The sequence below is a fragment of the Pleurodeles waltl genome, chromosome 1_2 (genome assembly GCF_031143425.1).
Source record: "Pleurodeles waltl isolate 20211129_DDA chromosome 1_2, aPleWal1.hap1.20221129, whole genome shotgun sequence".
NCBI classification, from domain to species: Eukaryota; Metazoa; Chordata; class Amphibia; order Caudata; family Salamandridae; genus Pleurodeles; species Pleurodeles waltl.
In genome coordinates, this window is record NC_090437.1 from 689,767,280 (window position 1) to 690,920,712 (window position 1,153,433).

At 44.7% G+C, this 1,153,433-nt stretch overlaps 2 protein-coding genes across 8 annotated transcripts in view; one reads left to right on the forward strand and one right to left on the reverse strand.

Annotated features, from left to right (window-relative positions):
- The first annotated feature begins 57,480 nt into the window (after positions 1-57,480).
- On the forward strand, positions 57,481-540,415 carry DCLK2 (doublecortin like kinase 2). Of its 5 annotated transcripts, XR_011205402.1 has the most exons (19): positions 57,481-59,034; positions 126,084-126,418; positions 262,391-262,493; positions 285,634-285,717; positions 291,911-292,006; positions 297,469-297,516; positions 312,811-312,908; positions 373,450-373,522; positions 383,259-383,367; positions 417,189-417,246; positions 455,501-455,620; positions 458,847-458,993; positions 467,293-467,426; positions 476,466-476,543; positions 517,911-518,007; positions 520,198-520,278; positions 532,431-532,544; positions 535,085-535,163; positions 538,939-539,071. XR_011205402.1 is itself a non-coding variant. In XM_069242636.1 (18 exons), the coding sequence occupies exons 1-18, from the start codon at positions 58,626-58,628 to the stop codon at positions 539,152-539,154; spliced, it is 2,400 nt and encodes a 799-aa protein (XP_069098737.1). In that variant the 5' UTR covers positions 57,481-58,625; the 3' UTR covers positions 539,155-540,415. The 5 variants fall into 5 exon arrangements, 4 of the variants coding, with proteins under 4 accessions (XP_069098737.1, XP_069098738.1, XP_069098739.1 ...); XM_069242636.1 differs by lacking the exon at positions 535,085-535,163 and having other exon boundaries at positions 538,939-540,415; XM_069242637.1 differs by lacking the exons at positions 297,469-297,516; positions 535,085-535,163 and having other exon boundaries at positions 57,499-59,034; positions 538,939-540,415.
- Positions 540,416-870,072: 329,657 nt separating this feature from the next.
- Positions 870,073-1,153,433, reverse strand: part of LRBA (LPS responsive beige-like anchor protein) — a 1,864,610-nt gene continuing 1,581,249 nt past the window's right edge. For 2 of the 3 annotated variants that reach the window (XM_069242641.1, XM_069242640.1), the window contains exons 48-57: positions 1,139,624-1,139,791; positions 1,100,151-1,100,240; positions 1,075,868-1,076,060; positions 1,044,791-1,044,853; positions 1,026,320-1,026,475; positions 1,008,582-1,008,749; positions 952,817-952,918; positions 912,557-912,753; positions 890,373-890,524; positions 870,073-871,613 (exon numbers count right to left, since the gene is read on the reverse strand). In XM_069242641.1, coding sequence (XP_069098742.1) covers positions 871,523-871,613; positions 890,373-890,524; positions 912,557-912,753; positions 952,817-952,918; positions 1,008,582-1,008,749; positions 1,026,320-1,026,475; positions 1,044,791-1,044,853; positions 1,075,868-1,076,060; positions 1,100,151-1,100,240; positions 1,139,624-1,139,791 — 1,380 coding nt within the window. In that variant the 3' untranslated portion in view covers positions 870,073-871,522. The remainder of the gene's footprint in view (positions 871,614-890,372; positions 890,525-912,556; positions 912,754-952,816; positions 952,919-1,008,581; positions 1,008,750-1,026,319; positions 1,026,476-1,044,790; positions 1,044,854-1,075,867; positions 1,076,061-1,100,150; positions 1,100,241-1,139,623; positions 1,139,792-1,153,433) is intronic. The other variant, XM_069242642.1, reaches the window with a different exon arrangement.

Below are 1,153,433 nucleotides of genomic sequence, written 5' to 3' on the forward strand. Positions count from 1 at the left end.
AACTAAACTGAATTATAGCTAAGGGAAGAAACTTAGTGGAGTTATGGACATCAATAATCTTATACTGTTGTCCAATGATGTGTTGTTCAGGATGCACTAGGTTTTCAGTCACTAAAGTGATTCTGGCACCTGTGTCCCTGTAGGCCTGGGCCTCAACACCATTTATTGTAACTGTCTGCCTGTACTTATCCATTGTAAGGGGACAAGCAGCCAGTGTGGCAAGGCCAATGCCACTAGGTGTGACAGAAACTGTCTTGGGACTGACTACCCCAGTTTCTATGATGGACCCATAAGTGAACCCAACTACACCCTTAACTTGACTGTTGCCAGCAGTCCCACCACTAGTACCACTACTGCTAGGGGCACTAGAGCTTGATGTATTAGTGGTGGTAGGCTCAGGGAGTTTACCTGGACAGGACTTATCCCCTGGCCTATGGCCTCTGTTTTTACACACAAAGCACCAAGGCGTTTTAATGTGTGTGGGTTGGGAAGAAGAGGAAGAATTTGTTTTATCCCCACCCCCTGAAGAGTGTTTAGGATTTGAAGAAGGATCTTTGGTTTTACCCTTGTCCCCATGCTTATCCTGAGATTTCTCACCATCTTTCTTCTTGCCATCCTTGTCACCACCTGTATGAACTTTTCTGTTCACTCTTGTTCTAACCCATTTGTCTGCCTTCTTTCCCAATTCTTGGGGAGAGGTCAGATCAGAGTCTACCAGGTACTGGTGTAACAAATCAGACACACAATTATTAAGAATATGCTCTCTCAGGATTAAGTTATACAGGCTTTCATAGTTAGAAACTTTACTGCCATGTAACCACCCCTCCAAGGCCTTCACTGAATGGTCAACAAAGTCTACCCAGTCTTGTGAAGACTCCTTTTTGGTTTCTCTGAACTTCATCCTGTACTGTTCAGTGGTTAAGCCATAACCATCAAGGAGTGCATTCTTAAGAACTGTAAAATTATTGGCATCACTTTCTTTAACAGTAAGGAGCCTATCCCTACCCTTTCCACTGAAAGATAGCCATAGGATAGCAGCCCACTGCCTTTGAGGGACCTCCTGTACAACACAGGCCCTCTCAAGTGCAGCAAACCACTTGTTAATGTCATCCCCCTCCTTGTAAGGGGGAACTATCTTGTGCAGATTCCTAGAATCATGCTCTTTTACAGGATGACTATTTGGAATACTGCTGCTGCCACCATGGGGTCCTAACCCCAACCTCTGTCTTTCTTTTTCTAAGTCTAAAGATTCCCTGTCTAGAGCCAGCTGTTGCTGTTTAAGCCTCAGCCTGGACTCTTCCACTCTCAATCTATTGAGTTCCCTTTCTAACATTCTGTCTTCAGGGAGGGTGGGTTGGGCATGCTTTGACACAGAAGAATGGTGTGAATGAACAGAGGGAGACCTGTCCCTAACAGATGGCACTCTAACATTCTGGCCTACAGAAGTAACACTCCTACTGTGATGTGAAGTCACATTAGAACCAGCCATGCTAGGTGGCTTGCTAGGGGGCAGGCTGGGAAGGTTCCTTTCTAACTCCTTTACTAGGGGTGCCCCTGAATCAGAGTGGGAACATATAGGTGACTTATAAGTTACTTAAGTGCAGTGGTAAATGGCTGTGAAATAACGTGGATGTTATTTCACTCAGGCTGCAGTGGCAGTGCAGAATTGTCAGAGCTCCCTCTGGGTGGCAAAAGAAATGCTGCAGCCCATAGGGATCTCCTGGAACCCCAATACACTGGGTACCACAGTACCATATACTAGGGAATTATAAGGGTGTTCCAGTATGCCAATGTCAATTGGTGAAATTGGTCACTAGCCTGTTAGTGACAATTTGTACAGAGAGAGCATAACCACTGAGGTTCTGGTTAGCAGAGCCTCAGTGAGACAGTTAGGCATCACACAGGGAACACATACATATAGGTCACAAACTTATGAGCACTGGGGTCCTGGCCAGCAGGGTCCCAGTGACACATAACAAACATACTGAAAACATAGGGTTTTCACTATGAGCACTGGGCCCTGGCTAGCAGGATCCCAGTGAGACAGTGAAAACACCCTGACATACACTCACAAACAGGCCAAAAGTGGGGGTAACAAGGCTAGAAAAAGGCTACTTTCTCACAGGGTTCCCCCCCGTTCCCTGTCCCCATGAGGTGCCTGCCTATTTTTGAACTGATGCCCCTGCAGTGTTCTCTCCGTGTTGTTGAGACAAGTTGGGCCTTGGACTTTGTCATGTGGCCCCGTGGCCCACGCACATTGAGGACTGGGCAGTGTCCCTTGATTTGTACATATGTATATACATTTAGATTGGATGTACGTATTTTTGATTTATTTATATTATTACACTCACTTTCTTCTATTCGTGTTGTCCTTGCATTATTCCTGGGCGGTACGGGGTAAATACGTTTTCTTACTGCATCTGATTCTGTGTATGGTGTTGGAGGTGGGGTGTTGCGTGTTGCATGTGTGTGTCACTCTCTTTTTCCACCCCCCTCCCCTGTGGTCTAGGTGGCTGTACTCACCATGGTCGTCTTTGCCATAGTTGATGTTCGTGGTGGAGCAGGATGTAAAATATCGTTGGGAAGATTTGCAGCTTGGGCTCCATGACAGTGTGGTTCTTCCCTGTGTCTCTAAAGGTGAGGCGTTTCCCTTCTGTGAAGTGTTACCGCCAGACTTTTGATGTCGTTGGTATCGTCCCGGAAAAGGTGGCGAATTGGATTGTCATTATACGGTGGGCGGAACATTGTCTTCCGCCTGGCTGTAGGCGTATACCACCGTGGTGGCTGTTGTTTCCACCCGGGCGGTCGGCATGGTAAAGTGGCTGTCTATCTGACCTCTTTCCGCCATGGTCATAATTTGGCGGTATTTACTGCCAGCCTATTAGCGAGATTACAGCCACTTTATCACCGACCGCCAGGGTTGTAATGAGGGCATTTGTCTTTCCCAACAATATCAGGATTTCTTGGCCTAGCGTGGTTCTGGTAGTGGCATCCTAGAATCAACGATGCTGCTTTTGCATTCTTGTGACGTGATGAGTCTATCATTCTCTTCTCTGGACTACTGGCAGTGGAGGCTGTAAACATTTCTTTTTAGTGAATGGGGCTTGAAAAGCTCAGCCTTGTGGGTTTGTTGGCTTCTTCAAACCATGCCTCTTTCAGAGCTTCAATGAGAGTGGGTTAATGATAAGCATTGAGTTATTTTGGCCCATTGAGGAGGTCCACTCTGGGTTTGGGATGGTTGATGGCTTCCCGAATTCTTGCAACAACCCTTCGGTCTTGTGCTGTGTCACTTGCCACCTTGGTGATTCATTAAGCTGCTGTCAGTGCCCTTTGTGAACAAAGAGATTTATTTTTAGAACATTAGACAAATTCTGTGGTTTTCTGTGGGGCTGTGCACTCCTGAGGTTTGTGTGTTGTCTTTTGCTCTAGGGCAGACTACTCTTCCATTTTTGCAATCTTCATTGCCGAAGCTCCCTTATGGATGTCTGGACAAGATGCACTTTCTATTTTACATTTCTTGCCCTTCAGGTGTTTTGTCTTCGGGCCTGCAACCTTCTCTAGGTGCTTTGCAGGTGTGCTGATGGCAGTCCCGTTCTGTTTACAGAGCTTCCCAGATCATTTGGTCCCTTAGCTCAGCCTTGGGTTTGTTCTCCCGGTCTGATCTGCTTTTCACCCAGAAATCACTCTTCCCTCCTTTCTTCCAGTCTGCTTTGAGGTGGAATGTAAGCTATAATGTGAGATTTTGCTAGGGTAGTGGGTATTTACTGAGAGTGACTGGCTTCCTTATGCCTCTGTGACAGCCTTTGTGTTACTTATAATGCTGTCCTACATAAATTGAAGTTGTTGGCATGCCCATTAGTCAGCTGGGTGAAGTAATTCATTACCCTGGCTTTCTCTCCAGATGTGTCTCTGTTAGGAGCTCTTCCTGGTCAGTCTACAAGAGAGATGAAGCTTATTGGTGGAAATTAGTAGTATTTGTCTCACCTATGCCTTTTGGGGTGTCACATGGGCCTCACCCCCCACACTTGTGTCCTACTACTGAATAGAAGTGGGTCAATGTGGGTTCTGGTATTTGGCTTCTCTACCCTGTTTTCTCAATTGCAGATCTCACAGATTCAAATTTCCAGTTTTGCGTGTTAAGGTTTCCTGTGTATACATCATCCTACTGTGGTTGTGTGTTTTGATAAAAGGTGTACGGGATTAGCCCACTACATGCTGAGATGCTCTATTTTCAACACTAAGGACTGGGACAAGAAAGAAGTTTGATTTTGTAATGTATGTATTATTTACTGGTAGCTTTCACATCTTCCTTGTCTCATTCCTTACCGCCCTTCCACCCTATCTCTACTATATGGGTCTCAATCATCGGGGCTGAGGTATTTCTAGTGGATTAGTGAGAGATAATTTAGCCTATTATGAACAATCCATAGTTGGGTGCATCTGTTTTATGGCAAATTATTTTATACAAAGTGGAAAGGCAGCAATGTACCTACCTCATAGAGTTGGATAATACTTCTGAAATAAGGACTAGATGAGGAAAGGTGAACCAGTGTAATAAAGAATATCAGTGAGTAATAATTATTTGCAGCTGAAATAGCCAAAACTGGAATGTCCTACTTTTTAGTAGCTACTACTGCATCAACACAGGTTATACAGTGATTGGTGGCTTGGCAGTGAATTCATAGTCCTGAGGCACATGTCTTTCTATCTGTACCCTGATGGGGAGACTGTGGACTAGTTCAGTCCCATAAAAAGTCCATCATGTCCCTGTAAATTATTATTATGTGTGTATTTATTTGTGTGCATTTGAATGGTACAGACCCAATCTAGCGAGGGGCAGATTGCTGTCCTGCCAGCACTCTGTGTTTAACATGTAAGGAGCATGTATGTATAGAATGGGTAGTTCAGCTGCTTTGGGTGACCAGTAAAGGTCTTCATGAGCTCCTGCCCCAGTTTCCCGGAATTCTCTTCTTCTTGGTTGGTGTGAGAGGTTACCAACCTATTCCATTAAATATAATAGTTTCCCCTGCCTGAATAAAGCCCACTCACCTCCCACTTTATGTGTTGTTGCTGGTCTTCCTGACAATGGAAGTAGGTGTAGTGCTTTATCTCTTTTCCACAAAAGTATGCGGCCAGTCCAAACTGGCCTGACCTGTCACTCTTGACTTGAGAGCCAGGTAAAATTGAACAGAATATGTTCTTCTTATGAAATGAAAGTCTGAACATGTAAACAAAGTAGGCATCTGTTAGTCTCTGGCTTCTCCTCTTATTAGCCACTGTGAGCCAGTATTTTGGAGATCACCTTTACTCCGAAGAGGCCTATCTCTGGGAAACACGGCTGCTGTGACCTGAGGAGAGGCAGAGGCTGTCGCTGTGTGCGCAAGAAACTAGAATGTGCCTGTTATTAGAAGCTAAGCTAAATCAAGTCACACCTACACAAGGCCCATGTAGCTGACTTGTAAATCTGCATGGAGGATATTTTAATGGACCAGGTCGTCCAGGAGCTGTGAGGTCCCCACAGTTCCACTGGTATGGAAAAAAGATCATGCAACCTCATCTGGGAAATGGAGTTACATCTCTTTCTGCCTTTAATGAGATAGTGTGCACGGTCTCTGACCGCTCCTGTTCCTATAGAGTGAGTGTACCACCCAGACACAGAAAGAATAGAAAGTAGTATGTCTTCACAACCACAGCATGCAATCAGGTTCTTTTTGTCAGTGGGGTATTGTCCGTACAACAGAACCATTCAATCCATCTTTGTAGCCTACGTGGTTCCAAAGACATTGACTTTTAAGGTAGTTGTTAAGACTCCAACCCTAAGTCCTGTTCTCAGCTGCAACTGCAGAAACCAGTGACTTCATTGTATGCTTCCGGTCCTGTGAGTACCTTAGCCAGTTGACAATTTGGACCACTAGATTCTGAGATACTTGTACCTAAAGTATAGGTACCCCGGAAGATTCCACAGTGGGAGATGACTCTCTGTAACGTCCCCCATTTACTTAAATAGATAACAGTTGCATTGAAAACAGGTTTATGTAGTCCAGTGCCTTCAACTGTGTTTCAGTCCAACTCCAGTGATAGGAACTGTCTGACACCATTTACCTTAGGACCAGATCAATAAACCGCACCATTGCCTTCACTGAAGCGAGGTCCTTGTTTGACTGGTGGGTATATGGATCTATTGATGTTTTGTGGGGGAGTTTTATTTTTAGTTGTGGAAACCCATTAACTGCAGCTTAGTCCACTGAGATGTACAGCTTGGAACTCAATTTAAAGACTTGACCAGGGCCCATATCGGTATCCTTTGCTCTAAGCCTAAAACCCTTGCAAGGAGTAGGTCTCTCAGAGATCCAGAGCCATCCAGTTCAAAGATCATTGAGTCGACCCAAGCCTATCTCTATAAAATTAGGGATGAGTGGAAAGATTAATTTACAAAATCATACTGAAACTCCCCTTTTTAGTTTTCTTTGCAGCAAGTATATCCACTGTGAAGCTTATTTTTCAACAAAGATAGAAAAACGCTTGGACATGTGAGGTGCACAGCAGCCCTAATGCATGGGCCTTGTCAGAACAGGAACATGTTTTAGAACTATTCTCGCTGACGGCTGTAGCCATCCAAAACATGACATGCAAAATTACCAATATAGAGTCGTCCCAGTTTTTGAGACCGGATAGCATATGCGAGTCAAATAAAATAGTAGAACCTTACCACAAATCGCAGCCTTTTACGAGAGGCAAAAAAGAATTATTCACGTTGCACTGCATTTGATAAGATTAACTATGTGGTCATTGTTTTAGAAAATGTAGCATCTTTTGTATAGAAGCTCCTTTTTAGGTTTCAGCTCTAGACCCGTGCACGCAAACCAAGAAATGCTGTATATACATCGTGGGCTTCAGCCCGCCCATAACCTTCCCATTTGCCGGCACCATTGTCGTTCCATTTTGCAGTATTCCCATTCATTAAGAGCATGCATATGTCATGCCTTTTCCGGTGTCTAGCCCTCCCCGAGTCAACTACTGTTGACGTACGCAGCGGACATTTTTTAGTCATTGTTTCAGGACTACTTTTTCATTTTGTTTTCAGTGGGTGAAAATTCCCGCCACACATTAGGACTGTTATTGTTCCTGTCGCTCAGTTTGTTCCATATGGCTACTTTCTTATCCGTGCCCCTCTGCCTGTTTTCCTATAGTTTCTTGCCCTCTGTTTGTGCCTTACTGCTCATTTATTGCAGCAGCGGCCAGTCCTTTGGGGCTGAGTGGCCGCCCCCCCACCTTTTGCCCCTCAAGAAGAGTGTCTGTCAGGCTGAACAAAGGTCAGCCTGACAGACACTCTTCATTTTCAGGTCCGACGGCCAGGAGCAGACATGCGCTAGTTGCGCAGGCTCCCTGCTGCCTGGGCTGAACTTTGCTAGTCACAGCCCTGTGGGTGTGACCTCTTCAGCGTAACAAAGGTACCTCAAAACACTCCCCCTCTTGATGAGGGGGAACATCACTAATCGGTTTGGACCTGGGTGCTTCAGTTTTAAGCCCTGAAGCATCCAGGGCCGAATGTCAATCAGTGACACTTCTTCACAGAGTAGGGTGGGGTCAGCAGTCTCACTGATCCCATCTCACTCTATGACGAGTTGGGACTGCTGCCTTCCCTCATTGGCTGACTTTAGGTTAGCCAGTGAGGGAAGGCAGCAATCCCAACCCCCCTGGGACTTCCAAGGCAAAGCTGAAGTTAAGTGTGTGTGTGCGTGTGTGTGTGTGTGTGTGTGTGTGTGTGTGCGTGTTTTTTTTTGTTATGAACGTTTGGTGCATGCATACGTGTATATGTGAATATTTGATAATGAGTGTTGTGAACGGATGTGTGCGTGCGCGAGTGTGTGAATGAATGAGTGTGACTGTGCATGTGTGTCCTGTCTGGCCCCATCCGTCCTAAAATTACGGGCTGCCACTGGTTTTTTGCCCTCTATTTGTTCGTTCCTGCTTATTTCTTGTCCTCTGTTCGTGTCTCTCTTCCCGTTTTCTGCTAGTTTCTTGCCCTTTGTTTGTGCGTTTCTGCCTGTGGTGCAGATAAGGCAGTCTTGGAGCATTGCTGGCTTCCAAGTCATGACAAACCCCAGAACACCCACCAAGCCTGCAGCACATGCTGGAGAAGAGAAGCCGGGTAGCTGCAACACCTGGCACCGGAGTCAGCACTCCCCAGAGCCTCCTTCCACATCACTGAGTGCCAGGAATCGGACTTCACGCATTGCCGGGATGACGAGCTCTGGCTTTGCCGACACTTTTGTTTAGTTTTACTTACTTCCGGGAAATCTTTGGTTCCTTCAGTAAATACGAGGCAAGACTCCAACTCCCTTGGGTCTTCGAGGCACCTCACCCCTTCCTCGCCCAGAGCATCTCCCAGTCTGCACAGAGGTAATCTCAGTCAGGGGCATAATGCATGCCACTGTAGGGCAGGCCCTGGGTGATTCCATCCAAGGTCTGTGAATATCCATGCGTTATAGGATTCTCATGGGCCCCTTGCCACATTCAGGCACATTCTGTGGGTGGGGGTCATCATTTTGCGTTACACCACTCTGGCCTCGTTTACCTATCTCTCCTCAGATCAAGCTGCGCACGATTCAGGTTCTTGAGCAACTCAGCCTCTGCTACCCCCGCCACACACACACACACACAAGAATGGCCCACCAGCAAACTTTAGGCAGAACTGTTTCCCCCATGATTCAAGTCTGCCCTCTGAACCCATCTTTTTAATCTGAAGGGCTCATGCAGCTGATGTGCACCCCTCCCAGCCTCACTGCACTGTTATGGAAACACGGATTTGGTAATACATTGTTGCTGTCGATGCCCTTTCTTCCCCCTAATCATGGTCATCCACAACCTATTGTACCATTTTGGCACCACCGTGATACAACATACTGCGTTTCTGTTACAAATGCCTCATCACAGACACTATTCTGAAAAAAAGGACATCTGTTTCCTCTGCCCTTAACACTGCAGCAGTGAAGGACGAGGGCCGCCGGTTTCTCACACCCCCACCCGCCCGCCTGTTTACTACCCCCTCCCCATTGCCAAAGGCAATAGGTCGTCCATTGCCAAGACCTACTAGCTTTGCCAATGCTTGTTCTAAAGTACTGATTTGAAATGGATGTCATTGAGCCTTATTTACTATGTCACACTTTTCCTTAGTATTTAACCTTCCTAGAGTAAGCTTTGGCTCCTCCTCTTAACACTTATAGTAAAAAAAAACACCCAAATAGAGTGCACTGGTTATTCAGTTGGAGTGCAATGGTATCGGAACCCATGGGACAGCTGTTATAATGAAACTATCCACACAACTACTGCTAAGTAACCATTGGCATCCCCAGGACCCAAATAAATACACAACAGGTTTTATCCAAATTATATTCAAATATTCCCACTTGAAATGCATAACATTTGATACAGTTGAATTAACTCCACTGAACACTCTTTTTCACCAAATATCTAGCTTTCATAATTGACATCATTTTGATCCTCAAACTACACATCAAATATATGGTAAAAATAAGTTTGTCTTCTGAAGAAAAGGAAAGAACTTCACTGACAGGATATACAAAAAGTAGTAAGTGAACTGGTTTTGTGCAGACAAGGCAGCAAATCACCTGTGTGACAGGCCTCAAGAAAGATGGTCTTGCTTTAAATGATATGCAGCTTCTGGGCTTTTCTCATAAGCCTGCTATGAAAGACGCATTACTCATTACATTTTGTAGTACTTCAGTAGTACTACTATACAGCACCAATATTGCTATTCACAAAGCTACATGTAGAGGTCAGCATCTCTGCTGCCTATCTTTTATTTGTGGAGAATATTGCCCCTGCTGTTGAAGTCGCTGCAACCATTTTGGTAGTAAATGTGGGAGGGACGGGGCAGTGGCTGGAAAATGGGGAATACTTCAACTAAAAGAGAGGGGTTTTGGGTATAGTAAGGAGAGGCTACGAGAGTAGGCTACGAGGGGGCTAGGTAGAGGTTTGGAAGGGACATGTGCCCAGCAACTAAAGACTAAGACAATTTGTTTTACCTAAACTCCACTTCAAAAATTACTATATCCAAAAAGTACCAGAACAGTAACAAATGTACTCAAACTCAGACCTGAGAACCACACATGGCCAGTCACAGGTACTACAACACCCTGTTGTAGAAAGCAATAGAGATTGGGTCTTAAAATAGAACCCCATAGGAAATAATGTTAAAATAAAAGTATTTAAACATTATATACATTATTATAAAACGTTTAAATATTTTTATATATATATATGTGTGTGTGTATATATATACTGTATATATATATATATATATATGCATATATATATATATATATAACGTTTAAATACTTATATATATATATATTCACTTAAAAAAACAACTTTTACAGGGATGTGATTCTACTTCCTAATTATAACGTCCCTGTAACCTTTGTTTTTTTTCAGTAAATTCCTATGTTTTTTTAACGTAAAGTAATTTTCATTGCTATACATTAATCCAAGCACCGCTGCACAGGGCCTTTGGCCGTGCACAGCCGGGGTTGGCTGCAGGGCCTGGCTTGTGGCCAGGCCCTGCAGCCAACTCAATAACCACACAACCCTGCGCCTCACACGGCCTTTGAACATGCACATTGGGGGTTGGCCGCAGGACAAGGCCTGTAACCAGCCCCTGCAGCCAATTCCCTATAACCACCCAATCCTGAGAGGGAGAATGAAAGAAAGTGAGTGATTGAGAGAGAGAGCGATTTAGAGAAAGATTTGACAGAGAAAAATTGAGAGAGAGAGAGAGAGAGTCTTTTTAGACTTTGATGATTGATATACATAGAATGAGATATTTCTTGACAAATTGAAAAGAAAAACGTTTTCGTCAATTAAAAAGAGTGAGAACACCTTTCAGTATGTAACTTAAATATTTAAATTTGAAAAGAAACTAAAGGAGGAAATGACCACAGACTCACCTAGACTGGAACCCTTACCCTTCAGTGTGCATGTCTGAGACCGTAACCACTAGGCCAGAGGTAACTCCTTCCTGTGCAGTGTCCAGATTTAGCTATAACATTCAACCCACAGGTTTGGAGGGGAAAAGACTTCAATGTTCCATCACCAGGAATATTTAACAGTCAAAACACTAGAAAATTAACAGACACACTGTCATGAGATACTGGGATTTGAACCTTCAACCTACTGACAGTCGAAGAGCTTTACCATTAGGCCAGAAGTGACCCTGGTCTGCTGTCCATCAAAACGCAAGTATAACATTTGCGCCAAACATCTTGCTAGTTTGACGCTTTCAAGTCATTGTATGGAGTGGCCATTGAAAAAACAATCTCTCTCTCTTCCATCCCATTCTGGGATTGTAGAGAGAGAGAGACAGGACTGGCCGCAGAGGGAGCCTCAAGGCCCCCGCTGTCCTAGCCGGCTCCCCACGTCCTGCGGGAGCCAGCATTGCTCCAACAAGCAGGCAGCTCCTTCAATTAGCAGCTCTCTGCTTGTGGGATTAACGTTATCATCTGTTTCTCTGCACGCATATTTGAGTGGAGGGAAACAGATGTAAACTCCACTTTCTGCAAGCGGGAGCTGTTTGACATCTCCCACTTGCAGAAAGCGGAGTGTTTGCTCAGACTTGGCAGGAGTTGTCAAAGCTCCCACCAAGTCAGAGCAAACAGCTATGGGCCCGGGGTGGGCACCAAGGGACATAGCAAGAGCCCGGCCTGAGGGGTGGCAGTACACATGGCCATTATTGGCTCCACACGGCCCCCCTCCAATGTGAACTAGCCCCAGGAAGGTGGTGGCCCCCGGGGCCGAGGTCCGTGATGGACCCCCTTCCTTCTTTAAATTCAGCCCCATGGAGGTGGCGCTCCCTAGGGCTGCAGGGGGGCCTCGCAACCTCCCACACGGTATTGACATTTTGCCCTGGGAAGGTGGTGATCCCCAGGGCTGCGGGGGGTGCACAAGCCCCCTCCCCTGGCCGATTTCAACCCCAGGGACCCCATCCCCCAGGGCCCACCTCTATTAAATGGGGTAAATGGGCCATGCAGCCCCCTCCCCTGTCTGATCTTGGCCCCGGGGACCCCATCCCCTGAGGCCCTGCCTTAAATAAAATGAGACGCGGGCCCCCCATCCCTGGGTCAATTTTGGCCACCGGGGCCCCATCTCTCGGGTCCTGGTCATCTGTCCTGGGTACCCCATAGGGCACCTAAGGTGCAAAGGGATGGCGGGGTGAGCATGAAAGGCCCCACAGTCCCAGCCAGTCTCCTTTGGGAACCAGCATTGCTTTTGCAGACAGGGAGTTGCTAAACATGCAGCTCACTGTCTGCAAAAGCAATCGTTTCCTCCCTGTCCCTGCCTGCGCCTCTGGGGAATCAGAGGAAACATCCGCTTCCAGCAGACGGGAGCATTTTGAGACCTCTCACCCACTGGAAGATGAGTGTTTGCTCTGACTTGGAGGGAGCTGGTAAAGCACCCTGAACATAGCAGGAGGCAGCCCAAGGGTGTGGCTGTCCCCTGGGCCATTATTGGCTCCACAAGGGTGCCCCCCTCCATTGTTTAATAGCCCCACAGAGATGGTGGTCCGGGGCCAGTGGTCTGCGACTGACCCCCTTCAATATTTAATTTTAGCCCCGGGGACATGGGGTCCCCAGGGCTGTGGGTGGCCAAGCAGGCCCCCTCTACATTCATCTCAGATTTAGCCCAGGGGAGGTGGTGGTCCCCGGGGCTATGGAGGAGGCCATATGGGCTCCCCCATTTGAAATTAATATTTTGCCACAAGGAGGTTGTGATCCCTGGACGCACGGGCATGTGGCCCCCCTGCATATTTCTCTGTCATAGCTCCAGGGAGGTGGCAGTCCCCATGGGCTAATCCAACCCCTAGGAGGAGGGCCCTGTGCGACCCCCTCCTCTTTCAATCGCCCAGTGTCCCCGGGACCTGGCCCACCTGGGGCTACATAAAAAAAGAGGGTGGATTTTCCCGACATTTAAAAAAACTAAATGCTTTTTAGCCCTGGCGGAATCTGTAAGGATAAATATAAATTATTGATAGATATGATTTAGTTGTTAAGCTATTTTATTTAAACAATAGATGCAAAGTTATTTCAAAAACATAAATGAATTAAAAATAATTGTATACATAACATTTAGGATCTTTTTATGGCGAGCTAGAGATAGTTCCCCATTCACCATCTGCCATGGTATAACCATCTCCAGCCCTGATGAGAATCAATTTAATGGGAGTTGTTCCATCAAAAATATAGGCAAGTGGGATAAAGTTGCTAAAAAAAATAGTGCTAAAAAAAACAGTGCTCTGGGCTTGGCCGAGCCGCAGAAGATAGCAGTCGCACTCAGTTAAGGTCTGCTCCTGCCCCACCGCCATCCAACTATATCCACTCACTGCTGGCCCCCAAGACATACCAGTGGGTCCTGGCCTCGGAGGCATGTGTTTATCCCCCAACTCAGAGGCAGCCCTAGTAGCATTGAGCACAGTTGCTGTGACGCCCAGCCTGGAGCCCAAAGAGCCAGCCTGCCTGCCCGGGAGGCCTTGCAGGCCACATGGGTGATTGAGTGTCTTAGCCATTTGGAGTGAAAAGCCTTGGGGCTGTGTCGGGTGCCAGAGCCTCCCCCGTGTATCTCCTCTGCTGCAGACTGGTGGGTGCCTTGGAGGCATGAGCCCTGGTGACCAGGGGGGCCAGCGCTGCCACAGCTGAATACAGGGAGGCTGTTGCACCGGGTAGGATCTGGCGGCCTGTGAGACAACCTGGTGCTTTCTGGTGCCTACTGTGATTGAGCTTTCTGGTGCCTGCTGTGATCCTAGATGGGCCGGGGGTCCTGGAAGGCTGAGATCAGCAACAAAGAAAGGGAGATGGGCTGGGGTCAATGCCTTGAACCAGAGGAGCCCACTACTGTGATTAAACATGCCCTGAAGCCTTATTACCACTATCTTGAGAATTTAACAGAGGGCAGCCCCACCCTCAGACAGGTCAGTGGCTGCACAAGTGGTACCAAGTAAGGGGGGCCTGGAATCTAGGGGTCAAGGGGAGACCAGGCAATAGTATCAAGCCCAGGGCATACAACAGCTAGACCCTTGCCCACCCTGTGTTGGCACAACACCCTGAAAGGGACATTGGCTCCCAGTCTCCTGCCATGGGTAAGGACAAATAATCTTCACAGTCCTGCCATAGCAAGATTGATAAATTTACCAGCCCCACTCAAGGCCCACAGGGAAGCTCCCCCGGCCTATTGACGAGGACTCACCTGATCATACCTCCTCCATTTTAGAGGCCATCCAGGACTCAAGGTCCTCCCTAGAGGGGAAGATAGGAGAGGTTAGCCACGACCTCTCCATACTCCACCAAGATCTGTGCAACACAGTAGACAGGGTCAAGAAAGCTGAAGAACACATATCATCCATGGAGGATTCAAATTGGGGGGTTGGGCCCAGGTCTCTGGCCTCCAAATGACAGCACAATTCCTTGAGGTCCGAACGGAGGATACGGTGGGTCATTCATAGTGCTACAACATTCACGCTGGGGGTATCTTTGAGGGCTGGAGGACACCATCCAGACCAAGCTTGTCAGCAAATGTTTGAAATCCTGGGTGGTGGTGGGGGAAGTCTTGCCATACTTGCTGGTAGGGCAAGTACAAACATCTCTGAACCTGTGACGTCCACCGGCGATCCTCCGTTTTCCTTCATTGCCTGCATCTTCAACTTTGCCAACAAAGATGTGATCCTGAAAGCCTATCAGAAAAACAAAAAAACCTGATGCAGAGCAACTCGACGGTCATGATATTTCCAGAGAACACTCTGAAAGTACAGCAGAAATGCTGCTTTTTCACAGCTGTCAAACAAAAGTTACGAGCTATGCAGGTTCAAAACATGCTGCTATTCCCTGCCCGCAGTAGGGTCATCTTTTCAGATAAAAAACATTTTTTTTAAAGTGCCTCGGAATGAGTGGAGGAGCGCCTTGCCCTCAGGGACAGCATCCCCACTTCCTTGGGGGGGGGGGCACTAGTGAGTGGACAGGGCTCCAAACCTTTGTGGCAATAACTGGGCAGGATCAGGAGGACTAGACGTCAGAATCATTCCAGTGGGGTTGGCAGAAATAGGACCAAGCAGCATCGCCAGTCATCCTCATCGGACAATGCCTTAAAATCTGAAATGGATTCTGTGGAGTGACCGATCAGCCTAAGGTTGGATTTACACGTTGGGGCCATCAGTGCTATACAGATGGTCACCTCTGTAGACCCTGCTTCTAGCTATGAGGGGCATGTTTGAGGTGTGGGGGGCTATAACCAAGGCCCAGGGTTGGTCCTGGCCCTCTCTGGGCCAGGGAGTAGCTTCTACAGGTATCAGGGCTACAGGGATTCAATGGATGGGGGCTTGATTGTGATCTTCACTCTGGGGGACTTGATGAATAGGACCACTCTCAAATCATTGCTGAAGTTATAGGAGGAGCACAACATACACCTGAGCCAATTTTAGTGTTATCTTCAGATTAGACATGCCTTTATGCCATACATATCACACCTAGCTGACATTCCCAATTATTATACTTTAGAGGCCTAGGTACTTCTTGAGAGCCCAATGGATCACACACTGTTCTCCCTATACAAATCACTAGTGGTCAATACCCGGAATACCTTCTCCCACCTGCAGGAGCCATGGGTTCAGGACAAGGTGCTTTCATGGACGATGACTGACGGGAAGCCCTGGCGTCTCCTAGAAAGGCTGCCATTGTGGCATAGTTTTTCATCGTATAGTTCACTTACCTACATTGAGCATACAAGAGACCGACTGTGGAGAATACGGGTGATCGACTCACAGTACTGTCTATGCTGTCATATGAAAAAGGGTGACTTCCTAAACACAGTCTGGGGCTGCGAGTGCCTAGCTACCTTTTCGGGAGGGGGTGGGGGGGCGCTTGCTTGCTTTGAGCAGGTGTTGGGCTGGAGTTCCCCAGTACGCCCAGATCTGCACTATTTTAGACGACATAGACTTTAACTAATACAAAAGGGCCCTTCTGTGGCTCGGCCTGGTAGTGGCTAAGCAAGATAATGCTAAGGCTTGGAAAGATGGCACGCCCCCAACTCTGGAGGGCTGGGACAAGGGGCTGGATCAATGTCTCAACCTGAAAGGCCCCATTTGTCTTGTCAGAGGGTGCCCAGAAAAAAATGACAAGATAAGGAAAGACTTTGGCCAGCACCAGGGGATCAGGGAAGAGCCGTGGCCACAGTGACCTGGGACACTAGACAAATAGGTACACGCTTTTGAGCCCCGGGTGGAGGGGGTCTTTTCGGGAGGATGGGGCAAAAAAACTCCTAAAACTCGCAGATGTGTCAGGGAAACGGGGTGGGAGGAAAGGACGTTCACCAACATTAGGCCGTACATTTACCGAATGGGATCTTGATTATTAACTGATGATTTCTGTTAGAGTTACTTTAATCTCTGCATATGCCAACAAAATGTTTTCTAAAAAACCCTCTGAAGACGATCCTTTCAGCTTTTGTGCCATGCTGCTCATTTTAATACCCATGAAAATGTTTATCAAAGCAGAATGTCTTATGGCTTAATTCATCACTTTCAAGTTGCCTTCCAACCTCACAAAAATACCAAATCAGTGCCAGTTTAATACTAGACGATCTCAGGGTGAATACCGACGCTGGTGGTATGAAAGCTTGGAGTCTTGTGGGTTAGTGAGTCCGCAGTATCCGATCAGATCCAATCCTGCTACCCTCCTGGGACATCACATGGAGGTTTGTATCATACGTTAGTCTGTTGTGGATAAAGTCTGATCTATCTGAGAGAACTCAATTAGTGGCTTTATATTCATTTGCATCCAGTTAAAGCCTGTGCGCTGTGCACTGTGGTCGCCCTGTGATCCAACTTGTTTAAAATTGATGTTCAGCCACTGGCCTTATGGACGTACAGGGCATTCGCTTCTACATTTACTAATATGATTCCCAGGTAATGCTCAAGAATTGGGAGTTTCTAGTCATATACGCGCATCGGTTTTATTTGAATGTCCATGTTGACTTCCTGCAATTGAATGGACTTACAATGAAGCTGAATTTAGACAATATGTGTAGCCTAGTTGTGGAATTGTAGGAGGGGTCACGACTAAGACCGGTTTGAGGGAGGGTGGATACATTCCTGAGCTGGCAGGCTGCGTATCCTGCTGGAGATCAAAACTCAGGAAACCCAAGAAAAGTCACCAAGTATGGGACAGGCAGAGAAGAAGTGGGTTAACTTTACTAGAGTACTCGCAGAGGCCTGCAAGTCTGAAGAACCCTGTTGAATTCACAGTAAGATTTATTGACTCAGCAACTCTGGCACCTGATGGTGATGGCAAAGTCACAGAGTCCTATGAAAGCTAGCAGTTGTCACAGAACAGTTTACAAAGCTTATGGAATTTTGACCTTATTCACTTGCTCGTGACTGCCAAAAGTTTCTACGTACACTACTGGTTCAAATGGGATACTGTTACCCTGGAAACAACTTTGTATTTTGACGTGTATTGTAGACTCCAGCTGTCTAAGGTATACCCTGTATAATTAAAGTGAAAATGAAAAAAAAAAACAGATTTATCACAGTAAAGTCAATAAGATACAGCTGAAATGTATGTCTGAACATATTTAGCGGAGGTGGAATACATTCCCAAAAGATACGACACAGGCCTTAAGAGAGTGATGCAGGGATAAAATAATAAGGGCGAATGTATTTATGCTATCAACATAATTCATCATTGTGTTAGTCATAAAGGAAATCATAAGTTCTTAACAATAGCCATGCTATGAAAAGGAGTACATTTTAATAACACTTTCAAAGACAGTTTATTTAATTTTGGACAACCCAATTAGACTTTGGCCATTAGGCAGGACCACTGGAATTATGCGGCAAAGAGGGCCAAATAATGCGACAGGGTTAGGTAAATTGTGCAGTAAAAAAGGCAAATTATGAAGCATAATGCGGCAAGTATTACTTCCTCGTTTCACCATTTTTAAACTTGGTAACACTGGGCATTGGTTGCACCCCATTAGTACCTTTTAATGTCAAAATATAGCAATAAGCAACAAAAATGTGACAATTCCAGTTTTGCAAAGGGTCTTCCACTGCCCGCAACACGTGTCACAGCATTTTTGGTAACTATCGAACCGTGTGAGCCGTGAACAAACGTTGTTAGAATCTGCAGATTATGCGGCAGAAAATGGATTATGTGGCAAATGCACCACATATACAATTAGGCGAAAAATCGCTGCGGCCACACAATCGCATAATTCCAGTGACCCTTCTAATAGATAGCGTGCAAAATATATCTTAGTAAAATCCAGGTTGACCCTTCACGTCACGTGAAATTTCATTTTATGCACCTCACCTAGGTGAACCACGCTGTGCCAAATTTAGAGCACGAAATTTAATGGTGTACCGGCTTTCTTTCATTTCGTTGCTTTTCCTGTTTTTGTGAGTTTATGTTCTGATGTTTTGAAGATGTAAGCAAAACTTTGACTGACAAGTGCGCATTATCTGCCAGATTTCACGGAACCACAACCATTTGATGTACAACTAAGCCATCAAACTTCATATAATCGTGCTACAGAGAATGTGTTTGTTGACAACCTGACAGCCATCCCACTGCAAGATGGTGTCTTCTGGGAAAGCTTGAGTAACATATACTTGGACTAGCAGAGATAGTACAGGTACTTCACACCTTTCAGATTAACCTTGAGGAAAAATGACTCAAGGACGCTTCACTAGTGAAGGGACACTGGCACAGTCAATCAGCCCCTCACAGATTTACAAGCCTCTGCTTTGTTGTACTGATGCTGCTCTGTTTCAGGATACTGATAATTATAGACCTGTGCTGTTTAAACAGGCAGCATACGCTGCTTTTTTCAGCTTTCAGACACCAACGGACAGGGGCTTAGCATGGTTCGTAAAATTGGGGAGGTGTGAGCTTCAGATTTCCCGACAATTACGCTGGCATATAAAGTTAAAATACATTATAGGCTGAGCATGGCGCATGCGAGGGGCTTAAGAGGCAGTGGAAAGGGAGAGGAATGCAGATTTGTAGGAGCAGGAAGGGAGTAAAACACAATATTTTGTAAAATAATCAACATTTTTGGGGCTTTAAAAGCAGAGATGAGAGAGCGTGTGTGTGTGTTTTCAGCTGCAGCCATCGCAAATCTCAAGTGGAGGGACTGGGGGAGGGCTGGCGGGGTTGGGAGAATACAAAATAATTTTAAAAACTGCCTCTTCCCATTACCTCCACCACCTGCCACTTTGCTCCTCTTTTTCTGGTGTCCCAGCATTCAGTGGGACACCAGCACAGGCTCCACAGCAATCCTGGTGCTGCTTTCATGCTAAACTTAGCATGAAAGCAGTGTCAGGATTCGTCTGAGCAGCTTGGACTGCCGCTCAGGCACTGCTCTGGGGTCTGTGGTGTTTCTCCAGCCCAGATGTTCAACACAGCTGGGTTGGAGAAACCTAAGTGTGCATGTGTGTTTGGCCGGCCTAAGACGGCAGAGCAAACACACATGCGCACTTAGGTGCACTCTCTCCTCCTCCCAGCTCCCACCTCCTGTGGACCAACCCGCCCCTCTCTTCACATGCTGCTGACTGAGGCAGCAGCTAAAAGATAAAACGATAAAGAAATATCATTTTATCTTTCAGCTCCTGGCTCAGCCAGGGGAATGCCACTCCATCGCCATTGTGAAGGAGCCACCCCTGGTGTTTTTGCCAGTGTGTGTATGCAAAAAACCTAGGCAAAATATGACAGACACCTCCCCATACCCGACTAAAAGTACCTGCACCCATCTATTCATCAGAAAATACATTAGGGGTGTAACACCCCAAATAACCCCCTAAAGCTACACCACAGCCAACGGAGTAGGATAGCTCGCTTGAGTGTATAGCTACATTTCCATGTTTTACAGCTCCTGCAAGAATAAAGTTTAGCCCAAACTCATATTTCTATAATCAAAGTATGGACATTGGACTTGTGCACTGTTTTCTTGGCGTACAATAACATACACACAACCGTTTTCAAATGGCTATGTAGCAAATTGTTTTGAAGATGGTTTTGAATGCTACTATTTCTTTAAGGGGGAATGGTGAGATAAAAAGCAAGGCACATATAACGTCTGATACTCTTTCCTTGCATGGTATCTCGCTTCTCTGAACAATACAGTACAGCAAACAACGTTTGGTTTTGCTTCATTCAGGAGACCCACTACCTCTGTCGCCCACCATGCCGAAATAGTTAGTACCTTGCAAATTGGAAGTCGGAGAGGAATTGAGGTGTATCTGCAAGAAATGCACTGCTTGCACTATTTCTTACATCACCAAACAAGCATGAGTTTGGATTTTACAAAGAAAGTAGTACTATCAACGATTTGTTTGAAAATTCAATGTGATATGGTGTGATGGTTTGCTTATAAAGCACATTGTTTGCTGGAGAAACTTGTCACTATCGAGCAACATAATTGCTAATTTAAATTCAGACATTGCGGGGGTTATATATCTTTGGTGGAGAACCTGAGGTTACATTCTGTCCTCGCTTTCTGGAGCATTATTAGGAGGCTATTTGTCCTGAGGGTTTGTGCCGCAGAAGTCAGGTATGGAAAAGGGTAATGGAATGGACAGAGGGGGCGTAAGTACCAAGATAGGAGTTTCCTAGTAAAGAGAAAATTACATGGAGGGAGGAGTCAGACTGAGAAATTAAAAAGAAGTCCAGGGAAGGGAGTGACTGGGCTCAGAGAGGAGTCAGAAAGAACTTGGAAACTGCAGACTAAAGGACACTCTAAAGCCTCTCCCATGACTCATTCCACACCACTAATCAATATTGCATCAAGAAGTAATCCCAGCAGTTGTGTGATGGGACTCAACTGCCGTGGAGAGCCAGGTGCTGTGTACCCAGTTGCTGTAGTCTTGACGTTAGACCATGGCTTAAGGCAAGCCTTGGGGTATTGTGTGTCGCACCTAAAAAAATAAAATGTATATCTCTCATTAACGGAGGCTTAAGAGACTAAACCATCTGCTTGATGCCTCACAATCAGGATTTCGGGCCAACCACAGCATGGAAACTGCACTGATCGCCTCCACAGATAACCTCAGAACCCTCCACAACTGAGGAGGAATGGCAGCCCTAATCCTTCTTGACCTGTATGTGGCATTCGACACAGTCTCCCACCACACTCTTCTTAACAGACTCCACAACATCGACATTCAGCAAAACGCTGTCAAGTGTTTTTTTTCTTTGCTCTCAGGTCGCACACAGAGCATCCACCTTCCTCCCTTCACCTCTGCACCCAAGAACATCACATGCAGAATACCCTAAGGATCATCTTTCAGCCCCACCCTGTTTAACATTTACATGACCCCCCTGCAGACATTGTCAGATCCCACAGACTCAACATAATCTCCTATGCTGATGACTCTCAACCGATCCTCTCGCTCACTAAGGAGCCCGACAATGACAAAACCAACTTCTGCAACGCTATGAGCAACATAGCAATGTAGAGGAGAGACAGCTGTCTCAAACTAAACTCCAACAAAACTGAAGTCCTCATCTTCGGTAAGAACACCTCTGAATGGGACCACAGCTGGTGCCCAGCAGAACTCGTACGAACACCTGCACCATCAGACCACGCATTAACCTCGGCATCATTCTCGAAAGCCAACTGTCCATGAAAAGATAAGTAAACTAATTTGCCTCCTCCTGCTTCCACATCCTCCGCATGCTCTGCGAACCTTCAGATGGATCCCAACCGACACCAGAAGAACAGTCACGCACTCCCTCATAAACAGCCGCCTCAATTATGGCAACGCTCTCTATGCTGGAATTCTCACCCTCCTCCTCAAAAGACTCAAGACCATACATAACACCAAAGCCTACCTCATCCTGAATCTCCCCAATGGGACCAGCATCATCCCTCACCTCAGAAACCTCCACTGGCTCCGGATCCAGAAGAGATGCGAGTTCAAGATCCTCACACCTGCGTAGGAAGCTCTACACAACCAAGGACTTTCCTGCATCAAGCATTGTCTAAACTTCCATTTCTACGAAAGACACCTGTGCTCCGCCTCACTCGCCCTCTCACACACTCCACACATCCATTGCAGCCGCAGCAGAGACCACTCCTTCTCTTACATCGCAGCCAAGTTGTGGAACAACCTACTCCTACAACTCTGAACAGCTCCTTCCCTGGCTGATTTCAGAAGGAGACTCAAAACGTGTCTGTTTGACGGAGACACAGCACCATCAGCACCCAGAAACCCTTAGGGGTGATAGTGCTGCGCTATGCAACTTCTAATTGATTGATTTCTGTATTTATGAACCTTTGGCACTATTATTTTCATACACTGGGAACTCCTGGGAACCTCGAAGATACATTTCTTTAAGGACACCCAAGGGGCTTCGGGCCAGATGTAAGTAAGTACAGGATTGCGACTCGCAAATTGCGAGTCAGAGCGACTCGCAATTTGCGAGTCGCAATCCCATATGCAGGATGGTGTCCCTGACACCATCTGCGAATCGCAAGGGGGTCTCAAAGACCCACCTCATTAATAATAATGAGGTGGGTCGCAATTTGCGACCCCCTTGCGATTCCCTGCACTCACAGGGATGGTGGCCTGCTGGAGACAGCAGACCACCATGTCTGTGACTGCTTTTTTAATAAAGCAGTTTTTTTTTTTTTGTATTGCAGCCCGTTTTCCTTAAAGGAAAATGAGTTGCAATACACACGGGAAAATGAAACCATTTGGTTTCATTTTTTCAGAGCAGGCAGTGGTCCATAGGACCACTGCCTGCTCTGAAAAAATATTTTCAGAGCCATTCACACAATTCCCTTTTGGGAATGAGTTAGCACCCACTTCACATGGGTGCTAACTGCGAATTGCTTTGAGACCGCGTTCGCGGTCACAAAGCAATTCTGCATCGCGGTGCGAATCGCAAATAGGAAGGGGAACACCAGTATATTGAGTTCATGAATATAAACCTAAACAAAATATTGACTGCTGAATATCGACTACCAAGGTTCAAGGATGGTATACATAGTTAGTTCGTAAGTTTCAAGGTTATTATACATAGAAATGTATAGGTATTCTGTTTGTACCTCAATATATATGTACCTTAAAGATACGTGTATTGTAAGTATTTATAGTTAAGAATCTATATTCTGGAGTTGTCATTTTTGTAGGTCACTATTAAGAACTTGATATTCTGGTAGCACATCTTTCAGGTCTAATCACAAACAGAATGGATATAAGGAATTATTATTAAACACAAAAGTTGTGGGGGGGGGGGTATTTTACAAGTGTAATCCAGTCTGGAAATGGATGTGTTGGCTGGCTTAGTGGGGGCTCCATTTTTATGGAAGAGGTGGTCTCACACACTTAATTGTGTCATGCCTTATCATTAACCACCTCTCCCCGCCCTGGTAAGACAGTGCCACCAGACCGGACTCAACCTCTCAGTAGGACTACTCTGGAGAGAGTGCTTGGATAAATGCTACTGGATAATTGTGGGATCCAGAGTAGATAAAAATAGCTAATGGACTACCAGTAAATTCTACCTTTAATGGTGGTATCCGCGGGTAAGGTTATTAACGTATCAAGGGTAACTGTGAGTATAATGACTCAACCCGTTTTCAGAAAGATAACATGTTTCTGCCCTCACTCTGAGCTTGTTCTGGCCTAGGGACTTCTTCAGGGCTTAGGATCCCTACTAGTGAGAGATGAACTAACACCTTCTGTACTATTTGAACATAAATGCACTCAATTCCTACCTGAATGGAAAGATATTTGTCTAGGCACCTAATAAAGGAAACAACAAAATAGGAAATTTAAGGGTAAGTCACCCCATAGCTCACAGAATCAGCATTTTACTGGTGTACACACTTTGTGAATATGCATGGTGTAAAACACTGCAAACCACTGCAAACACTAGTGCCTAAATAGTGCTAAACATAACAACACAACATGCGTCCCTCTCCACCCACACATCCTTTGTGTTTAATAGTGTCTCTATCGGGAGGAAGTGTGGGGTGATACATCTCTCGTCGCTCTCTTTGTGTAGAGTGGATCCAAGGAATGGCAAGATCCAGGTTATGAAACATTATATTGGTAGGCTCTGTGAAGTGTGATTTCATGATTATTTCTTAATCTCGATTACAAAACACATGTATTCCTTTAATGAGTTCTGTGAAGTAATACTAGAACTTTTCTAAAAGGCACCGTCTTCGTCCAGGTCTAAATGAGACTTTGTCACCCTTGCAGCAAAATGATCATATTCTTTGAGAGGCACAGCTAAACACATGACTGAGTTTAATGAAGTAACTGTCAAAGGTTCTCTCAGGTTTTTAGACAATGGCCTTTGTGTGGTAACTGAAAGACTGTATTCAGTCTCCAAGTTCACATTGTCAGCCTTTAAAATTATCAATGATACTTTAGAATCATTCAGAAGGGAACAGGAACAGTGTAGAGCAGTTTTCCTTTTCAGTCGTCTTTACAGGCACTAAAAACACGGTGTGTACACTTTGTGCACACGTTGGGGACTCTTTTCAATGATGTGCCTCTTTTCCATCTATATGAACTAGATGCAAAGAGTAAAAATTATGCAATGTATTACTTAATGTCAGCAAAAGGTTTAGGATTGTCGCCATTTATACTGTCTGAACATACAATTTAATCTTTCCTGGCTAATACATAGCACAATTTCCTTGCGTATAATCATACAGAAATGTGAAGGATCTTCACAAATAAAAATAATGGAGAGTGTTCCAGTGTGGAAAAGTAACTGTGCTTTATTAGCAGAAAATCCCATATGATCTATATTGCCAGAAAAAAAGCCTCACCTGTATTGTTGAGTACATTGGATTACAGCAGCCCATTGGGAACTTTGCTCATTTTTAAACAGATTATCTTGTATTTAGAATAAGAATTCACTGTTCTATTGTTCAAATGCTCACTTATTCTAACACTGAACCTCCTGGCCATTGGTCGGAGCAGGGGAGGCTTTAAAGAGTGCCAATAGGTTTCAGTTTTTAATTGTGAACATTCTTCACATTTCCGTATGATTATAGGCAAGGAAATTGTGCTATGTATTAGCCAGGAGAGATTAAATTGTTTGTTCAGACATTAAGTAATACATTGCATACCTCAAACTCGGCCTAAAATCACACATTTTGCTTACATTTCTGTGATGTAACCTTCCAGAAAATTAAAGGGAACCACAAAATTCCTACTTCCCAGTGTTAATATATGATTGATCGATGTTGATACACACAGCGATACATTTATATACACAAACGAAGTTGCATCACCAATATTAAATTCCCCCATTATGAACTCTCAGTCAACCCCGGTACATACGTACATGGTCAAGCAGGCTCTGAGACCTAGGCCTGAGGTTAATGACTGACAAGTCACAGGTGAGGTAACATTTAACCGGCAGGCAAACGCACAAACACGAAAACTTAGATCAGATCCCACAGATAGTCATTAACACCACATTGGTCCCTGGAGATTGGCCCCAATAAAGCACACATGGCCAGAGGGATGCATGTATTCCCAAATGCACAATAAAGTTAGATGTCACATGTAGTTAAGAACACATAGCCATTCAGGACACAGCACATGCAGTGACCACGGGTCCCTCAGGCCAGATATCTGGATACATACTCGCTGGTCCACATTGTGTCCACATCAGGTCGAGGCCCACTTGCGTTCACTATCTGGGGGTGTATTCATTGCTCCATGACAACTGTTTTTTATCAAGAAAATAATGCACTCAGAGAAAGGTATAAAAACCTGCTTCAATCCGATGTACAACGAGAGACAGTCCTCAGACCCTGGTTCTGTTACTGCTCTCCTGGCTGTAATATTTAATTAAACAAACCACTCCTGTTTTTTCAGACGCCTCGTGTCTGGTGTTTTTGAAGGTAAATTCTCATTTGAGCAACCCCAGTATTCCCCCTTTTGTCCAGATAAAAAACTACCATCCTTGTATGGGCAGGTCTAGCATCCACAACAGGAAAAGCCTGAAAACAGAACATTTCTTGTCAATAAACTGACCTGATTTGGCAATGAGGTTAGCTGCACTAATTGAGCCCAGGCTCAGCCGATACCTAGGGAAACCTACTAAACCCAGACATTTCTGAAAACTAGACAGTTTGGGTTAGTCCCGGGTGGAGTGCTTAGCATGGATTCCACAAGGCAGTGACAATCCCATTTACCCTTGTTTGATCCATTCCTGTCACAAGGTTTAGCCACACAAGTGGGATATCATTTTTATTGGGACAAGTGGGGGAACGTTGGGTAGTTGGAATTTTCTGGATGCCTGGCAAAGCTTGGGTTTTGTAGGAAATAGAGGGTATGAAAACATTATGGGATTTGTGGGCACCCCCGTGAGGCACATCACCCTGGACTCCCTGTGGTGTCCAGTTTTCAGAAATGTCTGGGTTTGGTAAGTTTCCCTAGGTGGCATCTGAGCCCGGGCCCAAAAACCACAGCTACCCCCATTGTCAAATCAGGTCATTCTTTTGACAATAAATGTTGATGTCCCCACTTTACGTTTTGGGCCTTTTTCTGTCACAGGCGCTAGGCCCACCAACACAAATGAGGTACCTTTTTTATTTGGAGACATGAGGAAACACTGGCTAGTGGGAAATTTATGTCTCCCCTCAAATTCCAGAACTTTCCCTCACAGAAATGTGAGGAAAATGTGTGTTTTTAGCCAAAGTTTGAGGTTTGCAAGGACCTCTGGGTAAGAAACCCTGGTGAGAGCAGTGGCGTAACAAAGGCCCCTGCATCCACCTGTGTTGCGGGGGTCCCCTGAGCTCCAGGGGGCACCCCTCCGTACAGCACGTAGCCTGAGTGGGTCCAGAGGAGAGGTTCCTCCAACTTCTTTGCAGAGGGGGCCCCCTCCAGTTTCGTTAAGCCACTGGATGCGAGACCCATAAGTCACCCACCCTAAACTCCTCTGGGTGTCTAGTTTTCATGATTGTGTGAGTTTGGTGGGATTCCTTAGTTGCTGGCTGAGCTTGAGCCCAAAATTCACAGCTACACAAATTGCAAAAAAAAGTGTCTGTTTTGAGAGGAAATATTTTGATCTATCCGTGTTGCATTTTGGGCCCCTTCCTGTTGTTGGTTTTAAGCCCTCCCACAAGAGTGAGGGATCATTTTTATTAGAAGACATGGGGGAATGCTGGATGGCAGAAAATGTGTAGCTTCTCACACATTCCAGAACATTCCCTTACAGAAATGTGAGATAAATGTGTGTTTTTAGCCAAAATTAGATTTGATGTTTGCAAGTGCTTCTGTGTAAGAAACCCTGGTGAGAGCAACATACGTCATCCCTCCCTGGACTCCCCTGTGTGTCTAGTTTCAGAAATGTGCAAGTTTGGTAGGATTCTCTAGGTGCCGGCTGAGTTAGTGCCCATAATCTACTACTACTCAAATCGCAAAAAAGGGTTGGTTCTGAGTGGAAAAATTTGATCTATCCATTTTCAATGTTGTGTCCTTTGCAGTTGAGAGCTCTCCATCCACCCACACAAGTGAGGTATCATTTGTATCGGGAGACTTAGGGTAGTGTAGGAGGTTGGAAATGTGTGGAAGTTTGTAGATTCCACAACCGTCCCTCACAGAAATGTGAGGAAATTTTTTATTTTTATGTGAAATTTGAGGTTTTCAAGGGCTTCTTAGTAAGAAAGCCTAATGAAAGCTACATACATGTCACCCCACCCTGGACTCCACTGAGTGCTCATTTCTCAGAAATTTGTGGGTTTGGTTGGATTCCCTTGGTGCCCGCAGAGCCAGGGACCAAATTCCACAGCTATCCAAATTGCAAAAAAAAAGGTCAGTTTTGAGTGGAAAGATTTGATGGTTCCTTTCCTGTCACAGGTGTAAGGATCACTCACGCAAGTGAAGTACCATTTATATTTGGGGATGTGGGAGAGTACTTAGTGGTAGTACATTTGTGGCTCCTCGGATATTCCCGAACTTTCCCTCACTGAAATGTGAGACAATGTATGTTTTTAGCCAAAATGTGAGGTTTGCAAGGGTTTCTGAGTAAAAAGAAAACCTGGCGAGAGCCACACAAGCACCCCACCCTGGACTCATCAGGATGTCTAATTTTCAGAAATGTGTTGTCACGACTTACGCACTGCTTGAACCTGGAGTCTGCTGAACGAGTGGCGAGGTTTTTGTTCCTGAATGTTCGGCCTTGGCCCAGGTAGGGGCGACTCTTTCTGGCAGCCATGGTGCTGCAGGCGATAGGAACACCAAGGGCAGGCCGTGTCCTTCAGAAGTAGTGCCAGAGGGAAAAAAAACCTAAAAAGGGGAAAAAACCTCCAAAAGGAATTTTCCTGGAACAGGAGCAAAAATCAATGAGTAAATATAGATCAAAAAAGGAACAGGAAAACATTGGAAGAGACGCGTAACCAGTATGTGACACAAGGAAGAAGGAGTGAAGACACCATCCAAACAGAAAGTGTTGCAGCGCAAGGAGGGAAAGAATCACAGCCCTTAAATACCCCAAAACAATAACCGACCAACAGGAAGTGCAAGGACGCCATGTTAGATAGGGAAAAACACATAGAAAGAAATGGACAAGGAGCCATAGAGAGTAGGGAACCAAAGCATGCTGGGGAGAGAGGGGAATAATGGGAAAGAAGGAAAAATATAAAGGGAAGCACAATGAGGGCGACAGAAAGAAAAGACAACAATAGCAGGTGAGTGGGGGGAGGTTAGATATGCCAGAATGCGTGCCGCGCTATAAAGAAACGAGGCCCCAGGCCCAATTTGGGGCCTCTGATACTGCACAGGAGACTGGGGGCGCAGCGTCTCTCTGCTCCGCGCACCGCGACCCGAGCCGAGTTTTCAGCTCGAGCTGCGCCCCTCGGTGCAACAGTAGGTCCCCCCCCGAAGCCCCAGGTTTGTGCGGAAACAAGCAGTGAAAGTGACAAATCAGAAGAGGGGCATGAACAGAAGACGCTAAGAGGGTAACCCTTCCAATGAATCAGATGCTGAAGACGGTTGCGAAAGACACGAGAGTCACAAATTTCCTGTACCTCATATTCAGGTACATCATTCACCAACAAGGGAGGAGGACAAGGGAACTGCCGAGAGAAAGGATCAGGCACATAGGGTTTGAACTGGGAAAACATGAAAGATTGGATGGATTTTCCAGGTACGAGGTAAATGAAGACGGACAGTGACAGGATTAATCAGCTGAAGAATAGGGAAAGGACCGTAGTAACGAGGTGTAAACTTGTTCTGAGAAAGTCGCAAAGGCAGACATTTTTAAGAAAGCCAGACTTTATCCTGGATGTGATATGCTGGAGCATCTCTGCGCTTCTTATCTGCCATTCTCTTCATGTATCTCTTAGTGTTCAGCAAGTTAGATCAAATCAATCTATGGATCTTTCTAAGTCATTTGGAAAATGAGGTGACAGCAGGAAGTGAAGAGGGAGACTGAGGAGTAGTAGGAAAAGAGGTAGGATGATATCCATAGGAACAGAAAAAGGGAGTGACCTTGGAGGCACTATGGACAGTGTTGTTGTAAGAGAATTCAGCGATAGGAAGGTAAGTGTTCCAGTTACTCTGAGTAGAATTACAAAAGCAGCAAAGGTACTGCTCTAGTCCTTGATTGAGACGTTCGGTTTGCCCATTGGTTTGGGGATGGAAACCAGATGACAATGCTATATTGATATTCAGGATCCTACAGAAATGTTTCCAAAACCAGGAGATGTACTGAGGTCCCCTGTCTGATACAATGCTGTGTGGGAGTCCATGTAGACGAAAAATATGACGGATGAATATCTGACTTAGTTCTTGAGAGGTAGGTAATTTCTTTAGGGCAGTGAAGTGAGCCATTTTCGTAAAGGAATCTATTGTCACCATCGTAACCCGACTTCCTGCTGATGGAGGTAGTGAACACATGAAATCGGTAGAAATGGTGTGCCAGGGAGCAGGTGGAACAGGTAACGGTTGCAGTAATCCCACAGGTCTGGTACGGGGTATCTTTACTTGAGCACATATGGGAGAGGTCTGAACATACTTTTCGACATCCGATTTCCAGGTAGGCCACCTGAAAGATTGCGAGAGTAATTCCTGCGTGGCCTTGATGCCTCTATGACCAGCAACCGGAGAATCATGGCTCATCTGCAGCGCCTTTTCTCTGATTCCTCTAGTAGGGAACAACAACAGGTTCCTATAATAATAATAATACCCTTTCTGTTTACGTATTAGGGGGTTTAAGTTCTCCAGTTATTGTTCAGAAAGGTTGGAATATTCCAGTTGTACCTCATCCAGGAATGATTGAGCTACACCCATGATCTTGCTGGGCTCAAGTAGATATTGTGATGGGTAGGAGTACAATCTGGATAACGGTGAGACAGAGCATCGGACAGGATGTTTTGGGATCCAGGAATGTAGGTGACATAGAAGTCGTACCGACTAAAGAAAAAGACCCAACGAGCCTGACGACTGTCCTGGCATTGAAAGTTACGTAAACATTGTAGATTACGATGATCCGTTCTCACCTCGAAGGGCTCTTTGGAACCCATAAGGAATAGTCTCCACTCTTGGCAGGCAGTCTTCAGGGCCCATAACTCCCTTTCCAATACTGAGTAATGTTGTTCAGACACAGAGAGTACATGAGACAGATAAAACACAGGATGTTCTAGACCATCATCATCTTGTTGTTGGAGTAGACTGCTCCGATGGCTCTTTCGGAAGCATCAGTAACAACAACAAATTGTTTGTTGGTATCTGGATGTCTCAGTATCGGTGCTTGCGTGAAGGCCTTTTTTAGACTTTGAAAAGCTGTTTCAGCTGCCTTTGTCCAGACAAATCCATTGCATAAATTCTCCTTCTTTAATGTTTGAGTAATGTGACTGGTCTGTTCCTCAAAGTCTAAAATAAACAGTTGATAAAAGTTGGCCAGTCCTAGAAAACATTGAGTCTCCTTGATGGAGGAAGAGGAAGGCCAATCTAGGATTGCTTGTACCTTTTCCGGATCCATAGCTATTCCAGTGGGACTAAGGTGATAACCCAAATATTTGACTTCGTTCTTATCAAACTCACATTTCTCTGGTTTATAGGACAGTTGTTGTAGCCTGAGTCTTTGAAGGACTTGTTTAACATGTGTAGAATGAAGTTCAGGACGTCTAGAATATATAAGGATATCGTCTAAGTAGATTACTACTGTATGGTTCAAAAGATCAGAAAACACAGAGTCCATAAATCTTTGGAAAATTGAGGGGGCATTTGTGAGACCAAAAGGCATAACTCTGTATTCATAATAACCAAATGGGGTTTGAAAGGCAGTCTTTCACTCATCTCCTTCTTTGATGCGCAAAAGGTGGAAAGCTCCACGAAGATCTAATTTGGTAAATCGTTGAGCCCCTCTGACTGTCTCCAGAATATCTTTGATGAGGGGTAAAGGATAACGGTCTTTTATAGTGATTTTATTTAATCCACGAAAATCCAGGCAGTGACGAAGATCTTTAGTCTTCCTGGGTACAAAAAAGAGAGGAGCCCCCGCTGGAGAGGATGATGGCACAATAAGACCGCTGTGCAGATTTTCTAGGAGATAATCTTTGAGAACTTCCTTTTCAGGTTCAGTGAGAGAATGCATTCTCCCAAAGGGAACAATCGCCCCAGGTTCCAGGGGAATTGTACAGTCATAATCTCGATGTGGGGACAAAACAGGTCTGGATGGTTTTTGGAATACATCTTAAAATTCTAGATAGTGATCAGGGACTCCTTGGACTGTATTGATGGAACAACCTGTAGTGAGTTCAGTAGGCATCAATTTCTTGGGTAACCAGTACGTGTCTTATGCAAAACAATTTTCATGACAAAACTGTGAAGACAAGGAAATAGTCCTGGTTTCCCAATTTATAGAAGGATTATGTCTTATGAACCACGGAATTCCTAAGGTTATAGTATGATTGGGAGATGATATTAGGTCAAAGGAGATGTGTTCTTGGTGGTTCCCAAATTGTAAACTTAGAATCAGGGTAGTAGTATCGACTGGACCAGAGGATATTAAGGACCCATCCACTGTGTGTACTTGTTCCGGGACTTCCTTGGGTCGTGTTGGTATTTGTTGTGTTGTGGCCCAAGACTTATCCATATAAATACCACTAGCACAACAATCAAGTAAGGCCTTTGTTCTCTCCTCACGACCGTCAGGTAACTGCAGAGTCACAGGAAGCATAAACAAAGTAGTGGCATTGAAAGAACTAATGAAAGGTATAGCAGATGATCCCGTCACCTCCCTTCTTACAGAGGACGGGAACTAGCATTTCCCGATGGCCTTAGAGGACGAACAGGGCATGGACGATGCATATAACCAGCAGCACCACAATACAGGCACAATCCTTTTCTACGTCTTTCTTCCCACTCACTGACAGAAAGTTGGCCACGAGTAGTGCCCACCTGCATAGGTTCACCTTTGGTTTCTCTGACGGGAGGGCGAGGTTCATCCGGACGGTGCAAAAAGACATGTGAGGTACTTGGCTGGGAAGGTCCTCTGTTTCTTCTTTTTTCCAAGCGTCGTTCTTAGAGACGATATTCGATGGAAAGAGCTAGATCCATCAGACCGCGAAGATCTTCAACTTGGGTGGAGTGCACTAACTCGTCTTTCATCTCTTCCTTTAGTCCTCTACGGAATAGAGTAACCAGAGTTCGCTCCACCCAGGTTGTCTCGGCTGCAAGTTGTCGAAAGCGTGTAATATATTGGAGGACATCTTGAGAGCCTTGTTGGATGTCACACAATGCTTCTTCAGCAGAGGCCTCCAATCCTGGACGACTAAACATCTGTTTAAACCGATTCACGAAGGAAGGATAATCAGACAATACTGGGTCATTGGATGATAACATCGGAGTCACCCAGGCCGAAGCAGGACCGGATAGGGCACTGATAAGATAGCCCACCTTTGTCTTGTTGTGAGAGAATTGTGTGGGTCGGAAGGCAAAGTAAACAGTCAATGCATCTAAGAAATCTCACAGTTTTGTTGGTTCACCGGAGTAACGAGGAGTTGAGGTGGAAATGGTAGGAACATCTGTACTGTGGAAGGCCAAAGCTTGTCGTAAGGCAGCATTCTCGTTGCGTAATTGTTGCAGTTCCTGAGCCTGTTGCTGAATGGTTGCCAGAAGGGACTGATCAGGATCTGCAGCAGCTGCCACTGTATCATCCACGGTGTTAGAAGAAGTCGGTGTGTATTTGGCGCTGCAATCTGTCACATCTTACGCACTGCTTGAACCTGGAGTCGGCTGAACGAGTGGCGAGGTTTTTGTTTCTGAATTTTCGGCCTTGGCCCAGGTAGGGGCGACTCTTTCTGGTAGCCATGGTGCTGCAGGCGGTAGGAACGCCAAGGGCAGGCCGTGTCCTTCAGAAGTAGTGCCAGAGGGGAAAAAAACCTAAAAAGGGGAAAACCTCCAAAAGGAATTTTCCTGGAACAGGAGCAAAAATCAATGAGTAAATATAGATCAAAAAAGGAACAGGAAAACACTGGAACAGACGCGTAACAAGTATCTGGCACAAGGAAGAAGGAGCGAAGACACCATCCAAACAGAAGGTGTTGCAGCACAAGGAGGGAAAGAATTACAGCCCTTAAATACCCAAAAACAGGAAGCGACCAACAGGAAGTGCCAGGGCACCATATTAGATAGGGAAAAACACATAGAAAGTAATGGACAAGGAGCCATAGAGAGTAGGGAACCAAAGCATGCTGGGAAGAGAGGGGAATAATAGGAAAGAAGGAAAAACATAAAGGGAAGCACAATGAGGGCGACAGAAAGAAAAGACAACAATAGCAGGTGAGTGGGGGGAGATTAGATATGCCAGAATGCGTGCAGCGCTATAAAGAAACGAGGCCCCATGCCCAATTTGGGGCCTCTGTTGCTGCACGAGAGACTGGGGGTGCGGCGTCTCTCAGCTCCGCGCCGCAACCCGAGCCGAGTTTTCGGCTCGCGCCGCACGTCGCGGTGCGACATGTATGGGTTTGGTAGGTTTCCATAGCTGCTGGATGAACTAGGGCCCAAAATCTACTGCTACCCAATTTACAAAAAAAAAGGTTTGGTTATGATTAGAAAAATGTGATCTGTTCATGTTCTATTTGGTCCTATCCTGTTGTAGGCACTAGACCCATCCACACAAGTGATGTTCCATTTTTATCAGGACACAGGAGTAGTGCTGGGTGGTAAAACATTTGTGGCTCTCAACATATTCCAGTCCTTTCCCTAACAGAAATGTGAAAAACATTTGAGGTTTGCAAAAGCTTCTGGATAGGAAAACCTGGTGAGAGCCACACAGGTTACTCACCCTAAACTCTCTTCAGTGTCTAGTATTCAGAAAATGTGTGGGTTCGGTAGGGGTCCCTAGGTGTCGGTTGAGTTAGGGCCCAAAGTCCACAGCTACCCAAATTGCAAAACAGGGTCGGTTTTGAGAGAAAAAATGTTGTTTGTTCATGTTGCATTTTGGGCACTTTCATGTCATTGATGCTAGTCTCATCCACACGAATGAGGTGCCATTTTTATCGGGACATGTGGGGAAAAGCTGGGTGATAGGAAATTTGTGGATCCTCAGAGATTCCAGAACTTTCACACGCAGAAATGTAAGGAAATTGTGTGTGTTTTTAGCAAAAGTATAAGGTTTGTTGGGCTTCTAGGTATGAAAACCTTGTGAGAGACACACAAGTCACATCACCCTGGACACCCTTTGGTGTTTAGTTTTTAGAAATGTCTTGGTATAGTAGATTTCCCTGGGCAATGGCTGAAGCAGGGAGCAAAATTCACAGCTACCCACATAGTGAAAAAAGGGGTATTCTACTAGATGAAGTATGGCATCCACAGGTCATTTTTTAGGACATTTTGTGTTGCAGGTGCCTAGCTGAGCCATACGAATGGGGTGCCATTTTTATCTGGAAATGTGTGGGAATACAGAAAAGTAGAACGTTTGTTATTACCCATTACATTTCTCTGCTTTTGTGGCTTCCAAATGTAAGCAAGCGTGTAAAAAAGAAGACATTTTGCAAAATGCCCTCTGAATCACATAATAGTATGGGTAACCCCAAATTCAGAGGTGAACAAATAATCACTGCTCTAAAACTCAGTATCTGGTGTACATTATAGAAATACATAGGATTCCTTCATAACCATTTTTCACTCTTTATATTTCACCATATGAATTGCTCTTTACTCTGTACACAATGTAAAACCTTTGTAAGGCCCAGTTGTTTATTCTGGGTACCTCAGGCTGTTGGACAACCTACATACACTATATATCTCTGCATCCAGAAGAGTCAAGTGGACGTAATGATGTACTGCTTTTGTAAACCGGTCATTGTGACAAGAAGTTATAGACGAAAATGTTGTCAAAAATGGCTATCTTACCCTAATCATTTTCAATATTTGTTTAACAGTTAGTTTCTTTGGGAAAACCTTGAGGGGTCTACACAAAAACAACTTTGTGAATTCAGAACTTTGTCTACTTTTCAGAAATCTAAAACTTTCTGAGCTCATCTGTGAGTTTCACACCTGTTTCCACATGCCTTCATTTGTAAAAAAAGAAAACAAATCAAGTAGGTGCCAGGACCCTCATCAGCAGGACACTCCAGCTCCCACCATCCATTGCCCCTACCAGCATTGCCAATGACAGTACAGGCACAACCAGTCGGCTCTAGCGCGGTGCAACCAACTGGTACCACCGCACCGGAGGCTGACTTTGGGCGGGGCACCGTGTTTGCAAGTATGTTATAGTTTTAAAAGCTCCTGCTGCAGGCGTTCCTTGCCTCAGCATTTTTCATGCACAAATAAATATGTCATGATAATGCTGGTGATTAATGTTCTGCCTGGAGAGGTATTGGAGTTTTCTCTAGTGGAAGTTTTAATGTAACACAGAGGGTTAATATGCCTGATGCAAAGAACGTGTACCATGCAGATCATAAAGTGCATATAATGCAAATAGGTTAGTGGGGTACTAATTTTGTCAGAGAGGTCCTTTTGTTACTTGCAGTGTATAAATTAAAATCCTAATATAAAACAGTAAATTATTAGCTGTCATCAAAAATCTCCATACAGCAAGGTATAGATTACAGCGCTATGATTTTTCCGCCAGTCTTTCATTATCCTAAGGTTGCAAAAAGGGTTCAATTGGGTTGAAATCATTTGTGATTATTAAAGAGAACCCCAAATCATGGTGTTACATTTTAAGTTCTGATTTTGTGCTTCTCCAGACCAAGCACTCTTAAAGTATACAGCCTACCAGTATGGATGACGTGACTCCTACACCTAGTAGTCCTCTGTCTTACGTCATATTTCTTATTTGTGGATTTACACACTTATGATTGATTGTCGCTGTGTAAGGTGTGTGCAATGTAAAGTGCTTTGACATCCTACATGAGTGGTGCTAAAACAAAATTACATGCTTCTGAGAGAGAGTGGTTATGGAGACATGAGGGCCACTGTTACAGGGTGGTAGTGAGGAAATCCGTGCCAAAGATGCTCACTGGGGGGGTCACCAAACATTGTCAACAGGGCACCACCAGTGCTAAGGCTGGCCCGGGGCACAACTACTAACCATTACACTCTGACAAATATGACAATTCATACTATTCTGGGCTCCCAAACCATAAGAATGGCTTGGATGCAGAATTAGCCATTGTTAATATAATGAATTAATAAACAGGTGTTCTTGTGTTCATAACTAAATTAGGCAGACAGTGCCACCATGTGGCAGATTGTCATAAGCGCCGTTGCTCACAGTTAAATACGAAGCACCGGAAATACTGTTTCCACCACACACTGCAGGTAGATTGAAAGCACAAAAATGAGGGAAAATGCTAAAACGATAATAAAAAAGTATATTTCATTCAGCTCTGCTTGTTCCTCAAGGCTGGGGAGATGCTGATTTTAGCACACAAGCCTTTTTTGATGCCATTTTTATGAAAAAATAAATCGACACTTTTCTTGTGCAGAAGAGTTTTTCAATTTTTCTAAAACAAAAACTCCAAATTCAGCTATATTTCGATTAGTTTCTCAGTCCGCTCCAAGAAAATCCACAGACCCTGGGTACCCTTAGAACACTTAGAACATGGGTACTCACAAACATTTTCACAGGGGACGCACTGTTTGGTCTGTGATGTGACTGAGGGCCGCATTGATGCCAGCAGGGTGGCGGTCGGAGGGTTGGGGGTAGGGAGGGGTAGTGGTAAAGTGGTTGTAGGGGAAGGGAAGCATATACATCTAGTGTCTGAATTGCGCCATGTGAAACCAGAAACTTGGGTATAAATCCCGGCTTCTCCACTGAACCAAATTGTGTGATTCCAGGCAAATGTTTTATTTCACTTTACCTCCTTCTCCTTCATCATCACATATAAGAACCTTGAAATACGTCTTCAGGATGTATGCTGTATAAATCCTTCTGTGCCTGATTTAATAAACTATAATGTTGTTCATGTATAATAGAAACCGAGCCCTCCCAAAGAGTTCACATAACTGACTTGCCTCTTAGTTCTCAGTTCACATTGTTGCCAGGTTGTGGGTGGTGAAGGGGGATGAAAGTTTCTAAATTTATGTTTGAAAAATATCACTTTAAAAAATACTTCTCAATGCAGTAATATAATTGTGTGTTCAAAGGTGAAGTGGTTCTGCAGGTTAATGAAATGCAGTTTTTGAATTTCAAACAGATTATATTTTTATATTTTTGCTTCAAGATGTCTTAAATAATGAAGGTGTTTCTAAAGTTGAGTTCCAGGACACCCTAGTCACTCCCTTTTCAATTAGCCTCCAAATAAATACTTGCCCGTTTAACAATTTTTAGTGCTAGTGCCAAGTCGACTAAACAGCAGCACAGTGCTGCTGATGACCTGGGGGCCGCATGTAAATGTCAGGAGGGCCGCATGCGGAGTATCACTGCCTTAGAACCTCCATTATGTTGGGAAAAAAGATGCAGATTTGGCATGATTATCTTATGTAGAAAAAAGTTATAGAGGTCTATGTATGAAGTATCCCAAATAGCCAAGAAAAGCCTCAGCAACATGATTACCTCAACAGTTTACCCGCCAGAGTTTACTGATTCTCACTAAGTACCATTCTGAATTCTCCAACTTTACTGGAGTAACCACATCTTATGTCAGAAGGTATAGGGATGCTGAGCGATGTTCATTACGCTTTATGGTCAGTCTTCAGAGACTTTCTCAATTTTAATGGTATGATCCCAGTCTCGAGTTTCAGAGGAACACTTCAAATCTTGTTGGTCTTCCTTTGAAAACGACGTTTGAATTCCAACGGCTCATTTATGTTCATTTGACAGTAATGGTGCACAGCTGTGAACTGTTTTCTCTGGCTTATATGAACTTTAACGACTAGCGAGTCCGGATCCAGGTGATTGTTTTTCAGTGTGTATAGATTGTGTTCCGGTGTACAATTTGTGAACCAACTACTGATGTAAGCTGACTGGTTCAGTTGTAACCATCAGCTGTATGGAAAGCAACCTGTGGCATTAGTCATCCTACATACAGGCTTTAGCATTGGGAGTCCGCGTGTGTATTTAGAGAATGGCTGTTCCCACGAATGCTAAGCAGTGAGGATGTGAATCTACAAATTAGCATGCAAAGAACTGTGTCAGTTTCACAACATAAACACGAAACGTATCGCAAGGCTGAAAGTTCACGGAAAAATGGCACAGGTTTTAGCAAAGGACTAGGGGCAAACGTATAATCGATTTTGAGCAATTTTGCCTTTTGGATACTGATGTCTACAGCACATCGTCCAGATGCTTTATTCCCCCAGTCATGTCTATATTACAATTTTTGAACGCAGCTAGGCATATGATGGTGCACAATTTGATGGCTTATACATAAATGATGGATTACGTAGTTTAACATGGAAGTGTTTCTTTTGCATGTAAGACAGGGTCCCAATTTTCGTATGACAATTTAACGTACAAGACAGAGGGGGTCATTCCGACTCCCGCCGGCGGCGGTAACCGCACGCCCGGCGGGAGCCACTGAATGACCGCACTGCGGTCAAATGACCGCGGCGGCAATTCTGGCTTTCCCGCTGGGCTGGCGGGCGACCGCCAGAAGGCCGCCCGCCAGCCCAGCGGGAAAGCGCCTTCAACGAGGAAGCCGGCTCCGAATGGAGCCGGCGGAGTTGAAGGCGTGCGACGGGTGCAGTGGCACCCGTCGCGATTTTCAGTGTCTGCGTGGCAGACACTGAAAATCTTTGTGGGGCCCTGTTAGGGGGCCCCTGCAGTGCCCATGCCATTGGCATGGGCACTGCAGGGGCCACCAGGGGCCCCACGACACCCGTTCCCGCCAGCAAGGTTCTGGCGGTCAAAACCGCCAGAACCAGGCTGGCGGGAAGGGGGTCGGAATCCCCATGGCGGCGCTGCTTGCAGCGCCGCCATGGAGGATTCCTCAGGCCAGGGGAAAACCGGCGGGAAACCGCCGGTTTCCCTTTTCTGACCGCGGCTTTACCGCCGCGGTCAGAATTGGCCTGGATGCACCGCCAGCCTGTTGGCGGTGCATCCGCGGTCCCCGGCCCTGGCGGTCTATGACCGCCAGGGTCGGAATGACTCCCAGAGTGTGTCATGTAGCAATATCCTATACCTATCTTGACAGTGGTAATATATTTATATTACAGGCTTTCATATAGATTGACATAGTTTGTGCTTCAAGTGGGTTCATTTAGTATTAGATATTAAAAGGAGGCCCGACAATGAATGTAAGCTCTCCACTTAATTTGTGTAAAGCAAGCTGAATAATTTTGTTTTAGGTTTTTGCAAAACTGGCAGATGCTTTCTGTTCTGTTTAGCTATAACTGCGGGGGAACGTTCTGGTTTTTTTTCGCTGTTGTATGCGGCTGCGGTTAGGAGGTAACGGTTTAGCTCAGCTAAGGCTTTTGGTTGTTTCTGTACCAATGACTTTGAAAGTAACATGTATTATTAGGCTTCTGAATGCTTCAGAATGGGGTGAAAGCAGTGTGTTTGGCTGAATGATGCAACACAGGTTTCCGAGCAAGATAGCTTCTGTGGGCTCTGTAGAAAATCTAGCTAGAGAAAGTTACATAACTTCACCAAAGTTAGGGAGCAGAGAGAGGAGGCAGAAGCTGGACACATGATGCCTGTCTGGATATTATACTAAGGACCATCTGGCCCATTACAGGTGTGCAGGGGTAAACCTTCACTTGGTAATAGATAACATAGTGATATACTGCCATAAGGCAGATCGGTAGTTCTAGAATAAATTGATAAGGGTTGTGTGATGAATAATGTTTAAGTTGTATATCTTCTTTGCTTTGAAATAATTGATGAGCGCTGAGTTAGCTATTATTCTGGTGGTAATCCTAATTCAAAGGATACATTAAATTGGCATATACTCATCACTAATTTATTATAAAATACCAAAGTATGTGTGTATATCGATCCTGTGATTTGGGTGGAGTCCTTAATTAACACCCTGAAAGAATACAAGCTTCTCTCGCAAGTCTATCAGATTCTATACATCATGTACTCTTGCTAGTTTTGTGAATATATTCCAGAGGAATGCGGTGTGGGAAACGCCAGTCTCATTTTTAATGAGGAGATGAGAACCACCTTTGTGGACTAAGGAAATCTACCAAGGTGTGACCTCTAAAATAGCGGGTTTCATGACACCAACAAACCTATGTTCATGCCTCACATCAATGCTGACTGTTCATTGTCCTCTGTGGTGTGCCTCAATTCATTTGAGTACTCTTGAGCACATCTGTGTGCCAGTAGACAACAGCACCTCCCACTCTGTTAGCTCTATAGAGGAATGTTACTCAGATGTCTACACGGTCGCACTGTTGTTGACTCTGGATAGACAATGGTGACTGATTCACGAGGTGTGCATCAGGAGCAATATGGCGTACAAGTGGAGACGAGAATGGGTCAGAGCCAGAAGCAAAAAAGTGCCCACCTGTGATGCTATTAATTGTGTTTGACCAATGACTTTGTGTTTCACCACTGCACATATTAGTTGCTTAATGTTCACCAGTAGCACATTATATGTTTTGTTCAGTTCAGCTGCCTATTGGCTTTGACATTGCATTAGCCATTACATTCTGTATTCTGCCTATTGGCTTTGACATGCTGTATTCAGTTTAGCTGCCTATTGGCTTTGACATGATATTAGACATCACATTTTGAATTCAGCTCAGCTGCCTATTGGCTTTGACATGACATTAGACATTACATTTGATATTTAGGTTAGCTGCCTATTGCCTTTAACGTGGAGTTAGACATTGCAGTTGAGAATCCAAGCTGTATTCTTCCAAGCTGTGTTTTTCCACAAGATGAACCAAGCTGTTTTCTTCACACCAGACTAGACCTGATAAGAGAGAGTACATTTGGTGTTTTCCTTTCTGCTCAGGCTTGGGAAGAGGAGAAGTCTAGGAGATTTGGCCAGTCTCCAAAGGCTTGCGTAGTTTTCCCGAGTCTGAGAGGAGGGGGCACGCTTTTGTAAGGATGACTCGGGGTTACAGTGAGTTAGATTCGAATCTGCTTGACTTCAGGCTGGTACTAGGCGCCAGTTGCCAGTCTCCCGTTTGGGTAGATAATCTCTTTCTCACAGTTGACCTGAGTCATCAACTTGCAGACCCCAGAAAGATGAAGCTGAGTTAGGCCCTGCCGCCTTGCTCAAGCGGTGATGAATTTAATTTTTATGCTTTGCTAATATAATCTGCTGTGTACATTGCAACTGAGAAGTACTGTGATATATTTTGTTTTCATTGCTGCGACTACTTTTACTCTTTTGAACGTGTGCTTGAAGTCTATTAATTCGTCTCTCAAGAGCTTGTGGGTGGGGAAGAATTAACAACAATAAAGGTCTTCTTTGCACTCAGAAGTGCATTCCAGAGAGGTTCTGTAAGCTCCGATAGGAGATAAGTAGGAAGGCAGAACATTTTGGTATCAGAAGTGGGGCCGAATTATAGATTTCTACGTGCACAATTTAAAAGTGTAATTGTGTTTTTGTTTGGAGAATTACAGAAGCACGGCAGACCATGTTTGAAAATGCATGTGTAGTTAAACTGCCTGATGGTGCTGTGAGAAACATGTTTTCTTTCTGTGATAAAGCATATTTAGAAAATGTGCCTTTTGAAAGAAATGATGATCCTTTTGTTTTTGACAGAAGGGTTTGGATACTTTTATCTGCTTACAGAAAAATGCAGGAGAGATGTAGGCAGTTAGAACATGAAAATAAGAATTTACGTGAGCAAATTAACCAGAATACATTAATGCAAGATAATGCTGAAAGTTATAAAAATGCTGTTTTAGAAGAATCTGTCTTTTCCCATTCCAGTAATGAGGGGGTTAAGACAGCTGTGAGCCAGTCTGAGCCTCTGTGTGAGCCAGGTTTTTTGGCAGTCGAAGTGCATTCCTTAACTGATAACACGGAGAACAGAGCTCAGAATGTGATTTACGAGGTCCCGTAAACGAAAGATTTTAGAGTTTCTTACTGTTTGCACTAAGCAAGAGACACCGAGTTTCATTTGCTTGTTTTATTTTTGGAAACAGAATAGCCCTCATCTGAGTGAAATCCTAACACTTTGGTAAATGGTCACTAGGAAAAATTATAAGCAGCTGCGCGCTTGTGATTTGGCAAATGAAATAATGACTTTAAGTTTCTGCGCAGTGCAAGAGGGAAACACTGATTTACATGTAAATCAGGAACAGGGGAAGAAAAGAGTGCCCCTAGCTAGGATCATACACTGGATCTGGTACCTGCAAGACAGGGCTAGAGTACCACAGGTAAAAGAGTCACCAGTGAAATTGAGTGCACCATTTGAATTCGTGTCCACTGAGGATAAAAAGCATGTTTGTTTGACTAATGATTTATTGACTGAAATGTTGTTTTCTGGCACAGGAGAAGGAACAGCGTTGTACAATGTGTGTCAGATTTTAAAGCAAGAGCTGCGTGAGATGTGTCATTTTTACACTGATTCTTGGTTCATTGCCAATGGTTTAGCCGTTTAGTTTTCCACATGGCTTGCACCTAACTGGTTCAATTCCCTTGCAGATGTTAAAGAGAAAAATTCAGAGAGAGAAGTTTTCACCCAGAATTCTGACTTAGTGGGGATGGCTAAGTGGGTGCACCAGAAATGTGAACAGCTGGGAGAAAAAGCCACTTACAGGTGGGCAGAGAGGAGTGAGATGCACATTCCCCTAGATTTTAAACAAACTGTGCAGCACGCACAAGAGCAATCTGTCCCACAAGCAGTCACAGAGAGAGGAAAGTTACCAGGACAGATATGGCAAATTGATCAGGTTTTAGGGGGAGTGATTGCTGCTGATTACCAAGGAGAAATCAAAATTATGCTGATAACTAGAAAAGAATCTGATTCATTCATACAAATTGGAGACAGAATGGCCCAACTTGACAAAAGTGCAGTGAATAGAGGTTTGGTAAAGAATGAGTCTGCCCCAGCCCTTCTGACAGTGCAAGAAAAGGGAAGCTGTGGTGCAGCAGATAAAAACCTCTGTGCTGAGGTGTGGGTTGAAGCCCCAGATAACCCTCCAGAACCTGCAGAAATTATAACAAAGGGCCCTAAAAACGTCCTGCTGATTATAAAACAGGGAAAAGAGGAAGGGTACATTTCAAATGACAAATGTTATTTGCAAGAAAAGTCATACTTCTTTCTTTTGCAGATCCTACCACGTTTCGCCACTGTCCCTGAGAGTGCTGTGTGGTCCCCCTTCAGGTGTGGGGGTGTGGGGTCGGGGAAGGGACCGAACCCCCAACCTGAACCTGACTGAGTAAAGTGCAAGCACCATGGATCCATTTTGCGCAAGTGGTGCCTTCAGTTCAAGTTCAACTTGTTTGATTACACTCTTCCACTGGAACTAAGCAACCTTAACAGTTAACTGTCTGTGTTTTTTCATGTGTAACTCTGACTTTCGCTTACATTCCAGCAAACCTTTCAGGTGGACCGTGCACCTTTACATGAGTAGTACTCATGCTACATCAAATTGCTATTTTAGAGACACTATAATCTCATTCAGAATATAAAAGTTTCAGTCTTTTCTGTGTAGATGTATCTCATGTGAAAGATTATGAGATCTATATGTTAATCCACTTCCATTGCTTTACAGTGATTGCTTTGATCATTCAAATCTGACTTGCTGATAATGTTTTTTTTTGTGCTGATGTTTTTTGTTTTTGTTTGAAACAAGAGATATGTGAAACAAAAATTCATTGGTCATAGGGTGGAATGTGATGCTATTAATTGTGTTTGACCAATGACTTTGTGTTTCACCACTGCACATATTAGTTGCTTAATGTTCACCAGTAGCACATTATAAGTTTTGTTCAGTTCAGCTGCCTATTGGCTTTGACATTGCATTACCCATTACATTCTGTATTCTGCCTATTGGCTTTGACATGCTGTATTCAGTTTAGCTGCCTATTGGCTTTGACATGATATTAGACATCACATTTTGTATTCAGCTCTGCTGCCTATTGGCTTTGACATGACATTAGACATTACATTTGATATTTAGGTTAGCTGCCTATTGCCTTTAACGTGGAGTTAGACATTGCAGTTGAGAATCCAAGCTGTATTCTTCCAAGCTGTGTTTTTCCACAAGATGAACTAAGCTGTTTTCTTCACACCAGACTAGACCTGATAAGAGAGAGTACATTTGGTGTTTTCCTTTCTGCTCAGGCTTGGGAAGAGGAGAAGTCTAGGAGATTTGGCCAGTCTCCAAAGGCTTGCGTAGTTTTCCCGAGTCTGAGAGGAGGGGGCACGCTTTTGTAAGGATGACCTGGGGGCTACAGTGAGTTAGATTCAAATCTGCTTGACTTCAGGCTGGAACTAGGCGCCAGTTGCCAGTCTCCTGTTTGGGTAGATAATCTCTTTCTCGCAGTTGACCTGAGTCATCAACTTGCAGACCCCAGAAAGATGAAGCTGAGTTAGGCCCTGCCGCCTTGCTCAAACGGTGATGAATTTAATTTTTATGCTTTGCTAATATAATCTGCTGTGTACATTGCAACTGAGAAGTACTGTGATATATTTTGTTTTCATTGCTGCAACTACTTTTACTCTTTTGAACGTGTGCTTGAAGTCTATTAATTCATCTCTCAAGAACTTGTGGGTGGTGAAGAATTAACAACAATAAAGGTCTTCTTTGAACTCAGAAGTGCATTCCAGAGAGGTTCTGTAAGCTCCGATAGGAGATAAGTAGGAAGGCAGAACACCACCGACCAGGACTTACAGCTCCATACATATCATTACATGGATATTTTGGTATATTCGAAAGTACATGTAGATGCCTGTTGCTTCTCAGTGACCTCGGGTCAATGTTCAAAGCAGTTGGTCTGCTTCGACAGACTGTATTTTGTCTATCTATTTTGTGGATTTTCACTTTAGTCATAGTTTCTGCTGTTTCCTGCTTCAGTCGTATGCTGGCTTCACTTTGCATGAGCTATTCAAGACCACTATTTTGCCATATGTACTAACAGTATAGCTCTGCACCAGTTGTTTCTGTTTTATTCATCTCTTGTAAGGTTTTTGGCGTGATTATAAGAGCCCAAGTCAATTGTGTGCCCTGGCCAGGTTTGTCTGTGCTCTCTCACCACAAAAACAGTCTACATATAGGTACGAGAAACAGATAAATATGAACTGGAGACAAATAAATATGACCCATACTATTTAGGTTACCCATACCCGAGTCTACAGCAACAATGAACACAATTGACAGTCTCCTGTTCTGCCTTTGCTCGCACACCATGGTAACATTTGACACCTTTATAGTTGGACTCACAGATAAACACCTTTAGGGTGATTTATGTGCACAAACTTTTATGCACCTTATTTTGGCATGGCAGTTATTACAAGAAAATCACAAACGTGCTGTTACCAGAAGCATTTCCCTGGTGCAACCGTGTCAGCAAAGAGTAATAAACGAGTATTGGCAAAGCCAAAATGTCTCGACTTTTGGAACGATTGGCTTTGTCAGTACTGTTTGGGGAGAGGGTGTTGCATGTGGGAAAGCACATGAGGGAGAAATCAGCATAAAGCATGGTAGAAGGAGGGGTTTGCAGGTGGGAGAAGCATGTAAGTGAGAGAGCAAAGCAGAGGAAGCAAACAAGAGAGAGAGCAACAAGGAGTGCAGGTGATTTAAGAGTGGAGGATGCACACAAGGGAGAGAGAAACATGGACTGGGATAGGGAAGCACATGAAGGTGAGAGCAACATCGACCATGGGGCTGGGAGTTTTTTGGGAGAGAAACACACAAAAGAGAGAGCAACGTGGAGAATAGGGTGGTGTTTGCAGGGAAGCACATGATGGTAAAAGAAACAGGGTGTGAGGGTGTGGGGAGTGTTTTGTGTGGAAAACCATGTGAGGATGAGAGCAACAGGGAACACGGGGTGGTTTGTGGGAGTGGGAAGCACACAAATCTGGGAGCAACATGCAGCATGACAGGAGGGAGGAGGCATGCCAGAGTAACACACGATGCAGGACTGTAAAGTATGACTTTGAGAAGTATATGAGGGAGAGAGGTGGAAAACACATGCACTCTCATGGAGTGAGTAACCAAAAAGAGTACCTGACAAGTGAGCAGTGGAAGGATACAAGTCAGCCAAGCAAAAGGATTGTAAAGAGCCTACGTTCGAAGGGAAAGACAAACATAAGATGGGTAAGATGGGATACAGAAACCCATCAAATAAGAAGCAAGCAAACAGGAGTGACAATGGCACGAACTAATGGTATGCAATGGGCAGGCTGCAAGCCCTCTATAAATTCCTGGTGATAACTTGTGCTGTCTGGTAGGCTAACACTGGGGAAATGGACAAAAATAATATTTGCTTGCTTTAATCCACATGTTTTACACACCAATCTGTTAATTTGGCACAAAACACACCTAATACAGTGTGCCGTAGTGTTTCTAATTGACAGTGTCTAAGTGACCACTGAAACACCATAGACCAGTGATACTCAAAGTACGGCCTGTGGGCCGCATACAGCCTTCCTGACATTTTACCAGTTGCTCCTGTGCCGAGGACGTAACCATTACATCCCGGCACCGGAGCTCTCCCTCCGTGGGCTTCTCCCCAATGCAGGGCTGGAAAGGGAATCGCTCCCCCTTCCACCCCGACCCAGCCCCCCAGTGATGTCTGATGATGTCAGCACGCAATTGCGTGCTGACCTCATCAAAGGTCACCTCCTATCGCGCTGGAAGCATGCTTTCAGCGCAATGCGGAAGAGAAATGCTCAGCATTTCTTTTCTGCTCGGGAGGAGGGGGCAGGCAAGCATTTCTGCTGCCCAATCGCGTTGTGATCGGGCAGCAGAAATGCCCACTAGACACGAGGGAAATTTATTTTTTGATACTTACACATAAGGGGAGCAGCCTCTTGGGCAAGGGCCGCTCCCCAGGGGGGCAAAATATTTTTAGGCCTTTTCTGCCCCCGGGAGCAGATCGACCTATTATAATTAGCCCGATCTGTCCCCAGGTGGGCACAAACCCCTAGACACCAGGGAGATATATTTTTTTCTTTACTTTATGTCTTTGTGTATGGGGAGAGACCCCTTAGGCAAGGGTCACTCCCCTGGGGGCAAATTGTATTTAAGCCATTTCTGCCCCCCTTGGGGACAGATCAACCTATTTTTGTTAGGCCAATCTGCCCCCAAGGGGGGCAGAAATTACTAGACATCAGGGATTTTATTTTTTTGCGTCAATTTCACGGAAGGGGAGCGACCCCTTAGGCAAGGGTCTTCCCCCGGGGGGCAAATATATTTTAGGCCATTTCTGCCCCCCTTGAGGGTTGATTGGCCTATTTTTATTAGGCCGATCTGCCCCCCTTCGGGCAGAAACCACCAGGCACCGGGTTTTATTTGCACCAATTTAACGCAAGGGGAGCAACCCCTTAGGCAAGGGTCGCTTCCCTGGGGGGGTGGGGGACAAATTTATTTTAGGCCATTTCTGCTTCCCTTGGGGGAAGATCGTCCTATTTCTATTACGCCAATCTGCCCCCAGGGGGCAGAAACCACTTAGGCACCAGAGATTGGTGTGTGTGTATATGTGTGTGTTTTGTTTGGAGGGCAGCCCCTTGGACAAGGGTTGCTCCTCATGGGGGCACATTACTGTTGGCCATATCTGCCCCCTGGGGGTCACATTGGCCTATCTTTGGAAGGCCCACCTGCATAAAAGGGGGGCAGAAAGCCCACCAGAGACCAGGGAAGATTTGTTTTCAAAATAAGAAGGTGGCGGTATGGCCATACCCCCACCCCAAATAAATGGGGACAAAGTTGTTCTTTCCACCAGTGGGCAGATGGGGCAATTACCCCTGATCCACACCCCAGGGGCAGAAAGTCTACTAGATACCAGGGAATTGAAAAAAAAAAAATGTGGGGTGGTGGCTACCAACTAGTATGGGCCTGTTTATGCCCCCACCCCAACTGAAGGGGGTAACAGTCTTTCAAGCTCTCTTCCCGCACACTAAAACATCTTATCCCACAGCAAGCAGGACGACATTTGATCATTTTGGGTTTTGGTTTTTCATTTTGGCCATGAGAGCTTGGCTAACTCTCAAAATTGTCCCACTTGGAATGGTGAGGGCTGTACTTTTTGGACTTTGGGACGCTGTCATGTAGAAAAATCCACAAGACCTAGACACATCTAAAAACTAAACATCTGGTTGATTCCAGGGTGTTGTGCTTCACATGCATCCTGCACCATTTTCCTACCCATAATGCCCTGCAAACCTCCAACTTTGCTGGAAATCTGTTAGGGTTTGTACACAGCAAAGAGCATGTCCCCTCTCACTGCACTAGTGGGTTCTGTAATAGCTCCCTTTTAAACTTACTATTCAAAGCCTTTCTTGTTATCTCACCTTTCCCCCCCCTAGGCTTCTGTGTATGTTGTTTAATGTGCTGTTTTGTTTACACATTGGGCCTTGCTTTTACCAAGGCTTCTTTAAAACACTCCTCCCTAGGCCATGTGTTAATCCAACTCATTTGCATAATAACTGAAACTCTGCACACCTTTCAAGAACATGTGCAGCATGTGAGGACCACACCCAGCTCTTCAAACCACACCCAGCTCTGCACACCTTCCAAGAACATGTGCAGCATGTGAGGACCACACCCAGCCCTTCAAACCACACCCAGCTCTTCGAACCACACCCAGCCCTGTCTATAAAAGGCATCCCCCGAGCCTCACCCAGTGCTTGTGCTCGTCTACCTCCCGCTTACCTGAGAACAGATCCCTCGGCGCTGGCACTCCTGCTCTTTACAGACTTTCTTTGACTTCAATTGGCGCAGCTGCTGGCTCTTCCTTCTTCCGGTTTCCGGTTCCTCCTTGCCTCAGCCTCTCTCCTACGAGTAACCTGCAAAAGAGAAAGAAGACAAGGTTAGACTGATCAGTATCTCTTGCCAGCAACAAGTAAGTGCAAAACTTTTTATTACCTGAGGGAGCTTTGACGGCAATTTCTGGATTCGTGTATAGACAGTTTGAGGCGAAGTGCCTTCCACGAGCATTGTGATTAAGGCTCTTTGTTGCAGGATTATTTTGCAGGACTTTGTGAAGCGGACATTGTTTTTTTTCATGGAACTTTTGGGAATCGAACAGAGGAAACCATTGACAGCAAGGAAAACAGTAAATCAAGGACTTGCACAAATTACATGCTGTATTTTGATGTAAAAGTACAGTATTTGTTTTATAAAAGATTCTGGAAATATGCGAAAAGTGAGTCTGCTATTGGGAATTTAGGCTTTAGTTATATTATGATGAATGTTTGATATTGGTAATTCTGATAACGGTATTTGTTTAATTTTTTAGAAGCTTAACAGTAATAGAAAACACATCCCAGAGCAGTAACACATTCCAAACCTGGAAACTAGAGACCAGGATCCAAGAGGTACTTTTAGAAGAGAATTTCCAATAAATAAAGGGATAGTCAGGAACCCATTTAGGAATAGGTTGCACTTATCTGTTCTTTGTTTATGTTTCATTAGGCACCAGTTTCTACAGAAGTCAGAAAGGGCCGCAGATTTGTGCAGCACTTCAACAGTGGAAACGCAAGAACGGTGTTGTCTCTCTTTTTTTTATTTTATCCACTTCCCCCCTTCCCTTGAGCTTCTGTTCTTAGTGCACTGTTTTAAAAACTAGTGTGCTGGAACAAGCAGTTTCAGGGTGGGGTCGGATTGTCTTCAACCTCCATCAGAACTGAACAAGAACTCAGGTGAGCTGGGCTTTGACAAAATCACAAATTTTTCCCACATTTTTGTGATAGAACCTTCCGGAATCTGCAGGAATCCACAAAATTCCTACCACCCAGCATTGTCTTGTCTATACTGATAGAAATTCTGCTGCACTTGTCAGCCTAAAAATGTTTTTTTCACAAACTGCCCTTTTGGGCCCACTTTGGTTCCCCCTCAATGTCGACATGTTTTTGGCTCTTTCCTGTCACAGGTACTTGGCTCACCTACACAAGTTAGGTATTCGAGTTCTGAGGGGAACGTTGGGTGGTAGGAACTGTGTCCCGGTGCGGTGATCGCACACAGAAATGTGGGAAAAATTTGATTTTGTAGCAAAATTTGAGGTTTTCTGAGGATTCTGGGTAAGAAAACATTGAGGGATCCGTGCAAGTCACACCTCCCTGGACTTCCTCGGGTGTCTAGTTTTCAGAAATGTCCACGTTTGGTAGGTTTCCCTAGATGGCAGCTGAGCCCAGGACCAAAAACTCAGGTCCCTGCCCCCCCAAAAAAACAAGTAGTTTTGTATTTGATCATTTTTATGAGTCCAGATAGTGTTTTGGGGCATTTTCTTTCACGGGCACAAGGTCTATCCACACAAGTGAGGTACCATCCATTTTTACGGAGGGGCTTGGGGGAACGCTGGGTGGAAGAAATTTGTGGCTCCTCTCAGATTTCAGAACTTTCTGTCACCGAAATGTGAGGAAAAAGTGTTTTTTGACCAAATTTAGAGGTCTGCAAAGGATTCTGGGCAAAAGAACCTGGTGAAAGCCCTACAGGTCACCCTATCTTGGATTCCCCTAGATGTCTAGTTTTCAAAATTACGCAGGTTTGGTGGGTTTCCCTAGGTGCTAGTTGAGCTAGAGGCCAAAATCCACAGCTAGGCACTTTGCAAAAAACAGCTCTGTTTTCTTTGGGAAAATGTGATGTGATGTGTCCACGTTGTGTTTTGGGGCATTTCCTGCCACGGGTGCTAGGCCTACCCACACGGGTGAGGTACCATTTTTATCTGGAGACTGCGGGTAACGCTGGGTGGAAGGAAATTTGTGGCTCCTCTCAGATTCCAGAAATTTCTGTCACCGAAATCAGAGGAAATGTATTTTTTGGGCCAAAGTTTGAGGGTTGCAAAGGATTCTGAGTAACAGAACCTGGTGAGAGCCCCACAAGTCACCCCATCTTGGATTCCCCTATGTGTCAAGTTTTAAAAAATTTGTGGGTTTGGTAGGTTTCCCTAGGTGCCAGCTGAGCTAGAGGCCAAAATCCACAGCTAGGCACTTTGCAAAAAACAGCTCTGTTTTCTTTGGGAAAATGTGATGTGTCCACGTTGTGTTTTGGGGCATTTCCTGTCGCGGGTGCTAGGCCTACCCGCACAAGTGATGTACCATTTTTATCTGGAGACTCTGCCACCACACCCTCTGCACTCTCCTCTACGACGCAGGGATCTGCCACAAATCTCTTGACTGGATCATGTCCTTCCTCTCTGGCTGAATGCAGAGAGTCCGCCTTCCTCCCTTCCTGTCGGGGCCACCAAAACCATCTGCGGCATTCCTCAAGAATCTTCTCTCAGCCCAACTCTTTTTAACATCTACATGGCACCGCTCACCAACATCGTCCGATGCCACATCCTCAACATCGTCTCCCATGCTGATTATACCCTGCTGATCCTGTCACTCACCAAGGACCCCTCCACCGCCAAAACTAACCTCCACAACGGACTGCACGCCATCGCCACCTGGATGGAGAAGAGCCGCCTCAAACTTAACTCGGACAAAACAGAGATCCTCATCCTCGGCTCCAACTGCTCCGCATGGGACGACTCCTGGTGGCTAGCCACTCTAGGTGCCGCACCAACACCCACCACCCACTCATGCAATCTAGGCTTCAACCTAGACTCATCGCTCACAATGACCCAGCAAGTCAATGCCGTCTCATCTTTCTGCTTTAACACCCTCCGCATGCTTCGCAAGATCTTCAGATGGATCCCCACCAAAACAAGAAGGATGGTTACCCACGCTCTCATCAGCAGCAGACTGGACTACGGCAACGCACTCTATGCAGGAACCACAGCCAAGCTCCAGAAGAAACTGCAACGTATACAGAACGACTCTGCACGCCTTATCCTCAACATCCCTCACCGCGACCACATTTCAGCCCATTGCAGAGACCTGCACTGGCTCCCTGTCACCAAGAGGATCGCCTTCAAACTCCTCATTCACGCTCACGCAGCCCTTCACAACACAGGCCCGGCCTACCTCAACAAGCGACTCACCTTCCACACTCCTACCCGCCAACTCCGCTCCGCCAACCTTGCCCTCGCCGCCGTCCCTTGCATCCACCGAACTAGAGCCAGCGGTAGATCCTTCTCCCGCCTTGCCACCAAGACCTGGAACACCCTCCCTGCCTCCTTCGACAAACCCAGGACCTCCTGACCTTCAGGAAACGCCTCAAGACCTGGTTATTAGAGCAGTAGCAGTCCTTCCCTCCCTCAGTGCCTTGAGACCCTAGCAGGTGTGTAGTGCACTTTACAAATATTTGATTTTGGGGAACGCTGGGTGGAAGGAAATTTGTGGCTCCTCTCAGATTCCAGAACTTTCTCTCACCAAAACTTGAGGAAAAGGTGTTTTTTGGCCAAATGTTGAGGTTTGCAAAGTATTCTGGGTAACAGAACCTGGCGAGAGCCCCACAAGTCACCCCATCTTGGATTCCCCTAGGTGTCTAGTTTAAAAAATGTGTAGGTTTGGTAGGTTTCCTTAGGTGCCGGCTGAGATAGAGGCCAATCAATTAATCAAGGATTTATAGAGCACACTAATCACCAGTTAGGGTCTCAAGGCGCTGGGGGGGGGGGAGCTACTGGTTGTAAAGCCATGTCTTGAGGCGTTTCCTGAATGTCAAGAGGTCTTGGGTCTGGCAAAGGTGGAGCGGTAGAGAGTTCCAAGTCTTGGCGGCTAGGTGAGACAAGGATCTTCCTCTGGCGGTGTGCGGCGGATGAGGGGGGTGGAGGCGAGGGCGAGGCTGGCGGAGCGAAGATTGCGGGTGGGGGTGTGGGAGGCGAGTCTGTCGTTGAGGTAGGCTGGGCCTGTGTCGTGGATGGCCTTGTGTGCGTGGATGAGGAGTTTGAAAGTGATCCTCTTTGATACTGGTAGCCAGTGAAGGTGTCTGAGGTGGGGGGAAATGTGTTCACGGCGTGGGATGTCCAGAATGAGGCAGGCGGATGCGTTCTGGATTCTTTGCAGCTTTGTTAGGAGTTTGGTTGTTATTCCTGCATATAGGACATTTCCGTAATCCAATCGACTGCTGACCAGGGCGTGGGTGACAGTTTTCCTGGTTTCAGCGGGAATCCACTTGAAGATTTTGCAGAGCATGCGGAGAGTGTTGTAGCAGGAAGAGGAGATGGCATTGACCTGCTGAGTGTGGAGTCCAAGATGAAGCCTAGGTTGCGTGCATGGGTGGTGGGAGAGGGCACGGTTCCTAAGGAGGTGGGCCACCAGGAGTCATTACAAGTTGAGGGGTTAGTGCCAAAGATGAGGATTTCTGTCTTGTCCGTGTTTAACTTGAGGTGGCTTGATTCCATCCAGCTGGTGATGGCGTGAAGTCCGTTGTGGAGGTTGTTCTTTGCAGTTGTAGGGGCTTTCGTGCAGGAGAGGATGAGCTGAGTGTCGTCTGCGTAGGAAACTATGTTGATGTGGTGGGTTCATGCGATGTTGGCGAGGGGGGCCATGCAAACGTTGAAGAGCGTGGGGCTGAGCGAAGATCCTTGGGGAACACCACAGATGATTCTGGAGGCTTCTGACAGGAACGGTGGGAGGCGAACTCTCTGGGTTCTGCCTGAGAGAAATGACGAGATCCAGTCGAGTGCATTGTTGCGGATTCCAGCGTTGTGGAGGCATGTGCAGAGAGTGTGATGACATGCCGTGTCGAAGGCTGCAGAGAGGTCCAGGAGAATGAGTGCTGCTGTTTCTCCTTCGATGAGCATGGTCCTAATGTCGTCTGTGGCAGCAATGAGTGCAGTTTTGGTGCTGTGGTTTCTGCGGAATCCGGATTGGGATGTGTTGAGTACCTTGCTGTCTTCCAGGAACCGGGATAGTTGGCTGTTTACGATTTTTTCGATGACCTTGGCTGGGAAGGGGAGGAGGGAGATCGGCCGGTAGTTCTTGGGGTCGTCTGGGTCTGCCTTTGGTTTCTTCAGCAGGGCATTGATTTCTGCGTGTTTCCATCTTTCTGGGAAGGTGGCTGACTCAAAGGAGCTGTTGATGGTTTTGCAGAGGTTGGGGGCGATGATGATGTTTGCCTTATTGAAGATATGGTGTGGGCAGGGGTCCGATGGTGATCCGGAGTGGATGGAGGCCATGGTGGTGGCGGTGTCCTCTATGTTGACGGGGGTCCAGGTGTGGAGGAGGTGGGTGTTGCTTGGAGCGTTGGGTTCTTGGGTGTTTGTAGTCAGCTGGTGGGTCTGGGTTGTAAGCTATTGTGGATTTCTTCTATCTTTTGATGGAAGTGGGTTGCCAGTGAGTTGCAGAACTCCTGTGATGGTGGGGGTTCATTGGAGCAGGTCCTGGGGGTGGAGAGCTCATTGACGATGCCGAAGAGCTCCTTACTGTTGTGAGCGTTGGCGTCGATGCGGTTTTTGAAGTGGGTCCTTTTGGTGGTGTGGATCAGTTGGTGATGTTTGCATAGGGCATCCTTGAAAGTGATGTGGTTGGAGTTAGTAGGGTCAAGGTGCCAGGTTTTTTCCATTCTGCGACATAGCCGTTTGGATTCCTGTAGTTCTGGGGTGAACCAGCTGGCCTTGGTTCTGTGGGAGGTGTTTGGGTTTCTTTTGAGTGGTGCGAGGGTGTTGGCGCAATCTTCTATCCAGCGATGCAGGTTGGTGGTGGCTGTGTTGGGGCCCGGGGTCCCAGTGGGTGGGTCCCGGGCGAGAGTGGAGATCAGTTGATCCATTGATATTTTGCTCCAGTTGCGTCAGGGGGGTTGTGTGCAGTGGAAGTGAGTGACTGGTTTCTGGTAGGACAAGTGGATGCAGCGGTGGTCTGTCCAGCTGAGTTCGGTGGTGTGGCTGAAAAAGACGTGGTTGCTGGCTGAGAAGATGGGGTCGAGTGTGTGGCCTGCAGAGTGGGTGGGTGTAGTGACGAGTTGCTTGAGGCCGAAGTTGGCGAGGTTGTCGATTAGGTTGGTGGTGTTGATATTGCTATTATTTCCTAGGTGGAAGTTTAGGTCACCGAGGGGGATGTAGTCTGTTGAGGCGAGGGCTTGGGAGATGATGGCGTCGGCGATGTCGGCGCAGAACTGCAGTCTGGGTCCAGGGGGTCTGTAGACCAGTGTTCCTCTGAGTGTGTTGTTGGCGTTGATGTGGATTTTGAAGTGGAGGTGCTCAGTGGAGTTGATGGTGTTGTGGGAGTTGGTGGAGATTCTTATGGTGTTTTTGTGGACAATGTCGATTCCTCCTCCTGGTCTGTTGATTCGGTCTCTTCTGGTGATCTTGTAGTTTTCTGGTATGGCTATGGCTACGTCTGGTTCCGAGGCCGAATTCATCCAGGTTTCGGTGAGGAATGCGACGTCGGGTGAGTATGTGGTCAGGAGTTCCCAGAGTTCAATTGCATGTTTGTGGACGGAGCGGGTGTTAAGTAGGATGCATCTTAGGTCAAAATCTACAGCTAGGCACTGTGCAAAAAACACGTCAGATTTCAATGTAAAAATGTGATGTCACCATGTTGCGTTTCCTGTTGCGAGCAATAGGCCTACCCACGCAAGTGAGGTACCAATTTTATCGGAAGACTTTGGGAAATACAGAATAGCAAAACAAGTGTTGGTGCCCCTTGTCTTTCTCTACATTTTTTCCTTCCAAATGTAAGACAGTGTGTAAAAAAGACGTCTCTTTGAGAAATGACCTGTAATTCACATGCCAGTATGGGCACCCCGGAATTCAGAGATGTGTCCATTTTTAAAGACATCTTGAAACAAACCTGTAAAAATATGAGTCTCTTTAAAATGCAAATAATTTCTTTCATTATATGCAGAATCGTTCCTCCTTAGTACGTGAGATATCAGTGCATTGACAAGTGTAATTTGAAAAGTGATAGTTTTCAAACACGAAATTAGAAACACATTCTTCCCGACACCCTAACAACAATGGAAATAGTGAACTAAGGGACAAGTCAGTTGTTATGCGCACCATTTGGGTGGCATGGGTTCCTATTCTACATGGACAACTCTATAGTTTATTAAATCAAAAATAGGAGAAGGTTGTGTAAAACACACATCCTGAAGTCATGTATTTTGAGGTTCTCTTATATGTAATAGTGAAGAAAAAGGAGGTATAGTGAAATAAAAAAATGTCTAAGCTTGGTAAAGTGTTGAAGCTGTGATTAATCCCATGATTTTTGGTTTCACGTTGCGCAGTTCAGCCACTAGATACATATATATTGCTTCCCCTATACCTACCATACCACCTCTACCACCTCCCCCAAGCAAACATCACCCCACGCATCCCTCGTCCAACCACCATCCTGCTGACATCAATGCGGCCCTCGGTCACATCACAAAGCAAAAATGTTTGTCCCTAGACCCTACTTGGGGCCAAGGTCTTTCTTTGTACTGGGAATATCATTACATTATATTTTGGAGGCAAAAAAATAGATATTAAGAGAGCCTTTCAGACAACAATGTATATTATTCTTACGTCCTCGTAGCTGTCTGCTTTTACCCTGCGAGTAAGTTCGGCATATGCATAAATATAGAGTACCGGGGACACTCAGAAATAGGTACCAATTTTCACACTGATAATTTCAATGCCCTTTGTGTCTCACAAAATGAAGGACCCAGTCACCAAACAACTTTACAATAAACGCGATAATGCTTTACAAAATAAATAATCTAAACCTCTGGTCTGCCTTGCTACTGAGACTGTAACCAAAATAATGAGATATGTGCTCTCGGTCATAAAAGACGCGCTGAATGTTGAACGTGGTCCTCACTGACAATTAAAGCACCGACAAACAGACAAAAGCCGATCAGGGATGTCAATTTGCTTGAATGGGCTCAGGGCCGCATAATAAACTCTTTTTATGCCAACAGTAACACCGTTTCGGATGCAGTCCTTTTGAGCTAATGTTGATTGCGGGCCTCGCCTTATCCCTCGGACTGCTGGCAGGACAGCCAATCCCAGTTGACAGGTTGTGGTAATTGTATTAGCTGTCAGCTGTTCCTCTTTCCAACTGGGCAGCGAACGGGTGCGCGCTAGGACCTGGGGGCGCTCGGCTGCTCGTGCACACACTGCATTGCCATCGGAGCGGACTGAAGGGCCGGGGCTGGCTGTCGCGCGCTGCCGCATCCTTTACACTGGGGCAGCAGCAGCAGCAGCCAGTGAGGGGAGGATGAGGAGGCAGGCAGCTGAGTGTTTTATTGTTATGGTTTGCACGCCCCTGTAGGCCCTCCTTCTGCTCCCCCCTCCTCCACACTGCAAGCCCCTGGAGCTGGTCTGGGCTGCAGCGCCTCTTTCGTTATCTGTCACCTTTGAGAGTGGTATCTGCCATCTGCGGATTCCCTGCTCCGCCCGGCCGTGCCCGCTTGCATGGCTCCGGGTTGAGCATCGGACGAGTGAGGAGGGACCAGGCGGTGTCTCGTGCGATAGGATTCCGCCCTGGAATTGGGGAGAGTTGCTGCTTCGCGGAGGAGCTGTTGAAGGAAGCAGCCGAGGCCTCCCGCACCCAGCTTTGGGGGCCAAGGGGCTACGCATCCCTTGAATTGGATGTGCATGGACCGCCCGGCCGACCCGCTTCCTCCCGCGGCACGAGGTGGTGACCGGTTGCGGCGGTCCCTGGCTGCCGCCTGATGGTTTGGATAACCGCTTTATGGTTCCGCGCTGCCTGCGAAGCTATGCTTGCTCGCATATAGAAAAGAAAGACCGGGCCCTTCGCAATCATCCTCTTAAACTGGGTTTCAGAAGGTGACATATGGAATAACGGGGAGAGAGTTCAACCCAGGTTCTGCCCTATTTTAGCATGCCCACCCCACGCTCCCGCTGCGATATTAGCGCTCAGTCCGGATTTAACCCCTTAGGGTGAAGACTCGGGTTTTTAGGGACCATCGAGCAACACGGCGAGTGAAGCCGAAATGCAAGTGCTGGGTGATTTCTTCTGCTCCATTTCTTGATTGGCGAAAGATTCACAGCTGACGCCCCAACTGGGTACCAATTTAGCCGCTGCTTAATTTCTGCGGGTGGAAGGCCGTGAGATTTCTGGTTTTGCTTTGCGTTTTCACTAGGAGTTAACTCCAATGACTGTTCAAGGGGCTCCGGTGTCGTTCACCTGAGTCCTTGCAACCCATGGTCCAGGGAATATACTGTTTTTTTGAGTCTGAGACCCGCGCGCCGCGAAGCGGGCTTTCCAGGCATCCATGGCGGCCCACCGGAGCATCGAGCTGGAGCACTTCGAGGAGCGGGACCGCCGGCAGCGGCAGTCCCGGCGCGGAGCGGCGGGCTCGAGCTCGGGTTCGGGCCAGAGCCGGAACGGGCTTGTGCCGAGCCCTGCGCACAGCGCCCACTGTAGCTTCTACCGCACGCGCACCCTGCAGGCGCTCAGCTCCGAGAAGAAGGCCAAGAAGGTGCGCTTCTACCGCAACGGAGACCGCTACTTCAAGGGTCTGGTCTACGCCATCTCCGCCGACCGCTTCAGGTCCTTCGACGCCCTGCTCATGGAGCTCACCCGCTCCCTCTCTGACAACGTCAACCTTCCCCAGGGAGTGCGGAGCATCTACACCCTCGACGGCGGCCGGAAGGTCACCAGCCTGGACGAGCTGCTGGAAGGTGAGGGCACCTGTGCCCACCTGGGCACTGGGCACAGAGGAGGGGCAGAGCAACAGTATTTTCCATTCGTATCTGCATTGTGATGTAGGGACTTTACAAGTCATTGCATTGGTAAAGGCATCTAGCTGTCATGCAGCCCCTCGCGTTGTGTGGGACCTTTACCCAGGCCTGGTGTATAGTCAACGACACTGTTTATAGGGATTTGCAGGCCAATACTTGTAATGGGAAATGGAAAAGTCCAGGCCCCCTAATGCAAAAAGTAATTGGTTAAACATCAGGCCTAGCTGAAGGTACCACGTTACCTAGAAGCTGTTCCTGCATGAGCACTTTATTTCTTTTAGGAATTAATCATTAATTCTTCCTATTTCTTATAAAAATGTACAACTCAGTACTTTTCAGTTATACAATTTTATAAATGCTTTTAAGTTACCAATCTGTTAAAATATTTTCGTTGTATTTATGTATAGTTGTTAGAGTTTTTATACAGCACACATTCACCAACTATCTAGCCTCTTATTGTTTCACATGTCAATTGAACGCTGCCGGTTAGTAGTCCCCAAGTCATGCTAGAGTCATAAGTTGTTTGCATAAGGATCAGCATTAATTTCTTAAGTTTGCTGTACGTGCCGTCTGCAGCACTTGCTTTGTTCGAAAAACAGCTTCGCTGTGGAGTTCATATGCTCTCCTGCAGCCTTTGGTGTTCTGTAAGCTTTCATTTATTGCCTCTGTTGCACCTACAGCGACTGGGGCTATTTGTGATTATTGTTCCACAATTTATTAGTCTCAGATAGGTATTGCACCAGCCTGTGCTTTTTATGTTTTAGGCACAGTAATCACTGTGAACTGAAACCTCTGTAACAGTACTTATTTGTGACTTTCTCATTTATAATTGTGCCTGGTCTTCTGGTATGAAGCTTTCCGTTGGTTGGTTGCTGGAAATGCTGGTGTGTTTGTTTGCGCATGAACTGTTCTGGGGATGGCTAGGGCAGCAAGGTCTCTGAAAGGGCAAGCTACCTGATGGGGAGCAGGTGTGGGAAATGTCGCTACCATGAGGTGCCACAGTGTGGCCGGACTCGGGCACAGATAACACTGTAACATCAAACGTCAAGCACCAGATCTTGCTGCGTAAGTGTAACGAGTTGCCTTGTAATTTGATTACCATTTCTCTAACCGGTTGTGATCAAACGACCAAGAACAGTTTTCTTTTTTTTTTTTGCACTTGACTGCACACCCCCAGAGTGTAATCTTATAACGTACCTGCGCATAAGAGTGCTCGCGTAACATTGTCTCCAAAACTTGTCGCTTTTTGTTTGCATTTAAATTGTTTGGCACTTAAGGCTCCAGTGTGTCTCCACTGTACAGTGGCCTGTAGTGTTAGCTCGGTTCAGGCATTCCCAGGGGAGATGCCGCAGCTCCTCTGGGCTCATATGTTCAGTCCTCGGGCTTCCCACTTATTTACTTAGTGAGCTAATTGCATTTTAGATTGCATTAGTTCATGTGCTAATGATGCTTGCGGCCATATGTTCCAGAGGTTGTCCATAATTAATCTACGGTGAGAGACCGTACAAACGTTAGTACTTTTTTTTTTTTAGTTTGTTACGGTAATATTTTGAATTGTTAATCAGTTTCCATATATCGTCTAGGTATCCTGCTCTGAGAGAGATAACTAAGGACCTGCTTGGCTCGGAGAAGACGCCATCCTGAGTGGACAGGTGCTTTCGACCCACCCACTCGGAGTGTATTGCGGAGACACTGTCCACAGATGGACATTCTCCGATTCAGTGACCTTCCTGCATGTTATCATATGGCCTTGCTTCCAAAACTCTATATGCATGTTCTAAAGCTAATTAATAATAATCATACAAATGTTCACAAATCTTATCTACACCAGAAGGAAGAAAAATTATGTTTTTTCCAAGTTTATATCTATAAACCCTTACATTTTGTTAAATCCACTGTGCTAGCCTATATCAAATAAGCTGTTTTTCACAGGGTCAAAGATGAACAGTGACTCAACAAATGGAAAGTTTGTCTCTTAGTTAATATCTGCCTGATCGACGACAAATGATGCTCTTCAGCGTTAATGTTGGGCAGGGAGTGATTACAGAGACATTTCTCCTCTGCCAAGGACTATTTCAAACACTGTCCGCCAGGCATGGCCGACGCTCCCCAGGACCCCCTCCTTCATGGCACTAATGTGTCTTTGAGCAGATTCTCCCAGAAACCAGGGCCACTTACAGGATTTTGAGCCCCCTAGGTTGACTAAATCCCCAAAAGTCAATATATCTTGTGAGGCTCAGGCCAAATGTTTCTCTAGCCCACCCCTCTGGGGGCCTCTGTCTTCTTCTGAGACTTCAGTTTTCAAAACTGTTGGAAGCCTGTTCTCAGATTCACTTGTGGTTTGTTCCAGCCTTAGTTTTACAGCCACAACCCTCAAATAATAATTACTAGGCAATAATCTACTGAAAAAAACACTCTGTGCTATTATTGTGTTTTATCACGAATCATCTCTTAATGATGACACTATTTACAATGTAAAGACTTGTATGATATCAAGCATTCTGCTATAAAAAGTAATATTTGTATGAAATAGTTTTTGTATTAATAGGTTGCTCTTTTATTGTAAACGCTATTTACCTATGTTTTAAATTCTGTTGACAATACCCATCACATTTTCACAATATGTATCCACTGGAGAAAGATAGTAAGCTTATGTATTTGTGCTAATTGTATAGCGCAAGCCTAGCCAAAAGGCTAAGCGCTGTACAGGGTCAAAGTCGGTGAGCTAATCAAAGAATGTTTCTAGTTGGGTGTACTGAATTCTGAAAGCAAGGGCGTGGAGCGTTTACTCTTTTGGGATGTGGTTTAGCTTAAAGTAGTGTGTCTTCTACTTTTTCCTCAGTTGAAGAAGGATGGGGAGGTCCTGGTGGATATAGGAATGTCGCTGTGGATCCTGGACATGTAGGTGGAACTTTGTTGGCTGGTAATTTCTTTTGCGCATTTCTTCAGTCACTAGACTGACCGTGTCCTGGCTGCAGGTGGGCTGAGAAGCAATCAGAGGTAATGAGCTTATCACTTAGATCGGAAGAGATGCTGGTCATGATTGATTTGCCGATGATGGAGCTGGTCCTGCAGGTGGTGTGGGCCGTTACGGGGAGCTCGAGGGGTTTCATCAGGGTGGGGGTGATGTGATCCCATTTTTTTTTTCAGGCCCTTGATGAGGCTTAGTCCATCTTCTTGCCAGCTCAGTTCAGGAAAACAATAATTGTATTTTAAGTTCTACTGCAGTTTGGGGGCGTGGCCAAGATGGCTGCCAGAGCGGATGCTTAATTGAAGAGCTCCGCTCTCGGCCCACCAACAAACTATAATCCTGTGCCCTGCTGTGCCCTAACGTGCGCTGGTTTGCAGCAGAAACATTCCCTAACACCGGCGGACACCTTGGGAGAGCTGCGTCCGGGAGGGCGCGGCACACGGGAAGAAATCGGAAAAGAGGAGAAGGAACCGCCGCCATTACCCGGGGCCGCGGCATCCGCTTGAACGTGCCGCACATCGAACTGAGGTAGGAACGGGTGTGTGCCCGGTCCTCCGGGCCCTCCACTGGCGCTCCTCGACCTGATGCGGAGGCTGCGGCGTGGGTGACGCCCCTCAACCTGGCGAGGGCACACCGTCCCAGCTGAGCCCGATCGGGCGGGTGCCTGCGCGTGACGTTCGGGGCCCGCCCGCTGCCCTCGCGGGACGGATCTTTATTTCCCCTACCGCGCACACGGAGGAGACCTGACCCTGACACCCATCGTGGGACCAGAGACGTAGAGGAGGAGGCACCATTGCGACCCGGCCGCGGTGCGGCGGCCCCTGCCTTACTGGGCCGCGTGAGCCCGACGCGGACCCCTCCCAGCCCTCCTGTTCCACTGCTGGAACCCACATGGTCCACAGCTGCGGGACTGCTAAGGGCCCTGAAACACAGGGGGCCCCTAATGGAGTAGAACACGTCGCAGCCTATCTGGCCCAATCGGGCCCTGCTTGTCGGTCTGGGCGACGGCTGCCACGCGACGTGGGGCACCGGTGAACCAGACGGAGCGCACGGCCGGAAGGAGCGGAGCGGAACTGGGCTGAAGGATCTAAATGGTTACGAACACCAGACCGGGATGCGGACCCTCACCTGATCTTTAAGCAGGTGGGGCTCGGGACGTACTGGGAGGAAACCGGTGGTAGTGGTGGTCACACCCAGCATATATCCAGCGACTAATTCCAGCAGAACGATTAGGGTAAAACAAATAGGAAAACATGGTCAAACCGAAACACCCCAAAACGGGGTCCATGGGTGATGGAGATCCTCCCATGCCGACATGCAATCGACCACACTTCTCCAGCTGAATGAAACGCTTCGTACACATTCCCTCCAGTTTGATAAAATCATGCAAGCAATAATGGATACTAAATCTTCGCTGGAAGGGAAAATTGATGCCGCAGTACTGGAAGTCTCATTGCTCCGTGCTGACCACCACAAATTAACATAAAGGGTACAGGATACTGAAACGACACTGAAAATGGTTTAGCCAGAAATAATAGATATGAGAACGAAAATACAACAAATGGAACTGGACATAGCTCAACTACAACGTAGGGCTGAAGATGCTGAAGGACGCTCCAGGCGCAACAACATTAGATTCCTCGGAATCCCTGAGCGAATTGAATCCCCTAATGCAGAGACGTTCTTAGAGACCTGGCTGAAAAACACACTTAAAGAACAGGACCCTAGCTCAACTCCAGTGATCGAAAGAGCACACAGAATCCCGAGCAGACCGCCTCGCCTGGAGCGCCACCCCGACTGTTAATAGCGCGCTTCCTAAATTATAGGGACAGAGACTTGGTCCTCCAACACTTTAGAACATCTAACCAGATTATGCTGGACAACAGCAGGGTAACGGCCTACCCTGACTACACATTGGAGGTACAGTGCAGGAGAAGCGCGTATATCAAGATCCAGCAATTGCTACTAGAAAAGGGCATCACTTACTCCCTCATGTTTCCAGCACGCCTACGCATCGTCATGGATGAAAAAATCCTAATGTTCCCCACACCTGAAGATGCATGGACCTGGATACATGCTAGAGGATTGGTCGACCCGGTTAAGGAAGATGCTTTATCCGAAGAATGGACCACCGCTAGCTCCAGAAAGAAGAAAAAAACAAAAACATCCTCCCACCCCACAAAGGCACAAATGGCGATGGACCAAGCACAAATATTAAAAGACACTAATTCATTTGCTCGAGCGTTGCTGGACACCAGGAGCGAAACGGACACTAACGACACCGCCTCACATGGGGGAGACTCAAGCCTATCCCCCTCCCCGTTGCTGGTGGGACCGGATCTCACGCCGCGATCGGCGGACGAACTTTAAAGGTGAAGGATCGGTGCCCGTGGCACCGCCTCCGGTGGCCGCAGCGGCTGAGACGTAGCATGCCCTCAACATCGGGGGTCTCTTCCCGAGATCTTCAGTGGATAACCGCCATTAACATCGGAAGCATTGACTGAATCCTCGAAAACTGAATCAGCGCGCATGGGACTGCAGAGGCAAAGATACATCCTGAAGGTGGGCCACTCAAGGGCCCGACCTCGATTAATCTACGCCCCCCTACACCTGCACGGTACCCGAATGGAACTGATATCCCTGGATGTCACTTTAGGCACCGGTTGTGCCACTTTGTTTAACAGACGGGCACCGCCCGCAATATCCTTTTGGTTGTTATATCTTCCTTTTTTCTTCCTATCTCTAATCCACTATGGGCTCTCTCTTTTCTCTACGGTACCCAGGGGGCTGGTTGGCGGGTGGGGGAGGCGCCCGGGGGGGGCTGGCGGACTCGTGGCGGGGGGGGGGTGCGGGGAGTGGGACTGGCAGAATGGGAGCCGCTCAGATGGCACTACATGGCACTGCATAACATAACGAATAAGGAACCCATATATAATATAATAACTTGGAATGTGAAAGGTATGGCCGGAACTAATAAACGCCATAGAATGCATGCACATTTAAAACGCCACCATATACATATAGCAATACTGCAGGAAACACACATTATACCTGCAGAGGCTGCTCGGATGGAAAAGTGCTGGGCGGGTTCAATACATAGCGCTGGTGACTCGTCCTTTGCCAGAGGGGTGCTGATCTGGATAGCCCCAGGTGTCCCTTACACAGTACAACACAGCATAAAAGACAAGGATGGTAGATTTATTCAACTAAAGGGGCTGTTGGACGGGGAGGAGCTCGTGATAAACGGATTATATGCCCGAACGTTAAACAAGGTGAATTCTTACAAACAAAGGTACCGCAATTAACCAATGACCTTACTACACCTTGCATATGGGGTGGGGACATGAACTGTGTCCCACACGCAGATAAGGATAGATCGCACCCCCCGCTTGTGGCCGCCCCAACAATGAAAAAATTCCCAGATGCTAAGCACATGGATGGAAGAGCGACGCCTTACCGACATATGGAGGCACATGCATCCACATGAAAGAGAATATTCCTATTATTCCCCAGTGCATCTCCTACATACCCGAATTGACCTCATCCTCACCTCACAGAACCTAACACATAAAATAATGAGCGTAGAGTATTCTGCCAAGGTAATCTCAGATCACTGCCCACTTATAGCACAAATAAGATGGGGCAGGCCCCGCTCCTGTATCCCAACCTGGCAACTGCAAACACAATTATTACAAGACCCCCCCTTTTTAGAGAAGATATAGCCACGCACATCTCAACATATTTCACGCTCAATACTGGGACAACTAGCTCCAGGGCTATTGAATGGGATGCACACAAGACCGTTATAAGGGGGGGGGTATGTATATCTACTACAGTAGGAGTATGTCAAACACTAGCGCGCAAACTCCATGTACTAGAATGGGAACTCCACTCCTCCGAACGTGAATTTGCCAAAGGCGCTATAACACAAGCGAAACTCACTACTACACGCTCCAAATGGACCGAGACAGATAGCCGGCTCAGGCACTTCGACTACAGACACTACATGGCCCGCACACACGCAGAAGGCGACCGATCCGGTAAATTATTAGCATGGCTCACAAAGAATGAACGCCGGAACCTCCCCATAGGCGCTATTCGTCTGGAAACAGGGCGGATAGTCAACACACAGGCGCGGATAAATAATGCTTTCAGAGAGTACTACAGCTCTCTGTACCAGGCACGACCTCCGCCCACTAACACCCAACTAAATGACTTCTTCAGCGACATCACTCTGAGTCGCCTTACTGCCTCTCAGGTGACAGAGCTGGATAGACCGATAGAGATAGCTGAAATCCAACGAGCACTGCAGCAACTAACACATGGTAAAGCACCCGGCAGTGATGGCATACCTATCGAATATTATAGCACGTTTCAATCCCAGATCTCAGCCCCATATCTAGCAATGCTAAAGGAAGCTTTAGAACGGGGCCAGCTCCCTGATACATGCCGTGAGGCGTTGATAGCAGTATTGCCGAAGGTAGGTCGCGACCCACTGGATGTTCGCTCATATAGGCCATTATCACTGCTAAACACAGATTGTAAATTACTCGGCAAGATGCTAGCCAACCGCCTGCTACCATGTGTATCAGAGCTGGTTCATCAAGACCAGGCAGGCTTCATACCTGGTCGCAACACTTTTAGCAACATCAGGAACTTAATACGCCTGATGGGTAATTCTCCCGTAGACGGAAGGCTGCAGGTGGCAGTCTCATTAGACATAGAAAAAGCGTTCGATACGCTGGGATGGCCATTCCTAACAGAAACACTTAACCGCATGGGCTCTGGGCAAACTTACATTGGCTGGGTGAGAGCATTATACACTGGCCCAAAGGCTAGGGTCAAAACAGGGGACACGATCTCCAAAAAATTTAACATCGGAAGAGGCACCAGACAGGGATGCCCGCTGTCCCCACTTTTATTTGCATTGGCCATCGAACCACTGGCCGTCCGTCTCCGTATAATGGCCCCCACATGGGGGGCTTAGATGGCCAAACACACCGGATAGTTTCTTTATATGCAGATGATGCGCTGATTTTTCTTCGAGATCATGCCACGGCCCACCCGGGCCTATTGGATCTCTTACAAAAATTTAGCTCGGTGGCCGGGTTAATGGTGAACTGGGCAAAATCCTGCATATTTCCTATGTGCCCGGTTCCCGAAGCACTCAGAACGCTTTCAAGTCCGGGTGGCCTGAAATGGTGCTACACCACATTTAAATATCTGGGTGTAAACATATACCATGATAGTCAAGACTTAAGAGATGGCAACCTCGGCCAAGTGGTTAGATCAACAAGGGGCTCCCTGCCCTTCTGGTGCTCACTCCCACTGTCCCCTATGGGCAGAGTGGCCATTGCAAAGATGATAGTACTACCACGCCTCCTCTACTATTTCATGGCACTGCCGCTGGTACTGCCTGGCTCCTTCTTCAAACTATTGAATAGTTTATTAACAGACCTAATATGGGGTAGTGGCCGCAGACGTGTCGCATTAACTAAAGTGCTCCAACCGCTTAAACTGGGGGGGCTGGGAGCCCCCAAATTCAAAGCTTTTTATGCAGCTGCCCAGATACAATGGATATCTACTTGGATTGGTAACCCCACCTGTGCGGAAGCACAGAGGATATTGTTGGATCTCGGCGGTACGGGGGTTCTGCAATACCTTATGAACCGGATCGACCCCGAACACACAGGTAATATGCTGTTATCCACTGCACACTGGGTATGGGGCCGGTACGCACTGCTACGCGATAAAAAACCACAGTACTCCCCGAGGATTCCACTGTTGGCTCAACCGACATTGGCGAAAATAGCGGTCAAGGTGGGCCTGAACACCTGGGGTAGCAGAGGCATACACACATTTGGGGACATCCACCAAGATGGGCAACTCCAAACTTATGAAGCATTAGCTGACAAACATGCGCTGGGCCGGGGGGGATTCATAGCCTATAGTGCAATCCGACAGGCAATGCGTGCATGGTGGAAAAGTGGCAACTCGGAACCTGATGTCTCCCCTTTGCTTCACGAGCTGCTGGGGAGCACTAATGTCCCATCAAGCATATCGAATATATATACAACATCCTCACTGCCCAGACTGAACATAAACAGGAACGGGCAAAAAATAAATGGGATTGCGTTCTACCGGAACCATTAACACTAAACGCATGGGAACAGGCGATGAAAATGACTCATGAGGTCTAGCGTAACCCCCGCTTCCGTTACACGCAGTTTAACTATGTGCATCAGACTTATTTATCACCACACCGCATAACGCGTATGTTCCCCCGAACACCACAGACATGCCCCAGATGCGACACAGAAGAGGCCACTTTCTACCATATGACATGGGAATGTCTCCCGATCCGAAACACATGGATAGACATAATAACGCTGCTCGCTGACTGGACAAACACTACATTATCCCCCACCCCTGAATTATGCTTATTGGGCATAGCACCTCGCACTAAAAAACGTAAACGAACATATCAGTGCATCGCCCTGGCACTGGTGCTATACAGACGCCTTATAGCCATGCACTGGAAATCCCCGGGCGCTCCCAGCGTTGCCCAGTGGCGGGAGGAGGTGATATGTTGGGCCAAAGCAGAAATCCAGACTCTACAGAACTTATTGGATAAGGGTATCCTAGTCAAAGGCCTAGACACATGGAATTTATTTGTGATAGCTGCAGAAAACAAAGATGACGAACGCCCTCCCTAGATTAACAAGAAAGAGATCTTTGCCGTCACTTCAATAGCAAACTCTAAACACTATTAGAGAGGCTGACTGACATGCATGGGATAAGAGGTAACTAATATAAATACGGTAATATCCCTTGTGGCAGTCCCACAAATGCATCGTTGGAGGGCTGAAATGCGCAGACACGTGAGGGGTCCGGTAGATATGGAGCCCCGCTGTTGTCTTCCTCCTTTGGGCTGCTGTCCCCGCACTGTTACCCTAATCTTGCAAGCAGACTGGACCTCTGCTTTCCCGGGACAACCCAGTTGAGTGCGGGGGCGGCGGCGTCACTGGTCCGGGAGCGCGGACATGGCGCGCGGCTTTTTGCAGGAACTGCTCTCCCCCCCGCCGCTCGGCTCTCCCTGCCCCCCCCTCTGCCCCCCCCCCCCATACCTGTGCTCGCCGGAACCGCTCTAACGTTTATCTTTAGCTTTTTCTGTTATTTCTCTTCTGTTTCATCAATAACGTTGCACATGCCGATCCTATAGCGTACTGTAAAATAAACTTTGTAATATCTCAGCTGGGCAATGGGGGACTTGCATGGGACTCGAAGTATGTGCAAACAAAAAAAAAATCACTATGAATAATGCATACTGAAACATAATGTAATTTCTTGTAACTCACTTGAATGTTGCGAATTGGCTGATAAAACAATAAAAACATATTTAAAAAAAAAAAAGTTCTACTGCAGCTTCTTACATTAAATTGCCTGTTTCAAAGGACCATAATGGAAAACCTTTCCAGGAACAACAACAGCTCTCAACAATTAAAAACTGCATCTCTTGCATTTTCGGTTTTGCTGATTGTCAATATCACGTACAGAAGGTGAACGTAAACTGAGAGTGATCCTATAAATCACGCCATCTGCAGCACCTTTCTCCCTGTGGTGATGTAGGTGCTAAGACTGACTGACCACTAAAAAGTCCACCCTGACTACAGTCCACCAGGGATCCCTCAACAACCTCTCCTCTTTGGGGAAGTTTCTTCATCAACTCTGAAAGACCAACCTGCTTAAGACCGGAAACAGTGCTTTTCCCCACTCTGCCTCCTCCAGGACTGCAATGACAACATGTAGTTCAGCAGTGGGATGCAGTTTCAAGGGTGAGAGCTCCATGCAAATGCAGTGCTGGATGGTCACTAGAAACCAGAAGAGGCACATTGCTTTGCTCCTTGTTTCTTGTGGCACTGGTGGTCCTGTAGAAATGAAATAATTTGACAAACCTATTACTTAAAAAGCAGTACAGTTGATATACAAACACAACTAGATGAAGTTCTTCACCCAGGATAGAAGTAGGATTACTGGTAATTTTAAAAATGTGAGTCACGAGGCTCCCCCATTTAAGTGGGTAAAGAAGTAAAGAGTAGAACGAAAGTTGATAAACTTGTATAAACTCACAGGAAAGGTGTAAACTATCTATTGTGAAATAAGGGATGCCTGGAGAAGGTAAACGTGTGTGCTGAATCACAATTTGGATGTGTGGATCAGGTTCATATAGTGGTAATTGGACAGTTTACCTGACCATTCATTGTTTTTCATTATTTGTTTAGCTGACATTTGTTTAGCATACAATATTGCTTTAAAACTAAGTCGCAATATCTTTTGAGATTGAAAAGTATAAACAGTCTACTAAAAATACAATAAACCAGCTCTGAATGAAAAAAAATTAGCTTGTTGTATATTACCAGGAATGGTGCAAGACCTTTTAGCGCTCAAGTCAAAACAGAATTTAGCCAGCCCTAGTTCTCACTCTACAAAACTTCAATTTTCTTATATTATTCATTTATTTTACCTTGCCTGTTTCAAGCAATGGCCTTGCATAATAATCTTGTGCAAACTGTTAAGTGATTGTACCTTGTCTAAGGCACTTATTACAGCTTTAGAATGGAAGCAGGTGGTTTGCTGCTTAGAGTCAAATGAATTGTAATAAAAAATCTGCTTTAAGGGTAAAATCATATTTTAAAGCACAATTCTGAAAACACCACTTTTAGATTTTTTTTTTTGTTTGTCCTAACCATTTGTGCCTTCTGCCAGTAGTCTGAGTCACACAGCTGTGAATGGCTATGCTGCTGGGGTTTGTGTGTTCCTTCCAAACAGTAACACAAAAGGGGATTAGGTGTGGACAGGATGGTTGGGGCAGAGCTGCACCCAGCACCACTTATGTGCATACACAAAGGAACCTGTCACTAGTCTTTTGTCACCCCAGACTTCTTGGAGCCTTTATAAGGGAAGGGAAGAACTTTCCAGAACCAGATGTGGGGGCAGAATAGGGAATTCCCCCACTTCAAAGGCTGGTACCAGGCATAAATATTGGACCTCCCGGGCCACTCTTCAGTTCACTCTTGGACGTGTGGGCACAGCAGAAGAAGGACTGCCTTGTTCCCCAGAGGAATGCCCAGCTGCTGGCGGAGGAGTGCACTCCTGCTTTTGCATTGTTCCCAAGAAGACTGCCCCATTGCTTAAGGCCCGTCGTGCTCTTTGGGAAAGAAAACTGGACCTGCTCACATTATCCCATGCTACTCCTTCTGTCAGAGCTACAGGGACACAACAAGCCACAGTGGCCTCCTTGCAACTGCCCAGCTGACCTATTCCCACTGGACCTGTCTGAGCTTTGCTGGCCTCTGCTATATTGAGTCCCTAATCCCCAAGAGATCCCTCCCCGTATCCTGTTCCCTTGGCTTGTAAGAACAGGAGAAATCTTGAAGTTTGGGCTCTTTGCAAATGCACCTGTCCATGCCGAGACCCTGCTGGCTTGACAACCGCCAACTGAAAGCTCCTGAGAACCAGACAGTTTGTGCTGCAGTGAATGTCCGCTGCGACCGTCGATGTGAGATATGCACTTCGTGCTACAGCAAAGAAAACCAGTGCTAAACCTCAACCCAAAGTTCCAGCAACAACCGGCTGCGATGATTGGATCCTGTCGCTACTGCGACAACCCCCTGCAATGTTGGGCCTGCTTTTCACACTGCACCAGCGACCATCAGCAATACTCACTGTGGCTTTCTCCACTGTGAATGTAACCTTTTGTGTCAGACTTTGAGAAGGCAACTTTTTCAGAAGGACGAACCTGGTCCCTGTATCTGGCCCATGTTTTTTCTCGGTCAGCCTGAACATGAGACGTTCCCCCTGGACTAGAAGACTGCAAGTGGCGCTTTGTGCTTTTGGAGGTTTTATCTGCCTAAAACTTTGAAAGGGTATATCTCAAGTTCTACTGATTGGATTTTGGTCTTAGTGCTATACGTTTGAGTAAAATATTCTCTTTTTCTAAAATGGATTGGGACTTTACTGGTGTTGTGTTTTCACTTCATTACTGTGTGCTGCATATGTTCTTTACATCATGCCTCTAAGTTAAGCCTGACTGCTTTGTGCCAAGCTATCTCAAGTTTAAGCACATATTAAGTGACATTTGTGGTTCACCTTGACAAGGATTGTGGTTGTTGCCTGAGTGGGTCAAAGTCACAGGGACCCTCCGGTACAGTACCTTGTGTAAATGAGGAACCAAGCCGGTGCACAGAGTCGGGGATTGAGGTGTCGCTGGATCCGGTGTGGCGTTGTTTCCGGTGCTGCGGAGTGAAGGAGCAGAGGCATCTGTTCCTTGCTGTGGAGGTGATGTGGCGTCGGGACAAAGCGTTGGATCCGCACACTTCCGGCGGGGTCGATGTGCGGCGAAGTCGGGTGTCACGGTTGTCGGTGACACGGCACTTCAGGACTCACAGAGTCGTGGACTTCAGTGAGGCTGCCGCAGTGTTGGGTCTGCCGGGTCGTCACGCTCCAGCGAGGACCATTGCTTCAGGATCTGGCAGTGGCGTCCGTTCGGAGTCGTCCGAAGACGGTCCACTTGGTTCTTCTTGTTTTTTTGCCAGCTTCTCCCTTCAAGGGCCCAGGGACTGGATAAGGCACCGCTTGGCAGGGCAGGAATGTCAGCAGAGAGTCCAGGTACTGGTAGAAGTCTTTGATGGCCCTTAGACTTCAGAACATGGGTCAAGCTCAGTCCAAGCCCTTGGAGATACCGCTCAAGCAGGAATATACAACAAAGTCCAGTCTTTGTCCCCTTTCTCGGGCAGAAGCAGCAACTGCAGGATAGCCCCAAGAAAGCACAGTCACAGGCAGGGGCAGCACTCCCCCTTCAGCTCTTCTCCTGGCAGACGTTCCTTTTGAATCCTTGAAGTGACCTGAAGTCCGGGGCTTTGGGTCCAATACTAACACCCCTTTCTGCCTTTGAAGTTTCCCAACTTCAAAGAAAAGTCTCTGTTTACAGGATCCTGCCTTGCCCAGGCCTGGCTCCAAACACACACCAGGGGGTTGGAGACTGCTTTGTGTGAGGGCATGCACAGCCCTTTCAGGTGTAAGTGACCACTCCTCCCTCCAACCTAGCCCCGATGGCCCATCAGGATATGCAGGTTGCACCGAGCAGCCATTGTGTCACTGTCTATTGGAGATGCACAAACATCCCAACTGTCAGTCTGACCCAGACATGGAATTCGCAAACAGGCAGAATCACAGAATGGTTTAAGCAAGAAAATGTCCACTTTCTAAAAGTGACATTTTCAAACTAATAATCTAAAACCACCTTCAATAAAAGATGCATTTTCAATTTGTGAGTTCAGAGACCCCTAACTCCATTTTTCTATCTGCTTTCAAAGTTAAACTGCACTTTAAGGATATTTAAGGGCAGCCCCCATGTTAACCTATGAGAGAGATAGGCATTGCAACAGCGAAAACCAAATTTGGCAATATTTCACTGTTAGGACAGGTAAAAACACACAAGTACATGTCCTACCTTTAACATACACTGCACCCTGTTCATGGGGCTACCTAGGGCCTACCTTAGGGGTGCCTTACATGTATAAAAAGGGGAGGTTTAGGCTTGGCAAGTGAGTGCCCGTACCAAGTCAAATTGGTAGTTTAAAAACTGCACACCTAGACACTGCACTGGCAGGTCTGAGACATGTTTACAGGGCTACTCCTGTGGGTGGCACAATCAGTGCTGCAGGCCCACTAGTAGTATTTGGTTTACAGGCCTTAGGCACCGCTAGTGCACTTTACTAGGGACTTACTAGTAAATCAGATATGTCCATCATGGAAATGCCAATTACACATGCAATTTCACATAGGGAGCACTTGCACTTAAGCATTGGTCAGCAGTGGTAAAGTGCCCAGAGTAACAAAAACAGAATCCAGCACACAGCAACAACCTGAGAAGTAAAGGCAAAAAGTTAAGGGAGACCATGCCTAGGATGCCAGGTCTAACAGAAGTACTGTGGAGAAGAGCTTAAAGTGCATTTCTTCAAGTTGTATTTGCATAGTTCTTAAACATCTTTCTCGGTCCCTGATGTCCTGCTCAAGCGCAGGACATAGATATCTCCCTCATTCACAATCTCTGAATCATTTCTCTTCTCCTAGCGTGGACAGCAAATGTCACTTATGTAGTGCAGCACTGCCCTAGTAGCTAGGTGTGTGCTTCATAAATACTTGTAGATAGTGACCAGCCAAACGCCTGCTATACAGTGGCTTAACCCAGTATACCCCGCCCACCGCCAAAAGAATGTGATGAGGGGCTCCTGGTTTTCCATATTTCGTAGATCTTCGTTGATGTTGTGCTGAAGGGGACCCACCTTGAAGGATTGTGGGGGTCCATTTGAAAGGTTTGGCCCTCTGGAGAGTGTTGCCCCTACCCGCGCCACAGAGGCCACAGGAGATTGTGGTACCTACCTGCTGCTGTAGGCTCAAGTGGCAAGGCAAGTATGAGCTTGTTCTTTGAAATGAACAAGTATGTCTTATGAGTTGAACAACACTGGGTTCCAAACCATATTTTAGTCGTTGCCATGATCTATATTTTTATTAGCCCAGTGATTGATGGTTGATTTGGATGTGAACATCACTTGGGTTGACTGCAGATGGTTGGTTTATGTATGGGCCAATTGTAGTGGCAGGTTTGGCTTGGAGTAGTGGTTTCAACACCCAACCAGGCCTTGCTGTCACATGTCTGAAGGAAGAAAGAGGGGACTACCTTATATCAAATACGTGCTTTTTTTCCTTATAAGTGATTTATAGTTGGTTTTCATGCCTCCAAGCACTTTAGCCATCCTGAAAGGTTACTTTCAATAATCTGGCATATCTACTACAGTATGGTACTGCAGGAAGTTCTGCTACAACGAGTTTTGATGTTAATGCTTACACCATCACAAAAACTAATGAGCCTTTACTCTCGACATAGAAGGCTAATGAGCCTCTTTATAGCTACTGGAATCACCAGCGCATAGTACTCATTAGTGTAAGAACCACATTTAGTAATTGTAGGTGGACGGCTTTTGCAGCTTTAATCGTGCATGCATTAGATATAAGCTTTGAAGGAAGATGCTTCGAACAACCTCCATTCATCTGGGGTGACTGTCTTCGAGGTGAGAGTCTCTAGATTGAATTTTAATCTCCTTAAACACGGGTGACTTTGACAGGAATCAAAGCGAATACCAACTCTGTCCAAATGCTTCACCCTATTATTTTACTACCAATAGAGCTAGAGAACTTGTGTCAAAGCTTCTATCTAAAGGGGGAATTTTTAGATCACTTGCATTATGTTTGCCAATATGTAAAATGATTTTATTTTGTTATAGTTTTTGATTCTTTATAAACTTTTCTAAAATACAAACCAACTGTTATTGTGCCTGCTAAATACACGAATCCTTAATTTGTTTTTTTTTTAAGACAGAATAATCAGCAATGCTGATAAATAGAACAGAGCACAACAGGCAACTTCATTAGTACAATTTCTCTACAGTCTAATTGTATATAGGAATATCATCCTTTAAGGCACTCTGCAATTTTTACAGATCATTTATTGATTTGAATAATTAATATGTCTGTTTTATCAGTTCAACAATCCTTATCAAATATTTAGAGGGCTTCCCTTACATGCATACCTAATTAAAGATTTACATTTTGATTTAGGCCTCTTTGTCATGTTAGGCATGAGACTGTGGGCACGCTCTCTTAGATAACCTGCATATTATTGGCGCACCAAGATTGTTAGGGTCGGGTACAGTGTTAACCTCCTCAGAGTCTATGAGCAATGTGTCCCAGAGGCAAGATTTAAAGCAACTTTTCAAAATACAGTCAATAATAAAAGGAGTGGCTCAAAAGGGAGTTCGAGATCAGACATTTAAAGAAAAATATTAAGGTTTACTATAAATTGAAAATTACAATACAGAAATTAAGAAAATGCAATTGTAGCAGCAATCTCATTCAGTCAGAGTTAGTACACAGAAGTCAATTGCCATGAATGCTTAGAAATCATGTACAAATGAGCAAAGTCAGTCTACTTGCCCAAGTTTCAAATGTTCAGTAAATCTGTAGAAAATCAAGCTGCAATCCTAGTAGAGAGCCTAAAGATCCTTGCTTACCCCAGATTCAACATTCTATACAGCTATTTTTAGAATAGGAAATCATTGAAACTACAAAGTCAGCATGTCACGGACATTATTAGAACAAATCACAGATCATATTTTAAAACCTCACATACCCTTTCCATCGAAACACTAACACATTACATGGCTATTGATGTTCCCCTTCTAACCTAATGTCATCTGGATGTGTCAGACCAGACTATTTATATAAACAATTATGAATGAATACAATGGAGTGTGCTAACAGGAAAAGCCTTGAAAGTAACTAAAGGTTTTCTCCAGCAGGTTCTTTGAAAATCAGGCACCAGGCAAAATAAACAATACATATATTGCTGCATGTATCAGCAAGCTATAAAATATAGACATAGAATGAACGAACGTGACTTGACAGCAGTTTTAACAAAGATGGAGACAAGGCCTATCTTAGGCCCAGTTAGCCTAAGCCAGAAAAACACGCTAAAACATGTCACAGTGATATATATTTTTTTTTTATTGCAACAGCTCTATATCGGTATACATGTGTGAATAAAAAGTAGTCATGTACAAATATAGTTTAATGTAGAAATCTTCCACAAAACCTAAGCCTGAACAGTGTGTTTTGTGATTAGCTTCCCCAGGACACTTTCTTGTATGTCAACACTCTCCTTGCCTGTAGTGCTCTTCTAGACAGTGGGACACTGGATCTTGGGGTTTGCTTGCATTCCTTGCAATCTCTTAAACAGTTATGGTTTATTCTACTCCCTGTTCTTCTGTTTTGATTGTGTTTTCTGTTTTCTCGTGGATTTGCTTTTATTGGTTTAATTCACCTAGAAACATTTTATGCTGATTTATATTAAGCTAAGCTTATTTACTGCTCAAATTGTATAGCATTTTTTTTCTGGAAGAAGATCCACACTAAGAATTCCTAGTGGAGTGTTCATATAATTGTCAGTTTCCTTCTCTATGAATGGGCTATAGCCATGTGACCAAGAGAGGTCCAGAAGAGAATTGGAAGTAGCTTACATTTCAGTTGAATATGTTGTTCTTGAGAATGCTATATTTTGAGAGTCACAGAATAGTTAATCACATATGTATAATTGGGTGGTGTTCATCTATGTCAGGACTTCATTAATTAACAGTAAGATAGTTCTCTCTGAAAAGGGGCAGTCCTCTTGTCTATATAAGGCAGTGTAGCAGAAGGTGATGCAGTACAACAAAGCTCTGATAACCAACACAAGCAAACTTTCAACATTGTTATGTGACAGCACACACAGTGCACTTACAAACCTGGATAGCAGTGTTAATCTAGACTCCTGCTTTCTGTGTACTTGCAGCCACATATATAGCAATATTATTGTACTGGGACATTTTAATGTCTTTGTCAGTCAACCAGGTAGGGTGGGCATCTGTAGTGTTTATCTAGTATGGATTTGCCACTGATTTATTTCAGTTGGTGTCAAATTTCACCCAACTAGTTAGCCGTAGCATTAATATTATTTCTTTATCTTGGTTGTACATAAGTACCCATGACCATCGAACTCCATGCAGTGGCCCAACCACCCTACAATTTACTTTTTTAAAGAGCATAGCATTTGCTCTCTGATGATATTGAGGCTTTAAACAAGGCCTATTTTCAGGCAAATGAATTGTATATTATTTATCTTTGGTATACTTTTTCTCAAATCTTATAAGAACCCATCTATTGTCATAGCTAAACACAATAGTAACATAGTAGGAGCATTTGGTTATTTACCTCTGCTGAAAACTTTTTCTGCATTCCAAAGCTGAAATTATTTTTAACTGGCCTTTCTGTCAACTCTTTAGAAGACATCTTAAGGTGCTCTTTTCTCGCAGATCATTGGCAAACTAGATACCCGATCTCGCTTTTCAGCTCTTGATTTTGACAGAATACCAATCGAAAGTACCTATTGCTTAGAATACACATTGAATGGGCATTGAGACTGCCCCTTTTATCGATTGGCTTTCTTCCTTCAGCCACTGGTTTGCGACTTTATCACTTACCTCAAGGCTCTGCCCAATATAGTTTTCTTCTCTCATCTAATGCACCTCACCCATGCACCATCTATGGGTATTTACCTCTCTTGTGAATCTTTGGTTTGTAAAAGGATTGTGATTAGGCACAGACGTGTGGCTAAGTTTGTAGGGATGATTTAGATATCACAGTTTATACTAGTGAAGGAAATTTATACTGCTAAAAATATGACTCCTAACAAGATCATCAGACTGAAACTGAATAGACTGTAACCTGTCTGTAAGAGCATCTGAAGTGGTTGGAAGTTAAAGATAATTGGAAGCTCTTTGAAGATGCAATGCAGACCTATGTGTGGCTAAAATTGAGTCACGTCAGAATTACAGTAAAATTAACTTTCTATTAAAAGTAGTGGTTCATTAATAAATTGATTCTAAACTCTCCTGGGTGATGGCATGACCAGTATTTCTTCTGTTTCATTTTAAGAATGACTGTTCATTTCTAAATATTAAGCCACAAGAATGCAATCTTGACACTGTAATTGAATCCTCTGGTGTTGTACAAAGCCGAGTCCAGTTTGTGACTGGTGGAAATGAAAGAGGAAACGCAAACCGTCTGCATTAGAGCTGTTCGGAATTTATAATTTTTTTAAGAACTTGGGTCCACCTTGCCCAGTGGCCAGAGAGTGAAAACTCTTCTCCTGTTAAACACATCCTCCAGAGGTAAACAGAATGAAAAAAGACTAGGTGGTCGGTCCACAGGGTGACATTGGGTGCAATTATATGGTGACCAGAGCACTGAATGGCGTTTCATAATGGTGTCACGAAAACATTTTTAGTACACGTAAATGCTCTGGATTTTTCATGCGCTATTTAATCTAAGTCTTTAGTAGTGTTTCTGGCATCCTCTGCATGTCTTATTATAAGCAGGGCCACTCCAGTCATGCAAAGCATGCCGTTTTCCACACTATTATGGATTTGCCGCTTTGGCCACACAGTCCATCATCAAAATAGTTTCTAGATCAAACAGATAACAAGTTACTAAAATTGCAGTGTCACACGTTGCAGCGCAGTGAAAGTCCCTATGAAAACGTTGACATGTCACATTTCAGTTACGTTTAGCTGTATTTGGATGTTAAACGAATACTAATGAGGTGAAACATTAGTCCAGACAGTGTAAAAATGTCAAAAATATGAAGTAATGCTTTCACAAAATGTGCAGTGTTATGGTGCATAATTTGCTTCTTCTTGCATCATAATTTAGTTAACGATGACGCATAATTTGGTCCTCCCCTGCCACATAATTCCAGTGGCCCTGATTGCAAGCAGTATGCTAAATTGCTGCAGTGTCACGCCTGCCTGGCTTGGCCCTACGGGATTCATGAGCCATTTCCTCAAGTGAAGAGCTTGTATATGTTGTCGGGAAGGTGGATTTGAGGTCAGAGCCACAGATGTCTTCTGTTCCTGCCCTTCTCAGTTGGCAGGCGTGATGTTAGACCGTATAAGTGCTTGGGCTGTGGTGGGAGTGCAGGCCTCCAGCTGCAGCTTCTGGGGCTTGCTGCTTCAGGGGTTTACCTGAACACAGTTTCCGGTGCGTACAGATTTGCCTCAGGACCAGCTACTAACTCCTCAGCCATGAGTACCCCCAGTCTCTCGCTGGCTAAACCTCATTTTACACACATCTTGATAGACCTGGGTGAGTTGAAGGCAGTGTATGTTCCTCCTCAAAATCGACTCATAGCGGCATCGGCCACCCCAAGTCCAGTTGATGTAGAATGGCATGCAGCGAGTGAAAACTCGTTATCTTCCACACTTTTGCCCCCCCAACACATCACTAACACAACTGTGATGATGTTATGCAATTTTGTGCTGCCTATGCACAATACAATATCTGTACCTTGACACTAGTGTTTGGACCTGATGGAAGTCGAGTTCCATTTTTATTGCATGATTTATAACCTACAGATAACTTTAAAGTCCTAGGGGTGAAACATGGAGCTGGCAAGTTCCAATTGTGAGGTTTGAGAAACTCCTGTTTTTGTTTTACTTTCCCGTCTGAAACGCTTGCTGTTTTAAAGTGAGAAAAGCAAAACTATAAGTACCAGAAAACAAATTTAAGGGAAACAAATCGGGACTGGATTTATTTATCACACTTGATGTAGGGCAACTTAAGGGCTGTGTATGATACTAGTGTCGCACGCAAATTAAGTGTAGTAAAGTTAGCCGTGGTGCTTACATTACAAACGTACCTGTCTACGTAGTTAAACATATTAAAATTGAAGCAGTCTTTCTGATTTGTGCCCTTCGCTGGCCTGATTGCTTGTTAAACACATTGATTAATTGGAATTGGAACAGTTAAGCTTCTGTGACAGGACAGAAAGGACATCTCTTTAAAATCTACCTCAGCGGACGTTCCTCTTCGTTCCTTCTTGCTGTCGTTGGGTGTAAAATCGGAACTCTCAAGTTTCCTAGTTACTTGCATGAGCCTCTGCTTCCCTCGAGATATTTTTTTGTGTTCTGGTAACTCTAATCCTCAATTTATGATGGAATGTGAAAGACTACAAATACTCAAATGGAAAAGAAAAGACCTTGACTGGATAAGGTGGTCATGTGGAGTTCTGTGATATGGTCACTGAACTCCTTGGTGACTTGTAACATCCATACAATGTATGGCAGGGGGTACTTAAACCCATGTATGGTACACAGTAGTGGTTTCCACTTTGTAGTCCTTCTTAGGTCAGGGTTTCCATTAAGTTTATCAATTCGTTCACCTTGGCACCTTCTTGGAAGGTTTTGCACTGATCTATCAAGCAGGGCCAAGAAAATGGGAGGCCAGTGAGCGTCCTCGAATGTTGATTTCCCATGTTAACTCACATAGGAAACTTGTACTTGAGGAATTCTCAGTATGCAACGCATACCGAGAATTCCAATGATTGGAATGCCCACTGAATGTTCGATTAAAGATTCTAGGCGTCAGTTATGGGAGAGATTGGTGGGTGAGCTGGAGGTTGGCGAGGGAGCTTCTGTACTCTTGTGTTTCTTATGCTCAACTGAATAAAGTCAGGATTGAATATCACCAGGCTGGCATCCTACTTCTTCATCTTACCATTGGCGATGAGCGCCAGCCACAGAGTCAATGGGAACACGAGTTAAAGAAGCCACGGACCTGTGCAATTGCACTGAAAACATAGGAACCTCAATTACGAGGTACAGAGCATTTTGAAGCAATTTACGTGGGGGTATGGACTGGAATCATTATTGGTATGTTAGAGATTTACGAATTTTAAACGATTAAAGACATACCTGCACGTGCCTCCATCTTCGCAGATCTACGTATAAACGTGTGTGGGTACACGCGCAGCAGTAAGCAAGCCCCACTGCCTCTAAAAACATACACCAAATGATGTGGCAGCCATCTTGAGGGTGAAGAATTGTATTTAAACGAGATACCTGTGCTATACAAAAGCAAAGATACAACGCATATTAAAACATGCGTTATGTGACATGGTGGCCATATTAGATGTGGAGAATTGTATTGGAATGATCAGCATACTTAGATACAGACTAAAATATATATATATATATATATATATAAACGAAGAAAACCACGGCACGTCACAGGATCAAGGTGAGAAAACTTTATTCCTTGGTAATACGTCAGGGCTGAAATCCTCTGGTGTCATAAAAATGCACTAGGAATGTGGTGTAAGAACACAATACTTTTTTCCAGTTTGAATAACAACAGCCAAACTGGAAAAAAGTATTGGGTTAGCAAAGTATCAGCACAATTAGCCAGGTTGGCAGCAAGATTACAGGAACACCAATTCACGATTTAATACATTCCGGGATGGCGTAACATCCAGGCAGATTGTTTATCTTGTTTTCCCCTGGATTGGCAAGAAGTAGATGGAGAACGAATACAAGAATATTAAAAAGAAGGAGCGGTGGCTAGTGTTGATGATGTGATAGAATGTACCCAAGGCATAGTGTCACATGAAGTATGGCATACCGAGAATTTCATTGATTGGAAGGTGCACTGAGAATTCCAGTGATTGGAATATGCACTGAATATTAGATGAAAGATTCTAGGCATCAGTTACGGAGAGATCGGTGAGTGAGCTGGAGGTTGGCGAGGGAGCTTCTGTACTCTAGTGTTTCTTATGCACAACTGAATAAAGTCAGGATTGAATACCACCAGGCTGGCATCCTGCATCTTCATCTTAACACTTTGCTCGCTAATAATTGAATTGGAACACATTTGGCAGAACCTTACTCAGAAAGCATGCTCTTTGTGATTTGGTGTAAATCCCTCCAGCTGTTTTCAAGAAATTAGCATTTAAATAGGTGCTCAGTGGGCATGAAGAGGTTAAAACGTTAGGTTTATCTGGACATTTGGCCCTGCAGGCAGCATTAAAACATTTTTAAAAATAGAATAGGGAGGAGTACTTTCTCCAGTCTGCCACTTAGGTAGCACAGTACCAAGTGATCTCAATGGCTGGCTGCAAATCAGAAAGGACATTCTGACTCCCAGACACTTACAAGTGGTGGATACCCAGAAGGACCGCCCCTGCTGCCCCCTCCCCCAAGGTTAAAAGAAATATGAAGACATTTGCAGCCCTTTAGTTCCACAGTACTCCAGTAGGACCCAGCTCAGTGCTTCCACGAGGTAGAGCAGTACTCCTGCAGGAGCTCATGTACAACTAACCACCCCATGGTACTGTGGTGTCATGCAAGCTTCCTTGGGGAAGCTTGCACTGCAGCAAGATACCATGGGATTGCAGTTTTCATAGCAGACGCCACAGGAGTGCTGAGATACTTGAAACAAAAAAAAAAAAGAGAGGGAGAGAAGAAAATGCAGACTGGGCACCCATGTGAGTTGAACTCTGGGCCTGTCCATATGTGAAGTCCTTCAGCCATCCCACTCCCCACTGTACACAGCCAAAGGGTTAGCCATATGCAAAAGGGTTGGTAGGCTACAATTATTTAACATGGGCGCATGCTCAGATGTCTGTGGTTGATAATCTATTGCCAACAGAGACTTTTGCCTTACATATATATTTTTGGAACAGGTCCTTTTTAGCTACAACCTACTTCAATCATACCTCTGCAACCCACACGAGGAACTGCTCAGTTTTTAACTTGTTTAACATGGAATGACACTCTTGCCACGACCTTTAGTCATTTGTAAGCAGTGTAGTATATAACTTTCCACATGCACAACCACACTTGTCTTCAGGACTTACACTGTTTTTTCCATACTATGGACCAACATGTGTGCACTCAGTAACTCTATGCTGCATATGACTAAGGTGTTATCAGTGATTTTATCAATTATGTAATTTTACATGTCATGACTGTAATATGTGAGGTCAAAGGCAGTGGATGGTACTGGCACAAGTTATAATTACCTCCTTTAAGCATAATTAACTGGTGAATCTCATATATATATTTTTTTTTTAAACATTACATTTTATTTTTATTTCACCACCCAACTATAACATCGTTTTAACCTTTTGGTGTTTTTTTTCCTAGTGAAATACCATAGTATACTATGCTATAGAATTTGTAAAGAGCATGGCAACCACAAGGCATCCCAGCGCTATTGACTCAGGCCCGTGCACACTAATACTTGTGGGTGTTGTGACGGGTGTACCTGCCTGTATACATTATCATGCAATCCGCTCCTCCTTACAAAAAAAGCTCGCTCTCTCAGGTTTGGAGATATAAACATTTTTAATGTGCACAAGTGTTACTCCCAGCACTTTTGGACTGATGGTACATATTGGGTGGTACCTACCCAGGTCAAAACAGTGGTTTGAGCATTGTTTAACAATAATTAATGCAAGCAATATTCTACCTATCACTGAGTGCTCTAAACCCTTCAAACGAACGGAGTGACGTGGCATGTAACCAGCAACAGACTTTGATCAGGGTGCCAGGTGCTGGCAGCCCTCGCAGGGCAGCACCTGCAGAATATGATGCACTTGTTTAAGGCAAGGCACACCACAGTGATGTTTTAAGTGCTCCGTCTAAATTGCTCCAACCTCTAGGGCAAGGACGAACTTGAAAAAAAAGAGTGGCAGTACATTGCTTTCCCTTTCTATGCCTCATAAGACACCTCTAACTGCTGCTCTCAAGAATAACATCTTTTTAGGATGCTGGTTTTCCAAGGAGTTTTAATGTGCGCTTAATAGTTATGAAACTCTCCATTTATATTTGAAAGACTGTCTCTGCCCTCTCATCCACTGGACTCAGTAACCCATGATTGCCTACATGACAAAGGCAGAAAGTCAGGAAGTGAATTTGAATTTGCATTTCACAAATCTGCCAGTTGTCACTATGACACATACCATCAGCTCTTCTGGACTTTTCAGCCAAAACTATGTTGTGTTGTAGGGTTTCTAGATTGCTTTTACAAGTTTCATTATGGAATCAAAACTTCAGCGTGTAAAGTACTGATGGTTAAAAACCCAGAATTGACCAAAGGTGTTATTCATGACATGGAGCTGCTGGTCCACTATGCTTTATAATTTTATAAAGCTGTCAGGCCCATTTAAAAAACTATGTTTCACACTTAAAATCAAAAGTAAACTCTGCTCACATTTTGTTATGATTTACGCTTTCTTTATCATCATGCATTCCGAATTGGCTATGCAAATCTTTACATTTTGTATAGTGAAATTTTTATTCTGAGCTTCCCAAAACAATAAAGGTATAACAAATGCATCAGCAGTCCAAACTCCTGTAAAATAAAGGATAGGCAAAAGACTGGTGGCTGTAGTAGAAGAACATCACACAATCTTCTCACAATTGTAGGGCAGGTACAACACCAGTAGCTAGCGAGCTAAAGAGGTAGTGAGATGAGTTAAAGGACTCTCAAATGCTGTAAACAGACATAAATTTAGAAGAAGAACAAAATCCTGGAAGAAGTGTCAAAACTGCTTTTAAAATTACCATACGTTCATGTACTGACATAGGACAATGAAGCATATCACACTGAGTAGGTGAGGGTTCATCAGCGGGTGTTTACATCTAGAACTGGGAAACATCTGAGAATACTACTGTTCACTGTCTGAAGAGTCTCCTAGTTAGAGTTTCCTTAGTGTGGGTGAGTTCGACATTTGTTCTTCCTTTACCAGTCCTATACTAAAATTGTGCTTGAGTGAGCTAAAATGTTTTTATTGTCCCTACCACAATATTAAAAACTGGATGGTTTTGGTGCTAGAAGATTTTCCCTTAAGGGATCAAGAGCCTTCCTCAGGATTCTAAGTATCTCACATGAAATATTGTGAAACCGTCCATGTTTCATTGGGCTTGTTATTCATAGGCATTCATGGGCATTCATTATAGCCAGCAGTGGAAATGTCCCTTCTTCATAGAACATGTACACCTTACCACTTTCAAAGATTCCCTCTTTCAGCGGATCTATATAGCTAGGAAAGCAGCAGCACAAGCTCTCCTCATTACAGTACAAATATGACAATTCCAGTACAAGCTTTGCTTTCTCACGGAACAAGTATACCCGTAGCAAAGTAAGCAATCCCCTCTCACAGAAAACAGCAAGTGTAATCTTCCTTTCCCCGCAGAGCATACATGTGTGGAAATTGCATCACCTAGTGTAATCATTTGTTTTGATCATATCAAAGTATTTGTTCCCAACATATTTCAGAAATAACAAAATATGTGCTTCATTTGTGTTACTAATTGTGATTTATTCTGAGATATTTACACAGTTCATTTAAATGTTGTGATGTGCTAGAAAAAAACCTCTTTCCTAGCCCCAGTATCAAGCAAGATTGTCACATAAATCCTCTCACTTTGAAGTCGGAGAAAGACAGTGCTTGACATTTGACCTCAGCCTTTGAAAACACAGCAAATGTGACAAGATAAGAAGATTTAAAGGCCTGTTTACAAACAGGGAGTCTGTGGAAGGATACAGTAAACAGGGTTTAGGCAATGGGACGGAAAAACTGAAGCTGAAGAGCCTAAAGCAAATAAAACCAGCAAATAGCCAGGAAATGTGAGTTACAAAGCCAATGGTAATAAACGGGCAGAATGCATTCCTAGGTCAACTTTCAGAAAGTCACAAGATGTCAGGCTGCTACTTAAATGGTCACTTTGAATACAGCCAATATGCTACAGCTGGGAACGTGGCTTCAAACTCAACTGGAGGAATGAGAGAAACAGTTTCAGGAGGGCTGGTTAACCTGAATGTTCATGCAGTGAATTAGGAACGTCTAGATGCAATTTATTTTATTTGAAAATGTTCTATAGCTCAAACCCAAGCACTGTGTGTACACTTTACTATCATGAAGAAAAAGGACACTCAGCAGACCAGGATAATGCTCAATCCAGGTTACTCATCCCATGCTAACAAGTAGGATCCCACTAGTGCAATCCCATTCCTGATGCCAATGAACAGCATGCATGTACACTGAGCTACAATGCTGGTTTATTCTGCCAAATTACATGCATCTTACAGGTAACCAGCATATGTAACGAATGCTAAGTCCTGAGCCCTTCTGCATATACCATTCAAGATCATCACAGACTCCAGTGTCATAGTTCTTTAAGAATGAAATTATTACATTCTGCAGGTGAAGCAAGAGTCAGCCACAGAACTGGAGCAGTGCAATTTAGACTTCATCCTTTATACGTCATCATTGCGCAAATACACATTTACGTTTGACATTATATTGACTGTGCGCCTTAATTAAATTAACGTGGGCATATTTAGATGCATTAATGAAATGTAACCACTGAAATATTTAAGTTTATAAACGTGCACACTAATGTTCATTTAAAATGCTTACATGCATTCATTATTTACATTTTATATTTACAAATTAAGTTGCGTTTGTAGATGAAAACTTTTAGCCTTTATTCATGTTCAGCATTTAGATTGACTAGTTATGTGCCTCTGTAATTATGTACCCAAAATGCTGTTTCAGAGTTGGATAAAGTTAACCTAACTAAAGGCCTCAGTTCTAAAATGTATTTTGCATCTGTTAGAAATGGGGTCTTTGGTTGGCAGTCAGGTTACCCCCTGTCCAAGCCAGGACCCTCACTCTAGTCAGGGTAAAAGAGAATCACCCTCAGCTAAACCCTGTTTACCCCCTTGGTAGCTCGGCATGAGCAGTAGGCTTAACTTCAGAGTGCTAGGTGTAAAGTATTTGTACCAACACACACAGTAACTTAATGAAAACACTACAAAAGGTTTAGAAAAATAGGGAATATTTATCTAAACAAAACAAGACAAGACCAAAACGACAAAAATCCACAATACCCAAGTCAAGTTATCAATTAAAAAACAAAAAGAGTCTTCATGTAGTTTTGAACACACACTAACACTGTTAGCGTGAAAATGTACCTTGGGTGCGTCAAAAATAACCCTGCACGGGCGAGTGTCTGTCAAAAGGGGCTTGTGATGCGTTGATTTCACTCACGAGCGAGACCTTGTTGTTTCTCCTTTCGTCAGGTCGGGACACATCGTTTCTTCTTTCCACAGGAGAGTGATGCGTTGATCCGGTCAGCACTCTCGGGTCCGGGCAGGCCTTGAGTTGTTTTTACGGGTCCGGGCAGGCCTTGCGTTGTTTTTACATGCCCAGCGGTGTTTGCGTCGGAAATCCAGCCGCACGATGATCCAAAAACCACGCAGCATGGGTTGCGATCTCACCAGCCTCCGTCAGCGATGCTGCTCGTCGTTTCTCCAGCTCCGTGCGTCGATTCTTCGGTCGCGTTACAGGCGAGCTGCGATTTTCAGCTGCGAAGCAGGCAGTGCATCGATTTCCCAGACGCAGATTGGAGTTGCGTCAATCTTTTCCCCGCACGGCGTTCTATGCATGGATTTCTTCCTCTTAGGCTGCCAGCTTCTCCTTTCAGGGTCCCGGGAACTGGATGGGCACCACAAGGCAGAGTAGGAATCTCTCCAGAGACTCCAGGTGCTGGCGGAGAGAAGTCTTTGCTGTCCCAGAGACTTCAAACAACAGGAGGTAAGCTCTAAATCAAGCCCTTGGAGATCTTCACAAGATGGAAGGCACACAAAGTCCAGTCTTTGCCCTCTTACTTTGGCAGAAGCAGCAACTGCAGGATAACTCCACAAAGCACAATCAAAGGCAGGGCAGCTCTTCTTCCTCCGCTCTTCTCCAGGCAGAGGTTCCTCTTGGTTTCCAGAAGTGTTCTAAAGTCTGTGGTTTTGGGAGCCCTTCTTATACCCATTTTCTCCTTTGAAGTAGGCCTACTGCAAAGCAAAAGTCTCTCTTGATTGTGAAATCCTGCCCTGCCCAGGCCAGGCCAGGCCCCAGACACTCACCAGGGAGTTGGAGACTGCATTGTGTGAGGGCAGGCACAGCCCTTTCAGGTGTGAGTGACCAATCCTCCCCTCCCTCCTAGCACAGATGGCTCATAAGGCTATGCAGGCTACACCCCAGCTCCCTTTGTGTCACTGTCTAGTGTGAGGTGCAACCAGCCCAACTGTCAAACTGACCCAGACAGGGAATCCACAAACAGGCAGAGTCACAAAAATGGTTTAAGCAAGAAAATGCTCACTTTCTAAAAGTGGCATTTTCAAACACACAATCTTAAAATCAACTTTAATACAAGATGTATTTTTAAATTGTGAGCTCCGAGACCCCAAACTCCACATGTCCATCTGCTCCCAAAGGGAATCTACACTTTAATCAGATTTAAAGGTGCCCCCATGTTAACCTATGAGAGGGGCAGGCCTTGCAACAGTGAAAGACGAATTTAGCAATATTTCACTGTTAGGACATATAACACACATTACTATATGTCCTACCTTAACCATACACTGCACCCTGCCCTTGGGGCTACCTAGGGCCTACATTAGGGGTACCTTACATGTAAGAAAAGGGCATGTTTAGGCCTGGCAAGTGGGTACACTTGCCAAGTCGAATTTACAGTTAAAACTTCACACACAGACACTGCAGTGGCAGGTCTGAGACATGATTACGGAGCTACTTACGTGGGTGGCACAACCAGTGCTGCAGGCCCACTAGTAGCATTTGATTTACAGGCCCTGGGCACCTCTAGTGCACTGCACTACGGACTTACTAATAAATCAAATATGCCAATCATGGATAAGCCAATTACATACACATTTTGTGAAGGAGCACTTGCACTTTAGCACTGGTTAGCAGTGATAAAGTGCCCAGAGTAACAAAAACAGCAAAATCGGAGTCCAGCACACATCAACAACCTGGGAAACAGAGGCAAACAGTTGAGGGAGACCACACCAAGGATGAAAAGTCTAACAGCGTCAATAGTGTGTTCTTATATTTTCAGGTTTGTTTCAAAGTTTCGTTAGCAAGAGAAAATGAATATTGTTATATGTGTTAGTTTGCCTATAGTAAGGCCGTGAAGATCTAATGAGCCGTTGAAGTCTCCTATTCATCATGTAAAAGGAACAGGGGATATTCAAGGTTGCAGTAACTGTCTGAATTCTGTGGGATTGGAAATTCAGGTGATGTTACAAATTCACACTACAGAGAAGAAGCTCATTGGCTCCTTGTGGGGAGGAAAGAGATACCATTGATGTTGAAGGTGTTGTTTGATTTAATTAATGCTTTTGCCTCCCCCCCCCCTCCTCCCTCTTATGGCGGCCGCTGCGCGACAGTGGTAGCGACCCTTGACCCAAGGGTAGGTCGCTCCCCCTGCCGCTGCAGCTCCTCCAGCTCCTCCAGGTTCCTGAGTTCCTGAGACCCACCTCACAGTAAGTACCCCCCAACTCCCAGCCCCTCGCCCTGCCCCGCGCTACTCACCCTCTCTCCTGCTCCTGCTTCTTTTCCTCCTCTCTGTCTCTTCCTCCTCGCTCCTCCTCTGCAATCTTCTTCTGTACTCTTCTCCTCCCCGTCTTCTCTCTTCTTCTGTGTGCTCCTCAGCCTCTCCTGTCGCCTCTCTTCTTCCTCATCTTGCTCTGTGGTCTTCTGCCTTCTGCTCTTCGTCTTCTGTATCTTCTTTGTTGATCTTCTGTTCGTCTGCTCTTCTGCTTCTTCGTCCCCTGCATCTTCCTCTGTGTTCTTCTGTTCTTCTGTGTTCTTCGGTTCTTCTGTGTTCTTCCGGTCTTTTGTGTTCTTCTCTTCTGTTCTTCTGTGTTCTTCCGGTCTTCTGTGTTCTTCTCTTCTGTTCTTCTGTGTTCTTCTGATCTTCTGTGTTCTTCTCTTCTGTTCTTCTGTGTTCTTCCGGTCTTCTGTTCTTCTGTGTTCTTCCGGTCTTCTGTTCTTCTGTGTTCTTCCGGTCTTCTGTGTTCTTCTCTTCTGTTCTTCTGTGTTCTTCCGGTCTTCTGTGTTCTTCTCTTCTGTTCTTCTGTGTTCTTCCGGTGTTCTGTGTTCCTCTCTTCTGTTCTTCTGTGTTCTTCCGGTCTTCTGTGTTCCTCTCTTCTGTTCTTCTGTGTTCTTCCGGTCTTCTGTGTTCTTCTCTTCGGTTCTTCTGTGTTCTTCGGGTCTTCTGTGTTCTTCGGGTCTTCTGTGTTCTTCGGGTCTTCTGTGTTCTTCCGGTCTTCTGTGTTCTTCGGGTCTTCTGTTCTTCGGTCCTCTCCGACTCCTGTCTCTTCCCGCCCCTGTCTCTGCCCTCCTGCTCCTGCCTCACCCCCCTCTATCTCTCCACCTATCTCTCACTATCACCCACATCTACCCTTTCGCTACCTGCCTCCCTCACTCCTCTACCTATCTCTCCACCTAACTCCCTCACTCACCCCCTCCTCCTATCTACCTATTTTTCTATCTCTCCACCTATCTCTCCATCTATCTATTTCCGTATCTCTCCCCCCCGTCCGACACCCCCTCTGTTACCTATCTCCCTATCCTCTCACTCTACCTCTCACCCTCACCCACCTCTACCACCCCCCCTCCCCTATCTTTTCAACCCTACTCCTATCTATCTCCCTAACATCACCCCCCCTCCACCCTTAAACCCCCCTCCCCCAGCTCTTCTCACTCTACCTGTCCCTCCCCCCCCCTCGCGCTTTCCCGCGCGACCTCCTGCACGCCCCCGCCCCCCCAGCTCCCATTCGCCCCCAGCTGACCCCTCCCCCCCCTCTGCTCCCTCTTATGGCGGCCGCTGCGCGACAGTGGTAGCGACCCTTGACCCAAGGGTAGGTCGCTCCCCCTGCCGCTGCAGCTCCTCCAGCTCCTCCAGGTTCCTGAGTTCCTGAGACCCACCTCACAGTACGTACCCCCCACCTCCCAGCCCCTCGCCCTGCCCCGCGTTACTCACCCTCTCTCCTGCTCCTGCTTCTTTTCCTCCTCTCTGTCTCTTCCTCCTCGCTCCTCCTCTGCAATCTTCTTCTGTACTCTTCTCCTCCCCGTCTTCTCTCTTCTTCTGTGTGCTCCTCAGCCTCTCCTGTCGCCTCTCTTCTTCCTCATCTTGCTCTGTGGTCTTCTGCCTTCTGCTCTTCGTCTTCTGTATCTTCTTTGTTGATCTTCTGTTCGTCTGCTCTTCTGCTTCTTCGTCCCCTGCATCTTCCTCTGTGTTCTTCTGTTCTTCTGTGTTCTTCGGTTCTTCTGTGTTCTTCCGGTCTTTTGTGTTCTTCTCTTCTGTTCTTCTGTGTTCTTCCGGTCTTTTGTGTTCTTCTCTTCTGTTCTTCTGTGTTCTTCCGGTCTTCTGTGTTCTTCTCTTCTGTTCTTCTGTGTTCTTCTGATCTTCTGTGTTCTTCTCTTCTGTTCTTCTGTGTTCTTCCGGTCTTCTGTTCTTCTGTGTTCTTCCGGTCTTCTGTTCTTCTGAGTTCTTCCGGTCTTCTGTGTTCTTCTCTTCTGTTCTTCTGTGTTCTTCCGGTCTTCTGTGTTCCTCTCTTCTGTTCTTCTGTGTTCTTCCGGTCTTCTTCCGGTCTTCTGTGTTCTTCTCTTCGGTTCTTCTGTGTTCTTCGGGTCTTCTGTGTTCTTCGGGTCTTCTGTGTTCTTCGGGTCTTCTGTGTTCTTCGGGTCTTCTGTGTTCTTCCGGTCTTCTGTGTTCTTCGGGTCTTCTGTGTTCTTCGGGTCTTCTGTGTTCTTCGGGTCTTCTGTGTTCTTCCGGTCTTCTGTGTTCTTCGCTTCTTCTGTTCTTCGGTCCTCTCCGACTCCTGTCTCTTCCCGCCCCTGTCTCTGCCCTCCTGCTCCTGCCTCACCCCCCTCTATCTCTCCACCTATCTCTCACTATCACCCACATCTACCCTTTCGCTACCTGCCTCCCTCACTCCTCTACCTATCTCTCCACCTAACTCCCTCACTCACCCCCTCCTCCTATCTACCTATTTTTCTATCTCTCCACCTATCTCTCCATCTATCTATTTCCGTATCTCTCCCCCCCGTCCCGACACCCCCTCTGTTACCTATCTCCCTATCCTCTCACTCTACCTCTCACCCTCACCCACCTCTACCACCCCCCCTCCCCTATCTTTTCAACCCTACTCCTATCTATCTCCCTAACATCACCCCCCCTCCACCCTTAAACCCCCCTCCCCCAGCTCTTCTCACTCTACCTGTCCCCCCCCTCGCGCTTTCCCACGCGACCTCCTGCACGCCCCCGCCCCCCCAGCTCCCATTCGCCCCCAGCTGACCCCTCCCCCCCCTCTCCTCCCTCTTATGGCGGCCGCTGCGCGACAGTGGTAGCGACCCTTGACCCAAGGGTAGGTCGCTCCCCCTGCCGCTGCAGCTCCTCCAGCTCCTCCAGGTTCCTGAGTTCCTGAGACCCACCTCACAGTACGTACCCCCCACCTCCCAGCCCCCGCCCTGCCCCGCGTTACTCACCCTCTCTCCTGCTCCTGCTTCTTTTCCTCCTCTCTGTCTCTTCCTCCTCGCTCCTCCTCTGCAATCTTCTTCTGTACTCTTCTCCTCCCCGTCTTCTCTCTTCTTCTGTGTGCTCCTCAGCCTCTCCTGTTGCCTCTCTTCTTCCTCATCTTGCTCTGTGGTCTTCTGCCTTCTGCTCTTCGTCTTCTGTATCTTCTTTGTTGATCTTCTGTTCGTCTGCTCTTCTGCTTCTTCGTCCCCTGCATCTTCCTCTGTGTTCTTCTGTTCTTCTGTGTTCTTCAGTTCTTCTGTGTTCTTCCGGTCTTCTGTGTTCTTCCGGTCTTCTGTGTTCTTCGCTTCTTCTGTTCTTCGGTCCTCTCCGACTCCTGTCTCTTCCCGCCCCTGTCTCTGCCCTCCTGCTCCTGCCTCACCGCCCTCTATCTCTCACTATCACCCACATCTACCCTTTCGCTACCTGCCTCCCTCACACCTCTACCTATCTCTCCACCTAACTCCCTCACTCACCCCCTCCTCCTATCTACCTATTTTTCTATCTCTCCACCTATCTCTCCATCTCTCTATTTCCCTATCTCTCCCCCCCGTCCCAACACCCCCTCTGTTACCTATCTCCCTATCCTCTCACTCTACCTCTCACCCTCACCCACCTCTACCACCCCCCCTCCCCTATCTTTTCAACCCTACTCCTATCTATCTCCCTAACACTCACCCCCCCTCCACCCTTAAACCCCCCTCCCCCACCTCTTCTCACTCTACCTGTCCCCCCTTCCCTCGCGCTTTCCCGCCGCGACCTCCTGCACGCCCCCACCCCCATTCGCCCCCAGCTGACCCCTCCCCCCCCTCCTCCCTCTTATGGCGGCCGCTGCGTGACTGCGCAGCGGGCGCGCCGCTGGCGCGCCAGAGGCAAGCCCGTCTGCACCCATCTGCGCCTGGCCCGCGCCCAGCGCCACGACCCCTGGTCCCCAGCTCTCCCCTACCCCGCTGACCCGCTACGACACCACCACCCTCCACGCCCTCAACCCCGGGCGCTCCAACACTTGCTTCCAAGCCCACCCCAAGCGCACCCATGGACCCTTCGCCTGTAACTCCTGCAAACGCATCTTCCACCACGCAACTACCACGACCACCAGCCCACGCGCCATCAACCACCTCAAGTGCATCCTGGTCAACGCTCGCTCTGTCCACAAGCACGCCGTTGAACTCTGGGACCTCCTGGACTCCACAGCTCCGGACGTCGCCTTCATCACGGAAACCTGGATGAACGCCTCATCAGCTCCAGACATCGCCACTGCCATCCCCGAAGGCTACAAGATCTCCAGAAAAGACTGCACCAACCAAGTAGGAGGAGGTATCGCCATCGTCTTCAAAGACTCCATCAGCGTCACCACCTCCACCGAAGACACCCCTCTCGCCGCTGAACATCTGCATTTTCAAATTCGCACCGACCCCAGGACCACCCTCAGAGGATCCCTCGTCTACCGTCCCCCCGGACCGCGCGCCCCTTTCAGCGACGCCATCGCCGACTTCATCTCCCCGCACGCCCTCGCCTCGCCGGACTACATCCTCCTAGGCGACCTCAACTTCCATCTGGAACAGAACAACGACCCCAACACCACCGCCCTGCTCGACAACCTTGACAACCTCGGCCTCAAGCAACTGGTGAACACCGACACCCACATCGCCGGACACACGCTCGACCCTATCTTCTCCGCCAGCAAACACATCTTCTTCAGCCACACCTCCGCTCTACACTGGACCGACCACAGCTGTGTCCACTTCACATTCCGACGCGAGACCCGCCACCTCCACACTCAACCCATCCCTCGTCGACAGTGGAACAAGATCCCCGAAGAGCAACTCTTCTCCGCACTCGCCGCCAACCAACCCACCCTCACCACCGACCCCAACGACGCAGCCCTCAGCCTCACAAACTGGATCTCCAACTGCGCAGACAACCTTGCTCCCCTCAAACGCACGCATCGACAGACCAACACCAAAAAACCTCTCTGGTTCTCTGACACCCTCAAAGAATCAAAGAAAACTTGTCGCACCCTCGAGAAGGCCTGGCGCAAGGACCACACCGCTGACAACATGACCGCCCTCAAGAGCGCTACCCGCGAACACCACCACCTGATCTGCGCTGCCAAAAGGAACTTTTTCACCGACAGACTGGACAAAAACAGCCACAACAGCAGAGAACTTTTCAGCATCGTCAAGGAGTTCTCCAACCCCAACGCCAACGCCATCACGCCCTCACAGGATTTGTGCGAATCCCTCGCCACCTTCTTCCATCGCAAGATCAGCAACCTCCACGACAGCTTTGGACACCAGACCCAACCAAACATCACCGAACCCGCACCCCCGGCCTTCACCCTCAACAACTGGACCCACATCAACACTGAAGAAACCAAATCTATCATGAACTCTATCCACTCCGGCGCCCCTTCGGACCCCTGCCCTCACTTCATCTTTAATAAAGCCGACGACATCATCGCCCCGCACCTCCAGGCCGTCATCAACTCTTCTTTTTCTTCTGCTACCTTCCCCGAATGCTGGAAACATGCCGAAGTCAACGCCCTCCTAAAGAAACCTACGGCTGACCCGAGCGACCTGAAAAACTTCCGCCCCATCTCTCTCCTGCCTTTCCCAGCCAAGGTAATAGAGAAGACCGTCAACAAACAGCTGATCACCTTCCTGGAAAACAACAACCTGCTCGACCCTTCACAAACCGGATTCCGAACCAACCACAGCACGGAAACCGCCCTCATCTCAGTCACAGACGACATCAGAACCCTGATGGACAACGATGAAACAGTCGCCCTCATCCTCCTCGACCTCTCGGCTGCCTTCGACACCGTCTGTCACCGCACCCTAATCACCCGCCTCCGCTCCACCGGGATCCAAGACCAGGCCCTGGACTGGATCGCCTCCTTCCTCTCAAACTGTTCCCAAAGAGTTTACCTCCCACCGTTTCGCTCAGACCCCACCGAGATCATCTGCGGCGTCCCTCAAGGCTCCTCGCTCAGCCCGACACTCTTCAATGTCTACATGAGCCCCCTCGCCAACATCGTACGCAAGCACAACATCATCATCACCTCCTACACCGACGACACCCAACTTATACTCTCCCTCACCAAGGACCCCGCCAGCGCCAAGACCAACCTACAAGAGGGGATGAAGGACGTCGCAGACTGGATGAGGCTCAGCCGCCTAAAGCTGAACTCTGACAAAACGGAAGTCCTCATCCTCGGCAACACCCCGTCCGCCTGGGACGACTCCTGGTGGCCCACGGCCCTCGGCACCGCACCGACCCCCACAGACCACGCCCGCAACCTCGGCTTCATCTTGGACCCCCTTCTCACCATGACAAAGCAAGTCAACGCCGTGTCCTCTGCCTGCTTCCTCACCCGCCGCATGCTCCGCAAGATCTTCCGCTGGATCCCCGCCAACACTAGAAAAACCGTGACCCACGCCCTCGTCACGAGCCGCCTGGACTACGGCAACACCCTCTACGCTGGGACCACCGCCAAACTCCAAAATCGCCTGCAACGAATTCAAAACGCCTCGGCCCGGCTCATCCTCGACGTACCCCGCAACAGCCACATCTCCGCACACCTGAGACACCTGCATTGGCTCCCAGTCAGCAAAAGGATCACCTTTCGACTTCTCACCCACGCACACAAAGCCCTCCACAACAAAGGACCGGAATACCTCAACCGACGCCTCAGCTTCTACGTCCCCACCCGCCTCCTCCGTTCCTCTGGCCTCGCGCTCGCTGCCGTCCCTTGCATCCGCCGCTCCATGACGGGTGGGAGGTCTTTCTCCTTCCTGGCAGCCAAGACCTGGAACTCCCTCCCCACCAGCCTCAGGACCACCCAGGACCACTGCGCATTCCGGAGACTACTAAAAACCTGGCTTTTCGAGCAGCAGTAACCCCCCCCCTTTCCCCTAGCGCCTTGAGACCCGCACGGGTGAGTAGCGCGCTTTATAAATGTTAATGATTTGATTTGATTTGATTTTGCTGTTAGAAGTTAAGGCAGATTCCCTTAGACCTCGAGGGATACAGACCTCTCTACTTCCTTTTTCTTGCATGTGTGAAGCTTCATGCTAAACACACATTCCTTTTTCTGGAAGACTTCTGCTGAAACCTTCACTATGCCGACAACTTCTCACATTTCCAAATTCCCATACGATTTCATTCGAACCATCCTCATTCCATTCTTAGGATCCCGATTAGATGAGTTTAGAGTCATTTCATGTTTAGGAGAGCGAGGGCAGGTTTTTTTTTTTTTTGTGATGGAATACCAATTTCTAATTCTCAGTTTCTATATTGCTGTGGTTGTTATTGCTTTATACCTAAATCTGAGACTGAACTGACTGCAATACTTTAGTTTGCCAGCTGTAATCCTGTATCTTTACAACATTTTCATGACATGCTTATATATTGGATTTAATATTGATGGGAAATCAACTACTTAACTTCAATTATCGATTCCTGGTCCTCATTGTGTAGCTAATGGGCTTCACAGAAATCTAAATTGTTTGTTTTTGTTAACTCCATCAATGTCTCAGTCAACTTAAAAAGATCCATTAGATGAGAGATTGTAAATGACGCTCTTGTGCGTGCTCTCAGAACCCAGGAGCACCGCAGCCTCAATAATAAAAATAAAAAAATAACAAAAATTTACTTTTATGCCAGAGGCAATAATACTAGTAATAAATCTTCAGTCCGACCTTTAGGTAAGAGCATACAGTAATGCATCTGAACCATGAGCCTACTGAGGGGCAGGGGAACATCTTGCATAGTCTGGAATGGCACTATAGGGCTGTATTGAACACAGCCACGCACAGTGGCGGACATCAACATCTTGAATAAGTGCACCATAGGGGTGAGATTTTCAGTGCCTAGTGTGGCCTGCATACTTATTGAGACTGTGGCTGTGGTGCTCCAAAAAACAATTACCTACAAAGTAACAGCAACTTCTCAATACATGGAAAAGCATAGAACTAACAGAAACAGCAAGCCCACAAGTGACAGCAGCAGGAGGTGGCAGATGTGTAATTTAACTAAGCCTGGATGAAATTCTACCTATGCCGGAGTAATATGGTAATTTTGTGTTACTCTTTTGACACAAAACTACTGATAAATATGAAAGTATGCCTGCTCATGTAATTATGAGTAATTTGGCACAAACAAAATCCTGCTGCAGGAGCACAGGAACAACCAACTTATCGAGCATGAGAAACAGCTGGCAGTTGTGTTCTATTGCATTTAGCACTATTTTCTTAGTGCAAAATGCATCCTTGGATACATTTTTGATGTGAGTATTTTGAGCTAAGAAAATAACAAATTCTGTGCTATGCGCTAGGCGTACTTTTGTGCAATTACTATACAGCAAATTATGCGCATCCCCGAACTAACCAAGAATGGTGTCAAAAATTGTACACTCATTCATTCCTTCACTTACACATTCCTCTCAATCTCGCTCAAGAGATTTTTGTGTAACTCACATGCCATTCATGCCTTATCTGTTCTCATTTTCTAAGCATTTTTTTAAGTAACACAAATGAAGCAAATATTTTGTTATTTCTGAAATTTGTTGGAAACATACTTTAATATGATCAAAACAAATCATTACACAAGGTGATGCAATTTCCAAACATTTTTGTTTGTGCATTGTATAGTTTTATTAGTAAAACTGTATGTTTCTGCAAATGTAATGGTCATTTCAATTGAAAATTTGTTGTCTGTAATGGCAGTGCGCTACCATACCATGCATATTCTGCTTTATGCCACTCCACTCTGCGCCACTCCACACCACTGCACTCTACTCTGCACCACTCCACTTTACACCACTGCACTCTATGCCACTTCACGCTATGCCTCTGGTACCTTGCACCACTCTACGCTATGCCAATGCACTCTTTGCCACTGCACACTACACCACTTCAGTCTAGTGCCATGCCATTCTACTCTGCATAACTCCACTTTATGCCACTGTACTCTAGAACCCTGCACTCTATGCCAATACACTCTACGCCAATGGACTTTATCTGTAACAATCAGCCCTATGTCCCTGTACTCTATGCCAATTCACTGTACGATACTCTAATCGACACTGCACCACTGCACTCTGTACTATTTTACTCTATACCATTACACTTTGCCATTCTGTGCTATGGATCTCTATCCTGCACCACTTTACTCTACGCCTTTTCACTCTACTCTGAAACAATCTACTCCACTGCACTCTAATCCACTCAGCGCCACTCCGCACTATGCCACTGCATTCTACGTCACTCCACTCAATCACTGCACTTTCCGCCAGTGCACTCTACACTACTGCACTCTGTGCCACTGTACTCTACATCAGTGTACTCTGTGCCACTGCTCTCTACACCACTCTACTCCAATGCACTCTTAATATTCTACTCTGCAACACTGCACTCTCTGCTAATGCGCTCTCGCCACTCTACTCTGCACTACTCCACTCTTTGGAGCTCCTTTCTATGCCACTGCACTCTACGGCACTATACTCTATTCTGCACCACTCTATGACACTGTCACTCAACTCTGCACACTGTCACTCAACTCTACTCTGCGCCACTACACTCTGTATCACTCAGCTCCATGCCACTCCTTTCTGCACTCCATGCCTCTCTCTTCATTTAGACACAAATGCACACACTCCCCCTCAACATCTGCACCCAATTATTTTATCAGAAAATCCATTTAATAGGGGTGTGTAGCACCCCACACACACCCCTGCTGATAGCTCTTTCATAGGCGAGACCTATTGGCTTTGCCACTGCTTATTTTTATAGTCTCAAACATTCTACTTTGATTGTCTTGGTCCTGGACTAGCCACGAGAATGAAAGAAAGGACCCTTTCCGAGCAATTCTAAACGTGAGCCGCATCACAAAATTGAATTAAATGCCAAGCTCTCTTGTGATCTAGTGCTTCCCTGCCCTTTCCTGGCTCCTGCAGCCACACACTCTGCCAACATTCCAGCAGGAAGCACAGGAGTGCAGCTGAAAAGGCGACAGAATGCAGACAAAAGCATTCCCTCCAGCAAACGAAACTTCTGAATAGGCTCAAAACATGCACTAGGAAAAGCAATGGGATTAATCAAGAAACAATTGCATTAGCAATTTAGAGCCTGTTGCAGCATCAATATTTCTGCACGTGCTGGAATTACTGTTTCAAACCTTGTGTCAGTCCCCTATCCCCACCATCCTCTGTTGCATACGCAGTGGCGGCCGACAGCTTTAGGAGGGAGGGGGGCGGGTGGGAAGCACACACACACACTCATTCTTTCACATACACACGCATGCACATCCATTAACAACACTTGTAACATTCAAACATGCACGCACGCACCAAACATTCATTTTAAAACATCACACACACATTCATTCTTTCACACACGCACGCACGCACATCCATTAACACTCATAACTTTCATTTTAAAACATCACACACACTTACCTTCAGCCTCCAGGTCCCAGGAGGGTTGGGACTGCTGCCTTCCCTCATTTGAGGGAAGGCAGCAGTCCCAGCCTCGTCACAGAGTGAGATGGGGTCAGTGAGACTCCTGACCCCAACCCACTCTGTGACGAGGTGTCACTGATTGACGCTCGCCCTGGGCGCTTCAGGGCTTAAACCTGAAGCGCCCAGGTCGAAGTCAATGGGTGACGCTTCCCTCATCACCCAGGGGAGGGCCTCGAGGCACCTTTGCTGAGCGGAGGAGGTCACGCCCATAGGAGCTGTGACCACCTCAGCCCAGCAAAGTTCAGCTCAGGCAGCCAGGAGTCTGCGCAAATCTCGCATGTCTCACTCCTGGCTGCCTGACCTTTGGTCAACCTGACAGGCACTCATCATGAGGGGCAAAAGGTGGGGGGCGTGGCCCCTCCGCCCTAAAGGACGGGCCGCGCCTGTGCATACGGCATTCTGAGTGTCACATGATTGATTATTCATGTGAAAAAAGGTGCACGAGAGTGCAGGTGAAGTGCACATGTGTAGAGGTGAGGCTCGTTCTGGAGCAGTGCTGGGTCCTTGCTGAACAAAAGTTTAGTTTCTACCATAGATTAAACTTGGGCACCAACGTCTTAACCATACTTGTATACATGAAAGTCTGGTTTCACGCTAGACTGGATGCGCTCAGGTGGACCAGGTTCGAGCTCCTTAACAGTCTAACTCTCATGAAGGTATTAACACCCCAGACCTCCCAACTTAAAGAAAAATCTCAATCTGACGAAGGAACGGGTGTGGGGCCAAGGATGGGTCATGGCCTCATGCTGAGAAGCACCTAAGAGGCACTTTTGCCCAGCCCCTTCTCAAGAAACAAAGCTTGCTGAGGCTGTTGCCGATATCTTGGGGTGTTTTTACACCCATTAATGGACATCAGCAGTTAAAAGCTGCCGAAACTGAGCTGAAGACCTAAGCTCGTTTTCTCCTACACCGTGTGATACTGACTCCTCACTGTGTGACGGGAACTAAAATTGTGTGTCACACGATGGGACCTCTTATTAGTGACCACCTCCTTGCAGGTCATTACAGGCACTGTTTTCAGACTTGGACATACATGTGATAACAATGGACTGTGGGTACTGCAGTTTAGCTTTGCTCCCACTCACCGTATTACAAAGACACACCTGAAAACGATGATTTGTGGGTGACATGTTCAGGACTGTATACGGTGTCCGTGATGACCTGAAGTGAAGTGGTCACTCATTAGCCACGTATAGGGTGACCAGATTTTGAGGAGCAAAAACCGGGACAGGTCAGACCTAAAAGAAGAACTAAAGACTTTACTCCCACTTTTATATCTGGACTGTCGCGTTTTTTAACTTAGCTTTGTGAATGTGTGCCTGTGTGTGTGTGTGTGTGTGTGTGTGTGTGTGTGTGTGTATATATACATATATATATATATACGTGTGTGTGTATATATATACATATATATATAAATATATATATATATATATATATATATATATATATATATACATACACACACACACATTTAGAAGACATACATATATAAAATTAGCTATAGCTTTACCTCCCACCCTGTACCCCCAACCTGCCCCCCACCAACCTCTCTCTGCTCCCCACTCCGTCTCTCTACTGGGAGCAGACAGGGGACGGTTGCCTGACAGTAACAGATAAATTACTTTAATTACTTCATACTTTATAGGTATCTGTTAAAGGAGAGCATACCTTTAACTTATACTTCCCTAGAGGATGTGACCTTTGTCCCCAAAACCGGGACATTTATTTAGTTAAAATTAAGAGAAACGTTGGGACACCCCTCTAAAAATAGAGTGTTTGCATTGTTCAGCACTCCATCCATCATCCTTTTGTGTTGCCTTTATCTAACAACATAGTCTTGGCATCTTATAGTTTCTTCCTACGTAGGCCTGATTCGTGTGCTCTGCTCATTATTATAGGATGCCCTTCTGTAGGCAAAAGGAGAGGTCTGGTCCGTGCTTGCAAGCAAAGACAAATAGTTTGTGCTCAGTTTTGACCCATTTATGAAGTCTTGCAGAGGAGAGTTGTGCCCACGGTCCCTTTAACAAGAAAACCAATTCAAAAGTGGGCTTCTTTCCAAAATCCCACATGCTGAACTTTCTATTGTCACTAAACTCTGGGGGATGTGCACTGAAACTGTATTAATAGCTTGGAAGTATTTCCTTCCTACTTAAAACGACAGAGTGGCCTCGATCCACACAGAAATGTGGCAGCCATATGCAGTATGAGTAAGACAGGCACCGACCTGTCCCTCTCCTGGCTGGCAGTGACTATGAGAATGTGTGTTTGTTGATGATATTTGCCTGGTCAAAGTTTGTTCAGAAAGTACAGGTACACCATATCGTCGTCATTGTTGTACCCTCAAGGAAAAGCTCAGCTAATCGCTGTCTTCCGCATTTCCCAGCTTGTGGCTGTCAAACAAATCTATTTGCGCACAAATATGCAAGTGTATGTGGCCTGTGCCCCTTTGATCAATAGGGACCTAATTCCTGTAAAGAAGGTTTTAATATCACTGGTCAATTAAGAATAGGTAGTATTTTCCTCTCTTTAACCTACTCTTCAAACATTTGTAATCACTCACAGTTGTTCTGTAATCATTATAACCATGCAGGGGCAGCTTGCACGTGTGAGCATTGGAGTGGTGCACAACTTTTTTAGGTCTTTCTTGAAAGAGCATGCACTAGCGAATGAACTATCATTTGCGAGACTCTTGTGTTCTATATTAGGCTTGGAAGCAGCCCATTACATGCAATTTGTTTGCAGCATTGTCACTCTTCTTTGCTGCCTTCTAATCGGGCAGTGCTTGCCATGAGTCTCTTGCTTAGGTTTTGGTGGTGCATGAACCAAGCATGGATTAAATCAATGTAATTAGTGTCCCTCCTCTGGCTATCCAGTACTATAGATTTTTTTTTTAAATAATGCACTATGACGCGGTCAACGTTGGACGCGTCATAGTGGCTTTTTAAAAAAATAATATATATATATTTTTGTTTACCTTCCCTCACTGACCTGCCCCCATCTTGGTTCTTTACCTTCCCATCCCTGTTGCTTCACTGCCCTAACAGCATCTCTCCTTCCAGTCTGTTTCTATTCCCCCTTCCAGCAGTAAAAAAAAAAGGTACTAAGCAGCCAGCGCCGACTGCTTCAAAGCCCTTTTTTTTTTTTTTAAGTGTTTCTTTGCCCCACAATTACTCCCCCACCTTGTTATTAACAAACACCCCCCCTTTACCCACACCCACCCGATTGCCATAGCCAATAGCTTGCCCCTGGGTGAGACCTACAATGCTTGTTTTTGTCCCGGTCGCTTTGGGGGGGTCAGGTGTGATGTGCCTTATAGTGTCAGACCCTCGAAGTGATCAGGACTCGGTTAGCCTGGCCTGTAGGGCAATCAGGCAGTGCCCAATGGGGGGGACCAACAGGTCTGTCTGGGCCGTTTTTTGTCTGTTAGTGAGCATATTTTATGGTCTGCTGGGCAGGGTTTAAAACAAACGTTGCCTGTAGCAAGCTCAGATCCATGCAGTCTTCCATATCTTGCACAATACTTAAACAGCATGTCTTTTATTATCCAAAACGACCTCAATTTGCAAACATTAGCTAACTTTTAACCTGGTGCCCAGGCCTATATTCTATCCCAGTACGACTCTGGATGTGGAAATAAAAACATACTTGGCAGTCTGTGTCGGCGGATCGCACTTGGACAGTATATGGGTGTGTTTTTGAGCCCAGAGGTGCTAGCGCTTACCTAGAGACATACATGGGTCCTGGAAATTCGTCCCGCAGCTCTCTGATAGTCCTGTGCATCTGTTTTCCAAAAACAGTGTCGGGCCTTTTTCTGTGCACAATTAGTTGCGAAAAGGCCCTCACAACAGCCAGTCGCTATACAGCTCAAGCCTTTGCTCCCTCAGCCCTGTGCTGCAGGTCACCAACTTAGTGTGTTCGCAGGCCTGCCAAGTAGTGAATTGTGGAAGATGAGGGAAGGAATTTATTATAGGCAGCGTGAGGTAGGCTGCCAAAGGGCGTATGGTACATTGTACCGTAAAAAAGTGGTGTGTGTTGAAAAGTGGTAACTTTTTATACCAGTTGCATTAATAATTTTGACCCTCGCATAATAGTAATTCGTGCCATGTTTTGGGTATTAATGGAATGCTCATCCATGTCATTTATGTAAAGACGGCACAGGCCTAATGGTGGCAATTGTGAAAACATGTTCTATCTTTAATTTTGGAATTGTCATTCTCCCACCCAATAAGAAATTAGTAAAATGTTGATTGCTATCACTAGGAAAACAAACCCACAATATAAATAATCAAATTTTGGTGAAAGAAAACAACATTTTAGTGTAGACCGATCCAATTTCTGAAGTTTATGTTAAAGAATTATGGAGACAGGAAATCTTACTTTGCCTGCTGCTGTATGGGTATGCCAGTACCTTGAAACGTGGGTATCTCATGATCAAGTAGTGCTAGTGACTCTGGCTCAACAGCGCCACATCTTGGGGGTTAGGGAACGATGTTGATACTGATTGGGCAGATAGGGCCAGAGAATGACAGTGATGATACTTATGGGGCAGACATGGTCCTACTTTCTTCAAGTTGGGGATCTGGTCCCCTAGGTGCAGAAGACATAGACATGGGCCACACAGGATCTCTAGGCTCTTGCTTGTGTGCATGCCAACCAGGCACTCTACCTCTCTCAGCATGGCAGGTTAAGACATCCAGTATCGTTGCTTTGGGTCCCTTTTTCCACCATCCAGGCCACTTAGGACTGTGATGGCACATGGCGTATGGTAAGCCAGGAAAAGACTAGTGGGTAACTAGAAATTACAACTGGTGTGTCCCACAAAGAACGCAAACATTTGGTTTAGGAAAGAGTATCCTCACCAAGCAGTCACTACTTTGTACCCTTCGCTCATGGATTGATATTTTGAATTGTTCATCAGATTTCCACTAAGGGGTTGAGTAGTCTTTGGTGCTCCCTGACTGCGCCTCTAGTTCCCTTGACAACTTCTACTTGTTCAAAATTAGCAGGATCATGACGGGCATGTAGAGCACCAGGCTTAGTCCTATCCTAGAGGAAATTGGCAGCATGCAGCTTCATGTTTATGGAGCACTAAATTAGGGTTCATGCATGTCTGTCAATGGTGGCCTTCCAGTTGAGCTCCAGTATATATGCTCAATTTGTGTCAGCTGAGCAGTAGCCCATTGCCAGTCAGTGCCTGGTACATTCTCAAATTTTGAATATTAAAACAATTAGGTTGGCATAGATTATCTGATCCACGGATCTGCTCTGAAGGGAACCATTGTGTGTTAATTCTTACTGGTCCTGAACAGAAAAAAAACAAGGTGGAGGAAAAAGTAGTGGCATAAAGGCTAACAATGTTGTTTCTCTGAGGGCCACAGTCACCCTCTATCTTGCATTCACCATTCATAATAAACAATGTTCCTGATCTTCCAAGGGTAATCAATGAAAGGCACTCTCCTGTCTGCACTCATTCGAATATTCACAACCATTCTTGCCATGCAGTGCACTAAGGAGAGCCTTTTACCCATGACTTAATTCACACAGATGTCAGTAGCTATCACACGTTTGCTGCTACTGGATCTCAAATGGCCAGGTCCTGCCCAAAGTGATGCAGGAGGGGTGTTTACCCCCCGGTGGTTATATTGTAGGGTCCCACTTGCTGTGTGGAACACCAAAGGTCTATTGAGATTCAGAGATCATCAAACAATTTGAACAAATGCAGGGGAGCACCATGGAACAAAAAGGAAACTGTCGTGATGGGAAAACGACACTGTCACTTGGGGACTTGACCTGCAATCCCGGCTGCCTTTCATCCAATGTACTAACGTTTTTTGTTACGAGGGCCACCTTCTGGTATCCTTTATAAAAGGGGCCGGTTTCTTAAGTGGTGGAAGAGCAGGGGTCGTTCTGCAGAGATATTTTCAGTAGCCAGAGTGTCTTAAACCCATGGTGGGGTACTTGGAGCAGCATGATGTGTATAGGCCAGTGGAGTCAGGATTGCCGGAATCGCATTATTCTAGGGGTGGTGAGACCATGTATTTAAGACAGTATTCGATGGCACCACCTACACTTGCTGTTTACATTGCACGCTTCTACAGTTTGAGTTACCATGTGAGTATATGATTTTTCCCAGATTAATGTTTTTTTATTATGTTCCAAGGCTATAATGTGAACACGGACAGTCTGACTCTAAAGTCATCAAGTTAACAACTAGATTACACCTCCCTTATTGCAGGACCAGCTGCATAAAGTGAATGAAAGAGTATGCACATTGGAGAACTTAGGGTTGCCTTCCAAGCACAATTTACCAAACCAATTTTAGGAATATACTCTTCCCTTTGGTAAACATACCTAATATTTGTGATAATTGCTCTGTAGTAAACAGGAGGCTGAACACAGTTATGCATGCACTAGGGATATACAGGCCTTTTTTTACATTGCACAAAACTGGTAAGGGAGTCATGATCATTAACAGTGCATCAAAAACTTTGCATAAATCTGGGCACGGAATGTAAATAATAAGGAAAAGCAGGGTCCTCGATTTAAGCTGAATCAGCGATTGACAAGATTGGTCATTCCCCAGTGAGAAACAGATCGAATATATGATTGTCAATGACATTGAAATCTGATTTCTAGACCATAAAGAAATAAAATAGGATAAGGTTAGTATGCCTTCTTAGTGAGCATATTAGTGCAGTGCTCAGTGACGGTAATTCTTAACTTTGCTGGCATTTGTAAGGACAATTTACCCAGCTCAGTGCTGAAGCACCAAACCAGCGCTAACAAATCGTATTGTGTTTTTTCACAACACTTGAACAAGGTAAGATCCTATTCACAAGTGCAGATTACCACCAATGACGTCCTTGCTGGGCGTAAAACAAGTGCAACGATTTTCATTAATGTCTATTACCTGTGAATAAACTAAATATGTTTGAGAGCTGGTAGGACTAAGTATAAACCCCAAAGATGTGTTACAAAAAAGCACCAAGTGGTATAACTAGGCTGTCCCAGAGCAACAGCAAATAGGTTAACAGTGATGTTACTTGCAAAGTGGAAGATAAATTTGGTCAGGGAGAATGAATGGACTATATCACCATACGCAGCAATTCTTGTAAGATTTTATGTAAAGCCTGTCTGGCGGTCACCCTTTCAGACCGACATCGACATGCATCACAAACCAGTGCCACTGGAAGCAGAGGAAACGACCCTAATGATTAGGTAGCAAAATCCTACCGAAATAGAGCTGCAGTGGACCCTATGTGTCCCTGAGACTGACATTACTACACCTGTTCTACTGACCACTGGGCTTCTATTCCGATCTCTTCATTTACCCATACTCCTACTTCACTGCCTGAATATCTCCAACCCGCTTCTCTTTTTTTTGTCTTTTTGTATCACGCTACCTTTCACCCTCCCCTTGCATCCCTCCACTTTCTCAGCCCCTCTGATTCCCCATTGATTGTTCTGCTTCACCACAGTCCGATCTCTCTACCTTTTCCCTGCATCTCTTGCCCCTTCCTGTCCCCAGTATCGCTTCACTTTCTCCAATACCTCCCTATTCCGCTCTTGTTTCTACACCCTCGTGTGCGCATCTCCACACTGTGCTCCCCTCGCTGCCTCTGCATCTCGCTGCTTTCTACTTTTCATGACTTCCCTTCCCACCTGCATCTATCCACTTTCTCCTCTCTCCATTCTCCACTGGTTTCCATTCTGGATTGTATCTAGCCCTTCTGCTCCTTTTCTCTTTTTTAGTGCATGACTAGTATTGGTTTACATTCCGCCCTCCTCTCCCTTCTCTTTGATACTTTTTCTAATTCCCCCTGTATCTTGAAATTCATGTGCATGTATCTAGTTTTACACCTTTGGCTTTCCCCCTGTATTTTTGTGTCTATCTTTATATAGTCGGTTTCCACCTTCCACTCTCCCCGATCTCCCCTGTATCTTGTAGTCCATCTGGGCGTAGCGGCTTTACCCCTTATTCTCTCCTCCACGCTTCCCTGTATCTCGCTGTCCATTTGTAGCTATCGGTGTCCAGCTGTATTTTGCTACTTTACACTGTATGTTTGCCGCCTCTCCCCTCTATTTCTCTATTCATCTGTATCTAGATGCTGTGCCCCGCTTGCCTTGGTATCTCGGCATCCCGGCATCCATCCCTCCGTGTCTAGCTGATCTACTCCACCACTCTCCCCCATCTCTCGCTCTCCATCCGTATTTAACCGCTGTGCACGTCCTGTTCTCCCTCGCTGCCGCCATCTCAGCATCCATCTGACGCTAGCTGCTTTGCACCGTTCCCTCTCCACCACCACCCGCGTTTCTCACTATCTATCCGAATCTTGCTGCTCGGCACCTGTTGCTCTCCTCTGCATCTCGGTATCCGTCTGTATCTGCCCGCTTTACAAGGTTCTCTCTCCCCCACAGTCCCCTGCACCTCTTGCAATCCTCCACGCAGTTGCCCATCCTTTGGCGTATGTCTTCAGCTTCTCCTTCTCTACCTTTATATCTCACTACTTTGTACTGTTCACCCTCCTTCCATTCGCACCTGCATCTCTGCTCTTCTTCCCATCTTGTCATCCTGTTCTCTGTCTATTCTGTAATTTCTCTCTGCTCTCGTCTTTTTCCTGTATCGACTCCTTCAATTTCTTTCTCCCTCCATCTCGCCCACGTACTTTTCCTTGTGCCCCCGCATCACCTCGTCCTTCATTATCTGTCCACTCCCCAGTTTTATGAGTTCTCTGCATTATCTCTTTACCCTTTCATATCTTTGTTTCTTTACCCCCCTCCCGCCCACACACACACACTTTATCTCTCCATTCCCTTTCTTTACACATTGGATGGCCTGCAGCTCCTCGTCCACTCCCACCCCCCACCCGAAACGTTCGTCCCCGCCCCTCCCACACAGAAGTAGGTAGAGCCAGACCCCAGGTAGTCGACGGAAAGAAACACGAGAAACAGCAGCTGATGTAGGGCAGCCCCGCCTGGTCTGGGCTCCGGTGTCACTGCACCGCCTGCACTACTGATAGCTACGCCCCTGTAAAAACGGATTCCTGACTGGCAGGATAGCTTCTAGAATATAGCTTGATTTGATTATTTTCCTTTGCACAGCAAATTCAAATAAAGTTTACATTTTATTCACCTTCCAAGTATGACCACAGAGGAACATACATTCAGATGGGCATGTTGCACCGAGAACCCTCATGCACGGGTCCGAGGCCTCACTCCAGGGAGGAGCTGCTTACAGCCACCAGCAGCAGCGTGCACGCTGCCCCGCTGGATGCAGCGGCCCGTGGCTACAATGTGCTGACATTTGAGCAGGCAGATTACTGATCAGTAAGAATGGAAACAATGTAATACGAGGCCTACACAGTGCACTTTTGTTACAAACTGAAGCAAAAAGGCCATTTACAAAGAGGGCTGGTGTGGCCAATGACAAGAATCTGGGTTGTGCCAGTGGGCATTATAGCAAGGAAATCCTACTACGGCGAGATAAGGTCCAGAGCCTATGTTTTTGCTTCATCACGATGTACACAAGTTAGTACACAGCAAAATGTACAATGTTACAATTGTAACAAAATTAACACTATGTAATAAGAGCTGCCAATAAGGATGTGAGAATCGGGTAAATCTCAAACAGTGATGGCAGAGGCTTTTCTTTCCACGTTTGTTTATTATTTTTCAATACTTATGGAAGACCGTACAATATGATATTCCCTTGTTCTAATTGACATTTTTGCAGATAATATCAAAGTACATATATTAAGAGATTGCTTTGTCAGAAGTTCCTCAGAAAACATCCTTACAGAGTGATTTACAAACATTTGTTTTATGTATCAACAAAACTTTAAACTGGAAAAAACGTAGCCACACTTACATGTGCTTGTAAATGATATGATGGGATGAAGTGAGTGTTGTGTACAGTGCATTGTTGAGTGTCAGAAAAGAAGGGGGGTTTGCAGTGTAGATATCCACCGTAGGCACCTTGATGAGTGTACATGTGGAGCACAGTTATGCACTTATCAGTGAGGACCTCGTATCTCAGGGCGGATTTCAATAATTTTTGGCCTCCACATTCAGAACCAGGGGATCTCAGCATTCCATTCCCATATGGATGATACCACAAGCTCGAAGCCAGCGGAGATAGTGGGATTCTGCTTTGGCCCAAGTTAGCAAATCTTTTAGCCATTGTGTTCTGAGAGGAGGAGTCGAAGATTTCCATGACATAGAAATCCTGCGTTTAAATAATACAAATGCTCAATCAATGAACCAGTGAAGGTATTTATCTCCCTTTTTTTTGTTTGTTTTTTTGGAGTGAATGCATAGGAAGCAAGAGGTTGGTGTTACGGGCAGGGGGTGGTTAGTCAGCTCCGATATCATCGTGGTAATCTTGTGCCAAGTGGTTTGTAACACCGGACATTCCCACACCATATGGTAGAAACCCGCTAAGGGCGAGGCGCAGCATGGGCAAACCGGATTATGTGTGGGATACATGCAATGGTTGGGGATCTAGATATGCGTGGTGTATGTAATTAAATTGTGTGAATCTGAACCTGGCGTTTCAGGATATTTCTTTTACCAACTGAAACGCTTTGCCCCATTCCGCTTCAGTCAGCAGCTGTGGCAGCGCTGCATTCCACTTTTCGTGTGCAGTCTGTAGAAAGCTGCCTACTACTTTAGTGCGTTTAGTGCTCCTGGCTAATAAAATGGAGTGTAATGTGTGAGACGTGGGGGGTTCTATGTACATTGCGCCCCAGAGGCCGCGCATGACCTGCAATATAATATAGTAAGTAATAAATTGCCCAGGTGCGATGTCGTGTTCTGTCACCATTTCTTGAAAGGACCTAAGTGTATCATCCGAAAATAAGTGTCCCAGGCGGGTAACCCCTCTTTCCATCCAATGGGCGCGATCATGAGCTTGTGTTTTCTGTGTTATCCCGGGCATCTTCCAGATCGAGATCTCTGGTGAGTAGGGAATATGAGGGCCCTTTAAGTGTAGATAACTGTGCCAGCATATATGTGCCACCTTCATTAATTGGGTCAGAGTGGTGCGAGGTCCGTTGTTGTCTGTTAGCCAATTTCTATATTGCAGCGTTCCCCAGATGGGTTTGTATAGCATGTGTTTCCTGGTGTAGTGGTGAAAGTAACCAGGTGGGCTGCCATTGTAACTGTGCCGCTGCATAATATATCTCGCAATTTGGAGCACCTAATCTGCCTTCCGTCAATGGCCTTTGGAGTTTAGAAAGGGCTACTTTACGGCATCCGCCCCCCCATATCAAATCTAAAAGCAAGCTATCTAGTGTTTTAAAGAAGATGCGCAGTATCGCTATGGGTAATGCTGAGGAAAAAATACAGCAGCCTGGGTAGGGTTAACATCTTGGATTTTGCCACACGGCCAATCGGCAATAGCGGTAGCGGTCGCCAGAAAGTAAGGGAAGAGCGTATATTCGCAACCGCCTTATGTAAGTTGCCGTCGAGGAGGTCCCTCGTCGCATGATAGACTTTAACTCCCAAATACTTGAAAGTATCATATTGCCATTACAAACGGGAGTCGGCCATGGTCATTCTGTCCGCAGGGAGGCACAGGGCTAGCGGGAACACACAGGACTTAGGCCAGTTAACCTTGAGACCCGAGATCTCTCCAAAGGTTGCCAGTAGTTGTTCGAGCTCAGGTAGTGCAGTACGCCCCTTTCTAAGATAGTTGAGCGCATCATCCGCATAGAGAGATACCACATGGAACCTCTGTGAGTCCCATATTTGCCAAATCTCAGCCCGGTTCCGCAAATAGCATGCCAGGTATTCCATAGCCAAGGCAAAGAGGAGCGGCGAAAGTGGACAACCTTAATGCGTCCCCCGTTTTATGCCAAAGCAGTTCGATATCACCTGACCCGTCTTCACCCTAGCCAGTGGTTCCCTGTACAATGTTTTAACCCATCTGAGAAGATGAGGTCCGAATCTCATTGTTCCAAGACACGCAAAGAGGAAATACCATCTCAAAGTGTCAAAGGCCTTTACTATGTCTAAAGAGACTGCCACTTGATGTGGATCTCCGGTTGGTGCGTTATGAATGATATGTAAAAGGTGCCGTATATTGAGAAATGTGGTGCGGCCCGGTATGAAGTCTGATTGGTCATGGTGCACTAATGTTTGCATTACAGGGAGTAATCGGTTAGCTAGTGCCTTTCCTAGTATCTTGCAATCCAAATTTAGCGAAGACAGGAGAAGGTAGGACCGTACATCCAGTGCATCACGCCCCGGTTTAGGCAGCACCACTATCAGGGCCTCGCAAAAGGATTGTGGTATGGAGCCCTGTTCAAAAGCCTCACGATAAACCTCCAATAAACGTGGAGTAATGGCAGTGGAGTAAGTGGCACAATATTCAACGGGCAAGCCATCTACTCCTGGCGTTTTATTTTGGGCAATTTGTGATATGGCTTCTTTGATCTCCTCTAACTGAATGGGTTCTTCTATGAGGCTAGGGAGGGATACCCCTTTCAGAAAATCCTGCTTATGGCCGAAGTGGCCGGTTTCTCATAGAGCTGTCGGTAGTAATCACAGAAGGTATCATTGATAGCCATTGTGCCATCATGTATTCTAATCGACATAGCCGGTGTGCCACAGTGTACCTCACAGAGAAACCAGGCAAGCAACTTGCCTGAGTGATCTCCTTGGGCATACTGTAGAGTCATCTGTGTGCAGTAGTCATGATGACTCAAGGCAGATTCCGCTTTGCGGCGATAGACATGGTACTGATGGATCTGTGAGGGAGACAGAGTCCTCCCTGTAGTGTGTACTTCCACGTGATGTAAGTTTTGTTCCACCTCAGATAGATCCTGAGCAACTGCTGTCTAACTCCCCCCCCCCCCCCCCCAAGTAGTAGCCATACAGTGTCCTCTGATCACTACTTTATGAGTTTCCCATTCTATCGCTCAAGAAGAGGCTGAGCCAGCTTTGGTCACAAAGTTTTGCCGGATGACCTGCGATAGTGCCTCGCAGAATGGAGGATCCGATAGAGCCTCCGACTGTAGACGCCAACTAGGTATGGAGGGTTGCAGCAAACCCCAGGTCAGTACCACCGTCAGTGGGTTGTGGTCAGTGTGTTTTTGCTAGGTATTCCGAGCGATCTAGAAGGGGCCCGTTGTTAGTGGTGCTAAAAAGGATATCTGTCCTAGTGTGTAGGTCACGTACTGGGGAGTAAAAGGAGTACTTGAGGTCTTGCAGGTGACCCATGCACCATATATCGCCAAGCCAACTCATGGTGAGTAATGCGGTTGCTTGCTGCGGTAGGTAGTGGGGGGTGAGAACGGTCTAATTGTAAATCCAAGATGCAGTTAAAATCTCCACCCCATATTGCCAGAGTTAGCGGGTCTTGGAAAAGTGCCCGTGTTAGAGACTTTAGGAATTGTGTTTGGTTCACATTAGGGGCATATACGACCACTAAATTAATAGGAGTGCCATCTAGCCTACCTTCTAAAATGACATAACGACCGTCTGGATCTATGTTTTGTGTCGTAACGGCAAAGGGGACTCCAGGAGCCACCCATGTGAGAACTCCCCTGGCGTAAGCGGATGTAATAGCAGCATATGTTTATCCCCGCCACCTAGATCTTACTCAAACTAGTTCAGAGGCCATAAGTTGTGTCTCCTGAAGCATTGCAATATGCACTTGACGGCATTTGAGATATGAGTATACCCTACGGGGTTTTGATGAAGGATGCCATGCTCCGTACATTCCAGGTCAAGAATCTATTTTGTGGAGTATGGGTCAGTGAGGGCATGTTAGACATCATTCCTAATACAGTGAGCGAGAGAGAATACCCTCTTAGCTACTAGTTGTATCTTGACACTTTACATCCCATTGCCCCCGCAGTAGTCACCACTCATGCTTATCCCCAGTATTATTGTCCCATGCACATAATAGCAATGCTGTACACAATGATACAATGTTAAGCACTGTAAAGCAAGCCGGTAAATCCAAGATCACCCCAACTTTAGTAACAATCCCCCCAGGGCTGAAACCACATGTTGTACTGCCCAGCACACATATTCATTGGCAAAATAACATTTGCCATGATAACTTAGTGAACAACGTGTCCAAAGATACATCGTGTGGGTGCGTTATTAGCACATGTATTGTCGTGCCCTGCGTTAGGGCCAGTGTGGTAGTGTGAGAGAGCACCCTGAATGAGTCAGTGCCTGCAGAAAAGTCCTGCCGCTTGGCGAGAGGTGCCTTGAAAAAAGGCAGCTGATGGACCTCAATGCAAAACGTATTGTTTGCTTAGCCTCAAATATTATCGTTGACTGATCCAGGTGTAATGTGAGGGTCTTTGGTGCTGCCAATCGAGAAGGTCTCTGAGTCACCAGTTTCGGACCCCGATGTTTTTGTATGATCTGAGCGGTGGAGGAGTTAGTTCGGTATTGTGTAGCTGCTACTACTGCTCGGGGCTGCTCCTCTGCTGCTTGGTCTCGATCTGGATGGGAGCTTGGTGGTTTCCTGCGATGTCGTCATGGTTTAGGTGTCACCCATGGGTCAGTTTCTTTCTCCTCTCCAAGTGTTGCTGCTAGTCCTTTGGTGTGCAGACAAGTCCACACATCCTCCGGTGTCTGAAAGATGAGTGTTTTTTCATGGTCCATAACTTTAAGTTTCGCTGGGAAGAGGAGGGTGTACTTGATTTGTAGTTTGCGTAACAGATGCTTAACCTTCATGTAGGACCCGTGTTTACGTTAGACTTCTATACTATAGTCTGGGTAGGCTGAAATTGTGGTGTTGTCGAAGTGCCTCGGGCCTTTGGTGCGGAATAATTGAAGGATGAGGTCACCGTTGCAAAAGTTTAATAGGTGGGCTATATGAGGTCGCGGTGGTGCTCCCGCTTTGGCAGGGCGTCCTGGTATGCGGTGAGCCCTCTCTATGGAGAACAAAGGGGGTGTTCTATCCTTTAGCACGGTCGACAGAAGCCACTCTTTTAAGAGTTCGGCCCAGGGAAGTTCTGAGCACTCAGGGTAGCCGATAAAGTGAATGTTGTTGCACCGTGATCGTCCTTTTGCGTCATCAGCTCTGTGGTGTAAAGCAGATATCTCTTCCTGCATGTTCGTTATTTGCATTTGCATGGACTGGAGGGTCGGCGATCTAGTTTGCATGACTGATTCGGCTTGGGTAACCCTATCTGCTAGCTTGCGATGGTTCACCTCCGGGACACCAAGTCAATTTTAGCCTCTAGCGAGGTTTTGGTGTTGAGTATCGCATGTAAAATGTTCTCATATTTCTCAGAGTGACTGTTAAGTGTGGATTCAAGATGTCGAAACTGATCAACTTGTGACGGGGGGTCTGATGAGAGCATATCGACTGTTTGCATGGTGTCTCCTGTTGTCTTGGTGGGTCGTGGCTTTCCCATGGCGTCACAAAGAAAAAGATCTGTGGTAGCGAATGTGCTTTCGTGTTGCTGGTTCAAGGGTAATATGGCCTTACACTCCACTTTAATTGCAACGCTTGATCAGCACTGCCGCGAGTAGGCCGTGCAATGCCAGAGCCCGCGGAGCGGTGAGCCATGCAAATATCGGCACAGTATATCTCAGTCCAAGACCATAATGCGATGTGGCCAGCAAGTGAATATGAAGGTGTGATCCTTTACTCTGTGTGTGTTATCTCAGCATCTCACGTGGCTTAACAAGGGAGGGGCAGTCAAACAAACAAGGCGCAGTGGGTAGGCCCGTGGCCACTTCCAGCTCGACTAGCGGGTCCGGCATGATCCCACACATGCCAGCGCTACTTCGTAGATCCGTTCCGTAACATCAAGGCAGTGCCCTAGGGCCTCCGGTAGTCTTCATGCCAAGGCCCCTTTCAGCTCGACTAGCGAGCCCGGCGCGATCCCACACGCGCCAGTGCTACATAGATCCGTTCCATAACATCAAGGCAGGGCCCCAGGGCCTCAGGTAGTCTTTAGGCCATAGCCAGTTCTCACAGCGGTGACATGCAGCACTCTGTAACAGCAGTGTCAGGCACACTATTTTCCATCCGTATCAAGGGACTTACTGTTCCTCAGGATGGCACCATTCACTCACCTTCAGCGAAGTCGCATCTATCTCCTATGACCCCGCGGTATGGGATAGCCTGCAGTCAGGCCCGACACCTCTCGGCCTCACACCCCGCATAGCCACTCGAGGGATACCTCTGTGCAATCCTATTGACCCATGCAGGCTAGATTGTGTCTGTGTGGTCGGCAGTGGCTTCCCAGCGACTCCCGCAGATATCGCTGGCCTTCATGTCAGTAGCGAGACACCATTTTCGCCACTCCCGCGGTCCTCGTAGCGTCGGGCGATCCAGGCCCCACATCGCTATGTGCGGCACCGCTGCAGCCATCCAGGCCCCCACACACTCGGACTGGGTTCAGCAGGTCTGCGCATTATTTATGGGACCCCTCTGTCGGCGAAACACAGAAAATTGACTGGGTCCTGTGCGGAGCTCACTTAGGAGCGTCCAATGCAGTTGCCATCTTGGACACACCCCCCAGTGATGGCAGAGTAAAAATGAAACAAAGTGGTACAGGTAGTTCTTCGGTGGTCTCCAACGCTTGATTTTTTCTTTTTTCTTGGCAGTAGCAAGTTAATATAAAATAGTATGTTGCATTTTCCCTTTAGATATGTACGTGGCTGGAAATTATTGCTCACTTGCAGTATTACAGCTAGCCCTAAATTCATGTATTAATAGAACTAGCGTTTTCTATAATCCATTAGTTTGCAGCAAATTTCGAACACGTTTTAATAATCGGTATGGTGTTTGACCTGCTTCTGGTTTTTGGGCAAGCTACCTAATGGCATGTTCCCTTTCAAGAGACTCCTCTGTAGTGCTTTTTTGAACATTTTAATAAGCATGCGGCCATTGTTGTATCTGAAGACGGTGGATTGTAAGGGAAATTAGAATAATTACAGGTAACACGTACGAAGAGTTACACGTTTCCGGTTCTAGAGGTGGCTCCCAACATTCTCCTGGTCGGAGAGATACACTTTTCATACAATTTACAGTCAGTAGTCAGGACTGAACTGGTAGGCAATAGGAGTCAGGCAGATTATATCAAAGACATCCATTCTCCTCTACTTTTTGAAAGTCCGAAATACTTGGGTCAGTTCATAGGTATAAAGAGTAAATAAGCCCCTGCTAAAATTGTGTGCTGTGGTTTTGTTTGTGTTTTTGTCTGATTATCCAGCCTGGGCAGTCTCCTGTTTAGATTAACTATCTTCTACCTTTGCTGGCTAGTTGCTGAAGGCCTCCCTTTTTTCCTTCAGTTTTTGACAATAGCATTTTTTAACATGTCCCTATCCTGGGAATTTGAGACTTGATCGCTGACAGTCTACTGTGTCTGTTGTCACTGTTTGTTTATTTCATAGGTTTCATTGGGTTCTATTTACAAGTCTTCTATGGTCTCATATCTCAGATTTCCTAACTGTTATGTTCCCCCTCATCATCGTCACCATCCTAGCATCTGTCGTCTCATCCTCCTAACCCCGTCCTCCTACCTCCTTGCATAATGGTTTATTCTGTTCTTATGATATTGTCTGAAGGATGGTGGAGTTGATCAGTGCACTAATGGTCCATGAATTGCTCTGGGGTCGACTGAATAAATACTTTGCCAACTTCTACTTCCTGTGTTTTTCGAACACTAGTGACAAGCTTGCTTCACAGGTGGGCAGCGATCACCACCACCCATGTGCTTCTACAGCAATGGTTCTCAACCTTTTAACTTCTGTTGCCCCTGCTGAATCTTTCTTGGAATCCAGGGACCCTCCCACTGAGTCATTACTGAAAGTTGGGGATCCCAGTCTAAACATTGTTGATGATTTGAACCACAAAACAATGCACAAAAAATACAAAAACAAGCATTCATCAAACACATACACAAATGACAACACATTTTATTTAATTTGAAAACAAGTATAAACATTTTAATAGGAAGGTTTGAACTTTTCTAAAACCAATTGAAGCAGCACAGTCTATTCTATATGCTGTTTGATGCACCTGCACTGTTCCCACAAATCAATCAGAGGATAATAATTTAATTTTTAGTCTCCAATTTCAAATTCCTTGACATTTACAGTATGTTTTAAAATTTTCCATTGTACATTTAGCCACTTTATATACACTTTATCAATCCGTTAATACAATTTTCTAAGCAGTGACAGACCCCATGAGGAGCCTTCACGGACTCCAAGGGGTCCCCGGACCTCAGGTCGGGAACCAGTATTCTCCAACAATTGTTCCCTGTGAGTGGCACTACTTTTACTTTATTCAAGACAGCCTTATAAATTTATCAGACATACCATCAACTAGCAGTGTGCCACCTCGCCTAATTTTTCTCCTGGCACTGTCATTAGAGATAATTTATTCAGCTCTTCTTGCTATTTTTTGCGGCATTTCTAAAGATCCTGAGACTGTACCATTCCCCTTATTGGACCTTGTGCTGGTTCCTGCACTGGCGGGGCAAACAACGTTGCTGAGCAGTTTCACTCTGTGCTCACTACATACACTGTGAGGGGCCTCCTCATAAAAAAGACGGCTTTAGTACTTTTCTCATTGTTTTCCCTGTACTTCCATACTCTTTTAGTAATATTGACCTTGCGTCCCATCTCCTACTCAATTCCTCAACTATTATACCCCATGGTTGCTGCAAGCATGAATCAAACCCTTCCCCTCATAGGGGGAGCCGTCATTACCCTGGAAAAGGCGGGCACAGCTTTTCAAATCCTATCTCATAGCTATTTGAGCGGAAAAATCAGTCATCTAAGGAAGCTATATATATATATATATATATATATATATATATACATATATATATATATATATATATTCTTCTGCACAATTTAGGTGTTGAGGGTAGGAAGACCTCCCTGACACAAACAACGAACACAGTGATGATGATCAATTAGGTGTGTTTTATTCACTTTTAAAAATTAAACTATTTTAGAGACAAATTCAACATAGTACTGGGAAAGTACAAAATATTTAATCATATTCAAGGCAAGAATGAAAAGGTGTGAAGCTGTGTGGTTACGCTAAGAGATTTGTCCAATGCTTGCAACTTTTGAGACCTATATGACTCCCTTATTCTAACCCAACTGGTAAACTGCATCAGTAAAACGAAAATCCAAGAATAACTTTTGTCATGCAATCCTGACCTCAAAACAGCCATTGAATCGGCGAAAAGCATAGAGCACACTGCAGGATGTGTGAATGAAGTGAAAGGAGCTGTAAAACCCCAGTATATTAATAAACACAAATGTTAAAGGTGTGGTAATCCCAAACATTTAGCTAATCCACCCAAATGTCTGGCTCAAACTGGAGTGTGCAGGAAAGGAGGGGAAATGAGCAGTATGCCAGTGCCAGAGTTGTAAAACTCTGAGTACAAATCAGTAATGCTGTTGAAGACGTTGGGGGTGGGGGACGTAAGTTTGTGTTTCACGTTACATGGGACAGTGTAAATATAAGTCTACCATCATCTTTGATCCGTCTTGATGAAGGCAAAGTTACCACATTAGCGAATTCATCCTCACAGGTCATACTGATTGATTGCTAGCTTTTTGGAGATGCATTCAGTGAACATTTACTCTGTGGTTACACAAAACATCCATTCCCACTAGTTGGCATGACTACCATGTGTATATTGTTCAAAGAACATTCCACAGCGTGGAAAATATGTCATAGAATATGGTTCAAACCTGTTGGAATGGAGACATAAAAAATAACTCTGCATCCCACTACTAGACCCTCAACAGAAACGATCATGTCTTAGTGATAGCAACATTAGATGACCTAGAAATAGGTAAAGTATTTCCTCATTCCTTGTTGGACAAACTTCATCATTTAAAGAATTTCCAACACAATATTTAGTTAAAAGATGGAGCACATCCTGCTAAACACAAAGTTCATCCTATTCCCAATCTCATGAGGAAACCCCTTGAAGATGAATAAATAAACTTATTAAGGGCTGAGTAATCAAGCCTACCGAAGCCTCAGTGTGGCTTCCACCTATAATAGTTGCTCAGACTCTAGTGACAAAGGCCATAGACTTAGAGTGGATTTACGTTATTTGAATTCTCAGATTTGGATTGACTGGCACACTCTCCCCAACATCTGGGAGAATTTGAGCTTAATTGGAGATGCCTCGTGTTTCAGTGGACTTGGTTTATCTGCAGCCTCTCACCAAGTGGAACCTGATTCTAGCTCTAGACATCTAACATCCTTTTGTACACCATTGGGAGCCTTCAGGTTCTATTGCATGCCATTCGGTCTTGCCTTCGCTGCTGCTATTTCCAGCGTGTCATGCAACAGATTCTGAAAGTCGTCCAATGTGTACCTTATTTCTGAGACAATATATCAGAATATAGTAGTGAGGTTGGAAAATACAATTCCATGGTGAGAGAAGTGTTAAATAGATTGAATAATCCTGGCTTGATCATCCGAAAAGATAAGTGCCAATTTAGGGTAGGATCAGTCAGGGACTTGGAATATCTAGGGATGGGTGTGAAGCCTAAACTTGATTTGGTGGAAGCCGTAAAAGGGGCTCCCACTTCCATCAACAAGGATGAAATCAGGTCTCTCCAATGGCTTGCAGGTTTCTATGCAAAATTTCTGCAAAGGTTTGCCAGTATAGTTCACCCCTTAAGAGCTCTTCTTAAAAAATGCCCCATTTTCCTGGTCAAAGGAATGTTGTAATGTTTTCTACAAAAATGAGAATTACTTTACAAAAGCACCTTTTCTAAGTTGTTTTGAGGTAAATGGGAAAACCAACCCGATCAGGGACACCAATTCAAAAAGGTTAGACATGAGCCTGCCTGTTTTTTTTTTTTTTTTTAGAATAGAGAATGTTATACAGCTTGCTTTCAAACCACTAAAAATGCTCACCTTTTGCAGTGATCATAAGCTTTTGGTCTTTGGCTTTTAACAAGAAAGCTTCTGCCTACATCCCTTGTTTGGGACTCCTAGATCTCGAAGGATTTAGCTTTTCACTGAAATACTTACCTGGGTTGAAAAATATCATGGGTGATTGCCTTTCTAGATGACCCTTATCTTAAAATTAAGAAAGGGTAGAAATAATTGATGATCTGATCCTAGGTATATGAGGCATGATTGCATTTACTCATATGAATGGAAGCAAAGTGAGGAGTGTCAAGAAATCTTGAAGTGTGTTCATGCCTACACACGTGATGGGTAGCCTTCTAAAGAGAAATTAAGAGGCCCTGCTCGCAAATAAAGGCTGGACTCAGTTGTGGAATTACATGTTGGCACACATGTCCAGAATGGTTCCCCCTGCTTCTTTACGAAAAAATGATTGTGGATTTGGCTCACAGGGGTCACCTTGGTGGAAGCCTTGCGAAGACAAGAGTCAGAAATAATTATTGGTGACCTGGCATGGATGCTATGTTGGTTCATAAAGTAAGGGACTGTGTTTTGTTGTGCTTCCTCCCTCTTATGCTCATTGAGGTTAGGTTCTTAATCGTCCATGGTGTAAATTGACTTTAGACTTCATCGGACCTTTGAAAGGATTTGGTCTGGAAGGTAGGTCTGTGTTAGTCCTTATAGATTACCACACTAAAGAGGTTGTAGACCGTAACCACTCTTGTACTGATTGAGCTCCTGAAAGACACTTTCTCGCATAAAGGCTTGCCTGAAATTGTTGTCACTGGTAATGAACAGTTCCCATCCGATCAGATAAAAACATTTTTGCGGAAACTAGCTATTAGTCACCAAAGACAGCACTCAATTTTCTTAGGGCTAAGGAGCTTGTAGAAAGAATAAACTGCATGATCAAAGATTGTAGTTATCCACAGCAATTGTTCTACCTTGGAAGTGGCTGTTGCAAACATGATTTTGCTGTATCATACTATGCCACATTCTGTCACACAGGTTTTGCTATTTACTTCTTTGAAAGGGCGACATCCAGGCAGCAAATTAGTGCCCTTATAGTTGAACCTAAATGATCCAATTAAGGTTAATAGAAATGAGAAATGACTGATACATACACACCAAGAAAAGTACAAAAATAGTTATGAGTCACAAACAAAATATAAGACTGAAGAAGTGGGATGCGGAAGATGGTGTACAAGTCGAGAGACCAGAAGTGAAAGGCTTTAAGTCTTCACTATGTGCCTCACCAGCTGAAGCTCTATAGGTTGGAAAGAATGGTTTGAAACTGAACAATGGAAAAGTTTGGAGAGTGGCCCGCATTTGTCTGCGTCTCATTGAAACACTTGAAAGAGTACAAAAGAGAAGGGAAATCCAAAGTGGGTTACCCAGTTAGTAGATATGCAAGGGTGAAAAGTGTTCCTTTCAAGTACAGTGGTTATATACATGAATGTTCCTTTTCATCCTAGTATCATATTTTTGTCCAGTTCGACTTTTTCAATTTAGTTTTTTGCAATTGCCACCCGTGCCTTTTTTTGTCAATTTTCTCGAACCCTTCCTTATCTCTCTACTGCTTTCCTTTTGCCATTCCATCTCCCTCTCTGCTAACTAGTATCACTCCCTAATCTCTCTTTCCTAATACAGAAAGGAGGTGTGTTATGTTCTCTCTTATTCTCACTATCCTAGCAACCCTCGTCATCTCCTCCACCTAACCCCCTCCCCTCCCTTCCTGGAAAATAGTTTGTTCTTTTCTTGGAATGTTTGGTCTGAAGGACGGCAGCGGGTGAAATGACTGAGTTGACCAGTGGGTTGACTGCCCATGAATTGCTCTGCTATTACCAAATGAATGCATTCCCATGTTGGTGACAGTTTTTCATTTGAAAGAACTGTTTAAAACGAATTAAAACAGCAATTAAACGTATGTAATAGCCTCTATATATTACCCCATCCGTTGGATCAAAACATGATTATCTAAATGCTAAGTGCATTAAGGATTTGCTATCACTCTTTACTTGTAGGTTCACCTGGGGCATATCTAACCTGTTTAACAGGACTTAGTGTTGCAGTGGCGTGTGCTTGCTTATCATACGTGGGTGTAACAAGTGAACACAAACCCTACCACCCACAAACATAATGTAATATTTGATAATTATTTCATGGGAGAAGGTAAGTATTTGCTTCAGGAGCCAAAGTACTATGTTTCCGTTCTTTCAGCTAGCTGACTCTCATATCTTTAGGAGTATTTAGGTGCAGCGATTTGCATTATAGGGGTGCCACTTGTAGAGGTTAGTGCACTTGGAACGTACATGATTTTTCCTGCCATGTGCTTTTTCAGTATGGTCTACCCTCTTACTCTTCTGGCTTTGTCCTTACTGTGAGCATCTTCAATTGTAAAAGGTAATTTATTTATATGAGGTTGTTGGTTGTGAGGGCCTTGCATCATTTGTTTTCTCGATGTACGAAATTAGCAGATCAAAATAACAAAAGCAAACTGTAATCGACTATAATTATGGAAATTATAGTTGTGATTGTCACCTGCAAAGCAAGGAAGCACAGTGTCCAAAATGTTCTCTGATGGAAATGTTTTTCTGTGGGAAATTTGTAAGTATGCAAGACAAGGGCAAAGCATATTCATAGTGAATAACAATTGCTAGTTGGCTATGAGAATAGCATGAAGAATAGACTGATACCTTTTATGGTATGTGAGTCCACAGGATTGCCAAGCTAGAACATGGTTCAGTACTTATGGCAGCCGGTAGTCTGAGTAGAACAAAGTTCATGTCCCATGGATGAAGGTGCAGGGAGGATAGTCCACAAGACTTGATAGAAGAAGGGGTAGGCCATTGCAAAAACTGAAGACCATAGTAAATATTGATCCTTTTGAAGGACCAGGTTAGGCTCTTTAGTGTTCTGCATGATTATGCTCATCTGGAGGAGAAGACGCTTGATGGCTTGACTCCAAAGTCTTCTGTGATGAAGGCAGCCTCTGAAATGTAGGTGCCGAACAAATGCAAAAAAAGGTGAGCCAGGATGGATCCAGACATGCAGGAATGACTTGAGTAAGCTGCAGAAACCAGAGGGAGGGCTATATCTTAGTAGACATGAGCACAAAGCAGACTGTAAAGATCAGTGAAGAACGAAGATGTGGGCAGAGAATCTTCCATGCAATATGCATCTGTTATAAAACAATCATGCATGAACTAAGCCTCTTTAAATATGGTGTGCAATAGACATACACAGGGTTCATACAAAAGTACATCTTGGCATGCCTTTGTTGAAGATTTACTTCACAAAGTTGACCTCCAAGCATTGATAACATTAAAGTTCTGATCGGTGGTGCAAGACACAGGACCAATTAATGTGCTTTACGAAGGCACAAATGCTGAATCATGTGCCATCTAATACCTTGCTCATCATCAATTTCTCTACATCTTGTCTCCCAGCCACTCCAGCCAGATTATATCCTACCATGAGGAATACTAAATCATATAGATGAAGCCAACATGTTACGTCCAGTTGGGAAGAAAGGGTACTTTCTTTTTGCCCTGGTTGGCTATCTTCTTGACAGCTCATTGAACTCCATATTGACCTGGTGCTGACAGACCACAGATGGGCTACACTTCATCTGAATGTGGCACATGCCGCATAGCTCTCCTCCAGTCCTTTGTAGTTGTCTAGGTTTGCACCTAGTGGACTCTGGGTTGACCACCAAAATTGACTCTGGTGGTGCAGTATAGGACAGAGTTCTCGGAGTCTGTTTTTGTACTCTAGAGTTCATTTGTAGTCAGTTTGTGTAATCATTGGCACTGACTATGGTGGATAACTGGACAGGACTTAAAAAATGCATTGTGGGATGCAAAGCTCTTATTTGCCCATAATTGAGACACATAAATGATTATAAATTTGGGATATACATCGCTCAGCGTACTGTACAGAATTAAAATCCCTGAATAGGTCAAATGGATTCAGGAATCTCAATATTCAAAGCTGGTCATCTAAAACCAGGAAATGCTATCCTAAAGGTGAAGGTATATTCCAGGAAATTATATTGCAGGAATATGGTCACATGAGAGACGGATTAAATGGCTGATGGCTAACATTAATTCACAGACTTGAAAAAACGTAGCATGTATTATTCTGAGGAGTAAAACACAAGAACGTTTTATTTCTTTAATACCCCACAGAAGACAGTTGATAGTTGGGACTCTCACATTGCCCTTAAACATAGTGACAAATGCCTCTGGTTATTTTTCAGTTGATGTTTTGCTATGATGTGGTGTATCTTGAGTGAATGGAGAAATGGGAATTGTGGGCCTATATTCTTTTGGAGAAATTCAGCCCTAGTTAATCTGTTGCTAGCCCCTGTTGGTTGATGGATTTTTTTTTTTAATTACAATGATTTCACTGTCCATTTTACAAGGATGCAAATGTGTAGAAAAACGATGAATATAATGTGGAAGTAAGTAAGGGCCAGATGTAGCAAACCGTTTTACCCATTCTGTGTCTATGGGAAAATGTGTTCGTACATATGGCCCTAAATGTCTTAAACGTTTCTAGGCATATAGCATAGTTCCAAATGCATGTCTCAAAACTGGAAAGCTTTTTTGTATTACTGTCCCCTCTGTAGATAGGATTCAGTGCATGGAAGCAGCATTTGCAAAAGTAGTTTGTTGTAGGATATATAGTTTTGTGCTGTGCATGTCCTCATCAGACTGAGTAAATGTTTTTGTGTGTTCTCAGGTGAAAGTTACGTGTGTGCATCAAATGAGCCATTCCGAAAAGTTGACTACAACAAGAATGTCAACCCAAATTGGTCTGTGAATGTGAAGACTGGATCTGCCCGGTCCCTGTCCTCCCTAACGGCGTTGAAAAATGAGATGAAAGAAGGGAAAGATTTCATCAAACCCAAGCTAGTGACTGTGATCCGCAGTGGAGTGAAGCCGAGGAAAGCGGTGCGGATCCTCCTTAACAAGAAGACAGCGCATTCCTTTGAGCAGGTCTTGACCGACATCACTGATGCCATCAAGCTGGATTCAGGTGTTGTCAAAAGGCTCTGCACGCTGGATGGAAAACAGGTAAGGTGGATGACTAGATGTGTTACTCTTGTGGCACTCAAGCGGATGTTGGGTGAGCAATTGTAATTGTTCACTTTTATAAACTCTAGTGCCTCCATTGATCAGATGAGGTGTGTGTGGGGTTTTTCATCGCATGCAGCAATATGCTAACGTTGCATTACACCTGGACAGACACGTGGGGGGAGAGGAGTTGGCAGCAATGAGGTTGAAGCCGTGTGATATCCGGTTTCCCTCCCTAACCCTGTGTCTTGTGGATTATAGTCTTGTGGATAATGCCCGGGCGTGTAAAGATATGTGGACCAGTGCACTTGCAGTATATATTTTTCAGGTGTTCTCTCAACATGAAAAAGGTTGCCCCTCGGAGAAACATAAAGGTGCAGAATGTGTATGAAAGTGCACCCTCCAATGGTGTTGTCCACCCCCCCCCCCCTCCAAATGTAAGTACTGTTAACACATAAGGTGTAGATCCTGGACTCGTACCGTTCTGTACCTGTTGATGTGCTCGGTAGGAAACATTTGTGTTTACATTGTGATGTTATTCGGTTTCTGCGCTATCTTTGTGGTTGTAGGCTCACTGCAGAAAATATGTTAAGTGCTTTAATGTGGCTGCGTTCAATTAAATGGATGTTGTGAAAACAGCATTCCGAAAGGGTTCGGTGCTTCAAACCAATTTGCTTTTAGAATCGTGATTCGTGAAAATGGGATCGACCTGGCACTTAGTGGTTCAGTGCACTAATTAATCTATTGAGCCTGTTTTTCAAATATTGAAGGTTATACTTAGGTATTTCACTTTCTATGTCGTTGGCTAAAGTGGACCATGTCGCCGACTGTGAGTCGGATGAGTTTTACACATTTTTCATCTATTGCAAATCTGGTTTCAAGTATGTTCTCCTTAGGGGGGAAAAAGTATCCGCTTTAGGTGACTTTCCTAATGTTACCCACCGGGACTGGTCCTGCCAATACTGGACATGTTGATACAAGATAAACATGGCATCCCTTCTACAACAAACAAGAAAGGAGCCATAATCGTGTTGGCAGATAATTCGACTACAAAGGCAACGTTTTGTTAACCGCTTGTGTGACCTAGATGAGAGCCACTTACAGATTTAGTTTTTTCCCTTTTGCCGTCCTTCATGAACATGTTATAATCACTGGTCATGAAAGGTGCCCTGAATTGGAAGACCGAATGGTCGGTTGTCATGTGTTTGTGATAGGAAGTAGCACAGGCAAGTGAAAATGCAGGATGTAGTCTTGTGATATTGCATTTTTTTAAATAAGTTTATTTCTATAGTCAGTTAAAACCATTACAAAAATTAAAACAAACAGTATCGTAAAATAGGCTTTCATTCATTAACTACAGCATACCTTTTTAACACATGCATTATACCATTATGACAAATTAAGAAAATTACAACCTCATTACAAACGTGGTTCTAGTATAGAAACAGCACAAATCACAGTAGAGAAGTTGCTTACTAAAGTGCCATGACCCAGTGAATTATTCGATTATTGGTTTACAATCACTTTAACAACCCTGTGATGGTGGTGTGGCTAGTTACTCTACACAGTGTTGTCTGTAATGGACAGTAACCTTCTTTTCCACCATCTGCTAAAATGCATTTATTATTGTGTCTTTTGCTTATGAGAAGATTTTGTGTACTGTATTGTTGACCATTGGTTCACTGTGTCATCTTCTGAGGAGAGAAATGGAGTCTGGTATGTAGCCGGCCACCTTTGGGTTCCCTGTCCCCTGTGGGACAAAGAATGGCTGGCTAGAGGCTGATTTTAAAAAAGAATGATCACTTTGTGTATAATAAATTACACAATAAAGTGACAAATTATGGTAATTGACAAGAAACTAGCTTTTCACTGTTACAAATGATGTTTAATGCTAATCAGATAGTTATGGTGAAACGTTCTGGCTGTGTATTATATTTAATCTATTTCCACAGTGATGATTGCTTTTTTATTAAGGAAGTCTGTTTATAGTTCTGTCGTGTTTCAACCTTGATTTTAGTTATAAGGGCATCTTCATAATTGGACTATTTAAAGACACTTGTTGAATAAGATAAGAAGGCTGAAAAGAATAATTGACCAGTCCTGCCTAGAAACGCTGGTGCCAAAGTGTCCGTGATCTCTGAGGTATAAAAAGAGTACTTAAAGGCTGTAAGTAATGACTACCACCGGTGTCATCACTGCCACTGTCAAGTAAATATGCTGAAGGATTCGTGTCCTCACAGTGATGGTGTGCATTCTGGATGCCAACCATTATGGTGACAGTGTTGTTTTTCTGCTTCTGATTGCATATAATTCACAGTGCATCAATATTTTGATCATTTGTGGTTTGAGGCACGGGGGTGTTATTTACCTTCACTAAAACGCAGACACTGACCACTTTTTGCTATTTTATTACATTTGTCTTTGGCCAAATAAATGTTTGCCATAACTATGTGACTGGTATTAAAAAGTGTATAAAGTGAGGGGTTGGTGTCGCCAATGACAAAAATTTGCCATTTTATTGTGTAGCTTGTTATACACTAAAAGTTGCAATTCTTTAATGAGTCCTTTGTGATCCATTGTTTCCCTGACTGTACATACCGAGATTCCTATTTGGGAATTTTTGGGTTGCTCTTGAATTACTGATATATCCCAGCCTCTTATATGGCACATCTTGCCAGGTGATACAAGGTTTAGCTAATATGACATAAGTAGGTGAAAACACTAAATTAATGCAAAATGTTGCCATGTTTTTGCCTCACTTCATTACTTTGTAGGGCATAGAATTCCATTAGCTTCTTAGTCTATAAAAGTTGAAGATCTCTGACTATTCAAAGAGCGAATGAAACGTGCATGACATATGCATAGGACATGTATATTTTTGCTAGGCTAGAGCAAGAAATCCAAAGCCATGCTTCAGTTCTGTCTTTTGACGGAACTCCAGCTGCACTGGGTTGCATTCATTGCACCTTCCCATCAACAAGCTAATGTCACTTTTGTGACAGGAGTAGATGTGATTTCAAGAAAGCACCAACCAGTGGACGAAATATCATATGAAAGACTGTCATAAACCTTACGTTTACTGACATGCAATCTGTTCTGTGTGGAAACATTTGAGGCTGGGTGTACAGGTACTAATTATCCAGGAAACAAGCAAATAATTCCTCTATATTCTTCACGTATTGCATATTGTCTAGTTCCCCACACTACATTTATGATACTAAATGGAATTCATTTAGGAGGTCAGTGGTTAGCCTGAAAATCTGACCTTAATACATTTACTTTAAATGCCCCATTTTTAACAAAATCCTTCACGACAGAGTGAGTACACACTGGAATGCAGCGATGGGATCTGAAGAAGCAAAGTCAGAAATGATACAACGTTATGGTGTGTGATGAGCCAGTCTTTGGAAAAGCATTGCAGTGCCATGGCTTTAAGCCTATGTCCATGCGCTGGTAACCATTGTAATGGTAGTGATTTCCCTGTCGGCAGCCGTGTTCTCCCGCGCTAGCCGCTGCAGCTTTGTGAGGTTCAACAGAGGAAAGTGTCGGAGTCCTGGGTGCTGTCATTTAATTTCTTTTTATTTGCACCTGTAATAGGGAGGCAGGCCATTGTCCGAAAGGTCGTACCAGAGATGGGTACTCACCACAATAGGCGGTTGACAGTGACATGCTACTGAATCTGACTGTAAATAAGAGATTGGTGACAAACATAAAGAGAGATTTGTACAATATCGTTTCCCGCTCTCTTACTCCTTTCATGTTTCATGGAATCTACCTCTTGGCAAGGCTGAATTACAGAGCCCCAGTTGTCACTACCTTTATCGTGTTTTTTTTAATCTGTCTTGTATGATTTGATGGACACCTTTTCCTTTATCTCTTTAACCCTACCAGCTACTGATTAACATGGAACTTCTAAGGGTTATTTTGCTTCACAACAAGAGAGAACTAATTGGTCTTTAATAGTAACTCGAGTGATGGTGGTGCCTCTGTTCACTTTACCACTCAAGACACTAGTGCCAAATGCATCTTAAGTACATAATGAATTGGCACAGATGGGGTTGCTAATAGCCCTAAAGTAGCAAGAATTAAACCAACTGGATACATTGCTTTAAATGGGAACAAATAAGTGCAGGTACTCATAAATTTGACCAGGGCAGGGGGGCTGGGCTTGAGGCAGGACTTGATTATAAAAAGACACTTCTGTATCTGTCAGGTATTCATTTGCCCTTGCATTAACCTTGTTAATAGTCTCAAATTTCCTGTGTTTGCCGATTCCCTCTGCAAATTTAGCGCAAACCATATAAAGACAATTATTGGCCTGTCTCCAACTATGACCCTCTCAAAGGTGTAAGCAGCCGTTGCAGAGGACAAGCAGACATGCACACACAAACCACTCCTCGGATTTTCTTTAAAATACCCCCAGAGTATGCCCTGATTTTCTCTCGGTCGCTTCCCCACGCTCTCACAAAAGCAAACAGTCACTCAAACAAAAGGCTCACAGCAGGATTGAAAACCTTGTTTTCAATACATAGCTCCCTGTCTCTTTTTTCCGCCTGTAAGCCAGCTGCCTAGACTTGCACTGCGTTCACAACTTCACGCCTGTGATTTACAGTGTAGGGCCTGATTGGATCAGGGGTCTGTCTGTCACAGCATGATACCGAGATTTCCAGCACTTGGACACTGTAACAACTGTTAACAAGATGCTGCTGAATAATATAGCAGGGACTCATCACAGGGCTACTTTGGGTATCAGAGTAGCTTTCAGACAGGCTGCACTTTGACAGCCTCATCCTTAGCAACAGTGGTCCCACTGAGACTGCCAGTCGTGCTGGTACTCAGGAGGCTAAAAATAAATAATGCTGTACTCTGTACCTGTGAGTACCGGCCCATTTAAAGCACTGACAGGATACATATCTTGCGGAGAGAACTCTTCTCCAATCCCTTGTGTGCTCGCGCCTCATGAAATGAATTTCTAGATATATAGAAGTGACCGAGCCACTGTTCTGAAATAGGATAAATGACCGTAAGAATGCTTCCTAGGCTGCTTCAGCAACCTTGGGCACCGTGCACTTTTATCAGTTAAAACTTTTTAAGAACCTGGGCTTCTGGTCACCTATAGGGCTCTTTTTGCCATAGTACAGCAGGCTGATGGGCAGGGGCATAGCTTCAGGGGGAGTTGCTTGGGGTGCTGCACCCCCCTAATAAATGTGTTTTCTGGTAAATAGTTGGGTACATGTGCTTTTAGTGGGTATGGTAGCGTCTGTCGGATTTCACCAGGAATTTGTCCATGCACACAGACAAAAAAACACATGCACACACTCCCCCTCTCTGTTTTCAAAATCTTCAAAAATATTGGTTACTTTATAAATATTGCATTTCTCTCATCTAGTACCTCTATCAATTTGCATTTGTCTTCCTTTCCATTGCCCGTTTAGCCCCCCTCGCTCCCCTGCTCGCTGTGTAATTTATTTCAGCATTACAGCTAGCGTGATTGTTGAAAATTCTGCAGCCCCCCCCTCCATTTCTCAGTTTTACTGACCAAAATATGCCCTTGCTGATGGGGTTCAAGACTACTGCAGCATCTTTGACCAGTGGTGCCTCTAGGCATACTTCAGATACTTAGACATCACACCAGGCTTTGGCAGGTATTTCTCTTAAGTCATGCACTTGTCCTAAGTTTTAGAAGCGGATATGTAGTTCTCAAGCAAATGTCCACAAGCTTGGGGAAGCCGGCTAATGACCAGTGGTGTAACAAAACGTGAGGGGTGTAGGGCTCCTCCAGTGTGGATAATCCTGTGACCTCCCTGTACCATGGGGGCTTCGGGAGCCTCTGCTATGCCTGGCCTATGAAAAACACAGGGCGCTGCAGCTTGTGGCCCAGCAGTACAGAGTGTAAATGCAGTACACGCTTGACTTACACACTACTTCACGGTCTTACTTACTGTACTCAGGACTTCACTTATTTCTGCAGCTGTAATGACCAAAATATCTCAGTATATTTCTAGGTGGGAGATGAAGTGGGATGGTTGCTATAGCAACGCTAACATCTCTCCTGCCTACACCTTCCTCGTTCCAATCTGTGAGATAAAACGCTCTTCTGAAAGCAGTTCTTGGCAGTGAGCAGAGAAGAGAAGACACAGGAGCTCTGCTATTCACGAGCCAGAGGGTGGGTTGACTAATATGTATTGCGTTAGGTGTGGCCCGCTCCGCACGTGCAGGTACCCTGCACTCCTGTTGGGCTGTTTCCTGTGTCTGACCCCCACACCTCCCCCCCCCCTGTATTGCACGTGTGATCAACCCGGGCAGTTGAGAGCTAACTTCAAATACAGATCAAGAAGATACTTCTGTAGTCCTGATCTTCATCTCGTGAACATACCAGCCTCTTCTTTTTTTTTGTTGTTGTTGCTACTATGCCTCCCTTGACACATACTAACACTTCTTTGTAGGAATCGCTGTGCAAATCCTTAAACAGAACCCATCGCTAGTCGAAGGGAATACCGCCTGATAGTAAAACATACCTGCCCCTGCTGAAATTACCACCGGCAGTAACTGCTTTATTGCCAGCAATCCCACTTACAGGACGTAGTGCCTGAAAAGAGGGCCATAGGTATCAATAGTGAAGAAGGTGCAGTGGCACCGGAATACAGGGTGAGAGGGACACACTTTATCCCAATAAGTGATTTGTTTTTCGAGGAGACCTAATTTCCTTCCTTGCATTAGGGCCCATTGAGCCTTTGCTACACCACTACCTAAAAATTATCACATTCTCCACCCTCCCAACTCTCCCCTGTCCTTTTCTGAGCTCATATAAGGATTGCCTTTCCATATAAGTTAACAAGTAATTCATGTCTAGCTCATGCAGTCTTCACCACCTCTCCATATTTAACAGAATTATTTATTTTGCTTTTTGGCTCAGATACCATTCTTGCAGCATAAAAAGTAAGTTCTTCACTCTGCATTCTTCTGTGATGCCAGCCTACGTTCATATTTGCCACGTGAATGGTAGGCCTAAATTAATGTTCAGATCATGCAGACATTTTTAAGATCAAAAATGCTTACTGAGAATGACAATGGCAGAATAAGGAAAAACTTGATTGCTGAAAAGCAACACTAGTGACCAATTTAAAAAAAACGATTCTGTGGGCTGTGTCAATGCCACATATTGTTCTCTCCACCCTCCTTTAGTTACTAGACAGGTGCTAACCTGCATAAACTGACGCAAGTTGTTTAATTGGTGTTTGCAGTAAACTTTCATGCTGTCACGTAGCCTTTCATCCAATGCACATAAAACAATGATGCAGCAGACTATTTTATCTGCAGCCCTGCTACCCACCTCCCCCACACTCCTCCCCACTGGGAAAACGTGATTGACCCGACCAGTCGTAAATGCTCAGAATGCTGGCTCTTGCTATTCTTTTTCGTGTGTATTCAGTGGCAGGTACCCGAAGCAGACATACATTAGGCATGTTTATTTGTCCAAATTAGGTGAGATAGGTGATGTGTGTTACTTTTAGCCATACTGTGGGGCATGAGCCACTGTTTGTTGGCTTCCCTCCATAACGCAAACTTCCTTTTGTCTCAGGCCCATACCTTTGAGGTGAGCAGTGAATAGCAGAGGGCTTCTCTCAAATGTGAGACATGAACTCACTTTAATAGATGTGGCATGTTCCAAACATGTATACTGACCCTTCAACAAACAGTAGCATCTGAAATATATTTTTTGCTTCTGATTGAAACAGGGGATAAGTCTAGTACCAGTCTCCCTATGGGAACCGATCTGGGAAACCTTTAATTTGCTGGGATGTCCTAGTATTGCCTTCTATGGTCTCTGCAACAGTACACATCTCTGCAACAGCACTGGGAAGACCCGAAGGGCCTGAAGAGGAATCTAGACCTATTGTTTCCCTTTCAGGTCACCATTGGACTTGAAACTCCCTTAACATTCTATTGACACCTCTAGGCCTGTAGAGGTTTCTCAGGATGGACTTATCACCAAAGTTAATCCAGTAACCTCCGAGCCCGGAACATTATCCACGTTCTCTTGGAGTTCAGTCATTGCCCTTTTAAAGGGCCCAATGATGTACTGACACAAGAGCATAGCTAGTATTGCGCAGCAAGTTGCTCTATGTATCTATGCACAGCTGAAACACACACAGATTAGTTGGTTGCTGTGTTACTGACTTCAAGTATGTCTACAATCAGCACTGAAATAACTTGGCAAACCTTCAAGGATTATAATGTACATGTATTGCTTTCTTCGAAGAAACACCATCAAAGATCTGTATAAGGATTGTTGGATACTTTCACATGGAGAGAAGGTCCGAAGGCTATTCACTCCTTTACCTCTACCCATAAATTTGACACAGAAATTCCCCTTTTAAAGTGGAAGAAGAACAACTGTATTATCTGAGAAGTAGAATGTCATTCAATTTGAAGTTAAGAAAACCCAAAGAATTCTGAATGGAGCACTCCTGCTAAAGAGATACAGACAATAGTAGAGCGCCCCCCACACAAGGGCTTGGGAGCCTGCTATCCCAAAGACCCCTTGCAGGTGGAATGAGACAGCAGGGGCTTCCGTGTGTCATCTTATTTTGAAGGCTTCCTACCATTAATGGAGGCACCAGGAGAAGCTTCAAAACCTTCAGGTGAATAATATTCCTCTGAGGGTTTAGTTAAAGCTGCTGAACAGAGAGTAGACTCACCAGTAACTTATCAAAGACGTTTTTTATACAATTTTAGGCAGAGAACTGCACTAAATTCACCTCCTTGCTTACAGACGTCTGTAGAGCTAGGTTATCCTGACCCTCGGACATTCAGTCCAGTCCCTATTGTCATCCTGGGACACTGAATCAACTGGGCAAATGAAAGGCCCTACTCCTCCGCACTCGGCTATCCCATGAGCAAAGGCACCTGCTAAACGTAAAAAAAAGAAAAATGCCAAGCAGTCCCTTAAAGTCCGCACTTAGCAGGTTGGACCATATTTATCAGGCTAGCAAGCTCAGCAAAATGGACCCACAAAAAACCAAAGTCTTCAAACTCATGTCTGCAAGGACTGAGCAGGCTCTGGTGTGCAGTAGCAGTGGATTCTCAAAAGATAAAAAATATTGTCACCCAAGCATAATGGCCACTCTTCACCCATGCCCAAGGGACAAACCGCTTGCTGATGGCACACATGCCAAGCAAGTCTTTCCTTCCCAAGTGCCAGTTGTTGGGCTTGTTGCAGGAGCAAGGAGAAAAAAAAGCACCCACCACACAAAAATCGGGAGGAACATCGAGCATATTACATTTACAAGTGGACGCAATGGGCTTATCTCCTGACCGTTGAAAGGTCGAACAGAAGTGATGATGCAAGAGTGGAGGCTGATATGTAACCCTACTGCCTCACTGGAAGTGGGGTTTGGACATAACCGGTAGAAAGTCCTTTAATTGGGGCCACGGGAATTATGCAACAGAATGAAATTATGCAACTAGGTTGACTATACTATGTGGCAAGAAAAGGCAAATCATGCAGGGTGATACGACAGATTTGTCATCGCATTACTGCATTGTTTTTACACCTGTTAACACTGCCTGGGCAAAGGTCCTTCCTCATATTAACATTTTTTGCTGCTAGTGGAGTAAAATAAGTGAGACAATGCCATAATCGAGTTTTGGGTCGGTCGAGCTCTTTTCATGATGTGCTGTATTATTGTCGGTTATTGCTGCCTTTGTGTCATGCTGTTATCTTATGCGACACTACTTTCCCTTCTACTTGCTTGAGGGTTTGCTACAGTATATGGTTTCTTATATTTATGGCGTGTTTTCCGTCTACTTGTTTTCATAATATTATACATATAAATATATAATCACCTTAGGTAACTATATCATCAAATAATAGCTAAAAACGTGTCTGGGCTGAAAAGCAGAGCCTCGTTTGTTCACCAAGAGCCCTGCTGCTGTCTTTCTCCCCTTGGAAAAGGCAGAATTGCAGCTTTGCAGCGCATTAATTTGCACCTTGTTAAACGCGGCTTTGCCAAGGTTTTTTCACACAAAAAAAGCTCCAGTTCCATTCTTTTTTGGAGTGCTCAGACCTTCCCAGTTAAATATCTTTTAACCCGTCTTTGTTCTTTTTAGAATCTTAAGTGGCGAGAAATTGTTTATCAGTTTATTTGTCGCTGTAAATACAGGGCAGGCCGCGCCATCTGCTGCCCTAGGACAATAGCAGGCGGCTTTGGGCCCATGGCTGGAGGGTTCGCCTGGTGTCCCACTGCCAGGGGCTATTAGCGGATAATGAGCCTGGTGAAACCTTTGCACTCATCCTGCAGCTGTCGGGTTAGGATGCGGAGCGCTCTACAATGGGGCGGGGCTTGGATTTCGCTTCTGTATAATTAAATACATTTTGGGGGGCGCGGGCATTGGAGAGGGGCAGTGGCGCGAGGTGCAGCCTGGTGGGGCGTAATCACTCTAGGCACGTGAATGACATGTTCAAGCAAATCACATCGATTTGTAAAGCAGCTGCTCTCACAGGGATGTCGGTTAGATGATCTGAGACGCGAGAGAACCCTCTGAGATCAGATTCAGTGCTTTGAAAGATGGGATCCAGGCAGCGCGCCCTAGTTCTTGTCATCACGTGTGACTTTGCCCCCTCCTTGGAGGACTCCAGCTTACCTGCCCCCATTGCCCCTGTTAAGGCAGGAATTTTCGGCGCCATCCTATATTTTGCAAGAGGGCCCTATTAAATTGTATTATGCTTATTGCATTGTTATTATTTACATATAGTACTTAATACCTCTGACTGACGACTGTCATGCAAGAGACAGGTATTTTCTGTTCGAAGTAGGCATTGCCCAATTTAAGGATGGCATTTGAACTGTATAGCTTCACGATGTGTGATGAGCATGTGAGGGTCTGTTAGGGTGACCACCTGGCATTGAGGCAAATTCTGGACAGGAGTGTAAACCATTCAGGGTAAAGGGTCAAAATTCAGGACAAAGGGTCAAAATTCAGGAAAAACATTCAAGAACAAACGTCAGTTATACACACACCCAAGAGAGGCCATGCCTCACTGTGTTGTCAGTGCATTTATTTACTCTTTTTTAACATAGCACTATTTATTCACTGTGGTCTTTTTGTGATTGCCTCCTGGTATGCTACATTCAGGTGTCACATTACGTCTGTGTCCAGTAGTACATGAATGCCCTTCAGCACTGTGTCAAGGCCATCACCCCTACCCAATCTTTCTTGAAAAGAAAGAAACAGCAACATTTTTATTGTTTCTGAACATTTTAAATCCCCTGGCAAACAGTTTGGGAAACATTAAGGTAATTAACCTTATGCTACTTTAAACAAATTGAACAAAACATATGGCTCACCCCAACTGCCCATGGACTTTTAACCTCAAAAGCTTTTAATGAGGCAGGGCAGGTGGTGTGGATGACAGTCTCACACCTAATGTCAGGATGTGATGTACCCACAACTTGTCTATGGTCTCACAGCACTAGAGCGTATGTCTGGGACTCTACATTTGTCTCAGAAATCAGAGTCCGGACTATCAATCAAAGATAATAAAAGAGGAGGATGAAATCGAGATCAAATGGGAAATCCACATCAAGTGATTCAAAAGGGTTGCTGCTAAGAACTGGATAAATAAGGAAGAGAAGAACAAGATGGGACAGTTCCTAAAATCAGACAAGATAGGTCCACCAAGACTATCGGAAGGTATCTGGGGAGTTGTCTCTGCACACAGGAGAGAAACAGCAGAGGCACTGCCAAGTGGTTGAACAAGCAACACCCACCCACCTTGGCAAACTCTTCTGGTGCAATGGTCCGCTGTTCATGCTTGTGAAGGGTGAGCAGGGGCATGACCCCTTGCAAGATTGTGCAAGGCAATTGCCCGCTTTGTCCACGTCTTTAAATGGTTTTTAAATTGAGCAAAAGCCAAACTAGTGATCTGGGTTATCCCTAAGTGTCAAGTCCATATAGAATCTTCAAAATAATTGGGTTGTAAATTGCACAAACAAAAAGTTAAAATGTTAAATATAATTAGTGTTTCTTTAACATATGGCACTGTTTTCCCCTTTATATACAATTAGATCTCAGATTGAACTGTGAAATAGTTATCTTTTGATATCTAGTGATTAATATCTACCATTCTCCTACTGATTTGCAGGATGGAAATCTCAGCAGAGCGTCAAGGTCCCTTCAAACCCAGTTTGCTTTTTGGTCTTCGCTTCTACTTTCTGTAGTGGGCCACGTGGCACTAGTGACAATGGTGCGCTACCCCAATGATAGTATTTTGCAAACCTTTTCCTGGTCGTCCTTCATTCCTTCTTCAGACATGCCACACATCTGATTTGGTCGCTGAAGCGGCGCCATCGGGTAGCACTTTCCACTGTAAAGCTACCTGTGACTGCGGTTAGTACTAACCTTTTTTATAACAGTCCATTAAAACCACACACTCCACAGCTCACCTTGGAACACCCTTAGAGTACCTCTCTAAAAGAAAATATCTCTGCCATCAGAAAGCTTTAAGTGGCTCCTTTGATTAAAGTCAATGCAGGTTTCCAAGTCCCTTTACATTTGCAGATTTACGAGTTGCACACATTTGCATTTCTTTAGGGAAGGAGACCCCCTGGCAAGAAGGCCTTTTCTTATCTGTCTGCCCCTCCCTCCCTCAGAGCACAGGAGACTCCCTGCATTGCAATCCAGCTGGGGAAACTGATCTGCCCGTTAATTTTCCCCCTACCGTCCATTTTCCTTTTGGTGAAAGACTAAAATTACGGACAAATGCCGTCCATAAAGCCTTTCATCATGGACAACGGACAGTAGGGCGAAATTACGGGCAGTCCGTGAAATTTACGGGTGGGTGGTCACCCCAGGGTCTGTGCAAAAACAAAGGGAGATCCTTGTGGTTTCAGATGTGCGATGCATCTTAATGGCAGTGGCGGCCAGATCCTTTTCACAATGGGAGGTGGGAAGGGGGCATACAATAAAAGTAAAAAAAGGCACCTACCCGGTGAAGATCTTCTCTCTCTGACATCATCTCTCACAGCTCCAAAACGTGACATCACGGCGAACCAGGAAACTGCACAAGCCAATCCTGATGCTGGTTTCATGCTGGTAACCACATGAAACCAGCATCAGGATTGTTGGGAGCAGGTGCTCCCAGCACTCACCAAAGCGCTGGAGGCCTGTGCTTTCTCTAACCTAGCTGTCTTAATACAACTGGGTTAGAGATGTTTAAAGTGCGCGTGTGTGGCTGGCCGTCTCAAGACGGCCGGCCAAAGGGACATGCACACTTTAAACATGTGTACAGCTCCCTGCTGCCACTTGGCAGTAATTACCATGCCCCGTCCTGACATTCCGTTGAGGACGGGGCATTGAAAAATAAAATGGAAATAAAGGTTATTACCATTTTATTTTTCTGTTATGGGCGTCATTTTTTTTTGGTGGGGCGACGCTCCTCCGCCCACGTGGAGGGGCCACCCCTGCTTAATGGGATGTTCTTTGAAATAACACCCCTCTTCTAAGCATGATCTTTTTGGAGCAAAAGCTAGAACAAAATGAAGTTTTATCTGGGAGAGAACCTCCATATGGGAAGTATTTGGTGTCCTAGTCTACTCGCTGCCCACCCAGCTGTAGTGTTATCATGGCCAAGCCACCTGCATGCATGTCTTTGCTGCTGCTGTGTTTCACAGGGGGATATGCCTTAGGTGTAGAAGCAGGGGATAAGTCGCTTTAATGTTTTATGAAGGCAGAGTCATTTTTCAGATGTAATTTATGTATGTATAATCTGTTTGAGTCTCTTTTTTTTAATTTCTGTCATTACATGACAGTTGTGTACACTTCATGTGTGATAGGCAAGTGTCACTTTAAATGGTGACTGAAAGACCTTGCAGCAACGTCTGCTGTACTGTCCTTTTGAAAACAGTATTTCAAGGAGGAAATATTTCTGGGACTTGAGGTGTATTTACATTACACTCAGAAATCCCAGGAGAGGTACACATACACCTGATGGGTGGGGATTTTTGAATGTTTTGGAATTTGCAAAGACCTTGGACAAACTTCTTGGAAATCGAGATGTCTGTTAAATTTACAGGCATGTGGCTTTGTACTCTAATCCAGTTCCAGCAGGTGGACCAGAGGGCAAACAATTGTCAGGTGTGGGGTTAAGAAGAATGTGGATGTAAGCATTTTTTATTTTATTTTCCCCTTTGTTTTTCATATTGGTGTTGTATTTCAGTAGCAAATCTACCCAGCCCCCCCCCCCCCACCATCCTCCCGGAAGTAAATGTGTTTGGAGCACTTGTCCACGCTAACTGTAAAACCTGTCCCTATTTTCTTAGGTGTAATTTAAGTGCATTTAGATTAGGAAACACATTTAAAATAATTGTCAGCATCCAACATCTTGCAGCTTTGTGGATGCTCCAAACATTGCAGTAGATACCCTCCTTACACTCATGTCCCCACCTATAGCGCAGAGATCTGTCCAGTGATGAACGAGCATTATACAAAACACCATCAATACAACAACTAAACATAGTGGTAGTAGCAGGGAGGGACCACTAGCCAGGCCATGCTAGACAGGGCATGCTATCTAGTGAGTTGTACAAAGGTGTTTGCAGTGCTTTTATTTTCTTTATTTCTAGGTGTCCCTTCTGCTAGTTTTTTTTTCTCCCGGACGTGATATTCTTTGTTGCATTATTTGCAGTGACTGCTGTCTGGCCCCACAGCCTCTCTCTAACTATATGGCAATTCTTGTAAAGATGCCATGGTTTGATTTGAAGTTTTGTAGATCGCATTTGAGATCAAGGACTCAGTGCTGACATGCAGTAGATATGCTGACAAGTCCAACTTTGATCTTCCGTGGCTGGATATCTTTCCGTTGCACACAATCGTTTTTCTGTCAGAACTTATATTTCAATTTTTCTGAACCTCTATATTTTAAATGTTAACTACTGTGAATGTCAAAGTGGACCTGATTTCCCAATCTTGAAATGGTGATGCAGCTGAAGCACATGGTCGCCTCTCGATTTCAACCCAGGTGATCTATACGCGATTAGCCATGCCTGTTCTCACAATGAGCTGTGAATTGGGCTAAAATGGGGCCTGGATTTCCAGCTACCTTTGTTTTTAATTCTGGACTCTTGCGGACTTTGCAGTATCATTACACAATCAATAAGTGCTTGTCAGTAAATAAATGGTGTCGGCGATTGCCCTCCACAAAGTGCATGAGTAACGTCTCGCATTCAAATGCCCTTAATCATTGGGTTCAACTCAATTCAGTATTTTTTGTAGTGGTCTGTAACTAAAAGAAAACTACTTGCAAACATGGATGGGACTCTGGTTTCTGCAGAGGGCAGTTACTGCACACTGGTGTCACCAGGGATTATTGTGTGGCCATCCACAGCATTAAACAGCTGCTGCAGAGGGTAGTCAGCACTCCGGTAATCTCTACTCCCTCTCCTGCAGCCCCTTCACTTCTTGTTTCTCAAATGATAACTCTACAGCAAACACAACCATACACAAAGGAGTCTTGGTTCTGCCTCAAAGGACAGTCCAGTGAGCCAACTGCTTGGCATTCTCCCGAGCATACCTTCAAAGGGTACTTCTGGGGCACTTTCAGAGGCTCTAGCCACTAGTGCAAAACGCTTCGGGATGTAAATCATTCTGATTTTTCTGTAACTTTATTTTTTTCTTCCTCTGAATCCATATGGTCAAACCAATTGACAGGAATCCACCATGCTGAACAGGCTCTTTGGCCGTCACAGGGTATACTTTTCTCAATTAGTATGAGACCTCCATTCAGTGAGGAGGGAGCCATATAGCAGACGGGCCAGGAAGCCCCCATTGGCCCAGCAAGAGCTCCGGTGGTTCTACGGTACGCAATTAGTTTGGTCCCCTGTATCCTAGTTTAGTAGTGAAAAACAAACACAGATGGGAGTGAAATGGGCCCCTTAGTGTTATTGTAGCTGCTGGATTATTGACCGCTACGACCCTGACTGGGCCCCATCTGAAGTGGTTGAGGACGTTCGGCACTGGTGTCCCGGGATCTGACCTACTGTTGCTGTGCAAACTGGGCCAAGTGCAACCTTTTCCTCACACTGACTGTCAAGCTAGCAAAGGTCAGCAGCTCAGGGTTTCTCAGGGAGGTCGCATTGGGAGAAGAGCGCAGAATGTCGTAGTCAAGTAACAGACACATTATCATACCGTCTAGCCAAGTGCTTATCTTTTAATAAACCAAAGTACTTTTACTCCCACAACAAAACTAACTACTATACAGTTCAGTAGGAATACAAGTGCAGAGGAGTGATCTTCAGTACGGCACTACAACCTCTCCTTCCGGTATTCTCTTTCCTCACTATAGGTGAAATCTTGTGACTACAGTCCCCAGTGTACTGTGGACATAGGCAGAATACTTAAAATGCACTACTGTTGAAATGTGATAACTATTCAATGTCTTTGTAAATTTTACACTTACTTGGCAAAAAGACTTCAGTCCATTCAGCGGGCCAATCTGTGTGTTCTGATCTTGCCTTCCAGATGCAGGCTAAGCCCCTCTTTTACCCGCTTAGCCCCGCTTTTGCTTGCTGGTTTATGTTGCAGCTTTGCAGTTTTGCGGGTGCAGTTTGCATACCCAAACTCGCAACAATGGTTTCACATCTGCGGTGGCCATACTAGCAAACTTGCAATAAAGAAAGAAGTACTAAATGAAGTTGGCATGGCAGACCTGTTGCAGCACTCTTCTTCGTAAGGGACAACCTCCTCGGCCAGATGCAGGCAGGTGCTCAGGTACATCAGTTCTGGTAGTGATCTCCAGGTTGATTTATCCTTGATGATGTGTCTTTGGCAGTTGTGGTCTCTGAACCAGTTAGGGCTTTTCCACTTTGGCAGTGATGCATCTTCTTTCACTGATGTCTGCTGCAGCAGCTGCTGTCTCCGACTGTCAATTGCTGGTTGATATAGTGGATTGCTGGTTGATACAGTGATGCTTGTTCTTGCAAAAGTCTAGGTGCAGTTTACACAGAAACTCCTCAGAGACAAGGGGATCTCTCACATCACAGCTTGCTCCTGGCTTGGTTGTCTATGCCAGTCAGTTTTCCCTGGGTGCCCCCACCTAACTGCATCACACTAGGATGCTACTTCCTAACACTTTCTTCTCCTGCAGGACCAAGCACACAATTTCCCTCACATGGTAGGCAGGCTTTTAGGCAGTTTAGGAAGGTCATCTATTCTGCTAGGAGGAAGTGCTGACTTCAGTTGATGTTACCTCGCTTCTGGGAGACTGGCTGTCAGGCAGACACCAGTCTTGGTCGCACATCTGCTCTTTGAGTTCTGTGCAAAGCACTCCCTTCTTTAGTCAAGAAGAACTTGGAAGTGAAATAAGCAAGGTGGTTTGAATTCTATTTTATACACAGATTTCTGACAGGGGATGTGGATCAATTGTTTAAAGCTTCATAACTGGTTTGTGTTGTTTCTTTTCCAAATGTCATGTCATTTTTGACTGTTCCTCAGACTTAGCCTTTGTGCAAGGTGATCTCCCTCCTTGCAGGTACCAAGGTGTCTGGTCCCAAGCAGGAGTATCCAAAATATGGGCACAAGGAAGGGTGAGATCTCTGCACCTGGTGGTCTTCAGCCTTACTGAAGCAGTAATTGAAGACATAAAAAATGACAGGCCCTACCTAGAAACCCCCTCATATTGAACAGCAGAAAACGTAGCCTCAAACCTTGGCTGTACCATCTACCGAATGGTAGTGCTCAGGAAGAACTATTCAGCAGCCTTCTGCTACCAAGGCCCTCATTGAATTTCTAAAGGAAGCCCTGTTTCTGTCCACCTTCGCTTCAGTGTTTGGGCCTCCACAGTCTACCTAGAAAAATGCAGTTAATCTTCCACTGCCTGGGGAAATTGTCCTCCTCTTCCATCTTGTACCTTGCTAAACCAGGGGCATTTAAAATGAATCCCACTGGCCCGACACATTAACTGCACACATGTATTTCACATTGCATAGGGAATGTCAGTGCAGGGTTTTGGGTGTTCACATAATAGTGGTTCTTTGCACAAAAACAGTCAGTAGAGCTCACCCTCTCAATCACTGAGTTAAAGATCCGGTCACACTAAAGATGCACAAAAACGCAATACACTTTCACCACCAAGTACAAACAGTAGTCCCATGCCCACTATGAGGGCATGTTTGAGGGACCCCACAAAGTCACACAACAGGTTCTGGGCCTGACATTATGAGAACTGGTCTAGGCCTTTGCACACAGTCTGGATTAACATGATACAAGGGCCAAACAAAAAAAATCAGAATACTCTTTTCAGATGCAGTTAGGCATTCGGGGCAGGGGTACGTGCCTGTTAACCATGCAGAAGACATCCCCATCTCCAGAGTTGAAAATACAATTTACATTTCTGCTGTAGCTATTTTTTTAATTGGCTCATTACAGAAAATGATCAGTAACTATTATTCATTTATTTTAATTTTGTTTTAGCGTCTATAGTATTTTTGATGCCTCCTGTTACCCTTAGGTTTGTGTTAAAATGGTCTTTGGTGTTAGCATTGTTTTAACAGTCATTACCCACAAAAATTGTAAACAGAAGGATAATATTTACCATTACAACAAAACCTCACTTTTGCAGACAGTTGCAAATTATGCAAATCTTAAGAGCAAATGTTTTATGAAGGTTTTACGCCTATGATATAACTAAAATGTTGCTGGTAGTATTTTAGACGTTGGTTATACTAACACCATTGTGACTGTTCTTTATTCGGCTTAAAGCCATTTGTGCAAAGTGAATAATATAAATAACCTGGGTTTAGTAGCAGGTACCATGTTTATAACTAGGAAGGATCAACTCAAACTAAAACCTTCTGTAAATGAAAATGGTGTGCTGGTAGGAATGCAACAAAGTTTAGCGCTATGGTTGCAAATAAGACATTGCATCATGCAACATGGGCAGTCGAAACCAGTACAATCAGGAGGGAGAAACTGAGAACATTTGAAGGCAAATGCAATCCCATGCTCTATGTAAAAAGAATATATGAACATATTGTTAAAGCTTCTATGTAGCTCCTTTTTACGTTCATTTAGATTGGTTTAATTGAAATGTACCTCACCTGCCATACTGACCATTTTATAATTTTGATGTGTGGAAACATGGCTTGCATTGACAAGTTGATTAATATGAGAGACAGTCAATTGAGATATTAAGTATCATCGGAGACAGAGCTGCGACACCAGAAGTGATGTAAAATGTGAAGTCCATCAGCACAATTCAAATGCGGATTCATGGACGGGGGACTAAGCACAAAGGTAAAAGCCCAGTGAATTGTTTAAAGAAGAACAAATCTAATGAATACTATAGAGGCTTGGTCTGCACACCAGATTAAAGTAAGCTAAGGGTACAAATTACTGTTTTGAAACCAAGATTTATGTGCTGTCAGTTTGAGGGACCACAGCAATTGAAAATTGGTATAGAAATGTACTCTTATTTCAAATTACTAATTTCAGGGCCAGATTAACAAAATAAGACCTAAAGTTAGACATGCATTTGTGGGGTACTTTTTCAAACTTTCAACAGATCTTGTATCTCAACCATTCAGGTGTGATTTAAATATTCTGGCCACCTCCTATTGCACATTTTAGGAACCTCCTGAATACTACAACTGCTAGCCATGAGTCGGCCGATTGACCACTTATATCTCGTCTGCATTTGAACACAACAATTTTCGTGAATTGCCATATGTGTTTGTTTTAATTTATTTTTTATACAAGTGGACCTTTGAGAAGTGGGCACGTGACTAGAAAGGATACTGCAGTGTATCCACTCCAGCTGTTATGTTGCATGACAGGCACTTATATATGTGGCCAATCTCTTCGCGTCCACCAGATATGTGCAGCCTGCAAAGACCTAATAATAAACAGCTACCAAATCAGAAGGCGTCTTATTAGTGTGCCTGAGGCTTGAAGCTTACGAGATGCCGCTTTTAAGGCACACACGCACATCAAGAGGATTACATGTGATCTGCAGTGCAGCATGAAGGTTTATGCAATACAGGTTAACATGTAATAAAACATTCATTGGGTTAGTAAAAACCCCGCCCCGGTGCTTCAAAGCAACAAGACGGTACCCTATATAAGTTAATAAAGCTTTGACTGCTATATATTGCTGATCAATTTTGCTAAACCGTTACTCTAAATACTCTTCCTGGCTCATTAGTAAAGATATATTTGGTAAAGTGAATTTCCACACATTAAGAAGACTGATGCTTGAGGCTAGGTCTCTGCAGCACCTGTAAAGTGAAAATGATCTCATGTGCTGAATTCCCTGCAGTAGATTTATATTTCAGAACAGCTTCTGCTTCCTTTCGGTACACTCTGAGTTTTTCTCGAACTCAAATTACAGGCGAGGAGAGAAATGTTTTTCCAGTGGAAAGCCTGCTCATCCGGTCGTTACCAGTCATTAGACTGTGCTCAAAGTTGAGGGGGGGTCATGAGGTTCTGCAGTTATCGAGAAAAAACATGTACCAATGAGAACGTTTTAATTTTGAGATCCTACTCCAATCTGCACCAGAAGTCGTCAATGGAAAGTCCATATACTCCATCACGAGCTGAACTTGCACACTTTCAGCACAGCTGGCTAGCTCCTTTGCCTTCCACGTTTATGCACCAAAGATGACCTCCTACACTGCAGACAAAGGCTTTTTACAGTGACCTGTTCCTTGAAGAAAACCCCTCTTTTCCTTTGGATGGAGGAGGGTATATCCATTGCAAACTCTGGAGGAGTGGTGAAAGAAGCAGGGCTCTAGGTCAACAGTGATCAGCTGAATTTTCCCTCAACTGTTGTTGGTGAGCACATTTGAATGCTACAATGCTTAGACTCTATGGTCTATCTTAACATAGCAGTGGTTGATTATAGCTATTGGACATGCAATATTTCAGTATTTGTAAGAAAGGAATCTGACTTGTGTGCGAGCTTGGCTGAAAGGTAATTTGTCTTTAAGGGAGTTTGACAGTCCTGGCCAAAGTTGGAGGGATTTAACATGAATATTGAGAGCCTCACAAAAGAGCTAAATAGTGTATCTGCTACTGCAGCAACCCCTTTGAAATGAGGGTATACTATTTTCATTTTCAGGAGTATGTACTCCATTTGTTACTATATGTCTCAGTGATCCACTAGCCAAATAATACACTACCCCTTTGTCTGCCGTAGCATGTTACCTATTTCAGACCAGCCATAATTTGCTCCTGCCAGATGCCATTTTTAATGTTGGCCTTTCTTGTCGAATGAGTCATTCACCATTGGATAGTTGCAGGTGCTACAATCCTCCCCTAGTTTCTCACTCAAACGACCCACATTCTGATGTGAATGTTTCAATTGCATGAATTCCTTATATATGTCCATTAAATAAATGCATTAGGAACTAGCATTTTCCAATTACAAAATGTTTTTGACAAGTTTTAATATTGTTTATAACTTGGTTGTAGAGGAACTGCTAGGTAGTCTAGGTTTTCATAACCAGAATAAATATACTTGTAAAATGCATCTCAAAGAATCAAAAAAAAAATTCTCACCACAATCTCTTAAATATTTCACATGTTTTATTGTCATGCACTTTGTAATTTTTACCACCTTTCTTTTTGCCTCCCAACTTTGTTCCCTGTGTTTAGTATAGCCACATATAGTAAAATAAAACTGCCACTTTATGAATTTACCTTCCATTCATCAATGCAAGTTGCCTCTTGAAATCCAGAAAATTTTACTTTTCTATTTCTAGAATTGCCATTAGTTCCATAATATTTAATCGCGTGGCATTCGCTTCAAACCTCAAAACAGAATCCAAAAGTTTTAACCTGGAGGCTTGAAGGAAATTACCCCCATGACACACATGATTCATTGTGTTAACTGTTGGCTGGTTTTATCAACTTGGAAAGTATAGTGGTCAATAGTTATGCTCATTCCGAATCTATCACAAAAAAATAATTCACATTAATCAGAAGCACATTTTGGTTTGATTGGTGTAACGAAGTGTTTTTTCCTTGTGTCCAGCTCCAACAATCGAAATTTAGATGGTCCTTAATTACGTAGGGGGGTTAGTTATCATTTATTCAATATTCTTAATTAGGATTTAATTTTTTTGGCTTGAAGTTGAACAGTAAAAAGATATCCTTTGCCCAGATGAGAGTCCTTTGCACATTCTGCCATTGGATTCTAGCTGCACCTCATCAAGGAGGCCCAAAAAAGTCGAAACCAATCCGGGTTTGTTTGGGTTGCCATCTAGAAGAGGCCTGGCCTGGCAGTTCGGTCTGGACTCTGGTTGTCAAACGGCGAGCCTCTGTCTGGAGCAGCAGAGTGGGCAAAAAAGATGATGGACTGGAATGTGATGCTGAGTGGTTGAAATGTATTCAAGTATTCTCCCCATCTTTGTTTCTTGCTTCATCTCCTTTGTACCCAGGTGCAGCTATTTAGTTTAGTGCATGTTTTACAACGTATCCGAAGTTACAAGTATTACACCATATAATTTAAAAAGACAGAGTAGAAAAGACAAAGGAATGTTATTGTAGAGGGTCTCCTAAACGTGTTTTAGCGCATGGAAGACAATACAGACTCGTTTAGCTTACCAGACCCAAGTCATGTTTTCTTTGCTGGATTAGTGGTGCATTTCCAGTCCTGCTGTCGTCTTGTGTTATAGCTTGAGGTCGGCCCTCTTTTGCGTCGAGGTTGGTATTGTATCGGTTTCATTTTACATAAAACAATTACATGGAAAGTGGGTGAGATATACCGTTATACACATCAAAGAAGTGCTAATAAATTGCAGAGTTCGCATTGCATGTCTGAACTTCTCTTGGCATACTTGCTATAGTTCAGCTGGCTTACTCTGCACCTTGTGTGGAATCTTCTGGGTCACCACTCCCCAGCGATTCAATACTCAAGCATGCGGAAGTCGTGATTGTCCTATTTGCAAATTAATACATGGATTAGCTGGTGTAATATCTCCAGGCCATGAGAGTCAAGGTGCCTTCACTGCAGTCATTAGTGCTTAAAACTGATCCAAACTTACTTTCTGTCTTAGTCTGTAGTACACATTGGAATTTGATCATACATGTTCCTTTTTGGCAAATCCAGGTTTATACTAAAAATATCCATTTGCATCATCGGGCACTGACCAATGGATGGGCACCTTTTATTAGTAACACTTTGCCCTCATACCTTACTGCGTTATATCAATAACGGAGATGCTCTGCAGTTCCTCATAACAGCTTGTGAACTTCTTCTTTCACGAAATTTTGTAAATTCTAATTTTCTGATAACAGCGAAGTGCAGACAGATTTAGAAGTGAGCGGTTGAAACCATAGCACCTTTGACCGTACACCGTCCGTCAACCGAGATGCAGGGCAGAAATAGTATTGCACACCTCCTGGTATACTGGTTATTTAAGTGATCGTTCTACTCTGCAGCCTTCTCGCCTATAAATTAGTGTTCTTCTTGTTTTTACACTTTATACGAACATTTGCAATCCTGACCTTGTTTGCTGCATTCTGTGCTGCTGAATAATTAGAAATGTCAAACCAATATTGCCCTAGATAAATAAATGGCATTTTCCATGGGGGCAACCTTTTTAGTCAATTGCCAATAACTTATTTTGTAGATCCGATAGTACTTAATCCATTTTAGGGTGACAGTGCCTACAATCCACGCTGACAATTCATCAGCTCTCTGACCCATCTTACCATGCCATTAATGACAGAGGAGGTGGATCATGCTGGCTTTTCCATTGGTCTTTGAACTAGCAGGAGTACAGCCCCTTCTGACTTTCCATGATTGTTGCACCTGTGAACTGGGCGCCTTTCTGGAAAAGCTGTGTCTCTGGAAGACATTGTCCCACCTACAACCTGGATACCACCAGACAATTTAGAAAGCAAATCTTCATTTACATGATAAACCTCTGTCAAACTTAGCACAGAAATTAAAAATACTAGGGGAAATCAAACTACAGAAGTAAAATACTTCTGCTAAAAAAAATATATATATATATGTGTGTGTGTATATATATATATATATATATATATATATATGTGTGTATATATATATATATATATATATATATATATACACACAAATTTTACAGGCGAAAAACACCCAACTAAGCTCTCTCTGGAGCAACGATAAGCACCTCAAAAACATCTCATCAGAACAAAGAACGTCTCATCTTACAATGATTTTAAGAGCGAATGATTTGTTTCTTATATCTGATTTGTAAATGTTATTGAATATCTTTTGTACTGTTGTTGTTAAAAAAAAAAAAAAAAATTGCTATAAAGTAACGAACGAATTGAAACTGCCTGATTTATTTCCTCGTTTTTGCCTCCTCATCGGTTAATTGTGGAAACACAATGTTGCCAATTGCACATGTAACTATTACCCTGAGAATTAATTGATTTTCTTGTAAATCGTATTCTAAAGATCAAAAAAATACATATCGGTCTTATGTGGAACTCGGCCAGCGTCAGCAACGTGACCTTGTTGAAACGAGTGTATCTCCGATGAAAGACTAGGGTAGACTCTTACCAAGAAAGATAAGCACACAATTGTGACAATGTAACTCGTAATACACACGATCAACCAGCCACAGTGTAAAGTTGTATTGATTTCTATTCATCAGAATTTCTCTCCCAGTCTGATGTTGACTTGATTTTGTCTGCTACGTGTAAAATCTAAAGTGGTGTTCTCCATGATCAAAAATAACTTGCAGGAAGTGGTAAGAATTCCCTATTTTTTAACCTCAGAGTTTTTTTTCTTGATTTTACTTGATCATGTTTGTTTATACCTTTTGATATTCTTAACAATTTGTGGAATCAGCAGTGGAAAAAATACAGCGAAGGGGCTGACGATTGTTCAGCTGAAGGCAAGCTTTATTGCAATCACTATGTGCATCTGTGCACAAGCTCTTCCTCTGCACTGTAACCGTGCGTCCATAGAAGGCATGTGTCGCATTGGAATAACGAGCTACAAGGATGCCTCCAGTTCTCATATATTCAATGAGAGTTAATCTGACCGGAATGTTCACGTCTACAGCTTTAAAAGGTGTTTCTCTTGCTGTCATTCGCTTGGCAGCTATTTTTAAGAAAGATTAGAAGGGGAAATGAGTGTGGGGACTGGGTCAATGTGTGTGGCAAAGCAAAGTGATGCAGACGCACACTACAGGGTTTTTGTAATGCAGCTTTTGTTATGAAGTTGCTATCCTATATTTGGCACTCAAGCGCTTAACACACTTTTAGCAAGCTACCCTTTAGGGAGTGTGATTGGGAGGGTGTGTTTTTGTTTTGAGCCTAAGTGCGAAGTGTTGTCATGTGTGATGACCACAGTGATGTGGTTATGGTTCACAGCACGCCTAGCCATGTTTTGGTTAGTGTTTGTGAGAGACAGATTATAATTATAATAAGGACTAACCAGGTTAGCCACAGGCCCAGTGGGGATGCTGTGGGTCCATACACCAAAAGAGGAGTGAATAAGCGAAGGCCCAGTAATCCATACAGCGACATGCTCCAGGCAGAGATGCTGTTGAATGAGTAAAGGAAACCACAAGGGCAAAAACGGGATTGGTGACTAAAGCTGTAGCCTTGCACCTGCTGAACAAATACACTCCATGAAGGAGGAAGGATTAGGACGAGAAATCAAGGCTGGCAACCTGAGCAGAAACTGCACAAACATTGAAGGCGCACATACTTCCGCTAGGCTGAGGAAGGCTAACATTTGAGCAGGGGGTCATGTTTCAAGTTCCTCTCAGGTTCCCAAAGGCTTTCATGAGGCAGTTGGGAGAGCCCTAGTCATGCTGTGGCTCAGCCCCCAGTTAGAGGGGTACGCTGTGCATGCGCAAGATGCCTTTTGTTGGTTGCTGCCCTGACAGCACAGTAATGAATTAGCTCGACTTGTGTTACCGTGCTGTCCTCACGGATCCATGTGCATTCAGTGCTTTTCCTGGGACCCAGAGATCCCTGTTCTACCTGGTTTACATAACGAGGCATCCTCCTGACTCTACAATGTTCTCCTGGAACAACCTTCGCTTTCATTACTATACAGTAAACACGTTTCAGGAGTAAATAGAGACAATGTAGCGGGAGGAGACGTTCCCTGCTTCCATTATTTTGGCTCGGATAGCAACATGGCACCGATTTTTGTAGTCCTCAGTTTGCTCACTCTTCAACATAAAAATAAAAAGAAGCCACACTGTCCGAGCAGGAGGAACTTTTACCATGCTAAATTTAGATTAAACTGGAGTTGAGTTATTCGGGTAGTAAACAACCAGCAGTCGAATTTAAGCGATAATGACAACAGCGCCCATAGGTATCTTTCTTAAGTTGTGTGATTATTTTCTTACCGCTTCATGCGTGTATTCCCGGCTATTGCTCTGGGTACCAATCTAGTTTTACATGAATTGTGTTTTGCGCTCACTGGAGTATCCATTTATTGTAAATAGTACAAATTGGAATTGTTTTTTTTCTTTCATTATGCTTGCATTGCTTGATGTGGTATTTCATATAGTTACTGAGTCTTTTGCTGAAATGCATGTACTGATGCTGAAGCACACACAGAGCATGAAGTGGGCACAGGAATGTGAAGGTCATAGAATGGAAATGATTTGCAAGACACAGCCACAATGGAAAGATTAATCTTCGGGCGGTCTGACTAGAAGCAGCGTTAAACCTAATTAAGATATAAAGGAGCACCAAGAACAGAAGACTTTTTGATATGAGGTCAAGGGAGAGGAGTTGCTGCAAGGGGTCTTAATAATTAAGCCGGCACCGGAGATGAGTGGTAAGAAAGAAATTCTGAACACCGACTAGGATATTGTATTTTTTCAAAACTAAATATACAATGAATGGTGTCTAAGTTATCCAACCATATAAATGTTTGTTTATGTCACATTTTGGTAGCCACAGCATTAATTTCTATAGCATTTAGGCTGCTATTCCAGAAAGAGCAGTGATGAGCAGGTGAGGGAGGTTTGAGGATGTTTTAAAGGATTTGAAGACCCTGACATGACCAGAATCAGCAGTTTGTTTTTAAAAGCCTTCCTGTACCTAGTTATCAGTCTGCAGTGCCACAAACCACGTTAATTCCTGCATTGCTTAGCTAAAGATGTAGCTTCAGTTAGCAGGTGCTCCGAGCCCGTGACTCTATTTAGTTTGCCCATTTGGAGTCTGGAGGCTGGTTGGCCATTGGTCCATCTGTCAGACTGGTAAAGCCATCATCCTGCATGTTGCTCCTAAATCTCTTTTGAACCTCAAATGTATGCTGCTGTAGTGTTTTACGTAAATAATTGTATTTCTGTATGCTGTGCCATAGCTTGAGTTTATGATTGGTATTTGTTCCTACCTAGGCACAGGCTCTCCTGAACTCCTAAGTGTGTTTTTCCACCATGAAATCAATACATTTTGTATGAATCTCACTTTCCTCCCACTACCAAGGTCAATTCTAAGGTCTATGTTGTCTATTTCTTCTCCCTATTTCAGAATCACAAATGTAACATTTTCTGTTAATCTAAAGCACAAGATATAGACTGATAATGGGGTTTAGGAAACGTTCCTTCCTTTTGATTAGTTGCCGTTTGCAGTTGTATTCCATTCTAGGGCCATCTTTACAGCTCAACCTATTGTTTAAAATGTCTGTTAAGTGCCAGTAGCTACTGAGCAGCATGTGTTCCAGACAGGCTCTGGCCACTAGTTGAACCCAGTCAGTTACTGTACATATTTGACAAATGTTCAGAGTTAACAAATGCCATAAGCAATTATTATGTGGTAACTTTTTCATTACTGTTAGTGATGTTTCACTGAATACAGACAGTGGATGAAAGCTCCCATAATCTTTTCCATTTTGCTTCTTTCTTCATCTGTTGCGAATCCAGTTCTTAAGAGCAAATCCGTCATTTATTCAGGGATAATCTGTCCGTAAAGGGAAAATTTAACTGCCTGGTAAAGCTTCAGCTTAATCCAAAAAGTCAAACATATTGTGTGTGTGTGTGTTTTTATTTTTATTTTTTATTATTCATATGTTAATAGTTGCTGCTCGGATGTCCGAATTGAGAACTTTTTTCATCTCACACACCTTACTTTCCTCCAAAGCTTCACCTCTGTTATCTACAGGAACCTGAAATAGATGGTCTTCACTTTAGCAGCCAGGATAATAATCTGGAAGGAACCATCGCTATATGATGCAATAGTGGTTTTTGCAAGTAGCTACCAATTCCCCAGTTGAAGTCTAATAACTCTTGGCCAGTTTCCTGCGTGTTTAGGGTTTCATACATTGTATTTGGCTTCCGTGATAGGTTTGATAACACTGTAAGGCCAAAACTGTGACAGTTTTTAATACTTTATTTCCTTCCCACAATATGAAATGTTCACAAATTCACAGTTTAGCATGTGAACTGCTCATCTGTGCTTAATTGTGTAACTTTTTATGTATGTCTTGAAGTCCCATAAGAGTCTGGTCTGACACAAATGGGTTAATTAACATTCGTCAACCTGAAATGCAATACATTTTTCCAGATGACAGTATTTGGAGGCTCTGTTCCTATCCGCTTTCTCTGGATCATTGGTTTCCTGCGAACACGGGGCTCTTGCTTTTTATCTAAGTTAGTTCTATTTTTGGGTTATCAAGTGATACACGTCCTAGAGTTTTCATTTTAAAAAATAATGAAAAAGCTCTGATCTGAGATGGGTATCACAAACTCTTCAGGGCTAACATATCAGCCAATGCGTGAATTACTTACCAGTAATCCCGTTACTCTAGGACCATCCCCTTGCTTTCCGTCCTTACTGGAGTGAGACAGTTCTGCCTCTGTAGACAGTTGTTGATGACATAAAATAAAAAAAGGTCCCTACCTCAACGATCCTCCTGTCTGTTCCAAGAACATAGTATCTCTATTTAAAGTTGGTCTGGAAACCCTGGCCCTCTCGCTCTACATCTGCCCCTCTGCCAATTTTTGCTATTGTTTCTGCCTTGCAGTGCCCTCCGCATGAGCCTCTGTGGGACTAAACTTGGACTGACCACGTTCAAGTGACACTGCAGTGGCAGTAGGGTTGAAAACAATCCTACTCCGGTATACTCTCCTTTCGTGCAGGCTTTTGCATTCATGTGCATTGATGGTTCAGCGCTCTCCGGAATCCAAGTGGGCAAATGCGTGACCATGAATTGGCGTTTGCAAAATGTTTATTCTACACTGACTTGCAAGGACATCCCGTTGACTCCTATGTTCTTTGCTGTCATGTTATGTCGCCGTTTTAAGGGACACTCGGTAGCTGGACGAGCTTGCTCCTTCGATGCTGCTAACCACCAGAAAGGCGAAAGGCCGGTCTGTGTGTTTCTGCCCTTTGCGCCGTTAGGACAAGCGCATAAACTAATATGAAGTATGGTAGAAACATATTTGCTCCACCTTATCGTTTGGCGTTCCTTGGGAGTGAATAATACAGGAGTTAGACTTACTGACAGAATAACCACACATTTAGGTCGCTGATAAAGATGATGCTCTTGTTGAGTGTAAGAGTCCTTGGTGGCTTTTTTTTTGTTTGTATTTATTTGCACAATTGAGCAGCTTACAACTGTATGCTCAATTTATTTCAGTAAGTATTTCGAAACCGCGTCACTGGTTTCTCAAAAGCAGGCTACAACAATAAGCATTGGCAAAGTTAATATGTCTGGCTTCTAAGTCATTGTACTACTTCATTGGATGGGCAGTCTGTGATATTGAGGGTGACTGAGTTGGGTAATGCAAGAATGAGTCAACGGGGGAATGGGTGATGGTAAAGTTCAGGGAGAGGATGATTATACACTGCATTCAGCCTGATTGCCTGAAAGTGCCAATCAGCAGAGCAGCACTCTGTTTCATATCAAATCTCTTGGTGCTGCCAATACTTTACTTTTGCATATCACCATGGTGCCTTACATCTTAAATAGAAGAGGTGCACCCTCCAATTCCCACCAAAGCAAAATATGCAGCTTGGGAGACAGGAAGGGGCAGAGCGGCAAAACACTGATAACTGATTCTAGCTCCTACTCTGCTCACCACTGCTTTTCCCCTCTCCCAGACACGGCAAGAAGCAGTGAGCTGCTGGTCAGTGCCAGGGAAGTTCACCCTACAATGTAAGTGGAACAGACCTAGATCTCGGATTATTAAAAGTCTATCTCCATTGCATAGGCCCATGGCACATACATGTCCGTCACTGTCCTTGGAACTGTTTAAAACAAAACACCTGTTCTTTGGTTTCACCCATGATAAAGGGTGCACTTTAAATACAATAAAGTATGTCTGCCAAACCAAGAAAAATAATGGGAAGCATCAGTTTGTATTTCACTAAGAACTAAGGTGGGACAAGGCTCACTTTGCCAATGTTTGAGGCTGGTGAACAGACTGATAATTACATCACATAAGACTCTGAAGCAGGTAGGGAAAAATATGCCTTTGGGTTTGAAAGGAACACATCAGCAGATTTGATAGATGCGCAGACGTATTCTTCATACGCATATAGGCACATTTGTCACTCGCACACAAGCAGTGTTGAAGGGCAAACAAGGATACTGCAGGCACACACAGACAGATTGTCTACAACAGCCCTGTACAGGTTAGTTGACAGATCCAACCCTGACCTAGTTAACATGTGGAGGTGCAAACACCGGATGATTGGTAGTGCACGCACAAATGGACATTAGGCGTGCTTGGCCCACCCTGGAAGGTTTGATAGACACAGGCTCAGGCAGGTGTCATAGGCAAGGAGGAAAAGAGAGAGGCAGACACAGACATGTTGGTCAAGGACATAGACAGGCAGACAACCATGGAGCAGCTTTGCAGATCCAAACATGTTTGACAGATGCACACCGCTAATTTTGCACTACACTTGTTATGCAAAGTTCCTTAAATTATACTATAACGCCGTGTCACGTAATTAAGTGCCATTCATGGCAACCGTTTAACATGACAGCAGAGGAACAATGCAAATTAACAGAATCCAGATGGTTGCTATTTATGGTGCTTGTGATCTGTATGCTATTTTTTTATTTATTTATTTTTTGCTATTTTGTGTCCTTACATCCATTTCACACTAAAATATAATGCCAAATGAAACATTTCCTAGCAAAGGAAAGGTTCAGTTCTATTAAAGACACAGAGGCGAAGATTATGCTCATATTTCACTCCTTTATTCTCCAGTATTTAAAGTAATGACTACATTTCCCAAGATGCCAAGGAAAGAACATATAAACAACAAATCAACAGTCAGCATGACAGCCCATATAATCCGTCATCTTCCTCTACACTTCCTCTTTCTTGATGTCACATGTAAATCATCCCTCTTCAGTCCCCTTTCGTTGAATCATTGCCAAGGGAAAAGAAATGAACACAGGGTAACCAGCTTGTCCAAAACAGCAACTCATATCGTACAAAGGCCACGAGAACAACAGCATCCAATTTCGACTGGTGACAAGTTAAACATTCAACCAGATAAATCAAACAGCATACCTAGACCCAACGGAGGAGCCAGAAGAACGCACAGCTGTAGAAAATTGTGTACTTCGGCCAGGGTGGGCTCCTTTTTCGTCTGGGAGGGAATAATCCTTGCCTCTGTGTCCTTATTAGAATTGAAACTTTCCTTTACATTTGCTAGGACATATTTCATTCTACGCCAGGAGCAGAGGTGAGGATTATGCTCCTACAAAGCTCTTCCACCACAAAAGCCGCCATACCAGTCACTGGTTTGAAGTAAAACCTCTTATACATGGTGTCCGAGGACTAAACAGCCACACTCAAGATATCCTCCAGTCTAGCCCTTACAGAATAAGTTGTCAATGTCATGGCCCCTTTAACAGAAAAGGCTCCAAACTTTGACAGATTAATGCCATCTTCCTGCATTACCCATCGGACCCAGCGAGCAGTGGTGGGCTTTGAAAGCCTTTGTCAGGGAAATCAATAACTGTTGTTCTCCTGAAGGGTGGTAATCTGCTGTTAGCTATTCGTACGCCTTCTGACAGTGTACAATGCAAAGCTTGGGTTGCTTGTCAAACACTGGGTAAAAAACCAGCTAACCAAACAGTCACTCTCTATGCACCTAGAAACATAGAACACAACCACCTGAGGGGTAAAAATCCTACTTGAAATATCTAGGGCTCTGATGTCCTTGACCCTGCGACAGGACACCAGACAGAAGAGCATTGCTAATTTAGCAGATAATTGCTTGCAATAGAGATACTAATTTATCTGCCAAGAACGAAGAAAGTTCAAGACCACACCAACATCCCATAGTTCCTAACAGGTAGGCTCTAGAGGCAAAGAGAGCCTGATCCCACACAACAGTTTGCATATTAAAGGATGCTTCCCTACCAGGGTTCCATGGACAGGCAAATGGCCTGCCGAGATGGCAGAGCAATATGAAGTCACCATCCTGTAGCCCAAACCCTGATCTGCCAAGGAGGCCAAGAAGTGATGTGTACAATATTGAACCCCAGGGGATCTTCATTGAATTGAAGACACCAACAGACTCATCTGGACCATGCATATTTGAAGAATTTGGAAGTCCCATTGGCCAAAACTGTGGCACGCAGTCACTTTTGAAAGTTCTGGGACTCTCCACCTCTCCCGGTAATCCTCCACACTATTAGAAGTAGACGGCTTTGGATGACTTATGGGTGACTCTGGCCTAGAGGATTCAGTAGAATATCTGGAGCTTGGGGAGGACGGATTAGAGAATCCCAGGAAAGTTCTGTACTGCCATGATCAGCACCACCGCTGCTTTTTTCCTCCAGATTTGTGCTGAAAGTCTTGTGATCATGGCAAATGGGGAAACACATACCCTGTTTCCTTTAACCAATCCTGCAGGAAGGCATCTATTGCCACCACCTGTGGCTCTGGCTTCCAGCTGAAGTACCATGGAAGGTGATAGTCAAACCTTGAGGCAAAATGATTGACAGAGAGAGAACCCCAAAGTGCCTTCAGCTGTGAGAAAATGCCAGGATCTAACTGCCACAAACTCGAGTCAGCCACTTACTTGAGCACCAGTCTGCGCTCTGATTGGACACCCACAGAAGGTATTCTTCTAGGACTGAAATATTATTGTCCAAGCAGTAACTCAAGAACTCCATGGCCAAGTCCGTGAGGAGTTTCGACCGGGTGCCCCCTAAGTGATTTATACATTGTACTGCTGAGAAGTTTTCCATCTTCAGCAGGACACAACAATTCACATTCTCCCTGGTCCAGCACCTCACCGCGAAGGAACCTACCATTAGTTCGGAACAATTGATGTGCAGGGTCTGTTTGTCTGTCGACCACTTCCCTTCGGTGAAGGAGTCGCTGCAACGTGCTCCCCATCTGGATTTGCTGGCATCAGGCGCAATGATGAATTCTGGGTCGGAACCAAAGATGGCTCAACCGTTCCATGCCTCCATATGGGTCAGCCACCATCACATTTCCATCCTCACTTCATCAGTGAGAGGAATCTGCTCAGAGTATTGAAGGTCCCTGCGAAGGTGGAAGGCTTTGAGGCACTGGAGGGCCTTGTAGTGAAGGGAACCTGGGAATATGGCCTAGATAGAGGGTGAGAGAAGGCCCACTATCAGAGCAACCTGGATTAGCGAGGTGAAGGACTTGGACAAGGTCTTCCTTAGTTCCTTCTGAATCTTCGATACATTCCTGGAGGGAAGACTTAGGGTCCTATCCACCAAGTTGATGACGAACCCCAAGAAGGAGGTTTGTTTGGAAGGCACCAGTAACGATTTCCGGGAGTTTGACAAATCCCAAAGCCTCTAGCAGGAGGATTGCTTCCTGTAATTTGCGCTGCAAGCGTACCAGACATTGGTGCATAATGAGAAGGTCGTTGAGGTAAATTATCAGAAGGTATCCCTAACAGCACAGGTGCTCCACCACCAACTTGAGGACCTTTGTGAAGCACCAAGGGGTGAAGGAAAGCCCAAAAGGTAGGGTTTTGAATTCGTAAGAATGCCCCTCCATTGGAATTGCAAGAAACAGTGGTGGGGAGGAAAAATGTATGCATCGTTTAGGTCGAGGCACACCATCCATTCGTCCGGATGTAGCAGATCGTGCAGGAGGTGAATCCCCTCCATTCTGAAATGTTGGTAGACCAACCAGCTATTGAACTCCCAAATGGTAATAACTGGGTGCTGGCAGCCGTCCCGCTTCTCCACTAAGAAAATGTTGCTCAGAAATCCTCCGAGATGTGGCTGTGAGCAGTGATCACATCCTTGTGGAGCAGCTCACCCACCTCCAAATCTATGAGCCGGTTCTGATCTTGGGAGAAAACTAGGGGAATCATAGAACTCTATTTGAAACCCTCTTACCGTCTTCACTACCCAAGCGTCTGAGGTAGTAGCCTCCAAAATGTGAGTAAACAGGGCCAATCAACCCCTCCACCTTTAACTGAGAGAGAACGGAAACACTCACCGGTTGGAGATCCCTGAGGGTGTCCCTGGAAGGAACCTCTGAATCCTCTTCCTCCATGGCCCCTTCTGGGTGTGAAAGAAATCACCAGCATGGTATGGCTCTTGTCCTCTGTGGTAGGTCAGTCCTCTTGGAGGGCCTTAGATGTAGAAACTGACAGCTGACCACCCCCTGCCACCACAAAAAGGCAGGGTTGGAAAACCTTTTTCATAGAGGACTGAGCCTTATCTAGGGATGTGAAGGTAGCACCAAATTTGGCCAACTTTTTCACAAAGGAGTTGCCAAACAGGCCCCCTAGAGCCAACACTTCACCTTCAGTAGAATCATGGTTGCCCTGTTTCGGGTCCACCTATATGGGGAGCAAACAGCACCTCTCAGCTGAAAGAGCACAGTTAGCGTTGCCCAAAAAGATTACCTCTCGTTGGGCCAACCCGGAGATGACCTCGGGTGAGAGTGTGGTGCCCAACGACTTAGCCTTCTCAGCTAGCTCTAGAATTTTCATGGGCGGGCCCACCAGGTCCAGAAGCTTGTCTTGGCAAGACTTCCAAGACATATCTGTCCCTTTCTTGGGGTCACAGATTATGTTTTGTAGGAAGGTGGCCATGCGAACATTTATCTCTGGAGTGGAGGCCATCTTTCCTGTTGGGGAGGGTCGAGGGCATTCTGCCCTGTGCTTCGCATGCACTTCTTTTTCAAGAGGCTTCCTGAGGTGGTTAGCTGTATAAGCACCAACTTTGCCTGATGGGAACCACTCCGTAGCACGGGGTGGATCAGATCCTTCAGATCTAGCATGTCAGATGTTTTTCGTTGGTCCTGTAAGGCACCAATGTCTGGAAGGGCCTGCCTCATCTGGAAAATCCCCCTGAGAGTCATCCTCATCTGCCTTCCCGGACGACAGAACTCCTGTGAGTCCCCACAGGGCAGCTAAGGCGTTCACCGAGGTAGTCAAGAGTAGGGGGGAAGGGTACTCCAATAGTGCCTGTTTGACCCTGTCAAAGGCTGAAAACTCCATCCCAGCCTCTATCCTGCACTTATGGGGGCAATGTACTTGCTGATCTGTCCCCTACGGTGTTTTTTTGGGCAGAGTCTGAGGCACTGGGAGATTTAGGAGTAGTGGGCACGTATAGGCCAGTGGAAGGAGTGGCCTCTCTAGTGGCTCAGTGGCAGAGGCCACTTCATGATGAATAGAGGTGTCCATTGGCTCACAAAACTCACAATCAATGGGAAGGACGGAAATGGTCTCTTTCTCTGTGTACTCATTACTTGCCTGCATTGTGCCCAAGTGCTGCGCCGAAGTGTGGTCACACCAATTAATCAATGTAAAAATATATATGCTCTGGAAGTCACAAGAAGTTTGGTACCCTTAAGGGTGTGCAGGAGCACAGTGGCAGGTTAGGCAGGAGGCTATATGTCAGCCAGCTGGACAAGGCCAGTTTCTCTAGCGTGCAGAAATGCACTAATAGCACTTTGGGTCAAGCCCTGGGCCCCGTACCTAGGAATAAAGTAGGAACAATAACACCTGGGCCAGGCCCCTGCAGTAGCTGAGTGCGATGCGCACAGAGGGTGAGTGGAGTGAAGGAAAGACCCGAACATGGGCATGGCTGCTTCTGTCATACTAATAATTACGGACCCCGTGCCGGCGTCCGGCTTCCAGGCAATTGGGGCAGACACGTCCGCAGGGCAGGCGTCTCACTTTCAGAATGCGCACTTCCCCCCCGTAGGTGTCTCGTAGTTGCCCTGCCCGCTACAGGCTATTAAGTGCACTGCACTCAGCGGGCCCTGATGTACCGTACTGCTGGGAATGGAGCGGTGAGAATTCTCCCGCAGGTGGGTGACAAGAGAATTAGCAGTAAAGAACAATATCAAAGAACCATGCAAATACATACAATTGTACATAGGAGAATAGTTGAAAGAAAAATGAAGAGCACTAATCTCAACCGGCGGAGCAGGGAAGAAAGAAGTGTAGAGGAAGATGGCAGATTATATGGACTGCCATGCTGACTGTTGATTGGTTGTTTACATGTGCTTTCCCTGGCATCTCGGGAAATGTAGTTGTTTCTTTAAATACAGCTGCTGGAGAACAAAGGAGAGAAAGATGAGCATATTCCTCCCCTCCGGTCCTGACATAGAATACAGGTTTTACATTTTGCCTAAATATATGTATTTCTTGTATTGTTTCTGAAATTTCACATAATTAACTCAAAAGCAAATTACATGGATTTAATACATTCCTAAAGGAGACCCTCGACCACACTCAGTGTATTGTAATGGGGCACTCATATAAACTAGAGGTAGTTTGGCCAGATTTTTCTCCAGGTTGGCAGCTTGGAAATGAGGCACCCCTTGCATGGGATTGGGTTTAAGTATCCTGCCACGCTAACCGAACCAGATTTGGTGGAGGATCGGGACAGCCTAACCCTTAGAGAGTCGCCTGAAATATCATGAGATCTTAGCCATCTCAGTGTCAGGCTGCCCTGATAGGCAGCCATGATAAATGTAAGCTTGCACAATAATTGTTAGTGAAGCATTTACAATGCTTGCTGCATTGAAGGTTACTCCATACAAGCAAGTAGAGTGAACAGGATTCAAAACTAGCAGATCCTGTGATTGGATCAGCCTGTCCATCAGGAAATAAGAAAGACCTTTTAACCCACTCGTTAGTTTTAACGCTTCACTCTTCTTCGGAGAATGACCAGACACCAGTGTGGTTAAATCCATGAGTTGACTCTCCTTGGCTTGCCAGACCCAGGAACAAGGCATGGTCTTCATGAAGTGTTTCTGTGATAAAGTGGGTGTGGATAGGAATTTTCTGGTCCAACAGAAGGAGCTATTCTTCAGGTGACTAGGCAGAGGGTTTTGCAGCATCCTAGCAGAGACCCACTCCTTCGCACAGGTCATTTACACACCGTGTGTGTTAGAGAACCAAGCACCCTTAAGCATCGGATTATGAGATAATAGAATACACTTATCTTCTCCGTACAGTAGAATTGAGAATACCCTGGTAGAGTACCTGTAACATATCATGGTTTCTATACCACAGCACCTACGATTACCCTGTTGTGCACATTATTCAGTTTACCAAAAGAATAAACTCCACCCCCCTGCTTCAGTGGAGCACGTGGGGTTAGAATATGCAACCAGTGCTGGGGAAAACACCATCAACTGCACTGGATCACTGCCTACTCTCTTTATTTTCTTACTTGCGCAAAGTAGCAGTAAATATACTATTTTCCTCACTGTATGCCTGCATTTATTGATCAGTAGCCATCTAATAAACACCGTTGGGCCTGTGGTTTGTTTGAGGTGGCTTTTTGCTACTGCAGCACACATTCGAAAATCAATAGCATTGCTCATGTTGTCTTAGCCCAGTACATTATTCCATGCAAGCAGGCAGAGAAGAAAGTGCGAAGTTACAAGAACTGGAGTGCTGCGGGTACTAGAGGGATGCTGAGGGCTAAATGTGCTGCTGTACGGGAGTGTAGCTCCCATAGTGCATCAAGTGCAGTGGCAAGGGCATGGCCACCCAAAGCTCTGGAGGCCCCCCTGCACCACATTTGCAGCGGTTTTGGTTATACTTACTAGGGTATTGGGGGGGCTATTTTCCTTTTCTGGCATGAGAGCCCATGGCACATATGCTACGCCACTTCAGCTGCTTGAAGATGTTCACCTGCCATGCACTGACTCAGGAATGACCTTAAGTGCAGTCGGAGCTTGTCTGCAAAAACATAACCCACTTTCGTAGTAATTTCAGGTGGGAATTCACTGCATCCTTTCCAGACTTTAAATCAAAGGTACCAGGTATTCCAAACACCTAAAGATTAATAATAGATCCCTCCAGTACCGCAGCAGTAAATGTGTAAGGATCTACATCTTGAGTCCACGTTAAGATATAGGTTACAATGCCGTACATCACGCACCACTTGTACTGTTCAGGAAACGGTATCCTGCATCACGCTGTACCTGCACAGTAAGGTAAACCTCATCTGCATTATATTCCCAAATATTCAGAAAATAAACATACCTCTATCATGAACCACCAGCACATTACAGGTGACCATATCTTCATCACAACCCATCCTACATATCACAACCATACCAGCATCGTGCAGGACCTTTGTGATACCTTCATATTGCAGGCAAACATCTTCTAAAGCATGAATCACTTGCACAGTATAGATACCATCTATTCCTTCCAAGAGGGTGAATTTCAGAAAGTATATCTAACAGTGCAAAGAACTGTTCCTTATATGGGATGAAGAAGTACTTCCAGCTATAGGCCAGATATCTTGGCTCTACCAATGCTTGTATATGCTCACTCCAATTGCTTGTATGGAGAACATTTAATTTTAATCTTTTTTTCTGTATCTCATCACACTTGCAGAAGAGCAAAACGTGTGCCCGTTATCAGAATTTTCTTATACGTTCTAATGTGCCAAGAATGGTTTTGTGTGCACCTTATAAATTGTGCATTGAAATCTAGTAGTTAAAATTGGGTTAAATGTATGGCTTTGAATTACACGATTTGTACTAGATAGAAAAATACAAACCAAGTTTAAATTCAGCAACTTAAACAGCAAAACTAAGAGCGTACGCAAAACTGACCTTCACTATCTTCCTAAATTTACACACTTCACGGGTGTTTCCCACTGCTAATCCGTGAACTGGTGATGGAACCTGCTTATGTCCTTCTTTCTTGGCACTTGACTTTGCCTGACCTACTTTGGAAGGATGAGCTGAAATCTCTTCTGTTGAAAGGGAGTGTGTGTTGTTTGGAGAGGCAATTTCATAGTTGGGGTTTGAATTTAGTACATGACGTTCCATATGGTCGCCTGTCTAGTGTCACCGTTCATAGATCAAACCAATACTAAGGTAAGCAGTATAAAATTCACCTGTTTCTAACTGTGGTTTGCTCTACTGAAGGGCCGAGTGAAAACTTAATACAGTCAAGTAACCGTTAACGTTTTGCAGTGTTGAGATTGAGATTTTACAGGTTTAAAATCTGCTAGCACAGCGCGATCTGTACACCCCTTTAAACTGAGGTGAAACATTTATTTGGCTGGCTGGCTTCCTTTAATGCCTCTGTATAACCCGTGCAAGCGTGATTGATGTTCCACTTCATCCTGCAGAGCCGAGCTGAGGGGATTGTGTAAATGTGTAGACATCTGTGCGAGATGTGAAGAGAATCAACTTACTTCTGTTGTTTAACTATTATTGATCGTTTTTAAGAGTCACTGTGATACCTTTGTTTGTGTCCTGTTCCATGCTGATGGACTTCAGACATTTTATGCTTAAGAGTGTAGGCTCCCAGTCCCGGTTCATCCCGGGTCGTAACACGGCAATGACTATAAGAAGACTATTAGCTACATTACGGGCGATCTGACCATAAATATGGAGGTCTTGTTACTGTCAGGCATCGAGAAGGCTTTTGAAAGACCAGACTGAGATTTTCTTAAACATGTGATGCCCCAAATGGAATTTGAACCAGAATTCTTTGGGTGGACATGATTATACTCCTCACCTGATTTGAGAGTCCGGACGGGCCAAGTGATTTCTGACCAGTACCAAGTGGAATGGGGTACTAGGCAGGGATGTCCCCTTTCCCTATTGTTATTCATCTTAGCAGTTGAACCACTGGCGAGTAGGGTTCGACTGAGGTCAGATTTTGTGTGGATAAGTACTCCTAGTATCACAAGTACTCCTAGTATCACAAATTATATCTTCCTGTACACTGACGTTAGGCTGCTTCTCCTTAATGGTAAGACAACAGACCCCAGGAATGCCAGGCAATTGCTAAGTACATTCGGGGATGCTTCTGGGTTGTGCATAAATTGGCTCAAAACTGGCATGTTCCAAATCTGGGCCTTCCTCGATAATGCATCTGACACACTGCATGATGTGTGAGCTGACATCGTTAAAATACCTTGTGGTTCATATCTTCAGGGAGAATCATAATATTATAGAGGGGAATATAGGCAGGCACAGCCATCACAGCCTTACATTCCATCATGGCCTTTTAGAAGGCCCTCCCAATCTCAGTTATAGGTCAGATAGCGATAGCTAAGATGGTGGACCTCCTACGCTTACTTTGCTACTTCAGTGCTGCCACTAGTTATCCCTAGAAGAAAAGTTTGGTAACTGGACACTTTTAGTGGATGTACTACTGTGCCTGGTGGTGGATGGATGGATGGATGTTTGCGAGCCCCAGACTTTGAGACTTACTACTTGGTCACACAGCTGTAGTGGTGCCCTAGCAGGATACAGGAAGTCAGCCAGGATAGTGGCGGCTTCTCCAAACACCCCAGCTTTAGAGCTACTCATGACTCTTCTCCTAGATCCGAAGTGGTCTAATATAGGCAGATGTAGGAACTTGAATGCAGTCAAGCACTAATGGGTTAGGTCTCTGCAGAAAACATACAACTACTCTGTGTTCACCTACAATTCCCTTATAGTTTCAAATTCCACCCACATAGGGGCAATAGGAGGAAACTGCAGGAGTTGGCAGAACGGGGGAAGGGAGTTAAAAGTATCAGTAACCCGTTTCTTAATGGCAAATTGAAAGAAGGATACGACGTCCCGTGGGGGCATTTTTTTGCTTCATGGTGCTGTAATGGCGGCTATCAGGAACCACTGGAATGGAGGAGGGGCAGAACCACACCGAGGCTGGTTTCTCTGTTCAACAGCAACCACACACAGGGTTGTATCTGGGCTATATCAATCACTGAGAACAGATATGAACCACTGGCTCACCCTTCTTAAAGATAAATCAGAAATGGACTTTGGGACTCCCCTCTCTGATGGGGACTGAATTCTAGAGGCCATCCATAGTGTTTCAAGAAATGTGTGGCTCAGACTGATCAACTTTTACCCTATTCACCATAGGCGGAGCGTTGGAAGGCTGATTTTCGCTGGGTGGGATATGAAGGTGATAGAAAAGGAGGCATTGGGTCCCCGGACTGTGCTACAGCCTGGGAAGACCTGATAGAAGTGATGAGGATCACTCATCTGAGCCAGACACCCCTCTGGGAACACTTGACTTCCCACCGACCCAGAGGATAGTGGTCTCTCTTGTTTAGACCCCTCACCTCATCAAATCCTAATCGGCTAACACTAACCGTAAGTAGACCCCCAGAATGCATACGCACCCCATCCCAATTGTTTAGTAATGCACCACCTTAATGGCGGACTTGATACTTCCACTACCACCTTTTCACTTGGCCCTTGACACCGCCGGGATCGGAGCAGGAGGAATGAGGGAATCGGAGTGGTTCTGGACGAGTTTAATAGTCTTTAATTAATGATACACTCGTTCGAATTTCACTTTTAATCACTTCTGTGCTGTCCCAAAGGCTGTAAGTCGACTGAATGGGATGCCGCTGTTTGTACCAGTGTTTCTGTTTTTGCCTGCTTTTCACAAATTTAGGGTCTGAATGTAGATTACCTTCAATGCTGATATATTGTACAAGTATTATGCTTCTGTGAAAACTTAGTACAATATGTTTACAACAAAATAGGATAAAAGCTCCCATTCTCCCTAAAAATTCACGTTCCAAGACCTTCGTTGAGTTGGCATTCACTCATACCTTGATTCCCAAAATAATGGGTTGTTAATTTGGTGAAAGTTACTTTGTTCCCTTCGGTTTCAGGTTCAGAGATTCCTTTGTTAAGAACGTTACCTCACCATGCTTGGCCCTAATCGGATGTTAGCACGTAGATGACGACTTCAGTAGCGTGGTCCACTGTAAAGATAAATGAAGTAATGACCCCACAGTAAGAGTGGAAAAAAATCATCCTTAATAGCTAAATAAATAAAGCACAACACATCCCTCGCGTTGCACGCAGCAACTGCCTCTGGTAGGAAAAAGGCAGTCCCCATCCCTTAGTATTCCTAATGATCTTATGGTATTCCGTGTCCTAAAGGCTCCCTAGGCGCTGCACTACCTGCAAAGCTGTTGTTACGAGAGGACCTATTTAAAGGTTTAATCCAGGGATACTCAAAGTACGGCCCTCCCGGCCTGTCCGTGCGCCCCCCTGGTCTGCAGCAGCACTGGGCTGCTGTTACTCGACAGCACTAACATTAAGAAGAAGTTAAATACACAGGCACGCATGTATTCAAAGGTTATGGGAATTTCATGGAAGTAAGTAACTAGGTTGTCTTGCACCGCTTATCTTTTTAGGCAACCATTTTTAAAGACATCTTGCACCAAAAGTTTAAAAATGTGATGGACTTTTTGAATTTTGAAGAGAGTTTTTATTTGAGTAACATGCAGAACAGTGCACATTAGTACATCAGATTACATCAGTACATTGACGAGCATTTTTTCAAAAAGAGATGTATGTTAAAAATGAATCTTCGCTTGCCTTACTGCCAACTGCCCTCCCCCACCAGAACCCACCATGCTGGCATCAACACAGCACTAGATCACATCACAGACCAAACTTTATAGCCCCTGGGAACATGTTTGCGCGTACACATGGCTTAATCAGTAGTCCAAAACAATCAAATATATGACGACCATGATTTAAACACATAACAGACCTTTCAAGGGCTACATTCAGTTCGTATTAGCCCCGTTTCCTGGGAATTATTTGTTACTTGTTTCATCTCCAGTTCATTTTCATTTGCACACTTTCTTTGCTCTTGCAGTGCAAAGTCATTTAAATTGTGTTTTGCTCAATAGCAACAAACCTAAGAATTTTCAACCCACAAAGGAGATCCCACTTTACAGTCTTCCTGAGCAGTCTTACACTACTTTTTCCAACGCTTTCCTGCTTGCATGTTTAGGGTCGAGCCTGCGTCGCATGCGCTTGCGTTTCGCTAAGCGAGACGCTTTTGTTACTAAAAAGGGCTCGGAGCCCCGTCCACGTCATGTCATTGGTTCATGGGCTTCCCTGTTAGAATCTGCTTGATTTCATTAGTGGAAGGCATGCGTACGTCATGCCTTTTTCGGTGGATAGCCCTCCTCGAGCGCATCGACCAAGTACAGAAAACATACGAGGCTCGCTGTTTTCCGTCCGGCCCGTGGACTCCTTTTTCTCTCTTTTTCCCAGCGCGATCTCGCTTGGCAGAAGTTGAGCGCTTTCCATAATATCAACCCTGTGACACAGTTAATTGCACTTTTCCGGTTAGTACATAAATGCACTTTTGCCGATAGGTTTCATTACCAGTGAAAAGTCGGGTTAGGAGTTTACAACGCTGTCCGCTCTAACACGAGCAAACGCGAGACCCGTTGCATTGCAAATGCTTGTTTTTCTTTGTACTCCCTGTGAAACATTGTCCAATCCCCCTCCCTCTGACTTGTATCCGGCTCTGGAACTGGAAAAAAAACTCTGGCAGCCCATAAAATGGGGTTCAAGGTGTGGCAGTGGAAAGTAGTTGGAGTCATGAGGAGGAGGGAAACAAACTGTGGAGGCCCGAGAGTAAATGTATACGTTTTTTTTTTATGTTCTGTCAAATAAATTGCATCAAGGACAAATGTGGCAGTAAATCTGTTCTGGCTTACTTTATCACAAAGGGGTTGAATTTTAAAATATCTTACTGTTGAGACTCCTGCTGTAGAGATCTTTGAGAGCCCAGCAATTTGTAGGGGATAATAAAATAACGGTAAAGTAACTCTGGTGGTTGATGCACTTGATGGCGATATCAGTGTTTTGTCTTGTCACAGTTTTGACTCCTCAAGTTGCACAAAGGGTTAATGTGTCTGTTGCAAAACATTGTGTAAGTAGGTTACTGCATTTGACACATATGTCATAAATTGCAATTCTTCTAATATAGCACAGTGAGCTATGAACTGGCATCGAGGAGCTGTATGCAAACTGCAAGGCATGGGTTTAAAACCTTAATGTTTTTTTCCTCAATCTGTTGTTGTTCTAAAGTTTCTAAAAATGGTTCCTTCAGGTAGTCTTTTCAGTACATACAACCCCAACCATTGTTACATTTTAAATCCTGACCTTGTGTTTCTCCCAACCTTACACTGTTAACATATAATTCCTACCAGTAGGGAAAATATGTGACTTCCTACACCTCGTAACCCTCATTGCCTTAAGTAACATTTTCTGTGCATTGATTTATACACCTGTATGATTTATTGTCTCTGTGTAATGTACGGGTGTGTGTGATGTAAAGTGCTCTGACTCCTTATAGTTGGACGAGTGGCGCTCTAAAATAATTAAATACAAAAATAAATTATTAAGTGCTATTTAAATCGTCATTTGTTTAATTACTCATACAGACAACATTCTTACAGTGCGTGCACAGCTCTTACTTACAGGGCTTGTTGGTGCTGCTGAATGAGCACCAGTGTTGGCAAACTACACCAGTGTAAATTCCTCTGGTCATCTACATATCTACCCTAAGTTTTGTTGCTAATTCCATCAAATTGTTGGAGAGCATTTAATGAGTATTATACCCATGCCCATAATCTGTAGAAGTGCTTAGTGACAGCATGTGAACTGTACTCATTCTTGTTCAGAAAGCCCACCAGGAATATGTTTTTGCCTGCACACATATGCGTGCCCCACATGACATGAGTGGTATTCCTTTTGGTTGCCTATGTAATGCAGGGATTTCTGGCTATTGCAGCCTGCTTCTGGTGTAGAAATGGTGGTACATTTAATCAACAAAATCTCCTTGGTACTCCCAAATGCCCCCTTGGAGTCTACACCATGTTGCCTGATGCAGTTAACTTAGTGACGTCACAAGTGGCTTAAATAAAATGAGAGAGGTTCATCCTTAGATTTATGTCCAAAGTAGTTGAATCATGCACTGTGAAGACGTTATGCAGTGCCCCAACCAAGTGAGCGATGCTGACATAAATAGAGTCCTTCGGTGATGCAAGAACCCTCCTTGGCTGCAATTAAAGGTCACATGGTAGAGTAGAATAAGGTGTTTATTTATAAATAAGGCACCACACATCTGTCCTATGCCTGACAACTTCCACCAGTAAAGCAACTTACATTTCACATGTCATAAAAATGAACCCATAAACCACGGCACCAAGACATTACTTCAACTCAGCACCTATGTTTTTTTTCCATCTTGAGCAGCAGCACATTGGGCACTTGTAGCTGTCCTTTAGTTGTTTTGGGTTGACATTTTGCCCCTTGTGCCAACCTAATATCAAAGTTTGTGTGCAAACAAAAACAATGCAGAAAGTGGACTGCAGGAACATTGGCTACTTAAATAGAGGATTTTAAGTACGTGAAATCACAAAACCTCTTACTCTTCCAAAATCACATAACCAATCATGGTCCGTGAATTGATTTTCTGTGTATTATTCCTGGTAAGAGTCACAAATGCAGTAGTGGTACATATTGTTTTTCAAATACACGGAAGATTGCCAATTTTGTTCCAATCTTTAAAATGGCCTCAACAGATATATCCCCATGTAAAATATTTATTCTATTTATTCTAAATAAAATTAAATGTCCAATAAAAAGAAAAAATACATTTTTGTTTTGTGTTGGCACAATCATATAAAATGTCTGCTTATGCCTTTTGATGGTCAAGAATATTTACTTGAAAATAACTCCTATTAGTTATTACTGACAATCAAATCTGAATTTGATTTTTTTTGTTTTTTTTTTGTTGAAAAGAAAATTCTGACTTGCCAGCCAAGTAATGGATCCAGGCTATGTAGAGTAAAGGCAAGAAAGTGACATATCCAGGCTTTATGGGATATAGACCAGGAAAATACTTATCCAGCATGTAGGGGGTTTGACACGGATGCGTCTAGCCAAAATTCATCAATTTTGTTTAGGACTGATTTCAACAAACTTTACAGTGCCAATGTGATTAAGTTGCAGAAGTAGATGATCCGTAATTTGCGTCCGTGGATTTTATCAGTAATACCACATAACTTGCATAAAAATGTCAAAGTTGATTTTGTTTGTGAACAGCTTGATTATCAGCAGTCAGCCTTAAATATTTAAAGAGTTAAAGATTTTGCTCAGGCTATTCGGGAAATCATGGCATCCCAGAGCCTGAACTCAGCAAATTTTACTTTGCTGGGCGACCTAAATATCCATCTAGACGATCCCTCTTGCACTCTAGCATGAAATCTGATAAATTATGTTATAGCAGTACAGTTGGTGCAAGTGGTTACATTCCCCACTCACAATAAGGGACATGTTTTGGACCCCATTTTTACTAATCTGTCAAATGTAACTGTATGTGATCCACTGCCCCTTTCTTGGACGGACCATATTTTGATTGTTTGACATCCCAAAGCCGGATACTATGAGTCTGAAGGCCCCCTTTCTCTTATTGATTAGGCAATGGTCAAAACTTGACCTTACACAGTGGATAGAAGGCTTACAAGCAGCAGTCTGTAGCCAATCAGTTGACATTAATCTGAATTATAAGGCATTTCAGGATTGGATCGAGACATCATTCGACAAGCTGGTCCTCTGGAAAGTGCAGAAATCCTCTGGTAATAGAATGCCTGCTACTTGGTTTACCTCTGAGATGAAGAACCTTACAAAACAATGTAAAAGAGAAGAAATGAGATGGAGAGTGCAATATGATTATGAGAGAAAGATTATCTAAGCTCTGAAAACATATCAGTATGCAATCAGGAAGGCCAGAATTGCACAGTTTGCCATCAGGATTACTCAGTCTTCGAATGGCTCAAAATAAATCTTTGCAATTGTAAATGTCTTCTTGAAACCTAAAGTGGAAGGAATAGGCTCTCCTCCATCGAAGGAACACTGTGAGGAATTTGCCAAGTTCTTCATTAATAAGGTCAATTCTATCCATAATTCCTTAGAAGGTAATTTTATCTTTTCCGAGGGCTTAGAAGCTGGTCCCTTAGAAAATCAAACTTCTCCAACTCTTTCAGTCTTTCCTCAGTTGAACTGTAAGGCTGTTAGGAAAGTAGGCAGTACTATTAAATCTGGCTCTCCTGCAGACCCGGCTCCTACCGACATATTTTTAAAAGGAGAAGCTATTATCCTGTCTACACCGATTATTGAGGAATTGGTCAATAAATATCTGACCAACTTCTTGGAAAGCCATAATCTTCTACATCAGAGGCAAACAGGCAGGGGGCATAGCTTGACTAGCCAAGATGGCGGTCACAAGCTAGAGAGGCTCTGTGGCGAAGCCCTGATAATCCGTCATTTATCCGATGGTGGACCGGATACTGAGCACTACAGGGGCGACAGCAGGTATGGCGAAGCCCCAGAATCCAAATCGGCACTGGCTAGGAAGGAGGCTGAGTGTGGCCATGGCATGTGAGGAGTAGCACTGCCTCGGCCCATGCGACTTAGGAGGAGAGCGTAGAGGGCTGCGCTGGGTGGCCTGCAGGCAGCTGCGCCCGGGCACGGTCCTGACTTGACCCTGGCTGGGATCTACTGAAGAGGTGCAGTCGGCGGTAGCCTGTGGTGAGTGGACCTCTGGGGAGGGATGGCAGCTTGTGGTGAATGCGGGCCTGGGGAGGGCCTAGGTGCTGAGGCCTAATTGTGGCGGTGGAGCCCTCCCGGTTCCCATGTGATGTGGTGCCATTGGGCCACCCCCACACCCCCTTTTTGGACACTGATGGCGGGGTAGAACCTCAGTGACTAGGCGGCTGGCCGTGGTGCACTGGTCCGCGATCGCAGCAACCTGAAGCTGCTGCATTGGGAGACCCGAACTGGAAGGAGCGGCTCCTGAAGGAAAGAGTCTTACCTGCAGTTGTGGTTGCTGAGGAGGGTGGGGTGCTCATGCTGCTGTGTCTCCAGAACCTCACATTGCACATGCAAGCGGGCCCCCCGTACCCTGGGGTCCATTGGTCCTTGGGATCTGGTCCTCATAGGCCCCCGCGCCTTGGCAGCTGGAGCTTGATCCTTGCCTGACCTTCTCCCCTCCCTGACAAGCTGCTCCATTGGCAGTAGACCCCAAAGGGACAAAGGAGAAACATGAGGAGGTGGGGGGGTCTTGGAGAAGCCTTTGCCCTGAGGCTTTATAAGCTGGAGAAGGCGAAATAAGGAACATGGGGACAGGCCTGAGGTTGTGGCCACTGGGGAGGGGGGCTGCTCATGCTGCTGCGCATTCTGGTGATTGTGCGGCACATGCAAGCAGCCCCCACACCCTTGGCTCCCTGTAACGCTCTGCCCACCCTCAAACCAGTGTGTAGCTGCAACAGGAAGCCGCAAGACAGAAGACTCACAACTGTAAGGAGGCCACTGAATGACAGACCAGAAGTCCAAAGGTTGTAGAGACTGAGAGCATAGTGAACTATGACTGCTTCGCTGCATTTTTGAACACTTGATACTAACAATTGAGATAACCAGAACCCCTCTGCTGCCGAAATGGATTGCCTCCTGTCCAGAACAAGGGGGCCTTAGCCTCCATTGGAGCCTCAGCCTCTGATGGTCATAAATTGGATGCAGTGCTGGCAGCGGTAGAGCGCATTGGCACAACTCTTGATCAGACGCGAGTGTCGCTGGACAGCAAAATTGATAAGGTGGCTAATGACCTTAATCTGCTGCATGCAGACCATCGTAAACTGGTTGACGAGACTCGCTTGCTGGAGGATACTTTGAGTGACCTCACCTCTAAGACTAGCCAGTTAGACACCTCGCTGTGGGAATTGGCAGACAGGGTTGTGGCGTTGGAGCATCAGATGGAGGATGCAGAGGGATGCACCAGGAGGAACAACATTCGTGTGGTTGGCCTTCCAGAAGAAGCAGAGGGTGCTGACCTGGTTTCCTATGTGGAGAAATGGGTTCGCAAGCTGGTCCCAGCAGGGGCGCTTACGCAATTCTTCTTGGTTGAGCGTACCCATCGCGTTCCGACAAGACCCTGGCCACCGGGTGCGGGCCTGCGGCCGCTCCTGTTTCAATTGTTACACTTTGTTGACAGAGATACCATATTGCGAGTGGTGCGGTCGCTCCCGGCCCTTCAGGTGGACAACACCAAAGTGATGATGTTCCCGGACTACCCCATTGCTGTACAAAGATGGAAGGGCTCCTTCTTGTCCGTGAAACAAAAATTGCGGGCACTTGGCGAGACATACTCCCTCCTCTTCCCTGCTAAACTGTGAGTTGTAGCCCAGCGGAAGACTCACTTTTTTGGCACTCCAGAGACTATGTGGGAGTGGCTAGAGTTGACAGGAAAGATCAACCAGCAAGCGCTAACAACAGAGAAGAAGGAGCAGTGGAACCCAAAGTTTTACAGACATAGGAGCCACCGGCATCGTGAGATATCCCCTGTGCAGCCAGGCCATGCTGCAGACTTAGAGCAGATCATCCTGAAGCAGTGCTGCGCACTGCAGACCACTGCAGCTATCAGAGACTGCTTCAGACACTGAAAAAGGCCTCAATGACTAAGATTCTGAAGAGGACTCCTTCGGTGGAAACTTCTCCGACAAGGGGTCTATGACCCTTTCTACTGTGACGCCGCAGACGGCTGATGATATGATTTAAGCCTGTAATGATGCAGTCTACTAATTGCTTTGATATGTGCTGCCTTTGACGGTTGATTGCTTAAGATGTACTGTGTGCTTATGGCTGCGCTGCGTCTTTTGGTCAGATCCGTTACCCCACATGACTCGTTGCTCTGCAGTGCCCCTCCCCTTTTTTTCCTCCCCCCTCCTCTTTTATGGCAGGGATGGGAGGGGTGACCTGTGGGACGACTGCGAATCACACTGTGCTGTGTGCCTAGATTCTGTCTGCGTATGAGATGGGCATTGGCCGTGGAGCGTATTGAATGAAGTGAACCCCCATTTACCTTTCTGTCTGTGGGTGCCTTCTTTTCCCACATTAGTTACGCTGGACAGGTGAGTTAGATGGTATAGGCAGACACCGGTTGTACCTCTGCTCTGATGGCTTTCTTCTGTTTTGATTTTGTGGCTAGTGTTTGTTTAATGCCGACCTTGTTAGTTGTTGGCTGTAGTCCTGGTTCCTGCTGCACCCCTCCCCCTGGTGGCCTGATGGTAGTACTCACTGCTTTAGGGAATGGTGAGTCTAAAGAATCTCTTCCAGTCACCCATCAATGACACCCATAAATGTTGGCACGCAGGTATTCCATCTACTCATACCTTAAGAGGCATATGATCCACATAGCGTTCCTATAGGAATTGCACCTCACGATGGCGGAGGACACCAGACTGCAGCGGTGCTGGCAGGACAACTGATTGCGACCAAATACTCTGCATATGTCAGAGAGGCTCTTGTTTGGGTTAGGTTGGATACCCAGTTTGTGGCACGCTTCTTGGATACATACACTAGGAGACTTTACACTGAGGGCCCGCTAACCCCATTTGATACACTAACAGAGGAAACGGGTTTGTCGCTGGGGCAAGTCTACCTGAATAACTCCCTGATAGCATTGCTGTCCTGGCACTGGGGGGGGACATCTCCGCCAAGCTGCCAATGCTGAGGCAGTACCTTCACGTTATGGGTCAGGGTAGACATTTAGTATGTTGGCTCACAGATGCGCACCGGGCGCACACAGTGCACACCTGTGCCACGCTGTGGGTTGGCTATGCAATGCACGATTCAGTCTGAATCAATTTTATATACTGCTTAGGGCCTATCTTACGTCGGCAAAAATGAATCCGTATATTCATCACACGGATGCAGCCTGCCCTCGCTGTGCATTGGTGGCAGCAGACTTGTTACATGTTATGGTCCTGTCCCTCATTATGCGCTGTGTCTGCACAACACGTCCACCGCTGACCATGTGGGAAGCTGACCATGTGGGAAGCATGTATCTTGGGTCTTTTTCCTTAGAGCAAATTCCTGGATTTGGGCCATCTGATGACTAAGTGACTCATCACCAGGACATGGAAGTCCGCAGAACCCCCTTCGATAGAAGCATGAAAGAGATCGTTCATGGTATGGGCAGAGGCAGAGGGCGTGGCACTGTGGAGGGAGAATAGGGGATTACGTAAAATTCCCCTGGCCTCTAGCTGGGATACAATGTTGCTAGAGCTTCAGGACCAAGAGCAAGGGCCTGACACAGGTGCTGCAAATGTGGAAACTGCACTAATGGCAGAAGGTTGAGCTGGCTGAATGCAGCGGATCGATGTAGTCCCCTCTGGCGTATTTGGCCTCTTTCTCTCCTCCTCCTCCTCCTCCTCCTCCTGCTCCTCCTCCCCCCCCTCCCCCGGAAGGGGCTCAGCAGAGCACGCTGAGAGGAGGCCTGAGGCTGCACACTGGTGTGATGCGATCAAGTGACAGGGTTATGACGTGGGGCTCTGCAGGGGTGGGGAGAGGGGGCGGTTGGGGACTGGATTCCAGACAAGGTTATTGTTGTGTTGTTGTATATGAGATTTAGGCTAAATCTTAACTTCTTTGATGTGAGATGCGCGACAGTCACCTGTGGAGTAGATGCACAGATATATTATGTCTCCTATGCTGACAAAAATCCTGCAGTTCGGTGACGTGATGTTTTACTGTCCTAATGTATCGCCACTTCAGCCCTAATTGTACATCTTAACTGTCAACAGATGCAAGATTTACTGTCAATTAACATGATCGAAATGAATGTTATACCATGGGCGTTGTGATTCTAACTCCCAAACTGCGGTTGATTAATATGATTTATATTTCTATTTCTTTATATAAAAAGAATGTTTAAAAAAAATCTGACGCAAACAGGATTTCGGTATGGTTACTGTTACGGAGACTGCTCTTTTGCTTGCCACCGATGAAATTAGGAAAACATTAGATTTTGGAGGTTCGGCTGCGCTTATTCTTCTTGATTTGAGCACAGCTTTTGATACGGTCTCCCCTTGCACCCTCAGGTACAGGCTAGAAGCACTTGGAATTAGGGGTACAGTGCTAAACTGCTGTCATCCTTTTTGGACAACAGAAGCTTTCAGGTCAGAGAAGGTCCTTGTCTCTCTGAGTGTCATAAGCTCAAGTGTGATGTACCTCAAGGTTCTTCCTCGAGTCCCACTCTTTTCAATGTTTATGTACGTCCCTTAGTGGACATTATTTGTTCCACCAGTTTTTCAGTGGTATCTTATGAAGATGATATGCAGATTGTTGCCTCCTTGAAACCTAATTTCAGGGCCAGTTCTGTGAAGTTGTCAACTTGTCTGGTTCAAGTACATAGGTGGATGACTAAGAGCTGTCTCAGATTGAATGGTGAAAAGACAGAGGGGATGGTGATTGGAAATAGTCGCTCTCTATGGGACGGACCAATTTAGCTGGCCTAGGTGCCTGGGAGAACACCCTTCCCGGAAAAAGGAGACTAAGGGGGTCATTATGACCCTGGCGGAAGGCAGAGAACCGGCGGTAAGACCGGCAACAGGCTGGCGGTCTTACTTTGTGGAATTATGACCATGGCGGTTACCGCCATGGTCCTCCGCCGGTTCTCCGTTCCGCCCGCTGGGCTGGAGACCTTGGTCTCCAGCCCGGCAGCCGTCACTATACCGCTGGCGGTATTTGTACCCAGCTTACCGCCGTGGATTTCCAGCGGATTGAACCGCCATGAAATCCATGGCGGTAAGCACTATCAGTGCCAGGGAATTCCTTCCCTGGCACTGATAGGGGTCTCCCCTACCCCCCACCACCCCTGCCACCCCCCAAAGTTGGCGGGGCCCCCCTCCCCACCCCGACCCCCAACATCACATCACCCATACCCACACGACACGCATGCAGGCACCACCTACACACTTACACGCGCACACGCCGATATAGATGCCAACATCCACACACACAGTCAGACACGCACACCCACATTCAAACATACACGCACACATCCATATAGACATAGCTACAAACATTCACGCACTCATTCCCATACACACAACACCCCTGCAAGCATACACGCACTCACACACCCCCTCTACATACACACATGCACACCCCCATGCACCCACACAACACACAACACCCCCACAGCCCCCTCCCCTCACGGACAATCGACTTACCTGGTCCGACGATCCCCCGGGAGGGGACGGGAGCCATGGGGCAGCTCCGCCGACACCACACCGCAAACAGAACACCGCCATGGCGAATCACAGGCCGTGATTCGCTGGGCGGTGTTCTGTTGGCGTGGCGGTGGAGGTGGAGCAACCTCCACTTCCCCGCCTCCCGCCAGTATGGCTGTTGGCGGCTCTCCGTCCGTAAAAGGACGGAGAGCTGCCAACGGTCATAATAGGCCGAGCGGCAAACCGCCACCACTGGCGGTCTTCCGCACGGCGGTCCCTCGGTGGTCTTTAAAAAAGACCGCTGAGGTCCAAATGACCCCCTAAGAGCTTAAGAGTTCTCTTAGACAAAGATCTTACAATGGCATCTCAGGCCAGGAAGGTAGCAGGGTTGTTTTGTCTGGTTAAAAGCCCTTAGGAAGACGATCAGATGGCTCCCTGTGGAGACTCAGAGAATAGTAATTCAAGGTCTTATCCTGTCCAGGTTGGATTACAAGAACTATCTCTGCCTGGGCATCCCAGAGTATGTCATCAGGAGGCTGCAGATAATTCAAAACGTGGCAGCTAGAGTGTTGGTACACATCCCTAGATCTTAGTCAATTTAGTCGTCCCTGGTTCGCCTGCATTGGCTACCAGTAAAAATAAAAAAATAAAAAGATTTATTTTAAAACTTTGTGTCTTGTTCACAAAGTAAAATATGCTCAGAGACCACACATCCTTAAACACCTGAATACCCCTCTATTGTGCAACTCGAGATTTAAGTTCCAATAATCATTTTTGTCTGGCCACCTCTAGGATCTACAGAACCAGGAGCGGTGGCAGATCTTTTGCTTTCCTAGCAGGTAAGCTCTGGAATTCCATCCCAATTCAACTGAGAACTAATTACAACTTTATTAGTTTTAGAAAGTAATGAAAGGCCTATCTTTTACATAAGTAGTGTGTCTATCCTGCATTTCTTATCTTGTGGTTCCTGTTAGTGCCGGTAAACCCTTTTAGAAAGCCATGCGGTTGATAAACCACTTAACTTAAAGTGATGGCTTTACCATGAAGTTCAGATGACATGTGGGGGACTGTGCAGTGTTCTTCGCTTGACTGTTTTAGAAAATGTTTTTTTCTTAAATGTCTAACATTGTTAAATAAGGGCATGTCAGGATCCCTGGGAAGGCCAAAGAAGTGCATATAGTCTAACAGAAAATAGCATTAAACTCCTTAAGAATCTAAGTGAACTTATGACTAAACACTCAGGCTGGGATTTTTTGGGACTGACTTATGACCCTGCAGGATTTGATAGTGTTGTGAGACATTCATTGGGTGTGGTGTGATAATTAACTTCAAAGCTGTATATCTATTTTTTGATCCATCAGATTTCCTTGAATGAATGTTTATGACATTTTGAAAACTCACCATTAGGGACAGGTCAAGAATAGAACTTTTCAAGCAGCCATTGTTTGTTCAGTGGCCATCAGTGTTTTGAACACAGGTTGAAGTATGGGCTCATGAAAGAATAGCACTTGGGAGTTTGGATGAGATATCCATCTTGCTGCCAATCGATAATTACAGAAAGGAGAACCACCCATCATGATTGTGTTTGTATGGCCAAACATGTTGAAGTGATAGTTTTTTTGTATACTATCCAATTCATGCAAAGTAGAGACTAGTGTGATACAAAGTATATGAACACATTATATGCTGTCAGTACTTAAATTGTTCAAAAAGAATAATAAGTGGTGGGGCCCAAAGTTGCGAAGGCTGCCTAGTTTTGAGTCCACCTCATTCCTTTTTCTTCCACCACCCTATAGTTTCTCTCTCCTTAACTCCCTCTTGCAGATCATCCCTGTTTTCCCCACACTGTCACTGTTTTCCTACCACTTGTTGTCCTGTTAGATCACTTTTTTGTCTTTTTGCCTACAGAGCTTTCTCAGTCTGATTCAAACACCAGTTGACAAGAGTGAGTGATGGTTTGGGACCCGCACCCCAATCTTATGAACCCCAATTTTATGTAACCACAATATTATATTGGTCAGTTCAGCTCTGTGAGTTTTCTTATTGATATTGTGGTATCAGACTACCTTCCTTATCAATATCACAAACTGAGCAGAGTAAAATCATAATTGGAAACCTGGACCACTCAAGAACTGAGTTCTAGATCAAAATTAAGTTTAAAAAGTTTACTACAGAATAATTAAATAACACTTTACAGAGAACGTTCATAGTTTGCCATGAAGGCTTAGATACAGAATCACAGATTATAACAGAAACCCTAGTTCGTCAATAAAAATCTCTCTGAATTCTAAGGGTCAAACTCATAAAGATGGCTGACAGCATCCTAAATGAGGGAATCTCAAAATAACTGGACAGAGTTTCAGGAGGAAAATAGGAAGTCAACCCCCCCCCCCCAAATCTATCAATACCAGGGTTTTTTATACACAATTCATGCATATTAATTAATAAAACTGCAAACTAAGCATGGTACAATCTTGATTAGGTTACATTAGCAAATCAAAAACAATTTGAAACCCTGAATGGTTATTAACATTGGCCTATTTCTTAAGGTAACATAAATCGTCTGCTTACTTCCTCAGCAACTGGACTCTGCAAATCTACTGCACAAAATGATTCATTTTCCTAAGAATAGCTCATAGAATTATGTTATTCTGCACACCTGCATCTGAACTAGGAACATACATCCTTCAAAATTATACACCAGGCACATGGTGGAAAGTTTAATTCACAGAACATAGTTTCTAACTCTTCAGTCCATTTACTTCATAGCTCTGTGTTACACAGAAACTGTGGGGAGAGAAGATTCGCAGAGGGTAGCTGATTCGAAGGGGGGACTGAGAAGGATGAGCAGAACACCAGAAACTGCATCCATTTTAATACAATTGTGTCTTGCACGAAAATGTGGCATAACTATACAACATTACTAATCACAATTCTAAATAAGATAATCACATTGTTTTACTTGCAAAATCATTACTCCATCCATTACAGTCATATGCATCACTAAAATTACTAATTCACACAAATAATTTGTCACCCACAATTGCACATCAGAGAAAGCTTTGACATTGTTTCCCACCACCTTCAACCACAGGCACGGATTAAGCTCTGCATGTTGATCAATGAAAGAACATTTCTGCGCCTCATTTACACGCTGTTCTAGAGCACCTTAGAAGGCTGAATACAATGGGTCTTAGTGGTTAATTTCTAGGAAAATTGAAGTCCTTTGCAGAACTGGGTTTCAACAGCAATTGCACTTGTTCCTTTGTGTTCTATTTTACCTGCTAGTAGTTGCTTTCTCCCGAAATTACATATAGGGTGACTATTAATTTCTGTGCTGTGACGGTAATGTCAGATAAGATAGCTCACCCTGGGTTAAGCACCCATTTCAAATATTTTTACCCTAGAAATACAGGGAAGAATCCTTATTGGTCGGTTTAACCCTTTTCTTTCTACAGATTACTAAAATAACACAATTAAGCTTGGTAATTGTAACATCTCGAGTACGCCAAGACAATTCAGTGTATGCTGTATTACTCTATTTAAATATCACTATCGGGTTTAGCTTTGTGAAAGGTTTGTCATCCTTCTTCGAATTAATGCATATGTCTCCCCTCTTCTCTTCCCTCAACGCCCAAGAGGTTATTCTTTCCGCTGTTCAGCAGAGGTGTATGGCAGGGCTGCATATCATTAAGCTTCTGCTGCAGAATACCTTTGCTTAACCACATCTGTGATCTGTTTTGTGTTGTTGCTTTAATGTCCTGTGTGCACAGACTGTGAGGTAAGTCTGCTCATCAGCATACTGGAAAAGTGCTGCATCACGCACCATGCAAAGGGTCCCCGTCATGGATTAATTTGCAGCGCTCTTGGTAGTTCGTCCTTTTTTCTTGCTCACTCACGGGTAGATGAACCATAATAGCCCGTAAAATGGGCTTGCATGTAACTCAGTGTGCACCTTTCACAACCAATTGGCGAACCGTGCCGAAAGGCACTGTGGAACGTAAGCAAGGGCTGAACCAAGCACTGACCATGGGTGCGGTAGGTGAACTAACCGAGACACCCTGTCAACTCGTTTTTATTGCTAGCAAGTTTTTGTAAGAGGCCATATGTAAAGCACTTTTGTCACAAATCTGTGGAATTCAATGTAGAATCCTCGGAAATTCTGATAGGCTGAGTTTTTTTGTTTGTTTGTTTAGTTTAAACTTCTCTTTGCCACTTCAACCGGGTTTGTCCACTTTGCCCTGAGTGGGTGTGGTGATGACCGAGTAAGCAGGAATTGTAAAGCTGGTGTCATACAGTCTGCAGTAGAATGTGGATCTGTTTACCTTTTGGTGAATCAGAATACAATTCTCTCATCGTGCACTGGTGTTGATGAACTTTATAGATATACCATTAAGTAGCATGCAGAAATATATTTTCCAAAATTGTAGACTTCAGAAACATGAACTACAAAAATATTAACTTTCCAAAATGTGTTCCTGCGTCTAATGCCACTGCCAAGCGCTTTACCTCCGTTTATTCTAGGTGTGGTGCTGCAAGAGCCATGTAACACAGCCCTACATACGTGTGAACTGAGTTTGGCTGGATTTAGCTAGTGAATTAAGGGCGACCTAAGCACGGTGTTCGATGCATACATAGATTTCATTCTGTAGATCATTGGCAGCCTCCAGTTTTTCTAATTCAGTCAATAGATGCTCCTTTGTCCAGTTCTGGGAGTGGTCTGGGGAATCAAAGACGTAGAAATTAAGAGTAAATTGTGTTTGTGCTATTATCGTGCTTTTCTGCTAATTTGGTGAATTACAACAGAAAGGGAAAAACAGCTTGGCTTCACTTTGAGTGCTGCTGCGCTGTCAGGTTATGCTTGAATCTGGCAGGCAGTGTACGCCATCAGAAGTCTGTTTCTTCATGAGTGGCACTTTATTTCATGCCAAAGCATCTTTCTTTTTCACTACAGATGCTGTATATTTTATCAAACTGGGATTGAGACGCACCTGTCGTTGTCACACAGTGCTCGGTGCTAGACAGCTGGCAGTTGTTAAAAGAAACTGCTCCTACCCCGGGGCTTTGGCGAGCGCGGCCTCTTACCAGAGGTGGGGCAATCGTCTTTCTTTACAAACTCGTGAACATGCGCAGTCGCTGCAGCAGAAATTGCCAGGGTTGTCTGCCGCGCTGTTCAGGTGTCAAAAGATTTCTCCAGGGGGCTCCGCAGTTCGTCCAAATTACGCCCTTCTTTCCCATTAAGCACCGCGTTCTTCAGGCTCTTGCTAGGAAGTAAATAAACGGGTAGGCCATGGGCCCAGAGTAAGTTTGGTTGACAATGACAACACGTCGGCACATCCTGTAGTGCCTTAGCTGCTGCCAGCAGGCTACTGAGGAGGTAGGGTGGGAGAGTTCATCAACCCCGTTAAAGGGGACCTGATGACATTTTCAATAGCCTTGGCATTTTGGCTACTCGGCATCCATGCGGCCAGACCCTGCATATGTGATCCATAAACGAGCGCGCACAGATCGAACTGACAGAAAAGAATCTGCCGGTGCACGGATTACCTCCCTTTGTCCTTCCCTCCAGATCTCCCAACCCCCTCTTAACAAATGATGGATGCTGTAAGGGGTTCTCATTAAACATCAGGAAGTTGGCTGATTCCAGGGCTGGATTAGGTACAAAAACTATGTGTTAATACCCCACCCCAATATCCACCCAGTGAGCTAGCTTGCCAGCCCTTCTCAGAGAACTTTTTTTGAGCGATTGAGGCTATCAATATATTTTATGACACCATTTAAAAAAATATATATTGGCTAAAAGGCTAGGTCTGGATTTCGAGCATGTCTGAATCAATGTGCTTTTTATTCGATCCGGTAAATAACACTCTGGGGTAAGTTATTTGTCAGGTGCGATAAGCAGCATCTGTTACGCATTTTTGGGGAGTAATACCATGCGCATTTTGGTGGTTAAAGCACCAAAATCCTCATGGTACGGTAAATACTGCACATATGTCACCTGTTAAATCCTGGCACGTTTGGCCTGCTTAACTTGAACATAAAGGGACATGTTTAACGCAGCCAGCAATTACCCGATGCAATAAATACCACCCAACTCCTAATTCTGACCTCTGCTCAAACTGGGGTTTACGGGAGGGGAAGGAAACACTAACCCATTTGTATTCAGGGGCTTTGTGTTTCAAAGGCGGCCCGGAAGTGGAGCTATGGATTAGTTCAGTACTTCAGAGCCTGCCACAGCAGCCAGGAGACCTATTGGTCTGTAGCATTACATCATGCAGGTCGCTGTGAGAAAAGTGGGCCTTATTCAAAACATTGCGTGTACAGAAAACAACTATACTGTCAGTACAATAGAAATAGCTTCTTTCTTATGTGTTGCTCCCTGCTAGATAAATCACACATTTAGGAAATAAAAAAAAATCCAGACATACTGCAATTTAAATATGTGCCATTTAATATTCCATGAAGCCCTTTGTGCCAGGAAATAGAATATCATCAGTTAATGCTATGGTGATGCCATGATACTTGTGCAAAAGTAATTACTCCACTACTGGAAATTGCACATACAAGATAACGTGGTGTGCCCCTAGTCTTTTTGTTTCATTCAGTCTGAGGATGTTATTGCAGGTGTACTTGTGGTTCAACCAGCTGGATTGTTACCTAGACGCAGGAATTTGTGTGAGCAGTATTTGATGCTCGCTGTTCCTCCTCTAATACTCTGAAGTTTCAAGAGAGCTGGATAGGCCTGATAACTGCTAAGAAACCACAGACCTGTCAGTCACTTCAGAACAGCATGATAAGGCAGCATGCATGTGTTCAGAATTGTGGCCAACCCCTCGTGCATCACATGCTACCTTGGAGCGCCCCAGAAACAGAAGCCTTTTAGCGAGTGATGCGGATGGCATGTCCGTTGGACCATTCTTCACAGTTGGCTGGATCCTGTACTCTTAGCAGACTGGTTGGCTCTGAACTCTCTGGTGCAGGTCCTACACACATCACAGGGGGGAGCAAGAAGAGGTCTAAGCCACGATTGGCTCTCCATCTTCCAGAGTCAATAGATTGGTCTGGAGTGCATGATTTGATGGAACGAGAGGCATCCTGTGTTGTAGTCCTCTTGAGTCACTGATTCACCCCTCAGCCCCTCCCTCGGCCTGCAGGTAGTATTTGAAGGGCAGGAGAAGGGTGCAGCAATTACTGCAATTAGCCATCTGCCTCCTTTACAGATGGAATACATGATTTTCTGCAGCCCGGGAAACAAATGCAGCCGTGTGTATCTCCGTTCACTGCAGCTTACACGTGACACATGCATGTACAGGTGTGCATGGCTATGTAGACCAACAGATTGAGCCACGGTGTTTTCACCTGGTATTTTTGGTCCAGAAAAAACAAAATGCGATGTATGAGGCACGCATTTGTAAAGTTCGGAGTTTGAAGAGGTATTGTTGCTCAAATAATTAGGGTGCAAGTGAGACCTGAACCCTATAGAAAGTACGATGAGTTCCGCACCTGAAAGAAACGTATCATCAAAATCATACAAAAGATCAATTGGGTTGATAGTATGGGAATCTGTTTCAGCGGTGGCTCATTAGATCAGGGAGTAGGCGCACCTGGCAGGAACGACCACTTCAGGTGAGGTGGGCACGAAAGATATTTACGTTAGCCTTGGAGATCCGTGTCCAAAGCGAGGCTAGCTGCAAACGTGAACTGACCACCATCGAGCAAGCAGGGCGCATCGCCCTCTTAGAATCCATCCTTGTATGTGCTGGTCCATGCCAGCCATGAAATAACATGCTGCTTGCATGCGAGGGGTTAATGACGTTTTTCTCCTCACCCGGCCAGCTCCTGGTGCATTGCTCGCCTGGGGATCGTTAAGCAAACCGACTGAACAGCGTGGCTCGAGCGGGATTAGAGGGGATTTCTGTTTTGCAGACGCTTGCAGATGTGCGACATGAGTGATTCCCGGGGCAGTGGCTGTCAGACGCTTCCCCCCACCCCCTCAGTCAGGGGGCCACACAAAGGCAGGGTCACACCCTGTCCCTCGCAGCGACCGCCTGCTAATGTACAACCGCGGCAGAAGCAGCATTTGGTTTGTAACTAGACGGTCTTTGCACCAATCCCCTTTCTGTGCTATCGCCTCATACACTGCCTTCAAAAAGCACCTTAGTGCAAACATTTTTAATGCCACTCCCTCCACCCCCGATGGCAAATAGATGTTGTCACATATAAGATAGGCAGCTCTAAACATTCAATAGCTCGGACAGTGCAGTATTATCCATAATACACGATTGCCAACACGCTATGTGCAGCCTAAAGTATGAACGTATGCACGCAGTGATCCTTTATCAATAATATGGGGGAGGGGCTTTGAGTGTTATTTGATGCTGCTTGTCCCTTTGGCACCTACTCCCAGCCACTACCATGGCCCATTACAGAGCACTGTTTTCAGCATGATGTTCCCCTTGGACAATGCCTGTCCCCTCCCTGATTGAGTCTCCCGGGAGGTGTGGGGGCAGGAGAGAGGGTGGAGGTGGGGGCTAAGAGGTGGGGGTTGGTGTGGTAGCTTTTAGTTTGAAGGCCTCTGTCTGGACAACCTCGAGGACCACAATGCCTCATCTCTACTAGAGATCCTCGCCACCATCAGACTCAACTAGTCACCCACTCAACAGGATACACGCTTGGCCCCATCTTCTCTGCATGCAACAACATCTCCGTCAGCCACACCTCCGAGCTACACTGAACCGACCACCACTGCGTCAACTTCTCCTTCACCAAATCCACTGTACGCCCCCATGCCCTCGGAGAAGTCGCAGAATCTAGAACAAGGTCACCAAAGAACCGCTCACCACGTCCCTCAACAAAACCCCACCTCCAACATCCACAGATGCTAACACCTCAGCACACAACCTCCACTGCTGGATATCCACCTGTGCCAGCACACTGACTCCCCTCAGACAAACAGCCCTCCAAGAAAGCCAGCTGGTTCTCCCCCGCCCTCAGAGTCAAAGCGCACCTGCAGATGGCTCGAGAAAAGTTGGAGGACCAGCAAGACCTTAACAGACCACACAGCCTTCAAAACCGCAGTCACCACACAACACCACTCATCAGAACAAAGAAAGCAGCCATACAGGAATGCATCAGCGCCAACGCACACAACAGCACAGAAGCACAACACCAAAGAACTCTTTGCCGTAGTTAAAGAATTTGCAAACCTCAACACCGACAGCAGACATTTCCCCTCTCTCTAAACCTCTGTGAAAACCTCGCCACCTTCTTCCACAGCAAGATCAAGGAGATCTACAACAGCTTTGCAACCCAAGACCCACCCCACCCGCAACTACCACTCCCAGTGACTCCAGACACCAGTAGATGTTATCCAACTTGTCCAACCTCACCTCTGATGACAACCTCAGGATCATGAAGAGCATCCACTCAGATCCCTGCCTTCTACAGAGCCGGCACTGCCATCAGCACAAACTTTGCCGCACCATCAACTGCTCCATCGAGTCCACCATCTTCCCAGAAGCACACAGAGATCAACACCATGCTGAAGAAATCCTCTGCTGACCTGACGGACCTCCAGAACTACAGACGCACCTCGCTGATCCCCTTCCCAGCCAAAGTCATTGAGAAAGCTATCAACATTCAACTTTCCAAGTTCATCAAAACAAACCACGTGCTGGACCTCTCCCAATCAGGCTTCAGAAGCAACCACAGCACTGAGACAGCTCTCCTCGCTGCTGCAGACAACATCCGCACCCGCCTAGACTGAGGCAAAACTGCTGCCCTCATCCTCTTGGACCTTTCACCCGTCCTCAACACTGTCTCCCACCACACCCTCTGCGCAAGACTCCACGACGCTGGCATTCATAACAGAGAATGGACCCACTCCTTCCTCACCAGCTGAACACAGAGTCAGACTTCCACAGTTCAACTCAGAACCCACAGGGATCTGTTGCGTAGTACCTCAGTCTACAAGGCCCCACTTGCAGCCATCGTCGAAAGCCACAGACTCAACATCATCTCCTATGCCGACGGCACCCAGTTGATTCTCTCCCTCACAGACTAACCCACAGCCACCAAGAGCAAATTCCACAAGAGGATGAAGGCAGTTGCCACCTGGATGAAGGACAGCTGCCTCAAGCTTAAGTCAGGTGAGACCGAAGTCCTAATCCTCGGCTCCACCCCCTCCACCTGGGCTGACTCCTGGCGGCTACCAGTGCTCAGAACTTCTCCCCGTCCCCCCACACCCACGGATCAGGCACAAAACCTCAAATCAAACTAGACTTCTCGCTCTCAATTAATTGCCAAATCAACGCTGTTTCATCCTCTTGCTTCCACATGCTCTGTCTGCTTTGAAAGATCTTCATGTGGATCCCCACCGAAGCCAGGAAAATGGTCACCTATGCACTATTCAGCAGCAGATTCAACTATGGTAACGCACTCTACGTCAGCACCACTCAAACTCTGAAAGAAACTACATAACATCCAGAATGCCTCCGCCAGACTCATCCTGAACATCCCACGCCACAGCCACATCACCAGCATCCTGGGAGACCTTCACTGGCTAACTATCAACAAAAGAATTACCTTCAAGCTCCTCATGCACACCTACAAAGCCCTCCACAATGCCAGACCTGCATACCTCAACCACTGCCTCTCCTTCTTCACTCCCACCAGACATTTCCGCTCCACCCAACTGGCCCTGGCCACCATCCCACGGATCTGCAAGACCACAGCTGGAGGAAGATCCGTCTCCTACCTCACTGTGAAGAGCTGGAACTCCCTGCCTCTCCACCTCAGGCAATCACAGTCGCTGCTGCAATTCAGAAAGGACCTCAAGACCTGGTTCTTCAATTTATCCGCAGATCCACCCCCTTCCCCCACTCAGCACCTTGAGACCCTAATGGATGAGTAGTCAGGCTTTATAAGAACCCTGATTGATTGATTTCTTGCCTTGGTGACTTCTTTTCCAAGTTTACTTACACGTTAAGTTTGGCTCTGGTCCCTCCATCCTTTGTTATTCTCATATGTGTTTTTTTTCCTCACAATGTACTTCTGATATCCATTTAAACGATCTTCTATGACAAATCCCTGGAATTATTATCAGAAATTTAGGCTCGTTGTATATCTCGTTTTTACATGATGGCAGTGGAGGCCACTTTAGAAAAGTAGTGGTAGGGCAGGAGGAGGGGAGACTAGATTAAAAAAAAAAAAAAAAAAGTTCACTTACCTGTGAATGGCCGCCTCTCCTCCATCTTCTTGGCAGCACAGAGGCACACAGGCTACAGACTCCCCTAAGCCAATCACAACGCTGCGGTCACCAGCATGACAGCAGTGTCATAATTGGTCAGAGCGGCCTGGATCAGTGCTCAGACAGGTAGTGGGAGCCTGTGCATGTTCCACACTCGGCTGTGCAATACAGCGAGGTGGAGAAATGCTAAGTGTGCATATCTGTATGGCTGGCCCAAGACAGCCAGCCAAATTGTCATGCACACTTATGATGCACATACCACTCCTCCCCCTCCCTAGGACACAGCCCATCCCCGCCTGCCCTTACCTGGCTCTGCACTGAAAAATAAAATAATAACATTGTGTTATTATTTTATTTTTCCTTTTTGCACTGCTCAGAGCAGTGGGACGATGCTCCTCCACTTTAATGGAGGAGCAGCCGCTGCATAATGGTATATCATTTTTATGTTCATGTCTTTCTATTAGTTTTTTATGGCTATACTGTTATTTTTTTCTATTTCATGAGTAACTGATTGAAATGTATGTGCTATTATCTGTATTTTGAGTGCAACCTAAATCTCTATATTTTTTCATACATATGAGTCCAGCCATTAATTAACACTTCCAGCCCCTGAGCTGATCAGCCTACCTTGCTGGCGAGAGAGTCTACTGGCAACCTAGCAGTGGACAGACGGTTTACTCGATTCTAGTGTTGGTCAAAAGTACCTGATATAGAACCATCTCCACAGATATTTCACTTTCTTTTTACCGTCTTCCATCCTCAAATTGCATGTTGTCGCCAAAAGTAAACTCTATATTCCTGAAATCCGGCATCATAAACTGACATTTACTTAAAACTTCTCTTTAGTGCCTCTGTCTTTTTTCTTTCCATTACCCTCTACTTGCTTTTCATGCCCTGCATGCTTCCTCCTTGAGTACAGCTTACTCTTAAGTCACATGCGTGTTAGCCTTAATCTCTGATGTGTTTCTGCAGTTTGCCCGAAAGTCACTTTAAAGTTCTGAGCCTCTCATTTTTTTGAAAGTTATATCTCGGCAACCTCACGACACCTAATCTGTTCTAGCCCGTTTATTAACCCCACCAAATAACTGCATGACATTACATACCACCCGCACTAATGTAAACACCCAACTCATATAAATATAATCTACCTCAAAGAAACTGGAGTTAATGCATGGAATGGTTTGCATGGGAGCACAAGACTGATCCCAATAAGAAACACTAACCAGTAACCATTGGATTTAAAGCTAATCTTGGGTTCTGGAGCAGCATGCTGCGCAGTGTAAAGTACTTCAGTGTATAAGGGGTAGTAAGCGCTCTAAGTGCAATTACAACACTGTATAATATGTACATGTTGATTTCGTTTTAGGAATCCTATTTAGTCTGACGGTCCGATCCTAAACGGTTCATTTCTGTATCCATCCTGCCCTTGGGATCTGCTGCCCACTGGATCTGGTTCACGCTATTTAAATGCTTCACATAAATAAGCGTGCGTTGTAAAGCGAGCGCTGAGAAGAGCAGGCCCTTCTGGAGGTGGTGAGCGTGAGCGGGCTTTTCAGGGCACTCCATCAGTGGGTGGAATTTCTCTGCTCATGAGCAGCGCATCAGCTTACACACGCCGCCCCAAGTACTGTGCCAGTGTATTCACGAGCCGCTCCGTGGCAGGCATTAAACATTTACGTATTCGGAGTATACACAGCGGAGCTCGCATTTTACACACGGGCAGATGCAAGGATATGTGCAACCACAACAGGATAACAAGGAAGGAAACCTAATGTCAGGGAAAAGAAATGGCAAACGTTCTGGAAACAGAGAAGGAAATACAAGACTGAGAAGGTGGTGTTTGTTACAGCCTCTGCGGGATCACGTGGCCTGCCAGGAACATTGTGCTTTTCCCCAGCCTCCTTGGCTGATTGTTCCCTGCTGCTGACTCATGTTTTATGGAGCGCAGTGTCTGTGAAATTGCATATTCTTTTTCAAGTGAGGATGTAAAGAACATTCTCTCGAATCTGCACGAATGCTCACTAAACATGGCTTCCCACCCCTTCCTTGCCTAGTATTGTTAGAGTGAGCACAATGGGGCCTGTCTGCCTTGTCACAGTGAATTAACGTGATGTGTGCTAATGGCTAGAAAGCCGTTAATTGGATGTTAGCTAGTAAACGTGTTCAGCTGTGCTGCAAGGAACGCTTCGATGTGTGCAGGGTTTCCCTGCCCTGTGGCTGCCCCCACCTGCTAACCTACTTACATCCTGTGTAAGACAGCCACAGAAAAGCAAGATAAGGTGTGTAGTGCTGTACTATCAATTGGAAATGAGTTGGGTAGACTGCCTTGTCCTGCCCTTCTGTCTGGACCTTTTTCACATCAGTTTTAGGTGTAATCCTTAAAGTACATATGCAAGTGTGCATGACATTTGGAAATATAGAAACCCAGAACAAGCGATATCTGATGTATATAAAAGCGTATTTACATTATGTAGTTATTAGTTATCTGGTACCATACATTTGAACCATAACAATGGGTGGAGAAGGCTTGGTCCTGTTTTGTGATTTTGTGATTTATGGTTATGCAATGATTTCTTCACAATGTAGTATACAGTGTGATGCTAATAGCCATTCATGCTCTGCCGATAGGGTGGTTTGGCTCCAATGCGTAACTATGCATAATTTGACGTGTGCCAAGGAACCAGATCACCATTTATGATGGATGGAAAGACCTATGCTATGTGTAATGTCATTTAGGAATGCTAGGTGTGCTGGCAAATGTACTCCGATTTCACTGAGTCTTTCAAGGTATCCCAAGCCGTTGTGCAGAATGGCTGTACGGCGATGCATACTCAAAATGTGATATACATCACATACTTTATGAATACATCTCTAACAGTTTAAGTGTGCAAGTAATTTTGTACAACATAGTTTCTGTGGTGTCCAGTACCACTCGTGTAATATTTTGAAATGAAGTAATGTAAACCTCACTTCTCTGAGTGCCCTGTTGTGGTCAAGTGCAGAGATGACTAATCCTCTGGGGGAATAGTCCTCTCTCAGCACTGTCTGCCAGTGGAGACTCGTCATATATTCTGTGGGTTTGGTGTAAAGGTCTGTAATCAGATAACTGTACAACCCTGGTACGACTCCAATGTATTGTCCCCGTAGTTTAAAATATTGTGTGCACAGTGAGGTAACTAACACTACTGAGTCCAGGCCTAGGTTACTTCTAAAGCAGTGTCTCAATTGGTTATAAGGCCAATGTTGTGATGTTGATAACTTGAATTCTGTTTGTAGGCCATGGGAGGGTCTAAAGGTATTGGCCATAAAAAGGTGATCAATTGAATAACGCCCTCTCTTTGCCATTCAGAGCAGGCAAGAGTCATATTGTTAATTGCGATACGTCTGTTGTGCCAAATAGGGGCTTATTTGTGTATCCTGTGGTGTGTGTGCGGTTGTTTGTGTGTTGTTTTCCATTGTGTGAACATTGAACTTATGACTGGGTTATAAACTTGTGACTTGTCTGTTCTGTGGTCAGAAATTGATTCTCACAGTGGAACAGATCCTGTTCTATGATGGCCCATGGCACAGTTTAATTGGTCTATTACACTGATATGAGTGTTGAAATAGAAGGCTAGGGAAACTGATGATGTGTGAGGTAGTCAGAGTCCCCGGGAATTGGTGTGCCCCCACTGTCTGAGGTCATGGTCTTGGTTTCCTCCCTCTGCAAATATATGCCTTCAAATTTCTGTCTGTGTGGGGTAGGCATGACTTGTGTATCTGAAGCATTAACATCCCCAAAAACTAATTGTTCTTTGGGACAGTCATTAATTTTACAGTTTGAATTCAATCCAATATGGATAGATTAAGTACAGTACATTTTCAAAGTCATTTTTGAATTTGGTTATCGGGGTAATAGGTTATCATTAACCATTTTTATTCTAGGCCCTTATTGACTAGTACCCACAAATAAGGTTTCTCTTGATGCAACTCATTTTAAGGTTGTCCAAGCATGCTTTCATTATGATGTGTCATATTGTTAATGCTTCACATTCATCCCAGTTAATTTTGTAGCGTGAGAACTGAGAGAAGGTGTGTATTAGGTACATTACTGATGGGATTGATGTTTTAGTGCTAGTGTGAGTGAAGAAAATTTAGTCTGCATATAGGAACAGGTTTACTGGCCGTGCCTGTGTCTGAACCCCATGAATGACCGGAGACTTTTTTTTGCGGCTCATAATTGTTCCAAAGCTAGGAAGAATAGGAGGGTTGAGAGGTGTGCCTCAATTGATGCAAATGGATCTGGAGAATAATTTGTTACAGTGTATATTGGCATTGGAGTTCTTATACAGACAACTTATTTTTGATATAAAGCCTTGGCTGATGCCCTTTTAACAGGTGGGAGACCGCAGCAAGACTGGTTATATCTCAAACCAGACAAACATTTACTCACTCAACATCTAGCTCATTATGCAAGCCAAGATTCTTGTGTTAGAGAATAAACCACTCTCTGGCCGTATTTATTACAACTCATAAATATGACAAATGTTTAGTTTTCATATAGAGTTACAGTATGTACAGTACAGCATAGTGATTAGCGCATGGACATAACTAATACATTACATTTCCTAACATAGATAATACATTCAATTTCATAGCAAATAAGGAGTTGTGTTTCACTACTCTTAGGCTCTTGCGACCTTGATTGATTCAGTTGACTTGGACCCAGGACAAAACCCCACTGGTCCCTCCATAAGTTGTCCTCTACAAGTTGTCCTCTACCTGCCCCTTGAAGACAGAGGGACCTTGGGCCAGCATAACAGCTGGTCTCCCAAACAACCATGCCAGAGCCACCCAATTCAGGGGTTCCCCCTGGCACCCATTGGGAAATGGGACTTGGAATCCAGGCCATACCTTGGTCCCCATACCAGCCAGCCAGCCACCCCCCACCCCAGTATCTCCAGGGCAGTGTAATGAAGTACCCTGGCTGGCTATGGACAATCACTGTAGCGGGCGTCCCTAGCATTCCAGTAGAGACCACAGTACCCCTGCCCGGGATTGAGGTAAAGGCTTAAAAATCCAATTCCATCTTGAATTCACCTACACTTATATTCTTGATGCCAAGATTGTCTACCTGTTTTTTGTGGCCAAACAAGACTCGTCCCCTGCCACAGGCCTGGGTGGTTCCCCAACTGACCAGGCTCCTGAAGACTCTGTTCCTTAGTGTTGCGAGAACTACCATGGAGCGAATGCCACCAAGCTTTTTATACAGAATAGAAGTCCTCATTTTGGGAACCACCCCCTTCACCTGGGACCACTCCTGGTGGTCTGCGACTATCTGAGCCCCTCCCCCCCCCAACACGCTGACCATCCACGCATGCAACCTCTGCATCATCCTCGACTCCTTGCTCTCAATGAACAACCAAATCAATGCTGTCTCATCCTCCTGCTTCCACATGCTCTGAAAGATCTTCAAGTGGATCCACATTGGATCCAGAAGAACAGGCGCTCATCAGCAGCAAGCTCGACTAAGGCAATGCACTGTACACCAGCACCACTCAGAAGCTCAAAAAAAATAAAAAGCTGAAAAGAATCCAGAACGCCGCCATCAGACTTATCCTGGACATCCCCCACAGCTGCCACATCTCCGGCCACCTGAGAGACCTCCACTGGCTCGCGATCAACAAGAAAATCACCTTTAACTCCTCACACATGCCTACAAGGCCCTCCACAACATCAGACCTGCATACCTCCCCACTGCCTCTCCTTCTACACCCCCACTAGACAATTGCGCTCAACTCACATGTCCCTGGCCACCATCCCACGGATCTGCATGACCACAGCAGGAGGAAGATCCTTCTCGTACTTGCTGCTAAGACTTGGAATTCTCTTCCTCTTCTTTTCAAGCAATCTCCCTCACTGCCTCAATTCATAAAGGACCTCCTGACCTGGCTCTTTGACTGAACCGGCCATCCAGTTCATTGACTGAACTGCAGATTCCCTCCTGCCCCCCACCAGCGCCTTGAGGCCCTTCCGGGTGATTAGCCACGATCTACAATAACCCTGATTGATTGATTGATACACAACTGGTTGCCCCGGGCTGACCAATAAACCTCAACCCAGCTGAGAACTGTTTCTCATTCAAGGGGCATGGCAAACTTATTCGGGCCCCATCTCGAGACTAACACTCAGGATGATATGGGACAATGCAATAGCAGAGCTAGCACACACTTAAGTTCTCAAATAACGCATGTCTTCTAAAACTGTTAAATCGTTGCCACCACTGAAAGGTGATGACTGCTTGTGGCTGTAGATCCCTGCCTGTGACCTCATGGACGAGCTAGCGTAGTCCATCCAAACAAAGACCTCCCCTTACAGCAAGACTGGACATCTCCTAGTAGAACACAACATTTCAACCACTAAGCTATCAAATAGGGTCCTTCTGCCCAAGGTCACCAAATCATTGCCACCAATGTGGAAGCAGCCGTAGCCTCTTCAACTAGCAGGTATATGGGCCATCCAAGTGGAAACTGCTCTCTACCAGCCCCAGAGAGAATGAGGACCCGCTTCTGCTGCATGGCTGAAGAACTGGCTCTGGGTGAACGTTGATTTTCCCTGTCGCACAAAGGAATGACCAATGATCCACACACTGGCTGTAGCCATGTGCCCTAATGCAAAAACTTGTAGAGAGAGATATTCACACCCATATCAAGTTGAGATGCACGTGTTGCTTATTGTAGACAGATTTCCACCTGCCAATCCTCAATGCCACATCAGGGTTAAACCCTGCTTCTATCACCGATGTTATACCTGTCAGATCCAACACAGCACGGTCCTCAGGAGCCTGGAATAATATGGTGCCAAAAAAGAAGGTGCCCCAGAATCTGAATTTTCCCCTTTTACTCTTCTAAATGGTGCCACACTCCAGAAAGAATGAGTGGTAATAGAAGGAATTACTCTAGAACAATCAATTACATGCCTGCCCCTACCCAGCCACCAGCATAACTCGACAAGCTGAACAGCAGATTAAAAGACAGTCGACCGCTTCAACCCAAGAGGAGTTGCCCACAGTTCAGGAACACAAATCTGCTACCAACCTACGTAGGAGACGCACCACTTTGCGGGGCATTGTGCACAACAGATGTGAGGCAGCACACTGTACTATTTGTCAAGAAAGCCTTCACTACATGAACCACCACCAGTAGTAAGTGACATTGCAATACCCTGGGGTTGCTAAAGACTGATTCTAAATCAGCATGGTACCCATGTCTGGACCCATACCCACCGCAGGAGCAGTCGTCCCAATCCACAAAATTGAGCACTGACACAACACAGAGTAGCAAGTTAAGTGAGTTGACTCTTCCACATAGAAGTGGCTCAACTAGCAAGGGACGCAAATCTGCTACATCACAAGGAGTAAAGAACACCACCCAGGAACAGGCAAACTGAGACACCTCTGGTGATCACCTAGTCTGTTGGGGTAATGATCTCCTGCATAGCGAGCTTAAGGTCTGCCCTGAGCCTGGGGCAAACTGTGTTTTGGTAGGCCCTAATGCTACTGGACCATCCTACTGGATCTAGCCCATAATATTGCAGCACCTTTGGGTCAGGCTTTAACCTTAGCAAGGTTGGACACTCACTTCTATTAGTCTCAAATGAGTGACCTCTGATGCTTTCTGTGAGTCCTGCCGTACATGCCTGGCCAGTGGGATGGATGTTGTTACCCAGAAGATGTTAGGCACTGTCCAGTTCAAGCTGTCAAAGTCTGACATTATGCATCACTCACAGTCTAGTACTTTTGACACATTCGTCCTGACAGACACCACTCAATCGGCTAATCAGCGTGCGTTGACTGATGATTACCTCAGTTAATACCCAGTAAAGTTCAATGATACCCAAGTTTCTTAAATGAAGAAAAGGTAGCAGATACGGATGATAATATGATATTCTATGTGAGGACTCCTATCTTCTGTTGCTTCCCACCTCTTTCCCCCATTAACTTGCAGGGTATAATTGTCACTATTGCTTGGGCAATCTTACATAAATGAATCAAATGCTGGCAAAGTGAGAATATATGTCTTTAAAAACTCTAAAATGTGTAACTAACATCCCCAATGATCATACCTGACCATCAATATCTTTAGCAGTCTAGAACCTTGGAACCCACAGGTAAGGAGCTAAAGAATTACCTGGCTATAACTGTAATCTCGACTGCGGCAGCTGTGAAAGATGGGCTTAAGCCTATTGATTGCTGCCACCTTAACAAATTCAGTGTCCTCCCAGATATTTTTGGATCCCAAGTCGGACCCCCCCCCCCACAACCAGTACCTGCTTTGACCTTATTTCTCTGTATCCTACTGAAAGGATGCACTTCAATCCTCCGATTAAATGACTGCATTCCTCTTGTGAGAGGTCCTCTATTTCTGTGTAGAAATCCGGTTGTACGATTAACCTTCACTAGTGTTGCTACCAGAAAATATCCTGGCTTCTACAAAACTCCCCTCACCAGACCTGCCACACGCTCTTATCCTTAATGCATCACATGCTCTAAGAAAATGTAATTTCCTTGACCTGCCTAGTTCACTCTATCCAAAGGATAAGCAGACTTTCCGGGTTTTTAACCTGTTGCTATGAGATCAAGCCAAGATTCCTGGAGCTGGTGCTTTATCCCTCTGAGCCACCAGATGGGGCATTTGTGGTTATTCTGTAGCATGATAGCACACTAAGTAACTACAGCTGCAGCACTGTGACACAGAACAACAGTTGGTCGATGCAACTAAGCAGAAAGTTTACATGCACTTCGAGTTGACTGCACAAACGTCCTGTGCTACATGCCAAAGGTGCTGGTCCCACGTCATCTTACTCACTCATATCTCCTATTAACATGGCCCTGCCAACTACCACCTTTTGCAGATCTTACTTGATACAAAGGATCACACCCTAACAATTTCTGCCCTATGGAGCATATGCCAATGATTGGCATGAGTAAGGGCCCTTTTCAATAGTAAACATTGCATTATAAGCAGTAATAGAACCAATTTAAATAAATATCATTAAACCCTGAACCCCATGGAATGCAATATTCCCTTAAAAAAAACCAGGACTTGGAGACATCTGGGATTCTAATTCCTTGCCCCTCAAACAGTCTAAAAAACCTTAGCAATTAGGTTGCAAATAAGGCTTCCTGAGAGGATCATCCTTACAAAAAAAAATGTGGGCTTAGATTTGTTGTATCAAACAGTGTCATATAAACACAGTGATCATTGTCATTCTGCTGTTAAAGGAGTTATGTCCCTGTAGAACATGTTTTGCCACCCTGATTAAAACTGGTTTTCAGTGCACCACAATCCTATATTGAGAATCAGGTCTCAACTTAAGCTCATATCACCATGAACCCCCCCCCAACCCAGATGACTCTGAGCTGTACAAATACCCCTAACCTGGCATACATTGCATCAGCTGGGTTTTAACTTATTGACCGATATTAAGCTTCTTGCAGAATCCCGCAGCAGCTGAATTGCAGCGCAAAGCAGTACTAGTTCATTTGAACGGCTTATGGCGTTTCGAATGTTAGTTAAACATTAATTCATTCATACTTTCAGAAAATAAATAGATATATCTGCCTTTGTGAATGTTATACAGCCGAATCCACGGACCTCGGAAAAGTAAAAGCACTGGAGTAGGTACACTTATTCCGCTGTAGCTATTAAACCTGCAGTTCATACGCTGGAGGTGCGAAGGGAAGGAATTCTAGATCAGAACTGGAGTAGGGGCCCCCATGACAAAACATCATTCTCATATGACTGCTCATGCATAAACTATCTGAAATGCCCCAATATTCTACTATGTTACAGTAATTTCTGGAAGCATAAAATGGCCGGATGTTAGGATTAATTTTCAATGTGTCGATTTGACAGGAATATAGCAAAAGATTTGCTGGAGTTTCCTTGGAGCTGACCTAAGTGGGTGTCGTCCTGGGTGGAGAGAGGCCTGTAGAAGGTAGGCCTGCACGACGCGGCGCATGAATATAAGGGGACTCCACACAGCTTGAGTCTCATAACGGAACTGCCCTCAACGCGGTTCCTTCTTTATTTTGAACCTCTCTGTTCTGCGCTCCGCCCGGACGCGCAGAACAGGATACATTGTATTGGAGAGCCCGGATGGCTCTCTACATCCCTCCCATGTTTTACTTCACACAGAAGAGGGAATGAATTTACTTAAGTCATAAACAATTACAATAGTCCCATCGAATTGTAGAAGCAAACAAATATAAAACAAAAGAGGAGTAAAACACAAAATCAGGATAAGAAAATAATGAAAATAACATCTAATGTCAATGGATCCAGAAAACACCATATCCAGCGATACGACCTCACACTTCGGCGTCCCCTCATCCAAGGGTGCAGACAAAATCACGGAGTCGACTGTTCGGCACAGGGTTGGGACGCAGGTGATACTGTCCCCCCCTCACACGTGATTCCTCTTGACTTTCACGCTCTCCTATGGGTTGCCGCTGGGCATAGCTACCGAACTCTGTTCGCTTCCTACTTCCTCACCCGGAGATCCGTCTATCGACTCATCAACCTCTCCGTCCTCTCTATGCGTGCACGTCTCTCCTGCTCTCTTGAAATGAGATATGTTTCTGGTGATTCTCTGTCCACCTTTGGCGGCTGTTATCATGGATCCTTTTACGCTGACAACCTGCCATTGTTCAGGCTCAAACGGAGTCTGGAATTTACCACCTAACCGGCGACTCTTCACTACCACTCGATCTCCTTCCTGCAAGTCTCGCAACCGACCTCGCCTCCTCTCAGTGGCCTTCCTATTCGTGCGCTCTCTTCGCTTCTGGGTGGCTTCGACGTCTAGTTCTGGGGATACCTATTTAGGACCTGATGGGATACAGTCCCGAGGCGGGACCTTGAACATCAGTGCAGCCGGAGCACACCCAGTAGTGCTATGAGGTGTTTGGCGATAGGCACTTAAGAATTGTTGCAGACATTGCTCACTGTCTTCTCTTTGTTCAACGCCTATTCTTAGCGCTCGATTCAGAGTTCGCATGAACCTCTCAACATCTCCGTTAGCTTGCGGCCAGTACGGCGTGACCCTTCGATGACGTATAGCCAACTCTTCCAGGTACAATCGGAATTCCTGCCCATGAAACGGTGGCCCATTGTCTGTCCGGATCTCATCAGGGAGACCCAACATGGCAAAAGCCTTCTGAAGTACTGGCCGAACATTTTCGAAGGCCGTTGAAGACACAACGTCAACAACAGGGAACTTTGTGCATGAATGAATGAGGACGACTGTTAACCGCCCATCTGGGAAACTCCCAAAGTCCATGTTTAGCTTTGTCCACGGCTTCTGACTTGCTGGTTCCATTATGACTGGGCAACTGGGTGGATCCCCTGACGTTATGATGCATGAATGACACTTGCTCACCAAGTCATCAACCTGACTATCCATCCCAGGGAACCACACCTTTGCTCGTAGCCTTGCCTTGGTCTTCGCAGTGCCTTGATGACCCTGGTGCGCTAGCTCTACCACTCGAGCCCATAAACTTTGGGGTAACACAATTCTTCTTCCTCGAAGAACTAGTCCTTTGCCATCTGTCGACAATTCATCGCGCACCCTCCACATCCCCTGCATGGTGACCTTGTACTCGTGATTGGCCACGTTTGTCTTTTCCAGGAATAACTTCCATTTTTTATGATCTAACGCTTCCTTGACTTGGCTCAGTACCATATCTTCCTTGGTAGCATCTACAATCTCTTCTGTACTCAGGGCCTTGGGACAGACCGACTGCACAACCATGTTTACAAACACTTCAGTGCTCTCCTCATCACTTTCCTGAGAACAATCAGCCTTCATTGGAGCTGGATGACGAGACAAATAGTCTGCGGGGTTATTCACTCCTGGTCGATATGTAACTGTAAATCGATAGGGCTGCAGGAGAACAGTCCACCGCTCTATTCGTGGGGGCGCTAGTCGAGGGCACCCGGCAAAGAGTGTGACCAACGGCTTGTGATCTGTTACCACCTGAAACTCTTGCCCGAACAGGTACAGGTGGAAGTGCTTGCATGCCCAGCGGATTGCCAACGCTTCGCGCTCTATCTGGGCATATCGTGTTTCGACAGACGACAACGCCCTACTAGCGTACGCAACTGGAAGCCACTCATGAGGGTTTTGTTCCTGCAAGAGGACTGTGCCGAGCCCTACCGGGCTGGCATCTACCACCACCTCTGTGCGTTTGTGTGGGTTGAAGTATGCCATTGTTGCTTTATCTAATAACGCTGTTTTTATGTCCATGAATGCCTTGTCAGCCGCGGGGCTCCATTCCCACCTGTGCCCTCCTTTCGTGAGCTGCCGGAGAGGCTCTGCCATTGTCGCGAGTTGTGGAATGAACCTCCCACAATATGTCGCCATGCCTAAGAAGCTTCTGACTTCAGTGGGGTTCTTGGGAATCGGTGCTTGGCGAATGGCGTCAGCTTTCTTTGGATCCACCTGTAGCCCCTCTTTGGAGAAAACATATCCGAAAAATTCCACCGATGTTCGGTAGAACTCGCATTTCTTTTTGTGGAGTGTCAATCCCGCCTCCACTAGCCTCTGCAATGTGGCCCTGAGGTGTTGATGATGTTCCTCTCTAGTCTTGGAGTAAATAAGGATGTCATCACTCAGATTAATCACTCCTGGCAACCCAGATAATGTTTCTCTTATTACATTTTGGAAGAATTCGGCTGCCGACGATACCCCAAAGCTTAGCCTCTTGTACCTCCGGAGCCCAACATGAGTGGAGAATGTTGTAATGTTTCTACTCTCCGGATCCAGCTCCAGCTGGTGATACCCTGCATTGAGATCCAACTTCGAGAACCACTGTGCCCCGTTCAGATCCGCTATGATGTCATCCATCGTTGGTGTTATGTGTCTCTCCCTTTTGATGGCCTTATTGGGAATGCGCATATCAACGCACAAACGGATGGCTCCAGGTTGTTTGGGTTTAGGAGCTATCACCAACGGTGAGACCCATGGTGTTGGACCCTCCACCTTCTCAATCACTCCCTGGTCCTCTAGCAATTGTAGCTCCTTTTCCACCGCCGGCCGCAAGTGGAATGGCACACGTCGGTGCCTTAGGGCAACGGGCGTGATTTTTGGGTCTATGTGTAGTTTGATCTTTTTATCTTTGAGCCGGCCCAGTCCTTCGAAGAGCTGCGGAAATTCGCTGATCAACCGTTCAGCATGGGAGTCGTATACTTGCTGTGCAAAGAATACCAACTCCAGCTCTTCTGTGGTGTGACATCCCAGCAATGTACCTCGGTCTCCAGTCACCACATAAAACTTGGCCTGTGTTGTTATCTGCCCACTGGATACTGCTACTTCCACTGTGCCTTTTAGAGGGAGGGGTTCTCGGCCCCCATAGTTGTATATTTTGGTGGTGGTCGGGGTAAGCGACGGCGTTGGAGACAACTGTTCGAACAAGGTGTCATCCATGACATTCACGGATGCCCCTGTGTCTATGAGGACGGTTGCCGATCTGCCGTCAATCAGAATGTTGCTCATGGATGGAAGTCGCTTTCTCTGTTTTCCTTCACCCGTGAATGAGATCACAAAAATGTCCTCGTCCTCATCTTCTTCAAAGACCGGGTCTCTTTGGTCCGTGGTTGTTCTGGGCTCATCGATACTCTTGGTTATACTCCTGACTTTGACTTCTTTTCCTTTCTGGTTTCCTTGCCAGCCTCTCCCTGACCTGCACACCCTCGCTAAGTGATTGTCTTTGCCACACTTGTTGCATGTCTTGCCTTTCGCTGGACACCCCATAGCGGTTTTATGTTCGTACCCACAGCTTCCACATGTACGTGTTCCTTGTCTGCCGGAATCAGGTCTGCGGCCTGGCGGTTGGCGAGTCTGTATGGCGTCCACTTGCTCTTCCTTCACCTGGACTGGGCGTGCGTTTGAGGCAACGGCCATCGACTGTCCCCTTGCTGCCGCCATGGCATCTGCCCTGCTTGTCGATAGTTCATGGGAGCGCGCTAGCACCAAGATGTCGTCCAGGGACATGCCCTGCTGGCGTAGGATTAGTTTTCGTAGTGCGTTTGACCGGCATCCCTGAATAATCTGTGCCCTAATCTCCTCTTGTTGATTAAGACCTACACACGAGCTTACCAATTTTCTTAACCGTGCATAGAACATATCCATGGACTCAACGTCTGTTTGTTGCGCCTGTCTGAGTTTGAAACGTTCGAAGTCCGAGTTTAACTGCGGGTCAAAATGTTTATTTAGCGCTTCAACCGCTGCATTAAAGTCTGATTGTCACCGGTACCTGGGAGTGAGTCAAATAGTTCTTGCAGCTCGTCACCTCCCATTAACAGCATAAGCGATCTGCGCACCGCCCCGTCGGTCTCTCTTGTGGCGCAGAAATAGTTCTCTAGCCGATTTAGCCATAAGCGCCATCTCGGCGCCGCGGTGGCCGGGTCAATGAGTTGGCTGAACGGGGGCAGCGCAGTGACTGAAGAGTGAGTACTGGTGCGCGCCTGTGCTGGCACTTGGGGGTTTTCCTGTTGTGGAGCGCTCATTGTGCTTTTCGGTCTTCCAGGTACTTTGCTATTATTACATAAATCGTTTGCTGACGTTGTGTTTGTCTGTATATTTATGTAATATTGTTATATTTTTTTATTTTTTTATTTACACTCTTTTTTTTCCCTTGAATTGGGGCTCCTGCCCCTCTGGCTCCTTACACTGTGTACCTTTCTGTCCTGTCCTGGGTGTATGTGTACTCTTCTTTTCTTTTCATTCTTTTATATATTTTTTTTTTCCTCTCTGCCCCGTGTTTGTTCTGTTTGTTTCTCTTTTTTTTTGTACTGGGGCTCCTGCCCCTCTGGCTCTATACGCTGTGTTCCCCTCTCCTGGGGAGCGCAGCGCGAGCGTACACGGCCGCCTCCTTCCTGGGCTTCTTAAACGGGCGCTGCCTGCTGCGCACCGTGTCCCACGTGGCTTCCTTTATTTCTTGCTTTTTTTTTTTTTTCCCAGAGGCGCGCGCTCTACGGAGCGCTGGCCGCGCCTCCCTTCGCAGCGGGCTGCCGGCTTGCCCGAGGCCAGGCGTCGTGTGCCCGCAGACCTAGGGGCACCACAGATCTCCGCGGGCCGCCCCCCGACCAGATGTAGGGCTCACCTTTGGGGTGCGGTCCTCGTGTGCCTCCTCCTCGTGGCGTGCAGTCGGGCTCCTCACTATCAGAGCCGGAGATCGTGCACGGGCTGAGCAGTGCGACGCGGGGTGTACGAGTGCCCGCCTCGTCGCCAATGTAGAAGGTAGGCCTGCACGACGCGGCGCATGGATATAAGGGGACTCCACACAGCTTGAGTCTCATAGCGGAACTGCCCTCAACGCGATTCCTTCTTTATTTTTAACCTCTCTGTTCTGCGCTCCGCCCGGACGCGCAGAACAGGATACATTGTATTGGAGAGTTCACTTTCACAAATCATAGAAGTCGGGCTACAGGTGTGGTAGCCGGGGCACACGTATTAGGCACACGCTGGCACTGGAGAAAGCTTTAACAGAAAAGATTCACAAACCAAAGCTTGGTTATAGATGCCCCCTTCTCTCCCCATGTCTGACGGTGGTACGGCTTTCTTTAAGTTGTGTACGTGTTGGGAGAGCAGGACAGGCCCAGGGGTGGACTCCAAGTAGAGGCTAAAAAACGGAATTCCACGAGCAGACTCACTGTGCCCGTGAATTCCCCTCTTGCCTCCTTAGGTTGGCAGGCCACACTTACCAATGCTGCATGGGGAATTTAACAGCTTGAATTTGAAGAACCAGTCGCCAGCCAGCAGGAAATCATAGGTTGCCTCCAACAGTTGCTGCTTCCATAATTCGCCACTCCCCATTCCTATCAGGCCAGCTGGATGCAGTGTGGACATACCATACCCTCCTTCCGCACCAGACAGTTCCATCCAGCTCAAAGTTAAACTGAAAACCTCCAGCCTTGTGAATAGCCCACAGGTTCGGGAGGACGTAGAGGAAAGATGAAAAGAAGCTCTCGGGTTGGAGTCGGGAAAGGAGGAAGTCAAAGGTCGGCCATGGCAGCCAGGCAAAAGAAGAACTCTGGTGCTTGAAAAGGGCAAGGGCCACGTCTGTGTGTAATCCAAGTAACTTTGCCCATTATTTAACTTCTCCTGCCTCCTCTGATGATTGCTAAGACAACCCAGCCAGTGATGGGCAACCAATGGTTGATCACTGTGGCAGAAAGCGAAATTCAAAACGTGCCCACCGTTGGCCACTGCACCTGACCGGTCCAATCCGGCCCACACCCATCTCCAGTGCCTGCGATTAGCGCCTTGGCCCTTTTCCAGCGCCCTTAAATGGTATACCCATTCAACTCTTATGAAAGGCATTTTCAGCATCTAGTTACAGGGCCTGTGTTTCTAATGGATTCTTTTTTTAATTCTGCAGTTGATGCGATAATGTATGCAAGTAGTTCCTGAAAGATCATCCAGGTACAAATCCCACCTGCGATTGATTAGCAAGAGTATTACTTTCCCTAGCCTGTTCACCAGTAGCTTGGCCAAAACTAAGCATCAACATTAATGATGGATGGCTATTGGTCTGCAAATTGAACAGAGTAATATAGGGCCTTACCTTTTTTCAGTAGTAATGAGATATTGGCTTGGTTTGAGATGGGTCCTAAGGTACCAGTGATTTCTGCCTCTTGAAATGCCTTATAAAGAAGGAGTTGTGACTGTTCTTAATGACTCGTAATATGTGTCTGGTAAGCAGTCTTCTTGTGGTGCCTTTCAGGTGGGGAGCTGTTATATAACTTAATCAGCTTCTTCTTTTGAGAACCCACCCTGAAGTAAGGTTTTACCATCGTCTGATACGCATGAAATTTATAGTAATTGTATAAAATGTTCTTATTATAGGGTATCAGTATTGTTTGTTGACCTGCGTAGTTACTTGTGGTAGAATGCGAACACCTCAATCATAGGATATGTGAATAAGCACTCTTGCATGTTGCTATTGCATCAATTTGATGCGTGTGTTTCCCTTTGGCATAGTTGAGCAGCCAACAGTCTGTGCGCTTTTTCTCTATGTTCACTGAGTCTCCGTTTTGGTTTTGCTAGGGATTCCTCTGCCTTTTTAGTAAAAACGGCTTCTAAGGCTAAATTTGTAGTTTGTTTGATTTTTAGCATGTGATGGGATTGCCACTTTCATGCTTTTCTACAATTCTATGGATATATGTTCTGTGGGTGTGGATGGATTATTTCAGAGCTCGAAAATAGTATCTGCACGCTTACCTTTAGGATCAAATGGGCCAACAGTACTTATATTTTTTTGTTCATATGCTTCACTATTTAAATGTATATAAATGCACATCACAGTACTTGGTAGACATCAATAACTAGGCATATCAAACGTCCCATTCACTGCATGCTGTAAAATTGGCTTTGCCAGTCTCTGACCTATGCCGCTCTGAATTTCTGCTTGATGTTCTTCACACAGTGCTCACACTTGGTCTCGAGATCCTGGTGGTGTATTGTTGCATGTTTCTTTTCCAAGCCTTTTAGAATACAGTTAGTTTGAATGTTCTCTCCTGCTGGTGCAGTATTTCATGCATTGCATGCACGCAACTCTGGTTACAAGAACCGTCTTCCACTCCACATGCCCAGATTGCCTCAGCTGTCTGTAGTGGTGTGGATAATGGTGGGATGAGATGGAGTAGTTTGTACCAACTTTTAGGACGATTAACAAATATTCACTGGTAGATTAGTCTAAGAGGTTGGGGATTTGACTAAAGTACAGTTTGAAGCAGAGAGAGTGTGGCAGTCACACTTATTGTACACTAAAAAGAGTATGGACGCACTACATTTGAAGGCACATGAGGGCCGGAAGGCCATCCACTCAACCAATCTCCTGCATGTTCTTTACTCACTGCTGACACTTGGTCTTGAGGTTTACTCTGGTGTTCTGTTTTTCAATATTTCTTCCCCAAATCTTTTAGAATACAGTTAGTTAGAATACAGTTACTTTCTACTCCCCTCCCCAATCCCTTGGCAATATTTCATGCGACTTGTCCACTTCCTCCCAAACATATCGTCCTCTCCTTTCTCACAGAGTAGAATTATTTTTCAACTCCTTCCAATTTGCATTTTAAAATGGCACCATTTTAAGAATTGCAGCCTCTTTGTCCTATCGTAGACGTGACCAGAACACAGAACCGGACTCCAGATCAGGCCTGGCTAGAGATGCAGAGCCGTAGCATAGCCCCCATCTGCTGTTGGTTGTATTTCCCCTAGGGATCCCTCTTGCTCTCAATGCAGAAATACTGCTTGTTTGTCACATTTAAGGCTAATCCTCGCCTGCACTGCAGCTTTTCTGACCGCATTTATACCTTTCCACTGTTCCCTTCTCTCCCTCGGGTGCACCGACCCCAGTATAGAGCTCTGTGTGGTCATAGACCAAAATAAGTGTCATTTCTGCTTATGATAATGCGGAATACTGGTGACCATCACCGGCAAGCAAGTACTAAACTGTTGGATATTAGTTGTTTACATTTTTAGGATGGCGTCGACATATTCCTTGTGCACCGAATTAACACTCAAAGCCTCGCGGTCACTGCACGTTTACATCAAGTCCGCCCCTCCCCGGCATTCTAAAAATGTACGTTTCGTGCATATCCGAAACCATATCCTGTGTCCTGGAATCTATTGTTCAAAGCGTTTCAGGCCGGTGGGAATTTTTCAGCCCATCGCCGCCTCCCGGTCTTCGTTGTTGATCCGGTTTTTAAATCGACAGCTAACGGAGGTGACATTTTATCACATTATTTTTCTTCCATTGAAGGATGAGTCATTTCCCTCCCCAGAGTCCCTCTTCTCTGTACACAATACAATTGAGCGAGCCCCGCAGTATAAGAAACACTTTTTGATGGCCTGTTAGGTCCATGCGGGCACTGGTGGATTCTAAACCGAATGCACAGCAACCAGACACTTGCTTCTCCCCTACCACGGCCTTCGACCGCCCATGGGGCCCCCAGCCTTAAAGGGGCCCCAGTTAAGCCCAAGGCCAATGAATATTTGTGAGATATGGAAGACTCTGGGACCTCTCTCATGACATTCTGCCAGATAGAGGGGCATCATTTTTGCTTTACGCCGCTGTCCTACACCCATAGTGCACACCCCTGCCAACAACAACATGCCTTTAATGCATGCATTTTGTAGGAGCTTGTGCAGGTTTAAACAGAGTAGTGGTCTTCTAAGTGTGAGGCTGGTGCCTTTGAGAGAATGAGGAGAGATAAGTCAGAGGGGCAGCAGAGGATGGACGAGGGATTCCATTAAGTGTTCAAAGGTGTTTACTGCTACTTCACAAGAGCCTTTCCACATAAGAGAAGAGCATCACTTAGAACCCATAAAGCTCTAAATCGAGAGGTAAAAGCATGAAGTTTTAGCATCAGATCTCAAATATTAATCAAGGCAGAGCCTCCCATAAAGAGAGGTTCAAGAAACTCCATCTCAGAGCAGCATAGATTCAGGCATGGAAAATAAAAGGGTCTCTCAGAATGATCTAGGTCAGGTTGTGGAAAAAGAAAAGAAAAGAAAAAATGTATTCTGCAGCTTTTCAAACTTAATACATATAAATGAGCTTTCACTTGCTTTAAAATGTTTTTTCGTCTAAGGCCTACATGTTATTTCTGTATGTTAATTGCATTAATTATTTACTATTTAAAAACACCTTCGCACACAGAATTCCCTTGTAAATGTATCTATGTAAATGCATCATTCTTTAAACGTATTTTTGAGCACAAGCACATTGAGCACTGTTACCATTTCCCTGGCACACAATTCAATTGTGCTCTTCAACTACAATAAATGTAGCACTATGCAACTTTTTTTTCATTTTTTTGAGTAACTCAGGAGCGTAAATTCTCTCTCAATATTCATGATTGAAATATAATGCTTTGTAAATGGTGACATAAGGAAATAGTCTTCTGAATCATTAATGAATGGCCAACTTACTCTTGTTCACCTCTGCAGAAAAATTGTTTATTGTATTATATTCAAAAATTAAAGAGGTAGTCTAAAGCCTTATTAATTATTCCTCTTAAACAAATCTTTATCCTTTAAAAATATAAAGGGTATTACATTGAAAGAGTAATACACATCCCAATGCCTTTAATAACATTTTAATTTTCTGGCCATTATGCTAATTTTAATTTTTCCCCAATGATGCATCTGAGAGTCCCAGGACCCTTCTGATTCTTTGAACTTCAGCAATTGGATGCATAGGATGCTGCTGGGCACCCACAACGTTTGTGTAAAGAATGTGTCAAGTGAAGTCCAGCAATCTTTTTCTATAATAACCAAAAATAAATAAAACATATTATCTCTCTCTCCCCGCCTCCCTTTTTCTCTTTCAAAAACCAAACGTTAAAAATACTTTATAGTTGGGTGAAAAAACACAGAAATTCACCAGTTATAGTTAACTTACGTAACTGTAACCTGTGCCCCTCCATGCACAGTATCATCAATTAGGTAATTTCAGATGTCATCAATGATGTTATTAACGAAGCCATAGAGCATGTCATGAGTGATGTAAGCTTCTGAGCAGTGAACGGTGAGGGTGAGAGTTATGGTTAGTTCAGTTAACTCTGATTAGTGTATATCAGTGATATTTAGAGTTTATATGCTATGTTTAACTGACATTTTCACTTTACTATAACAGTTCTTAACCTATTTGTTTTTCGTGAATTTGTGCGGTTTCTGTAATGTAATGCAAGATATTTTTACCATACCATATTATAGCATGAATTTTTAGTTTCTTTCTTTTCTTTTTTTTCCTTTTTTTTTTTTTGTACATAATGTACCATTTTTTTTACCATTCCCAACTCCTCTGCATGAGGTGGACACCCAGTCATGTTTGGCCTTCTGCATGTGTCTGAGAGGAGAGGCCAGTCCATCCACACTCTGTACTACTCATACCTGTTAGCTGAGAGAAGGGTCTGAAAAGGGAGGCAGTCCATCCACACACCCTACTAAGTACACACGTCATCTGAGAGAAAGTTCTGAAAGAAGAAGCCAGTCCCTCCCCACAGCCTATTACACACAGCCATCATTTGTGAGAGAGATCTGACAGGAGTGGTCAGTCCCTCCCCACACACTACTATGCAGAACTATCATCGGAGCTAGAGGTGTGAAAGGAAAGGCCCTGCATCCTCCACACACTACTACAAATATTTGTCATCTGAGACCGAGGTTTGCAAGGAAAAGACAGTCCATCCACATACCCTACTACATACACCTGTCATTTTAGAAAGAGGTCTGAAAGGAAAGGCCAGGCTAACCGCACACTGCACTACACACATCTGTTATCTGAGAGACTGGTCTAGGCAGACCTGCTTGTCTCTGCTGAAAAAAAATGATCTGCTTACACCAGAAGCAAAATAGCGCTTTATTCAAGTAAGCAGGATTATTGTCCGCCTCTGCTCTTAGAACCTGCGCAGGCACAGTATCTACTGGAGCAAATGATTTTGAAACTTCTGTAGAGGTTGTCTGGCTCTGCAGCATGAGCCAACTCTGCCCGTGCAAGTCTTTGCAGATGCATAGCCCTGAGGTGCCTCCACTTCCCATTGGTACTCATGACATATTATTTATTATTGCTTCCCTGGCTGAACTCTCTGCTGTAAAGCTTACAGGTAATGCACTTCACAGAAACTTTCTTGCCTCATTTCAAAGAATTGCCACACCAAGGATTCCTTGGGTGGCTGAGTTGTTGCAAAAGTCCCTGGCTGTTCATCTGAATCATATGAAGATATCTTTCTGCTGAAACTGAAACAGAAAAGGAGAGCAAGCTAAATATGTTAACCCTCAACAAAGTCCAAAAGGGAAATAAAGCAAAACGGATAGTATCTTCTTCTTTGAAATAACTGCATCCAAATAAACCAATCTGAATCCTTCCTTTGGGTGTGCTTCCCCTCCCTGTCCCCTCGCGAGTGTCTTGTGGGCGTCTCACGAGACAGTAAAATATGCTTCCTTCATATCTTCTATAGAACAGCACATAATTCATTTTTCTACCTTAAACAACATGCCTAATGTTCAATTTTATTCAAAATTACAGTGAAACACTGTAACAAACTTAATTCTAAATGTACGATCTCGCAAGTTATTCACAAGAGCTGAACAGGAAGTCCAGCCCCTTCGGAGTCTACACATGGGATTGTTCATTCAGGTCCTGCGAGTGTCTCACGAGAGCCATAACTTATTTTTAAAAAAAATTCCAACTGTCGTTTATTCATTTCTCTATTCTATATTAGCATATAATAATAACTGAAAACATGATAAAGAACTGTATACAGTAGATAACAATGACATTTTGAACTTTACGATCTCACAACTGTCTTAGGAGGCTTTCAGAAGAGAAATTACACCTCAAAAAAGATTGCTGGTAACAAGTCTCGACAACAGAGTTACAATAACTGAGCAAATAAACAATTTCTATTGAAATTTTGAATATTTTTCAGTTTAATATTCAGATTTTGCAAACTGTGAACCATACATAAACCCACAAAAATAATCAATTGACTTAAGAAAAATAACATTAGAAATTCACTGGAAAAAACAAAGGTTAAAGTAATGTTATAGTTAACTGTAATAAAAAATGTTTTCATTTAAAAGAATCCTTAGACATTTATGTAGGTGAAATTCTCAGTGACAACGTTAAAGTTTTGAACTAAATAACCAAAGAAATTCAGCAGTTAGTTGGTAGCACTAACTATAACTTGTGTCCCCACCATACACTGCTAATTACCTCACATATGACATCACTCCTGACATTTTCTATGACATAATTTATGAGATCTCAAAAGACATCACTGATGACATCAACCAAGTTTAGCTTTCTCGTATATTGCTCCATAAATTACAGCTCCCTTAGGTGTAAAAAGCATGCATTATGTGCAACATTGACCCTGTGCCATCCACTTTACAGCTAGCATAGTCAACATTATCAATGAACCACAGATATATAGGAACCCCTCATTGAGTATGGTGGTCAGTCTATATACAACTGTTGAGAAAAAGGCAAGTTTCTACAAATAGTGAATGTCAGTTCCAAAACAAATGACCTTCTACGGACAGCTTTTACCTGTATCAAGCACCTGAAACTCACCAAACCTACATTGACAAATTAAGTTGATATCAGTAGAGAGCTGGGTACTGTAAACCGTGCATACTGTATGGTGAGATTTTAATTTATACCACACTGTTTGCAAACTCTGACACTTTCAAATGGAACTCACAACAGAGTATTGGAAGGTATCCACTAAGAACAGAGTAGACCAGTGGTTCCCAACCTGTGGTCCAGGGACCACGGGGGGTTTGTAAAGCCTCCTCAGGTGGTCCGCCACTGATTAGAAATTTAAATAATATTAACAGATTAGGGACCCAGCTTTCAGTAATGACCCAGTTGGTGTCCCTAGATTGCAATAACAATTCTATGGGGGTCCCCAGGTTCCAGTATTGATAAAGTGGAGGTCCACAGAGGTCAAAAGGTTGGGAACCACTGGTGTGGGCTCTATGCAACAGTTGTCACAGGTGACAAAAAATACACCATTTGCTAGAAATGATCAAGATCTGTACACCAGCACCCTTTATACTGTTGTGAAAACTCTACAGGCAGCCAATCTGCTCAAACAAACAAGCACCTGTATATAAGTTGGTACCTGGTGCACACAGTCTTCTAAGTTATGTAGACATTGTCTTGCTGAAACAAGTCTGTCAAATAACTCAAGGCTGCTTAGAAAAGTTAGTATCTACTACGTAGAATCTTACTTCTGTTGAAAACATTTTTATAATGTTATTTCCTAACTATAAAGTCCCTGTAACCTTTGTGTGTTTTTTAGTGATATATATATACATATATATATTTCTTGGAGAATGCTTCAGTCTATCTTGATCATTTTCTTTGTCCATATGTATTCAATTTGGCATCATATTGTAGAGATAGCAAGGATTTCATTACAAAGATACAGACTATACCTTGGAAGGTTGACTATATCATGGTTACAATAAATGTGGTGTCTTTGTATACCTGTATACCACATGACTTAGGCATTCGAGCCTGTGAGCACTTTTTCAGGGACAAGCCTATAAGAGTCTATGAGCACTCCAAATTACTTTTGAAAATATTGAGGTTTTACCTGGAATTCTCTTTTAATTATTCGAAGATCAATGGTATAGGCAGACCATGGGGACTGCGATGGGGAGTTCCTTGCTCCGAGCTATGCCTGTCTACTTATGGGATGGTGGGAGACAAGACATGTGATGGTAGATGAAAATGAAAAATGGTGCAGACATATCATCTTTTGGACGAGATACATTGACGACATTTTTATGATCTGGGATGGCCCAGAGCAAACCTTAAAAGATTTTTTTACTTGGCTCCTTAATAACTGTAACCTATATTTTACACATAAAATCCATAGACAAGTCATGGAGTTTCTTGATGTAGAAGTTGAAATTGAGGGCAGTACTTTACAAACGAAACTATTTAGAAAGAGTACAGAAGGAAACAGTATTTTACGTGCCCTTGGACACCACCCCCGAAGTCTAAAGTGGAGCATATCATATGGGGAGTTATTACAAGCCAAAAGAAACTGTAGTACACCAAGGAGTTTCCAGAGTGAACAAGTTAACATGATCAAGAGGTTTGAATCTATGGGTTATCCGAATCAGGTAATTCACAATGCGTGTCAGAAGGTGACAAAAGTGCAGAGAGATGCCCTCTTGATCACAAATAAGAAAAGGAAAAGCTCAGGAGAATACCTTGAGATGTATTACAACTTATAATGCATACTCATACCAGGTCAGGAAGTTCTTAATGAAATACTGGCATCTAATAAAGGCAGACAGAGTGATTGGTCAAATAGTTACTCCTAATCCACAACTCACATATAGGAAAAGTAGTTCTTTACAGGACATATTGGTACACAGTTATTAGATAAGAAATCGGGAGACCTTTCTTGGAAAACAACAAGGTTTTTACAGGTGTATGAAATGTAAGGCCTGCAGGAACAGTCCAAACTGTAAAGAGAATGTGTTACCTACAGGAGAGTTAGCTAGGATCAAGAAATTTTTGAATTGCAACTCTGAGTTTGTCATTTATGTAATAAGATGTCCATGTTGCCTACAATATGTAGGCAGTACGATCTTTCCCTTAAAGAAACGGATCCTGGAACATTGGCGAGCTATTAAAAATGATGTTGCAACATATCTGGTAGCACGTCATTGTAATTTGGTACATGAAGGAAAAGTTGAGAATATGGTGTTCTTTGGAATTGACAAGGTACTATCAACACCTAGAGGGGGCGATAGGGAACGAATCTTGAGAATGATGAAATCTGAATATATAATTTGATTAAATAGTAGACACCCATGGGGTTTGAACAAGGATGAGGAACTCTTTGTACATTTAGGCTAAATTGAATGGTTTGGGATTTACCTAGAGAATGTTTTTATTGTGAATTTAAGAAGTAAAGTGTTTGGAATTTAGAAAGAAGCTGATGATTTGTTTTTGAATTTTCATTTCCTAATCTTTATTTTTGTTGGTTATCCCTACTCACAGTATGATTGGATGTGAATGGCCACCTGGCCATTATGAGATGCTCCAAAAAATGAAAAACATCAAGAAGCAAACAAAAAAACCAAAAAACAAAGAAATAAAAAAATAATTATGGAATTTATGGAATAATTTGATAAGGCAGGGAAATTAAGACAATAGTTTACATATAGGTGGGATGTTAGAAATGGTATGATATTTCTGACACTGGTCCTGTCACTTAGAGAGAGAAGTAACTTGTTTCTGATAGTGGAATAACATTCTTAGTTGGATTTTGAGCATTTTGTTTAATGGTTTATAATTGTTTTGAATTGAATCTCATTTTCACAGATTTACTTTTTTATTGATTGACTGAACACGGGAAGAAATAGTGGAACGACTTTAATATGTAATGTGAACTTCTCTAAGGAGGAGCCTGTTAGTATTTCTTCTATGTTTAGTAAATTGAAAGGCATATTATACTGGGAAAAGAGTGGGGGTATTTGTAATAATTGAGGCTTTTAAAGAAGACCCCTCCCCCCCACAGCCCCATGGCCCACCACCTCCTGGGGTCAAAGATTTAGCTGTGTGCTGGGGATCACCAACCCTCCCACCTCCCTTGGAACAGCCTTGAGGAGCCAGTGATGGCCCTGTGGACAGCCTCCCCACCAGGGCCGGCTCCTGCTATGTCCTGGGGTGCCAAACCCCAGGACCTAACTGTTTCTTTTGCTTGATGGGAGCTGATAGCTCCCACCAAGCAAAAGCAAATCAAGTCCGCTTTCTGGCAGCGGGAGCTGTTAAACAGCTCCTGCTTGCAGAAAGCAGAGTTCATCTGTTTCCCTGCATGCAAATATGCGTGCAGGGAAACAGATGGAAACATTGCTCCTCCAAGCAGGAGCTGCTATTTGAAGCAGATCCCTGCTCTTGGGAGCAATGCCGGCTCCCACAGGGTCAGGAGCTGGCTAGGACTGCAGGGGCCTTCAGGCTCCCCCTGCGGTCCTCAAAGTCAGCCTTGGCATAGTGGTTAAGGTCTCCGACTGTCACACTGAAGGTTGTGGGTTCTAGTCTAGGTGTCCCTATGGTCATTTCCATATTACAATTTTTTTATTACTTGAAATATTTAAGGTACATACCGAAAGGTGATCTCATGCTACTTATTTGACAGATGCAATTTTTTCTTCAATTTGTCTCATTCTAAGTATATCATTAATCAAATCCTGAAAAAGCTCTCTCTCCCTCGCTCAATTGTTCTCTGGACGGTTATAGCGGCTTAGCTGCAGTGCCTGTCCAGGCCCTGCAGCCAGCCTCTGCTGTGCACAGCCAAAGACCGTGCGCAGCACTCAGTTGGGTTCTTATAGGGGTGGGCCGCAGGCCAGGCGCTGTGGCCAACCCCTGCCACGCACCACTGGATGGTTATAGGGGCTTGGCTGCAGGGTCTGGCCGCAGGCAAAGGCCGTGCGTGGTACAGGGTTGGGTAATTATAGGGGGTTGGTCACAGGGCCTTGCCTCAGCCAACCCCGCTGTGCACTACCGAAGGACGTGCATGGCGCGGGTTTGTGTGGTTATAGGGTTGGCTGCAGGCCCTGCAGCCAGCCCCCGGTGCGCATGGCCAAAGGCAGTGTTTTGTGTGGGGTTGGGTTGTTATAGCAGTTGACTGTGGCCAGGCCCTGAGGAGATTGGTTTAACGTATAGTAATTAAAATTACTTTACATAAAAAAATTTAAAAAATAGAAATTCACTGAAAAAAACAAACCAAAGGTTACAGGAACATTATAGTTAGGAAATAGAATTTTTTTTAAACTGGAGAAATTCACTTAAAAAAACAAAGGTTACAGGGACGTTATAGTTAGGCTTACATTTCAAACATACAAAACTGTAGAAATTCACCTATTATAGTTAGTTATCTCAAATAACTGTAACTCGTGCCCTAAGGTAACTATAACTCATGCCATCACCATGCACTGCTAATTACCCTACAAGTTACTGCACTCATGACATCTTTGATAACATAATTGATAATATCAATGTAATTTTTGCAGTAAAGTTTTTGACGAAGAAACTGTGCAGGGTTGGGGCATGAGTTCTAGTTACCTTAGGGCATGAGTTATAGTAAATATAGTGTAGGCTATAGTTATAGTGACCTCTTGAGATAACTCTAATTAATTAAAACATGGCTTTGTACGTTTAAAATATGAGCCTAACTATAACGTCCTGTAACCTTTGTTTTTTTTTTAAATATGTGTGTGTGTGTGTGTGTGTGTGTGTGTGTGTATAAATTCACCGAAAAAAGCAAAGGTTAAAGTAACCTTATAGTTAATAGTTAGATGTGATGAAAAGATCTTTTGTGTTTTAAAAAGAAAAAAAACATAGGGATTCACTGAAAAAAAAAAATGTTAAAGTAACATAGTTAGATGAATGTCAGTGACAACATTAATGTTTTGAATGTAAAAAAACACAGAAATTCACCAGTCATATTTAGCAGAACCAATTATAACTTATGCCCCGCCATGCACTGTTTATAACCTCACATATTTCATCACTCATGGTATGTTCTGTGACATAATGATGGCATCACTGACAACATCACCCAATTAGTGTTGTAGTTTATAGTTTACATAGTAGCAGGTAACTACCAGATTACTCTTCTATCTAATTTCTTACAGCCGCTGTCCAGCTAATCAGTATAAGAGTTTACAAAATGCACATGTTCCTAATACACCATAGGTGTGGTGAGGTATTGAACATGGTATAAATCTTTGTCTTGAAGAGTAACTTTGTGTGCATGCAACAGTTGATGACTTGCGTTCATTATGTTTCACATACGTTTTTTGGTACTGCAGAAAACCTTTCCAGCAGAGCAAAAATTCAACATACTACATACTAAGTATTGTAAGCAGTCTTGTGCTAATAGACAGAGTTGTCTCAGTATGAAACGTTCTACATAACATAGAACATGGTGTGCGCCAGGTACTAACCTATGTACCCATGGTTCTCTTGCTTCAGAGGATGGGCTATTTGTAAAGTTTTCACCACAGTATGAAAGCAGCAGGTAGTATGATCTTTAGCACCTTCAGACCTTGGTTATTTTATGTAAATAGTCACTCTTTGGACAACTTTTACCTAGAGAGTACACTGTTCTTAGTAGATACTTTTAAATACTTTGTGGTGTATTTCTTATGAGAGGTTCACTGTCTGTCGACAGTGTGCTACAGAATAAACTCTTTCCATGGACTAAACATTGTTAACAGTACCCACTTTTCTACTTATCTCCACTTCTTTTCTCAATGTAGGTTCAGTGACTATCAGTTGTTTGATACGGGTAAAGACTGTCTGTAGTAGGGCATTAGATGTGTAACAGGACTTCAGTATCTGGAGTAACTTGGTTTCCCTGAACAGTTCTAAACCGATTGAACACTGTGTGCAGGATAGGTTACCCTTTCACCTTCGGTTGATAATCAACATGAACTCGGCTACCCAAGAAGTGTATGGTATAGGTTCAATGTTGCACATAACATAAGCTTGCTTTACTTATGGAGGATGTATGTATGATATCAGTAATGACGCTTCATATTATTCTAAGCCATTTTGCACTTAATTTCATATCTCTAATGCTATACCCATTTATAGAGCAATGTGTACAAAAGAAGGTTGATGTCATCAGTGATGTAATTTGAGATGTAATCAGTGATGTCATAAATGTTGTAAACATTGTCATGAGTTATGAAATGTGTGAGGTCATAATCAGTGCATGACGGTGGCACAAGTTATAGTTGGCTCTCATAACTAGAACTAGTGAATTTCAGCGATTTTTTTTTTTTTTTTTTTTTTTTTTTTTTTTTTTTTTTTTTTTTTTTTTTTTTTTCGCTGACCAATTCACCTAACTGAAACATTACTTTAACCTTGTTTTTTTAAGTGAATTTCTAAGTTTTTTTTTAACAAAAGCAGATGTGTGTGTGTGTGTGTGTGTGTGTATATATATATATATATATATATATATATATATATATATCCATAATATTATTACATATTACTTACTGACAGTCACCAGTAGATAGTTATAGTTAGGACCATGTTTCCATAGGAAAAGCATTTTTTGACTTGTCTATATCTTTGCTACCGGTTGACGAATCTTCACGAAATTCTAAAAAAAAATGTGTGCCAGTGATTCTTGTTGCGCATGAAAAGTTTCCGGGTGATCCGTCGAGTGGGGACCGAGAAAAAGGGGGGTCAAATAAAGTGTGTTTCCCATGTTAATTACCATAGAAGTTTTGAACACAACTACAGCCCGAACTGCTTGACGGAATTACACCATATTTGTCCGAAAGCTTGATTTTGTTCTGCAGATTGTGCTTTTTGTTATTTGGTGTAAATCCATTCTGTAGTATTTGACATATTAAAGGGAAAATAGATTTGTATATCTAGGAGAGCTGATCTGTTGCAACGGTTTTGCGGCAATCACAGCATATTTGCGAATGCGCATGCCACTAGGAATGCTGTGATTGGCTGGCTGCAACCTGACTGGAAAGTTGCAGCTGCCATTTTAGGTTACGGGATGCGGTCCCTGGCGCTGAAAAATAAAATAAATAGGTATAAGTGGTCAGGGTGTAGGTACTGTGATCCCAGGGGTGTGATATAGGGGTCTTTGAAGGTCAAATTATGAGTTTTAAATGATTTTTGTTCACTATGCGTGATATTTGTAAATGTTGCGATGCTAAGACCGCCACGACGAATTTACAAATAACACAAACATTTTTTTTTAAAATAAACATTCACAGACTTGTTTATCCACTAAATCATTCACTCATAGAAGCACGTACACTCATGCACCCACTAAAGGACCCACTCAGAGAGTTACACCCACTTTCAGACCCACTCAGACAGTGACGCACCCACTCACAGAACCACTCAGATTGTCACACATCCACAGAAAGATCCACTCACTCACGCAAACCCACTCACACACTCACTCAGACACTGACTCACCCACTCACAGATCCACTCAGACACTGACACACCCACTCAGACTCATGCACCCACTCAGACACACACCCACTCGACACTTATGCACCCACTCACAGATACACTGTCACTCCCACTCCCACTCTCACTCCCAGACAGACACTGTCACATCCACTCTCACACCCAGGGACATCCTCTCACATCTATTCTCACACCTGGAGAGACAGACCCTGCAGCCAACATCCCACCCCCCGCGCAGGGCCATCGGGTTGGGTGGTTATGGGTGTTGGCTGCACAGCAGTGCACGGTGGTAGTTGGATTAACGTATAGTAATCCAAATTACTTTACATTAAAATAAAACCTAGAAATTCAGTGAAAAAACAAAGTTTACAGGGACGTTATAGTTAAGTTATTAATTTACTCGTACAAAACCACAGCAATTCAGCAGTGATAGTTATTTATCTCAAGTAACTCTAACTCGCGCCCTTGTCATGCACTGCTAATTACCCCAGATATTACAGCACTCAAGACAACGTTTATAGCGTCAAAAATATAAATAAAACATTAGCAGTCAAATTATTGAAGAAAAAACAATGCAAGGAGGGGTGTGCGAGTTATAGTTACTTGCGATAACTCTAACTATAATTGCTGAATCTCTATGGTTGTGTATGAGTAAATTCAGAACATAACTAGAACGTCCCTGTAGTCTTTGTTTTTTTAAGTGAATGTCTGTTTTTTCAAAATTCTATTTCCTAACTATAATGTCCCTGTAACCTTTTGTTTTTTTTCGGTGAAAATATATGTAATATATAATAAGTAATCCTATGAAGGAATTAGAAAAAGAAACCATTTAAAATTGAAAACCTGGCTGGACCGTAACCTCTTGGAGTGAGAAGAGTATCAATATTTGCGGGTGGAAAATGCAAGAATTGCCACTTTTTATCTCCTCCCAAAGATACATAAAAGCATGAAGAACCCACCAGGAAGACGCATCGTAAGCTCAATTGGTTGCCTTTTCAATAATAGCTTGCGATACTTGGATCTATTTTTGCAGCAGTAGGGCATCAATTTGCCCTTGTGTCTAAAGGACTCCACCGCTCTTTTGAAAAAATTGAATCATATTCCATGGAAACAAGAGTGCATAATGGTTACATTAGATGTAACATCATTATATACATCCATAAATCATGATACAGGGGTCTGAGCATGTGAATATTTTTTAAGAGGTCGACCTTTTAAGTTGCTTGATCACACCCAGATGTTATTGGAGATGCTAATAATGGTTTTATTATAAACAAAAATATTATCTACAGCAGCAGAGCATGGCACCTCCTTCACTCCCATCTATGCAAATTTGTTTATGGGGTGGCGGGAGAAGGAGGTGGCCTGGGCCTGAAGAGAACGCAAATGCTCTTCAAAGATCACACTATGGACAAGATTTATAGGTGATCTTTTCATTCTGTCTCAAGGGGATGAGGCTGATTTGAACTCTCTTTTGGAGAAGTTGAATCACAATGACCTCAATCTCAAATTTTCAAGCACTTGGAGTTGAACCCATTGTGAATTTTAGGATCTGGAATTAAATGTGGCAGATTATCAGTTGACAATAAAAATACATAGGAAACCAACAGCTACAAATGTCTTGTTACATGCAAATAGTGGCCACCCAAATGCTCTCAAATGGAGCATTCCATATAGTCAAATGTTGAGGGCCAGGAGGATATGTTCAAGTGATGAGCAATTTGATAAGGAGATATGTGACATGCTTAAATGGTTAACTGAGAGAGGTTATCCTAGGAGCGTTCTGGAGAATTCAAAAAGAAGAGCTAGTGAAAAATGAGGGAACAACTCTTATATCCACAACATTTTTATGTGAACAAAAAGGATATCAAAGTAAAGAGACTATTCGTGGAACATTGTACGGGGCAATCTAGCGTTAAGAAAATACTGCAAGAAAATTGGCATGTGTTGAATAAGGATGAACATTTGAAAGATGTTGTGCAGATTGGACCCAGAATAACATTGAAGAAAACTAAATAATTGGGAGGCCTGTTGACATCTAGCCATTTTGACTGTGACAAATCTATAAAGATTGGTTATATAAGAACATGAAAGGCTTTTCTGAATGTAGCTCATGCAAATCTTGTAGTTAAGGATTGAATTGTAAAAGCTATCGGACCTTTTGAGGCTCAAAACGTCACAATTAATGATAGAATTACCTGCAACACGGAGCATGTAGTATATGTCCTAAAATGTGGATGTGACAAGCTATATGTGGGGAGTACAATTAAGAAATTGAAAATAAGAAATTTACAGCAAATTAGTGCAATTACCAATGGAGATAAGAATTACCCCATGGCATGCCACTTTGAACAGTATCATGAACAATCACCGGCAACTTTCTGATATTATAGAATTAAACATATTAGAGTTCCTATAAGAGGTGGTGAGTGAGAGAAGGTATTACGGAGACAAGAATCACAGCTCATTATATCACTGGGTACAGAAACCCCTTGGGGTCACAACTCAGATGCCAAACTATTTGTTCATTTATGATTGGACATCTCTCTCTATTGGGTGACCCTCTGGTTCATTCCCTCTGTAATATAGCTTGGTGAGTTACATATGATAACTCTAGATATGCTCCCTTCCTACCTCAATAGAGATGTATATGAATTTCTAGGTATGTGATGAATTATGAGTTTTTAAGGACATACCAGAGCACTTTAGCACTTTATTTCCTTTTTTTGTATATGGAAATATTGCTCATTGCACTTAATTTTTTGTTCCTTCCTCCTTTTATTCATTTCCCATAAATCGTTTCAGAGTAATGAATTTTGCAATTTGTTTTGTACACGTTCATACATATATTATGATAATACATACACATGCAATAGCACTTTAACTTAGGATAGTTACATCCTGGCTCCCATGATGGAATGTAACATGAGTTGCATGTACTTTGGAATGTGAATACAGAGTTGCAATATAAGGACAGACATCCATAAATGACAGGTAGAAATATGAATGGGTGGACTCAATGTTTACAAATGTATTATGCACTTTAATTATTTGATCATGTTTACATATGCGTTATGCACTTTAGGAGGTAGTGTCATTGAAAAGATTATTAATGGATACCTTTTAGGGGAAATTTATATACGATTGAATGTAATATTACTACATATGTTATGCACCTTCGAATATAATGTATTTTATGAAATATCCTATAGTGCTTTAACAGAGAATTGCGAATTAAAAATATATCTTGAAGGATGGATTACCAATATGAAAGGCATATGGAATAGGTTGTGGTTGTGTATGAATTCACCTGCGATCAAAGCACATGGCTGAATGACAAATTTGATATTATGAACCCTTTTGAATTGAGAACGTAAATAAGATGATGTCACGAAAATGGTGGAGGCTTTTTGCTTAAGCAGCATTGCAGGTCATTGTTTTTGTGTTTAGGGGCCAATGTAATGGAGAAAGGACTAAATAATAAAATTGGGTCCGTTGTGATTGTTTACGAAGCCCAGTTGAAGACATACAGCCAAAACGCATTGGCCCTATTTTTAAAAATTGTTCTGCATTGTTTTGATTGTCTAGCGTTTTCACAATAAATTATAAAATTCATCACTACCCAACTGTGAAGAATCCTGCATTGTGCCACCATGTCCGTGTTGATGATATATAGAATAGTACACTAATCTAGATTTGCCACCACACATACAATTCACCAGCACCCACAAGCTACTGTAAACACATTTAACTGCTCAGGGCAGTCTCCTCTAACTCCTTCTAACATTATAATTATTATGCAGGCCTTAAGTCCTTGTTCATAAGCAACTTCATATTTATACCTGCACATAAACATCTCTGTTGAAGAATGAGTTGGAATGAGTTACCTCCTTCTGTGGGCATCTTTCCTTGTATTCCCTCATAAACCCCTTCCATGCCCTAGGTGGATGGTAAATGAGCATGCACAGATACATTTAGAAGGTCCCCATACCAGCAATGTTGATTGCTGACCTAGTTCACCTCTAAAATTAGAGCACAAGATAGTTTATATGCAGTACTCTCTCCCTGTGCGAGGGCAAACAACTTCAGTTGACTACAACGCCCTGCTGACCTCTGTTCCACCCAGTTCACTCCACATTCCAGACTACACCACATCACTTAAAACCTCTGAATGATTGAGATCTCCAGTGAAGCAGGGTCTTGATTTCTATTGTATTATTTACAGACTTTTTGGCTTGATATCAGCCTTCTCTGTTGGGCCAATCTCATCATACAGGTGCAGTGTAACAACCCTCATTATCAGACGGGATCAGTTGCCGAGCCAGACAAGTCATTAGTCCCTGTAAATGTAAAACATGTAAACCTCCTGCGGTCTGTCGCTGGTGAAAGATGGGAGAGCCACAACTGCACATCTTTAGGGTGGTTTTATTTATAGACCTTGAAAGGTGTTTTCATTAGGGCGGTGCTTGCTCTCTGGACTAGTTCTCCCGATAATTAATTTGGGTTCTTCTGTTTGCACCCAACAGGTCAAAGAGCCACACTCAATGCTTATATTGTGTGAAAAATGGTATAAAAGTTAACATGTCAGTCACAATATTTGTATAATTCACATATGTATGTTCTAACTCTCCAGGGCTTTGATTTTACTCCGTTTACAAGAGTTAGTGCAATGTACTTAGCTTTTTAAAGATGATATCTCATGCACAAAACTGCCATTAACTTTCTCTAAAGAGGAGCGTTTATTATTTAGTTTTTTTAAATTAAAAGGAACGTGAAATAATTGAACACTGAAAACAAAGAAATATGAAATCAGAAAATAGATCACATGTGAAAGTACTCAAGATTTACGTGCATTGAAATATCCCTGTAATCTTTCTTGATTTGGAAGTACTACACGGAAATTAAAAACTAGAATTGTGAAACCTCTCATGCCATTAAATCTAGAAATGTCTCTTATTCAGTGGCTCAGCATTATTATGATGAACACAATGGTGAGAAATAAACTTTGCTATTTACAGGAGTTGCTTGGTGACCCCCAGCAAAGCTGAATGGCTGTCACTAACAACTCTGATAGCTGAGCTCCACCAAACCCCTGCAGATATATTCTGAATGGACTTACCTAATGTAGTTTTTTTTTTTGTTACTCCAATTGCAAATATAGGCTCTAGCTGCATATGTCCAGTCCACCAGCTTTATGTCCGAGTCCCTAAAATAGTCTGATGGAATGTAGATATGACCACTTCAAGCACCACCAAACCATAGAGGGCATTCACATAAACCCATTCTCCCAAATAAACCAATATGGAGCTCATTCCACCACCATTCTCCTGTACTAATTTCATTATGTAAAATGCTGGCCCAGAACAGTGGCCCTATAATTCCCCAAGGTCAATTACAATGCGGATGCAAACAATGTTACCATTGTTTAGTTGCTTTACAGCAAAAGTGAGGGCATGGTGTGTGGTATGTAAGTACGTGTAGGTCTTAATAAAGCTCCAACTCTGCTGCTGAACAATAAAGCACTGTACATGGACAGGAGCCCAGTGATGCGAGTCAGCATCATTTGCACTGAGCGTTCGCAACTCAAACGGGGACTTCCTGTTGGCATTTGAATTTATACAAAGCAAGTGATTTGCACCTTTGCTTGTCTTTCATTACTTCAATTTGAGACCTCACATCTCTAACTAAACTGCCCCTGGTTCTGATTGGTAACAAAAATCTAGAGGCACTGTCAGTACCCCTTCTCTGTAGTTGTGAAAAAAACTTTAATTTACTAGTGCCCTACTTTCACCCAATCCCAGTTGCTCAAAAGGATGCCTCACTGCAAATCAAAATAAACCTCTAAATGCATCCTCTAAGCGCAACCTGGGTCTTCACATACCCATGTGTACAGCATTGGTCTGTGCCAATTTACTTGCACTCACACATGACATATCTAACTTATTCTGTACGCTTGCATAAACATTATTGAAAACATTTTTCAAAATGGGTGCCAACGTACATATTCGTTCTTCTAGTTGTGTTGCTGGGGACTTAGGGCCATATGTACGAACACATTTTCCCATAGACACAGAATGGGTAAAACCCTTTGCTACATCTGGCCCTAAGTCTGTTATGACATGTGCGTGGTATGTTTGCTTTCAAGGCCGACAAACGCAACCTGCTTCTGTTTTTGTTTCTCTAAGTTACTTATGTTTTTATTAAGGAGTTTTGTTGAGCTCTGCGTCTCCTTTTGGTTACGTAAGAGTGCTTAACAGAGGGAACCACAGCTTGTTGATGAACGGGGAATTTGGAGCCCATATGTGAAATTCTTTTTTTCGCTGTAACTCTTCTGTGATGGGTTCCGTTAAAATACAGGTAAAGGACGTGAATCTTTTCCGTGTCCAGTCTCACTGCTCACGTCCTCATTACGAGTTTCATGGTATTTGGTGCGAGGACACCAGAGCGCCTAGAATCTGATATTCCAGCTGATATCCCCGCAGTGGCGTAGCGTGGGGTGTGCAGGGGGGGCCGGCCGCACCGGGCGCAACATCTTGGAAGAGACTAGAGTGCTAAAATCCACGGGTTAGGGGGCGCAAATTACTTGCCTTGCCCCGGGTGCTGACAACTAAAATCCGATGGTTATGACTTGTCTAACGAGAGTGGGGATGACCCAGTGGCGTAGCGTGGATTGTCAGCACCCGGGGCTAGGCAAGTAATTTGCGCCCCCTAACCCGTGGATTTTAGCACTGGAGTCTCTTCCAAGATGTTGCGCCCGGTGCGGCCGCCCCCCCCCCCTGCATCCCCCACGCTACGCCACTGGGATGACCACTGGGATCCAGAGATACCAGGTCCTTTAGTGTGCTCTTTTGAGTTGCCACTGATCCTAGGAAGAAAACTGCTGAGGGTTCACCGGCTCTGAGCAGGCGGCAAGTGTCAGCAGCGGGGCTGGTGGGTTGAAGAGAGCAAGGTGCAGGGCAGGCTTGTACCTATCTAGAGGGACCATTGTTTGCTCCCGTTGGACTGCTACAAGAGCCGGGCAATGCTGCTGCCCACAGCATCTGCTCCTGAAGCATTGTAAAGGTCCCAGTTTCTACTGCCCTGGGATAATCTGGACCAGAGTTTATCAGCCTGATAATTCTGGACCTGGAGACACTTGGAGTTGTGAGATTCGGAAGTTCACCCACAGTTCTCATTCTAACTCCCAACGAGGGCTTTAACAGAGAAATGCAGATAGTCTTTGGTATTATTAATCTCAGGGATGATCTGACAACATAGTTATTTTTGGGGGCAGGTGAACTTATTTACAGCTGAAAAGAACATAAAGAATTTTCTTTTCCTGCCTGGCAAAGTCTATTGTGTTGGAGAAAACTAGTAGGAATACAATGTGGTTGTGTTCCCTGCCCCTACTGCCCCATTCCAACGTGGGTATACTTAGGAATGTGTTAGCAGAAGCCCAATGATGAAGCAAGCCACAATGAGTGGATGAGGGCAGTTTTTCAAACAGTTCTGTGTCTACACTTTGGTAAAAGCCCATTCAATTGGGGTTGGGTTTATCTACCATCATTTCTTGTCACTTTTTGTGAAAGTGGTTGATATTTTGGAAGGTAGGACAAGGACATTTTTCCTCTCACCCCTTTGCAGGTGTGTTGATATGAGAGAACGTCCGTTGAGACTTAGGGGATCCTTTTTCTAGAACTAGCACGATTGGTGGGAACTTGATGGAATAGGACGAGTGGTCCTGCCTTGACGAGGTAGTTTTATCCATACCGTCTGGCCCCTCCCTGTTGGGATATACCGCTATCACCAAGGTTTTAACCCAAGCTGAGGGTTAGGAGACCCTCCCAGATTTAAAAAAAAAAAAAAAAACACAGGTGAAAATTATACTACATGAAGTAATTTTAACAGAATATGTGAGGGCTAATGCAGCACCAAGGGGTTTATTAGTCACAAATGAACCTCCTGATTTTTATTTTTTATTTTTTAAAGAGGACTCACAGTTCAGGTGGGATTGGTCTCTGATTGTTTGGAAGTGTACCAGGGATTGGCTGATTTTGATTATCAGTATGGCCAAAAAGATCTCGGATACACTATTGATTCAAATGAGTAAACAGACATTTAAAACACAGATAATTATGTTTAAAAAGAAATTGGAGGAGACTAACAAGGAAGTGGCAGAACACAAAGAACGTTTGATGCAATCTAAAATGAACAAATTACAGAAGGATCGAAAAAAAAAGTTCACGAGGGAGAAAGTCTAACCCTATAGAACGTATGAGTATGTTAAGCAAAAATAATTGGCAAATAGAACTGGGCACCAACGGGGGGAAGAGAGGAAGATCCCTCAAGCTCAAGAAGTGAGGGTAGTGATTGAGGTTTCAGACCCCATCGAAGAGGAAGAGGGAGGAATGTTCAGAGAGAGGATACACACATGCACATATACATGATCCCCCCCCCCACCTCAACCACCGATAATAGGTCAGGGGTTTGGTTGGCCACCACTGTTCCCATCAATGCAAATATTTCAACCTTATCAATTCCAACAGAGTAGTCAACCTTTTTTAGGAAGAGGATGAACACGAGGGAGAATGAGACAAAAAAAAACGATAAACATGTCCAATGGGAAGATCTGTATCAAAGAGTGACCAGGAGCATGTCCCAGGAGTTTTTACCAGGGACAAGCAAGGACTGAATTTAGTAATGAATCTGTCAGATGTCACCCTTACAGCTCCCCAAGAGAAAGTTCTAAGGGGGGGCTTAGGTTTTGTTCCAACAAACAGAATGGATGTTTTCAAACTGAGACAGGAGCTAGCAGAGTTTTTTTTTTTAGACTAATACGTCTAAGGATATTTTTTGATAACAATGAAGAAACAGCGCAAGCCCAGGGGGATACACATTTACGTTCCAAATCTACCTTTACACCTGCATTGGCCCAATTACCAGATGAGGTGGTTGTTTTTGAACAAGCAGTGATTTATGGTGTTGAGGCTATAAAGGATAGAGAAGAATATCCATTCATGAATCTTTTAGGACCTGAGAAAGAGGCCATACGGGAACTTAATCAGAATCTAGACATCATCAAACCGGCAGATAAGGGAGGGGCAATTGTGATTCAAAATAGAAAGACATACCATCAGAAATGTTTACGGCTCCTGTCGGACACCTGTAACTACAAGGTTCTGATAGTATATACTAGAGGGAAATCCACATTCTGTTGGAGGAGGCAGTTACTCATAAGTGGATAACGGAAAAAGAAGGGTCGTTCTTATGTAATAACAAACCAGCGACCCCCCCCCGCCTATTTTTACACCCTTCCTAAAGTGCATAAACCCACTGGACCTCCTCCAGGTCGCCCGATTGTTTCATTCAAGGATTGGATCTCTGCTAGAAACCTTACCACAATTTTTTTTTTTTTTTTTTCTTGGAACCACTGGTTCAGAAGAGTGAGTCCTATATCAAGTATAGTAGAGAAGTGCTGAACCTCATTAACCCCTTCGCAGCCAAGGACGTAACGGTTATGTCCCCCGGCTAGCGCCCCCCCCCCATGAGCCTCACCCCCAGGGCATGGATGGAAGGGGAATCGCTTCCCCTTCCACCCCACTCCCCCTTAACCCCCCTCCCCCAGTGATGTCTGACCTCATCAGAGGTTGACCCCACCGCGCTGGAAGCTGATTACGTGGAGGGGTGAGAGGCATCAAAGGAAAGGATAGGCCTTTCCTTTCCTTTGATGTCTCTCTCAGAATTTCTGGGGCTGCAGAAATGCCCGCTAGTCACCGGGGAGTTTGTATTTGTTTTATTTTATTTACACAAGGGTCGCTCCTCAGAGGGGCAAATTATTTCAAGGCCATTTCTACCCCTCCCCCACCCGGGGAGGGGCAGTTTGGCCTTTTCTAATTAGGCCGACTTGCCCCCTAACCCCCGGGGGAAGAAACCTCTAGACATGAGGGATCTTTTTTTTTTTTAATGTACACGTGGGAAGTGACCCCTTACGGAAGGGTTGCTCCCTGGGGGGAAAATTATCTTTTTTATTAGGCCAATCTGCCCCCAAAGGTGACCGAAACCACTAGACACCAGGGATTTTTTTTTTGCGTTAATTTCACGCAAGGGGAGCGACCCCCTTAGGCATGGGACGCTCCCCTGGGGAGACAAATTTATTTAGGCCATATCTGCCCCCCAGATTGGTCTATTTCTATTAGGCTGATCTGCCCCCAGAGGGGCAGAAACCACTTAGGCACCAGGGATTAGTGGTATGTGTGTGTTTCGTTTGGGGGCAGCCCCTTGGGCAAGGGTCGCTCCTCCTGGGAGCACATTACTGTTGGCCATAGGTGCCCCCCCCCCCTTGGGGGCAGATTGGCCTATTTTTGGAAGGCCCATCTGCCCCCCAGGGAGACAGAAACCCCACCAGAGACCAGGGAAGATTTTTTTTTTTTCAACAAAAGAGGGTGGGGTATAGTCATACCCCCACCCCAAATAAATGGGGCCAAAGTTGTTCTGCCCACCGGTGGGCAGATGGGGCAATTACCCCCGATCCACTGCCCGGGGGAGGAAGAAAGCCTACTAGTTGCCAGGGAATTAAAAAAAAAAAAAAATAGTGGGGTGGTGGCTACCAACCAGTATGGGCATGATGTATGCCCCCACCCCAGCTGAAGGAGGTTACAGTCTTTCAACTATCCCCTGCACACTAAAACATCTTATCCCATGGCACACAAGAGAACATTTGATTATTTGGGGTTTGGGTTTTACATTTGGGCCATAAGATCTTGACTAACTCTCAAAATCGTCCCACTTGGAATGGTGAGGGCTGCACATTTTGGACTTTGGGACACTGCCATGTAGAAACATCCACAAGACCTATACACATCTGAAAATTAAACATCTGGGTGAGTACAGGGTGGTGTGCTTCACATGCACCCCACACTATTTTCTTACCCACAATGCCCTGCAAACCTCCAACTTTGTTGGAAATCACACATTTGTGTGATGGACCTTCCAGAATCTGCAGGAATCCACAAAATTCCTACCACCCAGCGTTGTCACATCTATGCCGATAAAGATTCTGCCCCACTTGTCAGCCTAAATTTTTTTTTTTCAAACTGCCCTTTTGGGCCCACTTTGGTTCCCCCTAAATTTTGACATATTTTTGGCTCTTCCCTCTCACAGGCACTTGGCCCACCCACACAAGTGAGCTATCATTTTTACCGGGAGACTGCGGGGAACGTTGGGTAGCAGGAAATATGTCCTGGTGCGGTGATCCCACACAGAAATGAGGAAAAAATTTGTATTTTTTTTTTAAGCTAAATTTTAGGTTTGTTGAGGATTCTGGGTAAGAGAACACTGGGGGATCCATGCAAGTCACACCTCCCTGGACTCCCGCAGTGTCTAGTTTTCAGAAATGTTTGGGTTTGGTGGTTTCTCTATATGGCTGCTGAGCCCAGGACCAAAACACAGGTCCAACCCCCCCCCCCCCAAAAACAGGTAGTTTTGTGCTTGATAATTTTGATGTGTCCACATAGTGTTTTGGGGCATTCCCTGGCGCGGGCACTAGGCCTACCCACATAAGGTATCATTTTTATCGGGAGACTTGGGGGAACGCTTTGTGGCTCCTCTCAGATTCCAGAATTTCCTGTCACTGAAATGTGAGGAAAAAGTGCATTATTTTTTTTGGGCCAAATTTTGAGGTTTGCAAAGGATTCTGGTTAACAGAACCTGGTGAGAGCCCACAAGTCACCCCATTCTGGATTCCCCTAGGTGCCTAGTTTTAAAAAATGCACAGGTTTGGTAGGTTTCCATAGGTGCCAGGTGAGCCAGAGGCCAAAATCACAGGTAGGCACTTTGCAAATAACACGTCAGATTTCAATTTAAAGATGTGATGTATCCATGTTGCAGTTCCTGTTGCAGGCACTAGGCCTACCCACATATGTGAGGTACCATTTTTATTTGGAGACTTGGGGGAATACAGAATAGAAGAATAAGTGTTATTGCCCCTTGTCTTTCTCAACATTTTTTCCTTCCAAATGTAAGACATCTATTTTAGAAATGCACTGTAATTCACATGCTAATATGGGGACCCCGGAATTTAGACATGTGCAAATAACCACTGCTTCTCAACCCCTTATCTTGTGCCCATTTTAGAAATACAAAGGTTTCCTTGATACCTATTTTTCACTCCTTATATCTCAGCAAATGAATTGTTGTATACCCGGTATAGAATGAAAACCCCTTGCAAGGTGCAGCTCGTTTATTGGCTCTGAGTACCTCGGGTTCTTGATGAACCTACAATCCCTATATATCCCCACAACCAGAAGAGTCCAGCAGACGTAACAGTATATTGCTTTCAAAAATCTGACATTGCAGGAGAAAGTTACAGAGTAAAGCGTAGAGAAAAATGGCTGTTTTACTCACCTCAATTTCAATATTCTTTTATTTCAGCTGTTATTTTCTGTAGAAAAACCTTGTAGGTTCTATACAAGTGAACCCTTGGTAGATTCAGAATGTTGTCTACTTTTCAGAAATGTTTAGCTTTCCAGGATCCATCATTGGTTTCACACCCATTTCTGTCACTAACTGGAAGGAGGCTAAAAGCACAAAAAATAGTAAAAATGGGGTATGTCCCAGTAAAATGCCAAAATTGTGTTGAAAAATGTGGTTTTCTGATTCAAGTCTGCCTGTTCCTAAAAGCTGGGAAGATGGTGATTTTAGCACCGTAAACCCTTTGTTGATGCACTTTCAGGGGGAAAAAAAATACAAGCCTTCTTCTGAAACCCTCTTCCCCCCATTTTCTTTTTTATTTAAAAAAAAATGAAATTTTTGCTGTATTCTGCCTAATTTCTTGGTCTCCTCCAGGGGAACCCACAAACTCTGGGTACCTCTAGAATCCCTAGGATGTTGGGAAAAAAGGTTGCAAATTTGGCATGGGTAGCTTATGTGGAAAACACGTTATGAGGGCCTAAGCGCGAACTGCCAAAAAAAGGCCTGGCACCTGAGGGGAAAAGACCTGGCAGCGAAGGGGTTAATGAGATGGACTTTGACTCAGAAAGAGACTTCCTGGTGGGACTTGATATCAAGTCTCTATATACTAGCATCCCCCAGGAAGAAACTTTAGGTGCAATAGAGGCTATTTTCTACCAACAAGAGTCGCATTATAATACACCAAGACCCTTTATCCTTGATTTGGCACTTTTGGCCCTGATTAAAAACTTATTTGAATATGATGGAACAGTCTATCTCCAAATCCACTGTACATAGATGGGCAGTACCTTTGCTCCTAGCTTAGCCTGTCTGTATGTGGCAGAATTTGAATGTAGATTTATCTTCTACCAGGGTCAACTTTGGCAGGACTGAATAAGTTTATGGTGTCCGTTCATAGATGATGTCCTCCTGATTTGGAGAGGGGACCGACAGACCATAGATTAGTTCACAGAGTGGCTGAATGGACAGAATCCACTCCTATTGTTCACAGCCACACTAACAAGGGAATCATTACCTTTCCTAGATCTAGAAATTAAACCGGAAAAGGGGAGATTGAGCACCAAGGTTTATCACAAACCAACAGATAGAAATGGCCGTTTGTCTTTTAAGAGCTTTCACCCGAAATCCCTGAGGGAGAATTTACCTTATGGACAGTTCCTCTTTATTTGAAGGAACTGTTCTGAACTGAGGGACTTCAAAGAGGAATCATTGGCCCTTGAGCAGAGATTAGCTGAACAAGACTATCCATCAACAATTATTTGGAGGGCTCAAAAAAGAGCAAGATACTGTGACACAGAGCTATTATTGGAAGAGAGGACTAGACCACAATTGAATCAACCAATTTGTGTCACAACCTTTAATACTGCCTCCAGTCAAATAAAACGAATCATCAATAAAAATTGGAAAATTCAGAATTGTAGTGGGCTTGATGTGGGAAAAACAAATGTTTTCCTCTCGGAAAAGTACAAACCTACGGAATTTGCTAGTCCATACCAGACCCCGGTATTCAGCATCTAACAAAGAACCAATGATGCAGGATTTACCACCAGTAAGGGGTCATACCATATGTGGTTTGTGTAGTGTTTGTCCTTTAACAAAGAATACTAAGATGGTAGATGTGGGTTTGACATCATCATGGGTAAAGATGAAACACACTAACTGTAATTCTGAAAATGTAATTTACCTGATCCGGTACCCATGTAACCTCCCCTACATAGGGCATAATGATGACAACTCGGAAAGTGAAAGTCTGAATCATGGAACATATGAGTAATATTAAATGTAAAAGAACAACAACAAGAATGATGACACATTGTGTTGAAATGGGCCATCAAGCAGATGATTTGACCTGGACAGTGTTGGACAAACCCACTCTCCTGGTACATATTACAGACATATAAGAATTTCTATTTAGACGTGAACAACTGTAGATTGATCGGATTCGTAGTCAAATGCAGTGTCTAAATGATGACATACCTTGGCATCAATTGAACTGTCAGTAAAAGCCCCATTATGAGATCAGTAGGAAAATGGAGAAGGGGTGCTGACAATATACATGTGTTTTGCCACATGGTTACTTCAGTATGTAATCAAATTGAGAGGTCTTTATGATTGTATTATATTACTTATCCCCTTTCTATCCTGTGATCCCACTCCACCCAGTTCTGTCTCCACCCCCTCATCCCGAGCGTCCTCCAGGCTAGGAACACACTAATTATTGATTGAAGAGCAGGCGACTTAAGGATGCAGATCGGAGAGCTTAATTAACAATAAATAAGGTTTATAACTTGGAAAGGTTTTTTTCAGATAGTTTATTTATTGAGAAGGGTGTTGATTCTTGCCCATCTCCTATTGAGAGTTTGGAATATGTTAGATTTTACACCCAAGATGGCCGCCTGATGTAGACTGATACCTTCCCAGAATAAGGGTTGAAATCATACACCTAAGTTGGCTACTGAATTGGGACTTTTTTCCACTGAAATGAGCGGGTCGAGTGTTTAGAGGACGGAATGGCGTGATCCTGAACAAAAAGAATATCAGATGGAGATTGGATATGGCTCAATGTTCTTCAGAGAGCCGTAGGTGGATTGACAGGAAGCACTGGGGAGGATGTTTAAGAACAGCGTTGAATCTAATGAGGCACATACATCTAAGCTTGTGATTATCATGGTTCCCTGATAGGAAGGGTGAGGAGCCGTGAACAGATTATCGATATCGTAAAAAGCTTGACCTTGCGCTACTTTAACACACTTTGTTGTATGTAGAGCAGTAGTTGAATACACTTTTTGTCTCGCTCAGTGTTTGACTACAGGGAGGTGCTCCCACTGGGCTTCAGTTCAAAAGCGATTTAATGAAAACTCAGTAAGTGCGAGTTGAGATTAAATATGAAGATAAGAATTCACTGCTTGGGGATAACCATTTTGGGTGATGGGATGAATCACAATGAAGTTTTAATGTGTGAATGAGATAACACTGAACCACGGGGGAGCCAACATATGCATTTGTTTTTGTATATGTATGACTGACGGGATAGAGAGTCAATGGATTTGATGATTTCCATCCATAAAACATGATTCTGTGTGCCTTATGTTTGATTCCCTACCCTTTTTGTTATAGATAATCCAGAGTGTGTATACGAACAAGGGGCAAGTGTGCCCCGATACTCATATTGATAGAAGTCCTGATTTATGACAGGTAGGGGACAAAAAGAATGGGGGTTCAAAAGGTCCTGATGAAGGCCAAATGACTCTTCTGGGCAATGGAAACGGCCAAAACCTGTTGACTGGAGAACAGAGGCTGGGGTGAACGGGTAATTATTCCCTGAATTTCATCACCAGGAATCTGTTTTTAACCCTGTCCAGGGGGGTCCTTGAATAAAAATGAGGAGTGGACACCCATCAGATAGTTTTAATGTATATCTCTATGTTCAGATCCCCATTATGTTTTTTGGTTTGTGGTGTATTGTTTTGTGTTCCCCGCCCTCACTGCTCCATTCTGACGTGGGTATACATAGGAGTGTGTTAGCAGAAGCCCAATGATGAAGCAAGCCACAATGAGTGGGTGAGGACAGTTTTTCAAACAGTTGTTCTGTATCTACAATTTTGGTAGTAGCCCATTCAATTGGGGTTGGGTTTATCTACCATTCTTGTCCCTTTTTGTGACAGTGTGTGTTGATGAAGACAAGGAACGAGTCTAGCTAGTACGTGGCGGGAATCACAATACTTCAATCAAAGTGCTCAGGGGCACATGCATGTTCTTGAGATTCAAGCTATTGGTCAGCAGGGGCATAGCTTCGGTGTGTGGGGCATTTAGAGATGTTACACACACCCTGATAAATAGGCACAAATACGGTAAAGTGTCTGTCAGATTTCAAAAGGGATTCTTACATATCCACAGACAAAAATCATCTCTCTCTCCCTCTCCCTCTCCCTCTCCCTCTCCCTCTCCCTCTCCCTCTCCCTCTCCCTCTCCCTCTCCCTCTCCCTCTCCCTCTCCCTCTCCCTCTCCCTCTCCCTCTCCCTCTCCCTCTCCCTCTCCCTCTCCCTCTCCCTCTCTCTCTCTCTCTCTCTCTCTCTCTCTCTCTCTCTCTCCCTCCCCAAAATATTATGTTTTCTCTCACTTAGTGCCCCTCCCAATCCGCATTTGTCTCCCTTTCCTCTCAGGGCTGGCTTTAGCACTGGTGGTGCCTGGTGCGACAATCTTTTTTTGGCGTCCCCATGACATCCTCCTCGAATTCCCTCACTACCACCTAGCAAAACTGCCCGTCATCTCTCTAGTTCACCTCTCTCACAGACCGTTAATTTGTTTTAAAATGCAGGTCAATGCTGGCTTTCCTAATCCACTCAGCTATCCACATAGAATACAGATCTATTCTTTTCAGCAAGCATATTAACCCTCTGTGTTACTAAAGTGAGTCAAAACTGCCCCTAGACAAAACCCTGATCTGCCCTGTAGCAGGAACATTAATTACAAGAGTTATGTTGACATTTTTATTGCTGCCTAAAGGCTGGACGCACAAGGAATTCTGCAGCAGGTATTTTAAAATTGAAAGTTATTGCTCAATATAGCACCCCCTCCCACCCCCCAGGTCGTTGCCCAATGTGGCTGCACCAATCGCACCCCTCCTAAAGCCAGCAAAATGTTGCTGCACCAGTCGCACCCCTCCTAAAGCCAGCCCTGTTTCCACTGTGTCTTAGGCCCCTGTCATGCACCCTGCTTGTTGTATATTGTATTTTAACATTATATACTTGTGTGATTGTTGGAAAATCTGAAGCTCACACCCCCAATCTTACTGAGCAAGCTACGTCCTCATTGGTCAATCAGATTGTCAAGTTTGTCACTAGTAAATAGGATTCTCACATAAAATATGAAATCGTGAAGGACTATTGTAGACTGGATTAAACGCTTTGGAAAGGTTGTAAGGTAACACATTATGAATAAGCATTTGCAATGCAATGGGTCTTACATTTGCTTGAGTTAGAGCTATTGGCACTGTAAATTCATAACTGGACTTTTCTTGTTACACAAATTAGTCAACTCTTGTACATAATTTGGTTCTCTCCACCTCATAATTCCAGTGACCATGCGTATAACTAAAGCACTTTCATCTACCTTCTTCCTCTATTTGCAACAAAAATGAAAATATTGCCATTATTTACTTTTTTTTTTATATTCTTATTTTACCCCCCGCCCCCCTTCCAACCTCCAAGGCGGTAACAAAGCAGCTTCAATGCGGGACAATTGTAAAGCATTTACCTACGAAATCAAGTGAATTTTGAAAGGCAGGCCAAGGAACAAATGAAAGTGATAGGCATGAGGTGTGTATTGCGAAAGCTCACAGAAGTAGATTACAACATGTAGAGAGACATCGCATGTGTGCTGCCTAGGCTCAATCTAATAAAGGGGAGGAGTCTAAAATGAGAAAGGGAGGCCTCTCCTGAGCCAGCGTCAATGCTGTGGGCTGTTTCCTGCTGGGCCCGCTAACCCAGCAAGCTCTTAATAGGGGCCACGGGAAGGGGACCGCACTGGCGGTAACCCAACTGCAGGAGTTTGGCAGGCGGCCTTTTCTGCCCGACAAATTCATAATTAGGGCCATTATGTTAGTCTTTTATATTTTCATTTATTATTGGCAGCAGGTAATATGAATAAAGTGCGTTTAGTTTTCTTTCAATGTATAAATAATTTTTATCACTTCGTGTTTGTTTTTTTTCTCTTCGAAGCGCGTATACATAAAGAGACACATGCCAGTTTAAAATGGTTGTCAAAAGAAACAAGAGACCAGACGGAAACATCAGTCCTCATCCAGTCCCTTTAACATACTATTTTCGAGTGGCTAGAGCTCAAAAGTCATGCAAGGAATCCTCTTTTAAAGCATACAATGTAAGGGTCCAATTTATATTTCTTTTAAAAATTTATTCCGGATTTAAGTAAATGGTTACTTCACTTCAATAGTTAATCGCGTTAGGTGTTTTCTTTTTGAAAATGCATTTATAGCAAAATAAAAATAAAACAATAATTCTTACTTTACATACGTATTTCGTTCAGGTTCAGTAGCTATAGTTTCTTGTCTATTTTATTGAAGCTCTCGAACGCACAGTGCCATTCCAAATCAAAAGAGTGAAAAAGAATCAGAAATGAACATTGAGCCAGCCCTTCAAAACCACCGAAGGAGTTTGCGCAGTGAGGGCCATGGCTGCCCTGTAGCGCAAACTGGAGATCCAAAAGAAAAATAATAGTTCGCCCACGCTGAAGTATATCCGCAATCGTGCATTTATCCATGTAACGGGGTCAGTCTGCACGGTGGTAACAAAACCGGCCAAAGGAGGGACAAACGTAAAGCACTTACCAATGACTTCAAGGGCTTTCTGCAAGACGTGCCCAGGAACGAATGAAACTGATGGGCGTGAGGTGGGCATGGCTAAACTCCCCAAACAGATTACAAGAATAAGGAAAAGCAGCGCTTGCGCGCTGTTATGCTCGACCTAAAACCCTACGCTGAGAGAGGGCTTGTGGTGGAATTGTACGTGCACACGTTAATAAAATAATGATCAATGTTTGCATGCTTTAAATGTCCCCCTGCAGCAATTTAAGTATGTGTGTTTTATCCTAAGTCATAACTTGAGTACTTGTTTTTGCGAGTCTTATTTTTAGTGAGGTTTTATTTTTTAATCTGAGATACATTCGTTGAGCCTCAATGGAGAAAGAGACGAAATCGTGCATTAAGTCCGGTTGTTTGTGTTTTTTGATTCATGACCCCGTGTTTACAACTTATTTGCCAGCCTGCCACTGTGATGCTGCAGGCGAATGTGTCTGTAAATAGAACGTGCCCACCTGTCCTCGGCAATGCCTGGCAGCTTACTTCCCTCTGTGGCACTGACCACAGTGGCATATCTCCCCGTGACAGGTGCGCTTTTCATATCTGAGCCCATCTAATCGTGGAGCGAGCTAGTCTTTGTTTCACTGATTGGAGCAGCAGCCTCTAAAATGCTTCGGATGGATGCCATGCTTCTCATGCCTGGGCAGCCGCAGGCACGTGATCAGCGGGATAGTTCATGCAGCAGCTTCCAAGTGCAAAACTGCTGAGCCAGTGCCAAGGAAATGCAACGCAATGAGATGAATGTGGTGTGTGCCTATGTTCATAAACTGACCTTGTGCCCAAAAATGGCATGGAGTGCTCTGCTAATAAGGGTTATTACATATGGTGCATCACATCGTGTAAGAAAATGTAAGCATGGACAGTAGTAGCTATAGAACCTGATTGGCGTTTCTGGCCCCGGAAGCCTGGTTCACCATCAGCACTGCCTGCAGTATTGGCTGGTGATCTTTGAAAAGTGGTATGCATAATTAGTACAGCCGAATGGCACCAAGCGAGCCCGACTCCCTCCAGGAGGGTTGGGAGTATGAGCCTGCAAAAAAAAAAAAAGGTTATTTTCTTTCTTAATGGGTCTAACTGCCAAATTATCCAAAATCGTATGAAAGCCTTGATTAAAACAAGCAGTTCAGTAAATGCAATATCACATGGCCTATCGTTTTCGTGGCACCTTTCCTCATTTTTGTATTTAATTTTCTTTATTTTTTCCCACCTTGCCTCTCTCCAAATACATTTCCACTCATATGTGACTGCGAATGTACCTGGAGAGGTGTGGTGGAAAAATAAAACACTTCAAATCTTGCAATCTCAAGCCATGTATAACACAATTAGACACATTTTACATCCTCGTATCACTGGGGTTATGGGGCCCTTCCAGTGTTGTAGTTTAGGCAGGTTTCCCCTATCCTACAGGCTGAAAGTTAAAACAACAGTGATAATTATCATTCAAATATCAGCCTTAAGCATGCAGTTAGAAATGAAGTAATGTCATCCCTCAAAATCTAATTTTTGGGTATAAAACAAATTTGGAATTTTTAGATTTTAAACAAGCCAGACTCATCAACACACAACTATCAGATTTCCTTTTCTGCAATACATTCTAGGGCATCAAATATTAGTTTGTCATTTTCATGAACTACTCACAGTTATTATTGCCATATATGGCTTCATTCTGTCTTTCATGCCCACTTATTATTAGTATTGTTATTTTTATTTTAATGAGCACATAGCTACCCATGTATTGCAGTCTTGTGGCATGTAGTCTCTCAGTATGCCATGAATGGCCACCGTTGGGCCAGGACTAGCATTATGGCAATGGGTGGGCATGATTTTGCTGTGGATGTCCACAATGGGATTAGAACTACCCCTATTATGCTGGAGACTGGCATATATTAAGGGTAGACACCATTAAGCCATGGATGCCTACAGTATGTCAAGAATGACCACTGTTGCAACAGGACCAGCATTTACTTATGGTACATCTCACAAAAGTGTACAAAACAATATAAGAAATCTCGACACATAGTGAGTTTGCGCACCAGGGAGTGTCACAACCTAGTTCTTTTGTTCTGGTATATGATTGTTGTTTGTGCAGTCCTCGTTTGATCTTTTCTGAAAGGTGAAGAGGGCTTCGAGGCACTCTGAAGCTACTGGAATAGTAGGCCTAGGCCTTCCCTCAAAATACTCCAGATAGATTCTCTGGACAGAAACCTGTACATCCCTCAGACAGGACATGGAATAAGGAAGTGGATGAGGAAGAAGTGGGGAAGGTTAGGTTAATGTGTCTCCATGGACAGCAGCCCTCTTCCATCTTGCTCTCAGGGTTTTATAATACATTTTTTAGCAATCAGTAGCAGGTAACTTTAATGACAGGGGCACTAAACTTGATCATCCTTGCTCAGACTGCTGTTTGCAAATTGGCATTGCAAAATAACATGCACACAATGTTTGCAAATGATCCCAGTAATCAAAGGACACACAAGCCTTATTTCTAACATGTCTCTGGGGTTAAGTCACACTGGGAACCCTTAAGTTATCAACCCTGGATATAGTTACTCCACTCCAAAAACAACGAGGGCTACCACCAGCCTGGACGTGGAAAAGAAGTCAAAGGGGTTCCCCTTTTCAGGTTGGCGAGAAAAATAATGATCTCTCTAAATTTCAGGAGTATTTAGGGTGTTTTTAAAGAACAGTGTATGGGTTCCATTGGGATTGTGTCCCTCAAAGTGTGCTAAAGAAATATAGGAAACATCTAGCAAAAAACGATGAAATGGCAGGTATAGACCAGTTTGCTGCCCTTGCAAAGTTATTGTAAATCTTTAAGATATATTCATTAAACTATTGCTTTGAAAGTAACATTTTGTCAATAATGTCGTCATATATTTTATGATCCTAAATATCTAGATCCGCTGAAGATGTTTGCAAAGTGTTTGTCTGTACTGTTATAGTCCAACTTTTCGTTACCCTTACACCATGAAGCTTTTTTTAAGTGAGCATACATTTTGTTTAAGGCAAGGGATTATCCTTGAAGAAAAGTCCCAATGGCGATTTTTTTCCAAAGCATAGTAACAGAAAGCTCTGCAAAGTAGAAACTGAGCCTGCTATCACTTGCTTTCCAATTAAGAATAGTGTGCAATATTTATAAATATGTCCAGAGACCATCGTTATTTTAGAACATGTTGAGTTGTCATGACAACGGCAGATTTTGTCACTATTCTACAAAGTGTGTAATTATTTTCTCTGTATCTTGTTCCTGGATGCGGCATAAAAATCATTATTTTGCAAGTGGTTGGATTCCTAAGTCACTTTCTACCCAATTAACAAGTACATTTTCTATCTAATTGTTAACTTGGGTGCACAGACACTGTCAGTTTGTAGGAAAGTACAATCTTGTAGCAAATTTGTTGCCAGTTTGACCGAATCCTGTGTGAACAAAGTTATTGTCTGGGGCCAATTGTGGGAACTCCAGGCAGGGAAGTAACACAAATGCTTGCTGTGTGGCCTTATTTTTCACTCCCTTGACGTCGCCCGTCAGACACCTCTGCAATGTTCTTTTGAAGACGTGCAAAGCAATAAAGACCTTTCACCATTTGACTACAGCCTACTTTATGAGACATCTGAGCAGGAATACCAAACTTTTTTATTTATTTTATTTGATGTTGCTGGTTGAGAATGGTTGTGGGTGAGGGTTTCCGTAACACATACATAGGCAGTGTTGTTGGGAAGTTTAGGGGTGCACAAAGCGCACAATGTTTTCCATTTTCCTAGGCCTACATGAGGCATAGTGAAAAAGTGAAGCTGAGCCAACACATCCCCTCCCCGCTAAAAAACAAAACTATTTGTTGTTTGAGGATGTCCCGTGATGGGATCTCCATAAATCCTTATGAATCATAGGAGTGGAAGCATGCACCCTTCTGCACCATCCATGGTCACCGGACGGCAAGTTATGGGTGCTGCACCGCGGGTGACAGCGGATCTAGAGCAGTGGCTCTGGGGGAAAGAAAAATGGGGACTGTTGACTGTCAGAGAGAACTTGACTGAGTGGATGGGACAAGGGGTCTGCCAGTATTGCAGGGGCGGCTCAGTGTATGGGGTGGAAGGAGGCAGCTGCCATCCAGCACTGTCACCACCTCTGTTCTGAGTGGTTGCTCTCTGCATGATCGGCCACTACCATACCCTTACCCCTAACATTCTTTGTTTTCAAACCTATTTTATTTTTTTAAATATTTTCAATTTTTTTCAACAGAAAAATGCATAATAGTTTGCAATGCAATCTTACATTATAACTTTTTTATTGACAACCTTTTGGTTCCTCCGCTTTGCTTCCTTCTCAGCGCACTCCATAACACATCCCCGTGCCTCTGAATAAATATTTCATGCTCTTCTCACTGCACACCAATATCAGTGGCGGCCGGTAATTTTAGGAGGGAGGGGGGTGGGCGGGAAGCACACTCACATTCATTCATTCACACATGCACACACATCCATTCACAACACTCATCAACATTCAAACATACATGCATGCACCAAACATTCATTTAAAAAAACACACACACTTACCTTCAGCCTCGGAGGTTCCAGGAGTGTTGGGACTGCTGCCTTCCCTCACTGGCTGACCTTAGGTCTTCCAGTGAGGGAAGGCAGCAGTCCCAACTTCGTCACAGAGTGGGATGGGGTAGGTGAGACTTCTGACCCCACCCCACTCTGTGACGAGGTGTCACTGATTGACACTCGCCCTGGGCGCTTCAGTGCTTAAACCTGAAGCGCCCAGGTCGGAGTCAATGGGTGACGCTTCCCCTCGTCACCGAGGGGGAGGGCCTCGAGGCACCTTTGCTGAGCTGAGGAGGTCACACCCATAGGAGCTGTGACCTCCTCAGCCCAGCAAATTTCAGCTCAGGCAGCCAGGAGGATGCTCAATTCACGCATGTCTCGCTTCTGGCTGCCTGAGCTGAACATGAAGTGTGTCTGTCAGGCTGACCTTTGCTCAGCCTGACAGACACTCTTCATGAGGGGCAAAAGGTGGGGGAGCCTGGCCCTTCTGCCCTAAAGGACCAGCTGCGGCTGACCAATATGCATCTCTTACTTTAGTTTCTTTTTTTTACCTGGGTCGCATTAGTTTTTGCTATTAGTGTGCTTATCCTAGCCCTAGATCAGAATGACTTCTCTACCGTTTCCATACTTTCTCTGTTTTGGATCATCCTCGGGCTGCGTGCAGCAGATACCTGTCTACATTAGATTTCCCTTAGATATGTTATGACCGTCTTTCCTGCAGCCAATTCAGTTGCCTTCCGAATGAGGCTAACTGCATTCTAGCATAGTATTTTCAACTGCACCAACCGAAATACAATTTTGACTATCACTTCTGTTAGGTACTACACAGGTTTCACCCCGTCATCTTCAGTTCCCCCTATGCCATTCTCCCATTGTGCTTTTAGTTTATCCAACGAGGAAAAAGCATTAAATAGCAAGGCCTTAAAAGTTTGCCACAACACAAGTGTTGTCAGCCTAGAGGACAAGAATCTATATTCTAATGGTGATTCATTTGATAACGAAAAATATACAGGTAGGGAAAACCTATTGCATCCCCTTACTGTAGATATCTAAGAAAATGCATCGTAGACCTTTCATATTCATTTTACGTGTTAAAATGGCAACATGCCTTTTCACTCCAGACATCTGCCCAGTTAGTTATTCCTAACCCTCTGTATATATTTGTAAACATCTTCGCAAGCTCTACATACCACGCAGTCTTTTTATTTAATTGTGTGCAGTTTCAGGATTACAAAGCTTTCCTGGCCTGTAGTGAACAGAATCCTGTGGAAACGTCATGTCATTGTCTATTGTCATCTCAAAGCGTGCGGACGAAGAGAGAAATCTAGCATAGGTAAGAGAAAATAGGGAGTGGAAAGGCAGCCAGCAAACAGAGAAAAGACGAAGGAAAGGAAGGGAAAATTACAGAGAGGGGAGAGAAAAGTGATATAGAGATAGCAGAGACGTGTGTGTCTGTGGAAGATAAAGACAAAGATATAAAAAACAACTGAAAGACATCTGAGAGAGAAAGAGGCGAGAGGGGTGAGTAAAAAGGCAGGTGACATAAAGATTGCTCAAAGACAGGGTTGGAAATAGGAACTTGGGTTATAGAGTGGAGCCATAAATGGTTTGAATGAGAAAGATTGGGGACTGAAAGGTGAGAAAGAGGTGAGGGCCATGGTGAGTGAGCGTGATTTTGCCTAAGGGTATAGCATTAATGCTAGTGCATGAACAGATTTGCTGCAAGTAACCAAAAATAACACACGTGAAATCCTGTATACTGAAAGGCACCTTAGGGTAGGGAACAGAGTTGGGGCAGAAACGCACAAGACAGAAAGCTGATGCAAGACAGTGGGAATATGAAAGAAATGGGGAGAGAGAGAGAGAGGCAGAGGATAGGACCAATGGGAGCAAGGATGCGCACAGTAGGCAGGCTCTTCAAAATGTAGAAATAGAATCCGACCTAATAGACGGCTGTACTCTTCTCTAGTACTAGGTCAGCTATTCAAGTGTACTTTTCTGCGGACTTTAATAACACACAAAGCAAATACAAAAAATAATTTACATTATCAGAAAAATGAAACAAGGTGTGTAAAATGAGACATGTAATAAAATGCACCTACACCGAATATATGTAAAACCACTCATTCTACTGTAACGTTACCATCAGAGAACTCCGGTGGGTCACACTACTACCACATACTTGAGGATGGTGTGTTACTAACCCGGCTCACTCTTTATTCCTTGCTCTGCTGAGTAACTTGGGCACACCGAAGACTACCACAGGTCTACTTGGCCATAAACGAGTAGCCACAGCCTCCTTCACTGACCACACCAACTAATTGTTTTCAATGCAGGCTCCAGCCACATTCTCCAAATACAAGCGTCAAGGGGTGGAAAAGGACAAAATGAGAAACTGTCCTCATCATCCCCCCCCCCCCCCCCCCCTTCCCGTACAAACATGAATGCATTCATCTCCGGATAGCTTTCCCTGCTCTGCCACTTGTTGCCTACAGTGGAAGTTGATGCATGTGAAAACTATAGTAAAGCTGCAACATAAAAGCGGGAACTCTGTAGTGGGGGTCAAAAATGTACATACTTCTGAAGACGTTATCGCATCCCTTTGGAAACTGCTGGCCCAGGGAACACCTCCAAAGGTTGGAGCTAGTTACAGCCTAGCGTTCACTTGAAGGACAAAGTAGAAATGAATGGTTGAAGTTCGACAAACCTTTTAATGTTCTCCACTTTACTCTTAGCAGGGTGTCTGGGTACGATTTTAAACTTGTAGGGATGGCCTGATTTCTTATGCATCAGTGAAATTGCTGCATCTATTCAAAATAACACATGAAAAATCTGAATATTGAAAATTATTGATTCGGTATCCGTGAGAGGAAGGGGAGGCTTAGTGAAGGCCAAGCACGTTAGGTTAGTAGTACAGGTAAGGAGATCCCAGCTCCGTGTGGGTTCTTGGTTATCTTTGGCCACTCACTAGTTGAGCTGTGATGTTTAATCAGTCATGCATTAGAAGCAGTGTTACCTGAGAAGTAGTCCCCCTTCCTGTCCGTTATCCTCAGACTGACACATCTGTGTAACTTGAGAAGTATATGATGCCTCAACAGGTAGCGACTACTCTTCCTGAGGGATAGCTCAGAAGCAGGAATCTTCGGGCTGTGTTACCTGTGTGATATCTCAGCACCGTGAGATGCTGTGATGATGGAGGCCCAAGGATCTGTGCTCAAAATAAAATGCAAGTGTCCACAAGTTCCTAAAGACAACGCCACCAGCATGCTTACAGCCAGTGCCACCAATATTCATTATTCCGTTCCTTTCCTTGGCATAACTCCAGATTATTAACAGCCCATTATTAACAGTCTGCCTTATTGCATGGAAATAGCTTTAGATATCCTGAACTATGTTTTTCTGGTACCGTGGAAATGCAGTACATGCATTGTATTGTGCTACTTACTCCTAACGAGCAGTATTCCTTTTTGTATCGGAAATGTTTTGATCCGAAGATGGAGCATGTCTGGTGTGGATTGCCCGTAGCATGCAATTTATCCTGTCTATTCTAGTATTTGTAGCCCATAATGTAACCTACAAATAACAGACTTCACTGAAAAACTTAACCATAACTGGCCTCCCTAGCTGCCTGCCATGGGGCATCGGAGAGCTCTTAACTTATTTTTGCTCAAGTTTTAGATACCGATCCACATACTGCCACTTCACTACAATAGACGCCAGTGGCTTCCAAATCCCTGAATGATTCTGCGAATAGGAAAAAGAGGCCTGACCTGACTTCCCCTGGTTTAGTACAGCCAATGAGAGGCAAGTTAGTGGCTCTCTGCTTGGTGCTGCAGAGGACCCTGGAAGCCACATAGGTGCTCTGGCACAGGTGGCACTACCCCTTTTCCATGGCAGCAGGCCATTGTTTGAATAAAAATGTGTGTCGCTCGTAATTAGTAATGCTGCTGCACTATCAGCAGTTGTTTCAAGAAAAATATGCAAGTTTCTGGCGACTGCATTGTAACTATATTCATGTTTCACCTCCATTAAGAGTCCCACTGCTCTAGAATGAATTATGATGTTGGGCCTGTGCTAACACTTGCTCAACTTAAGTAGATCAGGGATGGAAAGGAGGTGTGTAGTTTTTAGGTGAACACCCCCGTGGCTTTGTTTTGCCGTTGGTTCTAGCGTGGGTCACCAAACCATTGTAGATGTCAGCCTGGAAACAAATTTACTCCTGTCAAAGGCATGGGTATGTTTTTATTGTGTGAATGGGTATGATACGCACCAGAAACTGGTGTGTGTGATTAGTAGTTTTTTCTATGGGTAAATATTTTCCCTAATGATAAACAAAAGGTACAAAGTACGAATTGGCATAGTGCGAAGTTTCCATTTCAGAAAATACAGGGCAGTACTTAGCAACATTCACAAATGGCAATGCATTTGAGGTCTCCCCCAAAAGTGTGAATGTCACAGCTGTTAGAACGTTAATGATGAAGAAATAAACATACGCCATAAATCGACAACTCAACTTCCTTTACTCAGATAGATTAAGTTCTTCTGCTCAGATTTTAGATGGAGTCGTGAACAGAGAAAAAATAGGTGTTTTGCTCTGCAGTGCCAATTAATATCCTGATGAAATGTGATGCGTGAGTTTAAGATAACCTACTTTCCTCTGAAAGATTTTTGAGATGTTCGGAACATTTTGAGGGATTTAATGCCGCAATGGTTGGAGGTGTGATTTTTATTTTTTTTCTCTCTAATATATAACATGAGTAAAAGGGGTTACAATCTTTCTCCAGCAATAGTCCGGCAGACTGAACAGCGAGCCTTGTGAATAATTTGTCAGGCACAGCGGAGATGCTGATGACTAACTGGCCATGGGAACCCCAGTGCAAGAAGCTGTCACTGCTTAGGAGCCATTAGTCTCAATTAGGAATATTTAAGCAGCGTCAGTACGCGCATATTAAGTAATTAGCACTGCGCGCGCCATGACTGCTCTGGCCGACCTAGAACTGTGCTCACTCAGGTGCATCCTTGCTCGGCGGTGGGCGCGTGAGGGCGTGACCCCGCCCAGCTGCAAAATCACTGAGAGGCGGATGTTAGAAAATGAGGCTGGGCAGCGTGGCCTGCCACTGCCTTCCAAAGCGTCCTGCGAAAGCGTTCGGCGCAAAGTCAGACCATGTTTCACTAATAAATACGTTTATCTGCCTGTCGTCTCTGAGGCCTGCTGCTTTCACTTTGCATACAGGCCCCAGTATTTTAAGCATGTCGGCACTTTTATACGTTGGGATTTCGTTTATGCCCAATAGGTTTGTGTTTTCTAACTTTCTGTGTATAACAGAAGTAAATGTGTTCGCGTTTGTCTAATAATATTTAAATTCATGGGTCTTTAAAGAATTACATTTTACTACAAACCTTTTATACTACGTATCGACTGTAGTGCTTGTACAGCGAGGTAGGTTGATGTCTGTTCGTACATGGATTCCACCTGGGTAGACTAGATTTGCACATAGATAAGCGGGAAGAGGGCAAAGGCTTAACGACCAAACATATTACTTCGTGAGTTTCGGTGCTTCCATTGTGAAACCCGCAGCATTTTGGTGCTTGGCCTTTTTGCCAGGAGCCTTTGTGGCCCATTCGATTTACACAGCTGAAGGGAAATCTGCTCATTTTATGGAAATCGTGAACTAGGTTTATTTTGAAGTTGGGCTGATTGTCACAGATTTTAGTGTGAATTATGCATAGTATTCACATACATTGGAAATGTGTGAGCACCTTCGTAAATATGTGATTGTGTAATGGATTCATACATTCTCTTTGTGGTTCTTGCCAAAAAAAAAAAATTCTTCCTTAATATTGCACCCCTCCCGCAATATTAAAATTGCATGGGTTGGCGCACTTCACTGTACAATGTCTGGTCCTCTTGAGGTTAAGGTGCTAGGGTAAGGGAAACAAGTGCATTTGTAACTCTTGGGGCTAACCAAAAACGATTCTAATTTGTGGGTGTGTACCAGATTCTTATTATCCAGTTCTGACACTCCCTTGTGTAGCCCGACTTTTCCATTTGGAAATGACTTCTGTATAATGTATGCAGGCACTGCTTATATTAGGGGATATATGGCAAGTGCGTATTGTATTTGCTTTATCTTTTGAATCATGCGCTGGGGATGTTTTCTGGAGTAAGTCTGATTTACACCTGCAAAAAGTTTGTGTATCAGCTCCTAGGTGTTTTGAGACAATTCTAATCCTGCACAGTAAGAGAAAGCGAAGGGCCTGCAGCGCAGACTCCCATTAGCCTCCAGGTAGTTTTGTGAATGAGAAGGTAGACAATCAGTACCTCATCTAAAAGAAATACCCACCACTATGTTAGAAGTCCGCTGCATTGTCCTGGAGTCCTTCAGCAATGTGTTATGGCACACTGAGGTTTCCTATAACTTGAAGGGGCTCTTTGCCGGTATCCAACCCAAGCCTGTAGAATTGTCTTGGGCATCCTCTGTAGCCTGTCCTTTAAAGTGAAGTGAGCCACACTATTTACTCGCAGAATGTGGACAAAAAACGAATTTGCTGCCTGATATGGCAGTTTATCCTGGAACAATTCAGAGGCTAGACTTCAAAGTGCCCTTCAATACAATCTTATTAGAAAAGTGTAAATAAGTGAGGGCCTGCACGGCATATGACCACGTGGATGCCAACTCATAGAGTTTCTATTACTTAGAACTAAAAACTAGCCTAACGTATCCGTCTCTGACGTAGCTAAACTAACAAAGCTACTTTACTTAAAGTTATATATGTACCGAGGCTTGGACAGCTTTTTTTTTTTTTTTTAAATATCGTTGTTATGGGTTTTTGATAGCAATATTAACGTCTCAACTGTATTAGTGACCTTTGTCTGTGATAATCAGAGGTGGGTGCGACATTTACACATTTTAAGTATTGTCTATCATCAGCTAAATTGCCTTGACAGATCATCTAATGCAATTGTTTCCTTAGTTCGAATCACATTGTATCCACATATTGGATTCTATATATAACTTGCAATGATGCAACAGATGATTGTTTCTCCAACCTACTATATAAATGGCCTTGCCAAAGATGACATTTGCAACCAAAAAGTGCCCCTTTTAATGAAATGCGGCCCTTGATTATTACAAAGGGTCTTTTTGTATTAATCAGCAACGGTCCTCCGTCACCTCCTTTCCTTCTCTACCCTTCCCTTCCCTATGCTTTGCCTTTCTTCTCTTATTCTCTCTTACTTCGGAATTTTATGCCATCGTTTGACTTCCTTATATCAACACCCTGCTTCTCTGAATTTGTGAAGGTGATGTATTGTATTTTATTTTATTTTTAGCTTTCTTACTCTGGTTTTACAATCTGTGTCATTTTCACACCCTACCGCCTTCACTTCATATTCATGTGGGTTTTAATTTTCTGTTATTCTTAAGTTTTTCTCACTTTAAAGCTTTACCCCGTCCCTCCGTACTGCTGTTTCTTCAATTGCAAACACTACAGTGGTCATATTACTTTTTTCCTTAACTGGCACTGGGTTTGCACCGCAGACATGTATTGCACATGTCACTTTATTTTTTGGGGGAAACTGGTGCAATATTTAGTGAGGCCTCATAAACGATTCCTGCAGCAATTGCACACAGAACCTCGTTGTTGATTATATCTCTCCCAAATGCATCCAGCCCCTCTCACTACCATCCTCTTGGTCTTGATAGCAATATTACCATGTCTACATTCTTTTCACTTTACCTTCCATTATCTTATCATTCTGTCAAGTTAATCTAATTTTGACTGGCAATGATCACTCTTCATTTCAATAGTAAATATGCAGTCTGTAGGACAAGGTTAAAACCTTGTAGGTCCATGTTGCAAATAAGGTCGAGGAGGGGCTCATATCTTACAGTTCAGGGCAGGTTTAACCAATAAGACAATATAGGCACCGCAGCAACCATGGAAGTGTGAAGGGTTTAAGATTACAACTAATCCCAAAATACTGTAAAGATGTGTTGTTTCACTATTATTAGGCAAACACTCTTTTAAGGATGACTCAAAGTCCACCCTTTGTCTTTTTTGCCTCTAATGTAGCCTGTTAAGTGAAAAGGATAGGTAGTCTCCTGAATGGTGGGCAGGCTGTGCAACATTTAGTGAGTCACTCGCTGATGGGTTGGTTGATGAAATGTCACTTCACCTGGTATGACAAGCACTCTTACACTAGTCCAGGCAGAGTAGTGAATTATCTGACCTATGCCTAATCGTACCCACCTCTCTTCCTTCCCTCAGGATAGTGATATCTGATTTGCCAAATTTTGCAGCCTCAAAACTACATTTCGCTGTATTTTATGGAAGAAAACCAGCACCTACCTTTCAGCAGAAAAGAAATGTGTAGAGGGATGTCTATGCTAGTGCCAGGGAGAGGTGCGATTTCAGTTTTAAAGCTACACTCTCTAGCACCCCCTTGACATCTCTCTTCCCAGTGATGCTGGAGGGAGCTGTTACTGTAGCCCCCTTATAACCATCGCCCAGTAAAATGGGCAACAGTTACACCCAGCACCAGGGGCATAGGAGACACTAAATTTCTGGGGGGGACAGGGACAACCTTGAGGTGGGCCCCCTGCACAAAGTTTGCACACAGAAGGGTTGCTTGGGGGGTGGAGGTGGGTAGATAGGAGTAGGGGATCACTTCCAGTCGAGTCCTGTGAGGCTTGCAATTCCCTGTCTGCTGGACCCTTTGCTGCCTGTTAGACAGCGACAGGCTCTGTGTTCCATTGTCCAGTTTCGTGCCAGAGTAGGGGCAGAGGTCCCTGAACTAGTACAGGCTGGTTTATGCAAGGAGGGCACCAAATGTGCCCTTCACAGCATACCAGTAGCTTGGGGAGGCTACCCCTCCCAAGCCTTGTAACACCTATTTCTGAAGGGAGAGGGTGTTGCCTCCCTCTTCCAAAGGAAATCCTTTGTTCTGCCTTCCTGGGCATGAGCTTCTCAAGCAGCAGAAGGAGGGCAGAAATCTGTCTGAGGGGTTGCAGCAGCGTGGGCTGCCTGGAAAACCCCAGAAAGCTGGTAGGAGCAATGCTGGTGATCCACTAAGGAGCCCCAAAAGTGCATGGAATCATACAATCAATACTGACAATAGTATTGGGGTATGATTTTGACATGTTTGATACCAAACATGCCCAGGTTCGGAGTAACCATTATTTAGCTGGACATAGGTAGTGACCTATGTCCAGTACACACGTAAAATGGTGACCCCGCGCTCACGAGGTTCAGGAAAATGGAGCTGGAGTTCGTGGGGGCACCTCTGCTCCTGCAGAGATGCCCTCACACACAGGTACTTGCACCCACCCCTCTGGGCTAGGAGGGCCTACCATTGGGGTGACTTACAGTGACCTGTAGTGAAAGGGTGCATGCACCTTTTCACGCAGGCTACAATGGCAGCCCTGCAGACACATTTTACATGGGCTCCTATGGGTGGCATAATACATGCTGCAGCCCATGGGGAACCCCTGATCCCCCAATGCCCTGGGTACCATATACTAGGGACTTATATGGGGCACCAGTATGATAAATGTGGTGTGTGCGTGTGGTCCAAGCAACCAAATTTAATGGGACAGAGCACTGGGGTCCTGATTAGCAGAATCCCAGTGAACACAGTCACAACTTATTGACAACAGGCAAAAAGTGGGGGTAACCATACCAAAAAGAGGATACGTTCCTACATCTGACAAAAGCAGCAATCCACTGACATATTCACATTATATGCACTTTGTGATCTGCATGTAGACGTTCTTGCAGCAGGCATAGTAATCCTGTACGTTATGATGAGTCAAAACTTCCACTAGACAAAACTTCAATCTCTCTCCAGGAAGACCATTAATCACCGGAATTATCTTGAGATTTTTATTGTGGCCTGAAAACTGTTGGTGGCAAGGAACACCCAGCAGGTGCTTTTAAAGCCACAATATACTTGCAAACACAGCGCCCCCATCCTAAGTAAGCCCTTGGTGCTGTGGTACCAGTTGCTTTGCCCTAAAGCCGGCCCTGCTGACTTACCTGGCCCTGTCCATCTCTCAGCCCATCTGGTTCTTTCTGGGACCCATGCTGTGTGCTGGTCTCTCCGCTGTCTATCCAGCAGTGTCAGGCTCTGTTCCACCACAGCCTGTGAAGTCCTGGAAAGCCTGTGAGTTGCCACAATGCTGGCTTTGCATCTACAGGCCATTGGCAGGAAATTAGATTTACAGACAACCCTTGGCCTTCAGAGTGGGCTGTCACAAATGCCAGGATGGCTGAGGGAGAGACAGGAGACCGGAATGTTGAGGGGGCAGGATGTCAACTTAGGGGACAATAATTAGCACTGGGGCAGGCAAGCTGAAGACCGAGGAGAGAAGAGAGTGAGACAGAGACGACAGAAACGGGGGCCCTAACAAACATTGTCGCATCAGCACGCTAAAGCCTGCCCTGCTTATATCTCACAGTAACTCAACAATAATGTATTTAAAAAGGGAGATACTCGGCAACACAACACTATATTTAAAAATAAGGGAAGATACTTGGAAATACTTTATTTATTACCCAAACCTCCTAACCTCCTCAAGTCTTGCTGCTGTCTTCAGGGTTCCATCTTCAAGGGACAGGAAGGGTCAGGCTCAGGAGGGATGGGATGCAGACAGCAATCAACAAAGGGTCTCTCTCATCTCCCTTTGTTTTCAGAAGTGCAGACTGCAGGCAGCTGATGGCAAGGTGAGAATGAATCCCTTGTGTGCTGCAGCACAACAAAAGGGCAGAGGGCGAGTGTCCTGGAGGCAGGTCACAGGTCAAGTGCAGGGCCAGTATAGGTTGCGCTTTCATGCGCTAATGGCCCTGCGAATTACGGAAGAGAAGGGAAAACTCTTCTGTCCCCTCGTCCCCCCCACCCTTGTCCCCCGTGTCCCCCCCACTCCAAAATCTGGGGGGGACATATCCCCTGCGTCCCCCACACTTCCTACGCCCATGCCCAGCACCTTGTATTGAGGAGGAGCAGGAAACAGGGTTACATGGGGGCAGAAGAACGGGTGCTGAGGTGGGAGAGGTGAGGAGGCATCAGAATAAGTGGCAAGAGGGTGGCCTAAAAACAGGTGCTGTGAAGGTCAAGAGGACAAGTGGCACTGGGGAGCAGTGGCAAGAAAAGTCTTGGCACTAATGGCACCAGGGAGAGGTGAGGGAGGAAATCAGTTGCCACAGAGTGGGCTGTTGGAGTCCCATCTCCAAAAGCCTTTTCCTCCTGGTAGTAGGCATGGTTGAGCTGCATGGGTGCGTGCTCTGCCTCCACAGTACACTCTCAGTGGTGTCACAAGAGGGCGGAAAGGAAACAGCCTCTCTCTCTCCTCATCTCCCTCCTTTTACTGATCTTAAAACAGTGCAGGGTCAATAAGAGGAGTGTTGATTCTGTTTTTTGTTTGTTTTTTGTTAAGATTTTGTGAAGGCTTTTCTAAAATCGTGTGATATTTACAAAAGTCCCAATTTCACTTTATTTATATAGTTTTTGGGAGGGAAATCTCGAAATTGCAAAAACCTCGAAGGTCTGCCAAGTAAAACCGTACTGTGATGATGTTATGATACCTTACGTCCCTGGTGTGTCCCAACCGCTAGTCCAAAAAGGTGTTATCTATGCCAAAATACTTGAATGAATCTGTAAAAGGTGTAAAAATGCATTATCTTACTATTCTTTTGTAAACTTTCTTTGAAAGATGACCCCAAAATCGCCTTTACAATTTTTCTTGCCCTGTAATGCGTCCTGTTCATTGAAAGTGGTAGGTCACATAAGTGGTGGGGTCGTGAAAGGCGGGCAGGCTAACATATGCCGAGTTGCACAAGTGTTGGTTGGTAGCTGAAATGTCGCTTGCCTAAAATGGCAAACATTCTTCCACCAGTCCTAGTACTATATTTCACTATGTTTTCATTGAATGAAACTGGCATCAGTTTCCATGTTACAGCATAACGACTGACTGTTACCACAATTATGCCCTCGCCACCTGCAGGCGGAGATCATGTCTTGTTACACTCTGCTGCCATTTCTTATAAACAAATCACGCTATATGATAATCCGTAACCTGTGTGTAGGTTAATGGGAATGCTGCACTGTCCCTAAATGTAATATTCTTATTCTGAACCGAACCTCTTATTTCTCATTATGAATTGTCTTATCCCTAGCCCGCCCCCCCCCCACACCTCCCACAGAGAGTCCTGAATGGGTTTGGATACCTTCTTTTGGTACTTCAGTGCATGAGTTGTCATGTGTGAAGGCTGAAGTCTTCCATGACCAGCAGTTAGCCTTTATTTGTTGCTTGCGTGCAAAAACTTGCCTTTCCCAGTGTATAACGAGGTGTACAGCTGACCTTATGTGTTGCTCTAGAAATGTCCTACAAAGCTTTAACTCACTGTGTAAGTCTTTTAGGCTTTACACTTGGTATATTTGTGTGGTGTGAGGTTAGCACATGATGATGTAGTCCCCCTTATCACTTTTTGTCAGTGTGCCCTTGGATATTTTAATCCTAGTTGCTTGTTTGTGATAAAGCACTTGCAGCCACAGGTCGTCAGTAGTGTAGCTCTGCGAATACCTGGTGTTGCTTTGCCTCAGAGCACTGGTGACTTAAGAAGAACGAAGGGCTTATTTTGCTCTGCTGCATTTCAGATTCATTTCCGGTAGGGTGAACACTCATGCTTCCAGCATGCGGGTGAAATGCTGAGCGAACTATCAAATGCCCATGTCATTCCCCTCGCTGACTGACACCCAAGGTGTTCGTCTTACTAGGCATGGAAAGGTATGGTGAATGAGTAGAGCACCCAGTGCTGACTGAACATCCCCTTGGCGCTAGTCACCAAATCGCCTCTGGTTGAAAAGGTTAGAGGAACTTGTCCGAAGCTTCTGGAAGGTTTGGGGGTTCGGGGTCGATGTTCTCATTAGTAAAGAGAGGTTGGAGTGTTGTAACAGCATGCACAGCTGGCGTACTTGCAATGGAATTTCACCTTCAAGGAAGTTGGCTGTTGAAGAAATACTGCCTAGAAAGGATGTATTCATGAACTCTGATGCAAGTAGGTCTAGCTGTCCTGCCAGTCTGACACCTACTGCCTTTTGAATCTTGTACATGCGATCCAAAGTGGATCTGGCACACCTCCTGGAAAGTTACTGGTGTGATCGAGGTAATCTGTGTTGTTGCCGCTGGATGAGGGTGGCAGGGAATAAGTTAACGATCCTCGCAAGACAGGCAATTATTAATGTGCTTTTCCCTCCGAATGATGCAAACCATATCCATTGTTGTGAACAGAGGAAAAATGGATATGGCTGGATCAGTACTCTTCGGCTACAGTTCATCTGGCTAGACTGACCGGATTTGACAACGGACTTCCGGATAGCTAAATTTGTTGGTCCTGCTTTGGTTGAGATACATTATAAGTTATTTGCCTGCATTTCTATCTATGATTTGAAGGTACAAGTCTTGGTGAAGGTATTGACTGGAGGCATGTCATGGATTTACAGTTAGGTGCTATTAGCATATATATACATATATATAAGTTCCAGATTATCATATCACAGCAAAAATATAATGTACAATATTTCATATAAAATGATCTAACCATGTTTAGTATATCAAATTTCGAGGAGTAAAATGTTGTAAACTTTTCGGTGGGTTTTGAAAATCATTCTGACCTGCATTAGCCTCATATTTCAAGATTGTTTCAGTGTTTTAAGATTATGTTCAGAAATCCTGACAATGTTATTTATTGCAATTCCGGAGAGGGTGGAATGAAATGTATGGCAGATTTTTTTTCCTCGGCACTAGGAGCGATTCTGGCAGGGTTTACACTGAATGGTACTCTGCACTGAGTACAGGACTGCTGCCGGGTGGTGGGAGGAGTAGGACGCAGCCGCATTATTTCAACAATCGACCTTTCAGAATGATGAATTGCATTCCTACCAGATAGTCTTATTTTCTCTCGTTTGTCACAAGAACGTCTATATTTTGGAGTAAATGCCTGCATGTAATTAATGCAGTTTCGATCCCATACTTACCTGAAATACCTTACTGCAGATGCTCTCCGTTTTATAAAGGGTGCTGCTGTTTTTCCGGGCACCAGGGTGTCACCAAGCAGAAAAGAAGGAATGTGCACTGTCCGCGACCCTTGCAATACACGTAAGTTCTCCATTAACTGCCTGGGGTTTTGCATGGTTGGCGACCTGTTGCATCATGCAAATAATGTGCAGGTAGCCCCTTCATGAATATCCATGAGCTGGTAATCACACAAGTGATACGGCCATGCATTCTGAAAATTTATAAATATACTGCAGAAACACATTTCCCTCTGTACATCTGATCATGTGAAGCACAAAATATCAATTTTAATTTGAATGTTGGGCTATAAAATGTCCTTTCCTATTTCCTGTTTTGTGTAGCTGGTAGTTTCAAAGTAGTTTTAGAAATAAATATGCAGTGTTAGTACTCACAATATTTAGTTGAAGAAACAATATCCGATATTCCACAGTGAGTGAGTTCACCAAGGTCCTCGATTGTTAACATCAGCTCTGGCAGACTGCACTATTTAGGGTAAGGAATTCCAGCCTGTTGTTTGGTGGTGCTGCACGACTATGATGGAACACGCATGTCCTAATTCGACTCATGAGTGGCATAGTAGCCTGTAAGAGCTTGCTGCTCATTGGTGGTCCGAGGAGAGACTGGACTTGTTGTTCCTCATTTGCTCCTTTCTGAATCAGTGAGGAGTCCTCTGCCATGATGTGGGAGTTGAATTGGAAATAGGTAGAGCAATACTCTATGATGCAGGTAAGGAGGTCAGCGCCAGGCATCACACCACCCCTGGCCCCCCCGATCCGGTCTCAGTTTAGCAGAGTAAAATAGGAGCTCCACACAGTACTGAAATTGTTTTTATAACAATAAGGTATTGCTTCGAATGAACTAGACCCTCTCTAGGTGGGGAGCGGATGGTGCAAGAGGTGATGGCTTGTTGGTATGTGGAAAACGAATTATTTTACAGTTTAATTTTCCAAAACAGGTATTGGAGACAAATAATTATTCCAGTGCTTAATAGTCTGCTAAAATACCTAGGGGCAGCAGTTCTCTGCAGCAGGATATAGCCTACACCCGCACCCGTGAGAAGATTTTGTGGTGTTCCTCATGACTGCTAACACTACCTGGTGTGCAGAGGATATTCTTGCCCATTCATTCCTGAAACCTGTCCTCCAGCTTTGTCCCTGGACTGTTAAGTGCCCGTTTGAGAATTGAAAGCTGGTTGAGTTTGGCTAACAGGTGCTCATGGGCAAGTGTTCAGTGTTTTTTAGGTTCTGCCTACAAGACAGCTGAGCTGCCTGGTTGCCCCATGAGTATTGTGGGCTCACCAAGATCAATAGAGGGGCTTGCAGCCGTCCCATTTTACTGTTGGTTGGCTTTGCTGTCACTCACATTTGCCTGCTTCTTATTCAGTGGCTCTCCATGTTCATCTTGTGTTTGTCCCTCTCCTGAAGCACTGATAATTTGTGTCCTTCCAATGCTCATTTTTAGAGAACTGCTTTTTTCTTATGTCCTATGCACTCCGCGAGAGAGCATGTGCTTCCAACTGTCTTCCTAGTGTGCTTCTCTGCTCCTCCATGCTGCCCTCACTCTCTCGTGTGCTTCTCTCCTGACTCCTATCTTTCTCAGCAGTGTGCTTCTCCTCAGCTCCACGCTGCTCTCTCTCGCCCATTTGCTGTCCTTCCACCTTTGCTCCACATTGTTCTTTTTCTCACCTGTGTGATTTTTCTCTACCCCACCCTGTGACCTCCATGTTGCTTCCCCCACCCATCTTCCCCTGTGGTGCTTCTGGGACCCCCTCTAGCCCCTCTTGTTGATTCCACCCCGTGTCGCTTCCAACCTGGTCCGCTTCAGAATAAGACGCTTTTGCATGTTTTTTTTTTTTTAATCTACCAATCTAACTCAGAGCAGTAAATAAAAAGAAAAAACACCTGCATCATTTTGTAGGCACAGCTGGCCTTATGTGCTTTTTTCATTTTTATTTTAGCCGTACTGCAAGGCATAGGAATTGCTGCACAGCATTGCTAAAAACCATTACCAAGGACGGTAGACGCCCAAAGCGAAACCTATTGGCTTTGCGGATGCTTGTTCATAAAAAGTATTGGGGGGAGCGTTGTCTGTCATTTGATACATTTTTAATATACAATTACAATTAAATGCAACTAGAATGTACTTCCTGACTTTAGATGAGTTTAGAGTGATTATTTAGATACACTCATTTTTGATATCTGAAGAACTACGATGACCTCAAAATTTAAATTTATAAATACATTGCTTCACTTGAAAGTACACCGATTTGATTTAGTCTAACAGGGCACGATATTTCCTCAGGTATCTTTTCTCCGTTAATTTAAGTCCTGCTATTATTTGCGAAACACTCTTTTATGTGATTGAAAGACCTGTGGTATAGTGTCTTCTATACCTTGCTACAAGCTTTACTGTTTCCAGACTTTGCCTGTTTTTTTGGTTCTAACATTTCTACTGCATAGTTGTGGCTATGCCGTAAATATTTGACACAGGGTATTTCAAAAGATTAGCAAGTTAAAGTATGCTTGTTTATAATTACATGTGATAATCTAACATTTAATTAGCGTTTTTACACTAAAGAATACAGCCGGTTCAAAGTATTTTCTTAGGAACAAAGTGTGCTATGTATTTTATTAACCATCATTATTGTGACGGGGCTGAAACAACTATCTCAGTGCAACAGGCTCCAGGACAGATGTGCCATCTATCCTTATTTAGTTGATGCAGGTCCAAAGCCCCACCGCCCCAGGGTAAAAACTCATAGTGATCTCATTTAAAAACACTACCCTGATAGCCGTTGTTACTGCTGCAGCACTCCTGAAAAGTGTACGACAGTAGGAATTTTCAAGGACTACATGGGTAAAATTGGAACAACAGAAGGGGTCACCACTAGGAAACGTATGCATATGGTAAAGTGACACAAACGTGCTTTTATATTTTTGTTTCTCTAATTTTAAACATAAAGAGTAGGAAGTAACCTGTTTTGTGAAATTGCAGGCTTTGTGTTTTATTATGGATTTATTATCAAAATAATGTTATTTGATTCATGTTTTTTGGGGCTTGCTAATATATCCAATAGTTCACCTAATTTGTCTTGTTTAGAGCACATACTTGTTATATTGGGATGCTTTTATAGTCTTCAGTTACACTAATCTCATTAAGTGCCTTCTCGTTTTTAACCTGTGTTAATTGTAACCTCTTCTAAAGGTTGTCATTCAGTTCTTTGCTGCTTCCCATTTCTTACCTGTCGCCCTCTTATCCGATGACCCGTAATCTTGGCATGAAGTGCCTCAACTACCCATTACAACTCTTCCATTTCTTTTCCCTGTAAATGTCTTAAAACTCTATTTCTGTCCTTCTACCATCTTGAAGAGGTACGCTTTTTGCCTTGCCAACTCATTCAATGAGTATCACCAGAAGAGAGAAACTAGACCTATAAATTGTTAATTGCCTTTTGCCTTCTTGTTCCAGGTTACGTGCCTACAGGACTTCTTTGGAGATGATGATGTGTTTATTGCCTGTGGACCCGAGAAGTACCGCTATGCCCAAGATGACTTTGTATTGGATCACAGTGGTAAATAAGGCTTTGTTTATTGAAATGTACATTTTCCATTTTTAGTACCCATATGGGCCAAGTGTTGCATGTTAAGCCTACCAGCAGCTAGCCTCGTTTTGCAGGACAGCAGCAAGTCTTTTAAAAATACAGGGAAGAGATCGAAAGTTGAGACATGATTAAAGTGTGAGGGAGGAGGATGTGCCTGACAAAGGAGATCTGCATGTGTTATTTATGGAGTTATGACCTGTGCTGTTAAAACCTATGCTAAGTGAAGGCTTTAGGTAGAGTACTACAACCTTCCCTCTACCAATGCTTTGTTGTGTGACTGGACTTGAGCATGTGAAATTTAATTATTCACTTCAGTCGGGATGCTTCTTTCCTGCCTCTCTCTCAAGTAGTCTCATCTCAGAAAGGTTCAATTGTCAGATGTAGTAGTTTTTACAGACTTTTTTTTATTTATTAAAATAGAAACGCTATACATACAAGCATCTGTTTTAAAACATTGCATGTAACTCGACCCAAAGCCATGCATCACGAAGCTCAAGTGTGAGAGGAGCATGTTGCATAACCCATTCCATATATTTGTATTTAGTAGTACTGTGACTAACTTTTAGGCACTTTTGACTTATGGCAATTTGGTAAGTTTCTGAAGAGATGTGAAGAAGTCAAGTTAGAGTATAATCAGCCCTTAATAGATCTCTGAAATGGCTATCCATATTCTTCATGACACTGTGGTGAAGATCGGTCTATGACATGCAGGTCAGCTTGTAGGCATTCCTGAAGTACACATAGCTGTCTTCTGCCCTTAGGCTTCAAACCAGAACATGCCATACCATGTAGCATGAGGTCCCAGGCATTCAGGATCTTCATCTGCTACAGCTTCTTTAAGGCGCATTAGTGTATCAGGTGTTGAGTTGGAAAGCACTGGTTCCTTGCTTGCATTTACTGGGGTATAACATTCTGGTTGTAACCTGTCCCTTTTCCCCGGTTGGCCTTTTGTACAGTGCAGAGAACTTTGAATTTGATCCTTGCTTCACTCATGCAGCCAGTGGCTGGTTTTACATGGCCACATTCTGACGTCCTTGTTTTGTAACCCTTGGAGCCTACAGATGAGTTTCTTTGGGAGTACTGTTCAGATGATTTTATTGTAGTCCAAAATTGTCAGCAACAGAGCTCTTATCTGCTCCACCTGATGATCTGTTTAATATAATTGGAGGATTTATCAGGAAAGTAGAGTTTTTTTGGTTGATGCCTTGAACTAACGTGCTGGCCTGGGTAGCAAGTGACAGATTAGTTCAAAGTAGCTATAGAAACATTAGGTTCCTGACCTGACTATGCCTACAGAGCTCCAACAGTAAATTCTGTGTCAACTCATTGTTTCATAGGGTGGCCTACATAAATTGGAGTTTAGTAACTTATACAATGTAGTTGCTTTAGGAGTATTCAACTTCTCCGTGTTTCTTTTACAACTAGGTGGGTTTGAGTTTGGAGACTGACTAAATTGTTTGGACTGTGGTTAACAGTTCCCCATGGATAATTTTGGTACAAGTATGTTTTAACATTTTCAGCAAATTGGGTAGGATGTTAAGTATTTTTGCTGCAAGACAACAAATAGAGAATTTATTTTGTTAACTGATATGAGACTGGCTGCATTGTATATATTTAATATATTAATATTGAATTAACATTATCTGTGATAAGTGGTAGGAAAGAAAATGTTATTTTATATTAAATGTTTTTGTCATATACACCATCATATGGTGTGTCTTTCATGAATCATACATTCACCCCACTATTTATTTGAAATTTCCCAAAACCTCCCAAAGGATTTCAGGAGCAAACTAAGAACATTTTTGCAGAACATGAATGAAGATAGGGAATATATTGTGAAATATGTGTGCACTAACACATTTCTTCATAGACTTGCCCCAACTGTATGGTTATTTAAAGTTAGGAATAATAGATATTGAAAAATGGGTATGAAGAAACAGGGTCCTCAGGAGGGCCATCAAACAATTATAGAAAGTGATATGCAAATCCGGTGAAGAATGTTGGTGTTCACTCACTTCATCACATATTGGCCCTTATCATGAGTGTTTCGCAAAAAAATGCAGCACAGAAACTCCACCCATCCGCATTAATTCATTTTACTAATTGATTTTGCAATATTCTCCTTGAGTAATCCATTCTATGAAAATCCATGATGACCTTGACCAATATGGACAGACCCACCACAGTTTAAATGCGTCACCGAGCAATTATATTGCCTTGCAAAAGCGGGCTTGACCTGCAAAACACGTCAGTTGTGTTGTTTATTTTGAAGTGTTTGTGACCCAACTAAAACTTGTCTCTCCATGCGAAACACAATAGGGCAGGTTGGTTGCTTTATCAGTGGTCATGTGTGACGAATAAAAGGACATATCATGAAACAATATTCATTGGTCTTCAAAATAAAAAGCATTGTTCTTTGCAAGAATGTATCACTTTGTTTAATTATTGTTTGGTGCTCCGAGGAACCTTTAAAAAAAAAAATCTATTTAGGGAGTCAAAATACTAGGTCACTGGTATTTCCGTAGAGCACAGCACATGCAGGGCACATATTCTACCTACGCATTATCTTAATGTAAAAATGCATTGTTCCTGCCATATCCTATCTCAACACCAAGGTATGTAAACTTGGATAAATTTGCTAAATGTATATATTTTTTTTAATGTGCATTGGTTTGCACAACAGCGAGTAATGCCATCTGTATCGTCTTTATCTCTATATCTGGAATAGTGCACTTAATTATTAGTCTGGGGTGTTAAAGACATAGCCATTCTTACAGCTATTTCAGACAACAGTAAAAGTTGCCGATTTTAGTTACCTAGACTGGAATGGGTGGCATATTTATGCATGTGTTAGTCATGAAAATGTCTTATTTTTGCAGTACATAATTTGACGTTTTCAGAAGCAAAGACATAAACTCATCTTTTGTGTTCATGAACCTTAAGTGCTTCTCTGTGTGAGTTTGTGTTTAATAGGTTGTTAGAAATGGGATATTTGGTTGACAGTCAGGTTACCCCCTGTTCAAGCAAGGACCCTCACTCTAGTCAGGGTAAAAGAGAATCACCCTCAGCCAACCCCTGCTTACCCCCTTGGTAGGTTGGCAGAGCAGTAGGCTTAACTTCAGAGTGCTAGGTGTAAAGTATTTGTACCAACACACACAGTAACTTAATGAAAACACTACAAAATGACACAACACCAGTTTAGAAAAATAGGAAATATTTATCTAAACAAAACAAGACCAAAACGACAAAAATCCAACATACACAAGTCAAGTTATGAATTTTTAAAGATTAAACTAAAAAATAGCGCTTAGAAACAAAAATGCTTCGATGAGGGGTTAACACGGCGTCGTGACGGAGTCGTTCCCAACAAGCCGACACCAGCGGCGCCGGACACGGAATCACGTAGACCCCCAAGTACAGTACCTTTGGTGAAGAGTGAAAACAAGCCGATGCGCGAAGTCGGGGATCGCGGCGTCTGTGCGAAACGTTGAATCCGCACACTTCGAGCGGCATCGATTACGACGTGGTGCGGCGACTTCCACGGAGTCACGGACTTCAGTGAGGCTGCCACATCGTCGGGCCTGCGAAGAGCGTTGCTTTCCAGCGAAGGTCACGGCGTCGGGTGCAGGTGGTGTCACCGGATTCAGCAGCGGCGTCGGTCTGAAGTCGTCCGAAGTCGATTTCCTTGGATTTCCACCAGCTTTCTTTTCAAGGGCCCAGGGACTGGATAGGGCACCACTTGTCAGAGCAGGAGTCTCTCCAGAGACTCCAGGTGCTGGCAGAGAGAAGTCTTTGCTGTCCCTGAGACTTCAAACAACAGGAGGCAAGCTCTAAATCAAGCCCTTGGAGATTTCTTCTCAAGATGGAAGGCACACAAAGTCCAGTCTTTGCCCTCTTACTCTGGCAGAAGCAGCAACTGCAGGATAGCTCCACAACGCACAGTCACAGGCAGGGCAGCTCTTCTTCCTCAGCTATTCAGCTCTTCTCCAGGCAGAGGTTCCTCTTGGTTCCAAAAGTGTTTCTAAAGTCTGTGGTTTTGGGTGCCCATCTTATACCCAATTTCTCCTTTGAAGTAGGCCTACTTCAAAGTAAAGTCTCTTTTGAATGTGAAATCCTGCCTTGCCCAGGCCAGGCCCCAGACACTCACCAGGGGGTCGGAGACTGCATTGTGTGAGGACAGGCACAGCCCTTTCAGGTGTGAGTGACCACTCCTCCCCTCCCTCCTAGCACAGATGGCTCGTCAGGAAATGCCGACTACACCCCAGCTCCTTTTGTGTCACTGTCTAGTATGATGTGTAACCAGCCCAACTGTCAAACTGACCCAGACAGGGAATCCACAAACAGGCGGAGTCACAGAAATGGTATAAGCAAGAAAATGCTCACTTTCTAAAAGTAGCATTTTCAAACGCACAATCTTAAAATCAACTTTACTAAAAGATGTATTTTTAAATTGTGAGCTCAGAGACCCCAAACTCCACATGTCCATCCGCTCCCAAAGGGAATCTACACTTTAATCAGATTTAAAGGTAGCCCCCATGTTAACCTATGAGAGGGACAGGACTTGCAACAGTGAAAAACGAATTTAGCAATATTTCACTGTCAGGACATATAAAACACATTACTATATGTCCTACCTTAACCATACACTGCACCCTGCCCTTGGGGCTACCTAGGGCCTTCCTTAGGGGTGCCTTACATGTAAGAAAATGGAAGGTTTAGGCCTGGCAAGTGGGTACACTTGCCAAGTCGAATTTACAGTGCACATTTACACACACAGACACTGCAGTGGCAGGTCTGAGACATGATTATAAAGGTTACTTGTGTGGGTGGCACAACCAGTGCTGCAGGCCCACTAGTAGCATTTGATTTACAGGCCCTGGGCACCTCTAGTGCACTTTACTAGGGACTTAACAGTAAAACAAATATGCCAATCATGGAGAACCAATTACATACACATTTTAAACAGGAGCACTTGCACTTTAGCACTGGTTAGCAGTGGTAAAGTGCCCAGAGTAATAAAAACAGCAAAATCAGAGTCCAGCACACATCAATAACCTGGGGAACAGAGGCAAAAAGTTAAGGGAGACCACGCCAAGGATGAAAAGTCTAACATGTGTCCCCCCCAGCTAAAAGTGGCGAGCAACTACCCAACCTCATGGGAGTTCTCATCACTAAGGCGGAAGAATCTGGACAGACCATCAGCATTGGCGTGTTCTGTACCAGGACGATGTTCCACCGTAAAGTCCATCCCCTGAAGGGAAATGGACCACCTCAACAGCTTTGGATTCTCACCCCTCATCTGCATTAACCATCTGAGGGGCCTGTGGTCGGTCTGAACTCGGAAGTGAGTCCCAAACAAGTAGGGTCTTAGCTTCTTCAGTGCCCAGACCACAGCAAACGCTTCACGTTCTATGGCACTCAACCTACGTTCCCTGGGTAGTAACCTCCTGCTAATGAAGGCTACGGGTTGATCTAGACCCTCTTCATTAAGCTGTGAGAGTACTGTTCCAATACCATGCTCTGCGGCGTCTGTTTGCACAACAAACTCCTTGAAGTAGTCAGGTGCCTTCAGCACAGGTGCTGTGCACATGGCAGCCTTCAGGGCATCAAAAGCGTTCTGGCAAGCCTCTGTCGGGATCACTTTCTTGGGTTGCTTCTTAGAAGTCAACTCAGTTAAGGGGGGTAACAATGGTACCATATCCCTTGACAAACCTCCTGTAATGTCCTGTGAGACCTAAAAAGGCTCTCACTTCAGTCTGGGTCTTGGGAGGCTCCCAAGCCAGAATCGTGTCAATCTTAGGCTGTAGGGGTGCCACCTGGCCACTCCCCACCTGGTGTCCTAAGTACACCATGGAACCCTGCCCTATTTGGCACTTGCTCGCCTTAATAGTGAGGCCTGCCTTCTGCAGGGCCTCTAACACTCTCCAGAGGTGTTGCAGGTGTTCCTCCCATGTGGAACTAAACACAGCAATGTCATCCAGGTAGGCAGCACTGAACTCATCCAGTCCTGCCAACACCTGGTTGACCAACCTCTGAACGGTGGCAGGGGCATTCTTCATCCCAAAGGGCATCACATTGAAGTGTAAGTGCCCATCTGGGGTAGAGAATGCTGACCTCTCCTTTGCCCCGTCAGTTAATGCAATCTGCCAGTACCCAGATGTTAAATCAAACGTACTGAGGTACTTGGCAGCTCCTAACCGATCAATGAGCTCATCAGCTCGGGGGATGGGGTGTGCGTCAGTCTTGGTGACCGCATTGAGACCCCGGTAGTCCACACAGAACCTAGGTTCCGGAGTGGCACCAGGAGCAGCAGCCTTTGGGACCAATACCACTGGGCTGGCCCAAGGACTGCTGGAGTGCTCAATAACCCCTAGGGTTAACATTTTGAAGACTTCCTCCTTAATGCAAGCCCTGACCCTGTCAGTTACCCTGTAAACCTTATGTTTAACAGGTGTACTGTCCCCAGTGTCCACATCATGTGTGCACAGGTGTGTGACTCCTGGGATCAGGGAAAACAGTGAGGCGAACTGTCCCAACACGTGGCGACAGTCCCTCTGCTGTTCCTCAGTCAGGGAGGGGGAGAGGATCACTCCCTCCACAGACCGATCTTTCTCTCCTGCAGACAGGAGGTCAGGAAGAGGCTCACTCTCTTCCTCCACCCGTCATCTGTCGCTAGGAGCATGGATAGCTCAGTTCGCTCAAAGTGTGGTTTGAGGCGGTTAACATGTAGGACCCTCAAAGGGTTCCTAGGGGATTGCAAGTCTACCAGATAGGTGACCTCGCTCTTTCTTTCCACCACCTTAAAAGGCCCAGTCCACTTATCTTGGAGAGCCCTAGGCTCCACTGGTGCCATGACCCACACTTTTTGTCCAGGCTGAAACTCAACCAGAGTGGCATTCTGGTCGTACCACCATTTCATATCCTCCTGGCTTGCTTCCAGGTTCTCCTGAGCGAGACTCCTGAAGCGGGCAGTCTGGTTTCTTAGTGCCAGCATGTAGCTAAATACATCCTGGGGTGGTTTACTAGGAGCTTTCTCTAAAGCCTCCTTCACCAGACTGAGCGGTCCCCTCACAGGGTGGCCATAGATGAGCTCAAAGGGGCTAAAGCCAAGTCCCTTTTGAGGCACCTCCCTGTAAGTGAACAGAAGGCATGGCAAGAGGACGTCCCACTTACGCCTCAATTGCTTTGACAGGCCCTGAATCATGCCTTTCAAGGTGGGGTTGAATCTCTCAACCAGACCATTACTTTGGGGGTGGTAAGGTGTGGTGAACTTGTAGGTTACCCCACACACCTTCCACAGAGACTTCATATAAGTGGATATGTACCTCTATCAGATACCACTTCCTTGGGGAACCCCATGCGGGTAAAAACTCCCATCAAGGCACGTCCCACCACGGGGGCAGTGACCGTCCTTAGAGGAATGGATTCTGGGTACCGTGTGGCATGGTCCACCAAGACCAGGATGGACCAGTTGCCCATGGCTGTCTTGGGGTCCAGAGGCCCCACAATGTCAATTCCTACCCGTTCAAAGGGGATACTGACTATAGGTAAAGGTTGGAGGGGAGCTTTGCATTTCCCCCACTCTTGCCACTCGCCTGACAAGTCTGACAAGACCTACAATAAGCAGCTGACTGCTTGTGTATCAAGGGCCAGTAAAAGTGGGAGACAAGCCTCTTATAGGCTTGTCCTGCCCTAGTTGTCCTGCCAAAGGCACATCATGAGCCAAACCCAGTAGGAAGGCCCTGAAGCACTGGGGTACCACCAGCATACAAGCTGACCCAGGCTCAGGAACCTTAGGCTCACTATACAGGAGGCCATCCTCCCAGTATATCAGGTGAGTACCTGGCGCCTCGCCAGCCACCTGGGCTGCAGCCTGCTGCCACAGCCCCTCAAGAGTAGGGCACTCCTGCTGCACTGTGCAGAATGCTTCCCTGGTGGGTCCCCCTTCCTGCTGCCACTGTGACAGCTCAGGGACCTCCCCCAGTTCAGCCACCTGCTCCCCTGTAGGTTCCAGGGCATCACCCTCAGGCTCTGCCTCCTCCCGGACCGTGGGAACCTCTGGGGCCGGTTTCCCGCGCCCCCTGCCCTTCCTCTTCTTGGCGGTCCCCTGGGCCACTGTTTTAGGCTCCAGGGGCTCTTGACTACCCTGATTGGCTGCCATAGACCGGGTGGATACGCATACCCACCCAGGCAGACCCAATATCTCCAAGTGAGACCTGTGTTCCACCTCCTTCCAAGGGGAATCCTCCAGGTCGTTGCCTAGCAAACAATCAACAGGCATGGTTGGCCTCACAGCTACTTTCCAGGAACCTGAGACCCCCCCCCATTCAAAGGGAACCTGCGCCACTCTGCAGAGGCGCTCAGAGTTGTCTACCGCAGCTACTTGGTGAAGTACCCGGGGATCAATCTGCTCTTCAGACACCAGGTGACTCCTCACTGTAGTCACACTGGCTCCTGTGTCTCTCAGAGCCTCCACCCTCTGTCCATTGATGGTCACCCATTGCCTGTACTTCTTAGTGTTATCAGGCACTAGGTTTCTCTGGACCATCTCACTGTCCCCTAGTGAGACAAGGGTAATTTCTGCTGGCTCCCACCCACCTGGAACCAACTCCTCCCCAAGCGCTACACTGGCCAAACCCTGGGATTGCGCACCAGTTGGTGCCGGTGTATATTTGGGGCATTTGGGGTCCCCCTTCACTTGACCAATCTGGTCACATGAATAGCACTTACGTGGGGGACCACCTACCGGTGGCTTCCCTTTGGAGAACCACGGCTTCTTTTCACTGGGAGGTTGGGAATCCTTTTCCTGGGGATCAGTTTGGGGCCCTTTAGAGAACTCCCCCTGTTTGCCCTTACCCCCCCCTTTCTTCTGAGAGGGACCCTGCCCACCCTTGGCGTGGTCTCCCCGTACCTCTTTTGAACCCTGGTGCTCTCCCAGCGGTCCGCTTCCTGTGCAAGATTCCTGGGGTCAGTCAGCTTGCTGTCAAGGAGGTGCTGGCGCAGCTCTGGAAAACATAAACTGTACAAGTGCTCCCAAGCAATTAAATTGTAAAGCCCCTCATACGTGTTTACCTTACTGCCCTTCACCCAACCATCCAGTGACCTGCAAAAAGAATCAACACATTCCAACCATGTTTGGGATTCCTTTCTGTTGTAGGATCTAAACTTCTCCTTGTACTGCTCAGGGGTGAGACCATACCTGGTGAGTAAGGCCTCCTTCATGACAGGGTAGGTGAGACTCTGAGCATCCCCTAAGGCTGTCAGTGTGTCCCTCCCCTCTGCCTCAAAATGCTTTCACAGGGCTGCCCCCCAATGAGCTTCAGGGACCAGGTTCATGTGGAGAGCTGACTCATAACCCTTGAACCACTAGTAGATATCATCCTCCCTCTTATAATCCCTCACAAGGTCTTTTGGGATGTGTACCCTTCTCTCAGGCTGCACTGTAGGATTGCTGCCACCATCCCTACTGGACTGGCTCCTCTGATCTAACTCCTTTAAGTTAAGCTCATGAGCCAGCTGCATCTTCCTTTCCTCAAGGACTGCTCTTCTCTCATCTCTTTCTTTCTCCAGATTGAGCTTCTGCAGCTCCAATTGGTACGCCCTCTGTGCCTGTCTGTCCTGCAATTCTTCAGGCGTCAGACCTTTGGAGGATACACTGCTACCTGCCCTAGAGACTCTTTCCCTGGGAATAACAGGTCCCCCCACTATACCATTATGTACTGATTGCCCTCCCTCCTCATCCTCATCCTCCTCCTCATCCTCAGTGTGCCCTCCAGTGCTTCTGGTTGTCACCCAGGCCCTCAGCGCCTTTTTCAGCTCATCCTTCTTGGAAGAGCTCTTAATGGGACAACCAAATTTTTTACAAAACTGTTTTAGCTGAGCCTTGTTATAACTATCCAATTGCTTCAGGTCAAAAACAGCTTCAACTGATGCATCTCCAAGTTGAGACATGATGAAAGGTTAAAAGAGTACAAAGTTCCAAATGCAGAAACAAGTTCCCAAATGAAGTTCAAAGTCAATCAAAAATCAGCGAAGAAAAACAAAGTGGACGTAGGGAAAAATCCACAAAAAGAGAAAAAGCTAAAATCTCAAGACAAGCAGTATGTGGTCACGTAGTGGTCTGCACTCAAAATAATAGTGTACACTTAATCACTGTATGTCAAGTACAAAAACAAGTCCAAATCCCAACCGCTGATCACCAATGTTAGAAATGGGGTCTTTGGTTGACAGTCAGGTTACCCCCTGTTCAAGCAAGGACCCTCACTCTAGTCAGGGTAAAAGAGAATCACCCTCAGCCAACCCCTGCTTACCCCCTTGGTAGCTTGGCAGAGCAGTAGGCTTAACTTCAGAGTGCTAGGTGTAAAGTATTTGTACCAACACACACAGTAACTTAATTAAAACACTACAAAATGACACAACACCAGTTTAGAAAATTAGGAAATATTTATTTAAACAAAACAAGAGCAAAACAACAAAAATCCAACATACACAAGTCAAGTTATGAATTTTTAAAGATTAAACTAAAAAATAGCGCTTAGAAACAAAAATGCTTCGATGAGGGGTTAACACGGCATCGTGACGGAGTCGTTCCCAACAAGCCGACACCAGCAGCGCCGGACACAGAGTCACGTAGACCCCCAAGTACAGTACCTTTGGTGAAGAGTGAAAACAAGCCGATGCTCGAAGTCGGGGATCGCGGCGTCTGTGCGAAACGTTGAATCCGCGCACTTCGAGTGGGGTCGATCACGACGTGGTGCGGCGACTTCCACGGAGTCGCGGACTTCAGCGAGGCTGCAGCGGCGTCGGGCCTGCGAAGAGCGTCGCGTTCCAGCGAAGGTCACGGCGTTGGGTGCAGGTGGTGTCACCGGATTCAGCAGCAGCGTCGGTCCGAAGTCGATTTCCTTGGATTTCCACCAGCTTTCTTTTCAAGGGCCCAGGGACTGGATAGGGCACCACTTGTCAGAGCAGGAGTCTTTCAAGAGACTCCAGGTGCTGGCAGAGAGAAGTCTTTGCTGTCCCTGAGACTTCAAACAACAGGAGGCAAGCTCTAAATCAAGCCCTTGGAGATTTCTTCTCAAGATGGAAGGAACACTAAGTCCAGTCTTTGCCCTCTTACTCTGGCAGAAGCAGCAACTGCAGGATAGCTCCACAACGCACAGTCACAGGCAGGGCAGCTCTTCTTCCTCAGCTATTCAGCTCTTCTCCAGGCAGAGGTTTCTCTTGGTTCCAGAAGTGTTTCTAAAGTCTGTGGTTTTGGGTGCCCATCTTCTACCCAATTTCTCCTTTGAAGTAGGCCTACTTCAAAGTAAAGTCTCTTTTGAATGTGAAATCCTGCCTTGCCCAGGCCAGGCCCCAGACACTCACCAGGGGGTCGGAGACTGCATTGTGTGAGGACAGGCACAGCCCTTTCAGGTGTAAGTGACCACTCCTCTCCTCCCTCCTAGAACAGATGGCTCACCAGGAAATGCAGACTACACCCCAACTCCCTTTGTGTCACTGTCTAGTGTGAGGTGTAACCAGCCCAACTGTCAAACTGACCCAGACAGGGAATCCACAAACAGGCAGAGTAACAGAAATGGTATAAGCAAGAAAATGCTCACTTTCTAAAAGTGGCATTTTCAAACGCACAATCTTAAAATCAACTTTACTAAAAGATGTATTTTTAAATTGTGAGCTCAGAGACCCCAAACTCCACATGTCCATCCGCTCCCAAAGGGAATCTACACTTTAATCAGATTTAAAGGTAGCCCCCATGTTAACCTATGAGAGGGACAGGCCTTGCAACAGTGAAAAACGAATTTAGCAATATTTCACTGTCAGGACATATAAAACACATTACTATATGTCCTACCTTAACCATACACTGCACCCTGCCCTTGGGGCTACCTAGGGCCTACCTTAGGGGTGCCTTACATGTAAGAAAAGGGAAGGTTTAGGCCTGGCAAGTGGGTGCACTTGCCAAGTCGAATTTACAGTGCACATTTACACACACAGACACTGCAGTGGCAGGTCTGAAATATGATTACAGGGTTACTTGTGTGGGTGGCACAACCAGTGCTGCAGGCCCACTAGTAACATTTGATTTACATGCCCTGGGCACCTCTAGTGCACTTTATTAGGGACTTAACAGTAAAACAAATATGCCAATCATGGAGAACCAATTACATACACATTTTAAACAGGAGCACTTGCACTTTAGCACTGGTTAGCAGTGGTAAAGTGCCCAGAGTAATAAAAACAGCAAAATCAGAGTCCAGCACACATCAGTAACCTGGGGAACAGAGGCAAAAAGTTAAGGGAGACCACGCCAAGTATGAAAAGTCTAACATAGGTTAAATAGTGTAAAAAGAACACTTTAAAGCTCTTGCTGAATATAGAAATGGTAGGAATGTTCTTCACAAAACACTTAATATAAAATTATTTTACCAGCATCGGGAAGCTACTGTGGGATCAGAGCCTAGTATAACAATGCACAAAAACTGTGATGAAGGGAGTCCCTAGTCTACCAAGTCAGTGTTCTTTTATATCGGGTAAATCCTCTTGATTTTCGAATGATACTTGCGGTATCTAATTAAAATCCCATCACAGCCTGTATATTCTGTTTCTTATATGGTTCCATATTTCCCCGTTATGATCATTTTATATCTAAGTATTTGCACTGTTGTGAGCACGCTGATTTACAGTCAAAGGTATCCTCCTTTTGGAACCCTCAATAAGGCTATTAGCTATAATTGTGTTTTTGGTTGGCCTGAAACAGTACAGTCATCAGTCTCATAATGCAAGATTGAATGAAATTCACTCCTCTCCAGAAATCGTACAAATTCTTTAGCTAATAATCGGGGTCTCTTGGTCATTGTGAAAGCAGATTAGTTTCGTTTAATTAGTTTTTTTTAATTGCTTAGTATCTAAACAGGAAAACAATTATTCTGATAACACAGATTTTGAACCATGTAGCCAAACTAATAAAAGCTAGACTTGTGCCTTTTTGGATTGCTTCCAATTTTGAAGTAGATTTTTTTGTGCTTTTATGATAGTTATAGATAGCCTATTCACTCATACATGCAGCATGGTAAATGTATTAAATTCTTCAGGAATACATGACATGAAAACAGACGATAGAACAATGCGTTTTTTTCTATCTCATGGAAATGTTTTTTCCTCCGGAGAAATCCTTTCTCCTGCACCCCCATTAAATGCAAGGCTCTTCCCTCCTCTTAAAAGGCATTTTGTAGTCCACATGTACGCATTTCTATGCTGAATCTTTTACTCCAAGTATGGAATTTACTCTTGGACATCCTATTTTGTGCACTTAAATGCAAGTTAGATGGTCAAAAAACTTTGTGACTTGAGCCCACTGTTTCATTAGGTTTACACACCCCCTTTACACCTAAAGTTTATGTGCTACAATATTTAAACTTTCCAAGTGTGCTTCAGCATGAGTCAATCCGCCTTTAGCATACACCATGGTGGTTGGAAATATATTTCCCTTCGGGCAGTGCTCAATTTGAACAAGTAGTTACCAGACAATAGGCCCGGAAAGTATTTAAGGGCACCGGGGCCGTGTTGCAGGTAAGGCATACTTTCCATGTTTGCGTAACAGCACACCTGAAAGTAGGTGCGCTGGGTGCTAACATGGAAGTGCACCCCATCAGGAAGAATGTGCTGCCCTCAGGGAAGACACAAACTCGTGCTGCCTCTGGGCCAGCGCACCCAAGAGAAATACTGAGCAACTGTTTACAAGCTGCGCAGGCGGCAACCTGCCTGCAATTTTAAAATGGATTAGAGATCCTGGTGCAGGGAGTCACTGCACCCACCTGTAAGTGGATGTCTGGAGGGTCCAAGGAACCCCCTTTTATCGCCTTAGAGGGCTGCATTTAAAAGGCGTAATAAAAGTGAGCCCCGTTTTTGGCGCTATATGTATTACCGAAGGGGCCACATAAGCATTTGCTGCACCTTCTGTAATACCAAAGTGCCCCAGGGCACACAAGCCCGTTGTGCCGCTGGGGCACATGTACAGCCCCTTAGGTGAGATGATTGCATTCATGATGCACTGATTGTGCCTCAATCATAAAGATGTACATTTTACATAAATATCTGACTGCTCTAAGCAGCTTTTCTAATTGTGAAAGGCACACACATACATTTCTATGTCAAGATTCACAGTGCTACCATAGCAGAGTGCAGTTGCGCAGTGGCACATGATACGAATAATTGGTGCTGCCTCCCCATTGGCTCATTTGAGCCAAAGTGGGCGGGGTCAGGCTAGACATTTTCCCAATTTCAAGTACAAATTATCACTTTGCTTTAAACAAATGAGAACTCTCGTTGATCCAGGGCAGTAGGAATCTTAGTCATGGTTTCTTTTTTTGAATTCAGTTCTGCAATTGATTTTTATTATATATGCTAGAATGAGAAAACAGAACGGGGTAAACTATTCGCATTAGCAGAGCGACTGGTTCTAACGATCTCTGCATAAACTTTGAGCACTGCTTATTTACATTCTGTAGTGTGCAAATTCTGTTGGTGAGCAATTTACCTAGTGATAGGATTGATGTAGAAACTAGTCCAAGAAAGGAACCGAGGGATAGAGCACTGGTGGTTCCAGTAATGAGGGCCATGGTCTGTTCTTCGAGACAATTTTACTGGCCTCCTTCCCATAAATTGCTCCACAGTAAATCACATCACTTACTGGAAGGTTGAAAAATAAATCTGCTCTCAGTCTGAGTTGCATCACATAAAAATAGCTCTGGGAATTTTCAGTGACAAAAATAAGCTCTTCTGGCAGTGGTACATGAATTCTTTAAAAAAATAAAAGAAGAAGAATTTGCCTCAAATAAGAAAATTCTGAGACTGATACTATAACGCTTGTCCAAGAAGGAGAACAACCTAGCTGAAAAATGTAGAATTTCAAGATCACAAGTCACAAACTAAATAGACCAGATAGGATGCTCTCTTAAAACAGGACTTGCAATTATGACCATCCTTCCGCTTCCTGACTTTATTTTCATGTCTTGGTTTTGACAGCTGTGAGTGGCTGGTGCTGTGAGCACCCACTGGCATCATAACCTTTTACTTTTTCTTGATATCTCTGCCCACCCCAATGTGTTTAATTTTCCTCTACATTCCACATAATCCTAAACTTAGTTTGTACCCCCTTTAAATTTGAGAACATTATTAATCTGGTGTAAAACCCATCACAACCATCTAGGTCTTATTTAAATGACTTAGCACAGTGATAAAATACAATATGAGAGGTTTTGTTTATCCTTATCTTTGCATTTTAATCAAAAGATCATAACTTACAACCGATATGAGTTAATGTGTCATTTATATGGGTCGCCATTAAAGATAATTACTGGCCACGTGATTTCTATTCATAACAAATGTTCTTATGTCCACAGGAAACATATTTACCTCCGTATAGTTTAATCTGTACCTCTCATTTTACGATTTTATTACCAAAAGCTGCTGGGATCCTTCCTATAAAACAAAAGTTTTCAACAAATTTGTCTCCTGCTGGAGAGGTTGATGGGGAATCATTTTGAGATGTCCATTTGTAGGGGACTCATGGTTTTTATCAGTCTGTCACCTCCATTAACTGATAGATTCTGAGACAAGCACCACTTAACCAATCTTATTCTTCATTTAATAAATTGTCAAAGGGCTATGATCAAACAAGTATCCATAGAGAGTAAGGTGAAATTGGTATACATAGCTTTGAGAGTATAAAGGGCAAAACTCAATGACATTTTCTACCTGCCCGCAGGTATGTGGAAGGTGACCCCTACAGCTCACAGAAGCAGTCTCATGCTGATGCTGAGCATTTCCCACTTCTACGTTGGGGGGGGGGGGGGGGGTTAAGGGGCGAGGAGGGGTGCCCTCTCTGTTGATTTTCTGTTTGACTTTAGAACACATTTCTAGGTAGATACACATTCTTTGGTAGATTTCCGTGTGAAGGAAGCTCTCCCCACTATTTGTTGATTTTTCTTTAACTTTATCACATATTCCTATGTAGATCAATTGACTGTTACATGTATATTATATGTTGTGGACGATGTGCCAACATAATTTGTTCTGTTTTAGAGTGACATGTTTTTCCATAGCAAACTATACTGCCCTCCTTTCTTTCAGACGGTGAAATGTTTGACATGCTCGTGCTCCTTACCTTTAAGTCTGCAACTGTAATTAATTTGCTGTCATTGCAAAATGTATTTATGAACATAACTGCACATTTACATGCGTTTATTCCTTTATTCCAAACATACCAAACACACTACATTCTCACTTTGGATTGGGACATTTCAGCATAAACACAAATTCATTTCTGTTGTCATTATTTTGCATTAAATTCTCGACCCTAGGCAGCAACGTGTATTTGCGCCTGCATCTGCTTTACAGCTTTAAACTAAAAGCCAGTGTTCGACGCATACTGTGTTTATTACACATAAGACTAATGAGGGACACTTTGTCCCATCAGTTCTATCTAACTCAGCGACACCACCTTTTTGCGTAAAATGGTGTCTTCCAAAAATATTTGAAAAGCTTGCAGATAAAGCTTCTAATGGTACGTCTTAACACGAGTGAAAATAACTTTCGTGCCGGACTAAACTTCCACAAAATGAAGATGCAACTGCCTTCAGTAAATCATGAAATTGCTGCAGGGTCTCCAATATCCTGGATGTTTTGCAGTTGTCCTTGATGCTTGTTTTGGATGAACCCAGATAATTCAGCGTCTCCAATAATCGTTCTACTAGCCTTTCAGTAGTCACTTTGAATTGGAGCACGCAGTAATTTTGATATAGCCCTCTTTAACATCGCTTGTACTAACTTTGCAGTTGGCCACCATATCCTTGAAATATCTCCCATTATTGACGTACTACTGTCCCGTAGGTAGATGGGCTTTCTTCCACTTGAAATTAACTTCATGAGAGTGTCGTGACTGTCAGTCCTCAACGACTGTCTTGGCAATGGCACATACCGAGCCTAAAGGAAATCGGGCATATTTTCCCCCAGAATCCTCTTCAGATTTCTTTCAAAATGGACTTGGCACTGCTCTTCACAAACAACTCAACATTGTTCTTGTTCTGTTGTTATCTTAGAAGAATTGTCTTAATAATGATTATTTGTCTTATTTTCTTCTACGTTCAGCAAGATAGAGGGACCGGTCAAAGTTTCATTAGACCATGCCAACATATGCCTACTAGTCTACCTTTCCCCGGAGTAGTTGCCATTTCATTGCTGAATAACAGACCTGGGAAAGGAATTGGCAGCTCCTACATTGTTCGACTTTGATTCCTCCTCCCCCATAGTAGGGAGAAGTAAGCCCCACACAGGTACTATGAGGCTGCATGCCACATTTGTGCTTTTCGTTTAAGCCCTGCCTGTTCTGTACCACCTATTCCCCACCTGTGTCGATTAACGGGTGTGGCTCTCAGTTGTAAGTAGTATGCAGTGTCTTTCAGAGCTCATAGAAAGGTGATACATTTGATAGTCCTCTTCTCAGTTTTATGTATGGGGTGCAAGCAGAGTAGTACTTGTGGATTGCTTGCTAGGTGCCACGCTTTACAATCATTTACTCTTGGGATTGGAAGTGCTGGTTTTGCATCAACAGCAAAATTGGTGCGTAAGATGTCATCAATGTTAGTTTGAATATTTTGACACAGCAGTGGTTAAAGAAGTGATCCTCTGCGTATGTGTTTGTGTGTGTGTGTATATATATATATATATTTGTAAGAGTTTTATTATGTACCACCATTTCATCTTGCAGTTTCTACAGGGCTCTAGAAAAAGCAATATAAAGTATTTAAGAAATTAAAATAGACAAGGGGTAGATAAACACCAAACAGTTGAGATGCAAATGATCCAGTCTGGTATACAGGGAGTGCAGAATTATTAGGCAAATGAGTATTTTGACCACATCATCCTCTTTATGCATGTTGTCTTACTCCAAGCTGTATAGGCTCGAAAGCCTACTACCAATTAAGCATATTAGGTGATGTGCATCTCTGTAATGAGAAGGGGTGTGGTCTAATGACATCAACACCCTATATCAGGTGTGCATAATTATTAGGCAACTTCCTTTCCTTTGGCAAAATGGGTCAAAAGAAGGACTTGACAGGCTCCGAAAAGTCAAAAATAGTGAGATATCTTGCAGAGGGATGCAGCACTCTTAAAATTGCAAAGCTTCTGAAGCGTGATCATCGAACAATCAAGCGTTTCATTCAAAATAGTCAACAGGGTCGCAAGAAGCGTGTGGAAAAACCAAGGCGCAAAATAACTGCCCATGAACTGAGAAAAGTCAAGCGTGCAGCTGCCACGATGCCACTTGCCACCAGTTTGGCCATATTTCAGAGCTGCAACATCACTGGAGTGCCCAAAAGCACAAGGTGTGCAATACTCAGAGACATGGCCAAGGTAAGAAAGGCTGAAAGACGACCACCACTGAACAAGACACACAAGCTGAAACGTCAAGACTGGGCCAATAAATATCTCAAGACTGATTTTTCTAAGGTTTTATGGACTGATGAAATGAGAGTGAGTCTTGATGGGCCAGATGGATGGGCCCGTGGCTGGATTGGTAAAGGGCAGAGAGCTCCAGTCCGACTCAGACGCCAGCAAGGTGGAGGTGGAGTACTGGTTTGGGCTGGTATCATCAAAGATGAGCTTGTGGGGCCTTTTCGGGTTGAGGATGGAGTCAAGCTCAACTCCCAGTCCTACTGCCAGTTCCTGGAAGACACCTTCTTCAAGCAGTGGTACAGGAAGAAGTCTGCATCCTTCAAGAAAAACATGATTTTCATGCAGGACAATGCTCCATCACACGCGTCCAAGTACTCCACAGCGTGGCTGGCAAGAAAGGGTATAAAAGAAGGAAATCTAATGACATGGCCTCCTTGTTCACCTGATCTGAACCCCATTGAGAACCTGTGGTGCATCATCAAATGTGAGATTTACAAGGAGGGAAAACAGTACACCTCTCTGAACAGTGTCTGGGAGGCTGTGGTTGCTGCTGCACGCAATGTTGATGGTGAACAGATCAAAACACTGACAGAATCCATGGATGGCAGGCTTTTGAGTGTCCTTGCAAAGAAAGGTGGCTATATTGGTCACTGATTTGTTTTTGTTTTGTTTTTGAATGTCAGAAATGTATATTTGTGAATGTTGAGATGTTATATTGGTTTCACTGGTAATAATAAATAATTGAAATGGGTATATATATTTTTTTTGTTAAGTTGCCTAATACTTATGCACAGTAATAGTCACCTGCACACACAGATATCCCCCTAACATAGCTAAAACTAAAAACAAACTAAAAACTACTTCCAAAAATATTCAGCTTTGATATTAATGAGTTTTTTGGGTTCATTGAGAGCATGGTTGTTGTTCAATAATAAAATTAATCCTCAAAAATACAACTTGCCTAATAATTCTGCACTCCCTGTATCTCTATTTCTGCTGCTGCCATCTCAAGTGTTTAGTGGAATTCTACTCTTAAAATTTGTCTTGGAGAGTTTTGTTTGAACTAGGAGTGATTAGATTCTAAGACTCTTAGGCTGGGCGTCTTGGTGTTTAGGTGTCTGGGTCACTGGACTTTCAGAAAGCTGTTTCCATTTTTGTCATTTAGTGTTATTTGTTGGCAAGGTGTAATTAAGCCTGACGCTTCCTATCTAGTAGGTAATGGGAGCCTGATAAGGGCAGCTTACTCCAGTAGAATGTTTGGATGGTGCAAAGGACTTTGACCCTTGACTTCACTGACTGACGAGAGATTTCAAGATCAGATTTGCATGATTGCAGTCCTGAAGATTTAGCCAGAGTTTGTCGCATGATTTTTATAGGCCTTCTAATTGGCCTGCTAGTTATTCAAGCTGTCGTCACTGCTTGTGATTTAAAGACTGGGTAAATCCAGTGGCTTCCTTGAAGGACCCCACGCTAATGTCTGTTAACTGATATATGTGGGACCATTCTGATGGATGTTATTTTATCATCTTTGATTTTGTTTTGAGTCAATGTATGTAAACAGAGCCTAATTGCTCGGAAGTAATAGAGAAAAATAGAAAGTGATGGAGTGAACGCTTGGAATACTCTGAGCCAATTTTAGTTGCTCTGGGTAGCCTCCTACACCACAATGCGTTCTCCTCTGCTCCATTATTAAAGAGGACCAATCATATGCAAGTCATATTTCGGCCTGCTTCCAAAAGCAGTCGTTCAGACCAACCACAATGCTGTGTCCCTTTGCAATGGAAACACAAGCAATCCCAGTCACGTTTCGGTCTTTCTGAGCCTTATATGCAAGGTACAGCTTCGTTTCTCATGTCACACAGGTACGGAACTATGTCTGGACATACCCTTGCCACTAGCAGTATGGCATAAAAATCTGTTTATCCAATAGCTTTTTGCAATATTATTATAACACAGTGAACCATTCTTAAATCTGCAGGATTTATTCACCACTTTATAAACCATTTCCAGGGTGCATAATCTTTACAAGAATTCATCATTCTCTGCACCATTCAAGAAAAGTTTCTTTCTATACTGTCCAAATAGACAAAACTGTATCACACTCCAAACTTGTGTAACCTGCAAGAAGAATAAAATAAACAGAAAGCATCTCCTATTTTGTGAAAGAAAAGCAAATACTTTTTCAACGAAATGTGCCGCTGAAGTTCATTCCAAAGCTTAGGACCCATTATGGAAAACTTCCTTGGTGTCTCCTGTAAAAAACATCACTATTGCATTTAAGGAGAGGCAGTGGATAGATTTTCGTAGATGCGATGCAGGCCAAAGTTTTAATGCTCTACCACATTTTGTACACCCTGTAAGGGTGTAATCTGACAAATTTGAAACCCCAGACAAAGCATTGCCATAGTCCAGCTTTGGATTGATTTGGGTTCCTAGTATGAAATCCTGGAATCCTGAGGGAAACCGAACAGTAGCTTTCAAGTTGTCAGATTGTATGCCAGCATTCAAGGATTAGTCAATTTGAGAAATAAGACTCCTGTTTCAATCTTCAGCTAAAATCGTTTTTTTTTTTTCGTGGCTAGCCTATTACTCTGGAACACTGAATAAAATAAGAGTGAGCGAGACAAGCAAGCATGTTTAGGTCCATCAGTACTACTTCATGCTCAGCAGACTGCCGAAGTTCAACCATTCCACGATCTTATGGAAGTTCAGTTGTCCAACGCCACAGCCAACCCGAAGGTAGATCTGAAGGGGTCATCCATATACGAGTAGAATTTCAAACCTTCACTGCGAACTAAATGAAAGAGCGGATATCTCTGAGGACACAGGGACTCAACACCTAATAGGAATTAGGGAGAAAACAGGTTCCTAGTTTCATGCACTGTCTCCTGCCCTGAAGAAGTAAAGTAGAGTATTGGCGATCTTAATCAGGGGCTCCAATAGCATTCCTCGGTCATTCTAGCAGCAGTGAATGAGTATTCTCAAAAGGGACTCTTCCTCACCCACCACCCCTAATTATCTGATATTATGATCAGCTCGTCCCAGGCATCTGCAAGTGTTGTTTCTGTACCATTTGTGTAACTGTGAGTCTGTGCTGGAAATTATCTAGAAAGTTATACTTTTCAAGGAAGACTTGTTATGGAACGCATGCTGCTTTCTCAAGGGTGTTACTCCCGAAGGTAGGGTTGCAAATGGACGATAGCTGCCCAGATTTGCTGTGTCGAGCTTGGCATTCTTCAGGAGTGGTGTCACTGTGGCTTTCTTTGAAAGACCAGAAACTTCTCAAGAAGCAAATGAGCTGTTAATCAATTATAGGCCTGAGCAAGTGAGGCCCTAGCTGCTAAAGCTGGTAAATTGTCTGTGGACTTGCACGTGAACTTAAATGAATGAGGAAGGCTAAGGCAATTCCAGTACTGGAAGCAAAAAGACAGGAGGAACAATGATGCAGGTCTAAAGCAAAGTTCCATCAGCAGATGACCATGCTGGTGGCTTAGCCTGTCCAAGTCTGATGTCAGTAATTTCATTAATTAAAAATGTTATTAAAACTTCTGCCTTTTCTTTTGACACAGTCACTACCCTCAGGAAATACATTTGATGAATGAAAATGTTAAACAATCGGGAGGAGTACCCCTGGAATTCTTAATAGTGGAAAGGCAGTCAGTGTAGAGGGAGAATGAGAATCATACCAGAGAGCCTCAGCCTGACACATTTTTATCTTAACTATAAAGATTGCTGCCAACCCAAGGTGCATTTCCTTTTTTGGATTGATAGTATTTACAGGCACAGCGAGTTGACAAACGTTCAGTTTGGAGACAGTACTGAGCAGATGAGAACAATCAGTGAGCTATTGCAGACCCCTACAGCTTCTGCTAACTCTTGTCCACACGATGCAGCCGAGATCTTATTCCTTGATCTTTCTCTCATAACTTCTTCGGTCAATAGGCAGGGCCTGAGGAGATTGGTAAACGGACAACAAAATGCTGAACAGGGAGGTCTGACCAGACTACTGGCAGTGAGTCTGTGATTTGAAATGTGAAATGTATGTGGATATCAGTTTTGGCCTCAAAGCTGCATTGAAGCTGTGCCTAGAACTATCAACTTTAGTTGACTGCACAGGAAAACCATCTTATTTAGTGCATGGGTAAATTATTTGCAGTACCCAGTGAAGGATGTCACAGGAAGCTGTAGATCATCATTTGTTGCATGATGGCAAAAACAAATTACTTTTTTCATTTATTTATTTTACTGAAAGTTCCATCACTGCCGGTCATCTACCAAATCATGTCACAATTTTCATCTGCGCCTCTGTCTAGTAGACTGTGTAGTCCAGTGTTTTGCAGTGTAACATTTTCAGTTTCTGTGCTTAACATGCCCACACACCGAACACTCTACCTTACCACCATGTACTATCAGGCATTCTCTGTTGCCTCATTCACAAGGAGGTTCATTTGAATGGCTAAAATCTACACAGGTGTTCATGGCCATGCACACTTGAATAAATTAGGCAAGCAAATAAGTTAATTGTTTGCCATGTATGAAACCATGTCACAAAGCTAAGCCAGTGAGCACACATAAATAGAAGGGACAGACTATCATAGGTACCTGATAAGCCCAGCATCTTCTGAAATCAAGGATGTCTTCTTAAACTCAGATAGGCGGAAGGACAGGATGATGGTCCATGGATCCAGCTCTTCAAAGATACATGAAATCAACTTTGGATCTTCCGCTCCGTTTGGTAAGTGTACACTTTTTCAAATGCCACAACCTATACTGAAAAAGGTGAGTTATGTACCTTGACAACCACATCTATGTGGGATATTGACCCTGTGACATTTGTGTTATTGAGAAATAAAATTGTCAATGTAATTTCTTGATTTGATATATTTCTGTGTTGCTTTATTATCTTCAATTGGGAGTTCTGAATATTTGAAGTCGAGAGATCAACATTGCATATACAAGTTTCGAGACATGACTGCCCTTGTGAGAGACAATTAACCTGTTACATTAACAATTACCATTTAAAAACTTATGTGACCTATTTAGAAAGTTCAATCAAGGGAAATGGAGAGAAAAAAGCTGTCTAGGGAAGGCTCTAACAGCAGATTCAGCAAAATTATGAAGCAAATGTTGGTGCAGATATTCTTTGGAACATGTAGGTAACAGAAAGAAGCAATGAGGGCATAGGAATAGTGTCTTGTAAATGTAGGTAGGCCTTTCAATAATATTGCTATCTGGAAGGATGTGATTGTTTGAGCTGCAGTGTTTGTTGGAAGTGTGAATTAAGGAGGCCTTTAGAAGAAGAAGAAAGATAGATAGTGCTCAGTATCCATTGGAAATGTGTAAATTTGGAAAACAACTCAATAAATGACACTATTAAAGGGTGTAATGTGAGGGAGCATTAATGCAGGGTCAGTACAGAAACATGTTGTTGCTGACGGGGAGGAGGTGGTCCAGGTTAAAGATTTATGAGACGTCAGAAAAATACATCTTAGTATTTTCAAACGTACATTTCTATGTGACTTTTTCCCAATTATGTGTGGTCAAAGCCAAAAGTTCATATATTTCAGGTTCAGTATGGATCTCTATATAAAAATCTTTCCTGTCAAAAAGATATTGCCTTCATAATCGTAGCACAAGATGTCTCGTTACCTCTTCCATGGGTGTCCTGAAGCCTCTTCAAATTGTATGTCATTATGGCTCTTCAGAAATCTTGAATGTGCTCTCCTTTTGAAAAGTGTAATGTTGCTAGTCGTAGTCTATGATTGGCTATATAAAACTTTTGTAGACTCGTGCTTCTGGTTTTTGATCTCTGCACACTGGGGCTCTGCCGGCCCTAAAACATGATAGAATTGGCTAATCTTCAAATGGCATTTAATTTTCCTGTAAGGCCCTAGTATTTGGTGCTGAAAATACAAAAAGGTCCACTAGTGATTGCACTACATTTTGCGCCATCAACTAGGCTTTAAACATGCAGCCAAACCTGTCAAAATACCCCTTTTTTGAATGGATGGGAGGAATTTTAGTTTTAGACATTAAATCACTCAAGCGGAGCCTGCAAGTTGGTGTGCCCATTGTTTACAAGTGGAAAATGTAAGAAGTTAAGTTTGGCATGTTACTGCAGTTTCTGCCCCTCAAAGCCATTTTCATTGTATAAGATTGTAGCATGCATCACATGCACAGCTAAAATGCAATAAAATTACTATTTTTGTGTCTTTGAATTGGAACTAGTTATAAAGTTCATTCAACCACTATTTTTAATATTTATTAAAAATCAGTTTCAATGGTGATGTGGGATGTTTGATATAATACACATACAAGAACAGTAAAAAGTTTTTATTTTTCTGCTGGAAACTCTAGCAGTTAAATAGCATTAGCCTCCTAGCAGCTGGCCATGTTAGTGCTCCCGTCTGATGAGGTGTGCAGTACTGCTCCCAGAGCATAGGCAATGGCAATGGCTTGGGCTGGCAGGATGGCCTGGTGAGGTATGTCCCCAGCTTAACCTAAGAATGACAGCTGAAGAAGGTCCAGAAAATTCACTACCTTGAAAAGGACCAGGGGAAGTCCTGCACCTGTATAGTTTTTTGATAAGGGAAGCCTAGAAAAGATGGGTCTTTTGATCAGAGGAAACATTTTAACCCTCCTGGTTCCAATATCAGTGGATTAGGGAGCTAATCCCAGATCCATTTTGGAGTAGTTGAGTTGAAGGGGGCTGTTCATTGCTCTAGACACACTCCTAAATGTGCCACCCACTTCTTCCATGAACAGAGTAGTTTTGTTGTGTCGGATTTTATGGAGAATGGTGCACTGTGGGGTAGTGTGCAGTAAGGAAAATAGAATGTGCTCAAACAAATAGAAGGGATATTCTTGGAAACTTTTCACTTATTGTTTAGGTAATGTCAAGAAGTCACTCCCACTCCATGGCAAGGAGCATGTGCACCACAGCTCCTCAGAACTCACCTGGGCAGTGGGAGAACAGAAAATGATTGGACCTGCTGTCTGACCTGTGTGGTGACCTGTAGGACAGGACCTGCTCCTACTTGTAGCCAAGCTCCCTCAGTAGTGGACTTGAATGGTCAGCTGGCTTACCTTGTGTGTGGCTATGGGAGCACACGCTGCAAGAGGAGTTTTCCTGGAGTGGCCAGTAGCAAGTGGACTCTGGAATATGCTGGCTGCCTCGGGTGGAGGGAGTCCTAGCCCCTAAGTACTGTCCCTTAGGATAGACCGAGAGAAGCTGAACCAAAAAGTTTAAAACGTTTGACTAACTACCCTAGGCAGTCTGGCCAAGTCATGGATTTGGCAGGCAAACTAAAGTCTGTAGATAGAAATATTGACCAGACAAAGGCACAAAAAGTATTCATCCAACAAGAGGCCTTTAGTAGGTGCGAAATTAGAAGTTTCCTGAACTTTTTCTCTCCAAAACCAATTACTTCAGTGGGATCTCGTCCAGTGACTATACATCTTCAAGATGGCTTTGTCAAATGCAGCTTTTCAGCCTTGTTCAGCTCGAGTATTTAAAAAAAAAAAAAAACTACGTCAGAAGGTAAAAACTTTGGCTGGGACGATTCACTTGAGGTATTGAACCTTGGCTCTATTGCAGTCGGTCTGAAATCGTGCCTATGTCCTGGTCAGCAGTGAACAGTAACTTCTAGTTGGTGCTTTACCTTTTCCTGGCACCTTTTACCATGAAACTTTAAAAAATCATATCTCTTTCCTCTTATTAGATCTTTTTCCCAACTTTATTTATACAACTTTCCTGAAAAAAATATTATGAATAGCTTGCATTATTAGTAAGAGTAGCATTTTCTGTTTTTCATGTTTATTTCTATAGTTTTCTGAGATACAGCCCCAAAACATTTTCAGGATCTGAGCTGAGATATGATAGTGTTTATGTCTGCGTAGACCCCTCCAATGCTGTTTAGACCATATTGTCCAGTACTTGTAAATTGAATTTATACAGTGCTTACTACCCTCTGACAAGGTGTTGAAGTGCTTCGCAGTGAGTACTCTGGAACCCAAAATTAGAACTGAATGATTAGTAGGTTAATGATATGTACTTTATTTTTTCCTTGTGGATTAGTTGTGGTAAGTTTGTTAAATTTGTGCTCTTGAGTTCTTGTGCCTTTAGTAGTGTTTTAAGTAGGATTAGAATAATGAGAGTGGATTAGAGAAGGGAAGTTGTAAATTGCAATTGGGATTAGTGGATATGTTCTCCTGTTAGCTGGGTGAATTAGCTAAAAATGAGGTGGAAGTTGGAAAGAGATGTTTGGAAGTTCATAGTGGTCAGAATGGTTTGGGAGGAGTTCACAAGAGATGGGCTGGGAGAAAGGTGGAAGGAAATATATTTAATATATTCTTTTAATATGTAACTTAAAACAACATATGCATGTGTGGAGACAATACCCATATATCTATATGTGTAGAGATATGCATGCATATATATATATACATGACACAATAAAATATTAATAGAAGGCATAAACCCCTTTACTTATACACCCATATGTACATAGAAGCAGCAATATGTACACAGTCTGATATACACATGTATGTTGTGGCTAAGTATACAAAGCTTGTTTTTCTTCTCTTCCCCCTATAATAATTAACTGAAAGCATTTTTTATTGTTCAAGTATCCATGCATATATTTGCAGTAAAAAAATAACAATGGTTATAAAGCAATTATAGTTAGGTGAAAATGTCAATTAAAACATACCATTAAAAAAAAAAACGGAAACTCACCAGTTACAGTTATCGAAAGTAACTATAACTTGTGCCCTAAAGTAACTGTAACTAGCACCTCCGCCATGCACAGTGTTGTCATCGATGATCTTATTTCAGATATTACAGAGATGGTATCAATGACTTCAGCAAACATGTCATGAGTGATGTAATATGTGAGGTAATTAGCAGCGTGCATATTGGTGAGTTGGAGGCAGGCCCTCGTATCAGGTAGTTGATCGCAGAGACTTGGCAAAGGGACCATCCATAGCTATGGGTAACAATATAAAGGGTGTCATTTTATGTAAGGAAAATATTGTGGGCGTCTCTGGCCCACACAGGACAGTCATCACTTTTTATTGTGACAATCCTTCTCACAAAACCTTCAAAAACATGTTTATCAGTTTTAGATGCTTCCTGGAAACCTTTTAAAAAGGAGAGGGGGAGACAAGAAAAAGGAATGTCCTAAAACATTGTTTTCCAATGTGTTTTCCTCCGGGGGAAAAAACAGCAGACCAAAAGGACACCAGATTTGGCAAAAGTTAAAGCTTTACTCGGGAAGTGCGAGTTTCAATATTTGGTGTTAATCCATTCAACCATTATTGAGAAATTTGCATTTTAAGAGGTCCTCGGGCTGGTCATGAAGGGGTTAAAGTCATTGTGATTTCCAGAAGGTTGGGTTCTGCAGGAAATTCCCTGGGAGTCCCACTGCACTGTAAATTTGAAAAATAAGGGCCTCTGATTGGCGCAGAGAACTTTTTCTCCCATTTACCTTTTCAAGCCTATGGGACCAGTACCAGTCCAGAGAAACCGAACAATCTGATTGGCTATCCACACCTTGAAGAAAATGTTGTGGCCACCATTACATGACACAGGGACTCTGTTCCCATGTGCTGGACTACTAGAGAAACAAAACATTTAAAGGGACAGGGTCGGGACACCCTGACGTCTTGTCACTCATGGGAAGGGTCCAGAGAGAATCCCGCCTCAGGACCCAAAACCCCTCCAAAAAAAACATGGGACCATGCAACCTTCACTGGGTAAAGCTTGCATTGTACCGTGGTGGTGACACATCATTGCTGTCAATAATTGTCACTTTAAATGTCATGACTGATGTAATATGAGGTCATAAGCAGTACATGGTGGGAGTGCAAGTTATAGTTATCTCAGTGAACTATAAATTAAGAATTTCCATTGTTCATAAACATTAGTTTTTTTGGTATTTCAACACACAACTGTTTTTAACCTTTCGTTATAGATATATGTATGTGTATCATATGCACACACACACTTATACCTCACTCACTGTATCTATCAAAACTGTTATTTCTCACAGTGTACTCAGCTCAACAGAAATATTTAAATTTACATGATAAATCTGAAAACGATGCATTACAGCATTTCCATTAAAAGGTTGCCTTAGCAATTATATTTTACATTGAAATACATTTACTGTAGATTACAAGTTAGATTTATTTATTTTAAAGGTATTTTTTAATACTCTTAAGACCTAGGTTGAAAGCTCTGCTTTGGCTGGGTCATGTCTTCTTCTGAGATTATCTCCTAAAAATCATACCCACCACAGGCATCAGCGCTGCCTATGGAAACCTGTGCTCTGCTTGTAGCAACTGATTTCTGCTCTGGAAGATGACACATTACTTTTGATAATGAACACTGACTCTTGGCCTCAATTAATTCCTGTAGTTTTCATTGTGATCTCTCAAGGTGTAGACTTCATGCCTGTCAACATAAACCAATTGAGGGCTTGGAATACTACATTTTGAAACGGCAGTTTTCATGTCATTCATAACTTTATTTATGCTTTCTGCAACTAAAAAGCAGAAATATTATGGCTATTCCTGGGATTCTGTAATTGTATACTGCGTTATATTCAGCTTTGACATGGACACCTGGGAAGAGGAGCAGCAGAGAAAGATTTTTAGCTTGAAATTAGACAATGATGCATTATCCTATTGCCTGTACAGGTTCTACGTAAAACCCCTGTAGTTATAATTTAAACATGGGTCCATGTCCAATAAAATTGAAGCATTTTCCATTAACTAGATTTCCTTTAGTGGGTAATATGAAATCAAGATGTCTACGATATAACAGCATATTTCAAAAAGGTGTTGAGGAGTGTTGTCTTGGCAGTTGTTGAATTTGTAATTTGTGAACAGCTCGAACTCCATAACATTGCTCTGTATTTTTCCAGAGTGCCGTGTGATGAAGCCTTCTTATGCACGTACACCCCGGCAGTCTGGATCGAAAAGTCCTGGACCTTCACGGCGCAGCAAGTCACCTGCTTCAGGTATGAATGTTGAGGAGGTAAATTGGTTGTTGACCAGGTTAGAGCATCATTGTCTTGTCAATGTCATGCCATGACGCATACTATCAGATCATTTATCCCAGTCCTAATGGGAACAGTTTGTTTGTTGGTAATCAGTATTATGTGAATTACAAAGGAAGTCTAAACCACAGGTATTACTTTCTCATCTATTCCGCTCTTTCTTATTTAATGTATGTTGGTGAAATGTTAGTGATCCATTCAATATGAAAACTACTGTAATAAAAGCTCAGGGGCCTTGCAGTAGTCTTCTCCTACTCCTTCACTTTTAGTTTGAGAATTCTGAGATGAAGATAAGATGATTTTTATACCTATGATCAAGATCCTACAGAGGAAACATACCTATACACCTAGAGTATGGATAGTTGGGAAGAGAGAAATGCGCTCTGGTAACATATAATAAGACTAGCCTTCTCAAGTCCTGCACTCAAATCAGTTTTTTTTTATACAGGGTCCATACACTCAGGGTAATAGATCTCAGAGGCACAAGACATATTTGAATATGTGATTTGTTTTTTTATATGAATAGTTGCTTCAAAGTATGTCAGTGGATTTCAGCACCTTCGGTTGGACCATACTGACATATGCCTCCCAATATGTTTGGTTGTGTAGGATTTCCCTCGCAGAAAACATGTATTGTGTCTTTCCTTTTTAAACTCGGGTGTATTAAGTGCTGTCCATTAACAAATTGAAATCATAAGCCATTGTTGGTGAAAAATATTAAAACACATTGGTCACAGGCTTGAGGAACACTAAAAATCAACAACTGTTTTTTTGTTCAAGGATATTAATGAACACATGCATTTGCAATTAATTATGGCAGCCTTAAAAAGTTGATAACCTGGGATTTTAAGTCTTATATATACCAAAGACTATAATTTCCTAATATGCAATTGTTTTTTATTCTTGATACTCTGAACAAAAACCGAACTCGGCGATTGCAGTATTTCCACTATACCTATAAAAGTTATTGAACTAGTACTCGTTTAGAACTTGTGTGCTACAGTGATACAAATATTCAGAGTAATGCACGAAAAAGAGGGACCAATATTCAGAGTAATGCACGAAAAAGAGGGACCAAGTCGAAAAAGAAAGGTGGGAGGGGGTGGAGGAACAAAAGAATGAAACTGGCAAAGATATGTGGAAGGAAGGCTGTCATTCAGACATATTGATATGGATACTCCAACCCAAAGTAAAACACATTGATTACATTAAAACTGTCTGAAATAATTACCAAAACCTAGGGCTGGATGTAAAAGGGGCTTTGCTATTGCAATCTGCCCACCCCCACTCTCTAAAAACAGGGATTGTGCCCTCAGAAACCCTTGTACATATGTGCAAAACCCATTTTGTGATTTAGAAAAGTTTTTTCCAAATTGCAAAATGGGTTTAAAAATGATTACATAATTACCGTTAGGAAGAGGCGTGTAAGGAGGTACACCTTTCAAATTAAGATTCTGTAAGCTAGATAAAAATGGTTTGTGATTGTAGTTTGGGTTGAAAACCATTGATCAGTTACCGACTCCCAAGGTGAGCTGGTGAATACTTCTCAGAGGGAAAAGATCCCCTTTACACCCTTTCTCCTTTGTGAATCACCTTGGCATCTTCAGAGGGAGTATGCAGCGTTCTACTAGACAACTGCCAGCTCTTGCTGAAGTTTTTCGAGAAACTATTTAGCTTTAAAATAAGTAAAATCCATTTTGGAATGACTCGAAAGGGATTTAGGTCAGCTCTCCCTTCCCCAGCCACCATTTCACTCATTGTAGCATATCACAAGGGACTGCAAATTTCAACCTGCCTAATGATTATTAATTAAGCAGGTCGTTTTGCCACCGAACCTTTCGGATCCTTATTTTGCAAACCAACCAATTACTACACAATTCTGTTTGCAAAAATAAAATACTGGTCGCCAACAGTTGGTGACAATTTAGAGCTGCTTTTTGCGACCACTATGTAAGCTCCTTTGCCCTTAGTTTTTCAAACCATTACAATTATTTCACCAAAAACTCAAAGGCTTTAAAGTAATATCAGTTATCCAGAAATACCCATCCCAAAGACCTATGTGATAACAGAGCACACTACTCTTAGCACATGACAGCAAGAAACACACTGTTCCCTTACATCTGTAAACCACCCGGAAGCCCCCAAGCTAAACTACTGGATAAACTGGAAAGTAGTCTGAATAACTGCCATATTGATCGTGGAGATGTAGGAAAGGCACTTCTATAAAGAGAAGGCCATTTTCATTGTTGAGGAAAAAGCAAAAGAAAACAAAAAAAAGTGCAGCTCATACTTTTCTACTAACACTTCGGTTTATTTTCCAGCCCACTTGCTATAGGGTTAGGGTTTCCAGGCTTGCTCCGGAAATCTGTGCATGGCATGGACTTCTAGAAATCTATGCATACAAACACGTTTCTGAATAACAAAATGCCTGAAATCTTCTGCCAGGGTAGATGTCAATCTCCTTGCTTCTAGTTCTTTTTAACTTTCATCCCACCTTCTAATTATGTGTGCTCCAGTGAAATGACTATGCCAAAAATATTTAGCTTGGATATATATGAAGCATGCAAACTATGTTTATAAAAAGTCAGACACGTTATATTCATTTGAACCTTCCCACTTGGGTTCTGTGGCCTCGTTAAAAATAATTAACCTCTAAAAGTAATTCTGCATTACTGGTCATCTATTGAGGATTCACGCCAAAGATGGTGATAATTGGTAATGTTGTGGTGCTTCATCTTTAAGGTGACCCACTTACTGCTTTCCTACCAGGGTTCGTTGCCCCACATATGTGTTGTTTATTTAATTTACTTTGTTTAATTTTGTTTTATTCACTTTTTGAAAAAGAATATTGAAGAAAAGAGTTGGAAAGCCTGTAGATCACACAATACACTGGACGGGCTCAGATTTTGTGGAACCACATTCACAAACACAGGGCAGTGTTCCTGTTCAGGTTCTTCTTGTTTTTGGACATGGGACTTTTCACAAGGCAAGAATAAGAATAAACTTTCAACACAGATTTCTAGTTTTATCTTTTAATATTTGCAGAAGGTGAGTGTTTAACACAAGAATCTTTCAAGGAGTTGGAAAAACATCCAAGGTCATTTTCTTAATGTAGAAATATGAACAACCTCACAAATACCCACATTTCTTCAATGTTTGTTTCCGTATGCCTCCTGACTTCTCCAATATCATCACAGTTCCTAGCTTAATTTCAACCTTGTTTAATATAAGATACTGCAGGACAACAGCCTGGGCAGATTAAGAGCGCATGCTGACGCTGGCATGCTGTGGCCTGATTCTCTGCCCCTCCTGATCTCTAGAGACCCAGGGGCGGTGATTTGAACCCTATTGCACTGAATATCCTTGAAGGCGGTGTGGGATAGTTCACTCTGGGAGGTCAGAAGTCAAGACAAAAGCTCTAGCATGGGACCAATAGGAATCCCGCAGTATAAGCATCAGATGGGTTTGGGGGTACTGTGACGAGACGACCCTGCGTTGTGGCAGATTTCTAAATTAGACCCTATACAAATCATTGATTATTTCCTACAGAACTCGCTGTCACATACCAAAACTCCAGTTTAAGAAACCAACAAATGCTCGAGATAAAACTTGTATTTAATAAAGAAATCTGCCCTTTGCTATCAGTGGTAAAAGCCTTATCGTACACCTTCTCTCAATACCTTGAAAGGAACACATTTTGATCCTAAATAACATTGTTATGCCAAATTTGTAAAGGTTTGACTTCTAAAACATGGTTAGAAAAACAAAATATTTTTATCAAGTATAATCATTGTTCTGATAAGGTTTCCTGCAAATTTGTGTGTACTAATACCGAACTATCACTGCAGACCTATTTAGTTTATAGATAGACATTATTAGTTTGACAAACATTGGCAATATCAGTAGGTTTTGCTTTTTTATATCTGAAGCAGTTTCTTCATTGATTGGGAAGTATGCATGTTGACGGGTCAAAAACAACTCAGTGATCGACTGCATAGAAGGATGGATGAATAGCTGAAGAACTGGTTGACTTAGTGATTCAGTAGAAGTGCCTAGAGGGGAGAGCAGTCTTCTGCCACCAACTGAATGATGGGCAGATTTATGACCCCAGTTTCAGGTTTTTACATACTCAACATCTTACCCATTCATCCATCCATGCACTAATCAATCATTCATCCATCCATGTACTTTGGATTAATTAATGCACACATCTACACATCTTGCGAGCTCTCCATGTGCTCACTCACACCCTCCTAGTTTATACTGTCACTAATCCAGTACACAATTACTTACCCGTTCGTCTGTGCACTCAGTCTACAACCCACCCTTTCATTCACGTATCTATTCAGCCACATTTTCACTCACACAGGGATTCCAGCATTGACTAATCTGCGCAAACACACTTACAATACCGACAATCGATGAAAAAGCATTTTTATTTTAAGAAGACCTAGCCAATGATGTTGCCAATGTTTTTTGTTCAGGTGCTCTTTGGAGTTCTTTAGTTCTGAAAGAAATGAGTAGGTGTATTGTTTGAGTATAAGTGTTGCTCCACATGATTCTTCCAGATCACTACAAACGCCTACAATTACGAGTTTAGTTCATTCAGAGTCCGCAGGGTGGGTATAATTAATGCATTGAGCATTCCCGCTACTACATGTGTAAAAAATACACTAAACGAATATTTTGAAAATGAGCATGAATGAATGCGTCATCAACTTTGAAATTATATTTACATTAATTTTACTCCTCTTCAGATAATAAATTTAGCCTCGCGAAATGTATACTGAAAATATGTACTTATGTTGCCTAATTATTGAGGAACATGTTTGTTAATTTCACCAGCACTGGTTTATAGAGCTTGAACAGGAGTCTATAAAATGAACACTCCCTCAAGATTCGTATACGTAAAGATTAATAGTCTACAGTAGCTCCGAATTTATCTTGTACAACCAAACCCATTGACTATGCCTGTGGCCAGTTGTGGTGGCATTCAGATTTGCTGTCCTGGTGCTGCGTGTTCTGCAAAAAATGTAGGTTTCAGCTAGGTCGTTGTCTTGGGTTCTCCACAAACGTACCTTATCATTCAGTGAGCACTTATCCTCTTTCATTTACTGTGCGAGCATTTCAGGCCCTCCTTTCCCCACACGCTGTCTTCCTGAGTGATGTTACTCACCAGCCACACTCCTAGTCTGTCCCTTGCATATCTGACAAAAGACAACAGTTTGGAAGCCACGAATTGCATTTCAAACAGCTCAACTTTCTTAACAGAAAATCAGTTTTTTGTGCCTGTCTGGTTTTGTCCCCTGATTCTGTGTTGTTTTCTTGTCTTGTTATGTTTTCTTTTAATTTTGCATGATTAAAATTGTGGAATAATCTCTCTCCTTGATGTCTTCTTCCTTTGTGTAACGGCATGTAAACAGTAAAGAGGGGTGGATACTCCAGTTCCTTTTCAACAGCAAGATCCCCAGGTGAGCCAATCCTAGTGTGGCTATCTGTCTTCACTCACTCACCCGCTTATGACCCTTCAGTGTGTACCTTAGCTTGAAGCACCCGCCTATGCTTTGCGAACCAAAGGCATGCTGTCATTTCTCCAGAGTAGACCTCACTAAAGATTCTGTCTCAGTGCTTAATTTGTAAAAATAAAAAATAATAATAATTTCTGGGGCACAACGTTTTTATTGGGGCCTGCTGCCAGTGCTGCCTAAAGCTGGGTTTGCCAAATACCTATGCTGTCTAGCTTTTAATCCAGTATCGGCTCTGTAGCTCGCTCATGCAAGTTCTTTTTCATCCTTGCTTTTTTGCTTTGTTTTTTCTGTTTATCTACCTTTCTCTCTCTTGCTCTGGATCAAAGATTAAAGGTGAAAAATAAGTCCTGGTCCCCAAAAATAAATGTGGGTGCCCATCATCTGTAACCACCTGCACAAATTAAGCACTGACTTAGGTGTAATTAGGGCTTACTGTGTATGTAGTGGGGAAGCTGGCCAAATTCTGGACTTCTTTTGAAGGGAAGCACAAGAAAACAGTTCCTTCGTTTTATTTTAGTTAACTCACAGTGCCACATAGTTAATAAACACGTTCTCCTTGAGACTTGAGTAATGGGTGCCTGGCTGTAGGCCAATGAGCTGCTCTTCTGCGTTTACATAACTTACATTATAAGAGCAGGTCTCTGGAGAAAAGGGCAGCATGCACATGCAGTTGACAGTGAAAGTATACCTATGTTCTGTAAATCCACTTCATGTTCAAATCTACAATAGCGGATGGTTTGTACAAGGTGCACTAATTATAGATAGAACTTAATGAGAGCTTTATTGATTAGTCTATGAGTGTGGAGAGGAGAGGTGTTAAGAGTGAGTTCCAGGAGCAATATTCATTTTCGGCAGTGCTTGCTCTATATTTTTGAAACGGTAGAGTGTCCTAATCACAGAACCCTTGATCCGCTATAAATATAAATGTTGCATGTTGCTGCTTTCATTCATATTAGTCAATGTGGGTTTCATCGTGTTAGTTTTGTGCAGAAAAACATATTTTAGGTGGACAACCGCAGAAGTATTATTTATTGATAGAGACTCTATAGTATTTTAAATGAAACTACAATATTTTAATGCAAAAGTCAGGAAACCTAAGATAGCTAAGTAGTGGGGAAAGGTAAGGAAATTCGGTAATCTCAATTCTTTACTTTCGAGTAGCTTCTTAAAGTTTATACCTATTCTTAAACCGGCAACAAAAACATGGCATGCTTTTGACCAAAGGTTTGTTAAGTATCAGAAAGTGTTACTGCAGTTTAAAACACAATGAAAAATTTTAGTCCATTTCTATTTCAAGCCTTTATAGAAGTACAACTCATTATTCAGGATGTCATTTTGCCGTTCTGTAGCACTTTCATCAAAGCCTGTGTATGGTGAGCCACAGAGGTCGCTACCCCTGACCAAAATCACCATCGGGTGTGAGTAATTTGTGTACTTCTCTAATCTTTCATCTCACCTTATGAATCTGCAGTCTGTCCTTAGAAGTTTGCAGATGGAAGACGATGCATTATCTTTAGCATGTAGACATTTAGCTGCTAACATGCTTGCAGTGCTCCAACAACAGTATTAATTCTTTAGGTGCAAATTAGGATATAAAATGGTTTCTTTGTTGGAGAACTGTATATGACACCATGCTGCAATTGTATAAAGAGTGAAGAAAGACTTAATGAACACATGAAGTAGAATTCACTTCATGCTACCAACCACCTTGCCTCACACTCATATATTCTGATGACGTGCTTTTGTAGATTATTAATGTGTCCATTAAGATTTCCGTGAATGAGACATTCAATCTATAGACAATAGATACTGAACAGAACTTTTAAAATTCATTGTAGCATTAGTAATGCATGATAATTGTGCAAGCGCATATTGCTCACATTTCAGCGGGAGTCTAACTTTGGGTCTCAACTGTAAAGGTTAATAAACAATATAATTGTGGGCGTTTATCATATAAAATTATCTTGATGACAGAGAGGGATATTTGCATAAAGAAGATTGGGTTGCTGCAGCTTTTGTTCTAAGATTCGTGTTTTTCTTTGTTTCATTAAATAAAACAGTCTTAGGTTCTAACCTGGCTTTTTACTTTATTCCCTTTACATTTGCATGTTACAGACAAACGCATTTCTTTTCTTTGGGATCCATTTTATTTTGGAGGCAACTTGTGATAAAGCTACAGTTCAGTCCTTAGTGATGAACAAGAAATGAGAGCCCGTGCCTCAGCTGAGGGCTGGCTCATTATCGCTGATATAAAAGCAGTTTTTTCTCTGGGTTACTGACTGGTCTCTTGTGTTTAACAGAATAGGCGCCATGTTCCAGGGAAGGCTGCAGGTGTGGAAAGCACTATACAGCAGCACCCTCTATCACCCACCACCAAATTATTTGTTGTGTTTTACGAGGTTGTAGCTTCCTCACATTTTATTATGGCATAGAGGTTGAATTAGGATTTTCTTTGACAGGTGTTCTTATTGTATTTCTTTATTCTGCATACTTTGTAGGTTTGCTCTTTCAAAGGATCCACTGCTAAGCACAGGGATCCACCAGATGATGCTCCCTTTTGTATTGTAGAGAGTGGGGTGTTTTCAAAGCTTATAAATCCATCATGGTCTACTCTAGTGGCTGGTCCTTCTCTTCAAGGTGCCTTTGATGTGGTCACTTAGACGTGTCAACCCCACACCACTTAATGTGTGGGTCTTCAGATTTCAAGTTCCTGTGACAAGAAACATCCTCGATTTATCTCCCCTTTTCATTGTAGTGCCTTCTTTCCTTCCGTTAGATGATTTTAAGTTGCACTTACCTGCTCCTAGTTGTTCCCTTTTTCTTCATCAGAAATCTAAAAGTGGCTATCTCGCACTAATAACTCACTAGCAAATAGCACGTCACACTGCTGTTTTTGCCATTTTTAAGCACTGTGAAAAATAGGCACTACTATTGCCCAGTTTTATGGAGCTGAATGTATTAACCTGGGAGGGATGACAGTTGTGAACTAATGAAATGGTGTCAGCAGTGAGTGCTTAAGTCACTAAGCCATCTACATAATATGAGAACCTGCTCAATGAGCACAGTACCGTATTATTAATGACAGAAGAGTTTGTAAACCTTCAAAACGTTAAAGCATGCAATCATTTGTTTACAAAAGATGATGGCAAATTGAACTCTCTCAACCCTGTCAATGATGCTTAGAATATCCCAAGATGTCTTATTTCCCAGTTCTCGTTCAGTCATTCTTCAAAAACTTTCTCCTGCTAGACACACGTTAGTTACTGTTTTCCTTGTCCCTCTTTCAAAAGGTATGCTACTAAATCTACTGTACTGTGTTCCCCAAGCACACTCAACAGAATCAGTACAGCCCTTAAGTGAAACAGGGAGGGCCATTGTCTAGCATAGCAGTTTTGCAGTTAAATTCCAGCCAGGAAGTAAAACCAAGCAATGGCAAAGCCAATAATTCTGCCTTTAATGAACAAATGCATACACATACAGGAATACATAAATGTTTGTGTGCCTTGGCTCATTGAATCTATCCCTTGTCACTTTGTAGCAGTAGAGGATCACCAAGCTCACATTTACTAAGATAAACAGCAGTAATTTTCTAAGTAACATGCAATGATGTTCAAACTTGTGGCCCTCATTTAATGTTAACCGTTTAACCTAACTTTATTGCCGGGAGTGTGGGGAATATTTTGCTCGGACAGTACTCTTGTCTAAATGATGGTTGCCTTTATCTTCCAACCCTTACAATGCAAAAAAAGGGTATGCTGTTCATGCATGCTGCAATGATACAATATTGCTACTAATACTGTCTAACAATGTTACTGGTAACACAGTATAGATCCTTCTTCTTACTTTAATATGGAATTTAGAAGTATGTGCTGAAAGATTGTGAATTAGGGTGTCTCAGGGTGTGCACAATATGATATAACTTTCATATATATTTCACATTTCGTCATAGGCAAGGCTTATTGTGGCATATTGGTGTGGCATCTTAGGGTTCTCCACCACCTTTCCAGCTCAGGTCATGCTCAGCCCTAAACCTTACAGGCTTTGCCTTGAAAAGCCAGGTGGCATACTGTTGGATGACTCTACTTCCAGACCACCAAGAGCCAAAACAGGCACATCAATTGGTTGAGCGTGGAGAAAATTAGTGAGCACCAATGAGGATTTTAGTGCATAAGTGATCTCTGGCTGCACTTTATTGTTTAATTTGTGGTCGGCAAATCTGAGACATCACAAGCAAACTAGGAAAGTGAAATAGGGATCAGAGGGACAGCCATACTGGAAGCAGTTATTTGAAGTCAAGTAAAATTAATATAGTAGTTGTCTTTGCGCAAAGCTCTTTGCAACTTTTGGACAGGAAGCATGAGATACTCCAGAAGGCACACAACTGATGCTTTGGGAATGATCTTTCCAGCTCGCATTTAAGTGAACGTGCACTTGGTGAGGGAATAATTGAAACAAATGTTGATGCATAAACAAAGCGAACTGTGGGGTTCGACATGTTGCCTCCTTTGACAGAGGTGTTAAGTGCCTTCTGGACAACATACTCCACCTGCCTGTTTTCTGTAAGTGAATGGTGAGAACAATAAGCTACACACACTCACACTCCCCATCTATCCCTTTCTCCCTCTCTCTCCCCATCTCTCCCTTTCTCCCTCTCTCTCTCTCTCCCTCTCCCCCTCTCTCACTCTCCCCCTCCTCCTCCTCCTCTCTCCCTCATTGTGAATACGATGAAGAGAAGTATGTTGAGTGGGGGCATTCTACAACTAAAATGATTTGTGTAGTTTCTTTGATGTAGTATTTTTCAAAACATAAGTCCTTGAAAATGGGACATGCCAAGTGTTGCAGCGTATTTACATGATTACCTACATGTACAAGTTCATGTAGGAATTTGATTAAACTGCACAAAGTTCCTGTAGTGGGAGAAGAACCTCACTTTTTGAAGATGCTGGTACATTCGCCAAATAGCCTCTCCCAGCTATTGACCTCAATTAACCTCATGAACTGCAAGGGAAGCACTGCCTTAGGAAGCTGACTAGTTCACCAAATAGCCAATAAAATGACAGCCGGGGAGTACTGCTTTTCAGATGGCCACTTTATGCATAGTAGGTCTGCTAGACATATACCAGTTTCTACCCAGGCCTAAAAATAGCATGAAGTGATGTCCGGGTGTGCATTCTTACAAATGTGTTGGATAAAGAAAGTGTTTAGAATATATTACAATGCATGCAAATAAAACTTCACACAGTGTAGTTATTGTTGGATCATGGTCCATCGAAAGAGCGTTTTTGTTTCACTAATAACTTTTGATGAATCTTGACAAAGCTTTACAAAAAAATAAATAAATCTTGTCTCCTACATGGAAATGTTCACACTGATCTGTCACAGAGGAAGAAAAAGTGTGTGTGTGTGTTTGGAGGGCGGGTGACGGAGGGTGGGGGGCAGGAGGGATATAAAAATGCTGATTTCCCACATTATTTCCCATAGGACATTTTGCTGTCCAATACAGGAAAATGGCTGAACCGAATTACACCAAATGTGAAAGAAAGAATTCTACTCAGAAAGCATTCTTTTTGTGAGTTGGTGTAAATCCGTTCAATCGTTTTGGGAAATCACCATTTAAAGAGGTGGTCAGGTGATCACAAAAGGGTTAAAAAGTTATATCTGGAATGTTGGTTCATTGGAAGTCATACAATACTGAAAATTCTAAAAATTGGCTACAACTGAGAAATAAATTTTGTGGCCGCCTTTACAGGATTCTGTCCCTCTAAAGATGGTTTTGAAAAATGGTATAGGGGTCAGGGTAGGGATTCCCTGACCCCCAGGAACATGTAAGGGAGACCTAGAAGGAGCCCCCAAGATGCTTTATTTTCAGGTTGTGGGTAGTGTGGTTCTACAGCTGGACCCAATGCAGCCCTGCTATGAGGTCCTGCAGTACTCACACAGGAGTCACTTTTCAAGTTTCACTGCCATGGTAATGCGGTACAATGCAAGCTTTTATGGGAAATTTTACAGAGTATCCTGGTACCATGGGGGTGGAGCTTGCGTGCGAGTTCTGAGGTAGCAAGATGATTTTTTTATTTTTTTTAGGAAAGATAAAGACCATGCGTGGGTGTTGGCTGAATATGATTATAAAATCCCAGAAATTCGATGAAACAAACACGTTAATCTGACTTTATGGTTGGTTTTTGCTTAGTTCTTGGGTTATGTTAACAAAACTCTAGAAATTAACTGAAGAAACAAAGGTTAAAGTTATTTTATATTTTAGTGTTGAAATGAGATAAAAACTGATTAAAAAAACAAAAACACTGAAATTCACAACTAGAACTTGCAAACCGCCATGTACTGCGTATGATCTTACTTATTACATCACTCATGAAATGGTAAATGACATCATTGACATGACTGCGGACATCGAAAATGACATTGACATCCCTGACCTCATCCATTTATTGTGACAATGGCCTATAGGGTCTGTGGACTTGAAGTAATTTAACAGGCTACTCCAGTGGTCAAAACTCTGACCAATGATGTGATAGTTTGCATCATATGATAACGGACATAATGTTTGACAACATACTAGACACACAGCATATGTGCCAAGTCAGCTACATTTGGTGTATGCCACCCACAGCGAGGGTTAAGCTAGCAGAGGAGGGATGAGTGTTTGGGGCCAGGCTTTGTAGCTTTACCTGCTGCACTACTGAAGACCTTGCACAGCGGTGGGGGTTGGCTGCTTGTTGAGAGTGGGGCACATTAATTAAACTCCTGGATGTGGTATATGATACATAAAATCCAAAAATCCACTGAAATAAAACAGAAGTAAAAGTGAAGTTCTGGTTGCCATTGTTATAATACCTTAATGTATGTTTGAAAAAAGCTCAGTCATGAGCATTGCATTTGATTTGAGAGCTATATCCTGCATGACCATAGTGCGAGTTGTGGGTTATGGTGCTAACTATAATTAAGAAATAAGTTCAGTGGCTTTTCGGTTTTAATTTTTAACCATAACTGGACTTCAACTGTGTTTTTAGGTGAACTTATAGACACATATACATATACATGTGTATATATATATAAAAGTTACTACAGTGTTCCACGGTGTGGTCTAGAATACCAGAGAATGGCCTAATATGCCAAAACTGTAATATAAGATTTCTACAAATAAAACCAGGATGCTGGCATTAAGATGATAGCTAATAAAAAATGCCATCACACTTTCAGCACACCAGATTGCGCAGTTGCACATATCGGGCCTAAAAAGATACCTGGATGTCCTTTGCCTTAGGGAGTAGCGACATGGCAGATGGGTCTTTTTAAAGCTGAAGGACTTGGTTTGAATATGAAGGCAAAAAGAACACTTGGAGTGTAGTGGTTGCAAGTATGATGCATGGCTATCCTCAAACGATGCACTTACATCTTCATCAGAATAAAAAAAAATAGAAGGGCGCACTGAATAAACAAAATGGAAACTAGCAGGGAAAAATTTTCATTAATACATCAGTGAAACTCTAAATCACTTAAAGAACAATTAAGTTCTATACTTAATTTAATCATTTTTTGTGAACGGTATATGAGCCAAAATCAACAACCATAGATCATACAAAAAATTACTGACAAGTGTTACACAACACACAAAATACAAAAATATACATAAATTAACATAAATAATTATTTACACAATTATTCAGCCATTTGAATTCATCAAATTTGCACTTCAATTGTCCTTTTTAATTCAAAAAGGTGTGGTTTACTGTTTATTTTCTACACTAATCCACAAAGGAGATGATTGCACTCTGGTCACATCAAGCTAGTATCAGTGTCCATTTCTTTGAAAAAATGTGTGCCAAAATAACTCCTTATCAGTGTTATTTAACAATTCTGGCAACCTCTCCATTAAAGAATAGGTTGAAGCATTTTGGCCCCTTATAGTTATGGGCCTCTTTAGGACCATAGATGAAAGAAGTACCTATTGAACAAACAAATTATAAATTGTAACAACAAGCATGTTATTTAAAAATTTCAGAAAGTCCAAAACCATGTGTGTTGCAACCTTTTAGTGCCCAATATGAAATTCATGCTAAAACCAGTGAGAGTCATGCTAAAAAATGTGGTGGTGAATACCCTGGATTGCTCCTCAAATGATCTGAGGTGTCTAAGGAAATCTGCACCGTGTGCATCTATCCCATATCAACAACCACACCAAGGAAGTGAAGTAGGCGAAAAAGGCGACATATGAATATATAGACAAATGTTAGCTTTTTATTCAAGATTTTCCATGTAGTAAAAATATGGTATTTTTAAGAGTTCACTCTAGGATCAAAAAAATATATGTAGATAATATGTAAGTTTAGCTAGATCCTGTGATGCTTATCTGCTTTCTTATTTTAGAAAGCGTCAATTATAAACTGAAAAAATAGACTATTGTTTACTTTACTCCTGTGACTTAGTCCACTGGGGAATGTCCTTCAAGCTGCGATCTCGTGTGCTCTCTCTACCCTCTTTACCAAATCTCCATCTATTGCTGTAATTATTGTATCCAAAAATCTTTCACGAGCATGGACATCGATCGTGTGTGTCTCTCGCCACGTTTGCAATTAGATATTTTATATATCCCGTTCGATCGCTCCAGCAGCATCTGAGAAACTTACAAGAATGGGTGTTCCTTTCATATGTGTTTCACCGCGTTCATGCGCTCGCTAAATCATTCCGGCAGCACCTGGATCCATCCTGAGGGTGCAGGGTGGAAAAGGAAGGACAGGTCAAAAGTCTGCGTCCTCCCCAGCCTCATATGTCCAACTCCAGTCAGGCAAATATGGCGGCCATATTGAAGTAGGCATATAATCAAAACGCCTGCCTTAAAGCGACTAACGAATGTATATCTCGCCTGCCAGTGGCCAAAATACTCTGCCCAGGAAAAAGCAGCTCTAGTAGACTCAGTCTACCTATCTGTGATTGCGTTCCTTTCTAAATGCAAAAAGTGGTTTCTCAATACCTAATAGAGTGAGAATTCTCCAGTTTTTCTCAATAATGGATTGCACTTTGTTAGCTTTAGGATTATATGTAATGACACAAGTCAGGGGGTTTCTCGCTTCTGTTTTTTTGGAACTAATAGAGTTTCTCTTGGTGTAAACTGCGCTTTCGTAGAGGCTGCTTTAACTAGTTTTTTGGGATATCCTCCATCAATCAATTTCTGTACCAATTTGTTAGCATTTTCTAAATAGTGATCTCGTTTAGTACAGTTCCTTCTAATACAAAGAAACTGACCATAAGGTAAATTTTCCTTCATAGTTCTAGAGTGGCCACTTGAAAAATGCAATAAAGAGCTGCGATCTTTTGGTTTTTTGTATACGTTAACTTCTAAGAAACCTTTATTGGACACAATCCAAAGGTCGAAGAAATTAATTTTCTTAACTTCATGATGCATTGTGAATCTAAAGTCAGGTGTACGTTGGTTCAACCGTTCTCGAAAGGCTGACAGATGGAACATGTTGCCTTCCCAGATCATAAAGATATCATCAATATATTGGAACCATCTTGTAATGTTATTTTTGAAAGGGTTCAAGATGTCATAGACCCATTTCATTTTAAAGAAGTCCATAACCAGATTGGCTATCTCTGGTGCAAAGCTAAATCCCATAGCCGCACCCTTGATTTGTAGATATAAATTATCTTTGTACATAAAGAAATTATTTTTCAAAGGGTGGCCAGGGTAACCAAAACGTCTGTTGGGATATTAGCAGGGGGAGATCTTGTGTCTAGAATTATCCTAATGATTTATATAGCCTCATCCTCTGGGATATTTGTATATAGGGCTTCAATATCAAATGTCACCAAAATCTGATTATCTTCATTGAATGGCGATCCCTTGAACTTTGTTATTAATGTCCATGGAATCACGGACATATGCTTGAGTCTGAGACGCAAAAGGTTTCAGAAAAACATCTACATATTGAGCCAGAGGTTCTAAAATGGTGTCAGATATGTGCAGCATATAGCATTGAATTGCACCAATTTGAAACCAGCATTACTGGAGATAGATTGGGCCTGCCCACAAGCCTGTTTTCCTTGCTTATCTGTAAGTGGAGGCGTTAGTTTGCTATCCCATCCTCCGACTGCAGTGTATGACAGCCTCCACCGGTTAAGTTTCAAAGTACATTATAGCATTGATACACCATGTGCAACATGGCCCAAATGGAGCAAAGTGTCCAATACAGCTTTCGAGCTGAGGTATTTTGGGAAAAACTGTGCAGATCTCCCTGGTCGTATGTACCATTCTGGCATAGTGTAAAAAATGACCCAGCTCCACCCTGAAATTAGTCGAAGCCTCTTCAAATGGCACATAGGTTTCCCCACAGAAAGAGTTCTCACATGGTAATGCATCATTGCTCCCACCAGTGAGTCACTGAAATATTTCTATATATTTTTTGGAAGGGCAGTACCCACCATAATAACAAGGGTCTGGTAAAGGGAAGACATTTTAGAATCCCTCTAACTATGACATCCCATGCCATCCCTACGTGTTAATCTCAGCAGTATGGCTGCTTAATAACATAATGGGCAACTGTACGGTCTCCCAAGTTTCCCTTAATAACTTTCGTTCCGAGTTGTCTTCTGAGTCAAACCATCGGGCCTCATGTTGGAGTTGCATCGCTAAGTAATACAATTCCAGGTCGGGGAGTCCCAGTTCCCCTTCACTTTGATCTCTTTTAAGGACTTCCAGTTTTACTCTTGACTTTTTCCCCCCTAGACCAGGGAATAAGTAGTCTGACTCTTTGAATAGCTTTCAGCAAAGTATCCTCAAGATGTTCTATAGGCTATACAGACATCGGAGAAGGAAGACCATTTTGGAAAAGGCTATGCGGCTGGCTATGAAGAGCGTGAGCTTTCTCCAGAACTCCACTAATTTGTGCAACCCCTGCATCACCATACCAATATTTAGATCATATTGTTGGACTGGTGAGTGTGCTCCCTGGATACCCAGGTACTGAAACAGATCCAATGTCCATCTAAAATTAATATCCACTAGCCTATCTGTTATAACTGCCAGTAACCACCACTGTTTTGTCTCTGTTTACCTGTAGCCCAGCTGCGTTACTGAGCCTGTCTAATACGGTGAATAGTTAGGGATGCAAAAGATGTGGTTCCTGGACATACACCAGGCTATCGTCCATGTTCACAGACACTACATGTGTCTCACTTTGATTCTGTGTGCCGTAAGGGCCTCTAGCAAATGTATCACTCGCTCCTCCATAAGAAGAACAGACAATAAAGGTGAAAGGGGCATCCTTGTCGGGTCCCTATTTCCATTGGCCATGCAGCCAACACCAACCCTCCCTGCCATGCCCTAGCTGTAGAAGTAATATACAACAACTGGACCCATCCTGCAAACTGTGACCCAAAACAATCCCAACAATTCAAACAGCTATTCCCGGTGGACAGTATCCAAAGCGTTTTCAATGTCTAATGAGATCAATGATCCTGCAATGTCCATTTGTTGTGTGGAGAAGAGTACATAGGCAAGTCTCCTTATATTTAACATTTTACTGGGCCTGGGCGCTGTTCCGTGGCACTGGAGCCCTGGTGGAAAGTAGCACACTGCACACAAGTATGGCTGTACTTTCCTACCGTCTGTGAGGTGGGGTAACTTATGTGCCAGATTTAGGGCCCATGCCTTTCTTTCCAGTGGTGTGTGGGGGTCAACAGCATTTTGTGGGCACGGCACAGTCCCACCCATATGAGCAGCATGTAGAATCTTGTAACCTTGATTTGTATATAGACGGTTATGCTAGGGCCTTTGAGATGTCTTTGGGAGAGCAAGACATTGTTTGTTGCACACATTTGTTGCTTAAGAGGAAGACTGGGTACCTCCATCGTCTACACAGAAGACGGGGGATCGAGGCAGAGGTGAAAGCATTAAGACAAGTTAAAAATGGTGTAAATACTGCTATGCTAGGTGCTTTGGGCTGGCTGTCTTTGGGAAAGCAAAATAGTGTTTATTGCACACATTTGTTACACTCATTTGTTGCTTAAAAGGAAGACTGGGTACCTCCATCGTCTACACAGAAGCAATGGAAATACAAGTACAACCGAAAGTAATAAGACCAGGTACAAAATGGGATCTAGAATTGAATACAATGAAAGGATATAGGCTATTGCCCACATGAGAGAGGTGGAGAAACGCATTGGTTCCTTGTGTGGTGCTTGTCAAAGTCCATATGACTTCACTAATGTAACATTGATGGCAGCAGCCCCACTCTAAAACTTGTCCAAGCATGTATACAACACCAAAACACCTATATAAAACCATTCAGAGCACAGATTGTTATGAGAAAGGAGCGTCTCGTGTAAAAAAAACAAATTTCTGATATATGTGTGATTATATAAATGGAGCATTGGGATGGCCAAGCAAGAGCTCTCGCCCTCACCTCAGAGCAGTACTGATGTCTCTTTTTATAAATTGTAAATAAAGAACAACGCGGTATTCTGATTAGCTAGCGCGTGAAATCTAAGGCAAGTATCTCGACAGGCTCCTTCCTGTTCAAGATGTGTGTAAATGTTAGGCCTGACGTCCTCTTTAGGATATCTGCGACATTGGTCTGTGTATTCAACTTCTGCTGTTGATGTTCAGTACAGTCAGCCACTCTGCACCAGGCCTTGCAACTGAACTCTAGTTTAGGCTCTTTGATTGCATTATTCTCCTACTGAAGACTATACATCAATATGTGTCCCCTCAAGATGAGATTCTTTTAGGAGATGGTGTGGAAGAGAGGAAGTAGTTCATGATGCAGTGTCCGACTGGGCCAGAAAATAAGTCTGAGCACCCAAATAAAAGTGCCCCCTACCCCCAAAATTTAGTGTATTGAAAAGCTAAAAAAAAAAAAAAAAGTGGACCTTGTTGCAAATTGGGGCAGTTTTGAATTTGTAAATAAGTGATGTATAAGTACAAGGTATGGAAGGTTGGCTGGATTTGAGCTTCCTGCAGGCACTGGTTGTTTTTAATTTCTGGGAAATCTTTTAAAACCAACCCAGCAGACCATAAACAGGCCCACAAGCATCCCAAAAAACTAATCCACCCTTCCCCCCCCCCCCCCCCCCCCCGCCACCCCCATCGGGCAATGTCTGAGTGACAAACCCACACTCAGCGGTGATTCATTGTACTTGAACTCTAATTTGGAAAGGAGGGATGCACGATTACATGAGTCAAAAATTTGTTGTAGGGCTCATACAAATTATACCTCATAGGACCTAATCATACACTGGGTGGACATTGTAACTATTTATTATACATGTCTGCTGTGCCTCTGTTTCTGGCTGTACACTATTTCCTATATTTTGATGACCTATCGTGATATCTTTAGACAGAGTATGTATATGAATCTGCTTCGCACGCATTTCCAAAGACCTCGTTGTTGTTGCTGATAAATAAAATGTCTGCTGTGCCGCTAGACTATGCTGCAAGGACCAAATATAATACATCCCCTGGCTCGTGACGTAGTTGTAAGTAAGCTAAAAAACACGAGCCATTGCTGGGCTCGCACTCATCTATACGTAGGCGTGCCCTCAGTTTTTGTGATCAACTGTCATTCATAAGGCAGGCAATGAACACGTGCTTTCTGCCCCATCAGCCTCCCCATTTATCATGCCCGTGGGAATAGCGAAGATGTTCCATACACAGCACATTGAATTTGATGTCTTCCATCAACATTGCAATTAAAAAAACAAATTAGGAGCATAAACAAGCAGTTTGTGTTGGAGTAGGCATTTGCGCAGAGGGTTGTTTTGATTATTGTTATGAATCCTGTCATAACGTGGCATCATAGCTATTTTCAACGTCCCCGAAAAAGGCATGCTGTGGGTGGTTGTCATGGAGAATGAATGCAATCTGCGCCGTTTCCACATTAGAACAAATCATCTTTTTTATCTAAAAAAGCATGTTTATTCATTTTCACTCACTTTATTTTAAAAATCAGCTGTAAACTATGGAGTTTGCACTAAGTCAGGGGCACAACTTTTAAAGGAGGTGTTACATACTCCCTTAAAACTGTATTCTGTAATAAATAGCTGGGAACAAGTGCTTTCCATTGGGTATGGTGAACTGTCTGTCGGATTTTATCTGGGATTTTTACCAGGGGCAGCTCCTCCATAATAGCGGAGGAGCGTTGCCCCTCTGCTCAGTCAGACGACAGTGCCAAATAAAATGATAATAAAACATTTTATCTGTCGCTGCCTTTCTGACAGACATGGAATGTGGAGCGGGGCAAGGCTATAGGGAGGAAGAGTCATGGGCACCGCAAAGAGCGCATGTCTGTTTGGCGGGCCATCTTAGGTGGGCCAAACTGACTTGCCCAGTTACATTTTTCCAACCCCGCTGTGTTACACAGCGAAGTTGGAGAAATGGCAGAGGCTCCCTGTGCCTGAGCGAGCGTCAAAGCAGCCAGTTCGGGCCAATCCCAGCACTGCTCTTGTGGTGACTACTGGGAAGAGACGGAGCAGCCAGCAGCAGGACCGGGAGCAACATTTTTTTTTTTTTATTTTTTATTTTTTTTTTAAACCCCTCACCGCCACTTTTGATTTGCGGTAGTTGCCACTGACTTTTACATGCCCACACTAACAAAAGCACACACTCGCTTATCTCTGTTTTGAAGGCCATAAAAATGTTGATTAGTTTGAATAATATTGTATTTTAATTATCACTAACATTCCGCCCTCCTCTCTCTTTCCACAGCCCCTTAAGTCTACTCATGTCGTGCTTCTTATATAATGTGTATTAACAAGATGCACCAGCATGATTGGTGGAAAATCAGAAGCTCACCCCATCCCCCAATCTTACTGACCAAGCTGCACCCCTGCACTGTCTGTCTAAATACCGTCTGAACTGTGTGATAGTTTTATCATAACTGGTGGCTCCTATGAATGAGAAGTGTGTTACTGGTTCACACGTGCATGGACAAAAGTGAGATATGTGGTCTTGTTTACAAAATTCAAGTGAAGACTACTAGTCCAAAGAACTGAGACAATGTGGCATTCTTATGAAGCCAAGAGATGCTGAACAGATCCCTACAAGATTGGCGTTTTCATTCATCTTCCTGAAGCATATAAAAGATTAATTCTCACACTTGATTAAAATTAAAAATTTCACGTGGGTGATGGGCTTTGGGATTCCTGTTTATGTGAAAAGTATTGTTTTCAGAATAAAACAACACGGTCCAACTCTTTGTGTTTCTTTATTGCTCCACTTAGTCAATGGCGGTACACCAAGCAGTCAACTGTCCACACCGAAGTCGACCAAATCTTCCAGCTCCTCGCCGACTAGTCCAGGCAGCTTCCGGGGACTCAGGGTAAGGCATCTGACCGCTTCCTATGAGTTTCACTTCAATGAGATCTTAGCACTGAAGGTATTAATAAACATGTGTTCTGTTGCTTCTCAGTCCTTTTAGTCACAGACTGCCTCTTAATGCATGGGAAAAACTTTGGGACCTATAATAGAGATGAAGTCCTGAGAGTAGCTATAAGTCTGTTTTGACGAACTTGTACAATTGACCATTGAGAGTGTGTGTGTGTGTGTGTGTGTTACATGGGAAAGAAGAGACCTGAAATCTTGTTTCTTTTACATTGGTATTTAATGTCACAAACAGTTTGTATATGCCTGTTTAAGTGGATGATATTTATACAGCTGTTCAGCTGATTTTTCAGATATCTCCTCTTAAATGGAGTAAATTGTTATTGATAATCTAGTCTCGTCACTGCTGGATTGCAATCCAGTGAGTTAGATTTTTTTTTCTTAGAATAAGAGACTTTGTAAAGGTTTTTATTTATGGAGAGTGGAAGCATCACTCGTTCTCGCTCCTTTTTTCTCAGTGTATTTGAGTCATTTTTAAGCCTGGCTCGGAGTCAACCTTAGTTTTATCAAAAACTCATGTAATAAACAAAGGTGTAAATAAAAACTGCATACATTGATACCTCTATAGAGAGCATTTAGGTCAACCCTCTTCATCCATTGGTTGGTTCAAATTTATTTCACATTTTATGTCCGGCCAGCACACCATACAGCATCGGGCAATCCGAGTTTAGACTTTGAGCCTGATTTAGATCTCGGCAGAGGGCTTACTCTGTCGCAACAGTGACGGATATCCTTTCCACCGAAATCTAAATATCATAGAAAACAATGGTGTTTAGATTTCGGCAAATGGGATATCCGCCACTGTCACTATAGAGAGATCTGAATCAAGCCCGTTGACTCTCTTGTACAGTGAGTGACTGCATTTAGCCTGATCACAATTGCACATCGTCACAAAAAAAAGTGCAATTCACCTCCTTGGGTGGTGGGTCAATTTTTTACTGTGCCAATTGCTTTTTACTAGTCTTCACCCTTTTTTACATTTTTAAAAAATCATTGTATTTTTAAACTATGTCTTTAGGTTACAATAATTCAAAACCAAATGTAGGTTTTCTTTTTGTTAAGAAGAATACTTTGCTGTGATGTACATTAACACTAAAAAGAGTTTCTATAACTGTACCAGGTATACCTGCCTGCTCAGAAGCAGCCATACTGCTCTACTAAAATTGTATGTGATGGATGATTTTATTTTTAAATCTAAAGCTTCTACTGTAAACGTCACCCATTTTGATACTTCTTCTGAGTTTTACAGATTAAAGATGTGTAGCAACCTCAGACGCTACTGAGTCAAGTGCTGACAGTGAATAAGTAGTTTCATTGAAGTGTTTTTTTTAAGTGTAAGGCCAATTGTGTAACCAGGGAATGCTAATAAAGGACAAAAGCACCATGTCATTGCGGCAAATATCCATTGTACCGGCAGTAGTAGAGTCGTTTGAGATTACATGCAAGCCGTTTTATAAGTATGTCTTTACTTCAAACAGACCTTTACATTTCATTTAACAAATGGGATATTTGTAGAGGTTTTATCTCTGTATGTAAATGAAAAGTTGTTCATCCTATATCAAATGGAAGATGGAAATGGGCCTGGAGACTAGGGACAGGATGTGATTCCTTAAGCTCTAGCTACTAAACCCTTCACACAGTTATTCTCCTATATGCCTCCTGTATGGGGTAGGCATTTATCACTCATTAAGTAAAGAAAATATCAGTGAGATATTTGCACTATAATAACGGGGTCTGGTGTGAAGATCTGTGATAGGAGAGGAGGCTGGAGAGGGAAGGAGGAGGGCTTCAAGGAGTGCCTCTGGAAAGTAAATAAAGCAAGTCCAGTGGCAGGAGGGAATGAAAAGTGCTTCAGATGAATAGTGTATAAAAAAGTAGAGTAAAGGATGATGGTGATCCATTGAAAAGTAATACTGAGGAATAATATTAAAACGTCAACATATTACCTAGATTGACTTTATCAACCGACTACCAAATATTACATTGGTCTGCCCAGAGATCTATGCTAAATGTACTGCCTCTCAAGTGGCTGTTGTAAAGAACCCAGAGTGATATAAATATACAGTATATTTCTACTCATTCAGTTTAGTGGTTGAGCTTGCCATATTTAAAGTGACTTGCGATGTGTTATTGTTTCTGCTCCTGTATGTAGATTTTCATTAAAGTTATCTTTTCCAAACATAACTGAAGTTTGTACTAACAGAATGCTAATTGTTCCTAATCGCTATATTTACAGAGTTGGATCGAACTTTTCTTTCTCTTGAAAGTTAGAACACATGCATTGCTTATGGTTCACAAGATTGTAACAGAGTTGTATTTTGTGATATTAGATGAAAACACTCCATGCTAGGAAACAAAAACTCACCTTCATAGTGTGACTTTTTTATATATTAATTGTAACAATTTTTGCTGTTCAAAACCAAATTCTGAGAAAGGTTTTCACATCTAAATGTAGGTGGGGGAGAATACCCAGGAAAAGCAATGCAGTGTGTGGCAAACGCCAGACCGGAGTAACAGAGCCGGCAACCCAGTCATTATTGATGTTCCAGAAAGGATGCCGATTTTGACCTCCCAGGAATTAAGTAGTGTGACCACCTTTTGAAAACCTTAAACTGGGACAATCCACAAACATAGAATTAGGAGTACAGTTCCTCATCAACCGAGGGGCACACAGAATTACCTATTTCACAGATCTCACCAACATAGAAAACTCCAGACAGTGAGACAACATGCAAAATCTAAAACAACTTTACACACAGCATTATGTATACTGTCCATGTATAGGTGCAGTTTTGTTTTAAGTGTAAAGTTGGTATAACTGAAGCAAACATGCTGTCTCTGTTGCAGTTTGGCCACATAGAGAGACAGTCCCCTTAGTAATGATTCAGGAGCGGCTAAAATGTACATTGTGTTGTGTATATGTCCATACACAGAAAAAAAAAACACAAAGTTCTGTATTCATAAAGCCCTCCTGTAAAACGTTATGAAACCAAGTCCTTTAGGCGTCCTTCTACCTTTGGGGGTAGATTTCATGGGCTTCATAATTACTGCTGAGAATCTATGAAAATCCTAGATTTTAATGATTGCTTCTATGACCAATAGAAACTCATGCAAATCTTCCACTGGATCGACAATCTGCATAAAGAATTCGAGCAGAAATGATTATTTGCACATGTAGCTTAGTATTTTTTCCCTGAGGGCTAACATTTTTCCGTGTGAAGGAACCTCTTCTGAAGCACCCGCCTTAAAACTGGAGGTGATGCTTACATCTACTGCAATCTTAGAAAAACAAATTAATCCAACCTATTTTTAGGAGTAACCTTATGAAAATCTTCATGGTGGAAATGACCTTGCAAATTGTTTATGAATACCCACGCACTGGTACATTAATAGGTTTTGGCTGTACATGCATTTTTCATGCCTCTCCAATACTTCCCTGCCAATGGCCTCTGTCAAACACATAAACCATACAGCAGTGGTCTCACAATGGCATAACATAAAGGCAAAATAACAAAAACAAAACATAAATAATAAAGTCTAAGAAGACAAGCGCCGTGAAAATCCCTGCAAACTACATGTTTGCCCATGATAACCTTGAGCTGCACATCTTCTGCAAAAGCTCCTCTCACATTTTGTACAAATTTATACATAACAATTTTCACCGACAAGATAAATTCTTCTTCATTATTCCTAGTAGTACATTTATGGAAAGTAAAACGACAATGCTGACTTCATGGTAATGTCTTGTTATGGAATATGATAGTAGCTCATCTCTTTTTTTTGTTGTTGCTGTGACTAAGCTACAGTGGTCCACAGCTGTTGCAAAAGAAGTGTGGAAATGTGCCATTATGGGGTTTGTCTGGAGTCTCAAATATGTGATGAGGATACTCTGTTTTCAGGCTCCAGATTAGTTATGCCTCGGAAGTTCTTTACATAAACCGTAGTACATGCCCATCGGCTTGCATTCATGAAGTGTATGCTTAATCAACTGCATGTTCTTTCTGTGATTCGGCTGATGGACGCCAGCTTGCGGGTGTCGTTTTGGCTACCAAGCTAAAATAACTGATGCATGTGTAATGCAAGTGTTCAAAGATGCACCACATTAGACTGTATAGTGTTCAAGATGTCATGTCAATGAGGAAATTGTTGAATATAACTATTATGATGTGAACTGTAGTGAAGTCGCAATGTAAACATATAACAGACTTTTTGGATATTGTATTTAATGATTTTTTGTTTTTACTAGTAAAAGATATTTGAATGAACCGCTTTGAGAAAGAAAACATTACCCAAATGTGAAGCATTTGAGAATCAGCTGCCCTTAAATTAAAGGCTGGTTGTTTCTCCAACGAACTCTTTCTTGTGCAAGCCTCCAAATCTAGTACACAATGCCCCTCTGAGCACGGCACTGCATGGAATCACTGGTCCAAATACTTGAAGTAACATTGATTTTGTACATACTATAAAGACTTAACCTGATAGATATAATGTTCCTCCAATATAATTAACTGAATCCATTCTGTAAATGAGAAGACTTGTCAAGGATTGTCATGCAGCAGGCAGAATTAGTGTGATGCTGTGTGCCGCTTTGTTCTGCATACAGCCTTCTTGCAATCTACAACAGTTCTCTTACATGAATGTCACTGAAAGACAAACGGGAGCAATATGGGAACCTCTGACATAAACAGCTACCTGCTAAATGCCAGTCATGTTCCTGTAAGTGTCGCCTAGAAACTTAATGCCCATTGTTTAGCAGGTTACTATCGTACACAGCTCAACATTAATATTAAAGAAGGCCTGGGAATTGCGAGTTTCATCAATACAGAGATTTCAGGATACACTAATGCATGCACCACATCTCTCAAGTTGAGTGCTAAGATGTATCCTTGAGATTTATGAATCCTGCAAGTCCCCCGAATAAGCCCTCATTATACAGTCAGTGTCCAGCCAACTTCCCTTGTGTCATTGAAGAGAAAAACAGACTTGCTCTGTGGGTGGATTGTGTGGAGCAACAAATCAAATGTTTGTCATGCTGGGGATAATTGTTACTCCACAGAGATATTAAGTGGTACAGTTCTGCTGGAGAGAGTGAATAAGATATTGACATTGATCTTGGCAATGTAATTATTTAGTTGGAAACCTGCTGCATATGTCCTTCGTTGGAGACCTTAAGCTTGTTCAGTGACTTCTCTTCAGGATGTAGCATTCATGTTTCAGTGAAGCTTTTTACAGCGTGCTGTGATCAAGTGCGAGTGCCAAGCTTTCAGGTTTCTTTCCTTTTTCAATAGGATACGATTCCCTGCTTCCATGTCTGTGGCCAAGCACCTAGAAGCTTGGGGGTTCCTTGTATTTATCACCACAAAATATAATGGTATTGAAATAGCCCAGGAAGAGATTAAGCCACTTTACCTGCCACATGTTTTCCTTACAAAACATAATTAGGTTCAGGACTCAACAAAATATGTCTGGTTAATACGTACTGCAATACCAATGCATAATATTTTATTAATGCTATACTACATAAAAATGTTGCAAAAGCGTTTGTTTCAGTGACTGAGTTTGGTGGCATTTGTATGCACTGGTCACCTTGCTTTTGACTTAAACACTGGAGTAAATATTGTTATAAAAATAAATAATTCAAGAGAAAAGTATGCTTTAAGGCCTTAGAGCGTTTTTATGGTCCCTTCTTGTAAATGTTTTATAAGATTTTGGCTAAATATTTATTGCACAGATTTGCTGCTCAGTTTTAAAGCCGAAATAAAATGTTGCAGTGTGAATGATTCTGATTCCAGAGAATCAGTACATTTTGTTAATGTAGATTTCTTGCAAAAATAACATCTCTTTGTATTATTGCATTGTTACATATTGAAATATTTTGGTGCTAACATTGTCTCCTGTACAAATGAAACTAAGAGAACATGAGAAGATTGAGCTGTGTTTAAACACATTGAAACTGTTTATCATGACCAACTGTTATTATGTACAAAAACAAAATGTTATTTTAGGCATACTTTAATAATGATAGATCTTATTCTAATACAGTGTGTGGCCTATAAAAAATAACTATCAAAGGTGATTTAATGTTGACAATCTTTTTGAGGAGGCTCTTCTACAGGCCAATATAATGATGAAATAGGATTAATGAACCTAAAGTTCTTGCAAGAGAGAATCTCCACATTGGAAAACAGAACAGCATTAGGAGAAATACTAAGAACTGGGTGTTGTATTTCTCTGCAAATTATGTGCTCATTGTTGCAGGCTCATGGAATTTGTACTAAAATGTTCTTATGAAAAATTCTTTATCTTAGTCCAGCACCATAAGTGTAGGCAGAAATAAGTGTTATTGCTCTTAGATGAACTGATAAGTATCCAGGATTATGAAAACAGCTGTGTATGTGTTGCAGATTGCTTATTTTGCCTTAGTAGCTAGACATCATGAAGGTTCTTACCTTTTTTTCATGAATAAGAGTATAGCAACCATTAACTTAGTTATGAAGGCCTTGATGAGGAAAATGAAAAACACAAGTTTTTTTCATTAGTTACAACTACTGAACCCATTTAAATATAGTGAACAGTTTGTATGTCGCCTGTGCGGAAATTAAATATAGTTATTAAGTGATTCAGCAGCAGTTGCACTTAGGTTACAAAACATGAACATCAATCTTTTAACAAGACCATGCAAGGCGGGTTTCTTCCCAGATCAAAGGAAGCAGGGTAAGTCTACACTTCATAACATTGTTTGCCTTCTCTTAAAATATTTGTATTTTCTTTTCATGACATAGCATGCCTTACCAAAATGACTGTCACTTGTGTGTGAGTGAATTTAAAGAGTTAATTGAGATGCCATCTAATTTACCTAAGGCACAGAACCGATCTCTATAATATAAAGAAGACGTCTATTTTTTAAAATTTGTTTTAAAGCTTTAGGGTCAAGGAGTGAGGAAAGAGTTAGGTCTGATCAAACTTTTTGAAAGTGTTCTAGATTAAATTCTGACAATGCTATTTGTAGCGTGCCAGTCTAGCTTTAGCTTGAAACATGGCCTGGGTAGGACTCTCCCAACTGTTGATGGTTGCCCTTTGGGAGTATAAGAAGAACCTGGACACTATACCCCGCATGAAATTGGTTTCTCCCTGGCAAAGACCAATAAGTGAAATCTGAACTTTTACATTTATACGTTTACGTTTTAATGTCACCAAATGGATGTGCTCTAACTGGTATTCCACAACAAGTTGGTAAATATAAAGCATTAAGTGAAATCTGTCCATTTAAAAGCTTTTATAACTTCTACTTATGTCACTAACCAAGTTACTGTACAAATCGCTATGCGTTCTGTTTTGTGTAATTATACATACGTTAGCAGTATATGTGTCTTCAAAATTGCATAGGATATCCTCATTTCTGTGTCTAGATTACTATGTATTAATTTTTGCTATTTTTCTGCAAATATCCAATCCTCTATTGCCCCCGTTTCCAGGCCTGCTATAGACATATGCCAGTCTGTAAAAATATAATCAATACACTTGTCACCAATACAAAATGTGGATTGTAACACAGTGACATTGGGTCCTTATTTCTTTCCATAATCAAAGTAGACTCACTCAAAAGATGGATCATTGTAATATATTGTAATTCCATTTAATTAGTGCTTCCTTCCCCTTGCACGATGTTTAAAGTGCTTTATGGAGAGTAGCGGGCTACTCCAGACCCAAATAGTGCTTAATTTAAGCCGTTGCTTTCCGGTGCTCGGCCCCGGCATTTAATTGTCATCACTGGCATTTATGACAGTCTGCCACATGGTGACGCTCTTAGTCTAAATTATAGATGAACACCACAACAGTTGTTTATTAATTCAATATACATTAAAAAGAATAATACTTGCTGTTTAAGGGACCTTGAATGGTCTGATTTGTCAAACTTGTAGGGCGTGATGTTAAGTAGTTGTGTTGGTCCTGTCATTGGAGGTGCTGGCAGGGGCATTGGTTGGTGAAGGTGCAGTGGTCTCCTGACTGGGGCCCTGGCACTTATGTTTCTACAAACTAAGCACTAGCCCCAACATTAACACGTAGTCTAGTGATAACTGTTGGTTATTGGTATTAGTAAAGTGTTATCAAGGAAAACAAAATTCATGCAGTTTCCTTGAAGTAGAATAAATTAATCGTTTAGGTATGATCATCAGAGGGGACTATGTGATTTCATGTAAATGGATGGGTAGATGAATAGGTAGGGTGTGCGGAGATTGGGGATTGTCAGGTTGCAGGGATTGGGCTTTACAGAAGGAAGGGTTGTGATCTATGAAGTGAGATGGGGGCCAATTTCAGAAATAAAACATCCAAGATTAAGGCAGACAAAAGTGTGAAGGAGGAGGTATGAAGAGGATGGTAGGTAAGGAGAGAGCACTCTGAAGAAAGGAGAGGAGTCTATCAAGATTTTAATTCATGGTCAATGGGTCATGCAGGGTTTCAAAATACAGTGGGGTGTAGCCAGTGCTTAATTTGAGCCAGTGGTTGCCTGTGGGGGCCACCAGCACTTATGTTTGAGCACCAGCACTTTCCTGATTGGGCATTTACAGAGAACAAAAGAAGGAAAACTCACACAAACAGGAAAGAAGAATGAAGAGGAGGATGGAAAAGTGTCACAAATGGCAAAAGCATGGACCTGAAGGAGAGAGATAAAAGGTGGAGGGAGTGCCTAGCAGTGGATTACGGAGGCCTGTGGTGCATTCAGGGCTATGTAGCCATGCTATTCAGCTTGCCAACATTTCATTGCACCGGCTGTGGGCCATTGAGTAGGGCTTCGGGCACCAGCACTTTTTCTCTTACTAAGCATTGGGTGTAGCTTTCTAATATAGCATGCAATTTGATGGTGTAAAGCTGTAGAAAGGAACAATGTTATTTAGAGCTCTGTGTACAGGACAGATTGCTTAAACATGTGAGTCCGAGTGCGCAGGTGATTTAAACATTGAGTAAGAACTTGACATTGTTCAGCAGTCCATCTATCACCTGTTATTTTTGCATTTGTTACACTAAGTGGAAAGGGTATGCCTAAACCATGGGTCCCGTGCTCACTGTGGCACCAGTTTCAAGCTAGCCAGGCTGATATAGGGTGCCCCGAAACTGGACCTAGGAGGCTTGTTTCCGGTCCAAGGAGGACCTGGCCTGGCAGTTCGGGCTGGACTGCACCCAGAGGCAGCTGGGTCAAGACTGATTTCCATATGACTGGATCCAAACTGAAATGGCGTGGCAAGCAAAAAATGATGGATTCAGGCCCAGATCTGTGACTGGGGGTGAATGTTTGACATTGTTCAGCATTCTGTCCATCATCTGTACTTTTTCTACCGCACAGCAGAGCAACCTTAGATGTAAAAGGAATCTAGCGCTACCATCCTAAGTGTATGTTGTGTTTGTGTATTGGTTCTGCAGGGAACATGAACTGTCTGTATGAGTGGGCCGGACTAATGGGGTTAGGTGGGATACAATTCGGATGCTCTAGGCTGGCCTTGTGCTGAAGATGGAGATGAGGTTGTTTTCTGAGACACTAGGGCCCATACTTGTGGATTTTGCCACAAAACTGCACTAACACAGTTTTGAGGCAAAATCCAAACCGTCTGCTAGTGCCATTCCAAAGCGCCAGCCGGGCGCCATATTTATGGAATGGCGAACGGTGGTGGAAAGGACAGGCTAGCATGTGAAGAAAAGATGCTAGCTGGGGGGAATGGGAGAGAGGAAAAGGCGTTAGTAGATCCAAAATGACCCAGAAATTACTCCTGTCTTAGTAAAGACAGGAGTCATGCCCACTACCCAAATGGCCAGCCCAGGGGACCAGTGTCCCCTGGGCAAGGCCATAATGCCCAGTGCCAGGAAGGGGGCCCCATGTAAGTGGCCCCCAATGGCACAGAGAAAAATAAAAATATGCTTACCTATACTTACCCAGGATGGGGTCCCCCATCCTATGCTGCCCCTCTGGTGTGGGTGGGGTTGTTCCTGGGGTTTGGGGTGGGCATCTTTGGGCCCATTCCATTGTGCTTAGCCATGGAAATGGGTCCACAGGTCCCCTAATGCCTGGTCAGACCCAGGTGTTAAATAATGGCGCTAAGCAGGCTTAGCGCCATTATTTGGGTACGCCTTCTCTGCGTGTCGTTTTTCCACCAGAGTATAAATACGTCGGTAGGGGGTTAGTGTAATATTGTGGACAGGAACACCTACCTTGCATCTAATTAGCACAAGATATTTTGCCGCATCCACAATATGATGCTAACTCCTATATTTTGATGCTAGATGGGTCTTGCGTAAAAATATAAAAATGGAGTTAAGTTTGCCCTGTTTTAGCATCAAAATAAATCACGCTAAAACGGCACAAACCAAGTATAAATATGCCCCGTAGTGTATGCTGACATTTCTGAAGCTGGGCGAGGAAACCTAGACATTGAAGTAGGGACAGAGGGTGATGGTGGGACCGCAAACTCTGCTGTAGAAGGTGAAGGTGAAGGTGATCTCAGAGATGAGGCCTGCCCTTTCCCATGATTACTCTTCAGTACCTGATGACAGGCAGGTGCAGAAAGCTCTCACATCTTTGTGTGTCTGGTGTGGGTACTCCAGGCTGGACACTTCTCTTTGAGGAACAGCACTTTATAAAAAGGCAGAGTATGGAGTGTATCCTGGAGAGCAAAGATAAAAGGAGAACCACCCCAAGACTGTTCTTTATGTCTAAAAGATAAATTAAAGTTTATCTCTAAACATACTGTTTGTGTTCAATTTATTTCAGCAAACATGACTTTCTTGCAGTACACTTAAGTTTAGTTTCTGTATCTCATTGCAACCGGCTCCTAAACACCACCAGGACTGCTTTGGTCATCACTGTTCAACTGCTACACATTTAAGCATAGCTAAGTGTGTCACCTTTCAAAAAACACATTAGTGATATTTTGCGAAATATATTACCTTTTACTGAGAAAAGACAAAAATGTCATGAGAATTAATGGGATTAAATAATGTGAAGACTTGGTGAATGATGCACACTGCAAAAGGAAGTGTGCTATCTTTCCTTCTCAAACAGTCCAAGGTCGCTTTGAAAATGAAAGCTTTGTTCTTAAATAAAACTACCATGTATTTTGCTGTGTTGTATATAATTACAAGTAATGAAAAGTTTAGAAAAGCCTCCTTGTCATCTGAATGTATTGCCATTAACTCTATAGGCCATATGTACCAAAGCATTTTCTCATTGACACAGAATGGGTAAAACCCTTTGATACATCTGGCCCTATGTTTATAACCCTTTAAATATGTGTTACTTGTTAATACAGCAATTATCTAAATATGTGAAAGTTGCAACAGTCATGGTTAATCTAATACACTTTCTAGTGATTATTGGTGAATGGTCTGTTTATACCAATATTCCTCAACATCATTGCAACATTGACCAGAAGACAATACTCACACTTAAAATCACTGGCTATATTGTAGGTTTAGTAGGCATTGCCTTGCCTGAGGAAATTGTTTTTTGTTTTTAAACTATTTGTCACAAGCATTGGGAAAACTTTCACCCTTGTTCTAGTAGACCATGGACACTCAAAGTACGGCCTGCGGGCCTCATGCTGCCCCTTGGACCATTACATGCGGCTCCTTGGGCAACAGGAGCACTATGCAGATGTTTGCTCGACTCTGCACTAACAATAAAAATATTAAATAGACACACAATCATTTATTTCAAACTTGATTAGTGTTAAAGAAAGTAACTAGGGACTCCTGCACTTAACTTTAGAAACGCCTTCAATTTTAAAGACATCTTATCTGGCAGCACAAGTGTAAAACTAAGACAGTCTCTTCAAAATTAAAGTGTATTTAGTTAACATGCAGAACCTTGTTGCCTTAGTACAAAATATTTTATCAGTGCATTGAGATGTATTCATTTAAAAGTGATAGTTTTCAAACATAAATTTGGAAACATTAATTATTTCCCTTACCCTGAGAACACCACCAATAGATAATTAAAGAGACAAGTCACTTGGTATGTGCACTTTATGGGTGGCCTGGGTTCCTATCATACATGAACAACATTATAGTTTAATAAATCAAACATAGAAGCAGGTTTTGTGCAGCGCACACCATGAATCATGTATTTCGAGGTCATCTTAAATGTGATAATGCAGAAAAAGGGCAGAAAGTGAGACTAAACAATTGCCTAGAATCACACGATTTGGAAAAGTGGGTAAGCTGAGATCAATTCCAGGTTTTCTGGTTTCCCATTGTTCATTTCAGCCACTAGATGTATATCATTTGCTTCTCCTACACCTACCTTGCCACCAATCCCCCCAGCCACCCCGCCCGACCGCCACTGCCCTGGTATCAATGCGGCCCCCAGGCATGTCACAGACCAAACATTTTGGCCCCTGGTAAAATGTTTGCGAGTACCCATGTAGTAGACCTTCTGCTGCCAGTCTGAGGACAATGTCTTCAATACTTCTCACAGTCTCTTCATATACAACATACATAAATAGATAGGGGGTGATTCTAACATCGGCGGGCGGCGGAGGCCGCCCGCCGAAGTTCCCCCACCAAAATACCGCTCCGCGGTCGAAAGACCGCTGAGGGTATTTTGGGATTTGCCCTGGGCTGGCGGGCGGCCGCCAAAAGGCCGCCCGCCAGCCCAGGGCAAATCAACTTTCCCACGAGGACGCCCGCTCAGAATTGAGCCGGCGTAGTGGGAAGGTGCAACGGGTGCTGTTGCACCCGTCGCGTATTTCAGTGTCTGCACAGCAGACACTGAAATACTTCGTGGGGCCCTCTTACGGGGGCCCCTGCAGTGCCCATGCCATCGGCATGGGCACTGCAGGGGCCCCCAGGGGCCCTGCGGCACCCCCTACCGCCGTCCTGTTCCTGGCGGGAGACCCGCCAGGAACAGGATGGCGGTAGGGGGTGTCAGAATCCCCATGGCGGCGGAGCGCGCTCCGCCGCCATGGAGGATTCTGCAGGGCAGCGGGAAACCGGCGGGAGACCGCTGGTTTCCCGCATCTGACCGCGGCAGAACCGCTGCGGTCAGAATGCCCTGCGGGGCACCGCCGGTCTGTCGGCGGTGCTCCCGCCGACCCTGGCCCCGGCGGTCAGAATGACCCCCATAGTGTTTTTGATCTATAACGGAGGCAAAATGTAATTGGAGCATTTCTCAACATAGTTATAGTTATATCAGTAAAACCCATTTTTTTAATGTGCATCTTAGGATGTTTTTCCACAAAATAATTAATATTGACTTAACTATTTAGGCAACTAACTGCCTGATTTCAAGCCTTTACTCGAAATCAGCAGACATAAAGTTTTCTCTTTATTTGCGAAAAGTTCATCCAGCAATTATATGTTAAAATATATTTTTGCATAGTTTACAGCTATATCTTAACTGGAGGACCTGATACTCCTATCTAGCTCATGTACTCTAAGGAACAAGAATGAACACAGATTGGTGGAGGTGAGACCTCCATGGTCCCATGGTTTAACCAGTTTAATAAACTAATTAAGAAAAGTATGTTCCTTTGAGCAGAGAAATTGTGAATCTGCTAAACATATTTTGTGTAATAAATAAACTAGTGGAATGTACACTGTCTGCGTGAACTCTCAATTGAAACTGATTCTCACGTTTTCCCCTGTCCACTATAGTGGTGTGGTGGTCATTCACAAAGCACGTTTAAAGGCACAATTTCTTTATTCAAACACCACAATAAACTAAAATGGACACTGCAGAGGTCTATCAACTGTAATTTTAAAAATGGGATGCATTAGTAAATGTAATTGTAATTTGATCTATTGGAGGAAAAAGAAGTGATGGATTCAGGCAGCTGTTAGCACGTATTCCTCAGACAAATATTGGAAATCCAAAAACGGCCTAACAGAGCAACACAGTGCGAATTGAGAGCCAGCTTGTAGATGAAGAGCTATTCTGTGTCATTACTGAAAAGGTGAGCTGAAGCATGAGTTGTGGAGTCCATGACTCAAAGCCCATACATTTTGGGAGACAGAAACAACCTGTTAGGCAATCCAGATAAAAATTGCTCTAAATATGAGGACAATGATCAGAACACATTGATACACTGCATTTCAAGAAGTAATTTTTCTGAAGGTTTTTTAAATTCTGAGTCGAGGTAACACTCAGATCTTTTTCTTCAGTTTTCTTTTTTCCCTGCGCAACCTGCTTTTATCTACCACTATGAAGACTAATAATAAAACGCTGTAAAAGAATAGATCATGAAAATATCACAATTGCTTTGAGATCTTGAATTTGCTAATGTAATTGTCCGGAGTGAATTTGCCACTCCTGAATGTTTGTTTATCAAACATCATATTTACTTCTCAATCATTTACAAAGTCATGAATTGGTGAAGCTTGGATAAACCAAGATTTTAAATGAAGTCCTCCACACTAAAACATTTCTTCTCCGGTAAGGATTTGGAATGCTGTCCCACCACATATCAAAAAGTCCCCTTCGACCTTATGATTTAAGAGGCCTAAAACACACTCTAAGCAAACATGAAACTCTTGGATGATAGCCTATGTCCACTAGGAATTACAACCCATCATCTCCGGATGTCTGTAAAATTTCAAACATGCCTGCACTGTATTCAGTGAGAAACCTGAATTTATTTTCATCTCAGTATGAATGTGTGGAAATGGTACTCACTGGAATAATGTCAGAGACTTGAAAATACTGTAATCTGTGATGCCATTCATACCAACATACTGTGATGTCATTTCACCTAGTTAATGTATTGACTTAAACCTACTACTCCATAATCTGTGGAGTTGTAAAGCGCTCCGACACACCTAGTTCAGTGTTTTGACTCCATATGCTAAGAATTCAGTAAATAAATCTACACCTAAAAAATTGGTTTGGAAAATCATACTGTTACAATGACATTGCATGCTGTAAAAATTGTTAGGCTTAAGAGGCAAGGGAGAGTGTTTTCCAAGTCTATATCTAGTGCAGGCGTCTCCAGCCAGTAGCTTGTGAGCTACTGGTAGCTCTCCAGCTTACCTGTAAGTAGCTATCCTGTGCACAGCTCAGCCTACTAAATCAGTAGGTTTTGCTTGGTTGAATTTAGTAGAAGCAGCTAGGCTAGTCGATACTCTTCTGGGGTATATTGCCACAAGGCAGTCAAAATACTGTATCCTGTATTGATGTCCATCTCCAACCTGAGATATGGGTTCAACACTTAGAGATGGTATATGCAACCAAGGGTACCACCACACCTTAACCTATAGTAGCTGGGCCAGTTTCACCAACTAGGAATGACAGACAGCTAGTTTTTGCGCTTAAAGATGTCTTTGAGGTGATTAAAGCATTTTTCCATAGTAAAGCGCCTTGTCCTGACATTGTTCCAGTTTAACTGTATCTATTGGAACCTTGTGTCTGGGGGCCCTACCTTTATGTATTATTCCAATCAATCTTAGAAGATGGCCCTATACTTAGAACATGGCAAGGAGCCAAGATTGTTCCAGTCTTTAAAAAGGGCTGTAGAGCTGACCCTACCAATTACAGACTGATCAGTTTAATTGATGTCTCAAAGAAACTTTTCTGTCTAATTATTTTAGGGGAACTGTCAATCTGAAAAAATGCAATTTGCATACTCCCACTCTATCAAGGGGTTTCAGGAAGAACATTAGTACAATAGACCAAACTCAATGCTTCTGCAGTATTTTCTGGAAAACTGTGACACTGGATGTGGTTTTTGATGATCTGAGATCAGCATTTGATTCAATCATCTGGGTGAAACTTTGGAAAGTGCTAAAGTGGATGGGGGTCCCTGAAAATCTTTTGGCGAGTCTAATAAAATTGCATGCCTCAATGTATGTACAAGTTAAATATGGGAATAAAGGTGAACTAACTGACCACTTTAAGTTTGAGGCAGGTGTGCAGCAGTGGTGTGTTTTGGCACCGACCCTGTTCACTCTCTATATCAACAATTTAGTTAAAGTTCTGGATTTTCCTGGTAACGACTCCCCTAAATTAGGTTCCCTCAAAATTTCGACTCTTTTATTTGCAGATGATACTCTTCTATTATCCAAAATCCAATGCGGCCTGCAGGCCCTTGTTGATCGGTTCTTAGGTTTCTGCAATGATAGGGATTTAGAACTAAATGTCAGTAAAAAAAAAATTTTATGTTTTTTAATCCATATAAAATGGTGAGGATGAATATTAAGGTGTATGGGGTTTTGCTGGAGCAAGTCCAGGATTTTGTTTACCTGGGGGTTTGCCTAACAAACAAACTTAGCTGCTCTGCGCAAATTACCACAAGTGCTTTGATACTCCAGCAGGAGGCTGGTGCTGTGATTAAGATGCAGAATAAAACCCAGGCCAGTCCATTAGTACCTCCATTGGAGATTTATAATTTTAATGTAAAAAGTACAGACATGTACGGGTGAGAGCTATGGGGACATGTGTGAGTTGAGGCATTTGTTAAGGCAAAAAATAAGTTTATTAAGAATCTATTAAACCTACCGCAGATTCCTCCCTGCCTTCCCCAATTTTGTGATGCGGCCATTTCTCTGATTAATTTCAGCTCGAGGCTTAGACCCCTAATTAATTGACACAGGCTTTGGTCCACAGAGGAGTTGGAATCGTGCAGACTTCCGCTCAAGTTTATCCTTAGTTACAATGGTTGGGAGACTATATCCTAGTTTGTTTTTATTACGTCTGTATTCTATGAGATTGTGTTACCAGCACACTGGGAAAACCCTGATGAAATTAAATCAGTCCCTCACGCATTGATTAAAGAGCGCTGCAAGGAATACCTATGGATTGGGGAAATTAAGGGAGTTAAGCCCAGTAGCCTGACTGATTCATTTTTCGATTTTAAATGTATTCCTGCTTATGAACCATTTCTTGATGTCATGTTGGGTGCCTTGCAAAGCAACTTTTCTTAAAGTGAAGAAATGGTATTTTACCTGTCAAAAGTTTTTGCTCAAAATGGGGCATGAATACCTCTACCTCTAGCACGTGCCCCTCATTTAAACAGGAAGATTAAACTCTCCATCACCTTGCCTACTTATACATTGCATAGGGGTGCCCTTGTGGAAAATGGCTTAAGCCAGTATGCAAGTTTCTGGGATTCAGACAATATGCTACTGTACTTGAAGTTCTGTGCTCAGATACCAGAGAAGTAGTTGCTATTGCAGTCTCCAAATATATACATGCAGCAGAAACGTAGCAAATGTGATAGAATTGAGCATTCAGTCGCTGACAGCCCTCCTTGATATTATTTCCAATTTGTTATGTTGAACTAGAGCATGGAAGTTTTAACATCTTATACTCTTAAGCAAGGGGGCAGGATTTAGGGAAGTAGTGAGGGCTAGTGACCCTCTGCATCACTAGGGGCCACATGTACAACGATCCGGTTTTGCGACTCACAAAAACTGCGAGTCTTAGCGGCTCGCAATTTGCGACTCGCAAAACTGGATGTACAACAGTGTACTTTACATTGTTTGCAATTCCCAATGGGGTCGCAAATGACCTACCTCATGAATATTCAAGAGGTAGGTCACAATTTGTGACCCCATTGGGAATGGCCGCCCTCAGGGATGGTGGCCTGCTGAAGACAGCAAACCACTATGTCTGTGACTGCTTTTGAATAAAGTTTTTTTTTTTTTTTTTAAATGCAGCCCGTTTTCCTTAAAGGAAAATGAGATACATTTCAAAATAAAAAATGAACAGTTTTTTCTTCATTTTTTCAGAGCAGGCAGTGGTCTGTGGGACCACTGGCTGCTCTGAAATAATATTTTCGCCACCAGTTCCCTGGGGACCCCTTCCCGTTTGGGAATGGGTTAGCCCCAGTTTGAAACTGGAGCTATCTGCGATTGTTTTGCAACCACATTCGCGGTCACAAAACAATCATACATATCATTTGGATTCGGTATTAGGAAAGGACGCCCTTGACACGCCAGTTACCGAATCCCGGTTTGGGCTTTGTACATCCCAAAAAGCATTTTTCAAGTCGCAACCGGGCCGATTCTGTCAATCGGCCCGTTTGCGACTTGAAAAATGCTTTGTACATCTGGCCCTAGATCCTTTCGGAGGTGTTTGTGTACAATCACCGCTCATATCATGTAGCTGAGCACTCGCACTTTAACCGTTATTCGCGGCACTCTAGTACTCATTGAGCTGAAATTTTATACTTGTAGTTCTGCCCGTGCACTTTGATGATTGTATTATCTTTTTAGTGTGTACATTTTTATCTACTGTATTTTATTTCTTTTTTCTTGGTTGTTTTGATTGCTTTTATTCTGGTTTTATGGATTTCTGTATCCAAAATAAACAGATGATGATGAAGTCTTTGCTTGGTTGAATTAATCTATTTATACCTAAACTGTAAACTTGTGCATTTCAGATGGAAATGTGCATCTTTTCAGAACTCTTAAGCTGATGTTTGGAGAAAAATGGTTGAATTTCAAAATATATTTAAAGCTGATATTTGAGTGATACATGCCCTGTTGGGTAAATGTATTACTAACATTATCAACTTGGCACTAGATGCATTGCAACCTCTGGCTGTTATATATTACCCATGTAGAGGCATTTCACATTGAAAAAGCATTTTATTTTTTACATTACAGCTAGGAACCATCCCTGAAGCACTGAGGTGATTGTTTGCCAAAATTGCGTATGGTCACTATATAATCTTGTCTGTTGTGATCACTATTTAAACTTTAAAATTAGTAGCTCTGGATGATTTTCATTGAAAACAAGTATCTCTTATACAGATGAGGTTGGATACTCCTGATCTAGTGCAAGCAGCATCAGCATACGTACATTTGTTCCAAATTGTGTTTATGTTCAGCTGAAGAATCTGAAGGAAAATTGACTTTTCCCTTATCCCACAAATCTGACCAAGCCAGAATAAACTTTTCTCAGGCTTTCAGGTAGAGCAGAGATAATTGTACAAACCACTTTAAATTCAGTCAGTCATTCATCAAATGCCATAGTCAATAATAGTATCTCTCCTGGAGCATGGCAGTTGGCATAGTTTTTTTTTAAAGGTTTGTCTTGCATTATTGCTGTACAAGACACACATTTTCCTTGTGTTTAAAATGCAATTGTAAACCAAATATACCAGCAAATGGCTTAATATTTGCCATTGTTGCACCCCCTCCAAAAATTGCTACTCCACACATGCCGGTTCACAGAGGTCACATGAAATAATGTAAGACCAGAAATGCCAACATTATAGAAGTTTGTGGCGCAGAAATGCGATCCACCCTTAATACATGACTTGTTCAATTTTCATGCAGCTCTCGGAAACTAATCATATTCATCCCGGTGCTAAGGGACTTGTACTGGAGCTGGTGAATCCAACATGGCAATGTAGTCAAACATAAACATAGAATTTGCTTAGACCAACTGTGAGTAAAGCATTATTCCATGCTTGAATATATGTAATAGTGATGAGTCTTAGAAACAGCATGCTTAAATTCCCCAGATGACTGACTCCCTGAAATTAGGGATTTACTTGCACAGCAAGGACATGTATGTACATACACTTCTGTTAATCGGACATTCTGTAAGTTTAGGGAGGAGAGTTGGTTTTAAAACTCTATGTACGTTTTGGTCCACTATGGAGTCTGAATCCTTCTCCCATGGTTAAAACACCTCAGTTTTCTCCTCGTGGCATAGATCCCCTACCCTTCAGGGAAGAAAAACAAAGTTTCTGCCTCTAGGCTCCACCTTTCGTCCTATTAGAATGTCACCACTGATTAAGAACAATATGGCTGCTTTTATCTAGGACAGTAGCAGTTTGGTTCCTGCCATCTGGCCACTCAAACTCAAATGTGCCCCTAAACATTTGGAGATAATGAATCAATTAAAAATTAATTTCTCTCAGGTGTGCCACAGATCCATGACTACCAGCTACTGTGGGAGCTATAACTCTCAAGCTACATATTGGAAACTGAAAAACTCTATATAACCGGATAATGTAGTTTTGTTCTGGCTTTTTCATCACGATAGGAAACAGGATGTATTGGAAGTGGAGGTAGTCTTTTGCCTTTGGCTGAAGTCTGTGTTCAAGTGTTGCTCCTTTCAGGCACAGGCTCACCTGCTTGAACTTGCTTAGTCCACAAAAGATAATGGTAAAAATATTTCCACTGTATTCAAGACAATGTGATTTCCAACCAAGCTAATGCACTTAGATTTACAATGGATTGTGTTGTGACAGGCAAACGAAAGGTGTGGCAAAGGGGATAGGCAGGAAAAGCAGAGACAGCAACTCTGACTACCACTTAACCCTATGGACCACCGTATAACATAGGGGCTTTGTACATACAGGTTTGACCCCAACCATGGGTACCATACTTCTCATATAGGCAAACACTATTCATGCTTACCACATACTATCTGGGGATTCAGGTGCCCAGTCATGATTCTTTCTTTTGATTTAGATAGGGAGAGTCAGCAAGCAGTCTTTACTTTGGGGTATAGGTGCAAAGGTCTGTATGCCCCAACAACTAGTCAGCTGCCACCAGCCATTTGCAGTGCCATGATCCTGACATGACAGTGTTCGCCCATTTTAACATGTACCCCTATTGCCCAACAGAGTCTAGTGTGAAGCCAACATAATCATGAAGACCATCTGTTGTAAATCAACTTAGGACATGTCTGCTGCACAGGAAAATATACTGAGTCAGTAAGGATGATAAAGTGAGGAGGAGGAAGTCTCATAGACCCCACGGGGGACTTTCAACCTTATGAAAAAGATTTAAAAAAAAGATTTTACAGCAAATATATTCTATAGGCAGCTACATTAAACAAATCCACACAGGGTTATCGCAACAAACATATCACTAATGAAAGGTCTTTACGGAAAACATACTTAATAAATATAGGCCATGACCTGCCTTCTCCAAAGTCCTTTACCCTTCCCTCCAGGGAGTGTTTTTTGCTTCCCCCACAAACCTTACTCGTAGCTCATAACTTCCTCCCAGGACCTTCCCCCTCTTTCCCACATCCTTCTGCATCTGAAAGAAGCATGCAACACAAAACGCCTTTCCATAAGTAAATGGACAAAACTATTGGGGACAGTCAGTGCTTGTTTAAATTCAGCTGATCAAAAACCAGCACCAGGATCCTGTGTCTGAAATTGAGCGAGTCTTGCCCCTGTAATATTTTTTTACCTCTGTTGCAGAGACATCTAATGGATTTTGGGTCCCCTGGGCCAACTATATTTTGGAGGCCCCTGTTGGGAACAGCTTTGAATTTATGATTCAATTTCAGCTCTTTCATTCCCACCCTGACCATGTTGCTGACAGTGCACAGGCATACGTCAAAATTCTAAATGTGCTTGCATATAATATTCAGGGATAGTGAAATGTGATTTCAATATTTTGACACAACAGGAGCTCAGTATTATTAATGGAAATAAACTGTGTGACACCCTCCCGTTTCTCATATGTGAGGTCCTGTTCTAGTCTAAAAGAAACATTTTTTTTAATGGATGTTGCATGAAACATAAACAGAGGATTTTACTGCAAAATGTCTGTAATAGACACATCCCCCAAATTGAAAATAAATTACATGAAAATGGTATTTAAAAACAGTCCCTTTAAGAATTATTCAAGGTCATCAGGGCAAGAATCCGGCTCTATCAGGGGGCCCTGGGCCAGAGGCCACTTTGCCAATGCCAGACGTCTCTGTTAAACAAAAGCCCTCTCCACTAGCCCTGATCCCTCATTGGCAGAGGGTTTAATTACTGGAATTGTTCTTTGCCGAAGTCAGACTCAGTCCCCTGTGTTTCTTAGTGGCCCCCTTTTAGGGTCGAGCCTGGGAGTGCACTCTGTTGTTAACTTGAAAGGGCTTGTAGCCCATATGTTGTTTACCATTTGTTTGCTTGCCCAACACTCTTCTTTACAGCCTTGTAATTGGTCACTGCATTTCTGTTCCTGTCTATGGAGCAGAGACCAAGCACTTATTGATACAACTTAATCAATGCTCTCCCCTACTCCCGACGTCACCGAGGTACTACTTTTTTAAACTTCTAGGTCCCTGCAAACAGAAGGCATGTGGCTGGTAAAAATGTGCCCAGCAGGACAAACAAAATTGATAAGTTTTATTTTTATTGTTATCTTTTTTCTTTTATTTTGCCAAGTCTTCTTTTCTCACTTTGCACTCATGTTTTGTGCTGTTTTTGCTTGTGGGCGCTGTTCTCTAAAGATAGCAATTGTCTTCATCTAAATATTGCAAAGTGACATTTTTTCTTTTTTAAGTGTAATTTCCGAAATTATGCTTTAACGCATAATTGTGCAGTACACCCTACCTCACCCCACACCAATCCTCCCCACTCAATCTAATACACCCTGCTCAGTCCAATTCACCCCACTTAATCCAGTTGACCCCAGATCAGTCCAATCCACCCCAGTCCTATCCACCCCATTCCAAACCACTCACCCAATCCACTCCAATCCAGTGTACTCCAATCCTCCCAACTCACCCTACTCCAATCCAACATTTTACCCACACCATTCCAAAACACTCCGCCTGCCCCACTCGAAAACCAAAACAATCTGCCCCACTTACCAATCTGCCCCGTTCCAATACAAAGCATTCTACCCCACTCCTCTGTCACACTCCCATCCAAAACAATCTACCCCACTCCAACTTGCCCCCGCTCCAATCCAAAACAATCTGCCCCACTCCAACTGGCCCCCCACAACAAACAATGAAGCCCACGCCAGTCTAAAGCAATCTGCCCAACTACAAACCACCCCACTCAAATCCAAAACAACTGCCCCACTCTAATCTACTCCACTCAGAACAATCTGCCCCACCCCAAACTGCCTCACTCCAATCCAGAACAATCTATCCCACTTAAAGCAATACAATTTGCCCCACTCCAGTCTGTCCCACTTCCAACGAAAACAATCTGCCCCACTCCAGTTCAAATCAGTGTTCCCCACCCACTTCAATCTTCCCCACTCTAATCCCAATCAACCTGCCCCATGCCAATCCAAAAGAATGTGCCCCACGCCAATCCAAAACATCTTCTTTACTCCATCTAATCTACCCCACTCCATCCAATTCACCCCACTTAGTCCAGTTCACCCCACTCAGTCCAATTCACCTGACTCTGATGCAGTCCACCAAACCTCAATACAATCCACCTCACTCTATCCAATCCACCACACCCCATTTCAACCCACCCCACTCCATTCCAAGGAACCCAACTCTAATCCACCCCACCCCACCCCGTTCCAGCTCACTCTGCTTCACTCCAATCTACCCCACTCCATCCACCCTACTACACTCCAATCTGACACCCACTCTATCCCTCACTCTATCCCAGTTTAATCCGCCCACTCCAATCTATCCAGCCCACACCACTCCAAGCCACCTCCTCCAATCCAAGCCACCCCACCTTACTCCAATCCAGTCCACCAACTCTAATCCACTCCACTTTTGTCCACTCCACTCCACCCCAGTCCAATGCATCCATCCCTTCTCCAATCCAATCCACACCACTACAGATCAAACATTGCTAAGCCAATAGCTCTAATTCAGGCGAGACCTATTGGCTTTGCCAATGCTTGTTTTCATTTGTACAATTATGCCTGCAAACGAGCAAATCACTGTGCTAGCCAGTGAGAAAAGCAAGGAACAATATCCACAATCTGCATGTAAAACTGTTGTTTAAAGTCCTGTTGGAATCATGATTTTACATGATCCAAATGTGTGTAGTCTGTATTTTCGTAATCTTGACGTACTAGTATGCATGTCAAGTTTCCAGACCTTCCAAATCTAAAACTGAGGCAGCCCTAAAGTACTTTCCAACTACTAGCACACTAGACGAACCATAGAGTCAGCTGCCACACCAGTTTTTTTTATTTGTATTTAATTGGTTTAGTCTAATTAGCACCCTAAGCAACCAAATAGTTTGCCTAGATAAACGGGCTACTCTTGTTCCAAAGGTAAACTCTATATTTAGAAAGGTTGCGCCTTTATAGGTCTGGCTTGCCAGGTCAGCTAGGGCAGCAAATGCTTAAACAACAAGGTGATGGATGAATGTTTGAATTAATCTCAGCCACTGGCGATCGTTCAGGTCATATCCCAATGACCCAAACCATCAGCTGATTGTTGCCAATTTTTTAAGCTATACCTTGAGTGTGCTTTGGCTTCACCCAGAAGAATATCACTCCCCACCTCATTCTATTGTCTATTTGGTGTATCATTCTGTCTTCTAAGAAGTGTTTACTCTGGAAGGCATGAGGTAACATATTCTATCAGAAAAGTATATTCAATCATGATGCTGATTTTAATGTCCTTTGTGCGTTTTTATACAGAAACCAATCCCTTTTTGTAAGTTTTTCCCCAGCACTGGCAAAGCCGTTAGGCCAGGCATTAATGTGGTAAACCGCTTTATACATGCAGTGGCTACAAACAGCATGTGTAAATGCCTCTATTTACGTCCATTGTCCCATTAAAGCCTGTGCTACTGCTTTTACCTGGCTAGTTTGTCCATGTTGCACGAGGGTAGAAGAAAAGAATATTCGCCAGCCCTAAACATTTTCCCTTTTGGCATGTGCAGACACTGCAAGACTGAAAGCATAACTGAAAATAAAAGACCCATTTTTGTGGAATTTGAAGACGTTGTTGTGATGAAGGTATCTTTAGTTGCTGTGATCCCTCCTGTGAACAGTCATATATGCAGGTGTGACACAACTATATGATGAGAGGAATATTAAATGGAGGCTTATGGTGTAGCTGTTCTATATGTTATCAGTCACAACAATACTGCTACAAATCAATTTATTTAGTTTTATTTTCATAAGTTACATGATGCAATGCCTGTCTCATTGACTCCTTCAGAGTTTTCACCAGGTTAAAAGCTTAATCGTGGGTAGAGGTTACTAGGAACAACAATTTAAAGAATATGTAATTTAAAAGAATACGAACTCCAGGGCAAATTCTTAAAAGGTAAAGATTTATTCGCTTAATATAATTTTTTACAAACTCTGAAAAAATTGAATAAATAAATTGTGCCAGGGATGGCCAGAATTAAGTCAAGAAAGGCCACAGTAAGAAGGGGATGAGGTTTATTGCGCCTGTGTCAAAGTTGTGCTGCATGTAGCCACAACTATGTCTAAACATGCATAATATATCCTGAGAAGGCCACTAATAAGCCAGGGATAGTCAGAATTTGCCAAGAGTGCCTTCAATATGTCAAAGAACAGTAGCTTTTCTGCTACGGATAGCCACAAGTGGCCACAATATGCAAATATTGGCCATTATTATGCCAGGGATAGCAGAAGGTCACCGAGAATGCTCCCATAAATACCCACTTAATGTCAGGCTTGGCCTCTGTCATGCCACGTATAACCAGAATATGAGAGACCATCCTCAATATGTCATGATTGAGCCACGATAAAGCCAGGGGATAGCCAGGTTGTTGCCAGGAACGCACACTGTATGACAATGATGGGTCACTATTAACCCAGGGTAAGCCCAAAATGTCCGCTGTGCTGCTATTAAGCCTGGTGTAGCCAGAATTTGCAGAGAATGCCATCAATGTATATCGGACAGATAGATGCCTGGAATGGCCAGAATATCCATGTCAGTTTGATATGGGCACCATTAGCCCAATAAAAAACCCCTATCTGTCCACCAAGTCCCTCCACAAAAATAAGCACACACCGATCAGATGCATACTTGACGGTGAACACATACAAAGCATAAAGGCACATACAAGCGTTTCCTCAACCTGTCACAATTTGTTTTCAGCAGGTGGTCCTTCAGTCCTCCCCTAACTGGGCTGAGCACCTGGATAAGAATGGCAGCAGGGGCTGGTGAAGGCTATTACGAATTACCTTGCACACTTACCCTGACCATGCTACTTATTCCTCACCAATCAGCAAGGAGGGAGGGACCAAAGGAGATGTCTTGCACAGCTTCTTGGTGCAGCAAATTTGTGTGCGTTTGTTAAATGCATTATTTGTGTACAAAAATAACTTTTGGTCAGATACCCTCTTGTATGCATCATGCACATGCAAGAGAACCATTCGCTAAGCAGATTGCAGTGGTACAAATCCTGAGTCTAGCTTGTTATTCCCCATCTGGGTGGCTGGAAAGTGGTGGGATTTCAACCAACATGCTGTAATGGCTGAGGAGCCGCTTCTTAGTGCATGCAGTCTAATTGAGCTAGTTCCATTTAGGGCTTTTACTTATAGACTTAGATTTTGAGACAAAGGAGACATCAGCAAAGGGAGACAAAGGGGCAGGCAGTGTCGTGAGAAAGGTCCATGGTATTAGTTAGGCTAAGTAGGAACTCTTGGAAGGTGAAATCATGAAAACAAGATATCCAGTTTCAAGAAGGCACCTGTCAAAAGAATATTCTGCATGCAATACATCTAGATGTTGTTGTGCGGCCTCCTGTGGTTGGTTCTCTTGCCAGAGAGTTATATCCAAACAGGGCTCCACAAGCATGGGTTGTATTCACTGAAGCTCTCATTGGAAGGCTTTACAGGCTTCTATTTGTTCCCAGAGTTAAAAGATGGTTCTTCATTGCAGACATGTTGCATCATTTTGAGATCAATGACCTTTGAAGTTTTCAGTTCTCTGGTGGTTTTTGACAAATGTTAGATGAATTCAGCAGTATAATTGCAGCTATGCAATATTTGGCTATTAGTATCTAGATGATTGTAAACTTTTCTGGGCAGGTTGCAGGCACTGTAGCAGACCAAGTACTCCACTGTGCCTCCATTGTTCTTGCTATTCAGATAAACTTGCTAGCTTCTCTCGCCCAGTTATGTTGTCTTGGCCAGGGTAAGGTCAAGCAGAAGCAAGGATAACTCTTATTGTTCATAATGACAGATGGAACATTCTTTCCTTCTTCAAGGCTTTTAGAAAGGTTAGTGTGTTCAGCAACATAAGTTAAAAGTAAAAGCGCTTGTATCTATTGGTCAGGGGCAGCCCCTCTGCTATGGCAGAGGAGCGTCGCCCCACTGCTGAAAGGCATCGGAAAAATAAAATGATCATACAACTATTGTATTATTATTTTATTTTTCATTTCCTCCTCATAGGGCAGTGCGTGGCTGGTCGATCCTCGCCAGAAGGGAAGGAGGAGTAGTGTGCACTCTAAATGCACATGTCTGTTTGGCCGGGCATCCAAGACACACTTGGAGATCTCCACCAGGGGTGTGTTGCACAGCCTGGATAAAAAACCAGTGCAGGCTCCCAGTCCCCAGCTGAGCGTATTTTAGGCCTCTCAAACCAATCCAGGCTCCTCTCTCATGCTGGGTAGCAGCATGAGAGAAGCGTCTGGAAGCAAAGAAGGACCGAGGCGGCAAGGAACACTGAGGTGGCATGCAGCAGGTAAGGGAGTTTTTTGTAAATGTATTATTCCCCTACCCTTGTGGGAACCCCCCCCCCCCGTGCAAGCGCCCCACCGAGCGCTATTACGAGCAGCCGCCACTGCTATTGGTAGGTGTCCCGAAGCCAGCACTAAATTGGCTCTTAGTTTTCTTGTACCACTACCTGTTTATAAGATCCTGTGAGTGAACATCTAGCCAGGGAACTCTTACTGGCTACTAACTTTGTCATTAAAGATACTAGAAGTCTCTATTGCGTTAGTGATGTAATTACCACCTTATGCCTCTTGCAACCAGCTTTTTAATGCCCAATTGGAGGCATAAACTTCTCTCTAATCAAGTTTCTTGCTTTGAGTGCACGAAGGCCATCTTTCTACCTCCAAAGTAGAATACTAGGTAGAAATCTTCCCACAAACACAGTCGTGTACTATCAGACACGACTGGAATAACACCTTTATTCCATATCTTGCAAGTTCGTCATGGACTCTTTATATTTAACACCATAGTGTGGAAGATGCTGTGAGCAGGGAGGTTAATACTCCATACAGGAGTGTCGTTGGGTCTATAATACAGATAGTGCTCCAGGGGTGCAATGGAAATTTGCTCCTACTTCTTGTGCCTCAGGAGCACTTTCCCGTGATAGAAGGGGCATGCAGCCCCTTCAAAAATATGGATTATGCTGGGTTATATTTTATGCCAGCATGATCACAAGGCAGCTTTCTCTAATATTCATTCGGGAGCGGCACCATCCAAATGAGAGAACCTTTTGCCGTTTCACTTGTCTGTCTGTAATATGGCATGGGCACAATGGCAAAGAAGTTGTCAAGAGATGCAACTTTGTGCCACACATGGACTCACCATTTGAAGGGTGCAAATTAGATTCCAGGTCTTTTCCCGCTTCCGGACCACAAGCCCTGACACTCCGGACATGCAATGCTCCTGCCTGCAGACGGTTGCCTTTTCTCCCTCCTTAAACAGACGCCGGTCTACCTCTTCTCTATCTCTAATGCTCATGAACTTTCTGAGTTCGTGCCTGCTCTGAGGACACCACTGTTCCAGTCTCTGCCGGATGCACCTAGTTAGAGGTGCTCCGCCACACAAACTGTGGCAGTGTGCACGATGCGTAATTCAGACTGTGGCGCTTTATCATGTGTTTTTAAGTCCAGCTAGCAACTTAACATGTTGCTTATTCGGTCAATAACTTGAAAAGGTTTAAACAGTTTTTGCAGCTTATTACTTTGATTCCTGTTGTGATATTCTCATTCAGATTTTCTCTTTTGGAAGCCTTATTCTATTACCTTTCAAAAGTATTTAGTATGGAGTAGCATGGTGGCCCTAACGTATTGAGCTGGACACATGCTTTTTTACAGACGATCATAGCCTGTGGAAAATGACATGAACTTTTCTCAGGTTTTCTTAATGTGTGTATACCTAAGAACCGATATTACCCCCTTCCCCCTTTACAGTGACGATCAATTACAGTGTCCTTACACCCACCCACTCCCCCTCCCAAGTGACCGCTTGGTGGCATGGCAAGTATCCAGCCATTCCCAGTTTCACTGGGGATGGATGCAGTGGAGCATATAGACCAGGCCAAATCATATTTTTTAAACAAATCTCTTTACTTCTGCGGACTTTTGGCTGAAAATTGCCAAGTGACTTTAAAGTATAAAGAAAAGAAAATATTGAAAAACTGTAGTACCTATTTATTGTCATTTAGTTTTCGCTTCTGACAAAGTGACATGTTTTGAAAATACTGTTCTTGTGAAACAGCTTACTGACAGAGATGGGAGAATGTTTCCTGTGTATTCAGGCCCATTGCCAGGTCTGAGCAAAGAATTTGGCAGGGTCTAAATTATGGAATCTCTTCTTTGTACGTTTAATATTTGTTCCCTTAAAAAAATTGCAAGCCTCAGCCAAGAAGCATGTAGGATGAGGGAACTGATGGAGAGGACTTGGAGATCAGTGAGGGCTTATTTTTAGGATGCTTGGGAAGTACAATAATACTGCTTTAAGCTGGATGAACGATTGCATGCCTCCTTGCAGTTAAGCATACACTATAAAGGTCTCTCAGCTAAATAGTGAGTAAATCATTATTAGCACCACCAGCTTATTGTGTATGCCTTTACTTTCTTTCAGTGATCTATGTACACAAATTTCAGATCTGTAAAGTGACACCCTATTTCCAAGTACCTGAAAATAAGAAGAGAGCCAGCTCTAGGTAGCACCTGGCTTCCACAGTTGAAGCTAATCATATGAACACCTCCAGGGTCGACGAGCCCACATAAACAATGTTCAAACCAGCCCAGCATTGGACCATGCAAAGGAGTGATGGGAGTGAGCCTGACAGTCTCCTGTTGTTTTGCGATGGATAACATCTCTCAAAACCTTTTTAGAAAAATTGTGCACATCTCAAATCATTCTTTAAAAAATATGGTGTTGTAGGTGGCCTGTTCTGGTTGGCTGAGGCAAGGCCCCAGCCAGGCAGAACCTGCCACTCTCGTCAGGGGTGGGTGATTACACTCTGTATAAACTGCGCTCACCCTTGTGTAGCTTGGCACAGAGCAGTCAGGCTTATAACAGAAGCAATGTGTAAAGCAGTGGCACAGCACTTCCCCACCACAACCATGCTGAGCAGCACAAATGAGACTTCATTCATTCATTCATATGTAGGTATCAGAAATTGTGTTCAACACGAATTGTCAACACAAATTGTCAACACAGCATGAGTATCATAAATCTGGGCATAAATTACTTTTAGCAATAGAATTCACAGTAATAGGCCCAGCTGTATGTAACACCAACAACAGTATGTACAAGAGAGAAAACAATACTTTCCCTCCTTGCACCCTCATGCAGTGCCAAACTTTGTCAGCACAAGACCCACCCTAGAGTTTACCATCATTAATTAAACAAATAAATTCAGGATGCAGACTGGTCCCCAAAGTTAGGAGCAATAAGTACATACAAGGTTTGGAACACTTTCACATAGCACTGCAGCCTAGGCCGCACTAGTAAAGCCAGCCTCAGGAATTCACTGGCAGAAGAATGTGACCAGCCACACCATGGTGCTGCCCTCGCATTCACCTGCACTCCCTCCCGCAAATCCACTCTGCCCCACTGTGCGGTGCCACAGGTATCAGTCGGCTTGTGCGCACACACACACATTGATACGCACCCTAATTGGGTGCCCTAATATCCGGCCACTGTCTCTGCATGCACCCTGATTCCCAACCCACCCTCCACCCACCAATCAGCTTCAGCTATCCTGCCCTGCCAAAAAACAATGATTTAGTGGACCTTTCCCTGGATAGTAGGCTGCTCACAGCCCAAGTGTCACTTCGCAGGATCCCGGGAACAAGGTGAGAGGGGGGGAAAGAAAGACAACAGCCAATCTGGCAACAATTAGCAAGGAGATGTTTGGGCTCCCAGTAGAAGGTTCACTCAGAGGTCTGCAACACACCGGGGAGGTTCACTGGGGCCACCCGCTAGCCACTGCTATGCCCAGCCCAGCCCAGCCCAGCCAGACAATCTAAGGTTACCAAATAGTTACCAATTTCAGCACCTCCTTAACATAGGCACACCATCGGGGTCGTGTTGACTTGAGTCACTCTCAACAATTTTGGTTACAGATGAAGAGTTACTAGGTCCACTCCCCCTTTGCAAGGAGGCACCAAGTCTGGTGCACAAAGACTTGAGTTGCACCTGACGGTCACAATCCCACATGAAAAGTGCTCAGTGTTGTCCCTCCACAAAAATGAGGCACAGCATCAGGAACCCGATGACCTGGTTTTCCCCCGACAATAATATCACTCCAAAGACAATTCACAATTTGCTTCCTCCTCTGAGAGAGGCACTAGTCTGGTGCATGTTGACTTGAACCACACCAGACAATCTGGAATGCTCCCCCAGGGAATGTAAATCATGCACCACTCTGGAATGAGGCACCACATCCAGAGCTCAATGACTTGTCGGTCGAGACAATCATGTCACGCAAGGAACTTTTCCTTATTTCCCTGGAATAAGGCGCACCATTTGGTACGCAATGAATTTAGTCACACCAGACTCCCCAGACACACACACTTTGACGCAAGTTCAGCCGTGCCATACGAGGCAGAGTGTAGCACAACTCCGGTTGCACCCACCACCTCTGGCGGTTGTCTCCTATGAACGGGGCACAGCATGCAATTTGCATGCAGTCGAGGGTCACATGAGAGAAATGTGATGCACTAGACAACAGCAGGCCATGCGGGGTCCTGCGCCAGGTGATCCTGATCAAACCACAAGACGTTTCAGTGTGCAGTGGTCCCTACGATGAAGGGCCACTCACCTGAAGTGCGGGCAGTACTTGGCAAGCTCTGCAGCAGGCGATTCTGGTCTCCAGACACAATACGTAGTCCATACTCATGCCGCTGCTGCCAGATGGTGTCCAGCAAACAAGGTAGGTGCAGAAAAGGGCACCGCTCTCCAGATGGTACCGTCTGACAATGTAAGTCCCTCGCAGGGGGTCTGTGATGTCCCTGAGACCTTCTGCAGAGGGCAGCCCAACCTGCTTTCAGAGAGTACACTTCAGGTTACTACACAGCAGCAGGCAGTCGGCTCCGGCCAGCCACAGTAAAGGAAGGGTGTTGAGATCTCCTCCTTGGACAGTTATCCTTCTGTGCACAACAGATTCCTCTGGCCGTGTGCACCACATGGTCCAGCAGTACCAGTCCTGCATCACCGCAGTTGCAACTCTCCCTTGCTGATGAGTAATACCCCTAGTTATACCACAGGGTGCCTTTGAAGTTTAGGGTCATAGTTTAGAGCCTATTATTAGGCCGATCTGCCCCCATGGGGGGCAGAAACCTCTAGGCACCAGGGATAATTTAGTTTTTTTGTTTTTTGTTTGTTTTGTTTTTTGTTTTGTTTTTTGTTTTAGGTGTGGGGAGCGACCCCTTAGGCAAGGGTCGCTCCCATGGGGTCAAATTATTTTTAGGCCATTTCTGCCCCCCTTGGGGGCAGATTGGCCTATTTTTATGCCTCTGTTTTCTGTAAAAAAAAAATTAAAAAAATGGGATGTGTCCACGTTGTGTTTTGGGCCATTTCCTTTCGTGGGCGCTAGGCCTACCCACACAAGTGAGGTACAATTTTTATCGGGAGACTTGGGGGAACGCTGGGTGGAAGGAAATTTGTGGCTCCTCTCAGATTCCAGAACTTTCTGTCACCGAAATGTGAGGAAAATTTGTTTTTTTTAAGCCAAATTTTGAGGTTTGCAAAGGATTCTGGGTAACAGAACCTGGTCAGAGCCCCACAAGTCACCCCATCTTGGATTCCCCTAGGTCTCTAGTTTTCAAAAATGCACAGGTTTTGTAGGTAGTCAGAAAGACAAATGTTAAATTGTGTTTGCAGACCTTCCCCTCTCTTCTTAGTTGCTCAGGTGTCTATTTGCAGAACTTGACTCTTGATTTATGGGTCACTCAGGAGAACTCAGAGACAGAACTTCAATCTGGTTATTTGCCTTTAAACACACAAACCCTTCACCATCACCCATGTATACCATAACTTAGTATAATCCACAACCTAATAGCCCAAAGCAGAACACCAGACCCTGGTACCTCATTCATGAACTTTGGCTACAAACAAGTGTCTTAGGGGGTCATTACAACATTGGCGGTAAAAGCCGCGTACCGCCGTGCAGAAGACCGCCAACACGCGGCCGCGGAAAACCGCCACAGCTATTATGACCCACAGCTCGGAATCCGCCAAAATTCAGACACCCACACATGTCAGCCACACCAAAGGTCAGTGATAAACTGGCGAAAACAAAACCTCCATCGTCACGTCAACAGAAATACGCCCACACTATCACGACACACGAATCCACGCGGCAGTCTTTCAACCGCGGTATTCCATTTGCGGTACACACCGCTGCGCTCAAAATACACACACATCTACAAAACACAGCCACATTGGACAATTCGAAATACACACACCTGATACACATACACACACCACTCCCACACACCCAATACAATATAAAACACACACCCACAATCCCCTACGACCACAATTGCGACAGAAGGCCAGAGAGAGACACCACCATCAACAAACTTGCATCCACAGGCACACAACACCATCACCCAAATAACTTCCACGCACCTCACACTACACACCACTGCATAGCAGCACATTTATCACCACACATCACCACCCCATGGCACGGCAACGACACCCCAGGTTCTCGGAGGAGGAGCTCAGGGTCATGGTGGAGGAAATCGTCCGGGTAGAGCCACAGCTATTTGGATCACAGGTGCAGCACACCTCAATTGCAAGGAAGATGGAGCTATGGCGAAGAATAGTGGACAGGGTCAACGCAGTGGGACAGCACCCAAGAAATCGGGAGGACATCAGGAAGAGGTGGAATGACCTACGGGGGAAGGTGCGTTCCGTGGTCTCAAGACACCACCTGGCGGTTCAGCGGACTGGCGGCGGACCCCTACCTCCTACCCCACAACTAACAACATGGGAGGAGCAGGTCTTGGCGATTCTGCATCCTGAGGGCCTCGCAGGAGTAGGTGGAGGAATGGACTCTGGTAAGTCAATTCTTAACTATTACATCCCCCACCCTACCTGCATGCCAGCACATACCCCCACCCTCACCCCATCACTCTAACTCCTCAGAAATGTCCCAACATCACAAACCACACATCCTAACACCAAGCCCTGCATGCAACAACAAAGCATGGACACCCATCACAAAAGCATGGCCACTGCACATACCCACACACCCCCCTAAACCATCATCACACAAGGTCCCACACAGGAATGCAAGCACTGGGGTACACGGTCACCCACCCATTGCACACCATGGCACACACAGATGTAATAAACATCCTTTTATACCCCTGCAGGACCCCTACCCAACGTCTCCGGACAGGAGGGTCCACACATGTCCACACCACCAACCGAAGAGGCCCACAGTGATGACAGCACCTCTGTCCAACTGGATCTAGATGACCAGCCCGGCCCATTGGGGACCTCGGGACAGTCGGTTCCCCACACCCAGTCACAGGCCACCACAGAGCTTCCCCCCTCTGGAAACACCAGCACAGCACCCACCCAGCAGGCCCATACCTCCGTCCCCAGGACACGTCAATCAGCAGTGTGTCCACCACTACAGGGAACCCAGGCTAACCCATCACCCCAACAACAACAGGGACCTGGGGGCAGTGGTAGTGGGCACACGGTCCAGGGGACGGAGGCCCAGGAACACAGGGGATCTGGGAGGGCTGCTGTGCGACAGGGTGCGGACAGGCCCAGGGAACCCACTCTCCACAAGGCCCTCTCCTCCATCATGGGAGCCTACCACCACTCCCAGGAGACGATGGCAACGGTACTGGCCAAGTTTCAGGAGACCCAGCGCCTGCAAGAGGAACAGTATATGGGCTTCAGGGAGGAACTCAGAACCATCAATTCCACCCTGGGCACCATCGTAGGGGTGCTGAAGGAAGTACTCAACACCAGGAGCGACACTGTGGCACTACAAGTGGCCCCTGACACTAGCCTGGACGATGAACTGCCCACCACCTCCGCCGGCGCTAGTGGACAGGAGGCACCGCCACAGGACCACCACACCAGCACCCCACCCCCTGCAGAGGGAGAACCACCTCGCAAACGGTCCCTGAGATCCAGGAACAAGACAGAGAACGATGCCAAGACCCCCACCAAGAAATGAGACCACCCTGATTGTCATCCTACTGTCCCACTTTGTCACCCTGTCCATACTTAAACTGCCCCAGCTCCACTTCCTATGCCCATTTGGGTAATGCGCCTGTGAGACTAATAGACTGGACTCTACCATGGACATTCCTCCGCCATCACCCCTCACCATTTTACAACCCCCTCCAATATTGAGCACTTGAATAAACACCCATAAAGCACAAAACAATCTGGAGTCAGTCTGTGATTTCGGAATACTGTTTTAGCAATAACTGTGGCAAAAAGCTCTTTCATTTGTAATGTCAACATACCTATGTCACACAGCTCTAGTCCATGAGGAATCAAAACAGATGTCACACTGTGGGACCCAGATCTGTGAAATCGTAAGGGAAAGTGACAACTCAGTGACCATACACTGGGTGAAAACGACAGACAGTAGTGTTTAAGTACATGTAGTAGGCAGGTCTGTATTCTTACCTGTGTTTCACTGGAAATATTGCTGGATCACTGAGTCCCTGTTGTCCATGTCTTCTTCCTCTGCTTACTTGTCTTCACTGTCCACAGGCTCCACAGCTGCCACAACACCGCCATCTGGACCATCCTCCTGCAGAAAAGGCACCTGACGTCGCAAAGCCAAGTTGTGAAGCATACAGCAGGCCACGATGGTCTGGCACACCTTCTTTGGTGAGTAGAAAAGGGATCCACCTGTCATATGGAGGCACCTGAACCTGGCCTTCAGGAGGCCGAAGGTCCGCTCGATCACCCTCCTAGTTCGCCCATGGGCCTCATTGTAGCGTTCCTCTGCCCTTGTCCTGGGATTCCTCACGGGGGTCAGTAGCCATGACAGGTTGGGGTAACCAGAGTCACCTGCAAATGGCGAGGGACAACTGTTAGACACACACTAACCTGGAGGCATATCCTCAGACCCAGACAACCATTCCCACTGACTAGCTTCCAGGTGCTCACCTAATAGCCACACACGGTGCCTCTGGAGTTGACCCATCACATAAGGGATGCTGCTACACCGCAGGATGTAGGCGTCATGCACTGAGCCAGGGAACATGGCATTCACATGGGAGATGTACTGGTCTGCCAAACATACCATCTGTACATTCATCGAATGATAACTCTTCCGGTTTCTGTACACCTGTTCACTCCTGGGGGGGGGGGGTACCAAAGCCACATGTGTCCCATCAATGGCACCTATGATGTTGGGGATATGTCCCAGGGCATAGAAATCACCTTTCACTGTAGGCAAATCCTCCACCTGAGGGAAAACGATGTAGCTCTGCATGTGTTTCAGCAGGGCAGACAACATTCTGGACAACACGTTGGAAAACATAGGCTGGGACATCCCTGATGCTATGGCCACTGTTGTTTGAAATGACCCACTTGCAAGGAAATGGAGCACTGACAGCACCTGAGGGGGGGATTCCTGTGGGATTGCGGATAGCTGACATCAGGTCTGGCTCCAACTGGGTACACAGTTCCTGGATTGTGGCACGGTCAAGCCTGTATGTGATAATCACATGTCTTTCCTCCATTGTCGACAGGTCCACCAACGGTCGGTACACCGGAGGATGCCGCCATCTCCTCACATGTCCCAGCGGACGGTGCCTATGAAGGACAACAGCGAGCACAGAGTCAAACAACTCAGAGGTACGTACCCACAGCTTACACAGAACACCATTCATAATCTAAAAAGTGGCCTAGGTATGTGTGACGCAGTGGAAAATGAAGCCATGTGGGCCCCTGAAATGGCAGCTGTCTGACCTGTAACGTGGGACAATGGGATGTGAGTTAACTGTGCTGGCGTTGTACACCGTCGCGGTAGGCGGTCGAAGAACGCGGCGCAATGCTGCATTGGTTAACATTGGACCCTATGGGTCCCAGGAGCCAATGACGATGTACGCCGGCGGTGACGGTACGCACCACCGCGGACTTGACCGCCATTTTCTATCTGTTCAATCACTCGATACCTGATCTAGGAGAGGACCTACACTGCAAGTGCTGCTGTGACCTCGGTCTGGAAGAGACAATGGCTCGAGTGTCTGGGGAAAGGGCACCTGCCTTCACATCGGAGGAGTTGGAGAAACTCGTGGATGGGGTCCTCCCCCAGTACACGCTACTCTACGGTTCTCCAGACAAACAGGTAAGTACACTGGGAGCATGCTGTATGGGCTATGCCTGTGTGGAGATGGGTGGATGTAAGAAGGAAGGGGGAGAGTGCGGCGTGCATGAAATGACGGTGAGTGCATGTGCCACATGGCAAGGGTAGGTATGGGGGCCAATCACTTTGACGGTGCAGTTGGTAATAAGTTTCTCTTCCCCCTGTACAAATCATGTAGGTCAGCGCCCACCAGAAAAAATATATTTGGCGTGCCATTGCCAAGGACGTCCGGACCCTGGGGGTCTACCACAGACGGAGCACCCACTGCCGGAAAAGATTGGAGGACATTTGCCGCTGGAGCAAGAAGACGGCGGAGGCTCAGCTGGGAATGGCCTCCCAAAGTGGGAGGGGTGCCCATCGCACCATGACCCCCCTGATGTTCAGGATCCTGGCGGTGGCGTACCCGGAGTTGGATGGGCACTTGAAGGCATCACAGCAGCCACAAGGGGGTGAGTACACTCGCATTCTGCTGATTTTGCACGCAGTGGAGGAGTCTGGGTGGGGGAGGTGGGCTGTGGGTTTCCCTAGGCCAGGGCAAGTTCCGTAGGCAAGGTCCCTCCATAAGGCAGGCCATGTGGCACCCCACTGCACCTCTGTAGAGTGCCAAGTACACCTAGTCATGCCCCTGTGTCATCCATGTGTGCAGATGTCGTCCATAGCCTTGTAGGCCATTTCCCAGGAATTGAACAGTGGAGCCCAAGAGCGCGGCATAGTGCAGGGGGCTTGTTTGTCTGTCGTGTCCGCCAACGGTAGCGGTAATGCATGCAATCAACATGTCTTTCTTCTGTCGTCCCCCCCCCCCTTTTTGTGGTATCCCTGTTCTTGTGTGCATTAGCATCATCAGGCGGAGGAGCAGTGGCACCGGAGCACGAGGGGGCTGCATCCCACATGGCCATAGAGGGCCACACTATGGAATCGGACTTCACCAGTGGGACGGAGGGTGAGGGGAGCACCACGGCGGGGACAGGAGCTGAGACCAGTGACACGGACTCGTCCTCTGATGAGAGCTCCCTTGTGGTGGCGGCAACATCTGTGCCCCCCCCATCTACAGGTGCAGCCGCCACCACCCCCTTCCAGCACCGCCCTCCCAGCAGCCCCTCAGGCTTTGACCCGTGCCCGCTCACCCGGGAGGGTGGGCGGTCATCACCTTCGCCCCAGGCACCTCAGGCCCTGCCCCAGTCACCCCTGCTGCCCTCAGTGAGGAGGCCATTGACCTCCTCAGGTCCCTCACTGTTGGGCAGTCTACCATTTTGAATGCCATCCAGGGTGTAGAACGACAGTTGCAACAAACAAATGCATTCCTGGAGGGCATTCATTCTGGTCAGGCAGCCCTTCAGCGAGCTTTTCAGACTCTGGCCTCAGCACTGATGGCAGCCATTGTCCCTGTCTCTAGCCTCCCCCCTCCAACTTCCTCCACCCAGACCCAATCCCCTGTACCCCAGCCTATCCCAAGCACACCTACAGACCAGCATGCACACTGGGAAGCTCAGGCAAACATAAGCACCACACATCCCACAGGCACTCACGCAAGCATCACACACATGCAGACACACCAACATCCACTGCCTCCACTGTGTCCCCCCCCCTCCTCCTCGTCTCCCTCCTCCCTTCCAGTCTTGTCTACACTCACACCTGCATGCACTACCTCTACAGCCACTACTACCATCACCAGCACACCCACCACCACACCCCGCTCACGTGCAGTCACCACCCCCACTACCATTCACACGTCCCCTGTGTCCTCTCCCAGTGTGTCTGTGGTGCCCCCTCTCAAGATACACAAACACAGGCACACACCCACCCAACAGCCATCCACCTCACGACAGCCTCCAGCGCATGCACCTTCACCCAAAGTCAGCAAACGAACACCTCCTACAACCACAACCTCTTCCTCCACTCCCAAACCCCCTCCAGCTACCCGTCCTAGTGTCTCCCAAAAACTTTTCCTGTCCAACCTTGACCTCTTTTCCACACCTCCCCCACCCCGTCCGTCTCCTAGGTCCCGAACTAGCACCTCAGCCACAACATCTCCGGGACCAGTGGTGCCTGTAGTCACCGGAATCTGGAGTGCACCGGCCACCAGGGAAGCCAGTGTGGCACGGATCCACAGCACAGACAGTCCCCCACCTGTGAACCATCAGAAGTTGGCCAGTGCCCGGCGGGAGAGGGGGAAGACTCCAGCCACCAAAGCCGCTCCCAGGGTTACAGGTGGGAGTGTGGAGTCAGCTGCAACACCTTCTAAGGTGGGGAAGGGGCACAAGAAAGTCAGCAAGTCTGGGAAGAGCAGCACAGCGGAGAAGACCGCCATCATCCCCGCTGCCCAGGAGGCCACCACCACTAGCCCAGCTGCCCAGGAGGCCAGCACCAGCCCAGCTGCCCATGAGGCCACCGCCAGCCCAGCTGCCCACGAGGCCACCGCCAGCACCAGCCCAGCTGCCCATGAGGCCACCGCCAGCCCAGCTTCCCAGGAGGCCACCGCCAGCACCAGCCCAGCTTCCCAGGAGGCCACTGCCAGCACCAGCCCAGCTGGGACAGAGAGGACCGCCAGCACAAGCCCTGCTGGGCCATGAAGGACCGCCAGCACAAGCCCTGCTGGGCCATGAAGGACCGCCAGCAAAACCCCCGCTGGGCCATGAAGGACCGGCAGCAAAACCCCCGCTGGGCCATGAAGGACCGGCAGCAAAACCCCCGCTGGGCCATGAAGGACCGCCAGCAAAAGCCCCGCTGGGCCATGCAGGACCGCCAGCAGCTGAGTCACTGCAAAGGAGACCGCCGCTCCAAGCACCGCTGAACAGGGCACCGCCGTCTCATGCACCGCTGAACAGGGCACCACCGTCTCATGCACCGCTGAACAGGGCATCGCCGTCTCAAGCAACGCTGGCCCATGAGCGCCAAGGGCACTAATGCTACTGAGTCCGTCACGGGCAGAATGAAGCACTCTGGGCACCATGCACCCTCCAGAACCAGTGGAGAGATCCATCCACTACCTCTGTCCTTAGCAGGATGAAGCGCTCTGGGCACCATGCCCCCTCCAGAACCAGTGGAGAGATCCATCCACTACCTCTGTCCTTAGCAGTATGAAGCACTCTGGGCACAATGCCCCCTCCAGAACCAGTGGAGACTGTTATCCACTTGAGAGACTGTGGCTTTGCACTCCCCAGGATTGCACAGTGGGCAAATCAACCACTGTAGAGACTTGAGAGACTGTGGCTTTGCACTCCCCAGGATTGCACAGTGGGCAACCCACCCACTGTAGAGACTTGAGAGACTATGGCTTTGCACTCCCCAGGATGTAACAGTGGGCATGTGGCCCTCTCGTGGATTTGGCGTTGTGCACTCAAGCGGCTGAGGTGCCCCCCCTTTCCCACACCCTGAGGTACCTGTTTTGTTGCTCTCTGATGCCCCTGCAGTGTTCTCTCCGTCATGGTCGGGGATCTTGTGTGGGCCTTGCCCATACCGTGTGGGCCCAGTGTTCCACGGACTTATTTGGTGATATTGTGCTGAATCAAATTAGTTCTCCATGGTTTTTCTGAGAATACATCATGACATTTATGTAGATCCATCCACAACTGCCTTTCTTGTTCAGGGTTGACATGGGTGAACCCACCTTCATCTCTTTCACTGCCATACTTTGACCTGGAGGGGCAAATGCAATTTCTAAAGGTTGTGAGTTGGTGATAAAGTGGGTATTCTGCAGAGGTCCTGTGTGCCCGCATCCCCCTCACTTCTTTAGGAGATTTTTATGATAGATTTGTCCTTTCACTTCATGGGGCACTGCTATTTATTGTCACTGGCATTACTTGTTCCAGAACGACAAATGGACCTTGCCATTTGGCTAACAATTCATTGTTGGAGGAGGATATCTGATAGAGACTTCTAGTTGCAGGTTTCTCACCTTAGAATTTCCCCCAGGTGTCAGACTGGATCCTGAGATTTTTCTTCGTACAATACCCATGCCCGTCGGTAGGTGATGTCAGTCGACTCCACGGGCATCGTTGGCATCATATTCGCCATGATGACATCAGGAGTAGTATATAGATGCCGCCTTCGCGCAGTGACAACAGTTCTTTTCTTTCCACGCCACGCGTTAATCTAGAGAAGAGCTACCTTGGTCTCTTTTTGACCGACTTCGACCGTTTTGTCAAGTTTTTGTGAGGATGTCCCCGAAGACCGCTTTCAATGATGGGTGCAAAGTTCACAATCCGTTGTGAGCTGGACCCGACCGACTGTATGGGCAGATCGGTTGCTACGACTGTGGCCTTATGACGCCACGCCTGGTTGCGTACTTCTGTTTTTTCTGGGGATGTCCAACAGTCACTCATGGATATGCCCTTTGATTGCTCACATCTCTTCGGTGACAAAGCAGATTCGGCCTTGAAGAGATTCAAGGATTCCTGGGCTACGGCTCGGTCCCTTGGTCTTTCCTCTGCCCCCCCCTCCCCCCACCATCCGCTTTTCAGCCCTTTCATGGCCACGGAAGGCCATTGCGTCCTCCACCCAGCCACCATGCCACCCATGCTGTTCAGCCTCTGCGTGGCCGGGGATGCAGGATCCCACATGGCTGATGGACAGGGAACCAGAGGTCTGCCCAGTCCACCTCTGCCCCTGCTGCAGCCTCCAAACCCTCCTAGTCCGCCCCCTCACTCCCGTCCAGTTGGTGGCAGAATTTGCCATCACCTGCCCCACTGGGAATACATTACCACAGACACGTGGGTTTTGCAGATAGTTCAAAAGGGCTACTCCCTCCCTTTCGAATCTGCTCCACCAACCATGCCTCCATCCTTCAGCCACCTTCCAGAGGATCATTTGGCGCTTCTCCGCCAGGACGTTGCAGCTCTCTTGGCAAAGGGAGCTATAGAAAAGGTCCCTGTGCCCGAAGTAGGTCATGGTTGTTATTCCCGCTACTTTCTGATACCAAAAAAAGACAAGGGCTTACATCCTATCCGAGACCTTTGGGACTTAAACTACTTCCTCAAGAAGGAGAAATTCAAAATGCTCACCCTGGCTCAGGTTCTCTCTGCCTTGGACCCAGGAGACTGGATGGTAGCGTTGGACCTGCAGGGCGCTTATTTCCACATCCTGCCTGCCCACAGACATTACCTACGATTCGTAGTAGGTCACAAGCACTTTCAGTTTACCGTGCTCCCTTTCGGCCTTACCAGAGCCCCTCAGGTGTTCAGGAAAGTGATGGCGGTGGTTGCAGCTCATCTGCACAGGTTAGGGGTCTCAGCCTTCCCCCTACCTCGACGACTGGCTGTTGAAGGCGGACTCGCCCCAGAAAGTCATCTCCCACCTTCAGACTACGGCGAACCTCCTGCACACGCTGGGGTTCCCTATAAATGTGCCAAAGTCACACCTGACTCCCTCTCAGACACTCCCTTTCATCAGAGCTGTTCTGGGCACAGTGCAGTTTCGGGCTTATCCTCCCGAAAGGTGAGTCCAAGACATTCAGGCTATGATTCAGATCTTTCGGCCTCTGTCTTGGGTTTCAGTGAGACTGACTCTGAGGCTGCTGGGCCTCATGGCCTCCTGCATCCTGCTGGTAACACATGCCAGATGGCATATGCGGGCTCTGCAGTGGGACCTGAAGTTCCAGTGGGCGCAGCATCAGGGGAATCTCTCCGACATGGCCTAGATCTCGGAGGGGGCTGCGAAAGACCTGCAGTGGTGGCTTTCGAATCCACATTGGGTCCACGGCAGATCCCTCTTCCTTCCCCAACCAGATCTCTCTATAGTGACAGAATCCCTGTCCCTAGAAATCCGTTCGCAAGCGGGGAGGATGGGTGGGCGGTAAGGAATATGCAACTAGGATATGTCTCTACCAGATATTTAGTTACCGAAGGTAAGTAACTTGTACAACAAGACATGTACCTTACTTGCTCTTTTGTTTACTTTAGATTGTTTATAATATCCTGCTTTTTGCCCCCAGTGTTCAGCAGCCATATCCAATAAAGTTCTGGGTTGTCTGTCAAACACCAGCTCGAATGGTTAGGATCTAGTCACACTCCGAGTATGGCTACGGATAGCAAAGAAAAACACACGTAACTTTTTATCCCAGTACACATGGCTTTCTGAAACCAGTTTCTTTAGCATAGTCTTGATGGTGTGATTATACCTCTCAACAAGGCCATCTGTTTAGGGGTGGTATAGAGAGGTACGGATTTGAGTTATTCCCAGCATTTAGCAAGCCGGAGCCATTAACCGAAACATGAAATGTGTTCCTTGGTCACTTACAAATTTTTCAGGAATCCCACCCTAGAAAATAATTCTGCCATGTTGTGAGCTACTGCTGAAGTAGTCATGCTGGTCAAGGGTATAGCCTCAGGGTATTTAGTTGCATAGTCCACTAGGACTAGTAGATTCTGGTACTCTTTGGCAGATGGAAGAAGGAGGGCAACTAAATCCATCCATACCCTGGGGATGGGAACGTCAGTGATAGGAAGGGGTCTTAATGGAGCTCCTGTTTCGTTATTTAGGTTGACTAATTGGCAGTGTTAACATGAAGTGGTGAATATTCTGATATCAGAATAGATTTCAGCCAATAGAACCTTCTCAACAAATACTTCTCATTTTTCTCCCTATAATAGCATCCCTACCTTACAATGAGCCAGATGTAACACTTGTTGTCGAAAAGGGTGAGAAACAACTAGCTGGGATTTTGTTCTCCACCCATTCACCCTCCTACGCCCGTACAGCAGTCCCATTTTTTATGAGGAAAACAATGGCTCTACCGGTCCCTGAGCAGCTGAAATAGCACAAGCCCAAGCCTGAGCTAAGTGCTTTCCTCCCGCTGTGCGGCCCTGAAGCTGCGCTGTGTTCCCACTTGTCATCTGTAGAAGAAAATATTTAATGTGTTTTAGTGTCTCTCTGGTCTATAAACAGATTTTTATTCATATGTTTTTACAACCTAGCTTTCGTCTATTTGTGCTTACCCCCAACTATGTTTTCTCCTTGAAACGGGACTTCCTTAAGCCATTCCTCAACCTTTGCCTCTTCTCTTGTCACTAGCAGCATTTGATCAAATCTGTAATAATCAGTCCTAGTTATCGCATCCTCACCTAATTGGGGAACAATGTCTACTATTACAACTTTCTTCAGTCCTTGCCACTCTATCTTCACCTAAACTACCGGATGTACCTTACTATCCCATGTACGCATGTGATACACACTTCCCTATCAGATAGCATCTGCTGCGGTTCAACCCACTCTTGCCTCACGATAGTGACAACGGTAGTCAGCCAAAGCTCTTACATAGTGCCCGCTGAGGAATGCTGGGACTCTAAATCCCTGATGACGTCCACCCACACATAGCACATGTTTCTTTGAATACTCAACTCCTATAGGTTCTGGGACAGGATATCTTTGGAGGCAATTCCTGGCAGTGTGGACCCACTCTGCACATTGAAAATATCGGGGTCCCTGTCCAAGTTCTTTTCCTGTCAGTTTTAGTGGTGTTTTGCTTTTATGTTGTGGTCATGGTCAAGGTCTCTGTGGGGTTCCCCACAAAAAAAAAAGATGTGGGAATGCCCCTTCTGAGCACCTATTTTAAATTCCAGGGATCTATGATATTCAGGGGCCAGCTCGATTGCCTTATCTCTTGTAGATGGAGGAAGGGCCTCTAGAAACTGTTCCAGGTAGACTTTCTCTACCACTTCCTCTAAAGTGGATGTTGTAGGTGTTACCCATCTGTTTCCCAGGTCTTGTAAGTAACAGAAAAGTGCTCTGGTATTATCGCTGGGACCCTATTTTTCTTTTCCAAATCAGACCCTATAATATTCGGTATCATATTATGTTCATTATTTCCTCATATGGTGTTGTTCCTGAAGGGTTTGTGGCTTGATACGCCGTATGTAGTTTGACATACAATAAGGGACTTGCATATTACCTCCAACATTCAGTGGGCTGGGTGGCTGAGGCAGCCATCCTCTTAAAGTTTGTGAAGAAAAAATCAGGGTCCTCCTCATTTTGGTATTTCTGTAATACCGAGCTAGAAACGTTAGGTTGGACTTTCACATTGGCAATGACATCGGTATGTTTAAGAATGGCAGAATCCTGTGCCTGTTGTGTGTGGGCAATCAGTTACTACCATTTTTAATGCCACTTGCAAATTCTCTTGATCTTGTTGGGCTGCCTGTGCCTGTTGCTCAACCACAAGTTGTAGGTGCCTCTGCCCTTTTGCCAACTGTTTAATCATATTTTCCATTGTAATGGACTGAGTCATGGTTGCGGTCTGTTGGAATTTTTAGATCCCACTTCTGACAGCACTGTAATCAGTTTTGTCAAATGACCAAACACCAAAGTAATAAGAGAGTTTCTTGGTGCATAAGGGTAATAAAGAACTGGGACAGTCAGAAAGACAAATGTTAAACGGTCTCGCTCTTTTTAGGGTGTTTGCAGGCTTTCCCCCTCTTTCATGTTGTTCAGGTGTCTCCTCGCAGAACTTGATTCTTGGTTTACGGATGGCCTTTTGGGGAGAACATAGAGACACAACTTTAATCTGGTTCTTTTTCTTTGAACACACAACACCGTCACCATCACTTCAACTTCATGTTATCCACAACCTGATAGCCTAAAGCAAAATGCCAAAGCCTGGTGCCCCATTTGTGAACTTTGGCTACAAACAAGTGTCTCAGTCCTCCAATCAATAAAAAAAAATCGTAGAGCACGCTACTCACCCGTGAGGGTCTCAAGGTGCTGGGGGGGGAACCAACGGGGGGCAGGGAGGGTCACTGATCGAACAACCATGTCTTGAGATTCTTTCTGAAGAGCAGGAGGTCTTTGGTTTTGCGAAGGTTGGTGGGGAGGGAGTTCCAAGTTTTGGGGGCGAGGTAGGAGAAGGACATGCCTCCTGTGGTCCTGTGTTGGATGCGGGGGACTGTGGCTAGGGCGAGGTCGGCTGATCGGAGGTTGCGTGTGGGAGTGTGGAACTTCAATCTTTCATTGAGGTAGGTTGGACCGGTGTTGTGGAGGGATTTGTGTGTGTGGATGAGGATCTTGAATGTGATTCTCTTGTCTATGGGGAGCCAGTGAAGGGATTTGAGGTGTGGTGAGATTAGTTTGTGGCGGGGGAGGCCAAGGACGAGGCGTGCGGCTGTGTTCTGGATTCTCTGGAGTTTGTGTTTGAGTTTGAGTGTGGTGCCGGCATAGAGGGCGTTACCGTAGTCCAGTCTGCTGCTGATGAGTGCATGGGTGACTGTCTTCCTGGTCTCTGGGGGAATCCATTTGAAGGATTTTTTTTAGAGTGCGGAGTGTGTGGAAGCAGGAGGAGGTTAGAGCATTGATTTGCTGTGTCATGGAGAGGGAGGGGTCCAGGATGATGCTGAGGTTGCGTGCGTGGTTTGGGGGGTGGGTGCGGGGCCTAGGGCGGTGGGCCACCAGGAGTCGTCCCATGTGGTTTTGTTGGGGCCGAAGATGATGATCTCGGTTTTGTTGGAGTTGAGCTTGAGGTGGTTACTGGTCATCCAGTTGGCGGTGTCAAGGAGAGCAGCGTGTAGGTTGGTTTTGGCGGTGGTGGGGCTGCGGGTGAGGGAGAGGATGAGTTGGGTGTCATTTGCATAGGAGAGGATAGTGATTCCGTGTGCTCGAAGGATGTTGGCCAGGGGGATCATGTAGATGTTGAAGAGTGTGGGGCTGAGGGAGGACCCTTGGGGGACTCCACAGGTGATCTTGGTAGTGTTGGAGTGGAAGGGTGGAAAGCGGACTCTCTGGGTCCGGTCGGTGAGGAAGGAGGTGAGCCAGTCTAAGGTTTTGTGGCGTCAGAGATATCACCTCTCTATGACGCCCAAGGTTTCACCATCAGATTAGCCGCTTTCATCCCAGTAGCCAATGAGGTGAATACAAGCGTGGCACTTAACCTGGAGCCACGGCCCTCAGGGGGAAGCTCAGCGGTTGAGCTGTCAAAGCCTGTCTCCCTCGGGGAGCTGGTGCCTCCAGAAGCCTCTTTCACCAACTGATACTCCTCTCGTTCCTCCTCGAGCATTTCTTTAGTTGTCTGCTCTCCCTCTTCTGCCTTGAATGGACTCACATTGAATCTCCTCTGTTCTCCTTGCAGTTCTCTGGGTCGCCTAGCTTCAAATTGTTTTGAACTCCGTCTCTCTGCGCTTTCTCCTTCCGTTGCTGTCGCTGTCTGATGCGCAAGTCTCGAACATGCCCATTAAGTTCCAGCATGTGAGTCTTCATGATCGGATGTCATTCAGCACCTAAAATACTGCCTTCCACACCCCCTGGGCAGTCTGTGTGTGCCATTTTGAAATCCTAGGCCATTTTACCAATCCCGGGTTACACTGGCCTTGCTGCGCTGTCTGGCTCCTCATTGGAAATCATGGCTATCTGGTTCTAATGCCGAGCACCAGATCCTGCTTTGCTGCTGCCGTGGAGCCCCCGATTTGCCATCTAAGGAAGCAAGGTTAGAAAAAAGTTTGTATGTGCGTGCGTGTGCGTGTCAGTCATAGACAGTGGCTGAGATTGAGTTAGAGTGCGGGTGAATGTGTTTGAGAGTGTCAATGCGAGTGAAAGTGAGTGGTAGTATGAGTTTAAGAGTGTGTGAATAGGTATAAGTTAGTGCGAGCGAGTGGATGAAGGAGTGCGGGTGTGTTATAAGGAGTGAGGGTTTGGAGATTGTGAGAGGGCATCTAAAGGAGGTTAATGGTGCAGCAGGTGCAGTTTCACCGGGGCACAGTTTCAGACCCTGAAAATACTGGGCGAAATACTTGACATAACGGGACACTTATGGCAAAATGTTAGTGCTGCCGTACTGGAGACAGTTCTTTGCCTTAGAAATGGCAGCCTTGGAATAGTGGGGCGGAGGTTGTAGGCTTGGGGGAAACAAACCATGCTAAAATGCTACCTCTGAAATAATGGAGGTAATTTTTTTTAATACGGCCGTCCATGGTATGTTGGCAGTGTCCGTGGCAAACTTCCAGTACTAAAATATTGTATGTAATTATTAACCTGGGGGTACACATAACATAATGCTGGCATTGGCACAATCAAGGTAATTCTTAACATATTGGCGACTCTCAAGGCAAATTTAGTTAAAAAGGGATGAACTCCTGCTGAGTATTATGCCCCACCACTTTTAGAGATTATACGCCACCACTGAATGGCACACAAAGGTTTCATTATGTAATAAATTGAAGTTAAGTTGAGAACCCAGAATGCTAATTTGCCTGAAAGAAAGAGACCCACCGATCCAAACCCTTTATTAATCAGCTGTCTGCATATTACATGAGCCAGCTTCAGACTGTACGATATGGAAAGTAATTATTGACACCTCTAACACTAAACAAAGTGACAGGGCAAGAAACATGATCACACTTTGTTACAGGAATCCTGCCTCCTAGAGCTGGCTTTCCATCTAGGTACCAATAAAGCCTTTTCATATTGTTCCTGTCTAACTCGAAGTGCAAGGAGCTGGGCATAGGGTGGGCTGGCTGCATCAGTGTAGATTATGTTCTGAAAGGGGGGAGAATCTTTCCACCCTGCCTATCGCCCAACGATTTTAGGGTTTATTTCTCTCCAGCTTGCTCACACTTCACAACGCAACTTCTGTCATTTTCACTACACTCAGCAGTCTCGTCTCAGCCCAACTTACTTTCCTTCCTTGTTCAGTTTGTTCTCACATATCTTCATTCTCCATAGAGTAGCCTGCCTGCTCATTGACATTTGTGTCAGGCTTATAGATAAGGTAGAAAATAACCACCCATCTCTGACTTCTGCAAAAGTGACATGGCACGGACATTGACTTCTCAGCTTTGCTGCCTGTTCTTGCCTGTCAAAGCCAAACGTTTATACATGCTGGCGGAGCACATGGGTAATGACACAACAGGTCCGAGTCTCACCGAACTATATTTGTCACAGTTCTAGCACTTCATAGTAATGGAGGCGGGAGCCATTTTCTGAGAGCTTTGGAGAGTAGTGGCATCACCCAGAAATAAGCCAGGGATGGGAAAGGCTTATACTGAATCCTTTATACCCTTCTCTTGTATTATACGATGCAGTAAAGGCACGCAAATCACAAGTTGTGCCATGTTGGTGCTGTTTAATGTATCACACACCATTTTGCTTTCTTCCGCTTGTGTAATTTTACTAGAGATATTGGGACCACTCTTTTAAAATAATATAACTAAATGGTCGATTGCATCGAGCAATATTTTACTTCCAAAGTTTTTCCTGGCAAAACGTGACTACATTCAACAGTGTAATTGCAAAATACTCGCAAAACAGCTATTGCGTTCCTAGTATAAGCTGGGACGGGCCAAGGAATGATCATGCTAGTAGGGTAAATAATTAATGAAAACGTTTCTTATAGAGACTCGATCTGCCCCTTAAACTTGATCGTCTGTTATGGGCAACAAAGTGCAGTATGGTCCTTCTATAATGACCATTTGAAAGGACTGAGCCACATGGAAACCAAGGATATTATAGGAAATATGTATATTTCATTAACAGCCTTGATGAGCTCAAGGGCCACATTCAGCCCTTCCAAGTGAAACACGTGCCAGCTACTATGTTAATTAACAAACAATCATTAAGTATTAGAGCTCTAAACAAAATATGCACCTTATTACAAAATCTACAATTTAAGTTCTAATGGTGTTGATTGTAAGCTTTAGTGTTATGACATGTGGCAGAAAGTTGGTGGCTAGGTAAGATCGGAGTGCAATTTACAATCACTCAGTCATCAGCTTATAAAGGCATGTTTATGCACTAGTTGCTTTCTTTAGAAAGAAAATCACTAGTTAATGGGAGAGCTTCTGTCAGGTTTGACAAATAATGGGCAAATAGAAATCTAGCTGGACATAGATCTCCTTCAAACTATTTAAATTGTTGATTTTTTTTTTCTATGACCTGACCCTAGTGAAGCAGCTGTACTTTAGTCCATGTATTAGATAGGAGTAGTGTAACATAAAGAAAGAGAGAGGGATAAAGGAGCATTCGTGGATTTGCTATAGATTGTCCACTGAGTTGAATGCGCAACAGAAGTTCACAAAGATATGAAGGATTCTCTCTTGTGTGGACTTTCATGCAACATAGCAAAATAAAAAAATAGTCGCTGGTCTGTAGTCAGAACAGGCTGAAGCTGGTTTTCTACCTTGGTATCAAGTTTGATATTTGAGCATGCCTAAACAGAGGTGCATTTTGGGAACTCTAACTATCCAGCGCTGAGATAGTTATGCTTCTAATGGCTCTAATTATGTCTCAGCAGTTGGCTAACAGAACCATTGTAAGCCAACACTGAGGGTTGTGTTTAATCTATTTATTGTATTTTGTGTACGAAGTTTTGTAAGATCTATGGGTGTATTGCAACATGCTTATAAGTCTAATTTTGTTGCACTTTAAAATACAAAATTACTCTAAAACAATTACTCTACCTTGATGGTTGCTTTGAAGGTGTCTTCTACTGTGGGTTACATCTGCAGTGGACTAGCTGGAGAAGCTGAATGTGCAGTTTTGAAGAGGCTGTCTGACTAGTAGAGGTGTGTTTAAGAAACAAGCTAACAAATTAACTGTATCAGAATATAATTGCACTTTTATTTTATTGATCCTATTTCTATAGTGCTTACCATCTCAAAGGGCAAGAAACTGTTTTACATAAACTTTATTATGGTAGCATAGAAATATTAGCAGTTTTCATCTAGCAATGTTTGTGGAAGGACATAATGTATTGGTAAGTAAAGAGCAAATCTAGAAAAAGAGAATGGTAGTTTTAGTGTGAAGACGTGAGGTTTTAGATCTTTATGGATTGCTAATTGTTCCAGGTTGTATCTGATGTGATCAAGAATGGAGTTCCAAAGTCTCAGAGACAAGGGGGATGTAAGGACTTTGAGTATTAGTCTTCTGTTTCTTGTTGTCCGCTGCTCACTGGTGAATTTCTGCATCTCCTTCAGGCTTGGGGGTAGTCTATTATGGATTGTTCTGTAGATTATGAAGGCAATGTTGAAGTCAGTGCCTCAAGGGGAAGCTTGTGAAGTTGTTTTAGGATGGGTGCAATATGTTACAAGTTTTTGTTGCCTCTACACGCTTAGCGTCCACGTGAAGTATAGCTCTAAGAGGTAGTTTAGAGAATTTGGGAATGCCTGCCAATGCGCGATTACCACCATCCCAGAGAAAGAGACTGAACTTTGTTTCTGAAGTCTGAGTGAGGGATCACAGGCTTTAATCTTTTTAGTAAGTGTAATTGATAGGATGCAGTTTCTTTGAATTTGGTAATTTGATCATATATATTAGGGTTTTTGTCTATGATGGAGCCCAGAGATTTCATGTTAGAATTGCATTGTCTCTTAAATAGTAGTTTTCTCTGTGACCCAGAATGTGCGATAATTCAATAATTATGTACAGATTTGTGTAAGCATTCCACTGTTGCACGTCAACTAATTACGTACAGATTTGTGAAAGTATTCCACTGTTGCAAATGAAATAGGATGAGTGCTTTGTAGATATAGTCCTCTAATATTACCAGGGTCATATTTCTAAAGAATTTACTGATATTCTCTATTGAGCATTTTTGATAGTAGCAACCATGAATGGCATGTCATATGTATTTAGTTACTTGGTTAACCTTGTGAACAAAAGCTTGTGATACAACACATACTCATAAAATGCAGTACCAATGATATTTATATTTCATTCACTTAACATACAATTACAAGCTATCTAAAAAAATAAATTTGAATGATTAATTTAGTGATTGTAACAAGTAGTTTTGGTCACTTTCTTCCGTCACTTGATGTGCACCATTTGAACTTTATTGGAATAGCACTTTTTTAATCACAACATTTAAGCTGTGTGGTCTTTTATTGTTTATCCATCAAATAAGATTATAGCACAGTTCATTAGATGTTTTGCTTAATAATCACAAGCCAGGTTAACTTAACCAGGGATAACTAATCACAGATCATTGCCCTCATTTCCACCGATGTAACATTTGACAAACTGTCTCTGGTGTATCATTGCAGGTTAAGTACATTTATTGATAGGCTGCCCATCACACACACACACATTTCAGCTTACCTTCACCAGTATTGTTAAGAAAAAAGGGGTGAGAACAATGAGCAATGGGTAGCTAGTAAAGAATGTTCTGCAACACAAGCATGGGAACTTGAAGATAAACATGGTCTCTAATATGTGTGAATCTGCTTTGTTCGCTATAATTGAAACATTTAAATAGGCTCACTTTAATATAGGAGTTTTACATTTGGTATTACTTTTGTGTGTTCCACACAGATAAATCCATTACTGAAGGTACTTCTAGTTGCATCTTAAGATATTCCAAATTGAATGTGAATTTTATAGCTTTCAACTAAATTGTTTTGTTGACTTTACAACAGCCATAATTTTGACAAACGATTTATTTAGCAGTGCTATGTTCTGATTAAAGCACTTTCATAAGAATTAAGAGTCTTTAAACCTTCTGCTCGAACACTAACTTCCAATTCGAAACTTGACTCACATCAAAGAATTTTTAAGTTGGGTGCACAAAATTATCACTTTGCAAATGTAGAATCCAATTACTGATTCTCAAAATTGGAATTTGTTCTATTTATGAATGTGGAACTGTACCAATTGCAAATCAGGCTTGGTGCAGAATTTAGAGCATCCATAGGTATGTATCCATCCATAAATGAGTATTTCCTTACCCATTTCATGTACTTTTCTGACCTTGAATCTCAGATTTGCTCCTATCAAATGCAGGAGTACATTTTTCCATATTGGTAGTAGGGGGGTGACACCCCTAGTGAATTATTGAAAGATTTGTAAAGTGCTCAGCTACTCAGTAGCCCAGCACTAGACATCCAGAAATCGCATTACTGCATTGCCCTTGGCAAGGCAAAGAGAAGCCCTTAAAGTTTTCCTGGGTTCCTGTGAGATGGTTTTCAAAGAGTGGGGAAGCGAGTTCCATCCCTTACTAGCCATACCAAAAAATGACCTACGCACCGAACTTTGAAAATGTGGCACCCTAGCACTGACGCGAACCTGATTCTAATGGAGTTGTAGAGAAATGGTTTACTCCACAAGAAATAATGTTTTCCAGATGGTTAACAGAACAGTAGATGTGCAAAAACACATTTACTTCCAACTTGCAATTGTCGAATTTTCCACTTCGTTTACATTTTGTGTGTATTATTTTTGCACCTTTGAGTGCTGCATCAGATATTTTATGGAGTGAATCTCACATATGTCAGAAATATGCTCCAAATGAGTAATCAGCAAGAGCAGATTTCAGAAATTTTCAGAAGCCCATTGTGAATCACGCCCTGAGTGCTGCTTGCAATATTTCCCTCAACCTAATTAACACACCACCTGCTTGACGCCAGTCCCTACAGTTTTACTATTAGTGAACTATGGAGGCACCCCCCCTTAACAATGTTAATAAGCCAATCTTCTGTAGTTCTCCAAAAGGTTGGTTGAGTCGAATTTCTGCTTTACCATCCAATCTTACTTTCTGTACCTTTTCTGTGACATGGACTGTTGAACTAATTGAACAGTTACATATAGGAACCAGGAGTCATATGCACGAACTTTCTGATCGCTATTTGCAACCAGGCTTTTTGCACCTAGTAGGTTGGAATCTGAGTGTGTTGCAGTCCGAACTACCTAGTTAATTTTATAAGGTAGGTCACAAATTGTGATTTTCCCAAATTGGCCTGCTGTGGTTGACAGGCTCACATGCCATGACTGATTTTTAATAATGCAAACTTTTAAAAGCAACCTTATTTCCTTAAAAGGAACGTGGCTGCTTTTTAAAGGAAAACAAGTTTTGTAAAGTTTCTGTGAGAGTTGACAGTGTTCCCCTGAACTACTGCCTATTCCTCCCTGAAACGTTTATCCCTTTTCAGAAAGGTGAAAGGGGGACTAACTTGCCATTTGGAAGGGAAGCCCACAACACACCTCTTCCAAACAGGTAATCCTTTGGAAACCCATTTTAGTAGTCGTTAAAAGTTTTCCTGACTCCTAAAATGGGTTTTGTCCATTAAAAGAAGCTCTGATTTTGCAAAGTGGAGTGTTAGCATGTGCAAAATAGATTAGTACATCCGACCCCAGGTTGTTATCTGAATTTATTTTCTTAAATGTTGCTCCCTATATAAGCCAATTTCTATTAACTCTACATACCAAGCAATAACATCAGTGGATCACAGATTGCGGATGAATGTCCTGGTATGGTGTTAATTAACCTTTCGAGTCCTAACAGACTTTGTGAAAGAATAGTCATGTCATTTGCAATGTGTAAAACATGGTAGTTTGCACGCAGATTGACAGAAAAGTATTATATTATACGTGTAAGTTCTGCTTTACATCACTTCATTCTATTGATATGCGTAGGTTTTCTGCTCTTCCTGAACCGGAACCAGGTGTCGGTGTAGGGCAACTAATAATGAGTATTTGATTAATTCCCAGCGTTTCCAATTTCAAACACAATTTGTTCCTACCAATAGATAAAAACCATACAAAGCATTCTTCTCTCTGCTAACAAGCTGCTTCCTCTGCAAGCAGTCGATACAGCTACGTGTGCTCAAAGTCATGTAATGTTATGTGCAGAGATTGTTGTGGGAAGATTCCCGCAGAATACCATTAAGATGATTTACATGAATGCCAAACAAGAATGGAGCCAACATAAACTTGCCTGACATTGTGAGTTGCAAAGGAATTCTCCTCTCCAGCTAATTCATAGCAGATTGCGGCCTTTGTAAATTGTGAACTCCCTGTGTTAATGATGACGTACATTGTTAGTGTGGGCTCACAGCTAGCAGCTCGTATAACACAACTGCTTTGTCTAGCTGAAGCTTAGCCAGGGCCCCTAAGAATATATCAGTTATCATGGGGAACATAAAACCAAATGAAGACCTCACAGCCAATATGTGTTAACAAATATACATACATTGTGATCTTATGCGGTTTAGTTTAGCCAGTCTTTCTTTAAAACTTAGTTGTTCGTTTAGCATTACACTTCCTTCTTTCTCCCATTCCATTAATCTCTTTTTGTTTATTTTTCCAAAGAATTTAGCATCATTATCACTTATGGGCATTTAGCTGCATTAACTACAATTGTCTTTTTAGTCACACAATTATTTTGATTTGTTATTCTGCATAAGGGATCGTGACAACATTTAGTGTTAAATAAAATGCAAACAGTTTAAAATCAGCTATCACACGCCCTTGAGCAAACCTTAAGTGGTAACTGGTAGTTTGATGCAATCTCCCTTAATTGCAGTCTGAGCAATTTGAACGTCAATTTTGTTCATCTCAGCGAAGGGCAACCTTACCCTTTTATAGGCAATCATTTGCACCAAAGAAACTGTATGTCAGACTCTACCGTAGGTTTCCAGCAACAGGATGCATATTTGGAGAGTACAGCGTTCACACTCAACGATACATCTTGGTAGATAGCACATTTGTTATCCAGCTCAATAGTACTCATTTTCTCAGAATCTCAGGCAGTCCAGGGGAAACATCACTTACAACGCGTCAAATTCAACAACATTTATTTACCACTTTGCATTTACCACACACATGCATTTACCACCCACATGCATTTACCACGCATGGCTTTACCACGCATACCTTTACAATGCATTTCATTGTAAAGGCATAAATGGTAAAGGTGTATGCATGTTAAAGGTTTATATATATTAGGGTGGATATCGGTTTTTGGTGGTAAAGGCATTTTTAATTTTTAGTGTGGGTATGGGATTTGGGGTGGTAAGGGCATTTTTCAGTTTGAGGGTGGGCTTTTTGTGTGGTAAGGGCTTTTTCAGGTTTTAGGGTGGGTATGGCTTTTTGGGTGGTTTGGGGATTTTTTAGGTTTTAGGGTCGGTATGGGTTTTTGAGTAGTAAAGGCATTTATAGGTTTTAAGGTGGGTATGAGTTTTGGGATGGTAAGGGCATTTTTAGATTTTAGGGTGGGTATGGGTTTTTGGGTGGTAAGGACATTTATAGGTTTTAGGATGGGTTTTGGGATGGTAAGGATATTTTTAGCTTTAGGGGTGGGTATGGGTTTTGGGGTGGTAAGGGCAATTTTAGCTTTAGGGGTGGGTATGGGTTTTGGGGTGGTAAGGGCGTTTTTTGGTTTTAGGGTGGGTATGGGTTTTGGGTAATGGCATTTTTAGGTTTTAGGGTGGGTATGGGTTTTTGGGTGGAACAATCATTGTTAGGGTGGGTATGGGATTTGGGGTGGTAAGGACATTTTTAGATTTTAGGGTAGGTATGGGATTTGGGGTGGTAAGGGGTGTTTAGGTTTTAGGGTGGGTATGGGTTTTGGGGTGGTAAAGTAATTTTTAGGGTTTAGGGTGGGTAGGGTTCGTAGGTGCAAAGGTCTGTATGTATATGTGTGTGTGTGTGTGTGTGTGTATATATACACATATATGTATACACACACACATATAAAGTATGTTATACTTACTTTCACTTTTTGCCATGCATATGCCTTTACTACGAAATGTTCATGGTAAAGACATGCGTGGTAAAAGCATATGTGTGATAAAAACATTTAGTGTTACGTGCATTTGTGGTAATGACATGCGTTGTACTTACCGCATTGTAAAGGCATGTGTGGCAAGTGCATGTGTTGTTCCATCATACATCCGCCGTCCAGTGTATTTTGTGAGCTATAGGTTTTCCAGCTCTTTTCTTCCATATTTGTTAGAGGGCAAAGTGGACCCATTAGGACCGTCATTGTGATTAAGAAGAGAAATACAGATCCCTGTAGTTTGATGAATTAATTTACTGAGTCACCTGCTCAGATTCACTTATTATGAAAGAAAAATAATCATTGCATTATTTTATTATGGCCGTAATTTGTCTTTTAAAGTGGTTGAGATGTCCTCTTCATTTCCCCTCTTAGCATCTTTCTTCTATCCAGCAAAACTAAAGATTTCAGGAAAGATGATTGTTGGGACAATTTTGTCCCCTTCATGGTAAATGGATGTGCAGCCTTACTCTAAGTCACCCAACTGCAAGTGAATTTAGTGTCCTTGCTATCAATTTGGCCTGGCACTTGTGAAATCCTGCCTGTCTAGGCCTGACACCATAAAGTTGTTGGGCTGTAGTGTTTTAACAAAGAGACACTTGATGTGAAGATCTGTGTGCGAGGAACCACAGATGGAGGCTTGTGGGGCAGTGCCATGGAGTTTGAGCGTTGAATAGTTAGCAGTAGTGATAGCTTTGTAACTGAGGTGAATGCTTGCACTAGAGTGTCAACGCCAAAAAGCCCATATAAGGGAGCCTACTCTATTTAGCATGCAGTTGATGTGGGATAGATTTCTCGGTGGTCATTTAGTTAGCGTAGTGTTTGTTGTAGAATAGTTTAAGGTGAAGCTTGGCATTGGGGAAGTTGAGGGAGAAGCAATGGTCTGGGTCAGCATTGTGATATTCATGACATTTTCAACTTGGTGAGGTTGGTCTATAGCGTGGTGAGTTGTTCAGGCTAAATAATAGTGATATTCTTACCCTGAAGTACAGTAATACTGTGGAAGTTTTTGAATAAAGTTGAAAGTGAGGTGTAGGCCTGGGTACACTTCCTAAAGTGGAGAACGTATAAGGGTAGTTTAATGTCCTGTCATGTCTTGTGATGTTTTCTCATGAAGTCATTGGATGGTGAGGGGTGCAATTATCGGAGCAGCGTGCTATGCCTAGCACATGCATTCACAGTAGAATGGCGAGTTTACCATAGTATATATGAACATTGAACCATGATTTCATTTCTCCAGTAGCGCTTAGAAATATGGTGTCTCTTTGCCAAAGGCTAACCAGTGTTTCATTAGGAGTGTCCAGGGGCTTTGGAGGATCTACAGCCCATAGCTCTAGATAACACTGACAGACCATAGTGTTAGCAGCAGAGGTGTCAAATTATTTCCTTCAAAAGTGGAGGAGCCACCTGCTTGGTACCTGCAGTGGATGGCGATGCAAGGAGAGGAGCATGCCGAAAGCATTTAGCGTTAGGGTTGTCTATGTAGGGCTGTGGTATAATTATTGGTTGGTGTCTGTATACAAATATTTTATAATAATTTAAAATAGCTTCCCTTTCCCTGGGACGTAGAATATTTTAGTGTAAAGCTATACTCTTCTCAAACATTGGATATATAATGATAATTTGCAATTAGTTGTGAACATAGCTGTGCTTTGAATTAGTTTAAGCCTGCTTTTTAAATAAAGAACGATGGGGAGCTGTTCCAGCCCTTTAGTTAATGTGATCAGATGTGAACGCATTAGCAGAGACAGAAACCAGTTGTGTTGCCATCATGTTGAATCAAGAGTACTAAAGGGAAACAATGGCTGCTGAAAGCCAGAGGCAAGTGTTCCGACAGTTGCAGCACTTTTTACCAGTCCATCCAACCAAGCAAGTACACTTAAATAGTGAGATTGAGATGTAACGTTATGCAGAGACTACCACACTGACACAAACCACTTCTCCCAAGCCCCAAAAGTATGCGTATGCTTTACAATGTCTAGCTATGCACCAGTCATGTGTTTCGTAAATTAAAGTACACAGTTTAGCCAAGAGGAAAGATGGGAAAAGTGGTAGGAAGTTGTTCATTGTCATCTGTTTTACAGGAGTCTGCAACAATGGCCTTAGTTACTCTGAAACGTTACATATAGTAGATTTTATGTTAAAATGTATGTCTTAATTTTGAAAAATATCTCTTGAGGAGTGAGTAGATAGATGAATATTTTGAGCATTAATTGCTGTGCCATTTTGAATATGCTGAAGGTATTACTATAAGTATTTCAGAATGAAAGCGGATGCTGTGCATTGCCCTTTGATTTAAACATATAATTATATTTACCCTTCAGGTATATTTTCTAATGAACACATTTCACAATACTTATTTACAATAACTGGGGGGTAATTTCAGTGACGTAGTACCTCTCAACAATCAGTGGAACTACTGTTTTTGAACAAGTGACTAAGCAACATTCATTAGTGAACACATCTGTGATATGAGGGAATTAGTGCAAAGCACAGTACAATGTCTGTATTGTTGTCAAGCCATTTGATGAGATGTGGAACAGTAAAGTTAGCCTGGTTGCGTCCTGAATATCTTGGCTGTGGAGTTTGAAATATATCAACATAGAATTCTAAATATTGCTTAGAAATGTTTTTTAATTGGCTGCGGACTGTTTCACTGGAAGCAATTTAATGAAATTTCGTGAGTTCATTTTCTGTCTTTAGTTTTGCTAATGTCTTTAGCTATCTCTGAATTGCTTTTTCCAACAGTATCATTTTCCAGAGCAATGTTAAAGGTTCTGTCGAAGAGATCCATTGGTTTGTTAAAGGATCATGTTTTCTCAGTTGACGATCAATTTCCATTCTGGAAATGCTCTATGTAGCCCCTACATGTATTCTCTTTAACTATGAAGCATTGTGGTTATTCTCACTTTGTTTAACTTAAACAGGGACAGTAACAGATATCCTAGAATGGGCATTGAGCCCTGGCTGAGACTTACTCGCTCAAGCAAATCCTGTCTGATATTCTTTGTTTTCAGTGCTACCCAGCGCCATATAATAACTTGGCTTACTGTTAAACGTGTCACAAATTGCCCCATCTGTATATTGAGCTAGCATAACCCTTAGGAATAAGGGCTAGAGTGTAGTCAAATGGCATCTGCGAAAGGAGGTCCAAGCCTTGCCCACCCTACTGAAATCAGCCCCTTTTCCACCTCAAACGGTCACTCAGTTGCTGCATTTTTGTTTAGTGATCATTACCAGAAAGGCCTGGCCTCCTATGTGTATAATACTTATGGAGCACTGCACTGTTTCGATAGTTGTGAAATACCGAATAGTGTCCCATAGTATGTTCTGGAACTGTAACATAAACCACAGCTAATAATTGTACAACTCCAATCCGATTGTATTCTTATTAAAAACTGTTGTGCATGACAAGTAACATAAGTACCTAAGTTGTAATTCCTAACTATTCAGAGAGCATTACATTAACAGAGGTTGATTTTTGAGGATGCTTATTTCACCATGATTTGTATATTAACAATGGTAAATGGGCAAAAACGTTTTTATATTGAGCAGTCTAAGGAAGTCTCTTTATATTCAAGTCCGAAAATATTTAAAAAAATACTAAATAAAAATCGTTGTGCGTGAATGAAATGTCCATTTTATGAACAATCTCTGCAGCGAGATGGCTCTCGGATTCAGTACTCTTGTAGGAAATGTTACATATTCACATCAGCCTTCACGGAGAAGAAACATTGCAGGGGTCAATATTTTCAGGACTAAACACTGATGTTTTGCCAGTAATTTCTAAATCCTAATTGCTTGATGTTTCTGCAGATTTCAGCACGCTGTGGTTCCTCATCTAATGTGAATGGAGTGCCTGAGAGGGTTCCATGCCTAAGTCCTGAGGGTAGGTGCAAGATCGATTTCTTATTTCCTTTTTGATATTTTGTAAAATATTGTAGTATTTGTTTTAATGTACCCGTACCGGTCGCACAATAACTACTGGAAGAATGCCCTGGATCAAACACTGTTGGCACAATTAGATTATACCCATCCCTCTGATTTAAAATTCAGTCTTTTCCCAGACACTGGGCCAACAGAAATACCTTCTTCGTGGGAATGTCCTTATGGTGTCATTGATTATAGCGTTATGGTATATTATCCTATGGTTTTGAGGTTTTGCTGTTAACCAGTTGACGTAACCAGTTTCTGCTCATCATGCATGACTACTTAGTGTGTGTGTTCCCAGTTACGAATTTTCATCTTGACTATAGGTCAAATTCAAGAAGTAGATGTATATGCCTATAGAAGTAATAGGTGTTCACCATCCTGCTGAAATTTTCAGCTGCTAGTCCTCATTCACATAAGGACCTAGGCATAAGTCTTTCAGATTTTTTACACTGGGTAAATGGCACCAAGTAAATTCCTCTTCAAATTCTTACTAACGTTAAGAGTTCTTGATTATTTGTGATGTTTGAAATAATCTCTTTTAGATTTTTTAATGTACAAAATTCCTTTTTTAGTCCAAAATACTGTTAAATTAATATATAGAATGCCAGCTCATTTTTTTATGGAATGCTTTGTTCACTTCAACATTATTTCAATTTAGTTATAAAATCAACATGAATTCGATAAGAATTCAATTAATAATTCACATTGTTGTGTTAAGCGATTGTTCCATTGTATAACGAATTCTCAACATGTTGAAACGTTAATCCTAGTTTCCAGTGTTGTCTAGCTGCTGCTTCAGCTGCTGTTATGCTGAAATGATATAAAAAAATAAAAACTACTTTGACATTTTAGGTTTTCAAAGTCACCAAAGCATCCATCGATTTAGTAAAAGCACTGCCCAACCACTGTTCTCATTGACTACTGGATTCTGAACTTCTTTACCAGTACTCAGCGAGCCACCCTTTGACCTGCACATCCTTTCTTCTGAATCGGGCTTGTCTAATGCATAGTTCATAAGCTACAGGTAGCTCTTCAGATGCTCAAGAGTAGCTTGCTTCTGTGCATCCCACCTCCTGAAGTATAAGCTTTTGCTTGGGTGGATTACTGCATTATTTTGAGACGAAAATGTGTGTATTTTCAGAACTCGTAAGGCCAGCTGATTTGAGGATAAATGTCTGAATTTCCAAATTATATTTAAAGCTGATACTTCAGTGAAAAATCATGAGGGAGACTTATTAATAAAATAATAACCATGATGCCAGGAGCATTGCAGCTATGGCTGTCATGTATTAACCCTGTAGAGGGATTCCAAATGTACTGAGCCAGCCATTTTTACATTGGTGCTGGCAACCTTGCCAAATGGACTAAGGTGAACACTGCTGGTAATCGTGCACATGTTGGCCTCTAATGTAATTTTGTCTGATATGGTCACAGTTACCACACTAATAATAATAGTAGCTCAGTATGATTTTTCTTTGAACATAAGTAGCTCTCATTACATAAAGAGCTGGAGACTCCTGTTCTAAGTGGCTGAAGGAACTGGGTGGAGTGATAAGTGCTCAGGTCTCATTAAATCTGTTGTGCTATATGCTTTTATAATGGGTGCTAGTCTTAAATCTCAACACTGAATAGGAACAAATGTTGCTTTTACATCCCATCTTTTTTTTGCGAAGCATGTCTTGATACAGTGGCTTATCTGACACAGATGCTCTACTCTTACCCAATGTGATATCCTCATGGAGGCAAATCAGTTGTTTCTTGGCTAATATGTATAAAATGGGTATAGTAATTTCTAAAAGCACTGGTTACACTTGGAGTGTATTTTTGCCTCTTCTTTCTATTCCATTAGTGTTTATTGCTGCGATTGATGCTGAATGAGACTGTAGGCTAGAGAGTGGTGGGGACCTGGCTCTTCAAAGATCGGGCTTTGGTCCTCCAATGTTGTGCTGTGTCTGGGCTTTACGCCTCAATATATTGGTTCCCTTGACGATTGTGTTTTGTTTCAACTTGATATGGATTGCCTGTTGGTTATACAAAGTCGTGTTTTTCCTTTGTATATGTTTAATGTGCCCAGTAAAACTTTACTGAATTATCAGAAGATAACGGTCATGTTGGAGTTTGGTCAGCAGAAGTGCACAAAAGCAATGTTCATCGAAGTGCACAAAATCGCTAGCATCTCCTTGAAGGAGGAAAGCAACAAGCATGAACTTGAGCATTAGGTACGCATATACCTTACAGTAGACTAGCGGGATCAGTTAATGAGCCATTTGACGGCTTGCAACAAACTGCAAGCTCCAACCTTGTGATCATATGTACTATCATACAGCTTCGATGTTGGGATGGATATAACAGTAATGAAAAGACTCCATACTGACTAGTAAAACTTCACACCTGTCTTGTAGAGACTGGCCTCATAATGCGTGCTCCTATGCTTGATGTAAGCAAAAGCCTCAAATGCACTATTTGTACTACATCAGGGATGAACCAGAAAGGCTTACAAATGCTTCGGGCATCAAGTGTGTGCTAGTAGTGTACCTCGGCAAAGATATTATCGAAACCACAGACTAACACAAGAAAGGAAACGGAGCGAGAAAATGAAAAAACCTTGAATTTAAGAAATCGGATTTACTGAAAAAAAATAAAAAAAAATAGGGACCACAGGTAACTTGGAAAATAAAACCAACCTAAAGAAGGAAGCTGATGCTAACAAGGCGCTTAAGGCAGTGTGCCTATGGAAAAGAGAATCGGAAGGTAATAGATTTTATTGTGGCAGCACATGGCAGTGGACTGAACACCAACATTTTAAATATGTACGTGGCAGAAAACTTTTAATGTAGGAACATACACTTTGTGGCATAGTATTTATTACTCCTTCAGGTGAAGCCCCCACAGGTTAGATAAACGTAGAGCACAACTCATTGACCAGAATGCACATTGGTGGCTCTATTAGTGTGATCAAATCCAAAACATAGAAACTTGCAGAGACGCAACATCTGTTGCTTGATTCATATAACTACTTGTTCTCAGTGATGTCAATGTTTCAGTCTTTAGTAAAAAAAAAAAAAAAAAAAAAAGGCACATTATCAAAAATTAAAGCACTTAATTGGAGGAGTACACAGTTCACGATTAAAAACTATGGCCCTCATTAAAACCCTGGTGGTTGGCGGAGAAGCGGCGGTCTTACCGCCAACAGACTGGCTGTAATTTTTTTTTAATTATGACCATGGCGTTTACCGCCATGGTCATCCACCACTTCTCCGATCCGACCGCCAGGGCGGAGACGACCGCTGGGCTGGAGACCAGGGTCTCCAGCCCGGCGGTATCATGACCCGGCTGACCGCCATGGATTTCATGGGGTTAGGAACCGCCATCAAATCCATGGCAGTGAGCACTATCAGTGCCAGGGAATTTGTTCCCTGGCACTGATAGGGGTCTCCGCCCACCCCCCACCCAGAGCCCTTCCCCTACACCCCCCTCCACCCCTGCCACCCCCAAAGGTGGCAGGACCCCCCTCCCCACCCCTACCCCCAACATTACATTACACATTCACACCCGACACGCACGCAGGCACCACCAACACACATACCGCACACACCAACATACATGCCAACAGCCACACACACAGTCATACGCACACACCCACATTCAGACATACACGCACACATCCATACAGACATACATACATACAGACACAAACTCATTTCCAAACACACAACACCCCCGCATGCATACACGCACTCACACACCCCCTCTACATACACACACGCACACCCCTATGCACCCACACATCACACAGCCCCCCTCCACCCCCCTCCCCTAACGGACGATCAACTTACCTGGTCCGTTGATCCTCCGGGAGGGGACGGGATCCATGGGGGCAGCTCCGCCGCCAGCACCCCGTCAACAGAACACCGCCACGCCGAATCACAGTCTTGTAAGCCGAGGTTGTAATGACCACCTATGTATTTTATCAAAAGTGTAAGTATTAAGTCAAAAGTGATCCAGAACATTCACCTTACATGCTTTGACTTAGAGGGGTCCATTCCTAATATCACAATCCTGGAAAAACCGTAATCCAATATGCAAGCACTTGTCCCCTATGTCTGCTTTCTTCAAAGTCACTGTCCTACTTTAAAGGACACAAACCCTCTCACTGTGGATGCTTCATAGAAATCTGCTGTCTGTCCCAATCGCGGGTACTATGTGAAATGCTGAGGGTTTTCCATTTCCAGGATGTTGAGGTCATGCCCATAGCATTAGAGCATCAGCATAACACTGATGATTTGATCACGTAGAAAGATTCCTTTCAGTGGAGTCCCAATTACCCTCGGCACCATTACTTGGAAAACATACCCACAGCTTGAGGCAGTCAAAATCGGTTAACAAAACTTGAAAATGTGCATACACATTTTCACATTTCTGTGGGCAAAAATGAGTTACCATCTATAGAAAAGGAAGTGGAAAGTCATATCAAATTTATTGGACCAGTGGCAAAAATAATGCACAATGTATGCTGAATAATATATTGTCTCTCTTGTGCACGCAACTCTCCTTTCAGCTACAATTTGTGAATCTTCATGTCATAGTCTCCCTTTCCTATCACATCTTCCCCCACACAACTTCCAGCTTCCTTTCTGTTGCCTTTCTGCCCCCTCACACACATTTGCTTGCATATTTGCCCCCCCATGCTTTCTCACATTTTAGAATGGTGTCTGCACATTTCCTTTCTGCTTTCAAGTTCAGGAAGAGATAGGAAATCTGTGTATAATTTCCAAAATTTCGAACATTTGCAAAATGTTCAAAGGTTTTTAGAATACGAGTAAGCTGTTTTTTCTGCAGTAAAATCAATGTCACAGATACGGGTACAAAACCGCCACTTTCTTCTCTGAACTTCATCACCTTTAAATGACGACTATATATAACACGGACTATGTGGTTTCCGAAGCAGTCTACAGCACTGAGCTACTTGTATCAAACCACAGTTCTGACCTATTTGTTTCAAGTCTGATACTGTTATCCCAGACCTGTTTCAGTGTATCATCCCTGTGAAGAAGGCCACATCCTGCTAATTGACTGAACCGTAGGATACTCGAAAATCGCTAGACTTTACTTTATCACATTAAAGACATCTCCTGTTCCTCTGAGCTACCAAAAATTGTGTGAGGAAAAATGTAAACTTTCCAGTCGTTTCATTAACATCAATCCGTTGGTGCCAACCCAAGACCAAACACATTTTGATTACATCTCCTCCCGTCTCCATCCACCCCAGTGTAGGCTTTGATGGCCCTTATGTTCAGCAAAGGAGAGTGCCCTGTGACTGCGAACTAGATTGATTTGAATTTAATCACAGCTTGATCTACAGTGCCAGGCAAAGCTGACTGTTCACATCAAGACCTGAGAAATGGATGCTTCTGCCAACAAAGCTTTGACATTGTTAGTCTATTTGAAAAATATGACAAACTCATGCAGACCACTCAACAACCCAAGTGTTAATGTTGTAGACTAACCCTAATGAGCCTGTATTACAAAGAGCCAAAGCCAGGCATGATTTAATAAGATGAAAGTAAAGAAATATGAGTAAGTATGCTTTTCAAGGCAAAGCTCCTTCCCTTAGATTTCCTTCAGGCGTGATATAGAATATTAATTTATGACTTTACTATTGCACTTTGTGGTATTTTTCTACCCTTGATTCAATTTTAACTAAAGTTGCTTCCACATAATCTTGAGCAGACTTTCATTTTCTGCTTGCAGGAGACCACCAGCAGTAGTGCTGGAACATTATTTAGAGCGAGGGTGCTAACATTAATGTTAAATCACTGAAGTCATAGGGATTTTGTGAAAAATCCAAGCATCATACAAAAATCTGAAGTGTAACAAATGTACCATGACCATTCAGCAGGAAAATGTAAGGGTGTGCTATGTAGCTGGGGGTGCATTTTGGAGCACTGGTGTGGTAGTGCACTGTCATTTACAGACAGCATATTTTCTGTTGAAACAGCCACTAAATTTGCATAGACATACAGTTTTACTAGTAAAACTATATAGCACAAAAATGATAATGCATGGGGACCAGTTTTCAGTGAATATTTACCACTAGTGCATCACCAAGTAAAGTGTCTTGATTTGTTTTGATCCTATTAAAATCTTTGTTTCCAGCACACTTTGGAATTACAAAAAAAGGTGCTTCACTTGTGCTTTCCTAATTGCTGATATAATGTGAAATGCTTGTATAGTTCATTTCTGAATATGTAAATGTTGCTGTGTGTTACAAAAACTGACCTACAACCTTTCCTTTAATTTCCTGTACCCCAGCAGGATTGTCAAGCAGGTCACTTTTATAAAATCCTCTCACTTTACAGTCAGAGAAATTATTCCAGTTATTTCCGATATAACACTCTAATTTCCCAAAAGCAGCAATTTGTCAGAAGCAAGACTGTTATTCCGACCTTTGCCTTTGTACATGCAGCAAGTAAAACAACGTAAACAATATTTAAAGGCATGTGTATTGCTCATTAACCTTTTGAACTACAGGGGCTTATTTCTGGGGGTGCTGCAGGTCCCCCAGCACCCCTACTTCCAGCACCAGTGATCACAAGTATATACACCCTTTGATTTGTTACTCTTTTTAGGTCACTCTACAGACCACAATAGCCGTCTCGGAGACCTCATGTTGCCAATACCTAAAAAGGTACATGTGAGAAGTAGTACAGAGAAGGGGTTTTGGGTCCCACTTCAGCCATTTGTTTTCATAGTTTTTATTGCATGAATAGGCTGCCTATGAAGCCCATGACGTTTCGTGGATGGATGCGTTATCCTGTTTGTGTTCCCAGTTAAAAAATGGTGCTGGACTCGAACAGCTCTCTTGTTAGACTGCAGAAGCACCACGACCTGTAGATTGTAATTCAGCATCAGGGTGTAATCTACTGATAGTATGGCCCTTTAATGACTGGTTCAGAGCTTTTATGTGTAGGAAGTGTGTCCAGTTGGTCTTTATGGCATGCTTATATTAATGAATAATCATCCCTGCACTTTCATTTGTTTTACTTTGCTATCATGATAATGTGGATTCATGGAGTTTTTCCAATGTAAAGATGTGGACACGCATAGGCTTTCTGACAGATCTAAAGAAAATACTAGCCCTTTGTGAAAAATATCCGTTATGCAATATTTAGCTTTTTATGCATTTTAACGTTTACCACTCACAACAAACATGTCATCTTCTAACTCCTTTTCATAACGTTATAATTTAAAGTTATAGTTTAGCTCTGCCAATCCAGTCTGTTCCTCCAAGGGGCCGTACTCCTGGATTACTGTGATAGTAGCCAAATAAGTTGCTTCGTTATGGTATTTTCTTTCTAGGACAGGTGGAAGGCATACACACTTAGTTACACAACTATTAGCAAACACTACCCCTAACAGAAAAAACAGACTCTCTGGCTTTGGCATTGCATTGTTAAAAACACAAAAGCAAGATCTATTGACGGTGCAAATGTTTGTTACCTCTGAAGCCCATGTGACTGGTGAAATATGATGCATAACTATGACCACACAGAGGACATGTGCATAGTGGATTTTGCTGGCAGTCCTAGCTGTGTCAGTTGGCATGGATGGTCTGTGTTACCAAGAGGTGCAGGGGTCTGCCTGAAGACGGTTACTGCAGAAGAGCTACCCTTCTGCACATCTGATATGCTTCTGAAATTATTGAATGTCTGTCTTCAGAATCCTTCAGCCCTATCCCAGGCTGACTGTCCTTCATTTTTTATCCAATTGCTCGTCAATGGCACCTATTGTCCATTACTTAAAACAACTATTCAGCTGTTAAGAAACAGCTTTCAATCATCACTCATTATATTTAATAAAATAAATTTACTGAATTACTGTTTGTCACCAATTGGGATTATTGCAGTCCCATTGTTTACACCTAGTACAACAAGCTTTCAAAAAGGTAGCGAAGAACCAGGTGATTGTTACAGCAGAGAGTTGGGTGTAACTTCTATTTCAATTGTATATGTTTTTTGACCCATCTAAACTCCTCCTTATTCAAATAAATTTACTTTCAATCAATATTTCCACATGGTCTTTCCTCACCCAAGTTCCTACTTTTGGCGACCTGTTTCCTATGATCACATATTTGCATTGACCTTGCATCTTTGCCATCAAGGTTTCAACATATTGAATATATTCCTCCCTTTCGATGTCTTGCAGTGTTTTCTCAGTGTGTGAAGGACAGGCATTTCCATCAAAAAGCAACTGACCCCTCTCTCGGTCATGGCCGCACACTTGATTCAATGAGAGCCCTGGCAACATTGTTTGTTACCGATGGCGCCGCCTGCTAAGGGTGTCGCCGATACTCTACTCTATTGCTTCACTGTCCTGATAGACGCCTGCAATATTACGTTTATTCCTTTTCTGTTTGTGTCAGCGCATCTTTACTCATAGCACCTAACATATTTCTGTGTTTTGTTTCTGGCAGCTGAACAGCTCCTACTCTGTCCTCAACCTCTCCTACCATTGGCTTTTATTATTTTCAATTATTTGTGCTTTTACTGTTTTGTATATTTGCTTAACAGTGCAAGTAGCGACATGTCTTTCTAGCTTTTATGTCAGTTTTTGCACAGATTGTCATAGATGCCGGGTGGCCTCATGCCAAGTGTGATTTTTTAACCAGCCCTGGTTGTTTGGGCAGCGGACTACTTTTCTTGCTACGATTTGCAAGCCGGTACGTCTAATGGTAAAAGCAAAACTATATGTCCGAGCTGTTGACGAAAAAGTAAGGACTGGTGACAAGAGTTTTTCAGCATAATTATCAGCTTTACATTTCACCATCATCTACTTACGGTGCAATATCACCCTTGATTGCGAGTAGCACCATCTCCCTTCTAAGATGTGCATGAATGCCTACCTGTTGGCCATCAGTATAGGTCTCTATGCACTATAACCACCCGCAGTTGTTCAAAAGCCACATTTTGAAATATGTTTAAAGGCAGGGAATACCCTAAATGGTCCGACGTGGTTTAGCACAGTAGGGTCACGTGTTTTTTTTTTTTTTTAGCACATCAGAATGCAGTAATCTGGGAATTACGATGTTAATTATCTTGGTGAGCCCAGTGGCAATTATCTATGTGAACTCCTGTGGGTACAGAAGATAAACCTAAGCCAAACGAGTGCAGCCATCTGACTTTAGTGATCCTAAAGCCAAGAACACCTCCCTGCTCATTCTCCAGACTGAGAAAGAATTATTCAGATCTGTAGTCTCAAAAATTGGCAAATTGTATCTCCTTGACTTGCAGGAAGAAAGTATTGTAAACATTGCTAGTATCAACCGAAGGAGTAAGCTGCTGTTTTAGGCAAAAATGATTCAGGAACATTTGTGTAATCTGTGAAAGTCCTTAGTTTATTGGAACCTTTTTGAGTTTTTCTATTCGACTATTTATTTTGAAGTTTTGTGTTCTCTGTATTTCATAATGTATCGATGGAATATACCACAGCCAGAAATGGCATTTGTCAAAAAAATCCTGAAAACAGTTTTCGTCAGAAATGTTGCTTTTTGAAATGTAAATTCTATTTATCTTTTGCAGCATCCACTTCGCGCACGTGTGTGTTTTTTTGTTTTTTTTGTGTTAAAGTTCAGTTACATTCTAGGGCACCACTGTGGTTTCTTTCTTTGATTGTCCTCCCTTCTGCTTTTCCAGGTGTGAATGGAAACAGGTGCTTCAATGCCTCCATGATTCTTGAGAAATACAAAGTAGGAAAGGTGATTGGTGATGGCAACTTTGCTGTGGTGAAGGAATGCGTAGAACGGTGAGCACTCAACACCATGCACCATCTAGAACTACTTGTCTGCCTTGTTTACTTTAACTCTTTTATAGGCAATGTTTTTATAGGGTGAAGAAGCTATTTTAGAGGTTATATGAAGACTGTGTTTAAAAAACACATTTCCTCCGTAGAATACAGATTGTTCCTATTGTCCCGCAAATTGCAGCGAATTTTTACAAGTTTAACCATACTAAAATGTGACGCTAAGTGTGAAGCATCTTTGCCAGTAGTTCGAGATTGTGATGCAAGTGCGGACGTTAGTATGTTTTATTGTTGCTGGAATTTGCTTGCTCCAGCTTCTACAGTAAAGAAAGCTATATCAATCATCCTGCTCCATTCCCTTTAGAAATGTCCATTAGTGGTTGTTTATGTTAAAGTATGTTTTTGGGCTTCACTACAAAAGCTTAAAAAAAATCTTTAAGGCCTCTTTTGCTAGTTTTTCTTCTTGTTGACATTTTATCCAGCGTAGCACGCTATAAAAACATCAGCTTTCGGTTCTGAATTTTTCCCAGAGATATATTTTTGTAGGTTTGTAGATAATCCCAGGAAATGGTTTGCTTACATTTTTTTCCAAGATGTTATTAAGATAATATGCCTTTCTACATTTTAGACTGCCAGATTGTAACTATGACAGCACAGCTGTTCCAGCTGCATATCGAGAGCATGTGTTTTGTATTGTGCTGTGTTAACGTCTGGTTTGCGTTCCTGTTCAAATCTAGTATTTTTGAGTTGTGTATCGGTCCAGTTAGACCGTACTTTAGGGTTAGTGTGATATTTAATTGAACGTAATTTCCACATCTTCATTTAATACAATGCAACACTGAATGGAGCATTCACAAAGGAATGCTATCAGATTGAGTTCTCAAGGGGTTGATTCATGAGACTAATGGGGGTCCATGGCAGAATGGTGAAGAAAGTGGTTCCATTGGCGAGAGTTTAAATTAAGCAGTTAAGACCTGCCCGCCTTTCACACTGCACATTCCTTCACAATTTCAATGCAAACGTGGACAATAGGGCCCTGGGAACCCGAAGGGTTTGTCACAGCATCACAAATGATGACAACCAGCAGATCAAGCCGTATCTCTTGAGGCCTACAGGCCACCTGCTGTGCAAAGAACTGCCTCTACTGCAGCTACAAAATTAGTTTGTTGTGGGTTTCCATATTGAAAAGGACACAAGCCCCGTTCCAGTTCCTTTTACTTCCAGTTTATTGTTTCACAACCAGGCAGACTTGCAAACACACTTTTCTGTGTACAGTGGGAGTACCAGCTCAACTATCTACCATTCCTTTTGTCACTTGGGTCTAGTATTCTCAGGAAGCTAAATCAAAACTCAACGTATCTCCCCTTTAGGAGGAAAGAAAAACGAAAAACATAACAATGAAATCAAAAGGCAAACGATTGTCCTCCAAATAAAGCAAATTTACCTGGGAAGCAAGATAAAGTACAACTGTACAGCAACTTTGAAAGAAGTAAAGCTACAACAAAAAGGCCATAGGAACTCAATAACTAAACATGATGAAGTAAACTACATAAATTACCAAGAACACACTTCTTGAAATTAGCTGGTCTGCTTCACAAGCCTTTTAGTCGAATTAGGAGGAAACATCTTATATGTACCTTGATAATTGGCCATCTCCTAAGTAGTGTGTGAGCCTCTAACTCCTTTTTTCATTCTTTGCACACACTTAGACAGCAGCAATTTGTTGCAGACTTCTCCAGTCTCCAAAACAACCACATTCTTTTTAACTGCCTTAATTTTGAAAGGTTCTCTTTAACCAGATCTACCTTTCGGCACCCAACTTGGTCCTTTCACATATCCCAACTCACCCAGACTCCAATTTCTCCTTCCCACGCAGTTGTTAGTGTTAAAACATTCACAATATGTTCTTTGTTTATTTTTCACCTTACTTGGATCTCTTACCACCAATTTATTTTGACAACCCAACCAAAGAGGATTGAGTTTGGTCCCCACCACTCTCCCATTCGAGCACTGAACAGGAGAAACCTTAGTGCTGGTGTTCAGGGTCATACTGTGAACCCAGCTTCTCATCAATAATTTTGCTGAGAGAAATTCTCCTTTCACTTGCCACTTGTGCACGCTCCTTCACCAATTGGTTCATTCTTTCCACAAGGCCATTTGTCTGTAGTCAGCACAATGCATTACGATAATGTTCAATAGACAGATCTTTTAGAAAATTCATCATTTCACCTGTCACAAATTGAATACCATTCTCTGTAAATAACATCTTTAGAACACCCTTGCAAGTGCACACATCTTTTAGAAACACCAGAACATATTTGGTATTAGCAGAGCTCACAGAACATGCTGTTACCTACTTGGAAGTATAGACCATAAGGACAAGAACAAATCTTTCCCCTTGTGACAACAAATCAAAAGGCCCAATTATTTTGAGACCTAATTTTCTCCAGGGTTCTTCAGGGATACTCATGGGGGAAAGTGGAGTAGTTCCAACCGGTCTAGATTTGTCCCTGCCTGCACATTGCAAGAAATCCTTCTTGACCACTTCAATTTCTTTATCCAAATCGGGCCCCCAATATATCTGTCACTTTACTATTGATGAGATTTCTATCTAGATGCCCTTCATGAGCTAAATTTACACTTTTGCTTCTCAAGACACACAGGAGGCACAAGGCGATCAGCATGATATAATTTTGCTTACATAATACATAATTTATGCTTAAACCTCCAGAAATCCTTGCCCTCAGCCACTTGTCAGCACATTATTCCATAACACATTCTCCTCTCCTCTTTTCTCATTCTTTTTTTAATGCAGTTTCTTTGATCCACATTACATAGTCACTCAGTTTTAACTCCACCGACTTCTCCAAAGGTAACCTAGACATACTGTCGGCAGATGTGATCTTGGCACCTGGAAAAAATGTCACCTTAAAATTCAACTCCTTGACACCTTCTACCCACTTCTGAAAATCTGTATCTTGTGATAGGTCCTTAAAACAAATGACAGAACCCATAGGAACAACTTGAAAAGATGTATAGCCCACGTACATGTGAGGGCTTTCCTCTCCACCAGATAGTATCTCTCTTCAGTCCCTTTAAGGGAACATGAGGGAAAAGCTATTACTCTCTCATCATCCACAATTTGGGTTAAAACTTCCCCATAAACACTCAAACTCGCATCAGTGGTTAAGAAGTTTTTCTTAGAGATATCTAAATTGGGCAAAGAATCGGGCTGTCTGACAGTCCTCAGATCAGCTAAAACTGACACCGTTCTTAATAATAATCTTAAGAGTAACACAACCCTTGCAAAATTTAGTGCAGAATTAGAGTAATGCTTCACCAGTCCAAGAAAATACCTCACTTGACTAGTCAGAGGAGGAGGAGCAAATGACAATTGTTTCAGTAAGATCTAACTGGGGCTTACTTCATCAGAAATAGTGTGGCCTAAATATGACACTGTACCAACCCTGATTCTATATTTTTCTTGCTCAACCATTAAACCATTGGCTATTAGTCTAGTCAGAACCTGTCTTAAGATAGCATCATGACTGTCTTTACCATAAACAAGAATGTGGCACTGAACAAACAAGATGTTACTAATGTCCTTTAGAACATTTTCATGAGGCTTTGAAAAGAAGCAGAAGCTAGCTCAAAATTCAACCTAATGTACTTCAACGCACCCAGAGGTATAGCAAACAATGTAAGAGCTCTGAAATCTTTGTGAAGTAGCACCTGGTGATTAGTTGACGAGAGATCCATTACACTAAAAAATTTTGCAATATTCAGTAATGCTATTATGTCTGCTATATTTGACATTGGTTGCCGGCCGACCCAAAAACAACTGATCAGGTCTCTGAGAGAGACACGCATCCTCATATTGGTGCCCTTGTTCTTAGGCATTAAAATCACTGGTGCTGACTACTCAGAAGCCACAATTTTGTTAATTGCACCTAACATTAGTAAGCTGTTCAGCTCCTCTTTCAGGGGTTTTTAACATGAGGTTGGGTACTTTACTTGTCTTTTGCCCCACAGGTTTGATACTCTTATTCAGAATTATCCTATGCTTAAATCCTTTACAAAACTGAGTTAATTAGTGAAAACAGGAAACTCTCAAACTACATCCTGAACATCCCCAACATTAGCCACCAACAAAACATGGTCAGCAGAGTTAGGGTTGTGGGTGATACCCAGATCTTTCTGGTGGGCCCACCTGAGAAGGTTATCTCCACCTTTCCCCACACACATTTTTCCAGCTGTTTCTCTTGCTTTGAACTTTATGTGCGTAACAGTGTAAACTAGGGTCTCCAACCTTTTCTTTAGTAAGAGCTACTTCTGATCAGTGAAAATCATCATGAGCTACTGAAGGCTAAACAACTTGTGCATTGTTAGCAGACATTCCAAATCCCAGCTTCATTGATTTTAACTCTGTCCATAGAGCCAGATACTATGATTTGAACAAAATACTTTGATTATGGGCACTATGACAGGGTTATCCTGTGAGTCAGTGAGAGCATGGTCTTTCGGGATGTCTGAACATGTGTGCGTATGAATGCGATATTTGTGTCTGTGTGAATTACAGCCTGTGTTCTTTGTACTTGTGGCCCAGGACATACCTTTAGTCATACGTGGCAGAATAAGGAAGATCTTTCTGCACTTTAAATTCTCCCATTTAAAAAAAAAAAAATACAGTAGTTTTCACTTATACATATGGCACAGTGTCTACTGACCACTAGGAGCAAGAGGTCTTCAGTTTGTAAATGTGACCCTTTAAAATGGGAGAAAATTAAAATGAAGAGTTAACTTCATCTTTAAGGTAACTTTTTATCTGAATTTTCTCCAATTTAACAGCATTCAGAAGCATCACTTCTCACACTCCAATATTGAGTTGATAAGAACTTTCATAGAAGAGTTAAATACCTCAGTGCTTCAGTTCTTCACCTCTGTGTCCTAGCCAAGCCTGGGTCATAAATCTGACTGAGCACTGCTCATTATCAGGCTCTGCTCTTTGCAACCTGATGATAACAAACTAAAATAAACAACCTTCTGTTAAATTTAAAAGGAAAATGTGACCCTGTGCTTAGATAAAAATAAACTCAAGGCTGCAAGCTTCTGTGAAGGTGTCTGGGAGCTACGGGTAACTATAATTGACTGGTTGGCGACACCTGCTTTAAACAGATTCATACCAGCTATCACCTTTAAGATAGTAGTACTGCTAACAGTAAAGGTGCCTATAAATTGTGTAGCCTTTGGTCCCTGCAAACCTGTGCTAAATTTTACCACCCTTCCTGCAATAAAGGTTTCTACCATAACCCGTAGGAGTGTTAGAAAGGTGTACTGGACTGCTGCATCTATAACATTTGTATATGGCATCTTTCATGGTGCCAGGATTGCTGATACTTTTGGTTGTACCATTAGACAGTTTCGAAATTGCTGGAGAATCTGTAGGTTCATTAGACTCCTTGGTAGCTTCCAAAGCCAACACTCCACCAACCGTGCCTGGTGTATTACAGAGCATTTCCTTCCTTGACCCAGCAAGAGGTGTGTTCCATTCCTTTCACAATGTTTATGGCATCTGTTAAGGAAAGAAGTCTGTCTTGGACTTTAGGATTGTTGGTACAATGTATCAGTTGATATCTGAGTCTTCAATGTCAAAAATGTGTGCCAAACATTTTAGAGATTCAACATTATCTGCCACCATTTCATCTTTTTTAGTGTTCTAGTGAAAAATGTATGCCTTTCTATGACTATGTTGATGTGTGAATGGAAATGATTTTGTAAGATAGCTACAAACATTTTGTATATATCTCTAGGTGCCCTTTTTCCACTACCTATGTCCAGTACATCCAAACTGTCATAAATATTGCAACCTTCAATCCCAAGATTGTGAAATAACACTGCCTGCTGTCTTGCCAGGGAAAATATCTCCCCTCCTATGACTATTAAATAAGAGTCAAGCTGTTTTTTTCCAACTTTTCCAAGGTAAGATGGGTTATCCCATTTCAGACAGAAGTTCTGGAGGTTCCCATATATTCATAGTTGTCATATTAACGTTGGGTGTTGCCAAAACAAATAAGTAAAACAATTAGGTAAAATATTAAACTAAGATAATAAAGGCAAAATAACAAAGTAACTATCATAATTCTCTGACTCATCCTTCGGTGTCATACGACAAACCTCCTCCTAAACAATATAGCTCTCCAGATAAGCTCCATCAAACATAACCCTTAGATGCCAAGAGTTGGCACCTCTTGCTTTTCTCAAAGGTAAATGTCAACACAAAAAAACTAAATGTTCATGCCTGCTATCACCAAATAAAATCATAAGCAATTAATCTAGTACCTCATTTGTTTCCTTAACACATAGAGGGTGGTCCCTTGAAGAGAGAACCGTGGAGCTTAAAGGAAATCCACCATCATTATTGACACCAGGACGATCCCACCATTTCGTGGAGTGATGCCGCAATGCAGGGCTTCATGACACATCTGACATAACAGCACTGTTTATCATTGAGCGAAATGCTCAGGCTGGACGAAGGACATGAGCTTGATTGCTGATGCAGCCCAAAGTAAACAGTAAAAATGAAAATCCTCTTACTGCTTACCTTACTAAGATTTTCAGGCATTGAAGCAATATTGTTCCAAATGTTGTTTGCACTCCAGGGGCCCAATCTTGAGAAGTCATCCGTTGTCGATTGGAACGTGGGTTCTTGATCAATGTGTTTGGTGGAAACAGCTCGTCACCAGCATTGTGTGTCTGTATTAAAAAGGAAGCAAGGCCAGTTCCAGTTTCTTTTAATGCAAGTTGATTGTTCCATCAACCAGGCAGGTTTGAGCACCCCACTGTGTGCGCAGCAGGGGAACCAGATTAACTGCCTCCCATTCCTTCTGTCACTTTGGAACACATGTTCTAGTGTTCTCGGAATGACATAGTGCTATTCTAAAGCTAAATCAGAACATAAAGGTTTGTTCAAGCACTCCTTCTAAAGGTGTACTCGCACATTGCCACCTCCATTCCCTAAATGTATACTGTGTCTGAATCAGCAGTTTTTTTTTTTTTAACAGAAGCTACACTCCTTGCAAGAATCACCAGCCTCAAAAGTGGAGGAAGAGACCGTAATCTTACTTAGGTTCCTAGCTGCATGCATATCTAAGGTGCTCTGGAAGTAGCTTTTCTTTTTGCCTTTACCTACCCTCCCAACTAACCCGCCCATAACTGTCAAAGGCACGTCAATGGAAACTGGAAGTATGCGATAATTTGGAACATCAATTCTCAGAGAGGCTGAGCTTGGGTTGAAGGCATAACTCAGAAAAATGACTTATTACTAACAGCCATCCTGAGGATACTCATGAAATAGAGATTAACCCACTACTTCTGTGGTGCAACCCCAGAAGTTGGATTCTCCATTAAACACAAGAGGAAAAGCTTAACACAGTGATGGTAGTACTGGGGGGTTTGATGGCTTGCTGGGATCACAGGGAGGAAAGGGATGAAACAGGACACTAAGAAAAGGCAATATGGAGGTAGTACCAAGTCTAGAACAATCACTTGGGACAGGAACTATTCTTTAGAAAGCATTAATAGCCGGAAAATCAAGACTGGACATGTACATAAATGGAGTTTCATGATGCTTTCATAGAATTATTATAACTGAGGGGCTGACTCTGTAAAAGATGACTTGAGAACGGGCACCCCAAAGGCCACAGAATAAACAAATTTGAGATCCGAAACTTGATTTATTAGAGAAAGATACGTGTTTTCCGCTACCCTATTTCCTCTTGGCCTCCCCCATGTTCATTCCTAAGAGTGTTGACAGTGCATGGAGCAGTCAGTCAATTCCTGTATGATTTGGAACATGAGTTCACCTAATTTATCCTCGCAATAAGGTGAGTTTGTGGTGGAACACAGGTGGATAGGATAGATTGTGGTGTTCTCTTTAGATTGTGGTGTTTTCTTTAGATTGTGGTAAAGTCATATTAATAAATGAAAACCCAGTTGATAACATTTCACTGAGAAAATGCCCTGTTATAGTCAGCTGTTGAGATTACATTTCAAATCTAGAATTGTGGGGAGTCAAATTCAATGAGTACCAAGTTGCAAGGAGGGCTTGCAACGTTGTTTCCCAGTAAAAGGAGAATGTAGGAGGTAAGTTGGAAACCTACTTTTTGAGAACTCCCCGATATCTCCCTTGAACAGAGTGACCTCAGAATTACGCATCACTTTAGCCTTCAATTCCTCAAGACCCCAATCCATCATTGACTATGTTGTCATTTAATTGAAGCATATTTATATGAGGACACAGGCAACAAATACCTGAAAATACAGCACAGATCCCTGTTCCTAATATTAAACTAGGACAGAAAGATATCATAGGGCCTTTCCCTGAATCATCAAAAGTGAATATTTGAAATAAAAAAGATTGTGTTGGATGTCAGTATTGGTGGAAGACACACAGCTCTTTTTTTAAAATTGTCTGCAGGCATCTAGAACAAAACAAAAGAAGAAAGCTAAACATGTTTTTGTGAATTAATCCTTTGAAGGATATGTTGAAATCCTAGGAAAGAAAATGGACGTGGAAAAAATATAGAGAACACTCGATCAAAGGTAAATAAACAAAAGTCATAAAATATCCGACTAGATGAAGAATACAAAGCCAATGGGATACAAGAGTCATTAAAGAGCAAAGTGGAACATGTAAAACACTGACATGCAGTAATAATGAAAGCGCATCAGTCGATACTAGAGGATCATGCAGTACCTGTTGATGGTTCTCCAAACTGAAGATACAACTTACCCTCTCTAATGTCCAGTTTACAACTTGGTTAGGAAAAGGAAAACCTGATCTCTGGTTAGGGAATGTGGCATTTGGCTATTGACATCAAAGATTTCATATTTCTTGTAGGACATAGACAAAGACATAATCAAAAGAGTGACCCAGTGCAGTGGAGAAGCATTGACTCTTAGCAACAGAATTATAAAAGTGAGCACTGTAGATCTCCATTCTAAGATGGCAAAATGTGCAAACATTTAAGAAAGGCTGTGAACACCTTGATGTGAAACATATATAATGATGCGGACATTCTGAGTGTTAAAGAATGGCGCAAGGTACAAACCTCGAAATTATGTAGGAACCTAGAATAATTGTACCCATAACCATATTTGTGACATGAACAAATCTGAGAATGTACTATTATTCTGTTTGTCCAAAAATTGTGAATGGAGTAGTCTTCTGTGAACCAAATTATGTACTAATAGGTGGGTTCACTAAATATTGACTCCCAGGAGAATCGCAGAGCGATGCCTCGAATTACTATTCATTGGGCAGGTCACGATTTGTGACTCCCTGTGATTGGATAGAATCACAGGGATGCTGGCGTAAAAGTGACAGCAGACCACCACACCCATGATTGCATGTCACTAAGAGCACCCTTTTTTTTTTTAAAGCAGCCCGTGCCCCTTAAATGAACTTGTCCTGCTTTTTTTAAAACCCAATTAGTCAACGAAATTTCCATTTTTAAAACTTTCAAGGGTAGCAGACAGTGGTCGTGTGGGCCTTTGCTTACTGCCCCCAAAGCTGCCAGCAGGATCCCCAAAAAGGAAGATGTCCCAATTGTGAATCCATAACCACCCCAACTCAAGTGCCAGTAACTTATTAATGGGTTTGCATTGCAATTGTAATCGTAAACCATTGATACATTCCTTTCTGAGCCAGAAATAGCAGGGGGTGTCCTTTCACTCCCCCTCCTATTTCCAATTTGGAAAGGATTTCAAAAGTCCTTTTACAAGTCAGAGAAAGTTTTCCTGCTTGTAATAAGGTTTTTCTACATAAGGACAAACTCTGCCGTCACAGACCCTGTGAGCTATCTTTGTCTATATTTACAGTATCGAAATGGGAGAGAGCAGTCAGAACATTGCAGTGAGTTTCCTTGCCTTTACATCTTTCGTAAGTAATGCTGGTGTACATCTGCTTTGAGAGATGCAAGTAGTATATGGGAGGATGCACAAAGGGAGTGTGTTGTAATGAATGGCCCCAACGCAGATGATGTCTTCATTACGTGTTTATCAAGTACACAACATTAATGTGACCTCCACCTCGGCCAGCTTGAAGTAACCGTCCACAGGTGGAATCTCTAGTTACTAAGACACCGTTCCTATAACAACCTACCAACATTCTATTCTAACCAATTACACATTATAACATATCCTCCCCCTTTACATAATAACACCCTTTTGATTTAAAACAAAAGTACATTCACAAACAACACATAACTAAAATAGTTTGACATTCCACTTAAGGTATGTACCACTTTGAATATAACTATCTTACATAATCTTGCAAATACGAAGGAGGACGTCTTTGTCTCTGCTCCCTAGCAGGCAAACGTTCCTCCCCAGGATTTTGTACACAACTTGGAACCACTCGAGAAGATCCGGAACATTGTTCTACACCTGGAATAATGCTTGGAGATTCAATCCCTGATGTTTGGAAAGAAGGCACCCGTCTTTAAATCCTGTGTTGTTTCGTCACTGGATCTACCAACCTCAACATTAAATGCTAAAGGATTTGACCCAATCTCTTTAGTAGAACTCCGGCATTCTGAAATTACTCCTTCATTCTCACCCAACACTGACCCCTCACATTCACACCCCTGTGTACCAAACCTTGAGTCTTGCGCACCAAACCTAGCTACCCTCCTAAAATTCCACTTTTCACCATTTTCTAACATGACATGCCATCTGCCAATATGCTTAACTTGAAACGGCCCACAAAATGTGTTCAATCCTCCAACGCACCGTCCCGATTTTATTTTTACCCAATCACCAGGACTTATTTTTATTATGTGTTTCCTTTCACCCTCCTGACATTCCTGCTCCACACCATTTCCTTCCAGCAGAGATTTAATCCAAAACGGTGTTAATTTGGTACTAGGTTTCCTGCCCCGCATCTACTTAAAAGGCAAAGATACTAGCGTGTTGTGCACCGTAGACCGATAAGCCCACACCAAATCACTCACAACTTTTCCTGCACTTAGTCTATTCGCCAAAGCTAGTTGAATGGCACCCTTAACCAACCTATTAGCTCTTTCTACAGTGCCATTTCCCTGAGGATTATAGAGAGAAGTGCGTACATGTTTCACACCACATTCATTTAAGAACTGTTTAATTTGATCCAATGTAAGTTGAGTACCATTATCAGTGACGAGGCAATCAGGATAACCTTCCTCACTAAAAATCTCAGATAACACCCTTATTGTAGAGACCGTCGTCACCTCCGCCATAAACTTAACTACTAACCACTTAGTATTCAAATCAATCAAGACAAACGCAAACCTCTGACTATAACTCACACCTGCAATTGGACCAATAAAATCACCACAAACAGTATGCCAAGCTATGCCTGGATCCCGCATGGTCCCACACACAGTTTGTTTGCCCACCTTCAACCTTTTCTCACTCTCCATGCATGCAGAACACCTTTCCACCCAGTTTACCACATCATCGTCCATTCCTGGCCACCAAAACTCAGCCCTGAGGCGTTTTTTTTTTACATGGTTTGTCCTAAATGTCCTTCATGGGCTATATCAAATAACCTTTTCCAGACACCTACCGGAGGTATCAACCTTTCTCCCCGTACTAAAACTCCTTTGCCCAAGATAGATAACTCGTCCAAGACTTTACCATAAGGTCTAAGAGCTGGGGGTAACGTACTCTCTCTCCTTTCTCCTTCAACTATCATTTTGACTACTCCCTTCAGCACCTCATCATGTGTAAAAGCTTGTTCCCACTCTTCTTTACTCACCGCCCCCAAGGTCCAATGAATTACATCACAGACACTCGCAACTGCACCTTCACTCTTGTGTTTCAATACACCTTCTCCATCAACTACCTCCCAACCTAAAGGTAAGCGTGATAAACAGTCTGCCTGCACATTCTTCCACCCTGGTATGTATTCTAGGTTGTACATATATTCCTGTAACCTTGCAGCTAGTCGAGCCAGTCTTGCAGAACACTTGCCAGCACCACCAGAAGACAACATTTTCAACAAAGGTTTGTGGTCGGAACGTAGAGTCAGTCTCGTTCCCCATACGTAGACTCTGAAGTACTCCATTCCCCAAGCTGCGGCCAAAGCTTCTCTCTCAATAACGGAGTAATTGCGCTCTGAATCCGTTAAAGAACGCGAAGCAAATGCAACAGTCTTTTCACCTGTTGGGTGTGTTTGTGCTAGCACAGCCCCTATACCACATGCACTCGCATCCACTGTAATTGTAGATCTTTTGCCAATGTCAAAAGGAGTCAATATACCAGCGCAGCACACCTCCTCTTTAATGGCCTCAAAACACTCTTGTTGCACGTGGACCATGAAAATCTTGCCCCTTTCCTTAACAACACTCTAAAAATTTCAGTCTAGGAGGCAAAGTTCTTCACAAATTTAGAGTAATAATCTAACATCCCTAAAAAAGACCTCAATTGATCTTTGTCCTGCGGTGGTGGGGCCAATTTAATGGAATCAAGTAAGTTGTTTTTAGGCTTGATACCTTCCCCCAAAAGAGTATGCCCGAGATATTCTATCTCCCTGACTAAGAACACACATTTCTCCTTCGTCAAAGTTAACCCAGCATTAGAGATTCTGTCCAGAACCTGCTTCAAGGTGAAATTGTGATTCTCCACAGTGTCTCCAAAAATTAAGATATCATCCTGGAAAAATAGAACATTTTCCAATTCACGGAATACATCAGTCATTACTCTCTGAAACACACTAGCCGCTGAACACAACCCAAAAGGCATTTGTGTAAATTGGAACGTGCCTTCCATGGTTATGAAGGAGGTTAAGGATTTAGAGTCACCGTGCAATTTGATCTGATGATATGCATGCTTCAGATCTAGTTTCGTGAAGAATTTTCCACCCTTCAATAGAGTCAAAAGTTCCTTGATATTTGGGAGTGGAAAATTGTCTGCAACAACACATTGATTTAGGCTCCTCAAATCAACGCAAAATCTCAATTTGCCATCAGCTTTGCGTGTGATAACCACTGGAGAAATCCACTCTGACGTCTCCACTGGCTCAATTATTCCCCTTTTTAACATGTCACATATTAATTTGTTGACCTCCTCTCTTACCAGAACAGGTACTCTTCTAACTTTATGTTGAACAGGAATCGCCCCATGTTTCAATTTAATCTTATGCACATACCCTTTGAGTTCACCCATTTCCTCACAAAACACATTGGTGGTCATTCTGACCCTGGCGGTCTTTGACCGCCAGGGCGGAGGACCGCGGGAGCACCGCCGATAGGCCGGCGGTGCTCCAATGGGGATTCCGACCGCGGCGGTAAAGCCGCGGTCGGACCGGCACCACTGGCGGGCTCCCGCCAGTGTACCGCCGCCCCATTGAATCCTCCACGGCGGCGCAGCTTGCTGCACCGCCGCGGGGATTCCGACCCCCCCTACCGCCATCCAGATCCCGGCGGTCGGACCGCCGGGATCCGGATGGCGGTAGGGGGGGTCGCGGGGCCCCTGAGGGCCCCTGCAGTGCCCATGCCACTGGCATGGGCATTGCAGGGGCCCCCGTAAGAGGGCCCCTACATGTATTTCACTGTCTGCTGCGCAGACAGTGAAATACGCGACGGGTGCAACTGCACCCGTCGCACAGCTTCCACTCCGCCGGCTCGATTCCGAGCCGGCTTCATCGTGGAAGCCTCTTTCCCGCTGGGCTGGCTGGCGGTCTGAAGGCGACCGCCCGCCAGCCCAGCGGGAAAGTCAGAATGACCGCCGCGGTCTTTCGACCGCGGAACGGTAATCTGACGGCGGGACTTTGGCGGGCGGCCTCCGCCGCCCGCCAAGGTCAGAATGAGGGCCATTGTCTGCACCCCTAATAATGTCTTCCAATGTCACCTCCTGAACAACCATAACGGGATTCTCCACACGTGCATTTATAATGATGTGTAAATCGTATTGATGAGCCCACCCGAGGATCGGCGGACCTGCTTCTGCAACATATACTTTCCCTTGAATGATCCTTTCACCAAAGGTGATGTCAGCTACCATATAACCTATAATATCATTTTTTTCTCCCTGATACCCACCAGGGTTGATGTCTTTCGGCAATAACTTAATGTCTGGCCCCTTGGATCTGAATAAACCCTTAGGTATGATGGTATAAAGAGACCCAGAGTCAACCATTAAGTGAATTGCCTGTCCCTTAATAAGAAATTCAGCTGTGGGTCTTTGTTTCCTATTGCATTCATCCTCAACTATTAATACTCTGTCTGGGCATTCATTCAACCTATCGTCAGATCCTTCTGATAACACTGCTACTCTCATCTTTGCAGTACTTCGACACATCCTGGCAAAATGTCCTTTTTGGTTACACTTCCTACAATCCTTTCCCTTCGCAAAACAATTTCTTGCTCCAGTAACGTGGTTGTAGCTACCACAATTATTGCATGCTTTCCCAGTTGTTTTTACACTCTGACCACCTTTACTACTTTTGTATGCACTTGTACCACCTTTGCTGCTAAAAACTTCACTTTCTGTATGTTGACCGATGACTGACACACCAGTTTTTTCCTCCCTCTTATCCATTACCCTCATGCAGTATTCAGACACTTCTATTACCTTAGCTATCTCAATGGCATCTTTTAGAGTAGGATTCTTAGCAGCCCACAACCTTTCCTGTATTTTGCGACTGTTGCACTGTACTATAAGTTGATCGCGTATCATCTCCTCAGTCATTGGCCCAAACTGACATTTTAATGATAACTCTCTTAACCTAGTAACAAAGTCATCAATCGACTCCCCAGGACGTTGTGGCTGAGTATAAAATTTGTGTCGTCTAATCACAATATTTTGACCCTTTGCAAATCTAATTTCTAAGCGTTTACAAGCATCAGAATAAACATCTACGTCAGGTTGATCTTCTTGAATGGGTAACGCTGGTAGATACTTAAAGATGTGTTGCCCTTCCTTTCCCAAAGCATTTAATAAAATAGCCGTTTTCCTCCCAAGAGAAAAGTTACGCCCATGTATTGCTTCTAAATAGTTATCAAAAACATCTATCCATTCTTCCCATTCAAGCGAAGGCTCACCTGGTTGAGATAAAAACAGTGGTGGTGGCGCAATGGCATGCAAATCCATGTTGATATTGACACTCAAATAAATATATCAAAGTAGTCTACCCCGTACTGTACGTTGTGCCCTGCAATTACACAAAAAAACCAAGAAAAATAAATTAAATAAAACGTAATCAACAATGCACCTATTATGCATTCCACAAGTCAAACTTAAAATCTAAAGCTTTTCAGTTTGTGACCAGCTTAAGTTTGTCAAGTTCCCAGTAAGGTCCTTTCTTGTAATGTACACATGCTGGAACTAGGTCTTTTCCTCTAATACCGTAGCGCCGGAAACACTTGCCGTGAAGACATCATGGGATGAAGCACGAACTCCAGATGAGACCGCACTCCACACCGTGTTCAAAGTGTTTTACCCTGAAAGACAGTTCAGCGAGCGGCTGCCGTGAAGAGCTGAGGTGAGTTACAGATCCAGTCTCACCCGCTGCAGATTGCGCTGCCTCACGCAGCCAGTCTCGGGGGCTGCGCAGAAAAATAACAGGTACCACTGCGCTGCACACAGCACGCGCGGCCCGTAATTACCGTTGGCTGTGTTTCACCTCACACACAATACCTACACTGTATTGTAACGAGGCGTAGATTCAACAAAGTCCTTTCTTTTCCCTTTTTGGACTCCTGCGCGCTGCACTGAAAGATAACAGGCAAAAAAGAACTCCTAAGAAAGGAGTGGGTCCAGTGCACTAGCTCCCTGTATAAATTGCCTTAATGAGATAACTAGGGGGACTGAACCGGAGGACATTGGACCCTAATCCTCCTAAAGTAACACGTATATATACTAATAGTGGACAAGTCCCTCTAAAACAATGTTGACATATTTATCATAAGCAAAATGATTAAAGAATTCCAACGTTAGTAGTAATGAAACATGAGTCCGAAATAGCACATTAAGATATCCGACCAAATAGACAAGGTAAATCCGTAGTAACAGCACTAAGACGTCAAGTTGATCTTCATGAATCCTAATTTATTCAAAGTTTATAACATCGGTGATGAATCCATTACATTGATTTGGGAGCGTCGCCCAAACATCATTAGTGAGTCAGAAGCAACAGCACAGAAACATCAGCCATAGTTGTAATTAATATAAGCAAAGTGTGAGTTCAAAATCTGGAAGACAATGCACAGAAAATATATACATATAGATGCAAGTCGAAATATACAATATATACAATAAAAGGCAAAAACTGGACTTTGTTATAGCAATAGATTCTGTTAATTGGTGTTGTACCCGGTAAATTGTAAGATGCTGGTTAAAGCGCAATGAGCATAACATAAACCGATAGGTGCCCGAAAGTATTCCAAGTTAATCCATTAAGCAATTGGCAAAAAGAAATTATGTTGGCGTAGTAATAGATAAAACTTAAACTAAAGAGAGAGACAGACTCGTGTTGTTATTATAGTCTATTTACATCGAAAAATGAAGAAGCTGTTATTCAGAAAAGTAGCGACGGTGCAGTACTTAAAAGCACCGAACTCACCTCGAATGAGAGAACGCTGGGCGTATCCCAGGAAACGCGTCCGTCTCCTGAGTGAAGACCGGAACGCTCGTAAGAGCATTGGGGATCTATTTATATAAAATGTAGCGGCGGGCGCAGGCAGTGCGGTACTAGTCCTACCCTCGTTGATTATGCCGAGGTGTAGAAAGTAAAGAGGGACTGATTCGGGACAAGAACAGATGGCGCCATTTTGAGGTCAGGAAAAGGTAATGTTAAACAATCGAAATGGATACAAAATAAGTAACACAGTGTTAAATCACCAGAAAATTAAAGTAAAACAAAGACTGGTGAATAAAGGGAAAATGACAACACATACCAATGTTACAGTGAGTTCATCAACCTTGGTTACCTCCTTACTTAGAGGGTATGGTCTTGATTTAAACCTCGGTTGACTGTATCGTATTTGATAATGAGACGGCTTTCCTCCTGACGCATCCTTAAAGCCTTGTTGCCGCCTCTTGCAGATGATATAATATGGCGAAGCCCACAAAACGTGAAAGTACGCTGGTGCGAGTGGAATGCAGTATAATGTTCTACTAATGGTGCTTTGGTGTCCAGTTTCAATATATTTCGGTAATGTTCTTGGATCCTTAATTTTAAGGACCGAATGGTACTACCTATATAGGTTTGATTACAAGGGCACCAAATGGCATAAACAACATAAGAACTCTCACAATTGATGAAATCATTAATATAATGAGTGAGATTATTGATGATGACACTTGTGGATTTAGAGAGGCCCAACTTACAGATGGAGCAACTTGTACACACATAAAAACCCTTTGGTTTAGGTGGTAAAAAGGTGGAAACTGGTTTTTCTTGATAAAAAGATGGGCTAAGTTTGTTGCGAAGGTTAGGGGCCCGTCTGAACCCAATTTGGGGAGAGTCTGTGATATATTGACTGATGGAGGGATTATTCTGTAGTAGATACCAATGTTTGCGTAATAATTTACGAATCCGATGATGACCATTGTGAAATACAGTGATGAATCTGATTGACCGCCGTTTATTGATCTGTTTAGATTTGTTAAGTAATTGATTGCGATCCATGCCCCTCACGTTAGCCTTGGTAGTGTTGAGTATAGTTGGATTATAACCTCTTACAGTGAGTCTATCGATGATTTGGTTGGCGGCTATATCAAAGTCAGAAATATTGGAACAGTTAAGTCTGGCTCTACGTAGTTCCCCTTTTGGAATATTGCGAATCGTACTGGAGGGATGACAGCTGGTAGCATGAAGAATAGAATTAGCTGCTGTGATTTTCCAGAAGAACTTGGTCTGAAGTTTGTTATCCTCAACAAATATTAGCAAATCCAGATATTCTATTGAGGAGTTGGAAATCTGAGAGGTGATATCAATATTCCAGACATTGGGGGTTAAAGATTGAATAAATTGTTGGAGGAGAGCCAGTTGGCCTTGCCATATTAGCAAGATATCATCGATATAGCGACCCCAGAATATTATGTGTGGAGTGAATTGCTCAGATTGGTCAGCCCATAGCCAAGAATTTTCTACCGCTCCCATAAGAATACAGGCCCCCATCGCCGTGCCTTGAAGTTGTAGATAAAATTGACCATTGAAGAGAAAATAGTTGTTTTCAAGGCTGAATTTAAGTAGATCCAATATCATGTCATTTCGTGCCATGTGTTGAACTGATTTGGTGGAGAGACATCTTTTAACTGCCGCTAAGCCATCTCTATGTTTTATTGAAGTATATAAACTGACAACATCAATAGTGACTAAGAAATAATCAGGTTGCCACTCTATATTCTGCAGTTTTTGAAGGATGTCTTTGGTGTCTCTAACATACGAAGGTAAATTAGTCATAAATGGCTGAAGCTCCTTATCAATCATTGATCCTACTCTAGAGCAAACAGAGTTGACCCCTGAAATTATAGGTCTGCCCTTTGGTGGATGGCCTTTCTTATGTATTTTTGGTAACAGATATAATGTAGGAATAGTGGGAGATTGGGGGAGAAGAGCAAGTTTTTCTTTACTGGAAATAATTTGGCGTGAATGCCAAAGATCCAGAAGGTCAGACAATCGCTGTTGGATTTCAGATGTGGGATTATAAGGGAGTTTTTTATAACAATTATTATTTTGATTGTTTAACATTACCTTTTCCTGACCTCAAAATGGCGCCATCTGTTCTTGTCCCGAATCAGTCCCTCTTTACTTTCTACACCTCGGCATAATCAACGAGGGTAGGACTAGTACCGCACTGCCTGCGCCCGCCGGTACATTTGATATAAATAGATCCCCAATGCTCTTACGAGCGTTCCGGTCTTCACTCAGGAGACGGACGCGTTTCCTGGGATACGCCCAGCGTTCTCTCATTCGAGGTGAGTTCGGTGCTTTTAAGTACTGCACCGTCGCTACTTTTCTGAATAACAGCTTCTTCATTTTTCGATGTAAATAGACTATAATAACAACACGAGTCTGTCTCTCTCTTTAGTTTAAGTTTTATCTATTACTACGCCAACATAATTTCTTTTTGCCAATTGCTTAATGGATTAACTTGGAATACTTTCGGGCACCTATCGGTTTATGTTATGCTCATTACGCTTTAACCAGCATCTTACAATTTACCGGGTACAACACCAATTAACAGAATCTATTGCTATAACAAAGTCCAGTTTTTGCCTTTTATTGTATATATTGTATATTTCGACTTGCATCTATATGTATATATTTTCTGTGCATTGTTTTCCAGATTTTGAAATCACACTTTGCTTATATTAATTACAACTATGGCTGATGTTTCTGTGCTGTTGCTTCTGACTCACTAATGATGTTTGGGCGACGCTCCCAAATCAATGTAATGGATTCATCACCGATGTTATAAACTTTGAATAAATTAGGATTCATGAAGATCAACTTGACGTCTTAGTGCTGTTACTACGGATTTACCTTGTCTATTTGGTCGGATATCTTAATGTGCTATTTCGGACTCATGTTTCATTACTACTAACGTTGGAATTCTTTAATCATTTCGCTTATGATAAATATGTCAACATTGTTTTAGAGGGACTTTTCCACTATTAGTATATATACTGAAAGATAACAGGTACTGCCGCGCTCCACACACCGCGCGCGGCCTGTAATTACCGTTGGCTGTGTTTCACTTTACACACAGTACTTGCGCTACATTGTAACGAAGCGTAGATCCAACGATGTCCTTTCTTTTCCCTTTTTGGACTCCCGATGACCACGGCCTATAATTTCCGTTGGTTTCTTCCGACAAACCTTAGCTTTAGGTACTATCCACAACACGGCTGTGTTTCACCTCACACACAATACCTACACTGTATTGTAACGAGGCGTAGGTTCAACGGAGTCCTTACTTTTTCCCTTTTTTTGCCACTGCACGCTAGTCCGCTCACTCCTTGAGGATAGAGGTCACACCACTCCTTGGCCGTAGCAGCTGGCTCCAACTCGTCGCCAAATTCATGTTGTAATGAATGGCCCCAACACAGATGATGTCTTCATTACGTGTTTATTAAGTACACAACATTAATGTGATCTCCACCTCGGCCAGCTTGAAGTAACCGTCCACAGGCGGAATCTCTAGTTACTAAGACACCGTTCCTATAACAACCTACCAACATTCTATTCTAATCAATTACACATTATAACAGAGTGATTGTACATTAATCAGAAACCACCTCATTTGAGCATCTCTCACCAGAGCAGTATGACATGGGTTAGAGTGAGTGCAATAATGTGAGACTGATGAAGGAAATGTAGTTCCCTAAAATTAACATTATCAATGTCAGAGTGCTGTTAACGAAGTGATAGTATATGAATATGTACACAATGTATAAAGTAAATGAATAAAAAATATAAGCATAAAGGAAGTGCATATCTGTGAACCACTTATAGGTTTGCAATGTGCGTACAGCAAATTATACTCAAACTTTAGTAAGAAAGGTGTGCTAAAGCTAGAAGAGTGTCACTTCACATAGTTTCTTCCTAGGCACTACTGATCCACAACTTTGTCCTGACAGACATCAGTATAGGTGAAGTTGCAGATTCACTTCCTTTCTAATGACCTGTGCATTCTCCTTGAGTGAGAAGACACTACACAGATGTTTGAGGGAGGTGAACATTAAGTGATTGATTGGAAATGTCAGAACTGAAAGTACTCTGAATTGATGGCCTCTAGATTTAGGATGCAGCATAGGGATAGTTTGAGTATGCAAAGCCCAAACAAAACTGCAACTATGGTGGCAAATGCAACTGGAATGGGAACCATAAGACCCTTTCTTTGACACATGTTGAAGACTAGTGGGCTGTATCTAATCCCTCCATGAGATTAGCTCGTACATGGAGGTGGAGGTCACGTGGAGCTCCCGTCATGCTCTGTGACTGAGCCTTCCAGGAGGCAGCAAGATGGCAGGGCTGTGTAAGTTCGAGGACATGTGGATGTTCCAGAGCCGATTTGGGGCTTCGATATGGCCAATATTCTTCCCAGAGCACTAGGAGACTTGAGGCATTCGTACCAATTGTATGGGAGCTGTCAGGCAGTGATATGTCACTCTGAACGAGGAGCAACATGATGTATTCAGTCAGGACAGAACTAAGTGAATCTCTGGTTTCGGCTCCGGCTGCCGCTCTCTTGCATTTCGCCCTGACCACGCGCCTAACAAAACCTCTCTCTCGGCTGCATCCGGCCATGCTGCACAATCTACTTGTCGAAGCATGGAAAGCACAAGATAAATAAAAGGGCGCTGGGACCTTGCAATGTGGGGCTGGAGGAGCGTATACTGACTCTTTGGACCAGGTGGAGCAAGCAATTATTTATGAACTAGTTGCGAGGGGGAGGAGGAAAAAAAAAAAAAATTAAACTTTTGAATTATTTTGCATATGAACTAAAGGAGGCTTTGCATTTGCCCCACATTTTGCCCTGACCTGGTGCCCAGCGAGGCTACACTCGGCCACATTGCACAAACTATTCATAGCAGCACAAAAGATGTAAACCTTGGTGGCATTGTGCACATGAACTATTGGAGGCTGAGCAACTGATTGAAGTGGTATTAGCCTCACATTTCACCCTGTGTTTGTGCCCAGCGTGACTTTGCATCTGGTCACTATGTGTGGAAGCACACAATAATTAAAAGGGTGCTGGGTCTATGCTACTTTGGAATGTGGGGTAGGAGGGTTGTGTGTGTGTATCTATTAGACTTTTTTTGACTATGTGGAGCAAACTATCATCTTTGAACCAGCACAAAGCATTGGAGAAAAGATTAAAAACTGTCATTTTCTAAATGAGCTACTGGAGATTGAGCAACCTTTTGCAGCAGCATTAGCCTACTCTGCAGGGTCGAATGAGGTGCTTGGGGTTCAGCAGAAGCTGTCTGTGGTAGTGCATATGCAGCTTGCTACTCCCCAGCTCCCTTTCAGTGTCTCCCTCCATATTTGCATCTTCTGTGAGTTTCCTTGACCTCACAATGAAGTGCGTGGAGCGTGATGTAAGGTCCAAGGCACGTACAATCGGTAAAACCCATAAAACTTTTAAATCCAAGACTCTGACTCTAGCCATGAGAAGACAAAGGCATGGCTCGAACCTACAAGACCTCGATGGGTCCTCAAGAGGCTCTGATTAACTACCCCTCCAGCTCTTCCCGGGTCCAGCCCATTAGATGGTCAAGAACTAGTGATGTCTCAGCCATCTCAGTTCGCCAAGCCTTTATCTCCACCTTCCATTCCTGCACTGAGTGACCTGCCCAGCGATACTCAGGCAATCCTCTCTAGCTTAAATGTGGTCACTACTCTACCCCTTGCTCTACCTTCTGCTACGGAACAGTACAAAGAAAAGCCTTCATATCCTCTGTTTTCTACTGATAGCAGAAATGTCAAGGGGGCAGTTAAAGAAATAGTGTAAGAGAAGGAGAGAAAGATTATTATGGTAAAAAAAAAACTTACACAGCAGTCAACTACCTACACCATGACAGCAAATTCATTATCAGAAGGCTCTTGCCATGCTTTGTCTGGCTCGATATCTTCTGACTAAAATATCCTCCTACAGGCTCTCCATCCTCTTCCACCCATCCACGATCTGGCTAAATCTTCGGGTGGCATAGCTGTCGTCTCATCAATGAAGGACATGCTGGGCCAGATCTTGGATGAGCTACGAGTGATAAAAGTATCTGAGGAGGAAGCTCGTAAGGAAACTAAGGAACAGCTTAGCCAGCTAAATGCCAACCTAATCCATCTTTCTACACAGGTCTCTCAAGCAGAGCAGAGGGTGTCAGATTTGGAGGATGCCAAAAAGCAACAGGAGCCAGCAACATCACAGATCCAGTCAGAGCTCAAGGAACTACAATTTAAACTTGATGAAGTGGAGAACAGATCCAGTCATTTGAATTTGAGGTTTATAGGGGTTCCTGAAGAGATCAAATCATCATCATCAGTGATTAAAGTGATCTTGGATCTCATCTATAAATGTATTCTTCTAGATAAAGCAGTGGCCAAAGATGATCTTTCCCTTATGTGGGCACACAGGGTCCCTCCAACGCGTGCCACAAATTTAAAGTATCCATGTACCATATTGGTAAACTTCGGGGATTATAGGATTAAGAAACAAATCTTGTCCCAGGCTATAAGAACGAGAAATGTTAACTCTGCTGATAACTTCAGGTTCCGTGTTTTTTCTGACATGTCTATTGCCGCTGCACAGCAGCATTGTGAATTGGTTGGACTCATTAATTATTTTAAAAGACTTAGGCCCCCAGCTGGCATTGTGCAATTAGCTAAACTTAGTGTTCCATAAAGGGCAGGCTCATATTTTTCAGGGCATGCAGGATGCAAAGTGTTTCTTGAAGTTGCTAGAAAGTAATGATACGGTATCAGGAAATTGTGTTATCGGGGGATGAATTAGCAAGCACTGTGTGTTTTTTTTTTTTTTTTTTTTTTTGCTCTGCATTCCTGAGGTCTAGGCACAAGAGTGCCATGTCAGTGCACTCTATCTTTGGGTTTGGGGGAAGAATTTAGGGGAGGGGATCACAGGTTCGTGGGGCCATGACGGGTTGGGCCCTTTTGGGGAGGGGGGAGGGGAGTGATCCCCCTTCTGGTGGGGGGAATTCGTTCACTAGTATGGGACAAAAGAGCAGATAATAAAAAGAAGTACGTAGAGATTGGTTGGGGTAGGGTCATGACTTTATTGCATGATGATTCAGCCTGGTAGAAGGGGGTCCAGGAGCAAGCTAAAGGTTATCTCTTATAATGTAAACGGTGCCAATAATCCTGTAAAGTTTGCCGCCATACTTAACTGGCTTAGGGCATCGCAGTCTCAGATTTTTCTCTTGCAAGAGACTCATTTAAAGTGTCATGGTAACCAGCCGATACTTCCTAAATTTATCGGACATGCGTATTATGCATCAGCCAATGCTGCGGTCCGAGGGGTGGCTGTATTAGTGAAGCACAAATTTCCTGGGAAAGTCTTTTAGATTCATATAAACCCTCAGGCACGATGGGTGGTAATTAGCACACTCATATCGAATGACCACATTCACTTTGTAAGTTTTTATGGTTCAATCAAAGATGATCCAAGCCCTCTTCAGGGTCTCTATAAGGTTCTGAGTACACTTCCCTGTCTTTTCATTATTTGTGGAGATTTTAACGCTATTCCGGACACTCAGATGGACACCTCGCGAAAGAACAAAACTCAGAATAAACCTAGAGTCTCCAGGTGGCTGAGTAATCATTTCCGATTTAGCGCTAGTGGATGTGCGGAGGGCCGTCCACCTTCAGAACTATGAATTCACCTGCTTCTCGAAAAAATATAATACAGCCTCTAGAATTGACTGTATACTAATTTTGTATTTTTTTGGTGAAGAGTGGCACTTCTATCCTTGCCAATCTGTTCTCGGATCATTCAGCTCCCCAAGTTAATGTTAACTAGCCTGACGAGGTGCGTGCTCGTCCACCAACAAAGGTTCAGCTTCCTTATTCTCCATCTGGGAAGCACTTAAGGCTTACATAAATATAAATCTTAAACTGTCAAATTAGTTAAGGAAAAGGTCAAAGAACTTCAACAGGAGCTTAATCAAGCACAAGGAGCCTTTCAGGCTTCTCATGATCCAGAGGCAACTTTAAGACTGAGAGAGGCACAGGCTAAATTAAGGGACTGCATTATATCTTGCGAGATAGTCAATCAACATACAAGCTCTCAGAGACTCTATGCAGAGAACGAACATGTGGGTACATTTTTGGCCTGGTATGTGGAAAAACAATTCTAATAAAGACGTTATCAAGACCATTTTTGATGAGGGATAAGGTATTCACGTCAACCATCCTGAAGATGTCAAAAGGGTTTTTATATCCCACTATTCAAAAATATATACCTCTTCTTTTCCAACCAATGTCCAGCTGATCAATACCTTGATGCGCTGAATTTACCAGCGCTAGACGAGGCATCTCCAGCAAAACTCATAACACCTATCTCACTTCTTCAAGTTAAGGAGGCGATTATGACTGCATGGAATGGGAAGGCCTGTGGAAAAGATGGCCTCCTGGCTTAAGTCTTTAAAGCTCTTTTAGGCCAGGTAGTCGAGTTTCTAGTTAGTCTTTTCAACAATATTCTCCAGGGTGCAGAGATTCCAGCATCTTTTACAAGGGCCACCATTATCAGCTTTTTTTTAAAAAAGATAGGCCGTCTCAGAAACCGGACTCCTATTGTCCGATTACCTTACTTAATTTTGATTATAAACTTCTAGCAAAGATTCTGGCGCAAAGAACGGCCTCAGTAGCACAAGGTTTAATTCATAAAGATCAGTGTGGTTTTCTGCCGGACAGGCTGCTAGCGACCAATACTAACTTCTTAATCCAGACTATCGATTATTATTCCCACAATGACAAGCCAGCCACCATTATAATGCTGGATGCTGAGAAAGCGTTTGATTTAGTTCAATGGGAGGTGTTTCTTAGGATCCTAGCAAAGTTTAACTTTCCCAGTAAATGTATCCAGGTATTGCAAAATTTGTATTCCAAGGCCCAAGCTAAAATCTTGGTCAGTGCACGTATAGCAGGAACTTTACAAGTTCATCGAGGCACGCGCCAGGGATGCCCCCTTTCTCCAGTGCTCTGTGCGCTTTCCACTGAACTTTTAGCTGCGGCGCTGCACCAAGATAGTTCTATTCTTCCTCCTGTTCCGCATGCGCCTAAATTGAAACTGTTTGCTGACGATATGGTTCTCAATCTCAGCAGAGCCTGCAAATATTGATAGGGCTTTCACAAAAATAACGTTTTTTTTCAGATTTAGGTTGCTATAGGATCAATCAGTCTAAGTTGGAAGCTTTGCTGTTTAATACCACCGATAATATTCTTCTTCTGGATATACGGGCCCAGTTCCAACTTTCTCGTCCCATTAGGTATTTAGGTTTATATGTATCACACAGCTTCTCTAAAAAAAATTTTATTATATATCTACCTTTATGAAATCACAACGATTACTGCAGAAATGGCAAGCTTCTTCATTGTCAATCATTGGACGTGTGGCATTGGTCAAAATGATGATTCTTCCCCTTTTCTTTCTATTTTTTTCTGGTGTGATTATTAAAATCCCTCAAAAATTCTTTAAAGATCTTGATATGATGCTTTGTCAGTCTATATGGCCAATAGAAAACCTCGGGCTCAGCTCGAAATTCTATCCCTTTCGGTCAAAGATGGAGGGTTATCTCTACCGCATTTTAGGAAGTACTGTGAGGCTGCTCTTATGGACTGGGGTACCAGAGCTGTTTTATCTCCCAATTTAAATTTTTTTCTCAAGTCTATGTTAGCAGATTACAGTATTCAGCTTGCACCATTTCTCAAGTTTACACGACAGCCCAGACTCACTAGATACAAAGTTCCTACTTTAATCTGTGCTAGAATCTCACAATTCTTAGATAAATACCAAGTCCCCACTATCCATCCAGCAGTTTCACTTGTTGACTCAAGGATGATGGGGCTAAAGTTGATTCCATCTCACGTTATTCAGTGGGAAAGGCTGAGGTGTACTAGCTGTTCTGATTTCATAGTAGGCAATCAATTTAAGACCTGGGCACACTGTCATAGCGGAGTACCTATTCCAGATACGCTTAGATTTTCATATCTTCAGATTTTGCAGTTTTTGCTCCCACACGTTCCAATTGTTGACCTATCTTCTCCCTCAATCTCTCAGGCTTTTTATGGGAACCAGAAGGGGATAGGCAATTGGTACCGGATTCTGAGCTCCCAGGAAGCATCTCGAATACTCCCTTGTTTTTTTAACAAAGATCAAAAACGTCACTGGGTGCAAGATAGACCCACAATTGTGGAGGAACTTTAATAGTATATCTCATAAAGCAATAAGGGGGAGCTTATTTCAAAAGAATGGCATTTTTTTCAAAATGGATGCTATACTTCACTCCAGCGCAAATCAAAAAAACATTCCAGGCCACTTCAGGTCTTTTTTCCGCGATGCACTAATATTCAAGGTGACTGGCTCCATTTATGTTTTACCTGTCCCAAGCTTGTAGACTACTGGGATAGAATATTACAGTGGATTAGTTTGGAGGTGCGGGTTGTTCTCATCCCTGACACTATGGGAGCCTTGTTCGGCACCTCCTGTTACCCTGAGCTAACAATTCGGACAAAGCATATCTTATTTATAGCCTCGCTGATTGCCAAATCACTAATTTTACAACCCTGGAAATAGCCTCTTCCACCATCCTATGCAGCTTGGGAGGCAAAAGTGAAAGCTGTTCGCTTTAAGGAGAAACTATATGCTCAACAAATAGGTGCAGTCCGAAAGTTTACAGGTATATGTGGATCAACTCCCGAATCATCACATTTTGGTATGGTGCTATAGGACTTTACAGTGAGTACTCTCAGGTGCTTTTTGTTTTGTACTATCAAGATAAGATGTTGGTCCTGATAATGTATCTGAGAGCTGTTTGCAATATTGTATGATTTAAGGATCTTTTTTTATATGTCTACTTCATTTACCCAACATTGTTAAATCTTATTCAGTGCTTTGTCTTGCTTATTTATTACCGTTGTACCTGGTCAATAAAAAATAAATTTAAAAAAAACTAGTGACGTTTTGCCTGCATTTTTTGCTTGGATTTTGACAGTCATACATTAGTCTGTGGAATCGGTGATATGCGTGATTTTGTATTGAAATTGATATGAATATCATTTAGTGGTTGTCTTTAGAGCAGAGGATGCTTATTAATTGCTCAGTAAGAGTGAAGCATTCAAAATAGCTCATTTGTGGTGTGTTAAACATGTTAATGTTTTTATGAAGTGCTACATGTATAATTTCATTTACTTTACACCTCTTCTTGACAATTCATGTTTTACAAAGCCAGTCTGCTAATTTCTCCTACCTCTGAACAGTAATATGGGACTTGATCATTTTGTCTGTATTTCAGAACTGATGACAGAAGGACATTTTGAATTGGCTTTGGAAACAACCATCTTCCATTGACCACTTTAATTGTAATTCACATTTGGCTTCTGCCTGCCAAAGCCTGCAGATGGGGGAAATGGGTTAGTCCACCTCAGCAGTTGGCTCTCCTGCACTGTGAATAAATTAATTTTGCCTGATTACGTGCACCTCTGCCTAAAAATGTGCACTTCAGTGCCATGGTTGGTGGCCAATACTACACTTTGCCATTGCTTTTTTTCTTTTCATTCTTTAGCCTTCTTCGTGTTTTTAGTTTTCAGTGTGTGTTTAAACTAAACCTTCAGAGTAGAGTATTACCTTTGCTTTGCTCCAATAAGCATTATATTTTCCTGTAAACTAACTATAACTGTTCTATGTGCACATTCTTGCCAGTATTCGGTCCTACTTCTCTAATAATGTAAACTCCTGGCTATTCCTTGCGATCTGAGCCATGTTAGTGAGAGAGCAAGGTTGGCCAACCAAAGGCGAGACTAGTTAGTTCATTGCTGTACTGTTCATGATCTGAAAATTAAAAGTAATTGTAGACACATTTCAAAATTGCAGCCTACGAAATGAGGAGCCCCCTCCCATCTCGTTGTACTCAGCAGTAATTTTGTGGCTGTTTTTCATAACATTGTGAGCTGTCTTCTGTTGTGCTGCTGTTATACTGATTTATTGTGTCACAGATATTTAAGGCAGACCAGTTTGTAACACATTCCATCGTATGAAGAAAGCACTGCTTAAATATTTCCTAAAGAAAATATCTTTAATACTTGGGCATGACCAATCACCAGGATGTAGAGATGATGCTCGGAAAATATGCCTAGTAGTCGCTAGAGCACAGGATGCAGTATCAAGATGGATTCATGTTGGGTCATGTCAGAATTAATACTGCTTGCATTATAATGCGTCCCGACAGCGGCCATTGTACTCTTGGCAGTGTCAAGATCATTATGGTTTGCCTGCACATCTTGGAATACAATCGGATTTAGTATGTGGACTACTTCGCCTTTACCAGTTCTGTGACAGGCACATCTTGGTTTCTGTGTACCTTGCCTGCATTATCAGTGACAGGCACACCTTTCTGCAAATACGGTCATGAGTACAGTGGGGCAATATTTGGTGGGTGTTTATTTCTGATCCTCGTTGAGGTGGCATGACAGCAACTCACCCATGTGTTTCACTGACTGTATTGTGTACATATATAGAGAACATGGAAGGAATTTATTCACTACCTACATTCTTACCAGTACCTGTAACACCTCCATTGTGTTAGGAACAATGTCAGGAATCCTTTGAGGTTCATTTGGAATCCATTGATGGGGATATGTTTACATCAAGGATAAATAAGCTTTATTGGTGTTTATTTGGGTCCAGAAGGGAGAAGTGTCTTAAAGACTCTTCCATTAGAGGTGGTAAATGTTCAGGCCTGTGTTGGTGACAGTGAAGTACTTGAAAATCTTTTTGTTATCAAAACTTTGGACAAAAGGTTAAATCCTAGAACAAACCCTGTCGTGGAGCACCACAAAGTTTTACAGCATTCACAATTTCCAGGTGAACCTATTGATGAGTTTGTGGCAGCTTCATCCATGCTTACAGGAACGTGAAACTATTATGAGTTTAAAAATGAAATAATCTGTGACCAACTAATTGAAAAAAATAATGATAAGATTATTCAGGAAAGTCTTTTGTCAACAGATGGCTCAGATTTAGCACTTACTTACAGCACAGAGTACAGAGCAATTTAGAGATTTGCGTGAGGGAAGTGAGTAAGGATACTGGTGCACAGGAAATCAAACACATTTCAAAACAGTCTGAAAGGCAAGATAGTAAAGGACAAAGTGACAAGTCAGAGTATCATGATCCTGTGGTTCGTGACAGGACTGTGTGGGGTAAAAGTGAAGTCTTTCATTTCTGTTGTGGAACAAGGTGCATTTGGGCAAAAGATGGTTAGCTATAAATAAGTGCTGCTTCGAGTGTGGAAGAAAGGGGCATTTTGAATGTGTATGCATGTCAAATGTGAATCATAAAGTGTTGGATAAAACTGTGAAAACGCTAGATGACAATGTATCAGAGATAGGGGCAATTTTGTGTTGTTGTCTTTTAATTATTGTTGATATTGGGAAGGTTGTGAAACTAGCATCTGTTGAGGGTTCTGCGAAAAGTAAGCCTCAACATTGTGACGTCTCATTTAATAGGGTGGAGGTGAGAATAATGGCTGATTCCGGGTCACTGTATAACTTGATAAGCGAGGATGAATTTAGGAGATTTCCCAATGTTCAACTTAGACAGTCTCTCATTAAAGTCCAATCTTTGAGTATGGGGGAAAAGAATGAAAGTTTTGGTAATGTTTGAGGCTCAATTGGATTTTTAATGGTACAATTTCTATGGCCAAGAGCAGATCAAATATTTGTGAGGTTAGGGTGAACAAGGAGCTTTGAACATATGTTATGTTGACTTGTATAGTGCATTAATCACCTGAGAGGGTATCCAGGTGCTTGGGCAAGGTGTGTAGGTGTTTGGTCCCAAGGTGCTTATACGAAGAGCTACGTTTTCAGCATCTTGCAGAGCTCAGTAAGTGAGGATGAAGTTGTTCCATGTCTTGGGTGCAATGTAGAAGAATGAGAGACCTCCAGTTTTACTGGTAGTAGACCCTAACCACTCTGATCAGGTGGTGTTTAGACAGACATTTCAGCTTTGTTTGTACAGGAATGAGAGCAGTGAGTGAGTACACATGGGTTAGACAGTATCCTGAAGTATTTACTGATGAATTGGGAAAATTGAAAGGCTTCTAACATAGGGTTCACTGAGTACCGCTGGTGTTGAAGAAGGAATTGAAAGCATAGTTGGATAAGTTGTGTGTCCAGGGATTAATTGAACCAACTGAAGGTTCGGAATGGCTATCCCCAGTAGTTCTGGCATGCAAAGCAGACAAGTGCATGAGATTTTATGTGGATTTGCATGATTTGAATTCCAACATTTGGGTAGATTGGCATCCTCTTCCTAACCAGCAGCAGCTCATTAATAGCATCAGGGTTCCCCTCCCTGCTCCATTTCCTGCCTTATATTTCTTGTTAAAGTTTTACTGCAAGCAATGAGCATTTCAGCTGTCAATCTGACCCTCACTCTGGGAGTTAGGCAGTCAAGGCACATCTCACAGATACATGCTCTATGTGCCCTCGTCGCAGATTTTTGTGGGCTTGTTTAATGTCAGCCCAGTGCCTTTGCATTCTTTGACACTAACACCACACCCACTTGTGTTGCACAGCACCGGTTCTGACTGAAGAGAGCACAGGTGCTTTGGGCTCAAGCCCCGTTTTTCCAGAGGATGTGTGTCAATCAGTGAGGGTACACCTTTTTTAACTTGTCACTGGATGGTGTGCTATCAACAGCCTTGATGAACGTGGTTCACGCTGCCATAAGCTGGGAAATGGGAGGGTCTCACACGAGCCCTAGAGGACTTTGAGAGCCTCCAACTCAAGCTGTGAGAGAAGCCACTTCTCGCCACCAGGTTAGTTCGCTGTTATTTGCAGCACTTAAAAAAGTTAATAGATTTCTCCTCCTCTGCTGTTTCCTCTATATTTAAAGGTTCCATTGCATCTGCACAGGTTTCAATATTCTGAATACCAGCTCCCCATTTTCGGCCTCAGTTAACACCCATGTGAGAGCACGGACATCACATTAAAAGAGAGGAGGGCAGGTCCATCATCCTGAAAGGTCGACATCTACATCATTTGTAAATAAATTACAACGTAATCTGGAATATATTGCTAAATGGCCCGGGGGGGTACTTGCACAGGTGTGCCAACACATTCTCCCTTGAGGTGTGGGAGGCGAAGCTCTCTATTGTTATTGATAATGTTTTGCACAGTAGGTGAATAGCTATAAATGCCGATTATTAGCAAATCACTTCCTCCTGTGGCTTGGGTCCCCACAGTGTATGGAAATGCAGTACTCTGATGCCGGATGTGTATTCGCTGCCTGGGGCTGATAAGCAGGCAAGTTTACAGGAATGCAATGGTATCCCCTGTTAAAAAGTTTAAAGTAGGGAGACCCCAATTTCTGAACTGAGCCCAAGAAGAGACTTTCCCTGTACACTGGCCTCAAACACCAGTACTAACAGAAAAAAGTCGCAAGGAGGAGGAAGGGTGTGTTGATATTTCAATATTCAGAAATAAAGCAGTGAAGTGCACAACACCTTACATCTGGTGCTCTCAGGGTGTGCTTAGTCACTACAACGCATGTTTAATAGTCCTGTTGTTATGTTTTTCAAATATGTATTTTCTTTTTATTCGAGTGTGTGTGCGGGCTTGTGTCCATGCACGTAAGTGTTTGTGTGTGTTAGCATGTTTGTGATCAAACGGCTTCATAACAATTAGAACCAATGAAATACTGGATTGGCGATTCACGTAAAATGAGTTTATTGATGTCTTGTCATATGCCTTTCTTCAGCTCCAAATTTGATTGTGCACAGAGCAGAAAATCAGCATTTGCACTCTTACAGCGAAAATACTGCAAAATATTTCTTCCCATGGAAAACACTGTTTTCATGTTAAGAATTATTTTCATCTACATAAAGAAATGTGTTTAGGTCACTTCCTCACCTTTAGTAGATCATTTATGTTTAGAATGGCAATGGGTGAGGAAAGTTCACTCTTTTACCACACTTTTTTACAAAAACATTAAAAGATGGAAGAACCCTGAAACCTACCTTGCAAGAGACATGCTCTATCTTTGCGCTTGAATACGCAGGCAAACTCATGGTTGCTCTCACACCCCATCACCTTAAAGTCTACCAACCTCCCACCCCCCGTTCCTAACATCAATGGAATGTACAAACCTAGTCTGGTTTTTAAATAAATGGAAGACTGTGAACTTAGTTCAGAAATAACTGCGTGGGAACTATGTTAAGGCTGTCCAGGTATTTCTGCTAAAATACTTGGGAAATAAATATACAAGACATCATCAATTATAAATGTTGGAAACTCTGTATTATGTAACATGTTCCTGAGTTTTATACGTGTTTGAAAAAGTACAATACGTCAATTCCATACATTGACTGACTCAGCAAATTGTGTTGTATTTCACAACTTTGCCACCTTGAATTAATTTAAACTTATGTTTCATAATCATATATAAACTTTGTGAAAAATACACTCAACTTTCTTTAAATAATCAATTAAATGTTAATTACATTAAAAGGGGCTGTGGTCTTTAAGTTCCGAGACATGTCTGCGGTTTCTGAGTGGAATTAAGTAGGGATTCGAGACACCTTACATCATTCGTGACACCGGAGGGGGCATATTCTTGTATTCCTATGCCATTCAAACTAGCATCTGTTTCAGCTGTGTTTCGTCTGGTTTCTCTTTTAAATACATTCACTTCCCACCGGAAAACAAATCTACAAGGAGAAGATCTGCTGGAAATTCCTGACTAAAAAGAGATCTAACCGGTGCTAATTGGAGTATTTGTACTGATCAATTAAAAAAAAAAATCTTACTCTTAACGGCGTAATAATTTTGATTTGTGACACCACCCAATCGAGAGGGACTTTTACATAGGAATCAGATTGGCTTAATGCACTTTGAATGTCGTATTGGTAACAAAATGGGGCGTAAAGTGTTTATCTGATACAGCAGACCTGTGCGTTTACAGTTAAGGGCGTTGACATCAATTGCAACTGTTTTAGAATACTGGTGATTTTGTGCATGGTATGTGCTGTACTATTTATCTATAACCTTTGTTGTGCCTGCAGAGCGAAACCAATAATTGATGAGAATCTTTCTGTTTTAGAACCACTGGAAAAGAGTTTGCACTGAAAATAATAGACAAAGCAAAATGCTGTGGAAAGGTAAGATATGATCAGGAGATGTCGTCTGCTTCCAATGATTTTTCTGTTTGTCTGTAACTTATTTTGAGTTTAAGTTGTTTGTGGATGTCAATCCAAGCATGGAGCTCATGGTTCATTGTCATCCCCGCACTTTAGGAGGAGGGATCCGCCAGTGTTGTAACTTAATTGCTTACATAGCACTAAAACAACCTGAGTCAATAACACATTTGCTCAGGCTATGTAGGTGGTGGGAGGGGGGGTGAGTTTTGATCTCTATTCTAGAAACTGGCTATGGTGTGTCATCCACTGATGATGTTTTTACTCCCTCTGCATTGAGGTGATATTGAGCTGAACAAATTAGGATGACTGCTGTTCCAGCAGTTTCAGTCAACGTTTGCAATAATTTGAGTCTAAAAATGGATATCTAGTCACAATGTCAAGCAAAGTGGATCCACATTGACATCTCAGACACTCGGACATTTTGATCTCCCTCATTACTGAATTTTAAAAGTGGGTCTGAGCTGGAGTTCCATATAACCTGGTAATCATGGTTTAATTCTAAAGGAGCCAGAAACTTTATTAATTAGCCTGTTCTCCGCATTTTGTCATCCAGCATTTTTTCTGTTTCCGGTTTCCCTGCAACCAACAAAAAGTAACAATAACCGCCTACACAATCACTTTAAAAGTTGCATTAGTCAAGTCTACAACAGTTATTTAATTAATATATGTTGAGCCATAGATTCAATTTACATACACATGATTATTTTTTCATTTACTTTTTATTTATTTTCTCTTAAGAATGTGTGGTGTTTTTATCCAAAGCATGTTTTCCTTAATATATAATCAGGATTGAACAAAAAATGTTTGAAAATATTATCAATGTTTTGCCTGCAAAGCTACACATGCCCTTCTCCCAATTTCACTAAAGGTAAAAACAAACTGCATTCATGTGTGTTTCCAAACATTTATCAGACGTACCTCAATTGTGACTAATATCACGCCACATCAAAAAATCATAGGGCGACACAATCACAGATTTAAGCATTGTATATACGTGTGTGTGTGTGTGTATATATATATATGTTCGGTGGCATCGACTCCATTTTAGATTGTTTTTTTTCCGCCATCGGGTTCGGACGTGTTCCTTTTCGCTCCGTGTTTCGGGTCGGAAAGTTAGTTAGAATCTCTGAAAAATCGTCGGTATTGTTTGCGTTCGGTATCGGGTTAGTTATAACAGATCGACACTGACTTTTGAAGAGCTCCGGTGGCCCTTCGGGGTTTTTTCGATCCCCCCGTCGGGGCCTGGTCAGCCCGGCCACGTGTTTCTTCAAGGCTGATGGAACGGACCCCATTCCGCTTCTGCCCAAAATGTCATAACAAGTATCCGTATACAGATCAGCATCTGGTCTGTAACTTGTCTGTCTCCAGAGCACAAGGAGGATACCTGTGAAGCCTGTCGAGCGTTTCGGTCAAGGAAGACATTAAGAGACCGAAGAGCAAGAAGACTGCAGATGGCGTCGGCGCCGACAGGACAAGGGCGTTTCGAGGAGGAAGAAGAAAGCTTCTCCATCCATGAATCGGACTCGGACGAGCTCAATCCCGAAGAAACGCTGAAAACCGTGAGTAAGACGACGAAACATAAAACTCACGAGAAGACAACAAAAGCCCAGGGGACGCCACCACCAACAGGCCATGGCTTAACCCGAAAATTAGGTGACCGATCATCGGCACCGAAAAAGGGCATGCATGTGACGAAGTCATCCGACTCCGGTCGAGATACCGCCACACAGCTATCTCGGGCCCGAGACAGCAGCTCTGAACAGATTCGGCACCGAGACAGTGGCACCGAAATGGTTCGGCACCGAGACACCACGACGCCGAAAATAAAGAAGGTTGCCTCTGAGCCCAAAAAGGCGACCGAAAAGATTTAAATTCCGAAACATCCAGCCTCGGAACCGAAAACAGGTTCCTACACAGAGGAACAGGGATTGTCCTCCCAGATGCAAGGACATAAGTTCGGAGAGGAACTTCAATCGGTTGAGCCAGACTACACTCAAAGAAGGCTCCACATTCAAAAAGGCACAGGGAAGATAAGCACTCTTCCCCCAATTAAGATGAAAAGAAGACTTGCCTTTCAAGAAAAGGACAAGCAGCCACAGGCAAAGGTGGCAAGACAAACAACTCCACCACCATCAATGCACACATCACCGGTAGCCACTCCACCACTGATGCAATCCCCAACTCATACTGCAATGAGTCAAGATGATCCTGATGCATGGGACCTTTATGATGCTCCTGTATCAGATAACAGCCCAGACTGTTACCCTACAAGGCCGTCGCCACCTGAAGACAGTACATCCTACACGCAGGTGGTCTCAAGGGCAGCTGCGTTTCATAACGTCACCTTGCATTCAGAACCAATTGAGGATGACTTTTTATTTAATACACTCTCCTCCACTCATAGCCAATACCAAAGCATACCTATGCTCCCGGGAATGCTAAAACATTCAAAACAAATATTTCAGGATCCTGTTAAAGGCAGAGCCATAACTCCAAGGGTGGGAAAAAAGTACAAGCCACCACCAACAGACCCTGTTTATATTACGCAGCAATTAACACCAGATTCTGTGGTTGTTGGGGCAGCTCGCAAGAGAGCAAACTCTCATACCTCGGGAGATGCACCACCTCCAGACAAGGAGAGTCGCAAATTCGATGCTGCGGGTAAAAGAGTTGCAGCACAAGCAGCAAACCAATGGCGTATTGCCAATTCACAAGCACTTTTGGCAAGATACGATAGAGCTCATTGGGACGAAATGCAGCATTTCATAGAACACTTACCCAAAGAGTTCCAGAAAAGGGCACAACAAGTGGTAGAAGAAGGACAAAGTATCTCCAATAATCAGATACGGTCATCAATGGACGCAGCAGATACAGCTGCAAGGACAGTAAATACTGCAATAACAATAAGGAGACACGCATGGTTGCGTACGTCAGGATTCAAGCCGGAAATACAACAAGCCGTGCTGAATATGCCCTTTAATGAACAGCAGTTGTTTGGGCCGGAAGTCGACACTGCTATTGAAAAACTCAAAAAAGATACAGATACCGCAAATGCCATGGGCGCACTCTACTCCCCACAAAGCAGAGGCACATTTCGCAAGACACCATTTAGGGGAGGGTTTCGAGGTCAACCTACAGAGGCCACAACCTCACAAGCAAGACCCACTTATCAAAGCCAATACCAGCAGGGAAGTTTTCGGGGGCAATATAGAGGGGCACAATTCCAAAAAAATAGAGGGAAGTTCCAAAGCCCCAAAACCCCTCAAAACAAACAGTGACTTCCAAGTCACACATCCCCAACACATAACACCTGTGGGGGGGAGACTAAGGCGGTCATTCTGACCGCGGCGGTCGGCGGTCACCGCCCGCCAAGCGGTTCCCGCCGAAAGACCGCAGCGGCCATTCCGGCTTTCCCGCTGGGCCGGCGGGCGACCGCCAGAAGACCGCCGGCCGGCCCAGCGGGACAGCCCCTTCAACAATGAATCCGGCTTGGAATGGAGCCGGCGGAGTTGAAGGGGTGCGACGGGTGCAGTGGCACCCGTCGCGATTTTCACTGTCTGCACAGCAGACAGTGAAAATCTTTGTGGGGCCCTGTTAGGGGGCCCCACGGCAGCCGTTCCCGCCATCCTGGTTCCGGCGGTGGACACCGCCAGAAACAGGCTGGCGGGAAGGCGCTCGGAATCCCCATGGCGCTGCTGCAAGCAGCGCCGCCATGGCGGATTCCATGGGCCAGCGGGAAACCGGCGGGAAACCGCCGGCTCCCCTTTTCTGACCGCGGCTTTACCGCCGCGGTCAGAATCGCCCAGGAAGCACTGCCAGCCTGTTGGCGGTGCTTCCGCCGCCCTCCGCCATGGCGGTCATGGACCGCCAAGGTCAGAATGACCCCCTAAGACTATTTTACAAACACTGGGAGGAGATAACAACAGACACTTGGGTACTGGCAATTATCCAGCATGGTTATTGCATAGAATTTCTCAAATTCCCTCCAAACGTACCACCGAAAACACACAATATGTCAAAAGAACATATAAATCTTCTAGGACTAGAAGTTCAGGCATTACTACTAAAAGAAGCAATAGAATTAGTACCAGAACACCAGAAAGGAACAGGAGTTTACTCTCTGTACTTTCTCATACCCAAAAAAGACAAGACTCTGAGACCTATATTAGATCTCCGAACATTAAATACCTACATCAAATCAGATCACTTTCATATGGTGACATTACAAGACGTAATCCCACTACTCAAACAACAAGACTACATGACAACACTAGACCTAAAGGATGCATATTTCCATATACCGATACATCCTTCACACAGAAAGTACTTAAGGTTTGTATTCCAAGGGATACATTACCAATTCAAGGTGTTGCCATTCGGAATAACAACTGCGCCAAGAGTTTTTACAAAGTGCCTAGCAGTCGTAGCTGCACATATCAGAAGGCAGCAAATACATGTGTTCCCGTACCTAGACGATTGGTTAATCAAAACCAACACGCTAGAAAAGTGTTCACAACACACAGAGTATGTCATAGAAACCCTCCACAAACTAGGTTTCACAATCAACTACACAAAGTCACACCTTCTGCCGTGTCAAACACAGCAATACTTAGGGGTGACAATCAACACAGCAAAAGGGATTGCCACTCCAAGTCCACAAAGAGTTCAGGCATTTCACAATGTAATACAAGCCATGTATCCAAATCAAAAAATACAAGTCAAAATGGTGATGAAACTCTTAGGCATGATGTCCTCATGCATAGCCATTGTCCCAAACGCAAGGTTGCACATGCGGCCCTTACAACAGTGCCTAGCATCACAGTGGTCACAGGCACAGGGTCAAATTCTAGATCTGGTGTTGGTAGACCGCCAAACATACACCTCGCTTCAATGGTGGAACAGTATAAATTTAAACCAAGGGTGGCCTTTCCAAGACCCAGTGCCACAATATGTAATAACAACAGATGCCTCCATGATAGGGTGGGGAGCACACCTCAATCAATACAGCATCCAAGGACAATGGGACACTCACCAAAAACAGTTTCACATAAATCACTTAGAACTATTGGCAGTATTTCTAGCGCTGAAAGCATTTCAACCCATAATAAGCTACAAACACATTCTTGTCAAAACAGACAACATGACAACGATGTATTACCTAAACAAACAGGGAGGCACACACTCAACACAGTTGTGTCTCCTGGCACAGAAAATATGGCATTGGGAGATTCACAATCACATTCGCCTAATAGCACAATTTATTCCAGGAATTCAGAACCAACTAGCAGACAATCTTTCTCGGGATCACCAACAGATCCATGAATGGGAGATTCACCCCCAAATACTGAATACTTACTTCCAGAGTTGGGGAACACCACAAATAGATCTATTTGCAACAAAGGAAAACGCAAAATGCCAAAACTTCGCATCCAGGTACCCACAAGATCAGTCACAGGGCAATGCGTTATGGATGAGTTGGTCAGGGATATTTGCTTACGCTTTTCCCCCTCTCCCACTCCTTCCATATCTAGTAAACAAGCTGAGTCAAAACAAACTCAAACTTATACTAATAGCACCAACATGGGCAAGGCAACCTTGGTACACAACACTACTAGACCTCTCAGTAGTGCCTCATGTCAAACTACCAAACATACCAGATCTGTTAACGCAACACAAACAAAAGATCAGACACCCAAATCCAGCATCGCTGAATCTAGCAATCTGGCTCCTGAAGTCCTAGAGTTCGGACATTTAGACCTTACACAGGAATGTATGGAGGTCATAAAACAAGCTAGGAAACCTACCACTAGACATTGCTATGCAAATAAGTGGAAAAGATTTGTTTATTACTGCCATAATAATCAAATTCAACCCTTACACGCATCTGCCAAAGACATCGTAGGATACTTACTACATTTGCAAAAATCAAAGCTAGCTTTTTCTTCCATTAAAATACATCTTACAGCAATTTCTGCTTACCTGCAAATTACGCACTCAACTTCTCTATTTAGAATACCAGTCATAAAAGCATTTATGGAAGGTCTAAAGAGAATTATTCCACCAAGAACACCACCAGTTCCTTCATGGAACCTCAACATTGTCTTAACACGACTCATGGGTCCACCTTTTGAGCCCATGCACTCTTGTGAAATGCAATACTTAACATGGAAAGTTGCATTTTTAATTGCCATCACATCTTTAAGAAGAGTAAGTGAGATTCAAGCATTTACCATACAAGAACCATTTATTCAGATACACAAGCATAAAGTAGTTCTACGAACAAATCCTACATTTTTACCAAAAGTCAAATCACCGTTCCACTTAAATCAAACAGTAGAATTACCAGTGTTCTTCCCACAGCCAGACTCCGTAGCTGAAAGAGCACTACATACATTAGACATCAAAAGAGCGTTAATGTACTACATTGACAGAACAAAACTAATTTGCAAAACAAAACAATTATTTATTGCTTTCCAAAAACCTCATACAGGAAATCCAATTTCTAAGCAAGGCATTGCTAGATGGATAGTTAAGTGCATTCAAACCTTTTATCTTAAAGCAAAAAGAGAACTGCCTATTACACCAAAGGCACACTCAACTAGAAAGAAAGGTGCTACCATGGCCTTTCTAGGAAATATTCCAATGACAGAAATATGTAAGGCAGCTACATGGTCTACGCCTCATACATTTACCAAACACTACTGTGTAGATGTGCTAACAACACAGCAAGCCACAGTAGGCCAAGCAGTACTACGAACATTGTTTCAGACAACTTCAACTCCTACAGGCTGAACCACCGCTTTTGGGGAGATAACTGCTTACTAGTCTATGCACAGCATGTGTATCTGCAGCTACACATGCCACCGAACGGAAAATGTCACTTACCCAGTGTACATCTGTTCGTGGCATTAGTCGCTGCAGATTCACATGCACCCACCCGCCTCCCCGGAAGCCTGTAGCCGTTTAGAAGTTGATCTTGAACATCTGTATATTTGTAAATATATGTTCGGTGGCATGTGTAGCTGCAGATACACATGCTGTGCACATCCCGCCATCTGGTGTTGGGCTCGGAGTGTTACAAGTTGTTTTTCTTCGAAGAAGTCTTTTCGAGTCACGAGGTCGAGGGACTCCTCCCATTTTGGCTCCATTGCGCATGGGCGTCGACTCCATCTTAGATTGTTTTTTTTCCGCCATCGGGTTCGGACTTGTTCCTTTTCGCTCCGTGTTTCGGGTCGGAAAGTTAGTTAGAATCTCGGAAAAATCGTCGGTATTGTTTGCGTTCGGTATTGGGTTAGGTATAACAGATCGACACCGACTTTTGAAGAGCTCCGGTGGCCCTTCAGGGTTTTTTCGATCCCCCCGTCGGGGCCTGGTCGGCCCAGCCACGTGTTTCTTCAAGGCTGATGGAACGGACCCCATTCCGCTTCTGCCCAAAATGTCATAACAAGTATCCATATACAGATCAGCATCTGGTCTGTAACTTGTGTCTGTCTCCAGAGCACAAGGAGGATACCTGTGAAGCCTGTCGAGCGTTTCGGTCGAGGAAGACATTAAGAGACCAAAGAGCAAGAAGACTGCAGATGGCGTCGCCGCCGACAGGACAAGGGCGTTTCGAAGAGGAAGAAGAAAGCTTCTCCATCCATGAATCGGACTCGGACGAGCTCGATCCCGAAGAAATGCCGAAAACCGTGAGTAAGACGTCAAAACATAAAACTCACGAGAAGACAACAAAAGCCCAGGGGACGCCACCGCCAACATGCCATGGCTTAACCCGAAAATTAGGTGACCGATCATCAGCACCGAAAAAGGGCATGCATGTGGCGAAGTCATCCGACTCCGGTCGAGATACCGCCAAACAGCTATCTCGGGCCCGAGACAGCGGCTCCGAACAGATTCGGTACCGAGACAGTGGCACCGAAATGGTTCGCACCGAGACACCATGTCGCCGAAAATAAAGAAGGTTGCCTCGGAGCACAAAAAGGCGACTGAAAAGATTTCGATTCCGAAACATCCAGCCTCGGAACCGAAAACAGGTTCCTACACAGAGGAACAGGGATTGTCCTCCCAGATGCAAGGACATAAGTTCGGAGAGGAACTTCAATCTGTTGAGCCAGACTACACTCAAAGAAGGCTCCACATTCAAAAAGACACAGGGAAGATAAGCACACTTCCCCCAATTAAGATGAAAAGAAGACTTGCGTTTCAAGAAAAGGACAAGCAGCCACAGGCAAAGGTGGCAAGACAAACAACTCCACCACCATCTCCACCACCATCAATGCACACATCACCGGTAGCCACTCCACCACTGATGCAATCCCCGACTCATACTGCAATGAGTCAAGATGATCCTGATGCATGGGACCTTTATGATGCTCCTGTATCAGATAACAACCCAGACTGTTACCCTACAAGGCCGTCGCCACCTGAAGACAGTACATCCTACACGCAGGTGGTCTCAAGGGCAGCTGTGTTTCATAACGTCACCTTGCATTCAGAACCAATTGAGGATGACTTTTTATTTAATACACTCTCCTCCACTCATAGCCAATACCAAAGCTTACCTATGCTCCCGGGAATGCTAAAACATTCAAAACAAATATTTCAGGATCCTGTTAAAGGCAGAGCCATAACTCCAAGGGTGGAAAAAAAGTACAAGCCACCACCAACAGACCCTGTTTATATTACGCAGCAATTAACACCAGATTCTGTGGTTGTTGGGGCAGCTCGCAAGAGAGCAAACTCTCATACCTCGGGAGATGCACCACCTCCAGACAAGGAGAGTCGCAAATTCGATGCTGCGGGTAAAAGAGTTGCAGCACAAGCAGCAAACCAATGGCGTATTGCCAATTCACTAGCACTTTTGGCAAGATACGATAGAGCTCATTGGGATAAAATGCAGCATTTCATAGAACACTTACCCAAAGAGTTCCAGAAAAGGGCACAACAAGTGGTAGAAGAAGGACAAAGTATCTCCAATAATCAGATACGGTCATCAATGGACGCAGCAGATACTGCTGCAAGGACAGTAAATACTGCAATAACAATAAGGAGACACGCATGGTTGCGTACGTCAGGATTCAAGCCGGAAATACAACAAGCTGTGCTGAATATGCCCTTTAATGAACAGCAGTTGTTTGGGCCGGAAGTTGACACTGCTATTGAAAAACTCAAAAAAGACAGATACTGCAAAAGCCATGGGCGCACTCTACTCCCCACAAAGCAGAGGCACATTTCGCAAGACACCATTTAGGGGAGGGTTTCGAGGTCAACCTACAGAGGCCACAACCTCACAAGCAAGGCCCACTTATCAAAGCCAATACCAGCGGGGAAGTTTTCGGGGGCAATATAGAGGGGCACAATACCAAAAAAATAGAGGGAAGTTCCAAAGCCCCAAAACCCCTCAAAACAAACAGTGACTTCCAAGTCACACATCCCCAACACATAACACCTGTGGGGGGGAGACTAAGACTATTTTACAAACATTGGGAGGAGATAACAACAGACACTTGGGTACTGGCAATTATCCAGTATGGTTATTGCATAGAATTTCTCAAATTCCCTCCAAACGTACCACCGAAAACACACAATATGTCAAAAGAACATATACATCTTCTAGGACTAGAAGTTCAGGCATTACTACTAAAAGAAGCAATAGAATTAGTACCAGAACACCAGAAAGGAACAGGAGTTTACTCTCTGTACTTTCTCATACCCAAAAAAGTCAAGACTCTGAGACCTATATTAGATCTCCGAACATTAAATACCTACATCAAATCAGATCACTTTCACATGGTGACATCACAAGACGTAATCCCACTACTCAAACAACAAGACTACATGACAACACTAGACCTAAAGGATGCATATTTCCATATACCGATACATCCTTCACACAGAAAGTACTTAAGGTTTGTATTCCAAGGGATACATTACCAATTCAAGGTGTTGCCATTCGGAATAACAACTGCGCCAAGAGTTTTTACAAAGTGCCTAGCAGTCGTAGCTGCACATATCAGAAGGCAGCAAATACATGTGTTCCCGTACCTAGACGATTGGTTAATCAAAACCAACACGCTAGAAAAGTGTTCACAACACACAGAGTATGTCGTCATAGAAACCCTCCACAAACTAGGTTTCACAATCAACTACACAAAGTCACACCTTCTGCCGTGTCAAACACACCAAAACTTAGGGGCGAAAATCAACACAGCAAAAAGGATTGCCACTCCAAGTCCACAAAGAGTTCAGGCATTTCACAATGTAATACAAGCCATGTATCCAAATCAAAAAATACATGTCAAAATGGTGATGAAACTCTTAGGCATGATGTCCTCATGCATAGCCATTGTCCCAAACGCAAGGTTGCACATCCGGCCCTTACAACAGTGCCTAGCATCACAGTGGTCACAGGCACAGGGTCAAATTCTAGATCTGGTGTTGGTAGACCGCCAAACATACACCTCGCTTCAATGGTGGAACAGTATAAATTTAAACCAAGGGCGGCCTTTCCAAGACCCAGTGCCACAATATGTAATAACATCAGATGCCTCCATGATAGGGTGGGGAGCACACCTCAATCAATACAGCATCCAAGGACAATGGGACACTCACCAAAAACAGTTTCACATAAATCACTTAGAACTATTGGCAGTATTTCTAGCGCTGAAAGCATTTCAACCCATAATAAGCTACAAACACATTCTTGTCAAAACAGACAACATGACAACGATGTATTACCTAAACAAACAGGGAGGCACACACTCAACACAGTTGTGTCTCCTGGCACAGAAAATATGGCATTGGGCGATTCACAACCACATTCGCCTAATAGCACAATTTATTCCAGGAATTCAGAACCAACTAGCAGACAATCTTTCTCGGGATCACCAACAGATCCACGAATGGGAGATTCACCCCCAAATACTGAATACTTACTTCCAGAGTTGGGGAACACCACAAATAGATCTATTTGCAACAAAGGAAAACGCAAAATGCCAAAACTTCGCATCCAGGTACCCACAAGATCAGTCACAGGGCAATGCGTTATGGGTGAGTTGGTCAGGGATATTTGCTTACGCTTTTCCCCCTCTCCCACTCCTTCCATATCTAGTAAACAAGCTGAGTCAAAACAAACTCAAACTTATACTAATAGCACCAACATGGGCAAGGCAACCTTGGTACACAACACTACTAAACCTCTCAGTAGTGCCTCATGTCAAACTACCAAACATACCAGATCTGTTAACGCAACACAAACAACAGATCAGACACCCAAATCCAGCATCGCTGAATCTAGCAATCTGGCTCCTGAAGTCCTAGAGTTCGGACATTTAGACCTTACACAGGAATGTATGGAGGTCATAAAACAAGCTAGGAAACCTACCACTAGACATTGCTATGCAAATAAGTGGAAAAGATTTGTTTATTACTGCCATAATAATCAAATTCAACCCTTACACGCATCTGCCAAAGACATCGTAGGATACTTACTACATTTGCAAAAATCAAAGCTAGCTTTTTCTTCCATTAAAATACATCTTACAGCAATTTCTGCTTACCTGCAAATTACGCACTCAACTTCTCTATTTAGAATACCAGTCATAAAAGCATTTATGGAAGGTCTAAAGAGAATTATTCCACCAAGAACACCACCAGTTCCTTCATGGAACCTCAACATTGTCTTAACACGACTCATGGGTCCACCTTTTGAGCCCATGCACTCTTGTGAAATGCAATACTTAACATGGAAAGTTGCATTTTTAATTGCCATCACATCTTTAAGAAGAGTAAGTGAGATTCAAGCATTTACCATACAAGAACCATTTATTCAGATACACAAGCATAAAGTAGTTCTACGAACAAATCCTACATTTTTACCAAAAGTCAAATCACCGTTCCACTTAAATCAAACAGTAGAATTACCAGTGTTCTTCCCACAGCCAGACTCCGTAGCTGAAAGAGCACTACATACATTAGACATCAAAAGAGCGTTAATGTACTACATTGACAGAACAAAACTAATTCACAAAACAATTATTTATTGCTTTCCAAAAACCTCATACAGGAAATCCAATTTCTAAGCAAGGCATTGCTAGATGGATAGTTAAGTGCATTCAAACCTGTTATCTTAAAGCAAAAAGAGAACTGCCTATTACACCAAAGGCACACTCAACTAGAAAGAAAGGTGCTACCATGGCCTTTCTAGGAAATATTCCAATGACAGAAATATGTAAGGCAGCTACATGGTCTACGCCTCATACATTTACCAAACACTACTGTGTAGATGTGCTAACAACACAGCAAGCCACAGTAGGCCAAGCAGTACTACGAACATTGTTTCAGACAACTTCAACTCCTACAGGCTGAACCACCGCTTTTGGGGAGATAACTGCTTACTAGTCTATGCACAGCATGTGTATCTGCAGCTACACATGCCACCGAACGGAAAATGTCACTTACCCAGTGTACATCTGTTCGTGGCATTAGTCGCTGCAGATTCACATGCGCCCACCCGCCTCCCCGGAAGCCTGTAGCCGTTTAGAAATTGATCTTGAACATCTGTATATTTGTAAATATATATATATCTTTAAACTACATTATGTACATACGTATTCACTCCATTGCATGGGCACTATTACTAGCATATACAACTCCTACCTCACCCTCTGCGGGGGAAAACAATCTAAGATGAAGTCGAATGGAGCCAAATGGGAGGAGTCCCTCGATCTCCTGAGTCGAAAAGACTTCTTCGAAGAAAAACAACTTGTAACACTCCGAGCCCAACACCAGATGGCGGGATGTGCACAGCATGTGAATCTGCAGCGACTAATGCCACGAACAGATGTACACTGGGTAAGTGACATTTTCCATATATATGTTCAGTGGCATGTGTAGCTGTAGATACACATGCTGTGCATTATCCTGCCATCTAGTGTTGGGCTCAGAGTGTTACAAGTTGTTTTTCTTCGAAGAAGTCTTTTCGAGTCACGAGACCGAGGGACTCCTCCCTTTCGGCTCCATTGCGCATGGGCGTCGATTCCATCTTAGATTGTTTTCTTTCCGCCATCGGGTTCGGACGTGCTCCTCTTCGCTCCGTATTTCAAATCGGGAAAGGTAGCTAAATATCGAAAAATCAACGGTATTGTTCTCGCTCAGCACCGGGTTAGTGTTATTGTATCGGCACCGATCACAGAAGCTCTCCGCCGGCCCTTCGGGGCTTCTGCTCTTCAGCAGGGCCTGGTCGGCCCGAACGCATACATCGACGTAGACTAATGGATCGGACCCCCTTCCGCTTCTGTCCGAAGTGCCACTCGAAGTATCCTTATACAGACCAACACCTGGTCTGTAATCTGTGTTTATCACCAGAACACAGGGAGGATACTTGTGAGGCCTGTCGAGCGTTTCGATCAAAAAAGACCCTTCGTGATCGACGAGCGAGAAGACTACAAATGGCGTTGACACCGAGAGAACAACTCGACGCCGAGGAGGAGGAAAGAATTTCCATTCAGGGGATGGACTCGGACGATTCCGAAAGTGAGCAAACTACGACGATGCAGAAAACAGTGAGTAAAACTGCCCCGTCCAAAACTTACACAAAGATCATTAAGGCCAAGGGGACGCCACCGCCAGCAGGCCATGGCTTAACCCATCGAAAAGAAGGTGACCAAACATCGGCACCGAAAAAGGCCAGAGATTTGCCGAAGACTTCCGACTCCGGTCGAGATTCCGGCACCGAACGATCTCGACACCGAGAGTTCAACTCACCCAAGGTGAGAAAAATAACGTCGGAAACGAGAAAGACTTTATCGGAATCATCGGTACCGAAAAAAGCGGCTTCGGAGCCGAAAAGAAGCTCTTACACAGAAGAGCAAGGACTTTCCAGCCAAATGCATGAAAAACACAGATTTGAGCAGGAAATAAGTATGGTTGAGCCAGACCATACGCAAAGGAGGTTGCATATCCAGAAAGAGACTGGAAAAATAAAAACTCTTCCTCCAATTAAAACAAAAAGAAAACTGGCATTTCTAGAGTCAGAAATGCAGCCAAAGGCGAAGGTGGCCAGAGAAAAAACACCACCACCAAGTTTTTTTCTCCACAACCTTCCCCACTACACTCACCACAGTTGTCTCCGGTGAGAACACCTCCTATGCAGTCACCTACGCATACAGGGATGACGCAGGATGATCCTGATGCATGGGACTTGTATGATGCACCAATATCAGACAACAGTCCGGACTGTTACCCAACAAAGCCGTCCCCTCCAGAGGACAGTACTGCATATACGCAGGTACTATCAAGGGCAGGTACGTTCCACAATGTAGCAATGCACTCTGAGCCAATAGAGGATGATTTCCTGTTCAACACCTTGGCATCCACCCACACTTCCTACCAGAGTCTGCCAATGCTCCCAGGCATGCTCAAACATGCAAAACAGGTATTCCAGGAGCCAGTTAAAGGAAGGGCTATCACGCCTAGGGTGGAGAAAAAATACAAGCCTCCCCCTTTATAACACAGCAACTTACACCAGACTCAGTGGTTGTAGGAGCAGCAAGAAAGAGGGCAAACTCTCAATCGTCAGGAGACGCTCCACTGCCTGACAAAGAGAGTAGGAAGTTTGACGCAGCGGGCAAACGAGTGGCAACACAGGCAGCCAGTCAATGGCGGATCGCAAACTCACAAGCCCTACTTGCTCGCTACGACATGGCACACTGGGACGAGATGCAACACATTATACAACACTTGCCCAAAGAACACCAAAAACATGCCCAGCAGGTTGTGGAAGAAGGACAAGCAATATCCAACAACAAAATAAGGTCCGCATTACACTCGGCAGACACGGCAGCACAAACAGTCAACACTGCGGTAACCATTCGCAGGCATGCATGGTTACGAAGCTCTGGATTCAAGCCAGAAATCCAACAAGCAGTCTTGAACATGCCTTTTAACCAGGAACAATTGTTTGGGCCGGTAGTGGACACAGCAATTGAAAAATTAAAGAAGGACACAGACACAGACACAGCCAAAGCCATGGACGCACTCTACTCCCCACAGGGTAGAGGCACATTTAGAAAGCCACAATTTAGAGGGGGGTTTCGAATGCAAACACCAGAGCCTTCAACCTCGCAAACCAGACCCACCTATCGGGCACAATACCAGAGGGGAGGGTTTTGTGGCTCATATAGAGGTGAGCAATTCCCAAGAGGAAGGGGAAAGTTCCAGACACCTAAAACAAGCCAAACCAAACAGTGACTTCAATGTCACAAAACCCCAACACTTAACACCAGTGGGGGGAGACTTACCGCATACTATCAAAACTGGACACACATTACTACGGACGCATGGGTCCTAGCCATTATCCAACATGGTTATTGCATAGAATTCACAAAGTTCCCGTCAGATGTGCCCCCAAGGGCACACAATATGTCCAAACAACACTTAGACCTATTATAAATAGAGGTCCAAGCATTATTACAAAAACAAGCAATAGAGTTAGTACCCAACCATCAGAAAGGAACAGGCGTCTACTCACTATATTTCCTAATTCCAAAGAAGGACAAAACGTTACGACCTATATTAGACCTCAGAACACTGAATCTCTTCATCAAGTCGGATCACTTCCACATGGTAACACTTCAAGACGTGGTTCCCTTACTAAAAAAGGAGGACTACATGTCAACATTAGATCTCAAGGATGCCTACTTTCACATACCCATCCATCCTTCTCACAGAAAATACTTAAGGTTTGTAATACACGGCGTACACTATCAATTCAAAGTGTTACCGTTCGGCATAACAGCCCCAAGGGTATTCACAAAATGCCTTGCAGTAGTAGCCGCTCACATAAGGAGACAGCACATGCACGTATTCCCATACTTAGACGACTGGCTAATAAAAACCAACACTCAACAACAGTGTCTTCTTCACACGCAATACGTTATAGAAACTCTACACAAACTAGGGTTTTCTATAAATTACCAGAAATCACTTCTGCAGCCATCCCAAATACAACAATACTTGGGAGCAACACTCAACACACAAAAAGTGATTGCCACTCCAAGTCCACAAAGGGTCCAAGCGTTCCAAAATATAACAGCAAGCATACAGCCAAACCAACACTACCTAGTAAGGTTTGTAATGAAACTTCTAGGCATGATGTCTTCATGCATAGCCATTGTCCCAAACGCAAGATTACACATGCGGCCCTTACAACAGTGCCTAGCAAAACAATGGACACAAGCACATGGTCAACTCCAAGATCTAGTGTTGATAGACCGCCAGACACACTTCTCGCTTCAATGGTGGAACCCTATGAATTTAAACTAAGGGCGGCCATTCCAGGACCCAGTGTCTCAAGATATGATCACAACAGATGCTTCCATGATGGGGTGGGGAGCACACCTCAACAAGCACAGCATACAGGGACAATGGGACAATCAACAAAAACAACTCCACATAAATCAATTAGAACTGTTGGCAGTGTTTCTAGCATTAAAAGCATTTCAGGCACTAATAGCCCACGAACACATTCTTGTCAAAACCGACAACATGACAACAATATATTATCTCAACAAAAAAGGAGGGACACACTTGTCACAACTGTGTCTCTTAGCACAAAAAAATTGGCATTTGGGCAATTCACAATCACATTCGCCTAATAGCACAATACATCCCAGGCATTCAGAACCAGTTAGCCGACAATCTCAATAAGGATCACCAGCAAACTCACGAATGGGAAATTCATCCCCAGATCCTACAGGATCACTTCCTCTGCTGGGCAACACCAAACATAGACCTATTCACAACAAAAGAAAACGCAAAATGCCAAAACTTCGCGTCCAGGTACCCACACCCTCAATCCAAGGGCAATGCACTATGGATCAGTTGGTCAAGGATATTTGCTTACGCTTTTCCCCCTCTACCACTCATTCCTTATCTGGTCAACAAACTAAGTCAAAACAAACTCAAACTAATACTCATAGCACCAACCTGGGCTCGTCAACCGTGGTACACAACACTGTTGGACTTATCAGTAGTACCTCACATCAAGTTACCAAACATACCAGATCTGGTAACACAACACAAACAACAGATCAGACACCCGAATGCAGCATCGCTCAATCTAGCAATCTGGCTCCTGAAGTCTTAGAATTCGGACATTTAAACCTTACACAAAAGCGTATGGAGGTCATTAAACAAGCTAGAAAACCTACGACAAGACATTGTTACGCAAACAAATGGAAAAGATTTATTTACTACTGCCACACTAATCCGATTCAACCACTACATGCCTCACCAAAGGATATTGTAAGCTACTTATTACACTTACAAAAGTCTAATCTAGCATTCTCTTCCATTAAAATACATCTCACTGCAATATCTGCCTATCTGCAGATTACACATACAACATCGCTTTTTAGAATCCCAGTAATCAAAGCATTTATGGAGGGACTAAAAAGAATGATACACCCAAGGACACCACCAGTATCTTCGTGGAACCTTAATATTGTATTAACACAACTCATGGGACCACCATTCGAACCCATGCACTCTTGTGAGATGCAATACTTAACTTGGAAAGTAGCCTTCCTAATAGCTATCACATCACTTAGAAGAGTAAGTGAGATACAAGCATTTACTATTCAAGAACCCTTTATACAAATACATAAACATAAAGTGGTTCTCCGTACAAATCCCAAATTCCTACCAAAGGTCATATCACCATTCCACCTAAACCAAACAGTGGAACTCCCAGTATTCTTTCCGCAACCAGACTCAGTAGCCGAAAGAGCCTTACATACATTAGACATAAAGAGAGCACTAATGTATTACATTGACAGAACAAAACAATTTTGTAGAACAAAACAGTTGTTTGTAGCCTTCCAAAAACCTCATGCATGTAATCCTATATCCAAACAAGGCATCGCCAGATGGATAGTTAAATGTATTCAAACTTGCTATATTAAAGCAAAAAGAGATCTACCTATTACACCAAGAGCACATTCCACTAGGAAGAAAGGCGCCACAATGGCTTTTCTTGGGAATATACCTATGACGGAAATTTGTAAGGCAGCCACCTGGTCTACGCCTCATACATTCACTAAGCATTATTGTGTAGATGTGTTAGCAACACAACAAGCCACAGTAGGACAGGCTGTATTAAGAACATTATTTCAGACAACTTCAACTCCTACAGGCTAAGCCACCGCATTTTGGGGAGATTACTGTTTATTAGTCTATGCACAGCATGTGTATCTGCAGCTACACATGCCACCGAACTGAAAATGTCACTTACCCAGTGTACATCTGTTCGTGGCATGAGACGCTGCAGATTCACATGCGCCCTCCCACCTCCCCGGGAGCCTGTAGCCGTTATTAGTTGAATAAAAATTGTAAATTTGTAAATAACTATTATTTTAATACACATTATGTACATACATACCTACTCCATTGCATGGGCACATCTAGGATACTCACAACTCCTACCTCACCCTCTGCGGGGAAAACAATGTAAGATGAAGTCGACGCCCATGCGCAATGGAGCCGAAAGGGAGGAGTCCCTCGGTCTTGTGACTCGAAAAGACTTCTTCGAAGAAAAACAACTTGTAACACTCCGAGCCCAACACTAGATGGCAGGATAATGCACAGCATGTGAATCTGCAGCGTCTCATGCCACGAACAGATGTACACTGGGTAAGTGAAATTTTATATATATATATATATATATATATATATATATATATATATTATTGAAGAAATGCAGATATACATATAATGGTTCTGCTTTGATGCACTCTGTTTTATAATGTCTCATGGAGGCAGGAGACAGTACATTCATAGTTCTTGTTAATTACAATTTATAACATACAATAAGTATTGCTTTTATTTAAAGTCCCAGATAAACAGGGTTACTTCATCTTATCGTGAATGTTCTAAGCAAGACAAACTCTTCAGGTCCCCAATGTATTGACTCCAACGCACGTTTAGGTGCCCACCCAAAATGCGGTCATGCACCTTTCTCAGGGTGCTCAAGTGTATCTCAGGGGCTGTGGGAGGGGAAGAAAGGAAAGGTAGACATGGAGGAGAAACCACATAACCTCCCATAGTCAGGTGGGTACTACTGCGAAGAGAAAAGGAAATGTTCCTTTACTTAAACTGGAACCTCTAGTATTCTCTGTATTCCACAAAGTACTCTATAGAATAGCTGATAAATAATGTGAATGCTTTAGAGACAAAGTGCTGAAGAAACGCTGATATCCAATAGATGCCATAGTCACGCGGTGCCTAGGTAGTCTGATATAGCAAACACCTACACAAAATGCTGTAACATGCTAGTCAAACGGCTCCATGTCTGGCATCTGCAAAAAAAAAAACTGCAACTCCAGCTTTTCTCATCTTTACGTCTTTTGGATCACTGTCAATAAGTTTAACAATTAGCACGTTTTTGTACTGATTTTAAGATTGAATTGTAGTCATTTTCTTAGAGGACCAAATTTTTATCAATTAGAAAAGAGAGGTGCATGCATGTTGCCTAGGTTGCCACACTTTGGTTATGTGAGAAAGCCATGATTAGTACTTGATTCCTTCTACACATGGATGTTAACTAGGGGTAGCGTGGGGTTGCTGTTGCTGCCATGCCATGCTTATTACTACTTTTTAGCACATCCTTTTCTACTCTTAGTACCAAGGGTCAAAATGGTAGTGGTAGAAACAGTAAACAAACAAAAAAGTTCCTAAGAGCCCTAATCACTTTCTTTAGCTTCTATCCTTACTCTTTCCTTAGCCACTCGTTGACAAATAAAAGTAGCTCTCTCAAAAGAGAATTGAACATGTGTTTCTTCACTGCAAGCGGCAGAGTATTGTGACATCAATTGAGTTTTTCGTAGGATTCTTAAGACAGGTTTATGGATGTTCTGAATTGATAAGATGGCATAGCTAATATGGTCCAGTAACCATTTATCCATAAGCCTTCATTATGTATGGTGAGCCCTCACAGGCTCCCAATCAGTGTCCTGTGTGGGCATGGTAATAGCCATCTTAGCCTACTCTATCCATAGCTCTGAGTCCTCTCTTCCCCATTAGTAGTAATTCCATACTAGTCTCTGTTTATGTTCTCCAATCCAGTTTGAAAATTGAGGGATGGGTGCTGGCTTGTGTCTGAACCAAAAGGGGGTGCAGAACTACATGTGGATCAGGAATAACAACTAGTATAATTCCAGAGCTGAGTGCTATAGGCATTAGACAGAAGACCCAGGATTCATATTTGTCCCCTATTCTACCTTACAAAGCATTCTACATCATATTCCATGCAGGTGGGAAGCATGGCTCAAGAGCAGACACATTCTCAATCAAAAACTTGGTATAGTTACAGTCTTCCCATTATTTTAAGGTAAAACAAAGTATTGTATTTGTGTAAGGTGATTCTATATCATACTAGAAATGCAAAAGAACAATCAACTGGAGCAATTGGTGGTGGATGCTTTCCTTCCTGTAAACCTGTGTGGTAAACCAACCTTTTAAGGCTGTACTTTGGAACGGAATACGATTTTCCTCAATTATAATATAGGCCACATTGATGGTATATCTGGCTTGGTAGAATAAATTGGAGTGTATGGTGAATCTACGCCTTCCACCAGCAGTTGGCACATATAGCTTGAAGCTTGAGTGTCACACTACCCAGAACTTCACCCTGACAAATGAGTTGGTTTTGTCTTGATAGGTGAACCTGTCTTGTAATATATCACACTGGGGTGCTCATAGCACTGTTTCAGACCTTCTCTGCAGAAAATTGGACATGAAGGCTAGCTACACCATCTTATGCTAGAGAACTCCTGCTGCCTTTACTATTATTCCCTTTGCATCCCACCAGTTACTCTATTGACCAGTAAGTTCAGCCAGTCTAGAAAGTGATAAATCGTCCTCATAAATAAAAAATGTAAATGAAAAAAATAGGAACGGTGTTCTCCGGTAAAGACTCTGGGTTTTCAATTGTGGACACTTGTTAATATCCTGCCAAAAATATAGATCTCCTATTCTGCACTATGGATATTCTCTGTTGGCCTTTAGAAGGGCCTACCCAGCAGCATAATCACCAGTGGCACCAAGATAGGTGCTTCGTCCATTGATGCCATTCCCACCATGCTAACAAACACCTATAATATAAAGAAAATATTTATTCAAGTCAAACATTATTAAGTTATGTCATTTGACTATATGTACAGTATGCAGAAAAACCTTAACCTTGGACTTAATTTTGGATTGTACAACCCTTTTCACCTAGTTCCACCACTTAAGTGTTTGATAAGACTGGCTTCCCTTGCACTCCATTACACCAGATCAAGATCTATTCCCATAATCCTCGTGTTTTTGTCACCTTGCCACAAACGTCCTCAGTCACATCATCTCTTGGTTAAAATCAAACATCCACTACAAACTAAATCCTACTAGAACTGGTCACCCCACCTTTGAACTCCCTAATCCTTAGATGACCTCAGTACAAACAGATGTGAGAAAGAAAGTTGCCTACACATTTCCTTCTCCTCATTCGTCAGAATGCTGATCAATGTAAGAGTTTCTTTTAAAATAGTGGTACTGTCAAGCATGACTTGATCAGAGAAGTCGTATGGATATTTATTGGTCTTCAGAGACCTCCTTTTACTGTTTACTATTGCCACTTTACTCAGGTTTCAATTCTTCAACTTTGTCCAAAAGGCCTGGTAAACATCTCACTGCCCCTGTGATTTACATGACGCCAAACTAAAGCCACGAAGGAGCAAATGGTATGCGTGTGCATTGGTTCTTGGGCTCAGATAGGGGTGGTGTCCTTCACTCTTGGGGAGGGACATGTCGGTTTCCTTCTTCTATTGACCCCACCATGGAATTAAGCAAGTTCCTGGCGCATCTGTCAGGTGAGCACATGTAGAAATAGTTTGATGGTCTGCAAAACAAATCATTTGGCTGCTTTGTCCAAAAGGTATTTATGGAAGAATAGTTTAAAATACATCCTAAGAAGGACACGAAGTTATAATGACCTGTTCTTCTTTAGTTCTCTGATAAGTCCTTTCTTCCCTTTATGGAAATGACTCGATTAAGGGCAATCCAATATGTATTTTTCTCCAGTAAGGTGCTAACTGTCGTTCAGATGATGGTACTCAAAACCATAAAATGTGTTGTACTTTATTGAACACACTGAAGCAGAAGAGGAATTCTATTTACTTTAAAACATATTGCTGTAGTACATGCAGTCTGCTCTCAGCACATGTTGCAATATTTATAACTGGGAGAAATGTTTCAAAAGCTTCAACTGCTGCTCGTGTTTACGTTTGGCGCTTAGGGAGCTTTATTTCCGCTGAGTTTGGGGATGCTCCAGTGATGCATGTCAACAGCTGCCCCCTTCAATATTAGAACATTGGTATGTCTGGAGCTGTATATAAGGCAGTAGAGTGGCTCATGCCTAGTAATGGCTGGTTATGGGCCTTCTGCTTCAATAGTCCAATAACCTTTTTATTTTCTCCCGTGTGTAATTCAGAATATTATACTCTCTAATGGTGAGTGTTCTAATAACCTCATGGCCCTTCTGCCTCAGGGCTCGGTCAGCTAGTGAAGGCCCTCTCTCTTCTGCAGCTCTTCCCATTAACAATTGGTATAGTTCTTATGCAGCCAGCGACAATTCTGTGTTATAGTTTCTGCTTGTGTATACCAGCAATTTGTTGTCATTACCAACTGGACTAAATTTTAAGATACCCTTGAACACTCATCCAGGACTGTTTTTCTCAGTTCTTCTCCATTCCGTCTGCTTACACCGCCAAACTGGTGGGCATTCACATCAACCCGAAACTCCTTACTGCTGTATAGTTCTTGGTGGTCTGGCTTGTCATGTAAGCTGCATACTCGTTACAAGAAGGTATTGCAGTTGCCCGTCGAAGAGACTAATACTTTTAGACACACTCGTACAACGTGTCAAAAAGCAGGGTGTGATGTTTAGTGGAAGGTGAACACGGAAAATAAGAGAATGCATCAATATGCTGGATCAACCAAGCATCCTGCAGAAATCAATAAAATAGAAAATACTGCTTCCCTTGCTCCTTCAAGTTGCAATGTTGCTCCCTATGTGAGAACCCGCTACTGTCATGGCGAAGTATCCGCTGAACCCTTCCCTGGAGATGTTTGTATTTCTTGGCAGCTGAATCCTGCTACTCAGTCCTGTTTGAGACATTTTCTTTGCATATGACAGCTCATCACTGGGACTTGTCTGTCAGCACTGAAAGACATGGTGATGCGTTGATAATGGTGCTGGAGTGGCTCTGTTCAGATGCGTGCAGAATGTGTCAAAAGAAGCAGGCAGGCTGCCAGCAAAGCAGCGTAACTGGTGCAACACAATCGTAACGTATGCTTTCATTCCGCAATATAGATGAGGTGTGATAATTAAGGTGGTTTACACTATGGAAATTAAGTGTGCTACCTTACCCATCTCGTTTTCTGTATTAGAGCATATGGATAATAGGCATGTTTTAAAATAAAATATAGTTGACTCAAATATCATAAGAACGTTGAAATGTTGGCGTTCCATTGAGGAGAATATGGTAGCGGAGGGCCTGAGGTATAAACTTTCTATGGAACATTCCAATTGGTGTTTGTCTGTTTCTCTTACTTACCTTAGATAATTCCCCTTCCTCTGGTGGAACGTTATAATGGCATTACAGCCCTTGTGCCTCAGGCTACCTCACCCTCATTAAACGGCCCGGTCCGTATCTTGGCCCAGCTAAGGTACTGGGCCTTTAACAACAGTTCTAGCCCTCTACAGCGAGCTCTAATGAATATTTCAGCCCCAGCTTGACCAGGAAGTTATGCGGCAAACAGTTTATATAGCAGCAATCTACACCATTTTGCTCTTTCTTTAATTAGTCAAAGTGCTAGCATAAGAAATGTGTAACTTTAGAGATCATCCCTCTTCACTTGAATATAGAGAAGTGGCGGATACGAGAGGCGGTCACAAGCTGTAAAGGAAACAAGGTAACATCTTATTCCATTTATAAACACACCTCGTATGCGATGGTGTTATCAGTAAGTTACCCCCAGTGGAACTGAGCCACAAGACTGTCGCTAAGTTGTCACTAGGCTGAACGTTAGTTATCAGCTTTCAGTGGTTTCTACTTGTTTTGGAGGCACAGCTCCACTAATCGACCCCTTCCTTCGTGTTAGAAGGAGCAGCCCTGACCAGGCAGATAAACAAAGCTGTGCAAGAGCACTGTGTAGGGACCGGGTCTTGGGGGCGCACTGGATATTACAACATATAGGTTATGTGATCTAGGATGGTGGCTGGTTGAAAAACAGTGGCAACACAGTCGAGCTACCTGGCCAGCTGCAGACGAGCTCTGTGCTGGAAATCGAGAGTCATGACAATAGAAGAAAAAAATCAGGGTCTCCTTGCACATATAATGGTTTCTGACCAGCATGTTGCATGGGAGAGAGCGATGCTGAACAGAGTCTATGTTTCTAAAGTGGTCCTGTGTCCCCGAGACAATCAGCGATAATAAGAGAGACAGGATCTGGGGGAAAGTGTGACCCTTTACAACATTTTATTTCTTGCAAATGTTCATTCTGAATATATTTTAAAAACAGAAAAGTGTTCGGACCCTAAAACAGACATCTAGTAACTAGGTCTGTCCATAGAAATCTAGAATGTTTAGTCACTGTCGATGCTTGTGATTTGTGGCGAACTAAACACCTATCACTTCAGGCTTGTACAGTTTTAATGAAGAGGAACTTGTGACAGCATGGGCTGTCAGTCCCACAGTTAGAAAGCATCACATCTCACAGGATCTTTCTGGCATTCACTCACCGCCACGTTACGTTTGGGACACAAATCCTGACCCTGCAGCGCCAGACATCAGCCGGGCACACAGCATCTGTGGAAGCAGTTGGTCTGTTGCTCCTGTGGAGCGAGGAAATGGCTCTTCCAGCAGTAGCGCCACCTTGCTAGCCACTAGCTAGTATGTGGCTTCACCTGAAGCCCTTTTATGGGCGATTTATTTCTTCAGAAGCCACCAGCAAGCACAACGAAATGTTGTGGAGGCAAGATTGTCGAACAAAGAGACTTCATAAAAAAAAAAACTCTTGAAGATGGTGAACGAGTTAGCACGCTGTGTAACTGACCATACACGTGTGAACTACTGAATTGTTCCTATCACACAAAGTCATAAGCATGTGCTCACAAATTCTCAACATGAGTCTAGGGCCACTGAGTTCCACCAAAGGCAGCCACATATTCCTGTAAAAGTGAAGTGAGGGGCATATCGGTTGGCACTAGCATAGCTGCATGGAGAGGACAGACATTCCTTTGGACAGCAAGATAGGAAAGGACGGCACACATTGCATGCAAAACTCAAAACCTAATTATGGGTAACAATGGCCAAGCAACTTATAATGATCATGGAGGCGTACTGACTATCATTGGTGTAGGTGATGGCCACACGCAGCTGCTCCTGCTCATGTCAACATCCTGGCCAGACTGCAGACCCATGCCGTGCACTCCATAGGTGACATATCAAGCCCACTGCTGCCTTTTAGGGAACTTGCTGTGTTTGCTGTAGCCACACCACACTGGCTGGTGTGGATGTCATGTCTCAATAATTATTTCAAAGCCATCCAAGAAATGAACAATGTGGCTAAGGTGTCACTACTGTTCCACTATGCAAGGAGAGAGATATTTAAGTTGTTCTTAAACTTATCAAGCATAGGTGATGAGACAAGCAATGACGGAATGTGCCAGAGGCCTCCTTCAGTCCACAACTAAATCCCGACTAAGAAGCATTCATCCTCAAGCGAACACAGGGAAAGAAAGGAGTCTTTATAGAAGCATATATACACTTTTCAAGTAAGAACTAGAATAACTTAAACCAATGAAGACTGATGGTGGATGCCAATCAAGGAAAGTCCCATGAGGATGAATACAGTGGAAGAAAAAAATGAAAACTAGTAAAATGTATGATTACTGCGGGTGGTCAATATCATCCCAGGTGTGCATGCCTAACACGTGGGAAAGTGTGCTCGAACTGCGGAAGTCAAATCCTGTCACAAGAGTTTAGAAAGTAGGTGGATGGGGAAGGCTTCCAGTGCGTAGAATGGACATCCCAAGCACCTTACAAACCATATCGCAGGGAGCAATATATTGGCAATAGAGTCCTACAGTGAGCACGGCCCTAGGGGAGGAAAATAAATATTCATCTAATTTGTGGACAGATCATCTGAAAAACGAAGTCCACAGCCTAAATGCAGAGTGCAGATACGAGTATTGGAAGTGACTACCCTTGCTGATTCAATGGTGTTGGTAACCATCAATGACCAAATTTTGTAATCGCGACTGAAATCTAAACCTCAGGTATTGCCAACAAAGATATACTCTTGTGGTGGAATGTCACCTCTGAAACTTGCTGGCACATTTGAGAAAGAGAGGGAGATCAGGCATAAGAGCAAGTCTGTTCTAGCCAATTTTTTTTATCATGAAATAAAGTGGTGCCACCTTGCTGAGCTGGACTACAGTCGAGGACCTGGACCTTGTTGTCTTTGCACAAAGTGTAAAGATATTGGGCATTGAGGAACTGTTGAAAGAATTTAAACTATTTAAAAAAGCTCGGCTGTCTGAAGCAAAATAAGAACATGTGATACGTTGATCCAATGATAAAACCATTTGGTTGCTGCCACAGATAGATTCCCTGTTAGAGGAGGAACTTAAAAAAGAAACACAAGGGGTAATAGGGAAGATAACTGACCTGATGCCATGGGCTTACCTCCCTGCTGGTGTCTATCAAATCAATACTTCCCAGAGCAGTGGGCTTCTCCATTGGCATAAACCTCCCTAATTAAGCTGGTAAGAGAATGGTATATCACCCCCAACTATTGATGTTATCTTATCGGACATTAAAGGTGCTTGGTGCTTCTGGAAACTCGACCTAACTGCTGGATGCTAATGTTCAATGAAACAAGTCAATACATTATAATATTCTCTGTATCTCTAGGCCTGCAATGCTACACTCATTCAAATGAAACATTTTGTATGCTTCTAAGTGTTCTATGATGTGACACATGTGGTACTTGCTGTATTTGAGAAGTTATGAATGTCAGCAATGACTTTCCCATTTGTGCAAAAACCTGACTGCGTATCCTAGATACCTGCGCACCTCATTGCAACCTGTCCATGAATGTAGTCTGACAGTCCACAAAAGCAAAATGAATTCCTCGAAGACAGAATACAGTCTTTATGGGAATGGATTTTTGGGAAGAGGGGTCATCATACACCTCAACAAGGCGAAAGACGTCATGAATGTTCTGGCTCCCCAGACCATCTCAGAACTATGAAGCTTTATTGGGTTGTTCACGTATTTTGATGTGGCCGGTTTTGTACCTTGTTTGTCTAAATTCACAGAGCCTCTCAGAAAACTCATAAATCATTCCCAAAGTGGGAGTGGAGAATAGGCCATGACAAAGCATTCCAACTGTCGAATGGTGCCATGATTAAATAAGCCAAAGTGAAGTACCTTGATCCGAAGAAGAAGATGGAACTGGTAGGCAATACAAGAATGGTGGGACTGGAAGCAGTCCTTCAGAAGAATGACACCTGGGTCCCAATAGAATTTGCCAACAGAGCCCTGGCTAGCAAAGAATCAGGATATTTGCAAATAGAATGAAAGTCCTAGTGATAAGGTGGGGCTGCAGATATGTCTTACATATGTATATGGTCAAGAATTCGGAATAGTATTGAATCACAAGACACTAATTTTGCTGTTCTAAGGCACATCACCCCATTCTCCACTAAGGATCAAGAAGTGGATGCTACTATTGAGAAAACTGACCTTGTGGAAAGTCTGCCCCAAATTAATAGCTGTAGGTGAAGGGCTAATTCTAGTACTGTAATTCCTGAGATGTTAAGGAAAACAATCCAGCTGGCCCACAAAGACGATCAAGGGATAGCCAAAACGAAAGCCCACATTTATGAAAACATTTGTTTTCTAGGGAAATACTCTATGGTGGAAGATGCAATCAATAGCTGCCATCTGTGCCAAGCAACTGGAAGCAGTGATATACCTGCCTCTGTCAATACTGATGATGAATGTGAAATGTCATGATCCATTGTTAGCATGAACTTCTGCATACTATCCAATGGGCAACATTTACTGGTCATGGTACACCATTACACCAACATATTAGTATTACAAATCATAGCTGTCAAGACGGGGCCCACTCACCTGTAAAGCAGGATGTTTGCAGGGGCGATGGAATGCCCCCGACCTCCTGGAACACCTCTCGGCACTTCCTGGTGGACACACAAACCCCACCAGGTGTCCCAAAAGGAAAGGGGGAGTGGAAGAGAAAGAGACAAAACACTGCCATATTTTGCCGGTCCAGCCAGGCACCCTCTATCTTCGGGGGGCAGGTTGTTGTTGACAGAGCGATAGTCGAGTTAGTGCACTCAACTTCCTTGAAACTGAATCTCTCTTTCTGATATGGGCACGGGAGCGGTAGAAGAACACTGGGATGCTCCAGCACTTTTCTTGGATAATAATAACTGTTGACACAATTACTAATACTGCATTACCAAAAACCCAAACTGAGTACAATAACAATAAGTACTGTGACACTAGGGCTGGCTTCACAGAGATTCACTGTTGCACACTACAATTAGAACGGTGGTTGCACTTATCATGCACAAGAAAGACAAACAAGGGCATTAATTATATCACATATAACTTCCCTGCATGGATAGGGTTAAACTAACAAGAACAAAAAAAATCCAAGCAATACAAATGTCCACTCTGGGTTTAAACAGTTAGGGTGGCACAGTTTGGTTTGGTTTCGCTGTGTATGTGAAAAACCCTTCAAAAGCAAATTCCTCAAACCTGAAACACAGGCATGAATGACACAATTTAAATCCAAGAGTTGTGCTTTTAGAGAAAGAAAAGTCACGTAAATGCTCTTTTAAAATTGCACTGTCACTTTTTGTAGTACTTGAGCTCATGCAGATTTCCTGAAGCACATTTAGGAAAGTAACTACAATAATAATGTGGAATGTTCGGAAATGCATTTGTCTCTTCAAGATAAGCACTCTGCCAAAATACAAGTTCTGAAATACACCGGCTGTTCTAGGAAAGCGCAGCGCTCAAAGAACAAACTCCCTGGAGAATACTAGTCACTTAGCTGCAGTCTTTTCCGGAGTGCTGGAGGAATGGCTGGTGTCAGGTGGTACAGTAATGAAGAAAAGAATTGCCTCAAAAGTCAGATGCTGAGATCAGGGAGGCATGCTTCACTCTGCTATTTATAGCCAATCAGGAAAGCAGTTGAGTTTCCACATGTGGATGAGGCACCACACCCAATTAGAAGCACATGTCTACACCACACCCAAATAGAAGCACATGTCTACACCTGCTCACATTAGCAAACCAGCATTGATAAAACCAATTGTGTAACACAGCGCATTATGTTTACTTAGAAACATGAAGGTTTAACCAAGAACAGAGATATGATTTAACCCTAAACCCTGGGGATGCTGACAGATAATGCAGGAGGCACCTTGGGGATTCCTGACAGTCCTCCCCACCAATGACCCTCTCAAAGGGTGGGGCTTGGAAGGGTGCAGGAGATGGAATTTTTTAGTAAGACGTGGAGCATGAACTGTGGACGCGGGTTCCCAGGAATTGTCCTCAGGCCCATAGCCTTTCCAAGCCAATAAATAGTTTAGAACACCACGGACGCGCCTGGAGTCAAGAATTTTGGCCACTTCAAATTTCCATTGCCTTGTACTTTTACCGGGGGAGGTGGTGGGGCATCGCTGGTATCAGGGGAATAGGGACGGAGTAACAACACATGAAACACGGGGTGTACCTTGAAATCATCTGGCAATGTCAGTTCTACTACCACAGGATTGATGATTTTGGCAATAGGAAAGGGGCCTAGAAATCGGGGGTTTAATTTTCTGGATGCTGCAAGATGGAGATTTTTTTTTTATGAGAGCCACACCTGATCTCCTTTCTGATAAGAGGGAGCAGGTCTCCTTCTTTTGTCTGCTTGTTTTCTTTTTACTTGAGCTTGGTAGAGTTTTAAATGGTGTTGTACTTTATTTTTAAATGTCCTGGAACTCTTTATGGTGTTTCTGTACTAATGGGACTAATGTATGTTTGGGGTCCAGTTATAGGTAGCATTATTGGGTGCAGACCAAACAGACAGTAAAATGGGGATACTCCTGGAGCCATGTGGATACTGTTATATACAAATTCAACAAGAGGTAAAGCCTTATCCCACTCAGTACACCATGTGTCAATGTAACATCTCAAGATTTGCTCCAGCGATTGGTTGGCACATTCCGTCTGCCCATCCGTTTGTGGATGATAGGCAGAGGACAAGCGGACGTTCATACTGACAGAGGAACAGAAGCTGCGCCAAAACCGTGCTATAAATTGGGGGCCACCATCGGAAACAATTGTGGTGGGCAACCCATGAAGCCGTACAATGTGTTGGACAAAGAAATCAGAGAGCTTGGAAGCCGTAGGGAGGCATTTTAATGGAGCAAAATGAGCCATTTTAGTTAGGTAATCTACAACCACCCATATGACGGTGTGTCCATTCGAAGCTGGGAGATCAGAAATAAAATCCATACTTATGGTATGCCATGGGGCCACCTGAATCGGCATGGGAAGTAACAATCCTGTGGCTGGAGTATGTGGGGTTTTATCCCGAACACAGGTGGAACAAGTCTAGACGTAGCTTCTGACATCCTGCACAAGTGTGGGCCACCAAAACCATCTTTGACAGGGATCTAACATCTTTTTCTTACCCGGGTGACCTGCGAGGACAGAATCATGTCCCCCAATATAACACTGTATCCTGTAATTCTTTGGTAGGGACGTACAACTGATCAGCATGGTATATTAAACCCTCTTTTTCATACACATCAGTTGAACAGGGAACCTTGTGTTGGGCTACCCGTATTTTCTCAAGCAACTCTTGGGAAGTGCATACAGCCACGATTTTTTCTGGGGATATAATGCTTCTGACTTGTTCTAGCGCAACATCAGAGGAGAAACCCATCCTAGACAACATGTCTGCCTTTTGTTGTGTAGTACTGGGCCTATAGGTGAATACGAAGTCAAACTCTTTAAAGAATAGATGTCAGCCTAATTGACGAGGTGACTGGGCCTTGGTTGCTTGAAAAAACTGTAAATTACGGTGATCTGTGTATATAGTTACGGTTTGTAGCTCCTAGTAGGTAGTGACGCCATTCCTGGAAGGCAAGCTTGATGGCCAGAAGTTCCCGCTCCGCCACTGTGTAATTTTGCTCTGTGGGTAGCAATTTCTTTGAGAAGTAAGCTACTGGATGGAAATGCCCAGTCTCAGGATCTCTTTGGGACAAGACACCACCCACTGCCATTTGGGAAGCGTCTGCTTCCACGAAAAATGGCTGAGCCAGATCAAGATGATGGAGAATGGGTGCTTCAGTGAATGTGTTTTGAAGATGTTGGAAGGCTTTCTCAGCTTCTGCATCCCAGAGGAACTTAACCCCCTTTCGTAGGAGACGAGTTATGGGAGATACCACGGTAGAAAAGTGAGGTATAAATCTCTGACAAAAATTTGCGAAGCCCAAAAACTGTAGCACTTCCTTGATGGATCTTGGGGCTACCCAATCCAGGATGGCCTGTACCTTGGACCTATCCATGGAAATTCCATCGGGAGTGATCACATATCCCAGGAATTCTACAGTTGTAGCGTGAAAAACACATTTTTCCAGCTTGGCGAAGAGATGATGCTCACGAAGCCGTTGTAAAACCGCTCTTTCATGCCCTATATGTTCCTCAGTGGAAGACGAGTAGATCAAAATGTCGTCTATGTATACCACTACACAGATATCCAGAAACTCCTGCAGCACTTCATTGATGAAAAATTGAAACGCTGCAGGAGCGTTACACAACCCGAAGGGCATCCCTATGTACTAGAAGAGTCCGAATTTAGTTTGGAACGCCGTCTTCCACTCATCCCCCTTCATCACTCGGATCAAATGGTAGGCGCTCCGGAGGTCGAGTTTAGTATAAATGGGTCGACTAACGTACCTCATCTAAAAGTACCAGGATCAACAGAAGTGGATACCGTTTTTATTTTTTTTATTTTTATTTTTTTTAATGGTCACTTTGTTTACTGCACGATAATCTATACAGGCGCGCAGCTCGCGATTCTTCTTGGGCACGAAGAACAAAGACAACGATACTGGTTACTTTAAATGGTGAATGAAACCCTTAGCCAATAGATTATACAGGTAGTCTCGCAGGTATCGATTCTCAGGCTCAGAAAGAGCATACACCCTACTACATGGTAACGTTGCCCCTGGAATCAAGTCTATACGACAATTGTGTGACTTATGTGGCAGCAGCTGGGTGGCCTTCTGTTCACTAAAGACATCATTGAAGTCTTTATACAGTGCAGCAATGGCCAGTGTGTCGTCCGGCTTGATAGCCGTACTTTGAGTGGACCCACAATGCAAGGGTGTCACTAGTAATGGTTTGTCTTGGTAACAGGAGTGCCAGCAATGTTTAGAGTCTAATGTCACTGTCCTTGCTGCCCAGTCAATTTTGGGATTGTGTAACTGAAGCCGGGGTATCCCCAAAATGTCTCCAAATACTGGGGTATCTATGAGGTCAAACTGAATTTGTTCTGTATGGTTGTTTCCACAAAGCAAACAAGGACAAGGGTGTTGTTTGATAAACGATAAGCCCAGAGGACAATTCTGAGCAATCCACGGCTCTGACTGGTTCAGGGACGTCTTTTCTGACAGTCGTAATATTTAGGGTTTTAGCCAAACCCAAGTCTAAAAAGTTTCTGGTAGCCCCAGAGTCAAGCAATATGGGAATTACCTTACGAACCTGAGGGGACAACGCTAATGTCACAATAAGAGTTAGATGGCGAGGTACTGGACTGGTGGTATTAGCCAGAAGATGTGACACCATATTGAAAGAAGCGCTTGATAAAATGGTCTCAGAAGTTATCGAGCCAGTTAGTTTTCTGCCTGGTCAGGAAAAGAGTATTCAGGCTTTCTTTGGAGCAGTAGGCTTGTTAGGACATTCCCGACTAAAATGCCCTGCCTTACTGCAGTATAAACAGTTTCAATTTTTTCCTACGTTCTTTCTCTTCCTTAGATAGTGGGCCCGCACACTGCCAATTTGCATGGGCTCAGGTATATCATGAGTTGGAATGGTGGAATCCTTTTTCTCAGTTTTGAGCACCAGTAAGCGTGTGTCACCCTGGAATTTTTGTTCCCTTACGTTCACTCAAGCGGTGATCAAATCGTACCACCAGGTCAGTGAACTCAAAACACTCCGTAGGAGGTTCCACAGTTTGGGCTAGAACATCCTTGAGATCGTCCTGAAGGCCACGATAGAAGAGGGAGGTCTTCTTCTCCTCGGGCCACTCAGTCTCTGCCACCAACAGATTGAAAGAGGTGGCGCAAATTCAGCAACTCACTGGCTTGCATGAAGAGGTGTTTGACGAACAGTTTCCGCAAGGCTTCCTTGAACCGGTTGAAATCATACATTATAGGGTCATTGCACTCCACCAGCGGAGTAGACCAATTAGCTGCATTGCCTCCCAAATAAGAGATAATAAATGCTACCTTTGCAGCATCGTTGGGGAATGCAGCTGCTCGACACAAAAACTGTAGCTGGCACTGGTTAAGAAAAATGTTGACCTTGGCGCTATCTCCAAAAAACCTTTCTGGAGCAGCTAAGGGCACGGGTTGGTGTTGTGACCATTACCTGCATGGGTTGTATGGTGGAAGTCGTTGGGCCTGAATCGGGTCTAGGAACATGATTAGACTGGTCAAACCAAGGGGCCTGTAGTACTGGAGATCTTTGTTTTAGTTTGACTCCTCACCAGGGGGTTTATACCGCTGTAGTTCAGTGTGCAACTCCATGTTCTCTTGCTTCAAGGAAAGAACTTCCTTCTTTAATCCCGCTAGGGCCCTAGTTAAATCTAATAAAGATGGAGCAACCTGATCAGCTGGTAAAGCCTGTACTAAATCTTTGAAAGTACCCATTGAGGAATCCATCACCCAGGCAGCCCTGTATGTTGTGGCTTGGCTTTATGTAGAGACGGCCACTTGCCTGAAAAACAGCCCTGAAGAAGCCCTATGGTAAAGGGCGAAACGCATTGGCTGTCATTATAATGCTGTAACAAGATCTTTGTGAAAATATGCTTTGGATGTGGAAGGAAACAAATAAACAATAAAGAAGAAGATTTGTTTCACTCTTATCAAAGGAGATTTGGACTTTTTGTATATCATATTTATACTCCTGTTTACCTGGTGGTGCACCGCCATTATAGTTTTGGCTATTGAGAGGGTACCTGCCCCAGAAGTAGGCTATGTTTGCTATGCTTGCTACTTTTCTGGTGCAAAAAAAAAGAAGGAAGGCCTTCGTCCAGTTTTAGACCTGCGCCCCTTCAAAACCTTTATCCGGAAGAAAAAATTTGGAATACTCACACTGACCCAGGTCTTGTCTACTCTCAACCCTAAAGGCTGGATGGTGGCATTGGGCCTGCAGGATGCTTATTGCCCTAAACCCATCTGTGCTACTTCCATTTCATGGTGAGGCACCAGTGTTTTCAGTTCTGTGCTCCCCTTTGGTCTCACCAGTGCCCCTCGTATGTTCACAAAAGAGATGATGGTGGTGGCACACACCTTCGGAGGTCAGAGGTGCCAGTCTTCCCCTAACTTTGACTAGCTCTCCTGTAATCTTTTGGGTTCAGTACATCAATTTGCTAAAGTCACACCTGACTCATTCCCATGTGCCCCTGAGCCATTCAGGACACAGTTCAGTTGTGTGGCTTTTCTCTGGGAAAGAGAGCCTTGGATATTCAGGCTCTGATCTTGATCTTTCAGGCTCTGATCCTGATCTTTCAGACTCTTACCTGGATTTCAGTAATGTTAACTCTAAGGTTGCTGGGATTGAAGGCCTGTTGCATCCTGCTACTCCAGCACACCAGGTGACCAATTTGAGCTCTGCAGTTGGATCTGAAGCCTCAGTAGGCCCAACATCAATAGGATATCTCTGACCATGTTCAGATTTCAGAGGAAACTGCAAACAAAACTGCTGTAGTGGTTGCTCAACAGTAATTGGATAAGTGCCAGTCACCTCTCTCTTCCCCGCTCGTAGCTGACAGTGGTGACTGATGCATAGCTTCTGGGTTGGAGTGGGCATGTGGGAGAGGTGGAGATTCTGTGCTTCAGGTTTCTCGCAGAGTCCTGGCTCTATATTAACCTTCTGGAGCTGAAGCCCATCTGTTCAAAGCCTTTCACCCATGAAGGAGAGGTTGGTATAGGTTCTGATGGACAACACCACTGCCATGTGGTACTGCAAAAAGCAGAGCGGGGAGGAGTCGCAGACCTTGTGCCAGGAGGCCTTGATCCTCTGGAAATGACTGTACCACCAAGGCATTCTCCTGGTGGTGAATCACCTGACAGGATTGTTAAATGCCAGGTGGAAGAGCTTAGCCATTGCGCCTAGTGGATCATGAGTGACAGGTGCCCACCAGAGGTGGTGTAAAGTCTCTTCTATGAATGGGGAGAACCTTGGATCGATCTGTTCACCATTGTCGAGAATGTGCAATTTGTCTGCCTTAAGTGGACTCCAGCATGCCTTTCTGCCAATACCACCACTGTCCCAAGTTCTCAAAAAGTTCAGGACTGACCAGGCCCAAGTAATCCTAGGGGGCCCAGACTTGACATGGAGAGTTTGTTATCCAGAACTCCTGTGCATGAGACTTTCTCCACTGTTCAGGCTCCCCCTCTAAGAGGATCTGCTGTTGCAGCAGCACAGCAGAGTTCTACACCAGGACCTTCACTATCTCCATCTTAAGGCTTGGAGACTGAGCGGCTATAGCTGAACACCGTTGATCTTCCTCTGGGTGTGATTAATGTCATCTGGACCGCCAAGCATCCTTCGACAAAAACTGTACATGCAGTGGTTTTGACCTATTTGTGGCTTTGTGTGGTCCTCTGCAGATAGGACCCCTTAAGGCAAAATTAGTTGACATTTTGTTATTTGTTTTGTCATTAGCCCTGCAAGGCCTTGCTCTGGGCAAGGTTAAAGGGTACATTTTGGCTCTATTGACCTTTTTATGTGGTTTCCAGATCGGTCCTCTTTAAGTCTCCGGTTATTGTGTTCTTTTCGACAGGTTTACAACATTTGTTTCCTCCCTCTCCCTATGTCATGCCACAGTGGAACCAGAACTTGGTCCTCACATTGCTGATGTCTTCTTCATTTGAGGCACTTCACAGCTGTTACTTGCAGGTCTTCACCATCAAGGCAGTGTTCCTTTATCACCATAAAATCAAGCGGCATGTAAGTCACTCAAGCTCTTTGTGTGAACGTGCTGTACACCACCCCTTGTGTCAACCTGCCATACACCCACTAGCTTCTTCCCAGACAAGCTGGTTTTACAGACACTGGCATCTTTCTTGCCTAAAATTATGACATCTTTCCATGTCACTCAGAACATCACCTTACTGGTGTTTTATGCTGCTCCCCACCTGTGTAAGGAGGAGGAGAGACTCCATCATTTGGACCCCCAAGAGAGAGCTGATCCTTAACATAGATCGGATTAGAGAACATCAGGTGATCTATCAGCTCTTCGTGGGGTTCTCTTGAGCGAAAAAGGAGCAAGGCTGTGCAGAAGAAAACAGCCTCCTGCTGGATCGTACTCTGCATTAAAATCAGCTGCGCATTGGTCTAAAAATCAGCCTACGGAAAGACTAAGGGGCCTGATTTAGATCTTGGCTGTGGAGAATACTCTGTCACATACGTGACAGATATCCTGTCTGCTATATTACAATCCCATAATATGCTATGGAGATCTTAAAACGGCCAACAGGATATCCATCACATTTGCGACTGGGCTGCCAGGATCTAAATCAGGCCCTAAGTGCTTATTCTATCAGGTCTAAAGGTATTATCAGTGCATTAGCATACCAAGTTCCTGTCCTTCCATATGTTCACAAAGCACTAATGCCTGGATGGTAGGTTCACCAAGAGGGGCATTTTGCCCTCTTGGTCCTGCAAGGTTTTCTGGTTGAGGCTAGCCACAGACCCACCTCCCAATACATACTGGCTTGGTATCTGATCAAAAGGTGAGGAATATGCAGCTGTAAGTCACAATCAGAAGAACAAGTTCCTTACCTTTGGTAACGTTCTTTTTGGTAGAGGCTTTAGCTAGCCACAGATTCCTCACTGACTGTCCCGTCCTCCATTTTCTTCGAATGGACTCTATCCATTAATAAGATCCCAAGTATAGGAATCTGCATACTGGTCACAACCAATTTGCAAATGGAGCTCTGCATCTAAGGGCATGGAGTGCTGGAGTGGCGCCTATATAGGTTCTGCACATCCATTCCGGAGTGGAATGGTGTTAATGTGGTGTCAAGGCACCACCTAACAGCGCACAGAGGTACAGCTGAAACGTTTCGGGTCCAGTCTGACACCTGTGGAATATTCAAGATGTGAAGAATCTGCAGCTGGCTAGTCTATACCAGAACGAGTTTTACTAAAGGTAAGTAACGTGTTCAATGCACAATCCATTCCTGTTATGTTGAGCACAATTTTTAGTATAAATAAAAAGGAACACAAGCCCAGGGGCTCAGATCCTCAGTTAAAAACTTTCTCCTGCACATACTTGTCACCACATTGCGATCACCTAACGCAGGGAAGTGCTGCTGGTGAACACCATGACGTGGAGGGAGGTAGACAGGCATTGAGGTGGCAGAAGGATGGAAATTAGGAGGATTACAAGAAGGAAGCTCACAATTGGCGCCTGACAGGACTGCAGAAGTGTAGATGCCTGCTCCTTTGGTCAGTTAGCAAAAAAGAACATCATTAAATCATGCATGTCTCAATGCATACATTATTTGCAGGATCGGAGGAAGTGAGGGAAAGGCATGATGTTGGATGTCAGTTTCTTCCATAGGGTCCACACAGTTTATTACCCCAAAACTACAGTTTCTCATTAGCTACTTTGAGGCACCTCCAGGTCGTACTTATGACTCATTAATACACTGTAAAGAATTTTAAAATTGACTTTAACGTGTGAATCACGCCTTTCATTTTCGTGGCATCCGCAGGATGGTCCTAGTTTCGAATGTGTTTTATGTTATGGCAAATGAAACAGCACAACCTTGTTTCTTATACAGGAGCACCTGATTGAAAATGAGGTCGCCATACTGCGGCAGGTTAAGCATCCGAATATTATCATGCTGATAGAGGAGATGGACACGCCGACAGAGCTCTACATGGTGATGGAATTAGTGAAGGTAAGGCGATTGCAGATTTTGCTCATGTTATCCATGCAGGATGCAGGTTGTAATAGGACTACAGGATCAGTCTGGGAAGACACAATCACATAATCACTTCTTGGAGACTTCAAAATGCAAACATGCACATGATGTTGCTGCTTTTTATTGCTGAACCAATAACATGTTAAAAATAAGATTTTTCTCGGTGAATTGTTATACACAAAAGAAGTACGTATTCAGTCACATCTATGGTCTCCCGACATTGGGCTACCTGTCTTGTATACAGATGCTACCTACCATACGTAAAGCAGTGACAGTTTCCTTCCACACTGACAGAAGGCAGCTTTGCAGCTGTGTAAATGGTATTTATGCTAGATCAGTAATGGACGTCTCGATAAAAATAACTCATCACTGTCTGGATATTTGTTTTTAACTAGGTTTCTTGGCTTTTAAGATCATACTTAGTTGTAACTTTTGGACAAGTGGTTTCAGTGCCACCTGCAACTATGTTGATCTACAAGACTTTGAAGTAGGTGCAATAATAGTTAATCTGTTTGGTTTATTTCAGTACCTTCCTAAATTAATTTACTTTTTTCTCTATCATAATTGGACGAGATAGAATTATCCTCCTCTCACAACAATACTGATGCTGTTCCAACAGAATTTGTATGTGCTGGTAGGGGGGGTGCATCTGTACCATGCAAAGCAGGAGAAAGATGGTGGTTGTCTTTGCATTGTGTACACTTTAGTACCCATCTCCGTGGCTGTCTAGCCTCTGTGTAGTGTGTATGTACGTGGGTTTGTAAGGTCCTCTTGTTCTTGGAGAGTTGTGCCATGTTTACACTATGTGCTGACCCTCCTATGTCAGCCTTTTGTCCATAATTCTTTATATTTTTTTAATTGAACATGTGATCATAATATATTCATACAGAATTGAGCATCATCATAGACGGAATCCCGCCAATAAAAAAGGCCACATGGGATGGAAGATCCATGTCCTATCTCGGAGCCAAGCTCTGGAACTCCCTACCTGTTTCCCTTGGCTACTAAAAACATGGCTGTACTAACTCTCGGCCCCTAAAGCATTGTTGTTGGAAGATTTCTATGTAGCGCTGGGAGGCATTAGGGTAGCTATGCGCTCTATAAATGTTCATAACATAATATATGTTAGGCTTCCTTTGTTGTGGAGCGCCAGACTCCGTACAGTCACCATGACATTCATTTTAGTCCAAAATAAAATAAAACACCATGTCTCCTGTGATTTGCACAGACTCGGCCCTTTAAGCCATGGAATCCTTCTGTTTATAATTTGGTGGCAGTGTTGCATACTTATACATTCCGTTTTCAAGCCGGCGATGTTAAATGTAAATTGTTTTCAAAATGTTTTACAAACATAACATATCTCGGTCCCCAGTGCACATATAACTAATTCAAAACATCGATATGGGTTTTTGACAAAAATAACATGGTATTCCAACCTCTTTACCTGGTATATTGTCTACCAAGTATGTAGTTTTAAAGGTGTCTGTTCAGTTTTAGCGGACATTTCCAACAGAGTGGTGTCTCGGGCATCAGTAGCTATGTTGTCTTCCTCCTGCCTGTGTTTCAAAAGTGTTGTTAACTTTGCTCTGATCTATTTTTGAACATCACAGAGCCATTTCTTGGTGCTGGGAGGCACACCTGCTTTCCATTGCTTTGCTATGATTCTCTTAGCAACGACCAATGCTGGACCCATAAATCAATATATATATATATATATCATTAGAACTAAGCAGGAGTCCCGTTAGAATGGTCCTTACAGATACTTTCAAATAAGAAAAATGGGAATATACGGAAAGTGAATTTAAATCCTCTCCGAATACTGTTTCCTGTGAACAAAGCAGTGGCAGAGTCCAAGAAAATTGCAATATGTTCGAGTTTCGATATTCGAATAATACCACAATATTAATGTGGTATAAAAAATGTACAGATATATACAAAATAAATCATAGCGTTAAGAGGTTCTCTCAAGGGTAGTAGTGAGGTGTAATAGTGTGTTGCTCACGAGTTGTGAACAAATGTAAACAAAAGAGGTAAGATACAGATGGATGTCTGACCTAGCAGAGTTTGTAGGGGAAAATGTCCAATACCTAAATTCCACCAGTTGGATAGTAAATCCATAATCTGGCAGTCCAGAGGATGTGATGTGTCAGTATTTTGACCCCTTAAAGATTAATTCTTTGGGGTCTTTATCAGGATGGTGTATTAGATGCATCTCCGTCAACTTGAAAAATGTTTGGAGTCAAATAGAATCTGTCTGCGCATCTGATGAGTCAAGTGAATCCTTTGAGCACATGTAAAAGGGAGCTTCTCTCCAGTTGGTTTGTCTTTAAGTAGTTCCTTGAGGACTTTTCCTGGACCTTCTTAAGCAGATTCTTTTTGCCTTTGAACATGTTTCTAGGTGATTGTAATTGACTTTGAACATCTTTCAAGTTAATGGAGGTACATTTAACAGACTGTATTGATGAAGACCCCCTTTTAGGGGCCGAAATGCGGACATATTACTAAGTAACTACAGCCTGAATATCTGCAGCTGTTGTCTGTCATTTTCACACGATTGTTGGTTGAATGATGTTTAGAGGCTACGCAAATCAACATTATCTAATGATTAAAGCAAAACTTAAAAACATGAGAAGTATCCACTTTTCAATAATGCTTTTTGTGCTCATAAACCTGTGTCTCTTTCTGAGTGCTTTTTGTCTGCTTGTCTGTCGATCTATTAATCTATCTATCCATCTAGATCGTCATCTGTTTCCATCTTTGCATCATAGAAACTAAAAATACGTTTGCCTGTATCTGGCTAGCAAGCTCTTAAAATATACCCATCCATTTATTTATAGGTGTCTCTTTGTAACCTTTTTTTGCTGCTTATCTCTATTTTGATCAATCCATGAAGCAGTCTTTTGTCTGATGCATAAATACGACAATCAAACGACTTCAGCAAAAAGTCATACTTACATGTTTAAGGAAAACACAATTGTCTTATGCCATATTCATCTAATGAACACAATCTTTACTTGATTGTACGTGCTGTACTTACAATTTGTCCATCATTCACTATTGAGGCACTATTGAGCATATGTTAAATCATGATAGAGCAGAATATTCAACTTTGTGACCAAGTTGCTTTGTCTTATCTGTGTTGGTGGGGCATGCAGTCCGGATTTGCTTATGATTAGTGACCGCTTGTTTTTCTCTACTTAAGGGAGGGGATCTTTTTGATGCCATCACCTCCTCAACGAAATACACTGAGCGTGACGGTAGTGCAATGGTATACAACCTGGCCAGTGCACTGAAGTACCTCCACAGTCTCAACATTGTGCACAGAGACATAAAGCCTGAAAATCTATTGGTAGGTATCTTTTTCCTGTGTTTACCAACTGAGTTATCAGAGGTGTACCTTGGAGTTTAGCTATCGTAAGGATACCCCTTTTCTGACGTTTTGCTCCAAAGTGCACTGTGTCATGAAATAAAAAGCATAACAAACGTACATGTGTGAAGCAGTGGTCATTTGTGAAGTTCAACAGTTTATCCCATAAGAAATGCTATTCTCTATAGACTAATGATCATTTCTCCATAGATATATACGGTCTATACCGTGCGCTTGTCCTGAGTAAACTAAATTTCCTTGAAGTCGTCTTTGAATCTCCTAACTCATTTAGGTTTCGGGTTAAGTTTAATCCGAGTTACAGAGCGCTCTAGCTGTGTGTGGTTTCCTCCATTTTGAGAAGCTTAAACTCATATTTTGTGCACTATGCGTACTCCATTTGTGCCAGGTTTCAATTGTCAGAAATCGTGTGGGCAAAGCCATTGGGGTATGCAAATCGTACCCAAATTGAAATGCAGATGTGGGCGCAAACTCATATTTGTGGCTTAATTGGGATTTGTGTTCCCCCAGAATGCAGACCTTTTAAAAATATTGGCGAGAAAAAACAGTTGAAGATAATTTTTGTTTTCATTGGGCCAGATCATTATCAGAATACTGATTCTAGAGCTGCAGGGAAGGATTAGTTCTTGGCAGCAGGTCAGGGGCAAGGAGAATTGGAAGAAGTTGAAGACGATAATAAACAGACTACAACACTGACAGGAACTGCTCACCGTTCCAGTCCCTCAATGACAAATGAATCTAATGATGACCGTGATTGTTCTTTGACCAGGTTTCTTTCCACACAGCAAGGTTAGAAGTCATGTTGTACCACAACACCATTTGCACAGTCTAACCATATGGTCAAAAATCAAAAACAGAAGGTGTAGCAAAGGGAAGATGTGATACAGAGATGGTTATGTTAGTTGAATGTCTCTGGTAGCCACTGATGCTGCTGCAACCTCATCAAGTGTACAACCTGCCCTCGAGGACCAAAAAATATAAGAACTAGCATCCTACAATCCCGATTGTACTGAACGGGTACCTCATAGATGCAGACCCATATGACGAGGCGTTGCCCTTGTTTTAGAGAAGAACAGGAACTGATCAAAGTCCTGGAGTTGCTGGCTACCAGTATCACAGAGAATGTCTTGGTAATCACCAGCCCTTACCAGCAGCACCATGCGCAATTTGATCTACTGCATCATGAAATACCATTGCCAGTGCAACTGAACAATTCTGCAGTCATTTGTGTGGTGCCAAAAGTATTACAGTGATGATATTGCTGAATACTTAACTAGCAATCATGCTTCCAGTGGAGCTTTTTTGTACTTTTTGATACAAAGACCTGATTTTTGGAACCTTCCAGTTGTGGGCACCATTAGGAAATCCCTAGTTGCTCTTTTTATCTTATGCCTCTGTACCAGAGTAACATTGACAGGTGGTTTTTGCAGTTTCAAAAGCACTTGACAAGTCTGAGGTCAGTAAACTCCATACTGAATGTATGACAGTAACTACTCACTGGATCATCTCCTATTCACCTGTCACTTAGCCCCAGTGTGATTCATTTGGCCAGAGTCATAACAGCAAGTGTTCAGCAACAAGCAGCTTTATGCTTTGCTGGTAAACCCCAAAAGGGGGTTAATATAGGGGAGACATTCGACGAGATGATTTCACCATAACTAACTCTCCAGGCTGTTCAGATATGACTTGTTACATCTGTTACTGGCTCCAGTGTCATTGCAGCTTTGTATCTTGGGACATAATGTGTGCGCCGGGCTGTAGCCATCTTCACCTCCTCGTGATTAGATATGTTACTGTCACCTGCAAAGCTGTGATGGCATTGCCCAGATTTGCTTTCATATTAGCTGGAGTTACAGTGCTCAAAATGCATACTGAAATTCTACTTCAGATATGCTGAACCACCTATATTGACAATACCAGGTGGTACATGACTACACCAGCAGTCACATATCAGCATTTGATGGGTGTTTTTGCCTAATCCGTGGCAACTGACAAAGGGACGGCTATGGTCTGTAAGAAAGCTGCTGCCTTAATTATGTGGCAATCTATATATAATGGGCATGAAGAGCAACACTAAAAAACAGCAGTCTTCATTATTAGACCATAGCCTTAAGACTAATGTGGATGCATTTGAATCTGCAGCTGGAGAGGTGCACAAGTGGACCATATAACACTGTGCCAAAAATGATATACGCAGATGTTTGGAAGACAATTATTGACTGAGCAGAAGAAGTAGAATGGAAGTTCTGAACATCAGTCATCCAGACATGTGTGACCTCTGCGGGTAACTCTTGATTCTGTGTGTAATCTTTATCTACTTCAGGGAGAGGCTCTGCCTCTTCTGTGTGGCAGATGTTTTTATTGGACACTTTCATCAAAGGCAGTCTGCTGAACTTATGTGCCCATGCTGAGGGCATATCATTATTCAGGAATGTGGCTGAACAAATGGTCATTACCCTTCTACATTACACATGCAGGTTCATTAAGCACAAGCACTTCAGATTTGGTTCCCAGTTTGGGACCTAGAGTTTCATGAATGTGGGCTTGTATTACTATTTGACAAAATCGGACTAAACCCTGTTTCGATCCATATGTTATTCGGGGGGATTAGTGTGTCTTTATGCCCAAGTGGCGAATGTCAGTCTGGCAGAGGATATAATCTACTTTAACATTGGAAAAGGATCTCATTCAACCTGTATAAATATTTGATTAACAAAACTCTTTGGCACCCCTTATTTCATGCACATAACTACATTTTATGAATGAGGTGGGGTTACCTTTGTGCTGAAGAGTCAAAATTCATTTTGCCAGGACTTTAAACCAAGTTCTCCTTATCGCCTCCTAACCTAAAATACATGATACAATGAGTCTGACAAAATAGAAAATCCCTGGTTTGAGACACTAAATTGTGCAGATAGCTGTGCTGCAGTAGGTGTTAAACGTCAGTGGTGAATGGTAAAGGGCAGTGTTTGAAGGCAGGGCTCTCCACCCACAGGAACAGATACCATGCTCTGAGGCTCTAACACAAGCTTCTCTGTTGAGGAAGTGTATGTATGATGGTGTTAAGAGCTGGAGAATTGATGAAACTGAAGGAGCATTTGTCCTGCATGTAGATCTAGATGTAGTCTCTGGTGTCTTGTTTTTTCTGGAGTTATCACCTTGCGCTGAGTGATAAAGATCCAAAATGACACCAGAAAGCTCTTTGGAAGGATCACAAGCCTGAAGACTGCATCACGAAGGGCACAGCAGAAAGTTGGAGAGCTGAGGTGGTTGCATGTACTATTCTCGTCTTGCGTGGTCCCTGCCTTTGGTGTCTAATGTGGTGAACACATCAGGTAGAAGACATTCCTGGACAAATCAGTCTGATGCAGACTGGAGACCTTGTTTAGAGAGAAGACCTTGATCCATTAATTGAATGTTAGAGATTTATACACACAGAGTGATAGCGTGTGCATTGAGGGCTTGACTGTACCTTCCTGGGTACACAATGTTATTCATCTGAAGCACACAAGCTTTGACTGAGAATGGTCATCAGTGAGGGAAACGAAAAAGGAGGGTTTCTTGGCCCCCATAGATGCTTCAGACATCGGAAAATGCTCCCTTCCTCATGACAATGTAGAGGGAAATGGAGAAATCCTTTCTCAGGGAGGCGTCCCTTTTGGTGATTGCTCCAAAGGAAGATGTGTTGTACTCCATTGCAGAGAATACTTATCTTGGCTGATGTCAGCATGGAAACACTAGTGAAGAAGGCACAACTTTTCTGAGTATGCGAAACAAATTCACACAGGTGGGTGTGGCGGCACCTCTGTTACCTGGTAAGCTCAGCGTACAGCATGAGCAACAAGTACACATGTTTGTAAAGGCAGACAGTGCCTGGTCCTTGTTGGAAAAAGTCAGGAGATGTCACACTTGTGAGGTTGCCTGTGGAGGTTCTGACTAAGGAATTATTTTCACATAATTAAATATCTTATCCTATGAGGGGAACTAACCTGGCTACAATATCTGGTAGTTTAAGATTAAATAGGCTTTTTATATTATGTTTGAGTGCCTTTCTGTAGTTGGACAGTAATGGTTTGCAAGAACAAGCTTGGTGTTTCCCTTTACCTTCTTTCTCCTGACCCCAAGGCTGACTCTCTCCATCTGGTGTAGTAAGGCTTGAGTCAGATTGTTGTGTTCACACAGATGCTAGGCTAATAAGTCATAATGATGTATGATTTCTCTGGATGATGCAGTTTTTTTTAATGTTACTGTCACAGCTGTGCAGCAGGCTTCTATTGCATTCTTCTATGTAATATAAAGAACTGGGGGGTGAGGGGAGAGATGATAATGACCTGCAAGTTTTCAACCCCAATTATGTGCGGGCGATAAGTAGTCTGGTTTCTTGAGTGGGACAGTAGAGTTGTGATGCAACAACCTAAAAACACATTCTGACATCCCTTGTCTCAAATAAATAAACAGAAGATATAGTATACAATTACATATATTAAAAAATATTTACAAAAGTAACTAAAGAATTTAGAGACCTGTCACTGCTCCCTTCCAATGCACCCAAATATAGTTTCTGTGGTACAACATTTCATGCATCGTTGTGCAGCTTGCCTAAATCGATAAAGCATATAGTTTATTGACACCTAAGGAATTTTCCCAAATCTCTTAACGTACCAACTCCAACCATTGAATTGTCTGCTTGATCAACTAAAACCCTCTAAATTAGTTAAAACCCATACATTTCTGGATCTGTCATTAGGATGGTCAAAAAGGCATATAGGTATAGCTCAGAAGTAAAAAAGCAATTGCCTCCCTTACTCATTACTCAGATCAGGCTTAATTAGGAGGTCCAAAGTGAAGTGTTGTGTAACACCAGGAGCAACTCCTCTCTTCACCCTTATCATTGAAAGAATTGAGATGGTCTCAATGTGGTGTAATTCTTGTATGCTCCTGTCCCATCCTTACATACGTTCACTATCGATCCAGAGAAGTTCACTTGAATTACATAATAGGTTCTACAGTGGAATAGAAAAATGTGGGAAATGAGTTTGCGTATTATGAATGAGAGTTTTTTACCAGTGAGACTGTAATGTTGTATGGGTCACACCAGAATCTTATTCATGTTATCGGTTTGCTGGAATTAAATTGAAGCTCATGTGATGTAATATATCCTAACTTCATACTTGCTGTTCTGTGTAAGTAAAAATAATAAACGTTCTTTAAATAAAAGTAGCCTGTCCGACAAGAATGACAAAAGGAAAATATTAATTAAGAATATGTAAATAGAGTAACAAAAAGTATAAAAACAATGGTTTATAATGAACAAGACTTAATAGAGTTATAATACTAAGGAAAACTTAATTAACAATTCAAGTACCTTCCTGAGAAGAGGAAGACTCAATAGAGAATCATGGAAAAAGAGTTTTTGAAATGCTGTGTTCATGTACCTCACCAAATACAGAAATATGTTCTGGGTCAGACAGTCTCTTGAGGGAGCAGCGTTAGATCGTCTTATAGGCCGCCAAACAAATGTTGTGGTTAGTACATACCCTCAGTTTGGCAATCTATTTTTGGATATAGCAAGGACTTTTATCCAATTAAGTTTGTTTCAAATTCTATTCTGAGTTGCTCCGGGCATCACTGGAGTAATTTGAAGCCTGGGCTGACTTGATTATTTCTGTGAGTCTAGGCACATTCTGACTTGCTGCAGTTTTTCCACTGATACTGGCCCCGCATATAGCTTTTTAGAAAAGCTAGTGTAGACCGCATTGCAGTATCCCAAGCATTCAGTCATCAGATCTTGAGTTGGCTCTGTTTAGTGATTAATTTGGAGAAAAGGGAGGAAGTTTTGCAGTTGATAGTTTGTTTCTTTGATTTCAGAGATGAAGTTGAGATCTACATTTAAAATGATCTAGTTTCAGGCCCATTGAGTGGGGACTGTTATATGATCCAGATGAGTGGACATCAATGACTAACTTTCTCTGTAGATAATGTTGTGCCATTTGCCCAGTACCTGACAGATTTAGGCATGGAAATTGATACGTATAATACCTACTTAGCAGCCATCGCAGCCTACAGAAAAGACCTGTGTGGCTCTTCCATCTCCAGCTGGCCAAACAATGAATGTAGCAAGTCGGATAACCTGGTAGTGTAAATTCTTTGACCCCCATGCAAAACTTGCTCCTAAGCAGGCAAACACTGTTTTTTTTGTTTTGTTTTTAACTGTGTTTCTATCCGTCAGACCAAAATGTAAGATTACTTAAGAGAATGTGCTTTATGGATCAGCAGTACAAACATAAAATCGAGAATTCACTCAGAGAAGCTCTCAAACCAATTTAGTAAAATGTATTTTCCCATTAAAATAAAGCTAAACCAATGAACACTGCATTAGTCTCTTTTAAGATATAGGGTTTCAAAGTAACCATTTCACTACCCACTATTTCCCCATAGTGCCAGGACAATCAGTGAAAGTTCCTGCTCCTTACTGACTCCAGTAGCATAGCATAGCAGGTCTCCAAGCTGCTTCTTGCCTTCAGTCAGACCAGATGTGCTGGATGACAGTCAGTGGCCTTGTGCATGGAGGTTCAGTATACATCTTTACAACTTCACAGCAGGCCAGGTAACTTTCAGTCCACTATTCCACCTTGCCTAAGCCAGTAAATGGTGTCCTCACCTTCCCAAGTGCAAGTTCAGTCTTTGGTTCTGACACCAGACTCCTCACTTACCACTGGAGACATTTTCCAGCTCATAGTGAGAGGAAGTTTACCACGCTGTTCCAAGCTTCAACATTTAACAGTCAGAAATACCAGAGCAAAACCAGTTACAGCAGGTCTGCCTCTCAACAGTCCTTTCCAGTGCCCTTTTTGTGTCTTTGTGGTCTACCAGAAAATCAGCTTACTCTAATCCTACTTTAGAAAGAAGCGCATACAGGTCCCCAAGTTGTGAGCAGCAGGCGGCCCTTTTGTCTTGAGGAGTTTATCCATCCTAGTCCAGTGCGCTACTCTGTTCTTACTGTCCCACATTCTTGTGGGCTAGCAAAACTCCATGACAGAAGAACATTTCAAGTGTATTGGGTCTTTTGAGAGGACACACACGTCTTGGCTAGAGTGGAGACGGGCACCAGGTAAAAAACAACTGCTTCCTAGTGGCGTTTAATTCTTGTCCTCCACTTGGGAAGGCTCACAGTCTTCATTTTTTATTAAAAAATATTGACTTCAGGCATCATCAGATGTAGGGTAGGGAAATGTTCCTACTTTCAAACTCCTCTCCAAAACACTGCCCGGTTTCCTACAGGCGAAAACTACAAAAAGAGTGGTCAGTTTGAGGCTTTTCAAAATGTCATAGCTTTGAATGGAAAACGGGAAAAGGCCATGCTCTTTTGCTCCCTCCAAAGGTTAAACAATGTTGGTCTCACCCAAACTGGTTTCCTGACCCATTAACTCAGGCCCCTCCCAAGCCTGGCCTTAACCATTAGTCTGTGCAACTTGTCTTCCATGTTGATGGGTCCTCTGAAGCTGAGCTGCACTGTAGTTGAACAGTATGGCAATTTAGCGAAACTCCGCTTTTAGAGCAAAATATGATTTGCCTGTGTTGTACACGGCTTTTAAGTGAGTGTGTACAATGCATAAAAAGGTTTCTCATATACTGACAGGAGACGGGTTTGAGCAGAAAAAAATCTCTATGTGGGATATTTTCTGTGTCAGCCAGAGTCCTGTTAGATTCTGCAATACTTTTTTACGCCATGTCAGTGGCGTAACCAAGGCCCCCCCCTGCAGTACGGGGGATCGAGCTCCAGGGGGCCCCACAACCAGTAACCGGGCCAGAGAGCTTCTGATTAAGTCCAGAGGGGTTCCCCTCCATGTTCTTTGCAGGGGGAGTAGGGATGGGGGTCAAGTTTCGTTATGCCACTGCGCAATGTGGTACTCAATTAAAAATGTATGTGGAACTGTGCAATGTGAAATGTTGTATACTGTGAAATCCAGAAATTTCGTGAGTTTTGCCACCGTAATTAAAAATTTGCCCAGGATAATTTTCATTTTTTCATCTGCTAGATTGCACAAATTAAAAATATTGCTAATACTGTGGCAAGTAATATAGCCTCTGGTTTTAGAGTCGCAACAGGAAGGAAGAGCCTGTCCAATAAATTTTTGCATTCAATATATCATACGAAATAGATGAGCTAATACCTGAATGTAAAGGTGCTTTGCAAAAGGAAAAATGCTGGATTTACTTTATTTTCCAATAGGTCCGTTGTCATATGAATTTCTTTTTCCAGGTCTGTGAATATCCTGACGGAACCAAGTCCTTGAAGCTAGGAGATTTCGGTTTGGCCATTGTGGTCGAGGGGCCTTTGTACACAGTTTGTGGCACGCCGACCTACGTTGCTCCGGAAATAATTGCAGAGACTGGGTAAGGGTACAGAATTAAGGCATATCCTATTAAATCCATCTGTGCAGTTATGTTGACTCTTCTTTAACACTTAAAGCGCCGTGTTAGCACAGTTCTCTTTCCAAAGGGTACTCAAAACAGCATATCCGTTGTGACCCTGCACCAAGAGCGCACAAGGAACTGTGAGTATTCAGCATCACTCTCCATCTTGGTAACATTGGACAGTCTGGAAAGCATGCAATGCCTGAAGGCAGCCTGGTTTTATCATCCCGGTCTCTGGAACTGATGGTGGCCGTATTCGTCACACACAGCCAGCCAGAGAGCTTTAGGTGATTTGCCGATTGGAGACAGAATTAGCGGGGTGATCAGTGTAAGGTTGGCTTTTGGCATTGATTGGGCATCCCTTGCAGCCAGCTATTCAAAGCCAGGGGCCGCACGGGCTGGATGGTGAAAGATCTCATGAAAGGGGAAAGTAAGTAAACTGGAGTAAAGGTGTGAGCCTCAAAGAGTCATAATGATGAAGAGAGGGAGAAGGCATATAGTAGGCAGAAGAAACGGAGAGGGTAAAGGGAGGGTAGTAGGAAGAAAGAGGGGTGTGGGCAGTAGGAGGAAAGCTGGGGGACAGAGAAGACAAAAGAAGAAACGGAGATGTAGGGAGAAGTATAAATTGATGGGGAAGGTATCACGTGTGGTCCGAAGTTAGATGCGAGTAGCTCATCCAGTCCTGGCTTTCCTGTGAAAATGCACCAGTACAAAAACTAGAATATTGTTACACCTGCAAAACTACAAGTGTCTTACATTGGACGTGGACAAATTCAAATCTTTTAAGGAAGATGGATGGAAGGGAGAGGCAAGTAGACCGTCAAGGAGGCAGGGGAGCCATGATGTGAAGTTGACTGTAACTAGTTTTTCCAATTCTGTTTTTTTCTTTGCATTTTTGCATTTGTCGTTTGGCTTTTACATCCATTCCTAGGAAACTTCTAGTAGCAGAGTGCAAAGAGAACCAAACAGGAATGCATGAGTAATGTACCTCTTGAATGTGATAGCTTAAAAAATCTACCACAAAGAAATGGGGAGTGGCTAAGATGGAGCAATATAGCTGAAACAGAGTAAGACGAAAGAAGGCATGTAAAAGAGGAGTGTTAGACCTGATATACTTGGGGTGGTCTTACCCCAGACTTTTTGCCTTTACCTCTGTAGTGTTGCTGTAACTTATTGTTGGCATTAGGACTCTGAGCACTTTACCACTGCTAATCAGTGCTAACGTGCATGTGCTCCCCCTAAAACATGGAAACATTGGTGTATCCACCACTGGCATATTTAATTCCCCTGTAAGTCCCTTGTAGAGTGGTATACCACATACCTAGGGCCTGCATATTAAATTCTGCTAGTAGGCCTGCAGCACTGATTGTGGCATCCTCTTAAGTAACCCTGAAAACATGACTCTGGCCTGCCACTTCAGAGCCTGATTGTGCAGTCTCATCGCCACCCCAACTTGGCATCTAAAACCTCTTGCCAAGCCCAGCGCTCCCCTTTTTCTTACATATGTCACCCCTAAGGCAGGCCCCAGGTAGCCCATTGGACAAGTTGCCATGCAAGTAAAATGGAGGACATGTACCTTTAAATTTTTCATGTCCTGGTAATGAAAAACTCCTAAAGTCATGTTTTTATTACTGTAAGGCCTGCCATCATAGGCCAGTACTGGGAATTCCTTATACAATCTTTAAGCTTTAGTTCCTGATCTGAGAGGAGTAGCTGCATTATGTTTAGTATCTTTTTTTTCTTAGAAATGCCACTTTTAGAATGTGGACATTTCTCTGCACTCTGCCCTGTGTGCCTATAGCCTGTCTCAATACAGGCCAGGTGCATTGCCTTCAGATTCCCACAACACAGGATACTCAGCCACATCTGCATTCATCTGCATACTGATGGGCCTTTCTGGGGAAGGGGTTGAGAAGATCTCACACCTATACTTCAAAGGGTAAGGACTAGAGTTCACACAAAGAGGCTGATTACCTTCCACTGGCTGTCTGGAGCCGGGACTGACCTGTAAGGGGCGCCTGTGCACTTCACAAGAATTCTCTTGTGGTCATCCCCTACAGTACAGGCACTTCCTTGTATAAGTACTGGGTCTCTGGACCCACTCAGTAGCTTACACTTCTGGACTTGATGAAACTCTGCTGTGCTGCCAGGATCGCCACCATGCCAAGACTGACAGGTCCCAGTACTTGCTGCCCAGCCTTGTTGTGCTGCTCTGCTGCCTGCTGATCTCTGCCCTGCCAGGAACACCCCAGAGTGACTGCAAGGGCTTGTTGGCTTGTCCCCTATTCTCCTTGAGATCTCAGGGACATCATGGACCTTTGCTAGCTACTTCGAATCAATCTACAAGAGTTTGCCTTGTAAGAATCAGCGCCCCTGCACTTCTGGGATCCTGTGCTTGTGGAGCGCCTCAGTGCTTTGTACTCTGAGCGCTGCCTCATGGTCCTGCCTCTGCATGAGCATAGCTCTACCGTTCCCAAATTCAGTACGTGTGAGGCACCCTGGGACTTTGCCACACCGTCTTTCATCCCCAGCTCTGTTGCCTCGCTGTACCACCTGGACTGGGTGCAGCACTTCTGGACTGTGACCCCTTTCCTCATCTTCCGAGCGTGGCCACACTTTGCCCTGACTGACATCGCTCTCCGCCCTGATAGTGCGGGGACTGTAGTCCCAGAGCCGCAGGGGAAGCCGTCCCTCAATAGTCGAAGGGTTACTAGGCAACCCCAGCGACATCAGCCTCATACCGCTGAAGCGGTACTGGTCAGTGAACTGCTCTGCCTCCACATAGCTCCACCAGTAAGTGGAAGCCCGTTCTAACTTGAACTGTGACCTCGGTCAGAAGTTCGAGTCCCTCCTCCACCCGCAGGCTTCTGCCTGTGCCTCATCCCTGGTGTCTAGTGGAAGAGCTCTGCTCTTCTGCTGGGCTGCCCTCTGCATCTTTTGTCTTTTCTCCTCGTTTTTTTCTTTTGTGTGCTGTTTTTGTGCCTTTCGCTTTCTGCGCTTTCCTCTTTTCCTAGTTTTTCTCCTCACTCCTCTCATTCTCACATCTCTCTCTCTCTCTCTCCTTGCCGCTGCTGCCCCTGTGGCCCCACCCCCTCCTCTCTCTCATTCTCCCTGCCACTGCTGCCCCGCCTCCCCACCCCCATTTTTTTCGCCTTTCCTGCTCCCGCATCCCAGCTGTCCTTTCCCCCACTCCCTACTTAATGGCGTCCGCTGCATGGTAGGAAGAGCAACCCCACTGACCTGGTCAATGAACTGCTCTGCTCCCGCATAGCTCCACCAGTAAGTGGAAGCCTGTTCTAACTTGAACTCTGACCTCGGTCAGAAGTCCAAGGCCCTCCTCCACCCGCAGGCTTCTGCCTGCACCTCATCCCTGGTGTCTAGTGGCAGAACGGCAGAAACCCAGTTATGAAGCATGCCACCAAGGGGTAACTCTGGTGGGTGAGGGTTTTTCTAACAAGAAAATCTTCTTACTCTTACTGTCCATCTTGTGCCATTTCTTTGAGCTGGGTCTCTCTTTTCTATAATGTTATCTATCTATCCATAGAGAAAACACTTTTTGACTTTACTATATCTTTGGCACCGTTTGATGAATCTTAACATAAATTTCCAAAAAGAAAAGTGTGCCGTGATTCTTGTTGTGCAGGGAAAGTTTCGAGGTGATCCACCAGACGAGGGCTGAGAAAAAAGAAGGGGGGGGGGGGGGGAATCAAAAACATATTTCCCACGTTAATTCCAATAGGAGTTTTGAACACAACTACACCCTGAACCGCTGGACGGAATTATACCAATTTTGGTAGAAAGGAAGCTTTCGGTACACAGATTTTGATTTTGGATATGTGGTGTAAATTGTTTCAGTAGTTTATGAGAAATTAAGGTAATCGGCTGGCCACAACCTGACTAAGAAGTTGCAGCCGCCATTTTATGTTATGGGAGAGGGTCTCCAGGGCTGAAAATAGAAATAAGTGGTATAAGGGGTCAGGGTGGAGGTACCCTTACCCCAGGTGTGTGATATAGGGGTGCTTCAGGGTCAAAGTATGGGTTTAAAATGATTTTTCTTCTCCATGTGCGATATTCACAAATATCACCTTTGAATGTACAAGAATATGCAAAAATGATTAATTCATACATTAATTCATTCACTCATACATGCACTGAGACTCATGCGACCACTCATGCACCCACTCAGACCTGCTCATAGACTCACACACCCACTTTCAGACCCATTCAGACACTCACCTACTCACTGATCCACTGACAGAGTCAGGACCTGTGGCCCGGCCAACCCCCTCTGTGCACAGGCGAAGGCTGTGCGCAGTGGTGTTTGGATTAACATATAATAATTAAAATTACTTTGTTATAAAAACATCAAAATTAACTGAAAAAAACAAAGGTTACAGGAACATTATAGTTAGGCTCTGAATTTACTCATACCAAACCATAGAAACTCACCTGTTATCTCAATTAACTATAACTTGTGCCCTAAGGTAACTATAACTTGCACCCTCGCCATGCACGTTTTTTTTTGGCAAATTTTACTACAAATATTACCTTAATATAATCAATCATGAGTGCTGTAATTTGTGTGATAATTAGCAATCATGGCGAGGGCGCAAGTTATAGTTACCTTAGAGCATGAGTTATAGTTATTTGAGATAACTCTAACAGATGAATTTCTGTGGTTTCATATGTTTAAAAAGTGAGCCTAACTCTACCGTCCCTGTAATCTTTGTTTTTTTTCAGTGAATTTATGTTTTTTTTTTTTAACATAAAGGCCCTCATTCCGACCCTGGCGGTCTATGACCGCCAGGGTCGTGAATGACGGAAGCACCGCCAACAGGCTGGCGGTGCTTCATTAGTCATTCCGACCTCGGCGGTACAGCCGCGGTCGCCCAGCCGGGTCCAGCGGTTTCCCGCCGGATTTCCCCCGGCTGGGAGAATCCTCCAGGGCAGCGCTGCAAGCAGCGCTGCCTTGGGGATTCTGACCCCCTTCCCGCCAGCCTGTTTCTGGCGGTTTTCACCGCCAGGAAGAGGCTGGCGGGAATGGGTGTCGTGGGCCCCTGGGGGCCCCTGCACTACCTATGGCACTGGCATGGGCAGTGCAGGGGTCCCCTAACAGGGCCCCAGCCTGCTTTTCACTGTCTGCCTAGCAGACAGTGAAAAGCGCGACGGGTGCAACTGCACCCGTCGCACACCTGCAACAGCGCCGGCTCCATTCGGAGCCGGCTTCAGTGTTGCAGGCCCCCTTCCTGCTGGGCCGGCGGGCGCTAACATTGTTAGCGCCCGCCGGCCCAGCGGGAAGGTCGGAATGGCTGCCGCGGTCTTTTGACCGCGGAGCGGCCAAATGGCGGTTCCCGCCAGGTGGGCGGCGACCGCCGCCCGCCGTGGTCAGAATGACCCCCAAAGTAATTTTCTTTACTATACGTTAATCCAGCCATCCTGCGCACAGCCGTGGTTGACTGCAGGGCCAACCCCCTTCTAGCCACCCAGCCTTGTACTGCTCACATCCTTCCACCGTGCAAGGTTGAAGGCCAGTCCCTGCGGCCAACCCCCTTAACCACCCAGCCCCACGCTGTGCATGGCCTTTGGCCATATGCAGTGGGAATGAGCCACAGGTCCACGTGGCCCCTCTCCTCCAGGGCCTGGTGTTATATTTATTTTTTTGTGAGGGGGGTGCGAGGCCCCAAGCCCGGGTCAACCTCTGCTCCGCGGGCCCCATCCCCAGGGCCTGGCGTTGATATATTATTTTGTGGGGGAGTGGGAGTGTGCGCCCCCCCCCCCCCCCAAGGCTACTCTTGGCCCTGGGGACGCAACCCACCAGGTCCTGGCCATATCATCACCTGGGTGCCCCCCAGGACACCCAGTCAAAATGGTTGGGGACCGCAAGGGAAGCCTCAAGGCCCCCATGGTCCCAGCCGGCTCCTCACCTCCTACAGAAGCCAGCATTGCTGTCACAGACAGGGAGCTGCTAACATGCATCTCCCTCTCTGTGAGCAATTGTTTCCTCTGTTTCACTGCCTCCATCTCTGCTAGCAGGAAAACAGAAGAAACCTCCGCTTCCAGAGCAGTTTGGCAGTTGTCGCTCACTGGGACCGGAGTGTTTGCTCTGACTTGGTGGGAGCTGTCAAAGCTTCTGCCAAGTCAGAGCAAACAGATGTGTTCAGGGAGTGGGCACCCTGGTAATGGCCCTGGAGCCATTATAGGCTCCATGAGGGGGGCCATGCGCCCCCCCCCAACATTTCAAATTGTCCCAGGGAGGTGATAGTCCCCGGGACGGGGGTCTGCAACAGACCACCTATGTTATTTACATTCAGCCCCGGGGAGGTGGTGGTCACCGGGGCTGTGGGGTGCGGCCCCCCTGCATTTCTTTGTATGTTTGCCTGGGGGAGGTGACAGTCCCCAGTGCTGCAGGGAAGCCAGTTGCCCCCCCCCACATTTAATTCTATGTTTGCCCCAGGGAGGTGGCAGTCCCCGGGGCTGCAGAGGGGCCAGGTGGACCCACACATTTAATGCTATGTTTTCCCTGGGGAGGTGGTGTCTCCAGGGCACGTGGGGTCCACAGGACCCCCCCCCCCCCCCTGCTTAAATATGAACATTTTGCCCCGGGGAGGTGCTGGTCCCCCTCCATTCAATGTAATAGTTACCCCCGGGAGGTGGCGGTCCCAGTAAGCCCAAAAGGGGAGCCTGGATGCCCCCCCCTTCCTTATTTTTTGCATGCACCCAGGACATGGGCCTCCTGGGAGCCTAATTTCAAACAAGCCCGAGAGCCCACACTTTTTTGCTTTCTGGTCCAAGAGCTATGGAAAAATGCATGGGGAAAAAACGTTTTGGGGACCCCGCTTGTTGGATCACCCCGAAACTTTCAAGACAGACGCTAAAGTGTGCGTCATTTTTTGGGAAAATATTATGAAGATTCATCAAACAGCACCAAAGTTATTAGAAAAACAAGAAGCGCTTTTGCTATAGAAACTAGGTCCTAACTATAACTACCTAGTGGTGACGGCCTCTAGGTAATATACCTATATTAATGTATATTACGTAGTGGCCGTAATATAGAAAGCGAGGGGTTTTTTTTACTAACAAAAAATAAATATTGAAAAACAGCAATTCTAGAGGCCTCATTGTGAATGGCCAGATCAGTTGCCATGTGCAGTTACCACAAATATTGCTTTATGAGTTATATGACTAATAGTGTCGGGTCAAAGCTGCTGATATTTATCGTTGGGAAAGTGTCCAGTATTTAGAAGAACATGCCCTGTAGGCACCACAATGTTCATTACTCCCAAAAACTCGTAATTGGGTGGTATTTATCATACCTGATAAATTTCAACTCAGTGGAGTTGGATTTTGTAAGGTACAACAAATAGCTCCCCAATTACTGGGCCACTCCTAATAGGAGCCCTGGTCTTACACAGGACTGCCTTTGTAGAGCAGATGCGTCTGGAAGGGGTAACTATGCCATGTGATTTGGGGACCCTTTCGGTCAAATTTCTTTTTTAAAATGTACTTTGAAAATGTGTAAATCTTCCAACTACAGCAGTTTTTCAGTACAGTTGCATACTTGCCAAATCTTTCTCTTTGAGGAAAGAAGCTCTTGATTTCAAGATTTAGAATACATACATAACCGATCAAGCAAAACAGGACCTACCACAATACCATGTTTGCGTTAGTTGGCCACCCAACAATCCTGTCTACATTTCTTGTAGAGCGTCCCTACAAACACCAAGAAGATCCTAATCCTTGATAATTGTTTCACAATAGCAGGACTTTTGAAGAAATGTGAGGGGCTTAGTACCATGTGATTCTCCAAAAGATTGGACTGACGCCTATAATGAACTGAACTTGGAGATTACACTCTACTTTTGTTACGAATGTACTTATGAACTGATTAATAAAATAATTTAAGTTTCACCCTGGATTTGCTGCACTGCACCCCCTATCACTGAGCACAATGGTGAAGGTGTTCGGTGCACTAATGGTGCATTAAGTCAGTATTAATATTTATTTTCCAGTAATGTTTTACAAATAAAAACATCTGCAAATAGCCCACCCCTGTTCCTGCTTGAAACTGTGCTTAATTCAATGTAATTGTTTAAAGTGTCAAGAAATCTACATATGCCTGCTGGCCTCTCTGTTAATAAGAGAAGCTTTCTTCTGCTCACATGGCTACGTAAGCAGGTCTGTGCTCAGTATTGTGAAAAATTAATTTCATAAGAAAGTTGTTTGCCCAAGGGGCCACTCTACATGTAAGATTCATCTGGCACGTTATAGGCTTCATTTTGGGAATTGGACTTGGTAAGCCTGAAAAAGAGCATTTTCTGAGCATGTTGCTCATCATCTGGATAACTCTCTATGGAATGGCCGGCACAACACTGAGAACAAGAAAATTTGACCTGGTCTGAATCTGTCTTTCCCTTGAGCCTTCCTGTGGTAAGGACATACTGCCACACGGCTGCCTAGTACTGCTTTTTATCCACTGGCTGGTTATTTGCTGTCTGGCCTTCTATTGCTTCAAGTGGGTTATAAACTGTTGCAGCCTCGCACCATGCGGACGGGACACCATGTTTCTGATCCCGAGCTTTCATTTCACAAGCTTAATGTATTCTGGGGGTCGTAGTTTCAGCTTCCTTTCATTTGAACTAGTTGGACTAACTCATCTAACAGCAATGACTTGCAGCAGAAAAGTCGAGCCTAAAAGTGAACCAGCAATATGTAACTATGTGGCAAAAGTGTTTGGAGATTTTGTGATGACTGTAAATTGCTAGCTCATGATCCAGTTCACAGTAGCTGTTTGAATATAGTTGTCCTCCAGTCTTCTTCCACATATTATTTTCTAAGCAAAATGTGTCATGTTTGGCTTCCATCTGGGTGATATATGTGATGCATAACTAAAGCTGATGGTGTGATTCCAATAACATGCCAAAATGTAGAAGATTATTTCAGTAGACGTCAGACAACATTAATGAACATATACCAAGAATGTGTAGTATGAGTGACCTGTTCCCTTCACTCTCCTTTCAGCTATGGATTGAAAGTGGACATTTGGGCAGCAGGCGTGATCACATACATCCTTCTCTGTGGTTTTCCACCCTTCCGCAGGTTAGTCTAACCTACAGTAAATTTCATAATGAACATGTGAGTCGTACTATGATGCAGCATTGGTCACTTGGATTTCCACAACTCTCGCCCTCTGTGGCCCTTGCCCACTAATGCTAAAGTTGGAGAACTGGATCTCTGTGGGTGAGAGTTAACACGATTTGGTGAGGATTGAAGATCCCTTCTTGATACCAAGTATACCTGGCCATCTTCTCCTATACAAAAACAAAAAGGGAGAGAGAGGGCCCCCCACCACCTATCCACCCAGGGGGACAGGGCACCATATTACAGTGATATTAGTATTTCCCTTTGGAAGGAGAATTCATGCCACACAAACCACCAGTCTTTCATCATTCACCCATACACCCCGATGATCAGTAATAATAAAGGAATATCAAAAAGGTATTTTTAATAAAGAATCCCATACAAAATAAAAGTAAATATAAACATATAAAACCACAATAATATAAGAGAAATCCAATGGGCCCAAAGAGGCCCTTTATAGAGCCCATAGACAAAACGATAACATCAATGGGAGACAATACACAAGACACCCTCCCTAGTGTATCATTAGTCACTGTCCCGTCTAAAGTATGCACAAGCCAATTGACTGGTACAACAAGTTCCCTGTCTATTATTGGCCAGTTCCAATGGATCTAGTCTTCAACTTGTGTCGACACATTTCAGTGGTCTTTCACAATTTTTTTACCACCTTCCTCAGGACGATAATATAATCTCCCAACACATTTATCCATATCTGCATCCAAAATGAGTCATACAGCACCTTAGTCCAGTTGTAATAAAGTTGTATCCATATCCAAAGAGAGTATTGTACTTCTCTTGTTTTAATAGAACATTATTTGGTGCACTCCTATAGAGCATCGCAATTACTAGGGTAGTTAAAATGAGCACTTTGCCACCATTCAGGCTCTCAGCCCCGGATATTGTTAAAAAGGAGCAACATTCCCATCACAGCTTCCTCCAACAATAGAGCACGATACGGATACAACTTTCTTACAACTGGACTAAGGTATTGTGTGAGTGAATGATGAAATTTTTTTGTGTGGTATGAATTCTCCTTCCAAGGGGAAATACATTTCTAACATCTTGCCCTATACACCATGCCCTGTTCTACAGCGCTGCCTGTTTTTGTCACTTGTATACTGTAAAAGCAATGGTTACTCTTACCTACGTCCTGATTGGTGGGTGACGTTTCAGAATTTCTCTTCCATTGTAGTTTTCTTCACTAGCCTATGCTTAGCAGATATTTTTGGGATGGAAGCTTTTTTGTATCCCTTGTATGCCAGTTGTTGAAACCTAATGAAACAATATTTCCAAATGTGTGATTTGTGTTTGCGCTGGAGAAGTTGTAATTTTTTAAGACTCTTTTGTATTCCGTTTATTCCTGTTGTTGGCTACTTGCTTCCCCACCCATGGTTCAGTCGTTAATTCAGTTTTGCTATGCTTGCTTAATTATGATTTTGTGTGTAAGGGAAATTTTTAAAAAACGAACCTGACCTTTGTGTAATGTAATTTGGTGCTCAAGTAAATTGCTTTAATGTCCTTGGGCCGAGTTCACACTACATAAAACTGCAAAAAAAAAATGCAATTGATGCAAGTGCATGTCGTACAAAAAGTAATTGCTTTCACATGAACCTCTGGCCTGTGTAGATTAATATTAAACAAAACATATGTTTAGAATAACCAAATACCTACCACAATGTTGACTACTAACACAATAGAGAATTACTCCATCCCATTTACATGTGGTGTTTGTAATTTTACAAGGTCCATTTGAACTGACAAGCCGTGCAATCCAAGGTCATCGCCACAGTACCATGGCCAGGGAAGGATAATTCCACTCTTAAGTGATAATGTGGAATCCTCTGTACTAAGATGTCACATCCCATGCTGAGTAGTTTTAAGAGAATCTATTCAAGTTGGAAGAACTAAGTTACAATACAAGCCTTGTGAGGCAGTACAACAGGAGCCATGTTTCTGTGATCTCCGTTCTTTCCATAGTGAGCTTTTCAACCTATGCATTCTCCTCTGACACAATTCATTCAAGAAGATACTGGCTTCATGCCCTGGAAGTTAGTGTGACAATTTGACCATGTAACTGCCTCACCTGTGACATATGTGGACATACTCTAGCTTTTCTTAATCACACTGCTCAAGTCTGAAGTTTGCCGATTTGTATCAGTTAACACAGATCAAGATGCAGACACCCTATAATCCTGGGTTGAGTGGTGGCGTGTGATTCTTACAAATCACAGAGTTCAAAACAAATCTCCCCTGGTATGAACCAGCACATTATGCTACTGCCTCTGCTACCACATCTGCTGCTATTACTACCATTGTTGATATTATTGTCATCAGAAATGCCAAAGTACCAGCCCCCAAACACACACCAATTCACTACTACGTTTTCTGCTTAATTTATCTAATTGCTTCAAATGATTAGGCTTTTTATTTTCCAGTCTTCGTCAGTCATTTTACCAGCCAGTGCATTCTGGTGATTGTGGGTCGGATTTCAATTCAGCCCAGCCCTGCTCATTGGACTAATACACACAAAAAGAATAATTGGTGAAAGGAAAGCTTAAATATGGAAGGTGTGTGTCCCTGTGACATGGTGTCACCTGGTAAACCCTAACCTTATTTGCACTGCTGAACTGGTGATCAAACATACATATGGCAGAGAAAAATCCACGTTAGACTGTCATGTTTACTTACCATCAGTCGGCCCATCTTTAAGGGTGTCGTGGCCTTGCCCCCCACCTTTTCCAAATGTGAAGAGTTTCTGTCAGGCTGAGCAAAGTTCAGCCTAACAGACACACACTCTATGTTCAGGTCAGGCAGCCAGGCGCTGCACTTGGGCTAAATGTGCAGGTGCCTGGCTGCCTGAGACAAACTGCCAGGCTGAAGCTGTCACAGCCCTGTAGGCATTGCCTCCTCAGCCTGGCAAAGCGCTTGCTGGTTCTCCTCCTCATGTCTAGGGGGAGCACCACTGATGGCCTTTGAACTGGGTGCTTCAGATTTAAGCCCTGAAGTGCCCAAGCCAGAGTGTCCATCAGTGATTCTCGCCACAGAGTGGGATGGAGTCAACAGTCACACTGACCCCATCTCAGTCTGTGATAAGTTAGGGACTTTCGCCTCCTCACATTGGCTAAAGGTCAACCAATGAGAGAAGGCAGCAGTCCCAATCCTCAAGAACCACAAGGCCTTCCTCCTGACACCTAAGATCACGGCTGCAGCCAGATAAGTATTTTTTCTTCTGTCTAGTCCATTTGTGTATGTATGAATGGGTGTGACAATGCTTGTGGGTGAATGTGTGTGAATGTGTGGAGTGTGTGCGCCACCTCCACCCCCCACATTCAAATTACAGGCTGCCACTGCCTACCATCGCCAGCAGCTGTGTGCTCTCTATGCGTTACTGTGGCACTGTGTTTCCAAACGATACACGTTAGTTGATGGGTCCTTAAAGGGTTAATGCTGACCTGCTGTGCCCATACCTACTCTAAAGACGTGCTGTAGTTGTGAATGCACCAGCACAGTGACGACTAAAAGAAAAATGCCGTGTGTGGGAAGTGCTAAAGCGTTTCATGGAGAGCACAATACATGTAGCGAACGATGCAACAAGGGGGGAGATTGGGTTCAGTTTCATCCTTTCTGCACCACTTGATTGAATTTAGAGTAGTTGTTGGTTTATTTGAAAAAAGTTCCATTGAGGCACGGAGTTGTTTTGGCTTCACCGAACCGCTGCACTAGCTTTTCATCACAAGTGACTAGAGTGGCTGCTGATAATTTATAAATGGAGAGGTAGGTCACTTGCTACTGGAGTGCATGTGTTATTTGATTTCAGGACTAACAGATAGAACCAGCTCGGTTTTGCCAGCAGAGTCTCACAAGGTGTGTATCAGACTCATTCCCTTTTCTCAGCCCTCGCACCTCCTACAAGAGGTTTGGCCAATGGCTGGCATGCTACCCACTAAACTGAATATTTCTTTCAGTGTGCCTTCTACATTAGCCATAATCATCAAATTGTAGGTCACGGAGATAAAGGCATGATCATTTTAATAAAGTTGCTTAATACTCAGTTTTCTCTTTTCCACTTTGAAAACAGTTGCGTGCCTCCTCATTCCCTTTTATGTTCAGAAATCTAAGTGATCAACTTTTAATGATCTATATTTTATTTTTGGTTCACCTATCTTTTGTATTTAAAGGAACTTAAATTTCTTCTATGATGTAGTAATACCTGAGCAGCATTTTACGGGAAACTTCAACATTAACAGTTTTTAGAACTAATTTTGTTTGTTAAAAATGGTAGTACAACCAACTACCAAAAATTAGCCTGAATGTTACTATATAAGAAAATAGTTACATGTACAGCAGCACATAACGGGCTCCCCATTTAGTCGGGATGGGTGAATGATCCCTGCAAATCTCAAATAGAAAACTCTTAGTGTAGTCATAATTTTTGGTTCACTTGGACCACCGGGGTCTGTAACCAAAACCTTAGTCATGTTTGTTTTGTTCTCGAGGTGCCATCCTGTTAATATGCACAAATATGTTAGTGCAAGCATAGAAGATGGGTGTTATGTTCTCACAGTGGTCGAAGCGCATAAAGAAAAGAATGGGAACTGTGACTGAATACAGTGGGTGTGTGCCAGCGAGTGTGGCCGTAGAGTGAGAGACGTGACTAAAAGAATATATTCTATTTATATTTTGTTAATCTTTAACCTAGCGGTAACTGCATATGGAATGTAATGCACACACCTCAGATGAAAAATAAATGCAAATAAGTGTCTCGCCGGACAGGGTAAGTTGATAGTCTGACAGAGGAGGGGGGTGGGAGGATGGGGGGTGTTGTGTGCGAGTGGGTGTTGTCTCCATGTGTGAATGTAAGTGTGTATGCATGTATGAATGCATGTGTGTATGCGTGTGTGTATGGGTGTTTGAATGTGTTTATCAATACATGTGTGTATGGGTGTTTGAATGCATGTTTGAATGATGAACTGATGAAGTGAGCATGTGTTGGAATGTTTGTATGAATGCGTGTAGAAGTGAATGAGTGTATGTATGCGTGTGAGTGAAGGAGTGTATGTATGCGTGTGAGTGAAGGAATTCCTGTCACCGGCAGCCTTCCTTTCTGCCAGGGTTTGCGCGGAGGTGCTACAGCCGTGGAACTTCTTGTGGAAAGCCAACTCATTATGCCGCTGACGGTCTTTAGTGGACAACTGGGCCGGAGGTGCTGTCCTCCAGCTCGGCTGTCCTACCGCCCTGGCAGTACCGGCAGGGATGTGGTGGTTTGGCAGAGGCCAAACCGTCGTACTCATAAATGTGGCGGTCTTCATTGCCAGCCCATCGGCGGTGAGATCGCCACTGCGGCCCTGGTGGTCTTCGGACCGCCAGGGTCGTAATGAGAGCCTAAGTCATTAGTTTGAAACATGTATTACACATAGTAAAAGATAAGTTGGACACAAGCTGTTGCAAAATGGTCAAAAAGATGTCATTAAAATGTTTGCAGTGATTTCAAAAGTTACATTTTTAGTAATGCTCCGATTGTAGTTAGTGCAAACCTTTTTATAGTTTTTCTTTAAACTGGAAAATTCCAGATTCTATCAATCAATTAAAACCTGTGCAGGCTCCCAAGCAGCCTTTAGCTTTTCCAGTTATCCAATAGCACATACTTACATTTCTGTCAGGAGCTGGCAGTTTAGAGAGAAGCCTTGCATCTTCCTTAGCTGCCTCTCCTTTCTCTCACTTCATGGTAAAGTAGACCGTTCGCCTCCACTTTCAACATGTGGCAACTCAGCTATTCAGGAACGGTTGTTTTTTAAATAAAAAGTATGGGAACTATTTGGTCAGGTTGATAAAGCTTGGGAACGTTATTTCCCTGCCTACTTCGACCTCTGTGTTCTCACAAACGTTATTATTGCCAACATGATTGATTGCAAGGCACCTCTCCAAAATAGCTGTCACGATTTTGTCGCTCTCAAATGATCTGAGATGTGTTGAAAATTATGGCAATAGTAAGTCTTGTGGGAACCATGAAAGCAGCTGACCATTGTGTGTAGGTGATATTTCCCACAACAACCAGGGGCTGCAGTGCCAAGGCAAGAATAGCAGCCGTATCAAACTGACACCTTACACGTTAGCACGCTGCCATGCAAATTACACGTGAACCTTCATACACCAGTGGGTGGGGGGGCAGGAGCCTGGCGGGGGTTTGTGTGGGGGTGGAGTAACCTAAGCAGCTGGTTATTCCAAGCTAATAAAACACTTGTTGCCCTTGTGTCTCCAACGTGTAACATACAATTGCAGGCTGTACATAGAAGACAGTGTCAATTTTTCAATGATGTGCTGACAGTGTGGCATATACGAGCAGCTGCCAACTACACAAGCATGCACTGCTGACCAGCCTCTTATTATATGGAAAACTGAATTTCCACAATATGTTTTTTTTTTACTGTGATCGTAACCATCACAGAAAGTGACTTCAGAACTGTTGTTCAAGTTCTCGTCCTCATTCATCCATATGGTGGTAACACTCCGATTCATGGCCAGAGTCCACCCCTTAAGGGCATCCTACATACCAGAGCATATCTCATACAAAGTCTGAAGACATATGATCACATCCCCACCATCCTTCACTGACTCCCCTTGCTGGCTCGCATCATCTTTAAAACCAGCAGCATCACTTACAAAGCCATCAAGACAAGCACCACCTCTTATCTTGCAGAAAAGGTCATCATCTCAGGTGGTTCTCGGCACACCTCCAGTCAACACACCATCAGATTGCAAACCAACGCAGCTGTCATTTTCGATTCATTCACCCTGGATCTAGAGCAATAGCTCCAGATCAGTCAGGACTACCTCAACTCTGCTCAAATTTAGTAAAGTGCTGAAGACTCATCTCTTCAAAGAACATGCATCACAATGCAGTAACCACCTACAACCCAGCTACCTCTCCATTCACTCGTTGACTTTGTGCTTGACGTTGACACTCTACAGCCCTCCATTGCCTTTTGCCTAGGTTTGCACTGTAACAATGCCATATACATGCATACATCCAGAGCCAATATGGCTGCAAATGGGTCAGTTTAAAGATAATATACCAGTAGCCATCTTTTAGAGTGATAAAAGGGCTGGCGTTATACCTCCACCGCTACTACCACCACTGATTCTGAGCCCATGCAACACTAGTGCTGTTCTCATCACAGTAACATTCTGATGCTACAACTGGGGTTTCTGCAAGTAAGGTCAAAAGTAGTAGAGGCAGTTGTTGGCTCACTGCCGAATGCTGACGTCTAGTTGTCACCCACTACTGCCTGTTGATTGATGTACCCATTCTACTACTGACACTGTTACTGCAAATGCCATTAAAGCATGACGCAAATGCACTTAATTGAGGGATCAACACTGTACATTAGTTCACACTATTGGTGTTGCTGCTACAAATCAATGTATTATTGATACTGGGCTTAATAGAGCATATGTATAGAGAACATGTATCACCGATTTCACTTGCTCTTAAGATAGCCTTTGTGGCCTCCTGTAACCTCTTTTCTTAATAGTGGTTCAATAATTCATAATACACATCAGTCAAGTTCACAAGAAGTGGGTAAGCCACCATGATTGAATGTATTTTATAGGTATACATTATTTTTAAAGGACTATCATCGTCTACACACTGTTGAATAGATATATATTGAGGTTTTATTTTGATATCAAAACGATTAGTGCTAAATACTGCACACTGTAATGCTAATAAAATTGCATAATATAGTATCTTTATGCTTTGATACTTCTATACCTCTGCATCTCTGCCCTCTTAGTTTGCAGAACATGGGGGCAATAAGCAGAGCTTTGGGGCTGGCATAAGCTGTCCCCGTGCTGGAGCAGGTCTTGAGATTACTGGCTGGAACAGCCACTACATCACTGCAAATGGAAGAACTATTAGTACTTGCACATGTCCTGTGCACCAACTACTCTGATCCCTAGGTGGCTGTGTTGTACAGCAGAATGACCACACAGTTGCTGCTGCAATGTGCTACTGCTCGAGTTCCTCGACAAGTGATATCTGTAAGATACCCAACTGCAACTCCATTACTGTGGCGACAGCACTGTTCTTACTTCTCCTGACACTGCTGCAGCAGCACTCCTAAAGGTGGCCAAGACTGGCTGCTTGACATACACTTTTGCTTGTAAAACTACTGATCGCACACCCGTCATTCAAACCATGCACCTGCAAGATGCCATCGATGCCGTGATATGTACGATGCAAGTGAAGTATGCAATCACGGTTACATATTGCTCCCCGAGTATCACATATCTGTCGCACTGATGTGAAACTATACACGCTACTTTTACTGTTGGATCACTAGTGCCTTCACTGTTTTGTCGTAAAAAGACTGCTTATTATACTAGTGAGTGACTCCTCTTGTTTCACTGATTGGACTGCTGCACTATAACCATTGTTAGGCGTCAGCATGATTGACACACTTCCTGAGAATGGTAAAACCATTTCCCAGGTCTCTACTATTACCATGCCAACTGAGGCTACACCTGCCCGCGTGACTGTCACTAATACAACTACAGCTACAAATACTACTAGATATACTGTGGTTACATACTTCCACAGTTACAATTACAACTTACACTGCCACAGGTAATTGCAATACAGCTGCTACATGCATGACCCCCATTACACCAGATGCTGAGATGACATGCACACTCATGTTAGGATGAGATCTGATTTTGGACACTGCTGTAAATGTCGAGTAATAGTGTGCAGTTGAGAGAAGCAGAGCTGAAGAAAAGAATGTGTGTCGTGCCATGTAGTAAATACCATTGCTAACAACAAAAGAAAAGGGACCGGGAGTGTTGATGGTCCAGTGTACAGTCTCCCAACAATAGTAACTAAATACAGGTACACTGTTCCAAAAGAAATATATAAGGACAGGAGAGACCCGTAGTCTCAGGAGCGAGAACCCTCAAGCATCCATTGGATGACTAGCATCATCATCGGGAATAGCTCCTCGCTAGGCTGGCGCTGCAATGCCTAGTGGGCACCCCGAAGTGGGGGCTCTCAGCCAACTTTTTGAGACAGTGACTAAAAAAGTTCAACTATGCAGAACACAGGTGCTGTAAGTCACCATCAACAACGGAAAAAGAGGTCTAAAATTGGTTATTCATCCGTTAAACTCCATCATTTAATCAGTCTAATCTACAAGGATGAAGACCAAGATTAAAAACATAGTTAAGAAAGTATAATGGAGGATTATGCTCCAAAAACCTTTCAAAAAGTGAATGAAAAAGGTAGAGTATTCTGAATATTGAAAAGAACCTCTATGATATGGTCGACATGTTTCGCGTCTATTGGTCCATCCGGATCCATTGACGCTTCATCAGGACCTACAAAACTAAATAGCAAACCTCTTAGAAGTGTGTATCGTTGATAAAGATACAGTAACACCGGCCACTTACTTAAGATGACTGGTAATACAGGTACCCACCCCCTATTCGAGAACAGGTTCCATGGGTAGAGCGTCTCTGAGGACTTAAGATGACAAAATTCTGTCAATGGTCCTTGAGTGGGACCTACCCTCGGAGACCGCCGCCCGGAAACAACACCATTGCGACACCTGCAAACGATTGTGAGGCAACAGGAAGTATCTTTCCCCTGGACTTAAGCCAAACAGGTGAGAACACAGAGCTAAATAAATGCAGATGTACGGTAACTCATTAAGGAAAACCAATACTGTCTGTCCAGAGGTATTGAAAATGGAGTCGAGACATCCAAACTGACAGCCTGAGCGATTGTTCCAAAGCACATCTTATGTTGAATTAATGATCTTCATAACATTAAAACAGTAAGCAAGTCTAGCGCACGAAAATTATGTGGGGAACAACTCAGATTTCTTCGGCCTTTATAGATTTCCTAGCTCAGTGCACATGTGGGCCCGGGGAATCCGAAAAAATTACACCCCAAAATATTACCTCAACAACACTCCCACTGGTGGATGAAAGTGGAGATGTGTTAAACCTCATTTTCCTTAGGAAATGTGTTATCGAAATAAGACACATGACAGCATATCAAAGTACAGTCAATTAAGTGAGAGCAGACTCAATAATTGAGTTCAACATTTGTAAGATTTATTTCAAAACTCAAAAGATGCGGACCAGAAATGTAAAATGCAAATGCATAGTCGTTGCCATGAAGGCTCCCAATAAATAAGGCAATACAGAATAAGTGCGAACATCAGAAAAATTCGAATTTCCAAGGGAGCAACAAAATCAATAAGAAAATAGACATCATCCTTAGTGACATTGCAAAGCCTTTTGGCTCACCCCCTAAATCTGGGGTTTATATGCAGTTTTTGCATTGGAAATCATCAAATTCTGCAAAATGGTCACAGTGTAAGTAAAAGAATTATACTCTAGCAAATCAGAGCACGGTTCTATTGGAAAATCATACTGCCTTAGCTTTTAAACACTATCCCACTACACGAAGATTGATTCTGCCCACTCTATGCTAATGTCATCCAGAGATGACAGAAATAGTTACAAGTAAAATAGCAAACTATTGTGAATGAATGAAATACAGTGAGCTAGTGGAAGGGCTTTGGAAAAGGACAACATTATTGTGTTGGAAGGTTTTTTTCCACAAGAACAGCAAGAACATCAGTGGAAATATACAAACATGACTCTGCTTGTGTTTGAATATCTTTAGTAGACTTTTAAACTTCATCAAATGTGCATAACTTACAAGGTATACATGTCATGTTTTAGCATTCTACAGATCGAGAGGAAACAAGTGTTATAAGAAAGAAAAAAGGGAAGGAAAAGGAAAATGTTACACAGTTCTGCTTAAGATCATTAGCAAGATTCTGATAGATGTGGTTTGGGCACTGCGCTCTAGACTTGACTGTTTGACTGTGAGCTACAGAAATAATGAACAGTGAATATGCAGGAGAAGACATCGCTTTTGAACAAGGAGGAATTGAGGCCTTAGTTGAGACCTCGTTAACATAAGTCATGAAAACATTCTTAAACAATGCAGTAGCACCATGTCAGTGTATACATGTAAATACAAGAGTAAATCCACGTTCTGCACAAAAATACAAAATGCACAAAAACTGTTAGCAAACTCCCCTCTTATTATCGTAAGAACTACAATTAATCTAACAGGTATAGTCTACTTCAATGTCTGCTTCTTGCGACTCAATTTCTGCAAAAGCCTCAGTTGTTTATACACTTGATCTTTGGCACCCACTACTTCAGTTTCGTCTTGCTTCCTCTTAGATGATCTTCTTTTCTCGTTACACCCACATTTTAGAAGCATTAGTTCAGAAAATGTGAACAAAGAGAAACAGAGAAATTGCACAAATCAACATAATAATTGAGTACTTGATATAATTTTCTATTGTTCCCAGAACGTTACGCCAATCCGTTGGAAAACCAAAATCAGCATGGAAACTAGCATAAATCATCACACTGGTGGCCTCTTTTTTGGTGGGATTTTCCATTTCTCCCAATACCTGACCGATTGTGAGTTCATTTACTAGAGATTCTACCATGGCATTGAGATGAGGGAACTCGACCTTTCCTAGCAATAAGGTCTTCGTTTTCAGAAAGCTCAGCATGGGCTATCTGTAGGATGTGGTCCATCAGAGATGCAGGCACAGCTAGGTGGTTGCCTCTCAGGTGTCTTTCTTGCTCTTATCTGCAGGGTTCCGGGTGAAGGGTGTACAAGGCCAAGATTGGTTTTTTTCTATCTTACTATGGTGGGACTATCTTTCGAGAAGTGACCTCCAACAGTTAGCCACGACCAAGGCCAGTCAGACAGTCATCAGCTGCAGTAGCTACTTGATGTCTGGAATGGAAATGGCTGGTGGCGTTCAATCACATACTCTTTGATTTCTTCAACTTGTAGAGCTTTTTGTCTTTCGGCAGGTCATGGATGCCAGGATAGGGTTTTATGTTACATTCGACAAGTACACATGAAACAGGGCAACCAGAGGCCTGTGGTTCATATGGCAATAACTTATTTCTGAATGTGAGAGTAACACTGCTCATAGAGCAACGCTGTCATACTCCCGCATTACAATCTTTTTTCTATAAGAGAACCATCCTGAAACCATTTGTCTGATGTTTATGGCTAGCTCAGTGTCCTTAGCTTGTTATTGTCCTTTAGGTTTGTGTTGCCTGAAAGGGCATATATTGAGGATTGTAATGTATGCCCATGTATTTCTCTACGCTTCCAAGCTTAAGTCTACTCCCGGATCCTAGAACTGCCTTCATGTCTTAGACTTTTGTTATATTGGGGGCCACGTTTCTTGCAGAGAATTAATACCCAAAGAATCCCAGAGCAAACTACGCTTTACAAGTCCCACTTATAAGGTTGCTGGAGGTGCTCAGCACAGACAGCAGGGAGAAATACATAGCAGTGTTTCACTAGATGATGAATTGTCAGAGAACAAAATGTAGTCTGTCTTGAAGCGCACGACAGTTGGCTGGTGTCACCATAATGTGGCCCAGAATTATTGGCAGTAGCAGGGGAAGATGGAGAGCCAAGCGTAGGATGGCAGTCCTAGTATCCCACTCATCGAAGGCAGCCTAGACTCTACGCGTAGGGAAGAGCTGGCTGGGAAGAGCAGCTTCCCAATATGTTTGCCTCCTGGAGCAGCAGCAGAGAATGGCCGGCAAAGCACATGGAGAAAAGAAGACCCATCACTGGTTACAGTGATGTGTCCGATTCAGTCAGAATATGTGCCTGATAAATTCAGGGGTGAAGAAGTGGAGCAAAAAAGGGGATCTAGTCTTAAGAAGAGGAGACATGGGGAGCAGAATCTAACTAACTTATACACTTATTTGCCCTTGTTTTTTGGCACAGAACAAATGTGACACTAAATCTGTTCTGGTGACCTTAATTGACCACAAAAAGAATGCATTTTAAAATATCAGGTGGAAGTTAAGGCATTAGTTCTAGAGATCTTTGTGTGTAGCCAGCAATTTCCAGGGTAGTACAACAGTGAGATAGCTCTGGTGGTTAATGCACTTGCTAGAAACAAGTTGTGTACAGTCTAGTCACAAGTTTGATTCATTATAAAATAGCATAAAGGTTAATGTGCCATCCTAAAGCAGGATGTAACCTGCAGGTCATTGGTTTGCATTTTACTTAGCTAGCTCAGTGGGTTAATGATTTGTCACAGAGATGCTTGTAACCTGCTGGTCACGAGTTACAATCCTTCTAATACACCACATTGTGTTATGAGCCAGCATGAAAGTACTGCATGAAAACTGCAAGGACCTTATTGTTTTTTTCAATGCTTAAGTAATCGAAGGTTGCCAAAAAGCTTCTTTGGGTACTACTAGACCTACTACAAAAGACAACATATACCACTGCATTCTGTAGACACCTACACATTTTAAATCCTAACTTTGTTTTTCTCCAGAAGAAGCACTGTTGACATCTAATCTCTAGCATAATGGATATGGGACTTCTACACATTGTAACCCTCATTGTCCTATGTGACATTTCCTGCATATTGATTTGCACATTTGATTCATTGCAGCGGTATAATATCTGTATGATGTAAGGCGCTGTAGCACCCAACATTGTGATGAATAGCTATGTAAAAGAAATTAAGAAAAGAAAAATAAATTAGTAAGTATATAAAAGGTTATTAGTGCAATTGCACTTACAGATCGACACGTGACATTCTTACAGTGCGTCTATCTCTTATATACAGCGGTTAGAAAAGTCTTAAACCTGTCTCCAAATCATTGCTTGCTTCTTAAGCACTTGTGAGGTGACAACAAGCTTGAGAGTCTTTGTTTCCCTCCATGGCACTTGCATCAAGGTGTTAGGCTCCAGCTAGCTCCCAGCCTGGATGAACGAAAGAGGTAAGTAGGTTCCTGCAGGTTGCTACTCTGATTACAAAGTGCAGATGCCCCTGACTGGAATTACAATTTCAGCATGTTTCACTAGGCCCATCCCAGATCCTTCTCAATAGTAGGTACCAGACCCGGAATCCATCCGGATTTTCCTTATTTTCTGCACTGCTTCTGCATGTTATCCAATACTGTAAATAAATGTCAACAAGTGCTAGGTTATCACTCACCACACGTGGGACTTTGTAACACTAAACAGACACAATTCCCTGTTCGCCACTGTAGCAACCCGGATTCAATTCTTTGTCACTTTGGTTACACACACAGACCTCTGCAGGATATTAACTAATGGAGGTTTCATAATGTACGATAGTGCATTCCCCGTTTAATACCTTAACTTGCATTTATTTTTAATGTAAGCGTTGCTTTATGTTATATGTAATTACCTGAAGGTGAACGGCCAATAAAGTTTCGGAATGTTTTGGGGTTTTTCTTAGTCACGCCTTTTACCACATTCCCATGGTCACTCCCCCCCCCCCCCCCCCCCCCCTTGTGCCCAGCATCACAGTTCAATACCATTTTTGTTAATGCACTTCGACCGCTGGTCCACAATACTGCTACTGATAGGCCTATACTTACGAGGCCTAAGTTTCAGCCAGTCCTTAATTTGTGCTGGTGGTTGCAGGGGATGGGCATGGGCACTCTCTTTTGAGGACTACGATTTATTTTTTATTATCAGACTTTGACCAAGAATAAGGAAGAGAAATCAAGAAAATTAGTTACAAGGAGAAAGAGAAATATAGGAAACGGTGACAAAGGGAGAGAGTGTGGATTTTTAAAAAAGCCTACGAGTGAGACAAAGCGCAGGAAGTGTAGGTGGTGGAAGCTGCATTGTGCACATTTGATATCCGGCATCACCGGAATTCAGGAGCCAGTGTCGGGCTCCTAAGTACATTAGTGGCTAGCTGGACTTATTGTATTATTGTTTAACCAATTAAACATTGATTTTAGTCCAGTTAGCGCAGACAGCACATCAAAGTAAGGATTCTTATTTTTGCTACCCTCTTCCCTAACTTCGACGGCTTAAATAGTTAGTACCAAAGCAGCAGCTCTGTAAACAGTACCGTGTGCATATATCGCCCTCTCGTGTGTACTTTTTACAATTACAGGACACAGTTTTTACCACCATTTCAATCGATTTTATAAATGTCGTTAGAAAGATGCTTCTGTTATTTTTATTTTCCGCTTGCTTAGTTTCAAGCTGTGGCTAGCCACTAACCCTAGTTCAATTGTATGCGCCTGTGTTAGAACGATAAATCCACTGTTTTCTCCCACCATCCCCTGGGAGCTATCAGTGTTTCTCGTGCTCTGAAGAGCGCAGGTCGGTGGGCACCTGATTTTAGCTCAGCATGCCACTGTATTAAATCACGAGCCCACGCCTCAGTGCATGTCTAGCCTGTTTATGCCTTCTAAATAGAATTGAGGTGAGTCATAGAGGACATTTGTTCTCTAGCCATTCTTTTGTTACATTTCGTTTACGTTATAAACTTAAAAGTGGATGCTAGCAGGGATACGTTTTATTACCATCTTCCAAGCGCCCCCTCGTCTCTCCTCAGCCCCTTTCTGAAATATATGTAATGTTGTTTTATAGAGCTACTCATAGCAATGTAAGGTAGCGGAACACTTTATATCACAAACACATTATACAGAGAAAATGTCTAATTCGAGTGTGTAAGCCAATGTATAGGAAATGCTACATAATGCAGAGAGGGCTCACGTCATCTATATTAGTAGGCAGTATATTTTAAGAAGGCTTGGTCTGTAGAACTACAAAATCAGAATTTAAAACGTAATAAAGTGGTTGGTGTTGCCTTTACTAATAAGACATTTTCTACCTAAACAAACCATTTTTAGAAGAGAGAAACGGGAGGAAAAAAATTAGGCTCTAAACCGATGTTTTTCAGTTTGCATGCAGCTGTTTGATGCCAGTTCATAGCACACTGTGCTATATGAGAAGGATTTTAATTTATGAGCTGCAAGTGACAAAGGTTCCCTGTGACAAAAGTAGTAACACATTAAGCTAACTACAATTCTTTAATCTACATGTTACTCATGCTTTGCAGCAGGCACATTAACTCATTTGTGCTACTTTACGATAACTCAAAACTGAACTGACAAAACTTGATCTCTCCAGCAGGTGCATTACCCACCGAGTTATCTTCACATTTTTATTGCCGTCTTAAAATTTGTGGTCACACCAGAGCTACGCATTGGAAATCACCTCATAAATAACAACAATATATTTCTGCACTATTACTAGACCCCAGCTGACAGACATTCGAGGTGTTTGATGAGTCAAATGGAAGTTGCAATGAAAACATTCATAAATTTCAATTTCATAAAGACATTTCCATTAGGACTCAATAATGAGATTTTTATAGAATAGTAAGTATTTTATTTTCAGTTTCTTTTCTTAGTTTTTCATCTTTATTGACAGAATCAAAAATCAAATATCAAAGTTAATAGAACAATGTATAAAACATGATCCATACAATTTAATATCCTGATTTAATGGTTTTATAGAAGAAGACAAATCAGTTAGCTATGGAAACCCATAAAGGGTTCATAAATCAAAGATTTTGACAGCATTTAGAAAACGCAGTGGAGTTTTACATCAAAACAATTTTAAGGCAAAAAGTAGTGGATAAGTGTAAAAAATGAAGGAGCTCAAAGTGAGCCCCCATTGGCCACCCCCTCCCAGCTGCTCCTCCCTCCCAGCTCCCCTTCTTAATGGCAGCCGCTCGCGGTGCCGAGTGTGACCCCTGACCTGCCTTAAGGCCAGGAAAACACTCGACACGGCCAACGGCTCCACTTGCCTGCCTCTGGGCCCCTGACCCCGCATGTTACTGCTCAAGGAAGTTCGAGTGCCCTCCACCACCCGCAGGCACCTGCCTGTGCCTCATCCCTGGTGCCTAGTGGTAGGCGTATCTAGAGTGCTCTTTACTTTTGTTGTATTTCATTTTTTGTATTTGGTATTTCGTTTTATACACTGTGGTTAACTGTATGTGTGCCCTTTTTCTGCCCTGCTTCGTTCTTCTCACTGTGATTTTGCCTGTTTTTCAAAGCCGGCTCTTGCCGGTTTCCCCATCCCTGCCACTGCGTCCCCTGCGGCCCCAACCCCTTCGCGCCCCCATTGGCCACCTCCTCCTACCTCCCAGCTGCTCCTCCCTCCCACTTCCCCTTCTTAATGGCGGCCGCGCAATGGACACGTGCAGCGGGCGGGTGTGGCGCTGGCGCACCAGAGCAAGCCTGTCTGCGCCCGTCCGCGCCTGGACCACGCACAGCGCCTGTCCCCCTGGTCCACGCTCCTCAGACGCCCCCAAGCGCCACTACTCCTCCGCAGAGCTCCTTGCTCTCAACCACGGCTGGCACACCACTTGCGCCCAGGACAACCCCAGACATACCCACAGACCTTTCACATGCTGCTCATGCCACTTCTCCTGCACTCACTCCAACAAACACTACAACAACACCAAACACCCAAATCACCTCAACTGCATCCTCCTCAACACCCGCTCCGTCCACAAGCACGCCATTGAGCTCTGGGACCAACTCACGACAAACACTCCCGACATCGCCTTCCTCACTGAAACATGGATGAACTCCTCATCGGAACCTGACATCACCATAGCCATCCCAGAAGGATACATAATCACCTGTAGAGACCATATCAACAAACCAGGAGGTGGAGTTGCCATAATACACAAAAACTCCATCAAAATCTCCACCAACACCAACGACACCCTAGACACCGCAGAGCACCTGCACTTTCAGATACACACCAACACCGCCCTAAGAGGTACCCTCATTTACAGACCACCAGGACCCCGCCCCCCATTCTGTGACACCATCGCCAACGTTATCAGCTCCCACGCCCTCGCCTCCACAAACTACATACTGCTTTGTGACCTAAACTTTCACCTGGAGAGTACCGACGACTGCAACTCCACTGCCCTGCTGGACAACCTCGCAAACCTCGGCCTCAAGCAACTAGTCACCTCACCCACCCACTCAGCCGGTCACACACTAGACGCCATTTTTTTCCTCCAGCAACCTTATCACCTTCACTCACACCACCGAATTCCACTGGACTGACCACCACTGCGTCCACTTTTCCTTCCTGAAATCCACCACCTATAACATCTGTTACCCTACCGCAAGTGGAACAAGATCTCCAAGGAACAACTGATCTCCAACCTCGCACAAGCTCCACCTCCCAGTACCAACGACCCCAACACCGCCGCCCTCAACCTCACTCGTTGGCTAGAAGCATGCGCACACTCCCTCGCCCCACTCAAAAAAAACAACATCACCTGTACCAACAAGACAGCCCCCTGGTTCACTGCAGAACTTCAATCTTCCAAACGAGAATGCCGGAAAATCGAGAAAGCCTGGTGCCAAGAACCTGCAGCGAGCAACTTCTCTGCCCTCAAATCAGCCATGCGCAAACATTACCCCCTCATCCAGACCACCAAACAATCCTTCTACAAAGAACGCATAGACAACGTGCACAACAGGAAGGAACTTTTTGCCATCATTAAAGAACTCACCAAACCCAAATCCCGTGCCACCGACCCTCCACACTCCCAACACCTCTGCAACTCCCTCTCCAACTATTTCCACCACAAGATCGTAGTCATACATGAAAGCTTCACATCGGCGTCTCCCACCATCACCACCACCGACACAGCCAACACCACAGCTCCCTGCCGCACCAATGTACTGAAATCCTGGACCCCCACCAATGATGAAGAAACCGGCAAAACCATAAGCTCCATCCACTCAAGCTCCCCTTCAGACACCTGCCCCCACCACATCCTCAACAAAGCCAATGAAATCATCGCTCCCAGCTCTGGGCCTTCATCAACAGCTCCTTTGAGACCTCAGCCTTCCCGGATATCTGGAAACACACCGAAGTCAACGCTCTACTCAAACCCAAAGCAGCCCCTGAAGACCTCACAAACTACCGTCCTAGTTCTCTACTCCCCTTCCCCACGAAGGTCATAGAGAAGATAGTAAACCAACAACTGTCTCACTTCCTGGAGGACAACAACATACTCAACGTCTCCCAGTCTGGATTCCGCAAAAACCACAGCACCGAGACCGCCCTCATCGCCTGCACAGATGACATCAGGACCAGATTGGACCAGGGCGAAACCGTTGCCTTCATCCTCCTAGACCTCTCCGCAGCATTCGACACCGTATACCACCAAACCCTTCGCACGCGCCTCTTCGATGCCGGAATTCGCCACAAAGCCCTGGACTTTCTCTCCGAAAGAACCCAAAGAGTTTGTCTCCCTCCTTTCCGGTCTACTGCCACCAAGACCATATGTGGGGTCCCCCAAGGATCCTCCCTCAGCCCCACCCTTTTCAATATCTACATGGCTCTGCTCATCAGCATCATCCGCCCCCCAAGGCCTCAACATAATTTCTTGCGCTGACGACACCCAGCTCATCATCTTCCTCAGGAGGAACCCATCGACCGCCAAGAATAACCTACACGCCGGACTCCTTGCCATCGCCAACTGGATGACGGCAAGCCACCTCAAACTGAACTTGAGACCCTACCGGGTGAGTAGCGCACTTAATAAATTTGATTCATTGATTGAGTAGTATCTCAGACAGCGTCTGTGTGAGAACAGAGAATCAGAATGAAGGAATAAGTTGCTTCTGAATGAGCCCAAGCCTGTAAGGCTCCCTACTGGGCAGCTCCCTACTGGGTAGCAATCTCAAAAAGCTCCCCATACTACTCTAGGACCACGCATTTATAATCACAAAAGGTTTGTAACTTATATCTTTTTTCTTTGTCTCCACCGCTTGCTCAGACAATCAAAAAATGTCTTCATCAAAACAGGACAGTTTCCATCAACTGATATTTCTAACAAAACATCTAAGTAACATTTTCATTCAATTTGTTCTAACACTGCAATTAAACTACTTAATATTGGTTCCCAGCAGCTGAGGAAATAGGAGAGAAAAAGTTCATGGTTAGTGTAATGCATTTTCAAAACATCATCACCTCTCTCTTACGCGCCTTTCTATCCATTTAATTGATGTAGGAAATAGTTTTTGTGATATTAACAATTATATTTAGTAGATGAACTTATGAACGTGTGAAGGTCGAAAGAATTATACATTTCATAGCATGGTTCATTGCTAATGTTGCTACACAGATTTTCACAGTTATCCATAACACATTTTTTAGCTAGGTTCATAATGACAAATCATGTAAAATATGTGTTCAATGGTGCATTCTTTAGACTACAATTATCACTACTTCATGTTTTCCACAACTGGACTATACAGAAACCAAGAAAATAAATACATTTCATTCTTGTTTTCAGGCCTACCTAAATTTCTACACATTTAGTTTTCTACGTATAGTTTTTGTCAATTAGAAAACACTATTCCACAATGAACTCTGCAGCGGGTGTTTTTAATCCCATAAGATATTTCAAAATGCAGCACCCCTTCAACTAGGCGCCCGGTGTGGTGACATCAGTCACCCCGCCCTGTGACTTTCATGCTTCAGTGGCTTCCCATTGTAACCATAGCACAGTCCAAGACAGCCTGTATCACCTACTAAGCTCTGCACACAGTGATTTCCACCTGTCTCATAGAAAGATGGAAATTCTCTGGTGGCCATCATCTGCCAAACACTTAAAATTCTCTTCTCCTCAATCCACTGATGTTCAAGAAGAGCGGACCATGCCCCAATTTTTTTCTGGTAATGCAGTGCTCCTGCTTTGAGAACTGCATCCTATCTAGTTACCTTTAAAAGGGAATTGAAGTATCTTCTGTTTGTAAGACATTTCCAAGTTTTGCTTTATTTTTGTGCCTCCTTTGTCTCTCCTATCTGGATGGCTTCCTCTGGCGCCCCTGATCCCCTAATCCTGCATCGTCTAGACCTCCTCTACCCTTCACTCCTATCCCTAGCACACTTATGATCCCGCTCCTCCTTTATTTCCGTCCTTGTTGCTTCTCTATCAGCTTGTACCAGTCATACCTAAACCCTAATGGCACAACCTCCACAGGCGCCCAACTCCTGCAATAAGAACCTGTTTGATTTCCCTCCTGCCAACTTTTCATTCAGGTTATTGTCTGAAGAAGGCTAAATCCTCTGCTGGCTGATACCTTCATAGTTTTACCGGATTGTGGTTGTGTGTTTATTTTATTTTGTCATTCTTTGTAACTGCATTGGTCCTTCTGAGAAGCACGCTATAATTCCTGGGCTGTGTTTGCATTATATAAAACTTTAAATAAACAGGTGATTTCTTTCTTTTGAAATACACGCCTACAAGTGCCAGAATGCATAATAATTTACTAGTGCAGTAGGTTTTAGCTTGCTTGACAGTGTCTCCAAAACCTAAACCTTGGGCAAGATGTATCTGTCCTGGGTTTTTCATAGTCTAGCTTAGATTGTACACTTGAAGGTATTAACAGTGATTTATTTGTGCCTGGGTGCCATTATAACATGGTTGCCCAAACTATGCCATGAAAAATCACCATAAAGTTATGGCCAACATCGTGCTGGGGTTGGTACCATCATGCTCCCATATCATAAATTACTTCCATAAAGCAACACTGCTGGAACCCTCATTTTTCCATGGATGACTTATATGGCAGCAAGTGCCCTGTTGTACTAGTTTGAACATTCAACTAGGGTTGTGCTCTATCGTGCAATGAGTGCCCACAATAAGAAAGACCACCCCACTGCCAGGGCCACGATTATTCGATGGGTGGGCAGCACTGGGCAATGGATGCATACAAATGGCCAGAATTACAACCATTCGGTTAGGTAGGACATTATTCTGGTGATAGTCTACCTCATACCAGGGATGCCCAAAATATGCAGGAAACTGTCATCAGAGCAGCACAGATGCCCCAACGTTGCTAAGAAAAGGCACCAATATAAAGAATCCTAGCCAGCGTGGCACATACAAAATAAAAGCTCTATCGAGGCAATTCCATTTGGTAGACTACATTCCTTTCTGAACTTCTTTCACAGGTTGATTTGTCAAAAACTAGCAGAATGGAAGCAATCCAGCTGGCAGTCCCCCGACCCCTGAACCCCTTTACTCAAGACTGAATCCTTCCTACTACCAATTGCAGGGGAGTTTATTTTTTATATTTTTTATCGTATCTCTTCAAACAAGGTCATGGTGAACCGAAACTGCAGGCCCCGTATGTCTGACCTGCAGTGCCGCAAGCACATAAGTTATCCCCCTCACACAGTGTACATGAGCTAGCTAAGTGAACTTGGGCCAACAAACCACAGAGGGCAGGAAGCTGAGAACATCAGACATGCTTACCAGCCTCTCTCATGGCTCTGTCTACACCTCTGTACCCCTGTACTACTGTACCAGAACCTCGGCACCGATCTTTCCCTGTACACCAGAAACTACACTTCCACTCCCTGCCGCTAACCACTCAGTCTTTGTTTACAGCCATAAAGGTCACTTATTCTGGTGATCAAATCCCCATTCTCTTACCTTCTCACCACAACTTCATTGAACTACTTTGTGGCACGTCGGTGCTTCTCTTTAACCTCCACAAGCTAAACTGCAGCCCCGTTCCTTCTACTGCCACCCACAACCACCCCCATCAAACAAGCCAGCCTGGCCCATCAGCCTCTTTTGGGTTCCTAACACCCGCACAAGTCCCAGAGCAAGAGAAAAAAACTTGGTACAGGAGTGAAGCCAGGGGTCTGGCTCTGTAGATTAGAAAGTGGGTCGTGGCCTCTGTTTCTTGAGATTTTTTAGGTGGTGGATGGTGGTTTGCCAGTTTCTCACTGCCCCATGCAGACTTAGAAGCACTAGGCGATTCTGCATTCTCTGTGAGTTAGAAGTTCGGCAAAGCTTGGGCTGGATCTCTGTGAAAGGTGAATGACTGTAAAATAATTTTAGCTTGCTTCCTTGGTTGCTTGGGCAGAATGTCAGCACAGAAGGGAATAGCTAGAATGACTCGGTTGGCTTTGGAGAGAGGCTCATTGGTGTGATTTGGGTGGCCAGGATGAGGGAGTGTCAGCGCTATCACTTGTTCTTTAGCTGGCCAGGGTAAGATGCAGAGGAGACTGGCCAGTGTGCTTTAGGTGGTTGGGGGAGGAGTGGAGTAGGCTGACCGGAGCGCTTTAGAGAGGGAAGGGGGGATGGCAGTTCCTCTGAGGGTGTGCCCAGAGAAATGGGCTGCCCAGGTGGGAATCCCTAGAAGGCAATTTAGGCAGATGTTTCTCCTAGATGCTGGAAACTCTAGAAGAGCAGCTTTTTTTTCTAAATCTTTGGGAGACTTTTCCTGCATGCACTTACATAAAAGGTGTTGGTGTGGCAAAGTACCACGGGGTGTTTCTTCCTGTAAAAAATAGCATAACAGTTTCTTCAGCATAATTGAGGCAAAATCAAAACATGAGTCGTGTCTAGCGGCAGCCAATGAAAGGCTTCAAGCACAGGCAAAATTAGTTTGAATAGTTCTACTAAGACTAGGTCATCATTCTGCCAATGCAGTGGCCTACTTAGTGCATATTGTGGCAAGGAAAAAAGGTTTTATATACATTATGATTGAAATCTGCTCTTAGACTGACAAACGTGAGTTATTAAAAACTTGTAGGTTTATAATAACATTACATGACGCAAGGCATTTACCATGTGCAGACAGTCAAATCGAGGAATCTCAGTTTTTGATGAGTTTAGTGTTGGGAACTTTTTATGCATCCAGTTTTGGATGTTGAATTATCAGTTTAAGAAATTGGAAAGCTTTTTACTTGATGTCTGAATCTAATGAAACATATGACCAGGTCGGTCAGCCTGATAGTCTGCCAGAGGGTGATGGTATGCAACAGGTGTGATAACAGGTTGATATTTTTAATCTAGAAACAGTGGATACATTTGCTATGATTGAATCTATCCTCATTCTCGAATGAACACATTTTCCATATATTGGATTGAAAACTGTGACAACCACTTTTATGGTTTACGATCTCTTTTATTGGTATTTGGATACAGCCAACAAATACAACAATCTCCCACCTACATCCAGAGGCCGGTAGGGTGATGGCCTGAGTAATCAACAAAAAAAGGAGAAATAGAGAAACAAGGAAAAGTATTAACCAGGAGGCAGCATCCAGTGACTCCTAAAAGTAAGCGTGAGACATCTAATAACTGTAATGAAAGGGAACCATGAGCAATAATAGCAGGGCAGATATCAGGCTCCATACAATCAGCCCAGGCACACTTACATCTGAGCAGTGACATTATGGTAAGCGGAGAAAAAGCAAATATACTGGGCACATCAATTCCCTGAACTAGTTCGAGAGTTAATGAATACAAGTCACCCATGTCTTATCAAAGAGTGGCAGCGATTGTGTCACTGCTGCCATCAGCTTCTCTAACCCCAGTAAGTCACACAGTTTATGGAGCCAATCTGCGAAAACCGGGATATAATCCGATCCCCATCGAGAAAGCAAAAGCTGTTCAGCCGCCCTCAATGCCAATGTAATGGCGTGGCCTTTAGCAGACTTAAGGGGATATGTTTGTGTGTTTGAAAGCCCCACTAGAACGTAGCGAGGGAATCGGGGAATGTCCGTCATAAATCTCATCTATCGCTTGTAGGATGTCTCACTGAAAACAGCTGATTTTGGGACACTGCCACAATACTGTATATGTGTAAGGGTACCTGTCTGTCACAGGAGCGGTGCAACACACCACGCCAATCATGATCTGTAAAGGTACGTTCACAATCCGTCTCCTACCTACGTCGTGCAGAGGTTGTGGTCAGGTGTAGTGGTGTAATCAGAAGAGCATATATATCTCAGACAGGAGTCGTTTATCAGAGGTGCGAGTGAGCAGTCACCTTCCAAACTGTGTAGGGGGTCTACTGTAATTGGTGTCTGGGGAGAGATGGGCATGGACAGGCCCTTCAGTGTTTGTACCCAATCCTAGACCCCCATCATGGCTCGCAGGACCGGGGAGTAGTGAACTCCCGGTGGGCAATGTGTTTTTGGTAGCCATGGCACCTTCCAAATGTGCACACCTGCCTCCACCTGATCAATTGATCAATAAAAAACACCAGTGTTTTTCAGTACATGGGCATGATCATTCTACCATGTAGCGCATTTGAGCAGCTTGATAGTAGCTCATGAGATATGGGACCCTCAAACCCCCACCTCCCCCTGCCTGTGCTTTTGCCATCCTTGCTTTCTTGCCTGCCCAGAGAAACTCCCAGACGAGGCTCTACAACTTATCCAGCGACTGTAGGGGAGGCTGTAATGGTAATGTCTGCAATACATATAGCAGTTTCGGCAAAAGCGTCACCACCACTGCTGCTAAACAACTGAGCCAAGAGAGGCCATAACCCTTCTATTTAATCAAATAGGATTTAGCAGGAGCACTGCATAGTTGTGTTCTGCCGTGGCTGCTGGCGTCGAGTAGATCTGTAGACCCAAATAGGTCACCCTCTACTTGGCTAAGGTGAATAGCAAGGCAGCCTCCAGCTGGGTTCTGTCAGCTGCAGTGCACAGTGAGGTTTAAAATGGAGGATTTATGCAAATTTGTTTTGAAACTGGATATCTTCTCCAAAGCTTGCCAACTCCCCCATGACCACTGGAAAGGTAACCTGGAGGTTCAACAAGAGGAGCATAACATCATCGGCCTAGAGTGTAAGTTCATGTGTGTAGGAACTCACCCAATGCATCCCTAATAAAGCTTTTCTGGTGCTCATTAGGGCCATGAAGATTTGCTACTGTAAACCTATGTCCCTACATGTCAATGCGCAGGGAGAGGAGCCTCCCAGGGATCACAGCATGTGTTTGCAGCAACCAAGATAGCCACCACAGCCCATTTCCCAGTCCCCGATGAGAGATACTGTCGGTCATACCACCGCGATCTCTGTTGTTTCCAGTTGGCCCCTAATAGATGTGCTTCTTGTGTGAGGCAGATGTCGCATTTGTCCTCACAAAAGAGGGAAAGGAGGGCCAACCGCTTGACAGGGGCGCTAAGACCTTGAATATTAAAACTTATTCTGGGTTTGAGTGTTGACTAGTGTTTGCCCTCCAAATCTGTTTGAAATCTGGGAGGTCCCCATTGAAGTGCCAGTAAACTAAATCAATGTGAAGTATAAATACAAAAGGGACCTCACCAGAGGGATAAAGGGGGGGGGGGAGGGATAAACAACGAACAGAACAATGAAACAGTTCCCTGTCTGAGAACACGTTCATACAAGCTTGGGGGATCCAAGTCACCGGGCCGCAGTCTGTATAGCTCCGTCGTCAAGTGGCTGGATGTGGAGCTCCGCTGCACAAATCGCCATCCACTGTGGGAGGCCACCTGTTGGCGACCATGTCCATCCACAGAGACAGATGCACAGCTTCCATTTCGAAGATGCCCATTATATGATGCAACCAATCAAGCCAGGTCAATGATGCCAAGACCTTAGTAGTTGTTGTCTGCCTCTGACGCACTATCCTGGTGCTGCAGGTGATGGATCAGTGTGACTCTTTCTTTGTGGCTCTCCGTTTCAGAGGGTTTTCGTAGTTTCCCTCTCCACAAGCAAGTTGGGCATCGCTGGTCTGTTGTAGGTGCAGTTAGCTCCTATGGCAGCTCCCGAGTCAGGGGATCCCCCAGGAAGGATTTTATATCCATCAGCGAATGAGTATCATCCATTGTGCAAATGCTCTGCGTCTCCTTGTTCCAGACAAATTTGAGGCAGAAGGGTGTCCCCATTTAAACCTGATCACCTTCTCAAAAGTCCATCAGAGGATGGAGGAACCGGCGGCACTGCAATGTCACAGACTAGAGGTCCTGATACAATCCTATTTCGAGACCTTCAAAGTCAATGGTGGTCTGATCACGTACTGCTGATAAGATCGCCTCTTTATGTCTATAGTGATGTAGACACGTGAGAATGTTGTGTGCCTGGCCAGGTGAGTGTGCCGGTCAACCAGCCCTGTGGATGTGGTCAAGAACTATGCCTTGGTCCTTAAGTGCTGGGGCCACGTGGCATAAAAGACGGTCTGCGAACTCCTTGAGACTTCCCGATATCAGCTGCAAGAGATCTCCCTTAATATGGATGTTGGATCATCTGGATCGGTTCTCCAAATCCTCCAGGTGGTACTGCAGCTCCAAATTCTTGTCCTGCAGTGCAAGCGGCTTGCAGCGATGGTGATTCAGTTCCTCTTCACGTGCATCTTCAGTATTCTCAAGCTAGTCTACTAGCTGGCCCAGTTTGCCGACATCCTTCTTGAGTTATTTGACCTCAGTCACTATCTACTGTTTGACTGCCGCAAAATCAACTCTGAGGACCACAAAGAGTTGTCCAATGAATGACCGCATTATCAGGTCAGTGTTGTTTTCCATTACTGCTGCCTCCCCCACTGCACCTGATAAAGCGTCCCGTCTTAGATAATTTAATTAGTCTGGGACTCGTTTTAGGCCAATGAATCTTTTGACCCTGATTGAAGACACCTCAGGACTAGACAATTAATCAACATAGCTATCAATAGATCAATAACATCAGCAATATTAACTATAGCAAATCAATTCAATTTGGATAATGGCATAAGTAAGAATCAAAACACACCAAGACCTCCCAGTCATGAATAACCACACGGATTTAGTATGATTTATGACATTTATTCCCTATTGATTATACCTCTGCGAGTAAGTTTATTACTCTCAATACCAGAAAACACATCAACACGGTAATAATATGGCAACTCGAGTAGGACTTCATCAATGCAAAAATCATAAACATTAGAACAAAGCACGACGCCAACATGGGTTAATCTTAGCGGAGTATCATTAGCGCATTATTCAACAAAGCATAGATTCAGTCATTTGTCTATTTGCGTCCGTTTAGTGAATTCCTTAACTAACCTCGAATTAGCATTAGCATGTTGGGCTTCATGCAAAACAATTTAGCAACACAAATTTAGAAAACATCTAACTATGGTCTCTATCAAAAGATAGCAGTTGGTACCTAGAAAGAAAAGGAAACAGACAATTACAATTTCATCATCATATAGTTACCCTCCGTAATCAGTCAGCATACAGAGTCAGTCTTCATTCTCAGGACATCAGTTGGATCCGCTCATCAGCCAAGAAACACAGCAAAGTTCAGCAAGACGGAGCAATAAGGGATTCTTCCCTCATAAGGAGGAGAGTATGAAACTGGCAAGGCAGAATAAGGATGGTTTGAAGAGATAAACCGCAAAGTCTTCAAGACAGAGTGACAAAGCGTCTAGGTAATAGCAAAGGCATGTAATGGCTGATTTCTCCTTGTGACCAAGAATTATATCGATCTGGTTGTACAGTCGCCTAATTTCCAATTGGGCAAGTTTTGGTGCACCATTATCTCCATCCAATGTTTTACTTGTCGCCTCATTAAGAAGAACAGTTCTCACGTGGCTTCTGTAATTGACCTCTCCCACGGGCAGAATGTCAGGTACAATCTCATGTTCTCGCGGTACTCTCACAGTCCCAGTCAGTAGTTCCATGGTCTGTACCAGTTCAGGCAACCTCGTACCTGTTGCAAGTTTACACTGTTGCATTCTGCAAGAATGTCTCCTTGAGCAAGTCGAGTCTCATGAGAAAGAATCTACTACGGTTACACAACTTCTAGTCTTCTGGAAAAGTACGGCTACATGTCCTTCAGCAAGTCAGCACATTGCACGTTAGAAAAACACATTTAATATGAAACGGGACAGCTAGGCCCCGACTCATGCTAACTAAGGCCTAGTGATTAATTAGCAAAACCTTAACGTATAACTCTTAATACTAATACAAAATCGTACATTAGTACATTAATATTTCATTATTAGTCAGTTTCAATTATCATTGTATACGTTGATGGCTACTCCCCGTGGGCACATTTCAGACACACACGTTTAGTAAAGCATATTAATAAATTTTCTATGCGGCATCATAATACATTAATTTGCAAACATTTCATGTTAATTTTGATTATAAAACTACACTCCAGTCATCCCTCCTCTGATGACACTTGTCATCACACAAATCCAGTCTTTACTTATCTTTCATTTGTTCATTTCCCTCATTTCAATTTCTTCTTTTCTTTTTTCCTTTTCATATTTTGCTCTGAACATTTTCTCCCTTTTCTTGTCTTCCCTCTTTTCCTTATGTTTTGCCCATTTTGTTTTAAACCTTTTACTGCATTTACTTAATAACCATAGTCCGAATAAGCAAGCCAAGACAATTACTATTCCCTGTATTAATTTTCCTAAAAACCCATGCCACAACCACTAAACCAGCTTCCCACACGTGCAAATCCTTCTCCAAACTTTTCCCAGACTCCTGGTTCTTTCAGTTCCTTTAAATCTGCACTGTCTCTTGTTAGGTTAGTAAGCATACTTTTAATTTCATTACTATTATCCAGAATATAAGCACAACAGTGGCGCTCATTAAGCATCTTACAGACTCCGCCACTTTTTGCTAAAAGAATGTCTAGAGCAAGCCTGTTTTAAAGAGTCATAGCCCTCTCCGCTGATAGGCACATACGAGAACACTAAATCATAATTCGAATAAAAATATTGCACTTCTTCTTGATTATAAAAATGCATTAATAGCAGACTACAACTAATCTCGTACGTTAATGGCAAGCTGTGATAGGTAACTCCCTCCTGGACTGAGAGGAATTTGTGTACACCCATAACAAGCCTTCGCATCCATAGTGTCAACATACTCACTCAGCAAGCGATAGAAAACGTTAGTAGACAGCTCCCCTTTTGCATTATTCTCACCATGCAAATACTTCGCATCCTGCTCAAACCTGTCCCACGGTGTTAATGTAGCAGTTTCAGAAACTGTAGCGTTGTTAGCTTCACTTTCATCTACCAGACGCATTTCCACAAATATAGCTATAATGAATATCACACATACAAACAACCAAAGCAACACCCAAATATTTACAAAGCTTATTTCCCTCAACGCCATCTCCTGACCTAGAATCAGAAAGTAAAGTACTACAAACGTAATCAACTAATACGAGGATGGTTAGAAAATTCCTTTCTCTGCGACGCTAAGCAAAGTCTTTCTTCAGCAAGTATTTACAGCTCTCCCATTCACTCCAGGGTCTCAGTCAAATCAGGTTAGCAGCTTGTCACAATCGGGTTTTCAAGTCAATTCAGGTTAACAGTGTCACATCCGGTAATTTTCATTAGTTTCCCGTTATTCGATTTCAGCTTAACAGAGTCCTTTTTATTTATAGCCAACTTCAGGTACCATAATATTGACCTGGAACTTCACGATCAAAACAAAAAGCCAAGAACTCTTGTTGCGACACGGCTGTCGTTGCATAAGCCCATTCAGGACCCGCGTATCTTCTGTTTGCTATTCTCATTCTTTTCAATTTGCGGTCACCCTGCAATTATCCTTCACTCAAATCTTCCTTCCTTGTGGTATCGACCTCGTCCTCTATTGTTTCATTGATGACTACTTTCCCTTTTTCAGTTTGCGATTCTGGCCACTTATCTCCCTTCAGTATTGTTTTGCTGTTTGGCTTTTCAGGGTGCTGTTCAATGCCCTCCTCTTGTGCTATGGTGTTTTCTCTTGATGGATCTGCAGGTGGCTCAGGAGGAGTCTGAACACTTTGATTACCTTCCGCCTCAACTCCTTTGCCTTCTGGGTCTGTCAGGGCTTCAACTTCAAACCCGCATCCGTCTGTTTCTGGGAGAACCTCTCTTTGTGTCAGTTCCCCTGGTGCCTCAGTTGAGATAGGCTCACCGTCACCCTTCGGGATCTTGTTTGCTGTTTGAGTGACCAAGCCGTCCTCAACGGGCTCTCCTTCAGTCTCAGATCCCCTTTGATTACTCTCCGGCCCTGGGACTTCCTTTTCTGTAGCTGTTATTTTCGACAACTCAAGTTCCTCATCAGTTGGACACGTCACCTTCTTTGTGTGACTGGCATGGATCCAGTTTGGAATTCCCGCACATTTCACAGCAGTAGTAGTTGTCAGTATCACTTGATACGGCCCCTTCCAACGTGGCTCCAAACACGACTTCCTCACGTGTTTCTTGACAACAACCCAGTCACCGGTTTTCAGATTGTGACCTGGATCATTTATCGGTGGCAGTGTGGTGGCTTCCACCTGGTGAGAGAAAGAGTGGACCACGTCAGCCAGACCCTTGCAGTAGTCCGACAGCATATCATCCGTGATATTCACAAGAGCATTTGCAGGCACTGCGGGCAATCTCATAGCTCAGCCCTAGAGAATTTCATGCGAAGACAGTCCTGTTTTCTTGTTGGGAGTATTTCTCATTGACATTAGCACTAAGGGCAATGCATCTGGCCATTTCACATTGGTAGCTGCACACATTTTTGCCATTCTCGACTTCAAGGTACCATTCATCTGCTCCACTAGTCCTGAGGCTTCGGGAAGGTAGCTACAATGCAACTTCTGTCCAATGTTCAGTGCAGCACACAAGAGTTTAACCACCTCATTGTTGAAGTGACTTCCTCTATCTGATTCTAAAGAGATTGGAAACCCGAAACGTGGTATCAACTCCCTAAGCAGCAACTTCGCTAGTGTGAGACTGTCATTCCTACGTGTAGGGTAAGCTTCAATCCAGTGACTAAAGATGCACTCAATCACCAACACATACCTCAGACCTCCACACACAGGCATCTCGATAAAATCCATCTGCATCCTGCTAAATGGACCTCCAGCTCTCCCAATGTGGCTCAAATTCACCACGGTCCCTTTCCCTGCATTCATCTGTTGACGGATGATGCACCTGTGACAGATTACTTCTGCTGCTTGTCTGAATTTTGGATTGAACCAATCGACTTTGAACAACCTGATCATGGCATCTCTCCCAATATGTGCTTGACCATGGTAACACCTCGCAAACTGTGACAAGAGACTGTTTGGCAAAACCATTTTCCCTTCATCTGAAACCCACAAATCATCAGGTCTTTGTACACATTGCATTTTAAGCCAAGAATGTTTCTCTTCTCTGCTGGCACGTCCCTGCAACAATTTTAGCTCTTCCATTGTGTCAACCACCCTCAATGCATAATCTGTGCATGTCTCATTTTCAGTTTCCGGTAACAATTCCCACTGATCTTTGAACGATATACAGTTCAATGCGCAAAAGCTTGTGACTTGATCTGCATATCCGTTTCCCATTGACACAAAGTCTTGTGATTTCACATGAGCGCTGCATTTCACCACGGCAATTTCAAGAGGTAACTGAATCGCATGCAACAATTCCTTCATTCGTTCACCAGTTTTCACTGGAGAACCAGAGGAGGTCATGAAACCCCTCTGTGACCATAGCTGGCCAAAATTATGGACAATTCCAAATCCCTATCTGCTGTCGGTATAGATATTGCCTTTCAATTCGTCAGCGGCATGGCATGCCTAGTAAGAGCAACCAATTCAGCCACTTGAGCAGAATACACTCTCTCGAGCCAAGATGCTTCCAGGATACCGGTGATTGTACACACAGCGTATCAGGCTCTCAGTACTCCTACTGAGTCCCTCAGGCACGAACCATCAACAAAGATAATGTAATAATTTTCTTCAAACTGGGTATCTTTAATGTCAGGTGCACAGTTCTGTTACCTCAAGACAATCATGTTCTACTTCCTCAGCATCATCAACATTTGTATTTTCATTGGGAAGCAAAGTTGCCGGGTTTAACACAGTACATCATTTGAGTGACACATTTGGTGACCCCAGTATAATTGTCTCATACCTGGTCAACCTAGCATTTGTCATGTGCTGGGTCTTAGTTCGGGTCAATAATATATCAACTGAATGTGGGACCATTACTGTCAAGGTATGTCCCATCACTATGCCTTCACACTGAGTAAGGCTTTGCCCAACTGCTGCAACTGCATGCAGACAACCCGGTAAGGCTGCTGCGACTGGGTCCAAAGTAGCTGAAAAATATGCTACTGGGTGGTTTGCACCTCCATGGACCTGTGTCAGGACAGACAGAGAACAAGCATTACATTCATGACAAAGCAGTACAAAAGGGTTTGTGTAGTCAGGCATACCTAAAGCTGGAGCCCTGCACATGCACTCTCTCAGTTCAGTGAATGCCCTAATTTTTTTCTCAGACATAGTTAGGGTATCTGGGCCATCCTTAACCTGCTTGACAGTCAACCTCACCAAAGGCTTAGAGATAATTGAGAAGTTGGGAATCCACTGGCGACAGTAGCCCACCATTCCCGAAAACTTCCTCATGTCTCTTTTGGATGTCGGGGGACTCATCTGTAATATGGCTGTCACTATTTCTTTGGATATTCTCCTTGACCCCTTTTCAATCAGGTGGCCTAAGTACTTCACCTCTTTCTGACAGTACTTTAGCTTCTTTGGGGACACTTTGTCTGTTCTTTCCCAAATGATTCAGTAAGGCAATAGTATCATACCTGCAGTCATCTTTAGTTTTGGATGCAATCAACAGGTCATCAATGTACTGTACTAGAGTCAAATTAAAAGGCAGTTCCAATGATTCCAAATCCTTCTTCAATATCTGATTGAAGATGGAAGGTGATTCTGAAAACCCTTGAGGAATTCAACACCAACTGTAAACCTTGTCCAAGAATTTGAAACTGAAGCGAAATTGGCTGTCCTCATGAAGAGGCACAGAAAAGAACGCTTGAGACAAGTCCACAACCGTGAACCACTCTGCATCACATGGAACCTGAAACATGATCACGGCTGGATTTGGCACTATGGGGCAACATTTTACCACTATCTTGTTAATTTTTCTCAGGTCTTGGACAATTCGAACTTTCCCACAAGGCTTTCTCAGTCCCATTATTGGCGAATTACATGGGCTCCTCATCACTTCTTTTAAGACCCCTTGCTTCACAAAGTCTGCAATTATCAGCGTCACCTGTATGAGGACGTCTTGTGCCATGTGGTACTGCGGTACCTGGGGAAACACAGCATTTGGCTTCACATCTACTTTGACTGGTTCTACTCCTTTGATCAGTCCCACTTCCTTTCCTGTCAAGTCCCACACCTTCTCTGTCACTGTTCCCTGTAATTCTGTTGGCAAATCGGTCACTGTGAACATCGGGAAGAAGCTTATCAAAGGGTACTCCTCATGTGTGGTCTCTGTCTCTGGCTCTGAGATCTGACCATCGTCTCCTTCATCATCACTATTTGTCTGCACCGCAATCTCTTCATTGGAACAGGTGATTGAACACCTTGTCTTACACAGCAGGTCTCTTCTCAGTAGGGATACAGGACTTGAATCACAGACTACAAACCTGTGTAATCCCTGGAAGGTACCAATCTCAACTTAGACTGGTTCTGTAATTGGATTTGTCAAGAGCTGATTTGCTACTCCTAACACCTTTATGGTATGCCCTGAAAGCAGCAATTTTGGAACCTCTGCACTTCTGACTGTAGAGCACGTAGCTCCTGTGTCAATCAAGAAGGAAACGGTGTGACCAATCACCTTCCCCTGCACATAAGGTCCCCTCTGATCTACTTCTAGGGATGCTGTAAGCCTGCACTCCTCACTATCTGAAGAATCATCCGACCATTCATCGTTTATTCCATTCTCACCACGCAATGGGAACTGTTGTACTGTATTATTTTGACTCATTGTTTGACCTGTGACCTGTTGCTGTCCCATCGGAGATAAAGGCAACTGCATTTGCTAACTAGGTACCAAGGGAATCTGCTGCTGCACTTGCTGCACCTTCTCTGGTTGGACACATGGCATTTGCATTTGTTGCATATGCTGGAGACCCTGCATCTGAACCATATTATTCTGAAAGTTCGGATTTGGACCCCTCATTCTTGGACCCCTCACATTTTGAAATGCACGGACATCATTGCTTTGTTGAACAACACCATCCTGCACCATCATTGGGCACTCCCGCTTCCAGTGTCCCACGCCCCCGCACGCATGGCATTGTGACATCTTTTTCATCCCTTGCACATCATTTTGAACCACAACAGTATTCAAGTCTGGACCATGGTTCACAAAACCTCCCCGACCTCTGCCTCTTGTTTGCGGCTGGAACATTTCGTTCCCTTGAGGCTGCTGCTGTACCATCTGCTGTACTCCATATCCCTGCCTGAGCTGCCTTAATTTGCATCACCTTCTCTTTCAGCTTTCTCTGCTTCAGTTCAGTCTCATCGCTACAGTATTTCGCATACTTTAACACTTCATCAATCCGTTTCGCTTGCCAACAGATCAGATGATTCTTAATCATCTGGCTAATCTCTGGCCTCAATCCTTCAATGAACCTGAACACAAGGTGATTCATGTCTTTTGGTTCTATAACCTTCGTGCCACTATAGTGTTTGAATGCTTTTAGCAACCTCTCATAGTAAGCATGTATCGACTCATTGTCTTCTTGTGCCGTTCGATCGATTTTCTGCCAATCAGTATTCTGCGGTGACACCTTCTGCTTCAAAAACTCAATCACCTCATAGTAGTATTTCATCACCTCAGGAGATGGTGCTCCTGTAGCCCTGTCCCTTGCCGGTTCCGTCCTCTTGCACTCAAGCCACAAATCAGCTAGAACTATAATCTCAAACAATGTATTCAAGTCTTCCCAAAGACATTTCGCAAGCTTCACAAACCTGTCTGTCTGCTGATACCACTCTATCCGCTTTTCCCTCAACCTGGGATAATCATTTGTGAATGACAAAATGTCAAATCTAGACCACGGTACATGAACTAGGACCCCTCCAACTGTTTCTCTCATTGGTAATATCTTTATTGTTCCCGTGTCTGGCGCAGCCTTGTCTGCTGCGGTTCCAGGCAGTCACTTTTCCTCTTATCTCTTTTCTTCACCCATCTGCCTTCCCACTTCTCTAAAGCTCCCCAAACTTGGGCACTCTGTAGTATCTCTTTGAGGTGTGCCTTCATTCCAGTGGATCTCATGTGATCAAAATCTTTAGGTTCGAAGTCTAACCTATAACTCCTCTTCAGATGCTTAGTATTGTCTAAGTCTATACCATATTTGTCTGCCACATTTGCTAACCTCTGATGCACCTTACTCACCTCTTTGGTTATTTTCGGGCACAGGTACCTCAGTTCTGCCTCAGTGTATGATTCTAATCTGTTCACTCCCATAGTCCCTTCAACTAACTCCGCTGCTTCCACACCCAACCTCACAAAATTCAGGTATTCCTCTCTCTCTGACCGCTCTGCTGTCGCAGGAGTAGTCTGTGGAGTGTTAAGCTTTTCCAGCCATTCGTTCAATTGTTGCGCTGTCAAACCTTGCAACAAGATATTTCCAGCCTGCACCATCGGGGTTTGTGACATGTTTGCACTCATTACCTGTGGGGTTAGTAGACCCAAACCCTCTTGTCTCATGGTCTCTAAAGGAACCCCAATCGGACTGAAGTCCAGCAAAGATCTAGATCTCTTGACTGTCTGTCCTCCTGGTGTCATCCCTTGGGATCTTCCCATGAACCCTCCTCTTATCACCTCTTGAGTTGCAACTCTACTGATCGCATACAATAGGTTTTGCCTGTGCATATAGCGGTACTGCCCAACCAATGGTAATTGGCAATGATATAGCGGCTGGTGCCTGTCCATTTCCCAATCCCGGTAGAGCATTAACTCCCATAGCTTGATTCATCATAACTGACAGTAACTGACTGTGGTCCTGTGACCGAAGTGTAATTTGGGACCACCTGTTGCTGGGGCAGCAATTGTGGAGTTGGTTCAATCTGCACTAATTTTGATCTTGTGTACACTGGATCAGGCGGCACCATCAAATTCGTAGTCGTCTTTAATACTGAAACATCAGGGTAGAGCCTCTGAACTGGTGGTGGCTGCAACCGTATCTGTGTCTCTGGTGCAGTGGACACACTAGGCACTATTCTGTATCGGAGCTGATGTGATAACATTATTTGCCTGTGCTGCGCTTGTGGTTCCCTGATTCTGTGTCGGATTTACAGGACCTGCACTAGTACTCAGTCTATTGTCATTCATAGCATATGGTGGCGGTTGATCATGTAACAACTGATTAAGAAATTCATCATCATCTGAATCGTCTGCATCTACCCAAGACTTCTGAGACTCCTTTTGCCTACTAGAGCCCTTGTCTGTTTTGCAAGTGGCCTTTCTTCCCTGTGTTTCGGCCTCTTGAATTATTGCTGGAAACATCCTAACTTAGTCTATTATTTCCCTTCACCACATCTTACTCTCACTATCCCATCTAGCCTCCGCTAGAGTCTTTTCCGCTTTCCTCATTCTCCTCTCGAATTTCTGTTGCCTCTGTCGTATGGCCATTAATTCCCAGATCGCTAACGCCTCAAACTGAGCTGGTCTCGGAGGCGGTTTCTGCTCATTTAGCGCTTTTCGCAAATTTTCTAGGACCCCTATATTAAAGGTTCCATTCTCTGGAAACGCCAAACACCCATCTTTCTCTGTTAATTTGCACCAATGCTTTAGCCAAAGACATGGCGCGACTCCCTTCTCCTCCATTACGGCATAAGCCGGAGTATCCTCTGGCGGCGTAGGCTCCCCCACACTTGCTGTAATATACGCATCTCCCCTCAAAGCACTCTTTAAAGCCTTGAAAAACTTAATTTTGCACCTTTTATTTTATTAGATTCAAATCAGGAAGTGACTTTAATTCCCAGAACACTCTTCGCCTACCTTCTCAACCAATTGCCTCTCACGGACGGCTGCCAATCCGTGCACGACCCCTCTCGGCAACTAACCTATGCCAGCGCGGCTCCAATGACATCACACTCGCACACTGCGGCTGGCAAAGTCTTGCGGCTTGTCTTCCTCACTCTCTATTCACACAGAACTAATGCAATGTTGCAAGCACCTTAACAACAAACTCAAATTTGGTGGTTTACTACAGGAAGGGTAACACAATCGCTTCAGAACTTTACAGAGATTTCACTTGAAGCCTCGGCCGCTACTCTCTCCTCCTCAGCCGCACCCGCAAGCAAAATTTGACCTGAAAATGTCACTCTCGACTTGTCAATGGTTCGTTCTGGTGCACTTTAGAACTTACCAAATCTCCATCAAAGGTTTTCACTCACACACTTTGACTCAAACTCGACTCGTCAACCACGCCCGATTGACCTAATAAACCGTGCAAATTACAACATAAACCAAGTGTCTCATACACTTATCAATATACTCCGAAGTCTTAGACCACGCCAGGTCCATACATCACCAACAACCACGTGGATAATTTTGAGCACAAAGCGCCACACTAGCATGAAGTTCGCCGACTTCCCTACTTTCATACTGCGGAGTACGCCCACTCCTACTAAAACATTTCCTGGCCTAAATTCTCACAAACCTTCACAGTTCACCTGCGATATGCATAAGCTGAGCAAGCACAAATTCTACTTCACTCATACTATCACTAGAATGCTGAGAACATACCCAACTCACTTCGGCAAGCTCTGAGATTCCGGGAAAGTCATTTTGGCCTTAGGGGCACATCATACCTCCAATTTGCATTATTTCAAAAATACTTCTAAAACAATGGTCCCTTGTCCTGGGGCCTCTGCTACCAGAACTGATAACGCGTCCTGTCTTAGATCATTTAATTAGTCTGGGACTCGTTTTAGGCCAATGAATCTTTTAACCCTAATTGAAGACACCTCAAGACGAGACAATTAGACAACATAGCAATCAATAGATCAATAACATCATCAATATTCACTATAGCAAATCGATTCAATTTAGAAAATGGCATAAGTAAGAGTCAAAACACACCAAGACCTCTTAGTCATGAATAACCACACGGATTTAGTATGATTTATGACATTTATTCCCTATTGATTATACCTCTACGAGTAAGTTTATTAGTCTCAATACCAGAAAACACATCAACACTGTAATAATATGGCAGCTCGAATAGGACTTCATCAATGCAAAAATCATGAACATTAGAACAAAGCACGATGTCAACATGGGTTAATCTTAGCAGAGTATCATTAGCGCATTATTCAACAAAGCATAGATTCAGTCATTTGTCTATTTGCGTCGTTTAGTGAATTCCTTAACTAACCTCGAATTAGCATTAGCATGTTGGGCTTCATGCAAAACAATTTAGCAACACAAATTTAGAAAACATTTAACTATGGTCTCTATCAAAAGATAGCAGTTGGTACCTAGAAAGAAAAGGCAAACAGACAATTACAATTTCATCATCATATAGTTACCCTCCGTAATGAGTCAGCATACAGAGTCAGTCTTCGTCCTCAGTACATCAGTTGATCCGCCATCAGCCAAGAAACACAAAGTTCAGCAAGACGGGGCAATAAGGGACGCTTCCCTCATAAGGAGGAAAGTATGAATCAGGCAAGGCAGAATAAGGATGGTTTGAAGAGAAAAAACGCAAAGTCTTCAAGACAGAGTGACAAAGCGTCTAGGTAATAGCAAAGGCACGTAATGGCTGATTTCTCCTTGTGTCCAAGAATTATATCGATCTGGTTGTACAGTCCCCAAATTTCCAAGTGGGCAAGTTTTGGTGCACCATTAACTCCATCCAATGGTTTACTTGTCGCCTCATTAAGATTGTCACCTCAGAACAGTTCTCACGTAGTTTATTGGCTTCTGTAATTGACGTCTCCAATGGGCAGAATGTCAGGTACAATTTCATGTTCTCGCGGTCCTCTCACAGTCCCAGTCAGTAGTTCCATTGTCTATACCAGTTCAGGCGACCTTGTACCTGTTGCAAGTTTGCACTGTTGCATTCTGCAAGAATGTCTCCTTGAGCAAGTCGAGTCTCATGAGAAAGCATTTACTACGGTTACACACATCTTCTAGTCTTCTGGAAAAGTACGGCTACATGTCCTTCAGCAAGTCAGCACATTGCACGTTAGAAAAACACATTTAATATGAAACCGGACAGCTAGGCCCGACTCATGCTAACTAAGGCCTAGTGATTAATTAGCAAAACCTTAACATATAACTCTTAATACTAATACAAAATCATACATTAGTACATTAATATTTCATTATTAGTCAGTTTCAATTATCATCGTATACGTTGGTGGCAACTCCACGTGGGCACATTTCAAACACACACGTTTAGTAAAGCATATTAATAAATTTTCTATGCGGCATCATTATACATTAATTTGCAAACATTTCATGTTCATTTTGATTATAAAACTACACTTCAACACACCCACACCCGCAGCACTATCTTTGGGCACGTCTGCCTTCTTTGCTGGAGTTTTTAGTGAATTGGTCCTTAAGGGTGCCTTCTTTTTTTGTTATGGTGCTCCGAGGCCATAATGCGCAGGGTAGGTTCTGAATTCCTCAAGGTGAGTGCGGGCCCAAGCACCATGAGGACGTCTGTGGGGATGTCTGTTCCACCGCTGTCGTCCGAGCAGGCAGTTTGGCCTCCCAGGTCCCTCACAGAACCCACCACTGTCTCATAGGCCCTGATCTGACAGCGAGGAGCACAGCACTCCACACCCATATGTGTATCAGTGCCAGGTGGGAAACACCCCAAGTCTCTTCTTGAAGGGGGGGGCCAGTCCAGGCCTAGTTGGCCTCACACAATCTATTCAGGACTCTCGGTGGAGCAACACCACTCAGGGCCCTCCCACCAGCGAGGTCACTCCACTTGGCCCCAAACCACCTCAAGCACCATCAGCTGCACATCAGTCGCTGGCCAATCTCTCCAGGGCCCTCACTATTGCTCAATGTCTCCCCAGGTAGTGGCCACATCTGCTCTAAATTAAAGGCTGGCAGCAGAGCTCTAGAAAGACGCTCCTACTCAGCACATTCTTGGCCACGCCCCACTGACAGCCACTTTTAAAAAGATTTCTCCACTGTATGGAGTTAGTACCGTTTTTACTTCAGTGCAGATGCCTTACTCCCACAACGTTCTAATTCAGAAACACCTACAATGTAAAAATGTTCTGGTCCAGGTGCCATGTGCCTTCATTTTGATCAATATCAGATTTGTTGAAGCTTCTGAGCAGAAACCTGTTCAGTTCACCAGGAGTCCACCCTCCATCCAGTTGTCTATAAATGGACAACTGGGCTGTCCAGACCTTTTTATTTTCAGACTCTTCATACATGAAGTTCCACCGTGATTATGATGGTAGCAAGTAGCACCTTTGTTTGGAGCATTTGAAAATGTAAGTTTCGTGCAACCAAAGGGCAGCAAAATAATTGAACTTCAAATACCAAATCATTTTCTGACATTTTCACTTAGTTTTGCAGTAAACTTTAAAAACATCTTACGTGTTATACCTTTCAAAATCTAAAAGAAAGAAGAAAATATCAAAATTGTCTCATTATATTTCATTGTGCTGTGAGCTGCATGGATTCATAAGATTGGCCATGATTTATGGCACTGATTACTTGATTTTGCACTAACATTGAACACTGTTAGTGTCCATGTTGCTTGTTCCTCTTAATGTTGTTTTCCTTATATGCATACTAAATCAAAGCTCTTACCTCCTTTTTCACCTTCCACACAGCGAGAACAATCTCCAAGAAGACCTGTTTGATCAAATTCTTGTCGGAAAGCTGGAGTTTCCGTCACCCTACTGGGACAGCATCACTGACTGCGCAAAGGTAGAAAGATGAGCGACCGGTAGCCAGTCAGCATGTTTCTTTTGTGAAGTTTGTGCACATCTGAGCATTGGTGACTGATGAACCTTAAAAGCTGGGGGATGAAAATATCAGCTTTAAGCCAGGCTAAGCAAGATAAGCTCTTTTAGGGGATATTCATCAAAGAAAACTTTGAAAACGTAGGTCCAAATGGTGCATTTCACAGGGCACGTTTCATATGAATGTTGTAAAAATGCAAATACTTTTAAGGGGCAATAATTAAATAGTCTAATCATTTTGGGCTGTGTAAGTCAGAGCCTCTTCCTTTCCCGTAGGGTGGTGGGACTCACCCTACCTGAGAATGGTTTGAAACTGGTGGAAATGCAGGTTTTGAGCGTTGTTCTCTAAACAGTCACCATACAGCAAATTGTATGAGGTTCCATTAAAAGAGTCCTTCATGCACTGTGACATGGCAAATCATTTTTCAAAATGCCTGCACCATTTTCAATATACTTTTCCGTCCTGCCCTGAAAGTAGAGTCTTAGTCGCATGTTATAAATGAGAGTTTACTTGGAAGATACAAGGCGGATAAACAAAGATGACACAATCTCTGAATCTCGGGCTGTAAACATCAGAGCCCATAATGCAATGCTACTGCACAGTTAAATGGCACTTACTGGATCAGGTAGGAGGCAGGTTATCCAATCCGACCAGTTGAGGGCACAGAGAGAAGTGATGATAATGTAACTGAATATTATAATATATTTGAAAGTTTCATCATTGTAGAAGAGATGTAAGTGCCCGCTGGTACAAAGTCACCATAAGCTGCAGCATGAATTATCCCTAAAACATCTGTATCAGGTAGTTTCTGAAATGCCTTCCTTTTGCCTAAAACACCTTCTTGCCAGTTTATCAAAATAAAGATTTTTCTCCATGATACACATTTTAATGTGGATAAATGCACTCCATTCCTACACACTGAAACTTAAATTTTTTATGAAAAAGCACAGTATTTTGCCAGAAATACCAGATGTTTTTATAAATGCTTTCCTAGTTCATAAACAACTTCACGAAGTAGCCATGTGTACTAACGTGCCATGGGCTAATTTGTTTTCATTTTTCATGGTTAAGTACCGGGATGTCCAACAGATGGCACACATTTTGATCACCATTGTGCCGAGGAGTCCTTGAATGATGCCAAAAATATCCACAGTAAGTCGAGGATGCCACCGTTATGCAGTGTGCATCCACAAAGTGTAAATAAGGGCCACAATATGTAATGGATGGGCCATTGAGATGAGATGTAAAATGTGGCCAAGAATGATGCCCATATATATGATGGATGGGCTGCTTTATGCCAGGGATTACCGACATGTTTTCAAGAATGGGAGCTGTATGGCAAAGGTGAGCCTCTGTTATGTCAGGATTAGCCCGGACGTCATAAAAAATGCACAATACATGTCAAGGGTGGGCCTCTTATATGAGGAGCATTTGCTCACGTATTGTGGTCTAGAGATTCAATGTCTGAGGCCAGAAAATAATAGTGTGTAGATGCACAACCACACACCTCTGGTTCAGTTGGCTTTACTCTCTGGAATTCGAACTGAAATACTTTCAACACCTCCTGGCCTGTTTTGTAATTGGCTAACACATAATGTAACTTAGGGAGAGCTAAGGAAGCATTAACACCACGTTACTTATCAGTACCTCTGCTACTGTCAGTAAATGAGCTCCCCACACTTCAATGATGCCATGGCTCTGTTTGTTGACCCGTTGTCAAGAGCAAGCATGGGCAATGTTCCCCTACCTTGGAATGGAAATCACAAGCATTTATAATGCTTGATGAAGAATTTAGAAGAGCTATGCTTTTTTCATACGTTGCTTACCACTACATGTGGACTGATAGAAAAGCTTATTTGCTGAGGATGGTGTAGTCATGTGTAAGCACAGTTCCAATTTTCGATGCTGTTTTGATATTGTGTAATCCATGTACATCTGTTCGCATGTTGCATGGAGCCACCAATGTGGTGGGTATATCACCATGGTTGTGAGAAGTCTGACATAAAATGAGTCATGTAAACCTTACAATCTACAATGTCTGAGAAATTACTCTCATGAATGTGATGGAGTGATGAATACAAACTAGTCATGTGTGCTGCAGTTACTTGCATTGCCTTATCTTAGTGACAGCAGTTTCTTGCTTTGGTTTTCCAGGAGCTGATCGGGTTGATGCTGCAGGTAAACGTAGAAGCTCGGTACACAGCAGAACAGATCCTGTCTCATCCTTGGGTGTCCGTAAGTGAAACTGTTCATCTTTGATGCTTGAGCCTGTACTCTTTGTGAATGACTTGGTAAATTGATCACTCCCATTTTAAGGGGGCGACTGTGGCTAAATCGCATTTTTTTGATTGGACAGTGTATATAATATGCAACTGCTCAAGGACATAAACCCCGGCCTTGCACCAAAGACCATCATTGGGGTGCGTTCACAGTCCATATATTGTCAGTTCATCACTGTTCGGGATTAAAGGAGTGTAAAAAAGATATTGTGGTCCCAAATGCTGGTAATAGCTGTGGCCTCGATGGCTCTAAGATACATGACACTTGGACCAATATAATGGAAGTTAACTGCGAAGCCTGTTTGTGAGAGGTACCAGCCTGGTAGCCTCATTTCATGTTGTTTAGGCAACTCTGTATTTGGACTTGACAGGACTTTGCTATTGTTTGGTAATTCTGTGGCGGAGCTCACATTTCTCAAGGTAGGTCATCTGCATATGGCAGAATGCTAAGGTGGGTGGACCGGGGACAGCAAGGTAAATTGCTTCTAAGCCGAACTTTGCTTAACTGGTTTCCTGTTTTCAGCTATATTTGTTGCAATAAGATCCCCACGAATGTTCCAGATGGGGTGTGGGAATGAGCTAGGGGATTTGTTTTATTTCTACTGTGGTTTTAGAGGGCACATCAGTAAAAACCAATAGCCTATTTCACACAGTGAGCGTTAGCAAAGAATCCTTAACCTGCTGTCACAGTAATGGTGGGATGTGCTGTGGCTACTTCCCGCCAATCCTCATTGTGCCATGTCTTACTCTTGTTGATCACCGCCCTTGTATTACGAAGAGAGGGGCTGTCTGGAAAATGGCACATGCGATGGCCTGGTGAACTGCAAAGAAATGTTTAAGCACTCCCCTCCCAACGCCTTCTGCTTTGAAGCAGTAACACCTGACCGTTCACCTGGAGCTTCTGCATATGATACCAAAGCAACAAAATAAGATTAAAAAGTGGGAACATTGGTCTGTTTAACGAGGAGCAATTGGAGTCATATTTCATTTTAAGTAACAAATTTATTTTTCTTGCATGGTTAATTAAAACCTTTGCAAAACAAACTCAAATGGTATAAAAACAATAGAGAAATCAGAATGTAAATCAAATACAGGGTTCTGGAAAACTTCCATACAATACTTAATTTACCTAAAACGTGAGTTGTTCTTAAAGTGCCAATGTGCCAGTGCAGTAAAAGAAAGCACCACTTTTTCCAATCGGTGCCCATTGATGGATATGTTTGTGTTCATCCTGTCACGAAGGACTTGTTTGTTGAAGGCTGCTTTGTTGTAAGCGAGTATTTTTGTCGTGTTAGATAAAAAGTGGATGGTTTTAACTTTAAATCTGATTATGTTCCCTTTGTAACACTCAATGGCAGCATGTCTGAAACCACATACTCACGAGTGATTGAAATGAGGGCGTAACAAGGGCATGCACTCTGAAAGGAGTGCAGGGCAGCTGACCTGCGGTAAGGAGTTTTGTCCTTTTTGGTCTTCGTGTTTTTTCTGAGGTCTTTACCAGCAATATAGGCCGGTAGCCCACTGTGAGCAGGCCACCAAAACACTGATTCGTAAACTGGATTTTGGTGACTTTCAGTAGCAAACTGTCCAGACAGAGTTACCTGCCAAAACAACAGTAGCTGTTGATCATGATCCAGGCGTGAGCTCTCTTTGTTCACCCGATTTTATTTTGAAGGAACAATAGGTGGTGCACTGAGTTATTTATTTGTTTTTGGAAATCTGCAAATGAGAGGTTGGCCCCATACCTGCTACACTTGGTGAGCTGTTTATAAAGTAGACTCTAACTGCAGATTTCCTGGTTGGGTTTGATATTTCTTGCCAGAGCAAGTGATCTAGAGAGGTCAAACTGGCACTTCCTGTTTGAAATATAATTTCACTAAGGCTCCTTGCCTTACAAGTTGTTGTTTGTGAGGCCAAACTCAAGTCTAATTTGAGCGAGTGAAGCATAGCAGGTCAGGCGGAAAAGCTGGCTATAAATTCTCAGGTTAAGAGTCTCTAACATGTTCGCCTCTTGGCCACACAAGGGTTTTGCACCCATAAGAGAGGGTTGCCAGAAGTTTGGCTTTCAGTGCTTTCTGCAACGGGAACATAGACTGGCCCCACAGACCTTATTTAATACTAAGACCACCGACAATATTGATGCTACCTTGTTTTTTAAGGCAGCTTTGCAAGCAGAAAAGGAACCTCTGAAGGCTAAGTCACCTTACTTATACTCATGGACCTGAGGAAGCCTTGCATTGTTTAAGTGCCGAGGGCCTGCCATTGTTGTATTTTTAGTGGATGTTACCGCATGTGTCTTCTGTAAGTTGATTTATAGATACTTTTGTGTTGTGTATCCCCCAAGAATTATTAGTAATCTTTGCAGGCAGACTTTGGTTCGACTCTACAATACTATGTCATCTGTGTAGAGAATATTTGATAAAGGCTTCCAGCCTAATTTTGGTACATGGGTGTTAGCTGAGTCCAATTCTGTTGGAGGATCAGGAATAAAGATATTAAATAAAATCGGAGCAAGCACACAACCCTGTTTCAGGCAAATATTTATAGTTACCTTCCAAGATATGCCTTTTGTGTTGCATAATTTAATCCTGATCCTTGTATCAGTGTAAAGCAGTTGGATTGCTTCCAAAGGTGTTTAAGGTACTCCCCAGTTGGCTGACTTCTGACAAAGCAGCGACCTGTCAACCCAGTCAAAGGCTACCTTTTGCTCGGCAAAGTAGATGTTCAGTGTTGTACTTGTTGGGATAGGCTGTATTTCCACATTTGTTAAATTATCAATGCTGGGACTGAAACCTGTCTGGCGGTACGGGAAGATGTCCTGCTCATCTGCCTCAGAGCATAGATCTTGTAGAAAAGACCGGCACAGTGTTTTTGCCTTGTCTGTTGAGTAAAATGATAAGCCGGAAGTTCAATGAATCCAATTTGCACCACCTTTGAGAACCGGATTGAGGATCACCGCTCTCCTTTACTCAGGAACAATGTCTTGTTCATGATGTAATTGAGTTTGGAATTAGGGTTGCCACCCAGAATGCCGGATCCAGCTTGAAAAGGAATTATGACAGACCGTTTGGGCCTGGAGCGTATTCTGTTTGACATTTTTTTTTTTAATAAAGATTTCAAGTTGCAATATGGCAAACAAGTGTTTCAACTCCGGTTTTCCCCGTCCGAGTCAAAGATGGAATGATTGATTTGGTTTTGCTAGCCACTAAATCACCTGACACCTTAAAATGCCTTTCGAGATGATGAATCTAAGCTTCCTTGCTAATGTACGAGTAATACCACCTTGTTCATTTTCCTTGTCACAGCCCTTATATTATGGAATTTTATGAAGCAGTGTTCTCCCTTCAACTGATACCACTCAGCAGTCACTGCAAGTCATACACTACTCAGGACCCTTGTATGATAAATGATTTTTAAATGCCACTTCAGATGTTAAACAATTGTTTGTTTTAAACTTTGAAATAACAGCTGTACCAGTGTCACTAAGAGCCACATTTTAGGATTAGACACAGGTGCTAACCGTAAAAATACCTAAGCTATTTTATTGAAAAATAAACTTTTCAATGAGGAGCTTATCTCCTTGGACCACATTAGGTCGGGAACCAATTAGTGGCTCACAGATCATACGGAAATTAGGCACACCAAAATCAACTTAGAAAAAAACAAAAAAGACCTAGGACATATTGGTACAATATAGTAACCATGCTGCACAACACCTGCAAAACATTAAAGCTCTGTCAGGGTACAACCTTGCAATACTCTTACCCTAGTGACAGTTCAAGCCTGCGCCGAAGGCCGTGGGATAACATCATCAAGCAACAACTTAGTAGGAGAGGCCAAGAACAATATCTCCACAAGCTACAAATAATGGAAACTCCACAGTTGAACGTATAATCAACTGCTGACACCAGAAAACGCACAGTTACAGAAATATGCCAAGAAACAAATATGTATGGAGCGTCGACAGGGAATAGTCCAGGCCACTGAAAGCATTGAATGAATGAATAAAGCGCACAAATACCTGAGGGTGTCTTAGCGCTAAAGGATCTACGCACAAATATAGCATCATCCTAAAAAATGATATCAACTTACCCGAAGTAATATTTCACAAGGGGACTAGATCAAGAGTATAAAAACGCCCCTTTACTGCAACCTGCAAAAACAATTTAATAAGAGAATATGTGTAGAACCAGGTTTTCAAAAGCTTGCAGAATTTCTGACAATTTGATAGATTTTTAAGTTGAAGTGGCACTTTATTCCATAGCCGACTTGCTGTGTAAACAAAACCACGGCCACCCTATGATGCTTCATTTATCTTGCTCACTGATACCAAGTATGATGCTGAAGATCTCAAATGTCGAACTGGGTTCTACCATCTGATTCATTTTGCTAGGTAACCAGATTTAGCACAGTATAAAGCTTTGTGGGCCAGGCACATTGCTTTAAAAGCTACCCGCTTTTTTATTGGGAGCCAGTGGAAGTCTTTCAGAGCATTTGCCGCTGACATAAACTTTGGCACTTTCTTGAGAAGACGTGCAGCTGCATTTTGCTAGTTTTTTTAAATACTGCTTGTCTTGTTCCCATATATAGAGCACTAAGTAATTGATCTTAGACTTGACCACAGCCATCGTTACAGATTTTTGGTGCTCGAAGGGAATATAAGGAAGCACTTTCTTTATAATTTTCAGTCGAAAGAAGCAGGAGGATGAAAGCTTGTTAACGTGCTCCTTAAAAGATAAATCCGTATTAAAAGAGATCCCAAGGTTCCTTACGTTAGAAGTCAGGATTGGAGGTGTTCCCGAATCAGGGGGCCACCAAGTGTGGCTCTAGAAAGTGGGGTCTTTACCAAAAATTAGCACTATAGTTTTATCTGAATTACGTTTTAGACAGTTAGAGGTCATCCAACCAGCTATAGCCTTCATACAGGTATTAATTCTCTCGGCTACTTCTTCAGCATTACCTGGGATCAAGACTACAATCTGCGTATCATCAGCATAAGCTGCTGAATTTGTTTATCCTGAGGGGCATTGTGCTATTTATCAGCACACGCCCCACTTTCCTAGAGAAGTGAGGATTTGAGAAGGGATCAAAGGTCTTAATGTAGAGAAGAAGAAACCCCAAAACAAATACATCCACAAAAGAACCTTAGAAGGTTGCTAGTAAATGCCTGGTGGGAATTTTAGTAAGGCAATTGATGCAAGATGATGCTCTTAAGAAGGATGAAGCATAGTGGATGGAAACTCAAATTATCCCAGTAGTCCAGTATTACGTCCATACCCCATTGGCCAATACTTCCACTGAACTCTGGACCGCTTCAATTAAGTCACGAAACTGACCACCAACATTTGGCATATGATTGTGTGAACAGCTCTGCCTAGAAAAGCCACATACTTGATATCCTGCAGTTGCTTTATATACCAAACACAGGAGACTGAACACTGTAACTAACACTTTCAACATTAGGGTTAAGAGATAAAATACCTTGCCTTTTCTGCTAATAGCCGAAACTGCACCACCAAGCAACAGTGAGACCTCCCCAAGTACTCATGTGATGGTCAAGGGCTTTGATATCTAGAGAGTGCACTTTCCTATATCAAAAGGCAAAAAGTATTGGCAACCCCGGCTGATCATGGGCAAATATCTTACCTTTTATCTGGGAAGGAAATTACCTTATCCACGGCCCAGGAAATACAGCCCTGTTCCATAAGCCTGACCCAGATAAAAATAAAAAGTGTTTGCTTGCAGAAAAAAATCGGAGGCTTTGGCTTCCTAAAAGCAAGTATGATAGCTTGGCCTCGCATTTAAACCAGGGTCTCTGTACATCCATAGCTAAAACCGTTACGCTAGGCAAGCATAAGTTCCATCAGGATTGACCTGTTGTTTTCTACTTTATCTGTGCGAGGCCATTGTATGTTTTTTCCCCAACATTATTTTTTCTAAGATTGGCTCATTTGTACTTCATAGAAGATTTGAATATGCCACGTTACACTTCCAGTATCAAAGAATAATGCCAGTTTCACTATTTGTAGCTAGATTTCTGTCTTACCCTACTAAGTGTTTTGTACATATATTTGTAGACTTGAATTATTTCATCTGTCATCTCACTTAACCCTCATCACTTCGTGTTGACGAGATGTTACTCAGATGTGATGAATGGTACCTGGGTGAACGCAATTCTGTAGTGTCATGTATTAACAAATATTTTTTTTTCATGTAAACGATCTGAGGAAAGCCGTTGTTTTATTAGAAATTTAAGACCCATTATTTAGGGTGGTCGTCATATAGACAGTCATTCTATCAATCCAAATTATTTTGCAATGTTGAGTCTATGAACACGCTCGGCTTCCATCCCTACCATTATTGTCTGTTGGGAAGTATTCTGTGACTCTTCCTGTCCTTATGTGTTCTTATATGTGTACCTCAAGATTTTCAGTTTAGTTATTGTTATAAATCTATTCCTCCCGGGTCTAAAGAGGCTGCTATGTTTACTATGTCACTTGCTGTGTGCCAGTAAAAAAACGGGAAAAAATAATAATTAATGAAAATCCATAAGAGAGAAGTTGCCTGATACTCAATTCCAGACATCATAAACTAACATAGTATTGACAAGTCTAATAAGCAGTAGCATGTGAGGAAATAGTAGAGGGGCAGCTCCTTATTTGGGGTCAGGGAGATTCGCCATGAGACGGCAGGAGGGCAACGTCAAACGGGGACTCCCTTCACTCCTGTTCCAATCCACTACCTTCTATCCATAGAGCATTGTTCTGTTATAGTTCAGAATTGAAAATGGTGCTTCACCCCTGAGAACCTTTCAACTTGAAAACGAGTTTTAAAGTTACTCAACAGTGAACAAGTTGTCTCAACTTTTTTCTGAGGAGCTTTCAAAACGGTCTCTCTTGTAACAGCAGTTCATGCAGTTCACCTTACTGGCATAAAAGTCAAGGGAATCCCCCGGAACCAACGGCTTTAACTCTCACCTCCCATTCAAACTTCAGTAACAGTTGCTCGGCAACCAAGCTAATGGACTAATTATTGATAAACAAAGTATCACAGAGGGAACATAAAACAGCACGTAGAAAATACCAACTGAAGGTACCTCCTCGTAAGAGACCTGAGTACCACGAAGAGAATTACCTCAACTTAGTGTCACAAGATCTCTCAGAGCTGGGTGGGGTGCAAGAAAATCAGTATTTCAGCAAGGCAAGCCTTCAATTACTCGACGGGATGATTTAAGTAACTTTTGTCTCCTCCAGCAACTAAGAGGGGGTGTTCAACCTGCACAGCCAGGTCTCGATTTCCTACAGAAAATCAAAGAGTTTCAGCAGTCCAGCCTCCTCTCCCCCAAAAGAGTTTTACCTAGAAGGGTGCAGGAGGGAGCTTGAAGCTACACAGATGGTCACTGTTCCTATTTTGTTTCTCACAAAAATGTAACTCCGTGGTCTGTGTTTCATCAAGACGTGTCACTGAATGTGCCAGCATCCTCGATAGCTAGAGTTCTGATACAGCAGAGCGCTGCGTGTGCTATGGTTATCATTATAGTGTGGCTCATTCTAATCTTCACATCCCAGAAAGAACCTTGTGAATGGGGTCTGGCAGAGGCAACATATTTATTAAGAAGCAATCAGTTGATTTTACAAACTTACTGTAAATTACACTTTGTAAATAAGCACAGTGTGTTGCTAAAGAATTTTGGTCATATTCCACACTTATCCACCTCACCAGACTGCATAATCTTGAATAAACAAATACTTCTCACTAGGACTCACCTCCCTTGTGTGCAAAAACTGAGAGCGTTTGGCAAGCTCTATCCCATTAACTGATCATTTACATTTTAAAACAAGCCTTGACAGAGCCAAATCGTCATGCGTAATACACGCTAGCTTTGATTCTACACTAAATCTTCATTATTTGATCTTTCAGATATTGACATGTTTTATTAAATGATACCTGCGAGAAATATTATTTATAATTGTCTTTAAAAATTCAAAACTTGCATGAATTGGACGATTCTGCAACTCCCAGAATATATAATTTTAGGAGTAGATGGTAGTCTCGTTTATGCCTAGAAATTCCTCAGTTGGAAGATAGTTACAATTTTACTGTGCATGGCTAAGCAGATGATCCTGGGAGTGTGGGGTACGAACAAGGCTTGCAATCGCATTCAGCTGGTACATAAGATTTGGGTGAAAATTGGAATGGAAAAGATCTCTGTGATATTATAGCATAAGGGAGAGGACTTTAAAAAGCACGGTCCATGTCTTTCTTTCTTGGCTGAAGAAATCAAAGAATTGATGTGCTCTAGGTACCTCAGGGTGATGCATTGGAAGCTCTAACGCACAAATGGTACGCACGCGGTGGTGGCCAGGGGTCTTCACAGGCATCTTGCTTCCACCAGGGCACTTGACACATGGGTCAACTGAGGGTTCTTCTATTTGTTAAGCTGTTCCTTCTCGTGATTACTATCCTGTCGGCCGTTGGTTGTAGGCAATCAATTGTCCTGTTTGTTCAAAAATCTAACTTAAAAAAAATTAACATAAAAAATTGCCTGTTAAGTTAAAAGAAACTGCCTGTAACCTTGTCAAGTTTTTAACCATTTTTTAAGTTTTAAATATTTTTATAGATATGTCCTTTTGAAAGCAAACAATTAACAGTCTTGCAGATATTCTTTTGTAGGTGAGGTGTTATCTTTATAAACTGAGTTTGATATTCCAGGTTTTAAGAGAACAGGGTTAGTTCCTTGGGACTCTTGCTCAGTTCAGCCCAGTTTGGTGGAACTGAGTTTTTGTCTGAACTGGGTCTGGTCAACAGCAGCAACAAGCCAGTCTAAGAACATTGTGCCATGTACAAGTACAGCAACAAGCCTCAATTTTTCTCTCTCTACAAATGACAAAATTAGCACAGTCAGGATGGTCTTAATCTCTGGATACACATCTGAGTTGGAGCTCATTTGGGAGATGCTTAGACATGTAAGATATGTTCATAATCAATGGCTATTTTAGAAACATTGTTATTAGCCCTAATGCAATAATTGATGCAAATATGTTTAAAAGTTTGTTTTTGAAATCAGCATCTCGCCGCTTACTTATTTTGGTACCACACAGTTTGCACAAATGAACGATATATATGATTTTGAGTAGCTTATTCAGACAGGGTCACAGGAGAATCATCTTTGACATGATCAATCAGAGGACTGATAGCCAAGAGATTCATGTTGCAGGAGACATGGGCTCAGAGAGTCTGATCAAAAGCAGACTCATTAAATAGTCTTCTTCTAAAACATAGTGACCTAGGTGGTATGAGTTCCACACTCATGTTCCTAGTGTACTAACTGCAGTGAGAAGTAGCCGTGACTTTTTCCAGTGGACTGTGGTGCGGTTGTCCTCCTCTCTGCCATAAAGCAGTGCAGATATCCTTGTTGACATGCCTGTGACACGTAAGGCGGTTCATCCTTCTCCTTTGGTTAAGTGTGAGGCGAATCGGAGAGGTGACTGTCGCACAGACGTTGTCCTTCCTCACCACAATCCCCCATTAAATTAAATTTTACGTGAGGGATACAGGGTCATGCAGGACTCCTCATCTACATATATGTGACCTATGATGTATCGGGGGTTAATGATGAAGCTGAATCAAATGAATTTTAAAACTGATTTTCACATTATAATGGGCAAATAAAATAATCTATCTGGGACTATGTTCTTTCATGTTATTAAATAAAGATTCACAAAAATGGAAGAGGTTTTTCTTTATTTTACATCAGATTGCCACATTAAATACTAATGTTCACTTTATTTGGGTCACGCTATAGTTAATACAAATAATAATGTTTGTAATGCCTTTATCTCGTTTGAATTTGTGTAGCATTACTGATGCCAAATTTAATTTAGAATCTGGAGCCCAGAAAAATGCAATTCCTTGTTATAGTCCACAAGCCGGACCCTACATTTGGTTTTATCTGCTCTTATCGAACCACAGATTTTTTTTTGGTACTTTTTTCTGATCATTTTTAATTTCAGACCTGGCTCTTAATTTACTCCTGTACAGAAGCAGACAGGGCACTAAGTAAATGGATGTAAAACGATGTGGGACTCTTCAGGGTGCAGGTTGTATTGAAATCTGTATGTCATGGGCAAGAGTTGGGAACCACTGCAGTGACAGATAGTTTTTGTGAGTATATTAGGGCGGTATCATTGGTCACAGTATAGTGGATTTTCAAAACTACTGGGCGTATTTGCTGCAAGGATTATTTTCTGTAATGCAGAGTTTACTAATGCATTTACGAGCCCATACAGCCAGTAATATTTGGCAAATTTGTAAAAAGGAAAGTAACAATTAAAACACATTCAGCAGCAGCTGTATTTTGAATAGTGTGTACTTTGTGGTTCGCTAGACCCTGTTCCTGGGATATATTTTGCAAAGTGGTTGAAAATAGAGGGAAGAAGGAAATGAGCACATGGGGTTTCTAAACTCACCTTTGTCTGTAAAGCTTGTGATCATTTCCGAATATGGATGCTAGCACCCCACATCTGCCCCTCCTCTAGTTCTGCCTCTGTACAAGTGTGTGGATCAGAAGAGATTCCTCAGCTTGCTTCCACTCCTGCTTTTTTTAAACTTTTGAAGGCTTGAGGGAGATGGGGGAAGGAGACACCAGGATCCATTCCTGGCTCACAGACCGATGATGTATTGTTCCTCTTATCTCTCCTATTAGGTCGGGCGCAGAGACTATAAGAAATGATATCTCATGGTAGTAACATGAAGCTTTCTCTATTGGTCCAAATGTAACATCTTTTCCCGTTCAGTTACTGACTCGCGGGAGCCAACATCTTTGTTTAATTTTTTGTCATGTGCAATACCCAAAACAGGATATGTCTCGTGCATCTGCAGCTGGATTCGAAGGGGGATTCTGCCGTCAAAGGTTGAGTTAAACTGCGCAGCTTAATTCCACATATTCCCAAGCATATAGGTCCAAAGTTAGTGATAGTTTCTTATCTTCACAGTAGTGCCTGTGCCACGAGTACTCTGTGGATCAATATGGCATGAGTGGTACCAGTCATATGGGCTCCCCACGTTTGTCTGCATTAACCATTGTGACTTTCTACATCATTGTCATTACTAGCATTGTCATATAAAACATTTTCAGTGACCCATAATAACTCCTAGCATTTCACAGCAAATCCCAGTCAGGTTACGGCTGTGCGCATCAGCGCACTACGATACATATCAGCTCATAGTATGGACTAGCTCCTCCCCGACCTTGTCCAGTACCTTAGGCCAATTCTTCATAGCCATAAGTTTCTGTTAATACCAGCTACCTCAGATGCCTCATCCTCGACACGGCCGAGCAAGTGCCAGAATAAGTCATTAGTACAGCTGCCATTCCATCAACCAATGATCTCACTGCTCCCCTCCCACCACTAACTGCACCACTGGAAGCTTGACATCCTGGACCCTGCTTCACACAACCACAGAGTTATCTAGAAAGGGAGCAGGGGGACCAGGTTCAGAAGGCAGGGTGTGGGGGCCAGCAGATGCCATGGAGCAGCAGCATGCTGTAGTCCTGCACAGACATATCACATCCCTAACCTTTGCTGCACCGGAGGGTTGAGACACCGCACAGCACCCGTCCCAGACACAATGACCTCCCTTACTGTGTAGCATAAGGTTAAGACCATCTTTGCATCAGTTCCGTTATTAAGGAGAGCTGACTTCTGCAACACACCCCAAATGCCTTTTTCGGACTTTTTAAAGTACATTGTCTCCATTCTGAATAGCGGGGTTTCCAAGCAGTGCATTTAGACAGTGCATGATGGGTGGGGATCTTGGGGCTTCCTTGGGTGTCTTGAAACTTCAAATCAACATTTGTACTTAATTTGTACACTGGAAAATGTAGTTGCTTAAAATGTGGATATTCCCTAATAATTTATAAAGTCTATTTTCAAAGAGGGTTAACATTGTCTTCAGTACATTACAATACACATTCCCTTCCCCTGGGCTCCCTTAACTACAAAGATTCATGTCCCCAGACTGCTCTGCCTGCCAGTGAATGATTCCATTGCAATGTGCTCCTGAATTTACAAGCAGAGCCCTGTTTTTGTTTGTCATTCTCTGCAGGATGATGCATCCCAGGAGAATAATTTGCAGGTGGAGGTGACAGGTAAACTGCGGCAGCACTTTAATTCATTACCCAAACAGAACAACACAACGGCGGGTGTTTCCGTCATCATGGTAAGCAATGTCCTAATTTGATCACTTAGCAAATAAAAAAAACTCGGTCTTTTGTTGCTTATCTGAAGACGGTTTTCCCTTTTGTATTATTTATCCTTTTGATATGATTCTTTAGTCAGACGCAGATTAACTGTTAAGAAAGCTGTTCAGATTTTTACAATTTTTGGAGAATCTGATAGAAAGTGCCCTGATCGTGCACATTCATTCATCAGCAATAACCACTTTTCATACATAAAATGTCAGGCTGTCTTAAAACCGGTTGACAAACATTTCTGAAAAATGTGCAGTGAAACAGTGGCTAGGAGGGACGATCAGCCAGCCTGAGGAGAGCTGCCTAGGTTGATGAGCAAAGTGTTCAGGTCTTCCTCTGTCCAACTGAAAATGTACAGTCTATGCCTTTAAGTCTTCACAGTACAGAGCCAAAGTTTACTTATGGGTGTCAAGTTGTGTGACCTCACTTTATCTTTGCTGAGCATTTACAAACGAGGTAACATTTGTTCAGTCCACCATCTTATTCTAGTGCACCCGGTCCCAGTGTCGGAACCAGGTGGGGACAGTACTGTGTTCGAAAAGGAAAATGTTACCTTGTTTCTAGAACATAGCACCAAAGGAATGACTGCATAGGTGGGACATGCCCTTCTTATGTTAACGTCCGTAAGATGCTCAAAAAGATGGCATAGCAGTGACAAACTACATTTTAAAATATATTACTTAAGTCCTAGAAATCTATCTATTACTACAGCATGTTATTTTCTGTTCAAATCTATAGAAGTAACAATGTGGGCCTAACTGCAGATATTACACAAGTGTGTGTTGCCTTCTAGTTTGGATTGGCTGTTAGGGGGATTTAGCAAGTTAATCACTTTACTTCTACCCATTTGTGATACAGTAAGTGATTAAATCCGCAGAGGTCACGTTTCTAGGAAAATATACTTATCAACCAACTGCTCTCCCCTCTCTTCTATCCTAGGAAAACCAAAACATAATTAGTCCAAGTAAATGAAGTCCAAAACAAAATTCCTTTTCATTTCACCACTCAAACTGTAACATAGGTTTATTGACAGTCCCATTTGATACATGCTTCCCAGCCACGAGCATGCATAGACTATCATCTGTATGGTAACGGAGGTCTGAGACACACTGGATCAACTCATCTTTCAAAATCCTACATCTCAGGCAGTGTGGCAACTGGTTGGCTGCAGATATGGGTCTCCTAAATTTAATGTATATAATAAAGACGAGAAGTGGGCAAACATCCCCTCAGTCAAAAACAGAGCATATAGAGCTAGTGAACGTGCAAAACGCCTCTCGCTGGGCTGTCCCTACATTTTTCACACTTCAGAATTGACACACGCCTGAACAGCTCATTTGAAGCCTCTCAATCTCAGTAGCAGGTAAACCTTTTGAGAACAAATATCAAGACAAGATTTGCAGTGTTCGCTCAGAAGTGTCCTTTGAGGTCCTTCCCAGCGAGGTGTGTGGACAGTGGTGCATGCGTTACTCATGACTGATGTAAGGAGTGTTTGTCGGTTGCAGCTCCATGAGATGACTCGGGAGTTGTCTTGCCGTTCTTGATACTGTGATGCATGCATGTAGGCTATTTAAAGGTTCTATGAGATATTTTATCAAAGAAGTTACCTCATCTTCAAGATCTTTCTCAACAAACTTAATTAGGGTATTTTACCTGTAGTCATGTAATTAATATGCGGAGTGCTGATTAGCACCTTGCCCTGGGAATCACTATTTTTAATATTTTTTCTTGATGGTTCATGCATTTGAACAACTTAAAAATTGAAAACCAACAATTTTCAAATGCTTTCAAAATGGGCATGTAGACATGTACGAATTCAGATTTGTCAATTTACGTGAACGTTCCCTTCCCTGGATTTGTTTTTACAACACCCTTTTTGAAGAATCCAAGCTTGTGTTTTTTTTGTGGAGACGTTTGCACTCCTTCCCTCATACTGTCTACTCTTTTAGGAGGTCACCAGTTACTGGCTAGTCCTTGCACCCTGTCCTTTTAGACTTGCTGGAGATGCAGTGAGAATAGAATTGACAGCTTCTGAAACTTTTGTTTTCCAGTTTCAAATCCTTTAGATATTTTTGTAGATTGTCGTTTGGCCCATTTTCAAATTGCTAAAATAGTTTAAAAAAACTAAGACTTTAAAAAACCTAAATTAAGAAACAAACTATTACAGGATTGGAACACCGGTTCCATTATCGTCCCTGCAATTATGTTGAGTCAAATTTACATTTGCTGAACTTTACAACTTGTCAGCTGCTTTTCACTGATTTTAATTTCTTCAGGTTACAATTCGTCAGGAAGACCTAATCTGCCCTGGTGCACGTTCTGTTAGAAATGTGTTTTAGTCCTGTTGGTGTGTTTGATTTTCCAGCATCTTGTGCATGTTTAAAGGAGACCAATGGGGATGGTGCGTGCTGGGTGGGCTCTGAGTCAGCGCCACCTCGTATTGTGTTGGGGGTGGTGTTCTGGGGCAGTGACGTGAAGCTGATGCTTTTGTTTACTTCTCATTTGACAGTTTGATTTGGTCTTGTAAAGCGAGGCCTTTGCGCCTTTACACCCCGAGACCCAGGAGATCAGCCTGAAGCAGAGGCCTGGTACATAAAAGACACTGTATTTTAATCGACAGCCCCTCAAGCCTAACAAACTTTCCTTCTCCAGGCTGCATGTCTATTAAACCTGCTTCTCGGCTCCCACAGGACCGGGCTCTTCGCTTCTCTGTCTGGGTCTCTCTTTCATACTAAATGGCGCTTTGGGAATCTTTCTTTAAAATCGCTTCTCTCGCCCAGATTTTCTGGCTCACTGCTTATGCAGCTTGCAAGAACAACATGCATCCTTTTCCTCGAGATTATGAAAATGTCACCGATAAATTAGCTACTTTAGCTTCCCTACGTCTAGACTACAGTATTTCCACAGCCTTTAAGGGACCTTGAAAGGGTTATGTTGTGGTATGATAGCAAGCCCCTGGAACAAATGCCATTTCAGGCCGGCCCCAGGTAGTTTGCAGGTGTTTCCTGCTAGGAGCACTGCCAGTCTTCGCAGAAAAGATTTGATTGGCAGCAACATTTGCATAGTTGCTGCTGGCGCTGTGCAGGCACTCTGCCCTGGGCGCTCAGTGAAGAGCAGGTGGTCGTCTTAGCTAGTTTTGATGAGAAGCCGCTTTTACTATGAAGAGCGTTGGTGACCCAGAGAGAGATACATAAATGAATGTGAACGTATTGCAAGGTGTTCCTTGCCCCTCGCTAAGTTGCAAGGAAGTTCAACAGAGGCTATTAAACTCTAAAGTCCACTCTTAAATCTGGAAGAAATACATTTATTTAAAAAACGACCTTTACCATCTAAAATCAGGTATACTGACTTGTTAGGTATATTGCCTTGTAATGGCAGCACTTTTCTTTAAAAAAAGATAAAGGTGGCATTAAAATGTGCTTAACCAGTACGTTTTACAAAATGCGGTGCAGTAGATCACATAAAGCGTTTGAATATAGTAAGCAGGCGGATGTTTCATGCATATGGCAGTGTTAAATGAGGGGAAGGCAGGTCCACAAGTTGCTAGACTGTGGTGCAGCAGCGCCACGTGGTGGAAGATTACTAGAGCGCCTCGCGATTCCAGATTTTCGTTTCGCTGAGTGCCAAGCTATTATTGTAGAAATGTCGCGATGCTTAAAATAAACATTTTGTGTGTTGTTTTCTGAAACTCTGTTTTTTACATGAATAAATGATAAATGTTGAAATTGTTAGTTCTGCTTAAAGTAAGTGTAGTTTCTGTTCCTCGCTTTTTTCCTGCCTTCCTTCCTCTCTCCCATCCACCGCCTGCATTGCTTTCCTCTGAGTAGTTCCAAGGTGAGGGTATGTACTAACTGCATCTGAAATGCTGTTTTGTTTTCTGGCTGCACAAATAAATAATGTTATACATTTATTGGGTAAATGAAGAGAAAAGGAGAAACTAGATCCCTCTTGTTATCAGTCGTATGGTTTAGGTGAGGCACGAGCTGAGGCAAACAGTTATTGATCACGAACCTTGTCCTAAACATTAAAAAAAAAAAACAGGAAACTGCGGACTCTATGAATGCATCTGAACTGCTGCAATCTAAAATGCTCATTATGGGTCGCTGCTCTTCCATCACGAGTCTTTGTATCGTTGTTGTGTCGCCTACAGGTGGTTCTCAAAGTGCAAAAAGCCACTATCGCGGACATGGTAAATTCATGGAAATTGTTGGTTGAACAGTATGTCTAATGGTGGGACTCTGAAGTCTGCTCCGGATCCTTCCCCTTCCGGAAGCATTGGCAATCATGCTACTCTTAGTACCATGCGCCATCTCTTAGCAGCGCCCATCGGGGTCGCTGACCCTGTAGGTACCGGGGATTAATGTGTATCTCCTGCATACATATTGTAGCGCCCCGTGCTGGCCCCAGTGACTGCCTCTCTACCCTCCTGCCACAACAAGGGTATTGTTACTTTGAACCATACAACCAACATGACTGAATTCAGGCACAGTTGTGCCAGGCCTGCTGTTTTCGGATGGTTTGCTGCCTGTACAACGACGGCCTTTACATTATGTGGACGGTTTGCATGCCTCCTCTGTAAGAATAATGTTTGTTAGAATTTCCTCTGTAGGTGTACTGTCCTTGTTGAGCTGTGAGTTGCAGTGTCATGTTTTTTGTGAAGTGTTGACTAATGTGGCAGTGGGCCAGGTCTGTAGGCTTAGCCTCTGCCCCACCCTCAGCTGTGTTCCAGTGTTAAAAGCTCATAGAAGGTCTCCCCCTCTCGTCTGTTCCGATGTTGCATGAGGCTGTTACTATGCTTCGTTTTTCGTCACCCCTCGTCTGTCACGTCAGCCATACATTTCAGGCCGATTCTTGCATTCCTTTTGACTCTTATTACATTTTCGCCATTGTTTCACTCTTTGAATGTTCACTTTGGAGGACATTATGCCACTGACATTGTTTGTTTCATTCAGTCAACCAGATCCTTCATCTCACGACCCCTTTACACGCCTTCTTTAAATGCTAATCTTTTCCCTGGCTTAGTTAGTTTCACAGAAAGGAAAATAACATGTTAATATGTGTTAGACTCTGTTATACCGGTATTACAGAGGTGGTTTTTAAAACCCCTGCTGGCATCTTCCATTTTCAGGGCCTCTCTGGTGAAAACAAACAAGAGATTAAAATATTGATTATGTAACCAGTATTTGAATTGGTCCCAAAAGTAGTGCTGTTGGTGGCTTTACTTAGTTGGGGGATGTGTATGTCTGCAGTGTATTAGTATAGTAGGAATGTGCAGAAAGGTTCTTAAAATAGTGACCACTTAAATCCGCCACTTGCCCCCATCCGGTGCCGGATTTAAGTTGTTCATTAGTGGGGAGAGCGTTTTGACCTCCTAGAAGTGACCATACAGCAGACCATCTGTCCTGAGAATCTGTGGGGCTAGGACATTGTAGTTTACCCAAGATATCCGACCACTACTTTGAATTTAAAGGGTTTTCAACTGAGACCTTGAAGCTTCTGTGTGAAGGTCACCATTTTGAGCCTTGCTATGGTTTGTAGAGGCATATGCACTTTTCTTGAACTTCTAGGTACTGTTGTCACGGACAGGTCTGAGCTGAGATGTAATGACGAAGTTATTTTAAGGTGCCTGTCTAAATCTTTGTAAGGAGATGTTTATGTAGATATTAGCTGCATGTTTTCTTTTTCTAGTCTGTTGTCATATGCTGTCGTTACTGATGGATACCCACCGCTGTATACAAGGCAATAGGGTAATGAAAATCACAAAACCGATTGAATTTTGTCATATGCGGGCAAATTATCCTTATTCGCTCTGTTCCATGTCTGTTTGTTTTGAATTTGTCTTTCTTCCACTTTCCAAATTTTCAATTGCTCTGTATAACATTTATTTCTAATTGCCATCTTTGGTCCACGCTTACCCCATCCTCAAACTCTCCCACTGTGTATGTCGCTTCCATGCACGCCATGCAGCATGCTCCCTGCACCAGCGTTTGAATTCTTCCATTCCACCGGTAACCTAGGTGGGAGCTGTTGCACTCCAACGAGTTCTCCCTTGCACAAAGGTTTGAGGTAGAGGTGGTGCCAGTCCTGAGATATGCTTCACACCTCCTTGATGTTTGTTCAAAGAAACAGCTGTAGATTAGAATAAGGTGAATTCTCTCTTTTTAATAAATAGGATAACAACAAATGAACACATGTTGTTAGTGTGATTGTTTATCTACAAGGCAAAGTTGTTAGAACAAGAGGATTTTCTCCTTTTCTCTTCATAGTGCATGCTGCACAGTTTCGCATACTCTGCTCTTCTAATGAGATGATCAAGCATCAGTCGATGTAACTGACCTTGTCTTTCAATGGCTTCTTTTCTAGAACACAGCTCTAGATAAAGAGAAACAGATGCTCTGCACTAAACGTCAGAAGGATGCGGGCAAAACCAAGATGGAGCAAGCACGCGTAACCCTTATTGCGGCTGATGATCGTCACAAGTCTGGGCCGGTGGCCGTCTCTACTGATCCCACTGAGCCCACTCTGCCCCCGCTGTCACTTGCCTCAGCATGTCACGAGGGGGTGGAAGAACTATACTGACCGCCTGAATGATGGCTAGACCAAGAATGACTGAAGCACACTACTGCAAGGAGACCCTCTCTCCCATCCCGTCCTTCCTCTCATCCCTGTTGTGTGTAGTTTTGTTGGTTGGTTAGACCTGCCCGGGCAGTACTTGGAAATGGGACGGTACATTCACAAACGTTGGGGTGGCAGGGAGTGGTGCTTTGAATATGTTTTCAGCTTCTTTAGAAGTTGACATTCTAGGTTGCTCCTTTCTGAGTTAAGAATTTTTCATAATATAGGAAATAAAATAGGTCTCCTTAACTTTTAACTGTAGGTATTTTTCTTTGTGCTGAAGAGCGTGAGATCTATTTGCCCTTTACTCCTTTCTGAAAACTTTTTTTTTGTGCCCGACATACAGCGGCAGTGCCATTACCCTGTCAGTGGGCTCCGCTGTCATCCACAGTTTTCACTGGATGCTGTCAATGGGTCAAGCCAGAATGGAATGTTTTTAGAAAAACTATAGACATTTTGGGGGAAATCTTCACATCGGGTTACTAGTGATTTTCAGAGCTCTGGAAACAATGCTGCCCAGGCTGTTTGGCAATGTTCAATTAATTAATATACTTTTGGTGGGGTTTTAATTTATATATAAATGTATAAATATGGGTATTTATTTGTACAAAGGTTGGAAGAGTGTCTTCTTTCCCGCTGTTATGTCTTGTTCCTCCCCTCTCACAAAACTGAAATTCCATTTTCTGTGCAAGCATCATGGCCATTGAACTTTTGCTTGCTGCATGGCGTACACTACAAGGGGTCGGGTCTCTCTGCTGACGGAGCAGACAAACTTGATCTGCAGTACTTGGGAAGTCTTTTGCTTGTTGGTGTTTTCTTCCTTTGTTATGCACTTTGGCTGGATTTGACAATTGAGAAGAAAGGATGCAGGTGTCATGAGTATTTCTCGTCCTATTTTTAAGGTACGGCAGAGCTACCAGTCAAGCTGGGTATGAGTAACAGTGTGATCTGAAAGCGTATTACATGGATAAAATATCAACTTTTCATCAGTCCTGCCCCTTAGAAGAAATCAAGTGCCTGGCAATCAGAGGCAACTTTGTTCTTGAACCTCAGTCAAGGCCTTGAGTTGAGGGTCCTGTGTTGTATTGTTTGGGTTTGGCTTCATTTATGTCATCTATTCTTTGAAAGCACACTGTCCGTGTTTTAGTTCACTTTCATTGTTAGTTTTCATTTTCTCTGAGTAGTGTAAAAGACATGCAATAAAAAATAAATCATTTCATTAAAACTGCAGCAAAGTCATTTTTTCGTCAAGCAAAGAACCCTGGCAGAGTATGTTGTTAAATACCAGCTCCGTTTTTCCAACTTTGGGTATTTGGCTATATTTTTTGTGTTAGGCTAACAATGTACTGTGCTGCAGGGGAAGAACATTAGTTATTTCATTTTTTTTTCTTTTCTTTCGTTGGCGCACTGGTTACAGTTCTGAGGCTGGGACTTTGTATTTTTGCAGCCATCGTCGTTTAGTGTGGATTATTCACCTATAGGCACGGCATCTTTGCTAAGGTTTAGCACCTATACAACCACATCCATATCATACCAAGCACAGAACATGGCAGTCGTGTAAGGTAAGTTAAAACATTGTTGCATCGATATTTTCAATGTCAGCCGTAGACCTATGGTATAGTAAAATAAATAGGCTTCTGCCATGTGGCTGTTCGGCACAGTTCCCTGTAGGAAATATACAGTGTACATCGGCGTTTGACCCATGTTGCGTCCCATATGCTTCATTCCATTCACCATATGCATTCAACCTTATCCTGGCCAGCTATGCCCTGAAATCCAGCCACGTTCACAAGGCTTCATTTTGCATTGACTAGTTATGGAAAAGCTCTACATTTTCATTGAAACATACGAGCTTGGAGCTTATAAGCTACAGCTTACATATAGTGCAAAAACAACCTTCTGTAAGCCAGCACCACAGCTACTCTTACAGACTTATTGTTACCATATTTTATGACACTCAAATATCTGTAATCTATCTCCGGTTGGGCAAGGATGTGCAGAGTAGTCTTTAAGGATACATTTTGGAGTCAGGAACTGTCAAGACTGTGGCAGGTGTGGAGAACCGGTTGGGTGTTGGCCACTTCTTGGGCATGCATAGAGAGGGGTTGGGGCAGAAAGACACCTATTTACAACTATTTGTTTTAACACTGCCCTTGCATTGAAAATGTTTTTGACTTTCTATGATTGAAAATATTTGGTTTAGACTAAAGACTTGAGATGTCTTCACTATTAGGGGCCTCGTTGTTTCTGCAGTCAAGTTTCCTCTCCCTCCTCTGGATGCAACAGCAGCTGGTACTGCGGTTCGAAAAGCCCAATAACATTTTCATGTTTACAAGTGAAACAATTCTGAAGGGAAAGAAAGTTCTCACGCCTCATTTTTACAAGAGGAAGCAGTTCAAAAGGTGACTTCTTAAAAAAGTTGTAGTAAAAACAGAAGACCGGGTTAGCGCTGTAGCAAAGAAGTTGCTCTACTGGAGACCTCGCGCTCTGACTGTTACATGAGGGAATCAAAGTTTTGAAGCCTGAGCCTCTGGAGGAGGTCAGCCCACCCATGGGGACGGCATGGATCCCTCAATTGAATTTGTGAGGGCTCAAGCTTGGACAGTTGCCAAAGAGTGAGTCCCCCTTCATGCTCAGCCCAATCTTGGTAGCCATGCAGAGCGCTGCAGCCTCTAAGACAATGGCCTTGCATGACAGGCAGGTCCATTCTCAGGGCCCTGCATGCTGGCTGAGAGCAACACTGTATGACGGAGGCGACAAAGATGCACCCGCAGTAACTGGAACAGACCCAGTTTGGTAAGCATTTGCAGGCCCAGTGCAGCAATGTGCACAGCCTACCGCGGAGAGTAGGAGCAACTAAAGGAGATACTCCAGACCAACACCACATGTTGATCTTCTGCATCTCTGTAGGTGTAGGCCAATGTTGTCTTCGCAGCGATGAGCCTGAACCCAATAACCTGCCTGCAGAACTTTACCTGTGCAACCTGGCACTCAGCTGGGCACTGCAGGTGGGATGTGTGCAGTCCAAAGCCCAAGGGGCAAAGGACGAGACTCCCTGTGCCCAGGGTAGTGAGTGTGATAAAAAACCCAGCTCATTGTAAGTGGGAATATGCCAATGTACACTGGAAGTCCAAGGAAAACGACCTTGCAGCTTATAAAAGTGATCCTGTTAGCTTCAAGATACTCTACTGCAGCGATGACTACAGGGACGCATGAAGAAAATTGATCCTGTGGAGACCCAGAGTGACCTCAGGTTCTGCCGGTCCACTGGAAGTTAAGAGCAACAGAATCCCTGTGTAGATAGTGACCCCCCTCCCAGACCCGACGTCAGGATCTATAAATGGCTAGCCAGAAAAGAAGTGATGCTGCAGCACTCACCAAGGAGGACTTGCTCTTAGCCTAGCAAATATGCAGGGCAAATTTACCTTAATACTAATAGAACAACTGCAAGCACTCCAAACAGAGATGTAAGAGTCCGTGGCAGCGCTTTCCAACGACATACAAGGCATGGGAACAGGGTGAGCAGCACCAAGGAGGCTGTCACGACACTGTAGTCCAATGCTGAAGAAGTGCAGACACTGTCAGATAAACTGGGGGAGACGAAAAGAAAATGTGAAGATCTCGAAAATCGCTTCTGAGATAAGTTAATTCTGCAATGCAAGGGAAGCTATGCAAGAGATTAGCATGCTGGCCTTTTGCGAACTTCTATTCAAGCAACTGTTGGCGGGGAGAAGGCCCCCAGGACATTGTCATTTTGACGGGGCATAGAGTGGGACCTCTGTCGCCGGGGCCAGGAACAAGACTAAGAAACATACTAGTAAAATTAAGCTAGTCTGACAAGGGAAGGAACACTCTGGGCAGCATGCTGCCAAATAACCATTCACTTAGAGGATTGTACGCTGAAGCTATAATAAGATGTTTGACACGCCACCTTGGCTACGAGGAAAGATCTGGCTGAAATTACTGCAGAGTTTCGAAACAGGCAGTTTAAAAACGGCAAGAACCACACCATCAGGTCAGTAGAAGAAGGCAGGGACTGCCTAGGCCTCCGTCTTAAAAATGATTGAATTAGAACTTGAAAGACGACACAGCACATCAGGAAGTCGGTGACAGCTAGGAGAAGAAAACCTGCAATCACAGAAGATCTGGCAGGGGTAAAACTTCCTCTAAATGACTGAATAGCTAGTGGGGGTGATTTCACTCCAGAAATGTTAATCAGTGTAAGCAGGCACAGTGTAGTCTAGTTGCAAACCTCCCGGGATGCTATGTGATAGAGGAAAGAAGGTGTAGCTGTCCACGGGGGTTGCTAGCTCCAGCTCATCCAGTGGGGAATTCTTTTATGGAATTGGTTAATACACGTTTTAGTTCCGGTTTTAGTTACTGGGGAAGAGGGTAGGGGACAGGGGGCAATTGGTTCAGCAAATTACTAGACAGGAGTGGCACACAGGTCACCTTTAGGGACACTGCAGTTCACCAGAACCACAGCCCTGCAATGCATCAAAACCACAACTGGTCACAAAGTAGGCTATAGAAGGAATTGAGGGCCAAATAAACCTTGTAAAGGGGTAAAAAAAAAACTCTTACACTGTGAGAAGTGACAGAGCTGAGAAGGCCAATAGATCTCCTATTGTCCGAGTGATCAGAACGAGCACTCCTGTGGTTAAAGTAGCCATTCAATGAAAAAGCCAACTAGGCAAATAAACTGTTGGCTGCGAGACTGCTTGATGCTACTACACTAACCAGCATGGTCAGCATACAGCAATAGACTGACTCCATGTCTGTAACATAAACAATCAAAAGAAATGCATTCAATGTATTGTATAGGGATTAATACAGCAGACTGCACCCAAGACACTGACAATCTCAGACTTCCTGGAACCCATTAATTGCCCACCTTGCCACAGACAACGAAAGACGAGCTCGAGGGTGTGATCACGGTAGATGAGGTGGAATCAGCTACTAAAAATGTTCTGCTCAATAAGGCACCTGGCCCTGAGGGTCTTATTAGTAGTTTCTTTAAAAGATTTTGCTTCCTGCTAGCTTCTCAGTTGGCCTCACTTTAGAGTTTATTTTGTGAGTCTGGTAGGGTTTTTGACTCTTGGTGAGGCAGATATCCGCTGAATCCACAAGGTGGGGAATCCAAGGTAACAGTGCTCTACATACAGACCCATCTTACTGCTCAACATGGACTTCAAGATATGTATGAAAGTTCTTGCTAACAGTTAGGAGAAATACATACCTTTCCTTGTAGACCCCGATCAGCCAGAATTCATAAGAAATGCGCAAATGTTTGATAACATCAGACGTACGCAGTACGTCATTGAAAGGTCCAACAGATGCTCCATCCCAGTGTTAATCATTTAATCCTCGCAGTCGGTGTGGAGAAGTCATTTGACCACGCGGAATGGACATTTTGCAACATATCCTGGAAAAGATTGAAATGGACCCCTATATTTAACAGTACAGTTGGGCAGGATATACACCACCACTGGCGTAGTCATTAGTGGGGAGAGGACATCTATTCCTGCAGTAACACACTTCATACGCAACTTTGGTGCAGCCTCCGGCTTCAAAGTTAACTGCTCTACATCCGAAACGGTGGGCATCTGTAAGGAAATGGCTCCCTGTTGCAATTACCCCCCACTTTTTGCCTGATACTGATGCTGACTTGACTGAGAAGTGTGCTGGGACCCTGCTAACCAGGCCTCAGCAGCAGTGTTCTTTCACCTAAAATGTACCATTTGTCTCCACAATTGGCACAACCCTGGCACCCAGGTAAGTCCCTTGTAACTGGTACCAAGGGCCCTGATGCCAGGGCAGGTCTCTAAGGGCTGCAGCATGTCTTATGCCACCCTAGGGCCCCCCCACTCAGCACAGACACACTGCTTGCCAGCTTGTGTGTGCTGGTGGGGAGAAAATTACCAAGTCGACATGCCACTCCCCTCAGGGTGCCATGCCAACCTCACACTGCCTGTGGCATATGTAAGTCACCCCTCTAGCAGGCCTTGCAGCCCTAAGGCAGGGTGCACTATACCACAGGTGAGGGCATAGGTGCATGAGCACTATGCCCCTACAGTGTCTAAGCAAAACCTTAAGACATTGTAAGTGCAGGGTAGCCATAAGGGTATATGGTCTGGGAGTCTGTCAAAAACAAACTCCACAGCTCCATAATGGCTACACTGAATACTGGGAGGTTTGGTATCAAACTTCTCAGAATAATAAACCCACACTGATGCCAGTGTTGGATTTATTAAAAAATGCACACAGAGGGCATCTTAGGGATGCCCCCTGTATTTTACCCAATTGTTCAGTGCAGGACTGACTGGTCTGTGCCATCCTGCTGCTGAGAGACGAGTTTCTGACCCCATGTGGTGAGAGCCTTTGTGCTCACTGAGGACAGAAACAAAGCCTGCTCTGGGTGGAGATGCTTCACACCCCCCCCCCTGCAGGAACTGTTACACCTAGCAGTGAGCCTCAAAGGCGCAGGCTTCGTGTTACAATGCCCCAGGGCACTCCAGCTAGTGGAGATGCCCGCCCCCTGGACACAGCCCCCACGTTTGGCGGCAAGTCCAGGAGAGATAATGAGAAAAACAAGGAGGAGTCACTGGCCAGTCAGGACAACCCCTAAGGTGTCCTGAGGTGACTCTGACTTTTAGAAATCCTCCATCTTGCAGATGGAGGATTCCCCCAATAGGGTTAGGGATGTGCCCCCCTCCCCTCAGGGAGGAGGCACAAAGAGGATGTAGCCACCCTCAGGGCTAGTAGCCATTGGCTACTAACACCCCAGACCTAAACACACCCCTAAATCGAGTATTTAGGGGCTCCCAGAACCTAGCAAGATAGATTCCTGCAACCTGAAGACAAAGAAGGACTGCCGACCTGAAAGCCCTGCAGAGAAGATGGAGACACCAACTGCTTTGGCCCCAGCCCTACTGGCCTGTCTCCCCACTTCAAGAAAAACTGCAACAACGACGCGTTCCACAGGGTCCAGTGACCTCTGAAGCCTCAGAGGACTACCCTGCATCTAAAAGGACCAAGAACTCCCGAGGACAGCGGCTCTGCTCCAAAGAAGAAACATCTTTGCAACAAAGAAGCAACTTTTAAAGACAACACGTTTCCGTCCGGAAGCGTGAGACTTTGCACTCTGCACCCGACGCCCCCGGCTCGACCTGCGGAGAAACAACACTACAGGGAGGACTCCCTGGCAACTGCGACCCTGTGAGTAGCCAGAGTTGACCCCCCTGAACCTCCCCCAGCGACACCTGCAGAGGGAATCCAGAGGCTCCCCCTGACCGCGACTGCCTGTTTCAAAGAACCCGACGCCTGGTAAAGACACTGCACCCGCAGCCCCCAGGACCTGAAGGATCCGGCCTCCAGTGCAGAAGCGACCCCCAGGTGGCCCTCTCCCTTGCCCAGGTGGTGGCTACCCCGAGGAGCCCCCCCCCCTTGCCTGCCTGCCTGCTTCGCTGAAGAGACCCCTGGGTCTCCATTGAATCCTATTGCAAACCCGACGCCTGTTTGCACTCTGCACCCGGCTGCCCCTGTGCCGCTGAGGGTGTACTTTTTGTGCTGACTTGTGTCCCCCCGGTGCCCTACAAAACCCCCCTGGTCTGCCCTCCAAAGACGCGGGTACTTACCTGCTGGCAGACTGGAACCGGGGCACCCTCTTCTCCATTGAAGCCTATGTGTTTTGGGCACCACTTTGAGCTCTGCACCTGACCAGCCCTGAGCTGCTGGTGTGGTAACTTTGGGGTTGCCCTGAACCCCCAACGGTAGGCTACCTTGGACCCACTTTTGAACCCTGTAGGTGGTTTACTTACCTGCAAAACTAACAAACACTTACCTCCCCCAGGAACTGTTGAAAATTGCAGTGTCTAGTTTTAAAATAGCTTATTGCCATTTTTGTGAAAACTGTACATGCTATTTTGCTGATTCAAAGTTCCTAAGTTACCTAAGTGAAATACCTTTCATTTAAAGTATTACTTGTAAATCTTGAACCTGTGGTTCTTAAAATAAACTAAGAAAATATATTTTTCTATACAAAACCCTATTGGCCTGGAATTGTCTTTGAGTGTGTGTTCCTCATTTATTGCCTATGTGTGTACAACAAATGCTTAACACTACCCTCTGATAAGCCTACTGGTCGACCACACTACCACAAAATAGAGAATTAGAATTATCTTTTTGCCACTATCTTACCTCTAAGGGGAACCCTTGGACTCTGTGCATGCTATTTCTTACTTTGAAATAGTACATAGAGAGCCAACTTCCTACAGCATCCAACCTGAACAGTCAGTTAAACATGAACACAGGTTCATGTCTCCATTGCAATAGTCAAAAGGCGGTATTAGGTGTCTGTGTAAACCTAGAACTCCAATCTTGTATAACCTTTAGAGATCTAATTACCTGGACTTTGTCAAGGCAATCAGAAATGATTTGAACAAGTGAGGCCACCTTTCTGTCTCATGGATGAGTGGAATAGCAGTGCTGAAGATGAGCATTCTCCTCCAACTGTTGTACTACTTCCAGGCTTTGCCAGTGTCTGTCCCTAAACTTGATTTACTCCATCTGCAAAAATGATGTTGTGAGAAAACAGGGCTGATTGCAGAGGCCCCCTAACTTTTTGCCCCCATTTTTCACCTTTTTCTGCTGTTTTGCTGACTCTGATGGTGCCCTGGGTACTGCTAACCAGTCCCTGGGTCTGTGCTATATATAAAACAAGTAAGCAAATTAGGCTAATTATAATTGGCTATGTCAATCTACCTACAAGTCCCTAGTAAATGGTAGGGCATGTAGGTTTAAGGACCCCAGCATAATTAGTGCACCCATAGGTGCACTGCTGAGGTGCCCAGGGTCATTTTAAAGGCAGGCCTGTCTTGCTGCTACTTTTAAATTAAAGTTAAATGCAAATTCAACTTTGGAATTAAAAGTACTTCCAAAGTCTTAAACTACCTTATTATTACCTATGTCACCCCTAAGGTGTGCCCTATGTGCCCCTAGGGTTGGGTGCCATGTAACGTTAAGCAGGGACCTTATAAAAATAGTTTTATAAGACCTGGTGAGGTAAAATAGCCAAATTTGTTTTTCCCTCACTGTAGTGAATGGCCTCCTTAGGTTAAAATGGGGAGATTTTATTTTAATTAACAAAATCCCCTTAAGTGTCAGATCCCTCAAGTTTGGTATTAAATTAATTGCTGTAATAAATCCACAACTTACAATTGTTGGATTTAATATAACTAGTTCAGGTAAACAGTTTTAAACTCTACCTAAAAAGTTGCCTACTTCAGCTCTGTACTGCCCTTCTCTGATTGGCCAGCCTCTGGCGGCCTGGTAAGGCTGCCTTGATGAGGTATTAAGTGGCCTGGGCTGAACACAAAGGAATGCGCCTTGGAAGGAGAACTGCCTCAGCAGATGGGGAAACAGGAAGGGGGAGGGTTGCCAAACTGGTCTTCAAAGGCAGGGAAAGACATTTGGAGTAGCAACCCACCATTTCCCTAACACCCTGCAACCCCAGACAATTAGATGCCCTCTTGATTAGATTAGGAGAGGGCAGGAGAGGGATGTGTTTAAGATTTGTAGCCACGCCAGAGGGTGAGCTCAGCCAGAAGTAACTTCCAACAATCAGTTTCAGCCATGATGGATTTTTGAAGAATGTTGCTCCCTGGGATAGATTTTTGCCACACTTCCCAGTAAGTGATCATCACAGGGGAATGGACCCTGCATCTGATTTGCGAACAAGGGCCCCCATGCTTTTCACCCAGGAGCAAGGATGAATATGGCAGAGCTGCACCCACACCTCAGATCCCTACCAGATCCTTACAAAGAACCAGACAAAGAAGAAGGAGGACTGCCCTGCTGGACCCCTGACCTGCACATGTACACTGACTGCACTCTGAAGGACTGCACCAGTTGCATACTTGGGCTTCACCACTAAAAGGACTTTGCCCGTCTTCTACTGCTTCAAGATGGGACTCCCTGTTAGCTACAGGTACAAAGGAGCTGCCCAGAGTCCCCTGCATCAAGTCCTTCAAGCAGAGCACAGCTGACCAGCGTCCAGTGGCCATTTGAGGATTCTGACTAGGTGCATTCTGGGAATTGTAGTCCCAACTCCCAAGGAGCAACTCAGAGCTTCTGGAACCTTGGATTAAGATGTGGACACTTCAAGGACCCATAAAAGGACCACTGGAAGAAGATCCAGAAGTTTGGAGACATTTGGAGCAACTCCATAAGTTGAAAAGGTGCATTGTGGGAGTTGTAGTCCCCGACTCCAAGAGGCAAACCAGAGCCTCTGAACCCTTGGCTGGTGCTGTGGACCACTTTCCTGAATCAAGAAACACTTCTGAAAGTAAGAATAACACTGTTATCTGGTGGGTGGCCTGAACTCTGGACTTTGTGCCTTTCCAGTATGACCTTTTTTAACCCTTTGAGCGCTAGTTGCTTCTATGCACTAGAAAACATTAATTCTTTAAAAAATCAGATCTCCAGTTCCTCATATCCGATTTTAATTATGTTGGTGTCATTTTAGAGATAGTAATGTAATCCATTTTTATAAATTGGTGTTGGATTTTTATTGCGTTTTATGTTTTACTTATTTTCTGTTTGTGATTTTTAAATGCTTTACACACTTGTCTCCTAAGTTAAGCCTTGTCGCTCGTTGCCAAGCTACCAAGGGTTGAGCTGGGTTTCATTTATTGAGACCTAACTGGACCTAAGTGGAGGTTAGTGGCCTATTGCCAAGTGTAGGTACTTACCTGCCCTTACCAAAAATCCATTTTCCAACACATGTGATATATCCATATGACAAAATGGAAAGCCAAAGATATCATGTAATCAGGGGGGGCTTCCTGACATTGAAAACTACTAAATGGCTGCCCATTTAATGGTTGCGTTTGAATTATCCCTCATGAAACAGAAGTATTGGGCCTACTGGAACTGTCCCTCAGCAAAAGAGGGAAATAGTGAGCCTACTATGTGTTCCTCTGTGGGAGATGCTATGACTGGCTAAACAAGCATGTCCAGGAGTGTCATATGTCTCAGATGCTCTTAGGCTGACTCTGGAAAAGTACGGGACACTTAAACTAAATTGGAGAGAGTTAACAACATTCCCATTACCCTTTGCCACTCTACATGGTAACCCTGATTTAAGTCCAGTGCTAGATCAGAAACAATTTCCAGCATGTATAAGGCTACATGATTTATTCTGAAAGGAGAGGATTAAATCATTTCAGCAATGCAAACAGGAACATGGGGTTGGGTAAGCAAGAAGACATAGATAGTTTCAACTAAGGCACTGGGCAAAGAGTACACATAATAAGGAGGCAGGAATTAGGGCCCTTATTATTTAAAAAGCTCTTTACACTGTAGGAGTCTACAAGAGCCCTTGTGTCTGCTATTTCTGATAAACTCATGACAGCCCTAGAAATGGCCTTAAGTGTATCACTGGGCTAAAGCAGTGTGAAAAGAGATTAACCAGGAAGAATGGAAAGGCTTATGGGCTGACATACTGAAGACTACCTGCAGTGGATAAGGTAGGAAAACCTGCTATAAAATTATAATCAACTGGTATAGGATACGAAGCAAATATAAGACCATGTTTCCAAATTGTGCTGACGTTTATTGGAGACGGTGTGGAACAAAGAGGACACTGCTTCCTACTTGATGGTCATGCCCAACAATAAGAATGTCCTGTAAAGAGGTTCTCTGCCCCATCCAGAAGGTGATGGGCTGATCTATCTTTGGTTGACTATTTTGGGCCTGCAGTCAAAACAATTCGATGGCCTTGAGCTGCGAACATGGCTGGTTGTCTCGCATACTTCTAGGAGCAAAACAGACACTACATTCTAACTGGAAATAAATTCCGGGCACCAAATATAATGCAATGGTCCAGAAGACTCTGGTCACTTATAGAAGGGGACATGATTACTTATGACTTGTGTGACATATGAAAACCTGATGGACCCCTTTCAAAGTGAACCATCAGCTTTGTCGTGCCTGAGGACTCTACGTGCTTTGAACCTGAGGCGTTGTGGTCGCCGTGATGACGTCAGGAGTAGTACATAGACCCCGCCCTCGCGCAGTGACTTCAGTTCTTTTCTTTCCGCACCACGCGCTGATCCGAGATAGAGCTACCCTCGGCTATTTATTGGCCTAATTCAACTGTTTTGTCGAAATGTTTTGGTGCGAACTTGGTGCGTCGAGGATGTCCCCGAAGACCGGGTTCAAGCCGTGCAAGGACTGTCACCACATGATGTCGGTGACGGACCCTCATCATGTCTGTCTGTGGTGCCTTGAGCGCGACCACGACCTGAAGTCGTGCTCCGAGTGCCGGGCGATGCATCCGAAGGCTATGAGGGAGCGGTCCCTAAAGCTGATGGCAGCCCGGCACTCGGCTCCGCGTAAGTCCCGATCTCGCTCGAGAGGAAGGTCTCGAGATCGGTTGCGGAGCCACCACCACTCGTCTTCATCGAAATCGTCGGGTCACAGTAAGAAAAAGAAGTCAAAGAAGTCCCATCACTCTCCGACTTCACACCGTCGCTCGGACGACGCGACGCGGGACGAGCGTCAACGAAGTAGGCCTCTGTCCTCGGAGCCTACGTCTGGGTCGGCTCCGCACTTCCCCGAGTATCCCGGAGCGACCCCTGCCCAACCCAAAGAGTTTTACGAGGCCATGCGCCTCATCTTTGGGCGTGCCGACCCCGATACAGCGCCTTCAGGCCTAAGGGGCTTGGCCAAGGGGCCTTTGGGTTCCACGCCGGCAGCTCCGGCCACCGAGGTCGCCTCCGGAACCGTGTGCGAATCCGCCCCGATGCCGATCACACAGTCAAGACCTTCCCCGGCGCTGGGTCGTTTAGCGACACTTTCAACGTCGGTAGTGCCCACTATCGACGTCGACCCCATTCTCATCCCCGATGACTCGGAGTCGGAGCGGTGTCAGCCGACGCCGCCATCGGCTTCGGTGGGCCCTATTCGCCCGAGGTCGGATTCTGACCTACCTTCCTATGGGTACGAATACGGGGAGGAATTGGAGGGGTCCCTGGACCCTTATGAATACCAGGAAGACCCTACTATGGATTGGGCACAGGACTTGGGCGAAGCCAGTGGTCTTGATACTTCTCCTGACTCTGGCATGCTGTTGCCTCCTACCGTGGCTACGGCGGAGGGAGCTACCTATGGTATGGTGGTTAGTAGAATGGCTGAGGTCCTTGGCCTTGAGCAACCTACTGTCGAAGTCAGGTCTAACCTCCTGACGGAGGTGCTTCAGCCTGGGGCTTCTACTTCTGAACCCCTTCTTCCATTTAATGAAGCCCTCACTGACGTCCTTTTGGGTACGTGGTCCAAACCCAACACAGGGGCTCCTGTGAACAGGATGGTCGCTCGCCGCCATCGGCCTGCGCCAAACAACCCGAAGTTCCTGTCCCAACATCCTACGTCTTGTTATCCAGGCGTCCTTTTCTTCTGGCGCGTTCCCTTCCGCACCCTCGAATAGGGAATCCAAAAGGCTGGAACAGTTTGGTAAGAAGTTGTTTTCTTCCTCCAGCCTCGCGCTGCGGTCCGTGAACACTGCATGCCTTTTGGGCCGTTATTCCCACTCCCTGTGGGATACGGTTGGGCAAGTCCTGCTGCAGATACCGGAGGAAGCCGGTGCTATCGTCTCCCAAGCAGTCAAAGGCTGGAGAGAGGCGGCAAAGTTCACCATCCATTGTGGGCTGGATACGACCGACTCTCTGGACAGATCGGTTGCTACAACAGTGGCCTTGTGGCACCATAACAGGTTACGTACTTCTGTTTTTTTGGGGAATGTCCAACAGTCTCTCATGGACATGCCCTTTGATGGCACCCGTCTCTTCGGAGACAAAGCGGACTCAGCCTTGGAGAGGTTCAAGGAGTCCAGGGCTACGGCTCAGTCCCTTGGCCTTTCTGCCGCCTCACGCCCCCCACAGTCCGCTTTTTGTCCCTTTCGTGGCCACGGAAGGGGCACCCTGTCCAACCCAGCCACTGGGCCATTCACGCTGGACAGCCTATGCGTGGCCGGGGGCACGGACTCCCACGTGGTCGTGGGTCAGGGAACCAAAGGTCTGTCCAGTCCACCCCTGCAGCAGCCTCCAAACCTTCCTAGTCCGTCCCCTCATTCCCACCCAGTAGGTGGAAGAATCCGCCATCACCTGCCAGTTCTTCTTTCCCTCTTATCTCATAACCGAGCTTACAGAACCTCTCTGGAATGCACTTCTGAGTTTAAAGCGACCTTTGACCCTGTCACCAGGCAGGTCGCTCCCCCCATCTGCCACGCAGCCCCCTGTGGGTTGAACCTCCGTTGCCGCTTTTGCCGCCTGACTACTCGCTCCCTTTTTTCTGTACCCCTGCACTTGGCTTCTGTGCCACTTCGTTTTTTCATTCTGTGCCCCTGTGTTTTGCTTTCTGTGCCCCTGTGCTCTGTTGTCCCTCTCCCGCCGTCTTTTCCCGCTGTTTTTTCCCTGGGTTTTTCCCCGGGTTTTTCCCTCGCCACTCCCATTGGCCGCCCTGCTCCCACCTCCCAGCTGCTCCTATCTCCCTCTGCCCTCATATGGAGGCCGCGAAGTGGCCGCGCCGAAGGCGCGCCTAAGGCAAGCCCGTCTGCGCCCGTCCGCGCCTGGACCGCACCCAGCACCAGAACCCCTGGAACCCGCACCCCCGCAACGCCAGCCTGCACTACGACGCAAGCACCCTCCACGCACTCAACACCAGACGAGACCACCCCTGCTACCGGGCCACCCCGAAACGCACCCAGGGGCCTTTCACCTGCCGGAACTGCAGATTCACCAGCATCCAACCCTCCACACCACCAGCCAGAGAACCCAACCACCTCCGCTGCATCCTCCTCAACACCCGCTCCGCTCGCAAGCACGCCATCGAACTTTGGGACCTCCTAGACTCCACCGCCCCGACGTCGCCTTCCTGACGGAGACCTGGCTGAACGCCACCTCAGCATCAGACATCGCCATAGCCATCCCACAGGGCTACAAGATCTCCTGCAGAGACCGCACCAACGGAGTGGGAGGAGGAATCGCCATCATCCACAAAGACTCCATCAAAATCTCAACGATCACCGATGACACCCTCACCACCGCCGAGCACAAGCACTTCCAGATCCACACCTACCCCAATACCACCCTCAGAGGAACTCTCATCTACAGACCTCCTGGACCCCGCCCACAGTTCAGTGACACCATCGCCGACCTCATCAGCACCCACGCCCTCGCTTCCACGGACTACATCCTCCTCGGGGACCTGAACTTCCACCTCGAGAACAACAACGACGCCAACTCCACCGCCCTGATCGACAACCTCGCCAACCTCGGACTCAAACAGCTCGTAACGACACCCACTCACGCCGCTAGACACACGCTCGACCCCATCTTCTCCGCAAGCCCCCACGTCTCCTTCAACCACACCACCGAACCACACTGGACCGACCACAGATGCGTCCACTTCACCTTCAGAAAACCCACCACACACCACCGCACCCAACAGCTACCACGCCGCTGCTGGGGCAAGGTCACCGAGGACCAACTGACTACCGCCCTTGCCCTGAGACCACCCACCAACCCAGACACTGCCGCAACCAACCTCACACAGTGGATCAACAACTGCGCCAACACCCTCACCCCTCTCAAGACCTCTACAACCAACCACACCAACAAGAAAGCCGCCTGGTTCACAGAGGACCTCCGGATCTCCAAGCACACATGTCGGAAGCTGGAGAAGAAATGGCTCCACGACCGAACACCAGACAACCACACAGCCCTCAAGAGCGCCACCCGCAGACATCACCAACTCATCAGGACCGCCAAGAAGACCGTCTTCAAGGACCGCCTAGACAACAACGCACACAACACCAAAGAGCTCTTCAGCATCGTGAAAGAACTCTCCAACCCCAGCTCCATCACCAACGACATCCCGCCATCTCAAGACCTGTGCGACTCCCTGGCCACCTTCTCCCACCGCAAGATCACCGTCATCCACGACAGCTTCAACCCGACGCCCCCGCACCCACCACCGAGTCCACCACCCCTGCGACTACCACTCGCACCAGTCGCCTGACCGTCTGGTCCAGCGTCAGCGACGAAGACACCATCAAAACCATGAACTCCATCCACTCCGGATCCCCATCGGACCCCTGCCCTCACCACGTCTTCAACAAAGCCAGCGCAGCCATCGCGCCCCACCTCCGGAAAACAATCAACTGTTCCTTCAAGACAGCAACCTTCCCAGAAAGCTGGAAGCACGCCGAGATCAACGCCCTTCTGAAGAAGCCCAAGGCGGACCCCAAGGACCTCAAGAACTTCCGGCCCATCTCCCTGCTCCCTTTCCTGGCAAAAGTGACAGAGAAGATTGTCAACAAACAGCTGACCAGCTACCTCGAAGTCAACAACATCCTGGACCCTTCCCAATCCGGTTTTCGCAGTAACCACAGCACCGAGACCGCCCTCATCGCCGCCACTGACGACATCCGGACCCTGATGGACAAAGGAGAAACAGCTGCCCTCATCCTCCTGGACCTATCAGCAGCCTTTGACACGGTCTGCCACCGCACCCTATCAGCACGCCTCCATGACGCCGGTATCCAAGAGAAGGCCCTGGCCTGGACCACATCCTTCCTCTCCGGCAGAACCCAGAGCGTCCACATCCCACCCTTCCACTCCAAAACCACCGAGATCATCTGCGGCGTCCCAAAGGGATCCTCCCTCAGCCCGACACTGTTCAATATCTACATGGCCCCCCTCGCCCACGTCGCACGACAACACAACCTCAACATCATCCCCTACGCCGACGACACCCAGCTGATCATATCCCTCACCGAAGATCCCCACACCGCCAAAGCTAACCTCCACCGAGGAATGAAGGCTGTAGCCGACTGGATGAAGGACAGCAGACTGAAGCTGAACTCAAACAAGACGGAGGTCCTCATTTTCGGACCCACCCCATCAGCCTGGGACGACTCTTGGTGGCCCACGTCACTAGGCACAGCCCCGGAACCCACGGACCACGCACGCAACCTGGGGGTCATCCTCGACTCCACTCTCTCCATGACCAGGCAAGTCAACGCCGTCTCCGCGTCCTGCTTCAACACCCTCCGTATGCTCCGCAGGATCTTCAAATGGATCCCCCTCGACACGAGAAAAACCGTTACCCAGGCCCTCATCACCAACAGACTTGACTACGGGAACGCCCTCTACTCAGGAACTACAAACAAGCTCCTGAGACGACTCCAACGCATCCAGAACATCTCGGCCCGACTCATTCTCAATGTCCCCCGCCGCAGCAACATCACACTCCACCTGAGAGGCCTGCACTGGCTCCCCGTCAACAAAAGGATCACCTTGAAGCTCCTGATCCACACACATAAAGCACTGCACAACACCGGACCCACCTACCTCAACAACCGACTCAGCTTCCACACCCCCACCCGAAGCCTCCGCTCAGCCAACCTCGCCCTTGCCACAGTCCCCCGCATCCGAAAAACCACAGCCGGCGGCAGATCCTTCTCCTACCTCGCTGCCAAGACCTGGAACACTCTCCCCACCATCCTACGACAGACCCAGGACCTGCTGGCCTTCAGAAGACTCCTCAAGACCTGGCTCTTCGACCAGTAGCACCCCCCCTCCCCAGCGCCTTGAGACCCTCGCGGGTATGTAGCGCGCTTTACAAATGCAGTGATTGATTGATTGATTTATTGTTATTAATTCCCCACCACGAGGTTCCTGAGAGACGAAATTAGTAGATTGGAAGCACACGTTCAAAAGTAGTTGCAGCAATGAAAGCCAAATATATCAAAGTACTTCTCAGTTGCAATGTACACAGCAAATATAGGTGATTATATTATAGCATAACTTCAAAGCATAAAAGTCAAAATTCGTCACCGTATGGGCAAGGCGGTAGGGCCTATATTCAGCTTCATCTTTCTGGGGTCTGCAAGTTGATGACTCCGGTCAACTGCGAGAAAGAGATTTTCTACCCAAACAGGACACAGGCAACTGACGTCTAGCTCCTGTCTGAAGTCAAAGCACATTCAATCTACCTCTCTGTAGCCCAGAGTCATCCTTAAAAGCAAACTCAGTGTGAGAACGAAGGACCCTGGAGAGTGGCCAATTCTCCCGAGCTCCCCCACTCTCAGACTCGAGGTAAACACAAAATCTACGTGCTCTTACCAGCTAAGTTCTGGTGTGAAAACAGCTTGGTCCATCTTGTGGAAAAAACACAGCTCGGAAAAACACAGCTCATCTGCAATGTCTCAACTGCAATGTCTAACCCCACGTTAAAGCCAATAGGCAGCTAACCTAAATATCAAATGTCATGTCTAATGTCATGTCAAAGCCAATAGGCAGCTAAGCTGAATGTCTAATGCCATGTCAAATCCAATAGGCAACTAAACTGAATAAGAATGTAATGGCTAATGCCATGTCAAAGCCAATAGGCAGCTAAACTGAATACAGAATGTAATGGCTAACTCCATGTTAAAGCCAATAGGCAGCTAAACTGAACAAAACATATAATGTGCTACTGGTGAACATTGAGCAACTAATATGCGCAGTGGTGAAACACAAAGTCATTGGTCAAACACAATTAATAGCATCACATTCCACCCTATGACCAATGAATTTTTGTTTCATACCTCTTATTTCAAACAAAAACAAAAAACAAAAACATCAACACAAAAAAAACATTATCAGCAAATCAGATTTGAATGATCAAAGCAATCACTGTAAAGCAATGGAAGTGGATTAACATATTGATCTCATAACCTTTCACATCAGATACATCTACACAGAAAAGACTGAAACTTATATACTCTGATTCAACAGTGTCTCTAAAATAGCAATTTGATGTAGCATGAGTTCTACTCATGTAAAGGTGCACGGTCCACCTGAAAGGTTTGCAGGAATGTAAGTGAAAGTCAGAGTTCCACACGAAAAAACACAGACAGTTAACTGTTAAGGTTGCTTAGTTCCAGTGGAAGACCGTAATCAAACAAGTTGAACTTGAACTGAAGGCGCCATTTGCGCAAAATGGATCCATGGGGTCTGTACTTTAATCAATCAGGTTCAGGTTGGGGGTTCGGTCCCTTCCCCGACCCCACATGCACACACCCAAAGGGAGACCACACAGCACACTCATGGTCAGTGGCGAAACGTGGTAGGATCTGCAAAACAAAAAAGTATGACTTTTCTCGCAAATAACGTGTCATCTGAAATGTGCCCTTCCTCTTCCTTTCCTTGTTTTAGAATCAGCAGGGCGTTTTTAGGGCCTTTGTTATGATTTCTGCAGGTTCTGGAAGGTCATCTGGGGATTCAACACACACCTCAGCACTGAGGTTTTTATCTGCTGCACCACAGCTTCCCTTTCCTTGCACTGTCAGAAGGGCTGGGGCAGACTCTTTCTTTACCAAACCTCCATTCACTGCACTTTTGACAAGTGGGGCCATTCTGTCTCCAATTTGTATGAATGAATCAGATTGTTTTCTAGGTATCAGCATCATTTTGATTTCTCCTTTGTAATCTGCAGCAATCACTCCCCCTAAAACCTGATCAATTTGCCATATCTGTCCTGGTGGCTTTCCTCTCTCCAACTGCTCTGTGACTGCTTGTGGGACAAATTGCTCTTGTGTGTGCTGCACAGTTTTTTATCAAATCTAGGGGAATGTGCATCTCACTCATCTCTGCCCACCTGTAAGTGGCTTTTTCTCCCAGATGTCCACATTTCTGGTGCACCCACCTAGCCATCCCCACTAAGTCAGAATCCTGGGTGGACACTTCAGGCTCTGAATTTTTCTCTTTAACATCTGCAAGGGAATTGAACCAGTTATGTACAAGCCATGTGGAAAACCAAACGGCTAAACCATTTGCAGTGAACCAAGAATCAGTGTAAAAATGACACATCTCAAGCAGCTCTTGCTTTAAAGTCTGACACACATTGTACAATGCTGTTCCTTTTCCTGTGCTAGAAAACCACTTTTCAGTCAATGAATCATTAGTCAAACAAACATGCTCTTTATCCTCAGGGGACACGAATTCAAATGGTGCACTCAATTTCACTGGTGACTCTTTTACCTGTGGTACTCTCTACACCCTCTCCACATCCTGAAAAGGGGCTTGTGACACCTGTTCTTGTAAGGCTGCAGTGACTCTAGCCCTGTCTTGCATGTACCAGATCCAGTGTATGATACTAGCTTTCTGTGCCAGTCCTGAACTGTGAGATTTAGGTGAATTCATCACCCACTGCATGCTTGATATTCCAAGTTCCATACTCCAAAGTTCCAGGGGCACTCTTGTCTTCCCCTGTTCCTGATTTACATGTAAATCAGTGTTTCCCTCTTGCACTGCACAGAAACCTAAAGTCTGAATTATTTCATTTGCCAAATTAAAAGTGCGCAGCTGCTTATATTTTTTCCTAGATACTTTATATCAAACTGTTAAGATTTCACTCAGATGAGGGCTATGCTGTTTCCAAAAATCAAACAAGCTAATGAAACTCGGTGTAGTGCAAACAGTAAGAAACTCTAAAATCTTTTGTTTTACTTGTGCCAGTAACTGCACATTTTGCAACGGTACTTCTGCCATGTAATTAATTTTTCTTTGCAGAAGCGGTCTGTAAATAACATTCCGAGCTCTGTTCTCAGTGTTATCAGTTAAGGAATGCGGGGTGTTTTGATCTATGCTCTGCTCACACGGAGGTTCAGACTTGCTCACAGCTGTCTTAACCCGCTCATTACTGGAATGGGAAAAGCCAGATTCTTCTAAAACAGCAGTTTTATAAATTTCAGCATTATCTTGCATTAATGTGTTCTGGCTAATTTGCTCACGTAAATTCTTATTTTCATGTTCTAACTGCCTACATCTCTCCTGCATTTTTCTGTAAGCAGATAAAAGTATCCAAACCCTTCTGTCAAAAACAACAGGAACATCATTTCTTTCAAAAGGCACATTTTCTAAATATGCTTTATCACAGCAAGAAAACATGTTTCTCACAGCACCATAAGGCAGTTTAACTTCACATGCATTTTCAAACATGGTCTGCCGTGCTTCTGTAATTCTCTAAACAACAAAAAACAATTACACTTTTAAATTGTGCACTTTGAAACTCCAATTTGACTCGCAGACTGACGACTAACGACAAAATGTTCTGCTTTCCCTCTTATCTCATAACCGAGCTTACAGAACCTCTCTGGAATGCACTTCTGAGTTTAAAGAAGACATTTATTGTTATTAATTCCCCACCACGAGGTTCCTGAGAGACAAAATTATAGATTGGAAGCACACATTCAAAAGTAGTTGCAGCAATGAAAGCAAAATATATCAAAGTACTTCTCAGTTGCAATGTACACAGCAAATATAGGTGATTATATTATAGCATAACTTCAAAGCAAAGCATAAAAGTCAAAATTCATTACCGTATGGGCAAGGCGGTAGGGCCTATATTCAGCTTCATCTTTCTGGGGTCTGCAAGTTGATGACTCCGGTCAACTGCGAGAAAGAGATTTTCTACCCAAACGGGACACAGGCAACCGACGTCTAGCTCCTGTCTGAAGTCAAAGCAGATTCAATCTACCTCTCTGTAGCCCAGAGTCATCCTTAAAAGCAAACTCAGTGTGAGAACGAAGGACCCTGGAGAGTGGCCAATTCTCCCGAGCTCTCCCACTCTCAGACTGGATTGCAAGGTAAACACAAAATCTATGTGCTCTTATCAGCTAAGGTCTGGCGTGAAGAAAACAGCTTGGTCCATCTTGTCGAAAAACACAGCCTGGAAAAACACAGCTCATCTGCAATGTCTCAACTGCAATGTCTAACCCCATGTTAAAGCCAATAGCCAGCTAACCTAAATATCAAATGTCATGTCTAATGTCATGTCAAAGCCAATAGGCAGCTAAGCTGAATACAGAATGTAATGGCTAATGCCATGTCAAAGCCAATAGGCAGCTAAACTGAATGTCTAATGCCATGTCAAAGCCAATAGGCAACTAAACTGAATACAGAATGTAATGGCTAATGCCATGTCAAAGCCAATAGGCAGCTAAACTGAATACAGAATGTAATGGCTAACTCCATGTTAAAGCCAATAGGCAGCTAAACTGAACAAAACATATAGGGGATCATTCTGACCCTGGCGGTCATGGACCGCCAGGGCCAACGACCGCGTAAGCACCGCCAACGGGCTGGCGGTGCTTCCATGGGCATTCTGACCGCAGCGATACAGCCGCGGTCAGAAACGGGAAACCGGCGGTGTCCCGCCGGTTTCCCGCTGACCCAGGGAATCCTCCACGGCGGCACTGCAAGCAGCGCCGCCATGGGGATTCCGACCCCCTTCCCGCCAGCCTGGTTCTGGCGGTTTTCACCGCCAGAACCAGGCTGGCGGGAACGGGTGTTGTGGGGCCCCCTAACAGGGCCCTACCTAGATTTTCAGTGTCTGCGTGGCAGACACTGAAAATCGCGACAGGTGCAACTGCACCAGTCGCACCCCTTCCACTCCGCCGGCTCCATTCGGAGCCGGCATCCTCGTGGAAGGGGGTTTCCCGCTGGGCTGGCGGGCGGCCTTCTGGCGGTCGCCCGCCAGCCCAGCGGGAAACTCAGAATGACCGCCGCGGTCATTTGACCGCGGTGCGGTCATTCGGCGGCTCCCGCCAGGCGTGCGGTTACCGCCGCCGGCGGGAGTCAGAATGACCCCCATAATGTGCTACTGGTGAACATTGAGCAACTAATATGCGCAGTGGTGAAACACAAAGTCATTGGTCAAACACAATTAATAGCATCACATTGCACCACAGGGAACATATCACCACGGACGGATGGGTTTTGCAAATCATTTGGAAGGGCTACTCCCTCCCTTTCGAATCCGCACCACCACATATGCCACTATCCTTCCATCATCTTTCGGTGGATCATTTGGTGCTTCTCCGCCAGGAAGTCGCGGCTCTCTTGGCCAAGGGAGCTATAGAAAAGGTCCCTGTGCCAGAAGTAGGTTGTGGTTGTTATTCCCTCAACTTTCTGATACCAAAGAAGGACAAAGGCCTGCGCCCTAATCTAGATCTTTGGAACCTGAACTACTTCCTTAAGAAGGAGAAGTTCAAAATGCTCACCCTGGCTCAGGTTCTGTCTGCCTTAGACCCAGAAGACTGGATGGTAGCGTTGGACTTGCAGGACGCTTATTTCCACATCCCCATCCTGCCTGCCCACAGACGTTACCTACAATTCGTGGTAGGTCACGAGCACTTTCAGTTTACCGTGCTCCCTTTAGGCCTTACCAGTGCCCCTCGGGTGTTCATGAAAGTGATTGTGGTGGTTGCAGTTCATCTGCGCAGGTTAGGGGTCTCAGTCTTCCCCTACCTAGACGACTGGCTGTTGAAGGCGCCTTCGCCCCAGACAGCGGTCTCACACCTCCAGACTACGGCGAACCTTCTGCACCAGCTGGGGTTCACTATCAATGTCCCAAAGTCCCACCTGACTCCCTCTCAGACGATCCCTTTCATCGGGGCAGTTCTGGACACAGTGCGGTTTTGGGCTTATCCTCCCCAAAAGCGAGTCCAAGACATTCAGGCTATGATTCCGATCTTTCAGCCTTGGTCTTGGGTTTCGGTGAGACAGACTCTAAGGATGCTGGACCTCTTGGCCTCCTGCATCCTGCTAGTAGCACATGCCAGGTAGCATATGCGGGCTCTGCAGTGGGACTTGAAGTTCCAGTGGGCGCAGCATCAGGGAAATCTCTCCGACATAGTCCAGATCTCGGAGGGCACTGCGAAAGACCTGGAGTGGTGGCTTTCGAATCCCAATTGGGTCAATGGCAGATCCCTCTCCCTTCCCCAACCAGATCTCTCAATAGTGACAGATGTGTCGCTTCTGGGTTGGGGCGGCCACATGGGAGAGGTGGAGATCAGAGGCCTCTGGTCTCTGGCAGAATCGGGCCTCGACATCAACCTGCTGGAGCTCCGAGCGATAAGACTTGCGTTGAAGGCATTCCTTCCCTCTCTCAAAGGGAAAGTGGTGCAGGCGTTCACGGACAACACTACCGTCATGTGGTACTCCAACAAACAAGGCGGGGTAGGTTCCTGGACCCTATGTCAGGAGGCACTACGCAGGCATTACCCTGATGGTTCAGCATCTGGCGGGCTCTCTCAACGCCAGAGAAGACGAACTCAGCCACCGATGCATTGTCGATCACGAATGGCGTCTCCATCCGGAGGTGGCGCAAGGTCTCTCTCTCAAGTGGGGAGAGCCTTGGTTAGATCTGTTCGCCTCCGCAGAGAACGCGCAATGTCAGCTATTTTGTGCGTTGGAGTTTCCAAGGCAGCTCTTGCTCGGAGACGCTTTTTGTCTCAAGTGGAACTCTGGCCTCCTTTACGCCTTCCCGCCTATCCCTCTTCTGCCCAGAGTTTTCAGGAAGATCAAGAACGACCGGGCCCAAGTTATCTTGGTTGCTCCGGACTCGGCTCGAAGAGTGTGGTATCCCGAGCTACTGAGCATGTCCATCGAGCCTCCACTCAGACTGCCTCTTTGGGCAGATCTTCTGTCGCAGCAGCAGGGGACGGTCCTCCACCCAAACCTGTCCAACCTCTGCCTTCATGCGTGGAGATTGAGCGGCAACAGTTGACGGCATTTGCCCTTCCACCTGAAGTCTGTAATGTTATCTTGGCAGCCAGGTGTCCCTCGACTAAAATTGTATACGCTTGTCGTTTGAGTACATTTGTGGCATGGTGCACTAACAAATCTGTTGACCCCCTATCTGCCCCTATTTCAGAGGTTCTTCTAGTCATTCTTTCCTTAGCAGGGCTCTGCATTGGGCACCCTTAAGGTGTATCTTTCTGCCATTTCTGCCTTTCTTAGGCTTCCTGATCTGCCCTCACTCTTTAAATCTCCTCTTGTGAGTAGATTCTTGAAGAGGCTCACCCACTTATTTCCTCCTCCTCCCTTCATCATGCCTCAGTGGGACCTTAATCTTGTACTTACTTTCTTGATGTGTACTCCCTTCGAGCCTATGCATAATTGTCCCTTACGGCTCCTCACATTCAAAACTGTCTTTCTTATCACCATCACCTCTGCTCACAGGGTGAGTGAGCTTCAGGCCCTTTCTTCAAAACCTCCGTACTTGTCCGTACACCCCGACAAAGTGGTGTTACGCACTAGAGCTTCCTTTCTTCCTAAGGTGGTTACACCGTTCCATGTCGGCCAGTCCATCACTTTGCCTACCTTCTACGCACCCCCACATCCTTCCCATGAGGAGGAGAGACTCCACCATCTGGACCCAAAAAGAGCGTTGGCGTTCTATCTCAATCGTACTAAAGACTTCCGGGTGGACGATCAACTCTTTGTTGGCTATGTGGGTGCAAAGAAAGGGAAGGCGGTGCAGAAACGTACCATCTCTCGATGGGTGCTTTTTTGCATCAAAATATGCTACACCTTGGCAAAAAAGCAACCTCTAGAAGGCTTGCGGGCTCATTCTACCAGGGCCGCTGCTGCATCCACTGCGTTATCACGCAGAGTTCCTGTCCTGGACATCTGTCAGGCAGCTACGTGGGCATCCCTGCACACGTTTGCTAAACATTACTGCCTGGACAGGTCCATCGGGAAGGCTACTTTGGTCGTTCGGTCCTGCAGGACTTTCTAGAATGATCTTAGTTCGCAGCCCACCACCGAGGATGGCATTGCTTGGGTATCTATTCTAAGGTAAGGAATCTGCAACTAGAAGCCTCTATCAGATGTACAAGTTACTTACCTTCAGTAACAAAATATCTGGTAGAGACATATTCTAGTTGCAGATCCCTTACCGCCCACCCATCCTCCCCGCTTGCAAACTGATTTTTAGGGACAGGGAGTCCCCCTTTCAGGTCCTTAGCTCTGGCGCACCAATATCAGTGTTCTTGGCGGCTCTGCGCTCTGGTGTGGAAAGTCGTTAAAAGAAACTGACGTCACTGCGCGAGGGTGGCGTCTATGTACTACTCCCAACGTCATCACGGTGACTACGACACCTGCGGAGTCGACCAACGCCACCTTCAGACGCGCAAGGGTATTGCTCGAAGAAAAAATCTCCGGATCCAGTCTGACGCCTGGGGGAAAATTCGAAGGTAAGGAATCTACAACTAGAATATGTCTCTCCCAGATATTTCGTTACCGTAGGTAAGTAACTTGTACGTTATCCCCTAGAAGGGATAACCCTGTGAGAAAATAGGAGAAAGTAATGCAGTGTAACCATCTACTTAGCCCCCAGAGGGCATTTTTAGGGCTAGCAGGCCTACTGCAATGATATTACAAACAAGGCCTGTAAAACAAAAGTTCTCCCAGCTCTAAAACAAAAGTTGTAGCCATGAGAAAGTGTAATCCCTTCGCTGCCAGGACTTTTCCCCTCCTGTGCTAAGCCTTTTTTTGGCTATTTGGGGCAGTTCGCACTTAGGCCCTCATAACTATTTCTCCTCATACGCTACCCATGCCAAATTTGCGTCCTTTTCATCCTAGGGATTCTAGAGGTGCCCACACTTTGTGGGTTTCCCTGAAGGAGACCAAGAAATTAGCCAACATACAACAAAAAGTTTGTTTTTTGTTAAAAAACAAACAAACAAAAAAAGGGCCGCAGAAATAGGCTCGTGTTTTGTTCCCTGAAAATGGCATCAACAAAAGGTTTGCGGTGGTAAAATCACCATCTTCCCAGCTTTCAGGAACAGGCAGACTTGAATTAGAAAACCCAATTTTTCAACACAATTTTGACATTTTACTGGGACATACCCCATTTTTACTATTTTTTGTGCTTTCAGCCTCCTTCCAGTTAGTGACAGAAATGGGTGAGAAACCAATGCTGGATCCCAGAAAGCTAAACATTTCTGAAAAGTAGACAAAATTCGGAATTCAGCAAGGGGTCATTTGTGTAGATCCTACAAGTGTTTGTTACAGAAAAAACAGCTGAAATAAAAGAATATTGAAATTGAGGTGAAAGAAAACAGCCATTTTTTTCCACATTTTACTCTGTAACTTTTTCCTGCGATGTCAGATTTTTGAAAGCAGTATATCGTTACGTCAGCTGGACTCTTTTGGTTGCAGGGATATATAGGGCTTGTAAGTTCATCAAGAACCCTAGGCACACAGAGCCAATAAATGAGCTGCACCTTGCAATGGGTTTTCATTCTATACCGGCTATACAGCAATTAATTTGCTGAAATATAAAAAGTGAAAAATAGGTATCAAGAAAACCTTTGAATTTCCAAAATTGCCACAAGATGAGGTGTTGAGAAGCAGTGGTTATTTTCACATCTCTGAATTTCGGGGTGCCCATACTAGCATGTGAATTACAGGGCATTTCTCAAATAGATGACTTTTTTACACACTGTCTTACATTTGGAAGGAATAAATGTAGAGAAAGACAAGGGGCAATAACACTTGTTTTGCTATTCTGTGTTCCCCCAGGTCTCCCGATACAAATGGTACCTCACTTGCGTGGGTAGGCCTAGCGCCCGCAACAGGAAATGCCCCAAAACATAACGTGGACACACCACATTTTTACAAAGAAAACAGAGCTGTTCTTTGCAAAGTGCCTAGCTGTGGATTTTGGCCTCTAGCTCAGCCGGCACCTAGGGAAACCTAACAAACCTGCGCAGTTTTGAAAACTAGACACCTAGGGCAATCCAAGATGGAGCTTTGACCAGGTTCTGTTACCCAGAATCCTTTGCAAACCTCAAAATTTGGCCAAAAAAACACTTTTTCGTCACATTTCGGTGACATAAAGTTTTGGAATCAGAGAGGAGCCACAAATTTCCTTTCACCCAGCAGTCTACCAAGTCTCCCAATAAAAATGGTACCTCACTTGTGGGGGTAGGCCTAGCGCCCGCAACAGGAAATGCTCCAAAACACAACGTGGACACATCACAAAGAAAACAGAGCTGTTTTTGGCAAAGTGCCTAGCTGTGGATTTGGGCCTCTAGCTCAGCCGGCACCTAGGGAAACCTAGCAAACCTGTGCATTTCTGAAAACTAGACACCTAGGGGAATCCAAGATGGGGTGACTTGTGGGGCTTTGACCAGGTTCTGTTACCCACAATCCTTTGCAAACCTCAAAATGTGGCCAAAAAAACACTTTTTCCTCTCATTTCGGTGACAGTTCTGGAATCTGAGAGGAGCCACAAATTTCCTTCCACCCAGCGGTTCTCCAAGTCTCCCGATAAAATGGTACCTCACTTGTGTGGGTAGGCCTAGCGCCAGCGACAGGAAATGCCCCAAAACACAACGTGGATACATCACATTTTCACAAGGAAAAAAGAGCTGTTTTTTACAAGGTGCCTACCTGTGGATTTTGGCCTCTAGCTCAGCCGGCACCTGGGGAAACCTAGCAAACCTACATATTTTTGAAAACTAGACACCTAGGTCAATCCAAGATGGGGTGATTTGTGGTGCTCTGACGAGGTTCTGGGACTCAGAATCCTATGCAAACCTCAACATTTGGCCAAAAAAACACTTTTTCCTCTCATTTCCATGACAGAAAGTTCTTGAATCTGAGAGGAGCCACAAATTTCTTTCACCCAGCATTCCCCCAAGTCTTCCGATAAAAAGGATACCTCACTTGTGTGGGGGGCCCAGGTTCCTGCAACAGCAAAATGCCAACAACCTGTAGAGATTGAAGGGATAGCACAGCGAGTTGGTAAGCACATATTTTTCTTTTATACATCTTTTAGGCTGACTCTGCTTTGGGGACCCACGAAATTGAGGTATCATTTTACTTGCAAGACTGAGAGGAACGCTGGGTGGTAGGAAATTTGTGCTGCAGCGGTGATCCTACAAAGAAAAGTGAGGAAAATATGATTTTTTTAAAACAAATTTTGAGGTTTGCTGAGGAGTCTGGGTAAGAAAATATTGGGGGATCCAGGCAAGCCACACCTCCTTGGACTCCTTGAGGTGTCTTTTTTTAAAAACATGTCTGGGTTTGGTAGGTTTCCCTAGATGAAGGCCGCACCCGGGACCCAAAACTTAGGTCCCCCCTCTCCAAACACAGGTAGTTTTGCAATAGATCATTTTGGTGTGTGCACATACTTAAGTGATGTTCCAAACTCTAAAATTGTGAAAAGAAACACACTTAGTGTAAGGAAATGGCTCCATGTTGCAGTTACCCCCCACGTTTTGTCTGATACTGATGCTGACTTGACTGAGAAGTGTGCTGGGACCCTGCTAACCAGGCCCCAGCACCAGTGTTCTTTCACCTAAAATGTACCATTGTTCCCACAATTGGCACACCCCTGGCACACAGATAAGTCCCTTGTAAAAGGTACCAGTGGTACCCAGGGCCCTGTGACCAGGGAAGGTCCCTAAGGGCTGCAGCATATGTTGTGCCACCCTAAGGGACCCCTCACCTAACACATGCACATTGCCATTGCAGATTGTGTGTGTTGGTGAGGAGGAAAAGGCAAAGTCGACATGGCATCCCCCTCAGGATTCCAATGCACACAAAATGCTGCCTGTGGCATAGGTAAGTCACCCCTCTAGCATGCCTTACAGCCCTAAGGCAGGGTGCACTATACCACAGGTGAGGGCATAGCTGCATGAGCAATATGCCTCTACAGTGTTTAAGTCTATTCTTAGGCATTGTAAGTACAGTTGTGGCCATATTAAGTATATGGTCTGCGAATTTGTCAAAAACGAACTCCACAGCTCCATAATGACTACACTGAATACTGGGAAGTTTGGTATCAAACTACTCAGAATAATAAAACCACACTGATGCCAGTGTTGGATTTATTAAAAAATGCACACAGAGGGCACCTTAGAGATGCCCCCTGTATTTTACCCAATCCTTCAGTGCAGGACTGACTGGTCTGTGCCAGCCTGCTGCTGAGAGTCGACTTTCTGACCCCCTGGGGCGAGAGCCTTTGTGCTCTCTGAGGCCAGACACAAAGCCTGCACTGGGTGGAGATGCTTAACACCTCCCCCCTGCAGGAACTGTAACACCTAGCAGTGAGCCTCAAAGGCTCAAGCTTCGTGTTACAATGCCCCAGGGCACTCCAGCTAGTGGAGATGCCCGCCCCCTGGACACAGCCCCCACTTTTGGCGGCAAGTCCAGGGGAGATAATGAGAAAAACAAGGAGGAGTCACCCACCAGTCAGGACAGCCCCTAAGGTGTCCTGAGCTGAGGTGACCCCTGCCTTTAGAAATCCTCCATCTTGGTTTTGGAGGATTCCCCCAATAGGAATAGGGATGTGCTCCCCTCCCCTCAGGGAGGAGGGACAAAGAGGGTGTAGCCACCCTCCAGGACAGTAGCCATTGACTACTGCCCTCCAAGACCTAAACACACCCCTAAATTCAGTGTTTAGGGACTCCCCAGATCCCAGGAAATCATATTCCTGCAACCTGAAGAAAGAAGGAGGACTGCTGATCTACAAGCTTGCAGAGAAGGAGGAAGATGACAACTGATTTGGCCCTAGCCCTAACGGCCTGTCTCCAACTTCGAAAACCTGCTCCAGCGACGCATCCGACAGGGACCAGTGACCTCTGAAGCCTCAGAGGACTGCCCTGGACTACAGGACCAAGAAACTCCCATGAACAGCGGCCCTGTTCAAAACCTGCAACTTCTTTGCAACAAAGAAGCAACTTCCAAAGACTTCACGTTTCCCGCCGGAAATGCACCCGGCTCGACCTGCAGAAAACCAACACCTCAGGGAGGACTCCCTGGCAACTGCGAGCCCGTGAGTAACCAGAGCCGACCCCCTGGGTCCCCACCGCGATGCATGCAGAGAGAATCCAGAGGCTCCCCCTGACCGCGACTGCCTGTAACAAGGGACCCGACGCCTGGAACCAACACTGCACCCACAGCTCCCAGGACCTGAAGGAACCGAACTTCAGTGCAAGAGCGACCCCGAGGTGACCCTCTGCTTAGCCCAGGTGGTGGCTGTCCCGAGAACCCCCCTGTGCCTGCCTGCAACGCTAGAGTGACCTCCGGGTCCCTCCATTGTTTTCAATCTAAAACCCGACACCTGCTTTGCTCACTGCACCCGGCCGCCCCTGTGTCGCTGAGGGTGTACTTTGTGTGCCTTCTCGTGTCCCCCCCGGTGCTCTACAAAACCCCCCTGGTCTGCCCCCGAGGACGCAAGTACTTACCTGCTGGCAGACTGGAACCGGAGCACCCCTGTTCCCCATAGGCGCCTATGTGTTTTGGGCACCTCTTTGACCTCTGCACCTGACCGGCCCTGAGCTGCTGGTGTGGTAACTTTGGGGTTGCCTTGAATCTCCGACGGTGGCTGCCTATGCCCCAAACTTGAGACTCGTAAGTGTTTTACTTACCTTCAAAACTAACCTTTACTTACCTCCCCCAGGAACTGTTGATTTTTGCACTGTGTCCACTTTGAAAATAGCGTATTGCCATTTTTACAAAGACTGTACATAATATTGTTTTCATTCAAAGTTCCTAAAGTATCTCAGTGAAGTACCTCACCTTTAAAGCATTAACTGTAAATCTTGAACCTGTGGTTCTTAAAATAAACTAAGAAAATATATTTTTCAATATAAAAACCTATTGGCCTGGAGTAAGTCTTTGAGTGTGTGTTCCTCATTTATTGCCTGTGTGTGTACAACAAATGCTTAACACTACCCTCTGATAAGGCTCGACCACACTACCACAAAATAGAGCATTAGAATTATCTACTTTTGCCACTATCTTACCTCCAAGGGGAACCCTTGGACTCTGTGCACACTATTTCTTACTTTGAAATAGTATATACAGAGCCAACTTCCTACACTTAGGTTATGTTAAAAAGACCCCTCACCCACCAACCAAGTTGGTGGCATGCTTTAGCTCCATTCCACACACAATGGCATCACTTTTTTTTTTTTTTTAAACAAAGAAACCACTAACTAATTCGAAATAATTACAAAACTACAAACACAAAAGCTCTAACTAAGTACATGACAGAAATGCCAACCATGAAACTGAACACATGAAAATATAAAACGGGCAGTTTACACTCATGGTAGTTCCCAGTAATTCTTTTGGGTGTGGTAATTCTTGAAACAACCACCCACACACAGCCCAGGCTTTGAAGGACTATCTGGGCAGTACATTCGAGTCTCCCTCCGGATACCTTTTCGAGCACAGACTCTACATTTCTTAGCTGGAAAGTCTTTTGGGCGTGGGAGGAATGTGCTCAGCAAAGTGGTGATCTTTCAATCTAGCCACATTCTCCACCACTGGTTCTCTAGGAACTCTTGCCTGTTCCACCACAATAAGGCTCTCTATCACTGACTCCTGACATTTCACAAATGTCATCTTTGACTCTGGAGACCTATTCTTAAACACAATAAAAGCATTAAAAGTTGCCGAGTGGAAGAGGTGAATTGCTAACTTCTTATACCAAACGTAAGACTTATGAATAGCAATATAAGTTTCCAACCTCTGATCAACTCTATCTACACCTCCCATGAGCTTATTATAATCTAAAATGCACACAGGTTTGTGCACTTCAGCAACCTGGCCCCAAACAGTCACGGGGGAAGTACTCTCATCATGGATGGTACTTAGCATGTAGACATCCCTCTTGTCTGAAAATTTCAAAGCTAGCAGCTCATCGTTCCGCAAGGCACTGCACTGTCCCCTCAAGTTTTTTACAGACAAGCTCCCTTGGATAGCCTTTCCAGTTACAATGAATTGTGCCACAAGCAACAGTGTCCACTCTACACAATTCCTTGAACAACTGCACTCAAGTGTAGAAGTTATCTACATACAAATGGTGACCTTTGTTAAACATTCGTCTACCAAGTTCCCACACAATTTTCTCAGTAACTCCAAAAGTGGAAGGACAACCAGGGGGGTCAATCCTGGAATCCCTACCAGTGTAGACACGGAACCTATACACATATCCTCCACTACTTTTAGACAGCATATACAATTTAATTCGACATCGTGCCTTCTTGCTAGGAATGTACTGCCTAAAAACCAAACGACCCTTGCAGAGGACCAAAGACTCGTCCACAGCTATTACTTTGCCTGGAACATAGACTCTGAAAACTGATCTACAAAATGATCAAGGACAGGCCTAATCTTAAAAAGATGGTCAGAATCATGGTGATCGCGTGGCAAGGCTAATGCATTGTCAACAAAATGCACCATCCTAAGAAGAAACAAATACAGATTACGACTCATTGTTGCAGGAAATATAGCTGTTGCCATCAAGGGACTAGTAGACCAATAAGAAGCCAGTGACGGCTTCCTTATCAACCCCATCAAGAGTCAAACCCTCTTCATCTCCTCCAAATGTGTGGAACTCCACTGGGTAGCTCTAGAGTGTGGCCTAAGTCTAGCAGCGTTGTCCCTCAAATACTGCTCTGCATACAAATTAGTCTGCTCAATAATCTCTTCCAAAAACACATCATCCACAAATAACTCAAAGAAATTGACAGGCAAAAGGTTCTCTGTATTGACTCTACACCCCGGGAGACCAGTAAAGGCAGGCAACTCTGGCTTCTCCATGTTTGGGGCAACCCAGAGTTCAGGCCTTCTAATGGGAAACCTTTCAGCCCCAGGTTGCTGCACTAATGGCACATCAGTGTCCTCCTCTAAAACAGGCCCTTCATCTGCAGTGAGAGTGGCTTCCTCATCAGTAGATTCCTCTCCGACAGAAACTTCACTGCCAGAATCTCTCACTTCCTCCTCTGCCTCAGATGCAGAGTCCGTCTCATAATCATGATCAGACAATGACTCAAAAAGCATACCAACCACCTGCTGAGCGGTCATCCTGCGGCTAGCCAGGATCTTTCCTACAAAAAGTAACTGGACAAATGCACCACCAACAACCAGCACTGTGTAAGAAAAGTAATAAAAGGTAGCTTTATCAGTAAGAGTTATAAACTCAAAAGCTATACCGCTCACTTGCCTGAAAAAGCTTGACTCACCAGCAACTACTCTGCACAGACACAGCAATCACCAATGATATCCCACTAAAAAGAAAGAAAGAAATGCAAATTAGAAATAAGACAACACAAATCTAAGGACAATTTCACACACAATCCTGCATTTAGTACACCACCTACAAACATGTCATTCATGCATGGCAACAATACTCCTTCGGAGTAAATTGTTTTTACTTACCTAAAACATGCAACTATGCAAACCGCAGGTCAACCACCGCCAAAACCGCAAGGAGTCACAGCAAAGAAAGCAAAAGCTTTGAACTAGAACAAAAAGGAGCAGAAATGGCCATAAACCACATGCCCCCAAAGGGGAGCGACCCTTGCCCAAGGACCCGCCCCCCCATCCACTAAACACACATACACTATCCCTGGTGGCTAAGTGGCTTCTGCCCCCCTTGGGGGCAGATGGGCCTAAAATAAAATAGGACAATCAGCCTCCAAGGGGGGCAGAAATGGCCAACAGTTCTGTGCCCCCCTTGCCCAAGGGGGCACCCCCCACATAAATAAACAAATAAAAAACAACCCTGGCGTTCCAGTGGTTTCTGCCCCTCTTGGGGGCAGATCAGCCTACAAATAATAGGCAGATCTACCCCCAAGGGGGGCAGAAATGGCCATAAAACACATGCCCCCCAAAGGGGAGCGACCCTTGCCCAAGGGGCCAATCCCCATCCACTAAACACACACACACACTATCCCTGGTGCCTAAGTGGCTTCTGCCCCCCCTTGGGGGTAGATGGGCCTAAAAGCAATAGTCCGGGGGCTGAAATGGGCAACAGTTCTATGCCCCCCACATAAATAAACATATAAACAAACATCCCTGGTGTTCTAGTGGTTTCTGCCCCCCTTGGGGGACTGAAATGGCCATAGTACACGTACCCCCAAAGGGAAGCGACCCTTGTCCAAGGGGCCGCCCGTCCACTAATATACACACACACACACACACACTCTTTCTCTCTTTCTCTCTCTTTCTCTCTTTCTTTCTTTCTCTCTCTCTCTCTCTCTCTCTCTCTCTCTCTCTCTCTTTCCCGCTCTCTCTCTCTCTCTTTCCCTCTCTCTCTTTCCCTCTCCCCCCCCCCCGGTGTCTAAGTGGCTTCTGCCCTCCTTGGGGGCAGATGGGCCTAAAAAATAGGCCGATCTGCAGAAATGGCCAACAGTTCTATACCCCCCTTGGGGGGGCGCACCTTGCCCAAGAGGGCACCCCCCCACATAAATAAACATATAAACAAGTATCCCTGGCGTTCTAGTGGTTTCTGCCCCCCTTGGGGGGCAGAAATGGCCATAGTACACGTACCCCCAAAGGGGAGCGACCCTTGTCCAAGGGGCCGCCCCGTCCACTAATACACACACACACACACACACACACACTCTTTCTCTCTTTCTCTCTCTTTCTCTCTCTTTCTTTCCCTCTCTCTCTCTCTCTCTCTCTCTTTCTCTTTCTCTTTCTCTCTCTCTCTTTCCCTCTCTCTCTTTCCCTCTCCCCCCCCCCCTGGTGTCTAAGTGGCTTCTGCCCTCCTTGGGGGCAGATGGGCCTAAAAAATAGGCCGATCTGCAGAAATGGCCAACAGTTCTATACCCCCCTTGGGGGGGTGCACCTTGCCCAAGAGGGCGCCCCCCCCACATAAATAAACATATAAACAAGTATCCCTGGTGTTCTAATGGTTTCCGTCCCCCTTGGGGGCAGATCAGCCTAAAAATAATAGGCCGATCTGCCCCCAAGGGCAGAAATGGCCACAGCAAACATGCCCCCAAAATGGGAGCGACCCTTGCCCAAGGGGCCGCTCACAGACACAATAAAGCATTCAAAAGAAACAAAAAAAAAAATCCCTGGCATCCAGTGGCCATTCCTGCTCCCCGATCACAATGCGATCGGGCAGCAGGAATGCTCAAAGAGACACCGGGGGAAAGGTTAGCCCCCCACCCGCCAGAGGAGAAACTCACCTGTTTCTCCGATCGCGCACTGGAAGCAAATGGCTTCCAGTGCGACCGGCACCCTGTAATGATGTTGGAGCGCGATCGCGCGCTGACGTCATTGGGGGTGGGGGTGGAAGGGGAACGGCTTCCCCTTCCATCCCTGCCATGGGAGAGGTAGCGCTCCCTCCGAGCTCAGTGCCTAGGACGTAATGGTTACGTCCTCGGCACAAGAGCACTGTGCCGGTGGACGTAACCATTACGTCCCCAGCACAGAAGGGGTTAAAAGACACTGAATGGTAGAAGGAGTTATTATTTTTTAGTTTGGTTCTTTTACAGGTCTTTCGGTGGACATAAAGCACAGAGTTTCATTAAACCTGTACTGATTACCTTAAATTACATAACCTCTAATAAAAGATATACGCTTACTTTCATGAACTAAGCAGAACAATAAAACACACCCCATGAGTCATGCTTTTCATCAGATATCATTTTGCTTTGAGTGTGCGGTGGTATATTTCTGTTATCCTTATACTACGTACGTAGATTATGTGTGGGAGATTGGGGTGTAGGGGTGCCAGGGGTTGGAGAGGTGTCGAGAAGGGCTTATCCAAAATGTCTCCCAAGGGGATTTCCACAGAGAGGACGAGGCATCGTGCGCATTCACCATGGCCGACTTTAGACCGGTGCAGCAGCACCTTATGCTGACCTGAATGGTAGGGGTGCTGTATTTAGCAATAATTTACAAAACTTGCAATTTAAAAGCACCTGCTGAAAAGTTCCTTCTGCGTCCAGCCTTCAGGAAGCAATTAAAGTGTCAAGGCAACTCTTGTGATTAATCTTCTTGCTACAGCCAGAGATCGGCATTTTGTCCAGTGCTAGTTTTGACTCTCCATAAAGTAACAGAGGGTTAACATGCCTGCTGTAAAGAACATAACTATATTTTATGTGAATTAGTAACACAAATGATATGTTTGTGAAAGGGGCTACGGAGAGATGAGTCACTTTTGCCAGGTGGTAGTAAAGGATTCTGAGGAGGTTGTCATGGGATGGGGGCACCAAAAAAGACTGCTGCACCCGGCACCACCAACACTAAAGCACAGCATTCGATCTGGGTCCACCACATCGTCTCTTAAACAATACATAAAGCCTCTGTTTCAAGTTCTGCCCATTTCTGTAGTTCAGCTCACCACTTATTAATTGCGGGGTCCATGGTAGCTTTCCATCTCATAACCATGCACCGCTTCACTGTCAGTTACACTGAATCTATAAATGTATTAGTCACTCTGGATTTCTTAGGCCTGGACATTAACCCCAACAGGCCACACTTGGGTCCATTCAGGTTGGACCGCCCACTGATCTCCAGTGTATCAAACATTGCTCTCCGTAATTCCTAGTATATACACGGTCAGCATTGTCTCCCCTTTATCCTGGACACATTTTTTTGGAGGATATTTGGGGTCAGATGTGTCCTATGGAGGACTATACATTGAAATAATTTAAGCCTAGTGTAAGGAAATGGCTCCCTGTTGCAGTTACCCCCCACTCTTTGCCTGATACTGATGCTGACTTGACTGAGAAGTGTGCTGGGACCCTGCTAACCAGGCCCCAGCACCAGTGTTCCTTCACCTAAAATGTACCATTGTCTCCACAATTGGCACAACCCTGGCACCCAGGTAAGTCCCTTGTAACTGGTACCCCTGGTACCAAGGGCCCTGATGCCAGGGAAGGTCTCTAAGGAATGCAGCATGTGTTATGCCACCCTAGGGACCCCTCACTCAGCACAGACACACTGCTTGCCAGCTTGTGTGTGCTGGTGGGGAGAAAATGACTAAGTCGACATGGCACTCCCCTCAGGGTGCCATGCCAACCTCACACTGCCTATGGCATAGGTAAGTCACCCCTCTAGCAGGCCTTACAGCCCTAAGGCAGGGTGCACTATACCACCGGTGAGGGCATAGGTGCATGAGCACTATGCCCCTACAGTGTCTGAGCAAAACCTTAGACATTGTAAGTGCAGGGTAGCCATAAGAGTATATGGTCTGGGAGTCTGTCAAAAACGAACTCCACAGCTCCATAATGGCTATACTGAATACTGGGAAGTTTGGTATCAAACTTCTCAGAATAATAAACCCACACTGATGCCAGTGTTGGATTTATTAAAAAATGCACACAGAGGGCATCTTAGAGATGCCCCCTGTATTTTACCCAATTGTTCAGTGCAGGACTGACTGGTCTGTGCCAGCCTGCTGCTGAGAGACGAGTTTCTGACCCCATGTGGTGAGGGCCTTTGTGCTCTCTGAGGACAGAAACAAAAGCCTGCTCTGGGTGGAGGTGCTTCACACCTCCCCCCTGCAGGAACTGTAACACCTAGCAGTGAGCCTCAAAGGCTCAGGCTTCGTGTTACAATGCCCCAGGGCACTCCAGCTAGTGGAGATGCCCGCCCCCTGGACACAGCCCCCACTTTTGGCGGCAAGTCCAGGAGAGATAATGAGAAAAAGAAGGAGGAGTCACTGGCCAGTCAGGACAGCCCCTAAGGTGTCCTGAGCTGAGGTGACTCTGACTTTTAGAAATCCTCCTTCTTGCAGATGGAGGATTCCCCCAATAGGAATAGGGATGTGCCCCCCTCCCCGCAGGGAGGAGGCACAAAGAGGGTGTAGCCACCCTAAAGGACAGTAGCCATTGGCTTGGGTGGTGGGCTACCTTGGACCCAACTTTGAACCCCATAGGTGGTTTACTTCCCTGCAAAACTAACAAACAGTTACCTCTCCCAGGAACTGTTGAAAATTGCACTGTGTCTAGTTTTAAAATAGCTATATGTCATTTGTGTGAAAACTGTATATGCTATTTTGCTAATTCAAAGTTCCTAAAGTTCCTAAGTGAAGTACCTTTCATTTAAAGTATTGTTTGTAAATCTTGAACCTGTGGTTCTTAAAATAAACTAAGAAAATATATTTTTCTATTCAAAAACCTATTGGCCTGGAATTGTCTCTGAGTGTGTGTTCCTCATTTATACGTTCCGGGGACCGACACTGCTCATAGGTGAACCAACACTTGTGGTTCTATACCAATTCATAATGGATCTCTGAGCCTGACACCTCCCCGATGGGGCCCACCAGTAATACTTGGAGGGTTTCGGACTAATCAGTTCACAGAATTGTTTTTCATAAGGATTAGGTACGTACTTAGGTCCTGAAGAATCGCATGAGATCATTTTTGACTCAATATAGCGAGAAACATGTTGACCCTTTGATTGAGTAACACAGTGACTCTGTGTACTCTCCTTTTGTACCATCTTTACTATGAATCCTAGTAAATTGTTTATATTTTTTGTTTAGGGAATGTAGTCATTATTTTACCATATCCCTATGTAGTGTTTTTAATCATGTCAGGTGTATAAATATCAGAATAAAAGACAAATTTTTACCCCTAGCCATTTTTAACTTTTTCCATACCAATCGTTTCTTTCACGACTTGACCTGCTTCACACCATTTGTCAAAAGATCTCTGACAAAGAGCCCCTTTGTGGGGCCCGTCAGGCATTGCAGTGCCGGCCTGACGAGGAGCATAGCCCTATGATGAAGCATGTCACCGGAAGGTGAGTGAGGGCGCTTGCTTTAAGCATATTGCTTCCCCCCTTTTTTGGAAACCTTGGCCTAGTAAACCACAACCCTCTCTTTTTTTTAGTTCTTTTCTAGCGTTTTGGAACTGTGTGTATATATTGTTTGGATATATTATTGGGAGACATACACACTGGACCAGGAGTTACTTTTTCTCCGATTCTCCCACTCTGCCCCTCCTTTATGAGTTTGATTCCTCATTTATTGCCTGTGTGTGCACAACAAATGCTTACCACTACCCTCTGATAAGCCTACTGCTGGACCACACTACCACAAAATAGAGCATTAGAATTATCTCTTTTTGCCACTATCTTACCTCTAAGGGGAACCCTTGGACTCTGTGCATGCTATTTCTTACTTTGAAATAGTACATACAGAGCCAATTCCTACACCTAGTGTTCCTTGATACTTTAGGGGCATACAAAGGTATAGGTCCAGCCTGTATCTTCCAACTCTGTGCCCAGGTCTGTACCTAATGGGAGTCAAATCCGTTCCAGCCAACAGCATCTTATAATTGCATGGTTATCAGTCACCTGCCCCCACCTAGCATCAGTAGCTCTTTTAGTGCAGTGATTATCATCAGTGTGTACTCAAGAGTGTATCCCAGGGACTTAAAATTGACTAACATTTTGGCATTTTTTAGAAATTTCGCCCTCAGGACATCATCAAACTGGGTCAAATCAGGAAAATCCTTAGCCTTATCGTTGCTGTACAAATCTCCTACTGTGTTTATCACAGCTTCCTCCCAAAACCCTAGTTTAATCATTCTTTAGTCGTCATTCACACCCTACTACACTCCGGCGCACTCAACACTTGCCATCACTCACAGCAGTGCTGCCACACCGCACCACACAGCGTGGAGAGAGTGTTCACATGGACCTCTGGCATGTTCTCATGCACTCTACCACACCCACCACTCCTGCAACAAGTCCCCACTCGTTCACACATATATACACACAAACCAGCCACATGTTCACACAGACCAACTACCACCCATGCAGCACGGCGCACACACATGCATGATCTTGGGCTGTAAAGGTTGCACTTGGCCTCCACCTACAAGGTGACCCAAGTATGCAACTGTGCCCTGCCATATTTGGCACTTAGAGTGTTATGTAGCTATTTTAGTTATAGCTCCATGCACGTTATTTTAACATACTACGCCTGCCGCTGTCTACTTTAACCTAGATATATTTTCTTCTGCTTTGCTTTATTATTGTTACAATAGCCACTTTTTTACGGTCTTGATTTATTTCTTTCTATCTAACTGTTTTCGTCTAGGCCAGCACTCTATTCTCAAACAAGACATTCTTGCTCAATCTGTGCTTCTTCCAAGGCTGCAGTAAGATAGGTTGCCGGTGAACATGGTATAAGTTTAGTCTCTGACATTCATAGAAAACACACATCCTTACAGAGGGTCATTTTCTCAGAATATCAGCTGTTTTATTATAAAAACACTTCCCTGTTTCTTACACGTTAGAGGGAGATTCCAGCCAGAGAACCACAACTGTATGCTGATTGCTAAATGCTTCGCTGCAGCTTCTTTTTCAGACTTCAGGCCTTTGCTCAGGTATTGGGGATGATGTCTTCCCAGGGGAACCTGAAGGGCAGAATTAGTGTTTACCCCTCTGTGCTCTATTATAGCCTAGTTAGGAATTAGTCTATTGATTGTAGTGACAATATGGTAGCGTTACTTCTATGCTTCACTCTCCTTGTCACAATTTTAATATTGTCCTGCTGTATTGTCCTGGTTATTGCAGCCCATACTTTGCTATCTAAGATACAGTTGCTTCATTAGAAGCATTACTGAAACATATACTGCCTCTGTTTGTCATTGTGAATATGAGACTAATGTAACTGAGAGAAACGGATAAGATCTGAGTGACCACATCTTCCCTGAGAAACCAGTTATGTCATGCACTCGGCTGCCCAATCATCCCTGCCCTTGGGTAGAGATGAGGCATTGCTAGTTAGCTGGAGCAAAAGCCAGCTTAGGGCGACAGGTGTCACCTGTAGTGGGTCAGACTCAGTGTCCCACACCGCAGGTGATTCTGCCACTTGAAATCCAGTAGTCTCATTAGAGTAATGAGATCCTATGTGACAAGAGGCTTTAATATGGAGGCCTGCCGTTTGCAAGGCCTGAAAAACCCTCCCCAGGTGGACAAGTGATCCTTCCAGCTGGAGCTAAAGACAGCAATATCATCTAGATATGCTGCACTAAAGGACTCCAAACCAGCAAGAATTTGATTCACCAACCTTTGGAAGGTAGCAGGAGAATTCTTTAAGCCAAAGGGCATAATAGTAAACTGATAATGCCCATCAGGTGTAGAGAATGCTGTCTCTCTTTGGCTCCAGGTGCCATCCTAATTGCCAGTACCCTGCAGTTAAGTCAAAGGTACTCAGAAATTTGGCTGCACCTAACTTGTCAATCAATTCATCTGCTCTGTGTATGGGTGTGCATCTGTCTTAGTGACAGAGTTCAGTCCTCTGTAGTCCACACAGAACCTACTTTCTCTCTTGCCATCTTTGGTATGAGGTTTGGGGACCAAGACCACTGGGCTAACCCAGGGACTGTCAGAGTGCTCTATTACCCCTAACTCCAGCTTCTTGTGGACTTCCACTTTGATGCTCTCTTTGACTTTGTCAGACTGTCTATACATATTGTTTTTGACCGGTAACCACATAATGGATACACAGGTGTGTCTGACCAGGGGTCAAAGAGAAGAGCTCAGCATACTGCTGTAGGACTTGCCTGGAGTCAGCTGCTGTGGCAGAGAGGGTGTCTGAATAGACAACTCCATCCTTAGGGTCAGTTGAGAGAAGGTCAGGGAGAGGTTTAGTCTCTGCTTCCTGACCCTCATCAGTAATCATCAGCATGGTTATGTGTGCCCTGTCATTATAGAGCTTCAGAGGGTTAACATGGAACAACCTCTTGCGTGTCCTGCTAGTGCCCATGTCCACTAAGTAAGTGACCTGACTGTTCTTTTCTAGGACTGGGTAAGGGCCGGTCACTCCATCTGCCCTGAAGTGCCCTGGGAGCCACAGCCCCCTGCCCTGGTTAGAATTCAACCATTGCAGCCTTTTGGTCATACAACAACTTCTGCAGTTGTTGGCTGGCCTCAAGGTCTTTGGATACCTTTTCCATGTACTCAGCCATCCTGGATCAGAGGCCAAGCACGTAGTCCGCCACATCTTCTTTAGGCTCATGGAAAGGTCTCTCCTAGCCTTATTTCACAAGTGCCAGTGGTCCCCTTACAGGATGGCCAAACAGAAGTTCAAAGGGGAAAAACCCTACTCACTTCTGAGGTACCTCTCTGTAGGCAAAAAGCAGGCATGGCAGGAGGACATCCCATCTCCTTTTGAGTTTTTCAGCGAGCCCCATGATCATGCGCTTCAATGTCTTGTTGAATCTCTCAACAAGTCCATTGGTTTGTGGATGGTATGGTGTGGTGAATTTCTAAGTCACCCCACACTCATTCCACATGTGTTCTAGGTAAGCTGACATGAAGTTTGTACCTCTGTCAGAAACCACCTCCTTAGGGAAACCCACTCTGGTAAAAATACCAATTAGGGTTTTGGCTACTACAGGGGCAATAGTTGCCCTAAGGGGAATTGCTTCAGGCTATCTGGTAGCATGATCCACTACTACCCTGAGGCTGTGGGTGGTTCAAGTGGACGGACCCACAATGTCCACACCAACCCTCTCAAAGGGTACCCCCACCACTGAAAGTGGAATGAGGGGGGCCTTTGGGTGGCCACCTGTCTTGCCACTGGCTTGACAGATAACACAGGAGCTAAAAAACTCCCTTACTTTCTGGGACATGTTGGGCCAATAAAAATGGTTTAAAAGTCTGCTCCATATTTTGGTTTGTCCCAAATGCCCAGCTACGAGGATGTCATGGGCCAAAGTGAGGATAAACTCTGTAAACTCCTGAGGCACTACCACACTCCTAGTGACACCAGGTTTGGGGTCTCTGGCTTCATTGTAAAAGAGTCCATCCTCCCAATAAACCCAGTGGGAGCCACTGACATCTCCCTTTCCCTGTTCATCTGCTTGCTGTCTCAGGCCTTCAAGAGTGTTGCAAGTATTTTGTCCCTAACACAGCTGTTCCCTTGTGGGTCCCCCTGGGCCCAAGAGCTCTAGCCGATAAGGGTCCAGCTCCATGGACTCAGTTCCCTCAGCGGATAAGACATCTTCCCGGGAAGAGAGGTCTTGCTTCTTTTGCTGTTCAGGGGCTGCCCCCCCAGCCCTCTTACCTTTTCTCTTGGAAGGTTGGGCCATTATTTCAGAATCAAACACTTCTTTTTCACCCTGTGCTCTGCTCTGTGCTCTGGTTTTCACACACACCAGTACAGGGATTCCCAGCATGGCTGCATGGGTTTTGAGCTTTTCCTCAGCCCATGCTGAGGACTCCAGATCATTCCCTAGCAAACATTCCACTGGGATTGCAGAAGAGACCACTACCTGTTTCAGGCCAGTAATCCCTCCCCATTCTAAAGTCACCATAGCAATGGGATGGACCTTAGTTTCATTGTCAGCATTGGTGACCGGATATGTTTGTCCAGCCAAATACTGTCCTGGGGAAACCAGTTTTTCTGTCACAATGGTGACACTGGCACCTGTATCCCTCAGGGCTTCTCCGTTTGTCCCATTGATTAAGAGCTGCTGCCTGTATTTGTGCATGTTAGGCAGCCAGTATGGCTATATCTACCCCATCCCCAGGGACTAGAGTAGCTTCAGTGTGAACTCTGAATTTATCTGGGCACACTTTTGATTCCACCTGGAGACTGACTCTTCCTAACTGGAGTAGTGATAGTAGGTTTTTTATGTGGACAGGCCATGTCTCCAGTTTGGTGTCCATGATGTTTACAGTTGTGACACCAGGCCTTCTTGGGATCAAAGCTTCTACCCTTGTACTCATTTGTGGATTGTGAAGAGACTCAGGGCCCACCCTTCTGAGCAGGTTTTTGGGGCCCTTGAGAAGACTTTGTTTTTGTCCTTAGGTGTCTCACCACCCTGCCCCTGGGGAGGCTTTGTGACCCCTTTCTTTTGGTCCCCCCCTGTGAAAGTCTTGGTTACCCTAGTCTTGACCCAATGGTCTGCCTTCTTTCCCAATTCTTGGGGAGAAATTGGACCTAGGTCTACCAGATGTTGATGCAACTTGTCATTGAAGCAGTTACTTAACAGGTGTTCCTTCATAAACAAATTATAAAGCCCATCATAGTCATGCACTCCACTGCCAGTTATCCAACCATCTAGTGATTTCACTGAGTAATCAACCAAATCAACCCAGGTCTGGCTCTAAGTTTTGTAATCCCCCCCCCCAAACTTAATCCTATACTCCTCAGTGTGGAATCCAAAGCCCTCAATCAGGATAGCCTTCATGAGGTCATAGGATTCTGCATCGATACCAGAGAGTGTGAGTAGTCTATCCCTGCATTTTCAAGTGAACAGTTCCCAATGGAGAGCTCCTCAGTGAGATCTGCTTTACTTTCTGGTTGCACAAGCCCTCTTAAAAGCTATGAACCACTTAGTGATATCATCACCTTCTTCATATTTTGAGACAATCCCTTTGGGTATCTTTAGGATACCATTATTCTCTCTGACCCTATTTATATTGCTGCCACCATTAATGGGTGTAAAGCCCATTTCTGCTCTCTCTCTTTCTATAGTTAGTAATTGTTGCTCCAAAGCTAACCTTTTGGCCATCCTTGCTAAGAGGATGTCCTCTTCAATGAGACTGCCCCAATGTTCCCAGAGGAGATGGACTCCCCTGTGGAAGATCCAGATCCAGTGAGTTCTATCCTTGGAGACAGGGGACTGGGGACCCTGGTCTCCCTAGTTAGAGATGAGGAGGATGACCTCCCCCTCCTCACTTAACACCTCTGTCTGAGTAGAGTTCTTCCTCCTTAGCAGGGTGGTCCCTGGTGTACTCCACCAAGAGCTCCTGGAGCTTGACCTTAATAGGGTTGGAACCTGTTCTAATCTTTTTCAGCTTACAAAGGGACCTTAACTCCTCCATCCCTAAATGGAGTTAAGGGGTGAGGTTGAGTTCCACAACCATGTCCTCTGAGCTGCTCATTATGTTACTAAAAGTTGGGATGACTTTTTAGAAACTAAAAACTACTTCTAGAAACTAAATCCTAACATAAAAATGTAGGAAGCTGGCTCTGTATATACTATATCAAAATGAGATATAGTGTGCACAGAGTCCAGGGGTTCCCCAAAGGCTTAACAAAGACTAAAGTGGATAATACTATTGCTTTCTTTTGTAGTAGTGTGGTCGATCAGTTAGGCTTATCAGAGGGTAGTGCAAAGCATTTGTTGTACACACACAAACAATAGAAGAAGCACACACTCACTGGCAACTCCAGACCAATGGCTTTTATATAGAAAAAATATATGTTCTTAATAAAAATTTTAAACCACAAGATTCAAGTTGCAGGTAAGTACCTTAAAAGTTTAGTATTTCACACAGGTATCAACAGCACTTTGTTTGAAATAGGTAAGTAATACAGTTTTTGAATTATTGGCAATAATCTGTTTTAATAACGGACACTACAATTTTCAGAAACTGTTCCTAGGGGGCAGAAACGTTATGTCGTTTTACAGGTAAGTACAACACTTACAGTTTCAGTCTCTGGGTTTTAGGAAGTCCACGGTTAGGGTTCAATCTAACCCGAAACACCCACCACAAGCAACACAGGGCCGGTCAGGTGCAGAGGTCAAAGTTGAGCTAATTTAACACTGGCTCCTATGGAGACAAGGGGTACTTGAAATCCAGCCTGCCTGCAGGTAGGTACCTGTGGCTCAGAGGGGAGACCAAGGGGGGATTAGAAGAGCACTGAAGGGGCCACAAGTGAGCACCGAACACACACACCCTTAGCGGCACAGGGGCGGCAGGGTGCAAACAGGACGACAGGTTTTTAATGCTGGTCCACGAGGAGACCTCGGGGGTCTCTCAGAGGCTGCAGGCAAGATCCAGGGAAGTGTCTCAGGCACACCACCGGTCAGACAGGGAGGAGGGCCACCTGCTGGACGTTGAGGCACCGGGAGTCAGTTTCTCCAAGGCCTGGGAGCTGCGGGTGCAGTGTGTTCCTAGGCATCGGATATCTTCGTCCGGAGCTTCACGGTCGGGGGGGTCCTCGGATTCCCTCTGCAGGTGTTGTCGTGGAGGGGTGGAGAGGTCAACGCAGGGTGGGCACTTGCTCGCAATCACATGGGGACCCTCTCTTGCTGGATGGACCACCTGGACATGGGCTGTGGGTGTTGGGTGGACAGGGGTCAAGACTCACGCATCCGGAGTGAGGTGGGAGTCCTTGGTTGTAGATTTTCTTAGACAGAGCCGCTGTCCTCTGGAGATCTTGGTCCTTTTGGGTACAGGACAGTCCTCTGGAGTTGGCAGAGGTCGCTGGTCCGCCAGGATGCATGGCTGGTGCTTTTGCAGGTTCTTTGAAGCAGGAGACAGGATGGTAGGGCCGGGACCAAAGCAGTTGTCATCTTCCTTCTTCTCTGCTGGGGGTTTCAGCTTGGCAGTCCTTCTTCTTCTTGTAGATCACCAGGAATCTGGGGAGCTGGGTTCAGGGAGGCCCTTAAATCCTAGCTTTAGGGGCATTTTAGGGGTTAGAGGGTAGTATCCAATGGAAAAGGTGGGGGATAACCATGCCAACAGTGGCACTTTCCTACATATACAAACCATCAGGACCATGCATCACTGGTTTGTTTCACCTCTCATCAATGCCAGCACCTGCACCCTCCTCCAAGACCTTAAGTTTTACCTAGAAATCTGCACCAACTCAAACTCTATAACCCTTCTAAAAAACCTTGGAAACCTCTGTCTCACCCAACACATTACCGAAACCACCCACACTGCAGGACATATATTGGAACTTATTTTCTCCTCAATCAGCAACATCACAGATGGCAAGCCAGAAACTGTGACATGGACAACTCTCATCAGTTTCAGCATAACCAATAACCATTCTGCCCCACCGGATCTGCCTGCTGCAGCTGGATGAGCAATGCAAAAGAGAAATGGGCTATCGCCCTCTCTGCACACCAGCCCGACCACACCCAGCAACTTGCAGAAAGCCACCATGAACCTCATTCAGATCACCTCATGTGAACACCCTGGCTTCACTCAAGTGCAACCCAATGACAAGAGCCTGACCAAGGCCAGTTGGTATACAGAGGAACTATGACTGATGAAACCCCACTTCAAGCAACTGGAGCGCAAAAGGAGAACAAGTCAACACACTACTGATAAAGACATCTTCTAATCGATCCTAAACCACTACGACCAGCAGATACAGAATACCAAGTGCACAGCTGTTGCAGGCTGCAATGATACCAGCACAAACAGTGACAAGGAAATCGTTGCCATCACTGAAGATGTTATCGTGCCTCCTGCTGCCACCAACAACATAATTCCATCTCAAGACTTTTGCAACAAACTCTCAGAATTCTTCTGTAACAACATCACCTCAATATACGGCAATGTTGACCCTCAACTGGACCCAGACACAGTCGCAACTCAACTTCCCATCACGATTGAAGAGCGATCCTTGACCTTGTGGCCCGCCATCACAAACATAAAATCTGCCTCTATGATGAACACCATCCTATTTAATCTGACCCTTGCCCCATCCATCTTCACCAAAGATCTCCAGCCAAGTGAAGCACTAACAACCATCCTCAATAATGCAGTTGATTCAGCTGCATTCCCAGACACTTGGAAACACGCCACTGCCACACAACTGCTCAAGAAACCATTTGCTGACCCAGCCACACTCTCCAACTACAGACCGATCTCCCTTCCACCATACCCCACCAAGGCCTTAGAGAAAGTAACAACCGGTGGCTGACTGATCAACTCAACAACCACAAGCTCCTAAATGCCACCCAGTCGTGATTCAGGCCCATCACAGTACAGAAACATCACTCATCACTGCCAAAGAAGGCATCCACATGATTTGTGACAAAGGAGACACAGCAGAGGTCTCAAGGTACATCACTCAGGCCCAGCCTCTTCAACGTGTACATGAACCTCCTGGACAATGTAATCTGGGCACACAGCATCACCATTCTCTTCTACGTTGACAACAGGCAACTCATAATCTTCCTCTCAAACAAGGCCCCAACATAAGATGCAAGTACCGGCTGCATGAACAAAGTCACTAACAGGATGAAAGTCAGTTGTCTCAAGCTCAACACCAGCAAGACAGAAGTAGTGATGTTCATCAAGAACATTTTGCCATGGGACTCCCACTGGTGTCCGGCTGAACTCAGACTCTCATCCATGCCAGCAACCTTGGAATCAACAGCAAATTGGACATGACCGCACAGGTTGATGCCATCTCTGCATCTAGCCTCCACACCCTGAAGATGCTGAGGAAAATGGCTCCAAAGCAATTTACCTTCAATCCAGAGACGTTATTGTGCTCCACAAGCTCTAGTACTAAAGAGTCAAGCCCAGTAGTTCAACCATTGAGAATATCAGCGGATCATCAGTATGCAAGGATATGTTGCGCTGTACACTCCTAATGGTTTTATCCCTTTTATTATTCCCTTTCCATGCACCACTGCTACTCAATCACAAAGGAGAATATAAGCAGAGGCAAGGAACATCCCTTTTTCGTACAGTTATAAACTGCATACATCTGATGGCTCCCACCCCATACATATTCTGGCAAGAGGATTTGTGTATAACAATTCTATAAAATGCCTTCCAAACTGCATAGCTCGAAGTACCACCCTCATGTAAATACTGTTTTTTTGCAAAGTCAGTTGCAATCACTGCTAGGTTACTCGTTTCACTCTGTATAAGTTAAGGACATAGAGTAAGCATCTAATATTGGCTAAAGTACTTCTACCAGGAACCAAACAATTTTGGTCCGTGAGACCAACTGGGGTTTGTGTCTCAAAATGCAATTGTTTTATATGGAAAACGGGGGGAATGCACTTGGGCTCACCACCTCTCCTTCTGTTTCCTTACAATTCAAGGATGTGAACGATCAAGCCCTGTTGGTGGACAAAGGCAGTTGTCTCAGTTGGCATGTGTGTGCACTAATCTCAGCCAATTTGGGAGCCCATACGCTGACAAACGATTTATATAATTCTGACAGGATTGTGTTAAATGAAGAGGAGCTTGCTAGCAGCAGTTTAGGTGACATCATGGGACCTGAACCTTGATGAATGTGTGACTACAGGAGTGGTTTCCGACTGGTGTGACTATGTAGGCTTGAACCCTAAATAATTGAGTATAAAAAAACTACTGGATGGGTAGAGGTTAAACTTACTCCTACCTGCATACGCGTACGTGGACAGGCTATAGGGGATAACTGTGTTGCCCTGACAAAGGCCCTAGACTCCTTTTGGTGGGATCATTTTGTGGCCAGATCATGTTGGTAGATGATGTTTGCAATGGATGTTTGAGACATTAACTCACAATGACATGCAGTTTTGCATTTTAATCTTATTCACTGAATAAAGTGAATACCTTGTATTTACACAGAATTTGTTTTTAGAACTATATCTGGACCCCTTGAGTGATCAGACACATTTATTCTGTACTCCCTCTTTGAGAGGTGGACACCACCCTTTTGGTACTATCATAACACTATGGGGCGAACTGGCCAGTGATGAAGCATGCAGCAAGAACGTGGGTGAGGCCTTTCCATCCAAATCTTTTCATTTTGTTTCCCCATCTGTAAAGTCTTCTTTCTGGTTGAGTTAACAACAAACTAAGCTGATGTACACTTTTGTAGTTGTGAGAAACCCATCTGAGTCACCATGGTGGGGTCTGCGCATACTACTGGAGCGACATTACAACTGTGAACTGTCTCCTACATGGTAAATAGAGGAGCATGCAGCCATGGTGGCCTGCTAGGAGAGCAGTAAGGCTGTGTTCACTGTTTCGTTATCCTCTGTATGCTCCTGCATGGTGATGCAGAAGAGGCACACAAATATTGAGGGGTGGTCCCAGAGGCCTACTTTCTGGAGCAGTGTGATCCCTTACGTGGTGGGTGGTATTTTCTGCCCGAGGGTAAAGGACATTTAAGTCTTGAGTAGCTTTATAATGCTGAAATGAGGATATGGTGTGAGGCCCCTCTAGCGTCTGTATGGTGAGGGACATATTCCAGACACACAGAGCCTTATGCTTAAATGACTGTTTTGGGACTTAATGGACTCAAAATGCTATTTATATCACTGTTGGGAGGATTCTTCCTTACCCCCTCTTTAATCCCAACTGTCTTCCTTGGATAGTGCCTTTCTTGTGACTCTGGAATCTCCTGTCTCTCACTCCTCTTTATTTGACCCACGACCACAGATGAAATTCTCCTTAATATGATGTGAAGTTTTGGTTAACAGTGGATTTCATGACGCTGGACATTGCAGCAAAAGCGATCCTAACAACCCCTGCCCCTGTACTGGTTGCCTATTGGTTCAACTTTGGAACTTTGGTAGTTTTGTTTCTATTTAATGGCACCTTCTGCTCTGTGTGTTCATCCCCAGGTCCATCCTAAAATGCTGAGCTTCACCACTTCTATAGGCAGTTACTGTTGATGAGGTTGACCTGCACTGAACTGATGCTCATACGATGCCGGGCACCATATTGTAGGGTGGTGCTCTCGAACAGAAGCATAGTTCTGAATGCTATACTTCATCATGGTGAAAGATGACATAGCTAGGCCAATGCACCAAACAAAAATGGACCAATCTGCCTCTGGGCACTGTTGGATCACTCTCCAAATTGAGACACCAGCTTCACAACAGAGTGGAGGACACAGCGAGGTGGTCTCAAAGGTGCAATGTACACTTTGTGGGATTTCCAAAAAGAGTGGAAGGTCAACATCCTGAACGCTTTCTGTCCAAGGGTCTCTGACAATGTTTTGTAATTGAAAGGGCACTTAGGAATTTGATGCCGATTTCTCCACCCAGGGCACCTCCTCGGGCAATCATCAGCAAGATTCCGAACTATTGGAACACAGATCTCGTCCTTCAGTGGGCCAGGGCTATTGGCAACAGTAAGGACAAGAACATTGGAATAATCTGGATTACACAAAACGAGCTCAGCAGCTTTAACTCATTACTTTTTTTTAACTAGTCACGCAAAAACTCAGGGCTCTGAGACTGAAATAAATGCTGCTCTTCCTTGCTAAGTTTTGGTTTGTTAATGAGGGGGGAGATCTCACTTTATGTCCCCACATAGTTAGTGCAGTCTTTCTCCTTTTGCATGTGTGGTTGCTAGCAGGGATGCCATCTGCTTCAAGCAGCCGGTGACAGGTTGTTGGATGGTCACATTGTGAAGCATGGGACAGATATGGGGTTCGCATATGCAAGTAGCTTACTTTTGTAACTCTCACTAGGCTGTCTCCTGTGAAGTCTCTGCACCCCGTGGCTGGAGTGTGCTGCTATGTGCACTCTCGGGTAGTGGCACCAGTCCTTCATCTCTTCACTCTGTGATCTTTTGTGCATCTGTGGTTGCCAGGTCTTTCATTGTAACAGTCCCGCCACACGTCGCACAATTTTTTTTTTTCTCTTCCGGTTGTGCGAGGTGGTGTCAAGCCACGTCATCTTTTCTTCTCACTGGGACTTCCTGCCAGCTCCTTCATGTCTATAGGACTGCGCATCTTCTACTGTCTTGGACCACTCTTAGGTCTGGTCCTGTCTGTAGGATTTGGCATCTTTTTACCGATGCGTCCCCCAGGTTGTGAATGGCAATGTAGGTGGGTTCACTTTTAGGGATCTGGTCTGCAGCCTCTTCCGTACCTTTCTTCACTTGGACAAAGTATTCAGGGTGCACGTCAGGATTGCCGTGGGAGATGAGGGTCTCCTTTCATTTGCAGTGGCAGCAGAACGTGCAACTCTCCTTAAGCCTGTAATGGGTCGGTGACTGACTCAGTCTTAAGGCAGTGTGGGGGAGGACACTCCTTGAACAGTCTCTGGCTCACTGCAAGGCAGTGCTAGTGCAGTTACTCCTTTCTGCGTTCGGGCCATGCTGGGTACTTCCTCCAGAATCTCCACTCTGTGGATGGCAGGTAACTTCCTCCCTGCCTTCTCTTTGGTCGAGGGTGCAGTGCTTGCTCCTCAATGCTGTGCCTGGTACCAAGTTTGTGTGGGCTTGGCAGGATTGGTCACTCCTTGTGACATTCTCTTTGATGGCCTAATGGTAGCTATTAGGTGATGAGTTGGCCGTCTGGTGCGAACTCTTTCATGCAACCTTACTTCCCTTTATCTGAGGGCTCTCACTCTCCAAGGCTCCTGCCATTGCTCTCAGATTTCTAGGTACAGCCCTCTGCACACCTCTGATCTCTTGCTCTGGGTCTCTCACCTATAGCTGGGTGGGTTCTTGTGAGCAAGTACCATGTCAGGCCGTGGTGGGGCTACTAGACAGTTTCTCTGCTTGTATCCTCTCCCAGCACATTGCATGCCCATTCCTCTCTCTTGTGGTGGTGGCCATTCACCACTAGGGGTTGTGCGTCGCAATCTTCTCGCTTGCGGTGGAAATGGACAGCTGGAGTCTGTAACTCTCTCCTCGAGGACTTTCCTTCTCCACGTGTGGCCTCTGCTCTCTGGCTAATACATAATCAATCTTCTCAGGGGACACAGAACTCTGACCTTACTTACAGGCTGATGAGCAGTGCCTTGTGGGAGTCGCCACCCTCCTTTGCTGCAGTGCTTCCTTTCATCTTCTTAGGACGCAGCCTTCTTAGGCTTTGCTGCTTTGAACTAGGCTGCCTTTGGTTTCACTACCTTGGCTGGACTGTTCTTGGCCACTTGCAGCATCACAGCCTTGGCTTTCACTGCTCTTGTGGCAGAATGCTTTGGGCTTCTTGGGGCTCTTTGCTGCCAATGGTCTCCTCACCTGGGGCTGTAGTCTTTTGAGGGGGCCATGAGTGCCTGCACCAGCTTCCTGGGGTGAGGTTTTTGGGGCCTCACCGGCTCATGACAATTGTGGGGCCCTTTCTTTCTGACTTGTGGTTACTGGGTGTAGTGTGTTGACTGAGCACCAGGTGGCGCTGCAGTCACTTCACAATGCTACAGCAGCCAATGTACTAGGCTGCAGCAGCCTTCTCCCACTGCTGGTCATGCTGCCCTCGCAAGCACTGCAGAGACTGGTGCAGGAGGGGTAAGTGTTGGCTTGTCCTTTGTCAATGAGTTTGTTCAGGCCACAGCAGCTTGCTTAATGCTGCGGGCCTCTTCACCCACACAGGCATTGGAGATATAGATGCAGGGGGGGCAGACAATGCAGGTACAGCAGAGCGGCACGTCCCCCTACAATGTTAGTCTTGGCCTGGGCCACCGCAGTCGAGTCACTTACAGGCTGTGGCAACTTCCTTCACAATGGTGTCATGCCGCTCTTTTCTCATGCAGGTGGGGTGCTGTGTTTGTCAGCAGGCAGCCATCGCACTTCTTGCTGGACTGTTGCACCGCTCCTGTCTCAGTTCTGCAGAAGGCTGCAGGGACGGTTAGCACGGGCACTGTGGCCGCTTCACGGTAGGTGCAATCTCTTTGCATACAAGGGCAAAGCAGGTGGGGGTGCACAGAAATGCAAATGTGAATCCGGTCCTGTACTTGACAGCGGACTGCAGGATTCTGCGGTGGGGTGCCTCTTCCCCATCGCAGCACATCTCCACATGCACCACGCGATGCTCTACGTGTGGGTGCAGTCTGGCAGCCAATGTGCACTTTTGTGCACCTATACCTATGTGTACCGCTAACCCAGAGGTGGTTGGTAGTGTGCAGAATGGTGTTCCTGCACGGGCAGCAGGAGGCGTCAGGGGCGCACTCTGTTCATGCTGCTGCTTCCACTCTTCCTGTCAGCACCAATGGCGGCTGGCTCTGGCATGCCTGACACTGGCCCAGTCATACCTGGAGGTGTCAGGCACTTGATTCATCGGCGTCCTGCCAATAGTGCTATCCACCCTTCACAGCATTCTCACCAGAAGTCAACTCTGCCAGTGGGTAGTTGGAAGCGAAGCAGTCTCTTTCCTCTCCCTCTTCACAGCAAGGAGAGGGTCCCCTCTACCTAGGGTGACATGTAGGAAGTCACGGACTTGCCTACAGGTTTCACCTCTACCTACACGGCAGTTGCAGCAGGGCGGCACAGGCGTGGGGGTCAGACCTCTTATTGCCATTGTTGTGTCATGGGCCCTAGGCCCATATGCTAAATAATAATGACAGACACAGGATAATATGGTGCTCAACTAGCCACGAGCACGTGCACTGGGGCTCTTTTATTTGCAGGGTCACCTGACTGGTGACACTTGTGGTTGATGGGTGTGTGGTGGGTGTTAAGATACAGGCCTCAGGAAGTGGCTGGTGAAAGGCATGTGTGTATCCAACAGGAAACTACAGCTTGGAAAACATTTTGTTTCCATACAAGGGGCTTTGAGCCCGCTCATTGCTTACCATTTCTTGGTTCCATTGTCATTCTCATTTACTTGCTAGACGTGTGTGCGGGTTTTCCTTCCAACACTTGTGTTTGCCCTTCCTCTTAAGCATGGTCCAAGTGCTTTTGTTCTTCCACTGCACCCTTAATCGGGCACTACTTGGGGTTTCACAACTCCAAGAAAAATACCCCTCCACTAGATAACATCTCTGCCCAGGACGTTCCACTGGGCAGATACTACGTGCAGCTGATCTACACCCCATCCCGCAGCCAGCTCATGTTCTGTTTCTACTGTAGAGGCAATTTGTTAAATTATGTCACTTTGCGCTGGACCTGCCATACTGCTGAGACCAGCTCAGAAGTATTGGTGTGTTGAGGCGTGGTCTACGCCTGGCAAGATGGCTGCTTAAAAGTGGCGCTCCTCCATAATGGGTGTGACAAAATTGTTTTTTTAATGCTCTATGGAGATTGGAGGTGATCTACCTGAGGGATCGGACTGACAGTGTGTTATAGCACGCAACAGTATACAGCGGCCTGCCGTATACACTGAGCACAACACAGTGTCAGAACTGTAGCTGCTGGATTGCCTTCTTTCGCTGATTTAAGCCTAAATCCTCATGCCGACTGGTTGACGGCATAAGAGTGTCATATGCCTTCGAAGCTGGTGAACAGAAGACAAGAGAGATGCGGATGTGCTCTTCGGCTCTGTAATCCTCTCGAGAACTGCGGACCTCCTGCAGTAAAGAAATGGCGCCTGTGAGGGCAACCTAAGAATCACAAATCTAAGAATCACAATTAATGTATATTAACACGCAGCTGTTCCCCAAAAGGGGGCTCTGGCAATAACACTACAGTCCCCCATCACTGGAACCCTAAAGTCATTTTTTTTTTAAAATCAGGATGAGAAACTGAGCACTGATCTACCTATCCTGGAGAGGGTACACGTGAAGGCTGATCATGGTGCAACAATGCAAACAGGATTTCATGGTTTCAGTGCTCTAGAGCACTGCTTGTATAACTTTCCTTTAGGAGTCCTGCCATGAGCTCAATAACGGCATGCAAAACTGACACTTATGTTGATCATATGTTGTACCAATTATAATAAGAGAGTGCTGTAACATTGCACATTATCAATGAATAACCACAAATTTGACTGCCGGTATTACCTTTAATGCATGTTTAATATTTTTGAGGGGGTCTATGGAAAGGATTCCATAACCAATACACAGCCTTCTGTTCATTTTCAAGACATCAAGTGACAGTGATTTTCTTAGAGCACGATTTGAAAGACAAGGTGCACCTAGGCGTCATATTATATTTTAGGTTTTGATCTAGACCCGCATAAACAGGATTCGCTAAACTGTAGTTTCTTTCTACATTACATTTATATTCTCCCAACCATGACGCCTTGCACTGTGGTGGATTTTAAAAACCTAGGGGCATATTTATACTCCGTCTGCACCGAATGTGTGTCAAAAAGTTTGACGCACATTCAGCGCAAACCTTGCCCCGTATTTAAACTTTGGCACCCGCGGACGACAAAATTCTGCAGTGTGCGTCATTTTTTGGATGCAGCAACCCGCCTTGCGTTAATCATATGCAAGGTAGGCGTTCCCGTCCAAAAAATGACTTAAACGGCCGTGTGTCGTATTTATGCTTTCAGGCAAAAATGACGCGTGGCCGGGAGGCGGAGCCGGAAAATGACGCACAGCCCGATTAGCATCAAAATGTAACGCCTGGGTCAGGGCAGGCGTTAAAATGGTGCAAACACACCTGTATTTAATCAGAACACAGAAGCAACGGCAGAGCAGCAGAGCAGCAAAAGGGAGACATGGAGGTGCTTCTCATCCAGCGTGCACGCAGACGCAGAGCCCAGCCACAACAACAGCAGCTACCACAACACCAGCAGGGACCCCAAAGGCAGCACAGAAGGGGAAACATCCTGAACAACTAGGTCTAAACCACTACTTGCCTGAACCACTACTGCTAAACAACTAAAAAGTCTCTACAACTAAGTACTGAACAACTACTGTCTAAACAACAATTGTGCCTGAATAACAATTGCCTGAACAACTAATTTTAAGGTAAGGTTTTCCTTTTGGTTTTTATGGTTTATTAGTTGTTTAGAATATATATATATATATATATTAGTTGTTCAGGCAATTGTTATTCAGACACAATAGTTGTTCAGACAGTAGTTGTTCAGTACTTAGTTGTAGAGACTTTTTAGTTGTTTAGCAGTAATGGTTTAGGCTATAGTTGTTTAGGACCTAGTTGTTCTGTCACATATTCGCGCAGAAGGCATGAGAGGATATTCTGCCACAGAACAGCCCTTCATGGCCTCAGGGAACATGACATCATCAAGAGGTACAGGTTGAACTGGCAGGCCATTCAGCAGCTGCTGCGAAACATAGAGCCACAGTTGGCACCCACCTTGCTGACACCCTGCACCATCCCAACAGAAACCAAGCTGCTTGCCGTACTTCACATGCTGGCAAGTGGCTCTTTTCAAACAACTGGTGCCCTGGTTGCCGGAATATCACAGCCATCATTCTCTGCCTTTTTGCCCAAAGTACTGGATGCCATCATTGGACTCACACCCCGCCACATCTGCTTCCCTAACACACTGCAGAAGCAGCAGGAAACAAAACAGGGGTTCTACCTCATTAGTGGCTTCCCACACGTCCTTGGTGCAATCGACTGCACACATGTATGCCTTTTGCCACCTGCTGCAACTGAACACCTCTACAGCAACAGGAAGCACACACATTCCATCAATGTGCAGGCCATTGTTGATCACCAAGGATTGATCGCCAACATCATGGCAAAATATCCTGGGAGTGTCCATGACTCATTCATCTTCCATCACAGCACCATCAATCAACACTTCCAGGATGGACGGTAGGACAATGGACTACTTGTTGGCAAGTACAAAAACCTACTTATATACACACTGCACAGGAACCCTCTAGGACACACAACACATACACCACAACAGCAACATGTCGACAGGAACACACTGAGGTCGTGACATCGCTAGCCATGTTTCATAGGTCACCATTGAACCTGTCACACATCTGAAATAACTGTACAGCCTAATGTTAAGACATCAATGATCACAACGTTTGGAGTGTGTTGCCTAAATGTCACCTTGCAAATTGTAAGCGTCTCAATTATGTTTACATTAATCCATTGCATAAGTCTAAAGGTATGGGATATCCAGGGTACATTGATATGAACGTGTTAACAACACTGTCAAATTTAACCTGTGTATGGAACTATCATCTCACCCCCAGTGAAGACACAGGGACACCTGTATCACAAGTCACAATGCTAGGGAGGGCACGCTGTACTGCAAATCCCAAAACATACTGCTGACAACCGGTCAGCAGCCAAACACTTGTTCAGCCAAGGAAACAACACAATGCAGATGGTACATCCTAGCAGCCTAGGACGCAACACAATAACACAAAAGAATCACAGACAACACAAGACAACTAATGCCATGCAAGCTGATATCAATGGGGCAAGCTACATCAACATGATCCCATTAATTTTCTCTTTCAGCTGATCAGGGGTATGGCATCCAGCCATGGATAATGACACCTATTGGCAACCCGGGTACTGCAGCAGAGCGTGCCTACAATGACGCACATAGGAGGACACGCACCATCGTCGAGAGGACCTTCGGCATCCTCAAGTCGAGATTCCGGTGCCTCAACATCACTGGTGGTAGCCTGCTATATCCCCCTAAAATGGTCTGTAAGATCATTCTAATATGTGCCATCCTGCACAACATTTGCATAAGAAGTAACATTCCCCTCCTGGAACCAGAGCCACACATGCCTGAAGAGGAGGATGGTGGCCTGCAACATGAGGGGGAACAACAAAACACGGCTGCTGGTTTGTGTAGGCGGCAACATATAGTGAACAATTTCTTTTAAATATAATCACCATCACCACTTTATGACCTAATTTAAATAAACACCGATAATAATCACCATATCATGGTCTGGCTAATCATTTTTGCACACCTTTATCTCTAACGATCAGAATAAGAGTGTTGCCTCATGGAGCATTGCTGATATACCGATTAGGACACTGAAAATCCCAGAGCAATTGTGATGCGTACCATACAACGGTCACATACACACACACTGTAAATGACATACATCCTGTACATTTCACCTTTGAAGGCCAATATCAGAGGACCACACCTATTTCACACATACATGTTGGAAACATGGTTCATCGCAGCATATGGCACACAACTGAGACACCATCACTCAATAAGGGGAAAACAAGCCTCATACATGAGGCAGTTGATGTGCTTTTGCATCAGTAACAGGAATGTATGACCAGACCCTTGACAGCAGTAAGTCCAACTGCATCCAATCTTTGCAAGGACTATCTGTGACTAGAGTTCCCTAGAATCAGAACATAGACAGCACAAGTGCCACACATATGACAAGCATTGCGCACATGACATTCCATGTACATGTCAGCCCATTTCCTAACTCCTGACACATTCATGCACCTGGTCACAACCCACCTGTCTGAAGAGGTCCCTGGAATAGTAATATGTGGACCCCGATATTTCCTCCTCTACACACACAGACTAACAATAGTAATCCAGTGTGCTACACCCTTTCCTATGGTATACCATTGTCATAGTACATCTGACTGCATGGACGTCAGGTCAATTAATACACTGGCTCGTAGTTTCTAAGCCCTGTTATCACCTGTAGATTGCTTCCCTTGTAAAAATGTCTGTTGGCCATTAGAATGCAAATCTCACCTACAGGACTTGTGAGAATCTGATGCAGCCCATACCTGTGATCACCTCCATGCACACCACCCATTTCAACATGCACTGCCCCTGCTGATGCCTGGAACAGCATAGGAGTTGCCATGTTGTCAAATACACCGTTAAGCATTGCTAGTAATTAAGCCGTGTAACACAGCCCTTGGGTTCAAGTGTCACCTTCAAAAACACAGGACATACACAGTTTTACATGTCAACTGTCTAGTTCGTCCTCCAAACAGTCTTAGTCAGACCACTGATTATGTAACTTGTGAAATTGCTGGATCCAGATTGACCCTGCATCCTGTCAGCCTGACTGGCATCTGTCTGTGTGTCACCCTAAAGTTTCCCTGTGGCTACATATGTACCACACTTGCTTTACCAAACCTCTCATTCCTCAGAGGGTATTTGGTCATGTGCTTCATCAATGCATACCCAAATGCATTGTATAGCATCATCTGCCTTTTAATTGTACCATATTAGTTAAAACCTCTTTGAATACCAAAATCCTGGCCCATCCCTTGTCTGGGTCTCATTTATGCATGAACGACAAAGTGTGACAGTGTCCCAGGGCCATATGCAGGGATTGGGTACGGGGCCTTCAGCAGAACCAGCAACCTCTGATAATGTCCATGAAAAGTCCACACATGTTAGGACCCTGACAGTTCACACGCAGAATTACATTGCTCACAACATATTGATGGGCCGTGTGTGGTGAATAGCTGCGAAAATAATCAGCACAGAGGCTATGATGTTCCCAGATGCAGTGGGAATTGCAGAGGCCAACCTGTGTACAAATGTTGTAATGACACCTGCCGGAACATGACACCTGAGACATGATCTCACTCAGCACACCAAGGTTGCCCTGTTGACAGTCTCATTACACGTCTTCAGTGACAGGGTGGGACCATCCCCATGTAGGTTCTCATGTCCTCATCCACTTTACTCACATTGATCAACAAAGGATACTCAGTAGATACAGTAATAGCTGCCACTGACTCATGATGAGACCTGGACGTAACTGTGACCACATACACCCCTAAAAATATACAGGATCAACATTGGACCACACACACGAAAAACACACCTCTGAGCAATTGATCACTGGAAATATGTGGACACGTGCTGCCTCGTCTGCTGGTCCACCACAGCCACTGGAGAGTTGTGGCTGTTATATGACCTCAACTGTGGCGTCATATTACATTTGTGGTTCACCTTTGGCTGTCTGGGCCAATTACATGGTACCCACTTCGTCAATGCATGTGCCTGACTCACTGTGGAATTCACCAACAAGTGCCTAGGAAGCAGTTACCAAAAAATCTAGGACATAGGATGGTGAAATTGTGGACCATTGACATGAACAAGCGTCTGCCATCTATCTGGTGCATGCTTTGTCATTTGTGGTGTCTACGTTACCCAAAATCTTGGAAGTGCACACAACGGATGTTGCTACATGTATGACTAACATGTCCTCTCTTATTTCCACAATGACTTGCATCTAATGTGTGGACACATTGACTTCACATTCATACAAGCATATGTTCAATAATGCATCTTGTGATGCACACACACTCGGTCAACAACTACATTAGTTGTCACTGCACACACATTGAGCCATAGGCATTGAGGTATTGTACTTATGTGTGTCACATTGTTATCCCCTCCTGATGCCAAACATGCCCAAATTGTGCAATACATATATGTAGGCCACACATATGGCCATCTAGTGCGTCAGACAAAATCCTGCAATATGACGCATAACGAGAAAAACAGTGGCCATTTTGTGCAGGAAGTGATGTAATACGATATCCTGTTTACAGATTATGTACAGTGGGTGTACTTTCACTTTGCAGTCTGTGAATCTTCTATACTGTGTGTCTGTGTTCAGAGTGTTGTCCAGTGATTTTGTGCTTTTGTGTCCTGTGTGCTATCTTAATTGTTATTTTGTGAAATAAATATTGTTGTTGTACAGTGTCCTAGTGTGTTTTGTTTACATTTGTCCAGTATTCTAGTGTTTTTGTTGTTTGTGGGAGTCTGTTGTGGGTAGCGCTAGTTTGGGGATAGTTGGGCTCTTTTAGTGGTTAAGTTTACTTTTCTTTTTTTCGTACCCCTACTTTCCCCCTTTTCTCCTTTCTACTTCTTTATCCCCTATTCCTCTTTTCATTGCCGAGATGTCTGGTAGGCCTCATCTTGGCAGGATGGGTGAGGAGGAGTTGGGGGCCTTTATATGGCTTGTGTGCCATTTCCTACCACTCCTGATCGAGGCAGGGGGCAGGGTGATACAGGGGTATCACACTGAGGCGCGCAGAATCCGGTGGGGAAAGGTGCTGCATCACCTGCAGCGCGTGTATGGGAGCCAGAGGAGTGACCACCAGCTGAAGCACCGGTGGGCTGACCTCATCACCAGGGAGCAAGATCTGCTGGACCACCTGGGAATAGTGATTGGTGGCCCTGTTGGTGAGTACAAATCATGTAAATGTGCACGATTAAATGCTCTGTAGTGACATCAGATGATTTGTACAATATCTGCCAGCTAAGTTGCTGACTGTGTGTAATGCTGCAGAAACATACAGGGTAATTGATGCACTATGTGAAGGATCACAATTGCTAGCTGTCAGGAAGCACGTGCTCTGCAAACTTATAGGATACTTTTCCGTTAAGTAAATTGGTGCCGCCTTTGTGTCAGACAACCAAACAAAATAGGAGCCAATCATGTCTATATAGGGCACATTTGCCAGAAAAGTATAGATGTACTAAAATATTGGCTAACTTTGTTGACGCAATAGCTAGACTGACTTCAGAAACACTACATGATGCAGAAAATGAGTGCTGGCTTCACGTCAATTGATGATAGCAACGTGGCCCAGACATATGTCTCATGTGAGTGTGGAATGAAAACGTTCATGGAAGTTCTATGAATGTTATGGATTATTGTGGTCCTTCATCTTTTTGGATACATGTCAGATATGGATTTGAAAACATCGGGAAAAGGTGTAAGGTGCCCTCAGCTAACATCTTAGAATGGTATTTGGAGTTTGTTGTGCCACATTCCAATTAGGGATGGCAGTCCAAAGGTATGCACATGGGTTCACATCTCCATGTTTGGTGCAAATCACCATTGCTGGGCCACATCAAATGAAGAAACTCTAACAACATGAGGGCTCACAAAAGTCCCTGCCCCTCTGTACATTGTACCTATGTGTAATAAATGTGTCATGGCCACATAGGCTGTTTGACTGGTAATGCAGTCCTCAAGTAACCAGGCTTTGGAAGTCTCTCTTGGATGCACATGATGAGACAATTACATACCATTATTATTTCTGATCACTAATGACGGAGCATGTTTGCCACCACATGATAGTTAGGGCCACTGCATGTGTGCAGATATGTGTGTGTAACTGTCACAGGAGACCCATGCTATGTACATGTTGGCCATGATATACCAGATGCAGTATCATCATGTCTGAATGTCTCATTACTTTATTCAGCTTACACATTGTATATGTCTTTGAAATTGTTGGTCGGTGCACAGATTCTGAGAACATTTCTTCCTTCCATGCCTTACAGGTGGACCGGCACCCTACACTGTGGGAGAGGTGGCTACATTTGAGGACCCCAACCACTCCAGTAAGTGTTGATATGTGTTGTGTTTGCTGGTGATGTGTGATGGACTCCTGTGTGTTGAACACATAGCAAGGTGTGATGCGCAAGCCAATCATTTGTCTTGTTAAATGAGTGGGATTTCAGTTTCTCTAAATTTTTGAGTTGGCCAATGTTTATCCGATTGTATTATCTAGGGATTGTAGGTCATTCCTGTAGGCCCCACAATGAGTACTGGGGTGAGTCATGTGGATAACACTTGTATCAACAAGAGTCGCACTGGAACTCATCTCAGATTTAGTCAGCCTGCCAGACCCACATTCTCCCAGATTGGTACTGCAAATTGCTTTCCAACAGACTTCTGCTTCCCTATTCACCAAAGTACTTATTAAACTGTAGGTACAACTTCCTAGCAGCATGTACTTCCACATTTAGTGCTACAGGTATGTGGAACTTCAGTGCAATGGCCTAGGTGTGCATGCTAATCATGATCATGGGTGTTCTTGCAACTCTGTGTCTGGTGTAAGTCATGCTTTACTGGAAGTATATGATGTGTACAAAGCTCTGCATTTCCTGACATGTGTGGCGCTATGATTGGTCAAGGGTTTGCAGACTCCTAATTGTTGATAGACCTTACCTGTGGTGTGTGTGTAGAGCCAAACACGTGTGGAATTTTCTATACACTCCTGGGTGTCCATGTTGTTTGGAATTGTTTGTTGTTTCTCCACCCCCCCTCAAACACAGGCATGGGTTTGTGAATAGGGTACCTAGGACTGATGCTACCAGTATGTTACACATACATGTGAATAAGTGACTGTTTGGTCGGAACCTAGTATACACACTCAGGTATGGCACATGAGTACTATACTAGCAAGTCCAGTTACAAATTGCAAACCATGTGGCTTCCGTTTTTCATTCCGTACACTGACATCTGTAGCCCAGGCATTGGCAGAGGATGTGCAGCATGATTGTTAGCTGATAACTGGCAGAACTCAGATGGCAAGTCAATGCCAGTTGTTACCCATCTTGTAGGTTTTGGATGTGCTATGTGTGATGTGACCTTTGTAGGCTGGCCTGCCATGTACTTCCTCAGGGACATTCAATGATCTGTATGGTGACATGAGCTGTTACAAGTACAGTAGATGTATTGTCTGATTTACTTCTTGTGCCATTTCAGACAATGCAGTTCCTAATGTAAATTATTTGCCTTTGTGTTCACAGCTGCAAACATGACACCCATCCAGGTCCATGAGTTCCAGAGGCGGGCCATGAGATATCAACATATCCTGCTGGTAGAGTCATGGTTCAGGAGGATGGCCCGTAGATACCGCAATGAACGGGCCTCCGGAGCATGGAGGGCTTTCCCACAGGGTGGCCCTACTTTGCCCACCACAGCCACCACCAGTACAACCACCAGTTCCACCCAGGTGGTACCACCCACAGCTGGGACTGTTGTCCCAACGTCTGCTGTTGTTCCAGGCACCAGCAGTGCAACACCTTCAGAGCAGCCCACAGGCTTTGGCTCTACACGCCCACAAACCTCCTCCACAAGTACCCAGACTGCTCCAGCTCCAACAGTTGACCCTGCAGCTTTCCAGGCAATGGAACGTAAGATGGACCGTGTGTTGAGGAAAATCAGTAATCTGAGCCGGGATGTTCGCCATATGAACAGGCGTGTGCGGTCAATAAAGCGGACCCTCCGGAGGGCCAACTTCTAGACTTTGATGATGATGGACATGATTCCCTCCCCTCCCTCCTCTTTCCTTGTTCTGATACTTGGTGGGCTTAGTGTTAGTTTAGTATAGGCTGTTAGTTTAGTTAGTGGGTGGGGGACGGGGGGGCTGATTCTTTCTATTTTTACTTATTGTGTGGGTGGGTGGGGGCTATGTTGGGGTTCTTGTGTATATAAAAATAAAAATAAAACAAATATAAAAAAATACAAAAAAATATATACTTGTTAAGGATAGTATAGTATGTGTTTAGGTTAGTATCTGTTGTCCTCCATGTGTCCGTCTCATAAGAGGGGTGGGGGAGGTGGATGTTTAGAACGTTTTGTTACATGTGATAAGTAAGCCTAGGTTAGGTTAGTTAGGGACAGTTGTAGGTAATGAGTAGTCAGGGTAGATTAGGGTAGGTAAGACCTTTCCCTCAGTTTCCTCTTCTGTGATTACCATTTAATAAATATATAGTGAACCCTTTACAGTATGTGTTAAATGCTTCTTGATCATGGCCTTGGCATTAGTGTACATGAATTTTGTACTATTACATTTGTGTCCTATGCTACAAACAAATCCCAACTGAGCTGTAAGATTGGCAGCTACCCCAGAGCTACCTTGCAAAGATTCCACCATTCGTTGCAACCACCAATCACAGTTAATATGGCTCCCAACGTGTTTTTGTTGATAAGTATGTTTTCTAAGTCACAAACAGTGCTTCCAGACTTGGTATTGGGGGAACAGTTTTAGGTCTGACTGCAGTGTGATGTTCAAGGACACCCTTATAAGATGAGTTGTCGTAAGCACTCTTGTAGTATCGTCTTCATGACTCACATAGATCATTTGTGACACTGTTCAGCATGATTACCTATTTGAATATAAACTCAGACACCTTCATTCATGCAGTTTTTGGAGTGTTTGCTTAGATTTGTGTGCACTGTTATATGTGTTAGTATTGCATGGTGACAACATTTTGCAGCCATTATTTGATGACTTAGATATCCCTTGAGGAAGCATTATTCTGTCCAACACAGCATGATGGTGTATGGTTTCTCACTTCATCAGATAGTACCCTCAGGAAGGGCAGAGTATGATGCAATCCTGGCTAATGTGCAGATTTATCTGACTACATAATTTCAGGACAGCTGTATTGACAAGCTACGTTATTTGTCAGGAGGCACATTTCAGTTATCTGCTGCACAGTTGATGTGTCACATTACACAGAGACAGATTTGTTGTGTAAGTGCTATTTATTGAAAAGTGCTGTAGTGCTATATGTACATTGTCCATGATTGTGAGTCCATTATAGTGACATCTTCCATTGTGATCCTACACAAGGGATAAAGGAAAATGCATTTGACATGCTGGAGTGATGTTTCAGACAGTGCAGAGGGACAGGATTTGCCAATGAGTAAGAGAGAGACAAGCATTGGGCAGGCAGACAAGATATACAGTGGTTAGCAGAACAGTCATTGAGTAGAGTTGTTGTAAGACTGGCATGTTTCAAAATGCAGGACCTTGGTAATATTTGGCCATGTGGCACGGACTAGTGGTTCCGGGTACTTTTCCGTGTGAATGTGATCTGTTCCATGTCTTCTCCTGATGTGTGTGTTGCCTCCTCTGTCCTTGGTGGTGGTGGTTGTGAAAGGGCAACACTCACCTCAGTGTTAGAAGACGTGGAGTCAGACATCCCGGTCACTGCTACCTGTGAATGTCTTAAGGGCAGTACTGCAGCAAGGAGGATCTGCTGATTCTTAAGAATAGCAGCCACATCACGATGGTAGGCAGCCAGGTCGGCCCTGAGGGGTTCAATGTTGCATTCGTGCACGCGTTGACAGGATTGCTGTTATAGGTGTTGTGGCAACTGTATTACACCTGTGCGGATTTCCTTCAACCTTTTTTCAACTTCCTGCAAGATAGTTGTTCGCCCTTGCATAGCTGCTGCCTGTTCCTCAGTTGACATCATGCACGAATGCACCCACTCTAGGCTGGCTGCCATGGTTTGCATCCCCACCCGCACCTCATTGGCCAGCTCCCACTGTACCCCAACTACAGTTCTCTAAAAGCTGGTGCCTGTGTCGTCTGAGTCCTCAGCTGTATTGGAGCTGGCAAGTCTTACAATTGGGGTGGTGGGTGGGTCCTCTGTGATGGCTGCTTGTTCTGTGCTCCTCCTCGTGACTGAAGGTGGGGTCTGGAGGGTTCCAAGGACATCTTGGATGGTCTGCTGGGGAATGTTTGTCAGCTCGTCATCCATTTCATCAGGGTATTCTGGGACAGGCATATACGCAGGAGATCCATTGTCCTCTGCAATGAAATGGGGTACAATTAGAGGGTCTGTGTTGTGGCATTACTGATGTGACATGCCTGCCTTGTGATGAATTCACATTGTGATCTTGTTTCGTGTTTATTGCTCTAGTCTTTCAGATGGGCATTCTCCCAGGCCTATGGCCCACCTGCATGTCACATGTATTGTGGTAAGTTATTAGACTTATCGGCATCATCTCCTCTAGGTGTTTTGTTCTGGCCAAATAGTGATTTGCCACCTTCTTGTCCTACTCAACCCTCCGTCTACATCCATTCTCATGGTGAGGCCTTTCACTGGCTGTGAGTGCTCTGATGGCACTGGCAGCACACTTAACAATCTGGACCTGCCCCAGTCTCTGATCTTTCGCATCCACTTATGTGTAGTTGACATGTAGCGTATCCTATGCATAGCAATGTTATGGCACTATATGGATGTTGGCATTGGTAATGTGTACAGCTGATGTTGGGAATGTGTGGTACATTGGATTGCCCTGATAGTCGTAGCAGTGTCCTATTTCCTCCTCTGACTGTGCTGGTGTATTTCAGTGACCAGTTGCATGTGTCCTCCCCCTCAATGCTGTTGTCTGAGCAGTATGACATTTGGGATGTTACATTGTGACCCAGGCACAGGATGGACCCTGACATATGCAGCATGGGTGTGTCCTTAGTGCTGTGTAGCTCCTACTGTTGATGACATTGGCTGATGTTTGCGACAACTATGGGCATTGACATTTGACAGGACTGCGGCCTTTGTCTTGTTTCAGCGGATTATTGGAGTTGTCATCCTAAACACACTAACTTTGCTGTGTATGATCCATGGGAAAGTTACTGCCATTGGCTACTTGAGCTGCACACACAGCGGAGGTGGTAGTGACAACTGTTGTCAATGTTACATTCCAGTTGTTGGTATGGCTAGAGGTTGTTAATTGGGCCCTAGTTAATGTAGGGGGTATAGTGGCGTTGTCTCCTGGTAGTCTGCGCTGTCCTGTCCTTCATTCCCTGTGACGAGCTCCTCAGGGATGACGGCTGCGACCATCTCCTCCATGTGGTCCAGGGCCTCCTGGTGGGCTGGACTCCTACCTCCAGTCTGCAGTGCTGCCTTCCTGTTCCTGGCCATCTTTTCCTTTGTCCTGCGCTTGCAGTCATGCCAGCGTTTCTTGCACTCGATGACTGTTCTGCGTACTTCTGCCACACTGTTAATCTTGTCAACAATTTGTTGCCATATAGCCTCTCTCCTACTGATTGGCAACTTTGAGGTGACAAACAGTTGGTGCTGGTGTTCCATCACCTCTTTAACCAGAATTTCCTGTTCCTCTGCACTGAAGCGACACTTTCTTTTCTTCTTAAAAGTGCCCTGGTTCTTGTGTGGGTCCTCCTGGCTGGTTCCTGGTCTGTTGTCATCTTCCTGGGATCTGTAGAGGCATCTGGGATCCATTTTGGCTCTCCTCTGCTGAAATGGCTGTGTTTGTGGGGAATTTTGCCGCTATTGCGTCAAAAAACGCTGCATATCCGGTTTGCGGTGTCATAAATCGACCCACAGTAATTTCCGCCGCATTAACATGGTTTTGCTTTACGACTTGACGCTGCGGTGTGCGTAAAAAAAAAAGACTCACACCTGTGGTTTGCGCCGCCGTGCGTCAAAGTATAAATTTGACGCCGGCACGGCACACCAAAATGGCGTTAACCAGCGGTATTATTTTTTACGCAAAACTGCGCCGGGGCAGTTTTGCGTCAAAAAATATAAATATGGCCCTTAGACCTCAAAGAACTAAAGCCAGGAAATAAAAGAGCCAAACATGATCGATCTACTACAGACTCTCCCATTAATAGTAAATAAGATTCAGCTGCAAATATGGAATAGATCCTTAAGAGATGAATGCGCCCTGTGACCTTATGCAAAGCACAATAATGAATACCGAGCTCCTGCAAAACTAAATGATAGATCTGAGAGGTGATATCAAGGCACTAGTAGGGGAAATCTTTGATTTTTTGGACTACCAGAAAATTCTGAAAGTAGTGCCAAAAACTGTGCTAGCTTTTTACAATTATGGATTCCTCACATTCTGCATTTCGTTTGCCAATGATTTTGAAATTGAACGAGCACACAAAATACCTCCAGGCTTGCACCAAACTGTAAACTTGCAGGCCCCTAGTACTTAGACCACTTAGATTTCAATACTCAGAAACTAATCTTGATCAGATGAGAAAGTTGAGGTCAGTCGGCTGAAATGGGACAAAAACAGGAATCTTTCAGGACTAAACTAAGGCAACAGGATGTAGGAAAGGTTCCTGGTCCTGAGACAAGTTTTGAAATCACTTTTTCTTTTGCAGGTCATTCAAAAATGTGAATTATACATGAAGGGAAAGGTCTTGTAGTTCATGAACGGTAGAATTGGATCCCATCATCAAAGACGTACAGCAATCACGAATGGACACTTAAGGAATGATATTTTACTGGTCTGACAAATGATAATATAAATTAGATTTATAGAGTAGGCAAGGCTCTAATCCTTTTTGGTTTGTCTCAGGATCCAGTAAGTAATCTTTATAGTTACTAAATATAATGGCTAATGTTTATTTCACTAAATGTGCGTGCTTAATAGTCAATAACTGTGTGGTTAACTAAGACAATATACATTTTAGAGTGCTTTATTATTTACATTACAAACCAATCCAATGCATTCTCTCTACTACGACTAACCAATATATAGCATATCAGAAACTACATTTGATAATTAAGATAATACCAAATATACACTATATCAATTGAAATCTCTAAGCTGATAACACTCAGATATGTAATAAGAGCATGGAATTGAATGTCCTACATTTGGCACACAGTTTAGGTTCCTACCTACTACTTACTAACATTACTTACTCTATATGTACCACATTGTATAACCTACACTAGTTCCTGGTCTAACATTACTGCAGGCATTATGAGCCCACAGGAAGACAGTATCGGGTATTTCCTCTTTAAACAACAAGTTACATTTTCCACTCTTGTTGCTAGCTGGTCATTTGCGGGATTTAACGCTAGTGCATGCTGACTTGACCTTCTAGCCCTCTCTACGTGTTATATGTTCTTGAACTAGGAAGTGTCTTACCTTGTAAAGCAAACTTGCAGATGTTATTTCATCCCTTTGTCTTAGGTTCTAGGGATAGTAATGATTAAGCTTCAACCGCAGGTGCTTGATATTTCGATAATTTGTGCTATGTTTGTTTTTGAATTATTGCTGTTCCTTTGCATCTTTGATTTGACACTGTTAGTGATAGTTCATGATAGTGTACATATTCATTCAGTTATTTTGTTATGTTGTACACACCGTGGGATTGATTTTGCAATGCCCAGGGGAACTCAATGCCTCCACTGCCTCCTGGTTTCTGGAGGGGGGCATTCAATTGGTGGAGGATTAAGTTGTCTTTTTTTTGTTCTTTTGAGCTTTTTCTTCATTTTGACTGTCTTCTTGATTTTTCACTAATCCACTGTATTGAGTACCCTTGATCATTCCATACGGTCATACATCCAATTATCTTCTTCCATCCGTTGGTTCCCCTGGAGATGGGCACATGCTCTTTATCAAGTGGACTCTTGGCATTGGCATTGGCAGCACAGCAAATTATATTCATGGTGGCTTTCCAGTGACTTCCATTTACATACAGAGAATGACTTGTAGATTGATCACTAACCTAGCCATTCATACAATACTATTGCAACCCAGAGCTTAATTTGTGCTTGTTGTTTCTGATGAGGAGCACCAGCACTTATTTTTGAGGGCGGCGCTTTATTTTCTGCCTCAAGCATCTATTGCGCACAAAAGACACATTTGGGAAAGACGGAGGACGGAAACAACATAAAAGTGTCACAAAGGGAAAGAGCAGAAAGCTGCAGAAGTGAGCTGAAGGGGAAGGGAGGGGCTATAAATGGATTGAATAGGCCCTAGATTGCCTCAGGGTTACGCTGCCTCAGTATTCCGTGTTTCCACATTTAATTGCAGCAGCCACGTATTTAAGAGGAGGACTTTGGGAACCAGCACGTTTTTATTTACAAATTATGCACTGTTGCAACCCATACTCATTCCACATGTCAAGAGACACACATCGATGTAGATAATATCACTAAACACTAAGGGGGTCATTCTGACCCTGACGGGCGGCGGAGGCCGCCCGCCAGAGTTCCCCACTCCGAAATACCGCTCTGCGGTCGAAAGACCGCGGAGGGTATTCTAAGTTTTTCCCTGGGCTGGCGGGCGGTCGCCAAAAGACCGCCCGCCAGCCCAGGGAAAAACTCCCTTCCCACGAGGATGCCGGCTCGTAATCGAGCCGGCGGAGTGGGAAGGTGCGACGGGTGCTGTTGCACCCGTCGCGTATTTCACTGTCTGCCAAGCAGACAGTGAAATACTCGTAGGGGCCCTCTTACCGGGGCCCCTGCAGTGCCCATGCCAGTGGCATGGGCACTGCAGGGGCCCCCAGGGGCCCCGCAACCCCCCCTACCGCCATCCGGTTCCCGGCGGGCGGACCGCCGGGAACTGGATGGCGGTAGGGGGGGTCGGAATCCCCTCGGCGGCGCAGCTAGCTGCGCCGCCTTGGAGGATTCAAAAGGGCGGTGGTACACTGGCGGGAGACCGCCAGTGTTGCCGGTCTGACCGCGGCTTTACCGCCGCGGTCAGAATGCCCTGCGGGGCACCGCCGGCCTGTCGGCGGTGCTCCCGCCGACCCTGGCCCCGGCGGTCTAAGACCGCCGGGGTCAGAATGACCCCCTAAGGCACATATTTATACTTTTTTAGCGCTGCATTTGCGTCCAAGTATAAATATGGGCTTAAGGGACTTAATCACCCAGTTAAATAGAAAGAAAATATCAAATGTTCTTGTCATAAACTCAAAGATGACCTGTGAGAAAAGGCCTCTTTTGTCATGGTTAGCCCACATTTGTAGCCTGGTATTTGATGTGGTCTCTAAGTTGTTAATTCCTAGGGCCCGTGCTAACCAGGTTCCCTGGGCCTGATCTCTTTCCCAAAACTATTGTGATGCATTGCCACAATTGGCAACACCTTTAGCTGCACTATAAATCCCTAGTAAATGGTACTTAGGTACCACGCGCATGGGGTACTAAGGGTAGACCCCTGAGGGTAGCAGCACAGATTGTTCCACCCTCTAGGGCCATGCACCCAGCACTGCCATAGCAGGCTGCATGTGTTTTGATGCAAACTTATAATGCAAACTCAACATGGCACACAGCCTGTGTGCCCTTTCCATTATTGCATGCAATATAGGTAAGTCACCCCTCTAGCAAGCCTTCTATCCCTAATGCAGGGTGCACTATCTTGTATGTGTGGGCATAGATGCATGAGCAATATCCTCCTACTGTATCCAGACATTTTAAATGCATCTGCTGGACACTGGTCAGTACGAGTTTCACAGCTACACGATGGCTACTCTGAACCCTGGGTTGTTTGGTATCAAACAAGTCAGAATGATACATCCAAACTGTTACCAGTACTGGATTTATTATAAAATGTACCCAGGCGGTCACCTCAGAAGTGCACCCTGCAAAAGCTAACTACCCTGGCCTGGTTGCTGGCTGGTCACAACCAGCCTGCCACAACCAGTCAAGATTCTGTAACCCTGCGGTGAGAGATGCTGCTCCCTGGATCCCAGAACAAAGCTTTTCCTGGGCAGAGGTGCTATCACACCTCCCACCAGGAATGTGCACTGCCCTGCTAGTGAGCTTCAAAGGGCTTACCGCCCTTGAAACTCAACCCCCAAGCCTGCTGCTAGCAGCAGATGGCCGCCCCATTGCAAAATCCCACTTCTGGCGGGAGCAAAGTTGGGAAAACACACAAAGAACAGGAGGAGTGGTCAGCCCCAGCTTGCACCGCCTCTAAGGTGCTGCATGCGAGGTGACCCCTCCATTTCATTTTTCTCCATCTTGCACGGAGGGAAAATAGCCAATCAGGTGTAGGGAAGTGACCTCTGCCCACAGGAAGTGGTCACTTAGTGGGTGTAGCCACCCTAAGGTAGATGACCCATTGGTCACTACTAGGTACTCTCCTAAATGCCCACTGAATACAGTATTTAGGGGGCATCCCTAGACCAGAGAATCAGAGTCCAAGGACAAAAGACCAGTAACAAAGAAGACACAAGGCTGAAGACCTGACGTTCTCCTGCTCCACACAAAAGGCGCCAACTCTGCCTGCTGCACCCAGGACTTGACAATCACCACTGAGGGGTTGCTTGGACACTGGATGGACTCTACAAACCCACAGAGGACCTCCAAACTTCAAAACTCACCAAAGACCCCCCTCCGGAATGAAAGCATCACCTTCCTGCAATAAGGACCAAAAGACCCAAGGAAGTCCACTTCACTGACTTGCTGCTGACCAAGGAACTGGATGCTGCAGCAGACCAAACTTCACTGGACAGACTGTGAGAACAAACTCTCCAAGTGTGCTAAGCTTCGTGGCACTGTGCCCTCTAGTGGCTGTACAGTACCATTGCCACAGGTAGTGGGCACCTAATGTCGCAGACTCAGAAGGACAGTCCATTCTGGACGGAAAAAAAAACCAGGGCAAAGCCCCAGTTAAGGGACTTCAGAAACCACCAGGACCTCCCCTGCTGACTGGCAAGCAACCCTCAATGTCACCTACTTCCTGCTTCCAAGGGCACCTTTGCGCACCGCTCCTGGCTCACCAATTCGCTCTGCATCGGCCTCCCTGTGCCCTGCACCAAAGAACCAGCTGTGCCCTTAGGGTCCCCCACCCTTTGCAATCTCCACACACCAAGGGGACCCACCAGACTTACCTTGAAGTCCACCTGTGCAGTGCTTTTCCAAGTGGTCCCCCTCAGTGGCCTGGCACCAGCTCCAATAACTTTCTGCAGCTGCTCCCGCCAAAACCAGGAGCCCGAACTTCTCTATCTGGTTCATAGTGCCACTGACTACCTCGACATACCTGCAAAAGGAGACATTGGTAAACGCATTGCCTGATTTTATATGCATTTTTAAAGTATGTCTCTATTGATTCCTATTGTGTACAATTACACACAAAAGACTATTTTTGCACTTCTCCAAGATTAGCCTAACTGCTCGACCAAGCTACCATAAAAATTAGAGCATTAGGTGATCTGGTTTTTACCTCTGTAAACCAACATGTGGCTGCCCAGACACCTATACAGCATGCCAGGTTTTGCACTCTAAATTGAGAGCTAGCCTCCTACATCTGGTGTACCAGCAGTGGGATAAAGACTTCGCATTTGATGGTACCACTTTCTCAATTTGTGAGCACATGAATAACTCTTCAAATTGTCTTTAGCTTAATTGTACTTTTTTTTAAATTGGCTAAAAAATGTTAGCAAATTTTTTAAATAATTTTTAGTGCCCTGGTTAGGTCCCTGCAATACTCGCAAATGTTTGAAAGTCCTTACTTTAGTTGGCCTTATCCAAATAGGGCTTCCAAATTTATAAAAAGGTCCCAGCTTTAATAAAGTAAACATGACAGATACAGAGACCCAGAACCAGCAGCTTGACTTGGCCCTCTTACCAGGCGTATAGCTATGACCAGTTAAGGAACTCTGTAGAGTGTACCAGACTCATACTGGAAAAAGCTTCAGTGCAGATAAGCTTAGGCTTGCAGTGGCCCAGCATGAAAAAGAACACCCCACAGAAGAAATAGATGATGAAGTATCTGGGGGAGAAGAGGACTCTGTGGACAATGAGAATGAGGGTAGCTCCTCTAACCCTAGCACTAGTGCACAAACAGAGGAAGATCTGGTCTTAGCCAGACTGACGAAAAGACTGGCTCTGGAGGCTCAGCTTTTGTAACTAGAAAAAAAGAAAAAAGTTGGGCCTAGAACCCATCTCTGGTGGCAGCATCTAAGTATTGAAAGAGAGACCTTTCAATCTTAAACTCCCCAAAGGAGTTGTCCCTCCCTTCACAGAAGGGGATGATATAGTGATATGGTTTTCTGCTTTTGAAATAGCCTTCATTGGATGGGAAATTGAGAGTAAACACTGGGGCACATTGTTATGGGAGTTATTCTCAGGAAAGTGCAGGTCTAGGCTCCTGACACTGAATGAGGTAGCTTCTAAATCCTTTGACTTCATGAAGGATACCCTGATTGAGGGCTTAGAATTTGCGACTGAAGAGTACCACATAAAGTTCAGGGAGGCTTGAAAAACTCATAGCCAAACTTGGGTAAAGTTTGTGGATGTTCATTGAAAATGCTGGGTGGCTGGTTAGCTGGTAACAAGGTACAAGATTATGTTTTGCTGTATAACCTATTCATGAAAGAGCATCTGCTGAGGTATTATTACTATGAGAGGCTACATCAATAGCTGGTAGACCAAGGTGCACTTTCCCATCAAGAGTTGGGGAGAAAGGCAGACCACTGGGTCAAAACAATGCTAACCAAAACTACCACTGGTGGGGGAGACTAAATGAAAGAGGCCAAAAAGATTTCCCCCCAAGGGAAAGATGGGAGCCAAAACAAAAATAAAGAGTCTTCTCAATGTCCGCAAACATGCGCACAGGAGTGTGGGCCAAGAGACTCCTGACAGTCTAGGGGTGGTTATAAAGGAAAGAACTTTGATCCCAACAAGGCTTGGTGTTATGACTGCAAAAATAGACAGCACCAATCTGGAGATCCTAGCTGTAAAAACAAAAAGAATGCCTCTAGTCAACCTGCAGGAAATTCAGTTGCTAATCTCCAGATGGGATCAGAGGAGTGGCCTGACCATGTCAGTGATCCCACAGAGGCAACATTATCACTGAAGGGGGGGGGGAGGTAGAATTATCCTGTGCTGCCTCACCAAGTAATATGCAAAAATACAGGCAGCACCCTTTGATTAATTGGGAGAAAGTTAAGCCTTGAGGGACACATGAGCTAGTGTTACCATGGCAACCCAGCACTTGGTCCACTCAAATCAGTACCTGGTAGGGAATTCTTATCCTTTCACCATTGCTGGCAGTGAGAGAAAGTTCCTTTTTATGGCTATGGTAATCTTTGATTGGGGGGAATAGTAGGGCAGACAGAAGTGGTTGTGTCCTCATCCATCCCAATACATTGGATGCTTAGAAATGACCTGGAGCATTCCCCCTGAGCTGAAGTAGAACTGAAGACCAATGCAGCTATGCTTGGGATCCCAAAATGGGCCTATGTCAAGACGAGGGCACAGCGTAAACTTCAGAGAGAAAAGGGAGAGCCGGATCCTGAAATAGTGGACCAGCCTTCCAAGAGAAAGGGCAAGAAGGCTTGGGAACCAGCTTCAAATCAGATCACAAGTCAGAACCCCTCTTCCCAGGAAGAGGACTTGCCATTCCCAGAGGGAACTGAGCCTGCAGAGCTTGGGCCTTATCACCCAGAGCTCTTGGACCCAGAGGGACCCTCTAGAGAGGATTTGTGCCAGGGGCAGAGAACCTGTCCCACTCTTGAAGGCAAGCTGCACAGGAAGAAAAATGGAAGGTTCAGAGAAACCCACAGGGTTTATTGGGAGGATGGGCTCCTGTTCAATGAGGCCAAATACCTCATTCCTTGTGCAACCAGGAGGGTGGTAGTACCTCAGCAGTTCAGAGAGTTTCTCCTCCCTCTAGCCCATGACATTCCATTAGCTGGGCATTACTTGGACTATGTACTTGGCCTATGTTCAAGGATGGTGGAGTACGTGGAGGAAGCAAGCCAAAATCTTCAGGCTAGCCATGAGCTGCAAAAGCTCTAGTATTACCAAAACGCTGCTATGGTGGAGTTCCAAACAGGGCAGAAATTTTGGGTGTTGGAGCTTGTTGCTCCAAGGGCTCTCCAGGACTGATGGTCTGGGCCCTATGGAATTCTTGAAAAGAAAGGGGAAGTCACCTATTTCGTGGACTTAGGCAGTTGCAAAAATCCCAAAAGAATCATACATGTCAACCGCCTAAAACCCTATTATGAAAGAGCTGATGTGACCATGCTCATGGTTGCAGATGAGGGACAGGAGAATAAGAGTGAGCCTCTTCCTGATCTCCTCTCCAGCAACCCGCAAGATGGTTCTGTGGATGGAGTGGTCTTAACAGACACCCTCACGGAACAACTGCAGGCTGTTTGCAGACAAGTCCTAAACAAGTATGCTGAGTTATTATCCCTGACCCCTGGGAAGACTGATTGGTATACCCATGATGTGGACATTGGTGACAGCTTGCCTGTCAAAAACAAAGTTTACAGACAGTCAGGCCATGTCAGGGAGAGCATACAAGCAGAAGTCAAAAAGATGTTGGATTTGGGTGTCATTGAACCCTCAGAGTCCCTGGGCTAGCCCAGTAGTTTTAGTCCCCAATATGCACTCTAGAAGGAGGAAAAGAGGTTTTGTGTGGATTACACTGGCCTTTATTCTTTAACCAAAACTGATGCACACCCAATCCCAAGAGCTGATGAGCTCATTGACAGACTAGGGGCAGCCAAATATCCAAGTACTTTTGATTCAATATCAACAGGGTATAGACAGATTGGCCTGACCCCAGGAGCAAAAGAGAGGTCCACATTCTCCACTCCTAGTGGGCATTATCAGTTCACTGTTATGCCCTTTGGACTAAAGAATGCACCTACCAACCTTCCAAAGGTTGGTGAACCAAGTCCTTTCAGGGCTGGAATTGTTTAGTGCAGCTTACCTAGATGGCATAGCTGACTATAGCTTCACCTGGCAGGATCACCTGATCCACCTAGGGAAGGTGCTTGAGACTCTGCAGAAGGCAGGTCTCACTATCAAGGCCAGTAAGTGCCGGATAAGGCAGGGTAAAGTTGTTTACTCGGGTCACCTGGTTGGTTAGGGAAGCTCCCACACCCCAGATACAGGTCAGGACATTCCTTGACTTGACTGGGTATTACAGGAGATGAGTGAAGGATTATGGCACCATAGTTGCCCCCTCACAGACTTAACCTGCAAGAAAATGCCCATAAAGCCTAACTGGACAATTACTTCTCAAAAGGCCTTTGATTCTCTGAAGAATACAATGTGCTCTGCTCCCGTCCCACAAGCTCCAGACTACTCCAGGCAGTTTATTGTCCAAACAGATGCCTCAGAACTGGAGGTAGGAGCGGTCCAAGCCCAGAGAAATGATGATGGATATGACCAGCCTGTTGCTTTTATAAGCAGAAGCCTACTCTCTAGGGACAAAAAAGGAGTGTCATAGAGCGGGAAGGTTTTGCTTTGGTTTGTGCCCTGAAGAAGCTGAGGCCATACCTGTTTGGCTCTCACTTCATAGTTCAGACTGACCACATATCTCTCAGATGGCTACAACAGATGAAGGGTGAAAACCCCAAACTGCTTAGACGGTCTATTACCCTACAGGAGATGGACTTTCAAGTGGAACATAGACCTGGGACTGCCCATGCCAATGCATATGGCCTTTCCAGAATCTTCCACTTAGATGATGAAGACTCACTAGAGAAAGGGTAGTCTCATCCTCTTTCATTTTAAGAGGGAGGTAGTGTGAGAAAAGACCTATTTTGTCATGGTTAGCTCCCACTTTTTGCCTGGTATTTGTGGTTGCAAAGTTGTTGGTGCCCAGGGCCACTGTTAACCAGGTTCCCTGAGTAGGTCTCTTTCCCAAAACTATTGTGATGCATTGGCACAATTGGCAACACCTTTAGCGGCCACTATAAGTCCTTAGTAAATGGTACTTCGGTACTCAGGGGACGGGGTCTTAAGGGTAGGCCCCTGAGGGCAGCAGCACTGATTGTGCGACCCTCTAGTGCCATGCACCCAGAAGCACCCAGTACTGCCATTACAGGCTGAGTGTTCTGATGCAAACCTAAAATGCCCGGTCTACCATACACTGCATGCAATATAGGCAAGTCACCCCTCTGGCAGGCCCTCTTGTCCTAAGGCAGGGTGCACCATCTTGTATATGTGGGCATAGATGCATGTGCAATATGCCCCTACTGTGTCCATGTAAACCTGGGCTACAGTAAGTGAACAGGGCATCCATTGTAAATGCATGTGCTGGACGCTAATCAGTACGAGTTTCACAACTACATGATGGCTACTCTGAACCCTCGGTTGTTTGGTATCAAACAACTCAGAATGATAATAGTGGTACCAGTATTGGATTTATTACAAAATGTACCCACGAGTCACCTTAAAGGTTCCCCCTACAAAAGCTAACTACTCTGACATGGTTGCTGGGCAGTCACAACCAGACTGCCACCACCAGACAAGATGATCGACCCCTAAGCCTGCTGCTAGCAGCAGATACCCTCCCCATTGCAAACCCCCCACTTTTGTTGGGAGCAACAGTGGGAAAACACACAGAGTACCGGAGGAGTGGTCAGACCCAGCTCACACCACCCCTAAGGTGCTGCATGTGAAGGTGACCCCTCCATTTCATTTTCCTCCAACTTGCATGGAAGGAAACTAGCCAATCGGGTGTAGGGAAGTAATCTCTGCCCACAGGAAGTGGTCACTTAGTGGGTGTAACCACCCTAAGGGCATATGGCCCATTGGTCCCTAATAAATAATGCCCCAATTGCACACTAAATACAGTATTTAGAGGGCATCCAGGATGAGAGATCCAGATTCCAAGGACAAAAGAATACCAGCAACAAAGAAGACTCAAGGCTCAAGAACTAAAGACCTGCTGCACCAAGAAAAAGGCACCAAACCCTGCCTGCTGCACCCAGGGCTTGACAGTCGCCACTGAGGGGTTGCTTGGACACTTGATGGACTCTACAAACCCCCAGAGGATGTCCATATTTCAAAAGTCGCTGAAGATCTCCCGCCAGAGTGAAGGATCACTCTCCTGCAATAAGGACCAAAAGACCATGTGAAGTTCATTTAACTGACCGGCTGCTGATGAAGGAACCAGACATCACAGCCAGACCAATCTCTACACAATGGACTGTGAGGACAAACCATGAAAGTGTGCCATGTTTGGTGGCACTGTGCCCTCCAGCGGCCGAACCGTACCATTGCCTCAGGTGGTGGTCACTTAACATAGGACACCCAGAAGGACAGTCCATTCCAGAACATAAAAGGACCAGGAGGAAACCCCAGTTGAGTGACTTCAGAAACCACCAGGACTTCTCACCAGGGTGCCCCTGCTGACCTGCAAGTGACTTTCAAAGTGACCTACCTCCTGCTTCCAGGGACAGCTTTGCGCACACCTCCTTGCTCACTGATTCGCTCTGCAGCTAGCTGCCCTGTGCTCTGCACCGAAAAACAAGCTGTGTCCTAAGGATCCCCCACCCCTTGAAACCTCAACATTCCAAAGGGGCCCAGCGAATGTACTTTTAAGTCCACCTGTGCAGTGCTTTTCCAAGTGATTCCCCACAGTGGCCTGGCACCAGCTAACCACTTTCTGCAGCTGCTCCTGCCGAAACTGGGAGCCTCCCAAACTTCTCCAGCTGGCCCGTAGTGCCCACTGACAACCTCGATATACCTGCAAAAGGAGATATTGGTAAACTCATTGCCTGATTTTATATGTAATTTTAAAGTATTTCTCCATTGATTCCTATGGTGCGTAATTACGCACATAAAGACTATTTTTGCACTTCTCTAAGATTAGCCTAACTCCTTTACCAAGCTATCATAAAAATTAGAACATTAGGTGATCTAGTTTTTACCTCTGTTAAACCAACGAATGGTTGCCCGGACCTCTTACATAGTGTGACTGGTTTTCCACACGACATAGAGGGCCAGCTTCCTACATGACCCCTTTTTACTGTAGGAAACAAGAATTGGAGGAGCCGGAATTTCATTTTATGCATCACCCATGGCATGATGCTCTCTCATTATCCCTGGCTCTCCACAAGGAAAATGTAGTAGTCACACTAATTTCAAAGAAAGAGGGTATCAGATGTTCAAATAATATTCATGACAATAAAGGTAGATGGTTCCTATCTAAATTGACTAAGACAGGCCATATGGTCTGTGTACCAATATTTTATGGCACAATGGGTGATGACCCGAAATGTTGGATTGACCTACACAAAACCCTCTCTGGCATACCAGAGAAAGCATGTCTGATAATTGGTGGAGGTTTGAACTTGCACATAGATAGTGCTTTGGACAGATTGTCTGCAAATACCTATAGACCAAACAAAATCCACAAATAATTGAAACATCTTATCAGCTCTCTTAGACTGAATGACTTGTGACAACTTCACAATCCTACAGGTAGTAAATTGACATTTTATTTACACGCACACAATACTTTTACCTTCTCACAAACTACCACCTGGCATCTATATCGACCACTCCCTAGATCAAACCAGCCTTAATTTAAAATCATGCATGTATATCTCTGAAGTTTGCCTTTACTAGAAATGCTCCTACAGATTAAATGTGAGAGATTAATGAAGAATTACTGGCCAATGATGGTTAAAATGACCTAACCATCTCCTCAGTTATTTTATTTTTTTGCAGAGCACATATCTGATAGTAGGTCACCAGAAGTTATATGGGAAGCCCTGAAAGTCACACTTCATGGCATAACCATAAGGATTATGGCCAAGAAAAAAGAAACTACTGAACATCAAACTAGACTCCCTGAAACTGGAGATTGGAAAGTTAGGAGACGACTTAAAACAAAACAGAGATAAAAAAGCATTCTACTGAAAATGAAATTGTCAAATATGAATATAGCTAAATTCTCAGTGAAAGAGAAAAACAAAAAATATAGGAGAGCACAATACAGCAGGTAATTTTATGGCAAAGTATCTTACATCTAAGAACAACAAATCCCACATTGCGGCAGTCAGAGATCTCAATCAATAACTTTATTCAATTTTGTCGTAAAATCATAAGAGTACATACAAATAAAAACAACTATAAAAACAAGCAAGCTTCATGAGTAAAAGTACATCCACAGAAATAATAAATTACTAGGCATGTGGAAAATATTACAATCCCATGGGTGCTAGAGGAAAACAAACAAATCCTTCAGAAAGTGCAGAATAAAGTGCTCCAGCACAGGCAGACATGTCAAAAATCCATAAGCGAAAACTCAGCGCAGAAGAAATGAGGCAGATAAAAAGTGTGACAAGAAGAAGCTCACTTGGTGGGTTGGTAAGAGATGTAGAAACAAAAGCGCAGGCCTCACTTGCCTAAAGTTCATGGGTTAGGAGTAAAGGGCAGATTTGTTGATAACGTAAAGCACAATAACTGGGGCATATCATCACAATGTACAAGGTGTCTGGAATACATATGTTGTCACAGGCACGTGCTTGCAACTCCGAATCTTTTATCCACCTCTGTGCAGGGAAATCAGATGGTGAAAGATGCTTAAACTGAACTATGTTAACATCCTGCAATACTGATTGCACGGTTCCATCCCACTTACGGATTTAACCAAGATGAATTTTTGCACTGAACGCTTGGTCAAAGCACTTACGCCCTGCTTCGGTGCCACTCTGGAGTGGAAAGCCTGCTTTAACCAGGTGACATCAACTTTCACTATACAGTCAGAGTTGGCAAAAAGTTCAGGTCTACCTAGCTCAGTAACATTTTTCTTAATATAAACCAACCATGGGATCCACGTCATGAGGTCCAAAGACAAACAGTCAAGCACAATCAACATATTCAAGTTTAAGTCATCCTTTAACCAAAGAGAAAGCCACAATAAAAGAGGGCGGATACAGATAAAATCAAATTTATGATTGGCATTATTGATTGGTAATACCTGTACTAATGGGAAAGCTATACTGGAGGTGTTTCAGGAATTCTATTCTACACTATATACAATGGATGATTGCTGAAGGTATTTTGGAAAAAAACATCTCCCACAAATTCAGAAAATGGATAAAATAGAATTAAATAAAGAAATGCAGCTATCATTAATACCCAAAACTATACTATTTCCAAAGGCGAGCAAAGCCCCCAGGCCTGATGGCCTTTCGGCATCCTTCTATAAAAAAATAAAATAAAAAAAATACACTTCTTCCTCACTTGGGATCACTTCTTACACACATTAGTACCTCTGGAGAAATAAAAAGTACAGCCTAAGACGGCACATAGTGATACATAAATAAAGATAGGAAAGACCTATTTGAACCAAAAAATTATAGTCTTAAATGTAGACTGTAAGATCTACGCAAAGGTATTAGCTCTACAGTTAGAGAAAATCCTCCCAAGTATTATTTGTATATCCCAGTATGGATTTATTAAAAGAAGATATTCATAGGATAATATTAGATTATTTACTCATGTTCTTCAGAAGGCTCCACTGCCACGTACCCCTCCATGTTAATGCCACTGAATGCAGAGAAAGCCTTCAGTAAGGTTTCCTGGACATCCTGCGGTCGATGCTAAGAACAACTGATGTGGGGTTGAGCTTCGAGCGCATGCTGATGGCTTTACAAAGCCCTCATCAGAATTAATGGTGACAGATCCACTAATTTCAGTCTGGCTAAGAGTACTGGAGAAGGTTGCCCATCGTCCTCCCTTTTATTTAAGTTCAGTGTAGCGTCATTATTGATCGATATGTGATTGAACCCCAAAATCAAAGGTATATATTTTGACACAAATAAACATAAAATTACAGCGTTCGAGGACGATGTTGTGATATTTAAAGAAGAGGCATGGCTAGTGATCCCCATGAGCAAAGCCCCTACGGAATAAACTCTCCTTCTAGTGGAATACAAGTCTAAACTTCCATAGCAGCAGAAAAGTCCACTCTTTTGGACATCCTGCGATGAAAGAATGATGGCAGCCAATCTCCAGTCTCCCCACCCCCCTTTCTGCCTTGTTGCCCTCTCTCCGTTCCTTCATTAATTTCAGCTGATTTAATCGTTTTCATCATGTCCACCTCTTTTCAGCATTTATCAAGCAGAATAAAGTACATCTCTTTGTATCTTTATTCTTTGCTATTTATCGTGCTAAGGTTCATGCATGCGCCTAATTAGCTGTACAAATGTTTACATTTAAAATGGTGGTTAATATAGGCGATAATAACAAATAACCATGCAATCTTCGTACCCTGCATGCCTATTAAAAGTGTAATTACATATTACAACATTTTACAATTCCTATATGGTAATGTTTATACGGCTAAGTGTTCCACAATATTGTTTATCTTCAAAACATTAAAGTTTATTGAAATAAAAAAGTGCTATGTGTAGAGCCGTGTCGAAGGTTTAAACACCTCTAGCACCACTTCTAGTACCTGACCACTGTTTTTTTTTTTTTTAGCCTTTTGTATTCATACACCTGTGGCAGTACTACTTAAAAGCTACACTGGTACAAAAACTGGAGACATCTACTTTTCTGGTTGTACCCGTCCCTGCTTCCTTCCAAGCTGTTTTTAAACTTACCCAGCCCTACTTTTTTTTATTTTGCTGTTTACCGATGCAACTTTGATCTGCAAACGAAAGGTAAGAAGAGATTGCATTGTTTTGTAGAGGCGTTCATGCTTCCTGCGTGCACCTACAAAATGTCCCATTGTAGTTTTTTTTAATTTTTTAAGGTTACTCTGCATAGCATTATGGATGGCTGTGCAGAATTGATGGAACCATGGGCAAATTCAATAGGTCAAAAAGCGAGACCTATTGGCTTTGACAATGCATGTTTCTTTTTGGTCTCTTTGTCTCTAGTCTTTTGGTGTCCTGGCTAGAGATGTGCCGAAAGCTACCGGAAATGGTGAGCTTTTCATGCAGATAGGCGGGGGTCTTTGATGGCTTGCATGCTTGCAGGCCTAGACGGTGGTGCAGGTAGGCATGGGAATCCACTGAGGAGAAACCCACCAGGTGGGATCATTTTCTACCATCGGGGGTGGAAAAAATGGTGCCACCATTAGAGTGTTCGGACATTGCAGATGTGCTCAGCACTCAGTCATAACCCTGAGGGTATCCACACCCACTGGCAATAACTTTTCAAACATGAATCACATTTCTAAATGGAAGCCTACTTCAAATAGTCCTAAGGGCGCAACGAGTGTGGAATATGCCCAATGGTTATTTGTATCAAGGACTGGAGGAGAGTTTTTATTCTTTGCATAGAACATATTTCAAGGGAATAAAATGGGGGGGGGGGAGGGGAGCGGACTGCATGTCACATTGACAGTAACCAGATGACCGAGAACCGCCTTGCTTTAGGGTCAATCCACACTTATAGGACCTGGGAAACTACACCGATTGCTTTTTTTAAACTTCGCTAACCATAGGTCTGCGCCTCCGCCTTTTTTTTTATCTGTCATTGGCTGTTGACTGAGGTGGGACCAGTGCTTTAAATGGCACTTTTTTATTTTATTTTGAGGTGGCTATTTTTCCATTTCAAGCACTGGGTGGGACATGAGCTAATGAATGACTTCTGGTTTCATAAGAAAATAGTTCAGTAACTGTCTCCACGCACTGCCTTTCTCTGGCAGTCCTGCAAATTATTGTAAACCGAGGAGGTTCTTTGTGGCACTGGTGAGTAAGTTTGACAGATGAAGCCGAGCAAGCAGAGTAAATAAAGCCGAAATGAACAGGATACCCTCAAACCGTGCAAGGCATACGCTTGATCCTTATCCATCTCATTGTATTCCTCAAATCCAAATCTCATGCTTTCAGTCCTGTAGGTATAGCAGTTGTTTATCTACAGAGGTAAACATCCTGTTTTTATTATCGCATACAGGCATTTCAGTTAGATACACTTATTGCGGACGTACTTAGAGCTGGAAGCGCGTCTTTGCAACACAGCAGAGCTAAAATCCTTACGTTGTCTTCAGAAAATGAAACATTCTTTTGATTTCCCTTGTTTATTGAAAAACAGCTGTTTTTATTCACATGAAAACAATATCCACAGAGCTTTTATGTGGGCAAGCTGGCTCGCTGCGTTAAACGACCGTGGTTGACATCCGATGCAGTTAACGGGTCACAAGTTCATTTCAAGATCACTTTTGCCTTCCACCCTTTAGACCAGTAAACTGGGCACCATTAACATTAGGTGGTGCTCTCACCTGTAATTCACAGTGATTAGAGGGGGCTATGAAGCACTAGATAAGGACAAATTAATATATAAACCTTCCTCATAGGCATTAAAGCCAATTGTTTGGAGACCTGAGATGAAACTAACTTTGGGGCATATTTATACTCCGTTTGCGCCGAATTTGCGTCGTTTTTTTCGACGCAAATTCAACGCAAAACTAACTCCATATTTATACTTTGGCGTTAGACGCATCTAGCGCCAAAGTTCATGGAGTTAGCGTCATTTTTTTGCGTGAACACCTTCCTTGCGTTAATGATATGCAAGGTAGGCGTTCCCGTCTTAAAAAATGACTGCGATGCATATGCGTCGTATTTATACTCCCGGGCAAAAATGACGCCCGGGAGTGGGCGGGACTAAAAAAACCCGCATTTGCGCCGGATTTTAGCGCCTGGGTCAGGGCAGGCGTTAAGGGACCTGTGGGCTCAGAATGAGCCCAGAGGTGCCCTCCCCTGCCCCCAGGGACACCCCCTGCCACCCTTGCCCACCCCAGGAGGACACCCAAGGATGGAGGGACCCACCCCAGGGACATTAAGGTAAGTTCAGGTAAGTATTTTAAAAAAAAAAAATTTGTGGCATAGGGGGGCCTGATTTGTGCCCCCCTACATGCCACTATGCCCAATGACCATGCCCAGGGGACAGAAGTCCCCTGGGCATGGCCATTGGGCAAGGGGGCATGACTCCTGTCTTTGCTAAGACAGGAGTCATTTCAATGGGGGATGGGCGTCGTAAAAAAATGGCGCAAATCGGGTTAAGGCGATTTTTTTGCCTCAGCCTGACTTGCACCATTTCTGGACACCCATACACCATTTTCCCCCTACGCCGGCGCTGCCTGGTGTACGTCGTTTTTATTAACGCACACCAGACAGCGCCGGCGGCTAACGCCGGCTAACGTCATTCAATAAATACGGCGCCCGCATGGTGCTTCAGAATGGCGTTAGCCGGCGCTAATTTTTTTGGCGCAAAACTGCGTTAGCGCAGCTTTGCGTCAAAAAGTATAAATATGGGGCTTTGTATTTCCTCCAAGAAGGAAGGAAAAGCAAGAGCTGATGACGTAATGGGGCCCTGCTTGACGAGCGGCAGAGCTGTTGCCTGGTTGGCTGCCTGTGCATGGAAGTGCAGAGCTGGTTGTAGGGCGGTACGACCAGTGCTACCAACGCCTGACGCCAAGGGCAAGGGTGGGCCCTTTGCATGACAGGCCTAGGCGAGATAAAAGCAGCCTGCAGAGATATTTATGTGAACAACATTTTTCAAGGGATAATAATGGCACGTTAATGCTGGTGGTTAATATACTTGACGGAGAGAGAAGTGATTTGCCTACTTAGTTTTGACTCACGATCAAGTAGTATAGAGGTTTATTGTTCCCATTACAAAGCACTAAGTGTAACATACAGATTACAAATTTGTATTTTATGTAGATGGCTGAGTGGGTTACTGCTTTTGTCACAGAGGTCCTTTTGTTTGTTATTTGGAATTGTTCTAGTACGGAACATCCAGCTATGAATTGGCAACTGGCATCAAACTGCTGCATGCAAATCGCAAGGCATAGGTTTAATTACTTTTTTTTTTTTGTATCTCTTTATTAGTGTGGATAACACAGCATTGCTTATAACTGAACGTAGAATTGCTCTCGCCATTAGTTATCATATACATTCCACTTGTATGAGAGAACAGAATACACAACAAAAAGAGAGAAAGTGAAAAAGAAAAAGAAAAAATATAGAAGAAAGAACATAACTTAATGAGAGACAGTTGGGGTGTCTCACTGAGTGTTCTGAGTGAGGTTGGCCAGTCGCGAGACCAATCAATATCTCAGTGGGGTAAACTTGATTTGTGCGCTAGTAAATGGGGGGAGGTGGTGCCATGCCACGGGCATGGAGGAATGAAGATGTTCGGTGGGGGTCCATATGTGCTTCATGGTGTATAGCGATTAGGTGAGAGGTGGGTTAAGATCATGGCGCGCTGCCCTGGGACACAGAAGCCAGTCCAATCTTGTTCTGTATCAAGTATGGGAATGGCAAATGCCGACGTCTATGTAATCATGGCGGGTGGGTGTCATCTTTGGCCTCGAGCGTTGTGACCAGAGAGTCCCATTCATCTATTCCCTTAATCTGTGCCCCTCTGTCTCGAAGAGAGTGTAATACTCGAGCCTCCGCCCTCGTCCATTTCAGCATGTCTTTAAACGAGTGTCGGGTATCAGTACGGCTGGTGCTTTCCAACGCATTGCTATTAGGCACTTGAATAATATATGTGCTAGGTCTATGCATTTTTGTGCCAGTTTCTTCCCCTTTGGGCGTGACCGGATGCCCAACAGGCAAGAAGCAGGTGTGGGAGAAAGCGGGTGCCCAGCCAGCTCGGCTGTCAGAGCAGTTATGTCTTGCCAGGCACGCAATAATGGGGGGCATTCCCATGTCATGTGGAAAAAAGTCGCATCCACCTCACCGCATCTTGGGCACTCTTGAGTGGACTGGGGGAACATGTGTTTTAGGTTGTGTGGGGATAGGTAGGTCTGGTGTCGGTAATTGAACTGGGTAAAGTGGAATCTGGGGTTGCGAGACACAAATTGCACTGAGCTGAGTGCCATGTCCCAGTCTTGCTGGTTTAATGGAGCTAATAGGACCTTATCCCACGTGCTTCGCCTTGGGTTGAGCCACCTCTGTGTTTCCCATGAGAACTTTATATATCTGGGATACACTGTAGTGTACCCCCAGATTTGAAAGCAGCTCATGAAGCAGGAGGTTCCCTATCTCCGCATTGCCAAGTGTGACGTGTGAATTGTTGTAGAGCACAGTGTGTCAGGAACCAAACCCTATCCATTTCATGTCTCAAGGAAAGTTCGGTAGATGACATCATACAGCCCTCTGAAAAAATATTTCTGGTCGTTTGGATGCCTCTTTCGGGCCACTGTCGCAACTTGTGTTGCCTAGTTATTTTAGCGATCCCTGGAATAGAGAGTAATGCAATTCGGGGTGAATATGGGGGAATCTAGTTCCCGACGAGTATATAGCGACGCCAGCACCAGTGAGCTGTGCGCATCACGATATTGCTTTGGCCAGTCGAGTTTCTGTGGTCTAGCAACCATTGTAATATATCTGTGCTGCCTAGTGTAGTATGAACTACTTTCGCTTCTGAGTTCGGGGGGTCTTGCAACCAGCGCCAGGTCCATTGTAGTTGTGATGAGGCATAGCATAGTTCATAATGCCGTGTGCCGAGCCCGCCTGACCCTAGAGGCAGCTGTGTGGCAGCCAACGCTACTCACCTGTGTCCTCCACTCCGTATTAAGTCCGACGTGAGGCTATTTAGGGATGTGAAAAAATCATGAGGTATAATTAGCGGCAGGGCTGTGAAGTGGTAGAGTATACGTGGAAGGATTATCATTTTGGCAATTGCTACTTAGCCGAAGTGATCCCCAGAAAGGCAGAAATCTCTTTATAGAGCGGAGTGTCCGTCCTAGGTTTCCCTCCCTCAGGTCAGTGACACCGTGGTATATCTGTTCACCTAAGTACTTTAAGGTTGTGTGTGCCCATGGTAGGGTGTATACCGCAGCACTGGGTCGCAGCTCCTCTGGTACCAGTGCTAATGGGAACAGACAGGATTTAGACCAGTTTACCCGCAGGCCTGATATGTCACCGGACCGGTCCAGTAATTGCAACATGCCCGGGAGTGAGGCCATGTGTTCCCGTAAATATATCAGTGCCTCATCCGCATATGAGACAATCTGATAGCAATCCCCATGTAGTATGCCCCATTCCTGTGCCCTCCTACGGAGATGTGCAGCGAGTGGCTCCATCGCCAAAGCAAATAGGAGTGGGGATAAAGGACATCCCTGTCTTGTGCCTCTGTCTATTAGGAATCTGTCCGATATTATCCTGCCTGTTTTGACCCGAGCAACAGGATCTGTGTACAGGATCCCTATCCATTTCAGGAAAACTCTCCCCACTCCCAAACTGGACAACGTCTCCAGCAAGAAAGGCCAGCCCAGCGTGTCAAACGCTTTCTCAATGTCCAGAGATACCGCTACTCAGTCATAATCGGACTCGGGCGTATCATAAAGGTATTACGTCCCGAAATGAAGCGTGACTGGTCCTCATGAACCAGGCTTGGCATCAGCGGGAGCAAGCGGTTCGCTAGGATCTTACCCATCAGCTTACAATCCAGATTCAGGAGAGAGAGGGGCCTATATGAACGAACATCTAATGGATCCCGTCCTGGTTTTGGCAAGACTACTATAACTGCCTCTCGTTGTGAATCAGACAGCCTACCTTTCTCAAGCGCTTCATGCATCATTTCTACGTACGGCTGAATAATTGTCCCGAACATATGCGTTAATACTCTGCTGGTAGGCCATCCCTACCTGGTGCTTTATTACCCGCCAATTGCTGCAATGCCAGCTGAACCTCCGCCACGCCAATGAGCGCATCCAACTTATCCCGCTGTGCCACAGTCAAGCAGGTCAGGGGAAGTGTGTCAAAGAATTCTGTTAATTGTTGCGTGGATGGGGGGGCTGTGCTGTATATAATGTACTGTAGTATTGTTGGAATGCATCATTAATTCCCGCTTGGGTATTGATTACTGTTCCTGAACCTAGCCTTATTGCTCCTATTGGTCTGTGTTGCTGCTCCCCTCGCACCAGCCATGCCATTAACCTACTTTATCGGTCTCCTTCGGAGTGCGCTCTAGCTACATAATGGCGATAGTCATAACTGCACAGCCTCATGTGAATCTCATTGGTTCATGCCCGGAGCACCTGTAGGTCCTCCAGGGCCACCGCGCCCATGCCATACCCTTCTCCGCTTCTCGGAGCTCTATCTCCGCTTTTCGTAACTCATCCGACAATACGCACCGTGTCCCACCCGCTGCTGATATACAAAGACCTGTTACGACTCGGTCGTCCCATTTCCAGGGGGCGCTGTAAGGGGACTGTCAGAAGCCTGGGAATCACCTTGAACACCTATCTAGAGTCCCTTGCTGACTCCTGTTTTTTTCCCTTTTCTCCATGGTACACTTGTGTAGGACTACATTTGCTTCTTGGGACTGCAAATCCCATAATGCACAGCTTGGTAGTCAGGAAAACCCGGATTCTGTTTCCCATTGTTTTCAATGGGAGAAGTCCAGTTGCTCCTTTTCACTGGATCCTCTCCTCCAGGACTTGCAAGTGTCCGAAATTACACACACCTGAAACCACTCCTGTGCAGCCCAGCTTGGAACTGCTTATAAGCAGCCATTTCCTCAAGCTCCCCGTCGTGCATCGGACTTGGATTTCTTTGTGTTACAGACCCTTTGTCGGATGGTGTTCCAGTTTTGTTTCTGTTCCTGTTCCTGTTCTGTTCCAGCCTGATCCTGTTTCCTGTTTCTCTGCCCTGCTCCTGCCTTGTTTCAGCCTGAACCTTCTCTCTGTTTCCCGTCCTGTTTACTGCTCATTTCCTACTCCCTGTATTCCAGTCCTGTCCTTGCCTGTTCCAGCCAGAGCCTGTTCTCAGTTTCCCAGTCCTGTCTCTGTCTGTCCCAGACAGAAGTTTGCGCCCTGTTTTCAAGTCCTAGTCCCGCCTTTGCTTCAGCCTGAGCCTGTTCCTAGTTCCTGCCTCTTTGTTTGTTCCCTTCTGTTTCTGTTTCTTCTTGGTTCTTTGTGTCTGGTAAGTGTTCTATCAGTCTTCACCAGTGTATACGTGTCCTCCTGTGTACTGGGGTTGGCTCCTGGTTTCCAGGAGGCAATTCCAGCCCCCATCCTTGTCCAGTGTTATACGTTGTATATCGTGCCTAACAGTGACAGTGTGCTATTGCTGTTTTCTCAGGAATCGCCACTGTGTTTCCAGCTGGACCCACAAGAGCGTGTCCTGTGTATGTAAGTACTATCCTTGTTTGTGCTCTAGGGTCCAGAGACAGAATCACTTCTGCCGCCTCCTTTCTATGGGGCTGGCAGGGTGACTATCTGTAAGAGCAAACTGCACAGAGGCATTGAGATTCCCTGTCACTGTGGGAGGTTCTGCGCCTTACTCTGTGTACAACCCCAGCGTGTTTGTCCACTGGTAATCTGTTTCCTGTTTGTTCGCACAAGGGTTGCTCTGCTTTTACTTTCCTGTTTCCTGTGCCTATCCATAGCTGTCCTTTCCGTGTATGCCTTTAGCTGCTCCTCTGCCCCAGTGTACTACCTCTTTAGGATATTCGGTGACCTCAAGGGGTGTCCCAACCAAAGTCCTAATCAGACCCGCCTGAAACCGTGACAGAATGCACGACCCAAAAATGTCAAGCTCCCCAGGCAGTAAAGGCACACACAGACCTAAAATGCTTTCCTGTCATGTTCCGACACCCCTTTCTAAACCTAGACATTCTCTGAAGACCTCTAAAAGAGGCCTTAGTTTAAAGGATAAACTTGTTAAAGAAAATCAAAGATTGCAAATGCAGTACTACATTGCGTGGCTTGCTGATCCAACAATGTTCAACTATTATAATATCTGTGATTATGACCCCCAATCCCTGTCTGTAGAAGAATTACAAAGTAATAATGAGTTTTTGGAGGTTCTATTACCTCAAACAGGGGAGAATGTTCCTAACAGTGAAAGTGCTTTTGCTACTTCTGCACAAGACATTTACTCTCAAGACAACCTGGTTAATTCTTTGCCTCATGCTAGTGCATCCCAAATTCACTTCCAGGACTCTGTCAAAACAAAGAACCCTGACACTGTTCAAGAAGCCACACTAGGGATTCCCTTGTTTTCTGTTGAGTGCTTTAGCCCATCTAGGCCAGTTTCTCAGAATTCAAAGTGCAGTGCTGACTCTTATAAAGACCTTTCAGTCCCTCAGAGCTTTCAAGTCAGCAGGCTAGACCCTGTATCAAATGGATCAGTAAAGACTGTGGGATTCCTTAGTTCCACTCATAAGGCTTGTGCTCTTCCCAAACTAGATGATAATACACCAGTCTCAATCCCTAAAAGCTCTGCTAAACCCTTTTCTATTCTGAGTGGGTTTGATAACAATATGGACATACACACACTAAAAGAGCAGTTTTGGCAGATTAAAAGGCAGATATCAGACTTCTATGATGAATATGTTGTAACATACACAAGAAATCTTGCACATGGGCTCTTTTCATCAATGCATATTTCACTGTTGGCAGAACCAGACATTCTGTTTATCTGTAAGGTAGAAGAAGTAACAGAGCAGCTGATGGAAACTACTGCAAGGCAATTTGAAAACCTGAAAAAAGAAAATGATCACCAGCTTTGGCTTAAAGAACAGTATGCTACTTTGTGTGCCTCTCCAAAGACTTCTATAGAGCAGATTGTCCCTTCTATTAATGACAGTCAAAAGACAGCTCCAGTTATAAATATATCAGCCTCTTCTTCAGACTCTCTCTCAGCCTGTAGTTCTCCAGTGAAAATTCCTGTACAGTTGATTGAATCTCTGAGAGATTTGACACCTCTTGATTCAAAGGATGGATCAGAGTCTTCAGAGGGAAGTGTCTCAGCCCCTCTATCAGAACAAATAAAGCCAAAGGAAGAAGAGAGTTCTGATGCAGACTCCAATAGCTGCACCTTAAGAAACCAAGATATGACTTTATTGGAGATTAATGGCAAGTGGTGCAACAGTGTTGAAGAATCTGAATCTAGTGATGACAGTGGTTCCTGCCTTGCCGTGAACAAACCTGCAGATAGTGCTGTTCAAATGACGTACACACCAGAATTTTCAGATTGTGGGGATACTCCTGCCCTTTCAAACAATATCATAGAACTTTCAGACAATAAAGAGACAGTTCCTGTTTCAAGTGAACTAATGGATTTTTCTGACCATGAAGAAATACCCGCAATTACTAAGAATGTAATGGACTTCTCAGAAAGTTTAAAAATCTCTTCTGTGTCAAAGCAAACCGTGGAGATTTCAGACAAGGAAGAAAGCCAGCAATCTGAAACTGAACAGCCTGTCATAAGAAATGAAAGCCTTCTCCTAGAACTGGACACAGTTGCAGCCTCAACTACTGATCCTGACCTGCTGATCCCTGCCAATGTGTATCCTGTTTCCAGCTCCACGATTAGTGAAGACAAGATCTCTGAGCTACCGGTATCTGATCTTGATGTGAAACCAGCCACACCAATGTCACCTGCTGTGTCCCTGAAACTAAAGACTCCTAAAAACCAGCAAACTGAAAACGAAGCTCAAGTACTGAAAGATGTAATATTTCCCACTGAAACTAAAGACTTGAATTTGAATCTTGTATTCGAAGATCTGATGATAAGTACTGTTCTTAGTGTTTTATTGCAAGAAACCATCATCAATTCAAAGGCTAGAGCTGAAAATGTAGGTAACAGTGTAAAGGTGATTTCTGAAGAGACTCCAGTTCTACTTCTTTCCAAAGAACAACCTTTCAGTGTAAACAGAGTTGAAGATCAACTATCTGTAGTAGAAACGCCTTGCAAAGAAACCATTTCTGATACCACAAACACACCACAGAGCACTTGCAATGAAGAAATCCCAGTCTTGTCTGACGATCACCCTAAAGAATTAGCTTGTGGAACTTCTACATTTTCAGATGTTAAACCAGTTTCTAAAGACTTGAAAACTCTTGTTGCTCCTGAATTTGATACTCCGAAGTCATCCAAGACGAAAGAAAATTCTGACTTTTTCATGTTTACTTTGAGAACACCAGTTACCCATGTTTCCCAAGTCTCTATGCTTTGCAAGCCTCAGACCACAATCCATGTAAATACTGCTGCAGAAACAGACAAATCCCGCTTGTCAGAAGGTGTTACAGACCTGACAGTTACTAATAAACCAATCAGCTCCTCCAAAGAGGAAAGTATTGAACAGGAAACTAATGTCATAAAGAATACAGTCGGTAATGCCATTCCAGATCTCCTTGCTCCTGAATCTACTTCACCAGAAACCAACTCCATGCACTCCTCCCGTATCACTCGAACAATAAAGAGGAAAGACATCAGAGCCCATATGGGTATTAATACATGCTTTGCTCATTGGAAGATTCACCTATGGCAGGACTGTAAACTTATCAACCAAGGTTGGTGTTGGATTTTCTTGCTGTGGCTTTTCCTCTTCAACTTTTTTCAGCCAAAGGATCGCCTTCTCTTCTTGAGCAGACTGGTGGGAGGGGGTATACTGTTACGACTCGGTCGTCCCATTTCCAGGGGGCGCTGTAAGGGGACTGTCAGAAGCCTGGGAATCACCTTGAACACCTATCTAGAGTCCCTTGCTGACTCCTGTTTTTTTCCCTTTTCTCCATGGTACACTTGTGTAGGACTACATTTGCTTCTTGGGACTGCAAATCCCATAATGCACAGCTTGGTAGTCAGGAAAACCCGGATTCTGTTTCCCATTGTTTTCAATGGGAGAAGTCCAGTTGCTCCTTTTCACTGGATCCTCTCCTCCAGGACTTGCAAGTGTCCGAAATTACACACACCTGAAACCACTCCTGTGCAGCCCAGCTTGGAACTGCTTATAAGCAGCCATTTCCTCAAGCTCCCCGTCGTGCATCGGACTTGGATTTCTTTGTGTTACAGACCCTTTGTCGGATGGTGTTCCAGTTTTGTTTCTGTTCCTGTTCCTGTTCTGTTCCAGCCTGATCCTGTTTCCTGTTTCTCTGCCCTGCTCCTGCCTTGTTTCAGCCTGAACCTTCTCTCTGTTTCCCAGTCCTGTTTACTGCTCATTTCCTACTCCCTGTATTCCAGTCCTGTCCTTGCCTGTTCCAGCCAGAGCCTGTTCTCAGTTTCCCAGTCCTGTCTCTGTCTGTCCCAGACAGAAGTTTGCGCCCTGTTTTCAAGTCCTAGTCCCGCCTTTGCTTCAGCCTGAGCCTGTTCCTAGTTCCTGCCTCTTTGTTTGTTCCCTTCTGTTTCTGTTTCTTCTTGGTTCTTTGTGTCTGGTAAGTGTTCTATCAGTCTTCACCAGTGTATACGTGTCCTCCTGTGTACTGGGGTTGGCTCCTGGTTTCCAGGAGGCAATTCCAGCCCCCATCCTTGTCCAGTGTTATACGTTGTATATCGTGCCTAACAGTGACAGTGTGCTATTGCTGTTTTCTCAGGAATCGCCACTGTGTTTCCAGCTGGACCCACAAGAGCGTGTCCTGTGTATGTAAGTACTATCCTTGTTTGTGCTCTAGGGTCCAGAGACAGAATCACTTCTGCCGCCTCCTTTCTATGGGGCTGGCAGGGTGACTATCTGTAAGAGCAAACTGCACAGAGGCATTGAGATTCCCTGTCACTGTGGGAGGTTCTGCGCCTTACTCTGTGTACAACCCCAGCGTGTTTGTCCACTGGTAATCTGTTTCCTGTTTGTTCGCACAAGGGTTGCTCTGCTTTTACTTTCCTGTTTCCTGTGCCTATCCATAGCTGTCCTTTCCGTGTATGCCTTTAGCTGCTCCTCTGCCCCAGTGTACTACCTCTTTAGGATATTCGGTGACCTCAAGGGGTGTCCCAACCAAAGTCCTAATCAGACCCGCCTGAAACCGTGACAAGACCCCTGACCACCACCTTGTGAGCGTCCCACTCCATGGCTCACGTTGACGCTGTCCCGTGGTTGAGTGTAAAGTATGTGGAGATGTGCTCAGATAATTTGCGACGGAAAGGCGGGTGGAGCAACAGGCTTGGCTGAAGTCGGCAAGTGGGAATGCTCGCCCTTGCTCTGCCCCAACAAACGGTACCCAGCAATGGACAGTGGTCCGATATCGTTTTAGCGAGATAAGTGCCCGTAAAATTGCTAACTAGGTCAATCGAGCAGAGCAGCATGTCAATGCGAGTGTGAGGGCAATGAACCAGCGAAAAAAAAGAGTACTCCCTATCTAAAGGATGTAGTGTGCGCCATACATCAACCAGTCTGTGCTCTGAGATCCAGGCCTGAAACGCCTGTGAGGTCTTCCTATAGGGAGCTCCCTCCATTGGAGGATGTGATCCATCATTAATTAGGTCAGGTGCACAGTTCCAGTCACCCCCCAATATATATTGCGAAGTAGGATCCTGAAATAATTGGGGAGTGAGTGACTGGAGAAATTCTCCTTGTTTGGTGTTGGGTGCGTATACGCCAATTATAGTGAGCGGGTTACCGTCCAGGGAGCCTTCCAGTTGCACATATCGGCCATCTGCATCTACCATGTGGTGGTCCACTGTGTAGGGTACTTCTGGGGCTATCCATATTAAAACTCCCTTAGCATATGCAGAGAAGGAAGTACCGGGAGCTAGGCCTCACCATTTATTTTGTAGGTTGCATAACTACTCCGTTGTTAAGAGAGTTTCTTGTAATATAGCAAAATGTATTTTGTGCCTTTTAAGATATGTATAAATTCTGTTGCGCTTAATGGGATTAGCCATGCCCCGCACATTCCAGGTCAGTATGTTATAAGTAGCCATTTATATGTGTTAGGGGTAATATGGCGGCCTCAAGCCAGATGTTACTATTTCCCTTGCCGCCGCTCCACCGATGCCCCCTTCCCTGAGCCACACCCCCGTCGCTTGGGGAAAGAACAAAGAAAAGGAAGAAAAAAAGGATAGAGAAGAACTAAGAAGGGGTTTCGTAGATGAAGCCCAACTTGCAACAATAAGGCACACCCGGATTCCAGTGTGGTAACTATTGTGAAAAGGTCCATCAGGTGTCCCCTTGGGGTGTGGGGGGGGGCGTAGGCATTGTGTCAATGCATCCCTTCGGGACAGTCCAAATCAAGTGTATATTACCCCCACCATACCCCAAGCGCCTAGCCGCCTCTGTCGTCTTGAACATCTTTGTGCCCGAGCGGATGGAGCTCAGGGTGACATGATATGACATCCGCACGAGCGTGATGTCCAACTGATATGTCCAGTCAGTCTCAATGCTGCATTCCGTCGTTGCACACCACGACTTGGGGTTTAGATGTCATCTGCAGTGCGTGGTGTTAGCTCTGGGCCAAATACTGATGGGGAGGAAGAACCACTAGATCGATCGGCCATTAGATCTGAGTTCGCCTTTTCAGGGTCTCAATATATCTTGTCCCGTGATGATATAAACAGATTGGCCTCCTTTAGGGCCTGTTCCTGACTTTCCGCAACTTGTGCTCTGGAGGGGCACGCCCCTGGTTTTGTTTTCTTCCGTCGCCGGGGTTGAGGGGTGAGCCATGTCTCCTGCCCGACATCATCTTGTTTAAGCTGGGCCATGCCCTTGGTGTGTAGCCATGTCCAGGTGTCCTCAGGGGACGAGAAGATATGAGTCTTTTCCCCATCTACTACACCGAGTCGTGCCGGGAACAGCAGAGAGTAGGCGAGGTTGTTGTCTCGTAGTAGTTGCTTCACTCTTGTGAAAGACGCTCTCCTACGTTGTACTTCTGCCGTGTAGTCTGGATATGCTGTTATCGTGTTATTGTCCATCTCTATGGGGCCTTGAGTCATGAATCTTTGTAGGATCAAGTCTCTGTCCCGAAAGTTCAGGAAACGTGCTATCAATGGCCGAGGGGGGGGTACCTGGTCTCGGCGGGCCCCCTGGAATTCGATGAGCGCGTTCTACTACAAACGTTGGTGAGGACGTGTCTGTCAGGACTTTATTCAAAAGCCACCCTTCCAAGAGTTGTTCAGCGCTTGGGGACTCTGTTCGCTCCGGAAATCCTATGAATCTAATGTTGTTTCTTCTCGAGCGTCCTTCTGCATCCTCAGCTCTCTTCTGCAGTTGACCGATCTCTGTTTCCAGATGCTGTAGCTGATCGTGCAACTCTTTGACATCAGGTTGAGTTACCGCTAGTGCACATTCAGTGTCCCTGACGCTGTCTACTAATTTGCGATGGTCTGCTCTGAGAAAGTTTACTTCGATTACTATGGAGTCTTTTTTCGCCTCCAATGTGGTCTTCGTGTCTAGTACTGCCTGTAGTAGTTTGTTGAACTGTGTTGAGTGCACTTGCAGTGTCTGATTCGTTTGTTGCAGATCATCAGCTTGTGCTCCCGCTATGCCTGCAGGTTTCAGTCCCTCGGCGTCGCCATGAGCTGTGGTTTAGGCGGTTTTGGCTTGACCATAATTAGCGAGGTTGTCTGTGCTAAGAGCAACAATGTCAGGCCTGACAGTCTTGAGGTGATCGCGCTGAGTGCTAATTACGACGTGGGGCGGAGGAGACCCCACTAGTTGGTTAGTTGTCCGGGCGCAGCGCAGGAGCAAGAGAGAAGAGACTATTGTGCTTGGCCCGTGCTCCCGCAGCAGGTCCTAGACTGCATCAAACACTGCTCCAAACTGGCTGTGTTAAGTGTGGTCCCTGCGGTGTCACACCGCCCTCTCAATGTACTGTTATTTCCACGGTGAGCTCCCAGTGATGGTATGTCATGGCCACAGGGGGGCTATTCCTTGGCAGACCCTTCTTAGTTATGGTCCTGAGTCAGGGCCGGTAAGTATCAAATAGGGAACAGGAAAGGCTCTCGCAGTTCAGAAGCCTTCACGGCAGGCTAATATCATCCGTGAGTGCCGAAGAGACTTGTCCCTACTCCGCCGATCGGCCCAGGTTGTAGTCCGGGGTTGCTGCACTCACTAGGTGGTGGTAGCAGTGTGCGTGGACCCTCTCCGATCTTAGCCGAAAATAGGATATGCGTAGCAATTGTCTGAGATCCAATTATTGGGGTCGCAGCCATTGCGCTCGCCCGTCCCCCCGGTTGGCACTGTAAACCCCGCTATCAGCTGAAGAGGCCGTCTTCTCACCAATTTACACACTTGGGCCCAGACCGCCCACCAGGCCTCCTTTACTTCTGGGCGTCCTGCACCGTATCTTCCACCTCCTGGCCCCGTTTCTGCCACCTCCTGGCCTCCTCGACTATCCCTTTATTCCAGCCAGGCCTTCAGACCACACCACCCGCGTTGCTCCCAAGCAGCAGCTTCTCACCTCAGTGTCGCTTCGTGATGGCCAGGGCAATCCTGGAGCATCCATGGGCGTTTGCACCTCTCCGGACAGCTTCAGCCCCGCCGATCGGTGTAGGGCGTTACGGCTGCTCTGTGTCCCCGGCTCGATCTGCTGGAGCTGTAGGGCCCGGTGCGTCATCGGGAAGCTCGTTGGCAGGGGTCCCCCTTGACACCCGCACCTATACGCGGTGAGCGGTGTGTGCCCGTCCTCCCAGCGGCACGTATGGAGCTCCCACATGGGGAGCTCACTGTGCTTTGACGCCGCCAAAGGAGGGCACCGTTCCGATTTCGCCTTCGTCACATCGCATCAAGGCCGCATCCGCCTCGTGCCACGCCGGTCCTGGGCCCATACGCTTCCCCTCGACCAAACAGGACCAGCTGAGTAGGCCGTTGACTCTGCAGTCTCCTCCAGCCATGCACGACTGGGAGACCGGCACCGGGGATGTGCGGGGGGAATTGAAGGATTAGTATTTGGGCCAGGATCGGAGCTGCTCAGTATGCGTCCCTCTCAGGCGCCATGTTGGCCACGGCCCCTAAGTTTGGATACTTATTGCTTTTTCATCTCTCCCTTTTGTTATTCTAATGTTGCTAAAAAGGGTTCCTTTGGGTAGTAAAACATTTGTATTAGTATGGCACCCCTAATCATTGTGTTATGTTTCAAATCCCAATTTTTTTGGGGTGGATTAAAAAAAATAAATAAAAATGAATTGCCTTGAAAAAGAACCTTTAGGCAGGCTGGGAATAAAAGCATGTAGGTGAGGCCCATGGCCCTTAGCTTGACTTTGGATTCCTGGAAGGAGCGGCATTGTTGTTGAACTTTTAATGTGTGTAATCTGGGAAAATGATCACAAGAGTAGATTGAAAAAGCAAAGCTTCGCTCCCTGTGCCTCCCTGAGGACTGTGTCCCAGTCAGCATAGTTGAGCACCCTCACAATGAACGGTCTGGGTGGGGCCCCCACCAGCAGCCTAGCAGTCAGGGCCCTATGAGCTAATTAAATAATAAAGCATGCTGAGACATCCTCCTTAGGAACCCAGCTGACCAACCAGTCCTACATAAATTTAGGAGGGGTAGCTCCTTCTACCCCTTTGGGAATGCCCACCACCCTCAAGTTATTCCTCCTGGACCTGACCTCCACATCCTCAGCTCTGGCCTCAAGGTGACTGACCAGCCATTGTAACTTCACCAAACGTTCCTCATTACCTTTGACTGTGTCCTCCATTTCTGACAGGTGACTTTCCACTCTCTGCGTGGTATTGCAGAGGTCTTGATGGATCAAAGTCTGGTCCACAATTAGTTACCCCATCTGGTCCTACATGGTGACCTTAAGATCCTGAATAACCTGTAATATGGTCAATGTATGGGCATTGTCCTCCATCATAGGTCCCCCACCAACCGCCCGTCTCACCCACTGTAATGCTGTGCTTAGTATATTTATCAATCTTTTGCTGAGCAGTTGTGGATGAAAGTTTATCACATGCCATGTCGGGAGCATGGTTACCACCCACTAGCGGCCCCTTCACAGTCTCCACTCCAAGGTTGCTCCCCCGGCCTCACTCTGACCTGCTTTGGCTCTATAACCCCCTTCCAGACCTCCTCTCAGGCCCCACGGCAGTCTGCTACCAGGGTCCAGATATTAGCAAGACCCTTGCTTTTATGTGCCTCCAGAGCTCTAGCATTGGTCCAAAGAGGGCACTGAGTGACAAGTGCCAAGACATCAGGGACTGGCACACCTCTAACGTCCTCTGGCAGACAGTCCACAGAGGCTCCCCTCCCCCCCAGGAGCCACTGGAGGGGAGGGGAGAACTCACCACCACCAACCGGGACCAGATCCAGGAAGCAGTACCCCCTCACCTCTTTCCATCCCCTCAGACTTCAGCAGGGGCCCCTTTATGCCTCATGTGCATCCATGCATTTTCAGAAGCCTTTCCAAAGACCAAACACCACTGCTGCAGGTAATGTGAGGGGGTAATGGGCAAGAAATAGGATCTCCTTATTTACAGAACTGCACTGATATCAAGTCCCTGCCATCCCACCTCCTTTTGGAAGCTCAAGGCCAGTGAGCCCTCAGTCCTTGTGGTCCCTGCACCATGCATATCTCACTGGCAGTATGTTATTGTCTTGTGCCGCTGGCAAACAAGTGCCTCAGGCTTCCCCGGTCCGTCACACAATCCTCGTCCACACTCTTCCCACACCACCACTCTTGTCACAGGCGGCAGAGGGCAATTGATATACAGTAACAGGGGCTCCAGTTAGCCAGGAGGTCCCTGTCATTGATTCTGCAGGCCTTGGGTGGCCCGCCAGCATGGCACCCTTCCAACGTTATGTGGCTATGCTCCACACCAGCTGGCACTGCACAGTTATATTTGTACCCGCTGGCCGAATTGGGCTCTGTGAGTGATCTATGTGTGGACATGGACCGCCTGCAAGCTCAACCGGGCCCAAATTTCTGGTTCCCATGGGTGGCAGAGCTCTAGCATAGAGTGACTGCCATATTTTGTGACAGAGTCCGCCCCACCCCCCCCAGAGGCCCCTTGTTGAATAGGCATCAGAATAGAATTCTATATCCTGAGTTCATCACAAGAGAAAGTTTGCAGCCTGGTCTTCTGGCTCTTCTTTATCTTGAGACTGGCAAGGTCCCTGCTACAGACATTACATGGCTTATCAGCAATCTGTAACATGCTCACCAGGTATGATTGTATTTTTGTGTTCACAGTCTTAAAGGTTATATCACAGACCTTGAAGATGAAACAGGCAGTAGAAAGGGACAGCGAGTTTCTTGGCCATTGCAGTTTACGGGATATATTGTCTATGTCCCTTGACATCATACAAAGCACTCTTTAATTGAGTCAGATGGGTATCTTGAAGGCCAACAATCGATCCTGGCATTGATCTGGGAGCCAAGTAGCCCAGCAGGAGCCCTATTACACGTAGTGCACACTTGTGTGTGTGCCATAGAGCACCTTAAAACAGGTGCACCGTATGCAACATGGAAAAGTGTGTCCTATTACATAAATAAAGCCTCATTGCCTTTGACTGTGTCCTCCATTTGATTTGTAAAGCACCGAAATTTAGTTTTGAGAGTCTCAAGGTGCTGAACTGTAGGCACAGGGAGATTAAGTGATTTGCCCAGAGTCACAGGACATTGAGCCAATGCCCAGACACAAAACTGGTTCCCCAGCTCCAAAGTCGGCATCTCAGACCTTTACGCCACACACACCCTCTCCTGCGGTCACATTGAATGTGCTGGCCCCAGGTCAGCCTCACACTCATGCTGTCCTGGGAGCAGCACATCCAAGAGGAAAACAGAGCAGCTTTGAAGCAGCCCTCTGAGTTTCAGTGTGCAGGCGGCAGCCCGTCATAAATTTTAAGGAGGATTAGATATCCCCTTGTAGGTGGGTGCAGTTAGTGACTGCACACTCCAGCAGGAGGATGTCTGGGGGTCTATAGAACCCTCTTTTCCCCCCTGCAGAGGGCTGACATCAGGGGGCCCTTGGTAATACTAATTACACAATGGCAGTTGGCACTGTGTAGAAATAGTTAGGTCAGCGTTTCCATAGGAAATGCCTTTGTTTTGATAATAACGTTGGCGTATGTTGACCCATCTTCACAAAACTTTACAAAAAAGTGCTCTTTTCACCTAGTTTGCCACTAGAATGCTTTGGGAGTGATCTGTCAAACTCGGACCGAGAAAAAGGGAAGGGCCCCAAAACGCAAGATCCCCATGCATTTTCCATACCCTTTTGTGGAAAGCGATATCCCAAAAATTGCTGAATTGAATTACACCAAATTTGGCAGGAAGCTTGATCTGGTCAGAAAGTGTGCTTTCTGTGATTTAGTGTACATCCATTCCATAGTTTTGAAGATATTAAACTTTAAAAATATTTTTATTTCTGTATGTTTGGGTTTGAGGGACTCTTGGGAGAGTAACTCAACCCCAACTTCTAAAAATAGAGCATTCTCATTGGCCTAGAGTGCTTCATTTCCTTGGCCCAATTCACTCTAATGATAGACATGCTCTTGGGAGAGCGAGGTCTCTGATTGGCTGCCGGTGACATGAAGAAAATTGTTGCTGTTATCCATTACAGGACTAAGGGACTTAGGGGCGTATTTAGACTTTTTGGTGCAAAATTGCACTAACACAGTTTTGCACCAAAAAGTTTAGCACCGGCTTGCGCGATTCCTGAGCACCAACCGGGCGCCATATTTATGGAATGGCGCAAGCCGGTGCAAAGGGTGGGTTAGCGTCAAAGAAAATGACGTTATCCCGGTGGGGCTGGCAGTATGGGAGAAGGGGGCTTTGCACCAAATAATTACATCAGGTTGGTTAAAGTAAAAAAAGATGACCCTAATCAGCCTAGCCTCATTCTCTAATGCAAAACCATCCATACCATATGACTCCTGTCTTAGAAAAGACCACCCAAAGGCCAGCACAGGAGACCAGTGTCCTCTGGGCATGGCCATTGCACCCTGTTCCATGCAGGGCGCCCCAAGTTGGGCCCCCAATGGCACTTTACAAAAAAAAAAAATACTTACCTATACATACCTAGGATGGTGTCCCCCCATCCTCCGGTGTCCCTCTGGTGTGGGTGGGGGGGGGGTGTTCCTGGGGCCCGAAGAGGACACCTGTGGACCCATTCCATGGTGTTTAACCATGGAAATGGGTCCACTGGTCCCTTAAAGCCTGGTCTGACCCAGGTGTTAAATAATGGTGCAAAGCAAGCTTTGCACCATTATTTAGCCCCTCCTCCCACTTGTGTGTCATTTTAGCACAGGGTAAATATGGGGCTATGGGTTTAGCACCATTTTTTAGATGGGAACACCTACCTTGCATCTCATTGACGCAAGGTAGGTTCACACATCTAAAAAATGGTGCAAACTCCAACATTTTGTCGTTAGACATGTCGAACGTCAAAATATAAATATGGAGTTCGTTTTATGCCGAATTTGCGCCAAGAAAATGAGGCAAATTCTGTGCAAATGAGGTAAAAATATGCCCCTCAGTCTCCTGTCTTGCATTTTTTAAATTTAAAAAAATAATCATAAGTGGGCAGTGTAGGGATACCCTGCCCCCCTAGCCCTGGACTCAATTCTTTTTAAAAAGAAAATTTTTGCTGTGATCCCACAGACCTCCATCCCTGGGACCAACTTTTCAGAACAAAAAGGAGAGGTGGGCGTACGGCCCCAGGGCCCCAATTGCCTGGGGTCAAGCAATAAGTAGAAGGGAGAGGGTGCATGGCCCTCCCTCCTGGAGCCTTTATAAGGCCCTGGGGACCAGGGACCTAGAATTTCAATGGTTTGTTAGTTTAAAACGGTATGTTTTATACAACATTTTACAACATATAACATACCCTGCCCCCTTAGCCCTGGGCTCAAATTTTTTAAAAAATACAGGCCCGTATTTATACTTTTTGACGCTAAACTGCGCTAACGCAGTTTAGCGTCAAAAAATTTTGCGCCGGCTAACGCCATTCTGAAGCGCCATGCGGGCGCCGTATTTATTGAATGGCGTTAGCCGGCGCAAGCAGACCGGCGCTGCCTGGTGTGCGTGGAAAAAAACCACGTACACCAGGCAGCGCCGGCGTAGGGAAAAATGGCGTTAGGGCGTCTTAAAAATGGCGCAAGTCAGGTTGACGCTAAAAAATCGTCTTAACCCGATTTGCGCCATTTTAAACGACGCCCAGACGCCATTTACATGACTCCTGTCTTAGTAAAGACAGGAGTCATGCCCCCTTGCCCAATGGCCATGCCCAGGGGACATATGTCCCCTGGGCATGGTCATTGGGCATTGTGGCATGTAGGGGGGCACAAATCAGGCCGCCCTATGCCAAAAAAAATATATATATATTTTTTTTTTTATACTTACCTGAACTTACCTGAATGTCCCTGGGATGGGTCCCTCCATCCTTGGTTGTCCTCCTGGGGTGGGCAAGGGTGGCAGGGGGGGTCCCTGGGGGCATGGGAGGGCAGCTGTGGGCTCATTTTGAGCCCACAGGTCCCTTAACGCCTGCCCTGACCCAGGCGTTAAAAAGTGGCGAAAATGCGGGGTTTTCTGCCCCGCCAACTCCCGGGCGAAAAATCACGCCCGGGAGTATAAATACGACGCATTTGCGTCGCAGTCATTTTTTTGGACGGGAACGCCTACCTTGCATCTCATTAACGCAAGGAAGGCGTTCACGCAAAAAAGTGACGCTCTTTACTCATACTTTGGCGCTAGACGCGTCTAGCGCCAAAGTATAAATATGGCGCTAATTCGGCGCAAACGGAGTATAAATATGCTCCACAGTTTTTGTTGTGATCCTGCAGACCTCCATCCCTGGGACCAACTTTTCAGAACAAAAAGGAGAGGCAGGCGTACGGCCCCAGGGACCCAATTGCCTTGGGTCAAGCAATAAGTAGAAGGGAGGGGGTGCATGGCCCTCCCTCCTGGAGCTTTATAAGGCCCTGGGGTCAGGGACCTTGAATTTCAATGGTTTGTTAGTTTAAAACGGTATGTTTTAAACAACATTTTCTCCTACCCATATTGTCTTTTTAACCTCTATATCTCTGGTTTTTAATTGAATATAAGGGGGATTAGAGATTCCCTTGCAGGTGAGTGCCGTGACAGACTGCACCAGCAAGCGGATGTCTGGGGGGTCCATCGGACCCTCTTTCCCGCTCCAGAGGCTGCCATCAGGGGGCACATTGATAGTGTGCCCCCTTTAAGTTGGCGCACTGTCAGTGCACTTCCTGACAGCTTTTTTGCCTCTGCGCCCACATTTATAATATGGCTTGGGTGCAAAGGCAAAGGAAAAAAGAAAAAATCTTTTCTTTCAACATCATGCCGTTGTAAACTCCCATTAGTCACAGCCTCTTAAAATGTATCCCCTATTTAATGTTTTTCAGAACACAGGACAGTATTTGAAACATGATGTACATAAAGAACAAGTTACCTCTGGTAACACATTATGTGGTAGAGACTACAGCTGCAGATTACTAACCTTTGAATTTCGCAGGCATCAGGCTGGATGCAGAAACTTTTGCTTGAGCAATACCCCTGGGTGCTCTATCGGGCGGCTCCATTTGGTTCCGAATGGCATCGTCAGCATCGGATGTGATGTCATGCTCACCTATATAGGCCCCACCCAGGAGCACGGACGTCAGCTACTTTCTTCACGACTTCCCATGCCAGGAACGCAGAGCCATGAAGCAAACTGACAACTGTGGGCCAAATCAAAGGCCCTGAAAAAGGATTACTGTAACCCTAGTAAATGAGTCCACAGAGAGGGGAGGCATGGGTGGGCGTAAGGAGTCTGCAGCTAGATATAGTCTCTACCAGATAATGCGTTACTGAAGGTAAGTAACTTTTTCATCTGATAGAGACTTCTAGATGCAGATTCCTTACCTTTGAATAAACACCCAAGCCATGTCCTCCTGGCGGTGGGCTGCAGACAAATTTCCTAAACTAGAAAGTCCTGCACCACCAAATGGGCAAAATGCTTGTTCCTGCGGACCTGACTGTCCAGGCAGTAGTGTTTGGCAAATGTGTGCACAGACACCCGCGGTAGCAACTTTTCATCTGGTGTAATGGACTCGTGAGCCCTCACGTGACTGCTTTTTAGCCAAAGCGTACAGAACGATCTTGCGCAAAATGGTTTGTTTCTGTACTGCCTGGCCTTTCTTTGCTCCCATATATCCCACAAAGAGTTGGTCATTCATCCATAACTCTTTTGTGCAGTAAAGGTAGAATGACAATGCTCTTTTTGGGTCCAGTCGGTGGAGTTGCTCCTCTTCCTGAGAGGGATGCAGGGGAGCAAAGAAGGCGAGCAGGGTGACAGTCTGTCCCAAATGAGGAGGAGGAAAGAGGCACAGGTGCAAAACACCACTTTGTCAGGAAACACTGAGATATGAAGGCTTGGATGTCAAGGCATGCAGCTCACTCACTCTCTGGGCAGATGTTATTGCCACTAGGGAGGCCGTCTTGATGGTGACCAGCCGGAGGGGACAATTGTGCAGTGGCTTGACAGGAGCACACATGAGGTACGTGAGAACTAGGTTCAGGTCCCACTGAGGAATAATAAAGGGGAAGGGGGTTAGAAACCTATTCACAACAGGGGACTTAAATAATGAGGGTTGGTCAGGCAGCTGCAGAAAAGCAGATGAAGCAGACAGATAGCCCCTGTGAGTGCCCAGAGCAGAGCCCTGCTGGGCAAGCGACAGAATAAAAAGAACATCAGAGAGAGAAGCAGAAAGAAGATCTAAGACTTCTGTGTACAGTATTTTACACATCTTTGCCAATGGCAAGCATATGCCATTTTTGTGGAAGAATGCCTGCTCCTAAAATAACATTCCCGGCCCCAGAAGGAAGATTGAAGGCTCTCAACTGTCGCCACTCAATCTCCACGCATGAAGGTGCAGAGTTGACGGGTTCGGGTGGAGAACCCTCCCTGCTGCGACAGACAGTCATCCTGAATGGGCAGCCTTATCGGGGGATCAATGCTCATTTTCAGAAGCTCAGGATAACAGAGTCTCCTTGCCCAGTCCATAGTCGCCAGGATTACTTCCGCCTGGTTGTTCTTGAGAACTCTGGGCAGGAGTGGTATGGGCGGAAAGGTGTACAGCAGGCCTGAGTTCCAGTTGTGACGAAAGGAGTCATAGAGCGATTGCTGCCTTGAAACCTCCAACACCCAAAACTGCTGGCATTGAGTGTTCTCTCCAGAGGAAAACAGATCTAACCAAGGCTCTCCCCACTGCAGAAAGAGTTATTGTGCCACGCCCGAGTGGAGACACCCCTTGTGATCCAGTAGGCATCCACAGCTTAGTTCATCTGCTCTGGCATTCAGAGAACCTGTCAGGTGTTGAACCACCATGGTTATGCCCTGCTGTCCCAGCCCTGTCCAGAGACATAGGGCCTCTTGACAAAGGGTCCATGACTCCACCCTGCCCTGCTTGTTGCAATACCACATGGCGGTGGTGTTGTCTGTGTTCACATGCACTAACTTCCCCTAGACAGAGGGGAATCCAGTGCTAGTTAGATCACCCAGAGCTCCAATAGTTTTATTGTGGAGACTGGATTCTGCTGTAGACCATAGTCCTCTGATCTCCACCTCTCCCAGATGGCCTCCCCATCCCAGAAGAGATGCATCTGTCACTACTGTGAGGTCTGGTTGGGGAAGGGCGAGGAGTCTGCCAATCACGGTTCATAATCAACCACTGCAGGTCTTTCTGTACCTGTGGGCGCTGTTGACACCGGAATCGACATTGTGCGAAGTCATTCCAGATCATCTGGAATCAGAATGGGGTTGGCACCACTGGTGGGCGCCGGTGACACCGGGAGCTTCGGCGTCATGATGGATGCTGGGGAAGGTTGCATGGGTATGACAGATGCCAGTCCAGATCCTGAATTGGATCCGTAATACCACATTAGAGCCAAGGCCGAAGCCAATGACGGGGAACCTGATGGGGCGTCCTCCGACCCGCGGGGTCCAAAGGCACTCACTCAAATACGCTTAGCATGGCTTTGTAGAAGTCCTTAACTTAAGTGGGGTCTCTCGGACTCCCGGAAATGTACAGAGGCATAAAGTTGGACTTGGCATTAATTCTACAAAACTGTGCCTGAAACGCTGATGTTCCGAAGTCATTGGTCGGCTGACTGATGATGTGAAGTCAAAGTCTGTTTAGTCTTATTCTTCTTGTGCCTCTTTCCCGAGTGTTTAACTGGTGTGGAAAGAAAAGAACTGACGTCCACACACCTGCGTGGCACCTATACAGGTGACTGCGACATCACATCCGATGCCAGTGATGCCGACGACTCCACATGGAAACAACAGAGCACCCGACTGCGCAGGGGTACTGCTCAAGCAAAAGTTTCTGGTTCCAGCCTGAAGCCTGGGAAATTCAAAGGTGATAAATCTGCAGCTAGAAGTCTCTATCAGATATGACTTTCACGATACAGGCACCAAGAAATATGTGAAAAGCTCAAAAGCAGCTTATGGAATTTAAGTATCTAGATTTATTAGTTAATATACAAGCAGCTCACGTTAGTTTTTTACATGGTGTAATTGACACTGGCGTTTTTGGTGGCAAGTCGTATATGGTAAACATCATTGGATCCAGTAGATCCTTGTAATCCTTCTTTTTAATGACTGTCTTTAAAGGTCTGGAAATAATTATCACTTGGGAAATACAGCATTTATTAGAGTCTAATGAACTCTTGGATGCTTAAAAAGCTGGCTTCAGATCACCTGTAAAGGCACAGTCATTTTGTCAGTTTTGCATGATCTGTGGATTAGGCATGGTCTGGTTTTGGTCTTGCTCAGTCTCTTCAGCTCTTGACACTGTCTACCAGGCCACTTGATCAGATACCTGGAGGATTTTGCTATCGGTGAGATAGACCTAATGGGATTAAAACATATCAGACTAGCATTTATCAAATTGTTTCTGCCCATAGAGTTCACCTTTTTAAATGATTATGTTTATATGCATCCCTGATCACACTTTTACATGCCCCTGGCCTAGCCTTTTAGGTACAATCCGATCACCTTGGGTTGGAGACTGATCTGGCTCGGCAGGCATCTCGCTTCAAGAATTGTTACCTTGAAGTCTGGCAGTGGATGAGTTGTCACTGGCTCAAATTAAGTTCAATTACAACACAGACTTTTGAGAGACAACAACATTTTGAGGTACTCTGCATTTTAGCCAAAGGATATGTGCACCTGCCTTTTGCCTGATACTTTATGTGTATTTGGGGCTCCATGATGACTGGGTTTTATTTTGCTTCAGATTAACATAATTATGTCCATGGGCTTCTTGAACCTGCCAGTATTACATACAATCCTACATGCACTAAAATATTATAGTACATTAACTGACGTTACTGCCCTCATTGGATCATATCTAAACTTTGCAAACTTCCTACATCTGGGCGTCACAAGTTGTATTGTTAAGAAACTCTAACATATTTACAACAGCGGAGCAAGATGTACATTGGATCTGAGGACACTTGTCCTGTGGGCCCATACTGGACCCCCAAAAAATCACTCTCACACTTGCCCTTTCAGGGTAGCCCATCTACAAGTGTCAGACCCATCAAAAAGCCAGCCTAACACTCTTGCTAGCTGTTGATTGTTACGTAGTATGAAACACAATTAATTTAGCAGAGAAATGAAATCAGGAATCGAACAGGCAAATGCAGCAAGTCCTCCACAGTCCCTTCTATGGGTTTTCTTTTTACATTTCCTGGTGGGACATATTTGATTACCCTAACTAATACCAGTTAATTGACAAAGAGTGTTGCCTGATGCTTTTAAGTGACTGATGTGGCCACAGCATCCTATCAAGGTCCAGCCAGAAGTTAAAGTCCTCAGTATGAAACCTGTTATTTCTAGTTTCTAGGATTGTTAATCGTCTCCAGTAGTTTCTCTTCAAAGACTTCCTCATCAATTTTGTTGTCTATATGAAGCAAATAGATTTATCAGAAATGTATCTGATGAGTTACTTTAGACACTAGCTCCTCTATTGTCTTAATATCGGCAAGCAAGAGGATGGTAACTTGTAATGACTGTTTGAATCACACTGGGCCATCTCCAGAGCTTTTATCCATATGCATCTTAAACACGTCTCTCATGCAGATTGAAAAGACCACTTAAAGGCCACTTGCCTGCACTGCAGTCTATCCAGAATTCATTAAAGCAAACTTGAAGTTTTTTGTTGTTAAACTTGGTAAACCTAATTATTATTCCATATCTTTGTTTAATGTTGTATTCTGAATGGGGGTAAATGTGTATGCTTAGTGAATATACATGCTTCTAATTGTATGATATTACCTTGCTCGCGCTCTCTTTCGTTCTCTCTCTCTCTCTCTCTCTCTCTCTTGCTCGCTCTCTCTCTCTCTCTATATATATATATATATATATGTATATATATATTACATAGTGGTGGTCACCACTGCATAGAAATAGTTAGGTCAGCACTTCCATAGGAAAGGCCTTTTTTGTCTTGCTAATAATGTTGGTGTCATTTGACAAATCTTCACAAAACTTTACAAAAAAGTGCTTTTTTCCCCTAGTTTGCCCATGGAATATTTTGGGGTGATCTGTCAAGCTGGGCCGAGAAAAAGGTAGGGGCCCTAAAACGTAAAATCCCTATGCATTTTCTTAGACTTTTTTGGAAAGCAATATCACAAAAACTGCTAAATGGAATTATACCAAATTTGTCAGGAAGCTAGTCTCATAGGACTCTTGTTTTAGGAACAAGACTGCTGGATTATAGGTGGCAGCACCATTGAGTGTGTGGGACTGAGTCTGATCCCACAACGTGTGATAGCTGTCAGCCTAACCTTTTTGGCTAGCTATCTCCAGAAGCCATGAGTAAAGGTGATTTGTGACAGCCTATCGCATAACAATAAGGCCCATAGTTATACTTTTTTAGCATCACATTTGCATCATTTTCTGACGCAAAAGCGCCACACACTTACAAAATACAATTGAATTTTGTAAGTTTGCGCTGCTTTTGCGTAAAAAAATTACGTAAATGAGGCACAAAAAAGTATAAATATGGGCCTAAGACTTCCCAGGGAAGTCATGGTGGAACAGATCTTACCCCTTTCTCTGTTATAACTCTCATACATGCAAAGACCAACAGAAGCAGGATTTGGTTCAATACATTTTATTGAAGCAACTGCATTCTATGTAAAAAGACATGAATTGCTATTATTAGGATAATGAAATACAACATTATTATTGCAGTGACTAGAAAAGTGAAACAGAGGAAAAGTCCCACCATACTGCCACAATAGTGAATCTAAAATCCCTACCTGCACTAATAAGATTCTACATGAGAACAATAGCAGTGTTAGCCCTAATCTGCCCGTCTAGTCACCGGAAGGAAACCTGATCCCCATACCTGTGCTACAGGTAGAGAAGAGGTCTTTCAACAGAAACTGCGATGACAACATGTGGCATAAGATGGCTGGCTAGAATGTTCCTCTGATGTGGTGGGGCAGTGTAGTGTTTTATAATAAAACATGTTTGTTAGAAATTGGGTCTCTACTTGACAGAGGTATGCACCCTGTCCAAGTAGGGACCACAGTCCTAGTCAGGATAAGTCACAACACAAACCAAATTATCCTGTGCTTACCCTATGGTAGCTTGGCACAGAGCAGGCAGGCTTAACTTAAAAGGCAATGTGTAAAGTATTTGTGCAATAACTCATACAGTAACACAGTGAAAACACCACAAAAATTTCTCCACACCAGTTTAGGAAATTAGATAATATTTATTTAAACAAAATAAGACCAAAACAACAAAAATCTAATAAGCACAAGGCAAGATATTACTTTTTAAAGATTTCATTGAGTCTCAAACCATAAGAATCAGTGGTTGTATCCTGTTAACACATAGTATCTGGGATGCATCAAAAACGACGACGCATAGGGGCCACATCGAAGGAGATACTTTGAAAAGTAAGGCAATAAATTGGAAAACTATCGTGCAGCCTTGGATTGAGGAGAGGATGAAAATGTTGTGCAAATAAATGAATACCAAATTCTGCATGTAAGGGCAACTGATAAAAATAATAACATATCTCCATTAAAATGAAGCTTTGCTAAAATAATAGGAGGGATAAAAATGACTTGCAACTATGTGAAAGGGCACAGGCCTCAGGCCCAGAGCTAAAATAATGGACCAGTGTAAATGCTAAAATAACCCCAGGACACCCTCCCCACTGTCAGTGTAGAGGTCTACAATAAAAACCTAATTTTAAAATCACCATTCCAACATTAACTACTGAAAGCAAGCTAAAATACACATAAAGGAGATAAAAATGTCCTTGCTGACAAGCAGGACAGACCAAAGTTGAGCCAAATTAAAAAGGGTAAATTTAGAATTTCCCAAAAACTTTGATATAATTTACGTCTGAATGACAGAAGATCAACAATAATCGTGATCCTTTAAAAAAAACTCCAATGTCATCAATTGTTATTGAATCCAGTAAAGACCCCACTTCGGCAGGTGTTAAAGTAACCAGGTCATTGACAAGGAAAGCGAGGAAGCACGCAGCAGCACCCCGTACAGTGCCAGGTGCTGTAGCACCAAGAGCCACTTGATCCACAAGGGGCAACTCATAGGAAGCCTCTTGTGGAAACCACAATGTCAGTGTGAGTGAACCCTCATCAAGAGCATCAACAGACCTGTATCCAAAGAAGGTACACACTGCATGGCAAGACACACTTCCCGTGCATGTTTGGATGGGCACCACAAATACTGAAAGACAGGCTGCACGCAATTCAGGACTGGTCTGAATGACAAAGACCAGTTTGACTCCAGTTCTTCCAGGAATAGTGCTCCACAATACTACATCTTGTGTTTACAACACAGCTAGGCTGGTGGAAGCACCAATAGTCCTCATTGTTGAAACAGGGCAGTCATTGCGCAGAAAAAGAAGCAGCAGCAAAATGCCACCAATTAAGCCAACGAACAAGGAATCCCCCAAAAACATCCAAAAGTATTGAGTGTATGGCTGAAGGTATTATGCCAAAAATAGAAGAGAAGGCGCTGACAAAACCAGAAATGACAACTTTAAAGAAAGGTACAATGACAGCAGTGTTAGAGGCGTTAAAAATGTGACTTATAAGTTCACCGAAATGTTTTGGAATGTTGGTATTTAGAAGGGACTTTAACTCTGCAGATGACAACGCCACTTGGAGAGCATAGATCTCATGAGAAGATGTAAGTTCACATGTTTTTAAACAAAAAAGCCTTCACTCTGCTCAGCTTGTTAACATTTACATGTGAAGTAGCAACATGAGGCCACATTTCTGCTAGTTTTATCTCTCGTGTGGGGGGGAGCAAGTTCCTGCAACAAGTCACAGTTTGGGAGACTGAAACTACGTAGGCAAATTCCGGCTCACATTTCACAACAGCTTTCTTCATTCAGCATCACATATCTCACTTTCAAGAGTACCTGGAAAGTCGGACAAATCAAAGGGACAGGAACACCCTTCCAATAACAAGCTAAATTTGCTGCTAAAGCATTACATGCTACGTACAAGGACAGCTGTTTGCAACTCATTGAATGGCTCACAGAAGTCTTACATTCGCTTCTGCTAAGAAATACCTCTTTCATGCCATTGCAACAATTGTACATAAAGGGTAGCTCCCACACCTCATGGATGTAACTCTGCTAACTTCTCAAATCTGCCCCCATGAATGTATTTCAAATATGAGGTGAGTTGAAGTGTTGAAATGGGCAGATTAATAACCCTGTGTGTTTACCAAAATGCTGATGGTATTCCTGCCACATAAAAAGGCAGCTTTTGAAACTTTTCAATGGTTAGCATGATATAAGTTGCTTCTTTGATAGCCATTATTTGTTGCTTTTGCATCAAGTTAAACATGGCAAATAGGTACCTGCAGCTGATGTATTGCCTGGGCAGGGGACCACTTTTCAGAACTTGTAACGTCCAACCTAACTGCATAATGGACCTAAGTTGACTCTGTCCATGATGTATAAATTACATATTGTTTTGTATGTTGTCAGTTGCAGATGAAACAATGTTGTTAAGTGTTATCTACAACTGCTGAAGATTTCTGCAAGTTTTCCTGATCTATCTGCCTCCACTGGGCAGCCGCTCCCATTTGGGATAATTTCCAAATTTCATTATATATTGCTTATAGGAAGTACTGTGTGCGTGGTTTTCTGGGGCCTAATAGAAAGTCTTATAAGTCTTTTTTTCTGACAGGAGACTAATGTGTTCTTTAACGGCTATTAATGTGGAAGATTTCAACTACTGTTTACATAGTTTGCCCACGCTATATGTGGTGATAATATCAGAGTGCTGCTGCGAGATGTAACAAGGGTCAGGTCAGCTCACTCTAAAACCCCCTGTGGAGTTTACAAAACACACAACAACCATTTGGGTCCGAACACTGGACACATTAACCACCCATTGCGACATGAAAATATTGAATTAAATGTTCATGTTGGACCCACCTGTTGATCTGTTCTTCAGTGATAATTAAAACATTTTGCCATTTGTCAAATTTAGCTGGTGATTAAATACTAGGCGCATTCAATTCCTTAATTTTTGCCAAGCCCAAACAACTTGTTTGGTGGACAGTTTCATTTAAAATTATAATTTGCAGTGGAATAAGGGATGCTCTAAACAAAGTTTCCCTTCCCTCTATTTGCCAGTCTCTACTTCCCCACACACTCTTTAAGTCAATTATAGCCTTCTATAGCTGACTGGGAAACAAAAGAATCAGAATAAATGAATTTGGTATCTGCTAACAAAATGTTCTGCAAGTTCGTAGGTGGCAATTTAAAATAATAATATTCAGCATTTTTGACACCATGCCCAGTAAAATTTGCAAACATTTCTACATATGTTTTGGAACTGGCAGAGTTTAGACAATGTTCCCATTGTGCATAATTGTGAGCAGTTCTCAAGGTGCTTAATGTATAAAATGATGCCCACAATGATGGTAACAGAACTGTTAGAAATGGGGTTTCTGATTGGCAAGGATATGCACCTCAGCCAGGCAGAACCCACCACTCTAGTCAAGGTGAGTAAGTTAAACCTAAAAGATAACCTATGCTCACCACCAGTAGCTTGGCACAGAGCAGTCAGGCTTCCTCTTACCCCCAGAGGTCTTGTGTAAAATGTTTGTGCACCACACGGATACCAGTGACAGTATAAAATACACTACAAAAGAGACCCCACACAGAGTTATGCAAAAATATATTTAAAGTATATTAGCAATAAATCAGTCCAATATAACATAAATCAGTGGTTACTTTGTCACTAACCATTTTCACCACCATCATCATGAATGCAACTAAGGAAATCCTTCCATTATGCACATATCATGTAAAACACCAACACTGAACAAGTTGCACCGTGCCACAACATTGCAGTGAATACAAAAAGAGAAAGGTTTCTGTGTTGCACAGGTAAGGAGAACATCGTTATGGCACCTACTTTGCGGTCCCTGTCAGAATATTCATCATTCCATCAGTGTAAGAACAAATATGATCTCCATGCATCAGGGCCTAACAAAAGAAGGATGCAGCAGTTAGGTGTACGACCCCCAAACCGGTCTGTCCAGTGGCAAAACTGTATTGTAACTCCACACGTAGGGCGCTGTGCACCTATGCTACTCATACCTGGCGTTTGGAGATTTCTGCCATGTCCTTCTCAGTTATGGGTGACCCCGGGGCCCTCTGTGAGCTCATGGCATAGGTGGAGGGGCCAGCAGGTTCTTTGCCTGGCCCCTATGTATCGCAATTAACAGGGCAGCCGCCCGGGGATGTGCTGAATCCTGTCCATGCAAAGCAGGTCAGCGGCCTCAGAGCTGGGCAATACCTGCCAGTATCTCACCCACACTGGGCTGAGTGTGCCTCAGTCTCCTCTGTCACCGCACTGCCTGCATAGGACTAGGCCAGGAGTCTGCTGAACCTGGCATTCTGAATGTTACTGACTCCTCTGGGACTGGAATCTTGCTCGGCGAGTCTTCTGGATCTCCTGGAGGCGGGGCCAGGGTGCGCCAACTCCGGCGGCATCCTTTCGCTGCTAGTCAACCCTCTGGCTGTGGGCTGATGGTGTCTCTTGGTCCTTAGGCCCGGGCCCATGGCAAAGAAGCTTCCTGCTCCCTTGGGATGGCGGCACTGGAGGAGAGATAACCCCCACCACGCTCCTTTCACCGGCATGGCCACAGCACAGAGTAGTATCAATAAATAAAAGGGGCACTCCACACCAGGCGAAGTGATTAGATTATGCCCTCACTATGCATATGAGAAGGTGAGAAGAGGGAACACTCACCATATGCTGGCAAAACAGAAAAAAATGAAGGGACAATATAAAGCACCTGCCAAGCGCTAGTGGCCAGGGAGTAGGAAAACAGTGCCCTCTCCATGCTTGCTCCCTGAGAGGCAATAAAGTGGCAGGCAGGCAGGCAGGCCAGCACACAATATGAGGTTCAAGTGGCAGTGCCTCCTAGAAGTCCCACAGAACCTTGGCTGTCTAGAGTCAGGGAACAGGCTGGCAGCAGGGCAACAACAGAGAAGCAATCTAAATGAGTCCTTTGGGCCACCTAGCAGGCAGCAGGGCAACAAACAGAAGAGCAGTCCAGATGAGTCCTTTATGTAGTCCAGCAGTCCCTCTGGCAGAGGTTCAGTCACAGTTCCAAAAGTGCTCTAAAAATCAGGGGGCTACAGCTGCTCTGCTTATACTCAAAATGCCCAGCTTCTAGAAGGTGGGAGAAGGTTCCAGTCAGATCTGACCAGTTCCAAGAATTTCCCTTCTCCTCCACCCCGGCTCCAGACATCAGTAGGGGGTAAACAAGCCCTTTGTGTGAGTGCAGGACACAGCCTATTAAGGTGTAAAGTGTGCCCGCCCCCCTCTCTCCCAGCCCAGAAAGGCCATCAGTATTTAGATGTAACCCTGTCACACCTAACCCTCCCTGATGGGTGGCTGTCTGGGGAGTATGCACAAAGTGGGGCTGCCACCCTGCCCTAAACGTGAATTGGTCATGCTGCAAAGTACCAGTTATGAGCACAGAGAAATGCCCACTTTCTGAAAGTGGCATTTCTAAAAGTAATGTAAAGTCCACCTACACCAGTAAACCTTATTTTTCACTACCATTCCAAAAATACCAACTATGCCCACGCTACTCCTTATAAATCAGAAATGACCACTTAGACATATAGAAGAGAATTTCAAAGGCCATCCTATGAGAGGAGCAGCACTCACAGTAATAAGAAACTAAATAGGTGTCACTACTAGGACATGTACCCCAAAAAGACATCTGTCCTACCTTTTACATACACAGCACCCTGCCCATAGGGCTATCTAGGGCTTACTTAAGGGGTGACGTAGGTGTACTAAAAAGGGGGTTTTGGCCTTGGCAATTAGTTTGGCTTGCCAAGTCAGTGTGGGAGTAAACTGCACACGCAGGCCCGACAGTGGCAGGCCTGAGGCAAGTGTCATAAGCTACTTCTGTGGGTTGCACAATGTGCACTGCAGGCCCACTAGTAGCATTTAATTTACAGGCCCTGGGTATATGGTATATCACTTTTATAAGGGACTTACAGGTAATTTAAATAAGTGTTACAGGTATAGGCCAATCAGACCAAGTCTTAGGGGTGAGAGCACATGCACTTTAGCACTGATTAGTAGTGGTAAAGTGCCCAGAGTCCTAAAGTCAACAAAAAGAAGATAAGAAAAATAGGAGGAAAAGGACAAATAGTTTGGGGAGAACCCTGCAGAAAGTGTAATTTCCAACAAGAACAATTTCCCATAATTTGCTGTTGTTTGATAAACAAACTCACTTTCAAACATAGTATAATATTCAAGCTCAGAAAGCATAGAATCAACTGTTTTACATCCCAGCATCAGAAACAACCCAGGTGTTAATATAACATTCACAGAAACCTTAAATGCATACAGAATTTGAATCATTTCCGTCGCCCTGAAGATATCGAATGATACTTTCTTTATCCCAAACAATCTCATCAGGAACCGATATAGTTGAAATGTTCACTAGGGACAAGTCTCTTTGGACCTTATGTGAGGACAAGTAATGCTTCAAAATCTCATCCACCAGTTCAACAGCAAAGCGTTCAGGAAGATAGTGACCATGTATCAATAGAAAGAAAGCAATGGCAAAACTAATCCAAAGTGGATGGCAAGCAAAGTTAATAGAATCCACAGATAGTTTCATGGACAAATTAGATAGTTTTAAGCCAGTTGAATAGCTTACGTGCTCTTGATACAGGTGCTGCAGAAGACACTGAAGAATTTGAAAAGGAGTTGTTGATGTCAGCAAAATATCCAGAAGCAGTTGTGCAAACACTGGAGCCGGTGTCACAGAAGGAGTTCTGTAATATGTATCCCTTGGTGGTTCGTAGTAAACTATTTCATCCGTTTGTGTTGAATTTGAGTAATATAGCTGCAAAAGAGAAATGATGATTCAAACCTTGAAAGAGTAGATTGACTAATCCAGATAGATCAGGCACAAGTGGAACCCAATGGGGACCCAATAGTAGGGGAGCCCCATGAAGGGAATGATCTTCATGCTATAGGGGCAGGGAGCGTAGCGGAGCTCTCGCATGGTAGGAAAGATCCAACAACCTATCCGAGCCATACTTTCAATGCCACAAGCCTAAACGGAAGGGGTCCTATCACCATGATCTCATGGAATGTAGCTGGCTTAAAAAATAAGCTTATAGACCCCGAATGGCAGGACTATATTGATCGACACCATGTCTGTCTCTTCCAAGAGACGTGGCTTAAAGATCCACCGTATAAAGTAGGATATAAAACCTACTTTATTAGTGCAACTTCAGCTGCCAGAGGGAGACCGTCTGGGGGGTTGGTTGTATGGGCGAAAATCTCATTAAATGTTGAGATACGCATGCAAGCCACTGAGTCGGAGGACATCTTATGGTTGATAATGGGAAAAAATAATAATAAGATAATAACCCACTTGTTCAATGTATATATCAGACCTAGAAAGTCAAACGTGGAGTCTCCTGAAATAACTCTACTAGACGACCTGCTCAAAAAAATTCCAGTAGGTGAGACAATTATGATAGGGGGTGACCTTAATTGTAATTATGAACCTATAACTGGATTCGAACATTTAGCTGAAGAGGAAGATCGAATGAGAACAATTCCTTACCTAACAATAGAAAAAACTGTCCCAGGCACAGTGGCCGCATTGCAAATCATGGGCCTTACATTAAACCATGGACTGAGGGCATGCAATGGCAGAGTGGGTGAAGGCGGCCTTAATCTGGTTACTGTCCAGAGAGGCAACTCAACTTCAAAAATAGATTACATTCTGCATAGTATAAATACATGGGGAAGACTAGCGACCTTTAAAATTGATAAAAGAAGGGATAGCGATCACTTCCCGCTAATAATTGAATTCAGGGCCCACTTCTTAGATTTGGACTCGAAATATATAGAACATAAGGTGGAGTTACAACCCACCCTCAGTAACAACAGAAGGGTTGTAAAATGGCCAGCAATACTAGGCAATCAGGTCACTATGATAAATATTTACAACGTATTTTCTGATCGCTTGGAGCCTTACACAGAAAATAAACCTAGTGATATTCCTATTACGGCTATCCACCATTCATTGAGCACTATGTTAAGACCTGTCCTGACCAAACAGCCACAGAATAAGCATAAAAAGGAGAAGGTGCAAACCACCCTTAACAGTCCATGGTATACTATCAAATGTAGAGAGAGGAAAAGAGTACTGGTAGAGGCACTAAAGCAAAAAAATCAATTAGCCGTACAGCAGGCAAGGGCCAGTTATAAGAAAACGCTGGCTACTGCCCAACGCAACTGGGAGGACCAAAAATGGCAAGACCTGCTGGTAGCAGCAAAAAGCAATGATGCAAGGACCTTCTGGAAAATAGTTACCCATGGTAGCAAAGAGGGGATATTTACTACAGACCATCACATAGACCCCAAAACATGGGTTAACTACTTTACATATCTTTACTCTGACCCCCCCACCCTCGATTCCTATCCCTCAAGACATAAAACCCCAGTTACTTGGGGTATTTTACCCGAGTTACAATTTAGTCTGGAGGAGACGGTGGCTGCCATTGAAGCAATCAAGCCAGGAAAAGCCCCCGGTTTGGATAAGATCCCGGGGAATATGTTTAAGCATAGCATAGAAATCTGGGCACCTTATCTAAACCTTCTAAGTAACGCAATAGCAAGGGGAGGCCAAATGCCCGAGACATGGACAGGGGCAGAAATAATCCCAATCTACAAAAAAGGATCCAGGGAAGACCCAGGGAACTATAGACCAATTAGCCTCATAGATGTCACACAAAAAATTTATGCTAGACAGATCCTGAATAGAATCAATATCTGGATAGAAGAGAACAGCATAATGACTATATACCAAGCAGGCTTTAGACAACAGACCAGTACAGTTGACCAGGCCTTTAGGCTATTGACAATAATATGGAAATACACTAGACTAAAGAAAGGCCACCTGTATATTGCGTTTGTGGATCTGCGCGCAGCCTTTGATCTGGTGCCGAGAGACTCCTTATGGGCAGCATTAGGAAAACAGGGCATGCCAGGGAACCTCCTGGGCCAGCTGGAGAGGCTACATGAAAATACATTCGCAAAGGTCCGGTGGGGGCCAAAGGGAGAGTTGACAGACCCAATACCTATCAAGAGGGGGGTGAGACAGGGCTGTGTGCTCACCCCAACACTTTTCTCATTATACATCAATGATCTGGTTCAACATCTGAAACAAAGTAACCACGACTCACCAAGATTGAATGATGATCCAGTCCCCGCCCTCCTTTTTGCAGATGATACCATCCTATTATCTCAAACTCCAATGGGCCTGCAAACTCTACTAGATAAATTCAGTGAGTATTGCAGCTTGAAGGGATTAGAAATAAATGCAAACAAGACTGAATACTTAACTGTTAACCCTCACAAAGCACTCAAGAGAAGCATTCGGATTAGAGGGCAGGCATTGGAACGAGTTAAAAATTTAAACTACCTAGGGATACTGCTTGATGCCAAATTGTCATGGGAACCGCACATCAACAAAGCTGCTATCTCCTTAACTCATAGCTATATGGCAATTAGTAAAAATTACAAATGTTCTAGGTCAAGCACTGTGTCACCAGTATTCGAGATCTATAGGTGCAAAGCACAGGCCGCTGCTACGTATGGCGCAGAACTCTGGGGGTTCACAAAACTAACTCCATTGGCTACTCAGGAAAATAATTTCATGAGGGGGGTATTGGGCCTCCCTTCATCCACTCCGTTGATTCCCTTAGCCTATGACACTAATATGAAACAAATAGGCAAATTGGCAGCCCTGAGGCCCCTGCTCTACTGGTGTAGACTTTGGACAACCCCTGAACTGATCCAATACAGGCAAGCACTAATTGAGATCATGGGCTTGGACAAGACTATCTCCCTCCCGTGGCTCCACTATATCAGGCAATGCTTTTACAATTTAGGGCTGAAATTCTATTGGGATGAACCGCATACACTCACAACCCAATCAAAGATCCGACTAAAGCAAGTATTTTGGGACTTCATCTTTAATAGCCCTTTTCATAGCAAGGATTCAGGTAGACTAACCTTAAGTTTTCTGGATTTTAAACCATTACCGAGCGCTGAGGAATGGATCGATACTATCCAACCTAGACGAGCAAAAGTTTTATTTATGAAGTTTCGATATGGGATTCTCCAGGTCAAGGCTTTTACCTTTAAATGGGGCCTCCTGAATGGGAGTAATCATGAGGCGACCTGCGAGCTGTGTAATATGGAGACACCAGAAACGACGGATCATGTCCTTTTAAATTGCATTGCCTACGATAAACCAAGTAGGAAATGGATCCGACCCATCTGCAGGAACGCTGGAATCAGGAACTACAATGAAGCTGCCAGATTCTTGAGATCCAGCTCGATACCATATGTTGTTCTTGGTCTAAGCCGGTTCTTAATAGCAATTTCATTCATCAGAGACAAGGTGGGCCTGAGGTTGTAGGCGCTTTAACTCAGGCAAAACTCCCAAAGTTAACCTATGGTCCTGAAATCGATAATTGGGAGTCATCCTCTGCAATTCAATGGCCTTGGGACCTACAATCAGCCAAGGATATATTTAGCCCAGGGGACATTGTCTATGCCCGGGAGGACCGTAGTTAGTGGGAGGTTGATTAAGTTACCTAGAATGGTCATTGACACTTATGAAACTTGTTCCTGGATTCTGATATTTATCTACTTTTATCCTTAAAATCTCCTCTTAGCTAGGCAAATAAGTGCCTGATGGCATGGGAGGTAAATTTTATGGGTCTTACAAATGAAATACTGTAATCGACTTTTATTTATTGTTTTTAAGACCAACATCAGATAACTTGTTTCTAGTAGTTAAGTGACTATTAGCTGCTGCTAGAACAATGTGCCTTTTGCATTACTTGATCGTATATGGCTTCTAAGTAATATAGGCACGCAAGAAAGAAAGGAATCGTTGGGCCCTAGGGATTGTCAATCATCTCCTAAAAATTAGTCAAATAACCCCTCACGTGATGATGGTATCTATATTGCCAAGATTGTAGAGGCAATTTGACATGCTAGAGGCAAATAATCTTTCAAAAGCATATATCCTATTTTTATAATGGTCACTTTTTGAGCTAGTCCATAGTTAATGCTACTATTAGTGAGATAGCGATCTTAACTGTTTTTTGTATAAAGATTTATATTTTAGGGGTATTTTATAACATTTTATAATATTTATATGGTGATTTGCATGATGATGTGTACTGTATATTTTATAGTGTTTTACTGATTAATTGTTGACTTTTAATAACATTTATACCCATAACTTGCCTATTTGTATTGTATGGCCCTGAGGGAGCTCTGGTCTCGATCTGTTTTTAGTGTTTTTTTTTTTTCCTTCTTAAAAAGTGTTTCTGTTCCTTTTAGAAATGTAAGAATTTTGCCAGTATGCTTTTATGGTATTGTTTTACCGAAATAAAGCTGAAACTGATTTAAAACTGATTTAATATAGCTCATAACTCTGGGCATTTCTTATCATAGATGTAGTGATAGGTACTAATGAAAGTTCATTTTCCACCCTCTCCAAGGTCAGGGAAGTTTCATCACTGTTGCTTAAAATTTGTAGAGGTACATCCGGATTGGCAGTGCGAGGGGTTTGGGAGCTACAGAAGAGTCCTCATTGTCTATTGTGTAGGACTGGCCAAATGGTGAAACTTGACATTGTCAGTTGAAACAAAGTGATTGTGTATAGAACCAGGCAGTGGTGGAAGTATGACAGTTCTAGTACTGTGTATTCCCAGGACTGGAACCGGTGCTCGAGATGGAGGGCCAAATTCCTTTTTTACAGAAATCTTTTCTTGCACTAAATCCCCGACTTTAGGAATCCAGCCAGTTGGTGGTATTGGTTAATCCCTCATTTCTAAAGTGGCGGCACATGGAGATGAGTTTTTATCACAGAATTGTTGTAATTTCTGCAGGACAGTGACACTTTGATTTATGTCAAAATATGTGTCTGCTGCCTCCGCATCAGAGCCATCAAGATTGGGGATATACATAGGTATGCCAAACGGTACTGCATATGGGGTATGGCCTCCCAAAGACCTTCTGGGCAGAATATTAAGTGTTCTCTGTACTCCATACAGGTGGTTAAGCCAACCACAACCCATACCTAGTACTCTTGCTGTTAAGGATTGCGTAAGTCTCAGTTTTTCTGCTCCGCAACCGCATTTCCCCTCAGGATGGTAGGAAGACGAGAAATGGAGTTGGACATCCATCGTCATCATGGTGTCCCTGAATGCCCTGGAGGCAAAGGCAGGGCCCTGGTCTGAATGGAATGCCGCAACTGCATATGTCCCAAAGAAGACTTGCAAATCTTTAATAAGAGTTTGAGCATCAGCTGATTATTGTGGCCATACCCATAGAAATCTGGAGCAAGGAATAACAGATGTATTTGTATGCTCCATCAGATGTTATAGGACACAACGGTCCAAGTACACACATTGTAGTGGTTTGTTGGAAATTATAAGGGGTTGTCTGCAGTCAGTGCTTTACGGTGGACTCTCTGACATGTTGGCAGATGTCAGAACAAAGGACATACTGTTTGGTCTGCTTGTTCAGACCTGGTCACAGTAGCATTTTTGCATTGGGTAAATAGTAGCCGCCACACCTACATTGACAGAAGCAACCCCCTCATGTGCTGCTTTCGTGAGATCTAATCTTTGTTTTTGGTTGGAGATCACACAATCACCCACCTTTGGCATGATTGCAAATTAAAAATTTTGGGGGCTTAGGGCATAGGAATATTTGGTGGTATACACCTTTGGCAAGGGCAAGCCATCAGCCAAAACTTTCACAGCAGCCAGTGTTTCATCATCCAACCTCATACGAGAATGAGTAATTGCAGCAACAGAAGCTGTAGCAACTGCTGACTTGGCTGCTTTATCAGCCAAAGTGTTTCCTACAACATGTACTCCTAAACGATGATAGCCCAGAGTATGCACTACATGAGCATTTGGTAGCGTTTCCTTCAGATCTGCTACCTTCCCCCACAGGAATCTATGTTTGATGGTGTTCCCTGTTGAATCTCTGAACCCATTTTGGCACCAGTAATACAGATATTCATTAAAGGACTGGATGCAATAGTACGAACCACACACAATCAGTGCCAGAAGTTCAGGATCTGTCTGTGCCAATATTAGAGCCTAAAGCTCTGCAAGTTGTGCAGTACAGTCCCATAGGGTCTGTGTGTATGTTTTCTGTGGTTGGAACTTACCATCACTCATGAAACTGCTCACAGCTGCGCAAGCAGCTGAGTATTGTTGTTTAGTGCCTACTGCTGGTTTCACTGAACCATCAGTGTAGAATATCATTCGAGACTGGTCAAGGGGCAAACAGTTTGTAGGTATTGGGTATTCAAGTTCATATTGAAGGAGTTCTTAGGTTTATAGTTTTGGATCAAAAACATAATCAACATCAGTGGCCATCAGAAAATTTGCCCATGAAATCTAACATCGATATAAGGCAAATGCATTTGGAACGCTTTCTTTTTTAACAGCCTCTAAGGTTGATATTGGGGTCATGACAATAATGCGTTTCCCCTGGACCAGAGGTTTCTCTATTATGACAGCCATCTGCACAGCAGTCAGAATCTTTTCAGTTGGAGCAAAGCGTTGCTCAGCGGTGGATTACAAATGTGATTTGTATGTTATTGGAACAGTATCACCTTCACTGAATGTTACATAGGTTGCACCAGCAATTACTGTGATGACCAAGTTAGTTTTGTTATCAATGTGTGTGAATGTTTTGCTTCAAGCATGTCCTGCTGCAATGCTTTAAGGACGCATGTGTGTTCAACTGTGGAATATTTACTTGAAAAGTCTGAACATATTAAGTTATAAAGTGGCTTTTTGCATTGTGCATAATCTTGTATGTATGTTCTGCCAAAATTGAAAACGTCCAACAATGATTATAGCATTTTGATAGTATTTGGTGGTTGTAACTGTGTGCACTTTTCTAGAAAGTGGGGTGCCAGGCTTTTTCCTTTACCTGACAACTCATATCCCAGAAACAGGACACTAAGAAAGGCAATTTTTATTTTCTTGAAATTAAATTTGTAGCCTACTTTGGCAAATTCCACAACAATGTGGTCCACCCGTCTTAGGTGTGTGACAAGGTCATCATCTGTAAGGTAGATATATACATAAGAGACCATCTCAGGGTCAATACAGTGTAATATTTATGTCACAAGCACTGAGAACAGTCCAGGATTGTTTTCATACCCCTGTGGGGGTCAACAAACTTTTCTTAGCAAGCCGAGTGCACTGAAGGCACTTAGATCCCTATTTTCAGGTGCTAGATTTAGGCAGAAAAAACAGTTGGAAATATCCAAGATTGATTTGTGTTTTTTGCACACTATATTGTTAATAAGTGCTGTGCTGTGTGTATTTTGTATACCAAATGTGTGTGTGTTACTGATTTAATGTCTGTAATCTAAGACTATGCTATAAGGATGGTCAGGTTTAGCTATGGGGAACAAAGGGTTGTTCATTGGTGATGCACAGGGTTCTTTTACACGCCAGTACTCAAGTTGTATGAGTATTTCTCTTGTGCTTTAGCCTTATGTTTAAATGGGGTATTGTGGTTGAGGTTGTGTTGTGGATCTATTTGGTACTAAATGGTAGGGGGAGTCTTTATCCCATCTTACAATTTTGATACAGCACTGGGGCTTGTGCAAATGCCCAAACTATGGCGTAAGCCTTTCTTAGTTCTTCAGGAACAAGAACCAAGAAAGATGGCATGATGACATCTTCCCCAAGCGGGAGATTACGGACAAATTCTGGTAGCCAATCCTTTTCAGTCAAAAGGATATCATAACTCAATGTTAATCTTTCCCAAAATATTAATTTAATTGTGTGCTCTATGCCTCCCTTTATTTGTATTTTCACTTTGTAAACCCTGTCCGGGGGGGAGACGCATTAAAAAGTCATCAGTTGCTGTCACATCCAGAAGTGCTTGATGATCCAGCGAACTATTGTGACCTCTACTGTGCTGTTTGACAGGGTCAGTGCCCACTTCCTGTTCTTTAATAAGGTTCTCATTATGTGTGGCATTTTTAGCCAACATTGCTGCCAATTTTGATTTTGAATTGTGCTTTCTGTTGGGGAAGTTTCTCTTCCTTTTTTATGGAAACTTCAGATGAGCACTGTGAATCTTTTCTTGGTTTCACATACTCATTTTGTTATTCTGAATGCCCTCCTCTCTCACTGTGTTTATCCAGTGAGTCCCAGGAGGAACGCGATTGGCGTGTATCAGTATATTGATATATATCAGGAGTTTTCAAACTATTTCTAAAATTATATTGTTTATCAGAGGTCTCCAAATGTGGAGATTCTCCTCTTTGTTTCACACTGACTTTATTTTGTTTTATCTCAGTGGTTTTTAGAACACTCTGCAGCTTGCTTGGCAGAATCCTTGTTAGATTCACCTTGTAGGTGTGGTTTACCTGGTCTGGCTCCCCCACTATACCAATCTATACTAGAATAGGTCTTGGTGATATTTGGCAGCTCATGTTCTTGATCCTGTGCAGGAACATCCCATAGCCACTGGTGTACTCCCAATGCTACTGCTTCCCCTTTAAGATTACTCAATATTATTGAGGATGCTGTGGGAAATTACCCATTAATTGCATTCCCAGGTCTAGGGCCAGGGAAGCCCTGTATTCATCTTGAGTCTGCTTTAACACTTCCAGAAGATTCACAAGTGTTGGTGTTCTGTGTGCGGTAGTGAAGAGTGCAGCAAACACTACACCCCAAGTGATGCAGTTGTCCACTAAGGAAACCATCCCAAGTGGCAAGCACATTGTGAGAATTCTGTGTTTATCTTTTTGGGTAAAGACAGCCTCCAAAGCTCTTATTTTTTGTGCTAATCAAAACGGAATTTCTTTGCGTTTGGTGGGTGCCCTACCCATAATTGAATGCTCAATAACAGGGTTATTGCCTGCTGTGGCCACATGCGGTTGCACTGGGGCAGCCCTTGCTGGGACGGTGTTAAAAATCCACATTACAAATTATATTAAGCGTCTATATATTTCTACTTAATCAGTGTAGAGGCGGCGCACTTTTGCTATCGTCATTGTACCTGCATTAGGGTGTGGTGTATAGGTAGCCAATTCTGGCCATGTAGGACCGACATAACCTAAAATAACTAATCTAACACTCTTTGGAACATGTGGTAGGATGCCATATTGGCAATTTTGGTGTTCTTGCTAAGATAGTGGTATTTCTAAATATGAGTATGGAGTATACTGTGTGGGTGCATTTGTTGGAGTGTAGTAGTGAAATGTGTGTATGTTCCCATCTGCTGCTAGAAAGGTAACCCACAAATAATTTAATAAAAAATCAGTACTGTATGCTGCATGGGCCTCAACAACAAATGTAACCTCTCCTTCCTCATTTGTGAGGCCATTATTTCTTAGAGGGGGAGTCTCATGTTTGCTGCAATTACAACCCGTTGAGGGTCTGCCATATTTAAGATAGTATTGTTCAGAGACACCATTTGGGGAATTCCTTTTTTGAGGTTCAAGCTTGAACAACCTACAGCATGAAATAGGTGCTCCCTGTCTCGGTGAGGAGGATATTTCCTAATACCACGGACGTCTCCATATAAGGTAATTAGGGTGCTTTTAGCACATAATGAGGTGGAGATACTTACTGGGGAGGTCTGTAAAGTTAGTGCCTAACCAACGTTTGTGGTGCCATGTTGGGGGACTCATTGTAGGAACAATACCACTGGATTTTGGGCGGCAGCACCACCGAACGTGGGTGACTGAGGCTGATCCCACACAGTGTGATAGCTGTCAGCCTAACCCTTTTAGCTAACTAGCAGCACTTCACCAGAACCCAAGAGTAAAGGTGATTTGTGGCAGACTTTCGCATGACACTCTAAGACTCACCAGGGAAGTCGTGGTGGAACAGGTCTTACCCCTTTCTGTCAGTTATTCACATCTCATGTATGCAATGTTAAACAGAAGCAGGGTTTGGTTCGATATGTTTTATTGAAGCAACTGCACTCTATGTAAAAAGGCATGAATTTCGGTTATTAGTATAATGTAACACAACATTATTATTGCAGTGACTACAAAAGTGAAACAGAGTAAAAGTCCCACTATAGTGTCACAATAGTGAATCTAAAATTCCCTACATGAAAGCAATAGCAGTGTAAGTCCTAAACTGCCCGTCTAGTCACCGGAAGGAAACCTGATCCCTATATCTGTGCTATAGCTAGGGAAGAGGTCTGTTGGTCTGCTGGAAGTCCTCCCATATGGAAGGAGAGAAGACGCAGAGTTTCAAAAGAAACTGCGATGACAACGTGCACGATAAGATGGGTGGCTGGATGGAATGTCTCCTCAGATATGGTGGGAGCAGTATATTGTTTTATAATAAAACATGTTGTTCTGAGAACTGTCCTGACGTGACAAAAGATGTTTTGTGTAGGGTAGACATACTCTTTGTACCGGAAATACCCGGAAAACTATCATGTGCAGCCTTGGGTTGAGCACAGGATGAAAATGTTGTGCAAAGAAATGAATAACAAATTCTGCATGAAAGGGCCACTGATACAAATTTAAAACATCTCTACTAAAATGAAGTTTTGCTAAAATAAGAGGAAATAGATTGTTATCCCTAAATCCAATAAGAGAAAACACACGTCTCAAAATCAAATAACAAAATGCACATATTACATTCAGTTCCAACTGGTTCAGAGCAGTCTTCTTTCATTTCTTCTTTCACATCCACTTTAGGCAAGCCAACACGTGTTTCATCTGGGATGTAACCCAATGACTTCCTCAGGGCTTTCTTAGGCTGCAAACAATACATGGTACATAGTATTTAACCCATTCTCATGCAACATATTGTGTAAATTAAACTTTAGAGGTGGAAACCAAATGTATAAGTGACTCTCATATTAATAAGTATGCGTATTCCAGTTATATATATATATCCTTAGTGTCAGTCACCTCTATGTGCAATGTGGTCCAATCCCATATAACATATCCCACATCTTACATACCTAAGCATGCACACACAAGTGGAACAGAACCCCTTATATGAATATCTCCGTGATCTTATTCGTTTATATCCCTTATATCTAGAAACTCTACCTGTCCTAAGCCACTACACATCCGTCTAGTTTCTTCTCATAAATCTGCTGTAACAAATCCCACTGCTTCCATCAGTTTATATGTTGCAGATCAGAGCTTCTGTGTAATATGACCAATAAGAACATAAACCAAACGATTTTAACAATGTTATTTAGTCCAAATATATCTTAGCTCTCTATTACATACCCTTTTCCATTGCGCTTGCCCGTTCACTTCTAATTCCTTCAGTTTATCTCACTTTCTTTAAGTGCTTCGTATCCCCAAATAACGTGGTGTTATCCTAAAAGCGAGTTAACAGCAGATTAATCCACACGCACCCGAATCAGATAGTTTCTTATCCTCTAATGTTCAGTCCTATTCACATACCTCCGTTTTCTTCATGTAATCTCCGTAATCTCGCAAATACACTGCTAAACTCATGAAAGGGGTCTGTTTTCGACGTCCTATTATATGCATGCCTCCTCTAGTCATCAAAAGAGGACTGTACTGCATATAACCTGAAGGCTACTGGCTTTTCAGAGCCAGAATGGCCAAAATGCCTGTTAGTAACATTTATGAATCTCAATGTACTTATTTATGATAGTATTGTACTCGTATCCTATAACCACGAAAATGTTATTAATAATGTAAACGGCGTCTGTTTTCGACTCTCTTCGATTTACCCACCCCCTATATAAAAACAGAATTGAGTTTCATATAAGCTTAATAATATCAACCTTCTCAAGCCAAGTTGAACTATACAATTATTGATAACATTGAGTTTTAACAATATTATACCCGCATTTTAAGATCGTATTCTTTCAATTGTTTTATACCTAATCTAACGTCTCTAACTCCTAATTATATATATTGCCACATAAGGAAGATCAGTTTCCCTCTTTATATTTTCATGAATTCCTTATTCTATTCTGACATTATCTATAGTACCCCTCTAACGATAACCTATCTAATCCTATTTTGGATCAGCATATTAGCATAAAAGGAAGGACAGGCCCTGATACAATTTCCCTATTTCTCTCTATACAATCTAAGCATATACTACTAATTTCTATATTGAGGTTTGACTTGTGCGTGCATTACTCATATCTTATGTACATTTCACATACCTTATATCCATATTTACATATTACAACCAATCTATTTCTCGCCCAAAAAGTATTCTAATTCATAGTCAGAATTAAAGGCATAGTCTGCTCTTAGACGCATAATCCAAATGGATTCCTTTCTCCTCAGGGCTAATTCTCTGTTTCCCCCTCGGGGATTCTTGTTAATAAGTTAAATCTCAAAGAATTTGAATTACTTATGTACACCTTGTGCGGTACATGTCCTCATATGCAGTGCAATCGGATAGCGTTCATCATCCTGTCTGATAGCCCTCCAATGTTCTGCAATTCTAATCTTGAGGACGAATCGTGCTCCCTATGTATATTAATTCACATTTGCAAACCAACACAGAGTTGGTTTTGGTTTTGCAAACTATTACAAAGGTTGTATTACAATTTATGTGTGTTTGGATTGTATATCTATGGTACACAGAAATCTTTTTTGGCTTGCCATGTCCATTTACAGACTCCACAACCTGCACATTTGAAAAAAACATTATTATGTGTGTCCAATCAGTTAGCATCTATTTTGTTGCTCGGATAGCTAGGGCTGAGAAAATTATTCAGCGATTTCCCTTTACGGTATGTTACTTTAGGCTTTGTAATGATATGACTCTTTAGTAAAGGATCGTGTGTTAGAATACCCCAATGTTTTCTTATACTTCTCAATAACATGGCTGAATTTTCTGTATAGTCCAGTACTATCCTTATTCTATCCTTATCCCTCCTATCTGTCTTTGTCCGAAACCCTAAGGTTTGTTGTTGAAGTATTCAAAGTCCCTTTCACTGAGATTTCTTCACTTCTTTTCCTGATATCCCCGAGCTATCAAATGTTTTTCCATGTCCTGAGTGCATTCATAAAAATCCATATCCTCACTGCAATTACGTCTTGCTCTTACCATTTCTCCAAATGGTTTTGCTTCTATCTGATGTGTAGGGTGTGCGCCAGTAGCATGTAATACTGAGTTACAAGAGGTCAGTTTATGATATAATTTGCTTTCAATCTTATTGTCCTCCACATAAAGTTCGACATCTAAGAAATCTATACGTACCGAGCTGTACTGGAAAATAATTTGCCCGTGTAAATGCTAAAATAACCTAATGACAATAGATCATGCTTTAGAACGTGTGCTTTTGTGATTTGGTATAAGTCCATCCAGTAGTTTTGGAGATATTAAGCTTCAAAGATATAAAGATATTTGTATTTCTGGATGTTTGGGTTTGAGGGACTCTTGTGAGAGTAACTCAAACCATTTTTTAAAAATAGAGCATCCTCATTGGCCAAGAGGGCTTTATTCTCTTGGGTCAATTCACTCTAATGACAGACATGCTCCGGCGGGAACGAGCACTCTGATTGGCAGCCTGCAACATGAAGAAAATTGTTGCTACTAGGGGTCTTATTTCACTGTCCTGCATTTGTTTAATTAAAAAAAAAAACTAAATGGCCAGTGTAGGGATAACCTGTCCTTATAGCCCGGGGTTAAAAAATAAAAAAAAAGACAGTTTTTGCTGGGAATCCGCAGAACTCTATCCGGGGGCAAACTTTTTTAAACAAAAAAAAGGCGGGGGATGCTGGTGCACGCCCCTGGGGACCCAATCGCCCGGTGCAGAGCAATAAGTAGAGAGGAGGAGGGTGCATGGCCCTCTCTCCCTGAAACTTATAAGGGCATGGGGACCAGAGACTTTGGATTTTAGTGGTTTTGTTTCACCTACCTATAGCTTCTTTTTAACCTCTGTTTTTTTATTGAATGAATATACATATATATATATATATATATATATATATATATATATATATATATATATATTAGTGCATAAATATATCTATATATATTTTCATTTTAAAAACCAAAGGTTAAAGGGATTTATAGTTAGGCCTATATTTTTAACGTATCAAACCATAGAAATTCTCCTGTTATAGTTAGTTATCTCAAGTTACTATCATTTGTGCCCTAAGGTAACTATAACTCGCACCCTCGCCATGCACTGCTAATTACCCCACAAATTATGGCACTCATTACACCTTTGATAACATCAATGTTAATATCAATGTAATATTTGCAGTAAATGTTTTGATGAAAAAACTGCATGGCTGGACGGGTTTTAGTTATTTGAGATTACTCTGACTATAACAGATGAATTTCTATGGTTTTGTACTTTTAAAATGCAAGCCTAACTATAACGTCCCTGTAACCTTTGTTTGTTTCAGTGAATAGATAGATAGATAGATAGATAGATAGATAGATAGATAGATAGATAGATAGATAGAATTACCCACTGGGATGTTATAGTGCCATAGCTAGGTCTGTGTTTCCATAGGAAATTACTTTTTCGGTTTGCTATTAACTTTGGAGTTGTTTGACAAATCTTTTTTAAAAAGTGCTCATTTTTGTGTAGTTCATGGAACGTTTCGGGTGAACCATCAAGAGGGGCCAAAAAAAGAGGTGTTCCCAAAATACAAAATCCTCATGGTTTTTTCATAGACTTTTTAAAACAGCGCTTCTGCAAAAACTGCCAAATGGAATTACACCATATTTCGCTGGAAGCTAGATCTAGGTCCAGAAAGTATGCTTTTTGTAATTTGGTATAAATCCACAAACTAGATTATGAGATATTAAAGGACAAAACATTTGAATATCTCGATGGTTGGGTTTGAGGGTATCTCTCAAGAGTCCCTCGATCCCCATTTAAAAAACTAATAATAATAGAGCATTCTGATGGCTTAGGGGGTTGTTATTCCTTGGGCCATCTCACTCCAAAGCGAGCACTTTGACTGTTTGGCTGCAGTATGAAAGAAAATGTAGTGGCAGCCATTACAGGACATTGAGAACTTATTCCCCTTACCTGAAAAGGAGTAAAAATGAGTAAAATATATGTGTGCATACATATATATATATATATAGATAGATAGATAGATAGATAGATAGATAGATAGATAGATAGATAGATAGATAGATAGATAGATAGGCAAAGTAGGAATACCTTCTCCCCCCTGCCTTGGAGCCAACATTTCGGTTAAAAATGGAGTTCTTGATCCTATCCCACAGTACTCCCACAGGATTCCTATAAAATGGTGGCCTAATTTTTTTCTAAAAAACAAGATGCCCCCCAGGATTGTCCAGGACCCAGGGTTTAATGTATAGTGTATTTTGGAGAGGAGGTGTGTGTGGACTCCCCCCTCCCCAAATCGATCAGAGACCTGGGGACCTCATCCCCTGGGACTGGAACATAACTATAAAGGGGAGATAGGCTTGCAGCCCCGCCTCCCTGAGCACATAAAGCCCCTGGGACCCCATCCTTGTGGAGCCAAAATATAATAGCGGAGGGGGCATGCAGCCCCATCCCAGAGCTAATCCCACCCCTGAGGACTCCATCCCTTGGTGCCTACTCTAGTGTGGTGCCCCGGGGGTCCACTCCCAGGACACCACTTCTCTGCCTAGCAGGAAACACTTGTTTTATCCTACCCAGTGAGAGCTCTTAAAATGCTCCCATCACATGGGAGAAGACATATGTTTCCCTGTCCAAACTCTTCCTGGCAGGGAAACTCTGATTGCTCTCGTCCAGTTGGAGCAGTGAAAAACAGCTGCTCCCACCAGGTAGGGGCATACCATCTCCCAGTGCACCCAGGATGGGTGTATTTGAGGGACCATGGGGGCCCTAGGGCTTCACCTGTGACCCCTAACATAGTGCTTGTGGGTAGCCCAGGTGGGCATTCGAGTATCCACCTAAGGGCCTGGGGAATGAGGTCCCTAGGGCCACTACTGACTTAGGGAAAGTGTCCGCACACCCCTCTCCATAAAAAAATCCCTGGGATGGTAAAGGCTTGGAGAGTGAATCCGCACACCCTCTACCCTCAAACTGAAAAAAAAGGCCCCAGTGGGATGGGGTGCCCGTCACTGGTAGTGGATCATAGAGGGAGGTGGCACGCCCCTCCAATCATTTTTAGAAAAAAAGTTTTCCAGGTGGGCACTGGGACGCTAAAATAAATAATAAATGAGCTGCTCATTTATTATTCACTGCTCCTTGCAGGAGCACTTGATAATGCCCTACGAGGGCTTTTTTGCTTATGTGTTTGAGCTTGGTGGTGCCCCTAGAACAGAGAGGGGTAGCACCAAGCCTTTTAAAAATGTTTAATGTTGTGGGGGGCTGCAGGGAGTACTTAGCCACCCGACAACATTAAAAACGTAAGAGGCATATTTATGAAATCATCACGCAATGCAGCAAGTCACCTTTCTATGTTGCGTGATAGGGAAAGTGCAGAAATGCACTGTACTTAAAAATGTGGCATATTCCTGTCATTTCCCAGCACTGGCACACAATGTGCTGCCCAGCGCCAATGCAGGCAACCCTTGCACCATAGTGCAAGGGTGCCAGCATTGTAATTGTATTTATACAGCGCTCACTACCCCTGAGGAGACAATTAACTGTTTTCCGGTGAGTAGCATGCTACTCTGGAACCTGAAAGACTTAGTGAAATATGAGTTAATTTGAGCAGTGGCTATACAACTCTGTTCCTTGGCTTGAACAGTCTAATGGACGGATAGAAAAGGGAAGAGTTTAGAAAGTGCTATTTGGGAGATCATAGTAATAAGATGAAGTTTGGGGTGAGTAAAAAGGAGAAATAGAGGAGGGAAGAGTCTGTAGAAAGGGATTAGGGAGATCATAGTAGTACAATGAGGTTTTCGATAAGTCAAAGGAGTGATATATGAGGAAAGAATTTAGAAAGGATTTTTTGGGAGATTATAGTAGTAAGATTAGGTATGGGGTGAGCCAGGGGGGATAGTGGAGGAAGAGTCTAGAAAGTGGTATTTTGGGGATCATAGTAGTAGAATGAGGTTTGGGATGAGTCAGAAAGGAGGTAGAGGATATATTGAGAGACGTATAGGGTGAGATGGAGTAGTGCACTGAAGAGTGAAATTGTTTTATCCTCATTTCTACAGTAGGATTAATTCAATAAATATATAGATACTGGGCTACATAGAAAGGGTCTATATGTATTAGGAATAATAAGTGTTGCTGAAGCTAATTTATTTATTTTTTATATCTACATTTTTAAAATAAGTTTAGCTTTACCTCAGTATTTCAATAGTGAAGGGCTTGTAGATAAACTCATTATGCTAATTACATATTGTGATAAATAAGAGACCCATAAGCATCTAATCAAACAACTTCTATAAAAACTATGCAATGACCTATAAACATGTTAAGCATAGAATATATATATAGATTTAACCGTCTGTGATATATACATTTGTTAAGCACATGCATGTATAAATAATGCATAGGAACCTGTTTTTTATCTTAACATTGAAATATAGTTTAATGTCTCTTGACGTGCCTGAAGGTGAGTTAACTAGAAAGACCGTTGAAAGCAGGATTGCTTTTGTGCAGGAAGGGGCACCTTCCTGCACAAAAAGAATCCCCTGAGGCATTTTCCTCTTTCTATATGTGCTGTATAATGTAGCACACATAAAAAGAGGAAGTAACGAGGCATAGCATTTTGCCGCATTCCCAGGTTTACCACTGATGGGAAATCTGGGAATGCACTACAATCCATGGGTGGATGCATGGGAACACAAAGGCTCCACCCATGGAACGCCTCCCTGGGGCAGAGTAACACAATGCAGCAATTTGTGCTGCATTACGTGACCCTGGATTTATCAAGCCACGCAAGGTGGCTTTGAGTGGCTTGATAAATCAAACTTAAAAGTTGTGTCTCTCTTGTGCCCCGTTGCGTGGCACAGGGGTGACAACTCTTAAATAAATATGCCCCTATCCTACTAGAGCTGATCAGATTTTTTTAAACACTCATAACTGGAGTTCTATGCTCTTCAGCTAGAGTGCAAGTTCCTCTTGTGGTTGTTTTCATTACTGCATTTTTTGAGCTGCAAATGTTTAAAGAAAGATTCCAAGAGAGGTTTAAAAAAAAAAAAATCTGAGTCTTTTTAAAAACATTTTTCTGGCTACAAGTTCCAATAAATAAACTATTTTAATAGAAAGACTCACAGGCGTTGTTTTTTAAATTAAAACTTTATTAGGCATTTTTACAATACTAATTATCAAACATTGCATTGTGTGAATTACTGAAATATACATTTGATTGGTAATGTTGTAGAACAATACTAGATCTGGTTAATACATATTGATATTCCTCCCCTTGATATAGCCAGTAGGCTCACTTTTTACATTTTGACGTTGTGGCTCTTTTGCAAAGTCAATAAGTCTGCCCGAATGCAGCCAGGACTTGCGAGACCAACTGGAAGTTGCACATTCTAGGAGGGCGTGCATAGCATGGGGTTGGCTGCCCGAAGGAAGTTAGACGCAGAGCCTGACTGCATGCCAGGCCCTGAGGCCAACCATAGCTGCACACGGAGATGGCAGTGTGTGGGGTTGTGGCATTACTTATGGAAATAAAATGATACTTTATGGTAAAACAAACCCAGAAATTAACTAAAAAAAGCTAGAGGTTAAAGTGAAGTTATAGGTAGAAAATATAATTACATATTACTTTACATTTAAAAAAAACTCTTAGAAATTCACTGGGGGAAAAACAAATGTTCAAGTGACATTATAACTAGAAAGAGATTTTAGTGACAATGTAAAATTTTAAACTCAAAAGACCACTGAAATTCACCAGTTGTAGTTCTCAAGTAATTAGAACGCATACCGAATAGTACATATAACTAGCACCCTCGCCATGTACTGCTAATTACCTCACATGTTACATCACTCATGACGTTCCACAACACCATTGATTACATCACTGCAGCATCTGAGATGAAAATACTGTGAATTTCGAGGGAGGGAGATATACTTACTTTAGGGCATGAGCTATAGATACTTAAGGTAACTATAGCTAGTGAATTTCACTATTTTTTAGTTTAAAAAGTTACTTTGCCACTGAAAAGATCACTCAATTAAAACGCTACTTTAGCCTATGTTTTTGTTTTTTTAGTGAAAATATATATTTCGAGAGTGGAGGCTTCAAATCCAAACAAACAGTAAAGGTACTAGAAAATAAGAAAACTTTGCAAACTAACATACTTCTATAGGGAAGATGGGGGCTACTGGGCCTCAACCATGGTGTTTGTGTCATTTGCCAATGGTGTGCTCGGGCCCATCTTACTATGCCTCTGCAATCTGGACCAAGTACAACCCTTTCTGCACTTGACTCCCAATGTAGTAAGGGCAGGCAGTCTAAGACATCTCAGGGACGTAATGTGTATTTGGGCAGAGGAGTTGAGTTCAGAACTCAATAAACAACAGACACAAAAATATACTGTCCAGTGAAGTGCTTATCATATTCAAAAAGAAGTACTTATGATCTCACAGCAAATCTAAATGCTTCCCAAACCTCTCAATCTAGTATACAGGGTTTGTGTATATTGCGCTAATCAAGAGGTACTACAACCCCTTCCCTTTCACTGGAACTGTTTCCTCTCTCTGAGGTCAGGGATCATGCTAATATTGTCCTACGTAGTAGGGAGTAGGTAACGAAACACAGAATACAACATGAGTATTTTAAAGTGGCTGTTCACCCCTTGGGGCACGTTGGTGCTGAATCACAGGTATGTATTAGAAGCATTAGGCTCAGATACTGATATCTCAAAGTTCTCTTGGAGCTGTTAGCCAACTCAGTTCAAAGTCTTCAAGAAGGTTGTTAAGTTCTCACAATCTCAGCAGTTTTTTTTTTGCATATGTTTCAATCTATCCACACCTCGGGCACAACTACAGTGATTACCTGTACTGCATGCATGCAGTGCGTGGAGGTGCCATGGGAGGGGCATAGTTTACACACACACACACACACACACACACACACACACACACACACACCCCCCCCCCCCACCCCCTTATAGGTCTTGACAGCAGTGCCCCCCTGGGGTCTCTGCAAAATTGGTGCTTCAGCTTACAGGCATTGTGGCTCCCAGGCAGAGTCCTCTATATTAGACAAGGCATTTGTGGCCACCAGGCTAGTTTGGCACTTCCCACTTCAGTGGTGCTTTGGTACTCCAGTTGCTGATGGCAGTAGCACCAGTCACTTTGGCCCATGGCAGGATGTCTGGTTGTTTTGTGAAGGCATGCTTCTGGTATAGTCGTAAGTGCAGTTGTACCAATATTGCACAAAGAGACCAAGGGAACCCCTCTCAGCTCTTTACCAAGCATGCCTTTACCAAGAAGGGAAGTATATTTAAAGTATGTGTGTGTGTGTATATGTATGTATAGATATATTTATATATTCACTAAAAAACAAAGGTTACAGGGATGTTATAGTTAGGTTCAGATTGTACACGTTCAAAACCATTTAAAAATCAGCTGCTAGAGTTATTTCAAGAAACTATAACTTGCACCCTCGCCATGTACAGTTTTTTCATGAATAATTTTACTGCAATTGTTGCAGTGATAGTATCAGTGATGAAATAGATGTCATGAGTGATGTAATAACTGTGGTAATTAGCAGTGCATGGTGAGGGCCCGAAAATCTGAACCTAACTAAAAAACTTCCCTGTAACATTTGTGTTTGTTTAATGAAGTTCTCAGGTTTTTTTAAAATTGTATTTCCTAACTATAACGGCCCTATAACCTTTGTTTTTTTTCAGTGAACTTCTTGGTCTTGTTTTAACATTAAGTAATGCACGGTGGGGGGAATGGTTGGACGCAGGGGCCTGGCCTGGCGTTGTGCTGCTCCCACTCAAGCTTGCTGCTCCTGCTTGCCATCCATTGTCTAAGGCCATGCCCATGCTCCCTCATTACAGCCCTGTGTGGCCATTATTCTGCAACTGCCCTTCCCGCTTGTCCTGAACAGTTAGCTTGCTGCCCCATCCACCTCCTCCCTACCATCTGTTGTCCGAGTCCATGCACCAGCCTCCCCTCTCCTGCCCTACATGGTCCGATGTGCTGTTACTGCCCTCCAATTAGCTTGATGTCCCTCCCTCTCCTCCTGTCTTCCGTTACCAAATTCTATGCCTGATCATTGCCTTCCTGCTTAGCCTTTGTTCTTAGCTTGCAGTCCCTACCCCATTTTCTCTTGCCCTCCGATGTCTGTGTGCTTGCCCCAACTCCCTCCTTTTTGCCCACCTTATTCCATGGACCTGCTACTGTCCTTCCTATCTACTGTGAGTGTTCTGTTGAGCTGCCACTGCCCGTCCCACCTGCTTAGCATGGTAAGATGACTGCTGCCTACCTGTGCCACCTCCACCCTGCCTGGCTGAGTTCCATTTCCCTATTTTCTCCCTCCTGTCCTCCATGGTCCATTTTGCTGCCACTCCCTTCTGCCCTCCATGCTATGTTGTGCTGCAGTGGCTCATCCTGCCTACCCCATGTGGTCTGTTGTGAAGGCTGTTTCCCTGTCCTCTCTAGTCTATGTCCAGCCCCTATCCATCCCTTCTGACCCTCATAGTCCTTTGTGCATGCCCCTGCCCCACCCCTCTTGCCCACCATGGCCGTTGTGTTGCCAGTAACCCTCCCGCTTGCCATGCATGGCCCTCTGTACTGCCACAGCCCCTCCCACCTGCCCTGTGTGGTCAGTTTGCTGCCCGACTCCCTTCCGTTGTCTGTGTGTATGTCATTATAGTCTTATTGTTATCTTCCATGGTGTGTTCTGCTTCTACTGCCCATCCTGTATGCTCTCCATGGTCAACTTGTTGTGCCATCCCTTGACCCCTGCCCTCCCTTTTCTATGTGCAGGTCCCTATCCCCTGGCTTGTCAAGACCGTTGTCGTACCCCAACTCCCTCCCTCCTACCTTTCATGGTCTGTTAAGCTGCAAATGTTCCTCCTGTCTGTCCGGTATGGTCAGCTTGCTGCCCTTGCCTCTTTTCCCTCTGCTCTATGTTCTTCATGTGCATGGCCCTGCCCCCTCCCTTTTGCTTTCCATGGTCCGTTGTGCTGCACTGCTGTCCCGCTTGCCCTGTGTAGTGTATTGTGCTGCTGCAACCTCTGATGCCTGCCTTGTAAGGTCAGTTTGGTGCCCCTACCCATGTCACTCCCTCCATCGGTTATCTGAGTCCATGTCCCCACTTCATTCTTCCTGCCCTCTGTGATCTATTTTGAACTTGGTAAAAGGGAGTTTTGGAAACAAAACTGGGGAATTGATTTTCCCCAATGACTTACATTGAAAAAGAGGAGATTTTAGTCAGGAGACAGATAAAATAAAGCCCTTTTGGGGGTAAAAATATCGTGAGTCTCCTGTATGAATCAGGTCTTTTGGTATGTGTTATAAATGGCTTTGGTTGGAGTCAGGTTACCACCGGTCCAAGCAAGGACCCTCACTCCTGTCAGGGTAGGTCACACACAATCCAAATTATCCTGTGCCCACCCTCTGGTAGTTTGGCACTGAGCAGTCAGGCTTAATTTAGAAGACAATGTGTAAAGTATTTGTGCAATAAATCATGCAATAACAGTGAAAACACCATAAAAATACACCACACAGGTTTAGAAAGAAGTAGATTAAGGTCAAAATGATCAGGATTTGATACATACAAGTTGAAATATCACTTTTGTAATGACAGGATGAGTTTTATGTTCTTAAAAATAACAATGGTCTCTTCCAAACATAAAGGTAGTAATTTCGACATTGGCGGTAAAAACCGCCCACCGCCGCAGTGATGGACGCCAAAATACCGCGACTGTGGCTACCATCCGTCTGCCATATTACGAGCACTGCCGGACTTCTGCCACAGGAAGGGCGGAAATCCAGCAGTGTTCATGGTGGCGGATGGTGGTGAGGTGATGCTGCTACCGCCAGCACTGCCACGCCAGTAGAACGCCACCAGCCGTATTATGACAAGTAATACGGCCTGGCGGTGTTCTGCTGGCAGGGCACTGCTGGCGGTAGCAGTGCCCCTTCCTGTTCCCTGCCGGAAGACCTCCTCACGCGAGGTATGTTGGGCTTCCAACAGGGGAGAGGGGCGGGGGTTGTGTGTGTGTGTGTGTGTGTGTGTGTGTGTGTGTGTGTGTGTGTGTGTGTGTCTGAGTGTGTGCATGAATGTGTGAGTGTGTGAATGCATCTGTGTGTTGTGTTGTTTGCATGGTTGTGTGAGTGATTGTGTAAGATTGTGTGCGAACATGTGTGGAAGTATGTGTGAATGAATGCGTGTATGCCAGTGTGAGTGATGGGGTGTATGCGTGGTGCGTGTCTGCGGGTGTGTGTGTGTTTTGGGGTGTGTGTGATGATCGGAGAGGTGAGGGTGTGTGTGTTTAGATTGGGGTGGGGGTGTATTTGGATGTTGGGTTGGGGAGGTTAGTGTGTGTTTGGGGGGTGTGAGGGCTTTGGATGGAGGGAAGGTGGGGGGTGTCTGATATGTGTTGGGGAAGCCGCCTACCTGTGACAAGGAAGGAATTCCCTGTCACCAGAAGGGCCTACTGCCATGGTTTTTGTGGCATTACTAATGCCACTAAAACGATGGTGGTAGGCAGGCTCATAATTCCGCCGGCTGTACTGTGCCAGCCGCCGGGCTGGAGATTGATATCTCCGGCCTGGCGGCTGATACTGCAATGACGGTATGAGTGGAGAAATGGCAGGTTGGCTGCAGCCAACCCACCATTCTCATGATGTGGCGGTATTTACAGCCAGCCTGTTTGGTGGTACTAGCGCCACATTTACACTCACCGCCGGGGTCATAATGACCCACAAAGTACCTGGTCTGCGTCAAAAGTACACGCATGAAGACCAAGAGGAGGAGATGCGTTGAAAAAGGTAGGTGTGCGTCGGATTTCCGGGCGCACACATATGATGCATTGATTCTTTTCCACGCAGCAAGGGTTTTGCATCGAATTCCAGTGCGCAGGCTTGAATCCTCTTTGTGATGCGGGGTCTTTTGACGCCCAGGGAAGATGCATGGAAATCTGGGGTGCGAAGGATGAAGTCACAGGTGCTGCGTCAATCCAGTGGGTGTTGCGTCAGAGTTTCTGACGCATGGCAGGCGTTGAGTCGATTCCTCTCGTAGGAAGTCAATCTTCGTCGCTCCGGCTTGGCGATGCATCGCTCCAGGGGGCTGTGCACCAAAGTTCCGGTCACAACGCTGGTGCTTCGTCGATCTCTACTCGGGGAGCCAGGCTGCGTCGTTCCAGTTCAGCAATGCAGGGATTCTTTCCCCGCTAAGCAGTCTGTGCACTGTTTCCGGTTTTTCGCCGCACAAGGAGTTCTTTGCAGAGATGAAGTCTTTTGGGCCCTGAGACCTCAAGAAACCAGAGGCAAGCTCAATCCAAGCCCTTGCAGACCACTTCTCAGAAGAGCCAGAGGTCAGCAAGGCAGCAGGGCAACAGCAAGGCAGCAGTCCTTTACAGCACAGCAGTCCAGGTGAGTCCTTTCGGTAGCCAGCCAGCTTCTCTTGGCAGGTTGCAGGTTCTGGCTCAGAGTTTCTTTCCCAGGAAGAGTCTGAGTTGGTAGGGTCAGGGACCCAGTTTATATACCCAAATGTGCCTTTGAAGTGGGGAGATTTCAAAGAGTGGCTCAGAAGTGCACAAGGTTCCTTTCAGTACAATATTGTCTGCCAGGGTCCCAGTAGGGGGTCTGGCAGTCCATTGTGTGAGGGCAGGCCATTGTCCTTTGAAAGGTAAGTGTTGGGCCCTCCACCTTTCCAGCCCAGGAAGACCCATTCAGTATGCAGATGTATGCAGGTGTGACTGAGCATCCTGTGTTTGTAGTTGTCTGTGTGAAATGCACAAGGGAGCTGTCAACCAACCCAGCCCACCCAACAATTGTAAGGCACAGAACGATTTAAGTGCAGAGAAATGCTCACTTTCTAAAAGTGGCATTTTTGAAATAGTAATATATAATCCAACTTCACCAGTCAGCAGTATTTTGTATTATCATTCTGGCCATACTAAATATGACCTGTTTACCCCTTTCTAATCAGAATCTTCCACTCAAACAGTTTATGAGGGTAGCCTTAATGTTAGCCTATGAAAGGAGTGAGCCTCACAGCAGTGTAAAATGAATTTAGGAGTTTTCCACTACCAGGACATATAAAACACACTGATATATGTCCTGCCCTTTACCCACACAGCACCCTGCCCTCTGGGTTGCATAGGGGCTATCTTAGGGGTGACTTATTTGTAGAAAAAGGGTTTTTTTAAATGCCAAGTCGAAGTGGCAGTGATACTGCACACACAGGCCTTGCAATGGCAGGTCTGAGACATGGTTAAGGGGCTACTTATGTGGATGGCACAACCATTGCTGAAGGTCCACTAGTAGCATCCAATCTACAGGCTCTGGGCACATGTAGTGCACTTTACTAGGGACTTACCAGTAGATCAAATATGGCAATTGGGTATGTTAGCGCGTCTGACCTTAATAAGTAAACTTAGAAGGGGAAGCGAATGGTCGATTAACCTTTTGACTCGCAATTAAGATGTTCTTACCATAGCTCCAGTACATAATCAATTCACAAAAATCATTAGCAATCAATAAATCAATAATCAATGGTGTCAATAATTGTCATGCACAATGACCTTTCACTCATGAATAACCACACCTTTTAGTAAAGGTTTAGAATGTTTATTTCCCTATATTAACAATTCTAAGGTCCTGTAAATTAATCTCAATATCAAATGAAACACATACAGAAACAATACTGGTTGTCCACAGCGGCGGATGTAACGTAATCTAATCAAAGCTTGAACTACAACACATTCTAAATTTATGGTGCAAATCAGTAGCAAAGTCAACTACGTCAATATGATAACAGACAGAAAGTTTAGCAGAGAAATTCACCAAGCATCAGTCCCTGATATCATAATTAATTACTGAGAATCCTTGACTAATGTCAGATTAGCATCAGCATGTTGGGCTTCATGCAAAACAATTTAGTAACACAAATTTGGAAAACATCTAACTATGGCTCTATCAAAACAGCGCAGTTGGTACCTAGAAGGAAAACGCAAATGTACATGATAATCCCAATCTGGATATACCTATCCTCAGGGTGAATCAGTAAAGCAGAATTAGTCTTTGTCCTCAGGACATCAGTCGATCAGCAAGGCATCAGGATTCAGCATCACAGTTTGGGAAGGGCAAAGTCTTTAAGCATTAAAGTTAAGAACATCTCTTGTCAAGGCACAATATGGGCAATGGTCAGAATGACTACAAGGGCAGAATGTCTCAGAATTAATGTCTTCCCTCCGTGTACTCTTGTTAAATCAAAATTGTTAAAACTACCCCCCCAAATCCCTATTGGTCAGTTAATCATATGTTCGCATTCTGTCCAATAAAACTAAAATCCCAAATCTATGAATTCTAATATTACTCCGTTCACATGTTGCCCATTGGTTTGTCTTTCGATGTCCTCATCATCCAGCTTGTCAGGTAACAATATTGTTGCAGCTTCTACTCTAGTCAGTATCCTTATTGTTCTTGTCCTGGGAAAGGCAGTCTCACACATATTACACATAAAATGTTGCATTAGCAGGAACATTATCTCCTAGCAGTCAGTTCACACCAAAAGCTTCTGTTATGAGCACATTAAAACAATACAATAGAAATTCACAGTTTAACTTCCTTGGTCAGCTATTTTATTAAACACTAAGAAATACAGCTTTTACATGAGGCCTGGCAATTAGGCCAAGACATTCACTAAGTTAAGGCCTACAATTAACAAAGCTAAAGTGAAATTCATAACCCTTAATTTGACATATTACTGCATTAGTCTAGCATATATTCAACATTTCATATTATTTAATCATTGATTAATACATGTCGTTAACATTGGTGGCCATTCTTCGTGATCACATTTTCAAATGTGTGCATTATTTTCTATGTTGTTATATTCTCTACACAAACTCATTATTCAAAAATACATAAACACTCATTAATAATTTTTATTAAAACACCTGCACTAGCAATCCCTCCTCTGATGACTAAATATGTCATCACACTATTACCCACAATTTTTCGCATCAATTAGAATTCTGTCAATTCAATCCCCTACCATAATTTCGTTTTCCCTTTGAATTTTCCCTGTAAAATTGTTCCCTTTTCTTCTCTTCCCTCCTCTGATTATTCTTTGACCTTTTCAATGTAATCCTTTTGCATAGTTTGCACAATCCCCATTTCCCTAATAGACAAACCACAACACTTAATATCCCTTTTAATATTTTCAATAGACTCCCATTCCATATGTGCTGAGCCAATTACCCATTGAAGCAAACCCCTTGCCAACCTTTTACCAAACACCTGGTTCTTTCAATTCTTTCAAATCAGCACTTGCATTAGTCAGATTAGTAAGTAAGTCTCTTAACTCTTTACTGTTAGCTGGTATTTACAAACAACAATGCCTAGAATTAATCATTCTACAGACTCCACCATCCTTCGCTAAAAGAATGTCTAAAACAAGTCGCTTTTGAAGAGTCATAGCTCTATCAGCAGCTTATTCAGTATCTATCAGAAGTATGGCTTCTGAAAATATTTTCAGCATGTTATCCACAATAGTAAACAACTTTCGAATCTTTATCAAATTCAGATTGACTGCCACTGAAGGAATCACTGCTCCAATTATATCTCCCACTATAGCAGAAGAGGACTCCCTCTGTCTCTTATGATGTAATTCAGCCACTTTTGGAAACTTTTTCAAATCCTCCATTTGATAAATCTTTTGTAAAACTTCCATCCTCTTGGAAGACGGTAATAAGCATTAAGACCACAGATGTAGTGAATCCCTGGAATAGCAGGGTCCTGTCCATTCAACATAAAAGTCCATTTACTCTGAAACAAAAACACATGCCTACATTCACTCGTTCCCACAAATAAAGTGTCAGTGCGCGTTTTAGGCCTATATATACAAAGTTCCCCTACGTGTTGTGCATCTAAAGCTAATTTCCCTTGCGTTTTAATTGCACTATAAGCATAATCATTCTTGCAAGTCCTTTTCTCTAAGCCTTTTTCTAATTTCTCTTTTAATGCCTTTCTCCTGTCATTTGTTTGATCTAAGAAGCTTTTATTTAAAGATGTAACAAGCATGTAAAGTTATTTCTATGCGCGTAAGCTGTGCCAAACGTCAATGTAGGTTCAAACAAACCTCTAACTATTACAATGTCATTATCCTTAGCTACTCTACTCTAATACCTAATTATAGGAACAAACGAAAACACTACATCATAATTAGAATAAAAGTACTGGATGTACTCCTGGTTATAAAATCTTGTTAGTATCAGACTGCAGCTTATCCCGTAGGTTAAAGGCAGACTATGATAGGTGACTCCTTCCTCGACTGATGAAGGAATTTGCAAACACACAAAGCAATTATTTGCATCCATTGTCTCAACATACGTACTCAATAAGCGATAGAAAACATTAAAAGAAAGTTCTCCCTGAGCATTAGTATCCTGATGCAAATATTTCTCATCAAACCTGAACTTCTCTAATGCCATTAGTTCAGTAGTTGTCTTAAAAGCAGAAGTATGGTTGGCTTCACTTTTATCAAGAAAAACAATATCCACACAATCGCCAAACCAATCCTCATATATTTACAGTGCCTGACATCTCTACTTTGTTGACTAATGTTACTCATGATCTGTAAAGAATCAGGAAGCAGAAGAAATTTAGAAAAATTTGCATAAAAAATAGACAACTCTTTTTTCAGCAGTTCAGTTTCACTTCCAGGATCCCTTGTCAAAATCGGTTAGCAGCTCTGTCAAAATCAGGTTTCAAAGTCAAATCAGGTTATCAATGTTTCTTCCGGTTATTTTCAACAGCCTCTTTCTCAAAAACTTCTCTCAGATTGTTTCAACAGTTCAGTTCAGTAGCTTCCTTCATGTGCCAAAATACTGACCGGGAACTTCTCTATCAAAACAAAAAGACAAACTCTTGCTGCCATTCATTCGTAGTTGCATACGCCCATTCATGACCTGCGTATCTTCGACCTGTTATTCTCTTTCTTTTCAATTTTTGATCACCATTCAGCTCTCCTTCACTTAGATCTTCTCTTCTTATGGTATCTATTTCTTCTTCGATTGTTGATTCAACAACCACTTCTTTCCCTTTCTCCACTTGTGACTCCGGCCACTCATCTTCTTTTAGTGGACACTTTGTCAGTGTTCTTTTCAGAGTCGAACTTAAACCTTCTCCTTGTTCTGTGGTGGTTTCTCCTGATGGACCTGCAACCGGTTCAGGAGAAGTCAGATCACACTGACTTTCATCCACCTCAAATCCTTCACCTTCAGGGTCTTGCAATTGCTCTGTTTGTCTCTCAAGATCGTCTGCTTCTGGGAAAGCCCTCCTCTGATTAGGCTCTCCTGCTGCCTCAGTTGAGATAGGCTCTCTGTCACCCTCCTGGAGGTCTCCTTTCTCGTCTCTCACAGGAGTGACTGAGCCGTCTTCAACGGGCTCAGATCCGGTCTCAGTTCCCCTTTGTTCTCCTTCCGGCCCTGAGACTTGTCTCACTGTTGTTGGTGCTCTCAACAATGCTTCTTCATGGTTCAGTGGACATGCCACTTTTTTCTTATGGCTTGCATGAACCCAGTTTGGAATTCCAGCACACTTCACAGCTGTGGTAGTTTTCAAAACTACCTGATGAGGTCCCTACCAACGAGGCTCCAAACACGTCTTTCTCACATTCTTTTGAACCACAACCCAGTCTCCAGCTCTCAGGTTGTGCACTGGGTCATGGATCAGTGGCAGAGTGGTGGCTTCCACCTGCTGAGAGAAAGACCAAACTACATCAGCCAGACCTTTGCAGTAATCCAACACCGTATAATCTGTAATGTTGACAAGTGCATTTGCTGACACCGCTGGTAACCTCATTGCTCTGCCCATGACAATTTCCTGCAGAGACAATCCTGTCTTCCTGTCAGAAGTGTTTCCCATTGACATCAATACTAAAGACAATGTGTCAGGCTATTTCAAATTTGTGGCCGCACACATCTTTGCAACTCTTGACGTCAATGCACCATTCATCTTTTCCACTAGTCCTGATGCTTCAGGGCGGTAACTACAATACAAGTTCTGCTCAATGTTCAGTGTTGCACACAGTAATTTAATTACTTCATTGTTGAAGTGACTTCCCCTATCTGATTCTAAAGAGATCGGAAATTGGAAACGTGGTATCAGTTCTCTAAGCAGTAGTTTCGCTACTGTGAGACTATCATTTCTTCGTGTAGGGTAAGCTTCAATCCAGTGACTAAAGATACAAACAATCACCAACACATATCGCAAACCTCCACACACAGGCATCTCAATAAAATCCATTTGAATTCTGCTGAATGGACCTCCCGCTCTTCCAATGTGGCTCAAATTAACCACTGTCCCTTTCCCTGCGTTTATTTGTTGTCAGATGACACATCAATGGCAAACGGCTTTAGCATCTTGTCTAAACTTTTGGTTGAACAGATCATGTTTGAACAATCAGATCGTTGCATCCCGCCCAGTATGTGCTTGGCCATGATAATACCTCGCCATCTGAGACAACAGGCTATTTGGCAAAACCAATAGACCTTCTTCTGAAAACCACAATTCATCTTGTCTGTACACACCTTTCATTTTGCTCCATGAACGTTCCTCCTCTGTGTCAACATTCTTCTGCAATGCTTTTAATTCTTCCAAAGTGTCAATTATTTTCAATGCATAGTTTGCACAAGTCTTGTTTTCTTAAGGTAACAGTTCCCACTTGTCTTTGAACGATATACAATTCAATGCGCAAAAACTTGTGACTTGATCTGCATATCCATTTCCCAATGACACATAGTCCTGCGACTTCAGGTGTGCACTGCATTTCACCACAGCAATCTTTTCAGGCATTTGAATAGCATGTAACAATTCTTTAATTCTCTCACCATTTCTCACTGGCTGACCAGAAGAGGTCAGGAAACCTCTTAGTGACCACAATTGACCAAAATCATGGACTATTTCAAATCCATACTGGCTATCCGTATAGTTTGTAACTCTCAGCTGAGCAGAGACATGGCACTCTCTAGTAAGGGCTACTAGTTCCGCTACTTGGGCAGAATACACTCCTCGAAGCCAAGAAGCTTCTAAGGTACCTCTAATCGTGCACACAGCATTTCCTGCTCTCAGTGTCCCTGTACTGTCTCTCAGACAAGAACCATCGACAAAGATAATTTGGTCATGTTCTTCCAATCGGGTGTCTCTAATGTCAGGTCTCGGTTTTGTGCATAAATCAGTTACTTCAAGACAATCATGCTCAACATCTTCCTTCTTTTCAATTTCAGCATTTTCACTTGGAAGTAAGGTTGCTGGGTTCAGCACTGTACATCTTTTCAATGACACATTTGGTGACCCTATTATACTCGTTTCACATCTAGTCAACCTCGCACCAGTCAAATATTGGGTTTTTGTCCTTGTCAGTAGAATCTCAATAGAGTGAGGCACCATTACAGTCAGGGGATATCCCATCACAATGCCCTCACACTGTGTAAGGCTTTGACCAACTGCTGCAACTGCGTGCAAACAACCTGGTAAGGCTGCTGCAACCGGGTCCAAAGTAGCTGAAAAATATGCTATTGGGCGGTTTACACCTCCATGGACCTGTGTCAAGACAGACAAAGAACATGCATCACACTCATGACAAAACAATGTGAAAGGTTTCGAGTAATCGGGCATACCCAACACTGGAGCCCTGCACAGACTCTCTCTCAATTCAGTGAATGCTTTAATTTCATCCTGGTTTAACACTATGGGATCAGTGACTTCCTTATGAGTCAGCTTCTGCAATGGTCTTGAAATGATTGAGAAATTCGGAATCCATTGACAACAATAACCTATCATCCCTAGAAACATTATGCCATATCTCTGTGTAGTCGGGGAATTTATCTGCAATATGGTTGTAATCCTTTCTCTGGATATCTTTCTTGAACCCTTCTCAATCTGGTGTCCCAAATATTTCACTACTTTCTGACAGTACTGTAATTTAAGCAGAGACACTTTGTGACCATTCTTTCTCAAATGGTTCAACAGGGCAGTCATATCATACTTGCACTCGTCCCTTGTTTTGGATGCAATCAGCAAGTCATCAATGTACTGTACCAAGGTTGATTGGAAAGGCAATTCCAACGACTCCAAATTATTTTTCAAAATCTGACTCTGAAAACCCTTGAGGAATTCTGCACCAGCAATAAACTCAATCCAGGAATTTGAAACAAAAGAGAAATTGACTATCCTCATTAAGAGACACAGAAAAGAATGCTTGTGACAAATCGATAGCAGTGAACCACTCGGCATCACATGGAATCTGGAACATTATCAAAGCTGGATTTGACACCACGAGACAACATTTGACCACAATCTAATTTATTTTTCTCAAATCCTGAACAACCCTAACCTTCCCACAAAGCTGTTTCAAACCCATTATTGGTGAGTTACATGGACTGCTCAATACTTCCTTCAGAACCCCTTGCTTTACATAGTCTGCAATTATCTGAGCTACTTTCATAAGGACATCTTGCGGCATGTGGTACTGCGGAAGTTGTAGGAAAACTGCATTCGGCTTCACAGTAACTTGAACTGGTTCCACTCCCTTTATCAAACCTACTACTTTTCCTGTCAGATCCCACACCTTCTCCTTTACCATTCCCTGTAAATCAGGATGAAGCTCTTTCACTGTGAACATCGGGAAAAACTCAGCCAAAGGGTACTCCTCATTTGTAGTTTCACACTCTATTTCTGGGGCTTGTTCTTCTTCACCGTTACTATTCAACTGAATCTCCATTCCATCATTTGAGCAAGTAATCAAACACTCTGTTTTACACAACAAGTCTCTTCCCAGTAGGGATACCGGACTTGAATCGCAGACTACAAATTTATGCATTCCCTGGAAATTGCCAATCTCCACTCGAACTGGATCTGTAATCAGGTTTGTCAAATACTGGTTTGCAACTCCCATGACCTGCACTGTTCTACCTGAAAGGGCCAAATTTGGAACTTCTGCACTTCTCACTGTAGAGCGTGTAGTTCCAATATCAACCAAAAATTAAACCTTATTACCCACAACTTTTCCCTTCACATAGAGTCCTCTTTAATCCACTTCTAGGGAAGTCGCAAGCACACATGGCTCCTCATCTGAACTGTCACTCGCCCATTCATCATTTATTCCATTCTCACTGGGTAACGGGAATTGGTGAACTGTGTTACTACTTTTGTTATGCCTCTGACCTGTGACCTGTTGAGAAAGCATCTGTTGCTGCTCCATCGGGGCTTGAGGTATTTGGCTTTGCTGTCTAGGTACCATGGGAACCAGCTGTTGCATTGGCTGCAACTGTGACATTTGTGCACAGGGCATTTGCACCTGCTGCATGGGCTGACAATTCTGCATTAGATTCACATTATTCTGAAATTTTGGATTAGGACCCCTTACTCTCGGTCCTTTCACATTCTGGAATGAATTGATGTCATTACTCTGCTGAACAACACCTTCTTACACCATAATTTGACACTCCTGTTTCCAATGTCCAACGGCTCCGCAAATGTGACATGCAATAGCTTCTCCATTCCCTGCACATCATTCTGAACCACTACAGTATTCATGTCTGGACCACGATTCATATTGCCTCCACGACCTCTACCTCATCTGTGGCTGAAACATCATGTTTCCCTGCTGTGGCAACTGCTGTGAAAAATTCCCTTGCACTCCTGTTTGAGCAGCCTTTATCTGCATCACCATCGCCTTCTCTTTCAACTTTTTCTGCTTCAACTCAATCTCATCACTACAGTATTTTGCATACTGCAACACCTCATCAATTGGCTTTGCTTGCCAGCAAATCAAATTACATTTAATCATCTGGCTAATTTCAGGTCTCAATCCTTCCACAAATCTGAACACAAAGTAAAGCATGTTTTTTGCTTCAATTGCCTCTGTACCACTATAATGCTTGAATGCCTGCAACAATCTCTCATAAAACACATGTATCAACTCCTTTGTTTCCTGAGCTGCCCTGTCAATCCTCTGCCAATCAATATCCTTAGGTATGAGATCTGCTTGATTTCAGAAACTCGCTCACCTTATAGTAATATTTCTTTACCTCAGGAGACGGTGCACCTGTATTTTTGTCTCTCTCTGGTTCACTTGTTGGCCAATCTACACTCCTTTTACATTCGATCCACAAGTCATCTGAAACCACGATCTCTAGTAATGTGTTCAAGTCTTCCCACAAACACTTTGCAAGTTTCTGTCTGCTGATACCACTCTACTGGCTTTTCTCTCAAATTTGGATAATCATTTGTAAATGACAGAATATCACTACTGTTCCACGGGACATGAACAAAGTTTCCCTCTGGAATCTCTCTCATTGGTAAAATCTTTACTGGATCTTTATCCTGCTGCACATTTTCATTCAGCTCCAAAGAATCCCTTTTTCTCTTGTCTCTTTTCTTTACCCATCTGCCTTCCTGTAGGAAAGTACCATCTTGCCTGGCATGTTACCCCCATTTTTCACTGTATATATGTTGTTTTAGTTGTATGTGTCACTGGGACCCTGGTAACCCAGGGCCCCAGTGCTCATAAGTGTGCCTGAATGTGTTACCTGTGTAGTGACTAACTGTCTCACTGAGGCTCTGCTAATCAGAACCTCAGTGGTTATGCTCTCTCATGTCTTTCCAAATTGTCACTGACAGGCTAGTGACCATTTTTACCAATTTACATTGGCTTACTGGAACACCTTTATAATTCCCTAGTATATGGTACTGAGGTACCCAGGGTATTGGGGTTCCAGGAGATCCCTATGGGCTGCAGCATTTCTTTTGCCACCCATAGGGAGCTCTGACAATTCTTACACAGGCCTGCCACTGCAGCCTGAGTGAAATAACGTCCACGTTATTTCACAGCCATTTTACACTGCACTTAAGTAACTTATAAGTCACCTATATGTCTAACCTTTACCTGGTAAAGGTTAGGTGCAAAGTTACTTAGTGTGAGGGCACCCTGGCACTAGCCAAGGTGCCCCCACATTGTTCAGAGCCAATTCACTGAACTTTGTGAGTGCGGGGACACCATTACACGCGTGCACTACATATAGGTCACTACCTATATGTAGCTTCACCATGGTAACTCCGAATATGGCCATGTAACATGTCTATGATCATGGAATTGCCCCCTCTATGCCATCCTGGCATTGTTGGTACAATTCCATGATCCCAGTGGTCTGTAGCACAGACCCTGGTACTGCCAGACTGCCCTTCCTGGGGTTTCTCTGCAGCTGCTGCTGCTGCCAACCCCTCAGACAGGCAGCTGCCCTCCTGGGGTCCAGCCAGGCCTGGCCCAGGATGGCAGAACAAAGAACTTCCTCTGAGAGAGGGTGTGACACCCTCTCCCTTTGGAAAATGGTGTGAAGGCAGGGGAGGAGTAGCCTCCCCCAGCCTCTGGAAATGCTTTGTTGGGCACAGATGTGCCCAATTCTGCATAAGCCAGTCTACACCGGTTCAGGGACCCCTTAGCCCCTGCTCTGGCGTGAAACTGGACAAAGGAAAGGGGAGTGACCACTCCCCTGACCTGCACCTTCCCTGGGAGGTGTCCAGAGCTCCTCCAGTGTGCTCCAGACCTCTGCCATCTTGGAAACAGAGGTGCTGCTGGCACACTGGACTGCTCTGAGTGGCCAGTGCCACCAGGTGACGTCAGAGACTCCTTGTGATAGGCTCCTTCAGGTGTTAGTAGCCTTTCCTCTCTCCTAGGTAGCCAAACCCTCTTTTCTGGCTATTTAGGGTCTCTGTCTCTGGGGAAACTTTAGATAACGAATGCATGAGCTCAGCCGAGTTCCTCTGCATCTCCCTCTTCACCTTCTGATAAGGAATCGACCGCTGACCGCGCTGGAAGCCTGCAAACCTGCAACATAGTAGCAAAGACGACTACTGCAACTCTGTAACGCTGATCCTGCCGCCTTCTCGACTGTTTTCCTACTTGTGCATGCTGTGGGGGTAGTCTGCCTCCTCTCTGCACCAGAAGCTCAGAAGAAATCTCCCGTGGGTCGACGGAATCTTCCCCCTGCAACCGCAGGCACCAAAAAGCTGCATTACCGGTCCCTTGGGTCTCCTCTCAGCACGACGAGCGAGGTCCCTCGAATCCAGCGACACCGTCCAAGTGACCCCCACAGTCCAGTGACTCTTCAGCCCAAGTTTGGTGGAGGTAAGTCCTTGCCTCACCTCGCTGGGCTGCATTGCTGGGAACCGCGACTTTGCAAGCTACTCCGGCCCCTGTGCACTTCCGGCGGAAATCCTTCATGCACAGCCAAGCCTGGGTCCACGGCACTCTAACCTGCATTGCACGACTTTCTAAGTTGGTCTCCGGCGACGTGGGACTCCTTTGTGCAATTTCGGTGAGCACCATTTCACGCATCCTTGTAGTGCCTGTTTCTGGCACTTCTCCGGGTGCTACCTGCTTCAGTGAGGGCTCTTTGTCTTGCTCGACGTCCCCTCTCTCTGCAGGTCCAATTTGCGACCTTCTGGTCCCTCCTGGGCCCCAGCAGCGTCCAAAAACGCCAAACGCAGGATTTGCGTGTAGCAAGGCTTGTTGGCGTCCATCCGGCGGGAAAACACTTCTGCACGACTCTCCAAGGCGTGGGGGATCCATCCTCCAAAGGGAAAGTCTCTAGCCCTTGTCGTTCCTGCAGTATTCACAGCTCTTCAGCCTAGTAAGAGCTTCTTTGCACCAACCGCTGGCATTTCTTGGGCATCTGCCCATCTCCGAGCTGCTTGTGACTTTTGGACTTGGTCCCCTTGTTCCATAGGTACCCTCAGTCAGGAATCCATCGTTGTTGCATTGCTGATTTGTGTTTTCCTTGCATTCTCCCTCTAACACGACTATTTTGTCCTTAGGGGAACTTTAGTGCACTTTGCACTCACTTTTCAGGGTCTTGGGGAGGGTTATTTTTCTAACCCTCACTATTTTCTAATAGTCCCAGCGACCCTCTACAAGGTCACATAGGTTTGGGGTCCATTCGTGGTTCGCATTCCACTTTTGGAGTATATGGTTTGTGTTGCCCCTATCCCTATGTTTCCCCATTGCATCCTATTGTAACTATACATTGTTTGCACTGTTTTCTAAGACTATACTGCATATTTTTGCTATTGTGTATATATATATCTTGTGTATATTTCCTATCCTCTCACTGAGGGTACACTCTAAGATACTTTGGCATATTGTCATAAAAATAAAGTACCTTTATTTTTAGTATAACTGTGTATTGTGTTTTCTTATGATATTGTGCATATGACTCTAAGTGGTACTGTAGTAGCTTCACACGTCTCCTAGTTCAGCCTAAGCTGCTCTGCTAAGCTACCATTATCTATCAGCCTAAGCTGCTAGACACCCTATACACTAATAAGGGATAACTGGGCCTGGTGCAAGGTGCAAGTACCCCTTGGTACTCACTACAAGCCAGTCCAGCCTCCTACACTTCCCATTTATCTAATGCTTCCCAGGTCTGAGCACTTTGGAGCAATTCTTTAAGGTGCGCCTTCATTCCGGCAGATATCATGTGTTCAAAATCTTTAGCTTTGAAATCTAATCTGTAACTCCTTTTCAAATGCTTCATTTTCTGTATTTCTATGCCGTACTTCTCTGCCAAGTCTGCTAATCTCTGATGCCCATTGCTCACTTCTCTTGTAATCTTTGGGTACAACTATCTCAATTCTGCCTCTGTGTAGGATTCCAACCTATTCACCCCCATCGTTCCCTCAATAAGTTCATCCGCTTCCATGGTTAGCCTCGTACAATTCAAATACTTCTCTCCTTTAGGGGCACTCTGTGGGGTATTCAGCTTGTCTAACCATTCAGTTAATTGCTGAGCTTTCAGTCCTTGTAATGAAATGTTATTTGCTTGGACCTGTTGCACCTGCTGTGCAACTGCATTTGGAGACTGCGGTGTCAATCGTTTCAAGTTCTGGCTAAAGTTTGGCCCTGTCACCATATCTGGAAGTGCAACAAATGGACTAAGGTCTAGCAATGATCTTGATCCGTCAAAAGTCTGTCCCACAGGAGAGACTATTCAAGCATTTTCATTATGTCATCCCCTCATTAGGTTCTGGGACATGGCTCCCTGTTCACCTACAGTCAGCTGTTTCTGTTCAAATAATGGTACCACTGGACCAACAATAATGGGTAGCAAAATAGCATCTGAGGCTACTCTGGCACCTACGCTCAGTGGGAGAGTAACTCCCATATTCTGAGTCATCATCGTAGTCACATCTGACTGTAACCCTATCACCAGCGTAAGTCTTGGCATTATTTGCAGCTGCACTTGGGGCAAGAAAACCAGAGTTGGCTCAGTCTGAACCAATATCGGTCTCGGAAAGACCTGCTCCGTGGGCACCATTAAGTTCAAAGTTGTTTCCATAATGGGCACATCAGGATAAATTCTCTGCAACTGTGGCAGTTGCATCTGGGTATGCACTACAGGAGTAGTAGGCACATTAAGACCACTTTGCACCGCATTCTGTGTCAGGCTAGCATTAACCTGCACCGGACTCACTGTCCCATTAATGTGTGTCGGGGCTGTCGGATCAACACTGGTACTCGGACCACTCTCATGTACTGTAGATAGTGGTGGTCAATCTCTCAATAACTGTGTAATAAACTCCTCATAGTCTGAGTCCTCCTCTTTGTTTGAAGACTTTCTAGCCTCCTTACTCTTCGATGGACTTTTACAGGATTTCCTAGTAGCTCTCTTTCCTTCCTTCTCATTTTCCTGCATAATTGTTGGAAACAACTTGATTCCTTGTAAAGACTCCATTCTCCATGCTTTCTGAACACAGTTCCATGTAGCCTCCGCTAGAGTCTTTTCTGCCTTTCTCATCCTCCTCTCAAATTTCAATTGCTGTTGCTGTCTGGCTACTAGCTCTCAAATCGCTAATGCCTCAAACTGTGCTAGTCTCGGAAGGGGCTTTGATTCATTTAGCACCATCCGTAAATGCTCCAAAACCCTCAAATTGAACATTCAATTTGTAGGAAACGCTAAGTTCCCATCTTTCTCTGTCAATTTGCGCCATCGCTTTAGCCAGAGACATGGCACGATATCCTTCTCTTCCATTACAATGCAAGCTGATGTGCCCTCTGGCAGTGTATCCTCGCCTTCACTCGTAATATATGTATCTCCCCTTAGGGCACTTTTTAATCTCATTTTTCACCCCCTTTTTGTTATTCAAAACCAAATCAGGAAGTGACTTTTAATCCCTAGATTCCTTTCACCCACGTCCTCAACCAATTGCCTCTCACGGGCGGCTGCCAATCCGTGTGCAACCCTTCTCACTAACCAACCTATCCCAGTGCTGCTCCAATGACGTCACACTCACACGTACTGCGGCTGACAAAGTCTTGCATCTTGTCCTCCTTCACTCCAATTCACACAAACTAATACAAATATTACGAGCACTAACAAAAAAACAAATCTGCTGGTTTACTACAGGAAAGGTAACACAATCACTTTAGAAACCTTATGGATTTTTCATTGATGGCTCTTCCTGCACTTACAGCTACTCCTTCTTTCTCGGTCTCTCAGATTCTCAAGCAAAATTCGACCCCCAAATTTTACCCTCAACTGATCAATGGGTCTGTCTTGGTGCACATAGGATTTGCCAAACCTCAGTCGAAATTTCTTTCACTCACTTTAACTCACACTTCTGACTTGTTGACCACGCCCGATCAACCTACTAAACCAAACAGATTACAACATATAACCAAGTGTCTCATACACTTTTCAACATACTCTGCAGTTGTAGACCACGCAGGGTCTGTACATCAACAACCACGTGGCCAATTTTTGGGCACAAAGTGCCACACACATATGAAGTTCGATGACTTCCCTACTCTCACACTGCAGAGTACGCATATTCCTAATACAACTTCATTTGGAGTATGCAAACTCCCTAAAACCCTCACAAACCTCACAATTCACCTGCGATTTGCATAAGCTGTGCAAGCGCAACCTATTTCACTCACACTATCACTAGAGCACTGGGACCATCCTCAAATAACCATTAGCAGGATCAGAGAACTGGAAAAGTCATTTCTGGACTCAAGGGAACATCATTTTCTCTCCAGGTATCATCATTGAAAAACAAAATCCAAATCTCAATAATAATGATTTCTGCTACCACCTCGGGGACCTTCAATCCTGCTATTATCTCTGTTAACAACTGTCACTCCGTACCGGACACATATATGGCAAGCTCTCAAGGAGACAAACCATCAGTCTCTCTTACCGTCTCTGTCCGTCTATTATTCTATACCGGACGTCTATGGTAAGCTCTTAAGGAGACCAACCATCAATCTGCTACCATCTCTGTTATCGCGTCTGACCTTAATAAGTAAACTTACAAGGGGACGCGAATAGGTCGATGAACCTTTTGACTCGCAATTAAGATGTTCTTACCATAGCTCCAGTATATAGTCAACAATCAATACACAATAATCAATAATAATTAGCAATCAATAATCAATGGTGTCAGTAATTGTCACGCACCATGACCTTTCAGTCATGAATAACCACACCTTTTAGTAAAAGTTTAGAATGTTTATTTCCCTATATTAACTATACTGGTTGTCCAAAGCGGCGCAAGAACTGTAGTCTAATCAAAGCTTGAACTACAACATATTCTAAAGTTATGGTGCAAATCAATAGCAAAGTCAACTGTGTCAATGTGATAACATACATTAAGTTTAGCAGAGAAATTCACCAAGCTTCAGTCCCTGATATCATAATTAATTACTGAGAATACTTGACTAACGTCAGATTAGCATCAGCATGTTTGGCTTCATTCAAAACAATTTAGTAACACAAATCTGGAAAACATCTAACTATGGCTCTATCAAAACAGCACAGTTGGTACGTAGAAAGAAAAAGCAAATATACATGATAATCACAATTTGGATATACCTATCCTCAGGGTGGATCAGCAAAGCAGAATTAGTCTTCGTCCTCAGGACATCAGTCGATCAGCAAGGCATCAGGATTCAGCATCACAGTTTGGGAAGGGCAAAGTCTTTAAGCATTAAAGTTAAGCACGTCTTTTGTCAAGACGCATTATGGACAATGGTCAGAATGACTGCAAGGGCAGAATGTCTCAGAATAAATGTCTTCCCTCCTTGTACTCTTGTTAAGTCAAAATTGATAAAACTACCCCCTAGATCCCTATTAGTCAGTTAATCATATGTTCACACTCTGTCCAATAAAACTAAAATCCCACATCTATGAATATAATATTACTCCGTTCACATGTCGCTGATTGGTTTGTCTTGCAATGTCCTCATCATCCAGCTTGTCAGGTAACAATATTGTTGCAGCTTCTACTCTAGTCAGTATTTTCATTGTTCTTGTCCTGGGAAAGTCAGTCTCATACACATTACACATAAAATGTTGCCTTAGCAGGAACATCATCTCCTAGAAGCCGGTTCACAAGAAAAGCTTCCGTTATGAGCACATTTAAACAATTCAATAGAAATTCACAGTTTAACTTCCTTGGTTAGCTATTTTAGTAAATGCTAAGAAATACAGCTTTTACATGAGGCCTAGCAAGTAGGCCAAGACATTCCCTAAGTTAAGGCCTACAATTAAAGCTAAAGCAAAATTCATAACCCTTAATGTGACATATTACTGCATTAGTCTAGCATCTATTCAACATTTCATAATATTTAATCATTGATTAGTATATGTTGTTAACATTGGTGGCCATTCTTCATGATCACATTTTCAAATGCGTGCATTATTTTCTACGATATTCTACTATTTACACAAACTTATTATTCAAAATACATAAACACTCATTAATAATTTTTATTAAAACAGGTGGGCTAGCAGGTATGAACCAATGTTATCATGATTTAAGGGAGCGGGCATATGCACTTTAGCACTTGTTAGCAGTGGCAAAGTGTGCAGCATCCTAAATCCAGCAAAAACAGTGTAAACAAGTGGAGGGAGGCAGGCAAAAAGTTGGGGGTGACAACCCTAAGGCTGTCAGCTCTAACAGCATGTATAGTTGTACTGCCTCTTCCTTCTGCCCTCAATTGTCTGTTATATTGCCACAGCCCTTCTTGCCTTTCCTCTATGGTTGATTTGTTGCCCCTGTCCCACTTTCCCCTGCCCTTCATGGTTCCTTGTATTGCCACTACCCTTCCCGCCTGCCCAGCGCAGTCAACTTGTTGCCTCTGCACCCTCCTCCCTGCCCTCAATTATCTGAGTCTGTGCCCCTGACATCTGCCTCCCCACAGTATTCTAATGAACAACTACATTGCTAACATTCTATATGTATTACAAAAGTGAGGCATGCCTCATGTCATCTTGATGTAATCAAAACTATAATACCTAAAGCATTTCCTTTAGAAATCATAAAAATAAGAGGGTCTTGTTCACATAGAAATTATGGTTAGTGCTCCAAAAAATTTAAATGAGGACATAGTTCCTGAGTTCTCAAATAGCAACAAAGCACCTTTCAATTATTTGCTATCTTGATTTTGTTTTATCCAGTTGATCACTTGATTGTACGTCACATTTAGAGGAGAGAATGTGGGGTTATGGCCAGAGCTGCAGACTTTGCAACTGGTGAAGCAGGTTGGAGTTTGAGGTCAGCTTGACATCCTGCGATTCTGGGAAAATCAGTTAATCTCCCCATAGGCTAAAGCCCAAAAAGAATGTGTCTTTGTGTAATGTAACTACTGCTCATATAAAGCACTCCGGGTCACGTCTGCGCTATATAAAACTGCAAAAAAACAAAGAAATTACGTGTTTTGCACACTTCTGTCATTGGGCTATACTTGGGCTACATTTGTGCTACATTTTGGCTCTTTTTTTCTCTGGTCATCTTGGGAAACTTCTTTGTTATGAAGCTCCCTATTCTTATTTACTGCAGTATTATCAGTGAAAAATGCTTTCAATTTTCTACTTTGATTCTACCAAGGTGGCAGTCAGCTGTGCCACACTTTGGGCATAATTTCAAAATGTTAGCACTCTAGTTGCTCATTAGAACATAATAGTTAACTACTGATCACCATGGAGTTAACTGGCAGTCTGCTGCTAGTGTTGAAAGTGCATGTTTCAGTCTACAAATCAGAATGTTTTAAGGAAATAGAAAAACTCACTTAAAACATGTCCTAATTTTGCTTTCTACAGCACTAACCATAATTTCTATGACAAAATGAAACACCTCATTTTGCTCCTTTCTAAATTAAGGCCCATATGTATACTTTTTGACGCAAAACTGCGCTAACGCAGTTTTGCGTCAAAAAAATTTGCGCCGGCTAACGCCATTCTGAAGCGCCATGCGGGTGCCGTATTTAATCAATGACGTTAGCCGGCGTTAGCCGCCGGCGCTGCCTGGTGTCCGTTGAAAAAAACGACGTACACCAGGCAGTGCCGGCGTAGGGGGATATGGAGCTTGGCCGTGAAAAAATGGGGCAAGTCAGGCTGAGGCAAATTTTTCGCCTCAACCCGATTTGCGCCATTTTTTTCGACTCCCAACCCCCATAGAAATGACTCCTGTCTTAGCAAAGACAGGAGTCATGCCCCCTTGCCCAATGGCCATGCCCAGGGGACTTCTGTCACCTGGGTATGGTCATTGGGCATAGTGGCATGTAGGGGGGCACAAATCAGGCCCCCCTATGCCACAATTTTTTAAAAAAAAAAAACACTTACCTGAACTTACCTTAATGTCCCTGGGATGGGTCCCTCCAGCCTTGGGTGTCCTCCTGGGGTGGGCAAGGGTGACAGGGGGTGTCCCTGGGGGCGTGGGAGGGCACCTCTGGGCTCCTTCCGAGCCCACAGGTCCCTTAACGCCTGCCTTTTACAGGTGCTAAAAAACGGCGCAAAAGCGGCCGTACGTCATTTTTTTTGACCCGCCCACTCCCGGGCGTGTAAATACGGCGCACATGCCGCGGAGTCAATTTTTTAGACGGGAACGCCTACCTTGCATATCATTAACGCAAAGTAGGTGTCCACGCTAAAAAATGACGCAAACTCCATGGACTTTGGCGCTAGACGCGTCTAACGCCAAAGTATAAATATGGAGTTAGTTTTGCGTCGGAATTGCGTCAAAAAAAACTACGCAATTCCGGCGCAAATGGAGTATAAATATGCCCCTAAATGTTTTAAGTTTCACCAGTTTGATTCAATCAAGATGGCTTTGGGGGTGCCACTCTTTTGTCATAAGTAAGACTATTAGCGCTCTAGTTGTCCTTTAGAACACTCTGAGAGGCTGCAGTAGAACACGAGGGAATCAACGAGAAGCTGCTCCTCTTGGATGTACATGTTTTACTGAGAATGCCAGACTTAATTCTCATAGGGCTGAGAACGATAATGTGAATTTACAGAAAATATGCCGTCATTTTAGCTTCTAGAGCACCTTTTTTCACCTCTATGGGAAAATCATCAGAAAACAGTTTTCTCTCAAACATGAGTCATGAAATCCCAGCAGTAGGGTTTTCCACAGGGTAAAACCTTTGCAACAAATTATATACCTTCTCACTAAAATCTGTTATCACCCTTTATACGTTCTCCTTTTTGTGACCCTCAAAATCTGATATTAATTACAGTGCATTTCAATGGGTGCTATCATGTATATTGGTGTCAACATCAATGTTAGCACTTTCTGGTTGAAGTGATGACAGCCAATCAGATCTCACCATGACGTCTTTGCTCAGGCTCTGCCCAGACATGCACATTTCTTTTTCCTTTGCCATCTCAAAAACTACTAAACAGATTTACACCAAATCACAAAAAGGGCACTTTCTAGACCGATAGCTACCTTTCTGCAAAATTTGGTGTTCCGTCCAGGGGTACGGGTTGCAGTTGTGTATAAAATCTCTATGGCAATTGTTAGAAATGGGGTCTTTGGTTGACAGTCAGGTTACCCCCTGTTCAAGCAAGGACCCTAACTCTAGTCAGGGTAAAAGAGAATCACCCTCAGCTAACCCCTGCTTACCCCCTTGGTAGCTTGGCAGAGCAGTAGGCTTAACTTCAGAGTGCTAGGTGTAAAGTATTTGTACCAACACACACAGTAAATTAATGAAAACACTACAAAATGACAACAGGAAAAATAGGAAATATTTATCTAAAAAAAACAAGACCAAAACGACAAAACTCCGACATACACAAGTCAAGTTAAGAATTTTTAAAGATGAAACTAAAAAATAGCGCTTAGGAACACAAAATGCTTCGATGAGGTGTTAACACGGTGTTGTGACGGTGTCGTTCCCAACAAGCCAACACCAGCGGCGCCAGACACGGAGTCGCGTAGACCCCCAAGTACAGTACCTTGGGTAAAGAGTGAAAACAAGTAGATGCGCGAAGTCGGGGATCGCGGTATCTGTGCGAACTGTTGATTCTGCGTACTTTGAGCGGCGTCGGTCACGACGTGGTGTGGCGACTTCCACGGAGTCGCAGACTTCAGTGGGGCTGCAGCGGCGTCGGACCAGCGAAGGTCGTCGCGTTCCAGCGAAGATCACGGAGTCGGTTGCAGGCGGCATCACCGAATTCAGCAGCGGCGTCGGTCCGAAGTTTTCTGAAGTCGATTTCCTTGGATTTCCACCAGCTTTCCTTTCAAGGGCCCAGGGACTGGATAGTGCACCACTTGTCAGAGCAGGAGTCTCTCCAGAGACTCCAGGTGCTGGCAGAGAGATGTCTTTGCTGTCCCTGAGACTTCAAACAACAGGAGGCAAGCTCTAAGTCAAGCCCTTGGAGATTTCTTCACAAGATGGAAGGCACACAAAGTCCAGTCTTTGCCCTCTTACTCTGGCAGAAGCAGCAACTGCAGGATAGCTCCACAAAGCACAATCACAGGCAGGGCAGCACTTCTCCTCAGCTCTTCAGCTCTTCTCCAAGCAGAGGTTCCTCTTGATGTCCAGAAGTGATCTAAAGTCTGTGGTTTTGGGTACCCTTCTTATACCCAATTTCTCCTTTGAAGTAGTCCTAGTTCAAAGTAAAGTCTCTTTTGAATGTGAAATCCTGCCTTTCCCAGGCCAGGCCCCAGACACTCACCAGGGGGTCGGAGACGGCATTGTGTGAGGACAGGCGTAAGTGACCACTCCTCCCCTCCCTCCTAGCACAGATGGCTCATCAGGAAATGCAGACTACACCCCAGTTCCCTTTGTGTCACTGTCTAGTGTGAGGTGCAACCAGCCCAACAGTCAAACTGACCCAGACAGGGAATCCACAAACAGGCAGAGTCACAGATATGGTATAAGCAAGAAAATGCTCACTTTCTAAAAGTGGCATTTTTAAACACACAATCTTAAAATCAACTTTACTAAAAGATGTATTTTTAAATTGTGAGCTCAGAGACCCCAAACTCCAAATGTACATCTGCTCCCAAAAGTAATCTACATTTTAACCAGATTCAAAGGTAGCCCCCATTTTAACGTATGAGAGGGACAGGCCTTGCAACAGTGAAAAACGAATTTAGCAATATTTCACTGTCAGGACATATAAAACACATTACTATATTTCCCACCTTAACTATACACTGCACCCTGCCCCAGGGGCTACCTAGGGCCTACCTTGGGGGTGCCTTACATGTAAGAAAAGGGAAGGTTTAGGCCTTGCAGGTGGGTATGCTTGCCAAGTCAAATTTACAGTTAAAAGTGCACACACACACTGCAATGGCAGGTCTGAGACATGATTACAGAGCTACTTGTGTGGGTGGAGCAACCAGTGATGCAGGCCCACTAGAAGCATTTGATTTACAGGCCCTGGCACCTCCAGTGCACATTACTAGGGACTTACTAGTAAATCAAATATGCCAATCATGGATAAACCAATCAACAATAAAATTTACATGGAGAGCATTTGCACTTTAGCACTGGTTAGCAGTGGTAAAGTGCTCAGACTTCAAAAAACAAAAGCAACAGGTCAGAACAAAATAGGAAGCAGGAGGCAAAACGATTGGGGATGACCCTGCATAAGAAAAAATGTCCAACAGAAATTAACATGGGAAATGCACTTTTTTTTACCCCCTCCCTTTTTTTCTTGGCTCCCACTTGGCGGATTACCCCGAAACTTTTCAAGCACAAGACCCCAGAGGACACTCTTTTTGAAAATGTAATTAAGATTCATCAAACGGCACTGAAGATATAGCCAAGTCAAAAAACGCTTTTCCTACGGAAACTAGATCCTAACTAAAACTGCCAGTAGGTAATACATACATATATATATATATATATATATATATATATATATATATATGTGTGTTTTTACTGAAAAAGGAAGTTATGGTAATGTTATAGTTAGGTGAATATGTCAGTAACAACATTAACATTTTGAACCAAAAACAACACAGACATTCACCAGTTATAATTAGCGGAGCTAACTATAATTTGTGCCCCCATGTACTGCTTATGACCTAACATATTATATCACTCATAATGTGTTCTATGGCATGATTTATGACATCATCGATGGCATCTCAATATAAATCACCATTAAAGATTGCAATGTAAGTAGTACTCCATGTTAAACAAGGTAAAGGCTGTACGTACCTCACGGCCAAAAAAAAGGCAGTCTGTCCTCCACTTCCTACTTGGGGGAATTAGGGTAGGGGAGGGTCGGTGACCCACAAAGATAACACGACCCCCATTGCCCAGCTCCAAGGTGGGGACGCCACATTGACAAGGTACATTGGGTGGACACTGCACAGGAGTCCGGGACCACTGCAGGGATATACATGTCACAGTAATGTTTTCTTAATCACTGTGATATGCTTCACATGCTCCAGCCATGTGGAGTACACAATGGTGTAATACATGGCTGGAGACACACTGGTACAATATGCATATTGCACACAGACACAACTGGCATTATGGTGTCATTCATTGCAAAATGAATGCTGGCACCACAATGAGGGTACACTCACACTGGACAACGGTGTCCGTGTGTGTGCATTGTAAGGGGACCTGACCGGGTAGGTTTGTGCTATCTGCTGTGTATGTGAGTCAGTATGTGTGTGAGTGTGTGTGTGTGTGTGGATTGGTTGTTTGAGGTAGAGGGAGCTGGAGTAGGTGATGTGGTTGTGTCTGTGTGTATGTCACTTGCATGTGAGATCAATGTTGTGTATGCTTTGTTTCTGTGTGACACATTCAGGTGAGTGTTGTTGTGTGGCAGATTTTCTTGTGATGTGTGTAGTTTTGCTTGTGTGTGAGTGTGCATGTGGACCTAAGTGTGTAGTTGTGTTTGCTGTTGTGGTTGTGTTGTGTGGGTGCAGTGTGAAAGGTTTGTGTATGTTGTGGCATGGATGTATGTCAATGTGTGTTTTCGGCATGTACGGGTTGTGTTGTGTTGGAATAGCAATGGGTTATTGTGTGAATGTGGTGTACTGTGTAGTTCAAGGGTACACATATGGCTAAGACACAGAGAGGCGGTCATTACGAACCTGGCTGTTCGGCCCACCAGCCAGCATGGCGGGCCGAACCAACACATAATGAAATGGTTGACGGCCAGCCGTCACCCACCGCCATGCTCCAGCCGAAAAAACACTATCCGCCAAGGTGGCTGTGCTACCCTGCAGATAATGTTTCATATGCCGCCAGCCTTTCCCTGGTGGGATATCCCGCCAGGAAAAGGCTGGCAGAGGGGGTGCCACAGGGCACCCCTGGGGGCCCCTGCACTGCCCATGCACTTTGCATGGGCAGTGCAGGGGCCCTGTGCAGGCCCCCGTCGCATATGTCACTGCCCGATTTACGGGCAGTGACATGCACTATGGGTGCTGCTGCACCTGCCGCACACCAACATTGGCGGCGGCTCCATGTTGGTGCCTGGCGGGGGAAACTTTATACAGCCGGCACGTTTTCCAGGAGGCTGGCGGTCGATGAAAAGACCGACAGCCTGAACACGGTGGGAAATCCCGCTGTGTTCAAAATGAGGGCCAGAGTGTGTGTGTGTAATTTACCTCTCTTCCATAGCCCCTGCCATTATATGAAGTCCATTGGGTACAGCCATTATCACCCTCCGTCAGCAATCCCCCGCCAGTCTATCCGCTTGCAGAACTGTAACATCTCAATATGACGGGCGGGCGGACCACAGTTGACTCTCTTTTCTGGTCCGCTATCGATGCAGCTTGGCAGAAACACTGCTAAGATCTAAATCAGGCCCAAAGTCTGTTGAAATCTGTTTTCTACAAAGCAAAGAGCATCAAGCCCAATCACTCTGCACCTTCCCCCAGAAAAATATACCAATTATCCTTTGTACAATCCCAATGTGTGCACAACACCAAATGCACTTGCTGCTCCAAGATGCGTCCCCAATAGAAGCCAACTATCCAATCCTTATAGTTGATGGCGCACCAACATTATATAAGCACTTTAATTTCACTTCCAAGTCCACAAATGTTCACTCACAAGTCCTTTATTTTTTCATATCCTTCTGTGCCAGTCGTACATAGAACACAGTCAACGCGTTTTTTCACTTCATGTGAACTTCATCAGGGCTTCAATACAAACAAATAAAACATAATACATCTACATCAGAATCCACACCTGTGAATGCATTAACACTTTCTACCCACAACGAAGACGGCAGATCCATCCTGCTTCATTACGGCTTAGCAATAGTTCCCTATCCCCACCCCTAGGGTTCAAGGGAACATGATCGATACCATGAAACCATATCTCCAACTTGTCAGCATAATGCTCCACCATGGGGGTAGTCATAGAATATATTTTGTCTTTATTTTTGATAGCCCGAATATGTTCTGGAATTTGGAGCTTCAAAGATCTCACAGTACTACCCACATATATCATTTCACATGCACAACATATGATGTATGTCACAAATTTGGTTCTACATGTAATGTGAGGTCGTATCTCATGAATATACTCCATATTATAGCAGAATTGTTTCATCATACTCCTACCAAATTTGCAGATATTACAGTCATTACATGTGTAAAAACCTTTGTTGGTACCTGATAGCCACGTCTCAGTAACATGTGACATTGTTATTTAACTAAGGCCCTGATGGTTTTGCCACTCCTGTATGCTACCCTTAGCTTACAGGTCATGGCGTCTTTCACACCCGGCACCTCCATCAATAAATTCCAGTGTTCCCAAAGAATTTTTTATATATCGTTACTTTTTCTGGAGTATTTGGTACCAAACGCCAAATGTCCCTTCTGTTTGAAGCCTGTTCCGTTTTTTCAAAGTTTCCTCCCTTGACGTCAATTGGAGCCTATTACATGCCTTCCATATCATTCTTTCCTCATATCCCATAGCTTTAAACTGTTGTTTTTACACCTCCTAAATTAATTTAAAATGATTATTTTTCACTGCAATTATGTCTAGCACGTATCATCTCACCATATGGTATGTTATTAAGCGTCGATTTAGGGTGTGGACTGGTGAAGTGGAGGACACTATCACAGGCTGTTCTCTTTCTAAAGATGGTACTGATTCATTTTTGATATAAAATTCAAGATCCAAAAAGTCTATCTTCTCCCTGTCATGAGTCATAGTTAATGTGACATTTTTGTGGGTTGTCATTCAAATAGTTATGATAGTCCATCAATTGTTCAGTGAAGCCGTTTCAAAGCATGATGATATTGTCAATGTACCTCCCCCCTGTTGTGTGGCTATTGTTGTTGTGATGTGTGTTGTTGTGCTTGTGTGTTTGTGTAGCTAAGTGTATAGTTGTGTTGTTTGTTGGGGTTGTGTCGTGTGGGTGCAGTGTGAATGGTGTGTTTATGTTGTGGCATGGATGTATGTTAATGTACGTTTTCGGCCATTATGGGTTGTGTTGTGTTGGAATGGCAATGGGTTATTGTATGATTCAGTCGCGAGTTGCAAAAGGGGCGGGGCGGCGCGCGGGGGGGTAGACACATTACGTTATATTAAAAAAAAAAGTAAAAAAACACTTACCTTTGTCGCCGCACGGTGCGGCGCCCTGACGATCTTCTGCTTCGTCTCGGGCCATGAGACACCTCATAAAGCGCACAGAGTCAGCTGAATGAGGCTGTACTCACCCCCTTGTGGCTGCTTTGATGCCCTCAAGCGCCCATCCAACTCTGGATAGGCCACCGCCAGGATCTGGAAAATCAGGGGGGTCATGGTGCGACGGGCACCCCTTTTGCGTTGGGAGGCCATCCCCAGCTGGGCCCCCGCCGTCTTCTTGATCCAGCGGCGCAGGACCTCCCATCTATTGCAGCAGTGGGTGCTCCGTCTATGATAGACCCCCAGGGTCAGTACTTCCTTGGCGATGGCATGCCAAATACCCTTCTTCTGGTGGGTGCAGACCTAGAGGAAAGGTAAAGTAAGAAAGGAACTTATTCCCCCGTCCGGTTCGTCATACTCATTGGCCACCAATTCCCACCCATGCCCTGACACACTCACCATTTTCACATGCAGGCCTCAGGCCCCCCCAACATGTATCTACCAGCCACACCACTCCGTACATTCATGTCCCACGCATCATGCTCACAGTGTACTCACCTGTTTGTCTGGAGGACCATAGAGTAGCGTGTACTGGGGGAGGACCCCATCCACTAGTCTCTCCAACTCCTCCACACTTAAGGCAGGGGCCCTTTCCCCAGACACTCGAGCCATTGTCGCTTCCAGACACAGGTCACAGCAGCACTTGCAGTGTAGGTCCTCTCCTGCTGAAGGTCAGGTATTAAGTGGGTGAACAGCTAGAAAATGGTGGTCACGTCTGCTGCGGTGCGTACCGTCACCGCCGGCGTACATCGTCATTGACTCCTGAAACCCATAGGGCCCAATGATAACCAATGCAGAATAGCGCGGCGGTCTTCGACAGCCTACCGCGACGCTGCACAATGCCAGGGCAGTTACCTCATTTCCCCTTGTCCCTCCTTACAGGTCAGGCAGCCGCCATTTCAGGGTGGCACATGGCAGGGCACTTAACTGCGTCACAGCACATTTGGGCACAAATACGGACAGACAATTCCACACACCGATTTAATCACATTAGTGCAAAACCCTTGTGCAAACTATTTGGTACATTACCCTCTGCTCACCGTTCTCCTCCATAGGCCACATCCTCTGGGACAGATAATGAGATGGCGTCATCCTCCGGTGTATAGACCCCTGGTGGACCTGTCGACAATGGAAGACAGACACAATCCAAGAACTGTGTGCCCAATTGGAGCCAGACCTGATGTCAGCTATCCACCATCCCACAGGTATCCCCCCTCTAGTGCAGGTCCTGTCAGTGCTCCATTTCCTGGCCAGTGGTTCCTTTCAAACAACAGTGGCCATGGCATCAGGGATGTCTCAGCCAATGTTCTCTAACATGTTGTCCAGAGTGTTATCTGCCCTGCTGAAACACATGCGCAGCCACATCATTTTCCCCCAGGTGGAGGATTTGCCCACAGTGAAAGCTGACTTCTATGCCCTGGCACATATCCCCAACATCATTGGTGCCATTGATGGTACACATGTGGCATTTGTTCCCCCTCCGCAGGAATGAACAGGTGTACAGAAATCATAAAGGCTACCATTCAATGAATGTACAGATGGTGTGTATGGCAGACCAGTACATCTCCAATGTGAATGGCAAGTATCCTGGCTCTGTGCATGACGCTTACATTTTGAGGAATTGCAGCATCCCATATGTGATGGGCAAACTCCAGAGGCACTGTGTGTGGCTAATAGGTGAGCCCAAGGTCCCCACACAGTATGAATAGGTGTCTGGGTATGGGATAGTCCCTAAGGGTTGGTGTATGTCTAACAGATATCCCTCGACATTTACAGGTGACTCTGGTTACCCCAATCTCTCATGGCTACTGACCCCAGTGAGGAATCCCAGGACAAGGGCAGAGGAACGATACAATGAGGCACATGGGCGAACTCAGAGGATTATTGAGCGGACGTTCGGCCTCCTGAAGGCCAGATTCCGGTGCCTCCATCTAACAGGTGGCTCCCTATACTACTCACTGAAGAAGGTGTGCCAGATCATTGCGGCATGCTGTACGTTGCACAGCCTGGCTTTGCGACGCCAGTGGCCTTTTCTGCAGGAGGATGGGCCTGATGTTGGTCTCATGGCAGCTGTTGAGCCTGTGGACAGTGAGGAAGAGGAGGCAGAGGAAGAACATATTGACAACCGAAACAACATCATCATGCAGTACTTCCAGTGAGACACAGGTAAGAGACTGGCACTGCCCATCTCATATCTGACTAATGTAGGACATTGTATAAGTCTGCCTTTTTACCTCTGTATATGGACCGTGACAGTTCACTTTGGTTTCCCTTTTCACAGATCTCGGTACCATATTCTGCCTTCTGCTATGTTTACTGCTGCCCAACAACGGTCATACTTTGGTATGTGCAAATGAACATTTCAATTGATATTTGTCTAAGAGGTTGTAATACATTTGTGAAAGTACAGACTGACTCCAGATTGTTTTGTGATTCAAGGGTGTTTATTTCTGTGCAAATAAGTGGAGGGGGATGTGCAATGGGCTGGGGTGATGGTGGAGGAATATCCATGGTAGAGTCCAGTCTGTTTGTAGCACAGGTGCATTGTCCAATGGGGCATAGGAAGTGGAGCTATGTCAGTTCAAGGTGGACAGGGTGACATAGTGGGACAGAAGGGTGACAATCAGGAGAGTCCTATTTCCTGACGGGGGTCTTGGCAATGTTCTCTGTCTTGTGCCTGGATGGCAGGGACCGCTTGCGGGGTGGTTCTCCTTCTGCAGAGGGTGGGGTGCTGGTGGCCTGTTGTTCCTGTGGCGGGAACTCCTGTCCACTAGCGCTGGCGGACGTGGAAGGCTATTCATCGTTCGGGCTGGTGTCAGGGGCCCGGGGGTATGTCACTTTCTCCCTCATGGTGTTGGCCATGTCTGCCAGCACCCCTGCAATGGTGACCAGGGTGGTGTTAATGGACTTCAAGTCCTCCCTGATCCCCAGATACTGTTCCTCCTGCAGCCGCTAGGTCTCCTGAAACTTGGCCAGTACCGTGCCCGTGGTATCCTGGGAATGGTGGTATGCTCCCATGATGTTGGAGAGTGCCCCGTGGAGAGTGGGTTCCCTGGGCCTGTCCTCCCCTGTCGCACAGCAGTCCTCCCAGCTTCCCTGTTATCCTGTGCCTCTGTCCCCTGAACCATGTGCCAACTGCCACTGACCCCAGGTCCCTGATCATCCTGGGTTAGTGGGTTTGCCTGGGGTCCCTGTAGTGGTGGACACACTGCTGATTGACGTGTCCTGGGGACAGTGGCATGGGCCCGCTGGGTGGGTGCTGTGCTCGTGTTTCCTGAGAGGGGGGTTCAGTGGTGGGTTGGGGCTGTGGCAGGGGAACCGACTGTCCAGAGGTCCCTGATGGGCCGGGCTGGTCATCTTGATCTAGGCGTGCAGAGCTGCTATCATCACTATGGGCCTCTTCTGTGGGTGGACTGGATCTGGCTGGCACATCCTGTCCGGTAACGTTGTGTAGGGGTCCTGTTGGGGTGTAAATGCATTGTTATTGTATCTGTGTGTGCCATCTTGTCCAATGGGTGTGTTTCCCTCTATTACTGTGCTTGCATTATAGCCTTGGCCCTTGTGTGAGTGGTGATTTTGTGGGGTGGGTGAGTCTCTCTACTGGGCATGCTGTGGTGATGGGTATCCATGCATTGCTGTCACATGCAGGGCTTGGTATTGGGATGTGTGGGTTGTGATAGTGGGGTATATGTGCAGTGTTGGGGTGATGGGTGAGAGGGGTTGGGGTTTGTGATGGCATGCGGGTAGGGTGGGGATATAGTAGTAAAGCTTTGACTTACCAGAGTCCAGTCCTCCTGCTACTCCTGCGAGGCCCTCAGGATGCATTATTGCCAAGACTTGCTCCTCTCATGTTGTTAGTTGTGGGGGAGGAGGTGGGGGTCCACCGCCAGTCCTCTGTACGGCTATCTGGTGTCTGGATACCACGGAACGTACCTTCCCCCGTAGGTCATGCCACCTCTTCCTGATGTCATCACGTGTTCTTGGATGCTGTCCCACTGCGTTGACCCTGTCAACAATTCTCCGCCATAGCTCCATCTTCCTTGCAATGGACGTCTGCTGCACTTGTGATCCAAATAGCTGTGGCTCTTCCCGGATGATTTCCTCCACCATGACCCTGAGCTCCTCCTCAGAAAACCTGGGGTGTCTTTGACGTGCCATGATGTGGTGTTGGTTGATGTGATGTGTGGGGTGATGTGTTGGAGTGTGTTCGTTAAGGTGCGTGGATGGTGTATGAGTGATGGTGTTGTGTCCCTCTGGCTGCTGGTGTTGTCTTTGCTTTTCTGTCTCTCTGCTCCTTCCAAAATTGTCGTTGTGAGGGGTTGTGGGTAATGTGGATGTGTGTTTTATAGTGTTGTGAGTGTGGGTGTGGTGTGTATTTGTGTGTCAGGTATGTGTGTTTTGAATTGCCCAATGTGGTGGTGTTTTGTAAATGTGTGTGTATTCTGAGCGCGGCAGTGTGTTTCGCCAATGGATTACCGCGGTTGAATGACTGCCACGTTGATTCGTGGGTCGTGATAGTGTGGGCGTAGTTCTGTTGGCGTGACGGTGTGGGTTTTGGTACCGCCAGTTTATCACTGACCTTTGGTGTGGTGGACTTGTGTGGGTGTCTGTATTGTGGAGGATTTCTGAGTGTGGGTCATAATACCCGTAGCGGATTTCCGCCCCGGACACGGTATGTTGGCGGCAGTCTGCACGGCAGTCAGCGGCATTTACCGCTAGGGTTGTAATGAGGGCCTTAGTTTTTATCTCATTTCAAGATCTAAATATTATGTAAAAAGAACCTCTGTCAGTGAACTTCTGGCTTTTAAGAATATCTGGACATTTACTGGGCATTCCTTTACCATGCGGGCATTATAGCACATTGACCTTTACAAAGTATTGTAGGACAATGCAGGGTTTTACTACACATACTTTTACAATGTAATGCCTTTGTATTGTCTGATATATGTATGAATATGTGTGCTTTTTTAATTTTATTAACATACATTTGTACAGCGCAACATTCACCTTGTACGTATCATGGTGCAATCATGTAGTCTGAAACGCAAACACAACCTCCTAAATTTGCAACTGTTAGCTTTGATATCACATACTTTACAGCTCAGTAATTTGGAAAGAGCCAGGTTTTCAGGCTCTTTCTAAAATGAAGCAAGTTTCCCTTAGCTCTTAGAGGTACTTGCAGATTATTCCATACCTGAGCTGCCTTGACCTGAAAGGATCTTCTACCTGACCTTACTTTCCTGACTCTTGCCAGACATACCGACAATGACCGCAAACACCTCGTAGGCTTATAGGGACTGAATTTCCATGGTAATAAGACAGGACCTAGTTCATTAACCGCTTAGTAGACCGCATAGTGCTTTAAAAACAATTCTTTCCCTTACTGGCAACCAATGAACTCCCTCAGGGTGCTAGAGGCTGAGTCCTGTCTTGATTTTTTCAGAGCAAGCTTAGCCACAAGAAATTGAATCCTGCCTAATCTCTTGATTAGGTAGTCTGGTGCACCAATCAGAAGGGCATTGCAGTAACCAAGTCTGCTTAACACAGTACATTGTATTACTAGCTTCCTCTCTGTCTGTGGTAATACTGCAATTTTCTTTAGATTCCACAACAAACCAAAACAGGTACCCGCCGTTTTAGTACTATGATTTTCCATAGACAGTTTTTCATCCACCATTACATCTAGATTTCTTTCTTCATGGGCTCTTTTCAAATTCTCAGAGCTAGTCCAGGGTCAGAAATTAATCGTGAGTATGGCACTTTAGAGGGGGCGCAACACAGAAACTCAGTTTTACTTCTGTTACACTTCAGCGTATCTCTCCTAAGCCAACTCACCATCTCTTTTAAGCATATGTGCAGTCCTTCTATCTTGCTCTGGTTGTTATTACCCAAGGACAAGATTAACTGAGTATCGTCTGCATAGTCAACAAATTATATTTTATGTGATTTGATCAGGTTCAGTAGTGGATGTAAGTATGCATTGAAAAGAATTGGGCTCAGTGCTGATCCCGGGGGGGGGTACTCCATACTTGATTTCCTTAAACTCTGAATGAAAAGGAGGGAGTGAGATTGCTTGATATCTGCTTACAAGATTGGATTTGATCCACTTGCAATCTAAGGATTAATATATGATTGTTGACGGTGTGAAATCCAGCTGATAGGTCTAATAATACCAGCAATGCAGTTCTACCACTGTCAACCCTCATCCTTAATTCATCCATGGCCAGAATAAGTGCTGTTTCTGTAGCATCTGCTGGTCTAAAGCCCAATTGCTCGTTCTCCAAGATACAATGGGTTTTCCAATGTCCAGTTAGATTTCTACTGACATATTTTTCCACAATATTCACTGGATTAGGAAGATGTGAAGCAGGGTGGTAGTTACTGGGGTCATTTATATCTCCCCGTGTTTTTTCAATAAAGGGGTAATTGAGGCTTTTTTCCAGGCAGCTGGTACTTTACCCGTAGACACTGGCTGATTGTATGCATATTTAATAAGCCTGGGTATAATTCATCCGCTGTTCCATAAACTGGGTAGGATTGGATCTAATAAAGATCCTGATTAAATTGTAGAAGCCAAAGTTCTAAACTCCCCTTCTTCCATCAATTCGATATTTTTCAATCTAGTACGAATCGTCTCTGCTTGTGGAGTCTCCGTGATCTCCGTTTTATATGACTGAGGAGCACTACTCATAGAATACGTTTTTATATCATTTTAAAATCAGCTCAATTTTATTATTAAAAAAGTCTGAGAGACTATCACATAGCTCTTGTGAAGGGTTCACAGCCTATTTCAGATTTGCTGAATCTTCCACTATACTAAATATTTGTTCCGACCCATTTGCTGCTTTTGTAATAGTTTTGGTGAAATAAAGCTCTTTTGCTTTCCTGATTTAATTTTTGTAGTCGTTTAGCGCCATTTTTGGTAGCATGTTATCGTTCTCTGAGTAGTTCAAGTAGCCCCCTCAGTTCAAACGTCATAAGAGAATGAGCTGGCCAGCTCACTGGTATTACATCTTTAACTGATATCAGGTCCGATTGTGCCAATATCGGGGCAAGGGTATGTCCTCCCCGGTGTGTTGGGCCTTTTACTTTTTTCAGACCCACAATCTCACATGAGCCTAAGAAGTCTCTGCTTTGACTTTGGGTGGTATCTTCCACCCACAAATTAAAGTCCACTAAAACAAAGAAGTTGGCGTAGGTTAGTTCAAGGTTTGTAACTAGCCTCTGAAAGTAGTGACTAAAATCCTGTAGATTCCCTGGTGGTAGATAGCATAGAATTCCTGAGAAGGCCGTCCCGTTATTTGCCTTTAGCGAGAACCCTAGTGGTTCATCCCCCAGTATTTCATCAGGTTGGAGGAAAGCTATCTTCCACTTTTTTTAACATGATTTCCGTGCCTCCCCCTCTCCTCTCTATCCCAGGTTGGTGGATCACTTTAAAGCCCTGGTCACATGTCCCCTCCTGATTCTGCGGTAATCCAGTTCTCCTTAACAAACAATGGCCCATATTTATACTTTTTGACGCAAATCAGCGCTTGGGCAGATTTACGTCAAAAAGTTTACCACCGGCTAACGCCATTCCAACGCACCAGACAGGCGCCTTATTTATGGAATGACGTTAGCCGGTGCTGCGGCCTGGTTAGCGTAAAAATAAATTACGTAACCGGGCAGCAGAGGCGAAGGGAAGACTGGGGGTTGTGCGCCAAAGAATGGTGCAAGTCAGGTTAGAGTACAAAATATTGTCTCTAACCTGACTTGCGCCATTTTTTGACGCACAACCCCCATGGAAATAATTCCTGTCTTAGCAAAGATAGGAGTCATACCCCCCTGCCCAATGGCCGTTAAGTCCCCTGGGCACGGCCATTGGGCACAGTGGCATGTAAGGGGGCCCAAGTTAGGCCCCCCTATGCCACTTAAAAAATATATATATATATACTTACCTGCACTCACCATGGATGGATCCCTCCATCCATGGGTATCCTCCAGGGGTGGGCGAGGGTGGCAGGGGGTGTCCTTTAGAGTTGCGACAAGCCAAACACATTATTCAGAACCATGGTACCGGCACTGGTACAGCTGCACCAAAATAGCTGATGGGTGAAAAAAGCTCCGTCAGCCAATCAGAAGGCCCTACTTTTGGAAACTGTTGATACTGATTCAGTGTTTTGGAGTCATTGAACGACCGATGAAAGTGGAAGCGATCTTCTGAATCTGTGTTCAAAGGCTTGGAAAGAAAGGAACTGACATCAGCATGCACAGGTGGCTGGTTGTCTGCTATTGCTGTTGTTTCTCGGTCTGCCTTATTTAGTGCCTCTGTTTTTGCTTTATATATCTGGCTTTTCCTTTCTGCTGCCTTAGTCCATACTGTGTGCATTTATTGCTCGGTTTCCGCTCTGCCATTTGCGTCCACATTTTTACTCTTGTTTCTCGTTCTCTCACTCTTGTTTTCTCAGTTCTTACTTGCTAATCTTGCTTATCTCTTCTCACTCGTTTCTCCCGCTCATTTTTCCTTTTTTCCTCTCACTTTTTTCACTCATTTCTTTGTACACGTTTCTCTCTAACCCCTTTTTATTTGGTTTTTGCTCTCTTTTTTCCCTTTTCTGGCATCCCTTTTCTCCCTGCACACCCCTTACCTTTTTCCCACCTTGCCACACTCTCCAATGCCACCTAAGAGGCTTGCCCACTACCCCCTACTCTCCTCCTCCTTTCCAGACAGTTTAATGGCAGTAGCAGCGCAGATGCTCCACTGGTATACCAGAGGCAAGTCCATCTGCGCCCCACCTAGTTCTAGTAACCTGGGCCCTGAGTCCGCCAATACTATGCCGCTGCAACCCTCGGCGTGCTCAACCCTGGATGCTGCTCACCACACTACTGCTGAGCCACACCTCACAAAACCAAGGGGTGTTTCTTCTGCACCACCTGGGAGTTGGCTTGCACTCTCCCACACCCTTCTCTCACCACATCTGCACCGGCAGCACCCAACAACAGACTCACTCACAGCAACTCACACCAGACACCCATTGCGCTCTGCTCTATTTTGCATATGCCTCAACACCCACTCTCTCACCACACTTGCTACCAAAATTTGGGGCCTGCTTCACAACCATTCAGAATATCACAGAAATCTGGCTGGCCTCTGTGTCTATCCATCAACATCATCACAGCCATCCCAACCTGATACAAGATTGCAAGACAAGACAGACCACACAAGCCGATAGGTGGAATTGGCATTGTTTTCAAGGACTCAATCCACTGCACCACCACCATGGACACGCCCCCAACCACACAGACCACATGACCTTCAAGCTACACTTCACTGCAAACTTCACCCTGAGTGGCACCCTTATCTGCCAACCACTGCGACCACACACCAACTTCACCCGCATCTATGCAGACTTTGTCGAACCCTTGACTCTAGCATCTTCATCCTCCTTGCAGACCTAAAATTCCACCTAAAAGCACACGCCAACCCAAACATAACCACCATCTTCATAGACCTGAAAAACCTCAGCCTCCACCAATATGTGAAAGGACAAACCCATTCCAGCAGATACCTACTGGACCCAATATTTACCACCTTCAGAGATGCAATACTAAACATCTTGCATCACCATAGACCCACCACCATCAAATCCATGCACCAAGACTGGAACAAGGTCTCAGAAGAATCCTGAACTACCGAACTTCTAGAACACTGACCCACTCACAGCAACATCCTACCTGACTCCTAACTCCATCCTAACTTGGTCACCACCTATGCTGATATATTGGTACCCCTCAAATCCAACAAAACCTTAAAAGCTAGCTGGTACTTGGAGGAGCTCCGGATGACCAAATGCCATTGCAAACAACTTGAGTAAGATGATGAATGTGCCAGGACAACGTGGACAGGAACACCTTCAAATCCACCCTCAGATGCCACAACCAGCTGATCTGAGCCACCAAACTCTCCACGCTCATGGACCGAATCAAGACCAGCACCAATAATGCAAGAGAAATCTTTGCCATTTTACCTCTTCAGCAGCCAGCTCCACCAGCATTATCCTCTCATAGGACCTCAGCTCCAAGTTGTTTCACCTCTTCAGCTACCTATCTGGACACCTAGAAGCACACCATTGTACTCCCGTTTAAGAAACCCTCTGTGACCTGACAATCCTAGTCAACAACAGACCCAACTCCCTGCTACCCTACCTGGGCAAAGTCCTGGAGAAGCTGACCAACAAGTGCCTAGCCACTTACCTCAATGTAAACCATCTCCTAAACCCCATTCTATCCCACTTCAGACTGAACCACAGCGTGGAAACAGCCTTCATTGTCGCAACAGATGACATCCGCATGATCATGGATAGAGGAGACACCACAGCCCTCAAACTCCTGGACCTCTCTGTGATTTGTGATGTAGTCGACCTTCCCATCCTCATCCAATGACTGCTTGAAGCTGCCAATCAAGCCTCCACACTCTGTTGGCTGCCACCAGTCAGTTAGCCTGGCCCCCTTGTGTTGAGACACTCCAAACCAAATCTGTGGAGTAGTCCAAGATTCATCACTCAGCCTGACCCTCTTTATCATATACATGATCCCACTAGCCAGCATCATCCATGCCCATGGAATCAATGTCTTATCCTACTCTTGCAACACACAGCTAAAACTCAACCTCTCTGACAAAACACCTAATACACAGACAAAATTCTCAGCCTTCATGACCGAAGTCGCGGACTGGATAAAACCATCTTTCTCAAACTTCATACCACAAGACAGAAGTTGTGATCTTCAGGAAACACTCCTCGCCTGGTGGTGACCTGGTAGCCAGCAGAACTCAGAAATAAACTAAATATTGGCAGTTATCGACAATCAACTCACTATGAATGCCCAAGTGAACACTGTCCCCACCTCCTGCTTCCACACGCTGAAAATGCAGATGTTGATCTACAAATGTCTTCCCACCAGCACCCACAGAACTGACACCCAAGCACTCATCACAAACAAAAAAAAACAAAAAAACTGGACTATGGGAAATCCCTATACATTGCAATCAGCACACAACTGACTAGATGACTCTAAACAGTACTAAACCTAGCAACCAGGATTACACTCCACCTACAATGCTGTACTCACAGCACCCCTCTCCACAGAGCTCCACTGACTTCCCCTAAATAAATTGTTCAAACTCCTCATGCACACCCGCAAAGCGCTACACAATACAAGCCCAGTTTACCTCAACAGCTGCATCAGATTCCACAAACCAATCAACACCACCATTCAGCTTTGTTCACTTACTTCTTGCACACAATCCACACATATGCAGATCCAGAACCCACGGTCAGGCCTTATCCTACATCACTCCTAAACTGAGGGGCCACCTCTTCAGTTCTTGAATTTATCAAGAAGCTGTGGCTGTTTGGCTAGTCCTATCAAGCTAGCCCTATGCTAGATGAAGATTGATGTTGCTTATGTGCCTGGATACCCCTTGGGTGATAAGGTGCGCCACAAATTCTTATAACATATCTTGGGGAAGAGAGTGGAGTGTGGTGGTTAGGACGTACTTTTTTTTGACAATGGCAGCTTTTGGAACTAATTGCTGTTGGAGAAATCACTTACCTTCCTCATTTGCAGTGGTTGTTGTCAGCAAACTGCTACAATAGAGAAGCAAACAGTCCAATTCGAATTTGCCTGGAATTAAAGTCCTGGTCTTCCACCAGCAACAATTTGAGCTTATTGTATAAATAACAAAAACAAGTGGTAAGACTGTTGCACTGCCACTTTATTTATGCCACATCCTCACACTGATGTCACCTTCTTTCTCCTCTCTCTCTGTAGTGTTGGAAGTGGAACATATGGAAACGGAATTTTGCCAGTGTGCATATCTCTAAAATGGCATCTTATTAATTGACTGTATGAGTTCATTCCATAGATCGGGGAGGCAGATGTGTTGTTTAGTAATCTGCGGTTAGAGAATTTACCAGAAAAGACGTCACTTAAGGTAAGTAACTTTTTCTTCTGATAGAGACTTCTAATCACAGATTTCCCACCTTGTGAATAGATACCAAAGCAGTAGCTCCCCTGGTACTGAGTATGGTTCAGACCATGAAATCCTGCAGATAGGGTGATGAGTCCATCCCGCAGCCTGGTCAGTAGGCTTAGTGAATGTGTTGAGGGACGCCCATGTGGCAGCCTAGCAGCGAGCCAGTGCAGTGGTGGTAGTCTTTGCTTTGGTGGAATGAGCATGCAAGCTTTCTGGGGACAGCTTTTTTTACTATATATTAGCAAATCTAAATGCATAAAACAATTCATCGGGAAATGGTTCTATTTTACACTGCTTTCTCCTTTTTGGGCTTGGAGAAGACCACAAAGAGTTGGCCATCCAACCAATGGTCTTTGTTCTGATCGATGTAAAAGCTGAGGGCCCTCCTATGGTCAAGACAATGGAGTATTTTCTCTCCCTTAGAGGGGTGAGATAGAGCACAGATTGATGGATTACCCTATGTGGAGGGGAGGCACTACCTTTGACAGGAATGCTGCTTTCGTCCGGAGGGCTAGCTTGTCTGGATGGAAAGATGTTTATGGCTGCTGAATGGACAAGGTTTGGAGTTTCCTTCATAACAGGCAGCAGTAATGGCTTTATGGTAAGTAGGGGTGGAGAACAAATCTGCGTAAGCTGAAAGGGAGTGCACATCGCGTAAGTGGGAGCTTAATTAAGGTCCTACTGCATCATCACAAAAGGTGTTGGGGGGAACAGTCCTTTTACAAGTTGATCTACAACAGGTGATTTGAAAAGAGATGGCTGAACAGGCAACCATAAAAAGTGCCGAAGGATAGCTGTTGGCACAACAAGGCCTTGCTGAGCTAGAGAAATTCAAACCAATATGTCAGACAACTGTGCCTAGAAAGGGTAAATGTTATGGGAAGAACCCCAGAGCAAAACCTTCTCACCGCATACACAGTGTTGGTGAAGGGGCGCCTGGCTGCTTGGGTGACTCAATCCACTTCGGGAGGGAGATCGAAAGCCATCAGCTGTCATCATTCTATATCCATGCATGAAGGTATAGGCTGCACATGTGTGGATGAAGGGCCCTGCCATACTGCTGTGACAAGAGGTCCTCCCAACAGGGCAGCCGAAACAGAGGACTTTTGCTCATGGCCAGAAGTTCTGTGCACCACTCTAGTTCTGTAAACCACTCTCTCCTGACCCAATCCGGAACTAAGAGGCTGATGTGGGCCCAACCTTTTCTGATCTTTTTTCAGTGCTCTGGGCAGGAGAGATGTGGGTAGAAAGGAGTACAGGAGTCCCATGCTCCAGTCCAGACAAAAAGCCTCTCCCTGGGAGAACCATTTTGGGAACTCCAAAGTACAAAAGCTTGAACACTGTGTGTTCTCTGCAGTGGTGAATAGATAGAGCTAGGGTTCTCACTATTGTTGGAAAATGCCATGTGTCACCTCTGAGTGTAATTGTCATTTGTGATTCGCTAGGCAACGTCGGCTGAGTTTGTCCATCCTGGCATTGGGTGATGAGAGGGCTGCCCTGAATGGTCAGCCACTTTCAGAGACAAAAAAACCTTCTTGCACAGGACCCACTTCCCAAGCCACCATGTTGTTCCAGTACCATATGGCGGTCATGTTGTCTGTTAGAACTTGTACCCGTTTCCCCTTGATCAAGAGGAGTGTCTTCAGTGCCAATTAAATTGCCTGCAATTCCCAACAGTTGATGTGGAGATGGGTTTTGCCAGAGACCAGAGTCCAACGATTTCCACCTCTCCCAAATTCCACCTCTCCAACCCAACAAGGATGCATCTTTCATGACATTTCAGGGTGGGGTAGGGAAAGGGATCTGCGGCAGGTCCAATTAAGCAGCCACACTGCAGATTTTTTGCAGTCTCCTTCAACACCTGGATGGAATACAAAAGATTCTCTTGGTGTTGAACCCACTGAGACTTCAGAACCAACTGCAAAGTTTGCATGTGCCACCTGGTGTGGTCCTCTAGCTGGATTTAAGAGGCCAAGAAGTCTCAGATCTGATCTCACTGAGACCACAGTCGATGGTTAGAAGCATTGGGATCATAGCCCGAATGTCCTGTACTCGTTGAGATGGAAGGAATGCTCGAGAGAGCACTGTATTGAGGATAGCCCTGATGAAGGGGCACTATTGTGAAGGAGTCAGGAGTGAATTTAGCATGTTGCTGGAGAAACCCAATGATGTCAACAGACCAGCCATCATCCGGAGGTAGTCTATGACTGTTTGAGAGAGGCCCACCTTCACAGATGGGCTGCAACCACTGCCATCACCTTTATGAATAACCGAGGTGCACTAGTAAGGTTAAAAACGGAGCACCCCAAACTGAAAGTGCTCTTGGCTTACTAAGTGACACCTGTGGAATTGCAGGACAAGGATGTGAAAATAGGTGTCCTGCCAATCCAATGCCACTGCTAGCGCAGGTGTTTTAATAAAAATTACGCACGGATTGGCAGCCGTCCGTGAGAGGTAATTGGTTGAGAACGTATGTGAAAGGAATCCTGGGATTTCCTGATTTGATTTTGAATAACAAAACGTAGAAAATATGAAGTTTTTCAAAGCGTTAAAAAGTGCCCTAAGGGGAGATACGTACATTACAGTGAGTGTAGGCAAGGCTACACCACCAGAAAATACACCAGCTTACATTGTAATGGAAGAGAAGGGTGTTGCGCAATGTCTTTGGCTAAAGCGATGTTGCAAATTGACAGAGAAAGATGGGAACTTAGCGTTTCCTACTAAAAGGATGTTTAATTTGAGAGTTTTGGAGCATTTCCGGATGGTGCTATATGAATCCAAGCCCCTTCCGCGACCAGCACAGTTGAGGCACTGGCGATTTGGGAGCTAGTAGCTAGACAGCAACAGCAATTGAGGATGAGAAAGGCAGAAAAGACTCTAGCTAGATGGGACTGTGTTCAGGAAGCATGGAGAATGGAGACTTTGCACAGGATTAAGTTGTTTCCGGTAATAACTCAGAATGAGAAGGAAGGGAAAAAAGTTATTAGGAAGACTAATAAAAGTCTTTCTGAGAGTAAGGAGGCTAGAAAGTCTTCAACTGTAGCGGAAGAATCAAACGATGATGAATTTATTACAGTTATTGAGAGATTGACTACCACCATATACAGTACATGAGTGTGTTCCAAGTACCAGTGCTGATCAGACAGCCCCAACACAAGTTAATGGGACAGCGAGTCTGGCACAGGTTAATGCTAGCCTGACACAGAATGTGGTGCAAGGTAGCCTTAATGTGCCTACTATTCCTGTAGTGCAGACCCAGATGCAACCGCCACAGGTGCAGAGAATTGATCCTGATGTGCCCATAATGGAAACAACTTCGAACTTAGTGGAGCAGGTCTTCCCGAGACCGATACTGGTTCAGGCTGAGCCAACGCCGATTTTATTACCCCAAGTACAGCCACAGGTAATGCCAAGATTCAGTGACAGGGACACAGTCAGACATGACTCCGATGATGAATCAGAATATGGGCGTTACTCTCCACAGAGCGTAGGAGCCAGAGCAGCCCCAGATGCTATATCGCTACCTATTATTGTTGGTCCAGCGGTGCCATTATTTGCACAGAAGAAGCTGACTGTAGGAACAATGTCCCAGAACCTAATGAGGGAAGGACATAATGAACATCTTCAGGTAGTCTCTCCTGTGGGTCAGACTTTTGACGGATCAAGATCATTGCTAGACCCTAGTCCATCCGTAGCACTTCCAGATACTGTGACAGGGCCAAACATTAGCCAGAACTTGAAATTATTGACACCGCAGACTCTGAATGCAGTTGCACAGCAGGTGCCCCCAATCCAAGCAAGTAACATTTTGTTACAAGGACTGACAGCTCAGCAGTTAACTGAATGGTTAGACAAGCTGAATACCCCACAGAGTGCCCCTAAAGGAGAGGAGTATTTGAATTGTGCTAGGCTAAGCATGGAAGTGGGTGAACTCATTGAAAGAACTATAGGGGTGAATAGGTTAGAATCCTACACAGAGGCAGAATTGCGTTATTTGTGCCCAAAGATTTTGAGAGAGATGAGCAATGTGAATCAGCGATTAGCAGATTTAGCAGAGAAATACGGCATAAAAATAGAGAAAACGAAGCATTTGAAAAGGAGTTACAGATTAGATTTTGAGGTGAAAGATTTTGAACACATGAAATCTGCCGGAATGAAGGCACACCTCAAGGAATTGCTTAAAAGTGCTCAGACATGGGGAGCATTAGACAAATTAAAAGGCAGATGGGTAAAGGAAAGAGAGAAGAGAAAAAGGGATTCTCTGGAGCTGACTGAAAATGTGCAGCAGGATAAAGATTCGGTAAAGATTTTACCAATGAGAGAGATTCCAAGGGGAAATTTTATTCACATACCTTGGAGCAGAAGTGACATTCTATCATTTACAAATGATTATCCAAAATTGAGAGAACAGCCAGTAGAGTGGTATCAGCAGACAGACAGATATGTGAAACTTGCAAAGTGTCTGTGGGAGGACATGAACACATTACTAGAGATAGTGATTCCAGCTGATCTGTGGATCAAGTGTAAGAGGAGTATAGACTGGCCAACAAGTGAGCCGAAGAGAGATAAGAATACAGGTGCACCATCTCGTGAAGTAATGAAATATTAGTATAAGGTGATTGAGTTTCTGAAATCGAGAATTTCGCTCAAGAATATTGATTGCCAGAGAATTGACAGGACAGCTAAGGAAGCAAAGAAGTCGATACATGCGTACTATGAGAGATTGTTGCAGGCATTCAAGCATTACAGTGGTACAGAAACAAATGAGGCAAAAGACATGTTTCATTTTGTGTTCAGATTTGTGGAAGGATTGAGACCTGAAATTAGTCGGATGATTAAAAATCATTTGATTTGCTGGCAAGCAAAGCTGATTGATGAGGTGTTGCAGTGTGTGAAATACTATAGTGATGAGAGTGAGTTGAAGCAGAAAAAGTTGAAAGGGAAGACGATGGTGATGCATATTAAGGCAGCTCAAACAGGAGTGCAAGGAAATATTTCGCAGCAATTGCCACAGCAGCAGCAGGCGAACATGATGTTTCAGCCTCAGATGAGAGGTAGAGATCGTGGAGGCAATATGAATCGTAGTCCAGACTTGAATACTGTAGTGGTTCAGAATGATGTGCAGCGAATGAAGAAGCTATTGCCATATCACAATTGCGGAGCCATTGGACATTGGAAACGGGAGTGTCCGATGATGGTGCAGGAAGGTGTTGTTCAGCAGAGTAATGACATCAATTCATTCCAGAATGTGAGAGGACCGAGAGTAAGGGGTCCTAATCCAAAGTTTCAGAATAAGGTGAATCAAATACAAAATTTTCAGCCCATGCAGCAGATGCAAATGCCCCATGCACAAATGTCACAGTTGCAGCCCATGCAACAGGAGGTTCCCATGGTACCTAGACAGCAAATTCAATTACCTCAAGCCCCGATGGAGCAGCAACAGATGATGCTTTCTCAACAGGTCACAGGTCAGAGGCATAACAGAAATAGTAACACAGTGCACCAATTCCTCTTACACAGTGAGAATGGAATAAATGATGAATGAACGAGTGACAGTTCAGATGAGGAGCCATGTGTACTTGCGACTTCCCTAGAAGTAGATCAAAGAGGACCATATGTGAAGGGAAGCTACACACGCTACAGTGAGAAGTGCAGAAGTTCCAAATTTGACCCTTTCAGGTAGAACAGTCCAGGTTGAGGGGGAAGCAAACCAGTATTTGACAAACCCGATACCAGATCCAGTTCAAGTCGGAATTGGCAACTTTCAGGGATTGCATAAATTTGTAGTCTGCGATTCAAGTCCAGTATCCCTACTGGGAAGAGACTTGTTGTGTAAAACAAAATGTTTAATTATTTGCTCAAATGATGGAATTGAGATTCAGACGAATAGTGATGATGAAGAAGAACAATCCCCAGAAATAGAGTGTGAAATTACAAATGAGGAGTACCCTTTGATTGAATTTTTCCTGATGTTCACAGTGAAAGAGCTCCATCCTGATTTGCAGGGAACGGTAAAGGAGAAGGTGTGGGATTTGACAGGAAGAGAAGTAGGTTTGATAAAAGGAGTGGAGCCAGTCAAGGTTACTGTGAAGCCAAATGCAGTTTTCCCCCAATTTCCACAGTACCACATGCCGCAAGATATCCTGATGAAAGTGGCTCAGATTAATGCAGACTTTGTAAAGCCAGGGCTTCTGAAAGAATTATTGAGTAGTCCATGTAACTCACCAATAATGGGTTTGAAGAAGCCCTGTGGGAAGGTTCGGATTGTTCAGGATTTGAGAAAAATTAGAAATTAGATTGTCGTCAAATGTTGCCCCGTGGTGCCAAATCCAGCAGTGATAATGTTTCAGTTTCCATGTGATGCCGAGTGGTTCACTGTTATCGATTTGTCACAAGCATTCTTTTCTGTGCCTCTTCATGAAGATAGTCAATTTCTCTTTTGTTTCAAATTCCTGGATCAAGTTTATTGCTGGTGCAGAATTCCTTAAGGGTATTCAGAGTCAACTTCCATATTCAATCAGATACTGAAAAAGAATTTGGAGTTGTTGGAACTGCCTTTCCAATCGACCCTGGTGCAATACATTGATGACTTACTGATTGCGTCCAAAACAAGGGATGAGTGCAAGTATGATGCATTTGCCCTGTTGAACCATTTAGGAAAGAATGGTCACAAAGACCCATATATATACTTTTTTAGCGCCACATTTGCGTCGTTTTTTTGACGCAAAATCTGCACAAACTTACAAAATACAATTGTATTTTGTAAGTTTGCACAGCTTTGCATCAAAAAATTACGCCAATGCAGGGCCAAAAAAGTAAAAATATGGGCCAATGTGTCTCCGCTGAAATTACAATACTGTCATTAAGTAGTGAAGTATTTGGGTCACCAGATTGAGAAAGGTTCAAGAAAGATATCCAGGGAAAGGATTACAACAATATTGCAGATAAATCTCCTGACCACACAGAGAGATGTCAGGATGTTTTTGGGAATGGTGGGTTATTGTCACCAATGGATTCCAAGTTTCTCAGTCATTTCAAGACCATTGCAGAAGCTGACTCATAAGGAAGTCTCTGATCCAATAGTGTTAGACCGGGATGAAACAAAAGCGTTCACTGAATTGAGAGAGAGTTTGTGCAGGGCTGCAGCATTGGGTATGCCTAATTACACAAAGCCTTTCACATTGTTTTGTCATGAGCGTAATGCATGTTCTTTGTCTTGACACAGGTCCATGGAGGTTCAAACCTCCCAGTAGCATATTTTTCAGCTACTTTGGACCCAGTCGCAGCAGCCTTACCGGGTTGTTTGTGTGCAGCTGCCACAGTTAGTCAAAGCCTTACACAGTGTGAAGGCATTGTGATAGGACATGCCCTGACTGTAATGGTCCCCCATTCTATTGAGATTCTACTAAGAAGGACGAAAACCCAATACTTGACTGGTGCGAGGTTGACTAGATTCGAAACGAGTATTTTGGGTTCACCAAATGTTTCATTAAAAAGATGAACAGTGCTCAGTTACCTCCGAGTGAAAATGCTGAAATTGAAAAAAGAGGAACATGTTGAGCATGATTGTCTTGAGGTAACTGACTTGTGCACAAAACCAAGATGTGACATTAGAGATACACGATTGGAAGAAAATGGCCAAATTATTTTTGTTGATGGTTCTTGTCTGCAAGACAATGCAGGGACACGGAGAGCAGGATATACTGTGTGCACCATTACATGTACCTTGGATGCTTCTTGGCTTCGAGGATAGTATTCTGCCCAAGTAGCGGAACTGGTAGCCCTTACTAGAGCGTGCCATGTTTCTGCTCAGCTGAAAGTTACAATCTATACGGATAGTCAGTACGGTTTTGGAATAGTCCATGATTTTGGTCAGTTGTGGTCACAGAGAGATTTCCCGACCCCTTCTTATTCACCAGTAAGAAATGGTGAGAGGAAAAAGAGTTATTACATGCTATTCAAATGCCTGAAAAGATTGCCATGGTGAAAAGCAGTGCACATCTGAAGTCGCAGGACTTTGTGTCGTTGAGAAATGGATATGCGGATCAAGTCACAAGGTTTTGCGTATTGAACTGTATATCGTTCAAAGATAAGTGGGAACTGTTACCTGATGAAGACGAAACTTGTACAACTATGCATTGAAAATAATTGACACTTTGGAAGAATTAAAAGCATTGCAGAATAATGTTGACAGGGAGGAGAAACGTTCATAGAGCCAAATGAAATGTGTGCAAAGACAAGATGAATTGTGGGTTTCAGAGGAGGGTCAGTTAGTTTTGCCACATAGCTTGTTGTCTCAAATGGTGAGGTATTATCATGGTCAAGCACGTATTGGGAGGGATGCCGTGGTTCGTTTATTCAAACATGATTGGTTCAACCCAAAGTTTAGACAAGTTGCTGAAGCAGTTTGCCATCGATGTATCATTTGCCAACAACTAAACGCAGGGTCAGTGGTTAATTTGAGCCACGTTGGAAGAGCGGGAGGTCCATTCAGAAGAATGCAGATGGATTTTATTGAGATACCTGTGTATGGAGGTTTGAGATATGTGTTGGTGATTGTTTATAACTTTAGTCATTGGATTGAAGCGTACCCTACACGAAGAAATGATAGTCTCACAGTAGCGAAACTACTGCTTAGGGAACTAATACCGTGTTTCGGGTTTCCGATCTCTTTAGAATCAGATAGGGGCAGTTACTTCAACAATAAAGTAATTAAATTACTGTGTGCAGCATTGAACATTGAGCAGAAGTTGCATTGTAGTTACCGCCCTGAAACATCAGGACTAGTGGAACAGATGAATGGAACAATGAAGTCAAGAGTTGCAAAGATGTGTGCTGCTACCAATTTGAAAAGGCCTGACGCATTGCCTTTAGTGTTGATGTCAATGAGAAACACACCTGACAGGAAGACAGGACTGTCGCCACATGAGATCCTCATGGGCAGAGCAATAAGGTTACCAGTGGTGCCTACAAATGCACTTGTCAACATTACAGATGATATGGTGTTGGATTACTGCAAAGGTCCTCTCAGGAGGTAGAGGCCACCACACTGCCGCCAATCCATGACCCAGGACACAACCTGAGAGCTGGGGACTGGGTTGTCATCCGAAAGCATGTGAGAAAGATGTGTTTGGAGCCTCGTTGGAAGGGACCATATCAGGTAGTTTTGACATCTACTACAGCTGTGAAGTGTGCTGGAATTCCTAACTGGATTCACGCAAGTCACACAGAGAAAGTGGCTTGTCCACCGGATTATGAAAAAGTGTTGTTGAGGGTGCAAACAACAGGGAAACAAGTCTCAGGGCCGGAAAGAGAACAGAGGGGAAGTGAGGCCAGATCTGAGTCCGTTGAGGACGGTTCAGTCACTCCTGTGAGAGACGAGGGAGGAGACCTCCAGGAGGGCGACGGAGAGCCTATCTCAACTGAGGCAGCAGGAGAGCCTAGTCAGAGAAGGGCTCTCCCAGAAGCAGACCATCTTGAGAGACAAACAGAGCAATTGCCAGACCCAGAAGGGGAAGGAGTTGAGGTGGCTAAAAGTCAATGTGATCTGACTCCTCCTGAACCGGTTGCAGGTCCGTCAAGAGAAAACAACACAGAACAAGGAAAAAGTTCAAGTTCAATTCTGAAGAGAATACTATCAAAGAACCCACTAAAAGGAGATAAGTGGCCAGAATCACAAGTGGAAAAAAGAAAATAGGTGGTTGTTGAACCAACAATTGAGGAAGAAGTAGATACAACAAGGAGAGAAGATCTAAGTGAAGGAGAGCTGAATGGTGATCAAAAATTTAAAAGAAAGAGAATAGCAAGTCGAAGATACGCAGGTTCTGAATGGGCGTATGCAACTACGAACGAATGGCAGCAAGAGTTTATGTCTTTTTGTTTTAATAGAGAAGTTCTGGGTCAGTATTTTGGTATGTGAAGGAGATTAATGAACTGAACTGTTAAAACAATCTGAGAGAAAATATTTTGAGAAAGAGACTGTTGAAAGTAACCGGAAAAGACATTGATAACCTGATTTGACCTTTTGAAATCTGATTTTGACAAAGCTGCTAACCGATTTTGACAAGGGATCCTGGAAGTGAAACTGAACTGCTGAAAGAAGGGTTTATTGTTTTTTATTTTTGCTGCAAGTTTTATCTAAATTTCTTCTGCTTTCTGATTCTTTACAGATCATGAGTAACATTAGTCAACAAGGTAGGGATGCTAGGCACTGTAAATATATGAGCATTGATTTGGCGATTATGTGTGGGATATTGTTTGAAGTGTTGATTGTGGGAATGTCTGTTCTTGGTAAGCGAGAAGGCAACAATACTTCTGCTTTTGAGTCGACTACTGCATTAACGGCAGTAGAGAAGTTTAGGTTAGATGAGAAATATTTGCATGAGGATACTAATGCGCAGGGAGAACTTTCTTCTAATGTTTTCTATCATTTGTTGAGTGAGTATGTTGAGACAATGGATGCGAAGAATTGTTTTCTGTGTACACAGATTCCTTCATCAATCGAGGAGAGAGTCACCTATCATAGCTTGCCATTAACCTACGGGATAAGTTGTAGTCTGTTACTAACACGACTTTATAACCAGGAGTACATTCAATATTTGTATTCTAACTATGATATAGTGTTTTTGTTTGTTCCTATATTTAGATATTGGAGTAGAGTAGCTAAGGACAATGGTATAGTAATAGTTAGAGGATTCTTTGAACCTAAATTGACGTTTGGCACAGCTTATGCACATAGAAATAACTTGACATGCTTGCGTACACCTTTAGAGGAAAGCTTCTTAGATCACACAGATGACAGGAGAAAAGCATTAAAAGAGAAATTAGAAAAAGGCTTAGAGAAAAGTACTTACAAGAAATGATTATGCTTATAGTGCAATTAAAACGCAAGGGAAATTAGCTTTAGATGCACAACAGGCAGAGAAACTTTGTATATATAGGCCTAAATCACACACTGACACTTTATTTGTGGAAACGAGTGAATGTAGGCATATGTTTTTGTTTCAGCCTAAATGGACATTTATGTTGAATGGACAGGACCCTGCAATTCCAGGGATTTACTACATCTTTGGACTTAATGCTTATTACCGTCTTCCAAGATGGTGGTATGGGGCATGTTATTTAGGGACAGTTTTCCCAAAGATTTATCAAATGGAGGATCTGAAGAAGTTTCCGAAAGTGACTGAATTACATCATAAGACCCAGAGGAAGGAGTCCTCTTCTGGTATAGTGGGATATATATTTGGAGCAGTGCTTCCTTCAGTGGGAGTCATTCTGAATTCGATAAAGATTCAAAAGTTGTCTACTATTATGGATAACATGCTGACAAATTTTTCAGGAGCCATACTCCTGATAGATACTGAATTAGCTGCTGATAGAGCTATGACTCTTCAAAATCGTCTTGCTTTAGACATTCTTTTAGCGAAGGATGGTGGAGTCTGTAGAATGATTAATTCTAGGCATTGTTGTTCGTATATACCTGATAACAGTAAAGAGATAAGAGATTTACTTACTAATCTGACTAATGCAAGTGCTGATTTGAAAGAATTGAAAGAACCAGATGTTTGGGGAAAAGTTGGCAAGGGGTTTGCTTCCGTGGGAAATTGGCTCAGCAACATTTGGAATGGGGTACTATTGAAAATATTACAAGGGATATTAATTGTTGTGGTTTGTCTATTAGGAATATGGGGATTGTGCAAATTACGTAAAATAATTAAATTGAAAAGGTCGAAGAATAATCAGAGGAGGGAAGAAAAGAAAAGGGAAAGATTTTACAGGGAAAATTCAAGGGGAAAACAAAATTATGAAAAGATTGAATTGTAAATATTTTAGCTGACGGGAAATTTTGTGGGTAATAGTGTGATGACATTTGGTCATCAGAGGAGGGATTGCTAGTGCATGTGTTTTAATAAAAATTATTAATGAGTGTTTATGTATTTTGAATAATAATTTTATGTAGAAAATGTAATAACGTAGAAAAAAAATACACGCATTTGAAAATGTGATCATGAAGAATGGCCACCAATGTTAACGAAATGTACTAATCAATGATTAAATATTATGAAATGTCAAATATATATTAGACTAATATAGTAATATGTCATATTAAGGGTTATGAATTAAGCTTTGAACTTTATTAATTGTAGGCCTTAACTTCCTGAGTTTCTTGGCCTACTTGCCAGCCCTCATGTAAAAGCTGTATTTCTTAGCGTTTAATGAAATTGCTGACCAGAGTAGTTAAACTATGAATGTCTATTTTATTGTTTAAATGTGCTCATAACAGAAGCTTTTCGTGAGAACCGACTGCTAGCAGGTGATGTTCTTGCTAATGCAACATTTTATGTGTAATGTGTGTGAAACTGACTTTCCCAGGAAAAGAACAATGAACATACTGACTAGAGTAGAAGCTGCAACAATATTGTTACCGGACAAGCCGGATGATGAGGACATCGCAAAACAAACCAATCAACAATATGAGAATGGAGTAAAATTAGAATTCATAGATTTGGGATATTATTTTTATTGGACAGAGGCTGAACATACGATTAACTGACCAATAGGGATTTGGGAGATAGTTTAGATGACTTTAACTTAACGACTCTGCACAGTAAGAAGGCAGACATTTCTGCCCTTGCCTTCATGCAGTCAATTTGCCCATATTTTTCCTGACCGAAAGGTTATTACTTTCTTATGTGTCTTGATTAGAGACATGCTTAACTCTAATGCCTAAAGACTTTGCCCTTTTAAATTCCGATGCTGAAGCCTCATGTCTTGCTGATCAACTGATGTCCTGAGGACAAAGACTAATTCTGCTTTGCTGATCCACCCAGAAGATAGGTTTATCCGAATTGTAATAATTATGCATATTTGCTTTTTCTTTCTAGGTACCAACTGCGCTGTTTTGATAGAACCATAAATAGATGTTTTTCCAAATTTGTGTTACTAAATTGTTTTGCATGAAGCCCAACATGCTGATGCCTATCTGATGTTGGTTAAGGATCCTCACTAATGAATTATGATAACAGGGACTAATGCTTGATGAATTTCTCTGCTAAACTTCATGTTCTTCATTTCATTGATGCAGTTGAATTTGCTATTGATTTGCACTGTAACCTTAGAATGTGTTGTATTTCAAGCTTTGATTAGATTGCGTTTCTTCTGCGCTTTGGACAACCAGTGTTGTTTTTGTATGTGTTTCATCTGATTTTGAGATTAATTTACATGACTTTAGCATTGTTAATATAGGGAAATAAACATTCTAAACCTTTACTAATGGTGTGGTTATTCATGGTTGAAAGGTCATGGTCCGTGACAATTACTGACTCCATTGATTATTGATTATGTACTGGATCTATGGTAAGAGCATCTTAATTGCGAGTCAAAAGCTTCATCAACCTATTCGCGTCCCCTCGTAAGTTTACTTATTAAGGTCAGACGTGCTAACACCACCATCCTCTCTCCTGGATCCATGTTAGACAGAACTTGGGCCAGGTTAAGCATTTTGAACTTTTCATCTGGAGGAAGTAATTCAGGGGGCAAAAATTTAGGATAGGATGAAAACGCCTGTCCTTTTTCCACACCAGGAAATAACAGCAGTAACAGCCAGTCTCGATTTCTGATACTGACACCCTCTTATAGCTTCCTTGGTTCAGAGACCTTGAATTTCTCTATTAGTATGGACACGTGGTCCTCCGGAAGATGTTGTGGTGTGGGTGGCACATCCAGGGAATGTGACAAGAAGGGTTGGGAGTAACAGTTCCACGATTCAGAGCACCCCTTGATCTGAGGTGATGCTCTTCTACCCGCAGAAGTAAAAGGTGATGTGTCCTTGTGCATTACCGAGGGTGACCTAAAAAGGTTTTGCGGTTCCTGGAGGGGGAGGGGTTGTGGTTTGGGTAGATCATTATCCTTGAGGGCCTGGACACTGGTGACCTGCTCCCATTCCTCTAACCAGAAAGGATTGGGAGGCTTGTTATTGAGGAATGTTCTGTTGCTGCCTCTGTTGGTGTCACCTCATGAAGCCTCAAAGGCGGAGCAAGTCCAAGAAGTGGCTTTGCTGTCCCTGAAATGTTCAAGGGCCGAGTCCACCTTGTACCCAAAGAGACAGGTCCCATTAAAAAACATGTCCAGAAGTGACTGGTAGATGTCACTTGGGAACCCAATTGATTCGCTCCAAGTGTGGCACATAATTACTACGCTGGTCTCGACTGCTCTACCCAGGCAAATTGTAGTGCCAAGATCTGACCTGATGGAGTAACTCACTAAGGCCCATATTTCTACTTTTTTATTGCCGCATTTGCGTCATTTTTTGACGCAAAAGCAGCACAAATTTACAAAATACAATTGTATTTTGTAAGTTTGCAACGATTTTGCTTCAAAAAACGACGTAAATGCGGTGCTAAAAAAGTATAAATATGGGCCTAAGTCTTGGTCATCATTGATGATGGATGGAAGAGTTAGCCATACATCATCTGCGACAGTGGACAAGATGTCTGCCACCACAGGCCATAATGCATGGGTATATCTTTCCAGGAGGCAGCCTGTATTGATGGACCTGACGATAAAGCTGGTGGAGAAGAACATCATTCTGGCAAATGTCTCCATGTGTTTCAATCAGGGATCTGTTGGGGCAGTCAGGAATCCATTCAAAATCAGGTGACTAGTGGAGGCCTGGACCACCTAGCTTTCTGGAGACCAGTGTTGCAGTAGGGTGGGTCTGTTCCCTAAGGCAGGTCTGTGCTGCCTTGCAATTTGCCTATTGACTGGAGGGCAAGATGTTGGTTTCCAACAGTGTGTCCTCAAGGGCCTTATTGACAGTTCCTGATTAGTATGTCCGGGGTGAAGTACTTTTGTCAGTACATTTGATCTTGACATCTGTGGTAGGCATGATTCAGTCCAATACTGCTGCTACTTTCCTTATTACCATGGCAAAGGAGGCAGACTCTTCCGTGGCCTTATTAGGAAGAGAAGAGTGGAGGCCAGTATCAGGAGAAGTATCCAAGCCACTGGCATCCTGTGAATCCAAAAATAAGTGTTCATTGTAGTTAACACGGCGAGAACCAGCATCATCTCCAAATTCATGGTGGCCTAGTGTAAAATCGGTGCGACAACGATGGAAGTAGCTCTGGATTAGTTTCAGAGTCAAAAGGGACTATTGGCTCCTTCTCAAGCATCAATGCTCCTGGAAAGCACTGCAGTGGGGGTGAATCAGTGTTAAGTCTGAAACTGTAATCAACTTAGAAACAGGGTCGAATGGGACAGTCGGCATCAAGGGTAGACACTGTTGGTAACACGACTGGAGGCCACTTTGCCTCCTTGGGGCCAGCAGGCAAACCAGATGTATCCAGAGGGGTATGAAAAATCCAGTGAAATGCCTTTCTGAATTCTTGAATCTGTTGAGGGGTGGGCTGGGGCCTGAGAACTTGGGACAAGTAGAGAGGAGGGTCAGAAATAGTTCCAGGGTCAGAGGCTGACTTCGCAGTCTTGAGGTACCTGGGATACTGCATGATCCTGAGTGGTGGAAGTGGCAGGACGAAGGGAAGCCGTGTTTGAATTTCTTATACTTTTAACTTTTCTTTGACTTACCTGAAGATCTTAACTTGGACGATGACTGGTCATGAGAGCAGGTATTTGTCCTCGACTTGACTGGGACTGGGTGTTCGTCAACGTTCCACTACATAGAGTTGAGCTTCTTAGTCTTTGAGACCCGTCACTGACATCTGTTTGTGGCAATCCTTACATTGCTCGAACCCTGCAGCCTTAGGAACATAATCCTTGTGTGCTGGTTAGTTTTGAACAGAAAACGCTGTCTATTCTGAATGGCTCAAGTGAGCGAGCTTCCGATCCACGTCTAAAAAAGTGGAAAGAAAGGAACTCACCTCAGCGTGCAGAGTGGCAAGTATATAGTGGCCCTGATGTTGCATCCAGGAAGGCACGCTCATCTGAAGGTAAACTGCACAACACCATCTACCGGTGCATGAGGGAGTTACTATGAAAATGTTTCCAGATCCAGTCTGCAGAAGGTGAGGTATCAGGGGTTAGATGTCGCTATCCTAGAAGTGGTCCAGATAGACCTGATATTTATGCAGTAGAGGACAGGATAAGTGACATATGAAGGTTTAACAGAAGAATCATCCTTAGAAGAAGATACAAACAGCAAAAGCGGCAATTTGCCTAAGCATTAAAAGCCTAAATAGAATGGATACCAAGACTGCCAGTGGAATAATGGATACCTTCCCTCACGTGTCTGCATGCCCTCTAGAGTCACGCTGGCATTTCTGTTGCTGGGGTAGCAGGCAGCATGGCAGGTGCTTCCTTAAGATGTGGTAAGACAGAAGAATCCCGAGGGTGCCAACCAGTGATGGTGCACAGTTACTGCATAAGGAAAAAAAAGGTTTTCACTGAATATCCTGACACTTTCTAGGAGGGGCGAGGATATGAACAGAGGACGACATCAGTTCACAACATACTCGCAGCTAAAATTGACTGTGAAAGTCAGGTATGAAAACGTTAATGCTACAAAGGCGTGACAACTGTAGTGCAAAGGCTGCATTACAAATTATTCAAATTGCTTAGCATTTTAGCAGGACAGGTCTTTGAGTTATATTACGCTGAAGTAGGGTCGGATGCAAAGATTTTGATTTTCCCTAGAGGTATTTTCTGAGTGAATATATTTCCCTCGGCCCCACAGCCACAAACATTTTAATGAACACATTTCTTTAGTTGCACTGTTTTCCCTTGCCGTAAATATTGAAGAAATGTTTCTATTTTTGTCAACTAAAATAGAAATACTTGTGAGGAAGCTTGTGTGCGAGAGTTGCTTTATTTAATTTCACATACATTTTTTGAACTCTTGCGAGGTCCCTCGTGGAAGGAACAACGGTTCTTAAGTTGCACAGCCTCGGGTCATTTGTAGTTAGGTTGTAGTTGGGTTAAACAGCATCAAGAAGAATATCCTCGATTTGTGGATGCAAGGCCTTTGGCGCTCAGCCTTTGATTATGGTTTATAAACAAATAGCCCGGCCCTTCAACGCTATCGCCTTACCGTGAATGCCAAGTCGGTTCCCTTAGTAGAAGGGTTGTATTGCAGTTTATAATAACATCATATCTACTTCCTCTTGATTGCTGATTAAATTTCTGATTGCACATAAACTGCAGCCGGCTATGGAAGCTGCTCTTTAAGAAAAACGATGAGAGAAGTTGATTGCATTTCAGTGAAAGCGTCACACAGAATTGTGTGGCTCTGGAAAACTTTTTCAAATAGCTCATTTTAAATAAAGCGTGAAATTAATGTAAACAAAAGTTCACAAAACACTAATCAGGTAGTTAGACTGAGGTCTGCTTTTCCTTGGAAAGAGCGTTTTCTGGTTTGCTAATAACTTTGGGCCATTTGACAAACCTTCACAAAACTTTCCTAAAAATATGTTTACCTACCTTAACTCCTTCCTGGAATGTTTCAGGGTGATCTGTCAAGCGGCGGCTGAGAAAAAAAGGGAGTCCCAAACGTAAAATCCCTATTTTCCATAGACTTCTTTATTCAGGGCTATAGCAAAAATTGCGGGACAGAATCACACCAAATTTGGCAGGAAGCTAGATCTTGGTCCACAGATTGTGGTTTTTGTGAGTTGGTGTAAATCAGTTTTGGAGTTTTTGTGAAATTAAGGGTAAAAAATAACTGTATATTTTGGCAGTTGGGCTCGTGAGAGTCTCCTATACTTTTCCAGGAGAGCCAGTTTAAAAATAGAGCTTTCTGATCGGCCCAAGGAGCTTTAATGTTCTTGGGCCCTCTCGCTCCCGCAGGAGTGAGACTCCTAGAAGAGCAAGCACTCTGATTAGCAGCTAGCGATATGATAAAAATGTAGCTGGCAGCCATTGCAGGACTCAGGAAATTAGGCCCCATTCCTGAACTTCTCACCAAAAGAAAGTTATATATGGTAGGGATATCACCATGGGGGGAACTCAGAGGGAACCCCCCCATGGGGTGAAAAAAGAAAACAAAATAACAAAAAATGCTACGATCCCGCAAGACTCTCGCGGGATCTTAAAAAAAAAAAAACATGACAGCCGAGCCATATTTAAATTCCTAATGTACTGGGAAGCTTACCATAGGGACTTTGTTCATAAAGGGGAGGGAGGCGATGTATCCCCCCCTCCCTGAACCCGAACCATTGGAGGCCCCAGGGAGCTCACCCTAAGGTTGATATTATTTAAGAGGGGGGGGGGCATGGCCCCGCTACCCAGGCTTTGAAAGGCTGCAGGAAGCCCACCCCAACCTATATTGATTTTTATGGGGAGGTGCGCCTGAGGCTCCGTCCACGAACCTCTACAGGCCCTAGGGAGCCCACCCCGAGGCTGAAAATGCACAATATGGTGAGGAAGACCGCACAGCTCCCCTCCCCAAGCCTGAAAAGGTCCTCAGGGAGCCCACCCATGGAGCCGATTCCTTTAAGAGAGAATGAGGCCCACATGGTCCCACTCCCTGAGCCATTAATGAACCTTGGGACCCCATCCCCCAGTGCTGGCTCACAGGCTACGGCCTGGGATATAGAGGTTTTCCTGTCCACACTACCGTGCGCAGGGAAACCTGTGTTTGCTCTCACTTGGAGGGAGCATTTGTAAATCTTCAGCCAAGGGGTAGCAAACATCAAGTCCGCTCCCAGCTGGCAGAAGCCTAAAAAATGCTCCCATCCATTAGGAACGGACTTTAGATCTGCAGTGGGCAGGGAAGCAGATCTTAATATTGGTCCCACCTCCAGGGAGGAGCCTTATTAGCTGCTCCTTGAAGATGGGAGCAATGCTGGCTCACACTGGATGCGGGGAGCTGGCCGGCTCCACTGGGGCCTTGAGGCTTCCCCTGCAGCCCCCCAACAACAGCATGGCACCCACCGTACAGGTGTTGGGCCCCAGGGAATGGGGTCCAAGGTCTAAGTCAGCCCAGCGAGGAGAGCCACATGTCCCTGCTCCCCATTTAAATGGATTCTAGGCCTGGGGTATGGGATCCCCAGGGCTGAAATTGGCCCGGGGAGGGGGCATGTGCCCCCTGCCCCTACATATAGTTGCCAAGTCCTAGGGGATGGGATTTCTGGGGCCAAAATTGGCCCTGGGTTGGGGGGGTGCTGAATGCCCCCTCTCATATTAACACCAGGCCCAGGGGAGAAGGGCCCCAGGGCCAGAATTGGCCTGGAGAGGGGGGATCACATCCCCCTTCTAAGTGGTGCCAGGCTCTGAAAGATGGGTTACCAGGGGCTGAAATCAGCCCATGAAAGGGGTTTGCGGCGTGCCCTCTTCCCCTTGAAAAGTGTGCCAAGCCCCAGGTGATAGGGTCCCTGGGGTTGAAATTGGCCGGGGGACAGGCACTTACCCCCCCTCCTATTAATGTGGTCACCAGGGGATGGGATTTCCGGAGCCAAAATCAGTCCAGGAAGGCAGTGTGTTCCCCTCCCCCTTCTAAATGGTGCAGGTCATGGGGAGGTTAACTGTGGGCCCGCCTCCCCCTAAAAAGTGTGCCATGTTCAAGGGTATGGGGTCCCTGGGGTGGGAAATTGGCCTGGGGAGAGGGACTGTATGCACCCCTCCCCATAAAAATTATGCCAGCCCTACGGGGAAGAGGTCCCAAGGCCAAAATTGTCCCCTGAGAGATGGGGTCTCCAGGACCTAACACTCCCCCTTTATGTAAATAAGTGGCCCTGGGGAGGGGGTTCTCAAGTCAACCGTGACGCAGGGAGGGGGATCCCACGGCCCCCCTCATCTTTAATTTAAAAAACAAAACAGACCTGGTTGATGAGGTTTCCCAGGGCTAAGCTCTATGACCCATGACCTTCTATGCACAGCCGAATGATGTGTGACCCATGGAGCTGGCTTTATTGGGGAGGGTGTTGGTTGCACAGCTACTCCACACACACAAAGGCTGTGGGCGGTGGGGTAGCTGCATTTACCTATGGTAATTAAGTATTATTCACTGAAAAAAACAAAGGTTAAAGTAAGGTTATATTTAGTTGTGATGAAAGGATTTTTTTTAATTTAAAAAAAAAGTTAGAAATTTACTGAAAAAAAACAAAGGTTAAAGTAACTTTATAGTTAGGTGAATGTCAGTGATAACATTTCTTGCGTCACCAGCATGCATTCCTTATGACCTCACATATGACATCACTCATGATATGTTCCATGTTTCTATGTGTCTATGTTTCAGAAAGTAGTGGGAATAACAACCAAAACCTACTTCTGGCACACGGACCCTCTTATGGCTTCCTCGGCCAAGAGAGCTGTAACCTCCTCTCGGAGAAGTGCCAATTGATCCTCCGTCATCCAATTGTAGGATGTTGGCATGGATGGAAGTGTTGTCTGGAAGGGGAGGGTGTAGTCCCTTTGGAATATTTGCAAAACCCACCTGATAGCGAATCCTGCCTCTGACTGGTCCCTAATGGGAAAGGGTCAGACTAGGAAGGTTTGGGGGATACAGCGGGGTGGGTAGTGGAGTGGTTAAATCGCTGGCTCCCTGATCTACAGGGACATTGGATCCCACGCCCCAAGCCCCTAGCCACACAGAGGCTGGGCAGCATGCGCATCACAGTGGCTAGAGGGAAACAAATGTGGTGGGATGCCCCTTTGGTAGCCATGAAAGGGGCCAAAAGCAGACTGAGGGAGGCAAGGGGCAGCTGTGAGGCCCAAGGACTCCTTAAAGCACTTGAGCACAGAGTCTTCATTGTCTCCAAGGAGAAGGTGCCATCAAAGGGCATGATCATAATAGTGGATTGAACATCCCTCGAAAAGTCAGACATCCTCAACCAAGCATGGCGCCTTAAGGCCACCATGCTACCTAGTGAGTCGGTTGCATGCAGCCCACATCGTATTGTGAACTTAGCTACATCTCTCCAATCAGCAACAGCTTGGGAGAGAATGGCCTGGGCATCCTCCGAGACCTGGGGCAGCACCTGCACATCCGTGTTCCATAAAGTATGGGTGTAATGGCCCAAAAGACATGTGGTGCTGACTGACCGCAATGCCAGGCATGGAGGAAGAAAACATCTTCTTCCCAAGCTGATCCAGCCTCTTGGATTCCCTATCTGGGGGTGCAGAAACGAATGTACCTGGGGACGTGGAGGCTTGGATAGTCAAGCTCTGAGGGGTCAGGTGTTGTGTCAGAAACACTAGGTCATTGGGAGCTGGTCTATGGCGGCAGGTAATTGTCTTGTTTACAGAAGCCCCTGTGCTGGGTTTGGACCAGGTCCCCAGCAGGACATCAGTGAGGGCTTCATTAAAGGGCAAAAGGGGTTCAGAAGCGTAAGCCCTGGGCTGAAGCGCCTCAGTCAGGAGGTTAGCCCTGACTGCCACCGAAGGCAGCTCAAGGCCCAAGACCTCGGGCGCTCTCTGCACCACCATGGAGTAGGATGCCTTCTCTTCCATAACCACGGTAGGAGGAGAAAGCAAGCCAGTGTTAGGGGAAGCGTCCAAACCTCTGGCTTCACCCAGGTCCATACTCCAGTCCATGAGATCTTTAAGCTGGTATTCCAAAGGGTCCAGTGACCCTTCTCAATCCTCAACGTACCCAAACCCAAGGGAATATGGGTCAGGATCCAACCTAGGGAGCAAGGTCCCTGTTGAAGTCGGAATCGGTGTATAGCGGGGGCACAAGTTACAGTTACCTTAGGGCACGAGTTATAGTTACTTGAGATAGCTCTAACTGTAACAGGTAAATCTCAATGTTTTTTTATATTTGAAATGTGTGCCTAACTATAACTTCCCAGTAACCTTTGTTTTTTAAATGATTATAGATTTATATATGTATATACATATGTATGTATGTAAATATATATATATATATATATATATATATATATATATATATATACATACATATATATAGCTATAGACATATATATATATATATATATATATATATATATATATATATATATATATATATCAATTTAAAGCAATTTCCTCAATCCAGGAAAGGAAAACCGGACACCATGGCCATGCAATCTTGTTTTATTGACGCGTTTTGGCCGTAGCCTTGCTCACACTCCCATTCAAATTCATTCTAATCACATATATACCTAAATCAAAAAACATGGACAAAGGACCAATTTCGAAGACAGATTCCCCAGGATGGGCTAATATGGCAGCCATTTTGGAGTGTAACTTTTCACATAACAAAGTATTTAGAAATAACATAATGTTTACCACAACTTGTCCTGAAGTATTATTATACCATTATATTAATTTCAATTCATTAATTTCAAATTATTGGCTTTTGATATCCAAATACAATATTGTGTAATCAATACAATTTCTAAATCTTAAATTGAAAATATTCTAATTCCCCTAATTCATTAATAGCAAACTGCCAGCTCATCCACTATGCCTGCTTTTCCAATTCTCTCACCTGAACTACTGTCTTCTCATTGAGTCACAGAGCGTCTACTCATATCTAAAATCTTATTTACTCTTATAAAAACAAATCCCAATATTTAAGAACAATTTCAAAAATACGAAAACCCCAAAGTGTACAAATTTAATTACCAAAATATTTTTATTATAACCCTAAGAAAAAGTTTACTAAATACCAACCCATATATATTTATCCTATCCATCTTAATATCATATTATTCCATTATTTAAACATCATGTCTTAATAATCTACTCTTGATATAGTATCCAAGTTGTTTATAAATATCAATGCATGAATAAATGTATTTAAATATATAAATATATATTAAATATATAAAACAATTTAATAATAAATAAATCTACAAATTGGAAAATCATAAAACACCAGTGCTATAAATATTTCCACAAAACACATATTAATTACTAACCCCACCGTCCCAACAAGGAGATACAAATATAAACTTATATGCAATTAATGGTTTGTTGATCTAAAATATATATATATATATATATATATATAACCTACTATCAGTCACCAGCAGGTTGTTATACTTGGGTCTGGTTTTCCATAGGCAGTGTTTTTGGTTTGCAAATAACTTTGGCCCAGTTAGATGAATCTTTATGAAACTTTCCACTAAAGTTCATCCACCTCAGCTCCTTCCTGGAACGTTTCAGAGTGATCCATCAAGTGGGAACCAAGAAAAAAGGAGGGGGTCCCAAAACATAAAATCCTCAGGCATTTTCCATAGATTTCTTTAGACACAGCAAGGGCAAAACTACTGAACAGAGTTACACCAAATTCAGCAGGAAGCTAGAACAGATTGTGCTTTTTCTGATTTAGTGTAAATCTGTTCAGTAGTTTTTGAGAAATTAAGGGTCAAAAGTAATTGTATATTTCGATGCTTGGGCTTGCGAGAGTCCTGCAGACTCCCGCGATAGGCCAGTTTTTCCTGTGAGCCACCGCTGTGAATTCCTGGCTGTTGGGATGTTATAAATGAAATGACGGCCATTATTGTTTACTGTGAAAAAATCGAGTTGTTATGGAAATGAAGTAAAAATACTATATAAGGGGGTAGCAGAAATGCATGCTGTCCCCCTGCATTTAGGGAGGCGGTATGTAAAGGAAAAGCACTGTGATAAAAATAAATGTATATTGTTTTAAGCTAATTTTTACAATCTTGCGGGATCATGAATAGTAAAAATGGGTAGATGAGTTCTGAATACATTCCATTAGTAGGCATGCATATTGTGGTCATTGTTTTTGATAGGAAGTGTGTAAGAGAAAAGTACTGTGATGAGTAGATGGTTTATTCCTGTTTTCCAAAAAATTACGATCTTGCAAGGTTCTTGCTGGATTGTGAACAGTAGAAAGGAGTAGGGGGCCAGATGCATCAAGAATCCACTTTGCGATTCTCTAATAGCAATTTTAAAGAAATCGCAATTTCAGAGTCGTAAAATGGTGTGTATCATATTTGTGATTCGGTAATAGCGATTTCTTAAAAATCGCAAATGCTATTACCGAATCACAAATAGCGATTCTGAGCCGATTCGTACCTACGGGCCTGTAGGCCCATATTTGCGAATTTGTTGCACTTCCCAAATTGTGAATTTCTAACTGGAATTCACAATTTGGGAAACGCAAAACCCCAAGGTGCTGGGGGCGTAAGGCTGCTGCACCCCCAAAAATTATTTAAGGACATGTAAGGCGCACACATGCCAAAGGGGCATGTGTGCTTTACATGTCAATTTTATCCTGCCAGAAAAAAGACTACTAAATGAGATATTGTTTCACTGGATGAGGGGGCTGAAACAAAGAAAAAAAAGATCTATGTACATCAAATCCAGGAGGCAAATGATGCCTAGTAATGAGAGAGAAGAACAAATGTAAATAGTTTGTAAAGTTTTTCTTTTACTGTTGTTGTGGTTTACTAATGTTATTGTTTGTTATGTTGATGGGGGAAGCGCGTTTGAGACCCAGAGGAGGCGGCGCCTGTTTGTATCCGGGCAGGAGCCCTTTAAAAGCAACTTCGCGCTCCCGCTACCGCGGGAAGCGCGTTTGAGACCCGGAGGAGGCGGCACCTGTTTGTATCAGGGCAGGAGCCCTTTAACAGCAACTTCGCGCTCCTGCTACCGCGGGACGCGCGCAGGCGGCGCCCGGGCAAAGCCGGGGCCAAGGGCGGGCCCGTCTTGCGCCCGTTGTCGCCCGCAAGAGGCTGGGCTGGGCCACCCCTCTTTCATTTCCAGTGGAGGGTGACTATATTTATTTGCTAATACTTGGCAGTGTATCTTGGAGCTTTACAGTGTGTTTTTAATAGTTTTTTTAACTCTTACTTATCAGGCTGTTTTGCTTGTTTTTTTGCGGCTGAAACTTTACTGTAAAAATGGGCAGGAAAAGAGGTCCGTTAACTGGTCCATTGGGGGGGTGGTGGTGGCGGTAGTAGACAGGGAAGTGGCACCACCACATTGGATTCCTTCCTCGCAAGAGCTGTCGGGGTTGTAACTAAGGAGATTGATCTGGCAGAGAGGAGGTTATCCATGGAACTGGAGGACTGGCGTCAGGCCCCAATAGATAGTGGTCCTCGTGAGGTTGTGGATTTGGAGGTGGCTTATCCGGGGGGAGTCCAAGGTACTGTAATGGTTGCTGTTGATGCTGCTCAAATTGAACTAACAGAGACAATAGAGGGTTCTGGTGGCCAAGGCCCCTCCAGAAGAAGCAAAAGACTTTTATTATCTTCACCCCCGGCCTGCTCCATGGATAAATGTAGCCCTCCCCCGAGGAAAAAAAAGGTTTTAAAGAAATCGATGCCCAAGTCAAAAACATCTCTCTTGGAACTCCCTAAGGGTACGAGCAGTGACCCTGCACCTTACCAGCATCTGGGCTGTGATGTTACTATTTTACTGTCAAAACTTCGCGAAATGACTCAGGAGATTTTATCCCCCGTTGTGGCGAAATTATCGGCCATAGAAAAGGCAGTTTCTCTGATACCTGTACAAGGAAGTCAGGGGAGGCACTGTGTAGGTGGATGTGTGGCCCCGACCAGGCGATCCCATCCCAGTGAGGAGTTGCTCCTGCCGGAGGAAGCTGCGGGGTCTTTGGGGCCTCTGGGAAAATCATCTCAGCTATTGGTTAATTCTGGAAATTCTGGGGGTCAGGGCGCCCGTGTTGAGATTGCTCCGGCTTCATGACTTCTATATTAAGGGTGGATAGGACTGTCAATAGGCTTAGATTTAGTAGGCAGCCTGATCCTGATTCTGTGGTAGCTGGGGGGGCTGGCCAACAGCTGGTTGGGAACAATAATTTGAATCCGCCGACGGCTAGGCCTTCATTGGCCTGTTTGGATCTCCCCCCAGCTTGTGCCCCCTATGTGGTGGTATTGACGAATGTACCTGCTCTTGCTCCTGGGGTAACTGAGTCCACAACCCAACTCACAAATAAGGTTGGATATTGGTTGAGTAAGAACTGTGATTTTTCATGTAAGGATTTCAAGGATATTCTGTTTGCCAGAAGAATTGGCTGGGTCGGGCCCAAAAATAATGTGGGGAATGAAGATTGTATTATTATAAATGTTAGATATCCAGCCCTGAGTCAAAGGCTCCTTTCTACTTATCGTCCGGCTGTTCTTAGAGCTGGTACAATAGGTATGGCCCCTCTGGGCTATTTTTATGACCACATGCGACTGAGTACTGGGGTGTCTCTTGGCTCTGGTAGGAATCCCCCCCTGGGTCAGAATAGCCTCCAGGTAACCAGCAGAAGAACTGTCACTAACAGTAATTTATCCTTGGAAGGGGTGGACTGACAATGCGCCGAGACCCTGGTTATATGGGAAGAGGTGCCCCCACAGTGTAAGCTTATTTCATGGAATATTGCGGGTTATGACGCAAAGTTATCTGATCAGGCGTGGATTAGGTGTGTGACTAACTATGGTGTGATCATGCTTCAGGAAACCTGGTCGGAGGGGTTGTCTGTGTGGGACGGGTATGACAGATTTGCAATTCCAGCTGTGCAATCTCTTGGTGGCCGCTCAAAACGTGGCCTGGTTACCCTAATTCGCCTCTCTAAGATAGTGGGTGCTTTTCAAATTAACTGCAATCACCAAGGTATATTGCTGGTATGGGTAATTTTCTCTAATAACTTTAATATTTTGCTGGTGAACTTCTATAACGCTGTGTGGGATGTGGGGTGCCAAATTGGGACCCTGTTCTCCGTTCTTCAGGTTCTGAAACACAGAATGGAGGAGGTGGGGCTAGAATTCTGTGCTATTGTCTCTGGAGATTTTAATGCTAAATTGGGGAGGCTCAGTACTGTGGTTAATCCCTTTATCTGTGACTGCGAGGATTATTTAGTGGATGGTCTGCAGGACTCCAGAGGCAGGATCCTAATTAAGGAACTCAGGAAGATGGGCCTTCTGAATTTTTGTGATATAGAAGCCGTAGGCACTCATCAACTCCCAACCTATGTGGGAAGAGGATCTGAATCCACTATTGACCATATTTTTGTGTCTCAACCTATGAAAGACCTGGTGATTGGGGGTGAGGTGCCGAGGGAGTGTTTCAGTGATCATAATCCCCTTATAATATCCTTTAAACTCCCTGGGGCCCTACGTAAATTAGGACGAGGTAGGCCTGTAGTAGTGGAGATAAAGGACCAGGGTAGGCGGCTTGGGTGGAAGCAAGTGGATTCCCAAAAAGTTGTAGAAAGGGTGGTGGGGGAAAATTTACATTTATTTATGGACACACTCTTGACAGAGGCTCCTAATTCCAAGACTGTTATGGATGCAATAACAGTAGTAAATGCAGCAGTGAGAGACTGCCTTTTTTCAGTAGGCAGCCAACCTAGTAAACATAAATGTGGTTGGTATGACAAGACCTGCTATGCTGCAATGGCAAACCTGAAGATGGCCACTAAGAAACATCCTAGAGATTGGGTCCTCGTAAAAGAAGCTAGAATGAAGTATAAAAGGGCCCTGAGGGACAGCAAGATAAAATATAAAGATAAAGCCTGGGAAGAGTTAGAGCGTGCCATAGCTCTGAAAGATCCTAGCTTGTTCTGGAAGGTGGTAAATAGAGGTTCCTTTGGAACAGATACATCTGAGGGCCTTGGCTGTAACATCGCACCGGAGGCCTGGGTAACTCACTTTTGTAGAATTTTTGAGGGTACTCCCCTAAGAAATAACCGGGAGAACGAGTATGATATGGCTCCCAACCTAGCAATTAGGTTTTCGCTCCAGGAGGTCATGGATGCGATACAGAGTAGTGCGAGTAATAACTCTCCGGGCCCGGATTTGATTCCTATGGACTTGTACAAAGCTAACCCCCAGTTATGGGCACCTATTCTCTTAAATGTCCTCAATGCAGCAGTTACTGTGGGTATTCCTGCCTCTTGGAGACTGGCATGTATTGTCCCAGTGTTTAAAAAGGGCGATCGAAATGATCCTAAGTCTTATCGCCCTATTTCTCTCCTGGACTCTTCTGTGAAGATTCTGGGACGGATTATTTTAAGGCGTCTGGAGGCCTGGATGATAGGGAATGATATTTTAAGCCGGGACCAGTATGGTTTTAGGGAAGGCCTCGGTACGCGAGATCAATGTCTCAACCTACTGATGATGATCGACAAATACACGCAGGCCAGGAAAGGTACGCTCTATCTTGCTTTTATGGACCTTAGCTGTGCCTTCGATAAGGTGAACCGGTCTATATTATGGGAGAGGTTAAATCAGTTAGGGTTGGATCCTAATATTGTAGAGCTGCTCCGATATCTCCATTCGGGGACGGTTGCAAATGTGAGGGTGGGGTCTAATGGGGAATGCTCAGAGGCTTTTAAACTTTCAAGGGGTGTGCGCCAGGGGTGTGTTCTGGCTCCTACTTTGTTCCTTCTATATACAAATGGATTGTCTGACTTTCTGATGGAACATTGTAGGGATGTCCCAAAGGTGAATGGTACTGATATCCCCGTGTTGACGTATGCGTATGAAGCGGTCCTCATGGCCCGCACTATGAATGGTCTCCGGGAAATAGTTAGAGCTTATGCCTCCTTTATGTCAGCTTTGGGTTTAGAGGTCAATTTTAAGAAATCACATTTTATGGTTTGTGGAAGACCCTTGAGCAGGGTGGGGGAGCTAAGGGTGGAGGATCAAATTATCAGTAGGGTCCATGAGTTTCCATACTTAGGGATTATTTTTGATGAGAAAGGATCTTGGAAGCCCTGTATTGCCAGAAGGGGTGTGCTTTTTCATTCAACAGTTGGTGCGACTTTTGACTTTGCTGTAAGGGTAGGTAGTAAACCTATCAAGCCTTTGCTTGAAATCTATAGGCGGAAATGCCTCCCTGTCCTGCTGTATGGTGCTGCACTTTGGGGGTATAGGGACACCAAGCCCTTACGGTGGAAGAAAATCTGTTCTGTAGAAGGCTATTGGGAGTTGGACAAAATATCCCTGGTTTTAGCCTTCATCTGGAACTGGAGCTTGAAGTTGTGCAGGACACTATCCAGTTGGCTCCCCTTCTGCTATGGATCTCAATTTGGAGTAATGAACATGCCACTCTTAATAGGGATATCTTAAGGGATTGTTTGACTTGCGACAATGTAAAGAATATTCCCTGGCTGATGCACATAAGGAATATGGCTCATGATTTGGGGCGGCCTGAATTGTTTGACTATCTTGAGGGCCTGACTAGTTGTGATAAGAAATGGGTAAAGGATAATTTCTTAAGAATCCAGAGGACCAGGAGGGAGGGGGAGGCCTTAGGGAAAAAATCGATCAGGGATTTCATCATGTTAAAGATGTGGGTATGTCCTGAGTGCTATATCTTAGAGATAAAGGATGTGAGGGAAAGGTCTCTTATAACCCGATTCCGTTTGGGGATCATCAGAAGTAATCTATGTTTCCCGTTAGGTCAGTATGGGGACAAATGTATTAGACCCTGCCCCTGTGATGGGGTGTCCCAACAGACCTTGTCCCATTTTACATTGTTTTGTGTTTTTTATGTACCATTTAGAACTCGATTTTTATTACATCTCCTAAAGCCCAAGGGTTTCGTGCAATATCGTCCTACTTTTATGTGGTTGCAAATGGCCTCAGATGTATTGGTGTGGAAGGGCCTGGGATCATTCCTGAAGGGAGCAATTACTTGGCGTAATAATGTTGAGTTTTTAGAATGAATTTTTCTATTTTATTGCTTTCTATGAATGTGGTCTTATATGTTTATATTCTTGATGGGTGTTTTTATTATATATGGTTTTATTGCTATTTTTAACAAATGTATTGGTGATTATTTGCTGTATTGAATGAATTTTTTCATACCAAATAAAAGTTATTATTATTATTATTGTTATGTTGTTATTTTTTTTTTTTACAAAAAGCTTAAAGTTACTACTGATTTCTTTCCTTAATAGCTTTTAAAGATTTGAAAATTATTACAGCCTTCTAACCTTGACTTAAAGTGACAGTTCATTGTTCTAGAACTCTAACTGTTCTGCTGCATGTGTATGTCTGTTTAAGGCATTATAGTGATATTAGTGCTTCTTCCCACTGTACAATAAAGATTTCCATACAAGAGGCTGGTTTTGGGACAGAGGCCAATGCATTCTCATAGTATACTACACATTGGTTTCTGCTGATGGAGAGGGCAGTTCTTTTGCACATCTTACTAGATATACTTGTCACTCTGGAGAGAAGTTTCAGCACAGAGCTCAGTCTTTGTGTGCACCATACTACACATGCCTGTCCCCACAAGGAGATGTCTGAGAGAGAAGTGAGTGTGTCCTTATGTTCAAATGTGCACACTGGTTGTGCAAGACAGTTTTCAACTATGAGGATACTCCATGTTACACTCCACTTATGACATTCATTATCATGAAGAGAGGTATGAGCAGAGACGGCAGTAGTGGGTGGAACTCATGAAGTTCTACTATGTGGAATTCCATGAAACGGCCCAAAAACACTGTGTTATTCTGTGGCGTTCTGCCCGACCCTGGTTGTCTTGTAATCACAATCTATGGTGTGAAATCTTACTGAGAGGCTCACCATTGTTTGACAGACAGGTCCACACGTCAATTAAATGTAAAGCACTAGTAAAGGATGATGTCCGGCAGCTAATAATCGTAAATACTGCTGGGATGTACATGAGGCATTATGCAGCATGACTAATATTCACAGAAAAAGCCTTCCGGAAGGAGCAGAACATAATTTAGTTCTGATGGATTAATTCTCCATTTACACCAAGTGCAGACTTTATTTTTTAATAAAACACTGCAGGATATACCGGCAACCTGGAAAGCAGAGGGATGGAAAATGGATGATACTATGTCACAGGCGAGCAGAGCAATATTGTTTATATGCTCCACGTTGCGTTCACACTCACACAGCATTCCCAGTCTGATAGCAGGGACATTAAGTACTTCCAAACAAATACAAAACCCTGTAATAATGCCCCGTTAATACACTTGTTTGTGTTCCAAAGCTTGACAGTGCACAACAACATTTCTGAAGTTAAGAGAGAAGCTGGTTTGTCTATCATTACATCAATCATGCTTGCGAAAGTAAAACTGAAGAATCTATGTGATGCACTGATACTTTACATTGCGGACATGGCTCTACCATATGTTAAATGCAAGCTGAATAATCACAAGGGCCTATCATGAACTGCACACTCTGCAGTCCAGCAAGTATATAAACAGGCATTGAAATCCACAACCAAGGGGCAAATTGTTACTAAATGCATTACCCATACGTAAAAATCCAATGAAAGAAGTGTTATTCACAAACAGGAAAAAACATATGAGTCACAAAGAAAATGCAATCTCAAGAAAGTGTTATGGCCCTCCCTGAGCACACAGGAACCTGAAACTTGACTCATGGCACTGCAATAACTTAGCAGCTGTGAGGAGCTGCTCTACCAGACATGAAGGTCAAGCATGAACAATATCCTGCCAGATATGCTGCCACACAGAGCTCAGACTAGAAACTCTGCAATTTTGAAAGTATACATATGTGTGTTTTGTAATTTTTAGGCCCCTGCCCTGAACAGTCTGCACTTTGTGTAGTGTTTCTTCCCTGAGCAACAATGGCCCTGCTGCGCCCACATTCCCGGCCCTTTTCTGCACATAATTTTTCTCGCATGAGTCAGCCATTTGGGTCAGATTTCTGATAGCTCTTGATAAGCGCCCGCTTGCTGGCAGGGATCTCCTCCTCCAACAGTTCTGCCATTTTACAGCATCACCCTTCCATCTCCAGCCACAGCCTGGTTACCACCACCCTCCCGCCAGGGATTCTGGGATTGCCAGCCTTGCTCTCACATACGGTGGGGCAATCACACACACCTGCCCAGCCGACTGATACAGCCTCCAGCAGTCTGGGAAATGTAGTCTGGCAATGTCTGCTTCCTCTTTAACCACAGTGGAATGGCTGGGGCACTCTTCAACTCCGATATGCAGAGTGGCAAAACCCTGCACACTCTGCTGGCGGAGTGATGTTTACTGCTCACCCCTAGTGTTATTCTAGGGAGATATCTCTGCTGAGAGGGCAGTGTGTTTACATACCATAGCCTCTATAGTTGTTATGCAAGTTATACTTATGAGCATAGAGGTAATTTCAACTCCATACTTTACTTGTAGTTCTTTCATAATGGGGAGAGGTGTGACCACAAGGTAAGCCACTTGTCACACCCTAATTTGCACAAGCATTATCCAAGAGACACATCACAGGAGAGGCACCAGTCTCTCTACACACTGTACTATACAGAGTTAGCATGCAAGAGACTTGTCTCAGGAAACAGGGCAGTTTCTTCCCACAGCCTACAATACATAACTGTCAGCATGAGAAAAGGTATGAGTAGATACATTTCTCCCAAACCCTACTAGAGACACCTCTTACCCTGGTAAGATGTGTTAACAGAGAGATTACTTCCTTCCCAGAGAGCACTACAAATCGCAGTTGCTCTAAGGAGAGGTATGAGGACTGATTCCACTGGTTCACAATACAGTATTATATATCCAAGTTGTCCTGGAGATAGGGGCTAGTGCAGAAGAGAAAGTTTACCTGCATACTACTGTATGTATCTGTCATGCTGGCGAGAGCTGTGAGTAGACAGAGAAATCCATTCCTTCACACTAACGAATATGGTTATTTCCCTGCAGAGAGGTGTCAGTGGGAAGACTAGTACTTGTTAGTCAAGGCGCCAACCCTAAGTTTTTGGTAGTCTACTCGACCGCTGCCTTGGGGGGACCCCCACCCAAATAACGATCCTGTTTGAAACTCGGCTACAAGACCGCCCTGCACCACCACCACTGCCAAGACTCCTGCAACCGCATTGATGGCGGTAAAGCCAGAGGTGGCTCTAGGAGGCAGTCATGCCATGGTCACTGCCGTCCGGATTATGATCTGCCTTTCCGCAGAGCTTTTCCTGGAGGGGACACCGCCATGCAAAAGTTGTTGAAAAGGCAGAAAAAGAGGTGAAAACTCACCTTTTTTTGTGGTTCCACTTCGGAGTCTGTTTCCTCAGGTCCCTCCGGTGCTGCTGCCACCTGACCACCATGCTCTGCAACCCTGTTGTCACCGGAATTGAAGGTAGGACATACTGTCACTTCTCTTATGTAATGCATCCTAGTCCGTCATGATAAACATACAACAACACATACAGTATACATGACTACATATACAGTGAGATACATGCACAACATATACATGTATTTTCTGATACACACACATTGTACTTACCTATACTTCATGCAGCAAAACGTCACTCTGGCAGGACTCCTTTACTGCATAGACCGTTTCCTCATCAGGAACATCGTAGTACGGCAGGCGAAAGACCGTCTACTCAGTGGTCTTTTTGGGACTGCCTCCACAGTGGTATAGCGGTCTGAATGCCAAACTCGTAATCAAGCCCATAGTATAGAATAGAGAAGTCTTACATGTGAGGTGAGTACCATCCCCCACCCTACTATGCATACTATGGAGCCTGAGAAAGATGTAAATGGAGAGGCAGTGTCTCATTATGCCCAACTAAACACACAAGTTATCTTAGAGGAGAGGCCAGTCTCTCCCCATAGTCTAGTAGTGAGGATTATAAGAGATAACTATTGTAATGAAGGAAAATGTAAAATTTTCCTTTAAAGTGTTTTTACAATCTTATGAGTGTCTCGTGGGATCACAGGAAAAAAATGGAGGGGTTAGCGAAATTCTGGTGCACATATTATACTTATTACATCGATATGTTCAGTGAAAGTGCACATTTGATTATAAAAGGAGTGTAAATGGGTTCGTTATCGGAATGAGGTAAGATATTGGAAGAATGCGACTGGCACCACTATTTGACGGAATAATAACTGTTTTATTTAAAGTTGGCCAATTCTCTCTTGTTTCTTTCCACAAGATTAGCCCTATCTTCTGTTTCCCCAAAGCCCTTCTTGGGTTTTACAGTCTCTGGTGGTGTCTTGGTTCCGTCTTGAGGCGGTCTGGTTTTTCCGTCCTCCGATCTCCCGGGCTCCCAAAAGAAAAAAAAAAGAAAAAATAAAAGTAATCAGGTAAGTGAATAAAGTAGGGGCAAGACAAGGGTTCAAACAGGGGTTAGTAGGGTGGTGTGGACTAGGTAGGGCTGGTGCGGGTGGTGGGTATCACTCTGTGGTTATTGTGCCCTTATTTCCTTTTTACTCCAAGAAAACCCCTTTCTTTTCCTTTTCTTAGGGTTTCTCGGGTGGTGTCCCTGTCCGTGGGTTAAAGCAGTTTAGGTCCCCCTCTCCTTTTCTGCTAAGTCCCCTTCTTTCACGAGGTCTTCCCGTCCTCCCTTTCTTCTCCCCTCCCTCTTTTCCCTGTCAGCCAGCCTGACAGGGTCTGCCAGGCAGGGTATAGACGTACCTGGGAGGGCCACGTCCCTCCCGGGGCGCGGCCGGCACTTGGGTGGTCTCCCGATTTCTCTTCGTCTGGGCCGGGAGTTGCCCAGTGGTTCCTCCTTCCCTCGAGGCGTCCTGACTTCTGGGTCTCTTCCTCCGTCCCGGGCACTCGGATGGCGGTGCTTCCCCTCGCTGTAACCGACTCTCCGGCCTCGGCGGTGTCCTTCTCTTCCTCCGGCCCCCTGGTGATGGCGGTTTCCCCTTCCGTTGTCGGCTCTCCGGTCACGGCGGTCTCTCTCTCTTCTTCCGATGCTCCAATGGCGATCTCCTCACTCCGGCTTCCTCGCGTTCTCGGCTCCTCCTTCTTTTTTTTCGATCCCGCTCGTCCGTCTTCTCTTCTGATGTTTATGACGCCCTCAGCGTCATACGTCATGGCAGGGAGGTTCCCGCTCGTGCCCCCGGGCCATTGTGTTCCTCCCCCGACAGGTGTTTGGGAGCTGTGTTCGGCTGCACTCCCGTTACACATCCCCTCCCTTGGATGGGGCTGTTCGAGCCCCCCAGGTCCCGGAAATCGAGACAAATAGTCTGCTTGTCCCATAAGGTCTCCAGGGAGATGGCAAACCTGGAAGGAGAAAGGTTGGAGCTCCATAAACCATCTTAAAATGCGAACGTTGGTGTCCTTATACCTCGAGAGCCAGGTAAGAGGGGCGTGGTCGGTATATAAAAGGAAGGACCTCCCTAGGAGATAATATTGAAGGCTTTCAACAGCCCATTTAATGGCCAGGCACTCACGCTCTATTATGGGATAGTTCTGTTCCCGTGGAAATAGCTTACGACTAATGAAGACCACCGGATGGCTTATCTCATTTTCATCTTTTTGGAACAGTACTGCACCCAGGCCTACGTCCGAGGCATCCGTTTGGAGATGGAAGGGACGACTGAATTCAGGGCATTTTAATACGGGTTGCGTGGTTAGACACCGTTGCAAGGTACGGTAGCTATGTGATTGTGGACCGGTTAGACTTGTGATGTTCTTGGGTTGACCCTTCCTCAAGAGGTCAGTGAGGGGGCGGCCACTGTAGAGTAGTGGGGTATGAATCTTCGATAATACCCCACTAGTCCGAGGAAGGATCGGATCTCTTTCTTTGTGGTGGGTGCGCTTATACGTAAAATGGCTTCTATTTTACTCATTTGGGGCCTGATATTCCCCTTCCCAATATGATAACCCAGATAGGGAATTTCATTGAAAGCCAGTCGGTTCTTGGAAGGATTGGCGGTCAATCCGGCCGCCGACAGTGCTTTAAAGATCTGTCCTACATGGTTTAAATGGTCTTCCCAGGTTTCGCTATGAATAACGATGTCATCCAGATAGGCGGCCGCGTATCTGGTATGTGGTCGTAATATAGTATCGATGAGTCTCTGAAAAGTGGCGGGGGCTCCATGCAGTCCAAAAGGGAGTACCTTAAAGTGATATAGACCGGAAGAGGTGGAGAACGCCGTTTTTTCTTTATCGGCTTTAGCTAAAGGAATCTGCCAGTATCCTTTTGTTAGGTCCAGGGTAGACATGTATTTGGCTTTACCGAGCCGTTCTATAAGTTCGTCTACCCTGGGAAGAGGATATGTATCAAATTGGGAAACGGCATTGACTTGTCTAAAGTCGATACAAAAGCGTATGGATCCGTCCGGTTTTGGCACTAACACCACCGGGGAGCACCAGGGGCTTTGGGACGGCTCTATAATATCCAAATCTAACATCCTTTTTACCTCCTCTTCAACTATGACCTTCCTCGCTTCGGGAATGCGATAGGGACGTAACCGGATTATTTTACCCGGTTGGGTTATAATCTGGTGGTGGATTAGCTCTGTTTTACCTGGAACAGGGGAAAACACGTGGGGGTGCGCATTAAGGAGTTGGTTTAGTTGTTGGTTCTGTTGCACTGTTAACTCTGCATTTCGGAGGGGTATATCGCCCTTTGAGGGGGGGTCTGTGGGGCACCACCCTATTTCTAGCTCTTTCACTGTGTTAACTAAACAGTTTATATTTTGGTCTACTTGAGATTCCTCCCATCTTTTTAGTAAGTTAACATGAAAGATTTGAAATCGGTTGGGATTAGTCGCGAGTTGTAGTTTATAGGTAACCGGAGTTACTGCTTTTATTATTTTATATGGGCCTTGCCATTTTGCCAAAAGTTTATTGTCTGAACTGGGTAAAAGCACTAATACTTGGTCTCCCTCTACAAAGGATCTCATTTGAGTGTTCCTATCGTAATAACGCTTCTGTTTCTCCTGAGCTTTTTCCATGTGCCCTCTCACATCTTCCCATATCGTTTGTAGTCGGGACTTTAACTCACTGGTGTACTCTAGGAGAGGTTTCTCCCCGCTTTCGTCTTCCTCCCATAACTCAGCTGCCATGTCTAATAGGGTCCTAGGCTGTCGCCCAAACAGCAGTTCGAATGGACTATGTCCTGTAGATGCTTGTTCATGGGTTCTGACGGCATATAACACTAGGGGAAGTTTCTTGTCCCAATCTTTACCTGACTCGGAGATCGCTTTCCTCAGAAGGGTTTTCAGGGTGCGATTATACCTTTCTACTAGTCCGTCTGTCTGGGGATGATAAACCGCTGTCCTTATCTGTCGTATCCCTAATAATTGACAAATCTGAGCCATCAAGTTGGACATAAACTGGGTCCCTTGGTCCGTCAATATTTCTCGGGGAAACCCTATTCGTGAGAAGAAACCTATCATGGCGTTGGCGACACTTTTAGTGCTAATACTAGTTAGGGGGATAGCTTCCGGATACCTAGAGGCGTAATCGACCAATACTAGAATGTAACGGTATCCCTTGGAAGACGGTAGGAGGGGCCCGACTAGATCCATTCCTACTCTAGAGAACGGTACGTCAATAATGGGAAGAGGATGTAGGGGGGCTTTTTTCCTGGGTCCGGGATCTATCAACTGACATCTAGGACATTGCTGACAGAACTTTCTGATATGGGAAAAAACCCCAGGCCAGTAGAATTTCCTTAATAGGTATTCCTCTGTTTTTTCTCTCCCGTAATGACCCCCCCCCGGCTGATTATGGGCTAGATGCAACACCTGCTGCCTATAGGGTTCGGGAATCAGTAACTGTTTCTTTTCCCCTCTCTCGTTACTGGTGATCCGATATAACAGATTTTTATTGATCACAAAGGAGGGACCCTTATCATCTATGGTTCGAGGTTTGGCACTTCTCCAGGCGTGGATCAAACTGGGATCGTCCCTTTGACTACATCGGAAGGGCGGAAGACCAACGAGGGCGAATACCTGTGCGTTATCTCTGTCGTGGTTTGTATCCTCTCTTCTATAGGACTTCCTGGCTTCTCGTTTTTCTCTTTTAGTGGGTTTATAGCGGATCGCCGGGGCTGGTATGGGTAATTCAGAAAAAGGGGCGCTTCCCAACCAGGCATCCAGGTCTTTCTTGCTCTGTGTGCTGTCCAAAAGGATCGGAAAGTCTTTAAAGTCTGTTCCTATGATGGCCTCTTCCACCAACCGTTCAACTACCCCCAGCCGTATGGGGGTATTTGTACCTTCCCAAAAAAGGGTAGTCCATATTAGGGGATATTCTCTTGTTTCCCCGTGAATACAACATATGGATACTGTGAAACCTGGGTCAAGTGTATGCTCGGCAATCAGATCCGCTCTGATTACGGACTGACTACATCCGGAGTCGATGAGCGCTACGGTGTCCCTCCCATTAATGGACAGTATCTTTTTGTATTGGGTATCTTTCCCCCCGGTGTAGAAAACCCGGCCTCTCGTAACCCCTATTTCCATGGGTTCGGGTTTTCCGGACTTCAGCGGGCAAAATCGGGCAATGTGTCCCCATTCCCCACAACTAAAACACTGGGGCTGCTGTCCATAGGGCTTCTCTATCCCTCGTAACCTTCCCGGTTCCTCTATCGGCCTTTTCCCCGAGGCTGCGGATTGTCCCGTGTTTTGCCTAACTGGTTGAGGTAACAACCGCGGAAGGGGTGTTTTGAATTCGAGGGAGCGGTGGAAAGCACAGGCCAGCTCAATAGTAGTATTCGTGTCGGGGTTCGGGTGCTGCTTGATCCAATGGCGAGTATTGGCGGGTAGGGCGTCTAGATACTGTTCTAGGAGAACGGCCTCAATAACATCTTCCCTATTCGTCCCTATGGGTCCAAGCCATTTGAGGCCTAAATCTTTGACCCTAAAATATAAAGCTCGAGGGTTCTCAGAGGGGCCCCACTTGGCCTTCCTGAAGCGAACCCGATAGTGTTCTGTATCAAAGCCGACCCTTTCTAGGATGCTCTTCTTGATGTCCGGATAGGGTGTTGTCCCACCTGGGTTAACCGCTTGGTATGCTGCTTGGAGGGTCCCGGTTAATAAGGGAGCGATATATTGACCCCATCTTTCCTGCGGCCAGGTGGCTGAAATGGCGACGCGTTCAAAGTTAGTAAAGAAGGCGTCGGGGTCTTCGCCTTCCTGATATCTCTGCAAAACAGAACTAGGTACATTTGGATGTACCCGAGTTGCTGCAATGGTATCCGTCAAAGTCTTTATCGCGTTGTCATGTACCAACTGATTGTTGGCCATGATAGTAGCCTGACTTTTAAGCGCGCTTTGCAGAGCCTCCCTTTCCACCTTGGCTGCCTTCTGTTGCTCCTCCCATAGAATTTGCAGATGGCGTTGCCCCTCAGCTAGTTGCTGCATCATATCCGCCATTGTGGGCGTACCCTCCATTTTCTAGGGTTCTCCTGTCGCCTGTTCCAATATCCCACTTCTGACACCACTGTAAATGGGTTCGTTATCGGAATGAGGTAAGATATTGGAAGAATGCGACTGGCACCACTATTTGACGGAATAATAACTGTTTTATTTAAAGTTGGCCAATTCTCTCTTGTTTCTTTCCACAAGATTAGCCCTATCTTCTGTTTCCCCAAAGCCCTTCTTGGGTTTTACAGTCTCTGGTGGTATCTTGGTTCCGTCTTGAGGCGGTCTGGTTTTTCCGTCCTCCGATCTCCCGGGCTCCCAAAAGAAAAAAAAAAAGAAAAAATAAAAGTAATCAGGTAAGTGAATAAAGTAGGGGCAAGACAAGGGTTCAAACAGGGGTTAGTAGGGTGGTGTGGACTAGGTAGGGCTGGTGCGGGTGGTGGGTATCACTCTGTGGTTATTGTGCCCTTATTTCCTTTTTACTCCAAGAAAACCCCTTTCTTTTCCTTTTCTTAGGGTTTCTCGGGTGGTGTCCCTGTCCGTGGGTTAAAGCAGTTTAGGTCCCCCTCTCCTTTTCTGCTAAGTCCCCTTCTTTCACGAGGTCTTCCCGTCCTCCCTTTCTTCTCCCCTCCCTCTTTTCCCTGTCAGCCAGCCTGACAGGGTCTGCCAGGCAGGGTATAGACGTACCTGGGAGGGCCACGTCCCTCCCGGGGCGCGGCCGGCACTTGGGTGGTCTCCCGATTTCTCTTCGTCTGGGCCGGGAGTTGCCCAGTGGTTCCTCCTTCCCTCGAGGCGTCCTGACTTCTGGGTCTCTTCCTCCGTCCCGGGCACTCGGATGGCGGTGCTTCCCCTCGCTGTAACCGACTCTCCGGCCTCGGCGGTGTCCTTCTCTTCCTCCGGCCCCCTGGTGATGGCGGTTTCCCCTTCCGTTGTCGGCTCTCCGGTCACGGCGGTCTCTCTCTCTTCTTCCGATGCTCCAATGGCGATCTCCTCACTCCGGCTTCCTCGCGTTCTCGGCTCCTCCTTCTTTTTTTTCGATCCCGCTCGTCCGTCTTCTCTTCTGATGTTTATGACGCCCTCAGCGTCATACGTCATGGCAGGGAGGTTCCCGCTCGTGCCCCCGGGCCATTGTGTTCCTCCCCCGACAGGTGTTTGGGAGCTGTGTTCGGCGGCACTCCCGTTACAAGGAGATTCACGAGGATCACCCATGCTATGTATGGGAGCATCATGGCTTTCACAAGGGTCTCGCTAGAGTCAACAAGAAGGAAAAAAGGGGTATACAGTATGAATAACATACATAACAAAAATATAGTGTAGCTCTGAAAAGAGTAACATTTTGAACAACTGTAATTTTTGTGTTTTTTTATCATTTTTAACTTTTTTGTATATTTTTGTAAAAAGGGATAGAACAAAAACAGAAAGAGAAAAAAAAAAAAATCAAAGGGGAGAAAAATGTAGAAAAAAATGTTTTGGAAAAAAAAGCTACTGACTAGGTGGCCATTTATGATCCTCTACAAGCCTGTCATGCGCAGCCCTGCTTGTCTCAGAAGAATAAATAATCTCCTTGCATAAACAGCAAAAAAGGGCTTTGTTCAGATATATGCAGGGATGTCATCTGCTTGAGCGGTGAGTGCCTGGGCAGGCAGAGTGTCACGAGCATGAAAAGATGTGCATGAAGATGAGCATGAAAAGATGTGGATACCCCTGCCAAGCTTGGCAGCATGGGCTAACTCAACCCGAGGAAGGAGCTCAGGGGACATAGCTCTTAAATGTGACCACATGCCAGAGGTATCATGGAATGTTGCTTCTTCCGGCTGTCCTTACTGAACTCTTTTTTTTATATATCTTACAAATTACATATTTGGCAGATACTTTCTTCCCACCAGGAGTTATCTGAAAAAAATTGCTAGACCAAGGACTCCTTGGGTGGCTTACTTAAAAGAACAGGAGTAAGGTTCTCATCTGAATCAGACGATGACATTCTGATCACAGAAAATCAGCAATGTTAGAGTAGGTAGTCAAAAAGGTGTAATCACAGAGATAACCAATAGGCAAATGATGCAAGAAGAAATAAATCTTTCTTTGCTAGATCACAATCTTTCCTTGAGATGTCTTTCCTCACCTAGGCGTCTCACAGGTGTCTCACAAGAGGTCCGCAAGATCGTAAAAAACAGAGAACTTTCTTAACATCTCAAATGCAACAATACATAAACTGTTTGTGGTGTACTTTAAACAACACTTCTCATGTCTTATTTTTTTCACAACTACAAAAATACACTGTTCTGAAAAAAATTCCAAATGTACGATCTAGGGAGCAGATCACGAAAGCCAGACAGGAAGTACAGCCCCCCTCATAGTCCACACAGGGGATTGTGTGTTTGGCTCCCATAATCGTTGCGCAAGAGCTGTGATTTTCCAAACAAAATAATTAATACAATATACATACTGCACTGACTTTATTATTAAAGATTAACATTTAATAACTGGCAAGATGAAAAAGGGTTCTGTACAACTGATTACAATGAAATGTAGTACAACGCTCTTGAGAGTCTCCTACGAGCCACCCACAAGAGTGTCTACACACCTTAAAAATTGATGTATATAGTTAAAACACATAGGGGCACATTTACAAGAAGGTGGAGCATCAGCTATGATGCACTACTTTTCTTGCACACCCCCCCCCCAACGTCACCATGGTAGTACCGTATTTACAATATGGAGCACGTTAGCACAATAGTGTCAACATTTTTGGCGCATTGATCGACTAGCGCCAAAAATTATGGTGCTAGTCCAGCAATGCATGGGGAAGCCCATTGGAAACAATGGGGGCGTCACTTTAACACCTGCCTTGGGCAGGAGTTAAAAATTATGGGAAAAATGGCGCAGTGGAATCTCTTTGAATACATGTTGTCTGGCACAGGCATAATGTGGCGCAACGGGTTACAAAGTGGTGCAATGCTTGCATAAGGCCACTTTGTAAATCTGCTGCAGGGAAAAGACCTCCTTAGCATAAACAATTACACTAGGGCGGCGCAAGGAGGTGCTAGGGGCTTGTAAATATGCCCCAGAGTTTACAGTATGGGAAAATTAATCAGTGTCTTTTTCAAATATAAGTATGATGTTTATGTAAAGATAGATGCAAATAGTATGAAAAGTATGCTGGGAATATTTCTGAATATGTTAGTTACAACAACTAAGAAGTTCACCGACAAAACCAAAAGATTAAAGTAACGTTACGGTTAAGTGTAATAAAAATTTGAGTTTTCTATTTGAAAAAACCTTACTTAAAGGTTAACATAACGTTATAGTTAGGTGAATTTCTCATATATATCTATCAGATTTATTCCTACAAGTCAGTCATCTAAACTTTGGTAACCTACCCAGAAAGGTATGAAATTTGATTGTTTGGCTTTAGGGTTAGGTGGGCCAGGTGTCAAGGATTAAGTTGCTAACTAGACGCTGTGTTTGCAGTGATGCCATGCACCCCAATTATTTTTTTTACACTGCGTTTCTTGCATTATATATGTTCTGATAGACCACTGATAACACATTAAGTGTAACTGGTCATAAATTAAGGCGTTTTGCTGTGACTATTAATTGCCCTCAAACTAATCTGAGGTTCAAGAACAGAAAAACATTGCTTGCACAGTTCTTTGTACCCTTGACCCAAGGGTAGGTCGCTCCCCCTGCCGCTGCAGCTCCTCCAAGTTCCCGAGTTCCTGTGTTCCTGAGACCCACCTAACTGTAAGTACCCCCCTCCTCCCAGCCCCTCGCCCTGCCCCGCGCCACTCACCTTCTCTCCTGCTCCTGCTTCTTTTCCTCCTCTCTGTCTCTTCCTCCTCGCTCCCCCTCTGCAATCTTCTTCTGTGTTCTTCTGTTCTTCCCTTCTGTTCTTCTGTTCTTCCCTTCTGTTCTTCTGTGTTCTTCCGGTCTTCTGTGTTCTTCTTCTCTGTTCTTCTCTGTGCTTCTGTGTTCTTCTTCTCGGTTCTTCTCTGTTCTTCTGTGTTCTTCTCTGTTCTTCTCTGTTCTTCTCTGTTCTTCTGCTCTTCCGATCTTCTGTGCTTCTGTGCTTCTGGTCTTCTGTTCTTCTGTCTTCTGTTCTTCTGTTCTTCTGTCTTCTGTTCTCCTGTCTTCGGCTCTTCCACCTCCTCCGTCTTCTTCCCCCGAGCCTGCCCTCCTGCTCCTTCCTCATCCCCCTCCCTCACTCGCCTCCCCCTCTCTCACCCCTAGCTAACCCGTTCGCTATCTACCTCCCTCACTCCTCCTATCTTCCTATCTCTCTAGCTCCCTATCTCACTATCTAACTCCCCCACTCTCCACCTCCTCCTACCTACCTATCTGTCTATCTATCTATTTCCCTATCTATCGACTTCTCTATCTATTTTCTCTATCTATTTCTCTCTCTCCCCCCCTCCCGCCACCCCCTCTACTACCTATCTCCCTATCCTCTCACTCTACCTCTCTCCCTCACCCACCTCTACAACCCCCCCTCCCCTATCTTCACAACCCTACTCCTATCTCTCTCCCTAATCTCCAAACCTCCTAACACTCACCCTCCTCCACCCTAAACCCCCTCCCCCAGCTCCTCTCACTCTACCTGTCCCCCCCCCTCCCTCGCGCTTTCCCGCCGCGACCTCCTGCACGCCCCCGCCCCCCAGCTCCCATTCGCCCCCAGCTGACCCCTCCCCCCCCCTCCTACCTCTTATGGCGGCCGCTGCGCGACAGTGGTAGCGACCCTTGACCCAAGGGTAGGTCGCTCCCCCTGCCGCTGCAGCTCCTCCAAGTTCCCGAGTTCCTGTGTTCCTGAGACCCACCTAACTGTAAGTACCCCCCTCCTCCCAGCCCCTCGCCCTGCCCCGCGCCACTCACCTTCTCTCCTGCTCCTGCTTCTTTTCCTCCTCTCTGTCTCTTCCTCCTCGCTCCCCCTCTGCAATCTTCTTCTGTGTTCTTCTGTTCTTCCCTTCTGTTCTTCTGTTCTTCCCTTCTGTTCTTCTGTGTTCTTCCGGTCTTCTGTGTTCTTCTTCTGTGTTCTTCTTCTCTGTTCTTCTCTGTTCTTCTCTGTTCTTCTCTGTTCTTCTGCTCTTCCGATCTTCTGTGCTTCTGTCTTCTGTGCTTCTGTCTTCTGTTCTTCTGTCTTCTGTTCTTCTGTCTTCTGTTCTTCTGTCTTCTGTTCTCCTGTCTTCGGCTCTTCCACCTCCTCCGTCTTCTTCCCCCGAGCCTGCCCTCCTGCTCCTTCCTCATCCCCCTCCCTCACTCGCCTCCCCCTCTCTCACCCCTAGCTAACCCGTTCGCTATCTACCTCCCTCACTCCTCCTATCTTCCTATCTCTCTAGCTCCCTATCTCACTATCTAACTCCCCCACTCTCCACCTCCTCCTACCTACCTATCTGTCTATCTATCTATTTCCCTATCTATCGACTTCTCTATCTATTTTCTCTATCTATTTCTCTCTCCCCCCCTCCCGCCACCCCCTCTACTACCTATCTCCCTATCCTCTCACTCTACCTCTCTCCCTCACCCACCTCTACAACCCCCCCTCCCCTATCTTCACAACCCTACTCCTATCTCTCTCCCTAATCTCCAAACCTCCTAACACTCACCCTCCTCCACCCTAAACCCCCTCCCCCAGCTCCTCTCACTCTACCTGTCCCCCCCCCCCCCCTCGCGCTTTCCCGCCGCGACCTCCTGCACGCCCCCGCCCCCCAGCTCCCATTCGCCCCCAGCTGACCCCTCCCCCCCCCTCCTACCTCTTATGGCGGCCGCTGCGCGACAGTGGTAGCGACCCTTGACCCAAGGGTAGGTCGCTCCCCCTGCCGCTGCAGCTCCTCCAAGTTCCCGAGTTCCTGTGTTCCTGAGACCCACCTAACTGTAAGTACCCCCCTCCTCCCAGCCCCTCGCCCTGCCCCGCGCCACTCACCTTCTCTCCTGCTCCTGCTTCTTTTCCTCCTCTCTGTCTCTTCCTCCTCGCTCCCCCTCTGCAATCTTCTTCTGTGTTCTTCTGTTCTTCCCTTCTGTTCTTCTGTTCTTCCCTTCTGTTCTTCTGTGTTCTTCCGGTCTTCTGTGTTCTTCTTCTGTGTTCTTCTTCTGTGTTCTTCTCTGTTCTTCTCTGTTCTTCTCTGTTCTTCTGCTCTTCCGATCTTCTGTCTTCTGTTCTTCTGTCTTCTGTTCTTCTGTCTTCTGTTCTCCTGTCTTCGGCTCTTCCACCTCCTCCGTCTTCTTCCCCCGAGCCTGCCCTCCTGCTCCTTCCTCATCCCCCTCCCTCACTCGCCTCCCCCTCTCTCACCCCTAGCTAACCCGTTCGCTATCTACCTCCCTCACTCCTCCTATCTTCCTATCTCTCTAGCTCCCTATCTCACTATCTAACTCCCCCACTCTCCACCTCCTCCTACCTACCTATCTGTCTATCTATCTATTTCCCTATCTATCGACTTCTCTATCTATTTTCTCTATCTATTTCTCTCTCTCCCCCCCTCCCGCCACCCCCTCTACTACCTATCTCCCTATCCTCTCACTCTACCTCTCTCCCTCACCCACCTCTACAACCCCCCCTCCCCTATCTTCACAACCCTACTCCTATCTCTCTCCCTAATCTCCAAACCTCCTAACACTCACCCTCCTCCACCCTAAACCCCCTCCCCCAGCTCCTCTCACTCTACCTGTCCCCCCCCCTCCCTCGCGCTTTCCCGCCGCGACCTCCTGCACGCCCCCGCCCCCCAGCTCCCATTCGCCCCCAGCTGACCCCTCCCCCCCCCCTCCTACCTCTTATGGCGGCCGCTGCGCGACAGTGGTAGCGACCCTTGACCCAAGGGTAGGTCGCTCCCCCTGCCGCTGCAGCTCCTCCAAGTTCCCGAGTTCCTGTGTTCCTGAGACCCACCTAACTGTAAGTACCCCCCTCCTCCCAGCCCCTCGCCCTGCCCCGCGCCACTCACCTTCTCTCCTGCTCCTGCTTCTTTTCCTCCTCTCTGTCTCTTCCTCCTCGCTCCCCCTCTGCAATCTTCTTCTGTGTTCTTCTGTTCTTCCCTTCTGTTCTTCTGTTCTTCCCTTCTGTTCTTCTGTGTTCTTCCGGTCTTCTGTGTTCTTCTTCTGTGTTCTTCTTCTCTGTTCTTCTCTGTTCTTCTCTGTTCTTCTCTGTTCTTCCGATCTTCTGTCTTCTGTTCTTCTGTCTTCTGTTCTTCTGTCTTCTGTTCTTCTGTCTTCTGTTCTCCTGTCTTCGGCTCTTCCACCTCCTCCGTCTTCTTCCCCCGAGCCTGCCCTCCTGCTCCTTCCTCATCCCCCTCCCTCACTCGCCTCCCCCTCTCTCACCCCTAGCTAACCCGTTCGCTATCTACCTCCCTCACTCCTCCTATCTTCCTATCTCTCTAGCTCCCTATCTCACTATCTAACTCCCCCACTCTCCACCTCCTCCTACCTACCTATCTGTCTATCTATCTATTTCCCTATCTATCGACTTCTCTATCTATTTTCTCTATCTATTTCTCTCTCTCCCCCCCTCCCGCCACCCCCTCTACTACCTATCTCCCTATCCTCTCACTCTACCTCTCTCCCTCACCCACCTCTACAACCCCCCCTCCCCTATCTTCACAACCCTACTCCTATCTCTCTCCCTAATCTCCAAACCTCCTAACACTCACCCTCCTCCACCCTAAACCCCCTCCCCCAGCTCCTCTCACTCTACCTGTCCCCCCCCCTCCCTCGCGCTTTCCCGCCGCGACCTCCTGCACGCCCCCGCCCCCCAGCTCCCATTCGCCCCCAGCTGACCCCTCCCCCCCCCTCCTACCTCTTATGGCGGCCGCTGCGCGACAGTGGTAGCGACCCTTGACCCAAGGGTAGGTCGCTCCCCCTGCCGCTGCAGCTCCTCCAAGTTCCCGAGTTCCTGTGTTCCTGAGACCCACCTAACTGTAAGTACCCCCCTCCTCCCAGCCCCTCGCCCTGCCCCGCGCCACTCACCTTCTCTCCTGCTCCTGCTTCTTTTCCTCCTCTCTGTCTCTTCCTCCTCGCTCCCCCTCTGCAATCTTCTTCTGTGTTCTTCTGTTCTTCCCTTCTGTTCTTCTGTTCTTCCCTTCTGTTCTTCTGTGTTCTTCCGGTCTTCTGTGTTCTTCTTCTCTGTTCTTCTCTGTGCTTCTGTGTTCTTCTTCTCGGTTCTTCTCTGTTCTTCTGTGTTCTTCTCTGTTCTTCTCTGTTCTTCTCTGTTCTTCTCTGTTCTTCTGCTCTTCCGATCTTCTGTGCTTCTGTGCTTCTGGTCTTCTGTTCTTCTGTCTTCTGTTCTTCTGTTCTTCTGTCTTCTGTTCTCCTGTCTTCGGCTCTTCCACCTCCTCCGTCTTCTTCCCCCGAGCCTGCCCTCCTGCTCCTTCCTCATCCCCCTCCCTCACTCGCCTCCCCCTCTCTCACCCCTAGCTAACCCGTTCGCTATCTACCTCCCTCACTCCTCCTATCTTCCTATCTCTCTAGCTCCCTATCTCACTATCTAACTCCCCCACTCTCCACCTCCTCCTACCTACCTATCTGTCTATCTATCTATTTCCCTATCTATCGACTTCTCTATCTATTTTCTCTATCTATTTCTCTCTCTCCCCCCCTCCCGCCACCCCCTCTACTACCTATCTCCCTATCCTCTCACTCTACCTCTCTCCCTCACCCACCTCTACAACCCCCCCTCCCCTATCTTCACAACCCTACTCCTATCTCTCTCCCTAATCTCCAAACCTCCTAACACTCACCCTCCTCCACCCTAAACCCCCTCCCCCAGCTCCTCTCACTCTACCTGTCCCCCCCCCTCCCTCGCGCTTTCCCGCCGCGACCTCCTGCACGCCCCCGCCCCCCAGCTCCCATTCGCCCCCAGCTGACCCCTCCCCCCCCCTCCTACCTCTTATGGCGGCCGCTGCGCGACAGTGGTAGCGACCCTTGACCCAAGGGTAGGTCGCTCCCCCTGCCGCTGCAGCTCCTCCAAGTTCCCGAGTTCCTGTGTTCCTGAGACCCACCTAACTGTAAGTACCCCCCTCCTCCCAGCCCCTCGCCCTGCCCCGCGCCACTCACCTTCTCTCCTGCTCCTGCTTCTTTTCCTCCTCTCTGTCTCTTCCTCCTCGCTCCCCCTCTGCAATCTTCTTCTGTGTTCTTCTGTTCTTCCCTTCTGTTCTTCTGTTCTTCCCTTCTGTTCTTCTGTGTTCTTCCGGTCTTCTGTGTTCTTCTTCTGTGTTCTTCTTCTCTGTTCTTCTCTGTTCTTCTCTGTTCTTCTCTGTTCTTCTCTGTTCTTCTCTGTTCTTCTGCTCTTCCGATCTTCTGTGCTTCTGTCTTCTGTTCTTCTGTCTTCTGTTCTTCTGTCTTCTGTTCTTCTGTCTTCTGTTCTCCTGTCTTCGGCTCTTCCACCTCCTCCGTCTTCTTCCCCCGAGCCTGCCCTCCTGCTCCTTCCTCATCCCCCTCCCTCACTCGCCTCCCCCTCTCTCACCCCTAGCTAACCCGTTCGCTATCTACCTCCCTCACTCCTCCTATCTTCCTATCTCTCTAGCTCCCTATCTCACTATCTAACTCCCCCACTCTCCACCTCCTCCTACCTACCTATCTGTCTATCTATCTATTTCCCTATCTATCGACTTCTCTATCTATTTTCTCTATCTATTTCTCTCTCTCCCCCCCTCCCGCCACCCCCTCTACTACCTATCTCCCTATCCTCTCACTCTACCTCTCTCCCTCACCCACCTCTACAACCCCCCCTCCCCTATCTTCACAACCCTACTCCTATCTCTCTCCCTAATCTCCAAACCTCCTAACACTCACCCTCCTCCACCCTAAACCCCCTCCCCCAGCTCCTCTCACTCTACCTGTCCCCCCCCCTCCCTCGCGCTTTCCCGCCGCGACCTCCTGCACGCCCCCGCCCCCCAGCTCCCATTCGCCCCCAGCTGACCCCTCCCCCCCCCTCCTACCTCTTATGGCGGCCGCTGCGCGACAGTGGTAGCGACCCTTGACCCAAGGGTAGGTCGCTCCCCCTGCCGCTGCAGCTCCTCCAAGTTCCCGAGTTCCTGTGTTCCTGAGACCCACCTAACTGTAAGTACCCCCCTCCTCCCAGCCCCTCGCCCTGCCCCGCGCCACTCACCTTCTCTCCTGCTCCTGCTTCTTTTCCTCCTCTCTGTCTCTTCCTCCTCGCTCCCCCTCTGCAATCTTCTTCTGTGTTCTTCTGTTCTTCCCTTCTGTTCTTCTGTTCTTCCCTTCTGTTCTTCTGTGTTCTTCCGGTCTTCTGTGTTCTTCTTCTGTGTTCTTCTTCTCTGTTCTTCTCTGTTCTTCTCTGTTCTTCTCTGTTCTTCTCTGTTCTTCTGCTCTTCCGATCTTCTGTTCTTCTGTCTTCTGTTCTTCTGTCTTCTGTTCTCCTGTCTTCGGCTCTTCCACCTCCTCCGTCTTCTTCCCCCGAGCCTGCCCTCCTGCTCCTTCCTCATCCCCCTCCCTCACTCGCCTCCCCCTCTCTCACCCCTAGCTAACCCGTTCGCTATCTACCTCCCTCACTCCTCCTATCTTCCTATCTCTCTAGCTCCCTATCTCACTATCTAACTCCCCCACTCTCCACCTCCTCCTACCTACCTATCTGTCTATCTATCTATTTCCCTATCTATCGACTTCTCTATCTATTTTCTCTATCTATTTCTCTCTCTCCCCCCCTCCCGCCACCCCCTCTACTACCTATCTCCCTATCCTCTCACTCTACCTCTCTCCCTCACCCACCTCTACAACCCCCCCCCCCCCTATCTTCACAACCCTACTCCTATCTCTCTCCCTAATCTCCAAACCTCCTAACACTCACCCTCCTCCACCCTAAACCCCCTCCCCCAGCTCCTCTCACTCTACCTGTCCCCCCCCCTCCCTCGCGCTTTCCCGCCGCGACCTCCTGCACGCCCCCGCCCCCCAGCTCCCATTCGCCCCCAGCTGACCCCTCCCCCCCCCTCCTACCTCTTATGGCGGCCGCTGCGCGACAGTGGTAGCGACCCTTGACCCAAGGGTAGGTCGCTCCCCCTGCCGCTGCAGCTCCTCCAAGTTCCCGAGTTCCTGTGTTCCTGAGACCCACCTAACTGTAAGTACCCCCCTCCTCCCAGCCCCTCGCCCTGCCCCGCGCCACTCACCTTCTCTCCTGCTCCTGCTTCTTTTCCTCCTCTCTGTCTCTTCCTCCTCGCTCCCCCTCTGCAATCTTCTTCTGTGTTCTTCTGTTCTTCCCTTCTGTTCTTCTGTTCTTCCCTTCTGTTCTTCTGTGTTCTTCCGGTCTTCTGTGTTCTTCTTCTGTGTTCTTCTTCTCTGTTCTTCTCTGTTCTTCTCTGTTCTTCTCTGTTCTTCTCTGTTCTTCTGCTCTTCCGATCTTCTGTGCTTCTGTCTTCTGTTCTTCTGTCTTCTGTTCTTCTGTCTTCTGTTCTTCTGTCTTCTGTTCTCCTGTCTTCGGCTCTTCCACCTCCTCCGTCTTCTTCCCCCGAGCCTGCCCTCCTGCTCCTTCCTCATCCCCCTCCCTCACTCGCCTCCCCCTCTCTCACCCCTAGCTAACCCGTTCGCTATCTACCTCCCTCACTCCTCCTATCTTCCTATCTCTCTAGCTCCCTATCTCACTATCTAACTCCCCCACTCTCCACCTCCTCCTACCTACCTATCTGTCTATCTATCTATTTCCCTATCTATCGACTTCTCTATCTATTTTCTCTATCTATTTCTCTCTCTCCCCCCCTCCCGCCACCCCCTCTACTACCTATCTCCCTATCCTCTCACTCTACCTCTCTCCCTCACCCACCTCTACAACCCCCCCTCCCCTATCTTCACAACCCTACTCCTATCTCTCTCCCTAATCTCCAAACCTCCTAACACTCACCCTCCTCCACCCTAAACCCCCTCCCCCAGCTCCTCTCACTCTACCTGTCCCCCCCCCTCCCTCGCGCTTTCCCGCCGCGACCTCCTGCACGCCCCCGCCCCCCAGCTCCCATTCGCCCCCAGCTGACCCCTCCCCCCCCCTCCTACCTCTTATGGCGCCCGTCCGCGCCTGGCCCGCGCCCAGCGCCACGACCCCTGGTCCCCAGCTCCCCCAAGCCCCGCTGATCCGCTACGACCCCACCACCCTCCACGCCCTCAACCCAGGGCGCTCCAAAACCTGCTTCCTAGCTCACCCCAAACGCACCCATGGACCCTTCGCCTGCAACTCCTGCAAACGCATCTTCCACCACGCAACTACCACGACCACAAGCCCACGCGCCATCAACCACCTCAAGTGCATCCTGGTCAACGCCCGCTCCGTCCACAAGCACGCCGTTGAACTTTGGGACCTCCTGGACTCCACAGCCCCGGACGTCGCCTTCATCACGGAGACATGGATGAACGCCTCCTCTGCTCCAGACATCGCTACCCGCCATCCCCGAAGGCTACAAGATCTCCAGAAAAGACCGCACCAACCAAGTAGGAGGAGGTGTCGCCATCATCTTCAAAGACTCCATCAGCGTCACCACCTCCACCGAAGACCCCCCCCTCGCCGCTGAACACCTGCATTTTCAGATTCGCACCGACCCAAGGACCACCCTCAGAGGATCCCTCGTCTACCGTCCTCCCGGACCTCGCGCCTCTTTCAGCGACGCCATCGCCGACTTCATCTCCCCGCACGCCCTCGCCTCACCGGACTACATCCTCCTAGGCGACCTCAACTTCCATCTGGAACAAAACAACGACCCCAACACCACCACCCTGCTCGACAACCTCGCCAACCTCGGCCTCAAACAACTGGTGAACACCGCCACCCACATCGCCGGACACACGCTCGACCCTATCTTCTCCGCCAGCAAACACGTCTTCTTCAGCCACACCTCTGCCCTACACTGGACCGACCACAGCTGCGTCCACTTCACATTCCGACGCGAGACCTCCCACCTCCGCACTCAACCCATCCCTCGTCGACAGTGGAACAAGATCCCTGAAGAGCAACTCTTCTCCGCTCTCGCCGCCAACCAACCCACCCTCACCACCGACCCCAACGACGCAGCTCTCAACCTCACAAACTGGATCTCCAACTGCGCTGACAACCTTGCTCCCCTCAAACGCACGCATCGACAGACCAACACCAAAAAACCTCTCTGGTTCTCTGACACCCTCAAAGAATCAAAGAAAACTTGTCGTGCCCTTGAGAAGGCCTGGCGCAAGGACCACACCGCTGACAACATGACCGCCCTCAAGAACGCTACACGCGAACACCACCACCTGATCCGCACTGCCAAAAGGAACTTTTTCACCGACAGACTAGACAAAAACAGCCACAACAGCAGAGAACTCTTCAGCATCGTCAAAGAGTTCTCCAACCCCAGCGCCAGCGCCAACGCCGTCACGCCCTCACAGGATTTGTGCGAATCCCTCGCCACTTTCTTCCATCGCAAGATCAGCGACCTCCACGACAGCTTCGGACACCAGACCCAACCATACACCACTGAACCCGCTTCCCCGGACATCACCCTCAACAACTGGACCCACATCAACACGGAAGAAACCAAATCCATCATGAACTCTATCCACTCCGGCGCCCCTTCGGACCCCTGCCCGCACTTCATCTTTAACAAAGCCGACGACATCATCGCCCCGCACCTCCAGACCGTCATCAACTCTTCTTTTTCTTCTGCTACCTTCCCAGAATGCTGGAAGCACGCTGAAGTCAACGCCCTACTAAAGAAACCTACGGCTGACCCAAGCGACCTGAAAAACTTCCGCCCCATCTCTCTTCTACCTTTCCCAGCCAAGGTAATAGAAAAGACCGTCAACAAACAGCTGACCACCTTCCTGGAAGACAACAACCTGCTCGACCCTTCACAAACCGGATTCCGAACCAACCACAGCACGGAAACCGCCCTCATCTCAGTCACAGACGACATCAGAACCCTGATGGACAACGGTGAAACAGTCGCCCTCATTCTCCTCGACCTCTCGGCTGCCTTTGACACCGTCTGTCACCGCACCCTAATCACCCGCCTACGCTCCACCGGGATCCAAGGCCAGGCCCTGGACTGGATCGCCTCCTTCCTCGCTAACCGCTCCCAAAGAGTTTACCTCCCTCCGTTTCGCTCAGAACCCACCAAGATCATCTGCGGCGTACCTCAAGGCTCATCGCTCAGCCCGACACTCTTCAATGTCTACATGAGCCCCCTCGCCGACATCGTACGCAAGCACGACATCATCATCACCTCCTACGCCGACGACACCCAACTTGTACTCTCCCTCACCAAGGACCCCGCCAGCGCCAAGACCAACCTACAAGAGGGTATGAAGGACATCGCAGATTGGATGAGGCTCAGCCGCCTAAAGCTGAACTCTGAAAAAACGGAAGTCCTCATCCTCGGCAACACCCCGTCCGCCTGGGACGACTCCTGGTGGCCCACGGCCCTCGGCACCGCACCGACCCCCGCAGACCACGCCCGCAACCTCGGCTTCATCTTGGACCCTCTTCTCACCATGACCAAGCAAGTCAACGCCGTGTCCTCCGCCTGCTTCCTCACTCTCCGCATGCTCCGCAAGATCTTCCGCTGGATCCCCGCCGACACCAGAAAAACCGTGACCCACGCCCTTGTCACGAGTCGCCTGGACTACGGCAACACCCTCTACGCCGGGACCACCGCCAAACTCCAAAACCGCCTGCAACGCATCCAAAACGCCTCGGCCCGCCTCATCCTCGACGTACCCCGCAACAGCCACATCTCCGCACACCTGAGACACCTGCATTGGCTCCCAGTCAGCAAAAGGATCACCTTCCGTCTTCTCACCCACGCACACAAAGCCCTCCACAACAAGGGACCGGAATACCTCAACAGACGCCTCAGCTTCTACGTCCCCACCCGCCCCCTCCGCTCCGCTGGCCTCGCACTTGCTGCCGTCCCTCGCACCCGCCGCTCCACGGCGGGTGGGAGATCTTTCTCCTTCCTGGCGGCCAAGACCTGGAACTCCCTCCCCACCAGCCTCAGGACCACCCAGGACCACTCCGCTTTCCGGAGACTCCTAAAGACTTGGCTGTTCGAGCAGCGATAACCCCCCCTTTCCCCCCTAGCGCCTTGAGACCCGCACGGGTGAGTAGCGCGCTTTATAAATGTTAATGATTTGATTTGATTTTGTGAGGGCTATGTGGATAAGTACTTTTGAGTCTTGCCTATTGTGATACCCAGTCTAGTTAATCGGCCAGCTTCCGATTTCATTTGTTGGGTTGTCCTTTTTTGTGTTACGTACATGTTAGAAATGGGGTCTCTGCTTGGCAGTCAGTTTGCATTCTGTCCAAGCAGGGACCCACACTCTAGTCAGGGTAATGGAGATACTCACCTAGGATAACCCATGCTCACCCCCTTGGTACCTTGGCACAAGCAGTTAGGCTTCTCTCAGAAGCAATGTATAAATTATTTGTACCAACACTCACAGTAATGCAGTGGAAACACTACAAAATGGACACCACACCAGTTTAGAAAAATAGGTAATATTTATCTAAATCAAACAAGACCAACACAACAAAAATCCAACATACACAAGTCAAGATATGAATTTCCAAAATAGTAAGAGTCTTACTCCATAGAAAACAATGGAAACATTGATTTTACGCAAAGTACCTGTTTTACATCAAAAATAAAGCTGCACGGGCGAGCGTACTTTGAAAAGGTCAGCGATGTGTCGATTCCTTACAACCAAGTGAGGCTGTGCATCGTTTCTTATTCGGTCAGGTAGACAATGCGTTGTTTTTCTCCCTCACAAGAGAGCAATGTGTCGATTTCCGGACAGGGCATCTGGGATCGGCACAGGTTCACGATGACTGCACATCGTTCACCAGCCGCGTTGCGGATGGTGAAAATTTTCCCCGCATGGTGTTCTGTGCGTGGATTTCAGTCCCTGTTCTGCCAACTTCACCTTTCAAGGGCCCAGGGCACCATTTGGCAGGGCAGGAGTCTCTTCGGAGAGTCCAGGTTCTGGCAGAGGAAGTCTTTGGTGGTCCTGAGACTTCAAAACAGGAGACAACCTCAGTCCAAGCCCTTGGAGATTCTTCTCAAGCAGGAATGCACAACAAAGTCCAGTCTTTGTCCCCTTTCATGGGCAGAAGCAGCAACTGCAGGACTGCACAACAAAGCAGAGCCACAGGCAGTGGCAGCACTTCTCCTCAGCTCTCCAGCTCTTCTCCTTGGCAGAGGTTCCAGAAGTTAGATCTAAAGTCTGGGGTTTTGGGTCCACTACTTATACCCCTTCCTGCCTTTGAAGTAGGCAAACTTCAGAGGAAAGTCTCTGTTGTTCATAAGATCCTGCCTTGCCCAGGAAAGGCCAGGGCCCCAGACACACACCAGGGGGTCGGAGACTGCATTGTGTGTGGGCAGGCACAGCCCATTCTGGTGTAAGTGACCAATCCTCCCTCCACTCCAGCTCAGATGGCTCATCAGGATATGCAGGCTACACCCCAGCTCCCATTGTCTTACTGTTTAGAGGAGATTCACAAACAGCCTAACTGTCAGTCTCACCCAGACAGGGAATCCACAAACAGGCAGAGTCACACAATGGTTTCAGCAAGAAAATGCCTACTTTCTACAAGTAGGATTTTCAAATTAACAATCTAAAAACCAACTTCACTACAAGATGTATTTTTAAATTGTTAGTTCAGAGACCCCCAAACCCCATATTTCTATCTGCTCTCAAAGGGAATCAGCACTTTAAGGATATTTAAAGGAAGCTCCCATGTTAACTTCTGAGAGAGATAGGCCTTGCAACAGTGAAAACCGCATTTGGCAGTATTTCACTCTTAGGACATGTAAATCACATCAGTAGATGTCCCACCTTTAACATACACTGCACCCTGCCCATGGGGCTACCTAGGGCCTACCCTATGAGTGACTTAAATGTATAAAAAGGGAAGGTTTGGTCCTGGCAAGTGGGGACACTTGCCAAGTCGAATTTGGCAGTTTAAAACTGCACACACAGACACTGCAGTGTCAGGTCTGGGACATGTTTTCAGGGCTACTAATGCGGGTGGCACAGCAAGTGCTGCAGGCCCACTAGCAGTATTTGATTTACAGGCCTTGGACACCTCTAGAGCACTTTACTAGGGACTTACTGGTAAATCAAATATGCCAATTATGGAAAAGCCAATTACCCATTACACAGGAGCACTTGCACTTTTGCACTGGTCAGCAGTGGTCAAGTGCCCAGAGTACCAAAACAGCACAATGGGAAGCAGAGGGAAAAAAGACAGGGTAGACCATGACAAGGATGCCAGTTCTAACAATACATGTACTAACCCAGCAGAGGACAAAAAGGATATTCACACAGATTTCAAGAACCAATACCCCATTAATATTAATGAGGCAGAAATCTGTTTGCAAATCCTTGCAAAGGGCTGCAAATCCTTGCAAAGGGCAAATGGAAGCCAGCAAGGAAATGCAGGTCTCCATCCTTGTAATCACATAATGACACAGGCACTGCAATAAGAAACATCTTTCCAAAGGAAGATCTGGGATAGCATTCAGCAATTGTTTGGAGCAGTGGCTGCTGCTCCAACGGCACAGCTGACATTCTTATAGCGGGAGCTGTTCCTCTTGGACAGTTTTCAATTTACATATGGTACCACCATCTTTCAGGTGTTCGTATTCAATGGTTTGTGACCACAGAAGTGGTTGCAGCCGACTGTTGCATATACTTACAAGACGCAAAGAAGGGTGACATGGATCTTTAGCTCTCACTTTCTCTTGCTATTTACAAAGATGTGCAATGTGGACATTGCCATTCATGAATCCAGTTAAGATTCACAAGGTCTCTTTACTACATTGCGGCTTTTGTATTATTTAAGTCTGGAGTTTAGTGCACCAGAAGCCTTTACGAGTGCAAAAACCTTTAGCATGTCAGGCCCATGGTAAAAGTGCCATGCGGCACGCATGGAGAGACTTGTAAACTAAGGAGATTTTGATTTATAAGCCCAGATTTAAGAAAAGTGGTGCTTCACATCGTGAGGCACCACTTTTCTTGTGCCCCACCGGCACCCCTCTAATGTCATCATGTGTGCACCGTATTTAAGATACGGTGCACCATGGCGTTATTAGGAACAATAGCGTCAACATTTTAATGCTATTGTGGAGCTTTCCTCCACTAGCACCAAAATTCTGACTGTAGGGGAGCAAAGTGCAAGGAGGCCCATTGATTCCAATGGGTAAGTCCTTTTAATGTCTTTCAGCAGGCATACAAATGATGCCGAAAATTGCGTAATGAAATCTTGCAGATTTCATTGCACCATTTTTGCAGGCCTCTTTGCGCCGGAACGCCCTCTTTCCATACATTATGCATGGGGCATGAATAATGTGGTGCAAAGGGTTGCAAAGTGGCACAATGTATGCATTGCGCCACTTTGTCAATATGGCGTGGCGATTTTGCATGCGGCGCTAGGCCTTTTTAAATTTGGGCCACAGTTTCTCTAGGACTGACAGCCAGTGCATCGACCTTACGCAGGTATCTTGTGGTTGAGGTGGCTAAATCCAAATATAAATCATCTGCATAATTCTGGGCCCATTCCAGATTGCTAAGTGTATATACAAAGTTAAATTAGATCAGCCTATTTCAAAGTAATTTTTTGGGGAAAAGCAAGCGGTGGAAGACAACTCGCAGCAAACACAAGCTAAAGAACATACTTTTGGTTTGAGAATGATGAAGGTGTCTAGCATACTATTTCAGTTTAAGGTATATCTGAATATCATCAGTGTATGTATAATAACTGATGTCATGTTAAGGATTTACAAGAAAGAGTATATCCTTATCTTCCTGTGGATTTTTATTCAGAAGAGATATCCAGAGAGACAAATTTTATTCCTAATTTTAAGGGAGCACGGAGAGTCACTTTTTCAGATACCTCTGAATCCGACGGGAAGGGTGGATCCAACAGGCATGATCTCCTGAGAGAAGTAAGATCACAGACCAGACAGGGGACGGGAAGCAGGGGAAGGCAGGGGAAAGCCTTATTATCAGTCGGATCAGTTGCATCATTATCTACAGACACAAAGGCATCAGTATTGGAAAACATAGACGTTCCTAAAGCCTTACCTATCTTCAATTTGTCTCAAACCAATTTGACACAGCATACTGTGGAGCTCCAAAAGAAAGGTCTTTCGTTTGTCCCCAGTCAGAGGATTAACAAATTTGAACTTGTTGAAAATTTACAAGTATTTTTTCATAAGATCAGGCTCAATAAATTCTTCTCAAATCGAGAAGTTCAATTGGATAGCAATATTTCAGGCCTTAGACCTAAATCTACTTTTATCCCTGGTCTGGACCTAGTTGGTCCAGAAGTAGCTATCTTTAAAAAAGTAGTTATGAGCAAAATCAACAAAGCCATAAGATTTGTACCTCCCCCTTCTCCCAATCTCACATCAGTACAAGAGACTACCTTGAGAGATCTCCAACAGAATAAGCTAATCACGATAAAACCTTGTGATAAAGGTGGAGGCATAGTAGTCATGGACAATGACAGGTATAAGTATAAGATGAATACCATGCTGGCCGTTGAGGATTATTATTGTAAGATTTGAGGGAATCCATCTATGCAGATAAATTCGGATATTTTATCTATGTGTGAAGAGAGCCTACAAAATGGCCATTTCACTAGAAGTGAATTTAATTACCCCAAAGGTGGAAACTTCAAACTTCCTGTTATTTATGGGGTACCTAAGACCCATAAAAAGATTGAAGATCCGCCTTTAAGGCCAATTGTGTCCACTATAGGCTCAGCTACTGATCCCTTATCCAAATATATTGACACATTTCTAAAATCTTTAGTCCAGGAGTTTCCATCGTGCATCAAAGATATGGCACATATGATCTCCATAGTGGAAGGTCTTTTTTTTAAATCCCAATAAACATCAACTAGTTTCCTTGGATATTGAAGCCTTGTATACTAATATCCCACAGGAGAGGGGCTTGCAGGGCTGTAGAAAAAGTACTTAGAGAAACTAACTCCCAGATGACTATTAATTTCATTTTGAATTGTTTAAAGATTGTGCTATGCGAGAATTATTTTGAATTTGATGGTAATACGTATACGCAAATAAAAGGAGCAATTATGGGAGCAGCATGTGCCCCAAGCATGGCTAATATCTACGTGGGATTATTCGAAAAAAGATTTATACACAATAAAGTTGCACCTTTCTTTGAAAATGTTAGACATTGGGCACGCTATATAGATGACATTTTCTTTATATGGGAAGGAGATAGAGATGTTCTACAGGAATTCATAGAATGTTTAAATATGTGTGATGAGAATCTGAGATTTACTCCCAATATTAGTAATCAACAAGTTGCATTTTTGGACATCCTTATATAGGGAGATCAGGGAAGTCTCTTGGTATCTCTCTCTACACCAAACCAATAGATCGTAACACTTTACTACACTTTGAGAGTTAGCATCCGAGATGCCAACCTCAAAGTATACCATTCAGCCAGTTTCTGAGGATTAGGAGGAACTGTAGTGATGTAATCGAATATGATAAACTTGCCACCAATTTAAAAGAGAAATTCCTCCAGAGAGGATATCCTAGAAGACTTATTAGAGATGCATATAAGTGAGCCAAGTATTATATGTTCCAAGATAAACAGAAGAAGGAACAACAAAGGCTGGTATGTGTTATTAAGTACTCTAACATTAACAACAAAATAAGAGGAATAATCAATACTCAATGGAATATATTGAATAGTAATGAAGGAACTGACCCTCTTCCATTGTTTCCATATAAGAGAAACTCTAACTTAAAAGATAAATTAGTTAGAGCTAGGTCTTCAGTACAGAATACATATATACAGAAAAACATTACTGGAACTAATCCCATCTTAGGAAACCATAGATGTGGATAATGTCATGCTTGTTCACAGGCCATAGTGTCTGATCGTTTGATATATAATAACAGAGATATCAGTTTAAGAACTATGAATAATTGTAAAAGTAGCAATGTCATCTATTGCATTTTTTGTCCCTGCAAGTTAGGCTGTGTGGGCGAGACAGGAAGGGAATTTAGAATCAGATTTAGTGAACATAAATCCGCTATTAGAAATTTTAAATTTTAAGCCCCTCGAGCTTTTCACTGTAGTGAACACCACCACACACAGAGTGACCTTCAATGGACTATTTTGGAGAAAAGTGATTCGTCCAAGTATACAGATTTGACATATATAGGAAAAAACACGAGGTCTTCTGGATATTTTTTTTTTAATACAGTAGAGAGAGGTTTGGGCGATAGAAATCCATGGGAGAATGCATTCTAGTTAAGTTTCGATTTCTGACTTGTTTCTATGTAATGTATGCTGGGAGGACAGTGACCAATATATGGTGGTTTTTCTTTTTTCTTACTTTATATTTTCTTGAGTGTCAACAGCTAACTGTAGTTCTATATATTTATCCAAGAGTCCAGTTTTGTTATTTTTTGTTGTTTTGTGTTCTAGTTTCTATTTAGATTTATATTATTTTTGAACATCTTTCAGATGGCTGCCATGACCCTTGTTTCTTTTTCAATTACGGATCACAGAACCTTCCTTGTTCTTTAGTTTTTGGATACTAGTTAAGGTGCCACTCTGGCTTAGTTGTTAATTTATATTTTTTTCATATTTGGGCCAGTTTTGTATGATTTCTAGGACAGTATGTTTATGTATTGAGAATATATTATTTATTTTTTCTGTATTTCTATTTATTACACAGGTATTGGTTGTAATATTTCCTTTATATTTATTTCTTGCCTGTTTGATTTTTTGAAGTGGCCATTGTCTTGTTAGATCTTGTATCCAGGGATTTCCTGTTCTTTCCCTACTACAATTCTGTACTCATGTACCATTCCAATATGGCGGCTGCTTTGGAGCTGCCCGATCGGTCCGATTATTTTGGTCCGTTTTCTATGATGTTCACCATGATGTACGTATTTATACGTCACTGGAGGCAGTATGAACTTCTTTACCTCTGTATTTGGCGGTCTAGGGAGCATAATCGATCATGTTTGTTTGCGGAACGGCATATTGAATTACTGCAATCTTATTAGGTGGTCACTTTGATCATCTTAGCGACCCCTCTCTTCCCGACCCATGTTAGTATGGTGAGTACAATATACCAGAGTAGGCTCTCTTAGTTGGCACATAATGTAGATTCTATGTTCAACATCTAGAGTGTAGACATGAGTTTTGGGATAGCGTCTCTGATAATTATCTTCTGAAACGTACTTGTCTTTTATTAGCATTTTGTCTATGGCCTTGCCGGACTTTATGAGCACTTTGGGATAGCCCATAGCTATAGCGTTGTGAGGAGATTCAATCACTCTCCATCATTACAATGTTACTGATATCAGAGATATCGATATACAATAGTTTAAAGTTTTCTATGTTATGCTTCGTTTTTCCTTTAGAGCTGGATGTACTTTATACACATAGCGCAATGGATAAAAGTAATATGCTGTGCGCCATTCTACATGTGCACATCCATCCGTTTATTTCAGAGTATTTCACTAGGGTGTTTGTATTGCACACTCTATAGGGTTCCCTTGGCTTTTCTTCTTCTTCTTTTTCTTCCTTTTTTCTTTTCTTTTCATTATTTTCTTTTTCCTATCTTTTATTCTTTCATTATCCATTTGGTATATAATGTGGTGGATTTTCTGGACACCGTGGTGTATTCATTCATTTATTTATCATCACTTGATGTGTTTGTATACATTGGACTTTGGATTTACTTTATACACATAGTGCAATGGATAAAAGTAATATGCTGTGCGCCATTCTACATGTGCACATCCATCCGTTTATTTCAGAGTATTTCACTAAGGTGTTTGTATTGCACACACTGTAGGGTTCCCTTGGCTTTTCTTCTTCTTCTTCCTTTTTTCTTTTCTTTTCATTATTTTCTTTTTCCTATCTTTTATTCTTTCATTATCCATTTGGTATATAAGGCAGTGGATTTTCTGAACACAGTGGTGTATTCATTCATTTATTTATCATCACTTGATGTGTGATGTATTAATATACATTGGACTTTGGATTGAGCAGTTTATTTATCGTTTTCTTATCAATTCATTTAAATATTGACTCTATGGATGGAAATTTTCTCTCTTTATACATTTCATATACCATGGACAATTAATTTGCGCCCTGACTAAGGTGTGTGACCTGTTGGCTACTTTACACCGAAACTTACATCAGCGCGTCTGTTCACGAGGAGGAACTTGGAATTTCCTGGACTGTGAATTTGTATTACTGGATATCTACAACTTACAACGTAAAGGAACATATGAGGATTGTAAAAATAACTTTTGAAAGAATATTTTGAATTGGAGAAACATTTGTGGTTTTTGATAGACACTGATCTACATATATGTATGATTTAATGGACTCCTGTGTTTCCTCCTAAACAACATGTGTTGACAGGTATATTATTTAAGTATTTGTCCTTTTTTTAATGTATTTTTTATTGATGGATGAGTGAGGTGTAACTGAGTATGAATGAAGGTAGAGAGAGATTTTTGCCATTTTTTTACTTTAGAGTGTATATATATCTAATTAGTAGGTACGTTTTGAGAAATAATAATACAGTTATTTATCTTCCCTTGCATATAATTTGACTTTTCATGTTTGCATATTTACAAACAATCTCTGTGCTCAATGTTTATTATATATTTTTCTAGGATTCCTGTTGGAACCTTGATAGGAAGTGGGTTAAACTTTCTTTTTTTCCTGCGTTAAGGATTTGAGCCAGTTGCCCATGCTGAGGCTAAAGATGATTGGTTGATTGTCCATCCTTGAGGGATCCTGCACATTATGGTGTGGAAGCTGACAGGGTGGAGCTCAGCTAGACCTAGCAAATGTAATCAGTGATAAAGGGAGTGAACCAGGTAAGCATAATGTCACCCTTGGCAGTATATGAAGCCACAGGATTGTGCAGGTGTTTGCTGTCATTTCTGTCAAAGAACATACAAAAGCTAGAAACATCAGGGCACACAGCTGCCTTCTGGCTCCGAGCAACTCTTCTCTTACGCCTAGTACTGTGGATTCTGCTCTCAGATGGCAACGCACAATTACAGATTCAGCACCCAAATAAGGGCTGAATGCAGATTAAACATAGCACAGTTTATCAATGTTTTCAAGGTGTGAGAGCGATTATTTTTTTCCAGCTCACTCCCATGTGTTCACAATTCAAGGAAGGCTCAGACTGAACCAGTAGTTAGACTATCAGTGTAAGCCCTTGGTCAGTGGAGATGATGGAATGCTTCAGTCTGTGGGCGACCTTTGTCTGTGAAAAGCAGAATATCAAGCATATTCATTACAGGGAGTAACATGAAAAAATCCTTGTTTAGGCAGTCTTGTCTCAGAAGACAGTCTTCTTCTGGAGGAGGTTCTGAAGGAGGTGCTGGAAGTATAAGCGTCTGCTGAACGGACCAGTTCTGGGCACCAGGATGACTCATTACCTTTGGCTGTTTTTATCTTTTTAACCTGGAGCATGGTGGAGAAACACATCAATTACATTATGGCATCTCCCCATAGGGACTGTGAGAGCAGAGATTTCCATGATAATTTGTTTAGTCTTTACGTAATTATACTCACAGATTAATGTGAAAATTAATTTAATAATAATACTGTGTTTACGAGAAATGTGACTAATTGAATGGCCACCATCAAGTGTAAGGCTTATATTCTGTTCTTCATGCTAACTTAAGCTGATGAAATTATTCTGTCTTTACCAAAGAGTGTGTTTCTTAACTAAAATAAATGTCAGAATTAAATGTGTATTTAGTGGCCTCAGGTAGACTGAAGTAGAAGCAGATGCATGATGATTGTGTAATGCAAGCTGTATAAAATGTTTCTAGTGTGTTTCGTAGTCTGACTGACTTCATTGTTTGAAGATATGTTTTTAATATGTATGTCTTTCCTCGAGGGAAAAGAAAATGGCGTGGTAACATATTTTGTAATCGTTTTCCTCTGACTTTGTATTCTGGTGGAGTGAAAGCAATGGATCCACAGATGAGGCTGGAGAAGAGGAAGTACAAAATACAAAATGTATCAGTTTAGATTTCGTCAATGAAATAACAGCAAATAGAAGCGTTTGGAGTGACCTAATTGTATAATTTTGATAACTGTTAAAGTTCTGATTGGTCATAACTTTCTTACCTCATGCTTTATCCAATCATTTTCATTCAACAAGTTTAATTTAATGATCAGTCACCATGTATTGTGGGTCATTCTTGTTTGGGGTTCTCGTGTATCCTGAGTTCTAGAGATTCTATTATGTATGATCTGTCACTTTGACATTTCGGCCCGTATTTATACTTTTTGACGCTAAACTGCGCTAACGCAGTTTAGCGTCAAAAAATTTTGCGCCGGCTAACGTCATTCTGAAGCGCCATGCGGGCGCCGTATTTATTGAATGCCGTTAGCCGGCGCAAGCAGACCGGCGCTGCCTGGTGTGCGTGGAAAAAAACCACGTACACCAGGCAGCGCCGGCGTTGGGAAAAGTGGCGCTAGGGCGTCTTAAAAATGGTGCAAGTCAGGTTGACGCAAAAAATCGCCTCCACCCGATTTGCGCCATTTTTAACGACGCCCAGACACCATTTACATGACTCCTGTCTTAGTAAAGACAGGAGTCATGCCCCCTTGCCCAATGGCCATGCCCAGGGGACTTATGTCCCCTGGGCATGGTCATTGGGCATAGTGGCATGTAGGGGGGCACAAATAAGGCCCCCCTATGCCACCCAAAAAAAAACAAAAAAAAGAAATTTATACTTACCTGAACTTACCTGAATGTCCCTGGGATGGGTCCCTCCATCCTTGGGTGTCCTCCTGGGGTGGGCAAGGGTGGCAGGGGGGGTCCCTGGGGGCAGGGGAGGGCACCTGTGGGCTCATTTTGAGCCCACAGGCCCCTTAACGCCTACCCTGACCCAGGCGTTAAAAAGTGGCGCAAATGCGGGGTTTTTTGACCCGACCACTCCCGGGCGTGATTTTTGCCCGGGAGTATAAATACGACGCATTTGCGTCGCCGTCATTTTTTTAGACGGGAACGCCTTCCTTGCATCTCATTAACGCAAGGAAGGCGTTCACGCAGAAAAATGACGCTATTTGCCCATACTTTGGCGCTAGACGCGTCTAACGCCAAAGTATAAATATGGCGTTAGTTTTGCGCCAAATTTGCGTCGAAAAAAACGACGCTAATTCGGCGCAAACGGAGTATAAATATGCCCCTTCATGTTTTCCAGATAGTCTATTGACATTTTGGTACTATATTAGTTTATGTCTGTTCAATATTGAACTTATTCTTAGATGTTTTAGTGTATATTATAGTCCAAGTTCTAAACCACCACCCCTACCCTTATACCTGTTCCTGTCCTGATGTTGGTGCCTGATGTTGCTGTCCCATTGACGAAGTAGACGTTGCTGACTACCGTAGTGATTTGGTAAATGTATGAGCTGTGAATTGTTATTTGTCTGTTTTTCAGGTACCAGCTACAAATGTTTAATTACTGCTGCATATTTTTGATAGCGCCATAGCTAGATGTTTTATAAATTTGTGTTACTAAAACTTTTACATGAAGCCCAACATGTTGATGCTAATTAGTGGTTAGTGAGGTGTTAATCACATGCTCATGAATTGTCATTGATATTGTTGTGTCTTATCATTATCAGATATATTTCGCTTGTTCAGATTCTGTTGCTATGATTTTGTGGAGTAACCATTGAGATAGTTTGCCTTTTTATATTGATTAAACTTAGATATATCCGGGTGTTCGAATCAGCCTTTGTTGTTTCTCTATATCAGTGGTTCCCAACCTTTTGACTCCTGAGGACCGCCAATGAATGATTACTGGAAGCCAGGGACCCCCAGCAATTTGTACGATTTAATTTTCAAACATTAAAACAGTAATTCTCAAAAAATATAACAAGTACACACCAAACAAATACTCATATTACTAAAGATAAAATTCTTTTATATTGAAAAAAGATGCAAAAATCGAAACATTTTATTGGTAAGGTTGACGCTGCATCTCGGCAACTACCTTTTCAATGTTGGGTTCTATTTAGAAAAGGTGAATCCTCAGATCAGATTCTACATTCCCGGAGCAATTTCTGTTTTTAATTTTTAGGGATGCTAGATTTGAGAAAGCTTTTTCACATAAATAAGTGAAGCAGAAATTAAGTAAACCATAAGGGCTTCTCATCTCTCCCTAGCCTCTCTTTCACATGTACTTCATTTGTTTTATAGCACCTCTCATACCACTGTAGGGTGTCAGGGCACTTTACAGGGGACTACAAGGTGTAGGATTCAAGTCATCCACACTGGTAGATATTTTCTAAGCATGCTTGGTCCGGAGAAGCACAAACTTAGAATTCAGAACACAGCACAGTGATTAGCGATGACGTTAGCACAGTGCTTAATTTGTAAATAAAAATGTCCCGGTGCCCAAAGCCCTCCTCTTAAACATGCGGCTGCTGCAATTAAATGTGGGTACACGGAATCCTGAGGCAGCATAATCCTGAACCATCTTGGGCCTCTTCAATCCATATAAAGCCACTCCCTGTCACTTCAGCTCACTCTAGCAGCTTTCTACTTTCTCCCTTTGTGACACTTTTTTGTTTTTCCCTTCCTCTGTCTTTCCCATATGTGATTTTTGCTCGTAACAAATGCTTGAGGCAGAAGAATAAGCCCCGGCCCTCAAAAATAAGTGCCGGTGCTCAGCACCAGAAACAACAAGCACAAATTGAGCAATGCGTTAGCAATAAGAATGTATTTCTACACAAGCAAACCTCTTTTAGCAGCATAAGGAAAATGAAAGACTAGGAAAAAAAAAACTTTCTAATTTGTGCCATGCGGTTTGTATGCAGCTCTTTAATGGCAGTTCACAGCTCACTGTGCTAAATTATGATTATGAACTGCATAGTAACAAAAGAATCTCTGTGACAAAAGCAGTAACCCACTGTGCCATGCTCATAAAATACTGGTTTTTGCATGATACACATTCTTTGCAGCAGGCATATTAACCATCTGCGCTACCTTTGAGTCAAAACTGCCACTGCACAAAACTCCCATCTCTCTCCAGCAGATACATTAATCACTTGAGTTAGCTTGACACTTTTATTTTTGAAGTACAAGGAGCTTTGCATTCCATTTAAAACTGCTCAACAAAGAAAGTAATAAATATAAAAACACGCACGTACATGTTTGTCAGAGGCCCCAGCTGGAAAAGTGCCTTCTTCCCAGCCCAGGCCTGCGGACCCCCTGGGAATGTGTCAAGGACCCCTGGGGGTCCGCGGACCACAGGTTGGGAACCACTGCTCTATATGTATCATTTGTGTTTGAGAATTATTTTCGTGACTTTAGGGTTGTTAATATAGGGAAATAAATCATTAACTTCTTAAAAAACTATTGTGATTATTGAAGTTGAATAGATTTTCATATGTTATATATGATGTTTATGACATATTTCGAATGACATTTTCTCTAAAACAGATTCAGTTCAGTTCATCGACCTTGTGTATGAAATCCACTATCTGGTCTCTTGTGACTAAAATATAGCTAGGGTTGCTCCACGTCAACAGTTTTGGTAGCAGAGTTCGGTTACATACCTTTTTTGATGATGTCATTGCTTGCATCATAAAGTGTGAAAATGAATTGGTATGTTTTGATTTTAAAAAAATTTTTGAAGTGTTGTTTAAATTTGATAAAATGAATTGCTAAATGCCTAAAGTGACTTTCCCCGATCCTTGGAAGTTCCCTAGGTTGGTAGAGAATGTTCTCAGCATTCCATTGTTAGATTGAGTGAGTAGAATATGCCCTTGCACAGCTTTAGCTAAATGCAGTTGATTGAATTGTCTGTGAGATTTATGGGAGTTGGCGTACTCGAGAAAAAGAAATAATGTTAAAAAGGAGAGTTGGCATACTCTGAAGTATGTGAGTATGGGAAGTCATCAAACTTCACATGTGTGTGATGCTTAGTGCTCGGGAAAAATTGTCCACGTGGTTATTGATAAGACAGACCTAACAGGAGCAGTCTAAGACTCCAGAGTATATTGAAAAGTGTAATGAGACACTTGTTTTTTTGTTGTAATTTGCCTATTTAATAGACCAATCGGGCGTGGTTGGTAAGTCGAGTTTTCGAGTTAAATTGAGTGCTTGGGAGTTTTCGACTGAGATTTGGCGAGTTCTATTTGCACCAGGACTTTCTCCATTGATCAGCTGAGGGTGAAATTTGCAGGTTGAATTTTGCTTGCAAATCTGGGGAACTGAAAAAAAAGATGAATTGCAAAAGCGTAAACCAACAGTGAAATTTAGAAGGTTCCTGAAGCAATTGTGTTACCCTACCTGTAGTAAATAGACACATTTGTGTTTCCTTGGTTTTGAAGAAATGCTCACCATTACTTTTTGCACAAGGTTCGAGTGTTTTTGAGTTTAGGAGGACAAGCCGTAAGACTTTGCCAGCATCTGAGTGTAAGCGTGATGTCAGTTTTGTGCCACACTGAGATAGGGTGGTTAGTGAGAAGGATTGCGCACAGATTGGTGGACAATGGTGAAGCGTGATTGGATGAGAAGTGAGTTGAAGCGGAGTGTGGGATTGTAGTCACTTCCTGATTATCGATTTTTGAAATAAAATTTGGAAAATGAAGTTTTTCAAAGTTTTTAAAAGGGCTCTTAGGGGAGATGAGTATATTCCGGCAAGGGAAGGAGAAATTTGTCTGTCAGAAGGTACTCCGGCATGTATCGCAATTGAGGAGAAAGGTACCGGAGTATGTCTTTGGTTAAAACACTGGATTAGGATCACAAAGAAGGAACGCTGTTTAGCTTTTCCTGAAAATGATATAAGTAATTTGAGAATTTGAGACAGGAGATGTATGATCTAAGACCTCCACCCAGACCAGCTCAGTTTGAAGCCTTAGTGATTTGGGAGCTAGTAGATAGACAAAAACAGTCTTTGCAATTTGACAGAATGAGAAAGGCAGAAAAGTCACTAGCAGATGCTAGATGATACAGTGAGCAGAGACAGTGGAGACTCAGGCCCATATTTATACTTTTTGACGCAAAACTGCGCCAACGCAGTTTTGCGTCCAAAAAATTAGCGCCGGCTAACACCATTCTGAAGCGCCATGCGGGCGCCGTATTTATTGAATGACGTTACCCGGCGTTAGCCGCCGGCGCTGTCTGGTGTGCGTTAAAAAAAACGACGTACACCAGGCAGCGCCGGCGTAGGGGGAAAATGGCGCATGGGCGTCCACAAATGGTGCAAGTCAGGCTGAGGCAAAAAAATCGCCACAACCCGATTTGCGCCATTTTTTTACGACGCCCATCCCCCATTGAAATGACTCCTGTCTTAGCAAAGACAGGAGTCATGCCCCCTTGCCCAATGGCCATGCCCAGGGGACTTCTGTCCCCTGGGCATGGTCATTGGGCATAGTGGCATGTAGGGGGGCACAAATCAGGCCCCCCTATGCCACAAAAAAAAAAAAAAAATAATACTTACCTGGACTTACCTTAATGTCCCTGGGGTGGGTCCCTCCATCCTTGGGTGTCCTCCTGGGGTGGGTAAGGGTGGCAGGGGGTGTCCCTGGTGGCAGGGGAGGGCACCTCTGGGCTCATTCTGAGCCCACAGGTCCCTTAACGCCTGCCCTGACCCAGGCGCTAAAATCCGGCGCTAATGCGGGTTTTTTAGACCCGCCCACTCCCGGGCGTCATTTTTGCCCGGGAGTATAAATCCGACACATATGCATCGGAGTCATTTTTTAAGACGGGAACGCCTACCTTGCATATCATTAACGCAAGGAAGGTGTTCACGCAAAAAAATGACGCTAACTCCATGAACTTTGGCGCTAGACGCGTCTAACGTCAAAGTATAAATATGGAGTTAGTTTTGCGTCAAAAAAACGACGCAAATTCGGCGCAAACGGAGTATAAATATGCCCCTCAATACCTTACAAGTTGTTAGATTGTTTCCAGCAATGTCAACAGACAATGAGAAAGAGACAAATACGTTTTCAAAGAAGTCTAAAAAAAAAGTTCTTCAGCATTTGAAGAGCAGACATCAAAAGAGCCTAAAAGGGTTTTGTTTAACGATGATGAATCAGAGGATGATGAGCTTATTACACAGATTTTGAGAAATCACTCACCACCATATGTGACTCAAGAAGGTTCAAGTATCAGTGGTATAAATCCTACTGCACCAATACCAGTTGTAGTGACACAGAGTTCAGTTCAGAGTGACCAGAACACAACTGAGAGTTCTGTAGGAGTTAATTCTACAATGAATCAGAGTTACAGAGCTCAGGACAGACTAGTCCTTTAGTGCAAATACCGATGCACAGTAGCTTTTATCAGTCAACAGACAATAGACAGCTTGTGAAAACAACTACTAATTTAGTATTATCTTTGGGTCAGAATCCACAGGAGCTGAGATTGATTCAGAAAGAGCCGACTCTGATATTGTTACCACAGATGCAGAATACAGGAATAATGCAGTCTCAGAATGTAGAAACTAGAAGCCCACATGCGATTTCAGTACCAATTACATTTGGTCCACCTATGCCTTTATAAATGCAGGGCAACAGGGGTGTAGCGAATCAAGGAGTTCAAAGTCAGAATGGAACTGTGAACACGTCCCTTTATGATATTTTATTACACATCAGGACTCGTTTTAGGCCAATGAATCTTTTGACCCAGTTGAGAGACACCGTAGGATGAGATAGCTAATCAATATATCTATCAATATTTATCACAACAATGCATTTCACTTTAGTCAAAGTCATTAATCAATTCAAAGACACTACCATGACCTTTCAGCCATAAATAACCACACCTTGTTTAGTAGAATTTATGAATTTTATTCCCTATTAATTACAATCTAGTAGCAAATGCGTTAATCTCAACACCAAGAAACATAATAGCATAGTCACAATATGGCAAATCTGATAAGATTGCATTAAAACGAGAATTACAAACATCAGAACATAACACGGCGTGAACATAGATCAAAGTTTAGCAGAGTGTCAATGTCGCGTCAGTTCAACAAAGCATAGTCTCGGACGTTGGTCTATTTACGTCAGTTTTGGTGAACACCTGTCCGAACCACTGATTGGCATTAGCATGTTGGGCTTCATGCAAAACAATTTAAACACCAATTTGGAAAACATCTAGCTATGGTCTCTATCAAAACCAAGCAGTTGGTACCTAGAAAGGAAAAGCAAACAGACAAGTTACAAAATGCATTGTCATAATTACCCTCCAAGGATTAGGTCAGCGCACAGGTTCAGTCTTCGTCTTCAGGACATCAGTCAAATCGCCATCAGTCAGAACCCAGCTTCTGGGGAAAAGGGCACTTCCCTCATAAGGAGGTAAAGTGTAAATGGACAAACTAAGAGCAAGGATGGTTTTAATAAAATCCCAAGTCACCAAACAGAGTGACAGATTTTCTGGATAAAATCAATAGCATTCCCTAACCCACCTAAATGACCTTTCTGTGACATGGGTTTTTATCCCTTTTTCGTAGTACATTCCCCCAAAATTCTATTGGACATTCGCTATACCCCGTTATCTTTAACCTATCAAATTAAACATTAGGTAATCCTAATCTTCACCCCATATTGGTTTACAAGTCTTTGATTGGTCTTCGTAATTGACGTCTTCAGAAATGGCACGTCCGGTGTGATTTCATCCTTCTGTAATTCTTTGCACATCTTTTGGTCAGCAGTTCCATTGTCTTCACTGGTTTGAATGACCTTGTACATTACATTAATCTACACTTTTTCAATTCATTTATAACATTTAGGGCCGTATTTATACTTTTTGGCGCACAACTGCGCCAACGCAGTTGTGCGTCAAAAAATTTAACGCCGGCTAACGCCATTCCAAAGCGCCATGCGGGCGCCTTATTTATGGAATGACGTTAGCCGGCGGAGCTGCCTGGTGTGCGTCAAAAAAAATGACTTACACCAGGCAGCGCCGGCGTAGGGGAAAATGGAGCTTGGGCGCCAAAAAATGGGGCAAGTCAGGCTGAGGCAAAATTTTCGCCTCAACCCGATTAGCGCAATTTTTTTTGACTCCCAACCCCCATTTAAATGACTCCTGTCTTACCAAAGACAGGAGTCATGCCCCCTTGCCCAATGGCCATGCCCAGGGGACTTATGTCCCCTGGGCATGGCCATTGGGCATAGTGGCATGCAGGGGGGCACAAATCAGGCCCCCCTATGCCACCCAAAAATTTTAAAAAAATACTTACCTGAACTTACCTTAAGTTCCCTGGGATGGGTCCCTCCATCCTTGGGCGTCCTCCTGGGGTGGGAAAGGGTGGCAGGGGGTGTCCCTGGGGGCATGGGAGGGCACCTCTGGGCTCCTTCCGATCCCACAGGTCCCTTAACGCCTGCCCTGACCAGGCGTTAAAAAATGACGCTAAAGCGGCTGGACGTCATTTTTTTTGACCCGCCCACTCCCGGGCGTCATTTTTGCCCGGGAGTGTAAATACGGCGCACATGCCTCGGAGTCATTTTTTAGATGGGAACGCCTACCTTGCATATCATTAACGCAAGGAAGGTGTCCACGCTAAAAAATGACGCAAACTCCTAGATCTTTGGCGCTAGACGGGTCTAACGCCAAAGTATAAATATGGAGTTAGTTTTGCGTCGGATTTGGGTAAATAAAAACAACGCAAATCCGGCGCCAACAGAGTATAAATATGCCCCTTAGTTTTCAAGACGATGAGAAGCAGTGGGAAACGAATCTACATGGTTACATTCATCTTCTAAGTTCGAAGGAAAAGAACAAACAGGGTCATGGCCCTTTGTGAGTCAGCACACTAAAAAATAGAAAAATGCATTTAATATGAGAGCCAAACAGCTAAGCTGCATCTCATGCTAACTTAAGGCCTATGAGGTTTTCAATACAGATTTAATAACGCAAATGTTAGTATAAGCTCATTTGAACGTAACATAAACATTTTGATCATCATTATTAGTTTGCGTATATATTGGTGGCCACTCATCGTGGTCATAATTCAAGTGCACGTTTAAGCAAAATTGCTATTATTATAGTTTTCTATGCGCCAGTATCACACCTTAATTCATAATCATTTCATGTTAATATAGGTTATATAAGCTACGCTCTCTCAGAAACATTGGATTAATGTCATCCATAGGCCAGCCTCTAAACAAGTCAAGATCTTTAATAGCTTTGACTCCTGTTAGACATGCTGAAATAACTGGATCATGCAGTGGCCGGGAGAGCAGACTGTTAACACCTCACTGTGTGAGCCCAATGCAGCAGCAGTTACAGAGTGTTCAGCCCAATAATATTTTATTAAAGGGTCTGACTGCACAGCAGATAATGAAATGGTTAGAAGATTTGAGTGTTTCAAAAGGCCCAGAGAATCAAAGTAAAGGAAATGAAGTTTTAAACAAAATGAGATTGTCAATAGAAGCAGGTGAACTTCTTGAAGGGATAAGGAGAGGATTTTGAACACATGAGGTCTGCAGAGATGAAAACACATCTTGAGAGTTACATGAAAGAGTACAAATCTGAAGAGCATCAGAAAAATGGGAAGGCAGGTGGGTCAAGAAAAGAGAAAGGCCGAGGAAAGGTTCAGATACGCCTCTGGTAGATGTAAAGCAAACAAAAGAACCAGTAAAAATGTTGCTAATGAAAGAGACTCTTGGAGGGAATTTTGTACATGTACCTTGGAGCAGAAGTGATATTTTGTCATTTATAAACAATTACCCCAGGTTGAGAGAGAAACCAGTGGAATGGTATCAGCAGACAGATAACCTCAAAGACTCATGTTTTGATTTATACTTTTTTTAGCACCACATTTGCATCATTTTTTGATGCAAAAGCACCACAAACGTACAAAATTCAATTATATTTTGTACGTTTGTCCCGCTTATGTGTAAAAAAATGACGCAAATGCAGTGCTAAAAAAGTATAAATCAGGCCTTCAGTATCTGACCAGTTCTAGACTGACGCGATATGAGACCACAATCTTGGGCTCTCCAAATATAAAGATCAAGAGATGTGCAGTGCTTAACTGAGCAACTTGACTTCCGATTGAAAATATTGGTTCAGATAAATTGGATGATTCTGAACATGATTGTTTGGAAATTACAGAGTTATGTGCAAAACTCAGAGCAGACATTAGAGACACCTACCTGGAAGAAAAATGATCAAATTATTTTTGTTGATGGTTCCTGCTTGAGAGATAATGTAGGCACTTTGAGAGCAGGATATGCAGTATGTACTATCACTGGCATACTGGAAACTTCATGGCTTCAAGGAGTGTTTTCTGCACAAGTAGCAGAATTGGTGGCTCTTACTAGAGAATGCATATCTTGAGTGAGATGAAAGTGACAATCTACATAGATAGTCAATAGGGATTCGGCATTGTGCATGACTTTGGCCAAATATGGTCACAGAGAGGTTTCTTAACTTCTCCTGGTTTACCGGTAAGAAATGGTGAGAAACTTAATGAGCTATTACAAGCTGTTCAAAAGCCAGACAAAGTTGCTATGGTGAAATACAGTGCACACCAGATGTTTTAGGATTACGTGTCATTGGGAAATGCAAATGCAGATCAAGTTGCGAATTTCTGTGCCTTGAATGGCATATCTTTCAAAGGAAATTGGGAAAATTATGACGTTTATACAAATTTTACTATGGAAATTATTGATACTTTGGAAGAGCTGAAGGCTCTACAAGATAATGTTTCTAAAGAAGAGCGCAACGATTGGATCAAACTTAAATGTGTCCAGAGGGAGGATGATGTCTGGGTGACAGGAGAAGGGAAGGTAGTTCTGCTGAGTAGTCTACTGACTCAATGGCTAGATACTATCATGGTCAAGCACACATAGGGAGAGATGCAATGGCTCGATGTTTTAGGCAACACTGGTTTAATCCAAAGTTTGGACAAGTTGGCGATGCAGTTTGCCATAGATGCATCGTTTGTCAACAAATGAACGCTGGCAAAGGGACAGTGGTCAATATGGGACATATTGGCATGTCAGGAGGACCATTTAGCAGAATGCAAATGGGTTTAATTGAGATGCCTGCATGTGCTGTTTTGAAGTATGTGTTGGTGATTGTGTGCATTTCCAATCACTGGATTGAGGCTTACCCTACAAGGAGAAATGTTAGTCTCACAGTAGCAAATTTACTGCTTAGAGAGTTAATTCCACATTTCGGTTTCCTGGTCTCTTTGGAATCCGATAGAGGAAGCCACTTCAACAATGAAGTGATTAAGTTGCTACGTTCAGCTTTAAACATTGAGCAGAAACTCCATTGTAGTTACCGCCCAGAAGCCTCAGGACTCATAGTGCAGATGAATGGAACTCTTAAATCCAGACTGGGAAAGATGTGTGAATCTATGAACCTGAAATGGACAGATGCTTTGCCGTTGGTTCTAATGTCAATGAGAAGCACTCCTGACAGGAAAACAGGATTATCACCCCATGAAATCCTCATGGGTAGAGCTACGAGACTACCAGCAGTACCTGCAAACGCACTTATAAATATTACAGATTACATGGTATTAGACTACTGCAAATGTCTAGCTGATGTGGTTCGATCTTTTTCTCATCAGGTGGAAGCCACCACACCTCAACAATCTCTAGGTCAAGGACACAACCTGAAGGCTGGTGATTGGGTCGTCATATTATGTGAGGAAGTCGTGCTTGGAGCCAAGGTGGAAAGGACCGTACCAGGTGATACTAATCACAACTACAGCCATGAAGTGTGCAGGACTTGCGAACTGGGTGCATGCAAGCCACACTAGGAAAGTGAAAAATCCAACAGAGCAAGAAGAAGAGCTGTTGAGATTACCTGCAGCTATGCGTATTCAAGGACAAGAGAGAGGAACTGGAGACCGTACCTGAAAGAGTTCCAATCAATAAACCTACTCCTGTATCAGAGTACCTTGGAAGAGGATGGTGAATCAACGAATGAAGTAGCAAAAGAACCCGGTCCAAAGAGAATGAGAGAGTACCGGTCAAGAGAAGCACTGTTCAGAGCAGGGTGTCCTAAGAAGCAGGTGGTCTGATGAACCAGACTGAACAAGTGACTGACCCCAATTGAAAGGGAGTTGAGACAGATCGAAGCCAAGAGGGTTTGACTCATCCTGAACCAGTTGGGGGAACATCGAAGGAGAAGAGTTTGATTCTGAAAAGAGTGTTAACAAGAAGACCTTTGAAAGGTGACAACTGGCCAGAGAAAAGCTCAGAATCAGGGAAGATAAACGTGGTTCCACCAATTCAAGAAGAAAACAAGTTAAACGAAGGAGACGATCTCAGTGAAGAAGAAGCTGGTAGTAGTCAGAGAGTGAAAAGAATGAGAATTGCAACTCAAAGATATTTTGATCCTGAATGGCAAGAAGAATTTTTGAATTTTTTTTTGACAGTGACATTCCTAGTTTATATTTTTATACGTGAAGAGAAAATATAAGACTAAAGCTGAATTTTTTAAAAGTGAATGAAAAGAGAAGTTGTACCTAAAGAGATTTTGATAACTGGCTTGACAAGCTGCTAAACTGATTTGACACATTTTTACTGAATCTTGACAAGAAGAATCCTGATAGTGTGAATGAACTGTTGAAAGAAAAAAACACAAAAATTAGGAGGGATTGAAGATAAAAAATTGAAGATTTTTGAAAAAAAAATTTTTTTTGTTTTTGATTTTTGCTGCATAGCCATAATTCTGTTTTTGTTTACGTCTACTTTTTGATTCTTTGCAGACCATGGGAATCTTTAGTAATCGCACTAAGAATAGTCTTCGTAAATGTATAGCTATTGGTTTAGCAATTGTTTGTGCAATAGTATGTTTGTTACTGATTGTGAGTGTGATTGTTTTTGAGACGAATTGAGCCAATCATACTGTAGAAACACTATTAGTCCTTTAGAGTCTACTACTATTCTTTCAGCCATAGATAGGTTTAAAATTGACGATAAATTCTTATATGAAGAAAAATAAGTTTCTTCTAATGTCTTCTATCATTTATTGCGTGAGTATGTTGATGTAATGGATGTGAAAGTTTGTTATGACTGTATGGAGATTCCAGCCTCTGTTGAGGAGGGAATTGCTTATCATAGTTTACCGCTTACGTATGCTAAAAGTTGTAGTCTTTTACTAACACGATTCTATAACCAGAAATATATTCAATATTTCTTTTCAATCTATGATGTAGTATTTTCTTTTGAACCTATAATTAGATATTTAAGTAGAGTAGCAAAAGAAAATGACATGGTTTTAGTAAGGGGTTTCTTTAAACCTACATTAACCTTTGGAACTGCGTCTGGGAATTGTAACAACCTTACCTGTTTACTATCACCAGTAGAAAAGAAGTTTCTAGATGACACAGAAAACAGGAGAAGAGCAATCAAAGCTAAGATAGATAAGGAAGTAGTTCACCGTAGACCTGGGATTGATCATGCTTTCACTGACATCACTAAACAAGGGAAGTTAACATTAGATGCACATAATGTAAGAAAGCTTTGTATATAAAGGCCACAAAGTTACTTTGATAGAATATATGTGGGTACGAGTGAATGTAGACATGTTTTTGTTTCAGAGTAAATGGAATTTTATGTTAAATGGTCAGGACCCTCTGGTGCCTGGTGTAAATTATATTTGAAGGGTATTTTTGAAAATGTACCAGCTACAATGCTTAAGTAAGTTTCCTAAATTTACTGAAATTCAAACGAGACACAAGCGAGAATCCGTTTATGGCATTGTGGAAGACATATTTGGAGCAATGATTCCTTCAGTGGGAGTTGTTCTGAATTCAATAAAAATACAGAAGTTGTCTACAGTTGTGGATAACATGCTAACGGATTATTCAGGAGCTATTCTCCTACTGAAATGGCTGCTACAAGAGCAATGACTCTTCAGAACCGCATTGCGTTAGACATTCTTTTAGCAAAAGAGGGGGGAGTTCGCAAATTACTTGGTCCGCGTCTCTGTTGTTTATACATACCGGACAATAGTAAATCAGTTAGAGGTTTGATTAACAATTTAACAAAAAATAAAACAGAACTAAAATAATTAACTGAAACTACTGTCTGGGAAAAAGCTGACAAAGGAATTGCTTCAGTGGGAAATTGGCTTGGCGACTTGGGAGAAGGTATTATATTAAAATTAGTCAAATGGAGTTCGATTATTGTGTTTTGTCTAATTGGAATTTGGGGAATATATAAAATATTTCAAATAATTAAAAGAAAAAGATTTGAAAAGAAACACAGGAGGGAGATGTTCAAATGGAAAGATTTTATGGGAAAAATTGAAGGTGAAAGAAAATTTATAAAAAGGTTTATGAATCAAGATTCTGAATTGTGAAATGAAATAAATACATTTATTTTGGGTTTTTGTGTGATGACATATATAATCATCAGAGGAGGGATTGTGAGAGCTGAGATTTTCTTGATAATTTGTTTAGTCTTTACATAATTATACTCACAGATTAATGTGCAAATGATTTTTTTTGATAACTCTGTTTTAATTGAGTTTAGAAAGCATAACCAACAAAAACATTACAGTTCAGTGCGTATCAATGCAAAAGATTACAGTCTTTTTTTATCACATTACTATCGGACGGATCAAGCACACGGTCTGGAATAAGAATTTATAACACCCACTGTGGCAGAAATTACTCTCCATCTGCCCACCCAAGAGGGATCAACCTGAGACCAAGTCTTACATATCTTAAGAATCGCGGAGATACAATCTCACCACAGTTGGTTGTCACTTCTCTAATCAAAACAAGGTGCACTTAATCAGTCATCCTCAACCGTACTCCCCTCTGTACTTAACTCTTCCACACCAGTGAACCGGTCCAATAATGTCCCCCGTGCAATCACTTCCGTGAGTGCCCCCGCATGTCTCAGTGTCATACGCATATTGGGGCATATTTATACTCTGTTTGCGCCGGAATTGCGTCGTTTTTTTTTACGCAATTTTGATGCAAAATTAACTCCATATTTATACTTTGGCGTTAGACGCGTCTAGCGCCAAAGTCCATGGAGTTAGCGTCATTTTTTAGCGTGGACACCTACTTTGCGTTAATTATATGCAAGGTAGGCGTTCCCGTCTAAAAAATCGACTCCAAGGCATGTGCGTCGGATTTATACTCCCGAGCAAAATTCACGCCCGGGAGTGGGCGGGTAAAAAAAAATGACGTACGGCCGCTTTTGCGCCGTTTTTTAGCGCCTGCAAAAGGCAGGCGCTAAGGGACCTGTGGGCTCTGAAGGAGCCCAGAGGTGCCCTCCCATGCCCCCAGGGACGCCCCCTGTCACCCTTGCCCACCCCAGGAGGACACCCAAGGCTGGAGGGACCCATCCCAGGGACATTAAGGTAAGCACCCCTACATGCCACTATGCCCAATGGCCATGCCCAGGGGACAGAAGTCCCCTGGGCATGGCCATTGGGCAAGGGGGCATGACTCCTGTCTTTGCTAAGACAGGAGTCATTTCTATGGGTTTTGGGAGTGAAAAAAAATGGCGCAAATCGGGTTGAGGCGAAAAAATTGCCTCAACCTGACTTGCCCCATTTCTTGACGCCCAAGCCCCATATCCCCCTACGCCGGCGCTGCCTAGTGTACGTCGTTTTTTTCCACGCACACCAGGCAGCGCCGGCGGCTAACGCCCGCTAACGTCATTGATTAAATACGGCGCTCGCATGGTGCTTCAGAATGGCGTTAGCCGCGCAAATTTTTTTGACGCAAAACTGCGTTAGCGCAGTTTTGCGTCAAAAAGTATAAATATGGCCCATAGTGTTCTTCAGCAGCACCCCATTCCATCAAATCTCAGATCCAGCAAGAGATGGAAGGGCACCGGGCGCTCATCCAATCAATGGCCACCTTACCTTTGGCCAATACCAAGGTCAATTGTGAGAGTTTGTATGGGATATTCGTGCCCCACGGCCTCCTCACCACTCCTAGAAGGAATGTCACAGGCGTTACTTCTAGCCCCAATCCCGTTATCTCCTCTGCGCTACCAATTACCTCCTGCCAGTATCAGTGTACCATCTTACAGGACCAAGACAAGTGTAGAAAGGAAGTATTTAACACACAACATCTAGGACAACCCGTCCCCCTTGCTGGGTCAATCTTATTGAGACGGTCAGGTGTGATTTATGTTCTGTGCACAAAGTTGAAGTGTAATAGTTTGAACCTGTTGTTACAGAACACCGTACCCGCCAGCGCTAACGCCACTGCCCAATCCACATCTTCCATAGGTTCTCTGAATTCACGCTCCCATGCCCTGCGCGCAACACTCTTAGGACCTGGTTGATCCTCTCAAAGGGCTTTATAAAACCGAGTGATCAGATGGGTCTCCTCACCCCAACTGAATAGCCCACTCAACTCCGACGATGCCTAAGGGGCCAGCGGAAACCCACACCAGATCTCAGTAGCCACACTCTCCATTTTGGCATATTGCAAGAACTGACCTGAGCCCAATCTGAATGTATCCCAAGCATCTGGGAATGAGATAAACTCTCAGTTGGGGTATAAGTCCCCCACCACTTCACATCTTCCCAGCATCCAGCATTCCATTGACATTAAGGTAGCCATATCCATAAATGGGGCTAAGTCCCAAATCTTTAATTCTCTGTCAAACAGGGCAAGTCAGAGAACTTTCTTGACAGCCTGCTCCTATATCCAGGCAGTAGTTTTGACCAAATTTAGGGCCGTATTTATACTCCGTTTGCGCCGAATTTGCGTCGTTTTTTTCGACGCAAATTCGACGCTAAACTAACGCCAACTAACGCCATATTTATACTATGGCGTTAGAGGCGTATAGCGCCAAAGTTCCCGGAATGTGCGTCATTTTTTAGCGTGAACCCCTTCCTTGCGTTAATGATATGCAAGGGAGGCGTTCCCGTCTAAAAAATGACTCCCAGGCCTTTACGTGGTATTTATACTCCCGGGCAAAAGAGACGCCCGGGAGTGGGCGTGGCTAAAAACGGCGCATTTGCGCCGCTTTTTAACGCCTGGGTCAGGCATGGCGTTAAGGGACAAGTGGGCTCAAAATGAGCCCAGAGTGCCCTCCCCTGCCCCCAGGGACCCCCCCTGCCACCCTTGCCCACCCCAGGAGGACACCCAAGGCTGGAGGGACCCACCCCAGGGACATTCAGGTAAGTTCAGGTAAGTATTTGTTTTTTTTTTTAATAATTTTTTTGGGCATAGGGGGGCCTGATTTGTGCCCCCCTACGTGCCACTATGCCCAATGACCATGCCCAGGGGACAGAAGTCCCCTGGGCATGGCCATTGGGCAAGGGGGCATGACTCCTATCTTTACAATGATAGGAGTCATGTTGATGGGGGATGGGCGTCGAAAATAAATGGCGCAAGTCGGGTTACGATGATTTTTTCGACGTAACCTGACTTGCCCCATTTTAAGACGCCCATGCGCCATTTTCCCCCTACGCCGGCGCTGCCTGGTGTACGTGGTTTTTCTCGTGCACACCAGGCAGCGCCGGTCTGCTTGCGCCGGCTAACGCCATTCAATAAATACGGCGCCCGCATGGCGCTTCAGAATGGCGTTAGCCGGCGCAAAACTTTTTGACGCTAAACTGCGTTAGCGCAGTTTAGCGTCAAAAAGTATAAATATGGGCCTTAGTACATCTAACTCACACCAGCCGCCCAACATCAGTAGATGCGCCAGCATCTTCCCACCCAACATTCCTACAAACAGTTTCTTCTCCCAGTTGTCCGACTCAGTCATCCACTTCGCAGCATGTGGTAAGTGCGCCACATAATAATAATATCTAATATTAGGGATTGCCAATCCTACCTCTTCCATCTCCCTCTGCAGCGTCGACAATGCCACCCTGCTACGCCGCCCAGCCCTAACCAATGAAATCAACAAGCTGTCTAGGCGATCAAAGAGTTGAGAAGACAGCGGGAACAGTGAGTTCTGAACCAGGTAACGACACCTTAGTAAGAACACCATCTTGGCTACAGCTGCCCTCCCCATCACTGAGAGAGGTAGTCTATTCCAAAACAGTACCGAGTGCTCAAGGCTGGAAACCACTTGTTCTACATTATGCTTTTCATGGGTTGCCACAGTGCGAGTTTACCCAAATACCCAAATATCTAAAGTTTGAGCTCCCACCAGAGCCCCACCACTGGTAACCTCGCCTGGGGGGCACCACAGAGAGAACCCAATGGGAACAGGAGTGACTTCTTCCTATTCACTTGAAGACCCAATACAGCCCCAAAAGCCTTCAACAGCTGCAACAATGCAGGCACCGAAACACTGGGCTCACGAGGATACACCAGCGCATCGTCTGCATATAAGGAGACAGTATGTGTGGTCTGCCCCACCCGGATACCCCAATGTTCCAGCTCCTCTCGGATCCAGATCGCCAATGGCTCCACCGCCAAGGCAAAGAGGAGCAGCGAAAGCGGACAGCCCTGCCTAGTTCCCCTGACTATCTCCCATGATTCTGAGAGCTCTCCTCCCACTCGAACACACGCAGAGGGTGCAGTATATAGCAATATCACCCACGCACAGAATTGTGGGCCAAACCGCATACCTTGCAGCACTGCCAGTAGATAGCCCCATTCCACTGGGTCAGAGGCCTTCTCCAGGTCCAATGACACTAGCGCCAGTTCATCCTCCTCACCCACAGTTTCATGCAGCACATATGCCAAGCGACATAAATTCCCTGGGCATGGCCATTGGGCAAGGGGGCATGACTCCTATCTTTACAATGATAGGAGTCATGTTGATGGGGGATGGGCGTCGAAAATAAATGGCGCAAGTCGGGTTACGATGATTTTTTCGACGTAACCTGACTTGCCCCATTTTAAGACGCCCATGCGCCATTTTCCCCCTACGCCGGCGCTGCCTGGTGTACGTGGTTTTTCTCGTGCACACCAGGCAGCGCCGGTCTGCTTGCGCCGGCTAACGCCATTCAATAAATACGGCGCCCGCATGGCGCTTCAGAATGGCGTTAGCCGGCGCAAAACTTTTTGACGCTAAACTGCGTTAGCGCAGTTTAGCGTCAAAAAGTATAAATATGGGCCTTAGTACATCTAACTCACACCAGCCGCCCAACATCAGTAGATGCGCCAGCATCTTCCCACCCAACATTCCTACAAACAGTTTCTTCTCCCAGTTGTCCGACTCAGTCATCCACTTCGCAGCATGTGGTAAGTGCGCCACATAATAATAATATCTAATATTAGGGATTGCCAATCCTACCTCTTCCATCTCCCTCTGCAGCGTCGACAATGCCACCCTGCTACGCCGCCCAGCCCTAACCAATGAAATCAACAAGCTGTCTAGGCGATCAAAGAGTTGAGAAGACAGCGGGAACAGTGAGTTCTGAACCAGGTAACGACACCTTAGTAAGAACACCATCTTGGCTACAGCTGCCCTCCCCATCACTGAGAGAGGTAGTCTATTCCAAAACAGTACCGAGTGCTCAAGGCTGGAAACCACTTGTTCTACATTATGCTTTTCATGGGTTGCCACAGTGCGAGTTTACCCAAATACCCAAATATCTAAAGTTTGAGCTCCCACCAGAGCCCCACCACTGGTAACCTCGCCTGGGGGGCACCACAGAGAGAACCCAATGGGAACAGGAGTGACTTCTTCCTATTCACTTGAAGACCCAATACAGCCCCAAAAGCCTTCAACAGCTGCAACAATGCAGGCACCGAAACACTGGGCTCACGAGGATACACCAGCGCATCGTCTGCATATAAGGAGACAGTATGTGTGGTCTGCCCCACCCGGATACCCCAATGTTCCAGCTCCTCTCGGATCCAGATCGCCAATGGCTCCACCGCCAAGGCAAAGAGGAGCAGCGAAAGCGGACAGCCCTGCCTAGTTCCCCTGACTATCTCCCATGATTCTGAGAGCTCTCCTCCCACTCGAACACACGCAGAGGGTGCAGTATATAGCAATATCACCCACGCACAGAATTGTGGGCCAAACCGCATACCTTGCAGCACTGCCAGTAGATAGCCCCATTCCACTGGGTCAGAGGCCTTCTCCAGGTCCAATGACACTAGCGCCAGTTCATCCTCCTCACCCACAGTTTCATGCAGCACATATGCCAAGCGACATAAATTATGTGTCGTGCCACGACCAGGAATAAAACCACATTGATCATCATGCACCAACCTTCGAATCACTCCTCGATGCCTAGTGGCCAATATTTTGCAAAGGATCTTCACATCACTATTCAGCATAGTAAGCGGGTGATAAGAGGACGGATTACCAGGATCCCCCCCATGTTTAAGAATCAAACAGACAATGCCTTGGGACATGGTTTCCTGCAGGATGCCACTCTGTTGCCCCTCTTCAAACACTGCCAACAATTTATCTTGCAAGAGAAAGGGGAAAGCTTAATATTGCTCAATCGGGAACCCGTCAACCCCGACGACCTAGATTTCGTCATTGCCTCCACCGCCACACTCACATCTTCAACAGTTATTGCATTCTCAAGAGCCTCCATACACTCCGGTTCCTATCGCGGAAGCCGCATGAGCTGTGGAAACCCCACCAACTCATCATCTGGGACTAACGCACCAGCCCTCTGCACTCGCTGCAGATGCTCTACCAATACCTCAAGTATATCCTTGCACTTGGTAATCATCTCACCATTGGCATTCCTAATATACAATAAGAGGGATTCTCCACTTCCTGTTTTAGGATCCATGCCAATAATTTACCTAATTTGTCCTCCTCCCTATGCAAACGCTGTCTATATGCTCTAAGTGCTTAATGTGTCCCAACAGCTGCTCACCATCTTGTACAACCGGAGTTGTTTCCTCTCAGTCTCCCGTGTAATTGGTGTCTGACACTGCAAAGCCACCAACTTGTCCTCCTATTCAGTAAGTTCTTGCTCCATTTGTTTACGCACCCCACATGCGGTACCGATGCAAGCCCCTCTCACAACCGCCTTCAGTGTCTCCCATTCCGTACCTCTAGAATCTGTAGTGGACTAGTTCAGGTCCAAATAGTCTTTGACGGCCACCGCCACCTTATCACGACACCCAGAATGTTCCAAAAAACCTGCAGGCATCTTACAACTACGTGTTAACCCAGTATTATCGGGTCCCCACCGCAGCTGCATCAACACTGGTGTATGATCAGATAGAAACCTGCCCAGATGACTAATGCCCAGAATCTGAGCAGTTCAGTCCACCCAAGAGAAACCAATCCAGCCGACTATATGTGTTATGCGTCTTAGAATGACAGCCCTAAATTGTGCATTACCTCTGCGAGAGATCTCGTCATCAGTGGTTTAGTCCCCAATCTAGGCGGGAGACGATCCTTCTCGCCATCCAAGATACAGTTATAATCGCCCGCCCATATGATAGGCGCATCCACCCCATCACCTATAATCTCAGGTATGCCATCATAAAATGAGTGATCATCCACATTAGGCACATAAATGTTCAGTACAATGAGGGGCTCCCCGTCTAAAGTGCCCTGAACATGCACATTTCTCCCCTCAACATCTACCTCACTGTATACATGAGTGAAGGGAACCCCAAGGGCGATCCACATCGTCACACCTCTCGCGTAAGAGGAGAAGGACGAGGAGAACATTTGACCCCGCCATTTCTTTGCTAGCTTTTGAGTTTTCTCCTCAGTCATATACCTTTCCTGGAGACAGGCACTATGAACCTCATGACGCTTCAAAAAGGAATGCACCCTGTACTGTGTAGTGCAATTCTTCAGCCCCCTGACGTTCCACGTCAGTATAATAATTTGTCGACCCATACCAAAACTTTATCACTTTCCGTCCCACTTGCCCTCCATCCCCTCCTCCTTGCCAGAGAGATAAAGCACGGTGAGAGCCCATTCAATCTCCTGCAAATACACATGCACTGCTGTTCTGAACTGCAAACATTTGCAAACCTGACCAACCAAATAACCCAACTCCCCATTACCCAACCCGGATGAACAGTAAATCAAACACATCAAACCATACTGTAGATCCATATTTGTGAATGCTGCCAGGACAACAGCCTAATCCCCAACTCCCCAGCTACTAGGTCCTACCACAACTGTGGAGTAACCACCCCCATCCTGAATGCAACATTCTTGTATTTGAGTACCTACCAATATGAATCAGTAAACAGTTTGCCCCCCCTTGTACAACATATATGCAAATTCAAAGTCAAATAGTAACCCCCTCATCATAGCACCCCCAACATGCATTCCAGGCACCTCCTGCGGAGACCCAGGCCCCCCATAAATAAAGCATAGCAACTGTCATCAGACACAAGCAACAAGGTCAAGTATCCACAGGTAACATCTCCGCACCCTGATCTATCTATCAGCAAGAACAGGAGTTACCATAGCCATTGTCCCATCATGCTGAATCTCAACTCTAGTAACGGCATCAATGTCCACCACCTGGTCCGCGGTGCCCTCAAGCTGTCTCTACCCGCGAATTCTCCAATCTGGGCTACCCACACCAAAAGGACGATGAACTATCAAGCCAGTCCTCTCCGGCCTACCAGGAGCAACTTTGTCCCACATCTCCAGCCATCTCAAAACCTCCTTCGGTCCATCGAAAAAGTGGGATTTCCCCCCCCCCCCCCCCCCACCCCCAGATAGCACCTTCAGGTGTGCCGGGTACAGCAACATGTACCTGACATTCATGGCACGGAGCATGGCTTTCACCTCCATAAACCCCTTTCTAGAGGTCTGAACCTTGTTCGTATAGTCAGGATTAATGGAGATTTTACAGTTCTCAAAGACCGCTCTCTCAGACTCACAAGCTGCCTGCAGGATACCGTCTCTGTCTTAATAGCCCTCAGGGGTGCCCCAGGACAAGGTGGCGTCACCAGGGCCATGTGACCTCGCTCCACTATGAACACCCTGGACAATCCAACCTGCTGCAACACATTCTTAATCCAACTCTCCACAAAGCCTTCCACCATGGCTACCTCCACACGTTCCAGGAACCCCAGCAAGCAGACATTATTCCGGTGGGACCTGCCCTCTGCATCCTTCAATCTGGCTTCCAACCTTCCGACCGTGGAATTAACCTTGACCATCTGTTTATGCAGAGCATCCACTTCAGTCTGGAGCTCCACAATGGAACCCTCCGCTACTTTGACCTTCTCAGAGACCTTTCTGAGATCGATTCACAGGATATTGACCTCCACGGCCAGCGTCTCTGTCTTCCCCTCAAGGGCCACCCTGGAGCCTTGTATAGCTGCGAGAAGTTCCACCCGTGAAGGCTCCTCAGTAACCCCTGGCACGCTCAGAACATCCTCGGGCCCCCCAGATCGAGTCTGGCGCTATGGCAGGGGCACTGGTGTGGTATATTGTTCAATGGTATTCCCCTGCGATGCCGGTGTCTGCTGGTGCCACCCCATCCCACCGCCGGCAACAGACCACTTGGTATCAGCACCACGAGTAACCCAGATGGGGAGCAGACGTAGCTGAAAGGTGCAACACCACTCGGGGCAACAGAAGTTGTTGCTGGACTGCACACTGGGCCAGCCACGCAGTGCTGTTATGCATACAAGCAGCCCCAGGGTCAGTAAATTTGTTCTCCTCCTGAAGTCCCAAGCAGCGAGTCCAACTCTTCCTTACAGGATAGGCCCACCACTGGGCCACAAACGCCACACCAGTCAGCCAGTTCCCTGCATGGAGGTATGCAGCCTTCCTGTCCGTGCTGCACCACAGTTGATTCAGCCACTTCAGGCTGCTCCTCCACTGCCCTCACACAGCGGGTTCAATGCCAGTCACCAGACCCCCACTCCTGACCGTCCACTGGAGCTGACAGGCAGGCCCAGCCAGGGGCCTCAACAGGCGCACGAGTGCGAGCACAATCCAGCGCCGGGCCGCACCAACACGGCGATTGCAGTAGAGCCACACAGCCAACAGCACCAGCAGGTCCGTAATACCTCCACGGTGGGGCCAACCGCCCACCCGTTCACACCACCCGACGGGATGGCCACGCGCTTGCTTCCTCCTCCCGTGGCCTGGTCACTCTCTGCCCGAACCTTAGCGGCCCCAGATCCAGGGGTCCGAATGCCCAAAACGAGCCCTGAGGGTGTCGACAAGGTCCGGGCACCATACTCTGCCATGGGAGGGGAACCTATGATTGTAGACACCCCAGGATCAGTGCAGGATTAGGGCAGGATAGCGGGAGCTTAGTGAGCGCGCGTCCCGCCAGCCAGCTTGCTTGGCCACACCCCCAATGTGTGAATTAATTGAATAATAATACTGTGTTTATGAGCACTGTGACTATTTGAATGGCCACCATCAAGTGTAAGGCCTATATTTTGTTCTTCATGCTAACTTAACCTGATGAAATTATTCTGTCTTTACACAAGAGTATGTATTTAGTGGCCTCTGCTGGGCTGAAGTAGAAGCAGATGCAAGGTCATTGTGTGATGCAAGCTGTATAAAATGTCTCTAATGTGTTCCGTAGCCTGACTGACTTCATTGTTTGACAATATGTTTCTAACTTGTATATCTTTCCTCGAGGGAAACAAAAATGGTGTGGTAACATATTTTGTAATCGTTTTCCTGTTACTTCATATTCTGGTGGAGTAAAAACAATGGATCCACAGATGAGGCTGGAGAAGAGGAAATGCAAATTACAAAATGTATTAGTTTAGATTTTGTCAGTGAAATAACAGCAAATAAAAGAGTTTGGAGTAAACTAATTGTATAATTTTTGATATATGTTTAAGTTCTGACTGGTCATAACTTTCTCACCTCATGCTTTATCCAATCATTTTAATTTAACAAGATTATTTAATGATCAGTCACCATGTATTGTGGGTCATTCTTTTTTGGGATTCTCGTGTATCCTGAGTTCTAGAGATTTTATTCTGTTTGATCTGTCACTTTGACATTTCATGTTTTCCAGATAGTCTATTGACATTCTGGTACTATATTAGTTTATGTCTGTTCAATATTGAACTTATTCATAGAGGTTTAGTGTATTTTATAATCCAAATTCTAAACCATCACCCCATGTCTTATACTTTTTCCTGTCCTGATATTGGTGCCTGATGTTGCTGTCCCACATTACGCATTAGGCACTGTTGCTGACTTCTGTAGTGATTTGGTAAATGTATGAGCTGTGAATTGTTATATGTCTTTTGTTTTTCAGGTACTAGCTGCAAATGTTTAATTACTGCTGCATATTTTTGATAGTGCCATAGCTAGATGTTTTCAAAACTTTTGTTACTAAAACTTTTACATGAAGCCCAACATGTTGATGCTAATTAGTGGTTAGTGAGGTGTTACTCACATGCTCATGAATTGTCGTTGATATTTTTGTGTCTTATCATTATCAGATGTATTCAATTTCTCGTGCTCAGATTCTGTTGCTATGGTTTTGTGTAACAACCATTGAGATAATTTCTCTTTTTACATTGATTAAACTTAGATATATCCGGCTTTCAAATCAGCCTTTGTTGTTTCTCTATATGTATCATTTGTGTTTGAGAATTATTTTTGTGACTTTACAGTTGTTAATATAGGGAAATAAATCATTAACTTCTTAATAAACTAGTGTGGTTAATGAAGTTGAATTGATTAACATATATTATATGTGATGTTTAGGACGTATTTCGAATGACATTTTCTCTAAAACAGATTCGGTTTGGTTCATCGACCTAGTGTGTGAAATTCACTATCTAGCCTCTTGTGACTAAAATATAGCTAGGGTTTCTCCGCGTCGACAGGACCATGAACCCTCGCCAAAGAGGTTTGTCGGCTTGGTGCCTTGCGCTGCGCATTTTGAATGATTTTTTTATGTCATAGTACATGGATGGTGAAGGAGGTTTTCCCCCACATAAATAGCTTTAAGTAATTCATATCTTTTGACATGCACTATACCTTTGCTTGAGTTGCCAGCAGAATGGGGTCTCAGGCCCCTCATCTTCTCTTAGTACATGGGGAGAATACACATACTTTGAGTTTTTTATGCTGCTATGTGTTAAATAATTTTAGTGTATATACTTTCCCCTTGGCTCGCGCTTTCCTATGGAGCCGGATCCTAAATATGTAACTTAAGCTTATACACCTCTGTTCCATCCACTACCACTAATCATGCTTACACCGCGTGCCACCTGTATTCTGTGTGTACGCTGATCGATTTGACATACAAATGATTGTATATATATGCATTCTTGCTTATTTTTCCAAAGGTAGATTCTTACTCTAGACTAGCCTGACATGCAGCCTTTTTGTAGTAAGTGACTGTAGTTAATTGTGACTGTCAGTTCAAACACATCATGCCCTTAAGATTTAATTAATAGGAGAAGTGTTTAATTGCATTTTTGGTCCTGATGAAGTGTCGGTGGATCCATTCTGGACCGTTTAGACATGAAACATGTTGACCCTGTCTCCAGGGTTTTAAGACAGTTTCTTATCCCTTGTTTCTACTTTTCAGAGTGGTTTGAGCATTATCTCAGTCCCCACTCTCCTCTATATGTTTTTATTACTTTGGCCATCACCCTTTCATGTTCATTAAAATTTGGTGTCTCGTGTGGGTCTTGAGCCAATTTTATCCTTTTCCCTCTCTCTCCTCACTTCTACAGTGCCTGTAGGTGGGCACTGTGTACTCAACCTTTGTTTCATTACGGCACAGTGCTAATGAGAAAAGCATCTCCGGTAAACAGCCCCCTTACAGGGGTGCCCCTCAGACATTGAAGCGCTGGTCTGACGAGGAGCTTGCCCAATGATGAAGCATGACATCTACTTGGGTGTGTGAGGGCATTTGCTTCTAGTATTAGGGTTGCCCTGTGATTTCTTTCTCTTTTGGGAACAGTGTCTCTTGTATTTGTATTAAGTCCATCACGTCAGACAGGTGCAAATAGTCCAAAGGGACTACTCCCTCCATCCATGCCACCATCCTACGATTGGATTATGGAGGATCACCTGGAACTTCTCTGCAAGAAGGTTATGGCTCTTTTGGCCGAGGGAGCCACAGAGAGTGTCCCTGTGCCAGAAGTAGGTCATGGCTGTTATTCCTGCTACTCTCTGTTGCCAAAAAAAGGCAAGGGTTCTGCCCTATCCTAGACTTTTGGTCCCTCCATCTCTTCCTTAAGAAGGAGAAGTTGAAAATGCTCATTCTGGCTCAGGTTCCTTCTGCCATGGACCCCGGAGACTAAATGGTAGCGTTGAACTTGCAGGACACCTTTTTCCTTATTCCCATCCTGCCTGCCCACAGACGGTGCTTGCAGTAGGCTATGAGCATTTTCAGTTCACCCATGCTCCCCTTGGCCCTTACCAGCGTCCTTCGGGGGTTCACCAAGGTGATGGCGGTGGTCGCAGGAGTTTGCTTTTGGGCCAATGCATAGCAGATCATTTTGCAGAGAACTATCCATCATGAGATGTCCCTTTTCTGCACAGTCCATTTCTTAGCCCCCACACACCCTACAAAGAGTTGATCATCCACCTGGAACTCTTTTGTGCACTCTAGGTAGAACAACAATATTATTTTTGAGTCCAGGCGATGGAGTATCTCCTCTTCTTTAGAAAGGTTAAGCAGAGCAAAGGAGGTAGGCAAGGTGATGTTCTGACCTAAATTAGGAAGCACGGGTCCGGAGAACCTCCTTGTCTGGGTAAAAGGTGGTATACGGAGGGTGCACAGAGTGTGCCTGCAGATTGCTTACCCTCCTGGCTTATGGCCACTATAAAAGTCATCTTGATGGTAAGCAGGCGAAGTGGGCCATTTTCTAGTAGCACAAAAGGCGCACACAAAAAAAGTCAAGACCATGTTAAGATCCCACTGGGGCATGATGAATGGCCTTGGAGGAAACACGTTTGAAACCTCTGAGGAACACAGTCACAACAGGTGACTTGAACAAAGACGTTTGGTTCAGCTACCGCAAAAAATGCCAAAATGGCAGACAAGGAACCTTTAACACTGCCCAGAGAACTGCTCGGCCCGAGATGATCTTAAGAACTCCAGGGAGTAGTAGTATCGGAGTAAAGGCATTCAGGAGACAATAAGGCGGTCATTACAACATTGGTGGTAAAAGCCTCTTACCGCCGTGCAGGACACCGGCAACACACCGCTGCACCCGCAGAAATCCGCCACAGCTATTATGACCCACAGCACGGAATCCGGCAAAATTCAGACACCCACACAAGTCCGCCTCACCAAAGGTCAGTGATAAACTGGCGAAAACAAAACCTCCACCGTCACGCCAACAGAAATACGCCCACACTATCACGACCCACGAATCCATGCAGCGGTCTTTCAACCGTGGTATTCCATTGGCGGTACACACCGCCGCGCTCAAAATACACACACATTTACAAAACACAGCCACATTGGGCAAATCATAATACACACACCTGATACACATACACACACCACTCCCACACACCCAATACTATATAAAACACACACCCACATCACCCACAAACCCCTACGATCAGAATCACCGAGAGAAGGCCAGAGAGAGACACCACCATCAACAAACTAGCATCCACAGGCACCCAACACCATCACCCACATAACTTCCACGCACCTCACACTACACACCACTACATATCAGCACACTTATCACCACACACACCACCCCACACATCACCCACACCACCCCATGGCACGGCAAAGACACCCCAGGTTCTCGGAGGATGAGCTCAGGGTCATGGTGGAGGAAATCGTCCGGGTAGAGCCACAGCTATTCTGATCCCAGGTGCAGCACACCTCCATTGCTAGGAAGATGGAGCTATGGCGAAGAATAGTGGACAGGGTCAACGCAGTGGGACAGCACCCAAGAAATAGGGATGACATCAGGAAGAGGTGGAACGACCTACGGGGGAAGGTGCGTTCCGTGGTCTCAAGACACCACCTTGCGGTTCAGCGGACTGGCGGCAGACCCCCACCTCCTCCCCCACAACTAACAACATGGGAGGAGCAGGTCTGGGCGATTCTGCATCCTGAGGGCCTCGCAGGAGTAGATGGAGGTATGGACTCCGGTAAGTCAAATCTCTCACTATTTCATCCCCCACCCAACCTGCATGCCATCACATACCCCCACACTTACCCTCACCCCCATCACTCCAACTCCTCACAAATGTCTCAATATCACAAACCACACATCCCAACACCAAGCCCTGCATGCAACAACAAAGCATGGACAACCAACAGCAGATCATGCCCACTGCACAAATCCATACACCCCCACTAAACCATCCTCACACAAGGTCCCACACAGGAATGCATGCACTGGGGTACACGGTCAACCACCCATTGCACACCATGGCACACACAGATGCAATAACCATGCTTTTACACCCCTGCAGGACCCCTACCCAACGTCACCGCACAGGAGGGTCCAGACATGTCCACCCACCAACAGAAGAGGCCCACAGTGATGACAGCAGCTCTGTCCAACTGGATCTAGATGACCAGTCCGGCCCATCGGGGACCTCGGGACAGTCGGTTCCCATCACACAGTCACAGGCCACTACAGAGCTTCCCCCCTCTGGAAACACCAGCACATCACCCACCCAGCGGCCCTATACCTCTGTCCCCAGGACACGTCAATCAGCAGTGTGTCCACCACTACAGGGAACCCAGGCTAACCCACCACCCCAACAACAACAGGGACCTGAGGGCAGTGGTAGTGGGCACACGATCCAGGGGACGGAGGCCCAGGAACACAGGGGAACTGGGAGGACTGCTGTGCGACGGGGGAGGACAGGCCAAGGGAACCCACTCTCCAAGAGGCCCTCTCCAACATCATGGGAGCCTACCACCACTCCCATGAGACGATGGCAACGGTACTGGCCAAGTTTCAGGAGACCCAGCGCCTGCAGGAGGAACAGTAATTGGGGTTCAGGGAGGAACTCAGAGCCATCAATTCCACCCTGGGCCCCATCGTAGGGGTGCTGAAGGAAGTACTCAACACCAGGAGGGACACTGTGGCACAACAAGGGGCCCCTGACACTAGCCTGGACGATGAACTGCCCACCACCTCCAATGGCGCTAGTGGACAGGAGGCACCGCCACAGGACCACCACACCAGCACCCCACCCCCTGCAGAGGGAGAACCACCCCGCAAACGGTCCCTGAGATCCAGGACAAAGACAGAGAACGATGCCAAGACCCCCGCCAAGAAATGAGACAACTCAGTGACCATACACTGGGTGAAAACGACAGACAGTAGAGAGGTAGTAATGTTAAAGTACATGTAGTAGGCAGGTTTGTATTCTTACCTGTGTCTCACTGGAAATATTGCAGGATCACCGAGTCCCTGTTGTCGATGTCCTCTTCTTCTGCTTCCTCGTCTTCACTGTACACAGGCTCCACAGCTGCAACAACACCGCCATCTGGACCATCCTCCTGCAGAAAAGGCACCTGTCGTCGCAAAGCTAAGTTGTGAAGCATGCAGCAGGCCACGATGATCTGGCACACCTTCTTTGGTGAGTAGAATAGGGATCCACCTGTCATATGGAGGCACGGAACCTGGCCTTCAGGAGGCCGAAGGTCCTCTTTATAACCCTCCTAGTCCGCCCATGGGCCTCATTGTAGCGTTCCTCTGCCCTTGTCCTGGGATTCCTCACTGGGGTCAGTAGCCATGACAGGTTGGGGTAACCAGAGTCACCTGCAAATGGCGAGGGACAACTGTTAGACACACACTAACCTGTAGGGATATCCCCAGACCCAGACAACCATTCCCACTGACTTGCTTCCAGGTGCTCACCTAATAGCCACACACGGTGCCTCTGGAGTTGACCCATCACATAAGGGATGCTGCTATTCCGCAGGATGTAGGCGTCATGCACTGAGCCAGGGAACTTGGCATTAACATGGGAGATGTACTGGTCGGCCAAACATACCATCTGCACATTCATTGAATGATAACTCTTCCGGTTTCTGTACACCTGTTCACTCCTGCGGGGGGGAACCAAAGCCACATGTGTCCCATCAATGTCACCTATGATGTTGGGGATATGTCCCAGGGCATAGAAATCACCTTTCACTGTAGGCAAATCCTCCACCTGAGGGAAAACGATGTAGCTCTGCATGTGTTTCAGCAGGGCAGACAACACTCTGGACAACATGTTGGAAAACATAGGCTGGGACATCCCTGATGCAATGGCCACAGTTGTTTGAAATGACCCACTTGCGAGGAAATGGAGCACTGACAGCACCTGCACTTGAGGGGGGATTCCTGTGGGATGGCGGATAGCTGACATCAGGTCTGGCTCCAGCTGGGTACACAGTTCCAGGATTGTGGCACGGTCAAGCCTGTATGTGATGATCACATGTCTTTCCTCCATTGTCGATAGGTCCACCAGCGGTCTGTACACCGGAGGATGCCGCCATCTCCTCACATGTACCAGCGGACGGTGCCTATGAAGGACAACAGCGAGCACAGAGTCAACCAACTCAGAGGTACGTACCCACAGCTTACACAGAACAAGATTCATAATCCGAAAAGTGGCCTGTATGTGTGTAGAGTCTAGGCCTAGGTATGTGTGACGCAGTTACAAATAAAGCCATGTGGGCCCCTGAAATGCCGGCTGCCTGACCTCTAAAGTGGGACAATGGGATGTGAGGTAACTGCGTTGGCGTTGTACACTGTTGCGGTAGGCAGTCGAAGACCGTGGCGCAATGCTGCATTGGTTAACATTGGACCCTATGGGTCCCAGGAGCCAATGACGATGTACGCCGGCGGTGACGGTACGCACCGCCGCGGACGTGACCGCCATTTTCTATCTGTTCAATCACTCGATACCTGATCATCAACAGGAGAGGATCTACACTGCAAGTGCTGCTGTGACCTCGGTCTGGAAGAGACAATGGCTCGAGTGTCTGGGGAAAGGGCTCCTGCCTTCACATCGGAGGAGTTGGAGAAACTCGTGGATGGGGTCCTCCCCCAGTACACGCTACTCTACGGTCCTTCAGACAAACAGGTAAGTACACTGGGAGCTTGCTGTATGGGCTATGCCTGCGTGGAGAGGGGTGGATGTAAGAAGGAAGGGGGGAGAGTGCGGCGTGCATGAAACAACGGTGAGTGCATGTGCCACATGCCAAGGGTAGGGATGGGGGCCAATGACTGTGACGGTGCAGTTGGTAATCAGTTTCTCTTCCCCCTGTACAAATCATGTAGGTCAGCGCCCACCAGAAAAAAGATATTTGGCGTGCCATCGCCAAGGACGTCCGGACCCTGGGGGTCTACCACGGACGGAGCACCCACTGCCGGAAAAGATGGGAGGACATTCGCCGCTGGAGCAAGAAGACGGCGGAGGCTCAGCTGGGGATGGCCTCCCAACGTGGGAGGGGTGCCCGTCGCACCATGACCCCCCTGATGTTCAGGATCCTGGCGGTGGCGTATCCGGAGTTGGATGGGCGCTTGAGGGCATCACAGCAGCCACAAGGGGGTGAGTACACTCTCATCCTGCTGATTTAGCGTGCAGTGGAGGTGTCTGGGTGGGGGAGGTGGGCTGTGGGTTTCCCTAGGGCAGGGCGAGTTTAGTAGGCAAGGTCCCTCCGTAAGGCAGGCCATGTGGCACCCCACCGCACCTCTGTAGAGTGCCAAGTACACCTAGTCATGCCCCTGTGTCATCCATGTGTACAGATGTCGTCCATAGCCTAGTAGGCCATGTCCCAGGAAGTGCACAGTGGAGCCCAACAGCGCGGCGTAGTGCAGGGGGCTTCTGTGTCTGTCGTGTCCGCCAACGGTCGCTGTAATGCATGCACTCAACATGTCTTTCTTCTGTCGTCCACCCCCTTTTTGTGGTCTCCCTGTTCTTGTGTGCATTAGCATCATCAGGCGGAGGAGCAGTGGCACCGGAGCAGGAGGGAGCTGCATCCCACATGGCCCTGGGGGGCCAACTACGGACTCTGAGTTCACCAGTGGGACGGAGGGTGAGGGGAGCTCCACGGCAGGGACAGGAGCTGACACCAGCGACACGGACTCGTCCTCTGATGGGAGCTCCCTTGTGGTGGTGGCAACATCTGTGCCCCCCGCATCTACAGGTACAGCCGCCACCGCCCCTACCAGCACCGCCCTCCCAGCAGCCCCTCAGCCTTTTCCCTGTGCCCGCTCACCCAGGAGGGTGGGCATCACCTTCGCCCCAGGCACCTCTGGCCCTGCCCCAGTCACCCCTGCTGCCCTCAGTGAGGAGGCCATTGACCTCCTCAGGTCCCTCACTGTTGGGCAGTCTACCATTTCGAATGCCATCCAGGGTGTAGAAAGGCAGTTGCAACAAACAAATGCATTCCTGGAGGGCATTCCTTCTGGTCAGGAGGCCCTTCAGCGAGCTTTTCAGACCCTGGCCTCAGCACTGATGGCAGCCATTGTCCCCGTCTCTAGCCTCCCCCCTCCAACTTCCTCCACCCAGACCCAATCCCCTGAACCCCAGTCTGTCCCAAGCACACCTTCAGACCAGCATGCACACACCTCAACACACAAGGGAAGCTCAGGCAGACATAAGCACCACACATCCCACAGGCACTCACGCAAGCATCACACACATGCAGACACACCAACATCCACTGCCTCCACTGTGTCCCCCTCCTCCTCGTCTCCCTCCTCCCTCCCAGTCTCGTCTACACTCACACCTGCATGCACTACACCTACAGCCACTACTGCCATCATCAGCACACACACCATCACACCCCGCTCACGTGCAGTCACCACCCCCACTACCATCCACACCGGTTCCCTGTGTCCTCTCCCAGTGTGTCCACCCAACAGCCATCCACCTCACGACAGCCTCCAGTGCATGCACCTTCACCCAAAGTCACCAAACGAACACCTCCTACAACCACAACCTCTTCCTCCACTCCCAAACCCCCTCCAGCTACCCGTCCCAGTGTCTCCAAAATATTTTTTCTGTTCAACCTTGACCTCTTTCCCACATGTCCCCCACCCCATCCGTCTCCTAGGTCACGACTCTCCAGGTCCCAACCTAGCACCTCAGCCACAACATCTCCGGGACCAGTGGTGCCTGTAGTCACTGGAATCTGGAGTGCACCAGCCACCAGGCAGCCAGTGTGGCATGGAGCCACAGCACAGACAGTCCCCCACCTGTCAAGCATCAGAAGTTGGCCAGTGCCAGGCGGGAGAGGGGGAAGACTCCACCCACCAAAGCCACTCCCAGGGGTCCTGGTGGGAGTGTGGAGTCAGCTGCGACACCTTCAAAGGTGGGGAAGGGCCACAAGAAACCCAGCAAGTCTGGGAAGAGCAGCACGGCGGAGGAGACCGCCATCATCCCCGCTGTCCAGGAGGCCACTGCCATCATCCCGCTGCCCAGGAGGCCACCGCCATCATCCCTGCTGCCCATGAGGCCACCGCCATCATCCCCGCTGCCCAGGAGGCCACCGCCATCATCCCCGCTGGGACAGAGAGGACCGCCAGCACAAGCCCCGCTGGGCTAGAGAGGACCGCCAGCACAAGCCCCGCTGGGACAGAGAGGACCGCCAGCACAAGCCCCGCTGGGCTAGAGAGGACCGCCAGCACAAGCCCCGCTGGGCTAGAGAGGACCGGCAGCACAAGCCCCGCTGGGACAGAGAGGACCGCCAGCACAAGCCCCGCTGGGACAGAGAGGACCGCCAGCACAAGCCCCGCTGGGCTAGAGAGGACCGGCAGCACAAGCCCCGCTGGGACAGAGAGGACCGCCAGCACAAGCCCCGCTGGGACAGAGAGGACCGCCAGCACAAGCCCCGCTGGGCTAGAGAGGACCGCCAGCACAAGCCCAGCTGGGACAGAGAGGACCACCAGCACAAGCCCAGCTGGGACAGAGGGGACCGCCAGCACAAGCCCGGCTGGGCTAGAGAGGACCGCCAGCACAAGCCCGGCTGGGCTAGAGAGGACCGTCAGCACAAGCCCCGCTGGGACAGAGACCGCCAGCACAAGCCCCGCTGGGACAGAGAGGACCACCAGCAGCTGAGTCGCTGCAAAGGAGCCCGCCGCCTCAAGCACCGCTGAACAGGGCACTGCCACCTCAAGCACCGCTGAACAGGGCACCGCCACCACAAGCACCGCTGGGCCATGAGCACCAAGGGCACTGACGCTACTGAGTCCGTCACGAGCAGGATGAAGCACTCTGGGCACCAGGCCCCATCCAGAACCAGTGGAGTATCACATCCACTACCTCTGTCCTTAGCAGGATGAAGCACTCTGGGCACCAGGCCCCCCCCAGAACCAGTGGAGTATCACATCCACTACCTCTGTCCTTAGCAGGATGAGGCACTCTGGGCACCAGGCCCCCTCCAGAACCTGTGGAGACTGTTATCCACTTGAGAGACTGTGGCTTTGCACTTCCCAGGATGCAGCAGTGGGCAACCCTCTCACTGTAGAGACTTGAGAGACTGTGGCTTTGCACTCCCCAGGATGCAGCAGTGGGCAACCCTCCCACTGTAGAGACTTGAGAGACGGTGGCTTTGCACTCCCCAGGATGGAACAGTGGGCAACCCACCCACTGTAGAGACTTGTGAGACTGTGGCTTTGCACTCCCCAGGATGGAACAGTGGGCAACCCACCCACTGTAGAGACTGTGGCTTTGCACTCCCCAGGATGGAACAGTGGGCAAGCCACCCACTGTAGAGACTTGAGAGACTGTTGCTTTGCACTCCCCAGTATGCAGCAGTGGGCAAGCCACCCACTGTAGAGACTTGAGAGACTGTGGCTTTGCACTCCCCAGGATGGAGCAGTGGGCATGTGGCCCCCTCGTGGATTTGGCGTTGTGACTCAACCGGCTGAGTTGCCCCCCATTTCACTCCCCCTGAGGTGCCGTTTTCTTGCTTTCTGATGCCCCTGCAGTGTTCTCTCCGTCATGGTTGGGGATCTTGTGTGGGCCTCACCCATACCGTGTGGGCCCAGTGTTCCACTGACTTCATTGGAGCACTACCTGGACTACTAAGCTTGGTGTATATTTTGTTTATGGTGTATATATATATTTTTGCATACTTGATTTTAATATATTACAATGGTTACACTCATTTCCTTTTGTCTTTGCATTCTTCCGGGGTGTTTGGGGGGTGTAACTATAATGTATAAATATGTATTAGTGTGTGTGTTGTAGTGGGTGAGGGTGGGGGTGTTTCGTGTGTGTGTCCCTGTTTTTTCCCTCCCCCCGTGTCGTAGGTACAGTACTCACCGTTGTCTTCGCCGCCGGTGTGCGTGCTCCTGGTAGAGGAGCAAGAAGATGAGGGCTGGAAAAATGTGCAGCTTTGGTTCCATGGCGTCCGGACTCCTCGTGGGGTGTGTAGACGTGAGCGTTTTCCCTTCGAAGTCCTGTTTCCGCCGTGTTTTTGTCCACGGTGAATCCGCCCCGGAAAAGGTGGCGGATTGGTAGGTTGTGATACTGTGGGCGGTACATTGACTTCTGCCTGTCTGTTTTGGGGTGACCGCCAAGCTGTTTGTCTGTACCGCCGTGGCGGTCGGAGTGTTAAAGTGGCTGTCTTTGTTGGCGGTTTCCGCCACGGTCGTAATTCCAATTTTTTTACCGCCGGCCTGTTGGCAGTCTTACCGCCGCTTTAACACCGTCCGCCAGGGTTGTAATGACCACCTAAGTGTCTCCGAGTGAGAACCACCTTGGAAAGTCCAGCAAGCAGAACCACTGACGTGCGTTCTCTGTGGTAGCAAAAAGATCTAACCAAGTCTCTCCCCACTCTTGAAAGAGACCTTGCACCACTTCCAGATGGAGATGCCTTTCATGATCAGCTAGGCATCGATACCTGAGTTTGTCTGCCCTGGCGTTCAGAGAGCCATCAGGTGTTGAAGAACCAGGGAAATGCCCTGATGATCCACCCATGTCCAGAGGTTCAGAGCCTCTTGATAAAGATCCACGACCCTGCCCCACCCAGTAGTTTTTTGCAGTACCACATGGTGGTGGTGGTGTCCATGAAAATTTGTACCAGTCTTCACTTGATCGAAGGAAGAAAGGCATTCAATGGCAACCAGTTTGCCTAGAGCGCTAGCACGTTGATGTGAAGCCTCGGACTCCGACAGAGACCAGAGTCCTCTGATCTCCACCTGTCCAAGATGGCCGTCCCAACCCAGGAGTGATGCATCTGTCACTACAGTGAGCTCTGGTTGGGGAGGGGATAGGGGTCTGCCGGTGACCCAATCCTACTTTGTAAGCCGCTACTGCAGGTCTTTTCCAGTTCCCTCCAAGATCTGGACCAGGTGAGTGAGATTCCCTTCATGCTGTGTACAACAGATCTTCAGATCCCACTATAGAGCGCTCATCTGCCAACGTGCATGTGTCACAAGAAGGATGCAGGAGGCAATGAAGCCCAACAATTTTAGAGGTAGTCTTACCGAAATCCAAGATTGAGGCTGAAACATCAGTATATGCAGGAAAATGCCACTGTTGGCATAGTCACCCCCTACTTTTTTGCCTAGTGTCTCTTTCTTGCTTTGTAGGATTAGGACCAATAGGGATAGGGATATGCCCCCTCCCCAGAGGGAGTAGGCACAAGGAGGGTATAGCCACCCTCAGGGACAGTAGCCATTGGCTACTGCCCTGTGACCCTAACATACCCCTAAATGTAGTATTTAGAGGCAACCCTGAACTCAGCTCTTCAGATTCCTGATGAACTCAAAAACAGAAGGACTGCTGAGCTGAAAACCATGCAGAGAAGAGAGGGAGACAACAACTGACTCGGCCCCAGTCCTACTGACCCGTCTCCTGCTTCAAAAAGCTGCAAGAAAAGAAGCAACGGTTTCTACAGGACCAGCAACCCCTGAAAAGCCTCCCGGGGACTGCCTGCGTCACAGAGGACCAAGAAACTCCCGTGGACAGCGGACCTGTCCAAAAAGAAGACAAAGAAACCATCTTTAAAGGGACTCTCCTCTCACTCCAGAAGCGTGCCCGGCCCGTGTCCAGAGAAACCAACTAGCCGGTGAGGATCCCCAGGCGACTCCGACGACGTGTCCACCCTGGGCTGACCTCCCTACACCCCCACGACGACGCCTGCAGAGGGAATCCCGAGGAACCCCCTGACCGCGACTGCCCTGGACGAAGATATCAGTCGTCTGGAGAAGCACTGCAACGCAGCCCCAAGCCAGAGAGAAACCGACCACCAGTGCAGCAACGACCAGCAGGCAGCCCTCAACCTTGCCCAGTCGGTGGCTTGCCTGAGAGGCCCCCCCTGTGCCCTGTCTGCAACGCCTAAGTGACTCCCGGGTCCCTCTATAGAGTTTTATTTGCGAAACCGACACCCTGTTTGCACACTGCACCCGGCTTCCCCTGTGCCACTGAGGGTGTGGTTTTTGTGCCTACTTGGGGCCCCTCCAGTACTCCTTCAAATCCTTCTGGTCTGCCCTCTGACAACACAGGTACTTATCTGCTAGCAGACCGGAACTGGAGTTCCCCCTGCCTGTCTCCATAGGGGTCCACGTTATTTTGGCTCCTGTTTGACCTCTGCACCTAACTAGCCCTGTGTTGCAGGTGCTGGGTGTTTGGGGTTATCTTGAACCCCCATCGATGGGCTACCTATGCCCCAGAGATTGAACCTGTAAGTTTGTTACTTACCTCACAAACTCTACTTTACTTACTTACCTCTGGAACTGTTGAAAATTGCACTGTGTCCACTTTTAAAATAGTTTTGTGCCATGTTTAAGAAAACTGTGGGCCATATTTATACTTTTTGACGCACAACTGCGCCAAAGCAGTTGTGCGTCAAAAAAGTTAACGCCGGCTAACGCCATTCCAAAGCGCCATGCGGGCGCCTTATTTATAGAATGACGTTAGCCGGCGCTGCGGACTGGTGTGCGTCAAAAAAAATGACCCACACCAGGCAGCGCCGGCGTAGGGGAAAATGGAGCTTGGGCGTCAAAAAATGGGGCAAGTCAGGTCTGAGGCAAAATATTGGCCTCAACCCGAGTTGCGCCATTTTTTTTACTCCCAACCCCCATTGAAATGACTCCTGTCTTAGCAAAGACAGGAGTCATGCCCCCTTGCCCAATGGCCATGCCCAGGGGACATATGTCCCCTGGGCATGGACATTGGGCATAGTGGCATGTAGGGGAGCACAAATCAGGCCCCCCTATGCCACAAAAAAATAATAATAATAATACTAACCTTAAGTTCCCTGGGATGGGTCCCTCCATCCTTGGGCGTCCTCCTGGGGTGGGCAAGGGTGGCAGGGGGTGTCCCTGGGGGCATGGGAGGGCACCTCTGGGCTCCTTCCGAGCCCACAGGTCCCTTAACGCCTGCCCTGACCAGGCGTTAAAAAATGACGCAAAAGCGGCTGGACGTCATTTTTTCTGACCCGCCCACTCCCGTGCGTCATTTTTGCACGGGAGTTTAAATAAGGCGCACATGCCTTGGAGTCATTTTTTAGAAGGGAACGCCTACCTTGCATATCATTAACGCAAGGTAGGTGTCCATGCTAAAAAATGACGCAAACTCCAAGATCTTTGGCACTAGACGGGTCTAACGCCAAAGTATAAATATGGAGTTAGCTTTGCGTCGGATTTGCGTCAAAAAAACGACGCAATTCCGGCGCAAACAGAGTATAAATATGCCCCTGTGTTTATTCTTGATTCCATTCAAAGTTCTAAGTAGTACTGTGTAAAGTACCTTTCATTTAATGAACTTACCTGCTAAATAAATCTTGTGGTTCTAGAAATAAATTAACAAAAGAATATTTTTCTATATAAAAACCTATTGGCCTGGAGTGAAGTTAAGTGTGTGTTTTCACTTATTGCTTGTTTGTGTACAACAAATGCTTAACACTACCCTCTGATACGCCTAACTGCTTGTCCACACTACCACAAATAGAGCATTAGTATGATCTATTATTGCCTCTGCAAGGAATTGCCTTCTTGGCATGGTTACCCCCTTACTTGTTGCCTTTGCCGATACCAAGTTTTGATTGAAAGTGTGCTGGGACCCTGCTAACCAGGCCCCAGCACCAGTGTTCTTTCTCTAAACTGTACCTTTGCTTCCACGAGTGGCACAGCTCTGGAACTCAGATAAGTCCCTTGTAACTGGTACCCCTGTTACCAAGGGCCCTGATGACAGGGAAGGTCTCCAAGGGCTGCAGCATTCCTTATGCTACCCTGTGGACCCCTCACTCAGCACATGTACACTGCCTCACAGCTTGTGTGTGCTGGTGGGGAGAAAATGACTAAGTCAACATGGCTCTCCCCTCAGAGTGCCATGCCAACCTCACACTGCCTGTGGCATAGGTAAGTCACCCGTCTAGCAGGCCTTACAGCCCTAAGGCAGGGTGCACTATACAACAGGTGAGGGCATATGTGCATGAGCACTTTGCCCCTACAGTGTCTGAGCAAAACCTTAGACATTGTAAGTGCAGGGTAGCCATAAGAGTATATGGTATGGGAGTTTGTCAACCACAAACTCCACAGTTCCATAATGGCTACACTGAAATCTGGGAAGTTTGGTATCAAACCTCTCAGCACAATAAATGCACACTGATGCCAGTGTGGAATTTATTGTAAAATACACCCAGAGGGCATCTAAGAGATACCCCCTGAATACCAACCCGACTTCTAGTGTGGGGCTGACCAGTTTCTGCCAGCCTGCCACAACCAGGCGAGTTGCTGGCCACATGGGGAGAGTGTCTTTGTCACTCTGTGGCCAGGCACAAAGCCTGCACTGGGTGGAGGTGCTTCACACCTCCCCCTGCAGGAACTGTAACACCTGGCGGTGAGCCTCAAAGGCTCACCCCCTTTGTTACAGCGCCCCAGGGCATCCCAGCTAGTGGAGATGCCCACCCCTCCAGCCACTGCCCCCACTTTTGGTGGCAAGGCTGGAGGAGATAATTAGGTAAACAAGGAGGAGTCACCCACCAGTCAGGACAGCCCCTAAGGTGCCAGAGCTGAGGTGACCCCTGCCTTTAGAAATCCTCCATCTTAGTTTTGGAGGATTCCCCCAATAGGAATAGGGATGTGCCCCCCTCCCCTCAGGAAGGAGGCACAAAAGGGGTGTAGCCACCCTCCAGGACAGTAGCCATTGGCTACTGCCCTCCCAGACCTAAACACACCCCTAAATTTAATATTTAGGGGCATCCAAGAACCCAGGAAATCAGATTCCTGGAACATGAAGAAACAAGAAGGACTGCTGACCTAGAAGCCCTGCAGAGAAGACGGATGACGACAACTGCTTTGGCCCCAGCCCTACCGGCCTGTCTCCTGACTCGAAAACCTGCAACCAGCGATGCATCCGACAGGGACCAGTGACCTCTGAAGCCTCAGAGGACTGCCCTGAACCTAAGGACCAACAAACAAACAGCGGCTCTGCTATACTTCAACAACAACTTTGCAACTTTTTTGCAACTTTAAAGAACTTCACTCTTCCCACCGGAAGCGTGAGACTTCACACTGTGCACCTGACGCCCCCGGCTCGAGATCCAGAGAACAAACACCACAGGGAGGACTACCCGGCGACTGCAACACCGTGAGTAGCCCCAGACAACCCCCCTGGACTCCCACAGTGACACCTGCAGAGAGAATTCAGAGACACCCCCTGACCGCGACTGCCTGTAACAAGGGACCCGAAACCTGGGCCAAGCACTGCACCCGCAGCCCCCAGGACCTAAAGGAACCAAACCTCAGTGCAGAAGCAACCCCTAGGTGACCCTGTGTCTAGCCCAGGTGGTGGCTGGCCCGAGAAGCTCCCCCTATGCTTGCCTGCACCGCTAGAGTGACCCCCGGTTCCCTCCATTGAAACCTATACAAAACCCGACGCCTGCTTTTCACACTGCACCCGGCCACCCCTGTGCCGCTGAGGGTGTGTTTAGTGTGCCTACTAGTGTCCCCCCCAGTGCTCTACAAAACCACCCTGGTCTGCCCCCCGAGGACGCGGGTACTTACCTGCTGGCAGACTGGAACAGGAGCATCCCTGTTCTTATAGGCGCCTATGTGTTTTGGGCACCACTTTGACCTCTGCAGCTGACCGGCCCAAGCTGCTGGTGTGTTAACTTTGGGGTTGCCCTAAACCCCCAACAGTGGGCAGCCTATGCCTAGGAACTGAGACTTGTAAGTGTCTTACTTACCTCACAAACTAACCAATACTTACCTCCCCAGGAACTGTTGATTTTTGCAGTGTCTACTTTTAAAATAGCTTATTGCCATTTAAAAAAAACTGTATATGTTATTGCTCTAATTCAAAGTTCCTAACTTACATGTGTAGAGTACCTTGCATTTTATGTATTTACTTCAAATCTTGAACTTGTTGTTCTAAAAATAAATTAAGAAAATATATTTTTCTATGTAAAAACCTAATGGCCTGGAGTAAGTCTTTGAGTGTGTGTTCCTAATTTATTGCTGTGTGTGTACAACAAATGCTTAACACTACCCTCTGATAAGCCTACTGCTCGACCACACTACCACAAAATAGAGCATTACAGCATTAGAATTATCTAATTTTGCCACTATCTTACCTCTAAGGGGAACCCTTGGACTCTGTGCACACTATCTCTCACTTTGAGATAGTATATACAGAGCCAACTTCCTACAGCCTCTGTCAAGCCTCTTGGGGAACCCCTGGACTCTGTGCATTCTATATCTCATTTTGATATAGTATGTACAGAGCCAGCTTCTTACAGTATCTATCCTAGACTTGCCGTTTGGGAGTAGAGACAGAACCTGTGTTGTGTCCAGAACAGCCCTGATGTAAGAGAGTGTATGAGAGAGAGTCAGGTGTGACTTTAGCACGTTGATTAGTGAACCCCAGCAAATGCAGGAGGATCACTGTAGTTCCATAGACTGGAGGTGGGAGACAACTTCTTGGGGCGAGCCTGCCTTTAACACCCAATTTTGGAGGTAGACGTGAACCATTGACCTTGACAGATGTGCTCCAATCACTGCCATCACTTTTATAAGCACCCAAGGGATGCTGGTGAGGCCAAAGGGGAGCACGGCAAACTGAAACAGCTTTTGGCCGATCATGAACCACAGGTAGTGCCTGTGGGCCGCAGGACCGGGATGTGGAACTATGCATCCTGCAAGTCCAACACTACCATCCAGTCTCCAGGATTGAGGACCAGATGGGACCTCAACAAAGGTGAGCATCCTGAACTTCTCCTTTTTCAGGAAGAAGTTTGGAAGGCGTAGGTCTAAAATAGGACAAAGGTCTTCATCTTTTTTGGGCATCAGAAAGAATCTGGAGTAGCAACAACAAACTATTGCTGATGCTGTCACCCTCTTGATGGTTCCCTTGGCCAAAAGAGACAGCACTTTCTGATGGAGCAAAGAAAGATGGTCCTCCGTCAGAGGCTCGTAAGTGGGTGGCATGGGTGTCGGGTTTATTGAAAGGGGATGGAGTGGCCCCTCTGGATCTTTGCAAAACCCACTTATCTGATGTTATAGACTTCCACTGGGGCAGGTGATTGCAAATCCTGCATCTCCAGTGGGTGCCCGTGCTGGTATAAGGCCAAACTAAAAGGGTTTGTAGGCTGCAGCCGCGGCCGTGGCCATGGCCATGGCCATGAAAAGGCTGAGAAGCATGTTGGCCTTGGTGGCTTGTTGGGAAAGGATGTGGTTGGTAGCCCCTACTGAAGCTACGGGAGGGGTGAAAGGCAGACTGAGGTTGGCGATTGGCCATAGATTGGCCCGAGGGCCTGGCCATAGCTCTGCTATCCTTAAATCGCTTAGTCCGCCTCCTCACCAAAGAGGCATGTCAATCAGCAAAACTTGGACATTCCCCGATTCCCCGAAAACGCAGTGGTTCTGAGCCAGACGTGGCGTCTAAGTGCCACTGACAATGAAATCACTCAAACCAGCAAGTCGGTCATGTCAAGCCCACATCTAATGGTGAACTTTGCTGCACCCCTCCTGTCAGCAATAGCTTGGGAGAGTATGGCTTAGACCTCCTTCAACCATATGCAGCACTTGCCCAAAAGGCATCCAATGTTCACAAACCACAGTGCTCGGCTGGTGGAAGAATAAATCTTCACACCAAAGGTATCCAGCCTTTTGGAGTTCCTATCCAGTGATGTGATAGGGCACGTGCCAGGACTGATCCTAGAGGTGGAGGCTTAAACCACCAAGCTCTTCAAGATGGGGTGCTGTGTGTGTGTGGAAACTTGGGCCCCCACAAGTAGGGCAATGGCAGCAGGCAATTGTGCTATGCACAGGGCTTGGACCAGGTCCCAAGGGTCGTAAGAGCTTCATTGGATGGAAGTAATTGTTCAAAGGGGTAACTCTAGGCTGAAGCACCTCTGTCAAGATGTTTGTCTTAACTGCCACTGCGGGCAACTGAAGTTCCAAAAGCTCCGCTGCCCTCTGCACAGCCATTGCAAATGAGGCACCCTCCTCTGTAACTGGGGTAGGAGGAAAGAGCAGGCCAAAGTCTGGTGAGGTGTCCAAGCCACTGGCATCTGCCAGTTCCTTGTACCAGTTTTCCTTTGGTTCATCAATGGGATTGTGGTAACCATAAGTGTCCTCGGACGCCTCTCAATCGTCACCCTGGGTACCGGTTGGAGTTGTCGCCACTGTGTTGGAGTTAAGTATGATGATGGAGCCTGAGCCACGGTGGGGCGTTGGAAGTGCCAAGAGCGATGCCACTGGATCAGGGGTTGAGAGTGTTCATAGTCGCAGGTGGTGCTCCTCCAGATCAAGCACCAGATCCAAGAGGCCAAGTGACCTGGAGGGTGAACCCACCGGTGGAGGAAAAAGTAGGAGCCCCTCTCACACCTAAGGGACCCGAATGTGTGCCAGAGGGGTTGGCTGCCCAAATATGAGATGCTTGGCCTCATAAAACTCCTTGAGTTGGGTAGAGCTCGTTCCGGCTCCAGAAAACTCTGAGAGGTGCAGAGTGGGTCCTGGCACAGGCTCCACTGCAGAGCAAGCCTAGAGTGCTGAGGCTCCTGCACCTGGTCTGACGACCTGTACCAGTGCGGGGAAGACAAAGACTGCTTTTACTTTTTCCGCTTGTGGGACTTACCCTATAACTTGGATCATGATGAAGACTGTTGGGAGTGGCTCTGCGAGCAGTACTGGGATATCCCTCGCAACTGGGATCGAAAGTGTCATGAGGTTGTCTGACGTCAGGACACATGGAGCTTCAGGGACGGATCCCTCAGAGCCCTGGGAGACATGGTGGGGCAGTTCTTACAGGTCCTGTAGTTGTGGTTCTGCTGCAAGCACCATAGGCAAACCAAATGAGGGTCTGTCACTGACATCTGCCTGTGATAGGCGCCACACAGTTTAAAGTCTGTTGGCTTTTTAGGGGACATCCCTAACATACCAGGAAAAGAAAATCTCAAAAAAAGCTTTGACAAAAAGTTGAGGCAAGGTCAGCCCAAAAATGACTGAGGGGTAGCTCTCTCCAGATCTGTGCTGATTGGCGTGGAAAGACAATAAATGACGTCGCCGCGCACGTCACTTCCGATGTGGAGCAGAACGGTGCAGAGAGGCACTGTTTGAAAATTCCTGTATCCAATCCAACACCTGAGAATATCCTAAGGTTAAGAATCTGTGGCTAAAAGTTTCTATCAGATATTAGTACCACCAATGTGCCTGTTTTCTTTTATTAACATGCTCAATTCCAACATAGAGTTGGGCCTAGTATTGTAAGACCAACAGTGTTTAATCTTGGGGGAGCAAAACATTCATTTAGCCCCACCTACAAAAACACTGAATGCAAATTTACAGTGACAGGAATCTTGCAAAAAAAAAAAATTGTCCTGTTACTCAGTCATCAAAGCCAAGTGAAAATTACAAGAATTTGGTATGGCTTTTGAAGGCCTTGTGTGGAGAGTCCTCCAAGTTACAATTCTCCATTATTACAAATTATTAAATTATTGTTGTGGAATATAGCACTACTACCTGACGCCAGAAAAAGAGGTGTTGGATTTTGTTCGAGAACATTACCTAATCCACATGCAGAAAACTTGGGCTTGTAAACCTCTCTGTTTAGTAAGTTTTCACACTTTCTTTACACACTTGATCAAAAGAGGCATGCAAAGGTAGTAGGAAAAGGTGGTTCAATCACCAGTTCTTGTAACTATACAGTGAAACTAATTGTTGCTTAAAGCACTTGCCTACAAATTGAGTTACAAATTAACCCCCACCCCCATGAGTTTAATATCTTATTTCTACTTAAATACTATATCCATCTGGCAGGCAAGTTAAAAAGCAGTACATTTGAAATAATTATATCATTGGTTACTTCAGTTCTCAAATAGCTATGGAGACACATGTATCATTGTAACTAGTGATTTCAATTTAGTCTATAGTGGACCTGTTCATGAAGAAGTCAGTTGGGCTACTGACTTGTGGTGGATTACACCCCCACCTTGTTCACATCAACGAGCAGATAAATTGGATTCTAGCTCTGTAACTTTCTTCGCTTGTTACATCTAAGTCTTGAATGGAAGGTTGCACCTGACGTTCCAATAAATTATACACATTTCTGCTCTTAAAGAATGGCAGTGATTGACCACAAATTTCTCTCTGTTCCGTCTTTCTTTTATTTTATAAGTTTTGCAATCATTCATTCAACAGAAAATGACCACCCAGACCAAGTAGCCTCTTTTAGAATATCTCCTCGAAGAAACGAGTCTATAAAGGAGATAGAAAACCAGTTTGGCATTTGGCAACATAGATGTACAGAATGGGGTGAAATTCATGAGGACCAGATATCAGCATAGCTTTCATCTGAATATTCTAAAATACTTTTAAACAACTATTTAAGTCTGATGAACCTTTACAAAGATGCAGCAACTGGTCTCATTTAGTAAGCCACATCCTTAATAATTTAGTTCCTATGTCTGGTGGTGATAATATTTGTACAATATATAAGAAAAAGAGGTGGTTCAACTCACACTTGAACATCTGAGAAGATTAGCGTCATTGTACAAGTTACTTACCTTTGGTAACAATATATCTGGTAGAGGCATATTCTAGTTGCAGATTCCTTATTTTAGACTTCTAGTTGTAGATTCCATACCTTAGAATTTCCCCCAGGCGTCAGACTGGATCCAGATATTTTTCTTCAAGCAGTACCCCTGCGTGTCGTTAGGTGGTGTCGGTCGACTACGCGGGCGTCGTTGGAGTCCTGGTCATCGTGATGACGTTGCGTCATATATAGGCGCCACCCCGGCGCACTGTCGTCAGTTTCTTTTCACAACCTTCCATGCCAATAGTGCAGAGCCATGAAAAACACTGAGAATGGTGCACCAAAACTAGGGCCCCTAAAGAGAAGTACCTGTCCCTAGAAATCAGATCACAGTGCGGGGAGGATGGGCAGGTCTGTAAGGAATCTGCAACTAGAATATGCCTCTACCAGATACATCGTTACCGAAGGTAAGTAACTTGTACATCTGATAGACACTTCTAGTTGCAGAGTCCTTACCTTAGAATAGATACTCAAGCAGTACCATCCCCGGTGGGGGGCTGCGAACCAAGATCACACCAAACCGTCCTGCAGAACCGAACAGCCAAAATAGCCATCTCTGAGGACCTGACTGTCCAGGCAGTACTGCTTGGTGAATGTATGTAAAGATGCCCACGTTACGGCCTGGCAGATATCTAGGACTGGAACTCTGCGTGCTAGCGCTGTGGTAGCAGCAGTTGCTCTGGTTGAATGGGCGTGCAAACCCTCAGAGGGTTGCTTTTTTGCCAAAGAATAGCACATCTTGATGCAGAGGACTACCCATTGCAAGATGGTCCTCTTTTACACTGCCTTCCCTTTCTTTGCACCCACATCACCTACAAAGAGTTGATCTTCCACCTGGAAATCTCCGGTACGATCTAAGTAGAACACCAAAGCTCTTTTTGGATCCAGACGGTGGAGTCTCTCCTCATCATTAGAAGGATGTGGGGGTGCGTAAAAAGTAGGCAAGGTGATAGATTGGCCTACGTGAAAAGGTGTTACCACTTTGGGAAGAAAGGAAGCGCTGGTACGACACACCACTTTGTAGGGATGCACTGCTAGGAATGGTAGCTTTGAATAAAGAGCCTGAAGCTCACTCACTCTGCGAGCAGAGGTAATGACAATCAAAAAAGCTGTTTTAAGGATCAAGAGCCATAGAGGACAGTTGTGGAATGGCTCGAAAGGGGCACACATGAGGTATGTGAGGACCAAGTTCAAATCCCACTGGGACATGATGAAAGGAATGGGAGGAAACATATGAGTGAGGCCTTTAAGAAACCTCCCAACAATGGGAGATTCGGAAAGAGAAGGTTGGTCTGGTAGCTTTAAGAAGGCAGAGATGGCAGACAAATATCTCTTGATGGTGCCCAGAGCAGAGCCCTGCTGGGCAAGAGAGAGAATAAAGAGGAGAACCTCTGAGAGAGGTGATCAACAGATTTGTTGATACACCATGCCAGAAATTTCTCCCAACGACAGGTGTATACCGTTTTGGTGAAGGGACGTCTGGCTGCCAAGATGACATTACAGACTTTGGGTGGAAGGTCAAAAGCCGTCAACTGTCGCTGCTCAATCCCCACACAAGGAGGCAGAGACTTGTCAGGTTTGGGTGGATAACCGTCCCCTGATGCTGCAACAGAAGATCCGCCGAAGGGGCAGTCTGGTCGGAGGATCGATGGCCATGCTCAATAGCTCGGGATACCAGACTCTTTGTGCCCAGTCCGGAGACACCAAGATTACTTGGGCCGTGTCTTGCCTGATCTTGAGAACTCTGGGATGAAGTGGTATTGGCGGGAAGGCGTACAGGAGGCCTGAGTTCCACTGGTGATGAAAAGCATCTCTGAGCGAATGCCGCCTTAGAAACTCCAATGAGCAAAACAGCTGACATTGCAAGTTCTCTGCAGAGGCGAACAGATCTAACCAAGGCTCTTCCCACTGCTGAAAGACACCTTGTGCCACCTCCGGATGGAGATGCCATTCGTGATCGACTATGCATTGACAGCTCAGTTCATCTGCTCTGACATTCAGAAAGCCTGCCAGATGTTGAACCACCAGGGAAATGCCCTGGCATTCCAGCTATGTTCAGAGGTGAAGAGTCTCTTAACAAAGGGTCCACGACCCCACTCCGCCCGGCTTGTTGCAATACCACATGGCAGTGGTGTTGTCATTGAACACCTGTACCACTTTCCCTTTGAGACAGGGAAAGCATGCTTTCAATGCAAGCCGGATCGCCCGGAGCTCCAAAAGGTTGATGTGTGAGGCCTCTGATCTCTGCCTCCCCCATGTGGCCTTCCCATCCCAGGAGTGATGCATCTGTCACTACTGTGAGATCTGGTTGGGGAAGGGAGAGGGATCTGCCGTTGACCCAATCTGGATTCGACAACCACCACCGCAGGTTTTTCGCAGTTCCCGCTGAGATCTGAACCATGTCATAGAGATTACCCTGATGCTGCACCCACTGGAACTTCAGGTCCCACTGCAGAGCCCGCATGTGCCATCTGGCATGTTGGACCAACAGGATTCAGGAGGCCATGAGGCCCAGCAGCCTCAGAGTCATTCTCACCGAAATCCAGGATAGAGGCTGAAACATCGGTATCATAGCCCAAATATCCTGGACTCACTTTTTGGGAGGATAAGCTTGAAACTGCACTGTGTCCAAAACAGCTCTGATGAAAGGGAGCATCTGAGCGGGAGTTAGGTGTGACTTTGGCACGTTTGTAGTGAACCCCAGTGAATGCAGGAGGTTTGCCGTAGTCTGGAGGTGGGAAACGACTTTGAGGGGTGTATCCGCCTTCAACAGCCAGTCGTTGAGGTAGGGGAAGACTGGAACCCCTAACCTGCACAGATGAGCGGTAACCACTACCATCACTTTCGTGAACACCCGAGGGGAGCTGGTAAGGCAAAGGAGGAGCACGGTGAACTGAAAGTGCTCCTGACCTACCACGAATTGTAGATAATGTCTGTGGGCTGGCAGGACGGGAATATGGAAATAGGCGTCCTCCAAGTCCATTGCTACCATCCAGTCTCCAGGGTCCAGGGCTGAAAGGACTTGAGCTAGGATTAACATCTTGAACTTCTCTTTCTCGATGAAGAGATTGAGGGACTGGAGGTCTAGGATAGGGCAAAGTCCCATGTCCTTTTTCGGCACCAGTAGGTAGTGGGAAAAGCAACCACAACCTACTTCATGCACAGGGACCCTCTCTATGGCTCCCTTGACCAGGAGAGCCTTGACCTTCTCGCGGATGTTAGAAATGGGGTCTTTGGTTGGCAGTCAGGTTATCCCCTGTCCAAGCAAGGACCCTCACTCTAGTCAGGGTAAAAGAGAATCACCCTCAGCTAACCCCTGCTCAACCCCTTGGTAGCTTGGCACGAACAATAGGCTTCTCTTCAGAGTGCTAGGTGTATTTGTACCGACACACACAGTAACTCAATGAAAACACCACAAAATGACAACACGGGTTTAGAAAAATAGAAAATATTTATCTAAACAAGACAAGACCACAACGACAAAAATCCACAATACACAAGTCAAGTTATCAATTAAAAACCAAAAAGAGTCTTCATGTAGTTTTAAACACAACGCTAACGCTGTTAGTGTGAAAATGTACCTTGGGTGCGTCAAAAATAACCCCGCACGGGCGAGTGTGCGTCGAAAAGGGCTTGCGATGCGCCAATTTCACTCACAAGCGAGACCTTGTGTTGTTTCTCCTTCAGTCACGTTGTTTCTTCTCTCTGCAGGAGAGCGATGCGTCGATCCGGTCAGCACTCTCGGGTCTGGGCAGGCCTCGCGTTGTTTTTACACGCCCATCTGCTTTGCGTCAGATATTCGGCCTCATGATGGTCCGAAAACCACACAGCGCAGGTTGCGATCTCACCGGTCTCCGTCAGCGATGCTGCGCATTGTTTCTCCTGCCACGGGCATCGATCTCCCAGTCGTGTTGCAGACGAGCGTCGATTTTCAGCTGCGAAGGCGGCGGGGCATCGATTTTTCAGCTGCAGATCGGAGTCGCGTCGATCTTTTCCACGCACGGCGGTCGGTGCGGGGATTTCTCACTCTTGGGCTACCAGCTTCTCCTTTCAGGGTCCCAGGAAGGGTCCCAGGAACTGGATGGGCACCACTTGGCAGAGTAGGAGTCTCTCCAGAGACTCCAGGTGCTGCCAGACAGAAGTCTTTGCTGTCCCTGAGACTTCAAACAGGAGGCAAGCTCTAAATAAAGCCCTTGGAGAGTTCTTCACAAGAAGTAAGGCAACACAAAGTACAGTCTTTGTCCTCTAGCACAGGCAGAAGCAGCAACTGTAGGATAGCTCCACAAAGCACAGTCACAGGTAAGGCAGCTCATCTTCCTCAGCTCTTCTCCAGGCAGAGGTTCCTCTTGGTTTCCAGAAGTGTTCTAAAGTCTGTGGTTTGGGTGCCCTTCTTATACCCATTTTGCCCTTTGAAGTAGGCTTACTTCAAAGGAAAGTTTCTCTTGATTGTGAAATTCTGTCTTGCCCAGGCCAGGCCCCAGACACACACTAGGGGGTTGGAGACTGCATTGTGTGAGGGCAGGCACAGCCCTTTCAGGTGTGAGTGACCACTCCTCCCCTCCCTCCTAGCACAGATGGCTCATCAGGAAATGCAGACTGCACCCCAGCTCCCTTTGTGTCACTGTCTAGTGAGAGGTGTAACCAGCCCAACTGTCAAACTGACCCAGACAGGGAATCCACAAACAGGCAGAGTCACAGAAATGGTTTAAGCGAGAAAATGCCCACTTTCTAAAAGTGGCATTTTCAAACACACAATCTTAAAATCAACTTTACTAAAAAGATGTATTTTTAAATTGTGAGCTCAGAGACCCCAAACTCCACATGTTTATCTGCTCCCAAATGAAATCTACACTTTAATCATATTTAAAAGTATTCCTCATGTTAACCTATGAGAGGGACAGACCTTGCAACGGTGAAAAACATACATTTAGCAATATTTCACTGTCAGGACATATAAAACACATTACTATATGTCCTACCTTAACCATATACTGCACCCTGCCCTTGGGGCTACCTAGGGCCTACCTTAGGGGTGTCTTACATGTAAGAAAAGGGAAGGTTTAGACCTGGCAAGTGGGTACACTTGCCAAGTCGAATTTACAGTTAAAAACTGCACGCACAGACTCTGCAGTGGCAGGTCTGAGACATGATTACAGAGCTACATAGGTGGGTGGCACAACCAGTGCTGCAGGCCCACTAGTAGCATTTAGTTTACAGGCCCTGGGCACCTCTAGTGCCCTTTACAAGGGACTTACTAGTAAATCCAATATGCCAATCATGGATCAACCAATTACATACACATTTTGTATAGAAGCACTTGCACTTTAGCACTGGTTAGCAGTGGTAAAGTGCCCAGAGTAGCAAAAACTGTGAAAACAGAGTCCAGCACACATCAACAACCTGGGAAACAGAGGCAAAAAGTTAAGGGAGACCATGCCAAGGATGAAAAGTCTAACAGCGGAGAAGTGCCAAATCATCCTCCGATGGATGATTGAATGATGGTGGCATGGCTGGAGAAGAAGTCTTGGAGGGGAGGGAGTAGCCCCTTCGGACGATCTGTAAAACCCACCTGTCCGTGGTAATGGATTCCCAGTGGGGCAGGTGATGGAGAATCCTGCCAACTGGTCCCAGATGTCCCAACGAACTAGGAAGGTTTAGAGGTAAAGGAAGGGCTGGGGGTGGACTGGGCGGCCCGCTGACTCCCTGATCCACAAGCTCGCCAGATCCCGGGTCTGAGCAAGGGCTGTCCAGCATGCGCGCGTCGGTGGCCCGGTGGAAATGAACACGGTTGGGTGCCCCTTCCGTAGCCACGAAAGCAGCGAAAAGCGGAACGGGGGGCGAGGAACGGCTGTGAGGCCAAGGGACCGAGCCTTAGCCCGGGAATCCTTAAAGCGCTTGAGCACTGAGTCCGCCTTGTCTCCGAAGAGATGAGTGCCATCAAAGGGCATGTCCATCAAAGATTGCTGGACATCCCCCGAAAAGCCAGACGTCCTCAACCAGGCGTGGTGTCTCAATGCCAACGTCGATCCAACCGATCTGCCCAGTGAGTCGGTCGTATCCAGTCCACAACATATCATGAACTTGGCTGCATCTCTCCCATCTGTCATGGCTTGAGGGAGAATGTTCCTGCTCTCTTCCGGAACTTGAGGCAGCACTTGCGCGACTGTATCCCAGAGAGAATGGGAATAGTGGCCCAAAAGGCATTTGGTGTTCACGGACTGCAGCGCTAGACTGGCAGAAGAAAACTTCTTCTTCCCCAAATTGATCAGTCTTTTTGATTCCCTGTCCAGGGGAGCAGTAGGGAATGCACCAGAGGATGATGAAGCCTGGATGGCAAGGCTCTCAGGTTTAGGGTGTTGAGTAAAGAAATTTGGGTCATTCGGCACAGGCCGATGGCGGCGGGCAACCGTCCTATTCACAGGAGCCCGTGTGCTGGGTTTAGACTAGGTCTCCAGTAGGATGTCAGTAAGGGCTTTGTTGAAGGGCAGAATGGGTTCCAAGTTGGAGGCCCAGGCTGAAGCACTTCGGTCAGGAGGTTAGGCCTGACCTCCACAGAAGGAAGCCCAAGGTTCCCTTCTTACCACCATTGAATATGATGCTCCCTCCTCCATAGCCATGGTACGGGGAGAAAACATGTCAGTGTCAGGGGAGGTGTCCAACCCAAATCCTGTACCCCAGTCCATGTCAGGGTCAAGCTGTTTTTCTAAAGGGTCCAGCGACCCTTCTACACTATCCCCATATCCATACCCATAGCAATATGGTTCAGGAACAACCCTGGGCACAGCAGAGCCCATGGAAAACAGAATCGGTGTCAAGCGACGTCGTTCCAGCTCCGGGTCGTCGGGGATAAGTATAGGGTTGACGTCGATTGTGGGCCTAATCAGTGCCTGGAGCGATGATGTCTGGCCCGATGCCGGGGAAAGTTGTGTTGGCACGACCGGCATTGGGACGGATCCAGAAGCGGATCCTGAGGTGCTCTCCAGAGTCGGGACTGAAGTCGCTGACTTTAAACTGAGGGGGTTCTCACCGACTCCCCTGGGCCCAAAGGCGCTGAGGGTGGGTAGGGCTGCCCAAATATGAGGCGCATGGCCTCACAGAACTCTAAGTTGGGAAAGGGTAGCACTGGCTCCCGGAAGTTCGGGGAGGCATGGAGAGGACCCAGACTGAGGCTTCGTCGATAGAGGCCTAGAGCATAGACGCCCTCCCTGCGTTGCATCGTGTGAGCGACGGGGTGAAGTCGAAGTATGTTTCGCCTTCTTCACCTTCTTCTTCTTACCCAAATGTCCAGATGACTTGGACGAAGATGAATAATGGTGACTCTGCAACCGGTCTCCTGACCTTCCTCTCGAACGGGACTGGGAAAGACGCAGAGTTGATTGTTGGGCCGCCATGAACTTCAGGGACCGCTCCCTCAAAGCTTTCGGGTTCATGGCCCGACACTCGGAGCACGACTTCGGGCTGTGATCGCGCTCCAAACACCAGAGGCACACGAGGTGACAGGAGTCGCAGGGCTTGAAACCGGTTTAAGGGACATCGCTCGACGCAAACTAAAACTCGTCAAAAACGAATTCGACAAAATGTCGTAGTTACTCAAAAAATGACTGGGGTAGCTCTTCTCCGGATCTGTGCGTAGGATGACGCGGAAAGAAAAGAACTGACAACAGCGCGCCGGGGTGGCGCCTACATATGACTGCAACATCATCATGGCGACCACGACGCAAACAATGCCTGAGGAGTAGACCGACACCACCTAATGGCACGCAGGGTTACTGCTCGAAGAAAAATCTCCGGATCCAGTCTGAAGCCTGAGGGAAATTCTAAGATACGGAATCTGCAACTAGAAGTCTCTATCAGTTAAGCTAAACAGGCTGCCTCACTATGCATTTTTTAAGGAGCTTTAGAAATGATGGGGCATTGGAATCTGGTTCAAAGAAGTCATGGAACATTCAAAGGGCCTCTGTTATTAATGGAGATATTCTGTCGTCCTCTTTTTGACTGGTTTAAAAAAATCTGTTATCAGGGACTTTGGAATAAACAGCGCGAAAGGTGGTGTTGGACATAGATGGCATTGTTACGAAAATTGAGATATCGGTTACTCCTGCCACAACTGAAACCATTGTGTCTCCTGAGGACTTGCTGGATGATATGGCTTGCTGAAAGGCTTGAATCAGAATCTCAGAGGATCCCAAAGGAAGAACATTCATCTGTTTAGAATAGAGCTGGAATGGGTTTTAAAGAAGAATGTAATCGCTTTAGGTACCCATTTCTGTGTTTTACTTCCCTGTCAAGGACAAAGAAAGAAAGAGACCACTTGTGTCATTTCTTGGGGAATGGCTACTGTAAGCAAATGCCTCCTTGGCATGGTTACCCCCTAGCTTTTTGCCTTTGCTGATGCTAAGTTAGGATTTGAAAGTGTGCTGTGACCCTGTAACCAGGCCCCAGCACCAGTGTTCTTTCCCTAAACTGTACCTTTGTCTCCACACTTGGCACAACCTTGGCACTCAGGTAAGTCCCTTGTAACTGGTACCCCCGGTACCAAGGGCCCTGATGCCAGGGAAGGTTTCTAAGGGCTGCAGCATATCTTATGCCACCCTGGGGACCCCTCACCCAGCACATGCACACTGCCTCACAGCTTGTGTGTGCTGGTGGGGAGAAAATGACTAAGTCGACATGGCACTCCCCTCAGAGTGCCATGCCAACCTCACACTGCCTGTGGCATAGGTAAGTCACCCCTCTAGCAGGCCTTACAGCCCTAAGGCAGGGTGCACTATACCACAGGTGAGGGCATATGTGCATGAGAACTATGCCCCTACAGTGTCTAAGCAAAACCTTGGACATTGTAAGTGCAGAGTAGCCATAAGAGTATATGGTCTGGGAGTTTGTCAAACACGAACTCCACAGTTCCATAATGGCTACCCTGAAAACTGGGAAGTTTGGTATCACACTTCTCAGCACAATAAATGCACACTGATGCCAGTGTGCAATTTATTGTAACATACACCCAGAGGGCATCTTAGAAATGCCCCCTGACTATCTACCCGACTTCTAGTGTAGGCTGACCAGTTTCTGCCAGCCTGCCACACACCAGACATGTTGCTGGCCACATGGGGAGAGTGTCTTTGTCACTCTGTGGCCAGGAACAAAGCCTGTACTGGGTGGAGGTGCTTCTCACCTCCCCCTGCAGGAACTTTAACAGCTGGTGGTGAGCCTCGAAGGCTCACCCCCTTTGTTACAGCGCCACAGGGCATCCCAGCTAGTGGATATGCCTGCCCCTCCAGCCACTGCCCCCACTTTTGGCGGCAAGGCTGGAGGAGATCATTAGAAAAACATGGAGGAGTCACCCACCAGTCAGGACAGCCCCTAAGATGCCCTGAGCTGAGGTGACCCCTGCCTTTAGAAATCCTCCATCTTACGTTTGGAGGATTACCCCAATAGGATTAGGGATGTGCCCCCCTCCCCTCAGGGAGGAGGCACAAAGAGGGTGTAGCCACCCTCCAGGACAGAAGCCATTGGCTACTGCCCTCCCAGAACTAAACACACCCCTAAATTCAGTATTTAGGGGCTCCCCCTACGGCCTGTCTCCAACTTCAAAAACCTGCAACCAGTGACGCATCCGACAGGGACCAGCGACCTCTGAAGCCTCAGAGGACTGCCCTGGACTAAATGACCAAGAAACTCCCGTGAACAGCAGCCCTGTTCAAAATCGGCTACTTCTTTGCAACAAAGAAGCAACTTCCAAAGACTGCACGAGGCTTCTCACTCTGCACCAGACGCCCCGGGCTCGAGATTCAGAGAACCAACACCACAGGGAGGGCTCCCCGGCGACTGCGAGCCTGTGAGTAACCAGAGACGACCCCCCTGAACCCCCACAGCGACGCCTGCAGAGAGAATCCAAAGGCTCTCCCTGACCGCGACTGCCTGTAACAAGGGACCAGACGCCTGGAACCAGCACTGCACCCGCAGCCCCCAGGACCTGAAGGAACCGAACCTCAGCGCTGGAGTGACCCCCAGGCGACCATCTGCCTAACCCAGGTGGTGGCTGTCCCGAGAAGCTCCCCCTGTGCCTGCCTGCACTGCTAGAGTGACCCCTGGGTCCCTCCATTGTTTCCTATCTAAAACCCGACGCCTGCTTTGCACACTGCACCCGGCCACCCCTGTGCCGCTGAGGGTGTGCTTTGTGTGCCAACTTGTGTCTCCCCCAGTGCTCTACAAAACCCCCCTGGTCTGCCCCCCGAGGACGCAGGTACTTACCTGCTGGCAGACTAGAACCGGAGCACCCCTGTTCTCCATAGGTGCCTATGTGTTTTGGGCACCTCTTTGACCTCTGCACCTGACCGGCCCTGAGCTGCTGGTGTGGTAACTTTGGGGTTGCCTTGAACCCCCAATGGTGGGCTGCCTATGCCCCAGAACTGAGACTTGTAAGTGTTTTACTTACCTCACAATCTAACCTTTACTTACCTCCCCCAGGAACTGTTGATTTTTGCACTGTGTCCACTTTAAAAATAGCTTATTGCCATTTTTACAAAGACTGTATATGATATTGCTTTTATTCAAAGTTCCTAAAGTATCTAAGTGAAGTGTTTAATGTAAATCTTGAACCTGTGGTTCTTAAAATAAACTAAGAAAATATATTTTTCAACATAAAAACCTATTGGCCTGGAGTAAGTCTTTGAGTGTGTGTTCTTCATTTATTGCCTGTGTGTGTACAACAAATGCTTAGCACTACCCTCTGATAAGCCTACTGCTCGACCACACTACCACAAAATAGAGCATTAGAATTATCTACCTTTGCCACTATCTTACCACTAAGGGGAACCCTTGGACTCTGTGCACACTATTTCTTACTTTGAAATAGTGTATACAGAGCCAACTTCCTACAGCTACTTTAAGGAGGTATGACTTATTCGTGGCCTTGTTTTAGCTTTCATAGATGACATTAGTAATTTAGCTTCCTGGCCTTGAATTGCTTTGGCTACATTTGGGAGCATATGTCAGAAATGTGACTTACCTAAGCATCACAGACAGAGAACGGTTCAAGTAATTTGTCTACGACATTTGTAAAATTGAAAATATATGGTGGTTCCGATTTCCTCTCTATAAAGGCTTGTGGTAGCTTATTTAGGTCTAATAAGTCACTTCCATGGAAGTCTCATATTCCCACTGCTGGTTTTACACAGCTACTGTTCTGCATAACCAGAAAAAGTTGCTGGATCCAGTCTGGCGTGGAGTGTGGACCATAGCAATCTTGCTTTTCCCATGTTTCCCTGGATAGCGTCATTTTTGCTTTTTGATGCATTAGTGTTAGAAGGCAAGCAAGTACTGTATTCTTGTGCATACACATTGGAAGCTGTAGAGCTCTCTATGAACCAAAAACATTCACATGTATAGTCAGCTTACATACATTGAAATTAGGAAAACAATATTATTAGCTGTGACATCTAACTCCAGTCTTATTAGAATGGAGTCCTAATGTCATGGCTCTTGTAAGGTAAGTACAGCAGTAAGAATGTATTTGAACCAGGGCGTCAATCTTTTCAATATTTAGTTTTATCAACATCCTAGCAACAAACTTACAACGCTGACTTGCAGCAGACTACAATCTTTTTCCTTTCAGCTCTATATATAGGTCTGACAAGACAAGGAACGCTGTTGTGCTGTACTGATATTTTTAGGATGATACCTGGTAGACTAATAAGCAGCAAAGGGATCTGGAACCTCCTTCAGCAGTGCTCCGTATGCTGCTATGTGACTTGTGTGGCTCGTGTTGGCTCAGTACCACCCCAGAAGTGATTGAGTGGAACCACATGTAAGCACCACGCCTGCCCACTGACATCAGTTTATTATTTCCCTTTCATGCTCTCAGACGCTGAGTATGAACAATTGTTCGTACCAGTGTGCTGTCTGCTAATTCGGGACGTTTTCGATATTTAAAAAGAGGCCACTCTGCAAAACCCGGAGGTGGGAGGACGGTAAATAATCTGCTGTTAGATAGAATATCCACCAGAAACACAGTTATCAAAGGTAAGTAACTTCTTTTAAGGATCAAAACTTATAACTGCAGGTTCCTCCCTTTTAGAATAGATGCAAAAAAAATTCTCTCTCTCGAAAGTACAGTGTTTGTGCAGTGGACTCTGCAAGCCAAAGAGGTGGTACTACCCTTAGCTCCTGGAGGAATGGGCTCTCAGACCTTTTGGGGGATGCTTATTGGCCAGTGCATAGCGAATCCTGATGCATAGTACTATTCACCTTCACAGGGTCCTCTTCTTCACAGCCTTCTCTTTCTTTGCTTCAGAGAGTCGCACAGAAAGGTGATCATTCATTGGGTGTCCCCTGGTACGAGCAATGTAAATGCTTAAAGTTCTTCTGAGATCCAAACAATGAAGCCTTGCCTCCTCTTTTGAGAGGTGAGTGGGAGCAAAGAACTCAAGCAGGATGATGGATTGCCCAAAATGAAAGAGGTTCATGACTTTTGGTTGGAATGCCACTTGAGTCCTTGGCACCAGTTTGTCCAGAAAAAAGGTGGTATATGGTGGTTGCACTGAAAGAGCCTGGAGTTCACTCAAACAATGAGCTGATGTAATCTCAATGAAAAATATAATCTTCTAAGTAATACAAAGCAGCAAGAATGCATTGTCTGGAAGGCTGTACACATGACAAACACCAAGAGCAAATTAAAGTCCCACTGTGGCATCACAGTCCACTTGGGAGGGAACATGTGTGGCAAATCTTTCATAAACCTTATCACAAAAAGTGATTTAAACATGGAAGATTAGTCTGGAAAACATAAAACGGCATGACAAAAACCTCCAATAGTGTCCACTGCAAGGCTTTGCTGGGCTAAACATAAATACAAACAAAAGAATGTTCAACAGTTTCGTTTGTAAGGCATTAATTTTGGAAATGCCACACCAGGCCACAAGTTTGCCACAGTGCCTGGAATAAATGGACTTTGTGGAAGGGTGCCTCGTGACATGGATGACATCACCACCAAAGGTGGCAGATCAAACAAGTCAGTTCTCATCGCATGTAGGCATAGATTTCACAGATTCATGCAAAGGATCCTGCCTTCTTGCTGAGACAGAAGATCCTTCCGAAGTGGTAGCCTGATATGAGGACAGATACTCATACCAAAACGTTCTGGGTACTATACTCTCCTTGCCCAATCTGGCACCACCATGATAAATCGTCATGGCCATTCTTGATATTTTTCAAACCTTGTGGCAGGAGATGCATGGGCTGGAGATTACAGCTGGAATGCATGTCCTAATGAGTGTTAATGCAGAGACACTAGTCCACAAAACTTTCAACATTGTTCTTTGTTGATGGTGCTTGTACGAAATTGAGTTACTGGTTAAAGAGGGTGGTACCTTTCTCAAGCAGCAACACCAATTTGTCTCAGGGTGAAGTCACAAGCAAACCCTAAATTAACCTTAACTCAACCCGCAGGTAGCTTGGCACAGAGCAGTCAGGCGTAACTCAGAGGCAATGTGTAAAGTATTTGTGCAAGAATTCAACACTAACTCAGTGAAAACACACCACAAAAGGAACCCACAAGAGGTTTAGAAAAATAGAGTAATTTTTAGTAAATGAAACATGACCAAATTGACAAAATTCCAATCAGTAGAACCAGATATATGCAGCTTTTAAGGTTTCAGTAGCAGCAGTCAAGGAGCTTGGCAGTCCTTTCAATAACACAGCAGTCTTTCTTCCTGGCATAGTATCCATATATCCAGAAGTGTACTGAAGAGTTTGTATCTGAGGTCCAGTATTTATACCCAGTTGTGACTTTGAAGTGGTGGAGAAGCTTCAACGTGTTTCCCTTTGAAGTCCTCAGGCATCCTGCCTTCCCTGTCCTGGCTCCAGACTATCTACATGTGAATGCAGTCCTTTGTGTGGAGAAAGGACACAGCCTATTCAAGTGCAAGTAGGGCTGGACCCAGCTCTGCCCTCCCATCCTGCCAGTGAAGGTCCATCCAAGCACACCTCTGTTCTCTATTGTGTGTGGCTGTCTGGGAGGAATACACAAAGCCCAACTGTCAGCTACACCCAGTCATCTGACCCAGAGACAGGCGGCTACAGGCATAAAATGGATAAGGCAGGAAAAATGCTTTCTAAAAGTAGCATTTTCAAAATTGGAACTTCAAATCTGACTTCACCATAAATTTTGATTTTTCATTACAATTCCATAGACCCCCAAATATGAACTGAGTACATGCCCCCATTTGGAAATCACAGCTTATAAAATGTAGTAAGGTACCTCCAAAATTACCCTATGGGAGAAGTAGGCCTTGCTTTTTTCACTTCCATAACATAAAAACATAAAAATATATTTCCTAACTTTTAACAAATACACTGCACCGAGCCCTGTGGGCTGTTTAAGGCCTACCTTAGGGTGACTTATATGTATTAGAAAGGAAGGGTTGGGCCGGGTAAAAGGTTTATTTCACCAGATCGAAATGGCAGCTTAAAAGTGCGCACACAGTTTGCAATAGCATGCCTGAGATATGTTGAAAGGGCTACTTAAGTGGGTGCCACAATCAGTGCTGTAAACCCACGAGTAGCAGTTAATTTACATGTAAATTATAGATGCCACATGGAGATAGCCAATGCCACCATGTTTTAAGGAAGGAGCATATGCACTTTAACACTAGTTAACAATGGTAAAGTGTGCAAAGTTCCAAGTCTAGCAAAAACAAAGTCAGCAAAAATGGAGGAGGAAGATGAAATGTTTGAGGTGGAAGATCACCCTAAGGCTGACAGGTCTAACAGCACTGAAAGGATCTAACCAGGGCACTCCTCGGTGTTGAAAGATGACCTGCATTATCCCAGGTTGTGGGTGACACTTGTGCCCTGCCAGATACTGCCTGCTCAACTCGTTTTCTCTGGTATCAAAGTGATTCATGACCAAGGAAATGCCCTGGCATTCCAATCAACTCCAGAGGTGCAGAGCCTTCTGGTACAGTGTCCAGGACCTCACTTTGCCCTGTTTGTTGCAATACCACATGGCAGTGGTGTTGCTCGTGAGAACCTGCGTCAGCCTCCCTTTGATGGACAGTGGGGGTGTTTTTAGAACCAGATGACTAGCCTGCAACTGCAACAGACTGATGGGGAGCAAAGCTTGTGTTGAAAACCAAAATGTTTTATCCTCACGTCCTCCAGAAGGCCTACCCAGCCCAATAGGGACACATTCATCACCACATGAGCTCTGGGCGAGGAAGGGAGCGAGTCTTACCACTAGACCTATTTCATTCGAGCAGTCACCTCTGCAGATGGTGAGCGGCCTCCTATGAAATCTGGATGACATCTATCAGATTTCCGTGATACTGGATCCACTGGAACTTCAAATTAAATTGCAGAACCTGCATATGCCATCAGGCCTCGCTGACAAGAAGGATGCAGAAGGCCAAGAGGTCTCGGAGTAGCTTTTACTTTGGCCCAGGTTTGAGGCTGAATCACTGGGATCATAGCTTGAATGTGGGTGACTTATTTAGACAGAGGGAAAGCCCCAAGCTACTTTGTGTCCAAGACTGCTACAATAAATGGAAACCTCTGCAAAAGAATCCCATGTAATTTCTGCTTGTTGATGGTGAACCCCAATGATGTCCGAAGGTTTGCTGTTGGCTGGACGTGCTCCACAACTGACTGTGGCAACCCTGCTTTCAACAGCCGGTCTTCAAGGAAGGGGAAGACTTGCATCCCTCACCTCTAAAGATAGGTAGCGACCACTGCCATTGCTTTTGTGAACACCAGAGGCAGGGCTGTTGAGTACAAAAGTACTAAAAATGCTTCTGCCTACTTTGAACCACAGGTAACGTCTGCAGGCAGTGTATATGAAAGTATGTGTGCTGCAGATCCAAGGAGACCTTCCAGTCACCGGGGTCAAGGGTGGACAATATCTGGGTCAGCATAAGCATTCTGAATTCGCCCGTCCACAGGAAGGAATTCAGAGGTTGAAGGTCCAATATATGATGGAGAGTGACCCTATTTCTGTACAGGGAAATAATAAGAGTAACAACCTTTTCCTCTTTGCGAGTCTGGTACCTTCTCAATAGTATTGCAAGTCTGGAACCTTCTCATTAGTATTCTTGGAGAATAAGGCTTGCACCTCTCGCAGAAGGTTGAACAGGTGCTCTTCTCAAATTCAGTCTGATGTGGGGGAATGACTGACGGGACAAAAGGAAAATGTAGGGCATAGCTATGCTGAACGGTTTGTAGGACCCTTCTGTCAGATCTGATGGATCACAACCTTGGGAGGAAGTACTGGATCTTGCCCTCCCCGACCCCACTAAGGACAAACTAAAGCAGTTTGGTGGTTGTTGCTTCTTGTGGGGGGGGGGGATGGGGGTTAGTTAATGAGAGGGGCATCACAATTAATCACAACCTTGGGAGGAAGTGATGGATCCTGCCTCCCCCACTAAAGACAAACTAAAGCAGTTTGGTGGCTGTTGCTACAGGGGAGAGGTAATGAGGGAGGCTGATACCCCTGTTGGCCTGTGTCTGTCAGGCCAACCTTCACGAAAGGACAGGGGTGACTGCTGTACTAGTTGTGAGGAGTGTCCTTACCTGTACACTATACCTCTGAAACAGCCTCTGAACATTTTTAATTGTTATGGAAACAGCTTGGCCGGGGGGGGAAGGTGGGGGGGGGGGGGGGTCAGACTGACCCAAGGAGCACACCATGGCTCTACTTTTCTTAAAGCCCAGCAATGCAGACTGTAACTTCTCACTGAAAAGGCATTAGCCATTAAAAGGCATATCCATGAGAAAGGCTTGCACATCACTGAAAAATCCTGCGGAATGCATCAATGCGTCTCAGTAGGGAATGATATTGGTGCTAACTGCGTTCCACAAGCAATCTGTAGTATCTAGGTCACGACTTGCCTATCATGAATTAATTGAGCCAGGGAAACCCTAAGGTCCTCGGGGGCCACCGGCAGTATCTCGCTGGCCAAGTCTCATAAGGCATGTGTGTATTGGCCCGCAAGGCAGACAGCATTAATTAACAGCAGTGTTAGACTGGTTGAGGAAAAGAGCCAAAATCGTAATCCTCCTGGGCTCCCTATATAGAGGAGTCATGAGAAATGAATATGGATTCACTTTATTGGTTGATGCATGAACCACAAGGATCTCTGGAGTAGGATGCTTAACAAGAAAATCAGGATCACCAGCAACTGTTCTGTGGTGTCTGGTCACTGGCCTTTTCACTGGTGGGAAAGAACAGGGTTTTGAACAAACGGCCAGCAAGATGTCGGTGCGGTCCTCGTTACAAGGCAGCAGACACTCAGACATGGCTGGCACATATAACAAAAGTTCTGTAGAGCACGTTACTTACATTTGGTAACAAATTATCTGGTAGAGACAATATCTAGCTGAAGATTCCTTCCCTTTGAATTTCCCCAGGCGTCAGACTGGATCCAGAAGATTTTTAGCAAGTAGTACGCCTGCACACCGGTAGGTGACTCTGTTCGGTTCTGCGCGCTGTTGTCGGTGTCGTACACGCCAGAAGTGACATCACAGTCACCTATATGGGCGCCACCTCTGCGCACAGATATCAATTACTTTTCACGACTTTCCCCACCAGGAGCCATAAAGTGCACTGATGTTGGTGTGTCCAAACTAGGGCTTTAAAAGGGACCGTCCCTGTAGGAGCCTGGCTCAGTTTATGGTGTACACCTATGGTGTGGCACCCTATACTGAGTCAAGGCAACTCTTGGTGATAGTGTTTAGGTGTCCAGATAGCAAAAGCTCTCTAGGGGTAGCTGTGGTGAGCAGCTAAAGCTTATCTAGCAGGAGTGTAAAGCATTTGCAATACGACAATAGTCAGTCAGTAACCATTCACAAGAAAGAACCACACCAGACATTGCAAAAATAAAGGGTTGTTTATTAGAGCACTAAAGCGATACTAACATTGGTATACCTCCACCTGAAGATATCAACACACAAAAATATACACTTAGCAACAAGCAGGAAAAGCATAAAAATACATAGGACACTTTGGGGGGGGGGGGACAAACAATATAATAAGAAAGTAGTATAAGAATGGAGGTGCCCAACCAAGTTAAGTGTGTTAAGATCTCAGGGGCTGGGAGAGTAGGAAATCACCAGAGGTAAGTACAAAAAATACCACAGCACCCGGGTGCAGAGCTGTTATCGAGCCAGGTGTCCCATAGGCTAACACAGGACCGTCATGGTTGGATTTATATGGATTCAGGACCCTTTCCAGTGGACCCAGAGAAAACCAGTTGGCACAAAGAAGGCTGGAGAGTGCCCCCACCTGTGGATACCCAGGAGACCGGAGTACCTACTCTAGGGAGCCCAGGTGCAAAGGGGTGAAGTGATGTCAGAAACCCTAGTTGAAGTCAATGGAGGCCTCAGTTGTCCAGATGCTGTTGTGACCTGTGGACCAGGCCAGGAACCAAAAGATGGATCTTGGACGTGAAGAATCTGAAAAAAACAAAGTGTGCAGACAATTAGGAGATGTCCAGGCAATGCAGGCGAGAGTAAAGTTCCTGCAGGACGGTGAAGGAAGAAGTCCAGCTGTAGGAGATCCTTGGAGTCACCCATGAGCTGTTCCACATCAGTTGCCAGATTGCAGACGGGTCAGTGGACAGCAGGACCACCAACAAGCCTTGGCAAATGCAAAAAGAGGATGCACAGAAGTTTGCAGATTTTGGAGGACCAGCAAGGTCTTAGTGCCCGGAGCCTTGCAGGAGATTCAGGCCAGGCCTTCAGCAGCAAGGAAAGCCAGCCGGAGTCAGAGGAGCCCCCACAAGTGACCCACTGAGAGCAGGCACAGGGACACACGGTAAGGCCTCAGCAACACAACAAAACAGGAGTCCCACATCGCAGGAGCTGCAGAGTGGAAGCTGCATCTGGAGCTGAAGAGTGCTGAAGGCTGGGGCTTCTTGGAGTTCGAAGATCTTCTTGAAGGAAGAGCCAACAAGCCTTGGCAGAAGCAACAGTCGTAGTGCACAGGGGTTCAGTTCCAGTGGCTGCAGCAAGGGTCCATCATCTCCCAAGTTGGTCAGAAGACAAGTTGGACCTGGAGAGGACCACTGACCCACCAGCCTTTACGTTGTCTGTGGGACAGCAGGATTCACCAGCCGCTCATCGTTGTCTTGAGGTGCCTGCAGATGCAGGGGAGTGACTCCTTCACTGCAACGGTGATTCCTTCTTGCTTCTTAGATGCAGTCGGAGTCCTTGTGATCCTGGAGGATGCAGCACCACGGATGTTGTAGAAATCTTGAAGGAGCTGGAGAAACAATGTTGCAGTGGGGGCTCTCTCAACTGGATACAGTCTTGTTTCAGTTCCAAAGGCAGACCAGCAGTGGTTCCGGAGGCCAGGAGCAGAAGATGTCTTGCAGAGAGTTCCTTGTAGAGTCTTGCTTGAGAAATCTGAGGACCCACCCTCAGGGGAGCCTTTAAGAATCCCTAAAAGAGTGTTGGTTACTCTCTGTAGTGACCCATCTATGAGAGGAGGTCTGGGACGTCATCTACCTGGTCTAACCAGTCAGATGCTCCCAAGGGCCTTGCTTACTTTGTTTCCAAGATGGTAGAATGAACCAGCCGCTTGGCAGACCTCTGTGCATCTTCCTCGGGAAGGAACTGGACAGAGGAGGGGGGGGGGTCACTCCTCTGTCCTTTGAGTAGTTTCATGCCAGAGCGGGAACCAGGGGTTTCTGAACTGGTACAAGCTGGGTTATGTAAGGAGGGCACCGAATGTGTCCTTCAAAGCAGTCTGGTGGTGTTCAGAGTCCACCCCAACCCAAGCCCAGAGGCACCTATTTCAAAGGGAGAGGTGGTCACACCTCTGCCTTGCAGGAATTCCTTTGTTCTGCCTTCCCCTGCTTGAGTTAGGCTCATCAGCAAGAGGGCAGAACAGTGTCTGGGGTCGGCAGCAGTTGGGCTGACAGCAGTGCCCCGTAAGGCTACACAGGCAGAACTGGGGGATCCTCTAAGCAACCCCCAGAGTACATGGAATCATGCAACTAGCACTGGAATAGGTGTAGTTGTATGATTCCAACATGTTTGATACTAAACATGCCTAGGTTGGGAGAAGCCATTGTGCTGTTGGACCACTCGTGTTGACCAGTGTTCACTACATACCTTAAGACTGCTTCCCCACACTTACAAAGCCCAGGGAACAGAGTCTGGGGTTTGTAGGGGCACCCTGCTCATGCAGGGGTACCCTCACACTTAGGGACATGCACCCTGCTTACATTGTCTAAGTGCTGTGAACATGATATAAGGCAAGCCTTATATATGAGGTGAATGGTACATGCACATTTCAAGCAGGCTGCAATGGAAGGCCTGCAAACACAGTTTGCATGGGCTCCCATGGGCAGCACAATACATGCTGCAGCCCATGGGAGTCCCCTGGTGTACCAATGTCCTGGGTACCTAACTACTATTTACTAGGGGCTTACATGTGCGCACCAGTGTGTCAATTGTGGGGAGTAAAAGTTCCCCAGCAACCAAATATGGAGGAGAGAGCACAGACACTGGGGTCCTGATTAGCAGTATCCCAGTGCATTACAGTCTAAACACACTGACACCAGGCAAAAAGTGGGGGTAACTATGTCAGAGAGATGCTATCTTCCTACAGTCACTAACCTTAGAACTATGTCCACAGAGTGGCCAGGAATTGTCTTTACCTGATAATGTGTTACCAAAGATAAGTAACTTGTACATCTGATAGAGACAACTAGGTGCAACTTCCTTACCTTTGAATAGATACCCAAGCAATACCATCCCTGGTAGTGGGCTCCCGACAAATTTATTAAACTAGGAAGTCCTGCAGGACTGAACAGGCAAAATGCCTTTCCCTGTGGACCTGACTCTCCAGACAGTAGTAGCTGGCAAATGTGTGCGGGGATACCCGCATTGTGGCCTGACAGATGTCCAGGACTGGGACTCCACATGCTAACACCGTGGTCACAGCTTTTCCTCTGGTAGAATGGGCCCTTGAGCCACCAGGAGGCTGCTTCTTAGCTAGGGAGTAGCAGATCTTAATACAGAGAACGACTCAGAGTGAAATGGTTCACTTCTGCACTGATCAACCTTTCTTTGCTCCAACATACCCCATGAAAAGTTGGTCATCCACCTGAAACTCTTTTCTGCGATCAGGGTAGAATGACAATGCTCTTTTTGGGTCCAGACAGTGGAGTCATTCCTCTTTTTTAGAAGGATGTGGAGGTGCGTAAAAGGTGGGCAGGCTGATTGATTTTCCCAGATGGAATGGCATCATCACTTTTGATAGGAAAGAGGCCCTAGTGCAAAGCACCAGATTGTCTGGAAACACAGTCAAGTAGGGAGGCTTGAAAGACAAAGCCTGCAGCTCACTCACCCTTTTGGCAGATGTTATTGCTACTGAAAAGGATGTCTTGATGGTAAGCAGCCTGAAGAGGCAACTGAGCAGAGGCTCAAAGGGAGCGTACATGAGGTAGTTGAGCACCAAATAAAGGATCCACTGAGGCATGATAAAGGGCGAATGGGGAAACATATGTATAAGCCCTTTGGGAAACCTATTTACAATAGGGATGTTGAATAAAGAGGATTGGTCAGGCAGCCGCAGGAAGGCAAACAGAACAGAGAGACAGCCCTTAAGATTTCCCATAGCAGAGCCCTCCAGGGCAAGAGTAAGAATGAAGAGAAGGGTATCAGAGAGGGAGGCATAGAGAGGGTCAATAGACTTTTCTGTACAATATAACAAAAACTTTTCCCATCGACAGACGTATACTATCTTGGAGGAGGAACGCCTGGCTGCCAAAAGTACAAGTTACTTACCTTCGGTAACAAAATATCTGGTAGAGACATATAATCTAGTTGCAGATTCCTTACCTTTGAATTTCCCAAGGTGTCAGACTGGATCCGGAGATTTTTCTTTGAGCCGTACCTCTGTGCACTGTCAGGTGGCGTCAGTCGACTCCACGGGCATCGTGCTCACCGTGATGACATCGCGGCCGTATATAGGCACTACCCCGGCACGCTGACGTCAGTTTCTTTTGAAAACCTTCCACACCAGTAGTACAGAGCCATGACGAACACAGAAAGTGGTGTGCCAAAACTAGTGCCCTTAAGGGAAAGTTCCTGCCCCTAGAAATCAGTTCGCACTGCGGGGAGGATGGGCGGGTTGGTAAGAAATCTGCAACTAGAATATGTCTCTACCAGATATTTTGTTAGTGAAGGTAAGTAACTTGGACATCTGATAGGGACTTCTACTTGCAGATTCCTTATCTTTGAACAGATACCAGATCAATACCATCCCCGGTGGTGGGCTGTGAACCAAGATCACACCAAAAAGTCCTGCAGGACCAAATGGCCAAAGTAGCCGTCCCTTCGGACCTGATTGCCTAGGCAGTAGTGTTTGGTTAAAAGTTTGCAGAGATGCCCACGTTGCTGCTTGACAAATATCCAGGACTGGAACGCCCATGCTAGCGCTGTGGTAGCAGCAGTAGCTCTGGTGGAGTAAGCTTGCAAACCTTCGGGAGGTTGCTTTTTAGCCAGAGCGTAGCACATTTTGATGAATAGGAGTACCCATCGTGAAATGGTACTCTTCTGCACTGCCTTTCCCTTTTTTGCACCCACATATCCCACAAAGAGTTGATCGTCCACCCAGAAGTCTTTGGTACGATCAAGATAGAATGCCAACGCTCTTTTTGGGTCCAGATGGTGGAGTCTCTCCTCTTCATGAGAGGGATGTGGGGGTGCATACCCAGAAACCGGTCCCAGGATGCTTGTTTCTGGTCCAGGGAGGACCTGGTCTGGAAGTTCAAGCTGGACTGTTCCCATGGGGAACAGGGTCAAGGCTGATTTGCATATGGCTGGGTCCAAACTGGAATGGCATGGTGAGCAAAACAACTGATGGATTAAACCCAGATCTGTGACTGGGGTGAATGTTTGATTTGTTCTGCATTCCGTCCTTCAACTGTTCTTTTTGCATTTGTTGCCTCAAGTGGGAAGGGTATGCCCAGACGTGGGTCCCGTGCTCACTATGCCACCAGATTCAAGCTAGCCTGGCTGAAGAGGGGTGATACCCCGAAACCGGTCCCAGGATGCTTGTTTCTTGTTCAAGGACAACCTGGTCTGGCAGTTTGGGCTGGACTGTTCCCATGGGGAACAGGGTCAAGACTGATTTGCATATGGCTGGGTCCAAACTGGAATGGCATGGTGAGCAAAAAAACTGATGGATTAAACCCAGATCTGTGACTGGGGGTGAATGTTTGATTTGTTCTGCATTCCGTCCATCAACTGTTCTTTTTGCATTTGGTGCATAAAAGGTAGGCAAGGGGATGGACTGTCCGACATGGAACGGTGTCACTACCTTAGGTAGAAAAGAAGCCCTCGTGCGAAGCACCACTTTGTCAGGATGTATGACAAGAAAAGGTGGGTTAGATGACAGAGCCTGGAGTTCACTAACCCTTGCGGGCAGAAGTAATGGCAATTAAAAATACAGTCTTTATAGTTAAGAGCCGTAGAGGACAGTTGTGAAACGGTTCAAAAGGGGTACACATAAGGTATGTTAAGACCAGGTTGAGATCCCATTGGGGCATGAATGATTGAATGGGAAGGAGGAGAGAGATGTGTGAGGCCTTTAAGAAACCTTCCAACTATGGGAGATTTAAATAAGGAAGGCTGATCTGGTAACCTCAAGAAAGCAGAGATAGCAGAGAGATATCCCTCAAGGGTGCCTAAGGTGGAACCCAGCAGGGCAAGGAAAAGAAGAAAGAGGAGCAGATAGAGGATCGACAGAATTGTCGATGCACCATGCCACAAATTTCTTCCAACCACAGACGTATACAGTTTTGGTTGAGGGACGCCTGGCTGACAAGATAACGTCATAGATTTCGGGTGGCAGGTGAAAAGACGTCAAATGTTGCCGCTCAATCTCCACGCATGAAGCCGCAGAGTTGACAGGTTCAGGTGGAGGACCCTCCTCTGCTGCTGCGACAGAAGATCCTCAAGAAGGGGCAGTCTGATCGTAGGAACTATGCCCATGTTCAAAAGATCCACCAGACTCTTCGTGCCCAGTCCGGAGCTACCAGTATTAATTGGGCCTGGTCTTGCCTGATCTTCAGAACTCAGGGCAGAAGTGGAATAGGCAGAAAGGCATACAGGAGGCCTGAACTCCACTCGCGATAAAAAGCGTCGCCAAGTAAGTGCCACCTTGGTAACTCCAATGCACAAAACAGCTGGCATTGTGTGTTCTCTATGGAGGCAAACAAGTCTAAGCAAGGTTCTACCAAACTCAGGAAGAGACCTTGCACCAGCTCTGGATGGAGACACCATTCGTGGTCGGCCACGCATCGTCGGCTGAGTTTGTCTGCTCTGGCATTCAAGGAGCCTGCCAGCCCTGCTATTCCAGCCAAGTCAAGAGGCGAAGAGCTGCTTGACAAAGGGTCCAGGACCCCATTCCGCCTTGTTTGTTGCAATACCATATGGGAGTCGGTCGTATCCAGTCCACAACGAATCATACCATTTTTTGCATCCCTCCCATCTGTTACGGCGTGGGAAAGGACAGACCTGGCCTCCTCCGGAACTGCAGGCAGCACTTGCGTGACCATATCCCAGGGAGTATGGGAATATCGCCCCAAAAGGCATGCGATGTTCACAGACCGCATCGCTAGACTGTTGGAAGAAAACAACTTCTTCCCCAAATTATCTAGTCTTTTTGATTCCCTATCCGGGGGTGTGGAAGGGAATGCGCCAGATGAAGAAGAAGCCTGCATTACAAGGCTCTCAGGTGTGGGGTGTTGGGTGAGGAACTTCGGGTCTGACGGAGCAGGCCAATGGCGGCAGGCCATCGTCCTATTCACAGGAGCCCCTGTGCTGGGTCAGGACCAGGTACCCAAAGGACATCTGTCAGTGCTTCATTAAAGGGCAGAAGGGGCTCGGAAGAGGAAGACCCCGGCTGAAGCACGTCGGTTAGGATGTTAGGCCTAACCTCCACAGAAGGTAGCTTGAGGTCCAGGACCTCAGCAGCCCTTCTCACCACCATGGAATAAGAAGCACCCTCCCCTGCAGCCACGCTAGGTGGAGGGAGCATACCAGTGTCAGGGGAGGTGTCTAGACCACGTGCATAGTTTGGGAAGCTTGCTCAGGACAATGGCTGGCATAGAGCTGGCACGGTGGTACACCCCTTCCTTAGCCATGAAAGAGGAGAAAGGCAGACTGGGGATGTGGGGCCAATGAGATGCCCAAGGACTTGGTTGTAGCCTGTGAGTCCTTAAAGTACTCCAGCACAGAGTCTGCCTTCTCTCCGAAGAGATAGTTCCCTTCGAAAGGCATGTCGATGAGGTTAGCCTGGACATCCCCTGAAAAGCCAGATGTTCTCACCCAGGTGTGGTGTCGAAGTGCCACCATTGAGGACACTGCTCTGCCCAGTGAGTCGGTCGTATCCAAACCACACCTAATGGTGAACTTGGCGGCATCTCTCCCGTTCTTGATCGCTTGGAAGAGAATGGTCTGGGTCTCCTCTGACGCCTGCGGCAGCACTTGCGCAACCATGTCCCAAAGTGTGGGGAAATAGTGCTCAAAAAGCATGGGGTATTCACCAACCTCAATGCCAGGCTGGTGGAAGAGAACATTTTCTTGCCTAAGGTATTTAGCCTCTAGGATTCCCTGTCCTGAGGTGCAGCAGGGAACGAGCCATGGGAGGTTGAGGCTTGGACTACCAAGCTCTCAGGGGTGGGGTGTTGGGTGAGGAAACCTGGGTCACCCAGGTGTGGGGCGATGGCAGTGGGTGATTGTCCTGTTCACAGGAGCCCCTGTGTTGTGCTTGGACCATGTTTTCAGCAGGACATCTGTAAGTGTTTCATTAAAGGGGAGCATAGGCTCTGAAGACGAAGCTCAGGGCTGAAGTACTTCCATCAAGTTGTTAGTCTTGACTGCCACAGAGGGTAGTTCGAGGTTGAGGACCTCCGCTGGCCGCTTCACCACCATTGCGTAAGATGCCCCCTCCTCCGTAAAAGGGAAGGAGGAGAAAGCAAACCAGTATCAGGTGAGGTATACAGTCCACTGGGATCCCTCAGTTCCTCATACCCGTCCATACATACTAGACTCTCCATGTGGTATTCTAAAGGGTCCAGTGACCCCTCTAATTCTTCCCCCATGTCTAGCCCTTCAGAATAGGGCTCTGACAATGACCTAAGTCCAAAAGGTCCTGTTGGCACTGTAATCTGTGTCGACCAATGTTGTTCCCACTCAGAGTCTTCGGGTATCAGAATGGGGCTGGGGCTACCGGTGTGTGCCTGAGACGTTGGGAGCATCGGTGTTGGGACCGGCATCAGGGAAGGTCTCATTGGCACGACCAGAACTGATCCTGATATGTGATCTGATCCAGGGGGCCTATCTGAGCCAGGGCCGTTGGCACAGAACCTGATGGGGCCCTCTCTGACCCTGAGGGGCCCAAAGGCACTCTGGAGGGGTCGGCCCACTCAAATATGTGGCGCATGGCTTCCTAAAACTCCTTCACCTGAGTGGGAGTCACTCCAGCTCCCAGAAAAGCAGGGAGGCCAGAGAGTCCAGAAGACTTGGAATGGGACAAAGAGGACTTGGGGCTTCTGGAGCGGTACTCCGACCTTCCCCTCGATCGGGACCGAGATCTCCAAGGAGTTGCGCAATGTGGCGTCACCTGTCGGGTCACTAGCAGCTTTAAGGACCGCTCCCTCAAAGCCTTTGGTGCCATGACCTGGCAGTCCAGCAATGACTTGGAATTGTGGTCGCGCTTGAGACACCACATACAGACCAAATGAGGGTCTGTAACTGACATGGTATGGGTGACATGAGCCAAACAGCTTAAATCCTGTTTTCCTCAAAGACATTCCTCAACACACTGAAAACATACTCAACAAAACATTTTAAAAAATTCTGTCAACAATAGAGAGGTAACGCTTCTCCGGATCAGCGCTAACTGGTGCGAAAATGCATATATATACTATCTCAAAGTAAGAGATAGTGTGCACAAAGTCCTAGGGTTCCACTTAGAGGTAAGATAGTGGCAAAATTAGATAATTCTAATGCTTTATTTTGTGGTAGTGTGGTCAAGCAGTAGGCTTATCAGAGGGTAGTGTTAAGCATTTGTTGTACACACACAGGCAATAAATGAGGAACACACACTCAAAGACTTAACTCCAGGCCAATAGTTTTTATATAGATAAATATATTTTCTTAATTTATTTTTAGAACCACAAGTTCAAGATTTGAAGTAAATACATTAAATGCAAGGTACTCCACACAGGTAAGTTAGGAACTTTGAATTAGAGCAATAACATATATAGGTTTTGTTAAAATGGCAATAAGCTATTTTAAAAGTAGACAGAGCTAAAATAACAGTTCCTGGGGGAGGTAAGTTTTGGTTAGATTGTGTGGAAAGTAAGACACTTACAAGTCTCACTTCCTGGGCATAGGCAGCCCACCGTTGGGGGTTCAAGGCAACCCCAAAGTTACCCCACCAGAAGCTCAGGGACGGTCAGGTGGTGAGGTCAAAGAGGTGCCCAAAACACATAGGCGCCTATGAAGAACAGGGGTGCTCCGGTTCCAGTCTGCCTACAGGTAAGTACCTGCGTCTTCGGAGGGCAGACCAGGGGGGTTTGTAGAGCAATGGGGGGGGGGGGGGGGGAAGAACACAAGTAGGCACACAGAATAAACCCTCAGCAGCACAGGGGCAGCCGGGTGCAGTGTGCAAAGCAGGCGTCGGGTTTTGTATTGGATTCAATGGAGGGACCCGGGGGGGTCACTCTAGCGGTGCAGGCAGGGCACAGAGGGGCTTCTCGGGCCAGCCACCAACTGGGCTACGCAGAGGGGCGCCTGGGGGTCACTCCTGCACTGAGATTCGGTTCCTTCTGGTCCTGCGGGCTGCGGGTGCAGTGCTTGGTCCAGGCGTCAAGTCCCTTGTTACAGGCAGTCACGGTCAGGGGAAGCCTTTGGATTCTCTCTGCATGTGTCGCTGTGAGGGTCCAGAGGGGTTGTCTCGGGCTACTCACGGGGTCGCAGTCACCTAGGAGTTCTCCCTGTGGTGTTGGTTCTCTGGATCTCGAGCCGGGGGCGTCAGGTGCAGAGGTGAAGTCTCATGCTTCCGGCAGGAATAGTGAGTTCTTTAAAAGTTATTTCTTTGTTGAAAAGATGTTGCTGTTGGTGAACAGTGCCGCTGTTCTTGGGAGTTTCTTGGTCCTTCGGGTTCAGGGCAGTCCTCTGAGTCCTCAGAGGTCACAGGACCCTGTTGGATGTGTCGCTGTGCAGGTTCTTTGAGTCTGGAGACAGGCCGGTAGGACTGGGGCCAAGTCAGTTGTCGTCTCCGTCGTCTCTGCAGGGCTTTCAGGTCAGCAGTCCTTCTTTGTGTAGGTTGCAGGAATCTGATTTCCCGGGTTCTTGGGTGCCCCTAAATACCAAATTTAGGGGGGTGTTCAGGTCAGGAGGGCAGTAGCCAATGGCTACTGTCCTGGAGGGTGGATACACCCACTTTGTGCCTCCTCCCTGAGAGGAGGGAGCACATCCCTAATCCTATTGGGGGAATCCTCCAAACTTAAGATGGAGGATTTCTCAAGGCAGGGGTCACCTTAGCTCAAGGCACCTTAGGGGCTGTCCTGACTGGTGGGTGACTCCTCCTTGTTTTTCTAATTATCTCCTCCAGCCTTGCCGCCAAAAGTGGGGGCAGTGGCCGGAGGGGCGGGCATCGCCACTAGCTGGGATGCCCTGTCGGGCTGTAACAAAGGGGGTGAGCCTTTGAGGCCCACTGCCAGGTGTTACAGTTCCTGCAGGGGGAGGTGAGAAGCACCTCCACCCAGTACAGGCTTTGTTCCTGGCCACAGAGTGACAAAGGCACTCTCCCCATGTGGCCAGCAACTCGTCTGGTTGTGGCAGGCTGGCAGAAACTGGTCAGTCTAGCACTAGAAGTCGGATTGGTATTCAGGGGGCATCTCTAAGATTCCCTCTGGGTGTATTTTACAATAAATCCCACACTGGCATCAGTGTGCATTTATTGTGCTGAGAAGTTTGATACCAAACTTCCCAGTTTTCACTGTAGCCATTACGGAACTGTGGAGTTCGTGTTTGACAAACTCCCAGAACATATACTCTTATGGCTACCCTGCACTTACAATGTCTAAGGTTTGGCTTAGACACTGTAGGGCAGTGGTCTCCAAACTTTTTCAGGCTGCGCCCCCCAAATGAAAAAAAAAAAAAATCATTGGGCACCCCTCAGAATTTTTCACAATTATTTTTTAAAGCTGCCAATGTTTAAATATGTCTAGACGTATTTAAACATTGCAGTTAAGTACTGTTACCTTTTTAAAAATGCAATAACATGTTTTTGCTCAAAACAAAGACCTGTTATCTCTATAATGCTTCTTTTGGTCAGAGCCTGGCGCCCCCCTGGATCACTTGAGGTCCCCCTAAGGGGGCCCGCCCCCCAGTTTGAAGACCCCTGCTGTAAGGGTATAGTGCTCATGCACATATGCCCTCACCTGTGGTATTGTGCACCCTGCCGTAGGGCTGTTAGGCCTGCTAGAGGGGTGACTTACCTATGCCACGTGCAGTGTGAGGTTGGCATGGCACCCTGAGGTAAGTGCCATGTCGACTTGGTCATTTTCTCCCCATCAGCACACACAAGTTGTGTGGCAGTGTGCATGTGCTGAGTGAGGAGTCCCCAGGGTGGCATAAGACATGCTGCAGCCCTTAGAGACCTTCCCTGGCATCCAGACCCTTGGTACCAGGGGTACAATTTACAAGGGACTTATCTGAAGCAAAGGTACAGTTTAGGGAAAGAACACTGGTGCTGGGGCCTGGTTAACAGGGTCCCAGCACACTTTCAATCATAACTGGCATCAGCAAAAGGCAAAAAGTCAGGGGGTAACCATGCCAAGGAGGTATTTCCTTACAATATGCATGCTCGTAGAGTGCTCAACAAAAAAGAAAAAAACGTAATTCATGGAAAGCAAGCACTTGTGGAAAAATAGAAGGAGCCAATCATAGTGGTAGTACAGCGGCTATGCTCCCTGGGAGGCACAAACACAAGAGGAAGAACAAAAAAATCACACATGCTACTGAATTAGAAGCAAGCAAATGAATGATAATACAGCCAACCAATCATAAGCAACGGATGGGCTCTAAGCCCCTCTGTAAATTAACAATACTAACAGTAAACTCACAAAAAAGACAGTGCATGCATTGTCTAGTAGGCAAGACTACAAGTGGGTCAGGAAATGTGAACATAGTGTACCTTATGGTTTTTAAAGCCTGTCAGAGAAGGATATTTCCCATGTGCTATTCAAAAAAAGTAAGAGGTTATTTCATGCACACAAATAAGAATAATCTTCAATTTGACCCCAGCCACTTCAACAAACATTTACTTAAAAAAGAAAAAGATGGAAAGAAAAGCCTCCCAGTCTCTGAAAGGTGGCACAAGAGAAGTTAGCAGATGGCAAAAACGAAAGCACGGGGGGGGGTTGCAAAGGAGGACACTGACTGTTCCCATTTTGAGAACACGTGAGGAAAAATAAGGTAGCTCAGCAGGTTTTGCACTCCCTCCAGAAATGTGTATCAGCAGGTTCAACTCAGCTTTAATCATAGTGACGTCGGCAAAAAAAGAGAACAAGATGATTACACTTAAATAAGACTCATTATTTTTAAGACTGATTTTGTATTCAAGTATTTCAAAAGCAGTTCACCTGGCTCTATTCTCGTTAATCATGACACTGATATTAAAAGACCAGCGTTTTTTGTAAACCAAAAAGTTCATGATTTACTGAACGTCTTTGCTGTCAGGATGTAACTTCACAGCGGTGGTTAACATATTTTAAAAGTGCTGTGGTGGGCGTTTAGCGTGACGTTCATAGAAACCCATCGGATAGTACCCACCATTTATGTTCCCCTTACCGAGGATGCACTTATATGCTTATTTATGTTTTTAACTGTGCGCCAAGACACTGCCCTTTGTTTACTTCGGAGTACTGCAAGTTGAAATGCCCATTTAATTACACAATGGCTACTACTACATGGGCATAGTTGTTTAACTCTCCATATTTAGCAGGTAAAAAGGCATAACAAGATGGTGATTTGCATGGGGGTCACGCACTTAGCTGAAACGTGAAACACTGGATCAGAAACAATGTCTCGTAACTGCGAAGTAGACCCCTTCTGAGCTGCAGCACAGCTATCTCCGATGGGCATGTAAAAGCATTAACCCGGGCACTCAGTTCACGCCCCCAAACCGTGTACCAGCAATACAATCACCATACTTTTTTTCCGCTATTTGGACGTTATTGAAGCTTATTAGCATGATTTGACCGCTCATCATGCAGTCTTAAGAAGTTGGCGTCTGCACGCCGTCAGCAAGGGGGTAACCCTCTCTGCTGTTAGGCGTACTTTGCTATCTCGTGTGTCCTCTGTGCCCTGCCGTCCGGTGGACCTGGGCTGCGAGTGCCATGCTCTCTGTTCACCTCTGTTAGCTGGCTTGCCCTGCCTGAGGCACCCAAGTAGGGTGACCAGAATTTTAAGCCCAAAAACTGGGACATTTCACGCAAAAATAGACGAAGGACTACAATTTTACTTCAAACGAGCGCACAGAATGATAGCGCTCATCAGCACAGAATTACAGAAGAGGCACTAAGAACATAAATAAAAATAAAAAATTAAAGCCAGTTTAATGTCTATTAGTTAAATTGCTTTCTAGTAAAACCTGCTAACTATCTCTTCTTTGGAAACCAAAAAAAAACATCTCCCAATGTTTTCAGGCGACCCTCTCTAAAAACCGGGACATGAGCTAAATTTCCTTAAATCAGCTGGGACGTCTGGTGACCTTATACCCAAAATAAGTTCAATATGTCGGACACTCCTCCCTGACTGGCTGTAGCCTCAAGCTGCGCCTGGTGAGAACTGTCACATCGACTGTGAGGCTTATGTCACCTAGCAGCTCCGTCCCTCCCCCGAGAGTTTTTTTTTCCTTTCATTTTTTTATTTATTTTTAATTATTTTTTATTAGCAGCCTGCCGAGCTCATGTTCCCCCTCAGCAGTTGGTCCAAAATATCTCCAGACCTGCACCAGACAGGTGCACCCCATCCTAGCCATACAGCTCCAGGCGCCTTAGTTTAATCAGATCATGACGGATGCCTTCCCATCCATTAGCCCTGCAAAACTTGAACACTGCCACATTGAGTTTCCTCCTTGATTTCTCCGGGGCACCTATTGATAGGGCTACCCTCCACTGGTGCCAGGGGATGGTCTCGGACCACACCACCGATGTGTTTCCCAATATCTTGCTCACCTCACTTAGCCCCTTTCATATGAGCTGTCCTGCCTAGCTGTGCCAGGCCATTGCCCTGCAAGTGGATGATCAGTATATCTGGCGGGTCTTCCCATCTCATCCCAGGCGAGGCCATACATTTTATAACTGTGTTGTGTGACCGACCTGCCTCTCCACCACAGGGTTGTGATTGCCACAAATGCAGCCTCTTTAGCCTGATCAGGCAGACTGTACATTGGCCGCCACCAGTCGAGGCAATCATTGAAGGTCTGTGACATCTGGACTTTACACATAAACCGCCAGGAGGCAGGGACTGGTTGGGTGATTGTGGGTGGTTGGGGGAGGGGATGTACTGAAGGTTTGGTGTAGTTGATGGTGTAATGCTTAGTGCGTGCCTGCCCTTGGTGTGTCCGCTTGCAGGAGATGCAGTCTCACGTAGGTCTGAGAAGCCCTCGAACGTCATTGCCATGATCCCACTTTCTTGCAACCAATGCTATGAAGCTGCGTTTGCGGCACTTGTTCTGAAAGTGTGTGCCAAATTTCTCCACCGGCATTCCTCCTCTCCCCAGGGTGTGGTGTAGAACTGCCAAGAACTGGAACTTGCTCAGGAGATTCCCATCCTGATGTTTAAATAGTGGGCCTCCTCCAGTGAGGAGCAGGACCAAGTACCTTCTCATCATGATTAATGGGCAGTGTGCCGGATCTGACAAGTATGGCAACTACACCCATGTACCCTTTCCCATTAGGTCAGTTTTATATCTCCGCAGAAGCTGCTTGACTCTTAGCCTCACGTCCTCAAATTGAAAACATGTATTTTCCACCCTCAACTTTGATGGGGCCACAAGATCGCTCACCCTGAAAGCACCAACGAATACCAGCGGAAATGTGAACTGAAATAATGCTGTCTCAAATAAGTTTTTTGCTACCGACCTAACTGCTCAAGACATTGCCCCAAGCACTGGAAGTCTATGGGGAGCCTTGTATCTTGCCTTGCACCTTCCAGACGCCTCCAACCTCTCATGGTTGACTTTACATAGTGGGAATCTGTGGAGTCTTTGCCCATGGCCAGCTTTGTGAAATGTGCAAACACAGGTAGGTGGGCCTATGCCCAAGACTACTACTGGTTGGCCTTGAAAGCCCACTTCAGAAACTGTTCGACCACCCGACTTGTCAGCTCACTGCCCTAAAATGACTGTAGCCCTGTTGCATGCTTTACATTTAGCGCATATTTAGCTGACTCTGGCACCAAGGCATAGTTGATCAGGAATGACAGTTCCGCCCTGACAGTTGCCATAGGTCCTCTGGGAACAGGGTCATCTCCTTGTCCGCCCCCGGGGCTAGGGTCCTGAACCTGTCCATCTGGAAGCTAGAGAGAGCATCTGCTTGAGAGTTGTGCACCCCTTGTTCATGTCTACCCCGAATCTCAAGATTGTGATGAAGCCTTCACCACAGCTCTCATCAGCTTCAACACCTGTTGATGACCTGAACCACCCCTTTATTGTCTGACCCTACTGTTATCTTCTTGTTCCATAGCCATTCGCACCAAATTCTTGAGGCCATCACTATGCGCAACAGTTCTAGGAATATTATGTAATTGGTGAGACGCATATCCACCCACTCCATGGCCATTCCTTGGTGCCCCACGACTTCTCTAGGATTGCCCCAAACTCATGGCTACCAGCTGCATCTGTGAAAAGCGCCAGTTGTCCTGCTGCCACCCAGACAGATCATTGTACCGTTAAAGTCTTCCAAGAATGTCTTCCACATTGCAAGGTCCTGTTTTACGCTAGCCCCCCTAACCTAACGTGGTGGTGTTTCTTTTTGAGTCCTGCGGTAAGCTGGCAAAGTCGTCTGGTGAACATGACGTCCTGCTGGGATCACCTTTTCTGCTAAGTTCAGCTTCCTTATCAGCTCCTTAATCTCTCTCAGTGTTGCTTTGTCTTTCTTGGACACGGCTCTTGTGTCTTGCAAGAATGCTGACACCTCTCCTGGGATCCGTGATGTGACTATTAGCAAGTCCAGCTATATTCCCAGGAATACTAGTTAAGTGGTGGGATCAACTGTCTTGTCTACCGCTAATGATACCTCCAGTGCTCTGATCAGCTGTGTGAGCGCTGCCAAGGTGCTCCGACACTCGTCTGTGCCTGGCCACCCTATGAAGAGAAGGTCATCCAGATAGTGCGGTACATGAGCCTTAGGTGGCTGTCCCCCAGGCCTGGGACCTTGGCCTTACTAGCTCCTCTGCCACCCAGAGCATACTCCCATGCTTCCACTGGGGATCAGCCTGTTACTCATGACAGGCCCCCATGCTCTCCTAGCTCGCTTTCTGCTGGAGGGGTGCTCACTGTTTCAGCCTTTCCTCTACTATTGCCTGCTCCTGAATCCCCAGCTCCCCGTAACCCCCTTTAGCCTGCCTGTTTCTAAACTTGGTCCCCTCATTCTGTGCTGGTGAGTTATTGGACCTGCCCTCATGTCACCCCCACACTCCGAGGGAGCCCCTGTGCCTGGCCCACAAACAGCATATGTCTCATGAAGTACTTGACAATCGAGCAAATTTGCTAACTGTTCATCCTTTTGTTGGGCTGTGCTTGGTCATCAGTAGGCCAATCTTGTCAGCTTCCTTGGTGCTTTTGTTGCTGGACCTATGCCTCAACTTTGGCTCCTCCCTTATTTCAAGATCACTGCCAAGCTCCTCAGTTGTAACTGTCCTTCCGCTGTCCCTGGGCCCAGAGTCGCTGTGTAGGTCATCTGGGGCTTCCCTTTGCTTGGGCCCTATCTGCCTCATCAGCCAGAGCTTTATGTGGGTGGCCACTGCTGCCTTTGCCATTCTCAACATCTCCACCAAGCCGTCCACCTGCATTTGACCCTCCATGCCAGGCTTGCGTCCTATGTCCCCTACCATTTCCCCCTTGTGGTACTCTAGATGGCTCTTGTCTGGTGCCTTGTTTAGTAGGGGCTCGAGTGTCCTGTATTATCTTACTGAAATTCTGCCAATGAGGTGGCCAGGTCACGTCGCCTTACAGCTGTCCCCGCTACCTTGCTGCTAAAGGGGTGATCCTCAGCACTGGAAGTGTTGCTTGGGGTCCACAAGACCTTAACTGAGGCCCCCTGAGGACTGGGTCGCATTGCCGTCAGGCTGTCCCCAAGCCATTCTGCTCATGCTTGGGCCAACATCTTAAAATGTGGTCTGAGAAACTTCTGGGAGCCCCTGAGGTTTCATTTGGCTCTGCCCCTCCTCTCCTGTGTGCAGTGCCTGGCTGCTCAATATACCAGAGGCCTTTTCGCCTTTAGGCTTGTTAGTCTGTCCTGCCCCTTTTTTATACCTTCTCCTGCCCTGCAGCCTCAATATGGCGCTAGTGCCCACCACTGCAGGTAGGTCACTGTGCTGCTGGGCAGACTGCAACACCCTGACAGTTACTTCTCCTGCCAATGGGGACCGCAGCACCAACGTGGGTCCCCCCTGGGGCTGAGATGCTTTGCTGTAAGCACACAGCTGTCCCTGGTCCGCTGCTGCTGAAAGGTGGGTCCTCCTGGGGCAGACTTGCGTTACTGCAAGCATGTGGCTCTCCCAGGCCCGCTGGTGCTCCTGGTGCTTGTGCCCTTGGCATTCTTGCTGTTGGCTGTGAAAAAGCAGGGAGATCCAGGGATCTTAGAGCTCTCTCAATCTTGTGCCTGTGCCGCGTCTCGCCTTGCGTTCCCTGTGGTTGCGACTCCTCAGTGCTTTCAAAGGGGTTTTCGAGTCCTTTATGTGCTGGTGAATGCAAATCCAGTTGCATTACGCTGTGTAGGGGGGGGTCCCAAGATCTACAAACCTCTTTGTGACTCAGCTCTGCACGCCGTGCTGGTCCTGCTTCTCATGCCCGGATGTTTATACTGGGGCAGTCACACCCCACGCCATTGTTCTATTTCATATGTTGCCCACCTCGCCATCAGCTCACGCCCTTTCTACAATTCTGGTACTCTCTGGCCACGCAGCGGATGTGGGAAGAGTGTGGGGGGCGCCAATATGTAAGACCCCATGCCACACTGTTTTTTGCACTGGCCCTTTGACCAGGTTACACTTTGGCCCCTTTTAATGCTCTCTTCGCAGGTGGGCCTCTGCCAAAATTTACATCTCACCAATTGCATCTGCAGTGAGCTGCATTCCACAATGAGTCTCTCAGAAGGATTCCTCCTGCTTAAGGCAAACAAAGGCGAGGCTTTCCCATGAGAGCTCTGAGACAGCCTGTGAACTTCTGGTATGCCTAACCTTGCACTAATATAAAATGATTCCATCATGTACTTCCTAAGCTGCTGAATATTTCATTGGAGCAAGATATTTCTTATGGCAGGGAAAAACAACTCAAAGAAAAAAAAAAGGTCAGGGCAGAGAACTACAGCACACAGCAACTAAAGTGTGGGGGTTGCAAAGAAGCAGATGGTACGAGATGGCTACATGGGGAAGGGAGAGAGGCATACAGGAAACCAATAAAATACGTACTTTCGTGGAGTGCTTTATGAAAAAAATAGTTCCTGGAAAGCAGGCACTATTGGAAGAATACAAGGAGTCAATCAAAGTAGTGGTAAATGGGATATGCTCTATGGGAGGGACACATGCAAGCTGGATAAGCAAAAACAAAGACAGCGGACAGAAAGTAAGCACATTTGGATGAGAAAAAAAAACAAATCAAAGGGTAACCATTAGTGGAAATGTATTGCCAGGTAAGCTTTCTGCTTGTCCCCAGTATGTCTTTCGCAACTAGACAGCTTGGCTGTCTGGTAGGCTCAGACCTAAAACACAGGCTACACAAAGGAACAACAACGATAGTCAGTTTTAAGTTTACAAATCCCATTTTATTTATTTTTCTCACTCAGACTGAGTTACTTCATTCAAAAATGTTTGCTAAAAGAAATACAGTCATTGGATGATTATAGTAGAAAAGTGTCAAACTGCTTCCGCAGGCAAGTAGAGAAATTCATATAATCAGTATTGATATGGAATGTAGTATTCAACTTACACAGGTCACAACGTACAATGAAAAGTCTTTATGCAATACAAGACTTACAAAACAATACAGTATTTCTTCACAAATATTTTCACAGAATTCTGCACGGCAATCTTGTAAAAAAGTAGAATTATGCAACACCAAAAAACGAATTGTTCCTAAATTTACATTATTTTGCTGTCTTTCCTTCTGCTCTCCCACGGTGAAAGAGCACAATAGTTTGAACATGATTTGATGGCAGCAGATTTAAATGAGAGCGCGCCGATCTAAAAGGGGAGGTGCACCATAAATCTGTAAAAGGGGGAAAGGCTAAATCCCGAGGAAACCTGTGCAGTTATGAGGCGATGTCTGCTCGGGTCAAGCAAAACGACTCGCTGACTTCAGAAGGGACAGTGGTGTCCAAGTCTCTCACAGAAAGTGTGCTTTGGTACTCAGAGATGCCACAAACCTCCCAAACATTGCTAGCGAACTCCCCAACAATTCTCATTTTTTAACATTATCGAGGAACAATACACATTTTGGCGTGCGCCAACAGTATTATCGGATAAAAATAGAAGTCTTCAAGCTTGATGTAACACGAGCTCCACTCTGATCGATATCTATTTGCTTGTTTCCCATTCAATTACACAGCAAAGCTAAATAAATCAATTAAAAACAAAACAGAAAGCTAGAAACATGCCAAAACAGTGATATTGTTGTGAAAGTGCCATCGCAGTGTTCCAGCTCATGTTTATCATAATTTATATATTACCATTTACTCCCTCAAAAACATCAGTGCTGAAATAGTACAAACAATTGGGGGCAAAGACCACCAAAATACACAATACAGTGCAAACAGCACTGGGACAAATATCCCAGCTGCCAGTTTGTTAAAACAGGGCACATTCAATTACACAAAAACAAGAGGCCGAATGTTTTTCTAAGTGATGTTTTTCACTCACTGATTTTTAGGGTTTCTTTCCATACACAGATGAAAATAGACTTCTCCGTATGACTAAAAATATATATATATTAACTACAGAAAGCAGCAGTCAATGTTTTCTGCTCTTTTGCCCAAACCCACCCCAGAAAAGTAAAGCAAGGTCTACAAAAATAGCAATTAACTTTAAAAATAGTTTGCTTTTTCCAGCAAATTTTAAGTTACATTCAGATGTAATATAGCTATTTATAAGGAACATCGCTGTGGCAGGATCCTGTATAGCTCGATGCTTTAGAGCCTTGTTCCAGCAGGAGTGGCCAGTGTCAGTGCTACAGTGCGACCCGGGGGGTTCGTCTGTCAGTATCGGGTCTGGTATTCATGATGCCATCGGTTGAAGTCGTTGTAAAAAAGGACTATGCTTCCAGATGCCATACCAGTCATTATGCACCTATCGGAAACAAGAGTTTGGTAAAGGAAAATAAAATTAATACAAATAAGAAATTCATAGCAAGCTTGTCACATGCAGCTTATGAAGCATCCACTATTAAAGCACTATCAGCGTTTGTGACATAAAAATTATTTGCTAAAGCTAGTGGTATCTCAATTCAAACTAACAATAGGCACTCATTTAATCCGTTGTATGAACAGGAAAAGAAATAACCAATTGTGTTATGTTTACAAAATATTTCAGTTGCCCCTTCTGCGGCAACCTAAGTATCTGATTTCCCAACATAGCCCAGCTTCTAATCAGGTAATTATTTGGGCCTCATGCTCTCCTCTGTTTCACCAACTGAAACAGTTCCGCTGTCCACAAAAATAAAACACATTTAGCACACCTAGTGGTTGGCCTTGTTTTTCCACAAGTCACCAGGATCTGCCTCATCCCCAAAACTAAACCGTTTAGCCCTCTTAAACCGTATCTCCTTTAAGGCCACAACTCTTACACAACTGACGCACCAACATTCATTTTACTTACCCCACCAAAGTTCTTACTTGAAAACAATACCTAATTTAAATCTTATAAAGGTGCACCCACTTTCAGTAACCTTTATCAACTTAACTTTAACCACACTGAATTCTCGAATAGTCCTTCGTGTGGTCTGCGTGACATAATATACAAACGAGTCCCATCACATTTGGCAACTAATATGTCTTTCTCTGCCAAGGCTGTATTTCTGACTTGTAGATGGAATGGGTTAGAGAAGCACCTAGAAAGTTTTCTCGGTTGCTGATGGCCTCCATTTAACCCATTACTGTCCTACTTTAAACCTTTCATGTATTCAAGTTATGACATCACTATACCGAGGTTGGAGAAAGCGCCTCTTCTTCGCCTGTTTTAGTCAGTCTCTCAAGTTAAATTTAATTTGTGAGATGTTGTGCAAGATAAAATGTCTCCAGAGGAAAAGTGGTTAGAGCAGAAATCAACCTCAGTCCTCGCCTCAAGGCTGAGTAAAGCAAGGAGCAGATGTCTGAGCCCTTTAGAAATGAATGATCAATCCTGGTAGATCTGCGAATGCCCTAATTAAACACCCAGGACCTAATGTTGGTAGACACACTTTGTTCCAGCATTAAAAAAAAACTCCTGGTAGGTAAAGTTAAATGGATTATTCAAGTGAAAACGGAAGGCCAGCTGGCTCTTCCAGGATAAACGAGAAAACAACCCTGTTCATCCAAATGTAATCTTGCAGCAGAATGTGGCACCCTGCAATTCACACAAAATGAAAACAAATAATTAATAAATATGCTTGAAGTTTTTGTTAAGTGCACTCTCATTATTTTAAGAGTTTCTGCCTAGACCGATATTACCTGCCTTAATAAATTCCATGGGTAACTATTGCAAGGGCTGCACTTCACAACATAACACACGTGAGCTATTCATATGAAAAGCATTTTCCCAGAAAAATGCTTTAAGAACACACAGGTATTTCCAAACTGAGCAGCTGCCAATTACATGTGCATTTCTTGAAAAGGTTGGAGAGGTGAAGGCAATGTCTACATCACTAGGAAAGAGAGAGAAGAAATGGGACATAGACTGGATGAAACTAGGATGAATTAGGAAAATCAAGGAGGAGTGACTACTTCAGCTGGGACCACCCCTAAGGTGTTCAGAGCTGAAGTGACCCCCTCCCTGCAGAATACTTCACCTTGGTTTGGAGGACAGGGACCAATAGGGTTAGGAGTGTGCCCTCCACCCCCCAAAGAGAGTGGGCACAGAAAGGGTGTAGCCACCCTGAGGAATGGTAGCCAATGGCTACTGCCCTCTGACCCCTGTAACACCCCTAAATCTAGTATTTAGAGGCAACCCTGAACCTAGCTCACCAGATTCCTGGAGACCTCAAGAAGACAATTAGATTAAAGAAGGACTGCTAAGCTGACCTCCAGCAGAGAAGACTGAAGACACCAACTGATTTAGCCCCAGCTCTACCGGCCTGTTTACAGCTTCTGAAGTTCCTGCTACACAAAGGCGATGCACCCTGAATGACCAGCGACCTCTTAAAAGCCCCAAGAGGACTGCCTGCCCACAAGTGGAGCAAGAACTCCAGAGGACAGCAGCCCTGCCCACAAAGAAACTCCAGCAAAGTGACTATAGAAGCGCCCCAGATCTGCGAGTCCTGTCCACTCTGCACCCACCGCCCACGGACCGTGTCCAGGTGGACCAATGGTCTAGAGCAGGTCCCCAGGTGAATCTGACCTAGTGTCCATCCTGGGTTGACCCCTCCTGACTAACCCAACGACACCTGCAGACTAAATCCAGAGGATATCCCTGCCCGTGAATGATCGTCACAAAGGTACACAACGCCAAAAGGTACCCTGCACCTGCAGTCCCCTGGACTCGGGGAACCAGACATCAGGTGCAGAAAAGTGGAGCAGGTGGCCCTCCTCCTTGTCCAGCCTGTGGTTTCCCTGAACTGACCTTCTGGACCTAGCCTGCAGCCTACTTGTGACCCATGGGTCCCTCCTATTCAAAAGCATTGGGAGCCAACGCTGAGTTTGCACCCTGCACCAAGCTTCCTCTGTGCCACTGAAGGATGTGTTTGGTGCTGACTTGTGGCCCCGTGCTGCTCACCTAAACCACCCTGGTCTGCCCTCCAAAGACATGGGTACTTACCTGCTGGCAGATCCAATTACTGTTATAAATCTTGCATCAAAGTTGACCTCTGCACCCAGCCAGCCCTGTGTTGCTGGTGGTGGGTGTTTGGGGTTAACTTGAACACCAACCTGTGGACATCCCAACCCACGGAGACTGTAACTAAGTCTTGTACTTCCCCCTAGAACTGTCTTTGTAAATTGCACTGTGTCAACTTTTAAAACAAATGAACAAGTAACATACCTTTGGTAACACATTATCTGGTAGAGACTCTAGCTGCAGATTCCTTACCTTAAAATTCCCTGGCATTAGCTTGGAATCTGGAACTTTTGCAGAGCAATAACCTTGCGTGCGCCATCGGGTGGCGTCGTTCAGATCCGCATGGCATCGTTAGAGTCAACTGGACGTCACGGTCACCTATAAAGGCACCACCCAGGCGTGCGTACATCAGTTCCTTTTCCACAGACTTCCACACCAGAAGCGCAGAGGTATGGAAAGAACCAACAGGTTTCTGTACAAAAACTAGGGCCTGAAAGGGACAATCCTTGACCCTATTAGACGTGTCAGCAGAGCAGAGAGGCATGGGTATCAGAAAATAGGGGGAATAACAACCACTGCCTACTCCTGACATCGGGAACCTTTCTATCGCCCACTTGGCCACGAGAGTCATAACTTCCTCATGGAGCAAGACTAAGTGATCCCCCATGAGCCATTTTTTTTAATGGAGGCATAGAGGGAGGGAAAGACTGGAAGGGAAGGGAATAGCCCTTGTGTATGATCTGCAAGAACCATTTGTCTGATGTTATGGACCGCAAGTGAGGGAGATGAAATTGAATCCTCCCTCCAACTGGATGTGTGTGGTCTTGCAGAATCACACTAGGAGGACTTGGGCGCTGTGGAATAGGGGGGCTGGGTGGTGGACCACTTCTGGCCAGATCCTCTGGGTCTGAAGTACCGCAACCTTGTCCCCGCACAGGATGCTGACCTGACAGAGGACGGTGGCTGGTCTGTGGATGGCATGGTACCCCGCCCCTTCTGAAGCCTTGAAAGGGACGAAAGACAGACTGTTGTCGAGGGGTTGCTGAGAGGCCCAAGGACCTGGCCGTAGTCTGAGTATCCTTGAAATGCTCCACTGCCGAGTCTGCCTTTTCACCAAATAGGTGGGACCCATCGAAGGGCATGTCCATAAGGTTTGCCTGGACATTCCCTGAAAAGCCAGATGTATGAAGCCATGCGCGGCTATGAAGGGCCATCGTGGACTAAATCAATCTAACCAGAGTCAGTGGTGTCCAAACCACACCTAATAACTTGGCTGCATTGCTCTCACCTTCGACTGCTTGTGAGAGAGTGTTCCACACGCCCTCCGGGACCCGAGGCAGCACCTGCGCCACCATATCCCATAAAGCATGGGAAAAATGGCCCAATAGGCAAGAGGTATTTACAGACCTCAATGCCAGGCTGGAGGAAGAAAACATCTTCTCCCCAAGTTGATCTAGCCTCTTGGATTCCCTATCCAGGGGCGCAGAAGGGAAGGCGTCATGGGAAGTGGAGGCTTGGACCACCAAGCTCCCTGGGGTGGGGTGTTGTGTGAGAAACCTAGGATCATTTGGACCTGGGTGATGGAAGCGGCCAACTGTCTTATTTACAGGAGCCCCTGTGCTGGGTCTGGACCATGTCCCCAGCAGGACATCAGTGAGGGCTTCATTAAAAGGTAACATTGGTTCTGATGCTGAAACCCCTGGCTAAAGCACCTCAGTCAGGAGGTCAAAGACCTCAGTTGCCCTACGCACCACAATAAGATGCTCCCTCCTCCATAGCCACAGTAGGAGGAGAGAGCATGTTAGTATCTGGAGTGGTGTCCAGTCCACTGGCTTCTCCTAACTCCTTGTACCAATCTATTTGCTCTAACCCATACTCAAGAGGATCATGAGACCCCTCCCATTCCTCACCAATGCCTGATTGATCATAATAAGACTGAGGCAATGATCTGGCCCCTGTTGGAGCCTCAGTGCTGTAATTGGCGTCGCGTGACACCATTCCGGCTCTGGATCATCAGGTATGAGAATGGCACTCGTGCCACAGGTGGGCACGGGTGGCCCAGCGTGCTCCGGAATATCAGGAACAATGTCGGAGAAGGCCGACTGTGAAGACTCGGCGTCGTTCCGGATCTGATCTCGAGTCCAAGAGACCCCATTGGCGCCGAAGCCGCTGGTGTGGAACCTGATGGGGCATTTGCCGAACCCGAAGGCACACCAGCGGGGGCAGCCCACTCAAATACGAGACGCATGGCATTGTAAAACTTTTTGAACTGAGTGGGGGTTGCTTTGGCTCCCAGAAAGGGGCAGAGGCCCAAAGTCGGCCCTGGCATCGGCTCTGCGGAACCCGACGTTCCAGACTCACCTCGTCAGCCGACAGGTGAGGTGAAGTCTGCGTGGACTTCTTCTTGTGCCTCTTCCTCGAGTGCCCGGAGGATCTTGAGTAAGATGAAGAGGACTTGGGGCTTCTGAGGCGGTCCTGTGACCTCCTCCTCGACCAGGATCGTGACATCAAAGGAGTTGCGCCAACTGACATCGACTGCCAGGCCACCATGAGCTTCAGGGACCGCTCCCTCAAAGCTTTTGGAACCATGGCCCGGCAGTCGGAACACGACTTTGAGTTATGGTCTCCGTCCAAACACCAGAGACATACCTTATGGGGGTCTGTCACGAACATGGCGCGGTGGCAGGCGCTGCACTGCTTGAACCCTGTCTTCCTAGATTATATTCTCGCACAGACTTGACAGAAAGGTTGAAAAAGGCCTGTCAAAAAAGACAGAGGGTAGCGCGATTCCAGATCTCCGCTACCAAGCACGGAAGGAAAAGAACTGAAGTAAGCGCACCTGGGTGGTGCCTTTATAGGCAACCCTGATGTCACAAATGGATCTGACAACACAGACACACGGATCCGAACGAGGCCACTCGACGGCAATCACTAGGGTATTGCTCTGCAAAAATTCCAGATTTCAAAATTCTAAGGTAAGGAATCTGCAGCTAGAAGTCTCTATCAGATTATTGCTATTTATTTGAAAACCGTTTAACTTGCCATTTGAAACAAAGTGGTGTTGATGCTTGCTACTTACTTGAAAATGTACTTACTTGCAATCAGAATCTTGTGGTTTTAGAAATAAAGCAACAAAATATATTTTTGTTATATAAAAACCATTGGCCTGGAGTTAGTCATTGAGTGTGTGCTTCCTTTGCCTGTGCGTAGAACAAATGCTTTGACTACCCTCTGATAAGCCTAACAGCTCGACAGCACTACCACAAAAGAGAGCATTAGTATTATCTACTTTAGCCTCCGTTAAGCCTCGGGGCAACCCCTGGACTCTGTGCACACTATATCTCATCTTGATATAGTATATACAGAGCCAGCTTCCTACAAAGTCATAACAAATGTTGAAAGTGTCTCACTATGTTTGTTTCCAAATTAAAATATACTAAACGTTTTTTAGTAATGTATTGCTGCTATGTCGAACTCAAAGAACTGAATGGCTATCGGCAATGTATGGAAATGTGGCTATAAAATCTCTAAAGAAGTGTTTGTAGCCACGTTTCTGTACATTCTGCTGATAGCTATTCAGTCTTCTGAGTCAATATTTGTTTTTTTTGCTATTGACGTGTTGCCTGCAGTGTGCAATGAACCCTAAAAATGCCCCCAAAGTCCTAAAGCCGAACACCCCCTCCGCCCTGAGCCCTGAAACCTCACCCCAGCGCAACCCCCTATCTGATCCTTTTTTATTTTTTTTAAATAGTGGCCCCCTGCCAGGAACGCTAAAACTGTCCCCGCCCCAAGCACTAAAACCTCCCCCTTTCAAGCCCTAAACTCCACCACTTCCCCTTACCTCACAACGCCAGGCAGGCTATTCTAGGCAGGCAGGTCGAAAAGAGGATACAGAAAATTCTTTCTGTTTCCTCTAACGATGCTGATAGCATTTACCACACCTTCACCACGCATATGCCCTTACCATGCATGCCTTTACAACGTAATTTGTTGTAAAGGCATGTGTGGTAAAGGCATATGCGTTGTGAAAAATGCATGGTTAAGGCTATGCGTGGTAAAGGACATGCGTTGTAACACATGCGTGGTTGAGGCTATTCGTGCAAACAGCCACGTAGTAATGGCTGTTTCCTGTCAGCCAGTCAAAAGGATGGTAAAAAGGCTATCTATGCTCTAGGAGAGATACAAACAAAAGAAGAGGAATGTAATGTAAGAAGCAAGGAAAAAATGACAAACCAATCCATGGTAAGCAATAGGCGGGCTACTAAGCCCACTGTAAGTTCTTTGTGAGCCCCTAATAAGTCTTTCACAGTCAGAGTCTGCACAGTCTGGTAGCCAAGACCTAAAAATGCTCCCCATTTGGAAATGAAAATGCAAGGCTAGAGGACTGTAGTCCGTTATGTGTTATCACTCCTGCACTGTCTGTTACATCCACTAAGAGCAATGAAACAGAAGGACAGCCAAGGGGTACCATTCATACCATTCAGTGTATTTGTATCCCCCCCCTTTTTAAAAAAAAACAGATTAACCACTGGTGTAGTGCGACCCAGGTCAAACGCGACAACAACAGTAAATAAATGGGTTGGCTTGCCCAACTACTTCAATTCCCAGGACTTGGTAGTCCAAAAGGAATTAAAAGACTCACGGACTTTAATGGGCGATGCCTGGCAATAAAGAATCTACTTATCCATCAAAAGTAATTAACTGTATTTCCTTTTACTATATCAAGCAACGATTACTCAGGAATACCAAACAAGTTTGAATGCAGGGGTCTTGGCTACTCGACAACTGAAAGACACAAAACCTAGGGCAAAACTTCCATTGCCATGGCGGGCATCTGTTTACATGTGTCAAATTACAGAAATTGATTTGGACTTCCTCTAGCATTAGTTGCAATAAATTTCAGGTAATGTGTCACTGTATTATTTATAAAAAAGAATACATCACCAATGATGACTCTTTATTTCTGTAACATTGATTGGCAACGTCAAATAAAAAGTTGGCTTTAACCCAGATCTCTGCCATGATGCTCCTAAAGGCTTTTGCAAATGGAAGGAACGGATAATAATCCCTTAGTTCCTTATGTAACTACCTTGTCATGAGCGTTAGCCTTTTTGTTTAATGGTGGTATTGAACACAACGTGGCTGAAGCTTTTCTCAAAGGGTTTCAAAAGCATTACAATCATGTCTATGTATTGCTGTTTTCCTAGTGCACAAGCCAAAGGACTTCAATAGGCTTTTGAGGGCCCCTCTGCCTTAAAGAGGCAAACTTGCAAAGCCATGTTCCCCTAGAATCCCAGGGCTTAGACATCTTTCCAAGGCAAGCATTTTCTTTTCAGAGATCATGTTTAACAACCAACCACCACCCACCACATACTGCTCTCAAAAATAATGGTGTTTGATATTAGGTTAGAGAACTTTCTTCAACTTGTAACTTGAAGACTTTTCGCCGACGCTGAAAAGATGTAAAATGGAACAAGAAAAAAAACGGACACTTGTGATCTGTGGACCAGACGTTAACTTAGAGAAACACGATAACTGGGAACAAAAAGGGGAACTGTGTAGTTCAGCTGGTAAACAAGTTTGCAGGGCTCTAGCCCGTGGCTGGGATACTACCAAAATAATTAATTTATAAAGAGGGAATAATTTCCATTATAACTACATTAAATTCTCATTGTTGTAAAGATGGTAGAATGTGGGGTTAATTTTTTTCTCTGTTGGATATATGATTAATATAATCAACTTTCTAAACTGAATTATCAGTACTATTTCCAAACAACGCTTCCTAAGTAGGGCGAGACCAGTGAACACATTGAAAACTACTATGTAACTATTTTGTAAGTCATTATCCGTGTATACAATTTTGTATTACAAATTAAGACAAATTCTTTCTAAAACATTTGCTAAGCAAGTCTACATACACAGAGAATACATTTGAGAATCCAATGTCTTCAGTCAAATATGCCATTTGGAGGTTTTTTTTCACCAAATTATCTATCTAAACTCGTCAATGAAAAAGCTGTTAGTCACGCAATTAGTGATAGGGTGCTTGGATAGATTATTCAGGTCTTTCAATGGTAAGAGCTCTATGATGACAAGCCATTTAATGAAAGGAATAAGACACTAAAGAATGGGATGCACATGGAACTAGTCTTTCGAAAAGTATTTCTTTGTATCTGAGGTAAGCCAAACTGAATAGTTAAGATCCCTAAATTTAATGGGAATCAGTGGTAAAGAACAAGTTACTTACCTTTGGTAACACAGTATCTGGTAGAGACAGGATCTAGCTGCAGATTCCTTACTTTAGAATACTCCCCAGATGAGAGACTGGATCCAGAATATTTTCCCGCACAGCATGTCTGCAAGTCAGAAGAGGGTGTCGAGCGACTCCATACCAATGTTGTCCACCGGATGTGGCATCGACAGAGAATTTAACCTCCTTTCCAACATCAGTTTCTTCTGTGACAATTTTCTGCTCCAAAAATGTGGAGACACATGTAGAAACTGCTTATCAAAACAGTGTGTCAAATAATCACTGAATTCTTAATTCAGGGCATGAATTTCCACGACGAAACCTTTGAAACAAACGAGGACTCAATTTGCAGTGCGGGGAGGACGTGAGGGTTGTTAAGGAATCCTCGGCTAGATCCTGTCTCTACCAGATAAGGTGCTACCGAAGGTAAATAACTTGTTCACCAGATAGAGACATCTAGCTGCAGATTCCTTACTTTAGAATCAGATACCAAAGTCATACTATCCCCGGCGGAGGGTCTGTGAACTGAGACCATTAAAGTCCCTCACTCAAACAAAACCGATCTAGAACAAGATAAAAAGATTGGACATTTATAATAATTCCAGTGAGCAATAACATACTCTACAACATAAAAACCTGTGGAAGGAACCACAGGTAAGTAAAGTCATAAGACATTAAAAAACATGGGAATAAAATTATCCATGTTAGTATGACCAATCAGTGTCAGAAGCCAACCGACAATATGAATAGAAAACTATTTGCACCCTTAATGGGGCCAAACCCATGCACGCTCACCCATAAGAACTGTGGAAATGACCACAGTAATAAAAGTCATAAAGACATTGAAAGCATGGGGATAACATTACCCATGAAAGTAGGACAATTCTTCCAATGACTCTATGAATATAAATTTATTTGATCTTAAATCCAGAGCCAAACTGCGAATTCGATACTTGTGACACACAAATCAGCATGCCATGCCACTGAGCAATTTTGTTTTGCTACATGAAGTTCTATCGCAGCCAGACCTGCTCTATAAAAACACAGAGAAAGGTCCATCTCCTGTGGAGAAAGCATAAAGAATGCTCTAATTAAAAATAAGTTGAAGACAACAATAGCAACTATTGGCATAGAAGCAGTCTCTTCCCTAGGAATATTTAACTAGAGATAATATAAATACTCCTAGGACACTGTCCTGCCATTGATTAAGTTTGTTTGACCAATGACTTTGTGTTTCACCACTGCGCATATTAGTTGCTCAATGTTCACCAGTAGCACATTGTATGTTTTGTTCAGTTGAGCCGCCTATTGGCTTTGACATTGCATTAGCCATTACATTCTGTATTCTGCCTATTGGCTTTGACATGATGTATTCAGTTTAGCCGCCTATGGGCTTTGACATTGCATTAGCCATTATATTCTGTATTCTGCCTATTGGCTTTGACATGATATTAGACATTGCATTTTGTATCCAGCTTAGCAGTCTATTGGCTTTGACATGATATTATATATTACATTTTGTATTCAGCTCAGCTGCCTATTGGTTTTGACATGATATTAGACATTGCATTTTGTACTCAGCTCAGCTGCCTATTGGCTTTGACATGATATTATACATTGCATTTTGTATTCAGCTCAGCTGCCTATTGGCTTTGATATGACATTAGACATTGCATTTGATATTTAGGTTAGCTGCCTATTGCCTTTAACGTGAAGTTAGACATTGCAGTTGAGAATCCAAGCTGTATTTTTCCAAGCTGTGTTTTTGCACAAGATGAACCAAGCTGTTTTCTTCTCACAGTAGACTAGACCTGATAAGAGAGGGTACATGGAGTGTTTTTCTCACTGCTTGAGCTTGGGAAGAGGAGCAGTCTAGGAGATCTGGCCAGTCTCCCAAGGCTTGCGTAGTTTTCCCGAGTCTGAGAGGAGGGGGCACACCTTTGTAACGGATGTCACAGGCTTCAGAGAATTAGATTCGAATCTGCCTGACTTCGTGCTGGAACTAGGCGCCAGTTGCCAGCATCCCGTGTGGGTAGATAAATCTCTTTCTCGCAGCTGACAGGAGTCATCAGCTTGCAGACCCTGGAAAGATGAAGCTGTAAATAGTTTCTCACACGGTGAAGTATTTGTTTTGCTTTGCATTCAATATCTTATAAATATAACCTGCTGTGTATATTGCAAACTGTGTTTTCATTGAACGTGTGCTTGAAATCTAATGGTTCGTCACTTACGAAATTGCGGTTGGGGAAGAATTAACAACAATAAAAGTCTTCTTTGAACTCAGAAGTGCATTCTTGATATGTTATGTAAGTGCTGAAAACGAGATAAGAACAGAAGCACTACAGACACCCTTAATATATATATATATATATATATATATATATATATATATATATATATATATATATATATATATATACACACAAACTGTAATGGCTATAAGACAAAGCTGTTAAGATCAAATCAAATAAGGTCTTATGATCCGCAAGATGATAACTTTCTGGTTTATAATATGCTAACTCCAGCAAAAGTAGAAAGAATTGACTGCTAAACATAAGCAATGTCATTGTAGGAAAGTGCCCTTGTTGGCATGGTTACCCCCACTTTTTGCTTGATATTAATGCCAACTTTGAGAGTGTGCTGAGATCCTGCTACCCAGGCCCCAGCATCAGTGTTCCTTCTGAAAAACTGTGCCTTTGTTTCCACAACTGGCACACCCCTGGCACACAGTTAAATCCCTTTTAAAAGGTACCCTGCTGGGCTAAAGAAAGAATGAACAGAAGAACCTCTGAAAGAGGGGCAGAAAGGGGGTCAACAGATTTGTTGGTGCACCATGCCACAAATTTATTCCCACGACAGGCGTATACAGTTTTAGTCGATGGACGCCTGGCTGCCAAGATAACATTACAGACTTCGGGTGGAAGGGCAAATACCGTCGTCAACTGTTGCCGCTCAATCTCCACGCATGAAGGCGGAGGTTCGACAGGTTCGGGTGGAGAACTGTCCCCTGCTGCTGCGACAGAAGATCCGCCCAAAGAGGCAGTCTGAGAGGAGGATCGATGGACATGCTCAATAGCTCTGGATTCCACACTCTTCGAGCCCAGTCCGGAGCCACCAAGATAACTTGGGCCCGGAAGTACTTGATTTTCTTGAGAACTCTGGGCAGAAGAGGGATAGGTGGGAAGGCGTAAAGGAGGAGGGAGTTCCACTCGAGACGAAAAGCGTCTTCGAGCGAGTGCTGCCTTGGAAACTCCAACGCGCAAAATAGCTGACATTGCACGTTCTCTGCAGAGGCGAACAGATCTAACCAAGGCTCTCCCCACTTGAGAAAGAGACCTTGCGCCACCTCCGGATGGAGATGCCATTCGTGATCGACAGTGCGTCGGCGGCTGAGTTCGTCTGCTCTGGAGTTGAGAGAGCCCGCCAGATGTTGAACCATCAGGGTAATGCCCTGATGTTCCAGCCATGTCCAGAGGCGTAGTGCCTCCTGACAAAGGGTCCAGGACCCTACCCCGCCTTGTTTGTTGGAGTACCACATGGCGGTAGTGTTGTCCGTGAACACCTGCACCACTTTCCATTTGAGAGAGGGAAGGAATGCTTTCAACGCAAGTCTGATCGCTCGGAGCTCCAGCATATTTATGTGGAGTCCCAACTCCGCCGGAGACCAGAGGCCTCTGATCTCTGCCTCTCCCATGTGGCCGCCCCAATCCAGAAGCGACACATCTGTCACTATAGAGAGATCTGTGTGGGGAAGGGAGAGGGATCTGCCATTGACCCAATTGGGATTCGAAAGCCACCAATGCAGGTCTTTCGCAGTCCCCTCCGAGATCTGGACCATGTCAAAGAGATTCCCCTGATGCTGCGCCCACTGGAACTTCAAGTCCCACTGCAGAGCCCGCACATGCCACCTGGCATGTGTTACTAGCAGGATGCAGGAGGCCAAGAGGCCCAGCAGCCTCAGAGTCTGTCTCACCGAAACCCAAGACCAAGGCTGAAAGATCCGGAATCATAGCCTGAATGTCTTGGACTTGCTTTTTGGGAGGATAACCCCGAAACAGCACTGTGTCCAGAAAAGCTCTGATGAAAGGAAGCGTCTGAGAGAGAGTCAGGTGTGACTTCGGCACGTTGATAGTGAACCCCGGCTGGTGCAGGAGGTCCGCCATAGTCTGAAGGTGGGAGACCACTGTTAGGGGCAAAGGTGCCTTTAACAGTCAGTCGTCTAGGTAGGGGAAGACTGAGACCCCTAACCTGCGCAGATGAGCTACCACCATCACTTTCGTGAACACCCGAGGGGCACTGGTAAGGCTGTAAGGGAGCACGGTAAACTGAAAGTGCTCGTGACCTACCACGAATCGTAGGTAATGTCTGTAGGCAGGCAGGCAGGAAGGGGATGTGGAAATAAGCGTCCTGCAAGTCCAACGTTACCATCCAATCTCCTGGGTCCAAGGCAGACAGAACCTGAGCCAGGGTGAGCTTTTTTAACTTCTCCTTCTTGAGGAAGTAGTTCAGGTCCCGAAGATCTAGGATAGGACGCAGGCCTTTGTCCTTCTTTGGTATCAGAAAGTAGCGGGAATAACAACCACAACCTACTTCTGGCACAGGGACCTTTTCTATAGCTCCCTTGGCCAAGAGAGACGCGACTTCCTGGCGGAGAAGCACCAAATGATCCTCCAGAAGGTGATGGAAGGATGGTGGCATGTGTGGTGGTGCAGATTCGAAAGGGAGGGAGTAGCCCTTTCAAATTATTTGCAAAACCCACCCGTCCGTGGTTATATGTTCCCTGTGGGGCAGGTGATAGTGGATTCTGCCACCAACTGGGCGGGAGTGAGGGGACGGACTAGGAAGGTTTGGAGGCTGCAGCGGGAGCAGAGGTGGACTGGGCAGACCTCTGGTTCCCTGTCCCACGGCCATTTGGGATTCCGCGCCCACGGCCACGCATAGGCTGTCCAGCGTGCATGGCCCGGTGGCTGGGTTGAGGACGCGATTGGGCGCCCCTTCCGTGGACACAAAAGGGACGAAAAGCGGACTGTGGGGGGCATGTGACGGAGGAAAGTCCAAGGGACCGAGCCGTAGCCCGGGAATCCTTGAACCTCTCCAAGGCCGAGTCCGCTTTGTATCTGAAGAGATGGGTGCCATCAAAGGGCATGTCCATGAGTGACTGTTGGACATCCCCCGAGAAGCCAGAAGTACGTAACACAGACCGCAGTGCGAGGCAGGAGGAAGAAAACAACTTACCAAATTGTTCCAGCCTTTTGGATTCCCTATCCGAGGGTGCGGAAGGGAACGCGCCAGAAGAAGAGGACGCCTGGATTACAAGACTCTCCGGCGTAGGATGTTGGGACAGGAACTTTGGGTCATTCGGCACAGGCCGATGGTGGCGAGCGATAGTCCTGTTCACAGGAGCCCCTGTGTTAGGTTTGGCCCAAAAGGACATCAGTGAGGGCCTCATTAAATGGGAGAAGGGGTTCTGACAAAGAAGCCCCAGGCTGAAGCACCTCCGTCTGGAGGTTAGACCTGACTTCAACAGTAGGTAGCTCAAGGCCAAGGACCTCAGCCCCCCTACTAACCACCATACTATAGGTAGCTCCCTCCGCCTTTGCCACAGTAAGAGGAGACAGCATACCCGCGTCAGGAGAAGTATCCAGACCACTGGCTTCGCCCGAGTCCTGTGCCCAGTACATAGTAGGGGCTTCCTGGTATTCATAAGGGTCCAGTGACCCCTCCAATTCCTCGCCGTATTCGTACCCATAAGAAAATGGGTCAGAATCTGACCTCTGGCGAATAGGGCCCACCGAAGCCGATGGCAGCGTCCGCAGATGCCGCTCCGACTCCGAGTCGTCGGGTATGAGAATTGGGTCAACGTTGATAGTGGGCACTACCGACGTCGGGAGCGTCGATAATCGACCCAGCGCCGGGGAAGGTCTCAATTGTGCGACCGCGTCGGTGCGGATCCGCGCACAGATCCGGAGGCGACCTCGGTGGCCGGGGCCGAAGCCGCCGGTGCGGAATCCAAAGGCCCCTCAGCCAAGCCCCTTGGGCCCAAGGCGCGTATCGTGGTCAGCATGCCCAAAGATGAGGCGCATGGCCTCGTAAAACTCTTTAAGTTGGGTGGGGGTCCCTCCGGCTCCGGGAAACTCGGGGAAGCGCAGAGTCAACCCAGACGTAGGCTCCGAGGACAGAGGCCTAGTGCGTGGACGCTCGTCCCGCGTCGGCCGAGCGACGGGGTGAAGTCGGAGAGCGATGGGACTTCTTCGACTTCTTCTTCTTACCTTGACCCGAGGACTTCGAAGAAGACGAGTGGTGATGGCTACGCAACCGATCTTGAGATCTTCCTCTTGAGCGAGACCGGGACCTACGCTGAGTCGAGTGCCAGTCCGCCATCAGCTATAGGGACCGCTCCCTCAAAGCCTTCGGATGCATTGCCCGACACTTGGAGCACTACTTCGGGTCGTGGTCGAGGCACCACAGGCAAACATGATGAGGATCCATCACCGACATCATCCGATGACAGTCCTCGCACGGCTTGAACCCGGTCTTCGGGGACATCCTCGACGCACCAAGTCTCACACCAAAAAAGTTCGACAAAACGGTCGAATTTTGCCAAAAAATAGCCTTAGGTAGCTCTCTCCGGATCAGCGAGTGGCGCGGAAAGAAAAGAACTGACATCACTGCGCGAGGGCGGCATCTATGTACTACTCCTAACGTCATCACGGCGACCACGACGCCTGCGGCGTCGACCGACGCCACCTACCAACGTGCAAGGATATTGCTCGAAGAAAAATCTCCGGATCCAGTCTGACGCCTGGGGGAAATTCTAAGGTAAGGAATCTGCAACTAGAAGTCTCTATCAGATTCCAAGGTTCAAGGGCTCCCCTGTCATCGTCAGACCTAAAGTGGAAAGTCATCACTTCTGCACCAAATAGTAAATAATAATAATGAAAGCCAACTAACGTAGAACAGGGAACAAGACAACAGTGCACCAGCGCCATGAGAGCAAAACACCCACCATGAAAGTAGAACTGGGAAGAAGTCCAACTTCAGAAAAGAAGAACACCTTAAAGAGGTAGGCGTGAAAACCCACATAGGGTCTGAAGGCAACATAGGCCCCAGGGAAGGCAAAAAAAACCAATAACCTGCCATTGACAGTACAAGAAAGAATAACACCTGCAGAAGGCAGGAACACCCCACTTGGTGCCACCATTACCTGGAACAGGCATAGGAAAGAAAAAAAATCCACAGGCACTGCCAAGACATGGCTCATCTTGTAAGAAAAAGCAAAGACAAATATCCCCCATACAATATAATGGAAGAAGAATGGTGAGGCAGAAGACAGAGAGGAACCGATCTTGTTCGCTGTTCCACACCGACTGTCGCAAAAACGCCTTAAAGCAGAGTCAGACTGAGTGCTGAATAAATGGGCACCATCAAAAGGCATGTCAATCAAAGTGGCATGAGCAGCCTCTGAAAATCAAAAGGTGCGTAACCAGGCACAGCGGTGTAGTGCCACTGAAGAGCCCATAGCCTGACCCCCAGAGTCAGTGGTATCCATAACACTGCGAATTATTAATTTAGCTACCTACTGGCCATCTAGGATCAAGGGGGCAAGATTGTTCCGGGTGTCATTCAGAAGAGATGTCAAGATGTGTGCCAACGAGTACCACAATGAATGGGAAAAATGTTGAAGACTTATTAAGAGAGCACAGAGTAGAACTGGTGGAGGAGAAAATATGCCTGCCCCAAGTGTCAAGTCTCCTGGAATCTCTGTCAAACGGGACATGAAGAAGAGTCTCGATATCATGGGAGGCTGAAGCAGCCTGTTCCACCAAACTACCAGGAGTAGGATGTCTGAGGACACAGGCTGGATCACCAGGGGGCAGGAGGGTGCCTGTAAGATATAGCACTATCAACAGGGGTCCCTGTATCAGGCTTAGTCCAGGCCCCAACAAAATGTAATGTAGGGCTTCACTATAAGGAAGCACCAGCTCAACCCTTTTTTGGCCTTGAGGGGGGACATCAATCAGAGGAGGGAAGTGACAGATCCAAAACCACAGCAACCCACCTCAGCATATCAGCTAATGAAGAGCTTGTCTCCTTCGAAAGGCCGGGGGGGGAAGGAGGACCGAGGCTGGGGAAGAGTCCACACCACTAGCCGCTCCTAGGTCAGTCAGCCAGCTGTCTCCTGTAGGAGACTGAGCAACCTGAGAAATGGGTGGCAGAAGCCCCAACTTTCACCCAGTACCTCCTTGGGACTCAAAGGCACTCCAGGGGAAGCTGAAGATCCAAAGACAGGGTAAAGAGAATTGTGATATTCTTGCATCTGGGTCAGAGTCGCCCCAGCCCCAGGGAATGGAGGGAGATGCAATGTGGACTTGGGCATCGACTCCTCAACCGAGGAGTGGTGGGAGGCGGTACGCAATGAGGTCGGGAGATGCTGCAACCTCAACATGTTGCGCAAGAAAGAGACTGAAGTTGACGGGAAGCCTGGGAAGGCATTGACAGCGGCCCAGCCAGAAACTTCAAATTAAGCTCTTGCAGCGCTTTTGGCCAAAGGTGACGACAGGAGTCGCACTCCACAGAGTAATGGTACTCCCCCAGGAACTACACAAGTAGAGTGGGGGTCCGTGGCCGACATATGTTGTTCACAGGACCCACACAGCTTGAACCCTGAAGACACAGAAGGTAATAATACACTGTCTCGTCAACCAAAACGTCAAAAGTGGGCTGAAAATGGCTTGAGAAAATGTTACCGAATCCGCGTTGCAAGCGCAGAAAAGAAGGAACTGATGTCGGAGAGGAGATTATATGGAATCTGTCGATATCACATCCGATGAATGACATCAGTAAGGAGACGCGCAGGCATGCTATGGGGAAAGTTTTTTCAGATCCAGTCTCGCGCCAGGGGAGGAGTCTAAAGTAAGAAATCTGCGGCTGGATTTCTCTATCAGATTGTAATGTTTTATGGTAGAGAAGAATGAAGATAAACGTTTACCTTAATGCCAATTGAGACTTATTTTGCTACACGTATGTTTGATTAAACTTTCCCTAAAGTGAAAGACTGCTAGTTTCCGGTCACATTTAACATCACTCAAAACAATTCTGAATTTATCATGAAGCAGAATATAGGTTGTGTAAAGAAGCACAGAGAATTCGCCATTTACCCATTCAGGAAAGCACACAACGCCTTTCTAGAGCTAGTGCAGAACACAACTTAGGAAACGTCCCATCATGTATGGACTGGCACTTCTGCCACTTCGTTGGTAGGCTGAAACCTTAGGAGCTGCACTGAAGAGGTAGGGTGGGGGCTGCTATGGCCCAACCATGCACTTCTGGCCCATTCTAGTTACCGCATTTTGCGGAGGAAGGCTGGTTTGCACATTTTTGCAAGGGCTGATTTTGTTTTCCAGTCTTGATCTGCCCCCCCCATATTTCTGTACCAACAATCAATAGGCTCTGGTCCAATTCGCAGACACTGTTTGCTAGAAGACAAAGTACACAGGTAGTCTAGAGTTTAGCTTGAGCAGCCCACATGATCTTCTGACGGGCACATCAGTTTCCAGAGCTACAAAGTACATACTAGGCATTGGCTACCGATAACATATGCTAAAAACTGTATTGGGAAATCTTACCCTGATTCCGAAAGACACAATCAAATAACATTACAGGTTTCTTTCTTTTTTGTAAATAAAGGTTGCGTAGGCTTTCCTTTATTTCCATGTAAGGGGTACTATTTTGTTTGCCCCCCATGTGAACACCCTTTGTTGCACTTTTTTCTAAATGTCCTCAACTTTATAAGAAAGTTCACAGGGCTCTGATGCCCAAGGCAGTCTTACCTCTGGTCAAATGACATGGCCATGGAACGTATTCCAGCGTCACAACCTGGATAGGCAAACAACTGCTTAAGGTCGCACACCTGCCACACCATGATGACTCCACTATCCCCTCCTGTGAGCAGGTACTGACCATCCCGACTCAGTTGAATTGCCTGAAGGAAGACACAATTAAAAATTACATTTAATAAATAACTTTATGGAGCAGATAACCACAACTTACTCAGTGCTTGTAAAGTGGTGCTACATATGAAATTACAATCTAATAAAGAAGTCCATTTAAGTATTCAGTACACAGTCATCACAATAAAATAACTTTTTTTTTCCTATTGGCAGATCCTGCTTCAGTGCCACAGGCCAGAAAGGGGCTACTGGACCCTAACCCTGGCTGAGGTCGTTTGCCACTGGGGTCGTGAGCCCGTCCTACTATGGCTCTGCAAACTGGGTCACATACAACCATTACCGCATTTCACTCTCAAGGTAGAAGGGGTGAGCAGTTACAGGCTTCTCAAGGAGGTAGTGTGGGGGGACACAAACTCAGAACTCAACAATCAATCAACAGACATAACACAAAGTTGAATCAGTGCTCGTGTCTTAGAAAACAAGTGTTTTTAATCACACAACAATACTAAATATTACACTATATAGTTTAAGAATACATTGTAACATCCCTGGTCACAATTCTCCTGATCAAGAATTGAGAACAAGTGCTGAATTGCGTCCTTATCGCCAGTGTTGTAGTGAGTAGAAAACAGTTTCAAGTCCTCGCACCCACCTCAGTGCGTTGTAGCAGCTTGGTCCCAACTGCAGGCAGAGATCTGTGGTACTTGCACACTATTTGGGTGGAGAACACATGGGAAGCTTGCGCAGCCCTGCCTTTGGCGTGCACAGCTTCTCGAGTGAGCAAATGGATGTGATCTCAGAGTTTATGGCTGTAGGGGCACACTTCTGGGACAGCACCATACCCATGGCAGCTGTAGCAAAACACAGGTTGGTTCAGGATTCCTGCAGCATAGCACTCCCTTCCTCAGTAATGAAGACATTGGAGGTGTAACAAAGTGGGGTGGTTTGAATCCCCCTTTTATATGCACTTTCTAGATGGGGAATTAAATCCACGGTCTCAAACTTTAGAATCAGTTTAGAGGTGGTTCTCGTTCAGATGACCTTTTCCGGCTGTTCTTCAGATACATCCTTTGTGCAGAGAAAGCATGCTTACAGTGTGATAGGCATACCTATAGACTAAGCAATGTTGTCCGCCGATTTAAAGCCACACAATTCATGATCTGTTTGGATATTTCTAGGCCATAATATAGCAGGTCTGAAAATTGATTTTTCATAGGTACTGGAAGGTTAACAGTGCAAGTTTTGCTAGCGCTCAAAAGGAATGGATATAATGGCCAAAAAGGCAGGTGGTATTAGCCATGTGAAGACATAATTTGCCAGAGACAATCATTTTGTGACACAAAGTTTCAAGTTTCTTGAATTCCCTTTCCAGGTGAACCATAGAGAAGGTGTTAGGTTTATGCTTTGAAGACTATGTATGTACCATCAGATTCTCCTATGACAGTGGGAGGGGGAAAAGTGTGGGTCACCCAGAGCATGTATATGCCATTTTACGATCTGTTAAACTAAGCCTTGACCCTTCTCCATAGCCACACAGGTAATTCTTCCTCCTATTGTCTCATTGGCCAGTGTCAGAATGAGCACAGTGGGTGGGGCTTTGGGGGATGGCAGCACTTGAACTGGTATTCACTTCTCAATGGATGCTGGGGCCAGCTCTGTGGAGGTGCATTATCTGAGAAGCACTGAGTTTAGAGGGGTGGGCTCCCTCTCCTCCACCTTGAGGAGTAGCCCAAATGGTGTTGCAGCTTTCCTATAAAGATCCAGCATTGCTACCTGGAAGGCCACAATCTACTTGGGTTGGCCGAAGGACCAGGACAATCTTGTCTCATCACCACAGGCACTGGGGGGCACGGGGGGGCTCTCTCAACATAGTGGATGATTCTGGGATGAAGGAACCACAGATCCTCCAAGGGGTCCCGGGAACAAGATTGCTTCCTCATGGAGTAGATAGCATCTGCTTCCTTCTTCTGGGAAGATATCTTAGGAGAACATTCCCAAAAGGTGAATTACCTTTGGAATAGGGAGCCAGTTTCCGAGTCTCTCTGTGGAACTATGTAAAAAAAAACTTGGCCCTCTTCACCTTCAGATGTAGAAGTCATAAGATTCACAGGCCACAGCATCATGTCCAGACCCAAGATGCCTCATGCAATCATTATGGGGGTTTGGAAGGGACATTTTCTTGCAGCACTGTCTGCAAAGCTTAAAACCTGTAGCTCTCTGTAGAGACATCTGAAACAGTATCTGACAAAAGCAGAGGAGTCTGTTTGTAAAACACAGACAGCACTCTAGGCGCATGGATGAAGTGTCTGATATACTCTTGTGATGTCACGTTCAGAGGTGGAATGGTGACTGGTGCCATTTACTGTTACCAGGCAGTACCTGAGCAGCATTGCTGGGAAAACATCTTACCAATCAGTCAGAGGCCTGCAGGGGGAACTCATAAGGTGAATAATCTGTGGAAAGATGTATACATTTTTACATGGTATTTGTAAAGTGCAAACCAAGGCAAAGGGTCTGAATAAAACGCAGGTTAGTAAATTAACTTCATGTGAACAAGGGCCCTGAGAAACAGGCCAATATGGCCAACAGAGCCCAAAACGTGGTTTGTGGAGTAGGATCCAGACTTCGCCATTCAGGGAAAAACAGGATCCAAAAGGGTGCAATGTGAAGGTGAAGTAACGAGATCAGAGTACCTCTTATCTAATACCTTTTTAAACGGCTAAGTCTACAGGAGATAGGGGAAGCCAGTTTCGTTATTTCATTTGCGTAGGCAAATTCATAGAACATATAAATAAACATGTCATGTTTGAAATACTAATGGGAGTGTTATATGGCAGTGTATCATACATTTAAATGCCCTTCATATTTATTAGCTTACTATCACATTTCAACCAATCGTCTTTTTTTAAACAAACCCTTGCAATTTTAATGTAGACAACGTAAAAACTACATGACCAATGAGCTTCATGTTAACTTATATATTGATAGTTTAAAGTTGGCTTTAATGCAAGTGGAGTGTGTATATCAGGGGCGCAACTATACTTGAACTTCAGGGGAGATAGTAGTTCAAGCTATGGGGACAGAATCATCCTCTCAGTCAGTATGAGAAAACATACTAGCAAAGCCAGCAGGTGTGCCTTTAGTGTGCTAACGCATGTAAACAGCATTTATTCATGTCTGTATTTTCTAGCTAGATCTATTGGTTTTGCCCTGAGACATTTAGCATCGCTGGAGCTTCAAACGTGTGCACTAGGCCTGCAAGCATCGGATGTCTGCAAGATGGTACCAACTGAGCCCTGTGTCTGGTCTTCATGTCTGACACACAGGAAAGAAAGCACTGAAGCCCAATTGGAAGGTTTCTTTTCTTAGTAAACGCAACATAAGCCAAAATAATAAACAAATGTTTGAAGGAACAAGAAGATGGTTGGCGGAGGGTCGCCCAATGAGCACATGAATGTGATCCCACAGACACAGAGAAGTAGATTTACATAAATCCCATTAATGATGAGGAGCATGTACTAGGATAAATAAAAATAAGAGGGGGGTTATATATGGCTGTCACAAAATGAGGATGGTCACTGAGAGCTCAAACGGTAGTGGGATTCACAAAGCGGAATAAGTGCAGTACCTGCTCACAATGTAAAAACAAGTATGTAGTGATATTTATATTGCACAAACCTAACTGGCTAGCAACAGAGCACTGTACATTATGGGAAGTGATGAGCATCTCACATATTTAAAATGTAGGCATAGTGAGATTAAGTAATTTGCCCAGAACTGCTCAATTTTCATTTAAGTGCCAAGATGGATTCGAACTCAGGTGGATGTAACAAGTGTGCGGATCAGAGTACCTCTTATCTAATACCTTTTTTAACTGCTAAGGCTACAGAACAGAGGGGAAGCCAGTGTAGTTATTTTACTTGCATAGGCAAGTGCCCTACAACATATATATATAAACCTATCTAATAAACATGTTATGTTTGTAATACTAACGGGAGTGGTATACGGCAGAGTATCATAAATGTAAATGCCCTTCATATTTAATAGCTTACTATCACACTTTAACCAATCGTCTTTTTTTAAACAAACTCTAAAAACTAAGTGACCAACGAGCTTCGTGTTTACACATATATATATCGATATTTTAAAGTTGGTTCTGATGCAAGTGGAGTGGTGCGCTGGAGAGAGACATACTTTGCAGCGATTACTGATAAATCGGTATCCATCTTTCGTTTCTCGATTCCACGATTCTCACAACGGCAATCTCCCCCGAGCGCTCTAAAAACTGGCATGGGAGACCCAAGGAAAATAATGATTTGCTACACTTACCGAACAAAGCAGATGAAAATCCATTAACCTTATGTGCATGGTTCAGCGGACTTCAGGCCTAGCGATCTATACATGCGAAATGCTATTTTTAAAGGCAAATTAAATCTATTCAGCTTTGACCTTTTCACTGGCTATGGATTTCAGCCAATTCTCTGATCTCTATATTGAATTAGAGCATGTTTTAAAAACGACTCATGAGGACAGTTTAAGCAGCCTGTGCTTCTGCTTGCGAGAGGCAGAGATTGGTATCCTAAATAAATACACAGCATGGCTTGTCAGCCATTAACCACAGCGCCCTACGCCGTCGCGGGTCACTTGGGGATGTATTCATTCTACACTCCTGCCACTGGCCTGAGACTAGCTGAGCGGGTGAACTTCGTTATTTCCAACTGTTGTTATCAAAGGAAGTCAGCATTAACTTAAAAAGGAAATGGTACAATCATCCACGCTTACCTTCAAACACGATCAACAAGCTAATCATCCCATATTGGTATTTCTGGCCTGCAATCCAAGGCTCTAGGCAGGACCACTGGAATTGTGCACTAATTCAGCCAACGCATTTTTAGCATAATTATGGATTTGTCTCATCTGGCACATAATCAATCATCTGCTGCCTAATTTGCAGATTTTCATTAAAAAAAGTTGTTACTAGCTCAAATGGATCAAACATTCCTAAAAATGGTGCAAAGTGTTGCTGCGCAGCAGACGGCACTACTCAAAGGTTGACGGTTCACCTTTCAGATGTACATTACTGTATTCTGGTGTTAAAACTAGTACTAATAGGGTGAAACTTCTGTACCAACAGTGTTAAAAAGTGTAAAAATTACAAAAATATGAATGATATTAGTATAAATATGTGCCACATTATGCCGTATAATTTGCAGTCTGCTGTTGCATAATTTAGTAAACCCTGCAGCATTATTTTATCCTCTCTTGCCGCATAATTGCAGTGGCCCTTGCTCAAGGTTGAGTATAATGGCATAACACAGACAACCATTAGATGCATAGGGTGGACAAGATTGTACCCACTGGGTAATGCAAGCAATTGCTCACTGAATGCTAGCCAACTAGGGACACAATCACAAAAGGAAAAGTTTATTTTCATTTTTGCCACTACAGTTCTTAAGCCCACCCCTTTGTCCTGATGAGCCTTAGTATGTAAACACTGCTTTCAGCATATTCTCTGTGTTGGTTTTCTCTGTTGCCCCCGCCTTGTCTATTTCTCCCAACACAACTCAGCTTCTTTTATACTTTTTAAAAACATTTTCAACACCCCACACCAGCTCGTCTGTTCAGAGTTGTTGCTCCATGGCACCCTGCTGCTCAATGGCATTCAAGTGCTCACATCCCACCCATCCCTGTCCCATTTGTAATATGTTTTTCTTTTCTAGGGGGTCAACCAGCTGCAATTTGCTAGTAGGGCGCACCTTTCATTGTCATGTTCACCTTTTCTTCTATTTATTAGTTTACCACTCCAAGATGGGCGTCTGCCATCTTAGAGCAGTAAATTTTAAGAAGCCAAAATTACTACTACATCATCAAGACCCATACATGAACCTGTGTCGGTATGTAGCAGCAAGAATTGTGGCTTTTTTCCTTTTACACTGATGCTGACACTGGTAACAACATTTTGTTTTCTTATTCCAGTTGCTGCTTAGCATTGGCAAAAAAAAAAAACTCTTGCCAAAGTCAAAAGCTCTTCTAGCACCCTTGAAAAGTGAGACCTATTGGCTTTGCCAATGATTGCTTAATCTCATGTCTCAGGTGGCATGCACAGTCCCAGGAGTTGCACTTCAGTACATTTTACCTCATTTTTCAATTGCTGCATACTTCACTCAATATGCGCTACATTGGACGGTGAAACACATGTGGAACCTATGCATTCTCTGGTCTCTTTCCCACCATCTGTGACAGCCTTTTCCTCTACCATAACTTGGTGATCTGGGCCCTCTCAAATTGCACTCTACATCTGCCAGAATGAATTTCGTATCTCCAGAGCTACATCTAACGTGGAGATCGTGTCTTCTATGCATCACATGCAACTCTTACAGTGTTGTCATAATCAGCAACTCAATGGGTGAAAACACCTCAGCTGTCACCTGTCCTTCCTCCTGTGTGCCTCTGATGGCAAGAAATCTCTGTACAGGAAAAAAATGATTTTTTTCTGTTAAGTCTGTTTTCTCAGTGTGGCATGTTCTAATTGAGGGTTTGCAACCCCGGGCCTCCTACCATCTCAGAGTAGGAAGATGTCCGTCATACAAGCGGGACCCAAAATAACCGGGAAAGTATACCAAGCATCCCTGCTCCATCTCAGTCTCAGCAGCAGACTTTACCATGCCACTAACGTCTGCCAAAGAATTCCAGCTTCTCTTAAGGGGATGGTTGTGCCTTTCAGGCTCTGTATCTCTCTTTGGAATGTTGGTCCTGATGCTGCCCGAGCCACAAAGTCTCTGGTGGCTCATACTGGACATCACCATCTTGGAGGCAATAATTGATGTGCTCAGGTGAAAAAACACACCCAGCACCAGGATGCAGCTTGGTAAATGGAGACACACTGGGACTCCAAAGAATCACAGCTGTCTCAGATCTCGGTAGGACACCCCCACCCCAATACTGATTTTTTAAAATTTTTATTAGGGACATTATATGGCACAATGTGGCTTCTGGGCCTGGCTTTGGTGGTATCATAGTGTAATGCATAGGACAAAAAGAATGCACTGGAAGATGGTTGTAATAATTGCTCCAGTGATGTTTGAAAACTGTAACAACTACTGGCTCTATTTCTTGAAATATGAATGTTACGATTCATTGGTTCTGGCTCTGGCTCAAAAGAGAGGTTGTGTCTCTACTCTATCTTCATAAAGTACATACCATGGGCTATATGTATCATTCTTCACAACAGCGATTACCTAATTGTGATTTTTAGCGAATCGCAGTTAAGTAATTGCTATTGGAATGTATGAAACTCCAGGAGTTTCATACTGCGATTCGCAAGGGCTCGCAAAATGGACCTACCTCATTAATATTCATGAGCTAAGTCGCAATTTGCGAACGGATACAATCACAGTGATGGTGGCTTGTTAGGCTCAGTACAGCACCATGTCTGTGATTGCTTTTCAATAAAGCCCTCTTTAATTATATATATATATATATATATATATATATATATATATATATATATATTTTTTTTTTTTAATGCAGCCCGTTTTCCGGATGCGTTTAAAAATGAAAAGTTTTCTTTTCATTTTTTAAGAGTTGCCAGTGGTCCATGGGACCACTTGCCTGCTCTTAAAAAACGTTTTTGCATACATTCACAAAGGGGAAGGGGTCCATTGGGGACCCTTTCTTCCTTGCGAATGGGTTACAACCAATTTGAAATTGGCGGAAACTGCGATTGTTTTGCAACCGCATTCACGGTCACAAAACAATCATACATACCTCTGTGATTCAGTATTAGGAAGGGATGCCCTTGACACGCCCCTTCCTAATACCGAATCGGTATGTAGTCGCAAATTGGACTTGTTACATACCAAAATGCATTTCTGCGATCGCAAAAATGTTTGATACATCTGGCCCGATATGTTTTAAAAATAGCACAACCAAAAAACATAGACACAAGGATACAATAGAATGAATTAACAAATTGTCATGGCTGAAAAGAGAAGTCAGTCATATTTCAAAATTATGCAAACAAGTCATTTGGAGCGACTGGAGGTAGAAAAGGCACTGGGAACATGAGGGTTTTGTTCTTTCCCAAAGGCCTGGAGTGAGGGTCAGTCTCAAATAAAAAGGAAGTCATTCCAAAGGGCTGCTGTGTGCTAGGTCTCCAGTTTCACTGAGCTTTTTGTTGCTGGCGGGAATGGAAGCAACACCCTGCAGCAACCCCAAGAGAAAGACCTTTTGAGGAAAATCATGTATTTGGCTGGACAGATTTTAGGGAAGGAGGGTGCAGTCAGAGAGTGAGCACTGCCCCATCAATTTTAGAAAAGGGTGTGGCGTAACGGCTGCCAACTTTGGAACTGGGGAACCAGGTTTGAGTCTGGGCGTCTGCTCAGTATCCTATGACTCTAGGCAAATCATATAATCCCCTCATGCATAAACAAGTGTCCTTGTGTAATTTAACTGTTGCTCATATAAAGCGAGGCAATACCTTTGGGTCGAGTTTGCGCTATATAAAAAAAAAAAAAACACAGCTAAAATGCAAATGTGAGTGGGCAAGGCCTTAAAAAGTTGAACATAACCCAATTCCAGTTAATAAGTTACAAATAGTTTCTGCTGGATCCAATTGGTATATGAAGTTTTTAACAGTGAACGAACTACTTTTCAGAATATTCACAGTGAGTCCCAAAACTGGTATGTGTTGTCTGTTTAGTTTCGCTTAGTGTGGCAAAATATCTTACTACAGTAACTGGATCCAAAAGGAACCATCTGAAATCGGCCAAGCAAATAGTATACCCGGGAACAGAAAATGTTGAGGCAACTAGGTAATACTGTACATTTCGATGAAATATCACTAATGAATCAATCAACTCTGTCTAGTTCCAGGTGCAGTAATACACTTGAGTTGACTAGTTTTACGTTTAACAGTAGACCCTTCTGCTCACCTCCCTCATTCACTTTAACTTACAGGACAAAACTATATGGTACTTCTAGACTCAACCAAGGCACCATGATGCGTCGCCACACTCCTGTCTTTATAGGTTTCAAACAGTATGGATTACACGCTGCCCCTGCCTTATCCACGACTTCAACAGCAGCCTCCAAAAGCCGCACGGGAAGTGTCGTTTTAAAAAGAGAGAGGCCCTTGATCCGACCGAGTGAGACGCTCATACCCACTCCGTCTCACTAAAAAGCGCAGCATAATGAAATAATACGTCCTTCAGGTAAAATGGTCTACCGTCTTCCTTTAAGCTATAGGCTTATTATTTCAATATTCGCAGCATTCATGCTCACTGCTGTAGCACCGACACCCCACTTCTGGAAGGCCAGGCAACATTTAAAATACAAAAAGAGGTGCCGGGCACTGATTAGACCCCTTCCATGGGCTGACAGAACTCTCATATCATTTTCCGCCCTGTAGAATGTTTGTTTACTCGAGGGTACATCACTGAAAAATGTTACCTTTGTCCACATCCTGAAAATCAAGTGTAACGTGGCACGCTGAAGCGCACCTTCGAGAGCCCCGCGCGACTCGGGCGTTCTGCAGCAGCCGCCGCTACATATTTGATCTCCCCTATTTCCGTCGCTGCGCCCTCCAGCCTCTCCATTTCTCAGCAGCAGGCAGTGAAAATGTCAAAGCGGGGCAGCCTGTGGGCTGGTACTGCTCATTTTGATAGCCCGGCTTTAATCACGCAGATGCCGTTTGCCAGCTTGCGTGATAGAGTGCAGGAGCCCTCGGGAGAAAAAAAAAAGGTTGCGAGTTGTTTAAAACCAATACCCAAGAGGGAGTGGTTAAAAAAATCTTTCCTGGAGTATATGTGTGCGTCGCAGGCCATAGAGAGAGCGGAAGTTCCACTGCCTGGAGCAACATTCCCTGAACTCCAATCCCCGACTGAAACACCACAGAAATTGTTTCAAGGAGCAAGGGACTGTGAGATACTTAACAGATTTATTAGGCTAGCTGACAACATAATCGCAAATGAAAGTGACAGATTATCAACATTATGATTACAAAACAGGAAGACAAGAAACTCTCTGATGTATTTAAATAATACCGCATGTTCCCACAACACTTCCCTTGGCACACAAAACCCCCTCCTCCATCTTGACTCAAGGAAGAAAGTCTGGGGGCATACTCTGCCACGCCCACTGTCTAGAAATCCAGGTTCTTCAGACGGTGGGGGTATGAAATGGCTGCTGTGTGCCTGTATTCATTTGCAGTTATTGCAAACATTATATACAAGAACAAGGCTTTAATGGGACTTGGCCCAGCCGGTCTCACGCCCACCAGTAACTTTAAAAAAAAGGACTTTTAAACGGGCCCTTTATTCGTGTCATTTTACAGGTAAAGCACGGATTGATTTCTCAACTGTGACATTGGACAGCCTTAAAGGTAAACTGACTGTAAACACCCTTAAAGTAATCCACGCCAGCAACGGAGTCACTGTTACATGACACATATTTTAGCTCATCTTGCACTCTGTGGGATTATTTGCCCTTTTCCAAAAGGTGTCTTTCTGTCGTTTTTTTTTTTCCTTGCAACATATGACTCGTGTGTAGTCCCTACAGTGAAGTGGGCCACCGCCATGTCTTGGTGAGTTCAGGCTGTGGTTGGGTGTTCATCACGATATACGATTAATGAGAGCTCTAAAGCTGGGGCTGAAGACAGTGTGAGTTTCTCGCAGTGATTGTCGGTGGGTTGGTCATAAAGGTAGTCAGATTACATGCACGTTTAAACCTTGGTCACTTCTCTCCAGATGGCACAGAGCGATGATTGTAGGAAACTGTGAAGAGAGCCACGGCTGTCAAAATATCGACAGCACTAAAGGAAAAGAAAATACAGTGCTTTCTGGTGAGTTTGTGTGTATGGGGGAAAATGGTGAAGTGGAGGAGACAAAAAAAAGCACATATAGAAAGAATGTCAAAAGATGTGAAGAGGAAATTGATGGGGTGTGCTATATGCAGCAAGATTTCAGAAATATGTGGGTGGAAAAAAGGGATGAATAGTGTCTGTAGGAAAGTGCCACTGTTAGCATGGTTACCCCACACTTTTTGCCTAGTGTTGATACCAACTTTGAGTGAAAGTGTGCTGGGATCCTGCTAACCAAGCCCCAGCACCAGTGTTCTTTCCCAAAAACTGTACCTTTGTTTCCACAATTGGCACAACCCTGGCACACAGTTAAGTCCCTTGTAAAAGGTACCCATAGTATCAAAGGCCCTGTGGCCAGGAAAGGTCTCTATGGGCTGTAGCATGTATTATTCCACCCTGGGGGACCCCTCGCCAAGCACATGTACACTGCCTTGCACCTTGTGTGTGCTGGTGGGGAGAAAAGACAAAGTTGACATTGGCACCAGGCCCACAACCACTGCCTGTGGCATAGGTAAGTCACCCTTTTAGCAGGCCTTACAGCCTTAAGACAGGTTGCACTGTACCACAAGTGAGCAATATGCCTCTACAGTGTCTAAGTCCATTCTTAGACATTGTAAGTGCAGGGTAGCCGTATAGAGTATATGGTCTGGGATTTTGTGATTACGAACTCCACAGCTCCATAATGGCTTCACTGAATATCAGGAAGTTTGGTATCAAACTTCTCAGCACAATAAACCCACACTGATGCCAGTATGGGATTTATTGAAAAATGCACACTGGTGGCACCTTAGAGATGTACCCTGTATGTTAGCAAAACTGCTAGTGTAGGACTGACCGGTCTGTACCAGCCTGCCACTTTCAGACAAGTTTCTGACCACATGGGGTGAGTGCCTTTGTGCACTCTGTGGACAGAAACAAAGCCTGCTCTGGGTGGAGGTGCTTAACACCTCCCCTCTACAGGAACTGTAACACCTGGCAGTAAAACTCAAAGTCTCAAGCCTCAGATTACAGTGCCCCAGGTCACTCCAGGTAGTGGAGCTGCCCGCCCCCCTGGACAAAGCCCTACTTTTGGTGGCAAGTCCGGCAAGAAAATTAGGGAAAACAGGTAGGAGTGACCACCCCAGCCGGGACCACCCCTAAGGTGTCCAGAGCTGAGGTGACCCCCTCCATACAGAATCCTCCATCTTGGATTAGAGGACAGGGACCAATAGAATTAAGTCTGTGTCCCCTCCCAGAAGGGAGTGGGCTCAAGGAGGGTGTAGCCACCCTCAGGGACAGTAGCCTTTGGCTACTGCCCTCTCACCCCTAAAATGCCCCTAAATCTAGGATTTAAGGGCTTCCCTAAACCAAGCTCACCAGATTCCTGGAGACCTGACAAGAAGAACTGATTAGCTGAAACCCCCAGCAGAGAAGAAGGAAGATGACAACTGCTTTGGCCCCAGCCCTACCGGCCTGTCTCCTGGTTCAATGAACCTGCAAAAGAACAGCGACACATCCAGCGGGACCAGCAACCTCTGACAAGCTCCAGAGGACTCTCCTGCATTTAAAAGGACCAAGAACTCCTGTGGACAGTGACTCTGTCCAAGAAGAAACCAACAACCAAGGACTCACTCCAAATCAGTGAGTCTTAACCACTCTGCACCTGACACCCACGGCCCATGTCCAGGTGGTCTAACCAGCTAGAGAACATCCCCAGGCGATTCAGAGCAAGTGCCCACCCTGGGTTGACCTGTCCACAACGACACCTGCAGAGGGCATCCCAAAGACCCCCCTGACCGCGAAAGGTCCTTAAGAAGATATCTGATGCGAAAGGATCCACTGCACCCACAGCCGCCAGGCCTTGGAGAAACCGACACCCAGTGCAGCCATGTTCAGCAGGCGGTCCTCCTCCGTGTCCAACCGGTGGTGTGCCCGAGACACCCTCCTTGACCCCGGCTGCATCCTCTGAGTGACCCCCGGGGTTCCCCCATAGACCAGCATTGGAAACCCAACGTCCTGTTTGCACCCTGCACCCGGCTGCCTCTGTGCCGCTGAGGGTGTGGGTTTGGTGTCTACTTGTGACCCTTCCAGTGCTCCTCTAATCCCCCCTGTCCTGCGAGTCACTGGTAATTACCTGCAGGCAGACATAATTCCGAGTACCCCCTGTCTCTATAGGAGCCCATGGTAAATTTGCTCATCTTTGACCTCTGCACCCAGCTGGCCCGTGTTGCTGGTGGTAGGTGTTTGGGTTTAACTTGAACCTCAACCGGTGGACTGGAGAATGAAACTAAGTGTTGTACTTACATGCAAATCAAACTAATATTTCCTCCCCCCAGGAACTGTTTCTGAAAATTGTAGTGTCCATTTTTAAAACAGATTATTGCCAATAATTCAAAAATTTTATAACTTTCCAATTTCAAACAAAGTACTGTTGATACATGTGTGAAATACGAATCTATTGAAGTACTAACCTGCAATTTTAATCTTGTGGTTCTAAAAATAGATCAAGAAAATATATTTTGGCTATATAAAAACCATTGGTCTGGAGTTAAGTCATTGAGGGTGTGCTTCTTCTATTGTCTGTGTGTACAACAAATGCTTAGCACTACCCTCTGATAAGCCTAACTGCTCGACCACACTACCACAAAAGAGAGCATTAGTATTATCTACTTTAGCCTAAGTTAAGCCTCTGGGGAACCCCTGGACTCTGTGCACACTATAGCTCATTTTGATATAGTATAAACAGAGCCAATTTCCTACAGTGTCTAACAGAGTGAGCGACTGCAAAAGAAAGTGGTATGAGGAGTTAAGGAGTGAATGAGGCACTCGGAAAACCACTAATCCTTCCTCATACCTTACTAATGTTTAATTCACAGTACAACATCTAATTTACATATGGGATGACCTTAAAAACACAGTAGATGGGGTTGCTGCGCTACTTCTCTTGGATCTTTCACCTTCCTTCGACACAGTGGATCATGACACACTATTCTTAAGACGTAAGAAAGCTGGCAAAGAAGGTACTGTTCTTATTTGAATCTCATCTTACCTAGACAATAGAGCAAACATGACCGATAATCCTCCCTTCTCAACAAACCTTACAGCATAAAAGCTGGAGTCCCTCCAGGATTTATCATCTGACCTCACCTTTTCAACGTTTCCATAAAATCAAAACCAGAATTGATCAATTTTTTTACAAAACCAACTATAATTACGCAGATATTTCTTAAATCAAAAAGCCCCAAAGATACTGAAAACTCCTAAATATTCAACTGGATCTAGGCCGTTTACCAATGGATGACATGGATCCACCTCAAACTGAACGCCTCCAAAAATGAACTACTTGTGGCGACTGGAAGACCTATTTCTATCTCTGCGCCTGGTGATCTAAGACCTCCACCAAAATATTTTAAGGAAGTAAGAAACCTTGAAATTACCACCAACTCCAAGTTGTCCATGAATGCGTAAGTAGATGAGCTTTCCAGATCAAGCGTTATTACCACAAAGATGGTGTGACACAGCTTACAGCTTTTAGGATTCCCCCGCAAGGTCCAAGTGACAATCTACCTTGTCCTCATAAAACTAGATTACGCTAATGGTCTATATCAGTGGTTCTAAACCGGGACTTTGGGGACCCTTCAGGTTCTGCAAAGCCTACCCAGGCGGTTGGCGACTGCTTAGAAAATTAAATACTATAGAGTAATAAAGTGAATATAAATAAAGAAACAAAATGTAAACCTGAAAATTTGGAAAAGTGCTATGGATGTTATGAAATTTGAAACTGGATGCTAAAAATGAAGTTTGCATCCTCAGATTAATTTGTGGGAGCAGTACAAGAGCATCAAACAGAATACAATATAGATAATAAGTGGCATCAATTATATTTAGAAAAGTGCCAACCTTCCCATTAAAATATTTATTTTTTCATATCTGTTTGAGAATTACATAAAATATTTCATCATTTGAGTATTTGTTTGATGAATGCTTGCTTCTGTATTTTTGTGTGCACTATTTTGTGGTTGAGATCATCGAAAATGTTTAGGCCAGGACCCCCAGCTTCAACTAATGACTTAGAGGGGGTCCATAAATTCCAATAATGGTTCAATGGTGGTCCCTGTGTTTCAGTAATGATTAAGTGTGGATCCACAGAAGTCAAAAGGTTAAGAACCAATAGTCTATATCACAGCTCATCTTTATAAACCATGAGATTAACTCTGCTGTCAAACTACTAGTACATAGAAAGCCATAAAGCAACTACTTCCCCTCCACGGGCTACTAGTCGCTACAGGATCCTCATTTAAGCTGCTTTGTATCACCCAAAAGGCAATGCATGGCAAAGTAATGCTTTTCATAAGGAAGGAAAATCACAAAATACATCCAAAGAAGTGACATGTGGTCTAGAATGGCACCTTGTCTTAAAATCCCAGTTTACGAGGAAAAAAACATGGGTGAAACATTTTTCTCCATGCACACAGCTAAACTATGGAATTTCTTACACTTCAAAATAAGATCCTCTGAGCACCAACTCAGCTTCAGAAGAGCAGTCAAAGCTGGCTCTTCCCTACATGATTACAATACTAACAGCACAACTATGTACACCAATAGTATGAACAAGACACCAAAACAATAAGCAATAAAAAAAAACCTTCTGCTATGATATGCCAATGTATGTGTATTCATACATCACACACACATATATACGGGTATATATTACCTACTGGCAGTCACCAGTAGGCAGTTATAGTCAGGATCTAGTTTAAATGGGAAAAGCTGTTGTGTTTGGCGAATCTTCACAAAAGTTTCAAAACTAGTTTGCCACTCACTTCAGCTGCTGTGTTGAAAGTTTCAGGGTGATTCATCAAGTGGGGCCCAGAAAATGTGGGGTCCCAAAATGTGTTTTCCCCATGCAATTTCCCATAGGGATTTTAGACACAACTACAGTCCGAACCGCTGAACAGAATTACACCAAATTTGTCAGAAAAATAGATTTTGGTCCAATTTTGATCTAGATTTTGGTGTAAATCCATTCAGTGGTTTTAGAGTTATTAAAGAAAAAAGATTTATATATATATAAAGATGCAAATCCTCCGTGGATCAGACAGATCTCATGTTGAGATCTGATTGGCTGCCAGCACTACAACCAGGAAATGGTGGTAGCCAATGGTGGACCCGCCTTAAAATTAAGCGGGAGGGGGGCTTTACTGCCCCCCCCCCCGGACTGATTTTGGACCTGAGGACATTGGTTTAGTGTGTGTAAATTGTGAACCTAGCTAGAATGACCCGTTCACCTTTGTGTTTTTATTGAATATATATATATATGCACGCCTGTACTAGGTATGGGAATAGCAGTTATGTTTATGTAAATGCATATGTGTCTATATTTGTTAATATATATATATATATATATATAAACAAAAAAAATACATAAAAATAAAACATGATAAGTATTTTTATGCAGTACATGAATTAAGTATAGCTGGATATGTAACCGCTGCTACATACATAAGGATGTGGGTATCTCGAATGGTGTAGCCCTTGAGTAGTGATGTACCAGTTTACGTATGTACAGGGAGTGCAGAATTATTAGGCAAATGAGTATTTTGACCACATCATCCTCTTTATGCATGTTGTCTTACTCCAAGCTGTATAGGCTCAAAAGCCTACTACCAATTAAGCATATTAGGTGATGTGCATCTCTGTAATGAGAAGGGGTGTGGTCTAATGACATCAACACCCTATATCAGGTGTGCATAATTATTAGGCAACTTCCTTTCCTTTGGCAAAATGGGTCAAAAGAAGGACTTGACAGGCTCAGAAAAGTCCAAAATAGTGAGATATCTTGCAGAGGGATGCAGCACTCTTAAAATTGCAAAGCTTCTGAAGCGTGATCATCGAACAATCAAGCGTTTCATTCAAAATAGTCAACAGGGTCGCAAGAAGCGTGTGGAAAAACCAAGGCGCAAAATAACTGCCCATGAACTGAGAAAAGTCAAGCGTGCAGCTGCCACGATGCCACTTGCCACCAGTTTGGCCATATTTCAGAGCTGTAACATCACTGGAGTGCCCAAAAGCACAAGGTGTGCAATACTCAGAGACATGGCCAAGGTAAGAAAGGCTGAAAGACGACCACCACTGAACAAGACACACAAGCTGAAACGTCAAGACTGGGCCAAGAAATATCTCAAGACTGATTTTTCTAAGGTTTTATGGACTGATGAAATGAGAGTGAGTCTTGATGGGCCAGATGGATGGGCCCGTGGCTGGATTGGTAAAGGGCAGAGAGCTCCAGTCCGACTCAGACGCCAGCAAGGTGGAGGTGGAGTACTGGTTTGGGCTGGTATCATCAAAGATGAGCTTGTGGGGCCTTTTCGGGTTGAGGATGGAGTCAAGCTCAACTCCCAGTCCTACTGCCAGTTCCTGGAAGACACCTTCTTCAAGCAGTGGTACAGGAAGAAGTCTGCATCCTTCAAGAAAAACATGATTCTCATGCAGGACAATGCTCCATCACACGCGTCCAAGTACTCCACAGCGTGGCTGGCAAGAAAGGGTATAAAAGAAGGAAATCTAATGACATGGCCTCCTTGTTCACCTGATCTGAACCCCATTGAGAACCTGTGGTCCATCATCAAATGTGAGATTTACAAGGAGGGAAAACAGTACACCTCTCTGAACAGTGTCTGGGAGGCTGTGGTTGCTGCTGCACGCAATGTTGATGGTGAACAGATCAAAACACTGACAGAATCCATGGATGGCAGGCTTTTGAGTGTCCTTGCAAAGAAAGGTGGCTATATTGGTCACTGATTTGTTTTTGTTTTGTTTTTGAATGTCAGAAATGTATATTTGTGAATGTTGAGATGTTATATTGGTTTCACTGGTAATAATAAATAATTGAAATGGGTATATATTTTTTTTTGTTAAGTTGCCTAATAATTACGCACAGTAATAGTCACCTGCACACACAGATATCCCCCTAACATAGCTAAAACTAAAAACAAACTAAAAACTACTTCCAAAAATATTCAGCTTTGATATTAATGAGTTTTTTGGGTTCATTGAGAACATGGTTGTTGTTCAATAATAAAATTAATCCTCAAAAATACAACTTGCCTAATAATTCTGCACTCCCTGTATGTAAGTGCATGCATACACATATATATATATATATATATATATATATATATATATATATATATATATATATATATATAAAGTTCAAAATACATATATGCACAAAACACGTGTGAAATACATATGTCTATAAAAATATTAATGAGTATTAATGAGTAAGAGACTCAATACATGTGTATGGAATAGATGGACACATGTCTGCCTATGTAAATATGGCTTTGTGCTTGTAGAAGTATCTATGTACTTGGGAGTATGAACTTACACATACCTAGACGGTATTAAGTACAAGAGAATAAATATATGTTATTAATTACATACACAACTGTCATAGCATGGACATAAAATATATACACGAGTTTCTGTATATGAATGTTTTGTTTCTTTGTTACATAATACAAATACATTAGATTATGTAAATATGAATATATGTACCTCTGCATAACGTTTTTCATGCTTTTTATTATGGGTATAAAGGATCTAGAAATTTAGTTATAAGAAATAAGCAAACCCTTAATGCGGGATGAACAACCATGACCTACTTCTGGCACAGGGCCCTCTCTATGGCTCCCTTGGCCAAGAGAGCTGTAACTTCCTTGCGGAGAAGTGCCAGGTGATCCTCCATCATCCGTTGGTAGGATGGGGGCATGGATGGAGGGGTAGTGTTGAAGGGGAGAGAGTAGCCCCTTCTGACTATTTCCGAAACCCACCTGTCCAATGTGATGAAGTCCCAGGGGGACAGGTGATGGCGAATCCTGCTTCCAACTGGTTGCTGATGGGGAAGCATCAGACTAGGAAGGTTTGGAGGCTGCAACAGGAGGGGTGATGGACTGGGTAGACCGCTGGCTCCCTGATCCACAAGGACGTTTGATCCTATGTTACAGGCCAGGCAAAGGCTGGGCAGCATGCACGGCATGGTGGCTGGAGGGAAAAGGACTTGGTTGGGTGCCCTTTCATAGCCACGAAAGGGGCAAAAAGCAGACTGAGGGGGGTGAGGGGAAGATGCGAGGCCCAAGGACCAAGCCGTAGCCCTGGAGTCGCTAAACCGCTTTTGCGAAAAGTCTGTTTTGACTCAGAAGAGACAGGTGCCATCAAAGGGGCATAAGCGCTACTGAAAAGCCAGACGTCCTCAACCAAGCATGGCGCCTCAAGGCCACCGTCAATGCAACCGATCTGCCCAGTGAGCTGGATGTATCCAGCCCACATCTGATTGTTAACTTGGCTGCATCTCTCCCGTCCGCAATAGGTTAGGAAACAATAGCCCGGGCCTCCTCTGGGACCTGTGGTAGCACCTGTGCAACCGTGTCCCATAAAATATAGGAGTAATGGCCCAAAAGGCATGTGGTGTTCACGGACCGCAATGCCAGACTGTTGGAAGAAACATTCTCTTTCCAAGCTGATCAAGTCTTTTGGACTCCCTATCCTGGGGTGCGGTAGACAATGCCCCTGAGGATGTAGAGGCCTTGATAACCAAGCTCTCAGTACTGGACCTCAGACACCACCAACTCAGTGCACTTTGGGACTTGTGGATCCTCTGCCAGGAAGGAGGATTGCTTTGCTGCTGAAAAGGAATGCCACTCTGCTGGACTCCTAATCTACTGTGCCGACCTACTGTCTGCTGCCCTACTTGACTGCTAGTGAGAAAGACTGGACCTGAATCTCTTAAATCAAGAACTATCTGAATTGACCTAAGAATTGCCAACATGGAAAGAGCTTAGTGGACTTGCACCTTTTACCTAATCCTTGCTTATATCCAGGTCTCTGAGAATTGGCCATAAATATTTGGGGGTAGGGGTAAAGAGTGAATGTTCTCTACAGAAGATGCAGTGATTGACTAAGAGCCCATAGGAAAGATCATAAACCCTTGTACCTTGATGTAACCCCCACCTAACCGTGTAGTACTTTGATGTGATATTAAAGTACTTCCTTTTAATAAAGACAAGCATGTAGATTTAAACATTGGGACAATCCAACAAAAACCACCCATTTTTTATCTGGAACTAAAGAATATGTAGAATCATGAGAACATATTAAGAGTAAAACTATATAAAGTACTTTGGATACAGAAATATATAAAACTGATGCCAAACACAAAGTAAGTTACGAAAAGGCATTAGGTAATAAGTGTAAACTTCGGTTAGAGGTACAGTGTGTCTGGAAAAACTACCTTGGTTACAAAGAAGGGTTAGAGCACGTACCTTTCTCAGCTTCACTACTGACACTGTGGTCACCAAACTAAGTATTTTTCTTCTCTTTTATTACAGGACATTTAAAAGTAAGATATTGAAACATAGTTTGCCCAAAGGTCCTTATAAAAAGGGACGCAGGACTTGGTTTAGGGTCAACTAAATAAAGATGGTCAGGTTTTGATTTTGAGACGTGTACACTTTTCATTCCAGAAATAGTAATATAGGACTGTATACAAGCAAAAAGCCAGGCTTAGCAGTTCACTGTCAAAAAAGAAATATCAATACAATGATTATAATTTGAGTTCAATATTAAAAATGAGATCACTGGATATTTAGTAACTTAGAAATACTATTGTGTATGTGCTTTAAAGAATACAAACCAACATCAAATGTTTATACATAAAGTATGAGAAAAAGAAGGCCATTTTAAAGCCCGTCATGTGATGCCTGGATTAGGCCGAGAATATATAGCGAACTGTGTTCAACTTAAAGACAATTCATGCAGAGTGCACTGCACACGGCAAATATATATGGGTTTATCTAAGCAATGTTGCACATAAGGCTAGATACACAACTTAAAGACCCAGCTGAAGGGGAGTGCTCACATGATAAACAAGGAAAGAAGGATATTCCTTTGAAAAAAGCTCACCCACCAGGGTTACTTCTTGGTGGCATGCTTTATCATTGGGTTCCTCCCATTCCGCTACGGAACCGGGTGTGCTACGACCTACGAGATACGTGGGAGCACTGGTATTGTTTCGTCTATGTGTCTCAAGTGAAGGGAAAATAATTTTTTTGTGGGGGGTGTGGAGGGCCTTGAAAAGGTTAAAAATACCTGCCTCCTAGCGGTTCCAATAATATAATAGATCTCCTAGTGGAGGTATGGCTATAAAAGAGGTGGGTGGGAAGGTTTACATGGAAGTTGGTTATATGATGTACCTGCCCTCCTGGCTCACTTGAGTCACATTGACGAAACAATACCAGTGCTCCCATGTACCACACCCGTTACGCAGCAGAACAGGAGGAAGCCAATGATGAAGCATGCCATCAAGTGGTAACCCTGGTGGGTGAGGGTTTTCCAAAGGAAAAGTCTTTCTTTGAAAAATAAAGGTCTTTCTTTCCTTGCTTATCCTGTGGGGACTCCCCTCCTACTGGGGTTTTAAGTAACATTACTTAGTTCCCAAGGAGGGCAGACCCAGCAAGGCATCCTCCTCCTCCCTCTTTTTGTTTTTGATAGATATACAATATGCGTCGGATTTGGTGGTCATGCCATAATCATCAGCAAGCCAAAGGGGTACACGAATTTCACAAAGTGCATGCTTGCAGTAGGGGAAAATGCCTGGAGAGAAGTCTTTATTGGATAAATGGCAACATCAGTAGGAAATTAAACTTCATATATTCCACTTCAAGCATAACCCCAATTAAAGGATATTTATACAATTTAGTTGTTAAGCTTTGTTCATATGAAGATATTAAACTAATGCAATAATAACAACCAAGAGAAAATTTTTTAAACGTAAAATGTACACTCCCTATTGTCAAAAACAGGAAAGCAACCACCCTCAGATACGAGAAAGGTTTAACCAGTAAAACACCTAAAAAGGAAGAGAGGGAGTACTCATTAGTTGATTATGTAGCAATGAATATCATAATTCCTTGACATTGTTACAATACTCAATGCAGACGTGTAACAGCCCAGGTTTAAATCCATGTTTTATATTTGGTGACATTTACAATGCTGTGGGCCTGTTTGTGGAGTAGTGGCTTCCCTGTTGCTCCAAATGCTGGCAATCAACAAATGGCCAAATTCTACCTCACAACTATCACAGAAAACAACATATTATTTAACATCCTAAATAAACAAACTAATAAAACTTGCAAAGATGTCATGGACAAGAGAAACTCATGCTTACCCTTGTATTGTCTTCTGTTTCCATTGTGGCTTGAAGCTTCCCATTAACGCTGAATACACAGAAAAGGCCTTTCTCGTAGTAGATGACACAGTGGCCTTCTCTTGAAGCTTGGATGAGTTTTGGTCTGATGCAGTTTTCTGGACCTTCTAAAGTTCTCAATAGATCACCATTCATAGAATGTATTAGGCATGGTCCTTCTAATAAAGACACAAATTGACAATAAGTCACATTGAATTAAAACCGTATCCTGCCAATAAGCTATTACCTAACCTTGAATACAGTGGTACAATTCACTTGATCTGATTCTCCCTCAGATTGAGGTTATAATGTTGTGGTATATTTAAGGAACATATATCGTACTACACTCAAGAAGGAATTACACTCATATTCTAAAATCTGTATTTTATGTTCCTTTCACCCCTTTCTTGTTGGAACTGTCACACGACCACTTTTCTTTGGTTTGATCAAGATCAAAGTAATTTCTCAAAACTTCCAATACAATTCAATGAAAAGGACAACTAGGAAAGTCAAAGAATTGGTAATGGTTAGCAGTTACTTTCTGAAGAATCCCATTACATCAGAAATTCTGAGTGAGACAGGAGTGATGGGTAGAATCCCAAAGAGTATGTAGATGAACTGTTGTTTTAGATCAGGTATTTAGGGTGACTTTGATCAAGCAAAGAAGTCAAAGAAATCATTAATATAATTTGACAAATGTTGGATAGAAGAGACTGAAAAGAAAATGATTGCAAATTTATGTGAAAATGGTTTTGTGAAAAAACTGAACACAGTAGGATATAGTGCTACATTGTTTGCACCCCCAACATACTGGAAAAATGATGGTTCACTCTTGCACGTGCTACTACAAATCAATTTAGTTGTGTGCATCAATGTACTTCTCCTGATTTGTGTGTAGTGACAAATTATTGCTAAATGGAAAAAAACAGTTTTTTTTCCATTTACATATTTTCTTGCACCAATAATTCCAAAATGATTTTAAACCAATGGTCTGGCTAACTAAGGTGCATGATATTGTATCTAACTGGAGTAAAAATGCAGAACATACTCAAGTATTGTGTTAAACTTATAAACATTTCCTGTTTCCATTCCTTCCTAACTTTGTGTGCCACTGTGATTTAAAAAATAAACATACTTGAGTGGCAAGAAAGTGGTGCTCTTGGGGGACTAGCAGTGCTTGCTGTTCCCTGGTCTGCATTCGGAGACTTGAGCAAAGGAAAATGCCCTAATGGAGACCGAAAGAGAGCTAATGAGAAATGTAGAGGCTTTAGTGGGCTTCTCTGTATGACTGAGAGTGACAGATAAGGGAAAGCTGTGCATATTCTCCCATGTTGACTCTGCAAAATATTTTCTAGATAATCTGCCTGCAGTCAGTGAACAATGGTGAGGTGGTTGGTTGGGCCTGTGAATGTCATGCTGTTAATCTCTAAGGAACTCAATAAATATGGATGTTGCTTCAAGGTTGGCTGGTGGTTCTACCACTGGTGTAAGTTTTTTTTTTAAAGAAAGTTATCTTCTATCTATTCCCTGTAGTCTTTTCTGTTTCCCCCTTTTAGACTATTTGGGGCAATATAATGGGTTTAATACTTAGTTAAAGAATATTATTTGTAATATATATGATTTAATGTGTGCCATTGTAGTGTAGGTTCAATTGGAAACATATAAGCATTAATGAAGCATACCCAGCAATAGATTCCTCTAGTTGGCAGAAAATGTAAAAGCTAAATCAACACAATGTGCTTTTTCTGAGAAGCATTAATTCTTTCAAGCTAGAAGGAGCACTGAGGTGATTTAGTTAGCAAATTGTACTAAGCAAGTCTATTTGTTCGTTCATTCATTCACCCAATTATTTCCAATTAAAAGCTTCAATAAACTACACTAAAACAGTAGAGGAAAGGGTGGCTCCGACAAATCTAAAATGGAGGCTAAGTGCTGTAAGCAAATGCATACTCACAGGAAATCTAGGGTTCTTAATATGCATAGCATTGAAATTTGTATTAATAGACGGAAATAATCAATAAAACACCTTTAGATTGGAAGCAAACATGCAACATTTACAATTCCAAGAGATTGCTAGTCAAAAGCATATCATCTCATTCCAATCTTATGACTGCACACTGGAAATTACCTTGATCAATTACCAAATTGCCAGTGAATGAATAGGACATGAGATGGTGACCTTCACATCACACTAAACAGATGTCAGGGGGAAGGGTTCAACTTACTCAGCCATCATATACTTAGGAGCCCCAGGCCCTCATTCCACTCCTTGGTAAAGAAAATGCAAATCTACATTAAAGTCTGTGAAGTTCAAGGTCAGTTCACTCAACTTTTGTAAGGCTTCTAACCACAGCTCTAAACTCAAAACCTAGTCAGCGGCTCTCCAGCTAGACAAAGACACATGCTCAATTTTCACGTTTACTGTCCTGCTGCTCATCCCTCCTCAGCCACTCAAGTCTGCCAACTATCCAGGAATCTACCTAGGATGTCACACAAGCATAACCATAAAAATAAGACAATCGCCAAAGGAGCCTCTACTTCAGTTGATAAGGAACCTTTCCTGCATAGCTCAGATTTACATGACATGGTAGTGGAAACAGTGCCCAGTGCCAAATCTGACTACCACCAATGTTTTCTGGGTTGACCTTACGGAATACTAGATGAACCGATCGCAAATATGAATGCACACCCACAATTTTACGAAAAGGCCAACAAAGAGACTGTGCGGCTTTCAGCATTTAAAAACTACTGAGTCACTATAAAAAAACATTAAATTTCTCAAGCCTTGTCCCTCTCCCTATTACAACTTGCTAGCTGGAAGATAGTCAAACATTTGGATTTAATTCTAAGAGACTGCATTTTTTGTACACACACTTTTTGACATTTTGAATTCTTCTCCATCCTTTCACTGTATTCCATTCCCTCTTAAGATTGGTACCGTACTTACAGTTTTGAAGAAACCATGAATCGACACACAGGCCCTCATTCTAACCCCGGCGGTCTCAGACCGCCGGGGCCAGGGTCGGCGGGAGCACCGCCGACAGACCGGCGGTGCCCCGCAGGGCATTCTGACCGCGGCGGTTTGGCCGCGGTCAGAAAGGGTAAACCGGCGGTCTCCCGCCGGTTTACCGCTGCCCTTAGAATCCCCCATGGCGGCGCAGCTTGCTGCGCCGCCATTGGGGATTCTGACACCCCCTACCGCCATCCTGTTCCTGGCGGTTCGCCCGCCAGGAACAGGATGGCGGTAGGGGGTGCCGCGGGGCCCCTGGGGGCCCCTGCCGTGCCCATGCCAATGGCATGGTCACGGCAGGGGCCCCCGTAAGAGGGCCCCACAAAGTATTTCAGTGTCTGCCTAGCAGACACTGAAATACGCGACGGGTGCAACTGCACCCGTCGCACCTTCCCACTCCGCCGGCTCAATTCTGAGCCGGCATCTTAGTAGGAAGGTTGATTTGCCCTGGGCTGGCGGGCGGCCTTTTGGCGGCCGCCCGCCAGCCCAGGGCAAATCCCAAAACACCCTCAGCGGTCTTTCGACCGCGGAGCGGTATTTTGGTGGGGGAACTTCGGCGGGCGGCCTCCGCCGCCCGCCGAAGTTAGAATCACCCCCACAGTGTACAATCTAAACAACAGAATCTGGCATGCACAGCATCAAATCAAAGGTGCAGCTGTTGGCTTAAGTAGCCATTTTTTATAGTCTTGTAATGGATTAGGGGCCATAAAGGTATGTGTCATACAGTTAATCTTTCTGTTTTTGTATCCTTCAGTACCATTAAATAATGTGTCATTACACCCCACCCTGCTGTTATTAAGATTATGGAATCCTACAGTTCAAGTTTATTTATTGTGTCAGCCTAACATATCTTGGACATACACTATAAAACACCATATCTTGTGTTAAGGTTCTATTACAGAGCATACAAATATCCCCATTTAAAAACTGAGTAAGATTTATGCAACATGCAATATTTAAAGGAAAAACCCTAGTACCAGGGGAAAGTGGAATTGCATAATTGCTTTGATTAATTCCAAAGCATTAACACCAACAGAGCGAATATGATGGAACGTCCTAGCAAGCATCTAGTACTGGATTCATGGAACATACAAACACTTTATTGCACTAACCCAGATTATCCTGACTAAAACAGCATTTAAAAAAAGCTAAAACGTCATGCAGCTTCAAAGTGCTTCGCTCTGCCCTGCCAGTTATGGTCATAAGTGCTAATACATAGGCCTTAGGTGACCCTTTACGCATCACATTAGGGGTAAAAACTCACCCACGGACCCTTTTCCTGCCGAAGCTGCAGATTCACCAGCCCCGAGCCACCGAACATCCCGCCACAAACAAACACAACCACCTCAGTTGCATCCTCCTCAACACCCGCTCCGTCCACAAACACGCCGTCGAACTTTGGGACCTACTCATCTCATCATCCCCTAGACGTCGCCTTCCTAACCGAAACCTGGATGACGCCCTCCTCGGAACCCGACATCGCCACAGCCATCCCGGACGGCTATAAGATCACCCGCAGAGATCGCACCAAATAACGAGGAGGAGGAATCACCATTGTTCACAAGAACACCGTTAGAATCTCGACCAGCACCAAAGACGCCCTTGACACCGCCGAACACTTACACTTCCAAATTCACATCAATGCCAACACCACCCTCAGAGGAACTCTCGTCTACAGACCCCTCTGCCCCTCCTGGCCGCAGTTCAATGACTCCATCGCCGACATAATCAGCACTCACGCCCTTGCTTCTACAGACTACATCCTCCTCAGCGACCTGAACTTTCACCTCAAGAATGCCAAAGACAGCAACTCCACCGCCCTGCTCGACAATCTCAGTCTCAAACAGCTCGTCACGACACCCACCCACTCCGCCGGCCACACTCTCGACCCAGTCTTCTCCGCCAGCAGCCACGTTACCGTCAGCCACACCACTGAACTCCACTGGACGGACCACCGTTGCATCAACTTCACCTTCAAGAAACTTATCACCCACCACCACCCTCAACAGATCCCCCGCCGCAGCTGGAACAAGGTTACTGAAGACCAACTGATCTCCACCCTTGCCCGAGCTCCACCACCCACCACCGCCAACTACAACACAGCCACCCTCAAACTCAGACAATGGATAGACGACTGTGCCAACACCCTCGCCCGATCAAGAAACTCTCAAACAACCACACCAGCACTAAGGCCATCTGGTTCACCACCGACCTCCAGGCCACCAAATGGGAGTGCCGAAAGCTTGAGAAGAAGTGGCGCCACGAACAGAGAGCAACCACACCACCTTCAAGAAAGCCATCCGCAAGCACCAGCAACTCATCTGGACCACTAAGCGATCATTCTACAAGGAACGCATCGACAACAACGCTCACAACAGCAAAGAGCTCTTCTACATCGTTAAGGAACTTGCCAACCCCAGGTCCTGCTCCAACGACACCCCACCTTCGCAAGACCTCTGCGACTCCCTCTCCTCCTTCTTTCACCGCAAGATCACGGACATCCATGACAGCTTCAACACCCCGACAACCACTGTCACCACAATACCCGACTCACCGGACCCCAGCCACACCAACCTACTGCTCTCCTGGACCCACTTAAACGATGAGGATACCATCAAAACCATGCGCTCCATCCACTCCGGTTCACCCTCCGACCCCTGCCCCCACCATGTCTACAAAAGAGCAAGCTCCATCATCGCCCCCGAACTCCGAATGATCGTCAACAGCTCCTTCGGGAGCGCCACCTTCCCGGAAAGCTGAACGCACGCTGAAGTCAACTCCCTGCTAAAGAAACCCAAAGCAGATCCTAGAGATCTCAAGAACTACCGGCCCATCTCCCTCCTCCCCTTCCCGGCGAAGGTCATCGAGAAGTTAGTCAACGGCCAACTGACCTGCTTCCTTGAAGACGACAACACGCTGGACACTTCTCAATCCAGCTTCCGTAGCAAACACAGCACCTAGACCACCCTCATCACCGCAACCGACGACATCAGGACCATGCTCGACAGAGGCAAAACCGCGGCCCTCATCCTCCTAGACCTCTCTGCTGCCTTCGACACCATCTGCCAGGACACCCATCGCACACGCCTCCACAATGCAGGGATCTGCCACAAAGCCCTGGACTGGATCACCTCCTTCCTCTCCGGCAGAACCCAGAGAGTCCGCCTCCCTCCCTTCCTCTCTGGAGCCACAGAGACCATCTGTGGCGTTCCCCAAGGATCCTCACTCAGCTTGACCCTTCTACATTTATATGGCACCGCTTGCCAACATCGTCCGATCACACATCCTCAATATCATCTCCTACGCTGACAACACCCAGCTGATCCTCTCACTCAAAATCAACTTCCAAGATGGAATAAAGGCCATCGCCAGCTGGATGGAGAACAGCTGCCTGAAACTGAACGCAGACAAGATGGAGATCCTCATGCTCTGCTCCAACCCATCCGCCTGGGACGACTCCTGGTGTCCAGCCACCCTAGGAACCGCACTGACACCCACCAACCATGCACACAACCTAGGTTTCACCATGGACTCATCGCTCACCATGACCCAACAAGTCAACGCCATCTCATCTTCCTGCTTCAACACCCTCTGCATGCTCCGCAAGATCTTCAGGTGGATCCCCACCGAAACCAGAAGGACGGTCACGCAGGCCCTCGTTAGCAGCAGACTGGAATATGGCAATGCTGTCTACGCGGGAACCACGGCCAAGCCCCTGAAAAAACTACAACGTATACAGAACGGCTCTGCACGCCTCATCCTCGACATCCCACGCCGTAACCACATCTCAGCCCACCTGAAAGATCTACACTGGCTCCCCATCAACAAGAGGATCACCTTTAAGCTCCTCACCCACGCTCACAAAGCGCTCTACACAACGCCGGCTCTGCTTACCTCAACGAGCGTCTCACCTTCTACGCTCCCAACCGCCAACTCCGCTCCACCAACCTCACACTCGCCACCGTTCCTTGCATCTGCAGAACTACAGCCATCGGCAGATCGTTCTCTCACCTCGCCACCAAGACCTGTTACTCCCTTCCCGTCCACCTGCGACAGACCCAGGACCTGCTGACCTTTAGGAAACACCTCAAGAACTGGCTATTCGAAAGTAGCACCCCCCCCCTCAGCGCCTTGAGACCCTAGCGGGTGAGTAGTGCGCTCTACAAATATCTGATTGATTGACTGATTCAAGTTTACTAAGAACCCTAATCAAGAACCCTAATTTTACCTCATGTTACACCAATCCCCTGCTGGATTATGCTTGGTTTCAAGACATATGATCATGTATATACATCAAGAAAATTTAAGCAGTGTTGGCTATGGCGACCCCAAAACCATCATTTGCCCGGCAAAATGAAATAATATTTTATGTATGTCCCAGCGATCCCCACTGTTTACCACTGTCTATCCAACAATGACCTTGAGAGTCCACTATAGCCCTACAGGTGTTGTTGCCTAGTTGTTCTCCATGCAGCCTATACATATGTAGATACTCAGTGACAACTTGCTCAAGTCTGTGCGCATGTACAAGGACAAAGCATCCTTGCAGCTTCATATCAAGTGTGATAAAAAGAGCGGGCAGAGATATTCTTTTCTAATCACAGCGGAAGAAGTGCATAGCAGCACAAAGTGCATTACATTTTCCTACCCACCCTGAGCACATCCACAGTTAGATGAGCTAGGCCCATCTTTATGCCATGACCTGATGTACTGTTTAGTGGATATTCTAAATCCTATATGGCTAGCCCGTCATGTTTTTTCCTAGAACCCAATAAAATGTTGGCTGATACCCATGCAAGCCTTTTCCCCAAACAGAGGTACAGAAACAGTCAGCATGGTGGTTATGGATCTCCAATAAGCTGCTAAATGTTGATAGTGCCAATGCCCTAACTTTATTAGATTTTGTGGTGTTTGACATGGTCGATCATAACCTGCTTCTAAATTATCTGCACTAAAACTGGAGGAATTGCAGTGGAATGGCTACTACCTTGCCCTTTGAAAGATCTTAGAATGGGGCATGTGACCATTTGCTTTCAGCCCACTTGCTCAAGGTATATGTCAGATCTCTTGTTGCCCTTATTGGCTCACAAACCTTCAAATATACTCCAATGTTAATGACAATCCACTGATTTTAAGACTGAGTGGCTGCACTATAGAGGATTTTTGCCTCTAGCACTGCTTATCTAAAGTAAGGGAATGGAGGGGCAAAACTGGTTAAAAATTAAAATAGATAAAATGAGGATTTTTGTTACTGATGGGAGTCCAGTCTCAAGTGTAGCTCCTTACAGCCACCTTTATTTTGGCCTATGCCCTCAACTTTCTCATTATGTAAAACGCCTAGATCTAAACCTTGACTGTTCATCCCAAATGGTCACCCATATTGGTTTTGTCAATGTTTCTTGCACATTTTAGATATCCACTGCATCACTGTTATGGCAATGACTAGATCTAGATTTGACTACTTTAAAGGTGTCTACATAAGCATCAAGTCTCATTTGATCCAAAGCCCTCAGTCTAGTCAAAGCAGCTTACCCACAATAGTCATGTCTGTTCTTCAGTGCTATCAGACTCTCCCAATTCTGAAACCTCTACATTGGTTACCTACACAGACATTACCTTCTTTCAAGGTTCTTTGTCTTGTTCATACCACTCCATTTGTGGATTAATATCCACATTAATTTCTCATTGTTTCAGCCTGCCAGAATTTTTTGTTCCTCAAATAAGCTACTTTTACACATTCCAAAATTTCAGAATCATCTTTTCTGTGCTGCCCCATCGCTGTGTAACTTCATCTAATTTGAGATGGAAGTCTCCTTAATTCAGGTTCATGAAAGTCCTAAATAAACAAGTTACTTACCTTCGGTATACTTTTTCTGGTGGATACAGAATCTACCTGCAGATTCTTCACCTTTTGAAAAACCCCAATGCACCAGCATTCCACAGAAACGTTTCTTCATAACTCTCCACATCGACGAGGACGTCATAATGCCACAGCTCTGCACAAGACTATGTGTGACGTCATCGGATCCATAAGAAGCCCTCGTCAGCATGCTGACTACCGTTTCCATCCACTTTTTTCGTGCCTTCGAGGTGAATGGGTGAAACCAACATCAGGAGGCGAATGGGTGAAACCAACATCAGAAGTACAACATCATGTGGTAAACTTAAATCAAAGATTTACAATAATACACCATTAAATATATGGACTACATACATAATATACAGATAGAGTTATTTTTGGTACATGTAAACAGGCAATGGGAGGCTGGTGGGCCAGTGAGGAATCCACAGGTAAATACTGTCTCCACCAGAAAAAGTGTTACAGAAGGTAAGTAACTTGTTCTTCTGATGGATAGATCTACCTGTGGATTCCTCACCTTTTGAATAGAATCCCCAAGCATTCCGGCACTCGGAGGTGGGTGCCTGTCTGCTTATACCAAAAACTCTTGCAAAACAGAATGGACAAATTGACCGGCTCTCCTTTCTTTGAAGTCTAAACAAGAGTGCTTTGCCAAAGTGTGGAGGGAGGTCCAAATTGACGCTTTACAAATGTCAACTACTGGAACACCTCTAGTCAAAGCTGAAGTAGAAGACTTAGCTCTAGTGGAATGACCTCTAATACTTTCAGGTGGGTCTTTATTATCAGAGCGTAGCAGATCTTTATGCCCTGGTTGATCTATCTGGATAATATCCTCTTATGCCAATAAACAGTTGATTGTCCAGCCGGAGATCATGTGTCCTGTTTATATAAAAGCTCACAGTCCTTTTGGGGTCCAAACAATGAAGCCTTTTCTCCTCTTTGGATGGATGGGGAGGAGGATAGAAAGTAGGAAGGGCGATAGACTTGCCCAAGTGGAAGGGAGTAGCCACCATTAGCAGGATAGTAGCCTTGGTTCTCAACACCAACTTATCTACATAGCAAGTCGTGAAAGGGGTTTCACGCCTGCAATTCACTAACAAGTCTAGCTGGTGATATGGTAACCAAAAAGACAGTTTTAAAAGTAAGTAGTCTCAAAGGACAACTATGTAAGGGTTCAGACAGAGAACCCATAAAGTAAGTTAATACCAAATTAAGATTCCATTGAGGCATGATAACCAGAGTGGCAGGATACCTATTAATAAGTGCCTTAATAAACCTTAGCACTATAGGGGACTTAAACAGGGAAGGGTGGTTGGGTAAACAAAGGAATGCCAAAAGGGAAGCCAAATAACCATTACCTATTCTAACTGCACAACCTTGTTGCACCCTCTGAAATGAAAAATGTAAAATATCTGACAAGTGGGCTTTTAAAGGGTCTATAAAATTCTCACTAGACTACTTTACAAACCCAGCCCATCTGCCAGCACACACTTACTTGGTGGAGGGTCGCCTGGCCAACAAAATAACATCCACCACGGGGGGCAGGGAGGGAGAGAAAAAGAACTCTGGTTGCCCTGTTCAATCTCCAGGCAAGTGGGTGCAGGCTCTGGAGGTGTAGAAACTGCCCCTTCAACTGCGAAAGGAGGTCTCCCCTGTGAGGGAGACACGGTGGAGGGCACAGTGAGAGGTGAAGTAGGTCCAGTTGCTGCTCCTACATTTGGGCAGGGAAGCGTCGACCCCCCGCCAGCAGCAAAACCTTTAAAAGAAAAGGTTAATAAACTTTGTTTATTATCCTTTCCTTTTAAAGGGGTGGGGTAACGGGGGTGAGAGCCTGCACAGGCTCCCAGTCTGGCTGGGAGCACCCTGGCTGGGCGCTCCCATCCAATCCTGACGCTGCTTTGAGCAACGTCAGGATTGGCGCCCGACAGGGTAGCAGCCTGTGCCTGCAGCAGGACGAAGGAGAGGAGCAGTGCAGCGCGGCGAAAAGCAAGTTAAGTTTTTTTTTCATATAGTTTAATATTTAAATCACCCCCCTGCGTGCCGCGCCCTTTCCAAGCCCCGCGAGCCGCACCTGAGTAGATCTGTGTACCACAGTTTCCTTGGCCAATCTGGGGCTATCGATATGAGTTGGGCTCGGTCTTGGCGAATCTTCCTCGGAACTCGAGGAATCAAGGGTACAAGGAAAATGCAGAAAGCAGCTGAGAACGCAGTCCAATTGAAACACGTCTCCCAACGCTCCCCGCAGTGGATACTGGGGGCTGAATAATGATGGGCCATGAGTGGCCAAAAGGTGTATCTGAGGGGCCCCCCTTAGCCAGAAGATCTGAATCACCACTTCCAGATGGAGATGCTACTCGTGATTGGCTGAAAAATGCTGACAGACTGTTGCATGTACGTTCAGAACTCTAGTCAAGTGATTTGCCATGATGCGAATCAGATGGTCCTGAGTCCAGGACCAGTCGTAGAGCCTCTTTGCAAAGAAGATAAAACCCCACACCTCCCTGTTTGTTGACATGCCACATTGCAGTAGTATTGTCTGTCAAGACCTGCACTGACTGAACACAAATGGAAGGGAGGGAAGCCTTGAGAGCCAGACGTATCGCCCGCAATTCCAACAGATTGATGTGCAACAACTGTTCCTTTGGAGGCCACAGTCCTTTGATTTCCAGATCCCCCAGAAGTGCTTCCCACCCTAGAGTGGAGGCATTACTGTGGCCACCGGAGGTGGAGGACAAAGCTGCTTCCCCTGAGACAGATTGCTGTCCACACACCACCATTGAAGAGTCGCCGCAGTATCTCTGGAGAGTTTGACAGACTTCAAGATCTCCGTTGTGTTTCAAACCACTGTCTGCAGAGGCACCACTGAAAGGCCTTCATGTGCCAGCGTGCAGGGGTGATCAACAGAGTGCAGGAAGATTTCAGACCACAATGGCGTAAGACCTTCAGGACTGGAACTATCGCTCCATTCTGAAACACTGGAATCATAGCCTGAATGCCCCCAATTGTCTGAGGAGGAGGGTGGATTCACTGCAGTGTCCAGGTCTGCCCCTATGAACTGGATGCACTAAGAGGGCTCTAGGTGAGAACTGGGCAAGTTGATGGAAAAGTCCAGGTTTTACAACAACTGAGTTGTCAACAGCAAGTGTCGCAACACCATCTTGGGAGAGTTGGCTTTGACCAGCCAATCATCTAGGTAAGGGAATATTGGTACACCCTATCTTCTGAGATGTGCTGTGACCACCGTCAACACCTTCGTGAAGACTTGAGGTGCAGAAGTAAGACCAAATTGAAGGACCGGAAACTGGTAATGTTGTGATCCCACTGTAAAGCGGAGATGCATCCTGTGCGAATGCAGAATGAGGATGTGAAAATATGCATCCTGCAACCGACTTAAACCATCCAGTCTCCCTTGTACAGCCCAAGAAGCACCTTTACCAGGGTCAGCATTTTGATTTTTTTCTGCTTGAGGAACCAATTGAAAACCCAGAGGTCTAGGATTGGCCGCAGATGACCGTCCTTTCTGGGAATCAGGAAGTACAGCAAGCAACATCCCTGACCCCTTTTCTGCTCTGGAAGCAACTCCACTGCACCCTTTCGTAGTATGGATTGTATCTCCTGCAGCAGATGGTCTTCTTAACAAAAACCTTGTGGGGGAGGGGAAGGTGTGAGAAAATGCCTGGAAGGGTAGAGCGCACCCATTTTCTACTTTACTCAAAACCCACAGGTCCAACGTTATGGACCTCCACTGTGGTAGAAAATGGGACAATCTTCCACTGGAAAAGCATGCTCTAAAAAGGTGAAACTAGGGCTGCTTTCCTGTGACACTGCCTGGGGAAGAAGAAGAGGAGGAGGAGGAAGGCTGATGGGTGGCTCCTCGTTGTCTGCCTTTAATACGCCCTCTCTAGGACTTGCAAGTGGATTAGCGGACTCTTGCTGCTGGAACTGCTGCCTGTGATGAAAGGAAACCCCTAGAACTTGTGAAACTGCCTGTAGTCCTTAGGCTGTGATTGAAGGCCTAAAGACATTGCTATTGCTTTGCTGTCCTTGAATCCGCTTTGGTGCCAAGCAGTCTTACACCATTGAAAGACAAATCCATTAGAGTGGCTTGTACATCAGGTGAAAATCCAGATCCTCTTAACCAAGCATGTCTTTGTGTAGCAACTGAGGTTCCCATCGCTCTAGCCACCAAATCAGCCAGGCCCAGACCTGATTGGGTAACTTGTCTTGCTGCCCCCCCTGGCTGTCATTCAAGAGTTCCGTAAAGTGCACCTGAACATTGTCTAGCAGCTTTGGAACCACAGCTCTGGAAGAATTCGTCAAGGCATGAATATAGTGGCCCAAAAGAGACATTGCATTGGCAGATTTCAAAGCCATACTCCCCAAAGAAAATACCTTTTACGCAGTTTGTTCCATTCTCTTAGAACTCCCTTGTCCACCGGAGAAGTTGAGAAAGACCCTAGGGTCGACTTAAAAAAACAGGAAGCTTGAACCACCAAACTTTTGGGTGAAGGATGACTACTCAAAAACACAGAATCCCCCGGAGCAGCCTTGTACCTTCTGGCAATGGGTTGAGACACTGCTGGCAGTTGATAAATAATTCTGTCAAATGTCCAAGACATATTCAGTCAAGACCTCAATAAAAGGCAATAGCGGTTCGGACACAGAGGAAGCTGAATGAAGTACTTCTGTCAACAGAATAGACTTAAGTTCTGCTGTGGGAAAGGGCAACTCCAACATGTTCGCAGACTTTCTTATCACTGCATGGTATGACATGACTTCAGGCGGGCATACCCTTTGATGACAACAATTCCCATTCTGGGGAAGTGTCTAAGCCAATTGCAACGTCCAATCCCTTAAAATCAGGATCATGCGTAAGCCTTGCTGGGTGCACAAATATTGCTCCTCCTCTATAAGGCGTTGAACTTTTCCTTATGGGATTTATGCCTTGTCGCCAGCAGAGGTGCCAGTGGACTCTGAATCAGAGATACCGGTGCCGGAGACTTTAACACCTGAACCGCCGAATACAAAGGAAATGGAGTCAAACGTCGGAGATACATCTCTTCAAGACTTGCATCAGGAACTGTGATACCGCTTCTTTTTGTGCTTCCTCTTGGATGACTTTGAAGAATGAGGAGAAGGAGACTCCAAACGAGGTCGAAATGTCCAACGACTTCTTTTCTCCTTCTTTGCCTTGGCCATGAAGAGCTTCGCCTCTCTTTCTTTCAAGGCCCTCGGGTTCATCTTCTGACACGAAAAACAGGCGTCAACGTGATCCAAACAAACACCAGAGATAGTCATCATGAGGGTCAGTAATCAACATGATCCTCACTCTACCGGCAGGGCTTGAATCCGGACTTTCTTGGCAGAGACAATATAATAGGAAAACAGATTCTTCTGATTTTCTAACCTGAAGCACTGTCGCCAACAAACACCTATGGGAGAGATGAAAAAAAGGTTATGCATCTAAGGCGCAGAAAAGGGAACCGATGTCAGCACACTGACGAGGGCTTCTTATGGCTCTGATGACATCACATGGAGTCATGTGAGGACCTGTGGCATTATAATGTCGTTGTTGACGTGAAGAGCTATGAAGAAAAGTTTCTCTGGAATGCTGGTGCACTGGGGATATTCAAAAGTTGAGGAATCCAGAGGTAGATGTATCCATCTGAAACATTGTTATTTAACCAGCATTCATCTGATGCCCTGACACTACAGTGGTTTTGATTGTGAGACAGGTACTCTGCCAAGAGACCTGATGAGTGGCAGTGTGCTTTATAAAATTACATAACAAAGCAGTAGAACCAACCTAACATTTCCCACGTATCACTCTTCCCTGCTAACCTCCTCCTGCTTGCATTATTCCCTTATCTCAATATGTGGACATAATTTGATGAAATCTTTGCAATGGAAGACCTCAACTTCTGTAGTGTTCCACTCCAAAGGTACTGTATACTCTCAAGCCTTACCTCCAATTCACTCCATTTAGCACCCTCCCTTCCCTTCACCTGCTCTCATCTGACCGAAGGTATTTGCATGAAACATCCAATTAAACCCTGTGAAGTCACCACTTAGCCTTCAGGAGCACCTCAAAAAGCATTTACCAAGACCCTACTTACCACCTCTCATGCCACAGATGTCAGACAAGCAATCATAGCAACACCCATGGCAACAACTAGAACACCTTCTGCATGATTCACTGGTGATCAGCTAAAATGTAGCCAACGAGACACATGAAATCGCTATGACTCTCCATGAATACCTCACTATAAAGACTCACAACCTACAGCTGTCTCAAATAGTAGTCTGGCTTCCAATGTACAAAGAGAAAGCATATAGGCAACAAAAAAGTGGTCAAATGACCCCTAGCTAACTAAGGAAACTGATCTGGGACCTACAATAAAAACATTAAACCACTTGGACATCAGCTAAAACATAACCTAATTATGATCCTCCAATCTAAACTAATAGAAAAAGCTTCATAAACGCGGTAACAATCTTTCTGGCCAATAGTTTATATAACTGCAACTTTTCACTTCATGAATCTCATCTAGGTGGCGCTTTGGACATGGAAAATTTGGCAATAAGTGGCGCCACAGCTCCAATTATACTATGACACCTTCCCTTCAAAGTTACATCACAAAGTCATTTACGGTGCCAGCCAGCATTTTGATATGAATTTTTGCTCTTCTTTCCCCTCACACTTAAAGGCGGAGAAGAGTTTGAGAAATGTAAAGAAATGCAGGGCACAAAATCAACTTGGTACCATACTCACAGCATAGTAACCACTCTGCAAACTGGTTAATCTGGTGAGTCGGTGCAGAACTGACAGGCAGAGCATCCACCAGACAGACTGCTACTAAAAGGTAAGTAACGTTTTTTTCTCTTGGATACTTTTTTCCTCAGATTCCCTACCTCTTGAATGAATGGGTCTGAGGAAACTGGCAGTCAGAGTCCACCTCCAGAGCAATTAGGATATGCAATCTAACCGTAGACACTGGCAGAGAGGCAGTACATCCTTAAATGCAACAAGAATTATAACAGGTTTGCAGCACCCCAACCAGTGACCTCAGTAAATCGAGGCAGAAACCTTTCCTAAGGGATATGCTCATTAAAACCCTTTTCCAGCAAACAATAAATGTGCGGCAAAAACAAAAGCTAACCAAAAAGGAAGGAAAAGAGTCCCATTCCAGTGAACAATCCTCCTGGCAAAGGAGGAGGCAATCGGAAAATATGTTGTCTAAATATAATCATTACCTCCAGATATGAACAAAATATCAGAAAGGCACCATCAACAGCATCATAGCCATCCATAGTCAAATGGACACAAACACCAATCCAGAGGAAAAAATAAGCAAGGTACTAGAAACTGAATCATCCAGTGGAGACCAGTAGTACTAGAGACATCACTACATGACCGCAGAGCATGTAAACTTGCACAACCACATGGAGCACGACCAAGACAGGTACGCCCATGAAGGGCCTCCACTGGTGTGTATAAACGGCTAATGGAAGATGCACTAGAGCCAAAAGCATAAAGAGGAAAAAAAGTCTAAACTACAGAACACATTAATGGACGCAGGGCGAGCACAAGGTAATACAACCTTGGGGGAGCGTGACCACCAAGGACAGTGAAGGACAGCCATGTGCAGCAGGAAAAATAGAACACAGCGGCGTCTGATATGAAACTGTCCACTTGTTGTTTGTAGTACTGAAACAGCAAAACACAGCTCCCACTACAGAGTGAAGGGCAAGAGCATACAGAAGGGAAGAAAGGAAAAAAAAGAACCAGCTTACATGCTCACCTTATCACATAACAACCTCAGAACCCACCTAACTCAGAACAGGAACAGCTTGAACTACGAAACCCCAAAACACTATACCTCAACACAGATGACTGCCAGATAACAAGCATGGGGGAGAAACGGAGGCAATGGAATCAAGCTAAGACTGCATGTGACTCCTGGAGCAGAGGTAAGTCTATTTCAAATATACCTAATGGGTTTTATCAGCATCCCATTAAAAGACATCAAGTGTTGTGATACATAAGGGCCATGGTGGAAGATAAGATTGTCATCAAATTTGTTATGACCCCTCATTAGTAGTGAAAGATCAAAGACCACTACTGCCTTGTGTGAGTTTTACTAAACAAGAAAATGTTCTCCAAAGGAAGACTGTGGGCTCCATTCAAGACTCAGTATACCATCCATAGGCATTACAAAAGGCATGAAAAAAGCTCCTCAAGACTCCAAAGAGAAAAGGTGCAAAACACTTGACATATGTCATCTGCAGCCTCATACACCCTCAGGGACACCATAATGGACTCAGCAGAGGATCAGAAAGCCGAGAGCCTGGGACAATGGGGTCGAGATCATAAGATGCGAGATATACCGTCACAACGAAACCTTGAAGTATGACCTATTTAGACTGATGGAACATCCAACACCCAGAAAACCAGATGAGGGCTTGCGCCAGGCACTGCGCTATTATCAGAGTTTATGACAAAAAACTAAGAAAGCCTTCAGGCCCAAAGTGGAATATGTGGCTTAGAAGGTGCTGATTAACTGTTCACAACCAACCAGCACAGAGGTAGAGGCCACCTGCAGAGGATCACATGAATGACAAAGAGACTCCTATGGGCCTGAAGACAGAGCTGGAGAAGGGCACAGCCTAGTCTACAAACTGACGAAAAGCTTTATCAGGAACATGGTCTGGCAGCACCAAGCATGGCAGCAGAACATACCTTGGCACTAGCACTAGGCCTCTGTCAACTAGGCAGGATCTGTGTCTTAAGTCTATGTTGAAGTCAGAGTCGAGGGGTGAACCAATATAGAAGACCTGCCTTGAGGTTGAAAGTGACATCAAGTAGGAAAACGCTTCACAGTCAGATCAGTGTAAAGAGGGAGGGCAACTGCGACAAAAAGGATGAGTCACTGAAATTACTTTGGCAGCTGGATCCATAATAAGATATGGACTGACGGTGCTCTTACTGGCCTGAATGGTTCATTAGCGGGTACACCTTCATCCAAGGTCTGCAGAGGAAAAGGCCAAATCAAACAGTGTCCCAGATGACCTGAAACTCTGACTCGACTCTAGTAAAGAGGCATGAATGGTGAGAGGACAATAATGAAGCACGAACAGCCTGAAACAGGATGTACAGCACCGGAAAATCCTTTAAAACATTAAAAAAACTTCAGATGTGAGCACATCAAATGACAGGAACAGTGCAGACAGGAGTGACCTGATGAACTAGTACAGGCAAAATGTTAGAGTGAATTTAGAGCCATTGCACCATTTCCTGGCGTGGGAGAGCTAATGCAAATTTCCTGGATCTATTCTGGCTTTTAGAGGAGATTTACGAGGTGAGGGATCTGCAGTTAGAAGGGTCCATCAGAAATGATATAACTGCAGAAATACTGAGCAGAGAAATCATCTTACGACTTACCCACTAGCATTTAGAGAAGACACCAAGAAATATCAGTAAAAGGAACTAATAATTCCATCCTGAATGCCATGTCAGCCAGTCCAAATAACAGTCTGGTAACCAAAGATTCTGAGTCAGGTGTAGTAAGTACTTCCTCTACACAAAGAATAATCATTACTGCCACTTTACAATACAGGCATTACACACTTACAAGGCAATACAGCAGCCTTTTACCATGCATATTTATCAATGTCAGAACATCAATTAAAAACACCAGTGTAAGAACCACTAGTTGACCTCTCCCTGGATGCTCTTTTTATCACATAATCCTGGCTAAATGAAGATGCTTCTGTGATACTTGGAATCAATCTATGATGGATACCGTACCCTCCACTGAAATTTACCAAAGAATATAAGGCAGAGGGATAGCAGAAACTCACAACACCCTACCCAACTTCTCCATTAAAGATGACACAGTGAGTGAGAATCCTTACTTGTTCACTGCTCGCTGCTGTTGACTTTCTTTACCTTCTTTCGAATCATTGTTTATCTCCTACACACAAACAACTTTCTTAGATTCTCTGCTGCACTCAGCAATGAACATAATAATGGACCATCCAAATCTCTACATCACAGGAGAGCCCAAAACCTGGCCTAGCATACTGGCACTACATGAGAACTCTTTCCTATTATGTTAAAGCATTTCACAATTCCACAGATATTAATTGTAACTCCCCACACTGTAAGGTAGAGTCTGCATCAAGAGGTTGTTTTTAGAGACTGAGGTTACAAGCCCACTATATTAGGCAATCACCACAACATTCAGTTGAATCTCTACTTCTCCCATGACAGTCAATCATAAACAGAGCTCACTACAAATCTTATCTGTAGAAGAACCTCCCCTTAAGCTCCTTTTTTAGTGAAATTCAATGCTTCTCTAAGTTCAAATACAGTAATGTCTATAAAACATTTGCAGGAATTGTTGACAGGGACTTTTGACAAAGTATGCTCTTTAAAATGAGCGTGGCTTCAGTCACACATTCAGAAGGCAGGAAGGATTAACTTAGACGTAAAACTTTGAAAACCAGATGTTTAGAAAAAAATGAAATAAAATGTAGAGCTTCAATGACAGAAAATGACTTCACATGCACTACAGAACATACAGGGCATCTTTAAAGAAAACAAGAGAACTAAATAATCTCAACTCATCTGAAATAGTAGATGCTAAAACATTAGAGCTCTTCAAATCTGTTGTTGAATTCCATATACTTGCCTGTACTTCAACAAGAGTAAAACACTTTATCGAATAGTCAGTAAGTTAAATCTCACTTTTTCTCAACAATGAATAAAAATCCTTCCACTGCCAACCACACAAAAGTGGACTGCACAAGGGCACAACTTAACCTGCTGAGAGACAATGCAACCATATGCCTAATCAAAGGTATAATAATGGTGGGCTCCTCAGCAGAGCCTGCCCCTAAAACCATTTTCAAATCCACCCTTCTAGTGTAATCATCAAACCCTTTCTATCAACTAGGGAATTAGCAAGTGACCACAAAATGTCTTCCAACAAGCCAATCCTATAGAATCAAAGATTGGGCCTGGCAATCTACAAATATTGGGACAGAAAAGTTATTTGCATGGTAAATGGGAATGCACTCCTTGTCTGGGTGACAGAAGTGAATGCAAATTTGCTATCCTGAATTTGAGCCCTATGCCCGTCTTTGACAATTTCGAAGTCCATAACCTGTTCTGACGTGGAGTGTGGCATTGAGCATGCCCTTTATCTTGACATGGGACGATGGTCCACATTTCTATGTGGATTATAGCATTTTCCTAGCTCATGCTGAGCGCAGTGCCAAGCATCCCCACTAGCGTAAAGTTCTGCTCTCATGTGACACCCAAGCCCTTGCGTAACATCCTGTGCATGTCTAGTGCATGCGTGTAAGGTATAGATGGTGGCAAGACATCATGAGGGTGACAGCAAAGTAGCTAGGACCAGTGACATCCATTCTGAATTGCCCCTTGTTTAACATAGCACAAGTTGGATAATTGAATACTGCTTCTCCAGACAGTGGAAGTGTATTGCCTACATTCCTGGATCTGAAGGGAGGAGTCCCAGACACTGAAGTGTGAGAAGATAAAGACAGACATACCCCCTTAAAAATTCCATGAGGACCTTTAAGCACTGAATTATTGATTTGACGTTTCTGAGCAGTGCCAGTTGGTTGATAGTCAGAGGAAAGGGTGAGTCAGTTGACTTGGTTGTTACAGATGAGGAAGTTTCTAGACCAAGACGGCTTTAAGTGAGACTTTGATACACTAACAGAAAACCCCAAAATCAAACAACAGGAACATTGTTGCCTGTAGATGGTCTGATACCAGCTGCGAAAAGCTTGCCTGAGTAGACAATTGTCAAGGTATAGAAACACGGAGATTCCCAACTTTTGTAGATGTGCCGCAACCACTGCCATCAGCTTCATGAAGAGTCGGGTTGCTGATATTAGTCTAAATGGGAAGATTGTATACTGGTAGTGCATGGACCCTTTCGCGAACCACAGGTGCCTTCTGTAGGACTGTAAGCTCAGCATGTGGAATTAGCCATCCACAAGTTGAAGGACACCGACCACTCTTCCAGTTCTAGTGCCAAAAGGACCTGAGCCTAGGAGAGCATTTTGAATTTTTCCTTGTATAGGTCAAAGTTGAAAGTCTGAAGTCCAAACTGGACACAGACCAGAAGTACCAATAATAGCATTCCTGCCCGAATTGTGCCCTGGGACCAACTCCCCCAGAGTCTTTTCTGCAGAAGGACCACCACCTACTCCAACTGAAAAGAATTAGATGATGAGATCTGGGGAGGGGATTGATGGAAAGGTAGGGAATACCCCCTTCCTATTACTGGCAAGACTCACTGGCTTGAAGTTACGGCCATTCAGTCCTGCAGGCAGGAAGACACCCTCCCTTCAACTGGCTGCACGCGTTCCTTTAAGGGGAATCTAAAGTGGTTTTCCAGGCGGCACCGGGAGGACGAGGAGTGCCAATAATTTTGGATAAGCCAGCATCAGCGTCAGAGCAGCGAATGATAGAAGCGGAAGAGAGCCAGGAAAAGGCCCTGCAGTAAATGCCGCAGTAAATGGCATCACCAGAAGGTGCTCCTTGGGTGCACTGATGTTCATGAGCTCCAGACCAGAAGAGGACTCTGCTTGTGGTGGAGTTCACAGAGATGGCGGACCTTAAGACATCGAGCAGAATTGAGAGGGGTTCTTTGGCCATCTCCACCTCTTTCTGTGTTTTCTTTTCTTCTCTTTATAACATTTAGAGGATGGCGAGGAACACACTTTAGAGGCCAATCTTGACTAGTATCAAAGCTAAACACGTGTTGCATGCACAATCCATAAAAGTTTTGGCCTCGTGCTCCTTATTCGCCTTGGAGTGCAGGAGGCTGCATTTGTCACACAACTTTGAATTGAGTTTCAGACCAAAGCACCACAAGCAGACCTTGGGAAGGTCTGATACGGACATCTGTCTACTGCAAATTTGGCAGGTTTTGCATTCGGATGTTTTGGGGGCAGATATACCTACACACTGCAGAAAAGAATCTTTTTGTTTTAAACTTTGCAGTCAATGTAAAGAATCAAGGTGAGCAACTCTAGATCTGAGTCAAAGAGCTTGGATAAAAGGGAACCAACAACACTTCGCCACGCAGGAGCTATGTTACCTCTAGTGATGTCACATTAGCACCATTTCCAGCCCTACCTATGGTGGAGGAAAGTTCTGAAAAGTTTCCAGATCCAGTCTGGTGCTTGAGGATATTAAAAAGGTGAAGAATCAGCAGACAGATAGAAGTATACATTGTCACATGCGTTATGCAGCACCATGATGACTGTGGTTGAATGGGCACTCATACATTATGTTATATCCTTGTGGCCTCTGGAGATTGGACCATCACCAATAGCACCTGCCGAAGTAAGAAACCATTGGTGTGATAATGGATTTAAAATCTCTCCCTTCAAACCCCAATCTATAAAGCAATGAGTAACCCATTTAAAACAGCTTGAATACTTTGAGATATAATTCCTTACCAAGGCCTATCCCCCAGGATACAGATATCATTAGCACTAGTAATACAATGTCTAGTTTACAACAATTGTCTCTACTTTCAACTCTTCAGAAAGCAAACAAGCAAGCTACAAAGTCACCAGTACACTGCAGTCTGCAGTCAGACGAGGCTTAAACCTTAGCAGACAGCACATGTTACCTTGACACTAATGTTTCTGCATCAGCTACCAGTTGCAAACAAGATATCCTCCAAAGCCCCAGATCACACTGGGTGGTCCATGAGAAGGGACTAATCATTCTACTTTCTAAACGTATTCTTTACAGCCTAACGGGAATCCACAAACCCTGGGTGGTTTCACACCTCATAAGTCCCTCTTTTCAAACAAACAGCATAGGTTCTGAGCAGATAGGTGCAAGCAATGGAACGCACTCCCAAAGAAAACATAGCCCATAAGCAACCATTTAGAATTCAGAAGAGCAATAAAGAACTGGATTTTCCTAAAAAGAAGCTACTGCCGACATTCCCTCAGCTTATATTTCAACGAGTAGGATACCCCCAATATGCCCCTGTACCAAGTATGGATTACAATCTCTATAGCTCATGTGCAACACCAAAACTCAACTCTAATGTATGGCACTGCGACCAACATTTGTGCCCAATCCATGCATTACATGACTGAATTAATACCACCTCAACCAGTTGAAAAGCCCTCTGTGGCATTGACAACAGAAATGGTACAATACCATTCAGCTCTAAGCACTTATCTCCCCCTCCAGGTTTTCCCAGTAGTATGTCATTATTGGGGAGGCAATATTGAGATGCTCAGCGGCCAAGTAAGAAGCATACAGAGAGTGTCATGAGCCTGAAGCATTCAGACGAAGAGACAACTCTATATGCATATGACATATAAGTGAGTTCTGTGTATTCTTAGGAGATAAAATTTAAATGCAAAATGAGGTACCATATAGGCAGGAATTTACATGCAGATACGGTATTAACAGGTTGGCATGATAAAATTAAGGCATGCAAAAACAGAGGAACTGAGAAAAAAAAAGAGTGCCCTCCACTCAATCAGAGCAATATGTCAGCTATCCAATCCAGTGTATGACAAAACTTTTGACCTATCAGTAGTTGGTTCAAAAAAAGGCACCATATATTCAATCAAAGTTTAGACAGCAACAAATGTGATCCAAAGGACTAGGAGGCGCCTCACGTTAGCAACCAACAAATGTCTGTTGGTTGGCGAATCCAACTAGCAGGTCTTCTCATCCTTGGTGTATTCCTATGCATGCAGGGACATGTGGCTATGAGTTATGATGTATGTATTCCAGTACGTATCCCTACTGCTGGTCATGGTAGGTCCCATAAGTTAGCATCTTAATCTCCACCCATTCCACCTTGTGACCGATTCACGAAAAATGTATCCATGTGATTAAAACAACAAAGTACAGGCCATGACCTGTATGTGACGAATGGCCGATGTGTTCTATTGCCCAGAAATGTTTTTTTTATTTTTTATAAAGAGTTTTTATTGGTTTTGTAATTGAATACAATAGTACAAAACAAGCCAAACAATTTAATACAAAAATAACAAGGCGCCAACGGGCACCAAACAGTGGTCAAATCCAATGCCCCGGCCAACACCCTAAATGAATAGATTGTACAAGTTGATATCGACGTATCGCGTGTGTGTGTGTGCCCCATTTCCACCAGAGGAAATAGAGGAGGAATGTGTGTGGATTATACCTCCCATTGTGTCGGTCAGCGGCATCAGGGGTTAAATTGTCATGCCTTCCCACCTCCCCCAGATCTAGTGGTATTTATTCGGGCACCCTCTAGCCTCATATACGAGCTTCTCACATTGGGCACACCAATCCATCCCTCTCTTCCATTTGGTCAGGGCCGGTGCCTTATTGGCTTTCCAGTCTGCCACGATATCTCTTTTAGCCACTAGGCATGCCACCCCCAGCAAGGTTCGCTCTGCTCTGCGTAATCCCGAATCCCCCATAACTCCTAGTAGGGATGTCAATGGTGTCAGCTCCATGTCCACTTGCAGGGTCAAGGAGATCTCTCGCGAGATCATCTTCCAATAAGTATTAATAGTCGAGCATGACCACACCATGTGAAAAAAGTCAGCGTCTGGGCTCATACATCGGGGGCAGTCAGCTGTAGGCCGGAGCCCCGCCTTGTGCATTTTGGAGGGTGTAAGGTAGGCAGTATGGAGGTAGTAAGTCTGTATTAGTCGGAGACGTGTTGCCATGGTCAGGGTGTGGGGAGCTGCCAATGCCTCAGTCCAGTCCTCCTCTTCCACTGGGCCCACCCATCCCTCCCATTTCCGACGAAGTTCCTCCAGGGAGCAGGCAGTGGAAGTGATTAATGTGCGATATACCTGGGAAACGCCTCCCCTACCCAGATTCCCCATCAGGGCCCTCCTCTCCATGGGACTGCTTACGGGTATGTTGTCCCCTGTTTGGACCTGCGTCAGAAGTGCATGCCGTACTTGGAGATATTTGTGGAATTGTGTCTTATTTAATGCAAAGGTATCTTGGAGATCCTCGAAGGAGCGCATATGCGTGCCCTCCCATACATCACCCAGTGTGGAGATGCCTATATTATCCCATTTCTGGAAACCCTCAAGACCCGCCACCTCTCCCAAGCATGTCCCATGCCACAGTGGGGTCTGCTGAGTAGGGCGCCCCCACTATCCTGAAATCTTTTGAGCCGTCCGCCATCCCTGCAACACCACCCCTGTCACCCCAGGGGTCCCCCGTGTGATCGGACCGCCATACAGGGCGTCAAAGATCTTGGGGTAGCTCAGTGTCTGAAGTTCCAGTCGGTACGCCGGGTCTGTCCATCCCCCTCCCAGCCAATCGTTGATCACCAGTAGTTGCATCGCCAAGTGGTAGTAAAGGACATTAGACATTCCTAGGCCCCCTTCGTAGACATCTCTCTGGCAAGTTTTAAGCGCTAGCCGGGGACGGGTACCACTCCACAGAAATTGGCGTGCTAGCGAGTCCATTTCTCTAAACCATTTCATGGGGATGGGGTTTGGATAATTTTGGAGAAGGTAGAGAAGCCTGGGAAGGACCATCATCTTATAGAGTGCGATTCTGCCAAGCAGGTTAAGGGGGAGGTCCTTCCACCGTTGAAGATCGTCTTTGATTCTTCTGGTTAAAGGCGTGACATTGAGCTCCCATGTTAATTCCGGGAGCGTTGCGACATGCACCCCCAGGTATTTAAAGCTATTCCTCCGCACTGGTATACTTTGTTGCCAGTCTATACAGTCTCTAGACTGATGGAGCGGAACCAACAGGGATTTTTTGGGGTTTAGGGCGAGACCCGAGGCCTCCGAGAAGATGTCTAGAATTTGCACGATACGGGGCCGCTCCTGGCCGGGTTAGCTATGTATAGTAGGACATCGTCCGCATATAATGCCACTCGGTCTTCTGGACACGCGGGCCAAGACCAGCCCTCCATCAGAGGGTCCTCTCGAAATAACTTCGCCAGGGGTTCTATTATTAATGCAAAGAGTAAGGGGGATAGCGGGCATCCTTGTCGAGTGCCACGGCCAATCGGGAACACACCCGAGACCACTCCGTTTTCCTGGACCTGAGCCGTTGGATTAGAGTACAGCAGTCCCACAAGGCCTCGGAACCTGGGTCCAAGTCCATTTTTTTTTAATACTTGTTCAAGATAGGACCAATCCACTGTATCAAAGGCCTTCTCAAAATCAAGTAAGAGCAGCGCCAGAGGGGTGTGTGACAGGATTTTATGGTGTGCCAAGGCGAGATGTAATCGCCTGATGCAGTGCCTGGTGCTCCGCGCAGGCATGAAGCCGCATTGGTCAGGGTGCACCAAGGCGGGCATTGCCTCTTTTAATCTAGTGGCGAGGATTGACGCTAACACCTTGATCTCAGTGTTGAGGAGGGAGATCGGCCGGTAAGCCGAGCAGTTTGGCGATGGGGGTTGAGTCTTTGGGATTACTACTATTGTAGCTAGGTCCACTCCTGAAGGGAAGTGACCTTTTTCCTCAGCTTCTTTATACATCTCAAGTAAGTGCGGGGCTAAAATGTCACTACATTTCCTATACAGTTCCGCAGGAAACCCATCTGGTCCTGGCGTCTTGCCCTAGGCCAGACTGGCTATCGCATTTGTTATTTCTGTGAGATCAAGTGCCTCGTCTAGCCTGTCTTTGGTCGCCTGAGAAACTCTGGCGAGTGTTATGTCATTCAAGAGGGGAGAAGCTTTTTCAACCGCAGGCCGGGGGTGCTCTGCATACAGGCGTGCATAGTAGGAAGCAAAGCTCTGAGCAATCTCGATGGGTGTCTTAAGAAGGATACCTGTGTCATCTCTAATTTCGGGAATGATTCTGTTAGCTAAGGGCCGGGTGGCCAACCAGTGCAAGAGCTTCCCATTTTTGTCTCCCCATCCATATATTCGGGCAGACGATGCCCTCCACATATGCTTCGCTGACTCAAGTGCTAAGTGTTTGATTTCTTCACGGACCCTGGTGAGCTGCCTCAATGCGGAGACTTCGGATTAGGTTGTTTGCTGGCGTTCCAGTTTTAACGCTTCAGCTTCTAGCTCGGACATTTGTGAGTCACGGGTGCGCTCCCGTGCACGAAGGAGGCACTTCGCATGTCCTCTTAAGGTAGCCTTGTAGGCAGCCCATATTGTGCCTGACGACTGGACCGTTCCTGCGTTCTGTTCAAAGTACTGAGTGAGACGATCCATAATCTCGAGGGTATAGTCATCATCCTGTAAGAGCCATGCGTTTAGGCGCCATACCGGACGTTTAGTGAGATCTACTCCACCCAGCCGAATTTGCTCCGGTGCGTGGTCCGACACCCCTCGAGGCAGAATCTCTGCCCCCGTGACACCGGTGAAGTACATGGCCGGCATAAATACTAGGTCAATTCTAGAGTGTGTCCGGTGGGCAGCAGACTTGTGCGTATATTGAGGCACCATAGGGTGCCAGGTTCTCCATACTTCACATAGGCCAAGGCTGTCGGCCCATCCCTTGAGGCCTGCGGCTCGGGTAGACCTGCCCGCAGTGACATCTCCTGACACATCTAATCTAGGGTCTAGAACCGCATTAAAGTCCCCTCCTACTATTGTGGTTCCTTGGGGGAGTCCCGCTACCACCTGTCGAAGGGAAAGTAGAAAGGCGTCAAACCCCGCTGGGGGGGCATACACGCACACAAGATTCAGTGTCACCCCACAAAGTAACCCTGAGACTATAACAAATCTGCCTTGCGGATCGGATCTCGTAAGTGTAACCACCATTGGTAGTGAGCGGTGGAGCAGGATAGCTACCCCCCTGGATCCCCTAGAGAATCCTGCGTGGTAGACCCTATCAAATCCTCCTCGAGCCAGCATAGGGCATTTAGTTCCCATAAGGTGGGTTTCCTGCAGTAGGGCTGCCAAGGGGGAATATCTACGGAGAGTGTTAATTACTGCGGATCTTTTGATCTTATCTAGCAGCCCGTTCACATTCCATGAGATGATTTGTGTCAATGGGGACCAGGCGTGAGTCGCGTAGGAGTCTTACGGTGTTGGGTGTCAGTCAGTGGACAAAGGAATGACCAGTTAAAACTTAACAGTGCAATACTCAAAATATACCTATCTAACCCTAACTTACCCTTCTTCCCCCAAAACCACCCCCCTCCCCATACTCCCACCCAGGAAGCATCTGTCGCCCTAACAATCAACCAGAACAAAACAGCCATATAGGCTGCCATAGGAGTGGAGTGGTGGACCCCTCCATTAGGTCGGATCATTTACAACTAATCACGAAAAGTCATGCCATACTTTACAAGTCTTAAGGAAAGCCCATATTCCCGATGCAGCCCTTCACGGATTTCCTCGAGATGGACCGGGCCCTTCGGCCCCCCCCCACATACGCTCCGTTCGGGGCTTCGTGCAGCATGTCAGCCAAGCGCTGGGGATTGACTCAGGCGGTCATCGTCTCCAGTCTGCATCTGAATCCGCCCCTCTGATTGCCAAGAAATGTTAGGGCAATTTCTTCAGGGCTGGGGGACCATGAATTTACCTATTAATTTACTGCATCAAAAGTCCATCAGGTGAATGCTTACCTGTAGACAACTGTGTACTTTTTTCAGTGCAGTAAAACTACATCTTGACCACGTGTGGGGGGGTCAGTGGTCCTTCCATGGATTGAATCCATTGTTGGAATATGCAGTACGACTACACTGTGCGACAGAGAACAGACACTAAGTATGTCTGAGGCAGAAGCTGTGGTTCGGAAGACGCTTAAAGCAGCCTCGGGTAAGGCCATAGTGAAGCCGACTCAAAGGCAGAGAGCACCATGGGTAACCTATCCTCCGGCTTCGATGGAGTCAGTGTTAATGTTCAAAGGAACCAGCAGAGGGGGCCCACTGACTGTTTAGGAGGGTCAAACTGGCACAGAAGATGAACACACTTGCGCGGTGGACACTAGGTGGAGGGCCACTCAACTTCTGAGGCCCACACACATGCCAGAAAGTTTATAAATAGGTGGAGCATGCCCTAACAGAACTCTTGGATCTGCATCAATGTTGCAGACGGCCCCGGAATCTCTGACTATGCTGGGACAAGTTTCAGGATGGGCTCCGATATCTGCCAATTTCGGACGCATGACTGAGAGGCATGAATATTCACTTGTGCTTTCTCAGGTGTAGAAGAGTGGCAGGAAGGTGCTGAATCATGCTTGGATTTTTTTTAATCTTTTTCCTTTGACTCTCCTTAAGATTTATAGTGCTTTGATGAGCGATCTCTGGAGCGGTTCCTGCAACTTCTAGACCAGGAATGGTATCGAGACCAGCCCTTAGACTTGAGCCAGTCATAAAGTGGAGTCTTCTTATGTTTGGTGATGTATTTCTTTGCCTTGTGGTCTCATATGGTGTTCCGGTTCATAGACATACAATCACTGCAAGCATTAGAGTTGCGACTCAACTCCAGGCACCAAAGGCAAACCTGATGAGGATCTGTCACAGACATTTGTTCGCAACAGTCCTTACAGAGTTTGAATCCTGCCGTCTTGGGAGTGGTATGGTTCTTGCTCACCGTAAAATTTAGGCACAAAAACGGTATTAAAGAGATGAGGGAAGCTCCAGATCCACATCTGGTGGGGCGAAAAGAATGGAAGTGACGTCAGTGCACAAGAGTGACACCTATATGGGCTGCAGTGTCATTTCCAGTGCGGAACAGCATCAGTGTGGAGCCGCACGGTGCCACCTACTGGTGTGCCAAGGTATTGCGCAAACGTTTCTGGATCCAGTCTGATGACGGGAATATTCCAAAGGTGAGGAATCTGCAGTTAGAAGCTTCTATCAGAAAGAAGACTTTAATGAGTTTTATTAGCCAGTCAAAGTGCGGGTCCAATATAATGCAAAGAGATTCCTATTCTCCAAGGCACAGCCTTTCTTGTGAGTTTGTGGTCAAATTCGGGCTGACTGTCTCTAAGTTGCAGCGTGGCAATTCCATGTGTGTACACCTTAGTGTATACAATCATAGGGGGCTTTCCTAGAAGAGGAGGGCTGGGATTCAAAAATGTGTTATTTGTGGGGTATTCTTTTTGTTTCTCTCTCACTTTGCCGTTCACACTTCTTCTGAAGAACTAAGCTGTCCAGGAGGGGACCTTTGTGGTGAATGGCAATATATTTTTGGTGGGTTACATGTATTCCAAATCAAACATGATTGATGTTTTGGGCTTTACATCAGTGTCAAGATGCATCATCTTCTCAATTGGTTTGATAATCCAATAAATAGATTTAAACCTACATTTAAGAAACACATTCTTCTTTACACAAATAGCACAATACCCAGTAGAGAAATTATAATATATAAGTCACTTGGTAGGAACTACTCAATGTTTTGAAGACTTGCTGGATTATCACCAAGTGGCATTCTTCTAACGGCTCACTGTATTGTTTCTGCAAGGCTTTCTTGATTCTTTGATTCTGATAGCATGCTGGTTTCATGGGGACTGTGCAGCTTTCCCCATGCATCAGCTACCTCCATCATAGATGCCTACAATTACCTCTGACTTGGCACCCAAAACATTTCTGTGTCCCAAAGACACTGCATCTTTAACTCACAACCACAGACACAGTAAAATAGCAAAACACAAACCTTCCTAATTTCAATATGCTCCACATATATTCTGCCGCCACCCTGCCATCTGGTGGTTGAGGTATACAAGCACCACCTGCTAACTGCTTGCAAACAGTGACTAAAACCTGCTGACAACTGTTAACATAGCCAACAAAGTAGGGGGAACTACATTTCCACAGAAACTGACTAAATTAAATCAAAGCTGAATTTTTAAGTATGATGATTTCAAAGATGTTTTATAGTGAACAGATTAATCTGTAATCCTACAAACATGCAGAAATATATAACAGCCAGCCATGGCGACAAAATGTAATATAAAAGGCAATATTAACATTTACCTAAAATATAATAAACTAATCTTTCAAAAATGATAGGATTTTTTTTTTTTACATGTCATGTATTTTTAGTTGTCAATCCAATTAGAGTTAAGTTTAGAGCGGCCTGCTAGCTTGTAATTAGGTTTTATTAAAGTTACTCTTAATTCTCAAAAACATCGTATTTTTATAGTGTATAACAGTAAAATAACATTTAAAATAAATTTGGAAAACCATACAAGCATTGGTGAAAAAAGATAATATGCGTAGCAAACAAATAAATTGATATGGATATAACCATTACTATATTATGCGCAGCACGCCTAATCCGGGGTAGCCAAGGAGGACATGGTTACTTTGTGTGTGAGGGAAAAGATAGGGTGGGGGAAGTAAAATAAGGACAAGTTACTTACCTTTGGTAACACTCTTTCTGGTGAATATTCTCTATAACTACAGATTCCTCATATTGTGAACATCCCCAGATGCCAGACCCAATCTGGAAAACCAGTGCTCCTGCGTGCCGGCAGTGTGGTTCCACTCAGAAAGTGACAAATAGAGCTGCATATAAGCACCACATATGTGCACTCATGTCAGTTTTTTCAAATGCTTGCTCGTGGGCCTTCAAATGTGAAGCCCAACAGCAAATTGGAACAACCACTGGGCTGATTTCTAAATTTAGAGATTTTTTTAAATGGAAAAGGAGACATTCAACAGAACCAGGTGGTGCGAGGAATCCACAGTTAGACACAAAAGTAGCTTGTTCTTCTGATGGATACTTCTAACTGCAGATTCCTAACCTTGTGAACAGATTGTAAAGTAGTGCCTCCCAAGGGAATGGACCAGAGTAAAAAGTTCTTCAGGACAGAACAGACAAATTTGCCCATCCTTTTATTCCTGATGTCCAGGCAGTAGTGCTTGGAGAACATGTGCACTGATGCTGATGTGGTAGCCTGATAGATAGCCATGACAGGCACTCTACATGCCAACGTAGTAGTAGAAGCCTTATCGCCAGTAGAATGAGCCTCAGACTTTCTAGAGGCTGCTTCTTAGCCAATGCGTAGCAGATCTTAATACAGAAAACTATCCATTAGGACAGTGGTTTACAACCTGTGGTCTGGGGACTACAGGGGGTCCGCAAAGCCTCCTCAGGGGGTCCGCAAAGTCTCCTCAGGGGGGCTGAGATTGCTTAGAAAATTAAATATGAAAAGATTAGGCCCACAGCTTTTAATAATGACTTAGTGGGGGTTGGAGGGTCCCCGGATTCCAATAATGATTCAGTGGTGGTATCCGGGTTTCAGTAATGATAAAGCGGTGGTCCACACAAGTCAAAAGGTTGGGAACCACTGCATTAGGAGATAGTCCATTTCTGCACCGCCTAGCCCTAATTTGAAACAGAGACCCCTCAAAGAGTTGATAATCCACCTGATATTTATTGGTACAATAAAAGTAAAGTAAAGAAAAGAGGCTGAGTCTCCCTGGATGAGGCAGAGGAAAGAATGAAAGAAGAGTGATGGCTTGTTCAACGTGTTAAAGCATCACCACCTTTGTCAGGAGCACTGCTTGAGTCCATAACACCAGTATGTCTAGAAAAATGTGGTATAAAAAGGTTGGACCAAGAGAGCCTAAAGCGTACTCAAATGGTGTACCAATTTCATTGCAACCAGACAACACGTTAATGTGAGGAAATGCAGTGGACAACTATGAACTGGCTCAAAAACAGTACACATAAGGAAGGTTTGACTCAAATACAAGCCCCACCAGGGCATAACAAAGGGCGTTGGTGGAAACATGTTGCAAACGTTTTATGAACTGCATCACAATGGTGACTGGACAAAGACGACTGGCCTCGCAAATGTAGACAAGCCAAAAGGGCTGAAAAATAACCTTTAACGCAGGTCACAGCAAGACCTGGAAATTATCACACAAACTTCTTCAGGAGGAAGGTTGAAAAAGATCAACTACCGGCACTCAATCTCCACACATAGAAGTACAAATTGCACAGGGCCAGATTTAAGACTCTGCCCTGCTGTGACAGGAGATAATCCTGAAGCTGCAGCCTGATTGGAGTACAGATGCTCAGGCCCAAATGTTCAAGGTACCGCACTCTCCTGGCCCAATCTGGAGCCACAAAGATAACATGGGCACAGTCTTTTCTGATCATCCTGAAAAACTCTGGGCAGGAGAGACAGCAGATGGAAGGCGTAATGGAGTCCCATGCTCAACTGCATGCGGAATGTGTCTCAGAGGGAAAGCCTTCTTGGAAATGCCGATGCGCGGAGGTGTTGACACTGCAAATTCTCAGTGGTGGAGAAGAGATCGAGCAAAGGTTCTCTCTATTGTTGGAAGACACCATACACAACATTGTTGTGTAACCGCCATTAATGATCTGATAGGTGGCAGCTGAGGTCCTCCACACTGGCATTTAAAGATACAGCCAGGTTGTGCACCAAGGAAAATGCTCTGAAGACTCAGCCAACTCCAGAGTTGCAGAGGCCTCCGGCACCACATGGCAGTGGTGATAACTGTGAGAAAATGACACGGCCATCCCCTCTGTGAACACTCAAGGGGCACTGGTGAGGATGAAAGTACGAGCAGTCAAATGAAAATGTACAAGTCCCACCTTGAACTGCAGAGAGCACCTGTGGGCCACCAGAATGGGGATGTGAAAATAGGCACCCTGCAGGTCCAACACCGCTATCCAGTTTCAGGGGTATAAGGCAGAGAGAAGCGGCGCTATCATGAGCATCATAAATTTGTCTTTGTGTAGGAAGGAACTGAGAAGGGGAAGCCTTAAGATAAGATGTATGCCTCCATCCTTCCTCAGTACGAAGAAGTAGCAGGAATAAAATTGAATATCCAATTTCAAGGCTGCAGCCCACTCTATGATCGCTTTGGTCGAAAGAGCCTCCATCTTGTGACACAAAATGAGCAAAACAGTCCTCCAAGAGCCACTCTGATGTAGGTGGCAGATGTGTCAGATCAAAAGGCAATGACAGGACGAAGTCCCATTGTACAATCTGGAAGACCACCTGTTGGATGTAATGCTCTGCCACCCCAACAGGAAGTGGCTAACCCTGCCTCCTAGTGGGAGGCTGTGTGCCACTAAAGGCACACGAGAGATAATTGTAGATTGTCGGCAGAGACTTAGAACATTTGTGGCCCTAATGGCCTGCTCATTGCCTTTTGGGGCCACTGCTGGGGGGAGGGCCTGACGCTGTCAATAATTCATGCCTCTGGCATACCCCTGGAAAGGGCAAAACTGTTGGGGGGGGATTACTAGAGTAGTGTAGAATGACCCAAGGAGTGTATATTGTAGCTCAGGTCTCCTTATAACTCTCCAGGGCCGAGTCCACCTTATTGTTAAACAGGCAGGTAGAAGAGAATGATCATTAAGTATACTTGTGGATCCCCCAAAAAGCCTGTGCATCTGAATCATTTGTGGAGCCAGAGCACTATGCTTATCCAATGCCCCTACCTAGACAATCAGTGGTGTTTAGGCCCGAGCGGATGACAAACCCGGCTGCATCCAGGCCATTCTCAATCATTTGGGTCTAAGATGCCTGTAGGTCTTCTGTGACTGTCAGCAGGATCTCAACAACCATGTCCCAAAGTTCTGTGTGTAACATCCAAGTTGTCGTTAACCACCCTCAAGGCAAGGCTGACCAAGGAGAACATATGTTTGTCAAATGTTTCCATGTGTTTGAGAACCAGAACACTGTTTGGTACAAGTGTCCATGAGATCCTTGTTAAAAGGCAGAAGAGGTTCAGGTGCCTGACCAAGCTGAAGGACCTCTGTGAGGACATTTGTTCTCACCTCCATAGTTGGGAAGTGGAAGTAAAGGACTTCAGCAGCCCTCCGAATTACAATGACAAAAGATGTAGTCTTTTCCATAGCTGGTTCGGGGTCGGGAGAGGGTGGGGCTGTCAGGGAAGAGCACCAATCCAGTTTTAGGTGAAGTATCCAACCAACAGCCATCCTTGTAGGTCCATGTGCCAAACTGGCTGCCTTTGTTCGGAGTCTGAGCCAAGAAGTTTGTGTGGATTTTCTGTGCGCAACCACGCAGAATAGTGTCTGAGCAGTTGCGTGTTATCTGCACCACATTTGGATCTAGGCGCGACCTCAGCCTAGATAAATTGTACTTGGAGTTGAAGACAATAACTTGCTGCTCCTCGTCCGGCACCAGCAGAGTTGGTGCTGTGTCAACATCCATGGGACTGGCACAGAGTTTGGAGTTAAACACAAAGTCAGCATTGATACCTGTGCAAGAGGGAACTGGCAATGTGTCAAAATTGCACAGCATGGCTTTTCAAAAGGCTTCGACCTGGGGCAATATCGCCGAAGGACAAAGAAACTCAGGGTGTGTCTGAACCGAAGACAGAATCAGGTCCCCAGTGGAATGGGAGCGAGACCCTTAGGCACGGTGACACACTTGCACCTTCTCTGGACTTATGTTCTTTCTTAGATTTACCTGAAATCGTTGATTGTGAATATGATCTGCTGCATGAACGACTTTGGGAGTCAGAGAGGGTCCACACTCTCCACTTCGACCTGCAGCAGAACCTTTGTGAGTCTTGGGGTGCGTCGCCTTGTGTTAATGAATTGCATTGGGGTTCATATGGGCACAGCTGTCAAAGGCTTTAGAGTTGTGCACTGAATCCAAAGAACAGAGACACGAGTCACAGGGATCTGTCACAGACATCTGTTTGTGACAGTCCCTAAATGGCTTATGCCCTAAAGTCTTAGGGGGTAACATCCTTTGCTTACTCAAAAAATCTTTAGGGAAAAATCCCTGGACACAGTGAGGGAAAAAGGGGCCAGAGCTCTGGATCTGTGCCTGAAGGCACAAATATAAAGGGACTGATGTTAGCACACACAGGTGGCGCTTATAGGAGAAGGACTAATTCCACATAGAGCACACGGACCACCACCAGCGTGCATGGGCTCTGATTTTTCAGTTTCCGTATCCAGTCTGGTCAAGGTGAGGACACTGCGGTCAGAAGTATCTATTACAAATGATAGCATAGAATACCTAACACAGAATCTACCTGGTATTTTATTATCTGTTTAGACTTGTATATGCTAGGTTTCGTATAAATACACTAAACAAAGTCATTCCATTATAAAAACTGCACTACTGTATGCAGTTTTTACAAACTTGAGATCTTGGAATAATTCTCAACGGATCATTTCACTGAATGGACTACTGATACTCCACTCATTACCAAGAGAACAAGACTGAAAGCCCAATACAATTTTCAGCGTTTTTGTTATGGAAGCATCTAACAGCATAAAACCTGAATGATACTCTAAGCTAAAACGTGTAACTGGTTGCGTTTTGTTTATTTATAAACGTCCATTGAAGACAGCTGCAACGATTTAAATTGAAAACCCATTTTGTAACTAGCTTAAACTGTTCAGCTTTACGCAGCTGGTCCGTTTTCACACAAGTTAACAACATGCTTAATGTTATCTAGTGTGTATATATATATCTATCTCTCTCTCTCTCTCTCTATATATATATATATATATATATATATATCATACACAGGAAAAGCAAAATATGAGTGTAATATGGGGTACATGTTTGCTTTAAATGCTTTTATAAGACAGAAAGGGGGGGCACTGCACCAGAATGACCAATGCAGGAGATGAGAGTTAAGTCAGAACAATTATACAGTTATTCTTCAGGACACAATATTATCAGACCTTCGAATCTTCCTGGTCGCTCTTCGGTCAGTTCTCTGTAATTGTGTTGTCCAAAATGTAAGGGATGGACTGAAAATTATCTAATTAGATGATCTTTACATAACTCAGAACAATTACCTTTTCCGTGCACTAATGCAGGATATTCTTCTCTGATTTGCAATCCGAGAAGCCACAAAGCAGAAGGGAAAGGAAAGTGACTGGGCACTGAGATCAGTCAACGATATCACAAGTTCCTCAGGTGTCAAAGGAATCATAATTATCTCCTTGGGAGGCAACAAGAATGTCTTAGAGGGATGAGCAGCAAAAACATTAAGTAGTGTCTTCTTAAAAGCTCCAATTCGTTCAGGTCGTGCATCCGCCGCCGTTGGGCAGGTGACATGAGGGTTTACAGGCCGAACGCCAGCACTGGCTCTGATGAGGACGTAGAAGATTCCGGACATTCACCCTTTCGTTTCTCAGCATTACGTAAGTAATGGTTCTCTTTTTTGTCTTTATATTTTTATATCTCGTCTCAGCCAATGGAGACCCCAAGCAAAACCTCATTCTGGACCAGTCAAGAGATCAAAACGGAGACTTTAACCCTCCCTTGATGGAGGTCAGAGTGCACACATCGGTACAATTTATGCTACAAATGGTCAAACTCTCTGCCCATACGCCAGAGACACAGCCATGATGGTCAGTCACGTATCGCCTGTAAGGCTTGCATACTTTGAAACCATAGGGCTTAGCGGGAGACATAATGTCACATATTTAATTGAAAACCAATCCAAAATCCAAACTGGAAAAATCCAAATTGTTAAAAAAAGTCACGTGACAAACCAAAGGCTCTGAATCTGCATCGGTTGAGAGTGCAGGAAAAGAAACCAACGTCACCAGTGCATGCGGAGCCTTTAATAGTATTGATTTGCAGTGGAGAAAAGAGACACCTTAGTGGTGCCACATGATGCCAGTGAAGAGGCTGGCCATAAAAAAGATTCTGGATCCAGTCTCACACAGAGGAAAGTGTTTAAGTAAGGATCAGCGGATTCTACATCACAGAGACCATTATCTTATGAGATGACACTAAAAATGCACCACTGAAATCAGCAAAAAATAAACACTGAAAACAGGACAGCCTACCTATTGGTACATAGGACTGTTCTCCAGTTATTGGCACACAGGATGGCTCTCAAGTTGAAACAAGCATTTGCAATGCAATAGGGCTTGCATTTGCTAGAGTTAGAGCTATTGGAATTGTAAATTCATAACTGAACTAAAGCACTTCCATTTACCTTCTTACTCTTTCTGCAGCAACAAAAGAAAATATCGCCATTTTGCATCCTAATTTAAATCTGCCAAGCTAATTCCAATTGAATACCACTTTCACCACCCCACCGTCAGAGTTACGGGCTGGCTAACACAATTCCTCAAAAAAAGACAAGACAGCCAAAGAGAAGAAATAAACTAGAAGGATCACCAAAACATATCAAGAGTGTTCAAACAGTCATAGTGTAATAAGGATGTTAAATTGGCCTACATTATAATCAGCATTGTAATAAGGAGAGGTTATTAAAACGTATACAATGATCAAGTAAACCTTTATCAGAAATAAACTTTTGGCATTAGACTGTAATGCTCAAAAGAGCCCGTAGAGGGCACATAACAAAAATATAATTTGTAAGAAACATGGTCATGCAATCATATTGTTAGCCCCTGGATAGCATAACCCCATGAAAAAAACAGGAGAAAGTAATGCAGTGTAACCATATACTTACCCCCTATAGAGTATTTTTAGGGCTTGCAGGCCTACTGCAATGATATTACAAATGGCCTTTAAAATAAAACTTCTCCTAGCTATAACACGTTGAATGGTAGGGGGGGGGGTTATTGTTTTGGAATCCCCACTAACATGGTGGACACCACAGCCTGAGTTATGAGCAAAAATGTTTTGCAAAAGTAATGCCCTGCAGGTTTAATGGGGCAGGTTTCTGTGCCACAAATATTTTAATGTTGATATGACAGTAATGCTTAGAACAGCCCTTAGAGGACACTACAATGAAAATAGCATTTGTAAGAAACATGGCCATGTAACTATATAGTTATCCCCTAGAGGGCATAACCACACAAAAAGAAAATGACAATAAATAATTAAAAAAGAAAACAACAATAAATAATGCAGAGTAACTGTATATGTAGCCCCTAGAGAGCATAGTGCATTACATATTTTCAGAGGTAGCAGGCCTATAGCAATGGCATTACAAACAAGGTCCTTAAAACACAAGCTATTCCCAGCTGGAAAACAAAAGTTCCAGCCATGAGAATGCTTAAAAAGACATTGAATGGTGTGAGGTGTTATTATATTGGGGTCCTCACTAACATAGTGTGGGGACCCAAAGACCTAGACAGAAGGAGTGTGTCGAGCTGAACGTTTTAGTGGTGTTCCCATTGTCCTAGGACCACCACAGGCTGAGTTATGGGCAAAAATGTTGTGAACAAGAATGCTTGCAAAACATTATGGGTCGAGTTTTCCCAAGTGCAGTGAATACTGTAATATAAGCTCTCCCGCTGTTCCAGAATAGCCGCTTTTGCTTTGAGGATTTCTGTTTTAGTGTTTTAAGCGAAAGGCCACAAGAAATTACTCTGATTAGCTAACTGTGAACAATTTGACCTGCGCTTCAATACCACCGATCGAGTTCATGCTGTTGTGCCTGTTCGTGCTGACAGCGCCATGGCTGCCATACAGAACGAAGGGGAGATATAAAAAAAAAAAAAAGTTTACCAACGCTGAAGTATATTGGTAATCGTGCAATAATTAATGTAACAGGGCCAGTCTGCAATGAGTGACAAAAACAGCCTCAAGGCGGGACACAGATAAAGCATTTACCAATGAGATCAAGTTATTTTTGAAAGGCAAGCCCACGAACGCGTGAAAGTGGCTGGCGTAAGGTGGGCGTGGTTAAAAGCACACAATACTTACAACAGGTCCAAGCGCTTGTGCACTCAACCTAAAAATCAGAGAGCAATTTGTAGTCGATATGTTAGTCCTGTTGGCCCCATGATACATCAAGAATGGCAACACAATTTTAACGGTCTAGAAGCTAAACCTTGGTTAAAACAGGCCTGCATTTCAAACAGGACCCTTCTTGTGTTCTGAAGGAACACCTGCTCAGCATAAATGAATATTGCGTTCTATTGAGACCGCCGTTTTTCCTAGGACCTTGGCTATATTGCCCCTCGAATCCTGGATGACAGGCAACTAAAGGAAACTGAAATTGCAAAAAAGCTACAAGAACATACACATTAATGTTGCTCCTGAACAGCATCCATGCAGTACCATGATCATAGTTCTTAGTTCTATGAAATCCTCTGAGGAGGAAATGTGGTCAGGCAGGCAAATCTTTGACCTTAGTCTTGGGTGTATGAAGAACGATCTTATTTTTTCATCTTGGTCTATTGCAGTTGTCATCAGCTCATCATTCACTTCCGTAGTGCTCTGTCTTGTCCATCTTCAAATAAAAGGCTTCTGAACGTTCACCCTCAAGACCTCTTGAAGACTTCACCCACCTGATCACGCAGTAAGGCTGTCCTGCGGCCATCTAAGCGCAATTAGTACAAACTTATCAGGCAGCTGGCTGGACTAAGGTTGGCTCTTATTTTATCCATGCAGTTTCCCCTGCGCCATTCTAAGAAATAATATGCAAAACCACATAAAATGTTCACAGAATACAAATTGCTTAAGTGGTAACAATGCAGCTCTGGATATAGAAAAACATTACCTTTGGACCCACTTATCACCAGTCCTAGTTCAGCACACACTGTGGCACAGGTTATCTCGCAGTCATGACCCGTCAGTATAGCTCGGGGTGTAGCAGATTCGTCTAAAAGAACAGAAAGAGGACATTTAAACACTGACCACTTGGCTCATTGTAATAAATTACTTAGTTTATTGATGGTCATGAAGCAGAGGTATTTGATTCGGCGTTAGAAATATAAACCAAAATGGTCACCTCTATGGCAAGCATCCCAACGAAAAAACAGTTGATATTTAAATGTTCTGCTACCCAAACTGCTAGCAAAATAAAAAAACACCGTTTACATCAGTTATCATTACGGTCACGAGGCTCTGGGAATTTACTTTAAAACTAATGCAGCTTCTTCATTCAAGGAGGGCTTATGATGCTGCACATTTGAAATCTGCCATGGTATCACTTATCTAAAGCATAGGCCCTCTTTAGAACTTTACTTGTTTCAGTTTACCAGTGTTCAACTTTTTTGTTTAAAAAAACGGTGTATGCCAATTTGTGCAATGGAATAATCCTATGCAATTTCTAAGATTTGTTTCTGCATACTTGAGTCCTAAAGTTGAAATACTCCTCAACCCGGGTACTGATAGCTCTAGACTCCACCGCAACCATCGTGCCTCTGGACAGAATCTTAGCTATTTAGTAATCACTAGGAGAGCAAGATAGACATAGGCTCTGAGAACAGGGTGACAACATGAATAAGAAAGGTTACAATGTAGGAGCCATGCATATCCTTTTTGGACTGTGATTGGTAAAGCAGTATTTGGGCCAGTGTCTGGGGAAGAGAAAAAATACAGGAGGCAACGTTTAAATTAAATTACTGTAGTATTACTTCTTTGAGGTTTGTTTTAGCTAAGAAATGTCAGAAATGCATTTACATATTCATTATGGTATTATGAATGGCATAGTACTAAACCTGAAAAGAACTGTCAAAAGATCAACTAGACAACCGTGTCTCTAATAAACCCTTCATGAGAACTGATTCCTTATATGACTACTATTGAAATGCAATAAATGGGAAAGTTACTCAGACCTACAGGACAATGGAAAACACATGCTACATCAGATGCAAAGTTATTTGATACTTGTACAAAAGAGCATCATTTTATAAGAAACAAATGTGAATGAGGGTGGCTGACGTATGACCAGATTAATTTTATATATGCTACAACACCTGCTAATTATACAACTTCCCCTTAGTGCACTGTTGGAATATTTCAAGTAAACAAAGTATTATCGGATAAAAATGTATTTTCTTTATAATACAACATGATTTGAAGCCATGACTCAAACACTAGATATCACCTTTCAGACTCATTTATTATGAGATAGGATTTTACCTGTTAGCCATGCTTTGAGTCCAGTGGTCACAGAAAATGCTTTGTTGCATGGGCATGGCCATACCCTACAGCGCATCAGCTCTAGGCGCAATCCATTCCTTGTCCCCAGTAGCTGCTGGCCTGCAGTAAGTATGGGCATTGTTGATGGGCAAAGGACAAGGCCATGGTCAGTTTCTGGACCTCACTAGCCCAGTAACATGCACACGGAGCATAGCCTAAGGTCAACGTACAGTTCATGACATTAAACATATATGACAATATTTTTGTACACCTCATGGCCCATATGCATACATTTTCCATGACCTTGTACTACGGGGGCAATATTCGTTAAAGCACTACTCTGTAAGGCTGTTCACGACGCTGCTAAAACAACTGGCACAATGAAAAGCAACAACACTAGGACAGAGCCATCACTAGAACAGCACCAGTTAAAGAAAGGTTGAAACTGCCCCATGCCAATTAAAGGGTCGCTTTCATTTTTTATCTAAGTTGCTAAAAGTTCACAAAATACAAGTTGTGGGCAGTGGCTAATGAAATTAACGAGAGCAGCCAGATGTTAACTAAACATTCTGCTCTTACACAACTTGTAAAATGAGCCAAACATGGAAGTGGGGAACATATCAACGTTTGAAAGAAGAGTTGCTCTTTGTGTAGCTGTAAAGAAAACCAGAAAAAACAGTATGTGCAATTTAAAACAGTCAAAAGTGACACAAATCCATACAATGCCAGCCTTCATCACATGTTCAGCAACCACCGTAACACTAAACATGTCACCGTAAGCAAAGCAAAACAGAGTTACGACTGTGATCACCAGCCCTAAATTGAGCGGATCAGGTGCAGTTTAATCTCCTTAACACAGTAATGTTTTTTTCAGTTTTTATTCAAGCCTTCAAATTGCGAATAAAATAAACAAAGACCTTTAACTTTTTGAAACAGATTTGTTTCCTATACTTTACAGTTTCTTAACAGTCTGCTCCTGATGTCCTCTGCTCCCCAAACCCCCACTCTCCGTTCACCGCTGGCCTTAATGAACTGTCCCTGTACCCGCAGGAAACAGCACATTTCAAGAAAATGAGGTTTCTCCTTCTAGTCAGAAACTTATCCAAATAGTTACAAAACTTACCTCATTCCAGCCAAAAACTCTATAGTTGTCTGTCAGACGTCCACCTCAAACTAAAAATGGAGATGTCTCTCCAGTATACGATCATGAATAATAAGCCTCTCTGATTTTATTATTTAGGCAATAGCAGAAGCATTTATTAAGAGATGATGTACACAGCGGCAGGTATAAGCTGCAAACGCAGTTAGGGTGGAAACATGCAAAGAGTGATGGTCTTTTTCATTCTTTCCATAGGTCCATTCTTAACTGTATTCTCCTTGCAACTGTGCCCTCCCATAACCCTTCAACTTTCACCACTGGTCACCTATTAAAGATTGTATGGAACCAATGCAAAACATATGCACATTTACTTGTGAAACTAAAGATCCCCATCCACTTTTCTCAAACCACTCAAATTCAGTAGTACGTAGCTATCTAGAATCAATTATAATACTTTTGGCTGAAAAGGTCCAAAATAATAAGTATTTGTTGGGCTCCCCTGGTATTAAAATGTCCAAAGCTAAACTAGAAAACACTGAAAGCAAAACTTCTTAGCTGCTGTTGCTCTAGCTCTGAGCAGCAAGTCACCATTTCAAGCTTGGCCTTGCCATCATAGCTTAAGATAAAGCTAAGTACAAATATGCCCAACCCTGTCCCAAAGCAAATGGAAATTTCACTTTCTCTCAAACTCTCCCACTCTTCAAGTAGTGCACTTCTACTATGTTGTGTGTCAGAATTACTACAAAAAACGGGGGTTAGTAATTTATTTGACTGTCTCACTAACGTTACATAGCATTGCATATCATCTTGCACACTTGGTGCACTTCTCCACAAAACTAGAAACTCAAGATAAGTTAAAAATAGAAAGCCATTTGATAGCTAGCATCACAAACTTAATATGGGTGTACCCTGCATCATCCGAGTCCTCAGATCCCTAAATCCCCTACTTAAAGAAACAGTGCATATTTGGGTACAAGCATATAAATATCTGCCGAATAATGGTTTTCTACACAGACAAGCGCTGAACTGAAGTAACACCGCCTTCTGAATTGGGAGGCGGATTCTGTTCTGAAAAACGTAGTTTCATAACTGGATCACTCAAATAGGGCCGCTGCTGGAAAGCAATGGCATTAAGTTGTTTTAGACGCTGCAAGCCGAGATCCAACTCGATAGGTCACAGCTCTAGAGAGTCCTAGAGATAAAACACTGCTTGAGATCAAAAGTCAACTCATTGTCATCATCGCTGGCTAACTCTCCCATTCATCACTATGTGACACCATGGAGTGATGTTAAAGGTATAACATCTGGATTGATAGAAGAAATTCACTCTAAATCTGCATGCAGTGTACTGAAAATTAGATGGCACACCACTACCTATAGAATCCTCTGACGAGGACTGGTCTTCTATGTTAGACACCCATGAATGCGGAAAATCTGGCAAATTCAGCTATTACAAGGTGTTGCATGACTGGCACGTGCCACTCTAAAAACTTTGGCAAAATATCACTACTTTCTTGGACTGATAGAGATGTGGAGAGACTGTGAAGCCTATGTTACATTTGCTAGGGGCATGTCTGCTCAACGAACCTTTTGGCAGAATGAAGTAAGAAATATAAATACTAACTGGGTGGTAGACCTGGATTGTTTGATGGAGCAGCAAAATGTTTGCAATGCGATATGGTCAGTTACTTTTTAAGTCTGTTTTATGATTTATCTAATGAAGATATTCTGTTTTGGCAACTGCTACTGGGGCTTCTATCTCTGTGGGTGAAAAGGCACAAGCATTCAAGCTGCTGGATGGTATGACCTTAACTGGCTATATTAGGAATAATATTTTGTTTTTCTGTGAGCATAATGTGCTGGATTTTTCACATTTATTTCTGTTAGACATTTTAAGTCACAATCATTTATACGTGGAATATTTTAATTGAGAGTCTGAAAGGGCAACAGGGTTGAATCTTACTCAAGAATGCATGTTTTTGTTCTCTCCTTTTTCTCATTTTGCTTAGCCCTATTTTGTAACTGTTTTATACATGACGTTTTTTGTTCCATATAACCCAAGAAAGAGCTGCTATACAAGATTTAATTCAAGAGGCAACATTTAAAGCGTACCACAAAGAGAGGATATTACTTTATGTCCAGATAAAAGTAGGGTTGGAGTAAGGGAGATATCCCGCTGTTTAGCAAGAACCCAGATGGTTTTAAAAAAATAGATCTCCTCCGTTCTGCACCTCGATAAATATTCATCAGAAAATGATACAGCATTCACAATTTTTCCTGTGGTTTTACAGACAGGCATTCCCCTACGATAACCTTTGTGCGGGTTATGGTTGCTGATGTCAGGATGAATGCTGGAGTTTGTCCGGTGATATTAACGAACCACTGCAAAGTAAAAGTTCCAACTACAAGGTGACTGAATGACAAAAATGCAGCTCTGGTAAGTCAGGGAAACTAGATAATTCTCCTCCGAGCAGCGACTGGCTGGAAATTCTGCATCACTCTAACAATACGAAGCTTGCCACATCTGAAAAACCTGAACACGTCAAAGGCTTACGATTGGATGAAAAGCTTTGACTTTTTCTTGTAACCACCTCTCTATTAGAGGACTCACCTGATGCGATAGTTACACTCAGCAGAGGGAAAGGTCTACACCAGTGGGCAGGAAAGCTCCACCTCTAGGAGACTTTGATTTAGGTTAATTAAGATTGTGAAAGACCATTGGAGTCATGTCTAGTACTAAAAGGCCTTGGTAGAAACATGCCTCAATGCTCCCATAAATGTGTACCTGAGTGGGGTGCTCGGTTCATGGCACAATGAAAATGTGAGCGCGGAGATTTATGAGATAGGCGGTGTGAAGAGATGTTCAGGACCGTGGAGCTCAGGAACTTCCAGAACTTTCCCCTGGGTGAGCTAGACTAATGAAACGCAATCACGCTGGGCGATAAATCAGTGGCAGAACCTATCAGGTTACTTACGGCCCTCTGCCTGTGTCCTTAGCATGTATCTCTCAGGGATGGAAAAGAGCATGCGTTTTCATTTGAGTCTTTGGCTGCAGCCCCTTATTTACCCAGATGGCCTCGTGGCAGGGTGTGGACAGCTACAAACTGTATGAGTCAATGCAAACGCGAGTGTGGCAATACTAGAAACATGCAATGGGCTCTTTCAGCGTGATGAAGACGTTGTACGCTAACCCTGTTACTCAGCATAGTGGTGTGTGAGATGTGCTGTGAGGGTTAATGTACAAATGGGCAGTAATGAAACAACTAGCAATAAATATTGTGTGCTCTCTCCAGATTATAGGATCCCCTCATTCATGCAGCAACTCGCACCCACAAACACAAAAGCTTGGTTTTAGTCAAAGCAATGGAAACTTGAGATGCCCCCAACAAAAATTAAAAGTAGAACCGGTTTATTTGACTGATGATCGCCCAATACTTTCAGAAAACGAATTGGTCTTTAATCACACGGCTCCTGAATGAGCACCATAAAGAGAGGCGTGGCCTGGCTGCACTGGATCAGCACTAAATGGCTCTGTAGCCAGCCTCTCACCTTCAGCTACACCCTGGGCTCCAGTCCCAGTTTGTGATTGTGAATGATTCCCCCTGGTGAGTACTACTCATACAGCAGGTCATCTATGAGATCAAACCTTTGGTTCTTTTGAAAACAAGCAGGGTCTCAGCTACTTTTTCACCCCAGTGCGCTGATCACTCACTGATGAAATGTGAACGTCTCTTTTCCACTGAACCTCATAAAAAAAGTTTCTTTGGCTAGGATATGAACGTAATCAGCTGAAATTTTACTAATGCCTTGAATGCTATTCTCTTTAATTTCAGGATGATCGGCAATTATTTCAGACTTTGGATAATGCAGTCCTTAGACTAAATAGAAACTACTTAAAAGAAAGCGCACGTGCAAATGCAGCTTGGTGTGATCCCTAAAAATGATTAGGCAAAGCAAGTGGAGAAATTATGGAGAATATAATATGCACACCTCAGTGGTGTAACAAAACTTGAGCCCCCCCCCCCCCCACACCCTCTCTCAAGACTCACTTAAGGAGCTCTCAGGCCAAGGTACTGTTCTAAGGTTGCCTTCTGAAACTCGCCTCCCCCTCTCCCTCCCCCCCCGCACCGCAGGGGCTACAGGGGCTATTGTTACGCCACTGGCACACCTTTCTTAGCTGGCTTATTGGCAGAAGATGAGAGCCTATAAAGTTGTAATTCAGAAAGCAAGATTAGACCATCTTTACCCTCCTGTATCAAATGACTGAGATTCTTTACTAGATTATTTTTTAAACTTTAAAACTGGACCAAGCCAGAACAAAAATGATATCCTGCTTGAGGGCTCCTAATCAACTAATACGTAAACCAACCTTAAGTCATTATATCGACCTTTGGCATAACGATAGACCTACCTATCCAAACTCTTAAATCCTCCACAGACTTGCAATTGGTTAGAGACTTCTACCTCTCTCAGTGACAGCTTCTTGGAGAATAGACTGATTACCATCAGATCAGGATGACCATTGGCTCATTTCTCTGCCAAACTGCTTAAAGTGGCAGCAATGCCTATCACTTCCGACTACTCAAAGCTTTGTGGTGCAAACTGCTTTAGCTGCACAGAGTCTTACTCAAGTCCCTCCTCTCCCTTCAGAGCAAGAGTCCAGACAGCCGGATGCTTCTGGTAGGTGGATTTTCGCTTCATCTAGCTCTGCCCTGTGTTCAATCAAAACATCTTGTGTCCTTGCTCGCTTCTCCCATGTCTTGTGGGACTCGGTGGAGCTCATTTTGCCTTCTCTCCATGAGGAGGCTAGGAATATCCTGGTTCCCTTCCTACGGGATTGTCAACAAGCTGCCAAGCTTAGTATCAGATGTGGTATGGATACCACGGATTCTGTTGGAAGGGTTATAGCCTCTTCAGTGGCTCTGCGTCAGTGGGCATGGATGCATTCCTCCAATTTTTCGGAGGCTGTGCAGGCATCTTTAATTGACATGTCTTTTGATGGAATCTCACTTTTTGGTGTGCATGCCGACTCGGCTTTACGCCGCTTTAGAGACGCTCATAGTGGCACTCAGTCATAAAGCCTCCTGGTGGTACTGGGTCTTCCCCTGTATTGGTTTCCTTCCTTTGTTCAGGGGAAGTTTTTATCCCTCTGTTGCTTTTTTTCTGCTGCCTTTACCGACAGTGTGCTTCTTGCTTCCAGTATGGCACCCGGTGTGGTGTTCCTGCTCCTTGCAGGTGCTTTTTCTTATTATTATATTCAAAATGCCTAGCACCCTAGTTGGTGTTCCTGCATCTGCAGGTGTGCGTTCTTTTTCCACTTGTCATTAGTATGTTCCATTATTTCTAGTGACCCTGTTTTGGTCTCATTACTCTTAGGGGTTTTCTGTTGTTTCTGCTTATAGGTGTTTCGCCTAAGATATTTGTTCTTCCTCGTGTGACAGTAGTTTTCAGTTCTGTGCTCTTTGGAGCAATTGCTGTAGGCTTTTAGCCATCTTTTTATGTTTGGCTGTTCCCTATAGAGACCTTATTAGGTGCTTCTTTTGGGAGCAGTTACTATATAGTTCCTTCTGTAAGTAAGGATTCTACTGGTACGTTTGGTCGTCCCCCTTTTTTTCCTGGGAGGAGGTCGCAGGTCCTGCAGGATGAGTTGTATTCTTGTAGCAAGAGTCTTGAAGCTACAGACAGGCCGGTAGAGCAAGGGCCAAGTCAGTTGTTGTCTGGAGTCTTCACTGCAGGTGCGGCTCTTCAGTCCTTCTTCTTCTTTAGGTTGCCAGGAATCTGAAGAACAAGGTTCAGGGGTGCCCCTAAATACTAGATCTAGGGAGTTATAGGGGTCTGAGGGCAGTAGCCAATGGCTACTGACCGTAAGGGTGGCTACAGCTTTACCTGTACCCACTCACTTTGGGGAGGGGGGCACGTACCTAACCCTATTGGCTATCACCCTCCAAAACAAAATGGAGGATTCTGCCAGGAGGGCTTCACCTCAGCTCTGGGCACCCTAGGGGTGGTCCCAGCTGGAGTGGACACTCCTCCTGGTGTTTACTAACCTTCCTGCCAGACCTGCTGCAGAAGGTGTGCTTGGTCTGGGTGAGGGGGTGGGGGGTGGGGCAGGGCATCTCCACTAGCTGGAATGCCCCGAGGAAGCAGAACAAAAGGCAGGAGCCTTTGATGCTCACCGCCAAGTGTTGCTGTTCCTGCCGTGGGGACGTGTGAAGCAACTCCATCCAGAGCAGGCTTTGCCCCTGAGAGCACAAAGGCCCTCACCCCATGTGGTCAGAAACTTGTCTGGTGGTGGCAGGCTGGGATAGACTGGTCATCCACACACTTGAGGGTTTGGGGAATTTTAGGGAGCATCGCTAAGATGCCCTCTGTGTGTATTTTACAATAAAAATAAATCCAACACTGGCATCAGTTTTGGTTTATTGAGTTGAAAAGTTTGCCACCAAACTTCCTAGCATTCAGTGAACTCATCATGGAGCTGTGGAGTTCATAATGAAACTCCCCACCCATGTACTCAAAATGGCCACATTGCACTTACAATGTCTAAGAATTGTCTGTAGGGGCATATTGCTCATGCAGCTCACACAAATGTTGCACAGTGCACGCCGCCTTAGGGCGCTAAGGCCTGATAGAGGGGTGACTTACCTATGCCACAGGCAGTGTTTGGTAGGCATGGCACCCATCGCGAAACCTAGGGTAATTACTACACCAATTGTGAAAAGATGGAGGCATAAGTAATAGAAAAAAAATCCTTAACATAAATAGTTCCTAGGGCCTTTAAGTGTGCTCTGCATCCGTATACATAGTGGGTTTCAGTGAGCCGGATGAAACATTTGGCTGGCGTAGTGCCAAATAGCAAACAAATGTATTTCATTCTTTTAAGGACCAGCTTATCCATTTGCTCAGTCCTGGCGTACGTTTGTTGAAATGTCAAAGCTTCAAGGTACAGTAGGACAGCAGGTGCACTGTAAAAGATAAAAAGACTACTTCCACGCTATGCCTATTAGTTCATACAAGGCCACAGTTTGTGATGAGGTGATAGTCTACATTGTGATGTGGGCACTAGGCTATCCACACTGTGGCGCGTGGGAAGTACAAACAAATGCAGATCAAAATCCAAATATTATATATTAGAACTCTGATGTGTCTGTCTTTTGATATATATGCCTGGAGAGATTTCTACATAATGGTTCAACAAGATAAAATACATTGCTTCAAAATACCACAAGAATTTCTAAAACGATATATTCTTATGAAACTACACGGTGGAGAATCCATTCTTAAATAACTAATTTCAAAAGAATAAAAAGAATGACGATACAGACTTCTGTAAGCTCTCGCTTTCGTCTTTGTAAGATTGTTGCCCAGAGCAGAAACAGAATTTGGATTAGTCAAGACAGTCAAATAAACACTGGCTCTTGCTTCACAAGGCAGCTGTGCGGGCGCACTTAACACTGTTCTCTTACAGCACAAAGGGGAATAGTGGTTTAACATATCAGAATACATTATGAGGGATCTCGCAAGACTTTTTAATTCACAACGTTCATTATCCAATTTTAATCCATTACATAAATCTGCATTTCTGAAACGCCCTTGAAATTTAAAGCAGGGGAGCCACTAGTTTTATTTTAGGCACTGAATTATTTTTAAATAGTCACATTAACATTTAAGAGCCCAACTTATGCAATAGAATCTATGCACACGTTTGTGTCTGTAGTTCATTAAGCAGTTTCTAAGAGACAACAATTTCTTTCCACTGGATTAGTTAACTGTTAATTCTGCTACCAGGGACAGGTTTTTATTCTAAAAAAACACATTATTAGGAACCTAATTTCTCCTATATAACATTTGCATACATTTTAAATATTTAAACTCCGAATATCGGCACTATGAAGGCATGCTTTTGGCGGTTTATATTTTAATGAAGTCAGTACCAAAAAAGACAAAGGACAATGATGTAATACTGTACAACTTTCCTTTAAGAGGCCAACACCATGAAAAAATTAGGCGCTGCAAATAAAATATAACCCAGGTAGAAAAGAGATGAAAAAAAAACATGAAATGTGAATCAATACCATTACATTTCCGTTTTAAACACAAGACATTTAAATGCTGTTATAGCTTGCTTAGTTCTTTGCTCTACTATTTTGGGAAGTCAATGCAGCCACTATATATTTTGATCATTACAAATATGCACGTGGTAGCCTCCCAACATGATTTGTTTTTATTTTAGCATAAAAGACACGTACATAGGCTTCTTGATACCAGTACAGCTATTGCCTAGCACTACTTAGGGAATACCTATGAGTTCTGAGCTTTAAGAAAGGAAGGTGGATCTCATGACTCAGGTAAACTGTGGAAGAGAGTTCAGCATTGGTGCAGCGGTGAAGCTCAGACACCTTTATGGACATCTCTGAAATGAGGGACAATTAAGAGACCAGCAGTGTCTGGTAGTACTGGTTGATGGAGGATCTTAATCATGGACTTCAAGAAATGGCAGCAGAAGACAACAGAGTCAGCCATGCAGATATTTACAGTGAAGTTGAAAAATTACAATAATAATCAAACAGTTGCTTCTATGCTGTGTTCCAATCCTAAAATGTGGTTTGTGTGCAATCTTTAGCACACGGTCATCCCATCCTTCACGAGGTAAGCTTTATTTGTGTTGCCTGCTAAAAATTTGAACACTGAAGAACTGCTGAGAAAGATGGGAACATAGTCTGATCAGGGAAGCTGGCGGCGCTCCGATATTGGAGACAGTCAGTCTGTGAAAACCCGTGCGCCACAATGTGCCAGTGTTGTGTTTTGGCTCCATAACCAGTAGCCTGAAGCCAATAAAGCCTAACCCACTGCCTATGTCCTGTAGAAAGGAGACTGCATGATCATTTCTTCAAATGTTCATGGTGTTTCGTAGGATAAACCAATCAATTTGAGATTATAGCAATAAATTGAGGTTATTGGAGATGTTTAGTTGAGAAGGACCTACCAGGGAAGAAATTACTTGGGCTCTAATGGTAGATAATCGAATGAGTTCTAGTTCAGACCTAGAAAGTCATAAGACAGGATCCAAGGGCATGACTACAATATAATCTCTCCCCCCAAACCCTCTATTTTAGCAGAGGGTGCAAAAGAACGGAGGAATTAAATCAGGAAGAACAAGGCAATAGTTTTGAAATGCCTGCATGCTCTTGTTCAGTTTTACTTTCCTTGTGTTTACCCTTTCAGTCTGCAATGTTGGATCTTCTTGTTGTTCACTCCCCTTGGGTGTGCAAAATCATGTTTTTCTTCTCTCAGTTTGCTCACTATTGCTCCGAAATGTACAAGTTTCCTTGCAATTCCTTTTATTCCTCATGCCACTTAACATCTCCTGCAAATCGTTATTTTCGACTACTTCGAAAAAAAAGGTCTGTAACCACCACGTTGTACCTTTTCTGCAATGTTCTCAATATTTGTTTTTGTATATTTTGTATAGGAATTGTGTATTTAATGATAAAGTAATTGTTCGATTTGGGGTGTTATTGAGCACCCCGGGAGTTACGGACCTTGAAAAAAGTAAAAGCACCAATACACACTGGATTGTGTAAATCCCATTCCCATGAATTAGCTTAACATATAAAGAAAGACTGTCACAGAAAGGTTCATGTTCTTTAGCATTAAAGATAAAAATAAGCCATGGGTTGCATGTACGAAGCAGTTATCCTGTTGCAAACAGCCCGATTTGCATAATCAGGCCATTTGCGACAAGAATAATGCATTTCAGGATGTGCAAAGTACTCTTTTTGGCATGCTTAGCCCCACTTTTTTTGCCTGTTATCAGTGTCCTTAAGACTGTTGTGCCCTCTTCCTCCAAAGTTGGTTACCTAGGACCTATATGGACTCCACAATTGGCATACTGGCGTCCCCTTATAAGTCCCTAGTATATGGTACTTAGGTACCCAGGGCACTGGCACACCACGGGTCCCCCATTGGCTGCAGCACATATTATGCCACCCAGGGGAGCCGTTCCAAAATGTGTCTGCAGGCCTGCCATTGCAGCATGCGTGAAAAGGTGCATGCACCCTTTCACTACAGGTCATTACAGCAGGTCACTGTAAGCCACCCCTATGGCAGGCCCTTCCCGGCCAAAGGGCTGGGTGTAGGTCCCGGTGTGTGAGGTACCCCTGCATGAGCAGAGGTGCCCTTATGGACCCCATTGGACATTGCATTGGACTCTGTAAGTGTGAGGAAGCCGTTTTACCCATGTACTGGACAATTGGTATCAAACATGTCAGAATCATACCCCAATACTGTTGTCAGTATTGGTTGCATGATTCCATGCACTCTGGGAGCTCCTTAGAGGACCCCCAGTATTGTTCCTACCAGTCTTCCAGGGTTTTCCAGGCAGCGCGTGCAGCTGCAGCCCTTCAGACAGGTTTCTGCCCTCCTGTTGCTTTATTTTGTGATATTGCCTTGAGCAGCCCAGGCACAGGAAGGCAGAACAAAAGATTTCCTGTGGGAGAGAGGAGGCAACATCCTCTTCTTGGAAATAGATGTTAAAAAGGTTTGGGAGGGGTAGCCTCCCTAAGCCACTGGTTTGCTTTGAAGGGCATATGTGGTGCCCTCCTTGCATAAACCGGTTTGCACCAGCTCAAGGACCCCGGTTCCCTGCTGTGGCGAAACTAGACAACGGAAAGGGGAGTGACCATTCCCCTGTCCATCACCACCCCAGGGGTGGTGCCCAGAGCTCCTCCAGGAGGCCACCCGATTCTGCCATCTCGAAACCAAGATAGGCAGAAGCCCCTGGGAGCATCTGAGTAGCCAGGTCAGGCATATGACGTCAGAGAACCCTCTTGATAGGTGGTCATCTTGCAAGGTGACCAAACTCACTTTTAGGGCTATTTAGGGACGCGGGTGGGTCGCAAGATTTGATGTGCAAGACTACAACAGGACTCCTCTGCATTGTTTACTTCTGCTCCTAGCCACCGGAACCACAACTGCACACTTCAGGAACCGACAAAACGGCCTCGCCTTGCAACATTGTTACCCAGACTCCTTCCAGCAAATGCAACATTTCCCCAACTGTGCATCCTCTGGGGTTGGCAAGACTTCAGCTGCACTAGGAAGCAAGAAGGAATCTCCCTTGGAGTGAAGGAATCAGTCCCTTACATCTGCAGGCGCCTTCAGCAATGACATCCCGCTACGTGGATCTGCTCTCCTCTGGAACTGCATGGATCCTGCATCACAGTTGGTGGTCTGGAGTGGTCCCCTTGGTTCTCTCTGCCCACTGTCCAACTTGGGAGATGGTGAGCCCTTGTCTCTCCTTGCAGGACAGTGCCCATGTGCACTGCGGCTCTTGCAGCAACGAAGGCTTATTGTCTCCTGCTCCAAGGGATCTTCAGGCTCTGAGTAGCCCTGTTCCCCAGCACTTCATCATTGAAAGGACAGCCTCTCCTCTGCTGCTCCAGCGACATGGGACTCCTGTCCAGGTGTGCTAATAGGGGCCTCACTGCAACTTACCGTGCCGGCTGTCCAGTGGGTTGCCTGTGGGGACTGTGACTACTTCTGCTGACTCTGACTGCTGAGGGTCAGCCCGGACTCCCCTCCAAGGGTCGAGTCCCCTAGTCCTTGCTGGTCCTCTTTAGGGTAGTGGTTCCTGCCCCAACTGGACACTCCATTGTGGACTGGACTCTGTCCCCTTCTCTTTACAGTCCTCTTCTTCCAGCGTCCACCTTTGATTTCCTCTGGTCTGGTTCAGTTCTTGCACAATCCAATTTCTAAGTCCTCTTGTTAGTCCTTAGGAAAACCAGGTACTTACCTCTGCTCTCCCAGTCACTGGGGGCCACTAAGGTACTCAACTCTTGGGGTCCAGAGTTTTCCCAGCTCCACTCTAACCCCTTCATACCTTCGGGTGAGGGGCTTCACATCGCATTCCTTTGGCCCTCGCCTAGGGCCCTAACTATTTTCTACAATTCTTGCTGAATCTTGTTGTTTCTATGCTAATTTCTGATTGCTATTGTATGTGAGTATATATATATATATATATATATATATATATATATATATATATATATATATATATATATATATATTTATAGTATTCTTACCTTCGGTTGGGGGGACTGCCTATAAGTAATCTACACTAGTGTTACTGTACTAAGGTACCTTTATTTTTGTAACACTGCGTGGTTCCTCCTTTCATGTGTGATAAGTTGCTGTGTGACTATTGTGGTATTGCATAAGCTTTGCATGTCTCCTAGGTAAGTCATGGCTGCTCAGCCACAGCTACTTTTAGAGAGCCCTGGCTTCATATAAACTGTCTTCATTCACAAATAGGGGCTACCTGGACCTGGTATAAGGTGCAAACACCATAGGTGTCCACCACACACCAGGCCTGCTTCCAACACAAAGCATAAAATGTGATTTGGAAAAACGTTCCGGAATTGCAATTTGAGTTTTGCGATTTGATATTAGGAAGGGGTGTGTTGATGGTGTCCCTTCCTAATACTGAATTGGAAAGGCATGTACCGAAATGCGGTTGCAAAACATTTGCAGTTTACCACCAATAGAAAATTGGTGTAAACTCATTTGCAAATGGGAACCATTTATGAATGGTTAGGAAGAACAAGTTACTTACCTTCAGTAACTATTTATCTGGTAGAAACATATTCTAGTTGTAGATTCCTTACCTTAGAATTTCCCCCAGACGTGAGATTGGATCCGGAGTTTTTTCTTCGAGCTGTACCCTTGGTCGGCGTCAGGTGGCGTTGGTCGATTCCGCGTGACGTCGCAGTCGTATATAGTCACCTCCCCGGCGTGCTGACGTCAATGTCTTTTCATGATTTTCCACAACAGTGGCACGGAGCCATCAAGAACACTGAGAATGGTGTGCCAGAACTAGGGCCCTGGAAAGGGAGTCTCTGTCCCTAGAAATCAGTTTGCAGTGAGGGGAGAATTGGCGAGCAGTAAGGAATCTGCAACTAGAATATGTCACTACGAGATAAATCATTACCGAAGATAAGTCACTTGCTCATCTGATAGAGACTTCTAGTTGCAGATTCCTTACCTTGGAATTGATATCCAAGCAATACCATCCTCTGCGGTGGGCTGCGAACCAAGATCATACTAAAAAAAGTCCTGCAGGACAGAACGACCAAAGCAGCTGTCTGTGGACCTGACTGTCCAGGCAATAATGTCTTGTGAATGTGTGCAGGGATGCCCAGGTGGCTGCCTGGGAGATGTCCAGGACAGAAACTTTGCGTGCTAATGTTGTTGTGGCAGCAGTTGCTCTGGTAGAGTGAGCACGCAAGCCCTCAGGTGGCTGCTTCTTTGCCAAAGCATAGCACATTTTGACGTAGAGCACCAGCCATCACGAGATGTTCGCTTCTGCACTGCCCATCCTTTCTTTGCACCCACATATCCCACAAAATGTTGATCGTCCACCCAGATATCTCTGGTACGATTGAGGTAGAATGCCAATGCTCCTTTTGGATCCAGAGAGCGGAGTCTCTCCTCTTCATGAGAGGGGTGTAGGGGTGCCTAAAAAGTAGGCAAAGTAATGGTTTGGCCTACATGAAAAGGCGTAACAACCTTAGGAAGGAAAGAGGCCCTGGTTCGAAGTGGACAGAAAAATGGTGGCTTTGTCAAAAGAGCTTGGAGCTCACTCCCTCTGCGAGCAGAGGCAATGTCAATCAGGAAAGCAGTTTTTAGTGTGAGGAGCCGCAAGGAACAATTATGGAGTGTATCAAAAGGAGCACACATAAGGTAGGTAAGGGCCAAGTTCAAATCCCACTGGGGCATTATGAACGAGGTAGGTGTGTATAAACGGGTGAGTCCCTTAAGGAACCTCCCCACAATGGGAGATTTTAATAGAAACGGTTGGTCCGGCAATCTGAGAAAGGCCGAGATAGCAGATAAGTAGCCTTTAAGGGTTCCCAAAGCAGAGCCCTACTGGGCAAGAAAGAAGATGAACAGTAGAACCTACGAGAGAGGTGCAGAAAGGGGATCAATAGATTTGTTGGTACACCATGCCACAAATGTGTGCCACCAACAGGGGTATACCGATTTGGTGGAGGGATGCCTGACTGCCAAGATAACATCACAGACTTTGGGCAGAAGGTTGAAAGCTGACATTGCCCATTCTCTGTGGGGGCGAACAGATCTAACCACAGCTCTCCCCACTGCTGAAAGAGACCATGCGCCACCTCCGGATGGAGATGCCATTCGTGATCGACCATGCATCGACGACTGAGTTTGTCTACTCTGGCGTTCAGAGCGACTGCCAGATGTTCAACCATCAGGGTTATGCCCTGGTGCTTCAACCACGTCAAGAGGTGCAGAGCCTCTTGATAAAGGGTCCACGACCTCACTCCGCCCTGCTTGCTGCAGTACCATATGGTGGTGGTGGTGTTGTCCGTTAACACCTGGCACCACTTTTCCTTCGAGCGAGGGAAGGAATGCTTTTAATGCAAGCCTGATCGCTCGGAGCTCCATTAGATTGATGTGGAGTCTGGACTCCACCAGAGGCTTCTGATCTCCGCCTATCCCATGTGGCCAGCCCATCCTAGGAGTGACGCATCTGTCACTACAAAGAGATCTGGCTGGGGAAGGGAGAGGGTTATGCTGTTGACCCAATCCTTATTTGAAAGCCAGCACTGCAGATCTTGCACGGTTCTGGACCATGTCAGAAAGATTCCCCTGATGCAGCGCCCACAGGAAGTTCATGTCCCACTGCAAAGCCCGCATGTGGCACGTGTCACTAGTAGGATGCAGGAGGCCATGAGGCACAGCAGGCTCGGAGTAATTCTCACCGAAATGCAGGATAGAGGCTGAAACATCAGTATCATAGCCTGAATATCCTGAACTTGCTTTTCGGGAGGATAAGCCTGAAACTGCACTGTGTCCAGAACAGCTCCAATGAAGGGAAGAGTTTGAGCGGGAGTAAGGTGTGACTTTGGAACGTTTATAGTGAACCCCAGCGAAAGCAGAAGGTTCACCGTAGTCTAAAAGTGGGAAACAACAGTCTGGGGCATGCTTGCCTTCAACAGCCAGACGTCGAGGTAGGGAAAGACTGAAACCCCTAACCTGCTCACATGAGCTGCGACCAATACCATCACCTTCGTGAACACCTGATGGGCGCTGGTAAGCCCTAAGGGGAGCACAGTAAATTGAAAGTGCCCGTGACCTAGCTCGAATCGCAAGTAACGTCTGTAGGCAGGCAGGACGAGTATGTGGAAGTAGGCGTCCTGCATGTCCAACGCTACCATCCAGTCTCCAGGGTCCAAAGCAGATAGTACCTAAGCCAGGGTGAGCATTTTGAACTTCTCCTTCCTGTGGAAGAGATTGAGGGCCCGGTGGTCTAAGATAGGGAGAAGGCCTGTGTCCTTCTTGAGCACCAGAGAGAAGCCAGAATAACAACCACCACCTACTTCTGGCGCAGAGATGCTCTCTGTGGCTCCCTTGGCCAAGGGAGTGCGACTTCCTTTGCGAAGAAGGGCCAAATGATCCTCTGCTAAAAAATAGATTGCTTTGTTTAAAAGCTATCACAGACATGTTGGCCTCCTACCCCGGCAGGCCACCATCCCTGTGACAGCTTTGATTCTTAATAAGTCGCAAACTGCAACCTACCTCATTAATATTCATGAGGTAGGTTGATTTGCGACCCACTACGAATCACAAATGAAACTCAAAAAGGTTTCATACATTTGAAATAGCGATTTTCTGATTGTGATTCACAGGAAATCGTAATTAGGAAATCGCTAATTCAAAACTTTGTACATGTGGCCCTGTATTTCCAACACTATAGAACTGATTCTGTTACTGTCCTAAGCTACTAACTGGGATCCATTTAGGCACTATTTCTCTCTTTATCACAGTATAATAAACATGGGTTAACTGTTGTAGTGCCAGGAAGCAATTAACATGTGCAATGTGCACTACACAAATAACGGAACATAAATTTGACCACAAATCATACTCTTCACTGAAATTGGAGCACGTGCATGGCAACTGAACTGTTTTCATACAAAAATCAAATACAGAAATAAGGAACACAAATATGCTTTACTGGAGATATCGTTTCATTTTGTGTACATTTTGGCTTACGACTGTTTATTTACAATACGATTTTCTTTACCTCCGGTTTGTATGTAGAGCTTCGTTTTAGCTAGGATTTACAAGACATCTGTAAGCACTGACTATCCTGACTAGAGTATTTTACAAGTATTATTTAATAAAAATGAGATCACCAATTGTTAATCCAAAACAACTCGACATAAGGATATTTGCAACCACCCACTTCCTCCGCTTTTGATAAAAAAATATTCTAGGATATCACTTTCACATGATTGTGGAATGATAGAGTGAACCTGCCAAGTTTTTTTTAAAAAAATGCAAATATTCCGTTTTTTTTGTCATTTTCTAAATCCTTGTAAGTGAATTCTTGATGCATTTAACTTCGAGTACCATGGCGGTTTTCTTAGGATTTACATTTTATTTAAGTCACGAAGAATAAATCCAACCTCAATTTCCAGCTCACTGTGGCTTTGTGACCACTGCTAGCAGTTTGAATCATGACGAGTGGAATGCTAGACTAGCAATTCGCAGAAGTTTACAAAACAATCTTCACAGACAGCAGGAGCACACAACCTGAAAAATCTTTTGGGTGCTGACTGGGGATGCTTACACGAGCCAAAAATTGTAAAGTTATATGAGAACAAACGTACATAATACAAATTTCGGTAAAGAGTATATCTGCATATTTTTTGGTTAAGCTTGTGCTAACAGTTAGAACCAAGAGCTTGAGATCTGTGACAGAAGGTACCCGCACGCCTTTTGAAAGCAAATAGATGCATGCTATGTGACCGTTTCAGCATGACTGGAGGTCCCCAAACCTTGCCTTTGGGGCCTATTTACTTTGCAATGATTTTAGCCGTGCGATACAGCATCCGCAATGCTGTGCAACTTCGCTAAAGATTTTTTCAAAAAAAGCTTTTGACACGCCGCTTTTTTTTTCTTTTTAGTTACTGATCCCAATTGGATCGATAACTAAAAAGTCAAATAAAAAAGCCTGAAAGCTTTTATGATTAAAGCGGGAGAAAGGAAACAACACGGGGGGCTGAATAAATATGGGGTTGGAGGGCAAAGCAACACAAGAAGCATGGGTGGCATGAACAAACACCAGACAAAGGTGGGCTGATCAAACAGGCAAAAGAGAGCAAAGAGGAGCTGGCAGGGAAAAAGCACATGGGCGAGGAGGTAATGTGAGGATACTGGCGGAGAACCCAGGCGACAGAAACAGAGTGCAGTGAAGATGGCTAGAGAACCACACAAGGGAGACAGCGAGAAACACATGCAACTCTTCTTAAAAAAAAAAAAAAAAAAAAAAAATGGCGCCTGAAAAGCAAGCAGTGGACATAGTGATATGTACATGCTCCAAGGTTGGGACACAAGAAGTGGAAGGAAAGCCTGCACAGATAACAATTAAGAAGGAGCAAACGAGAGTAAACACAATTTGAACTTTAAGTCCACTGTAAGTATAAAAATATGTCTCACAAGAAAGCGCATGTGTTGTCTATGGCAAGACTGAACAAGTGAATGTTTTATTCTTACAAACAGGAGAGTTGGCGAAACTCTGTGAAGTTGAAAGAGCCAAAACAGAAATTCCAGTTTTTAGGTTTTTAGAAAATGCGTGCACATAACTCATCAAGATAAATTTTCTGTGAATTTTTGTGTCAGCCCAATTAAGAGTATGGAGATCTGCTGTGAACACACAAATTTCTTATCTGGTGTGTAATTAGTTTTGTTGTGTTTAGTTACATACCACGGGTTGATATTAGATCAAGGCAAACTTTAAATTATACCAGCATAATCCATGTATTTTCAGGAATTTTGCGTTGTTTGCTATGCGAAATTCTCAAAATTACGCTATGTCGCATAATTACACCGCCATTCATGGTAAATTATAGCATATGAACAACCAGGAGAGCAGCTGTTTTTCACACTATTTTTAGTGCTAAATGCACACTCAACAAAAATGTACTCAAAGACGGATTTTGCATTAAGCTACGGGGTTGTATAACAAATTGACATTTTATATAGATTGCCTGAGATTTTCCTTAATTATGCAAATTTCACAAGCCCTAGTTGTAATTTGTCCCTAAATTAGATAGTCCCAAACTAATTTTTTGCAGGTGTTTTTACTAAAATCACTTGCATGTGCATGTTCTACTGCTAGTGCGGAGACCCCAAAGCTACTAAGAAAGTGTACATTTCTGGTTTCTATACACTAAGATGACTGAAGGGGGTAAGTGAATATTCATATGTTAATGGTCCTGAACCCGTGGGGGCACAACTGGAGGCAATTGCAAATTGTCTATTAAAAAAAATCAAAAACTGCCAGAACTCGAGGGGAGGAGGGGGCCTATGGGGATTGGGGGGGCATTAACATGGGAACCAGGAGTTGCTCAACGTCTTTCAGGTGTTGGTGTTTACCTGAAGTGGCGCACACTCGGGATTTCCAAGCGTGAGTGTGTGTTTTTGTCTGCACAAGACAAGTAGTCGCGGTCACTGTATCTCATTTGGGCAGCCATTACATCTCCTCTGTGCGAGGAAACAGAGCAGCAGCTCAGCAAAGGCACACCAGACAGCCAGTTAAGGCATGGATGGTGGATATCTCATCACTGTTTGATATAGTGGACCAATAAGTGTTTGACACATTGCATCAGGTAGTGCACCAATCCATTCTGTCTCCTGACATTAGCCTAGGGGTTAGGACCTGGAGACTTTTGCCTTTACTTTGGTTGGAGAACTAGACTTAACCAGGCAGAAAAGGGCAGACCTCCACATCTCCTGTTTCTTTTAAACGTAATTGGTGTCCCAAGTCCACTACAACCATCAGACGTACATTCAAACACTTGGCTGCAACGTGCTGGTAAAGGCAGCTCTGTCCACCAGTGTCTAAATGATGTTCATGGTGAAGATTTTGCTTGTGTTACTGAGTCTTTTTTAATTCCCATTTTTCCAACTGCAACCCAGGAATGTCTCATTTTTTTTCCTACATAAATACCACCAGATGCAGTTTCATTCCTCTATCTGCTAGACTCTGATGGATTGTCTCCATAACTGTATATCAGCTAAATGCTTTGCTTCAATTACCTGTTTCTTTAAAACGATATATTACGAAACAGGGTCAAGCGTCCCTGTTTCACTGTCCTCAATTAGGAAAAACTAGAGTGTGCAATCTGACTTTTATCAGACCGTGGTTTGGGCACATAGTTTTTCCCCTTTGGGCAGGGACTATGTCGTAAGAGAGTAGTCAACTAACATCAACCTGCTGCACTTAACGCTGAAGCCTGCTTGATTGTAGAATTTAACATCTTTCAATTTCCATCCTTGATCTTAGATGTCAGTTCCAGAGTACGAACTTGAATTAAAACTATTTATCGTTTGGTACTTTATATGTGGAAAGCGGCGATCTTCATTGAGCTTCCTTTCTGCTCGATTTTCATGATAATGGAGTTACCTTACCTCATAAATTCGCTTTATAAGGTCATTTACTTTGCATGAACCCTAAGCACTTCAACTCTCTGTTCACACCAGTATATACAGGAGGTAAATTTCTCTTGGTTGAACTAACCTTGGCAAAGATTTATGCTTCTAGATTTTGCTAATTTATCATGTAATCTATAAAATGAGAACTTTACTACGTAAGTCCTTTTATTCTCTGTTGTCTGGGCACATAAACCCCGGAAGTTATTTAAGCAGGAGCAAACATCTAAAAAATATGCCATGGGAGTTTTACCCAAACTGGTATAAACATGTGCTATACTGAACACGTAGGAATCTATAGAAGTAGAAATAATAATCCCAGAGCAGTTTTGTTTGAAATTTGTTGGATACTGTTCCACGTCCCATGTAATGTTTTGGTACAAAAATTATGCTTATAGTTTCTAACAGTATATCACAGTGCACAGGGAAAAAATATAAAATCAGTTAAAAAACATACTTAAAGAAATTATGAGTAAAAGGCGTTTCAAAAAAAGGCAACCAATTTAACTGTACAGATATAGTAAGATTCGATGCTACTAAGCAGCATTCCAGCAACAAGTATTAACATACTTAAATACTATGGACAATTCCCAATTAATATTTATTTCTTCATAGGAAATCAAATATCACAATATTATCTTACACATCACTGCATCGTGAAAACCGTTTTCTACACGACAGAAACATCCTAATGAACACAAAATGTAACATCCATGCATTACTAGACACAAACATAATACTTAAATGTACATTAATCTGCATGCATTCAACTATGCACAGCTGACATTTGAAATACCTTGCCTTTCAACACACACGTCAAAGCACCACCACATTCAAATAGAAACTAAGGAGACCAGTACCCAGCACAACATCCACAAATTATTACACACGAATACAAATTCATAATACCACAATACAAATAAAGAATCGGAAATATCTCAAGAAAAATTCAACAGTGGGATCAAGTCAAAAAAGTCCAGACATTCTACCTTTAAGAAGCAACACTGTTAAATCTGCTTAATGCTTTCACCATAAACGAGATTATAAATGTAACCTTCAATGACACAACTAATGGAACTACATATGGCCACCCATGACTTACGTGATGAAATCATGGAATACTAGGGACAATCTACCACGTGCTGATATTAATGCGGAATCTCCTTCTCATACAGAACCAGGTGCAATGGCGACAAAGCGTCCATTTGGATTCTCACCGATGAGGCTATATGGAGTTTCATTCATTGGTAGATTCATACACATGATCATTTAGTGCCATTTAAATCGGTTTAACTTCGCATTTCCACAAAAACAGTTTTTGCTCATTTATTTATTTGGATATATATACAAATTGCTTTCTCGCGCGCTTTTAGCGATGCACCTTACATCAAGCACTTACAAAACACCCACTTAGTGTTCCTGATGGAGACAGTATGGACTCGGCCTCTCCTACTTCTTTACCCATGTCGCAATCATTTTTTCGCGTGTAAATCTTGATAAGCAGCTAAAACAACCACTGGCAAAGTTTATAGAGGTGGCTTGCATTTTTGCCTTCTGACTAAATCAATAAAAAGCTTCTTGTAGTAAAAAAAAAATGATTGTTTCACCTGTATAATGCACCAATGAGATAAAGAATGTATTAAGCGACAACTGTGTCTACTTTTAAGATGTAGAACAGTCTGTCAAACATTGAAAAATGAGTGGATCCTTACATGCCGACTGACTTGGCTTGTGTTTCTTCAAATGAAAAACATTTCTACAACAACACAGAGAAGCATATCTGTGTAAATAACCACAATGAAATGGTTCATTTTTACACTTGCTGAATGTACGTCTATATGCGCGAGACTCCGTCAAAGTTAAGTACATTTGCATCTGTCTCACATCTGGAAGGAAACATTTTCCACAGCGTTTCAATTGGACATTTCTAAATGCCAGACGCTGCAATATATCATCGGAGTTGTTACAGTTTGGCAGATTTGGCAATAAAGTTGGCCATCGTTTCATATCCCATAATGAAACACACTTTCATTTCTCTACGTCGAACCAGCAGATGGCAGCAAAGTCCCAAACAAGAGGAAGGCTATGAAATGTAACTGCCAAACAATGGTATTACAGAGCAGAAATGTTAACTGGTACTTCAAGCGGCTCGTAAGAAACGTCTACAGGCTGCATGGATATCCATAGCTGCAAAAGCAATACAGCTACATAAAAAGTAGACACTATGAAAACATGCATTTTTACAGTAATCATGACTTCTTACATACCACACAACTACTCTGTCAGTCAAAAGAAGCACGCTCACGCAGTGCTATCTGAAACATAGGAAAGAAGGTCGCTTTGTTGTTTTCGTTCGTGTCTTGCCATGACTAGATGACTGGCTGAAATCAAGTGGGTTGTGTATGAAACGCCCTGAACAGCTGTTACATAAATCTATAGCTATCCTCAATTTGAAAGTAGTAGATTTTTCATATTAAAGCTAATCTTTGACTGTCCCTGTTAATTCTACTGGCAATTTAATATATACCGGTTCTCAGTTCTGAACACAATGATGAGCTATCATCCTTCGCAGAGCTTCATAAGAGCCTCTAGAACTGGATATGGTTGCTGTGCAGCTTAAGTTCTCAACAACACAATGTTTCTGGGAAACTCTGAACTCTGTTACTAGATTTATACAAACAGTGGCTAAACTACAAATGATGCGCCATCTCTCCTTTGTGGTGAATGGCTCACCTCACCTCGGCAGATTTAACGTAATCCATCCAGAACCATTTATATGCCCCATTAACTTTTCCAGGATCGTTCGGTAATCGCTGCTCAAGCACTACATACATTTTTTTTTTAAATAGCAGGGGGAGCATAATTTGGTTTAATAATTTCCTCGCCAGGTAAAGTTATAAATCTTCGTATTTGGTAATGTCAGTAATTCCAACACACAATTTTTTCAGCAACCTATCTGCCACCTGTTACGAAATGAGTTGAGGTACATATGCTAAACTTACCCCACAGACTTTGGTAAAAGGGAACGAGGCCAGAACCGTAAGTGATACAGACATCATCAGACCGTCCTTGATAAGAATCCTTTATAAAACATGACTCACTTTCACTCTTTAGAAGACGTTTCTTGACAACTTAGACCACCGCCAGCATAAGAAAAGTAGTTACTTACCTGTAACTTTAGTTCTCCAGTATTGGAATCTTTCATAGATTCACATTCTTGAATCATTCCCTGTCGTCGAGATGGGAGCCCCCTACATATTTAATTAAGTAGTATTAAAATAGGTTTAAATCTATAGGCCTTTGGGCCTTTTAGTTTAGCACTCTATCAAAGTCATTTTAAGAAAAAAAAGGACCAAACTTCAGGGTCCACCAATCAGGCAACACCACCCTCTAGAAGCTTCATGAGAGAAGCTCCAGCACCTCAGATTTTCTAAGCACAAGCGCGTATAGGATACAAAAGAGAAAAGAGAGGTGAAGGTTAGCTTCTCCAGGTAGGCAGGCGGGTTGCATGTGAATCTATTAAAGCTTCCAATACTGGAGAACTAAAGTTACAGGTAAGTAACTAATTTTCTTACTCCAGTATTGAAACTTTCATAGATTCACATGCTTGAATCAGAGTAGTAAGAGTATTGATGCACATTGTATTACGCATGTATCTTGTTCAATACATACATTTATTGCATGTTTAATGCACATATACATTATCAAAAATTCTAAACATTATAGGCAAAATGAGAATTTTGCTTGTATTTCACACTTCTTTTTTATAGGCAATGTGCATACCTGAAATTAAGATGGTGGGATGAAAGATACAGCTCACTTTCACTGGAAAAGATTCCTGAGGACTGCTTGGCCCACTGCTACCTCTCCTTGAGATAATGCCTCCAAGCAGTAATGTCTAGTAAAAGTATGGAGCTCTTCCAAGTCGCTGCCCTACAAATGTCTTGAAGAGGTACCCCTGCAAACAGCACTACTGAGGAGGAAACTGCCCACGTTGAATGTGCACAGACTGGGGTTTGCAGTGGTTTGCCTGCCGCCTGATGGCAAAATCGAATTGCTGAAGAGATCCATCTAGCGATGCTCTGTTTAGAGAGCGGCTGTCCCAGTCTGGGTGCACTGAAAGCCACAAATAGTTGGTTGGTTTTGCAAAATGCTTTAGTTCTGTCCAGATAGAATTTAATACATATTTTAATGTCTAAAGAGTGTAATGCTTTCTCCGCTAGAGTTGCAGGATTTGGAAAGAATGTCCTCAAAACTAAGGGCTCATTCAAATGAAAATCCGAGGGGACCTTTGGAATGAAACGTGGATTCATGCACAAGATTATTCCATCTTGTTTAATCTGTAAAAATGGATCCTCTATGTGCTTATATCACACTGACACGCCTGGTTGATGTCAGAGCAATAAGGAGGGCAACTTTCCAGGAAAGTAATTTCGTAGAAGCTTTATGGATTGGCTCAAATGACTGCTTCATAAGTTGCGCAAGAACAATATTTAAATTCCAGGAGGGAGGAAGAGGTCTGGATGGTAGAAAAACTTTGAAAAGCCCTTCTAGAAATGTCTTAATCAACCCAGAGGACCATAAAGAAGGTGAAGAGTCTGACCGTCTATAAGACGCAATCACCGCTAGGTGAACCTTTATGGAAGAATGTGCAAGCTAAATGTAGCAATTAAGGCAATATCTGCTCCGGTGATGAAGAAAGAGGATACATTTTTTGTTGATGACACCATAAACAAAATCTTTTCCACTTACATAAGTAAGTCTTGTTGGTGCTAATTGCTCTGGCTTTGGACAGTATATCTATGCACTCCTGCGGAATGTTTAGGTGTGCAAACTCAAGGTGCTCAGGAGCCATGCTGATAACTGCACTGATTGAGGATTCGGATGTAAGATTTGTTTGTTGTTCGTTGTTAGCAGATGCAGAGATTATCTCAGTGAAAAGCAAGGTTTCACTGACAGGGGAAGAAGCTCTGTGAACCAATGTTGACGAGGCAATTACGGGGCTATTAATATTAGCGTGCATCATTCTCTCTTCATCTTCGTTAGGACTCTCGGGATCGAGGGAATTGGTGGAAAAGAGCATGCAAAGATTCCTGACCATGTTATGGAAAACGCATTCCCCCATAATCCCCTCTGGTGATGCCAGCTTGCATAGTATTGGCATTTGGCGTTCGACCGGCTGGCGAAGAGGTCGAGGTTGGGTGATCCCTACTGAGAAAAAATGTGGTTGACCGTGGACTGGTCTAGTTCCCATTTGTGACAAATTGATTTTTGCCTGCTGAGCGAGTCTGCTATCCTGTTCTGAATGCCTGTAAGGTGAACTGCTGTGAAGACTATGCCCTGCTGTACAGCCTAGTTCCAAATCTCATGAGCTTCCCTGGAGAAAGGAAGAGATCTTGAGCCTCCCTGTTTGTTGGGGTAATGCATTGAGGTGGTGGTGTCTGTTATTATTACCACTTCTTTATCAGCAGTCTTTGGGAGGAAAGCCTTTAAAGCTAGGCAGACTGCTTTCAGCTCTAGCAGATTGATGTGCATTGTTTCCAACTCCGGTGGCCATTTGCCACTTATTTGTAGGCCTTGTAAAACCGCTCCTCAACCCTCCAGAGAGGCATGCCTCCACGGGGCTAGTCGATGAAGAAAAGATAGACCGATAGAAAGATAATGTTCCTGAGACCACCACACCAGAGCCTTGGTGATTGCTGGAGTAATTTTTCATCTCATCCTCTAAACTTCCTGAAACCTGGAGCCATTGCAGATTGATCTGCTCTTGCAGGGGGCACATTTTGAGTCTGTAGAGAGGAACTAGAGGTATGCATGAAGACATCATCCCCAATGAGGACTTGTAAAGGCGTACTGAAATGTATTCTTTTCTTTGTATTGACTTTGCCAGAGATAGCAGTACTGTTGTCTTTCTACAGTGGGGCAGGCCATGGTGGATTGAGCTGTCCAGGTTTGCCCCTAGGAAAGTGATCGTGCGTGATGGCTGAGATTTGGATTTCTCCCAGGTGATAGTCAGGCCTAAGCTGTTGAGTAAGGCAATGCACTTTCTTGTTGACCTGCGTGCTGCTGAATAGGGGTCTGCTTTTATCAGCCAGTCATCTAAGTATGGGAATACTTGATGTTTTCTTCTCCCGTGAAAGGCTGCAATAGGAGCTAGGCACTTCGTGAATAATCTGGGAGCTGATTTTAAACCGAATGGAAGGACTCAAAATTGAAAATGGCTTCCGGCTACCACGAATCTCAGGAACTGTTTGTGGGGTGGGTGAATTGGGATGTGGAAACACACATCCTTTATGTCTAGGGTAAACATAAAGTTTCCCTGGTTCAACCGAAGAAGGACGTCCTGCAGGGTGATCATGCGGAACAACTGTTTTCTCAAGTAGGTGTTTAATTCTCTGAGATCGAGGACCGGTCTCCACTCTCAACTTTTTTGCGAAAGAGGAAGAATCTGGAGTAAAAACCTTTTACTCGCTGTGATGGAGGTACCCTTTCTATTGTGCCCTTGAGGAGCATTTTGTTGATCTCTCCCTTGAGTTGTTCTGAATACCTTGGGGAAGTTCTGCGAGGAGGATTGGGAGGAGGCATTTGGACAAACTCTAGTGTGTATCCAAACTTTATCAGCTGTAATGCCCACCTGTCCGATGTTATGGTTTGCCATTGCTGGAGAAACTAAGCAATTTTTCCGCCTGGAATTGGGGACAAATGGTTGGGGTAGCCGGAGCCCTGGACACATCATGCTCTGCGTGTCAAGTCTTTAGTTGGATGAGCTGACCGTCCCCTGGTGGCAGACCTACTGGACACTGCTCGTGGTGGCTGTTTTTGGGTGTAATGTGACGAAATTGCTGAGAGGAGGAAGCAAATGACGGACATCTGAATTGTTGGTAGCCCCCTGTATGAAGGCATTCCACGCCCTCTTAAGGCTCGAAAGGAAGGCTTCCGAAACTGGAGTGTACGCAAAAATGTTGCTGTGTCGGATTTAATTTACTGCAATGTCTCGTCAATATGCTTGCCAAAAAGCGCTTGACCATCAAAAGAAAGATCTAGTATTTAATTCTGCACTTCCGGATGGAATGACGTGGCCTTCAGCCAACCTTGTCTTCGGAGGACCTGCAAGGTCACGAAACGCAGTAGTGGCTATGTCCATCGCACAATCTATTATCTCCGCCGGTGTGCGTTCTCCCTCATGCAATGTCTTTCCAGCCTCCGATTTAATGTCCTTCGGCAACTGATCAAGATATGGGGCGATGTCAGCCCATAATTGACTATCATATCTGGCTAACACTGCCTGGGAGTTAGCCACTCTTATAGTGAGACTAGACATTTATGAACATCTTTTACCAATGTTGTCTAATCATCTGCCCTCTTTGTCGGGAGGTGCGGAAATTGCAGCAGAGGGATTTTTGGATCTTCTCAGGGCTGTTTGTGTTACTACCGAACCTGAATGGGGGTGACCAGTCAAGCATGCTGGGGCATCTTCCGGTGCTCTGTACCACTTATCTAAGCGAGGAAGTACGGCTGTGACTGTAGCAGGGTTTTGCATAACCTTCAAACCCTCCACTCATATGTAACTAACTAGTGGCATGGAGCATACTGACTTCTGAAATGGTTCTTTAAAATCATATAGAAAACAATCAGTTTGCTTGGATTGCACTGGAAGTGCAAAATGCTTAGCTGCTCTTTCCATAAGATTATGGAATCCTCCAATGTCATCCGGAGGTGAATCTACCTTTGAATGTGAAGGAGAAGGTGGAGCTGGAATAATATACTCATCCCACTCCGACTGGTTGACGAGGAGCTCACCTTCCTCTTGTTCTCCCTCTGATATGTCAGTACCGTGTGGTAGGGTCATATCCGGTGTGGCCACATTTGACAGCGGTAGAGTGGTTGAGCTCTGTTGTGGGGTGGCTACTCTTAAAGCAGGCGATGAAGGAGGTTGAGATTGCACATGTTCATAGGAGGAAAGCGCCTACTGTACTCGGCTAGCATCGCTCTGAGGTCAGATAATAATGAGCTTGGCATATACAAATCCTCCTGATATGGTTGATCACTTGCGTAGTACTGTGGATCATAAGTTTCACCGTACTCCTCATCATCATCATCATCCTAACACTTTACGTTCAACTGTAAGGGGCTGTGTGCTATCCCAAATGGACCCTCATCATCTGAGTCGTCATCACCTACCAAAAGATGTATTGGAATTAGAGGGGTTATCTTACTAGGAGAAGTATGCTCCGGAGTAATTCTTGCTGTTTCCTGACTTCTGCAGATTTTTTCCCTCGTCGACGGAGTTGTAGGCGCCTTCATCGACGGTGTAGTCTGAGCAGTCGTCGATGTTGTACGCATGGAAATCTTAACCGTCGAAGGCTTCGAGGTGGAAGCTACCGTCAACGGGGTCATCGACGATAAAGACGGAAATGAGGAGACCGTGGTTACTGTCATAGACGATGACGACGTGTAGGTCTTCGTCGATGATGACATAGTCGACGTTGTCCTCGTCGACGCTGGAAGACTTGTTGTCAACGATGTCGCCGTCAACGGTATTAATCTAGATCCATCCACGACGGTGGAATGGCACTCACCGCTGCCGTCGTCGATGAGGATGTCGTCGACAGTATAGTTTTGGCCAATGGCCTGTAAACTGTAAGAGTAGAGGAAGGCCTCTTAAATGGTTCAGCAGACTTAGATGGAGGCACAGATGATGATTTTTCTAGGCCTTTCAGAACTGCTGAGATGTCCTCTTTCCCCTTTTGTGGAGAATTTGGGAAGTGATGAAGAAGGGCTGCGGCCTTTGTAAGACCTTGAGGTGGTCTTTTTGTGGGCCTTTCTTGGCTGCTCTGAGGAAGACCTTGAATGAAATCTAGGTCTCTTAGATGACTTTCTGGGAGATGTGGAAGAATTATCGTTGTCTTAATAAGAGACTGGGTTGTCTCTAGATTTTAGTTTCTGCAGCCATATTAATAATCTGCCCTCTCTATCCTTTAGGGTCTTAGAAGAGAAGGTGCGACATAACTTGCAGTCCTTGGCAGAGTGGTCTGGGTAAAGAAAGTATATGCAGTCCTGATGAGGGTCTTCAGAATGTAATCTATTTTTCCACATGTCTTGCAAGATTTGAAAAAAACCCTTTTTTTCCTTGTCAGACATGTTGTAGGCTTCATCAACAATCAGTCAAACTAATTTTTGAAGAGTATAACCTTGAAATTATGCCAAAAGATGTGAAAAATAGAGCAGAGCTCTGAGGAGACTCCCTAGCACGACGTGCCGTAGAAAATCTGAGGTGCTGGAGCTTCTCTCAGGAAGGTTCTAGAGGGTGGTGTCTCCTGATTGGTGGACCCTGAAGTTTGGTCCTTTTTTCGAAAAATGACTCTGATAGAGTGCTAAACTGAGAGGCCTAAGGGCCTTTAGATTTAAACCTATGTTAATACTACTTAATTAAATATAGCAGGGGCTCCCATCTCGAGGTCAGGGAATGATTCAACCATGTGAATCTATGAAAGTTCCAATACTGGAGTAATGACTGATATGGCGAGTGGCAGTCCAATGTCTAAGTTCACTCATGCTGCAAACCACTGCAGATCACTACCTGTATGGATGCGGAGGCCTCGTCGGAATTTCACCAGAAAAAGAAAAATTTGGTTGGCACTCTATATTTAGTTTTTTCTCTGGGTTTCTCGGAGGACCACCAGTGTTGCTGTGAAAAAACTGAAGGGCACACATGAAAATGACTGCATGCTTTGGGCATATTATGTTAACATTTTGCTGAATATGGGAAACATTTTAATAATTAAGTTTTTAAATCATTTTAATTGCCTCGCAGAAACCATATCATAATTCTTAACAAGACAAGATGCAAAGACGTAGATGTAAGCAAAGCTCCACTATGGCAAGCACAGAAGGAAGTAATTTATGAGGTTTTCTGCTGTAACCTTCATTAAGTACGTTTTAAATATCCACACAGGAACACTCCACGTTAATTTGTGGTAAAACCCATTCCCATTACGCATCTTAGCATTTGAAGAATTGAAAGCTTATACAAAATGTGAAATGGAGACCTCATTACAATGCTAAATGCAGCCTCTTCGTAGGTCTTGCCATGACTTGATGACTACTGAAAATCATTATGCATGATATGACAGATCAGACACCTGAAATAATCACTGCTAGTTAGATTTGGCATTGTATCCCAAAGTCTGTTTTAGGAGCAATATTGCATATGTGAACACTGAATTGATATTGCAGCATTTTAGGATATTGTTGCAAATCTTTTGAGTAAGTTGTGGCTGGTAGACCTTGCAGCCTTAGGGTGGTCTTGTGGTAAAGTGCTTGTACTCTCTGCTAAACATGGGAATATTGGCTTATCCCCAACGGGCATATTTAGATTACTTAAAAGACCCCAGTAAAGTGGTACTGTGTGCCCAGGGTCTGTAAATTAAATGCTAATAGTGGGTCTGCAGCACTTGTTTTGCCATCCTCTTAAGTACCCCCTTAACCATGTCTCAGGCCTGCCATTGCACTGCCTGTGTGTGCAGATTTACACTGCCATGTCGACCTAGCCAAATAACCCTTGTGTCACCCTTAAGGTAGGCCATGGACAACCCAGAGAGCAGGGTGCAATGTATTTAAAAGACACAGCATGTATTTTTAAGTTTTATATGTCCTAGTGGTGAAAAACTCTCAAAGTCGTTTTTCACTACTGTGACGCTTATCTCTCATTGGGATTACCTTTTTATGTTTTATAGGTGTAATTCACAATCTGGAAGAGATAACCCTTTTGATGTTTATGTCTCTGGAATAAAAATTTAAAACCATGACATATGGTGAAGTAAATTGTAATTTCAAAAATGCCACGTTAGAAAGTTGGCATTTTCTTACTTTAGCACTAGGTGCCTGTTGCGTGTCTCTGATCACTTGCCTGGGGTGGGTGACAGCTGGGCTTTGTGTATTCCCCCTAGACAGTCACACACAACGGGAGCTTAGGTGTGACTAGATGGGCCATCCTGGGAGGGAGAAGTTGGGCACGGCCTCACACCTGAATAGGTTGTGTGCTATTCCCAAAGAAAGGGCTGCATAACACCGTGTAGTGAGCCTGGAACTGGGGCAGGAATGGCAGGACCTCTGTGCACTTAAAGACCTAAATGGGCCTAAATGGGTATAAGAACTGGACCTCTGACACCACCACTGCAGTACACTTCTGGACCTGTGAATACTCTGCCAAGAAGAAGGACTGTTGTTTTGCTGAAAGACTGCCACTCTGCTGGACTGCTGCTTTGCTGGACTCCTGTCTTGCTGTGCTGCCCTTTTGCCTGCTGTTCCCTTGCCTGGGTGAGAAGAACTCATCCTGCACCACTCAAACCCGAAATGAGTACAAGGGATAGCTGGCTGGCCTCCTGATCTGAAGTCTCAGACTCATAAAAGACTTCCAACCACCCAGTCTCTCCCCCTGGACTTGGTCATCTATGAGTCTACCCTGCCAAGTGGCACCACCCTAGTCCTGGACCCTTGGAAGTGGTCCTAAGGTGCTTTCTCAGCTCAACCGATGCATCCTCTACTGTGTGACGCATCCCTGAGCAGAATGATGCATTTCCGCTGTTGCGTGGATTGGACACGTCGCAACACACTTGCATCGCTGCAGCAGCCCGCATCATGGTTCGACTTATCACCTTCAGAACCTGTGTGGTATTTTCACTGTTTTACTGTTTGAAGCGCTGCATAAATACTTTACACATTGCCTCTAAGTTAAGCCTGACTGCTCTGTGCCAAGCTACCAGAGGGTAAGGATAGGTTAATTTAGGGCTTGCCTGACACTTACCCTGACTAGGATTGAGGTTGCTGTTTGACTAAGGTTTACACCGCAGTCAACCAGCTACCCAATTTCCAACAGTGACTCTTTCAACACTGACTGCTGTTGACAAAAGGGAAATACGTAATTAAAAACAGTTTGACAAAATATACATTCCTTGAGATTTCTTCATAACTGTAGCATGAATAGAAACAAAAAGTAATCTGCTCTACACAGCTATTAGTGTATTGCACACTACCAATATCTTCCAAATGTAATATCAGAACGAGGCAGCTGGCGAGGCACTTGGGAGTAAATACAGAAAAGAGGGTCATACATGGTCAGTTAAGGAGGACACAAATAGTAGGCTGCGATGCTGTTGTGGTTCCCATGGTCAGTCTTTAGCTGAAGACATCTGGAAATCATCAGCATGCGTATGGAACTGCACTTGTTCCACCATGATCATGCATGCCAGAAGCTACCTTCTGTAACCACAGATTACGGGCCTTGTGAACATTACCTAGGCATCAGAATGAACCTGGAAAATCTTTAGCAGTACCCATGCCCACCAGCAGGTGGTACCATGCAACTTCATGATATGATATGTTCAGCATATAAGCGCTATCCACGTGTGCTGATACCAGCTACTTTCTAGGTTGTCTGCGCCTCCAGACACAGAGCCCAGCAGCATATTGGCTTTAAATAGTGTGCAGATGTCTAGACTTGGGACCCATTTAAATGTAAAAAGTCAAGATCACAGAACAGGGAGGTAGGAGGGTCAGTAAGAAGTCTGTGGTTAGATAAGACCCTCTACCAGAAAAAGCATTCCCGAAGGAAAATAACTTGTTCTCCTGATACTTCTTACCATAGATTTCTCACCTTTGAATAGATATCAAAGCACTATCTCCAAGTGTGTGTCTGTGAACTGGCTCAAACCAAAACATCTTGCAGGACTGAGTAGGCAAAATGCCCATCTCAAGGGGTCTGAATGTCCAGACAGCAGTGATTTGTGAACCTGTGGAGTGACAACCACGTAGCAGCATTACAAACATTCAAAACAGGCACTTAATGTGCCAACACAGTGGTGGCAGCCTTGACTCCACTTTATGGCCCATGCATAGCAGATATGGACGTAGAGCAAAGCCCCATGATAAATGGTACACTTCTGCTCTGCCTAATCCTTTTTCTCTCCAGCGAATGAATTCTTTTAGGATGCTAGCAATGGGGCCTCTCCTTTGGGTGGGGAGGGTCAAAGAACTTCAGAAGGGTAATACTTTGGCTGACATGGAAAGGAGTCCCTACTTTCGACAAAAAGGAGCCTCAGGTTCTCAGAACCAGTATATCTGGAAAGTATGTGGTGTATGGTAGGTGACAGAAAGGGCTTGTACTTTTGCTCCACCCACCACGCCAATGTTATGGCAAAGAGAAAAGCTGTCTTGAGGGTGAGATGGTGCAATGGATTGCTATGTGGTGGTTCAAAAGGGGTGCCCAACAAATGTGAGGACAAAGCTGATATCCCACTAATGCATAATAAAAGGTGAACGTGGAATCATAAGTTGAAAATCTTAAAAAGAAAAAAAGAAAACCACAATGCAAAAGGTGACAAACAAAAAGTGCTGATATGGCAACCAGAGGAAAGCCGAAAGAGCTGACAAGTACCCTTTAAATGTGCCCAATGCAAGTTCTTGCTGGGTTAGGGATAACAGAAAAGGCAAAACTTAGGAAAGCTTGCCTTGAAGTAGGTCAATCTACTGTGTAGCACAGCATGCTACAAACTTGTCCCAACGGCAGGCATATACCAGTTTGGTGGAAGGATGCCTGGCTACCAAGATGACATTGACAACCTTGGACGGAAAGTCAAATGCAGTCACCTGCCACCGCTCACTCTACAGGCATGGGGGTGGAGATTGCTCAGGCACAAAATCCAACTCTGTTGCTGCAACAGAAGATCCTCCAAAGCAGCAGCCTTATTGGAGGACAGATGCTCATGTACATGAGTTCTAGATACCACACTCTCCTTGCTGAATCCGGTGTCACTAGGATGACTTGGGCCTAGTTTTCTTGATCTTCAGAACTCAAGGCAGGAGAGGTATATAGGAGTACCAAGCTCCAGGCTAGTTGCAATACGTCTCAGAAGAGGAGCCTTCTTGTAAACGCCAATGCACAAAAGTGCTGACATTGTGCAATCTCAGTGGTGGTGAGAAGACAGAGCCAAGATTCTCCCCTTTTGTGAAAGAAACCTTGCACCACCTTCGTGCATTCATGATCCATTACGTGTCAATAGCCGAGTCTGTCCGCTCTGGTGTTTAGAGATTCCGGCAGGAGGTGTACCATCAGAAAAAAGCCACTTTCGGAGGCGTACTGCTTCCAGACAATGTCCACAAACTCTCCACCCTGCCTGTTGCAGTACCACATGGTTGTGGTGTTGTCCATGAACACCTGTACCAACCTCTCTTTGATGGATGGCAAAAAGGTTTTCAACGCCAACAGGATGGCCTGCAACTCCAGTAGACTGGTCTTCGCGGGTCCTGACTCCACATCAGATATCGCTAATACCCCAACTCTCCCAGACGGCCTCCCCAAAACAGAAGTGGTGCATCCGTCAATACTATCAGCACTGGGTGTGGTAACGAGAGTGGTCTATCACGGACTGATTTGCCACCCAGCAGCCGCCACTTCATGCCTTTTGCAATCTCCTCTGAAATCTGAACATGATCGGAGAGATCCCCCTGATGTTGTGCCCACCTGGACTTTAGAACCCATTGTTGAGCCCACATATGCCTCATGGCATGCTTGACCAGCAGGGTGCAGGAAGCCACCAGTCCCTGCTGTCTCAGTGTCATCCTCACTGAAATCCAGGTCTAAGTCTGAAACATCAGATCATAGCCTGAATTTCCTGAACCCTCTGTTCCAGGGGGAAGGTGCAAAAGTGCACCTTGTCAATAATGGCTTCAATGAATGGTGAGCATCTGTGAAGCAGTCAGGTGTGAGTTAAACATGCTGAGCCCCAGTGATATTAAAAGGTTTACCGTTCTGTAGGTGGATGACAACTGCCTGTGCAAACCCGCCTTTAGTAGCCAGGCATCGAGGTGGGGGGGGAAGGCTGGAAACCCAGACTTCTGAATATGTGCTGTAACTACCGACATCCTTTCCTGAACACCAGAGGGGCACTGGTGAGGTTAAAGCACCAAACTGAAAATGCTACTCTCTCATGTGAACCGCAGATAGCACCATAGTCCTGCAGGAAGGTAATGTGAAAATAAGCGTCCTGCAGGTCCAAAGCTACCACCCATTCTCCATGGTCGAAACAAAAAAGTCCTGGCAAGGGTGAGCTCTTGAATGTATCCTTCCTCAGAAGTCACTGAGAGGGGGACGGTCTAGAAGAGGAAGACGCAGGCCTTTGTTCACTTTCGGCACCATAAAGTAGTAGGAGACGCTGTCAGTGCTACTTCTCATGTCGGTACCCTCTCTAAGGCTCCTTTGGCAAGAAGAGGCTGCCCTTCCTGCTGGAAGAGGAACAGATGGTCCTCCATCAGCCATTCTGAGGGGAATGAAAGATGCAGCAGGATGATAAGAAATGGTAGGGAGTAACCTCGCTGAACAATTTGCTGAACCTACTTATCCGAAGTGACGGCCTGTCACCCTGACAGATAACATCGGATCCTGCCTCGGACAGGGTGGCAAGGTGGCTGTGTGCCTTAAAGGGTGGACTAAAGAGGCTTTGTGACTGAGGGAGCTGGAGGGGTGGTTGGTTGGTCTGCTTGTTGCCCCTGTTGTCCACATTGGTTATGGGGACTGAGGCCATGACCAGGAAAAGGCTGCGAAATCTAATGGTCCGGCTGCATAGTTTGCTGATGGTATTGAAAACCTCTACCATAGCCACGAAGGGGGCGAAACTGCTTGTGCGGTGGGGCGGACAGGCTGAAGGAGTACACTGCGGCTCTACTATCCCTGAAGCACTCAAGTGTTAAGTCTGCCTTTTCGTCAAGGGGGCGAGAGTCATATGTCCATCAACATGGACTGGACATCCCATGAGAAGCCTGTTGATGTCATCAAGGCTTGTCTCCTGAGGGCCACACTATAGATTACCTGGCCAGGCCAAGGTAATTTATAATAGCCAGCCACAGCACATCGTAAACGTTGCAACATCATGGCCATCTTGAATAGCTTGCATAAGAGAACAGGTATATCATCCGGCAGAGCAATAAGGACCTGTGCAATCGAGTTCAAAAGGGTGTGGGGTAACTGGCATCACCCTGTGGTAAGGAAGGCAGTGGGGCTTATTCAGCTTGTGGATGCCTGTACACCCAGCTTTGTGGAGTTAGGTGCTGCGTCTGGAAGGCTGGAGCGGGATAATGGTATTGTGCTATTTGCCTGTTGACTAGCTGGCCAGAACAAGGCATTGTCCAAGCCACAAGAAGAGTGTCCAGATCACTGCCATCTTGCAGCTGGTCACGGGGTGTGCCAAGTCATCCCCTGCATCATAAACATCGTTATCCAAGCCTGTTCCAAACAAATTATAAATCCTTAGGGCCCTTCCATGAGGTATGGGCAACGTGGAGTTGCCGAAGTGCTGGGGCCCAGGTGGATCGCGTCACATTCTCACGAGGTTGAAGCAGTGCTGACTTGGTAAGCACTACAGGAAGCACTTCCTCATCTGGCGTTGATGCACCATTGTCTGGCCTGGGTAGAGGCACCAAAGTCGGATTCAGCACTGACCTCGGGGCAGGACTGACAAAGGGTCCAGCTGGCGCCAGGGCAGACCCACTGGTTGGATCCCAGGTTGAGGTCCTCCAATTCCTTGAGAACTGAATCTGTGCGTCAGAGGGAGCAGGTAGTGTGCTAAAGAGCCACAGTATGGCATCACAGACGGCCCCAGGAATTCGAACTGCCTCAGGAAAAAGGTAGGAATCTGCTCCTAAGGGAATGGCTTGGGGAGTGAGACCAGGAGGCACTCTGATGCTCTTATGCTTTTTCTGAAGTTTGAGAGTGGCGGGAAAGGGCAGAGTCATACTTGGGATTTTAATGTTTGTTCTTGGAAATACCCGAAGAATTCCACTGCAATGATGATCTGTTGAGGAAATTACTTCTGGAATGAGAACTTTCCTTTAACTTTGACAGGTCATGGTGTGGAGTCTTGCACTGTTTAACAACTGAGAGCTTTTCTTCATGATCCTGTATGGATTTTGGATATATCAAGGCATAGTCACTGCAGGCCTTGGTGTTGTCTGACCCCAGGCACAAACTTGAATAGGATCCATCACAGGCAGTTTTTTGTGACAATCCCTACAAGATTTAAACCCTGTTGTTTTTGCCATGTTCCTAGCACACTGGTATAGAAGGAACAATTGAGGAAATAGTCTTATGAAGAGACGAGGGATAGGCTCAGAGCCACATCTGGTGGCACAGAAGGAACAGAACTGACATCAGCTTACGTGATTGGCACTTATATACAGTTCTGATGGTCACTTCTTGAGTGGAACAACATCATTGTGTGGAGCTTCACAATGCCACCTACCGGCGCACAGGGGTACTGCTAAAGACTTTTCAAAACCAGTGTGATGTCTGGGAAACTTTCAAAAGGTGAGGAATCTGCTATAAGAAGTATCTATCAGAAGTAGAAGCACTGTGTGGTGACCTTCAATTAAGGGCATAGTTTAATGACACCTCTGTTCCTGAAGAGAACCAGAAAACTGGCTCCTGCCTGAGGAGCTGGTTGTAGTTTCCCCACATACTTTTCAATTTGTCTGGTTACTTTTCTCTCTAGGATGCTACAGTGGTACAATAAAGCTAAAAATGCACTAGCACCAGCAGGGGCATTTTTCCGAGGGGTGGTGGTAATGTCATGTTTTAAGTAGCCTTGGATCAACCACTTCAGGAAAACCTTGTTCCAATGTTTAGTGCTACCTAGACCTGGTGTTCAGTAGCACTCCTTCACACACAATGCTGCATAAAACGGTGCTTGCAAACATAATATTTGATCTTGTTTGCTTTCTTTAAAAATGTCACCCAGTTTCATATATTTGGAAAAGATAGAAAGGTCTGTAGGAGGTGTAGAAATAGTGCATTATGTGGTAATGGTCAAAACAACAGCATTATTTGGAGTGTGGTGGACTGGGTAGTCCTTCACTATCACGTGGATATCTTGTTTCACTCTATTACGCGTGCATTACAGTAAGTTGCACTTGAGCAGCAGGATATCTGCCATATTTCTGACAAAACCCTGTCTGCCAAAACTTTAAATAAGGTCCTTAGTTTTTATGGGCTTGCAGATTTTCATTCATAAAATGTTAGCAGGGCAGTACTTCCCATTGTGTGGTACAAGGTAGGTTTTGAGGGCCTCTGACAAAGATAGTAAACATCCACTTTGATTGTTTGTATGCACCACTAAACCAATTAAGGAATACCAGACGTTACTCCCATGGCACTATCCCACAGGCATTACAATTAAATCACCTTTAAAATATTTAGACATTATTATTTTTTAACAGATATATAGATATATTCAGACAATACTTCACTCCAAACGGGCCCGCTACTCTAGGGGGGTGGGGCATAAGATGGCAGAGCAAATCGGCAAATAATATTCAAACACTGTCCAAAAAATACACTCACTCAGGTACAAAGCAATAGGGATTTTCTTCAAAAACAATGTGTTTTGGCTGACTATGCAGCCTTGATTACATGACCCATGCACCATATTCACTGCGTCATATGCTAGTAATAAACATAAAAACCATACAAATATAGACAAGTGTACATCGTCGCCATATTTGAATGGTGAAATGCCATAGTTTAAGTAACTAATCCTGCATTCGAAAAAAATCATATAACCAGTATATTCGTGACCTGCTTCGAAAATCAATGGCTATCTAAACATAAATTCAGAAACAGGGAACAAACATGTTCTGAAATTCAGACTTGCACACAGATAATGAACTCGCAAATAGTAATGCGGTCATCCGTCATACACCAAAATAAAGTATTGTGGTCATTCAACCGCATCTGAGATCAGAACAATAAACCAACAATGTAACTCCTATATACCCCATTTTCCTTATACCCAAATTGGGTGAGTACCTATCCCTTTACAGGAACACTGTACATCTTTATTGGAAGTAAAATTAGTGAAATCATTTTAACCACACATACAGGTCTACAGGACAACGTGGTACTCCCGATACCTAATAATGACAGCCAGGATAAGATGCAATCACAGCCTTTTCTCAAAGATACAATTAAGGTCTCATGTGATCTACTCAAACTCATATAGAGAGGAAGAAGAATCTCCCACATGTAACTAATTACAACAGCCCAAATAGAGCTCTAGCTTCTACCTCCCCTAAATAATACGTATAGGAAGGGTTACAAAAGAAGCCAAATGTAATTATAATTGCTGAGGCTTAGTCATTAGAAAAGGTCCATCCATGAATCAAGCCCAAGTGGGCAAATCAAAGAGATAAGATCAAACAGGTGACAATCCCATATTCCCCAATTCAACAATAAAGAAAAAGTATAAGTTACAAAACCACAAAGTGCTTATCTGGTGAAGCTTGCTGAATTCCAAAAAAAGAAGAAAGAGAAGGTCTGCACATACTTGGATCTGAATTGTTGACCCTACTGTAAACCTAATCTGGCTCTGTGCATTAATCGTCTGACATATGCTGCACCTCTCCTCACAGAAGTGCAAAGTCATACAGGCACCCATATTTAGCAGGAGTGAACAATTAAAGTGGCAAAGATTGTTTGAATACACCACATAAATACTGATGAGAGAGAGCATATTTCTGTGCCATTCTCGTTCCACCCTTGCCTAACAATGTAAACAGTGCATCATGTGTCTCTGAAGAACCCACTTGCCCATCTTCTGCAAACACAGCCATCAAGGTAACACCTACAGATCTACTGCTGTCTAGTAAGATGCTGATTTAGGAATCTACTACTGCAGATAACACTTGGATTATTTGTGTCCCATGTAGCTCGTTATTACTAAATTGATCATAACAATTTTTGTATAAAGCGTCATCTATGGAACTGGAACCAATCTCTCACCACAGACATTGATGTTGTGCAACCCCCGATCTCCTAATTACACAAAGTTCCAGCATCTTCATGTAAGTCTTGCTTGAAAAAGAAGATGGAAATATATACAGCCATCATATCTAATTAAGGGCTTACTCTTTTGTCTGAAATTAGACATCCAATGGAGATTTCATCTTGAACACAATGTACTAAATAATTTCCAGAATAATATCAAAAGCAACACAGTGGTATGTGATCTCCAATACAATGACAGGAAGATTTTAACTTCTAAGTCACCCACAGATCTGCAATTTAGACAATATTTTGTGAGCTACTGTTTGAGGAGTGGTGGGACCATCTCCAAGTGCCCTCCATTTTCTTTACAATTAAATTGAACTGATTCAATGTAATGCCTTTGCTATGTGGGGTTACCCCAGATACCTGTCACAGCTCCTTGAAATCCATGATATGCCTTGCAACAAAGAGGAATAGACTTCACCCTTCAGAATGCAGTGCGAAGAAAATAGACCCTGAACAACTGTCTTACACTATATAGGGCTTGAGGGATGACCTGTTATAATACACTTGAATCATGCTGCGCCCCTTCTCTAACTGTGCCCTATTTAATACGTTGTTCCCCACAGTTACAGGAGTGCCGGAATGACATTAACTACTAGATTGGAATCAAAGGTATATATTTATAGCAGGAGACAAGACAGAGTAGCCATACTTTCTCCTGTAGTAAGTGAACTTGAATTAAAACAATTGATTTGCCTTTTGGCAGCATAAACTGAGCTTTCAACAGTTTAGAGGTCGCTTTGGTACATCCTTGAAAAACATCAGGACAACCCAGTTCCAATACGAGCTATGTGAAAAAAGGGAGAATGCACCAGACCTTTCCTGTTTACGCAAGGGGTGAGAGAGAGAAGGCTGCAACTGCAAAGACCTTAGTTAGAAAGGTTTGAGCACTGCAATTTGCTGATTATGTGCTACTAGATGGTGCTAACAGAGAGGGCAAGGTACAAAGTGTAGGACATATGAATCCTTCTATGCAGATAACAATGTGCAGCTTGACAAGTAAACGCCTAAGGAGATGGTGGTAGGTTTAAAGAGTTAACAGTGGCTAGCTTGTTACAGTATGTAGAAGGTGTTTATCTTTGAATAATCTTAAGTCAGGGTTTCTTGAACAAGGGTTAACAAGAGCAGGTGGCCAATAGCAGGATGGAGCAGGAAGCATGGGGTGTTCTTAAACACAACAGGGGTGTTAGAGATCGGGAAGTAAAGCCGGTGTATCATGTTTTCCAGTTTACAGCAATAACAGTAGCAGAGTACAAGGTAGAGAAGTGGGGCTAAGAAAAGAGAGAGGTCAGCCCTTGTAGGAAATTCTTCTATTACACTTGCTGATAAGAGAAGGGAAGGGTACCTCGGTTGCCAGGATGAAAGCAAAAGGAAACAAATGATGTACTTGTAATGGTAGTTAACAGTATTGATCTCTTTCATAGATCCACGTTTGAATAATACCAGTTGTCAAACTGGCAATCCCACAGTAGCACTGTAATAGCAGTCCAATATCAAACACAGCAAGAGGCTGTTACTAGGGCTCTGTAACAGACTAGTCACAACATTTTAAAAGAAACAAACTTCAGCCAATTAATGATGATTAAACTGAATACCACACCCGGAGAGGCCACCAATCTTAAGATCTCAAAGCACTTGTGTGAAGGACAGGTAGTGCTAGGCGAGTGTCTTGCAGGGAGGAGGGTGAGTCACATGCATTTCTGAAAGATATCAATACTGGAGAACTACTGTTACAGGTAAATATTATTTTTCCTCCTCCAGTATTTAATCTTTCATAGATTCACATGCTTGAATTAGAGTAACAAGCAGTGTGTAATATTCAGAATAAATTTATACCATGGATGAAAGGAAACTACAGTACGGCTCACCTCACTGAAAAAGATGATGTAACAATGCTTGGCCTACTCTTGCCTTCTTTTGTACTGCCTCTTCCAGACAGTAAAGTTGAGTAAAAGTGTGTGAATTCTTCCATGTCGCTGCTCTGCATATGTCCATCAATGAAACCCCCGCAAACAGAGCTGTGGATGCTGCATCACACCTGGTAGAATGAGCTATTATGTTGCTGTGCGTTTATCTGCCTGCTTGTTCATGGCAAAATGAAATAGCAGATGCAACTCATGGGACTATCACTAGTTTAAAAATGAATATGTTAGGTGGGCTTCTAAAAGCAATTAAGATTTGATCTTACTTTATAAAATTCTTGGCCCTGTCAAGTTAGAATTGCAAACACCTTCTTAAGTCTAGAAAGTCTATGTCTCTCTCTGGGATAGTGGTCAGACAAGGAAAGAATGTCTTTAGAATAACTGGCTCACTGAACTGGAAGTCTGAGGTCATCTTAGGAGTAAACTTTAAATTAGTTCTCAATGTCACCCTGGCCCTGCGAAGTTGGTGGTAGGCTTTGTGAAGGCCATAGGCTGTATTACGCTGTCCCTTCTTGCTGATGTTAATGCTAAAAGCAAAGTCACTTTCGATGAGAGGAATTTTATTGCTGCCCTCCGGATAGTTGTGACAGAACTGTCTTGAGCTGCCAAAGTACCAGAGTCTTATTTTAGGAAGAAAAGTCCTGAAGAGTTCTTTCATGAACTCTTTAATCAGTCTATTGCTGCATAGAGTCGGTAGGTTAACCTCTCTTCTGAAACAGGAAACTGCTGCTACATGTACTTTAATAGAATAGATGAAAGGGCCAATTCCAACTGGGCAAGGCTAAGCAAGTTGGGAAGAATTTGATGTGGCACTGCCAGTATAAGAAGTAAATCCAGTGAATCACACCAGGAAAAGTACCTTTTCCATTTCAATTCAACACAGTAGGTATTAGTTGTTGAAAGAGATTTAAGTCTGCACTAAAATTCTTCTGTAGTCTTCCAATATATTCACACTGGAAAATTAATAGTGTTCAGGAGCAAGGCTTGCAATTTCAGGTATACTGGGATTGGATGGTGCTTTTGATTGGTATCTCCGGACACAAGGTCCTACCAAGGCACCATCAGGATCTCCGGGTCTTCTGAGTGTAAAACTGCCTCAGCCATATTGGAGCAATCAAGATTATTTGGCATGGCTAACTTCTAAATGTTCTCAATATTTGAGTTATCTAAGTAAGAAGCAGAAAAATGTATGCAAATATACCCGACTGTGCAATTGATCCAATAATGTCCCACAACCATGGTAACATCCACCTACTTGCATAGTAGTACGATTTATGTTCGGCATGGGCAGGCGCCAGAGAGCCCACAGCAAGACGGCTGCTCCATGGTGCGGCTCTGAAGACCATATCCCACTATCCAGCACTGATCCTTACCCTCCGGACCCATCCAGTCTGAGGCAGCCCTGCTGCATGCCAGAAGCATTGTGGTGAACCTGTGGGGCCCACAACAGAGGTGCTCGGTGCTGCCAGCCCTTCACTGTGGACATAGCGACCTGCAACCTGAACAACATGGCTGATGCACTGAGATGGCGCAGCATCAGCTGCTAACAGGTAGGTGCAGGAGGTGCTGGGGTGCCGCCCGGGAGCTGCCACTGTGAGAGCAGCTGTTGGACTCTGCCCAGTGCGAAGAGAGGAGGCCTGGTGCCGTCTGTGTCCAGCGGCTGTGAACAGAGGCGCTCCGGGCTTGGATGGACCTGATGGTGGCTCCCCCAGAGGCTGTGGAGGACAGGCTCGACTAAACGGCAGCCCAGCCTGGGCCTACAATAAGCGGGAGCGTGCCGCGGGAAGACCCAGCAGGAGGTGCCACTGGTGGTGCTGGTTGTCCGGTGTGCTCCCTGGAGTATCAAGTGGCCTTAGGAGGCAGTCTGGGTGACATAGGGACTAGGTGTCGGGTCCTAGTGCAAAACTGCGTCAGCTTTGTGCGAAGGACTGAGAGCGGGAGCCCTGACCCTAGTGCTGGAGCAGAGTGGTTTTGATCAGGGTACCTGGTGTGACTTTGCTGGAAAGCTCACTGCGTGTCGGCGCAGCTCAGGGCAGTCACTGCCTGGACGGAGGCACCTACCGCTGAGCTACATCTGTTGCTTACTGTGCCTAGGGCCCTTTTGGCAACTACAACTGAGGAGTGCATGTGAATATCTCTGGTGCACTGGGAGTGACGGGTGGGGCAACACTGATTGAAGGGGGTTATGGGGGTCACAGCCCTGGATGAGGCTTGTGGCACCTCAGCCCCGTGAGACAACTTGGACAACATCTGCGAGACATAACCATCAGGGTTTAGACCAGTTTTATAACTTGGCCTTACCCGCTGTATCATGGAGAAATTGGACAAACATTAAGGTCCCACGTGATGAATCTTCTAGCATTGCTCATGGCAAGCAACCTACGGGTAGTGGTGTTGTGCAGCCATTTTTAGTTATAGCTCTATACACGTTATTTTAGCAAACTAGGCCTGCCGCTGTGCACTTTAACCTATATATATTTTATTCAGCTTTGTTAATTATTTTAACAATAGCCACATTTGTGGTCTTGTTTTATTTCTCTCTATCTAGCTGTTCTTTGCCTAGGCCAGCACTGAGTTCTTGAATAAGACATTGCTTTCACTCTGTGCTTTTCTCAGGGCTGCAGTAAGATAGGTTGCCGGTAAACGTGGTAACGCTTTGTCTCTGGTGTTCATTGAAACATACACATCCTTACATATGGACATTTTCTTAGAACATGAGCTGTTTTATTATAAAAACACTTCTCTGCCCCATACACGTGAAAGGGAGATTCCAGCCAGACCACGACTGTATGCTGATTGCTGAACGCTCAGCTACAGCTGCTTTTGTAGACCACAGGTCTTTGCTCAGGTATGAAGGATGATGTTGTCCCAGGGGAACCTGAAGGGCAGAACTAGAGCTTAATATGTTGGGCTCTAACATAGCCTAGGTAGGAATTATTTTAATGACTCTAGTGACAACATGGTAGCGTTATTTTTATGCTTCACTCTCCTTGTCACAATTTTAATCCTGTCATGCTTCATCATCCTGGTTATTGCAGTACATGCTTTATTATCTAAGATGCAGTTGCTTCATTAAAACCTTATTGAAACATATAGTGCCTCTGACTGTCCTTGTGTATGTGAGACTAATGTAAATGAGAGAAACGGATGCGATCTGAGTGACCACGATTTCCCCGAGGAGTCAATTATGTCATGCGCTCAGGCTGCCCAATCATCCCTGCTCTTGGGTGGAGATGAGGCACTGCTAGTTAGCCGAAGCAAAGCCCAGATTGGGCCGACAGGTGCCACCTGTAGTGGGTGAGACTCAGTCCCCCACACCGCAGGTGATTCTGCCGCTCAAATCCAGTAGTCTCATTAGAATAATGAGAGCCTACGCGACAGCGACACATTGGAGAACACTCTTCTAGCCATGCAACACAGTCTGCAGTCCATAGATAGTAAAATTGACTCCTTAAACCTCCGCATGGACCAGATAGCAATGCAGCTCAAACGTCACAGGCGCACATTTCCGAGGCTGAGCAACAAATATCCACAACAGAGGATACACTGATGCACATGAGAATCCTGCATTCAGATCGAAAAGGTGCTTGCTATTATTCAGGCCAAGAATGAAGACCTTGAGGCCAGATCCCGCAGAAACAACATCTGCATTCTGGGCGTCGCAGCGACAACTTACATTGGGAAAATGGAACTATATATTGAACAGCTCCTTTGCGATGTGTTTGGCATAGAACATTTTTCCAGTGTCCTTCTCGTTGAACGCACTCACTGATCGCTGGGGGCTCACCCCACTCCCCGGAGCAACACAGGGGCCTATTATAACGTAGCTCCCCAACTATGGTAATTGAGACGTGATACTTCGACTCTCTAGAGATAGCCAGAAAATCCAACATCAAGGACTAAAACTCGCTTTTTTTCCTGATTTTACTGAGGAAGTACAGACAGCCAGACGCATTTTTCAAGCCATGAAGAAAAAACTGCAGCAGGCTGGGTTGAAATATGACATGTCATATCGAGCCAGGTTACATGTGGAATTCCCGGATGGCCCCAAAACCTTCACTATGCCGCAGATAGTGCTTGACTACATCAGAAAAGCAGGACTGGGTCGCAAATCCTGATAACATCTGGTTAAGATGAGGGCTGCAAAAAGCTGGCCTGGTGTGTGGTGGACACCTATAGGTTTGGCACCTTATACCAGGCTCAGACAACCCCTATTAGTGAATGTAAGCAGTGTCTAGGAAGCCAGGATTCTCTAGAGGTAACTGTGGATGAGCAGCCAAGACATATCTAGGTGACATGCAAAGCATATACAATACCACAATAGTCACCTAGTAACTTATCACACATGAATGGAACCACATAGTGTTACAAAAATAAAGGTACTTTATTATAGTGACACCATATTAGATAACTTATAGGCAGTCCCCCAACTAGTGGAAAGTACACTATATATGTATATGTATATAGGTATATATACATAGTAATAATTAGGAATTAGCACAAACAACAACGAACATTGGCAAGAATTTGTGAAAAATAGTTAGAGCCCTAGGGGAGGACCAAACCAAATACTAAAACAGTGGAATGCGAAGTGAAGACCCCCACCCAAGGAAATGGAGTAGTTAGAGTGGAGCTGGAAGATCTAGGAATCCCAAGAGGTGAGTACCTGAGTGACCTCCAGTGACCAGGAGAGCAGAGTACCTTGGTCTTCCTCAGGACTAACAAGAGGACTTAGAAAATGGATTGTGCAAGAACAGGACCAGAGAAGAAGAAACCAAAGGTGGATATTCTGGAAGAGGAGGACCTGCAAAAGAAGGGGACAAAGTCCAGTCCACAATGGAGTGTCCAGTCTAGGCAGGAGCCACTACCCACCCTTCTGTGGAGGAGGTTCAGGGTTGTTGATGGAAGAAAAAAACCAGCTGTGGAGTCCAGGAACTGCAGAGGAGTCCTTGGAGCAGTGAAGATGGTGTCCCACGTCGGGTCGTGGATGGTCAGTGGTTTAGGAAAACTACCAACAAGCCTTAGCAAAGGCAAGAAGAAGCAAAAGAAGAGTTACAAGGCTGAAGAGGACCAGCACGGTCCAGGGGACTCAGCCCTTGGAGGGGAGCCCAGGCTAACCCTCCGCAGCCGGGAGAAGCAGCAGAAGCAGTCACAGCCCCCACAGGCAACCCAATGGCAGCAGGCACAGTAAGTTGAAGTGAGTCCCAACCAGCACACATGGCGATGAGTCCCACGTTGCTGGAGCAGCAGAGAAAGACTGTCCTTGGAAGGATGAAGTGCTGGAGGCTAGGGCTACTCGGAGTCTGAAGATCCCTTGGAGCAGGAGTCAACAAGCCTTGGTTGCTGCAAGAGTCATGGTGCACAGGGAAGCTGTCCTGCAAGGAGAGGCAAGGTCTCACTGTCTCCCAAGTTGGACAGTGGGCAGAGAGGACCACTCCAGACCACCACTGTGGTGCAGGATCCACACTGTTCCAGAGGAGAGCAGATCCACACAGCTGGTCATTGTTGCTGTAGATGCCTGGAGATGCAAGGGAGTGACTCATTCACTCTGAGGGAGATTCCTCCTGGTTTCCTAGTGCAGCTGAAGTCTTGGTGACCCCAGAGGATGCACAGCAGGGGAAATGTTGCAGTTGCTGGAAGGAGCCGGAGAAACAATGTTGGAAGGTGAGGTCATCTCAGAAGTTGCAGTCTTCTCGGTTCCTGAAGTGTCCAGTTGCGGTTCCAGTGGCCAGGAGCAGAAGTAAATGATGCAGAGGAGCCCTGTATGCCGAATATGGGGACCCACCCACAAGGAAGTCCCTAAATAGTCTTAAAAGGAGATTTGGTCACCTTGCAAAGTGACCACCTATCAGGAGGGGTCTCTGACTTCACCTGCCTGACTTTGCCACTCAATGCTACCAGGGGCCTCTGCACATCTTGATTTCAAGATGGCAGAATCGAGTCGCCACCTGGAGGAGCTTTGGGCACCACCCCTGGGGTGGTGATGGACAGAGGAGTGGTCACTCCCCTTTCCTTTGTCCAGTTTTGTACCAGAGCAGGGACGGGTGGGGGGGGTCCCTGGACTGCTGCAAACCGGTGGCTACCCCTCCCAAGCCTTGAAGACCTATTTCCAAGGGAGAGGGTGTTGTCTCCCTCTCCTACAGGAAATCCTTTGTTCTGCCTTCCCCTGCTTGAGCTAGTCAAGCAGCAGGAGGGCAGAAACATGTCTGAGGGGTGGCAGCAGTGCAGGCTGCCCTGAAAAACCTAGAAGACTGGCAGGAGCTGTACTAGGGGGGGGTCCTCTAAGGAGCCCCCAAAGGGCACGTATTCATTCTACCAATACTGGCAACTGTACTGGGGTATGATTCCAATATGTTTGATACCAAACATGCTCAGGTTCGGAGTTACCATTATGTAGCTGGACACAGTTAGTGACCTGTGTCCAGTACATGGGTAAAATGGCTTCCCCGCACTTACGAAGTCAAATGCAATGGAACTAGAGTTCGTAAGGGTGCCTTCAGAAACAGGGACCTTTTACCCTGCCCTCTGGCCTAGGAGGACCTACCATAGGGGTGATTTACAGTGGCCTAGTGCAGTGACCTGTAGTGAAATGGTGCATGCACCTTTTCATAACACAAGCTTTATTCGGTCATACATAACCGTCAAAGCAATAAAAAAAACAATAATCAGAGAAGAAAAATTACAAAATAGATAAAAGAAAGGAGAATATAAAGAGATAAAACATAAACGCAGTTAAAAAAAACAATCAGCATTTACAATAGAATAAAAACACTTCGTTCCTTGTCCAATAGCATACTTATATATAAAATATATATATATATTTTTTTAAAGGAGTACGTATATGCCATGCAGCCACAAGGAACTTACTAACAGCTGAAATTAGGGTAATCGAAGTATCACTTTTCAAAATCCTTAAGGCAATGCCACATTGTCCTATACCCAAATTCCGGCAAACTGTACGAATCCACATGCAATGGCAGGCCTGCAAACACATTTTGCATGTGCTTCCATGGGTGGCACAATACATGCTGCAGACCATGGGGGACCCCTGGTGTCCCAATGCCCTGGGTACCTATGTACCATATACTAGGGACTTGTAAGAGGACACCAGTATGCCAATTGTGGAGTGCACAAACATCCTAGGTAACCAAATTTGGAGGGCGAGAACACAATCACTGGGGTACTTGTTAGCAGGATGACAGTGAAAACAGTCTAAGCATACTAACAGCAGGTGAAAAGTGGGAGTAACCACGCCAAAAATCGGGTACTTTCCTACAAGGGCCATGTCTGGTGTGGCTGGCAGGGATCTTGTTGGTACACTCTGCCGTAATGGGCAGGGGGTGGGCTGCTGTTGCTACCTCAGTAGCTGATATATATGTCTGCAGGGACTACGAGCTGCTGGGATGGCTTAGTCACCTTCTGTACACCAGGAGGCTGGTCTCTTTCGTCCCTCTAGAAGGAATGTCCCACATGCCCTGGAGGGCACCCTCTGGGTATGAGAGCGCTGCACAGTGGGGATGCGAGTGGATGCTTTTGCGTTTTCATTGTTTGATGGGGAGGGTATGTGCCTTTAGCAAGTTGGGGTTGCTTAAGTGGGTGGTAGGTGGGTGCTTTATGGGGTTCTGTTCAGCCACACTGGTTTGCCTCTTTATAGCATTGCTGGGGGTTGACACACCTGAAATGCATGATTGTCAGACATTCACCAGGTGATACAAATGTTTCTAACGGTTCCAATGTGACCTCTCTTAATTTTATAGCTTGGAGTGTAAGGGGTTTAAGATCGGCCTGATCTTTTTCAGGTTATTTGAGTATTTAAATAGACAGCAGGTGAACATAGCTTACCTGCAGCAAACACACTTGTGTAGGCATGCTGCAGATGTGTTGGAAGTGAGAAGGGCAGGTTTCCGCATGACATCCTCGTATTCTACTTATGCTAGAGGAATAATTATCCTAGTGCGGAAGGGGCTGCAGTTCAAACTGTTACACTCGGAGACAGATGAACAGGGTTGCTAGGTTATAGTACAAGGAACTCTGTGCGGTACTAAGTTAACACTGGTTAATTCATACGGCCCAAACATAGATGATCAAGGCTTCTTCCTACACATATAGGGCCGTCTCCATGCACTAGCAGCTATGCCCTTGCTTTGTTTGTGTGGGGGGAAAGGCTGTGATCTTAATATCTGTCTCGACCTAGAGTTGGATAGATCTTCTCCTCTGTCTGGGCAGGACAGGTGGGCCGCAAGAGTAATGCTTGACTCCATGACAGAGTATGGAGCCATGGATGTGTGGCGGACGCGCACCCGGAAATAAAGGAAGGTACATATTACTTATCTGTCCATGGATCATGGTCATGGTTTGATTACTGGTGGCGACGAGAGAGGCACAGGGCTGGGCGTGGGGGATTTGTCATCTGCAACGCACTCTTTCCAATCATACTTTGGCTCACATGGCTCTGCGTATTCCCACACACGCCCCTCCACCCTTTTGTTGGCATCTGCCTCCCGCCGCATTACTCAACCAGGTATTCCGTGATACGGTTTGTGGGTGGCATAGTCGTATACTTCCGTCTTAACAAAGATTCTGTGGAGAGTGCTGGTGTTCTATGGCAGGCCTTTAAAGCCACTATCAGAGTGGGTGTATCGGGGCCCAGGCTGGCATACTGAGGAACATTAAGGCAAGACTGCGATCTATCAAAAACAATCTGCACAGTCTTGAGAGACGGAGTATCAGCAGCCCATCGCCCAGTATCCAGGCTCGCATCTGGGAACAAGTGTCTAAATATAATGACAGCCAAACAGGAGGTACGGCACATGACTCGGCAACACACAGCGCGGGCGTATGGGGAGGGGGACAGGCCTGGCAGCATACTGGCCCATTAACTGAGGTCTCCAAGGGGATGGTTGTATGTTGTGAGTATCCTTAAGCCAGATGGCGAACCATGGTGCGACACCAGTTTAATTTTGGCACCATTCTCATCTTTCTATGCTGCGCTTTATGTGCACAAACCAACAGCATTGGCGGATGAGATAGCTGGTTACCTCGATGGCATTACATTGAGTTGGCTTTCGCCGAGCTAAAGAAACTATCTTAGCCAACCCTTCATTGTAGATGACATAAATGATGTGTAAAGAAGTTTATCTAGCAGTTTGTCGATATCCCAATCCCCATTACCCAGGCTTTCTTTAGGACACTGCGCTCTTTACTGATCTCACTAGCATGGGCAGGCAAGCACCCACAGATAGTGTGGAAACAATTCACGCTTCCATATGAGCAAGGCGGGTTTGGTGCCCCAAATTCCACCTCTATTACTTAAGCGTGCAGGCGCAGCCTGCCCACTTCTGGGTACATCCTGAGTGTTACATGCCAAGCATGGCACTGGAGCAGGCTCCTGTCCCCCTTGCCTCGCTACTTTCACAAAGACATATGGAGGCGGATCGAGGTAGTGTCTGCACTATTAGCTGCATGTTAAATGTATGGCAGACGATTGGGGCCCGGTCGGATAGGCTTCCTTTGTACGCCCTGGCATTGCCATTGGCATGCCATCCGGCTCTGTCTGTCATGTAGAAACCAAGCGTGCTGGGCCTCCTTCAGGATGCTCGCTTCTGGACAACAGAGAACTTGTTCCCACAGGGCAACTTTCTGGAGTTTCCAGCACTGCCACACCAAAACCGGGACTTCCTCTCATGCCTTTTAAATATATACAGTTGCAGACTGCCTTGACAGAGCATTACCCAACATTCACATGGGCTCCCCCACCTCTGCTGCACTGCAACTTGTGCTCACTAGCACTGATCATACTTGGCTTGTCACTGGCTTATATCGTGCTGTGCAGTCAGAACTGGCCAGAGCCCCTAATGCCTTGTTAAATAAATGGAAGGAGATGCTTAGACACCACTTGTCGCTGCGGAGTGGTCTTATTATTGTGTGCTGATGGGCAGGCTAATGGCAACTTATGTATCATTCATTTCAAGTTCTTGCAGGATATGCACTACACTCTGCTGCAGTTGACCAGATTTGGGCTTCGGCAGGGGGACAACCGTCTTAGGTGTGGAGTGGCAGGGGCAGATTCTTTACATCTGACCTGGAGGGGTATGTCCGCATCCACAGGTTCTGGGAGGTGGTTACACAAACACTTACCAAGGTCACTGAGGAGCCGATGTTGTGCGACTCTTGCACATGTCTTGTGGGGTTTGTGTCCCCTATTCAACCGGTTAATCGTAAATTGACAGCAGTGGCTCTGTTGATAGAGAAGTAGCGGATTGCCATGCAATGGGGGCGAAAATCATCTTCTGTTATATCAAAATGGTACAAACATATGGACTACTGCAGGGATCAGAAAGACATACGAGGTCAGAACACGGGGGGTCGTCATCTCCACCATCTGGAGAGACCTGGGTTGCATTTCAAAGGCGGCAAGGCCTTTGAAGCTCCTCGTCCTGGAATGTTCATCCTGCTCTGGACGAGGTGTTATCACCTCCGCCCAAAGTGGGATGCCCTTTCGTAAAATAACTGGTAGGGTCGGACAGACGTAATAGGAAGACGCAGGGTGGGTACTCTAGGCGCCCTGATCTACAATGGATTCCTCATAGCCATCGAAAAACTGCAGATTGACTATAAATTACCAGCAGCCCTTTTCATGGCTCATGGTCGACTGGTACACCACAAAGGACCACTTACTGCCAACCTGTAGTTGCTGAGAAAGAGATATAGGCCGAAAACCGATGTAAAAGGAATGGGACTCATATACCCACGTAAGCTGTCACATAATGTTAAGTTTCAATACATACAGCATAACATCTTACACAGAGCTTATCTTACGCCAACAAGCCTACACAGGGTATTGGGGACTGCCCCTGATGTCAGGCACCGAATGCTAACATGGCCCACATGTTTTAGGGATGTCTGGCGGCAGAAGGCCTATGGAAGGTGGTCACAGGCACTCTATTGGAGGTGATGGGCCAGGATAATCTGTACTCTATGAAAGGTGCAATATTGGGCCTGTTCTGACTAAAGAAATCCAGGACAGCAACAAACTATTTCATAGACCTGGCACTGCTTATAGTTCATGGGTCCATTGCTATGCACTGGAAAGCCCACACACTGCCGGGATTCAAACAATTGTGTGCAATGACGCTTAAGAGGGGTAAAACTTAATCTGTATTGCTCAGGCGGGAAGAGGCATGCAGTTTGCACAAGGTCCACATAACTGCGGACTGGGACACTCTACTTCACGACTTACAGACATTCAAGGAGGGCATCCCCGCTTAGAAAACACCAGCACATGACTACTGCCAGTCACCATGCTCCCCCATCCCGTTGTCTTCCCTTGCCCCCTCAACCAGGCGCTTAAGGCAACAGATAGTAGAGTTCTCTGCTACATCTGCAGCATCTTCCCTGCAACGCCACAGGCAGGAAGGCGAGACGCTAGAGCTACTAAAGTATCTATCTCATATGTAGCTACAGTTGTTATGACCTACAGTTTATACATGTTCATGTGTTCATAGGGTGAACCAATTACTTCTGCCACATTATCCATATTACAATGCATGTATGGAACCCGGGATGGGTTTACTGTGACTCTAAATGTTGCTTGGATCCTTTCTGTAATTGACGTCATGCTGTAACTAACACTAAGAAAAACATTTATAAAAAATTGGTTAAAAAAAAGTTAAGGAGTAGGAATGGCTAAGACCATGGTAGGAAATGGTTGCTTTAAGTGAGACATATTTATGTGGGCAAAACTGTAGTTGAGAGGGTTTACCCAGTATTTAGATTTCCTCCAGTCCCCATATAAAATAAGGGTGCATATCAATATGTAGTCCATGCAAGTGTCCATGTGCATGAGAAGACTGAAAAAGATGCATACTAGGTTGCAGGTGTGTGGTTAATGGTACATTGCAAGAGGATATTCTACATTTTTGTTCAGTTATTATAAACACTGAAATCCATGCTTACATATGACAATATATTTACTTACTGCCAGGATTATCTCCAATGCCATTGCTTTTGCCATTCCAGTACCAGAGCAGTAGGGTTGCATCACGAGATCCTGATAGAATATAACAATCACCTCCAATATAGGATTCAGAACGAGCAAGGCAAGTTACCACATCCCAGTGACCAAAGACTATCTGCATCAGCTTGCCTGTAAAGTAGAAAATAAACTGATATCAAAAAAATTCACAATCAAAACCAAAAGGGGCTAACACTGAACAGTAAAGTATGGCTTGCATAGACAAGGTAATTCTGTACTTCTAAAAAACATTCCTTCCCTTCCACGTGGATACATAGAGTAGAAAGTATTAAGTAGGTATTTAGGGAATGGGTGAAGATGATATCATAGGTGACCTCACATATTCAGATTCGGATCCACAAATCCCACATGAAGCATATTTTGTTTTTAATCCTGCTCTTCTGAAACCTAACTCCCCCATCCTTCCCCCCACACACACTTCCTGGAGTCATAGTATGCTGCAATGACCCTAATAATGTCCCTTGCACTTTTTTCCAGGATGTAGGTTTCACTGCAGCATACTGTAACTGACAGAGCACTGAAAATACATTTTGAGCCAGCTTCACTTTCCCCAATGTTTGAACAGAAGTGTCCCATGCATGACTCTGATGAGCATACAACTCTGCTGTAAGTTTCCAATGTAGTGTCTGCCCTGATATTTTGACTTTTAGCACCTGCGCACACTACATTCATGCATGAAATCTGTAGTTTGAGGTAGAAATAGACAAAATACAAACAGATTTTCTTGCTACCATTCCCGGCCAAGGTCTTAGAGACAATCATCACAAGATATCTCACCAAATACATCAATGATAACCAACTTCTTGACACCACTGTCTGGTTTCAGACTCAACCGCAACTTGTAAACTGCTATCATTGCTACCATGGAGGACAGTCAAATGACAAGAGACAAGGCATCCCACTTCTTCCTGGACCCTTCCGCAGCATTTGACATGGTCTCCCATCCCATCCAACATCTACATGACATCAAAATCACAGAACACACTCTGATGGGTCTTCTCCTACCTTTCTGGTAGAATCCCGCCAGTGAGCCTGGCATCATACATCTCAGATGCCCACAACCTCATCTGCGGAGTTCCACAAGGATCTTCTGGTCTCCAATGAGTACAAGATCCTTCTAGCCAGCATCATCCACTCTCACAACATCAACATCCTCTCCTACACTGACGGCAAACAACTCATTGTCTCCTTCACAGAGAAGACGCCCAGTCCCCGGATCAAGGCAAATGACTGTAATAGCCCAGTGGATGAAGATCACTGAGAATACCAAAATCTTGATCTTCGAGGTGAGCACTTCACCATGGGACTCCACCTGGTGGCCAAAAGAGCTAGAAACTACAACCCTCCCCATAACTCACACCCACCTTCGTTTTGTCATTGACAGCAAACTCAAAATGACCGCCCTAGTCAATGATGTCAACCCCCCATGCTTCCATACCAAGAAGATGCTGAGGAAGGTTTTCAAATGACTCCCAATCATCACCCAGAAAACAGTCATGCACACCCTCGTCACAAGCAAGCTGGACTATGGAAACATCCTCTATGCCAAGATCAACAAAAAACCCACCAGAAGGTGGCAGACTATTCAGAACTTGGTAGCCAGGATCACTTTCAAACTCCCACACCACACTCTCATCACACCACATCACAACACACCTGAAGGAGCTTCGATGACTTCCCATACACAGACTAGCACTACATAACACTGATCCAGCATTTGTCAACAAACACATTTGCTTTCACAAACCTTCAAGACACCTCTGATCCTCCAGACTCCTATTTGCACACATATGGTAAACTAGACCCTGCAGTTGACAGTTCTACATCACTCCTGAAGCATGAAATGACTTTTAACTACACATAAGAGCCTCTTCCTAACTTCTTGAATTCCACAAGATGCTGAAGACCTGGTTTTTCAAGTAGTACCTCAAGGCCCTAGGTTTGGCTAGACTAACACCTGCTCGGCATCAGGATACCCTCCAGGGTGATGGTGTCCTCTACAAACCTGCATAACATAAGGTCTGCATCCTGCTAGGAAGAGTTGCTCTGAAACCACCTTGAAAGAAGGAGTCAACTGACTGCTGATGAGGGGAGCCAGAGACAACACTGCACGAAGCAAAGGGTGCAATGAAGAGAAGGGCCTGGAGAAACTGGGATTCTGTAGTTCAGGGAAGGATGTGTAGTACAAAGTTAAATGATGAGGCCTTATGACCCTAGACATCCTGCAATGCACCACAGAGCAAGTGGGCACCTTGATCTTCCCTGATGGTTCCCTTAAAGCTGTGGACGGCAGCGGGTAATGGTGAAATTGACTATAAAAGACAAACTCACGTAAGAAGCACCTGTTAGGGTTTGGGGCTAAAACAACTCATAACTGATTTCAACTGTTTCACCCCAAGAAGTAAAGGAGCCTGCTAGGGTGCAGAAGAAACAGCAATCCCATTCATCTTATTGCATCTCACACCCATGACAAAGATCACAGCTGCAAACTGGGATGGGCTTTCCATCTCAGACCCATGACAAAGATCATCACAGCAACCCGGGATGGGCTTTTCATTTGTTTAGGTTGTGAGCTTCAATTTTGGGCCCAAAGGTGATCAACAGAATGGGATTTCCATGCCCAACGCAGACTTTAGTGAATGCTGCCTTTCCTAATCAGTGCCCCAAACACTCCTCTTCAGACTGTACTAGTGCGCACACTAATAAGATTGGTGCCCTTACCTCAGCTGGCATCATACACATGGGGGAAGCCCAGGTTTCATAAGTTAAAGGCACAGTCTGCCACTAAAATTACTTTAACAGACACCAGAGTAGCTACCTTAGTGATAGACATATCTTATCTGGTTTATTACTATTTTTGTATTTACCTTCTTGGGAGAGTAAGAGAAGACTTTACATCAATAAGCCATTACGAAAATATTGTAACCAAAATCAATTGTGTCAGAACATTGTGCCCTAAATATTGTTTGCAAACATGTTTCCCACGCTGTAGGTAATAGAAAATCGATACACAGTGAACCCAAAGTTTTGTAAACAATACTTCCAGCCCAAAACTTCTTTCAGGTAATATCTCTGTTAACGATAGCCTGACATACAAATGTCTTTGAGAAAATGTTCACACTTATCTTACCATACCCTCTGAGAGAACATGGGAGTAGGCCTGGAAGTAGGCGAATACAGGTACAGCAGACACTCTCACAATTCCCCATTAATAATTGTCAGTACTATGTCTGCCCTCTGCATTTCACATGTAGGATTTAGCTGTCTCTCTTGATTAACATACTTTTTCTTTTCAAGAAATAAACACAAGCTGGACATGACTTACTATCAGTTTTTATTCGCTTTAATAAATTCTGCGTCACCACCCCTTCTCACCTACAAGAGTAAGACTTGGACCACTCACCCCTGAGGTTCAAGTGAAAAAGAGGTCTGCTGGGTGTTCCACTTTGGTGTCAACAAGGGCTGTATTACAGATAGTGCCCAGTGCACCGCAGGCTTGCGCGTCTGCTTTTTGCACCCGAGGGCACTATGATATTACAGAAGAGGCCATAGATGCTTCAAAAGTCCCTTCAGTAATACTGACAGCTCTGGAGCACATAGCCCCATGCAAATGAGTAAATCACTTTGACTCTGAGCCCATGCCCTATTATGAATGCAAGCGCAGAGGTAAACATGCCATTAGGAAGCCCACTGACAGTGAACCACAAAAGAACATGTTACTTACCATTGGCAATGCCTTATCCGGTAGAGGCAATATCTGGTTGCGGATTTCTTACCTTTGAATTTCCCCGAGGTATCAGACTGGATCCGGAGAATTTAGTGAGCAGTGCACTCCTGCACACTGTTAGGTTGCACCGATCCACCTTGCGTCCGTCGTCTCAATCGTCCGCACAGGATATGATGTTGTGGTTCATATATAGGCACCACCCTGGTGCGCTGACATCTGTTTTTTTCACGACATTCTACGTTACAAGAGCAGAGCCATAAAGAAATTGACTATTGGTGAGTCAAGACTAAGGTACTGAAAGAGGAGGTCCTGCCCCTAGATATCAGTTCGCAGAGCGGGGAGGATGGGTGGGTCAGTAAGGAATCTGCAACTAGATATTTTTCCTACCAGATAAGGTATTACCAAAGGTAAGTTGTTCATCTGATAGAGACTTCTATTTGCAGATTCCTTACCTTTGAATAGGTTCCCAAGCAATACCATCACCAGAGGGGGGTCTGCAAACCAAGTTCATAAGAGAAAGTCCTGAAGGACCAAATGGGCAAAGTCCCTGTCCCTCCAGACCTTCCTGTCCAGGCAGTGGTGTTTGGAAAACGTGTGCAGAGATGCCCAAGTTGCCTCCTGATAGATGTCAAGGACCGAACCTCCACATGCTAACGCAGTGGTTTTAAATTTTGATCGGGTAGAATGAGCATGCAAACCCTCAGGAGGTTGCTTCTTGGCCAGTGCATAGCAGATCTTAATACAGAGAATGACCCATCTGGAGATGGTCTGTTTCTGCACTGCCCGACTTTTCTTCGCACCCACATAACTGACAAAGAGTTAACCATCCACCAGAACTCTGTTGAATGATCAAGGTAGAACACCAATGCTCTTTTTTGGGCCCAGGCAGTGGAGTCTCTCCTCTTCCTTAGAAGGATATGGGGGTGCGTAAAAAGTAGGTAAGGCGATGGATTGGCCTACATGAAATGGCATAACCACTTTTGGCAAAAAGGAGACTCTAGTGTGAAGCACCACTTTGTCAGGCTAGATGGAAAGGTAGGGCGGCTTAGATGACAATGCCTGCAGCTCACTCACCCTGTGGGCCAATGTAATGGCCACAAGGAAGGCTAATTTCAAAGTGAGAAGCCTGAGAGGACAACTGTGGAGAGGCTCGAAAGGAGCACACATCAGAAAGGTCAAAACCAAATTCAGATTCCATTGGAGCATAATGAATGGGGAAGGAGGAAAAAGATGTATAAGACCTTTGAGGAACCTATGTACAATAGGGGACTTAAAGAAGATTGATGAGGTAACCTCAAAAAAGCAGAAATAGCAGACAAATAACCTTTAAGACTGCCCATAGAAGAGCCCTGCTGGGCCAGGGAAAGGATAAACAACGGTACCTCAGAGAGAGGGAGGCAGAAGGGGGGGGGGGGGGGGGGGGGGGTCAACAGACTTGTCTGTGTACCATGTCACAAACAACTGGCGTATACTCATTTTTGTGGAGGGACACCTCGCTGCCAAGATTATGTTACAGATTTCCTAAGGGAGGTCAAAAGCTGTCAACTGTTGTCGTTCAATCTTCACACAAGAAGGCGAAGAATGGACAGGTTCGGGTGAAGAACCCTTCCCTGTTGCTGCGACAGAAGATTCTCCAGAAGGGAAAGTCTAATATGAAGATTGATGGACATGCTCAGCAGCTCGGGATAGCAGACTTTCCGTTCCCAGCCCGGAGACACAAGGATTACTTGCGCCTGGTTGTTTCTGACCTTCTTGAGAACTCTGGGCAGAAGTGGTAAGGGTGGAAAGGCTAACGGGAGGCCAAAGTTCCACTTTTGATGAAAAGCGTCTCCGAGCGTTTGTCGCCTTGGAAACTCCAGTGCACAAAACTGTTGACACTGTGTGTCCTCTGAGGAGGCAAAGAGATCTACCCAATGCTCTCCCCACTGTTGAAAGAAACCCTGCACCACCTCTGGATCGAGACGCCACTTGTGATCCCCTAGATATTTTCGGCTGAGTTATTCTGCTCTGGCCTTCAGAGATCCCACCAGATGTTGAACCACCAGCGATATGTCCTGCTGCTCCAGCCACGTCCTCTTGACAAAGGGTCCATGACCTCACTCTGCCCTGCTTGTTGCAGTACCACATGGCAGTGGTGTTATCCGTGAACACATGCACCATCTTTCCCTTAACAGAGGGAAGAAATGCTTTTAATGCTAGCTGGATCACACGGAGATCCAACATGATGTTGTGATGTTCGGATTCTGCCAGAGACCATATGCCTCTGTTCTCCCCCTCCCCTAGATGGCCACCCCATCCAGAGAGTGACGCATCCGTACCTAATGTCAGAGCTGGGTGGGGAGGGGAGAGGGACCTGCCTCTGACCCAATTGTGATTCTTTAACTACCAGTGCAGTTCCCTCTGAGATCTGGACCTTGTCGGAGAGATTCCTCTGATGCTGGGCCCACTGTAACTTTAGGTCCCCTTTCAGAGCCCGCACATTCCATCTGGCATTTATCACTAGCAGGATGCAGGGGGCCATGAGGCATAGCAGCCTCAGAGTCATTCTCACCGAAATCCAGGACAGAGGCTGAAACATTGGTATCATAGCCTGAATATTCTGGACTTGCCGCTTGGGAGGATTAGCCCGAAACTGCACTGTGTTCAGAACATCTCCAATGGAAGGGAGTAAGGTGTGACTTTGGCAAGTTAATAGTGAACCCCAGCAGATGCAGGAGGTCAACCGTAATCTGAAGGTGGGAGATGATAGCCTGGGGCAAGCCCACCTTCAACAGACAGTCGTCGAGATAGGGGAAGACTAAAACCCCTGATCTCTGCAGATGAGCTGCGACCACTGCCATTACCTTGATGAACAACCGAGGGGCACTGTTAAGGCCAAAAGGGAGCATGAGGAACTGAAAGTGCTCATGGCCTACCATGAACTGCAAGTAATGTCTGTGGGCAGCCAGGACGGAGATATAGAAATAAGTGTCCTGCAAGTCCAATGCTACCATCCAGTCTCCTGTGTCAAGGGATGATAAAACCTGAGCCAGAGTGAGGATCGTGAACTTCTTCTTGAGGAAGAGATTGAGGAACCGAAGCTCTAGGCTATGACGGAGGCCCATGTTCTTTTCGGGGACCAGAAATTTGTGAGAATAGCAATCACAACATACTTCTGGCACGGGAACCCTCTCTATGGCACCCTTGACCAAAAAAGCTGTAACTTCCTCGCCGTGGAGGGACAAATGATCTTCAGTCATCTGATCATAGGATGGTGTTATGGATGGAGGAGTAGTCTAGAAGGGGAGGGAGTAGCCCCTTCAGACTATCTGCAAAACACACCTGTCTGATGTGATGGATTGCAAGTAGAGCAGATGATAGCAAATCCTGCTGCCAACTGGCCCTTGGTGAGGGAGAGTGAAACTTAAAAGGTTTAGAGGCTGCTGTAGAAGGGAGGGGGCAGCGGATTGTCCAGTCCGTTGGCCATCTGATCCACGTGGTCAGTGGATTCCACACCCTCAGCCGCGCAGAGGCTAGGCAGCATGGCACTGTGGTCTGGTATGAATAAACGTGGTTGGAGGCTCCTTCTGTAACCACGAAAGGGGTGAAAGGCAGACTGGGAGGGACGTGGAGCTGCCACCAGGCCGAAGGACCTGGCTATAGCCCAAGAATCCTTGAAGTGCTTGAATGTCGAGTCTGCCTTGTCTCGGAAGAGACATGTGCCATCAAAGGCCATGTCCATCAAAGAAGCTTGGACATCCCCTAACAAGCCAGACTTCCTCAGCCAGGCATGGGGCCTTGTGGCCATTGTTGATGAACCTGCTCTGCCCAGAGAGTCAGTAGTGTCTGCAACAGATTGTGAACCACTGTGTCTCTCCCATTGGCAACAGTCAGAGAATACAGCCGGATCTTCCTCAGGGACCTGTGGCAGCACTTGCACAACTGCATCCCACAGAGAGTGGGAATAACGGCCCAAAAGGAATGCCGTGTTCACGGACCGCAATGCAAGGCTGACAGAAGAAAACATCTTCTTCCCAAGTCAGTCCAACCTTTTAGAATCCCTATCCAGGGGAGCTGAAGGGAACACACCCTGGAAGGTAGAGGCTTGGATAACCAAGCTCTCTGGGGTGGGGTGTTGTGTAAACAAACTTGGGTCCCCTGGAGCGAGGTGCTGGCACTGGGCAATTGCCCTGTTCACAGGAGCCATTGTGATGGGTTTGGACAAGGTACGCAGAAGGACGTTTGTGAGGGCCTCATTAAATGGGAGCAGGTGTTCTGAGGTGGAAGCTCCCAATTGTAGCACCTGTCAAGAGATTAGTCCTGATGGCCACTGAGGACAACTCAAGGTCCAGGACCTCAGATGCCCTCCTCACCACCATAGAGTAAGAAGCTCCCTCCTCGGTAGCCAAGGTAGAGGGAAAAAGCATGCCAGTATCTGGAGAAGTATCCAGTCCATTGATTTCACCTAAGTCTGTATGCCAGTCCAAAGGTTTTTCATGGAGCTGGTATTTTAAAGGGTCCAGAGACCCCTCGCATTCATCTCCAAAACCTAACCAATAAGAAAAGGACACAGAATCCGACCTAGGAGGCAAGCCTCCTGCCGGCATTGGAATCAGCATTGAACGACGCTCATCCAGCTCCTTGTCAGAGTTGGGGATTACAATGGGGATGGCGCCACCGTCGGTGGTGTTGTGGAAGGTCGGGGTAGTATGACAGATGCCGGCCTAGACCCAGTACTGAATCCTTGGGTGCCCCTCAGTGCTGAGGCTGAAGCCACAGAACCCGAAGGGACCCTTTCAACTTTGTGAGAGCCCGAAGATGCTCCAGCGGTGTCGGGCTGCCCAAAAATGAGGCTCATGGCATCGTAAAATTCGCTAAATTGGGCAGGGGTAGCTCCAGTTCCGAAAAATTCAGGGAGAGACAGAGTCGGCCCAGGCACAGGCTTTGCAGAGCGAGGCCTAGAACGTCAAAACTCCCTCGTCTCATCGACCAATGGACGAGGAGAATTTGAAGAATGCTTTAACTTCATAGACTTCTTCTTATGCCTCGACTTACCCGGTCATCCCGGGGACTTGGAGTGGGGCGACAACAAAGGAGGACTCCATGACCGATCTCGTAACCTTCCTTGCACAGAGTAGAGTGTAGGGTTGCCATCAGCTTTAGGGATACTCCCTCAAAGCCTTCAGATTCATGGCCAGTCACTCGGGGCATGACTTTGGGTTGTGGTTGTGCTCCAGGCACCAAAGACACACGAGGTGCGGATCCCTCACCGACATCTGCTGATGACAGGATCCACAGGGCTTGAAGCAGGTCTTTCTAGATGACATCCTCAACGCACCAGGAGGAGAACACTCAAAAAAATCTTTGAGAAAAGCCGAAAACAGCCAGCCAAAAAAGTGACTAAGGCGTAGCTCTCTTGGGATCAGTGTTTGAAGGCAAGGAAGGAAAAGAAATGATGTCGGCGTGCCAGGGTGGTGCCTATATAGGAAGCATGACATATCCGATGTGGACAAAGCAACGACTGACACAAAGCAGATCGACGCCACCTAATGGCGTGCAGGGGTACTGCTCACAAAACTCTCCAGACCTAGACTGATGCCTGGAGGAAATACAAAGGTAAGGAATCTGCAACAAGAAGTCTATCAAATATGTGATGCACTATCAAAGTGCCCTCTAGAAGGGCAAGAAATGGCATCCCATGGACCGCTCAGATATCGCTCTTCTGTAAGGTGCAGTCACTCACTGCACCTGCCTGCAAGGGGATCTCTCTCCGCCTGAACTGTGAAACACAGAGTGACTTTGAAACAGATGCTCTGTATTTCACGGAATGCACTGCCGCTTTAGCATCGCAAGTTTGTGGCTGCACTGGGAGAAGCGCATTCATTGTAATAGGGCACACTGACCCTGTTTTTACCTGGCACACATGCTTAAAGGCAGTGCACTCTATCGCTAATAAGGGCAATGGAAGGCAAGCCCGTGAAAACCAGAGGTAAAAGGCTACTACTGTTAGAATCTGAACCCAGTAATCCCTTACTCCTCTACCCAAAATTGAGCGATACTTGACATTCTGAAACTTGGACACTTAAGCTATTTGATTTGAAAGGTTTGTGCAGAGGGTGCTATGTAAATGCTACCGTGCAAATGCTACACTGTTAATAGCACTAAACGTTTATACCTTATTGCACTAACAAACTCTATAGTCCTTCTAGCAAACTTCACAAGCCTTAGCCTCACCCAGCACATTATCAAACCCACCCACACCCCTGGACAGTTACAGTCCCCGATTTTCTTCCCTCTCAGCAACAACACAAACAAAACAGCAACTATGACCTGGACAGACCACGCCCTGAACAGTTTCAGTATACTCATCCCACACCATCATAGAGCTACCACCATCCAAACCATCTGCTGCAGCTGGAATAGCATCTCTGTAGAGAAGTGGGCATCCATCCTCTCTGAACACCGGCCCGAGGACACCAGCAACTTGCGGAAAGCCATCAAAAATCTCAGCAACTGTATCACAGCTTGCACAGATGCGGATACACCCCTTAAGCGCAATCCAACGGCAAGAGCCTGAACACAGGCCTGTGCGGCACAGAGAAATCCAGGATGATGAAATGCCACTACAAGCAACTGCAGTGCAAATGGAGAACAAGTCAAGACACCACAGTTAAGGATATCTTCAAAGCACCATACAACACTACCATCAGCAGATTCGGAACACCAAGGGCACAGCTCTTGCAGATCGCACTGACACAAGCACCAAGAACAGCAAGGAAATCTTCACCATCAGCAACGATTCCACTGCTCTCCTCTTGCCGCCTTCAATAACACAATCCACTCACAGGACCTCTGCAATAAGGTCTCAGAATTCTTCTATAGCAAAATAACCTCTATATACAGCAACTTAGACCCTCAACCTGACCCGGTCACCGTTGTAACCCAACTTCCCTTCACAGCTGATGAGCGAACCCTGATCTTGAGGCCTGCCGTCATCACTGTCTAAATTGCTGCTACCATGAAGACCATTCATTCAAGTGCTCCATCTGACTCTTGCCTTCTACACACTGTCAACAAAGGGCACCTATCTATCAGTGAAGCGCTAACACTTATCCTCAATGCCTCCATCAAATCAGCCACATTCCTGGACACCTGGAAGATTGCCAACCTTCATGCTCCTGCTTAAAAATCTATTCCCTGACCCAATCATGCTTGCCAACTAAAGACTCTTTTCCCTTCTACCATACCGGACAAAGGTCTTACAGAAACAAATCAACTGATGCTTTACCAATCATCTCAACCACCAGCAACTCTTCGATACCATGCCTTCATGATTCAGGCCCAATCACTGTACAGAAACAGCACTCATTGCTGCCACAACATCCACATGATCCCTGAAAGAGGAGACACAGCAGTCCTCATTCTCCTAGACCTCTCTGAAGCATTTGACATGGCCTCATCAGGCACCTACACGAGGCTGGCATCCAATGACCCACTCTCCGCTGGATTAGCTCCTTCTTAACAGTTAAAACACAAGCTGACAAACTGTACCTTACTCCTCATAAGTCTGCAAATTCATCCCTGGCGTGCCTCAAGGTGCATACTCAGCCCCACTCTCTTCAATGCATACATGTTCCCTCTGCCCAACTTCACTCATGCATGCATCAGCATCTTCTCCTACACAGGCAACACGCAACTCATACTCTATCCTCTCAGACAATGCCCCAACAGAAGAAACAAACCCACTGCCTGTATGACCGAAGTCACTAAATTGATGAAAGCAAACTGTCTCATGCTTAACACCCACAAGGCAGAAGTAGTGACTTTCATCAAGAATACCTCAACATGGGACTACAACCAGAAGCTGACTGAACTTGGACGACACTGACAGCCAGAACCCACGCCAGGAACGTCAGAATAATCATGGACAGTAACTGGACATTACAGCACAAATCAACGCAGATACTCCATCCGCCTTCCACACCTCGAAGATGCTGAGAAAGATCTTCAAATGGCTCCAAACGAAGACTAGAAAAACTCACTCATGTTCTAGTCACCAGAAAGTAGGACTATTGAAACACCCTCTCACCAGGATAATTAAGCAACTCGCTAGAAGACTACTAACCATCCAGAACTCTGAAGCCAGACTCATCCTCAGCCTCCCACACATAACTCATATCACACAACTCAGGAAACTACACTGGCTCGGATACACAAATGTGCTCAATTCAAAATCCCCACCACCCCCAACACACACACACACAATCAAAGCATTACACAAATCAGGACACACCTACCTGAATAGTTTTGTCTCCTTCCATAAACCACTCAGACACCGCTATTCCGCAAGACTCCTACTCGGACAAATCCCATGCATATATAACCAGATCAGGACAACAGGCATTCTCTTACATTGCTCCTAAAGCGTGTCATGACCTTGCACTTCACATTACATCCTCTGCCTCTCTTTTTAAATACTGCAAGAAACTGAAGTCCTGGGTTTTCAATTAACCAGTCACTTGTAGGAAGGGCTGATAGTACGCATTAAAAATACACATAACACAACATGAACAAAATCTACTATCTTGGAAATATCATTTATAGTGAGGAAACCTGACGTTGAATCTCATAAGTGTGTAACCGCCTCCCACCACATTCCCACCCCTTGTTAATCTTAACTTGCCTTCAACTTTAGTGCTCTAGGAAACGCATATAACACTGCTATACAAATTGCCATTACAGATCACTGTGTTGTTCAACTGACTTGATGAAATGATTTTATTATTTTTCACAGCACTATCACAAAATTATGCTTGGATAAAGACATTAACACAAGGAAAAAAGTGACTAGTCCCACAGCCAGTGCTGGCAGGGAAACCTCTACGTCCTGGGGATTGGCTCCCTGGGACATAGCATTCCAAGCCAACCCCAGGGAATAGGGTCCCTGGGGCCATTATTGGCTCAGGAAGGGGGGCCAAGCAACTCGCCTCCCTTTAAATAATCAGCCCTAAGGGTGGGCTCCCTGGTGCAGTGGAGTAGTGTTTCAGAGTACTACCACCTTTTGAACAATTGTGGCTCCAGAGTGGGCTCCCCCGGGCCTGTTACAGCTTAAGAAGGGGACAACGCCCTCCCGTTCTTTAATGGTTTTGGCCCCAGGGGTGGGCTCCCTGTGGCCTCCAATGGCTGGGGCTGACCATCCTTCCTACACACTAATACTATGTTTGGCCCCAGGGGAGGGCTCCCCGGGAACTCTAATGGCTTAGGAATGAGGGGTGCATTCCCCCTCCCCATAACTATTGTTTTTGGCCAGAGGGGTGGGCTCCCAGGGCCTGTGGAGGCTCGGGAGGAGGGCCAAGCAGCCCACTTTCCCTTTATGAATACAGCCCAGGGGATGCGCCCCCGAAGATTATAATAAATAAACACGGCCCAGCTGCAATTGTTGAGAGGACTCGCTATCTGTGAGCAAGACAGTTTGGTCGAAATGCATAGGTGTTGTGCTCCCGGCAATAAATCTACTTTTCTTCTAGTTCACTGAGTGCAGCATCTTCTCTTTGCAAAGGAATTTGTTTGGGAGACTCAGTCTGTTTCCCTCGTCTGCACCAGATGAATGTGCTTGAACTTAAACCCTCAAACTATTCACACGTACTGCCCAAAACTACTATTTACACTGCATAATGTATATTCTCACCGCACTGAACCTATATCCATTCACACTACATTGGTTTCAATTATTACTTCCCACTCTACTCTGTCACTCCACTCTGTGCTATTGCACTGCATTCATCCCCAGTCTACGAGAATCCTGCACCCTATTGCAGTGAACACCACTCTATACTACGCCATTTCAATCTACGTTACTACATTCCATGCTATTCCACTATATGCCACTTCACTCCGTCACTACAGTGTACATCAGTATACTCAACGTTGTTCCACTGTACACCATTTTACTATATGCTACTTCACTCATCTACACGGTACTCTATTCCACTGTACCCCAGTCCACAGTATGATATTAAACTGTACACTATTAGTCTACGCCACGCTGCTCTACCCCACTCCACTATATACCACTCCACTCAACACTAGTCCACTCTAGGCAACCCCACTCTTGCCACTCCACTATATGCTATTTGGATCTATGCAATTTTGTGCCATTCCACAGTATGCCATTCTACTGCACTGTACTTCACTGCAGTATACGCCGCTCCAGTGTACGCTATTACACTCTACCATTCTCTGCCATGCCACTGTACGCCATTCTACTGTATGCCACTCCACGCTACACCATTCCACTCTCCAACACTCCACTGTACCCAACTCCATTCTACGGCACTCCACTGCAAGGCTTTCCTCCGTAAGCAACTTCCCAGTATGCCATTCAACTCTACCCTATTCAACTCTATGCCACAACACTGTGCGCTAATTCCACTGTACCATACTCGACTCTACGCCACTTCAGTGTATGCCACTGCACTCTACGCCACTCCACTGGATGCTTCTCCAGTATACATCACTCCAGTGTACCCCACACCATTATATATGCTATTCCACTCTATCCCACTGTACTGTGTGCTATTCCAATCTACATCACTCTAGTGTACGCCTTTCTACTGTATGATACTGAACCTCACTCCACTATATGCCACTCCACGCTATTACACTCTACCACTCTCCATTATATGCCACACCACTATACGCTATTCCACTCTACGTCACTCGGTGTACCCTAGTCCATTATATGCTGTTTCACTCTATGCCACTGCACTCTAGGACAATGCAGTCATTTCTACGTTATTCAAATTTATGCCACTCCACTTTATGTTGTTCCACTGTACCCCACTCCCTGCTACTCTAGTGTACGCCACTCCACTGTACGCTTTTCCAGTCTATGCCACTCCAGTGTACTCCATTCCATTATATGCTATTCTACTGTATGGCACTCCACTGTACGCCACTCCCCTGTATGCTATTCCACTGTATCCCACTCCACTGTACGGCACGCCACTGTAGTCAATGTCACTCCACGCTATGACTTTATTCTATGCTATTCCACTGCATGTAGCTCCATTCCACCCCACTTCAATCTATGCTATTTCACTAGAATCCACTGATTTCTTTGCTATTACACTGTACACCACTCCACTGTATGCTACCCCATTTCACGCCACTCAACTCTACCCAATTATACTCCAAGCTACTCAACTGTGCGCTGCTCAACTCTATAGTCCATTCAACAACAGTCTGCGCCCCTACAAAGTATCACACTTTACTCCACTGTATAGCACTACACTGTACAACAGTATACTTCTGTCAATACCACAGTACATCACTCTACTTTACTTTATAGCACTCTACAACACTGTACTCGACTCTACACAACTCTCTCTTCACCACTCCACCCCAGTTAACATACTGTACTCTATGAGACAGTACTCCACTGCACTCCAGTATTGCACTCTATGCCAATCAACTCTATGCCACTGAACTGTACAAGTCTCCACTATACAACACTTTAATCCACTCTGTGACCCTCTACTCCACTCTACTACTTTCCAACTCTCTACAACACACCACTCCACTGTACCACACACTACTTGACTCAACACTACTACACTGTGTAACTGTATACTTCCCCATTCCACTCTACTCAACTCCACGCCACTGTACTCTAGAAAACACTATGGGGGTCATTTTGACCTTGGCGGACGGCGGAGGCCGTCCGCCAAGGTACCGCCGCTGAATGACCGCACCGCGGTCAAAAGACCGCGGCGGCCATTCAGACATTTCCTCTGGGCCGGCGGGCACTCTCCAAAAGAGCGCCCGCCGGCCCAGAGGAAATGCCCCTGCAACGAGGACGCCGGCTCAGAATTGAGCCGGCGTAGTTGCAGGGGTGCGACGGGTGCAGTTGCACCCGTCGCGTATTTCAGTGTCTGCTTAGCAGACACTGAAATACTTTGCGGGGCCCTCTTACGGGGGCCCCTGCAGTGCCCATGCCATGGGCATGGGCACTGCAGGGGCCCCGCGGCACCCCCTACCGCCATCCTGTTCCAGGATGGCGGTAGGGGGTGTCAGAATCCCCATGGCTGCGGAGCGCGCTCCGCAGCCATGGAGGATTCACAAGGGCAGTGGTAAACCGGCGGGAGACCGCCGGTTTACCCTTTCTGGCCGCGGCTGAACCGCCGCGGTCAGAATGCCCTCGGGAGCACCGCCAGCCTGTTGGCGGTGCTCCCGTGGTCGGTGACCCTGGCGGTCACCGGCCGCCAGGGTCAGAATGACCCCCTAAGTCACTTTATGCTACGCCACTCCACTGGACTCCCCTCCACGGTACTCTGCTGCACAACACTTTACCCAACTCCGTGGCAATGTACCACACTCCACTTTACACGCTCACTATATCACACTCTGCTCAACTCTATGAAATTCTACTCTATGCGACTCTACTACACTGTGTACCTCTATATAACACTGTACCCCACTTTATGTCCCTAATCTACACAGTACAACCCTCTACTCACTCTATGCCCCAACAAGCCAGTGAAGTACACTGTATGACACTTTCCAACAGTCTGCCACACACTACTGTAATAAGACGCCACTCCAATTTATAACATTTTAAAGTGCACTATGCTTGTCCACTCTAGTGCACTCCATGCCACTGTACTATAAAACACAACAGTGCACTATATAACAATTTACTCTGCCACTCCACTCACTCTGCGACATTCCACTGTACTCTATTCCACTCCACTACAATACACTGAATGACACTCTCCCCCACTCCACTGTTCCACCCTCCACATAATGACACTCCACGACAGTAAACTCAACAATTTGGAACACATTTTTATGAAAAAGAAAAAAAAAAAACATTTGAAATTTAACCAAAAAAAAAGGTTAAACCGTTGTTAGTTAGGAAAACTTTATTTGTTCTCACTATAAAAACCAAATTTAAAATACACAAACATTACAAAATCTTAAGATATAATTATACCTTAAATTTATACATTACACGCCGCCTTTACATTAATATAACTTCACTTATTCTTTACTTGCAAACCAATCTTAAACTACACAAAAAAATTACTTATACCTGTTTTATGATTTAAACAACACCATCAAATTATTATAACTGGAGCACCTCCATACATAGTGTTTCGAACTCCGAAGCCACACTACATCAACTATAATTTGCGCCTGTGCCACGCACTCTTTAGACATGTCCATAATACATCACTTATACCATTAAAAAAAATATTATTAAGCATAATAGTTATGGCATTGCAAATGACATCTTTCTGGAGAAAACAGTGCCTTGTAGAGTGGCGGTTTATAGGTAATGTATGGTGGATACGGAGCAGAATAACCTGTGTTTGGAGGTTCGCAGGTTATAATCTGAAGCTGTGAATTATGAATTAGAGGTATAAACATGAATTAACAATTTTTTAGACATATATGTGTGTGTACACACACACAAACAAACGGACACACAAACACACACATATAAAGCTAAATGTTGTGCCTTCCATGTGCAGCTGCATGCAAAAGAACCCGGAGCTGGTACTTAATGGATCTACCACAGCACGAGCTCTGTTATGTATAAACACAGAGGTCAGTTTGTTTTCAAGGGCTGTTTTCACTGCTTCATCAGATAAACAGGGACATCTGAGTGCAGCAAAAATACCCTTAATAAATCCATTGGCAGGAAAGAATATGCACAATGCACTACAATAAACACAATGATGAATATACAAAAGTAATGCACGCAAAGGTGTGCATCGTCAAACTGCAAGTAAAAACTGTTAAGTGAACCTTGTTATGGACTTTGGTTTACAAGCACAAGTGTAAGTTCATTGTAACTGTACCAAACAAACTCAATGGAGGTGGGTGTTTATATTCAAAACTCTGGGTCATTTTCAAGAGCAAATAAAAACAATACTCAGCTCAATGCCTTGTACAAAAGGGTTACAGTTACCTGTGTCTGTAGAGTAGACGCGGAAACTCTTGTCCCAAAAGCCACAGACCAAGATGAAACGGTTGTCGGCGGTGATGACAAAGCACTGCGAATGAACCTGAATGCTTTGATCTAGAAGGTCAGTGATCTGCCTCCGGTGCATCCCTGTGTTACTTGCTGTAGGAAGGAAATAATGCATGTCAACACAGACACTCGGACCATAGTATTTCTTAAACAAAAAGTACATATATGTTAAAGGCTCATTTTAAACATGTTAAGATTGATGCAAAGTTTCCAAGCCCATAGCAAAATGGAAAAGAATTTACATGAAATAGTGAAGGTGTACATAATAACAGGCAACACAGTGGGAACGTGTTGACAACTGTACACAGAATGCTTTAAAGGTTCGTTTTAATTACATGTATGTGTGTGTTAATGTAAGCACTTATAGTAGTATAATTTGCATGCAATTTTTCAAAACGTTGCTCTTTTTCTTTTACTACATATTTTTTTATTAACACTGCATGTTTAGTTTGGCATAATATTTTTATTTGACTACTTTTCACCTGTGTAAGATGCCCACTGAAATTTGTTAACTTTTGCGACGGAAAAGTCCTCTACATAGTGATAGATGTGTACCTCTGCTTGGGTGCCCAACTGTACAGTTGTCTGGATCCCTACTGGACAAGTTACTTACCTTTGGCAATGTCTTATCTGGTGGGGACTAATTCTAGCTGCAGATTCCTTACAATTCTCCCCAAGCGTCAAACTGGATCCGGAAGATTTTTGTGAGCAGTACCCCTATGCGCTGGTAGGTGGTGTTGATCGGCTCTGCGTCCACTGTCGGCGTCATCCATGCCAGAAATGATGCAGCAGGTCCAATATAGACGCCACCAAGGTGGGCCCACGTCAGTTTCTTTTCACAACTTTTCTTGCCAGATGCTCGGAGCCCTAAACAACATTAAATGGTGTGTCAAAACTAAGGCCCTGAAAGAGGAGTCCATGACCCTAGAAATCAGTTTGCAATATGCAGAGCAGGGAATATAGGTGGGTCTGTAAGGAATCTGCAGCTAGAGACAGTCTCTTATAGAGAGGCATTACCGAAGATAAGTATATTATCCATCAGAAAGAGATGCCTAGCTGAAGATTTCTTACCTTTCAGTAGATAGCCAAGTAATACCAGGAGGGTCTGCAAGCTCAGTTCATACTAGAAAGTCCTGCAGGACCGAATGGGCAAAGTGCCCGTCCGTATGTACCGGGCTACCCAGGCAGCAGTGTTTGAAAAAATGTATGCAGAGATGCCTACATTGCTGCCTAGCAGATATCAAGGACTGGAACTCTGTGTGCTAACACAGTGGTCGCAGCTTTAACTCAAATAGAACGACTGTGCAAACCCTCAAGGTTGCTTTTTGTCCAGTGCGTAGGAGATCCCAACGCAGAGTACAACCCATCTAGAGATGGTCCACTTCTGCACTGCCCAATCTTTCTTCGCGCCCACAAACCACACAAAGAGTTGGTCACTGACACTGAACTCTTTTTTATGATCAAGGAATAACGCCAATGCTCTTTTTGGGGCAGTGGACAGACCAGAATGCTGGCCATTTGAACCACGAGGTCTGTGGGTCGGGTGCCCTCAGCCACACTGAGGCTGGGCAGCATGCACAGCACGACGGCTGACTGGGAACTGACATGGTGGGGGACCCCTTTCATAGCCATGAAAGGGGTGAAAGGCATGCTGTGGGGACGAGGGGCTGCCGGGAGGCCCGGGAACCTGGAAGTAGCCCGAGAATCCCTGAAGCGCTTGAGCACAGAATATGCCTCGTCTCCAAAGAGACAGATGCCATCAAAGGGTATCTGTTAAGTAGCCCGAGAATCCTTAAAGCGCTTGAGCGCGGAGTCTGCCTTGTCTCCGAAGAGACAGGTGACATCAAAGGGCATGTCCATCAAAGAAGCATGGACATTCCCAGAAAAGCCAGACGTCCTCAGCCAGGTGTGGCACCTCAGAGCCACTGTCATTCAGCCTAGCAATTCGGTTGATTCAAGTCTAAAACTGGTTGTGAACTTTGCTGCGTCTCTCCCATTGACAACAGCCTGAGGGAGTACAGCCCGAGCATCCTCTGGAACCTGTGGCATCACTTGTGCAACTGTATCCCATACCGTGTAGAAGTAATGGCCAAAAAAGGCATGCGGTGTTCACTAACTGCAATGCAAAGCTGGTGGAAGAAAACATTTGCTTCCAAAATTATTCCAGTCTTTTGGATTTCCTATCCAGGGGAATGGAAGGGAAGTCACCTTAAGAGGTAGAGGCTTGGACCACCAAGCTCTCAGGGGTGGGGTTTCACGTCTGGAAGCTTGGATCCCCAGGTGCTGAGTGATGGTGGCGGGCAACTGTCCTGTTCACAGGAGCCCCTGGGCTGGGTTTGGACCAGGTACTTAGTAGGATGTCAGTGAGGGCATTACTGAACAGGAGCAGGGGTTCTGAGGTGGAAGCTCCCAGTTGCAGCACCTCTGTCAAGAGATTAGTCTTGATGGCCACCAAGGGCAACTCAAGGTCCAGGACCACAGCGGCCGTCCTCACCACCACAGCATAAAAAGCTCCCTCCTCCATAGCGACGGTAGGGGGAGAAAGCATGCCAGTGTCTGGAGAAGTGTCCAGTCCACTGGCTTCGCCCAAGTCCATATGCCAGTCTATCTCTTCATAGGGCTGGTATTCTAAAAGATCCAGCGACCCCGCCCATTCATCCCTGAAGCCTAGCCCATAGGAATAGGGCTCAGGATCCGAATGAAGAGGAAACGCTCCTGCTGCCGCCAGAGTCGGCATTGTATGACACAAATCTGTTTCTGGATTGGAGTCGGAAATTACAATGGGGACGGCAACGACTGTGGCTGTGGGGTGGCACCTGGACTGTCGGCTTTCGGGTAAAGTCGAGATGGTATGACTGGTGCCAGTCCATATCCAGGACTGGATCCCTGGGTGCCAATAGGCCCCAGAGCTGTCGGCAGGGAACCCGAAGTGGCCCCCTCGAAACCGTACCCACGGCCTGAAGGAGCTCAAGCAGAAATGAGGTGGCAAAAAATGAGGCTCATGGCCTCATATAATTCACAGAGTTGGGCACGGGTCGCTCCAGTTCCTGAAAACTCAGAAAGTTGCGGAGTTAGCCCAGGCACAGGTTCTGCAGAATGAGGCCTAGAGTGTTGACGCTCCCTCAACTCGTCGGCCAATAGAAGAGGAGAAGACAAAGAGAGATTTGACTTCTTGGATTTTTTCTTGTGCCTCAACTTACCTGACTGCCCGAGGACTTGGAATGGGATGATAATGACTATGGACTTTGCAACCAGTCCCGGTATGTTCCCCTCAACCAAGACCTTGACTTGCACGGAGTCGCATGCTGGGCCAATATCAGGACCCCTCACTCAAAAAAAAGCTCGACAAACAGTCAAAAAAGGGGAGTCAAAAATTGACAGAGGGGTAGCTGTCTTCAGATCAGCGATGGCTGGCACGGAAAGAAAAAACCCGACATCGACGCACCTGAGTGGTGCCTATATAGGACACGCAACATAATTTCCGGCATGGATGACTGACACGGAGCCGATCAATGTCACCTACCTGTGTGCAGGGATACTGCTCATAAAAATATTCTGGGTCCAGTCTGATGCCTGGGGAGAATTCAAAGGTAAGGGGTTTGCAGCTAGAAGTCTCTATCAGATGCTGATTTTTGTTGTTATAGGCATACACAGATCTATGCCATGACAAAGACCTGTCTCCTGGACTGCGGTGTTGCTGAAACACAAGTTGTAGAAAAATGCCTCTTTTGAAATGGTCACCCCCCACACCACTTTTTGCCTGGTTTCTGGTGCAATTTCCACTGAAAATGCACTGGGTCCCTGCTAAACAGGTCCTCAGTGCCAGATCTCTTTCCCCAAAACTGCACAGTTGTTTTTCCCAATTGGCAAACATTTAGCTACCACTGTAAGTCCCTAGTAAATATTACCCCTGGTACCTATGGCATGGGGTACTAAATGAAGGCCCTGAGAGCCGCAACATGAATTTTGCCACCCTGAGGGACCCTCTCACTAAGTGCACACAGTGCTGCTTTCACAGGCTGTGTGCCTTTGTGCAGAGCTAAAAAGTAAACACAACATGGCACACAGCCGATGTGCCCTGTCCCCTTTACACTGCAAGCAATATATGTAAGCCAACCATCTCGCAAGCCTTCCAGCCCTAAAGCAGGGAGCATTATATTACGTGTCAGGGCATTCCTACAGGAGCAGATGCCTGCTATGTCTTTGTTGATTCTCAGACACAGTAAGTGAACAGTGAAGCCATTCTAAGTGCATGTGCTGGACATTGGTCATTATGAGTTCCCCAGCTACATGATTGCTTCACTGACAATAGGGATGGTTGGAATCAAACATTTCGTATTAATAAACCCTCCCTGAATCCAGTGATGGATTTATTAATACATGCGCCCAGAGGGCACCTCAGAGGTGGTCCCTGAAGACCTATGAACTCCTAGCGTGGGATTGCCTGGTCAAAACCAGTACAGCCACCTGAGACAGAGTTCTGGCCCCCTGAAGTGAGAGCCAATGGCCTGCTCTGGGCTGAGGTGTGACCACCTCTCCCGGGCAGGATAAACGTTCCAGGGCGATGAACTTCAAAAGGCCTTGCCACCTTTGAAACGCGACCCAGGCCTCTCCAAATTGTAGAGAAGGCCAACTTCTAGTTCCGGACCCCACTTTTGGCGGCAGGACTGGTGGAAAATTAGTAAAATTAGGAGGAGTGCCCACTTCATGCCTGTCCCACCCCTAGGGTGGATGAGCTGAAGTGGTCACTACTTTTTAAATTCCTCTATCTTGTGTGGAAGGAATTAGGCCAATAGGGTTAGGGTTATGCCCACTTCCCAAAAGAAGAGGTCATAAGTGGGGTTTAGTCACCCTAAAGGTGAGTAGCCCATTGACTACCACCTGGCACACCATGTAATGTCCCTAAATTCAGTATTTAGGTGGCACCCCTGAACCCTAGAACTCAGATTCCTGACAACCTAACAAGAGCAGGACACTACAAAGTTGCACCAGCAGAGAAGACTAAAGACACCAGCTGACTTGGTCCCACCCCTACCGGCCTTTCCGCAGCCCTCAAAAAACCTGTACGTGAAGACTACTGGTCCTGCCCCCCAGCAACCTCAAAAGCCTTGGGAGGACAGCTTGCCTTCGCTAATGACCAAGACATCCCGTGGACAGAGGACCTGCCCAAAAGAAACCAACTCCAAAGAAGAAGTTGTCTGCCCGACGAACCGCAAAAACGCCTCTGGGTCCACCTCTGCACCAAAAGTACACGGCCTGAATCCAAGTGGCCCACCAATCCTGTTAAGGTTCCCCAGCGCTTCTGAACAAGAGTCCACCGTGGGCTGACCCCTGCCAGACTCCAAAGCAATGCCTGCATCCTCAATCCGAGGATGCCCCTTGACTGTAATCTGCCTGGTAAGCGGTTTCATACACCAAAAGACACCTCTGCACCCAGAGCACCTGGGCATTGGGGAGCTGAACCATCAGTGGCACTATGACTTCCAGCATCTCTACTTATCTGGGCAGCTGTGGGTTGTCCTCGCCTGGCCTCCTAGCCAGAGCCTGCAGCCAGTTTCTGAAACTGATCTCCTCCACTGGATAACATTGGGCGCCATACGCTGTGTTGGCACTCTGCACCGGGCCGCTGTTGAGGGTGTAAGTTTGGTACTACCTTGGGTCCACCCTTTATACTTACCTCAACTCCAGAGGTCGACCCCTAACCATGCTTTACTCGCCCGTGAGCACTGCTTCATTGGTTACCCCCGTCTCCATTGGTGTCTGACACTGTGTTAGCACTCTGCATCCGGCTGACACTGTGCCTCTGAGGATGGAAGTTTGGTGCTGCCTTGTGACCTCCCCCCACTCCTGATGCTTACCTCAGCCCCAGGAGGCCAACCTTTGACACCGCTTTTACTTATCTGTGAGCAGCGCATCTTCATTCACCCCTAGTCTCCATTGGTTAACATTAGGTATGCCACTCTGAAATTGACCTCTGCTCCCAGCTGCCCCTGTACCACTGTGGGTGCACTTTTGGTAGTGATCTGAACCTAGCCTGGACCTAAAACCCCAAAGAACTGGCCGTGTACGTTTTATACTTAACTGCAAATCTGCATTCTTGTTTTCCTCCCATAGGTCAATATTGAAGACTCGGAAAATTGTAGATTTTTTAAAATGAAAAGTATTTTTTATTTAAGAACTGCTTACCTTATACCGAAGTTCTTTGGTTCGAAGTATATATAAAAGTAACTGTTATTTTTCTAAATTGGTCTTGGATTTATTCTTTGAGTGTGTGTCTCATTTATTGACTCTGTGAGTACAACAAAATCTTAACACAACTCCTTGATAGGCCTAACTGCTTGCCCACACTACCCAAAAAGAGCACAAGACCTATGTATTTCTGCCTCTGCAAGCCTTTGGGCATCCACTGTACTCTCTGGACTGTGTACTTCATTTTAGTGCACTATATAGAGAGTCAGCTTCCTACAGACTGGGCACCCAAAATGCTACCCTCATAGTAGCGGAATGCTGCTGCCTTCACTAGGAGTTAAGCAGCACAAGCGCAGTGGTGGCAGCATGCCGTGCAGTGATCAGCAGAAGTCGACAGGTCCTATTTAACCTGTGTCACCGGAGTGAGGCCAACAGTCTCTCTGACCTTTTTAAAGTTCCTCTCCTGCATGCTTAATCCACCCTTAGCATATATCAGTTAGATGAAGAGTGCTGCGCTACAACGAGTGGTGACCCAATGCTGGACATATGTGAGCCTGGGAAGGGTAGTGTACAAGGATAGAGCAATGATGTGTACTGCAAAGCATGGTGAGTATGTGTACTGGGTGTATGTATACCTGTCAGAAATTCATTAGATGAGTGATGTAGTGCTGTGCATTGCATGCGTAGTGAATGCATATACTAAGTGTAGATGTACATGTGAGAAGTACAATACTTGAAGGGTGAAGTGTGCATGGGGAGTATGTGTACTAGCAGCACATGTGTTTGCATGTAGCAAACCATGGCATAATACTGAAAAGCTACAGTACTGAGCAATATGCCCAGTGATTGTGTGTGCTGAATGCATTTGTGTCTGGGATGGCACAAAACATAGAGGTAAGAGTACTGGACAGTGTGTGATGTGTACATACACTGAGTGCAAGCGTGCCTCTAATGGTAGGTTACGTGGATGACCCTTGGTTCCATTTTGGGAGGCCTAGGCCTGCCTGGTGAAGACATGAGTAGGGGACTGCCACCAAACACATTTGTGCATTGCTACATTCCTGTGAGCTGGGTGGGACACACAGGAGAAGGGAGAGAAAGACTTCCCCTGTACACTTCAAAGGGTACTCTTTGATTCAGTGATATCACAAGGACAGGGCCTTGAAACATCAAAGGAAGAAGATGGGGCTAATAAGGGAATCATAAAGGGTAGGGTTGGGAGCCCAGGATTAACCTTTTGATGCACATAGCCCTGTGGCTGACTTCTAGGTGTGAACTCTAGTCACTTCCATGGCCTGTGTTGTGGGACTATCAGCGCCAGATTCTCTCCTGCTTTGACAGACAGCCTTTCAAGAGGAAGAGAGAAAATAGAAGGATGCACTTCAAAAGAAGCAGAACCCCCACATAAAACTTCAAATAATAACACTCAAATCACATTCGGTGTCTGGAAATGGACTATACGAAGGGGAGGTTGAGGCCAATGTGTAGCAAACCTTAATGCAGGGGACTGTCTACCTCAAAATATTCCTTTGCTGATGGGGCATCTGTGGTAGTGGAAGCGTAGGAACAGACTCCGGTTGTGTGCAGACTGGGTGTACTGTGGCAGAGTCAGAGGACTACCTTGGTCAAGGTTGAGCCCATGCCAGGTCACGGTCAGACATTTAAACTGGAATAAAATTGTCCTCCGGTTCTGCACTGGCATAGATGAAGGATGGATTAGATGGGTAAATGAGTCAGGAAGTCTGTACTGGAGTTGGTGCTGAACCAATGATGGGATCAAGGGGTTCAGGAAGCACAGGGGATGGATCTGCTGACAGCAATCCAACTGAGGGCCCCTGTGGATCCTTGGGCCTGAAGTTGTGCCAGAGGGAGCAGAAGAGTGCCAAAGTATTCTTAAAGGCCTCGACCTGCTGTGGTGTTACCAATAGCCCAGGGAGCTGAGGGAACTTCAGGGTCAAGTGCTCATTCGGCTCTTTAATCAGAAATCGGGAGCGAGATCGACTGGCAGCTTTGCACACTTGTGAGTGACTTCTCTCTAGATAGAGAGTGGTGGTATTGTGTTGAGTCTTGCTTTGCCTTTTTATGCTTCTGCTTGGACTTGGATCTACCAGAGGTATTCAACCTCAAAGAGTTCTTGCGGGAACAGACTCATGAGCGGGTCAGGGCACTTGACTTGAAACAAAAGTGGGACTTACATGAGACCAGCGACTTCTTCCTCTGTTTGAAAGTGTACAGCTTTGCAACTCCGCATTGTCTGCAGTTGTTTGAGGGGGAACTTGTGCACCAAGCCCAAACATCAAAGACACACCACATACAAATCCATGGGTGACATCTGTTTTCTAGCTCATGATATAGCTTGAAGCCTGTATTTTAGGGAGGGTGCGTCATTCCCTTAAACACTGGATTTTGTTTTGGGAATCGGCAATGGACTGACAAAAGTGCGAGCGGGGTTCCGGAGCCGCAGGTGTGGAGAGAAAGTCAGTGACATCAAGACAGAAAGGAAAGCAGTTATGTGCAGCTCTGCTACGTCACTTTTTGGGGTCAAACAAAACCTATGGAGATCTGCACAGCGCAACCTTGCGGCATGTGGGAGTAGTGCTATGAAAAATTCCAAATCCAGTCTGGCACCTGTGGAATATTATAAAGGTTGGAAATCTGCATGAACAGTATCCATCAGAAAAGCTGATGCATTTCTCTTCCGATCGTGCAGGAAGCTCAGCTTCCAGCGCGATAGGAGGCGGCCTCTGATGAGGTCAGCGCGCCAATGTCATCAGACGTCACTGGGGGGAATAAGATGAGGTCAGCGCCCGATCGCGCGCTGATGTCATCAGACGTCACTGTTGAATGTTTAGTTTTATTTAGGAAAGCTGAATCCTCAGGTCAGATTCTACATTTTCCAAGCGATTTCAGTTTTAAATTTTTAGGCACTTAAGATCTGAGACAGCTTTTTCACATAAATATGTGGTGGGCAAATGAAGTAAAACCAGATGGGCCTCTCTTCTCTTCATAATCTCTCTGTCAAGTGTCATTTATTTGTTTTCTAGCACCTCTCACACTAGTGTAGGGTGTCAAAGCACTTTATAGGGGACTACAATGTGTAGCATTCACATGTCATCCATACTGGTAGGCATTTTCCAAGAGTGTTTGGTCTGGAGAAGCAGAAAACTCAGGATTCAGAACATAACACAGTGGTTAGAGTTGACTTTAATAATAAAAATGTATTTCTACACAAGCAAATCTTTTTTAGCAGCATAAGGATAATGAAAGACGGGGAAAAAAAACATAACTTTCTAATTTGTGCCATGCAGTTTGCATGCAGCTCTTTGATAGCAGTTCATAGCTCACTGTGCTAAATTACGATTGTAACTTATAAACTGCACAGTGACAAAAGAATGTGTGTCACAAAAGCAGAAACCTGCTGTGCTATGCACATAAAATACTGTTTTTTTGCATGCTACACGTTCTTTGCAGCAGGCATATTAACCACCTGCACTACCTTAGATGAGTCCAAACTGCCCCTGGACAAAACTCCCATCTCTCTCCAACAGGATCAATCACCAGAGTTAAATTGACACTTTTATATTTGCCCAAAAGCTGTTGGATGTACAAGGAAATTTGCAGTGCTTTTACAACTGCTGCACAAATGAAATAAATAATATACAAAACATGCACATGTTTCTGAGAGGCCAAGCTGGAGAAGTGCCTTTCTGCCGGCCCAGGGCTGTGGACCCCCCGAGGAATGTGTCACAGACGACTACAGGTTGGGAACTGCGGCCCCAGGGAACCCCCAGGGTACATGGTATCATGCAACTAGCACTGGAATTGTATAGATCTGATTCCAACATGTTTGATATGAAACATGTCTATGTTCTATGAAGCCATTATGTAGCTGAGCCGGACAACTTGTGCTGAACAGTGTCCACTGCATGCCTTAATATGGCTTACCTGCACCTCCAAGGTCCAGGAAATGGAGCCTAGGGTTTGTAGGGGCGCCTCTGCTCATGCACAGGTGCCCTCACAATTAGAACCACGCACCCTGCCATTGGGCTAAAGGACCTACTCGAGGGGTGACTTACCCAGTCAGAGGGCAGTGGCCATGATATAAGGTAACCCTTATATCTGCAGTGAAAGGTGCATGGACTATTTTACACAGGCTGCAATGGCAGACCTGTAGTCACAGTTTGCCTGGGTGGCACCACTTGTGTACCAGAGTCCTGGGTATCGAAGTACCATACACTAGGGACTTACATGGGTGCACGAGTACGCCAATTGTGAGGTTTAAAATTTACCATACAACAAAATTTAGGGTAGGGAGCATTGGCACTGTGGCCCTGGTTAGCAGGAACCCAGTGGATCAAATTTTAAACACACTGACACTAGGCAAGAAATGGGGGGTATCTATGCCAGAAAGTTGCTACTTTCCTACAGTTCCCATTTCCCCAGGCACACAGAGGTTGGGTAGCATGCGGAGCACGTGGCTGGAGGGGAACGGACGTGGGTGGGCGCCCCTTCCGTAGCCATGAAAAGGGCAAAAAGCAGACTGAGGGGGACAAAGGCCCGCCGCGAGGCCCAAGGACCTGGACATAGCACGAGAATCCTTGAAGAGCTCAAGCAAAGAGTCTGCTTTCTCTCCTAAGAGATGGGAGCTATCAAAAGGCATGTCCATAAGATTAGCTTAGACATTCCCTGAAAAGCCAGACGTCCTCAACCAGGTATGGCACCTGAAGGCCACTGTCAAAGTAACTGCTCTGCCCAGTGAATCGGTGGTGTCCAGACCACATTGGATCATGAACTTGCTGCATCTCTCCCATCAGCAACTGCTTGGGAAAGTACAGCCTGGACCTCCTCCGGAAGCTGTGGAACCTGTCCCAGCACTTGCGCAACGATAACCCACAGCATGTGGGAGTCGCAGACCGCAATGCCAGCCTGGTGGAAGAAAACATCTTCTTCCCAAGTGTTTCTAGCCTCTTGGATTCTCTATCTGGTGGGGTGGAAGGGAACACACCCTGGGAAGTGGAGGCTTGGATAGCTAAGCTCTCAGGGGTGGGGGGGTTCTGTCAGGAAACTTGGGTCACCCCATGTAGCCCATTGCGGCAGGCAATAGTCCTGTTCAAAGGACCCCTGTACTGGGTTTGGAACAGGTACCCAGTAGGATTTAGACCTAGGCTGAAACACCTCTGTCAGGTTAGTCCTGACTGCCACGGAAGGCAGCTCAAAGGTCCAGGACCTCAGCCAGTCTATGCACCACCACTGAATATGAAGCTACCTCCTCCGTAGGCAGGAAGAAGGAAGAAAGCATGGCAGTATCTAGGGAGTTATCAATCCATGAGTGCCCCTCGGAGCCAAGGCCAAAGCCGCCGGCACGGAACCTGAAGGGACTCTTTCCGATTCTGCAGAATGCGGTGTCGGACTGTCCTAAAATGAGGCACATGGCCTCATAAAACTCCTTAAGTTGGGCAGGGGTTGCTTCGACTCCTGGAAACTTAGGGAAGCGCGGAGTTGGCCCAGATGCAGGCTCCGCAGAGGGAGGCCTAGATTGACGATGCTCCTGCTTGGCCGACAGACAAGGTGAAGTCAAAGAACGTTCTCTTTCTTTTTATGCCTTGACTTACCCAATCGGTCTGAGGACTTGCAGTGGGATGAGGGGGGCTCCGTGACCGATCTAGAGACCTTCCTCTCGAACGAGACCGGGACTTATGCAGAACTCCGCACCAGGCTGCCATCAGCTTTAGGGACCTCTCCCTCAAAGTCATTGGATTCATGACCCGGCAATCGGAGCACGACTTCAGGTTGTGGTCGTGCTCCAGACACCAAAGGCACACGAGGTTTGGATCTATCACGGATATCGCCCGATGGAGTAGAAATTATTCAAAAAAGCTTTGACTAAAGTCGAAAAAGACCAGTCAAAAAACGATTGAGCGGTAGCTCTTTCTTCGGGTCAGCGCTGACTGGCACAGAAAGAAAAGAACTGACACCAGCAAACTGGGGTGGCACCATTATAGGCCCTGAGAAGTCATATCCGGTGCACACGATGCCAACAATAGACGCAGAGCTGATCAACGCCACCTAACGGCATGCAGGGGTACTGATCAAGAAAAATCTGCGGATCCAGACAGATGCCTGGGGAAATTCTAAGGTAAGGAATCTGCAACTAGATTTCTCTATCAGATAGCATGTTAATTAGTACAGTTGCTCTAAATAATGTGGTGTCAGATAACGTAACTGAAGTCATATAGTTCCCATCCGGGTGCAAGATCAGTTTCCATCCATTTTTTCCAAGCCTTCAAGGTGACTGGACGAACTGACATTGATAGATTAGTGCAGTACCAAAATATTCGTGAAATCGTACTAACTTTCTCTGCAGCATATTCATCTAAAAGGGAGATGGGTAAGTTGGTGAGGAAGCAGCAGGTAGATAAGAGTATCCACCAGAAAGATCATTACCACAGATAAGTAACTTTTCTTCAGATGAATACTTCTATCTGCAGGCTCCTCACCTGTAGAACAGGTACCAGAGCAATAGCCTGTCATTGGAGAAGGGTTGATGAATGGTTAGACATAAAAATCTTGCAAAACGGACATGGCAAATGGCTCCCCGATTGACCTGGGAATCCAGGCAGCAATGTATGTACACATGCTCATGTCACCTTTCTGCAGATCTTTGCTATGGGAACACCTCTAGCAAGAGCAACCGTTTTTGCTTTTGCTCTGGTGGAATGGGCTCTGATCCATTCCAGAGGATCTTTCGTGGCCATGTCATAGCAAATTTTGATGCAGAGAATGATCCCTCTTGAAAGGGTTCTCTCAGTTGCCAAGCATGTAGCTGGAGGGCTCAGAGATTGGGATGCAAAAACATCCCATCTAACTGGAAGAGAAGGTCCAGTCTGAATGGCGGCTTGATTGAAGAAGTGCAAAAGGCTCACATAACACACCCTTCTTGGCCAATCAGGGAAAATTAGAATGATATGGGTTCAGTCTTGGTGTATCGTCCTCAGAACCCAAGGAGTCAAGGGTATGAGGGAAAAGGAGTAGTGTGAAGCATAAGGTAATTTCAACTAGAACGTGTTCCCACAGTGCTCCCCTCAATGGATACTGGAGGGCACAGAAATGATGACATCAGCATTGTCCAAAGAGGCGAACAGGTTGACCTGAGGAGTGTCTCACTGGGCAAGTACGACCTCCAACAGTAGTCACCACTAAAGACAGCGTCGGCTCAGACTGTTGGCTCTGACATTCAGAGACACTGCTAGTCAATTGTTGGTTAACCAGATCTCCGGGCAGTGTGCCCACAGTCTCATCGTCTCCAGACAAAGGAGATGAGACACTTCTCTGTGACACTGCTGCTGTGTTGTCCGCCAAGATCTCAATGGACTGTCCTTGGATGGAGGAGAGAAAGACCTTGATCGCCAGCCGAACTGCCCCACAGTTCCACCAGCTTGAAGTGAAAAACCTGTATTTCCGGGCAGAAGGGGCCTCTGATCTCCAGATGAGCTCCCAACTCTAAGGCAGAAACATCCACCACTACAGTAGTCAGGGTTGAAGGAGAAAATGAAGGCCATCCCGCTGCTCAGGCCCACCTTTTTCCTCCCACCAAACCACTTCCGCCACAATGCTGCGACAAATCATAATGGAATCTGACAGGTCCCTACCAAACTGTAGCCACTATCTGAGGAGGCACCACTACAGAGGCTTCATGTGCCAACGTATGGGCGTGAATTAGGAGTCTTAGAACCTTCAGGACTGGAACTTGTGTTGCTTGCTGAAAGTTGGGACAATTTTGTGAATGTCAGTGATCCTCGGCATTAGAAGAAAGGCACGGAGAAGGGTGATGTTTAGTACTAACCCTATGAACTGGAGTCACTGGGAGGGCCATAAGTGAGATTTGGGCTCACTGATTAAAAAGCCAGGGTCAAACTGCAGGGATGCTGTTGATTGAAGATGCCCCGACACCGCGGCTGGTGAGGTGGTTTTGATTAGCTAGGCATCCATGTAAGGAAAGACTGGGATCCCTCACTTTCCGGGACAGGCAGCAACCACCACCTTCAACTTTGTGAAGCCTCAAGGTGCCAATGTTAAGCCAATGGTTACTACTGCAAATTGGTAGTGGACAGAACACACTACAAACCAAGTACTTTCAGAAGTACTTCCGATGTGACAGCAGGATAGGGATGTGGAAATATGCATCCTGGAAGCTGAGTGACACCATCCAGGCTCCCGCACCAACACCACATGTTTTAGGGTAGGCATCTCAAAGTCTTTCTTTCTGAGGAAGATGTTAAATTTCCTAATGTTGATGATCGGACGTAGACCACCGCCTTTCTTGGGCACCAGGAAATTATGTGTTTAATGACCCTGAACTTTTTTCTGCTCTGGCACTAAGCCCACAGCTCTTTTTCTGTAGGAGAGCTGCCACGTCCTGTAGCAGTATGGCTCTGTGGTCTGGGGGAGGCAAAGAGGGTGGTGGAGAGTGGAACCTGAAGGAAGGAAAGAGTGTAACTTCTTTCCACAATTTGCACAACCCACTGTTACGAAGTAATGGCCTTCCAGGACTGAAGAAAGCAGGACACCGGCCCTCCCCACAGGTTCTGCATGGTATTGAGGGAGCGGACTAAGCCTGCTTGCCAGGTGGAGCTGGGGAGCAGGAAGGTTGCCGAGTGGATCCAAGGCAATTGTTTCTGGTACTAGATCTTAACTGCCTGACTAATGGGTTTGCTGAGTCTGTGGTTGGTACTGCTGCCACTAGTGAAAGGTAAATCCCCTTGAGAAGCCATGAAAACTGTGCCATTGGCAGTAATCCCTTGAAGGGGCAGTAGCTGTAGTCTCAAGGAATGGGCAGTAGCCTTGCTCACCTTAAATCTATCTAATGTTGAATCAGCCTCGTCTCCAAACAAGCGAGCTCCATCAACCAGTAGGTCCTTAAAATTTGCCTGGACAGCAGGAGAGAAGTTGGAAATATGGAGCAAGGCAAGTCTACGGATGAAGTGTGAAGTACATATAGCACAAGCCTCAGAGTCATATGTGTCCAAGTCTGATTTTATAATATGACACAAGACGCTCTATCCATCATGGATCACCTTTGAAAATGTCCCCTCATATTTCAGACACACACGGTACCACCATCAGAGCTATATCCCAGAGGGCGTGGGTGTAGCATGCAAGGAGGCAGTTGGCATTTATGGACTTCAGAGTCATGCACTGATGGACTTCAGAGTCCTACTTCCTGTCGGCCTGTCTAGCGTATATTACCCCAGGCCTCCAGGCATTTTGATTCCCTATCAGAAGAGAATGAAGGGAAGGTCCCCACCAACTTTCCAGATAAGCAGAAAGCCTGAATGCCCAGGCTCTTAGGTGAAGGTAGAGTTGATAGAAAGGATGGGTCACCTGGAGCTGGGCGATAGCGGCGTGTCACCAGCCTGTTGACAGCAGGAGTGGAAGTTGGCTTTTCACAGGCTGCCAGGTCTGGGTTTGAAAGTACATCATTAAGGGCAGCAAGGGCTCTGCAGATGGTGTTGTAGTTAAGAAGACTTATGTTAGGACATTAGTTTTGATGTCTAGGGTTGTTATCTGTAGATCCAACACCTTAGCAGCCTTTTCAAAACTATGTGGTAGGACACAACTTTTGGCATTGAAATTCCAACTCCAATTGTGGCTAAGTGTCCAGGCCATTAGCCAATAAAAGGCCTTGGAAGTCACGCACTTGATCACCACCATAACTCTGGTTGTGAGTAAAGTCCCAAATGGTCCGTGTTGGTGCCAAATAGATTATGCATCCTTCTTCAATAGTCCTCCTTGTCTATGTATTTTTTAGTCTTCCTGCATGAACTATTCTGAGATGCAAGATCAGGAACCAGCAGAGGTGGAGGTGACACCTGTGGAAGTGGGGGCATCCAAGACACAGGAATTGTGCAATGCTGCGCTATATCAAGCAAATGTGGAGTCAGTGCAGGGCCCGGAGGTGAGACACCAAGCAGCGTCAGAGCCATGGGCATCAACATCAGCAGTTTGAAAGAAGACATCGGGCCCAAAGGCATGCCAGATGGTATTGATACCCTAGAAAAGAGGAGGTACATGGCATTCAAAAATGCTGCTGGATACGACCCTGGTGTCAGTTACTCAGGAAAGGGTGTAGCTGGCATTGGCTACTGAAGGTGACAGTCCCTGAACAGAGGGATCCAGGAAGTATGGGAGCAGAGTTGAAGGGGGTTGAGGTGGCTCTAAGCCAGGTTCAGTTGCATCACTGGAGTCGGGTACCTCGGAGAGGCAACTACAAGCTTCAAAGCAACCATCTCCAATTTGGAGGATGAAGATCCTTTGGGAGTCCAAGGGCACAACAGTGACTTACCTTAAGCATGCTTCTTATGTCTCTTTCTCCTTCCTGCTCCCCATCCCCCACCAAAGTGTGAAGAAGGCAATCTAGAATGAGGTCTTGAGAGTTATTGACTACACCGTTCCTCTCAGGTCCTGTCCATAAAGAGTTCTGCTTTCTGCTCTTTGGTGGCCTTCGAGTGCCTGCTCGGGCATGATTCGCAGGCACAGGAGTCGTGGTCCGTACTGAGGCACCAGAAGCAAATGGAGTGGGGACACATTATGGCTGTCTGTCCCTCACAATTCCCACAGGGTTTAAGCCCTGATTTTATGATGGTGACATGGTGTGTGAGGAAAACTCAGAGAGCGAGCGGGTTACCGATCTGTGTTGAAGGCGTGCAAAAAAGGAAGGGAAGTCATTTTGGCATAGAAATGTTGATTAGGGCTCTCTAAGGACTCATTTTGTATGACTTCTCAAATATCTATCTCAACCATGTCAGTAAAACCTTCTGACACGTAAACTGAAATATGTACTTTCAAAACCAGCAGCAGCCTGTACGTTAACTCCCCAGTGCTCTACTGCACTTCCCCCACTATTCTAATGAACTAAGGAGCTAAGGAGCTAATATTCTGTGTCTATGACAAAATGACAAACACCTCAATGCCATATATATATATGGAATCAAGGCTGTAAAACTGAAAGCATTTCCTGCATAGGAGACAGCAGTAAATGAAAAAATGAGGGGGTGGGGGAAGTTATGGTTAGTGCTCTAGAAAGCTCAAACAAAGCCACGGTTTTCTATGAGTTCTAAAACATCTTTCTCATCTATTTCCGTAAAACATTCTGACATGCAGTAATAGGTACTTACAACCCCAGCAGAATCTGTCAGTAAAGTCCCTAGTAATCAACATGAGCATCCCTACAGAGTTCTAACAAACAACTAGATCACTAACATGTTGTATTCAAAACATCAGGAAAACACTCCTGAAAGCAATTTTGTTGGAATAGGAGCTCTTGAGTTTAAAGCCTTTCCCGAAGAGCAGTAAATGAGCACGCATGAAAACAGAAGGTTAAAAATATGAGGGGGGTTGTGGCTTTGTAGTATTCGAAGCATCATGTATTTTTAAAGGGGGTAAAATTAAGAGAGTGACATCTGCACAAATAGCTCATCGCCTTTGTACATCCATTAACTCGCCCACCCATCTTCTCAGTCGCTTAACAGCATCCCTAACTTAAAAAACAAATGTTAAAGTGATGCTATAGTTGTGTGTGCTAATAAGATATCAACTTATCTTACACCCACATTCGCCGCACAGACAGCGATTAAGACAATACACAAATATTGTACCAGTCGTATGCATCTTAACTCGAGAGCTTTTTGCGATTGCACATTAAACCCTTCTGCCTGAACAGCAGGGCTATGAAGCAAGGATTGATCTCGTTAATGATGAAACCCTGGCGCCGCGCCTTGATTTTCCACCACGCTGCATTGCACAGAACTCCAGTGTTATTATGAAAATGTCCCTAGCAAAAAGGCGCTGCGCCGCATTACCAGGGCACCGATTCATCATAGCCCGCGCGGCTCCTGCTCATCAACAAGTCTGAGTGATGAAAAGGCCCAATATTATCCTGACAGTACTTCATGCACAATTCTCGATCACACATTATTACAGCATCCATATTAATTTTCAGTGACACACGTCCTCGGCCTGTTCAAATTAGGAAAACCAACGAGGGGGAGTTGATGAAATACCAGCATAGCCACAGCTCATTGCATTCCAATTTGCATGCAAATGGTTTATCTGCAGAATTCCATTCCCAGCAGCCCGGCAAGTGAAAAACAACAGCAATCTGCACTTCAGGGCCACCGTACAGGGGCTAATGAATCGCAAAGACAGGCGGAAGTGACAGACCTATGAGGGGGTCGATTTCCACTGGCAGCTGGTACGGCTGGTCCTGCACAGCACCTTGATGGGCTGAAATGTCAGAAAATAGTAAAGAAAGATCAATCACCATAGGCAATAACCTTCAAAACATACAGATCAAATATTACGCATCTCTTTAATATTTAGCCAAGTACCCTTTGCTCTATTGTTCAGATTACAAAACGACGAGAGAGAGCAGAGCAAAAAAGAAGAAAACCCCAAGTGCTGTTTGTAGGCCTATATCTGTGTAGGATATTGCATTTCAGAAGCCCTGTACGGCACATGTGCCATCAGCTATTTCGGCCCCGAGCCATGAGCTGCTGCAGATTGGCTCAATAGCAGCTACACCGTCACAAAATGAAGTGGTGAAGAAAGCTGGAAATAGACTTTGACAACCAACCATCTGCTGGCTGCGTAAAGGGCTCTGCTACTTACCCAAATGACTAAGACTCGGAGGATTAAACATTTGCAATGCAGAAAAGCAGACAGAACAGTTGTCCTCGCCCCAATCCCCCAACCAACAAGGCAAGGACATGAATACAGAAAATGGGCTTATAACCACAATATTCTAGTCTAACAAGAATTGTGCACCGATGAGTGAAGGTTTGCTGTCTGTGTGAACATGTGAGAGCGCTCCAAGCGCTATACGTTGAGCACATGTAGAAGCTATGCAAGAAATCGGTCATTACATCACTGAGTCACCAGTCAGAATAAAGAACAACAATTTTAAACTACATCCATGGCTTTATTTTTCTTTAAAATACACATGTTCCAGAGCTGAATGTGGACTTCAACGGTAACATCGAGTGGTCAGCAGATAATGGGAGATTTATATTTATTACTGTACATCGCTTAGTACTGGCATGCAGCTTATATGTATGCACACTTAAGACTGGAAAACGTGTTTTGCCCAGCATCACACAATTTTGGTCTTCTACATCCATCTCTTTTGTGTCTGGTCACACTCTAGAGGTTTGAGCCAATTAGAACTGTCAACCTCTTTATTTGGAAGAAAACGAGGAACCGAGATTCACTTCTGCTCTCCACTGGTTAATTTAGTATTTGAAAGTATCTTTAAACTAGGCAAGATCCAAACAAGGTGAGCTCCTCTCATTTCTCGGCCTCAAAGGGTAATGAAGGCACAAATAAGAATTCCAATTAGTTCCTAATAACGTTTTTCATTCTTGGCTGCCACCGAGAAACCCGTGTTACAGAACGAATGTTGTATATTTACCGCCCATGTGTCCTAATGTAACAAGGGATGAAAGGGGAGGAAAGACCTAACCAGGAAGTTCCGAGGCTATTATCCGTTTACTAATTCTCCCTGTCCGCCTAACCTTTCTTCGTGCAACATTCTCACCCTCACATCAACTTCTAAGTGCGGGTGTCCCATAAAGAGCTGTTCGAAAGAGCCTGTCATCAGGGTCTCTATACCATAATTAAAATTCGACTCTATTCTAGATCTGGTCATTTCATTGTTTTCTTTAATGCTTTCCTTAAAATGATAGAAATACAATTTCAATACAGTATTTTATGCGAGGCCTCTTGGCACTGCTATGAGAATGCAGAACGTGTTCTATTACACAGCATTTTGTGTGCATCTGAGCCTTGAAATAGCCCATCAAGTAACAGCTTCACACATTTTTGTACATCTCAGTTCTCATATCAGTCGAAGTCCAATGGACTTTAATAATGCTTTTTTCTGGGCCTAGTATTCTTGTCTTGTATTTTGCTAAACAGTTATCTGTCCTGTGTTTCAAGATTGTATAATTCCAGAAGCCGCTCTGACTGCTTCTGAGTCAGGCCTGCTGCTGACAGCTGCAAGTCTACCAACCTTTCCTTTCCTACCAGATGATTCATGTTGATATCTGCCACTGCCATCTTGAACATGGCCAAGTGGATGTATGATGGAACAATGCATGCGTATATCATGCATGCCTTTACAACGCAGTCTCCACAACGACCGCATCCTTACCATGCATGCCTTTCCAAAGAATTTCGCTGTCAATGCATGTTTGGTAAAGGAACATGCGTGGTAAATTTTTCGCCTCCATGCCCCTTACAACTGACACATACTACACCTGCCCAAGCCCTTAAAACTGCCCCTTCCACCCCTGCCCTGAGCCCTAAACCCCTGCCCTACAAACAACCCTTCCCCACCCTAAAAGCTACCCTGTCCTAACCTACCCTGCCCATCCTAAAAACTACCCAACCCTCTGCCCTAAACTCTACCCTGTCCTAAAACAACCCCACCCTGTCCTAAAAACTACCCCAATCCCCCACCCTAATCCTTAAAAACTACACTGCCCTGTCCTAAAACCTACCCCACCCTGTCCTAAAAAACACCCTGACCCTCCGCACTAAACCCTAAAGCCTACCTGTCCTAAAAACGACCTGATCCCCCACCCCAAATCCTAAAAGCTATCCTACCTTGTCCTAAAAACGACTCCACCCTGTCCTAAAAACTGCCTGACCCCTCGCCCCATCCTGAACCCTAAAAGCTACCCTGCCCTAAAAAGTACCCGACACTCCTTCACACTAAACCCTAAAAGCTACCATGCCCTGTCCTAAAACCTACCGCTGCCTGTTCTAAATACTACCCCGTCCCCCGCTCCTTCCTAAACCCTAAAACCCAACTTGTCCTAAAACCTACACCGTCCTGTCCTAAAAACTCCCCGACCGCAGCCCTAAAACCTAAAACCTACCCTGCACTAAAATCCATCCGACCCCCGTCCTAAACCCTAAAAGCTACCTTGCCCTGCCCTAAAACCTACCCCGCCCCCTGTCCTAAAAACTACCCCGACTCTTCACTCCCCCTAAACTCTAAAACCTACCATGCCCTAAACACTACCCCGACCCTGAACCCTAAAACCTACCCCACCCTGTCCTAAAAACGACATCAAACCAGCCCCACTTACTTCTCTCTCTCCTCTGGTCGCTGCTCTTTCCTGTTCCGCCTGGACTACTCTCTCTGCTGTTATCACACCTATGCATGGTAAAGACATGCATAGTAAACGCACGTGCGTGGTAATGGCAGCACGGTCAATGCAATGGCCACAATTTTAGTGGTTCCCCTGGCCAAGTCCTCAGCAAAAGTTAAAAATCACCCTCAGTTGCTTGAAGTTGTGGAAGTTTCCTACATTAAACTATATTTGTGCGTTCTTTTCATTATATACATTGAATTCACATCTTTAGTGATAGAGCTCTTACAAATGAAAAACAATGATTTTAGTGTGTTTATCTATTGGACTAGTTAGTCGTCAGTTAGGTCTCATTTCCATCTCAGTTAAAATGGCTGCCAAATCATGATGTTCTTTCTAGCTCGATGCTACATGCAGCGAAGACCTGCACTGTTTATTTCATACAACGCGTTACTCCTAAAGAGCTCGCAGCAGGAAGCATTTCTATTACTCTCAAGACTCTTCCTGCTAGCACACTACATTGCATTCATTCACAATTGTTTTCTGTTGTTTATGCAGTTAGTTTGCTCTGATACCTCCAGGTGGCATTAGATCACAAGAGGTGAATCGATATATTCATGACAGGGTTACGTGATTTATTTAAATATGAATTATGATTTGTTGCAATAATGTTTGCACCTTGCTGACTTTGCAGTTTCAACAATTTGCTATGCTGAAAATGGCTATATAAACACTTGAATCTAGGGGTGAGCCATGATCTTTTGGAAGTCTGCCTAATTTTCTATGGATTTGAGACTTTAGGCCTGATTTAAATGTTCGTGGTGTTACCGCCAAGCCAGACCTAGGGCAGACAGAAGACCGCCATGTCAACAGTGTTCCACCCGCTGTATTTAGATGTTAGAGCTCTGCAAACAATGGACTGGAGACATACTGCTGATGGAGGGAGATGGTGGCAGGACCCAATGGCAGGGGCTATGGAATAGAGGTAAGTGACGCACACACACACTGTTCCTTAGCCATGTGTGTCACCCTGCACTACACATAGCACCACATACACACCATCATCTATTACAATTACAACACAAACAGTACATGCCGAAAACACACAGTGACATACGTCCATGCCACAACACATGCACACAATTACACTGCACTCACAAGCGACTCAGCCACAACAACCAACACAACTACACACTCCGCCACACACACACTCACACAACTACACACATCACAACAACATCCACGACACATCACTTACCTGAATATGTCAAATGTCAATACAACATACATAACATCAATCTCACGTGCAAGTGACACACATACAGACACAATAACATCACCCACTCCAACTCACTGCACCTCAACCAGCCAATCCTTACACACACAAATACCTGTACGGACTCACATACACAACAGATAGAACAAACCTACCCATACAGGTCGTCTTGCAATGCACACACAAGGATACTGTTGTCCAGTGTGAGTGTACCATCACTGTGGTGCCAGCATTCATATGCAATGAATGATGACACCACAATGACAGTTGTGGATGTGTACGATATGCGTGTTGTGCCAGTGTGTCACCAGTCATGTGTGACAATATCCTGTACACCACATATGCATGTCACAGTAATAAAAAAAATAAAAACTGTGACATGTATATGCCTGCAGTGATCCCGACCTCACATGCAGTGCCCACCCAACGTACAGGGGTGGAATAGGGAAAAAAGGTGAGTGTTTACCCCTCACTCCATCTTGCCTCCCCCCCCCCCCCCCCCCCAATCTGCCAACTCTGACATGGAGGTCGGACCTCTACTTTTTTCTTGCTAGCAAGGCACATCAAAATCTGCATGTCGGGAAGGGTGGTTGGGGTCCCATCAGCATCCACTTTTCCCTCTGCCTCTGTTGAGGCGGGCGGTGTTTCTTTGTAGAAAAGGTGGTTCGAATGCAGGCTTTGGCATATGGGACCGCCAACATCGAAAGCGGCGGGTGGGCCGCCACAGCAGCAGATGGGTTTTCAGTCGAAAAGCCGACAAAGGGACCGTTACCGCCAAGATCTAAATCAGGCCCTTGGTTTATTTGTCTGATCTTTTTGCTCATTACTACGTTATTTCTGAGTCATCATGGCATTTGACTTCTATATACTTACTTTAAATCAATGAGATTCCTGTCGCATTTTTCTATTTTCTGTATTGCACTTTAAATCTTAATAAACCTTCTTTTTTGAGTAAGTCTTTTATTACTGACTGTAGTCTGAAATGCTTTTTTGAATCTTGTCTCTGGGACACATTACCTCATAGACTCTCAGTTTAACACCATGCCCGACCCCTGCAATATACAGGTACTCCACTCTCATGCAGATTATCTAAACAATAGCACACCCACCCTTCCCTGCTGATTTTGAAAGTGAGCCTTGTGTGACTTTCAAGGCTTCTTGGTTCTGGTTCCTAGATGTTGGTACTCAGGATCATAATCCACAATACACTGTCCAGTAGCTAGGATAAACACTAGCAATAAGACTGTGCACAGACAGTTTTAGCAAAGATTCACCCCTGTACCAAATAAGAGCACTGACACGATCTCCGGCTCTTGCCGGTGATGATGGTGTTGAATTCAAGGTGCTCAGCAGCTATTTCTCTCGTGCTTGTGTCTAGGACTGATCACCTTTATTTGTTCAAAAGGAAGGTAAACAACATGCCAATAACTGCTTCAGTGAAAACAATAGGTTTCCACCAGCACCCACTATTGAGGTTATTTTGATTAGTTTGTGTCTTCGTTTGAATTAATTCCCTTCACTTGTACTTTTGGATGTTTGAGGTGATGCACTAGTTAATTAAGAGAGTGAAAAATCAGTACAACAAAGGATAATGTGTTCACATCTTTGAACCTGAACTTCAAGTACACCTTCACAAGGATAATTATATTGATTGACCCTCTAATCACCTTCATTTGTTGCTGACACCTTGCATTTATCTATACCTTTTTGCCACAGATATACATGGAGGGAAGGGAGAGAGATTCTCTGTATGTACAGGGGTATCACAGGATACTGCCCCCCTACCTCATTCATCTAACACTAAAGTATTCTACCACCCCTCAGACTCCATTCTGACCCATTTCTCCAGGCAGCAGAACAATCCCAAAAAGGTTTTTAAGGCAAAACGGGCAAGAAGTGTGTCTTAAAGGTGGAAGGATACTTTAGTGTTAGATATTTTAATTTATCCAAATGTAGCAATTCTATCTAGACATTACTTCAATCTGTCCCTTTCAACTGGCTTTTTTTACTGACTCTTTCAAGCCTGCTACTGTTTAATCTCTTCTCAAATAACTCTTGCTGACTCATCTGCACCTTGTAACATCCGTTATCTCTCTCTCCTCCCTTAACTTTCCAAATAAGCTTAGCAAATCACCTATAAAAAGCTTTGTTCCTATCTTGACTAATTTTCTTTCTCTCAATTGCAGTCAGGCAATCGTTACATTCACTGTTATGAAATGGCTCTGCAAGTTTCTTAGTGTTTGCTCTTTTTGAAACTTCTTTTTCTATTCTTTGGTTGATTTAGAAATGCATGAGCACTCTACGCTTTTTTTTTTTTTAGAGCTTTAAGATCTTGGGCCTCTGAACCTGGTCTTGCACGGATGGCTTCTTGTCTCTCTGACCATACCACATTCATTTCTTTGGATCGTTTGCCTTCCAATTCACTTCCTCTTCAATATTCAGCAGGACCTGTTCTTTGTCCATTTACATCTTCATCTCCTGCATTTATTAACCATAATGTTTCCAAGCCTAGGTCTCTTTCTTCTCATTTGATTTAAACCTCCACAATGCTATCTCAAATTGCCTACCTGCCATCTAGTGCTGTGTAGGTTCTGCTTCTACTTGCTTTAGTCCAAAGACTGAAATTTACTTTTTTTCTGACAACTGCTCCCTAAGTCTGCCTTTCTCTAGGTCGAAAACTAGATGTCATTTTGATCAAACTCTCTTTCCTTTATATGTTTCTATACTCTGCACCTGTCTCTACTTTAAACCTCTGAGTGCATGGTCATTACGTTATTTGTTTCCCCCAATCATTGTTCCAACTCTCCATCTATTCTTTTGACTTTTTTCAATCAGTACGATGTTCTCCAATTCATCTTCTGTTTAAACCCCTTCCAACTGCCCATCATGTTTTTCTTCTCATCACTAGATGCCCTTTTGTTCTCCTCTCCCATTAATTAGCTCTGCACTGTTAAAGTATATTCATGTTCTTGCACCCCCTGATCTTTCACCTTGCTACTTTGTAAGGTCCCTTTTTAGGTATGGTTTCGTGTGCTGTACTTGCCAAGTCTTATGTTATTAAAAAAAATCTTTAAAGGGACTTTAACATGCCCTTACTTTGCCCCTTTCTTAACCTGAAGCTCCAGTTTGTTCATTCAAACGTCACCCCAGCGTTGCTTGAATTTACTTGCTTTTTACTGGTTAGCAGGACACTTCCAGCTCTTCTGTTCTGCTTTTGCCGTCACATAGAGCGCATTGGCCAAAGTACACCTTCCGATGTTTAGTGATTAGTTACTTGTTAGAGTTTGTACGTGAAAAGATGAACTGAATGCAAGTCAATTTGTGTTGAAATGTGTGTAAACAGGTCACCCATCTTGCAATGGAGTATCGAATGCAGATGTAAAGCAAGCAGCGAGTGGGCTCATTATGTTGTGGTTTTCATTACTTAATAATTGGATTTCTGATGAATAACAGTTGTAAATATTAAAATTTCTTGTGTGCACGTTTCTTAAATAACCACTCACTCATTTTTAAAGAAAAGTCAACATGCGTTTTATTTCAAGTTGGTATTCTCTCAGTGACCTATTAACAGGCCGCTACAAGTGCAGTTATCTTGCAGGCACTAGGGTCATGATTTGAAGGGTGCATCAGGTACAGTGGCATAAGGGCCAAAGAGTGTCAGAACCCCTCTAAACACAGATTATTGCTAAGTTTTACTACTAAACAGCCTGTCACACGTGCAGTTATGTAGCAGGCACCAGGGTCATGATTTCAATGGTGCAGCAGGTGCAGTGGCACTGGGAACAAAAGCTCTAGGCACCCCACTAAACACTTATTATTGCTATATTTTACAACTAAACCAACAGTCACAAGTGCAGTTTTCGTGCAGACACTAGACTCATAATTTGAATGGTGCAGCAGGTGCAGTGGCGCCAGACCATAAAGTTGTCAGAACTCATCTAAACACCACATATTGCTATATATTACTACTAAACAGGAAGTCACAAGTGTAGTTATCTTTCAGGCCCTGGGGTCATGGTTTTAATGGTGCAGCAGAAGTAGTGGCATCAGAGCCACAATGAGTCAGAACCCATCTAAACACAAACTATTGCTACATTTTACTACTAAACAGGCAGTCACAAGTGCAGTTACCTTGCAGGCTCTAGGGTCATGATTTCAGTGGTGCAGCAGGTGCAGTGACTCTGGGGTCAAAAGTTCTAGGAACCCCTCTAAATACTAAATATTGCAATATTTTACTACTAAACAAGCAGTCACACTTGCAGTTATCTTGCAGGCACTAGGGTAATGATTTGATGGGTGCAGCAGGCGCAGTGGCACAGGCCAAAAATTGTCATTACTCCTCTAAGCATCAAATATTCTAATATTTTACTACTGAACAGGCAGTCACACTTGCAGTTATCTTGCAGGCACTAGGGTCATGATTTTAATGGTGCAACAGGTGCAGTGGCACTAGTGCCACAAGGTGTCAAAACCCATCTAAACACAGATTGTTGCTACATTTAAGTACTAAACAGGCAGTTACAAGTGCAGTTACCTTGCGTCATCATTTCATGGTGCAGCAGGGGCAGTGGCACCAGAGCCAGAATTTGTCATAACTCCACTAAGCACCAAATATTGCAATATTTTATTGCTAAACAGGCAGTCACAGGTGCAGTTATCTTGCAGGCAGCAGGGTCATGATTTGAATGGTGCAGCAGCTGCAGTACCACCGTGCCCAAAAGTGGTCAGCATGTACCTAAATACTAGATATTGCTTAATTTACTACTAAACTGGCAGTCACAAGTGCATTTACCTTGCAGGCACTAGGGTCATGATTTAAATGGTGCAGCAGGTGCAGTGGCACCGGTGCCACAAGATGTCAGGACCACTCTAAACACAAATTATTGCTAAATTTTACCATTAAACAGGCAAACATAAGAGCAGGTACCTTGCAGGCAGTAGGGTTATGGTTTTTGAATGGTGCAGCAGGTGCAGTGGCACCGGGCCACATGTTATCATAGTTTCTCTAAACACCAAATATTGCTATATCTTACTACTAAACAGGCAGTCACAATTGCAGTTACAGTTAAAAGGGGCATGATTTGAATGGAGCAGCAGGTCAGCAGAACTTTACTAACTACACATTACTGTACTCTAATACAATGCCATATTAAATAAGGTACAAATTACGAGTTTGCAACCCTGGGATATTAATTCATACATCACAACATAATAACTATAAACGGTTTATCAAATTTAAAAGAAACATTAGAATAACCTTTTTCTAATATTTATAATTCAGTTAATAAGACAGAATGCAAAAGAAAAAACAAAGGTGAAGCCTATTGGCTTTGCCAATGCTTGTTAACCGCTCTACTCCACAGTCATCCCTCATTTTGCTAATTCATCCCCCATTCACAATTCATTTTTTTGTTCTTTTTCTTTGCTTGCTCCAAAAACCATTGTGACACACACGCCGCCCTTTTATTCTAATCTGCTTGGACAGCCCTGCCAAGTTTCCCAGGTCCATGCATGATGTGCTGTTCCAGACGTGGTTTGTGCTTTGAATTCTGGTATTTGTAGTCTTGCTTACTGCATTATAAAACAGGACTACCCATCTCAGAATTCAAAGGAAAGACCTGGTCTGGCGCAGCACATCATGCATGGACCAGGGAAACCTGGCAGCTATGCTAGGTTTCCTTCTTAAGTAATCTCTTATCGTATAGTTTATGTTCATGAAGTTCTGAGATATTGCATTCTTCAATACTAAGTTTCAGCACAATATGAATTCATTTTGTACATTGCCTTAGTGAAAAAGCTTTCTAACAGGAATGTGGAATTTCAGAAACTATCTTCTTGTTCAAGGGATCGACTGCTTCAGAAAACCACTTTTTGTCCTGTAAAATAAAATCCACTTGTCTCAATTAGTGCAGCGAGGTGACAAATTATAGTGGCATTCTTATTACGTCAGGGCATTGATAACAGAGCCTCATACTATGCCAGGGCTCATACACTGCCCTGTAAGTCTGTGCACACCCGCACACTCACTTGTTTAATAGACTCAGCAACTCCTCTCCAGTCTCTTCCCACATTGGAAAAGGCTGGAAATGTACTCCTGACAGAGGCAGCAGTAAACCCTTTCCAGGGAGGGAAAGTAGGGGGTGTGGAGAAGATGCAATTGCTCAGCAGATATTTGCATGAGCAAACATATATCTGAAGATCTGCTCATGTAAAAATGGAAATCACAAAGAGCGTGCTAGAAGTGCAGTGTTCAGGCCCACTTCTACAAACTCCCGTGAATTCCAGAAAGGTGTAAACCTGCACCGATGCATCCACAGGTGCTTAGGGGCGCACCTTTGTGACTTTCTTTAAGAATTGGGTCCTCCATTTTTTTTCATATTGCCTCTGACGGTTTTACACCCTTTATTAGTAACCAAGAACTCAATAATTCTTGTTTTAAAAAAAATACTGCTGTGCATCAAACACGCTTTCCTAAATGGTGTTTCACAGAAGTGATATTTTAAGTTGCACATTAGTTTAGCAGCACAGATTACTTATTTCTAGTAACACTCTTTCTGATGGATACTTTATGGTGGAGTCCTCACCTAACAATACTCCCCAGGCACTGGATCCGGAAGCATTTCATAAGCAGTATTCCAGCGTGCTGCTAGGTGGCACCATGCAGCTCTGTTCAGCACTGGAATTTAGGGACATAAGTGGCTCTCCTGCGAGCTGACAAGTTTTTTCCCAATTGTTGGTAATTTGTTGTTAACAGTGTGCTGATCTCTCACTCCAAACCTTTTTAGATGTTAAAGAGAGGGCCCTCCAAAGAACAGAGAAGTCTCAGAATGGTGAGAGATCTGCAGTTAAAAAGAGAATACTCCAGAAACAGTTTCACTGGAGTTAAGCAACCTGTTCTTCTGATGGCTACTTCTAACCGCAGATTCCTCACTTTAGAATAGATACCAAAGTAATACCTCCCGTGGTGGAGGGTTTATGGAGTGGGTTCGGACCAAAAGGTCATGTAAGACCAAGCAGGTGAAGTGTCCTTCCCACTAGACCTGGTAGTTAAAACAGCAGTACTTCGTGAATGTATTCACTGATGCCAGCATCGCAGGCTCAAAGATACCAGGACAGGCACTCTATGAACAAATGCAGTGATACCAGCCTAAGCGGCTGCTTCTTGGCCAGTGCTTAGAATATCTTGATCCAGAGCAAATTGACCTCATCAGTGCCCTTTACCGCACTGCCTTCCTTTTCTTCGCTCTAGAACACCCTTGAAAAGCTGACTGTCCAACACAATGGTAATTGGTGCAACCAATGTAAAAACATAGCACCCTTTAGAGACCAGCAAAGGGAACCTCTCATGTGCTTTTGAGGGGCGAGAGGGAGCAAAGAGCACAGGCAAGGTGATCACCTACCCTACATGAAAGGGACTCACTACTTTAGTATGCAAACTGCCTAAGTCCTCTGCACCAACTTGAATGAGGAAAAAGGTGGTTTATGTTGTGCCGAAAATGCCTGTGGTTCACTCACGCGATGAGCTGACGTCACATCGTCTCCAGGGGAGTATGCATGAGAAATGTCAAGACCAAGTTAAGGCCTCACTGTGCTATTACAAACTGGTCGGGAGGGAACGCGTGTCAAACCGTTGATAAATCTCATCACATCAAAGTGATTTAGAGAAGGATATTGGTTCAGTAAATGCAAAAAGGGTCAACAAATAACCTTTAATCTTGTACACTGAAATGTTCTGCTTAGCTAAAGATAACATAAACAAAAGGACGACTGACAGCTTTGCTTGTAAGCGCCACACCAGACCACACTTTAGTCCCACCACTTGGCATAAATGGATTTTGTACAAGGGCACCTTGTGGCAAAGATGACATCCACCTTAGGCATCAAGCCACACACAGTCAATATCCGGCACTCAGTCTCCATGGATGTAGGTGTAGATTGTGCAGATTCAGATGGTGGATCCTGCTGCTGTGACAGAAGATCCTACCAAACTGGTTGCCTGAGCGGAGGACAGATGCACGACCCCATTATGCCCTTTCTGTTGCAATATCACATGGCAGTAGTGTTGTCAGTGAAAACCTGGACCAGCCTTTCCCTGATGAATGACAGGAAGGCCTTTTGAGCCAAACGAATGGCCCACAACTCCAACTGACTGATGTCAAGCCGAAATTCTGTTAAAGGACAAAGTTATTTGATCCCTATTTTCCCCCATATAGACTCCCAAGCTAACAGTGATAAGCCCAATACCACCATCAGCGATGGGTGGGATAGAGAGAAGAGCTGTTTTCACCATGATCCAGGATCAAGGCTGAAACATCAGGATCATAGGCGGAAAGTCCTAGACACATTATGGCAGAGTAAAGGACTGGAACAACTGCACTGTGTCCAGGCAGCCTCTACAATGGGGTTAGGTGCAACTTTAGCTCGTTGTTAACAAACCCCAACAAGTACAGAAGGTGTACCCTCATCTGGATAGTCTATAACTGATTGTGGTGAGCTTGTCTTTTTCAGCAGTCATAAAGTTGGGGGAAGACTAGTATCCCTGATCTCCAAAGTTGGGCAGCAACCACCACCATCACTTTTCCCAAAATCTGATGGGCGCTGGTGGGGCCAAAAGGGAGAACAGCAAACTGAAAATGCTCTCGCCCTACCTTGAACACCCAAGTAACGACTGTGGGATTGCAAAACGGGTGTATGAAAATATGAATCCTGCAGGTCCAAGGACACCATCCAGTTGCCAGGTATCAGGGGAGTCAGGGTCTTATCCATTCTGAAGCATTCTGAAGTTGACCTTCCACAGTAAGGCATTCAGAGGTCAAAAGTCCAAAATAAGCAGGTTACCATCCATATTCGGCACAAGAAATAACAAAAGTAACAACCCTCTCTCATTGTCTTGAGTGCAGTACCCATCTGTCAGATGTAATGAATTGCCATCCTCGAAGGAAGCGCTGGATCCCGCCCCTACTGGATGTACATGCACCACTAAGGGCAAACTAAGCAGGTTTGGTGGTTGTTGCAGCAGGGTGTGGAATGGGAGGATTGACACCCCTGCTGGTCAGTATGCTGCTGCAACACCCAAGTCCACCACCTTGAAAGTACTGGGGTGACTGCTGTACTGCTTGGGGAGACTGCCTTTGCCTATACTTCTGAACTGGTGTGGAAACTGCTTAGCAGAGGTGAACAGACCCTGAGAGGGTACCTTTCCTTAAAGCACTCCAACACAGAATCTAATTTTTCACCAAAATGGTGTGAGCCATCCAAAGGAATAATCATGACAAAGGTTTGTACATCACCAGGAAATCCTGTGGAGAGCAGCAAGGCATGTAGGTAAAACACAGCTCTGGTGCCAACTGCCTTCCACATGTAATCAACAGTATCTAGACCTACACCGATAACCTTCAGCTGCCCATTATAAATTGGCAGAGCCAGGGAGACCCTAATGTCTTCTTCGACGGCCATGTCCCATATGGAATGCCAGTAGTAGCCCACTAGGCAAACAGTATTAACTGACCACAATGCTAAACTAGTGAAGGTGTTGTAGGGCCTGCGTTTAATCTCCATTTTAGCTTTCCTTTTTAACTTGATGTTTGTTTCTGATGGTGGGTTTTACATGTTATCCTCTCACAGGAGAATGTGACGCACACCTTTAATCTTAGTAGGCATTGTCACCCTGTAGTCAGCACAATTAGTTCCAGAGCCACACAATAATAACACAATGCCCTTGTTATATTTACTGTGCTAGCAGGAGATGACTTTCTCCTCAGACTAACTAAAGACGCTGTTCTGCACCCCTGGCATAGAGCAATAAGACTAGTGTTTTATGATGCAAGCAGCATCCATGCTGATCTCTGTGAGAGGAGCACTTCATGCTGACATTATCATAGAACCGCTGTGCGCTGTGATTGAGATGCAGCCCTGCTGACCCTGCCCTTCATCCTGAGAAGGAAGATAGCCCTACACACTCGAACTGGTGCATTCGTGAATGCGCTGAGGCTGGCTTCCTGACACACAATACTAGGGTATGGGAGTTAGATCATCCCAACAGGGCTTACAGAACATTAATCCAGCTATGCTCTCTCTACTGTATAGGTATTAGTGACAGATAGGAGTAACATTAGTAATCTTAGTAACAAATAACAAGGATGATCGGTTTGTATTTTTCACCATTCTAATAATGCTTATTACAATGGTGTGTCTAATCTGCTTAATAATCGCAGCTAGTGTTTTATTTATAATAATAAGATCTTTTCAATAAATATTTGAAAATGTATTTTCATATCTTTTCTTGGTGACACCTTGGGCATGAAAAAGTAACAAATGAAAGAGTTCGATCTGTTTCCACAAATCCTTTGGGAATCTGAGTGGTCATGTTCGAGATTACCAACAACAGCTATCACTCTGAAAGGTTAGGGGTTTAGATGTGGTACTAGCCCAATAAACCAACATTGACCGATGAGTAGACGAAGTCTCTATATTGTGAAGTTTGTGTTGCTATAATACACAGTCTTACTAAATTTGTAGGAACCATATAACATGACACCCCCAGAGTTCTATGTTTGGAACCTATTTAATGGGTCTCTTGGGTAGTTTTTTATGATTTATCCTCCTTAGCTTTAATAGAAAGCACCTACGTATCCTGTAGGCTGTTCAAGCTTGAACTTTTAAAAGGATTACCCCCTACAGTGTTTCCTTTCTCTGGATTCCATTCGCTAAATATGGTCCAGCCAGCGATTATTGCTGTTAATTGCAGACAAGTTGTCACTTCTCATTTAGCTACACATGGGCTCACCAATGGCGGTGGAGAGGTTACCTTTGTGGTTGAGGCACGCAAAGCTTATAAATGTGAAGTTTTTTTTTATTCCTAGGTTCATGTTTATGGAGTCTATGCCAATTCATGAACATTTCACACATACACTGAGGCTGCAGTTCCGTCTGCATACAGGCCTTATAAATATTACGAAATATCCTTAACTTACTAGGAACATCACAATTGGTTCCAAGGTGCCCTCCCACATACACTTCAAAATGTAAGATTGGGTTTTCTTAGTAATGAAGAGGCAACCTGGCCGTCTTAGCAGGCTATACACCATATCCTAATGCACAAAATTAAAATCAGAGTGAGACACTTGCACTTTTAAACCATTTGGTTACACTGCATTGACGTCTGATGCAGTTCATTATGCGTACATTAATGACTGCCCCCACAAGGGCTCTGCAAGCAGGGCAGATGCACTTAGCTGTACATGCACATAGTCTAGTTACTATTAATGCCACTTATGGGTAAAATCCATACCAAATATGATGAAGTTCCATTTTGGATTGCACAATAACAAATCAGCTTGAAGCAGTGTTTTCCCATTTGGAAATCAAAGATAAATTTAGAATTATCAGTACGGGTCTTCCACTTGCTATGGTTTCCACTGTTGAGGACTGTGATACATGGGGCACTCTATTTGCTGCCATATTTACTATTACTCACAGTACCCCCACATCAAGTGCTGTGTTGCCTGAAGTTCTTAAGCAAATTCAAAATGAACACGGTTAGTGGTCCTGCCCTGGATTTGGGAATGAAACTCATTGGCAACTTTCCCACAGTGTCCTCAATAATTTTGAGTAATTTCAAAAGGGAGGTAGCCTCTTTGGCAATACACCAATGTCTCGCTTTGGTTCCTGTTGGGGACCAAGAACGTGAGCTACCTAAAAATATTTCTGAAATGTATACTTCTACAGTTCGTGATAGTTTGGGAACCAGGCCTAATAAGCCACAACTTAAAGGCAAATCTAAATTGTTTTTATGACGTTAATTCGACGTATTGATGCAGATTACTTTTCATTGTATGATACTAGTAAACTGCTGGTTTTACTGTTTATATTGGGCGAGAGTGGTGCCCTGATAGAGTCCAAATATATCTTGTTGGATTTTTGGGTGTTTTTTTTACCTTCTTACCTTCGTATACACTGGTTAGATGACTGATTGCACTGAATGGATGATTCCCCCAGTAAACATTCATATTTATTTGTGTTTATTTTGTATTTATTTTCTAACAGGAAATGGTTTGGATACATATACTGTTTTAGGTTTCTATGATTTTATTGTAGCAATTATTTTTGTGTTGCTACATTTCAGGGCAATAATATATATTTCTTTTGGTTTCTTTCTCTACTTCACTTAATCTATTTATGTGCACTAGGATACGACGGACGAATTTATGGAGGTTTATTGCACGTGTTTTGTTTCTACTTGTGAAAGGTACTATATTCCATTATACCTTCTCTGCTATAATTATGCATGATTGGTGGCGCCACTCTCTTTGTGGTTTTATTTACTTACCATAACCATATGTCTCATACTTGATGAGCAATGCTTCATAATGGGCTTAGTACCACTTTTTAAGTTTCTATTTGAGACCATACTTATTTATATTGGATCTTGTGACAATGTACGGTGGGTGATGGTGGGTCCATTGCACACTTTTTAGTGATATGGTGACTTAATTTGTTAATTACAGCCCTGAGGACGTCGAGGGCCTACTCACCTTGTGACAAAATATGTGTTGGCTGTTCTTTGCTGCCTTTGTAATTACATCAACACTGTATGAACTACATGGTGATCTGAAATAAAGGCTGTTCTTGGATACCATTGCAAACACATAAACACTGTATGAACTACATGACTGATCTGAAATAAAACTACTTCATAATTCACAACTTTTGGAATTGGACAATAACTTCTACTAGAAACTTTTGAGTGCTCAGAATTCTTACTGAGTTTATCATGTATTAACCCCTAAGTGAAGGGGTTATGTTTGGGGTTGTTTGGTAGCCAACCCTTGTTCTTGAGCACCACTTCAGTGTTACGTATTGTCTTGTATACATATCCTGGATATTATTGGTGAGGGCCTTGTGTTAGGCCTGGCTACCTTGTATTATTCCGTCGAGAATAAGCTGGAGTTGGCTCATGTGTAACATCCAAATCAACACTGGATCCTCTTCCAACGCCCTTGGCATCAGTACTGGTGTTGATACTGAAGAGTCCAGAGCCTGATTGGAGGCTTGTATTGGAGTTGGTACAGGGCCCAAAGTGAGTCCCAATGGGTCAGGTAGAATCTGGTGGCGGTAATGCAACTGGGGTACCTTTTGGTTCCTTGTGGCATGAAGGCATACCAGAAGGAGCCAGAAGCACACCAAAAATCTGCAGTATCGCCTTCATAAAGGCTTCAATCAACTACATTGTCACTGATGGCCTAGGGAACTCAGTGTATTGAGATCAGCTGAGGGATCGGCTCAACAGACCAGAGAACTTGCAGATGCATGACTCACATCGTGAAACCCCCAGGCCATCTCTTTTGGTCCCGGGTGACGGGATGGGTCAAACTCCCCCTTTTCTTTTTTATGTTTGCACTTGGACTACAACTTGAAATTACCAGAGGACTTAAAGCATCAACGTGACAGTTCACAGGACTTGACCGAAGGCTGTGATTTCATCTTGTTTTCGGCAACATACAAAGCTTTGCATTCCAGTCCCAGATCACCTTTAGGTGCAGGAGAGCACATTTATAGCACAACTTTAAGTAGTGGCCCTAGCCAAGAGACATCTCATAAACACCCACTGCCAGCATTTGTTTTCTGCTAATTTTGTTGGTTTGAATCCTGTAGATTTGGACGTACAAGTTACTTACCTTTGGTAACAACATATCTGGTAGAGACATATTCTAGTTGCAGATTCCTTACCTTTGAAATTCCCCAGGCGTCAGACTGGAGCCGGAGATTTTTTCTTCGAGCAGTACCCCTGCGTGCCGCTTGGTGGCATCGGTCGACTCCACGGGCATCGTTGGCATCATTGTCGCTGTGATGACGTGGCGGTCGTACATAGGCACCACCCTGGCGGGCTGACGTCAGTTTCTTTTCACAACTTTCCACGCCAGTAGCGCAGAGCCATGAAGAACACTGAGAATGATGTGCCAAAACTAGGCCCCTTAGAGGGAAGTACCTGTCCCTAGAAATCAGTTGGCAGTGTGGGGAGGATGGGCGGGTCAGTAAGGAATCTGCAACTAGAATATGTCTCTACCAGATATATCGTTGCCAAAGGTAAGCAACTTGTACATCTGATAGAGACTTCTAGTTGCATATACCTTACCTTTAAATAGATACCCAAGCAATATCATCCCCGGTGGTGGGCTGCGAACTGAGATCACACAAAATAATCCTGCAGGACCGAACCCCCAAAATAGGCGTCCTTGCAGACCTGACTGGCCAGCCATTAGTGGTTGGTGAATGTATGTAAGGACGCCCACGTTGCGACCTGACAGATATCCAGGACTGGAACTCCATGTGCTAACGCTGTGGTAGCAGCAGTTGCTCTGGTACAATGAGCGCGCAAACCTTCAGGGGGTTGCTTTTTCGCTAAAGTGTAGCACATCTTGATGCAGAGGCCTACCCATCGAGAGATGCTCCTCTTCTGCACCGCCTTTCCTTTCCTCGCACCCACATATCCCACAAAGAGTTGATTGTCCACCCGGAAATCTTTGGTATGATCTAGATAGAACGCCAACACTCTTTTTGGATCCAGAAGGTGGAGTCTCTCCTCCTCATGTGAGGGATGTGGGGTGCGTAAAAAGTAGGCAAGGTGATAGATTGGCCTACTTGAAAAGGCGTTATCACTTTGGGAAGAAAAGAAGCCCTGGTACAAAGCACCACTTTGTAAGGATGGATTGCTAGGTATGGTGGCTTCGAAGAAAGAGCTTGAAGCTCACTTACTCTGCAAGTAGAGGTGATGGCAATCAGGAAAGCTGTTTAAGGGTTAAGAGCCGTAAGGATAATTGTGGAGCGACTCGAAAGGGGTGCACATGAGGAATGTGAGGACCAAGTTTAAATCTCACTTGGGCATGATGAATGGAACAGGAGGGAACATATGAGTGAGGCCTTTAAGAAACCTCCCAACAATGGGAGATTTGAAAAAATAAGGTTGGTCTGGTAGCCTTAAGAAGGCAGAGATGCAGGCAAATATCCCTTTAGGGTGCTCAGAGTAGAGCCCTGCTGAGCAAGAGAGAACAAAGAGAAGAACCTCTGAGAGAGGGGAACAACAGATTTCCATGTCACTAATTTCTTCCAAAGATAGGCATACACCATTTTGTTGGAGGGACGCCTGGCTGCCATGATGATATTTTAGACTTTGGGTGGAAGATCAAAAGTCGTCAACTGTGGCCGCTAAATTCCCATGCAAGGAGGTGGAGACTGGACAGGTTCAGGTGGATAACCGTCCCCTGCTGCTGCGACAGAAGATCCTCCCAAAGGGGCAGTCTGATTGGAGGATCGATGGCCATGCACAAGAGCTCGGATACCAGACTCTTCGTGCCCAGTCCGGAGCTACCAAGATTACTTCGGCCCATTCTTGCTTGCTCTTTTTCAGAACTCTGGGCAGAAGTGGTATTGGAGGGAAGGCGTACAGACCGGAGTACCACTTCTGACCAAAAGCGTCGCCGAGCGAGTGCCGCCTTGGAAACTCCACCAGGCAAAAAAGCTGACATTGCGTGTTCTCTGCGGAGGCGAACAGATCTAACCAAGGCTCTTCCCACTGCTGAAAGAGACCTTGTGCGACCTCCGGATGGAGACACCATTCGTGATCGACTAAGCATCGACGGATGAGTTTGTCTGCTTTGGCATTCAGAGAGCCCGCCAGATGTTGAACCACGAGGGAAATGCCCTGGCGTTCCAGCCATGTCCAGAAGCGAAGAGCCTCTTGACAAATGGTCCACAACCCTACTCCGCCCTGTTTGTTCCAATACCACATGGCGGTGGTGTTGTCGGTGAACATTTACACCACTTTCCCTTTGAGAGAGGGAAGGAACGCTTTCAGTGCAAGTCGGCCCGCCCGGAGCTCCAAAAGGTTGATGTGGAGCCCGGACTCCGCCGGAGACCAGAGGCCTCTGATCTCTGCCTCTCCCATGTGGCCGCCGCATCCCAGGAGTGATGCATCTGTCACTAGTGTGACATCTGGTTGGGCAAGGGAGAGGGATCTGCCCTTGACCCAATCTGGATTTGACAACCACCACTGCAGGTCTTTCGTAGTTCCCTCTGAGATCTGAACCATGCCAGAGAGATTCCCCTGATACAGCGCCCACTGGAACTGCAGGTCCCACTGCAGAGCCGGCATATGTCATCTGGCATGTTGGACCAGCAGGATGCAGGAGGCCATGACGCCCAGCACCCCCAAAGTCATTCTCACTGAAATCCAGGATAGAGGCTGAAACATCGGTATCATAGCCCGAATATCTCGCTTATCGGGAGGATAAGCCCAAAACTGCACTGTGTCTAGAACAGCTCAGATGAAAGGGAGTACCTAAGAGGGAGTCAGGTGTGACTTCGGCACGTTGATAGTGAACCCAGCGAATGCAGGAGGTTCGCCGTAGTCTGGAGGTGGGAGCCAACTTTCTGGTGCGTGTCCACCTTCAACAGCCAGTCGTCCAGTTGGGGGGAAGTCTGGGACCTCTAACCGGCACAGATGAGCTGCAACCACTACCCCTATCACTTTTGTTAACACCTGAGGGGCACTGGTAAGGCCAAAGGGGAGCACAGTGAACTGAAAGTGCTCGTGACCTACCACAAATCGTAGGTAACGTCTGTGGGCCGGCAGGACGGGAATATGGAAATAGGCGTCCTGCAAGTCCAACGCAACCATCCAGTCTTCAGGGTCCAGGGCAGAAAGGACCTGAACCAGGGTTAACATCTTGAACATCTCCTTCTTGAGGAAGAGACTGAGGGACCGGAGGAAATGGACACAGTTGGGTGCCCCTTCCTTAGCTATGAAAGGAGCGAGAGGCAGACAGAGGGGCCAGGAGCAGCTGCGAGGTCAAGGTACCAAGCCGTAGCCCAGAAATCCTTAAAGTGCTCGAGCGCTGAGTCCGCCTTGTCTCCGAAGAGACGAGTGTCATCAAAGGGCATGTCCATCAAAGATTGCCAGACATCCTCAACCCAGCGTAGCGTCTCAGTGCCACCATCGATATAACCGATCGGCCTAGTGAGGCGGTCATATCCAGTCCACAATGCACCATGAACTTGGCTGCGTCTCTCCCATCTCTCATGGCTTGGGAGAGAACGTTCCCGGCCTCTTCCGGAACTTTGGGCAGCACTTGTGTGACCGTATCCCAGAGAGTATGGGAATAGCAGCCCAAAAGGCATGCGGTGTTCGTGGACCGCAGTGCTAGACTGGCAGAAGAAAACATCTTCTTTTCTAAGTTGTCCAGTCTTTTTGATTCCCTGTCTGGGGGAGCGGTAGGGAATACGCCAGAGGATGAAGAAGCCTGGATGACAAGGCTCTCCGGCATAGGATGTTGGGTGAGGAAATTTGGGTTTTTCAGCACAGGCCAATGGCAGCGGGCAATCGTCCTATTCACAGGAGCCCCTGTGCTGGGTTTGGACCAGGTCCCCAGTAGGATGTCTAAGTGCTTTGTTGAAAGGAAGAAGGGGTTCCGAGTTGGACGCCCCAGGCTGAAGCACTTCAGTCAGGAGGTTAGGCCTGACCTCCACATAAGGAAGCTTGAGGTTCAAAACCTCAGCCACCCTTCCCACCACCATAGAATAAGACGCTCCCTCCTCCGGAGCCCCGGTACGGGGAGGGAACATGCCAGTGTCAGGGAAGAAGTCCAACCCACTGGCCTCACCCAAATCCTGTACCCAGTCCAGTTCAGGTTCAAGCTGGTCCAGCGACCCCTCTACACTATCCCCACATCCATACCCATAGTAATAGGGTTCAGGGTCAACCCTGAGCACAGCAGTTCCCATGGAAAATGGTATTGGCATCGAGCGATGTTGTTCCGGCTCCAGGTTGTCAGGAATGAGTATAGGATCGACGTCGATTGTCGGCCCAATCGGTGCTGAGAGCATCGACGTCTGACCCAACACTGGGAAAGGTTTTGTTTGCACAACTGGCATATGGGGGGGGGGGGGGGGGGGGGGGGGGGGGGGAGGGAAGAGAGATTCAGAAACAGATCCTGAGGTGCCCTCCGGAGTCTGGACCGAATTCGCAGACTTTGAACCCGAGGGGGCCCTCACCGACTTCCCTGGGCCCGAAGGCGCAGAGGATGGGTCGGTCTGCCCAAATACGAGGTGCATGGACTCATAGAACTCTTTTACTTGGGTAGGGGTAGCCCCGGCTCCCAGAAATTCTGAGATGTGCAGAGCAGACCCAGACTGAGGCTCCGAAGACTGAGGCCTAGAGCATCAGCGCTCTTCCCACGTCGCATCGTGTGAGCGACAGGGCGAAGTAGAATAACGTTTCGCCTTCTTAGAAAACTTCTTACCCGAATGTCCAGATCACTTGGATGAAGAAGAACGGTGGTGACTCCGTGACTAGTCTCCTGACCGTCCTCTCGAATGGGACTGGGAACAACACGGAGTCGAGTGTCAGGCCGCCATTTGCTGTTTTGGAAGGGGGGATGAGGGGAGGGATGTGCTGTCTTGGAAAGGGGTGGTGGGGGGAGTCGTCTGCCGTCAATAGGAAAGGATTTTCCTGTCACCGGCAGCCTTTCCGCCAGTGGTTGTGCTACCGCCGCAGGAACCCTGGTGGACAGACTCCTCCTAATACCACTGGCAGTCTTCAGTGGACAGCCGGCCCAGAGGTGCTGTCCTCCGTCCCGGCTGTCCTACCGCTCTGATGGTAACAGCAGAGATGTGGTAGTTTGGCAGAGGCCAAACAGTCACACTCGTAATGTGGCGGTGAGACTGCAGCCGTGGCCCTGGTGGTCTTCGACTGCTAGGGTCGAAATGACCACCTATATCTAGCTGCAAGTTCTTTGCCTTTGAATTCTCTCCAGGCATCAGGCTGGATCTGGAAGAATTTCATAAGCAGTACCCCTGCGCGCCGGTAGGTGGCATCGATCGTCTCCACTTCTGTCGTTCGCACTGGAAATGGCATCGCAGGTCCTATACAGGTGCCACCTAGGTGCACCAACGTCAGTTTGGGAAAAGTGTCCATCGCTACAGACCTGACTGTCCAGGCAGTTTTGTGTGGTAAATGTGCGCAGAGATGTCCACGTTGCTGCCTGGCAGATGTTCAGGACTAGAACTCCATATGCTAACGCAGTAGTCGGAGCTTTAGTCTGGGTACAATGAGCATGCACACCCTCCAGGTTGCTATTTGGTCAGTGCGCAGCAGATCTTACTGCAGAGTACAACTCATCTAGAGATGGTGTGCTTCTACACTGCCAGACCTTTCTTCGCACCCACATACCCTACAAACAGTTGGTCATCTACCCGGAATTCTTTTGTACGATCAAGGTAGAATACTAATGCTCTTTTTGGGTCCAGGCGGTGGAGTCTCTCCTCTTCCTTAGAAGAACTGGGAAGGGGGTGTAAAAAGTAGGCAAGGTGATGAACTGGTCTATATGAAAGGGCGTGACAATTTTGGCAGAAAAGAGGCCCTAGTGAGAAGCACCACTTTGTCAAGATACAAAAAGCAGGGCTGCTTAGATGACAATTCCTGCAGCTCACTCACTCTGTGGGCAGATGTAATTGCCACAAGGAAGGCTGTTTTCATTGTGAGAAGCCTGAGAGGACAATTGTGGAGTGGCTCGAAAGCAGCCCACATCAGAAAGTTCAGAATCAAATTCAGATCCCATTGGGGCATAATGAACAGGGATGGAGGAAAAAGATGTGGAAGACCTTTGACAAACCTATGTACAATAGGAGACTTAAATAAGGAAGGTTGCTCAAGCAGAAATTGCAGCAAAATATTCCTTCAGAGTGCCCGAGCAGAGCCCTGCTGGGCAAGGGGCAAAATGAACAATAGCACCTCAGATAGAGGGGCAGACAGGGGGTCAATAGACTTGTCTGTGCACTATGCCACACATTTATTTGAACAACAGGCGTATACCATTTTGGTGGAGGGGTGCCTGGCTGCCATGATAGTATTACAGACTTTGGATGAAGGTCAAAGACTGTCAGTTGCTGACGTTCAATCTCCACGCAGGAAGGCAGAGAGTGGACAGGTGCCCTGCTGCTGCAACACAAGATCCTCTTGAAGGGGCAATCTGATTGGAGGATTGATGGACATGCTCAGCCACTTGGGATACCAGGCTATCCGTGCCCAGTCCGACGCCACAAGGATCACTTGGGCCTGGTTGTTCCTGATCTTCTTGAGAACCCTGGACAGGAGTGGCATGGGCGTAAAGGCATACAGGAGGTTTGAACTCCACTCGAGACAAAAAGCATCTCTGAGCAATGGCCACCTTGGGAACTCCAACATGCGAAACTGCTGACATTGTGTGTTCCTGGCGGAGGCAAACAGATCTAACCAAGGCTCTCCCACTGCAGAAAGAGACCTTGCACCACCTCCGGCTGAGATGCCATATGTCATTCGCTAGGCATATTCAGCTGAGAGCCTGCCAGGTGCTGAACCACCATGGATATGCCCTGCTGTTCTAGTCGCAACCAGAGAGAGACAGAGCCTCTTGACAAAGGGTCCATGACCACACCCTACCCTGCTTGTTGCAATACCACATAGTGGTAGTGTTGTCCGTGAACACCTGCACCATCTTTCCCTTCATTGATGTAAGAAAGGCTTTCAATGCCGGTCAGACCGCACAGAGCTCCAGCAGGTTGATGTGAAGTACGTATTTCACCAGAGACCAGATTCCTCTGATCTCCACAAATCCCAGGTGGCTGCCTCATCCCAGGAGTGATGGGTCTGTCACTACTGTGAGATCCGGCTGGGAAAGGGATCTGCCCCTGACCCCATTGCGGTTTGTTAACCAACAATGCAGATCCAGTACAGTGCCCTCCGCGATCTGGCCTCTATCGGAGAGATTCCCCTGATGCTGCAGCCTATGGAACTTCGGGTCCCACTGCAGAGCCTGCATATGCCATCTGTCATGTGACCTCATTAGGATGAAGGAGGCCAGGAGGCCAATAAGCCTCAAAGTCATTCCCACTGAAATCCAAGATATCATAGACTGAAAATCCTGGACTTGTCGCCCGACTGGATAGGCCCAAAACTGTACTGTGCCCAGAACAGCTCTGATGAAAGGGAGCTTCTGACAGGGAGTCAGGTCTGACTTTGGCACATTGATAGTGAACTCCAGCGAATGTAGAAGGTCTGCCATAGTCTGGAGGTGGGAGATGACAACCTGGGGCGGCCTCACCTTCAACAGCCAGTCCTCGAGATAGGTAAAGACTGAAATCCCCGATCTCCGCAGATGAGCTGCAACCACTGACATCACCTTGATAAACACCCGCGGGATGCTGGTAAGGCCAAAGGGGAGCAGGATGAACTGAAAGTGCTTGTGGCCTACCGTGAACCGCAAGTAATGTCTTTGGACGGGCAGGGCAGGGATGTGAAAATAAGAATCCTGCAAGTCTAATGCTACCAGCCAGTCTCCTGGGTCCAGAGCAGATAGGACCAGAGCCAATGTGAGCATCTTGAACTTCCCCTTATTGAGGAAGAGATTGAGGGACCGAAGGTCTAGGATAGCGTGGGAGACCCTTGTCCTTTTTGGGGACCAGAAAGTAGTGGGAATAGCAACCACAGCCTACTTATGGCACTGGAACCCTCTCTATGGTTCCCTTGGCAAAGAGATCTGTAACTTCCTTGCCGAAAAGGGACAAAAGATCCTCTATTATCTGATAGTCGGATGGTGGCATGGATGGAGGGATAGTCTTGAAGGGAAGGAAGTAGCCATTTCACACTATCTGCTAAACACACCTGTCTGACGTAATGGATTGCCAGCAGAGCAGGTGAGGGCGAATCCTGTCACCAACTAGTCCATGGTAGGGAGAGAGAATAAGAAGGTTTAGATGCTGCTTCAAAGGCGAGAGCTGGGGAGTGGGCTGACCAGAGCGCTGGCCACCTGACCCACGAGGTCAGAGGTTTTGGACCCTCGGCCACATAGAAGCTGGGCAGCAAGCATGGTGGTGCAGTTGGTAACCCTATCCATAGCCACAAAAGGGGCAAAGGGCAGACCAAGGGGGATGAGAAGCCACCGTGAGGCCCAAGGACTTGGCCCTAGCAGGAGAATCCTTGAAGTGCTTGACAGCTGAGTCTGTGTTGTGTACAAAGAGACAAGTGCCATTGAAGGGCATGTCCATCAAGGAAGCTTGGACATCCCCCAAAAAGCCAGACATCCTAGGCCAGGCGTGGCACCTCAGGGCCACTGTAAAAAAAAAGAAAAAAACAAAAAACATGCTCTGCTTAGGGAGTCAGTCATGTCAAGACTGCAACAAACTGTGAACTTTGCCACATTTCTCAAATCAGCAACTCAGCAACAGCCTGAGGGAGTACAGGCCTCCTTAAGGGACCTATGGCAGCATTTGCACAATCGTATCCCATAGCGTGTGGGAATAACAGCCCAAAAGGCATGTGGTGTTCACGGACTGCAATGCAAGGCTGGCAGTAGAAAACATCTTCTTCCCAAGTGAGTCCAACCTTTTGGATTGCCTATCCAGTGGAGTGGAAGGGAACATGCCATGGGAGGTAGAGGCTTGAACCACCAAGCACTCAGGGGTGGAGGTGTTGCATTAAGAAGCTTGGGTCCCCAGGTGCAGGGCAATTACTGTGGGAGATCCTGTCCTGGGTTTGACTAGGTACTCAGTAGGACATCAGTGAGAACATCATTGAATGGGAGCAAGGGTTCCGAGGTAGAAGCTCCCAGTTACATCACCTCTGTCAAGGGATTAGTCTTGACAGCCTCAGAAAGCACTTGAAGGTCCAGAACCTCAGCTGCCCTCCTCACCATAATAGCTTAAAAAGCTCCCTCCTCCGTAGCCACAGTAGGGGGAGAAAGCATGCCAGTATCTGGAGAAGTATTCAGACTGCTGAACTCACCCAAGTCTTCATGTCAGTTAATTTCTTCATATGGCTGGTGTTCTAAGGTGTCCAGCGACCCCTCCCATTCATCCAAGAAGCTTATCCCATAGGAATAGGGCTCATGATCCGATATAGGAGGCACAGCTCTTGCTGGCGTCATACGACGCCCATCCGGCTCCATGGTAGAGTCAGAAATTACAATGGGGATGGCACCAACCGTGTGTGTGGATGGCGCCAAGAGCGTCGGAACCGACATCAGAGAAGGTCAAGGCGGCACGACCAGTGCTGGCCCAGATCCAGGACTGGATACCTGAGAGTCCCTCGACGTCAGGGCTGGAGCTGCCAGCACAGAACCCGAAGGGGCTCACTCCAACCCCACAAGGCCTTAAGACACTTCAGCAAGGTTGGGCTGCCCAAAAATGAGGTGCATGGCTTCAAACAACTCCCGAGTTGGACAGGGGTCGCTCCCCAAGAAACTCAGGGCAGCGCAGAGACCGCTGAGGCACAGGTTCCGCAGAAAACGGCATAGAACAGTGACACTCCTTTGTCTCGTAGGCCACCGGACGGGGAGAAGTGAAAGAGCGCTTCAGCTTCTTGAACTTTTTCTGATTTCTCGACTTACCTGATCGCGCTAAGGACTTGGAATGGGACGACGATGACTTTGGACTCTGCGAACGGTCAGGGACCTTCCTCTCAACCAGGACTTTGACTTCCACAGAGCCGAGGGTCGGGGAACCATCTGCTTCATGGACCTCTCCCACAAAACCTGTGGATGCATGGCCCATCACTTGGAGCATTACTTCAGGTCGTGGTGGCACTCCAGACACCTAAGACACACGACGTGAGGATGCGTCATGGATTTCGTCCGTTGACAAGATTCTCAGGGCTTGAATGCTGTCTTCCAGGAAGACATCTACAACACACCAAGAGTAAAACTCGAAAAAGACTTGGCAAAAAGTCAAAACAGCCAGTCAAGAAGTGACTGAGGAGAAGCTTTCTTCAGAGCAGCGCTGGCTAGAGTGGAAAGACCAGAACGTCACCACACCTGGATGGCGCCTATACAGGACCTGCAATGTCATTTCCAGCGCGAACAGAGCTGATGATGGACATGGAGCAGATCGATGACACCTACCAGCATGAAGGGGTACTGCTCACAAAAATCATCCGGATCCAGTCTGATGCCTGGGGAGAATTCTAAGGTAAGGAATCTGTAGATATAAGTCTCTATCAGATAAAGTGTGCATATTAATAGAACGTTGGGATGAGTTACTACATTAAGGAAATATTTAGGAATAGCTAGCGGAGTCTAGAATACCTAAAAGGGAATCAAATGTTTAATCTGACGGCTATGCTAACAGCAGTGTTTAATGTGTGCTTGTGATGGGCACTGACACACATCCTTTGGGACAAAGATCAGTTTTTCATCATAAAGGTTAGACCCAGTGCACCAGACAGAAAGACTAAAAATGAGTAAAAAAGATAAAGTTACAAGAGGGAAACAGAGGCACTGTTAAGTGTAGGTGTTAGATGAAAGATGCACAAGGCTAGGAAAAGGTTTGGACCCTCCCACAATTGTATTCATTTATTTATAAATCAGGCATTGGCTACCAGTACAAATTAAAGGATGCCATGAGTTTAGAGGTTAATTAGAATGCCTTGTACAGGTAATGATGCTACCTAGAAGCAGCCAAAGCAAACGGCACAGAAAATAAAGGAAGGCAAATATATGTTAAATGATGCAGCTCTTCTGAAGGCCAATGCTAATGTACATATGACAAAGGTTGAAAAAGTGTTTAGCCAAGGTCCAGTCTGGTTTCTGCCATAGCCGTGGTACTGAGACACATTCTGTGTTCTAAGATAATATACTGAAAATCAGTGATGAAGCCCACCTAGCAGTTATGGATTATTTGGAACGTTTCTCTGCCCTTAATACTGTTGACAGCTCTATGCTGATTGACAGGTTGGGCTCAGTAGGGAATGTTGAGAGTCATCCTCTGGCTTGGTTCTATGATTTCCTGTCAAGAAGAACACTGAGGGTGAAAGTCTGTCTTCTTGAGTCATACACCTTTGTGATTTCATATGGGACATCCATCGCTCTACTCAGTCATCAAATGAACACCCCTCTTATATATTTTGGGAGTTCTCACTAAGAAAAAACGGTCTCTATGCTAATAATATTGAGATATTGTTAAATGTAATGCATGAGCCCAGCTCATTTGAAGTCTGGGTGACTGACATATCTTCAAGTGAACACCTCAAAATCGGACATTCTTTTCTCAGGGACAGTATAGAAGGGTGATACTAAAATTCATCATCAGCCACTAAAAAATAGGCCTATTCACAAAGGTATTTCAGCCGTAAAACCTATTTACGCCTGATAGGAATTCACTAAGATATCTGCGGTGAGTAAATCAATGTACTAAAGTGGATTTCTCTGCCATGAGAGTGGAGAAACTACAATAGTAAATCCCACACAAGGGGTGGTGAAACAAGCATTCCAAAGCCTGGTTTGCCTTTAAATTTAATCCCACACTTCCATTCCATCCCTTCCACCTTGAAAATGCTCAAAGATGTACTCCAGCGAGGAGATGGAGTAAATCCCATTCAAAGACATGGAGGGGATGGGTACAAGAGCTTTCTCCACAGAGAAAATGCGAAGAAACCTCTGTGGAGAAAACAAATAATGCATTCGTACAGAGTGCCTCCATTTCATCTGTGTGGACTTCTACGCTGTAGAAATCTGGGCAGCAGTAATAGCGGCCTGTAGGAATTTTCCCAGTAGTACGTACGCCTAGAAGCCTGTGCCTGGCAAGGCTTTCATGTGTACTAGTGACAGTGTTGTTGAACAGGAACAAAAATGTAAAAGTACATACCGGCAGAAGTAAATCTCCGCCCATACTCTTACATTTTTTAGGAATAGGGCACGTAGCTCTCACACAGCTCGACATTCCTCAGAAGTACCAACAGATTATTAGCCGTTTTGGTGGCTAGAAACTAGAAAGTTCTTCAATCGGAAATCCTTCCGAACGTTTAGCTGCAGACTAAAGATTGTTTTTTAATTTGCAGATGTTATACAGAATTGACTTGGGGGCAGCAGTGTGTTTTACAATGACTAACATAACCTTAAGTATTATTATAAGGAAGCATTGTCTGAGTAACGATAAACGTGACATTACAGAAGACACAAACAAAAAAGGTTCTTGTGCAACTTGTGACAATGCAAAGAGACCTCCTATTACCACCTCGATAACACAAGCTGTAGAAATCAATCTATCAATTTAGGAGCAGCATGGTCTAACACTGACTTAAGCACATCACGCCCCTTGGGGTAACTGCATACTTAATAAATCTGCGATCAATCAGTTGAAACAAACAGTAGTAGAATTTGGCTCTAGCAAGTTATTTTCAAAGAAACCCTTGCTCACTAAGGTATTAATGAGAGAGCCCTAAGAACACTCCTGTCAGAGAGTAAGGAGCACTTCTGTGCGCAGCAGTTTAAGGAAAGATGATCAGTAATGGGCTGATGATATGAAGTTAAAGGGAACAGCTTGCACACAGGCTTAACCCAATAAAACCAAAACTATGCGAGGTTTCCAGAATCTGACGGGCAAAGACTGGTATTTCCTCAGCCATTTTAATGCAATCCCTGAAGCAAGGCCAGAATCATACTGGAACGTACAAACCTAGCACCTTCAGAAATGTTTAATCACGAATGAAATCCCTAAGGTGAAAAAACATACATCGAAACAAGGTTCCTTCTACAGAAAATCACATAAAACATACTGACTCAAAGTTGATTTCAAAATTCAGCATCTGTTAAAGCATGAACATCTTTAGCTCTGCAGTTTTTAATTAATTTCTAATGCAGTTGAGAAGAAAAAGTACACAAACAAAAAATAATTTCGATATGTCCATCAAAAAACACAGATGTTTCTGCCAAATAAACTATGGTCACTATTATATTGCGTGCCAAAATAAACCTGTAATAAGGTTAACTGGAATTTAGTTTACTGATAAACAGTTTAGGAAAACTTTTTTTTTTTTAAAAAGAGAAAAAGAAAATGTTTGTGTACCTGGGAGATTATGCCACTTGTTGACGGCAAAAAGTCGGTTGGCAGTAACTGTAATGACTGCGGGTGTTGCCAGTCCGGGCTGAGTATTGGCTGCCACGTGAGTCACGGGGGAGTTGGAGGGGAACTTCAGGACCATGATGACATCTTGTTGGGCCTGGTCTGTGAACATCAGCGGCGTCTGCAGGAGGAGATACTGTTGAGTGGGCACAACAAGAACCCAAACAAATGAGGAAAGGAAAGGGAGACAAAGGAAGGGGAACAAGAAAGATGACAGGACAAGAGAAGGAAGACCCCATTATAATAAAGAAGCTAAAAGCAGCTGCAAGAGAAAGGAGCATAAGAAGCATCCGACAGGCCAGTGGAAACTGCAGGCAATAAACCAGGTGAGCAGTTCTGGAAATAATGGAGCGTTTGTCAATGCAGTATAATACGATGAACCTTTGCTTAAAAAAGTAACTATGTCACATGTTTCTAAAACATGATGGAAAGGGGATCATGTATTTGGGCAAAGGCATTTTTTCATTATTATTGAAAACACCGGAAATTAAGGAGTGACCTTTTTATTTCCCAGGTTATCTTGCTTAATGCGCTATAGTAATATCTACAGCACACACTTCATCATCTTGACGCAATAGTCACATAGAGGCATATGTCTGTATACTCCGCCAGTCACACAGAAAATAAAGTTTGCAGGTAAATAAAAAATAAAATCAAAATGTGAAATGGCCAACTCAAAGAGGGGTGAATTATTAGAACTGCGACATCAAACAGTGGGACAGTGTAGGCCACATTTCCATTTCCCTGTCGATATTTGCCAAACTTATTATTTACAGATTGAAAGAGGTAGAACCCCACAACAAGGAAATAAATTAAATAAAACACAACTGCATGCACAGAATAAGCAAAGAAAAGCAGGCAGCCTAAAAGAAGACTATGTACAGGTTTTGAAAAATCAAGCTAATGAAAACATTTAATACACGATATTTGCAGAAATGAATCAAGCATATAGACAGCGTTGCTTAAATGGTAGTAAACAAAACGTATTATATATACATAAAAAAGAGTTTAGTAGCCTACAGGGGCTTCATTTACCAATTTACAATGGTTCTAAAGACACTTTCTGGTCGAACGTTTAGCTGGAGACTAAATACATTTTTTATTTATTTTAAGATGTTATACATAATTGACGTAGCCACGGAGCAGCAGATTGCTTTACAGTGACGAACATAATATTAAGTATAATTAACAGCAGGTACTGTATGAGGAACAATAAACATGCGTTATCATAGGAGACACGAATAAAAAAGGTTCTGGTGCATCTTATAACAACGCCCAGAGACCTCCCATGACCACCAGGTAACGCAAGCTGGAGAAATCAATCTATCATCTCAGGAGCAGCATGGTTTAACACTAATTTAAGCACATCACGCCCCTTGGGGCAACTGCATACAAACTCAAACATGAGCTAGATTGAGCACTCATAATCAAATACTAAAACCACCATCACAAGCTTCACAAGTTACAAGAGTTGGGGTTATACTTTTCTACAGCATTAAAAGTAGGGTTCATGTGTCTCAGGCATAGGTGCAGTTACAATGACTCTATGTGAATAAAGAAAACATCTAAAATGTTCGCCCTGTCTTTATATTGTCAACATGACTGTGCTCCAAACAACCTGTGGGGCAAAAACATAACACTTAATCTGAAAAAAAGGTTAGTAGCCTTCAGGGGCTTCATGTACCATAAGCAACAATGGTGTGTAATTTACAATAGTTCTAATGACAATTCATACTCAACTAATAAATAGTACCTGGGAAGAAAGCTATGTTGGGCTGGCAGTGTCCACAATTTATGGCGTATGTCACCAATGTGCACACCCGAAGACAATCTTGCCATTACACTAACTTTCTGGCACCATCCAAGCACTGGCTTCATTTTCATAATCTCTTGTCTTGTAAGATAAGCTTCCATGAAACGCTAATATACATCCGCACAATAGGTTCAACTACACCCAGCCAGACAACTCGAAGGTGCTGAACCCCGTCAATAAAAGGTACCAGGAACTTATATCAACATTAACAGTACTTTTTTGGGTTTATCTTGCACCATAGCTAATCTTTTGTTTTTTAGAGGGGTGATGCATGTTTCATATTTCTGTAAACACGTGCGGGATGCTTTAGAGCATCCTTTCACTTCTCGCTGAGGAGAATCAGAACCTGGGAAGGAGTGGTTACTATGTGCACTGGAGTGCTGTACTAGCAGACAAGCATCTCATTACGCTGAATGCCTTAAGTTGAGCAGCGTTTAGAATTTTGATCTCAAACCTATGTAACTGACATTTCTCATTTAATTCTAAATCAGTGTATTTCAATCACACTTTCCTTGGTACATTACCAGTCTCTCCTCTGTTCTTTGCTGTGGAGGCTCCTCCACTATGGCGCAGGAGCGGTGCGCCCCCACCACACCCCCGCTAGCAGCAACAGCTGCAAACCTTTTACTACAAAACGATAATAAACAGTGTTTATTATCGTTCTGTATTAAAGGGGCAGGGCAGTGGGGATGACAGCCACAGAGGGGGGTGCCCAGAGCACCTCCCTCAGTGCACATGTATGTTTGGCCAGCCGTCTCAGGCCGGCCAAACACACATGCACACTGTGCTCTCTCCAGCCTGGCACTGTGTTGCCGGGCTGGAGAGAGCAGGCACAGGCTCCCAGTCTGCCTGGGAGTGCCCCGGCTTGGCGCTCCCAGACAATCCTAACGCTGCTCTGAACAGCGTCAGGATTGGCCACAGGGCAGGCTGGGAGCCTCTGCCTGCCTGCTGAGGAGACAGAAGAGCGGCGCAAGTTTTTTTTTTGATTTTTTTTTTTACATTTTATTAATATTCTACCCCTCTGCTGTGCGCCACCCTGTAAGCCTGGCGAGCCACGACTGGTTCTCTGGGCTTCTCTCAAACATCAAACTTCATCTTCTACCTAGGCAAACCCCCAACCTCATTAGAGCACATTCAGTACCTAGAAAGACGCGGTCTATTACAAAGAACGTAATTGTTCTGCACTAGCTGTCCATTAAGAAACAGGTAACATTTAGGGCAGTGCTGTTTGTGCCCAATGCTTTAAAAGGTATTGGGCTACACTACCTACCATTATGCTCAGTAAGCAATACTACCTAGAAAAAATATATTTCAGGGGGTTTGTCTTCTTGAGCCTCGAAGGTGACCTAAGGGAAAAGTCTAATCTTTCACTTGAAAGAGTTTATCAGATTCCCTAATTGGGTTTGACCTTTGACGGTGATGGTACATGGGAACCATGTTTGCTAAATAGGAAACAACAGTTTGCTCAGTCGGTAGGTTTCTTGTTTAACCTGGCGGCTAACATAGGCAAGAAGCAGTTAGCTCATTTGCTAGAAATGTATAATAAGAAATGCACTCCGATTCTGACCTATGGGGCCAACATCTGGGGCATAGTAATGCGAGCACCCTTCGGATGGAAGAGAATCGATTTCTATGCCATTTCCTGGGGTGCTTCTTTGTAGCCCCAATTATGCCACCCAGGATACTTGGAAGATCAAATAAAGTAAGCTCCCTTGTTATTATTGTGCTCAATCAGGCATTATAAGCATGCTTTTTTTTTTGTTAAGGACAAAATACTGGAATGTATATCGTATGATTAAGACTTAAAGGTACCATGGATCTCTTACATTAGGAAAGGGTTTGCCTAATTCAGAAGTCCTTCCCTGTTTACAGACTCTAAGGAAATCTCGAGTAACGATAAAGCTTGGGTAAAACAGGTCTTCATGGAAGCGAGGACCAAGGATAAGCTCAGCACTATTTTGTGGCCCAAATCATTGAGTGCTTCTTCCCCTTTTGAAAGCATATGGGAAGCAAAGAATGTCGAAATAGTACTGGATTATCTGGCATGAAAGGGAGTCACAACCTTCAGCAGAAACGCTGATCTGCTCTGTGACACTGGTTTGTCTGGGAAAACAAAAAGTGGTGTATGATGGTTAGACTGAAAAACCCTAGCTCACTCATATGACAAGCTGAAGTTTTAAATGGGGTGCGAATAAGGAAGAGATTAAGGTCTCACTGAGGCATCACAAACGTTTTAGGTGGAAACATATGTACTAAAAAACTTATCGCAACAGATGACATCAACAAGGACGCTTGGTCCAGAAATGCAAAAAGGCCAAAAGACAACAAGTAACTCCTGGTCCAATCCCGAGTCATTGGGATGGCTCGGACCCAGTCGTTCCCAATCTTCTTCTGAATTTGAAGCAAAAGAGACAGATGTTGGAAGGCATTCAGGTGCCCTGAGCTCCTCTTCAGACAGACTGCCCTATAAGAGAGAGATCAGGGTACCAACCCGGGTGATCATGTTCTCTACACATCTACAAAACAAACTCTCTTGGAAACTCCAGTGTGGTAAAGTGCGGACAATGCACATTCTCGAAAAAAATCTAGCTAGGGTTCTCTTATGGCTGGAAGATGGCCTGTGGCACCTGGGGGTAAAACTGTCATTTGTGATCCACTGAGTGTCACCAGCTGTGTTTGTTCACCCTGGCATTTAAAGATTCCATCAGATGATTCACAAGAAGGGATATGCTGTGATTGCCCAGCCAGTTCCAGAGCTGCAGATCCTCTTAGCACAGGACCATTACAGTACTCTACTCTGCTTGCTGCAGTACCACACGGCGGAGTTGTTGTCCACGAGGACATGAACCAGCCAATCTTTGATTGATGGTAAGAAGGCTTTCAACGCCAAGTGAAGACTCACTGAAATCCACGACTGAGGGTGAAACACCAGGATCAAAAACTCAGTGACCCAGAGGGAGGGTTTGAAACTGCACCATATCCATAATGGCTCTGATTAATGGGAGTTTCTGAGGAGTCAGGTGTGATTTCGAAACGTGTCCGAAGGCACAGACAGAAAGGAACTGATGTCAGAGCGCAGGGGTGGTGCTTGTAATTGGCTGTGATGTCACTTCCAACAGCGGGACGAAGCCAACACAAACCCCAAAATGCCATCTACTGCCATACGGTAGCAATGCTATGTAAAATCTCTGGATCCAGTTTGGTGGCTGGGGGTATTCCCAATGTGAGGAATTTGTGGTTAGAAGCATCCATCAGAAACAAAAAACATAAATGCTAAAATAGCCTTTTAAAACGAGCTTCCTTGTAAACAGTGCACATATCAATAGCACTATTACAGCTTTGATGTAAAATATAATAGGCAGTCTAATTGAAGCTAGGAGGCCTTCATGGTATTTTCCCACTTCATGGGCTATTGTTCCTAAAACGAGGCCTGGACAAAAGGATATTCCCTTATATGATGATTATTGTATAACCAAAACTGCTCAGCTGGTAAGAGCAGAAACATGGCTGCCATCAGCTTCTCATAGCTGTATCCACGTACAGAATACACTGTGCGTAATTTGGTTGGACAGTGTGTGCAGATTCCTTACTGTCTCGTCAAAGCCTGTGGTGTGGTAGTGTGACGCAGCCAGATGGAATAAACACACTTGACCCAACGAGAACGTCAGACGTGCCGATTATCAACCGCAATAGACTCTAGCATTTAAAAGATAAATAAACAAATAAATAATGCCTAAAAACGTTTTTACAATAGCTCAGTACATGCAATGGTGTCACCTGAAAAATCCCCGTGAACAACTTGAATAAGGCCTGTCCTACCTGCGCATGGGATCAAGGATGTTCTACATACCACGTCCCACTTTGCAGAAGCAAAGAGGTCCACTTTCTCCTCTTGACATTGCCAAGGCTGGGAGTGGTGCAACTTTCCACTTAGTGGGCTGCTTAAGCACCTGCTCCAAGGGTTCAACAAGCAGGACGAGGGGTCAGTGGCCAACTGCACACAGTTGCAGCCCCAAGCGTAGAAAGGGGTAAAATTGATTACTGTGCACAAAATAACGAGTAGCTTGCCCTAGTACACGTGGATTTAGGCTATGAAGGCACACAAGAAAGACTGCATGATTTGTTAACGAACAATGGGGAGCATCTAATATTCCAGGACTGCAAGACTCCAACTACTGGCCTTTACTAAAAGCCCATGTCGCAGCTGAAGTTATCGGGATACGTATAGTTTATATTCATATATAGCTACTAGGAAAAAATAAACACATTAGCATTTTTATTATCAGTCCTTTTAAAAAAGTTGTTAAGACTACTTACAAAAGCATATTGCACCATGATTTCCGATTTGTACTCTTAGCATAAAGGTGTAAATAAAACAACTAATAAGCTACCCAGACACCTTTCTGAGCAAGTGGCTAAAAGCCAATCAATATTATGAGTTAAATCTCCCTGGATGCTCATTCAATTAAACGTGTCAGTAATGCCTCATCTGATGTGGCCTCAATTAAATCCAGTTATCTGATGGTGTAAAAACACAGGGGGATTCAGCAACAGCAGCAGAAGCAGACAAACACGCAGCCTTCACGTGGCGGCTAATTACCACACCTGGTGTGCATTACGTTACGGCTCTTGGGCTTAGCGAGCAGTGCGCGACTTCCATTGTGGGCTGCAATCGCATACAGAGCAGCTGGCCCACACGAAAAACGAACACCAAACACTTGAAGTCAAAAATATACAGCAAGCTGCCATAGATACCCCAGGATTCTCAGAACATTTCTGCTACGCGCCGCATTCTAAATTTTTACATCACACTTGTGCAAATAAGGACTTTCATAATGAAGCAGGGTTGCTGTTCTTTACGTAATGCTCTGGGGCTCCTTTTAAAGGAGACCCACCAGGGCCAAAACGTGACTGTGGTTGCCACAGAAGCCAAGGAGGGCGACAGAAAATTAGCCAACTGCCTTACGGAGGTTCTGTGAGTAAGGAAAGTTGAGAGACCTGGGTGGTAAAGTAAACCCAGGGAAACCATTGTTGCCTCTGCCTGCCTTTACACTCCCTGTGCACAGCAGCACCCAAACCTGCCTGGGTGTTTAGGTGCTGCCTGAGCACAGACTAAGCAGCTGCGAGCACGTGATTAACATAAGCTAGGGATCAATTTCGTGTTTACGTAAAATGAAAAAGTGGAATTTCTCAGCAAGATGTGTGCATTCCGAGAAAAAAACAGAAAGACGTAGTGCGTCAGGAAAAAAGAGTTTATTCGCGAAACGAACATCTATCTAATATGTGAGGTCAAATGAAAAAGTTACTTACCGTTGCTAACGATATTTCTGTTGTATATTCTATTCACTTCCAGGTTCCTCACCATATAATTCAGAATAATGGACCAGGCACCAGACTAGTTAACAAAACTTTTCTCCATAGCTCTTCCCTGTTTGTAGGGGGTGCTGGCTCCGTTCAATGACAAAAGTGATGTAATTGTAACCTCGCCAATCCCATATTTTTTCTCCACTGTCATACCAATGTGTTTCTCATGCCGCTGGGGTAGCAAGTTGAGACTGATATCAGGTAAGACATGCAGTGCAACCATAGAAAATGTGGTACCTTATGCAGATCCATGACCCTCCATCAACTGGGAAAAGGGAGAGATCGGTGAGGAATGTGCAGGTATATAGAGTAACCACTAGAAATATCTCAACAGAAGTAACTTTTTCTTCTGATGGATATTCTACCCACAAATTCCTCAACTTTTGAATAGATTCCCAAGCAAGGGTAACCTACATAATGGAAGGCCTTGATGGATGGTTATACCAGAAAGTCATGTAGCATGGATCTGGTGAAATGCCGATCTCTCCTCCCCTCCGAATCCAGGCAATAGTGCTTACAAAGGTATAAATGAATGACCAAGCGACCGTTGAGGCATATGTCAGCTACAGGGACTCCTCTAGCCAAGTCAGATGTTGTGGATTTGGCTCTTGTAGCATGAATTGTAATGCCCTATGGATCCTTTTGGGCCATGCATAGCAGATTTTGATGCATAAAATGATCCATTTAAATACTTTTATTTCTCTACTACTTTCCCATTCTTGTTGCCCACATAACCTATGAAAATCTGGTGATCCTTGCCTAAGTCCTTTGTGTTGTCCATATAAAAACTCACCACTTTTCTTGGAGTCTGTGCAAACTCTCCTTATCCATGGCACGGTAGGAGGGTAGGGACAGACAGAAAGAAGGTAACATGATAGATTGGCCTAGATGGAAGGGGGTCGCCACCTTCTGAAGGAAAGCAGCTGTGTTTATGAGCACTAACTTGTCAGGGGAGAAAGTGGTGAAGGAGAATTTGATGCTCACTGCCTGCAACTCGCCAACGTGCCTGGCAGAAATGACTGTAATAAAAAAACTGTTTTGATAGCAAAGAGTCATAATGAACAATTGTGAAGAGGCTCAAAAAGGGGTCCTCATCAAAAAAAGTGAGAACCAGATTTAACTCTCACTGTGGCAGAACACCTCTGTGATAATGAATCTTGTACGTCCACCTTTGGCTTCATGGTTAGTGGCAGAAATGTGTCTCATTCTTCTCTAAGACCATTTTCCCTGTCTATGAGCTACTGCCAGAGCACCAGTGCTTCCGTGCACACGGAGCAAGAGGTGTTCTATCACAATATTGAGTGCAGAATATCGACCAACAACACTATAGAATGCAAGATACTGGCTACCATTGTATCGCCAAGGTAAGCATATAAAGATAAATACAGATTTACTGATCTTAACTCCACATCAATGTATCGTGTGAATATATCCACTCTATATCCTACACTCTATATTGTTGCAGATTGATATTTTGTCTCTTGATATTGTGACATACAACCAAACAAGCTACTTCCACTTATTAGTTACTATATGACAGATGTGCTGTCTATAAATATTTGCATCTACAATGCCTGCAAGTGGTGAAGGAAAAATGTTAATGTCATCCTGATTACTCTCAACTTCATGATGCTAATGTGAAGTTTATGTCCTGTACAGATCATAACACATAGCAAGTTAGATCCTGCATATGATATCCATTATCTCTGAAGAGAGCCATCTGGCATTTTGTTAAGATCTGGCCACAAAGGAAGGTAACACTCACCCTTCAATAAGTGAACTTCAAACTTCCACCAAGGTAAATCTCTTATCACCTGCAGTGTGAGACAGATGATGTTCTTCATCTCCCCATAAAATTAGTTTCAGTGTCTGCCTACAGCCCACTGAAGTACCACATTCTCAAACACTCCTGAGACACAAGAATTATACATAAAAGCCAAGAGACCTTGGTGGTATGCAGTCATCCTCACAGATTGAATAGGATTCTTTTAGAACAAGATCATGTCCCTTTCCAAGAGGAAACACTTGTATAAGACATGTCCACAGTAGATTCAGATGCTACAAACCAATTGTGACTGGTCAAGAATGAGTTTTGCCATTTTACAGAAAGACCCCATTCTTGCACAAAAGAAAACAGTGGTTGTAAGAACCAAGCTTTTGGCAATGAGTCAGATTACACATCCTCATCAACCAGTCAGTCGTCTAGATACAGGTAAACAGCTCTTCTAAAATGAGCTACCATGAGCGTCATGACCGAAGAGCATTTCCGTTAATAGGAAATAGAGACCCCCATTGTAAACTTGTGTTACTTCCTGTGCAAGTGAAGAACAAACAATATGAATCCTGTCTTCCTTCATTAATGCCAGGAGAACTTGATTTTAAAGTCAACATTTTTAACTTCTCCTTTTTCAAGAAGCTGCTGAAAAAATGAAGATCTAACATAAGACATAACCTTCACCTTTCTTTGGAATGAGGAAGTATCTTCTAGAAAGATGTCAAACTCTCTCATATGGGAAAACCAACTTCTAGGACACATTTCAAGAGATTTCCATCATCAAGAAATTTGTGCAAAAGGAGGTTGGTGGGGGTCTGAAGAGCAGGGAAAGGGGGTCTCTTAAGAGGTGTCAAGCTTTAACTATGTTTAACAAACTTGACACACAGTGGTGTGAGATAATTCATGTTATTTCTTTAAAAACATGTCAACCAATAACCAAAACAACATTTTTAGCTAGCTACGACTGGATGGGTAGACGAGCAAAAGGAACCTTGACCCTCATGACCTCTGTCTCATCAGTGACTCAGAGAATCTAAAAACTGATACAGAGTTTGAAGTTGGTAATGTTTCTCCAAAGTAGTGAGCATAACCTCTAAATGTGTTGCATGACCTCTGGAACATATGTGAGGGAATATAGCATGTTATCTCTGTACATCAGTCACAAATCCACTTGTTTCCTTCCATGAATGTCTGTTTAGAACTGATTATACCGCTCTAAGGTGAGCCACAACATCCATTGTGTGCAGACTATTTTGCATACTCTGTCTTGATGCATCCATACCACCCCGGAGAAGTTCTAAAAAATGGCTCTTAAGATACTTAGGTAAGGACAGAACCAGCAAAGTCTATACCTCTCATAAAACATGGACGTATCTACAAAAAGACAAATAGTATATCATGAGCCAAGGATTAAGCAGACTGAAATGAATATATTCTTCCTCAATGTGCCCAACTTTTAGATTTCCTGTCAGAAATGGAGGAACAGTATTCTATTTCAGTTTAGTGTCTGATGCATGGACTAAACACCTTCCTGGTGTTGGGCGACTAGTCACACAAGGAGACTCAGATGGAACAGGACAATATGTACTGGAAGTCATCCTCAATGCAGTTAGCAAAGACTAAGGTTAGGACAAGGGATCCTCAGCCTGATCTGCTAGCTCCTCATTAAAAATAAGTTACTTGTCAGAAACATGTTTTCTTTTCAGAATCTCTGAACAGACATGATTTGTGCTACTGCTTTTACAAAAGAATGCATAATGTCTGTCATTTTTTGTAAAATTCAGCTGCACAATGAGCATGTTCAACTGAAGCAGGCACCCTCAGATTTGGGTAAGGCCATATAAGGTGATGTGTCCAACCAACTACCACTGTGGAGGTCAGCTATGTAACTAGTTTTAGAATCTAAGAAAGGCAGGAAATCCTCTTCCTCCTCATACATCAGTGCCCTTGATGGACGTAGGGAAAGTTAAGACATTCAAATCAGACTCAAATAAATCAAATTTGCATTTGAATGACTCTTTTCTTGAAATTTAGGGAATTTGTGAAAATTCAGTTTCCTTCAGATAATCATCAGCCCAGAATTTAGAAAATTAAAAAACCTGTTGTTAAGGAGTATTTGGTTGAGATCGAAAGTGGTTTAACTGTAGTTCCTTTTGCCATTATTGTCTCTTACATGTAAGTATCACTTTAAGACGCAACGGAAGGGTAGAGACTTGATTATACTGTATTTTTAAGATAACTTTGTTATATTTTGTTTTTTATCGATTTAATGTATATGAAATGCTGTATTTAAAGATAGTATGTTTACATGTGGACCTCTTCGGAGTTTCAAATGGTGAAATAAATAAAATAAAATAAAAAATGAGTATCCAAAGCAACTCCAACTAAATTTGGCCAAAGCATCACAGACTTTGCTAAAGGCATCGTTGTAGACTTCAAAATTGAGTTAGAGACTGGCTTGTGAACAGACTTCAGATTGGTCTAGATGGAAGGTAGTAATCCGAGATCAAAGTCGGTGTCAGAATAAGTGCTGCAACTGTTGTGACTAATCCACTCAAGGCCAAAGGCATCTGTAATTCCTCCTTGGTACTGGCAAAGGAAGAGGCATTGGAAAACTCACTTTATAAGAAACCGGTTTCAGTGATCAACTGGCTCAGAGGGAACTGAAGATGCAGGTCTCTCAGAGTTAGGCTTCTTGAAATGGGGAATGAAGCGATGTTCTTTGATGTTGTTTTATCTTTCAGTTCATCTGAGGGAAACCTCGACTTGAACAGACCTAGTACTAGATCTAGTTGTAGATAAAGAATATTTAGATTTCTCCTCTATTGAGGCCAAAACAAGCTTTGCCTCTGTCTCAACATGTTTGGAAGCACTCACTAACAGGTCACATGATGCAGGGAGTGGCCCTTATCAGAATACTAGGTGTAATAGGCGTTGGCAACTATTGCACATCTTGAAACATGGACTATCAGAGATTTTTGAAAAACAGGAGGGAAAAAACATGAAAAACTCAAGTGAAAATGTTTGAAAACTGGACAGTCCTATATCCAACATTTGTTAGAGGTGCGGAAAAAAGCATTTGACCTCACCGGTGCCCAGGCAGTTGTCACAACATATCTGGTGATGTCAACGCACACCAGTAATGGTAAATAGCTAAGGAAAACAATTTCCAGTTCCAGCATAGTGCCTGGGAAGGGGTTCAATTAAGAAATCTGTTGGAGTGAATATATAATTGAAGGGTGCTTTGTATGCACCTCAAAGTATAAGCAGTTATGTCAAACAACAGACATGTTAACTGAACCGACTATAAAGGTTGTTCAACCAATTCTTAGATGAATTATACAGTTTGCTACCATGTATTCAAAATTTTGTTTTTGAAGAGAGGGTGTCCTTCATGCCCTGTGGAGAATCAGGCTTGCTTGGGAAACCATGGTTACAGAAGTGCCTGTAAAACCTGTGGCTTATAAGAAAATTATTGGGGAAATAAAATGCACCCTTTGGTCCCTTTTTACAGACTTTTCTTGGAGAGAGAAGGCCTCCACGTCTCTTGGGGAAATTCAGACTAACTCAACCGGTGCTTTTCAGTGAAACTACTTATGCCTGACCACTTTCGAAGTTCAACAGCCATCACTGCTTGCTGCAATGTCGGCAAGAAGGCAATTTCACTGTGCTTTTAAAACACCTCCAGAGCTGGACATTCTAGAAACGCTTGCAGGGGTGCAGCAGAAGAATATTATCAGAGTAAGAAATAATGGCTGTAAGTCTTTAAGGCTCTAACCTAACCCAAGTATGAGAAAGTTACTTTAAAGGTCTTTTCAATTACAAACTCATGCACACTAGCCATTTAGTGGCATACACAGGAACTGGTTCTATAGCAGTGAAAGCAGAAGTTTGCATGTCTTGTACCATGCACAGAGATGTTGATCACATCCAAGTATCCCTTTATACCTGCAGGTTATGTATATCCTTGCCAGTTAAAAAAGAATCTAATCAGTGCAGTGTGGTCTGGCGGGAACTACTACAAAACAGCCTATAAAACAGAAGCAACCCATACCTCTAGAAGGCAGTTTTATTCCATCCTTACATCTCCTTCTTGTTCCCGGTTCTTACAATGGGGGGGTAGATTTTACAGCATAAAAAAATGAAAAGAGGGGAGGCAAAGGCCACCTTGGGCAGCCAAGGTAAACAGGATACCTAGCACTTCCAGAATGTGTGGTAGGCGACCATGCAGCTGCCATGCATATTTGTTTCAGACAGGCAAATGTCAGGAGAATGCCACCAAAGCCACCTTCACCCAGATGCAGAGTGCTAAGAAACTGAATGGAGGATCAGCCTTACGCTAGAAGACATATAAATTGATCCTTGTGTCAACAGTGGCCCTCAATGTTGCCAAAGGTTACAAATGCTGGCCAGTAAAACTCCATCAAAAGAAAAATATAATGCATGCTGCATCTCCTCTGCTAAGGGGGTGTATGGACACAGGAAAAAATTATGGATACAAATTTAAATTTTGAAATGAAACTCTAACATCACCATGAAGCATGGCCTCAAGCCCTCCTTTTGCTGACAGAATGCAGGAATGGTTCTGAAAAGTCTCCTAAAAGCCATAGGTTCAAAGCATCTGTGCATCCTTCTGGCTAGAACCAAGTTGATGTACAAACAGGGTAGATGTATCTGACCCGAGTTTACAGTGGGGAAGGTTTCTCCAGGTCTGTTCTGATGGCCAATAGGCAGGTTTCACAGTGTCCACATGCACATTTGATTCAGCTAGATGTCTTAAAACAAGAAGTTGACATTGCTAGAGATTTCAATAAAAATAAAATTAATTAAATTAATAACCGGTTTAAGTGAAATGTAGGCTTAACCGTTAAACATGCATTTTCCTTTCTAAACTTTGCATGACCTGCATTTGCTTGACTTGCTCGATTCGCTACCGTTAACAAGTTCTAAACTGCTTAAGCTTAGCAGAAATGTTTCTATTGTGACTTTTGCATGGCGTTCTCAAGCTTCCTATGATAACAAGGAAAGTTATAACTTCTATTTCATTTTTAACCACTTGACCGGCACTGGAATCTCGAAACTTGCTAAATTAATCTTAAACTTGCTTCTTTTTGAATAGGCTTCTAGTGTGAAGAGATGTGTGAACAGAGTTCATTTAGTATGATTATGATTAAAACTTACATGCATGTTCTTTCTTTCAGAGACCAAGGCAGCTGAGAAAATTGCTTGGTGTTTCATTATGTTTGAAAATTCTACAAAATGTATCTTGTGTTTAGAACTCGCTTGTTTACACTTGCCATCTCGACGGAAACTGATCCATCCTCACCATGTTCTCATTTACTGATTGGCTGATCTAATACTTTATCTGAAGAATTTATTAACATTCATATATTATTGTAATTCATAAAAAAGTGTCCCAGGGAAAGAACATTAAGAACATTAAGAACTCACTCACAGACTTCTCAGACTTGCACATTCTCTTGTTAAGGAGGTTCATACTTTAAGCTTGTTTCTTTTTGCCATTTTATTATTACATTGCTTGATACTCTCCGACACAGATGATTTTTGAGGCCTAAATGCTCTTCTACGAGAAACTTTTCATGAGTTACATGACTTCAATGGGTTTTATTGACATAGAATTACAAAATAGGGATCAGATTTATGGGACAAGCTTTACTCTATGTTCTGTAAGTTATGCTTAACTAATAAAGAAATGGTCTAAGAACTTATGATTAATGAAACCTTACAAAATGTAACTGCAACTCTCACTATTGACTCCTTAGAAACAGTCATTGATTAATGCAAAAAGCATTGGTTTAAGATTTGTAGTTTCCTTTTGCATGCTCATTTCCGAGGTCCATTCTAGGTTACTTAAAAGTTGCAGTGATTTTATAAAATTTACAAACATCTCCGCTCCCAACATGCACTGAAGCGAGTGGAGTAATTTTCTTTGAACCTCAATAACTTGCACCTGGATGGCTCTAGAGAGAAGGATGCATTCTTGACTAATGTCTTCTGGCTTCCTGTTCGGAGGCCGAAGAGCATCAAGCCCAGCTCTTAAGGAACAAGATGTTTAATTTGAATTATGATAGGTTGGGGTGCAACACTTGTCTTCCCTCATTGGGCGGGTGGTTCTTCCTCTGAAGGAGACAGATTTGTTCCTTCTGAAATATATGGAGAAGGTTACAAGAAAACAAACCACAGTGAGGCTAAGCTGGGGCCACCACGTTTGCCATGCACCTGGGTCTTTCTCTGAACTTCTGTAGACCCCACCCCAGGGTCAGAGAAGGCAAAGAAAAGGCATCTATAAATTCTAAGCAAATAGATCTTTTTGCTAAATTGCACTAAGGTGTTTGTTCTGGACATCTTTTTATCAGGTTTGTGGACGATGTGACCTGATAAACAGTCCCTGCTACATGGGCTCTTGTTAAAAAATATCTATTTCCAAATTGCTATTACTATCAAGGTACTAGATGACTGTGTGCAGGCCCTGTGTGCATCTGCACAGAAAGCAAACATGGGTAGATAACAGTGAAGGATGTTTGTTTCGTCTCCTTCTTAAACAGAACACGCAATTATTTTCTTAACAGCCATGGTCAGAGTACACATTCCTACTGTATTAAATGTAATGTTTAACAAGAAAAACAAATCTGCAGAGTGTAGCAAAAATGTGCTGACCAGTGGTCAAGAATAGTTTGGGAATATTAAATATACATTGCCTGAGCTCAACTGAAATGCACATATATTTCTGTCTGGGATCACAACCCACTGACGCCTTTTATTGGCTTTGTCACCAGACTATCACTTCAACAACTATCCATAAAAGGTCCAAGGTAGGATGGAGGAAATCCAAAGGGGCTAATTAGTAAACGTCACTGACATTCAGTAACACTCTTTCTGGTAGATACTCTATCTAACCACAGATTTCTCATACTGTGAATTTTCCCAGGCACCAGATTCTCACACCAACTCCCTCGTCCATCAGTAAGTGGCTTCATGTGACTCTGTGTCAAGTCTTTCTCGCACAAATGTGATATTGGGATCTCAATATCTGTGCCACCTCTGAATGCTGATTAGGTGTGGGTGATAAACTCAGCTCTGCGGTGGTGTTTTGGCTACTCCGCATTACAGATGTAACGCGGAGTTTCAGACAAATTGTGTTGACTGTCATGTGGTGGAGTTTTTTCTCAAGCACGGCTCGCCAATGGTAAGTTGGTGAGTGAGAGCAAGAATTGGCGTTTCGGGTGCTAAGAGGGCACCAGGTGAGATTTTCCTGTCAAGGGTGGTTGCGACTGTTCGCATTGGGAAAGCTGCAGTTTGAATACAAAATCTACTCAAGCGGCTGTGAAACCAACTCGAGCAGCAGTGTCTTCTGGCACGCCGTGCGGTGCTGTTCGCACTGATTTCTCAGAGAGGAACAAACTCCTGGTGCTAAAAATCAGCACGAAGTACTAATTTCCACCCGCTCACAAAACTCCAAGGAATCTTGCAGAGTTCTTTTATGCAACTTCACGGAGTGAAACTCTGAGTTCCTCCCACCCCTAGAACTGATGTCATTTTCTTTCTGACATCGCTCAGAAATCAGAATATGTCGATGTGTAGATCTCTACATTGGTACCTTATTAGTCTGGACTCAAAGCGTCCATTCCACACAATGGGGAGGAGGAAGGGTCAGTGAGAAATGTGCAGTTAGAGTATCCACCAGAAAGAGCACAACAGAAGGTAAGTATTTTTTTCTTCTGATGGATACTTATAACTGCAGCTTCCTCACCCTAGACTAGATACCAAAGCAATACCTCCCTCCCGCACCCCAGCAGTGGATCTGTGGAATGACTCGGACCAGGGAATCCTGCAAGCCAGATCAGGCAAAATATGCCCCTCAATTGACTAGCCGAAGTGGCCACATTGAGGAACGCTGGTTTTAGTGTCAGTGATCACAGAGAACAGCTGTGAATTGGTCCAAATAAGGCACACATCAGGTATGTGAGAACCAAGTTAAGATTCCACTTCGGCATCATGAAAGGTTCTGGCAGGAAAATAGGCATCAGCCCTTAAAAAAAAGAAATCATCAAAATGGGTGTTGTCAAAAGAGATGGCTGATCGGGTATATGGAAGGGCCAACAAATAACCTTTAACTGTTGCTACAGCAATGTCTTGCTGGCCTCAAAACAAACAAAACTGTAGTATATCCGCTAACTATGCCTGCAAAGACTGAACATTGAAGGAAGAGCATCATACAATAAACTTCTCCCAGCAACCTGCATAAGCAACTTTAGTAAAGAGATGCGTGGCTGCCAGTATAACACCGACTACTTGAGAGAAAAATTGAAAGCCATCAACTGTCGCTACTCAGTCTTCGAGCATGGTAGAGTAGGTTGTTGCGATCCATGTGCAGGACCCAAACTTGCTGCTGTGACAGAAGGTTCTCACGAGGGAGCAGCTGGATCAGAAAACAGTGCTCATGGCCAAAAGTTCCAGGTACCCACACTCCTCACCTAGTCTAGAGCCATACGAGGACTTGGACAACAGACATTCCTGATCTTCGTCTGAACTCTGGACAGGAGAAGTAGAAGTAGGAAGGAGTACAGGAGCCCCAAGTCCCAATGCGGACAAAAGGCATCTCTGAGTTAGAACTGCCTTGGGAATGCCAATGAGCAAAAAATTAGACACTTCGTGTTCTCTACAGTGGTGAAAAGATTGAGCAAGGGTTCCCCCAATTCTTGAAGACATCCTGTGCCACCTCTGAATGTAGCCACCATTTGCAAACCCACTAGGTAACTTCAGCTAAATTCATCTGCTCTGATGTTTAAAGATCCTGGCAGGTGCTGTATGACCAGGTAGATGCCCTAAGTGTTCAGCCACTTGGCAAGGTGCAAGGCCACCTTGCACAAGACCCACAACTGAAGCCCGCCCTGCTTGTAGCAGTGCCACATGGCGGTGGAGCTGTCTGTGAAAACTTGCATCTGTTCTCCCTTGATAGCTGGAAAAAACACTTTCAGTGCCAAGCAGGTCACCTGTAACTCCCAGAGGTTGATGTGGAGGGAGGCTTCTGCTAGAGACCAAACTCCACCAATCCCAGGTGACCTCCCTCAAACCAGGAATAATGCATCTGTCACAACAATTAGCTCTGTGTGTGGTAGGGAGAGAGGGTCTGCCATAGGTCTGATTGCGGTCATACAACCACCACTGCAGGTCTTCACAATCTCCAATGACACCTGAACGGAATTCGAAAGGTTCCCTTGGTGCTGACCCCACTGAGACTTCAGATCTCACGAATAGCCCACAAGCGCCACCTGGCGTGGTCCACAAGCAGAATACAGGAGAACACAAAGCCTAAGAGCTGCTCTCACTAAGACTCACGTCCAGGGTTGAAAGATCGGGATCATAACACGACTGTCCTGGAATTGTTGATGTGGAGGCAAAGCTCAGAAGATCACGGTGTCCAGGATGGCTTCAATTAATGGGAGCTGTTGTGAAGGAATCAGGTGTGACGTCCCCACATTGATAGAAATGCCCAATAATGTCAACAGGTCGGCCATCGTCTGGAGGTGATTTAAGATTGTTTGAGATGAGGCCACCTTTATTAGCCAGTCATCGAGGTATGGAAAGACTGGTATTTCCAACTCCCACAGCTGGAAAACAACCACTCCAATCACCTTTGCGAACACCCGAGGTGCACAGGTGAAGCCAAAAGAGAGCACTGAGAATAATAAGTTCTGGTGGCCTACCTGAAACCACAGGTAGTGTTTCTGAGAAAGCAGAATACCAGTAAGGAAGTATGCTTCCTGCAGATCCAGGGCCACCATCCAGTCTCCTGGATCCAGGGCAGAGAAAACTTGGGCCAGAGTGAGCATTTTGAACTTGTCCTTCCAGAGGAAGACGTTCAGAGGGTGAAGATCTAGGACTGGGTGAAGGCCTCAGTCCTTTGTTGGCACCAGAAAGTAGTGGGAATAGCAAGCAGTCCCAATTTCTGATGCTGGTACCATTTCTATGGCTCCCTTGGCTTTTTTAACATCACCTTTTGTTCCATCTTTGGACAAGTGGTCTACCGGGAGGTTTTGTGGTGTGGGAGTTATGTTGGAGGGTTGTGTTAGAACAGAAAGGGGGTCAGAGTTCTGTATGATCAGCAGCTCCCACTGGGCAGATGTGATCCTCATCCACCAGGGGAGGTAAAAAGTAGTGCTGTCTCCCACTGAGCAATCATGTGCTGCTTAGGGTGGCTTAAAGCAGTTTTGTGGCAGCTGCAGGAGGAAGGGCAGGCATTTTGGGTGCATTGTTGCCTCTGGGGGCTAAACGCTGATGGCCGGATCCCTGGCCTCTGCCTCAAAGGGCTTGGGATGCCTGTTGCTGCTAAAGCATGTTCTGACATTGTCTCTGCTGGTATTCCCATCCAAAGCCTCAAAAGAGGCAAAACTGCTGGGGAAACTGCCACACGGTCGGCACCAGCCCAAAAGACAGTGCTGTTGCCTCACTGTCCTTAGAACGCTTAAGGGATGAGTCTGCTTTGTCTCCAAAGAGATGAGCATCACAAAAAATGAGGGGTGAGAAGCTGTACACATACGGTTACCATCAGCCTCCCAGATGGCAAATATTACCACCAATATTAGCGAGCTATCCCAACCTCTCTGTACTCTAAATACTACAGGTGGTGGATTGTAAAACCCTGGTATTTCGGATATTTTATTAGGATCCTCACCCACAAGTACCACCTGTGGCATGCTTTTCCATCGGATCCTCACCCACTACACCTAGTGTGAGTGGGTGGGCTCAAATCAGTTTTGTGTCAGTTAAAATTGCCTGCCTGGTCCTCTGTTTGTGTCTTTAGGATTAAATCATTTTAATGAATTGTTGTAAAGTGATCAAGAAACCATGGATAACAGCTCCACTGGCCGACGAGGAGTGAGAAATAATACAGAAAAAAACAACAGTGAGAATGGATACGGGAGGGAATGGTGGAGGGAAATAACCCATGTTACAAAACGTCCTGGGGATAAGCTTAGGAAGGAGAGGGAGAAAAAAGGAAACCGTCTCTCAGGTCATTAGCGGGAGGAACCCACCATCAGCGGATGATTAAGTGGGCCATGGGGTGCGCCTGTGAGACGCAACACTGAGGTATGCTGGACAAGTTCATTTACCAAAGCTCTGGGCTAGATATTGCAGGCAAGGGTCCCATGTTTTCACAGATCGGGGGAGGGTGTGATCGACAAAGGCTGTCCATGCTCAGAAGGTCCCAGAGTTTATACAACCAGTTTGTGTGCGGGGGTATGGTCTCCGTTCCTCATCTTGATAAAAGGACTTGTTTAGCTGCGAATAGCACCAGAGTAATTACCCTCCCCTTCGAGGACCGCAGGGGCTAGGTCAATGCTTTGGGTAGTCCTAGTAGGATGTAACTAGGGAAGGGTGGCAATTCAGTGTCAAACATCTGGTCTATGTCTGCTACAACATCTGTCCAATAATGGACAAGTTTGGAGCAATGCCATAATAGGTGGCTCAGTGTACCTGTGTGGTTGCATTGGTGCTAACAGCAGTCATCGCTGCTGTGTTTCCTCTTTGCTATGCATACTGGTGTGCAGTCCCAATAGTGGACTAGTTTGAGAAGGGTCTCCTTCCCATAGACCCTACAAGCAGATGTGCGGGCTCGTTGCAAAATATCTGGACATTCCTCATCAGAGAACTGGCACTTGCATTCCAGTACCCACTGGGCGTGAGTAGGACAGGCGGTATTTACGGGGCTGTGTATTAAGAAAGTCAGAGATGTCCGAGAGGATGCGTATATCATAAAGACCCCTAACTCAAAGGGTGTAAAAGGTCTACTCATGTGTGGGTGCATCAAGGGATGTGTGACCCAGTGTTTTACAGCGGTACAGCACTAGTATACTATGTCCGGGAGATGGTAATCTGTCTGGAGCTGCAGGAAATCCAGTAGCTCCTGCACTTCAAACAGGTTCTCTGCTTGTTTGCAATTAGCTTCCTGCCAGCGTAGGAAAGAGGAATCATGTCACGCCGGGGGAAGGCTGGGTTCCCTATAGTCAGTGGAAGCAAGGAGACAGATGTAGAAACGTTATCCCATGTCCCCACCGTAGCCCTTACCACGCGGGATATATAGACTCCCAGTGGACAATGTTTCTTCAGGAGCCAAGGGATATTCCATATGTGTATGCCTGCAATAGACTGATCAATAAAACACCAATGTTTCTCTGTACACGGTCGCTGCCATTCCACCTGGTAATGTAAGTGGGTCGTCTGATAATAGTATATCAGAATTAGGATACCCAACCATCCCACTGGCATCGGCAAGTAAGATCGCTCCTGGCAATTCAGGGTGTCTGCTCTCCCAGATGTAAGTTTCCAAGAGCTGTTGGAGTTTTTGAAATGTATGAGATTGTAGGGGAAGCGTTTGCATAAGATTCAGAATCTTACGGAGGACTGACATTTTGATGGCTGCTATCCGCCCAAGCCATGACATAGGGCTGCCACCCCAGGACTGAATTGTGGATTGGGTGGTATGCAGTAGAGTCCTGCAGTTGCACTCAGTAGTCTTATCTAGGGTGGGAAATAACTGAATGCCAGGTACGGGCCTCCTTGGGCCACCCAGGGGAATGGAAAAAGAGTCTTGAATTGTGTCTTTTCATTCTGTGGGATAGTAAAGTTGAGGGCTTCGGATTTCTGTGTGTTTATCTTAAACACAGGCACTTTGCCAAATGTCTCAAGCGCCGTCAGAAGCGGGGGGAAAGACTGACACGGTTGGGTGACGGCCAGTAACACGTCATCTGCATTAAGTGCTATTTTCAGATTTTGTCATCCCATTTTGATGCTCTCAATGACGGGGTGCTGCCGAATCTGCTCGGCTAGGGGCTCCATATATAGAGCGATTAAAAGTGGTGATAGTGGGCACGAGAGATGGGAAAACAACGAGACAGCAAACGATTGACCGGGACGGAGACAGTCGGGCTGGCATAGCTGAACCATACCCAGCTGCAGAATCGGGGACCTTAACCCTTCTCTCTCTATGACAAGGCAGACAAACGACCAGTAAACTCAGTCGAACGCTTTCTCAGTGTCAATGGAGATCAAGAGAGTTGACACACAGGAGCAGGTGGATTTGTCAATAAAGTGGAGGAGACATTTAGTGTTAACGCAGCAATTACGTCCCGGGATAAACCCGGTCTGAACAATCAATCCGGACATGTATGGCCCCAACCAAGGTGCGAGTATGCTAGTAAAAATGTTTGCATCTACGTTAAGTAGAGTGATTGGGCGGTATGATGCACAAAGGGTAAGTTCTTTCCCGGGCTTGGGAATGACTCTAACGATGACCGATTTCAAGGTATCCGTGAGGGTTCCCTGTGTGCTAAAGTTGTTATGGAGCTTAGCTAGAACTTGTGCCAATTGTGCTGCGTATGTCTTGTAAAAGGTGGCGGTGAATCGTTTACAGCCCAGCCACCCAGGGACATACTGTGTGAATGGGCGTGCCTGTCGCAAAATCTTCCAGGCAGTCTGGGGAACGTCTGAGCTCAGACCCCTCATTCCGGACCGGTCCCAAATCCCAGGCTGCAGCGGAGGACAATGATCCCAATCGTCAGTCCACCAGTGCAGAATAGGGGCAGAAGAGGGCGCCCTGTGGCCGCAGGTCCTCCCTTTGAAGCAGACACGCAAGCCTGAGGATGACGAGATCTGGTGGGGAGGACCTACACAGCTGTAATTTTTTGTCTACAGGGCCTGTTTTTGTAGTTGAGCTGGAAGCAGATTTTGCTTCTAGCAGACAGATCTGGTTTCCAAATTGATAGGGCGTTCCAAAAGCGGCACAGGCTAGCTGGGTCAAGGACATCTGAGACGTGGTGCCAGTTCAGTCCCTTGGCAGGCCCGGGACCAGGCAGGTGCCATCTCCCCAGGGTGGACTGGATCCAGGGGCTCCGGCCCACTCACAGGTCAGCAGACCGGCGACGCGCTCCCGCTCGCTGTGGCCAGCACACAGTCACAGCAGGGCGGTCGTCGCATGGTATGTTGCTCCCCCCTCACCGCTGAGTTCTTAGGGCAGGTGGTGGAAGGGAAGCCTGTGGGCCGATGCATCCTCTCTCAGCACTTTCCAGCTCTAGGTGCGCATAGGGGCCCCCAACTTGCAGCCTCACAGCACTGCAAGCGTTGCCGAGCAGGCACCGGGATATGTACCAGCTCCAGCCGCATCCATACCACGGAGGCCGATGCCCCCCGGTGTCCGCTCCTTCCAGAGACTGCAGTCGATTCTCGTGAGCCACGTGTGATAGCCACCATCTTGTGGAAAGAGCAGCTGGCTGCGGCTCACGTTGTGGAAGCGGTTCCCCTCTCCACTTTGGTGGTTCCCCAGGTGCTGGGGTGGCTTGGTGGCCGGCGATAGCTGGTTCCGGGCTCTGTGGACAACAATGGGGCCTCTGGGCCGCTCTTTGCCGGTGGGGTGTAGCAGAGCTCTAAAGATCGGCTCCTACACAGGCACCATGTAGGACACGGCCCCTACTGGTGCCTTTAATCTGAGGCCCTTTGACAAAGTTAAACACAGAAATACTTATGATGTGACTGGGTACAGTGGCCCAAACATCACAATTGGGTTGATATGTTTCGGCCTCAATAAGTGCCTCTTAGGGGTAACAGGCTTTCTTCAGGGCCAATGAAGATCTTCACTTTGGTGATACCTGTGGGTGAAGATATTTATTGGTTCTGAAGAAAGCCAGTTGATACTTAGTGAAGGCAAAACATGTCGACCCCATGGTGATATTTGGGCCTCTGTACCAAGTCAAAGCATTCATTGACTACATAAACATCACCCTTTGCACAGCAAAGCCATTGCAAACACAAGTGACCGTGCACTCGACTTATCTGGACAGATAATATTAGTAGTGCAATATGGCAAGAAATGGTTAGCATCCATTTATGGTTACCCCCATTTCAGGTCCAGCGTTTTTACCAATCAGATTAAACAATATGATTTCATGAACTGAGTGCCTGAAATGCAACATTGTCACGAGAATTCATTTAAGGTCTAAGATGCTCCTAGGTGCTGTCTCATGCCACGCTGGCCCACTCAGGTCCTTCCTTGTGGAGCGCCAAACAAAAACAAGAGAATCGGGAAATCGGTAAAAAATAAAAACAGGTGCTGAAATAAAAAAGTAACATCGTGGTGTTACATACTTACTACCGTTTGACGATCACCCTGTCTAAAGTAGAAACATCAAAAGTCAGAGACAACAGCATTTCATGATATTCAAGAGAGAGATCGGTCAGAGGGTGTAGGGTGTACTTACCACCTGCATGGCGGAGCTCCTCGGAGGGTGAGGCTCGATGAGTAGTTGGGACGGAGTCTGGCCAAAGCTTCGGATTTGAGCCTCGACAGCCTAAAAAACAGACACCAGCAGGTTTGCATGTTACGGGGTGTTAATTACGGGCAATAGAACAATAACTGTCATCTGAAAATGTCAATCCACACTTCTGGCTTGTTTCACTCTGAAAGTGAACCTGAGTGTGCACCACAGGGCTAAGTGCTTGGCACCAGCACTGAGGGTGAGATCACTCCTCACTGCGGATGCTATTCCATGAGAAACGCCGTCTAAACCTCCAAGTCCTGACTCCTGTCCGGTGATATTAAACAGAAACGAGCCATTACAATCAGAAATCCTCCTCTGCGGGCCTTTCTGCAACGTCTGCCGAGAACAGACTCTAACCTTCCCACGTGAAGAAATGCCCTGTCATTTTAGAGGCCGAAGCTCCAGTTCTTTAAGGCTCAAATTATTTCTCATAAAAAGTTCAACAAAGCAGTCATGACAAAAAATGAACTTGAAAAAAAAGTAAACAAACACACACTGACACAGTTTTGTCACAGATAACACAAGAATGTAAAGCTAATGAGAAAGCAGCCCTACAAAACGATGTGAAACGAGCAGGGACATCAGGTTTTTCATTTGCTTCAGTGCAATTGCAGCAATGCATGACGCGAAAAAGTATAATCTCTTCCCTCTCCACAACCGAAAAACCGACACACAGTCTGTAGGCATTCTATAAAACTACTTTTTAGTCAACACTCACCGGCTCTTAAAATGTGAACTCGTTTTCTGTGTGTTTGCAAGGGTTTAGGAGAGTCGAAATGTGTTAGAACATCCTTGACAGTCCTTTCTTTAACAGCAATTACCGATTGTTTTAAAGCTGGGCCTCCGGAATACAACATCAAAGACATTTATAAACTGAAAAAAATACTATCCATGGGAGATTTATGTGTATCAAAATAGTATATATCGACTACAGTTAAGGGCAAGTACGACTTTACAAATGACATTGATTTTTTGTTGTAATGAAACACTTCAGCACCATTTCACGATTTTGCATGAAATATGACAAACTTTTTAGTTCATTTCAACTTAGTTCTTGGCTTTCAATTTCATGCAGATTGGTTAAGAGGGCTATGTTATTTGGGACAAACCAAAAATTGCCTTCCTCATTGGAATTTGTATCTTTGCTACAGTAACAAGCATTGGCAAATCCAACAGGTCTTACCTATGCGATATCTATTGGCTTTGCCATTGTTTTTTTAACCATGTTGCAAATGGCTGAAAGTGAAGATAAAAAGCTTTATGATACAGCCAGTGTTGACTGCGTGAGGGCGTTTTTTTTCCCACTTACAGGTATGCCGCTGGCGCTGCTGTATAATCAATACTATAATGTCCCTGCATATCTATAGTCTGGGGGCAGCAAGCACACTCCTGACCTCAAAACGGGCAAGCATTTAGTTATAAGTCAACTGACGTGAAAGAAAGCCTGTAACTAAGGTGTCCTGCAGAGTTAACTTTTGGGCTACCTTCATTTTTAAAGACATTCTGCAACAAACAAGTAAAATGTGAAAAAGTCTCATCAAAGATTCCAAAAATATACTTTTTTCACATGTAGAACTGTTTAATCGTAGTAGTAGTAGTACTAGTGGGTAGGAGTGGTAGTAATAGTACATCAGACTAAATCAGTGCAAGTTTTTTTTAAGGAATAGTTTTGAAACATGAATTTTGAAACGTTCATGCTTTCACCCACCTTGACAATGCCAAAATGAACCAGGAGGCAAGTCAGTTATGTGCACCCTTTGGATAGTCTGGATTGCTATTCTACATGGACAACATTTTACTAAAATTAAATGTTGGAGAAGTTTTTGTACAGTGCACATCCTGAAGGTATCTATTTCAAGATTGTATTATATATAATAATAATAATAATATAGAACAAGCATTCCAAAGACAATAGTTTTCGCCTATGGAAAATGTGTTGCCTTTCCAACGTTTTCTGTATATGTTGCAAATATCTCTAATAAAGATGTGAAGTAACAGAAAGAGATGCTGACTTGGGGAACCAGATTCAAGTCTCGGCGTCGGCTCAGCATCCTGTGATCCTGGCTAAATTGTGTAATCCCCCCCAGTACCATAAGAAGTGTCTGTGCAGTTTAACTGGTGCTCTTATAGAGGGCTGAAATACTTTATATAACTTTTACTTGCTTGTTATAAAAGCTGCCCATACAGTGAAAAAAGGTGACCCGTACACTTTTAAGGTGTGCCAGTGTCCTAGGTGAGAAAAAGAAGCAGCCTGCGAGGGAGGAAAAGAATGCCAGGAAGCACGGCGGTGGAGGAGGCAGCGCTCGCTCTGTGCCGCAGAGAGCACTGGGATGGCAGACGGTCACTAGGGAGCGGGGAGATATCGGCCACAGCTGGTTCCAAGTTGTCAGTAGTAGTAAAATATAGCAATAATTGTTATTCAGTGGGTTTCCTAGACCTTTGGCCCCTGTGCCACTGCACCTGCTCCACCATTCAAATCATGGCCCTAATGCCTGCAAAGTAACTGCACTTGTGACTGCTTGTTCAGTAGAAAAATATACCAATAATCGGTGTTCAATGGGTTATATATGTGTTCCGACAAAGGCACAGTTGCAGTCAGAATACATAAGTATTGTGTAGCTAAAAAGACACAAAAAAACTTTAATAAAAAGTGCCTTTAAACTTATCCAACTCGCCAAAACGAGTTGCCACAGATGTCATTAACTTTCATGCCACCCTCATTTGTAAAGGCATTTTGCAAAAAACAGGTTAAGTACGAAAAGGTCTCTGCAAAAATTTCAAAAATGTATTTCATTCACATGCAGAACTATTTCATCTTAGTAGTAGTGGTACAACATATTAAATCAGTGCAAGTTTTGTTTTTAAGTAATAGTTTTCAAACATGATTTTAGAATCGTTCATGCTTCCAAACACCCTGACAACGCCAATAGTGAAGTTCTTGCCCCACAAATGAAAATTAAATGTTTTGTGCAGCTGAAGAACGAGATACCTTTTGAGATGGCTATGTCTAAAATAAAATTAAAAAAATGCTCAAACAGGCTCCATGGAGAGAGTACACTGCATTACTCTTTTTCTGCAAATGCTCACTTCGAAGTCTGCTGAAAGGATCCCTCGAAGACGCAGCATGACAGACCTCGGTCTTAGAATGCCAGCAAATTTGACTACATAAGAACAAGATTCACAGGCCTGTTTATTACAGAAAACGAATTTGTGAAAGAATACTGTAAACACAGCTTTGGCATGGAAAAGTACGAACTCGAGCTGGGGAGCCTAAAGCAAATAAAGCCAGCAAATGGAACGCCAGAAAACCTGAGTTACAAACCTAAAAGCCAACAGCAAGCAACGGGCAGAATGCATTCCCAGGTCAACTTTCTGAAACTCACCAAGATGTCTTTCGCTTACTACACAGCTGTGCTATCTGGTAGGCTGTGACCTAAAAACTGCTGAAAGGAAGTACACAAAATGTGGCAGGCTGCATTATTGTTTGGAGTACGGTAAATACATTCAGCAGTTTGAGATATTTGTGTTATAAAAGGCTTCAGGTGGGCTACGAATGGTTAAACGTATGTGGACTGTTGGTTCACGAACTTCCGATTGACTAACCATTTGCTGACCAATTTCAAATTTCAAATGAAGCCCAGTGGGCTGTAGTTCCAGTTGAGCTTTTCGAGATTTGTGAACTGTTCACAAAATGGGACCATTTGCTAGGTGCTTTGATGTGACTCGATGTTACCACATAACAATGTTTGCTTTGACTACCAAAACACAAAGCTAGGCAGTTTGCTAAGTCTGTGTTATAGAATGAATATACCTCTAAGCAAAGAGGTAACACAACACAGAAACCACACTCCAATTGCAAGCACGCCATGGTATAAGCCCTAATAATATCTCTTAAGGCAAGGTACACAGACTATAGGCTGACACACACTGACACACTTAGGTGGCAGTGGTTCACCAACTTAAAAAAAATAGTAATTATAATAAAAGCACTAACTGTAGGGCATGAAGAAAAGAGGCACAAACAGAAAATACCCACCAGACTTCCAAAGTGACCGAGAAGAAGCACCTTTGCCACAGACCCTTTTCACACACACACAAAAAAAATTGCCTTGATTGAGAGTTTGGGGGGGGGGGGGGGGGAGAAGGAAGGGGGTTAAGGGGAGTGGAGGGCAAGGAGGTTAGATTGTCAGGGCTTCCGTTTCTAGCCCAAGAATCAGGAAAAGGTACTCACACCCTCTCCTGCCTTGCCCAAGAGGTGGAGGGATGTAGATCCTAATTTGTACAGGGGCAGTGAAAATAGGACAGGTGTGCCCCTTGTCCACCAAACCCCCAACTAGGCCTAAGGCTGTTCATACAATACAGGCGGAGGGTTGGGGGGAGCTGGACCACCACCACCACCTTGGCCAATAGGGAAGAAGGAATCAAAAGTAGGGACCTAAGGCATTAAATATCAGCCTACTTCCCTGAGAAAACGAGGGCTAAAGTGGGCCAACACAGCTCACAGATGTTCCCCTACCCTGTTTACAAATTCTGAAGAATGCAATGGCCCTGCTGTTAGCTGTCCAGATCTCTTTCAATCTAATTTGTAGGGGTGAAGCAGGCAGTGGGAAAGCTCAAAGCACACATGCCAGCATTTTAGAAGAGCAAAATGGGAGATTTTGAAGAAAAAATTAGCAGAGACCAATTTTCCCCATTGGCTTCTATTGAAGCTCAGACAATTTAAGGCGGGAGACAGCCAAAATAAAGCCCTTTTTGGCTTCACTAATTGCGGAGTTTCCCACCTGAATCATGTCTCACACCACCCTCTTAGCAAACGCTTTTCACCTCTCTTGCCATTTGTGGTGGAGAGGGCAAATCAACTTCACCTGGTCTTGGGAAACGTGAGTGGGGTAATTCAATATAGACAAAAAAGGAGAGTAAGGCCTCAGTAGTTGTCTTTTGTGAACTGATCCTAGAAAGAAATATGAGTCTAAGCACAGTTTTCTCACGTCAGTTAAGCAGTACTGAGGTAATGACATAAATGTGACCTACTAATAAACAAGTTACCTACGTGTGGTAACGATTCATCTGGTAGAGACATATTCTAGTTTTAGATTCCTTACCTTTGTCATGGAGGCAATGTCATGCTGGAGCCCTCTGATACAATGATTCCTGTGGAAGTCTTTTTGGTTCCAGACAGCAGGAATCAGCAGCAGGAAGAAGGTATCCACCATATAAATCTGCTACCTAATGTAAATAACTTTTTTGTCTTATCAAGACTTGGGGCCATATGTACGAAAGCTTTTTCCCATAGACACAGAATGGGTAAAATCCTTTGGTACATCTGGCCCCTGGTGTCTAATTTTCTATATCTTTTTCACTCAAAAATAAGTAGGCACGGGGAGCAAGTTCTAACTGCAACCTTTTGAATGAATTGTTTTTTTTTTGCAATGTTCAACCCTTCCTGTGCACTGACAGGCAGCAAGAAAATGATATATGTTCTCTGTTGTAACATGGTGATTATCACCTAATACAAACACAGTTTCTGTATCATTAATATGAACTTTAACCCAGACTTACTTTGACTCGGAGAGCTCAACCAAATGAATGTTTTTGAAGTGGAAAGTCTTATGTAGCAGGATACAGGCAGCATCATTTGTTATAGCACCAAGTGAAAGAAGCTCTGACCCCTTGTTTTCAGCGACTCTCAAACATCGTAGTAAATTGCCCCTCCCCCTCTTAATCTTCTATGGCAAATGCTTGGTATGGCATGAATTAACCTTTCCATATTAGACACAAGAACATGTAGCAATACAACAGAACGAGCTAGGCAAAAGCTTTTCAACAACTCAAGCGCAGGCCTCACCCCATTACTTCAATATTATAGCAATGTTTCGATTTAACTTAGTGCTATAAATGGACGCGACAACCTAAGCTCTACAAACAGAATTTCAAAGGAGTTGGCTCCATGTTGTGATGCAGAACATCATGCTGCTATTTTGTCACTAAGTCAAAGAGTAAACGTTAGCTCTGGTTTGCTTGCAACTAACACTGGAGTAGATAATGTCCCAAAGTTTAAATTATATCTTTAATCTAAACTAAGTAGAAGGTTGAAAACACTAACTGAACCATATTGGGCTCTGCATTTGTAAGTGTTCGCCGAGTGGCTGGACGAGGAGAGGAAAGGGAATAACATTTGGATGCAGTTAAAGGGAAAACAGATGTTGGTTACTTTCCTTTGTTGCAACCCTAAACTATGTTAAAATTACTTTTTCACCCCCTTTCTATGTCTGACAGCAGTGCAGCGCCACAAAGAAAAGCAGACAGGGCAGGGGGAGGTTGTAAATATATTCGCAGACTTCTGAAAGCCTAGAGGAAACAAGCACAGGCACAGGGCCCTCCACACTTCACGTAATGAAGCTTTAAGAAGTGTTACATCTGGCTGAACGACAACAGCGCGTGCACCCTAGAAACTTTAATATTAAAACTAAGTTGCAGTTCATAGGAATCTAGCGATTGAGAGCGCACAGTCATTCCAATTAACGAACTGTTTAAATGTTTTATTTCCTCGTTTTACGGTCTTATTTGCTGCATTTAAAAGTTTTAAAAAAAAACGTAATTAAAACAGTAGAAACAGTAAACACCTAAACTGTGAGGATCTAAGATACACCACAACAAATTAAGGGAAGTGAGCGTGGACAGAAAGTAGAACCGAGTCCAAACTAAAACCTGAATTTTAAAAAGGTACTGACCAAGTCACAACGCTTTATATAGGAGTAGTTATGTCTTACTTTTGAAGAATCTGCGACTTACTGACTAATTTCTATGAGTAACGCATGTGTCTGCATGGAATGAAACTTGCTGAAATATGCCCGTGGTCCTGATCATTATGTTTGGGAGACCACCGGAGCACATATCTTCTCACCAGTCTCCAGTTTCTGCGCTCACCCCGGCCTTCAGGTTTTACTGGACCACCAAGATGAAGATACATGGAGGGAGAAGGGGTTGGGGGTGTTAAGAAAAATAATTACCTTTTCCAACTTTGACAACCACAAATGTATGCAACCAGTTGGCTGCCCTACCTCAAGTGACACACTTGGGCAATGGTAACAACTTTGGCAATAGTGGCAGGTAAAAAAATACCCTTTTTGACATGGTCACCCCGACTTTTTGCTCACTGGTACTGAGGTTTTTCCACTGAGGTGCACTGGGTCCCCACTGAACAGGTCCCCAGTACTCTTTCCCTAAAAACAGGTAACCACACCCCTATGGTGGGGTATCAGAGATGGACACTCAAGGAAGGATTCCACCACCTTGTTTTTGGTTAGAACTAAGCCCTCTGGGAAAGGAATATACCCACACCCCACAGGAAGTAGTCATAACTAGGTATAGGCACCCCAAGGGAAGGACCCATTGGTTACTATCCTAAACACCCCTGAACGCCCCTAAAACTAGTATTAAGTTGGCTTCCCGACACCAGAAGATAGATTCTCTGGACCCAAGAAGAAGAAGGACACCAAAGAGTAGTAAAAAGCAAAAACAGAAGAGCAGCTACTGACTTGGCTCCAAACCTGCCAGCCTATCTGCAGTCCTCGACAATTGTGCCAAAGATGACTCGTCCTGCAGCTGCTCTGCTTCCAAAAGCCTGGATGGACTTCCTGCACTTCCAACAGTACTTGGATATCCTGGGGAGCAGTGGAGCAGTGGAGCTACTTCCGTGCAACCTGCAGGCACCCAAGAAGGACCTTGAGGACTCGAGACCGCCAAAAACCTGACACTGGAGAGCACCAATGCATCCGTTCCCCTTAGGCAGAGTCGAAGTGGGCCAATTGTGCCAGCGTGGTCCCCAGGCCCTCCAGGACACAAGCCCACCTTGAGAACCTCAAATGTGGACTCCCAGACGCCGCCTGCAGCCTCTTTCAAACCAAAGGGGCACCCAATGTCGTAAAGCACCTTTGTACCCGGATGTCCCAGAGCTCCCCAAAGTGGTGCTGTACTGGACAGTGCCCTGTACTTACCTTAACTCATGAAGACTGGTCCTGTAAGTCGCTGCTGAATGCCCATATGCAATGCACATGTCTCTCTCCATAGGACTGCATTACTGGCCTAAAGACACTTCAAATATTTTGCTTGTTTTCTTCAAACATCATGAGTATTTATTCTTGCAACAGTGTTCTGGTGTTGAAACATAGTATTAACAAAATTAACAATTGGTCTTGAGTTCCTTCTTAAGTGTGTGGCATATTTATTGCCTCTGTGGGTACAACAAATGCTTAGCACTACCCTCTGATAAGCCTAACTGCTCTCCCACACTACCACAAAATAGAGCTTTTGGGATTGTCATTTGTAACCGTATAAACCAATAAGGGTAGCCTGGACTATCTGCATGGTGCCCCACACATTGGTGCTCTACCTAGCCAGCTTCCTACATGACAATAATACTGAGGCCTTGGTCCGAGACCTTGGAAACCAGGTGGAGTTCAGAACCTTGAGTGGATTGAGGCAGTGAGCCTCACACTGCTCTGAAGTAAGCCAGAATCAGGGGAAGTCAGCACAAGGTGCTGGAGATAGTGGCATGTGCTGAATCAACACGAGCAAACCCACCCTTCTTGTGAGTAGTGCTCAATGTACCTACATCATTGTGGTGGCCGAATGTCCCTTGCATGATTAACAGCCATGTCCCCTGTCCTGCATGCCTGAACTGCACACCTGTGATATTGTTTTTATGACAGGCTTGTACCTCTGAGACATGAATGCACAGATAAAGAATTATTCATATAAAGTTCCGCTCTCATAATGAACTCAGAATAAGGAACCCAACATCCCGTGCACTGCACATGTGCGCTAGACATGATAGTGTGCAATGCACCAGTGAGAGAGGCTTGGGTGTTCTACTTTGGAAGCCTACAGTTTGGATCAGAATATAAGATGGAAGAGAAGCTGCTTTCTCCAGCAATGTGTACTTCTAGACTGCTAGATGGGGTGGTGGTGGGGGTGTACCAGAAGCTATGGTGAGAGAAATTGAGACAGACTTTGCTTAAAAGTTCCAGGGCCCTTCAGGCTACAGATACAATGGGCTGTAAGTGACTCTGACTGCAGCTGCTATTAGGTAGGTAGCAGAGGGTACAGGGTGAGGCCTGCAGTATTTGTTGTTAGGAAAACGAACTCTTTGAACGGGCATAGAGATTCTTGTCTCTCCTTCTAATCTCTGTGAAGTAGGGTCGTAATTAGCTGGGTGCAACCTGCTTTCACCTCTTTGTACTGCTGCGCTGGGCACTCCACCTGCAGACTGTCCTGCTGGGCAGAGCAGCCTTGCAGAAGAAGCTCTGCCTAGAAGGCTAGGACACATGAAAGGGGTACCAACCAAAACAGGTTCCCAGGAAGCAGACCTACAGTACACATCCTCTGTCTGCAAAACCAGTATTAATATGGGAGCTCAAGACCCGTTACTGTTTATTGTTGTGGTCTTCTTTGCAAAGGAGGGGATATGATGTGGTCTTCTTTGCCAAGGAGGGGGTACTGTGCACAGCACTCAAGGACTACTACGCGGCCAAGGGTTGGTGCTGCACCTACAGTCACTGCCCACCGGCGAGGGAATATTACCAGGGGTTAGGTCTATAAGAGGAATTTCTGGACTGTCCTGGATGCCAAGATAGCCTACCTTGGAAAGAGGAAAGAAAGCACCAACCCTGTAGGAGTTGATCATGGAAGGGACTGCAGCAACAGACCATGACCTAGTGTTCGCCAGAAAAAAACTCACAGTACTGCCAGGTGGAACGGTGTGACCTTAATGATTAATCCCCATCGTAGCCACTTAACATTCTGCGCGGTGTGCTTCTGTGGGAGTCCCAACTGAATCTACTGATATCAGCCACAAGTGTAGAGATTACTAGCGTGTAAAGCCTGTCATCGAAAAGCATCTAAGATCCAATCTAAATGTTGCAGGTATGAAAAGTGGCATTGATTCTGGTATGTTAGTGTATTAGGAATCAAAACCTGCAACTTCATCAGATATATTCTGCAATGCTCAATATACAGGTGGAAATCTAAAACTAATAGAAACGCAAGCCAGAAGGTAGGTGCACAATATATTTATGGCAAGCATTCGGGCTTTCAAGGCATATAAAGCTTTTTCACCTGATATGAGAGTGAAAGCTGTTGCCATGGCCTAATCCATTGAGGGGGTGCTCTGCTAGACACCACTCCATCCAATGTAAATCGAAACTGACAAATGTGTTCAGTTTACCTTTTCATAGAGAGGAGGATTTTCAAAACTATCACCTTGAAAGTTTGCAAAAGCGGTTTTGTGGAGGCCCCAGTGCCTTTTCTGGTTAACTTCTTTCTCGGTACTAATGATTTCAGTTAATATTTCAGTTAATGAAGAACAAGTTACTTATCTTAGGTAAAGTTGGTGAATACTCTAGCTAATACCAGGTTCCTCAACTTAGAATATTCCTCAGGTGCCAGACTGGATCTGGAAACATTTTTCAGCAGTGCTAGGTTTCACCTTCCAGCTTTGCATTGGCTTCGGTAACCAAGAAGCAGCGGTGCATGTAAGCACCACACGTGTGCTGATATCAGATTCTTATTTCCTTATTCGCACAAAAATTGTTGGTATCAGTGTGCTGATCTTTAACTTGGGACCTTTTTATATATTTTAAAAAGAGGTCACTCCACAGAACACGGTGGTGAGGAATCTGCAGCTAGAAAAAGCATCCACCAGAAAGAACATTTCCAAAGGTAAGTATCTTGTTCTTCTGATGGATACTTCTAAACAAAGAGACCTCATCTTAGAATAAAAACCAAAGAAGTATCTCCCCAAGGTGGTGGATCATTACAGTGGACTCAGACCAAAAAGTCTTTCAGGACTGAGCAAGAGGAAAGTCCTTCCAATCAGACATGGTCAGTGGTCCAGGTGCATTGAAAAAAATATTGGAACTATGATGCTGCATGCAGTGGTGGCGGGGTCAGTGAGCTCAGGGACAGGGGTCAAAGGTGAGGCTAAAAAACAAAATATTTTCTACGTTGTTTTGGTCTTTCACTGTCAGGTAACTACATATAAAATAACACTCAGCTTAAATGTAAAATACATTTTTAAAAAGCTGTCATTCAGAGGGAAATGCACTACTGTACATTATGAAACCGCTATTAGGTAATGCACTGCTGAGGTCTGTGTATAACAAGAAAGCCACAGAATTAAATCTTGGTTGGTGCAGTGGAGGTTAGTGACGTGTGTATTTTTAGTGCTGCAAGGTCACAGCCTGTGACAGAAAGCACTGTGAATATGTAAGTCATTATTTCAATCTTGCATTACAGACAGAACAAGATAGACTACTACAAAATGCACAAAAAGGTTTAAGATAAACTGGTGTTTCCAAAATATAGATTTTAGTAATAACCACACTGGACGTAAAACAATCTTTTTTTTTTTTTTACATTACTGTCCCTTCAACACCTCCAAGGGTAGCAAGCGCTACATAAATACATTAACAGTTAAAAGCATGCACTGCACAGCTCAGTTGTTAACTCTTTGCACTACCACTCAAAAAGAATAAATCTTTGTCATCACAAAGCTTTGAGTGATTTGATCAATTAAAGCCAGTACGGACTCGCAAGCATTGTTTACATTTGCAGATTACCCTTTTACATTTTCAGATTAACTCGTAGCGCACGTTTGCATTTCTTTCAGGCAAGTAGGCACCCTGGCAGAAAGGCTTGTTTAGCAGGTCCGCCCGGCTACTGTTTCACACTACAGGAGACTCACTGAACGACACTTCAGCTGAGGCATTCCCGGGACGGTTGCCTTTTTACTAAAAGTAGGTGAACGGTTTTTCATAAATCAAAAAACGTATGGGCATGTCATACCCCTCCGATACCACCCACTTCAACCTCTGGACACAACCATCAAGGCAGTAGTGCTTCCTTGACATTTGCACTGATGTCCAAGTCGCAAGTCTTTTGGGGTCCAGTCCTAAAAAGTCTATCTCCTCCTCTTTTGAAGGTGGTGGGGGAGCAAACAATGGAGGCAGGATACTGGATTGCTCTTATGTGAAAGGGAGTAATGAATTTTGGCAACAGTGCTGACAGAGTCCTCAGCACAAACTTGTCCGTGAAAAAGGAGGTGGAAGGTGTTTTTTATCAAAAGTGCCTGTAGTTTACTCACTTGACAAGCTGACAACCACATTAAGGAAGACTGACTTCAAAGTCACAAGATACAGCTAGCAACTATTCATCGGCTCAAAGGGTATTCACATAGGAAAGGTCAAGAAAGTTAACGTCCCACTGTGTCATCACAAATGGTTTGGGAAGGAACACATTTCAAATCTTTAATAAATCTCATCACAATAGGTGATTTAAACAAGGAGGGTTGGTTAAGTAAAAGTAGAAAGGCAAAAAAGGTTGACAACTTTTAATAATGCCCACTACAAGGTTTTGTGGTTTAAATCTAAAATAAGGACATTCAACAACTTCCTTGTAATGGGTCAATCTTACAAGTGTAACATCAAGCCACAAATATGTCCCAACCCACAAATATGTCCCAACCCAGCGCCTGTCATAAATGTATTTAATTGAAGGGTGTCTGATAGAAAAGATGACAAGTACCACATCAGGCAGGAGAGCAAACAAGTCATCTACCATTGCTCAATTTCCATGCACATAGGTTTAGACTGAGCAAAGACAAGTTGCTGAAACAGAAGATTCTCCCAAATCAGTAGCCTGATCAGAGGACAAATGCTCATTTCCAGAGGTTCGGGTACCAAATTCTTCTGGCTCAATTCAGAGCCAATAGAATGACTTGGTCTGGTGTAGCGACCGGACGATAATGGTAGACTCGCAGAGAAAAATATACTTTTGCCAAAAGCTTAAATCCTCTTTGATTCTCTATCCAGAGGAGTCATGGGGAATTAAGTGAGATTCACGTTATTGGTTGAAGCATGAACCACAAGGCTCTCTGAAGTATGATGTTTTGTAAGAATATCAGGATTGCTACGAGCCAGCCTGTGACTCTAGGCCACTTACCCGTTCAACAATGGTCAGGAACAAGGCTTGGACCAAGTGGCCTTCGAGGTATTGGTGTGGGTCTTGTTAAAAGGCAGAAAGCTCTGACTTGGCTGACCAAGGCTGCAAAATTTAATTAAGGAATTTATTTTTGGTCTCGACTGAGGGGATCTGTAAATCAAGGACCTCATCAGCCAGTTGGACCGCCACTGCAAGGAGAAACTTTCGTCCATTAGTGGCAAGTCAAATCCTGTCTTAGAGGAAGTGTCAAGCCCACTGGGGTCTTGTAAGTCCATGTAAAAGTTGTCATCTGTGTAATGAGAGGAGCAGAGAGCAGTTGCCGTTCCGACCATCAACATCCCCATCCTATGCTGTCCCTTGTTTAGAGTTAAGAGCCAAAAAGATAATGAAGCCTCTACTGGTGTGTCAGTTCTGGTAGGGGCACCAGGTCAGAGTCTGGCTGTATGACGATCAGTTGTACTTTTGTACTCTTGTAGTGGGACATTGAATAAAGTTGGCGACAATTTGGTTCAGCTTCAGACATCAGAATCAGCACTAGCTCCTCTTCTTGCACCGCTGGTGCTGGTGCTGGCACTGGTACCGGAGTCAAAGACGAAGAGCCAGGCAAAGGTCTTGGAGCTGGTGTGGAAGCATGCACCGGAGTTAGTATGAGGCCAGATGCATGTCTCAAGGGGTCAGACACCTCCAAGGATGGGGCTGCTGGCATTAACTGGACTTGGGTAAGCTGTGGTTCCTTGGGGCCCAAAGGCATACCAGAGGGAATCCAGAAGCACATCAAAAATATGCACCATGGCCTCCTTGAAGTCCTCAATCTGCTGCAGTGTTGTTGATGGCCGGGGGAACTCGGGACACACAGGGACCAGTTGAGAAACTGGCTCAGCGACCAGAGAGCTTGAGGGTGAGTGACTCACATCATTATGCCCTGGTGCCCTCTTCCTTGGCTTCAGAAGAGTGGTTGTAGTCAAGTCTCACTCTGCTTTTTTATGCTTCTGCTTAGATTTCCACTTGGACTTACTAGAAGACCCGGAGCAGGATTTACATATACATGACTACATATTTGGTGACATATAGTTTTGCCTCCCTGTCCCAGATCGTCTCTGGGTGCATGAGGACACATTTATTGCATAACTGAGTCATGACCTGAGCCCAGACAGCAGGGCCACATCCTGTGCAGGTCCATTACTGACATTTGTTTCCTGCAGTTGAAGCATGGTTTAAAACCTATAACTTTACGACGATGGGGCATTGTTCCCTAGCACACTGGAAATTATTTTATGACTCCATCCCAAAAATTACCAGTTTAGTCGTGGAGCACTAGATTTGTGTTGAAAGGGAGGAACTGAAACAAGTGCGCAGGGATAGCTTTATATGTGGCTCTACACATCTACTGATTGATTAATTGAGCAGAGTGTTTCTTGTCACCTGTGAACATATCTAGGCACTGGCAGGGTCCAGTTAATTAGGAAAACAGCCAGGTCTTCAGGGAGGTCCGGAGATGAAAGGGAAGCATGTCTTTGCTGCTGGGTAGGGGAAGGAGCGACCTCCGCATCTGCTATGTCGGATGCAGGGGAGGGGCGAGGGTTAGATAAAGGGAAACACAGCAGGGGTGTCAGGCGTACTGATAGAAGTTAACGCAGTGGTTCAAATAGGCTGGTCGGCAGTTGTGTAGGGATTTGTATGCATTGGGTCAAGAGCTTGAACTGCCATTTTTTCCATACATGGAGCCAGTGGAGTTCCCTGAGGTACGGGGTGATATGGGTTTGTTTAGGGAGATCCAGGATGAGTCCGACTGTGGGTTCTGTTTAGTCTGTAGTTACTGGAGGAGGTGAGCTGCGATACCTGCGTAGTGCAGAGAGCGTTGCTGTAGTCCAGTCGGCTGGAGATGAGTCCAGGGTGATGGTGTGTTTTGAACTTTGGGGTAGCCATTTGAATATCTTATGAAGCATGTGGAGAGTGAAGAAGCAGGAGGAGGGGACGGAATTAACCAAAGATGTCATGGCTAGCTTGTTGTCCAGAATGATGCCTCGGTTCCTAGCATGGTCAGTGGCAATAGGAGTAGGTTCAAGTTCAGAGGTCCACCAGGATGCATCGCATGAGGAGTTCTTGCTTTCGAATAACAGTATTTCTGTCTTGTTTGTGTTGAGCTTCAGGCAGTTGTCCTTCATCCAGTATGCAACATCTGTCATGTAGTTGTGGAAGCTGGTCTTGATGGTGTCTTTGGAGAAGGAGAGGATGAGTTGTGTGTTGCCGGTGTAAGATATGATGTTGAGTCCATGGATTCTGACAATGCTGGCCAGAGGTATCATGTAAGTGTTGAACAGGGTGGGACTAAGCAAGGATCCTTGGGGTACTCCACAGATGATTTCCTTGGGTCCGGGGGTGAAGGCAGACTTTTTGCATTCTTCCTGCGAGGAAAGAGGCGATACATCTGAGAGAGGCTCCCTGGATGGAAGGAGCTCTGGGCACCACCCTCGGGTGGTGATGGACACTCCCCTTTCCTTTGTCCAGTTTCGCTTCAGAGCAGGGACCAAGGGTCCCTGGACTCGTGCAAACCGATTTATGCAAGGAGAGCACCAAATGTGCCCTACAAAGCATACTGGTGGCTTTGGGAGTCTACCCCTCCCAAGCCATGTAACACCTATTTCCAAGGGGAGAGGTGCTGCCTCCCTCTCCCACAGGAAATCCTTTGTTCTGCCTTCCTGGGCTTGAGCTGGTCAAGCAGCAGGAGGGCGGAACCCTCTCTGTGGGGTGGCAGCAGCGCATGCTGCCCAGAAGACCCCAAAAGACTCGTAGTAGCAATACTAGGGGTCCTTTAAGGAGCCCCCAAAGTGCATGGAATCATTCCACCAATACTGGCAACCGGATTGGGGTATGATTCTGAAATGTTTGATACCAAACATGCCTAGGTTCGGAGTTACCATTATGTAGCTGGACACAGGTAGTGACCTATGTCCAGATCACGGGTAAAATGGCTTCCCCCCACTTACAAAGTCCAGTATAATGTAACTGGTGTTTGTTGGGGCACCTCTGCTCATGCAGGGGTGCCCTCACACACAGGGACGTGCATCCTGCCTTCTGGGCTAGGAGGGCCTAACATAGGATGACTTACAGTGACCTGCAGTGAAAGGGTGCATGCACCTTTTCACGCAAGCTGCAATGGCAGGCCTGCAGACACATTTTGCATGTGCTCCCATGGGTGGCATAATACATGCTGCAAGCCCATGGGGGACCCTTGGTCATCGGGTGGGCGGGACTTCTGCTGGTGGAAAGAACAGCGGGCGAAAAAACCGGGGCCGTGGCGGGGCCAGTCAAACAGTGGCAAATGGATCAGACTGGAACAAGCAGGAGCTGGAGGACACAGGTGAGTGGCAGGTTAGGTTCACACGAACACTGGTGCCTAGGGTATAGTCTAAAATGAGGAATCTGCGGTTAGAAGTATCTATCAGAAATAGAGTAGTCAAGACTTTTATTGTTCACATTAGACTGAAACACTAGTGGAGAATTAATAGAAATTCAGATGCTATCTAGCTTACAACTGGATATCATTCTGAACAACGTCAATCATATTTCTTAATCCACTGCTCATTATGAGTTTTTCGGTATGGTTCGTACAAAATAAATCTTTGCTTCAGAGTTAAGGTAAAGCCAACTTGAGTGACAATACACAGAGTTCTATGCTTTCAATATTTGTGGCTGAAGGAAGTAATGATATGTTGTTCTTGTGAGCCAAAACCCTGTTCCGCTGATGCAGAGGATTCTTCTTATCAGAGGCTATCCCAGACGCTGTGGTTGTGAAGGACTTTCTGCCCCCATAATGAGTCATGTACGTTCAGGCTATGATCCCAGTGTTTCAGGCTCATGCTTTGCTTCCAGATGTGATAGCTCTAAGGCTTCTTGGTCTCCTGGCCATGTACATTCTACTTGTGCCACATGCATGATATCAAATGTGGGTCCTGCAGTGAAACCGTGAGGGTGCCTCTTGGATAACATATTCATCTTGGACGAGGCAACCCGAGACCTTTATTGTTGGATGGCGAATGATCTGGTGTGCAGCAGACCGTTTTCCTTGCCTCGACAAGAGCTTATGGTGATAACAAACATATCATCTCTGGGCTGTTGGGGCCATCTGGATGAGGTAGAGATATTCTATGCCTCTAGCCTCAAGTGTACCATAGACACTGCATCGATCTATTGAAGCTTCCTGAGCTCCGGCAAGCCCTCCAAGGCCTTCCATCACGGGCAGGTTTTTCCAGATTCCAGCAGCCTACATGACAGCCATGTGATACTGCAACAAGGAGGGCGGCATAGAGTTTTGTGTACTGTGGCTTTAGGAACTGTGACTGTGGTATTGGCTGGGTTTTCTTGGGATAGCCTTGATGGTCAGTAATCTTGTGGGTTCTCTCAACATCAGAGCAGGCAAGCTATGAGTGGTGTCTGCAACAGTAAGTGGTTTGAAATGGAGTTGGACAGAATGTTTTGCACCGCCTGGGGAATTGGAGGAATTTTGGTCACTCCATTTTACTCTTTAACACAGCATTCTGACCAAATTTCACCAAGTGCTACCTGGTGGAATTTTTCTCCTACGAGACTACAGAAAATGCAAGCAAGATTTGGTCTCGCCTAGCGCGATTTAGTAACATGGGCGGTCACAATCATCACGATCAGAGGGGTGCCGCTCAAGTATATTTCCTGCAGCACAAGTAGATTTTCTACTCGAGCAGGAGCAAAATCAAATTAAATGTCCGTGCCCTCTTGCTCAATGCATGGTGCAGTTTGTGCTGATTTTCAGTACTGCTCACGCTACAGGCGCTAAATTGCCTTGCAACCTGCATATTTTCTGCCCTTTGGTGGAATGCTGCGGAAACTAGTGAAGTTCTTATGTAACTCCGTGAGTTCCACCCATCCCTAGTTTGCAATTTATTTGCCAAGTTTTTATGCTACAATTGCTGTTTTTTAATACCTTGTGCAGGTCCTTAAAGCATATGTATCTCAGTCAGACCACTGTGGAAGTTTAATGGCCACCCTCATGTACACTCAGTATTTACACTTTGTTTCCGGCACTACCTGTGTGCCAAGGAGGCTTCCCTTTCCCGTTTGATGTTTTGATTGACTAACACATTAGTCAAGCAATGAGTCTTTAACTCTTTAGCATTCCTTGGTCATTGGAGGATTTTCTATTTGTGATTAAGCACTAAATGAAAGTGATGTACATTTTCTCAGCAATATGCCTTCCACCTACCAAATCTTTGGTATGCTAAGAAAGAGGTGGACCCTCTCATTAACACTTCTCAGATGGGTTGTGCTTTCGTTAGCTCAGCAAAGCTTTGCATTTGACACCAGTATTTTTCTGCCTTATCTGCTTCTGATGGATTAGCCATTCTTATTCAAGTCACCTGTTAGGGCGTGTTCCTTGAAAGGCTTGTCATGTTCCCTATTCTGAACAGTAGTATTGCCTTCTTGTTAATAGGGTTCCAGGTTAGCTTTCTGCACTCCATTCCTGCCAATTTAGTAAGTCTTGTCTCTGCCTCTAGGGGCAAGAAAAAACTGACTGTATCTGATATCAGCGCACTGGATGGTGCCCTATATGGCTCTGTGATGTCATATCCGGAGAGACATTGTAGCCATAGTGAACTCAAGGGTGTGAGAGCTGATTTAACTTTGCCAGACCCAGTATAGCCACATAGAGGAAATTCAGAAAGTGAAATCTAGAGGTAGATGGGATATCTACTAGAAATACTGTTACCGAAGATAAGCACATTTTTATCTAACTGAAGATGATTCACCTTCAGCCAGTAGAATACTGTCCGATAGAGACACCTAGCCACAGATTCCTTAATTTAGAATCTTCCGCAGTTGCAAGACTGGATCTGGAAACTCTTCCCATAGGTAGGAAAGTAGGATCTTTCTGACATGGTTCCCCCTATATTTTGCCTGGTGTCAGTGTGTTTTGAATGTAGTACACTGGGATCTTGCTAACCAGGAACCAATTGTCAGTGATGTCTCCCCTAAATTTGGTAAGCATCTCTTACACCCCACAATTGGCTACTGGTGTACCCCTGTAAGTCGCTGGAATATGGTACTTACGTACCCAGGGTATTGGTACTCCAGGGGACCCCTATGGACTGCAATATGTATTGTGCCACCCATGACTATAGCCCTGCCAGTGCAGCCTGTGTGAAATGGTGCATGCACCTTTCACCCCCGATATGAGGTTTGCCTTCTATTGTGGTCACTACTCTTTGACCCTATAAGTCACCCCAAAGGTAGGCCATTCAGCCCAAGGGAATGGTGCATGGTTCTAAGTCTGAGGGTACCCTTGCATGAGCAAAGGTACCCCTACAAACCCCAGACTCCATTTCCTGGGCTTTGTAAGTGTGAGGAAATCATTTAAAGGTATGTAGTGGACGTTGGTCAGTACCCAAGGCCCAACTACATAATGGTTTCTCTGAACCTGGTCATGTTTGGTGTCAAACAGGTTGGAATCATGCAAGTACACTAATTCCAGTGTTAGTTGGATGATACCATGTACTTTTGGGGTTCCTTAGAAGATCCCCCATGTCTGCCTGCCTATCCTTGTAAGGTCTGCGTGCAAGACAGTGCTGCTGCTGACCCCAGACACTGTTGTGCCTTCCTGCTGTTGAGCTCAACTCGGGCAGGGGGAGACAGAACGAAGCATTTCCTTTGAAGGAGAGGTGTTAACCCCTCTCCTTTACAAATAGGTGTCTCTGGTCTAGGGTTGGGGTGCTCCCTTGAAGGGCGCATTCGGGGCCCCTCTCCTCAAACCAGATCCATCCAGTGGAGGAGCCCTCTGGCTCCCGCTTTGGTGCGAAACTCACAAAGGACAGGGGTGTGGCCACGCCCCTATCCAGCTCCACCCGTTGGGGAGTGCCCAGATCTCTGCCAGGTGGCTGCTTGATTCTGCCATCTTGGAAACAAGGTGAGCCCCTGGTAGCAGCTGACTGTCAGTCCAGTAGAGTAGCATCCCTGTCCACCCCTGGTAGGTGGGTCACTACAGAAGTTGTCCAACCCCCTTCCAGGGTTACTAAAGGGCTCTCCTGAGGGTGGGACCCTAGAGTCACCCAGGTACATCTAGATACACCTAGAATGATTTTCAAGACCACTTCTGTGCCCTGGACAGAGGATTCTGCTTCTGGACTTAGTCAGAAACCAAAACAAGACTGCAGCTGGTAGGAGGGCTCCTACTGCAACTTTGTCCCTCAGCATTGCAAGGACTCTGCAACTTCAGTGGCCGTACATCCTCCAGAGTCACTAAGGACATCCAGAAGGAATCTGCCTTGGAGTTAAGGAGTCACTCGTCTGCATCCGCAGACCCATCAACGTCTACTGCTGGTTTGTGGATCCTGCTGTCCCATGGACTCCTCAAGCCTCTGCGACACAGGTGGTGGTTCTTTGGCTCTCTAGAGGTCTGACCTGTCTTCTTTGCTTCTGGGAAGACGGTGGTTCCTCACTGGAGCTGCTGGGAACGGAACCCCTGTGCTCTGCATCTGTTGTTACCAAGGCTTGTTGGCTCTTCAACACGAAGACCTCCTAGTTTCAAGAAGCCTCAGGCATCACACTGCTCCAAGACCGATGTCCTCCATGCAACCTCTGTAATGTGGGCATCCATCTTCTTTGTACTCTCCTCACTGCTGAGGGCTGGTCCTGACTTACCTGCAAAGGTTGATTCCCTCTGACCTTGCTGGATCCCACTACTGCAACTCCTACTGCAACTCTTCTTTTTGAATTGCCAAGGCTTGTTGTTGGTCCTGCTGACCACTGACCCCTCTGCAATCGACGACCTGTGTGGGATAGCTCTTGGATGACTCACGGGATCCTTCTGCATTGCCTGGACGCCACAGCTGCAACTTCACAACACCTGTCCAACAGCACAACACCCACGAGAAGGGTGGGCATTGCTGTCCTGGGCACCCTTGATGCCTCTGGGCGGTTTGGACTCTGTCCCCTCTCCCCACAGGTGCTCTTTGTCTGGAATCAGGCCTGGGTTCCACTGACCTGGTCCACAGGTCACTGCAGCAGCTTGACAGCCGAGGTCCCCATTGACCTCTGCGGAAGGTTCTGACAAGACTTCACTTCTATGCACCTGGGCTCCCTGGTGTAGGTACTCCACTTTTCTGGGTATCCACGGGTGGGAGCATTCTCGAACCTTCCTTGGTCCAACGTGTTTCCTCAGGGTCCTCTTGGAAGGGTCCTTTTCCCACCTTTTTATAACTGCGACTTACCCATTGTTATCCTATGGCACACCCGACCCTAGGTAACGCCTCTGAACATGGGCTCCTGGGGAATTCCTGCTACTTAGCTTTGGTGTTTTAGTACTTCCCCAGTCCTTAGCATTCGTGTCAGTCTCGGTCTGCGGTGACTTTTCTGACACTTTTTTTTTTGTGAATGGTTTGCCCCTACCCCTCATAGGGGCCCATTCTATGTTATGCTTTTACCTACCTGTTTCGAAGTATACTTTTGTGTGTTCATATCTCCAATGAGATCTACCAAAGTTAGTGTAATGCCTGTGTGTGAATAAACAATACTAATGCTTGGTGTGGTCCTTTCTTGTGTGTAAATCATTGACTGACTCTGTGGTTATTGCAATTGCTGTACACCCTCTCCGATAAGCCTTAGCTGCTCTCTACAGCTACCCCTTTCTGAGAGGTTTGATTATTGGAAAGTTTCTAACACTATCACTAAGGGTTGCACCGGACTCAAGGGAGGGTGAATCACTTAAGGGTGTGCATTATATACTGCGCCTCCTACTCATAGCACGCCGACTCCGTATCAACAAAGTTCACTGGATGTAATGTCAACATAGTCCATATAACCTCTTCGCGGACGCATTGATGTCAGTTTCTTCTTATCCGCGCTTGAAACACGGATCTAGTAACGTTGGTCAGAGCATTTTCGGCCTACCTCAACGGAACAGTGTGCTTTTTCCTGTCCATGTCTTCAAGTTCAAACCCTGTGGATAACAAATGTCAGCTTCAGACCCCCACTCGAATTGTATGTGGGCGGGCACCATGACGCTGAAGAGTGCGACTCCTGACGTCATCTTCAGCCGAAAGCTCTGCAGGAGCATTGTTTAAAAGCTTCTGGCAGCACGGATGTCGGAACCGTCCCATATTTCCCGTTGACCACAGTATCCTTCTCATACTGGGGTCCGTTCAAGGAGTCGTTCTCGTGGACATAATTCTCCATTGACTTCACGGGGTAAGTCATGACGCAAGACGTCGAATATGTGGATGTTGTCGACATCATCACGTATGGACTCCCACCATTCCTTGGTTGAGGAGTCGAGGCCTAAGTCTACTCTGCGTCTCCCTCCTTTTCCAAGGGCCGGGGCGACTCTAAGCCAGATACATGAGTATTACATTTCTCTTCACGCTATCTCTGGGAAATCACCTTCCTCTGGAGCGCCTGTGTGTCCCATGGAGGTGCAAAGTGCCTTGACTGTGTCCACACTGATGGGTTCGCCCTCTGCTTCAATTAGGCCTTTAGCTTCAGATGACAAAGCCGTCGCGGTGCTGGTGCACAGTCCTTCGGGATTTCCACCTTCAGACCCTTTATTCGATCAGCTGACTCTGTCGACTCCGCTGGCGGTGCCAATTGACCTTGAATCCCTTTCCTCGTCTGAAGTCGATATTGACTTTGAGGAATCTCCTTCTTGGTGCTGCTCAACATCTGGTACAGCACCAGTCATGCCAGTTATCCTTGACCCCCCTCCACATTCTGGGGACTCCCCTCATGTTTCTACTTCTGAAGGACTTGAGTATATACCATCCATTCAGATATTCATCAGCTTCATAGAGAGGACAGCTGGATGGTTGATCTAGCTGCGGCTAGTGGCTTGGACTCTTTCCAAGCCTCAGGCCTACTTTTTCCCCCTAGCCTTGGTATGGAGGCGAGTTCCTCTCTTGTTGACATGCTGAGAAGGGTTGCTGTAGTTTCGGATCTAACACTTCCTTCAGTGGAATTAACTTTGGATCCTCTAATTGATGTCCTCCATCAAGGACAAATGGGGTTTAACCAGTGCCTACCTACAGTGAAGCCCAACATGATGTTTTGGTGGGGGCTTGGGCTAACATTATACAGGGGTCCTTGCTGATCGAGCTATATCTCACAGGCACCGACCTGCCCCTGGTGATCCGGCTTGTCTCCTAAGACATCCTTCTCATCCAAGTTTGGTGATACAGGCTGATTTTGCCTCCCATGATATTGAGTATCTGACATATGTCCCATTTGATAGAGATTCCAGGAGTCTAGACGTCTGTGGCAGGCATATTGTTTCCTCCACAAGTTCCGCTTTATGCTCTATTAGTACATCTTGTGTTCTTGGCATTTCTCACATTCATTATAGGACAATAGAGATTTGGCTGCAGAGAATAGCAGTCTAATGAACAAAAAGATCAATTAACAATATCTAACGAATGCTTTAGCAAGGTCTCGGTCAGGCTGCCACAACAGCCTCTGTCAGAGAATCACTGAAAGGAAGCAAAACCTCATCAGAAAGGGTGTGGCTGCAAATTTTCATTAAGTAAATTGTGCATGGTTTCTGCAGAGGGCAACCGCAACACGTCCACTGTCCTGCGAATGACCACCACAAAAGAGGCACTCAGGGCCACAAAGGAGAATCCAAATCTGTCTCAAACAAAATGATCTGGACCAGTAGCATTTTGAAGGTCAAGCTACAATCTAGCAACATTACAGGTAAGTCGTGGGTAGTGGACAAAGTATTCACCTCCTCATCATTATCATCATTTATGTGGGTAACATGTTGGAGCCCCTGGACTGTATCGGAGTCAGATAAATTACTTCCATGCTTTGGTACCACTGGGGAGTCTTACCAGATTAAAGTTTGCACCCTAGTGATCTTGAAGCAAAACAGAGATAGCGAACTAGCTGGACTCTGCTCTGGATGCAACACTGGAGTCAGGACTGAATGAGGGACTGGCACCTCCAGAACCTCCAGAACAGAGGCCAGCACTGATCTACCCAGAACCAGCATAGCCTGCAGCAACATTTTGGAGGTGCAGCATGGTGAAGCTGGGGAGCTGGGCACGGAGCACAGTCAGACAGTGCCAGGAGAGGTCCAAACAGTGGCAGACTACCTGGGATCCCTGATGGATCTGTGGGGCCTTAAGGTGTGCCAGAAGGACATGGTCAGGTCTGGAATAGTCGTAGCATCACCTTCTTGAAGACCTCAATCTGCTGTGGAGTCAATTAGGGGGTCGAGCAATCTGGGTCACGTTGGCTCCAACCTTAAAATTAGCTTGGAACTATAGCATGCATTGCAGATGCAGTGAGAGCTTTAGAAAGCCAACTGCGTGGCTTCTCCCTCGAATAGAAGAGCAGGAGCGAAAGGAATTCCTCACCTGGACTTCTGCTATGCTGCTACTTCGCTTTCAACTTCGTCTGGGACTTACCCAAGGACAGAGGTGTAGCTGGGGCTTTGAATGACCCCTGGACTTCGCCGGGACTGACCAAGCTTTTCGTGGATGACAATCTAAATCTTTGTGCTGTCTGAAAGCCTTCAGATTCATCAGGTGAATTTATCACATGACTTCTGGTCATGCTTGGAGCCCAAGCAACAAAGAGACAACGAGTGGAGCTGTGACAGACATCTGCTTCCTGCATCTGCGGTACGGTTTAAAACCAGTCATCCTCAAGGAAGACATATTATTTTCCAATTTTTGAGGTCAGTGAACACTGAGAAAAAGTGGGGAGCAGAGCTCTGGATCCACATCGAAGAACGCATCAGCATGCAGAGTTGGCACCTACATGGGGCTCTACATTGCATCTTCTGGAGGAGTGAAGGAACCACCGCCATGTACAATGGCACCACCTGCCTGCATACAGATGCTGCTGCAAGACAAAAGTTCCAGTTCAGATTTGTGTCTTACAAGGCGAGGAATCTGTGGTTAGAACTATCAATCATCCATTAAAAGTACCCATCAAACATAAGTTTTAATGAGTGTGCAGAGAGCTTCTAATATGGACATATTTCTGGCTGCAGACTTGCACATTAATGGAATGAAGCTGTGTAGTTATTTGTAGAGTTTATAGGAAATGCTTGTTATGTTTAGTTTCTATCACACATTCGTTTACTTCTCTCCCTTGCTGATATTTTCTGAAATAGAATGTAAGAACATATAAACATTGGGATAAATAAGGGAAAACACAAAAATCACAAGCTTTCTCCTCTCCTTTATTCTTTTTTTAGACAAGTCGTATCACTCGAAACAAAAATATCATTAAAGGCTTGCCTCTTTTTCGGTAACAAAGGGGAACACTACCCCGTTTACTTGATTTAAACTGAAGATGAGACATTTAGGAACCAAGCTACATTTGGAATTTCAGCAGCAGCGATTAAGGACAAAAATAAAGTATGATTGACTAAGAAGCAGAAAGTTCATAAGAAGCAAATGCCCTTAGGGGCCAGTGTTTACATTCAGCTTTCATAAAAGATTCCAATCAAAAAGCACTTGAAGCATATGTCTCTCTGTCAAGTCTTCATTTGAGAGAGCAGTGGATGACCAAGTCTAACATAAAGCACAGAAGTAAAATAAATCAGTTGAAAGTAATATTATATGTATCACTATCCGGATGCAGAAAAATTACACAATTCAAGGCAACTGTGCGCTTTGTTCTCATATCAATTTTTCGGAAATAGGGAATGTTCTTTCTAAAAGGCATCAACTCAAAGAAATAATTCTGTTCTAAAAAAGAATTGATAGCGCTCATGTAATGCCTGTGGAAGCTCAATCGAACATTCTACTGACAGATACTGGGAAAATTTTTCCCAGTTTTGAAGTACACTGCCACACAGGGAGTCAGAGAGAAAATACTAGGGCATCGTACTATGCATGTCCACGTAATGGTGTGCCGGTCATCTCAAAAGTTTTTTTGCCACGTTGCAGCAGGAGCCATGGAAATTGATACCTGTGTTATATCTCTAAAACTGGATATTATGGAAAAAAGACACAACACCATGAGGTGAAAGGAGAACCACAGAATCTCCAGCTCCATACCCTATAGCCACAGAAGACAACCTGACAAGAAGAATGGAATGCTCGAATATATCAAACGCCATGGAGAAATCTAGCAGATCAAGCACAGCCACTGATCTATTTTTGATATTTAGATGCAAACAATCACATTTAGCAAGACTTCCTGTGTTATGCTGAGGGTGAACCCTACATTAGTGAAAATCTAGCAGCATGTGTAGGTCCATGTGTTTCTGCAGTTAGGAGACTACAACTTTTTATACAGGAGCCTATCTTGGTCAGTATGATTGGGGGGTGGGGGGGGTGAGCTTCAGATTTCCTAACAATCACGCTGGGACATCTTGCTAAAGCATATTTTATGAGAAGCAGGATAAGTTGAAAAATGCCCCACTTTCCTAACATTGGTCACTTTATTTTTAGCTTTCTAATTTACTAATTGAGGTGGCACTTTTATTTTGGTGGCTTGGTCTATTTTCTGTCACAGACCGACCCTGAGAACAATCTTGTTCTGGTGAGAAGTGATTCAAAGAGGTTCAAATACCTCTTGAAAGAATAACAATAACAAGACGGGTGATAGACCTAGCATGCTGCCAGCAGGCTTTGCTTTCCTAATAAGTATCTCTTCACACTGACTGGATTCAAATAAAAAGTTTTGGGGTAAGCTCAGCACTGGAGGATTCAATCACAACTTCCGGTACAACGTGAGTTAGCAATCACCAACATATTGTGCTGTTTGCCAGACACTTTATCCCTAAATAACTGGGCTGTTTCTCTTATGACTTCTGCAAGTAATGGCATAGTATCCCATCCAGGCATAAGATCCTACACTGGAGTCATGCCCCTACATTCTGGAAGTTAGTGCAAGGGTATTCTTTGTAATCCACGCATTGGCTATTTCGAAACACTTTGTTTCTCTATTTTTAACTTAGCATGCTAAAATGATTGGCACGTGTTCAGCTTTGTTCACTTGGCTCAAAGCATTTGAAGACCTTATGTTATCTGGGTCTCAGAATGAGGAATTTACTGTTTTTTTAGTCTCTTCCACAAACTTACCTTCTTTCTCATCTATTTAATGTTCATATCTGTAATAGGACATTTTATAATTTCAGTCATATTTCCTATCGACATCATTTAAATATATCAATAATTTTTAACGACAAAACGCATTGAGATACAGGCTACTAAATAGCACGTTAATTAATTTAATTTAGTTCTCCTCTACATTACAACCCACCTTCCAGAAAAATACGTTTTTGGAATTTAGGGCCACAGGTGCAAAGATCAGGTTTTGCGATTCGCAAATTTCAAAACTTAGCGACTTGCAGTTTGCGAGTCGCAAAACCTGATGTACAACAGTGTCAATGACACTGGTTGCCATTTGCAATGGGGTTGCAAATGACCTACCTCATGACTACTCATGAGGTAGGTCGCAATTTGCGACCCCATTGGGAATGGCGGCACTCACAGGGATGGTGGCCTGCTGGGATCAGCAGACCACCATGTCTGTGACTGCTTTTAAATAAAGTAGTATTTTATTTTTTGAAATGCAGCCCATTTTCCTTAAAGGAAAATGGAATGCATTTCAAAAACAAAAATGAAAAAATGTTTTTGCATTCATTCAGAAAGGGGTCCTATGGGGACCCCTTCCCTTTTGTGAATGGGTCAGCACCAATTTGAAACTGGTGCTAACTGCGATTGTTTTGTGACCGCGAACGCCCCTTCCTAATTGCGACTCGCAAACTCTTTTTGTATTTCAGCAAATAGATTACCGAATCGCAAAAATGGGTCTGTACATACCAAAACGCTTTTTTCTCGTTGCAAACGGATCGATTCTGCTAATCGGGGCGTTTGCGACGAGATAAAAGGTACGTGCATGGAGCCCTTAGCTCTCTTCTTATTTGCAGTGCATAAATAGACTGCTCGGTGTCGGGCCGGAATTCTGACGAGGCATGGGAGCTCCATAGCATTCCACCCTGAAAGCAAATAGCACCAAATCAATCAGTGGCATTGAGGGAGAAAAGCAACGCCATTTGCCCTAAAGCACCAAATACACTTGTAACAATCATACGTCGTGTCAATTTGCATCAGCTTGAGTAAATGATATTTTGAATTATTTCGGTTCAACACTGATACTCCTTAAAGACTTAAAAGTTTGGGATATCTGCTGTAGCGGTTTTTCGCTATACTATACACTCCAACGTCTGCAGCTTTAATCATTCAAGTAGTTTAAACCGCCCTGTTCTTTATTAAGATTGTTAACCTGCCATATAATTAGACTTAAAAAAAGACCCACAAACGCTTGTCAAGCTAAAATGTCTGAAATTTTTTAAAATAATAAATTACGTTTGAATGTTAACGTTGCTTGTGCCATTGTAAGCATATTATGTGGAAAGTATCGTGCGTGTCTTTACATAATGGTTAACTGAGGGCTTGTCATGTGCCGGCAGTCTCTGGAAAATGTTGCTCTGCAATCAAACTTTAAGACATCCACTAACAATTCTTCTACTGAAAAACGTGGCTGAAAAACGTTACAGTCCTGCACAACGAAGTTAATATAGAGACTCAATTAAACTTAAGTTTATTGCAGCCAACAGGAAGCAATCATCGACTGTGAAAATATGAACAGCTTTTCCTGCCACAGTCTTGTAACTGCCTCTAATCTCGGGCTACGCATTCCAGACACACTGAACTGAGGCTGGCCAGCACAGCCCCTCCGCGGTCCCGCTTCTCACCGCCGTCCGTAGGACTATAATCCTACCTACCGTTCTGAAAGAAAGCAGCCTTTCAGGAGTGACAGCCAGTAGAGACAAGCATCACTCATCCATGGACAGAGAGCTCATGGATACTGTCAAACAGCATCCCTGCCCAGGGGCCATCACCAATCTCCCTGGCTACTGCAAAATACCAGCCACAGGCCTTATAAAGCATACTCTGAGGTCTTCACAGGGGCGGCTGCTGGCAATTTAACTGAGCCGTCAGACACGGTTTCCACACTGGCCCAAGGTGCTAGCTAATAGGAGTCTGGAAATACAATGAACTACTATCGAGAACATTTCGGTACACTCGGTTTGAACCATCGGAAGGGTTAATAATCTCTACTGGTTTCCTTTAGCTTTTTACTTGTATAACCCTCCTTGTGCATACCGCTGCGTACATGTAATCAAGAATCCAAAATCGATATACAGCAAATGGATCTAGTAGAAACCATTTGCACCTGGTGAAGTGGAATTTCCATAGGAAGTAAGAAAATTATGGAAGCATCAAATACACACTAAAACAATCCAAAGAGAAACCATGCAAGCCTGTAGATGTCTCTAAGTAAAACAAGAAAAGATGACAATTTCTTTGCTCTTTTGCAGTATTTCTTTTGTGAAAGGAGAAAGTGCTAGCATGGTTAGATGGCTATCTCTGCATACTGCAATGAAATAACCAGGGCCACTGCAATTATGCAGCAGGGTAGCGCCAAATTACATGGAAGGTGTGACTAAATTATGCAACAAAAAAAGGCAAATTATGCTGCATTATGCGGTACATTTTTTATAGTATAATTTCATTATTTTATTTTTAAATATGGTAGTGCTGTCTGGGCAAATATTTCACCTTATTAGTACCAGTTTGCCAAACAAATACAGAAATAAGCAAATGAAAGATGACTAGTTAACCTTTGTGAAGGACCTTCCACTAGAAGCAAACATATGATGGATTGTTTTGTTAACTTTTGATCCATTTAAGTAAGAAACAAAATTATTTGTGGTTATAATCTGCAGATTATGCGGTAGATGATGGATTACCTGGCAAATGTAGCAAATCCATAATTATGCGAAAAACACAGCTGCAGTAGATGCACAATTCTAGTGGCCCTGGAAATATTCTATGTTCCTGTGTAACAGGGGAAGATCATCTCTATCTTGATTTGGGTATACATGAACAGTAAATTAGTATAAGTAGTACCTTAGATAGCTCTGAAGGGAAACAGCCTTTATAATGAAGGCTAAACAACAAATGGCTTTACAACGCAAGCTCTATAATGAAAATGTCTTTACAACAAATGTTTTTACAATGAATACTCCTTTACCACTAAAATTGTGTTAAATATAAGTATTTTGCAGGTAAGTAAAAAGCTATTAAATGCATATATATGTGTGTGTGTGTATATATATATATATAAAAATATATACACACACACACACACACACGTATATATATGGAGAGAGAACTCTGGGTAGTTCCCAAGTTTAAGTGGACAGCGGCTCCAATAAGGAGCACCCTGCAACACTACTGGCACGCTAGATTTGCTCACCTCAAATGTCTGTTTTTCTAGAAAAGTTTTTAAACAAAGGATTAGCACAGTGCCATCCATGTCGAGCTAGAAAACGACAAAGTCTTTTGCCATTTGTACAGCAAAATCCTTAAGCTTAGGATTGGCCCAGTGCCATCCTTGCCAAGCTGTAAAATGACAAAAGCCTTGCACCAATCCAGCTTTGGACTGGTTAAATACCATCCAAGCCAACCTGGAATGAGCAAAAGCAACCCGTGACATGTGTTTTGTTGTCATTACATCTATCCAGAGAGGTTTAGTTTTGTCCAGACACAAGGGAGCACCCAGTATAAGTCAAAACAACACCCTTTCAGGGTTAGAGTGATATACATACACCCATATAAAGGGTTTATACTTACTTGTGAATTACTTAAAGTTTTGTGGTAAAGGCGTCCGTGATAAAGGAATATTCGTTGTAAAACATTTTGCTGCAAAAGACATTAGTTGTAAAGGTATTTGCATTATAGAGCTTGCATTGTAAAGCCATTTGTTGTAATGGCAATTGTTATTCCAACATACATCCAAGCTCTGAACTGATCCTGGACTGTTTTCTGCTTCTATGTCCTGTTTGTTGACGTTCCCAATATTAATGTTTATCTACATATACATCTATATCTGTGTGTGTGTGTGTGCATTATTATATAAAATATATAGATAGATTGATCTATAAATTCATCTTTCAGTGTTTTAGGCGAGATGATTGGAGTTAGAGTGGAGGCCCTGAAAGCCACAGTCCCTGGAGGTCAGAGTCTACTTTAATTCCAGCTGCACTGTTTGTACAGATACTGGACCAGGCTAGGACCTTACAGGGAAGCAGAGTGTTTTTTGTTGCAGTATTTTAAAGATCGTCCAAGCTGTATAAGTGGAGGAGCTGTTACAAGCCTGCAGATTTGTTGTTTTGGCTCGTCAAGCCAAAGTGAGTTGGTGTAAGAGAGACAGAAAAAGCCTGCTCTCAGTACTACTAGTCGGCTCTCTGGGGGCTAAAAGGGAGGCTATGTCCTAAACGTCGGAGGTTGTGGTGGGATATAATAACTATAGCTTCATTATGTGCATTTAGGGGTGCATGTTATGTTTCTCAATGTTGGTGATGGAGAAGACTGATGAGTGGTTGTTTTTGCCAAGTATGAAAATTGACTGCACAGCTCCGAAACCAATAATTTTGACCCTGGATTCACTGAGTCTCAGGAAACATAAAAGTATTTAAAATAGGACTCTGGATAGTAAGAGACATTGTTTAGATTTAGGTTTCCGTGATGGTTTAGGTGTCCACAGTAGTACTTGAAGTGCTGTCAACAATATAGTAATAAAATGGTAGGTTCTCATATCACTTATGTTCTGCTGGAGGAGGACCTAGTAGGGGAAGAAAAAGGTGAAAAGACTGATCTCTGAGGACTACTCAAGTCCTGATCACAATTTGAAAATAAGAATCCTAGGTTGACTCGCCAGGAGATAGTAAAGACTCCTACTACTTCCTAAAGGAGATGAATCATTCACGACTGGATTCGTATGTAATAAACCACGCTGCAGTTAGCCGTAGAAAACTCTGTACGTTCATCAGCTACTTTGTTAGCGTCACCCTTTATCACAAGAGCTTCACCTAGGACAGTCCATATATTACATTGGCTAGGCTACAGACATCCAGATGATGCTTACTGTAAGAAATGACGTCTTTATAAGGGAACTTTGATATGCTGTAGAGGTAGTTTATGGGCCTATATGTGCTGGTGACAGCTTATTTGAAAGTGGTATTTTTGTTAAAGTTTTGAAGATAAATTACAGGTGAGCGTTACACTGTTTTTTATTTGAAGACTGTTTTAAGAAGTACGCTGCTAATGGTACCAACATATATGCACATATTTTAGTGATTTTGATGGGTATACTGTCAGTTGATAAGGCGTCTACCTTAGCTGTATTGCTTTAATTCCACGTCAAACAAAAAATAGTGCTCAGTGTTGATTTATTTTGTCAGTGAATATGTTGGCTTTGTTTGGGGGGAGCTTTGGCAATCTGCTAGATACTGCGTTAAGGTATTATTTTGCCGATGAAGAAAGATGGGTGCTTAACTGGAAATTGTTGAAACCAATCAGCTATGTTAAGTCTCAAAGTGTTTTAAAGGACAAAGAAGACAATCAAAACTTTTTAGAACATGAGTTACTCGTCTGGGGACTCTTTGGCCTTGTGAACATGGAAAGGCCCAGACGCAAGAGATTTTGTGGCTCACACAGTATAGCTGGCTTCAGCCATGTTCGTATGGACAACAAATTTATACACATTGCACATGATGTGCCTCCCATAGACAGATTATTTTGTTTAAAATGCTGAATTCTGCTACTGCTCCTTGAACGGAGAGAGGTTCTTATAAAACAGTGCCATATTTAGTTAGTCTGTCATAGATGCTAAATCTGCTGAAATTAATCAAATTGGCTGTTTATAGTACATAATAATTAGTTACTGACAGCTTTTTAATGTATGTCTGATGTAGACATAGAAGGCTCCTAAATAAGTGTATTTGTTTATATTATTTTTGTAAGTTTGAATACACCCTGATATTGAAGTCAATCATATAATAAAATGTTCTACATCTTGTCCTATAATTGATGCCAAAATTCATTTACATGAACGTTAATTTGTTTGAATTGAAACTGAATTGAAATAGCATTTATATAGCGCTTACTGCATCTGGTAAGGCGTGCATATATATTGTTTACACTACCAGATATACTTTTGTACAAATGGTGAATATCAATATCTGCCTTGGATCAAGCATGAGCTGGTTCACTATTCTATTTCAGTAAGAAGTCTATGCATTTTAGGTTTCCTTTTAGAATCTGTATATTTTACATTATAGGGAATTAAAAAAACTCGGGTGAAAATCTGCATGTCCACCAGTCTTGGATTAGTACAATAAAATGAGTACACCCCTTTCCCCCACCATTCTGTCCCCGTTTCCCTCTCCAGAAATATATTCGTATTGGTACAAAAATACATTCCTTTTCACCTCCATAAACTGAATTGGAGTTTGGGGAAATTTCACTCTAAATTTGCACTCTTACTCCATCCTTTTCAGGAGCACATGTAATCGTGGAAATATAGGTGGAAAAAGATGGCACAAATAACTGTTTTCTGCGAGGGCCAGGAGGCCCGCATGTTATGCCAACTAGGCTGCAGCTCTTCACATTTTTCATCTATGCTTTTTGTTGGTCACCATTATCACAAGGTTACGTTTCTATTCTCCCTCATCTGTCCAAATAGGTAAATGTTTCCTCTGTCCTCCATTTTGCCTCACCCATTCTGTATCTCTTCTTTTAAATCCCATAGCTATATTCGAGTCCCTCAACGCATCCTGTTCTGTATTATGCGTTTTAAAATTTCACCACTTTATCCTCTTAAACCTGGCATTGTTTGAAATGCCCTCCTGCGCACGCAGGAAAGAAATTCAAACACTTTGGTCTCAGACATTTGTGATCATTTAGCAGATCACTAAGAAGAAGAAGGGCACTGCAGCACTGAGGGGGTGTGACATGGCAGGCTCATGAAAATAGTTCTCAGACCACCAGACCAATAGTGGGTGAGGACTGAATCCTGGGCTTCTCCATAATCATCCCAAAAAACTTTACTACCAGTACTTGAACATTGAAATGAATTAAATGCTACATTCTAGTGCTTAAAAAACATCTAAAGAAACAATTATTAAAAATTACAGATGCAGAAGCATCAAAAGGACCAATCGACCACATCATCGCGGCCGGTTGTGTGGCGTGGCTGATTCACACAAGTAATTTGGTGCAAAAAAAGGGAATTTCATTCGTAGGTTTCCTAATAGATTCCAATAATGTTACCACTATATCCTTTTCTTCGTGAAGAGCTCGCAGTCACTCTGTCACTGCCAAATGCAACCACAGGGTTTCTGCCTACATCCTGCTGTATTTTAATTGAAAGAAACTTCTAAGTAATCACCCCTACCAATCGTGGATACCCTGTACTCTCAGGTGTTAAGCTAGTGAGGTCATGCATTTTTACTGTAAGGTGCTCAGTTGCCCTCTGGAACTAGATCTAGAGTAAATAAGTACTACATGCTACTCGTCACTCAAAGTAAAAATCTACAACACATGTATGCACTGTGAGAATCAATAGGAAGCTTCTAAAGCCCACAAGTTGCTTACTGTAACTGGGAAACACTATCCAGCAAAAACATGACAGATTTGTATATTCTCCTACCAGAGGTGTCCCTTTTCTGTAACATTGGGTACAAAGTAATTTTGCTAAGAATTTGGGGGTTTGAATAGAAAAAAACTGCTTTAAGAGGAGCATAGCTGCTGGAAGTTGACCTGGCTTCATCCAGCTCAGACTCCTGTAAAGCGGGTTTAATAAGAAGAAAAAAGCTCCACACATAAAACTATGAAGTGGACCTCTTTAAATAGGAGGCCTATTTCCACTATATGGATTACGTTTAAAAAAAATCTTTGTCGGAAAGCATAAATGAAGATGAAATCACTCCAATGCATAAAGTAAAGTTTGCCACAGATCCTGTGAAACTACAAAATGGTTGAAGAGGCTGCTAATGATGGCCTGCAATGAGGAAAAACAAGTATCTTACCCTCTGAACTGTAAGCCAACAAATTGTTTATCCTATGAAGCAAATCCAAAACCTATCATTTTCTTCTTTATTCCTGACCTAAGAGCTGCATAAAAAAACGGTGAAGCCCTCCAGCCACCCACGTCTGATACCAAAATCATATGCCTGTAGCTCAATGAGGAAGGCTTTGACATTCAATCTACAGATGGGCCAGAACACAAAAACTCGGAATTACACAGGACCAACACTGTTTGGAAAGGCATCCCTGGGCAGCAGATGGTGCTACAAAGTCCACTGCGCATCACAGAAATGCCAGTAACAAGCAGAACATATTAAAACATGCTTTTAGCTGTTCTTAAATTGTGAAAACGTCTGTACTGGGTTGCATGTCGTGAGAAACATTTGACTACATACTTAAATAATACTACAGACTTGGCTTGCTACCTGCCACAAACTTAGTATTTTAACAGCATAATGCCATTTCACAGAACTCTTTAAAAAAAACTGCCTTTCATTCGGGCTCCTAAATGGTTGACACAGCATCTGAGTGAGATAGAGGTGAACGGTGTCAACAAGTAACAGTTGTATGTCAACTATTCATGAATCATCACTGTACCAATATCTGCTAACTCGCATGGAATCCGCTCATTCACCTTCTGTAGCTTCACAGTCTAACTTTAAAAAATGATGGTGAGGCCAGCACCCCATCAGGCGGCAACAACCCTAGCTGAAAACCTGCAAATAAATGTTCCTGTTCGGTTCATGGGCGACTATGCAAACTTTATGCTATGGGGCGATTGTAATGCTTTCTGACGTGCCAAATTATCTAGGCGATCTTATCCAGGTGGAAAGAGTAAAGCATATTTTATTTAAAAATGAACAGTCATGCTTATGTCTGCCACAAACATCTTATCGTTTATTCCCAGTTTTTACCAAAGGAGGAAGAAAACGTGCACCTGTTTGTTAAACGAACGTAAGTCGAAAAAGGCTAAGGATGATTCTGATTTCATCTTTGTGTTATGGCATTTTTTATGTGGGTTAATTGAAACTTGACTAATCCGTGACATTTATTTGGCTTTCCAGCGCGCATTTCTGTGCTGCACTTTGTCAGAGATCCTGTCTTTGCAGCACACATCTGGCCGTGGAGGCGTCAGAGACTGTACTGCAGGGAACTTCTGGTTAACTCTGCAAGGAGTGTTCACATTGTTTCAAAACTTGCAATTTACTGTTCTGTGACATTGTTCTTTTAATCATTTTATTCCTCTTTTTTTTTAACCATTCTAGCAGAGTTACCATAAAGATTTGTGCCCCACCTGCTAAAACAGACGCTTGGACTTCCACACAGACTTCAGAATTGAGAAAATGTTAACAACGCTATAAATAAGGGTTCTGTTTATAACTGGGAGAGATTCACTGCCGACAGCATTAGCCATTAAATAAGGCAGTAACTCCCAACTCGAAATGTAATTCAATGTGCGGCCAAAAACACATTTCTTAAGATAACATGAGACGTCTGTGGCTGACGTCACACAAACCGGGTCATGCAATCCAGAACTGCTACATATGCTAGAAAAGATAGAGATAGGCCATATTGTAAACTGATACAAAATACCTCTAGAAGGCAAACAATCTCAAATATCAACTTTATTCACAAATCACAACTCTAATCTAAACAAAAGCTACAATATGCAGAGCTGTACACAAGAAATACTGCAGTGCTTAGTTACTCTCACATACTGTGTCAACAAGGGTCACCGGGACAAGAGACTTTACCTCAAACTGAAGTTCATACAATAAAATCATATTTAGAAATCGAAAGATAAATGAAAGACAAACATTGTTAAACTGAGCCCATCAAAAATATGACATAACATAACGCTGTATTCTAGGATTTCCCCTAGTCTTCTGTCTTCCTAGCCACCGGGAGGCATATATGACTAAGGTAGGCCCATGTCTAGTTAAGTTTATGAACAGCCTAGAATAGTTTTGCTTTTTAACAACTAACTGTACCTGTGGCAAAAAAGTTGGGTATTATTGTATTCCACACAATTGTCTTGGACAATGGCATCTTGCCACTCATCATTTCGTCATTGTTCCTAAACATGACCCCCACACACACCATCGGGTCCAATCTTGTTTCTGATCACTCCCCCTTTCCCACTCACCCTCGAGGCTTCACCCTCCCTGGTCGTCTTCAATTTCACACACAAATCTCACTTTTTTAATTGAGCTTAGCCTGTCTTGATCTCCTCAGGCCCTTTCCCCCAACGAACGGTCATTTCCTTCAGGCCTTCTACATTTCTGGCCTAGTGTATAATAAATATATCAATATGTATTATATTTAACGTCTGTAATGTATCTTATAAGGTCTTCATTCGTATTCCTTCACATCCTCTTCCTTAAGGTTTATGTAAACAGTAACTCAAACTTTTGTAATAATGGTTTACTATGTACAGCTTTCCTTATTGAAATGATTTATTTTTCAAATAGATACAAGAGCGACTTCACTCAGATTCAGCAGTACACTGCCTTTATACATTAAACTTAAATAGCTCAATATTAATGGGGTAGTCAAATTGCCAATGAAAAACACATTTTTATTCATAAACAAAACAGACGCATTGGCACGCAGTATATAAGTGCAAATGGGATCTGAACCGATGCACGCATACTGTGGTATCTTAATGACTATGGAGAAAGTAGAGCGGTTTTGGACTACTGATTCACCGTCAGCATATTTACCAATCAAGTTGGATGAGGAATGTTAGCAGGTCCCTGGATTAGCCAAATCTTTTGGAGCTAACAGGTATACTGCTATTTTCTAGGGAATAATGGACAATTTGTTAACAGTAATATAAGGAATTACATGTTTTCAATAAGATCTATTAGTGAGTGAAGGATTGAAGAAGCTCATGATTATTTACTACACTACGTATCAGCAACTATGGAGGAACGATCAAAACGTAAGATAAAGCTGAATTCAGTAGACTATTTGGGCCACACAATATGCAGAGATGGAATGAAAGGGCAAGATGCAATAGTGTCGGCCATACAGGATGTCCTTGCTACACACAAGGAAGTTGAACTGAGATCTACTTTTGGTCTTTTTCAGTATTAGCCAAAATTTGATCTAGATTTTTCCGAAAAGACAAAAAAAATGTGCGTGCTTCTTAAACAAAATAAACAAAAAACAAAACAAAAGGGGAGTGGAGTTGGTCACAGAAGTGTCAGGATGCTTTTCTTTTGCTAAATAGCAATATTAGTACATTGTGTGTGAGGTGAGATGTAAAACAGTTCTGTGGACGCTAGTGTGAAAGACTTGAGGGCATTAAAATCTGTTGAAAATAAAGGTCCAGAATGGTGAAGTAACAATAAACTTTACTGAGTCTCATCAATAAGCGAGCCCATCCCGGACAAGCGTCAAAAACCATGGTTAGATCTAGCCATGAACCCAACATTCCATAAGCCAAACCAGCACAAGGAGCGGGAAAGGACAAGGAGAATGGAGGGGAAAGACACTAATGGTAAAAACATAGTGATTGGCCATTACAAAAATGCCACAATATATAACACATCGTTAACCTTAAAGAACAGAATACCCTTGTATTACCTTCCATGAAGGTGTTCTGATTATAGTAGGCAAGTTGACACGAACAGCAATAGATTTTTTTTTTTTTAAATCAACATTGGTTTGTGCAATGTTGCTTCCACAATTTATAATAGAGATTCAGCAGGCGTGGACACGTCTGAAATCTGTCCTTTCAGAAACGCTCATTTTGTTAGCTACTAAAGGTAGGTTATATCCTGCACTTTCATCCCGAGTCAAGCATCAGTAGCACCAGGTCAACTGTTAGAAAAAAAGCGGATGCCACATGTGCCAACTAACTAAAACCCTCTACTACCTAGTGCTTGTAAATCCGAAAACTACGATCTTGGTATTCTGGTCAAACATGGGTGATATTGATTGGTTACATGTACGTGTGAATAGTCCTTGATCTAGCCACTATCTTTTTTGTCAAGCTGCTGCAATAATATAAAGTTTAAATAACAAAATCATCATTCATTTCCCTGTCAAACTAACCTAATTGGGAAAGCAAGTAACTTCTGCTTGCAATAAGAATACACATTACTATGCAGAGTAAAAGTCACAATTTGTGACATTTCTTAATATGAAAAGCCTGACTCACTACGCATCAAGCTGGTCACAGTCCTTAAATCGTTTACAGCACTTTAGGTTGATGAGCACATTTCAAAGAAAGGGTTTGGCACATATAGTTAGCATGATACGTCCACTGGAACTATAAAATTTTAGGAAAAAGTAAGCAAGCTATACACTTTATGGCTTTACCATTAGACAACAAGCCAAAATTCATTTAGGATTCTTCAACTACGACCTATAGAGTATCAACTGAACTCTGATGAGTGGTGACAAAATTATACAAGTATGGAATTTTAGAAGACCCCCTTGAAGAGATGGAGGATATTTTAAAATGTTTACTTCAAAACTCACCTCTCGTAACATAGGATCTGTTATGGAGTTCAGGTTGACTGTGCCTTCATAGGTAAGATAGTAAAATACATTAAGAGCCCGGACAGCTTCTGGACCCAGCTGTTTGTACCCAAAAATGAGATCAATCCACTGGTGAAGCTGACATGATACAAATTCACTCTCCAAAGCCTGTAAAGAAAAGAACACAAACAACATCATTGAGAACTTCCGAATAAACACACACAATCATCAAGTTATTTGAGTACTCACTCCTTTTCTGGGATTCATGAGGAGAATGAAGATCGGAGGATTTGGATTTTGACCTGCTCTAGAGCAGGGCGATATTTTAAACTATTGCTAGTCAGACTGGCATATCTACTGTAATTCTTAATGTCTTACTAACGATTATTGTTAAATTATCGCTCAGGATATTTGACGCACTGGCCCTCACCGGTAGTGGTAATATAGGCAGCAACAAAGGGTGAAGAGGAGGAAATGGAGGACCAAAATAATCAACATGCACTCTTGTTTGGAAGCATCCATAGGGTTAAAAGTATAGGCCATCATTCTAGCCCGCTTTACTAATGTTCAGGATTTCTATTGTCCTGAAGGAAATATATACATAATCTTGTCCTGCGGCTTTAAGGAGGAATATCGGTTTCATTGAAGGTTTACAAAATAGTAGAACAAACAAAATATATTTCAGTATATTTTCACCTCACTACCGACTATCATTCCCATTAACTTCAAGAGCTCACTTTAAACATTTTGTAAATTTGAGAAGGGTTATATGAAATGTGTAAGGTAAAAAAATCAAATGTTATTTACTGTTGAACTGCACATTGCCTGGTTGTTTGCTTTCCAGCTGACAGCATAACTTGAATTAATTTACTGTGGGATGTTACTGCTTGCGTATTGTGCAGATTGATTACTGGGGGGTAGTCTGGTGCTATTGAAAACACAGAAACATGTAAGAGGTACTAGCCTAATCCATCCTTCAAAAATAATTGGAAATTCAAACAAAAAAGGAGCAAGCAGAACACTGCATTTGAGAAAATCTCACTACTGATATCACATTGAGATTTTACAAAAAGTTAATATCCCCAAGAATGCCTCTGAGCCTGAAATATTAAATATTTACGCCATCTAACTACAATTTATGCTCATATATTTTGTTCTGGATCCAGTGACAACGACTACAGAATGTATCAGTACACAAATAAAATTGCAATGGGCATTTCAAATCTTCTTGTATGAGGGCACTTAGTAGTGCCACTCACTTCACTCACAGATCTTCTCACAGGGGCAATATTTTATGATGGGAAAATCACAAGTTATTTCACCAGTAACACATAACCAAATTTTATGTAGCTCCTACGACCTTATTGGGGACAATCGTCTGTGTTGGTCACATCGCTGTTAAGTTAATCTAGTGATCTGGGGGTGCCCCTAAGTAGTCAATCCCACAATGTGTCTACAAATGATGGCATGCATACAATCTAATTGGTCACCTCACAGACTCTGTCATTTAAAAACTCCATCAAATTTACTGTCCCCTAATTTCAGTGCATATTATAGCAATCAAAAATCGAGAGCAGTCATCAGGACTTATAATCAATGCATTATAGTGATTAACTGTGCACACATAAAAAGGCTATGTAGACAAAGAACCGCTGTCCGTCATCCTGTGTGTTGCTGAAAACAGTAAGAGACAATTGTCATAAGGCAGAAATACTATTGCATAAATTATATATGCCACGTTTGCAGACATTACCCAGCATTCACAGGTGCTATTACTCGAACAGGTGTCTTTAAGGATTATAAAAATCAATATTCATCCCTAGATGATCCGAGAATATGTTTACATAAACATGGCAGCAATGACCAATTCACTCGACAGAAAAAGTGGCTGTCCTTCCCTTTGGTCTGAAAAACATACACAGTTCAAGAAGGATCCAACTGGGCTAACAGAACTAAAATGTTCATATAAATACTCCTGCTGATCACAATGTGTTTACATACTGCCAATTACCGTTTTGAGTGAAAAACGTTGTTCTACCTATCCAATTGCGAAATCTATCTCTTTAACATCACAAAAGAGGGGATTCATTCTTTCTGCGTTGACAGTTTCAAAAGGGGCGCAGAACAATGTTCTGAAGTAATCGCACACGAGACGTAAAGGCGAGGTGCATCGTGAGCTCATCGGGTATCTGGCAAGAGTGCACCGTGGTGAGAGATCATCATGACAACAAGGATGTTACTACTCCAGCTGCAGTGAGAGGTCAAACGTCACTACAATGGGCCACTATCATAGCCGTGTTGGGAGGGAAAGCTCACATCATCCAAAGTATTCATATTTCTTGGGCCTCGTAGCACCAAGCAAAACGTGAAGACCCTTTCAATACACCAACTAAGTACGTAGAGGACTTTTTCAACCAAAAAGCACGTACACCAAGTCTCATCATTTATTTTCAGAAGGAGGAGTTTATATTTGGAGGATGAATTAGGCAAGTACCTTTAAGCTGTATTTTTTGTGCATTCTGTGGCGAGAGCAGCGGATCAGCTGTCGATTTTGAAGTGGTTTTTAGGGAATACTGTCCCACAACAGCCCTTCCTGACCCCTGTGCCATCATCATGGGGAGGCTGATACTCTGGTTTCAGGACGAGTGAGGACAATTACGTAGTGTTTTCAGAAAAGACAACAGCAGAAATTGTGGCAGCTAGTTTATTTTTGGGGAAGGTACATGCTTTCATGTCTGAATATATAGGTGGGGATCAAAGTGTTCCAGTAGCGTCCTTCGGTCAACAATGAATCAAGGATTCTGTTAAAGGACCTCCAATTTTGAAAGGAGAAAAGAGTTGTCAGCTTCAAATGTACAAGGGATTGGTTAGTCATCATACTACATATAGCAAAGGACTCGTCTGATGTGATGCCAATAAAGATAAAGGAAAAAGAGAACAAACTTAAAACAGTGGTATACATCACCACTTTTAATAAGTAATTAGAGATAAAATATAAATTAGACTCGTATATAGGGCTTATTACAAACCAAAAACTGCTGGAGTTACTGTATGTAGATAAGTGATGTCATGATGTAGCTTGCCTTGACACAACATGCACAATTACGCCAGGATGTGGCTTTCCAGGCCCTTTTTGAAATAACAGAAATTGCAATTCACAAAGTTGTAGGACTTCAAAGAGCTAGATTTCCCAAACGCAAGTGGATGTTTATAATTAGTCATTACTACTATGGGCATGTAAACAAAGTCTCAGATCATTTAGGGATGAATGTTGCTTAGCTTTGAAGACACTTTGCGTGCTGTACGGCAAATTTGGCATCCATAATTTATGAGACGTATTGTTTCTGCTTTATGATAATTGTCTTTTTTTTTCCCTCAGCATCACAAAAGTGACGATGGATAGAGTGTCTTTGTTTATAAATGCATTTTGTCTATGTGTACCATTTTAATGTGGTCTAGGTGCACATTTTTAAATACTGTAATGCATTGATTATAATTCCCGACATATACTTGCTTGGGATTGCTGTATATGCACGGAAACTAGTCTTCTATGTATTTGGGGGAGTCACTAAATGACAGATAAAGTCTGCAAAGTTATGTATACCATCACTCATCACAACTAAAACTAGGTAATGTCCTTTGGTTTACATTAGTCTCGGGTCTTTACAGGTTTGTAAATGCATTGATATGGGATTCGATAGTTGGGGTCACCTCCAGATTGCTAACGCAATGCAACAGTGAAACGGCCAACAAACACAATTATCCCAAATAAGGTCATAGGAGAGAGATACAATTTGACTGTGTTACCAGTGAAAACATTTGTGAGACTGTGAACAGGGAGATATATCTTCAACATGTACAGCCCCTATGAGATCTGTAGGCGAATTGATTGGCACTTCCAAGTATCCCCATAAAAGGAGATGGAAAAAAACTTTTGCTGCACACTGGTATATTCTCTGGTTCGTTGTCAATGGATCATGAACAGAAAAAAATATATGAGCCTATTTCCCTATTGTGAGAATGAGTAGCAGAGGTGATGGTCAGCCTGCTCCTTTTTTGTTCGAATTTAAGGTCATCTGGTTTAAACCATGACTGCTAAATAAAGTGTAAGATTCAGTCAGCCAGCACTCAAACAGAAAGAAACAACTTTGCTTAGTCTATTCTTTGAGTATCATGATCGACAAAGAATCTAGCAGGTGCGTCAGTGACAACACCATGGTGCATCCCCTGCACAGCTGCATTCCACTGCGGAGAAAGAAGTGTTGCAGTATAGGCCCTATAGACATGGAAGTCTCTACAGGTGGCCTTCCTTATCAGCAAAAGTGCAGATATCAAAAAGGACTGAAAATCTACACCAGGCACCTCACAAGCTGGTGACTATAGCAAAACAAGGCTGTTCCTTCCCCTCACAAGCCTGCTCCAGTGAGAATGATTGAACCAGTACTCCCTTGCCATTCACCTACACCAAGTACTACCACACATTTTCCTTCATCGCTCAAGGACTGGCCCGACGGGGCCTCTACTCCTTTTATGAAGCATACACCCTCTTAGTCCATCAATCTAATCAGTGGCCTAAGCAGCCATCGTCTTACCACTGGGCACCACTACCCTCACCTTGGCAGCAACAGTGGGAATTTGGCATCAAATCTACTTCGCTAGCACAGAATTATAGGGACCAGCCCATACGCTGCCAGTAAAAGCTGACAAGCAACCAGTAGTGTCATCAAGCCCCTTACCCAGTTCAGAAAGAGTCCTGGTACAGCAGCACTGGTAAACGGTCGGGAGAGGTCACAAAATCAGCAAAGTGACAGAGCAGGAAATGGAGTGTCATGGGGGCCTGCCACCCTGGCAGCATTCTTCAAGCCCTACGCTAGTATTCTAGGTTTAAAGCTACTGGAGTGCAATGTACTAGAGAAAAGGCCTTATTTTCAAAGCCCAGCCAATTAGCGTGGTACCAGTCAGCAAAAGAAAAATACATGAATGAGCTTTTCTGTTGATGTGTTTCCTAAATTTTACAAAATGCTTCTGAATTTATTGCATTTGGGAGACAACTCTATGGGCTGTTCATTTTTCTTCTTTAAGATCGCTATGATTTATGGGCTAAGCTTAGATTTATGTTACAGAATATAAAAATATGTTGATGGAAAAGAGTCCAGAGGTATTTCTTTATCATCAGTCTAATATAACTTCTGCTCACAAAGATTATGTGCATATGAAAGGCTGTTGTACAAATCCAAATTTAGGCGGATATAGGCAGCATTGTGAAGACTGGTTGGGTCTGTTAGGCTCTGAAAAATAAAAGTTGCACTACAAGTTCTTCAGGATGGATATGCAAACACGTCTTCATCTTTTCTTGCTTGCCAGAGTCCAAGTGCCCCAAGAAAACAATATCTAATGACACTAATAAGGAGTATCGCTCATCTTGTGGCTGACAACCGGCCGACTTTCACCAAGGCACCATTGTACTGTATTGTATTAGGCAGTTATTGGGCGCTTAGCTACCCTAGGGCATCCGAGCACTATAGTGTACTACACATCACACAGTGGTGATGATCTTAAACATCTGCATCGGAGCCAGACGATCAACAAGATTGTGTGAACAGCCAACCCTTTAACTGTTTGCGGGCCTTTTGCTTTACTGGTTGTCAGGCTACAGAGATAGTCAGGTAGTCTAGACTTGGGGACTCCAACAGGGTCGATTTTGAGTTACTGGTAGTTCACCAATACCCCAGGAGTAGCTTGTGGCCCCGACATCTTTTTTAAAATGTCTTTTTTCATTTAATATTTTCGGCCTTTTTTTATGCTTGCCTGCCCTCACCCAAACCAGCAGCTCAGATTGGGTTAACTGGGGCAGGGCGGGCCGGAGCAGATGACGTTGGCACAGGCGGTATTAGACTGCCCACCAGGAACCGTGCCTTCTGCAGCCCAGTGCCACCACGCTTCTATCCTGCACAACTTGCAGTGTAGAGCAGCAGACTGAAAACCGGAGCCCTGGACTCTGATTTGCACCGCTGGTGGTGTGGCGCTCGGAGCAAGCGCCACTAAAGTAAGGCCCTGCGCATACTCGCACTTTGAAAAAAAATAATACTTTTATTTTGTGAAACTTCCGCACTAGGCACAACATACTGGTGCTTAATTGATAAATAAAAATCTGTGTGAAGCGGTGCCTTATTTTCATAATTGCATTTAAACATTGAAATAGACCAGCGTTTCACAGGGATCCTTTGTCCATTAGCTGGGAGATTACTACTCTGTCTACCACCCCCCTTGCCCACCTCTACCACGTACGTCACATTTTCAATACAGTGTGACCTCTGATCAACAACAAACTAATCCTTGCTCTTTGGACCCTGTGAACTATCAGATATCCTGCTTAGATTATGATTAGGATGAACAAGGGGTTTGTGAATGCACTGCCTCATGTGTTAAACGGACACCCTTGAATTGAATAGGTGCAGAGAGTGGAAGCCATTAAGTGCTTTTAACACTGGAGTCATGTATTTTGAGTTCCCTGTGCATCAGCCCGGCCATCACAGAGACACAATCGACAACCAAGAGGTGGCCAGTGTGGCACCTATACCACTAATGCCAACTCCCTCCACCAGCTCAAAACCAAAGTGGAAATTTGAAATGTTTAAGTTTGATATATTTTTTTAAGCGATAAGTTTCAGGAAATAGCTGCCTACATGAGCAGACTCTGAAAGCAGTCCTTCAGAAGCTATGGGTCATCTTCACTCACCACATGTGGCTAACTAACTGGTCATGCCATCTGCACGTCAAATGTATTTGAATTGCATGTCCTTGGTGACTCCTCTGAAATGAAACTCCCTTGTTTATGTGTACCTATGCACAGGCAGTTGGAATGTGTGTGCATGTAATGAAGTATGGGTTTCTAATATTAGGAACATGTCACACTTATGTCACACCTGTATTGGTACATTAATTTCTGTTTAGTTTTGAAAATTGGGCATAATATGCACACTCTTAAAGTATTTATCTATTGTGGCGAATACGTACATTTGAACACCACCTATGCAATTCATAACAGGCTGCACATGGTATTGTGTTCACTATGTGGCACTGTGCACACATTGCTGTAGCTCACTTTACCTTTCATCTTAGAACAAAAGAATCTATCACTGCATTGAGAGGCATTATTAGAAGTAAAGTTGCCAATTGTAGGCTTTGCGATCCTTTGAAGGCTGGGCCCTGAGATCAGCAACAATTTAAGTTTCAAGGACAGATTATAAAAAAGTAATTAAGGAAACGAAAGTTGTGTTAAAGGGAGAAAGATAGGAACGTCTAGTCTCCGCATGCAGAACCAGAGATACAAGGGGGATCAGGCCTTCCTTAATTCATCTAATAGCCTTGGATCCAATTTCAATCCATAAAAATGTATGGCTAACTTTAAAAAGATCTAGCTGTCAGCACCCAGCCCTTTAGCCATGCCTGCGGCGGAGCTCTCTCAGTTTCCCTTGGAAATCTCTTTTGAGAAAGCTGAAGTTATTAGTGCCATAATGACCATTCCAACCAACAAGGCCCCTGTCCCGAAGGGGGTGCTGATGGGCTTGTGTAAGGCCAAAATTTAGCTTTGGGCATCTTTGACAACTAATGTTTTAAATGCAGCTCTCTCCATTAAAATCCCAGATTCTTGGAAAAGGGCAAGAATTGTTTCGGGCTTTAAGAAGGGTAACAGATAAGACCTGTGTTGTCACAGACCAATAGCACTGTTGGGCTGCTGTCACGTGCATAAAATATGGGGCCTAAGTTGTTATTACTACAGGGATGGAACAATTTTATAGTCAAACATGAGAGATGTGTGTATAGTGCACTTTTAAACTCATGCATTTCATGGAGGTATGATGTAATTTATTGTACTGTATTGCAGGACTGATAGAGCTTACTTCCCCTATGTGAGGCACTGAAGAGCTTACCTACCTACATGGTCAGCAAGCTATGGAATGTATGTAGGGTGTGTGGTTGTTTGGGTGTTACCTTTATTTTGTGATTCTATGTGTGAAAGGTTTCTATGTCATTTGTGATGAACACAGAGGTGAGGTTATCATGCAGTGGGACACAGCACATAACAGTGTGTTGACTGATGAGGTGTGAGAGACAGAAGTGCAGTTTATGGTTTTCAGTCTGCCGAGAGCTTTGATTAGCTCTGCTGATACCTATGGTATTTATTTCCTATGGATGTAGTCTGCTTAGCTGGCTACTGCAGAGGTCAGGATCACAATGTGTTTGAAAAAGGAAGTCAGGACTGATCCCAGGATTTTCTTGTTTCATGCTGTATACTGCAGCCATTAAACGGGTATCACTTTTTCCCTAGAGATGGCTTGGGCACCTCTGGTGCTTCATAGGGTGAGTTGAGGCCTATGCTACACTGATCAATGAGATTAAACGTGCAGCTTGTATGGCTGCATCTCAGACATGAGCATAGCAAAGCGGCGGTTAAGAGCAGCAGTGCTTTACAGCCTGGCTTTTCGCAACAGGGACAGTTAAAAAATAACAGGACAATCTGATGCTGACATATTCCTAGTCCACTGCATAACGGGATAAGCAGATAACAATATTCCCTGCCAGTGTCTGCAGCGAGCAATGTGAAATATGGCACAGGCCACGCATCCCCATGAAGCAAAGTCTGTTTTACAACTCATTTAGGTTTTACAGGACGTTTGTAATTGTTGCTTTCAGGTTATATAGCAAAATACAAACGTACACTTACTTTAATTATTTTTCAAAATGATTATTGTTCTTGCGTCCGTGTGAACTTCTCGAATCAAAAATGCAAGTGAAGACAGGTGTTTAGGAGGGTGAGCCCATTAATGTGAATGGAGAATTACAATTTGTTTGGAGGGTGATATAGGTTTGAAATGCAGTTCTGAAAGTCCTTCCTAATTCCAAGAAGTCCAGAGTTTGCTACGAATGTAGGAAGAACCCAATAGAAATTACTTTGAAAACGTTTGCCTTTGTGAATTAGGTTTCACCGTGTGTCCCAAATTTTTGTCCTAATTCTATTTGAAGAAGTCACTCAAACTCCACACAACCCTTAGTCATTGCTTTTTCTTAGGCCATGCTTAACTAAAGCTAGGGTCACTTGTGAAAAGCAGTCATCCCCTGTTCATAATTAATTTAGCTAATGGAAGGTAATTATCTCACTTTTCAATAATGGTATTTAATTAACCAGCTGGCTGCTAATCAAAAATTGCCTGAAATAGTATATTGTAATTGTATTTATAACACCCTTACTACCCTTGATGAGGCGTCAAATTGCTTTTCGGCAAGTAGCACACTTCTCCGGAACCCAAAAGGATTAGTAGTGGAAGAGTATAGGGAAATATGAGTACAGTATCAATATTAGCAAGAGCTGATTTGAGCGGAGGATATGTGCGTTTGTTAGTAAGTTGGAATAGAATAATGGAAGGACAGAGGAGGGAAGAATCCAGAAGTGTTAATTGGGAGTTTATTGTAATTGGATGAGGCTTGGGATGAGTAAAGGAGAGATGGGAGGGGGGAGAGGCTGTAGAAAGGGTTGGGGAGATCACAGTAGTAGTAGAATAGGTTTTGGATGAGTCAAAGGTGAGATAAGTGAGGGAGAATTTAGAAGGGATGTTTGGGAGATAATAGTAGTAAAATGAGGTTTGGGGTGAGCCAGGAGCGGTAGAGGAGGGAAGAGCTTAGGCAGGGTGAAAAAAGAAAAATAGTGGAAAAGGGAAGGCAGCAGGCCTAGTTCGTATGTGCACCCAAGGCCTGGCACAACATCCCTGTGCTCATCAGGACTTACCCCAACGGTGTTAAAACTGGGAGAGAGCTGAAGAGACACATCTTTGAAGAACAGTACATCATGATGCAGTAACAGTCGACCTCTCTTCTCCCAGTCCCGCTTCCTCTTCTATCGTTTTTGGACTGTATTTTTGCCACTGAACTTATATGATCTCAGCTGCTATTTGACAGGGTTTGTGCTATACAAATATCAAATACAAACATATATACTAGGAGATTGTGACAGAAACATTAAAGTCCACTATTGTTCACAATGTGACAACGTGGGAACCTGGAGTCATGACCAAAACAACCACTGGGAGCTTGGTTCAGGCAAAGGGTTAGAAGTAGAAAAACAATGTTCTTACTAAGTCAGAGCTACATGGATCAGAAGTTCAGTAACAAGACATCTACCAAGGCATGGACATCAGCACATTGGGCCACATGGACATGGATTTCAGCACTAAACCACACAAAGGGATGTGGTTATGATCACCAGGTAGACCCACAGCACTTGGCTATGCCAGTTTAAACCTGAATCCCAATGCATCACAGAAAAAGGACCTACTGAGAGCCCAAGGACTTAACAGATGGCACCAGCCCAGAAGTCATCCTCAGAAACAAGGAAGAGTGAAAGGAATTTTAAAGTCATCCTAGGACTACCACTCCATTGCAAATATGTACACAACAAAAATTGTCTAGTAGGCTCAATGAGAACAGTACTACCATTCCACCAAGCAACCTTTCCCCCAGAGATTTAAATATTTTTAAGAAAGTATCCCTCACTCACTCACACTTGGTGATATGCCTCATCATTGAGGCCCCCTTCATCAGTAACATCATCAGGGGGCATGGTGGACTCACCTTGAGCTCTTTATGAAGAAGTATATTGTTTAGCATAAGAGAGGTTTTTAAATTATACAAGGACCTAGCTGAAACTATATATATATATTTTTTTTGTATATTTTTTTGCATGGCCATTATATATGATTAAAACAGAAATGGACAAACAGAGTAATTATTATGTCTCCTCGATACTATCCTATGTTTCAGCCTAACCTCGGTACTTCATTCTGTAAATTCATCAGGATCCTCAAGTTTCATTCTATCCACCGCTCTTCACCTGGAACATAAGTGCAAGGAAGGCAAAAGAAATTATATTTCTACTGATCGCCTATTCTGAACCTGAAGAGGAAATCATCATGAGAAATTAGCATCATTCTCCTAAGTTATTTCAGTCACAAGGTCCCACAGGTGAAGTACACCACTCCACACCACGACAAATGGTGAAACATCTTCTCACCGATCTCACCAGCCGAATGGGCTCCACAAGACTGACGAACTCCTCAGTATATCACTGAAGGTGTCTACATGGTAATCGTGCAGGAATAGATTGGATAGTGAATTAACCAATCCTTTTTACTCGTTTAGAGCTTTAACAATTGTGATCATAGATAAAGAGTCAAGTCCCTTCAAAAGGCCAAATACATACTACTTTCATCCTAGTGGGAGAACAAATTTTGATATACACAAATTAAAGCCAACTGTGAATGTAATCTGTGAACCAAAATTGTAAAAGGGAAAAAGGGCAATGTTGAGAGGCATTTTTCAACAATGCACATGCATTTTGAGAGGAAGTTCCTTGAAGGAACCAGCATGAGGTCACAATAAGTCAAACTGAACTGCTTGTCATCTGAAAAAGCTAAAGCGGCAAATGAAGCATCTTTCAAAGCTACTCGTCACTTGATCAAGCACAAATAAATATTTTTGGATGTATCTATTGTGAAGGAAGCAAATATTCTAATGACGGAGTCCTTATTCGCAGATTTCAAAAATAGTCCTGAAATTATATCTGCCATTTCAGAAATGCAGATAGGAACGACACTATGGTAAAAAGTGTATCTGTATTATCAGCCAAAATGAGAGAGCAGCTAAAGCTGGGTTTACAGACATGCAAATATCTTTCTATTCAGTGTGATGAATCCGTTGATGCAAGCCATATTGACCAGTTAGCAATGTTCGTTAGAATGTTTTTTGAAGATCTGAGCGATTGAGAGGAATTTTTATCTTCATTTTGTTAAACAATTGGGTTTCTGGTTGGCTAGGGTATGCAGTTCAGCCAGGCAGAACCCACCACTCTAGTCAGAGTGAGTAAGTTGCACATCAAAGATAACCTGTGCTCACCCCTTCACAGCCTGGCACAGAGCAGTCTGGCACATCCCCAGAGGTCATGTGCTAAGCATTTGTGCAACCCACTCACTCTAGTGACACAATAAATACAGCACAAATGAGACTCCACACACAGGATTATACATAAAAATAGGTCTCTATATTATATATAACCTCAGAGCAAAACCATATAATTTATAAGTATTGGGCAAACAAGGTAACTACTGTAAGATGACTCAGTACTCTGATAATGCAGGACAAAAAAAACATGTACAATTGCACCAGGGCATAAAATGCTGTAATTTTGCCAAAGGAAATTACCAATTACCACCATAAGTGCACAAATCACCCAGTATTATCATCAGAATACCAACATTAATAATTTCCCTATAGATACTGGTACCCCTGCGCTGCTAGTGGCAGGGTTACGGACATTTTTAAGATAGCCTGTTGGAAAGAAATACACCTATGTGAACGAGTAGGCCGCAGGATCCACGTGCAGCTACTACATATAATGCAGTAACTTTTCAGCATCTACTAGGTTATGATTGGGGCCTCTGTCAAGGCCTTCCTCCCTAAGTATTAATCGAGCAAGTGTCCTCAGGTATGTTACCATGGTGGTGGGCCATGCACTCTGCAGAAGATCGTGGGGAAGCCCTCCTCAGGTCCCCTGTGCAGAATCCCAAAAAGGGGCTGCTGCCCGCGTGGATACTCGTCCTACCAGAGCGTTGTTAGGTGGTAGGTTTCAGCAGGGATACGGCGGGCCTCGGAGACAGGTTCCGCCTCCTTAGTCCAAGGGGGAGTGCAGCTTTTCAACAAAGTCCAGAGATTTCCAAAGATGGAAGCGGGCTCGACTCTCCTCACTGGACCCCGCTCACACATGTTGACAGCAGAGTTCCTCCACTCCATACAGATGACTTCCTGAGGCTACAGAGCCAGGCTCCCCACGCCGCAGCAGCGTTCCTCTTCAGCTGGGGGACAGGACCGCAGGAGGGATCACTCACAGCTCTCTGCAATACTCAGCGCTCACCACCCGCTACTACGGACCAAGGGGAAGCTACAAACAGAGCTCCCACTGGCTTCATAACAGGGCTCACTACACGCTTGGGGATAACCTCAGAAGGCTATAAAAGAATACTTACCCGCTGCTGGTTCAATGAACCAGAGCGCACACCACGCTCTGCTGCAACAACACAAAGCACTGGGCATGAGACTCACTTCCCACCACATGCAGGAAAGAACAGGGGAAAATCCAAAGCGCTGAGCTGCAGGTCCTGGGTGAAATTGAAATGCTCAAACAGCACCACAACTGCACCAGAAAAGCAACAATAGGAAGTGCTCACCATGTGCTGTAGTGCCAGGGGCAGCAACCAGTGAACACCACAGGCTGGGCCCCTGGGATAACACTTGGGGCACAGAGATGCAGCAGGCCAGCACATTAAAACAAGGAATGGCAGTTCCGTCTAACAGTCTAGAAGTGCCTAGGTAGTCCAGAGTCAGGGAGCAGCTAGGCAGCAAGCAGCAAAACAATCCAGTGAGCCCTTTATTCCACCCAACAGACAGTAGGCAGCAGGGCAACAACAGAAGAGCAGCCCAGATAAGTCCTTTGAGCAGCACAGCAAGAATCAGTCCCAGTTCCAAAAGTGCTCTAAAATCATGGGGTCAGAGCTCGTGTACTTATGCTAAAAAATGCCTTTGTTCAAAGGGTGACTTTGAAAATATCCTTTCAAGTGTAACACAATCCCTTTTAACCCAGTCCTGGCTCCAGACATCAGTAGGGGGTAAATCAGCATAGTGAGAGGCGGGACACAGGTTATACAAAAGTAAGTGTGCTCCGCCTCCCTCTCTCCCAGCCCAGGAAGGCTTGATAGCCTTC

Bases quoted from the DNA above. Each gene is read 5' to 3' on its own strand.
- DCLK2 (XM_069242636.1), top strand. From the start codon at position 58,626: ATGGCGGCCCACCGGAGCATCGAGCTGGAGCACTTCGAGGAGCGGGAC. The intron at 297,517-312,810 runs GTGAGCCAATCC...TGCTCCACTTAG, and splicing joins TTCAACAGCAAGATCCCCAG to TCAATGGCGGTACACCAAGC. The intron at 467,427-476,465 runs GTAAGGGTACAG...CTCTCCTTTCAG, and splicing joins GAAATAATTGCAGAGACTGG to CTATGGATTGAAAGTGGACA.